Source organism: Cavia porcellus, unplaced genomic scaffold, assembly GCF_034190915.1.
Source record: "Cavia porcellus strain 051 isolate PalLab524CR breed Dunkin Hartley unplaced genomic scaffold, mCavPor4.1 scaffold_27, whole genome shotgun sequence".
Lineage (NCBI taxonomy): Eukaryota > Metazoa > Chordata > Mammalia > Rodentia > Caviidae > Cavia > Cavia porcellus.
In genome coordinates, this window is record NW_026947510.1 from 50128524 (window position 1) to 51212405 (window position 1083882).

At 39.9% G+C, this 1083882-nt stretch overlaps 10 protein-coding genes, 2 long non-coding RNA genes and 1 pseudogene across 21 annotated transcripts; 8 read left to right on the top strand and 5 right to left on the bottom strand.

Moving 5' to 3' along the window:
* Positions 1 to 3231: 3231 nt before the first annotated feature.
* Positions 3232 to 11358, bottom strand: LOC106027818 (uncharacterized). Its single transcript, XR_001201405.3, has 3 exons — positions 10910 to 11358; positions 9993 to 10050; positions 3232 to 5606 (listed from the first exon to the last, which is right to left on the bottom strand). It is a non-coding gene; the product is annotated as an uncharacterized LOC106027818 (long non-coding RNA).
* Positions 11359 to 11907: 549 nt separating this feature from the next.
* Rassf8 (Ras association domain family member 8) lies at positions 11908 to 128064 on the top strand. Its single transcript, XM_003470453.5, has 6 exons — positions 11908 to 12036; positions 48406 to 48495; positions 107437 to 107638; positions 114229 to 115118; positions 123131 to 123275; positions 123922 to 128064. The coding sequence occupies exons 3-6, from the start codon at positions 107536 to 107538 to the stop codon at positions 124041 to 124043; spliced, it is 1260 nt and encodes a 419-aa protein (XP_003470501.1). The 5' UTR covers positions 11908 to 12036; positions 48406 to 48495; positions 107437 to 107535; the 3' UTR covers positions 124044 to 128064.
* Positions 128065 to 161192: 33128 nt separating this feature from the next.
* Bhlhe41 (basic helix-loop-helix family member e41) lies at positions 161193 to 169052 on the bottom strand. The gene is made up of 5 exons (XM_063238412.1): positions 167364 to 169052; positions 167162 to 167225; positions 166736 to 166843; positions 166310 to 166421; positions 161193 to 165859 (listed from the first exon to the last, which is right to left on the bottom strand). Exons 1-5 carry the CDS (start codon positions 167423 to 167425, stop codon positions 164826 to 164828), a joined length of 1380 nt encoding a protein of 459 aa, XP_063094482.1. The 5' UTR covers positions 167426 to 169052; the 3' UTR covers positions 161193 to 164825.
* Positions 169053 to 232629: 63577 nt separating this feature from the next.
* On the top strand, positions 232630 to 274888 carry Sspn (sarcospan). 2 transcript variants are annotated; one of them, XM_063238413.1, is made up of 3 exons: positions 232630 to 232737; positions 265041 to 265127; positions 270883 to 274888. In XM_063238413.1, the coding sequence occupies exons 2-3, from the start codon at positions 265071 to 265073 to the stop codon at positions 271246 to 271248; spliced, it is 423 nt and encodes a 140-aa protein (XP_063094483.1). In that variant the 5' UTR covers positions 232630 to 232737; positions 265041 to 265070; the 3' UTR covers positions 271249 to 274888. The 2 variants fall into 2 exon arrangements, with proteins under 2 accessions (XP_063094483.1, XP_003470502.1); XM_003470454.5 differs by lacking the exon at positions 232630 to 232737 and adding an exon at positions 238054 to 238572.
* A 10013-nt stretch (positions 274889 to 284901) lies between these two features.
* Positions 284902 to 346045, top strand: LOC100723822 (glutathione S-transferase 3, mitochondrial-like; annotated as a pseudogene).
* Positions 346046 to 357403: 11358 nt separating this feature from the next.
* Positions 357404 to 781969, bottom strand: Itpr2 (inositol 1,4,5-trisphosphate receptor type 2). 3 transcript variants are annotated; one of them, XM_063238415.1, is made up of 57 exons: positions 781628 to 781967; positions 751331 to 751401; positions 704372 to 704487; positions 703482 to 703568; positions 700858 to 701016; positions 695988 to 696086; positions 695557 to 695640; positions 695106 to 695252; positions 690907 to 691002; positions 676701 to 676742; positions 668711 to 668862; positions 664332 to 664431; positions 663653 to 663813; positions 656944 to 657085; positions 654004 to 654165; positions 649143 to 649315; positions 647925 to 648044; positions 647622 to 647807; positions 645613 to 645864; positions 645028 to 645172; positions 643936 to 644086; positions 615687 to 615880; positions 612747 to 612876; positions 609909 to 609966; positions 607426 to 607591; positions 597763 to 597936; positions 581931 to 582020; positions 581684 to 581809; positions 578685 to 578807; positions 577884 to 578084; positions 576321 to 576572; positions 573518 to 573643; positions 559848 to 559976; positions 558277 to 558397; positions 548902 to 549092; positions 546483 to 546625; positions 545415 to 545523; positions 498924 to 499032; positions 498289 to 498476; positions 492342 to 492525; positions 491376 to 491632; positions 488898 to 489098; positions 485777 to 485887; positions 482001 to 482096; positions 481183 to 481305; positions 452812 to 452919; positions 447828 to 448020; positions 444573 to 444698; positions 434531 to 434706; positions 425918 to 426082; positions 422733 to 422928; positions 419259 to 419351; positions 409319 to 409449; positions 407331 to 407496; positions 399447 to 399607; positions 360798 to 360959; positions 357404 to 360107 (listed from the first exon to the last, which is right to left on the bottom strand). In XM_063238415.1, the coding sequence occupies exons 1-57, from the start codon at positions 781717 to 781719 to the stop codon at positions 360021 to 360023; spliced, it is 8103 nt and encodes a 2700-aa protein (XP_063094485.1). In that variant the 5' UTR covers positions 781720 to 781967; the 3' UTR covers positions 357404 to 360020. The 3 variants fall into 3 exon arrangements, 2 of the variants coding, with proteins under 2 accessions (XP_063094485.1, XP_063094484.1); XM_063238414.1 differs by having other exon boundaries at positions 668711 to 668865; positions 781628 to 781966; XR_010043892.1 differs by lacking the exon at positions 357404 to 360107 and adding an exon at positions 361054 to 361349 and having other exon boundaries at positions 360833 to 360959; positions 668711 to 668865; positions 781628 to 781969.
* Positions 781970 to 842981: 61012 nt separating this feature from the next.
* Ints13 (integrator complex subunit 13) lies at positions 842982 to 874765 on the bottom strand. 5 transcript variants are annotated; one of them, XM_063238418.1, is made up of 17 exons: positions 874318 to 874765; positions 873087 to 873322; positions 870233 to 870307; positions 862998 to 863200; positions 862519 to 862599; positions 858591 to 858681; positions 856792 to 856920; positions 855208 to 855292; positions 852325 to 852414; positions 852058 to 852147; positions 850884 to 851062; positions 849386 to 849556; positions 848959 to 849113; positions 848260 to 848490; positions 847142 to 847281; positions 844776 to 844911; positions 842982 to 843332 (listed from the first exon to the last, which is right to left on the bottom strand). In XM_063238418.1, exons 2-17 carry the CDS (start codon positions 873309 to 873311, stop codon positions 843293 to 843295), a joined length of 2121 nt encoding a protein of 706 aa, XP_063094488.1. In that variant the 5' UTR covers positions 873312 to 873322; positions 874318 to 874765; the 3' UTR covers positions 842982 to 843292. The 5 variants fall into 5 exon arrangements, with proteins under 5 accessions (XP_063094488.1, XP_063094486.1, XP_063094489.1 ...); XM_063238416.1 differs by having other exon boundaries at positions 852058 to 852165; XM_063238419.1 differs by lacking the exon at positions 852058 to 852147.
* A 235-nt stretch (positions 874766 to 875000) lies between these two features.
* Fgfr1op2 (FGFR1 oncogene partner 2) lies at positions 875001 to 901058 on the top strand. 3 transcript variants are annotated; one of them, XM_003470456.5, is made up of 7 exons: positions 875001 to 875517; positions 887718 to 887866; positions 890127 to 890244; positions 891395 to 891537; positions 894297 to 894410; positions 896881 to 896994; positions 899056 to 901058. In XM_003470456.5, exons 2-7 carry the CDS (start codon positions 887732 to 887734, stop codon positions 899191 to 899193), a joined length of 762 nt encoding a protein of 253 aa, XP_003470504.1. In that variant the 5' UTR covers positions 875001 to 875517; positions 887718 to 887731; the 3' UTR covers positions 899194 to 901058. The 3 variants fall into 3 exon arrangements, with proteins under 3 accessions (XP_003470504.1, XP_063094492.1, XP_003470505.1); XM_063238422.1 differs by lacking the exon at positions 899056 to 901058 and having other exon boundaries at positions 894297 to 894438; XM_003470457.5 differs by lacking the exon at positions 894297 to 894410 and having other exon boundaries at positions 875005 to 875517.
* A 4307-nt stretch (positions 901059 to 905365) lies between these two features.
* On the bottom strand, positions 905366 to 946926 carry Tm7sf3 (transmembrane 7 superfamily member 3). The gene is made up of 12 exons (XM_003470341.5): positions 946532 to 946926; positions 936000 to 936154; positions 932264 to 932414; positions 929607 to 929727; positions 927819 to 927990; positions 923947 to 924124; positions 915778 to 915864; positions 913186 to 913266; positions 911777 to 911929; positions 909442 to 909539; positions 908568 to 908730; positions 905366 to 907467 (listed from the first exon to the last, which is right to left on the bottom strand). Exons 1-12 carry the CDS (start codon positions 946620 to 946622, stop codon positions 907205 to 907207), a joined length of 1713 nt encoding a protein of 570 aa, XP_003470389.3. The 5' UTR covers positions 946623 to 946926; the 3' UTR covers positions 905366 to 907204.
* LOC134473589 (uncharacterized) lies at positions 946031 to 949423 on the top strand. The gene is made up of 3 exons (XR_010043893.1): positions 946031 to 946295; positions 946922 to 947380; positions 949252 to 949423. It is a non-coding gene; the product is annotated as an uncharacterized LOC134473589 (long non-coding RNA).
* A 5747-nt stretch (positions 949424 to 955170) lies between these two features.
* Med21 (mediator complex subunit 21) lies at positions 955171 to 960477 on the top strand. The gene is made up of 4 exons (XM_003470458.5): positions 955171 to 955330; positions 958532 to 958646; positions 959322 to 959422; positions 960024 to 960477. Exons 1-4 carry the CDS (start codon positions 955289 to 955291, stop codon positions 960198 to 960200), a joined length of 435 nt encoding a protein of 144 aa, XP_003470506.1. The 5' UTR covers positions 955171 to 955288; the 3' UTR covers positions 960201 to 960477.
* A 28883-nt stretch (positions 960478 to 989360) lies between these two features.
* On the top strand, positions 989361 to 1019100 carry LOC134473450 (apolipoprotein L6-like). The gene is made up of 6 exons (XM_063237597.1): positions 989361 to 989528; positions 991832 to 992026; positions 992376 to 992518; positions 1009525 to 1009588; positions 1011952 to 1012786; positions 1018169 to 1019100. The coding sequence occupies exons 3-6, from the start codon at positions 992422 to 992424 to the stop codon at positions 1018346 to 1018348; spliced, it is 1176 nt and encodes a 391-aa protein (XP_063093667.1). The 5' UTR covers positions 989361 to 989528; positions 991832 to 992026; positions 992376 to 992421; the 3' UTR covers positions 1018349 to 1019100.
* Positions 1019101 to 1044885: 25785 nt separating this feature from the next.
* LOC101789141 (uncharacterized) lies at positions 1044886 to 1072586 on the top strand. Its single transcript, XM_013153017.3, has 10 exons — positions 1044886 to 1045079; positions 1049460 to 1049511; positions 1053890 to 1054610; positions 1055125 to 1055137; positions 1055373 to 1055558; positions 1060061 to 1060167; positions 1061066 to 1061408; positions 1065779 to 1065830; positions 1069526 to 1070345; positions 1071635 to 1072586. The coding sequence occupies exons 2-10, from the start codon at positions 1049483 to 1049485 to the stop codon at positions 1071761 to 1071763; spliced, it is 2400 nt and encodes a 799-aa protein (XP_013008471.2). The 5' UTR covers positions 1044886 to 1045079; positions 1049460 to 1049482; the 3' UTR covers positions 1071764 to 1072586.
* Positions 1072587 to 1083882: the final 11296 nt, after the last annotated feature.

A 1083882-nucleotide genomic window follows, 5' to 3' on the forward strand; every position in this document is an offset into this window, starting at 1 on the left:
GGGCTCCTCTAAATGGCCTCAAATTGCTTAAAAGCCATCCTTGGTCTCACAGTGGAATACTTCAGCATGGGTATAGAGAAACCAGTCTTTACGGCCCAGACCAGGAACAAAGATTTATTTAATTGGTGAACCTAAAAGCCACCACCCGAAAATAAGCAAATTTTCATGCTGGCTGAAAACTATTTAAATGTTTTGGGGGATTTCCAGAGACCCTAAGACAATGCCAAATATGTTGGTACAGTATTTGCCACCGATTTCTGTTATTCCAGCTTACTGCAAAATTAATCATTTTGCAAAGAGGTAAAAGTTGGTGAGGTGAAAGGTGGAAACAGTGGGAAGTTTGCTAAAATAAAAAACAGCAGAGAAGATATTTAAGAATAACTGTATTCTGTCTTAAGTCTTCTCTCTGACCCCAGTTAGCTGCATTATTTTAAGCAGGTCACTAGACATCTGTGGATTTGATTCCTTGAGTGGAAAAGGAAGGAATTGGATGATGTGAGCTCCATGACTCCTTCCAGCTCAACAGGTTCTGGCTATCATGTGTTTGGCTTAGGTTTTGCCATGACAAGGAACTTTACAGGCAGCCTCTGATTACACCTGGATGGAGCACACTGTTTCGTGCTTTTGCAACACTGCACTGAACAGGCATCTCACAACATCTGTTCAGATTCTTCAGTCAGTGGGCGCTGAGGTTGGAGTAAGTACCTTGATAATCTGTTCCCAGCTCTTGGAACGGTGCTATATGACTTTTAAGATATTTTTCCTACCCAATCTGGGCTGCTAAACCAACCGGCTAAAGTGACAAATGCAATCAGTCAACACCAAAACACCCTCTAAGTATTACTGTCTTGCTCAGCCCTGAACTGAGAACTATCTGCCACCCAGAACTATCACTCAGAACAATAATGTCAAGTCTCAACTCAGATTCTGAATAAAACACACATGTAAAAGAACCAACATATCACAGGCTTACTGTATAATTATTTTCATTAGCAATAATATCTGAGTGAGGATATTCATCAGCAGAATCAACAAAAAACCAAATGCATACAGGAATGAAATCTCTATCTAATATTCACCACCTGAAGACTAATAACCACTTTAGGTACTTGTATTTATCTCTAAATCATCAGCAGGGCATCAAGTCCTTTCTTTTCATGCTCCAGGTACAGAGGCTGGATATCTGGTCTCATACTTAACTCAATGTCCTACCTCAAAGCACCTACAAAGGAGAGCCCTCACTGAAAACAGGCCTCCAACCTGAAGCTTTTGGTTTCAGTAGGTGTACTAAGGCTAATAGTTAACATAATATGGGTCAACTCCATGTCAAACACAAGTCCTTCAACCATGCCATTTACTAAGTCCTTGGTATTATCATCTGTTTCAGCCCTCACAGAAACATTAAACATTAAATTGCTCAAAGTCAGCACCAGTGCCACCACTAAAGGAAGACACGATGCCAGGCACGTGTACTTCACAGCCTACCTGGGCCCATCCAGAGTACTCTGTTCTCTTGCCTTCGAGGGGGCATAAAAGGGACAAACAGCATCTTCTGAGATTTCATTCTCAAATATTCTGTCTTTTTGACAGTTGTCTTGCTCAGGCTGGGGTCTCTGAGGAGAGCTCTGAAAAGTGTATTAAATTGTTTTTCATTTATCTAACCAAAAACAAACACAAAAAAACTCAAGAATCTCTCATATATAACACCCCCTGACTATTGGAGAGTGAGTCTGAAATCCAGAAAATAACTCCAAGATGTCCATGTCCTAGAAGGATTATAATCTGGTACCCATGGCTTTCCAAATCTCTTCCAAAACCATTGTACCTCCCAAAGCACACTGTTTTCTGTCTATATAACCACCTATTTCTGTTAACAAAATAGGGTATTAATAAACAGACTACATGATCAAAACAGATGTTTAGAGATTTAAATTGTAATCATTCATGTAATCATACACTGTATAAAGTTATCCTAAAGATTTCCAGAGCTATTAAAAGAAAATATTTATATGCAAAATAGCTTTCTCTTTTTTGAGGGGGGAGTTCTTGGAATTAAACTTAGGACTTTGTGTTTTACCAGATGGGCACTTTGTGCCACTGAGCTGTATCCCCGCCCAAGTAGTTCTCTCCTAAATCATCACTTTTTCCCTTTTCCATCTCCAGACTACCAGGAATGTGATAACTAAAATCATCTGCTTTGGCCAGTTCTGTCACTGGGTCTCCATTGTTTTTTTTATCTGCACAGCATTAGGCTTGGTTGTTGATTACCAAGATGTGGTACTTTAGCTACCATATTTTATGATGTTGTTATGGTTTGTGTCTGGATGTCCTCCCAGAGCCTCACTCACATGGTTATGTTGGGGTTGGTTTTTTGGAGATGGTGCATCTAGAGTTTGTGATTGATTGTTGGTCCAATGCTGAGATTATGGGTATGAATGCTATACGCACCCTAGTGCAGGTAGCCTGCATACAATATAAGGGACAGAAAGAGGGAGTCTGCTCCCCTCTTGTGGCTTTTAGTATCTTCCACCACCATGAACTATTGCCCCTCTGCCACACCACCTTGCCTTGAAGCCAGCTGATTATGGACAGAAAGCCCTGCAAACTGTAAGCTAAATAAACTTTTCCTCTTTAATTTTGGGGCATCGGGTATTTTGTCTCAGCAACAAGTGAAAAATAACTAAGACAATTATCTTATTTTTTTTTTGTACTGGGAATTGAACTCAGGACCTCATGCTTGCCAGGCAGGCACTGTGCCACTGAGCTATTTCCCTGGCTCTTGCATTTTAAAATTAAAATATTTTTCTAAAAATTTCATTTTTTTATTTGCTTCTGTATAACACGTCCAGGCAGGATGTCCATAGTTCAATCATCATGGCTCTTCTATGATAAAAGAGGGGAAGGGGCATGATGCATTGCTCTTTCTTTCAATACTTACTGACACTTGGATTCTCATAAATAGTGCTTTTGTTTAACCACCATTTCCTTAGGGATTATCAAGTGCTAAAATTAGAGCAACAACAAGATAAAAAAAAATTCTCTGAGGAGAAGAAAGAGATTTCTTTTTCTCAAATTCTTCTCTGAAAACTCCCAGAACGGAACTGATTACCTCCTTCCACCTATGTTCACTGGAGTAGTGTTCAGCCATTCTTCTCAGTTTGATGTGATGTCCTGACCCCAATTAGTGTGTGGACTTCGTTTTGAATGCCAAGAACAACAAGCAACAAGGGGTCATTTCCTCATAGGGTATCAATTGTTTTATTTGTTCATTTGTTACACGACTGTATTGAGTAATACACCTCCTTAGATTAAAAAAAATCAATGCTCAGAGATTAATACAGATTGAGTATTCCTCATGTGCAAGTCCAAACGTCTTCCAAATCCAAAAATTTTTAAGCACCAAAAGGATACTACAAAAGATTCATTTTGATGGTTAAGGGTACATAAACTTCATTTCATGCACAAAATTTAAAAATATAGTATAAAATTATATTCATGCTATGCATAAAAATGTGTATAAAACATAACTTAATTTTATGTTTTGGTTTGGGTCACTTCCCTAAGATACTTTACTATGTATATGCAAATGTTTCCCAATCTCCAAAATTCCAAAATCCGAAACACTTCCCTTCTCAACTATAGATACAGGATTCTCAAGTAACACAGATACAGTGCAGATATAGAATTCCTATCTTGCATATAAATTAAATGTTAGGGGTAAAATCACAGAATGAATTATAAAGTATTTAACAGAATTACATTCACTGCATATTATATTCCTAGTACAAATCTACCCTCAAGCTTTCCTATATGGTTTTAGTTGAATTTTGAGGTATTTAGGTCATTTTTAGAAGCTGAAAGGAAACTGTTTTTGCTGTGTCTCTTCTCTTCAGATGGCACTAATTATTCTAATTTGTTATTCAGTTTCAGAATGTCAGAGCTAGGTATGACATTTGAGGCAATTTTGCAAGTCCTTGTAAGCACACAATGCACCTCCAACTGGTGATGCTGTCCTCCTGGAAAAAAACACATAGCCTTGAGGGGCATCAGAGAGGGAAGGAAAGGATTTCCACTGGCCAGCAGGATCTGTCAATGCTGGGCTTAAAAGGAAAGACACTACTGTCCATATCATTAATCTGGTTTAGGTATGTGGAGAAAGGAAAGGGACTTGCCCATGGTCACAAAGCTAATCTGTAAACTAGAACTCACCAGGTCATTTTCCTTGATTGTTCCTTACCTGATAAAGACACAAAATGTCTTTTAAAATGCTTATAGTTTTCAAAGCATAGTCACCTTTTTTCCTCAGTTTGCTTGGAAGCTGACTTAGAAACATATCAATCATTCTGAAATAAAAGCGGATGGTAATGTATTTTGCTAGGGGAGGAGTCCACGATGAAGCATGTTGCTGCTGAACCCGCTCCACCCCTCAGCACACTCCGGGCTGTGACCCTCAATCTAAAATTTCTAGTTGAACTTTTCACCTTGACCCACACCAATTCAATGCTTTGGGCTCTTTCTGTACTGTTTGACTCTCACCTCACTCTTTATCGCATGGTAGTGTGCAAAGTTTGAAGCTGAACGTCATGGGTTTGAATCCCAGCTCTACTATCTTAATAGTGGAATTTTACTGAATGTGTCTCTATGCTTTGCCTTCCTAATCTATTAACATGGGTAAAAGAATAGAACATACCTCATAGAGTTGTAAGGATTAAGAATTAATACGTGAGCATTTAGAACAATGCCTCATGCAGATATACTGAAATAGAACACTGTAATTATTTGCTTTGATGAAAGTACCGTTTCACCTAAGAGCTTCTACATACTAATTATGAGCATTAGTATAACAAACAGTATTTATGTACCAGGTACTGGTACATTTTATTTCATTTGATCTTCAACTTAATACTATTTCTGTGCTATAAATATTATTCTGTACTTCTCCTTATTTTTTACAGATAAGAATATTAAGGTTAGAAAATTTAAACAACTTGCTTGTGGTCAGCCAAGCAGTAAAAAGCAGAGCCAAGATTTGGACCAAGATCTATCTTGCTACCTTTCCAAGCTTTCCCAGAATCCAGAGTTCTTTTAAAATTTTGTTTTCTTTAATTTCTTGGCTCAACTCTCACACAGGCTAGGAAAGCTGGGATCACTCAGAAGCTGAAGAGCAGCAGGAAGGAGGAAGGCTGGAACAAGGATAGTGGTTCTGTATTAACCAGCTCACCCCTCAGGTCCACCAAGCCACATGGGGCCCACGTAAGGGACTGCTAGAGCCCACACCTGAGCCCTAGTCAGCTGTATGCCATGTCAAGAGATATGGCTCCAATTCCAGTCAAAGTGGAAATATTTATCATTTCTGTATGTTACTGGGGCAATTTATTTTTGCCCCACCTTTAAGATAAAGGAAGTTTCTCTTCCAGCCTCAGAATAAAATGTAAGTATAATCACCCCCCCCCAACACACACACAATGACTTCTCTCTCTCTTCTTTCAGAGTTTACAGTAGTATCTTTCTCCACTTGTCCCACACCGATCCATGCCAGTTCTTGATGCATCTTCCATTAGTCTAAAATGATATATGCAGCAGAAGGCTTGGGGCTGGCCAACAGCCTGGGGAGAGAAGAAAGGGCAGTCCTGCGTTTGCTGACAATGTCCCATGCACTGCTTTGTCCCTGCTCCTGCACCGCCTCTGGAGCTCCTCATCTGCTTCTTTCACCCTGTATTGCACCCAATGCAGCCCCAGGGCACTCCCCTGAAATGCAGCAATCCACTGAACAGGGTGGCCTCTGCTTACTACAGGGACCCACCAGTAACACTCCTGCAGGGAAGCCCCAACAGGCTGAATTTAGGAAGGGGAAGGGTGGGAATGACTTCTACTCAGCCAGTCCCTTACTGTCCACCGCCAAACTCGCCACCACCTTTAGCTGTCCAACTATTAGAAAATCCCAGAGAAAGTGGAGATAGATGCTTGTTCAGTGGAGTGGTGTAGGAGCTGTCTGAAGACTTGGAAGTACAAGAGCAAAGGAGGCCAGGGGAGTTAGAAGTCCAGGACACAGCAAAGGATGTTGGCAGAGCAGACAGGCAGGCAAGTTCATTTCCTGATCCACTGGGAGACTGGCTTGTGCATCTGAGGTCATACGGCTTAGCCTAAGGGCCCTTTGTTCCATCCCTGACTCTCGGGAATCTACCCAATTTTTCTCATGTCCTTAGTATCTTCCCTGTTTGGGCACCTTTCCTCATTCCCAGGAGCTACCACTAGCTGCCACCACTTGGCATAAATTACAAGAGGGTCAGGGGGCCAGGGTTTCCAAGTCACCTGCTAGAAGAGGAAACATGTTCCTTGCACACCTAGTTGTACCCTGAATATATTTCCCTTTAGATACAAGGTTGGACATATTTGGACTCTGCTGTACTTTTCAGGATGATACAACAGTTACAGAATTCGGAGGTGTTGGTGCTCTAAACAAAATGTGACAGTGTTTCCTTGTGACATGGGTATTGTTGTTGTTCTACTGGGACAACACACATCCCCAGCTGCAGCCACTGTCGGTTGGTCTCTGAGATTTTCCTTGGTTCTTGCGGGAGCAGAAGCTCTCCGGTCACCCTCACCCCACTGCCAAGGGACATGGAAAAGGCTGGTCTCCTTGCTTCAAGCGAACCAGCTTCAGGGTTCAGTGGATCAGGCCCAAACTATTCTCTGGCAGGAATCATGTCCTTGAATCTCTGTCTCGAGCTCTGCTTTCAGGGACCTTGTCACACATCATTGTCCCATATGTGCATTAGAGGCCTGCTGTTCTCACCAGAACCATCAATGTATCTGAAGGAAAACAAAGGGTGAAAAAAGAGAGTGGCTGGACAGGACTCCTATCTTCATTACTTTCTTGTTCCTGCGACACAAATTCCGACACCCATAACTTAAAGGAGGAGAGGTTCATCTTGGCTCAGGGTTACAGTCCATGGGCAGCTGGCTCCTAGGCAGAAAGTGGCATCGCAGAGGGGCTTAGTGGAGGAAAAGCTGCTCATGTCAAGGGGACCAAGAGACAGAAAGAGAAGGGAGAAGCCAGGGAGGAAAGCAGCAGCTGCCTCTGCAGAGCAGGCCCACCTCCTAACACCAGATACAGCCCCCCTGGGCAAATGGTTTCCACCAGGCCCATTTCGGAGCACATGAGGCTTTGGAGGGACATTCCAGAAATCACAGTAACCCTCAAGTCGAACTCAGACACACCACCCAGCTCAATTTATAATGTTACTGGGTCAGTTCCTGAATTGGTCCCTGCTGACACAAACAGACCACAATCTCTCAACCCAAAATGAAGACTGATTCAATCATATTCTAAGCTAAATTTTTTTTACTACAGGTGATGAATTATAACACTTACTGAAAGAATTTGCCATGTGACATTTATTATTAGCCAACAACATTTGTTATAGTTCTTAAAAATGTGGCTGGGTGACTACAAATTTTTTCATAATAATTATTCTGGTCATGATAGTTAAATCTTACACTTGAAAAAAATCTGTTGTTACAGGGTTTTTTTGGTTTTTTTTCCTCCATGAACTGTAAGCTTTGCTATCCAGAATGTCTGGATCCCTGATAAGGAGGTTCTCGTCAATCCAGCAGGGCAATAAAACAGATCAGATTTCCCAGTGTGCAGCTAATAAAAATGTAATTAAATACATGAAGGCAAAGCACAGCATAATTTAATCTTTCTGCTATGATTCAGAAGTCATATCAGGGTCATCATTATAAACCTCAATTATAGTGCTACAGAAGTGTAGAAAGATGGGTGAGCGCCACTGGGGTTGAAAGAATGCTGGACGGACCGCATTTTACTGCCTGTATTTACAAGGATGCAGCTTCATAACATCTGGTACCTTCTCCACTGTTTCCTCACAATATTTTTTACCTAGAGTAGGTTCCAGTAATCCCCCACATTAGACTAGGCTAACTAAATCTGTTCTTCCAGCCTACAATAAAAGGATCCAATCTTTTTAATTTTCATGGGATTATCTTCTTAAGTAACTTCCACCTAAAGAAGGATCCAAGCATATTTTAAATCTTACCTCTAAATATGTTTGAACAGATTTCTTTTGCTATAATATGTCATGGTTTCTATTTATAGTTCATACTTTATTTGCTCTCCCATACTGTAATTTATTGCTTAGCAAAATACATTGATCATCATCCTCCTATACTTTTGGCTTACTTAAAGGGTTGTTTATGATCTAGTGACTATCATTTAATTTTTAAGAAGAAACTCTCATTAAATTAAATTTTTCTATAAGGTCTGAAAACTGTTAGTTGATTCTCAAAGACCCTTTACATTGGTTACTATAACATAATATTTATAGAGCATTTCAGTGTGTCAGTATGTGAATAAGATTTTCATTAGGAATGGGAAACAACACCATAGTTATTGCTTAATACATACATACACTGATGAAGAGAGGAGATAGGGTTCTTGTTCTTTCTAAACTTATAGTAAACAAAGGCTAAGTAATTCAGGCTGACAAGCTCTAAATGACCCCGTTTGTATAAAATGGAAAAAAAAATATCATGATGAACAGAATTAGAGGAGAAAATGCACATTATTTTCCTCTCAAAAATAGAAAAATTATATGAATGCATATATATATATATATATATATATATATATATATATTTCCAGACAGGGATTTAACCCCAAGAACTGCAGAAGTAAGCTAGGCTTTATTAGGGTTAACACCCTGGTTTCAGTGGCACGGGTCATGGGATGAATGCAGATTTAGCTGAGGACACAAGTCTCCATTTTGGCCATCTCACAGTCAAGCTAGTAATCCCAAAAATGATTTGACAAGTAATGAAGCCACTTGTTATCTCTTCCAACAAGTACTTTAATTCCACTCAGTCTCTAACATATAGCTAGAATTATGTCCATATCAATTTCTAGCCTCAAAGAGATGTCCCCCCTTCACCATGAAGTAGAAGCAAACAGAAACAGACATAGGCAGGGAAAAAGAGAAGGAGGGAAAGAGAGGAGGACAAGGAATAAGAGAGAACTAAGGAAAGGTGTGTATGTTGGAGGTTTGGGGCCGGTCCGGCTGTTGGCCTTGATGATAGAGGAAGGAGCCACAAGCCAAGGGATGTAGGTGTTACACAGGCGTTAGAAAGGCAAGGAAACAGATTCTTCCTGCCAACTTCCGAAAGGAACATAGCCCACAGTTTAATTTTAGATTTCCTACTTCAGGACTGTAAGATGGTAACTTCCAGTTTAACAACCAAGTTTGAGGTAATTTGTACAAGAGGAAACTATGGCTTACATGGTAACTTATCTCCAGGTACAGTCACTTTCTGTTCCACTGCTCTCTATGTTGTCAACTTTTGGACTCACCCATCTTTTCAATCCACCTCTCAAGTTCTTTTTCTTAAAAATGAAATCTGATTGTATCACAGACGTTAAAGTGTATGAATACTCAGCCACTCTTGTTAGGTACTTTTCCAGGAATATAAGTACAAACAGGAATAAGGGTCCTTTACAAATTCCATCAAGGACATTTGGTGTAATCTCATGAAAGCTTAACAGGGACATGATTATGGCTAAGAAAATGTGAAACAAATTACAGTCTACTCAGAAGAAAGAATGTATTAACTAAATGAGGCTGATACAGGGAAAAGACTTTCCTGTTTCTACAGCACAGATGGAGGCAAATTCACCGCTTTTGGCAACTACCAGTAAAGCATATTCTGGCTTGGAAATGAGGACACCTCACCAGGTAGCTGGATCTCAGAAAAGGCTTGTCCTAGACACTGGCCAGGGTTAGTCAATCAATAAATTTAATCCTATTAAATGCTGGTCAGATGAGAGGTGGCTGTCATGAGTCAGACAACTTGTTTACCTGTGGATTGGACATAAAATTGAGGTGGTGACCTACAGAAGCAAGATTAAGGTCAAGCTACTCAGGAAGATCTTGAATTGTGATTTAACAATAGCGCCTGTGTTGCCTGCTATCACTCACCCTTGTTTCAGGAACTCCACAGAGGAGTAACTATCACAGCAAACAATGGAAGTAAATTCTGAAAAGAAAGGAGAGGTCAGTATTAGCAAACACCACAAAGGACAGAAGATGGAGATTAAATTTTTCCATTAGATTTGGCAACCAGGTAGCGACTTATGTTCAGTGGAGCAAAAGGTTGACAGAGAATGACAAGTTACAGCAGTTAGAAGTTAGGACATATTCACCTGTAGGCTAAAAAACCGCTTGGAAAACATTCTAAGTAGCTTACGGGAGGGGTGGCCTGCAGATTCACCTTTAAATCATAGTCCCTAAAGTTTTGCATTTGCATGGAGAACTTTTCTCCCCACATCTTCCAAATGTTAACTTGCCCGATTAAATCTTCCTGCATACACTCTCATCCCAGTCTACCTCTGAAACAAACCGTGCAAAAACTGAAGGTCAAAAAGCAAGAAGAAACGAGGATCCAATTACAAAAATAAAAGCAAAATTCAAAACCATGCAGGTCCTGAGTCAGATGAGCTGTAACAAGTTGCACTCCAAATTTAAAATCCTTGTTTTGACAACAAGCAAGTGCCTGGGAATTAAGTGTGTATGTGTGTGTGGGGGGGCATTTTCTAATTGGAATGTTTTCTGGCATCTCATCCATTATCTTTGCCCATCTCCCTTCAAATTAATAGCTGCTGCTGAGTTGTGGGCAAGTGTGGGCACAAGCCTGGACCAACAACTGAATTTTGTCCAGTGGCTAGAGTAATTGCATGACATCAAAAGAAAAAAAAATTAAGTGAAGAGTGACAAACTACAGACATATCTGCATTTCCAGATGAAAGCAGTGACTTCTTTTCTTGATTATATGCTATTTTTAAGCGGGTGATGGGTCTGAATCTGAGCCCAGCTCTTTCTAAACTTTTGTTACTCACATCTGATTCATTCGCGTTTTTTCCCTCATCTTCTGCCTCTTGTCATGCTTGCTGCTAAGGGGACCGCTGAATCACAGCTACTCCAGATGAAAAGCAATTCAAGTCAGTGCTGGGGGACAGAAAGGCTTTTTTTCCCCTTTTCCTTTCCTTTTTTACCCCCTTTTCTGCCTGAGGAAAAAAACTCCCACTTTCCGCGGTGACCACTGAGGGCTGGCAGTCGTGCAAGTCTCAGCCCCAGGCCGTGAAGACTTCGCGGGCCTCCCGGAGACGCGTGCTCCCCCGCCTCGCGAGCCCGGCTGCTCCTCCCGGACCGGGACCGCGCGCGCCCCCCGCCGCCCGCGAGGCTCCCACAATGCAGGCCCGCGGCCCGGTTCCGTTACCAGCTCGGTCCCGCGCGCGGGCGGGCGGGAGCGCGGCTGTAACCCGAGCGCCGGCCGAGGGGGGCGCCCCCGCGCCGCTCCGCCCGCGCGCCCCGCCCGCGACCCGGCGAAGGGGCGGAGCCGGCCGGCCCCGGCCCGGCCCCCAGCCCGGCCCCGGCCCCGAGGCACCGGCCGCGGGAGCGAGCCGGACGCCGACTCGGCCGTCCGCCCCCGTCGCGCGCCTCGCGCAGCTCGCCAGCCTCGCCGGTCCGCACTGCCGTGCGCGGCGCCGTCGCCGTGTCGGGGTGGCCTGAGGCCGGCGCGCCCCGCACCCTCAGCGGCCCCCGACTCCCGCAACCCCGGCCAGGCTTCCGCACTCACCGGCGCCCGCCGCCGAGGGGCGCAGAGGGCGCGGCGGAGCCGGGCCTCCCGCCGGCGAGAGCGCAGCGCGGCAGCGACTCGGGCGCCGCCGCCGCCGCGTCCCCAGCGCCCGGCAGCGCCGCCGGCGGCCCGCGGGGCGGCGCCCTCGCGGAACTGAGTGAGTATTAACTTTCCTGCGCCGCCGGGGACCCTGGCCCGCGCCCCGGCCTCCTCCGCCCGGCCCGCCGCGGGCTCCCGCCGCCGCCGCGCCGCCTCCCCCGGTGTCAGCCTGCGCGCTTGCACCGAAAAGTGCTCGTGGCTCCGCTGCTTCTTCCTGGTGTCCTTGGCGAGGGAGTTTAGAGGCCACTTTTGTGGGGAAGGGAAACATATGCGTCTGGCTACTCTCAGGTATGTGTTTTCCCCCCTCCGGATGGAAGTCGGATGCTCGCCTGCTGGGTGGCGGTTGGGGAAACGCTTATTTTTTTTTTTTCCTCCTCTGTGAAAAAAAACTGATTGGAGTAAAAGGTTTTAAAATTGTGTTTGAACGCTGACCATCCTTCGTCCCTAGTCTGCCTGGTCGCTAGCCCCTCGAGGGAGGAGAGTTGGTAAGAGGGGACTCTGAAAGTAATTCCATTCTGCAGACTGAGAACTTTGAGAGGACAAACTGCAGGAAGCCTGGAAAGATTCAACTTTTTTTTAAGGCTTGGGAGCTTTGAATGCGGATCGTTGCAGGGCCCTGGATTTTATCGTCCAAAACCTAGGTTTGTAATGCAGTGTTGCATTGTTGTTTTAGCATCGGAGAACCTCCTGGTGTTGCTAAAGCATTACTTTCTCAGCATCAGATGGCATCTTGAGCAGAGCCATCGTAAGATGTAATTGTAGGTCAGTATTGCCTCTGATCTTCAGGGATTTGGAAGGGAAATAGATGCGGGGCACGTTTCCTAGCTGATTTAACCCTGTCAGGCTAGCTCTGTCGGTACATCAAAGCGTCGCATTTTAAAAAATTGCCCCAGCTTGGTGACAGGAAGGATGAACATTTATGGATTTTCCTGTAGGTTGTGGCTCAGCGATTCTTCATTAGATCTGTTGTCTCCCCAGGAAGCATCTTTATGTATGTAGAGATCGCTGCTCTTCTGTGTACTTTTTCTGATAGGGGATCTAGAGAGTTCTCTCTCTCTTTTTTTCTTTTTTTTTCCATTAAAAAAAAGTCTTTCAATTTGTAGTTTCAGGAGGTGGGATTATGTTATGAAGGAACAGAAACTGGGAAGCTTTCTTAATGGGTTTCAACATCCTGTCCCTTGCCGGAGTGAGGCTGTAGTGATGAATATCCTCCAGTCCTCTGCAGGGAGAGGTAAGGAGACACACAAGAATCAGGGCATAGGACACAGCAGTGTGTTAGTTTGGGAAGTGGTTTGTGTATTATTTAATGGACATTTTAATGGTAGTTTTAATTTTATTCACCTCCATGGAGAACTCTCCCCATACTGTCAAAATCACCTACTTTTAAGAAGGCTGAAAATAATTGTATGATAATTGTTCTATTGGAGGATCAGGTGCGAAAAAATATACTTTGTAATGCAGGTGATTAAACCTTTCAAAAATCTCCCTTTTCTCTCCCGCACCCCCTTTAATAGTCTCAAGGTGGTATTTTCCGTGATAGTCACAATTGGCAGTAATGCGCTGAATTCTTTGTGGGTTCATTGATCAAACTTTATTTCTAGGATTCAGTAGCACAAGGGGACATTAGAGGTCCCCTAGAGGGAGCAAATCATGGGACTGTGCAAACAGAAAAGGCATTTCAGTTTTCAGAAGTGGAATGGGGTGCAGTGAAAAGCAGTTGTAGAAGGGACTATGTTTAAGTCATTTTTAGGGTGCGTGTTTGGCACTTAGTTGAGATATGTGGAAATTGGAGATTTAAACTGCATGTCTGTGGTGTCATTTTTGCCATTCTTTTTTATTTGTTAAAGGTGCAGTTTTTAAATTTGAATACTCAATCCTTGTTTTTTGTAGCCTTCTGTGATTGGTGGCTTATACCAGTTTTTGACTTGAATATCTTGCATTTTGAGAAATGATTAGTTCTTCAGTTTCATATTCCTTATTTGATTTTTCTTATGTTAATGCATTATCATGACTTGGGAGTGAAATTATTGTTCGTTACCCTTTTCATTATGGTTAACACTTGGCCTCATGGCTTTGGTAATTTATTATGCTAAGATCATAGATATCTTGCTAGTGTTCAAAGTGCTACAAAACCCCTTGGTGTAGTGAGTGGCATGGAGTCTATGATTTGGATAGGAAAACTTTCTGTACCATAAAATCTACTCTCCTTAGATACTAGCTTGTTCCAACCCTTAAGAGATGTGAGAATTCAAAATATGAAGACAGTTTCCAAGTACTCTGTGTACTGGAAAGAATGTTTACCCTACTGTCAACAAGCCAGATGTGGGTATATCACTCCCAGGGTGAGTAAGCTTGACGACGCTTCTCAACCTCTGTGATCTTCAATTTGTTCTCTGTAAAATGGGAGCACTACTATTAAAGGGGGTTCTGCGATGACTTGAACACCTCATATAGTGCCTGGCACACTTTAGATGACCAATAAATGGTAGCATCTCAGTTTTTTATAGGACTGAGCTTGTGACTGTTTAGTTTTTCAAATTGTTGCTCATCTGTTTTTTAATTCATCCACCCAAGGTGTCACTTACTTCACCCTTTTCTGTTCTTTCAGGCCCTCCAATCCACTGTCACAAAGTCTGCCCATCTTTCCTGCTAAATCTCTTTCCAACCTGTCTGATTTCCAGTTTCTACTAGTTCAAGGCACTGTTGTCTTTCTCTGATTCACTGGCTTCCTGCCTACACCCTGCTCTTTCCAGTCTGTTTTTCCACCAACAGCCTAAAAAATAAAATCACTTGCTATTTGCTTTTTGTTGGTTTTACTTTGTTTTTTTGTGTAGTTGTTTGACCGTACTGGGTATTGAACCCAAGGCTTTTTGCCCTGCGCTGCATTCTCAGCCTTTGTTTTGTTTTTGTTTTCGAAATAGCATGTTGCTTAGTTGCCCAAGTTAGGTCCAAAGTGATGCTACTGCCTCCACTTTTCCAGACTGCTGGAATTACAGAGATAGGAGACCGATAGATCCTGCTCTCATTTGCTGTTTTTAAGTCTTCAAGGCTGGCAGGAAACACAGTTATTCTTGAGGTGAGATACACAGTTGCAGCTTTAGGGCCCTATATGATTTGATCCTTGTCCTCCGAGGACCATCTTTTGCATCATCTAGGCCACATCTCCAGCAGTCTTGCCTTGGGCTTCTCCTTGCTGCTGTGGTTCTCACTTAGGACCATCTCCAGGCATAATTTCCCATCTGAGTGCCAGCTCAAATATCCTTTCTTAGAAAGATTTTCTCTGAGAAGCCATTTCTTACCATGTAACTTTATTTTCTCTCTCAAGGTATAATGATTTTGCATATTACTATTTACAGTAATTTGTAATTATGTATTGTGTTACTGGTTAGTATCTCTTTCTTGCCCTTGAGGGCAGTAGTAATACCTGGTTTATTCACCAGTGCCTGGTACATATATTAGCTGCTCAGTAAGTATTTGTTGATGCAACAAATAAGGCAATAGTATCAGTTTTGTATTTGTATCCTAATTGCTTTCTTTTCCCTGTTAAAGTTACTTTTCGTGATAAAAAGGTCAGACTGACTTTCTCCTATTTCTTCTGTGGTGGTTATATGAATAATAGGAAACAGCCTTTGCAGATACCAGCTAAAATTAATACATTCAGCTCTGAAAAATTCATAGTAATGAGTCAAGACACTCTCTAATTAGTGTTACCCTGTGATTCTTTGTTGGAGATAATCCTTTTTCTAAGTACATAATTAAAATGATTATGCTTTTTTTTTTTCATCAGAACGGGATTACTGTAAGGAAAAGAAAAACCTTACTATGCCACACGATTTACACAGTGTCACGTGGTAACATGCCAGTCAGCTGCTGGTGACTGCTAGTGCCAGACTTCCAAGACGGCTGGGAAATCTCCAGTAGAAAAATGACCAGGAGATGACATGCTGGCATCCCTCGACATCCTTTGACCAGACAGTTAAGAGCAGAGGTTTAAAAATTGGAGCCACCCAGAAGGGGAAGTTCTTTCTCCCATCTCACTACACCATTCCTTGTTTTAGTGAAAAAAGTCTCATGACCTCCCCAGGCAAAGGAAGTCCTGAAGTTTTGTTCAGTTTTGTTCAGGTCATGTGGCTGCCCTTTGGTGTCAGCTCTGACATACTGTACTTACCTTTGTTTTATTATTATTTTGGTTCCAGGGATCATGGGAGCTTGCAAGGCAGGCGCTTACGCCGCTGAGCTAAATCCTTTACCTTTACTACCTTTATCACTGATGCTTGTACCTTTACTTCTTATATGATCATGCGTTTTCCCTTGACTTAGTTTTGGGCACAGTCGTTTTCCTTTAGAGTTTTCCCCTCACATGCTTGGAGTGTTTATGTAAGTCCAGCTGCTTTGTGGCTTTGTATTTTGCCCAATCACAAAGCAGGGGTATTAGAGTTAATTCTCATGTCTTCAGAGCTTATTCCTAGCCCTCAACCACCAGGTTTTCCTGGACTGTGATACATATGAGTGGTCTGGACCTCAAGGTTTTTACCAGCTTCAGTGCTGTTGGGTTGGAGAGCAGGGAAGATACAGCTGCGTTTTTGAGCCCCTTTTGATAGACCAAGCCCCCTGCTGGGGGTTCCTGCAAAAGAGGGGTGTGCGTTTCACTTGTGACGATCATAAAAAAGGAAGCTTAGCTTTTAACACCTTTAACGTCACTCCAGGCAGTTCTCCTTGTACCCTCATTTCCCCACTCCTTAGAGGCAGATACTTCCTCTTTATCTTAGTGCTTGTTTAGACCCAGTTTTACCTATATAAAAATACACAGGAGTATGGCTGCAGAGGGGCACACTGTGTGATTTGCTTTGCGCAGGGCTCTGTACCCTGCACAAGTAGTCACCCTATAGAGACATTTGCACAAGTAGTCACCCTATAGAGGAAAGTTATGCTTGGGAGCTCTTGTTATTTGACTCAGGTATAGATGCCTATTGGTTAAGCAGATGACCTTGAACAAATTGCCTGGAGCTTCTTAGCACCAGTAGCATTTATTACCTGTTTATTTCACAGCCTTAAGTATAGGATTGAGAGGAATTATTTTTAGCAGGTTCTTTTTTTTTTATCACATTCAGATATATCACAAACCTCATTATAATTAACCCCCAGGCTGTCCCAAGTTTTATGCATTAAGAAGAACACTGTCTTATTCACTAGCATATGTTTTGCTCTTTTGTTTTGAAAATAGATCAGATATAAATGTGGGTTCATAACAAGAGAGCTGTGATCATCCCCACTAGGTTTTACTCATGTAGGTGATAATGTCATTTTTGTTAACTGTCATTGGCAGGTGAGTGCTACATTATGTCTGTCCTTAATTAAAGCATTGTATTATTGGAAAATTACTTATGACTATCCTTTGTAATATACATTGAAATAATTAGAGATCTAATGATTAGCTGAGAATTAAGAATTCATTCATATTTTTGCTTAATTTGATACGTTTATGATCTATGAAATTCTATAGAAATACCATTGAAATATGTAGAGAATATTTTGTAATATTTCTACAAAAGGTTCCAATAGATAATGCATTAGATGTTGGAAAACCTTAATTTATTTTCCTTATTTTGTAAGTGTAAGTGCCTTCCTTCTGTTACATTTCTTGTTTCAACAGCTTTTTTGGGATGTAGTTGACATGCAGTGTGCTGTGTATGCTTAGCTGTACAGCTTTACAAGTTTTGGGGTATGCACTTGCGTACATGCAATCAACACTGTGATCAAGATAATGAACATGTATAATAACACCCCTACAGTTTTTCTTTTTCCTCATTTCTCTCCTTTCCATGCTTTTCTGTCCTTCATATTCACTGTTCTGCTTTCTGTCAACATAGAGTAGCTTGTATTTTCCAGAGTTTGATATTAATGGAATCATGTAATAAGTGTTGTGTTTTTATTGTTGTTTGTTTTGTGACCTTGCTTTTTTCACACAGAGTAACTGTTTGGTGATTTCTTCATGTTGATATATGTGGCAGTAGTTTATTGCTCTTTGTTTCTTTGTTGCTGAGTAGTATTCATATATATATACATGTGTATAACAATTTGTTTTGTTCATCTGTTAGTGGACATTGGTTTGCTTCTACTCTTGAGTACTACAAATAGAGCTCTTAGGAATATTTTGATTTCACTTCAGTGCTTAGGAGTGGAATGTTGGGATCATGTGATAGGTGTATGCTTAGCTTTTTAAAAACCTACCAAACTGTTTCCAAACCAGCTGTACCATTTCTCATTTTTAATAGCGGTGTATCCATGCTGATTCTTCCACTGAATATTGATATAATCAGTCAATTTAATTTTGGTCATTTATGTATTTTTTGTGATTAAGTTTACATTTGTTTAATAGCCAGTGATACTGAGCTCTTTACAATGTATATTTTTCTATTTTTATACTATTTGTGAATTGTCTGTGTCTTTTGTCAGTATTTTCATTGGGTTGTTTTCTTAGATTGAATTTTGAGTTTCTTTATATTTTGCATATAAGTTGTTCATCAAATATACGCTTTACAAAGAGTTTATCCCAGTTTGTGTGGCTTGTTTTTCACTCTTGATGGTGATTTTTCTCTTTCTTTCTTTCTTTTTATTTATTTATTTATTTATTTATTTATTTTTTGCAAGGGGACAGAGTCTTCTTAAGTAGTTTAGTCTGGCCTTGAACTCACTATGTGACCCATTGTCAGTGAATTTGGAAAAGCAAAAATTTTAAATTTTAATGAAGTCTGGCTTATGAATTTTGCTTTTATGTAGATCGTGCTTCTGGTGTGGTATAAAAAATCTTTGCCTAACGTCGAGATACAAAGATTTTCTGTTATTTTTTTACTACAAGTTTTATATCTTTAGAGTTAGATATATATACTTTTTTTCCTTGATACTAGGGGTCAAACTCGCGACCTCGCACTTGCCAAGCAGGTGCTTATGCCACTGAGCTAAATCCCCGGCCCTAGATTTAGATATAAATATATTTATTTTGTGTTCATTTCATATGATATGATTTAGGGATCGGTGTTCATTTTCTGCATATGACAATCCAGTTGTTCCAACTGTAGTTGTTAAAAAGAGTATGTTTGTCTCTAGTCTTTAAAATCACTTGTCTGTGGCATGCCTTTTTTATTGTGTCAGTCGGCATTCATACCCAAACAACACAAAATAAATGAAAAGCAACTAAATCTGATTCATGATAATGTTTTTGTCATGTTTGCTTTATAAAGTTTCCATACTGTAGCGTTTATGAAAACCTTTCCTACTCAAACATTCCTTCCCCCTTGCTTTCTTTCTCTTTTTGTTATTTGCTCTGCTATTATAATAATAAAATCAGTGGAGACGGCACATAATATACTTTGCCATAGTTGTAGTCAGGGGTTAGGAGGAGAACAATTAGAATCAGGACACAGGATTTATAATATTATTTTATGATGGTCACCCAGAGTTAACACAAGAAAATGCAGGAAATCTGTCCATAACACTAAAGACATAGAATATTCAGCCGAGGGCCTGAATCCCACAGCAGTGTCCTACATGAGTCCAGATAAAAACCTAAAGCCCATAACAGTGCCTCCCACGAGTTCAACTAGAAGTCTAGAGCCCACGAGAAGGACTCATGCCAGTCTGTTATATGGGTCTGAGCTGGGAAGGCCCAAAGGTCAGTGGTGGGAGCTAGAAAGTCTGTGCCAGCAGGGTGAAGAAGCTGTGCCAGTAAGTTGAGGGTTCTATACTGGAGCCAAGAAGTCAGGCTCATAATAAAGACCAGGGCTGTCCTGAAAAGCACCACAGCCATCTTCAGTGACATGGAGGTCTAAAGATTAAATGGCACATGTCCTCCCCTCCAGAGCCAGGAAGCAGTGCTCAATGTAAGGACCAGAGCTCCCTCAAAGTGTACTGCAGACACTCTAACCAACAAGGTCCCGAGCTCTCTGATGATAGTGGTCGAACTTACACTGTGGGAGCTAGTCATGATGAGTTCCTCTAGGGAGAACCAACGGCTCAAACAGCAACACGTAGCTGAACCCACAGCACCACGCTTCTCCTTCTCCACGTCTCTATTTATGCTGGCAACTTTCCTCATGTGGAAAATCTATGCTCAGCACCATGCTGATTTAATTCAGCTGGCATTAAGTTGACCACAGTTTTTAATCCATAACACCCATTTAACCAGTTTTTTATTATTGCCTGTTAATGACAATCATTTCACTGTTTCCTCTCTTTGATAACCCCCCAAACTTGCTCCTTCCCTTCATTATAATGTCTCTAGTTTTGACTCTTCCTCTGTGATATATTACTGAGTAAGGGCATAAGATACGCAGTAGAAAGAGTGCCTGCTTAAGTTAAAAGCTTGGCTTGCCTTGGAGACCTTAGGAGGTATATTGAGGCTCAAGTTCCCAATCTTTAAGTTGGACTACTAATTTATCACTCAGCACTGTTCTGATATAAGGGATGTTTATCTTCTCCATCTATGGAAATGCTTACATACCAAGTCTCTCCCTGGGGACTCAATGCCTTTCCTCTCCGCCACATCCCCTGGGCCCCCTCATCCTCTGGGCTCCACCTGCTCATTCTGTGCGAGCTGGGAGTCTGCACAGGGCTCGTTGCTCTTTGATGAGGACAGGTGTGGCTCTCTGAGGTATGTCTGGTCTAATGGTTCTGATGAACACCAGTGTTAGACACACAGCACAGTCCAGTCACCCTAGATTATCTAGAGGGACAAAAGAGGGTTTGCATCTTTACCTGGAAAACCTTCCTTATTTCCCATGTTTTGGAGTCTGCCATCTCCAGTGCCTTTCCCATCCGTAATCCTTTCTCTTCGCAGAATTTTAGCCCCAGTTTCCTTTGGCTCCTCATGCTGAGTCTGCAGTTTGTTCTTCTCTCTGTGCACTTCTGTTCCTTCTGGCTGTTTCTTTTCTCAGCCAAACGTGTACAGGCATTTTCTGTGCTTAGCTATTGCTTCCTCTGCCTCTCTGACCGGCTGTCTTCAGTCAGAACCTGTACCTATTTATTTATTTATTTTACCTGTATGTTTTCTTAGATACGTTTCTAGTAGCAAGCACCAGTGAGTTAGCCATGGCTGTCAGGGGAAGCTTCATAGCCCTAGTGAACCTGATCTTTTTTGCAACATATTTGCACTTTGGGCTACCTCCCTGTCTTGCAACATCTCTTCTTTATTGCCAGATTTTCTTTTTACAGTCTGTTACTTACTTATTCACTTAAAACTGAACTTTCTTCCAAATTTCGCAGTTGGGATTTTAGTAAGGAAAACAAAGCAACTACGTCCATGAAGCATACACTGTAATGGGAGAGTTAGGTGATAACAAATCTGCTCTTGCACATGTATATGATGATAAATGGAAAATATCTAACAAGGAGTGGAATTGAAAATACTGGGAATGGAAGCATAGGCGATACGTGTGTACTTGATATTTGATGAGCAGGACATCTTCACTAAGGACAGCGTATTTGAGTGAAGATCTTAATGAAGTGAAAGGAACCCTATTTGTAGTTACCAGGAAAGAACAGTCCAGAGAGAGGACACAATCAGTGCAGAGGCCCTGGAACAGGTGCTTATACCTGTGCCCATGTGGTAGCAACCAGAGAAGTGAGGCCTGCTCTGCTGCTGTTTAAAAAGTAACGTGCCAGGGAGAGGTCAGGATTGAAGCAGAAAGCCCCATTAGAAAACGAATGCAGTGATCCATCCGTCTGACGGCTTCCATGAGATGCTGCTGGTGGAGCTGGACCCGTGAAAAGCAGGGCTGGTCCTGGGGCTGTTTTGGATAGACAACCAGCCTGCTGCTTGGAGGGCTGGCTCTGCTTTTCTTCCTCTCTCTGATCTTTCTCATTAACTCTTCTTGCTACTTTCTTCTGTCCCTCTTTAGGGTTTCTGAAGTGAGTTGGTACCATTTGGATGTATATTGGGACATTTTTAGTTATCACAAACTGAGATATTGATATTTCTGGTATTTCAGTGGTCAGGGCTTGGTGGAGACTTGTCCCTCATAATTTGCTGGTAGCATCTTTGTTGAGAAATGTTGTCATAGGCCCTGTTCCAGCCCTCAGCACTCCCAACACCCTCCTCCCCCAGACCCATGATTCCTCAACTTTGGGTCTCTGTGCAGGTAACAGGGAACGTACCCATGGTTCCTCATATTTTTTTCTCAAGGTACTTGTTTATGTACTTTTTCCTTTCGTTTCCTTTCTTTCATTCATCTTTTCATGAGAGGTTGCAAAATTTGAGTTCCGAAAAGGTTCCTTATCCTAAGAATGTAAGAATTCTGTTCCGAGTGATCTCACCCGTTTTCACTGTTTTTACCCCAGCCTTGTCTGTGTGGTGGTGGACATCAAAGTCCATGCTCTGCCCTGGGTTTCAAACTCAGCCCACTGGACGGCATATCAGGGCCTCGGGGTCAGCGTGTCTCAACTTCTTCCCTATTTCCTGCCTGGGGTTGTTGCATGAACCATCCGTCTTACTCTAATCTTGCCTTTCCTGTGCCTCCTCACCTCGACTGATTCACCTCCTCCTTCTCATTTTACCTTTTGGACAGCTGAGGACATTTTCTCTGCCTCTCATGATTCACTGCCCCGATTTATCATGTCTCACAGTGTTGCCTGTTGACTAGTCTTCCCCACTGGAGACCTTCTTGGGTACACATATCTCACTGTGTCCCTGACAGGCTAATAAAAGTTCAGCTCAGTCCATGCATGAGGATTGAATTCAAACTCTTGCAGCACACAGGATTTGTATCATCTGGCTGCCGTCTTCCGCCCCTTGCTGACTAGGTGGCCATCTGGCCTCCCTTCCTGTCTACGTTCTCCAAGTGTCCAGCAGGACCTCTATGGGTTGATGGCAGAGTGTCTGTTTGATCACACACAAAATAAATTCCATCCCTCCCTTATCTGCCGAGGTACTCCGTAGCCCTCAGGCACAAGGCTGTCCTTTCCTCCTAAAGGAGAAGCTCAATCCCTTGGGAGCTGGTCCTGCCTTCTTTCTATGCCATATGCACAGCTGGTGCTCTTGCTCCTTTGCATTGTAATTTTCAGTGCTCTCTACTTCAAACAGGTGAGCTTCCGAGGGGCTCTTCTTAAGCTCATTTGTTCACAAGTTGAAAGTGACTAAGCGGGCTTTAAACTCACAGTCCCCTGATACAGTTCAAGGAGTGTGAATTGATTCTTTGAAGCTTTATACCCAGTTATGCCCTTGCTGCTAGATATTCTATGGAGCATTTTTTTTTTCTGAAGTGTAGTAGTTCCTTCTACATTGAAAAACCTTTTGAGACCTGTAGCGTCTTCATGATTTCAATGAGAGCCTGAGGATCCCCTCAGCAGCCTTCATGTCAGGTTCACCCTTCACCTCTTGAATTGCAGGAGCCTTGATGGGCTTCACCCTGGCTACGCTCAGGCTTTCTGTTCTCAATTTGCTGGCACCACCTTTGGCATTGATGAGGCTAGTGCATATTCAAAATGGAAAAGCTGAAGCTGTTACGTTTTAGCTCATCAGTCCTGCTTATATTTCATCTTTGCCACTTCGAGGGTCTTCCCAGTGGATCTTTGCTCCTTAGGTGAAAGAAAGGGAGGTAAGGAGAAAGAAGAAAAAGAAAAAAACACATATTTTTCCCCTCAGCTTTTTTTTTAGGTCTCCTTTTGTTTCTTTTAATATTATGCATCTCTTTTTATTAGTACTTTAAGAAAATGTACAGTGATTTTTGCAGTGCCAGGTGTAAAGGGGGTTAATAATGTTTGTAAACCCTTCAAAGCATATTTTAAACACTGCAGACCCACACATTCACAGACTAATGGATTGAAAGCACCCACTCAGTTCAAGTTTTCAGTTTGTTTCTGGAATGTGTTATCTGTTCCTGTCTGCATAGTTGTGATTTGAAAGCTCAAGAGTGAGGATTCAAGTTACCCTGCCTGCTAGATTGTGGGTTTTCTTGAAAGCAGCACCCACATTTATCCACTGACTGTAGTGGCAGGGGTTATTGGATTTTCACTGGCTTCACAGGGCTTGGCATTCAGATGTTGAATAAATTCAGAATGCTATCTAGTGTTGTATACCCTCAAGCAGAACAACAGTAAACTGCCTATAACCATTTAGCTGGGCAGACCAAACAGTTTGGAACATAAACATTCATGTTAGTCGTAAATGACTAAGTCATTCACAGATGTCTAAGGTGACCCTGAAATCTAGATTGGTGGAATAGAGATTTAATTAGCTTTTGAAAACACTTCAACAAAGTAAATACTTGAGAATGTTTCGCACACTGACCAAGGGTTCTGTAGGGGGTGTGAGGATGATGTGGTCTGACTTTGGGAAGCTTATTGTTGAGCACGGAGGATGTGGTAAGTACATATACAATTTCACAAGACTATATAATACAGTAAGTGGATAAAGCAGAGTAAAAAGAGTGCAGCTAAAAACCTTAAAGGACAAGGATAATCATTACAGTAATATTTATAATAACAAACATTGGAAATACTTAAATGGTTGATGTTAGAGCACTGTTTGTGATGCAGGCACTGGGAGCTTCTGTACTCCTTAAAAGTATTATTTAAAGTATTTATGAAAAACAACAATAATTTGGATAAATGTTTACACGTTTTTGTGAAGTGCAGTGGCAGAATGTAAAATACCATATGTGGTGTTCATGATTTTTATTTTTAAATAGTCATAACAAAGCGAGGAAAAGCACCAGAATGAAAACACACCAAAATGCTGACATTGTTTTTAGCTTCAGGTATATGCGTGTGCATCTGCAGATGTGTGTGTACATGCCCACATATGGACAAATTCGCGGTTCACTTTTTACACACTGGACATAGCTATGCAGGAAATAGCAGGTCAAGGAGTAGAAAGTTCTCAGCATCACTAATCTATACCTCATCAGCATTCATTTTTTTGAAAGAAGCAAAGACAAGTTTACTTGTTAAAATGCTTGAGTAGGTAGAATCAGCAGGTTTGGCTGGACCATGGGATGAGGTAAGGGAGAACTGAGAAAACAAACTAGGGGTATCCTGAAGCAGATGTGGCTTGGCACAGTGTCGACTCAGGGTCAGGAAAACTAGATTCTCTTGGTTTTGTCACTTGGTAGTCAGAGGACTCTGGAAACATTCTTTATTTTCTTTGGTGCTAGTTGGCTTGTCCATTGGTCAGCTGGGTCCAAAGCTGTCTTCCTTATAGACTGATCAGTAGGATTAACTTGAGTCTGTGAGACACCTGAGGTCTAAACTTCATTTAAAGATTAATGAGGATGGTGCTTAGGGAGGAAACTGCCACAATCTGAGTGGTTGTATCTTCTTAATTTGTATATTGAAATCCTAACCTTCGTGATAATAGTATTGGGTAGTGGATCCTATGTGAGGTTACTAGGTCACAAAAACAGGGCACAAAAACAGAACGTGATTAATGCTGTTGTGAAAGAAGAAAGCTAGTTTCTTCCATGTGAGGACACAGCAGCAAGGTACTGTGAACCAGAAAGTGATCATGGTGTAATTTCTCCAGCCTTGGGAAATATAAGCTTCCATAGCTTATAAGCTAACCAGTTAACAGTATTTTCTTATAGCAGCTCACATTGAACAAAACAGAACTTATGTTCATTTGGCACAAATTTCTCTGCAAAGTGGTAGATGAGGAAAAGCAGTTACCTAAAAGTAAAAGCCAGTGGCATTTAGGTTGGAGTTTGAGCACAACAGAAGCTTTGAGGCCAGCAGCCCCTAAGTGCTCTGTGAACTTAGGGATCTTAGGAGCAGGAAGGGAGAACTCAGCAGTGTGAGGGCCAAGCTGAGATTAGAGCAAAAATATAAATAAAAATATAGTGTATAATTTTCCCCCAGAAGATTTGCTTTTTCTTTGTTTAGACTGTTAGGCCCTTACCCCACACGACTTCAGTGGCCGAGGGGAATGTTGGCTGACCTTCCCCTGCAACTGAAGGACCTCAGCTGCTGACAGGCTTGTGGACCACTGTTCCTCCCACCTGAAAGACCTCAGCAGCCCACAGACCATCAGGAACCCCTTCCACCACCTGTAGTACCTTAGTGGACTGGTGGGGCCTTGGCAACCTCTCCTCCTAAACAGATGACCTTAGAGGGCCTCCGATAGTAGTAGAGGACCTCAGTGGGTCAACAGTGAACCCTTCCCCCAACTCTGGCACCTTGGTGAGCTGGCAAGAGTGTTGATGAGTCCCTTTTCCATAAGGAAAATGCTGGGTGGGTTGCTGAAAGTGCCAGCAACAATCTGGAGGAACCAGTAAGGACCTAAGAGACCTTTAGTGATGTAGTAGAGTCCCAGCTGAGGCGGACAATACAGCCATGTAAATCTGGCAACCTGGAAAGGCTTAAGCCATAGTAACAGTAGGAGAGGATTGGTTTGCATCAGTACTCTGAGATTGACCAACCTAGGAAAACTATAGGACTCACTCAACAGGCCCTGCAGGAGGAATTCAGGTAACTGGCCCCTTCCCTACACTATCAGACCCAGCAATTGGGTGAACATCAGCCATACACTAAGACACACACAACAGACAGCTGAGACTAGTGAGATTGAAAAGACCAAAATAGTAACACAAAAGGTGAAAATTGACAAAATGAAAAAGCAAAATATAATCTCAAACTCCCAGTCCGTGAGGAACAAGAACAGGAGACATCAAAATAGAGAACATTGGAAGTCATACACCTGAAATTTCTGAAAAGATCGCAAGTGAAATAAAGAAACAAATTTATGATGCTATAAGAAATCAGATTAGAGATAATCACTCAGGTAAAGAAAGAAATGTCAACCTTAATAAAGGAGTTGTCCAGCATAGCTAGAGAAGTTACAGATTAAAAAAATACTGGAACATGGGAAAATGATGGAAACCATGAACAAACAATATAGGAAAAAAGTAGAATGCATGAAACAAATTCAATGAGATATCCAGGAAATTAAAAATCCCACTGAAAGCTGGCAGAACCTGAATGGAATTGAAGATGGACTTTCAGACCTTGAAGACAGGATCACAGCTAGTGAACAGGAAAGAACTTTTAAAAATAACAAGGGACCATGAGATAACAATTCAACAGCTTCAAGACAATGCAAAGGAAAACAATATAAGATTGATAGGTGTCATTGAAAATACAGGAGTCAGTACAACTGACATAAAAACTGTTAGCAGAAGTCATAGCAGAAAATTTCCCAAACATAGGAGAAGAATGTGATACATAGATATGTGATGCATATAAAACTCTAAACAGGCATAACCAAAATAAATCTACACCCAGACACACAATAAAGATCCCTGAAATTTAGCATGAAAACAAAATACTAAAAGTTGTGAGCGAAAAGACATAACTCACCTATCAGGGAAAGCCCATTAGAATCACAGCAGACTTCTCAACACAAACCCTTAAGTCAAGATGAGCTTGCAGTAAGGTATTTCAAGCCCTAAAAAACAAACAAACAAGCAAACAAAAACCTTTCAGCCCAGATTGATGTACCCTGCATCAATTAATTTTCAAATTAATTAAAATTTAATTCTTTGAAAATTAGTGGAGAAATAAAATACTTCCATAACAAAGAACAATTGAAGAAGTTCATGTTCACCAAAGCAGCTCTAAAGATAAAATATTAATTAAACAATTCCCAGAACAATAACAGAAAGAAACCACCAGGGAGGGCAAGGAATTAAATGGGGAAAAGCAGGGAACCAACAGCAGGAAAATAACATGGCAAAATTGAGCCAGTACATATCAATTATAACCATCAATGTAAATGGCCTCAATTTACCAATTAAAAGAAATAGGTTGACAGAATGGATCAAGAAACAGGACCCAACAGTATGCTGTATACAAGAAACACATCTGACTCAAAAGGAAACTCATAGACTGAAAGTCAAAAGATGGGTAATAATATTGCATGTGACGGAACCCCAGAAAAAAGTAGGGGTAGCCATTCTGTTTGCAGACAATGTGAGCTTCAAACCAAGAATAAACAAAAGAGATAAAGAAGGTCACTACATACTTGTTAAGGGAAAAATTCAAGAGAAAAAGATAGCAGTCATAAATATATATGCACCAAATACAAGAGCACCCAACTTTATGAGACAAATACTAATAGACGTAAAAAACCTGATATGCATTTGTAACAGGGGACTTTAAAACCCTGAAGTCACAAAGAGATAGATCAACTAGACATAAAGTCAGCAAAGAAATAATAGAACTGAATCAAACCTGTGAACAATGGACTTACTAAATGTTTACAGAGTAATCTACCCAGCAATATCAGAATACACATTATTCAGTTGTACATGGGATGTTCTCTAAAATACACCATATATTAGCCCATAAATCTCCATCAAAAGACTATAAAAGTTAATAAGCAAATTCAACAGTGGATACAAATTCAGTACTCAAAAGTCAGTAACATTCCTATACACAAACAATAACTCAGTGAGAGAGAAATTATGGAAATAACATCTTTCACAGTTGCATCCAAAAAAATGAAATACTTAAGAATCAACCTAACAAAGGATGTAAAAGACCTATACAGTGAAAACTATCGTACTCTTAAAAAGGAGATTGAAAAGAGGTCAGAAAATGAAAAGATATCCCTTGCTCTTGGTTGGGAATAACCAACATCATAAAAATGGCCACATTTCCAAAACTGGTATACAGATTTAATGCAATTTCAATCAAAATATCACTACCTCACAGATCTAGAGCAAGCATTCCTAAAACTCATTTGGAAACAGAAGAGACCTTTTGGGCAACAAAAACAAGGTAGGAGGCATCAAAATCTCTTACTTGAAATTATGCTACAAAGCTACTGTGATAAAAATCAGTATGGTACTGGCAAACAACAGACCTGAGGATCGGTGGGACCGATTAGAAGATGCAGACACAACTACAAAAACACCCAGCCACCTTGGTCTTTGACAAAGGGGCTGACTGTGTTCACAGAAAGAAGATAGCCTCTTAAGTAAATGGTGTTGGAAAAACTGGCTTTTTACATGCTGAAGACTGAAATTAGACCCATGTCTAAATGCACTAAACTCTTAGTCAAAATGGATCAAAGATCTAAATATTAAAATAGAAACACTAAATCTACTGAAAGAAAAGATAACGTAGAAATCTTGAAGACATAATGGTAGGCAAAGAGTTCATGAACAAAATGCGAACTGCACAGGAAGTACTTCAAAGAATCAACAACTGGAATCTCATCTTACAATGTCAAAAGAAATCACCAGCAGAGTGAAAAGAAAACCCACAGAGTAGGAAAGAATTTTAGCAGCAGGCCCTCAGGCAAAAGACTTATATCTAGAACATAAAAAGAATTGAAAAACATGAAGCCCCCCAAATTCAAAGACCCAATCCAAAAATGGGCATATCAGATGAATACATACTTCTCAGATGAAGAAATACAAAGGGCAAATAAATACATGAAGAAATGTTCAACATTACTGGTCATTCGAGAAATGCAAATTAAAACAACACTGAGATTCCGACTCACTTCAGAAAAAATAGCTGCCATCAAGAAATCAACCAAGAACAAATGTTGGCGTTTGGGGAAAAAGGAACACTTCTCCACTGTTGGTGGGAGTGTAGACTGGTACAGCCACTGTGGAAATCAGTGTAGAAATTCCTCAGAAAACTAGGATTGGAAGTCCCATTCAATCCAGCTATTCTTCTGAGTATTTTCCCAGAAAAATTGAAAATGACATGTACAGCAATATATGTGTGCCCATGTTTATGGCAGCACAATTTATAATAGCTAAATCTTGAAAGCAACCCAAATACCCATCAACCATGGAATGGATAAAAAAGATGTAGTATTTTTGTATAATGGAATATTACTCAGCTATAAAAAGAATAATCTTGAGGCTTTTATAGGTAAATGGTAACTTGAGACCATACTCATAAGTGAAATAAACTCACATTTGTAAATATTATATTGTCTCCCTAATGTAAAAAAACCTGAAAGAGTAATATCCAAAATATACAATGGATATTGTGCTAATGAAAGGGAAAGAAATCACTCAAAAGGGAAGAACAGCTGGGATAGGGAAAAGGAGAGAAAAAAGGAAGAAGGGAAAGGTTATATGTAGATAGATAATGTGTGTGTACTTATATGTGTACAACATGTATAGCTATACTGCTCTTCTGTGTTAGTTCATCCAAAAGAATAGTTTGTGCTTTCATTGATTAGTTGTTTGATCATTTTTTGTGCCCGCATCTTGTAACCTGAATACCTACTTCTAAGATATTGCAATATATTGTGTTAATTTCCTACTATTTTTTTTGAAATTTTCTCCTCTTTTCTGTTTTCTTTTTTTAAAATAAAAAAAAAATTGTTCTGCTTGTACAAATGAGGGAGGTAAAAACAGAAAGAAAAAGGACGAGGGAGAAGGTGTGGCTCCGTGGTGAGCCCTGTCATGGCTAATCTCCCCGCAGGGCAGTGCTGTTCAAGGCTGCCTCTGGTTCCCTATGGAAGTCTGCAGTGATGTGGAACATTTCCCAAAGATGTTTACTTTAAAACAGAGGGCTAACTAAGCCTTTAGTCCAAAAACAGACAGGAAACTGTGACTGTTTACCCGCTTAATACTATGTTTTCTAACCATAACTGTATCAAAAGGCACTGAATGAGCCCGTTAACTTGAAAGCAGTCCCAACATTCTCATTGTAAAATCTGAGTTAGTAGAACTTCTAATTTCTCTAGGTACAATTTTCAGGATTCAGTTAGATCCTTCGAATTGAGTAGGGCTGGATAAATGGGATTCTGCTCCTTGATGATGTCATTATTTCTGTTGGAAAATCACTCAGCTGCAGTGAGAACTGCTGGAGATGCATTCCGAGCTTGGATTCCTCTTCCAGATGTGTGGTGACCCTAAAGAATGTGGGCAGGTTAGCAGTGTGTCCATAGCTGATGTTGGTAGGTGGAGCAGTGCCATTATTTGTTACTTGTTCCAGTATTGAGTCCTTCTGAGCTGGATATGCAAAGATAAAGAACCATTCTTGTCTTCCAGATATTTGTTGGCATGAAAGGTCAGGTATTTTAAAAAGTTACTTGGGGAATGTGATAATGTGTAGGCTCCATTGGTAGAGTTGGAATTGAATTCTTCTGAAATGGTCCTCAATCTGCCTGAGGATGTCAGGGAACCTTTATGAAGAGAGTTCAGTCTTTAGCCAGCACTTACAGATGGACAAAGAGGCGTATTTCTGGGAGGCCACTCCATGCAAGCAGAACGTTGGGGACAAAGGCACAGGGTGGAAGAGAGAACATGGTCCACGGAGAACTACAGATAGCTTCTTTGTTATTAAAGTTACACATGCTCAGTGGACTGGAGAGGTGGCAGGAGTTGAGGTGAACAGTAATTTTCTACCCAGGGAGGTAAAGAACATCACTCTGTCCTAAAGTTTGTGTAGCTTTTGGCTGACAGTAAAGTTGGCTATGAAAACCATATTTTCACTTTAAATGTCATGGTTCTGAATTATTCAGATTTTACTTTTCTTTAGACTTAGCTTGTCTTTAAAGTATTTCTTAGTGTCTTCGAGTGCCATGTGTATTGAGATCACTTTGTTTATATTTACTCCACGAACATTATGGAGCGCATGTTATGTTGAAGGAACTGTACTGGGTAGTGGTTGGTTTAACAAAGACAAAAATGGTATCTGCTTCTTAATAAGCTTATAGTTGGACTAGGGATTTAGCTCAGTGGCTTAAGTGCCTGCCTGCTACCAAAAAAAAAAAAAAAAAAAAAAAAAAAAAAAAAAGAAGAAGAAGAAGAAGAAGAAGAAGAACCCTATAGTTTAGCAAAACAAAAGCTGAACTTTAGCATGCATATTTGGCATCACAGAGTCCTTGGTTCAATGCCCAGCACTAAAAACAAATAAATGCTATATTAGAGAATTAAAGATCAGTGTAATAGGAAAGAAGAGAAACTAAAGAATTTGTTAGAACTGCTGTGGAAAGTAGAGAAAGGTAGTTAGAAGATAGTATATGCTGACCAGGGACCAGAGGATCAAAAGAAACATGAGCAGTAGACAGTGGTACAAAGGTGGGTGAGAAGTAACAGGGAAACTAGGCAGAGGCCACCACCTAATGCCACGGCAGAAGCTGACCCAGGAGTGTGGATGTGCAGAGAACCTTTAGGAGGTTGCCCAGTATCCAGGATCATTTAATGTGGGATATAGTGCTGGACACAGAAATGGAGATGAAAATGTGGCTAGGACCAGCTGCAGAGGGTCTCATGTGCTGCCCTGAGGAATGTGGACTTCATTCCAAGAGGGAGCTTTTGTGAACAGATATTCTACTGGTCTCCCCTTGACACAGGCTGCTGCCATCTCCTTTCTCTCCCATCTGACATATTCAGTCCAAGCCTGGTATATTACACTGAATACTGATGCTGAGTGATTGGACTTCTGGCTTTGCAGATTATCCATTAAGTGTGGTACTGGTCTAGGAAGATTAAGGTTATTCACTCAGATTTGGTTCGTCTTGCTTAGGTTTTTGTCAGAACACCAGTTTTTCAGCCACTTTTGTGTCTAACCATATCAAATTTGACTCTTATCAATCATTGGCAATAATCAAGTCTGGCAATTCACAGTCAGGGAAATTAGCTTAGGAAACCTAAGTGAATCGCCCAAGATCATTCAGTGGTGAATGCTCAAATTGAGATTAGAAGTGGTGTCTTAATCACCTTGTTCACTTAGGGTTTCTTCCATGACGTAAGAACATGGCACCCTTCCACTTGAGTGCTTCTAGTTTATTATCAATGAGTACATGCTAACTGTTATGGTTTGGTGAGGTGGTTGCATGGGTTCATTCCTGTTGGACTGTATCTTAAATACAGTACTTTAAAATAACTGAGAGTATGAGATGTAATACAACCATTGTACAGAGAGAACCTAGCGGTTTGTGTGGAAATTTGCCTATAATTATCTTGTTATTTATCCTGTGGGACAACCTAACTTCATGGTAAATCTCTTCCATTCAGTCAATCACTGGATTTTTTTTTTTAAATCAACCCAAATCATGGCAGTTTGTATTCTTGATCTAATATTTAGCTGGAACAATTGTTCTCCACCTTTCAGATATTTAGCAAGCTAACAAAATTGAGTGTACCAATTTAATAAATTTAATTGGCAGTGTCACTTGCCAACTTAAGTGCACAAATTAAAACATTTATAAGACACACATTTGAGAACCTTGCATTACAATTATGCCTTTAGATTTTCCAAAGTTAGCCATTTAAAATCATACAGAGAACAGCTACAGTAAGGGCAGAGATATTGGCGTTTGTAACTGAGGACCACTGACGTCAAATAGCCTGTATGATTCCTATACAGACGTGGTAGTTGCCGTGGTTACTTTTCTTGTTGTTGAGACGAAATACCCAACACCTGAGGTTGAGGAAGGAAAGATTTTTTTCAGCTCACAGTTTGTAAAGGTTTCAGTCCATAGTGAGGCTCGTTCCAGGACAGGGTGGCATGGCAGAGGGGCATCACAGAGGAGAAATAGTACCTGGCATGGCAGAGCAGACAAAAAGCAGCAGATTAACAAGCAACAATCAACAGCAGCAACTGTCTTTCTGCTCCTTACATTTTATTCAGGCTGTACACCTAGCCAGGCCACCATCCCATTATCCATATCCAGAACTGTGCCAGACCAATCAGTGGACTAATTTAGTAATCACACACCCTTGATCCTGGCATCACACACTGTAGATCCAGTAGCCTTTGGAAAGCTCCAGCTGTCACCACGTGAGGCTTTGGGGGAGCATCTAGAATCACCCTGTAACAATAGTCGTGGCACCGGGAGACCCTTGAGAGGTCGCCGCACCATATTCTTTTTCAGAAGGATGACCGCTGAAGAAGATGTAGAAAATCATGCAGTTAGTCGTAGAATGAGGGACTAGTATTTGTGGCACTGCTGATCAGTTCCTCAGCTGCTCTCTGTTGGGACCCTCAGCTTGGCCCTTTTATCTCCTTTGATTAGATTGAATACGTACAATTTATGACATTGTATTAATGACCATAAGTTTCATGACTTGCATGGAAATAACTATGCAACTGCTCTAACACTACTAAAATATACAGTAGAAATCCAGGTGCTTTGTGAGCCTGTGATCTAGAGAGCCATTCTGGAGCACTATTTAATTCTAAGGTCAAATCAAGTTATTTTTAAGCTTCTAGATGACTAGGGCTGGCCTAAATATAACCGCCTTACATATTCTGTAAGTCAGTCTGGCCAACTTCACGTGTCTAAGAATTAGAGTACCTGCCCTGGTGGTTCAGAAACTCCACACTGTTTCATTCTTGGCTCTGTTAATCCTTACTTAATAGTAGGTTAACTGTATGTGTTCTATAATTGTTCTATAATTGTTTTAATACTCTATGTCAATTATTAATGATTATTGCTTTTCACATTTCCAGCCTAGGTTGTTTTAGATTTTAGACAGAAGCATGCATTTAGGCAGGAGCACACTGTATTTCAGAATTATAGCGGGGTTTCAGAAACAACAGAATGCAGGTCTTAAAACACAGGCACTCAGATAAAACTAACATTTAAGAAAGACATGGACAGCGTCTTTCTATTTCACAGTATAAGCCAAAAAAGATTAAGTAATACTGAACATGATGGTTTCCAGGTCATTTTCATCCTTTCAGTGATGTTACAGCGAGCCTGTGGAGTAGTGGATAGCCATCCTTCACATTACCTGTGCCACTGCATGTACAGATGATTTCTGGATAAATATTCACTAGCAAGTAGCACAGAATGACAGAGCTAGTTTGTAAATTTAATGATGGCTCAGATTTCTGTTTTCAGGTGTTCTCACACATCTTTCAAGGAACATTGCCTCAAAGCAGGTATAAAAAGCATGATAGGGGAGATATTTTGGACTATCCTTTCACCATCAAAGATGCATGTGACATCAGATTCTGTTTATATAAAAATGAAAGGAGGTAGGAGTGTTTCCCAAACACTGTAGCATGCCTACAGCATGAGCCCTTTTCCAAGATTCATCATGTTGATTAGCAAACTGCTGATTTCACTAAAGAAAATCCATCCTAGAGGCTAATGAATAAAGTGTCCTCAAAGGATTTAAAGTAACCTCTTCGAATTTAGAATTTACAGGCTGCCTAATCAAAGCCTACCAATCCTACACTGGACAGTGTGCTCCCAGTAACACTGAGTTTGCAGCATAACCAAAATTACAGATTTTACAGGCTAAATAGCTAAAATAGCTCAAAAAATAAATTGAGGTAAGCATGCCTCCTATGCGATTGACCTGAGGTTACATTGTTGTCTGTGTGTTCTCCTTAATAAACTAGAGAAGTGTGCCTATTAACAGGCGTAGTAATTTACTAGTAGAATGATCTTATCAAAATGTGGGAAGTGGATCTGTGGTGATGTTAGTTGTGCCCATGTCACTGTGAATTACCTAGGCACATTTGTGCTGTATCCATTAAGTGCATATTTGCATATGCATCCACCTCATAATAGCCCACTTCTTAACTTTTAGGGATAGTGTGACTATTCTAAAAAGATACAAAGACAGAACATTTTAGATGTCATAAATTAGACAAAGCTAATGTCTTGATACTGCTCCTATCACACTCACCCGGCCTGCCAGTCATCCAAACACTTTCAACAAGCTACAGCCTATGAATGCTGTGCACATACAGGTACAAATGTGTGGTAGATGCATTTTGGTAGTTAAACTTAATATATATGATTTTATTAGTTGGAATATTCCTATTGACTATATGTGAGGCAGTGTGTGGCATGTATACACACATGCACACCCCATTTCTAAGTTTTAAATTACCAACATGCAGCAGCTTCCCATAGTCATTCTCAAAGAAAATATATTAAATGTTCTGCTCTCTGTCTTATATTTCATTGTCTACCTCACGGGCTTCAAGTTAACTTATAACCTTGATGAGCTATGGTACTTTTTCTTCTGAGTGTCTGGCTAGTAGTCCCCCTACCTTCATCCCTTCCCTTCCTTTTTATCTCCAGTGCAGAATATTGTTCATTGGTGGTGCTCCATTTGGTGTTATCACATGCAGAATTTTAAATTAAAAAGATAAAGTAACTGCTTTTTTAGATGCTTGGAAATTATTTTACCTGACATTTGTTTTCTTTGGTAGACTACAACTGCATTATATTCTTAAGTTTTCTGCAATTCTTTACCAAGATGTAGAAAAAAAATGACTAGGAATATCTAAATCATGACTACCAATTTGCTCTTGTTTTTTTTTTCAGTTAATAAATTCATTGATTAATTTGCCTTCATTTCCAAAGAAGCTAGACTGAATTATAATTGCAATATTTACAAGCAAAGTTGTTGAAAGATTTTTATGCCAGAACAGGATACTAAAAAAGTCTCAATTATTTATTAAAAATATTCAGTATACTTTATATAAATTATTTCTGTGTTTTGTGACTGAAATTCATAATGATCTCCCTCACTTCTTTTGATTTAGAATTGAATGTCTACTTTCAGTTTGTGGCACTAAGTCATAGCTTATCTTGAATTACCCAGAGAATATGGAAATCAGCAAAAAAGTTCTGCAGGTTCCTTCTGAGTGGCTCCTGTCTGCCACAGGTGCCATCTCTCCATTACGTGGTTACATGGTTTGGCTGAGTTCGTTTCTTCTTTATGTGATTCAAAATTTTGTCACGCATTCTTTAAGGGCAAGCAAGTTATATGAAGCTCAATATAAATTCCATAAAACAAAGTTATTTTGTCTTGCTGGCTCACTATTGATTTTGCTTCTAGGTTTGTTGACTTAAAGTCATAGTAAAAGCATTGAATTGAATAAATATAAGATGTGTAGGGCTCTGCTAAGTGCTTTACCCACATTTTTGTTTGATCTTCACAATTGTGCAAGGTACTTTACTCACTTTACAAATGGCAGGCTTACAGAGATTTTTTAGAACTGAGGAATCCCAGCCCTGCACAGAGTGGGAAAAGCAGGTCTGAGAGAACAGATGACGATGTGAAGAAGAGGCAAAGATGAGGAAGACATGCAGGTGGCCCCAGGAGTGAGGGACCACCAGTGTTTGACCAGCAAACTAACCTGGTATGGCACTGAAAGTTTTTGTTTTAGTAACCTCAAGGACTGCCTTGTTTATTGGGGGAAATGAGAGGTATTTTCAAGTGCTTTGTTGCATGTTTTGCAAATTCATACAGTTGGGCTTAGTACATTCAGAGATGAAATGACTTGAGTATAAAAGATGAGTGTGGTGAGAATGGTGGTAAATTAGGATGCATGTCTTCCCTGCATGGGGCCACCCTCGCTCAACTGCGCTGATTCCTGCCCATCAGAAACGCGAGGGAGCCAGTTTGCAAGATCTTCAGGTTTTTTTCAAAGAAGCCATATGTCTGAATTTTTGGGTGCTTTCCACCCTTTAAAAAGAAGTTTGTCAAATAAAACATTTAATGAGAGCTAGAGTTTGTACTTTACAATTCTGTCATTGTTTCCTGTTAGCTAATGGGGTAAGTAAGGTAGTACTACATTATAAAGCCTAGGAAGAAGAATTTCTTTTTTCTTTTTTGGAATCCAGGTCTCTCTATATAGTTCAGGCCGCCTTTGGACTCACTGTATAGTCCAGGCTGGCCTGGAACTCATGGTGATCCTCCTGCCTCAACTTCTTCAATGCTGGAATTACAGGTGTGTGCTGCCATACCCCACCCGAGAGCGTTTCTTGCCTGAGTATCTTCAGCCACCTACTGAGCAGGTCTGGTCAAGGCAAGGCCATAGTTCTTAAATGCCCTGTTTTATTTTGTGCGTTAGGTGGGTGTTGAGACAGACTGGTTGGAATAATCATTTCAGATCACTAGCTAAGAAAATCCATAAAAAGGTATTTAATTCATTGAAATTTTAAAGAAAATTTAAATTTGTTAAAAACTTTCATTTTAAGAATGAAACCTGTCAAACTATCTGCTTTAACAAATAGTATATTAACAAATATTTTGTGGGCTGAGGGACATTATTAGCCTATTATGCTATAAAAATGCTTTCTGTAAAAAGTAGGCAGGGATGGGTACTTTTATGGGTAATATAAGATAAGGTGCTGAAATTGTTTTGTTAAAAAAGAGGGATGTGTATGTGATAGGTCAGCTATATCCTAGTTTATTGGCTCAGTCTTCATCCACTTACATTTTCCCAGTGTAATAATGGGATCTTTGGGCCTGAGTGACAAATTACATGGTCACCATATATCACGTTAAATGTAGTTTAGTTGCTGGTCTTTTTCTGTTAGAGGTAGAATGAGGTAGGTAGGCTGAATGACCTCTTGCTCCTTGTAAATCAGTCCCTGAAACACAAGCTGAACCTCAGAATGACCCTCTGCCTTCCCTGAAAGATCAGTGCTGTTGCTATTAGAGTTTTTAACCTGTCAGCACCACTTGAAGCATGATTTGATTATTTCTATGTCATAGTTTTCAAAGCCATCTTCCTTGTTAACACTAACCTATTCTTATGTCTGTATCAGATTGAATTTGTGGTATGTCAGAGAGGGATATCAGTTCTTGTTTCAAAGAGATACGCTAAAACTTTTCTTTGTAAGCTGTAAACTACTGTTGGGTAAAACTAATACCATTGATTTTTTTAAAAGCAATTTCCAAACCAATATGTTTTTTAGTATGAGATTGAAAGTACTGGGTGTTACTTTCCAAATTTATCCTTTTTTTTTTGGAATTGTCTTAAAATGACTTACATGATGTTTCATATTGTTTACAGCTTGGAATAAAAATACAGAAGGTATGTTAATTAGTTTTGAATGAAAATGTTTGGAAATATAGATACTATTTTAAAATGAGAGACTGAAAACATTTTAATAGTTTACAACAATGGCCAGATATCAAAAACTAGTTAGTTAGAATATGAATTTCTGCATTCAGATTAAAAACAGCAGGTATGTAAGTGTTCAGATGTGGAATCTGGGGATGGGCAGCTGAAATCAGTAGGTGGGGAGAGAAGCTCCGGAGATCAAGCTGTCAGCTGAGCAGCTGGCCTGTGTAGCCCTGGCGTGGTCAGCAGCATAGGGCTGGATTCACAGACAGATGCCACTTCCTCACTGGGAGACCTGGGCCCTAAGGAATGTAAATACCCTGTGCCTCTTACTTCGTGGGATTGTTTAGGAGAAATAAATGAATTAATATAAAGTACTAAGTCAGTACTTGGCACATAGAGCTATACAAGTAAAATTTTGGGGAATTTTCTTAATGCTGGTCAAGTGATTCTCTTGATCTCTGTGACCTGATAGCAGAGCTGCCCTCAGTCTGAACAGGAATAAGGTTGTTAAACCCATTCTGGTTTCCACCCTTCCCAGTGGGATTCACCCAGAAGGTAGATTTGGCTTTCAGTCACATTCCTCCTCCGGTCTCACCTGGGGCCAGAGATGTGCAGAGGGCTGTTTATGAGAGACACAGCACAGGCCACATCACAACAGCAGGTTCAGAGGTCAAGGTCTTTTTCTCCTTGGAGCCTGATTTCATGCAGTGAGGGTGGACCCTTGTTTCTTAGCTCTGCTGGACTCTGAGGACTCAGGTCCTCTGTGCCCTTTTGGGAACCTTCGATGTCCAGACTCCCCGACCTGTACTGAAGGGTACCCTCCTTCTTCTCAGCACCTCCATTGGCTGTTTGCTCAATTTCTTTGTCTTCTTTTTTTTTCCTGCCTCAGAACTGGATATTGAACCCGGGGTCTTCTCTGTGAGCTACATTGCCACCTCCAACCTTTAATTTTTTTTTTAACTTTTTTTTTACTTTTTTGAGACAGGGTCTTACAAAGATGCTACGTTGCCCACTTGGGCTCAAAATTGCAGTTCTGCCTTAGTTCCCAGAGTCCTGGGATTACAGGTGTGTTGCCAGCACACCTGGCTTTCATCCAGGTTCTTTCTGAAGCATATAGGATCAGACAGCTAGTGACTTGTGCATGTGTTTCCTGTTAGCTCTGACCTGGTGTCCTCAGCAGTGATTGGCTTTTTTTGACTCTGGTAAGGGTCTACTAATTGCCTCATCCCCGTTTTTGCCACCTCTTTGTTTGCTTCCGTTTCATCCTTTCCCTTTCGTTTTCCCTTATTTGTTCTTAAACACTTGCTCCCAGTGTGTTTTCTACCATTTTTTGTGTGTCTCGGGGACATAGTTGGCTATTCATAATAGAAACTGACTGTAATCACGGTATCTACCTCCTGTCTTGTTTACTAGCTGTCTTTTGACTACCTTGGGGCTACTTAACTGAGCATTATAGTCATTAGCACATGATTTCAACAAGGGGAATGAATGCACCAAAATTGAGCCCAAAACTGGAGGATACCGTAACTCCAGAAACAGTCAAAGGACTAAGGACTTCCATTCATGCAGACACTACATCAGGAAATGTTTCAGATTTGTGAAGTGTAATCTGCACTAGTCCTTGGCTTAACTGGCATTTAAACCTAAAGATACTTCTTTCTTAAACTTAAGGTAGTTTTATTGTTTATGCTCTCCTTTGAACTAAAATAAGGACATTTATTCATGATCTACAAACATTACACAGCAGTTCAATTTAGGAATTAGGTAATTGTTCAAAACATACTTGAATATGTCAATATACTGTAGTAGTTTTTATTTGCTAGATAATATTCTTTGCCATACGTGTGCATGTACATGGCATAATATGGATATTAAAAATTTTCTGTCAGCTCTTGTTTTACAGAAGAATGAAAATCTTTGTTACTTAATATTAGTGTTTTTAAAAACACCCTTAAATTTTCTCTTCTGTCAATTTTTAAATTAGTTTTCTGAGTCCATTAGGCCATAAAAATAGGAGAAAGTCAAAACTGAAAGTTACAAGCAATCTTAGTATTCTTGTTATCTGATATTGTTATTATTGAACAGATGGTTAATTTTCATAGTAAAGCTGGATACATAAATCTGATAAGCTAAGATGTTAAGTAGAGCAATCTGTAGTGTTTAGAAAAGTTTCCAGATTGATTGGAGAGTGGTGACCGTAGTCACCTGTAGTCAGTATTTGGGATGTCCTTTGTGTTACTTCTAGGACACAACATATAGCTGCAAGCTTTTTAAAAATATTTTTTGATACAGCTAGATTTTTTTTTTCATTTAATAGAATAGTACTCCCACACCCCAAACAATCTTCCTCCTAGGGGAGGAGAAGAGATATTTATCAGCTAGCCTGTGGCACTGCCTCTTCAGGAAAGAGCAGGTTAGATTACAGGGTTGTTAGGACACTGCTCCTGACCTTCTTTTGATCCTTGTGATAAAGGGGAATGAAGCTCCCAACCTACTATATGTCTGGTATGAGTTCATGTTCCCTAACATCAAAGAATGAATTTTAGGAACAATAGAGTTTAAGAGCAGAATGTACTTATTGAAAGAAAGCTTCTGTCTCAGGAACAGAAGGGGTCCTGAGCAGGTTTTTAAAGACTCCTGTCTTTTTTAGGGGCTTTTATAGAGAAAAATCCTGAGGTTGGACAGGCCCAAGGTGGGGGAAAATGGGAACTCACAAGGTGAGCATAATGTGGGATAGAACTGTGGTCAACAGGAAAATTAATTGCTCGGGTAAAATTGATTAAATCAAGAACAAATGGGAGACTGAGTCATGTGGTAATGGGCGTGCTTAACAGCAGTGACTCTTCCTGTAAGGCGTTCAAAGAGTGACTCCTGACTTCCTCGGGGTGATAGAGAACTATTTGGACTATCACTCCATAGGATGTGGTTGTCTTTCTTTGCATTTTGCCTTAAGATCTGGCCTACAGCAGGAGGTGCCTATCTTCTCAGAGTATCTGAACTTTTGCACTGGCTCATTTGAGGGCTCAGCCTATCATATTTCTGACTAACTCAGCTGCCTGTAACACTCCTTTATTGAGTATGCAGGATTCTAGGTACCGTGGCCATAAAGCAGAAATAAGACAAGGTTCCCTCATACAGTAGGGACTGTACCTAAGCAATAACACAGCAAGTTAGGAAACCTCCACAGAATCCTGTTAGTTTTTCAAAGAAACTGCATCTCTGAAGGATGTTTTACACCTAGGTAATGTAATTACCTTTCTAGTTTACTCCATTTAAGTTAAAAACTGGACAATGCCTTTGAAAGTTTCCTGGGTTTAGAAAGTAACTCTGTGAGGGGATATACCTTTCCCTCCAGATTCCATTGCAAACTCACTGTGCCTCCAGAAAAAACTGTGTACTGTGAGTAAACAGCTTCATGATGTTTTCTTTTCAGAAAGACCCGCCTTCTCTGTGCGTCAAGTGTCTTTGTCACTGTATATTTCCCGTTTGAATGTTTGCATTTAAAACTGTGACCTAGCCATTTTTCAATAATCATTGGACCACACCATTGACCAAACTTTTTTTTATATAGTTTGCTAAATATAACCTTTTAATATGATCTAGGATCACATGAGTGTTCTATCATGAACTGGTTTCTACTTGTATAATCATATTTGTCTTAATCTATATGCATTTACCGTACAGGGGTGTTCTCTCCCTCCTTCCCATTCTGTCCTGCCTTCCCTTTTCTTCTCTGTTGATTGAAATTGGGGTAATAGATCTTCAGCAAAAGATACCTAGATAATTTGATGAATAATGATCAAAACTCTAAAGCCAGTCTTCTGAAAACAGCTCTGTCTCACAGGTGGGATCTTGACATTATTAGGCAGAGGAAAAAGACCCTAGCCGAATAATTATCCAGGAAAGTTGATGAATATTTTAGGCTGATTTAAACAAAAATGATGACTCAACTATTTGAAAAACAGTTGATTGTATCCCTTTCTTACCCTCTGATGCTTTTCTGATTTCTTTAATGATATTTATTAACACAAACCATAATACCAGCAAGAGTGTATTTCAATTCCTTCCAGCCTATGGATCCATGTACAGTGTTAGGCTGGAGGGGGGGATCAAGGAGAATATAAATACATTACCATGAACAATAGGGATAACCTGGGATGGGAATCTGAGTTTCTATTAGAATTCCTCCATTTATTAGCCATGTGAACATGAAGAGATACTAAGTATTCCCAAAATCTTGGTTTCTACATCCCCAAAATGAGGACTGTTGTAATACCATGTATGAATGGACATAGAGTGGTACCTGGCAGTAATTTGCTGAGTATCTTGAGTGTTGATACTTTTAACTGACTGTTATTACTTTTAAGCATCTATTATTACTTATAAACACCAGTAACAGCATTCTAATCAAGTCACCTAATCTTTGTGATCCTCAACTCTGTCACCTGCATTTTGGGACTATTAATACATTAATAGAAAAACACTTAGAAATTAAGTTATAGTCATCACAAATATACAAAGCATATTTCATGAAGGTTTCCTGAATAGTCACCAGCCAAAAGCAATTTCTTTCTTGTATAAACTGCATAACAACTTTTTTTCAAGTCTCTTTGGTGTTTACCAGACATTTATTTGGTTTTTTTGTTACTAGATACTAGTTATGTCTGATAAATGTTGCAGTGATAGTAGAAAGAAATCCATATCTTTATTTTTAAAATCCCTACACTATTTTAAGTATGCGTACTTGGTAAAAACATAAAAAGTAGATAACAGAAAGTAGAGAGACATGTCTTTCTCACAGCTGGAGAGAATCAAGAGGGGGAGGATTAAGAATGAAAAAAGGAATTAACATGTGACATGCACCAACTCCACACAAAGAAGGTAGACCTTATGTACTACTAACATGTGCCAATAAATAAAAACAAATTAAAAATAGAAATATATGGGCTTGGCAAATGTTTATTGTGTAATTAATTTTTGTTATTGCTTTCTGCTTTGCAAATAGTGCATTATATAGCATCACAGTGGATTTATTTTCATGAAAAGTTTTCCTTATTTCAGAATCATTTTATTGTTTTAACATTTTATGTGGAGTGTATAAAACCTTAGAAACCTTTCTTGCTAACATTCCGTATTGATTTTAGGAGAATGACATTATATTTTGAAACTGTGTAAGTTTTGGGGTCAAGAAAACAAAACAAAAAAAAGCACCTGAGGGTTCTCCACCCTTTTCTCTGTTAGAAAAACCAAACATTTAAGAGTATTTCAGTCTTGTATAATATTTATCGCTTTAATTTATTTTGTAGAAGCAAAAATGTATCATTTATGAAAATGAACTATTAAATTTCTCTGTACTCAGATATTTAAAAATTCAGATGTATTCTCTTTCCAATAGAAAGAAGCATGCTTGTTTTTTTAATTTTAAACTTTTCAGTCATTTGGAGTATAACAGGATAGTGAATAGCTGGTTTTCTCTAAACCTTTCATATCTGACCTAGAATACTTGAACAACCAGAGGAAGAAACTTGGCTCATTTCTCTAGTAATAGAAATCCCACTTTCGTTCATCCCTTGTCTCTCCTGGTGAGCCTACTTTGGAGTAAGGGAACAGACCCAGCAGTTAACTAGCAGTAATTAGAAGACATCTGTCAGGAAATGAAGCTTGTGTCCTTTATCTCTTTTGTGAAAATAGAAAACAAAAAAGGTGGAATTCCTTGGAGTTTATAGTATTTTGCTTTTGAACTGTTCAACATTCTGTTTTGTTTGTGTTTTTTGTTTAGGAATTGCAGTACCCCAACATTGTATTAATTAACATCAGTACTCCTGTTAGCATTCTTATGAATTACTTAAATTGTGTGGGTTGTGTGGGTGATAATAGGTATTTTAATTATATATTGCCAAGTAACAAGTTGCACCAAACCTAGGGTCTTAAAATGGTAACTTTTAAAATCTTGACTAGTTTCTTTCAGGAATCCAGGGATGGCCTAGATGTATGATTCTGGCTCAGGATCTTTTGTAAGGATTAGGTCCAAGTGTCACTTATACCAGGTTGTATATAGTTCATTCGCTGAAATTGGAACATCCACTTTGAAGGGGGTTCACTCAGCTGTGTGGTAAATTTGTGCCGGTGTGGTAGGAGGCCTCAGATTCTCACCATATGTTATGGCTGGTGTCTAGATGTCCCCCCAAAGCTTCATGTGGTCATAGACAGGGCTATTTCCAAGGGTGCTGGATCTAGAGTGTGTGGTACAGAAGTTCATTCATAGGGCAGTGTTAGAATCAAAGGCACTTGCCCTGAGTAGCCTGGATAAGATGTAAGGCATACAAAGAGCTGTGGTCTTCTTGCTTTTGCTACCTTCTGCCCACCATGAACTGTTTCTCCTCTGCAATGCCTGTCTGCAGTGCCACCCTGTCTTGGAAGCTGGTTATGGGCTGAAATTTCTACAAACCATGAGCTAAATAAACCTTTTCCCCTTTAATGGTATCAATATTTTATATCAGCAATGAGAACAATAGCTAAGGCACCATGTAGACCATTCCATAAGGCTGCTTGAACTTCTTTCTGGCCAACTTGTTGGCTGGCTTACCTTACGGCATGTAATGAGAGAACAAGATGGAAGTCACCATGTCTTCTCAAACATTTCCACAATATCCTACTAGCTATATAAGTAAACTCTTCTCATTGTGGGAGGATACAGAAGAGTATAGATACCACAAGACATGGACTTTGGGGAACTATCTTAGAGCTATCAGGCTACTGAAATAGGAGAACATTTAATCTTCGATATTTTTTGTAAGTATCCAGTTAATGTTCAGATATCCTTAAACTTTCCTAAAAGTAATACAGTTATTAAAGTTTCCCAGGTTTCTTCCTTTGCTCCAAATTACACATTGATTATTGGTTTGCTTCAGTTTTTATTTGTATAACACATACGTCTTTTTCAGATACATGGTCAGAATTACTTCTTAGTAAAAAGGATTAATTATAGAGGCTTGTGCTGAGATAACCTCAGCACTACTGATCAGTCCTCTGTCATTCTGTAGAACCCTCAAGTTCATTGAACATTTCTTGGACAACTCATATGTGAAATATTATGAATGCAAATATTAGTGCAGAGTGTCTCTGTCATCAAGAAGAGGCAACTATTTAATTATAATTTGTACTGAGTATTATTACACAACTACAGCTGTTGGAATCATGGGCTCAGACATTAATTTATTTGACTTTAACTTCTGGCTCCCCTCTTAATTATTGGTATCCTTTCTGTTCTTTAAAACTGAAGAACTCTGCTGATGAGTCCCTCTCTACAGCTTACATACCCCAGTGGATTGTTGGGAGGATTCAGTAAATAGTGCCAGCAGGTACTAAGTGTTGGCCCCTTGAGACTAATTCCTGTGAGCAAAAGTTCCAGGGCATGGTGCATGGTAAGAAGAAATGTCAGGTCTCTCTTGGAGAGTGACTTAGAGTTTGGCCAGTACAGAGAGTTGTTGGTCCTGGGTATGGGGTGCCAACCTGAAAAGCAGCTTGGGGCTGGGAAAGTGAGCAGACAGGAGGCTCGGGTGTGCCAAGTGGTGGCTTCAGGAGACCAGCTGGAGATGGTGGCCTGAGAAGGCGCCAGAGGTCTCAAACAGAGCATCCTTTACATCATGTTTTCTGAGATCATTCCCACTTAAATTTCAGGTATCTTATTCTAGCCTTCTTTAAGAACTCTTAAAATTGTTAGATCTTTTATTTGTATTTTGTAGTTATGGTTTACAAAAGCAGTTATGGAAAACAAAAGTTTGGGCTTACTTTGGAAGGCTTTCCAAAGCAGTCAAATGTGACAGGATTTGATCTCTTTGGTTTGTTTCTGTGAAGTGACCTGGCAAAAGGGGGTATAGTGCATTGAGTAAGTTAGAGCAGGTGTAATAATCAAGACGAAAAATGATGCCTTAGGAACTGGGAGGAGGGGATGGGTAGTTAAGAACCCAAGAACTTACTTGGAACTTCCAAGGGGCATCCCTAAAGCACATTCCAGGGCCCTGCAGAACTGGAGTATCCTAATCTACTTCAAAGAGCCTTGACCTGTTCAGACTTTTGTAATGAAAATCTAAAAAGGAGAGATTTTAATCTCAGCATATGTGAAAACAAGTACGTGTTGGATTGTATATGAGGAAATATGCATCATAATCCTCTTGGCCTTTAATGTCTGGCTGTATTAATAATCTTATTTTGCAAACAAAAGACAATAAAGATTATGTTAATTTAGATACTCCCTCTCAACTGCTCACTTTTCATTTCCAAAAGTTTCCTCGAAAACAACTCAGAAAGAGAGATGAGTGTTTAAAGAAAAGAAGATGAATAGGAAGATATTTTGACTTAGGTCTTTAAGAGTATTTTGCCCACCAGGCCCAAGAATGCGAGTTAGTGTGGTTAAGTCTAGGCGGCCTCCTCTCAATTGGCCCTGAGTCTTCTATAGCAGCAGTGACCCTCCTTTGCTGTTTGGATGTCACTTTTATTTGACATGCTCTTTTGCCAAGTCCCTTCAAAGTCCAATGTGTGAATGTCTTCCAGTTTCTTTAGGAGGTGGATAGATCTAGTTAAAGCCAGAAGCTCTCCCTCAACATCTGGTATAATAGGATAAAACAAATTCTGTGATACCTAGTTGACTTAAAGCCTGTTTATTTCATTATTTTCAAATGTGACCACCCTACTCTTTTTTTCCTTGTGTTTGGAAGCAGACACTTTTGCAACTGTAACTCTATGGAGAAAAAAAAAAAAAAAAAGGAAGCCATTGGCAATTTTGTAAGCAATATTAAATTATATGAAGTGTTAGGCTAGTCAGTCTAGTAACTGGAGTTGAAGACAATGTCTCCATTCAGGACACAGCCTCTGTGTGGGGAGAAATCCACTGTGCAAGGGCAAGCCGTGGACCGTTCCCCCTTCCTAAATTGTATTTGAAACATATTTATTTTCTTCCATTTCATCAGGCTGGGCGGGTGGTCTACCTTGTTTTTTCTTTTCTTGTGCAATTTCTAATTTGATATTTCATGACTAAAAATTTAAGAACTGCAACATTTTTGAGTGACTTTTTTTATTCATAATAAAATAAATCAGTGTCTGGATATATTTTAAAAAGTGCTTGACAGAAGCTAGTCTTGTTACTAAAGTAAACTTTTCTATAAATAAATGCAGAAACATCTGTGAAGGGCAGGGTCTGAATGTGGCAGACATATGAATTGCATCAATTTTCGTCTTGTGGCCAAGATTTCTTCCCTAGGCTTTTCTTACGATAATGTGGCAGAGCTTCACATTCTCACGGCACTGGGCAATAAAGCGGTCAAAAGAAATGGTACTGCGTCGCCCTCTTTCCTAGCCAGTCAGTGGTAATTTGTACTAACCTAGGAAAAATGTGGTGTGTTTCTGTTATTTTTCAGGACTGAAAACCTGAGATCTCTCATTCAACTTCATTTTTAGCCCTGGCTTTAGGCAATTTTCCAAATGTCTAACTGCTAACTGCTTTCAAGAAATTATGGTGGTATTTCAGGGAGCTTTACTCAATAGAAAAAGAAGGCAAGAAAAGCCTTCCTAGAACATGAAAGTCTCATCAGATGCCCTTAAAAAAAAAAACAAAAAAACTGAAATTCCTTTTTCAAAAACACATAAATGCTAATCGAAACCAAACAGAAAACAAACTCACCCTACAAGTATTGCAACTCAAATGACCTAAAAGAGGGTGGAGGGGGGAATTACTTTTTGCAAAACCCATACTCCAAGCTGGTGAATTTGCTTGCTCTTTGAAAACTATTACGTTTAAGTTGAATAATTTAGCATTCCTAAGATAGAAGTTAGCTGGGATTGTAAGAACATTGTGTGCCTTTGCAGGTACCTGCGTGGATCCTCCTAGCAGGGTGCTGTGCTGGTCCCTGGGACGACATCATACTGGCCCTGACTTGGAGAGTCCCGCGTGCTGAGGTGAGTGAGAAAACCTGCGCTCCTGACCTGCATCCCGCAGGTGTAGTTAATATGTGTTACTCTAAGTAACTAAAAAGACTTCCGGAATTTGGAGAGACATTTATAGGTATATTTACTAGTGAACCCAAGAATCATTTAAGATGTTTTTATCTAGATAAGTAAAGCTAGTGATAACATTTTGCCACTGTTATAGAATTCCTAGATCTAAATCTGTGTTGACACTAAAGCATCTTAAAATATGCCTAGGATTCAAATTTGGAGCCTGAAGCAGATGTTTTCAGAGTAGTGCGTTACTGCTCTTGGATTTTCTGGAAGAGCACCATACTGATGCTTTGAATTGGTGTGTGGCTTTCTCTTCTAAAGTCGGGATCTCTTTTAAGGCAGACAAGTCTTTCAAACAGAGAAAGTTTATAAAGTCTTTGATGGTTAACCAAACTTTCTGACAGTTCTTTGCGATGGTCTGGGGTAAGTCTGGAATGTCGTATGATTTCAGCTTCCATCTCTTCAGTAATTTCTATCCTTGACTTCCTTAAGTAAAAGTGAGCAAAAAATTCATTTAATTGAATTAAATTCAGCCAATTAAATTAAATGAAAATACATGATTAAGTTATGTTTCACTTGGTTTTAGTATGTTTGCTTGCATGTTATCTTTTGTCTCTTGAATATTTAAGTGACTTATTGGTCCCAAAATAAAGAGTAATTTGACCTTGTATGTAGTAAATGAATTACTTATGAAGAAACTATTCACATTTTACAGGTGAATAAACTCCTTAAGGGCACCAATCAGTATGCTGTCTCATAAATTCCTTAGTCCCTCATTTGCAAAAGTTATGTGCTTGTGTTTTTTACTAGGTGACTCTCAAAATTCTCACATAAATTAATCTTCCTCTGAAGAATAAAGCATAACATTAGAACCTTCAAATTAGATTATATTGGGGGGATGGAGCTCCTACACCCGTAAATCCATATCCTCAGTGGTTTTGTTCTTAATGTAGACCCTGCTGGACATTGTTTGTGCCCTTAGCAAAAATTGTAACTACAAGATCATAAGTATTGAGAGCGAAAGGTGATGGCTCTAATCAGGCAATTTTGTTACATCTGTGTAAGAGCTAAAGATATATTCAAACCCTGTTCTTTTTTTTTTTTTTTTTTTTTGGTACTGGGGATCAAACTCAGGACCTCACACTTGCCAGGCAGGTGCTTATGCCACTGAGCTAAATCTCCAGTCCCTCAATCCCTGTTCGTAATGTGCTGTTACTTGTAATATGATTTGAAAAGAAAAACAAAAAAATGTGCTAGTTTAACTAAGGTTCTGTGTTTGGACAGTCACTTAAATTTTAGCTTCCATTAGCATGAAGCTATGCTATGAAGTTTTTTTAAAAATATGTAGCTTATTTTCTACTTAGGAAGATTTATGTGTGAGTCATATCACGAGGAACTGTGGTTTAGGCTTGTTATTTAGGGATACTATGGTTTGAGTTGGAACATTTCAATTACTTGATTTCTCTGGGTCACTTAAAGTTAGATAGATAGGGATTGTGTGAGCTGGTTGGAGTTTGCTGATAAAGAGATCCTATTTTTGCTGTTTCTTCTCAAATGCTTATTATGCCCAAGTTTAGCAGCCTTTGACGTTTGACTTTCATGGTGCAGAAACTATTTTATCGTGCTGAGTTGTCTTTTTCAGATGAACTTCTGTGTGTTTTAGTCCATGTTTGCAGTCTGTAATGTTTACATTCTTTGTGTGGAGTTGGTACATGTCCATAGCTTACCTTGGTTCCTTTTTTCATCCTTTTCCTCTCCTGACTCCACCATCTCTTGATCCCCTTCCTATCTGAGGAGGATCTAACTCCCTGTTTCTATTATCTTTTATTTTGTTCTTTATCTATAATTTGGGTTTCTCATATAAAAGAAACCATATTTTTTTCTCCCCCCCCCCCCCCCCCCCCCCCGGTACCGGGGATCTAACTCACGACCGCCTGCTTGCAAGGCAGGTACTTATGCCGCTGAGCTAAATCCCCAGCCCTGAGAAACCATATTTTATATAAATCAAGAGTCTGCCCAGGGCTAGGGTTTAGATATACATAAAAACTTCCAAAGCTCTACTGGAATCTGAGGTAATAATCCTGTTTAACCTACAGAGAAGGTGACTTCCCTAAGCCTCTCTCATGAAACCTCTACTTTCAATACTGTAAGGTTAATTTTGACGGGTCACAAAATCAGCTTTGAAGTCTCACCATTGCTACACTGAAAAATTGTCTGTCATTTTTTTTCCATGGAGCTGCTCTAAATTTTTAATGTCCAGCAATCACAAGATCTCTGCTTCATCACATTTTCTCCATGAAGATGCAATTTTTCTTGAGTGCATTTTTCTTAGAGAAAATGATAGAAGATAATTTGCACTCTATCACAAGGCACCTTTGTGAGGTTTATAAATTTGAAACTGTGAAAACAAATTTTAAAGTTTATATTTTGTGTGAAAAGACATTTGGCACAACAGAATACCTTTTACAGATTGTTTGCTTTTCCTTGTGTTCACAATAAGGTTACAGTCTTCTCGCAGCCCCTTTTCTGATAACTTTCTACAAAAAGCATTACTGAGGGGGAGATAATGATAAACAGGACTTAGCTCCATAATCTGCTTTCAAAACTGCCCTGCAAGTAATTTCACATAGTTTCTGGAATGAGGCATATGGTGGCAATATACTATACTTCTGGTAATGAGAAGCAGTTTTGGAACACTCCTAAGTATTGCATATTTAATCTTGTGTGTGTGTGTGTGTGTGCTTTCATTCTCATGATTTAATGGAAAATACTTATTTTATGCTTATACTTGGTTTTAAGGGTTTAGAAGAGGATATTTCTGAATAAAGCTTGTAAGATGTTTCTTGTTGTTGCAGATAATTTGTGCACACAGATCTTAGAAGGCTTGAAATGGTTTACCCAAGAAAACAACTTAGTAGAAGGTGGGGGTGCATTTTCTGTTATTTAAGTTGTCATAGTAACTTGCATCAAGACACTTACTTGAATCCAGGCCTAAAGAATTCCAGCAACAATAAACATTCCAATTGCATTCATCATCCTTTCTTTCTTTCTTTTTTCTTTCTTCCTTTTTTGACCAAGAAAGGAGCTATCCATTGTGACCTAATTATTATATTTCTATTTTTAGAACATGGGTAGCAATTTGCCTGTTTTAGCAATTTGGAACTTCTTGGGTAGACTAAAACTGCAAAGCTTAGTTGTCTATGTTTAACATGGACATTTTCTGATAATGTGTCCCACAGTGTTTCAGATTTTGACATAGGTTCAGTGTCATGGTTACTTAATGAAATATGAAAGAAGCAGTATTTTATAAGAATTGACAGAATTGCTGAATATGCTGGTTGACATGCAGTACTGCTATTAAGAGTATTAAAATCTGATTTTCCTGGAGCACTGATTTAGGAATATTACTACTTTCTTAATGTCAGCTTGTTCATATTTTTATGTCATGGAGTTCAGTCTCAGCAAATATGTTTTGATAAAAGATGAGGTACACTATAAAAATGAAAAACTGTATCAAGATACTATTTTTAGGCATCCTTACAAAGTAGGATGTTGTTTCTAAAGAAAAAACTTTTCCTTAGAATTTACTTCTCTCTTGCCTTCTTAATTGCTAACCAAGATTATTTGGATTTTAAAACACTTTCCTTAAGGAACATTAGAAAAAATGAGAAGGAGGGAGAGACAAAAATATGCATAAATCCATGTGTACATATGTGTCCATTCACTTCAGAAAGTTTGGAAATTAAATTGGAAAAGTTCATGGCCAGGATGGTTAAATTAAAAATGTACAAATTGTTTATGGAGAAAATGAAATGACCTATTATCGCACTGTTTTACAGATATTTCACTGTTAGTATTTTATGGGAAGTATCTATAATTTTATGAGCAAAGTTGAGGTTAAGCTGTGTATAGCTGAAATACTAATAGTGGTGAATGTTAAATTGTATCCCCGTCAGCGTTAGCACCATCCATGCTGACACCGCTCTAAGAGTGCCCAGCCAGCACAGTAAGAGAAGAAACCGGATGAACGAACTGTGGGAGAGGAAAATAAAGTTATTTCCAGATAAAAATGTCCAAGACAGTCAACTGAAACTAAAAGTTTAGTAAGTTTTTATTGTAATATAAAAATGATTTTGATATATAATCAATTTGAAAATATGATAGTCAGTTTGAAAATAATCAATTTGAAAAATAATGTTGATATATAATCAATTTGAAAATATGAGAAAAAGTCTCTTGATATGGCAAAAGAAAATATGCTAAAAATTAAGCTTTGCATGCACAAGAGATGCAAATGACCTATGGGAAGGAAACAGACTACTACTCTAAGGATTAAAAGAGCATTTCTGACTAGAAAAATAATTGTTAATCTATTTATATTTATTTATGAGTTAATATGATGCAAATTAAAATTTTCTGTAGGGATTTTTCACAGTAAGTGATTATGAATTTCATTTTTATAAGACCTAAAAATGTTTGTGAAGAAGAATAAAGGGAGAGTTGTAGTGGTAAATATTTATTTTAAAATAAGGAGTATGTGAAGCCTGGTTTAGTTCCCAGGACCACATAAAGGGTGTATTTCATGAATAGAGTGTATGCTTAACATGTGCAAAATCCTAGATTCAATTCTCAGTGTCCCCAAAAATAAAACTTAGAATGATGCTGATAAAAGAAATACTTGGAACTGCATAAAAAACTCAAACGAATGTTGAATTTCTAAAAATACCATTGCAAAGAATGAATGTAAAAATGCAACAGTGTACAAGGAGACAATGTACATTATAAAGCTGATTTTTTTCCCCCCGTATGGAAGTACACAAGCAAAAGCTAAAATAAGGAAATGATTCAATATGTAATTACAATTAAAAAAATAGTTAAATTTTGCATGTGTCAAATGACAAGGAAAACAGTCACATAGAAAAAGTATTCAGCTTATATATTCATATTTTCAGATTGTTAGGTAGAAAAATATATAATTGTTATTGTAAAATACATGGTATTGTTATAAAATTGTTGTAAAATTGTTATTGTAAAATACATGGTATAGTTATTGTAAAATACATGGTATAATAAAATACATGATATATAATGAATAGAATTAATACCCCTATATAATTACCTCATCACACGATACCTCATTAGTATATATAAATTTTTATGTTTCATTTAAAAATAAAAAACTTTATTTCAGCTCAGTAAGAAAATAATTCTCAATTAAAAAATCTGTGATTCTTAGTACTTTTTAAAAATACAAACTGACATAGACTTAAGAATTTGTTCAGTCTATATAATTAAAAAAAGAATATATATATATATATATATATATATGATGTATCATTATTAAGGATTCAAAACATGTATGAAAAACCCATTAAAAACCTATTCATAAAATGTAATGTATGAAGACCTGTGAATTCCTGATGCTGGCATTGAGAGAAGATAGATCAGAAGGCTCATGTCATGCAACTAGAAGACAGTATGTTATACAGTCCATAAAATAATTTTGCATCTACTTAGGGATTTTTCTATTATTTATTAAATGGGAAATTTACAGTAACCAAAAAAGTACAGTGCCAGGACATAACATAAATTCTTATTCTATGTTTACCCCTTGGTTCTGGGGTTGAACTCAGGGCCTTTGCACTGAATTACATCTCATTTTGAGATAGCATCTCACTAAGTTCCTAATATGCCTAGATTGGTCTCAAACTTGTAGTCCTCCTGCAACAGCCTACAGAGTACTGGGATTGTAAATGTGTGCTGCCATGCTTGATCTAACCTTATTCTTTAAATTATCTATATACACAAAACTGTAGGAGAAAATATAGCAAATCATTAATGATGATTACCTCCAAATGACAGAACCATAGGAAAATAATTTCAGTTTTCATTTAAAACATCCAGATTCTATAAAACAAATATGTATTATATCTTTGACCATAAAGTTGGAAAAGGTTGTGTTTTTTTTTTTTAATCTAAGGTCAACTTAAATGTAAACAGATAATAAATTGCTCAACAGAAGAGATAACCTGACTGAATGAGATAAAAGAAAACACACACACACACACACACTAATAAGATCCGTCAGTAGGCTGCCTAAGGAAACTCACTTCTTTAGCCAGTAAACACAGATATAGTCTAGATACCAAATAAGAAGCAAAGGAAAGCAAGAGTAGTATCTATACTTATATAGGATAAAAAGAAAGTAAGTCAATACCTGTAAAAAAGTGATAAAAAATCAATTACAGAAAAAAGAATAAATATATATGCACATAATGATGTAACACCCATTTATATAAAGTAGCATATTTGGATCTGAAGGAGAAAAAGACTTTAATACAATAATGGTTCGGAAGCTAAGCACCCCACTTTCATCAGTGAACCCATCATCTAGACAAATAAATAAATAAACATCTGAATTAAACCATTTCATAGACCAAATGGACCTAACAGACGTACACAGAAGAGTTCATCCAACACCTGAAAAATACATTCTTCACAGCATGTAGATTTTTTTTAAAAATTGAAATCATAGCTTGTATCTTCTCTGATCACTGTGGAATAAAACTGTAAGTCACCATGAAGAACTTTAGGAGTTGGTTTTTTGTAAAGATAAAATTGATAAACCTTTAGCTTCGGTAGCTAAGATAAAAGGGGAGAAGACCCAAAAGTTAAAATCACAGACAAAAAGAAGACATTATACTTATTACTACAGAAATACAAAAGATTATTAGAAACTATTCAGAACAGCATATATTCTAACAGATAGGAAAACTTAGAAGACACAGATAAATTTCTGGACATATTACTTACCAGTCAAAATTGAATGGTAAAGATAGTCATAGAAAATCTCAGCAGACCAAAAACAACTAGCAAGATTAAGTAGGTAATAGCAAGCCTCCCAAAAAGGAGAGCTCAGGACCAGACAGCTTCACTACTGAATTTTACCAAGCTTTTAAAGAACTAACACCAGCTGACTCCAGACTATTCTATAGTATTAAAAGAGGCCGTTCTATGAGGTCAGCATTGTCTTGTAAACAAAACTAGACAAGGATATAATAGTAAACTACTAACCATTAATCCCTGATGCAAAAATTCTCAACAAAATACTAGCAAATTTAATCCAGTAACAACAACAAAAATATTATGTTCCATGATTTAAGAAATCCTCAAAATAATATACATGGGAGGAATATACATGAACACAAAGGATACATATAACAAACTCACAACCTGTGTCATACTGAATGGAGAAAAGCTGCCATCATTTCCTCTAAAATCAAGAAAAAGCAAAAAATGCTCACATGTAACATTCTTATTGTATATATTACTGGATATCTTGGCCTGATTAGTGAGGCAGAATAAATCAGGGCACCTAAATAGGTAAAGAAAAGATCTAACGATCCCTGTTTGAAGATGATCTGACTTTACATATAGAAAATCCTAATGACTGGACCAAATAAAAATTAGAACTGACTGGGCTGCAGATTTAGCTCAGTGGTATAAGTGCCTGCCTGGCAAGCACAAAGTCGAGAGTTCCATCCCCGGTACCAAAAAAAATAGAACTGACAAATAAATTTGGTGAAAAATCAACATGTAAGAATCAATAGAATTTTTATACACCAAAAACTAAACCGCTAAGAAATTGAAGCAATCAAATAGTAGCTATCAAACTAAATAAAACTCTTAAAAACAAATCTAACCAAGGAATTTCACAGTCTTGACAAAGAAAATTATAAAACATTAATAAAAGTAATTAAAGAGCACGCACACGTGCGCACACACACACAAAATCACAGTGAAAAGACATTCAGTGTTCGTGGATTGGAAGAATTAGTGTTGTTAAAAATGTATATCATCTGATGTAATCTGTAAGTTCAATGTAATTCTTAACAGAATACCAATTACATTTTTCACAAACTATGGGGAAAAAAGCTCTTAAATTTTCTTTGGTGCTATAGAAAACTGAATAAAGTAATATTGGGCAAAAGAAGAACAAAGCCATTGTAATACTTGATTTCAAAACATACCACATGATACTGTTACAAAAGCTAGACTAAAAGAACAGAATAAAGAATCCAGCAATAAATCCATGTATTTATAGCCAAATGATTTTCAACAAAGGAAGCAAAAACATTCCTTGAAGAAAGGACAGTCTCTTCAATAATTGATGCAAGGAATACTGAATGTCCATATGCAGGAGAAACTAGTTCCTGTCACCATATACAAAAGTCAACTCAAATGGATAAAAGTTTTAGTTTTTTTAATTTTGGGATTTTTTTTTTTGTCTGTTTGTTTTATTTTGTTTTTAAAGGTCTGAAACTATGAAACTTCTAGAAGAAAGCAAAGGAAATGTTTCAGGATGTTGGTAGTGAAACAGTGACCAGAGTGAATCATACAATAAAACAAAACTAGTTATTCAACAAAGAATTAATTTTTGAGATATACAGTATACAGAACTCAGCTCAGTAACAAATATTTGTCATCATTATCATCTTGCGATTAAAAAATGACTGTGTGTTCTGAATAGACATTTCTCAAAATGAGGATGTAGAAATGGCCAAAAAGGGCAAGAAAAATGTTTAACATCGTTAATCATTAGGAAAGATAAAATCACACTGAAATATAACCCTGTTATTAAGATAGCTGTTGTCAAAAAGAAAAAAGATTGTCAGCTGCTGATGAGGTAAAGAAAGTGAACTGTCATACACTGTTGCTGGGAATATAAATTAGTCATCAGTTAGGGAAAATAGTCAGAAAGTTCCTCAGAACACTCAAACTAGAACTGCTGTAATACCCAGCAGTCCTACTACAGGATATGCATCCAGAGGAACCGAAATCATTTATGTAGAGCCATCTATACTCACATGTTTACTGTAGCTATTCATAAAATCCAAGACAGAAAATAAACCTAGGTGTCCACTGACCAGTTGATAGTTTTTTGATGGTGCTATATTTGTATAATGGAAATGTACTTAGGGGTGAAAAGAATGGAATTCTGTTACTTGCATAAATATGAATGGAACTGCAGGTTTTGATATTACTTGAAAAAGGCACAAAAGACAAATGCTACATGTTCTGACTTATGTATGGAAGGTAAAAAAATTGATCTCAAAGAAAGAGAATTAAATAGTGGTTATTGGGATCTAGAAAGATGTAGGGGAAGGAAAGATAGAGAAAAGAGAAAGGATAGAGAGACTGTGGGTGACAATAATTACTTTTAGTATTTCAAAATAGCTAGTATAGAGGATTTCGGGTATTTCTCAATTCAGAGAAATGGTGAATAAGGTAATAGAAATGCCACTTACCCCGATTGGCTTCTTATACACTGTATACTTGATTTGAGTATCACTCTGTATTCTATAAACATATATCTGTATTCTATAAACATATACAGTTTTTAAAAGGCCACAAAAATATTTGGTTGGCCAGATGTCTTACATTTTATTATTTGACTCTACTGAGGAAAAATAAACTTCGCTATAAAGATTTATTCACTGAGATGGACTAGCCACAGAATTAAATAGCAACAGGACCACCAGAACCAGTGGGTAGGGAAGATCAAATTGAACTCCTGGGCTGTCATTCAGAATAATATGAATTAACCTAGACTTAAAAGCTCATTCAGTGTTATATTGTGATGAATATGTGGGTAACCAGCGTCATGCTTCTAGAGGGGCAGGGACCAAGCATCCCTGGGAATGATGAAGAGCAGTGAGTGTGTCTTTGTCTTGGTCTGTTTTGTGCAGAACATTTGAGGGTAGGTTATCTATAATAAGCAGAAATTCATTGCCTGATACTTCTGGAGAAAGCCAATATTAAGGTGCTGGCATTTGAAAAGTGCCTTTTTGCTGTTATCATCGCATGATAGGTAAGGTGAAAGGGGACCCACTCATGAATAAGGTCCTTGCACTAATACATTCGTGAGGACAAGCTCACAGCCTCTTCAAGGTTCCAGCTCTTAATACTGTGGTAGTGGCAGTTAAATTTCAACATGTGAAGACTGCAGATGTTCAAATCCTAGCAGTCTCTATGTTTAAATCCCTACCCTTTTCCCTGTAACTCTTACATCAGATGTCCAGTGTAAATGGTCAAGTGTTGTCGATGACATTGAATCAAACTTACAAAGTCCTTATGGACTAAATGAGGTAATTAGGACAATTACTTTAGTTCTGTAGCCAATAGTGCATATTATTTACTTTCCCTGTAACTATTATATCAAATGTCACTTCAGTTTAAATGGTCAAATATTGAGATTGTCAATGACATTGAATCAAACTTACACAGTCTTTATGGATTAAATGAGGTAATTAAGACAGTTATGTTAGTTCCATAGCCATTGGTGTATGCTGTTTACTTGTCCACCTCTTTTCCTTTGACTTCTCTATTCTGATTAGCAGTTTCATCTTGGCAAGACATATAAGGAATTTTTAGGAAATATATTCAGATTGAGATACTATGCCTTCAAAGTGTATTACTTTAATATATTTGTGGTATTCCTTCTGAACATAGCTATTACAATGCTTTTGGCTTTCTCCTGGGCAGTGTTTATGCGTTCATAAACATTCCTAGCCTCTTTGTGACTAGGATTGACTTTGGACTTGGTGATGCTGAGGAATACTCAGGTTCTGCTCTGGCAGTGTTGGACTTCTCCGCACAGGACATAAAACAGTGAGAATGAGCGTGGTCAGATCACTCCCGGCAACAAGGAGCATCCTGGCCTGCTCTGTAGAGTTGCAGTTCATTTCAAATGAGCCACTTTTGATCTTAAGTAAAATTTGATTTTACACTGCTTGAGACAGTTTTCAAGTTTAGTTTCCTCCTTACAAGGCAAAGATTATTGAAAAATTTTCTTCTCTGTTGTTTGACACCTACTCTTTTCCTGAAATTCTGGAAAAGAGGTTTTTAGAAAAAAGCAATGCAGTATCTAAAATGTATAGAAAGATAAAAAATGAAAAATAGGATTATATCCTTTTTCATTAAGCTTCCTCTACCCAAATGTAACTATTATTAGCAAGCAGTTTCTTTACAAAATAGTTAATATTATATATAGCACATATTTGCATCTTCAAATTTATATTGATGCCATTGTCTGTGTGTGTTTTACACCAGATTCTTCGCAGATTGACTCATTTACTCAGAATAACCTTAAAGACAAATATGATTATTAGATCATGGGTGAACTGGTTTAAGTTCAGTGGACATTATTTGTTGATTTGCATTCTTCCATTTAACTGAGTTTGTAGAAAATGAGGTCAACATACAATTTCCTGATAGATGTGTGACTGATTTATTTTGCTCCTAATCACCCCAATAACTATTGTCTGAGGTCATTCTCTGGTTTCCATCCCTGGTTATTGAGACAGTGTTTATATTCATCTAAGTGAAGTAGGGAAAATATAAAAATTAAACACGGTCAGAATACAGATATTTTTAATATCTAATAAGATAAATTTTCAAAGATGTTAGAGTTTTGATCTTTTTATGACTTGTTTTCCTTCTTGTTTTTGTTTGGTTGTTGTTGTTATTGTTGTTGCTGCTTTTGCAGGAATTGGGATTTAATCCAGGACCTTACACATGCTAGAAAAGTATTCTACTACTTAGCTGCATCCTCGGCCTAAAAATTGTATCTTCATCTAAAGTGGGCCTTTTGATTGTCAGAATGGGGTTTCTGCCTTTGAGGACCATCGTGATCTCATTGTATGAAGACAGTTTACAACAGGTAGAAGCACAGCTTTCAGTGCCTTGTAATCTCATGTTATATCAACTCTTGTACTCTTTCTGTCTTTTGTTTCTTCTAGTTTGTCTCTGAGATTTCAGCTATGGTGTACCTGTTTTTTAGGAAGTTTCAGGAAACTGAAACTCAAATTCCAACAGTCGTGGTCGTCTCCCCATGGTCTTGCTAAGTCCAGAGTCCCCTTAGGCGAACGGCCCCTCCTGTGTCTGAATTGCTCCTAGGTGGGATTCTCAGTTTTGTCCAGTGTTGAACCTTACTATTGATAATTACACTAGGATCATAGCATAAACCATTACTGTTCCAGGCAGGCCAGTACTCTTGGTCACTCAGGAAATACTTCTAGTGTCCTACTCATGATAAGGGCTCAAAGAACCAGGATCCTTTGACCCCTGAGCCAGGAATATGGAGTAGTAGGTATATGGGACATGGTGATGTCACATTCACCTTTCTGAGCTTTAGTTTTTACTCATTAAATTGAGGTATGCAATGCCTGTCTCCAAGGTGGCTTCATAAAAGCATGGAGAATGTCTGAAAACTGGACACCTGTTAATGTTACCTGTTTCTGACTCCAGATTAAGCCCTTGTACTCTACTCAGAATTATGGAGCCAATAACAGGACTGTACCAATTAATCAGGAACAATGACTTTAATTCTTGGCCAATAATAGAGAAGTAGGAGATGAAACTTACAAATCAACTTCTCAAGTCATTGGGCATCAGGAGGTTATGGTTATAGGTAAAGGAAATGAAGGGAGAGAGCTAAGGAATACTTGTGTCTTTTATAGAAATGGGTGGAAATGTTCTAGGAACTCCTGGATACCACTTTTCATTCTTTTTATGGTTCTTTCTATTGCATGTCATGGTAATTGTCCACTATCATGGTGTGCAGGGTACGTCATTTAAGTATATGGATGAGATTATAATGAAGATAGAGATTGTCTGGTGGCCACTGTGGCAGCCATCTTAAATCCAGCCAGTTTCACCTGAAGAGGGACGCCCTGTCCTTAAACGTAAGATCAGGGTGGGGGTAGAAATTCATCTAGGTGAAGTAAGTAGTAAAGAGAATGGCAGAATAACATGAATTCCCCACTCCATCTCTGCAGATGACCTTAGCTGCACAGATGGGTAGTTTTGTGTGGGGACATTTCTGCTGGTGATTCATGTTGCATACTTTCCTAGTGTATTCCTGTAGTCTATTTTATTGGACAGAACAGTAATTTTGGCAGATAGTAACCCTACGTAGCTACATAGTTCCTCAGTTTACAGTAGATGGTTGATCTGTATTATTTGAATCAAGTACATCCTGGCACTGAAGGCATGAGTCCTGGTGGTTCAGCAATACACCCAATTTCATTATAAACACCCACTTTGTGATACGCTTTATTTTGTGTGTTCCTATTCTATAAGTTATATAAATTGGTAAAAAAAACCATTTTGTAAATATTCAAGTATGAATTTGTATGTACATGTTATATTTTGTGTGAATCAAAGGCACTTACTTTATTGTACCAGCTGCCCAAATGAGTTTCTTTTGCGTAAAATTTGAAAAGTAATTGACTACTTAGTAACATACATACCAGATACGGTTTTCTTGTAATACATAAATAATTTCTGCTGACAGTACCAAACAGGAGGTAACATGCCTCAAGGTTTGGAGCTTTTGTAAAAGGAACAGAGCCTTTTTACCATTTTTTTCCACAGTTTTCTTCCTTAGCAGGTCTTCATTCAGAAGCAAATGAAGTGTTTAGGCTTAAAAGACAAGTCTGCTGGGTGGGCAGTAGAGGACAGACGGGTAGCAGATGATCTCGGTCGTGTCAGGAGTTCTGTAGTTGTGCAGTGATAAAGGCTCTCAGGAAGACACCTTAACTGTGCGGAGGTAAAGGAAGGCTTCTTATAGAGACAAGTATTCAGAGGTGAGAAGTCTACTTCTTAAGGCCTGCTTATGACCACGTAAGGAGGAAGCGGCATCTGCAAAGCCTAAAAAGAGAAGGGAAGTAGAGCGTTTGGAAGAAAGCAGGTACAGCTGGGTGTGGATATTTGTGTGGATGGGGCTGAGATATCTCATGTAAAAGCATCATTCGTCTTCGGTCAGGGTCACTGGGTGGGCCTTAGGGTAATTAAGTGCTCCAAAGTTATTTACAAATAAGATTCTATTAGAAGGATGAAGAACAACAAAGTTCTAGTTTAAGGATACATTAACTCTGTTAGTACCAAAGTGACTCATGCTTTTATTCTTATTCTTAATTCATTATAATCACAAGAAATTAAATGTTTAACATATCCTCAAAAGGCTGCTGCTACTTAAAAATATTCTTATTTAAAACAGTAGATGTAAATAGATAACAAAGGCTGTGCTACTCAGCCAGTTGATTGAATGTATTCCATTCATTTAAACATGTTCTAGCTAATAGGCAATTTTTAGTATGTGAGCTCTTTGCAAACTTGGCTGGTGAGAAAGGGAAATATGTGCACAGAACAAAAGTATTAAAGGTCATCTCTTTTTTTGAGTACAACAGATAATGCTTTTCAAAAAGAATAGGGTAATACTTATTGCCATTTCTATTTCATTTTTCTCCAGGGAACCATTTGAATGTGTACCCTTACTCTTTATTATATCAAAAAATAGAAGTGCAATAATTTTTACTGTTAATAAAATAATAATTTCATGTAGTAATATTCATATTTGTGTTTGAAAAATAGAATAATGTCATGTGAATAGCTTTACCTGAGCTCTGTAGTACTATTAGAACCTGCTTCTGTTTGCAGTTTTGCACTAAAGCATACTGCAAGCACATATATAGAATTTTAATTCTTTTTGAGGGAGGAGTATTTTAGAGATTCAGATTTGAGGCTGAAAAAACCAAGACTGTTGGATACCAATGACACTCTCTGATCTTTCTGAATCAAAAAATGTTTGTATACATCTTGGTGGTCCTAGTATGTAGCTAGTAAATAAAGGTCTGTTGAATGGATGAATATGTTTTTATTCACAGAGCCTAAATAACAACTCAGGTCTTATAATTTTTCTGTCATTCCAGTGTTCTTTCCTGTATTCTGCTAGTTAGTTTCCCATCTTTTTTTCAGTTGCCAAATGAATTTATATAGCACAGTCCTAGGGTTTCAAATTATGTAAAGGGTTTGTCTATTGGCTTTGATAACTCCACCCTTTACTCCCAAGAAATCCAAACTCACCAACATGTTAAGACTATTATAGACATAAGGGACATATTATAAATAAAGGACAGAACAAGTAATGGAGACCTAGTTAACACTAAAACAGCATAGAGCAAAGAGGACTGAAAAGGATCCAGTGAAGTACACAGGGGGAAATAGGAAAGTTCTCAGGGAGAGAACTGGAAGAGTATCAGGAGAAGGAGGGATAAATGGTCTCATTTAGCAATGTGAAGGTGATTGGCGACCTTGATAAGAGAGTTTTGGTCGAGTGGTGGGGCAAAAGCCTAGCATGAATGAGCTTGGTAGAAAATGGAAGGTAAAAAAAATGAATACAACCAGTATAAGTAACTTTCAAGGAGTTTTGCTGTGAAGAGAAAAAAGTGGGTAGCTCTTGTAGAAATACTGTCAGAAGAAATCTGTGTTGTGTTGTGTTGTGTTGTGTTGTGTTGTGTTGTGTTGTGTTTAAGATGGGTAAAGTAGCCTCAGATTTACCTTTTAACCCAACACATACAGTGATGGGGAGAGCGGTGGCTATGGAATAGGCATGAGGGCTCACGGCCTGGCTGTCCTCAGGACTCCAGGGCTGCGGTACCAGCCTTCCAGGTCTCTGTGCAGGGATCACTAAATTCTGAAGCTCTGGCTCCAGAAGGCTTTCTCCATCTCCAGGCTTACGTGTAGGAGAGTTGATCAAGCATCAGTCAAAGGTTTGAGCTTTAGTCAGAAATTAAATTAGAAATTAATGGGGAGTTAGAAAAGATGGTAGAACTAATATCTTCTCAGTACGGCAGTGGCTTACCTTTTTGCCCACTGGTATCTTTACCAGATTGGATCAGGACCTTTACAGTAAGGCACGTGTTGTACCTACATAATATAAGAAGACGTCTCTCCTTACACTTCTCTTTTTGGAGATAAGAGGAAAAGTTTTTCCGTATGTCTTCTCACATTACCAGTTGTAGATTAATTTGATATGCTTTAATCTGTTACTGCCCTTTCCCCTTAACAGCCAGTTGGCTGAAGCTGCTCTGAGGAATGGGAAGAAGAGAAAAAGGAAAGCACCCAGGCCAAAAAGTTCTGTCTCCAGTGATTGGAGAGAGCAGAATGATTGATTGGGGGTCTTTGAAGAACCAGGAAGCAGCTTAAGGAATTTCTAAACACCAAGATGTGAGAGAGGAGGGACTGGGAAATAAAAAAGAGACTAGTTAGGCCCACTATTGGTCATGAAGACTAGAGTAAACATAGCTCCTAACTAAATACTTCTGTCATTTGTAAGTGTTTTAAGGACCCCAGTACCATTTCATCTTCCCTTCCTTAGAAAATCTAAAGGTGATCATTATGACTCACTTGTTAATGCTGGGGTTCTGCTCAGGGCAGATCTAAGAAAGATCCCTTGCAGTTCTCTGAGCAAAATTCCCATCTTTATACCTTAGAAACCAAGGAAAACCTTATAGTAGCATCTGTAGAAACCAGAAAACAAGTCTCAAAGCAGAAGCTTTTATTTTATTCTTTGGGGTAGGTACTGATGCTGTGTTAGTTTCTGTTCGTCCCCATTATACCTAAAATGAGTGAGGCATATGTCCATGGAAAGAAATCTCCATTGAAAATAGTAAGTACTGACTCAAAGTGAGTGTTGCACTTTTGAGAATTTCCTTGGGACTCATTTTCCAAAAAGACTAATTAGATGTTTCCCAGAAGAGGTCTTCTTTTTCTTATGAACAATATTGTTTTTGGTAGTGGATTGTTCATCCAGTCCTTATTTCCTCTCTGCGTGTAACTCCATAAACACTTGAATCAATTCATACGTCGAAATCTCAGTTCATATGTTGAAGTCGAATCCACCAAGGTGACTGTAACAGGAGGTAGGGCCTTTGGGAGATGATTAGGCATGCGGGGTCATACTGAGATTAGTGCCCTAATAAAAGAGGTGCCAGAGAGCTGCCTCGCCCCTTCCACCATGTGAGTGAGGACATAGTGAGAAGGCACTGTCTGTGACCAAGAAAGCAGGCCTTTATCAGAATTGAAAGCCAGTGGTGTCTTGATGTTGGACTTCCTGACCTCCAAAGCTGTAATAAATAAGTTTTGGTTGTTCGTAAGCCTACATTTTATAATAGTCTGTTAGAGTAGCCCAAATGGACTCATACTCTGTCCCATGAACTTAATTGAAACCCAGTATCTTTAAAGCATACCACATACTAGTTCTTTAGTAGATGCTTTTTAAACAATCAGGTATCCTGCATATTCTACTTAATGGTTTATTTTCCTAGCTAGTAGAGTATATTAGTTAAAACTCTGATCCTAGAATGCTGAATCTCAGTTGGTTTTTTCTCTAATAAGGTTATGGTCATGGGTAACTGCCCTGGGATATGGTCTCTTCCAGAAAGTGAGAATGATAGTAATACCTTATAAATGGATACAGATAGAGAACTAAGAACACTGTCTGGCATATGGTAACACTTAACAAACGACTATAACAAAAGCTGTCAGCCATTTAATGAGAGTGAGAAAAACAAATTTCCACTGTTTCCTCAAATAGCACTCCAACTGGCAAAGAATATTGGAGTGCTGGTTGTGTGAGATGTAGTTATTTAGCCTTTTGCAATGACTGAAAATGGCTTCTTGTGTTTCCAAAGATGGAGGCATAGTCATCCTCCTCTTTTCCAGTCAGATCAGTACGTCACGGCAGACACCTGAACATAACTTCCTCTCTGCCTCAACTTCACAAACACTTGAGTCAAGTAAATGTGATAACCTAGTATTGTTAATTAATTGAAGTTGATTGCTGTGGTCTGAATGTTTGTGTACCCCTCAAATTCATGTGTTAAAATTTAACCACTAATGCAGTGGTATCAGGCAGGAAGTGAGGCTTTTGGGCGATGGTTAGAATGGAACTTGACTGCTTTTACCTCCTAATATATGGTATATAAATAATACAACTTTTTTATTATTGCTAAACATGTGAGTGAGTTGAATTTTTCAAAATATGTGAGGGTCTATGATTAGCATCCAATTGTGGATCCACGATGCTTCCTTTAGTTTTTGGAGCTATGCAATTTGTTCCACTTTCTTATTCTGTTCGTAGAGCAAGATTTATAGAATCAAAATAAAGGAGAATGTATCTTCCAGAATAAGTAGCCGGCCAGGTTTCTGTAGAGTGAGCAGCGTGATTCCCCTGATTCTCCTCCGTCATAGCCTCTGTCTTCAGGGAGCTGGCTGCTCAGTCAAGGGGGACAGAGTTCTTGTAGTGTGGTTGCCTGCAGGATTCACTGCCATCTTCTCATTTCTAGTAAGCTGACTGTGTTTTATAAACCGGTAGACAACTGTGGCTTGTCTTTTGATAGTTTCCCAGTGAGGGATAGCACTTTACAGTTTGTAAGACACTTTTATTTTTATTTTTTCAGTACTGGGAATTGAAACCAGAGCTTTTCACACTGAGCGATATCCCTATTCCTTTTTAACTTTTTATTTTGAGACAGTCTCACTAGGCTGTCAGAACTGGGCTCAAAACTTGAGATCCCCCTACCTCAGCCTCCCAGAGTACTGAGTTACAGGGCAGTGCTACGATGCCCACCAGACACTTCTCAATAGGTGAGTCTAGTCTGACGCTCCAGTGTCCTTAGAAGAAATAGGTCTCTATGTGTTTAAGGCTTAGCGTTACAGTTAAAATAAGCTGGGAACGCACATCTGCTGACTCCTTAAGTCCTGTGTCCTTCTAATTTTACTGCCTTTTAATCTGCTCACTAAAATCATAACAGGATGTGGAGTGGAGTCAGGCCTATTAATTAGGAATCATAAACATGGAGTTAAGAATTTCAAATAGTATTGTAAGATTTGATACTTGTTAACTGTCGAAATTTTCTATTTTATAATAAAAAAGACCTATTTTCCTTTTAGCTGTACTGTCCATTCTTACTGATTATAACCAGTGAAAGATTATATAACCTTTTTATAATTTTATATATATATGTACAAAATATATGTATATATGTATGTACAAGAAGCATTTTGTAACTTATCTTTTTATTTTTAATGATGTTTTTCCTATAGTTGTATACTTCAACATTAAAGTACGTTTCGTGTAGTAGAAGTCCTTTTTTCTTTTAGTGTGGCTAGCGTTGCAGAGGCCTACATTAAGACTGTGAAACTCTCACAGGATGTAATCACCAGTTTTTATCCTGTACTTGATGGGTAGGTAATAGTCCCAAGAAGAGGAAAATGGTTCTGTTTTTGTAACTATTATTTTTCTAAACCTCATCTGAGTAAATGGCATTTTTCTGCATTTCATGATCAAAACTAGGTTGTGTAGCACTGGTTTGAGGAATGCAGAGCGTGAGCCTTTGTAGCTTTGTAAAGTAGGGTGCTTGTGCCCTGCTCGAATTGCCAGTGCCTCTGATCCACACACAGACAGCCTCGGCGGGCTGGTGCCTGGGGTCCGGGGAGGGCTTACTCAACACAGTAGCCAGCTGTGATGGAGACCTGCCCCGTGTCAAGACAGGTTCAGTGACTGCTCGATGTCGTAACCTCTGGAAAATTCAGACTCTTAATGCTAGTACCAGTGAGAGTTATTACCGATTAGGTAACTGTGACACATCAGACCGTATTCATGTTATTTTATGCCTGGAAAAGTTAAGGATCACTATTCCACTTTAGAACCACAGATACTAGTGTGGTAATTTGTCTAAAATCGCATGGCTAAGACATGATAAAGCCAGGATTTCAGCCCACGGCTGTCTGTTGACTCAAATGTGGTAACCGTCTATATTTTTTTTTACTAGGGCTGGTAAAATATGCCCTGCATATGCTACCTGTGCTCATAGCTGGATACTTGATCATGGCACATGCTTGTTCAGAGCCCGGTAATCCTTTCAGCATCTCATTCTTGCCATCTAACAATCCGACATAGTAGGCTTTGTAAGGTGTATATAGTCTGTCTTTACTCTAAATGTCTGTCTTTAAGTTTCTTCTAAATTTCAGTGGTGTTTTGAAATTAGGCAGGTATGTTTTAGGGGAAATAATAAATTATTGCTTTCTTTTATATATGGACAGCATTTTTTCTGAATAGGTCGTGATTAGTGTGGACAATTGAAGTTAATACAGGTCTTTTCCATTTTGTCTTCATGTCAAAAATTTTTTAAGACAAATTGGTTATTGATTCATAATATGTATTTATTTGAAAACTATCCTCAAATGGATATTTTAATTAGGAAACAAATGTTGACAGTGCTTATAGAATTTCATTAATGAAATTAGATTTCTTTTATACAGTCAATAGAAACTGTCTGTGAATTCCTCATTAAATTCTAATCTGACATGAAAATAGCAATCCTTTAAGACTTGAATTAAAAACTATGTTAAGGCTGTAACTGTGGAAATAAAAGACACGTTAGATTACTATTAACACTTTTTTGTTGTTGTTATTTTCTGAGATTTTATCCTATGAAGGCAGCAGCATCTTTTAGAATTCCATAGAAGTCAAATAGATATATTAGTCTTTCTCCTGATGCCTTGATCTAAGGGGCTACATAACCAAGTGGTTACTGACGAGCATCTTGGTACAGAGATCAGGATGTAAGGGTTTGCCTGACGACTGTGCCTACAGTAATAATTACTCCTGTCTGCTGCATAGTCTTTTGGTTTCTAGAAAATGCTGTCCTTATTTTCCTCCTCTGCAGTCTGAAACACAAAACTGGGAAATAGAAAATAATGTATATCAAAATATATTTCCATAGACCACCTGACCAGTGAAGAAGGTTGGGATGAAATGTAATTCAAATTAATGCGTGAAGACATAGGTAACTTTAAAGTCAGGATGATACTTTTATCTCAACTTGCAAAGTAGAAGTTTTTCCTACTTATTTTTAGAAAAAAAAAAACAGTAACTAAAATTTGACTATACATAGTTGTAAGAAATGCTGATCCGAATGTGCCTTGTAAAAATACATGAAGCAAAATAACCTCTCAGCACTAATCATTTCTGTTTGTCTCTATTGATAAGGTCCTACATACGTACTTTACAAACAGAAGACAGTACTTCTCTGTAACTCTGTGACGTCCGACCCAACTAACTCAGACTAATGGTCACTTACTGCTGGCTCCATGGCAGTTGGAGTTTGTCATTTGTTACCAAGTCACTGATTATCTTCTTTTTCATCCTGTACTTTGCCTGTTGAGCAGTCGTATTCTCCAAAATTGGAGTCAGAACTAAAGACTGTGTAACCAGAGTCAGGAAGAACCTATTTTCCCTTGATGTGCATGGAAAATTCATTCATCTCTTGTTTTAAACTTTCAAAAACCTGAAGGACACTAAGTGGTTTGTTGTTGTTGTTTTTTCTTGTTGTTTTGTTTTAGACTATCTAACCATCTCCCTGGTTTTACACTCTAACCAGTGCTTTGCTTTGCTGTTTTTGCATTTCTTTTTTTAGATTTTTTTTTTCTTGGTGCATGTTTGCAGTACCTATTGTTTACATTTCTTGTGTGGATTTGGTACATGTATTTAACGCATCTTAATTTCTTTTTTCATCTCCTTTCCTTGCTACCCCACTGCATCTGTTGATCCTCTTCTTGTTTGTTTTTGGGGGTTTGTGTGCCTGTGTTTCCATTCCTTGTGCGGTGCTGTTGGTCCTTTGCCTTGAGTCTCTCCTTGGCTTCCTGTTGCAAGATCTCCCAATGGTCTTGCACTGTAGTCTTCCTGTGCAGATATTTTTTCTTGTGGTGTTATATTAACCTGCATGTTTTACTGTCTAAAGTCACAGTTTAGGACTAAGACATAGGAAGGAGGGGTGTCTTTTTAGTTCCTACTGTTATCTACATGTAAAGGGTTTTGAGAAAGAGCTTTATAAATTGCAGAGTTCTGTACAAGTTTTATATTGAATGGGCAAGTTAAAAGATTAAATGTGCCACACATAATGGCACATACCTGTAATCGCATCACTCAGGAGGCGGAGGTGGGAAAATCACTGTGAGTTTGAGGCCAGCCTAGAGTACATCGTAAGTTTAAAGCTAGCCTGAACCACTAGTGAGACCCTGTTTCAAAAAATAAATACATAAAAAAATACTAAATTTTATAATTGTCACAAAATAATTTTCTAATAGACTTCTTTCAGAGTGTGGAGTGCTATCAGGTACTATATGCTATTATGTAATGTGATCTTAATAGCCACTGCTGCTGAGTCTGAGATCATATGTTCGAAAAGTCCTCTCTTAGAACTCATACCTGTATCATCTTGGACAGGGTCATTGGTGGCAGATAAGTCCCTTTGGTGCAGATATCTTGCCAGAGGTACACTACTAAGAAGACTACTGACTTTTATATACTGTAGGAACTGGGCTCTAGGGATGTTTTATTTGCTGTAGGACCTGAACTCCAAGGAAGCCACCCATGCCACAGAGCTGCTAAACAGCATGCCAGGAAACAGAACAGTGGCGTGGCCTCTCCAGGGTCTCTTGGGGCTCTCTTGACAAAACCTCATGGGATATAAGTATACATGGACAAATATTTAAGATCTCACCTCTTTTTCAAGAAGAGGAAGCTGGAGGTTAGAAGCAAAAATTCATGTAAACACAACCTAAAAAAATTCTTCATGATTAAAAGTGCCTTCCCTTTCCTGTGAGCTATCATATGATACTTAGCATAGTTTGATTTCCTTTCTACCAAAATGCCCATAAGAGATACATGAATTGTTAAACATACTGGTTTATTCAGCTTCTAATGAAAAATTTATGTGGAATATATCTACAGTCTTGGGATGAATCTGTGAGAGAGACCTTCAACATCAATATAGAAAACTGTTAATGTTAAGAGTTACTTTATTTCATCATAGTTCTTAGCCATATCCATTAGGACATAGAAATGATCCATAGCAATTGAGTGGTCACCTGTGAAGATTCATTCTTGCTTAACATATTTTTGGAAATAGCTCTAGAACCTAATTTTTTAAACAGATCCATTTTTTAAATTTAAAAATTCTTAATACTGTATAACATTGAAAATGTTTAACATTCTACTTTAATGTTTCGTTATTGACAGAAATAAAATTCATGTGCTAAATAATACAACTAAAAAGAACATTTTATAAAACCAAATATGGGGGCTGGGGATTTAGCTCAGTGGCATAAGCACCTGCCTTGCAAGCAGGCAGTCGTGAGTTCGATCCCTGGTACCGATAAAAATGAAAAAGACAAAAAAAAAAAAAAAAAAAAACAAATATGGGTCCTGCCTGGTACTAGTAGTCAAAGAATGTAATTTTCATTTCTTTAGAGGGTGATATATTTGTATAATAACTGAACTCTTAAAACCTTGGACCCCCACTCCAGAAATTCATCATAGAGAGAATCAGCAACCGAGAATTAGAACTGAGTTTGTGTTCTTGGACCCTGTGCCACTCAGAAAAAAACGGCATTGGGTGCATAGGTCAAAGCAAGGGTAACAAGCTGCCTTCTAAAAGAGTCTTTGCAAACATAGTGTTACGGTTCCTGTTGGGATGCCGCCCCCTCCCCAAGCCTGGAGGTGGTAGAGTCCAGTGTCTGTGATTGATGTGTTGTCTAGCGCTGGGATGGTACGGTGTGAGTGCTGCCCCCGCCCAGTGGCAGAGAGCCGACATACAGCGTACGGGCGGAATGCAGCCTGCTTCCCCTTTTTTGCCTTTTTCACTCTTGCCCTTGCAGCCAGCATGAATGGTGCCCCTCAGCCACGCCACCCTGCCTGAGAGCCAGCTGAGTATGGACTGAAACCTCCAAAACTGTGAGAAATAAACCTTTCCTTCTTTCATGTTGGGCATCTGGTATTTTGTCTCAACAGCAAGAGAAAAGTAACCAAGACACATAATCAGCCCACAAAACTGCTGTTGGCCTCTTGGCGATCAGTTAAGTTATTTAGAACACCAGTTTCTTGAGTAGCTTGAGTTGCTAATTCACATTTGTCCAATAAGGCTTTCTTTTCTCAGGTGGTAGCCTAAATTCCATTGCATATTGAGACTGTTGACTTTCGATGTCCTGGGATGGCCACAGTGGTGGGGAGTAGCATTCTGGCCTTCCATCAGGTTGGTACTTAAAGGGGATCTTTCAGGTTACAGGTGGTATGGGGATAGCTTATATAAAGGCGGCTAGAGATTTGGTCAGCTCAGGTTGTTGTGAGATAGTCACAGCTGTCCGTTGGTGAGTGTCTCCAGCACACTCAGTTATAGATTGCAGTGCACTAGTATTGATAATAGTGTACTCACTAGAGCTGTGTTATGCTGCGTTCTTTCAATATTATCTCAGTAATTACAAAAATATTGTCATGGAGATAAGCTTGCATTTTAAAAATTAAGAGATTACCATGTTGTGTTCAGCTATTGCTTGAATGAGTTTAGGAATATTGTTTTGAAAGAACAACCTTTAAAATACAATTTTAAGAGGGTATAATAAAACTGATACACAAGAAATTTCAGAAATTTCAGTAAGAGTTCAGATATATTTTCAGAAATAGCAAAATATGAAGAAGTGAATGTTTCTCAAGTTTCCTGCCTTAATGGGTTCAGCACTCATATACATACAAAGGATATGAAATTGTATGTTAAAGCAAAATGTAGTCCACTACATTACAGCCATAACTCTTAGAAATGGCTTTGGTGCAGCAAAATGTAAATTTTCTTATCATCCCATAACAGAGTAGATAGCAAATAACATTAATATTCTTCCTGAGTAAGCTTGTTTGGAAACGTAGAAATGTAAATGTATATTATCAAATTGAATTAAAAAGGAAGCTTGAATTTAAGATGATTTCTGAATCTAGAAAAAAATTGATCCTTTTTCAGAAGCGCACTGAGGTTTTTTTAAAAATGTCTAAATTTGATAACATACTACTTTCATTGTACAGTTTTCATTTTAGTGCCATATTTTAACTGTGACTTTGTATATAATTCTCTTACACAAAGAAACTTATTTTAATGGATGTGCATTAATTGATAATGATTTTTGAACTCTGTGTCCTTGGAAGTCCCTCTGGGCAGCAGCTTAAAATTTGTACTTTTACATCATCTTTCTCAGATGTAACCAAAGCAAATAATATAAAGATTGTATCTGTTACATATTTTAGGTATATTCCTGTCACCTTGTATGGCAAACTAAAGATGTAGACAGGTAGCATTTCTGTATTGTCTTGGTCAGTCTTATATACTGTATCAATAAAAGACAAAACTTACATAATCATTTAATAGATGCAGAAGAGACATTTGGCAGAAATTCAGCACCTCTTCATGATAGCATATAGTCAAAAATTAGAACTAGTATACTCAACCTAATGGATGGTATTTAAGGAAAACCCAAAGCTAACATCATACTAAATGCTGAACGGTACTTGCTCCTTAAGATCAGAAGCAAAACAAGGATTTTCATCTCTGCCACTTATGTTCAGCATTACCCTGGATTTTCTAGTGAGGAGAACTAGGGAAGAAAATAAAATGAAACCTTAAGATTGGAAAGGAAGAAGTAGAAAGAACAACCTCTTATTTGCGGATAAAGTGATCTTGTATGAATAAATCTGAAAGAATCTACTAAATGATGATTAAAACAGTTCAAAGCTATTAAATACAAGATCATTATAAAGAAACTTGTTTTCCTACACAGTAGCAATAAGCAAAAAAAAAAAATAGAAAAAAATGAAATTAAGAAAGAATTTCCACTGATAACAGCATCAGAATTAAATGTTTAGGAATGTATCTCATAAAAGAATTATAAAAATTAGAGACCAGAATTGTACGACATTACTGAAAGAAATTAAAGATGTGGAAAGAAAAGATAGCCCATATTTACAGATCCACTGTTTAGCCACATGAAAAAGAAGTTATTCCTTTATCTCACATCATATATTAAAATTAAATAGATCACAGATTTAAATGTAAGAAGTGTAACTATAAAACTCTCATTAGAGGTAAACTTAGCCATAAATACTCTTGAATCTGAATTATGTAGTGCTTCCTTAGATATGATGCCAAAAAAAACATGGTGTATTTCAAGTGTTATCATTGTATTTCAAGTGTTATCATCAAAGAAAAATAAATGCAACTTCTCTGATAGGGTCTTTTTTCTGGACAATATAAAGCCCCTTATAATTTAGTAATTAAAAAGACAAATATCCCAATTAGACAATAGGCAAAGGATCTGAATAACCATCGTTCCAAGTAAGATGTACAAAAGACCAACAGCCAGTTCTTTATTAACAGAGATACACAGAGATACACAGAGATACTCAGAGATACACAGCTCAGAACCAAAATGAGGTATCACTTCATACCTATGAAGTTATCTGTAACCAAAAACACAGACAATGAGAAGTTGTAGGGTGATTGTAAAGAAGAACTGTCATACTTGTAAGAATGTAAAATACAGTCACTTTGAAAAGCAGCCTGGCAGTTTCTTAAAATGTTAATTATGAGGTACTATATCACCCACCAATTCTATTCCAAGGGTAGTTAAATCTTATGTCTGTGTAAAAATTGTACATGAATGTTGATAGCAGGGTTTATTCATAAATGCCAGATAATCTGAATGTCCTGAATAGATAATTGTCTTAGTTACTTTTCTCATTGCTGAGACAAAATATCCAACACCCAAAAGTAGAGGAGAAAATGTTTATTTAGCTCACAGTTTGTACAGGTTTCTGTCCACAATCAGCTGGCTCCAAGGAAGGGTAGCATGGTAGAGGGGTAATCATTCATGGCGATGCAAGACACCCTCAAGAAAGGGAGGAGGTGGGGAGACAAGCCTCTTTCTGTCTCTCATGTTGTGTCCAGTCTACCAGGATTAGGGTGGTGTCAGTCCAACCAATGGACTGATCTAGCAATCACCCACGCTTAATCCCAGCATTGCACTACAAATCAGTCACACACACTAGATTCAACCAGCTCTAAAGAAAGAACTCTATGACCCCATGAGGTTTTGGGGAAGCATCTAGACATAAACCATAACAGTAATAAAACATGGTCTATCTCTGCAATAAAATGTTTGGCAATAAGAGGAAATGAAGTAACATTATTTGTTAAAAAGATGAATTTTGAAAACACACTCAGAAAAAGAAACTCCACAAAAGATTACATGTTTTAAGAGTTTGTTTGTATGAGATATCCAAGGATAAACTAATCCTTGAGACAAAAAAGATTAATTGTTGCCTAGGGCTAGGACTTTGTTGGGAAAGTTGATGGGCATTAAGTTCTTTTTTGGGGATAATGAAAATATTCCAAAATAATTTTGGTGATGGTTGCACAGTTCTGTGAAAATATTAGAAACAAGTTGTGTACATTAATTGGCAGATTAGTGGTGTGCTAGTAAAGCTGTTAAACAATCAGACAGAAACCGGATATTGCAAATGATTCAGAGCATGGCTCTGACTTAGGGAAAACAGACACTAATGGATCAGCAGACCCTTAAGAGAAGGCTTAAACTCTAAAAGTGTTGCCAGATGAGTGACATTTATTTAAAGTTCAGCATATAAAAAGCTTATTTGTCCTGTTTTTATGATTCAATGCTTTCACACACTTGTGTGATTTACAGCAGTGACCAGTCTCAGCTGTGTTAGATAAGACACTTAATGCCTTGTACTTTTTTTTTCTGACCTTGGGGGCTGAGAACTTCCTGGAGATTACAGTTGGAAATTATTAATCACTAAGTCATCAATAAAATTAATATTTGTTAAACACCCCTTAGGTGTTAAGCACATCAGCCAAGTAGCTAGTAGTTGATATCAGGAGAACAACTATATTCATCCTGGAAGAAGGGTGGAAATGAGAAGCTCAGAAAATGGACGCAGAAATTCAGTGATGTTAACCTGAAAAAGAACAAAATAATGTCAGGGGGAAATGACCAGCTAGGCAAGAGAAACACGAAAGGAGAGCGCGAGAAGCTAAACAGGAGTGGTCAGCAAATGCTGCACAGACTTGAAAGAGTACGGGAAAGAGTGAACAGTGTGTGTATTAGTCCGTTTCCCGTTGTTGGGCAAAATACATGATACCCACAACTGAAAGGAAGTGAGGTTTGTTTGGCTCAGTTTCAAAGGATTCAGTCCAGGGTCAGCTGGCTCCAAGGTAGGACCATCAAGGCAGCAGGCCGTGGCATAGCAGTGCTGCTCATTTCATGGCAGCCTGGAAGCCAAGCAGGGGAAGGGGACCAGGAAGAGCCCAGAGACAAGATGCTAATCTCCCAGCTGCCCCAAGCTAATCTCCTAGCTGCCCCAAGCCAATCAGGTTGATAGTCAGGCTTCATGAATGCGGTATAGAAGCATGGCCCTGGTGAGCTTGTCATAATCATGTCATTGGTTAAGGGGAGCAGAGGTTCATTAATTTGGAGATAGATATAGACGAACTCTAAAGAAACTATAAATTGTGGGTATTTAAAATGTTTCACTCAGAACTTTAATTTTGCCTCATACTCTGTGAGATGATAGGTGGTTTTATTTTCTAAAAGCTTTTTTGCCCTTTTCTGAATACTCTGTATTAAACATATTTTCGCTTAGCAGGTGGAGAAAAAAAGAGTTGTTAGGTATCCAGAATATACAGTGATGTATAATAACTTTATGTGCCAACATGTTGGAATTCAAAATGGTGTGTTCTAAACAAGTGTTTAATGAATAAACTGCCAAGGACTTCGAATGTACTACAAATACTCTTTCTTTGGAATTTCCTGTGGTACTACATGGAGTAAGAAATACTGTGCTCTAGAGGTGTTTCGTAATCCTAAGACTCTGTGCTAGACTGTCTCTTGGCCTGTACATGAAATTATTAAAGACCACTATCACCCTTGACTTTTACTTCTTTTTGTACCTAGAATAAGTGACAGTTAAATTGGGCCCTTCCTTACTAACAGGATCAAGATTTTCAGATTCAGTTCCTTGAGAGGTGTGGTAGGTGAGACGTGCTTACTGAGTATATTTTGTGCAAGGCACTGTAATGAATTAAGGGTCTCTATCTCACATGTGACTGAACCCTGAAGGAGCCCTAGCTAATTCTGACTTGCAGGGCTAGTTGAAAAAAGACGATGTAGAAGGGTAACAGCATTCTTTAGCTGAAGAATGCCCACGAGAGATTATGATGCACTAAAAAGCCAGGAAACATCTTCCAGTTTCTCCACTGTCTCTTCCTAGCTTGGCCGCTAATCTGAAAATGTGTCTTCTCCTAGGGAACCATATCCCCTCTCCCATTACATCCTTTTAACAAACACAGTATTCCAGAAGAGCCTCAAAAATCCTGCCTTTATCTCTCAGGCAAAGAGTGACCTCTGGTGGCCGAGACCAAAGGCCCCAGAGTCATGAGCCACAGAGCTTCACTTCTGCTTGTGCTCTTGTCTCGTCACTTTTCATAGTGCCCTGCATACTCATTCTGAACAAATCAGTATTTTGCTACCATGCTTCTATGCCGCAGCTTTCGTTACATCACCTGTCCCCTGTATTCATGACCGGCCTTAATTCCAGGTCCAAAATATTTTTTAACAAGAGTATTTTTTTAAAAAAAAACAAAAGATAAAAATTATACAGACTTTCAAAAAAAGTAGGAAGTTAACACTAGTTAATATATTGCATAATGTTATCTTAGTAGTTGTTCAGGTTACAAGATTTAGGCATTTAAACAATGAGAGCACAAACTGTTCTTGAAGAACCTACAGAGATTAGTGGTATAGTTATCTTGTATATATGTTCATACATACATACATATGTATACCTATATACATAGTTGTTTAAAAAATACTCTTGTTCCTGAGGGAAGAAACAAGAGTGTTTTTTAAATACTAAATTCTCTAGTTTAAGGGGCCGAGGTTATAACTCAGGGGCACAAGTGCTTAGCTGGGAAGTGTGAGGTTGTAACTTTGATCCTGGTACCAAAAAAATAGTAATAATGATAATAAAATAAAATTTATCTTTTGATTTAAAATTTTACTGTTCTAGTAAGAAAAACAAATTTTACCTACTGGTTAAAGAAACACTTTGGACCACACTGGCTGATTATATACTTTCCTAATATTTATATTTGAATCACCTGTCTAACCAGTAAGTTGCTTCCTCTAAGATCCTTGTCCCTGATATTTATCTATCAGGAAATGCAGGCAGATGGTCAACTTTGTTTTCATATTGTAACACAAAAATAAATTTTATAATACAAATGAGACAAGGGGATAAAGTTTCCTTCTCTTGGGTTATACATTGCACTGCAAAACATCTGATTTGCCTCAAGTTGATTTTTATTTGTCTTCTAAAAATGTTACTGATATGTGATACAATAATGTTTTACCCTCACAATAAATGACAAAGTCTTAGAGTTTTAAACCATGATCAAAAGAATGTTTTATTCAGAAAGAAAACCTTGTTCTGTTCAAAAGCTGTGGTTTTCAAGGTTTTTCTGGGACAGTGTAAATCTACTTGCTTTTCATAATTTATAGTTCCAAGCAGAGGAACTGAAAGATCCCAGAGCGAATCCAGTCCACTTGCTTATATTTGTTTTTTAAAAATGTTCCATAGACTTCAGTAGGATGACTCTGTAAAAATCACCCATCCAGTTAAGGTGGACTGTGTTCTTTTGTCGTAAGTTTGTGTGTGTTGCAGACAGATTTGTTTTTCCAATCTGTGATGCACATAGTGTGATGGGCAAGACATAGATTTAAAGTGAAACAGAAACTCCGAGGTTCCCCTAAGTGTAGTAAAAAAGCACCTCAGTAGTAAATAGAGGAGAAAAGTACACTATTAGACTGAGTAGTATTTCTTTTTCTTGTAAACTAAACAGGTATCTCTGAATTTATATTTTTTCTAAAATTTGATATTAATAGATACATAGTTTCAAAATTATGACTGGATCAAAATTAAGACTTCATTGATATAGTACAAACAAGTGGATTTTTTCAAGGTTAGTTGTGTATCACAAAATATATCCAAATTATGACACAAAGAATAGACTATACTTGATCATGTCTTTGGACTACTAATTACTGTTCTGGTAACCCAAGACATCTTAATTCTGTAACTATGTAGTCACTATTTAATATATTCCTGTAGAAATAGGTTATTTCAATGTTCTATAGTAATAATAGATATGCTGTAGTTGGTTACAGAAAGAATGTTCTAATTACTCACTATTTGCATGTGTTTTTGCTATCATATCAGTACCTCATAGATGATCTGTAAAGTCCAAATCATCTCTGTAATCATTTTTGCATACTCTATACGGTATAGAGTATAGAGTGTGCAGAAAGCACACATCCAAGTATGATATTTATGGACATTTCAAAAATAAAAAATAGCCACATTATTTCAATCATTATTGTTTTATACCTTTTAAAATTATTTACTACTAAAAAATACTTCTAAGAATATCATCTGTGTTAGTTACTTTTCTCATTGCCAAGACAAGATACCAAGTTCCCAAAGTTAAAGAAGGAAAGGTTTCTTTGGTTCACAGTCTGTAAAGGTCTTACTTAGTCCATAACCGGCTGCCTCCAAGGTAGAGTGGCACTCAGTGAGGGCATTGCAGAGGCAGCAAAGCGTCCAAGCGGCAAGCAACAAGTGATGAACGGGTGGCGATGGCAGCTGTTTCTGTTTACATTTTCAGGGTGGGGAGCACTGACATGCGGAACTATGCCAAACCAGTCAGGGGACTAACTTAGTAATCACACACCCTGAATCACCGCATCACACTCCAGATCCAGCCAGCACCTTTGAAGAAGCCCCACCCATGACTGCACGAGGCTTTGAGGGGACATCCAGAAGCATAACATAATATCATCTGCACTCATTAATGTAAGGGGGATGAAACCCGCCCCAGAGCTGCCCTTCTGATTGGCTGTGCAGACAGGACAGCAGCTGCTCTAAGACCAGGACCATTAGGTGACCTTCTTCAAAATTGTCACCCCGTCAGAGGCCTGCAAACGTTTTAGGCTTCCTAGGCTGTGTGGTTTCTGTTCTGTTTAATTTTCACGCTGTTGGCGTGCTAGCAGTCACAGACTGTAAATAAATGAGCCTGACTGTTCCTTCTTTACTGAAACAGGCCATGAGCCATAACTGGCAGAGCTTTTCAAAAAGATCAGCAATACCCAGTGGATCCAGTAGAAGATACAGTGCTTCTTATGTTTGATTTCTGACCAGCTTGACTGCTGATAGTTTCAGTATCCATGAAAATGTTTTACAGATGTAATTCCTGAGTTAAAAGTCCAGTAAATTCTTTCTAGTAGCTTGGTGTCAGTTTTCTTATAGATATTTCCCACCCCCCACTTTTGAGGTACATGGGAGTTTATGAAACACTGCCAGTATTAGTACATTATTTTATTTATTTTTTTTCTTTTTTTTTTTTTTAATTTTATTTAAGGAGAAAAGAAAAAAAAAGCAGAGAAAGGGTACAAGTTATACAGATTTGCAGAAAAAAAATGAACAGTAGGAAATCACTAGTTAATGGATTATATACTGTCATCTTAGAAATAATTGTTCAAGTCACAAAATTAAAGCTTGTAAAGTGGACATTCCATCAATGATACTGCAAACAGTTCTGTTCAATGATCCAATAAATCTCTGTGATATCATATTCTATCTTATACACTTAAATATACATGCAGTTATATAGTTTAGAGCACTTTCTTTTCCTCTCTTTTGTACAATGACTATTACACATTTTGGGTTTCATTGCTCTCACGGTTCTTATTACTTTTTTGAAAGAGAGTAAAACCAAATGTGACATAACAGAACAGAATCGGTCAAGTCAAAAGGGTGGACATAATAGATAATGTGAAAACATAATACAAGGTGATCAACAATGGTTACCATAATGCCTCCCGCTATCTCTAATAGAATTGCCTATACCATTAGTTATAATACAATTGAACAAAACAGTAAAGAACAAAACCGACAAAGCCAAACCATTGGAGACATTGTAGGTCTTCAAAAGTAGATATGCTCTTTGGTGTATTATTTTGAGTTTGCCAGCTTTATAATGTCTAGGCAGTGATTGAGGGTTAGATTGTAGGAGTTATATTTTGCTAGATTTCTGTACTTTGAGTTTGCCAGTTTCCATACCTATAACTTAACCACCCCAAGACACTGTATTTTTTTGATTATTGTTTTTATGTCCTTTACGGGTGTCACTTACTTAGATTTTCAGAGTATATTTTGGCTCTTTCACCACCTTCCTCGTCCTGGAGGGGTGAAGCCAGGGTAGAGGTTTTGAACTGGATCTGCCACCCTTTCACCTCTGTCACATGTGCACTAGATGTACAAATAGGGCTCGAGCCAAGCTGAACAAAGGGTACAGTTTGGGGGCAGGGTGTCAGGCAAACTGCCTAGAGGCACACGTAGCTACAGAAATTATGATGGCCTGCAATAATAAATGTTTGAAGTATTGTTAATGGCAGTAAGAATGGTAAACAGTTGATGGTCTAATAAATTTTAAAATAAAGGACAGAGGCTGCCTGCCTGCTTCTAATGGTACTTGTTAAGTGGGAGCTGGGGAGCCAGAGTGGGGCTGGAAGAGCTGATGAACAGAGACGTGTGTGATTTCAATAACAGCCACAAATATAAAACTGCAGACATTTCTATCACAACTGAAATACCCCCATATAACCTGGGATGTTTCGGTGGCCGGCCTCAAACTCAAGGCTCCTGGGGTTACAGGCATACACCACCACACCCAGTGAGCCCACTTCATTCTTTTTTTGTGATTTCCTTATTTTTATATGTAAAGTTTCCAAGGGTCTTTTTAAAAGTTTTTCTGAAGGAAACAGAAGAATTTCAATTTATGTAAGTCAAAATATAAAATTATCTGGGCCAGTATCATTGGAAGGGTCATACCAAACAAATTTCTAGCATTGTTGGTCTAGAAAGGTATAACCCAACTCAAGATCTAGGACTCTTGGGAATCTTTTGTCTTAGTCAAATGTCCCTTACGGATACATGAATTTCTCAGGAAAGGGGAGTAATAAAAATAACTTAAAAATTACTGCATTTGCATGGAGTGAAGAATTCTGAGGAGTGTTTCTTGGTGGTTTTTGTTATATGTTTACTTACTAGTTATAGCCTAAAAAAATTTAATTCATAAAATCTCCAAGTCCACTAAAAGTATAATGAACTGGATAGGTTCCATTAGAACGTGTAACACCCAAGTTCTTTACCTCTCAGTGCAGGATCCCCCATGGGAATATCAGCTGAGAAATTCTGTTGATGTTTGAAATGCCTGGAGTGACAACATAATTAACAGCATATGAACATGCTTTGGCTCCACTCCAAAACCAGTGATTACGTGTCTGACATTAATCCTGTGAGTCTACAAAAGCTGTTAGCGTAAACATCTGGAATCTTTTAATACCTAAGCTATTACATAACAAGTTAAAAGAAAGAACTTACCCAAACACAGATGTACTGCTGAGAGTAATTTTTGTGTGATCTCACTTTAAAGCAAACCTGTCTCTCTTTAAGTATCAACTAAATATGAGATATTTAGCCATTTTTCAGTTACGACTTTTCCTCTGTGAAGAATGATTTAGGTGTTTCTCAAGAGTTAAGTTGAACCATGAATTATACATAATGAGACTAAATGGGATTAGTTGGAGACCAATTTCTTACCCATATTATGAGATCCAATTCTCAGGCTGTTACAGAGGATGGTGTAACTTCTTTTATTGTTTTGTTTTGTTTTGGTTACTCCTTTTATTATTTTGTGCTGTTCTGTTCTGTTCTGTTCTGTTTTGGGGTTTGTGTGCTGGTTGAATCAAAGCCTTCATGTGGACTAAACATATGCTCTGCCCCTGAGCCCAGTCCCAGCCCTAGTGGAAATCCTTTGATCAAAAGAATTTGCTACTGGGCCTGGGATATAGCTCAGTGGCTTAGCACCTGCCTGGCAAGCACAAGGTCCTGAATTCAGTTCCTGGTACCAAAAAAAGAATTTTCCACCTGGTGATTTTTCAGGTCATAACAGAAACCTTGCAAATTGTTGGTAGTGTTTTTTGTTTTCACAATTTAAAATGACAGAAGTAGTGAGATCTTCCATATCACTTTATATTTCTATATTATTTATCAAACCTTGATAAGTTATTGTTCTCTTTCTTTCATCCTAAAGACAGATGGCTACTTCCACAAGGTAGATGGTTACTTTTTAAAAAATGACATTAATATAATTGACCAGATTGGTATTTTAGAAGGGAAAAATAAAACTAATCCTAATTAATGAGTATGAATGTGGCTTGTCTTCATAGAAAGTAATAAGAGCCCATATATTACTTGTTTTTCAAGTGTATTTCTTTGTAGAGGATTGTTTCTTTGCATGTAGTGTACAAATCTGCCTGGTGCCAACCAGGTAAAGTTAGGAGCAAACACTAGAGTGAGAGCACATTTCTATTCCTGTAGGATCGATGTTGTTAACTGACCTTTCACAGCCTCCAGGTCCTCATTTGTACCGTGGGGATGATAGTGTGACGTCAGGCTGGAAAGGTCAATCCACACAGTACAGGGTCAGTGTCTTGGTGCAGCCTGGAGAAGGAGATCATTAACAACCCATGCCTCTAGAGATTAATAATTTCTAGCAGAAATACTGGACAAGTAGGAAAATACCATTAATGTTTATAGGCAAATTTATAAGGAAACACCAAGATTAACTGCCATAAATCTCAAAAAAAAAAAAAAAAAAAACCAGAGGTTTTAGTACTAACTAATGCCATTAGGAATTAAAACCAAAATGTCATCATGGCCAACAAAAGTACATAGAAGGTAAAAGCAGTCAGTAACAGACCAATTAGAATGAGTCTACAGCTTGATGGGGAATCTGCTATTTGATGGATTTGAATAAGATGAGCTTATAGAAATTTTCAATCTAATCATGAATTTTAAAAGCCACATTATGTAGAAAAGATGGAATAGGTAGTTTTCTTGAGCTTAGATCTCTCCTATGTTCAATTCCCTCCCTTCTACCTTCACTTTAGTAAAGATGTAAGCAGGAGGTTTGTTTTCTTTTCTTTCTTTCTTTCTTTCTTTTTATTTTAAAAAGCAAAACAGAAAAAAAGAAATGATACAGAATTTCAAAAATAGGAAATAAACACAAATTAATAAGTTGCATATTGCTATCTTAGAAGTAGTTGTTCAGGTTACAGGATCTAGGCATAAAAATCATCAATCAAACAATGACAGCACAAACTGTTCTTTTTGATGAGCCTAACAGATTGTTAGTATAGTTATATCTTGTATACGTGTCCATACATACTACAAAGCTACAGTGATAAAATCAACATGGTACTGGCAAAAAAACAGACCTGAGGGTCAATGGAACAGATTAGAAGATGCAAACACAACTAGAAAGACCCTCAACCACCTTATTTTTGACAAAGGTGCTGAACGTGTTCCCTAGAAGAAAGATAGCCTCTTTAATAAGTGGAAGACATAGGGATAGGCAAAGAGTTCATGAACAAAATGCAAACCACATAGGGTATACTTCAAATAATCAAGAAATGGGATCTCATCTTACTGAAAAGTTTTTACACTTCAAAAGAGATAACTAACAGAGTGAAGAGAAAACCCATAGAATGAGAAAGAATTTTCGCCAGCTGTACCTCATGCATAGGAGTTATGTCTAGAACATATGAAGAACTGAAAAACATCAGCCCTTTCCCCCCAGATCCAAAGACCCAGTCCAAAAATGGCATCTGAGATGAACACACACTTCTCAGATGAACTACAGATGGCAAATAAACCCATGAAGAAATGTTCAACATTACTGGTCATTTGAGAAATGCAAATTAAAACAACACTGAGATTTCATCTCACTCCAGAAAGAATGGCTGCCATCAAGAAATCAACTGATAACAGATACTGGTAGGGCCGTGGGGAAAAAGGAACACTTCTGCACTGTTGGTGGGAATGTATACTTGTGCAACCACCATGGAAGTCAGTATGGCGATTCTTCAGAAAACTAGGATTGGAAGTCTCATTTAATCCAGCAGGAGGTTTTTAAGTTTTGAAACATGGGGATGTTGGAGGATAAGAAAAGATAATGCATTCATTCAAAGATCATTTGCTGGATCATTCCTGCTTGGAAAACGAATTTTAATGTCTGGAAGCCATTACGATTGTAAAGACCCTAGACAGATAGACTGTGAAGCTATTGTACCCCAGCCCTGTGTGCTCAGGAACCTGGCATATTTTCCCCCACTCCCACCTTCTGCCTCCCCAAAGCCAGCCACCACTATGATTGTTTTCATTTGTCATTATGTTCATGAAAGCTGTATTTTTTTTTGTATGTGTGTGGCTTTAGGGTTAGAAAACAAATAAAGAATCTCTGGCCTAGATGATTCTAGATCCATTCAAGTGCTACAAATTTATATCCTTTCAAGTACATGTAATTGCAGTAATGAAGAATTATTAAGATAAAGTCAGTGAGTGAGTATCTTTAAAAAAACGAGTAAGCCTTTAGCTTGGTGATAGAGCATCTATGTTTTAGTGACTTATAAACTAATTCCTATCATATATAGACCAGCATTGTTCTCCTTAGTCTGTTAAGCTACCTTCCTTTAATAAGCAGAAGGGAGAAAGCAGAAGGAAACAAGTGAAAAACTGTATCAGCCTCTCAAACTAATTTACTGTGAGGAAGATGAGTTAAATGTGCAGAAATGAGTACTGATTTATATGTCTTCATTTGACTTAGGCTGTGTTTAATATCTTTATTTAAAGGCTTCTGATGTTTCCATGGTGTTTCTTTCTGTTTGGTCCTGTTACATTCAGACAGGAGTTAAAAATAACTGACTTAATGAATTTTAGCTCAGCAGTGGTAGGATCATCCCAAATACTCCTTGTGAATCCTGTCTCTGTAACTGTAGGGCAGATCAGGAGAGAAATTTATGAATCTATGATTCATTTTACAGATTTGCATTAAACTTTTTGGCAAAGGCTTTCTTTCTTTGTTTCTGTTTTAGGTTTTTTGAGACAGTCTTGCTCTGTAATTCAGGCCAGTCTTGAACTCACTCACTTTATAGCTCAGTCTGGCCTTGAACTCGCAGCCCTTCAGTCTTCCTGCCTCAGCTCCCCAAGTGCTAGGATTACACATTGCATCATCATGCCTGACAAGGCCTTGTCTCTTGAAACGAGAAATTCTTACTGAGAAATAAATAGAAAATTATTTAATAAACATATATATTCAACTATTATTGGAAGTGTGACAGTTATTTTAACATTTTTAATTTTTAGACATTTTCATATAAAGCTATCTGGATCAGCTTTTTAAATCTAAGAAATCTTTATTTTTATTTGAAAAGAACAAAGATAACTGTGAAACTAGTTATTAACATAGACCAGAGGATATTTTTAACACATTCCACTGGCTTGACCCACCAGTAACACATGCTTGACTGTCCCACTGAGCGGCTTGTCCCAATGGTGGTATAAAGAAATCTAATCACGCAGGATATATTATAGTAACCCACTTTGACTTTCTATTATCTCGATTTGAAGCCCTGTATTACTCTCATCATCTTGTTTTTATTTGATGTTCCCCTATTCTGTTTTGCTGGATAGTATCAGGTTTGAAAGTTTAGGCATCAGCTGTGAAGATAATGAGATTCATTATAACGCCCATTCTCGTTGACTTTTATCTACTTTTGAAGACCTACAATGTCTCCAATGTTTTGGTTTTGTCGGTTTTGTTCTTTGTTGTTTTGTTCAATTGTATTATAACTAATGATATAGGCAATTCTATTAGAGATAGCGAGAGGCATTATGGTAACCATTGTTGATCACCTTGTATTATGTTTTTACATTATCTATTATGTCCACCCTTTTGACTTGACCGATTCTGTTCTGTTATGTCACATTTGGTTTTACTCTCTTCCAAAAAAGCAATAAGAACCGTGGGAGCAATGAAACCCAAAATGTGTAATAGTCATTGTACAAAAGAGAGGAAAAGAAAGTGCTCTAAACTATATAACTGCATGTATATTTAAGTGTATAAGATAGAAAATGGTATCACAGAGTTTTATTGGATCATTGAACAGAACTGTTTGCAGTATCATTGTTGGAGTGTCCACTCTACAAGCTTTAATTTTGTGACTTGAACAATTAATTCTAAGATGGCAATATGTAATCCATTAACTAGTGATTTCCTACTGTTCATTTTTTTTCCTCTGTAAATCTGTATAACTTGTACCCTTTCACTGTTTTTTTTCTTCTTTTCTCCTTAAATAAAAAAAAAAGTAGAAAAAAAAAGAAATCTAATCACTTTTATCAGTTGTTTTACTAATAAATTTATTTTCAAAAAAAGCCACCCAGTAGGACAGTCATGCATGTACCAGTAGGGATTCAAGCCACCCAGAAATAAGACACATGAATTACAGCCCTGTTGTAAATGTGTTAAAGTATTTGTTATAATGTATGATTAAGTAATAGCTAAGTTGATAAGCAGTTGATTTTTTTCTTTTTATATCTACAGTAATTTTTAAAAATTTTATTTTAAAGAGAAAACAAAATTTTGAAGCAATAAGACAATAGTAATGGTTAATATATTGTATATTACCTTTAAATTAGTAATTGAGCATATAAAATCAAGTCATTTAATTGTCCAAAGAAATTAACACAAAATTTTCTTTTCAAGGAACTAAGAGAAATTAGTATTACAGCTATCTTAACTATCGTGTGTGTGTATAAATAATTTTTTTTGCTTTTCCCTTCGTTTTTTTCTCCTTTTCCCATCCTAGTTGCTCTTTCATTTTGAATAATTTCTTCTCATTTTACAGTATCTGTTGTACTTTTTGGTTCTTACTAACTCTTTCAGCTTCTCACACGGGATGTAATCCGGTGTTTACACATGTGAGTCTACTTTGTTTCACCTGAGTATGGTCTTGAGTTTGCCTACAAAAGTCCCAAGTTTATCCTTCTTTGTAGTTGAATAATAGTCCATTATATTAAAAAACTACATCTTTTTTATCCATTACTCAGTTGATGGGCATTGTCTTAGTTACTTTTTACTCATTGCTGAGACAAAATACCTAATGCCTAAAATTGGGAAAGGAAAGGTTTATTTCTTACAGTTTTTGGAGATTTCAGTCCATATTCAGTTGGCTCCAAGACAGGGTGGCATGGCAGAGCTGCAGTTCATGGTGGCTGCAAACAGCAAGGCAGAAACCGGCAACAGACAGAGACACAGCTTCTTCCTGCCATTACACTGTATGTGGCTCCACCCCTAGGCGGGTATAGCACTGACACCATCAATCCAAGTGCTAGACAATGAACCAATCACAAATGCATAATGCAAATGCATGGGGTCTGGGGGCCACCAATGTAAACCATGAGAGACATTTAGGTTGTTTCCAAGGTCTAGCTATTACAAATTGTGCGGCTGTAAACATGGGGGCACATATCCCACTGTGTTACAATATTTTTAATTCTTCAGATAAGATACACAGAAAGGGAATAGTTGGGTCAAATGGAACCTCTCATCCTACTTTTTGAGGAATCTCCACACTGATTTCCAGTGGTTGCACCAGTCTACATTGCCACCAACAGTGGACAGGAGTTCCTTTTCCCCCACAGCCCCGCCAGGATCTGTTATCACTTGATTTCTCGATGACAGCCATTCTTTCTTGCATGAAATAAAATCTCAGTGGTATTTTTTAATTTGCATCTTTCAAATGACCAATGATGTTGAACATTTTATTTATTTATTTATTATTCGCTGTTTGTGTTTCTTCATCTAAGAAGTGCGTATTCATCTTAGATGCCCATTTTTGGATTAGGTCTTTAAATTTGGGAGGGCTGATTATTTTTTTCAAGTTCTTTATTCTCAGTAGTAATCCTTTGTCCTAGGTACGGCTGGAAAACATTTTTTCCTACATAGTGGGTTGTCTCCTCACTCTGCTCATGATTTTTCTTGCCATGCAAAAGCTTTTAAATAAGATGACATCCCAGTTGCTGACGCTTTCTGATAGCTCCTGTGTGATCGAAGTTTTTTTCATAAAGTCTTTGCCTAGACCAATGTCTTCAAGAATGTTATCTATTCTGTCTTCTAACAGATTTAATGTTTCTGTTTTAATATTTAAATCTTTGCTCCATTCCAAGTTTATTTTAATGCGTGGTAAAAGATACGAGTCTAGTTTTAATCTTTGGCATGTGCAAAGCCAGTCTTTCCAGCACCATTTATTAAAGAGACTATCTCCAGCAAATGTTTTTGGCACCTGTGTCTGGAGCTGTTTCTTCATCTTCTAATCTCCACTGATCTTCAGGTCTGTTTTTTGTCAGTGCCTCACTGTTTTTATCACAGTAAACTTTATAGTATAATTAAGTTAGGGATTGTGATGCCTCCTGCCTTATCTTTGTTGCCCAGAATTGCCTTTGTTATTCTAGATCTCTTCTGATTCCAAATGAATTTTAAGATTGTTTTCTCTAATTCTGTAAGATATGCTGTTGGAATTGTGATTGGAATTGCATTAAGTCTTATAATAGTTTTGAAAGTATGATCATCTTCATTATGTTGGTTCTTCCTACCCAAGAGCAAGGGATGTCGTTCCATTTTCTGATACTCTCTTCAATGTCCTTTAACTGGGGACACACTGGGACTTGCTGGGGCATTATCTTCTTTTAGTCTCTGACCTGGAAAACAGGCCTTTTGCGGTGACTTTAGCAGTAGCACAGCCACCCCTCTGAAGCTCTGTCCTTTGCGTCTCATTCCATAATTTCTTTAGCACATAACCCACTGCCCTGCCCTAGCGCTTGGTATACCATTACCAAGTCATATTCAAACTCAGTCTTTATGACTTTATACCCACAGTGCAGGCTTTCTCAGACAGTAAGAGAAGATGATTGAAAAATCTGTATTTGGGAGATGCCTGTGATTGCAGCACTCTGGGAGGGTGGGACAGGAGTGTCACAAGCTCCAACTTGGCCTGGATTCTGTGACTTAGCAAGATCCTGTGTTGAAATTAAGGGGACAAGTAGGAGGAAAGGATTGGGGAAATAACTCTGTGAAAAAGCCCTGGGTTCAATCCCCAATATAAGGGAGGAGAAAACAAAACAAAAAAAAAAAAACAACTAATTAAGACTATTAGAAAAAGTACAAAGCAAGAAATTATAAAGATCAGAGGAGACTAAAAAACAATACAAAGAATCAGTGAACAGTTGGTTCTTTGAAAGATTGAAAAAAAAATCAACAAACCCTTAAACAACTTTATCAAAAAAAGGGAAGACAAGACCGATATCTATATAATAAGGAATGAAAAGAGTGAAATCACAATGGACCCTGCAGAAATCTAGAAGGTCTTCTATACCTACTTTGAGAATTTATATGCTAATAAGGAGGAGAATGCAGAAGAAACGGACAGATTTCTAGATACATATGAATTACCCAAGCTGAATCAAGAAGATACAAAAAATCAAAAACCATTTTCAATCTATGAAATAGAAGGTATAATTTAAAATGTGTCAGGAAACAAAATCTCAGGCCCTAATGAATTCATCACTGAATTCTACAAGAAATTTAGACAAGACAATATCAATACAAATATCAATACTTTTCAGACTCTTCAGTGAAATTGAAAGGAATGCTTCAGTCCCAAATCCATCCCTAGAAGCAAGAATTACCCTGATACCAAAACCAGAAATTGACCCAATTAAGAAAGAAAACTACAGGCCAATCTCCCTATGCAGAAATCCTCAATAAGATACTGGTAGCCAGAATGCAGCAACTCACTGAGAATAGTATACACCATGACCAAGTGGGATTCATTTCAGGGATGTAAGGATGGTTCAACCAACATGAATCAAGTAAATATAATACACCATATTAACAGAAACAAGGACAAAAACCATAAGATCACTTCAATAGATGCAAAAGAAGCTTTGGACAGAGTCCTGTACCCATTCATGATAAAAACCCTACAGAAAATTGGAATAGATGATCTTTATCTCAATCTGATAAAAGCCACCTATGACAGGCCAACAGTCAACATCATAGTAAATGGACAACAACTGGAAGCCTTCACTCTAAAACCAGAAACAAGACAAAGATGTCCACTGTCTCCACTCTTACTCAACATAGTCCTGGAAACTTTAGCCACAGCATTTAGACAAGAGAAAGAAAAGGAAATAATAATAGAAAAGAAAATTTAAATTATCATTATTTGCGGATGACATTGATACTTCACATGATCCCAAAACTCTACTAAAAAATTGCTATTTAATGAGCAAGTTCAGTTGCAAATGTGTAACTAGATACAGAGTCAGCAGTCACTGAGAGAAGAAAATAGGAAAACAACATAACATACATTAAACGAAGTCCAGCTCCCACTTTCCTAAGAGCTTGTGATTTGACACACAGATTACATGTGATGTCTGTGCTTTGGGTAAGCTAACACCCCTGTAATAAAAGTTTGTTCTCTTAATAGTGCCCTCCACTGTTTTGTACCTTTAGTCTTAGAATGAAGCTCTTGGTTCAAAAATCAAGTCTCTATAAAGAAAACACCCTTAGTTCCTTTTGGAACTAAAACTGTCTAGAAATTTTTAAAAATTTAGCAACAACTACAAAAATAAATAAGCTAAAAATAGCCTTGACAGTTTCCTAAAAGTATTTTACATCCTCAGTTATGTACCTCCCAGGTCCTACAGAGGTAGGTATACGTTTTATCCATTTCATGTAGACTCCCAGCCTGGGCCTGCTGGCAAATCCAAACACACTTTCATGCTGCTCCTCAGGACACACTGGTAAAAACAAGTAGCCAAACTCTTTGTGAAACCTACTCCTTAACACCTAAGGTTAGTTTGGGAAAATAATTCAAAATACTTTTTTTTAAATGTTCTTGTTTTTTAAAAAACATGTTTAAGAGGAAACACAAATTCGTTTGGTTTTCAGGCAGATATAATTAGTGCTCATTGATGCTTTGGCTCCAGTGCACAAAGCTAGGACATTGCTTTGTCCTTTGTGGGTTTTATTTGATGTTAACATCTACACAGTGAATATTATTGCCCTAATAAGTAGCTTATTTTCAAAGACAAATCTTCCTATCACTCAGTATTGTCAATCTTTGCTACTTAAAAGTTCGGTGGAATATTTACAGATGTCTATACTTTCATAATCAGAGAACTTTTCCCCTTATTTTCTTAGAAAAATGTTTACGTTCTTTTTTTTTTTTCCTCCTCATGCTTGCGAGGCAGATGCTGTATGGCTGAGCTATATCTCCGACCCCTTAGTTGCTTTTTGATAGTCTTTTAAAAAACCAGTCTTAAATGCTGCTCACAGTGTGAGATTCAGGACTCACAGACCCCTAAGGGACATCGTCATGGCTGTTCCCTGGCCTGGAGAGCAACACCAACCGTGGCTGTGCCATTCAGTGGGGATCCTGCCCCCACAGGCTCAGAAGGTGAATTCATGGCATCCCCAGATTCAGCTTTGCTAAGCAGATGGGACCGTCTCCATGCTTTGACTTTTCTTTGGTAGGTGGAACAGGCTTCTTTGTTCAGAGCTCTTACCTGGTGCAAATCTGAGGTGATGGTGGCGTCGTGAGCAGAGTTCTGACTTCAGTGGCCGTCTCCTGTTGAAGGTGGACATTTAAGGACTAAGATCCACACCTCACTCTGGCTAGTTGTTATATGCACCTCAACTCCCAAGTATGTTAGGTAACTTCAGCTGTTTGATATTTTGGGGTCCTGGGGGTAAATGAAAGAGTGGATGGATGTTACAAAATGATAGTGATAGCTACTTTGACTCAATTTATAATTACTTAAACACTAGTTAACACTTGGCATTTTTCAAGGGAAGTCGAAGGTGTCATCTTGGAGTTGTACTTACATTCATTGTCCATTGTGTATTCACGGCACTGGCAGCTGATGATCTCCATGTCATGTTCCATGTACTCTACGTACCCTATCTATTCTAGTAGTGTAAATTCTCAATCTTGATGCCTTCCTGCTTTAAAAGAATCACCATTTGGTTTTGGAGTTGAAAGGATTACTTTTGCTTTTACTTCTTTAGTGGATTTATTTAAGTAAAACAAAACTAATGGCTTGATTTAGAGAAATTAAATTTTTTGTCTAGATTTAATAAGAAGAAAAACAATGTTATTTGTGTTTTTCCTAAACATGTGTTATATCTGACTCTGATAACATAAGCTTGTAGATCATATTATGTATTTAAAATTAAACTATAATTTTATTTTTAATGCTTTTATTAACATATTCATCGTACCCATGAATGGGGCTCACTGTGATGATTTTATGCATTCAGATAGCATGCATTGATCTCATGCTTTCAGCACATTTATTTGAGGATTTGATTCACTTAAACACCATCTTGGGGCTGGGGATTTAGATCAGTGGCGTAAGTGCCTGCCTTGCAAGCGCGCAGTTGTGAGTTCAATCCCTGGTACCAAAAAACAAAACAAAACAAAACAAAAAAACTGTCATTTTTAATTTTTGTAATATTCTCATGACTTTGCTTTTTGCATTATTAAATAATAATTTTAAATGTATCAGTATTTTTATTTTTAAAAAAGAAAGTATGAAATTGTGTATCTCCTAAATGTAGAATTTCGGATTTAGTAGCTAAGCACAAATAACATTTTCCTTGGGTTTGAACTTAAAAACTTAACCACTTCATGCAATGCTATCCTGGCACTTGTAGGGCACATTCTGAGCAGGGGGGAAACTGACACAAGGTTGTGTAGTGGGAGGATTTTGGGAGTAAGGATAGCAACGGAGAGTGATGCAGCGGCATCTTGCTTGAGGGAGAAAAAGCATGTTAGTCTGAAATTTGGAAGGGCAGAAGTAGGGGTAGGAAATGGTTTTTGTGATGAATTTGACCACAACGTTTGGGAACCTGTTCAGTAGAAGCCACCACTCTGTGTGCCTGGCTGACCAGCTTGGAGCAGGTGGGTGCCTCTCGCCTGAAAACCCCTGCTCCTGCTGCAGGGCCAAGTCTTCCACGGCACCCTTTGCCCACCCCGTCCCCAGCACAGTGCCTTCAGTGGGAACCCTTGTAAGGTTCCTTGTAAGGTAAATACTGCTGCTTCCAGGACTGTGAATTTTTGTTCCTTGGGTTTGTTTCATTAGACCATGATTTGCACAGTTTTCCACTATGTAATTTCTTTCCTAGTATTAAATGTAATAACTTACTGAATCTTTTCCTCTGAATATACTGTGGGCATTTTGTGACTGTATTTGACATAGCTCTTTTTGTGAAATGATGTAGTTATATGTTGTAAAAGGTTAGTTTACTTTTGTTCCAGTTTAGAGAGAAAACTGCAGTTTAAAATTCTGTCAGTGGAGTAAGCAGGGAACTGAGGCACGAACTAGACAGAGCGCCTGTGTGGTGTTTGCTGAGTGGTCCTCAGCCAGGAAATAGGGGAGAACAGTCACCCTCGGCCTATCTGCAGGTCTGTTTGTTTTCACAATCTTTGGTAACTTATTCAGATAGGTAATTTATAAACCAGAACCTGAAAATGGTCTGGAAAATGTGTGATATTTACTTTATCAATTCCTTTATTGTGATTTCACTGGATTCCTTACATTCTTTTTATTTAAACCCTGAGTTTGTAGGGCGGAGCATGTGTTTCCTCTTGACTAGTTACAGCTGATGTATTTTGATGAGTTTATTTTTAGGGAAACAAAAGCCTTGATAGTGATAAGGTGTTAGGAAACAGCTGTGTTGGGAGAATTGACTACTATGTAATTATTTTTCCCATTTCTAGATACAGTAGACATAATTATGTTTCCATCCACTCTTTCATAGGTATGGTTTACTTGAGCACTTTCCTTTCACTGAGTATTTTTAAAATAATATCAATAAAGTTGTTTCAGTTAACTGTTTTCACTTTTGGCCATGTGGAACCTGCAGATCATACATTAGAATGATAACATTCCTTCCTTAGGTATTACATTAGAATATATTTAAGAATTTCACAATGTGGCGAATGGTATTCACAGCAGCATCAATTAGTGGTAAGATTTAATGTTTATTCCAGGAGTTTAATACTATAGGACTTTACTGATCCAAAAATATTTAATGCTTTTGTTAACATTAATCATACACGTGAATGGGGTTCACTGTGATAATTTTATACATTCATATGGCATGCATTGATCCCATGCTTTTAGCACATTTATTTGAGCATTTGATTCACTTAGTCATTTTTAATTTTTGTAATATCTCATGACTTTGCTTTTTGCATTATTAAATAATAATTTTAAGTGAATCAGTATTTTTTTATTTTTAAAAAAGAAAGTGGAAGAGTGGGGTGCACCCACTCTGTCAGCCACCGCACTGCAGGGATCTAAAAGTAGTATAAGAATCAGAATGTGCAAGAAATAGCAGGCAGAGAATCAGAAATATTTTCAAAGGAGCAGCATATACTTCTCAGAGATGAAAAAAAACATATTCAAAGAACTGAAGTGTCTCTGCACAAAAGTAGAGAATGATAAGATGATCGAGGGGTGGTATGTCAGTGATCTGAGGAATTTGGATTTTTTCTGAAGGAAGTAGACAGCTATTTGATATCTGAGCAGGAGTGTGGAATCTGAGTTGTATTTAAAAAGATTTGACTGTTAGCTGTAACATGCAAAGAAGACAGGCAGAATGGGAAGGCAGGGAGACCAGCGGCTACACCCTCGCAAAACACAGCAGTCTTACACCGAGGCACCAGTGCTCAAAGCAGCTTAATTTGAACAACACAAGTCAGCAATAGGATGGATGAATAAATCGTTGTACATTTACACAGTGGAAACCTCGGCTGTACTGGGAAAGAATGAACTACTGCTGTGCACAGCATGTGGACAAGGTTCGGCAGAGCATGCTGTTAGACCAACAAAACTGGACACTGTTCTATAATAGAGTCCAAAAGCAGGCAAGACTAGTCCGTGATGATAGATCACAGCAGTGGTGGCCTTAGGAGTGGAGACTGGGACTAGCAGTGGATTCTTCTAGCTCTTGAAGGTGATGCCATGGGCGTGTTCAATTTGTGAAAATAGATCACACAAGGATTTCTTAGTTTCCCAGGAGTATATGTTAATTAAAATGCATTTACATCACACTTACTGCTCTGCTAGGCATATATACTATTCTGATGCCTTCCCGGCCCCTTCCTGTCTCAACAGTCACTTTCTTGGGCTGCTGCTTATACCTTCCACTTCGCAACTCACTGAAGCAGGATAAAGACTTTAGTGGCTGGTGGTACAAGCTTCGGCCATGGTTTTTAAACCGTTTCATCCTACAGAGTGATGTTTTTCCTGTAAGAAACTTTGCCAGAGCTTAAGCTTTGCTCTCTACTTGAAAATCTAGGCCTTGATGAAATATAAACAAAGGACATGGAAGTGTATAAACTTAAAAGGGGAATCTACTGGTTACCTGCTTTGTGCAAGCAGTTTAATTTGGAGTCTTTTGAAGTTTTAAACAGTTGATTCAGGAGCAATTGAGCTGATTACAGTTGAGCAATTCAGATTGTTCATGTGCTCTCGATTAAGTGTGTGCTTTCCTCATTCAGTCTGCTGACTGACAGGACACGTCTGTGTTCACGTGGCACTGTAGAAGAAACTAGACCTAGCTCAATTCTGTAGGTAAGCTGTTGTCCATTAGAATACCATTTCATTCAGCATCACTGGTGATGTTAACAATAAATAGCAGGTTCCTTGACCTCAGATTTCACTGTACATCTAAAAGTTAGCATCTGTCTTCCCTGGTAATATTGAGTGCCCGAGAGTCAATGTATCATTTCTTCAGCCCTAGATCCCCAAACTCTCCTAATAGCAGAGTAGCACATAGAATGTTTTTAAAGAGATTTTGGCAACTAAATATGTATGAAGAACAAAGTATAGCTTTTGGAACAGTATCAGTATTTACTTTCTTAAGCCAGTTAATCTCTCTGTCAACAGTTTATTAAAATGGAAAATACCTGTCACAGGATTATCACCAAAGGATACACTTAATGTTGCATACCTAGAAATTTAAGTATTTAATTGACTTACATTTTCTCCAGAAAACAAATAAGAAAACCAAAGTTATTTCTGACCTTTAAAGATTAAAGGAGCACTTACTCTCTTTTCAAACTGTTCAAATGGATACTTTTATAAAATTGTGTCAGTGAACTGAAATATTTCCAGTTTAACAAAGATTCTTAGGGATCATGCATGGTTAGTTTTGCCAGGTACAGTTTCTGGCTTCCATGGTATTGAGGCATTTAGTTCTTTATCAACTGAATAAATACAATAATGAAATTTTAAGAAACATTTAAAATGTACTACTGGGCCTGGGATTTGGCTCAGTGGCATAAGCACTTGTCTAGCAAACACTAGGTTGTGAGTTCGATCCCCGGTACCAATATATATATATTATGTACTGTTGTGCATACTTAATCAAATCTTAAAATGTAACCTGATAGAAGTTTTATAGTCTAGCAGCAGCTTTGGCCCAGCAGTCATGAGCTCAGTTTTCTTCAGTTATGTAAATTTAATTTTTAATATTTCCTCACAAAATTACTTACTTTGCTTTGAAATATTTACATAATAATTCAACTTAGAAATGCAAACCTTCAAAGAAAAATGTTTTGGCAAATGAAGTTTGGATTTTTGAAGTTAACACTGTAGTCATAAGAATAAAACAGTGTTTCGTTGAAAATTTTCACATTTCTCGTTATAATTATAAAAGTGGGTTTGTTAGAATTGATGGGTTTTATGTTTATGAATAACAAGTCCGTTTAAGTCATCTTTGCTACATGGATGAAAAATCTTTTAAGTAAGCTGTTAAGTAAACTGGAGGTTTAATTACAAAATGATAAATAATTTGTTTTACATATGAAGGCTGGGAAGTAGATTATTATATCTGGATGGTGACTATAAAATAATGAACATAATTTTCCATCACTAATGAAGTGGCCCTATGTGTTTAGATGCAGAGAAGAAAAATGATTCTGTCTTTGGCAGACAGCGTATAGTGGAAAGAATGCAGGCTCAGAGGAGCAGATAACACTTTACTGACATGAGGGACTTGGGAGGAATTTTTTATCAGGAGCCTAAGGGGTCGTATATTCTTTACTGCATCTGATTTGATGATTAAGTGAGCTCCATGCTTCTCAGTTTTGTGTTAATAATTGTACTGAGCTCTGTCATTCCGCTTAGTAGTGTTGGGATTTATAGTTACGGTGGTTGCCTCTACTTGATTACTTTTTCTCCTGAGCCAGAATTAGTGATTAGTAATATCCTTATAAGTTTTACTGCTAACTTTGTTTTATACATGTAAGTCACTGCTTAGTGGTTATGAGTTTATCTCGATTTAGATCTGCCACCTGCTAGCTAGGTGGCCCTCAGTGATCGGCTTCTCTGTGCCTCATTTTCCTCATTTTAAAATAATAATTAATATAACATAGAGTTGCAGGTGAGTTTTGAAAGAATTATATGTAATTGAAGCAAAAAAATATTGAGTACCGTAAGTGTTAGCTGTTGTTTATTCTCATTCTCGATAGATTTGGTAAAAGCAGGGAAACATTACCATTTGATTGTCTGGTTTTGCAGTGAAGGTGCAGTACTAAAGTATACCTGCTCAAGGAGAAATCCCACAAATATATTTGTGATTAAACTGACCTTTTAAAATATCAGCAAGCTTTGGATAATTTTTTTTCAGTAGACGTGTACTCACTGCTGGTTTTTTAGTGATCAGTAAACAAGAGCCATGTCATATTATGTGGACTAGAAAGCATGGTTTAATTGGTGCTAGCATGCAGCATTTTTTTTACCTTAAGACTTTGGTGTGTGTACAGTAGTCTCTAATCACAATTTTGAAGAGCTAACAGGACTTAACCCATCACAGAACTTTGCAGTAGGCACAGGTCTCAGACTATCTTCGGAGACACACAGAACAGACTGGGACCCTAACAGAAGTATAACTGCAAAACAGATGGCTTTTTAAACACTGCAACAAAAATGGATTCCCAATGGCGTATTATTTTTATATGAGTTAAGAAATTTTTTGGTATTAGTGTCAAATTCTAAGGTCATCCTATATTGTTTCACCTTCCATAAACATAAAAAAATTAGCAAATACAGAGCCCATATAATTTGTTTTCATGCTAACATTCTGATATCAATAATAACTCTTTGCAGAAATAGCTTTTTTAACATCTTCTGTACTCTATACTTCAGTATATGTAAATTTTAATCACTTAACTTCAGTTTTCTGAACATCTAAATCAATGTTATTCCAAAGATGGGTGCTGTAAACCTCTGTTTGTGTCCCTGTTCCAGTGGTATAATCTGGCTGGGCTAGTTGATGGTAATGCATTACTAACCGAAAGGCAACATACCACATCCACTTTGTGAAATGAGTGACTACTACAGTTGAGATATGGATTGAGTGTCCTCTGAAGGTTTCTGTGTTACAAGGTTGGTTCCCAGGCTGGCTGCATTGGGAGTTGATATAGACCTTTAAGAGGTGGTGAGGCCTAGAGAGAGGTCCTTAAGTCAGTTGAACCCCTATCCTCAAAAGGGAGGACCCTGGCTAGTTCTGGCAAGAGGGTGGTTATAAAAGCCCACACCTGGCCTGTGCTGCATCTGCTTCCTGGCGTGAGGTGTGACTGCTTCTTCTCTCTTGTGCTCCTGCCCTGATGTCATGCCATCCACAATTAGGCTCTCATTGGAGGCCAAACCAATGAGGCCACCCAGTCTTTGACCTGGAGACTGTACCTGCCTCCAGTGTTTTCATTGTAGTCATGCAAACAGACTAATGCAGTGGTCTTTATATCACTATATAAAGTATATGAGTTCAATCTCTGGTACCAACAAACAAACAAAATAGATACACAATGACTATATAAAGTACCATCCTGTACCCACTCTTCCCTGACACCTCTAATGCATAAGGAGTCCGTAGCTTCCTTAGCATTTCAGCAGACAAAGCCAAGTGTATTTGGGGTTTCATTGATCAGTGTGTGACTTGAGAAGAAGATGTAGCAAGAAGAGAAGGGTGGAAGGATCCATATGCTAAGAATAGCAGCACTTGTGTATACGGGTGGCCCTTGGGGTAGAGCTGACACAGGGTTACCACAGCCAGAGGGATTGAGACCATCAGGAATTGCCTCCGCTGAGGGCTGCCAGGCCCACTGGAAGCCTTGAGCTAGGCTGAATTGCATAGTTCTGTGTGTTTCCATCACCAACCATCCATCACTTATGAACTGACCGTGTTCTCACACCACCAGCAGCCCTCTGACCGCTGTGTCTTCTCCCATCATCCCGTTCAAGGCCTGATGTGCCAGCCTGAAATCCCAAGTGAACGGCTTGCTTCCCTGTCAACTAGAAACCAAAGTAGAATTCAATGTAATAGCAATGTTTTTGTGTTTCCTTGGGCAGTTAGAATGATTTTACAAAAGTGATTTAGAAGGAATAGGGAATAAATAACTTTTTAGTGCTGTCAGGGTGTTAGACTAATAAGGGGAATTATTTTGAAGCAGAATTGATTTTTGAGACTAACCTTAGTTCTTAGAAACATCTTTTCTAAATTTAAAACATTTTGCTTTTTCTTGAATTACGACTATGACATAAGATCTATATTTCCACTTAGAACTTTGACAGGTCAAAATCTTACCCAAATTGTTAATTTAGGATTAAGTGCCATCCATTTTTTGGCCTGCAAACTACAGTGCTCCTATAGGTTTTTGATATTGTTCCATGAATGTTTATTGTCACCTCTAGGTGGGAAGAAGTCTCTATTTCAAAGACATAGATACGTGTTGAACATTATTATGGCTTAGAAAAATAGAATCATCAGTAATCTGTCTGGAGATGAGATTTGACATAAAAAAATTAACTGAAGGTTCAGAACCTTTTTAGCATTACGTTTAGTGCTAAATAGAAAGTTAAAGTCTTTTAAACATTAGTTTTAAGGAATAAGATTCCTAATAGATCATTCTTGTATAAATAAGTTTATATTATAGCATACTTTATACTAAACATAATTGAAATTTTACTACATGACTATTTTTTCTCATGTCCATGTAGGATATGAGGTTGTTCACTGTTCTTCAAACCTATGTTATGATAACCTAAAATGACTACTTTTGATGCTGTCGTGTTTGCAAACATTCTCATTGCTGTTGACTTTCCCTTCTGTATAAGTTTGTAATTTTTAAAAGTTAGAATTTTTATTTCTACATTCAGAAATAATTTTTTAATTAGTACACATCACAAAGCCTGCACTAGGTACGTTTTAGAAAGATAGATCATGCTGTTTCTGCTAATCGACATTGCATAGGAAAAGGCGTATTCAACAGAGTAAATTCAAAAGGTTTGAACTCACAAAAACTGCAGAAACTAAAAAGCTTTGCTTTTGTGTTTAAGGTAGAGGAACAAATAATCGTCTGTGTTCAAGCATCTTATTTAGGACTCTGTAAAAATAAACCTGAATGTAGTTTCCTAAAACTACAAGATAATTTATTGAGCCTAAAAAACAAATATGATCACCAGACATTCATTATTCTGATGTATATTTATCACAGATCCCTTTGAATTAAAACCAGTTTGTTAACATGATGAAGTTAGTTTGCTTTTTCTTTCTTCTATAATGGCAAGTTTGTACATATTGGTTATTGATAGAAACAAATTTTCAAGAAATTACAGGTGTGATTTGTTAGGGTAGTTTAGGACACAATCTTGGGCTCACCAGGTAGGCACTTACACCACTGAGCTATATCCCCAGCCCTAGTTTAGGACTTTTTTTTTTGTCTTTTTCCTTTTTATCGGTACCAGGGATCTAACTCACGACTGCCTGCTTGCAAGGCAGGCACTTATGCCACTGAGCTAAATCCCCAGCCCCAGTTTAGGACATTTTAAAAGCACATATTTGAGCCCAGGGTGGTAGTTCGTGCCAGTTGGACCAGCATAATAGGGCTGGGGATATAGCTCAGTGCAGAGGCCCTGAGTGCAATCTCCAGTAGCTCAGCATAATAATAAAAGCATATATTTGGGTATTTGGTGTTCTTAGGGAGAAGGCTGGGCTTATCTGTTCTTTAATTTCTTTATTCAACTAAATTTCAGATGTGTATCTAAATTACTAGATTCATGACCTTGAAAAAGTTAACAGTTCTATGATAGTCACTTTTCTCATCTTTAAAAAGAGATGAATGTTGTCTAACTCAGTGAATTGTGTTGTGAGAGATAAATGGGACATGGTGCCTGGATTACAGTAAGCTCAGATGCCAATTACGGCAGTTGCTGTAATTGCAGAATAGTCTTTTGAGTGCGTAATATTTTGACAAGGGTAAATCAGCGGATTGTCACTTGATGAATAGTAAAGAAAAGAACATAGGTTATTTGATTTAATAATTATTATATACAGCTGGTTATACTTGCAAATTTTAAAACATACTAAGAAGGAATCTTAGGATTTTAAATATCTCTAAAAGAAATTCTAAGACCAGTCTTTAGAAGAGATGTAGTTGCAATGGAGACTTTTCACATGGAGAAAGAGAAATACAAGACTATTAAATTTTTTCAACTGTTCTATATTGTCCTTAACAGAACTTAAATTGTGTATCCATCACTACTTCTAGGTGCCTCAGTATGCACTGAAGGGATAGCATACGTTTCTTATTTTATATGGAGATACAGTTTTCAAAAGGTTACAGTTCGCATCCTGTAATTTAGCAGGATATTTTATAGGCATTATAGCCCTTTTCTGTAATGCTCCCCCCATTCGCAGTTGGTAAGTTTAACACAGTCTAACCAGTTTTTCTATACTGGGATATCAGCATCCTTAGCTTGTTATCCATGTGTATCTCCCAGAGTATTAAAATTTTTGGTCATAAGCTACTTCTGTGCTCGCTTCTTTTGTACCGGTAATGGTGTTCACTTTATAGCTTTATAGTTCCCAACACAAAGAAGGTTATCGTCTTTTAAAATATAGAGTGATTGTCATTATTCACCAATTTATTTTCTGTAAGGTCAGCATGAATATGTAGTGAATATTGAACCATTTTTCCTAAGGAAAATAGAGAGATAGTTTCCTGTAAGCCTTTGGTTACATTTTTGTAAACCAGTTAACAGATAATCTTATTTTACTTGTTATTCTGTTTCAAGGTACTTTATTTAATATAAACTGTTGATTCATTAACATTAAACTCTCAAGTATCTATTTTTCTCCACATCTTACTTAGTTTTGGGTTTTTGTTGTTTTTTTTTTTTAAATCGAGTGTCACTATTTAGTGTAGGCTGACCTTGAACTCACTTTCGTAGCCCAGACTGGCCTCAAACTAACAATGGTCCTCTCAGTCCTAAGTGCTGGGGCTACAGGTGTGCATACCCAGCTTACTTAGCCTTTTCTTGCTGCAGAAACATGAGGGGACCATTCTAAACTGTGACATCACCAAAAAGAAAAAAGTGCAAAAGTACATGGCAATAAATAGACTGATAAAAGAGCGCTGACAGTCTGAAAGCTAAAAACAAAAAGGTGGCACATCACCCAGCTCAACCTTAGCCCAGAATGTAACCCAGGCCGCTCAGACTTTGCATTAGTCTTTTTTTTTTTTTTTTTTTTTGGTATCAAGGATTGAACTCACGACCTCGCACTTGCCAGGCAGGCACTTGTGCCACTGAGCTAAGCCCCTAGCCCCAAATTTCCATTCTTCTGTGCATATCCTTGAATAACCATGAAAGGCCAGTACTGATTTCTGGGATTACAAATAAATTTTAGTAAGGAGGCATATTCACCAATATGGCACCTGTAAATAATGACGTCTGACTCAAATTCCTTACAAAAGCACTGACCTCGTGGGAGCATCTCCACAAATGCAGGTGGTAAATGCTTAGCTACACTTATTCCCTGAAAGCATGTACTTAACAGAAGTTGTTAAAATATAGAAGCCTCATAAGGATAGCAATAATTGAGCTATACTAATAACCTTACAGGTGAACCTTATTCTGTCTGAATCACTGTTTCCATGGAAAAACTTATCCCAGATTCCACCTGGAATGCACACAACTTTTGCTTGCAGGGTCCTCAGTATCAGTATGATCCACCTCTACAGTATAGGACTTCCATTTTCCCCTCCAGCTGATTCAGAGCTGGGTGTAGAGCTGTAGGAATTGGGCTGGGAAGGGTATGAAGGGAAGGATCAGGGTTGCGGCTCTATAGACACGTGCTAGGGCTTTCTGCGAGGAAGACGGGGATGTGGATTCGCACTGTTTTTTGGAGAATCTTGGAATGCTTGTCAGTGCGGCCCAAAGTCCTACAGAGCCATCTTCTCCAGAAACAATAGCTCTCCTAGAAATAAGGCAGGCTGTTCCGTTGATCTGCTTCATGAAGGGTTTTTGCATCTCTTCTCCGCTCCCTACTGTAAAAGACACAAAATAAATGTGCAGGTACTGGTCGTCTCTGTATGAGCCATGGTAGGAAGTCTCTGATTAAGAACTTGAATACTTTTCATGTTTGTGTTTTGAAACAATGTTATTTGTGCTCAGCATTTTCATACAAAATTATTTTGTAATATTGAACAGGTGTGTGGGTGTGTTTTATGTGCATTTTTATTCACTTAATGACTAAAAGTTCAGCATGAAGTAATGATAATTCAGATAGGAGAATACATGCTAGTATACTAAAGACTAAATAAGACTGTAGCATATAGATGAGGATGGGGAACACTCAAATTCATAGACATAGAGAATAGAATGATGTTTGCCAAGGGCTGAGCGCAGAAAGGGAATGGACAGTTGGTGCTGATAGTGTGTGAAGTTTCAGTTATGCAAGATGAATGAGTTCTAAAGACCTGCTCTGCAGCATTGTGCTTCTAGTTGGCAACATTGTGCACTTAAAAATGTGTTAAGTGGATAGATCACGTGTTCTACTATTAAAATAAGAGTCCCCTGAGTTTCTTTTGAATAATAGGTTTCTTTGGGAAGGGAGTAATCAGATCTGCAGCGCTTTTGGTAGCTTTATCATGTGTAAGATTTTTTTAATGAAAGGTAAGACTAGTATAAGTGAACTTTAATTCAGATTTTTAATTTAATAAAGCGGTGCATTCATATCTAACCATTTCTTACGTCTGGTTTGTTTCCAACAAGAAAGAATAGTGCATGTTCCATTTTTAGTAAATAGGGTGCCTAGCATTCAAGGAAACAGCCTTCCAAGTCAGAACTCTTCTGTTTCTTTCCTTAAATGTTCTCTGGAATGGGAGACAGCTACATGTGCAACACTTACTTGAAATTTTAACCACACATCAGTCAATTGAAGACTCAGAAGAATAGCTACAAAGAAACTTGCGGGACTGGGGATTTAGCTCAGCGGCATAAGCATCTGCCTTGCAAGCAGGCAGTCGAGTTCAATCCTCGGTACCGATAAAAAGGAAAAAGACAAAAAAAAAAAAAAAAAGAAAGAAACTTGCTTAACTTTATAAACTGGGTTTCTTCCTTTTTTTTTCCTTAACATTGGAGCCCTTTTTTTTTTCCCCAGGGCCTCGTAACTAAGGAACACAGATATGGGAATCAGCTGGTCTTTGGCAGATACTTCTCTGTCTCTGTCTCTGTCTCCCTGTGGGTATGTGTGTCTCAGTCCTTTCCTCCCTGTGTTTGTGTCTGTATGGTGTGTATGTATGTAGGACACACATACACTTATATAGGGAAAGTAATATTCACATTAATAGTCTTTTCTTGTTTTCAGGTGACCAAAAGTAGTTTTTGCACTTTCTAGAGAAAGTAATTGGTCTTTCTCCTTCACTTCATATGTGTTCCAACTCATCCCCCTAAGTGGCCAACTAGCCCAGAACTGTCTTAGAGTCTTTAAGACAATGTATAAGGGGCAAGCTGCTATTTGCAGTAAATATTATTTTATAGCAAAAGCTTTTAGTGTTAAGTAGTCTTTTCATATTAGTCATTAACCCTGAAATACCAGTGCTATTACAAATCTTAAATCCAAATGTTCTCTCAAGTCAGTGATTACTGTATCTTACAAGCTTTGGCATTCCTTTTTTAAAACAAAGAGGAAGAACACAAAACAGTGGAAAACAAAATAAATCCTAGATTCATTATAAAGACAACTCAGAAAGAGTTGAGTTTTTTTTTTTAAGAACTATGTATAAGTGATTGCAGGATAATAATATTTAAATTAAAAGATGAAACCAAGGCATTTGATTTGACTAAATGAGAATACTTGGCATATGAAAAATCTGCTTGGCATATAAAAAAGCAAGCACTTGGCAAAGACAGGAATGGTTTATATCATTCCAATAACTCTCCCAATTTAATAAAATTAATAGACTTAGCTAATTGAGAAAGAAAAAGCATTTCACCAATAGAGAAGTTGTTAGCCTCCAAGGAAATCCATTTCCTTCCACCGTACACACCCGTGTTCATGCAGTGCTTGGTGCAGGCGTTTCCACGGGAGGCTCCCACTCTCCATCGTCCCCTGGGGAGGCCAGGGGCACCCTGGGAAAGGGATGCAAAGTGAGTTCGCGGGACACCTTGTCAGCTGTTTTTGAAACTGTTCATATTTGGTGCAGGCAAGGCTATTGGAATTGGTTTTGTTATTTAAGATCCCTAAAATGACAGGAAATTTTTCTTTTTTTAATCTCAGAAGTACATTGATGAAACAGTTCACCAAAAAAAAGAGACAGAAAAACTGAGTAATAGGGCTTGAATAGTAATGTTTAATCCAGTAGATCATAACATAATTAAAGTTATTATTATGGAAGTAGTAACATGAAGCATTGTCATGCCTGGTAAAGTCAGTCCTGTAAAGTAAGTAGGCTTGTAGCCAGATACATGCCTGTAACCCTACCACTCTGGGAGACTAAGACAGAGAACAGCCAACCCAAGCCCAGCCTGGACATCTCAGTGACTTAGTGAGACCCTGTCTCAAAATAGAAAATACAGGACTAGGGATGTAGCCCAGTGCTGAGGCCCTGGGCTCAATTCCAGCACTGAAGGAAAAACTGTACACATGTGGTCTCTGGTGATAGTGGGGTTATGCTATATTAAAGCTTGTTTTGTTTCCTATAATATTTTAGACAATGATATTATGTGATAAATACTAGTTTCCTTTATTGTAAGTAATATTTTCCTCTTTTTAGCTGACTCCGGACTGCCTTTTCCGTGTCCCCGAAACCAGAGACATGACCTGACACCCTGAATACCACTCTCTGGGCCTTTGGGTGACTGGCCAGTGCACCATGGAACTTAAAGTATGGGTGGATGGAGTCCAGAGGATCGTTTGTGGGGTTACGGAAGTCACCACTTGCCAAGAGGTTGTAATAGCCTTGGCTCAAGCTATAGGTAAGTAATTCTGTGGCTAGCTGAGATACAAGCACTTTATGATTCCTTTTAAGGGTGTGTGTGTGTGTGTGTGTGTGTGTGTGTGTGTGTGTGTCTGTGTGTGTGCATGTGTGTGTGCATGTGTGTGCACACATGTGTGTACATGCAGTTTATTTAAATATAGACCTCTAGTGGTTTTTGTTAATTTGGTTCCATAATAAATCTCACAGATAAGGCACGCTTTGTTTATTACCATTTGCCCATGTGTAGAAAAACCTGTGATGTCTGGTGATCCGCCATCCTCCCCCAGATTTGACCTTGAATCTAGAGTTGGCACTGTCTTCTCACCTGACATTTATCCTAGACAGTGATTTCTGAAATTACAGATGTTTTCTTAATCCAAAATGTAGATTCCTATTTCCCAGAACCCTTCAAAAGGAAAAATCCTATTACTAGTTTCTCAGTACTTTTAGAAAAGCTAGTACAGCAAATTAAATAATGTGGTTCTTTCTTAGAAAGATAGCACACATTTTCTAAGTCTTACTGTCCAGTGAAAGGAAGTTGTATTGAATGTGTTTACTGGCACATCTCCTGGTACCATCTTACCCTTCTCACCGGTTCCACTTAACTTACTTTGTTTGCCTTTGTCATAATTTCTGTATGTTTATTAGTTATGTTAAATGTTTTTGGAACGTGATAAGTGTCTAAACACCTATCTCAGTGACACAAATGCCATGGGTTGAAGTTTCTGTGTAGATCTTCCATTATTTATAGCAAACATGAATTGAGAGAGAATTGTGTGTCCTAGGTGTGTGTCTGTGCTTTTGTTTTTGCCTTTGAGCTCCTTATCAGAAGTTTGTTTTATGCTTCCTAGTTGGAAGCGTGTCAAGGTAGATTAAGATTGAAATGAGTCTCTCTGCTGCCACTGCACGGTAGCATTTGACAGAGGTGACTGTGCCACCCAGGTTGCAGCAGGTGACCTGGTAGAAGTTGAAAGTGTCCTGTGCCAGCATAGATACTTTGTTTTAATACTGATAGCTTTTCACTTTCCCCTAAATACTGCAGCACTCTTAATATATTAAAACAATGCTAAAAATACTAGGCTGTCACATCCAATGAAATTTTCTTGCATCTGAGACTCGTGTTGTATTTGTCAACTTAATTTTCATGACTAAAAAGGGGAAATTAAGGTATTTAACTTTATTCCATATTTTTAATATTTATTAATATTTATGCCTTATGAGAACCTCTGTTTTTTATTTGAATTAAGATACATTGCTCTTCTTTTTGCTTTGTAGGCACTATCAATTTTCAAATCTAATTTCTCTGTTATATTTGAGAATCAAGCCATGCTCAGTGCTGAAGGAGTAGTGTTTACAAAAGCTAACGTGCTTGAGTGGTGCTGCAGGCCACATCTCTCCATGTGGTGATCGTATTTTGTGCACAGAATTTCATAGGAAAATATATAACTTCAGCCTTGTCCTCACTACCCTATTCTCAACAGATTTCTTTTCAAGTAATACTTTTTAAATATGCTGTACCCTTTCACTCCGCTGTTCAGAACCTTTTAATGGTTTCCTGACTTGGAATTTCCAAATCCACGTAGTGATCCTTTGGACCTACTCTTACCAACCTCATGCCGTCTCCCACCATCTGTCAGAGAGTGCCCTCGTGACACACCAAGCACATTCCCACCTCAGTCCTTGCGTCTTTTCTCTCTCTGTTGAGGGTACTCTGCATCCAGATGTCGTTATGATTTTTCTCTTACATCTTGCGCTAATGTAATCTTATCACAAAGCCCCTCTCTGACACTGTTTATGCACGTGCACAAACACATGCATTTGTACACACTTACTCCCTGTCTCAAACACTGTTTCTTGTATTGCTTACCTTTCCTGATATATCACATATGGCTGCTGTCCCTTACCCAGCTTATGAAATCTAAAAAGTTCTGAAATCGTGAAGTTTATTATACTTTGTTAGCAGTGCTTGGCATGGCCTAAACTCATTCAGTGGCAAAAATTGGTCTGATTTCATCTAAGGCTATTTTATATCTATATTTATCCCAGGTAGTATGAACGTTAGTACATTGTACTTTAAAAATTTCAAAATATTTTATTATAAAACCTGAAGGATAGCACCATGCCACCGTTCTAAAATCTAAAAATTCTGGAATTTTCAACACATGTGGCTTTAAAGCTGTTGGACAATGGACTTCATTTATTTTTATATTGTCTATCATCACCACTGTATGTTACTGCTTATTCCCAATGCCTACACCATATTTTGAATGTAGTAAGTATTTGAGCTTTCTATTTACGTTACTTCTGCCACCAGCTGGGAGTTCAGTAGTTTAGTACAAGTTCTGAAATTGTCCACCTAGTACTAGCATGAGAGAAGGTTTAGTCCCACAAGACTACCTGTTTCAGGCACCAGCCACAGATCCAAAGCGCCCATTCTTCTGGCTGGCCAGTTACGAATTGAGGAGTCCCATGAACCCTTCCTGAGGTTCAGTAATTTGCTAGAATGACCCAGGAAAAGGATTTACACATTATTATTGCCAGTCTATTATAAGGAACCAGTGATAGGAAAGGATACAAGTTAGAAACAGCCAAAGGGAAGAGATGCAGAGGACAAGGAATGGGGTGCATTAGCATTTGATAGGTTACGGAGAGGCTTGTGCAGAGCTTCTGTTCTCTCACCCTTCCAGGACCTTGGTGTGTTCACCAACCCAGCAACTCTCTGAACATCATCGTTTCAGGGTATTTTTGGAGATTCCATTCTGTAGATATGATTGATAGCTCATTGACCAATGATGATTAATTCAATCTCCAGCCCCTCTGCCCTCATTGGAGAATAACAGAAAGTTCAACCTCTAGTCACTTGGTCAGTTCCTCTGGCAACCAAGCCCCATCCTGAAGCTATCTAGAGGTCCACCAAGAACCAGCTAATTGGTTAAACTTGGATGGGGTGAAAAGGAGTTCTTACGAAGATTTTTTTTTTTTTTAAGTTCTTATCACCCCTGGTATTCAGGAAATGCCAGGAATTTTCAAAGCACTGTCAGAAACTGTGGACAAAGACCAAATACATTTCCTGTTATATCATAGTAATAGTACATATTTGTGAATAAATTAATGAATTTTAAGGTTGTTTTCTATAAATATGTGGCTACCTAACATCCTATTCATCTCTTTGATCATGTGATCCTTTAAAATACAAGAATGTATTTTAGCTATATTTAACTTCTGATTTTACAGGTAAATTTGTATCTGTTTATGCAATATTCATTATCAACTATTTTAAAATCTAGAAAAATACAAAGAAAGTAAAAGAATCACTCATGACTATTTCCTAGAACTAACTACTGTCAAAGGCAAAATTAGAGCAAATTTGGCTTTAAGACTTTAATTAATTTTATTCGCAATTCTAGAACTGGGCAACAACTCACCCAGTAAAGTGGAATGCATGTTCCAGTAGGCTAAATAAAAGAAAAACAGCAGGTTGGTCATTTCAGAGTTACTGTCCTTAAGCAATAGGGAGGTCTTTACCCTGCTGTTTTCTCCCTTTCTCTTGATAGCTCAGAAGATCAGATAGCCAGCTTTGACTTAATGATGGTTTGGTCTTTCAGGACTGGTACAAGAACTGAGTCCAAACCAATAGCATTCTATAAATTGTATCTAACAATACTATAAGCATTGTTTTTAGTGTATCTATGGGTAAAATTTTAAAAAACAGATTATACTCTTTTACTCTTCTGTGATTAAATATTCTCAACACACTTGAAAAATATACTATGAACAGTTTAACCATGGGTTGAGTTCACAAGCAGCTGATACCTAAATAGCTACATCTTTTATTATATCAGTCAGGATAAATACTTTATGGTAAATGTTACCTTAATAATTTCAGTAAGACTTTAATAGTTTAACTCTAAAAATCCAATGATAAATCTGTATGGTGCTTTTATATCATTAAGAAACCTATTAAAATTCTTTATACTTTAATTTCTTCACTGGATAATTATATCTGTGCTGGTTAACTCATGGAACGGTTTAAACTACAAATGCCAAAGACAGACAGAGAGACAAACAATGGAGATCTTCCTCTGCATTAATATTAAGGCCACACCAAGATGGTATTCAAGGCAGAACTAAATGTAGCCATTTAATAAAATGCACCTAAATGAGCTATGCAGGAGGAATCAGAATCTTATCTAAATGAAAGGGTCTGTGTGACCTTGCCAACTATGGATTTTAAGAACAGTGATTGTGGGATTTGATTGGTATATAAAATATTTAAAACTCAATTCTTATAATACAATCAAATCTATGCATTCATTTCTTTTAAAAAATTTATGTTACTGGATGGAATACTTTCTTTTTGCCAGTACTACAAAATGTGCATTATGTAACCAAACAGAAACAGCAGCGGTAAAAGCAATTATAGCAGCTTTATACATAACAGTGACTAAATGTAGGGATCTCAGAATTTCTCAAAAATAGAGTGCTACTATTATTTCAAGGAGGTCTCTGGTTACCCCTTTTGTTATGAAGATAACAATGTATTAAGTTTATAATACCTGCATGTATTGAATGTCTGCAGGTCCTTCAGGTACAATGTGATGATTCTGTTTTCTTTTTAAAATTCATTATTGACCTGATAGAATTGGAGGAGTCTCTACCCCTCTGATCTGACCTGTATGTTACCAATGGGGGCAGAAAGGTCCAAAGCAAAGGAGCAGGGTGCCTACAGTAATGGACAGGCAGAGGAGCGAGGAACAAAAACTGCTGCAACCTTCAAAGCTGGTCTAAACACATGCGTAGTTTTAACCTTGCAGATGTATTGGTGGTTTCACATGGGACGATTATAGTAATTTTTAACCTGAAACCCATTAGAAACACTTTGCATTCCAAGAAGCCAGTCCAATGTGCTCTGGCTTTCTTTTTCATTCTCCTTATCTGCCTGGGTATTTTGATAATAAGAACATATTTGTACAGCACTTTTCAATATTATGAAGCATTTTTATATTGTACCTTCTCACTTGAGACTCAGAGCAGGTCTTTTAGGTATGGAAAGAGTGCTTCTGACAGGGAGACCAAGGCTGAAGAAAATTTAGAAATTTTGTTCAAGCATGTAAATGGAAGCAGAGTTAGATTGGAACACAGCCTTCTGACCCCTAAGCCCTGTCCTTTCTACTCTATCCAGCTTTACGCGTACTTAGAAGTTGTTTAAGAATTTTCTTTTAAGTCATATTACTGTTATGACACATCACCATTGAAAGGAGGTCTCTAGTTATCCCTTTTGTTATGAAGGTAACAATGTGTTAAGTTAATAATACCTGCCACGTATTAAATATCTGCAGTGGATCAGGCGGAGTGGTAGTTCCTTGTTATCAGATGATGCTTAAAATCTATAAAGCATTTTACAAGTGAAGTTTTACAATTATCTGGTAATTGACCCAGGATGAAAACCCCACTATGTTTGTCTTCAAAGTCTCAATCTTTTATCTACATCTAAGATTCAGGTTTCTTAAAGGAGAACATTTCCACATGTGTACAGCATAATCATTCTTTATGTGCTGCTCTGAATTGTATACTTGAGGGTTCATGTATACACATCTAGATACCTGTTTAGTGATGCAGTAATCAAGAAAATACAGTGCTACTATTATTTCAGAAGCTCATGAAGATTAAAAAGGCAGGGAAGTTAAGTTAATAGCTGTGTATGTCAATACAGTACTACATGGCAGGATCAGATTTTCTTCTTTGTAATAAGATTAATTACCCATGTATACTTTTACCAAAATGAAAATGCCTGCCCGCCTTAAATGAAAATATTTTGGAAGTCTGTTAAAGTTTGTAACGTTAAGTTGTCTTCTGGAAATTTTATCTAAATTCCATAATTAATAGATTTAGTATTTTTTAATTTAAATATAATTTGAGTCTGTTTTGTTTTTAATAATAAAAATTTATATTTTGCCTTTATGAATTTTTTCTTTTTCTTCTTAGGATAATTCTCGTAATTGTTACTATCAAGACTGACCAAGGCCTCCTTTTCAGGCTTCTCTTTTTGTATGGAACTATTCTGTAGAGCTGTGATCTTTAGTTGGCCACAGAGGTGTGGGAAGGGCCCCAGCATGGTGAGCTATGGATTGATCACACTCTCAGGGAGACAGGGAAGAATCAGCAGCAGTCAATGAGCTGAGTTCCATTGGGTCTGTCTCCCTTCAGAATTGAGGCCTCCAACCTCCCAGGGCTCTGCTGTATATATAGGTGTTACTGAAAAAGTGGACCAGATTCTTAAAATTTGACTTTGTGATGCATATTGTGAATGCATAGTTATCAGTCTAGCACTCTGAGGGGCAAAGGCACCAGGATTGCAGTCTCAAGCCCAGCCTGGGCAACCTGGCAAATTAGCAAAAGCCTGTCTCAAAATTAAAAAAAAAAAAAAGAAGAAGAAGAACCAGGGCTGTAGCTCTGTGCAAAGACTATCAGTTCAATAACCAGTATCATGTTTTTTAAAGAAGCACAGTTATCAAATGGTATCGTTTGTTCCATTATTTAACAATTATATATTTCATTCTAATACTTTGTAATTGTCTTTTTGGCTAGGTCGAACTGGAAGGTACACCCTTATAGAAAAATGGAGAGATACTGAAAGGCACTTAGCACCTCATGAAAATCCTATCATCTCCTTAAACAAATGGGGGCAGTATGCTAGCGACGTACAGCTCATTCTGCGTCGGACAGGGCCATCTCTCAGTGAGCGGCCCACTTCAGATAGTGTGGCTCGGATTCCTGAAAGAACTTTATACAGGCAGAGTCTGCCCCCGTTAGCCAAACTGAGACCTCAGGTAGACAAGTCAATCAAAAGGAGAGAACCTAAGCGGAAATCATTGACCTTCACGGGAGGTGCCAAAGGATTAATGGACATTTTTGGAAAAGGCAAAGAAACTGAATTTAAGCAGAAGATGCTGAATAACTGCAAAACCACAGCGGATGAGTTGAAGAAACTGATCCGTCTACAGACGGAGAAGCTTCAAGCCATTGAGAAGCAGCTGGAATCTAATGAAATAGAAATACAGTTTTGGGAACAAAAATACAATTCTAATCTTGAAGAAGAAATCGTCCGCCTGGAGCAAAAGATCAAAAGAAATGATGTAGAAATTGAGGAGGAAGAATTTTGGGAAAATGAATTGCAGATTGAGCAGGAAAATGAAAAGCAGCTGAAGGATCAACTTCAAGAAATAAGACAAAAAATCACAGAATGCGAAAGCAAATTAAAGGACTATCTGACCCAAATCCAGACCATGGAAAGCGGCCTGGAAGCAGAAAAGCTGCAGCGGGAAGTTCAGGAGGCGCAAGTCAACGAGGAGGAGGTGAAGGGCAAGATCGGGAAGGTCAGAGGGGAGATAGACATTCAAGGCCAGCAGAGCCTGAGGCTGGAAAACGGAATCAAAGCTGTGGAAAGGTCGCTCGGACAGGCCACCAAGCGGTTACAGGTAAGAGCATCGTTATGAACGGGGTGTTTCACCTATTTAGGAGAATTAACATACTCTTGGGATCTTCTTTCTTAATTATGTGCCTTTTTTTTTTTTTTTTGTCTTTTTCTTTTTTATTGGTATCAGGGATCGAACTCACGACTGCCTGCTTGCAAGGCAGGTGCTTATGCCGCTGAGCTAAATCCCCAGCCCCTATGTCCCTTATTTTTAAAGGCTTTAATTTCTTTGTATGGAAAGAATTAGAAACCTAAGTACGTTTAAAAGTCTTATGAGATTCTTGTGATGTAAGAAGAAAGCACTTACACATGAGGCCAGAACAAGACAAGAGCTAATGCCCCTCTCATCCTTCCTCTGTATAAGAGGCTTTTTAACTGTGCTGTTGTGACATTAGCCAGCTGGATGGAGGAGCATATATTCTCAGAGCTGGAGTGGACACTGGCGATCAGATAGTGCATCTGAGCTCCTTTGGGAAACTGAGGCCAAATGACATTATCACAGATTGGTCAGCCAGGGCATATGTGGCCAGTTGACTGCCTCTCTCTATTTCCATTGTTGCCAACCTGTTTTCTGCCCCAAGATTTAGGTCTCTTCCCTCCTTTCCTCTCCTTAGTTCCCTCTTTTGTTTCCCTGAGAAGGGATCTTCGCCAGTCTTCCCCCTCTTCATAGATATTTCACCACTTACACCCTGATCACTCACTTTTCTTCTTACCTGTTCTTGAAGATCTTGTGATTGTGATCTGGGAGTTGTGAAGATGTATAAAATTATCTCTAGAAGATGAAGTAAGAAACAGACACAACTGATTATAACATAGCTATTAAAATATTCAACAAACTAGGTTAAAATGTTAGATAATTTTAAAATTCGGTGTTTGATCCCAGCCACATTTCAAGGTCTCAGCAGCACGTGTGGCTGGCTATTGTGCTGGACAGCACTGATATCAGATGTTTCCTTCAGTGCAGGAAGCCCCGTTGCACTGAGCTGGCTTTCCACTCAAAGCGCAGTCCGGGCAGGCAGCCTGAGCACACATTCTGTTAGTGAGAATCTGCATCCTAAGGCGACCCCCAGTCCTACCTGTGCACAGTGCAATCAGAGAAGCCCCTTTAGTGCAAACGCTTCAACAGTCCCGGAATCAGAGAAGGCTGCCATGTCATCAAGAACTGCTCTGAGTTCCTTTCTCTTACTGTAGTGAAAGGTAAAGTGAGGGTAAACCTACCACTAAAATTTAGAAAATCAGGAATTTCTGATGCAATAGAAAGTTGTTAACCTCTGCTTTATCAGTATTTTACTACCGGGTTGCATTTGAACATTTAAAAAGGGTGCATTGGAAGTTACGTTGCGTTTGGTGCTATTTATAGGAAACACTAACTTGTAACAATTATTCTAAGTAAATCCTGCCACCCATTGGACAGTGTCTATTAATCAAATTACTAATGTGTCCTAAGTACCCCTTTACTCAGAGTAACCGCACTTCTTGTTTTTTCTTTAATTCTTTTTAATTTTTTTTTATTTTATTGGTACATTTTAGAAATATGTAATGACAACATTCACCATAGGGAGTCTGTGTCTGTATATGACGTATCTTGCTGCTGACTTTTTTCCCATTTCCCTCCTTTATCCCTTCTTCCCCTCCTTATTTACAAAAGCTTTGTTTCCATTTTTTTCTTTCTATTCTTTATTTCTTGTTCTTTCTTTCCATTCCCTCTCTTCCTCCTCTGTTCCCCTTTTCATTTGAATATTTTCTTCCCATTTCCCAATATCTATTATACTTTCAGTTTCTCACACCAGAGAAACAATGCAGGCTTTAAATGTGTTTGATGTATTTCATTTAAGAGTATGGTTTTAAGCTGTAGCAATTTAGCTAGAAATGTCTCAAGTTTCTCCTTCTTTATGGCAGAATAGAATTCTATTTTATTTTAAAAAGGAAGAAAAAAAAAACTTTGTCCATTCATCAGTTGATGGCATTTGTTCCAAGATTTAGCTGAGATAAACTGTGCCACTCTAAACATGGGTATGCGTATATCCTTGTAGTTTGCTGCTTTCAATTCTTCCAAGAAGATATCAACAAGGGTAACAGCTGGGTTGAATGGGACCTCTAGTTTTGGTTTTCCAAGGAATTTCCACAGTGGTTGCATCAGTCTACACTCCCACCAACACTGGAGAAAGGTCCTTTTATTCTCCAGCCCTCCAGCATGTGTTATTTGTTATTTTCTTGATAATAGCCGTTCTTTCTAGAGTAAGATGGAATCTCAGCATTGTGTTAATTTGCTTCTCTTGATGTTGAACACTTTTTCATACTTTTTTTGTCATCTGAAAAATGTATATTCATTTCAGATGCCCATTTTTGGATTGGGTCATTAAATTTGGGGGGGATCTGTTTTGTTTTGTTTTGTTTTTTTTAAGTTCTTTTTATATTCTAGATGAAAGTCCTCTGTCTGATGAACAGCTGGCAAACTTTTTTCCCCACTCAGGGTTGCCTCTTCACTCTGTTGGTGGTTTGTTTTGCTATGCAAAAGCTTTAGGTAAGAGATCCCAGTTGATTCTTTGTGATAGTTCCTATGCGATCAAGGTTTGTTCATAGTCTTTGCTTACACCGGTGTTTTCAAGAGTTCTGCTATTTTCTCTTCCGGCACATTTAGTGTTAATATTTAGACCTTTGATTCATTTCTTTTTTTTTTTTTTGATTCATTTCAATTTTAGTTGAGTGCATGGTGAAAGATAGAGGTCTAATTTTAATCTTCGGCATATGGAAAGCCAGTTTTTTAGTACCATTTATTAAGAGGCTGGCTTTCTTCCAGTGAAGGTGTTGGGCTCCTTTGTCACAGGTAAGGTGGCTGAGTATGTTCGGAGTTGTATCTGTGTCTTCTAATCTGTTTTATGATCTTCGGGTCAGTTTTTTGCCAGTATCGTGCTATTTTTATCACAGCAGTTGATAGTATAATTTCAAGTCAGGGATTGTGATGCCTCTGGCCTTACCTTTGTTGCCTAGAATTGCTTTGGCTATTCTGTGTCACTTTTGGTTCCAAATGAATTTTAAGATTGTTTTCCCTAATTCTGTGAGATACACTACTGGTATTTTGATTGAGATTACATTAAACCTCTACAACAATTTTGGAAGTATGGCCATTTTCAATTATATTTGTTCTTCTTTCCCAAGCTTAAGGCATAGCTTTCCATTTCCTGATATTCTCTTTGATCTCCTTCTTTAGAGTACTACAGTTTTCAATAAAAAGGTCTTTTACTTCACTAGAGTAATTCCTAGGTATTTCATTTTTGTGTGTACTATTATAAAAGTGTTGTTTTCCTAATTTCTTTCTCAGTGAGTTTGTTATTTGTGTACAGAAATACTACTGACTTCCGAGTGCTGACTTTATGTCTAGGCACACTACTGGATTCAGTGATTAAATTTAGAAGTCTTTTGGTGGAGTTTTGGGGTCTTCTATGTAGAGTAGCGTGTCATCTGCAAATAATGACAATAAAACTTCTTCCTTTCCTATTGTTATTCCTTTTATTTTTTTTCTCTTGTCTAATTGTTCTAGCTAAAATTTCCAGGATTATGTTGAGTAAGAGTAGAGACAGTGGGCATCCTTGTCTTATTCCTCATTTTAAAGGGAAAGTGTTCAGGTTTTGCCCATTTAGTACGTTAACTGTTGGTTTGTCAGAGATGGTTTTATTATATTGAGATAAAGATCATCTATTCCAATTTTCTGTAGGGTTTTTTTTAAATCATGAATGGGTACTGAACTTTGTCAGACATTTCTTCTGCATCTATTGAGATGATCATATGGCTTTTGTCTTTGGCTCTGTTAATTTGGTATATTTATTGATATGCATGTGTAAAGCATCCCTGCTTTCCTGGGATGAATACTACATGGTCATGGTTTATAATCTTCTTTATGATTTGGTGCATTTTGTTTTGCAGTGTCTTATTGAGAATTTTTTGTGTCTTACATTCATTAGAGAATTGGCCTTTAATTCTCTTTTATGGTTGCTTCCTTCTCTGGTTTTGATATCTTGCTTGCAGGAGTGAAACTGAGAATATTGCTTCCCTTTCAGTTTCATTCAGGAGTTTGAGAAGTAGCAGCATAATGTCTTCTCTAAATTTCTCTTCTAAATCAGCAGTGAATGCATCACTACCTGGGCTTTTCTTTGTTAGTAAGCTTTTAATTATATCTTCAGTTTCATTGACTGATACTGGTTTAGAATTTTTGTATCAGCTTTGTTATCAGGTTTCAGCTTTGTTAATTAATAACTATCTAGGAATCTGTCCATTGCTTCTGTGTTTTCCATATTGTTAGAATATAGGTTCTCGAAGTAGGTATAGATGATCTTCTGGATTTCTGTAGGATCTATTCTGATTTCACCCTTTTCATTGCTAATTGCATGAATTTGAGTCTTTTTCTTCCTTTTTTTTTTTTTTTTTTGATGAGATTGCTAAGGGCTTGATTTTATCTTGTCTCTCAAGGAACCAACTCTTGATTCATTGATTCTTTGTCTCCATTGCATTCATTTCTGCTTTGATCTTTATAATTTCCTCCCTCATGTCAGCTTTGTGCTTGACTTACTCTTTTTCTCGAAGCTTGAGGTTTAATATTAGCTTATGTGCCTTGCTTTTTCTAATATGGGAATTCATCACTATATATTTTCCTCCTAGGATTGCTTTCATTGTGTCCCATAAGTTCTAGTATGTTGTATTGGAAATGTTGTTTAATTGTGGAATTGTCTAATTTCTCCTTTAATTTTATCTGTGATCCATTGCTTATTCAGGAGGGTGTTATTTAATTTGTATATGTTTATGAAATTCTTGTGGTTTCTTTGCCATTGATTTTCAGCTTCCTTGCACTATGGCCTAATAATATGCATAGGATAATTTCAGTTCCTTTGTATTTACTTAAAGTATGTTCTATGAATTGGTATGTGATTTGTTTTGGAAAACATCCCATATGCAGCTGAGAAAAATGTGTATTTTCATGTTCTGATTTCAGTAGACATCTATAAAGTCCATTTGTTCAGAAGTTTGGTTCACTTTTGATATTTCCTTATTGATTGTTCATCTGGTTATCTATTTGTGACAGCAGGGTTTTGAAGTCCTCATTGCAATTGTATTATTGCTTGGCTTTTTTCATATCCATTACTATTTGTTCTACATAGTTGAGCACAGAGGTATCTATGATTGTTACCTCTTCTTGGATTGTTCCCTTTACGAGAATGTGGTGACCTTTTTTGTCTCTCTTAGTCTTGGTTTGAAATCCACTTTGTCTACAAATAGATTAGCTACCCCCGCTTTTTCCTGAGTTCCTTTGCATGGCGTATTGTTTTCCATCCTTCAACTTTCACACTGTCTTCCTCTTTTCCTATCTTTGCCCCTTTTAACTATGAATTTTTTGGATTAAATGTGTTTCTTGTATGCAACATAGTGTTGGGTCTTGCTTCTTGATTTCTTCTGCCTGTCTATTTCTTTTGATTGGTGAATTGAGACCATTAACATTGATGGTTATTACTGAAATATATTGACTTATCCTTGTCACGTTATTTTTCTGTTGTTGGTTCCCTTTTCTTCCCCTGTTTAATTGCTTACCTTGCCTGGTAGATTCATTTTGTGAAGGTTCATGGAGTTGTAGTCCTTATTATCTCTTTCTAGAAGGTTCTTCAGAACATTTTGGAATGCTAGTTTGATGATCATGAATTTCCTCAGGTGTTCTTTGTCATTGAAATGTCTTAATTCACCATCAACTTTGAAAGAAAGTTTTGCAGAGTAGATCATTCAGGGTTGAAGGTTGTTTTCTTTGAGGACTTGAAATACTTAACTCCAGGCTTTTCTTGACATGAGGGTTTGCATTAAGAAGTCTATTGCGATTCTGATGGGCTTTTCTTTATAGGTGATTTGCTGCTTTTCTCCAACAGTTTTTAATATTGTCTTCTTATTTTGACTTTCTGGAATTTTAACTATTATATGCCTTGGTGTAGATTTTTTCTTTGATCATGGCTAATGGTGTTCTGTATACCTCACTCATCTATATGTCAAATTATTTACACTGGCTGGTAAGTTTTCTGTCATTACTTCTTTGAACAGGCTTTTTTTAATGTCATTTGTGCTATCTCCTGCTTTTTCATTGACTGCAATGAGTATTATGTTATTATTCTTTGCATCATCTAGCACCTGTTGCATTGATTTTTTTTTGTATTCCTTTGCTAATTTTAAGAAATTTCTCTTTTCATGATCACTAACCACAATCCTGTCTTCCATAACTAATATTTTTGTCCTCATATTGGCTCATTCTGCTGCATATACTTTCAGTGGAATTTTTAATCTCCTAAGTGCTTCAGTGTATTGCATGGATTCCATTTGTTTCCTATGTTGAGTGCTCGTGCTTTCCATCATTTTCTTAAGCTCCTCTATTTTTTTTTATCTGTATCTACTCTTAAGTCACTAATCATGTCTTTCATTATGGTCAGCATCTTTTGTAGCTATCTGAGAAGTTATTTCTCATTTGATTTTTTTCTAGAGCTTCATTCATCTGCTTTGTTACTTCAGCTGTTATCACTTCAGGGAGTCCAGGTGGGTGGCTTTTGACTTGTCCCACTTCATTGCCCCCTGGGTTTGCCTGTGGTGAGTTGGAAGTTTGGAGTTGCATCTGCTTAAGTGTCTTCTCATGTTCTTTTTGTTGTTTTGGTTTAATTCCTGGGTCGATATTTGTAAATTGCGTATGGTGCGTAGCTTTATAGCTATTATTTAGAACCCGTAGGAAATGACTGCTTCTCAGAGTTGTCTTCCAGGTGTAGCTGGCTTTTAGATTTTGAGCCTTTTGCAAGATCCTACCTCTTCAGTTTATTAGAGATGAGAACTTGCTGCATACTTGGCCGCTGGCTCTTTGGCACTGGCCTATAGTACTGCTTATGACCCTTAGGCAGTCTCAGTCTTGGTGTGCCAGGAAGAACAGCAAATTAGAACAATTATGTCACCTTAGCTAACGTAGTGCAATGAGCAAAAACAATAGCATCCGACACAGCCTAGAAAATGACAAACTGTGATGACTATTAATTTACCACCTTTAACTGTACAAACTAGATTTGTGGCTCTATAAAAAATTTAAAAACCAGTAAGCACACTTCTAGTATGTCTTCCCTGAGCTTAATAAATCCTTCAGACACATCTGCCTGGGTGGGGCTTTGTGTCTTTCCTGATGGTGCAGTACAGAGAGGACAGAAAGTGACAAGTCCTTTCACAGGATGGCTCGGTGCTTTTGGGGCTTCCCAGCTATCTAAACCTTGATCCCTTTCTCCAGGGCTCTGGAGTTCTCCCACTTTTTGTCAAGAACGTAAAAACTTAAGACTGAGAATCTTGCTTTCTTCATACTATAAGGTAAATCTTAATATAATAATGGACTCTATAAAAATTTAAACAGCTTATAAAAACCAAGAAATCGAAGTGTCGTGGACTGAATGGCTGCGAATGTGCAGTTGGTGATGAAGGGGTTAATAGGGGTGTTCAACATGGTTGCTGTAGTACTGGTACAGAATCGTAGTATTATTCTTTTTTGTGATGAAAGTTTATAACCATGTACTCATTTTATGCGATTGATGTTTCAAAGGAGGCGTTGCGTGTAGTTAGAGAACAGACAGCTGAGTGGTGGCCACACCTGTATTACTAGGTGACTGAGGCAGGAGGGCGGAGGATCGCAAGTTGACCCACCCGGAAAACTTAGAGACTTAATGAGCCCTGTTGTAAAATAGCAAAAGGTGGTAGAGATGCTGATGGTGCAGAGGTTTGGGTTCAGTCCTCAGTGCTGGGGAAAAAAGACTGAAAAGCCATTGTCTTCCATTTGCCTGGTTTGGGGCTCATTCCAGAATAACAGTGACCTCTTTCGCATATTCTATCTCTGTGAACCAGATTGGTTAAGTTTGCCCTTGCGAGGGCACTGCCTGCCCTGCCATGGAGGGACTTTGGCAAGGCTGTCTTCACTGGCCAGCAGTGAATCCTCAACTCAAAAGATAACTAATGATTTCCAACTAGGATAAAGAGCAAGAGCTGGAGCAGCTGACCAAAGAGCTGCGGCAAGTCAATCTCCAGCAGTTCATCCAGCAGACGGGAACTAAAGTCACCGTCCTGCCGGCAGAGCCCATTGAAATAGAGGCCTCCCAGGCAGACATAGAAAGGGGTAAGTGGTGATGAGAGGTTTTTTCCCCTTGCTTCTCCCTAGTGAACTGGGAATAAACTGCTTGCATTCAAGTTAAAGCATGTTCCAGCCATTCATAGCTAACTTTTAAGTGAACTACTTAAAAGAAAAATTCATCCTATTTCCTGATTCTGAGGAAAAACAGTAACATTTATTTATTATATGTTATATACTTATTATTAATTGTATTTACATTATTTATTTAGGTAATCATGTAATCACCAAATTTTATTTCATTCATTTTAAGATGCTTCTTTATAAAACTTTTTCCTAAAGTATGTATTTCATATTTATTAATTTTGAATTTTAGTTTCTCAGTTCCTTATTCCTTTCTTCCTTTCCTAAAAGTCTTTGTTACTAATTTGCACTGATATTTAAAAGGCAGTTATCAGTCCGTAAATTCTACAATAAACAACCACAAGAAGCAAAATGCTCACTTTTTAAACATACCACTCACTGTTCACTCCAGCAAACACTGGTTTATCCAGTAGACGCCCATCTGAAATGGGCTTAGCCTTCCCTTGCAGAGCCCAGAGCCCGCGGGCATTGCAGGTCCTTTAGGACAGGAAGTGTTCTAATTGGTCGGATTGCTAATCTCCTGCTTAATGAGTCTCTGTTTCCTGTATAGAGGCACCATTCCACTCGGGGTCCCTGAAGCGACCTGGTTCATCTCGGCAGCTCCCCAGTAATCTTCGTATTCTGCAGAACCCTATCTCATCTGGTTTTAATCCTGAAGGCATATATGTATAACATTGTCTGTCTTTCGGGGAGAGAGCCAATAAAGGTACCAAGGACAACAACGTTCTTTCTTCAATTTGTGCCAATGACGAACAGAGGATGTTTCACAAGCCACTGTATCTTTTTTTTCCCCTAAACTGCATACCACGTGGAGCCATACCCTGTGCACTGATGCTAAAGAACAAAGAAACTGTGTTTTCACACATCAACAGTATTGACAGTTTTGTCCAGCAGCTGTAATGCAAAGCCTTCATTTTTATTTCTAGCATTTTGAGTTCATTAGGAAAGTATTATACTATATTTGTACATAAATAAACCATGAACTAAGAGTACAGAGAATTATGTGACTGGCTTAGTTTAATTTATTCCATGTAATTGATGAATGTATGAATGTTGATGTTTAAGTAATTTTGTTAAGACTTATCCTGTGACTTACTGTTACATATTGTGGATATCTCTGTGTGCACGTTGCCAGACTTCACCCGTGCATTGCTAATTTATTCTGCAGAAGTGTGGGGAGCTCCACCACCCACACTAACTGTAGAAGAACCCACTGCGTTTCATTGATGAACCTGTCGTAGCCATTGCTTACTTAGGCAAAGTAATTGAGATTTCTTTTTAATCTTTCTTAACAGCATTTTCAAATACATAGGTGACCATGTAACATAACAGAAATATATTTCATGAGTTAAAAGTGTTCATATAAAAGGTTTGCAATCTTTCATATACTGTTGTACAAAACTGTGTATTGGATATCTATCCAAATGGACATGGGGTTTCCTGGTACATTGTGTGATTTGTTTGAGCTATGCCTTATCATTTATTGCCATGGATTCTCAGAGTTAATGTGACGCATAACTTATAGATATCTAAGGAACAGATTGGTATACTTTGGGATGCCAATGATCTACCAGATGCTAAATTTTTAAAAAATTTTTGCTAGTACTTATTTGCAGTACACAATGATTGCATTCATCTTGGGGGCTATATTTCAAATAACCCATTTAATAAGTATGGTCTGTTGTATACACACCCACGAATAAATTATTCTTTGTACATAATTTATGTGCTTTCTCCAGTCACTTAGAAGGAAAAAAGATTGGAGTTAGGTACATTTTACTGAGGAAATAAAATTAAATTCAGAGTATGTTTTCTTTTTTAGGTTTGACTTTTATAGGATATTAATCTCCTTTTGTACATATATTGTTTTATTTATAAAAGCAGAATGAGTCAGCACCTGTCCCATGAGTGGTGGCTTAACGAAGATTCACCACTGATGTTCAGACAGATACTGTCTGACACCTCATAGCCATTTTTACATTCCCTCTGAACAAATTTGGTACAATGTAATTAACATTTTGACCTGAAATGTAAGGTAGTTTGTCCTTCTGAAGAAAATATATTCTCTGTATTACTTATATGCAACAAAATAAAAGTGGATTAATATAGTAATGCCATGGTAACGATAAAGAAATGTCTTATGCATGAAGGCAACTTTGGATGTTTCAGCACATTTGACTTATTTTTGGTTTAATGAATGCCAGGAATGCTGCTTTGTTTAGGTTACCTATGAGAAACTTTAAGAATGGCTATGAAAATATGTAGAAGCTTCTAGAGAACTGAAAGCAATGCAGTTTGCCTTTTGTAGTTCAGGTGAACAATAGACCTCAACTGAAAATATTTTCTTTGGGTTCCTGGAGTTATCAAATTGATCTTGCCACTACTTTCTAGATAACTTGAGAAATATTAAATGATTCTTTACCTGTGTAATCACAACCTGTATACATTTGCTCTCAATTTATAATAGTCATTTCATATCTACATGTATTTAAAATTAGGATATTTAAAAACCAAAATAATTTGTAGCCTTTGTGATAATAATGATTTATGTATGTCCAATATATGCCTTATTTTTAAGGAGTCCTACCCTATATTGAGTCATTTTGTTGTTGTTCAGAGAAATTAAGACCTTATTCACAAAGAAAAACATTTTATAAATTCATTGTATTCTATTTAAGTGAAAATGCAGAACTGTAGTTATGTTAAACTTTGTAATTAATTGCAAAGATGCCTTGGTATACCATGAAAAACAGCATCAATATCTAACTTACTTGTTGTAACTTATCTTCAGAATTTACATAGTAGCTAAAGAAGACCAGGTACCATTCCATCAACTTGTAGTCGTTGAGATTCTCCAGCAGTCTCACAGTTCACCTGTCTGACAACTTGACAGAATTTTCAAGCTGCCAAATAATCTTCATGGACCTAATTAGCTATAGCAAAGCTGTTTCCTCGAAGGGAAGAGTGTGTCAATGTGAATTAATGAACACACTAAGCAGCTGTACTTTTTAATCAGTTACATTACTTTTGGAAGCACATACCTAAAGAAGATTTTTTAAATCCGTTTTTAAAATAGAAAAATTCATTTCCATAGGAGCATCTTAAAATGTTTTAGTCTCTTTGTGATCATTTTTACTTATTGTGAATACATATAAGTTGGATTAAGTGCCACATCTTTGGATACATTTTGGAGGGGGGAGCAGGCAATGCTATACAAAAATACCAAGTAAAAAGTTTTACAGGGGGGGCATATTCACCTTCTAATAATAAATTACAAATTTCTGTGTTTTTTAGTGACACGGCAATTTTCTACAATATTATATATGCCAAAAATAGTTCCTGTTTTTGTTTTTTACCAAGGAACAATCTCAAATAACAGTCTTTTTGACCTTTTGAGTATCATTGTCCTCAAAGATGGCTTACCTGGGTTTTTTTTTTTTTTCTTTATAAGCTATGTTGGGTTGTTTGCATTTCTTTTTTATCTTAAAGCACAGAATGTTTTATATGTGAGGCTTCCGTTTTATAAGTAGAAGTTATCCTCTTAATTCCCAATCATCAATGAGCAAATCATCAATTCCTGTAGTTGAAATTAGTCATAAACAAGCTAAAATAACATGGATGAAGTGATATATATATATATATATATATATACTCTAAAGTACATAATAGAATTTATGGTATGGTTATGTGACATATAAGATGAATAAATGAGCCTTTGCTTCCACAATAAAAACAAGATATACTCCTGCATTAAAAGACAACTTTCTTTGTGAATAAGAACAAAGTGATCCTCAAAGGAAGTAACTTCTTTTAAAGCCATTTCTGTGAACCCATTTCCAACTAGACTGTAGTGGGTTGAGGAAATAATTTGAAAAAAGCAAAAACTTGATTTCAGGCCCAAAAAGGATGTGGGCAGATGGGCAGTTAGCATTGTACATCGATTGCCTTTGAGAAACTGGGCCTTAATTTATCTGTATATAATGGCACCACGTTCCTCTCTTCTACCTTAAGTTGTCTGTATTAGTCTGTATTAAAATGTAGCTCATAAGTATCGCTTTATATTCTGTCCGTTTTTAAGTTGCATGTTTATACTGTTTGCCACAGTGTTTCTGAGTTCCAAGTGAAGGCCGTTAGCTGTATCAAAGAGACACGACCATCGCTATTTATTCTGGTCTTGCTGCTTTACATTTCCCAGTCAAAGTTTTGGATGCAAGGACAGTGACTGCTGAAAGCTGCAGAAGCTCTTTCCAACGCATTATATATATTTTTAGAAACCAAATAAATGCAGATAACTATTTAGTATACTAATTATATTAAACCAGCAGAAATATAAAGGCAATAAAGTATATACATATATATGAGGGGAGGGAAAGATGAAAAATATAGATTTACAGCCAGACGTGGTAATCGCCCTAAGTGTATGTCTTGGTGACTTTCTTCATTGACCCGGGAGGATTTGGAGTTGCTGCAGCTTTAAACAAAAAATTGCCATGTTCACTAATTGTGGGCCATAAGTATGCTTTTACTGCTTTGCTTATGTACAAAGAAAAGATCTGTAATATGTATTATATGTAATTATTTTCTTTTGACTTTCATTTCAAAATGAATATTTTCTGATTATTATCATGAGCTGTAAAGCAAAAGATCAATACCTGATATTCTCCCAAATAATAAATTTTCAGGATTCATTGGGGCAGTTGTTGGTTTGTTTCTTACGTGTTTCGTATCTTAAAGTACAGTTTTATTTCCTGTCAAAGATGCCAAAGAGAACGGATCTCTATATCACTGACGCAAAGCTATGTATTTCTTGAATGTAATGTTAATTGTTACTATTAAAGAATTAGCTATGGCTCACATCGTAGCTGCTTCACCAAAGTAGGACTTAAGAAATTAATAAGCCTCTTTTTATTTCAAAAGGGGAGTGGAAAAGCTATTCTTTAAGCACAGAAGACACTTGTCACCTCAGACATGCACAGCCACCAGGGGACAGCTCCCAAGTCAGTGCTGATGGGCAGCTGGTGCAGCAGTGAATTTGCATCGTCCAGCCCCGCAGCGCTTCCTGCCTTGCATGGGAGCACAGCTTAAACTCCAGTGCCCAGTGTCTGCACCTTAATCACTTTCTAGTGTGGAAACATAAATCTTATAAGAATATTCAATATTCCTATAATATTTAATAGTTATAGATTGATCAAGAAATCATACATGAGTAAATATAAAAAACTGAGAAACTTTGACATGTTTACACTACATGCTAGCTTGGAGAACTTTTAGAATTTTAATTACCCATCCTGACCCCTCTCTAAAGTCGTGCGTTGTTAAGGACATGGAAATAATGTGCCCAAACCGTACAGTGTGCCTGAGGACGGGCCAGGGGAGTCTTGAGGCTGCGATCTAAAGAGCAAGCGACAGCCTCTCTACAACCTGTTAAGCACAATTAAAGGGGCCAAGACAGTATGCCATGGGAACAGCAGAAGGAGCCCCCCGAGCCCAGGGAGTCAGAGACCCGGGAGAAGGCGGCTGAGCCAGGAAGGGCTGCCTGGCATGGGCTGAAGGAAAGGAAGAAGAAGCAGCTGTGGTCGGATGATGAAGGGCAGAGGGCTGAGAGAGGAGGTGGGCATCGGGCCACGCAGTGCCTGCCGTGCTGTAAGGAGTGTGGGCCTCATCTGGGGAGCCACCGGGTTGTTTTTAAGCACAGAAAGGATCAGATCTGCATAGGAAGGAAGACGCTTCTGGCTGGCAGCGTGGCAAACTGGCCGAAGGTCATGTCAGGAGGCCAGGAAGGCCACTCAGGCGGACTGCGAGCCAAGCCAGAGACAATGGTAGCTTGCCATTGGCTTTATTCACAGGGTAAGTTTTTACTGAACACCTTCTTGGGACCAGGAAAAGAATAGGATTGAGCAGGTTGTAGACATGCAAGTAGACAGCAGTGAAAGGACAGCATTCAAGGAGGCGTGCACAATAAAGCAAGCAAGCCCAGGTGTTTAACAGCTGTTCACAGCCTTACGTGGCTGGTGGCCGTGGTGCCGTGGGTCTCCTGGTGCTGAACGTTCACAGACATTCTGCTTTGTGTGTTGCCAAACAAGAGATCAGTACAGGAAGAAGAGAGAATAGCAAAAAGTTTGTAAGCATAAAGGAAATCACAGGCACATGAAGCAAAGAATACAGCTTCAGACACCACAGAGACACTGGAAGGGGCGGAGGGCTGCAGAGCCTGCCGAGGGGCGGGGCCCCTGGAGACAGGACGTGGTGATGGTTACTGAGCACAGCTATGAACCACTTCTGTCGCAGAAATGCCAGCTGCGTCAGAACTCTGGGACCTCCCCATGCTGGGCCTCTTACTGCAGGTCATAAAAAAGTCTCCTCTTATTGAGCCAAATAGATTTCCCTATGATTTCAGCTTTCCTCAAGGCCACACAGAACAATTTCTCACCAATGTGATAGTACTAAAGATATTTGAAGACATTCATCATGCCCCCTAGGTTTCCTCTTTTCCAAGCAAAATACTTCCCAGTTTTTTGAAATACTGGCTTTTAGTCCCTCCTCTCCTGAACATTTGCTGTGTCCCGTTTGAGCAGCTCAGCCAGTGCTGCTGATAAAACTCCATTTGTGATTGGATCAGGCCAGCACAGAAGGCTTGATTCACTGTGATGCAGCTGAAAACTAAACTGGATTTGCTGGATTTCCTTTTTTTTTTTTTTTTTTGAATCTCATCTTGCTGAATCACTGAACTGGCAGTTTAATAAAATCCTATCTTTTTCATATTCTCTGCTGTCAGTGAAATTATCCTAACTTGAATGAATGTAATTGAATTTCCAAACACATGTATAGAAGCTTGCTTTATCCAAATAGTTACTGTTAAAAACTGGAAGCAATAAATTCTAGAAGAAAAATGTGGACTTTAATGTCAGGTAATGTGACGTTAATTCTGTCTAGAGCAGAGTTCTACAGAAACACACAAGAGATGAGTGAGAACAATCAGAGAAAGCTCTACTAAAATGGTTGAGGCCCTCCAAGGTGAAAAGGCCTCCCCACACTCGTATTTCCTGAATGCCTACTCTGGGTGGCACTGCAGATAGAACAATAAACAAGAAAGCCCAAAGTCTCTGCCAAAATGGAGCTTTTATTCTAGAAAGAAAAATACGATGAACAAAGAAGCAAGACATTATGTTTGATTGTGGACAAAGCAAAAAAAAAGAACAGCAGTAAAGAAAAATAGTTATCACAAGTTGCAGTTTTATATATGCGACATAAGAAAGCCTCTAGAGTGCTTCTCAAAGTGCAAACAGGCAATAATGTATGAAACAATGTTCTGCATACGTGGCCATTAGAGATATGAAAATTAACAGTCCCGAGAGTCCGTCTTACCCTAGAAAGATGTGGTCGTTAAGAAATCGAATAGTAACAAATGCTGGTGAGGCTGCAGAGGGGAAGGAAGCCTTCTGCAGTGTTGGTAGGAATGGAAACTAGTGGAACAGCCACTATGGAAATCAGTGTGGAGATTCCTCCAAAAACTAGCAATAGCAATTCCAACTGACCATTATTTCCCTCAGGCTAACATTCAGAAAGGGTTAAAGAGATGACAGTGACACATGCACACTCAGGCTTACAGCAGCACAACTCATAGCTAAATCGTGGAAGCAGCCTAGGAGTCCATTGACAGATGAATGGATAAAGAAAATACGATATTTATATGCAGTCAGTGTCACTCAGCCATAAAGGATAAATTTGAGCCACCTGTAGGAAAACGGACGCACCCTGTGATGGTATTAAATGAAATAAATCAAGCACACAAGTGTAAATATCAAATATTTTATCTGAGAAATTCAAAATACAGTACTATATGAAGAGCAAATAAAAGATAATAGGAAAAAAGAAATAGATCTTCTTGCAAATTAAGATGTGTTATGTACATGTACCAACGCCTCACAATGAACATAACAGTTAATATACTACCAACATGTAAAACCAAAAGAGATGCCCCTGGAGTTAAGATCTGAAGTGAGGGCAGAGCCCAGGAGGGAGGTGCTGCACACCCCACATCTTCAGCAAGAGGCTGGAGGTGCCTGGGAAGCCTGTGACATCGCGTTCTCTTTCTTAGCAACTGACTCAGAACGGATCAGCTTCTCTTGGCTGGGACCCACTACCTAAACCTTTGGACTAGTTGTGCATGTTTTTTTTTTTTTTTTTTTTTTTTTTTTTGTCTTTTTCTTTTTTTATCGGTATCGGGGATCGAACTCGCAACTGCCTGCTTGCAAGGCAGGCACTTATGCTGCTGAGCTAAAGCCCCAGCCCCCTAGTTGTGCATTTTTTTCACGTCTCAAGTATCAGAGAATGCAGGAAGTTATTTAAAGATATTAAAGGTGTCAAATCTGCATCGGTTTATCCTCCATGTTTCCAATTAAAATCAAATTCATGGATAAAATGACCTTTCATGAAAGATGTAAAACAGTCTACTCTGGTTTCCAAAATCGTGGCCCCAGTAACATCCTTTAGATCTAAAGATGCTTTCTTTTCCTAGGTTGATCCTTCCAAACTGCAGCTTAAACACCTGATACGTATGGATGTGGACTTGTATTTTTAAACTCAAAACCTTAAAAGCAAGCTGTTGTCAGGCACGGCTTTGTAACATTAAATGAATATTTCTAGGACGCCCTAAAAAGAGATTGTCAACAAATTATAAATGATAAGTCAAGTAATACTCAACTCTTCTATTTTACGTAGGAATCACCTTTCTGCTAAACAGGAGTATAAAGCATGGATATCACTTCAAAAGCTCAGGCAATAAAAGGATCAATGATCAAATTGGAAGCATTAAACTAAAGAGTGACACACCCAACCAGGATATCTGTGAGCCACGTATCTGCAAGGAGTTAATATCCAAATTAAGAGGAACTCAAAGAACTTAGAAGTGAAAAGCAAATATCCAAGTTAAAAATGAGCAAGAACCCAAAGAGACATTTTTCCAAATACATAAAATTGCCAAACGTGGACCAATCAGCAAAATACAAATCAAAACCATGAGAGGCTTCTTACACTTGTTACGTGGCACGGTTATTATCCAAAAGTGATGACTTGGTGCAGTGGCACCTACCTGTCATCCCAGCTACTTGGGAGCTGAGGCAGGAGAATCATCAGCTCTAGGACACCTTGAAAGTTTAGCAAGACCCTGTCTTGAAAAAAAAAAAAAAAATGACTGCAAAGGATCTGGGTTAAGTTCCCAGTATGGGAGGAAATAAAATTGGAAATGTCTTTGGAGGTATAGAGAAAAACAAACCATTATAATGTAAACTTGGTACAGTCATTATAAAATTAAAAAAAAAAAACAGTATGAAAGAATTTAAAAATTAGGAATAAAATCTCTACCAAATGAATAGCAATTTCTGAGAGAGTATATCCATGAAACATGAAACTAGCACTTTATAGAGATGTCTGCACTCACAAGCTCCTTGTAGTGGCATTCACAATAGCCAGAACAGCATGGAATCAACATAAATTCATATATTGTCCCCCGGTGGAATATTATTCAGCCTGAAAAACATGAATGTAAACTAGAAACCATTGCATGAAATAAAATAATCCAGACACAGGGAAAAAAAAAAACCATGTAGTCTCAGATATATGTTGTCTTGGTTACTTTTTTCTCCTTGCTGGGACAAAATACTAAACACTCCAAATGAAAGAAGGAAAGATTTATTTAGCTTTGTGGTGGTTTCAGTCCATAATCAGCTGGTTCCAAGGCAGGATAACATAGCCCAGAGGCAACACTTCAAGGCAGCAGCCAGCAAAAGCAGCCAGTGCAAAAGCGGGGGAAGAGCAATCCTCTTTTCCTCCTTTATACTGTACACAGGGCCAATGTAGCACTCACAAAATCTCCCAGCCCTCCTCTTGCAGGACTGAGAATGTTTACAAAGTAAGAGAATGTTTACAAACTCTGACTCCCTGCTGAGTCTCTTAAACTTCCCAATTTCTCAAGTTTACACAATGTATCAACCGTAACATATGTGGAATTGAAAACAAACACATCCAATACATGTGGGAGGAATGGGGACACGTGACTCAAAGGGGCAAACTTACAATGATGTATCCAGAGTAAACCTACAGGTCAAATGTTACTAGCAGAGAACCATGATAGATACTGTATCATATGATGAAAAGACGCTGCCCACAAACTTCATGCAACCTTACACACACACAAAACATGGATGGCATTGAACTACTGTCCCCTAAGGCCAGAGTGCCTTCATTTTTGATAGGTTGTTACTGGAAATGGTTTCTAGCATATTAACTTTATGTTAGTTTGAGCTCCCCGTTTCTTAACTTGGCCTGATACTTCTAAAGGGAAAGAAACAGTCCAGAACAAGGTGTAAAAGCACCCAGAGACCCACATTCTCACATCTCTCTCTCCTGAGAGCCGCATGACAACAGGCAAAGCATTAGTTCTCTCTGGCCTCAGTTTCCATTTTTGTCAAATAAAGGGCTCAGGAGAGCTGATTTCTAGTTCTCTTCCAGCTCCAGGTCCCAGGATTCTGACATGTGACACAGACAATAACTGTAGAAAGGTTTGAAAATGATGAAAATGCAGACCAGAAATCACAAAGACAGCAGCAGCCACATTGATCAGTTAATTCAGTCTCAAAGTTTTTCTCTGAGCGTTGTCCACCATGTGGGCAGCCAGGGACACGGAATATTTTAAGAGGAAATCCAGGCAAAGAAAGATGAACAATGCGTAAAACGCCTCCTAGGAGGGGCTCCCCACTCTGTGTGACCAAACAGAACCTATGTGACTGCTGTCATTCTTCAAAACAGACCCTGGCGGGGAGCCCTCTGTGCTGCCCTCCTGACTGCACCTGAGAAATACCTTGATGTAACAACCTCCCCGCCTCCCCTGGGCCCCAGGTTATTATCACCGACAGTGTACCTCCCTGGGAAGTCTGTCACACAGTCATCCCAGGTCCAGCGACTCCTCAAATCTGTCAGCACCATCCTGCACAGGCCACAAGATGGAGACCCTGTCTGTTTCATCCTCCCCTGCGTGCCAGGGCCTGGGGCATCAGCACCTTCAATAACTATGAACTGAATGAAAAAATGAATGAATCACTCTGCGTTGGCTTAGAGAAGAGAGAGACTCCTCGCTCACGTGAAATCGCCAGCAAGTGTTAGGTAAATTATCTTCAAATTTTACAAGACAAATTTAATAACAGATTGCAGATCTTGACAAATGTAGAATTTTAAATGTATGGCATACTCCTTTACAGTACACATTGATAATACTGAGTTGAAATTCTGCTTTTATCTTTATGATGAGTCTCGTGCTGATTTCTTAGTGCTGTGCTTTCATGGACAGGAAAAGAGATTAAGAAAATGTGGCATTCACACAGGACCGAGTGCTAACCACTCTGGTGTGAAGAAGAAGAAACTTGTATCATTTGCAGGAAAATGGATGTACCTTGAGATTATAATGTTAACTGAAATAAATCAGATACACAAGCTTTTTTTTTTTTTTTGTCTTTTTCCTTTTTATCGGTACCAGGGATCGAACTCACGACTGCCTGCTTGCAAGGCAGGCGCTTATGCCTCTGAGCGAAATCCCCAGCCCCCAACATACACAAGCTTACACATCGTATTGTTTTTCTCATATGAGAAGTGTAAATAATGAGCAAAATAAAAGACGGATTTTTTCCCCTTCATTTTGCTTTTTGTATTTTGGTGTTAAATTCACTAATCAGACACTTTAAAAATGTCTAGCACAATGATGATGTGTGATGCTACTTTTTCATCCATAAATATAAATACTGGTCCGATGTTTTTAATGAAAATTTAGCATCAGAAGTAAGTGTTAAAAACACCCTGGATTTTAGACTAGGAACCACAATAAAAAAAAAAAAGTAAAATTTCTCACGAGTAACTGTACATTGATGACATATGAACATGGTGATAGTTTAGAAATATTAGGCTTAATAAAATAGAATATCAAAATTAAAAAATTTTAAAGATTTTTAAAGAACACCGTGTGTTCTCCCTGCCTGTCTGCCTTTCATGCTGGGTGAGCTCTTTTCCCTGCGGACTCTGAAATCCTGAACAGTGCTCTGCACTGGGGGAGGTGGTGAGAGTCCCTGTGATCTGTCCTGCAGCAAGCGCTCCGGAACATGGGCTCAGCACCCACAGGCAAGAAGCTCCCTGTCTGCAAGAGGCCTCACAGTCTGTCCGGTGCCCTTCTGCCCACCTGCATGGACACCGCGGACGCCAGGACATGGATGCTCAGGATGAAGATTTATGAAATTGGTGTTTCTCAGTGGATTTCTCAGGATCACCACCTACTCCTAGTGCAGTGATCACATCTCTAGCCCGAACACTTGGGTGACAAAATCTGAGGTCAGGCTGTCACCCACCCATACCAAATTCCAGGTCCATTTCCAAAGTTCAGGTGTCCTTTGCCTCAGTTTCCTTTTTTCAGCCTGAAGCAATGTTTATTTCTCTCGCTACTATAACTGCCTGCCTCCTCTCCTTGAACTCCTTATGCCTCATTCAATCATTTCGTCAAACAAACAAACAAAACCCATTGGGCTTAACATCTCTAAGATAAGCAGAGCAAACACATTCTTCAATGGAAATTGGTTTTGCTGTCTTTCTTCACCTAATAATATCTTCAAAGTAAATTCTCAGATTGAATTGCCCAAGTGGTTTGTTCTCTTTTTCTTTAGTTTCTATGCTGCTGGGGATCTAAGGCTCTCACGCAGCTGCATGCCTAGCCCCCCACCCAACCCGTGCTTTTTTGCGAGGAGGAAGGACAGGCTTTTGCTAACTTGCTAAACCACCTACCCAGGAGTTTGTGGTCCTCTTTGCTTCAGCCTCCCAGTGCTGGGATGATGGTCCTGTCCCACCACATCTAGCTCAAAGCACTTTTTAATAAATCTTTCACTTGGTTCTTTAATTTAGCACACCCTAAAGGGGGAAAAAATGCATTCCCAATGGACTTTCTTAACCTCTGTCAGCCATTTATCTGATGTAGAAAAAGCTTACAATTCTCAGAATGGGGCTTCAACATAGAGAATTCCTGCAGAAAGAGCTGGACAGTTTTACCTGCGAGGGAAGCCTGACCTGTCCTGGCTTCCTGCAGGCTGCCACCAGCTTTTTGCTGTCCTCCAAGGAGGCTGATGAAAATGATCTCCCACTGCACACAGCCGCGTGGCCGCTGCCCGGTCGCTCTCTGCCCTCTGCAGGAGGACTCTGGGCTGTCGCTGTGATGTCCAGAGCAGCCTGCAGTTACAGATCCTTTACAAAGCTTGATCCTGTGACATCGTAAATAGCGGCTGTAATTAGCTCACAGATTCCCATCTGTTTACAGATTAGAATTTGTATTCCTGCTGCTACACTACACTAAAAAAAATCATTTTATGCTGAGAACTTCTGCTGCTTGGAAAACTTTCAAATTCAGAGGGAGGTTCTGGTGTGGATATCAATATTCAGATTTTAATTTATTAAAAAGACACTTAGCCATATATAATTAATTACCTTCTTGTTATTCCGTTCACTCTGGATCTTTATCCTTAATCTATATTTTCATTGGATCTCCTAAGCTGAAAACATTTGGAGCAGGTTAGATTAAAAAGTAGGAGCTGCAGTGAAATATAACATTTTTCTGCTGCTTACTGTGTGGCTTTGAAAAGCCATCTCGTTTATTGGGCATCTGCAAAGGAAATAGTCATAATGACAATGAAAATTTCTTCCCATTCTGAATCAGTCACCTTATTCTGAGGTCATCCTTTTCCATAATATTTATTGCTCTTTCAAAAATTCATGCACATTAATTTTATCTATCTCATGTTTCATGCTTGCTGGGTCTATAGTATCTGCCATAGTCTCTCAAACAGAGATCAGTGATTTTTAGATAGACCTTGTGCAAAAGACAACGACATGGTCATTAGGAACCTATTTTTAAATCTCAGAAAAATTAGTTTTATTTCTCTATCCCCTTGCCAAATTGTTCTCTTTACTTCTGCTGTTTCCCAAAATGAATTGAATCTAAGCTCCCTGTTACAGACAAATAATCTGAAGCAGAGGAACATGATCTTGTACTTAGCACAGGGCTTCTGTTACACACATGTGGCAAAGGAACTTGGTTTTGCACAACTGTCTAAACTTTCTCACTTATAAAACATAAAAATTATATGTGTGGAAACAAAGCAGGAATCAGACTATACAGTTCTATAGTTCTTTCTTACTCTTACAGGTCTTTACTTTAGATTTAGAGGCTATTATATTGTGCTTTCAACAATTGTTAAGAAACAAGGTTAGTATTTCATAAAGACCAGTAGTGATATAGGGGAACGAAATTCCCCACCTACTGTATGTCCAGAACGAGTTCGTGTTCTCTAAAATTGAAGAATGAATTTTTAGAACAATAGAAATTAAGAGCAGAAATATTTATGGAGAGAAAGAAAGCTTCGCTCTGAGAGAGAGACAGAATGGGTCCTGAGTGGGTTGCCAAAGATTCTGTGTTTTCTTGGGATTTTTATAGAGTAAAACCAGGAGGTGAGGCGGGTTTAAAGTGGGGGAAACTGGGAACTGATAAGGCAGAGGAGCATGAGGTCAACCAATAGATTTAATTGTTCAGGTAAAGTTGACCAAATCAGGGACACATGGGGAAGCGAGTCACTTAGCAAGCGAGCATTCTTTACGGATCAGTGACTTCCTATAGGGGTTTGGGATGGTGACTCCTGGTTTCTCAAAGTGATGCAGATTTAACCCCTTATACTTAAGGGTGTGGTTGCATTTGTTTTGCCTTCTGTCCCAAGATCTGGCCTACAGCAAGAGGTGTGTGTCTCCTCCAAGGTCTACAGACCTCTGGTCCTCTGTGCCAGCTTCTTCAAGAGCCTAGCCCTGTCCGACTGCCTATAATATTTCTAACTAGTTCAGCTGCCCATAACAATAGGAGCATGTACAAGGCTGAGGCAGGAGGACTGCCACAAGTCTGAGGCCAGCTAGGCTACAGAGTGAGGTCAGGCCAAGACTGGACTACATAATGAGACTCCATATCAATATATATATATATTTAAACCTGTGCTCCGTAGGTAGGTGACTTTAATGGGACAGTGGAGCGTGTGTGACAGCAAAAGATGCCTGTGATGTGCATATGCACCACTCTCTACCTCCTGTCAGCAAACAGTATTCACAGTGTCTCAGGCACACAAAACCCCAGTGGGTCCACAGCGTGAGGAGGTTCAGCAAGGCTCAAAGCCAGCACGAGGGAGTGCTCCACCTGCAACACTTGGAGCTGGCGGGAGCAGAGAGGCCATCACTGGGTTCCAACCACAGCTTGCTTCTACCACAGACAGAAGACCACGGCGTCCTTAGCAAAACAAAGGAAGAAGAAATCCTTCCTGTCCTGTGCTTTCCTACTCCCGTTACTTGACCAACCACTTCGACTGAAAATTTTAATGCACACTCAAAGGGAAAATGGCATCTCCTGGTCCTTTTTCCTTACTGTTCTTTATTTGTCAATGAGCCAAAGGTCATGGGCACAGACCAAGACGTGGACTAAAAACGTGGAACCAGCTTTGTGCAGCATCGCTCTTCTGTTAAGAATGAAATACGTAACCAGGTGTAATGGCTCAGGCTTGTAATCCATGCACTTCAGGAGGCTGAGGCAGGAGGATCACAAGTCGAAGCCCAGGCTGGGTGATGTAGTGAGATCTTGTTTCAATTTTTTTTTCTTTTTTACAAAATTTTTTCATAAAGGGCTGGAATGTAGTTCAGTGTTAGACCTGATTTCAATCCATATTAATGAAGAAAAAAAAAAAACAGAATGAGGACAGGAGAAGGAGAAAATGTATATGCGTGTGAGTGTCACAAAATACAAATTGTGTAATTTTGGTAATTCCAAAGCATACTGTATTTGCAATTAATATATTATATTTGCTTCTATATGCATATTCCTGGCATTAGACAATATAGAGACGAATAAAGATGAATGATAGAACTCATGCTAACAACCAAAATTTTAATTTGTCTTTAGAATAATATTGAGTAGCAAGTTTTAAAGCACTACAAGAAGACAAAAACACGTGTAGAGGGAAAGAAAGTGTATTGTTAGGCCTGGTTTTCCTCTAGTTGTTGAACAAGAGGTAGATACCACATTTTCTTTCTTTTTTTTTTTTTTTTTTTTGTCTTTTTCACTTTTACCGGTACCGGGGATCGAACTCACGACTGCCTGCTTTTAAGGCAGGTGCTTATGCCGCTGAGCTAAATCCCAAGCCCCAGATACCACATTTTCATTTAGCACCAGACCCTAAAAATTATGTGGCCATCTCAAAAGCAGAAAAACAATGAGTAGAAAAAAAGAATAAGCATAAGAAAAAAATCAAAATTATACAACATCAAACTGTTTCTGCAAGAAAATAGTAAAAAAAAAAATAGTTCTCCGTCCTCATTTTGAAAGAGTGATGTCATTTTTATGACTGCACGTGGCACAGCCTGACTGCACGCATCTCAGGGACTTGGTTCACACACATTCTGCATCCTGGCTTCCTTTCTGCCGCCCCCCCATGCCTACCCTCTCCTCACTTGCCCAGCCCTCTTTCCATCTCCAGAGTCTTCCCCGCTGTTTCCTAGGATCTCTTTTAGTTTTTCCTTAAATCATTTCTATTTGGGTTTTCCCCACGCAATACTTAACTTTATGTGCCTGCTTTATTTCACTTAACATTAAGGACTAACATAACTTTTCTAATTATTTTTGTCATTTAAACAAAGCGTCTTAACTTACTTCCCATTCATTTGGCAGTGGGTGTCTTAGGCTCGTTCAAGAACTCACATCTAGGTGTGTGTGAGTATATATACGCAAGATAGATAACTATACCACGAATCTCTGCTAGTTCATCAAAGACAAGTTTGTGTTTTCATTGTTTGATCATTTTTTCATGTCTAAATCTTGTAATATGAACAACTACTTTGATGCATTAACTAGTGTTGGTTTCCTATTATCTTGTTTGTTTGGCAATTCTGTGTCGTTTTTATGCTTTGAGGGGGCTTTGTTTTTTTAAAATAATAGTTTTAAAAAGGAACTCACTGTCTGCAGTAACAAGGTTCTTACACTAGGGGGCAGCAGCTACCATGCGCCAACCTGCCTGGGCTCCAAAGCCTCAGTGTGGTGGTAAACTTAACCGAGAGATGGTAATCAACTAGCGATTGATTACTGTTTATTTCTTTTCTTTGAAAGTATGTACTATTTCTGACCATTTTCTATTCTGTTTTATCTTTCTCTAAATAAAAAAAAATATAATCAATTAAAGACGTACTCATTACCTAGGAACTTTGGTTTTTATCTTCACGTTATTTGCTGAGTTGTTTTCGAAAGATGAGCAACTTACGCTGAGGGCTTCAGGTGTTTGTTTCAACATGAAAAACACAATTAGCCACTGTTTTATAACTCGCTCTTTGAAATGAAGATCATTTGAAAGATCTTTTCCAGTTTGGTGCCTCTGTAAACGTTGCAGTGATTGGTCATGTTCATTTACTCGCAATTTAATCAAAAGGAACACCTCATTTCACTGAGATCACTGGGAAGCTGTCTAGTGATAACAATTTAATAAAGAGTGAAGATTTTAGAAGGATATCACCAGGCAAGAGATTAATAAAGCACTAAAAACCCACACTGAGAAACTCATCTTGGCTTGAATTACTAAACAATCAGAATGTCTTACATATGAACAAGATGGCTGGATTTCACAAGAGACGTCTAAATTCTTGTTATTTATTAATCTTTTGCCTTGGTGGTTTCTTTTAAAATCCTCACTCTTTATTAATTACAAAATAAACCATTGCCAAGACAAAGATAGTTATATTTGCAAAGATACAGAAAGCTCCCTAGTTAGTAGATAGGAATAGAGCCACCCCAAGAAAGCAGGTCAGACATAGATTGCAGCTTTATACTTCCTTGACGCACAAAGATTTCTGAAGAAAAATTTTATGAAAAGTAGATTGAGACCTGGCTTTGTGATGTAGGCCTGTTATCCCAGCACGTGGGAGGCTGAGACAGGAGGACTTCCTTGAGTCTGAGGCCAGCCTGGGTTGCATAGTAAGTTTGAGCCCATCCTGACTGATAGAGAGACCATGTCTCAAAAAGACCAAAGAAACAAACAAAAAGTAGATTGAAAGTTCCGTGAAACAACATGGTAAGAAACCACTGTTGTGAATTCTAGATGTTCTGGCAAGGCCAATAAAAACAATTCTTTCTACCTCACTTTACCATCAATCTCCAAGGTGATAGTTTGCAATAAAGACAGTTCTTCCCGCTAGGGCCATTTGGAAATGCACAAGGTGTTTTTGGGGTCCTAGAAATGAGTGGTACTATTTCCATTTAATGTGGTGGGGAAGCAACTCGATAGCAAAACAATAGCCCAGTTAAGAGACAGGCAGAGAATCTGAGCTGACCTTTCTCCATATAGGGCACACAAACAGCCAACACAATACAAATTACAAAACATAACACCATTACTCATTGAGGAAGTGAAAATTAAAAGCATGGTGAGCTGTTGCTTCAGCCTGGTAGGATGACTGTGATGGAAAGATAAATGAGAGATATTGGCAAAGATGTAGAGGACAAGGGATCTCTGCACCTTGTGGGTGGGAATGTAAACTGATACAGCCATTATACGAAATGGAATGGCAGAGCCTCAGAAACCAAATATAGAACCGCCATGATTCAGCAATCCCGCTGCTGGGTATGTCACCAAAGGAGTGCAAATCAGTGTGCCAAAGAGATACCTGCAGGCCTGTCGTCTCTGCAAGATCACAGAACCAAGATTACAATAAGCAAGATCCAGAACCAAGTAAGAGTCATCGGCAGATGAATAAAGAAAACATGGACACATAAATGTGTATATAGACATGTAATACACACGCAGATGGTGTGTATGCACATATAAGTCCATACTGAACAGATTCTTCCCTTTTAAGGCTGAATAGCACTCTGTTGTGTATATGTATGTATATACTAGAGATATTACATGAATTTACATGTATGTATATGTGTGCATATGCATGTGAGACATATGACACATATTAATACATGCATGTAATATATACATGCTTAGCATACACTATTCACCCTTAAAGACAGGAAGTGACGTCATTCATAGCCACACAGATGACCCATGCGCAATACTCCAGGCCCTGAGAAACAAATGCCACATGATCTCACTTAAGTGTAAATCTAACACAAGTTGAACAAATGTAAATGGAACTAATGCAAACGGGGAGAGTGAGCGTTTGGTGATGGGCACGAAGTTCCAGCTAGACAGGAGGGATCGTGCTGAGCTCTGTAGCACAGGAAAATGACTACAGTTAACAACCTGCTGCATTCCTATGGACTTCCAAATAGGTAAGGGTAAGATTCAAACATCCGCATCACAAATAAAGATAAGGAAGTGGATGAATAAGTTAACTAGCTTACATGTGATATCAAAATGTCACATATCAAACTGCCACGTTTTATCAAAATAATGCATCATAGTTGTAATACTAGCACTCTGGGAGGCTGAGGCAGGAGCGCTGTCTGGGCAACTTAGTGATTTAGAAAGATCGCATCTCAAAAATAAAAAATCAAAAAGGGGTCACAAAATAGTCCAGTGCGAAGGCCCCAGTTTTAATCCTCAGTACCACAAAATAAAAACAAGCACAAAAATAATTTCATCATATCCTATGTTATGGGGAGATAATGTTAATCCAACAGTATATAAGTCAGTCCCAAAGAAAAGTTACTGTCCTGTGTATCTCATAACCTTTAATCTGCCATCTATTTTATATAGAAACACGAGTTACTTTCAGCATGGTTTTAATAAAATTGAGTAGGAATATAGCTACTGCATGAGTCACCTTTAGAAGCTGGTAGTGGCCAGGTCCTTGAGAAAAATTTATTTTTATTGGTACATGTTTGCAGTACATCATGATTACTTTCATTGTGAGGACCCGATACATGTCCATAAGACATCTTAGTTCTTCTCCATCCCTGCCTCTCCCTCTGTCTCCTAGTTCCCTCCCCTTTTGCAAAACACCCATTTCTCTCTTCCTATTATCTATCTTCATTTTGCTCTGTATTTATATGTTGGGTTTCTCATATAAAAGAAATCACATCATAGTGATTAGCATCATTGTCTCTAGGTGAATTCAATTTACTACAAATGAATTGAATTTATCCCCCTTTGAAGTGGAGTCTATACCACTGTGTATAAACACCATATTTGCTTCATGCATTCAATCTGTTGACGGATGTACAAGCTGCTTTCAGGACGGAGCCAGAATGACCTGTGCTTTATAAACCTGGGTGCCCGTATCATTATAATATGGTATCGTGAACTCTTTCAGAAAGATGCCATGAAGGGGAATTTCTGAGCTGAATGAGGTTTCTATTTTTAGGGTTTTTTTTTTTTTTTTAGAAATCTCTATATTTATTTCCATATATGAAATGAATTCTATTCAATTAATAATTCTTCAAAGTCATCAGTAAGCTGAGTGTTCTTTTGGGTATAAGTATAGAACTGTCAGTTAGTCATCTAACTTACTAAGTATGACTAAGTACCTACTACGTATAAGGCATTTTGCCTTTAAATAGTGTATAAGTTGCACCATAATTCTTGCAACAAAAAAGAAAAAAAAATCCCTTCGTGTGGGTTGGAGTATGGGGAAATTGATGTTATAAGAGACAACAAAACAATTTAGACAAGTGAAATTAACAACTGGATATTTTGGAAACAATTAATTTGTCTTCTATCCACACCAAGAAAGTTATGTACCAATAAGCCAAATGAAAGCAGATATGCAAGGCAAATTTTTAAAAAGTTCACTTTAGGTAAATAATTCCTTGTCCAAATGTATATTTTTACAAATCAGACTTACATGATTGCTGACCAAGTCTTACGAGTTCTTTTGCATGACTCAAATATAAATTTTTCAGAGTGAGTCGAGTAATTGGAAAGTAATTGTCCTCTGGAATAATTAGAAACAAGTTAAGTGTTACTGTACAGATGCCCGTCACTGCGCCGTTGGTAACAGCAAACGGCAAAATAGCCTCGCGAGAGTCTGTGACTATGGAAGCAACTATAGTCATACAGTTAATTTCCTACACCTAGATTTCCTTATATGGTAGAGCTAAGCTAATCAATTAAAAGAATTCATGCACATTATGTGCGTATAGTAGTGCCCGGCATATATAAGAGGAGGCACAGGCAAATAACAGCCACGATTACACCTCTCTTCCATAGGAGAACTATGGTAGCCTTCATGGGAACAATCGCCCAGCGTTGTGACCAGACCGCACCCCCAAATGACTTGCTTGGTGCTGACTGTGTAAAAGACACTAACCAGCCTGGAGTCATTAATTAAGAGTCTTTGACAGCCTGCTAATCCCAGGATGTTTCTAACTGAGCTATCATTCAGTTGCCCTAGCTAGCAAAACTGAAGGTCTGTAGAGTTTTAGACACTAAAAGGTTTGTTACCCAGCAACACATTAAAGTTTCTGAAGAAATTCAGAGTGATCTCATTAGCAAAGCAACTTCCTGATAGACAGCTCCTGACCCAAGAACTCATGATCCTCTGACCCAGAAAAAAATGCAGGTGAGAATGGATTTGATCGTAAGATACCAAGTAAACTAGTTTTGCAACCTACTTGGGAAGTGAGTGAGCCTGGCTAAAGGTTGATCCCATCATCCGGGGGTGGGGGAGGAGCAGGAAGACCAGAACCATAGACCCATACCATTTCACAGGGGCCACTGTCATAGAAATGCCGCTCCGGGTGACCTGCAGGACATGTTGGCCCACTGTGCCAGATGGAAGCTATATGTCTGCCTTCTTTCCTGCCAGCCTTTCCATAGTTTTGTGTGACCACAGAACTCTCCCAGAATGACTTGCAAATGCAAGGAGGTCTTAGATTATAGCATTTAACCCTGGGAATGGACGCTATCCTCATTCAAATCATCCTCTTACAAAGAAACACAAATCTAGAGCAGTAACTTGCTTAAGATCCCAGAACTACTAGTGAAGTTCAGGCCAGGCGTGTGCCATGCAGCTGACCTCTCTGCTAGCCTGTCTCCTAGGAACCAGTTACACACTATTTGTTTAGAGCTTGGATATTCACAAAACTTGAACCCACGGACACCTATTTCATCACCATCTCTGGTCTATAGCAAAGAAATAGACAAAAATATGTGCAAGTGAGTTCTCCCAAGTTTAAAAAATTAACCAGGGGAGTCAAGACAGGAACCTCAGGTCTTTTTCATCTAAGGAGAATTTAAAGCCCAAGGATTCCAACAGAATGGGAGAAGCTGTGATGAACACAAAACCTGAGCAGGGCAGAGTTGTGTGGTCAGGACCTTTGCCTATTTTTACCTCCGCTTTGTCTGCCCAGACAACATGTAAAAGCATGCTTCTAGCCAGGCTTTTACCCACTAGAATCATCTGATGATCACGTGCATCCACACTGCTGCATTGTCCATTCTAGATACATCAGTTTTTGCTAGGCGGCAGGCAGCATTTGGATAATCTGGCCTTTTCTTCTCTGTCTAAGATGAGTACTAGAGATAGCACTTTTGAATTTAAGCCATGTCCTTAAAGAAATGTGTTGGTGCCACATGGAAACACCAAATAAAAAAATAATAAAAAAAATTCTAAAACTCCCCCAAAGCTAACTATTCTCCCAAGACACCAACACCTGGGAAGAAATCAAACACTAGCAATTTCCACGCTCCCTGTGTAGACCAAAGGTTTGTGACCTTCCAAATCCATGCATTGAAATCTAATACCCAGGGTCAGAGGTGTTGGTGTGGAGGACTTTGGGAGATAGCAGGCCCTGAGGGTGGAGCCTTCATGAATACAATTACTACTCCTAGGAGAGGAGTCCGGAGAGGAGTCCCTCACTATCCACCATGAGAAGAAGCAATGAGAAATTAGCAGTCTGCCACCCAGAAGAGGATCCTTCACCAAGACCCCAACCCTGCTGGCCCATCTCAGATTTCTAACCTCTAGAACTTTAAGCAATGCTGTCTGGCTTAAGTAGTTGCTGGTATTTTGTTACAGCACCGTGACTGACTATAAGTATCTGTGTTTGGAGGAAAATATCATTGCAGATTTATTGCATGACTTTAATAACGTGCTGCTTAGTATGCATTTCAGACAGCCTGGTCAGGGTAGGGTAGCTGCATCTTTAGCAGACTGTGCAGTATAAGGAAGGAAGGAAATGACCTACGCAGATATCTGCCAAAGTTCGCTGGGTTGGTCTCGAGACACTTCCTGACCTTACAACACTAGCAGGATGCAGGGAAGCTTGGCGAGCTTGGTGGATGCCTGTAATCACACAGAGGCCTCGGTGGCTATGGAAGAGGAGCGTTACTGAAATCTGTTACTTTGTATTCATTTGTCCCACCTTTTCCCTAACAGGGCTCTCTGAATATATCCCTCTAGAAGAATTTTTGAAAGTTATAAAATTCAACAAAATCTCTCATCAATTTACCCTTTTGTGCTCATTTTTAAATTTTATTTAATTTCCTCTAGTTGATTTTCTATCAGTTTTAAAACTACAGTCTATTAAGTCCTCAAGATCTCTTTAAGTGAAAGATATTGCAACATTTTCTTCAGCTACATAGTAAATTATCAACACCACTAAATTTTACTTAGTATCAACATTGGAGATATTAAAAAAAGCTTAGAAGGGTCAGTCATTTTGAGTGAGCAGATGAGTGAATAAATATTTGTAATATTTACTGAATTCCAGACATGGTGCTAGGTACTAGGGATACTCAGATTAATAATTAACCAGAACCCAGTAGCCCCATCAATATAATTGCACAAACAGGAACATCAATATAATTTCATGCACCGGAACAACAAATGTGAGCACATCAGAACTCTTTTCAAGAGGGGATGTTTGGGGGCAATTCAAAAATAGAAATTAAGAGATGTTTTCTTTGTTCCATTTTGGTTCAGCTGAGCAAGTTAGAGAGCTCATACACTCCTACAATGAAAGGAAAAGAGAAATCATTCACTCTGAACTAACCACACCTGCTCTGGGCAGAAACTGTCAATGTTTAGAGAAATCACAACCAGTCTGTGGTAGGCCCCCGGGGGTTGGGGGGGGGATCAAAGGAAAAAGATTCTAGAAATGTGACCTGCAATGCTTGATAACATTACTTCAGAGTTTAACAGATAAAAAAGTAGCCAGTTCACATTTGCCAAAATATAAATTCTGCAACAGCCAGAAAGATAAAATGGCTAAACCCACAAACAGGGGCTGTTACACACTGACAATCCCTGATGTCTTTCGGCTAATGCTAAATCTATTTAAAAACACAGCACCTCTGGGTTCTTTGCATAACCAGCTTTCTAGGAAAAAAATCCTAATCTTCAGAAAGCAAGTAACAGAGAGATTACTGATTGTAAAGGAATAAATCATGCTGAGCTTCGAAGTGGCCCGAGTCATGGGAAGCCAATCCATTGGGTCCAATAAGTAGTGTTTGGAAATTGGACAATCTAAGAATATCTAGTCAGGCCAATCGAATGAGAGTGGACCTTACGCATGAAGTCCCCAACACTGAGAATGATCCAAAGCATGGGGCCAGGTGGACTTGGGTGGTGGGAGACACTGGGCTGAGTGCCTGATTTGGGTCGAGTTTGGGTAGAGAGCGCATTTGGTCTGATTTCACAATGGAGAAGGCAAACGCTCCTGCCCTGATTCTCCCCTCTGACTCTCTTCTTGCTCACTGTTACTTTAAGCATACTTGGCCTCCTAGCTGCTCCTCTGACACAGAAAATGCCACACCTGCTCCTAACCCAGGGCCTTTGCACTTGCTGCTCTCTGAGGTGGAATGTTGTTCTCCCAGATCTCCAGAGAGCTTTACCTCCTTCAAACTGGTGCTGAAATTTCACTTCTTAGGGAGGCTGACTGTGGTTGTTTTCCATGGTAGCCGTAATAAATTTCCATGAACTTGGGGGCTAGGGTGTAGGATAAATTCCTATATGCAGTGTGTGTCATGAGACAACTCATCCATTCTTTTATAATCCTGTAGGTCCGAGGATCAAGTGTGTCACACCAAGCTGACATCAGGGTGAGGGCAGCCTCTAAGAAGCCCCAGGGGAGATTGGTTTCCTGTTCATTCCAGCTCTGGCTGAAGTCAGGCCCTCCAGGTATAGGACTGGGGTTCCTGTTTTTCCACTGTCAGTAGACGGCTATTCTGGCTTCCAGAGAATTCCTGCATTCTCCGTCTACAAACCCAGCAAAGACGGTCCAGTCTGGCTCTTCAAAGCTTCCTACTTCCTTTTCTTCAGTCCTACTGAGTCAACAGAGATTCTCCACTTGCAAGGACACTGGATCAGATTGGGCCTGATCATCCAAGGCTCTCCCCTATTTCACCTCTGCAGGTCTTTTTGCTGTGTAAAGTAACATATTCCCAGGCTCTGGGGATTCGGTCATGCACATATTTGGGGATGGGGCGGGGTGGTATTAAGCACCTTAAAAATTGTGGGGGACTACCTGGCTGATTTTTCTTAAAAGAAGAACAACTGTCTCTATTTTGGCTAATCCTGGCCCAATTTCCGTGTATTGATATGTGTAGAGCTGGTGAGGACTTTTCCTTAGACTGAGCCTTCAGATGAGAGGCTATGACTTCCCTGGGCATAAGAAATTACACATCAGAACTGAAGCACCAGCCCCAAAAGTGTCATGCAGATTACTGTTTCTCTCTCTCTCTCTCTCTCTCTCTCTCTCTCTCTCTCTCTCTCTCTCTCCCCTTGAATACTCAGAGATGATTTCAGGCCACCCACCCAGCCCAGCTCACAGCAAGCTCCTACTTCAGCCATCCTGGCTGTCACTGGTCTCCAAGCCACTTCTCCCTTCACGAATTAATGAATCCTGGGTTCTGCCCTGGGTCAAGCAAGGCCTTTGTTCCAGGCAGCCAGTGCACCAGCTGGATGTCAGACCCGCTCCTCTCCCCACAACTACAGATACCCTCTGTCTTTATTCTCACAGTGCATTGCACTGGAACTGGTACATTGGAATTAATTTATTAGAATGCCAATAACTTTTGCATGGGATTACAAAAGTGGATTTTTCCAGACCAGGTCTGGAATAGCTTTCTATAGAAAAATAAAGACAGATTTAGCTGTTATCCAGTAAGAAAACAAGTAGCTTTAAAAAAAAAATCCAACTCAGGATTAGCCACCGTCCCCAACCTTCAGTGCTGGCCCCTGATGCAATGCAACATGGAGCTTGGGTCTGGGGGTGCGGTGCACCATGAGGGTCTGCTCTGGTAGAGCTCCTGCGAGCTCTGTAACTGCTGAGTGGTGCAGTCGTGTTGTGCTTGGAACCTTTTCTCTTACCCACAGCTGACTGGAGCAGGAAAGTTACTTTATCCAAGGTCCATCAACCCAGCGATTCTTTGATTAGAGCAAACAAGATATGAGTTCTGGCCGCAGACATAATAGTAACAGTTTTCAGAGATTTGCTGTGTGTGGCGCCTGTGACAGGTCCTGTCTGCCCTCCACTCTGTGGGACGTTCTCCCCTAATCATGTCTGTGGGTGTCAATGATAAAAACACTTCTCCTCCTAAACCAACTCACCAGCCTGAGTAGCAGCTCCCAGGCCCACACTCCTACTAATTCCTAACCCATGACATGGGGAGTTTCCACAGGAGCCAAATATCCATTTTTAATCAAATGTTTCTTCTCTCTTTTTTAACAACAGGAAGCGTAAGATTGAAGATTTCTTAAATATCATGCAGATTCTATGAATAGCACTGATTTAGTAACATCGGCTTTTGTCTTAAAACAGGACTCTCCATAAAAATACCACCGTCTTATAAAAAGATACATGTCTCTGGACTATAAAATGAAACTAAAATCTATAAACACATACAGCTTTCATTTCTCTAAAGATAGAAGCTAGCCAGGCATGGTGGCACAGGCCTGTAATCCCAGCACTCAGGAGGCTGAGGCAGGAAGATTGCCATGAGTTCAAGGACAGCCTGAGCTATATAGTGAGTTGAAGCCCAGTCTGAACTGCATAGCAAACCTTGATTCAAAAATCAAGAAAGATGCTACTTGTGTAGGTAGAAACAAAACAAATGGCCAATTTGGAAGAGTGTCCATGGAAAGGCACATTAAAGACATCCATTAGTTCTTAATTTGAGTTGTAAACTCAAACTCTCTGAGTGAGAAAACTACAGTGGTAAATCTCTCTGCTCACTGGGCAATACCACTGGGTACGTGATATCCACAAGACTTATCCCTGCTGATGCTGACTTTGAATGCTTGGTTAAGGTGGTGTCTGCCAGGTAAAGTAGAGAAATTTCTAGAAAGCTATTGAATTCTGGGCATCGCCCTAGGCCAATGCAACCATAGTGTCTGAGGATGGAATCCATGCAATGGTATCAAAGAAAATTTCCTCAAGTAATTTTAATGTGATAATGAATTTCCCCAATTTGCATATTCAAGTTGTCTTAGAGAAAAGAAAAAGTAAAATAAAACAAAGTTTTAAGCAAAACAGCAGTGTGGGTTGAGAAGTATTTGCTGTATTCCTTTCAAAGATGAGAATGCTAATTGGTTGCCTTCATACTAGAGGAACTCCTTTTGATATTTGATTTTTAAAAATGTACTTGTCTGTTTATTTGGAGGGGCTGGAGACTGAACCCTGGACTTTGCACATGCCAGGCAAGCACTCTACTGTTAAGCTACAGCTCCAGGCCGATGGTGCTTTCTGAACTTTAATGTTATAGGAATCACCTGATCAAGATGCAGGTTCAGATGCTGTGGCCACTGAGACCATCTGTCTAATTAGCTCCCAAGTGAAGCCAGTGCTGCTGGCTTGTGGTCCAGTGTAAGCTGGCTTCTCTGTCTTCTGTAATAGATATTGCTATGCAGGAATCCAGGGCTACCTAAACACAACTCCTGTTTCCTTCAAGGAGCCTGGCTTTCTTATCCCTGGACATCCACAGGATTCTTTCCTCACAGTTAAGGTTCAACTTTAGTCAGGTTACATATTAACAAAGTATCTGATAGATTCCCACATTTGCTTCTGAAATTTCAAATAAAACTTTTTAAGTAATTTATTGTGATTCTAGGCCCAGCTCTAAATTCCCGTGATTCCTAAGGATTTTCCACAGGGTTGGCAGGATGCCCGGCCCATGATGTGGTTGAGGTTCTGGTTCCTCATCTGCAAGTTCATTGCTATAGAGCACCCATCACTTGAGGTAACTGGCGGGAGTTTGTTCCTTGCAACCAAAACAAATGAATAAAGTAAGTGACTATCGATTTTAGACCACACAGTATGAAAAATCAGAGGTGCACAGAATACTGTTTGGAAAAGCAACATTAGGAATAAACAAAAAGTAGCCACAGTGGCGGTTGGTGGGCAGGAAACAAAGGCAGGGGGGTTTCATAAGTCAGTATTTGTGCTATGTTGTCACATACATAGGTGAGGAAGAGTCAAAGAGTGGTGGTGCCAAAACAGAAAGAAAGAGCCAGTAAAAGACTAAAATGCAGTGCCAGAGGAAGGAGGATTTACAGCCAAGTCACAGCTGTAAATAAAAATATAAGAAGTTAGAAAAATCTTTAAGAGATACCAGGAGAATTAGGAAAAAACCTCATAAGACAAAAATATATTATGGGCTACAAAATCAGGTGAGTAAAGATTAGAGTGAGAAGATAAACTTTAAAAAACCTGGAAGATTAGAATAATTTATAAGCATTAAAATAAAAACGAAAGCTGCTTATGGTGTCATGTACCTGTAATCCCAGCCACCATGGAAGCTGGGGCAGGAGGATTGCAAGTCAGGGGCAGGGTGAGCAACCCAGTGAGACCTTGTTTCAAAATAAAAACTGAAAAGGGAAGGGGATAGAGCTCGGTACTCTCTGGTTTCAATCCCCAGCACTCCAAAGGATAACTGAATAAGAATAAAGTCAGTTATAATCTAAAACATGAAATTCTAAATAAGTAAAGGTTGAGCAGGATGTGGCGGCTCACGCCCATAATCCTGCACTCAGGAAGCTGAGGCAGGAGGATCCGTGGCCGTCCTGGGCTACATAGTGAGTTCAAGGCTGGCCTCACTACAGAGTGAGACCCTGGCTCAAAAAATGAAAATATCAAAAAAAAGTTGAAAGACAGCAGGGTAATAAAATAAGATATAAAATAGGGTATGGGGTATTTGCTGAAAACATTAGAGTAGCATTAAAGACAATATGAGATGGTTTGTAATATGACAATATGAGATGATTTTAAAATACCATCAGATATATTTTTAAAAATACTTCTGAAGTTAGAAAAAAAACAAGAAGAAAAAACTATCTGGAAATACACAAAGAGGAGGAAAGACCTCGGGGTTTATCTGATTTTTCAGTCAAAGACAACCTTCCAGGGGAACAGTGTCAGCTCAGGATTCCCAAGGGCAGGAGGCAAAGGGACACCTTGGTCCTGGAAGCATCTCCCTTGCCCCTCACAAGGTCCAGAAGCCATTGCCTTCCCGAAGTAACCAGAGAGGAGGAGAGGCCCTAGTAACACAGCCAGCTCACAGCTGGATGGCACCAGCCTGACCCTTGAGCAACTCCCTGGCCTGCCAGCTGCATTCCCGCCCGGATTATCTCCTCCAAATTTAGCCCATACTCAGAGTCAGGGGAAACTACTTTCTCTGGATCAGTCACCTATGAAGCCTCAGGTTTCCACAGTTGTCCAGGAGCTCCAGAAATCATCTGAGAGTCTGGCATGGCCCCCGGGGTTTTTGTTTTATTTATTTTTAAAAAGGTATTTATTCAATAAATATTAACTGGGCATTTTTCCTGGGCCGGGCAGTGGATTTTAGGTGTGTGCTGATTAATGAACAACACAGCTCTTTTAGCAAAGAGAGGACTCACTTGCCTGGAGCTCCCAGCGTCCCCCACAGTGACTGATGGTCCAATTTGAATTGTGTGAAGTGTGAGGGTTTTCCCAGGTATTCCCAGGAGTCTGGGGCTAAGCAGAAGTCTGCAGGAGAGGTGGAGGAGAGGTCTGGGAGGGCCATAAAGGAAACCTGAGCAGCAGCTATGAATAAGTAAACAGCCTGACAGACAGCAGCCAGGGCCAGGCAGGGGCTGGAGAAGGTGCCAACCCATGTGACAGCAGCGTGCAGGAGACACCTGCCATTGATTACAGTGCAAAGGAAGAGTCCCTACGTGACAGGATCAATTTATTGAGACATTAATCTGGTTGTTTTCATTGCCTTTCCTCCTTCACCCATTTTCAAGAAGAACTTCAGAACTATTTGCGTCCGGAGAGTTTTAGTTAAATAGTCGAAGGACCCAACTCCATCCAGCATCTTTTAGTTTTTACCCCTCTTCCATTAAAACAATGATCTCCGCATAGTCTGCTCAGTGTAGTCTTCTCTGTAAAAGTCTACTTTTACAGATACGCTCCATTTGTAACGAAGGCTTGTGACGTTTTTAAAAACAGGTGCCAACATTGTGAAAGTATATTTCACATCAAATCTGGATGTCTTCAGCTTCTCCTAGAGAACACTGATGATCTTGGACTACTGAGCCTACACATTCCCTGGGCTGTAGTAGGTTAGAGCCGAGCTCGCTCTGGTCCCCGCTGGGCTGCATACAGTGTCACTCGCTGACCTCCCTGATCCCTGTCCCCTGCTCCCCGCCAAGGCAGAAGCAGTAATACAGCAGGGCTACAGGTGGTGCACGGCTTTTGAAGAGTGCTGAAGCCCCAGAGGGGAATGGGGCTGCTGGGCTTCGAAAGCCTCCCGGTTCCCAGCTTTACAAAGATTTCATCCCACAGAGTAGCAAAGTGGAGTGTCACAAAACAGCAGGCCTGGACACTGACAGTCACCTGGAACTCAACCCTCGGAGAAGGAAGGGGATCTTTTCCTGCTATCTTGGAATTCCAGAAGTTTGTGAAAACCCTAACGGGGCAGGAGAGCAGGAAAGCCCGTAAGACTGAGAATATTTTCTACTAGTCTTGGAAAGTGGCTGGAACTTAGATTTCATGAAAAAAATATAAGAATGTGCATCACTTCCTCCACAAGAAGGGTGGCACACACTAGTAACCCCAGAACTCTGAGGAGGCTGAGGCAAGAGGATGAGACATTAGAGGCCTGCCTGGGAAACTTGGTGACTTAAGTAAGACCCGGTCTCAAAATAATAAAAAGAAAATGTTTGGGGATGTAATTCGGTGTGAAGGCCCTGGGTTCAATCCCAGGTACTAGGAGAAAGGGGAGAGGAGGGAAGAAGGAAGAAAGGAAAGTGTTAATAGCAAAGGAGTAGGCGAGGGTAAATTTTGACTAATATAGCTACGGAAATTCTCAGATGAGGCACAATTTGAGCCAAGTTTTGAAGGATGAGTAGGAGGCTTTCACGTGGAGGTTATTCTATTAATGATAAGAACAGAGGAGGGCGGAACCAGAGGGAAAGTTTAAGCTTTCATGCATTCTTCACATACTAGGGCATCCTTGGTTATTCTTCAATGCACTTTTTGTATTTAGAAATTAATTTCTCTGTATCACCAATGCTTGGGGAAAAGGACACTGGACAAATGCCACTAAGTTGATTCTTACACAGTTCGGGTGAGCGATGCTGCTGGTTTGAACGAGGAGAATGTGGGCCTGAAAAGGAGGATTTGACTTTATATTTAGAGTCACTGATTGACTGCTGACCATACACCAGACATTATGATAGGTGCAGAAGATACACTGATGGATACTCCCGCTTCCCTTGAAGAAACTAAGGGACCGATGTTAGCATACCTCGCAGAGTTGACTGAGAACTGAAGCCACTAGGATCATCAAGCCGTGGTCGCCCCTGTTGTGCATTCCATTAGGGCTCACATTCAGGGGTTCCCTCTCAGTTTACACAGGGGTCAGAGATATTTAATGAATTAAGGCCTGTTTTGAAATTTATCCTTCCTCTTAGCTATGTTAAGGGAACAGAGCAATGATCACAATCTTCTTTAATTTTCAATCTCACACAATAAAGGCTTCAATCACACACACACACACACACACACACACACACACACAGAGTAATAGGGGAAACAGATATTGATGCCATCGTTAAGGATGCCTCTATATTATATCCAAATGAAATGGGAAAGCCCAATCAGCCTCCAAATCGTAATGAATCCTTTCCATTTGCGAATATGGAAGGTTAACCAGTTTTACTTGTTCATTTTCTGCAGTTTATTCTTTTAGTCACACGGTGCCGGGAACACAGAGGGTGTCCAGTAAGGGTCCAGGAAGTAGGTTCAGAACAGGGAATGTGATGCTTTGAAAAGTTCCATGCTGTTCTCTTTGAAGTTATTAAACTGAAGAGGATGCAAGAGGTTGAAGAGGTTCATTCATATAGAAACACCAACGAAGATCGATGCATATTTATTTGCCGAAGGTACCATTCTTGCAATGGACAAAGAGCAATGAACAAAACAAAGTCCCTGCTTGTTCTAGTGAGGAAGACAAGAGCAACAGATTAGATGTGTATAAACACATGCACTGTGTCAGCTACTGTCAGGAATGATACCTGCGAGGTAGAAAAGAACGATGTCAGTGGTGGGGAGGTTTCGGTAGGCACTGCCTATAGGCTGCTTGTGGAAGGCCTCTCTGAAGTGGCAGCATTTGAACAGAGACTTAAGAAAGGCTGTGGCACGGCTAGCTCACGTTGGACACATACATCCAGAGTCAGAGAGGTACAGGCAGAGAAATGAACAAGTACAAATTTCCTGGGAGTCTCCAGTCTGTTCTGTTGGAAGACAGCGGGGAGGTTACATGGCCCCAAAGGTAGGCAAAGAGGAGGGGAGGAGGGAATAGGAACTGAAGGGACCACAGGCCCAGTACTTTCACCTCGCACTCTTCCCAAGTGCAACATGAAAAACTCAGGCAGAGGGCCATCATCACTCACTGTCGTAAATAATAACTGCTAGCAAAGTTCTGGGAGCTTGGGAGGCTTTGTTACTAGTTAAGTACCACGAGAGCCAAGAATTAGTATGAGGCCAGACTGTATCTCTAACTCCCGAAGCTCGGTCTGTGTTTGTCCAGTGAATGAAGTTTCTCTGTGCTTCTGTAACTCTCAGAATTTTCACTTACACAGCATCTAAGCCGTCTGGAACAAACAGATCAATGGAGGGTAAGGTGTCATTCAACTCAATTTACAGGGCATAATGCATACATGTCTTTAAAGCAACAACATAAGGCAAGCCTTGCACTATGTTGTTATTAGCTCCTTGTACAGTCTGTCACCAGTGCCACTCCCTGTGCCCTTTAGACTGCAGAATGTACCACCATCCTGTGCTGTCTTAGCAAACAGTGGCACCTGACTGCCCAAATACGACTAGCATCGCCTCAGATCCCCTCTGCCACATGACCAAAACCATAGTGAGCATGCTTCCCTGCTTATGTAACAAGCACGCCCGGGGGATAAATGTATTATCGAGAGGGTATTACGACCCTCAAGTTCCTCCAAACCGTTCACTTTAAACTGTTTACTGATATGCACGTTTTGGGAAATTAAAAAAAAAAAATCAAATAACGCCTTTTCGAAGAGTGAAAGGCAACTTTTTTTTCCCCCCACAAAGGGGGTTTGTAAATGGCTTTTGAACGACGTAACTTTAAAAAAAAAATGCATGTTTCAAGCCCTGGTTACATTAGCCTCCGTCTTTCTCACCATGTAAAATCCACTAGTATAAAATCATTTCTTTTACTCCACATTTTGAAAGCAAAGTCCCAGTGTATTTTATCATAATTAAACAAATCCCTAGTTCCTCGTTGGTATAAATTAAATTTGCAAAACTCTGCGATGACAACGCGAAGGTGCAACCCTGCCCTTGCAGTCCACGACACCCGGCACCTCCGCTGGGCTCGCACCTTCTCCCCGCCCCCACGCCTGCCCCCACCCCTGCCCCCGCCGGGGTCTCCCCAGGTCCAGGCGCAGGGGCCCGCCGGGCTCGCAGCTCCGCCCCCAGGTTCTCCCGGGTGGCTGGCGACCTTCCCTGAGGCGGCGCCCGGCAGGGCTGCTGGAAACTGCTGCGTCAGGATGGAGCGAGGAGTCCCGAGGGTAGGAGCCAGCGTTAACTGAGAGGGATGACTATCCTAGGCCGGCCCGCTAGGGCGCAGCGGGGAAGGGTGTGGCGCAGCTGTCTGCCGAGCGCGTCCGGCGTCCCCGCCCGCTGCCCCGCCCCGACGCCTGATCCCCGATCCCCATCCTGCACTCCCTGGTCCCCGCGTCAGCTTTCCAGGGTCTGCGTCTGCAAAGACTCGGTCGCAGAGGCGCAGCGCGCACGCGCAGAAGGGCCGCGGTGGGCCCGCCCTCGCTCCGAGGCCTCCATCACGTGCCGCTCAGCGTGCGCCCCGACATGTGCGGACGCACGTGACTGCGCCGCGTCCGGCTCCGGCCGGCTCACCCCGCGCGGCTGTACTTTGAACCCAAGCGTGGGAGACCGGAGGAGGGAGGGGAGCAGGGCGCGCGCGGGGGGGGGGGCCTGGCCTCCGGGAGGATGACGTCACCTGCAGCTTTATCGCTAGGCAACCGCGGAAGGCTTCTGTCTCTCCGGCGCTGGAGCTCCTGGAAGCTCTGCAGGCTGCTGACATTACCCCCGCCCTTGGGTCCCTCAGCCGGCGGCGCTCAGACGGCGGCGAGGGAAGAAGCCAGGGTTGGTTTATCAGTGTTGAAAGGGTGAGTTACAGAGCTCAGCATCCGCTCACCGTTGCACTCACACACTCACTTGTGTGTGCTAGGGCCTTCCGGGGCGTGGGCACCTACAGTCAGGGGTCTTCACCTGCTCAGTCACAGGCAATCACACAGCCACCTTATGTCTAGGCAGACAGGCCTTGCTGGAGATGGCAATGCTTGGAAAATGAGGGTATAACAGAAGGATAATCCATCCGGTGTCCTTATCCTGCCCCTTATTGGGGTTTTCTGGAGGCTGTGCATGGTTGGGGCTCCAGAACTTGAATCCAAGCTGGCCCTAACGCTAATTTTACAGTCACAGTGAGGAAGCTGGAAAGCCGCATAGGGAAGCAGAATTTATTATAGAACTCTCTGGTGGATACTTAGTACCTCTGTCCTAAGCACATAATATTCTCTGTGCACACCCATAAGGGAAAGGTTCCAACACTGAAACCCTACCTAAAGTTCACAACGCCCTAAAAATACACTATATAAAAAGTATAGCGCGTGACCCTCTTTCCTGCTTGTCCAATTCTGCAGGTTTCTACTTGTTCAATTCTTCCCAGCTTCCCAGGTCATTTTGGACCCGCCCTCTTGTTTTTGGGGAACTCGGAGCTCAAGGGTGACCACGCAGGAACAGAGTGTAAAAAGCTCCCCCAGATCATGCTAAGACTGTGAAATCAGGAGGGTGAGTTTCTGAGTTTCTGTCGCCAACCTGAATAAACAGCAGCATAGTATGGTCTTTTGTAGAAGACTGAAAATTATTTCCCCAGAATGCCATCTCTTACGAGCATTGAATGTTCTGTGCCTAATTTAGAAAGATTATTTCCACAATAGTCTTTCCATTTCCATCAGTGACTACTGTGGGTCCTAGGACCTCGTGTGGACCAGCTCAATTCATTCCATGAGAAAACCGCTGCGGTTTTTTCCCCTCCTTCTTACTAAAATTCTTGTAATAATCTGAGCACTAGACTAAGAACCAACAGATCTGATTTGTCTGCTTCCTTTACTGAACTACGGTGACCCTGCCTCAGTTTCCTCCCAGAGGTTTGGCAGAAGACACGGTTTAAGATGCCTTGTTTCCTGCTAGGGCTGCTCTTCCACTCATTTCCCCTTTGGGTGCTAAGTGGAGAACAGAGGTCATCACCTGGCTTCATTTGTAGAACACATGCATAGAGGAGGTGACACAGAGCTACTTGGGAGGTATCCAGTTCGCCTGTCTCCCCAGCATAAGATGCTGTAATTGTGGGATAAATGCTCCCCTAGCCCCTCTCACACCAAGAAGTGTGGGTTCCCAGTCTCAGTTCACAGCTGAGATCTTCAGGAGCAAATGCGGGTGAGAGCCAGTTGGGCAGTAAAGTTCTAAAGAGATGGAGAAGTTAAGAAGTTCTTGCTCAGACCACAGATCAAATATAACAGATAACACAAATTTTCCAGCAGTTTAGTAGAGGATGCACCTTGTCCTCGGATCTGACCCCTTGCATTCATTGTTGCATGCATTTGGTAAACCCATCCTTTTCTTTGGGCTTTCTCTTTCCTTTTCTCTGGGCTTTCTCCAACTCCACCTACAGGAAGCTGGCAGCTTCTGTCCCCACCCAGCATTGTGTCCACCCCTGCATAGCACACACTGCACCATGAGTTATTTTTGTATAGCTCTGTTGCCCTCATGAGACTTTGAGATGTTGAAATTAATGTCATGCTCCAGCACTCACTGCAAAATCTTGCATAGGATCTGAGCAAAGCAAACATCGGGGGCTGGGCATATAGCATCAGTGATAGAGCACTGTCTAGCATGTAGAATCCCCAGAAACCCTGGTGGGGAGGGAGTGGGGGGAGGAAGGGAATTCTTGTGTCTACGGTTTATTGCATTTGTTGGCAGTAAGCAATGTTCTGCAATTGATGGCTTTGAAACCTCTCCGAGCAGTTTTGCACTGGGTGTGTCTAAATACAGAGGCAGCATCCAGGCCTCCACCCTGCTACTTCACCAGAATGCTTTCTTTGCTGGCACCCAAGATGTCCAAAGCCCAGGATGGGGAGAGGTGACACACCTGAAGCACCTGCCAGGGTCATCCATGAGTCAAAACACCCAATTGATTTTTATTAATTCCCTCAGTCCCCTGGTCTTGTTAGCATAAGTGTTCATCCAATTAAATGCATTACTTCTGACATGAAAATTTATTATTAGCTGTAGGCTAAAACAGTTAGCAAGCTGCTTTTATGTCTGTGTAACACACTGGTGGAGAAATACATGAGTATTTGAAGCTTTTGAATAAACAATCTGTGAAACATGGAGAATCTGAAAGTTAAAGGAAATAAAGAAGAGTGATGAGAAAAAGTCACAGAGGCCACAAGCTCACACAATTTACTTACAAAAGAGCTTCTTGGCTTCCCTGAAGCGGCTCACTCTAATTTTAGACACATTTTAAATGGGTGTGGCTTTGTTTAAATGGTCTCCCAGCCACAGTAAGAGGCAGAACAGGAGATGAGAGTTGGAGGCAGCACTCTAACTATCAAGAAGTGACACCTGACAGCCAGGCAGTGAGGAAATAAAATGAAAACCCTGCAAAAAGCAGATGTAAGAATGAAGTAACAGTCTCATAGGTGCATATACTCCCAGAAGAAACACATGGTACAAAAGTGACGTTTAGAATAGGAGCCTTGAATTGTTGAGAAAAATTTAATTTGTATAGGTTCTTTTTTTTAAAGTCTTGTGTGTGAGACACTTTAGAGGATGTCGAGAATACATTGTATGTTATCTGCTAAAAATTTTAAAAGGAAAACAGCATTAGAGCTTGAAAGTAGACACTTCAGTTTGCTGGACTGTTATTTCATGGAGGGTGTCACTGAGTTTAGAACTTTAAAATGTCAGCCTTTAAAAAGTAAAATCTTACATATTTTGTTAGTTTTCACTAAACAAAGTTCAACAAATACAATTTGAGGACAAATATACAACTCCTTGAATAGCATGTTTTTAAAGTACATGCGCTGCACATGTTTTTAGTATAAATCCCATCTTAATCACAGAAAATATGTGATAATTTTCTGTGTCAATCCCCTACTTAAATTCTCTCGTGAGAAGCTGGAGCTGATATTGGATTTCAGTATGCACTGGAAATCCATTTTGAACTTACTTAAAAGAACACAATGAGAAACAATGAATGAGTTTAAATGTATTGATGATCCAAAAGATTAACAAGATTTTTTGAAAAATTAAAATATCAGGTTGCTATCTGTATCACAGTAGTACAGCCAGCTTTTGGCATGCCAGTGGCTTTAATTCATTCAGGAGAACTCTGTTCATTTATCCAGGTAAAACGCGTTGCCCAGCCATGTACTTGCCAAGGTCTCCAGTGATCATTATTTTCATAGAGAGGTCAAGAATTGACCCGTGACATGAACAGAAAAAGGCAGTGTCTTTCAGTGTAACTTTTGAACAGATCCCAGGTGACAGGTAGTAACCAGTTATGGCCTGCATTCTCAGTTACAGAGAACTAAATGAAAAGTAGTTTCATACTGAGAGGAACCAAAACTGCAAGCATATTTACATAGCCATAGTTTGCAGTGCCTTGAAAATGCACTTACATTTAGTTCTTTGAGGAGAGGTGAAAAAGTCTTATCAATTCAGTACAAAGTTTGCTGAGAAACAAACATACTTAAAATTAATTGGAAGAATTCCATAGTTGTAAGAGCATTATTAATTTAAGTCATATTTGTCTTAAGTTGGAAAATCATATCTTAAAAGTAATTTAGCTGGTTTCACCTTTGCAGATAAATTATGACTTATGACTTATGAATTATGACAGCAGCCTTTCTATTCATGAAGGGACCAAAATATTTTAGATGCAGTGTTACTTTGCATTTGTGTTGTAACTTTATCTTATTATCATGTTTTTAGATAGACATTTAGACTAAGTAGCTGTCCTAATCAATCTGGCCCAACCCTGAAGTTTTCTACTTTAATGTGCCAAAATTAAACAAATGCTAAAACACTTTTATCTTCTGATTTACTTTCTTTTTTGTTCATAAAAATTGACATTAGTATGACAATAAAATGTAGCCCAAAATATTGAAAACATTTTCCCCTCTTTTTTCTGATTTAAATGAATATACTCCTTTTCTAAAGTTTAATAAATTAATGGTTCTCAAACATCCTAGGATTTTTGAGGGTTAATTTGTATTTATTTTGATGGTTTATTCATTAAGTTTTATGAGTGCTGCCCAATCCAATTCAGCTTCCTTGGTCTGGGATGCTGCGGTGGGAAACAGTTCACTGATTGAAGAATAGAACAGTGTGTGCTCCATGAGGCTGTACCCTTGAGAAGCTACTACTGTCTCTAGGCTTCATTTTCCTCCTCTTGTAAAATTCAAGCAGTGGGGCAGCTGATCTCTGAAGTTCTTTCAGGCAAGCTAGTCTGTCTCTGCAGTTTACATGCCACAAAGTCAGCAGAGGGAGCACTTTTTCTACATCTTATAAATTTTGACTATCATTTAAACACCTTTTAAAAATAGAGAACACTCTTAAAACTAAAAAAATAATGGACAGAGTCTCAGTCTGTTTCTAATCAGTGATTTGATTATAAATTTGAAAACAGTCTACACATTGTTTCTTGACTTCCACGGTAAAATCCTATGACAACAATTATTTTGTAAAAGTCAAGTCAATAACCTCACGGAAGTTCAGCATCCCTAGATGGCAGTGTATCTAACCAGGACCCCAGTAAAAGAAAATCACCAGACCACGAAGGAGAGGCTATCTGATGTCACAGAAGTGACAACCTCATCAATCAGAAAAACAGTAAATTGGATCTAGCATAAACAAACCACACAAATGATAGGTAAGTTTTTCTTTTGTACTTTTCATTAGGATACATTGGAAACAAGCAGGTAACCATAGCCGGAGCCTGAAGGCAAGAGATTGGACATGTGTGGTACCAGTCCAATGACAAAAAGGTGTTTATCTGAGAACCTTAATAACTTCCATCCTCATAGTCATAGACATTTAAAGCTAATTGAGCAGACATTATATATTTTTTAATTATTAGACAATCTTGTATCATATATAAAGTTTTTATTCCTTAGTAAGAATTTTTAAATCACAAAATAGTGTGGCAATATTTAGGCAATAGAATTTATGGAGTGCTGAAAATACTAGAATATAAAGATAATTTCTAGTTTTATCTTTACATACTAAACTTTTCTAAACCAGCTGGTTTCTTGCAGACAGTATTTATTTACTTTTAATAATTTAAGACGGCATAAGCTTGTACCAAGCATAAGCATTGTAACAAAAGTGCAAACGTTTCAGCAAATCTTCCCCAAAAGATAGTTTAACTCAAAATATCATTAGCACATATTTTCTCCCTACAAAAATAGCATGTCAGACATCATTAATTGGATGTATTAACAACTATGTACATAAAAGCCACCTTGTAGGCTAAGAGTTGAACGTTGTTTAAACACAGCGTTTGAGGCAAACAGTAGCAACAGCAGCAGCAAATGCACCACACTGACTAAAAGACCCAGATATTTTCTTCCCCCATAGACTGTTGTGTCTCACCCCTTACATAACATTCAAGTGAGATTTCTCACAGTGCTACCTTGGCAACAAACTAAAAATATCTAGACAAGGTCTTGGTGTAAGCCTTATTTAAAAAGCTTTCTTGGTGATTATCTGGCATCTGGTTTGGTCTCCAGAAAATACATGGGCTTGGAGATAGAAGGCCACACGGCACTTCGTTCCACATCTGCACAGCTTCCCTGATCAAAACCGACCAGCTAAATGTTTCCTTCCACTTTATGATCTAACAAGGAAAGAAAAGATCAGTCAGAATAAATCAGTTTGGACTTTTGTTTTCTTAACTTCAGTGCACTTTTTTTTTACAGTAAGTTTATAAAAATTTGGGAATGATATTTTAAATAATGAATGGGAATAGATGCACTTGAGATGCATATACACTATATATATATTTGTGAACCAAGAAATTAATACAAGTCAATTGATTTATGGTCAATTTCATCATAAAGTGCCAGCAAAGATAGGAAAAAGGATTCTGGCCTCCCTCATCCGCCTCAGCCTCCGTATCCTGCCTTAGTGCTTAGTAGAGTGGCCCAACTCCCTGTCTTCTGGAAGCGAGTGTAAGTTACTAACAGCATTTCAGCCACTTCAGAATAGGTCACAAAGCAGCCAACTACACCTTCACTTCTCTGAAAAATACATGCCTTCCGAAAAGATGACCATTATGCAATGGTGTGCAGAATAAATCAATACTCAAAGCTCCTCGAATCTGTCAGAGGACTGCCTTCTGAACCAGGCAGGGCGGCTCAGAGACACAGCTCTGGGTGACTGCTACCTGCTGTTTCCGGTCACTGCCAGTGCTGTCCCAGACATGAACGCCTTTTCAATGAGCTCACCCCTGCACCGAGCCAGCCACCTTTCTGACTTCCTCTGGTATTAAGCTCCCCATTTTAAAAGTCCCTGGAACGTGGCCTAAAAGGAGGCAGAAACTTATCTAGGGGGTTAAACAAAGAAAAGAACCGGTATCTACTGCAGAGGATGCTTTATAGCTGGGGTGGGGGGAAGGATCTTAGTGTGCGGAGGGTGGGGTGGCGAGGAGATGAGCAAAAACGGGAACTCCAAATGTACACAAACACCTGTCTTTTTTTCTCTTAAGCCTGTCGTACATCTATTACGCTTCCTCCCTTAGAAACGTTAAGGGTGTTTTTAACTTATTAATATTATTCCGCCAGGGGCCTCCGTCCTTTCTAAGGAAGGGGCGCGAGGACTCAGGGGGCGTCCTTTCCAGGCTGCGAGGCATCTTCCTGAGCGGAGCTCTCCGGGTTCCCCGGCTCGCGGGGGCCGGCGAAGGGCAGGTGGGTGCGGCTGTGCGCGGGCGCGGGGTGCAGCGGCCCGGGGGGCGCCACCTCGTGCGGCAGGAGGGTCGCGGCTGCGCCCGCCTTCTCGGGAGGGGGCGACAGCACGGAGGACAGACAGGGGAAGGCGGCGGCGGCGGCTGCAGCGGCGGCGGCGGCGGCTGCCGCTGGGGCGGGGATGCCGGGGTACAGCAGCGGGAACGGGGCGGCGGCCGCTGCGGGGTACAGATACTTCTCCAGGCCGCTCTTGTCCAGGAAGGGCTGCACGTAGGCGGCGGCGGCGGAGGGCGAGAGGAAGTAGAAGGGCAGGCAGAAGGGGGTGGCGGCGGCCGGCTGCGCGAAGGGCGCCACCAGCGAGCCGAGCAGGGCGGCGTCGGGGCGCAGCAGCGCGGCGGGGTCGGGGCCCAGGAGCGCGGTGGCCGCAGGGCCGCCTCCCGCCCCGCCGCGCGCGTCCAGCTTCATCCTCTTGGGCGCCGGCGAGTCCTCCCCGGGCGGCTCCTGCTTGACCGTGACGCGGCTCGCCCCCGCGCCTCTCCCCTGCTCGCGCTCCGGCCGGGCCTCGGCCTCGCCGCCGTAGCCGCTGTCAGTGTCCGTGTCGTGCTCGGCGGCGAGCTCGGCGCCGGGCTGAGTCCGCTGGATGACGGGCACGCAGTGGGCGAGGGGCTCCAGCTTCTGCCCTGCGCGCTCCAGGGACCCCACCGGGGCGGCGGCCGAGGCAGCGCCACTGCCTTTGCTCAGAGGGACCTGTTGAGTCAACAGCTGGGGGGTGGGCAAGAACTGGGTGGCGACGGCGTGCAAATGGTTGATCAGCTGGACACACCGCGGCTCCCTGGGTGTCCAGCTCTCAAACCGTGCGAGGTATTGCAAGACTTCTTTGGCGCATGTTTGAAATCCCGAGTGGAAAGCATCCAAGTCGGACTGAATGGGCGACTTCAGAGATCGCTCCCCTGGGGTGAACAAGGGGTGGGGGTGGGAGGCCGAGGAATAGAGTCAAGAAGAAAAATACCGACGTTAAGACATCTGCTTATCACGTGGGCCCTGCACTGACTAAAGTGCTCTCGGTTTTTCCTTAGGATTCCAGTGATATAATCCACCGGTTGCCGGGAGGGGAGGGGGCCGAGGGGACAGGGAGCAGTGCGGAGAAGGGGGCGCTCTTCTCCCAGCTGAAAAACCAAAGTGGAGAGGGCGCAACCGCCACTTTAAATATAAATCTGATTCTCCCGAGTTCTGCCCACAGCCTCTAGGATGCTTCGGGAAATGGGCATTCTCCAATGAAGGGAAAGTACACGCAATTTTCACAAGTGACAGTGAGCCCAGGAAAGGGGGGAGGTTTCCTAACACAGTTACCCTGTGGGCTGCCCGCTTCAGGGTAGGCTGGCTTCCCTGAACTGACTTACCATTCTGTAAAGCAATTATCTTCTGATGCTGCTGCTCGGTTAAGGCTGTTAAAGCTTTTAAGTGTTTCAAAGTTAATTCCAAGACTACTGCTTTCTCCAGATGCCCAAGTGTCTGCAGTGTGCAAAAGAGAAGGGGGCGCTTGGTTACTTAGAAACACATTTGGCTTGATTGGCTCTCCATTCAGCACAGCAACTTAGGCAAACACTTTGAAAGAAGTACTATTCTTAACACTTTTTGAGCTTTCCTCAAGACAGGGTCCTAAATGATCTCTTGCCCCAATTCTGAGTCTGTGGGAACCTGTACATTATAGCACAAGTTGTAAGTCAAGCCTCTAATATTTACATTTGTTGCTGTATCTCTGGGAGTCCTACCAGGCTATTAACACGTCCTTGGAGAGCAGCAAAGAATGAAAATGTGCATCTTACTGTCAGTTTCAGATGTTCAGGCAGTAAATCTTTCAGCTGTGCAATGCATTCATTAATTCGGTCTCTTCTTTTCTTTTCTATTAATCTGTGCGGTAATTTGTAGGTATCCTTAATATGTGAGTGATGGGAAAGAGAAAACAGTCAGCTGAACATTCACTTAGCGGCTGTAGTCTCACCCCCTACCCCATACTATGTGATAAACTATGCCCAAGAAACCTCTTTGCTCTGGACTGTTCTGAACTGCAATTTAAATTCAGGTATGATGTTTAATATCCCCCTGAGAGTATCCAAGCAAGCTGCTTAAAATTCACAGTTGGAGAAGCTCAGGGGCTAGAATATATTTGCGCGCAGAGCTTCACTGTGAAATCAATGGCCCTAATTAACTATCCAGGCAAGGTATGGGAAACGTCAGAAACTTACACTTACCTTGCTGTCGTCTCGCTTCATGCTCCTTTTGGGTTTACACAGATACAAAGAGGAATAGTCCAATCTGCAACATAGAAATCAGCATCAGGCACCCATTCCGGGAGGGGCTCTGCCCTAACCCGCTCCGTATCACTTTCTGGAGGAAAAAAAAAAAATCAAACCGGAGCCCAGGCAGATATTCACAAGGGTGCGTGCACCTTACCCTATAAAATCTCTATGTTCCAGTAACTGTCTCTCTTGCAAATGAGGAATTCCTTCGTCCATGTTCAATCGCTGTCCGTTTCCTCTGTTTCGATTTTTGGGGCTCTGCTCTATAATCTGCGGGACGGTAGCCTTGGGAGATCTTGGGGGGAATCTGCGTCTCCAGTCTCTCTCTCTCCCTCTTCAGTGCAGTGTTGAAAGTGTGAACCAGTTGGTCCCCCGCCCCCCCGCGCTCGCTCGCACACACGCGCGCGCACACACACACACACACACACACACACACACACACACACACACACACACACACGCTCGCGCCGGCCCCGCTGCGCTGGTAGTTTGCTCTCACTCGGGGCAGTGTTTGGCCACAGGGCACGCGCGTCGCCGGCCAGACCAGCACCCAGCTCACGTGCGGAACGTACCATCCGCGGTCCAGCCCGGAGGGGGGCGGGGGAGGAAGGCCGGGCCGGGAGGGGGCGTCGGGAGCAGGGGAGCGGCGGAGTGGGCGGGGACACCTGATCAGGGCCACCGGAAAGGAAAAACAACTTCAGCCAAGCTATTCATCTTCCAGAGGCGACTGCGGGGGGAGGGGGCGCCGGCAGCGGGGCAGCCGGGGCTTCCTGGGCTCCGCCGGCCGTACGGTGCGGAAACGAACGTGGCTTGTTGCTTTTCCACCGCCTGTGCTGTTGCTTCGGACCCGAGAAAGGAAAGAGAGAGAGCCTTCGCCTTGGGTAGACTGAGTCCCAGGAAACTGTGGAGACTTGTTTGCTCACCGTGGCTCAGTGCCCCGGGAGAGGAGGACCCCCTTGGAGCTGGGATTGAAGGTTAACCCCCCCCCCCCCCCGGCAACTTGAAATTCATTCCCTGGAGGATGTAAGAGCAATGAAAATGTAGTCACTGGGTTCCAAATGTCGCATTCCAAGTGCCTCTCGCCGACACCGTGTCCCTGGGTCACCTAAACTTCCCGCAGCAGCCGGAATTGCGGTGCCACTAATCACTGTGGCAGATGACGACGTTTTGGGGCCTCTCGGGCTCCCGGAGGAACGCGAGGGTGGGGAGCGAGCGGGGGTGGGGCGGAGAAGGAGACTGGGGTGGCCCGAGAGGGGCCGCGGCGGAGAGGCAGCGCCGCTCTCCCCGCCCGTCCGCTCAACTCCGCGCCCCTCCGCTCCTCCGGTACGCCGCGTTCTGCTCCGATCCCCACCCCCTCCCCCCAAGCCGCATGCGATAAGCCACGCCGGGAGTGTGTCGAGCCCACGTTTACTACCGCTGGCACCTCCAGGGCCTCCCTCCTTAATCCTGTCTCAAACGGGTACCAGCACAGGGCCAGCAACGTGATCCGACCTGCGCCGCTGCCACATCACTGCGCGGGGAGCCCGTGCGCGCGCGCGCTCGCTCGCCCTGCACCGCGGCGCCCGGCGCGGGGAAGCACAGGCCGGCACCGGCCCGGCCGCTTTTCCCCAGAGCCACCTCGGAGCATGACTCATCGCCAGTGAGAGTGCCCGGGAGGCGTCGGGAGAGCCGCACTGCTCGCGCCGCCCTGGGCAGCGGTGGTGCGGTGCGGCGCGGGGCTGGGCTGGGAGGCCGGGAACAGCTAGTCCTGCGGGACTCCCGGGTCTGCAGGCGCCACCTGGGTCTGCCTTGGGTGGGACAGAATAAATAGACTCCTAGAGCCAAATAAACGTACAGAAGCCAGGCTTTCCTTGCAGGAGCAGTAATATTTACATTCTCTGGGTGATCTCGGAAGCATTAATTACTGCCAGGGGCACGTGTGCTCGGGGAGAAGGAGCTCTGTGTACGCTCACAGGAGCGCGGCGGGGACAGGGGGCGGTCGCGACGTGTCCCCGGCCCGCCCTGCTGGGTGCGGGTTCCGGGGACGGATCTGGGTCGCGGCGGGCGGCCGGAGGGGGGGATCACGTGGCTGCGGGCGTCGCGTCTCCTCCCGCCTCCTGGAGCCGCTCGCCTGCTGCAGTCTCCCGAGTCCGGGCGCCGCTTCTAGCTTCGTGACTCGCGCGGCGGCCGCGGCCCAGGCTCACCCCGGCAGGAGGAGCCGCCCAGGGCCAGGTCGATTCCCTGGACCCCTTAAGAGGACCCTTTCAGATCTCTGGACTTCCTCAAATTGGGGGGACGTATGTTGTGCTAAATAGACAACTTAATAGTAATAATACTGAAAAAGCATTTTTACAAAAAATGATTTTTAAATTAAAACCTCGATCTGACCTCTTTTTTTTCAATTGAATTTTTTTTTTTTTTTTTTTTTTTTTTTTAGATGAGGAAGGCAAGTTGGAACCCTAGCACGTTGTATTCCTGCAGTAATGTCTCATTTTCTCCCTCTTACCTTTTAAGACCCAATGTGGTGGATGGGAGGACTGTTAAGATAAATATTTTAATAATTAAAATAGCAGGTTTCTTTACAAGTTTCCTGATGTTTGGAGTAGGGTGTAAATACATACTCCAGAGCTAAATTTCACTTGAAGACGGTGTCTAGAATATTCAGTGAAAATAAAATAGAGATTGGATCACTGCATTTTGGCCCTGTGGGAAGAGCTGAGGAGACATAGGCAGACATCTGACCTTAGAGACTAAGCGATCTGGGCAGTCAGTAAAGCAATTTAATACTGGAGATTCCAGGACGGGAACCTTGAAGGTCAAGGGCAGGTTAAGTGAGTATGTAAACTTCCCGTCATGTCATTTAGAGACATGGAGGATCCTGCCAATGAGGTCTTTTTCTAGGACCACTTTTTTCTCCTCTCTCTTTTCTCCCTCTGCCTCAAGGTTCCCTGTTTCAATTGCCAGAAATTTTGTTTGCTCTGCTGTGCCCTCTTTGCCTTCCTAACACCCAGCTCAAGCTGAAAATGGGCTCTTTTAAAATTAAATTTTTATATGATCTGTTACTCTTGATTTTACTTTTTCTCTTTCATGTCCCCTTACTCCTCTTCTTTCTCCGATTTTTCCTTATGTTATCCTCGCTGCCTTTTCCCGGTTGAATGTCTGCTTTTGCCCTTTCCCTATAGCTTTTGTTCCATTTCTTGTTCGTGTCTTGTCTTTTTCCTTTGCCCTTTCAACTGGAGACACTTTTTGCCCACTCACGTCCTTTAAACACCAGCCCTGCTACTTTTTATCAGGATTTTGCCTGCTTGATGTCAGGCCGATTTCATTGCCTCTGGATGCCCCTTTACTCCAAGGAGGGCATAAGGATTGGTAACCTGGCTTTTAGGTTCACAGCTGGGTTGCAGACTCGACTCTAAGAGCTTTTCCTGCATTAAGTTATTACTCATTTCCACAGTCCGGTAAGGCAAATACCATTACTATCTGCACTGGGCAGATGAGAAACTGCTTACATAGTGAGATTACAGTGTGTCAACGATCCCAGAGCCAGGGTTTAAACCCAGGCACTGTGCTCCAGAGGCTTTACCCTTTACCCCTGGACGTGAATATGGGGGTGAGGTCTACACAGTAGTTCATTGCTGCTGGGGTACTTCTCTGTTTAACAGTGTGAGTGTACACATTTGCTCTACATAGTAGTTCATTGCTCCTGGGGAGTTTTCTGTTTAACAGCATGAGTAAACACGTTTGCTGTGGACACTTTTGGAAGAAAGATGGGGTAGAGAGAGAGGTATTAGGGGAGTTGATGGCAGAGAATGGAAAAGGTGCGACTGAAGACAGGCAGCAGTCCTTTGCCATGTTCGTGAGTCAGTCATTTGGCATCTAGCTACACATTTATTGACTTAAATGCAAATATTCCACTTACAGTTACACATTTAAACAGATATGCACATGGAAGTTGAGTTTAGAAAGTTGAGTTTAGAAATTGAGTTTAGAAAAGGCTGATGGTACTGGACTCTTCTCAGTCGTCCCTGAAGAAACCAAGCCAAACTCTAATTTGAAGGATTACTAAAGAAGAAAAAGGTCACCTGTGTCGAGCTCAGAACAGGAAAAACCTCCCCTGTCTGACAAAGGAAAAGGAACTGAGCTGTCTTCACTGGTTATGTTTAAAAATAGGTGCAGTCTTATCTTTTTAGGAAGGCTTTGTGCCACCTTGCTGAAAGCCAGGAAGATACCAAAATGCACACAAAGGCCTTTTTACACTTAAAATTAAGTAATTCTGTGATGCTTTGCTTCCAATTAGAGACACCCACCTTGCTCTTGCTTTTCTTTGGTTAAGTAGGGGCATGACTACTAGAGAGAATAAAAGGGAGTATTTGGCCCAGTGTTCCCCTTCCACTTAAGAACTCTAAGCCCACACTCATTCTGTTCACCTGTGGCTTTGGACGATCTTGTCCTGTTTGCTTGCGGTGTCTTCATTTCTAACATCAACAGAACTCTCAGGAAAGGGTTACATTTCCATTCAGGGTAGAGGTTTTCTGGCTCTCAATGGCTCTGCAAATCCCACTGCTCTTCTGGAAAGGGGACTCTTGAGTGTTTGGGACTCCAGGCCTGATCCAAACCAACAGCACCTCTAATGGTGACCCAGTGCCACCAGGATCTGGAGCCTCCTGCCTGTGGCGCCATGCAAATAACCCTCCAGATGCCTTTATTATGGGCCTGGAGTCAAACCCAGGGCCTTAAGTATGCTACGTGGGTGCGCTGCTATCACACCATCCTCTCTCCTTTCTAAACCACTCTCCTGATTTGAGCAGTAAATAAGAATCTATGCCATTCTACATCGCTTTACAACCAATAGGAGATCTAGCCTACTAAGCAGAGTGCATAAAACATCTAGCACTGTTTCGGATGGATGCAACACTCAAAGCCTGGAGTGGAATTCCTTCGCTTGGCAAGCACACTTGCTCTCAGGGGACAAGGGTTAATGCGACAGGCACACCACAGCAAGAAAGGTACCTTCCGAGAGAAGGAACTTAGGAGGGAGGGAAACCCCACCGCTGCTCACCAGAAGCCAAATATGACTTTAGAATATTGATGATGTTATTTGCTGAAGGCACTGGATTTAGAATCCTGAAATAGAAGGTTAGGTTTCCCAGTTGCTCGGTCAGCACATTAACAGCAGCAGCCCAAGTGTCTCCTTTTAATTTGCAAAATAACTTAAGTCTTCCTGTAGATCACTGATTAATGTGTCTTTGCAGTCACACACACACACACACACACACACACACACACGCATAACATTTTATATTTATGTGGCACCACTCAAGACCATTATACATGTATTTGTTTTTGCATATAAGAGCAGGTAATAGTATCGGAAATTAATTTGATATGCCTGCATCGTTGTAGTTTCATATTTATGTGATTATTGCAAAGCACTCATGCAGGCTAGTCTGAACTTAATGTGTCCTCAGTGTTCCTGGAGTCCTTAAGATATACAGGACAGCGGGGGAGAGCCAGGCCTATAGGGGGTCCTCCTGAAGCTTTGTCCCTTGTCTGCTTGGTCTCTTTTAGTGTCGGTGGGCCTCTGTCACTGATCCAGAATGCCACCAGGAAAGGAGAGTAAAAAGATGATAAACCTATAAGGATCCCACAAATCATGCCTGCTCTTTTCTGGATTAGCTGGCTAATGAAACTGAGAAAGGCTTCGAGAAGAGGGGATCTTTTAACTTTCTTATTTTCTTTGTTTCTGCTGATGAACCCTTGGAAAAAGCTTCAAAGAAAAACATGTTACGTAATGTGAAGTACACTCAATAAGAATAAAATGTGCTACACAGCCACTTCTCTCTCCCCCCTGCTATGGCTTCAGAAAATCCTAGAATCAATTGTAGGGTGATGTCCTTGTGGTAGGAAGCTACTGATTGATTCTGTAGTCTTTTATAAAGACTTTTATAAAAGACTTTTGCCTTTTATAAAGGCAAAACAAAAATGAATTAGGGAGGGTGAAGGTGTACTGAGAAATGGGGTCTACAATTTATTCAACCGTTGAAGCAAGAATTCATATGTAATAATTACCCATAAATTTAGTTCTGATATTAATCTCTAATTTCTACTCTTAGAGAAACCGATGAAAATTTATGCTACATAGCCGTTGAGAGCTGTATTTGAGCCCGAACATCGGTAGCTGAAATACGTAACGAATTTCTTCTTTGATCGTGTACAAGTAGTCAGAAGGGAAGGAGTCTAGAGGTAGCTTGAAGTAGCAATAGTGTCATCAGTGTCCAGATTTCTGCTTTTCTCTTCCTCTCTCCTCTGGCTTTCATCCTCATGATTGCCTCATGGTGATGAGATGGCTGCTGTGACTCTTGGGGAAAGATAAAAGGGGGTCTGCCACTGAGCAAAGTCCCTTTAAGGAGCTTTTCCTGAAAGGACTTCGGCTTGCATTTTATTATCCAATCGTATTACAGAAGAGTCAGAAATAATTGCCAAGCTGAGGTTCCTCAGCAACATGGCGTTTGTTTGTTTGTTTCTGGGAGCAGAGAATGGGCTGGCTACAGTCATCTTTGTAGTGGTGTTATTAAAGGAGGTGGCTTAGTCAGGCCCTCTTCTTCATCAGTATCTTTTTCTGCCCTACTGTGTAACATGCATTGGCAGCGTCTCTTTGCTGTATTACACCAGGGCGCTTCCAATTTCAGAAAATGTTCAAACTTTCCGTCTGCAGTTGTACAACCTTAACTAATAACTCCTTACGCCCATGGCCTTTAACATCTGTATTTCTAGGTTCTAATAATTACAGAAATCTGCTCAGAGAGGAAATGAACAGGGCTGGCCTCTCTTCCTGTCGCATGCAGACTGCAGCTGTGTGCTTTCTGGGAAGTGAGTCTGTCCCTTTTGACAGAGCATCACCTGTCCCCTGGCCCTTCTGCCGCGGTAGCTCTGCCCTCTGCCCTGGACATTTGGGCTGAAGAGAGAAACTGCCAGCGCAAAGGCACCACTTGAACTCAGAATGCAGCTAGGACTTTGCTCTTTGTTTGCTTCTGGTTCAGGAAATGGGGAAAGAGAGTTATGGGATCCAGTGGGGTTCTGAAGTAGGAGAAGGACAAAGGAGATGCGGTGCATGGGACCAACTTCTAGGGCGGTATTGGGAGGTGGTACTGGCAGAGAATGTGTATTTGGAGCACTTTGTTATGATATGAAGCCAAACATTATTTAGGCTTCCCAGTTCTTCACTGCATGTTATAGATGCACAGATGCAGATTCCCATTCTAGATGTAGAGGGGTGATCAGCTGTTTGAAGTTGGGTCTCTGGGTGTGTTTTCCGAGAGACACACAGATAAGGATTCCCATTAGCCCAGCGGCTAGCATTGCCTACCATCTTGGAATCCACTACTTGATTCCCAGCTGTTAAATGATGCTCTGTGGTGGGCATTAGTGATTTAACAATGAGCCTTGTCCTAACAAATTTGTACTCTGTGGATCACATTTCTCAAGAGAAGAGCTCACTAAGAAAGCTGAGTAATTAGCTTAAAGCTATTTTGTGTTCTCCTCGTTGGTGCATTCAAAGTGTACCTACAGCTATGCCTCTATAGTAATGCACGTAGTTATCCCTCCAGGAAGGGGCCTTGGTCTCTGAATGTTATGGATTAAGAACTGGTGGTCCAATTAATGCCAGCTGGATTACATCGGCATGGCACTGAGCGAAGATGCTCCAACTGAGGAAAGTTGCCAGCATAAATAGGTGGAGAAGAATGAGGGTGTTAAGGCATTAATGCATTATTGCATTGAGGCATTGTGAGTTCTACGTGTTGCTGTTTGAGCCATTGATTCTCCTTGGAGAAGCTTTGGTCCTCACATCGAGCACTGCTTCATGGCTCCAGAGGGGAAGACGTGTGCCACTTGGTCTCCAGGATCTCCAGGCTTCCTGGCAGGTACCCAGCTGTGCTTGTCCTTGGAGAAGTTGAGGGCCTCCGTGTCGCTGAGGACAGCTGTGGTGCCTTTCAGGATAGCCCTGGCCTTTGTGTGAGTGTGACTTCTCAGCTCCAGCGTAGAACCCTCATCCCACCAGCACAGCTCCTTCATCCTGCTGGCATAGACTTTCTGGCTTCCACTGCTGACCTTTGGATCTTCCCTGCATGGATCTGTAAAAGAGACTGGCGTGAGTCCTTCTTGTGGGCTCTGGACCTCCAGTTAGATTTGTGGGAGGCATTGTCATGAGCTCTGGGTTTTCATCTGGACTCATGTGGAACATTGCTGTGGGATTTAGGCCCCTGACTAAATATTCTATGTTCTTGGTGTTGCAGATAGATTTCCTGCATTTTCTTGTGTTAACTCCTGGTGACCATTATAAAAATAATATTATAACTCTATGTCCTGATTCTAATTGTTCTCTGTGTAACCCCTAACTACAACAATGAGTGAGACTGGTCTTTGTGTCATCGATAGACCACTGGACAGAAAGCCTGGCAAGTAGAATGCTGTCTTCCCTGAGCAATCTACACCCAGCCTCCAATAAGCCCTAAGTCTGTGGTCTTAGTAAGGTCACCAGTTCGATCCCCAGCTCCTCTAGGCATATACAGTGTCACTTTATATGTGCCCAACTGGCTCTGTCCCTGATTCTGCCACCTCCTGTGAGAAGCAGTATGGTCTGGCCTTCTCACGGCTACCTGTTGAACTTTTTGTCTTGGGTACTGGAAACTAACGCTGCCCTGTGGAATACGGCCTGGTTTGCCCTGTTACTGTCCACATACTCTGTCTTTTTGTTTTATTTTGTTTTTCACTCTCTGTCTTCTCCATGAAGAGCCTCCTGCTTGTCCCCAAGCAATGACCAATTTGCTTGGTCATTGCCCTAACAAATATTTTTAAGAAGGGAATTTGGACAGGGGCAGGGTAGCTAATTTTCTCCGCTCCACAGCAGTCTGGAGTGTTTTCCGAAGAGAAGGTAACACTCATTATGATGGCTAAAGATATCCAGTGTGTAGGTTTTCTTGCCATGCAGATGGCATAAGTTTCCCTTCATACTTTGACTCCCTGAGTTATGTTTTTGGCCTCATACTTCAATATGAAAAGAGGCTGGGCAGGACTGGCAACTCGGGGCAGCGTGATGTCCCTATCCCCTCCTGCCGCATGGCAGCTTTAGCAAGCTGAACTTTAAACCTCTTATTTATGGCCAGTGTTAACTCCTTCATTTCCTTCACTTCGCCCATCCAATTAACCATGATGTCCTGTAACTATATATTACCTATATTAAATAACTCATATATATTACATATTAAATAACTCATAACTATATATTAAATGTGTCCTCTTCACTCCACACTCATTACCTGTACTCCAGACCAAGCACCTGTAATGTCGCACCTTGAATATTCTAAGACCTTCTTCACTGATTTAAAAAAAATTATGTTAAAACTTCTTTGCAGTACTTAATGGTTACAGTCACCGGTGGAGCTGGATGTATACATAACACATTTCGGTTCTTTTTTATGTCCCCATTCCCTTTCCTTCTCTCTTCCTCTATCTTATTTCTCTTCCCATTTGCAAAAGATTTGTCTCCATGTTTCCTATTACTTATCTTTACTTTTGCTCTTTAAAGCTTTTCTATCTTGGTTTTCTCATATAAGAGAAACCATGTAATATTTATGCTTGTGTGTCTCATTTATTTCACTTACCAATATGGTCTCAAGATGTAGCCATTTTCCTGCAAATAACTCAAGTTTATGCTTCTTTATGGCAGATTAGTACTCCATATACCTCATTTAGTTATTGCTTTTCTGTTGATGGGTGTGTAGGCTGCTTCCAAGATTGAGTTACTATGACCTGTGCTGCTATAAACAGGATATGGATGTATCACTGTAATACGTACTTAAATCTTTTGGGAAGATAACCAGAAGGAGAATAGCTGGGTTGAATGGAATTTCTATTTTTAGTTTTCTTGAGGAATCTCCATGTTGATTTTCGTAGTGGGTGCACTTCATAGTTTATATTCTCACCATTCTCATGCAGAAGGGTTCTTTCTTTCTTGAAGCCTTGCTAACTGTTATTATTTGATTTCTTGGTGCTGGCTAATCTTTCTGGAATAAGAGGGGATGTCACTATTGTTTTAATTTGCATTTCTTTAATGTTCAGAGATGTCGAACATTTTTTTCTTGTATTTATTGGCCATTTGTACTTTTGAGAAGATTTTGTTCATTTCAGTTGCCCATTTTTTAAACTAGGCTTTTTTATTTTGGGAGTCTAATTTCTTTCTTTCTTTCTTTCTTTTTTTTTTTTTTTTTTTTTTTTTTTGTCTTTTTCATTTTTATCGGTACCAGGCATCGAACTCACGACCACCTGCTTGCAAGGCAGGTGCTTATGCCACTGAGCTAAATCCCCAGCCCCAGTCTAATTTCTTTTGAGTTCTTTATATATTCTAGATATTGGTCCTCTGTCCTTGGAGTGGCTGCAAATATTTTCCCATTCTATAGATAGTCTCTTCATTCTTTTGTTTGTTTGTTGTGCAGAAACTTTTTAATTTAATATAACCCTTTTGTTGATATTTCTTGGGCAATAGGTATTTTGTTCGGAAAGTCCTTTCCTATGCCTATGTCTTCAAGCATTTTATCTTCTAGTAGATTGTTTCTATTTTAGTATGTAGATCTTTGTTTCATTTTGATTTTGTTTCTGCATGTGGATAATCAGTTTTCCAAGCACCCTTTGCTAAAGAGACTATCTTTCCTCTGGTGTATGCTTTTGTCCCCTTTGTCGAATCAGAGAGATGTACATGCCTGGGTTTGTTTCTACATCCTCTATTCTGTTCCTTTGCTCCACATACCTATTTTTGTGCCAGTACCATACTGTTTTTATCACTGTAGCTTTGTAATATAACTTGAAATCTGGGATTATGATTCCTCCTGCTGTTCTCTTGTCTTTTTCACTGATTTTTAACAATCAGAGTTTCGTAAGGAGAACAAATAGTGTGATAGGTGTTTTAAGTAGGAGGGTTTTAACAGAGGGGATTAAAGGCATACATAACCTTTGGCAAGGCTTGGGTCTACAGAGTTTGGCATAGCTTGGGTCATCAGGGTTGGAAAAACTGCTGCTGCCTTCAGGAAGTCTTGACTGTTAGAGGGTCTACGGCTTAAGTGCCGGCATGCTGCAGAGGCTGACTTTCAGGAGCTTTCCTGAAAGCTCTGTAAACCTTAATCTGCTCACCTCAACTGCTGCAGAAAAATGGGGTGTCCCCTTCACCTGCCATATCTGGCACAATGGCCTCTCATGGATACAGTCTAAATGGAACACTGTTGAAAAATGTGGGTTCTAAATGTGTCCTCTGTGCTGAGGACAAATGGCAGTGGGGCTGTGTTGAGTGGACCATGATCGTCTCCCAGCCCATGTCCACTGTATACACGTACTTCTCTGTAGCACACCTAATAATTACTGTTCAGTGTTCTACCAGAACAGTTTTTCTGGCCAGGCTATTCCCTTGATCAAAACTCTGCAATCACTTCCTAGTATCACTAAGTTAAAATAAAAATAAAAGCTCTTCCATGACCTGGAAGATGCTATGTGGGACCTGGCTGCTGCCCACCCCTTCAGTTTCATCTACTTCTCTTCCGTCTCAGACCTTCCCCTCCTGCTCTGCCAGGTGGTTGGAATGTCTCCTCCTTCCTGATTCCTTCCAACACTCCTCTTTCTGCTCGTCCTTCGGGTGACATCCAAAACATCATTCTCTCCACAAAGCCTGCTCTGCATTCCCAGACTAGGTTCATCTCTGTCTAGAAGCTTCCTTTGTACCTGTATTTTCTTGCATAGCACTTCTGTTTGAAAGGGTCGTAAGGTTTTCCAGTGTCTTCCCAATTGATTTGTGAGTTGCATGAAACAGACACCAGCTGTGGCTCTCCATGCCCTGCAGTGTTCGGCGCAGCTCTGAAGGATTCCCACAGTTACTCCACCAAATCATCTGTGAACTGAGGGTGGTTTTTATTTAAGGGAAATGCTCAAGTGACAGGTCATAGCTAAGCCACACAATATCTGAAGGGCCTTTCTACCTGTCAGGGCGGGGAGTACAGTGTTGGCACCCACCTCTCCATCCCTCTGAGGATTGTCATATTCTGGCATGGCTTTCGTGGGGAGGGCTCCCCTCACTTTCCTTGGGTACTGCGTAGTTATTTTTCATCCTCTCCAAGCATTGGAAGATTAGGAGCCTTTGGCAAGGGTAGCATGGAGGATCGGAAAGTGTTCCTGAGAAGGAAGAAGCCCGGTGGCCTGGCAGGGCCTTCGGCAAAGTTGTGGGAACCTCTGCTGGGGGTAGAGTCTGAGCCTTGGAATCAGTGTTGGTCAATGTACCAGAATGGACATGCTCTGTGCCCAGAAGGCAGTCACCTCTGCCAGCGTGCTCCCAAACAGCCTTGGTAACTTGCTGTTTCTCTCTCACAGAACTTTTACCTCCTTTCACAGTGCACATTAGCAAGGCAGAGAGACTTCAGGAGCTGGAGCAGGTCCAGTTGAATTCCACAGGTGCTCCAGGGACCGGGAGTTGGTGAGGTAACATCCAGGGCATGTCTCTAGGCGGTCAGGGTGGGAATGGGGTGCAGAGTTTGGCATAGCGAGCTGTTTTTCTAGGTCTTCTGGCTGAGTGGATCACAAGAGGGGGTCTTGGGGCTGCGCCAAAGAGCTTGGTTACCAGGAGTGGAGAAAGAAACAAGCACTGTGCCAAGATGTAGGAGTCAAACCTCAGACTCAGGAACACAGTGGGAGGGTTGAGAGCCAGCGAAGCCAGTCCATCAGAATGCCAGGCTGGTCGGCACAGAGGAGACCAGAAGTTAGGGGTCAGTAGGGACAAAAGAGAGCTGGAGCAGGACGTGGTCCGTGGGGACCAGGTCTTCCTAATGTGACACTGGTGTGCAGCAGTGAGTGGCCGTGGGGTGATGCATCATGCTGTGATAGGCCGGAAACTGGGCCAGGTCCATTCAGCGCTCATCCCCAAAGCAACTTCGCGTTTACTCCTGGCACTTCCACGTGCATAGACAGACTTAGCAGTCTCCTAAGTAAGCACTTGGAAGGGAAGCATTTATTTTCCTGATCAAGGGACTGCAAGTCAGAATGCAGTTCTGCAGCACAGCCCCGAGGACAGAGAGCAGGCCTCACGCAGCCTGGAACCCAGTTCCCACTTGCTTAGCAGTGCAGCATTCCTGCCTCTTACAGACACAGCTCGGAGGAGCCTCTTTGGTTCTTAGATAACAGCACCGATGATTGTTCTGCACTTTACTTTTTTTGGTTGTATTTATTTAAAAATATTTTAAATTATATTTTGATGCCATTTTAAATTTTTATTATATTTTTATTATAATTAGTAATTCTGTTTCAGATACGGTGAAAGTAAAGAAATAAACTCAGCGCTAATTTCTGTGCTGCTTTCCTGATAGTTTGCGATACTGCTGATGGCAGCAGGGTCACGTGGGCTTGGAGTTCAAGATTTCTTTTTTTTTTTTTTTTTTTTCCATACCAGGTATTGAACTCACGGCCTCATGCTTGCCAGGGCAGGCACTTACGCCACTGAGCTAAAACCCCCGGCGTTGATTTTTTTTTTCTTTTCTTTGGTACCAAAGATGGATTGAACTCACGACCTTGCGCTTGCCAGGCAGGCACTTGCCACTGAGCTAAATCTCTGGCCCTTTTTTTTTTCATCATTTTGAAACAGTGTCTCACTATGCGGCTCAGGCTGGCCTTGGGCTCACTTTATAGTCCAGGCTGCTCTTGAACTTGCAACAATCCTCCTGCCTCAACCTCTTCAGTGTTGGGATTACAGGAGTGTGCCACCACGCTTGGCTTGGAGGACTTGATTTCAAAGGCTCTTTGCTCTGAGTCGTTGTTTGGTGAAATTATTAATGAATTCATTTTCTCAGATTTGCCTGCTGCATTGCTGTGCAGGTCTGGGAGATAGTAGGTGAGCAATAAATGGTGGGTATTGTTTTCCCTGTATGAGCTGCCTGGTTAAACATGTGGTTGTCATAGAAAATATGGGTGTTGGAAGATAGCTGATGAACTAAGAAACACATTAAATTCAAGAGATAAACCTCACTTTCAATTATCCTTTGTTTCACTAGTAGGTGAATAATAATAAAACAGAAAGCCAGACGTGTCCAGGTGGATTTCTATTAATGAGATATAGTTAAGGGTCTACTCTATTTCATGTGCTGGTTGGAAATAGGCAGTTCTGGTCGTAACCTAATGCTTTTTGTTATGGATTAAGAACTGGTGGTCAGCTTAACGCCAGCTGGATTATATCAGCATGGCACTGAGCGAAGATGCTCCACCTGAGGAAAGTTGCCAGCATAAATAGGTGGGGAAGGAGAAGGAAGGTGTTAATGTGTTATTGTGTTGAGGCACTGTGGGTTCTCCTACGTGTTGCTGTCTGAGCTGTTGGTCTCCTGGAAAAGCTCTGGTCCTCACATTGAGCATTGCTTCCTGGCTCCAGAGGGGAAGACGTGTACCGCTTGGTCTCCAGGATGAACTCGTCACGCTGGCTTTCTGGCACATACTTGACTGTGTTTGTCGGAGGAGAAGCTTGGGACCCCTCCGTGTCGCTGAGGATGGCTGTGGTGCTTTTCAGGACAGCCCTGGGCTTTATTATGAGTGTGACTTTTCGGCTGCGGTGTAGAACCTCAACCTACCAGCACAATCCCTTCACCCCACTGGCATAGACTTTCTAGCTTTCATCGTTGACCTTTGGGCCTTCCCAGCTCGGATCCATAAAACAGACTGGTATGAGTCCTTCTTGTGGGCTCTGGACCTCCAGTTGGACTTGTGGAAGGCATTGTCCTGAGCTCTGGGTTTTCATTTGAACTCATGTGAGACATTGCTGTGGGATTTAGACCTTGACTAAATATTCTATCTTTTTGGTGTTGCAGATAGATTTCCTGCATTTTTTTGTGTTAATTCCTGGTGACCATTATAAAAATAATATTATAAAATCCATATCCTGATTCTAATTGTTCTCAGTATAACTCCTGACTACAACACTTTTAAATCGTGCTCCTCAGACAGGTCTTCTGGGAGGTCACACAGCTTCACATCTGTGCAGGAATGGGGTGGAGGGTGGTGGTGGTCCCATGGTCCATTCTTGGTCATAAATAAAAGCCTACTCAGGTCTTAAATAAGGCTTATATTTTGTCCGCTGACAGTAAAAGGCATTTTGATTTCTCCCTTTTTTATATCGACTCTTCTATTAAAGTACTCTTGTAGCACTTGCTGTGTGCAATACTTTCTGTTAGTGATTTACAAAACCAAATTTGATCACTCAACCACCCTTTAAAGTAGGGTTGGTGATAATGCCTTTCAGAAAATGAGGAAACTGAGGCACTGTTCAAATCATTTGTCCGTGTCACACACTAGTCCATGGCAGAGTTGGGAATTGAAGCTGGCTCAGGGACCAAGGACTCAGTGTCCTGTCTACCTGCTGGCCCCCAGACATCTTGATAAAATTTGAAAATTTTTATCCGTCATCCATAATTTTTGTTTAAAAAAAAGAGAAATGCACAGTGTCAGAAGGAACCTGGGCTTTGGAGACTGAAACTCTGAGCAGCTTAAGGATTTTTGCTACCTGTTTGCCTGATTGTAAAAGGCAAGGTATTGAACTTTATAGCCATGAGATGCCCACTGAATACTAGCTACTACCTTGAATAGTAAATGTCTAACTGTATGCAAATATGCAATTATTTTGATGAAATAATTTTTTCCTAAAAGACAATTATTGATTTCATTGTATTTCTCAGCTTAAAAAAATAGTGGGACAAAATTTAATCACAGTGTTAAGAAGCCTAAAGTGCTATCTACTATGTAAGGAATTTTCTAGATTAGTGCTATCCAACAGAAGTTTTTAAGGTGATGGAAGTGGTTTACAATCTGCCTTGCTGTATATGGTATCCAGAAACTATGTGTGGTTATTGAGTGCTTCAAATATGGCTAACTTAACTAAGGTACTGTGTTTTAAATTGTATTTAATTTTTATTATTTATATTTAAATAACCACATATTCAGGCTGAAAGCTTTGTGCTGTAATCAGTCTAGATTCTGACTGACCAACAGGCAATTCTTTTAAGAAAGCCATGATGCTTTTTTAGTCTGCTCTTTTTCCAAGGTGCCTGTGATTCTCAGCATTTATGTATGGAGAAAACAATACCAATTAACAGCATAAATTCAGGCAAATAAAAAAGAAACTGCATCTATCAGTTTTTCCACATTTGATGTCATGTGACAAATTCATTTTTGTTTTACTGAAACCTAAGTGCAATAACCAGTCAACATTTAAAAATAGGGATCATGAATTTGCTGTAACTATTTAAGTTACTTCCCATAAGTAGATAGTAAATATAATAATTTTAATGCTACATTGAATACTATACATACATTAGGGTTAGATGTAAGCAGTGGTGTGCTGGTAAATGTTCAACTGGATCTCTAGGAAAAATAGTGTATATGTGATTTATTATTCATTTTACTATTTAAAGAATGTAGCAAAGTAACCATTTATACATAGTAATAAAAGATGCATTACTCCTGTAAGTTCCATACTGTTAATTGTCACTAAATGCTTTTATTGATTTTTTGCTAAACCTTTTAATCCCTTGCCAAATTATGGTTGCAATTAATTCACAAGTATAATTCCAACATGGCCGTTGTTTCATATTTTTGTTTACGTTAGTGATTACAGTGAAAGTAAACAGTGAAGATGTTAAAAGCTTCACTCATTTGTCAGTGACATGAGCCACTTTTTCATTAAGTTGCATTAATTTCCATGTACCAGGAAAATACTTCCTGACTTTTTGTGTTATTCACAATGCAATGATTATAGACATGACACATTGTTAAGTATAATCTGTGTAATTAATATTTTCTCTATCACTTTTGAGTCTAATAATCAGCAAAATAATGCTTCAAACCCCAGTTTTACCATTTGCCAATTCCCATGATGGAAAGCGTCCCAGTAGGGCTGATTTCAATTTACCAATGCAACATCCCTGTAAGTGGTGCCAGGAAAATACAACAGATACACTGACCTCAAGATCAAAGGTAATAAAATAACTAGCAAACGATCAGTTTTGAGAACTTACTAAGTTTTTAAATACAATTTGTTCAGCTGTAAATTTTTATATTTTAATTTCTAGTAATGGCTAATCTCAACATTGGTTCTATGTTCACCAACAATTTATGGGCAACATTGCCAGGCACAGGTGCTAAGGCTAAACTATGAATGAAAAGGCTCGGTGTTTGTTTCTGAAGATGCTCTTACCTCTTCTGTATCTACTTTCCTTCTTGGCTTAGCATCTCTAGGTTCATTGCTTTAAGATCATCTTTATGCTGATGTGCTGATGACTCCCAAATTGATGTTTCTGTCCCTGTTTTCTACAGTAAGCTCCAGGAGCCTCGTCAACTGCGCTTTCTTCTCTGTCCCTTGCCAAGATGTCACGTAGTTACCTGAAACGTGTCATGGCCACTTAAACCTGATACACCCTCGTGTCCACCTGCCAACTCACACACTTTTCTACGGTCAGTCACAGTGCCGTATGCTGACCTGTTGGACTTTGATTTTAGGAGTAATTTTGGTCCCTCTCTTGCATCAATTTTCCACATCCAATCCATCAGCAAGTTCTTTTTTCTTTATTCCAAAATCCTTCCTGAATTTGGATGGTCCTCACCATCTGCACGCCATCCTCCTCATCAAAGTCACTTGCTGTGTCTCTCGGGGACTCCTGGGAAGTGGCCCTATGTCCCTTACTTTCCATGTGCTTACTTTCCATGATAAATCTTTGCCACAGCATGAAAAAGGGACTAAAAAATAAGCCAGCTCATATTGCTCCTTTATTTAAACTCTATCCCATAATTATTTATCATAATTAAAGTTCTGATTTCTTTCTGTATCAGTCGTAGGTGAAGGAAGATGTTCAGGTCTTCATTGCTGAAACCTGTGAGTATATTACCTACTCTGGCAAAAGGATCTTTGCAGATGAGACTAAATTAAGGACCTTGAGGTAGCAAGGTTATCCAAGGTTATCTGGGTGAGCACAACATTATCACAAGGGTCTTTAACAGTAGAAGAAATGAGTACAAGAGAGTTAGAGGGAGATGTAATTATACAGTCCCCAGGGGAGGCGGTGTTGCTGGGTTAAAAAGTGGATAAAGACAAGCACAGACCCAGGAACTGTGGCCTCTGGGACTTGGAAAAGGCAAGAAAAATGAATTCTTCCCTGCAGCCTCCAAAAAGGAAGCTGTCCTGCCAGCACCTCAGTTTTAGCCCAGTGAGATGCATGTAAGCTTTCTAATTTTAGAATTGTAAGGTAATAAATGAATGTTGTTTAAACCCCTAAATTTGTAGTGGTTTGTTAGAGCAGCAATAGAAAACCAGCACAGTAGCCCATCTAACCCTACAAGATCTATCAGTCTCTCCAATGTCATCCCCTCCATTCTCTCTCTTGATTTATTGGGCTCTATTCACCCATGCCTTTTGTCTGGTCAGCAAGCAGGAGCCTTCCTTAGGGATTTGTGCCAATACTGATTTCTCCCTCAAATCTACCCCAAACTAACTAGGGAACCTTTAGATTCTCAAAGAGACCCCTCAACCTAGTTACTTTCTTATTTTAAAGAGAAAAAAAGCCAAAAGAAAAACAAAAAAAGAGAGAGACAAACAACAACTACAACAAAAACCCCAAAACAACAATGTAGGCTTTCAAAACAAGATGATAGGAATTTAACAATATAACAATGGTTGTTATATTGCATATTGTTATCTTCAAAAGAGTTGCTTAGATTACCAGATACAGACCAGATACAATGCAAAATTGATCAAATCATATGAGTATTAACTATTCTTTTCCATGCACTAATAGGATTAGTAGGGTAATCATCTTAGCTGTCTTATGTATATTTATACAAATTTATAACTTTTTACTTTTCCTTCCTTTTCTCCTTTCCCATACCCTAGTTGTTTTTTCCCCTTGAGCAGTTTCTTAATATCTTTCACAATATCTATTGTAGATGTTGGATCTTATTTACGCTTTCACTTTCTTATACTAGGGAGACAATACACATGTGAGTCTGATTTATTTCACTTATGAGTATGGTCTCAAGTCGCATCCACTTATCTATAAAGGCCTCAAGTCAGTCTTTCTTGGTAGCTGAGTTGTACTCCACTGTATAAAAATATCGTATCTTTTCCATCCATTCTTCAGTTGATGGGCATTTGGGTGGTTTCCAGGATCTAGATATTACAAATTGTGCTGCATGGCACACATGTATCACTGTGGTATGACGTTTTAAATTTTTTCTGGGAAAATGCCCAGCAGAGGGATAGCTGAGTTAAATAGAACCTTTAATCCTAGCTTTTTAAAAAAATCCTAGATTTTTAAAGAATTGCCACACTAATTTCCACAGTGGTTGCACCAGTCTACACCCCCACCAACAATGCTGAAGGGTTTCTTTCTCCCCACAGCCCCTCCAACATTTGTGATTGGTTGATTTCTTGATCTTAGCCATTCTTTCTGGAGTGAGATGGAATCTCAGGCATTGTTTTAATTTGCACTTCTAATGAGCAATGATGCTGGACGTTTTTTCATGTATTTATTTACTGTGTTTCCAAATAGTTCATATCACTCTGACTTTGTTTATCATGTTTATACCTTCCTATCAGACACACACCATTGAAACAAGAACTTCATGAGAGTAGGGACCTCGTCGATCGCGCTTATACAGTGAGCGCCCTGCATATATTGCTGAAAACACCGAGTGAAGAATGCCTGTGTGGCTTGCCTCAGGATCCGCAGAGGCTGTGGGAGAGAAGAAGAGAGCAGTGATTGTAGAGCAGGATAGATGATGTAATCAAAGGGTTTCATGTGGGGTGTTAGGGGTACCATAGGAAAAGCACCTCAGCGAACTTTCCAGAAGAATAAAGTTAGGGCAGGATCCTTTGGATAGAAAACAGGAAAGCAAAAGAAGACAGGCAAAAGGAAAAAGTAGGAGTTCTAGCCCAGACTGAGGCAGAGGCAAGGACATAAAGGCTTGAGACGGGACACACAGGTGTTAGGGGAAGAGGAGGGGCTGGAACGCCTGGGGCCAAAAATGAAGGATGAACCGTGCCTCATCGCAGGGATTGGGTATAGGATTGGGTATGGATTACCAGGAGTTTTCATTTGGCTAGGTGGCATCAGAGGATTTTAAGGTGGCTTAGAAAGGCTGTTCTGAAGACAGTTCGGAGGATAGATAGACGGGGAGCAACGGTAGAGGTTGGGCGTCGGTCAGAAGGATAAAAGACCTGGAGACACTAACAAGGAAGGAGGAGAGTAAGTGGCAAAGCAGGAGCACTTTGGAGGTAGTGCATCTGGGATCAGGGAGCAGTTTATTGGGTAAGATGACAAAGAAGGATTAGGAGTGACCCTTAGGGGTTTAGCTTGGGTCCTAAAGGAGATATTGTATGATGTTCTACTGATAACATCATATATATATATATATATATATATATATATATATATCACTGTGACTCTTTACTATATATATATATATATATATATATATATATATATATATATATTAACTCTACCCCCATATATATGGGGGCTAGAGTCTCACTATGTAGTTCAGGCTGGTCTTGAACTCAATATAGCCCAGGCTGGTCTTGTACTAATGGAAATCCTCCTTTCCCAGCCTCCTGAGTACTTGGATTACAGGCATGATTGCACTATGTCTGAACTCAAAGCAGATATCTTGGGACGTTATCACTTACGTTTTAAAGGAAACAGTGATTATTTGAATAAGCACAGGTGGTACCAAACAGCTAAGCGAACTCTTCAAGGTGACAGTACTGTCGCATCTTGATACACTTGGTCATTATGAGTCCCTGTGTAATCATCATAGAATCTTATTTATTGAGTAATTATATGTTCCAAATAATCTGTCAAGCAAATCATGCAGATGGTTTTATGTCATCTTCACTAAATAATCTCAATGGGGTTGGAGTTATTTCTCTTTCACAGATGGAGTATAGAAATTGCAGGTTAAATAAATTGCCCAAGACCTTAAGGCAGTAAAGGGCTAAGATTTAAAGCCAGGCAGCCTGTCTCTAGAGCTGGTGAGATAAGTGCCTCTCTATGGCCGCTTATGTGACATTACGGGCAAGTTGGGTACAGCACAAGCTGCTTCATGGGCCTGCAAATGGGTTTCTCACGAGCAACTATACATTTCAAATGGCTCAAAACACCCCTGACATGTTGGCTTGTGAAATTAATAGTTATATTTTTGTGATATATCTTAAAATAATGACTTGATGGGATCTCAACAAATACCAGAGTAATATTAGTTCATTCAGCAGGCAATTTGAAACGCAGAACTTTACGATGATTTACAAAACTAACCCCCAAATCAAATGCTGGCTTCCATGTGCTAAGGCAAGAACAAGTGATTCTAATATAAAAGACCCGAGAGAGCACTTGGTGGCCAAACAGAACTTTGAGAGTTATTGTTACTATAGACCTAGTGGTAGTATCCTCCTCGCTGCTTCTGTGTCATTTAGGAACAAGGTGGAGGTGGTCTTCATTTCCACAGTCTGTTAAAATGTGAACAGGTGGGATAGAATTTATGTCTCTCTCCTAAACTGTGAGTCCCTCAACTCAGAGTTCATTTTTCTATTATTCTGTATAAAACACAAACCAAACCTAGAGATGAATAATAGGATATGACCTGTAATAATTATTGCAGATATATAAATAGATAGAAACTCAAAGGATATTGGGAGTTTGCCTTTTTGTTCCTTTATTTATTTACCACTCATTCTCCAATACCAGTCCTGAACTCAGGAAATATTTTTGGAAGCAATAGCTAGATCTTGGGAATGGCCTATATGTCCATCAACAATTGAAGGGACAAAGAAAATGTGATATATATACAATGGAGCATTACTGACACACTTGGTCATTATAAAGGAGGATAAACTTGAGTCATTTATAGGAAACTGGATGCACTTTGTGTCCACAGTGCTAAGTGAAATAAATCACAGGTTAAATAGCACCTTTTATTAAATATTAAAAACCACAGGTTAAATATTTAGTTTTTATATGAGAAATCAAAAGTATAAATAATTTAAAGAGAAAACTAAAAGATCTGATAGGAAGCAAAGAGGTGCACTTTTTGCAGATGGAAAGGGGGGGCTAGAATGGAGGAAATGGGGAGCAATGGGTAATAAAGGGAGAAGTAAAGTACAGTATATATCACGAAGATGTGATATATACTGTATGTGTGCCAACTCCCCACCATGAGTGTATTCATTATGTATCACAACCATGTACTAATAAAAAGCTGTGGAAAGGCCGTGCAGCCTTGTCTGACTGGTAGAATGTACTGTCTCTACTGGATCTCTCCATTGCCACGGTCTGTAGTTACGTTATTCATACTCTGAATTCCCATTGAAAATGATGAAGTGGTCACTTTTTTTCTCGGCCAGTACTCTACTCATTTTTAAGTTAACTTTTGAGATTATTCAATACAATGATTTAATTTGCTAGCACGCAGTCATTTCTATAGCCTCGTCTAGGACTACTGTAAATTATTATTTCAGTTAGTTTAATACTACATAAATCTAAATGGCTGACGGTCTTACTGTATTAGTGGAGAAAAGATAATCCTAATGTGAAATATCACTCACTCAAATTCGTATTTCATGACGAATTTAGTCCTTTTTCCAGTTTATTCAGAAAAATGAGAATTGGCACATCCATCAAATGTTCGCCACATCTACATTGTGTAACTAGAATGTCTCAGACCTCATTAGCTAGATAGTGCCATTGTATGACTCAGGACTCACTGTGCTGCGAGTGACAGAGACCAAAGTCAAAGTGCCAAGACAGTGGAGACGAGGAGCTACAGATGTGGACATCCTTGTATCGCCTCTGTCCATCTCTGACCTCAGCATTTCTGCAAATGTGCATTCTTCTCTGAAGCCAGTTTCATTTTTATGGCCCAAACCAAGGGAAGAGACAGAGGGCTGCAATTTTAGAGCCCATCTTCACCGCTTAGTAATCAGAGAGAATGGTTGATTCTTCCCGTTGTGGTTCAAGCAAGGCTGGAGAAAAGTCCTGGGGAGCCCTGCCTGAGGCACTTGATCAACTGCTGTGTCCTTGGAGAGCCAGCAAGGGACTCTGATTCATGCAGCCACAGTGGCGCACCTTCCGTTACAGTGGTACTTGCGTGGACTATGCACCGAGGGAATGGGGAAGGGTGCAGAGCAGAAGAATATAGGGGTGGTGTCCACTATGCCCAGGACATTAGCGTTGTGCCCTGATGACTCTCAGTCTCACACAACAGGTGGTAGGAAGCTCTGGCCTATACCGAGCCTCTGCCCATTATGTCTTCTGGAATTCCTCAGAGTGCCTATGAGTAACCAAAACTTGATCCTCGTTTTCCCTTTCTACTACATCCCCCGGAGTCTTGGACAAATTCCTGAAACTCCTCTTATGAAGCCAGAATTGTGCCAGCAATGTAGCCTCTGATTAGGTTCTGGTGTAAATGAAACCCTGGGCCAGTGGTGGCAAATCTATGGCACACATGTCACAGCTGGCTGTTTGTGTCATTCTCTAAAAGATTCGCCAGTTCACCCTTCCCATGAGCTGACAGAAGTCATGTGGGCCTTGGGAGGAGAAGCAAGAAGCCAGTTCGCCTTTCTTGTGAGCCAACCAGTGCACGGCTGGTAGATAAGAACACCTTACCCCCTACCCAGCAAACAACCAGCTGATTCAAAAGGAGCATAGGCTGAGTAGATAGCAACTGAAGTACCAAACCAACTTAATGCTTGTATTGTTTGATTGACTCTGCAGGCCTAAAGCCAGTAGTCTGTGCATCTATTAAGAGAATAACAATATGCAGTATAGCAAATAAGGGGGATTTCCTTCTGTCTTATTTTTGAGATCCAATATTGTTTTCACTGTTTTGTTTTGTTCTGTTTTATTGTTTTGTTTTATTCAACGTTCTGTTTTGATTGGTTTGTTCTGTTTTGCTTGACTTTGTTATGTCTGATGGCGTGGGCAGCCGTTTTGAAGATAACAAGAGGCATTATGATATCTATTGCTGGTTTCCTATTATCTTATTTTGAAATTCTGTATCAAGTTCATTGTTTTGTTTTGATTGACTTTATTCTGTTTGGTTTTATTCTCTTTTAAAAAAAAAAGATTTACCATCACTGCTAGGCCATGTGACTCAGTGAGGATGCTGTCCCCTGCCCCTCTACCGGGAGCCTGCAAGTTCCCACTGCTAGTTCCTTCTGATTGAAGCTTGTCCTAGGAGATGGAAGAGGAAGCTCACAGTAGAGTCCTTGAGCCTCATGAACTTGTGGCATAGTTTCCTAGCTTGATGCTACAGTGGGCCGAGTCAGGACTCTTCCGGGTCCTGCGTCTGCCCTCTCCTGTCCACAGATACTGCCTTTGGCTGCCCATGGAACCTGAAGTCAGCCTCTCTTCTGGATATTGGTAACATTAGAGTGAACAAAGTGGGTCCTTTGCTCCAGAGAGACACTTGCCACACTAATTTAAGAAGTGAAGAGAAGGAATGGTGCTTTCCAATTCGAGGGACCAGGTTTCACATTACACTTACGATCTCCTGAGTTCACAGCCTTCCAGAATGGGTGGTTTGGGCTAGATGGACTCCCTGTCACTTTCTAAGTCATATGTAGTTGCAAGACCACACTAGTTACCTTTGTTCTTAGGGTGAGTTCTTGGAATAGTCTCAGTCTCATTCCTGTTGTGACCTCTATTGAGTGTAAGAGACATTTATGCTGCTAGATTGGACCACCCAGGAGAGATTCTCTGATATCCACTGCTGTTTCTATCTACATAATTCCTTGAAATGCATTTCCCTGAACCACACCTTCTCTGCACAAAACTATTGTCTTACTGAACTACAGAGGGTAAGTGAAGGCACATTTACTGTTTGTAAGGTTTTAACAGTAAGTTTTATGGAGATATGATTCTTAGATGGTAAAAATCTACCTTTGTAAACTGTACAGTTAGTTTGTAGTATGTTCCAACGTTGTGTGGCCATTTCTACAGTCAATTTTAGAATGTTTTCCATACTGAAAAAAAAAAAAAATCCTATGGCCAATAGTAGTCGCTCTCTGGATTGCTGCCTTCCCCTCTCCTGTCCTAGCCACCTCTTGTCTATTTCTGTCTCTACAGAATTGCCCATTCTGGACTTTTCATGTTAATGCACTCGTATCATATGAGGTATGATCAAACTATACAGTGAATGCTTCAATTTTAGAACATTTATCACAGTGAAAGACACAGTCAGTGCCCTTAGTTCCTCTCAAGATACTCCCCTTCGCTTTGAGCACCCTCATCCCATATTCTTCCCATTCACTTAAGCAGTTTCTGGAAGTCTTTTTTGGTGAGTAATACATAAGAAGGAAACTTCAATGCGCAGAACAAGTTTTATTCTATGGGTTTTAAAATATGACCCAGGGGCAAGAATTTAGGTGCCTGAACAAAATTTCAGGTTGGTAGGGTTCAACTCCTTTTCCCTGGATGCTCTTTAAAACATAAATAAATTAGCAGATACAAGTGCACAGACGGAGGTAGAGACCTCAGTTCTGCTCTCTGGATAGATCCCTATTTAAGCCCTAGCAGACGAGACATCTTGTAACATAATGAAGCAATATACAAGTAGCTAACATAGGAGACAGATAAAAGCCCAATACTATTTATACAGGTCAGAAAGTCCTGGAGGTTCAACTTCAAATACTAGTGAGTACAATGTCAAATTTCTAGCTGACCAGAGACAACTATAGAAGATGCAGTGCTCTGGTTTGCTCCGCACTCTTCTGGCAGCCTGGCAGTGGAGAGCTTTTAAGGGAGCAAGTTCTTGTTTTGTAATTATGTGTCCCTCTCTGTTTGTTGAGTGAATTTTTACAGAATCACGGGCTATACAGGTAGACAGTTCAGTGCAATTTTGAAGGCTATCATACGGTTTTCAAAATGTACGGGGTGCTCATTTTCCTACCTCTGTGTTTGCACTATCCAATTTTGTTTTTAGGAACATTGCACCTAAGACAAGTTTCTGGCATGTGAGGATAGATCTTAGTGTTTATTTAATGAATTAAATACTTTATTTCTTACAATAAATAAAGTGGAGTTTTTAGGCAATTAGTGCATTTATTCTGTAGTTTGGAATTCCATTACGTGCATTTCTGTTGTCCTAGGGACTAACAGATCTTACCTGTGACTAATAGCCCGTAAATTAGCATAATTTCTGGACTTCTGTGATAAGGTCCTGGCAGTTTTGCCACTTTGCCTGTGCTTTTTTTGTTCTTTACTGCAATCATGAATCCTGACTTATCATAGACTGAAACTCCTAGTAGATTAATAAAGCAAGTTCCTGGGTATGTCTGGGTGGGGCATGGAGGGCTGACCTTGGGTACCATATCTGGCCCCTTCTGCTTCCTGGCAGCCATCTTTGTTCCACCAAACGCTTCCGCCATGATGTCTCTGCCTTGGAGCATGCCCATCATGAGCTGAAACCATGAGCAAATTAAACCTCTCCATCTTTAAACTGTCAGTACTGGATATTGTATCCCAGTGAAGAAAAGCTGACTAAAAATACCTGGTAGGATGAGCTCTGTGTCTCAGCCTTACCCTGAGGAGATTTTGAAGAGAACCAGTTACTTCCTGAGTTTCTAATTAGGCAGATGGGCCTAGGGTGAAGTTTGTGTGAAATGAATGAAAATGTTGTACAATCTGCATGTTTTATTCTGAGAACTGATAGAGAGAAGACCCTACATTGATCTGAATACAATATAAAGAATAATCAGCCTGCTGCGTTTAGTAGAACTGATTTTTTGAGGTAAAAATGAGCCATTCAGTCTTGCATGTTGATAAAGAATGGACCAACACAATGTGCTGTCTTACAGAGTGCATGTGAGTGAAAAATTTGTGGTTCCTATAATTAGGGTTTATGATTTGGACATCTTGAATTCTACCCTATTTTAACTCAGTCTCTTCTTGTTGCCAGCCTGGTTTTCTGAAACTGCCTACAACAGGTAAAAGAAACAAACTCAAAAGACTAATATTTATTTTTCTGTAAAAAACAAAAAACAAAAACCTTTCAGCATTACGAGATTCCCTCAGTCGGGCTTCTATGTGACATTTCCATTCAGAAATGTCTTGAAAATAAATGAAGACTTTACAGGAATCACAATGGGCAAAATGCTATGTCTGCTCCATCATTACTGGCTAATCTAGCACAATTACTGTTCCCATTTGTATTGTCACAAACTCAGACTTGCTGTGTGACCCACACTAAGCCCTGAATTTTTTTTCTTTAATCAGACATTCTCTTTGTGCTTCATCAGGCATTATTCCTATTTAAAGTTTGCAATCTGAAAGACTTCAAGCTCTTTTGAATTTTAAAGTAATAGTAGATTTTTCCCCGTCTGGACCTTTTTAAAAAAAATCTCATGTAGAGAAGTATTTACTATAAATTCATGAACCCAGAGCTTATCCTCTGTAATTGTAATGTAAAACCTACTTTAAAACTAGCTCTAGAGGTGATGTCATTTACACATTTCACCCCAAAGTCCTATCTATTGGTTTGTGCTCCTGCACTTGTAAACATGTCATAAAAATTAACTTCATATTTCTCATGATTGGAAAGCTTAATATCTTGTGCTGTCCTTTTTGTGTATCTACCCCATCACATGATAATTGGTAAATAAACAGTGATTGAGAGGTGGTAGGGGAATAAAATCATTCACTCATTTTTATGATCATCTAAGAAAGATCAAATTCTGTCTCTAACAACTTCAATATTTAGCTCATTGTGTTTGTGTGGAATTAATAGGGCTCAGGGAAACCAGATACCAGACTTGATGTCTGGCATTGTCTTCTCCCCGCTCTGACCTTGGGTGAGTTACTTATCCTCTCTTAGTCTCATTTTCCTCATTTTTCTCTTTTGATAATTATATCTAGCTCATAAATTTTTCATGAGACTGCAACAAGCTAATAAATGTACATGTCTGGCTCATAATTTGTACTCCATACATGTCGCCTGTTGTTGTCAACAACAGCGATTCCAACAATAACACTTTGGAAATATTTTTCTATGTGGAACATATGTTATCATATTTATTTGCCAAATAGTGGGATACCTCATTACTTAATTACTCTTCCTTTTATGTATGGCTAATTTATGTAGATCAGTGCATGTGTTCACATCTGCACCTGAGGTTTCTAAGGGAAGGTTCTAGAATTGAGATTGTCTTGATTTGGATATGTATATATATTCTCAGGTCCATTCTTACTCCCATATTGTGCAATGTCAGAAGAAACATGAGGATATAACTATGCTGTATGGTACACTGTCTCAAACTTGGAGACAATTACCATCAACTGATGCTGTCCTAACCCAGGGCACCCATGGTTTATGGCTCCCTCTTGATTGTGTCAGGAAGAGCTCAAGGCCAAGCTGACATTAGCCATGTGGAAGGAAACACTGTGGAGGGAACAGAAATGGATTTGACTCTGGGGCAGCACAGGGATGCTCTGTTCTGCCTTTCTAACACGTACACGTGACACTTCTCATAAAGCTGGGCACAACATCACGTCACTGAACATCTAGACACTGAGCAGCCTAATCTAGCAAGAGCTGATGAACACATCCATGCGATACCTTCTGAAATATGGCACCCTCACGTTTTGATCTTTGCTAACAATGGGTTTATCTTAAACCACTTTGATTTCTTTTCATTTAAGGTCTTGAGATTGTCTTCCCAGGAATTACTATGTAGTTGCTTTATCCTTAAATCTTTATACAGACCTTTTAGATATCCTTCAAAAAGAACTTATTGAAAAGTATCTTTTTAAAGTAAAAGGCAAATGAAAAGATATACTTTTCATTTTTGTGCAAATCCTTATATATTTTTATTTGGGGAAGCCATCTACATCATTATAATTTATTTATGTATTATAAATATGGAAAGGGAGAGAGACTCTGTAATTGAAAATATATGTTATAAATGAGCATAAAGTCCAGTGGTTTGAGTACTAGTGGATTTTGGAAGGAGACATACAGCTTCTGAATTTTTAGACTCTTTTTAAAACCTGGAAAGGAACAGTTGTCATTGGGATTTGTGATGCATTCTGCATGAGGATTAATTTTGCCTCTGGGAAAGTTAGTCAGGCCAAAATCACTCCTGGGATTTTGCAGTCTGAAGTCACTTGTTTGGCTCTGCTCAGTAGAAAATTCAAGAATGCTTTTCATCATCCAGGGTGAACAGTGGTTAAGAAGTGACGTGCTGTACCAATCGCTGCCAGAATTTTTCAAGGTACAGAAATTCTGCATTGCATTTCAGACACTGGAATGGCATCCCTTGTTAGGTTTTCAGGTGAAACTTGGAAAATAAAGGGGGCAAATATGTATTTTAAAAGTATCCATGATTGTCCTTTTAAGTGCCTTGTTAGTATTCAGAAGAGTTTTTATTATTTTCCTTTCCTTTGGGGAAAAATAATCTGCTATAATGCCACCATGAGATCTACTTTTGATAAAATGCTCAAGTCAGCAGGGTATGGTGGTGAATGCTTGTAATCTCAGGACTCTAGGAGGCTGAGGTAATTTGGTCACAAGTTCAAACCCAGCCTGGGCCATTAAGCAACTTAGCTAGAACTTGTCTCAAAATTTTAAAAAATTTAAAAAGGGCTGGGGACATAGCTCAGTCTAAAGGCTCCCATCCTTAGGGATGGGGGGGGGTTAGCTCAGCAAGCATAAATGCCTGCCCCTCAAATGTAAAGCTGTGAGTTGGATTCCCCAGTACCAAAAGCGAAACAAAACAAACAAACAAAAAACAAAACAAAAACAAAATAAAGACTCTCATCCAATCTTCTGTACTACAAAAAAACAAAAAACAAAAAAACCCCAATATCATAAACTTTATTAAATCTTTTGGAAAAGCTAGAGAAAGGAAAGAAAGTGAGGAAGATGTTATTTATTCCAAAATATTTGAATTAGCACAAGCATTATTTCTTTTGTAGATCTCTGCTTAACTTGTAAAAAAGAAATAGCCACAAACGTTACATTAGTTTTTCTCTTGCAGTCTCTCAGCATAAATACTTTTTAAAGTCCTTGGTTGGGGTTTTCAGAAGCAGTATTTCATATAGTTTTCACGATGGCAATGAAAACAGACCTGTTTATTCATTCAACACATGTTTATTAAATAGTTAAGTGTGCATCAGGAGCAGTTCAAAGTTCTCGTGATGCATCAGAACAAATATACAAGGCTAACAAACCTGTGCCTTCATGGGCTCTCATTTTAGCCCAGACATCGGCCTGAATTACCCAGGCATGACAAGATCTAGCCTTCAGCATGCTTTCAGAATTCCTGTGGCCCAAAGACATCAATCACAAGTTTCTTGTAACGTGACTGAAAGATCCACCAACATATTACATTCAGGACATAAATACATTTTTAAAATTCCATTTGCATCTGATCTAATCCTTCTCATGTGCCCTGTGCAATAGGAAGTGAAAATGAAACGAAACAACTAGATTTTTTTTTTCCTCACCCAAGGCAATCATTTGGCACTGCTTTGGGTAACACTACTAATTTAGACTGAAAACAAGAGGAAGAGAAGAGGTGCTGGGAAAATGTTTACCCAGTACTTCGTGCCATTCCTAACTCAGCGACAGAAACACAGCACGCTTTACGTCTAAGTGGCATTAGTAACATTTCTCTCATGATTTTCTTGTTTAAAAAATTTTATTTAAAGGAAAAATAAAACAGTAAAAGGGTACAAGTGATACAGAATTTCAAAAAAAATAAACAGAAATCACTAGTTAATAGATTACATATTGTCATCTTAGAAATAGTTGTTCAAGTTACAAAATTAAAGCATACAAAGTGGACATTCAAACAGTGAGACTGCAAACAGTTGTGCTCAATGATCCAACAAAAACTTAGTAATATGGTCATCTATCTTACACACCTAAACACACTTGCAGTTGTGTCCGTTAGAGCACTTTCTTTTCCTCCCTTTTTTATAATAACAGTTACACATTTTGGGTTTTATTACTCTCACAGTTCTTATTACTTTTTTTTTTTTGGAAGAGAATAAAACCAAATGTGACAAAACAAAGCAGTCAGTCAAAACAAAGGATGGACATACTACATGATGTAAAAATAGAATACAAGGTGATCAATAATGGTTACCCTAATGCCTCTTGCTACCTTAAAAAGAATTGCCTATATTATCAGGTATAATAAAATTGAACAAAACAGTACAGAACAAAACCAATAAAACCTAAACACTGGAGACATTACTGAACTTCAGAAGAAGGTAATAGTCAAACCAGAATGGGCATCATAGTGAATCTTACTGCCTTCCAAGTAGTTGCCTATACCCTTAAACTTGATACTATCTCGTGATTTTCTTAATTCTAGACAATAAAAAAATAACTCAAGCCCTGATTTGTAGCTTATAATATTTCCATGGTGCTAATACTTTCACTGTGCTGGATTTGAAGCTACAGATGTGACACTGCTGACCATAGAGATGTGAAGCAGCTGTTCATTATATAATATTTCCACCAAAGTGACAGGTAGCCAGAAGTGACCATGGTACCACAGGTAACGATAAAAATGTCATAAAAGTAAAATAATAGGATAAGCTTTAGGTATTTATTATCTTTGCTTTTAACATGATTTCCTCAATTTCAAGTCTACGTAATTAAATTTTTAGTAATGGTCATTTTTAACAATTGACTTGAAAATATCTGATAGTGTCACACTCAGCTTCCATGAATCTAGTGTCAGACCAACACCAGTGATTGTAGACGATCCACTTTCATTATCCCTGTGCTATAATCCAGCAGCGAACTTGCTGACTCTACCCGAAGTGTGTGCTCAGAAGCCATCTCCTCCCTCCCTCCACCCTGGTTCCCATCCCCTGGCCCCTTCTACCCCCTGCAGCATCCCCCGAGTTGCTCTCTCCTGTCTCCATTCTCAATGTGTCTGCAACCTAGTCTTCACACAGGGGCGCAGACTACCAATAAAATATTTATCGTATTGTATCTCTTCCTGTTGGAAGCCCTTCAGCATCTTCCTTCAGCTCGTACTTCAGAAGGAAATCCAGGCTCTTACCATGCCTAGGAGAGCCCTGGATCATGTGGCAGCAGCCTCCCTGTCCCCTTTGTCTTGCCTGTTTCCCACCCTGCTTCCCATTTTCCATGGCATCACACCGGGCTTTCTTTTTCTAAAACATGTCTGCGTTGTAGCTCCTGCAGGGCCTTTACCAGGAATGCTCTTCCCCTGTGACATTCCACAGCTGATGCCTTCCTATATTTCGGGTGCCAGCTGGAATATCATCTCTCAAGAGGAGTCTTCCATGACTACTTCATCAGATGGAATCCCCGTAGCACCATTCCCTGTCACATTCCCTGACTCTCATGAACTAGGCCAGATTACTCAGCCTCTATACATCGGTTTTCTCATTCAATGGAAGTAACTATAATACTTTCTTCATAGGGTTACGAGGATCCAGTGAGTTAATGTATGGAAAATACTTTGCCGTGGGCTGCATTGTATTAAGCACTCTGTTAGTTTAGCTGCTAACATTACCATCATCATTATTCTAAAGTATTATTATCATTTTCATTATTATTATTGAAGTATTCAAAGTATTTGTCATGTTCTAAGATTATTGGATCTATTTGTGTGATTCTTTTTCTGTCTCCTTCTCTGGAATGTGAACTCCATGAGAGCAGAAACCTGGAACTGCTTATCCATTGCTAGGACAATGCTGACCACATGGTAAATACTCAAGAACTTTTGAGTGAATGTGTAGGTGAATAAATAGAAGAATTAGTAGTGATATTATTCTGAGCACTGGCGTATTTGAGGAAAGTATTATCAAAGAGGCTGTGGTTAGCATGCTGGTGAAGGCAGAGCCTTCTGTTAGGCTGGGTGCTCCTGGACTCTTGCCACAGGACAGCAAGCATGTCCATGAGTTCTGGATTCTGCTCTTTCTTGGGTCGTACTGGTCCTTCAAGTAGTTGATTGTCTCAAAACAGTGTGGTTAAACTGAGATCCAGTGAAGTCTATATTGGCAAAACTGGTAACTTGTGTCCCTAGTGAAGGATAAACCCATTGTAGAAGAAGTTCAAGCTTAGGATTCTGGAAGGAACCTGGGAGAAGGAAGCCTGGGACCTCAGGATGCCTTGGCTTTGGATGACAAGTCTCAGCAATGGGTACGTTTGGTGGAAGAACTTAGAGTAGCCCCAGGAAGTTTTCCAGCCTTTGATCTTTTGATGGTTATGTTTGATCCGATTTTAAACCTATGACTATTGTTTGGAGCAGAGTCATGATAAAATCTCATTTTGAGCTTACTTACCTTGAATCTGAGCATTTTAGAAGGTGCTGGGAAAAGGCCCATTTCCCCTATTTTTTCATTTTTCATTTTTCATTTATGTCCCTGATATGTCAAAGAATAGTAGGGTTCATGAAGATTTTATGCAACTTTCCCTGTGACGATCTTGGAAATCTAACTGCATCTTTGCTCTCCAGGGAGTCTTTTGAGGACAGGTACTATGTGTTTTTCACTGCTACCTATTGAGGATCTCAGTGGGCCTGCCACTGAATGATAACCAGCAGGTGAAAGACAGGATTTCTATGCGCATAGAATGATATCAAGTTAGACTGTGGTACTGGAAATCTTAGAAAACAGGTCTTTATGCAGCTCAGAGCAGCACGAAGCAAGTTCTTCCTGTCTCACCCACAGATGTCCTGCAAGGCAGCAGCTTTGGGATCAGGCAGACGTGACATCAGCTCCAGCACTAGTTAACTGCCTTCAAGGAATGGCTACCCTACCTGGAAGAAGTTACCTAACCTCCCTGAGTTTTCTATCTTGGTAAATGGGAATAAAACTGATACCCATGAAAATTAACTGAGAAAGAATATATCAACATTTTGGCCCAGAAACTGGTACCTAATATGTTGAATTATTGGGTATGAATTTGGTGTTTTCTGTTTTCATATGGGCAGACAGAATAAGGGGCTGAGGGTTTAAGAGCAGAGTAGGACTGGGTTCAATAAACTTAGGGTCACCACAGATCCCAGGCCAGAGCTGTATTAGGAAGGGGTGGAGGTGGAGCCACATGTTAGGACACTGGGATGACAGTTGGGGTGAGAAAAATGGGTCTTGTTGCATAAGAACAGAGAAAATAATCCATAGAAATGGAAGCAGGTTAATTTGTATTGATGCTAGCCTACATTGGGACTGATCTGTGGGTCTCTCCTAAACTACCCAAAATCCCCAATCCTCACTGAATATCAACTCTTTAAAGAGGAAAGAAACATCAAAACTGTGTTCTGTGATCATCAGATTAGAACAACTTGGTACTGGATGATTTTAAACATGACTATTGTATTCTTGGCATACAAAAAAGCCATTGGATTATACATATTTCTTATTATACTGGATAGATCAAATAATGGAGATTTGATCAAGAGTTGAATTTACTGGTCTAGACTGATTGGGGAGAGGTGATTTGGGAGGTCAGAGAATGAAAGTTAAAGAAGAAACCATTATTAGTACAGGGGGAAGGCCACAGATGAATGAACGGGAGAGTGCATTTCAACATAGAAGGGGACACACTGTATTTTGTGCAGAGGAAAAAAAAAAACTAATGACAAACAGGAATAACTAACTCTTCAAAAAGATAGAAGTCACCAGAGTTTTATCCTGAAATGGCTATTACACACATGAGGACCTCAAAAGGAACAGCAACCAAAAATTCCCTGGCACCTCAGTAATGGAATGATGACCCCTGAGTGGTTTTGAAATATGTGTGTAGGCGAGAGGGTAATTTGGCAGAAGGGGCAAAAGTTAATCTGAAAGAGGAAATTTGAGGTTAGAAGAATATGAAGGTAAATCATTGATAAATGTGAAGGAAAGAGCAAGATTTAATAATGAACCAGGCAGACAGAGCCAACACTAATTACCCCTGAGTACACAAAAAGCCCACTGTGCTAAACTTTTTTGTGTACCATGACTTTGATAGTACAACCACCCATGAGGGGAGCCCTTTGTCAGTAGCCCACTTAATAGGACGCACCAAGGCTTATCCACAGTGACAGCTGAGTGGCAGAGAACTGATTTTTTGAATCTGAGACAAGACAAAGGTTTCATGCCTAAGTATTCAGCCAGGTGCCCAAGGAGCAGAGAGAATGGAGAGCAGGGTAGAAAAAGCAAGGAACTTCAGTGTTAAAGGCTCTTCCAAGGAAACTGAGACAAAGTAGAATTAAAAAGAGAAAGCATCCATAAAAGAACAAGGAAATCAGTAAGTATTGATCACCTGGTATGATTCAGATGCACGTATGTTATCTCCCTCAATCACAAGAGCCCTGTGAAGCAGATACGATTTCCGTTTGCACAGATGAGAAGATACGACTTCAAAGAAGTCACCGTTAATCACAAACTTGTAAATACCAGAGCCAGGATTAGAACCGCTGCCTGCAGCATTAGAAAGCCCACAGTATTTCCATTTGCACAGCTGCCTTGGGAAAGGAAGTGCTCTGACTGGGTGTGAGAGAGCAGAAATGGCATCTCCTTCGAATGGTAGGGTCAAAATGCAAATAAAGCATGACTAGAAAGACAAAAAAGGGAAATGAGAAAGGGAGGACCGCAGAATGGTAATTAGGCCCACACCACCTGTTTTTCCTCTGGCCAAAGAGGCCCGTTGTTAAGGGTCTGAGTGAAAAACAAAGTGACCAAGTGGAACAGAAAGGCCAACGGAGACCCTGCCATTGGTCCAAATGGGGAATATTCTACCACGGAGAAGCGTGCGAGGAAGCATTGAGAGAAAGCCCAGATGGCAACGAGAGAGCCCAGGCAACCGATGCTCTGCAGACGGCAACAGAAGTTTCACAGAAAATGACAGTTTTTAAAAAGATCCGCTCTGGAGGGCCGCTCAGGTGGACACACTTTCTAAAGACGGTTGGCAGGAAGTACGCAGGGCTCAGACATCGCTGGGTATGAAAAACAACCCTGAGCAGTTTGGAGGGTGAATTGTATTATTGCCACTTTGCATGTGAGGAAACCGTGGCCTGTAGGGTTGGAGGACTTGTCTAGGGTCACCAAGTTTTAGAATCCAGGTGTCTCACTCTAAATCTTGTATGCTTCATTGTGCTCCATCTTCATTTTAAGTGAAATATACTTCCAGTGATAAATCTGGGGGGTCTCATCATGGGAGACATTTTGGAGTAAGGTTCCTTACCATGTTTTATATGAGTAGCTCCTTTTAAGGATTTTGGTCCGTAATAAAAGCAGCTCTACTATGTAGGTGAAAATGTCATTCAGCTCTTGTTAATGCTGTCTTGGGTGAATGGAGTGGTTTCCAGAGGCACATTCATACTGAACTTTAACCATGTGCTGTCTAATAATTAACAAAGGTGCTTTCCGACTTCACCAAGTGACTGCAGACTGTTACTACAAGTTCTTTTGTTGATAGCTGTCCAGGATACAGTGATTGGTGGAAGCAATTCTCTGATGGCCAACTTAGTATCATTCATAAAATGAAGAGAATGCTGGGAAATAACATTCTCACTCTCAGACTCGGGAGTCTGTTTTACACTTAAGCATTTTTGAGTAAGATGGAGTAAGTTTGGCCCCCGCTCTGAATCATCTTCGTGCCCACAAAAATTCACAGTGGATGCACCCACTAGAATCGATGACACGCTGACACTCTGAAACCATTCAGATGACTAATTTTGCTGCTTCCTTTAAGAAAATCTGGGAGAATAGCCCCACGCATCTGGATATCAGTATTAAGATGAATAGAAGATACTAGAAATCATGGTCAAGGTGACTTCCATATTGCCATAGAATGTATTTATGCTTTTCATGGCTGTATTGTATAGCTCTGCTTCATTCCACTGGGATGAGATAAAAATACCCAGTTACTGATAAGATTTAAGTGGCCCAGAGGCAGCATGGCAAACCCCTACCATAGACAGTAGTCAATGCCTTGACCAGGAACCAGGCTTTTCATGAAGAAATCAGCTATTTCCTAAGTCCACCAGGGCAATGTTTTCCTTTTTCCTATTTTAACATATTTTGTTCGAGATTTAAAGGTTTTTCTATCAGGATAAAAAACAAAAACTTGCAAAGCCCATGATCTACTTTCTGATCTGTGGTAAAGTCTTCACCAAAAGGGTAACTGCTTTGTCTCTTTTCTTTGCTTAGGAGCTTGAATCTAAGGCCACTAGGAACGGAGACTAGGCTTTGCCTTACCAGCCATCAAACATGCTCATTCTAAGATGCTATAAACAAACATGGGATATTAATTAGCATGCCTCAACATGAGAGAAGCATCATAGAATGTTAAATGTTATGTATTTCAGCAACTGCTCACCCCAGTGGATCACTTCTCTTAATCTCTCTCTCCTCCCTTCCGGCCCCACTTCCTTCCTCTCCGTTCTCCTTAAAATGCTTCCATCCCTGTAAATCCCTCCTTCACAAGTCTCCTCCCCATGATTTTCCCTTGTAAGAGCCTATTCTGTGCAAGCTCTGGAACACACACGTGACCTCCGGCCACACTTGACAGCCCCTCGTACAGCAGCCCAGTCATGAGCCATGATAAGGAAAGTGCCACAGCTTAGTAATGACACCCTCAGGCTGGGAGGGTCACGGGGCCCCCACCACCCACATCTCAGGATCCAAAGGAAGTCAAACCAGCCTACAGCAGGTCTTTTTATAACCAGAAGAGGCAGCAGGGCCCTAGCTGGGGTGCTGAGGGAGGCGCCTCAGTAGGCAGTGCTGCTCCCACAGCTGACAACTGACTTTTGGGGTCTAGGATGCTCTGGTTTGCCCGCTGTACACTGTGGCCTCTCTGGTGGCAGATGTGGCCGGCTAGCACTGTTGTAAGATTTGGGTGACACTGATCACCCCCTCTAGCCAGGAAAATCTACTGTGTGGTCAAGATTAAAGGTCTAAGGGAAGATATCGGGGACTGGAAGAGCATCCATTTCCAGTGACTGGTGTTGACACCCTGTTAGGAACCTTTGCTAAATTGCCTTTAATTATGACTGTCCCATGGCAGCAACCGGGCTCCAGTCAGTCTGGATTGGAACAGAGGTGTGGCTGCCTGGAAAGCACAATAGGCCATGGGATGAGACAGAGGGTGATGCTGCACACTGCTGGGACATGGCCTGGCGTGGGAAGGGGTCTTCAAAGGTGAGAGGCCCCAAGACTAACTCTGTGCAGTAAACTAATTAGTCACTCAAGCAGGAGTTTCAGTGATACTGTAAAAATGACTCAACACAGAGAGGGCAGGAGGCCAGACAACATACCAGGCTTAAAGATCAGCCACTGGAGGAATGTCAAGGGGGCCCCACGTGTCCCAGGTATTGTGTGTACTCAGGTAAGCTCCATGGGGCAGGTGGCCTTGTGCGGGGAGATTCCCAGCCATCCTGAGATCTTTCTGGATGATAACTGTAGCTGTCCCAGGGTGGCTCACATTTACAGACGTGGGATCCATTCTGCACCCATTCATGAGGCTGCTCATATTTACAGACACAGAGCAGGCTGATGTGCAGATGCAGGAATGTACTTCATCCTTGAACAATTTTCTCTGGAGGACAGAAGCTCAAATGGTGGTAGGATTTCAGGGGCAGATACTGGCTGGCTACAAAAACAAGCAAACAAACAAACCAGAATGTACCTCTGAAAAGTCTGGGTCATCTGTTCCTCGATAAGGGTTTGTAGATGATTTTGCAGACCTGGGTGAACCTTTTCCCTGTAGTATTGAGGGCCATATCGGAAAACCTTGACACAGAGGCCTGGTTCATGGCAGGGATGGAAACTGCACCTGTCTTCCCCTGATGGAGCAGACACCGCAGTGATTTCCCCAGCTGCAGGGGAGATGCAAAGAGAGAAGCCAAGAGCATAGGACATGTCCTGGGAAGTCCATGACATTCATATTTGATCAAGAGAAAGAAAATAGAAAAATACTCCTAGGTACAAAAGTGGACACTTATTAAAATATCTCCCATTTGCCCCTGTCCCCCACCACAGTGATCTTTTACTTTCAAATGAGCTTCCAATTTATTTTTAAAGTCAATTTACATTTCTTTTTTCTTGTAGGCCCAAATAATCACTGCATCCTTAACACACAAATATCATTGGTGTATTAGGTGGCAAGAGAAATCACTCCACTGTTCCACGTCACTGTCAGAACAACCTCATCTGTACGTCAGGTCCTGTCGGTCACTTCAAGAAATTAGGCAAGTGTCAGCGTTCAGTCCAAGCAATCTGACCATACTTGTCTCTCTGATGAAAAAGGGAGTGTGTGAACTTTTCCTTTATAGGTAAAACTTACCTATAGTAGTTCTTTTTTTAAGTTTTATTTTAAAGAGGATAAAACTAAAGAACAAAACAGATCAGAAGAAAATAATATAAGAAAACAGATTTCAAAGCAAGACAACAGAAGATCTTCACTGTCTATCATATTGTCTCTTATTTTCTTCTAAATAGTTGTTCATATCTTCACACACAATGAATTCATATAAAAAAACAGTATTAAACTGATCAGAACAGAATGATGAAGGCATTTTTAGGCCTTCAAAATCAGACTATAGGGAAATCAACAATGGCTGCCGTAATGTCTCTGGTTCTCTTCAAAATAGCTGTCCATTCCTTCATGTGGGTTGAAATTGAACAATGCAAAACAGACTAAAATCACTCCGAACAAAGAATAATAGTATTGCTGGGTTTCACAGCATGACACTACAGAATCAGCACTGGGAACCTTAAGGTCTCTTTTTTTTCCAAAGTAGCTGTTCATTTCATCATACATTATATAGTCGATTCTCATAAACTGTTTAGGAGAAGTTCTACGCATGTGTGAGTCTCTACATGTACACCTGTCCTTTCTGTATTGCAGGGAAAAACAAAACAAAACCTATAGTAGTTCTGGAGTCACTTTTGTTCCCTATTCAGAATCACTATCACCTTGGTCCCCCTTATTTATTACCTCTAGAGCTCCTCTCCTGGTCAAAGCCATGGTCATTTTTCACGTTACTGCAAGAGCCTTATGAAGGTCTCCCCTCCTCGCCCTGCTCCTAACACGGCACTCTGAGTAGGCACCTTACAGTCAAAGCTGTATCCTGCCTCTCTTCAGCGTCAACCCTCGTGGGGCTCCTTTTGCGCTGACAATAAAATACCAGTACTGTTTGAGATTGCACAGCACTCCATGCTCCTCTCTTTCCTTAGATCTGCCTTAGTTTGTTAGCCCTCACCAAATTCCAGCAATGTGACCTCTGCTGTTTTTCTGGTACCAGGAATCGAACTGAGGGCCTCATACTCACCAAGCAGATGCTATGCCATAAGCTATATCCCTGGTCCTCTCTCTGCTGCTCTTTGAGCTCTCTGGGTGACTTGGTGCTTGAGGGCCTTGGCTCTGATCTCTGTGTCTGCAGCGGTCTTCCCTGTGGGACTCTGAGCTCAGTGCATCTCTTCTACGAGCCCACTCTTTATCCCAGTCTTTGTCCTCAGGGAGGCCTGCTTGGACCACTCTAAGTCCGCAGCTGGCACCTGGCCCTACACACTTGGTCACCCTTACCCTGCTCCAATGTTTTCCTTTCTCATCACTTAACATTTCTTTCTTTCTTGGATGAGGGAGCAATAAATGTTTTCGACATGTATTCTGTTATGCACATTCATTGTGTGACACGTCTTTGGCTAGTCCTTTCCGTCACCTCCTCAATTATTCTTTGGGTCTGCTACTATCTCATTTGGTCATTTTACATATAAATACTATTGAGCTCCTTTTTGGGCTTTGATTTGAGAAAAAAATCTTTGCTATGTTCATTGAGGCAGTTGTGCCCTTTGCTTTTTATAATTTATCTAGCTGAATAGGCTTCAAGGAAGTCTCCAGCCAGGTCTTGCTTTTAGTTCGGGAAGGTGCAAACTTACAAGTGTGTTTGTGATTATCATCCTGTGTGTAATATAGGGCAGGTTCCTCCTGCTGTCAGACTTGTAGCTCTCTTGCTTTAACTTAAGTCCCGAGGTTGTTAACCATTCTCTCTAGACATAGGTTACTAGCAACCACATGTTTCTCCCCTACAAATCCTTCACAGAGCCGAGGACAGTAAAGCTAACCTTCAGTATTTCTAGTTTATGGATGAAACTGCCCCAATATAATAGATTTTCCCTAGTAGACACAGTTTTTTTTTTAGCAGACCATATTATTTTAGCCAATAAAAACCAAAAGGTGGCATAGATGTGTCTCACAACCATTTGGCAAATGTAGTAATTCACTAAACCTCAAATTTAAAATGGTGAGCTATGATTGCTTTTATAAGGAAATCACAGTATAATTTAGTTTAAAGTTCTGCTTGGTTAAAACAGCAAAATGTTCATGACAGAAGAAATTCTATTAAGACAGAACTTCCAAATGATCTGAAAGCTTGAAAAGATAATTTAATATTTGCCCCCCGCAAAATGTATGTACAGAATAACACCCAAATGAGGTTGATAAGTTAGTAGCAGAATATTTTAGAAGAGGAATATGTAGAATCAAGCGCTGTGTGCTTCAAAGTGTGTGTGTGTGTGTGTGTGTGTGTGTGTGTGTCTGTCTGTCTGTTTGTCTGTATGGTGTCTGCTAATCAAGGGAAAAGAAAGCCTGGGTCTTGGGACCTTGGAATTTTGCATGCAACTTAGGCCACAGTATCACAGCATGAAAAAGCTGAAAGCAGTCTTGTTTTGAGAGAGAGCGGGTTTAAACCTGCATGGCTCAAAGTTAAAGATGCAGGGGTACTATAGTATGGATCTGTAAGGATTGGTCCTTACAGTAATGGTACAGGGAGATGGTGGGACCTTGGAGAGGCAAGTCCCTGAGGAAGCTCCTTGATCACTGGGGATGTGACTTTGAAGGGGACTATGGGACTGCACCCCCATCCTCACTGCCTCTCTTTTGCTGCATATCCATGAGGTGAGCAATTTTTCTCTGTCACACAGCTTTGTCATGAAATCTCACTCAAAGCATTGGAGCCAACAGATCAAGAGTTGGAATCATCAAAACCGTGACCTAATACAAACCATTTTTCTCTTCGTACGTTGATTTTCTCAGATATTTTGACACAGTGATGGAAAGTTGGCTGACATATGGAGTAAACACATTATTCTTAAGAAGGCAATGAATACATTCTCCATAATAAAATGTAACTAATTATTAAGATAGTTTGAAAAACCTCTGAAGCCCTTAGAAATAGAGTAGGTAGAATTGCATAAATGCCTAACATAAGAATACGAGAGAAAAATCTTTCCATTTATCTTAGTTAATTTGTGCTACTATAATACAAAACTGGATACCAGGTAATTTATAAAGAACAGAAATTTGCTTGTCATAGTTCCAAGGACTGAGGAGTCCAAGATCAAGGTCTCATATCTGCAGAGGGACTCCTTTCTGTAACCTCACACGTCAGAGGCAGAAAGGCAAGAAAAAATGGAGAAGTAAACTAGTTAGCTAAAAGAATGGACCTGACTTCTATTAATGGCGATGAAGGTTTCATGGCCTAACCACTTGCTCAAAGCCACCTCTTATTACTGTCACATTGGCAACACTTGCATTTCAGATGGGCTGTTTCCCCGGGAACAAAAGCCCTCAAACTGTAGCACCATTTATAGGGAAGAAGTTTGGGGAACCGCTGTTACCCAGAGGTTTAGATTTCTTTAAATTCAGACGTATTTCATGTATTTTGCATTGATAAATCAATAACACTGTGCCTTATATCCAACAATTCAAGGACCATTGAACCAAATATTATTGAGGCTATCAAGGTGAACAAAACAGACCCTGCTTTAAAAAATGAGAGACATATTCAAATAATAGTGTATATCATTTAAATGCGTGTCTCAATAAGCAGTAGTATTTTAAAATGTATTTTTTAGTTGTCCACATTAATTTTACAAAACACTGGGCTTCAATGTGGTATCTTCATGTTATGCATATAACATGTTTTGATCATATTCATCTCCTTCCCACCGTTTCTTACATCCCTTAATAGTTTTATTTTTAAAAATATTTTAAAGGTGCTTTTATTTGAAAAAAAATATAATTTTTTTGAAAAACAAACTTTTCATTGAAATATGAACAGAGGTGTACCTTCATCATACCTTAAAATTAGGAAATAATTTAGAAAACCTCTGGCAGAAGATATTAAGCTACCTGCAAATCTTGAGTCTAAAATTCCATCTGCAGAGATCTAGAAAAGGGATGTTTTCCTTGTAAGGAATTCACTGCCTTCCTTGGTCTGAAAGGAGTCTCTGGCCTTCAGAATTGCTAGTAATCCTGTCCCCCCTGAATTTTGAGACTGGACACTGCAAAGCTGATATTCGAGTGCACCATGCTCTCACTGGCACCGCTCTGTTTTATGTGTCCTAATTAAATATTTTTGATTTTGTACTTATGACCTGAAGCAATTTAATCATCCAGGATACAATTTAATAAATTGGAAAAAATGAGTGGGACTAATTGCCATCATGCCTCACACAGTGGCATGCAACCAGGAGATGTTTAATAAATATTAATTTATGATCCCAATGGCCCTAGAGGCAGGAAACATGGAATTTCAAGTTAGTGTTCCTATTCTCTGAATCACCATCCATTCGGAGAAAAGGTGCTTTTATACTTCAGTTTCACAATCTACAAAAGGAAATAGTTCGTGATCATCATTATCAACCTAGGATACAGAAAGAAATGCAGACGGATTAACTTAATAACTGTCTTTGTGTTTGAAGGTGGCAGCTGGCCAGGTGTTCTCATGCACAAATGAAGAATTTAGAATGAAATGTGTTTGACTGGAAATGCTCAGGTTAGATGATGAAATCTAGGAGAGCCCCTTCTGAGTAGTTTTTAACAGGGGCTTTTGTTCCCTCAGATGGGCTTAGCAGAGGGGGACCAGATGACCTAGCTAACTCTTGACCTCGCCAACTCTTGACCTCTCCTACAGACTTGTCACTCTAAGAGGATTTTAAAGGCTATGGTTCCTGGTCAAAGGTAATGAAGTGAAAGAGTAGTTCTGTTGCATACTCCTTTAATCAGGTGATAAAAACACTATTTAAATGCCCAAACTCAGAAATTAACAACTAAGATATATGGTTGGAGGAAACGATCAATATTCTCAGCAAGGAACTGACTGTATATCAAGGGTCACAGGTAGCTCATAACCTTTGACTCCGTGATTGTTTGACTCCACCACTCAAGGGCAGGGACCAGCATACTATAGGCCTCAGGCTCACTCTGATTTTTGTACATTTTATATGTTAAGCATGGTTTTTATGTTTTTAAATGCTTGAAACAAAATGTAAAAAAGAACAGCATTTCATGACACATTGAAAACTAAATAAATTCAAATTTCACTGCACATACGTGAATTTTATTGAATATAGTTATGCCCATTCATTTAGGTATTGTTTGTGCTACTTTTGTAAGTAAAGTTGCATAACAAGGATGAGATCACATGGCTTACAAAGCCAAAGACATTTACTATTTCCTTTTATAAGTAAAGGTTGCTAACTCTTGATCTATCTGTAAGAAGTGGCCCCCAAAATGCAGAATAAATGATATGGAGGAAGCTTACACTGTATGATCTATAATAGAAAAATTAGAAAAATGTAAAATATATCCACTCAATGGAACTTTTCAAAACCATTAAAATGGAAGGTGTTGAATATCCAATATGGAAAAATAAAATAGCTATGTTAACTGAGGTGGAAAAATTAAGAGCACAAACTTGGGTCCCTAAGTGATTACAGCCTTTAGTTAGCCAGCTCCTTCAGTTATCCACCAGTTATCTGGTGAGCCAGTATCAACGGGGACTAGATTACTAAGGCATACAATTTACGTGTGAGAGAAAATGACTTCAAAAGTGTTCATAGTGGTTGGGTAGCAGTGATCAATTTTGTTGATTTTTTCCTTGTCTCTTATTTTTATTTTTTCCATGTAAAAATGTTAATGTGACTTACGAAAAGCCTTATTGAAAAGATTGGAACAAGTATTAGCAGGCCTGAAAAGATAACGAGAAGCTCTCTCAAAGACTGAGACTGCTTGGCAGGGCTTAGCAGGGAGACCCTGACATCAGGGACAGTAGCTCATTCTGCTCCAGCAATTCTGTCTTTATCTTCTTCTTCACTGTGGATCTTTTCAGGAAACAGAAGGGTGGGCTTCTTTTTTAAATCTTCCGTTTCCATTCCCCATCAACCCAAAGAGCCAACAGGCCTGAAAGACTTTCCCTTTATTTAATAAATATAAACAAACTTGTTTACCAATGGCTGTACCATTTGAGAAACAGCAGCTCCCTCTTGAAGAGATTGAAATGACCCTTCATGATAACGCAGGAACCTGCAAGTGAACGTGGTCCAGGTGGAATTTTTCTGAAGTAGGGTTGGTATAGAACCCAGATAGCAAATGCCTGCATATTGCCCCTCCCACCAGGTCAAGAAAATGCCATCTGTAAGGCTACATTGCAGTCTTTGAAATAAAAGAGCCACTCGTTAACATTGCTTTGAATGTTTCATGATATATAAGAATGACATTTGTGGCCGGGGGTTTAGCTCAGTGGTGTAAGTGCCTGCTTGGCAAACACGAAGTCGTGAGTTCAATCCCTGGTACCAAAACAAAACAAAACAAAACAAGGAATGACATTAACAGCAAGCACACCATATTTGTAAGTTTAAATATATGACTGGCACGAGACATGAACAGGAAAGGTACTATGAACTTATTATGTGCATAAGGAGGGATTTGTACAAAGATGGAGACTAGAAGTTTCAGAAATACTAGAATGATCCAGTGGTTCTTCTCCAACCCCCAGGCTGTCCAAACAGTGATGACCCAATGAGGGTGGCAGGTGGCATGATTATTGCTCTACATGAATGAAATAACACTGGCTTTCGAGACAGTCCCTTCTCTCTACTATTGGCTACAGTTCTCCAGATCTATTTATATGGCATTGGAAAACTTAACTACATCCAGAAAGGACATATTGAGCACCAACAATACTGAAGTTAAGAAATAACTGAAATCACCTGTGTTCTGGGCAGCAGGACGGGGCTGTGTAAAGGGCGTTAGACGTGGTGCTAACCATGGCTGTGACTCAGCAGAACATGGTGACAATACAAACAACAGGCAAATGGAAGACATAGGACATGTTTCAAAGGAAGAATGTTAGTGATTCAGTGATTGATGAGATAGATGATGCTATATAGAAATTTCCCTGAGGCTCAAGTTCGTGCTCCAGTCATGCTATGATACCTAATAGAGAACCTACCATGTCTGTAGCAAATGTACTTTGGATTAAACCCATGTCAAGATGATTGCCATCCTTGGAAAAAGGTGGCATTATTAATGAGACTAAAAGACAAAGAAAACAAACTAGTTGTTGTTTTTAAAGAAAAAGTATGGGCTTGGTTTCTTTTTTAATAATTTCACATAACAGTGGATCATCTACCTTCCAATATTCACTTAGTTTGTTGACTAGAATTCTGGAGAAATCAATTTTGACTTCTCCAAATAATTTGTGTGTGTGTGTGTGTGTGTGTGTGTGTGTGTGTGTGTGTGTGTGTGCTGCTTTGTTGTATTACTTCAAAAGCAGTTTGGAGGCTCTCAGCTAATATACAAATTAAAGTTGTCGATGAAAATTGCCTGAATTTGGAGTAAGCATGGTAATTCACAGTGGGAGATATTTTGTTGAAACACGTGAAAGAAATTTGTAAGCTTTCCTTATTTTTCCATAAGTACACATTTGCCACAGGAGGATTTAAGAATTCTAGACAAGGAATACAAAGGACTAGGAAGGCTTAGTACCTAACCTCTGATATCAAAGTAGGTGTTCTAAGAAGATGAAAGGCATTTAAGTAATGTTTTGCCCAGAAAGATGAGTTCTATAAATTTCTTAACATGAACCTATGAAGGCAGATTAAGTTGGAGAGTTCAAATCATGGATTTTTCTTTCATAGAGCTTAGAGTACAGCCCTTCTTCTTAAGACAACTAAGCTATGGGATGGCTAGAGGAGGACACTAGAGGGTATGACACAGAGGAAGGAGAAAGACTGAGGCTTGGACCTTCTGATCTCAGTGAAGGGAGAAAAGGAGTCCGTGGAGATCACATATCAGAGTTCTCAGTCTTCTCCCATGTAAGTTGGAAACTTCAATAAGTAGTGTTGCAAGTGAAGGACATTTGGACTAATGCTTACTTTTCTGAAGGTAGCATGGGATAGGCTGCAGCCCTTAGAAAATCTCCAGCTCCTGGCACATCTGATGCAAATCCAAGATGGTGCAAGAGACAGCATGGGGGCGGTAGCAGTGTGTGCTAGAGATGAGTACCTGGTGCCTCCTATCACGTATTTGACCTTAAAGGATCCCAGAAGTCAACCAAAAGCTGAGTCATCTAAAGAGAATTTGCAAATGAATGCACAGGACTAATATTTGCAATTGATCGACATGTACATCTACGCTGGACCCCCCTCCCACCCTCTGCCCCCCAGTTTTCAACAATATGGGGACTCATGATGAAGTCTTGTTACAGTGAAAGAGAGAAGCCTGCATAGTTTGGTACATCTGACTGTATGCAATGTGAGTGAATTGTCGCTACTGTTATACATAGTTAAAATTAGGAATTTAATTGAAGATTGATGACAATAAATTATTCTCAGCTTCTCAGTGTAACTATAGATCTAAACTAAAGTGGAACTGAGAAACTTGCCTTCAAACGCATGGCACTAATTTCAATTTCTGTAAGTAAGAACTGTCCTAAGCCATTAATAGACCATCTTCCTCCCATGACATTAAAACAGACTTCAGAATATGGTGCTATTTTAAGAGTCTTCATGTATTTACTGAGATCCAAACAAGCAGACTGATTAGCACTATTGAAATCTTTTCAGAGTAACAAAGCAATATAAAATGTCTTTACAAACATCCTTGAATAGTATGCTTCACCTCTTGTTCTTTAATTATCTATTGTCATTACTCTGATTTTCCCTGTCGTCTATGATTTGCTAATGCCAAGAAGGCTAGAGAAAATTTGCTTTGATTCAGAATCTGGTGGTTTGTGTTTCAAAATTCATTGCATGTATACTTTTTGAGAAAGTTCCTCTTCTAAATTGGGGATCTTTTTACTATACTTATTTTTACCTTTTATTTTCTTCCTTACTGGTCAAAGAGGAAGATTAAGAGAGCAACACCTTTGCCCTTTCAATAACAGAAATAATAATAAATGTAAATGCTTCTCTTTGTCAGACGCTGTATGTTACTATAATTAATTTATAGAAATCATTACATTTCATCCTCAAAGTAACTCTACACATTGATTTGTTTTTCATCCTCATTTGACAGAGGAGGAAACAGACTTAAGGAGAAATTAAATAACGTGATCAAGAAGCATACAGCTAATAAGTGACAGAGATGAGATTCAAGATAATTCATTTTAGCTTACTAGCTCATTCTTTTAACAATGCCACTATTACTTTAATTTTGTTGCCTTTCTCTGTCAGAGTTTTTCAGGTCATATTTTGTTATAAGTTGCTGTGTTCCATTTCTAGGCTTCATTCATTCATCCATCCATTCATTCATTCCATATTTATTTTTAACTTGTTATTTCCTGTTTCCTGAATTCTCTGAATTCTCTAGGCTTTCAAGTAATGGTTTGCCCAGCAATGAGCAAATTTCTGAGAAAATTTCGGTACATTTCTTAACAGGAACCTATGAAGATTAAGTTGGAGAATTCAAAGCATAGCTTTTCTTTCATAGTACATTTGAGGGCTACTCATTTTAATCCTCCTGTTTTGTGCCATTGACCATGCTTACACATTCTGTGATTTTGGGTTGCCTGTTCATATTTAGACAAAAAGGATATAGTGACTGGCTGGCTCCCCGATGACTTCCAGCCTCTAGAAGTGGGGACGTAATACTCTGGAGCATGAAGTGCCATTCTAGGAACTGCAGTTTATGTTTTTACTTTCAATAGGAGCACAATAAGAAGAGGTATGTAAAGCTGTGTTCTGCATTTCCCAATGGAAATAGGGGTGATGGGTGCAACTTTTCTCTAGACAGGTTTTAATGAAGCCCCCAGTTCTGAGGTCCATTTCTGAACTCTGCCCTCTATAGCAGCAGGCACAGAGCTCAAAGTCAGGCTGGAGCCCTGTGCAGCTACCCAGGGCGACTTCTGCCAACAGGTACCGCTTCCTTATCCAGGGTCCAGATAATTGTTGATCCGTTTCATCCACAAATGAGTTATTTGTTTTCTCTCTACTCATATAGGATTATCCTCTTTTTCTTCCTTTTTAATTTTTTATGGCCATTTCTGGGGGGTTTTAGTAACGAAGATAGATAAATACCTATGTTTAATCATTTTATTTCAGAAGCCTGCTGTGTTTCTCTTGAAACCTATTTTAAGCACTGATGGGTAAGCTCGTCTCTCTCTTCAAATTTTACATTTCAGTGAATTAGAGACTAAATCTCAGTACACTAAAATATATTGCCCTTATAGTTTTTCTTATTTCTTTTGTTATGTTGACTGTAGCTCATCTATGTGGATGATTAAACTTAAATAATGTCTTCAAGGATGAATAAAGAAATGATGATTTATTTAAAGAATACTCTGAATAGTTAGACATGGAAAAATCATTTACAACCATGTCAAAAACTGAAAGAGAATATGTGATACATGAAATTTGTACATTTACATTTTTTACTATGAAAAATGTGAGGCATTATTTAAAGGCCGAACTCATGCTATCAGGGCACAGTGACTAACACATTATACACACCTGATCTCTCTGCACCTTCTTGTTTACACACAGGCAGTTCCCTACATTACCCCTAAATTATACATAGTGACCACAGACACCTATTTTTTTCTTGCAGACTATACAAAAAAGTGTGCAGTTTGATAAATTTTGATATCTATCACTCTCCAAAATTCCTGTGTCACATGGTAATCCCTGCTTCCTAGCTCTTTGTATTTCTCCATCATCTCCAGGAACCACTGATCTGTTTTCTTCCCTAATACAGTTTTTGGTTTTTTGGTACTGGAACTTGAATTCATGACCTCACACTTGCTAGACAGGCACTGTGCCGCTGAGCTATATCCCCAGGCCCCTAGTACAGTTTTTATTTTCTAGGATTTTATTGACACAGAATCACCAGATATATTTTTTCCAGGTCTTTTACTTTCAGAGTGGTTATTTTGCTAGGAACGTTGGTGCACACCTGTAATCTCAGCATTGGAGAGGCTTAGGCAGGAAGATCCCAAGCGTGGGCCTAGCCTAAGTGACATAAATCCTTGCCTCAAACAAAAAAGAGAGTAATTTTTTGGCAGTTTAGCCTGTAACTCTTTCTACTTCAGGGCTATTACAACTACAATTGTTACAAACATGTTCGTGTGCATACATCAGCTTTGATAATCGCTCAGACTGGGTCATATGGTAGGTGTATGTTTAACATTTAGAAAAATCTACTGAACTCTTTTCCAGAGTGGTTGTACCATGTTGCATGTCAGGTGTGAGCATTCTATTTTCTCCACATCCCACTAACACTTGGAACTGCAGTGTTTTTAAATTTTAGCTGTATCAATCCAATTGTAGTGATATTTTATTGTGATTTGAATTTAATTTCCATAATGACCGATGAGATTGCACATCATTCAGGGTGTATGTTTGTCATCTTTTTTCTTTGTGAAAAGTCTTTCTAAATGGTTTTCTGGTTACTAGATTTGAGTTTGTCATGTATGTTCATCATGTCCTTCATCAATATGTGATTTGTAAATATTTCCTTCAAGTCTGAGGCTTACCTTTTCATTCTGTTATTATCTAGCAAATCTTATTGTGTGTATTACATGGAAATTTTATGTTGCAAGCAATGATAATTTTTATTTTATAAGTAGCATATCTAGGAATTAAGTTATCGTAGAGAGCTATACAGAAAAGCTGAGATGATCCCAGAATTTTAGCTCAGTAAGTCTACATTTTAAAAGTTCATTTACTTGAGCTGTTGTATATGAAGGAAATCAGCTTTAGTTGTTATATAGTGGGAAATCAATTCTACCTAAGTCAGAGCTTATTTCTTAAAATCCTTTGAACTCTTCATTTAGATACTTCACCTGAATTATTTGAATGAAATAACTTATTCAGTCTGTCTGTCTTTTAACCTTTCATGAACAGCCATGAGCCTGGCCATTTAATATTTGGTTATGAGTCTTACATTCAGTAATATACGAAAGGAGAGACCATGAATGTTGAGCCTAAATCTTTTACAAGGCTCTCTAAATTCTTAAGGATGTTAATGTTCTGATAAATTTAATCCCAGAATTAAGACAAACTCCAAATGAGAATGTTCCGAAGTAGTGTATTTTAAAGCTAGACTCCCAGACATGGCGAGGTCTCTTCTAAGTGCTTTGGGAAGGTGAGTATCTACCCAGTAACTTCAATATCGAAAATCCTCTCCTTTATCTGTCCTGTCTTGTATTCCCAAGTGATTGTGCCAACTGAAAGTAGTAATTCCTCCAAAAATGGTTGAAGTATAGATAATCATTTGGAGTCACTACTTTATTCTTTGTCGTGCAAATACCATCTCTTCACTTACCTGAGTCAGAAATATTGTAAACCCAAATACCGAGTTCAGTTATCCAAGTATTGTAATTCTCTTTCTAGTTCTCCTCACAATCCAAAAAGTTATGTTTGTAATCCAATTGAGACATTATTGGAATCCTAGCAAGTTAATTCCAATCTACTACCAGCAATCCAACCCACAGGGAGAGAGTAAAGACACCAAGACATGTTCCAAGTTAAGGGCAGCCAAGGGGACCCAAGTCCATTTCCGGTGAGGACATGTGGACGAAGGCCTTGATCCTGGTCCTCTCCAGGAGTTTACTATCTTGTGAAGAAGGAGGGTAGCTCAGGGATGAGTGACAATATGGATGCTGGGAATTACCCGAGTAACTTGAGCTGGCTGGCCAGGTGCAAGATTGGCATCTCTGCAAACTGCAGATAAAGGTATGCAGAAGATCTATTTACATAATCCAACTACGGTAGCAGTGGAACTGTTTTGGGGGGCTATTGCTTCAGTTTCTGATATGCAAACTCTTGTGCCCTGGGGAATCATAGCCTCTTATCTTGAGGCTCCCTAGTTGACATTTCCCGGAGCTATTTGCTCTAGCATCTTGTGTGCTCCAACCTGTAACACGGAGAACACTATGCGAGGAAACAGGACTGTCTGTTGGCTATAAAGATTGCATAACAGCACCTCAGCTAGCCTTATTGGCGATGCTTAGAGCCAATTGAAGAGAGAAGGAAATACCCCAGCCAGCTTTTTACATATCAGTATAAGGAAAGGAATCTCCAAATAATCAGTCACAGTAATTGTTTTGGATTCAAAGGGAGTCACTGGAGTTGTCTTCCAAGAAAGATAGTTGTACACTATTTTATTTCTTTGATTCCTACTGCCCCCATTCAAGCCCCCATCTTGTTTCTGCTGGATTATTGCAGCAGCCACCCTGCTGATGTCCCTGCCACCATTCTTTCCATTCCAAATAGTGGGTCCTCCACACTGCAGTCAGGTGATATTTCCAGACATCAATCCAAACACATTACTTTATGCTCATATATTATCCTAGATTTTCACCACCTTAAGAATAAAAAGTCATATTCCTTAGTGAGACTTCATAAGGCTTTCCATGATGGAGTTTACTCTTCAGGTAACTAGTATACAAGAAGGGATAGAATTAGAATTCTTGAAAGTGCAGCTTATAAAACCTGAACAGTTCAGTGACTGGAAAGATAGAGTGCTTTGATGAGCATCTGTGGTGGATTACAGACTGGTAGTCAATTTAAACACGAGCTGAACTGCATCAGTGTGGTGCTGAGTGAGGATGGCCCACCTGAGGACTGTTGCCAGTGTAAAAAGACCTGGAGAGGAAGAGTAGCCCTGTAGGTTCTCCTACATGTTGTTGTGTGAAGCTATTGGTTCTCCTGGAGGAACTTGTCATGCTAGCTTTTCTGATATGAACGGGGCTGTTGCCACTGGCGGAACTCTGAGACCTTGTTGCTGAGAATGGCTGTGGTTTACTTTGGGGGAGCTTTGGTCCTCACTTTGAACATTACTTCCTGGCTCCAAAGGGGAGGATATGTGCCGTTTAAACTCCAGATGTCTGTCATGCTGACTGTCTAATATGTACCAGGCTGTTCTCATTGTCGCAGAAGCTTGGGACCTCATTGTTGCTGAGGATAGCTGTGGTACCTTCTAGTTCTTATTTTGAGCATCATTTCTTGGCTCCAGTGCAGAATCCTCAAGCTACTGGCACAGATCCTTCATCTCACTGGCATAGACTTTTTAGCTTCCACTATTGAACTTTGGGCCTCCCCAGCACAGATCCATGAAACAGACTTGAGTCATTGCTGTGGGCTCTAGGCCTCCAGTTGGATTTGTGGTGGGCTCTAAGTCTTCACTTGGACTCATGCAGGACATTGCTGTGGATTCCAGGCCCTTGGCTGGATTCTGTAAGTCTTTAGTGTATGGACAGATTTTCTGCACTTTCTTTGTAATTGACTCCTTGAGTGACCATTATGAATAATACTATAAATTATTTGTTCTGTCCTCCTTGCAATCCCTGACTACAGCAGCATCCAATAAGATTTAAAGAAAATGAATGAGGCATAAAAAACATTGTTTCACTGCCTCTGTCATGGTATTGTTTCCATCTCTTAGTGAGTTTCTGAAAATGACTGATACTAGAATTTCTCATTTAAGTGACTTTCTATTTCAGCCTAGATTTAGAAACCCTGGCTGTGGAGTTGGTTTATCTGGACACTCAGATAAACACTGGGGTATTGGGCATCTTTTTCTGTATCTCTAATCCTTAGAGAGGTTCAAGTGTGACCACCCCTGCTGCCCAGTGGCCGCACAGTCAGGGCCAGCCTGGGTGAGGGAATGTGAGGGAGATAGTAGCCTCCCAGAGGCATGACTTAGACCCACTCAGCCACAGCTGTACCTTCCTCTCCCAAGAAGGAGCCCCCTGTTTCTTTCTCCTCCTCTTGGGATCACCTGTAAGGGCAGACTGGGAACCTTAGGGACCAGAAATCTGAGAGCAAAGCATTCTAGTCAGTTCCTTTGGATGCAAAGACTAGAAATCTCCAAAACTGTAAACTAGAAAATGAGGAACTGGAGCTAGCTTCACCATATTGTAAGTGACGCATCGTCTGTTTCTCACTCATCTGACCACATGCTCTGCTCTTCTGCTTCAGCCAGCTCGCTACTTACTCATCTAGCAAAACACTCAGCACGGCAGCATCTTGTTCTCTACATAACACGTACGCCACCAGTGTTCATCTCTGACACCTACTGAAAACAAGTCTAGCTGCTCATTTTCTTCAACTCCAGATTTCCTAACAGGATTCTTCCAAGTTGTCATTTGAATAAGACTCCAAATCTTAGCTTGCTGGAGATTCTAAGAATTGGGTCTCCTGGGTCAGGTACTAACAGGGTAACCAATTGCTTGAGGCCACAGTATGCAAGGTCACATGCTTTGATGCTCACATAGTAGGCACCGAGAGTGAGAATTCTTTCAGAAGGCAAAGTTATTAGGACAACAGGCAAAAGCAATTGCCATGTAGACCGCGTGAGAAGAAGTAGAATACAGTACTTAGAGTGGAGCCTCTAGAGCCAGAGCACTTGGTTTGAAATTGTTGTTCCAGCTAGTAACATTGAACAAGTTACTTAACTTATTACTGTACTTCATTATTTGACTTATTCGTGTACTTTCAGAAAATGGAAAAATAACGGTATCCGTCTCCCAGTCATTATAAGATTGTGTGGATTGTGTGTGTGTGTGTGTGAAAATACTTGCATACTTGGTATAGGACATAGAAGAGCTAGCAGTAATCAGGATGGAAATGTAGAATGTGGTAAATTAAGATGAACAATGGATCACTGGTTGGATAATAACTACCTAGGTGAAAGGTAACATCCAGCTTCAGTACGGAGGTGCAGAAAGGAAAATCAGTTAATGATCACACTAACAACAGGTTCTGATTCTTCAGCTGAAATTGTGAGGACAGAAATACATGATGGGTTAGGGGTAGAGAAAAGCAAAAAAGAACAGAATGGGCCTATCTTGGTTGTATGCACCACCTCTACAGTACAGACCTAAGAAGCTTAGATATACCCTATGGCCTGGGCATCTTCCAACCCTGTCTCCCAAAGCATGTCTGTCCCACCAATAAAGCAACTGGTATGGTATAAAAACTAGCATGCCTCCCAAGGAGTTTAAAGATACCAGATTCTGCCAAGATCTGATATTTGGTATAGATATCTGAACAAGATTAAATCATTCACTCATCAAATATTTCTTTGGCTCTTGCCATGGGAATAGCTCTGTGCTAGGAATGCAACAATAACATTCATCTATCATAAGACTCAGAGACTCACAGGGTAATAGCCCGGTGGGGAGGCACGGCATTGCATGGAGGACAAATAATGACCGAAGACCTTCCAAAGGAGGAGCTGGGTAAAATGTGAAGAACAGAACTGATCTAAAACATTTGTGGGCATGGTCAGGGTAGGATGTCTGGAGAAAATCACACATGCTAAGTGTGCAGAGTCCTAGGCATGGAGGACAAGGTACTATACACAGGGGCCCAGCAGCAAGGAGAGCAGGGCTTGAGAAACGAAAGCACTCAGTGTGGCTGGCACAGTAGTCACTAAGAGGTCGGCAATAGGAAGGATGGAAGAGATGAAACCTGCCCTCTATGGGCTGGTCTTACAAAGATAGGTTGCCTGCTTCTGTCTTACTGGGGACAAGAGCCAAGCAGCCTGAAAGGGAGCTTGGTGCTGTGGTACCGTCAAGCATAGGAGAATTCCAAAGCAAGGTGGATCTGCTTCAAGAGATTTGCTTCATTTTCTCCATGATTTTCCTCCAACCCCTGCGTGGGTGAATTTTCAGTTTGTGTATCTATAGCTACACAACATCAAAAATATTGGTTTTATTGTATGACTTTGGTTCCAAATGCCTCTTAGGTGACCCTACAAAATGGTGGCAGCAGATTGTATGACGGCCATTAAAAACAAACAACCAAATGTCATGCTTCTGAGGGTCAGGCCATCTGGTGAAGAGGGAAGAGATGTAATAGAATTATATGTCACTCTGGTTTCTCTATGACACTCACACATCTACACACAGGGTTGCAAAATTTCTCATGACATTTATCACTTAGGTCACCGAAGCCCTTTGACTGGGTTTTTATTTTAACCAATACATCCCCCCACCCACCCAGCCAGTCCCATACTAAAATATTTATGTAGGCTGCCACCCTTTGTATGGAAAGTATCCAGTTGATCCTGACTGGAGGCTGTGTGCTATGTGGGTTGCAAAATGTGCAGAAGATGATCCTCTGTGCCACCCCCAGCCCAGGTTCCCAAAAACCTGTCTTGGAACCAGAGAAGCAGCTGGCTAAGGAGGAATTGGAAAAAGCTGATGAATTTATGTTTCATCTTCTCCTCCTGGAGGTGCGAACAAATAATGAAACTGCTAAAAAGAAAGGCGACGGGAAAGAAGGAGGCTGCACAATTGGCCCTTGAAAATTCAAAATCTGGATCATTAGCCGTGAATCCGAGCTGGAGGTGCTGAATATTCATTCGCACGATCGTGCACGTCGTGGTGAGATTTCTTTTCTTGACACAATGAACAGAGTGTCCTGACACCTCTAGGCAATAGGGTGCTTGCAGAACCTAGTCAGAGGTGACAAGAGAAGGGATTTTCACGTCACCTCCCACACTAACCCCCAAACTCCACCAGCATGCAAAATCACATACACAATGTCATGCAACAAAATGTGAACTAACCACTGCACATAAGAAGGGCCATTTCCTCCCCAACTGCCCCCTTTTCCTTCTGAAAAGATAGCATATTTTTCTCCAATCTAAAATTTAAAGCTCATTTCTTCATAACTAAGCATTTAGGATAAGATATATATTCTGGGGTACAAGAAACATTATCTCAAAATACACTTGAGGTCTTGAGACCAATGGGGAGGAAACTGGACACTTGGATTTTATATTCTTCAGAATTATACAGCATCTCCTAAATAGAGACTCCATAAACGTTGAAAAGCCTAAATGCTGCTCCAAGATAAAATATCAAATGTTATTTGCATGAATAGAGCATACTAGAGGTAAATAAAAAAGTGAAGAATTTATTCAACAGAGTTTACTGCCCTGGAAGGAAAAAATTAAAAATTTCCAAGAAGGAAACTATTCCAAGTGTCTGCCAGTTTACTTAGAAGTCTGTACTGGTCCTTCAACCTTCCAGAATCTTCTGTAGTTAGACTTTGCCTTAGGGAAGCCATAGTTAGGAGACTGCAGGTCACCTGAGAAAAAAGTGGATTGAGTCTCTTAAACAACACAGACTCTCATGCAATGTTTACATGCGTGCCGTGTGTTTAAAGGAGATCTATTGTCATTCCCACTTGGTTGTATAGGTAAAGAAACTATGATGTCTGCACTGTTTTTTTTTTTTTTTTGTCCAAAGAAGCTATTTTGAGCAATGTTACTAAGTATTCATTGGAAAAATTTTCATTTGATCCACTTTGTTTATGTTATTTTCTATTTGAAGACAGGATATCAAAAACAAACGAATAACAAAAAAAGAGAGCTAGAAAATCAGACTTCCCCAAAACATTGCTTTTTTTTTTACTGTTGTAAAAAATGAGATTATTATTTAGGATCTGAGTCAATTACTCTCTGTTAAGGGAAAATGTGTCAATGATTTTAAGATTAGATTTTAGAATAAAAATGTAATAAATAAATAAATAATATGCAAATATGTAAATAAATATGTGAAAATATGTAAATAAATATCTAATATTATAAGTTGTTTTCTCAGTAGTGACTTTAAAAGGGGATACAATGAGAATACATTTGAAAAGCATAATTCTCTTGGAGCTACCAGAAGCTTACAAAAGCAGGTAGGTAATGTTATCTAAAAGCCTACGATTGTGAAAACACATGTAATAATTATAGATCAAAGTTTAGTAACCTTTCATGCTTTGTAGGACAGTCTGAGCCAAACTTGTCCAGTGAGATAGTCACCTGTGTCCAGTATGACAGTCACCTGACAGAAATCTGTAAACTAAACCTGTCACGGTGACGTGTTCTACCCGAACACATAGGACAGAAGATCACACAGTGCAACTTAGAAGTAAAAAATCAAAATCAAGGGCTGACTGTTAAGGCACCAGATTATAGACACAGAAATACTGTTGTCCCTTTCAAAATAGTCACTTTGGGAGGCATTTCACTTATGTACTTTTGCTGTGTCTCTAATTAGTTTTAATTCTTTTTTGAAAATTGCTTTTAAACCTGGGGTGACATGCTATTTTTAATAATTCTATATGGAAGCTAATGGTCTTCTTGATGGATGGATTTAACATTGGGAACAGCAGATGGCTGTTTGGGGAGGAGAAAAGCTTATGGCAGAAGAGGCGTTAAGTCCTGGGACTATGCTCACCTGGGGTTGAGGCCAGTGTGGTAATCTATTGTGGGAGTGTGGGCAAGGTGGGTAACCGATCTAAGCTTTTTGGAAGCAGAATCATTCATTCATTCATTCAGTGAACATACACTTCAGCGAGCATGCACTCAGTGTGGATACCGGGAGTCGAAGGGTGAATTCATTACCTTTGACTCTACATTTCTGTCCTAGATTGATAATCAATCTTTTAAAAAAAGATAACAGGCTCAGTGAGCACTGGAATTGATTAATAAAGTTGGTCATGTGGTGGGTCTTAAATTATCTTTGACAAAAGTTCCCAAAACAATGTTCCAAAGATTTTTGAGTAACTAGGATTTTAGTAAGTAAGATTTTAACTTCTTTTAATTGATAAAGATGAAGAAACAGTCTCATTTCATTTACATTTGTTTGGTAGATTAATTTATTTTCTTTTATTCTTCCCACCTCCTTCCTTCCTTTTTATCCTTCTTTCCTTTCTTCCTTTTTTAAATTTGGGCCGATGGCTTAGAGTCACAGCCACGTAACAGAATCATCCAGGGGACTCTGGTGAGTACGATGCTATCTGGCAACCTCCCTACTAATTACAATCTCTAGAGAAAGCCCTTGCCCATAGGCATTTAAAGAGCCTCATGGGTGATTCTGATACATAGCTAGGGTAGGAAACACGAGCTTATTATAACTTCTTATACTTTTGAAAATTTCTAATTTTATCTTACATATTACACCTATTTCTTTTCATAAAACTTCCTTTTAAAAATACCATCTTAGCAGCATCTTACTGTAATTGAAACTAAATTCAATTCATAAACAAAAATTAGATTCAGAGAGAATTTCTCCATCTACCAATAATATTATCTTTGAGCTGGGCATCCATTAGGTACCTAACTCTGTTAAGTAACTATAAAGGCATTTAAGATTCAGTCTCTACCCTTAGTGACCAGTGTTCATGGTAGTGGAGAATATTGATACAGTTATGAAAGAGGCATTCAAAAGAGTCACAGGATCAGGCTATCCTTTTCTTAGGAGTCTCCAAAGGGTTGTATATGTGCAGGGAGGGCTGCAAATCTCTAGGTGGACTTTGATCCCAAACAGCGTTGCTGATTGTGGTGTGATTCTCAGCTGGACCATAAAGCTTAGGTATCCGTACTGTGCTGCATCACAGCTCTGGGTCATCATCCCGGATCATCCTGGACTAGAAGGCCACACGGAAAGGAGGGCACTGGGAAAAAGGAAGCTGTCAGCAAATAAGACCATCAGAGCCCACGAGTCTGCTAAGGAAGTGGTTCCTGACTCAGCCTACTATCTTTGTTTATGAGTCAAAACGTGGGCAGAGAAGGAGCCAGCAAACATGCCTGGCTTCCAAGCGCTGTACCAGTGGGTCTATGAGAGCCTAACAGCCCACAGAAACTTCTTAGGGCTTGCGGCCAAAGTGTGACACAACGAGTGGGTAAGTTGCTGCTCCAAAGGCTGCCGAAGAAGACCTGGATAGGCAAAGAGCGGGATGTACATTTTCTTAAGCGCTGCGTACATTTATAAATTGCAGTTATGTATTTCATTTTATTCTAAGAGCCTGTTTATTGCTCTTCATCTGACTCCTCCTCCTTGTAGCTCACCGTAGTTCCTAACACTCAGTAAGTAACAAAGAATGCCATATAAGTAAATAAAGACGGTCACATAGAGTATTAGATAATAATGCATAATACATATAATGCCACAGAAGCTTCAGAAAGAAACCGTCCAATGGCCTGGAGAGTTAAGAAAATCTCCATGGAAAAGGATGGGGGCAGAACCTTCCCTTCCCCCAGTAAAACCTCCATGTCGACTCAAAGGTACCTGACCTGTAACCCAACTTGCGGATTGTCTTGGGCTACTGGCAACAAGTCACAAATCAGCCGTCTCTTGCAAAGTTAATAAGAATTGGAAGTCAGTTCAAAGATTGTCCGTGGTCATTCAGTAGCGTCATTAATTTCTCTTTTAGGTGACATTCACACTGGAAAGGCTTTATGGTAAGGAGTAAACAAATGGAAATATCTTATCCCAGGGAGAGGAGAAAAGCAGCAAAACAACCTGTAGAAAAAATGAAGTGAGTTCCTTTTGAAAACTAAGAGTAGTCTTGCTCTGTTCTGTTTTTACATCACAAAGGGAAATGCTCAGGAGAGGATAGCAAAGACATAGGAAAGAGAAAAATACATACAAACATACTGCATGTGCAGGATTGTGAGTGCAGGAGCGGCAGAAGTATGCATCAATGTATATTTACAACTTATATTCATATATATGAAATATTTACAAATAATATAGTGAAACATAATTAGTATGTAACATAATTATATGTCAACTTTGATATATGGAGAGAGCATATGCAGTGTAGATATATATTTGAAATGTGTGTCTGGATGTGTTTTTTTCAGCCACCTTTCCATTCACACAGTACCACGTTCTGGTCTGATTATGCTCTGAGGACCTTGTGGCAGTGGAGAGAAGAAACCCAACTAGAAACGTCTCTAAGGCCTAGGACTAGGGAAGGCCCGGGTTTGGGTGAGCAGGTGAGGTCAGTCTGAGCTAAAGTCCTCTGTGAGCCTCTAGGTCTGACCTCACACATTCCAGTCGCCTTGGAGACAAATAGCCCCAAGGTGTGAATGACCACACTGCTGTGCAAAGTTCCTGAATCATCAGGCGCCCGCACATGTCCCAGCTCTAATCCATGGCCTGAGATTGCGACATGCTGTGGCCGCGTACCTTTGCCCTGTGTGCCTTACTGTACCTTACACAAAGCTCTGACCTAACACGGGACGCGCTTCGTGACTCTCCTGGCATCACAAGTCCATCTCTCCGTTTGAATGGGAGCTCTGTAAGGCAGGAATCTGTGCTAGTGGATTGCGCATGGCAGTCTCGGGTACTCAGTGACCGAGCAGTGAATGAACTAAAGGAACAATGCCGTGCAAGCAGCCTCCACTGAAAAGAAATCAAAAAGAGGCAATAGACGTGAGAGAAAGAACGTGTCCTTTTTTTTATTTCCAAGGAGTGGCAGGGGTGTTGAGCTGAGCTTGGGGTGTGACCTAAGCAGGGATTTAGTAGGGCTTAATCAGTAGACTGCATCCCAAACATGCAAATGCCCGTACCACACTCCAAACACCCAAACCAGGCATGCGTAAAACACGTTTTAAGTGTGCTCCAGGTGCTTCTGGCCTGCATCCCTGGTTAAAGCCTGGTGCATACAATTGTATGTAGCATATTGCTAACTTTTTAATTCAGGCTGACAAAGAAACAAAAGCACCAGTGTAATAAACTAGTTGAGCACGATATTGATAAAAATGTACTTCAGTGGAAACTGGTATGGATTATTGAATAGCACCTGGCATTCCTCCATATGCCAAACTGCGAGGGCATTGTAAATAGCACCTTCTAAAACATTTATCCTGTCCTAGACTGTCTTTGTACCTTCCCATACAACTTGACCAAAAAATGAGTTATTTTAATATGCCTGTCTTTGTGGAAATGAACTCCCCGCTCGTGTGTCATTTCCATGTTTTCTTTAGATACTGCAGATCTGTGATCCCAGAAATGAGGGTGCTCATGGCAATGATGCTGAGATTTGCCTGGTTGAGGGCCCATGTCCAAGTACATTCAGTTTCAAGAGCTAGAAATAGCTCCCTTAAACAAAGGACTATGCGGGCTTGTTTATTTCACCATGCAACATCTACTGATTGAGCACTTCCTGTATACCGCTGTGATGTTGCAGCGGTGACCATGACAGCCTCCCGCCTGGGCATGTCCAGAAGGGAGCCGGTATAGTTGTTTTCTGATACTTATAGGTCATCCAGTCTCTCTCTGTGTCCCCCACCCTGCCACCATCTTTTTCTGTCTCTTAGTTTCTGTTTTTCTTTGTACATTGGTCTTTCTCTTACTTACAAAGATTCCCTTCAGGCTGTGGGTAGCAGGCCGACCATTGCCAGCTGCCCTTCCCACAGAAAAATAGGATGCATCCTTCCCTGGGCCATCATTGCCTTATTTGATGGGAGGATTCTGATTTGCCCTGCTCTGACCTAGCCTTGTGTGTGCCCAGCCTATAAACAAAAGAACCCTGATTTGAAACTTATCAACCAAGAGCCACTACTGCGGTCATTAGGTGAAAAGCAGTCCCACCTGATGGGGTGGGTGAGGAGTCATTTCTCACTCAAAAAAGAGATTTGGGGCCTCACACGATGTGCAATATTTTAGGGGTGAAACATTTGAGAAATATGGATTTTCTCCTGGCAAGATTTGACTAGATCTAGCTTACTGTTAGATTATCAAAACCTTGTTTTTGAAGTACCAACTATCAGTAACTTGTATGAAATACTTTGAAATCAATTGTGATGTTCTTATTTATTTGATGGAAGCTTCTCCAGGTACACAGTAGAAGATTAGAAATAAAACAATCAAGCTTTGATTGCTGTCTTGGAGAACGGCCACCTCCCTGCAACAGTGGGTGGGGCAGAGGTGAGGTTGGGGAGTGTTTTAAAGAACTAGAAATCACTATAGATTAAGGGGGTGAACTGATTTTCTCTAGGTGTCATTCTCAAAAACTCTCAACTACTCAGCTGGGCACAGGGCACCAGTGAAGAAAAATGAAATTATATTGTAAAGTGAAGCACTCGCTAACTGCATTGTTGAAAGTCCAGAGATTTATCAGTGAGCACAACACCAGAAAGGATTCCCCTCCCTTGTGGAGAGTATCAGAGGAGAAATCGTGAGGACAAGGTTGCCAAAGAGAAATGGCAGTGAAAGATAATACATAGAGAGAGACACGTGAGTAGGAAAAGGAGCAAGCCTAGGACAATAGCTGACAATCATTGATTACTTGCTTGTGACTGATCAATTATTGATAACAGGAAGGACTCTCTGTGTTTTCACCAGCTATTGTAGTTATATACTCCACACCCAACCTCTGAGGTAAGGACTTTTAGTATTCACATTGCACAGAGAGGAAACCAACACTTGGGGGGAGGTAAGGAATAGAGACTGGCAGCCTGAGACCAACATTTGTACTCATAACTGCATAAAAAATGAGCAAACTCAAAGGACAATACTGTAAGACTTAAGACCAAAGATGACTTTAAAGGTGGTGATGAGTAGATGTGAAATGATGTGAAATCAATCGAATCCAGGGGGCTGAGGTCACAGAACCATGCTTGTTATAAAAATGACCAAAGATGTCACTATGACTTAGAGGCTGAAGATGATTCAGCCAAAGAGGATTACTGGTCCAAATGAACATCTTAGAATTTGCAAAGAACACATGCGATGTTTAAAACGACTCTGGAATATTTTGAATGCTAGTATTTAGAAAGTGTGATTATTGTTCCTCTCAGGTTTTTTGGTGAAGATATTCCTAAAAATTACTCTTAAAACAAAAATATAAAATATACAGTTTAAGGATTTTAAAGACTATTCCTACCTCAAGCAGCCTCTTTGATCAATTCTCAGCTATCCTTGGTATTTTCATCACCTTCTTCCTTAGCACATAAACATACCCTAGCGACAGAGAGACAGAGACAGAGACCCAGAGAGTGAGACAGAGACAAACAGAGAGAGACAGAGAGAAAGACAGTGAGAGACAGGGAGAGAGAGAGAGAAAGACAGATAGACAGAGAGACAGAGAGACAGAGAGAGAGAGAAGCACAAATTTCTATCCAGTGAAAAAATACTCAGAAAATCAACTTCAAAGAGGAGAGGTTTATTTAGGCTGATGGCTTTGGTGCACGATTTGGCTGCTGCTTTGGGCCTCTGGCAATGCAGTTTATCACCTCCCAGCAGCTCCCAGAGGGAGAGGTCCCAATGTCTCATTCAAGTGCGCCCTCTGTGACCTCACTTCCTTTCACTGGACATCACCTTCTAAAGAGTCCACCTCCTGGGCTGTGCATACAGCTCAGTGGTAGCGCACCTGTGTGGCAAGGAGCAAGGCCCTGAATTTTATTCCTGGCATGAAAAAAACTAATCCACCCAATCGTGCTGTGGAAGCCTTCGTGAAGAGGTCTCAGATCTAGAATAAGAGTTAAACATTACCATGATGTCACATTAGTCACTTAACCAGTTTCATTTCCTTCTCTTTAGAGATGAGTGACTCCATAGATTTCTTTACCTGTCTTCTGCTTTTTTGTCTCCTACTTATCCTTAAACCTGTTGAAATTTTGATGCTGCTTTAAAGGATTATATTCACAATAGTAACCAATGATCATCTTGTTATTGTAGGCTTTGGACTCTTACTTGAGTTGATTTTTTTCTGTGAGTTCAGGGACAGAATGAGTTTGAGTTTCTTTTAAGGCTTCTAAATGGGGATGGGGATAAGTATTTGCATTTGCAGATCTAAAGCTAAGGAGAGAAGTCTGGGTTGCTAAAATGCATTGCAGAGTCTTTGGTGAATACGGAGGAGAAGGATGAGGACCAAGAAGGGAACCATGAGGAACACAGTATTCAACAGATTAGCAAAGGCCATTCTATTCATGCAGACACTTGAGCAGTTTTAAAATAAGTCTTTGATGCTCCCTGGTTCTGTTAGGACTTTTTTTTTGTCCAGTACTGAGTACTGAACCCAGGGCCTTCACACTGAGCTACATCCCTATTCCCACCTCCCAAACCCTGCTCTCCACCCCCTAGTCTTCTTTAAAATTTTGAGACAGTGTCTTCCTGACACTGTGATCCTCCTGCCTCAGCCTCCCAGAGTGGAGGTAGGATTCCTTTCAAATGCTAGATCCTAGTTCTTCTCTCACTGATTGCGAGCTACAATTAGCCTTAGTGAACTATTACTAAAGATTAGAAGAATGTGGTTCAAATGTCACCAAATGACTCCTGAGACTATACCACAGAAAAGATGGCCTTGAATCTCAGTCTTTGAATCTCTGTTTCCAGGTGAAGCAGCCACCATGAGGATGGAGGGTGCAACTTGCCAGCCAGGAGAATGGGCCAGCTTGAAAAGAGTCTCCTGCTCCAGTGAAGGCCCCGGGTGATCCGAAGCTTCCAGGTAACAGAAGGAAACAGACTATCCTTGCGGTGCCCTGTTGGAATACTTGACTCACAGAAGCCATAAAATGACAAATGATTATTATTATTTCAAATGACCTAGTTTTAGGATGGCTTATTAAGTAGCAATACATAATCAGTAGAAGGCAGATAGGGAGGAGAGAAATTGGGAGAGTCTGGTAAGATATTTAAATTTATAAAGACAAAAACAAAGCACCCTAAAATCCTGCTTGTTATGTTATCAATTACTGGCACATATTCAGTGATCTCCTGCATTTTTCTTTTTATTACATTTTTAAAAAAATTAAGCTGTCATTACATCGAGTTTAAGTGTTTCACGACTTTTGAAACTATTTACACCCATGTGTGATAGAAGTGGACTTACTTCCATTGCCCAGACAGTCCCTTCTGGAACTTTCTGGTTAATTCTTTCATCCTAGCTCCACAATCACATCTTTAGTGATTACCTTTCACTTTAAAATATATTTTATATATATATATATATATATATATATATATATATATATATATATATATATATACCTTTGACTATAAATATGTTATAATTTACTTATCTATTCTGGTATTTAATTACCTTTATTTATAAAATATATATATATATATTTGACTATAAAATATAATTTATCTATTCTCCTGGTATTTCTTAATTCAAATAGATGTAGTTATTTCTACTTCATCAAATCTAGTGGAAATATCCAAAGTACATGTTAAAAACTTTGACAAAAATACAAGGTAGATCTTGTAAGTAGGTAAAACACATCATGAAACAATTTGGTAGTTATAATCACTATAGAATTTCTGTAGAATGGAGAGTTACAAGCCCTCTGTTGACCACTAGGCAATGTTATTTCTATGACATTTAACTCAGAAATATAAACCACCATGCAAAAATTATAAGTGTATCAATTCTTTTGAGAAAAAAATCAGGCCATCAGACATTTTAGAAATTAATGACATAGAAATTGGAAATAAAATGGAGAGGAATACAGTTTTTTTCTATGCACACATGCACAGATCAGTAATATCTCTGGGGCATGGAGGCTTCTTAGACATTTGGGGACAATAGTACTTCACAGGAAAACAAGTCCCTAGTTATTTTCTGCACAGCATTTGATACTCCTTTATATCAAATCTAATGGAATGTTTTTGATATATGTAATTACATATTAAAGAGATGATATCAACCTTGGAATTGTAATAATTTCTCTATCAAATCTTTTTTTGTTCCTGGCCTATCTAAGACTATGTTTTCATAAGTATATTGGTTTAGAGATTATTTCTAGTTGGATTTCCTAAAGACATTTTGTTAATGATACTCCTTTGAAAGAGTTATTATCATTTTTCTTGTTCTAAACCTCTGAAACATAAATACTTCAAAATAATGCTAAATTTGAGATAGACTATAAAGACAGAGATACTAAGCTTAATTTTGTTTTTTCCCAGAGGATCAAAATAATCTCAAAACACATATTAACTACTCTCCTCCAATTTGTGATTTATAATCTCTGTCAGTTTTGAGTTACGAGAGCATCTAAGAGTATCTGAAAACACTTTCTACTTTGCTTTTCTTTTTGACAATATAAATATCTGAAGTTACTGCTTAACCTATAAAGCAGTGCCATCGTAATTTATGAATATTAAAAAAGCCCTTGCTCATTTCTGCTAAACTTTGTTCATTTCTGCTAAAATGGTGTTATTTTTGTCAGTGGAAAAAAACATGCAAAAGGGAGAGTTTTCTCACTGCATTTTGGATGACAACCACACACTCATATCAGCCTTGAATTCATTCACTATTTGACAACTTTTCTCACTGTCTTCGTTGTGTAAGCTTTCCTGTGTCATTTAAGTGAAAATATTCTCCTTATCACTATGATCTCCTGATACTGGCAAAGTCCAGGCCCTGTCACATACTGATGCACCAGTGCTGTTAGAAATCTAAGCAGGTGTGAGGTCTCCTACACTATAGCCTGCTTCCCTGGAATCTGAAAATTGAACTAGACAGCTGTAATCAGACTAGCAACATCACAATTTATCTGGGATGTTGTTCACTGGTAACTAGTTGCATTGGTAACTAGTATCAGCTGGGAAATGCAAAGTACGCCTTTCTTAATAAAATATAAACTTGTCCCCTAACCTGTAGTTTTGCTTTCTGACAATGTTAAATGGAAAATTCTAGAAATAGAAATTTCTTAAGTTTTAAGTCACATTTATTATAGTATATCATTATCATTGCTCTATTTTATTATTAATTGTTAACCTCTTACCATGTCTAATTTATAAGTCAGATTTTATCATGGTAATGCATATGAAAAATGCATATATAGGATGTGTTACTATTTGCAAGTTCGGGTATCCACATAGGGTCTTGGAAGCTATCGTCATCAGTAACAGACACAGTATGTGTATAACTGGTTCTGAAACTTGGAAGTCAAATCTAATCCACAAGCATAATAATCAGCTTTCTCATTGCTAGGACAAATTACGAGATACCACAAACTTAAAGGAAGTCAAGTTTCTTTAGCTTATGGTTTCAGAGGACTTATTCTCTGATCAGCTGACTCCAAGGCAAAAACATCCTGGTGGGAGGATATATCAAAACAAAAACACTTAGACTGTGACATTCAGGAGGCACAGCAGGAAACAGTGCTTGAGAGGACCAGGCCAGGAACTATGCATAGTACCCAAGGTGCCACCTCCCTGACCCACCCAGGAATTCTAGAAGTGTGCTTTCCTTCTCCCTTGGGCAGCTCTCATGCCAATCAAATTGACACAATTAAGCTTAACAATAATGAAGAGAATATCCTATTATCTTACTCAACTACTTTAACTTAAGTCAAAGTTAAGGTTTTTGTGGGAAAAGCCAGGAATATTTTATTCCTAAATAAATGAGAGCCCAGCAGTATAGTCAACAAATAGAAACTTGTTTCATGATCTCCATTCATGTCTTGGTCAGCTTTCTTTTATTATAACAAATACTTGAGATAAGTCAGTTTAAAAAGAGAAAAGATTTATTTTGTCCCACAGTTTTAGAAGTGTCAGTCTCTGGCTGGTTGGTCTCATTGCTTTGAGTCTGTGACAGCACAGAACATCATGGTGGGAGTAGCTGGCAGGGGATGTTTGAAAGAGGGGAGGGATTTCCTTCCCACAATCCCTAGCACTGGCACCTCCAGTAACCTGGACCCCATGTCTTAAAGGCCTCCATCAACTTTCAGTAGTGGCAAGCTGAGGACCAAATATTTAACACACAGCCCCCTGGGGGATATTTGTCATATAGTACAGATGATATAGGTATATATTAGTAGTAAATCAAGATTTTTTTTGTAAAGTACTCAGCCTTTGATTCAAGGCCAAAGTTAATTCTGTGGTAGAAACAACACTATCCATCATAATTAAATTGTTTAAACAATCATAAAATTTCAAAAGGTCCAGTACTCATTTGCCTAAAAGCAGTACACATAGAGGATGAAAGTAATAAAATAGGTAACTCAGAAGATCACTGGTTTGGGAGCTCACATCTGGTTTCCTTTACTCTCTTCCTAACTAGGTGAGTGAATCCATAATCCAGTTACTTAACAATGCTGATAATCAGCATATTTCATCTTTACCGGGGGAACTGCAATTCCAAGGTGGTTGTAAGGAGTGAGAGTATAGACTAAAACACTGAGCGTGTGCTTGTGGCAGACTAGATACTCAGTGGTTGGGAGCTATATTATCAAGAGAAAATAATTGTAGATATTCATTTGGCTTCCTGAAATGTTTGCTGCATTCACACAGAAAAGTCAAGCACTGCACTACATCACTATTAGGGTTGTTCTCAGATCCAAGTTAAGTAGGTGCCCTGGTCTGATGCCAATTTGAATTGTTCACAGTAGAAATTCTAGTGATGTGATGGTTCCAAAGGTGACAGTGACCTTTGTTGCTAACTGGGGTGGGGGGGTTTGGATCCTATTTTCTTTGATTTTTCAGGCCCGGCGTTGGAACCCAAGGGCGCTCTACCACTGAGGTCCACTCCTAGCCCTTGTCATTGTTTGTCTGTTTGTTTTGTGACAAGATCTAAGTTTCCCAGGCGAGCCATGAATTTGCCATCCTCTTGCCTCAGCCTCCCAATTAGCTAGATTTACAGGTGCAAGCTACCGCACCCAGCTGTGTTCTACTCTCTAAATTACTGTGTCTGTGGGCTATGTTTTTTTCAAGTATAGGGAGAGTACCGAAGTGTATAAAATAAGTAAGGTGAAGGATATGTTTTCTTCATAGGTACTTTTGTGAGATCTTGGCCATTTAAAGGGGGAGCTGAGGAAACGGTGGAAAATTAGACTTTCTTTAAATACACTGATTGCAAGCAACGTAGGAATAAGCTTCATTTATGCTAGCACCTGGGCAACTTCATTTATTTTTCAATAGTTTTCCCACTAGTAAAATGACCAAAGCGGGCATAAATATCTCAGGGTGACAGGGTCATTTCCTAAGGGCTTCACTGAAATTTGCTCTAAGTGCTACTGAACAGAGGTACAAAAGAATGACAGTGATCAGTTTAATGGATTTGCTTCGTGACTTTGGGTGAAAGGCCAGGTGTGTCTCTATCTGGAACTCCCTTCCAGCATATTATAGATGTTTAAAAACAAATCCTCAATGTTTCCTGGGTAAAAATATCCATCTTAAGTGCTAGGGATTTAGCTCAGCGGCATAGCTGAGCGCTAGGTTGTGAGTTTGATTCCCGGTACAAAAAAAAAAAAAAAAAAAAAAAAGAGTCCATCTCCAGTGGGGGACAACCCCCTAAACATTCCAGGCAGCACTGGCTGGAGAGACGCTATATGCCCTATGGGGGGAGTGTGCTCATAAAAGAGCTTTAAAAAACAAAAACGTGTGAAAGAGCTCATCATCTCTGTATGCAGTTATTTTAAAAGCAAACACCTCAATGGGAACATGCCTTTATTTGTCATTTGGCTTGCAAAACTTTACAAGAGTATATGCCTGTGTTGGAAAATTAGAACAATTTAACTTCTGGAAATGACTTCACAGCTTGGAGCCTGGCAAAGCCTATTAGGGATTAAATTGTCTATTAATTAAACTCAAATGATTTAAACATTCATCACCTTGCATTGCACCTCCCAGAAAACAACAACAACAACAATAAAATCCTGGGGTTTTGGGAGAGGGACCTAATAAACACCGTGCGCGCACAGGCATGCGCGCGCGTGCACACACACACACACACACACACACACACACACACACACGCACTCACTCGCGCCCGTGCAAAGCGCTCAGGCTTGGGAGGCCCGGGGCCCCGCAGTGGGGAACGTCTGCGTCCCCGCGCGTTGGCAGTTGGCGACCCCCCTTGCATCCCCCTCCGCCGCGGCTGCCGTGGCCTTTGGAGGCTGGCGAGGCGGCTCCGAATGTTTTCCATATTTGTTCAGCCTCCGTAATCCGAATACCAGGGCAGGCGCAGTCCGCCCAGCCGCGCTCCAGGGCCCCGGGCGCCGCGCACGCGCCCACCCGGCCACCGGCCACCCGGCCCCCCAGCCCTGCGGCCGCCATGGGCAAGGACAAGCAGTCCCGCGGCCAGTCGAGGCAGGGCGCGCCGCCAGCCGCGGACGCCGCCGGGCCCGACGACACGGGGCCGAAGAAGGGCAAAGGGGCCCCCAAGGAGTGCGGGGAGGAGGAGGCCCGGACGTGCTGCGGCTGCCGGTTCCCGCTGCTGCTCGCCCTGCTGCAGCTGGCCCTGGGCATCGCCGTGACCGTGGTGGGCTTCCTCATGGCGAGCATCAGCTCCTCCCTGCTAGTCAGAGACACTCCATATTGGGCTGGGATCATTGTAAGCATCGAGTCTGTTTTGCCTTAAAATGCGTTTGCCAAACAGGAATGCCAAGCCGCCCGCATGGTCGAGTTAAGACTAACCCAGCTGCATGCGCCCTTCCCAGCTCCGCGCCTCTAACTCGCGCGCTCCGTGGGTCTCCCGGGGGGCGAGGTTGCACGCGGGAGGACGGTGCAGTTCTGCTGGCTGCTCCCGGGCCTGCAGGGGGCCCTGCCTCTACTGCTGGAGCTAGGGAGGGACCTCAGCTCTCAAAGGCTGCTCACAGTGGCCACAGGGAACAGCCTCAGTAACAACAGCACTCACTTGGGCTCCTTCCTGATCCCTTTCAGCCACCCCACGCTTGCCTCTACACGAGTGGAAAGCCAAAGCAAGTTCATAGACTCAAGGCCGGTTAGAAAAAGTTGGAGTGGACCCGATGGGTAGCATTGGCTTGGTGCAGCTGAGGATCTATTAGTAGGTTCTATGAGATAGTATTCTAAGACAAGAAAAGTGAATGCAGCTAGACAGCTTTAATCCACTAGGATCTAAAGTGGGATAAACCCAGGGTGCTGGCCGCCGTCGCAGAGGTCTATTTGGGACTCTGCTAATGGATGTACTGTTCTAAGCAGAATAGCGCTCAGCTGTTAGGGGGTGAGTGTTGAAACACTGGCATACTTGGCTTCACTCGACGAATTCTTTCCTGTTAAAAGGGGTGCCATTTATTGAGTCCCTACTGTGTGCCTGCCTTGCTAGAGACCGACCAGATTTTATTTGTAATTCCCACCCCGTCCTTGTGGGATACTGATTCTCATTTCTCAAATGTGACAACTTAGGTGGGTTCTTGAGAATGACAAAGAGCACCATCAGGTCCATCTGTGATTTCCTCATTGGGATACACTGCCACCCCCTGCACTGGGTTTACAATTTTGATACCATGTTGTATTACAGTGCCTTTGGTTTGCTAAACTTTCCAGTGCCTTGTTTCATTTGATCCATGAAACAATGAATGCTGTTGGTGGGGAAGTTATTCCTCTTCAGACCTAAAGAAAGAAGCTAAAAGAAAGTACATGACATTCTCAAACCCATACTGTGTTGGGAGAGACTAAAATTGACACCTCCAGTCTGTCGGTCTCATATGGCATCATTATTACTTTCACTGACCACAGGAGTTGTAAGTCATATAACCCTCAAAATTTGAATCAGGGCAGGCATTAAACCTGATAAATATGCATTAATGCAGGTATTTTCTAATTAAGATTATTTCAATCCACAAATGCTTGCAGAGTAATTTGAAACTTTTAATTTGTGTACTAAGAAGTCCCATGAAATTATCATGATTGGAGTTTTCTAAATCAAGTAATTTTAAAAATAGCTTTTCACTAAGATATACTGAGTATTTTAGTCACCTCGATGACTGTCAACATAGGCAGGGTGAAAATATCTGTGCTTAAAGCCTCGACAAAGAAGAAAGCAAGGAATGAAATGCTTTGATTCAGTGTTTTCAGGATATAATTTTTAAATATATCTCCTAACTTTTATTTCATCTTCAAAGAGTCCAGTATCAAAGAAACAAATTAGGTGGGGTGTGTGTGTGTGGGGGGGATTTATTTTAATGTTTAAGGCATAACATACAAATGATGCAGGTTCATAAACTAAACCTCCAATAGGATATGATGTTCTTAACTGCCGAAGGTGTGGCACAAGGAACCTTATATATGGCCTGATCTCTGTTCTTTCTGGTTTTCTTTTTTATAATCTAGGCTCCATTTGAAGTTTGCTCTCAGTGTGTGGCCCTGGTGATATCTATAATCTTGAACTGTGTTTTGACAGAGAATCTATACGCAGCAAGGCAGCCAGCAGAGATGACCTGAATCTAGTGTGGGGGGGGTCTCTGAGCAGCTAGACCAGGAGCACCGTCCTCCCAGCGTGAAACTGCCTGGCACAGATACTGTGCTTGCCCTTGCCATGCTCTCTGTGGTTAGTCACAGGCACCTTTCCAAGTTTTCAGGAAAGAGAAAAGACAGGGAGGGCGATGGCAAAATGTAAATTTGTCCTCATCGCACTTGGTGCTGAACTCCAGCTCAGACATTATTTGCTGAATAACTTCGGGCAAGTTACTGAACTTCACTAGGTTTCCATTTCTTTCTATTGAGATCAGAATGCTGGGGGTTGTTCTGAGGATTAAGTAAATACGTGCATGGAAAGCCCACAGCATAGTGCCAGCTGATCGGAAGTGTGCATGAGTTTGTGCTTTTATTCACTATTAGTGAAGCAATCGTGAGTAATGGCATTTTTCAAAGCTAGAAGAAATAGTTCCATTTTAACAGTAGTTTTGCAGAACAGTCATTTTGGATTCAGTGCGTTTCCCAAGACCAGTGCGAACCTAGAAGAAGATATCAATTTGGCCATCTCAATTTTCAGGGTTCTCAGCCAAGTTACTATTTGGCAATCACAAGGGGATTAGGTTAGTCTAGTATTATACTGTTTGAAGCTTTCTGTAAAAGCATTTCTATAAAAATGAACCTGGAGAAGAAGGGCCTCCTGAGGGTCATTTTCCCTTTGGGGTCCAGAGTGATTGTGGTTTCATATATTCTTCAAAGAGTCCTGAAAAGTTTGCCCTGTACAGGAGACTCACTAGACCAAAGCAGTACCGGCCTTCCATGGGGTGGAGACAGAGCCACACCCTCTTCTGGAATTTGGGTTGATGTACACTCATAAAAGCTGCAACTTAATGTGCATTGCTCTTCTGCTTGATCTTTATTCTGATTGCTTCTTACAATAAGGTAATCAATTTAATTTTCAGTGGTGTATCCCGTTACTTTGCAATTTGCGGTTTACATTTCCATAATACAGCCTGGGGTGTCTGAAAAAATCCTTTAAGTGAGAAATTTCTTTCTGGTTGACCAGTGCCTGGAGGACTTGCTAAGTGTTCGTGAACTTCTACTTAGAAATGAAAGAGGCCCTTGGAGATTTATGATCAAAGACTTCAGTCCAGAAATTTTAGAAAGACAACTGGAATATTTTTTTCCTTACCTGTCCTCTATGTTTACTTCTTCATTCATTGTCAGTCAGAAAGAGAACCGAGGTCTTTTTACTTCAGTTTTGAAAGCTTGCTCTAAAAGAGTAGAAAAAAAAGAATGGCGCTATTATGGAGACCGTGTAACTGTTGTTCTCTCAAAATTCTGTATAGGTGGTTTGAGACTCAAACCCTGAACAAAGTCAGTCAACCTCTCTGAGTCTGACTTTGGCTAGGGACAAAGGATCCCAGCAAGTAGAAGCTTAATCTGTATTTTTTTCCCCATGGCTTGAGTAGCTAGGTCAGATAGGCTTTCAGGTTTGTTCATCATTCTGGAATTCTCATTGATCCAAACTGTGTATAGATGAAAAGAATCTAAGAACTTTGGGAACTTAACTTCTTTTTACTCAGATGCATACAGTTCTGATTTAGGTAGAGCGTTACATACTTAACCTTGGCTTATTTTTCTTCATTCAGTAACATTTGTTAAGGGTGTCCACTGTATTCAGCATTGGTCTAAAAGTAATGAGTCATGTACCTGGAGGAAATCCCCCATTCCTGATGGACGTGTACCCTTATCATATCTGACAGTAATGAATACTACGCATTAGAAAATTTAACCTACCCAAATATTTTTAAAGTCCATTTACCTTTCAAAGTGTTTCACTTGCATTGATTTATTTGCTTTGGCATGGGTATACCAAAGTCAATTTTAGAGCAAACTCTTTCTTCTTGCCAGTGGGGATTTAGAGTGTGTTGGTATCTTGGCTCTTGGAGGAATGTTCCCAGGGAAAGTGGGAATTCTTTGCCTTATTGTGTTCCTTAGTTTTCTTTTTTATTTTCCCGTATCCTTCCCATTGGACTAAAAACCCTGAGATATATACCATAATAATAACCCTGCAAAGTTTAAGGTAAGGGATGAAACAAAAGAAAAACATATTTCCCTTTACACCATTCATAAAACTCATCATTTGATTATATAATGATTAAAAGTCCTGTCAAGAACTTCAATAATATATGTTAATTTACTCTTAAGAAATTCAGAATGCAGGTGTATTCATATTTTTAAAAGCTATTTTAAGTTTTGACTTAATAGAAGGAAAAATTGAGTAGTTATTTATTTTCAAACAGAATATACTATAAAATTTGCAAGTAGACCTATGACATATAGCAAGTAGGATCAGATGTTGTCATTATCCATATTTATAAATAGAAAAAGTAAGACATGATGATTTAGCAAAATGATTTGATCATAGTTAGGAGACGAACTGGAAGAGAAAAAGGTTTAGCACTGAAATCAATTTTAGAGCAAACTCTTGATAAGTCAAGAAGCTAACAGCTGTGCCAATATTCAATATAGTGATTTTGACATTTGAATAATTAAATCTAGAATTATATTCTTAGGAACACACTGCCTAGTAATTGTTATTTTTCATACTGAGACTTTAAGTATGCTTCCAAACCCAATGCAGTGCTCCATGTACCACTGGGAAATAATTTTTCCTGCAGAAAGTATCACAAGTTTGTTAAGAAATGAAGAATGGTAATCACATGACCTGACTCATCTTCCATTGAGCATGAATAATAGATAATGGCAGGAAAATTGTCTTATAGGCACAAGAGGTTCTTGTAAGTCTAAAATGGAATGTAGTTTACTTAATTGGCAAAAAATTAGTTTCAATGAGTATATGAAAATAAAATGGAGGGGACTGGAGATTTAGCTCAGCGGCATAAGCGCCTGCCTTGCAAGCAGGCAGTCGTAAGTTCGATCCCCGGTATGATAAAAAGGAAAAAGACAAAAAACAAAGAAAATGGAATATTCAAGAATTTAGAGAAAGTTTCCCAAAAGAATTTCAGAAAGAAGCTAAAAATTGAGGAGTATTAAGATTGAACAAAATCATTAAATGTTCAAAATCATTGATCAAAAACATGTTTTTGCCTCTCCTATGTTAGACATACAAGGGCCAAAGGAGTACAAATATAATGAGAAAACTGTCCTTAAACATTTCTGTTTTTAAAAAACAAGAAGATGGGGCAGATCCTCATCTGTTTAAATCCTGTATTGTGAATATATTCAGCACTAAAGATTAGCTTAGATAGTTAATCTCTGGAAACTTCTGAGATGCCAATCATTGTTGTTTTAATTTTTTTGTAGTGCATACAATTTGGAGATAGTCAAATGAAAATGAATAATTTATCCTCTCATTTTATGTATATTGTATATCTACAGATCTACTAAGTATCCCCTGATACATAATTGAATACCCAGCGTGTAGAATTGAAATTTATTTTTTTACATTTATTTATTTATTTGGTCCTGGGAATTGAACTCATGGCCTTGTACTTGCCAGGAAGATCTGTGCTGTTGAGTTATATCCCCAGCTCTGAAATCTATTTGTTTTCTACCTGGCCTTATCAAAGCTTGTTTGAACTTGCACATAACCATTTCTCCTTGTTACTTTTCTCACTCCTGAGACAAACTACCTAACACCCAAAGTTAAAGGAGGAAAGGTTTAATTTGACTGACCGCTTATTGAGGTTTCAGTCCATAACCCACTGGTTGGTTCCAAGCCAGAGTGTCATGGTAGAGGGGCGTCACAGAGGAGAACTGGTTCATGGCAGGCAGAAGGCAGGAAAAGAAAGACTCAAGACTCAAGAAACCACAGCAGTGCTTTTTCTAACCATTACATTCTATGCAGGCCACCTGTTCTTAGGGGGAGCAGCACTCATACCCAGGAATATGACTTTGGGTCCCAGGACATTTCAACTCACCCTACCAAAATGTTTTATTCCATGTAATAGAATGACTATATGCCTAGAGAAGAGAAAGGAAAAAGTCCTTTAACTTAGTTTACATTTCCCTAATTAGAATAAATGATGACACAGTAGGATTGATGTTGCTAATTAATTACTAAGTGTCATTAATTACTGATCTTATCTTCTATGAAAGAATCAATGGCTTGAATTTTCCTAATATTTGATCCAACAGTTTATTGGATTTTTAATATAGTACTATATACTTTCAATTTGTTCTGAGGAAATGGATATTTTGTAGGTTTTCCTTGCCTTTATCTCTGTCCCTGACATTTCTATTAAGGGTGCTCTTTAACTGGATCTGCTTGTTCATGTTGTTCTCTCCAGGGTTGGCATCAACAATAAAATGATACCAGCATATACAAGAGCACACAGAAAAGCTCAGCATGTATGTTTCTATGTTACTGGAGGACAGAAATAGAAGCTAGTCATCAAATTTGAAATAGATATCGTTTCCCTGAAAAATGCCACTAATTTTTAGGGTCTAGAACCTGGCAAACAACAGAGGTACTGATCAAAAAACCCCATCAAAATCAAGAACTAGATGGGATTTCATGATGTCATCTTTAACATTCTATTTATTATCTGCTGTGAATGTTTAAGTCCAGGTTTACTGCAGTGAGTTCATAAGCTAACGGTGAAGTTTCAAATAATAGATGCCGAGAACAGGATTTATAGCATAAACTGTATCAAAACCTGTTTCAGAGGCACACCCTCTTTCAGATGGTTTGGAGACAGCCTCAGCTCTCCATGTATTGAGATAAAACTTGGCAGGAATAACTGTCAGATGCCTGAGCAAAGGAGCTCACTTGATCATCCCCTGGATAATTTTAAAATTCATGTGTGTACACCTACGCATATGGCATTCATGAAAATACAGTTTTCTTTCTGTCTTCATATGTTTGAGCTGTCATAACAAAATGCCACATGTAGGCTGCTTTTAGCAGTCCTGGAAGTTGGATGTCCAAGATCAGTGTGCTAGAGTGGCTGGGGACTGTGAGGGCTGTCTTCCTGTATGCCGACAGCTACCTTATTGCTATATGATCGGCTTGACCTCTTGATTCACGCACTTGAAGAGAGGGTTAAGATCTCTTCTCTTTTTATAAAGCCCCCAAGCCTGTCAGTTGAGACTGTACCCTTAGAACCTCATTTAACTTTAATTACCTCCTAAAAGCATCTCTAAATACAGTTATGTAGAGAGTTAAGCCTTTAAGATGAATTTTAGGTGGGCACAATTCAGTCCATAGCACTTTTGGTGAAATTGTATATTTGTGCAATCAGTTCAGTGGTCCTTAAGCTTCTTTGCCATCTTATTAATGGAAGCTCTATGGCTTTCTTGGACTGGCTAGAAGTCTGAATGTTTCCCATGACAAGTTTCCCAGGACACCGTCCTGGCAAGTGGCAGGACGGTGGGTGGCACGGCTCAGTACTCCAGCCAACTGAGTGAAACATTTGGAGAGGGTGACTTTGGCTGCATTTAGAGATCACTTCTTTTGTCAAATTTTTGTAAAAAAAAAATCAAGTAGATGTAGCTAACGAATGCAATTTGAAGAGTAGGGTAGGATTTCATTGACTGTATTAACTCTTTAAGGAGTAGAAGCCACCCACCATGCTTTGAGATGTAGCTAAGTGACATCTTGGTAAGGCATGCTTAGCTGAGTGGTACTACTGTGAGGGTGCTTATATTTTTGACAGTGGGATTAGCCTGCTTTCCTGTGAGGAGTCCTGGTTCCTATTCACAACTCAAGGGAAGCCACTTCTCAGCTCTTCTTTATAACATGCAGTCACCATTTCCATTTTTGGTGATGATACTGAAAACAAGATCAAAGTGTTTTGGCCTGTAGAATGTGTCAGGATAAAGCTCTAGGGCTGTCTCCTCCCTGGGCTTTATTAGGGACCTGCCTCCTGTCCCACCTGTGCCTTTTGGCACACCCCCACTTAGTCATAAAGGGCATCTCTTGAGATTCTGTTCCTCAAGCTTAGAAGTCCCAAACTGGGTTCTTCTTTTTCTTTGCCAAGTAGTACACAAAACCATAGCACTGGGGAGGGGAAGGCAGAGAGAATGCTGCTGAAAGCTGTCAAGGATGCAACCTTTCGGAACAAGGGGCCCCATTTCAGCTCCAGAGCGAGCAGCCAAAGGGAGATCTGGCCACTACTAACACTCCAGAGTGACAGCTCTTACATTGCCAGCTGGGTTTTTGCACATCAAGTTGACACTTTCTGATCTAACTGTGCTAGACAGGATCCTAACACAGGATGTGTTTCAGCACTGTGTTTCATGGGGACCGCAAAAGATCAGCATCTGGCTGGACTTCAGAAGGCCGAGTCTGCAACTGAGCATTCTTGGGTTCTGCTGAAGTTTTCCTGGGCCTCCATCTGTCACTGCAGAATTGAGCAATTCTCCCTGGCCTGTCCTGGTGCTGGGAGAGGTGGTGAGATGTCCTGTGGGAGCTGCTTTCGTAACACCCACTCAACTGTTGTTATTAAAGTGTTTGATTCAGCATTCATTATAATGAGCCACTAAAACACCTCTTTAAGCTAAGTTATTATCAAGGCATCTCTTTTTTACAGAGGATAATGACAGGAGACAAGAAAAGAGGTGGAATTGCTAATGTGTGAACTAGACCTTGACTAGAGCAGACAATGTTAGCAGTATAGTTAGGGAGAGAAAAAATAATATCCTTGGGCCTTCTAACGTATTAGATATGGGATGCATATCAGACCATTAGGCCCAGGCTGAGCCTTATCTCCTGTTGAGCTGTGCCAGAAACTCTGTGAAGGAGACCTGTTTTAAGAGAAAGGCAGAGGGTTTTGTTTTCTTCTCGCCTTGTGGCTATGGAGGGTGGGGGGGATTCCTTTTAGGATGGGCTATGTGATGGCCAGGACATTGGGTAACCTGAGGCTACTAGAAAGGCAAGCTAGGACTCCAAGGTTAAAAAAAAAAATTCAAGAAAACTGACTTCCTCCTAAATGCACACAAATGAAACACTCAATGTCATCATTTGAGTGTACAAGCGACCTTCCCTGTGAGTCTATGCGTTTCTCCTCGCATTCTGTCCACTAGTTTGACTGTGGGACAGAAGGACCAAACCCACTCAGGTTGGCCTGGCCTTATTCTCTGTTCAACAGCAAGCAATCTGAGATGCTTATTAAAGGGCTTAGGTCTGTGTTCAGGTCTCTGAAACCAACTACAATTTTTTTAAAACAAACATAGACTGAGCGAAACCATTATGTCATAGAAACCTCGATAAATAATTCTCATTCAAGTCACTGAATCTAGTGGGTCAAAAATTTTTCCACCTGGAGACCTCCCTAATGCCTCCGCATCCTCACACACACCTTACAAAAACTTCAGTGTCTGGCTCACCACATTGCCATGGCAGGCACGCAGGACAGGCTGCAGGTTCCTTGGGGACGCTGACCTTTGCCAAAAGAGCAGGGCGATGTTCAGAGGAGGAGTGGTATTGCTATAGATTGCTTAATATTCCCTTCTATTTTATTTCTGTAAAGTGCTCTCAGTCGCAGAAGACACTCAGTAATATTTTCTGAAGGTTGAACAAGGTAGTTCTGTTGCTTGTGCTGCTGTTACAAGATTATAAAATTGAATTTATATTGATTTATTATAGTGCCTCCTTAATAGGTTTCTGTTTATTGTACTATTTCACACATACACTTAGGGATATGAGGGCAGAATTACCTTTGCAGTAATTTTTAAAGTAGGACCTGCTTTGAGAGCCTGCTTAATTATGCTAACCAGAGTATTGAAATCCAGTTTACAACTTTACCATTGGAGCAAGCTAACTCCACATTAGTGAGATTCCTTTCCCACTTAAGAGGGCTTGAAACCCCTAAGGTGAAGCCCATGAACTATCAGTTGTTTACTTGGTTTTCTCCCACAAATACGTGACCATGTTACTCCTCCTATTGTAAGATACCGGGCTGGAACACAATCTTTTTTTTTTTTTTTTTTTTTTTTTAAAGCTTCCTCTGCAAGGGATAATTTTGAAAAAGTCAGTATGGATACAATGGTTAGTAATTACTTTCTCCTGAGTTACACACAAGTGAATTAGGTGGCTGATAAGCAACAGAACAGAAGCCTATAAAAGAAAGTGTGCTTTAGTATGTCACAACTTCTGACATCTTGGCCACCCTCCCGGTGTATTTCCAGGTGCTGGATACGGTGGCCTTGCCCAGGTGCTTAACTCCGGTAGAGGAGACCCACTCACAGTTTATTGCAGGACAATTTAGATACCCAAGTGCCAGGTGATGCCTGGAATGTGGATAAAGTAAGGCTGGCGAGATCATAGGTGACAAGCAGGAGGAGAAGCCTGCCTCTGCTAATTTCTAACCGTTTTCCAAAACCTGTTAGGAAATTAATCATTGTTTTCACATTTGTGTGACTTTGAACGAATATGGGCAATATTATGATTTTTTTAATAATAAAAACTTCAATTCCTGAGTGACGTAGGATGGAACAGCCACTTATCCATCCCTAGCTTCATTGCATTTTAATGTTTTTTGTAATTTTATTTTATTTACTATTTTATTTTTATTTTAGTCTTTTGTGTTTTTTGAAACAGGGTTTCATTAGGTCATTCAGGCTGACCTTGAACTCAGTTTGTAGCCCAGGTTAGTCTCGAACTTGCAGCAATTCTCCTGCCTCAGCTTCCTGAGGACTGGGATTACAAGCATGCACCACAATGTCCAGCAATTTTACATTTTGTTCCGGAAAGAAAGCATTGTGTTATAGTAATAGCCTCTGTCTTTCATTCCTTTGTTGTGTTTTCTTATATTGCCTTCCTTCTCCAGAGCTATTACCCTGAATTTGGTATTCACCATTTCTACACCTATTTTCTCATTTTCCAATATGTCTATGTATCTATAACCAATTATTATTTTGCTTTAAGTTTTACATGAATAAGACTGTGTAATTTTTGTCCATTGTTATTTGAGATTTGTAACAGTACATAGATATTGCTTATTTACTTTTGCTATATTTTACTGTAGAGAAGTATGACAATAAGTTTTTCATGTGTCTGTTGGTGAACATTTAGATAGCTTTCATAAATGATTTTTTTTTTTGCAATTACAGTGTTGCAATAGATAGTCTTGTCTCTAGCTCTCTGTATGAATTTTAGCTGCTTTAAGGCATATTTCTGGAAGTTATTTGGTAGTAAGACACTTTCAACTTAGTATTCCAAGTCACTACTTAAATTCAAAATTGTACTGATTTATACTTCCATGAATGGTAAATCAGAGGGGTTCTTAAATCTCTCTTGTTTGTGTGGAATAGTATGCTTAATTTGCATTTTTTCCTGATTTCTACTACAGTTGAACATATTTATGTTGATTGGACATTTGATTATCCCTTATTAAAAATATTTGCTATAGGCTGTTTTTCATTTATTGATATTTAGGATTTATTGCTTTGTTACTAATCTTTCTAGTTTTGAGTACTGAGAATCTTTTTCAAGTTTGTGCTTTTCTTATGAAAAGATTTAATCTTAACAGTTTTATAGTTATTGATCCTTTTTATGATATGTGCTCTGCTATATTTTAAAGAAATCTCTCCACATTTCAGTGTCACAAAGAGATTTTTTCTATGCCACTTTCTAAAAATGTTAAAAGCTTGCTTTTCTGTGCATATGCCTTTCGTGGACTTGCATGTGATGTGAAATAGGTTCTCTATTTTGTTATTTTCTCATACAGAATGCTAATTTCTTAGGACCAATTAATAAGCAGTCCTTTCTGTATGGATCTGAGATGCCTATTTACCAGCTGTCATGTTTGCATATTAAATTTCATTCCTGGTTCTCTTCAGTTCTATTGTTTTGTCTATTACCAAGTCGGGATCATACTGTCCCTTTGAAGGTAGTACTATCACACCTCTGATTAGGAAGAAGAGAGGATAAACAGCCCAGGTTTACCCCATTCCTCTTCTTCAAAATCATCTTCATGAGTCTTAACCATCTTCTTTCTTCCTTCTTTTTATGGAATTTATACCCCCCCCCCCCATTATTAGGGATTGAGCCCAGGGCCTTCATACTAAGCTATACTCCAGCCTTTCCTTTCTTTATTTTATGGTTTTATTTTACTTTTTATTTGCAGAGGCAGGATCTCAGAAAGCCATTAAATTGTCTAGGCTGGACTAAAATTTGTAGTCCTCCTGCCTCAGCCTTCCAGGAAGCTGGGATTACAGTTGTAAACCACATGCCCAGTGGAATTTGTACTTATTTATTCTTTTTGTTTGACTTTTGATAATTGATTTCAACTAAAGTGTTTTGTGTTTGTTTTATGTGATTTCCATAATATCAATTCTTTGATATTTGATGGAGCTTTGAGGCTAATTGCTATTAACAACATTCCATGCATGTCTGGAAATAATGTTGATTTTCTCATTTGGAATTTAGGATTCTCCATTCATTTATAAGATCAAGCTTATTATCTTCTATATAATTACTGGGGTTTTTCTGCTTGATGTAAATTTTGCTGAGAGACCTATGTTAAATTTCCCCCAAATATATGGATTTGTTTATTTCTCCTTGTAATCCTGCCCATTTGCCCTCCATCTTTTTAGTCTACTTAATAGCTACGTTATGTCCACAAGGCTACACCATTCTGCTAGTGTTAGGTGGATGGCAAGTTTTTTCCTGAGTGTTTTCAAAATATTATTTCCATCTCTAGATTGCAGCTGTTGGTCATGAGTGTGCCAAGCATCTAATGTTCTAGCATAAGTAATGCACCCAGTGATAGCTTTCTGAGTTTTCTCTTCATTCTTAATGTTAAACAATTTAGCTACTGTATATCTAACTTCAGTTTCTAACCCTAACCCTAACCCTGAATTTAAGATTTCTGTGGTTTTCATTAATTCAGAAAGAAAGCAAGCCATCAGCCTCCTTCTCGAGTCTCCTCTGAAATGCCATGAGTCGTGCTCTGAGAACCTCTCTGCTCCAGCCTCCCCAGCTCTTAGCCTACCAGAGTTCATCTCGCTGTGCTGTGTTTTAGATTATTCCCTCAAATCTCCTAATTCACTATTCACCCCTTCATTTAGATTTTAATCTGCCTTTTACTTCTCTGCTGAGTTTCTAACTCCAACAATTTTTTTTTCCTCTTTCTAGAATTTTTGTTACTGGCATTTTAAAAAAATTCACATATTACTGGGTGTTTGGAAAAAAATGCTCTGCTCTTCATTCATGGTTTCAATTCCTTCTTTCACATCTTTCATTATTTTGAATACACTTTTATAGAGTCTCTGGTTATTGCACTATTTGGAATTCTTACCGTTTTCATCCTCAGACTGTGTACCCCATTACGCATATAAGTGCTGGCCTTCACTAATAAGTTAATTCTTCACGTATTTGCTAATTTTGGCTTATGAGTTCATCTCCCTGGAGGCTTGGTGTATGCTAATTTAATGTACCCTATTTAAGGGTGAAGCCCTGGCACATGATTTCGTCTTGCCGTGTGTCTAGAACCACTTTTTTCTCAGATTATTCACTCTGGAAAATTTCAAGCATATGCAAAGGAGATAAAATTATATAATGAGCCTTGATAATAACCCTGTCCTCCTGCCCCCGTAATTCTCAACCCGTGGTCAGTCTTGTTTGTCTCTGTGTTACTATCCTTCCTCGTATGTCACACATCACAGTATTTTGAAGTAAATCCTTGACTTTGTATAATTTCACCCATACATATTTTTACTATCTAAAGTGAATGACAGAGACTATAAGTAATCAAAAGACCAATACCACACCTAACAAGCTAATTTCTTAGAAGGATCCAATCAGTATGCAAGCAGCCATGATTAAGTCATGAGTATTTTTTCACACTTTTGTTCAAAATCAGGATCCCAATAAGATCTATATACTGGAATTGATACATACATTTTTAATATTTCTTTTACTCAAACATTTGCCCATTCTCCTTTCTCTTTCACTCCCTATCCTATCCCTCTTACACTTCATTTACTTAAATAACCAACTTTTTATTCTGGGGTCATTTTCATGTTACTTTCTTTAAATTATAATTTTCTGTTAAATATGCCTTTTTGTTTATTTATCACATGTTTTGGGTAATAAGTGAGATAACATATGCAAAATAAGTAGTGCATATTAAGTACCTTTTTTAGGTAGAGAATATATTTGAGGAGGGTTTAAAGAATATGTACAACTGGATTTAGATAGCTGAGATGGGGTGTTATTACACCAGGTAGATAAGGAAGAAGAAGGACATTTTAAGTCAAAGACACAATTCATACCCTATTATTGTTTTACCCCAGTCTTTATCTATAACTAATTTTATTGCTAACAATCCTGTTGTCTGTGTTTACTCAGTCTTTTGAGGATGCAATTGAAAAAATTCCTAGCAGTTCCTGTGAAATAAGAATCTTAACCCATATTCATAAATCAGTGTTCAATACTAAAGTGAGACCTTGCAGAAGAAGGTATTCTACTTAAAGGATCCTTCCTAAGACAGACACTGGGATAGCTGTGGAATTTCTTTTCTACTTTTCAGAGTTGATGGAACATACATTTGTAAGATTTAATGGTGTTACCCATGCATGGTGGCACTTGACTCTAATCCCAGCACTTGGGAGGCTGAGGCAGGAGGATCATTGTGAGTACAAGGCCAACCTGGGCTACATAGTGAGTTCAAGGCCAGCCTGAACTGCAAAGCAAGTCCTTGTCTCAAAAATCCAAACAGTAGTGACCACAACCACAACCACAACCACAACAAACACATAAAACAATTCAGTGGTGTAAAGTGTGCAATTTGCAATCATTTTTATGCAGGGTTTAGAATTTAGGAATTTTAGCGACAGTGCTGGCACACCTTATACTTGGTTTTCTAGCAGCAAGTTTACTTTGGCAGAAACATTAAAGAAAGCACATCTATCCATAGGTTTTAGGAGAATTACATTCCTCTAATCCAGTTGCTATTCACAAGTTCCAACTTGTTTTGAGTAGTTCCTTCAGAGCAGTTTTCTAATATCATGTAAAGAAATAAATGAGATACACATGAACATCTGCATAGCACAGTGTGTGCTGAGAAGTGGGTAAGTCACTAAGTGACACATTTTTTCCTCCCAGTCTTTCTGTGCTTCTACAACCAGTCTGGCTATGCTACCTAGCAGTTCTACAATGGCGAGCACCAAAACTGCACCCAGGATTGGAGGTAGATTTATTTATGTCGACGGGCACCGATCAGGATCAATCCCTGAATATCAGGCCCTGATCTCTGGTGCTCTAGGCTTATACTGGATAAACAGGAAGGCATGGCTTGTCAGCTGGGGATTGGTTTATACAATGTGCATCACAGTGTCCAGCGATGTCTAAGAGATAGGAGCAACTGGATTTGAAACGGGAACCATTACCTGGGCAAAGAAGAAGCTGAAGTATATGGCTGTGGGGGGAAGGAGGCCTTTTCTGCTACATTTCCCCTCTCTGTTAGTTTTCCCTGGCCAATCTTTGCTGGGCATATTACTTGTGATCTTCTGAGACTAGAATTTAAACCTATCTGTTCTGTAATATTACTCTGGCAAGGCATTGAAGGAGTTAATCTGATCTCGGAGAGTGTCCATTGTGCTTTAGACGCTCATCAAGTCTTGATCAACTGTTGGATGGATTGTTCTAGTCTCTGCTACAATGCAAGTTTCAAAGCAAAATTATTGGGAAAACTATAAGAAAAAATAAGTATAATTCTAGTTGTTGAATACTTTCAACTCATCACTAAGTCTCACCACTTTGAATCGGGAAAGATACATATCCCACTGAGGCCTTCAGCCGGGTATGCAACTGAAGTTCACCAACATGCTGCACATCTTTCTCCATCGATCAAAGCTTCAATCACCCGGAACAGGTGAATTCATTCTCATTTGGTAATAATTTAAGAATCAGCTCACAAAATCTTAGAAGTTTTATTTTTACAACTTACTTTGCAAAGAGATACACTTCATTTACTTAAATAACCAAGTTTTTATGAAGGATGCATAGGTGAGAACCGGCCCGCTTTTGTATTTTCAATGCTATGAGCACAGAAGTAGTTTCGGTTTGGTTTCAAATGTCTTTGTGACCTCACATATGAAAGGTGCATACATTTACAGTAATTTAGACATACACTTTTCAGATATCAACACCTCAAACAAAAAGACAGTTGAAATAAAAAAGAGAGAGAAGAAAGATTGAATGGCGTTGCAGAGGCTGAATTTAGGAGATTTGAGGAATGTCTTTTCTTTTTCCACCCCAAAAGGAAATCATTTTCTTGTGACAGAATTTATCATGTAGAACTGCTCCCTCTCTTGGAAATTTTGACTTGGGTCTCTAATATTTGCTTTCAAAAAATAATCTCTTGGATCATCTTTTCAGAATAAATATTTTGAAGTTCCAGAGAGATATGGGAATATGCAGATGAGGCTGTGTGTCAAAAACCCAAACTTGTTGCCAGGGAGAATTTAGCTCCTTGATAAAGAGAGAATTTCTGTACCAGAGCTTTCCAACAACTTCTGCTCTGATAATAAAAGGCTTAAATCAGTGAAGCACTGAAGTTGTGGATTCCTAATTTAAAAGAACAAGTAACTGAATATCTTCCTGGTATATTATAGGCCACTGCTTAGTTAAAGTTCCTAACTATAAAAAGGTATTGCTAAACCTGGTGTGGCAGCCCATGTCTGTAATCCCAGCAGTCTGGGAGGCTGAGGCAGAAGATTACAAATTAGAGCTCAGGCTGGGTAAGCCCCTGTCTAAAAATAAAAATGCAGAAATTGACCTGGGGATGTAGCTCAGTGTAAATAATGCCCTGGGTTCAATCTCCAATACTGGGGGTGGGGGAGAAAAAAAAAAAAAAAGAAAAGGAGAAAAATAAGATAGGGAAAAAATTTTTTTAAAAAGAAAAAGTCTAGCTAGCTAGCATTTTAGTCACAGTGGAAAAGAAGCTAGCTACTATTTTGAGCCTAGTTTAATAAAACCAAGGAAAAAACTTCAGGATTGTGATTAGATCTCTGAGTTTTAATATCTGTACACTAATGCTCACATTTAGACACAGATCATGACCGTATTTCCCCACATCTTGGTGCTGTTTTGCCCTAAACCCTTAAGTTAGTTTTCAAATTTTATATTTGTACCCCCGTCACGTCTATAATTTGCCACGAATGTCTTGTGCACCAAGATCATTGCATTTTTTAAAAAGTAATATTAATTTTGGATCTCTTATGTCAAGAACATACTTTTTACTGAACAGCATTTTTCTCCAGAAATTAAAGGCTCAACTCTGTAAAACCACAGTGGCATAATCAGAGAAGCATACAGAGCCCAGCATGATCACTGAGATTGGCATTTCCTGGGTAGTAGATAATAAACAGGTTTGTAGCAGAGATTAAAAAAAAAAAAGAAGAAGCAAAGAAAGAGTTTTATTCCTCTTAGGTAGCTGAAAACTATTTATATCAGTATTACTGGAAAGATGTTTGATAAATGGATTCTGGCAACAAAAGCAAAAGTAGCCCAAGTCACTAAATGAATGTTTATTTGATGAATAGTTAGTGACTATCTCTTACGTACTGGTTATGAAACTAAGCCCTTTATATATAATGTCTGATTTAATCTTTTACCAATTTATGAAGTGTGCTTCACTGGTATTATCCTAGTCATGATGAAACCAAGGCTCGAACACTTTATCTTGTTCCATGCCCATTAGCTAAAAAGCAGTGGAGGGGAGTTTCTGAACTCATGTCAATCACTTCCAGCTCCAAGATCAACCACATCTCTATTTTTAGCCGTATGACCCAATTTGCTGTGAATCTTATCTGGTCACCCTCCCTTGTCACTTGTTCAGGTCCATGCATGGTGGATGGGGAGCTGTAAGACTTTAGATTACATATGATGGGTATGTGTTGGAATTACAGGGCCAGCAAGGGTCTCCTAAAATGAACAGCAAACTCACCAGGTGGTTTCTTAGGTTTTCATTTTTTTAAGGGAATCTGAAGATTGCTGATGCTTCTTTTCAGGGAATTCGTTGTTTGTATTTTATTAACTACTCTATGTCATGTTTGTGGGGGGAAACCCTTATGATGATCAGTGTCTTGTCCTCCAGAACTCCTCTCAGCAGCTACATGGTAGAGATATACTTACATATTTACTTACAGACTACTTGCCGCTTTAAAACTTAGGCCTAGCAAGGCAGGGATTTTTTGTCATCTCGCTCCACTGTGGATTGTCAAGCCACGAGCACATGACACATGGTAGGTACACAATTAGCACTTGTTAAAAGCACAGAATGAGATTATTTCTAAGATGTGATAGCGTGCTTATATTTACATAGATTATTCATTTTCAGCTGCAATTTCAGAGTAAAGTTACCCCTGGCTCCATTTGAGGTCAAAAGAGATGGGAGAAAAATAATACTCACTATAATTTCAGGCACATTACTTAAAATCCGTAAAAATGAATTCTAAAGTAAGTATTGTTTTCTCCACTTTGTACATGATAAGGCCAGGTCTCAGTGATAGAGTCCCGGCTCCCAGCTCAGGTTGTGAGATGTCCTATTCACACTAGGCCTCAGGAGTAAAGCTTTAGCCATGTAGGAGAAAAGCAGCTTCTAGAACATTCTCCCTATCTCTGAGTTCTTGCTCATGGTGTTGTCAGTTTTTCTCCAAGAAGTTGGTTCTCATGGTGGCCAAGAGCCAAGGTCTGTATTCTAACAGGTACAGCTTTCAGCTCTGTGCTTTGGATTGGGCCCTTCAGCATGAAACCCTTCTGACTCTGTTTCTTCACCTATAAAATGGGACCCATAGCAGTGACTGCCTCTGAGGATTTTCATGAAGATGAAATAGTGTAATTTACATTAGGTGCTTAGTAAGGTGCCAGGCATATAAGACTATTCAAGATGAACATCAAAAGTCAAATCATGTGGACTTAATGACTTTTCCTTACGTAAGGACCATGCCTTGTGCCGATTTGTGCTGGTATTTGTAACCAAATTCTAGACATGGTTATGTTGCTAGTACATTAAGAGCCTTTAAATACATGCTAAACTCAGTCTGTTCTAATAAGTGTATAAATAACTCTTCTTGGAATAATGTTAGAGATTGTTACTAACACTTCTCTAGCTATAATGTAGACAGTATCCTAAGTACTTGTTTATATTATCATTAATCTTCAGAGTACCCATAAAATTAAAACATTATTGTCCTCATTTGTACTGAAGCTAAAGTGGGTTAAATAACTTCACTCCAAATAATTTAACCAATAAATAAATAAATTCAAGATTCAAACTCTGAAGCTCGCATCTTTTCCATTATGTATCACTGTCCTGTTAATTATAGTTTTATTCTTCTTAATAAAACAAATAGAGGGGGCTAGGGATTTAGCTCAGCGGCATAAGCACCTGCCTTGCAAGCAGGCAGTCGTGAGTTTGATCCCCAGTACCAATAAAAAGTTAAAAAAAAAAAAACAATAAACCAAATAGAGTTACTGTTTGTTTGTTGAGTGAAGGTTAATTCAATGTTGCTTATTTTTAGTGTATTTTTTCCTCTTTGCCCTTCTAGAATTTACAGTGTAGTAAACTGTGTTCCACATTTTCTCATTTCCTAGCACAGTAAAGTGTTGAGCTAAGCTGAGTTGGAGAATGATATCCTAATGAGAGTGCCCTTTGATAACAAGATCTCACAGATGATGCTACAATCATTTTTAACTGTATGCTGTTCAGAGTAGCATGTGTCCTCCTGCTCTGTTCTACCCAGGATGTGAATCATTCCTTTGTCCAGTTTATTTGTGTTGTATATAACACACCTTTTACTCAGAGCAATCATCAAGGTTAACGGAAAACTGTCATTCTATTACAATGTTCAAGTAACTCTGTCTACTTAACAGGGCTCTAAAGTACAAGAGTAGTGATGCTGGAAATTTTATTATAGTATATTGCTACAATTCAATTTGACTGTTAGCTTTTATTGTAAATCTATTTCAGTGTCTAATATAACATTATCCCAATGAGTGTGTAGATACAGGAAAAAACCCCATTGTGATATAGGAGTCAATACTATCTGAAGTTTCAGGCATTGAACGGGGGTCTTGGGACATAGCTCCTGGGGGAAAGGAAAAGGGGACCATTTACTAGGATTTCTTCTTGTCTATCACTGACTCAGTAGGCTGATTACAGGGATCTCAAACAACTAGTAAAGACTAACATGCCAAACATAATAAAAACCAATCCCAGCTTGTAACCAAATGATTCCGTCTGAGAAGAGACTCAAGGGGAGGCAGAAAATATGGGAAAGAAGTGAGTATGCTACAGAATGCCTGATGGCCATGGCAGTCATTGTGATGCCATAAAATTAGCAATTTGTACAAATAGCCCTTCCTCAGCCAGTTGTTAAGCATGCGCTGTCACGGCACTGCTGAGGTGGTATGATACAGGAAGAGGTGGCTGTGCTTTGGATCTGAATGGACAATGTCTATCAACAGTAGCAGAATCCCATTTCACAGTGACGGTTTAAACATATTCTCAAATCACCAGCCAGAAGCATGGAAACCACAGGCTCTTGAAAGATATTGTATTTATGTAGCAATGAAGGCAAGGGGCATGGGGCTGTCCCCAATGTCAAGGTCTCCTACGTTAGACAAGATGACATTTCTTTATGGGAAAGAATTCAAACCAATACTTTTATTGTTATCATGTAAATATTATTAATATAAAAATGTAGATAGTGAATGTGTACCTAACTTGTATGTTTCTGAAGCCTCAATTTTGTTTCCCTTGTAGTGTATACTCTTGAGATAATTAAGGAAACATACATTTGGATATGTGTGTGTATTAAGTGCTTTGTACCACTTTGTAAGTAGATATTACTATAACTATTTTATTTTGCATATAATGAACAACTCTCTATAGGATTCTCCATTAGTTAGTGAGGTTCTAGATCCCTAACCATCCTGATAAACTCCACCCCAGCCATCAGCACCTAGAAAACTATGTTTGTAGTTTAGACTAGTTGTTCTCCAAAATGTTCACCCAGCCCAGCAACACCTAGGAACTTGTTAACAATGTAGAATCTTGGACTCTTCCTCGGACCTATTGAATCAGAAATTTGGTGTATGGGATTAATTTCTACCAAGCCCTTCAAGTGATTCTGAACCAGTCTCCTAGATTTTGTCTTCCCATAAGACAAAGACATAAGAATCCAGTAAAACTAAGTCATGCTGAAATATTCCTTCAACCCTTAACTTTTATTTTTTTGGTACCGGGGATCGAACTCACGACTGCATGCTTGCAAGGCAGGTGCTTAAGCTGCTGAGCTAAATCCCCAGTCTCCAACCCTCAACTCTTGATCCAAAAAACTTTAATAGATCTTGGAATGTTCTGTTTCCTTTTACTTAATTTTCTGGTATATTACATGGTATAATTCTCCTAAGCCTATACTCATTCGATGTACTATGAGGCATTTATCATTTGTTGAAAATGATTTCTAATATTTTACCTTAAATTATATTAAATCTATATAAATTCCCTTCAGAAATAGGAAAAGAAACATTTACGGTTCTGCTTGAAACATTTACTTCCCTGATTGATCAATTCACTGTGCAAACTGGAGGAGCAAGTTCATCTTGTCACTATATTGATTAAATTAAAGCACTTTAAATTCAAAGGTGGGAGTTGGTTAACTCAGAAACAGAGTCGCATTTCAGGAGCATGAATGAGGAGCGAGGATGCAGAGAGGAGAGGAGCATGCAATGGCATCTGACCGGGGCTGGGTTATTCCCCAGCTAGTGCTGTCAAGCAGCTCCATTGACAGCAAAAAGAAGAAAGCAAATAAATTGGAGGTTTGTGAATGTCCCAAGACCAGAATATAAATGTGTTATGACATGCTGAGAAGTTTAATCCCACAAAATGTTTAGGGTGATACATTCTAGCTATGACAAAACAAAAAGAGGAAGAATATCGTTAAAGCCCCAAGATGCTGGCCTTGAATCCACTTTTTCTCCACAGTACTCTCACTTAACGGACACCATCATAGGTACGATGGGCCAGATAAATAACGCCAGCGTGTGATAAGACTCAGGACTCCTACATCTAGAAAGGGACTCAACATGTAGAGAATGTTTCAAGGCTGTTGAAGTCTCTAACTCCCAAGAGATGGCAGGCCTCACCCAGCACAAATAAAAAACATCCTTAGACAGAATGCAGAATTTAGAACTTAAGTTTTCTCCTTACACTAAAATTATAGAAACACATGTCTACAAATGGGTTAAAATGGTGATTGTTATGTTTTCCATTAAAGAAATAACTTCAAGCTTTTCTTATCGACAAAGTTATCCAGTCACGTGAGGACTTGTACTGTACTGAGCTTTTAAATGCTGTTTGTCCTTCTGCTTCTCAGCACTGGTTTTCAGTGCCACCCTTTTCCCCCTGGGCTTTGTGCTCTGCCACACCACCTGTTCACCTCAGGCCTGGGTGTCTGGTCTGACAAAGGCCTGCTTGAAAACCTCACGTAATTGCTTGTTTCCTGTTCTGTGGGCCTCACCTCACCATATCTAATGGGAGCTCTGGCCCGGATGCTGGGAATGTTGTGCCAGAAAGGTCTGGCTGGTCTCACTGCTCATTAACATGAGCTCTCCCTCGCCGGCCTGGGAAGCCAGAACACCATGTCTTCCTGGCGTGCCCATGTCCTGCCAGGTCAGGAAGTAAGACCCTTAGTCTGGCAGGGCAGATTTGCTTTCCTCCACGTGGCTACAGAGTCTTCAGTTTTAAGTGTCTGGTGAATGCTGTTCTTCTAGAACATGCTTATGCTTGACACTGATAAACTCTCTGATTAAAAAAAAAAAGCTGCATTGTAACATGCAAAGCTGTGGCTAAGAAACCACTGTTGATTTATCAAATCCTATCAGATGGCCAAGAAATTAAAATCTGAATTCAAGCTTTATAGCAAGGGGACACAAGGACCTAGAAATGAAACTTTCAAAAATCTAAAAGGATAGCCAACTTATTAGTCCATTTTAGATTTGACATGATATGCAACCAAAATTATAAGAAGTATATTGAAGATGCTTTCTGCTCAGAAGGTTGCAAGGTTCTTCATAATTGGGTAACCTCCTGGGTTCCTTTCTATGTCATGCTCATAGGGTGGGCCACCATTCCCTATGGTCTCAATCATTTCACATATGCTGATGACTAATGAATCCTCATCGCTAGCCCAGACCGTTGCTGAGCTCTAGGTCCAGATGGCGGGGCTTTGAGGCCATGTGTGATCAGCATTTCCCACTCCTGTTCTGCTGCTTCTTCTCTGTCTTGCGTCTTATGAAATGTCAACACCATCCACTTTTGCCTGTGCAGCTCAGGTAGGTGACCGAGTGCCTTCTGGAACTGCCCTCCCTGAGCTCTCGTTGCTCCGTAGGAGAAGAATTGCTTCCTACCTGCTTTTCCCTTCTCAGATCGTGTCTCTGTTCACTGCATTCTCCGTAGCCAGGTGGACTGTTTTAAAAAGCACCTTCGTCTCACTTTATAATATTCACTTTCTATTTCTCCATGTCTTTGCACTGATTCTACCCAAAACACCTTTCCTCACACCTTCCTTCTAGCTAATATCTGCATAGCTTTCAAAATCCATCTTCCTTCCCCAACTCTCTGTCAGGTTAGAAATCCCTTCTGTGTATCCCTACAGCAGATATAGTTTTACCAGCTACATTATGTTGTAACTTCACTCTCCTGTCTTTCCCCACTGGAATAAGAGATCCTAGAGGCTGCATAGTCCTTCGTATAATTGACTATATTTCTCATCTCGCAATTCCCAGAGTCATACAATAGCACAGGATCTGGCTATTGTATATCCTCCATAAAGTTCTGCCAACTGAATAAATGAAATGCTCGAGAATGAGGTCATGCATTTCTATGCACCATCTTGCTGGAAACTAGGCTAAAGGAAGACTACAATGAAATAACTACTGCAAAAAGGGGAAATTTTGTTCAAGCGGTGGCACTGAATCAGATTTTTAAAAGTGCTGGTCAGTTAGGCCTGATTATTTGAATGTGTCTCTCACAAAGACAAGGGGAAAGCCTGGGCTGTTGTCAAATTCAGCACAGTAGTCTGTAGGGGACAAACAATTATATAGCAGAGACCGTTACCTTGGGCAGCCAGAAACAGAGGGAGCACATGCATAGATTTGGGGATATAATGATCCCTACAGAAGCATATTTAGAACCCTGACCTGGTTTGCTACCAATATACAAAAGGAGGTCTTTTTTCTATTGTTTAAGCTCTTTGAATCTTCAGTGTGAGAATACATGGTAAATCCTGATAGATCTTATCAAGCTTGCACCTTGATTTGGTATTTTTTAAAAAGTGCTTTTAAAAAGAATTTCATCCCTGACTTGGAAATGTCAGCCACCTATGGGCCACATGCACCACTTCAGTATCATATCCTTTGCACCTGACAGCCCTGCACTGAAAATCTGCCTCCTGAGGTCTGATCTGCTTTGTTTTCCATCCACACCTCTTCAACCCATGCCGTGCTCACTTATTTTAATGCTGTGTCTCTCTACTGGAAATGTTATCTGCTGCTATTAAACCATGCAGCCACTCCTAATGATAGAAATCCTGGAAAAAGCCAGTACTAAAAGCTTTCTTTTAGTCTTTGCTTTTGGCTTCGTGGTCCTATAGAAAACTCTCTGCTTGGGAAGAGATACGGTCCAGGCAGCACAATGAATATGTAACTGAGGAGAGAATAGGATAGAAATATTAAAATGTTAGGTTGCCTTTTAAGCCACTAGCTCTACCACCCTGACTAGGACTGTCCATAGCTGGAAGTGGGCCCTAGTGATAAGAAATATGAATATTACTGTTATGGTTTGTGTCTAGATGTCCTCCCAAAGCCCCATGTGGTCATAGGTGGGGCTTTTTCAGAGGTGGCTGGATCTAGAGTGTGTGATGCTGGGATTACAGGTGGGTGACTACTAAATTAATCCACTGGTTGGTTTGGAGTAGTTCTGTGTGGATACTGGGGAGGTCCAGCCTGGGTGTGAGTGCTATCCACACTAAGGGGATGTGTAGCCTGGAGAAAATATAAGGGACAGAAGAAAGGCTGTGGTTGTCACTGTGGTTGCTTGCTCTATGTGTTTTGGTGTTTTTCTACCTTCCTGCCTTCTGCCCACCATGAACCATTTCTCCTCTGGCACGCTACCCTTCCTTGGAGCCAGCCAGCTATGAACTGAAACTTTTACAAACTGTGAGCTACAATAAACCTTTCCTCTTCAACGTTGGGTATTAGATATTTTGGCTTGGCAATAAGAAAAATAGCTGACACCATTACCAAACCAGTTGTTTGCTGATTTGCTAGTTGCTTCACAGCCACTCTTCCAACATCCAGCTCCTGGAAAATTGTGCTTGTTTATATTTTCTGTCTTCAAGAATATAACTTTACTGACATTTTGAACTTTCCAAAATTGAATATGAGTAGTTATGCTTTGATTAGCAACTCTTAATTAGTTTTAAAACCTCTGTTTCATGCAAAAGAAAATGCAGTTTGACTAACAGGTCAAGTATATTCCCTTTATTCCTGTTGGCCGGGTGATGTCAGTGAGGCTCAGCCACCTTCTTGTGATCACTGATCTTCAACAACTTGGAACTTGCTTCCTATTTCCCCATCTCTCATGTCTTCCTGAAGGTCAAGCAATAGCCATGGTACATACATTCCGCTTGTGCTCTGCCTTTCTTCTCCATCTTTTCTCTGAGTTTGTCTGCTATCCTCTGACCTCTGGTCACTTGACATATTAATATTGTGCAGATTAATAAAATAACATCTGCATGTCCTCATTGCCAGCCCATCCAACACCACTGCTCATTTCCCTGAAATGTGTGTCAAATCATGTCATCGCCCTGTTCAGAAATTTTCACAGGAACTTTACTGCTTACTGAGTCACTCCTGCGTGCTCAGATCTTTTACGTCCGACACTCAGTTAATTCAATGATGGGTATGTACTTCTGTGTCTTCAACACACTTTGTGTGATCTCTCCTCTGTGCTTTTCACAGAGCTGCTTTTGACCCGGGCTCCCTGGTTTGTATCCTGGTTCCATTGTTCACTGGCTTTGTGCCTTTCCTTCCTCGTTTGCAGTATGAGGGTCATTACAGCACCTATTTTCTAATGTTTAATGCCAATTACATGAGGACAGACATACAAATCCCTTGGAAATGCTCCAGGACACAGGAAGTAGTTAATACACATTAGGGATCATTATTTTGATGACTTTCAAGACTCTTTCAAACCCACATCTTGAGTCCTTTATATTGCCTGATTCAATGGAATTTCTTCCTCTTTTTATACTTCTCTGAGTTACACTTGACATATAATGCCCTGCCTTAGAATACTGCATGTATTTATATTGTCCTATACTGAACTATACACCGATTGAAGTTGACAAAATCGTATTCATCACTGTGTGTACCCTGAAGTTCCTTGCATAGCACCTGACACACAAATAAATACTGAGTGAATTGACTTTACTGTCTTAACACTGTGTTCTATAAATGAGAACAAAACACCGCACATAAAGATAAGTAAAATGAGACAAATAGCTTGATATCATGGATGTCACTGGTGAAAGACATTGAGATTGATGCCATTAAAATCAGGGCTCGCCCTGATAACACCCAATATTCTGTGTTCTCCATTACAGGTCTGTTTGGTGGCCTATCTTGGTTTGTTTATGCTTTGTGTCTCATATCAAGTTGACGAACGGACATGTATCCAGTTTTCTATGAAAGTAAGTTTTTTTTATCATCTCATAGAAAGAAGCATAAGTACAAAAATAAAGGCATGCTTTGTAAGGGGCTGCATATCTGATGAATCTAGAAACTGCATTTTCAGGCATGCCAAAAAATGTTTTAGGAGGGCATTGATCCAGACCCAAAGGTAATGCTAGTCTTTTCTTAAGTCTTAATTTCCATGAACTGGGTTCGCATGGAGCATATGAAGTGTGTCCTTTAGCGCCCTTAAAAGTAATATCGAACATTTAGCTCAACAAAACACTTGGCTACAGAAAGGTGTCTCCACTGGCGCCCACTTCCATATCTCGGGGGTTGCTTGGAATATTTTAATAATGAAGCAATCTAAGTGTATTTCCTCTCGTGGGTGGGATCACTGAGATAGAAAAAGTACATTGCGTGCATCCAGATGACCTGTGCCAAGAGTCTGAGGGCAATGTTTGAGATATTCATGGCTTGGCAAGTGCATGTCTTTCATTTATATGTGAATTTTCTCTCCATCGAGAACGGTATATTTGGTTGGAGTTTATTCAAGTGGACAGAATTTTCACTGCACAGCAGAATCTCTAAGGGGAAACATAGATACCCTCTTTCAGAATGTAAGCACATAAAACACTGATCCTAGTACTCAGACCTAGTGGGTGTCAAATTCCACACTGGCTCTCACCAGCATAGTGGGGAATACAAAGCTTTCTGTCATTTTTTGTTCATTCATACTGATTACTGTTTTTCTATAAAAACATATTCTTTTGTTTGCTATAATAGCAAAAGTGAGATATAATGGTTAAGTCAACAATAATAACTGAAAATTACTAAGAGAAAGTAATCAGTTGTTTTAGAATATCAAGTAGAATTGAGACTGTTGACATCAAAAAAAGGCAGTATGCTGATACTTTTTAAAATCCTGCTGAAAAATATATTAATAGAATAAAAAGTAACATTATAGGAATGAAAAAGCTGGTTACACAAAATGTATAGCATGATTCTACAGAAGAAAGGTAATCTTTTTTTGTGCATAAAATAAATAATTATCTATGAGTAGTGAAATGTTAGGAACATTTTGAAATTTTTTTTCTAATTTTGAAATGTTCTCCAATAGTGAAATGTAACTTCTTAAATTAAAAATTACATGTTTTTAAAATTGCTATGACTTAGAATTTTGGTGCATTTACCTACTTTTGGAAATTTTACTTTTTTTTTTTTTTAAATCTGAAAATTTTTCTTTAAAGAAAAAGCAGACATGGGTTCATGTTTACTTCCTTGGTTAAGGTCTTACTAAGCATGCCTTGATGAAAAAGCAAACAAAAGAGAGAATGAAAGAAAGGAGCAGGGAAGCCCAATAAGAAACAACTCATTCAACTTTAGAAAAGTTCATTCCTAAACGCCCTAAATTAGATGTTTATCAGTTTACATGCAATGCTCCCATTCCTCCATCCCGTGATCCCAGAAAACAGGAGCAGTGAAAGACTCACTTTCAGGGAGACCCCTAAACATCATAACATGTGTACCTTGGTTAAAATAAGGAATGAGGGACCAGAAAAGACAAGAAGAAAGTCACTGCCAGCGTCAGGCAGGTTGAGAATCCCCTGCTAGGAAGATCTCATTAACTTCGCCTGTGACACTGACGAACATCAAGGCGAGTTTCTCTTTCCCTGAAAGTGGCCTTTACTGATGCTTGTGGTCAGCATCACAACCCTTGATAGCAACTTGGGGTCCAAAGTGAGCTTCCACCAGGCACCAGGTTTTCGGTTGGTCCATCGGGTGACAGCTGACTCCTCCTGGGCTTCTCACACTGTTTTAGGAGAGGGACAGGAATAAAATGTCTTATAATATTTCCCATCTGCATGACTGGAGTGTAGAGCCTCCATGTGGGTACCATGGGCCAAGTTTCGAGAATTTATTTTGTCTTCTTGAATGCCCAGATAGCCAGGGGTTATGACTGTTAACTTGTAGACTGCACACACACACACATACACTTGCTTGTGACAGCCCCTGGAAAGTATCAGAGCTTTCCTGCTTTCTCTCTGGCCTCTGCCACTGGGCTTGGCAGGCCACCTGGCAGCTGGACATGCCTCCTGCCTCTCTTGGTGGCCCAACTTTCTCAGGGCTCGTCTGGGTTTTAAAAAATGTTTTGTTCATGTGCTCAGGGAAACATTCGGGGGCATAGTCTCTATTGTCACATTCCAGAGGCCCCCAGGCCACTGCAGCAGCCTTCCCCTGTGCAGCGTGCTGCACAGGGGCCTGTGGCACTCCGACCACCGGGGAAGGTAATTAAATTGAAGCAGAACCAAGTCACCAAACGTGCAAGCCACAGCCCAGTACTGATTAGGAGAGGCAGGGAGCCAGCGAGCTGAGCCAGGCTGCTGTTACATAAGCACATAAGCGCGGCCACCGGGCCTCTGCGACCTGCAACACAAATGCCTCCCGCGCCTGCTGTTACCAAGATATATTTGCTCGGATTCCCAAGGTCATCATACCTGCTTTTCATTGATAGTTTATTCGTGCCGTGTAAGTAAAACAAGCCACTTGATTTTAAATTATGGATTCTAACCCAGGAGCTTGTTGCTGTCAGAATTTAAAACCTAGAAGAGGAAAAAATGCTACAGCATTGCAGATGAAGCCCACAGGCTTTGGGAGGGACATCACACACAATTTATGACCTAAATTAGTTAAGAAACTTGATTCTGTGACCTCCTCCTATTTGCTGATGCTTTCCTTGAGCAAGAGAAGCCAAGTCAGAAAGTGTGAGATACAAACTCACTTAAATCTGTTCCCATTCCAAGGAGCTAAAGGGTAGGGTTTTATTTTGTGCTTTTGCTAGGTTCTAGCATATTGAAAAGAGGCTCAATTAAAGTTGAGCGATCACTGTTTGTGTGAATGTTTACATCCTGCCCACCTGCCAAGGTGCAGTGTTATTCCTACAACAGGAAGACAGAGCAAAGAGGTGGTTGCAAAAAATCCTGAGGACTAGAAGCTGGCTCCTTCTCTACTAATTTGTTTATTTCACAGATAGGGCAAGAGTGCCACTGGTACCATGCACTGCCCTTTGCAGATATCAACTCTATGATTTTTATAATCCCTTGCAGTTGCTGCTGCTCTGATCATCATTCCAAGTTTACAGATGATGAAATATAGGTGCACAGACATAGATTCATTTGCCCAAGAATCACAGCTAGTGAGGGGAGAACTGGGGATCTAACTCAGGCTTTCTGGCTCGTGCTTTTAACCATTGCCCAGTTCTGCTAGGCACTTGTTAAACGGTCTTGGGCAAAACTTTTAATTTCTGAGCGAGAATCTATTCTTTTAAGAATAAGACAAATTTTCATTTTCAGCAAATTGATTTTTGCCCAGGTGAATGTTGTAGGAAATCTGAGTCAACCTCTCTTTCTCCTCTCTCTCTCTCTCTCTCTCTCTCTCTCTCTGTCTCTGTCTCTCTCTCTGTGTATGTATATATATATGTGTTGAGGTTAGGGGAGTAGTTATGAGACCTCCTGGCTTCACCCACTGATGAGAAAGTTCTCTTTGGGATCATCCCACTAAGCAGATAACTACCAGGTAGAAAGTTAGCCCTAACCTGATACAAGTTCCCTCCTGGTACTTGTGATGTGCTAATGTTCCCAGAGCCTACAGTTCCCAGCTCTCCGCTGAGCACACTGGAGACACAGCTCCAAGAGGTACTCACGTGGCTCCCCCTTTAAGTCAATCACCAAGCAGGGTGTGGTGGTGCATACCTGTAATCCCAGCACTTGGGAGGCTGGAGTAGGAGGATTGCTGTGTGTTTGACACCAGCCCGGGCTACATAGTGAGTTCAGGGTCAGCCTGAACTGCATAGTGAGATCCTGTCTACATAGACAAGTAAATAAAGTCAATCATCAAGCCTGAATCTTTCAGAACAACCCTCAAAATAACCCCTTATTTTTAAGCCATACATTCCATTTTTGAATAAATAGAGTCACTGAATATGTAGGGGATAGGAACAAAGTACTGATTCCAATATCACAAATTGAATAATTCCTTTTTAAAAATCTATAAAGCTAAAAAAAATCTATAAAGCTGCCAGCTTGTATTTATCTGGTTCCCTTTCTCCAAGGAACGCTAAATGTGTCAGCTAAAGACTATTTTTGTTATGTTCCTGAGATATACCTGTGTTTCTATAAAGTGTATCACAGGTGAAGATACTTGGGTTTCTTCTGACAACCTCAGAATAATTTGAAAAGATACTTTTCCTGAGAAAAGAGCCTTTCCTGAGAAGCTGAGAAGGTTCAAAGAATACACACACTCCTTAGTTAAGATACATATTAAGATACATTAAGAAAAAGGCAACATTAACCAATTCCATTCTCTTCCAGATCTCAAATATGCAGTTCAATTGTATGTGATCCCTCGAGTTCCTTTCTGTGCAAACCAGACACATTTAAGGCACTAGCAACCATGCACACGCACACATGCACACACACTCTCACACCACTCAAGAAAAATAAATTAAAAATTTAACTATTCTGAATTTAAGACTTTAAAGCACTTGAAATTTTCACTATGGAAAAATCACTCAGTTGACAGACTTCCCTACATGTATTAATATTCTTAAAATTTTTTTAAATTATATACTCTCGGGAGTAGGAGGAGGGCATAATCTTTTCTGGGCTCCTTTAATCTGACCCTGGAAAGGACTGGAACATATCTTACTTTGGGGACTTATGCTCCAGAACTGCTCTTTGCAAAGAGCGAAGTTTGACCATGGGATCACATATCTTGCACTGTGAACGGAGGACACTTCCAGAATCTGAGGAATCCAAGGGCTTATTTAGATCCTCAGCAGATGGAACCTCAAGAGAAATGTTTCTGGTCAGTGAGTCCAATCTTAGGAACCTTACTTGTGCTCTACAACAGATTTTATTATGACCATCTCAGGGAGGACCTGCAGTGTTTGATCAACAGTGTCTTAGATGTAAGTCAGCTAAATGACTTGTTCAGAGACTCCATTGTGCTTTCTCGGTGGAATTAGAACTTTAACCAGACATCTCCAGTCCTGAGGTTAACGCATAGTAAGTACTACAGTGCTCAGGACCTTGGTGCTCAGGGAACCATTTACAGTTTATTTTAGCCCAAGGACTCCACTGTTCTAGATGAACTTGGAATAAGACCAATGATAAAGTTGATACCAACTAACTTGCCATCCAGAGATATAATTTTCTTCTCCCAGCACCTTTTGCTGGGGTTCTTGGCATTATGGATACAGTCCGGCAACTATTACATCTAATGCATTCACCTGTATTGTTAGTTAATCCGTTACTGATAATTTTACCCAAAGCAGTGTTTACGTTACAGGAACCTACTCTTTATTCCCTGGTCTTATTTCAGTCTTACTCTTAGCAATGCCTGACTTCAAAATAAGCATGTTCTGTCACCCAGGGAGAGCTATCTTGTTTGGAATGCATTTAGACTGCACGCCACATCTACACATAAACATTCCACAATCAAACTAATTGTACAATTGGTACAATTCACAAAAAGGGTCTAACATCTGTAAGGCAAATGGAAATGGGATGGGGGTTTAATAATTGTTCCCTGATACATAAACATGAGGGTACTGTCGTGTCTTTAGGGCTGTGTTTCTAAAGAGAGACAGCCCTTCCACCAGAGGACTTCCTGAGAGAGAAGAAAAAGAACAGTGTTATTAACGAGCTTTGCAAACGGGCATCCGATGGTCTTCATAAACAGCCTTTCTGTTTTATCTTCTGCTTTTTCTTGCAGCTGTTGTACTTTCTGCTGAGCGCCCTGGGCCTGACGGTCTGTGTGCTGGCTGTGGCCTTCGCTGCCCACCACTATTTGCAGCTCTCACAGCTTACCTGCGAGCCGGCCCTCGACTCCTGCCAGTGCAAACTGCCCTCTGCAGAGCCACTCAGCAGGACCTTTGTTTACCGGGATGTGACTGACTGTACCAGCGTCACTGGCACTTTCAAACTGTTCTTAATCATCCAGATGGTCCTTAACCTGGTCTGCGGCCTCGTGTGCCTGCTGGCCTGCTTTGTGATGTGGAAACACAGGTACCAGGTCTTCTATGTGGGTGTCAGGGTGTGCTCCCTGGCAGCTTCCGGAGGCCAGCAGCAAAAGGCCTAAGTGTCTCGCTCTGCTGTGACAGAGAAAGCAGCACACTGACGAGCTAAGGAGAAACACAATTCTTTTTTTAAAGCAAAGAGAACACTTTTGACAATACTCTCCACTGCTCAAAATGAATATTTTTATATTATTCACAAAACAAAGAGCTTTTCTTCAGGTTTTCTATTGTATTTTTAAAAATTCTTGGGGTGGGGGGACATGATCCAAATTGATTTGTTGGATATGAAAAATTGGAAGAATGCTGAGCAGGGAAAGAATGACATAGATCTATCTTTAGAGTCTGGAGTTTATTCCTAATGCTTATTTTACCCATTACCCATATAACCTTCTTTCCTGCTCTCACGGTTGTCTTCACGGTGTTCCTGAGAAAGGCGGCAGCTAGGAAAGAGCTGAGTGTCCAGGTTGAATGTCTTTATTTTCCCTGGCACATGTGTTGCAGGACATGATCACTGTGAAAAGCACAGCAGGCTTGGTTGCCGGCTAAAGCATCGCAGACACCTGGGCTTGGAAGCCAGATTTGAGGCTCCCTCCGTTGATTTTTGTCAAGTGGATCACCCACAGAATGCTTGGGGATGCTCGTCTGCTTCTCAATAATTGGGAGGTAGTAGTAGCTGTATTCTTAATGCTGTAGAAGGTTTAGAAATAATTACATTGTGCTTCTATTCTATCTTCTAAAACAAATCATTAAAACTAATTTCTAGCTAATTGTTAATTATAATTATGCTCGGAAGTCTATTTAATGAGCTCGAGCTGTACTCAGGCAGTGATGTTGGTGTTAAAGAGAAATTACTCTCACCAGAGAACGTACCTAAAGATCCCTCCCCTCCCCTGGCCTGGAAGCCAAGCATTACAAGAAAAAAAAATTGTTTTGTTCCTAATGCTCAGGTTAAAAGCCCTCATTTAAACAAAAACAAACGCATTTATCATAGGGAATGTTTCTACAAATAGCACATTTGTGATATGTTAAAAAGTATCTCTCTCTGCAACCATGTATCTTTCAGGGAAACCGGGTAATGGTGATGAGTTTTATTCATAAAACTGTATTCATATGTAACTCTTATTAATTTGCCTGCTATCAAGCTATTGACTCAAAATAATGTTTTCTTCTTTGAGTAATGTCCTTCTTTAAGTAATACCTCCATGGTCTTGGGGACAGTAGTCTTGTTTTGTTTTTAATTAATTATGACTTAAAGCACACAGACCTTATCATGCTATTGTTATTAAATCCTGAATAATTTCAGTGCTTCAGGGAAAGAGCTAAATATGAAAATTCAGGCAGCATAAATGCTATCAGAATTTCTCTATTACTACTCTATGTTGAAAGTAGAATTTCAAGATAAGAATTGAGCTCAATTTGCCTCTCCATGTTGCCTGTTGATACAGTTTTCTGATCATGAAATTCTACCCTAAAAGGAAAACATGTTTTTGTTTGCCTATGAGGATACACAAATAATTCCATTGATTGTGCCAATTTTTGCACAATAAAAATATTCCAATAAAAAGGAAATGTTTAGACAGTAATCTGGAGGATTGTAAATATCTTTTATGTCCTTCATATAAAACACCTGATTAATAAGTGTAAAAACCTTTTTGTATTTTAGCTAGCTTTAAAATTATCTCAGGCAAGAAAGCATATTGGACAAGTCCTTGAATAAAACTCAAGAGCAGAATTGTTCACAAAAAATATCACCGGCAGGTTTCAGGTCAAACCTCTTGGAAATGGCCTGAAAAATACTTGGTATCCTGCTAAGAAAAATCCCAATAATTGATTCCACTTTGGTTTTTGATAGTTTCCTACATAGAGAAGAAAATGATGAAGAATCTGGAGTATTGTAGGCTTTAAAAGAGTAAGAAAGTTGTGCTTTAATGCTATTTACTATAAATCCAGGCACCACTAGCAGCCACTCTGAATATGTTTAGCAACTTTTTAAAATAGTGAACTCTACAAGATTTTGTATTAGAAAGTTAAGAATCTCCACATCATTAAGGTGCTCTACGCTTTACAGATGATTCACAGGGTATTTTAAGTAGATTACCTTTAGCTTGTATGCTTCCTTTTTCTAAATAATGCAACCAAAAAGAGCTGAGATAGTAATAACCCTGATAATAATATGCATACTAGTCAGGACACACACATACACACATAACAGGGATTTTACTATTGTGCAATGAGAGCATGCTCAGATCCTAAAAGGAAAGAAAGAACAGAACCAAAAAGAAAGGAAGAAGAGATTCCTCTACTGCAAGCTCACTGTGTATTGACATGTGTAAGAATCGTGTTGCATGAATAACAAACCGCTTTGGGCTGGATTTGAAGTATTTTGATATTATGTTTTGCAAATATTGAAGTTACAATGAGGGCAACAGAAAAGGAACAGTTACACAGCTTTACACTTAGCAAAATGTTACATTTAAAATCTGACAAGTAGCCAAGATGGTGACTGTTTCTTCTAAACCATGAGACAGTAAGATTTGCGCAATCCTCCTCCTCTCCCACCTCTTTCAGGAGAATTAAATGAACCAAGACTTTGGAAAGAAGGGGAACAGCCAGGACTTGGCAGGACTTGAAATAGGAGAAATACAGCAGCCTAAATGTACGGACTTTGTAACTGAGCCCACTCGTCGGCTTGTGCCTTCACGTGACCACCATCTGTGCCTCCCTCGCTCCATCCAAATCTGTGTAGGCAGCGCCCTGGAACTGTGCCTGAGACTATAGCTATACCAGGGCCCTAGAAACTGTAGTCAAGTAACAGCCCCACCCCCCACCCCCTTTCGATTAAAAGTGCAGATGATTCTTTTTGATGCATTTCCAGCTGTGGACATCAAGCGTGTTGTCCTGACAGCAAGAATGCATTATGGATGTGTTTTCTGTTCATGTCCAAGACGTGAGGACCTTTTCATATTTTTGCACTTCCTGCTTTCATGCAGTGGATCTGGAACACGTTTATAAAATTTTCGTAAAGGCGGGAACAATGGATATCCAAGGGGGATTCTGAGGGACAGCTGTGAAGTGGTTACTTTTAGCGTAATCAGAAACATAAAATTGCTCTGCAGATCTAATCATTTGCAAACATGCAATATACCTTTATATTTTCTAGTAATTATTTCTGAATTTCTACTAGGTGACAATATATTTCTTTTCTTTTCTTTTTTTCCTTTTTCTTTTTTTTGTGCCAGGAATCAAACTCACAACCTCGCACTTGCCTGGCAGGTGCTGTGCTGCTGAGCTGTATCCCTGGCCCTTGGCAGTGTATTTCTGTGAACCTACTGGCTATCAGTTTTTACTATACCCAAAACCTATCATGCTTTTAGCTATACACCGTCCTTAGGAATACATGATGGCCAGATACAATGACTCACAGTGGAAACATTCATTTGGATGAAGACTTAGTGGTTGAGCCTTTGAAATCAATACCTTGATTTGTTTCTTCTGATTTTCTAGTACTTTATTATCACAAATGATTATTATTATCCCCTTCAAAAACATTGGTCTGTATTTTGGTGTTGTGGTTTCATTCTTCTGGCCTTGATCAAATAGTGAGTAGAAAATGAAGTGTCGCTCCATGCTTGAGGTGGTTGTTTTTAAAGGGGATGTGTATACTACAGATTTTCTTAATAAAATGTTCATAGTCTCTGAAAACATTGTGTTGGGATGTGCTTCCAAGTGACTGTACAATTCACATAAACTGGTACACATAAAACCTCTCAGGTAAGTATTTACTTTTGAAAACTTCACACATCTGGCTTGGGAATGGGTAAGAATTGATATTATTTTGATTTCTTTGTCTTTGGAACTCGGTCTGCTTTGCAGAAATCAAGTTTATAAATGCTGTCCAGACAGAGTCTGAGCTGGAAAAAAATCTCTGGAAGGTACCTGCAATGCTGAGTCTTAATTTGTATCAGTTAATGTCAAATAAAGTTTTCCTAAAGAATGACCACACAATCAGAGTCTACATTCAGTTCATAGGATGACAGATGGCCTTCTGCACTTAACTCTGTTCAAGGACCTCGTCTTCCAAGTATGAGGCAATTTAAGCATTAATTATAGTGCAAATGCAGTGGTTCCTTTTGTTAAGTTAGACAAACTCATAGGAGATGCAAAAAGAAGGGATAACAATTTAGGTCAAACCAAAGCTGGATTTGCTAGGGTTAGTGCCAGGTTTGTAGGCTCCACATTTGACGGTCTGGCTGCCATTTATTGGCTGTATGACTTTGAACAAGCCATTTGGTTTTTAACTTCCTCTTGTGTAGAGAAAAATCTAACTGCATCCCAGCATCATGGGCAAGGTTGAATGAAGCAGCACTTATCAGATAGACTGGCCCCGCAGAGGACATAACATACTTGGTCTTTCTTCTTTAGCTTATTCTATGTAGCCTCTGACATTTTTCCTGTATCACAGGACATTAACCTAGAAAAGTAGCTCTATTTTTAGTCCTTTTCAGTGATAATAAACCAGAAACATTGTCCAAATGAACATTAGAAAAACTCTGCTTTTAAAATATGAAAGTAACCAATTTTATTGTTAGGCACAGAAGTCACAGAATTCTGAGCTGGTTGAATCCCTACTTACTGGGTTTTCCACGTGGATTTTTTTTGTTTGCAGTACTGGGGATTGAACTCATGATCTCGCCTTGCTAGGCAGGCACTTACGCCGCTGAGCTAAATCCCCGGCCCTATGTGGATATTTTTTACTGTGTTCATCTCCTCTCAGGCAGAAGTAGAGCCTGAGACACTGCTCTTGTTTTTCGTTTAATTTATAACTTAATGTAATAAAAACATGCTTAACCTCAAAGTTTTAAAGCAAATCTTTATAGAGCTTTCTTTTTGTTTTTGTATTTTTTATGTATATATGTTTGTGATAAATAGTAATTACACTCATCTTGGGGAACTGGTATATATATATATATATATATATATATATATATATATATATATATTCTTAATCATTTTTACTTCCCTTCTCCTATCCTTCCCATCTCCAGTCTGCCTCTCTATTTTTTATCATCTATCTTTTATTTTGCTCTTTGAATTATTTATATTTTGAGTTTCTCACATGAGAAAAGCCATCCACTGTTTAACCTTTTGCATCTGATTTATTTCTCAAATTGCATCTATTGTCCCAATCCTCACTCACATTTATTCTTTCTGGCTAAATAGTAGTCCACCGTGTACATACATTTTCTTTATTCATTCATCTGTTTATGATCCTTTAGGCTGTTTCCAAAATTTAGCTATTATGAGCATGTATGCATCATTGTAAAATGATTCTTTAATTCTTTTGGGATGTTACCCAGAACAACCATAGCTGGGTCCAATGACATTTCTCTTTTAATTTTTTGAAGGATCTTCATACTGATTTTCACAGCAGTGCTAATTTACATTCCCACCAACAATGTAGAGAGGTTCCTTTTCCCCCACAAATTTGCCTGCATTTTTAAAAAAATTCTTGATAATAGCCATTCTTTCTGGAGTAGGGTCGAGTCTCAGTGTTGTTTTGATTTGCATTTCTTGAATGGCTAAAATGCCAAAGATTTTTCACACATTTTTTGGCCATTAGTGCCCCTTCTGAGATGTGTTAATGTTATTCATTTCAGATGCACATTTTTTGATTGAGTCTATTTTGGGGTATCTATTTTTCTGAGTTCATTGCATATTCTAAACGTTAGATTTATTGATTTGATTTACTGAGCTTTTGTATATTATCATTGTGCTGTACATTATTATATATTCCCTAGCATCAAACGTCGTTGATGTACTTGTCTCTGAATCCCTGATCCTTACTCAAAAATCACAAAAGCTTTACTTTTGAGCATAGTCAGAAAGTACTAACAGGAGCATCATTCTCCAAGCTAGATATAGAAATATTAACATGAATATTTAAATGTTTAGCCAATTTAATTATTGAGATTTCACAGTCAGCAATCTGCTTGTTCTTTGGTAGGCCCTATGCATCATGAGAAATTTTTAATTGACACATCCATATCATTTATAAATTATCCTTCATAAAATATCTGATAATAGTAGGTATTATGCTATATTTTTTAAAAATTCCAGTGGTAACTGAAAATAAAACCAATATATAAAGATGGCAGCTCAATACAACACTTTGTTCTTTTATTTTTTCTAATAAATATTTATATATGTTTATTGACTCTTTCCATAGCATGGGTACAGAGATGTCATCTTATTTTTAATTTCGGAAAGTCATTAGAAAGATCCTGTAATCAAAAGGATTTGGGACAGGTATTCATCTGTTATTCTTGGAAAAATCAGACGCTACAGCAATAATCCAACTGCAAAAATTTTAGCCTTTTAGTTTACTCAGCCTCTCTGGTCACGGCTGAGGATGGGAGGCCTGCATCCTGATCGTGGGAAGGAAGCTGATCCCTGCTCTTTCATGAGGAAGCCACTGGGGAGGGGACAGGGCCCCTGGGATGGGCAGAAGCCCACCGGTTGCTTTTGGATTCAAGTGATACCCAAAAGAGGGGGCTGAACCACAGGAGCTCAGGGGGCACCTAGAGCCCTGAACTGGGAGACTTGAGACTACATCTCCCGGGGAAGCGCACCCCATTTCTACTTCCTATCCAGGCCCCTCTCACTAAGCAGATGTGATTACAAAGAGCAAAAAGGTGACTCAAGGACTTCAGGGGCAGAGGTCTTGCAACCAGAGGAGATGCCTGTAATCAGATAAAAGTCCTTCCCCAACTGATTGCCTGCACCTTCCTGGACATGTGGCTATGAGATCACTGATGTCCCAGGAAAGGCCTGACAGTGATGTGTCACCTGGACTGAGCTGTTAGAGACAGAGAAACAGGGTGGGAAAGCCCGTGAATAAAATCATCACTAGCCTCAGTTGGTGATTATTTTTAATTTCTTTCACTCAGAATAGAATTCATTCACTCTTACTGAATAGAAAGTATTCTTCCAGATTGCTTCAATCTTTCACTAAGTTTTGTTCCCTACATTGACAAAAGTGACAGAAGGATGATACACAATTTCGAAAGGAGAGAGGGTTCCCTCCATTTTAACACTGCACACCAAGGCTTGAGACATTGATCTTGTCTGTTCAACCACTAACTGGGAACATACATGCAGGCAAATGTAGAAGAGTGACATCCTGAACATATTTGGTGGCCGGATGAAGGGACCACAAGCAAAAACCTGGATTCCATTTGGCCCAACTTGGGCTACAGTTAGAGTAACCATCTTGGTATAAACCTCACACCCACCTACCACCTGATTTTAAAATTACTCCAGACAGCTCTGGGAAAAATTATCAAGACAACTATTGCATTTATAACTTTTTCCTATCCTGGGCTGTCTCTACACTTCTGAAGAAGAGACCCCGCCCCTGCCACCGTGCCCATTCCACAGTAAATCTGTCCTTGCTTCAATCCCCTGCCCTGTTTCCATGAGACTCTAAGATAGTGCTAACTCAACTGCTAGTGGTTAGTACCATAAATATTGGTTTGACTTTAATAGGCTATTCCTAAAGATCAGCAAAGTCTGCAGATCCAGAGAAATGAGGCACGTTGCCAAGGAATAGAGACCCACCCAGCCAGCTGTCCTTCAATCACAGCCACGTAGGAAGCCACCTACTCTGTCTGCCCGGGGTTAGCACAGAGCTTCAGAGCTGGTGGGACTTGGAGAGCATTTCCGATCAGTCCTGGCTCTGCTCTGTGTCTGCACCTAATCAGGCTGCTGGTTATTTGTGAGCAAATCTCTTCTGGCTGAAAAGGAAACATCCAGAAAGCCAGAGGGAAGTGATTTTTCCTCCCCCAGTTTCACAGGGCATTTACTGGGAAAGGCAGAGGGAGCAGAAGAGAGGAATTCACGCAGAACCTCTTCGCCCGAGTGGCTGGCTCCCTGAGCCTCACTTGTGACAACTCACCAAGGTTGACTAACTCTGCTCCGACCCCAAGGCTTCTCTATTCATCCCACACAGAACACCCTCAGACACTCGCCTGGCTTCCCACTGCTGCCCAGAGCAGGATGTGTTGGCCAATAAACAGGAAAAATGCTCACTTCTGGTTGAAAAAGTCCCAAATTGTAACTTAACAGGGTGATTTTTTTTTTAAGTTTCCAAAATGTGTTTTTCCCCTGAGTCCTTCAGCACAGACCATGCGGTTTTGTCTCTCCTGGTTTTACAGTCTATCTGCCTCAAGCCAACAGACTTGGCTCCACTTCCCCCTGAGTCAGAGTCTCGGCTGGTAGCTGAACCCAGGAAGCCCTGGCCCCATGCAACTCCCTGGAACCACCAGACCACACAGCCTCCTGCGCTCAACCCTTTGGCTGGGTGTCCTGCCTCTTCTTTGTTTGGAAAGAGACATCTTATGTAACCCCACAACCGACTAAATGCTTCATTGTCTTGCACTTGGGAGAACTCAAAATAACCCATTAGTGACTTATGACTTATTACAAAGATAGAATCTATTACGATCCACAGCCCCCATGGAGAAGAGCTGGTCTCACCTAACTTACTACGATTGCGGTCTTCGGGGCATTATAAGTTCAATATGAGGTGCAGGGAACACAAAGGCTAGTTCATCTATAGGTCACTGGTAATTTGCTCAAACAGCACATGAAAGGCATTTGTAATTCAAGACCAACGCAGGCGCAAATGACTTTAACTAATCTGATTTTGATAAATGGCTGATGAAAGTGGTGGGTAGTCACCGGAGGAGAGATACCTGGGCAGGGAAAATCAGTTTCTCTGTCTCACCAGGCTGGGGTTTATTTCAAGGCACTATTATTAGAATGCAGTGCCAAGAACTGTGATGTTTGACCTGGGTGTCAGGAGCCTTCTGAGCAGGATGAGAGGGCCCATGGGGAAGAGCTTCTCCTCCGTCTTTATTTTCTATGAATCTCTGATTAGCCCTGTTGGGGATTCTAGTAATTACTTTAAGCTGGCACCTCTGGAAAAAAATATATATACCTCTTAGGATTCAATTAAAAATGAAAAGAACCTCTGCATGTTGTTACCAAGGAGCTTTCACAGTGTGGGACAGGAGTGTAGACCAGGGCGAATAAAACATTCTGCGTTCAGTGACATTTCCATCTGGCTCGGCTGCCAGAGCAGCCCCGGGGAGGCCTGCGAGAGGACGAGCCAGCCTGCCCTCCCTTCCCCATGGACCTCATGGTCTTTCTAAGATCCCTCAGGCCCTTTCTTACTTTCTGCCGTAGACACTTTCTCATCTGGGACCAGCTACGTGACTAGGTTCAGGCAGAGGCACATTTCTTTCTTTGCTCGGTGACATGTGAGTCCTCAGCAGAGCTTGCAGAGAGATGCCCTGCATGGGTGTGGCACAGTCCTCCCAACCTGATGCTTACTTACCTGGGTAGCCTGGAGGGAAGAGGCCACAGACTATCCCCCTCGACAAGCTGTCCCTTCTTCCCTCCAAGCCTGCACATCATGGACCAGTTCTCCAGTCCAATGCAAGGATCTCTGAACAGCAGCTGCCAAACTGAGAGTTTTGGGTGCAAATGTGCCTCAGGTCTCCTGTGCAATTCACTAAATTTTTGAAGAGCTGAGCATCAGAGAGGCTTTCTATTCCAGCTGCTAAGGAGAGATCCCTTCCTCCTCCAAGGATCTCTGAAAATTCCTTTCAGATTGAGTCTAAGTTTCTTGCAGGAGTCTAAACTACTTGCCTACCTTACAGGACAAGATGTTAGTCTGTAGAAGTGAAAAGCTATGCCAAATTTAAAGAAAACATGCGAAAAATGAAAAAACAGTGAAAAATAACTTTTTCCTTTAGATTTATTTCCAGAAGATGATATAAAGTTCAAGCCCACCTAAAATGATAAAATTAAACTGCTTCCATTTTCTGTATCCCAAACTGGAGAGGGGCTGTTTACCCTGCAAGGATAAATAAATAACTCACAGCGAGCAGCCAACACAGCTTAAAGACGTGTCTTTGCAAATCCATTTTTATTTTCCTCACTGCTAACTGACAATGAATGAAAAACTTAGAATAGACATTGGGAAGAACTTTCTTACTAAGCATGGGTCAGATAATGAACAAATTACTAAGAGGTCTTGTTGAATCCATATTTCCCTAGAATATTAAGTAATCGCTAAAGATTATTGGTAAAATGATATACAATTCCTTTTCTACAGTAGTTTTATTAAAATACTATCCAAAACCTGTAATAGTATATCTTCTCACTAGAAATCATAGGACTTTACCAATAGAGACTTCTAATAGTGTTACTATCCCATCTGATTTGTCCCCTGGCCTCTTTTGTCTCTAAAAAATACTTGTAGTTTTGGGAATTTGGGGGTCAAAAATAGAGAAGAGAATGTCAGGAAAAAATAAGATTGAAATATCACTAAAGCATCACTTCGAGGTAACTATACAAACAAAACGTAAAGTAAGCCCCTTAAGAATAGTCTACATATTGTAATACACAAAAATAATATACAAACAATGATCCTTTTAAACTAGACATCAGAAATTCCAGAATAATACCTTCAGGAAGCCTGGAATTCAGTGTCTATATGTATCAGAGAGGCCACAGGTTATAGTCATGAAAAATACAAGTCTGATCCAGCTGTCTAGATTTGAATTCCAATATGGCCTTCAGCAAGCCAACAAATTTCTTTGTGTTTCACTGCCTCAGTTAGCTTGCCTGAAGGAGAAATGGGTTTTTATTTGTTACAGGCTTAGATTAGGGCCCTTTATCAGGGTATTATGATGGGGAGATGGTGATACACTATTAACACACAGAAATTCACGGGCACCTCCGTAAACTAGCAAGTAATATCGCACCCAGAATCCCTCTAGCAAAGCACTCTGCAGAAATACCCAAGTTTATAATTTCTATGTCCTGAAGGTCATAAAAAGGACAAACCAATCCCTCAGCCTCTTGAAAATATGAGGAAGTGTGGGGAATCTAGGTCAGACCTTCCAAGTCCTGGCATCTTTAAATCTGAAGATATGAGCCAGAGATGCAAGACAGGGGGGATTTTGTTATTATGCTTGACCAAGTACTCAGGAGAACAATGCAGTTAGGTCTTACTGTGATGATGAGACATCTTTTCTCATCAGCCTACACCAGGCTTCCACCATCAAAGCATAAACGCTTGCAGTTCATATTCAAAATAGCATCTTCAGGCAGCGCTATCCCAGAGGAATCTGTGGTAGACTTCAGATTTTTAAATTAAGTCTAGTTTCCGGCTGATATAATAAGCCCTCTCTGAAAATAGTGTGCTCTGAGCCTTCCCGCTGTACCATCAGATCTGTAATCCAGAATGACAGTCCTTCCTGCTCCGCCTCTTCTGACATGGAGTTGGCTTTTAGATCTGCTTTAAATGCTCCTGCTGCCAAAAGCACCACTTATACCTTCCCGACTGGTCACCTGCCTGTGCCTTTGGTGATGTCCATTAGAAAACCAGGCCAGTCCTCTGGAGCAGAGCATGCTGGCTGGTATTTCTGAAGGGCTCTGGGATACCAGAGCTCTTCTGCACTGCATGGAAAAGTTTGATGGGCAAATCATAACACTTCACACTCAGGTCCTTACACCTTCTGGGGCTCTGCCTTTCTGCTTTTATGGGAGCTATAGCTGACATCACAGGAGGTATCATGTGATGACTAGCACATGGGAAAAAGTAGAAAGGGCACAGAAAGACAATTTCCAGTGACAGCAATTGACCTGGCACCAGTACATCCCTGGGAAGAAAATGGGAATCTATGAGTCCTCGATCATGCAAATAGATTTGTGCTACAGGACCACAGCACATGATTTCTGATTTTTAAAAACAAATCTGCATCTTTCCCATAAGGATCAGTGCAAACACACCACACCCATAAGAAATGCAGAACCTGGCTAGTTGTATAAACTTTCAAAGCAATCAGACCACAGGACCAATATGTAATTTAAAGCTAAAAAACACTACTTTGGAGTCAGTAGGTAGAACAGAAAAAAGTGACATAAATATTTGGTCATGCAGCCAGAAAACATTCTTCACCTGCTCAACTTAAAAAAAAGGGACCAGGCTGGCTCCAGCTTATCTTAGTAAGTGACTAATGTGAATGCAGCCAGGGGGACACATCATGGCCTCAGAACGTCCCTCACACCCCACTCTGGCCAGCGCCCTTGGCAATAAGACAGGAGGCCACAGGATCTGGGAGAGGCTGGGCCCGTGGATAAGGAAAGAATAGCATGAAATACGATGCAGCTGCTGAACTTTCTTTTCGTTAACTTTAAATTATATCAATTTCTAGACTTTGGGTATGATACCTCCTAAGCGGGGGAGGAGGGTAAAGAAGACAATCCGAGCGCTTTTAACCTAACTCAGATTCAGCAGTAATAAAAGTAATTTAACCTCTGGCTGAGACGGACCCTTACTATCACTCCTCCTTGCCTCCTGATTCTGTTTAGTCGCTGTTTGTATGTAATCTCTCTACCTCCAAAGCAGGAAAAACACAGACCCCAAGGGAGGCCGTCTCCGCCACTGTCATCATCTCCCGTGGCCCTGCTTTACCCTTTACCTGAAGTGACTCATCAAGGCAGCTCTACCCAGAGGGGGAACAAGGGCTGAACCTTTGCAAAACACCCCAGGTCTGTGCCCCATCTCTGGAGTTTGCTTAATCACCTGGACCAGAAGTACATCTGTGGGAACTGGTTAATAACCTCTAGACCATTACAGTCATAATCCAAATGTATGTTCAGGGAAGAGACAACCAAATAAATGTTTCTTTGCTAGGGTAGGTTAGCTGAGAATGGGGTGGGTGGGTAGGGAGTGGTAGATAGGAGGAAAGCAGGAGATCTCTTTCCCCAGTTCCCAAGAACTCAAGAAGGTCCTAGCCCTGCAAGTCTTCCCCTGATCTCCTGCCATTAGCACCTTTAATTATAACCAAATTCACGGATCTCTGAATGTTCTGAGCTTCTCCAAAACACCCTCCCTTTTAGTCACAGGATAAAAGATGAGAGCAATCAAGAAAAGAAATGCATAAGATTCACTACTTCACTGATGTTTACTGATTTGTGTTAGCTACCACCCTAACATCTGGATGCATGGAGACCAGTGAAGCAGGCCAGTTTGCACCCAAGTGCGGGAGACAGACAATGAAAACAGAGAAACACAAATGGAAGATTTTGAATAGTGGGTACACAGTCTGAAGAACATCATTTCTGGTATACGTGGTGCACTTGGAATCCTAGGTACTATGGAGACTGGGCATGAAAATGGAAGTTCAAGGTCAGCCTGGGGAACTTAGCAAGACCCTACCTCAAAATCAAAAAGAAAAAGACTTAGAGATGTAGTCCAGTGGTAGAATGCTTGCCTAACATGCATGAGGCCATGGGTTGAATCCAAGTAAAGAAAAGAAACCATAAATCTCAGCCCCGACATCTGACCTCTCCCTGCTAAAATGCTGTCTACTCCAGATGCTGACGCAGGAGGATACTGAGTTTCAGACCAGCTTCAGCAGTGTAGCAAGATTCTGACTCGAAAACAAAATTATTTTTCTTATGGGGGGAGAGTGGAGGACAGGGAAGCCCTGGAAAGGATGGCAAAGGAAGATCTCTTGCTGGTTGTGCCATTTAAACTGGAGCCTGAATAGTAGGAGACAGCCAGGAAATGGTGTGAGACGAAGCATCCCAGGCAGAAAGAGCGAAAGATACAAATGCCAGCGTGTGAGGTCAGGGCAATGGGAGACGTCAACAGAAGGCAGGGATGGCTTGATCAGCGTCAGAGGCGCGGGCGGCTACCCAATGTGAAGGCCGTGGTCAGTGCTGGTCAGATCCCAGGAGGGCTGAAGGCCGCAGTCAGTAGCTCGGCACCACAGCAGTGTTTGTCAGCAGTAAAGGTCATTTCCACACGCGGCCCACACATACACACTCACCCGGAGAAGGATACTGAGCCAGTGAGGGAGAATCTCAATTTAGGCTGTGAAAATATTTTACATTTTTACAATTGGCTTTTACTTCAAATCTGACAGTTAAAGGACTAACAATTTCTCAGACATACAAAAAAGAAGAGATAGACTGGACAAATAAGGCACACAGGAAGCCAATACCTGAAGCTAATACTGCTTGGCCCACATGTCGTACTGGACACTGACCTTTCAAAGCCAGCCTTTAAGACGTTTTGTCGTGGCTGGAACAGGGACACTACCAGAAAGAAAAAAAAACAGGGTAGTTTTTTCACTAAGCTCCCTCCAGCCCTCCCTGATGCATCCATTAAGAGAAGGCATGACTTGGTTTTAGGAACCGAAACCCAGTAATTTACATGTGGTGCGGTGTATCCATGTTTGCGCAGAGCATCCAGGCCTCCCTGTGAGATCCAGACAAGAACCCTCAGTTTGGACCCTCTGCTGAGCCACAATGGTCTGTCTTTGTCCCCGGACATGGAAGGCACCCCGGAGGACCCACTCAATGAAAAGACAGAGCAAAGTAAATATTTTGGTAATGTGGACCATGAAACTTCTTCAAATACTTCTGCGTGACTCTCTCCTCCTGTTTCCTTTAGAGAAACTTCAAGAGAAAGAGAGGAAAATCCGAGAGAAAACGGAGGATGGTTTTATTATGAATTCTGTGATTATGTGTAGTCTAACATTACACAGTGTTACTCTTGTACAAGGATGGAGTTTTAAACGCCTAGTGATTACAGGCATTCCCGCACTCTATAAATTAAACAGGCTTCGTACCCAGACTTCCTAGTTGTTTAAAGTAAATACGTACAAATAGTAAACATATTCCTTCTTACAAAACAGAGATTTTTTCTGTCTGAAGAAACCTATGTTGGATTTGAACAGAGTGGTTATTAACAAAGAATGCATGAAAATATGAATTACTTATAGATACATTTTTGCTCAGTCACATATTTATTCTTTGCTGACTTCGAGACACAATGAAACATGGACCATTTTAAAACAGCTTAACAAGAACTCAAATGTTAAATAAAATTTAGAGAATGCACATAAAATAGAAGAAATATGGACACGTCTCACCCCATATATTTTATTTTCACAACGCTTCCGTTGCCTTAAATAAGTTAAATGTTAAAATTTCATTTTTACCTCGGAGGTATTTCCTTAATTTAGACAGGCATTGGAATCTAGTTCAATAAGAAACCAAAAGAAGAAATGATGTTACACTAGATATTAGTCCCCCAAAGGTCCATATTCTAATTCTTGGATCTCATCACTATTATCTGATGTTAGAAAGCAACTTTGCAGATGTGATTAGGTAGAAGATTGAGGGTTATTTGGGTAAGACCACAATGTGTCCTCACAACCAACACCAAGGAGGTGGACATGGAAGAGGAGAAGACCATATAATCACAGGTTCAGCATTGAACCTGGAATGGTCCGGCAAATACTTGAACACTTTCCCCCTCTATTTATCAGTCAAAATAAATCCATGACACTTGTATGAAGTTCACGGTCCTGGAAAATTCCATCAGTATGCTAATCACAGATAGAGATTGTCCTGAGAGGAAGATGACCAACTCGGACGGAAAATACTCCTGAATTCTACTACTGAAAACACTCCACCATTCTGTCACTGTGAAAATTTAGGTAAACAACTAGATGACCAAAAATTAAGCTATTAAGGTTTTAGAACCCTGGTATAGTCACCTTCAGAATGCCGGTAACAGAACATAGCTAATAATCCCTTATAGGTACAAGCTCCTATTAGCTCCATGCATGGACCCTAGTACATAATAAAAAAACTGTTCCTTAGTCAAGAGCCACAGTTAGGCTTGAGAGTACAGCTCAGTGATTGAGTACAATGTACTTGTGCTTAGTATGTGAGAGGCCCCGTGTTCAGTCCCTGGTGCCATGAATGAGAGACAGACAGAGACAGAGACAGAGACAGAGACAGAGACAGAGACAGACAGAAACAGAGACAGAGAGAGAAGTGCACCAAGACTCTTCTAGTTTTTAATTAACTCATTCAAACAGAATCATTTTTAAATAGAATATAAAATTCACAAGAAAAAGCATATAAACATAAATATAGTAACTATAAATACATACATGGATGACAAACACACATTTAAAAGCAGTGCTCAGCTCTTGCTGACTTCTATCGGTTAACTCCTGCCCCATCAGAAGTACTTTCCTGAATCTGAAGGGTTGAATGTTATTTAATCTTAATTTCTAATTTCTTTAACTTATATGACAAATGTTTCCTCATTCTGTTCCAAGTTTCATCACTTGATACTTCTAGCAAGACTTAGGAAATTTAGAAGTTGCCCAAGAAAGTCTGACATATTTATTTCTTATTTATTGAAAGATACACTGTACCAAAACTAATAAGGTGATATGGTGTTAGCTGTCCAGCAGCTTATAGCAATGAAAATAAATCTATGCTGCTGAATTCTGGGAAACCTGGTGCCCTTTCCGCCATTTTCCCAGGGTGTGTAACAATATTTACCAGAAGCAAAAGTCATAGGAGAAATTGCTCTTGTTAGTATTGTTTTCAAAGCTAACTTTGTATTTACATCTCTTACTATAAAAGAGCAGAGATAAAAAGAAGCTCAACCCTAACTGAGCAGTTTCTAATGCTTAGCACTGTGCTCAAGCTTTCCTATGTTGCTTGTTCATTGTTTCAATAGACTAACATGGAGGTTATTGTAGGGGAGAAAAGGTAATTGTCTCTCTAACTTTAATAATCCTTAAATGGGACTCCCCATATCGAAAGGTAGATTAGAAAGAACAAAACAAATCGAAGATTACTAACATGAATATCTCATCCATTCATATAGGAAACACAGAGAATTTCCAGAGTAGATCTCAAAGAAAAAGTGTAACCTTAAATACTGTCATTTTCTGAAATAAAGAAATGTGGACATGGGGAAAGGCCCAGTTAGGTATAAGAAGATGACCAGGGAAAGCACATTAAACAAAGGTAAAATATGTTAGCAGATGTGAATTGATGTCTTCTTTGCAGGAGTCTCTATAAGTTATTGTCCTTTTGTGGGACAGAGGAGAGGCAAGAGCCTTGCAAGTAGAGATTTCCATTCTAAAGATAAATTTCTCTTACAAATGACAATATTTTAGAGCTGCATCTGTGTCTTCAGTTTCTTCGAATAACCAACTCAAAATCGTCAATTTGCTGAAGAAGCATGTTTTGTAGTGGCATTTTTGATCTTCTATGGTCATATTTTGCAATTTCAGGTCCTTAGACCCATCAATATTATTATGTCTGTTTGAGCTGTGAAGAAGTTGAGCCAATGCCTAGAAAGCTGGGACATTATGATCTTAAAAATGAAAAATGATGACACTTCCATGTCATGACACAGCAAGAGAGAATAATGATTAATGCAAGTGAACTTTAAAACAGAGGCCCCAAATGCAAGAAACATTAAAGAAATGTAAGAGGGTTTTACAGAACAACAATTTCAACTGAGGATTTCTATACTGTTCTCATTACTTGATGGAAATAATAGATAAAAAAATTATCAAGGATATGGGACTTGACAACACTGTAAATCAATTCATCTGTGATACTGGTGGTATCGACTTGAATAAAATATGCCTAGAGAAGTACGTTAGCACAGTTCTAGGTACGTCTAAATAGATGGCTGACTTACAGAAGGGGAAGACCTACCCTGAATGTGGGTGGCACCAGCCAATAGGCTGATAGTTTAGATGGAATAAAAAGGGAAAGAAGAAGCTATGCTTCCATAGTTTGGAGGAGCCCCAGATTTCCCTAGTGCCTTTGGACATCCAGCTGTGGGCTTCCAGCATGTTCCAGGCCTTTCAACTGGACCCTCCGGCTCTCTCACATACAGGCAGCACTTCTGTATTCTTCCATCCCTGAATCTGCAGGCAGCCACTGATAAATCTTCTCTATAGCGTATATTTTTAAACATTAAATGTGTTTCTCTAGTGAACCTTAGCTGATACGGATTTGGTGTCTTAGTTACTTGCTTGTGACTGAGAAACAATATATGCGGAAAAGAAGTGATTCTGGCTCACAGTTTGTAAAGGTTTCAGTCCATAGCTGGCTGCCTCCAAGGCAGGGTGAAGGCAGAGAACTGGCCCTAAAAGAAAGAGCTCATGGGGTGGTGGTAGGAAGCAGAGACTGATCAAAGGAGGAGAAAAGGAGATGTACCTTTCTCCCCAATGCTGCCAGTGACTAATCTTCTCCGACCAGGCTTCATCTCCAAAATCACACTTAGCAATAAATTCATCAGTGGACTAATCCACTGATGAGTATCACACTCATGATCCAGTTGTCTCTCAAACCCTCAGCTATGCATGCATGAAGTTTTGGAGGGGGGACATCCCCATACAAACCACAACACCAATCTAACGTAAAAATACCACCCAGTAACTGCAGAATCCAGTCTTTGCAAGCACACACAAAAGAACCTGATAGACTGAATGCTGTTGCATAAAGTAAGTTTCAGTAAATTAATAAGAATCGAGATCGTGTAAGATACATTTCCAGTCACAACAGAACTGGATGTCAGTAACAGAGAGAAGAAAAAAAGGAAGAATCCTCAATGCTGGGAGATAAAACAACACATTCTATGATTCAAGAAGCAATTACAAGAGAAATTACTAAATATTTTAACTAAATGAAACAAAGACATAACAGAAGTTAAGTGATGCAGTCAAATCAATGCTTACAAGGAAATTTAAGATTTTTCATCTGTTTTTGCAGCATTGGGGAATTAAATCCAGAGCTTTGAACATGCTAGTGAAGCTTCCTAACCCTGAGCTAAGTCTCCAGCCTGAATATTTGTGGTTTTAAATAACTGTAAGAAAAAGAAGAAAGCTTCCAATCAATAATCTAACCTTTCACTTTAAAAATATAGGAAAAAAGCAAAGTTTTTAATGACCAAGAAAACTGAGAAACTGTTAGCTAAATTGACCAAGAAAAAAATAAAAAGAAAAAAGATATGAATGATTAAAATTAGGACTGAAATCGGGACATAACTAGAAGCCCTCCAGAAATGCAGGGGATTATAAAGGAATATTATGAATAACTATGCCAACCACTTACACAACTTAGAAAAAATGAACTAATGCTCAAAATATCACAATATACCAAACTCAGGAAGAAATAGAAAAAATCTGAATAGACCTATAAAAGATAAATTTAAAATTAAATTAAAACTCTCTTAAAGACTAGCCCAGGCCCAAATAGCTTCACTAGTAAATTCTATGTAATGTTTAAAGAAATTTCAGTCCTTCAAGGATTCTGTCAGGAAGTAGAGAAAAATGCAGATTAATAACCATCACAAATACAAATACAATAATCATTGCCACAATATTTGCAAATTAAACCCATGAACACCTAAAATAAACTATATACCAAAGCAAATTAAGATTTATGTCAGGAATGCAAAGTTGGCTTAAGATCTGAAAAATTAATCTAAAATATAAAAAATATGATATGATCATCTTAATAGATAATGAAAACCTGACATCCACTCAAATTTGACAAAATCTAATGTCCATTCTTGATTAAAATCCTCCCTTCCAAGCTAAGAGTAGAAGAAAACTTCTTCAGGCTGTATATTTGGTGACATTTGTACAATTCTATAAATTTACTATAATGATTTCATTGAATACTCCCAACATTTAATATGAGGTAAATGATACCTCAGTGTAGCTATTATAAAAATAATGAATGATTAATATATTTAAATCTTATTGGTAAAAGTTGCCATAGGCAAGAACTGTGTGTTTGTTATGTTCTCTTTGACACACAGCTCATTAGTGTTACTTTATCAATACTCAATTGAGTTTTAAAAATTAATCACATACCACGGGCTGCTGTACAACCCATGCCTAAGCATTCAAGTTGTTGCATGTCACCGCCATGACTAATTATCTTATTTTCTTCAAAAAAGTCTTTTGCACTCATTTTCTCACTTCTGTGTCTTTATCACACTGTACCCTTGAGCCACAAGATGGTATATTTGGCACACGTAGCTTGGTTGCTGTCCAGAATGACTTCAAAGTAGTTTGGGAGAGAGACAGTCACATGAGGTAAACAGCTGGGCAATCACAAAGTGGAGAGGACAGTTATCAGATATAGACAACTCACATCCATGGGAGAAATTTCTTTTTCCCTTTTCCGCACTGAAAGTTGAATAGGAAACATCTCAAGGTTCAGAATTTCTTTTCTGACATACAGCAGCATGCAAGAAGTCTACTTAACATTGTATTGGGAGAGAAGTAAGCAATAGACTTAGAAAGGTTAATATTTTGTCTAAGAGGGGCTGGGGATTTATTTAGCTTAGTGGCATAAACATCTGCCTTGCAAGCGCATGGTCGTGAGTTCAATCCCTGGTACCAATAAAAATAATATTTTGTCTAAGAGGACTTTGAAAATCCTGAAAAGCAGGAAAAAAGGGAAAAATTGGGTGTGGTAAAGGTGAGAGTCATCATCATAAGGGAAGTAAAAAACCAAGGCTTTTCTAACAGGATTACATTTGAATGTAGCTGGGAGAAATGATAGGAAATTATGCTACGAACTTGGGAAAAAGCAACTCAGGTAGATAAAACGGAACACGCAAGGGACTCTGGGCAGAAGCACTGTTGGTACATTCAGGGAAGGGACAGGAGGGCAAGATTAGAGCCATATGATGGAGGGGTTCATGGTGGAGAGAAGTCCAGAGAGCCGGAGGAGAGGTGTCTGGCACGACGTGAGGACTTTGGGTTTAGATTTTGCGCTGAGTGGGGCGGGAGCCAGTGAGACATTCTGAGCTAACAAGTGCCATGATCTGACTTCTGTTCCCAGGATCCCTCTAGCTCCCGTGTCGATACTGAGTTCAGGAGGGCAGAGGCAGAAGCAGGGAGACTGGTTGAGACACTATTGCAGTCATCCAGGCAAGAGGTGACGGTGAGTCACTTCAAGGTGTTAGCCGGGGAGACAAGAAGTGACAATATTTTGTGCATATTTTGAAGGAAAATTCCGTAAGATTAACTGGTGATTAAGAATAGTATATGAGAGAAAGCAAAAAATCCTCAAATGATTATTTTAATAATTTAACAAGAGTTTTAGCAGGACTCATTATATGCCAGGCACTGTTCCAAGTTCTTGGCAAATACTGATCATTTAATCTGTGCAAAAACTTAAAAGATAGGCATTAGTTTTATGCTCTTTTCCTGCCATCAATGTTTTGTCTCCGAGAGACTAGAGGGGTGGAACTGACATTTATTTAAAAGGGAGGGTACCGTAAAGAGGAGGTTCAAGTTACTTCAAGCAGGTTGATTCATAGTAGAGAGGAGTAAAGCAACTTCCCGGAGATGTCAGGCAGGCAGCTGGTCATAGGAGTGTTGTGTTAGGGAGTGGTGTGCGCTAGAGATACACATTTGGTGGTCCTCAATGGAAAGATAAGATTTTAAAGCCATGGAACTCGGTGAGATCTATAAAGCGGTATAGATCCAGGAGAGGGGAGGACCACGTACTAAACGTGAAGCCATGCAAAGTTGAAATACAAGAGCATGGAGGCTAAACTCTCCAAGAAGGCAGAGCAGTGCCTCAAGAGCTTGGCATCCTGGAAGCCAAGGGAAGACATTGTTGGAAGAGGAGAAAATGAGCAATTATGTTAAATGCTACAGATGTTTCAAGCAAGAGACAAAAGAATTTATGTTTTGTTTACTATGAAAAATGCTGTTTTGTTGACTAGCAGATGTGAAAGTTCATGTGTAATGGGATCAAGGGGAAGAAAATAAGAGATGATAAATAAGATGCTTCTTTTGAGGCCTTTTCTATAAAATGAAATGTGGCAACAGCCAGAGGCTACCATGGGGTGGGGGATTTGCTTTGATTCCAGATGAAGCAAATATTAGCATATTAATGAGCTAGAAATGTCCAGGAGAAAAGGTAAAACACTGATGCAGGACAGAGGGGATTCAACAGTCAATGGGTAGTTGACATAAGATTATACAATAGAGGGTTTTTGCTCAGAAGTAGGTGGTTCATCTCTAACCAATGGAGAGAAGGCAGGATATACGGAGTTACATGGACACAGATGTATCTGTGAGGGAGAGGTGGGAGAGATCTGTAGAAGATCCCTTCTAATTGCGTCTAATTATCAACAAAATGGGGGAGGGGCCACAAAGTCAGAGAGACCAGCTTGAAGAAGAGCGGTATGACATGACCATCCTGGAAAGTGGGACTTATCCCAAACTTTAGCTCAACCATAGGTCATCCCATTATTCTAGTCTTGTTACTTGAATAGATTAGAAAACCTTGGCTAGAAAACCTTGGCTTCCCAGGAGGCCCCTCTTAGAAGACATACTGAGAGGCCCATGTGCTTTCCAGCTGGTTCGCTTAGATAACACATTTGGGTCAGGAAGTCTGAGCTGTGAGAGACCGGAGATTAAATCCCTTGGGCCATGATATTTGTAATAGGCTTTTCCTGGGAAATCTAAACTTTACTTTTTTTTTTTTTCAAGAAAAGTAAGTTGTTCAGTATAGGACTGGGTATAGCTAATCAGAAAAGTTTTTAAGGTGTAATAGAATTTATCTACTTAATAGAAAAATATCTTATCAAATCACTTGTCTTGATTGTTTTTCATACAAAATTAAGACTTAAGTCTGAGGCATTGGTTGTAAATAAGGAAGAAATGGGCTTAAGAAAAAGAGGTTGATCCAGACCAATAATATTTACTATCTCTGTGTTCACCAAACCTAAACGTATGTCATTTAATTACTACCTCTTCCTAAATTAATAAATGTTGAATAGAACCTATTTACCAGTACTTTCTTCTACCATGATGGCCAAAGAATTTCTACAGCGATATTAAGTGCAGAAATTGGGTCACCTCTAAAACGGCACTAGATTCCTAAGTATAAGGCACCTGGGTTTGGATAGCCCTTTAGGTTAAGTTCTGACCCCATTTTCACCTGATGTTCATTGTCTCATTTCACTGAGATTGCTTCCTCTTCCGTAAATCATGTGTCCTGACAGCGGTTGTTGTGAAATTCAATGAAGCAATGTGTCATGGGAAACGTGTAGGTATGTCTGGCACACGAAGGGGCCATCACTCTTGGACGGTACCGTCCCTTCCACCTGGAGAAACATCTGCAGATTTGTTTGAACCTGTATCAGGAAAACAAAGCTTTTTCATTGTACTGACACTCATGGCACTCCATGTCTCATTTCTGGCTATCAAAATATGTGGATTTGTTTTTCCATCCCAAGCACGTCTCCAATTCTCTGTGGATACTAGACAGATGTCCTAGAGTTGAACGGAAGCTTGAAATCTGTCCAGAGTTAGTGAAGACCCCTTGGCTTAAGGGTTTACTCACAAAGACTGTTCCCAACTTCAGATGACAGGAGTATTTGGTCCACAGGTAACTTATGATTTCCATCATTCCTACAAGTCATGTACAGAACCCAGGGTCACGGGTTTATTATACATAGTATATTGAAAGATAGCACTGATTGGCCAGATGAAGAGACGTACAGGACAAGATACGCAAGAAAGAATGTGAAACTTCTCAGCCCTCTCAGGGATACCACCAACCCAGCACCTCACACATTTAGCAACTCAGAAGTCTCCAAACCAGATCTCTTTGGGTTTTAGTGAAGGCTCCATTATGTTAGTATGAGCGGTTACATCACTGGCCATTGGTGATTGACTCAATCTCTTTCCACTTGTGGGAAGTTGGAGGCGGTGTTTAAAGTTCCAATCCTCAAAGCACACGGTTGGTTAGGTTGGCTAGTTCCCCTGGCAACCAGTCCCCCATCTTGAGGAGTTTTCTAAAAATCGCTTGATTAATACAAACTCAAGTATGGTTCAAAGAAGCTTGTTATGAATAACAAAAGACCTTTATTACTTTTATCTGTTAGGAAATTCTAAAAGCTGTTTCCAAGAGTTCTGGTCAGCAATAGGGACCAAAGACCAAAGTCTACATTTCTTATTATATCATAATATCACACCAAAATCTGTATTTCTTATTATATCCTAATATCATAGTGTACAACCAAAGATCTATATATCACAAATCAGAGAGAAATAAAAGAATTAGACAGTAGGAAATGGGAAGGTATACTTTTAATTATCTCCTTGGCAGTGTAAACATTTCAGGGACTGCTATATATTTTGCTCATCACTTCCTTGTCTAAGACTCTAGGAATCTCTAGCTAACTGATAAGGAGGCTATCTTCATTTTACCATAATGTTTTGAAGTTGTGGGAGGGTAGGGGCCATATTCTAACTGGACTCAGGAGGGCTACTTAATAACATGCAAACAATGAACAAATACATGCCTTTCCTGAACAGTTGGGTTCTCATGGACCACAAGCACAAGATCCCCTCACACTGGCCAGGCCCAATGGAAGTGAGTGGGCGGTGCTGGCCAGCAGCTGAGTTTAAAGATAACCTCCAACAACTGCATCCTCTGCTGATAGAGCCATTGAAATCTTGCAGCTGTTTTGTGGCTTGAGGCATTTTATTTTCTTTTACGGTACAGTTTGAAGTGGAGACAGCAAGGAAGATGCTTAGAGTCACATATAGAACCTCCTAGGCTGAGGATGTATTTATGCTAGCATAATCTTCATGCTAGTATGCTTCAGGAGTAAGACCTGTGTTCTCAGAAAGCCTGTCCTCTGCATCAGTCACTCCAGATTCCAGACACTTTGGCCGGTGGAAAAAAGAAAGGCTTCACATCAGCTCCACCAGACAAAGCCTGATAATGCAAGCTGTTACCCATTAACCTGACCCGTAGGAGGAAGTCATTTGTAGCTAATTTACTGTGTCATTTACAACCATTTGAAGTGTGGGGCCACTCCTGTGCTTGTCACCTGGTCCTCTCTTTCCGGGCAGGTGACTGTTTTTTTCCTCTGCCAGAGTCTAGACTGGCGTTAGTGTGATTCGCAGATTATGCTCTGCAAGGGTTTTTAATTTTTGTTACTTAGCTATGAACATCTTCTAACAAGATCATACACTATAGTCCAATATTTAAACAGCAGCTAATTCTGAAAGTGTCTGACATGGAGTAGAAGATGATCTTGAGTTGGCCATTTCCACTCCATTCAAATCCATCCAACACATGTACACACACACACACACACACACACACACACACACACACTCACTCACCGAGCCCCTCTAATACTTTTCTAGGATTCTAAGCAGGTCTAGATCTTTCCTATACAACGTGGTAGCCTTAGTCACATGGGGCAAGTCAGTATCTGAAATGATTCATCTGAACAGAAGCATTCTGTAAATATAAAAGGTGTAGAGAATTCTGAAAACTTGGCATGAGACAAAACAAAGAATGTAAACTGTCTCAGCACATTTTTGTTGAGGACGGGTTGAGCTGGTAATATTTTGGATAGGTTAGTTAAATAAAATAGATCATTAAAATTAATTGTACTTCTTTCACTTTAAAATAGAACTACTAGAAAATTCGAAATTGTACAGAATGGCTCATGTGTGTAGTTTGAGTTCTAATTCTACAGGATGGTGCTAGTCTAGATTGTTCTTCTGAAATGTCTCCTTCGAGGATGCTTGGATCATCAGAGGCATGTCCCAGGACTCCTAACTCAATGCTGTCTGTGTTCTGCACTCTAATGTTACTCATTTATACAGACATGGTTGACAGACAACAGGTCAGAGTAACACTTCTGGGATGCTCCATCCAATATAATTGTTTATTTTGCATTTAGGAGACACTGGTTTTGACACAGGAAATAGGAAGAGCTGAATCCAGGTCCTTTAATGATTACTCCCTTATATAAATTACCAACTTTCCTGGGTGTCATTTCTCTTACTTGCAAAATGAGAGAATCTTTACAAGTATCCAAAGTCCTCCTCCAGCTCTGGAATTCTGTGTTTCATCGTATTTGTGGTCACCTCTCCTCATCCCTGCTCGCAAATACTTTTTAATGAGCTTTTCTTGCATGCCTTCCTTTCATGATAGTCACGTCCTCCCCACAGCCAACTTTAGCAAAGAGAAGTTGTGTTAGGAAGGGAAGATTCCCTCAAAGACAAATGCAAATTACTTCCCCCGCCCCTTGCCCTTGAGGAAAATGAAAGGTCAACGTATGCTGCCCTGGATGTTGAGGGGTGTCCAATAAAGGAGAACCAGGAGAAGGAAGAGGAAGAGGCAGAAAGGGGAAGGAGGATAGAGAAAGCCACAGGAGATGGTGAATGAGAAAAAGACATCTTAGAGATGCATAATTGGAGGAATGACTAATTTTCTAACTGGATTCTTAGCTTATAAACTCCTAGAAAGCAGAGACCATGCCCTCTATGTGAAGGGTGGGAAAACTGATGTCCTACGCAGTACCCATGCCCACTGCTCTGCAGCAGACAACAGACGTGAAGCAATCACTTCATTTGGCTCCCTGAGCTCCCAGATAGCCCCTTCCTTGTCCTTATGGCACGCTTATAACAGGTGTGACAATAGAGACAGATGAGGCAAACACCGTGAGGTGCATACAGTGAGAGAAGTCAAATGCAACAGCAAGTTTATAAACTTTTGATAGTCCTTCAGACTCTCAGGAAGCAGAAAACACCCAGACATTGTTTTAAATCTGGGAGTTTCCAGCCTTGCAACTGATCTCCCTGGCAGGAGGCCAGACCTGCCGTCAGCGCGTGGGAGAGCACAGCATTTTCAGGGGCGGCGCCCAAGCTCCAAGTTTATGAGGCATTTATGGCAGGATGTAGTCAGTACCGATGGGTTTAGGGTATAATTTTCCCTCGAAAAGGTATTTCATCTGGGAACTGCTACGCGTGCTCTTTCTTTTTTCATGCTTCTCTGTTTTAAATTTAATCTCCAGTGAAATTAGGGGACGCCAAGCTTCTCTCAGCCCCAGGGGTGAGCAGAGTGAGCTCTGAGGACTGTCCTGAGAGCTGGCCCCCAGTGCCCCAATGTCCATATCTTCCTACGTGCATGCTTTGGAGAAGGGAGAAGGACTTGGGGTCGCTCTGACAGGCACCTTGAACTCAGCAACTCAGCCAGAAACCCAAGCGTATTTCATTAAAAGAGATTTTTAAGGAAGGAATTGAAATCAGAATATCCAATTAAAATTCCAGATTTCTGGATGTTTAGAAAAGAGTAAACTTGGGGCAATTAGACAGTCGCCGTGGTAGGGATTCTCATCATTAATCCTTCAGAGGTTCTTGATTCTGGGATCTGATACCTGCCTCACAGAAGACAGAAGATAAAATTAAACTCTGCCAAAGCCAGTGACCAAGCAGCTATCCCTGTGTTTCAGGATTCCTTCCAGAAGTATCTACTGAGACCGTTGCATTTCCCTTGAGGCATTGCGGGCGTGTACAGAAACTTCTGTTTTGGCAATTTTCCAGCTGTGCAGGGTTTGATGAAGGCCTGACCTCCTAAAGCGGGGCTCAGAGAACATCTTCTCAGGTTGTCACAGGCTGTCCACACAGTGCCACTCACAAGGTCCTACAGGGGAAGGCCTATGTGACTGTGCTTCCTGACAAGAGCCGTGGGGCGATGTATAACCTTCTTTTCGCCAAGCCTTGTTTTTATTTCTATTTTTTCCTGAAGACAGTCAGGAAGTTAGCCTTCATATCCCTTTACGCTGTGGGACTGTACAGGGGAAGGAAGCAAGCGCTTTCTTCCTGTGTGCCATCACTTGTCCTTTGAGAGCTACCTGTAAGCGACACAGGTTTTGAAATGTGAAGAAAAGCTAAAGACTCCAAGTCAGGGGAGGACAGGATCACCGCACCTCAAGGTCTAGTCCGTAACAAGATACCATAGACTGATGGCTTGAACAACAGAAACTAAACTCACATTTTCATAGTTCTAGAGGCTGAAAGTCTAAGGTCAAGGTATCTGGTGGCCTGGTTCTTTTGAAGTCTGTCTCCTTGACTTGCAAATGATTGCCTCTTCTATTTTTTTTTTCCCCATAAAATACCTTTTTTCCTCACAAAGACCCTGCCATATTGGATTAGGACCACTTTAAGATCTCATTGTAACTCAATTATGTCTTGAGAGGCTTTGCGCCTGTGGTACTGTGAGGATTAAGAGTCCAACATATGAACTGGGGCACAGGGACATCTCAGAGTACCATGTCTGTGCCTGTCAGGAAGGCCGGGAATCTGGTACCATATCCTCATGGTAGCATACTTCATTTGTGTAGCCAAATAATACCATTCCATGTCCTTACAAAAATGGCCCAGTTTGCCCAGTTTCACTGGCCTTTCTGGCATCTTAGTTCCTGGGGTGTTGGGGACTGTTTCCTGGAACATTGTCCTTGGAGACAGTCACATTGCCAAGCTGCACACCCATGGATTCCCTCACTCACAGCTCCTCCCCTAATGGCTGCTCCCAGCTCTGCCAAAACACATCCTGAAGCCCAGTTAAAGAGGGTTGTGGTCTTGTCTAAGAAGCCAGGTGTGGTACACTGACCCCAGTCCCCTGGGTACAGCATTCCGGAAGACAACGTCTCCTCCTGAGCCTGGACTTCCTGTGGTGTTTACAATTAGGCCTCTGTGTGAACCCGAATTGGAGGTTCAGAATTTGTTTTGCTTCCCACTAATCCTTAAAAATAATTCCCTGGTAATGTAGGCTGGAAAGGAAGACAGGACTACTGAACCCAGAGCCGATCTCTTCTCGCCCCTCTTGTGTTTTTCACAGTCATTTAAAGTCACTTCTGTCCCTCAACCAAACAAATAACTGTCTCTTTTACTCTGGGCTTTGCAACTTGACCCTGTTTTCTACAGTCACAGCACTGAATATGTTACAGAAACAGCCCTTGCAAATCCTTCCCTGAATGATGCTTCCTGGGTGGTCCTTCTTGGGTGGGTCCCTGGGCACAGACACCCCATGCCACATTTCCTCCTCAGCTCTGCACGCCAGGCAGATCCTGCCTCATGCAGCTCCAGCTCATCAGGAGATAAGATCAGAGACACTCTGGAAGAAGGCCTGGGTTTTAACCAGGCAGAAAATACAAGCTCTTCCAAACATCAGGCCTACAGTACAGAAAGAAAACAAACCCCCCAGCACACCCCAGGTTTGGGGGTGCTCTCCTGGAGAGGATTTCTCTCCTCGTAAAGATCAGTATCTAGGGGTGAAGAAAGAGTCATGCCACTCCAGCAGGGCCTCTAGTCAGTCAGGAGCGCTTCACTTTCAATTACAGAGAGCAGCTGTAGACTGGTGCTTATGTAACGGGTCCGGTACCTCCTTCTCAGGAGGAGGATGTGGAACCATTTGGTGTTTGCTGAATAATGAGTCATGGTCAGAGTTAGGGAGTAGAAACAGTGAGTTTCTGCCCTGTGTTGCTTCATCCAGAACTTCTAGTAAAGTTTGATAAGTGTGAGTCAGAGCCTGGTGGGGCCGAGTTGAGGGTAGCTCTCAAATTTGGGCCCCTAGGCTAGAAGGGACTGGGAGAGAGGGGATATTGCAGCCCAGCTGGGCACTTTGTGAAGAGATTCACTGTTTCCTTTGGGCTGTGGTTAACTTGCCAGGGGTTTTCTTATCTGGAGTGACTGTGGCCCTTTTCCAGGCCCCAACCAGAATCTAGGAGTATTCAAAGTGAGCAGCGCTTTCTGCAAATCTCATATGAACACTGAAAAATGAAACAAATCTGAGGGGCGAAAAAAGGAGCATTGTTTATATCAACTGAGAAGTCGAAGGTTTAGTTTCAGTCACAGAGAACGTGAGAGAAAAAGATTATTTTATTGGTCGTGTTCTGAGATAAAAATAAATGAGCAAAATCACAACCAAACTAAACAAAAGCAGGTCCTGTAATAAGATGAAATAGAAATCGCCTATATCTTTTCGTGTTTCCAAGAAATTTAGTCAAAATTGATGGGCTTTCTACATCAGCAAATACTTCCTCGTTTCTCCCTCTTGCCCGCCCGCCATGCCCTTTAAGGTGCCCTGCTGGTAGCTACTGTTCACTACCCTCAGCAAATCCCTTCCCACACCCTAGTGTGCATGCAGGGCCTCATGTGGAGTTGGTGGGTCTGCTTTATGTTGCAGTACAGGCGTCCCCAAACCCTAAGCCACAGCCAATACTAACATGTGGCCCGTTAAGCACTGGGCCGCACTGTAGGAGGTGAGCCACCAGGGAGACGATGGTATTCACAGCTGCTCTCCATTGCTGGCATTGCTGCCTGAGCTCTGCCCAGTCAGATCAGCAGCAGCGGCATTAAGGTTCTCATAGGAGTATGAACCCTACTGTGCATTGCACATAGGGGATCGAGGTTGCACGCTTCTTAGGAGAAACTAATGTAATAAAAATAGAAATGGAGCACACAGTAAGTGAAATGCACTTGAATCATCCTGAAATCACTACCTTTTCCATCCCTGGAAAAACCGTCTTCCATGAAACCAGACACTGATGCCAAAAAGTTTGAAGACTGCTGGTGTGGTAGATACTGTAAGAAAGTCAGGGCAACTTGCCTGATGAGCAATACAGGAAACTGTCTTCATTGTGCAAGTGGGGAGCTGAGCCCTGCCTGGGAGCCCTGCTTAGCACAGAGGTCAAGATCCACTGTCTACTTTTAATCCATTTATGCCTCGTGTTCCAATCTTGGAAAGCCACAACAATGGAACATAATACATTTCTTTTCCTCCTCAAATTTTTATTCTTTGAATTTTTCTAGTTAACATATATGAATTTCATGCAAAAATTCAAAGAAAACCTGCCACCTTCAGCATACATGAATTAATCTCTCCTCTGTTATCTACCAACATCCCTGTGAGTCTGGCGTATAATTAGCTTCTCTGCTTGGTTCATTCAGCTATGAAATGAGGCAACAAGAACCAGTGTCCTGAAGAGTGGTTGTGAGACTGCAGTAAATCTTATAAAGCATTTAGGAATATTTTGGGTTTTTTTAACCTATCATCATCATCATCATCATCATCATCATCATCGTCACTACCATCATCTTTGCCATCAATTAATGTTAGCCTAATTTTCATCTCCAGAGCCTTCTAGCTAGAAAAATGTTTGTGAGACATGAACAAGTCATCTGATTGACCAAATATGGCCTTTTTACAACTAGTAAAGTTTTTCTTTAGTATTTTCACTTATAAAACAGGAGAAATATCATAAATTTATAGTGAAACTTGAACAAAATGAAATATAGCAAGCTTAGAAAGTGTTAAGTAAATGGCAGGTATTTTGGTGACAATGAGCAACTCCTTGGAATGAATCCTGTACAAGAAAATTCCAGATTTCCTTACCCCATGTAGCAGGTAAAGTCCTCACCCCAGATCCTTGACATGTTTTAGAGTATCTTTACATGCATTGTTCATATAAACTAATAGAAGGGGGGTAAAGTCACATAACTCTGGTTGGATGTAACATTCAGAAGGCATCTGTTCTGGTGTCGGTCGAGAAAAAGTAAGAGGAAAAATTAAATCATTTTTTAATTCATGGGCTCTTTTGCCCTGAGCTAAATGGCTTGATTTCCTGTTCAACTCAGCTGACCACAGAAGGCACATGATACCCCTCTGAGACAGCCCTTTAGGACCAGATGGGTGAGACAAGTGACCAAAGAGTGGGAGCAGCCACACACCTGACACCATCACACCCCGATCATGGCCCCATGCTGGGCCCACATTTTGGGGAGCATTTACCATGCACTGCAGAAGGATTTGATGCGTTAGCTCAATTTTACCTTTGTAACTATCCATTCTTCAGGATGAGAAATCTGTATTCTTCAGGTTCTTGCCTGTTCATGGTCCCACAGGGGTGAAGGGGTAAAATCCAGGATTCCAATCTCGGGGATACTGCACAAGGCTGTACTGCCACTGCTGTGGAGGGCAGGGCCTGCCTCGACCACTTCCAGTAGTCATGGTTCAAAAGTGACCTTTGTCATAGCTCTGGGGACCCACTTGTGTGATACCCGAGCACACAGGCAGCCTGTTTATGGTTAGAGAGGGTCTGTGCTGCCCAGGTGCTGGCAGGGGCTGCGGCCATCCTTGGGTGCCTGGTGTATCTGAAATAAACCTGACAGAAACAATTCAGTTGGGCAGAGGAATAAAGGGCGTTCTGTGGTGGCAGCAGTCAGGGAGAGAGTGCACCCTCCCCACCCATCCGCTGGTGTGGTGGCCTTGGTTAGGAATGACACCGTCCCCAGCTCTTGATTCGTACAGCCATCAGACCCCTTTGAGAAGAGCAGAGCTGATGGCTTGGACAAGTTTCTTTTCTTGAAACAACGTTAATTTGTCCAATTTTGTGGCTTTTTTATGTGGAACAACATTAGCTCATCCAAGCTTGTGGTTTATTTGAAAACGAAATTCCGGTAAATCTTTCGCACCATCTGGCAGTGTGGTGATTGGCCACGGGTTAGGAACAAGCCACTGAGCACACAAGAAAACAAAGCGATGAAAACTCACCCCAGACACAGCGGATCTGTGTGATTTCTGTGCCCAAGCAGCCCCACAGGGAGCTCCAAGGATGTGTCTGTCCCCACGACAGAGCCATAACCTGTTGCACCCGGGGTGGGGACATTTTTCTCAGCAGCTGAGATGCAGGGCTGTTCCTCAGCTTAGGGTTTAAATTTTTTCTACAGAACTAAACTACAAGGAGCTCTTTGAAAACATATACAGAGGGGTCTAGAAACCAGCAAAAGGGATCAGAACAGACGGAATTTTTTTCCCCAGCAAACATTTATTGAACACCTAACATGTGACAGACACCTGATTCCAGGAACTTCACATGCCTCAGGGAACACAGGTCCCTGCCCTTGGGAAGCTTCACCCCTGTGTTAAGGAAACCTTTGATTTTTTTCCCTATCTCCCTCTCCTTCCTTCAACCCCTCTTCCTCTCTTTATTTACAAAAATGCTGTTTCCATTTTTTTCTTCTATTCTCTCTTTTTTTTGTCTTTTTCCTTTTTATCGGTACCAGGGATCGAACTCACAACTGCTTGCTTTACAAGGCAGGCACTCATGCCGCTGAGCTAAATCCCCAGCCCCCTTCTATTCTCTTTTTATTTTCCCCCTTTCTTCCTTTCCCTCTCTTCCCTCTTTTGTTGCTTTCCCCATTTGAACATTTTATTCCCGGTTCCCAATATGTATTATATATTTTGGCCCTTGTCTACACTTTCAGCTTCTCACACCAGAGAAACAACTCAGGATTTGAACACGTGTCCAATTTATTTTACTGAAGAATATGGTCTCAAGGTGCTTTCATTTAGCTAGAAATGTCTCAAGCTTATCCTTCTCTATGACAGAATAGTACTCTGCTGTATAAAAAAAATCACATCTTTATCCATTTATAGTTGATGGACATTTGGACTGTTGCTAAGATTTATCTACTCTAAGTTGTGCTACTATAAACATAGGTTGCATATATTGCTGTGGTTTGCTGCTTTTAATTCTTTTGGGAAGATACCCAGAAGGGGAATAGCTGGGTTAAATGGAACTCTAAGTTTTTGAGGCATCTCCACACTGATTTCCATGGTGGTTGTGCCAGTGTATACTTCCACCAACAGCAGAAAAGAATCCCTTTTCCCCCACATCCCAGCCAGCATTTGTTTTTGGTTGATTTCATGATAATAACCACTCTTTGGAGTGAGATGGAATCTCAGCATTGTTTTAATTTGCATCTCTTGAATGACCAGGATGCTGAACATTTTTCCATGTATTTATTTCCCACATGTACTGCTTCATCTGAGAAGTGACTAGTCATTTCAGATGCCCATTTTTGGGTTGGATTTTTAAACTGGGGTGTCTATTTTTTTAGTTCTTTATATATTCTAGATATTAGTCCTTCATCTGAGAAACAGCTGACAAAAATTATTTTCTATTCTGTGAGTTGTCTCTTCACTCTGTTGATGATTTCTTTTGTGGTACAAAAGCTTTTTAATAAGATGAGATCCCAGTTTTTGATCCTTTGTGATATTTCCTGAGCAATCAGAATTTTGTTCAGAAAGTTTTTGCTTACAAATGTCTTTAAAAATTCTACCTACTCTATCTTCCTCAGATTTAGTGTTTCTACTTTAAAATTTAGACCTTTGATCCATTTCAATTTTAGTTTTGTGCATGGTGAAACATAGGGTTTACTTTTAAACTTTGGAATGTGAAAAGCCAGTTTTTCCAGCACCGTTTATTGAAGAGGCTATCTTTCTTCCAGTGAAGGTATTTGGCTCCTTTATCAAAGATCAATTAGCTGAGTATGTTTGGAATTGTTTTTTCATCTTCTAATCTGTTCCCTTGATCCTTGATTCTGTTGTTTTTTCCAGTACCATGCTGTTTTTATCACAGTAACTTTATAGTATAATTTCAAATCAGGGATTATGATGCCTCCAGCCTTGACTTTGTTGCCCTTTGTTTTTTGCTGTTCTATATGAATTTTTGGATTATTTCTTCTAATTCTGTGAGATGTACTATTGGTATTTTGATCAGGACTGCATTAAATATATATAAGAATTTTGGAATATAGCCATTTTCACTATATTGGTTTTTCCTAGCCAAGAAAAAAGGATATCTTTCCATTTTCTGGTATCCTCTTCAATCTCTTTTTTTCCAGAGTACTGTAGTTTTCAATGTAAAGGTCTTTCACTTCCTTCATTGAATTGATCACCAGGTGTTTCATTTTTTTGGATGCTATTGTGAAAGATGCTGTTTCCCTAATTTCTCTCTCGGTGAATTTGTATATAGAAAGCTATTGATTTCTGAGTGCTGACTTCATGTCCAGCTGTTCCACTGAATTTGATTATTAAATGTACAAATTTTTGGTGGAGTTTTTTTGGCTCTTCTATGTACAGAGAGTTGTGGACAAGACAGACCTACAATTGCTTGCTCTTCCAGAGCTTCTGCATCAATATGATGGACAATCAGATTGTTTTAAATGATAATTTTGAATGCACGAAGTCCTATGTAGGGACTAAATAAGCAGCCAAGAAGCACAATAAATACAGGTGGGCATGGGGACCATCTTTCGGTAGAGGGCTCAAGGAAGGCTTGCTGGGGAAGCGATGTTTGGATAGAAATCACGCACACAGAGACTTCCACACATGCAAAGCATGGACAAGCATGACGTGTCTGTGGAGTTGAAACTCTGGCTGATGAGACAGTGACAGAGAAGGAAGAGGACCCACAGGAGTTACAGAGGGAGAGGCAGGCAAGGGCAAAGCCAGTTCCCTCTTCACACGGGGGAAGGTCACGGGAAGAAGAGCACCCTTCTCTGTAGGGGAGGAGTAGGCTGTAGGTCTATAATGAGAGCAGAGGCCAGTTATTTAGGAAGTTACCCAGGTTATCCAGGCCTGAGGCAGAGATGGTGGCGGAGAGGGGCAAGAAAAGAGCATTGAGGAAGAAGAAAGCAAATCTGCTCATGGATTTGACATGGAGGATAAAGGGAGGGATTAATGATCCCGGGCCCTTTAGCTTGAGCATAGGTGGATGGCGATGCTCTTACTAAGAGTGGGGAGGCAATGAGAGAGGAATGCAAAGTTTAAGGAGAAAAATTGCAAATCTGTTTTAACCATCGTAAGACTGAGATACTTGTAAAAGGGAGTATGAAGTGGTATTCTAGATTCCAGCAGAAAAAAAGCAAATTCAATTAAGGTGTCATTAGCAGGAAGCTGGCATTTGAACTCATGAGAACTGACAGACTAACTTCAAAGAGTGAGAAAGTATTTCAGGAAAGATGAGATTTTGCATGCCCTGGTCTGCATGGGCACCTAGGTTGGGGCAGATGTGGAAGGTCTGACCTACATCATAAAAAGCACATTATGCACAAGCATGTGGACATCCAGCCTGCTTCTACAATACTTCCGATTTCTATCACCCATCTCCACCCAAAGTACTCACTGGTACTACTTAAGAATAAATCTGGAAAAATATCATAGGCGGGTCTTGGGAAAGAATCTTGGACTTTTTGGGCTGAAACTTCTGGTCCCTGGGGCTCGGGAAAGGGGCCTAAAAGGAACGGTGTGCATGTGAGGAGTAGGCATATCCCTCCAGATTACAGATACCTCACTCATCTGAGTTAAAGATCAGAGCAGATCAAGACAGAGTTGAGACCTCTAAAGCACAGGACACCAAATGAGGCCTTGGGTACTGAGTCCAAAGGTGGCACTGCACGTGCTGTGTCATCATGATGAACAAGACCATTATTCCAGTACCCAGTGTACACACCCTAGCATGGGGGACCTATATTGCTCTTCTGCTACTCCCTGGACTATTTCTGCAGTGTCTACTACGTGATCCTAATTCTAGCTCTACATTGATTTAGTCATACTGGAAATGATCATCTTTGTTAAATTTCCCAAACGTGAACTGAAAGACTTGGGTAAAAGAGAAAAATAATTGCTGCCAAGTCCAAGCTCAGCCAGGTTAATCAGAAGGCCTGACACACAGCAGCTGATGGACAATCAGCGAACATTTCAACCCCAGGCCTAGGTCACAGACATGCTGCGAGAAGCCATCCCTCAGACTACGCTCACAATGAGAATTCAAGCCTACTAGGCAGCTAAGTGAAGGTCAGCGTGGCTTCCATTGGTCTCTCCATTCAAGGTTCAGATTCAGCCCCAGGCAGACCAATGGAAGACCAGTATCTGTCCAAGGTACTTTGATCCAAGGTACTTTGATCTCAAGGGCTAGAAAGAACCCGTCAAAGAATGTGAGACTTAGACTGTCAAACCATCTTGGTGAATTACTAGGGTGGAGGCATGATAATTCCTTTTCATTTAATGAATGAGGTCAATGTTTTTGGAGTATTGGGCACCTCAGGGTGATGTACTTATCAGCCCCCATCTGTCCTTTGAGGACTCCTGACATTGTGAGTTACTTTCCTTCTCCACTTACAGAGCTCAACTGCTTGCCTTTGACATGGTTGGCTCAAGCCAAGGAAGGGCTACAGGCAAAGACCATCAGCTCTCTTTTTTTTCTCTTTTCAAAGACTCCAGGGCTGGCAGTCCTCCAGTCTCTTCCAGGACTGACGATCAGTTCTCATTTGCAATCCTAATAATGAAGTTCTTAGTTTTGTCCATCTACTGAGCAAATCATAATGGGCAGATGTCACATATGATTCGACTATAAAAATAATATCATTGTATGAGCTCTCTATTTCTTTTTTTTTCTTGTTCTTGTCCTACTCCCCTCCCCTTTACAGCAAATTTGATATCCTTGTAGTCAGTCCCAAAGAGATATAGGGCGACTCAGGGAAAAGCCTGAGAGCCAGACTTTGCTCATTCCAAACCCTGGTGGTGGGCACATTTTGTGGCATTGGGCAAGTCACCCAATTGGTCTGCTCCTTCCTTTCAAACTGAGAAGCACATTGAAAGGGGGCTGGGAGAATTCACTGGTTTGGTGGAAAGATTTGAACAAGTTGGTTCCATCAGTGCAATAATGACCTCTTTTTATTTACAAGACTCTGGCTCCTCTCCTCGGTTCACTTTTGATAGTTGAGTGGATTTGCAAGTAAATGGGAGCTCTCAGCAGCAATCTGTGCAGCATTCTGAAAGCCTCTGGTGTGCACAGTCCAGAGAAAATATCAGCCCCTCTGCAGAATGCCACTTAAAGGGACTTTCAAACGGGACTTATGTCAAGCCCACTTCGAAGCAAGTGATGGTGCTGTATTCCTTTTACAAATTAAGGCAACAGGAAATATGCATTTTGAGCTGTAGCCTTGAGCTTCATAGGTTTATTTCTTTCTCAGAAGGCTGACTCCCAACTAGTGCATTGCTCTTGTGGGTCACCTCCTTAAATACTTGACAGATATTTATGATGGAAAGGGTAAAAAAGAATCTGCTGGTGAGTTTTACCCCAGAGTAAGTTTTACCTGGGATACTCAAGATTTAGAGTGGAAGGCATACGTGATATTACTTTGTATCCTCTTTTTCCTCAATGGGAATCAAGTTTTGCCTGGAGTGAGCCAAAACCGAATGGAGATTATATATGCTTTCCTATAGCTGAGAGGGAACGGGAAACACCATCTCAGAAAAGAAACTAAGGCTTAGAGACTTTGAGCATTTCAGTATGGCCGTATCCCTAAATGAAACAGGCAGCCACTTGTGATCTGAAACGCACTGAAAATGCATCTAAATATCAGGCCTAGTGATTTCCAGATGCTCATTGATTCTATTTTCACAAAGGAGGTCAATGTTGTTTATTAGTATCTTTGTATAACACTGTCAAATTAATCTCCTAGTCTGGACATAACTAAGTAGAGAGAGCAGTCCTGACCAGCCCATTCACATCAGGAGCTAGAGATGATCTGGAAGACCCCTACACATACACACCATCAGCCCATTCCATCACGAGGCCACCAGAGACAGAAACATTTTCCTCATGCACCCAAATACTGTCCTTGAGAGCAGCAGAGGGCAGGGCACAGAATTCTGAATGACACAGGGCTGTATGTCAAAGAGAAGGAAGAATTACATAATTAAACATTTAAATGGTATTGTGTGGCTAAGATTGTTCTGTTGTCTAACAGTCTTTCTGCTCAACCTATGGACCCAAACAAATAGCTTCAGCAGGGAGGTCATTAGAAATGTACAATCTACAATGCTTTCATTCTTTTATTTAATTGGTTTTATTCTCTTTTGTTTTGTTTGAATTTATTATATGCGATGATAAGAACAGCTGTTTTGAAGAAAATGAGATGTTATGGTAGCCATTGTCAATTTCTATCATCTTGAAGTCCTATAATGCTTTTATTCTTTTGTTTTGATTGGTTCTATTCTGTTGTGTCTTATTTGATTTTATTATGTGTGGGAGTACAGACAACTGTTTTGAAGAAAATGAGACATAGTAACCATTGTTCAATTCCTGTTATCTGGTTTTAAAGTCTTATAATATTTTCAGTCTTTTGTTTTGATTTGTTTTAGTCTGTTTTCTACTATTTGATTTCATGATGTGTGAAGGTATGGACAGCTATTTTGAAGAAAACTAGAGACATTATGGTAGCCACTGTTGATTTCCTAGTGTCTTGTTTTGAAGCCCCATAATGCATTCATACTTTTGTTTTGATTGATTTTATACTATTTTTTGTTTGATATTATTGTGTGTGAAGTTATGATCAACTATTTTGAAGATAATAGACATTATGGTAGCCACTGTTGATTTCTTATTGTCTTGTTTTGAAGTCATGTGATGCTTGCATTGTTCTGTTCTGCTTAGCTTTGTTTTGTTTTAGTCTCTTTAAAATAAAAAAGTAAATAAATAAAAATAAAATTAAAAAATAGAAATGCATAATCTCTTTGTGATGAGAACACTCAAAACCTGTCTTTGTGCTATGTCGAATTATATGATACAATACTGTGAGCTATTATTATCGATAAAAGTGCCTTATTAAGTTAAAAGACAAAAAAAAGTGCAGAATCTCAGGACCCACTCCAGACTTGAAGCTCAGCATATGCATACCAACCAGATCCCTGGGTAATTCCTGGGAAGATTAAAGATTGAGAAAGTTCTGGCCCTGCAAACCCTTCCTCTTCCTTCCCCATTTTCCTGAGAAAGCACCTGGAGCATCTGGAACATGGTCCTGAGCCCCACTTCATCTGCACACCTCCTGTGCTCTAGGTAAGCACGTGACCCTAACCAGAGTTGACTGAAAGTAAAAAACAAATTGAAGAGAAAATAAAGAACAAACTGAGTCAAAACGAGGAGGTAGGAAGAGTTGGCGATGGAATATTAGCTCACCTCTCAACTGCCTGTGTACACCGCTGTCAGCAGCACGGTGCTGAGGACTGGGTGGTGTCAAAGGTCAGAGGGAAGAGGGCAGTGCTACCTTAGCTCCGATTATTGCTGGTGGCAGTTGTGAGATTGCCAGCACTCCTTCCTCAAGTTTCCCATCCAACTTTGCACGTGCTGAGAAGGAAGAGTTGGGAAGGAACCTTGATTTTCTTTCCTGGCAAAATTTGCAACAGGTGAAGTCAAAACTGCTATCTGTTTCTTGACCGAACCTCATCAGTGACCAAAATGACTTTGTAACAAGCCTTCTTGGCCCTAGGGGATGTCATGACGTTTCTGGGAAGCCGCCTCGCTTGGAATCCCCCTCATCTGGCTTCATACCTGCCAGGATGAGAGTGCTCGGGGGACAGGGTTTGGCAGAGCACAGGATCAGAAAATCGGAGTGCTCATCCAACTGGCGGAAACCTTGCATGTAAAGTTTTGGAAGTATCTTGTTGTGTAGGATTTAAATCTTCTATGAATTTCCTGAAAACTGTTGTATTTAAAAGAGATTCTATAAGTTTAAATTTTTTTTAAAAATCAACTTTCTTGTTTCTGGCCTTCCTAGGGCCCCACAGCAACAGCACTGGACTCAGAGTTGAGAAGGTGTGGGCTCCTCCTCTGATCCCCTGCATAGAAGCTGCATCTAAGGGGGCGTTAACAGACCTCCCTAAGTCTCCATTTCATTGATGGCTGATCTATACTAAGAAATCAATAAATTTTAAAAAGAAATCAATGTTTGCCTTCTCTATAAATTTTATGCAGCTTGATGACATATTAATGGGGTGATTTCTTTCATCTGAGATTTTCAGGGCATCTGGCAGGTGCTGGCAGTGGGAAGATAATGAATCTTTGCTGCTGAGTTCATTTCTCTTCTGTCCTGGGTGATTTCATGGCACAGAGCTTTATGAAAGCAAAAGACAAGACCCTTTCAGGCCCCTGGCATCTTTAAGATTATATAATTCCCTAAATAAATAATGCAAAGGTCAGGGATGTTAATAGAATCAAAAGCACCTCAGAAATTTGCCTCTCAACCTCCCTTCCCAAATGGAAAAAACAAAGACAAAAAGGAGAGGAGAGGAGAGGAGAGGAGGGGAGGGGAGGGGAGCGGTGGGGAGGGGAGGGAGGGGGAGGGGACTCCTTCAGCTGGTCATGCCTGGATTCCAGTCCCAGGTCATGCCAGCAGAGCTAAGGATTGGACTGGAAACCCCAGATAATTCCCAATGCTACTCAAGCAAATACATTTTCTAAGAGGTTATTGTGGACTGAATTGCCCCATCCCATCCAGATCCCTATGTTGAAGCCTTAGCTCCCAATTTGTATTTGGAGGGGATGTCATTTGGGAGGTAATCAAGGTTAAATGAGGTCATAAGAGTAGCTTCCAAGACAGTGTGATTGGTGTCTGCGGATACAAGCACTCAGAGGAAAGTGGATGGGGGGATACACTCAACTTTCATAAGCCAGGAGTAGAAGATTTGGGGCACCTTGAACATGAACTTTCAGCCTCCAGAATTATGAAGAAATAAATTTCTGTTTTCTGCAACTCCAAGTCTTTAGTATGTTATTTTTTCCTGGCCTGACAGACTACCTCACGGGTCTTCAGCAGGTTGGAGGTTGGATATACAGGACATACAGTAGCCCACCATGGACAGCAGTGAGCCCCAGGCTTAGGGAGGCAAGTCTGACTCACTTTCAAAGGGCAGGGTTGGAAAGGGAAGAGAGCTGAGGTCCCTGGGCCTGTCCCCAGCTGCCAGCTCTGTGTGAAGGCTGAGAGCAGGGACAGCAGATGGAACAGCCATGAGCCCCTTCTGCTGCAGGTGACTCATAGGGCAGTTGGGCACGGGGCCACCTCCTGCACCAGGGGAGCAGATTTCCCAACACTCTCCAGTCTCTGCTCCACACGGGAGTCACACGAGGTTGGGCGACAAGGGAAAGGAGGTCTTCTGTCCTCCCTGCACAGGGGATCTTAGTGACAGATGCATGGTATCTTGCTTTCCTTGGCCTCGGAGAGCTTTGATTCATTTCTCCGTTAATCACTCAGGGCAGCTGTAGTTACACCAGCTGCATTGCCTGCCTCATTTTTTCTCATCACTCAACTCCCTGTCTCTGAGTCCTATACCTGCTCCAGGGACGCCTTCATCACAAGGAGAACCACACAGCCTAGCTGGACCCTCTCTCGCCTCACGCAGGGCAGCATTCTGGCCATGTCTTTGGCATCTTATCACCTGGGTAAGCTGGGTGAGGCTCCAGCTCCCTGATCTGCAGCTTGAAGACTCTTACATTACACAGAAATAGCTCAACCTTCTTCCTTTTCCACAAAAGACTGCTTGCCCTTGATCAGGATGCTGCACCCTGGGAATCCATTGTGTGTTCTAAAGATGTAAGGGATCACTCCTCCTTGGCATTGCTAGAGGTAGACAGACAGTGGTTTTAAACTCCTCATTTTCTAGGGAGATTTCTCCCTTCTGAAGGCATTACAATCAGTCTTTTCTGTCTTGCTCCATTCTTTTCCCAGGAAAGGAGACTGAAATTTTGCTTCTCATGTGACTCCAGTTACAGACAAACCCCTGAAATTGACCCTGAATCCCAAAGCTGATGTCTGTGCCGCCTGGTAGCCTTCCCTCTCTGCCTGGCTGGGCACCACAGCAGCAGGGGTCTGGAGCGGCTTCCTGGCTCCCAGCATGTGACCCACACATGCTCAGAAGCATGAGAAGCAACATTAACCTCTTAGGAGATTTTTCCCGAGCAAATGAGACAGTCCATGGAGTGTTATTTATGTCTTGTCTTTTCTTCATCTTTTGGAAGCAGCCATTTGGAATGGAGAGAATGCAACAGAAGTCAAAGAACTGTCTACACATTTTTCCTAAGCTGTAATTAAGATGGAAGCTCATTTGCCATCTTCTGGATTGGGGTAATCAAGCACATGACAGAGCAAAATTTTGGAACATTTTTATCAGTTTTGGAGCCATAGTTCCTCCATGGCCAAGTTTCTTTCCTGTCTCAGATTTCAGAGACCAGCCTGACATTTCCCGTACAGACAGGCCATCCAACAGTTCTCCTGATTCAGCTGACCACGGTGAACTGCAGCTACACACAAGGGGTGCGGTGGACAGATTCCACCTCGCTGGAGTTTGGAATGGCACCTCTCATTGCCAGAGAAGGGATTCTCTGTGGAGGCGTAGTTGGCAGCCCTGGAGCTTGCCTTGTGGTTGGCACATAGGCCATCAGAAATCATCTGAGGATCAACCTGCCAAGCTGAGGCCATCATGGGATGCAGGGATTTATTGCTAGTAGAGAAAAGAAAAGAAACCAGAGGCCATTTTCACGGAAAAAGGTCTCTGCTATTGCCTCAATCAGTTCAGTAGCTACCTCATCCTGCTTGTGTTCTTCCCCAGCAGTTCAGGCCTGTCTGTCACCAGGAACAGGTGCCAAATCAGAGTGGAATTTTCCCAGCAGGCCCCAGGGAGTGTGGCTGCCAAGGCAACTGTGGTAGGTTTTAGGAATAACTAGTGAACCACAAACCCAGAAAAGGAAGAGGAGGCCACCCTTTTGGCTTGGGCAGACTCAGGTACAGCCTGTCCCTTGAGGATAGCCGGGGCCTGTGAAGACTTCCCAGTGTCAGGGCCAGACAAGGCCAGAGCAAGCAAGGCTGGACCCCACAGGGTGGCTTCCCAGAACTAGGTTAATCAGACCAGGCAAAGGCAACCCAGAGGGGCTGTCTACTAATGCCACAGCAGGCTCTGTGCAGGAGTAGAAAAAGTGGTTGCTAAGGAAGACCTAGAGACCTGTGTTTGGAGGAAAAGATCAGCGAGCATAAGGTTGGAATCCATCCATGTGGCTGCCAGGGAGGGAGCAGAGCTTTATGTTACATAGAAGCAACTCGGAACTTGAGGTAGCTGAGACAAAGCCAGTGAGATCCAGTGTTTGAAGTCAAAAGTCCCAGCCAGATGAGCAGGAATTGAAAAGTAAATTCTTTGAGGCCAATCAGTAGCCAGGACATATTGGCATCACCTGCCAGAAGTTGTTTTTTCTCATCCCTATGAAGGGAGTCCCCCGCCATGGCCAACATGGCAGGCAACACCCCTGGCCAGAGGAGAGACTTGTAATCTATGTTTAGTCACTCTGAACCCAAAATCTTAACACAACTCGGTTTAACATTTTGCTCGGTGCTAATTTAGACCACATAGCCATCTACCGACCCACATTGCTAAACAAACGAACATGCCCCTCAGTTCGCATAGAGTTTTAATTCTCTTATGCATATTGTTCTTTGTCTATGTATATACCTTCTTGATGACATTTAAAATTTATTTTTAAGTGTAAATTGAAATTGCTGTTAGGCCAAAAAAATAGATTCCATGACATTCCCTCTATCACAACATTAAACATTCCCCTAGTATGTTTAATGAACCTACGGTTTTCCTCTCTAATCACTATTGAGTAGCTACAGGAATCTATTGTCCTGACCATGATGCAAAGATGTTTTGCAAAGATGCAAAACAAAGTTATTTCCTTCCATATTTTATAATAATGTAGTTATGAAGATATAATATTTTTAGGGGGTCTGAAATCTTAAGATTTGGGGCACGGTCACCCCATAGAAGAGAAGAAACCAATACTTCTTGAGTAACCAGGAACCAAGCACTGTGTTAGTGATTTCCTGTATACTTTATCATTCAGTGCTCAAAATAACCTGCAAAGGTATCTTGACTCCCACTTTTCTCTGTGAATATACTATTACCCACAGAGAAGAAACGATATAAATATAGATTGTCTAACTGACAAGGCTGACACTTGAACCTAGGTCAGATTCTAAACCCCATGGTGCTGCTGGATTCCATGGTGGGAGCTGTTTGGAAGCCATTGTTTCTGCAGGAACTTCATACTATAGTTTTGCAGTTTGAAGTATTAGTTGTTTTTACAGTTATGTAAATAAACTAATCAATTTAAGAAAGAACTTGTTGTTCTCCCTTCCCGAGGGTTGTTATTCTTTAATATTATATCTATAACTTAAATGTGGAAGACATTTTCACAAAAATTTTGACTCAGAGGGAGATTATTCCATGAAGTTTAGGGCCCATGATTAACAACCAAAAAAGTACAACTTGGGAGACTTCTCTGAGTTTTCCTTTTCCAGTTGGAAGTTTTAGACGTTCTCAAATATCAATGTAGCCAGGAACTGAGTTTATTTTCTGTTGTCTTTTGCTGTTATCTGCTCATTTGCCCACAGTGAGATTCCAACTCCATAAGGAACTGTGTTTTAAGTCATGCACAATTTTGGGGTATCTGATGGAAAGATCTCTGAAATATATGGAAACGCAGCAACAAAGATGTTACTGGCCTGCCTCGGAATTGATCACAAACAGACCCTCAAAGCCTAGACCTGCCCACAGGAAACTTGGTTGTTGCGAAGGGAAAACACAGCGGCATATTTTGGGTCTGGAAACAGACACAATGAAAGGCAATCAGAAAGGTATCTTTAGAATGTGTAAATCCTTGAATAAAGAAATTGAATTATTTGGAGTGCAGGTGCTGCTTTTCATCTCTTCCTTCTCTGGAGTCTCTGGATTTGAGATGAAAAAGAAAGAGCCCAGAGATCAAGGAATGCCCTCTCAGGCTGTGTTGGTGAACGGGATTTGGACTTGGGGCCCACTGGCTGAGGATGCTTGGGGTCCTGGGTTCTTCACCATGCATGATTCACGTTCACAAGTACAGGAAGGAATGTGTCTCGCTAGAGGCTAGACTTTGAACCCAGCATAATCCAGGAGAGAAAAAAACAATCAGGTAAGTCTGGGAAAGAGTTATCAAAGAGTGGCAGATAGAAACCTAGAAGAAAGAAGCAGAGTTGGGAAAAAGAGGACAAAATAATATAGGAAAGTGTGAGTCACAGGTGGCAACAGGAAACCGCCTTCGGTATCAGTGCCTGGAGTGCTGAAAATTCAGATCCAGATGATGATGCCCATGTCTGGTCCTCTGTCACTGAGGCCAGAAGAAGCTTCAGAGCAGGTGCATGCCTTCGGTAAGGGATACAGAGCAAGAGACAGAGGAGCAAGAAGAGGTGGCAGATATAGTTTATTGCATTCAAGAAAGAGAGTGCAATCTTCTCCAGGTTCCCAAGGGTTATCGAGAACTGGCTAGTGTACGTTTAAAGGAAGTTAAGAGCAGAGAGTGGCTTATTAGAAAGCTGAGGGCTAGGCTACAAATAAATCATTGGATTTAACTTCATGTGTATTAATAAAGTTGGGTGGAATGAGGCTAAAGAATCAGGTAAAGGAATGGGAATGTAGCTCAGTGACACAACACCTGCCTGGCAAGTACGAGGTCCTGAGTTCAACTCCAAGTACAAAAAAAAAAAAAAAAAAAAAAAATCAGGTAAAGAGCTTTTCTTTCTTTCTTTCTTTCTTTCTTTCTTTCTTTCTTTCTTTCTTTCTTTTTTGTACCAATAATTGAACTCAGGACCTTGCATTTGCCAGGCAAGAAGTTTCTTATTGAGTCATTTATTTACTCAAAAAAAATATAAGAGTAATTGAGTAATCACTATTCTAGGAGGCTGAGGATAGATTGCTGAAAAAGAAAGATAAAAGCATTTTAATGATGGAGCTGCTAAAATGTTGAAAAGGAGAGATGATATATAGCCAGGCTAGCAATTAAATGAAGGTATTTCATATAATGATTTATGCCACAAAATTAAAAAATGGTGAAGACAAGGTACCAGTGGAGTTGAGGGCCTTCAGCCTTCAGTGGGTAGGTGGTCTGCATAGACATCTCCAGAATGTAACATTCAAACTGAGCACTGCATTGTGAGATGGAACCACAGTGTAAAGGGATTGCGTGAAATGACCCAAGGAGAGGAAACCAGTCCGGAACTGGAAGCCAGGGAAGACTCTGGCTGGGAGGTTTCAAACAGGAAATAAGCCAGAGTGGCTGGAGGATGGCAAGTGAGGGGAAGGAAGAAATAAATAGACAGGGTCCTATCATGTAGACCCGTGAGAATAATGGCCAGGAATAATTGGATTTCTAAGTGCGACAGGAAACATTGGAAGGTCTTCGGCAGAATTTAACTTCAGCTTTGGAAAGATCGCTTTGATGTGTGTTGAGCAGCATATGCAAGTGAGAAAATCAAAAGAGAAACACTAGTTGGGAGTTTGCTGATAGTGGTAACAGGAGCCAGGTGTTGACGGAAAGAAGTGGGCAGATTTGAGAGCACACTTTCTCCATTTGATCACACGCCCACTTCCTTACCTCCTCTCTCTCTCTCCTTAAGTGTAACCTTCTCAAAGGGAACTTTCTTGGTCACATTATTAAGACAGCATACTCTTTTCATTCCTGCTTCCTTGTTATGCCCAGTCCCTCCAGGCACTTATCATCTGAAATTATGTTATGCAGAATCCATGTCTGTATTCTATACAACTCACTAAAATATAAATTCTATCCAGTCATGGATTGTGCCCTCTTTATTTCTGTAATCCTAAGTGCCCAAACTAGAAAGTTGCAATGAACACTGCAGGCAAAACCAACAGGCTTGCTGATAGATTGGAGGTAAAGACTGAAAGGAACAAAGAAAGAAATTTCATGGCTCAGCTTCTGGTCTGACCGCACACAGGACCCAGTATAAGAAGGAGATGCTGGGTTCCTATGGCGGGGAGTTACAGGACCACAGCAAACAGATGTGTTGGTTCCCTCAGGCCTTGCCCTTAGGGTCCTGCAATCATTTACTCTGGTAATCGGACACCAGGGAGAGAACTATTGAACACAGGGTCCAAGCTGACATTGGTATCTAGGGACTAGAAGCTACTGTCTCCCATTTCCCCATATTGACTCCCTGGCCTGTGAGCTAAGAGGTATCTTAGTGGAAAAGGCAAATGGAAAGTTCTAGAACTTCCACACAATAGCATAATCCAGAAGAATGGTAGATACTAAAACCACCACTTTATACTGTGCTATTCTTTAGTAGCAATTCTTTGTGCTACTAAAGAATGTGGGCACGCAGTCCCAGTGTATCCCCATTTAATTAATCAAGCTAAGCTGACTTCTACCCAGCCCCCAAAGAAAATAACAATCTCAAGACCAAACAGACCTAAAGATGTTAGCAGACTGGTGCAAATTCAACAAGGCAATAGGCCCAATGACACCTGTTGTCCCAAATGTAATGTCTTCCATAGATCAAACTAAATGGCCTTACCTACATGTTATATGGCCACTGATTTGATTAAAGAATTGTTTTTCATTTATTAAGAGAAGCCTGAAGCATTGTGTAATTCACACAAAATAGATAAACATATACATTAATTGTGTTGTCTCAAAGCTGTGTTAACTCTCTTTACCCTTGATACAACACAGTCTGAAGGGACATGGACAGTTCCTGGGCTTTCTGGAGGATGTCACAATGGTTCACAACATCAGTGATGTCATTGTAATTGAACTGAGTGAGCAAGAAGTGGAAGAATATTGGAGGCCATGGTAAGACACAGCAGCCCTAGAAGTGGGAGATAAACGTGAAGGAGATGCAAGGACTCATCAAATCAGTAAGAATTCTAGGGGCCTAGTGGTCTGGAACACTCTAAGATTCCCATTATAATAAAAGAAACACTTTTTAAAATTTCACGTACCTTATTTAAGAAAGAAGCACAACAGGTTATTGAAGGAGACATATTTCACATTGCAAAATGCAGTTATAATTACCGGGTGTTGTTAGAGGCTTCCAGCTCTGGGGAAGGCTTCCTCAGCAGGTCCAGGACCCCGCTGTTTGGACAATGTCCTGGCTGACCATATCAGATTAAAGATAGTTGTGATGAAAAAGATGTCATGGAGTCTTTAAGAGAAGACTAGAGGACAATCTCAATGTAGACTCCAAACACTCTCGATTAAAGGCATATCATACAGAGCAGAGAATTACACACCATTCAAAAAATAGCAATTTGAGTACCACCCAAGCATGGTAACAAGGAAGCGCCTGAAAATAAAACAATGTAAACATGTGGCTTGAATTGCTCATCATCATCTCGGTCCTGACAGACTGATGGAGGCCCAAAGTCAGGCAGACTTAGCCACAATCCATTGTAAGCAGACGTAGGACAGGGCACAGTCCAGGTTAGAAGATACAAATGAGCCACATAAGCAGGTGACTCAGACTTGCACATGATCCATCTCTATCTGACCATGCCTTTTCCTTTAGCTCACACCTACAGCTTCACAATCACACAGCAAAGACCAAAAAGACGAGCTGAGCTTGACTTAAGAATGAGCTTAACACAGGGTGTGGATGAAGACAAAAACTGATGGCTTTTACATTACTAAGAGATCACCTTGAAAAACTGTGGTAAATAGAAATCCTTTCAACTGGCAGAACATCTGGTGAAATACACGCTCAGCCACTATGTGGAAAGGAATGTGGCTTGTGGTAAGAACATGTATGGGTTTGTGGGAAGGGATAAATAGCTTGTTTGTTTAGTCAGTGGTCTAAAACAGAAAGAACTGAAGGATTGGACAAGGACGTCTTAGAAAGAAGTATGTGGACTTGTGGGTACGAGTACATAGGGTAAAGATTTTGCTTCTATATTGTAGCTACCTGATATTATCAGCTACAAATAAAGCATTGAACATCAAGTACACAGAGTGACTTAGCTGGTCCGTCTCAGCAAGCCTCTGTCATTGGTCACACCAATGCTGACATAGACGATGTATATATGGAGTACTAATTCCATTCCTCAAGGCTGCTTCAGAGCTCCCCACTGCAACTTGGACAATCCACAATCAATGGAAACTAATGCTAAAAACCTCGATATGACGCCCATTCCTCAAGGAGATCCAGTAGCCACTTTTTGGCAACTTGGCACTGGAGCTCTTTATTTGAAAGGAAAAGAGATGACACATTTTCTGGGTGTAGATTTGTCTTTTTGCCTGCAGAGTCTTAGCCTGCACTCTCTCCACAAGTTTATAAGAATATTTGATTCATCAACTTAAATATCATGTAATAATGCACTGCATCAAGGCACTCAAGCCCTAGGTCTCGAAGTGTGGTTTCTGGACCATCATCATTTGGAAATTCCTTAGAAATGCAAATTTTTGTTTTTTATCCTGTATCAAACTAACTGAATGAAACTCCAAGGAAAGGTCCAGAAAGTAGTGTTTTCATTATTCTAACTGAAGCACACCCATTAGAGAATCACTGTGCTATAACACAGAAGATGTGGTCACGAGCATAGGGCTGTACTCTATTGCATACTGTATCATCAACAAGCACTAGCCTTGCAGAGTGATAAGTGGTATTTTAAAAGCATAATGCACTGGTTGGAAATGTTACTAAGTAGATGAAAGGTTATTCTGTAGGATATAAAATATATCCTTAGTCTTTCCCAATCAGAAGTCCAAGCAAGATTTAATTTATACTGAAAATTATTTGGATGACTGTTTTCTTTATTTTCCTAAGGACTATCCATAGTTAGTACTACCCTAGCCTCTTAGGAGGATAATTAATTCATTATATACAATGCATACTGTAGGACATTGGGCTTAATTATGTTGGAGAGTGCTTGCTGCTATAAATCCGTGACTATTATTCTGTGCTGTGTCTCCACTATGTAGAAAAAAATAGGCCCGGGAAACAAAGGGTGAAGTAGGAGAGACCCTGCTTACCACAGCTCCTACCTTGATGCAGTGCATTATTCCATGACCCACTTGGGAAATGTGTGCTTTTCGTCCCTACAACCTAAGCCTTTGTGAATCTAGAGCTCCAAGATCCCAGAAAATGTGTTCCAATGCTTGAAGGGGTAAACAAGGGAAAAGGAAAGCATTTGTCAGGGACGAAGTGGCTCCCATTTAGGGAGCAGATGGAGGAAAGTTTAGGACAGTTGTACCACCTCACCTACATTAGAGCACGGATGCAGCTTGGAACAGTAGGCTGGAGAGTTTGGGACACAGGCATGAAAGTGCAAGAGGGTGGATTTCAGGAATGGTGAAGTGCCAGAGCCCCCAGAAAGAACTAATTAAGGTAGACATGCGTATTATGCTGGGAAAAAGAAAACAGAGAATTGGTAATAGCGTGTGTTCTCCTAGCTAGGGTACATAGGAGAGCCTGAAGGAGCATAAGAGAAAGCAAATGGTGGAAAGGGTGGGACAGGAAGCATTTAGGCAAAGCAAAGCACAAGGAAAAAGAGGTGACATATGCATTTAAGCCAGCAGATGGGAGGAGGAGAGAAAAAGTTGAGAGACGCAGGCAAAACAGGAGTGCTGTGTGCCCATTTGAGGTTTCTGGTCATACACTGAAAGACTGTTCAGCAGGGTTCTGATGTTTTTCCAGATTTGTCAAGTGGACACACAGTAGAGGGTACAATCAGGACCAGAGTTTAACTAGGCAACATGGAGACAAAAATGATTTGAGATGCTGGTAAGTGGCTGCAAAGATGGAATTTAAGCTCACTAACAAAAAGAGGTGGGGATGTGAAAGAGGAAGGGGTACAGTGAAAAACTCTAAGTTCAATAAATTTAAATGCAGAACTACCTCTAGGCACAGTGGAGGATGCCTGGAATCTTAGCTACTTGGTGGAAGGCTGTGGCAGGAGGCTTGGAGGTTCAAACCCAGCCTGGAGAACTCAGTGACTTGGCAAGACCCTGTCACAAAATAAAAAGGACTGGGAACATAGGCTCTGTGTTTAATCCCCAGTATTATTAAAAAAATAAATGAAAACTCAAAACAAACCAACAAAAACCCAGAAGTGTCCCTGTAGAGGAGGTGAAGTTTAGATGCATATCAGGAAGCTGGACACCTGTGTAGAAATGTAGACCTTGATGGCAGTGTGAGTGGTTTTAAGCAGGACAAACGTGCAGTGGATTCTTTACTGACCCAGATCTCAAGCAACCTAGAAGTCTGCTCCAGCCAAGAGGGCACCTGTAGGGAGTCCCATTTGGCTATAAGTAGAGCATCTAACAAATTTTTGTCTTACTTCCCTGACAGAATCATCAATCAGTAAGTGTAAGGAGTGGCAGGTGAGCGCCTACTTTCTTGAAAAAGAAATGTCTTAGCGGGGGAATTCAGAGAGAAAATCATCATATTCCTTCGACTGCTCTAAATGAGCCCAAGTCTCCTGGCTCGTGACATCACTGAACTCCTCATTAGTGTATTTTGTGAGGTTGTGAACAAGTGATGTTGGTGATAGGTCATAAGCTCTGACCTCAAGAAAGAAGGCAGGATTTGCAAAATAGACAAAGGGCTGCTGGAAAAAAGAACAATCAAATAACAATAAATGGCGCTAGACCTTTCCTCAGGGACTGGATTAGTCAACCAGAGGATGTTTTTAATGGTGGCTGACAGGAAGCAGGGGTGAGGAATTATCATAAGAACATAATCTTAATCCCAAGTGGCTTCAAATGTTGGTAAAGATACTTCTATCAGTGACAACAAAATGGTTCAAATATAGCTTCTTTACTATATACTTAGAAGGCTTATCATTTATGATTTCTATTTTCAACCTCTAAAGCAACTGTGTAGCTGGAAGTTGTTTTTATAGTTGAAGAAACTGAGATTAAACAAAGTCAAAGCCACTTATGATAAGGTAGATCTGTGATGACAACTCTGACCAGTCTCCCTCCAAAGGCCATTTTATGTTTCTTGCATCTGCAAAACAATTCAGTGTGTGTGTGTGTGTGTGTGTGTGTGTGTGTGTGTGTGTGTAGATCTTTGCACTGATGAGTCAAAAAATACAGTGAGTGAAGCATAAACTCATTTAGAATCAAGGGTAAAATTTAGTCATTGAATAAAGTAACACAATCTTATTTTGCATTGATATAGGGTCATAATTTTGAGTAGTCAAACATTTGTTGGCAAAGGTGACCACCATGCTGGAAAAGAGATTTAGACAGATAAGATTTGTCAAGAAAAGAGCAACCTAATGGAAACTTAAAATTTTATTGATGCCTCACTGGAGTAGCTGGGTACTTGGAGAAGGGAACATGTTAGAGGGAGTAAGTTCTACTAAAATATCTGGTGGGATGTCTCATGGAACAGAAAATAAACTTATTCTGTATGACACTAGAGATCCAGGCCAAAAAGGGGCACTGTTTAAAAAATATGTAAAGCACGTGGCATTTATTAAGCACTAGACCAATATGAGTCATTATTACCCCCATATAAATCCTTTTGTGTCATCTAGCTAATTGATTCACAACTATTAAGTGATTGACACTAATTGATTGATTGACACAGTGACTGACAACAATAGCTATTGAATATACTTTAATGCATTCAATTCCTCTTCATTTTGTGAGTACCCTTTTTAACATTACCCCTTATCCAAACAGCACTGTGGGACATGTACATATTCTGTGTATTTATGCCTCTGCATTTCTGTTTTTTTAAAAGAAGATAGGAAAATAAAACAGACTAAAACCAATCAAAACAAACCAGTGTGACCCAGGACTTCAAAACAATACAGAATCAACAATGATTACCACAGTGTTGCTTGTTGTCTTCAAAATAGCTTCAGATACTTTCAGACATAGTGAAAATCAAACAGAAAAGAACAAAATAGAATCAATGAACACAAAACAATGAATGCAATGAAGGGCTTCAAAACAAGACAATAGTAAATCCAACATAGCTACCATAATGTATCTTGTTATCTTTGAAATAGCTGCTCATGCCATTGGATATAACAAAATCAGACAAAAACAAAACAGAACAAAACCCAACCCAACAAGACAATGAAAATGATACAAGACTTCAAAATCAGATAATAGGGAGTTAACAATGGCTACCACCTTTAGTAGGAGATTACCTTCCTAGATTCCATACTGCATACTATTATCCTCTGAATAGATCATCAGACCACCAGCCTTAGACCTGCAAGGTCAGTGAAACACCAAACACCACAAGCATCAAATTGCATTGCACCTCAATAGCTCTCATCATAGCCTGTGTTTCTCCGATCAGCTGGTTGCTTGGAGTAGGGGATGGGGATGCAGAGGGGATGGGGATTGGCTCTTTTTGTTTGCCACCCTGCATGCTGGAAGGGGCTTGGGTCTGGCTGTCCCCCCAGCAGCCTGCACATGGCACTGGTTCACAGGGAGGGCTTGCTTCTTGGTGAGGCCTTGTATTTTAATTTTAAGGGATGTTACCATTTTGCCTATACTACACAAAGTCATGAAGTCTCAAGACTTTCTTGAGCAATGTATAAAAGTACATTTTTACTCACCTCCCCATCAAGAATCAGTAGTAGAGTTAACATTTGCCAGAGTAACTGATATTTCCTTGATTCTTTAATTTGCAGTCCTATAATTTTAGGGAATTTGAGCATGATTTCACGCTGGCTAGCCATCTATTCATTTTCTGTTGAGTTGTTGGCATTTTTCTTGTCAATTCTAAGGGTTGTGTGTATGGAACATTGATTAACCTCTAGTGGCTTCCTTGAGAACAAGCTTGGTTCTAATCATGGAGCAAGGGCAAGTGTGGATCAGACAAATCCACTGCAGTCAATGATACGGAATCCATTCATTCCAGAAAGATAAGACCCCAGTACCGGTAGATCAAGGTGAATGAACAGAAGTAGGGCCATTCACTTAAAATACCCATTAATATTCCCAACTGTTTTATAGACTGGCAGATGTATGGACCCTACTATGAATGCTCAGGCAGGTATAGACAACCCGCTTATACATAACTCTACATTGAAGGCTTATTGTCTAAAATAGTGATGTCTTAGGTACTTGATTGTGATCTGCAAGATCTAGAATCTGCTCACACTTTCCTTCCTAGTGTTGTACTCTTGACTCTCCATCGCTGCTCCTCAAACTCTCTTGTTCCTTATCTGTTTTGTTTTTTTGTTTTACCTGTAATGTTTTGCCCCAGTCTCCTCCTTAAATTCTGTTCACTCCTATTCTTTGAGAGCTGTCCTGACCACTCTAGCCTGATGTGAACCCTTCTTATTCTGAACTCTCACAGCAATTATTATCTGCCCACACATTTGGCAATGGTCATTGTCTCCTTGAGATTCCTCTAGACACAAATCCTCCACCCAGTCGACTTAAGCAATAAGGAAATTTATTATCTCACAGAGCAGGAAACCTTGAGTTTGGTTAGGCTCCAGGGTTAATTCAGGGACTTGAAAAAGTCACTGGAGACCCAAGATTTCTCCACTCTTACATCCAATGTCTGTTTTTCTTCTTGATCTGATGATGACTGCCAAGAGCCACCCTTTCCTTTGTTTATACCTCTCAGCAGAGAGTGGGAACTCACTCTCCAAGCAGTGATTACTTTCTCTTTGGTCTGATAGAGATAGCGTTGGTCATAAGCCCATCACTGGGTGAAAAGCAGTGGCAAAGGAAATAATTCTATAGTAATTAGGACTTCGGACCCTCCCAAATTACTTGCTTATAGAGGTGTCAGGGACTATGGACTGGATTTGCCTTCTGTAAGACTCACCTACTTTCTTTACCTCAGTTAACTCCACAAAGTAAGCAATCCGAGACTCTGAGGTTCAAATAATGAACATTTTAAAAAGGTAAAACATTGAGAAGTTCAAGGGCATAAAGGCAGAGTCTGCTTAGAAACTATACAGGTATTAGCATCAGACACTGATCAAGAAAGAAGACCAAGGAGACTGAAATTCTGTAATATGATTTCTTCATCCTTCATGCTTGCTTTTGAACATATTTCACTGCTGAGAACTACATTCTGCCTTAATGGAAAAATATGCATTTTCTCATATCCTTTCCAGGAAAGATTATGATCACAAAAATGTATACTTAAGCTAGTTCATTCACTCATTCATGTATCCATTCATTCAACAAACATGCTCTTTGAATACTTATTACTAAGCTCTGTGTAAGTACAAAGTTGTATGAGGCATTGTTCCTACACTCAAGTTGCCTGTAAGTTAGGCAGACTATCACTTCTTCAAAATCCGGAGCAGCTATTTCTGTGTAAGGTCAGTAGGTTCAGACCTGAAACTATCACTGCTCTAGAATTTTGTGTTTTGCTAGGGACATTTTGTTGAGTTTGGTGTTAGAAACAAGTATGGCTTCACTATTCAGTACTGAGCTTAAAGTGATTAACTTAGTTGGCTTTTAACATCAATAAATGGGAATCTTACTATTAATGTATTTCTAGTACAACTATAGAGCTCATTACCATGTAGCAGGCATAATTCTGACAGCCTGAGCTGGGGAATAGCACCAGCGCCAGTTGACTAAGATTGGGTGAGGTGGTTGTATAGAGGTTTCTGAATGATTCAAGCCTCTGGTGCTAAATTTATTAATGAGTCATTTTCCTGGCCTCGTAGACGCTGTGGCAGAAAGTGAAAGAGGAAGAGGCTGCTTGATGTCTGTTTTTAAAAGTGTTTTCTGACCGTCCATCCACCAATGTAGATTTCAACATAGTTTAACATTTTAAACCTAAGAGTTCTCATCGAAATATTTTCCTGGTTTCTCTTAGTTTGAAAAAAGCAAATGAGGTTGGTTTTCAAGGAACAGGGAGAGAAGTTTTTGTGTTTACCCAGACTTAGGTTATAAATTCCTGGTGGCCAGACATGGGAGAGCCTGAAATGCACATGTGACCTTTCCAGGTTTTGCTAAAGTCTTCTTGATGACAATGCTGAGGACAAGTCACTTCTTGCATGCTCTTGCCTTACATGATTTTGCCATTCTACATCTTGTATTCCATACCTATTTCTAACTGTGTCATTACATCTTGGGTGTCTTCCTAGGAGATTTCCCAATGAGTATTTCAAGTCGTTCTTTTTTACTTACTAATGTGACATTCTCATCTTGTCTCTCTTTTACACTCCTAACAACCACAACATCTTTTACCCTGATAGTCCATGCCAGCACACAGCAGCCATTTCTAATCCTACTTGGTGCCCCATTCAGTTTAGGGTCCGCAGTCTGCTATTGCAACATCCCCCCTTCACCCTTGACTTCTGTGCCCACATGGTGTTTATGTACGTTCATCGTGCTGCCTCCAAGCCCTGGTCTATACTCCACTGTGTTCCCTGAACCCTGCCCTGGAAAATACACAACTGGAAAAAAGACAAAATTTAACGGTCTTGGCATCCCGCAAATTTACACTATGAGTTGCAATTGATTTTCAATGTCAGAGTGTTTTTAAAATTCCTTCAGAAGCCTTAAAACATTTCTCCAATATGTCTAAATACTCCATCTTCTCCAAATCTCCAGCCTTGATCTTTCTGAATTATTTTGTCTTTTCTGATTTGTAGAGAATATTAAAGCTACTACATAATTTACCTTCCTCTTCTTCGTAGCCTTTCCTGTCCCTCTGTATGTGTGTATGAATATACACATACATCTGTATACATATGTACAAGTATGTCTACTAATCCTCCTCATCATCATCATCATCTGCCGCTGTCTCTCTGCACCTATCTTAGCTCCGGCCTTGTGGTAAGATGTCCAGACTCCTCTTTAAGAAATGACTTGCTACACAAGTGAGAGCAGTGTGAGCAGTGTGATCAGCTGACAGTCTCTGGCTTTCAGCTCCTTTAGGCTCCTTTTCTGGCTCAGTTGCAGCTACAGCTGTATAAGAATGACCCAGATCCACGTCGAAGGAAAGTGGATATAAAGACCGGCTGTTCTGGGCAACTACAGGATTACTGATGAGCAGTCATGCCTCTTGAGTTCTCTACCATTTTCAACTCTCCTTGTCTAATCCTGCTTCTGCATCTTCTCTCTAGCGACCTTCACCTATATTATGTATCTTGCACCTACAATCTGTCTTTGTATCTCCTTCTAGAGAAGCCAGCCTGGGTATGGCCACAGAAAACAGGCGTTGAGTTAGATTTTCCCTTCCAGGTCATAGTGGGATGGATCTCAGATAGCCCTAGCACAAGGTTCTGGTCACGGTTATCTTTTATCAGTAGATAATTAAGAAGACATACAGGTAGGACAGAATGCACTAGAGGGTTGCTGTATTAGTTTTAGCTACATAGAGGAAATAATTTTAAGGATGATGTTATTCTGATATATGATAACTATTGCCAAAAGTCACTGGTACATTGCTTATGCAAAAGCATAACAAGCAGCTGGGTGACTAATACTGACCAAGTGTGAAACTCAGAGCTATCCTGGGTTCCCTGCCTCTCTCTTGCAGCAAATAGAGCAGGGCCTAAAGTGCCTGATAATTTGACTGACTTAACTTCAAAAATGGTTAAACTCTTAGCCAGGCAGTCCTCATGCAATATCAAGAACTTTGCTGGGGCAAACTGGGACCCTGGTATCTGGAATGGGAACATCTGGGTGAATTTGTACTTTTACAACATTATACCTTTATGACTTGCTTATTTATCTAGCTTATTTCCCCATTAGATTATGAACTCCTTGAGTGTTCATGTTGTACACATTGCACCTATGCGCACCTCTCTTCCAGAAGCCCTATGCAACTCAGAAGTTGCCTGACAAGTAACAAATATTCAGTAAAAGTTCCTCATGAGTGTCATTTCAGAATTTACTTGAGATTATTTGTTCTACATCATCTATTCTTGCATCTTTGCTATTGCCTTCCTGAGGGAAAGGTGTTCACTTTGTATGCCTATTCCTTTTTGACCTTTGATTCTCTAGTTCTGAAGTCTCTTTCCTCTACCAACTTCCCTTATCATGCTGTAAATATTTGCTTAATGAATTGATCTTCCATTGTTGCACCTAGGAAAACCTCCCCATTCATAGAGTTGATCTCTCAACCTTACATTATCACCCAGGCTGTTATTCTCTGATCTCCTAACATTGTCCAGGGTTAACGAGGGGAGTGGGCCCTAAAATAAACAATATGCCCAGACTAGTGGTTTGTATCACCAATAAAAATGCGTATCATAGACTAAGGGCTGGGCAGTCCAATCTGGCTACCCTAAAAGGGGTAAAAGGAAAGCTTCAGTATGTGAAGGATGGATATTGGCCAACAAGGACATTCCATTCTCTTGTTATCCTGGAAATGTTCTTTTTGTCTTTGCTGTTTTGGAATCTTTTTTCCAATCACACCTCTTTTCTCCCTTGCTCTTTATCATTTTAGATAATGATATAAATCTGTGTTCTTATCTTCCAAACTTGTTATAGTTTTTACCATGACTCTTATATAATATTATTTTTTATGAGGCCACTTAATAGTTTTATGTATTGTAGTAGGGAACATTTAATACCAAGTGTACTCTTTCTGTTTTGGGAAAAGAAACTCACGAGATCAAAGAAAGTGTTTTTTTCTGCATGGAGTATTTGCCTTGGAGGAACACCAGAACTGAGACTTACTGAAGGCAAAGACTGAGGCAACCCAGTGTCCTTCGTATTTTTCAGCTTTTAATGCTTCCTCTTCACCACCCCATACTGCTGAGCCCTGAAGAGTTCAGTGTGGACTGTTGTGAAGTCATCATTATATTTCTAACACTTGTTTTGAAGGTCAAAGTGGAAAATCTACTTTTGATGTTTCTTTGTGAACCCTTAAAATTTCCATGAATAAATCATTTGGCTGGAAGGCTGAGGCAGGAGGATCGCTGTGAGTTGCAGGCCAGCCTGGGCTATGAAGGCCAGCTGAACTGCATAACAAGACCCTGTCTCAAAAAGACAAAAACACTCACTCACTCAATCAATCAATCAATCAATCACATGGGTCCAAAAAACTATTTTGTGTCTATGTGGAGAGTATGCATTGGCTTGAAAAATATGTTGAAATAACCAATGACTTAAAATACCAGCTAATGTGAAATAAGACAATAATTGTCATTATGACTTATGCTCTCCTTCCATGTTAATGTTCCCCTCATGGTTTTCTTCTGTCCCTCAACGTCCCTCAGCTGACAAACCTGGTGCAAAATCTACTCAAGTGGTGAAACCCACCCAGCAGATGGAAACTGCTTTAGGAAATACCTTCTGTCACTGATTTTTTTCCTCTTTATTATTTCATATGACTTTTCTCCTGGATCAAAAGTAAAGCAAAACATAAAAAACAGCAAAAAACAAAATCAAAAATAATAAAACACCTGCAGAGAGGGCAATTTATTTGCTGACAGTCAAAGAAAGCTCCATTCAAATGGAGGCACTCAAGCCCCAAAGGCAGATGATGATCATGGCAGAGGCCTCATTCCACAGCTTGTGCTTAACCTGCTCACACATTGGCAAGGTCAACATGAGCACCATGATTCTGTCTAACAACAAAGAATTAGAAGACCCCTTATCTGTGTGCTAATACACTATTCTCACAACTTTCAATCAATTACATTTTCAAATAACTATCAGCAAAAGTATTGTCTTTACCTTGTAGTTACTTTGGTATCTCACAGCCTAGTCCAGGGAAGCAGAGCACTAAAGGAGCATAAGTTTCCCAGTCCCCTCCTTCCTGGGTGTCAGCAGGCAGAAGAAAAGCACTAAATAACTTTTCTAGAGCAGCTGCATAGCAACTTGGATCCAACATGTCAGTCTTATTATGCCATCTTCTGCATTAGGAAATGGGTATCAATACCTTTGGCCTTTTTACTAAACCTCAGAGCTCTTAGTTAAGGATCAGTTGCATTGCATTTAAGCTTTTGAAAGAAATAATTTGACCAGGGATGTAACTCCATGGCACATACCTGCCTGGCAAGGAGAAGGTCTGGAGTTCGATTCCTGGTAACAACAACAACAAATCCCAATTGTTTGCTTTTGTCCTCTCCTCTTTATTACCTATAAACATGACTAATTGTAAACACTAAGCTGTTGAGAGTCTTAACAAGAAGTTACCTGTACTTTGTATCATACACACAAATATTAATTTTATTAGCTGTGAAAGAAAAAAAACATGATCATTGGACTTTATAAAAGTAAAAGCTTCTTCTCTTCAAAAACAAAACAATGGTGAACCTCAAGATGGGAGATGAACGGAAAACACAATATATTATGATACGTGAGGAGAACTTTGTACAGAAATCTTTACTGCTCAACAGAAAGATGTCAAACAACACAAGTAAAAACAGGCCAAATGCACTCAGAGTTTACACAAGAAGACTGTGTTCCGTACCAGTAGTCACTGAGGAAATGAAAACGAATGTCACGATGATAGCTCATGTCCATCAGAAGGACTAAAAGTAGAAAGACTAAAAATTACAAGTGTCGGTGAGAAGTTGAGCAAGCGAGCTTGTTCAAAGTGCGGCAGCAGTTTTGGAAAGCAACTGGGGAGAGTCTTAAATATTAAAAAATCTAACGTTACACCTCAAAGATCCAGAAAAAGAAGAAGCAAATAAATAAATAGAAAGTTAGCAGGTAGGAGGAAATAACAGTTTAGAATAGAAATAAAATAGAGAAGAGAAAAACAGTATAAAAATGAAGCCAAGTTGGTTTTGCGAAAAGATTGCAGAGATTGACAAATATTTAGCTAGACTAAGAAAAAAAAAAGATTACTGAAATAAAATTAGAAATGAAAGAGGAAACTGTACAACTGAAGCCACAGAAAATAGTGAGGACTATAAGACTACTATGAACATCTCACAACAAACTGAATAAAACTAGAATAATTCCTAGAATCATAAAACCCACTGAGACTACATGATGAAGACATAGTCTAAACACACAACTGACTAGAAAAGAGATTAAATTAGTCATCAAAATGAAGGAAGGAAAAAGTCCAGGCCCAACAAAGAGAAACTCAGATCCGTATTGCTTTTGCTGAGTTCCACAAACCATTTAAAAACTCAAGAGTGGGTACTCGTCAAACTCTTCCAAAAAATTGAAGAGAATTGTAATGATTTTTGAGGCCAGTACTACCCTGATATCGAAGCTAGACAAAGGCACTATAAGAAAGCTACAGGCTCATCTTCCCAATGAACAGAGATACAAAAATCCCCCCAAATCCTTTCAAACGAATTCAACAACACAGTGAATGAATCATATGCTGTGACCAAATGGAACTCATCCCTGGGATGCAAGGATGGCTCAGTGTATAAACCAGTTAATGCAGACACCGTTTTAACAGCATGAAGGATACAAATGATTATTTTAATAGACACTGAAAAAGTGTTTGGTAAAATTCAACACTTTTTCATGAGAATTGTTAGGTACAGTATTAAAGGTTTTGCTATATGTATCTGAAGTTAATCAGAAGGACACAGCAAATGTATATTCAAGGGTGTTTCTCATAATGTTATTTTCATGAGAAACTGGAAACTACCCAAATCCCAAACAGTAATGGATTCATGCATTAAAACAAGGGTCTTTGGTGTGACGAGTACCCCATTTACAACTAGGTTTTTGTTCCAGCCCTAACCTGCCTCCAGCTTTGCAGTGTCCTGATCCCAGCATTTCTGGGCTTGCTCAGAATCCTTCCTAGGAACTCAGGAGACGGGGTCTTGGAAATGATCACACATGGTGCTTGCCTCATTTTTCTCTTGAGTTCTCTTGCTCACTTCAGTGTTCTCTATTCATAACATCCTTTGGGGAGCCTCATCCTTTGGGGAGTTCTGCTTTTGTGAACAGGACACGCATGATAGTGTCAGCTTCCACACCAAGTGTACACCTGCAAGGCTTTCAGATCTGCTGATCTTGTCTGAGCAGTGTCGAGTCCCAGGACAAGTGTCTGTCCTTCTTTCTGTATTTTGAGTTCAAAAGCACTCTCAAGGCTTTAATAATAATAATAATAATAATAATAATAATAGTAATAGTAATAAAGACCCAGTGCCATGTTAGTCCTTTACTACCCTCATGCCTCCCTCTCACTTTGCTTTGCAGCCCAAGGAGTCCTCACCAAATTCTATCCTAAAGCCTTCCTGAAACACAGCCACAGGCCATTAGCTACTGAGAGACTTTCCTAGCCACCAGTTCTATAAACACCCGCCTGGATCCCGGAGTGCAGACCTCCAAGTTATGTCTGTGTATTTGTATATGCAGATAAGAAGCATGGTGGATATACAGAAGCAGGTTTCTCATTGGAGAATTTATTCTGTTTAACTGTATATATCAAGCCCCTCTATGAACGCCTGAAAGAGAAAGTAACTGACATATCCTCCTAGGTAAAAGGTCAGGAGCCATCTCCCAGCTGATAAAACAGACAAATGCTCTTCTACTCTGTCTTAGTTGTTGGACCCCAAAGGGCCTCTGGAGTCCAGTTTCCATTGTCTGTGGATAGGTGTCACTACAAAGCAAGCATCCAAGGGCAGCTTGCACTCATAGGCACCACTCTGGTGAGTTTTCCAGGGAACACAAGCCACAGTGGTGACAGTTGCTGTAGGTGTCCCGTGTGGGCTCAGCCACCTGGGGAGATGCAGCCTTATCAGGTTGACTGGGCTACAATCAGTTGAATTTATTTTGGCTTCTAACTATGGATGATGGAAATAAGAAGCCTTAAGAGTTTGCCAATCTTTGACAAGTAGGAGCTTTATGGTGCTATGGTGCTATGGCTTTTACGTTAAGAATCCTAATGAATCAGATGTACCAGAATTACTGTTTTGATCCAGTTCAGCAGTTCTGTCTCTGGGTCTGACAGTTTCATATGGACACCTGGATACATGCACCCCAAGCTCCACTGGGAACTCCACCACCCAGGGAAGCTCGACAAATTATTCTGTGATGTGTTCCAGCAAAGAAAAGGCAGAACGAGCAGTGCCACCAGTTAATAAAGTCATGGGGTTGACCTGCTTATTCCAAAAACTTAACGTCCACAAGCTCAAGTGCAAACGGCCTCTTTGATTTATTTGGGAATAATGGGCCTCAGGGAAGTGAGTGCCCTCAGCCTCATGATCTGGGCAAGGTTCAGGAGCAGGAGTGGGTTTGGCTGAGTCATCGCTGACTGGATGACCCCACGCTCATCACCTGACCTCCACATGCTTCAGCTGGCCCAGCTGTAGAAATGAGTAAACACTGCCCTGGAAAGCCCTGGGGCACAAAGGCAGGCTTCTGCACACAGCTGCCCTCAGGAGCTTCTATAGACACAGGTTAGCTCCATCAGAGGTGGGGGGAACCCTGGGGTGGGCCACTAGGGCACCATACCTAAAAATCACCTTTGGAAAAGGGCTACTTTTATGCTTTTATTTGGGGGTAGGAGCACAAGCTGGCACAACATTTTTGAAGCCTTAAAAATATTCATATGTTTTGATCGTATGATTTCACTTGAATGAATTTATTCTTAGAAAATAATCAGAGATGCACACAAGTATTTATATGCAATTATACTCATCACAGTGTAATCTTCAATAATGAAATACTGAAAATTATTTAAATGTTAAACTGGAAGGCATTATTCAATAAGCTAGGGTACATCTATATGTTGTAATGTTGCATGACCATTAGGAAACAAATAATTGAGAGCAGATTAGTGACCTGAGAAAATATTCACAATAGAACAGTAAGGAGAAGGATTACAAAATGCTATTAAAACAACTCATTTCAAACTTTATTCGCCCACACATATAGATAAAAGGTCAGAGGAGAGATAATAAATTCTTAACAGTGTTTACACACTGGATTTGGGGATTTTTAAATTCATGACACTTATATGTAGATCCCATTTTTTTTCACAATGAATATGACTCCTTTTTGCCACAGAAATCAATTTTGAGATCGCCTTAGTCTCTGTTAACCTGAGCTGCCTGTCTGTCATAGTGGGGCCAGCAGGCATGTGAACTTATCAGGCAATAAATCCAGGGACATTTTCATGACCTGAGCCTTGAGCAATCCCAACCTGGAGGCTCTACTACCTGAGAACACATGGTTGCTTTTTTTTTTTTTTTTTTGAGGAGGCTGAATCAAAGACTGATAATTCTGTGGGTGGTTTTTAGATTCTTCACGCATGTGGCTTGTAGCCCTGATACTTTTTTTAAAATTCTGGCTTCCTGACCAAGATTGAAAAGTGAATTTGCAAAGCAGCTAAATCTACACTGGCCCATGCTTCACCCTGTATTTAATTCACATCCAGTAAGCACCACCTGATGCTATTCATCAGGGTGTATGTACCAAGGGAAACCTTTCACAGTCAAGGACATACCCTCAGTAAGGAGCCCTGCCACCTAGAAACAACGCAGTTGACTTTTCAACCATAAACCTAGGTAAATGTCCTGAGTTGGCTGAGTAGTGACTTTGCTATGGTTGGTGCACTCTTGCATGGGAAAAAAAGTTTATGAAAGGAAAGCTATCATTACCAAAATCCATACTGAAACAGAAACAGGTAATTTATGAGCCAATCAAAGCAAATCAGCGTATTGGTAAAAGAGCTTTCAAGATGATGCCCCCCTAAAACAGCACAGCATTCTTAATCCCTTTTGCTGTAACTACAGAACAGGGCAGTAGCTTAGCTGAACATTCCTGATGTCTGCTTTGGGATGCAGTGTGGTGCTGCCTTGCTCAGATCAGTGGCAAACAAATGCGTCACCTGAGCCAACTTGGTGAAGGTGGCTCAAGGTCCTGCCAAGTAAACCAAGAAAGCAGCATGAGGTGTATTTTAACATCATTATGGATAAGCAACAAAAAACAATCTCAGTTTCACACAAAAGAACCCAAAGCATCAATTAGCATCAGGACCAGTTTTTTTGAGTATATACTTTATATCCAGTACTGTTTGAGCCACTGCGGAAACAGGTAAATTGAGCAAACCAGGTAAAGTCTTTGCTCTCAAAAAGATTAGGTTCCATGGGAATAAACAATAAGGTTATTTAGAATACTTGGTGATAATGTATATGAAGTATAATTTTTTTATTAAGCAGATAAGGGGACAGAGATGAGAGGTGTCTTTCTATAGTGACCAGAGGAGCTTTGGTTACAGTGAGGAGATGAGTCACATGGATCCAGATGCTGCATCCATGCGTTTAAAGTAGGGAACAAATGCAAAGTGAGAGCTTATGTTAGAGTTAGATCTGACATTTCTGGAAAAGTCTCAAGTGTTGAGAGGTGAAGGGATGGGCTTTGGGGAGGGCTCTAACTTCATTAGTGGATTAACAATGAGATTAAGATTTAACAGCAGCATTGGGAGGTGATGGAAACATGACGTGGATCATGAAAGCATCACCTCGGAGGTTACATCTGGTCCTCTGTTCTTTCTTCCCTAGCTCTCATTTCCTGTCTCTTGATTATTGGCTATTGTGAAGTGAGCAATGTTCTCCACCGCACCCACCTTTCTACCTCTGACACAGAGCAATGGAACCAGCTGATCATGGACTAAAATCTCTGAAACCATGAGTCAAAATCTTTTCTCCCTTAAATTGACTTCTTCAGGTATTTTGTCACAGCAATGAAAGCTAACACAGTAGGCTGTGATGTGTCAGAGGGTCAGTCAGATGACATTATAGCTAAAGGCGATGATGAGGACATGGCTTTTACTCCAAATCAGAAGCCATTCTAGAGGGCTCTCAGCAGAACTGTGGCATGTTCTGATTTATTTGCATGTCAGAGGAGCCACAGCCATGAATAGTAACAGGTAATCAATTAAGCTATGACTCTCATAATCAAGATGATTGTGGCTTGGATCAGCCTTGAGATCTTGAAGTTGGAGAAAATAGAGAAATTTCACAGGAAGCTAAATCATATGTTTGTTGTATGTGGAATGTGAGAGAAAAAGATGAGCAGGTGATGATTCCAAAGTTATTGGCCTAAGCAACAAAAAGAATGGAGTCCTTTTCTGAGATGAAGAAGAGTAAGGTACACAGTTCAGTTTAGGATATATACGTAGCTGATTGTTATATTCATTGTGTGCTGTATAAAGTCACTTAGAAGATTGAACTGGCCAATAGTGGTTCATTGCTCCTAGAGGAAATACAGGGTACCCATGAGTGTTGACTACAAAATTTTTGTCAAATTACCAACAATTTTTCTTGCTCTGTGTACATTTCTGTTTAAAGACACTTTATTTAATATGTATTGTTGATTTTTTAACATTGAACTCAGCTGACAGCAATACAACTCACACCTAAACAAAACTTTTCTAATGCGTGTATTTTCTCTGTGAGGCACAGAGAACTCCCTTGAACTTAGAAATACTAGACAATATTTCAGTATAATGCTTGACTGATATTTTAGACAGCAAAATCACCAAGAAAAAGGACAAAATGAGAAAATGTGGTATTAATAGATCATAAAAGGATGCTTAATTGACATTATGAGAGCCAAAACCATTAAGAAGGTAGCTCACCTTGTGTAAGTTCTGTTGGAAAATGCATGTTGGTGGCTCACATTTCTTTTGCAGCTCTATGCATGTCTGCAACTGATTACAACAGCACCGTAAGCATTGACTCAGGGTCACAAGTGAATTTCAGTGAACAGGCAAATTCACAAATAGGGAGTCCAAGAATACTGAGGACTGTCTGTATTAAGAGTTACAGACCAATTGTTCACCTAAGTGGACCTAAGAAAAATGTATTGTAGCACAGGAGATCTGAGGGGAAAGGTAGGAGCTACAGGCCCTGGTTTGAGATACACTGCCAGTTTATCGTAGTCTTTATCTATAGTTAGCCTGCAGGAGATGAAATCATTCAGGGAGTACAAAAGAGGAGTTCCAGATCCTAGACCCTGGGGCACTCAGTACGGAGGTGAGAAAGAGTGGATCGTGCAGGGAGAAAACAAACAAGAAAGAATTGCTTCACAAATGAGAGAGTCAGGAAATGTCATGAGCGTTTGACTGTTAGGTCAGTAAGATGGAGGTCACTGGTGATTTTGACGAACCGTTTCATTTGAATAGGACCAGGGTGTAAATGTGGCCCTTCTGTTTCTAGAGCCTGTACTGCATTCCTGCAATTTGAGAGTCCAATAAGTTCAGTCACTGATTACCCTGAGCCCAGCAGTCACTAACGAACGTTGAATGGTGCCAGGAAAAAAAGAGCACAATTGCAGACAAGTGAAGCCCATGCAGGCAGGTCACTGCCAGTACCTCCTGCGTCCATAGCACATCTTCCCTTCAGAACACTAGGAGGTCAATTTTGCAGCGCATGGGAAATAAAATTCATTCCTTAGCGTCATTCCCAAATCAAGAATTTAATTAATCTTTTCATAAACCTCTGTTTTGACTTTGATCTCACATGAGAGATTTCTGAGAAAATAGCCCAGCTTTTCCCAACCAAAATGTATGCAGCTTGGCGGTCCCCTTGAACCCTGTCTGCAGTGGTTAAATAAATCACTTGTTGCTAAACAGGACAATTTGTTCCTCTGACATCTACATGGCCCTCTCAGTTTATTTTAAAATATATCAACGGACTTGCCACAACTGCCATTGCTTTTAATGTGTCTGACACATCCAATTTCAATAGCTCAATGAAAATGTCACACGATAAAACAGATATAGGCAGATAGGAAAGGTAATATGACACAGCCCTGGCAAGAAAGCCAGGAACACACATGGTGAGTTGGGATTTAGTACCTGAGGAATTAATTAGATTATCCGGAAATATCTTTTTTTATATATTCTCTTTCAAAACACAAATTGTCCATGCTTATTATTTTTGCTCATGGAAACTATTGCTCTCCCAAGCTCTTCGACATCAAGTAATGCCTATCTGACCAATATCTTCTTTAATTTTTCATTTTTATGTGAATACTTACTGTAGGATGTAATCAGGTTATTTAATGGAGCAAAGAATTTTGGGGTGCTAGACATGGTTTCCATTTATTCTTTCCATGAAAATGATTCTGTGCTATCATAAATGAGGTAATTGTACTGGGCATCAGGATCACAAGATCACAGTTCTGTCCTTACCAGATTTATAGTTTCATGAGGATGATCTCTTTCTAGATACAGGCAGAGATAGGAGGTGATTATGTCTTAACTCTACTACTAACTGTATAGAATCCAAAGCTCTAATTTGGACTCAGGTTTCTCATCTGTAGAAACAGGATATTAAATACTATCTTGCCAGTGCAATTAAAGGTGAAAACATACATCAAAAGCTCATCAAGACTAAAAGGCCACGTAAAATCCTTGATTTTTCTTGACTGAGCTCAATAGGCTCTATGATTATTGTTTTTCTATCTATAATGTTTGGGGAATGGATTCAGATCCCTAATATCTACTATCATGCTGATGTCTCTAGGGTACAACCATCTGGCATTGAAAATAAAGTGTCAGGACAGCACAGTGATGGTATTATTTTGCCTTAGAGATTACAGAATCTATAATACTCCTCTGGATACCTTCTTGGTTGCTTACACTCAACAGGTCAAACACATACCTATTCATGAATTTTCTCTCCCTGCTAATGAACATTTATATTCTCTGTTGGCCAATTTCCTGTGGCTGTGATAAATACCTAAGAAAATCAACTTAGAAGAGGAAAGATTTATTTTGGCTTATCATTTCAGGGGGTTTGGTCCATGGTTGCTTGTCCACATGCTTGTTGGGCCCATGGGAAGGCAGAACATCATGGTGGAGAGCAGCAAATCAACTCAACTCATGAAGGACAGGTGGTAGAGAAAGAGGGGAAGGAGCCAAGGAAGAAGGGGCCACATATAGTTCAAGGTCACCCCCTCATGAATCACTCTCTCCAATTAGGCCTTACCTTCTGTTTCCATCATCTCCTGATAATGCCATCAAATAATAATCCCACCAGTAGATTGATCAGCCAATGAAATTAGAGCTCTTGTGGTTTAACCAACTGAGCCTCCAATGCTTGCATTTTAGGGGACATTTCAAATAGTGCCTTCTTTCCCAGAATAAGACTTTAATATAATCCTCAATACTCTCCCTCCCTGACAACCTACTTTTCCGATGTTCTGGATCTCTATGCTATCCGGGTCTCCCAGGTCTGCCTGCATTTCTTTCTCTTGTCACTACTCCTCTGGTATAGGACTATTGTTCTCTTGAGTGGATCTCTGTGACAATCTCCATCCAATGTCATGTTCTGTGGATAGTCTCTTTTTCTTATTTCCATCCCACACTCTGCTTCTAATCACATCACTTAAAACAAACATGATCATATTCTGCTTCCCATAGCAAAGCTTCCGCTGCCCCGCCCCCACCCCACTGCTTCCTAGGATGTTGTCTAGGATGACCTCACGGTTCCTAGGATATCATCTAGAATGACCTCACAGTTTGGCGTTAGCTACTTCTCCATGATGCCCAGTCCCACACTGGACTTTGCCTACGCCATGAAGAATGTTTCTCTTTCTCCTTCTTTCCTGTGTTTTCTTTCATTCTTCCTATGATTCCAGTGACCTCTCCGAGTCCTCTCCTTGGCTAAAGAGGAAATTTAAAATTTTTTTTTTCAACTGTGTCCGCTCCTCTATACAATCACTCCCAGTGCTCTGGGCATAGAATCTTCTTTTGAATTCTCATAATAGCTTCCATATTTTGATCGATATGTTTATTACATTATGTTGAAGTATATTTTTGGCTTAACCTTTAATGCGACTTCCTCTAGAGCAGTGGTGACAGTTTACCACCTTTGTGTCTTCAGTGCCCAGCTTAGTGCCTAGAACCTGGTGGAATCAGAATTTGACAGATTTTGATAGTAAAGCAGAAGCAGGAAGCAGAGCTCACATCCATTACTTCTCCTCCTTCAGGCACTTGTGCTGATGTTCTTGTTCCAAGATCTGCCTAGCTTTCTTTCTGCAGCTACCCCAGATATTGCACAGCATTGCTGTTGTTTTAACCCACTGGGGCTGCTGCAACAAAAGCCTTGGCAGTTTAGACAGGAGAAATTTACTTTTCACAGTTCTGAAGGATGTAGTACAGACAAGGGGACCAACATGGCCTGATTCTGGTGAGGGCCTCTTGAAGGCACATTGTCTTTAGATCCTCGTAGGGAGCCAGACTGCAAACAGATCCCAGAGGTCTCTTTCATAAAGACATTCATTCCATTCAGGAGGAATCTAACTTTATGATCTAATTGCCATTGAACTAACCTAGCTCCTAAGTGGGTGTGGGAGTGCAAGCCTAGAATACCACCTGCTGAGTTAGGAAGAATGCTTGGACTCAGCCTGGAAAACATAACAGAACCCCACCTCCAAATAGCAGCACAGGGGCAGTTAGATTTTGATGCAAGAATTAGGGTTAGAGCAGGGCGCAAATATTTAGTCCTAAGTGCTGCATCTCATCCATCCTCAACCATTATTCATCCTGTGTCATCTACTTGTGTGTCAGACACTGCATAGGATGCAGGCTGAGAAGACATTCTAGAAGCACATTGTTTCCCTTCAGATCCCTCCATTGGGGACTGACAGCAACTTGTTTGACCTCCCTGTGATTGGCTTTCTCCTCTTCAAACAGAGGTAATTACATACTTATTTCCTGGGATTGCATGAGGACTAATGAGTTAAGTCACTTGCAGCACTTAGAAAGGGCCCTGACCCAGCTAGGCACACCTATAATCCCAGCACTCTGGCAATGCTAAGGCCAGAAGATTCCAAATTTGACATCAGCCTGTGCAACTTAGTGACTTCGTGAGATCCTGTCTCAAAATAAAAACTGTAAAAGGGGCTGGGGAGATAGCTCAGTGTGAAGGCTCTGAGTTAGTCCCCAGTACTACAAAAAGAAAAAAAAAAGGAAGGAGAAAGAGGAAGAGGAGGAGGAAGGGAGAGAAAAGCAGAAGGAGAAGGAGGAGAGGGAGAAGAAGAGGAGGAGAGGAGAGGAAGGGGAAGGGGAGGACAGAGAGAGGACACAGGGGGAGGTGAGAGAGGAGGAGGGAGGAGGAGCTGCAGAGCCTTAGCGGAGGATATTAGCTCCTACTGGTTTTGCTTAAATCCGAACCTGCCATTGTGAACTCTTCTCCTCTCAGCTCCATCCTCTGGGCCCCACAGGCTGTTTCTTATCATACTACTTGGATTCTAGTGTGCACATGAATCTGCATCTCCAAACAGCTGTATTACACCCTGTTGCATCTTTTGATTTGGAACTCTCTGCCCGCCATTCTCTACCTGGAATGTACCTTAATTAAAGCTCATTAACTTAAGTCACTTTGGGATGTTTTTCTGATCCACAGAAAAATGACAGACTATCACAGTCACTGCTCTGTTTCCACAGTGCTTATGTACAGTAGGTGTTTGGAAGTCAGTTGAGCAGTTTATCTTTCATTTTCCAAGTAAACACAATTATTTTAAATTTAAAGATGCGACCAATAAACAGGAGACAACCTAAGACTGAGGCCATGAAGTCTAGGCAGTGAGAGAGGCCCACAATTTTCCCAGAATCGATCATCACACCTTTGGCTGACTGCAAAGCTCATAGCCTGAGCCGAAAATCCACAAGTAAGAATAATAAGATTGTGCATTGCACAGTAAAAATAAAACAGCATCAGTCTGAACACTTAGTAGCATAATGTGCTCATCACTTGTGCGATTGTCTGTGCATTGCAGTCTCAGGACTGCTGTGTTACTTTACGGCAGGACACCACAATGTATGGGTCAAACCAATAGAGTGATGTTGAAATTGCTGAGCAACAGCCAAATTGCCATGTTCTGTGTGTCTTGAAACCAGAAAGCCAGAACCCATAATTGTAACAGGCAAGATCAAGCTGTTAAAGTAATATGTTTCTCACTTAAACTACTGTGAGCTTAAATTTATCAGTAGCTCTTCCTGTAACCAAATTTAGAGGAGCATTTAAAAATTCAGATGCAGAGAAGGCTCTTCTGCCATCTTTTTTTTTTATTCCAATACTTTATGACATAGCTGCTGTGTTGCTGACCTGAAATGTTGGTTCTTTATGTCATAGGTGCTGAGTTCATTTTGTGCTATTTCCGGTTGTCCTTGACCAGGAGGAGGATAGAAAGCTCATTTGGTAGAAGATCATTTTCCTCACTTCCTGTTATTGGAATTGCTCAAGGCAGGTTGATACCTGCAAGTGTAGACCAAATTTCAGGGCCAAGCCAGCACTCTTTACAGAGCACGGACTCTAGATCCTACTCTGACGGCCACCTGTTTTTCAGATGTGTGGCCCATTCTTGGAATTAGGGATAAAGTGTAGGATAAGTCAAAGTTTTCTTCTAGTTTCTTTCTTTAGACAGTCCACAAACTAGTTCGGAAAATAGAATGCTGCATGTGCCAGCCATGGTACAGTTAGAAAACCTCCTTGCTAGATTCTACATGGCTTTAATAACAGTATGTTTTAGCTGATGATGATGATATTTTGTTTTTATGTTATTAGGTAGAGCAATACTCTCTAGGTTTTGCCTTTTTATAAACAGGAAGCTAGGAGAAGCCATATCAGGCTCTGATAGTTTAGTGAACATATTTGGCATGAAGTTCTATCTCTGAATTTTTCCTGTGTTGACTTATGAAACATGTTTCTTTGTTCTCCTGCTAGCTCTGTTTTTATTACTTATCATTTCTAACTCCCCTTGCTAGATTTTTTTCCTTCTCCACTTAAGATGCACTCTTTTTTGCAGTATGCATTGATTCCTAGGGTTTCATAGCCACATATTTATTGATAATGTCTAAATCTTTTAATTGCAGTCCTGATTTCTTTCATAGATTAGACCTACAAACAAAGTGCATCCTCTCCAAGATAGCTCTCTCTTCTCACCTGTAGCCTCCTCTCTACTCCAGTATTTTTTATCTAATGGACAGCACCTCTGTTTTCCCATTTAGAGAACCAGGAATGGCCAAGAACCAGGCTGGATCTCTCTCTCTCTCTCTCTTTCTTCTCACCCAACTGAACTCAAAGTTCTCCAACTCTATCTGCTGGGATACGTGCCTCTTGAAACCAACCTCTCTTTCCACTTCTGGAACCTGCAAAGATCTAGTTAGAAAATAGTCAGCCTTGAAAACTAGAAATCCAAAACACCAGCCCTTATCAACCTCTCCTTGCCTCTTCTTCTTTACAGAGGAGCAAACCAGCAAGAGAATAATAGCAGGTAGGGGAGAATAGGCTGATTGGGGCTGGCAGTTTAGATCTTTAGTTTTCAAGGCTGATTTATTTTCTGGCTACATCTTATTTTCAGGGAAAGGGGATAATCGTCTTTAAGGTAAAACCCTCCTCACGCTGTGTGTCCAGATTTCTGCAAAAGTACTTAAATCTAATAAATCCTAAATAAATATTGAAATAAAATGAATCTATAAGCACGGAGATAGCGGTTATTAAAAATTTGATGATTGATTTTTACATTAATTACTAGCTTTTCTAGCTGTATTTATGCAATTGAGCACTTGGGAGCTAAGGTTTATATATCTCTTAAAGTTCATCAGAATAGCTTCATTCAATGGGCCAGTTTTCTTTGTTGTTACTCTCTCAGCAAACACATTAATCCTGCTTCCCAAGTTTATGTCATCTCCACATTTTATAATTTTGGCTTCCATCTCTTTGTTGCAGACAATGAAATAAATGTAGCCTGGGAAAAGGCCAAGGGCTGGGGTCTAACAACATGCTAAGGATATTTTACTGTAGCCCACATTAAGTAAAATTGTTCACTTGCATACCAATTTGTAGAATTCCAGTCTTGTCCAAGATAAACTTCTCTATATTGTCCCCAGGAACTTTATGCAAAGTTTTGTAACATGTCTGTTGAGACTGATATGAACTCTGGTTATGGTATTTATTTAATCTACAATTCCAGTGATCCAGTTATTACCCCAACTAATGTAAACATTTTATGCCATAACATGAGATAAGACGAACAGTGTCAACAAGAATGAAAAAATGGGATTGGTGAACCAGAGGAGAAGGGAAGAAGGGAGAGAAGGAGAAAAAGAAAGAAAAAATGTAAACTGACTTTGGAAAACTTGTTCTCAGGAAATGTTAGGTGGATTTAAATCATTAAGACATTTATTTCTCCTCAAAAGAATGTTATTCTTAAACTATCAAAGCTTTTTGAAAATTGCAAAATGTTTCAAAGATAGTATATATCCTAGAGCTATGTTACAGTGTCTATCATTGTATCCTGTTGTGAAGCATACTTTCAATATAGTTAGAGTAAATAACTTGATAGCTACTTAAAAATTAATCCTGGTGTCATTCCCTCCGAGAAACATGGCTTCATGATTCTATCTGGTGCGGCCATCTTTGTCATGGTATGCCATTTTACCACCAATGTTAACAAGGCCCACAGGAAGCACAAGGTGGAGTACCCTGCCAAGGACAGCACAGATCCTGAGAAGAGACACCGCCTCGACTGCATTCAGCGAGCCCACCAGAACATGTGGGAAGTGTATCCCTGTTTTTTCTAGCTGTTGGAGGTATTTACCCGCTGTGCATAGCTTTTGGTTTGGGCCTGGCCTGGATTGTTGGACTAGTTCTTTATGCATATGACTACTACACAAGCAATCCCAGCAAGCAGGACTGAGGATCCGTGGGGTCTTTCACCCTCTTTGATTTGGTGTGCACAACTGTGTGCCCTGCTTTCCAGCATCTTGGGTTAAATCTGGTGTGGGTGGTGGGCGGAGGAGCTGTCACTGAAGAATTGTAGGGTTTTAAAACTCTCATTCATTTTGAATGATTTATCTTTATTTCCAGTTAACGTTTTTTTCTAAATGTAATGAAAACTCATCTGGCATCAACCTTATAAGTGAAAAAAATCCTGAGAGTTGTCTAATATTGCTTCTATCTATGTTCCTCTTTCTGACATCTCATCCTATGTATGAATTATATATATTTCTAAACACAGCCCTTTGATGGACATTTAAACTGCTTTCAATCTTCAAATGACAAATGATGTGATGAATATTTTGTATATGTACAGTTTTTAATTTCTTGGATAAATCCTAGAATTTTTATATTTGGGCCAGTATTTGGCACTAATGCACATGTCTCTATTAGTTGGGTAGGCTGGGTCATGCTACAATAATAAACTAGCATGCATCAAAATTTCATTTATTTCACAACCACCAAAAAGTAAATAGAAAACACTTAGGATCTTCAGGGTAGTTCCTTTCAAAGAGATGACTTGGGGATTTAGGTTGGTTTTGTTTTAAACCCTGTGACTGCAATAGTCAGGAAAGAATTGAAGGTTGTACAGAGCCTCAGCTAATCCACTGTACTCATTATTTTGGCCAGAGTCAGCCATGAATTCCCACCTGACTGCAGTGGGTGCTGGGAAGTATTTCTTCTGTGTGTTTACAATGTAAAGCAGTATCACTACTGGTGACATAGCTGTTGTATGTCAGTTTAGCTGAGCTGGAACTACACTTCCCAGAATTCCCTTACTCACAAGGTTATATATTAATTCAACAGGAGATACTTTCATAAGGTTTAGATAGTGGAAGTCAAGCAGTAGCTAGTAAATTCAAAAGGAGCAGGTAACAGGCACCACCGCAGCTCATACCTGGTCTCCTGTCTCACCTGGTTGGCGTGGGGCAGTAGCTTCCATTAGATCCTCCAGTTCCAATCAGATTTCCTCCTTCAGCTTCTCTGAAACCCCGTTTAGAAGCACATGAAGTTCTGTGGTGAAGGGCACTAGTTTCTTTACCTAAATTACCTGTGCTAGGGTTTGGAGGTGTTGGGAGCTAGATACCAACTTCGGTTTGTCACCATGGAGTCCGGCTTGCCTTTGGGCTCCTCCATTCTATACCTAGGTTTTGCAGACAACCGTCAGTCCTACTGACTTGGAATGACTTCAGGCTCACTGTCATATGCAAAAGCACCATGCACTTCCGTAGAGCTCTTTCCCCATTCTCCACCCTAGCTGCATGATGTCTAATCCCTATTACAACTCTCTGAGGCCATGTTAGCCATAGTGACTTTGGTTCCCTGGTAAAATTCTAATTGATGGCCATATACTACAAAGCAAGACCAGTTTTAGGGTATTGTGGTCATAGAATTTTTATTTGACTACACTACTGAGCAGGCAGGATCACAAAGTGCTTGACCCCAGTTGAAAGAGAAGAGGAAATAGTTTATACCACACAGAAAGAAGCATATGATTGTTCAATATAAAAGTAAAAACCAGAAGCAGTTGCAGAGCAGGAAGCAGCCTCTAAAGGCTTTTCCCTGGTGCACAGAGCTGAGGGGGAGGCGCTCCAGGCAGAGGCCCAGAGATGGGCCCAGAGGTCCCGTCTCCTGCCTCCATAGAGCCCAGAGCCTGGAGGAGGAATGCTTCACTTACAGCTCCCCAGATCTGAGATAAAAGAAAAGAGGCTAATCTCAGGGAAAGAGGCTAATCCCACGGAACATGTAACTTTCCTGTTAAATTCAGTTCCACTGAGTTTAACAGCTAATTTCTGTTCTTAAGAATTTTCTACTTGCAAAAAGTTTCTCTGTTGGCCACACAACTCCCCAGACGTCTTTTGCACCTCTGTTGGGGGCAGTGACAGAGAGATGGAACTGCAGAGATTTTTGGCCTGGGGTTGGTCACTCAATATCAGGTCTCCCATGACTTCTCAAAACACCCCCAGTCAACCAGTCAAAGCAGGGTGACCTTGGTCAGGGAACCTTGGTCACGCTGCCCTGGGTGTCAATCACTCTCACTGGAAGAGGAACTTATTGTGTCATTTCCCTCCCCCAGCCTTTCCTCTGATTCCAAACAAAACAAAGCATTTCTTGCCACACCACTTCAAGGAACTGTGGCATGCTGGAAAATACCCACATGAGCAACGAGATCTATTCATAGACCGCATGTGATTCACACCACCCGTGTTGACTTCAGCTGTGTTGTGCTGAGTTCTCCTCTGAGGGCAGCTGTCACTGGAAGCCATGCATGTGAAAATCAGGCAGTCTGAGACAACCAAATGGCCTGTGTCCAGTTGTGTTTACTCAGAGCAGCAGACACAATGTGGACACGTAAGTACGCGTCAGTAAACTGGAGGAGATCTGGCCAACTTCTGGTACACTGCAGGCACCTGGTCCAGTTGGATCTGTTCATCAGTCTTCAAATTGTAACACTTTAGTTTCTCCTTTCTCACTATGTCAAATAGAAATAATATCTTTCCACACCAATGGAGAGACTATTTAAAAACATTACAAGAAATGAATAAGGTATAACAGTATCACACACACAAAAGTTTTACAAATCCAATTTTATTAACATTAACTTATATATTATTTGGCCTTAACATATTAGAATCGTGTTCTCCAAGGTAGATATAAAAAGCCCTCTGCTGCAGAGGAGGAAAAAAGTCCACTTGCTGATGTGAGAAGCATTGGCACGAGAATTTCATAAATTATTCAAGTCTGTGGAAAACACTCCAGTTCAGAGACGGTACCTGGATTTATTTTCAGATTTCTCAGTTTTCACCTGCATTTGAGTTCACTGCTTCATCCTGGTATCGTGCGCTTTCTTCCACTAAATGGAATAGCTTTATCAATAATTATTTCAGAGACAGCAGCAAATGAGAGGCTAGAGGACTTCCAACAGCCTCAGGCATTTTCTAAAAACTGGAATTGGCTGTCAAATTTCAAAAATAGAGAGCTTAGAACAGCTTAGCACAGCATCCCTTTCCCCACCCTTGGTGTGCACCTCACCGTTGCATGCATTTTAGAGGCTTGTCTGGCTCCGGCAGGCTGCTGTGCTTGTGTTTAAGATGCGCACTCCTGCTCTCTCAAACACCACAGCATTCTAGAGCGGGTCTCTGGATCAGAATATGTCTATCTGTTATTCAGTATAGCTTTAAAACAGCTGCAGGGCATACGCCACCTTACAATCGCTCTCTCACAAAGCACAGTTCTCTGCATATGAAGGCTTATTTCTTTTTTTTTTTTTTTTTGTCTTTTCCCTTTTTATCGGTACCGGGGATTGAACTCACGACCACCTCTTTGCAAGGCAGGTGCTTATGCCGCTGAGCTAAATCCCCAGCCCATGAAGGCTTATTTCTTGAGCCTGTGATCTGTTACATCATTTGCCCATGTGACATTTACTTACTGATGTCCAATCTGTGGGGTCCCTAGAGGGTCGCCCCTATCATTCTTATCGTACTTATTCCTTTTCCTGTAAGAGAGAGTCTGGGGAAGCAGAAGTTCTCTCCTTAGCCTCTCCTCACACTCTCACGCCCTCTACCCCTCAGTCCTGCTGGGCGGGATGGGGTCACAGCGGAGGTGGTGCATGAGCGTGGATCATCCCACGTTACCGCTTATCATAAAACCACTATGAGGCTCCAAGGGCAGCCAGCTGCCAGTGTGGGGCTCAGCCCCCAATTAATTCTGACTTGGGGAATTAGCTTCCCAATATTATCAAAGATCTACTAGAAACTGCATTCCCTCTGCCTACAGAAACAATGTAAGGATGCAAGAAAATAAACTCTTTTCTTATTTAAATTTTAAGAGGTAGATAATATGATAAATCTCTGCATCTAGTTTATTAACATTATTGCCCTGGATGATACAAATAATTCTGATCTCAAATGACACATTAATTTTTTTTTCTGTTTTTGAAACAGGGTTTCACTATATAGCCCAGGCTGACCTCAAACTCACAGCAATCTTCCTGCCTCAGCCTCTCAAGTGCTGGGACTACAAGGCATGTGCCACCACATTTGGCGACGATACACTCATTTTATTTATTTATGTGTTATTTTTAAAATTTTATTTTAAAAACAAAAAAATTTCAAAACACAATTAGCAGGTAATAATGGTATACACATGGCTCATTGTTATCTTTAAATCAGTCACTCAGAGTATAAGACATCTTGTACTTTGGCATTTTATTGTCTGAACAATACTAGCACAAATCTTTCTCTTCAACAAGCTCAGAGAAATCAGTAATAAAACTATTTTAACTATCTTTTATGCATAAAGTTTCTTTCAGCATCTCACACTAGTGAGACAATACAATGTTTACACATGCATGTCTTATTTATTTCACTAACGAGTGTGGTCTCAAGTTGCATCCGTTTACCCATAAAAGTCTCAAGTTTATCTTTCTTTATGGCTGAATAGTACTCTATTGTATAAAAATACCACACCTTTATCCATTCCTCAGTTGATGGGCATTTAGGTTGTTTCCAAGATCTGGATGCTACAAATTGTGCTGCTATACACATAGGTGCACATATATCGCTGTGGTATGATGTTTTTAATTCTTCTGGGAAGATACCCAGAAGGGGAATAGCTAGGTCAAATGGGACCTCTAATCCTAATTTTTTGAGGACTCTCCATACTGATTTCCACAGTGGCTGCACCAAGTCTACACTCCTATCAAGACTGGAGAAGGATTCCTTTTTCCTGATGGCCCTTCCAGCATTTATTATTGGTTGCTTTCTTAATAACAGCCATTCTTTCTGGGGTGAGGTGGAATCTCAGTGTTGTTTTAATTTGCATCTCTCAAATGAGCAGTGATGTTGAACATTTTTTCATATATTTGTTTGCTGTTTGTATTTCTTCATCTGAGAAGTACAAATTTATCTCAGCTGCCCATTTTTGGACTGGGTTTTTAAATTTGGGAGGACTGATTTTTTTTTAGTTATTTATAAATTCCTGATAGTATTTCTTTGTCTGAGGAATAGCTGGAAAACACTTTTCCCCATATTGTGTGTTGTTTCTTTCACTCTGTTGATGGTTTCTCTTGCTGTGCAAAAACTTTTTAATAAGATGAAGTTCCAGTTGTTGATTCTTTGTGACAGTTCCTGCACAACTGGAGTTTTGTTTATAGTCTTTGCCTACATCTATGTCTTTGAGAGTTTTACCTATTCAATCTTCCAGTAAATGTATTGTTTCTGTTTTAATATTTAGAATTTTGATCCATTCCAAATTTAGTTTAGTGCAACTTTAATTTTTGGTTTGTGCAGAGCCAGTTTTTCTGGCACTATTTATTGAAAAAGCTATTTTTCTTCCAGTGAATGTGTTTAGCACGTTTGTCACAGATAAAGTGACTTAGTATGTTTGGAGTTGTTTCTGAATCTGTTTTTTGCATGCACTGTGCTGTCTTTATCACAGTAGCTTTATAGTATAATTTCAAGTTAGGGATTGTGATACTCCCTGTCTTTTTTAAATATTATTTTTAAAGAGAAAAAAAAAGACATAACAATAAAACCAAGTTTCAAAACAGATTAGTAGGACCTGTTAGTTGATATATTGGATATTGTGTTCTTGTAGTAGTTATTCAGAGTACAAGATGTAAGCATGATATCTTATCCAAACATTAGCACAAAACTTTTTTTCAATGAACTAACATAAACTAGCTGCATAACTATCTTAACTATCTTGTGAATATGTATTTTCTCCTTCCTTTCCCCTAACCTCTATCACAGCTTCTCCTTTCTTTTGAACAGTTTCTTCCCTAGTTACAATATCTGTTGTACATTTGGATCTTATTTACTTGTTCAGTTTATCACACAAGTGAGAAAATACAATGTTTACACATATGGGTCTGATTTATTTCACTCAGGAATATGATCTTGAGTTGCATCCATTTACCTATAAAAGTCTCAAGTTTATCATTCTTTATGGGTGCGTAGTACTTCATCCTGTTAAAAATGTCTTCTTTATTTATTCCTTGGTTGATGGGCATTTGGGTTGTTTTCAAGATTTAGCTACAACAAGTTGTGCTGCTATTAACATGGATGCACAAATATCACTGTGTTATGATGATTTTAATTCTTCTGGAAAAATAAAGAGAAGGGGAATAGCTGGTTCAAATGGGACTTCTATTTCAAAGGAATCTCCATACTGATTTCCACAGTGGTTGCACCAGTATATATTCCCAACAGTGGAAAAGGGTTCCTTATTCCCCATCGCCCTATCAGCACTTGTTAGAGGTTGATTTTGGGATGATAGCCATCCTTTCTGGGGTGAGACAGAATCTCAGCATTGTTTTAACTTTCATCTATTGAATGACCAATGATGTTGAACATTTTTGCATGTATTTATTTGCCATTTGTATTTCATCTGACAAGTGCCTCTGCATCTCAGATGCCCATTTTTTTAGATTGGGTCTTTGAAGTTGGGGGGCCTGATATTTTTCAATTCTTTATACATTCTTGATATAAGTCCTTTGTCTGTGGGACAACTGGCTATACTTCCCACTTTATCAGTGGTCTTTTCACTCTGTTGGTGATTACTTTTGTGAAAAAAATTTTAATAAGCTGCGATCTTTCATTATTTGTATTATTTCTCTTGCAGTTTTGTTGTTTGTTCATGAAGTCTCTGCCTAAACCTATATCTTTAAGATTTCTGCCTATTTTATCTTCCAGTAAATTCAGTGCTTCTGTAATGTTTTGTTTTGTTTTGTTTTTTGGTACCAGGGATCACACTCACGACCTACCACTTGCCAGGCAGATGCTCACACCACTGAGCTAAATTCCCAGCCCCTAGTGCTTCTGCTTTAATATTTAGATCTTTGATCCATTTTAATTCAGTGACCCATTTTTACTTTAGTACATAGTTATAGATGTGACTCTAGTTTTAGTCTTTGGTATGTGATGAAAGCCAATTTTTCTAGCACCATTTGTTAAAGAGACTTTTTTCCACTGAACCTATTTGGCTCCTTTGTCAAAGAGAAGGTGGTTGAGTGTGTTTGTAGTTGTGACTGCACCTTCTATTCTATTTCACTGATCTTCAGACCTGGGTTTTTTGTTTGTTTGTTTTTTTGCCACCATCATGCTGATTTTATCACAGTAGCTTTCTAGCATAATTTCAGGTCTGGGATTTTGATGCTCCCTGACTTGCCTTTGTTGCCAAGAATTGCTTTTGCTATTCTAGGTCTTTTCTGTTTCCAAATGAATGTTGGGGATGTTTTCTCTAAATCTGTGAGGTATCCTAATGATATTTTGATAGGGATTTCATTAAACCATATAGCAGTTTGGGGAGTATGGCCATTTTCACTGTTGGTTGTTCCTATCCAAGAGTGAGGCATATCTTCCCATTTTCTGATATCCTCTTCAATTTTCTTTAGGGAACTGTAATTTTCACTGTACACATCTTGTACAACTTTTGTTAGATTGACTCCTAAGTATACCTTTTTTTTTGGATGTTACTGTGTGATTTCCCTAATTTCTCTCCTGGTGAGTTTGTTGCTTGTGTACATAAACGCTACTGATTTTTAACCTGCTGACTGTGTATTCCCCTGCACTACTGAATTTGGGTATTGAATCTACAAGTTTTTTGGTGGAGCTTTTGGGATCTTCTAGGTAAAATGTCATGTCATCTCAAATAATAATCATTTAACTTCTTTCCTATCCTTATTCCTTTTATTTTTTTCTCTTGTCTAATTTCTCTGGCTAATGTTTTCAGAGCTATACTGAATAGAAGTGGTGATAATGGACACTCTTGTTTTGCTCTTGATTTTAGAGTGAAAACTTTCATCAATTTTTGTCCATTTAATATAATGTTAGTTGTCTGTCATAGATGGCTATTACAAGATTGAGGTAAAGACCATCTATTCCAATTTTCTGTAGGGTTTTCATAATGAATGGGTGTTGGACTTTATTAAATGGTTTTTCTGTATGTGCTGGGATGATCATATGATTTTTTGTCTTTGATTCTGTTGATGTGGTGTATTACCTTTGATTTGCATATGTTAGACTATCCTTGCATCCCTGCGACAAATTTTGCTTGACGATGATGTAGAATATTCTTGATGATTTGCTCCCTTCTATTTGCCAGTATCTTATTAAGGATTTTTGCATCTATATTCATTAGGGAGATTGGCTTGTATTTCTCTTTTTCTATTGTGTTCGTCTCTGGTTTTGGAATCAGGGTAACCCTTGCTTCCAAGGATGACTTTAAAAGTATTGTTTCACTTTCAATTTCTTTAAAGAGTTTCAGCATTAGTGGCATAACTTCTTTTCTAATTTTCTTATAGAATTCAACAGTGAATCTATCAGGACCTGGGCTTTTGCTTTTTGGTAAATTTCAAACTACATTTTTTTCATTGGCTGGTATTAGAATTTTTATATCTCCTTGATTTAACTTTGGCAATTCAATTCTATTTATGAATCTGTCCATTTCTTCTATGTTTTCCATCTTATTAGAGTATGGGTTCTCATAGTAGGTGTTGATGATGTCGTGGAATTCTATGGGATCCACTGTGATTTCTTCCTTCTCATTCCTAATTGCTTGAATTTGTGTTTTTTTTCTTTTCTCTTTTTGATGAGGTTGGCTAATGTTTTATCAATTTTATTTATTCTTTCAAAGAAAGAATAAATTGATTCATTCTTTGTATTGTTTTCTTAGTTTCTTTTGCATTAATTTCTGCTCTTACCTTTATAATTTCCTCTCTTTTCCTCTATTTGTCCTTTTTCTGCAAGTTTGAGGTCCAACATTAGGTTGTTTATTTGTCCTGTTCTCCTGATATATGAGTTAATCACTATAGATTTTCCTTGCAGGACTGCTTTCTTTATGTCCCATAAGTTTTGACGTATTGTATGGACATTATCATTTAATTTTATATAGTTTAACTTCATCTTTAATTTCTTCTGTGACTCACTGATTGTTTAGAAGGATATTGTTTAATTTCCATGTGTTAATGTAGTTTCTGTAGTTTTCTTCATCATTGATTTCCAGTTTCATTGTGTTATGATTGGATAGTATTTGTGGGATGATTCCTACTCCTCTATATTTACTTAAACCTCTATATTGTCTCTATATTGTCAGCTAATAGATGATCTATCTTGGGGAATATCCCATGTACAAGTGAGAAGAATATGAATTCTATGTTTGGGGTGAAATACTCTATATATATCTACCAAGTCCATTTGTTCACGGGCTTGGATTAATTCTAATACTTATTTGTTGATTTTTTTGTCTAGTTGATCTATCAATTTCTGAGAGTGTTAACTTACAACTATATTACAACTATACCCCTTACAACTATATTAGTACTTACTTGGTTTTTCATGTCTGTTAATATTTGTTTTATGCAAATGGGTAAATCATTTGGATGCATAAGTATTTACTTATGATTATTTCTTTTTCCTGGAGCCTTCTCTTAACCAGTATGTAGTGATCTTGTCTCTTTTGATCAGTTTTGGCTTAAAGTTTATATTATCTGCAAATAGAATAGCTACCCCTGCTTTTTTCTGAGTTCTTATGGCATTGAAAGTTATTTTCCATGTATTCCATCCTTTGACTTTTAGTGTATGAATTTCTTTTGGAGTTAAATGTGTGTCTTGAATGCAGCTTATTGTTTAATCTTGCTTCTTGATCCATTCTGCCAATCTGTTCCTTTTGATTGGTGAGTTGAGCCCATTTATGTTAGTGGTTATAAATGATATGCACTGGCTTTCTTTTTCATGTTTCCCCATTGCTTGTTCAGTCTTTCTGCTCTGATTAACTGCTTGCCTGCCTGGAGGCTTCATTCTGTTGATGTTTCTGTCTTTGTGGTCTTCATGACTTCTTTCTAATACATCTTTCAGAGCATTCTGTAGAGCTAGTTGGTGGCCATAAATTTCTTCAGATGTTCTTTGTCACAAAAGAATCTCATTCTTCCATCAATTTTGAGAGACAGTTTTGTGAGGACATCTATCTGGGTGGAACACTGCTTTCCTTTAGAGTTTGAAATACTTTACTCCAAGCTCTTCTTGATTTGAGAGTTCGTTTTGAGAAGTCTGCTGTGATTCTGACTCTGATGGGTTTCCTTTATAGTCCATACATTTCTCTTCTCTAGCTGCTTTTTTTGCGTGGATTTCTGAAATTCTGAAATCTTGATTATGATATACATTGGTATATATTTTTATTTTGGTCATGACCATTTGGAGCTCTACATGCTTCATTTACTTGTATGTCAAAATCTTTATCCATATTTGGGGAGTTTTCCGCCATTGTGCCTGTGTTTTAAAGGTTTCTGCACTGTCTCCAGCTGTCTCAGTGATTCCAGTCCATCTTGGGTTGCTCTTTTTTGCTTCACCCTGTAGCTGTTGGATTTTTCAGTCTCTTGTGATTTTTAAGGTACCTCTTTTTCCTGACAGCTAGTTGTTTTGACTGTCTTCTAGATCTCATATTCTATCCTCACCTTCATTCAGTCTGCTGTGTATACTTTCAGTGGAGTTTCTAACCTCCTGCATTTCTGCATGAACTGTATTTCTTGTCTATGTTTGGAATTCATGGTTCACATAATTTCCCCAAGCTCCTCTATTTAAGTGTGTCTGCTTTAGTGTCTTTTGTTTTTATTTCTTTTTGCACCTTACAGATTTTTTTTTTCTGTGTCCTCTTTCATTTTTTTTTCACTTCTATTGCTATCATTTCAGGGGGTTCTATTAGTTGGCTTCTGCTTTACTCCATCTCTTTACACATTCTGGACTTATCCTGGCTGGGCTGGGCACTTGGGTTTGCACTTTGCTGCTTCTTCTTCTTCCTCCTCCTTCTCCTCCTCCTCCTCCTCCTCCTCCTCCTCCTCCTCTTCTTCTTCTTCTTCTTCTTCTTCTTCTTCTTCTTCTTCTTCTTCTTCTTCTTCTTGTTATCTTCTATTTTATTTTGCTTTCTGCATTGATGCTTTTAGATGTCTAATGTTAGTGAGCCTTATCACTGATGTCAAGGCTTTCCTAGAAGGTGTCTGTTCTTCTGGTGTCTTTTCTTACAGGCACCATCATCGGGGGCAATGGAGGATGGGAGGAGCACACATGTACCCTCCTCTTGCAGGCACTACCATCCCAGGGCAATGAAGAGAGGAAGGAAGGAGTGTGTACACTTCTCCAGCCAGCGCCACCACCCCGGGGACCAGGAAGGAAGCTCAGAGGACAGACTTACACTCCTCTTACAGGCACCACTGTCCCGGGGGCGATGGAAGCATCCACAAAGCTCCCCTTCCAGCCTCTCCCCGACTCTCCCGTACCTCACTGGAAGTCGATATATTAATTGAAAAAAAATACTTTCATTAAATTCTTGAGCCTCAAAATGGAGCATATAGAAACAAAATCTTTTTGAAATTAAAAATAACATTCAGTAGAAGCATATTTTTAAAACAATATAAACTTTAATAACTAAATATTTAAAACTCCCTTAACATTCAAGATAATTGTTTTTATTTTAATATCACTATATAAATAAGAAGTCAGTGGTACTCACCTAGGTCGAATATTCCAGTTGCATTGACAAATGTCTGATTAACAACTATAAACTCATGTCAAATTTCCCCTTAGTATCGTCTCCTTTATGAATTCAATGTCCTGGGAAATGTCTTTTTTTGTGCTTGTTTTTTAGTTTGCCTTATAAGTTCTAAGCGTTCAGGCAGAAGGGAAAGACACATTAAAAGCACAACTGAGAACTAAAATTTTGATGAAATAAGAGTCCTGTTAGTTACATTCTCTTTCAATATTTGCAGTAAAAAAAAAAATAGTGAGATAGTGGGCGTCCTACACAAAGGCTGGAGATGTTAGGTCATTTCTAGATGGCAGATATGGACCCATTGCCTCACTTCCTGTAGAACGAACTATCACAGTGTCAGAAAGACCAACTATTTCTTCATCTGAAAAACACATACAAACTAATTGATTTTCTTGACTTTCAGACTAGACATCAGAAATATTTTATTTTGTGCTGAAATAGAGATAGCACTCCATGGTGGAATGTTCTCAGTATTTGTCACATTTTCTTTCTTCCCCTGCCACCCAAGACTGCCTGATTCAAATACTTGAAAAGATGCTTTTTATCTTAATACTATTAATACCAATGATGACCTGGGATTTTGAAAATGTCTGCTATTGTCTACTTTAATTGTGTTGAAGTCACTAAAAAACGTGACATATTTTCAAGTTTTTATAGTGAATTAATTATAAGGGTAACTGAGTGACAGCTGTATTCCTCATATATTTATCAAATGGCTACAAATTGTAAAGGTCTGTGCTGTGTGCAGATAAATCACAATTTCTTAATATTTCTGGATCATGGATGCGAGAATGCTTTAACTGGTCAGGAAATTATAATTCTGTCAGAGAGAGGAATTCTTAGTTAAGATGGCTCTGCGTGGAGATAACAAACAGTAGCAATAGCTCAAAAATTCACAGCTGGGTTTTAAATATATTATAACAATGTAGAGAAGACCTAGTTCAGGTTTCCTTTGTATTCTATGCATTTCATTATTTAGGATTTTTTTTAGGAGCCAGCAGCTAAAAGGATATTAGAATGATCCAAAGGACAAAAACTGCCATAGCAAATTCCATCTGGCCTTAAACCTTGGCAGCAATAATCAAGAGTTTAAAGGCTCTGGGGGCCACCAGGTCAATCGCAAAACCTCTCCGAGAGGTGGCCTTACCACCCAGCAGTTCTCTCTTACCTTCATTATCTGTATTTTGCTTTAATGTCCCAAACATACAGCCTCTAAAAATAATCTGGCCAGGCCAGGTTATTTTCTCTCTCAATAAGTTCTGATTGCATGATCTGACATAAAAAAATAATTGGAAGAAGAAATTATGATCTTTCTACATTTTGAAAATATGTTTCTGTTACAGTTTTAAATATGCAATGGAAATGCTCCACTTTCTTGTGTATTTAATAGATTTCCTGGACCTTTTCCCCCCTTAACTGCAGAAAGAGGATAAACAGAAACATTGAATTCCTTAAGCATACCAAACATGAATCAAACTGCATTTACTCCATGTTTATAAAAGGTAAGGCCAGGGCTGGGGATTTAGCTCAGTGGCTCAAGTGTTTGCCCAGTTAAGCATGAGGTCAGGAGTTCGATCCCTGGTACCACAAAAAAAAAGGCAAAGCCACCATCATAAGTTTCTCAATACTTCCTGCCACCTTTAAGCATTTTCATTTATTAATCTCAGAATATTTTAATAGCATATATATGTTCTCAAAAAATTAATCTCTGGGGCTCACTGTCAAGTTTCTCTTTCAGAAGATTTCCAGTCTTATCCTATACACGACTTAAAACGTTTTCTTAACAAAAGTTCTATGAAAATTTCCTTTTGTGCTGCACATTGACAGAGCCGGTTTGAAATACAGAGAAAGCAATCACATTCCAGTTATCTTGTCATGATGAGGGGCATAAACTCCGAAAGCACTAAGTTCCTAGCGCTGGAAGTCCGTTGTGTTTCACGTTATAAATAAATTGCTCCATGACAGCCATGGTTTGGAAGCATTAATATTCTTCTGAATCTTTGCAGTTATTTTCCTTAGTAAAACTTAGCCATCACAGTACGGCTTCAGTATCACTGACCCATGTGCCACAATTAAGAGGAATAAATCCCAACCATCCATAACAAAGGTTGCAGTCAGCACTCAGGGCAAGGCTGAATGAACCCCTACTGATTTAGCTGAAGGCAGTTGTCCCTGCCCTGGGTTTCCATTGCCACTGCCTCTCCTCCAACCCCTGTGAGCAGGTTACTTCCTGTTGCATTGAGAATGCGTGATGTGTGCTTTAGAGCTGCTGCTTTTTAGTACGGGTCTTCTCAACCATGAAAACACAGTCACAAATTGTTCTCAGAGCTAAGCCACTCAACGTCTTGGCACTTGGTTGTTTTTAACTTTTCAACAATAGGCACTGTTCACTTGCCTCCGTCTCAATCCTTTATTCAGTGATCAGGCACTGATGAAAGGCTAGTCACGGCTTCCCCCCATGGTATCAGTGTGGTGGCATGTGATGATTCACATGGGGTGTGTTTGATCCGAGGAAGCCCAGTCTCTGCTTATTCTTCCTTTGTTCTGTCATCTGGGGAAAAGAGAGAAAGAGACAGAGAGAGTGTGTGTGTGTTTTCAGCTGATTTTCTCACTCTTCCCCAGTGCTGGTGGGTCACAAACATTTTGTGTTACAATTTCCCAAGCACTAACTCTCTGCCATCATGTAGAATGTATTTATATTAAAAGGGAGATTTTTTTTTTTGAGAGAGTGAATTTCCATAAACAGAGAAAAAGAGCAAACCCCTGTTTGTGGTTAGAAAACAGGAACTGGGGTTCTCAAACAGATCTTGCTTGTCACGTAATTATCATCATCGCCACAGTCATTTTAATAGCTAGCATGGTTTCTTCTGATATTATTTTCTTTTTTATGAATGCTAACAATGTTATGTGATAAAGGGGTTGATTATAGCATTGAAGGGGCAGTCACTAATGATGATCTGCCTTTCTGATGAGTTTAGTAATTGGTAGCTTGGAAGAAAATGTGATCAGAAAGAGCGAGTGTGTCCCTGTATTCTGGCATCTGCTCCCTCTTTCCCCTTTCTGTGGGAGAAATGTCACATATCCCTGGGAGAGTCTGATAAGTGGAAGTCCCTACTTGCTGAGCTGTGGTTCTCCAGCACAGAGCAGGGCCCTTCACTGGCGTTCACAGTCCCCCGAGGATGTCCCCAGGAGTCTCCATGTCTCCCCACACACAAGGCTCCTTTGCCTTGGGCACACTGACCTGCTCTTTGAGCTCCGCCAGCTGACCTGACAGCTGTTTGACCAAGCTCATGGTGGATTCCAGCTTCTCCTGTAGGTTCCGGATCTCGTTTTGCTCACAGTCACTTTCGTTGCTAACAAGAGACATGGCTCTCATCCGAGGAAACCAGTCCAAATTCTTTTCCTAAATGGACATATATGTGCAGGAACAAAGGAATTAGTACAGAAGAGATCGTGAAGTGCTATAAAGAATGTTGTTGGCATTTCTTTTTATTTACCTCTAAACTGGTATCTCCCAGAGCTCCTACCGAAAGGTATTCTCTGTCGGGGTAGAAGGGACAGGGCACGAATCAAGGGCCGGTTAGACACTGGTCTTCACGGGCTGGCAAGTATCACACATTGAAGTGAATATTTTATGGGCTCCCAGGGAGGTCCAGGATGGAGCACTCAGAAGAGCCTCCTGCACCCTTAGGGCATTGAGCAGACTGATAAAAAATGGAACAGTGTCTGGAGGCTGGGAAAGCAGATCCAACGGACAGAGGAAGAGAAGAGGCATGAGCAGTCTCTCTTTTTCCTGGCACAGGAGAGAAAGGGGTGATAGAATAAGACGGCAGTAAAAGAAAGGTTTCAGTTCTGGCTGCCTGCGCCGGTTCCCCTCCCACTTCCCCTGTTGAGGCTTCCCACAGGCTGCACTCAGGGAAGACAGGAGTGGGAGGGGATGGCCCTGGGTTACTCGGTCTGCTCCCTGTGGAAACATTATTACACTGGGGTGACTTCCCCTGACAGTAATAGCTGGCACCACTTCTGCTTTTTGAGGCCAACACAGCAGGTCTCATGTGTGCGTGCATGCATGTATATGTGTGTGTTTCCTCTCCATCATAATGGATAGAGGGGTCCTGAAAACTTTGATGCCTGACATCATAGAATCACCATGCATTACTTCTATCACATTTTCCAACTTTTTAAATCACCTTGTCACGGAATGAATGTTTGACAGATAATGAAATAACAGGTTCCAAGGTACCCCCAGCGAGGTTACAATAAGCTAGTAAATAACAGAGCTGGGGTTTGAACTCTTGTCTACCACAGATTGGGCATGTCATCCTATCTTCCTCTAGACACCTGTCTGTCTAAGTCACATCCTCCCAACATCTCCACCAGTGAGAGTCCCACTTCAGATCCTTTCTCTCCAGGAAAGTCCCCTGAAATGCCTATGACATCTCTGCCTGGACAATTCCAAACATGTGGCCCATCAGGGTCCTCTGTTTTCTTAAGGTACAGGGGCATGGTTGCATCTCTGGACTGCAGTCTCTCCATCTCTTCCTTGGTCCCTGAGTTGGCTTTGTGTTGTTATTAGTCAGAGAATAAGTCCTTTATGGTTTCCTCCCTCCAATGGCAGTGAAAAGGGATGATACAGGATTAAAGATAAAACACATTGAGGAGTTATAAACTGCATTTAAACAGCTGTAGCTAATTAGCATTTCAAAGCCAAGCAGCCACTTCCTCTGAAGTGCAGAGTGACAGATTCATTCATTGGATCAATTCTTATCTATTATCAGGTACTTAGGGATCAAAGTCAGATAAGACTGTGTGTCTGCTCTCAAAGAGTTTGTGGCTTAGGTCTAGTGGGCTGCACACAGCACTGCCTCTATCAAAATCTCCTGAAGTTGCCTGTTATAATTGCTGATTCCAACTCCACCACCTTTCACCAAATCAGAACCCCAGGGGATCTGTGTGATTCTTATTCTGATGGTAAGTGTTAAGACTGTAAGAACTCTGGTTTACAGAGATAAATAAATGAATGAATGTATGAATGACTACTGACCAATTGACAAGATAACAGAGAGGGTCCAGCTGAGTAGGAGACCATGCTTTCCAACAAATGCAGTGAGTACTACTGTTCACCAGCAGCCTGGGAGGATGTGTGCATGAGGCAGAGAGCTGGATGGCCACAGGACATTGTGTCACCCTGGAGTGTGGATCAGAACAATACAGGTGGCCGGGGAGCTGGGAAGGTCAGCAGAGTGGCTGAAATGAAGAACACGCATAGTGTGGAGAGGCATGAAGGATGGAGGACGAACCGTGCTGCATGCTCTGCAAACACTCTTTTTAGCAACCCAATGAATTTAGGTTCTTTCATCTATCTTAGTACCTACATTATCTGAATTTTACAAATGAAGAAAATGAGGCCAGCAAGAGGATTAGCTGGGTCCTGACTCAGATCTAGCTTCATTCCGGTCTACTGGGAGGACAAGTGACTGCATACAGAAAATGGAACGAATTCAGATCTAAAAGAAAAAGAAAAGGAAGCACAGAAGGAGACAAGAGGATGGATCTCCTGCAAATAAGAAGGGATCCAGGGGGCCAAAGGCCAGGTGTGAGGAGGGAGGGAATGGGGAAACAGGCAGAGTGAAGATGCTCCTAATAACCTCAGTCAGTGTGGATACTGCATGCCATGAACATGAACCAAGATTAATAATATCAACACAACCGACAAGGGGAAAAAGACAGTTACAGGAGGAGAGAGGGGACAGGGAAGGGGATTTTTACGAAAAGCTGTATTGTGGGTATGCACCAACTTCCTAAGGTGATTATAAAATACTGCACATACTACGTATATGTACTAACAAAACAAATTCTGAAAGAAGGATAATTTCAGGAAATGAAAGTTCTAGGGTGACAGTGCCTTTTTATCTCATAATAGTAAATAACACCTAATTTTAGAAGTCATTATTTTTTCTTTCTATTTTTTTTTTCTTAGCCACTGAAGATGAGAATCTCTAGAGACGGATAGTGATGATGATGATGGTTGCATACCAGGGTGAATATTCTTAATGTCACAAACCTATATGTGAAATGGTAAATTTACCATAAACCATATTCACCGCAATGAAGAGGCAGACAATTTGCAGAGGCTGATTTTCTAAAGAATTGTGTGTGGAGCCCCTGAGGTCATCCTGGAGAGGGTGAGTCAGTGGCTTGGGGTGGATGAACAGGCTGTGAGCCAACAGCTGTGATGAATGAGCAAGACTGGCCCTGGGGTATTAGAGGCCAGGGAGAGAAGGACCAGTACCATGCATTTGTACGAGAGGTTGAAGGTGTGATAAATTTCTCAATGACAGGGAGCCGAGAATTTACTGTCCCTCTTCTAGGGTCCTTAATAAAGGTTGGGAAAATAAGCAGTTGCAATGTGCAATCGGGAGGCTAAAAAAAGGAAGGAGCTTCTTGTGGGAGAGCCCAAGAGGTGGCACTGTGGGAGAATGCAATGGTCTATAGAGGCCAGGGACTCCACAGGGGCTGCGGCAGCAGGAGGATCGGAAACATGAGATGATTTGGCTTAGGGTGAGAAGGTACCAGGTGACAGCCTAATATGAGGGCTGTGAAAACATTAACTATCAGGGACTTTTCAAAAGGAACAGACGCAACATGTTCTAATATTCAGCAGGCTCTTACTCTGCCAACACGGACCTAGGAGAGACCTTGGGAAAACTTCTCCAAAGAAACAGTGCTGCAGGCAGCTCAGGGAGCAGGGTCAGTCAGGCCCAGCAGCTCTTCTTGCTTTTGAAGAAACAACTACAGTTATCTGCAGACCATTGCTGGAGCCACTTGGGACACGGGATTCTCATTCTCTATACTTTCTTCATTTGTTCCATTGCTTATTCACTCATTTAACAGTTCTTACTTGTGATTTCCACTTTTATTTTGGGCACTGGAAAAACAAAGTTGACAAAAACCCAGCCCAATTCTTATGCTTTTAAAATTTATCATCTGGGGAGACAGCAAGACTTCGATCACCAGATGACAAAATCATGGCAAGCTGTGCTTAAGTGCTAGGTAGGGAAGTCTTCTTGTCCTTTCTGTTAGTTGCTAAAAATCATTCTCTTTTTTAGCCTTGTTTTCATTTTTCCTAATTTCTTTTCTTCCACTTTGAAAATTTTTAATGCTTTATTTTTCTGTCCTCTTACCAACTGAAATGAAAATATAATGTATATTTTTTTCACTGTTGAATAACATTTTATGGTTTCTGCTTTAATTTGTAAGAGACCTGAGTTGAATGCTTTATATCTCTCACTATGATGGAAAGATATAACCAACTTCAACTGATGGATTTTTTTTGTCTTGTTTCTTTTTTCCATAAAGCCAGTCTTCTAAGAATTAGTTTCACAACTGATGTCCTTTAAAATTGGAAGTAGCTCCCAATTAAACAGCTAGCAACTCCTCTGTCTGCTCTGTTGATTCCCATGGAACACTCATCTTGAAAAAGATGAGCTCCAGAGCTTGACCTAAACTGAAGCCTCGGACAGACACACAGAACACTTAGGTAACAGGTCAGCACTGCTTCTCCACTCGTGGCGTGTACAACAACTAACAAAGCAGTTTGATTTGATTTGATTTGTTAGCCGCTGTTTACTCATATGTGCTATGTACATCTTGCGATCGTGCCCATGATTGTTAGAACCTCATATGGACTTTGGTTTGTCAAAATGAAATCATTTCCTTATTTCACCAGAAATAAAAATGTTTGACCACAGGGTAGCACAAAGAGAGGAAAGGTGTTAGACTCTGAGGCTTCAATTGTATATCCTAATAACATGAGAGTGGCAACTGAGACCTTCTAGAGGTTTCTAAAGTGCAGAGCTCAGAGATGAACTCGTCGTAACTCTGAGATGTCACTTGAGGTCACATATAGCATGCCAATGATCACCCTTTGGCTGTCTCTGAATTCTAAAATGTTATTTTTCTGGAAGATTAATAGATAGAAGTATCTTCAACTACAGTCAGATCAATTTGATTTATTAAATTTTATAATTATCCAAAAAATGATTATGTTGTTAGTATAAGTCAAAGATCACCTGGACAGTTTGCATATTTGCTTCTCAAACGTGACATTCTGTTTTGTGCGAGACAGGTGATGTAATATGATGGGACGAGTTCTATTTTTATTTTAGCTACTGCAAAAACACAACAGTTGGCAAAAACCCAGCACAATTCTTGTGCTTTTAATATTTATCATCTAGGTAGTAGGTGCCTGGATTCTGACTTGATTGCAGCCCAGATGATCCATGTGAAGGGGAAAGTTGCACCCTCCAGGTTGCAGGCTGCTCATCTGTAAAACCAGAACATTACCCGCGGTGGTGGCTCTGTCTTTCCCAGCTCATCATTCTGTGACCCATGAGTGCAGGGAACACTTTAAAAGTCACACAGGGGAGAGGAACCTGGAGCCCGCCAAGTAAGCAAACAGAAACTCCGCGCTAGGTTAGAAGCAATCTTGAAACCACACGAGGCGTTGTGAACGCTCAGTCTGAAGTCTAGAAAGTTTAGTTTCCTTGAGGTCTCACAACACAATCGTTGCAGGTGTCTCTGTACTTATCTCATGTCTGGACAAGTTCTTCCACATTACATAATGGAACACATCTTATATAACCTACCCTCCTGTTCTTTTTCTCTTTCTTCCTTTCTCTATCTCTGTCTCTCTCTCTCGCTCTCCTTTCTTTGACATTAGGTCTCATTCTGTAGCCCAGGTTAGCCTTGAACCCACTATGAATCCAGGTTAGCCTCAAGCTCATTATCCTCCTGCCTCAGCCTCCCAGATGCTAGGATCACAGGCTATTTCTCTCGACACTGTGCTGACCATGGACTTCAGAAAACAAAAAGTGCATAATAATTTTTTCCACAGAAGAATGAGATTAAGGAGCAGCCAGATTAATTTTGGTTAGTCAAACATTGGAAAGATTGTCTCACAGGTTTTTTTTTTTTTTTTTTTTTTTTTTTTTTTAGCTCTACTAGCTACACAAAAAAAGTTGCTGGTAGATAAGAGAAAGAGCAAATCCTGTCAGCGTATATCACAGTAACAGATTCCATCTGTGGGTTGAAATATCAGGCATTTTAGTCATTGTACAACCAACACCCACCACAATTCTGCAGAGGAGGGACTGCTACCATCCCTATTTAAAGACAATGACAGGGAGGGAAGAAGAGGATTAGACACTTGCTGAAGGTCACAGAGGTGGTGAAGCGTCTAAATCAGGCTTCGGCCTTCACTGTGTTGATAGGAAACCTTGTGGCCCATCAACCGCACTGGATCACTCTTCCTGTCTAACCGAGACCTCCAGGCTTAGTTCCTGAATTTGCTAATGAACCAAAGACTATGGTGAATCTCTAAACAGACTATTACAACATGAACCTCTTTGATGACTTTTCCTAGGATGTGCTAAAGGATTATTCATTGAAAATCAGAAACAGAGCCATCTAAGCACTCTATCGTAGATGTGCACACAGGTACTGATGGAAACGCATTTCAATGATGTTTACTGCAGTTTTGCAGAGTAATCTCTAATACTGCTAACATGATGCAGCACATTGAATGTGCCACACAGAATACAGTGATGGGACATCAATAAACCATTTATTGTGTACCTTCATCTCTGCTTCCAGATTTTACATCTGAACTCAGATGGACTGTCACAGGACTATTTCCTAAGGCTTTTCTTAGCTAGGAAGTTTCCCATCCTCTTCTAAGCTTTATGTTTATATTGTATTTGCATTCTAAAATTCATTTGTAAAGCCTCCTCGACAGAAGGGCATAACCATTTCCCTAAAGCCTCACCATGACTTATTGCATTTTTCTGTTTGCATTTCTGGTCTGAAGATGTTTGCAGAAATGGCTCTCAAAAGGAACACTAGCTGGGAGATCCCTCAGGGAAAGAAACTATTCCCATTTTTCTGGAACTTCAGACATAGGAAAGTAAGCTAAAGTGTGTTTTTGGAAGTTGAAGTGATTGTTTTAGTTAAGGGTTGGTGTCTCCTGTACCCCATCCCTGTCTCTACTCAATTTCACTAGGATCATGGTAGGCTAGTCACCCTTGTACCAATATGATGCTCTTGAGGTTGGGTGTTATCTCAAAAAATAAGGGACACCCACAACACTGGTGTAGGATTCCTACCCTGGTTCCTAGTGAACATATCACCTGTATATAAGTATTGTTCTAGGTAAGCAATTAAAGCTCCCTCACTCACAGGGGCTCAGATGCAAGCCCTGGGTTCATAAAATAGCAAGATGGGCTGGAAAACACACTCTTGTTTGAAAAATATTAGGAACTGCAAGTGAGAGAGAAAACCCAGCTGTGTTCTTTGAAATTAAAAAATGTTTCTGGATGGACAAATCAATGGCCTCCCTTGTGATTCATTCTAAAAAGAGGAAGGGAAGACGGGTAAAGTCTTCTGTTATGAAAACATATTACAGGACTTAAGGATTCATTTTCAAGCCCTTACCAGTATCTTTCGTCTCCCTGTTTATTCTCTGTCTTTATTTCCTGGACCCTTTTTCCTTTAACGAGTAGGTTCTTGCTAATGTGATAGATGACCAAATGTGTGTGGTTGAGAAATTTTAAATTTTCAAATTATCCAAAGTAAGTCTGTATAGAAATAGTTCATAAATAAATCCCTTTGGAGTATCACCCTGATGCTTTGATCTGTTTTTAAAATTAAAATGTTTAAATATGAAGTGCACACCGTATACATGAAGTGGCTTGAACGTCACAAAGTGCTATACAAAGAGAAAGCATCTTGGGGCAGCCAGGCTACCTGCACAGTGGTGGGGGCCCTCAGCTGGGAGCAGTGTAGGTCACCTAACAGATGTTGGTGCCCTTGTTGGACTCCTGTCTGGATCCTTTGCCAGGATGCTACCATTAGTGCACTGGCTTGGAGACTTGCAGGGACAAGGCCTGTTTAATGGAATCGCTGTGCTCCTGGAGACAGACGGAAAAGATGTTCACTGAAAAATGCCAGTGAAGGAGGACAGACCTGGGATGAAAATGACTTGACCTCAGCAGGGCCCAGATTTAGAATCAAAAGTTACAGGTAGAAGAACTGGGAGATAATCTAATTTTCCAGATGCCTTATTTTATGTACTGGATAGCCATGGCAGGAGGTAGGCAGGACCTGTTCCAGCACAGGACTTGGGGAAGGGGTCACAGAATGCCATATTATGCCTGGCCCTTCCTCAGAGATGAAAGTGCGATTCTCATTCATTCTCTCTCTCTCTCTCTCTCTCTCTCTCTCTCTCTCTCTCTCTCTCTCTCCTGGTTTCTTGACTTGGGTCAGGCAAGTGAGGATTCCTGTTATGGTCTGCATATTTGCTACCTTCCAAACTCATCTCTATTCTGTTATGTGCTGCACAAAATAGACTAAGACAACATTCTCAGCTGAAGGAAGATCAAAGTAAGTCAACAAACATCAAAACATCTATATATAAAGAAGACTGTTAGGCTCCAGAGTTCGGAAGACTCAAAAATCAAACTGTATCAATGGTGAGGAAGTGAGTGATCACAATGACAGGTAACAAGGAGCACTGCAGTCCCCGGCAACAGGCATCCAAGGACCAAGAGGCCCCGGTACACCAGCCATGCATCAGCAAGTCATTTCCCAAGGGTGGCCACAGGGAAGATGGTGACCTCAGCCCTTTGTAGGCATTAGAGACTGACCTTCAAGGCCCAACTTGCCAAAACAACCTGAAAAATTTCCAAGTTCAAAAAGCAAAGCGCTGGACAATGAAGTGAAAGATGAGAACGTTTCAGTGGGTTTGTGCCTGTGGCAAGACACAGCGCATCTCATCCTCAGACACCAGCTTGGGTTGGGAGCAGAGACCACAGCCCCAGAGAGCATGCCCTGCCTCCCTTGCCCATTCCTTCTCCTGTCCAGCTCTCCCTTTTAGGAATTTTCATGAGCAAGAAGACTGTGGCTGCCCTCTTTTGGTCCTGGGCTTTTCACTGCTGACCCGATGAGCCATGGTCTGTGAGTGTGTATAGAACACACCAGCCAGGTCTGCTTTTGGTGGAGTTGTGTTTGCTCCCAAGCCACAAGGTACAGGATAAGGTGGGCAGAGCCACAGTGAAAATGGAGTGTGCAGGTATGGAGAGCGCTGAGACAGGTCAGATGTGCTGCCCGGAAGGCCTGGCCCACTTGGGAATGACTTAGCAGCATTGCTAGGGAGGAGCAAAGGACAGAAAGACTCTGGGCGACTCTAGCGCAGATACTGGGTCACCAGAGGAGAGCTAGCAGGGTGGGGAGTGCTCGAAGAGAGGCCAGTAGAGCCACCACCCAAAGTCAGCTGGCTTCTAGAAGCCACAGAGACATTAGCTTCAAGGGCTGGACCCCAATTGGTTGAAGATCTGGGAATTCTGAGAGGCATCTGCTAATGCAGTGGTAGGAGGCTTGTCTGCCAACCCACCATGAGTGACCAAAGAACCCAAGGCCTGGCCCACATTGTCCCTGGATCCCCACTGGCTATTTTTTCCCCAGCAGCATTAAGTGGGAAACATTCTGACCACAAAAGAAAAACAAATATGCAAAGCTTAGGCATCGTGAGAGATCTTTACTGTCACCAGATGACCCTAAGCTCTTTCATGTATGTCCTAGAGCTAATCTTTTCTCTTGTTTGTGTTTCCTAGCAATAATTACATATTTTGAACCTATATTTTTATCTTTGGGATTTTAGTTTTACTATTATTTATTAATTTCCATATTTTACTTCCTTAAGTTACTATCTCTTGGCCTCTTTATATAAAGAACATAAATATTTATTCTCTTCTGGAAATAATTTGAAGTAGTGTTTCAAGTTTAGTGTCCTGAGTTTCATTGGGATAGAAAACAAAAACCACTGGAGATTTCCTCATGGTGATATTGGGCAAAGCATTCTGAACAGTCTTGCATACTCACATGACTGAATGTTAACTTTTGAGGGTTAACGCAACATGAAGACTTAACAACAAACTCAAAGTTGGGTCAAGATGAGGTCTCAGGTTGCACAAAAGAGATCTTTTGTTTGATTAAATTTTCTCAGCACTGGGTACCTAAGAATATTTCATTAGATTTTTTAAAAACAGTACCCTGTGGCTTGAGAGATGGTGAATAAAACCCTGAATTGAATCCAAACCAGTATGTTCTTCTGGGTTGGGGCAGACAGGGTGTGAGGTCAAATGGGATGGAATTGTAAGTCAGATTACAGCTTTGCTGAGTGTGGCCTTGACCACTGTCTGGTTGGCACTAGGACTTGGATTCACTACAGGACGGTGCCCAGCTTGAAGAAGATTTCACCACACTCACCAAAGAACTGACAGCTGGCTAGGTGGGTCCACAGACCACGTGGCCTTTGACACAGCGAGCCCAGCAGCTGCAGGTGATAACAGATAACCCTGCCAAATAACTGTCATATGGTGAGATTCAAGTTCCAACTTCAAATATCACAAACAAGAAGAACTTCAAATAAGGAAGCAAAGCCATGAAATTCTCAATACACAAGCAAGACTGACTGGACTGGACTGGGACCATGCTGCGATTCCAAAGGCTCCTGGTTCTCTTTGAATAATAACCTCTGGCTAACTATAAGTGCCTAATCACAAAAGTATCAGAAATCATAGCCATGGCACACACAACAGTTTCACACACATACAGAATGAAAACAACCACTGGTCATGAGGCAGCTGCTACATTTCTGTTTTTTTAAATGCTATTTTGCAAATACAGTTTTTCATTTTTAAGCTGAGGCTACTCAGGCTGTATGCATCCTTGCTCACTTTTTCATTTGGAACCATTTCACTATTATTTGTGTGAATAGACTATCACTCTCACAGAAGGCTTTAAATACAGACACAGCCACTGAAGCAATTCCTACATGTAAAACTCATTTCCAACACATGATGGAGCCAGTCAGATGAAGTACTGTAAGGCTTTGTTATGATTGGCAGCTGGACCTGGGTGCTCTGTGCTGATGAGCACCCAGATGCTGTCCTGAGACCTCTGACAACAATGACCAACTCTTCAGTTGTATCTTAATTTCAAACACATATGTATTGCCTCTTCGATTCAATTATATATATCTTAGGAGTTGAAACCATAGACATACACATGTTTATAGTTCCCATAGTGGTATTGTCAATTTTAAAATTTATATTTCTCCTTAAACTGGCTTCTACCTTCCTATACGCTCTCTGATCCAACCATGAGGTCCACTGCACTCAAGGTTAGGGCACTGTTTTATAATAACAACTTGAGAGGTCTTTGTTTCCAGCTCTCTGGAATGTCCCAAGCGATAAAAATGTCATTGCTATTCATCACCATCCCCACATCACACTAATAGATGCTTTGTGCTGGGTTCCTACCTGCAGGAGGTGGGTTACTAGAATGACCAAACACGCAGGAGGCCAAGGTTAGGATCCTGAGATAACCCTACCTCTGGGCTAAAGACAGAGCTCAATTACATGGGCAACCATTCAACCAATTAAGATTACATAACAAAACCCTAATAAAATCTCTGGACACTGAGATTCAGTGGAGCTACCCCACTGATGAATATATCCATGTGTGGGGATGGGGGTGACACGCCCTGGCTTCATTGGGAGAGGGTATGCAGGCTGTGTGTGTGTGTGTGTGTGTGTTTAACCAGGTATCTCTTGCCTTGGTTGGTTCTCCTTAGTTGTATCCTTCATAATAAAACAATGATACATACAGAGTCTTTCTGAGTCCTTTGCATTGTTACACCAAATTATTAGTGTTTCTGGGACCATGAAATCCCCTGAATTTATATGCCACCATGCAAGAAATAAAATAGCTTGGGATCCCCCAAAGCTATTTTCTGAACCCTCAGCTGGACCCCCAGCTAGTTTCTGAAGTCTCGTTGGGGAGCGTGCTAACTTGAAGGGTCTGCACTAACTAGGATGATTAATGTTAAAACTGAATGGTTGTACATTCAACTGGGGTACTAAATAGTCACCAGCCGTGTTTACCACATCTGGTTGTGGTCCGTCTGCAGCAGGTGGCACTAAGGGCAGGATGCTCATGGGATAAATGTTAAAGAAACACCAAAGGTAAAGTACTGCAGAATGCTGCTCTAGCTGGGCATTTGTTTTTGATAATTCTTGCTGGTCTGAGGCCTATAAATACTGAGCATTTGGCTGACACATTTCAAAGAAAGCCTGGGAAGGTCCGGAATTGTGGCCATATGGATATCTAGCTTACGATCATGCAAGGCAGAAAAGGTTTCTCCAGCATGTGTCCATGGCTAAAGAATAAAGTAACTCCTTTTGCTCTTTCCTGAGCCCTCAGCAGGAAAAGGATGTTCTCTGATTAGGATCTTACATAAGGTCTCTCTTTATCCCTTAGCCATTCTGCCTGAGGAGTTAGGGACAATTTGAAATCCATCGGACTGTGAGTGCTTTGTGGATTAAACTATTTACTCTTTATGTTCTACCTATTTCCTTGCCAAGAGTGAATTTTATGTATCACAAATAATTGATGATGCCGGGCACTTCTCAGAAACAAAAATAAAGCACTGATATATATATATATATATATATATATATATATATATATATATCCTGTCACTGCATCCTGTCACTATCTGTCCCTGCCCCTAACTCTGCCACATGAACTGCCCTGCAGGCTCCTCCTAGGCCCAATCCTTCCCCAGCAGGGCTGGCTCTTGCTGACGCCTAGGTCTGCTTGGTTTTCTCACTCCATCATCACCCCCCAGACAGGGCATCCCTGACAACCCTTGTTCCTTTCTACTTCTGGGACTTGCTTTGTGTTTCTGCATCTCCACTACCGGACAGACAGCACCTGCATTTTATAGTTGTTTGCTCCCAACCAAAGAATGTGAGCTTCACGCGGGCAGGGATGTGCTTTTCTTATTCCTAGAGGTGAGAACAGCTTTGCACATTCAGTAGGTTTTTAACAAACACTAACAATAAATGGTGAGGTCAAAACAGAGCAAAGCACTCTGCTCACTACTTCGTTATTTCAAGGCTCGAGGGGTGAAGAATATTCAGGTCACAGGAGAAGTGAGTGATCCTTCTGGAAGGGTCTATGTGGTGTGTTAATACTACCTTAGATGAAAGCACCTGCTGCAGGGTGTTCAGACGCGCAGGGAGCTTGGGAAGAAGGCTGAGACGGAAAAGGCAGGTTTCGGAGGCAGCCCCATCTCTGTGTGAACCGAACCCCTGACCAGGGAAGCTGACTATTTAAGTTTCTTCCTCTGGAAGTGGGGGAGGATAACGCATGCCCCTCTTTCAGGATTTTTATCAGGCTTTAATAAAATGCCACAGAAAGACTAGTGTGCTTCTTTTCCTTTGTGGGGAAAGAAAGCTAATATCTCTGCATTGCGAATGGGAGCGAGGTCAGGGCTGAAGGTGGATCGCGTGGGAACACAGCATCAGGGAAACGTGCAAAGACAGCAGAAAATCCGGGTTTGGCCGCACGCGTTGATGATGTCCCTGAAGGTACCAGCTTCTCAGGAACCAAAAGGAGTCCTCTGACAAGAGGTCTACAACCGTCCCATGTCACCTGCGACTCGGGAATTTCGGTGGTGGTGGTGGGGTGGGTGAGGTTCCTTCCGCTCGGCCTTGCATTACTCCCTAGTAACTCTAGGGGAAGGAAGAATCTGGGCATTTCTCTCATCTCCCTAAATACAACTTTTGCCTCTACGTTTCTACTTTTTAACACCTAAATTCTTCCAGTCATCACACTTTTAAAAATCTACTTTTTGAAAATCGCTGACACACAAAAAGAAAATCACCCTAGACAGAAGGATTTTATTTCCTTCTGGGTTTCTTTGGAAGGGGCTCTCTGGGGTCAGGCTTCCCCGGGGGTGCTGCTCTCACGCAGTAGGGCTGGCCCACGTGTGTACTGTGACAGTGCCCTGGAAGGAGAGGGGGAGACAGCTGGGATCTTTCTTCCTGGGTATTTGTAGACCTTCCACATTTTACTAAGCACACTATGAATCCTGTTTCATATGCTCTTTGATTATTTACATCACCTGCAGGGGTTCAGGGAACCACTTGCACACAGCAGCTTCATCTCGTCCCCCTCCCGCTCTGGCCTCGTGGCTGCTTCTCTTCAAGGCTCCTGGGTTTGGAGAAGCAACAACGGCCTTCACCTTTACCTGGTCCCAAAGTTCACGGGCATGCGATGAACTGTCTTAAGGAGGCTTTGCCTTTGGGGTCACTTTTGGCTTAGAAACCAGATTACAGGAGCTGCAGCTGTAGCTCCACGATGCTGCCAGTAAATGCACGTCTACTTAACTTCAGAGCTGACAAAGCTTTTTAGTAGCTCAACAAACAGGATTTATTTGGATTTAAGATTTACCAGTGGGAGTGGAAAATTGATGGTCTTGCCAGTATTAGCAGCCAAAACTTGCTAAGTTGTGCTGAACTCCAATGTGTCCTTAGCTCTTTAATAGATGATCCCTTAAGACTTTAATGTAAGTTGACTCCATCTTTGCATGACCATTACAAGTATTTTAAAGAGACATTATAATTTCCATCCCCTCCCAATGTAACATATTTTTGGATACTAATTTAGAATTTAAAACAATGTTACCTACAACCTCACAATCTCCTTCTGCTGGAGATGCACCAAAAGACATGTTCTATATTGGGATCAAAGCAATATCCATTCAGCATTATTTAAGGGGTCTGTTATGATTTAATATCTTCGTATAGATTCTTTATCATACAAGACAGAGCATATTTTCTCCTCATTTCTCTCCCTCAGAGTAACTTTTATACACCAAATCCCTACCCCATGGTCTTGCAACTCATTTTTCAATTTGCTAAAAACGATGGGGAGGATCTGTTGACACAAATATATAAGTCAGCTGTACTGTATTAATTTACACTGTACACAATTACTAACTAGTTCAAGAATAAAGGTAACCTAATTAATTTAACCTAAGATATAGGCCTATTTAAGTTACTGGTGTGAATAAAACTGAAATTTACCATAAAATAGAATATTTACTATTTATTTCAAAAAAGATGTTCTTTTATTTGCTTCATTTTTGTTTTTTTGATGCTGCAGATCAAACCCCTGACTCCACGCATTCTAAGAAGCACTCTAGCACTGAATTATACCCCAACACATCACTGGATTTGAGTAAAAATTTCTCAGGCACAGTGAAAGTAAGATTCAGTTTTCAACACAAAATACATTTATAGGCAATATTTCAGTAACATGCCTAGTGTATAAAATGAAGCTGAAATTACTCTGATGTGCACTACCTGGTTAAGCAACACATTTAGAAAAATCTTGATATAATCATTTTATCGCAAATTCAAGTTTTTATAGGATGAAAACACCTAATGCAATGCACAGGGTAAATATTCTACCCACAGAGGTCCACATACAGGGGCCGCCTGTTATTCTCTGACTCACAATTAACAGCAACTTACTGTATTAGATCCCATTGTGTTATGATGGCTGTGTCCAGGTAGGGAGGCATTTCTGCCACATTCACCTTCCAAATGGCCTGGGATCCAGGGAAAACCAAGTTCCTAGGCTTCAGGCTGGGATCAGAGTCCTAAAGTTCCACTCAGCTGGATGGGGTCACAGGCAGCCTCTCACCACAGGCTGGCCCGCAGGACAGCTTGCCACCTGCTCTTGTCTACTCACTGGACAGGTTCTCCTTCAGAGCTGACCACTGGCAACTTATCCAGCCTGCGCCTGGGATCAAACCCAGATATTGTAAAGACATGTTCTTTCCCAGTACAGTCTAAAAGAGTCACACGACTCTTCTGGCCTTTAAGTACCAGCAGAATGCTGTGGAAAATGCATCTTTCCATCTTACCCTGAGGTCACAAGCATCTAATGACCACTCACATTTCCTTTGAGTGCCTAGCACACAAGCTCAGCCAGCACTCAGATATTCGCAGGTGGGTGGCTGGCTACGGGGAAGAGTATGAATAAACTTTACTATCATCCTCCTCCCGCTCGCCATTTCTAGTTAGTTACTGATTACTTAAATCACCATCTTCTTAATGTCTCTCATATTAGCCCCTTTTCCCTCAGAGAATGTGGCTAAGACTCTTGAAACATTATCATCTGAATTTCTGTTCAACTAACCATGCTTTTTAATCTATCCGATCTGATCTTCTTGGTTTCTTGGGTTAATGTTAAACCAAAGCACTATCTAGCTACTCAACCTATGTACACATATCTTCCTTTAGCTCTGACCAACCCTCTTGCTCAGAATCTCTCTGCATTGAAGCTCAAAGAATATACAACAGAAAGTACAGAAGATGCAAAACCTGCAGGCCCTGGTGGCTGACCTTGGGTGTTCGTTTTCTGATCCTCCCTGGGGAGAGACTCATGAGCAGAGCTGGGGAGTTGAACTCTGGTTTCGCGGCCCTAAGACTGTCTCAGTTCATGTTTTCTTACTTTAACTCCGACTTGGGCTTGCAGACATAAAGTCAGAAAAGATGTGAAGGGAAAAATGCTTTGAGCTTTTGAAGGAAAAGCTGTAAATAATGTGACTGATATTGCTGTCTTTCATTTACATAATATTTTAAAAGTTGAACTGCTGTTTTGTATGGACTATCTCATTATTCTATCACAAGCTCTGTGAAAGGCAGCCCCAATTTCCCTCAAAACACAGGAGGGAGGATGAAGGTATATAGTCATCACAGTTTAACCAGGGTCACTTCAGAATGAGAAAGTCATTACTAGGATATTGGCTTTTGGTTTCCATTGTTTTGGAGATCCTCAGGCACTGGAAACCTTTCTATGATCTTATCCTAGAAAAAGAGTCCCACCAATTGCTCAGTGTATGATGATAGCTCTAAAATGTCTTAAAAATTGAACCCCTGAGAAAGAAACTGAAAGCATTTCATAATGCTTAACGATAGTGTCTTCCAAAACTAAGAAGATCCAACTGCCAGTGTGATTGACACTCTTCAAGGCACCTCAGGGGATCAGGAGGCAGACAGTGAGCTGGAACCCAAGCAGCTCAGAAGCTGGAGCAGAAGGAGGTGGACGGATTTGCACCCAGCACACTCTTTGGAAGATACTGGTTAGGCTCCTTATGCTCTCTGTAGACGATGAGGAGAGAGTAAGAATAGCAAGATAGAATAAAAAATGTGACACATGAGTGCTGTCACATGTACATTTGCTATTTTACTATATTTAAAAGTGACTCCATCACCCTGATTATTTTGCTTTCTCTTCTTGGTTTTTCTCCTCAGCGCCTGTCACCATCTAATACCTGACATTACATAGCAATTTTATCAACTGCTTGCAAAGTAGAATGTAAACATCACGCGGGTAGGGATTTCTGTCTGTTTCGTTTACTGTTGTTCTGGGCCATGTGCCTAGAATAATGCCAGGCACGTCACTGGCAACAAATGAACAAAAGAACGAACTTGCCCAACCATCCTAAGGTGGGTATCACGAAGCATCTGCCACAATCACGGAGCTGCTGAGTGGTTGGTCCAGGGTGCACAGGCAAGATCCAAGTTGTCATTTAAACTACAGTCTGTAGCTGTGCAGGGCAAAGAGGTCACCTCAGTTTATCTCAATACTGTCCACTAGACATTCAAGTCACGCAACCAACGAACTGCCTTCCTTCCCAAGCTCTGCTCATTAAGCAATGTTCTGATTCTAATCGGGCTTCTCAGGCAAAAAAAAAAAAAAAAAGAAAGAAAGAAAGAAAGAAAAAAAATAGTACACCGAGACTGGCCATGATGCCTGTCTGTTCTGCTTGGAAATTATAATTTATCTTGTTTAATCAAGGACAGGCAATCACTAATGCATACACATTCTGATATATCCAAGTCCCTGCTTTCTGATTCTGACTGGTGAATTCCTACCCCAATCCATTCTGTTACCCTGATGGCATCTCGGCTCTGAGCCTGCAAAGGCTGGCAGTCGACCTGGACTTTTGTCACCGAAGAGAGAGCCTGGCTTGGGGCACTATTCCAGAGGGACCATCTGCTGAGCTGCATGTTCACCTCTCCAGGTGGTAACCTGGTAGCGTCACTGCATTCTATTTTTAGCAAGGCAGTGTTCGGCTATCGTTACCTGCTGTAATTTGAGAATGACAGTATGAACAGAAATTGTGAAATGAAGCTTATTGGTATCACACTGACTTAACGAGAGCACAAAAGCAAGCCACGGTTTTTTTTCAGGGTACACACACAAGATTAAATTGGATTCTGTGAGCGAGTCAGACCATTTTCACACCTAAAAGTTTGAGGAATAGAAAAAGCAGAATGCCACTACAAAGAATGAAACACTAAATTGAGGCCAATTCCCATAGCCTGGATCCCAATAATATGTTCAGTATATCAAAGAAGATGGCTGAATTACCCAAATGGGTAAGGGTTTAAGGATGGTTCCTAAAACTTCATTTTTTTCTGAAACTGTAAATTTTTTTCTTTGACACACTGTGTCATTAAACTCCTAACATAGGAATTTAGAAATATGTTAGCATTTTTGTTAAATGCACATGACACTGAGAAATGTGCAGTTGTTCACAATTGTTTACCATTATTTTAAATCCAAAAATAAATTTTCTCATCTGTGCTTTTATTGGAGTAATAAAATGGTAAAGAAGGTGTTCGTTATGGAAAATAAACCGTGGATAATATTTACATGCCATGTAAAGGAACAAAATGCTTAAATTTTAAATCTAAAGCATTTAAAAGGCATTAAATAGAAAGCTTGTTAATAATTATCCTATTTATTAAGGCAGCTAAGGTGGTCAAGCCCAAAAGCCAATGACTGTGCAAGGAAACCTTTACACAAACACTGCTTCCATAGCTGGTGCCTTCACAGGACCCATTTCTAATCTGACCATTTTTAAGTACCATAGCATTTCTCACATATTGTCAAGTTTGCCACGAAAACTATAAATTAAACTAGTAAGTAAAAATAATACATAAGTTTTCTTTAAAAAGACAGAAGAGAAATCTGTTTTAAGGTAATTACCAGTTAAACATCCTTTTCTGATCGCTGACAGGTTTTCTGTGACTATGTAACAAATGCTCTTATTTTCTGAAATCAATTTGTCTCCATGCAACATGGAGTCGCCTACTCCCCTGATCTCTTCTCAAACTTAAAAAAGACATTGCCCATGTGATGCGGAAAATGTGCTTCCTGCCAGCTTAATGCCTAATTACAGCAACAGGAGGGAGAAATAAGAAAATCCAACTAAACTGCAAAAAAGTCACGAAAGGCTGCATGAACTTTAACTACAACTATAAGCTTTCATTTACCAAGCTTTTGTTGCCGATTCTCTTTGTTAATTTTGGTTTGATATTTTGATGCCCATGGCTATGTGTTTTATGGAAAGTGGGTTGAGATAATATTTCTATTTTTTGTTAGCAGGAATGTCTTCATGAGGAATCACCCAAGTGCAATCTATGTCTGTTTTATCTTCAAAATAAAACATACTCTCTTGTTGGAATGACTTAATGCAGTCTATAATTTTCTTCTCCACTGATGTTTTATGATTTCTTTTATGATAGGAAGACTAAAGAGGTAGCAAGACTTTTGTTGTTTATTTTTCGTTTAACTAGAGGTTAAGCCCAGTATCTTCACACTTGCCTACATTTACATTCTCAGTACTTTTTATTTGGAGACAGAGTCATACTAAGTTGCCCAGATTGGGCTCAAATTTGTGATCCTTCTGCCTCCATCATTCAGAGAACTAGAATTACATGGGCGAACCACCACAGCTGCCTAAAATGTGAGTTTTTAAGAGACTAAGCCCCTAGATATATCCATTACAACAAGGAATCACCCACTTGATGGGGAAGGGGGTACTTTGCTTCAATAATCTTTTTGAGAAGAACAATAAAAGTAACCTGTTGATTGGCTCCTCCTATAAAGGATGATATAATAATAGTTCCAATAACCACAAAGAAAGGTCATTTTTTCTTTCTGATTTAGAATAAAGTTTTTTGTTCTACAAAACCAGCATTATGATTTTTTTCCTGCACAATGAATAGAAAAAACATCAGATGATTACTTGGTACCACAGAAAATTACCCAGACACCCTTTGATCTGGTATTGATTTTTTTAAAAATGACAGTTAACTCTGGGTTTTGAAGATGACTCAAAATCTTAGCTTTTCTAAATTCTCAAACAATAAAGCAATTCTTGATCTACTGAATTCTACAGAGTGACTGTACAGACTTCTATTATACAGAGATTGGATATACCCAATTTATAACTTAGATATATATTTTTATCTCTGAACACCCTTAAGGCAACTGTGTAAAATATTGTATCAAAGATGGTTATTGAAAATACTAAAAGATTTCATGATCTAAAAAGTACACCAATGTCATTTAAATTGAACAAAATGATTCCTTACGTCCCATATACATTTTAACCATCTTTCCACCAAGCTTCTTCAATAAACACTGCATGAAACAATTGTTTTGTGCTTTGTCCCACAGATGCAATTTAGCTCCCTGATTGATTTCTTCCTCCACGCTCACCTGCATTCTCCTTACTCTGTATTTTGTGCTTTATTAAAGATGATACAATCTTAGCTTCCATTACATTCACATCCCCCAAACTACTGAGAACAAGGGAGATACACAGATGAAGACAGAGAAGGGTAAGATTTCTTGAAGCAGGTGTGTGATCAAGTACAAAAATCCAATGAAAAGTCATTAAGGCAGACAGGGAAAAAGAAAGGGAACAACAGAGTTATAGAAAGAAAAGAAATCTGGAAATATAGCCAAGCTACGACACAACCTTTGAAAAAAATATGAATGAAAAATAGAACAAATTATTTATTCCAGGAAGACCTATTGTGTACTATGATATAAGCAGATCGACTAATTTGCTCATTCCCAGCTGGAGAGACTGTATTCAGGTGTGTGAGCCCACGTATCTGCCACTGTAGATACCCAGTTCTCCTTAGTGCCCTGCCTTTCATCAATAATATCAACAGCTTTCTGTTTCTTCTCATGTAGTTCTTTACTAGAGGAGTAAGAGAAAGGAGTTGGCTGACACAATCTAACCCCAGCCTCCAATCCATTTTCCTAGCTAATTTTCCTCATGCAGACCCGAGGTGGGAACCTAACCATCACCAGACTTGTTACTTCCTGTAAGTAAATTTAGCTGGTGTTGTGGGACTCTTTGAGGGCCACTGAGTGAGCAGAACTTGTACTAAGGAAGAAAGTCCCACTGATTCTCCATGGCTGGACTGTGACTTCTTTACCAAGCTCTGTCTTCCAATTATGTCTGGACATGCACTTTTAATTACAGAACCCAAAGCATCACAATGTAAGAGGTCATGTGATAGATTTAATTTAACGCCCTGATTTTCATAAAGGAAGTGAGAGGGGGTTACATAACCTGCCCGATCTCTCTAAATCTCTTATTTAATAATGCAGTTCTCTATGTCAAGGCCAATCTCGAATCCTTAGATCCCTCTGATCAGAGGATACACTTGACTATCTGCAGAGAGAAGAATTGCAGATCTTCAGAGAAATTACACCTCTACTATTAGAGGTCCCGGAATAGTTTAAGTGTTAAAACAGTTTTTCATATTTTTTTGACAGATAAGAACAATGAGAAAGGAAGAAAATCCCTGAGTCACATAGCTAACAGTAGCCAAGCTGTTACATGAACTCAGCCACTCTAATTCCTGTGCTTTTGACTACTGTATGATTCTGCAGTTGCCATCACCTGCATTATTAGGAAGCCAAGCTAGGTCACTAACGACCTTTCATCACACAGTGTTGGCCCATTCGTTTGTTCACGCATTCAGTTGGCAAATATTGACAGAGCACTGCTATGTGCCGAAGCTGCTCTAGGGCCTGGTGATGTAGCCGTGACCGAAGAGAAGCTGCTGTCCTAATGCAGATCACGTTCAGGGGTGGGAGATTGTGAAAACACAATGGTATGGTAGCTGTCAGAAATGTTTCAGGGAAATAAAAAAAAAAAAAAAACGAGATAAGAGACAGAGGGATAGCGGGGAGGAGGCACGTGGGTTGAAAAGGTGACCCGAGAAAACCTCTCTGAGCTGGTGACATTTAAGCAGAGGCTTGCAAAATGTGAGAGAGCATTCGGCTGTTGTGACTGCAAGAGGGACAGATGCAAAGGCCAGCAAGCGGAAGGGAGCTGGGCAGAGGGTGAGAACGGCCAGGCAGCCGGAGCCTCGGTCTGGGGGAGGGTAGAGGACAGCAGGTGGCACGGCTGGTGGGTCTGCACAAGATGTTTAGATTTGATTCTGTGCACGGGAGGAAGCCAGCCAAGGTTGGAAGCTGGAGAGCACAGATTCTGGTTTATGTTAAAACTGTCTCACTGTTTTCCGAGGGATGATCAGTACAAGGACACGCCCGAGAGCAAAAAGGTCCTCTTAGAGGCACCTGCCTCCAACTACAGGACAGCTGAAGGTGACCTGGACTAGTGAAGTTTAGGATTACGACTCAATTAAACACAGTGTAAGAGACATTTCTATGCTGGATATTAGAGAGAGAGAAAAGAGGAGTGTTAGTTTCCAGTTAAGATTTAAAACTTTCCTATGAACTATTTTGAAAAGCACCAAATTCAAGAGCAGAAAAGAGACAATATATCTGACATAGAGCGAAGAATTTGACTGGTTTTGTCCCTGATTCCCAGGAGGAAGACTTAAAGTGCTTAGAATTTCTCAAGAAAAAAAGAGCTTATTGTTATTCCCGAGCCATTTGTATCATGTCTGAGTTTAGGTTAGGTTAGGAGTCTGAATTTAGGTTAGGAGCCCCAAGGACTCAGGTCTCACTAGGAAGACCAACTATGTGTTAGAGGTTTGGGTTTTAAGTCAGCTGAGCTCTGGGGAAGGCAGGCGGCTGGAGACTGGGTTCAGTGATGCGGCCAGTGATTCAGTGAATCAGCTTTTGTCATGAAACCCAATAAAGATCCTGGACAGAGAAGCTCAGTGGTGCTTCCTGGTTGTTAAATGCATTGCTGTGCCAGCAGGGCAAGGCGCCCAGATTCCACAGAGAGCGCACAGAAGCTCTGTGCTCTAACCTACCCAGGGCTTGTCCTGTGTGTCTCTCCAATTATCTCCTCCTCATCGGCATCCTTCATAATCGATTTGTAACCGTGAATGCAGAGCTCCTTTGGGTTCTGTGTCATTCTAGTGAATTACCCAATATGAAGGGGTCCTGGGAGCCCCTGAATTTGCAGCCAATGATTCCAAAGTGCCAGTGATCTGGGGACTCCCAAAGGACAGCAGGCTTAAGAAGCAAGGACTTCTCTTGGGGACAGTAGTCTGCGATTGTGGGAACTGGGCTACTCTGAGAGGTTCACATCAGACAGGTTCACATCAGACCTGGACAGCCGTGTACCAGCTGGTGTCACACAGCAGCCCAGGTCACTGTCATTGCACAAGACAGAGGGGACCTGGGCAAAAACCTTTATTCACGGTCAGGGCCTGATGGGGAGGGAGTGTCGTAATCCCAGTGCCACTCCGTCCTGAAAGGTAAGCAGAGGCTTGTACACAGCACATTATTAAAATCGATTTACCAGGGTAAAATCTCTTGGCATTGTGGTGATGGTGATGATGGTGGTGGTGGTGGTGATGGTGTAGAGTTTCTCCCATGTGGAATTTCAAATATAAATAACTCCACCAAGTAAATAAATTGACCATGTTATTGCCAGTCAGCAAACATGAGTTTTATGTAAGACCGTCTCCTTTGGTCTTCCCTTCTGAGTCCCAGTTTTGTTACACTGAGGCCCATGGACTCTCCACTCTCTGAGTAGCCCATTGTCACCATAGGTGCAATGAGCTGGCAACCAAACGCACCATTTCCCTGAATGTCAGAGGGGCAAGAAATAACTGTTAATAATTCAGGCTGTGCAAATATTCTTCAGGTCACCCAAAGTCAAAATTCCAGCCTCCTCCGCCCCCTCCTCTTCTACTTGGAGTCAGCAAACAGCTGTCTTAATTTATTTTTCACTTATGAATCAAAGAGTCAGAAAACTAATTCTGAAGGCCCTCAGAGCAATTATTTCCACTGTCTTTTTCAGTAGCTATTTGTTGAGACCCTTCTTGTCCCACAAATGTTTGGGAAGAACCCAGTTTCCAAGGAAAACAACGTAATAAAATAGTTAATGCATAGGTAAATAATTTCAGGCAGAAGTAAGGGCTCTGGAGAAATACGACTAGCTGTTCTTACAGAGGTCTCTTCCTTGCATGAGTTGAGCCAGGAAAGGAGGATTTTAATTTCTACAGTGTACATTCCTAAAGAAAACAGGAGGGGTCCATGTTGTCAGAATTGAAACCCACGTAAGCACCAACTTTATGGGCACAGTAATAAAACCAGGTATGGCATGAGGGGGTTGGGAGGCTACCAAATCCTCCAGGTTTATGGGTGGGGACACTGAGTCAAATCTTTGCACCCCAGACAGCCCATTTTCCCTAGTCCTGGTCCCTCCCACTGCATTGTAAATCAGCACACAGACCGCTGGTTTTCTCCCGCCCTTTCAAATCTGCTGTGGAGTACATGATACCTCCTACAAATTCCACTAAAAATCATACAGTCCTTGTACTTAAAAATCATCAACAGCAAGGTACACCAGTACATACCCATAATCCCAGTACTAGAAGGTGGCTGAGGCAGGAGGATTGTAAACTGCAGCCCAGCCTGGACAACTCTGTGAGATCTTTTCTCAAAATTTGAGAAAAAGTAAAGAAGACACCAGAGATACAGCTCAGTGTGAAAGCTCTGGGTTCAGTCTTTAAGACTGCCAAAAACCAAAACAGGACAAGTATCATAGATATCTTTCCTTTACTTGCAGGATCAGGTAAAAACTCCTTACCCTGAGCAATGCCTATCATTTAGCCCCAGTCTAATCCGGGTGCTTTAAGCCCTCTCAGGTATCAGTTACGGTCAGTTCTGCATAACCCCAGGTTCAGCTTGTGTGGATTCAACTGACCGCAGATCGAGAATATTTGGAAAAGTAACTGCTGTACTGAATGAACATACACAGACTTTCTTTTCTTGGCATTAAACTCCTTAAACACTTCCGTATAACTAATTACAAAGCACTTCTACTGTATTAAATGTTACAAGTAATCTAGAGATGATTTAAAGCATATGGGCTGATGTTTGTAGATTACATGCAAATGCTCATGAATTTATGTGAGGCGCTTGGACGCCCATAGATTTCTGGATCTAAGGGAGGTTTTGGATACTGAGTGATAACTGTATTCACGGCTAATTTCCTTCACATGCCGTGTCTCTTCTTGCTAGCCTGGAGAATAGCCGTTCATCTGTTGTTCATCAAATGTTCCTGCCTGATGTTATCATCCAACCTGCGTGACCGTCTGTTATTGTCTCCCACCAACCCCCAGATTCCCGAAGGTGGGGAACTCAGCATCCTTTATTTGTACTTCCCTTGAGCATCCAACTCTCAATATAACCATGGCAACCACCAAATAAAAGTTACTGAAGAGAGAATTTGTTGAGCCTAGAAATGCTATCCTGTCCTTCAAATACTCCTACAAATTGTGGAATTTAGTGTAATAATTGCTATCTTGTCAGATGATATATAACTGGTAACTTTATTAATTTTCATAAAACCCCATAAATAGGAACTTTCCCCCATTTTACAGATGAAGAAACTGAGGCCCAGAGAGACTAAATGATCGGACCAAGGCTCCTGATGTCCCCTAGTCTCTGGCTATCATACTGTGTCTCACACACAATGTCCCTTCATTAAATCCCTCTCAACAGTCTAGATTCTTCTTTGATTCTTGGCTCTTGGGTACAAGGGAGTACATTCGAAAATAAAGTGAGGCATTCGTTACATTGAAAGTAAGAATAAATTTTATCATCCCGATAAAATGAAGTATCTCTACAGGCACTATGTCTTTCCCTTCCAAAATGGTGATTTTTTTCAAACTGGATTTCACATTTCGAAATGGGTCTAGGCCCTCAGCACAGGGAACAGGAATCTTCCCTGCCCAGCTACACACCCGTGCAGCCTGAGATTGAAGACTTCCCAGTCCTCAGGCGGCTGCCAAAAACAGGTGAATTTTTCTCTCACAAGGGTTGGCTTTGGATCTTAAGAAAAATTCATGGTCTGTTTTGATTCTGCATGTCCTACTGAGAAAACCGCAATACCCAGCTGTAACCTGTGAGCTACAGATCACCAGGATTGAAGGCTAATTCCAGCTGGGGTGGATCAAACCACACATCACCTTCCAGAAAATGAAATGGGAACAGTCAGCTTTGACCCCTCCAAAATCTCTGCTACAACTGCTTCGGATCTGTCAGATAAAAAAGAAATGAGTATTCCTAAAAAATCTGATATAAAAAGTATTTCAAGTGTTAGAAGAATTTCAGGCTAGGGCAGAAGAGATTGTCATTATGAACAAGGAATCGATGTCCACGGAGTGTATTTCTTCTCAGAGTCCCAGGCCTGCTTGGTAGGCGCAGGACCAGAGGGCTTTCTGTCACTACTTGGCACATCAAGGGAGCTACAAGGAAGCTCTGATTATCTCTTTGAAAAGGTGCGGCTCCCTTAGCAATTAAACTACCTCTGAGTTTGGCTACTTTTGAATTTCAGATTCTGGTGAATTAGGGTTTTATTTTTATGTAGAGCATGTTTGAAATGCTCATTAAGAATCCCACAGTAACATAAACACTTGGAAACTTCTCTTCAGAGTTAATAATTATGGTATGAACACTAGGAAACCCAGAGAATCGGAGTATGATTTCTAAATCAAAAATGTGTGTTTTATCCTGGATTTTTTCCCAAAAGTTAGAAGAAATAAAAAAGTTGATTTTATAAGGGTAAAATGCTACAAGTTCTCCCCTGAGGAACCCTAAAATGTATTCTTTGGAACTAAATATCCCCTGATGCTGCCATTATTTAGCATAGAAGAAGGCAAATGTTGCTTTTGGTATGAAGCTGTAGCTAGATAAGGTTTGTCCTTAAATAATTATGTGCTGATTCCATATAAATGTTCACTGCTCCCTTTCGTAGGACCTCCCTGTCCCCGAGTCCTCTCTGATACAGGCCACATGACATCACATCACATGTGTTTGTGGTAAGATCTGTCCTAAAATGACTCGTAAAATACAGATGGATTCAGTGGTCCCAGTGACTCCAATACTGAAGAGAAACATGTAAAATAAAAATTTAAATATATATATATAATATATATATATATATATATATATATAATTTAAGAATATATATTTAAGCAAGTTCCTGACTTACAGTTTGACAAAGGAACAAATGCTAAACAAATTTGGACAATATATTAAGACCTTCCTGCCCAACCTTTGTCTTGGTAATAATTCTCACTGTTGAACTATGTAACATTGTGGTGACTCATTAAGCCTCTGCCTTCTATCCTAAACAGGAAATGTGTGACAGATCCTACCTGTTCTGATCTCCTCTGTTGCCCTTTCTAGCTAGTTTTCACAGAAGTAATGTGTGAAAGTGACAATCTGAAGACTTGGTAGAAGGCTTGAACATCACATGCGTTAGAGATGATTTGCAACTGCAAAGTAGCCTTTTTATTTAGCCATGTTATTTTAAGTAGCTAGATCTTTTCAGTAGAGGTGGAACGACCAATCAGCTGTTGAGCACTAAGCACGAGGCAGACACCTTAGCAAGCAGCAGGGTATATGGGACTTTGTGTAATTCACACAGGAATTCTAGTAAAAAGCCGTATCACCACCATTTACAGGTGAGGAAACAGAGGCAGGGGGCTGAGGTAACTTACTCAGATGTTATTATTTCGAAACACCTTGATCTCTAAATCCCATAAAAGCAGCAGATTATGCCAACATGATATTAAATAACTGATCTCCAAAATAAAAATCCAGAATTGCTTTTGCAAAATTTAGAAACTATTTTTCAGGATTCTTTATAGATAAGAGTAATCCCAAATCCTGTGGAAATTAGCTTGCCTGATAACCTTATACAAGAGTAGGATTTCAACTTAATTGTCCTTTTAGCTAATTAGGTATCAGCTGTATCATGCTATGCTGGCCTATCAGAAATCATTAGACAGGAGCCCTGCGACTTTACTGTATATAGTGCTTGTTCCCGTAATTTACATTTTGAAGGCATCTGTTACTCTCTGGAAGAAAGCCAGAGTTTCTGAGTAAAATGTATCGGTCCTAACAATGTGGACATTATTATTCCAGAAAGCCAACTGAGAATTCAACAAGATCTTACAGTAATGACTAGAACTAGGAAGCAAGAATTTTCTTCAGCACAGCGGGAAGGAATCTTTTTATTAAAGTTATGAGAATCAGAGATGTAACATCTCTTTATAGCTTAAGATAAACGACATTAGGGTGGATCATTATTTCATACGCTTCTGTGGACTGAGCAGATCCATTTTGCTCCAAACATTTGAGGTAATAGCATAATTTTGTATAAAACGCTATTAATCAATGTTGGATCTGAAGCTACCCATAAACTGACCAAACCACTCCTAGGTCCACCAGCTAATGAAAGATAAAATCCTCTCTCAGACTTGTCTGATGAGCCTTGTTTTTCTCCTGTCTGGTTCTGCTTTCTGATGAGTTAAATCCAGTTGGTAGACCTGACATTATCATCATCATCATTATTAAATTAACAGTTATCTCTGCCCTCCTAAATCCAAGGGCAAGTTTCCTCTGATTCACTCACTTTGCATGATCTCCCCTGGATAATCTTAACCAAATCTGTGATTTCAACTGTCAAGTTGAAGTATACTAGACTGACTTAAGAATCTTTAAGATCATTTAACAAATCATTGCTACATACCAGGCACTGTTCCCTACTCTGTGAATTCTCTAAGGGAATCAAAGATACCAAATTTTTATCTTTGCAGTGGTAGTTGAACTATTCTAATAGATTGTCCATCCAAACTGAGACTCATGTATTGCTTCTTTCTGGACGCCGTAAGGGTAAACTTGCCACTCACACTGGTCTAACTACTGTGCAAATCTTACCTTTCCCCACTATTTAAGCCTCTCCTTTTGCAAATATCCAGTGTCTGTAAAGGAAATGACCTTCCTTTTAGATTCATTAAACTCTACCTGAATTTTCCATATGTATCATTTCTTTTCAGTTTCCAATGGCATTTCCCAGTATCATCTCTCAATGTTGTTACTGGGTAATTAAACCAATGTTTGTTTGTTTGTTTGTTTGTTTCTTTCTCTGCCTTTCCGCACAGCCCCTTGAAATGCTTTCTTATCCTGTCATGGAACAGACTTCCTAACATGCAACCCTGACTCTGTCTCCTTGGTTTACTATCTCTGAAGGGCTTTCTTTAGCTTTCTGGATAAAGTAAAAACTTCCAAGCACACCAGGCCACTTGAGGCCTGGCCTCTCTCCTCCGGCTTTTTCCAGATATATCTTTCTTCTCTGTCCTCATTAGCCTGAGCACCCAGGTGAGACCCTCAGGCTCTGAGAGGCGGAGCTCCTTCACCTTGCATCGGAAATCCATTATTTCACCAAAGTTTCCTGAAGGAAGTTAAAATAACTGCCTCTGCTTTGAGCCCTTCTCCTAGCCCAGGAACACAGTCAGTACTACACCTGTGTTGGTTGACGGGAAATGAAGGGCTGGGGAGATGAAGCTCAGCGGCACAAGTGCCTGCCTGGCAAGCATGAGGTCTGAGTTCGAGATCCCTACTGAAATCTCTTCTCCAGTAGTAATTTAAAAGTGGTTAACTTCAGTCTGACCAGGAGATGGCATAGCTACGGCTAAAATTGATAGAGTTTGTCCTGCAGAGATGTGGGCTCGTGGCTCAAGTCCTTTTCTATCCAGCCCTTTGGGTAAGCAACAAACACTTTTCTCTGAGCCTCAGTTTACATAAGATGGTGATAATGAAATGAGGTGACATGCAGAGCTGCTAACACAGATCATGCGATTGATTAGCTTTCTTTTCCTCACAGTTTCTCTTTAAAACATACTTTCTGCCTGGTTCAGTATGCCTTTTGTCAAAATCCTATTTTTTTTTTTTCATTTTTAATATTGGGAATCGAACCCAGTCTCTCTCTAGCTCATTCCTTTTTGTTTTGTTTTTTGAACTTGAAGGCACAGACCAAGTCACTAAATTGCCCCAACTGGGATTGGATTTGTGATCCTTCTGCCTCAGCCTCCCAGAATGCTGAGATTACAGGCATGCACCCCCATGGGCTCAGCAATCCTCTTCATTTTAAAGATCTTTCTCTTTTCACAATCTTCTCTGTGAAATTGTCCCTGATGTCTTCAGGCAGAGATAACTGTCCTCTCTTCTGTACCTCAGTGGCTCTCTGTCTTATATATTTTGTTTAACAAATCTGTGTTGAGCGCTTTACTATGTACTGGGAATTGATTTAGGTGCTGGGAATGCATCAGAGAACAAGACAGCCCTGTAAGTGCCCTAGTGGAGTATATGGTGTAACAGTGAAGAAGAAAGACATTCATAAGTACAAAAACTATAGGATAAAGTTTTAATCTAAATGCTAAAAGTAGGACAGGGTGACAGGAGGGAAGTCAGGCACAGGAAGCTGTGAGGCACAGAAGCAGCCAGGGACCGTGGTGACCAGTGGAAGGTACACATGTGCAGAGATGCTGACCAGGGAGAAAGGGAAGAAAAGGCCAAGGTGGCTGAATTAGTCAGCTAATCGAGGTGGGATACAATCAGGTAGACTGGAGGTGGACTGCCCAAGGGATCCTGGGAAAAGTGTCAAGTCTATCCTAAGTACACGGAAGGGTCTTCCCCATGCGTACATTTGTCTGAGTGCTTTAAGATGCCCCTGGCGGCTGAGTGCCTATACATTATTCTGTCCCTCACTGGAGTTCTGACCTGCAGACACTGTAGTGCTGGGTGCTTATGTCCTTCCCATTCAATTGTGGTTGTGCAAGGCCAGGGAAGATGCTTTACTCTTGCCTTTATCAGTGCCTGGTGCACATTTCAATACTGGTCAAATGAGATCCAAACATCTTGCAGCTTCTTTTTTGCTGGCTTGCAATTGTAACTCCATTGGTAAGACTTCGAATTGCTGTAGGATACACTCAGTGGCCAAGCAGCTCTGAATGAGTCCTTTTCTTCCCATTTGAATTCCTCTCAGCTCTTCCTGCCATTGCAGGGCTGTCATCTGACTTCCTGTCTCCTGGCCAGGTCTTCTCCCTGCCCCGTGGACTGAATTTTTATAGGTCTCTTCTTCCAAAGTGTGATGCATGTGGTCAAGAGTACTGGCTACAGCCGGCCTTGCCTGCTCTCCGAGGAGTCACGGACTCTTGGCTTTCTGTATTGTGCAGGATTCAGCGTTTACAGACTTTTATTACTACTTGTATGTGCCTGGCACAGTATGGACTGAATATCCCTCTGTATCAGCTCTGCTGCTGAGCGAGTTACCCCATCTCTCCAAGCCTTGGTTTCCTTATGTGTGGACTGGGGATAGTGCTAGGATTATTTCCAAAAGATGAAAAATATTTCCAAAAGATTAGAAGTATAAAATAAAAAGTGGCCTTTATTCTGAGAACATGGAGAGAGATGACCAGCACCCCGCACCGCTGGCGACCGGCGATCTCTCCGGCAGACACGTGGCGTGGGGGTATGTAAATAGCCTCCTTGTTTGGGGTGGAACCTAAGGCGGGCATTAGGGATGCACAGGCAGCCCATTGGTCCTAGGTTTGGCGCCATATGTAAATTTCCAGGGGCGGGAAGATGGCGTCACAGGTAACTTCCTAGGGGCAGGGGAGATGGGGCTTCCTCCTTCCGGTTGAGGCTTTCCTGGCTACAGTGTCCTGTCTGGGCCAAAACCCTTTCAATAACAGGATCTGCCTTCTGGAATTGTTAGAAGCCTTTGAAAGAGATTGTACATTTAGAACAGCACCCAGCATAGAGTCAAGATGCATCTCATCATGCCTTGCATCAGCACCAGTGTTGTTGGTATGCATGATTTGATTCAATCCTTACAGCAACTCCTCAAGGAAAGCATTGCTACATTCAGGACTAATTTTTAGCTGGTATGCAAAGACATGCTCATACTAGTTGCTAAAATACTGCAGAATTTCTTATCGAATTAGCCTCTGTCCCAAGCCCTACAGATATCCCCTCCCCCTATTTTCTTGCTTCTTTATCCTCCCTGGTCTTGCTAAGTTTCCATCCTAAGACTGACGGGTTAATGCTTTTGCTATCTGGTAGCCTTTAGGGCCCTCTACCTTAGTGTGGCTGCTTCTATTCTGAGTTCTGACTCACCCATTATATATATTTTATCAGTGGGCAAACTGAGGAGCCAAGAAGATTGTTGATTTTTAGTGGAATCAACAATCTTGTCAATGGAAATTCTATGAAATGAAGTGCCAGATTCTAATGCCTGGTTTCTTCCTTTCCACTAAGGAATGACTAACAAAAACTACTTCCTGGCATCTTAAACTCTGTGGACAATTACCTAGACACCCAGCAGATCCTGTTTTTTGATAAGATCAGGAAGTAACCTAGCACTGACTGTTCCTCTCCAGCCTCTCACCTGCCTGCCTCGCCTTTATCCTCTGCCTGTCTGGGAAGCATCCACGGAAAGGTTTCAACTTCCGGCACTGAGGTCTAATGACCTCCACAGAGTCTAGTTTTCCAAAGGAAGCCTCTACGTGAAGCCATCTACTACTCATCATCTTTGTCTGTCTTTTACAAACAAGAAGGAGGATTAGAAAGGTGCAAACATGAGCACACAAGGGTGGGGATTTGTGGACCCTATGTATGAATATTAAACAGAAAATGAAAATAATGGAGAGTGTCACTCCCACAATGACAACGAAATCCAGAGCTGGGGAACTGAAACAGATTCCTCCACAATGGAAGACACATGTTTGCACTTAAAAGGTGGGACGCCGAGGTGGTGGCCTCGTGCGTGTTTACACTGACTGCTCTTAATTGTGCCCTCTGAGCTGCAGAGACCCCCTTGGCTTGCCTTGACAGGTAAACATTTTAAAAAGTGTCTTATTAAGTTCTGAAGCCTTTAAAATCGGTTTTAGTTAAAAAATGAAGAGTTACATAATTGGTCTCATTAGACCCAATTACACAATTAGTGTAAATTAGAAATAATAGAATCCAAACATATAATTTCATAATTATGACACATAACAATAATGCAGAAATTAAGCTGGCGAAGGGGGCTGAAGCAGCAGGGTGTATATGAATCTTAGATGATCTGATGTCTTCCACGCAGAGCCCCAATGTCTCCCCCCACCAGCAGTTACAGCTCAAAAATATGGTCTAACTAAACAAGGTTGATTTTGAGGTCTAGTTTCAGAAAACAGCATCTGGGAAATTGCTAGTTCTTTTCCGTCCTTATGTGGCTAAAGTAATGAATGACTAGGTTTCTTTTTTATTTCATAAAAAAGGATGGCCTTTCTCTTTTGAAAGTCTTAACAGGTTAGAGCAGGGAAGGATTGTTTCTTAAGGGAGTTGATCTGAAAGACCCTCTGACCTGTGTGTCTGCCCTTCCACGGAGAGTAGCTGGGGGGCACACACCTGAGGATTTGTGTGTGGGAGGGATGTACAGAGCTGCAGAAAACGCTAGAAAGAAGACCACAGAGGAATTAAAGTAGCTCACTTATCAATTCAGGTACTCGATTGTTAATACTGCCTTCATTATACATGGTTTAGGAGTCATAACCTTCCTGCAACCTCTTTGTCTCCTGATTTTAAAGAAAGGAAAGGTAGCATTTGACTAATAAGAAGCTCATGTTCCAACCTCTTGCAGTTATTTTTAATGTACCTTTCTCTAAATTATGTCCAACAATCAGAGGGCTAAAATAAATCATTTATTTAATTCAATTGTTAATATAGTTGTTCACTCAATAAATGTTTAGAGTTTCCTGAGAGAAGAGACTATTTTTTTTTATTTATCATATACATCAAACTTTCAGCACAGCTGTTATTATCCATTCAATGTTTACTGAATTGTTTTTAATACATATTCAAGATACTACCTGCCCTGGTACTATGCAGAACAAAGAGCCTGGTTCTGATCTTCTACACCTGGTTCTGACCTTCGAGAAGCTTCCAGTCATTTTATGTGTTAAGAAAGAATACTAGGGCAGGGATTGTAGCTGCGTGGTAGACTATTTGCGTAGCATGGGCAAGGCCCTGGGTTTGAATCCAGCATCACAAAACAGACTACTATGTTAACAAAAATGCATTAAAGTTTTAATTGACACTGTCCTGATGTTAGGAAGCAGTTAGGAGTTGAGCTGAATAAATACAAGAATTTAAACACATAATGCACTAATAGGAGAAAACAGTCTCTGAAATCTGATGGCCATGATCAGAGTGGGGATAGCCAGGGACTCGGTCACAAGCCAGTGCCATCAGGACATTAGGAGACAGCAACCCCGGTACTGCCTTTACGTGCAGCGCTGGTTTGGATCCCTCTGTTTGTCAAATTAAGTCATAAATATCCCCAAAGAACCCTAACATCTCTCAGCAAATGAACACTGAAAACCTGAACATGTGAGAGAAACAGCTAAAAGCCTTGGGCACTTTTTGTAATGATCTCTAATTTTGTTTGTTCCTCTTCAGTCATTATCCTTTGGGGAATAAGACAAGCACAGGGGCTCAGCCATGCTCAAAGGCCATTAGTAGGCTGGGGGATTTATCCTTTTATATGCTCTGTCCTCTGGTTTACTAGATTCCCTTTCATGACTTTTACTTTGCTGGATGTTCCTTCTCTCCTTGTTATTTTCTGTCTCCAATACATACCAGCCCCTGAACATTAATTCTCTTAAACAGGGGCTGGGGATTTAGCTCAGTGGCATAAGCACCTGCCTTGCAAGCAGGCAGTCGTGAGTTCGATCCCCGGTACCGATAAAAAGGAAAAAAGACAAAAAAAAAAAAAAAAAAAAAAGATAAAAAAATTCTCTTAAACAAAGACGAGGCTCTGCTTGCCTGAAGAAAATGCATTCCTGAAATATTTTAATGGACTTCCACCTTCCCTAACAGTATCCCAGAAATTGTTTTGTGTTCATTCAAATGTTCACATTCTAGCAGTTAAACAGCTTGGTTCATAGTTAGACGGAAAGGGTAAGCAGTTCTAAGTTTTGATGAATATTTCCGACTCTTGATTCTATTACTGGATGGATATAGTGGCACAATATGGTTCCTAAAATTTTCATCCCTAGAAGCAACATGTTACCTTATTTACAGAGTGTGTTTTATTAATATTGGCGTAAATGTTAAGAAACACGTCTCCCAAAACTTGTTATCATTTTGTTTTCCCCATTTAACCAAAAGGTAGGAGGGCATTGCTAAGGCCCCAAAATACAAATCAGATTGACTTAAATACTAAAGCAGAATTCAGATGAATTCTCATTTACTTTTTGCATAAATCCTTACAGATAAAAGCTATATCAATTATGAAGCATTTTAAAGTTCTCTCAAAGCCATAAGCACCTAAATCAATTTGGTAAATGAACACATTTGTAAGGAGCAAAAATAAGAGTGGCAGGCTTCTTACTAAACTGTTAAATGCAGTTACCTCTTGAACAGAAGGGGAAACATCAGTCATTAAATTAAATTGTCAATTGTCAGCTTCCTACGTGTTCTAACACTGTCTCTCCCAAGAGGAGAAAGAATTTCAAAACCATAATCTCCACAGAGGTTGGAGGGGCAGAGTTTCTGGATTGGGTTTGTCAGCTACAGGATTTTCGAAGATTTCCAAAAGGCTTGCTTCAGAAGATGAACAACTTTCCAAGTGAATGATTGCTGTTTGCATCAGGCCTAAACTCACAACACCCTTCTCCTAGCCATTAATATTCAGACCAGTCTGCTCCTGTGGGTGTGTGTCAGGCAGATGAAGACTTTGGGGTTGGAACAAGCTGGTGGCTCTTAGGGCCCCTGCTGCGGTTCTGGAAGGAACTCTGATGGAGGAGGATGGGCACAACATGGATAAGTACTTGGACACTTAAAGATTCAAGCACAAGTGCCGGTAAAATGCTGCTTTCAATGTGAAGGCTAAAGATGGGTCAAAATTTAACAGCATTCTTCTCTTATGGGAAAAAGCCTCTTGGCAGTTTCTATATCGCAGGGAGGCTTTGATTCGCCACTTGTGTCTGCCGTCTTTGCAACTGATCATGCTGAACTTTGACACTGAAATTCTCACCGCTTGATTTTTGACCAACTTCCCTCTCTGGTTTTCCTTCTTCCATCTCTCTTGTGCTCCCTTCTCCCTATTTTGTTTGTCTTTCTTCTTCTCCTATAAGGGAACCCCCACGTACTGTCCTGGCCTCTCTCTTCTCTCTTTATGCCGTTCCCCTCTCTCCCCATCATTCTCCAGTTTGGTAGCTCCAACCATTCTGTGCAGAGAGGTACAGTGACAGCTGTCACTTACTAACTCTGTACTCTCAGAGAGTTTTGACGTGACACTCAGCTCACAACTTTCCTGTGAGAGACGCAGCAGTTTCTGCGCTTTGGATGAGAATGCAGAGGCCCAGGCAGGTTCCTGGGTTCCGCTAAGGTCCGAGACCACCAAACAAAACACATGGGAGAACGTGGTTCCTTTTCTCTACCTCCAACTCACGCTGTTGCCACATCAGTGTTCCTGTGGTCCCATGATTCTTTTTGCTACCTAGGACACACTGATTGTACAGAACACCAGGCTTCATTGTGGCATTTTCCTAGCTGCATATAACGCACTTTGATTCTCCGTCTCTAGTCTCACTTCAAAGTCCACAAGTCATCTTCTTGGACCAGTCGCTCTTCCTAACAAAAAGCCCTTCTGACACTGACTCAGTACATTCCTCCCAGCGACCAGGCTCACAGAGGCTGTGAGCTCTTTGGCTTCCTTATATTTCCCCAGGTTCTCTCATGTGCCCTCTACAATCTCATCGATTGCTTTGTATCATCTCTGATGTCAACTTTCCCTCTCTGAATCAGCTTGCACGCCACTGCCTGATGTAGCTCTAGATCTCACTATTCCCTCAGCCACAACCTTCAGGGGCTTCTCACTGATAATGAAATAGCCCCTAAATGCTGGTATTTACTACTCTAAAGTGCAATCTAAGTTTCCCCCTTATCACTCAGAGCTGCCTTAGAAGTGAACTAAGTCCCACTGTAACTGGGCAAGTAACAATTCCCTAAGGGTCTGAGTGTCCCACTTCTGTATCGTTGTTTAGGCTGCTTCTTCATTTAGGAACTCTCTTACACAGCAGACACACCACATTTGCACCCATCCTCCTCTACCTGGTGCATTCTCCACCAGCCCCCCTTCCATTAGTTCCCTTCCCAGTTGCTCGCCACTCTACCTCTTTAGACCTTCATAGATTTTCATTTGTCCAACCCCTGAAGAAACTTGGTATATTCTACCTTTGATTCTTTAAAATTTCACTTCCTCTATTATGAAGCTCTAAGTTCTTCAGTAGACAGAGACTGTATCAGAATCTTCACAAAGCCCCAAAGAAAACAGGAACCTAATCAATATATATCAATCTGCTTTACTCAAACTTTGATAAAATATAGCAATGTGAGGTCACGTTCTACGTATGACTTGGTCCTCCTCCCCCAGCAAGCAGAAATGAAATGTTTCTCACAAATGACTGGGCTGGGGAGAGAGCTCAGCAGCACAAGTGTCTGCCTGGCAAGTGCAAGGTCCTGAGTTTGATTCCTGGTAGCAAAACAAAATAAAACAAACAAGAAACCCAAAGGAGATAAGAATGTGTAAACCATATGCATACCGATAAGATTATCTTGAGAATGATTGTCCCTACCCACAGATCATGATTTTGAAAAGAGAGAGGGCAAAAGAGGAAAGACAGAAAAAAGAAATAAGGCCAGGTTCTACTCACGTCAAATACACAATACAGAGAAAACAACTTACAGTCTCATAAAAATCAGTTATGAACAGCCTGAAAAATTCAATTTACACGGAGATCTCTTGGAATACATCAATATTGATCAGAAGATCAGTTATCACTGTGTTAACCTGTGCTTATCCATCTGTCACCCTCCAAACATATTTTTGGTTGCTCCTGCTGTTGTGTCTGTGCTCCCTAAGTAGCTAATAAGCTCTCAGGGGAAAGGGAACCTTTCTGTTAGCTTCTGTCTCCTGACCTTTTGGCATGGATGCTAAATACTACCCATAAGCAGCAGCAGAGAAGGATCCTGTCTCCTCTGAGGCCTCTTTTCTTGGATAGTTAACACATTTTTTAGGATGACTTTTTGAGAAAAAAAAATCCGATAATCTGTATTAACAAGAATTTATACAAATGCAATTATATTTACTAAATGTGCATCTAGATTCACTACAGTTGCAACTTAAAACTTCCCTCTAGGCTAGTTAGCTTTAATTTTCTATGAGATAGAAGAAAATTCAAGCCATGGGCAACAACATCCTCGGGCTTATCTTAACGAGGAGATATTAGCACCTAGCTGTGGCAAGATCAATGCAAATCCATTACCAGCGCTGGTCAGTCAACCCAAAGTGTCCAGTGCCAGGAAGCTCAGCACTCATGTTAGGGTTGAGCATCATCCACTTCCCATGCACAACTTAATTTATTAAACTCTTGATTTCTAAAGTTTGAGGAATTTCTTGCAGTGCCACTCTTCTGTTCATGGGAAAGTTCTAGATTTTGGGCATTGGGAGATCAGCCGTGATGGAAGGTACAAAGTCAGAAGGAGACAGACATCGCCGAGAAGGTGCTGTTCAGTGCCTGGAGAATCCCTCAGAAGGTATCATCTGTGCACTGAGTTAGACTTAATTGAATAATCAAGAAACCTACTGGGCACCAAGCAGTGACTTAGGCAATATGGAGGTTCTTCAATGACTGACAAGCCGATTTAAAAGTTCAAAAACAACCACACTACCTGCTAATGTCTTTGCATGCTAGGAAGAGGATAGGGAAGAGAGGGTGAAAACATACAAAATACAGTATGGTCACAGATTAAAACACTGGTCACTCACCACAATCATTTGAGCCACATAACTCTCAGGTCCAGTGTATTCTGTTGGGTCTTTAACTTTCACCAGGACGATAAAGTACAAATAATGCCACATATTGTGCTCTGACTTAATGTGCTCCTCAAATGAAACTGTTTTATTGTCAAACTTGTCCCTTTCAAGTCCTGCAAAACACAGGGAATACACCATATGAAATTTGTCATCTTATCAGCATTTACTTCTTAGCATAAAAACAAAACATAACCATTCTTATGAAAAAAATGCTTTATGAAAGACTATGGCAATTTAAAATGTTATGATTAAAAACAACACTGGGCACAAGATAAAGATCTCTAGAGGTAAGGCCACAGTTTATAGATTGCTTCTCAGCTAATGTTTATTTCCCCCGCCCATTTTGAGCCCCTGGAAATGCATGTTCCTATTATAGACATAAAATTTGCAGGTAATTTTAAATATAGCCATATCATAACTGTCAAATTAAATTGGACCACAAGTCTAAGAGGGAAAGGAAAAGAGATGGTGTGTGAAAAGCCATCCTTGCTAATCAAGACAGGAAAAAGAAATTCATTTTACTCAAGCCAGGTTAAAAGAGGGAAGGCAGCTAAGAGCCATCTCTTCCAATCCAGTTGTCATCAGAGAAAGCCACATGAACATCCGGGCTAGCAGGGCGACGGACCTGCACTATTCTGGCCCTCCAGACCATCATGCTCTGGGCACGTAAGGAAGCGAGTGGTCTGTTCAATGTCCAGGGCACATTTTTTCAGCCTCTGGAACGATACTCCGAAGCAAGCATCAGAGTAGTCATATCCTTGTCTGTCGAAGTTGGAGAGTGGGTGGAAGGAAATGAATGGACGTGAGGAAAACCAACGATGGAAAAATAAATTCTAATGCCAAGTAGAATGGGATAGACTCTGGCTTTGCAGCTCAGATACTGTAGAAGAAACCAGGCAATTGATTCCAATCCCGGCTACTCTTTCTTCCCAAAGCACTTTTTTCAAAGGCCAATGAGGCGTGTAGAAGATCCTTTAAATAGTAAGACGCAGAGCACAATAAATTAAAAAAATGTGTCTCCAACAAAGGGGTGGCTCTTAAACTTACGTTACTGGAAATCTTTATGGAAAACCCAAGAAAATTCAGCTGCCTGATGGCTATGCCTCATCTTCAACGATTTAGCAATAGTTCAGCATGCCCAAAATAAATCCAGTATTTTCCCCAGCAACCATTCCATCCACCTTTCTCAGGTAGGTATCTGATCCAAAAGCCTCTCTGCCCCCTCACACACCACATCTAATCCATGCAGAGATGCTTTGGCTCTACCATCAAAACATACGCAGCATCTGTCCACTTCTTACCACTTCAGCTATTGCCACTGTGGCCTGAGACACTCCCATTCTTCATGTGGACCACTGCACCAGCCTCCCACCCACCTGAGGCCAGCTCTGTCCTCTATCACCCATTCCCAGCATGGCAGCCAGAGGGATCCTTTGAAGATCCAGTGTAAAGGCCAAAGTCCCGGCACTGACCCACAAGTAGGGCTGCTAATCATGTTCAGATAAACGATGAACTCTTTCAATGTAAGTGTGTCTCATGCAACGTTTATTTGCTAAATCCTGTGTTGGACCTTTGTATCACTACCCTTGTCTCCTGCTTCTCTCTCCTCTGCTCGTTCCTATGCAGCCTGGCTGGTCCTTTGCTGGTCGTTGGACAGAGAGAATCCTGAGCTGGGGGCTCTGGACAGGTTGTTTCTTTCAGACACAAAACTCTTCTTGCTAATCTTTTGTGACACATTCATCTTCAAGGTTTTCCTGAACACTCAGTGTGCCTTAACTTGAGCGCACTTTATTTAAACACACAGTCGGTTCCTTTCTTTTTGCTGACATGCTTCATCACCTTGCCCTTTTTCTTTTCTACCGTTTTTGTACCAGGACTTGAACTCAGGACTTTGTGCTTGCCAGGCAGTGCCGCTGTGCTATATCCCTGACCCTTTTCTACAATTTTTATTATCCTCTGACAGAGTGAAGACAGCCAAACAAAAGTTGTTCAGTTATACTGGGTCTCGATTAGGTAAACAGTACAAATACAGCCTGCTTGCTAATCAGCACTGAGGAAAGAAATTTCATTTTGCACAGAGACTTAGATGAAAATTTATTACTCAATATGTGTCTCATCTCCCAGTGGAACATAAAATCCTCCTGGGCGGATACATCTGTCTCTTTTCTTAACCAGTGGTCCCAATAGTTTAGAATAGTATGTCTGATACTCAACAAAACAGAGACTGAACGAATTAAGAGTATTTCACTAATAAATTACAGTCCCACTAAGATAGCTATAATAAAAACCAGATCATGACAAGTATGGGTAAGGATGTGGAAAAACTGAAACCCTCACACACTGCTGGTAGAAATGGAAAATAGTGCAGTTACTTTGGAAAAAGTTTGGCATTTCCTAATAAGGTTAAATATAGTTGCCATCTGACTCAGCATATTTCACTGCTACGTATACACAAAAAAGCAATAAAAATATGCATTCACACAAAAATCTGCACATGAATGTTCACTGTAGCATTAGTCATGATAGCCAAAAGGAGAAACCACCTAAACGTCCAACATTGGATGAAGAGAAATAAAAAATATGGTAGTCATACAATGAAATACTATCCTTTTGCAATGAAATATTGTTCTGATACATGGTAAAACATGAATCTTGAAGAGATTACACTTAGTGAAAAGAGTCTGTCACAAAAGATCAGGTATTTTGATTCCACTTGTATGAAATGTTCCAAACAGGCAGATGGACAGAAGCAGAAGATGGACCAGTGATTGTCTGGGGCAAGAGGAGAGGAGGCTAGGGGCGGGGGTGAGGACTGCAGAGGGTATTTCCTCAGAAGGAAGGGAAACGAGAAGGCTCTAAAATTAACTACAGTGATTTACATGTAACTACACACATGTTTAAAGCCACTAAATTATATGCATTAAATGACTTATAAAGTATGTGAACTGTATCTCAGTTGAGCTAGTAACCAAGAAAGAGATAAAGACAGAGACAGAGAGAGGAAGAAATGGAGAGATACAGAGAGAGAGAGAGAGAGAGAGAGAGAGAGAGAGAGAGAGAGAGAGAAGAGGAAGAAGAAGAAGGAGAAGAAGAAAAAGAAGAAGAAGAAATATTAAAATAGAATTTCCTAGAACTCAATACAAATACCCACTGCTTGTAAGGTAATAAGGTCATAAAAAGGTTCCTATTATCAATTAACCCATACTATGGTAGAGGAAACAGACAACTTATATTCTAAAGTATAAAATCTGCCAAGGAAACATAAAGGAGGCAAATGGATTCTTATTAAGTATACTCTGAAAAGTTTCAAAGAAATACAAAGCATTGAAAAAAAAAAACCTCCCTTGGAACTCAATTATTGGCAAGTGGAAAAAAAATGAATGGTAATAAAAGGTATTTAATTTTTATTGAGCACCTATTGATGCTGACAATTTATAAGGATATCTAAATACACCATCATAATTATAATAAAGCAAAGTGATCTTTAAGGATGTGAGGGAATCAACTCAGAATAATTCAATAAATTTCTTAAGTTATCTTCTCTAGTTAGTGGAACAATCAGTCAGTATTTAAAGAAAAGTATTTCTGACTCCAAAGCCCATGTTCCCTTGCCATGAAGGTAGGTAGATAACCTCACGGGGGAATGGCAGTTCCTTTCATATAGTTAACTGAGAACTGTCGAAAATTAAGACAAGATGATATTTTTGGCACAAACCACAAAGAGCTTTAAGTTCAAAGCTCTGGTATCTACACTACATTCTGATGGCTTTTGAGTGGAGACTCAATCTAGGAGCAGACACGTGTGCTCTGGGTAGCAGGGTCAGGGAAGGCTCCATGGAATACTGGCATTAGAACAAGTTGTCCAGGAGAGCACAGGAGCTCAAGTTTGGGAGCTGAGGGTTTCAAGTGGACCATTCTCTCCCTCCTGAGCACACAGAGTCTAGGAAGTTAAAAGTGAGTGATACGGGTGAGCTGGCATGTGAGATATAAATGGTTAAAACAATAAATGCAAAGTAACTATGGGGTCGGGACAGAGTGTGAAGCCCCTTGCGTGCCAGGAAAATGATTTGAAGTGTTGGAGATTTACACCGTGCAGCCTTGAATGATGAATTCAACATGGAAACATTAATCTGGCAGCATTGGGCAGGTCATTTGGGGATGGGAGTCCAGGCAGGCCTGAGAATCCCAAGCGTGGCTGTGGCACTGCACAGATGGATGTGAGTGTGACATTGGACGTTTGTTCTCTTAGCCCATGGTGGCAGGAACATCTGAAAGAAAAAGGTGATGCAAAAGATGGTGGTGCAGTTCCCAGCCCAGGCGACTGAAGGCAGAATAGGATATCGTGAATTGCACTAAGCAAGTGAGAATACTGAGCTGGCCAGAACAGGAGGCCAGAGAGACAGGATGCACTGGCTTTAGACATGGCTGCCAGCAAGGTGAGCCTGTGAGCAAAATGAAAACAGGAGGTAAGCCTGGGAAGGGTCTGAGGCTGGCATGTACGTTATTTAGAAAGAATCTGTTTAGCAGGATTAATAAGGAGGTGGATGAAGAGAAGAAAGAAAATGTCAATGACCGAAACAAGGTCTCTTTGGAGGAGCTGGGGGAGAAGGGATAAGACTCCTACAGTTGTGTTGGAGCCAAAGACAAGAGCAATCAGAGGTAGAATAAAAGGTGAGCAGATTAACAGTGGAATTGGAGAAGAACATTTTAAATTTGGCAGGGAGGGTTACGGTGATGTTTTAAGGAGTTTACTGTCATCAGCTTTTGCATAACTCTGAAAAACCAGAGAGAACTTTGCCGGAGAAGGGAAGACACAGGGTATGGGGGCTCATGATGAGTGATGCATTAAATGTTCTATGTGTTTTGTCACTATCGCATGAGGGATGGGATTATGTCATAGAACGAAGCTTTCATCCTTTTGGTTCCTCCAAAAAAAGCCTTTTTAGAGGCAGTGCACCTGCATCACAGGGATTATGATCATGAAGATCACAGCTTACGTGGAGCAGCATCACAAGGAAAGGTTCCCAAAGACACTCTGTATTGTCCTCTGTGGGACTCGCCCTTCCACTCAATGGTTCTCCCCTACATGGCTCCACCTGTCAACCTGTCGGTCCCCAGGGTTGCTTGTCCTCTAGTTCACCTTGACCTTGACACTGAAGAATCACATAGCTCAGGGAGTTTCTGAAGGAACTTGGGCCTGAATCCTGGTTGCACGGCTGACCAGTCAGATGCATCTCGGTTCCCACATTTATAAAGCAGTAGCAATATACACAATACACAGTACTTGTTTTTCAGGATAAATTAAAAATAAATAAATAAAAAGCCACTTATAGCAAGCATTCCACAAATAATTTTTAAAGCTTTTCATGACAATGATACAAGAGTAGCACATGGTCCCAAGACAGGTGACACATAGGACGGTCAAGGACAGAGCAGAAAGGAAGGGTGGCCTTTTGGATGGGTAATGGATCTGCGGAGACTGGACAGAGAGAAGGAGGGACCCAACCTACTGTGGAAAACATGGAGGTAGGAACAGATTTCATAGAGACAGGAGACAAATTAGATAGGACTTAATTCACTTCTTCATAAAAACAGTGTGTTCATTTCTCTCCTAAAATTGAAAGAGGGTCTTCTGGGGGCCTGGGCATGCTTCTCTCTTCCTGAAACATCTTCCTTCACTGTATCTCACTCTTGTCTTCCTCCACCTAACCTAGACACAAACTCAGAAGACTCCTCTGTCTCAATTTCCTTCTAGCCAATACTTAGCTAGCAACTACGCAATCTGTTCTACCTAAAATACCAAAGCTTCCTAAGCGAGAACCTTAAAGGCTTTTTTGGTTCATGGTATTAGCCTTCCTTTCTTTGGAAGACTTGGCTCTTAATTCCCTTCTCTCCCAAGTTTTCTCTTGTCACTTTCTGATGTCGCACACTCCTGGATCCCTTTATATCATTCTACTTGGTGCTCTCTGTATCTTGGTGTGTGAGCCTTTTCTTCTCCTAACTCTTAAAGCTGGTACTGCCCATTTGTACCCCATCAGCTCCTCTTTTCACTTGGCCACCTTCCCTGCATTCCAGATTTTACTACTATACAAAGACCAAGGGTTTCATGGTCACCACCTCAGTATAGAGACACCCTCTGAGGCTCAGACTCACACATGAGCCTGTGTTCATTGCGTGCCTCAAGCTCAGCACTCCCCAGGCTAAACCCAGCATATGTCTACCTACAATGGTTTTTCAATCTGTTCTTAATACCTGCTGACATTATCATCCACCCAAGTACTTAAGCTGTCTTTCATCTCCTAACCATCACGATCCTAAAATGCTAATCATCTAAGTATCTCTTGACTTTGCCTTCCATCCTTAATACTGATGCCAATAATCATCCTGAATCAGGCTTTCACTACTTTTTTTTGTCACTTGAATAGTGGCGATTATTTCTTGTGTTGTTATTCTTTCTCTAGGACTGTCCCCAGATAAAGGACTCACCCACCATAGCTGGGCTCTAAAACAAAAATTAGACCCTGTACCCTTTCTCCTTACAAATCTCTCCGGGTTCGCCACGCGCTAGAGTCAGTGGGATGAAGCCCAAACTGCCCAACCTAAGAGGCCAGGCACGATCTGGCCAAGGTCTCCTCATGGCACATCTCACTCTGAATTCACACTCAGTGACACTGCACTGCTCACAGGACATGAAGACAGGCAGCGCCATTTGCTCCGTGCCTTTGCTCACCCTGACTGTGCTGTCACCACCTGCTTTGATCTGGCTACCCCCGTCACCTTTGACAACTGGCTCCAGCTTCGTGTCTTCTCAGAAGCTTTTCCAACTTTTTGAAGAACTGTCCCTCATCAGTGTGCATGCAACTCTCTGGAAGCTTCTCAGTCATTTTCCTTGGCACACAAGACAGCAATGCTTTTCAGTGTATTTGTCTGTCACAATAAATTACGAGCACCCTGAAACAGGGCATGCCTAGCTCACACAGGTTTCCCTGGGGTGCAGCATACCATTGGGCACAATTCCTGGGTACACCTCTAATAGTAGGTCGAATGAAAGAAAGGTTGGGAAGAGCCATGGGGGGGAAGAAGGCAACCCCCAAAAGATGATTCAGGAACAAAAGTTCTAGAAACTGGCATGAAGTTTCTAGACTGAAAACATCATGATGAAGTCTGATGATTATTTTGTGACTTTTGTCAAATAAATTTTTCAGCCCAATGTGGAAAACTGGAGAGGGAAGAGTGATCAGACCAGAATTAGTGATCAGAGAAAAAGGGAATGACAGAATGAATGACAGAAAGCGAACAGGGGGAGTCCAAGCAGAATGACAGTAACAAAGAGACGTCCAGGTAGGTCTGAGACGCTGGAGAGGAGGGGAGAGAGGGATGCGTGTGTAGCTGGTGGGGGGATTGATTTAAAATGGGAGAAAGTCCAGGCCAGAACCCGAAAACAGTGATGTCAGCGAGGAAAAGGTCAAACTGCTAAAAAGAAAAGCATCTTTGGATTCATAGTCTAGCAAAATAGAATAACAACTTGTTGTATAATCAATATGTAATTGTGCTTAAAAACCTGTTTGCTCCTTGGTCTTTTGCATCACATCCTATAATCACAGAATCATATAAACTACAGAAATTATGACAGGATATCTTTGGGAAGCAATTCTTCTATCTATTTATGGAAGCAGAGAATTCCAGTGTAGTACTCAGTTACATAATCTGAATTTTATCCAGCCTTTATCTTGGAACACTTTTTTCTGAAAGCATGACAAATAAAAATCATTTTATTCCCCCCTTCCTGCTAAGCAGTTTATTTATCTACTAGTTTAGCATCTGGAGAACACTTACCGCAGATGAAGCAGGTTGTCTTGAGAATTTCTTCCTTTTTCTGTTTTTCACTTCTAAGATCGGCGAAAGTATCAATGATGACACCAAAAATCAAGTTAAGAACAATAATGATCACAATGAAAAAGAAAAGAAGGTCATAAACCACTCGGGCAGCAAACAAGGGCTCCTGAAATTAAAAAAATAAATAAAACTGTAAACCATACACACTTTTAAAATATGTTGATTTAACACATTCTGAAGCATTAAGAATATTTTGATAAATGTTTGCTAAATAAACATAAATAATATCCCCAGCTAGGACAATAAAATCCATTTTTAAGCTTTAGTTTAAGTACGGCTCCCAGGACCCTACATTTCTCCAATGCTGACCTTTTTTCCTCATTAGAGGACTCACCTTTGTTTATAAACTCCTTTTTTGTGTCATTCTCCAAATACATTTGGCATAGTGGGCCTTTCTCCTAGACTACAGCACAGGCACCTAAATACTAATTCCAAAGATCAGAGATTAGCATGCTGAGGAGGACCTGATGGTTGGTCAGTTTCTGATGCAGGATTTGTCCTGAGCATTGCAAGGTCAAGTACTGACCACACAACTCATGCTTATATTTCTACCTGATGAACCCAACTAAAATACACACTGGTGATCATGTAATCCAGTTGTTTAATAGCAGGAACCTGAGCTTAGGAAGCTAAATAATTTGACAACCATATACAATAGGCCAGTGGCCTTTAAAAGCTCCCACCTAGCAACTTATATTTTACAATTATTGAGAAACTTTTTTTATTTTGCCATTTTAACGTATGACTTCTGTTGGAATTTGTTCAAAGTTTATATTCATCATGGATGAGTAATGAGGTTAGTCCTACGCAGAAGCAAACCGTAAGTCTTCATGCCTGAGAAATCGGATAAACAGGAGGCAATAAAGCTGCTGTTGTTTATGTAACACTCACACCTATACAAAGTCTGTTGCTATGATTTTGTTGCTGTAATTCAATGCATGGTTCAGACTTGGAAACATTTAGTAACTCTCCTCGCACACATAGATGTTCAGGACGTGAGCTATTTCTACGTAATCCTAGTACACAATTAATTGGTCTTAACAATTACTGCTATACTTTAATGAATATATTACCTGTGAAGGACCACCTAGAAGACTCTTCTTGAACAAAGAGCAATTATCTCCATTTTGGCTAAAACCCGGCCCTATCTCCACACACAGAGCTGGCTAAGCCTTTTCCTTTTCCTGTCAAATGGCCCTAAGCAATGTGTACAGGGCTGGCTGAGGTGCTGAGGTGTAATCTTTGAAGCTGGGTGACACAGTCGCTGCTGCCTGTAGCATGACTCCCATCAAAACATGGTTGAGCAGGGCAGGATGTAGACGCACCATTCCAGGGCTGTCCACTGCCTCGAGATGAGAGGCTATGACTTCCCAGGGTGGAGAAGTTTGCACATCAGAGCTGAAGCACTGCGGCCTACACATTAAATGCTACCCCGGTTGTGTTAGGAGATTAGTCTTTCTGCATGTGCGTCTCTCTGCATACTGTAGAGGTGCTTTCAGGTGTCCTGCCCAGCCCAGCTCACAGCACTCACTTATCTCCTGCCCTTCTAACAGTCACTCATACTCAAGACACTCCCTTCTTCACGAATTCATAAAATCCAGGTTGGACCCTCGGTCGAGCTCTTTGTTCCGATGAACCTTCACCTTGGCTGGACTCAGGACCCCTCGGCTGCCCATAATTATATATGTGTCAGCAGCTTTATTTTCTCTGGGGGCTGCACTGCAAGTGGTAGATTGGATTCACTTGCTAGAATTCCAATAACTTTTCCATGGGATTACAGAGATAAACTTCCCAGGTCCTGATGAGGACCAAAACAGATCTCTAGAATTACCCTGAAAACCAAAGCCATTTTATAAATACTGCTAAGAAAGGTTACCAAAAAAGAATTATGTGCTTCTTGCAAAAAAAATCCTTTTCTCAGAGCTTACATCTTTCGATGGTCTTCGCAGCACATCCCCCACGCCACCGCCGTTCCTGAGGCCCTGGTTCAGCACGGTGACAATGCACATAAGGAGAGTGTCACACATCCGCTCGATCCCGTCCTCGTACTCTTCATCGGCTGCAAAGACACATGGATCAGACAGCATGGCAGACCCATGTTTAACCAATATCCCACGACCCACTCCTGAAGAGCTACTTTTAACGGTACCATGACACGGTCTTTGGAAACTACATGAGGTCTATTTCACATGTGGTACGTGATTGACACACACTGATAAAGTCACACACTGAATGTCCTGAAATACATACGTATTTTCTTCCAAAGGTGGAAAATGACAAGGTGAAAAGGACCATGCAAAAGAAGGTGCACTAGGGTGGGAGGAAATGGCGATAAAACCTCTAAAAATTCACCCCGAGGCAAGCCTTGCTGAGGAAAGAGTGTGAACAGGAAACAGGACAATCCTGCTCTGTTCCAGGACTGGGCCTGGAGCACTTTAGGGACCCTCAACACCCTCATCTAGGAAATGAGAGGGCCAGGTGAAGATTCAACATTCAGTGAGCTGTTCAAAGATTAGGTTTAAGTTATGCAAATAAAGAGCAGGGCTAGGGATACATACCATAAGTGCTTAAAACTCCACAGCCCTTAGCCTTTAATTATTTTGGTTAAGTTGCTAGTTTTTTCTTATGAATACATTGGAGCTACCCATAAGAGCAGCACAGTTCATGTATGAGAAAATTCTGCGCAGGGAGAAATGGGAACGGAGGAGAAGACATACATAATGGGAAGGGAGAAAAGGATGCACATGACAGAAAAGCCCCTAGGCTGGACTAATTCTGTTTAAAGCCATATTAAATTTAAAACATGGTTTCCTAACTGCTTAAAATCGTGAAAAATTTATACTAAAATGGATATGGAGAACCAGAGTTTCCCAATACTAATAAGTGAATAGAAAGGATTTGGGGTTTGTTTGTTTTATTTTGTTTGGTTACTAGCTAAAGGACTAGTTAAAGGAGTACCAAATTTAGGGATGATATAGCTACATTCGGCAGGCTAACATGTGAACATATAAACAATTACTGGAATTAGAAAAGGCAGAGTCCATCTAACTTTGTCTCTGTGACCAACAACATGTTTAGCACATTGTTATGCAAAGGCTGATTTCTCCTTTCTGAACTGACTTTATCAGCATAAGGATGAGGGATCCTGATCTTTTTATTTTACTTAGGATTGTCCTTTTTAAGCATGCCAGGCCACACCTGGCAAGGAAGATTGAACAAACTTAAAATGCTGCCTCGAGGACAGCTGCAGAATCTGCGTTTGATCACTTCCCTTTGAGCTGAGCCCAAGGCACGCTCAGATTTAGGAAGTAGGAGGGAGGAGCAACAGACAAGAGGAAAGGATGGTGGTGGGGACAGTCAGAGCAGCAGAACAGACAGGACAGGCAGACAGAGTGGTGGACAAAACTGGGCGTGACGTGCTAGTTAGGTCCCGACACATGGGGGTGGGTTCTAACAGGACAGCTAAGGCGAATGAGAAGATAAAGGTTAGAAATGTGTGAGAGAATGAAACAGATGTTAACAGGGAAAACTGGCTTTCCAGCAAGGTGGTCATAGGAAAGGTGTCTATGTGCTACTTTGCCAGACTTTCGATCAATGCAGTACCAAATTTAGTGGTAGGATCTACATTTCCTTATTCAAGAGACTGCATGGTCAGTTCACAAGTGTTTACTCATAGCTAGTTAATGCCAGTTTGATCAGTACATAGAAATGATGGGAAGCAGGCTGTGGCGGTGCACATCTGTAATTCCAGCACTCTGGAACACTGAGGCAGGAGGATTGCAATTTGGAGCCCAATACAGGAAACTTAGTAAGACCTTGTTTTAAAACAAAAAATTAAAAAAGGGGATTGGAGATGTGGGTCAGTAAGAAGGCGGTGGATTCAATCCCTAGTATTGGGGGAAAAAATAGTGACAGCAAATATTCTTCTCTTTCTCCAAGAATTTGTAAATGAGGATGTTTATTTTCTATGAAGTGAGCTGCTAATACAACTCTGGTGATTAGTCACTGCAAAATAAAATAGGTTGGCTATAAAATATGGTCAGCTTGGCTTTCTGTGTGGCACATAAACTGGGGGAGAAAACACATGTCAGGCCAACTCTAGCATCATCAATCCAGGAATACTGCTCAATAATAATCAGTGCACAGGTATGCTGGTTATACGCAAGGGCCCCTGAGAGTTTGGTTAATAAAATTCTGCCTTGGTGAGATGCATCCACTCTCAATATGAGAGCTGAGTCTCCTGGCCTGCAGGCTGAAGGTCGGTCCCTGGGCCATGATAAATTCCACCTTTTAGCTGCCTGAACACTCAGCTGGCCTTCTCCCTACCACCCCTGACTTGTTTATTCCACTATACCATCAGCTGCTCAGCTAGGTGCTAGGAATCCAAGTTAGAAAGACGAAAATGTTCCAGCTTGTAGGAAATTTGTGGTCCCCAGGAAAGGTGAGTCAGCACATGACCAAGAGAGTACAGCATGTCACAGCATGCAGCACAGGCATCTTGAAGGCCAGTGGCACCTAAGTTAAGCTTTAAAAGATGGCACATATGGCCAGGGAAACCAAGGGGGAAGATATTCCAGACAGATGAGATGAAATGGGCGAAAGCAACTGACATGGAAGCACACGGGTGTCTGGGAAACCTCAGTGGATAGGAAATAACCAGGCCGTTGTTGTATGTAGAGGAGTGTGAGAGCCCTGAAAATTCTGTGAACTGGACCATGGTGGATTCGATCTATCGGGAGATTTTAAACTTCATTTTGAAAGCTATGAAAAGCCACTGGGAACATCCAACAGGGGCAAAGTGGTTTACCATTTAGTAGGTGAAAATGTAGGAAGTTAAACACAAGACAATGCATCATATAATAAAGAACACAGAAATGGTACAAAGCGATCAGAATAGTGGGAAGACCTTCCATAACATGAATAATGTGAGTGAAGTCCTGATAATTAATGAAGACCCTGAGTGAACTGTCAGTGAAGTAAGACCTGAGTAGAGAGGCATTTCACCTGGGAAGATGGATATATGCTTGTAGGATGAACAGCAAATACACCTGTGCACAGGACTTAGGTACACAGGACTGTGCACCTAAGTACCCAGGACGGGGTGGAAGATGGAGATGGAATTATCCACGGGGAGCTCTCTGTGAAGCTTTGGGGAGTTTGGATTTCACTGGGTAAGCACCGAAGCATCATAGAAATCTTGAGTTGGGGGCAGGCCAGCAAATACTCAGATCAGTGAATCCTGACAAGTAGCCTAACGGTGACAAATAGAATGAATTAAGGAGCGAACTCTGGAGGGAGGAATTCCACTTAGGAGGCAGCTGCAGTAAGTCAGGCGTGATGCGCTACGTGGAGGCTTCACCAGGGGAACGGCAGAGAGCAGGGAGGGATGAATGAAAACTCAGGGCAACATTAAAAATCATGCAGGGGTGATGGGAATGGGAGGTCCCACTAGAACCACAAAACCGACAGTGTAGGAGGAGGAACTGGAGAGCGGGTGTGAAGATGAAGACCAGGAAAGGATCTGAGACAGTTTTTTACGTGAGTAGGTTGAAAAGATGAGAAAACACTTTTTAAAAGCTCAGAGGAGACAAGAAAGCCAGAAGAATACCGCGATTCAAATTACAGGAAAAAGTGAGTTTTAGAGAAAGCATCCGGAAGGATCGCAAAAGGTCAAATTACAGAAGAGTCAAAGGCAACAAGGAGAGAGCAAAGTTCACCAGATTTCACAGGCAGGTCATCAGGAGCAGGGAGGAGGAGGGATCAGTGGAGAAATGCTTCATCGGGAAGCTGAAGGGGAGAGTGAAGCCCAGAATGTTCTGCAGGAAGATAAAAGGCAGGAAATGGATATTAGTTGGGGTGACAATAAAATGCAGGAGAATGTTCACTTAGAGCCTACAAGTGTTTGCAGAAAAGAGAGAACAAAGGAGAGATTTCAGGTGCAAGAACACAGGTCCAGCCAGCGGTGGCCAGCTGAGGACATAATCAGAGGTAGCTACAACGGAAGTGCGAGTATGGCTGTTTACAAACAAAGGAAGAATTGGTGAAAACAGACATTCAGTGTAGAGAGAAGGAAAAAACCTTAACAGGTGTGGGTAAAGAACTCAGGGCAGTGCTTTGCACGCACTACAGTTAGGGCTCAACAAACTAGCTACCGTAACTGCTAGTATTATTAATAAATGGCTATTAAGTCTTATGACAAGTTACAGTTTTAACACAAGTAACAAATCACATATTGAGTAACTCATTTTCAGCTATTAGTAAAATAAAATATTTTTTCTCAATTCACAGTATAAAAATGTTCTGTATGAGGAAAGGAATAAAAATATAACACTGGTTCAGAAATAGTTCCCTTTCCTCTTAAGCATTAGTCTATAATTAAAAAGAACACTGGGCATTTTTGAATAAAAGTCTTTTACTGATCCCATTTTTTCTGACGTAAGAATTCCTCAGTGTTTATGGTTTCTGAGAAAGCAATAGATTATCGCTGAGATTCATTTGAAAAGTCTGAGTAGAATTGCAAACTCCTTGTTTGTTAGTATTATGATTTAATTATAATCTATCCATTATGGAAACACTGATTTAAACAATTTTAACCAGGAAAAACATTTGAAAAACACTGGGCACCCCGTGGGAAGCAAAACTGTGCAGTGCATTAGGCTGACTTGGTTTCTGGTATTCATCAATCTTCTCTATTAGAGTAAAGCACCAAAACATTAAATTTGAATTACTCATAAATGTTAAACATCTGGGAACTTCCTCCTTTCTTCCGTACAGTCAAATGGCTTTTACTTACAAAATAATTTTGATTATATTTTGTAAAGCGTCTCCACCAAAAGCCTTGCTTTTCTAGAAAAATCAGCTTGGAGGGTTTTTTTTTTCGTTTGTTTGTTTAAAGTGAATATTTTTGTCCGGGAATGAGAAAAGGTCTTCAGTAAACGAAATAATAGGCTGATTTTTTTTTTTTTCTTTCCTCAATCGCAGTTGGTTGCCAGTTTAATCACGTGCACTTTCTGCTGCTGGGACAATGACCTCACCTGCATCCACAGACCTTCCCTAGGAGCTGGCGGCTCTGTACCCTCGTCACCGCGAGGCTTGTCATTATGCCACTGTGTATGTCTGGGCCTTTTGTAATGTGGACCTGCTGTCCACAAGGTAACAAACTAAGGCCTTCACAAATGCACACTGGGGTTTGCAAATTAAAATTTAATCCTGGTCTTCCACATAGAAAAGTTATTTTTAAATCTAAGTGACACATGCTGTACAACAAACACCAGGTTTTAGCTTTTACTCTACCCTCACAGCCAAATATATGCAGACAAAATTTAAAGGAAGCAAAGGCCAGAAGACCAAATCCAAAGAACATTCAATGAAGGGAATTTTAACACTTGCCATGTCAAGAACACAAAGAGCAGAGAAAGAAAATAATAAATTAACACAGGCATTTCTGAATTCTAAAGGCCAATGTAGGAATAAAACCTATTTGTGAAAAGCTACTGCCACCATCTGCGGCTCCCAAAAGAGACCGCCACACCTCCACTGACACACACTCCACCAGCCCTGAAGCTCCTCACTACCCAGCTGGAATCTTTGCTTTCCTAGACTTCAGCAGCTTTCCTTGCAAAATCTTCTCCGCCTTCCCCTTCCTCCCCATTCCTAGCTCTGTGGGAGCCCCAAATGATAGCGACTTCGCCCTCTGGGGCCATGGGCCGGAGCATAAGAACTGCCCAAAGTAGTCCAAAGACAAAGTGAGAATTTGTGTTTTTGTATGTTACATGCATAATAGTATTGTGGGAGTTTTCATGGGAAGCCTTTTTATAAGAGTTTGCATTCTGAGTTACAAACCAGTAATCCACACTGAACGATTTCTTGGCCTTAATGATATTACTTTAAGCTGGATGATTCTTTGCTGTGAGTGGTGCTCCACAATGCAGGATGGTTGGCGTTCGTGGCCTCTACCCACTAGATGCCACTGTACCTCTCTAGTAACAACCACACGTACTGTATCCTCCTCCACAAAATTCCTGGGCAAAGGGGTAGGGAGCAAAACCTAGTCCAGTTGATAAATATTATATTCAGGAAATTGCTTTAGTAGACAACATGCTTAAAGAAAATCAACTGAAACACACTCAGTGAAAGACAATGTGACAGGCAAAGTTTTAATAATCTCAACTTTTTTGTTAGGAAGAAGTAAGATAGCAATTATTCTCTTAACTAAGAGGCAGTAAGACTGAAGATTAAAGCATACGCTTTGGAATCAAAGCTCTATCAGTTCACAAGCTGTGTGGTCCTGGCATATTATGCAAGGAAGGTCTTGGCATTGTCAGTGTTTTTACCTAAAATATGAGGACCATTAGTAGTATCTCTGTTTCACAGAGTGTTGCAAAGATTAAATGCAACACAGTGTGCTTAGCACAGCCCCTAAACGGTAGCTTTGTCCAGCTCCTTTGTCCAGCTGCAGGGCCTTGTTTCTTTGCCCTGAGCCCAGCACGCTCTCCCTCTTCTTGACCTGATTGGCTCCTTCTTACTCTCTAAGTTTCAGTGTAAATAATCTCCCCTAGAAAGCTCTCTCTATCTAACCTACCAACAGTCAGGCTGTCTCATGATTATCAGTCACAACACCGTTTGTAGTACCTGCCTGATTTTACAACTTGCTGCTCTTCTCCCAATGTTTTCCGAGTTACACGCAAGCCTGGGTCATGTTTGCTTTTTCAACTCACAGTGTCTTTGACAACTACTGTGAGGTTGGCCCAGAGTAAGGAATCCAGAAATACTGCTCTATGAAAGACTGAATGAAAACAGAAGGAAGGAAGGAAGGAAGAAAGGAAGGAAGGAAGGAAGGAAGAAAGGAAGGCATGAAGTTTTGTTACTATGAATGTTATTATCATCAAGCTGTTCTATTTCACAGAAATACTTTGTTTTCTAAAATGCTAAGACTTAAATGTCACAATTAGTAATAATCTATGGAATAATTATAATTGAATGTCTGGTTGAACCATAACACTGCTTGGCCAACTGCACAAAGCCTAATATTTATCAAATTTCACGAAGCTGGGCAGCCAACCATGCTGGGGTGTGCCACGCTTTTGTACAAGTTGGCAGATCTCCTGGGGGAGGATCCTGGCAGGTACCTCACTGTGGCTGAGGAGATCATGGGTGTCGGGCTGTGGGTGAGCGTCACTGACTTATGTGTTCCTCTGAGCCAAGCAGTTTGGCCTCTTTATAAACTCTGCAAGACTAAGTACTAGCTTGCTGTCAGCTTACTGGCAAAGCAATTTTGCTCTTAAAAATCACGAAGTGCAGCCACCCTGTGGCATCCACGGGTGGGTATCAGTTCCAGCAGCTGCATAAATACCAAATTCCACAGATGTTCAAGTCTCTTTAATAATGTGGTATGGTATTTGCATATAACTTATATATGTTCATATATTTTAAACCATCTCTAGCCTACTTATAATACCTAATGCAGTGCAAGGATTATATGAGTAGCTGTTATACCATATTGTTTAGGGAGTCATGACAAGAGAAAAGGCCGTGTGTTCAGTATAGACACAGTTTTTTCATGAATATTTTCAATCCATAGTTGGTTAAATCCAAGTGTAGAGAATCCATAATGTTACATCTGCTTTAAAATAAAGACAATTAATTTGAAAATAATATTGAAAGGTAGAAGATGAATGGAAGTATAAGGCAATTATATTTGGAATCATGCTGCTAAACTGTTTGTTAAATTTTTTTAAAAATCCCTAAAATTTTAACACTGATTTTTAGGCTCTGCTCAGGAAAAATAATATTGAATTGAAAAGACAGAAAAAGGGACTGGAGATCAACAGACCAAAGTGGCCAGAAAGATATTTAATTTTATCCAGATCTAAACTATATCCAAAATTTCAAAATAGCTCTTTGTGATTTTTTTTAAAAAATGAAATCACAGGGGCTGGGGATTTAGCTCAGCGGCATAAGCGCCTGCCTTGCAAGCAGGTGGTCGTGAGTTCGATCCCTGGTACCGATAAAAACGAAAAAGACAAAAAAAAAAAAAAAAAAAAAAAAAAAGAAATCCCAGGGCCAGGGATTTCGCTCTGTGGCATAAGCGCCTGCCTTGCAAGCACGTGATCATGAGTTCAATCCAGTACCAAACAAGAAAAAAATGAAATCACAGATGATGAGAAGAGGGGAGCGGCATGAGGAGAGATGAATTTGAGACTGACACTGATCCTGCAAACTGCTAACAACGGACTTTGATGCTAAGACACTAAAGTGGATCCTTGAAGGGACAGTGTGGGCAGACAGAGATCAGAAGAAGCCATTGTGGGTGTAGACTCACCTCAAACGAGGTGAGGCAGACGCGATGTATCTGAGCTCTGGTAAGGGGGCTTTGTTACATAATTTCATTATATACTTTGAGAAACAATGAAAAGATATGATCTTAATGACAGTTTATTTAACACAGATTTCTATGTGGCTGAACAACTGCACAAAATAGGGCCCTGACATGTATGTTTTAATTCCTCCGTTACTGCTCCACACAGTACTTCCAGCACTTTTAATGGACATTTCTAAAGCGGATGCTAGAATTATTTATGATAAGACCCAGATGACAAGTATCTTGGGCTCTAAGAGCCACACACAGTTGCCACTGCATTTTTTTCTTTTAAAAAATTTATGACTACTCTTGGGTCAAGAGCTATGCAAAAAAAAAGGTAGCTAGTCAGATTTCTCTAACTTATTTTTAGAACTTATCAAACATGAGAATGACATGAGAGGAAATAAACATATGGCTTGACAGAGCCAACAGCCATAAAGAAATCTTGAAGCTCACAGCACTTTAGAACAGAGAGGTTCCCAAAACCTAGAGGTTGTCTGGTCAAAAATTCCTAATCCATTCACTGCACAGTGTGTGAAGTCTCAGTCCACTAGTGGGCAGGCACATATAAAAACAAATAACATGGTTTCATTTAGGAAAACCCAAACTCCCAATTATAAGACTATAAGATGGGTATTTAAGGCTCAATAGCTAAGCCAGATCAATCAAAGTGTGATGTGATTCCAAATTCTACTATCTGGAGTAAGACAGCACACTTGATCGCTTCAGTGGATAATTAAATTAAGAGTCTCCGTGATACGTGAGGAAGGCTGATAAAATTCTCCTTCCCTACATCACGCTTCACTCTTAGCTTACCTTGCCTACACCCAATTTCCCTCTCCACAGACACAATGCATTTACTCCTGCTAAATCTGCTCCTATTAAATATGACGACTCTGAAAATATTTTAAGACACACTCCCTCCGTGTACCTTTGCCACCTCAAGAAACAAAGCACTACTTTCTTCTACAGTTCATGGAACATGTGCCCCAGTTTCTAGACATCTGCCACACCCTCAGAGAACAATTTAATATAAAAATATTTTCATAGTATGGTTCCATCCTCCTGTGAAGGCAGGGAAACTTTCATTCAGTCACTCATATTCTCTTTTTTCAAGAGATCTGAACAAAATCCATGATTTTTGCATAACGTATGCAAGACATCTAGCTAGAGAATGGCAGGTCCAGGATGCTAGCAAGGCTTTGGTGTTAAAGGCTCTGATTTCAAAAGGAGACTCATCTAGTATGGTTTGCCATACGGTAATAGAATTTTTAGTAGGGCATGCAACAGGGTAAGTTTGCTAAATTCTCAAAGATACAAATAACAGAAGGCACCAAGTGGGTGTTCCAAATGACACATAAGAAATCCTTTCTCTTGTTTGAATGTTCTTGGTTCTTCTATCATTTATTCTTCTATTTGTTTTCTACCATGGAACTCTCTGAGTGGCAGTAACACTAAATAAAACCGGAGGGATCAGGTGCATCTGAACTGGAGTCCTTTCTACAGACCTTTGTTTGAAGCTGGTGCAGTGAATGAGCAGTTCTCCTGGTCACATGTCTCCATCACGGACATTAAGGTCACCGTGTGAACTCCATAATTACCTAAGAAGACACAAAGCAGAACAGGAAGGAGAGACAGATATACTAATGATGAGACATGAACACACAACTATCAAGTCATGGAAGTGAAAGACATTTGCCCTCCGGTGCTGCTGTGTCCCTAAAGCCTTTTAGTAAGTGAGTTTGTAACTCGGAACACAGTTTTGCCTATTGAAGCAATTTTATAAATAGAGAGAATAGATTCATGGGCCAACCCACTAAAAGCCTTTTAAGCGTTTTCTAAGTGACTGAGCTACTGTATTTGTAATACTATAGACCCTAACCACCACATGTGACACTGTTTCTACAGCTGATGCGTTTGGAGCTCCGCCCTGCGATGCCAGGAACACAGCTCCCCTCTCCTCTACCCCGGTTGGTAGCGCTCCAGCTCTAGGACTCCTGACACAGGTCCCTGCGGTGGAAACTCCAGGCAGTGGCAGACTGGCTCCAGAAGAAAGAGCATGCATTAGGCATAAGGTTGCCAGCCACACAAACAGCGGAGCAGACAGAGCTGGGGCTCCGTTGGGAAGGGAAGTCACAGATGCCACCTCCATTTCTGTTTGCTCCTGAGAGTAGGCACATCCCAATTAGCTCTGGGGTGGGACGGGGTGTATGTGCCAGGTAGTCAGAGAGGGAGAGAGACGGAGTTTTGCAATGCACTCTTGTGGTCCGGCACCTTAATAAATATTTATCAAGGCACCATGCTAGGATCTAAGGACTCAGAATTGAGGTTTTGAAGAACTTAAGTCAGCGAGGGACACAGAGAGCTATCAACATAATTATAAATGAATAAAGAAAGTGAAGTAAAAGCTTTCAAAAATATACAGCAGGGGAGTGAGAAATGAATTCTAGATGGGAAAGAAACCAGCTGTTTTGCGAAGGGGTTACCTAAAGGAGGCATAGAATTTCTACACTTCACCACCATGAGGGAGGTGCCGTAGGGGGAAATTCTAGGTGCCACCTGGCAGGGAAGGGACAGAGCGGGCTGAATGCTCTGAGCTACCAGGCTGCGGCAGCTACCACAGCCACTGGAGCTGCAAGGAGAGGCCGAATCCGAGCAGTGGTCAGGATGACCCATCTGGAAAGAGCGGAGCCTACAGGCCGTGAAGCCACATGGGCAGCTCCTGTGTTGTGCTGAGGGCACAGAAAAGATGGTAAGAAACGAGAGGGTGGCACTAAGGTGAGGACCAAGGACAGATGCCAGAGGCACTGTCCCTCCACTTTTTAGTGGAAACTTCCCTCCAAGTTCTTAGCCATTTCGAGAGTCCTTAGCCATTTTGAGACACAGACTTCCCTGGATACCGCTCATGTATCTTTGTTTGTTTGTTTTTGGTACCAGGGATTGAACTCACAACCCCGAGCTTCGCTTATGTCGCTGCGTCAAATTCCCGGCCCCACGTGTGAGTTTCTTTTTATTTTATTTTATTATTTTAAAGAGAATAAAACAAATGAGAAGTTTCTTGTTCAGGCACTGCAGGTTCCTCTGGTCCTAGAGGTAGGATCTGCATTCTCCCAAATCTCCAACACCATTTGCAAATTACTCATCATCCACTGTCACGGGTACTTGTGGCACTTTTGCTCACTGGGTCTAATTCCTCAACTGCCTCTCTTTGCTCTCCTCTGTTGGTTGCTGGACCTTTATTTTGTGCTCACTGAAGAATGCACAGTTTCACTTGCTATCTGAGTTTGTTATCCTCCGTAATTTCATTCAATGGTGTTCTCAATCCATGGGGCAAAAACAATCCACAGAGAACCAAGAATTTCACTTTGCAAGCTGCTCTCATGTGTTTAATTTGCGTGGTAATTACAAAAGCTTTCCAGAACAGCTTTCAGTATGAACGTGCTTACATATTTTTACTAAAAGCCTGAACTGTTAGTTTTAGTGTTGCCTCTTTTGTAAAAAAGGGGGGAGGGGATTTTTGTATTACTTCTAAGGAAGGTATTTACATTCATAGTAGGATACCAACTTCCTTTTCAAATAATCAAAACACTGATCACTGAATTTATAAGAAAATAAGTTATCTGCACATTTTGAATTCATAACTTAAAATGCTTCAGCGTTTGATTCTCTATTAAGTAACTCAATGTGATCATGCCTCTAATCTAGCAAGCAATTAAAATGCAACAACTGTTGGGAGCAGGTCTTTAGGACTCACAAAAAGTTTAGTAAAAGCAGAACACAGAGGAAATATATGAGATTTTCCTCCAAATACGAAAAAGTAGGAAAACTCTGGAAAAGTAATTTTTAAGGAAGAACAGGGACAGAAGTAACACAATGTTTTTCACACCTGGGGACAAAGAATAACACCTGGATACAAAATGCAGGAGAGTCTTTAATAACTTTTAATCCACGTATTTGACGTTTCTCTCCTGTGCTTGGATGCCTGGGCGATACTAATACATTTCAGTGCAAAATAATTACTCTGAACTATTCCAAGAAAGATAATACCATACACTGTCAATTTAATAATTAAGAAATATTTATTAAAAACAAGAAAATATAATTTGTAAGGAAACACGAATTAAATCTTAGTTTGAAGTTTGATGATTTGGGAGAGTTATTCTGTGATTTCCATTCTCTACAACCCACACTCAGCAGAATCACTCAAAGAAACTTCTCAGCAAAGTGCAGAACTGTGTTTTCTATCTAGAAAAGCAGGAAAGGGGGAGAGGGGAGAGCAACAAATAAATTTAACCCAAACAACAAAAGGTAGAAAAAGGGTAGAGGTGAGCAAGAGTCATTAGAAAGCATAATGAAAAATCTAAAGTATCATGAAAAAAGTTGACCCTGAATCTCAGGGAGTGTAAATGAACGGGTCTAAAAGAGTGAAAATCCAAATCAAAGGTCATAAAGGGATGCAGACAGTCACAACTGGATAGACAGAGTCCCTTAAGCACAGTATTAAATGTGTGTGTCTTCTGTATTAAATTTGTTACCGTCTGACGGTTTCCAAATCAAAGGGCTTATCATGTTCAGTTGCTTAAATATAACATAATGTACTGTGACCAAATACGTATGGAATGACAGCTGTGAATTATGTTAGTTATCACTTCCTGGGGAGATGAGGAGAAGAGGAAGAGAAGAATTCCAAAGCTATTATTTTGCTCTGAAGCTGTTGGCTGTTTCCTGGAATATGGTCAGTGGTATTGAAATTTTCTTACGGAGACTGAGCTTAGCTGATGTTTCTTACATTTTCCTGCACACATGGATAGCTAGTATACAGCTGGCGAGGACTTCAGTCTTGAGCCTTAGTAGTACACAAGAACATATTATGAAAGGAATGGCAGAAAAAAATCCTCCACTAGTGTGTGTATATAACCTTCTAAACAAGCTTTGCACAAGTTTTATCTGCCAGAGAGCCCATTCAGCAGTAGCAGCCATACCTGTCATGGGAGTTCTGTTTTTCAGCCTATCCACTTCTGTGGTGAAGTCATCCTTCAGAAACAGGAAGCCAATGATGGAAAACAGGTAAACGAGAATGAGGGCCAGGACTGCAGTCAGGATAATAGAGCGGCCATTCCGGGTGACGCTTTTTATGACATTGAGCAGAGTCTCTTCTCTATATACCAAATCAAAAAGCTACAAAAAATTTAATAAAGGAAGAAGTGTAATGGAGCAAAAGGTGAACAAATATAAAGATATTACAAAGACAAATGTAGGCCATTTTAGTTTATCTGTAAAAAAATTACCTAAATATGAACCAAAATGTCTATTTCTCTCCAGTTGGAATATATTAATCATACATTAATTCATCAATACTGTTTGAGAGATGACACATCTAATACAGCATATAATGTGAATCTGTTAATTTTATAAAAAATATGATGCCAATTTTCTAAAACATTGCTTAAACTTAGAAAAATTATAATATTAAACCCACCTAATTGATGAAAAATTGACAAATTCATTAAATTCACCGCATCATTTAGGAATCAGAGATAAAGTTAGAAGAAATAAATTTATAAGCCTGGTGTAACAGAGATGGATATGATATTTTAAAATGTTTGAGAAATTCAAATATCTTTCTTACAAAATGATATACCAATGAGGCTCAAATCTACTTCTTTAGTATAGTATATACTTTTGGAAGCAGAAGTACAAATGAAAATAAAATAACATGTTTTTTTTTTTTTTAAATTCACTTCTGCTAATGGTTATTCTTTGTTTTCTCCTCAGTAGTAGAAAGATCTAAGCACTACTCAAGAACATGGGTATATGTTCACTACCTGTCATAAACACAAAGAACAGCTTTATTTACTGCAACATGCAGCTAAGATTATGTGCTATCAAGTACACATTTTATTATAAAAACAGGGCTGAAGGCAATAAAATGATACATACTTTTAAAAATATTAAATATTTGCTTAAAAGTGAATGGTATCTTTAAACTTGGAATAACTGGGGTTTGTATTCCATTATCTGTGAGCAAGAATTAGAATTTCTCAACCGACTAAAATTATTAATTACGTGTCATACAGCCTTTCAGAACATCAAGGCCTCATTCTCTCTTTGTCTAACAGTGAAAACTACACAGTTAATTTCTTGTTTAATTACAGTATTCCAAATAATTGTTTTATAGATATTGACTTGTTAGCGCATCTAACAAACTGATGTTTATGATGGTTGAATTAAAAAAGTTTAACTCTTTAGCTAACTGTTTATCTCCGGGAAGGTGCAGCTATTTTTAGAATTAAAATCAATATTCTTCAGCAAAGACAAATTAACTAATACAAGTTCAACTTCCAGACTGTCAACGTTCTGACTTCTTCCATTTAGTTTAGGATTTGACAAAAAGGAGACTTTCCTTTATGTTAACTCAACAGTGGCTTGAAGGATGGGTCCTATAACACACTCCAGGTCAGCTCTGGAGAAAGTTATAGCTTTCAGAAGTCCTGGAAGGCTTCCTAATGCATATTTCTGGACCCCATTCTATGCTCATAGAACCAGAATCTTGCAAATGGAAAATATAATGACATTGGACATATTGATGGTTCTTTCTATTTATTTCTGAAAGGAAAATCTAGAATGTGGTTTTTATTGCTTTGGATAAAAGACTGGTACTATATGTACAATCCTATACCCAGAGTTCAGATTCAAATATTTTTAAATAGCAAAATGTTGTTAAATATGTGTAACTACTAGTATTGGTATTAAATATATAGCAATTTCTTTTTCTAAACATCAAAATGAACTAGCTAACATTAAAAACTAACATCAGGAGGGTGAGATGTGAAAGATAAAAGATCAGAGGAAAATTAGAAAAAAAGTTAACAGAAAATAAAAGTAACATTACTACTAATAATTCATATGTCAAGTACCTTTCCATACATGTTGCATGCTTTTAATATTATCTACTTAATGAATCTCAATATTAAGAGTCTCACTAACCTTATCCATTTTATAAACAAGAATATTGAAAACAAAAACATCATAAGCCCATCAATCTATACACATTAAATAGGCACAGTTTTTTTGTATGTCAGTAATACCTCAATTAAGTGGCCTAAGCCATACAAAATATTATGTGTTATAGCAAGGTAAAAGTGCTGGGTATAATAGGGCTTTATATAGGACAGGCAGCTTAAGAAAATGGAATTTCTCTGGTGAATTGGAAAAGAGGGGATTCACTTTGACTGAACACATTATATAGCTGAATATTCTAACTTGACTGCCTAGAATATTTGAGCCAAAATATAATACCAAAATCCACTCTTTACTGCTTCAAGAGTTGGAAGATAAAGGGAAACTCAAGGGTGTGCTCGATAATTAGGTGTCCTCTGTGACCTGAGCAAACTGGGTCAACAGACCATTTTAGATCTTCAATTTGTTTTCAAGAATCATTTGCTTAAACAGTGCTCTCCACTGATGCCCACTGTGGGACAGGAAATTAAAACTGTTCTACTAAATCATGAAGCTAATAAACTTGGTAAGGTTTTAGGTTTCAAACACATTATCATATTTTCATATAGACCTTTTTTCCGGCTCATAGCAATAAAAAAGTATGCATGTCAAAAGGAGAAATGAAAAAAACAGAAAAAAGAACCATAGGGAAAAAAATATAGTATATACTTAAAAATTTGACATATTTAGGTTGCAATTATAATGTACTTAAAACGATTCATTTTGTTGGGTTGGATTTTGTTTCCCTTCATTTAAACACTATGCCGTTCTAAAGAAGAGCACAGTGTTTGACATTATAAATAAAACATAATGATGTCAGCACCTAAGAAAATATACTCCTATTTTTCCCTACTGTCTGTTGGAGAATCATTAAATATAAAGGGAAATATTATTTGGCTGAAAGCAAAAGTAGCTTATTTTCTTATGAAGTCAGGGTCAAAAATGATAGGGTGGTTGGTTGCTTCTCAGAAAAGAAATAAAAAACTACTACCTATACGTTTCCCAGAGAAAAAGACCAAAAAATTCATACTTTTCCTAGGTAATTCTAAAAATAACATAATTTGTCCTAAATGTCAGGGCCTGTTTTAAAACAAATCAAAAGCTGAAGCATGAGCAGCAGCATCGTATATTTTTTCAGTAGCGATTGTCCGTGGGCAGAGGTACTCACCAGGAAGCTATAGAAGAATTCGTGAACAAAGAGACCCAGCATGCAAACCAGGACATACGCGACATGATAGAGAAAGGCCATGTCCAGGATGACCGCTCGGTATCCCCGGGTGAACGTGCCACGATTCCCGACAAAGCTCACCAGAAACACGATTTTATTACAAAGCTAACGGAAAGAAAAGATTCCAGTTTATTGTCTTATTGATCCTCAAACTCATACATAGCAAGACACTAGCAAAAAAAAAACAAACAAACAAACAAACCAAAAAAAACCATTATTTACATAGTTGGTGATTCTGTTTTATGATTCTCATTTTGCAGTTTTGCAGCACGACTTATAAATCTCCATGCAGACATAATAAGAACCAAACTTGTGTCCTTTGCAGTTTTCAGAAAGGAGAGAATGATGAAGAGACCTAGCTATATAATCAAGACAGACCTGCATTTAAATCCTGGATTTTCTTACTATTGTCTAGCTGTGTTTCTACAACTGCAGCCTTCAATGGCTTCTTCCAAAAACTGGGATAAAAATATCCCCACTTGCCATAAGGTCTCTTCAGAAGACTACATAGTACAATGTATATGAACCAATTAGTTAAATGACACCGAAATGCTACCTTTATTATATTTTCCATTATATATGTATATATATTGTTTTAATTGTACAGAAAATATAACAAAAAAGTGTATTTTCAGAAAATATTCAGAGATCTTTAATTTTATTTTAATCTTGGACTTTTTGTATTATTACTTTACACTAGATCACTAGATACACTAGATCACTAAAGTATTTTTTATACTTGATGTATTTTATATACATATAGAAATATACTTACATATTGTGTTAAAATAAATACAATGCATGTACTTATTTCCTAAGCCATATATATACCTGATAATCATTCAATGAACATTTTGGACTGTCTATTATTTTTCTCATCATGTAGTATATTTACATTCAAGCTATACTTAATATTGCCTTATGTGGCGTAACACTGTAATGTAGAAATTTGTACTGAGTTTTATAGCAATAATGATCTATGCAATCATTTACAAAAAAGTGATTAACATAAATTTTGTGCCATCTATTTGGCTTTAGAATTTCTGTATTATTTATGAGATAAAGGTCAGTTTTGTCTCTTAGCCATTAAGGAAAGATTACAGGTTTTTAAATGTTCACAGTTGTTGTTCTGTGCTGTTTCTTGGGTCACGCCTTTATCTCATGGAATCATATTTGTTTCTAAGAGTCCAAATATGACACTGGGGAATCAGGTTGCTCTTTGTAGCACTGTTGATTTTCTGTTGAACAATAATACCTTACGAGATCGTTTCAAATAACACAAGAAATAACATGATAGTCTGAGGATGTGAACTTTGAGAGGGTAGAGAAACTTTTCCTTCAACATCCTGCAGTCCAAATCAATACAGACGAAATGATAAATGGCTTTGACTTCACGCTGCGAAAGGCCAATAAGCCAACGACAATAAATTTCTAAATTTTTCTCCCAGCTAAAAAACTATCCTCTGAAAAACTGATGTGATCACTTCTTTTGTTTAATATTTTGTTTATTATTTTGGTAATGTCAAACAGAAAGTTTCATTTAACTAGTTAATGCTTTGTCATCTGTAGTTTACACTATTACTAAATCTACAGTAGAGCAGAAGTCTTTATATTTATTATTCAAAGGCAAGTTTGACATCATAAGGAGCCATTATTTAAAAATTCAGGAAATATATAAGGTGCTGACCCATAGGGAGCGCTGCATAGGAAACATCCATCAAAATGGTCAGAAACAGAGGGCAAAAAGTATTCTGTAGTTTGCTCTTTAAATTGTTTGGAGCGACTGTGATTTAAATTTACACAATTTATCTTGATTCGCCTACTACAGTTCATCACGGTCATACAAAAGTAAGTTCTATAAAACACAAGGTTACAAATTGGGAACATGACTTTTCAGAAAGATGACTGTGATTAACATATGCATTTATATGTTGCTTCCTGATTTCTAATTCTCTAAATTGATTGGTAAAAAAATTAAACTATTACGCCATACGTACACAGGAAAAATTAATAAAAATATATGGAATTCAAATTCTTTTTTTTTTTTTTTTGTCTTTTTCCTTTTTATCAGTACCAGGGATTGAACTCACGACTGCCTGCTTGCAAGGCAGGTGCTTATGCCGCTGAGCTAAATCCCCAGCCCCCAGAACTCAAATTCTTAAAAAGAGCAACGCATTTCAGTTCTCAATGCAAAAGCAAGGGCTTAGGTTTGCCTAAAAGACACTCTGTGATTTTTCACATGAAATGTAGATTTTTCTTGACTCATTTTCAGAGTTCAGAGTCTGTTTTTGAGCCTTGCCCTAGAGCTTGAAGAGTACATGTCTGTTCTCCAGACTAAATCTAGATGTAGAAGTAGTGTTTACACTACAATGACATCCATCTAATTTTTCTGAGATCAGAAACAACTCTTGACCTCACTTTTTAAAGTGTTCATATTAAGGAGAGATAAAGTCAAGAATAAACGACTTGGATAAGAGAAAAGTTGAACTCTGTTTTTTCTCGAGTCATGAAATTTACAAATTGTTTTGATATAACATGTAAGTGTAATCTGGAAATATTAAGCGACTGAAGAAGTCAGAAAAAACATTCTTCTTTCTCATGATGAGACTTAGCTGACATCAGTGCAACAGTCTGTCACTTGTCACTTGTACCATTATGCAGGTCCTCATTTCTATGCAAAGGGCCAGGTGGACAATAATTAGCAGAGAATGCAGCAAGGTGGACACAGGCCAGGTGCCTCTGAGCTGATGTCAAAAGGCCACTGTATCAGCACACAGATGCTAACACACATAACCGCAGCTGCTTCATATACATGTTTTCAATTTCTTCACATGTTCTTCACGTAAGGGATGGGGTGAACTGTGTCACTACAGGGGTAAATGTGGGGGCTAGAAAAACCACACCAACATAAGTTTTCTTGACCCTCTTTGAGCAGTGACACACCATGTGAATGATTTATCAACAGGTCTTCTAAAAACAAAGTAAAATGAATGCTTGTTTGTTAATTAAAGCATCCTAATGAGGGTCATTAATTTTGCCTAGGTACGTAAGTGTTACAGTACCGTAATACCTTCACATACACTTTATGGTTTGTGACTGTATTTGCAGCACATTATCAGTGTAGAACGGTAGACAAACTCTGGATTAGCAACCAGCATAGAGGATGCTGTCCCGAGTCTGTCACCCATTCCCTGCTTTGGTCCATCTCTTGTCTCTTTAGGACTCTCTTTCCTCATTTCTGCAATGAGTTGATTAGAATTAAGGTGTTACGTGGTGTTCTTTAAATTTATGTAAATCTCATGAGTACTACGTGATATTCTTTAAATTTACATAAACACAGAAATTAATAGCAGCTACGTCTTTGCTTTTTTGTTATTCTTTTGGTCTGATTTAGTACTCTATTCTTTATCAGGGATTCCATCTCCTCTTACCTAATTCCCAGGAGAAAACATGACCTACTTTCCAAGAATAAACAGAATGAAAAATTAAAAAAAAAAGACTGCCTACTTATGTATTGACAGTCAAAATTGAATTTATTATCTTCAACTACATTACCACATTGTCACCAACCACGTACATCAACCTTCTTATGGAAAGTGAGATGACTATTTAAAAGTCTTCAGCCACGTTACATTTTAAGCAAGTTTTTTTTTTTTTTTAAATACCAGGAATTGAACTCATGACCTTGTGCTTGCTATTTATGTGTCTTGCTTCTTAGCTATATTCTTGACAAGATAAATTTATGGTCAATATGTAAGGCAAAATTTGCAAGCAGTCAAATCATCCTGGAAATACTTTAAATTGAAATAACAACAGCAATAACAAAAACGACATGCAAACAGTAACATCTCTTTCTAAATTCAACGACTTCACTGAGGTCATTTTGTGTTTCTGCAGCTGAATACTACAATTAGGGCACTGGGTGACAACAGGAAACAATACAAAAAGTTGGGCATGTGTGCATGTCATGTGTATGGGGGAGAAAGAATATGGAAGTTTTGACTCAATATGTAACTAAACTTGCTTGTTAAATAAACATTTAGTGAGACTGAACCTTACAGATTAGCAGGAACGTGAGATCTGCCAAAACTCACTACAGGTAAGTAACTAAAGATATGATGCTAATCACTGTGAGCACTGTTGCTTATTTTAACTAGTTATTTACTCCTTTCCTCTATAAAATGGTGAGACAGATTCAAGCAAAAATAAATATTTTCACATTATAAATTAGTTAGAAGGATAAATGACATCCAAATACTGTTAAGTAAATTACGTATTTTCAGGTACTATTAAGAAAGGAAAAAACTCTACAGGTTTAAAATGTTTAGAAGACGTTAAATGATCTCATATTGTAGAGAAGTTGGTGTAGCTTAGTGGTAGAGCTCTTGCCTAGCACCTGCAAAGGCCTGGGTTAAGTCCCCAGCACTACAACCATAAAGATCTGTTGTTAATAGTTGCCATATTATTATTATTTACTATTAAAAATATTAAAAACTTAAATGACAAAAATAAACAGATCAGTTAGGCAGGTTTTATAACACATCCACAAAGCTAAAAACATTATAATTATTAAAATAAGGCCCATGAATAATTTCAATGGTATGAACAATACTAAGTAGCCTCCAATTTATAAGATATGTCATTAGCATTTGTCAGAATAATATATTAATTTCTATTACCATGAGTTAAAAATACAGTATGGTGGATGAGAAGAAAACTGTACTGAGTTTAAGATGTATTTCATAATGGAGAAAAACTTTTGAAATTTTGAAATACCTCAACTATCGAGACACTTCTAATGACAAGATAAACAAGGTGAAATCTACACAAAGCTTCAGCTTTTAGAAATGAACGATGATAAAAACGCAGCACCAGAATAAGTAGAAATTGATAACGCTAAGTGCTCAGTGTACAAGTTGAGGTTTTTCCTTCCACTTGATTCCTTTTTCCAAAAGAAAGATTCTGCATCTTGTGAGATTGTGAAAGTTAGACTACAGAAACAAGTAAGTCTCCATGAACCAAAATATGAACATTTTGCGGTCATGAATGCAATACTTTACAATTAAATCGGGCCTCACATATTAGTTATACTCGGTGAATGGTGACACTTACTGCCACTGGGTCATTACCACTGTGACTGGTCTTTACTAGATCTTCCACATTCATCTTCCCAATTGATCTCAAAAGCCTGGTGAGGACGGACCAGGCATTAAAATCTTCAGGGTTTGCTGAAGTCTAGAATTTTGATTCTCAATAAGGCTAAACTGTAGATTGAATATCTTTTTTTTCGTTTTTCCTATTTCTGATACCTGTAAGTAGAGTTCTTATAGTTTCATCAGTTAAAAGTACAAACATCAGGGCTGGAGGTTTAGCTCAGCAGCATAAGCACCTGCCTTGGAAGCAGGCAGTTGTGAGTTCGATCCCTGGTACTGATAAAAAGGAAAAAGACAAAAAAAAAATGTGCAAACATCTAAGTATAAATTAATAAAACATTACAATCTAAGATTAAACAACACAACTGGTTTATAGTTTCATTTATTTACTTCTTGCCTCCTGAGTAATAGTAATCCACAATTTTATAAAGTGCTTCACTGAAACATTTTATTACTTCATATAATATTACAATTATAGATATAAACTTTCTATCAATAGCAACAATATCAAAATTACAATTATTTCATTTTTGGATTTTTCCAAAATTAGCATTGATTCTTTGGTCAAAATGCCCTGGACCAATAGATATAATAATTTATTTGTCTGTATGAACATGTTTTCCACCACTAATGTTATTAGAGTACAGATTCATGTAGTTAATGAGATGGATTTTTCCAGGCGTTTATTTTTTATAAAGAAATTAAAGTATAAAATTGACTTTCGTTTATTATAGTACTAATATTCTCAACAAGCCAAGTAGGAATTACCTTTTTATCTGTCTGACAAGAGGGAAAAGAAAAATATTCCAAATGTTTTTGATGTACCTCCAGCAGACATAAAAATATTATTCCTTATCTCTACATTTTTGGTCCAAAATGCAAATTGTTGAGTCTGACCCATAAACTTCTGTACAGTAAGCACTATACCCCCTATTAGTTGGTATCCTTAGTGCCTACTGTAGTATATAACAGAATCCCAGTGAATTATTTTTTATCCAATTCTTATCTATTATTTCACTCTATCAAACCTGGGGTTTTTTCAATTATAGTAATGTCTTATTGAGAGCCAGTTACTGGTTTATGGCAAGTATTTGTGTCTTCATGTAACATGGCTTCATACTCAACATATTTTTAAGGGAAAAACAAGTCAAATTCATAGCTTTCAACAAATTTAGGTGCATTCATGAAGTTGATGTAATTAGTTTGTTGGTAATACTGAGAAATTAGCTTGTTTCCAAAGCACTGACTGTTCCACCCACGTAAGCACCTTCCAAGGACCCAATGCTAAGGACTAAGGTACAGGAAACAGCGAAGAGGGTAGGTACATACAAGGATGTCAAAATGCCCGCCCTCAAGAGACTTACAGAATCGTATACTTGGTACTTTACAATCATCATTCATAGATTTCTTTATATTATAGTAGACAAGAGGTGATCAAAATATACAGTGAATATCTAAATAAAAGATCTAATAGTAATATACATTGCTATTAACGTCCCTCAAAATCTCCCCCTCACTTTGGTCATAAGTATCTCATCCTTCTTGTGACTTTCTGAACCAGTTCTGGAAGTGCTTTCACGTCTTTAGAAGTTGTGATCAAAACTACAGCGAGTGGTGCTGCCGAGTATCACCCAAAAGAGAGGGAGGATGGTATAACATTAGTTACAGCATCCTCATCCGCCTTATTCATTGACTCTGACATTGTGTGATTTCTGGCTCCCCCGCAAAGTCAAAATGATCATGGAAGGTAAGTATTTTGAATCAATGCAGAACATCAAGGAAGCCAAGAGCAAGACTAAAGGTACTCACAAGAACTGTTTCAGAAAGTGGCAAGAAGGATGCGTAAGTGCTTTCAAAGTGTGTGTGAGGGATATTTACAGGGAAATTCACAGGAATGTGTCTTTTCTTTACCTCCTCTTCTTCCTCTTTCTCCTCCTCTCCCTGCCCCCGTCTTCTTGTCTTTTCAAGATACAGTTTCACTATGCAGCTCAGGATGGCCTCGAACTCAGTCTGTAGCCTACACTGACCTCAAACTCACAGTGATCCTCCTGTCTCAGCCTCCTGAGTACAGGGATTATAGGCAGGTACCACCAAGCCTAGCAATAATGTGTCTTTTACTGTAATAAAATTCTCAAAATGTAAACATTCATATTTTTCAATTCCCCCTACTTCCTTTTACTGACAATAATGGAAGACTCATAATTTGCCGCTTGACTATCCCAGTTAAGTAAAAGCTGTCAAATGAACTGTGTCAAATGTCAAAAGATTCATTATAAAAAAGCAGTCAGAAACACAGAAACAAGAGAATTGGCCATACTAACTCAGCTTTGTAATTCTCAAAAATTTGGTTGGCTCGTGCACTTACTAATTTGTAATAAATATTTGCCACATACATTATGCAAAAGGCATTATAAATGTACAAGAATGTAAGACAATCATTTGCTCACTCATTCATTCATTAATTAGCTGATTTATTCAAGAAATACCTACTGAGTACCTATACTGTTCCAAACAATGAACGGTTCACTGATACACATTATGAACCATATAAGTGACTGGGGGAGACAGGACTTAGGCATTCATGCCTGAATACAGAATATTATGTTAAAAACCATTAAAACATATGGAAAGAGGTTTTTAAAAATTCAGTGGCTATCTTAACACTATTTATACACTATCTTAACACTATTTATACTATCTTAATACTATTTATATTGTTTGCCTATTTGCTGTTTCACCAACCTGATAAATTACCTTTTCTTTATATTCCTTTATGACTCTACCTTGAATAAAGTTGGCATAGAGTATCTTTAAATTTTATTTCTTGGGTAAAATTATTTCTATAAATATCACTCTTGCATTTTGCGAGTACTCTAGCTCACTTATTCAAAACTCACCGAAAGTTTCAAAATATGTTCCTTTCTCTCAATTTGGTGGTTAAAATATTCACCTCAGCTATGCTTTTTACAAGTTTATAGGATTTGTTCATGTAAAACAAGCCCCATTTCTACTTTCTTATAGAGCAACCCCTTTTAAGTCATTTGATGCAAGCTACTTCTTAAATTCTACTGAACATGATTTAATCTTTCTTGCATGATTTAGAAGCCACAATAGGATGTTAACAGGTGGATCAGAGTCATTGTTGTCAATGGCTGTGGGTATAGGATGCAGAAGACATTAAAATTGGATTTTAATGATTTTAAACTGATGGCAGAACTGGGTCATTCCCAAAGTGTTACCCTCTCAAACATATCAACCTTTTACTTGTTCATTTTTCTTTCTCTCTACATTAAATATGTGCAAATTATACCTTTGTTTATTTTGACCAAGGTTTTAAACACATTTTTGTATCTCATATACTTTTAATTAATTCTGTAACAACAAAAGGCAAAGTACTTACGTTTGCCGCACCGAGGAGTATTAAGGTAGGCCCGAGACCTATCGTATATATTGATCTGAGCATTACTGACACAAGAAATGGCCGGATGCCCACAGGCTTGGAGAAGAAAAACAGCATAGAGGTGCAGATCGCAACTGCTATCCACAGAAGGACGGAGAACAAGGGAGAAAGCGTACCTGTAAAATGCAGGAAAAATTCCTTTTTTACAAAGACCAAAACTAGGAAATGCTGAAATAGTTACAGTTATAATTTGTAAGTTATAGCAAGTCAACCAAGTTTCCATGCTATAGATTTCCTTAAAAAAAATCCAGCATGTAGACTACCTGCCATATTTCACTGAAAATAAGGCTGGGTTTTATAGTAATTTCTGCTTCAAAAGATAAAATGGGGCTTATTTTCAGGGGATGTCTTATTTTTTCACGTACAACAGTCTACATTTATTCACTTATTCATGTATAAAAAATTACATTTCTTCATGTGCAAAATCTGCATTTATTCAAATGCAGTCATGTTATCTTCTGCTGGAACATTACTGGAGCCTCCAAACCTTGAATTCCAGTCCGAGTCTTTTGTAGCGCTATAGAACCACTGGCCCCCTCTCTGGTGTCCAGCAACAGAGCTCTCCTTCAATCAGAGCTTCCTGGCCACAGAGCCTGCTCAGGGTGCACTGGCGACACTATGGCCAGCGACTTCATCCGCAAACTCTTCCCCCAAGTTACCACCTCTTACAGGTGAGGCTTCGCAACGTTTCCATTAAGTCAAGCATTAATTGAAGACTTCTGAGACAGAAGTGGCAACTATAATGATAGTTAAGAATGATGTTCCAGGGGCTGGGGATATAGCTCAGTGGCACAAGTGCCTGTCTGGCAAGGGCAAGGTCATAAGTTCGATCCCCGGTACCAAAAAGAAAAAGGAATGATGCTTCACACAATGAGGTTAAGCTTCAGGTTCCACAATCCAAAAAATTCTTTATTTCACAGGAGAGTATTAAGTACAATAGTTATCAAGTGAGCACGGTATTCAGACTTTGTGTCTGTTCTTGGTCACCTGGCAAGAAGTCTCAGGTCCATCTCTTCCCACAGGCATTTCCCACTTGTCATGGTTTATGTCTGTGTCTCCCAGGCCTCATGAGTTTGCATTGTGCATTTGTGATGGTTCATTGTCTAGTGCTTGGATTGATGGTGTCAGTGCTCCACCCACAAAGGGGTGGAGCCAGGATGTGATGTAATGGCAGGAAGAAAGTGTGTCTTGCTCTTTGCTGGTTCCTATTTGCTGTTTGCAGCCGCCATGAACTGTGGTCCAGCCATGCCCGCCTGCCTTGGAGCCAACTGAGTGGGGACTGAAACCTCCAAAAACTGTAAGAAATAAACCTTTCCTTTCCCAACTTTGGGCTTCAGGTATTTTGTCTCAGCAACGAGTACAAAGTAACTAAGACACCACTCATGCAGAGGAACCCACTTGGGTGCCTGCAAATACTTAATAATATCATTCATTTTAAGTATTGATATCAGTAGTATTATTTATGTAAATTTAACATTAATTTTATTTTATAATTCAATGCCTCCATTGTATGCTGCAATGGGTGTACTAGATGCATCTCTCTGGATGACCACCTTAACTGGGGCTTATCTTGGGGGTAAGGCTTACATCACCAAAAATTGTTTTCCAATTACAATTTATTTGGGGGGAAGAATGGTAGTCTTTATAAAACAGATATAAACTTTAACAATTTAATCTATGTGTATCTGTATGAAATTCAACTCAAATTCTGAAAACATATGTTGAATTATTTAATCATTAGAAAAGTCCCACACATTCAAAAATAAACTTCATGTCAAATAAAATTTTTATAAACTTCCCTCAAATCATTTAAAAGTATCTTTCTTTTAAATGAAAATGCATGCAATGGCATGTTCCAGATACATTTTTTTCCAAGCAATTTTCTTGTAACCACAAAATAGGGTACATTTTTCTTTGGGAAAGTCTATATAATAATTTTCTAGAAAGGATACAAATATCAATATTATTATATGAAGAAAATAATTTCATGTTGAGCCAACTGTGAAATAAAATTGCTTCACTTCAAAAAAATTAAAAAGACATACAATTCAGTGACATTTGCCTTGGCATGCAGAATCAAGGAACCGCCCCCTGACCTCCGAGTCTTGTATCTGCAGAGTGGATTAGGGAGAAACATTTGGACTGACTACATCAGCCCTGGAACTTCAAAGTCATGGTTACAGGGTGATACAGTCAGAGGGGAAACAAAAATGGCTATTTTCCACAGCTTCCTTTGACAAATATTTCATAACAATTCTTACTCTTTGGGCCACGCTATTTTTATTATTTCTAAAATTTAGTTCTGGGTGCAAAACACCTTGAGTGCTTTGAGGTACACAGCTTGCACATTACCATTACAGCTCTGAGATTACCTGTTTTCCTTTAATGAATTCTGAACAGACCTTAGTTCATAGTGAGTTCTTAGCTCAGTTTATTTAATGATAAATCTCAAAAACCAAATTCTGTTAGATGTTTACAACAAATAAGAAACATCAAACACTGAATGGAATTTAGGCATATTTATTTTGTAATGTTTGTTCTTATCACATTACCTCTTGCTGTAGTTTGATGGTAATTTGAGTAACCCCCCACCCCAAGCTTCACATGCTAGAGTCACAGTCCCAATGTGACAATGTCAGCATGGCAGCATCTTTAAGAGGAACGGTCTCCTGCAAGCAATTAGGTCACAGGGCTTCTGCCCTTGGGAAAGGATGGATGCAGTTACCACGGGACACAGCTAGTTCTCTTGAGAGCAGCTTGTTATAACGCGAGGCCATCCCACCTGCAAGGTCCCTTCTCCACCCAGCTACTTCCCTTTCTGCTTCCCATCACATTGTAATAGTCAGAAGAGGCCTCACCAAGGGGTGTACAGGGGGAGCCTCCCAATCCACGCTTTCAGCCTCCAAGAGCCAAATAAGCTTCTTGTTTTTAACAAACTACATGGCATTTTGTTATAGCAACACAACATGGTCTAATGCATTTTTTACATTAAACATTAGGAGGAGAGATCTAATGCATTTTTGACATTAAACATTAGGAGGAGAGATCTGACCTGTTTCCTCATTAAATTTCTGTGCTGCAACGATTAACTTGGGGGTAGGGAGAGAAAAGGGGGAAACAACTTAGAAATTGCTTTCAGCTTTTGAAAATGCTGACAAAATGCGTATCTAGTTACGATAATTTTGATGTTGGTTTGTAAGCATTCTCTATCTACCAAAATATAGTCTAACCAAAAATTACCTTGACTTCATAGAGTCAGAGAAAGAAATGTCTTCAATATTTCTCATTCTTACTGAGGGAGACTTAGGCTGGTGAAGACCACGTGTGGGCCAATCATAGCATCTGTCTTGCAGCAATATTTATTTATTAGAAACCATACATGCTGTGTAGATTCATTCTGAGTAAGGAGCTAATTCTCTATTTACAAGTTCCCAAAGTTGTGGAGCTTCATTTTCTAATTGCATATTAAAACTACCACTATCTTCAAGGCACATTTAACAACTTTCTGCCAGTTACATGACTCTTCAGTATGATTTACAAGTAATGTCTTGGAGTGACATTCCAGAGGTGTCAGATTAGGCACAGACAGTCACACTGTGCTTTATCATTAGTGCTCGATAAACTAATCAGATCCTAATCCTTCCCCAAATGGTATCTGGGTTGCTGAGATTTCCTCATGATTATACATGAAATTATACCCATGCACTTCAAACTGGAGTTTGTCTCCTTCGTAGAAATAACTCAAAGTGTGTCTAGCTTAGTATCTTGCACATAGTTTAATGCTAAATACTATCTGTGAAATGAATACATAAACCTAAAATTTATTTTAAGAGACTAATGACAGTGATATCTGTAATTATCTTCAGTAGGAATGATCATATTGGCTGCGACCTGAAAATTCAATACTAAAAGAAGAAATTAAAATCTGACAAACTCTAGAAGAAATAGCACAGATTTTCAGAACCAACACTTACCCATGAAGGGACAATATTTCCCTCTCCTTATACTTTATATTTTTATCACTTTTCCAGATAAGCATGCATCTATTTATGATGGGAAAATAGTTTTAGAAATCTCTCCGTACTTCTTTAAATCTTAGAAAATAGGGAGTTCATCTTGTATAAAGGAAAATTCAGACAGCCAAATTGGAAACTTCAGATCACATAATCAAACTCTGCTGTCTACCTCATGCTGATTTGTTTATCATTTAGAAAATGCTGTTTCTTCTCTGTCTTCCTCCCTTCCTCTGCCTCCCCCACAGGCTCTTAAGAGCCGTTCCTTCCACTGGGGACAAGCTAAAATAAACATCCATCCAAAAGGCCATGGGTGGTCCTTAGTCATTTCTTTCTCCTTTACCCAAACCATGAGCTTCTGGAGGACAAGGACAGCTTTACCAGTCTTTGTATCTGTGGGACCTTGCAGGATGCCTGGCACATGTGTGACCCCATCAATGCTCATTAAGTTGACTGAGCTGAAATCCCCTTGAAGAAACTTATTTGCTTTAGCATAAAGCACATGTGGGGGAAAAGACTTACATTTGAAACTTGAAAAAGTAGTTTTAAAAAGCATTAGTTATCTTTGTACCCGAAATTCCAATTGCATCACTTTTCTCCACCTGCCTTTGCCAAATGACATCCACGGCAGACAGCTGGCAGGACAATCATTAGAGATGCCTCAGCATCAGCAGCTGCTGCGCAGCCTGGTAAGGGAAGATCTACTATCTGCCGTACAGAGTTGGAGGTGCCCTCCAAATTAGTCCTCCGGGAATCAGCTCCCCCTTAAATATCTTTTAAAAAAATTGTACAGTAGCACTCTGGCTGGTGGAGGGTACTATTCTCTCAGTTAATATGGTAACCCAAGTGGAACCCAGACATTTAGCCACAAGAAATTTTTAGTGGCTCAGGTGTTACTGGGCTGGAAAATGTACTCAGAGAAAGAAAGCGTACATACAACCAATTCCCTTGAAATCTCTCCGTACATTTTTAAATCTTTGAAAGTAGGAAGTTTATCTTGTATAAAGGAAAAATTCAGACAGCCAAATTGGAAACTTCGGTTCACATAATCGAACTTTGCTGTCTGCCTCATGCTGATCTGTGAACTAAAAAGTCAGTGCTCAATTGAATCTCTGCCTCTGCTCCGTCTCTTTGGTCTCCCTGACCGTGGAGAGCATGCATTAGGGTCTCGGGTTAGAAAGGGGGGCACGTGTTAGCCGGAGATTTTGTGCTGCCCCAAGATTTACCAAGTGATTTCATCATCACCTCCTATATTCAGAATTATGTGACCGGAGGGTTCAACAGGATTTTTTTTTTTTTTTTTTTTTTTTGGTACCAGGGATCGAACTCATGACCTCACACTTACCAGGCAAGTGCTTGAACCACTGAGCTAAATCTCCCACTCCAGTTTTTCCTTTTTAAACATACTTTCAAACATCCTCAAGACTTATGCAATAGTTGCAAAAATAACACAAAAATCCCACCTACCCTGCACCTAGACTTCCTAAATGCCATCATCTTGCCTAATCACATTCCAGTAGTCAATATCAGGAAATTCACATCCATTTCATTATCGTGTCTCTTTACTCTTACAATTTTCACAGTTCTTCAATCCGTCTTTCAAGAGCTTGATACCTCTGAGAAGTGATGGCCAAGCGTTACATAGAATGTGCTCATTTGGGGTTTGTCTGAAGTTCCCTGTTTCTTCCGTCTGATTGGCACACTATATCTCCCTGAGCGCACCATGCCAGGGCACAGAGCACCGCCTTGTCTGGTTCCTGGCAATGGTCACGCTGATTACTTGAAGCTACTTCTGCACTTTAAAGTCACTTTTGTCATTAGGAAGGATGTGGGAGACACACACATTGAGACTGTGTTGAGTTCCTGTTTTTCACCCCGTTTTTTCATGACAATCAACCCTTAATTTTAGCCTCCCGTGGTGATTCTTACTATTGTGATGTTTATCCAACAACGACATTCTAATTCCGTCACTCTTTCTATATTTTATTAATTGGAATACTACCATACCTCTCACTGTTTTCACTGTCACTGTGGGTTTCTGAATTCTTATTTTACTCTGAGTCACAATGTATTCTTGTCAACATTTTTTGCATGTCTTGTCAACATCCATTCAATTAATCTCCTATTATATGCAAAATGATCTCTTATTACTGGCATGCCTTCCTCAAAACTTTCTCAGGATTGGCTACTGGGAAGCCTTTCGAGCTGGATCCTGTGATATTACAAGTTTCCATCATTTCCTTTTGAGCATTTCTTAGAAGACTTTTTAAAGTCTTGTAGTCTACCTTTAAGTGATATCAAAGTGCTTTTAGAGCATTGTCTTTTAGCTTACTTGAAAAATGAAACTCCACTGTTAAAGAATTTTCTATTGGTAGCACAGAATTTTCCTTCTCCAGATAGTTCTGATGGCCAATTCTATTTACTGGCCTTGACTTTGTCCCTTCAGCTTTCCTAGTGTGTAGGGGAGGTTTGGACACTGGGCTCACACTGTTCATGGAGTTGCAACCAAATAATTCATCCAGAACTACATGCAGAATCCAGACACATCTTGGGGTTCTGTACTGCCAATATAGCAGTTTATGCCTACCCTTCTCCCTATATACACCACCTACACTCACATGCCCTATGATTAAACACTCCCTGGTCACTACTGGTAACTGCTATTCAAGGGTCTTTTATAAGAGTAAAGTGTCATCTGCACTGATTGCAGAGCACTATGTTTTTTTCTTTTTCTTTTTTATTTTATTTTATTTTATTTTTCAGAGCACTATGTTTTCCAGTCTTGTGTTTTTGGTTCTACTTCATTTGGAAGCGGGGGCCCTACTCCAAACCCTCCTAGCCATGTGTTCTCGAATTGTTCAAGAGTCAGTTATATCAGCAATACACGGTATATCCTGAGTTATTGGGTAAACTTTAAATCTCGATTTCTTTACCAAATGCCGAAATGGTACTAGAAGGAAGGAAGACCTGCTTGTCAGGTTGTCGGGCAGTGAAGTAAAATTATATATGTGATGGGTTCATCATTTTTGCTGGGGCCAACTTAACGGATCAGCAGCATCAGCTGCTGCTGTTATCAGTATTGCTATGGTAACTACTATTAGTCAGGCTGGTAATAAAAATGCATTAGGTGTTTGCTTCCTCCTGAATAAGGGCTACTGCCCAGAAGGATAGCATTTCCTATCACCACTGTATTTCATGTGCAGGAGGTGGCAGCAGAAGTTATGCATCCTGACTCTGTCTGTGGTCAGGTAAGGGACACTGTGGAAAGGATCCCAGGGAAAGTGAGGTCCTGTATAAAGGAGTGTCTGCTATGTAAGCTTCCGCTCAGTTATCAACGGAGAAAGGTTCTGGATTAGGCACAAGCAGGTTGGCTTTCTCCTCTGAGCTCTGCCATTTTGGACATCGCTAGCCTGTCTTCTTTTCATCTGTCAAATGAAGGTCGGGATATTAAGTGATTTCCAAAGCTGCCTGCATCTCTGAAGATTTTATGTTTCCATGAACTAGGACTCTCCTCTGCAGTCTGTGATCACATGATAGTAATTCATCATTTCTCTCCTCATCAGCATTCCAGTCCTTTGGGCCAGGAGTTCATCACAAAAGACCAAACACAGGAAAGAGGAAGTTGTCTCCACTTCCTGGTACACAATGGATGAACCAGTGTTTCTTAGGTTTTTACTACTCTTTCATTCACATATCCATTCAATTAATCTCCTATTATATGCCAAATGATCTGCTATTATTGACATGCCTTCCCTAAACAGCAAACTATATTCATATCACTAAACTGCAGCTAAAGATAAAGACTTTGATATCTACGTTACCCACCATGGGCTTGGAATAGACTGTTCTCAAACTCCTATATCTTTTTCTGCTCACTTCCAGTTCATTTGAAATAGGCTTCAATACCTGTTGCTCTCCTCATTCCAGGGGCTTTCCCTGGCAATATGAATGTTTACCTTGTAACAATAACCAGTAAACAGTATCTAGTGCCTGGGCATCATCCTATCTAAATGCTTTGTCTCTAGCATCTCATTAAATCCTCACAATAATCCCACAAACAGATGAGATGCAAAGGCACTCCATGTTTGGTCTTTTAAGAAGCTCCATACTGGTTTTGATAGTGGTTGCATTGGTTTACATTCCTACTAACGAAGTAGGAGGGTTTTCCTTTATCTCTCACCAGCATTCATTATTTCCTGCATTCTTGATGAACACTGGGTGAGATCAAATCTAAAAGCACATTTAATTTGCATTTCTCAGGAGACAAATATTTTTTTCATATAATTTTTGACCATTTGAACTTCTTTCAAAAAGTGTTATTCAGTTCATTTGCCTGGATTTCTTATTGGATTTCTTGCTTTTTTAAAGTTCGTTGTATGTTCTAGATGTTAATCCTTTATCAGAATAGTAACTAGCAAAGATTTTCTCCCATTCAACAGGTTGTCTTCACTTTGTCTTTGCTGTATGGAGTTTTTTAATTTGCCTCCTCGGTTGATTCTTGATATCATTTCCCATAGTTTTAGAGTTCTGTTGAGGAAGTCTCTGTGCTGATAGTTTTTAGTGCTTTCCTTACATTGTTTTTCAGCCACTTTAATGTTTTTGGCTTTCTATCTAAGTCTTGATTCATTTTGCTTTGATTTTAGGAGAGAGCTAAGGATCTACTTTCAATTTTCTGTACATGGCTCTCCAGTTTTCTCAATATCATTTGTTAAACAGAATTTTTTTTTCCTCCCGCATGTTTTTGGCTGCTTTGTCAAAAAGTAGATGGCTATTGGTACTTGGGTTTGATTCTGTGTCTTCTATTATATCCTACTGGTCTACATTTCTGTTTTTGTGCCAGTACCATGTTGTTTTTGTTATTATGGCTTAACGGTAGAGCTTGAAGTCACACACAGCAATGTTACGGTAGCACAGTTCACAATATGAGCTGTAGAAACAGCCTAGATGACTGTCATCCGATGGATGAATAAAGAAAACAAGGTATATGCACAAAGTGAACTATTATTCAGTCATGCAAAGAACACAATCATGTTATTTGCAGTAGAACAGATGGAACCAGAAACTATCATGTTGAATGAAATTGGTGAGATTCACAAAGTTAAATATTTCATGTTTTCTCCTGTATGAGAAACCTAATATATGAAATTAACAAATAAAAATAAATGAGAGGAGACAGGAAACCAGAAGATAGAGTTCTGGAAACAGGAATGAGAATAAGTGCATAGATGGAGAAAAGGGGGGAAATTAAGATCTAGATATGACAAATTCCCCAAATAAACCCATTATCATATAACACTAACATGCATTAATGAAATGAAATGCACTTTGTGGTTATTATTAGCTGATTTCTGTCATATTTTTCTCCCATTCTTTCCATGTCCATTCCAAAGTACCTGAATGTGTCCCAAATTTGTAACATACTCTCCCATGTACTTTTCCAAACTTTATCCAAACGTATTTGCTAAAGTCCCATCCTCCAGAATATTTCTACTGTATTTGCCACTTTAATTACAATGTGATAATTTTTCCTGTTTTTGCTTTGGTAAGCCCTCATGAATTATTAGCTTAATCATACTAACATCAGGGTTAACATTCTTTATTCTGTGCTATTATATTCTGTCTTATGCCGCACACATTGAGATAATAATGTAAATGTTCTGGTTGCAGGAATTAGGCAGAAGTAATCACTGTTTATCACTTTATTTGCTAATCTAGACTGCAGCTGTAAGGGCAATCCTGCATATGATTTTATAAAAAATCAAATTTTTTTATAACAGATCACATCTATTTTCCAAAATTTTCTGTCTATATTACTGTCACACTTCATTTTTAATAAATATAGAAAAATCTATTTAACAAGAATTCAGTTGTATTGATCTCAAAGTTCTGCACAGTTAAGGAATTCATTTGGATTCCTTTATAATTTTTAGAACCTAAAGACACCTTATTTGAAGAGAAACAGCACTTGCCTTCATCTCCATCGTCCCCAAATGGGTAGAAGAGAGCCACAGCTAGATTGATGAACACAGCTAGGTTGAAGGAAATGCTGCCCCAGAGGGAGATATGCCTCGAGAACCAGAACAGAGCAGGGTTGTCTAGGAAGCAAAACGAACAGAGGAACAGAGCAGAAAATACAATTATTCCGATGCATGAGCCTTACAGAAACAACACTGCACTAACTACAGTTCTGTAAACCATTCTAGTAAAAGCATTGACTATGATTTATTTTAGAAAGTTGATTAAAAATTATCAGAACCATGGCAGACTATGTTTGATTCCTTGTTTCATCGTTTAGGTGGTTTTTACTTAGATTGCTATAGAAGGTGAGCAGTTCAACAACTGCTCAGAGTGATCAGAAATGGTGGTTCTGTAATAATCTTCTCCATGCTATCCCCTGAGAAGATCAGGGGAGAGCAGTTTAACAGGCAACTCGGTCCCTTTTTAATGGAATGGCACATATTCCTCTACAGTTTGGTAATACTGACAACTGGTCTCACTGTCATGACTCAAAAGTCAAATTAAACAATTAAAACTCCTAGCACAGAACTATCTCAAATGAAAATTCTTATGCCACAATCATAGTTATCTGAAACTCTGAAACTTAACACTGAGGCATGATAACATTTAAAGAGAATTAGTGATTTATGATAGTATCTACATTTTAAAATGCAATGGATCCTAATAACATGTTGGGTTTAAGCACCAGAAGAAAATGAAATCTCCAGTAAGATTATCAGTAAGTGGGGGAGGCATTTCTGATATTTACAGAAGAGAGATTCCATCTCTGTCATCAGAAATAAATTAGTAAATGCATACGCTGACTATAATTTACATAAACTGAAAATCAGTTTCTTCACTTCTCCTAAATTAGTAAACAGATCTGTAATGCATATCAGCTCTGAGAGAAGCCAAGTTTATCAGCCTGCCTTGGGCACACACTGGACTCCTTCAGTTTTTCTTTATTCTGTGACTTTTAATATTTTAATTTCAGTATTAAAAAGTTGATGTTACAGGGGTGGGAGCTGCACATTCATTCCAAATAGAAGTGGTAAACTTTTTGGATATTGCATTAGTCATTGGGAAAAAACACCTGACACTCATAATTTAGATGGGGAGAGTTTTCTTTGTCTCACAGTTTCCAGTGGGTTTAGTCCACAGTTGGCTGACTCCAAGACAGAAATCCATGTGGAAAGGCATAATGGAGAGAAGCAAATCAACCCATGGCAGTCAGGAAGCAGAGAGAGAAGGGAGGAGCCAGAGACAAAAACATACCTTCTAGGTCATGCCATGAATGAACCACCTCCAACCAGGACCCATCTCTCAACAGATGAGATTTCGGGAGATATTTTAGATCTAAACTATAACAGACACACCCCTCTTTGAATCTCAATCTCAAACCTGCAGTCTATTTACAAACTGCACTTTTTACTATATTTCTGTTGGAATGGAATATTTCTCATTGGAAGAGGTTACAATTAGTCATAGTACTTGGCTAACGAATAATAAATGATCAATGTCTGTGTCTGTTATTTCTGAATTAGGAGTTCTCATTTTTAAAAAGCAGATTAATAGTAGATGCTGGTACTTACATTTATAATAACAAGTCCTCACTCTACACCCACCAAATGAGTTAGAGTCACCTATAACCTCATAATAAGTTGCTTCCAAAATTTCAAGTAAATGTACATGGGAAATAACTTTAAGATTTATTTCTTGCTAAATACATAACAAAATATTTTCAAAAAACATTTTAAAAGTACAGATCCAACAGTACTACTTCATTATTCAATTTGCTTTTGGTGGAGGAGCTGTCAACATAAATGTATGTTTTTCAGATGTTCTGAATAAAATTATGAGTCTTTGTATTTATTTTGAACACCCAAAATCTTCACTAAATTTCATAGGTTCTCTGTGATACAATGTTAAGGGACAGTAATTTCTCTCTTCTGCTACGAAAGCTGAAAATGCATGCCACAATCTTATATCCCAAGATGGTGTTACGGCTTGTTTGAATGTCCCTCCCAAAGCCTAATGCAGCCTTGAGGTCGGCTGAGTCTAGCCTTTGTGATTGGCTCATTGTCTAGCGCTGGGATTGGTGGTGTGAGTGGGACACCCACCTAGGGGCAGGTAACCAGCATACCACGTAGGGGTGGGAAAGAGGGACGCTTTAGCTCTTTTTGGTCCTTTTGTTTGTGTAGCTTGTGACTACCATGAACAGCTGCCCCTCAGCCATGCCAGTTTGCCTTGGAGCCAGCTGAGAATGGACTGAAACCTCCAAAAAACTATAAGATAAATAAACGTTCCCTTCTTTCTTTTCAGGCATCAGGTATTTTCTCTTAACAGTGAAAGAAAAGTAACCAAGACAGATGGTGTTTCTCAAGCTGCACTCAAATTCTTATATGGTAGTCATTAAATTTCCTAGAAACTAGAATGTTGAAACACGGTTGAATAGAGTCATTGTGGATGTATGTCTGCATGTCTGGGAAACTTCTCCACAACACAGGAAAGACCTAAAGTTCTCCAAAAGACAGGAAGGATCAATTAAAAAGCAAAGCAGAAAGAAAAAAAATAAATAAAACAAACCTCATGATCTCTCCTGTCTGGGAAAATAAATTAATTTCAAATTCCATAAATTTTAAAATTTAAAACTCAATATTTCCAAATGGATTAGAAAGCTAAGTGCTAAATAATGACTTTTAACTGTAAAGGTATCACAGTGCTCCCTTTGAATACCAGAGCCGTATGGTGTTTAGCTTGCTGGATTTGGAGAGGTAAAGATCTGTTAAAGTGTGGAATTCAGAAGAACAGTGAGCTCAAGGTCAGCCTGCACTGCATACTGAGACCCTGTCTCAATCAAAGGGGGCTGAGAAGAGGCACTGAAATGTTTCGTCTTCAAATTCCTGTTCCTTGGGTTTTCCTAGGTAGCACACACGAATTTTATGAAAAAATTCAGAGAGTTTCAATCCTTGGCAGAAATGGGTAAAAATAGGTTCCTTGCCAACAGGCGATGTCATTATTCAGGGTTTTTTCTGTTTTCATCAAGCTGCAGGTGCCACAACGCCTCTTGTAAACTGAGCTGACACTCTTAGACTTACAAGTGATTTCAGTCATATCAGATGGGCGAGAAATTAGAAAGAATTCAAATGAATTGGCATCATGTGCCCCAAAATAGCGATTTATCACCATTATGCACAAAGCCCATCATTTCGATTCAATGTACTTACTCCTGATTTTCTTCTGCCACTTCATTTCATTGTAGAGATCTTCTGATTGCTGGAAAAAGTCATTCACTTTACTTCCTTGTTCATCCCTTTCTGTGGTATTAAACACACGGCACTTGGATTCTCGAGTGAGGAATTCACATATATTGGGAACGGGAAACACGATCTGCTCCATGGTCCTGTCATGCCGAACAATCTGAAAACATTAATTTGCATTCACTTTTAGCTGTTTGTACACCTCCGTCTTAGATTGTTTCGTTTTTAGCAGGCGCTAACTGATGAGCCCTATTACCAAAAAAAGTGCCAGGTTGAAATACCTAAAATAATCCTTTCCTGCCCTGCTTGGCATTTTTTCTTTACCTAAGAGATACTAATTGATGAGCATATCATAAACATCATACCTGCTTATAAAGAAGAAAACTTTAAATCATTCTTTCTCTCTGAGTTAGCATTAGACTTTTGCGTCTATTTTCATTTTCATAGGGTATATCAGAGACCTCTAGTGATCTTATTTAGCAAGTTATTGACAGAGTAGCCTTCACTCTAACACAGCCCTACTGGTGTCTCATTGTGAGTCTGTTTTCCTATAAGGGTCCCTGGGTGGTAAGTGAAATATTCAGTATTTACGTACCCCAAGGTCTACAGAGGAAGGTGTTTTGTGACATTAAAATGTTCTATTCCTAGCAAAACATTTTTGTAGGTATCACATTCACTTAAGCATATACTTATACATAATACTCTCGGCCCCCTTTATTTGATATTTGTGGCCATTTGACTTTAGACGAAATAGACTGCATATTTTCATATAGCTTCCTACATAACAAGGGTCTGTAGCCTAATTTTCAAGGATCATTTCAGATGCTCAGCAATCAGTAAGGACTGGTCTAACCCAGAGGAGTGATATGATTTTCTTTCACCCTTGACGGTGTAGTGGTGCACATGGATCTAGAAAACAAGGCATAAGAAGAAATCTCTTGAGGTAGAAGTCAAGGGAAAAGGATTTCATACAAGAGTGTGACCCTAATAAAGCAGAGCACCTCATGGGATCAATAAAAGAATAATAGCAAAAACTCAAATACACAAAAACAAGTTTTTTTCTGTTTGCTCGGAATAAACAGTAGTATAAAGGTGCGATTTCTGAACCTCTGGCAGCCATTTTGCAACCCTGAGGTGAGATATCATCAGCATGATTAGGAACCAAATAGAAAATGTTTACAGACATCGCTGAATCAATTCTAGAACTACTGGTACATCCAGACCATATGTGAGACAATAAAACATTTATTCTTTAAATAATTGTCAGTCTGATATTCTGTTAAACTTGTAACAGATAGTATTCTAAATAATTTGCTATATATTCAAACTACAAACAAAAATATTGACCTAGAGCAAGATGAAATTTTAGAGCAGTACATAAAAATTCCTACAAACAAGTTTAAAAAATGAATTACATAAAATAATTGGTACATATTGGGTATGATAGACGACGAGATGAAAAACTTTTAAAAAGTGTGCTTGAGGCTGGGGGTATAGCTCAGTGGTCTAAGTGCCTGCCTGGCAAGCACAAGGTCCTGGGTTTGATTCCTAGGACCAAAATAAATAAATAAATAAATAAATAAATAAATAAATAAATAAAAGGTCTGTTTGAGCCAACAGTGTCAAATATTAACAAGAGTACTCAGGGTACATGAAAGACACAGATCCTTGATTATGACAAGGCAAGCTATCCAGTCCTTTTCCAAAATGTCATGTTCAATTCTGGTTGTCACATTTTACAAAGGGCATTGTCTTGGGGGCTTCGTAAAGGAAATGAGATGTCAGATGCAAAAAGCCAAACACGGTTAATTTTCCACACGTTATGCAACAAATGCCGATTCAATCTTTAGGTGAGGCACTTGGGAGAATTCAAAGTGGGAAAAACAACACAAGCCCTAATCTATAAAAACTTGAAATGTAGTGACCACCGCGATGGGTCTTTAATATTAAAGCTTGTCCGAATTGGGAAGGGAGAAAATGTTCTCTGAACTTTAAGGAAACAATAAAAGGAGCCCCTGTGAACTCTTTGTTTAAAGCTGCCTTTTATTAGAATCGCTCCCAATTCAATCTGTTTCCTTCTGAAAACATGAGAGGTCTATCAGAGGAATTTAAAGCAAAGGCAGGATCATTACAGGGAAACCCTTGGATGACTGATTAGACAGAAAGCCCTTTCTGTGTCCCACACCTGTGAAGTCTCTAGTTTACAGACAGGCTATTATTTTTTATTAGCATCAATTCTGCAGGTATATTTCAGGCACACTGTTCAGTTTTGGAAATACAAAGGTAACTGAGGCCAATCCCTGCCTCAAACTCGGGAGGAGGGACATTTAAATGCTGCTGCCCATATTCCAATGGGATGGGCATGAAACTAACGGGATGACCAGCTGCTGGGGGAGCACAGCACGGAGAAAGGCCTGGAAGTGGGGAGGCCTCCTTGAGCGGCACACGGGCTGCTGGGAATGAGCATAAGACTCGGTCAGCAGAGGGTTTACATCGCCAGCCAGGCCATGCCTTAGAATCCTTGATTTCTATACTGAACTGATGTCTCCAACTTTATGCAAATTTAGTTTATCTGAGAATGAAGAAATAATGTTTCTATCCTGTAACTGTCAAAATGCCTCTCTCCTAGGGTCCCACGCAGGACACTAACTTCTGTCCACTTACTCAAAATAGTAGCTCAGAGAGAACCCTGTCCCACGCCAGTTCCCTAATGGCACAGGGGAACTCCAGTTTAGATGTTAAATGTCCCCCAAGGGTCTATGTGTTACAGGCTGTTGGGAGGAGGGGGAACCTCTAGGAAATGGGGCCTCATGAGATTTCCTTAGGTCACTAAACTCATGCTTTTGGATGGTGACATGGACCTTGGTCTCTTTCTCTTCCCACTCTGTTTCCTGGCCGATGAGATGAGTAGTTTTACTCTATGATACACAGCCTTACTACAGGCTGAAAAGCAATGGGTTCATCTATCTAGTCACGGCCTGGAACCTCTACAATCATAAGTCAAGATACCTTTTGTCTTTATAAGTTAGTTATCACTGGTATTTTGTTACAGTAACATCAAAGATGACTAACACAATGTATAATCCAACATCAAGCCCTACTCCCCTTCCCTTTCTCTCTGTCTGTCTCTTTCTCTGTATATAATGTGTATATAATAATATATATATAATACACACATATAATGTACATATAATACACATTCTATATGTAGGTACATGTGTATGTATATGGTACAGATTATCTGTATATGCATGTATTTTCCCATCTAGCCAGCAAGCAGCGTTGTTTTGATAACAGCCCTTCCCTTCCTATGCTGATTCATTCTGCATCTGCTTCTATCTGAATTCCTTTGCTTCCTTATTAGTACAGAGAAATGTGTAATCAATTTTTAATATGTTCTTATGGGCAGTCATGTCTATGAAAATCTAGCCTGAAATTCACCAAGAAACATTAATCGCTGTTTTCTCTACATTTCCTTGGCCTTTTAAAAACAGTTACTGTACAGAATTATCCTCTGCAGTATGAGCTGCTTGAGATCCAGTGTTCAGGAAACACTAACTGTATGCGTGTATTTACAGTGACATCTCTCCTCACTGCTGATAATTGGTCACATCACAAACAGCCGCCTCCATCTCTTTTGGACATGAATGAAACTGTTCTTCTGCCCATGCTCCCTGCTATTTACTCCCTGATCTCTTCTGACCTCCTAGCTCTGCACCCTGTGTCTTCGGAGGGACTTTCCTGAGCACTCTGATGGCTTGAGACCTTTTTGGATCGATTCCTCGGGCCCCCGGCTTCGTGGGCCTCCCAGTTCCTCCGCAACTGATGCCCTGAACAGCATTGGCAGCTGCTCTGGGCCCTGGGTTCCACTAGACCAAGTTTGGCACCAAAGCTGTGGAACTTGTCAGTTCTCATAAACGTGAGTAAGGGTTCCATTTTGTGACCCAAGATGCTAAAGCCAAAAGGTTTGGCAAAATACACAACGAAGTATAGCTATTATATTATCTCAGAGTCCTGATGGCTCTCATTTATCCAACGGATAACTAAAAAAGTGTCTGCCGCCATGAATGAAGGTTTGACTGTAAATCAGGACTGACAAGCATCAAGTGCTCTGCTCGGTTCTGCCTGATTAGTTCTGCCAAGTAGTGTCAAAACGATACCATAGCTAGCAAATGACAGCCAGAGGGGCCTCCCGACACATAATGCTAAGTCCCCCTTGACTCCCACCCTGAACTGCCTCTGGTCACTGATGATGTCTCATTTATGGGGTGAACAAGTCAACTGCTACACACTGCAAACAGAAACGATGAAAGCATCCCAAGTTTATGATATCAATATGAAAACTTCATCAGTGCCCTCCATAGTTCCTGCACTGTCTTTTTCCTTTTTTTAAATGAGTACACAGTGACTATAGTCACTGTCATATAGTCATTGTGGGGAATTGGTATGCATACATAACATCTCAATTCTTTTTTCTATCCTTTTCCCGTCCTTTAATTTCTTCTCTCTTTTTCCTTTCCCAGTCCCCTTCCTTTTGAGTATTTGCTTAAGACCCACAGAGATCTAAATCATAATAAGCCTTCTCCTGTTTTTTTTTTTTTAAAAAACTTTTCTTCAATGATGGCTTCTATAATAATTTCCTGTCTTTAAAATCATTATTCTGCAATGATCATTTCTAGAACCCAAACAATGGCAATGAAATCATTCTATTAGTTTCTTTTTTTAATTTACATATAGTCTGGTGAGGCAAAAAAAAAAAAAAGGAAAGACAACTTTGCAAGCCATGCACCTCAGTTTCTTAAGGATCATCTTTCAGCACACACGGTTCCTTGCAGTTTAAACCATGCAATGCTAGCTTATTGCTTTCAGAAAAAACATGAAAGTGATGTCAAGTAGAAAGCAGGCATATTTTTTCCCAGTTGGCCCCTTTTAAGAACTAATGGACGCTTACCTCAATCTGTGCAGTGTGGTTGGCGTAATGCTTTAAGGCCTCATCTCCTTCCTCTGGATCGGATCCTGGTTTGAGCATCTGCTGCAAAAGTTTGTTGTGGCGGGCCAGCTGAAGGGGCAAAGGGAGAAAGGGCTTAGGTCTCTGACGCCTCTTTCCTGGGGTCAGACTTTGAAATCACACCTTTCAGTTGTACACACAGCTTTCCAGTCCTGTGGTTAATGGCAATCAAGTTATATTTCAGGAAAGTGTATCCACTTTTGACAGGCACAAATACTCAAGTCATACAGATCAGGCATTAACATTTCTGATTAAAGTTGTATCTTTAATAAATGTTTGATTATACCAAGGAGAATAAATGTTCAAGGTGATATAGACAGGTGATACTTTCTATAAAAAAATTTAAACTACACGCGTATAGAACCCAACATCAACAGAGCCATGGATGGGTCAGTGGTGGACACAACATAAACGCAGCTTCCCGTGTACACATAAATAGGTCTGCATTCAGAACAGCTTCCCTTAAAGCATCTAACCGAAGCTCTACATTAGCAATTTGTACTAAGCACCTATACTTCTGTATCAAAGTAAGTCAAAATTGGCACTTTATGGCTACAGGCATCGATTTTATTGCAATCGAAACTGGGTATTTAAAAACACAAAAATTCCATCAACTTATTTTAAATGGCTGTGGGTAGGAATGATCTCTCTTATCTGAACATCTAAGGCGTTTGTTAGCTGGTTCTCTCTGTAGATAATTAAGATGTCTGTTCTATGGTTGTCTTGAACAATTCTTGAAAACTTGCAATGTCTTTAATCCTTCAAACATTCTCTTTATGACTCAAATTCCCAGGGGCTTCTAGGAACAAACCATCTGCCACATAACCCCGTTACCCTCAGCACAATGCCAGCTCTGTGCCAGTTACGATCCTAAGCAATTGAAATGTACGGTCTCATTTGATACTACTGAGAAATCCTGGGTAGGCACTGTCATTGTCCCCCAATTGACAACTCAAAAAAACCTAAGGCACAGGGAACCTGTGTATAACAACAGAGCCAGAAACTTGGTAGAGCTAGGATGGAGCTCAGACGGTGTGGCTCCAAAAATCAGTCAACTTTATAGAGCAATAAACAAGTTTTCCTATTATCCATGAAGTCTTAACACAAATTCTGATTTTGAAGAAGAGAGATAAATTTTAGACAATAACCCAGAATCTATAAAACCAAATGGACATTATCCTTGGAAGCAATAATTTGGTGAGTTAAATATTCATCCCATTAATTCTGCTCTAGAACAAATCACTTTTGAAACCATTATTTTAGAATTGCTTTTTAGGGTCACTTATAAATCACTCACATAAGTCATTTCTTGTTTTTTTTTTTTCTACTTGAACAAATATGACTTACATCAATTCTTATTACAAACCACAGGAAAGAAATGTAACTTGCAGGTGTTTCTAAAAACCTAAGCAAATTTCAAAGGGTAAAACTGTAATCATTCAAGTATATTAACAATGGACAATAAGTGGCCAGTTCTCAAATATAAAACTGGCATGATTTGTTTACTGATTGGATCTAAGGCACAAGAGACAAGGAAAGGTTGTATGCTCCCCCGCCCCATGACAAGAGTTGAAGGATTGCTTCCTATGCAGTGGCATTACTGGGAAGTAGGAGGTGGAGTCTAGCAAAAGGATGTTAGGTCATTGGGTATATGACCTTGACGGGTGTATTAAGACCCTGACCCCTTCTCTCTTATTTATTTCCAGGCCACCATGAGGCGAGCAGCTCTGTTCTACCACATACTCCCCAGCATGAGGTACAGCCTCAGTATAATCCCAAAGCAACAGAAGCAAGCAACCAGGGACTGTAGCCTCTGATACTGTGCACCAAAATAAATCTTTACTCTTTTTAAAGTGCATCTCAGATATTCTGTCACAGCAATGAAATTTTGACTAACACATGATGCCCCTAAAATTATCAACCTATGCAACTGTTTAGAACTGCTAAAGAAAAATACAAAAGATAAACATTTAGTGCAAGAAAATCAGGACATCAAGTTTGGACATTCAAAACCTTTCAATGTCATGCAAGGAGCAGACTGCTGAATACGTTTGTAGAATGTCCTTGGCAGAGACGAGAGAGAGCTATACATCTGTGGGTCACCAATGTTAAATCAAATTATAGGCATGGAGTCCATTCATTGTCCTGCGTGTTTCAGATCTACTCTTCACTGAATATCCACTTGAGCTACAGCAAGTGTGGGAGACAACTTGAATGACTCCCCTTGAATGAAGAACAATTGCTGTAGCTTTGATTATATGGAGACTTATTTCCATATACTGATGTGCACAGAGCTGACTAGGAAGTTTCCATCTTCAATTGGCTCTAAGCATTGCAGATAAGGCTAGCCAGGGACTGGTATGTAATCTTTAAAGCCATCAGACAGTCTCCTGTTTCCTGGAATAGTGTTCTCTGTAAAAGATGTGAGCACAGTAGGATGGTAGAGCCAGGGAGCTTCAGGAATGTTAACTGGGTATGAGCCTGGAGATAAACAGCCTATGAGTCCCCAGGGCACAAAAGTTTACATATCAGAAACTGAAGCAATAGCTTCCTAAAACAACTCTTTTCCTGAATTGCTCCCTTAATTGAATTATGTGAATTTGATCCTTCTGCAAATCCTTATCTCTGCATTTTGTAGAGTTGCATTTCTCCCCACCTGGCCGGCCAGCCAGTTACTCACACAGTCCCCACCATCCTCACTGTCACTCATCCCTTCTTCACAAGATAATAAATTCTGGGAGAGGCCAAGGATCAAGGCCATTGTCCGCATGTTCTCACAGGGATTGGGTTTAGGACCCGTTGGCTGCCCTTAACTTGGAACATGTCTTGGTGTCTTTACTCTTGCCATAGATTATATTGGTGATGGTAGACTGGAATTAACTTGCCGGGATTCCAATAACATCTCAATGGGATTACAAATATAACTTTTTGGACTGTGAGGGAGACTGGAAAAGGGATTAGAATACTTGGATGGCTGACTTTATATTTGGGAATACGATACCAAGCACCTACACTAGGCACCAGCAGACCACACTAAAACACCACATGGTGTTTTACTAAAGTTTCATGATGCCAGATCAAAACAAAGCTGTGTGAACTTCTGAGAAATCAGAAAAGAGATAGCCAGATTCTCAAATAGGCCAGTTTCAGTAGGTCTGAAAATAAGTTTTCTCTGCTTTAATCCTGAATCTGACATTAACTTCATCTCAAGCGATCAGTTACTTTCCTATTGCCAATTCCTGCCGGACACAGAAAGTAAATTTAAATGACAAATCCACTTTTTGCTCTTACACTTACTCTACTTTATGGAATGAAGTATTTCCAGATACTAAAATATCCGTAGAGTCCACCAGAATCTTTAAATTTATCATAATTTGTTTTCCTGACAACAGTACACAGCTGATATTTAAAATTATGAATCTTAATGAAATCACCCTAAAAATGAGCTTAAGCCAAGAAAAGTGTTGCATGGAACTGAAAAAAAAATCAGCAAAGGAGACTGAAGACACTGGGTCAGCAGGGAAGCAACAAAACCAGTGTGATCAAGTGTCCTGGCTGTCAGTGAAGAAAGAGATTTAAAGATGGAAGGGGTGGCAATTTGTGTCAAATGCTGCTAAGTCAAAATCAAATGAAGACTCAGAAGTGTCAGTCTGTTTAGCAACTTGGAAGTCACTGATAAGCTTAGCAGCATCAGTTCCAGACAGCAGTGCACATGATATAGTTTCACCGTAGTGAGGTGTTTTTGTTTTTGTTTTTAATAAAAATTTGAGGAGAGAAGGTATAAGCAGTGAATGTGAGCACAGGCAACTCGTGCAGACCATCGCTCTCAGGGGAGCTGGGAAAATAGTGCTTTGCTGACAAGGACCAAGGTACAAGATTTCTTTTTAATATGGGGAATGCAATTTTGTGTTTCTTTGATTTTGAGAGAAAAGGCGGAACCATTGCCAGAGTGACATCTTGACTAGGTGAGAGTGGGAAGAAATGGAAAAGAAAGAAATGCGGTCTCAATGACAGCAGAGAACGAGCACAGACCGGGAGGGCGGGTGGCTGTGATCAGGGAACACGGAGAAGGTGTTCTCTGGCTACTGTGATTTTCTCAGGGGAGTAGGAAGTTCACAGGGAGGATGTCAAAAGAGGTGCTGGCTAGTCACTGAAAGCAGGTCTCAAACAGGAAGGCAAGCGGAGGGATCCGGGAAATCCAGGAGCGTTGCCAGGAAGCCTTATGGGTCTCCTCGGTCAGAGTAAGCGAGTCTTCGAGGTTCTCTCTGGTGACACTCAGCTGTACGGGAACAGGCATGGGGTAGGCACAAAGCCGAGGTGAATGAGACTTGTGCTTGAGGCCGTGCACGCCCCCAAAATAGATAGAGAGGCACAAAGGATCTGTGCAAGGAATTGAGACGGGATCAGGAAACTGAAGCTCAATAAAGAAGCCAGCAAAGGCAGGAAGGATAATAAAAAGACATTAGAATCAAGGCATTGTAGCTCCTAATGTGGTTTTTGAAAAAGTGTAGGATTGGAAGACTCAGAGGCAGTGCTCCTTAGGAGGAACCAGTCTGAGAGGGATTGATGGGAAGCGGATGCAGTCCTTCCTAATGATTTGGTGTGAGAGGAGCCCACAGGGCTGTCCTCTAACTTTTTCTTGCATGTCTTCTGATCCACGGTCTTCTCTCACCTGGAACACTGCGGGAGCCTTTTAACTGGCTACCCTGGCCCATCTTATTCCCTGGAGCTGGCTGCAATACAAGAGCCACAGCGATCCTTTTGGTCGGATTTGTATTTCTTTCTCATTTAGAATCATCTGACAGTTGCCATCTCAGTTAGAGAGAGCCACCCTCACCACGGCCCCACTGCCGTCCTGAATTCCACTCCTACCAGTAACTCTCCCCACTGATGGCTCAGCCATACAGTTCCCAAATATTCCTTCAACCCAAGCTGCGTGCTTCTGTCTTGGGGCTTTGCCAGTGGCTGTTCCCTTCTGCCGGGATGCTCCTCCTCTAGACACCTGCATGGTTTTCTCTCTTCCTTCCTGCAGCTCTCTAATCCAATACTGTCTCACCAGTAACCTGACTTTGGAAAACTGGTCACCACCTCCCCTGGCATATCTAATCCCATTTCCTGCTTCTTTTCTCCAAGGCACACAGGATGATCAAACACTGTATACTTAATGACTGATCTGTTTACTAACCCTCTCATTTCAGAACAGAAGCTTGGACACAATTTTCATTTGTTCCATTTGCTGCTATATTTCCATGGTTTAGGACATTGGTTGGCACATGCAAAGAGCTCAATACTTATTTTTTGGTACCAGGTATCAAACTCACAACCTCACGCTTGCCACCCAGGTGCTCATGCCGCTGAGCTAAATCCCCAGCCCCTCAATACATATTTTTAGATGAAAGTTATGTATCACAACTCTTTAAAGCTTAAATAATTGATTGCTTTCCAAGTTGAGATGGTAATCTGCACTATTTCTCACAAATTTATTAAAGTCTTTACTGCTTTTAGTCACTTTGTGGTGTTAAAATTACTCCAACTATTTTAAAAACTAATAATGCTATTCTATGTCACAATTAAAAATAAACAAACCTATACAAACAATTCCCATTTGGTATGTTTGCTTAGCAGAAACATTTTAGACCCTTTATCTTTGCTGCAGATAACTCTACATTTGTTTTATTGAAGATATAAAGATGCATAAATCGAAAAAAACCCCAGCATTCAAAGAAGCAATACCATTTACTATCATTATTATGTGCTTTGGAAAGCAAAGGTAAAAACACCTGGTAGGTATTTCTGGAAAAGTCTAACATATCCATGGAGAGATATCATAATAAGAAATACAATTTAAATCCTTGCTAAAAATAAAAAAACCACTACCGAAGATATTCAAGAACAGCACCTTATGAATCCAACTTGACAACTAACAGATTCTCACAACAGAACTTGAAATTAGCTGATGTTACTCTACTACATGATCCAGCAAACCAATCAACAATCCATATTGGTAATAATGAGAATGTAAACCTTGGTAACTTCCTTGAGTGTTAAAAGCAAGTGAAGTTTTAAGTGGGAAACCTGTGGGTCCCAGAAGTACTTGCAATCCACGATAGACGTTATTAGCCTAGAAAGTATCGTTTAACATTTGGACTATTCTGTGCATGGTGCCAAAGAATTCTGCCAAGAAAAACACTTATTGGGTCATGATTACAAAAAAAAAAAGCCTGAGATAGTTTATCAACTATCATAATTACTGTGGTTTTAGTCAGTGTCTTCCAAAGCCCCATGTATTAAAGGTTGGGTCCCTAGCCACAGGTGCCACTGGAAGGGGATGATGCAACTTTATGTGTGAGCCTTGTGGAAGGTCTTCCAGTCACTAGGAGGGCACACCCCAGAAGAGGATGATGGGGCCTTGCCCTGTTTCCTTCTTGTCTTTAGGGCCCCACTCAGTATGTAAACAGACTTTTCTCTGCCACGTGATCTGCAGTGTGATGTTTTCTATCTCATCACACACCCAAAGCAAAGTGCCCATTGACTGAAGCCTCCAAAACCATGAGCCAAAATAAACCTTCCTCTTTATAAGTTGATTATCCCAGGTATTTGCCAAAACAAACCTTCCTTCCTATAAGCTGATTATCTCAGGTATTTGCTTCAGGCATAAAAACTCAGCAACACTGTAATATTATAGTTTTATAAGAAAATGTAATGTGGTACATCAGTATATGGGATAATAGCAGGGGTGTCTGCACAGGGGATCACTGCTAGGAAAGGGACAGAAACTTGGCTACTATGGAAGGATCATTATTAGTATGATATTTTTGTAATTTTGTTAAATATATGAACAACACTAAATAGGAATAAAAACATGTATATGTACACATTCATAAAATACACACACCCATCTAGATAAAGTGTGATAGGATTTCTAAAGAACATCGTGTCTTTTTTCTATTCCAAGAGTTGGGAATAAAGATGACAGACTCAGGCTTTGCATTTTTGTTGGCATCTTTTACTGAAATATTTTACGTTTATCTTCTCATTAGGATTTTTATGCTCCTTTCAGTCAGGGTCCAACTAAGGATGGAGGAAAAAAAATCAAGAAATTGTACTTCAATGATATCAACAATAATTATTCCTTAGTTTCTGAGCATTTTTTTCATGTGTGTTCTACTTTTATTAATTGGTAAAACTGACAGAGCAACTGGCTTCTCCAAGATCACAAAGTGAGCTGGAGCATGAAGTTCAAGTAATTGCCTTATGTGTTTAGATTAATAATTGAGCAGTGCTTTCATACTGAACACCTTTCCTGTTTAAAGCAAAGAAAAATCATCAAAAGGAGGTATAAGCTAGGGTTTTTACCTGCTTTCACACGAAAATTCTCTGTTTTGGAAACATCTACACTTTTGTTTCTCTCTCATCTTGTGATTCTGCTGTGTGCAAAGCTACTGTGAGGTTACAGAGAGAAAAGCAATGCGTTTTATTCTTTTAAGCAAACTACGTTCAAGGAATGGAGGAATTTAAATAGTTACACCTGTGTGACTCATACAAGGTGCAGGAAGGGTAGAATTACAAGGAATTACACTTGATCTGGTGACACTAGGAGAAGAATCATGTACAAAGAACATCTGATAGAAGTTGTAAAGAATGGATCAAGTGTCCCCAGTAAAAGAAGAAATGAGAGGACAGGCTTAGGATGCCATTCTACTTCGAGAGAGGGGTGCGGAAGAGCAAGCCATGGACCACGGTGGTCTGAGATGGACCACATGGAGAATTTGGAGCCATGCTATAAATTCTTCTGTGAGTTCGAATAGAGAATAGTGCTGTGGGTTGAAACGTGCCCAAACCAAACCAAAAAGACTCACATCCAAACTCCCTGACCCATGAGTGTGACCTTATTCTGAGACAGGATCTTTGCCAATGTAACCAGGCTAAAATGAGGTTATACTGATAAGGGTGGACTTGATCCATTCACTTGTTTCATGAAAGAGGAAAATATGGGCTCAGACACCCCATAAGGAGGGCACCATGTACTGACGGGGGTGACTGAGGTGATACAAGTTTCAGGCTTGGTGAGTACTGCTGGCCAACCCCAGAAGCTGGGAGAAGACAAGGAAAGGTCCTTTCCTGCGTCTTCACAGAGCCTGATGTGGGACTTCAGCCTCTAGAGGTGGTGTGGTAAGTGTCTACTGTTGTGAGCTACCATGTGTGCATTAGGTAATTTGTTAGTCCTCGAAAATCAATATAAATACGAAATCATAAAAGGTTGTTTTTCTCTTCACCACAGCAAGATAAAAATGAAATTGTTCTCACCATTATTTCCCCTTTTCTTGAAAAGCAAAGTATAGATTAAAGGCGGTCCATTTGGGAATGGTGCCATGTGTCTAGAGCAGCTCTCAGTACGATAAGGTCTTTTATAAAGAACACAGATTGAAGGAGAAATAACTTTTCTTCCAGAATATTAATGCCATAATTACCATTCTGTTAGGAGCAGGGTCAAAGTCATGTTACGAAGACGCAAAGCGCTTTTTCACATGAGACTGAGCTGTGTAGTCTCGGTAAGAAAATCTTCACAAGGCAGAGGGAGCCTGCACTTAGGCACTTTAGAAGGAAATCAGCTCCAGGCATTCCTAGTGGAGAGCAGCAGGTCCTCCCCACCTCCGGGCAGAACCCGGTGGCAGCAAAGCCCCCTTAGCATCCAGCAGTGAATCCAAGGTCAAGCCATACAGTAAAGGGCAGTGGGCAAAGCACTCTTCTCAGGGAGGAAACTGCAGTTTCCCCAAAGAGATGGGTGAGAACATTGCAAAGCTGAGGGGGAAGGAAAATATAGGGGAGCAAACAGGAAAGAGTGTCAAAGATGGGCCTATGGAGAGCTGATAAAGGCACTGATTTCAAACCCAACAGTACAATGCAATGGGCTGGCTGGAAAAAGTAACTAAGCTTGGCACTTTTTAAAAAGAAGTTAATTTATATACTTTTATTCTTTCTCAAACATCATTGCTTCAAACTTTTCAATATTGTTTTGAGCACATGTTGGGTTATGATTAGAATAGAAAGAGAAAGAAAGAACACTATTCTGGACTTCTAAGATCACCACTTGAGGATGCAACGAGAAGGGTTTAATGGAAAGAACTGTGAGGAAACATTGTCAATGGACAGGAAAGAGGACAGAAGGGGTGGACCCAGGAGACACAGGAACTGACAAGCAGGAAAAGAGCAAAACTTCAGAGTATACTGTAAGTCAACAGAGTTCAGGGACCACTGGACCCAAAGAAGAGTAGGAAATTTCAGGATGGGTTTTCCTCATCCCCTCCTCCCACACAGGGCTTTAGCCAGAATGGTAATTATGGCATTAATATTCACTTTAGAGAAGTGAGAATCGGTCCCTTCCCCAGGGGGAGTACAGGAGATCCTAAAACACCAGCATTATTCTGAGCTACAGCTTCTTCATATAAGAAGATTTAAAACATTCCTATAAATTTCATTTACCTAATGCCCAAAAGAAATCCACTGTAGTTGTCTGACATCTGTTGTTTCCATCAAAGTGATAACCAAACTAAGACAAAGATATGTGCAAAATAACAGAATTAAATGATTTAAATAAAACCAATTCCTGAATTTCAGATGGCACAGACTTCTATTCATTAGGGTCTGACTTAAATTACAGTAATAAAATCAATTTTTAAAAATCCAACCAGTGGTTATAAACTAAAATGAAGCATAGAATCAAATGTTGTGGAAGGATTTTTTTCTTTAAAACATACAAGAGAAATACACACAGAGACTCTTATACTAGATGTACTGAACATACTTTTCTAAACTAAATTGGAATTGAAATCAGAAATATCAAAGGCATTCTATTTTTAAAAACTAGGTATTTATCACTCATAGCTTCTGATTTCTAAGTCCATTTAACTCTTGAAAAGATTCCTGTATTATAAAATGACAAAGTTATTTAATCTTGTAAAGGAAAAATTAGTTGTAAAGGAGGTTTACATGATTATACATAAATATATAACAAATATATTAGCTCATAAAATTGGGTTATAAGTTTATTTTAGGTAAACAAAATTACCTTCTAAAATAAGCCTTTTATGTATAATAAAACAAACTTATTCTTTGGTTCCTTTCTGACTTCAAGTGTTCAGAAAATATTTATTTAGAATTTCATTAAATACTTGTCATTTCAATGACAAAAGTTTTACTATTTTGTATTTTTCATGCGAAATGTACTTCTTAATTGCATCTGACATTAAGGTAACAATGTAGATCAATATTTTTTGAATGACTAAAATTTGTATGTATGTAGGTCATCTTATTTGAAATCAGTATTTCACAAAAATATCCTAAATTTGTCACTGAGGGGGAGCTCTATTCAGAACACTTAAAATAGTTAAGAATGAGAATGCAAGAAACTAATTCTGCATGATAAGTGGGTCTATTCAAAGCACAGACAAATATTAATACGCAAAAAAGATAGCAAATCATCTCTGGAAACCCCTCATATGATGTACACTTGGTATCTTTGCTTTTATTCTGTAGAACTGATAAAAGGGACACATTTTTTTAAATCTTATTTCTCTTTGATGGAACTAAAAACAAGTCTTTGAAATTTCTGGTTCTCACTATTAGACTGAAGAAGTATTTTCTTCCCATGCATAGGTGAGAGAATAATATTACCTGAGCTATTTCTTCAAGCATTCAAAAATAAACATTTTTGATACTGTTCATATCAAGCTGAAGTTATTTCCATCCATCACTTCCTCGGGTTTCTCAAAATGAGGTCTGAGAAATACTAACAAAACACAAGGATCTTTCTCCATAGTAACTGAGAAAGTGACGCAGGAGCCAGAAATATTCTATATTTGATATCAGTCTCCTGGCCTAGCAGATAACCCCAGAAGGACATAGATCTGTTTTATTTACTGCTGTATCCCATACATCTAGAACCATGTCCATCACACAAGAGTTAATTTTTATTGAATGGATGGATAGAAGGACAGATGAATAAATGATACAGACCACTGATTTGTTTGCTTGTTAGTTTAGTTTTTAAAGGTACATGTATTTAACTCTCTAAAAGATTGCTATTTGGAAGGCAATTTATTGTCTTATTCTATGTAAATGTGCAAAATGTTTTATTTCCCATTTCTGGAACAAACTAATCATTTATTTATAACAGCAAAGGAAAGAAGAATGGATGACCTTATCTCTTCAAAAGATTCCAACTCCTTCACCGTTTCTAGTGACTTTTTTTGGTTATCTTTTATGGCCAGCATCAAGTGGTGAAGAAAGCCATCTCTGGGGGGGCCTTTGAGCTATTGAAATAGTTTTTTGTGGTCAGCTGGGAAAACTTAGAGACCTGTTACTCTCACAGTAATTGCTGAAGTGAGTGGGCTTATCGAGATTGAGGGACTATTTCTGGTTCTGCCAGTAACCTTTTATGACAACACGTTCAAGTCTCTTGACCTTTTAATGCTTAATTTGCCTAGTTGTGAAACAGTTATCATAGCTACAATAATACATCAAAATGAACTGCGGGAGGATCTCTGCAGCTAATGCTCCTTGGGTTTCTGTACCAACCAGACTCAGCCAAGAGCACAGTACTCTCCTCATCCTGTCCTCCGTGCTAGAACCTCCTCCAAGAATGAGTCAATCGCTTTTTGGTTGCCTATAGGCCTGACAAAGCCACTTGAAAGTGGGTTAATTAAAGGCTTAAAATTATAATGATGAGTTCTACAACAATTCTCCCACTGCCAGTGTGCTCAGGAGGCCTGTATGAAACACAGAAATTAGCCAGATGTAAAATCGGGGGTGAATATGAACAGCCAAGAAGAAACACTGCGAGGTGCTTTTTCAGGAACTTTAAGCCCAGTTGCTTGAAAGCATTTCAACTGCAGGTTTCTTCAGCTTTCTATTTCTGCCTTACGACAGACAGACATATCATGCCACTGCTCTCTGTATCTGTCTAGAAGCTGCTTAAAAAAAAAGGTCAGCTTTTGTCCAATGCAGTGGTTTTTAAAGACAGAGAATTACTGCTTAAATGAGCTTCTGCATTTGAAAGGCATCCCTAATAAAGGAGGAAATGAAGTGGCAAGGTGAATCTCAAACTCTTAAGTAAGGGTTCAGCTCAGTGGCATCAAACTGCAGAGAGACAAAGAAGTTGGAACAGATGCATTTTGTTAACTTGTTCATTCATGAAATCGAACACCCTTTTCAATGTTATCTAATCAGTTACAAGTTAAATGACCCATGCTACAAGCGAAAAGACCAAGATAGGGCACCAAAAGAAAAGAAGGGAGAAAAGAGAGAAGTTAGGAATCAATTCATTTAGAAAACCTTACTCAGCTATCTTAAGAAATATATAGCTAATTGGTAAAGAAGACACTTAAAGATAATGGCATTGAACCTAAACATATAGGTATGATGGACAAAGTTACTGTCTGTATTATAAACTTTTTTGCTGTTAAATAATTAGGTCATGAAGTATCTGGCAATGAGACATTCTATAGTCAGATCCTTAAGGTACTTTAAGTGCAATAGTAACGTAATATAAAGTCCCTCTGTTCCCAAATCAATATATAAAAGAAAACTTCTTATAATTTAAGCCACCATGAGCATATTGATTAATGTATGCCTTATATGTTTATCCTAAAACAATCAGTGAACGCCTGAGATGTGCCAAGTTACACTGTAGGTGTTACACAACACACAAAAGCTCCTCCCCTCAAAGAACAGACCTTGGTGGGTTTGTAGACACAAACAGCCTATCAAAATGTGCAGGTGCCAAGTGAAGGTGCAGAGGATTGAAGTGATGATTAGATAGCATTTAAAAAGGTGTTTGATATCATCCAATGAACATAATCAGGAGTGGCAGCGGTTACTTTAAGTCAAATGGTCTGAGATCATTTTAACAGAAACTTACAAGGCAGAGCAAGCGGTAAGTTCAAAGACACAAAACTCGATGAGGGTTCTGAGCTTCAAAGTACAGCCATGAGACCTGTATGGTGCAAGCAGAGAAAAGGAAGAGATAAGAAGCACAGAGAAACGGCGGAGAGACCCAGTCAGACTGAGAGGTTACAGCTTTTTTGCTACAAATGGGGAGCATCAGAAGGTGTTGAGCAGAAAGGGGACACAATCTGCATTAGACTTTTAGGGGTTCCCTGCGTCAGAGAAGACATGAAGGAAGACAGGGGCAAAGAGCAGCAGGGAAAAAAGTTAGAGGACTACAGCAAGTACTTGATGCTCATCTGAGAGAGTCACGGTGCTGCTCAGGAGAGACGCAACATGGACACAAAGTTAGTACTTGATAATTAGGAGCCACAACAATAATTTTCAAAAGAGCAATGAGGGGGGCTGGGGATTTAGCTCAGCGGCATAAGCGTCTGCCTTGCAAGCAGGCAGTCGTGAGTTCGATCCCCGGTACCGATAAAAAAGAAAAAGACCAAAAAAATAAAAATAAAAATAAAAATAAAAAAAGAGCAATGAGGAGCCTAATCAGGGGTGGGGCTGCACAGTCCGGTTCAGCAGAGGCCACTGAAATGCCAAGAAAGGAAACAGACGCCATCAGTGGGAATTTTAGAACAATTCTTCCAGTTTCTGCATCGAGTGGGTTGAAAAGAGACTTACACGGAGACAGAGAGGAGAGGCTGCTGCAATTGTATGTGCAAGAGCTGATGCAGGAGGAAATGGGCAGGGGACGTGCAGGGAGACACCAGCTTCTAGTTCGGTGGCTCCTTAGGTAAGTGTCACTTGCAAGGAATGGGTTCACAGTATCACCAGACAGAAACATAGGAGGGTTTTAAGACCAAGTTCCCCTTCCCCCAGTATCCTCGATCACAACCTTTGCAAAAGGAGAAGGTCAAGACCCAGAAAAGCTCAGCAGGGCTCAGCTGCCTGTCACCACCTGCACGCAAAGCACTCGGCTTTTCTCAAAAGGATAGGTGTATGCAAATTATGATTTTGGAACACTTCTTCCTTAGCTCGCATCCATGTTAAACAAGTAAACAACTGTAACTACACAAACGAGTTAAATAGGAGGCACTTCTAGAATCAGTCAGTAACACGGAGGGAGATAGACTGGCATGCTTTCAAGGAAACTTGTCTGAAGAGATCATTTTTGGTGAAAACGACACAGCCTGTGTCAGTCTATTTCTTTTGCAGCTCCTTTGTGAGCCCTCCTAAAGCATCCACTTAGGATCTGGACACGGAGCTCTCTGAATCGGAGCCCTTCCCCACCCTGATGACCTTGGGGAAGGCGGTGTACCCCGCCCCTTGCTTCCGTATCCACACAGAAAGACTTTGCTGGGATTCCCAGACTCACTGACATTTAGTTACCACTGTGACTGGGACCCCCAAGCTTGCCCTACAGAAGAGAGCCACAAAGCAACACAAAGAGTGGGCACGTGCTGAAAGACATGCCAGTCTGGCACATGAAGATCTGCTTTTGTAAACTGGACCCTGCAAGGTATTTTCAATGAATCCTTTAGTGTTTTTAGGTAATGCTGCTGTGCTAAGGGAAAGTCAATATAAATATGCAGAACCTTAGAATGCTCTGGAGGATGGACATTTTACAAAACACACACACACACACACACACACACACACACACTGCATTTCTGAACACCAATGGAAGCAAATTCATGTAATTTGTAAATAAAGGATGTAAATAAAGTCACGGCAAGTGACAGTCAGATAATTTCAGTATGATTTCTGTCTCCCTCCCCTGCCCAGGTTTTGGAGTTGATGCTGCACCTTCTCTGCTAAAGTTAGGGATCCTAAGAGAACTCCATGGCTGAGCGACATCACATCATTGCTTCTCTGGCTTTCCCGGGCAGTGTGGAGTGTACCTACTTTCTAAGTTCTGATCCTACAGCTCCTCCGCTTACTGCCATCCAGTCTGGGACTCGACCACTTAACATCAGGGTTTGTAGGGTTAGTAAGTGCCAAAGCCAGGCCAGGCTGACAGCAGCGCTTCATTCTCCGAGAGTTCTTTATGGCCGTTGGTCCCACTTTCCTCTATAAGTCTCTGTCCTTACTTGCTTTTATGTCCCCTTTCTTCAGGCTTCTCATTTTTAGACCATTGCTGTGACTTTTTCTTCTGCCTGCTTTCCTTTAATGTTTAATACTATAGAAAGTTCCATTGTCAATCTTTTATTCCTCTCTAATTGCTTTGCCTAGGAAAGTCCATCTACCCTCAGAATTCCACAAAGTATTTACACACTAATGTCTCTACACATCAGTGTTCTGACTCTTCCTCCTGAGAATGGAGTGCACAGAGTCAGCTGCTTGTGGTATTCCTCCAAGCCAAGGGTGCATTAGCTTCTTACATCCCAAAGGTCTAGAGCCAAGCTTCTTCCTCCATGGCTCCTGCAGGCTTGTCTACCTCCAGTCCCAACTCATATGATGCGGGATCATCTGCTCACCAGCCAAACCTACACCTAGGAGCTGTCCAACACTCACATCATAGTCACTCTTCTTCAGCCAGAGTAAATCAGCTACAGGTTAAGTGTTCCTGGATTTAGGACAGGACAGTGTGATTGTTAATAGTGACTTGTCAGCTTCACTAGATGAAGACATACCTAGCAGATTAGTAAAGCATGTTCCTGGGTACATTTAGGTGGGTCACGGAGGGGTGGCCTGGGGTGCTACACATGATCCCTTATCCATTCCTCTCTGGCAGTCTCTGCTCTGCCTCTCAGCTGTCAAAAACTAAGCAGCTTTGCTCCACATTGTTCTTCAGCCATGACATACTCTGCCTTGGAGCCAGCTGATCATGGACTGATCTATGAGCAAATGAAACTTCTCTAAGTTATGCGTATTGGGTACTATGTCTGAGTGATGAGAAAGCTGACTGAAGAGAGAGGTGATGGCTTCGTACTGATCCAGGATAAAAGCCAAAATCCTCAGCACGATCTACATGTGCTCTTGATTCACGTAAGAGAGATCTGGGCCCCTTGTCAGCCTCATCTCTGGTCTTCTTCCTTTTTGTTCCCTAGAGATTCTGGCTGTCTCTTGGGTGGTTTTTAAGGATTTTGCATATAAAGCAGTAAGATGTTCTAGATTCTCATACTGTTATACGGGACCAAGGAATCCATGACCAGAAAGGAGTATGTTAGGGTTTTTATTCATTTATTTTAGCGTAAGCTACTTTTAGTGGTTATTTTTCTATCAGTAAGCAGTTCATTTCTTTAACTTCTGAGAAGTGCAGAGGGTTAACAGAAATAAAATAAGTAACTATCAGGTTAGGCTGACACCAAGAAGGCAGGAAGCACAAAAGGAGCAGGAAGGGAAGGAAATGAGAAGGGTTTGCACGAGGGTCAGGTGATCAAGTTGTCAGACAATTAGGGAAGGAAGCGGACAAGGTCAAAAGTCTGGAGCAGCTTTTTTTAAAACTGTGGTCTGCAGACAACTTGAATTAAAATATCCCAGCTTTATGGTAAGTGATTTCAGACCCTATTAGACTTAAAGAGTCTCTGTAGTCAGGGTCCAGGAATTTGAAACACTAGTTGAAAGACTTGTCTATACCTGAACATAACATGTAGTGTTTCCCAAATGCTTCAGCGAGGTAAGTGGGGAGCCACCTTTGCTCCCAGCCAGCTGTCTTTGGTTTGTTCTGTGGCCCAGGTCCCCAGATCTTGCTCAGCACAATCCTCTGCCTTAATGGCTTTGCTTTGACTTCCTCTGGGCTGGGCTCAATCACATTCCTTATTCATACTGGATTCATTCATTTCCTCCTAATAAATGAACATGTGCCCGCCCTACCACATGATTAGCGAATTCTCACTGATAAAGTTTGCACTGTCTTTAGAATATTTAAATCATCCAACTATGGGAATGGACAAATGATCACCCATTAGCTTATGTGTTTAGTAATTATATTTTTTTAAAATTTTACTTAAAAGGAAAAAGAGAAAAAACAAAACAAAACAAAGCAGTGTAAGGGTACAAGTAATACAGAACTACAAAAAAAAAAGTAAGAAATCACCAGTTAATAGATTACATATTATCATCTTAGAGATAGTTGCTCAAGTCACAGTATCAAAGCATATAAAGTGGACATTCAAACAGTGAGACTGCAAACAGTTGTGTTCAATGATGCAACCAAAAACATTAATATGGTCAGCTATTTAACACCCCTAAACACACTTGCTGTTGTATCCTTTAGAGCACTTTTTTCCCCTCTCTTTTTTACAACAAAATTTACACATTTTGGGTTTTATTACTCCTTAGTTCTTATTACTAGTAATTATATTTCCTCATAGGTTCTTTTCCATTCAATCAGAAACTCTGTGTATGTATCTGCTTGTGTGTATGCTACCCACTATACAAAATGATTAACATTATAGAGATGAAAAGTACTTAAAAATAAATGCTCCGCCAGTTCTTGTTCACAGGTATATTCTAAATGTGGGACACTGGAAAATCTTGAACTGTGAAGATTACAAAAATCATCTAGGAAGTTTTGCCAAACTATAGCTGCTGGGCCAAATCTGCTTTGTCACCTGCACTGTAAAATAAAGTTTTATTTGGTAAACACAGACAGATTCATTTGTTTATATATTTTCTACGGCTGTTTTTGTTCTAGAATGGCCAAACTGGATATTTGCAACAGATAAAGCATGGCTTGAAAAGTCTAAAATGTTTACTAGGTAGCAATTTGAAAGCTTTTGATAAAGTGACATAAATTAGGATTCAGACGTTGATAAATTTTATGTGTGTGTAAATTGTATAGATAAGTGAATATATTTTTAGAAGATGTCTTTTATATAAGCCAATTTTACATCTTGAAAACTGATCTTCCATTGGCAACATAAATCTCAATGAGAAATTTTCCAGAATTTTCCCCAACTGTACAATTTCAGAAATTCACTTGGTAGTGCTGGGAAAGGGGGACTTTCCTGGTCTGGCTGAGGATATCTGTTTAGTTTTCTCAATCATGCCTTAATTTTTTAGTTCAACAGTTTATCTTCTACTATTATTTAGTCCCAATGGTCTGTCATTTTTCTGTGCCTAAGTAATTCTGAAACTTAAAATTCATCAACAACCACCAGGATAAAGCTTGAGTGATCCCATTGAATAGTTACTTAACACACTCATACACAATTCACACATTGTCAGGAGACTGCTATAATATTCTAATGCTGAATCAACTCACCAAAGCTAATCATAGCTCTCTGTTTTGCCATCCTATCGCATCTTATACTTCTACAATGTGTCCTGAGGATAAAGTGTGACCTGCATAGTTAAAAGTTTCTTCGTTTATATTTCAGCTAAAAGAAATTACTCCATCAATAAAAATTATAGGTAGATACATGCAAGCATGCACACAGACACATATATCCAGAATATTAGTGCTGTGACACAAGCAGTTTTTCATTGGCTTATGTGTTTACTAATTATGTTCTCTCTTGGGTTCACTTAAAATTGATTTATCTTTACATGCTTTGCATAATAATGTCAGGGTATAACTTAGTGCACAAATACAAATACAATCATTAAAAAATTCTTTTAAGACTTGTAATAATGCTCCTGAGTTGATGAATATTTTCTGAAGCAGATTTCTGTTTCATTCGTTTTTGCATTTGTTGTGTTCAGCATTTTACAAAATCATTAATGTCTCATTAATTTTATGGCAACGTAAGTATAAAGTACTCTGAGGAACAGCTTAGCAGAAATCTCTGTTAGGTCACATTTTGGTGAATATTCCTAAAGCATTATTTCTAAGTCCTCTAGAAGCTGGTGAGATGTGCCCCACCGCTGTGACCTCCTACAGTAGGGTGGCACTGCCATTTCTGTCCAGGGTGCAAGATTCCAGAGTGTCTCTGTCTGTCTGTCTGTCTCTTTGTCTCTGTTTCTCTCTCTCTCTCTCTCTCTCTCTCTCTCTCTCTCTCTCTCACACACACACACACACACACATATACACACTCACTATGGTAAACATTGCTCTCACTTTTGCACATAATTTCCTGTGATGAAAATGTCTTCTTTTTTTGGTTGTCCAAATCTTACCAATCCTTAAGGGTCATTGAAAATGTAAGCCTCTTCACAAAGCCTTAAACTATAACTGATTAATATCAACTTAGTTCCTTTTCAGTCGTATATGGCACTTGTTGACTGTAACCATCATTCATTTACTTAATCAATCCAAGGTATTTATTGTGTCACTCACATTACTATGTACCTTGGTAACATTTGAGAATAATACAAACCTCTACCTTAATGGAGTTCAGAGTCTAGTGGAAGAGGCAGACAAGTAAATAGAGCACAACAATGCAGTAACAGATGATTCACAGTCACAGTAAGCACAGTGTACTCTGGGAATTCACTGGAGAAGCAACCCCAGCCTTAGGATACAGAAATGTTAAGAAGCTCAGCTTCCAGAGTCTGAGTATCTGAATTCATACCTAACTTGTACAGAACATGGGAGACCCAAGAGGTCCATTTTGGATATGTTCATTGTTACATCCCTGAAAAGACATCAAATGTGGATCTTGAGTTAGTGGTTGGGAGGAACCAGTGGGGTGTTTAGAAGAGAGGGCCACACTGAAGATACAAATTGGGGATTTATCAAGCTACACCTGGTATGTAAAGTTATGTGATTGAATGAGCTCACCCAGGGAGTGAGAAGTGACGGAAAACAGAAGATATCCAAGGAATATGTTCTCCAACATTGTCACCAGAATGTCTCTACAGAGAGGAGGACAGAGGAATGAACAGGAATGCATGAATGAGACTGAGAGAAGCTGGTAGGAATCAGAAAGCTCAGGAGACTGTGCTGCATGGAATCTAGTGGACAAAGCACTTCAGGCAAGTGGGTAACTTAGGTGAGTCAAATGCTAGTGATAAATCCTACAAAATGAGGAGTGGGGATGGTGTGAGATGCAGCAAGGTCAACAGCAACAGAATGGAAGGACAGGAGGTAACAAATACAATCTTTTAAGTAGTTCTGCTCTAAAAGGAAGCAGAAGCCAGGTGACTAGTCCTGCAATCCCAGCCTTCTGAGATGCTCTAGCAGGAGGACTAGACATTCAAGTACAGGCCTGGTAACTTAGTGACTTAGTGAGATCCTGCCTCAAAATAGACAAGGCTGGCACTGTGGTTCACTGCAAAGACTCAGTTCAATCCACAGTATCGCAAAGGAATACAAATAGAAGAAACACAGTTACACAGTAGCGGGCTAAGGGTTTTTAGGAGTAGATTTGCCTATTTGAGTAACCAGTGAATGATCAGATTACTGAAAATGAAATCAAGGTCTCCTTATTTCTCTGGCTGTCTTGGGCTCTTTCCTTTGTACACTATGGCTTTTGCACACTCATTTTCCCAAGCACACTCCCATTCTGAGGTCCCACATCACCACGTACATCTTTCATACTTACTGCAGGGTCACTGCTCTTGGGTTTCCATCCTATCGTAAAAGGTAAACTTTGTGAGAATACAGACTGTTTTTCATTTCCAAACCCAATGGAAACAGCAAACAGTGAGATCTCCTGGAGGAAGACAACATCCCTTCCCCACGGAAGCCGCCTAGGGCAGGGATTGCAGTCTGACTGTTCACTCCTTTATCCCCATCACAGAGAACAGAATGGTTTTTGCAAACTCATGCAAATAAGTCCATTTTTTGGCAACTTAATATAACTATTTTGTATTTCTTTAAAATTTCACTTATCGTATAGGAAAGTTCTTGCATTATCAACATCTACACATGAATTGACCTTATATGTCTACTTTTGAAATGACTACTATATTAAACACACTTTAAGGCTAATTATATTCATGCTTGATTACAGCTCCAAAATGTTGATCAGTGGTGAGTATTATTTCACCTGGAGTTTTCTGCAGGACTCTTTTAGAAAACACTGCCCACTATGTCATACTGTGCCTTTGTATAAATTCCTTTTAGAATTAAATACCAGTAAAAAGTTGACTGCTAATGAATAGTATAGGTGTTAGCTAGACAGACCATTATTTCGCACGCTTGGTTAAAGAAACCCAGAACTATTAAGACACTCAAAATGCTTAGATCTCGTTCCCTCCTAAGGCTTTTCATCTTGTGCTTCTAACATTCTAATTATTCATGGGCATTTCTTGCTCAACCTTGAATTACTTTTGTAAGAAGATGAGGCACAAATAAATAAACAGATATCTAGTAGCTGGCTAGTTTTCTGTCTCATTATTTAAAATATGATCTCATCTGTAAAAGGGACACCATGCTCCGTGAAATTTTACCTTGCACAGCCCACGGATACCTTCTTTTTTTGTCTTTTAAGGTGCTAGGGATTGAGTGTAAGAGTGTGTTATCATGGAACTATATCCCCAGATCTGTTTTCTTGGGGGTTTTCTGTTTGTTTGTTTCCCTTTGTATTTCTTTGAGACTTTGAGATAGTGTCTTGCTAAGTTGCACAGACTAGGCTCAAACTCAGTCCTCTGGTCTTAGCCTCTGAACACCAACATATTTTTGTACTGAAAATCTGAAGTCAGAGGAATTGAGTGATACAAACCGTGTATAGAGAAAAACACATGGTGCTAAGTATCAATAATAGCTAAGCTGTTTGCACAGCCTTCCTAGTACAATATTGCAGCTAACATATTACTGAGCTACAAATGCCTCTGAGTTGAAAACCCAGCTGTGTTTTCTACTTTCCTCATCACAGACAATAATAAAGATGAAGTAATGTTAAGTTAGTTAAGACTCTTCAAGGATATTAGAGATGGAAGTTATGTATCCAATTACCACCCCATCCTTCTGCTTCTACAAATAAAGTAAATGAAGCAACGCTGATTACTATGTATTAGCATAAGAAAACAAGCTTTAAGAAGGTGAATGGCAGTAAGTCTCTAAGGGAAACATTTTAAGTAGTCTGAGTGACACATGTTTCCTATGATTTCAGTATAAATTAAAATTTAGCTATTCAGGAAATTTATATGCATAGCCCTTAAAATGAATACATCTCAAGCAATTGCAGGAACGAAATAGAATTTTTAGGAAACAAAAAGTGAGTTATGAGGACTATCAGGATGTCTAGAAAATTTGGTGAGCTTACCAAAGAACCCCAGTACTTAAAACACCAGGACTATTTTTATCATCCTGTCTCCTGCACTCCTAAGAATTAAGAAAGAGATCTTTGCTTTGGTGACGGTAAAGGTAATAATTCAAGGTCTGAAATATACTGGGAAATAATATATTTCTGCTTTTTTTCAGGAGAAGAAATAACAACGCAGACACCTACGCCTGGCACCATTACCTCTCCTAACACTCTAAATTCAGGGGATATTGTTGAAGTCACAGCAGACCTAAGGAAGAGTTGCAGACATAGCAACCACCTTGTGTGTGGCTAGAATCCAGATTGATTCTTTAATAATTATGTCACTTAGAAATAAGTGTTTAACAAATGCGAAATATCAAGCAGAAAAAAATTGCTTCTACAGAATCTGACTTCGTGATCCTTATAGCAAACTAACAATTAAACAGTTCAATTTAAATCCATTTCCTGGATTGTATTTTTTTATTGCTTCCATTAACCATCAGTTTGAGAGGTCATTTAAGTGGCAGCAACCCAAACATGCTTAGTTGCTTGGTGAAAGGTATTTAGATGCCTATTACAAGATTTAAATCTATTATACCTAAGCGCTTTTTCCCATTATATTTTTACTTTGTAGGAAGTTTCTGTTTTAAGAATGAAAGTTCATAGGCTTCATTTGTGGACTCTACCACTCACTAATTAACAATCGAGGTCTATTTATATGAAACAATGAAAGAGCATATACCATAAACTAGTTTGATTGTATGTATGTGTTTGAGGTAGGCATAGTGAACATAAGAATTCAAAACAAAACCATTCTTGGTTGCAATTTATTGATGAAATAGAGCTATAAAGATTTCACTTTGGATCTTAAAGAACTATACACTAAAATAAATAAAAGGAGGAAATGTTTTATTAGCTCAGGAAAAAGATGACATCACAAACAAAAATAAGACAAGTTCTTAGCAAGAAGAAAGACAACACAGAGCCCTGTGTAAAGTTTACTAAAAAGACTGGTAAAAAATAAGCTATAAAATTAAGAAGAAATAAATAGATGAATAAGGCCCTTGACTGCTAGAATTATAGTAGCAGTTATGCAAGATGCTATTAAATTTACTTAGTACTTGTGTTACATAAAAGCATTATGAGTATGCATGTAATCTGACAATTAGGGGCCAGGGATATAGCTTAGCAGCACAAGCATCTGTCTGGCAAGTGCAAGATCCTGAGTCCAATTACCGGTACCAAAAAAACAAAAACAATTTTATAACTAGTTACTCCCCCACTCCTTTTTTCCCTGAGTACCATGACTAGAGGAGTCATGACTAGAGGAGTCATGGTACTCAGGGAAAAAAAGAGAGAAAAAAAGGTATTGAGAGGTGTTGTGTATTATACACAAGAAATCTGTACCCCAATGGCAGAAATCATTGTTAATTTTGTTCATGGTGATGATAATAGAAAAAAATCTTCATTCAATTTTATTATCATACTTAAATTATATAATACCACAGCTTTAAAGTACATCCTATCCTATTCATTTATTCATTCATTCATTGTTCATTTATTCATTCATTGGTAGAATATTTAAGTGCCTAGTAGCATTCATTAAGTTCTCAAAGATATTTACTCAATTCAAATTATTGTAGTCCATCTCATATAAACACATGTGTGAACACTATGCGAGAGCCATACAAATATTCCCTGAAGTTCGCCCCCTGAGATATCCATGGGCATTTTTGCCTCAGCTGTCCACTCCGCCTGCAGTGTCCTCCCCACCCTGCTATGCTTAAAGAGTCAGACATACTTCACACGTTGCCTCTTCCAGAGGCCCTCTTAACTAACTCCTGGGCGAAAAGTACCGCGCACCTACTCCCTTTAACACAGAACACTAAATTACAGTGATGGCTCTCCAACCTTCTCCAACTTACCTAGACCACATCATCAAATTCTTGCTGCCTCCTTGCTCACCTTCCCTTAGGAACTAGCACAATGGCTGACATAATAAGATGTACTCCGTAAATGTCCTTGAATGGCTCTCGTATAATAAATTAACCCGAGGGGGATTTTATGCGACTAATAGGATACTCGAGTGCTGATGGATGGTTGAGGTGGCGGTCTGGTATCCAGGTCTTCTTTTGCTCCTCTTTGCACACCAAGTACACCGCCACTTTCAGTCGCTGAGATGCTGCACATAGCACGCTGATGTCCTCTCCTTCACTGTAGACCTTTCCCCTTCCCTGAGATCTAGCTTCAGGCTCAGCTCCTCCAGGTCAGCCAGTCCCTCATCAGGCCACCTCCGTGTCTCACTGCAATGCCTCCATCACTGTTGGCCATCTTTCTGGCTAGTCTACCTCCTCTTTCGTGCTCCCAGCAGGCATGGAAATTCCCCGAGAGCTGCTCTGTTGTTGAGCTTCTTCACTGCTGAATTCCTAGAACCTGGCAGCATGCTTGGCATCTAGTGAGCACTCAGTACATCTCTGCTGTTGAAGGAGAGAATGCATGAATGGGGAATTCGGATGCTTTCTTCCACAAACAGTGACCTGAGAGCTCCTGGGCCGCGTTTCACCTTACACGAAAGTTTCACTCAGCCTGCTCGGCATTTTTAAAAACCTACAATGAGTTGCCGACTTATAAAGGTGAGGGGATTTCACAGTTTTAAAAAGTTCAGAATCAGGCTTCTTTTGAAATACTGGAATAAGTAGAAATCCAGAGCCTGCAAATGCAGCTGGCAAATCAGCAGGTGCAGGGGACAACTGCCTGCTTCGAAAGAGGGCCAGATTGATGTGGCCCCACTGCTCCCCCAGGCTCACACACGCCTAGTGCACCTCGGAAAGGTGGCTGGACTTTCACCCCGATCTCCCATAGCATCCGCTCTGACCCATGCTTTACACACCCTTAGATCATCCCTGCAAACCCTGCCCTCATGGGTGGCAGTTCCACAAAAGTCTTGAATATGTCTTCCGCGATGAATTAACATCTGAATGCCTTATTATTTCTGCTTTGTGACACTGAGGAATTACAGTGATTGAATGCTAAAACTGAATTCATTATACATGAGAGGAAAATCTAGGTGAGTGTTCAACAGATCTTAAATTGGTGGAAGAAAACTACCATTAAAACATAAAACCCAATGAATCAGGAAGCGGCAATAACTAATACGACTGGCAAAAGGTTATTATCTATAATTAAAACTCAGAAAAAAGTGAGTCCCAATAAAGAAGGAATAAGTACACTTTTAAATAATTCACAGAAGAGGTACAAATACCTGAAGAACACATTCAAAGTCTATTTGACTAGTAACCTAAAAGATATGAATGAAAGTAAGGTCTCATTCATCTATCATACATTAATTTATTCAATAAATGTTTGTTGAGTGTTCACTATGATCCAAATAATGTCAGTTTGGCAAAGAGTTTTAAAAATAGCAATAATTTTAGAATTCAGTGAGATAAATATGGTCAAATACTATGAAAAACAATTTTAAAATAAGCATCAAAGACCACAAAACAGTTACTACTCTGTGACTCTGTAATTAAACTTCTTGAAATTTGTCCTAGGAAAATAAGCAGCGTGGCAGACAAAGGTTAATGTAGGAGGATGTTAATCACTGCATAATTTATCCTACCATATACATTTGAAACCTAAATGTCTCACAATAAAGAATGATTAAATGAATTATAGGACATTCAAATGATGTACAATTAGACATTAAAATTATGCTTTTCAAAGACCACTTATTGATCTGGGAAAAGTCTCATGAAAAATTTTAAAGCCTGCATTTTGAAATAAATTTCCAATAACTAATTAAAGTGATCTATTCTCTCTTACTTTATGATGTGGGAGTTATTTTTGCTTTCCACAGGCTTACTCTCTAATACTTCTCCTTAGGCTGCAAGACATATAATGTATCTCCATATATTTCTTCTAATAGGCGTAAAATGAAGGGTTTAAATGAAGAATCTTTAAGGAAATTCTCTGCATGACACCACAGTATTAGATCTTAAGAAATTCCCTTTTTGATGTATTTATAGTATTATGTAGATCAGACAAGACATTTACAAGAAGCATTATTTGTTTCTTGTAACACCAACCACAGGAAGGGCCAGAAGGGATGTCATGATAGAAAAAGCAGAACCATCTCACTGCCGTGAAAAGCATAACAACAAAAATTGAAAGTCTGTGTGCACCAAAATAAACCGTCTGTACAAAAGATGATTATAGTAAAAGGAGGAGGAAGCTGCATCTTGGTTTTGCAATTACTCAACTGTGCAAAGACAGCAGTCAAGCTGCTTGGTCACCTGCCTGCAGGAGCCCAAAGACCTCACATCCGTAAGGAAAACAGCAAGAGCTGGATTCGCCCAGCCCTGAGCACAGCTTCGAGCCACTTCTGCAGCCCAGCCACAGCTTCCACTCATCTGTGCAGGTGCCTTGGTGCACAAGCTGCATGGACAACAGGCTCCTAAGGAAGTGGGCAACCATGGTTGGCCTCCCAAGAAACCAAACGTGATGTCCACAGCCGAGAAAGCCACAGGAGCCACAGAGCAAGCAGCACACTAGGCTCTTCTGTGAGTGCAAGCTGATTACTTTTCTTGAAAAACGGATGGCAGGAGTCGCCCCATAAAGAATGCATTCATATGGTGACAAGGCAACAATTTCTTAAGTCATTGGAGCAAAATAAGGAGAGACTGCTTAGAGCGACTCTATCCGTTACATTCCTATTTTCTCTCCTCTCAGAGTTCTCAAAGGGACCCACGTGGACTCTGTTTAATTGGAAATGATAACGTAGGCCAGAGGCTTTTGGCATTCAGCAATTCAGAACCCTCTTCTTTCTTAGCCTCTCCCTGCAGCTCACTTGGTTTATGTATCTTCGTTGTGTCATAAACTACTGCTTTTCCAACATTTAGTTTGTGGAAAGTTAAACACACCCTCCACATATCCATCCACACCATCTTCACATACACTCTCTCCTCTCTTTCAATAAGTTGTTTTAAAGCACTTACTATTCTTTTATACTTTGAATTTCTGCTCACTGGGTAATTCCACTGTCACCTTTGAATATTATGTCTGTTCCCTTCGAGCACTTTTGTAAGCTCAAATCCATCAGAATCACTGATCTTTACTCCATCACCAATTTCCCCTTCTTTCATATATAGCAGGTTGCTTTTCTTCGGTATCATCTTTTAGCATATGATTAGCTCTTGCCCTCTTTATCCTCTTTCTCCATTTCTCTCGACATTTGATTTAGACTTTTTCAAAAATTTACATTCTCTACTCTTAATCTGCTAAAATGCACCTGCTCCCACCTCCTTCTGGTCTATGCATGTGCCCTGATAAACTATGAGCACCTAAATTCCTCTCCACGTGCCATCTACCTCATAACACAATAGCAGCCTCTTTCTATAGCAGTTTTAGAGTCTCTTTCCTGAAGCTTTTATAAATATTATACTCAATTTTACATCCATTCGACAGTTACACAACGGGTAGCGGAGGGCACAAAAAATGTCTTAAAGAGCAACCTTTAAAGATAAATCTACTTAAATCTGACCTTATACCTATCAATGTTTATTTAATCAACAAATAAGATAAATAGAGAAGCAGAAGACAGAGACTGCCAAAGAGGAAAATGGTTAGAAAGAAAGCGATGGCTACCAAGTCTGAACTTTATCTCATAAAAAGAAAGAGCTATGAGAGGCAAAGTTAAATGGGCACATGTACATTTAAGGCTTTTACACTTTTGAATAAATCTTCATTGAAAGATGCAAATTTAAAATTCATTTTTGTGTAAATAGAATTAAACTTATTCTATGATACTTACCAAGTACTGATTTTTACAAATCAAACAACGGAAGTAGTTCCTCCAAAGGAACTTAAAATTCAGCCTCATATTTGTCAGAACTAACAGAGCTGCCAGGTGATGGGTCCTGCAGAAGGCTATAGCTATCTGCCAGGTCTGTCCTGATCAGAACTGAGTGTGCCCCTAAATTCCCACCCCGTGTCCTCGCAGCAGCGCCTCTTCCCTTCTTCTGTGAGATTTCTGCTGGTTTTACCTATTCCTCTGGTTCTGACATACGACTGTCTCTACCTTCCTGGCCCGGCAGTTACTTTCTTGTGGACTGTCCCTAGCACACCCTGGAATACATAATCAAGGATTCTGGGAGCTTACTGTCTTTAAACTAAACCTAGCAAGACAAGTGCTGAATGAATTAAAAGACCAGAACTTGAAAATATGGTAAGAAGCCATTGATACAAGACCTGAATGATGAAACATGCAAAACAATGTAGATATAAAATGTGATACCTGATGAGCCAGAATATAGATGTTGTGTCCAACATCCTTGGGGGAAACCCCATCATCTCCACCCTCTTCCTCCCCATGATCACATTCCAATCCCTGGTTGTAGGCGTTCTTCATCACATCCACCTAGCCAAAAACAAACAAACAAGCAGAAGCAGAACAATGAGATTTGCCATGTCACAACACACATTTTAGGTTACATGTGAGCTATAATTTAAAACGACGAAGCTTTACGAGACTCAAAGGCACACAAGGATTCTAAATGAAGAGATCCTTGGAAACCATCTTTACTTAAATGAACGTGGAAGTGTATTCTTACAATATTCCCCGTTTCCCTTGAAAGTTTTTGCTTTCACCTTTGAATGTTAACAGTGATTTCAGAGAACCTGGAACCCTGATAAGCACCTATTTTTGACTGAGCACCCAGAAGATAATGGGCAGACACAGTGCTGGATATGGTACCGGGCACTGAGGACCTTACAATGGACACAACAAAATAGTGACCCTTAAATAAGGAGAACTAGCTGCATTTCAGACATGATTAAACCAAAGCCAACTTCTTGTTTTGCAAAAATCAACTGCATATAGTTTAGAAGAGTACGACAGTTTGGTTAAGAGAGGTGCTCAGAACTGACAGAGAACTAAGTCACAGATTCCCAACCCCACAGGTCAGTGCCATCCCAGGGCCCTCTAGGACACTGGCCAGTGTTAGACCTTGGCAGAGCAGTGAAAATTGCCAGTCTTTGTTCTCTGATATGTATGCACTAAATGTGTCCTATTTAGACATTATACTACTAACACAGCTTCAAAAGTTGTCTTACCAGTTCTTTGGGTCGCATGTTGAAAAGAATCCTCTCCGCATTCTCACTGTCGTGTCTGCTTTCCATAATGGCCAGCAAGAGCTTGGAAGCGTTATTCTAGAGACACAGACCAGGTTAGTGCTCGCCGGAAGTCTATTTCATGGATTAACGATCCTCTGCGTTTGCTTTAATTGAAATTACCAAGACCCTTTCTTTTTAATCAAATGGAATTTAAAAGGGCTACGTTCTGTTGTCTTATTAACATTTTAAAATAGGATGTTTTACTTCATTGTCAGCACAAAAATAAAACTAATGACTCATGAGAGATATGCTAAATGGATTATTTTCAATATTGGTGAAAAGGTATTTTACGTGAACATTTGATTACCATATGCTGCTGCTAAATATAACTATATTTTCCTTCACGGTTTCTTCAATAGACATTTTTATGATCGCATTTTAATAAGACAATAAGGTGAATAGGTATCATGTATTTTACTAATGTGACATATAACAAAGAATTTAGGCACAACTATTTTTTAAGACAGAACAATCAGCAAATCAAAATTTCATACAAATTTGGGCAATGGTGAGATTATATGAAATACTGAACTCATGAGTCAGAAATATAAGTTTATTGATAATGGCTTATTGGTCTCTCATTTATTCTCTTGGATGTGGAAAAATAATATTTTCTTTTCCTTTTTCAGCAGTGGGGATCAAACCTAGAGCCTTGCACATGCTGAGAAAGCACTCTACCACAGAGTCGCTCCCCAAAGCCAGAATAACATTTTCTATGTTGGCTTAATAAATAATGAAAAGAACTTATGTTGTCTTTGATGTGTTCTGATTTTATTTATAAATATTTGTCTCAATTTTTTACTGATATCAAAAATGTTTCTAAGCTAATTATCCAAAATGGGTACCACACAGTGACAGCCTTTTATAGAAAGCACAATAGCCTACATATTTTGAAAAATGTTTTTATATACTTTATTTTCCACAGGACTGCCACAGAATTTTGGCAATTAGCAAGCCAAGAGATATTTCTATAATGTTTTTTCTATTAGATAAGAACCCTAATCTGCACCTTAAGCCTTTGATAAGAATACAAAAGTAGGGTCAAATGGCTTTAAGACATTTGAAAATGACTCAAAATTAAAGTCTTTAAAGAATAAAAAAAAAAGTTGAATGATTATTGGGGCCTAAATAGGCAATCATGTGACTGGATAAGGTTATGCAAATTAATTCTGTTGTTTCATTTTAGGAGTTCATTCTAAGCCATCGTTTCCAAAGTACAGCCTAAAAGTCACCTTTAAGTGACTGAGGTTAGTAGCAGGATGGTACCATGAAGAAGTGGACACCAGTGCCGCTGATCCATCAGGAAAAGATTTTAGCACTTTGAGGGAGCAACTGTATTTTCCCAGCCCTGTTTTCATTTTTTCAGATTTGTACTTATCCTAAAGTCAACTTTTATAATCTAGGACCCTGTCCAAACAACATACCTAAAATAAAAAATAAAAACTAGCTTTCAGGATTAGAGGAGATCTTAAATTCTTAGCAGCATCTGAACAAGGCCTTCCTAGAATTCAAAGAGAACGTCTTGGCTGTGTTATCAGCAGTCTCTAATGAACCATGCTCAGCAGGCCTGATACATAATGGCTTAAAAATACATCCAATTTTAGCATGCTATCAGCAAGGTGGTTATTTTTTTAACCAATTTTCTTTTTCATACTATGTCAGGAGGATAGAAAGAAATCTTGTAAATCACCTCCTGAAATCTGAGTCAATTTCAAAGTGGGAGAACCTATATATACCAAAAAATCAAATGGAAATATCAGTATTAATAGGAAATTTTCTTTCAAAGGAAGCCACATTCTTCAGAATGAAACGTCCTGTGTACTTAAAAACTCAGAATTTCTTATTCACAGGCCTGTTATAAAAATGAAATTACAAAGGTAAAGGCAAGACACATAATTCAAAAATTCTTATTCTGATACTAAACGGGTATACAAAGTTACTTAAAAGTATGGATAATTATGCAACAAATTCAGGGGTAAGTGATATGAAATAAAACCTTAATATTTTTCATATGGTATATTGATAATGTTACAGAGAATTTATTTAAAGCACCCAACCCAAGAGAGGCTCCAAATTTGCCAATTTATATCATTCTGCTTTACAAACATTGTTCTCACATTAGCCAATAGGTAGAAAACCTCACAGATTGTTGACAAAGGCACACTTAAAGCAAAAATTTATATTTAAAATATTTCAAGTCAAATCCACAATTTGGTATTTTAATTATACCTTGATTTACTTAACTATCATACTTTTAGGTGATGCAAACAAATTGTGCTTAACTAATATAAATATTTTAAAAATCCCTTTTTAAGAAAAGCATTTTTATTTGCACATTTAATATCTTCATGCTGTTAAATCATTTAATTTGTTTTTACCTCACCTGGATTTGTAAATACTCTGCGAACTCATACTTTAACTAGGTGAGTTACTCCATATTTTCTTCTATGAAGTCACAGTCATTAAAAATGAGAGTAGAGTGTTTCTTTATGTATTATACAAAAAATATGTAAAACACATGTAAAATACAAAGTAGAGTGTTTCTTTATGAATTATAATTAAATTGAATGTAAGATAAAGTAACAAAAACGTTCCCAACTAAGCTGACTGTCCTCAGCTGGTCTTGCTCACCCACGTCTGAGCTAGTAGAGTTAGAGACCCAAGCACAATTTGTGTAAGGATCATTTCCATCCTATGAGGGCTCAAGCTCATACGTGTTACACACAAAACAGTGAAACACTGGCCATGTGTCTCTTCTACTAAAAGAAGCGCAGGTGTACTAAGAGCTTTAGAACAACCTTTCCATGAGTAGGACAGAGCTACATTCCACCACACCCGTAAATCTCCACCTAGAAACAGATTCTTAAAGATTCCATTTCTGTTTTTCTTGACCATATGTTTACCATATGAAGTTCAATTTAACTGTACATTTTAGGGTATTAACAGAACTAGCTGTACAAAAAAAATTATATTTAACCAAATGATTAACTTTATAGAACTCTGCTTGACATTAGACACAATGACGTGATCTTTAATAATTTATCTCAATTAAATATCATGCATTTGGGATTTATACGGTGTCTGCGTGCATCCATTTGTCTATTTTCATTTGAACAAAGAGTTTAAGAGGAAATTTTTTTGAAATGTCTTCACGCTCTGGAGTCCTGATCAATGGAACTGTTGGAAGTGTATACAAGGCTTAAATTTAAGGATGCTTTTAAGGGCAATGTGAATATGGTAACCTATTTAGAGGGAAAAATAAAACAATAATGTAACAGATTTAGAAAGGTGAGAGACATATGCCTGAAATGCCCACCTTTGATATTATCTAATTGCGACCTGCAAGACAGAATTTTCGAGTCAAGGTGAATTAAATATGCATGGTCTGATGAATGTTTAGCACCTTTTGCTTCTCTGTATAATGAAAAACATGAAATATAAACAGAAGGGAAGTAGTGAAACCAAGTAGCTGCTTGAAGGAACTTCTACTATAGTAATTTCACAACTGAACATCGACTCCTGTAACTCATTTTATCAGGAATTTAGTGAGCCTTTTGATTTTACTATTTCCTTCTAACAATTCATTCTCTGAAAATATGATACCACCTTGCTTTTTAATAATAGCTATTTAAAGATGCAGAATCAACTCTGAAAAGGAATTTTATATAGACAATGTAACTTTTCCCATCTGAATAATCCTCTTGAATTTACCCTACCTTTAGTTGAAGCACTAGGTCCATTCGGTATTTACCAAGGGGGTTTATGTCATTTAGAATCAGAGCAATGATGATATCAATCCCATTAGATTCATGAGTAGCAATACAGGTCTAGAAAACAAGGTATTTGTTACATTAACATTTTATTTACAACCTAACTATACCAGCAATAATGGAACACACAGTAACAGAATCGCCTCAGTTTTTGGTCTTTAAAATATAATTAGGATTTAACTCTGAGCATCTGATTTATTCTTTTGTGTATAGTATAACAATTCATTGACTGGTATTGGTTAAATGGATCTGAACACAGAACACTAATAGAGACACAGTGTGAGACATATATCTTTTAAAACAAATTATTTTTATAGAATTTTAAATTAAATACTCCAGCTATCGTTGCAGCCTATGTGTCTCCTGATCAGCAGGGTAGCGGTTGGGGCAGTTCCTGTTTCCCAGCCCTCACCCCAGAAGCTACTTGGTTGTGTCCAAGTAGCTATTGAGGTGAAATGTAAATTGATGCTTGTGATGTTTGGTGTTTCACTGACTTCACAGGTCTGATCACCTATTCAGAGGATCACAGTACACGGTGTGGCATCTAGGGAGATCTTCTTCTGAAGGTGGTAGCCATTGTTAATTCCTTATTATCTTGTTTTGAAGTTCTGTGTCATTTTCATTGTTTTGTTCAGTTGGGTTTTAGTCTGTTTTGCTTGATTTTGTTATATCCAATGACATGGCAACTATTTCAAAGACAGCAAGATATATTATGGCAGCCATTTTGGATTTACTATTGTCTTGTTTTAAAGTCCTTCACTGCATTTATTGTTTTGTTTTTATTGGTTCTATTTTGTTCTGTTCTGTTTGATTTTCATTATGCCTGAAAGTATCTGTAGCTATTTTGAAGACAACAAGAGGCATTATGGTAACCATTGTTGATTTTGTATTGTTTTGAAGTCCTGTGTCACTTACACTGGTTTGTTTTGATTGGCTTTGTTCTGTTTTTTTTTTTTTGGGGGGGGGGGCTTGGCTCTATTCTCTTTCAAATGAAATTTTAAAAAATACTCTGTCAGTTAATAAATTTTAATATATCCATCAATAGGGAAGCTCTTTCAATTTAAATTTTAAGAGCTGACTTATCCTAAGAGAATATAAAAGAGGAAAATTTTTAAGTAACTCTCACAGAATGGATCCACTACTTTAATTCAGTTGTTACTCATTGCTTAATTAGTGACAAGATCTGCTGTGGCCAGGTACCAATGAAGACAAGTGATGTTATAGCCTCCTGACATTTGGAGGAATCCCATCCGTAACGGTGGCTGAGGAAAAGTTGGGCAGATTTCTCAAACTTGGGTATTTATAGAGGAATTGTAATTGGGGAAATAATAGAGATAAATAGGCATGTTTTGTTTGCAGCTGAAGATCTACCAATCTACGAATCTGAGCTTAATTTTAAAGATTTAAAATCAGGGGCTCAAGCGTTAGATTTGTGGGACTGTGTTACAAAGAGTTTATCAAAGAGTTTGAAAAATTGAGGCACTGGTGGGTAAAATGAGAAGTAATATCAGACAGCTCTAAAATGATGGCTTATTAGTACCAGATTCCTTTTTCCCTTCATATAAGGAATTTTTTACTTCTAGAACACAAAGGGTTTTCTGCCCACTTTTTCCACATTATTTCCTGAGGATTTTGTGCTTATTAAAATATTGGCCAAACAAAGGGAATCCACCCACAGATCATTTCCAGAATGTGCTAGCAACCTTCTTTCCTTCCACACATGTGCAGAGCACAGAGAATAAAAGGTGGGGTTCATGTGGTTTCATTATTAGTTTTTCTTTTTAGACTTACTTGGTTTTAGTAAATTACTTTCAAGACTCAATTTCAATCTCTTATAAGACCAAAAGAAGGAACATTCTTACAGTCTTTCTGTGAAATAGTAAAAGTGGTAACATGATACATGCATTTTCTATTATAAACATGGTTTTATCAACCACAAAAAGAAATCTCCAAATCTGTATATTTTTACCTTAATTTTAAACCAATAGGCTTTCTTGTGTCATTCCTTTAGGAAATAGAAATATAAGCCATAAAATCACAGGGTGAAATCCACACGCTTTTAGTGTGACACATGTATATTACAGAGAAAGAAAAAACATGCCTGCATAATAACAAATTTATTCATGTCAGTAATTGTCACATGTTTATTATATGTACCTACACATGTATGAACACATGTATGTACCTGATCATACCTATGGGTTTGCACATATGGGCACTATATGTGTGTACATATAATTTGCAAGAGAAATACAGTTCACAGTTCCTTTCCATGTCTATTACTGATGTGTGATCTCAATGGTTTCTTTAAAATTTATAGGCAGAAATATCTGCTATTTGAAATCTCTCTTCTCCTGGGTGGACCCATACTTGTGACAGCAGCTTCATAATGACTGTGTGGAAGCTGGATGGTGAATTTAAAATACAAGGATGGCACCTTTACTGACCCAACTGTTCTGTCTTCTCCCACAACATATCCTTGATAGCCAAAAACTGGAATCAGAAACATTCTGCAAAACAGAATTGAACTTTGTGTCCCCATCTCTAAATAATATAGATAAAAGAATACTCTAATTAGAGTTTTTAGAATGGCTCTACAACTCACTGATTCTGGTACTCTGAGATACTGGAAAGTCACTTCAGCTCTGAGTCAGAAGCTGTTCATCAGCAAAATAGGAACAATCATGACTACTTCATAGCCTTACTGTGAGTACAAAAGTGAACGTATACCCCACCCACAGTACTGGAGCGAAAGAGCAAATTTATTCTACAACTCCTAGGAAGATTCACTCCCAATGAAAACAGAGTAGTGCTTAAGAAACATTTACCCTTACTTCAGTAACTGATTTTTATCTTGAACATTTTCATGGGAATTTTCATTTAGGATGAAATTAAATAAAAAGATGGCATGCTGTTTACTAGTCTACAATTCAGTCTTTGTATGTCGTGTCAGGGAAGTCCAAATGCCTGGCAAAGCATGAAGAAAGATCTTGGCTCCTTCCCTAGCTTGGCCTTCTATTATGCAAGTCATGGCTACTTCCACACGAAGAACAGCTTTCACGGTTACCTGATTTTCATGGCATGGGCCCTGGCAATACTCCGTCAAGCTCTCCAGGGTCTGGTTGACCAGTGCTACATTCTTCTCATTGATGTAGAGCCCCAGCAGGCCCAGGCCACCTGTTGTGCTCCCACAGATGCAATCCAAAAACTGAAGGGTCTCGCACACAAGGTTGTAATTTGTTTTGTTGTTTTGATTCCGCAAAAAGTTCTGAGTGCAAAAGAAAATATGTCCGAAGGGTTAAAAAACATCCTTGTGCTAAGTTTTTAGTTTCCTGTGTGTGTTCTTCTAATTCAAAAAGATTTTCAGTGTGCAATGGAATTGCTCTTTACAAGAAAGTTTTACAGTTATTAAATCTCCCTGAGGTTTAGGGGGCTTAGGTTTTAGCGTATTTGTATTCATCAATAGAGTGCATAATTGCAATGTCATTATTTTAAAACGAGATAGATAAGACAAAAATAGTAAGTATGAAAAGGGGAAGGAAAAAAGAAAAGTGAAAAAGCAAGTTCACTGGCAAAAGAAAGTATCAAATTTCCATTTAAATGGTGCCTTATTTTTTTTAATGGTCCCTTACAAAGAGTACAGTTTCACTATGTATGTATTGCAAGTGATACAGCCATTCTAGAAAGCAGCCTGGATGTACTACCTAAACTGTCAATAAATACACAATTTCACTTTCAAAAAATTATTCTAAACCTCTGTACATAGGTACCAAAAGGGTACCCACTGCACATCTCGTGGCACCAAACATTGGCAATTTTAGCTGGGCGTGGTGGCTCACGCCTGTAATCCCAGCACTCGGGAGGCTGAAGCTGGAGGGTCATTGTGAGTTCGAGACCAGCCTAGGCTACCAAGTGAGCTCGAGGCCAGCCTGAACTGCAAAGCCAGACCAAAAAAAAAAAAAATTGGCAACTTTAAGAGATCCACAGTTGTGTGACCAGTTTAATAAATAATAGTATATTCAAACACTGGAATATGGGGATGCTATAAAAATGATGTACCATCAATATACATGATAAGCATCATTTCATAATAAGCAATTTAGCAATAGGATATAATACTGAATGAAAATGCAAGGTTAATCAATGTGTTTATATGTGCACAAAATTTTCTAGAATGAAACGCAACCTGTTGATGACTTTCTTTGGGGAAAAATAAGCCTGCTGCGAGGGTGAGTTGGGAGGGAACATTTTATGTCTTACTCTCATGTATTAATTGCATTTGCTTATTTTATTTATTATTTAATTTGCTAACCTGAATTTTTTCTATCATTTATTCTTATTAAAATTATTTTAAAAGTAGCATTTTATACATAGTTTGATCCCATAGTCCTATGTTGAATCAAATGCTATATAACCTATTGTATATTCCATACATCTAATTCCTACATTGACAGACTACATGGATTAGGACTAGCATGCAGACACACATTTGAATCCTTCCTCTGGAAGAAATATTCTGGATTTTGCCTCCCAATCACTCTGTGGAGGTTCTCTGTAAGTCGTGGCAGGATGGCACGCAGGAATCGTAGCTTCTGACATCTTGAATTCCTGAGTATCTCATTTAGTCCTATGTACATGAATTTACCATTCTCTATAAATGTGAAACCCCTGAACTTCCAACCCATGCTGAGAACACAACTTCACACTCCACTGTATTGTAATTCAGAACGGGGAGTATGGTGAAAATTCAGAGTCACAGGATGCACCCAGGCAAATCCCAGGATAAATTGCAGACAATTTGGCCAGTTTCACTGTGATTCATTAATGACACCTTTCACCAGCTAAGCCATCTGCTATGGCTGACTTGGTGTGATGAGAGATAAGTCTTAGTTGAAGGTCTTCAGCTTAAGCATACTCACTTTCAAGAAGGCCGAGCAAGGGCTTTACCTTTCATGTGGCTTTGCCAAGGTGACATAAGCAATGTGTACAAATAATGAAAAAAAAAAGACAATTTTTAGACAATCCTAAGTTTATATATCTGATAAGGAAAATGTAGGAAAGATCATATAAGACACAGGCTACAGTTGTTTACAAAGGCAACAACTTTCACAGTTGTAAAACATTATTTTCTATATTAACTGTGTTTCTAAGAAATAAAATACACTCAGTATCCTCCCTCAAGAAATAGGAATGGTTTAGAAATAATAAAAGGCCCTGAAGTCTATAAACTCATGAAAAATACAGATGCCACAAATTTGATTTTCCTCAACAAATACCAAAATCCCAGGAAGAGATGACCAGTGCAGTAACACACAGCTGAGTTGTGGATCCAGAGAAAGTTATGTGTGAGTCTAATTTTTTTCCCAGGCATAAAAGAAATTTCCTTCCATTTTTCATCACTAATAAAAATGTGCTTTTCCATTTCACAAGAGCATTTCTGCTTTTACTGATTCTCCCTCCAAAACTACTTGTTGGTTTTATTTGAATTTAATTACTCATAACCACAGGCCGTATTCACAGCTTTAACACGCATCAGAACAAATACCTGCAGCTCCCGGTTGTGATTCTCACACAGTAACTGAAGAAATCTCAGGATCGGCTGCATGATAGCAATTGCAGGACTCATTGTGACTTCCTCTGCAGACTTTTCCTCGGCATTCCCTGCTTCTGGGCCTGTGCACATAATGTCTATTTCTGGATCCATCTCCCTTCTGTAGACACAGTATGCTTTGGACGTTGCTGTGGATGCTTCCGTTAATTGGCCTTTCATTCCCTCTTTTAAATGTAGTGTGGAATCTCTTACTGAAAATAAAGCAACACTTATAACTGTGAATTTCTTTTTGCTAATTGAAGAGAGAACAAAAAAAGACAAAGAGGGACCCAAATCCTCCAACAATTGCATTAAAATGCATCAGAAGAGATGCAACAATTTCCCACAAAGGATTTAAAGTGGCAACAAAAAGCTGATATTTGCAGAGGGACAGAAGCACAGATCTCAGAGCATAAGCAATTTTAGGATGCTCTGATTTATGTATCAGAAAGACAATCACATGTGTACACACACATCTATGAGTTCACATCTACAGGGTCGGAAAAGCATAACAAAGTTTAACATGTTAACATCTTTATGATTTAAATTTAATATACCAATAATTTTGTTATTGCAAGTGCCAAGAATATTTTGTTGGAGTGTAGAGCCATGAATTCTGCTCCTACAGTTCAATTTCCATGGTCACTTAAAAGGTTCGAGGAGGCCATTCTTTACTATGCATGGTACAATGAAAGAAAACATTTTTCATGTCACTGGGGACTGTGCACTGATTAAGCCTCATTTAAGTTTGATTCTGCAGGGACGTTTTAGGGGCAAGCTCACAACCAAAACTGTTTATGCATGGCAGTGGAGATTAAACCAAAGTGAGACACGACAAGTGTAAGTGATACTTAAAGACCGTGTGTTTTGTTGGTTTATCCCCGCTTCTCTGTTCTCCAAAATGTACAAACAATTCTTTACCTCTTATTCGTGGACCAGATGTCATCAATTCATTGTCATCGTCCCTTTTTTTGCTCCCTAAATCTATGGTGTTAACTGTCACTGTTGATCTTATCTCTTTCTGAGCAACCTTCATTCGGTCATAGAGAACTTTGAAGAATTTTTCTGACTTTTTTTGTTCATGCAACTGCTGGTAGAAAGAATACTGGAAAAAAAAACACATATGTTAAGGTATCAATCCTCAAGGAAAGAAAAATAGTGTTTTTATGCTTAAAATAAAATAACCATTACAGATAAAAGCACTCATTTTGTGTGCTAGCCATTATTACTTCATAAGCTGACAGCCTTTGATTATTTTGTATTATTTAACATGCACTAATAATAGTGAGTGTTTATTTAGCACTTCTCACTAAAATACAACATATTTTCATATGGCATTTCATTTATCCTTCCTGATTATGTATTTGTCAAATATTACAAGGACAGTGTAAGGATTATGGAAAGTTTGTGATTTTCATATTATTATAAAGTCATGCAGCAATTCAAAACATATTTATTTACTGTTTATTAGGTGCCAGGCCCTATGCAAGTGCTAAGGACAGAACAAAAAGGCAAATCAACCGACACCCGCTGCCCTCATGAGTTTGTAATCTAACGTAAAAATCAGTCACTAATCCAATAATTACACTGCATACATATGAGTTTACGGTAAGTTACAAAGAGTTATTTTTCTCCTTATCTAAATTATAGTACATTTAATTTAGAATGCGTTACCAGGACAACCTCACTCATGAGAACTCCCTGATAAATAGGCATTTAAGTTCTTTCTGTACTTCATTAGCTACATTGCTTGGGGTCTACAATGAATTCAGTTTAAAATAAACACTTGTTTATGGAGAATAATGATTTTAGACAGGATTCAACATCAAAAGTATGAGAAGATATATCTCAATAAGATGTGGACATACTGAATTTGGGAATGTTTACCCTAATCACTGTCTGCCTACTTCCTTACAGAAACATCCAGAGAGAGAAGTAAAAGACAGGAAAAATGGCACCCTAGAGAAGCAGAATTGCAAGTGGGTGGGAGAAAGTGTAACTTATTTTAAAAATTGTGAGGCAGAGATGACAAAAATAAGAGAAATATAATAAGTTAATAAAGACAGTCATCTTATAACTATTTGTGATAGAAGAAATTAATACAAGTTTCATGAGAATCAGTGTGCAGAAAAACATAGCAAAAAACAAAACAATGATTTCCTGATCAAGCAGAACCAGTCATATTCCAAAATAATAGAATCTGATTAGGTATTTTGGGGGAATTTTTGGTATTTTGATCTTACAGACATTTTACTGAGGGATGTCTGGAACCCTGAGCCACAAGTCTTGGCATTTGTAGGTGAGATTCCAATGGTATCAGGTCTTGAAGTGATACCTGTCCTGCCTTTTCCTGTGTTTTGTATCTTATGAAGCCTGAAATGTTAGCTTCACACCTACAAGAGGCAGTTCCTACGCAGAAGGCTAGCAATCCTTCAAGGAAGCAGGTCAAAAGTCATAGTAACCATAGCAACTCCAGCGAAAGACCAAGGTGGTTCTGTTGATGTAAAGGTAAGTACAGCATTTATAGACTTTTACAGTGCAAAAGAGTACATTTATGCATAAGCCTTAGTATTTTTTTAGCATAATTAGTTAGAAGGTGGAACAAGACTCCCATATACAGTGAGGAAGTTACAGTAATGTCCTGGATCCACCGTAACAAAGTTTTACAGTTTGTGGAGGTCTTTCACATAAATCACACTATGGATACTTTCAGTCCTCACAGTGAACAGCTTTCTCATAGCCATTTTATATATTAACAAAATGAGCAGTGATAAGTGTCTTGCCAAAGATAACATAGCTAGTAAGTGGGAGAGCTGGATTGAAATCTAGATGTTCCTGCTCTAAACCACCCCATTAATAAGAGAACAATGTAAACTCAAAATAATTATTTATATAGATGACACTTGCAAAAAATCAGGGCTTTACAATAGTGACAAATATGAGTTTAATGAAGGTTTCAGAGATAATCACATAATCTCAACACGTAGCATATGGATTTCTCTTCAGATCTGGTTTTTGCTTGGGAACGACCTTACTGAGCTGTACCGAGTGTAAGAGGAAGGGTTTTGCCCCAACGAGGAGGAGACAGACTGGAAATGGGAAGGTCAGAGAAGCAAAGGGAAGTAATGAACTAGGGATTCAGAGGAGGACCAGGGTATGGTGCATGGTAAATCATACAGTGACATCTTCCAGAGATGAGTTTCTAGAGAGGAGATGCTCGCTGCAGCTAAACTACAGAACCTGGAGTCAGTTTGCACAACTTCAAATTCACTCTGTTCTCTAGCTTGTGAGCTTGGGTGTGACTTGGCTTTTTTGTTAAGGTAGGGTAATATGTGTTTGAGGTTTTTTGAGGATAAGCTAAGTTAGCATACACAAGCCACTAAGAAGGGTTCCGGGTACATAGCACGCTTTTTTTTTCTTAGATGTTGTTATTGGTGTTTGAAATTATACTATAAGTTCCTTGTCTATCCTCCTCCACTGACTGATCTTGAAAAGGATATTCAATATATAAATTAACTCCTCGTTGGGAAGGAATGTCTGGCGCTCTGACCCAGATCTTAATATAAGAGAGCAGGATTGTTGGGATAACCCATAAACTGAAAAAAAAAGAGGTTAGGGTGTAAGCCAAATGTAAAACTCCTAGGAGATTGGGAAGGGCCTTGAAAGACACATTTTATTTGGCTACAAGGCACAGCATAGGATTCAGGCTGATCTCAACTAGGCTCAGAGCCAGAAGCACACAGCTGACATTCGGGTGAGAAAGGGAGGTACACATGTAGAAACCTGAAAAGGAGACTGGTAAATGAGATGGTCAGAACCCAATCGATCTGAAGCGTTTTATATATGAACATAATTTAATCCTGTTTTATGAACAAACATTTGTTGAATGGCAATAAAGGATGGTAGCTATAAAGAATATGCCATTATTTACTGCATTAAGAAAATTCAAATTTAATTGAAGAAGCAGAATACAATGCAAATAATAAAACAAAGCATTGCAGGCAAAATGCCAAGTGACTAGTCAAAACAAGTGCTGCAGGAGCTCAGAAAAGGAAGCAATTGCCAAATGCCGCAACCAGACAGACTTTGTGAAGGAGGTAGGATTGGATTAGGACTGTTCAATTATAGATAACATCGACGCCTGAACCCCTAGATATTGAACTCCTAGAAAAAGCCAGACATGGGGCCAGGCATAAAGACAGCAAAGATGTCCCAACCTTTAAAGATTTGCAATTTACTAAACAGAGTATGTTGAAGTACACATGAACAGGCACAGTGAAGTGATGGAAATGTTACCAAAGATGTTTACAGGTTACAGCAGGGGCATGCAGCAACCAGTGGTCAATTCTGCCCAGTAGGGTCGGAAATGGCTTCTAGGAGAAGAATTCCACTGAGTTGAATATTCAGAGAAGAAAGCAATATGAAGAATAACAACAGATTTGAGGAACTACAAAGAGTTTAGTGGAGCTGATGCACAGGAAAAGAAAGAGGGAAGAGTCAGACTAAGAAAGGGAAGTTGGATAATTCTGGCTGGAGATGTGAGGTTGGGATATTGAAGGAACAGAACCACAGAGGTTGCTCATCAATGGGATGTCCGGGAAGGGACGAGGGTGAGGTTAAGGCCAGACAACTGGATAGACACAGTGCCAGTCTCTGGAATACAAAAGAAGGGCTACATGGAGAAAAACACTGCATTCCATTTAAGATATGTTGAGTTTAAGGTACTGGGAGAATACACCACTAACAATTACTGCAAGAGAGCTAGATGAAAAATCTTGGACTTCGGTGAATGAGTTGAGAATCACCAGCATAGGGTGGAAGATAAAAATTCCAAAGTGAATAAAATTAAGCTGGTGTGATAATTAAGCCTGACTGTATCAAACTGAATGGTTTTGGAATCTGCCCAGGGTACCAGTGAAGCACACTTTTAGGTGTTTCTGGGTGGGATATAAGGGTGTGACCTTGGGGTCTATGTCTGGTCTCTTGCTCTTTTCTCTCTGGTGTTGCTCTTCTGTTCTGCTTCCAGCCAGTCTGAGCTTCAATTCTTCATTCTGCCACATTCTTTAGCCACGTTTCTGTCTTTGAGCCCAGTCAACCATGAACTGATACCCAGAAACTGTGAGCCAAATTAAACCTTCTCTCCTTTAATTGTGGGTGTTGGGTATTGTGTTCCACCAATGGGAAATCTAATTAATATATCTGAGAGCAAGTAAATAACAGGGAAGAGTACAAAGAAACGTGGTACACACCAGGATCCAAGTGTTCATTAGAAGAAAGGGAGCCTTCACAGGAGGGTAACAAGAGACCAAAGGAGTGGTGACTGAAGAAGTAGGCAGAAAAGTTTTCAATACGAAAGAAACAGATTACCACTAACAAAAGTAACAGAAGTATCAGGTAAAGAGCAGAGATCATGGCACATATCTGTAATCTTAGCCACTTGGGAGGGTGAGGTAGGAAGATCACAAGTTGGAGATCAGTTTCAGCAATTAGCAAGACCCTGTCTCCAAATCAAAAATAAGATACAGTTAAGGGGTGGAACAGTTGCATAGCATGTCTGAGGTCCTGAATTCGATCCTCAGTACTACAAAGAAAAAGGGGAGAGGTAAAGGGAAGGAAGAAGGGGGGAAGAGAGAGAGGAAAACAGAAAGTGAAAGATAAGAAAAGAGAGTGAGGCACAGACAGAGACAGGTTAGGACTCAAAGATTTTTTTGGTTGTGGAAGGAAAAACTTGCCAGGAATTTTAAAGCGGAGCGTGCTGTTTCTAACTGGCTTTTCTGCAGCAATACAAGGACATAAACAGACACTAACAGGGACGGAGGATGAGGAGCGATCCTGTTTGGTGACCTTCCATGACCCAGACACAGGAATCGAGACAGTACTGTAACACCAAGGACTGCTTCTGTAGATGTTAAGAAATCCGTCACTCCCTCCCTCTGAGTAAGCCTACAGTGAATGTTATGTAGTTGCCCAGACAACTTCTTTAGAAAGTCCCAACTGAATATCTGGTTGGAGAAGACGAGACAGTTTCTAAAAAGAACAGCCTCTCATCTCATGTCCCCCCATCCTTCTCCATCTTCCCTCTGAGGGCTGTGTGCGGCAGTGTTAGCACCATGGGAATTCTCAACACTTCTTTTTCCAACTAAGACATAGCATTGTTTGGAAGTTATTTTCTTGTTTGGCTTGTCACTGTGCCACTTGTTGTTTCTGAAGCCTCTTTTTCCCCCAAAGCAACAGTTGTTAGATGTGTCACATAGAGAACTGTTTTTCAATTTATTGGAGGGGGGGAGCATCAGTTAAAGCTAAATGTGTCAGTTTTGAATTAGATGTGGCTTCTGCTTGCCATGAGTCGGGACAGTACATTTTGGAATTTCTAATTAGCTGGAATCGTACGGTTCCCTTCATGGACCCAGGCAAATCTGGGAAGATCAGGTTACCAAGCAGCAAGGCCAGAGGAGAAGTGCGTCTCTGGGAACCATTCCCAGGGCTCAGGCTTGTACAGCACGCTGTGCCTTTGGGTGTGGAGGTGCCTACAGGCAGCTTGGCAGAAGCTTCAAAGGGAAATGTGCGCCTTCTGGAAACGGCGGTGTCAAAGCCCCCGCATGCAGGTGAGTGTATAACTCCCTGGGAAGGGACCTGGAGACAAGCCAGCAGGCTGCTTCCAAAAATCCTCTGCTGTATGGAGTGATCTATGAAGGCCAGTGACCTCCACAGCAAATCAAATAAATGCGTAAGGAAAATGTGGATCTTCCTTTTTTTGTGACAGTCATGAGAAGCTAAAAAGGCAAACATGACCTTCCCTCCGTTTCTATGGCAAGTAAATAAGAAATACAAACAATAAATGCAATGCCCACAACTGATAAATGGATACCTGTGTTTGTGTATTTCCTCCTTCAAGCAAGGCAATGCCAAGTAAGATGCCTTCTGAAAATATCCTGTCATTTTTGGTGTTCACTATGACATCAATGACAAGTTCTGAAGCACCCTCTTTATCCAACAGGCACTGGATATCAGAGAGCGAAGTCCCCATCTTATCAGAATCTTGTCCAGAAAAGCTCCCTGTTTAGGAAAAATAAGTAACCAAGCCTCAACGACAGATGTTATTGGCAGAGAATATTTGCTAATTCTTAAACTATAAAATACTTATTGAGATATTTTTCCTACAAAGTCAAGTTTAACAAGAGAGCCTGAGTTACAAAATATTAACAACCTATAAAAATGAAATTTTTATTAACTATCCAACACCTGAGAATGTTTTTTCTTGACAAATATTTTAGAAAAAAGGAAATTAGCTTTATGATTTGTCCTTAATTTATGCACCAAGAAACTATCATTTTTACTGTTGTTTCCAAAGTGATAGGCAAAATCAATTATGATGATTAAGGCTTGTAATAATACTTCGGTAAATATTTTATAATAGCTATTTAGGTAAAATACTGGAGTAACAGTGACTTAAAGACATGTCAAAAGAAGCCTAAATAGAGGGAAAAAGAGCAGCAGCCTTACCTCCTCCTTGAGCAGTTTTGGAGTAGGTTCCTGATAGATGGCCATTCATACCAACTCCGTAATCACCTTTAAAGTATCGGTTCAGCAATATTTTTCTTAATGTGTTACCCTAATAAGAAAAACAAGAAAGGTGTTTGTTAGCTGGTCTATCTTTTCTAATACTGTATAGGGCTGAGTATTGAAATGCCACTTAATGTGCATTTTATTGGGTGTTACCGGGACAATGAAAAATATAATTCTATATCAGATAATACCCTTTTTCCTTTTTAAATTGTTGGTATATCTTTGTGATACATATAAGAGTGACACTCACCAATACATATCCCAGCGTGATTATGTTTCCTTACCCTTCCCTTCTCTCTCTCCAAGTCTCCTCCCCAGGTCTTGTCTCTGTCCCCACAAAATCTACCTTCTTGTTTCCTACCAGGTCTTTTTTATTTTGCTTTTCAAATTATTTATATTTTGGGTTTCTCACAGAAGGAACCATATGGTATTTATCCTCTGTGTCTGAATTTGTCACTTAGCATTATTTCTGGAAGCAAAAAAATATGTTCACAGCACACATGGTGGTGATGGTGTGATGGGTGTCACCCTCATCTCCAAACTCAACAAGTTGTACACATTAAATGTATACAGCTCGTTGTATATCAATCCTATCTCAATAAAATAGTTTTAAAAATAAATTTCCTCTTTGGGGGAACCAAGAAATAGATGGGGTCTGGGGGAGAGGATGAAAAAAGGAATTATAATGTATTATGCACATGTGTCAACTTCCAACAAGGAAGGTAAACATTACCTATTGCACTACTAATAAAATGATTTGGGAAAAAAAACCCACTGGACAATAAAGCAAGGACAACTTTCAAAAGAAATACTTCCCTCTCTCAGACATAAAATAAAATTCAGTATTTTTCTTTTTCTTTTTTTTTTGGTCTTTTTCCTTTTTATTGGTACCGGGGATCAAACTCACGACTGCCTGCTTGCAAGGCAGGTGCTTATGCCGCTGAGCTAAACCTCCAGCCCAAATTCAGTATTTTTCATTGAATGTACTAGAAAAAACACAGAAATGTCAGGAAAGTTGTAAGTCCTAGTGTTGATAAAATATCAGTAGTGCCTAAACACACAAAACAAAGAATACCCTAAGAATTGAAAAGCAAAGCCTTAGTTTCAGGATATAGTTAAGTAAGCTGAAAAATTGCCTAAAGGTCCTCAAAATATGAGCTTGGTAGAGCACAGTGAATTATATTCAAACTCCATGAAGCTTTATTCACAAGACAGTGAACAAAAGACTTTATTTGATAAAACATGGAATTTAAAAAATTCCTAAGCCTTCAACCTTGTCCTGATTTTGGGCTATTTTCCCAGTAATGCATTTTGCAATGTAGTCACTTGCGTTTATGTACGAAACACAGATGACAATGCCAAATCTTCTCTTTTACCCATGAGTGGTTTAAAAGTACCAATCGAAGAATATTTGCTTCAACTACTCAAATCAACACAACTCCTCACCTCCCCATGGCAGGTGAGGAGACCATGGCCTGAGAGCTTACGTGACTTGCTGCAGAACAGTCAGCTAACAGGTGATTGAGCAAGACCTTACTGGATTCCTGATTGCAAAATCCAGGCCACTTCCCCACGCCTTTCTACACCGCCTCCCGGAGAACCCTTCCCGAGTGCCGGACACATGGCTCTCATCACCCCTCCTCTATCCCATGCTTCCCTCGGCATTTCTCAAATTCCTACGGTCTCCGTTATTTGGTTGTGCTCCTTCCCCATCCTTCCTCTCCCCATCTGCACTTTCCATCTAATCCTCCATTGCACAACAGCCTCCTCAGATCTGACCGCCAACTGTGTGTCCTCCAGCCCTGACCTTGCTTTCCTAAGCCTCTCATTCTGTTTCCATTTAGACGTCCTTATCTCTGTCTTGAGGTTCTCCTGGCACCTCAAACTCAATTTTTCAGAATGGAATGCTCCTTGCCTCTTAAACATGTTTTGCTCTCAATTTCAGTTTACTTTAGTGAGATTATTATCGTTCTGGTCACTTAGGCACCAAACCTAAGGAATCATCTACCATCCCTCATCCCATCTTGTGAAATCCTTCCTTATCAACTGTTAAATAGAATGTTTTCAGTTTCTCGATTTTAATCAAATTGAACTGGGATCATTTCTCTGTCAAAAAGTCTTAGTCTTTCTCTGCTCACATCATATTTTCTGTCTGAACTGATCTTCTATCTTACTTGTGGACAGGTCTTATCTTTTCTCTCCATTCTAAGTATTCACTGGATACCTATTGTGTTAGGTATTATCCTAAGAGCACAGGATATAATCTATCCCTCAGAGTTTGCCCTGAGATCAAGTCAGGCAGAGACATATACAGTAAGTTGTAGGAAAGCACAGATAAGTGATGGGCCCTGAGAGGGCTTTGTGTGACGTATGTCTTAATCTACAGTGTCACGATGGATCTGTCCTGTGCACACTCTGTGAGTAACCAGTAAGTTCTACTAAATGTTGTAACACCAAGCTTTTTCATAGATTCTCAGTGTCTCTAGTTGCTTATCTTTATAGTGACTTTTACTTACCATTACTTTAATTCTTAGAATACATTTATTTTTGCTTCTTATTTCATGTTTTTTTCAAAACCATTTCAAATAGTGTTGTAGTAAGAAAAGGTAATGACCAGTCTTGGAAGAAATACTGAGGTATTACAGTTTATTCTACTACTGAATATAAATCTACTATCCCTTAGAAAACCTAAGTAAGGCACTTAGAGGAGATAAGAAAAATGAAAACTGTCATTATTTCTTTTTTAATGGAAAGTCCTTTCAGTTGAATTAGCTCTATCTGGCTAATGGTGGTGGATCCAAAAGTAAAAATACAAAAGCATTTGTTGGTGTCAAATAGGCTTTTACTATGTATCTCATCACAGCAAAAAGAGAGCACCATGAAGGAATTTTTAGACCCTTAAACTATTGGGTTGATGTTATAGCTTAGAGAGAAAAATGTGAATTCATATGAACTGTTCCACTGATTTCTTTGAAAAGGACCGTTCAATTTGTGGAAGTAATGGTGGTTTTCACCTCCATAGACCATGCTCCCTCACCCTGCAAGGCAGATCAGAGCATCTTCATCCACTGCAGTCACTGTCAGTGCATAGAAAAGCAAACCCGTCCCGAGCAGGGGCCAGATCCACCTCCCCTTTTTAATCTCTCAAGGTCTCATATCTTTTCATCACACTACCCTAAGTATCCAACCCAAACATCATTTTGTTAAAAAAAAATCTACATTTTTCCCTTTGTTTAAAAAAAATTCTTTATATATCCTTTATATTGCCCAAGGAACAAATTGTTTAAAACCAATAATAGAATAGAATTATCTCACACTAAACTAAAATAATCACCATATTTAACAATATTTGAAAATTCTCTTCAGGCAGATAAAATCATAAATGTTTATCAGATTGTTAAACAGCAAAGTCACATAAATAACACTCTTCTTCTCCAATTTCAGCTTAATGAGAATATTTTCCAAATGCACAGATGTGGAACATCATGGAACAGGCAGAGGATTTCTATACCCTTATTCTGAACTCTGGAGCCATGCCGCTCAAATCCAAATCCCTTCCACACGATTTACTGACTGGGAGATCGTATGCAAGTTTCTACACTACTGTGGGTCTCCCTCCCTTGACTGTCAGATGAGATTATTTAAGCACCTATTCTCAGTCTGTGATACCTAAAATTATATGAAACACTTGAGACAGTTTCCAGGACATACTCAGTGCTATACAAGTTGTGTATAGTTGAAGTTTACCCCACTAGCATTAACATCATCCAGATATAAAATACCTCACATTTGTGATTTGCCCACATTTTTTCACTTTATACCTAAACTTTCCAAAGAAAATGCAGCTTCCAACAAACTTAGAAAATTGTAAAAATAATAATTGATAAGCTGCTTGAAAATGCCTACTTTTTATACCGTTGGAATTACATATTTGTGAGCTAATTTGGCAAAGTCAGCCCAAAACATGAATGTATTTCACCATATAAAATGTACCTGACAATTTCCATGAACGTGCAAAAAGTTCTACTTTGGTTCAAATTCCACTTTTAAGATAGATTATGGTGCTAAGTAACTGAAGAATATGTATAGACGGGAATAAAATTATATTGTATATTAGTCTTCCTCTTTAAGGATAGAAAATTCATCCTCTTTAAGAATGGACAAACTTCAATGTTGTAACATTGCAAGTTCAAAATAACTGACTTTGTTGTCATTTATCATTTCTCACTTGAGAGATAAGAGGCAAGTCCTGCGTCAGTCTTGGGACATTCTTGGTACCCTCCCTGTCTGTGATGAGCTACATCACGGATGCTTAGATACGAGTCATATCCCCAAATTACTTTAACTCAAATCAAGTAACTACAGAATGTTTACCAGAAATTGGGCTTCCATGGTTGTAAATAATTTTCTCAAAGCTATTACAGTCATGGCAGAAATTTGGGGGAGAATTAAAAGCACGTTAAGTCACTTTGAAAAGAATTTGACCACAAATGAGAAGTTTGACTTATGTACTGCTGCTGCAGCTCCAAAATGAATTCCTGCCTGCATCTCCCATAGAAGGTGTCTTTGTTGGATTCAGCTGAATAGCAAGGAATGTCCTATACAGTCTTTTTAATATCAGAGTCAAGTCCAGGCCACAAGACATGCTTTTAGCCAATGTCTTCAATGTGAACACATCCCAGATGTGCTCAATGTCATGTAGCCAAGATAACTAACAACCACTTGCTGAAATTACAACAAAATATCTCCATAAAAAGACATTTTTTTGTAGCCAAAGAGACCATGCTGACAGTTTGTGAATATCTGGGAGGATTGCTTTTTTCCTGGTCACTCCCTGTTAAACTCAGTCCAATGAATCAAAACGTAAGCAATTCAAATTACTGTCTTTCATGGATAGAAAGGATAATGAAAATATATTACTCTGAGAAAGGACTAAAGGTTTTCTTTTATTTTTGAGAAAGCTCAACACTGCTTTAATAGAGGTTAATAGCCTTAAGATATCAAAGAGTTCAAAGGTATGATATCTGACATATTGATTCCCCATTCATTGCCATTCCTTTGGAAAAATACATTACTAATATTTTTTTCCATTATGCACAAGACATTACAAAAATGATACTACAATCAGCCTCCTAGAAAACAGCACTGATGGGAAATTCAAAAGATGATAAAAATTATAAACTCAAGATTTTGATATGGTGTATTTCCTTTAAAAATATTGATTAGCTTGTCTCTACAGTCTCGTTTGAACATTAAACCCAACAGTAGCATAACTGGTGTTTCTATAAGCTTTTAATGACAGTATGTCTGATTAGATATTTTTCCTCATTTAAATTCCCTGAGGTGGGAATTCACTTTTCATTTCAAATAAATTATTGCAACTAATCCTAGTGGAATTATTTTTGGCCCATCATTATAATCAACCATCTCTTGAGGGAACTCCTTTGAGGGCACATGGCAAATTTCTTATAATGTAGCTGCCTAATGGTTTGAATACCTTGATCTTTCCCTGTTGATTTTGCTCAGCTTTAAGATAGGAAACATAAACTTCAATAGTAGCTGTTACATGTAGCCATGAGATGCTTTTCATCCACATAACGGCAAGTCATTATAATCTTGAAAGACATATGGATGTCTCAACAATGCTGGTAGAGGACCTTCTGAAAAATCAAAGACTGGAAAATTTTAGAACCAACTATTCACAAACCACAATGGCAATCGCCCTCTAAATTCCTTCCTTGTTTTTACTAATCATAAAGACATTTGTTACATTTCTACCATCTGTCAACAACTAGAAAGAAGGGTACAAAAAGCAATTCTGTAACCAACGCTCAAAGAACTTTTAAATATGTACAGTTGAAACATATTTTTCAATATAAATAACCCTCGTGAAGCTAGCTGATTCTGTTTGTGAAATTTAAATCTTTAAACAGTAAGTGCCAGAATTGAAGATGCTGGATACAAGAATAACTTCAGCAGTTACTCCAGATTTACCGGATAGTGTAGCCTCAAGATAATTAGGGTGGCTGAGAAAGCTTTGTTAGGAGACAATTCTGGACCCCACAAGTGATAAGGACTAATTATTTATCTTTGTGGTATAATAAAAGTCTCTCAATATTTGAATTCCAAGTAGCAGAATGACTGTTATCAAACTCAACAAATTCTTCCAACCATTTTAAATGTACAGTTTGCTTAAACTCAGACGTTGAGGACTTATATGCAACTCCTTACCAACAATACTTGAGAAAGGATTTATTTGCAATTGTTTAGTTTCTGCATAAGTAATATTCATCTGACCTTTACAATACAAAGATAACACATTAGAAGCAGAGTAAGCAAGCATGAAACATGCAAGCATGCCAACAAGCTTTAGATATCATTTCCTTATTGAGGAAAAACTACTGAATTCACACATCTTTAATCACTAACTCATAAAATTAGCTGAAAATGGCACAGAACCACTAAAGCCACGCCCAGGCTCCCATGATACACAGTACAGAAACCTACTGGAGTATTATTTATTGCTGGAAAAAAAATGGAATCAACACTGTCCATGCAAGCATGTGCACACACACCAAACGATGAGAAGCAGAATTTCAAAGCTTCTGCAAAAACTGCTTTGCTAAGGGATGATATGGTAAGCTTGATAATGCACTCAGTTTCTGGCAGGCAGATGCCAGAAAACACAAGAGGAAAAAGGAAGAGGGTTAGGGGATGGGAAAAAGTGAGAAAATCAACAGTGATTTGAATAATAATATGAATGATGATGGAAGGAGAGAGTCTTCCTCTCAGACAATGGGAAAAAATCATGGTTAGCCTGCTCTGTTAAGAGTTTTGTCCTTGGATGCTGTGTTATATTTCCATCCTGTGACTCCTGTTACACGTCCACTGTCACTTAGACACAAAGGTACAGCTTTGGAAGGAGGTAAAACAGGAGGTGAGGGATGGTACAAAAGGTCGGTAAGACTGCCACAGTTCTGCCCTGTGCCTGCCTTCCTGTTTCGATGGAAACCAGCATCTGGCACCCTCAACAGCTGCACTGTCGTTCAGCCCCACGCTGTGACCTAGAGATCTACAGCCAGGAGAGCAAGGCTCACAGGCTATGTAGGAGGGAACCTGGGTGCAGGACAGCTGCCAAGGAAATGATGTGCGGGAAGACACAGCATTCCCAACACACACGCATAGGCGTGCACACGCACACACACATATGCACACATGCACGCACACACACAGAATCAATGAGTGTGAAAAACTGCCTTCTTTTCCCAAAAAGAAAATACGGTACACATTCACAGTGCAGTGCAACCCAACCATAAAGAAAGATACATTTGAGTCATTTTTGAAAAAATGGAATATTTTGAGTCCACACTTTAGGGACAATAAATCAGATAGAAAGTGATTTATATGAGAAGCCCAAAACATAAACAATTTAAAGAGTAAAAATAAAATGCAGATGACAGGAAACAGAGAGATAGACTTCCTGGAGACGAGAAGGGGGTCCAGGGAGGGAAGGAGGCAGGAGAAAAGGGATGGGAAGGAGAGTAAAAAGGACCAAGGTGCAGAAATATCCTATAATGAATATTCCCGTTGTGCATCGCAAACCAATACTGAAAAAAAAAAAAACATTTTAGGGCTGGGCATTTAGTTCAGCGGTTAAAACAAGGGAAAAAAGCTGTTTTTAAAAGCAGAGAAAACCAGCACTTGCATTATTATCACTAAGTGCCAATATCTGACAACAGAAGTAGGAAGCTCAATTTTAATAAATTTAGAATTTCCTCTAACAGGAAGGAAATGGTTATGGATTCTAGGGTACGAAGAAGGATTCTACATAGTTTTAATTCAAAGAGTGCTCTTGAGATATAAGAAAATCCGTATACACTGTTTAATAATAAGTTTAATTGATGAAAGCCACTGCAGTCAAAGGCTGTGTACTTTGGTAGAAATGATATGTCTTGGAGTCCAGTGTAATTTGCTCAGATCTGGGTTCTGCCATTCACGGGTTTTGTGATTTCAAGAATTTTATTTTCCTGACCTGAGACTTGGTTTTGCCATCTTTGCATGGTAAGATCCACAACCGAGGGTGGTGGAAGGGTTAGAAAGCATGCTTTTTGTTTTTAGTTACACAGTGGCTGCAGGGTTTTCTTTAGTGAAGAGAGGAAAATAAGCTTCATTTTGGGGAAGATTTGCACACAATGAACAAATAAGTATCACAGAGACAGGCATGGTGTTAGCTGATGATGTAATACCCAGTCCCAACGTTTTATACATCTTTAAGTGAAAACAAATTTTAAAAGCGTTAATTTTGTAGACATGACTTTGAAGCCAATTTGATTAGCATGTTAGCGTTGCATAAAAATAACACCTACACTTGTTGCTAGGTTTCACCCACTCCTAGTACAGAATGCCGAAGCAGAATTCTTCTGCAGACAGTTTGGACCACCTTTCCTTGAGATAGTTCTAGAAACAAAGCAGTATTCCTTGTTCTGTTTGTAAAAGCTATTTTCTTCTCCTAATGTTTACTTCTCACATTAGAAATGTAAGAAATATATAAAATAGACTCCTAAAGTCATTATCATGCAATGAAAGTTCCTTGTGAAAGTTTGGAAGGTAAAATATTAATTAATAACTGCAAATGTAGCCTAACACAGGAGAGCTCTGCCATGTGATCACAGAGGAGTCCAGGCCAATAGTCTGCTACTGCTGCAGGACTGAAACAGTCTGCTATTGAAACAGGATTTTCACATCTTACTGAAAAACAAAGAAACCATCTTGACACTACACTTCATGCAAAAATCTATCTCGGCAACCTAACTCCTAAGATTACATCAGTATTTCAGCTTAAAGATACAATTTATTAATGTTCTTTTAAAATATTAGGGTATGTTATAATTTATAAAATGGATAATGTTAAGGGTAATTCTGTTATCTTATTTTTTCTCATGAAATAAATTTTTATTTCTTTGGTTTATTATGTTAAAGATATATATATATAATTCTGAGCATTTATTACATCAATTTGCCCATGAGACCATGTAGTTTGCTTATGGTAACATAAACAAGTATATACTCTCTTAAGCTCCTAATTGAGTTCTATTTGTGAACCATAATTTTCAAGAACTTCACAGTGAAAAACCAAGACAATGATTTAGAAGTTTTGAAAAACAGAAATTTAAGTTTCCATCAGTGTTTAAAAACACCAGCTCTAAAGATGCCCAAACTAGTTAAAGAAATAAAATTCCAAATGCCTACCTTAGGAATGACCTTTTTCAGAAAGTCTTTGATGGTACTCATGACAATCTTAAGCATTATTTTGAAAATCATTTTGATTCCCTGTGATAAATGCCACAGCAGACAATTTGCTACTTTAATATATCTATAATGGTAACAAGAATCCAGATAACTAACAAAACCAAACTATTTTTAGTAACAAGCAAAGCACATTTAGAAGTAGAAGCATGGGCAGCTTGTGAGAACTGTGATGCTAACACTTGCACTGTAAACAGATTTTCACAGATTTGCAAATCACATACTGAAATTAGTTCCTGAAAAGAAAAAAAAAAGAAAGAAAGACAGACAGACAGACAGACACTCTCAGGTTGAGAAGAAAACTTAAAATCCTTAATAATAAATTTGGTTTGAGGTAAAACATCTGTTTTGAATTAGCACATTGAGCAGAAGAAGACGAATCATTTCAGTGAACTACAAGTTCATAATACTCCTATATTGGGAAAGAATAAATCATTCTCCTTTTTTTCTCTCTACAGATGTGTAACAGATAAATATATAAAGTTTCTATTGTTGGATATTAATGCATATATTGTAAAATGTACTTATGAATTCAATAAAGTATTATTTCTTTCTTCCTGGGTATTGGTGAACATAGATGGTCCAAATCACTTGGCTCTAAAGAACAATCAAGCAAGCACATCTCCATCACTGTTGTATGTCACTAATTACCATGTATGGGGCATTCACATATACTTTTTTTTCTCAACACCTTAACATTTTTGAACCACAGGTCACCTCAAAGTCAGTGGTGTGTCACAGGTTAAGCGGCAACATCCTTCTTCTTCCCAGTGACATGTAAGATTATGGCATGTATTCAGAGTTGATGGTATATTCAAATTGATGAAGTACACTGAATAAACAAATAAGTATATCTTTCAATCTAGTATTTTAAGACTAAGTTTCAGAGTCTGTGGCATCACTTTTATACGCCTTTCTTAGCTGCTATAAAGGAGAGTAGAACAATATTAGAAACGAGGCTTTAACTTTTAAAATGCAATCTTTTCCTTTTTTATGTTACATTTTGGTATGACAGCCCAACGCATCACCATCTTATGCTTTTAATGTCGTATTTCCTAGAACTGAGCTGGGTTTGCATTAAGGAAGAGAATGACAATGTTGATAGAAATGACAGATACATTTATCTTATATATCATAAGCAATGAAAAAGTAAATAAAAGACACTTTTAGCTAATTTATGAAGCGTGATCAGTTTTTTTATGTCTCTCCCTTCAAATAAAGTTCCCCAATAATATCTCACATTCACTAGGATGGCAAAAATAAAACAGGCAAATAGTAACACACATTGGTGAGGGTAAAGTAGGACCCTCATACATTGCTGAAGGGAATACAAAATAGTACAGTTACTCAGGAAGACTCCTAAGTAGATACCCAGAAACACGGAAACATGTCCATATGAAACCTTCTGTGGGGATAGACATAGCAGTTTCATTCCTAATAGTCAGAAAGTAGAAACAATCCAAGTGTTCATCAAATGATAAGTGGGTAAAGAAAACAAGGTACAAGCATACAACGGAGTATTATTTGTCAATAAAAAGGGAATGAAATACTAAAATGTTCATTGTAAAATGAATAAGCCTTGAATACACTATGCCAAGTAAAAGGCCGTATAGAGTATGATCATAAAGACAGTCACAAAAGAGCATTTACTGTATAATTCCATGTATAAAAATGTCCAGAAAATGGCCAAAATTTGGAGAGAACCAATAGATTGGTGGTCTCCAGGAGCTAAGGAAAGAAAGAGTGGGGGTTAACTGCTAATGGGCATGGGACTCTTTTGTGGGGGTGCTGAAAACAGCCCTCAACTTAAGACTGGTGCTGGCTGCAAATCTGTGAATATATTAAAACCTCTGATTTGTCGTTTGAGCAGAATTTTATGGATTTCAGTGAATTATATGATATGTGAGTACTTTAGTGAAGCTATTATAAAAATAGAAAATAAACCCATTATCCTACTGAAGGCAAAAAATCACTCCTGGAATGATCTTAAACTACATCTCTTAAAGGAAATAATGTCGATTACGTCCAAATTTTTTGCTAAGCAGCCGCACTGCCATTTGACACAAAGCCCCCGCATTGCAACACATCTGTGCAACAGATGTAACATAATGACACGTGTTTTGAATGTTGCATCTGTTAGTAAAATGCAGCGAGGCTCAAACTGCTAATTAAATATGAAATCGTATGTGTCAATTAGGAGCCAATTTCTTGTTAAAACTGCCTCACGCTTAAGGCACAATAAATTGAGCTCGTATCTGGGGCTGTTTGTGTCTTGACCTGAGTAGGAAGACAAGCCAATGCACCAAATATAGGCTAGACTGTTTCCATGGAGACCTCACACAATTTGAGGTGTAGGGATTCAAAATTATAAACAACTTCATAGGAATTATACTTCCACAAAATACATTTTAATATAAAAAATCATTTACCTACTGAAAAATGCCTGAATTCATTTTACTGATACGTAGATAAAAGTTTTGAGGGCGAGAGGTAGGGCAAATTTTTAAAAGCTGGTTCTCAAATTCCCTTAGAATTTGTATTAGAAGAGATATTCAAAATACGTCTCTCTTAGTAAGCTTTACAGCAAACTTCAAGTTTAAAGATAGTTGATTTTATAGAAACCAACTACAATGATTGTTGCAGCTGAGTTTAATTAATCTGGCCACTGCATACTAATATGCTGGTCTTTCCAAATAAACGTACACTGTAATTACAACCAGGCTACCCCACCCACCATCCTTCTGCTCCTTCCCATGAAAAACACTACATATCTTCCAGATGTAGCAGAAAAGCCACGGTGTCACTTGCCAACCATCTCAGAATTAAACAAAGCATGAGATGAACACATGTAGCTTCCTTAAGCGAAGAAGATATTTCCCACACTACTTTGCTGAGAAAACCCGACCACACACCTATTTAATGTATACCTTTAATAAACCAGAAAAGAAAAACGAGACAGAGAAAATATCAAGGTTTTTTTCATGTTCCCAAACTGCTTCCGCTATTAGGCAAGCATGTCCCCAAACTCCAAAGATAATCAGCATGCCCTGGAATGCAGCTGAATTCTTTGGACCACTTAATCCAAGCATTATAGGAGGAAAAGCATAACTAAAGGAACGGATGCAAGATGCTGTGATAAGGAGACAAATGAATCATTACCTTTTAGTCAAATTAAACTAATACCTCATTTTTCATGTATCACAACAACTTCATGAATGTAGTCTCATCTGAGGCTCCCAGAAAAGCAACACTTACTTTAGCAGCAAGATTCGACTGCTCTTTCCAATATTTTTGAAAAGTGTACATTTGCTTTGACATATAATACAGACAACTTTTTGAAAAACTTAGAAAATGTTCATTAGCAGGGTTGAGGACAGGAGCTGGTGGTAAAAGATCACAAAAAGAATTCACCCTAGAAAAATCCCTATATCAAAAAGAACTCTGAACTAATGAAGATTTCTCTAAGGCCAATTCTCCACTGCTACTTATCATTATCATCTTGATTCTACCAATGTCTTCCTGTTTTCTCAATCTCTTTTCACCTTTTGAGCTCTTCTCAATCCTTTCCCTTAGTCCTTTTTCAAAGGAAAGATTTCTACCAGCAGCAGTCCCATTGCAGGGCAAGCAGTAGTGTCTTGATTACTTGCTTGATGCTGAGACACAATACCAGACACTCACAGCTGCAAGGGGAGAGAGAGTTTTGGGGTTCATGATTTATAGAGGTTTCAGCTCATAGCTGGCTGAACCCAAGGCAGGAACAACATAGTGGAAGAAAAGCTACCCACATCACGGTTGCTAGCAAGCAGACAGAACAAGGAGGAGTATGGGGAGGAGATGAACTCTTGAGGGTCATGCCTCCAAGGATCCATCTCTTCCCCCAACAAGCCCCGCCTCCTGACACCATATTTCGCTGCGGATTCAGCTAAATTCATTCACAAGTGCAGTGCCCCCATCATTCAAGCACCTTCCAAAAGCTCCTCCTCTGAACTTGAGTCTTTGGGTGGACATTCTACATCCAAACCACAAGAAGCAGCCTCTGCACTCCCACCAACATCAACAGTTCTGTGCAATCTTCAGGTCCCCAATTAAACGTCACTTTTTGGGAAAGAATTATTTTCTGGATACTCCTGCCCCAGCCTATCTTGTACGGTCTGCTCACCCCTCTTACACACTCTGCACTACGACCTCTGAGTAAAGGAAATAAATTAAATACTCTCTCTCCAACTATTCGGTTGGTATATGACCTTCTTGCTAAACTCTAAACTCTAGAGGACTGCAATAAGTTGTTCATCAGTGCATCCGGGTTAAGCAGAATATTCAGTAATTCTTGTCCAAGTATATACACTGCCTCATACATTTTTCTCTATTTCCAAACACTTCTGTTTCCTGGCATTTTCATGATTTTCTAATAGAACTGTTTTTCAAAGAGTTTACATTCTCATTTTTCAAAGTCACCTAAAAAGTTCTACTATGAAATATTCTATCTCCTGTTTGGCCTGTGATAATATTCATGCGCAATTATCCAGATACGAATGTGACCGTGTTTGGGACATGTGTAGAGACTAACCATAAACACGGGAAGGTGGCAGGAGAGGGGCCATCAACTCCAGCCGCAAGCTTGTTCTTGGAGCCTAAGCTGTCTCTCTGCTGTCTATCTCCACATTCAGGCTCTGCTGGTTTCTTCCTTCCTAATTTCCCCAGTGCCTTTCCACAGGATCCATCCACTCTTAGCAATGACATCTTGTACCCAGAAGCTTCTGGCATCTGGAACAATCTGCGGAGATCTCTCCGCCTCATGACCTCTTTAACACATTTCAACCCTCAGCTTCACCCCTCCATGGCAGGGTAGGGAAGGAGCTTTAGCTCTACAGCTTTTGAGCAGAACCTGCAGTATGAGTATGACACTGCGGTAGCATCGCAAGACACAGGAGTGTGGCATGCTTGCCCAGGGGATCTGACGGGCCATGAAAGTCGTCTCCATTTGGCATTTTAAAAAGCCCTGATTAACTCAGAAGTAAGATATATTATGCTATTTCCATGACACTAAGATTTTAACCCTTTGAAAAAAGATAAGTATAATTTCTTCCCCTTCTGGAAAACATGGCAAGTTACACTATCAAAGATACCATCAGATGTATCCTTGTTCTGTACATCTGGATTTAGCAACATGAGAGTGACAAACTCTCTGCTTTACTGCTAGATGAGGCCATGTGCTGAAGGTTGGCCAGTTGGGTACCAAATCCTTTTCGTTTTTTTCTAGGTACATAACCACACTACATTTTCTGGTCTTCTGTCCGGACAGGTGTATCCATGTGAGGAAGTCCGAGAAAATTCAAGGTTATCGCAAGTCTTGTGGATCTGGCCCTTGTAGGAGGTTCATCTTCACTGTGGCTTGAAGCAGGACGGCAAACCAGCACAGGAAGTCGCAGGGGGCAGGGTGGGAGGAGCTGGAGGGCCCGAACCTTGAGGGAGGATGGCTAGCAGGAGAGCTGCCTGATCAGATGCGTTCCCACTGAATTGCAACTTTCATGACTTAACAGAAGTAAACTTGGAGGATATGGCAGCCATGGCTACTTCCAGGTGTAACTGCTTCTTTGGCTACAGTTCCCTTGAATAACTCAGTGCAGTGTGGGTCAGTCTGAATGGGTCTTGTCCTGGGCCACTCCGCTGGTGACTCATTCTGGGGTGTTTTATCCAGAACCACCTCCAACCACTGAAACGCTGATCCTGAGCACACGGTAGTTTCAATGCTGCTGGGAAAAGTCATCTGGGAATACAATCTCACCTATGCCACCATCTTTCCAGGGCCTCCGAGTTTCCTCATCTAGCATCTCTGGCTTATGTACCCTGTCCAATATGTCCATTATCATCAAATCTCCACTACTACAATTCATTCTCTCTCTCTCTCTGTCTGTCTCTGTCTCTGACTTTCTCACCTATTTTTTCTTTCCCTTCTGGGGATCTCTGAATCGATCTAGTCTCAGCAAAGCTCCTCAGAAGGAAAAATCAACCAACTTCAGGCCACACAGATGTTATCAATTGTCTCCAAAGGCTCTCTAGCACTCAGCTGTGTTTCCACCAACCTTGTCATTTGTCCATTTTCATCTGTCCCACATTCGAACCTGTGAAACTATTTCCATATTAATAAGATTCTGCAAGTACTCAGAAATCCCTCCCGTAAGCACATATATTCTGAGAACAATGTGATACTTAGCAACAATGTGAAGCATTATTTCTATTTTATTTTATTTTACCAGTGAAGTGCAGAACTGTGGCCCAAAGTCTTTACAATCAGTTATCTTGGAACAGTTTCCAATTAACTGCAATTTTTAAAAAGAGAAAAAGGAAGAAGTCAAGAAAACAAGGAAGGGTAAATGAATGATTCATGGTGCTGGGTATGATTTGTATCAGTTTAGTTTGCTATACAAAGAACAAAGTGATTATTGCTGTTTCCTCTATGAAGTGCGAAAAGTGATTTATAGGAGTATTTACTGCAGACATGACACTTCTCAGCTTGAAGGAAATCCATACAAAAGGATAGTCTTCAATGTTGGATCCATCAAGTTCCAGCCTGCTAGAAGTGATGATAATACTTGGAAAGTAAATCGCTATGATTTTGTCTGACGGCCTGTTGCTTTGGCGTGTGCTACTTCCAAGTCTGTCTGGGAACAACAGCACATCGAGCCACCTTGGGTGACTTACATAACCAGCCACTATCATCTCGTAACTGTCACTTGCTGTACATGCAGTTACACTATTATGGCACTGAGTCATTTTATTTTCTGCCTCCTGCTGAGAACTGCATTTTTTAAAAGAAAATTAATTCTAAAGCTGCATCTGTAATCTTAATTAAAGCTATTGTGAATTTGGTTGCTAACAATATCCAGCATTAAGTTATTCCTTGTTGTTAATTTGTCAATTAAAACAATGATTAATTCTTTACGCAAAATCTAATTATTTTCCGCTGTCTAGATTTACAACAATGAACAAAGAAACTAGCCACAGCAGAATATGTGTATTCCTCATCCAATAAAAGTAAGATGGTGGAAAATTACTCTCCTACACTCTCAGAAGTTTAACAAATATACAACTAATTTATACCTTCATCTTCACTAAGCTATTATCTAAATCAAGAGGACCTATAAGAAGAGTAAAAAGAGTCCATGAAGTCTTACCCAAATTGAAGCAATGTGCTCCAGTGCCAAGAAAAAATAAAAAAGCCTTACAGTGATGATAGCAAGTTCTAGGAAAAAGTAGAAGTTTCACCTCATTCGCTAAAGAAAATAATTTTCTTGAAATATCCAAATACTAGCACCAAATTCCAATACCAGAGCTTTACTAAAGGCAAGAGAAAGCCAGAATTAGGAAAGTAGCATCTTTCATTTTCTACAGTGATATTTTTAAGAAGTCTGAATATTATGCTCCCTTCCATGTTTGAATAGCACCATGAAATATCTAAGTCCTAATATTAAAATGCTATTCTTTTTTTTTTTTTTTTTATCGGTACCGGGGATCGAACTCACAACTGCCTGCTTGCAAGGCAGGCGCTTATACCGCTGAGCTAAATCACCAGCCCCTAAAATGCTATTCTTTAAAAGCACATATTGATTTATAGCATGTGCATGGTTAATTGAGTATTATTGTGCGTCTCCTTTTGAAATCATCAACAACACAAAAGAAACCAACAAGGGAAATACAATGAAACTCTTAAAACTCTATTTTCAGCAAAAGGAAAAGAGACAAAATTAGTAGACTACAAGAGCCATGTAGGAGCTTCCCACAGCAGCAGCCATCAGACAGAGGACAAGCAGGGGAATGTGAAAGGGACCAAGAAAGGGAAGATGGTCCAATAGCCCACCCAAAAAGGCAAAAATATACCCTCTGTGGTTAAGACACCTACCAAGAAATGCAAAAGCTACAGCTCACAGTTGTATCAATGACATCAGCTGTGTGAAAAGGCAATGTCAGAGATGCAGAGGACCTCATTTGTCATGGCAGAAAAGGAAAGGTTTTTGGACCTTCGAAGACCTCTTGTAACCGACGAGGTGAACCAACAGAAAGAATATGCACAAGCGATATGAAGGGAGAGGAAAAGTCATGAATGCAATGTGAGAGCAAAGTTTACAGTAAACAGCACTTACAAGGCGTACATTCCAATTAAAATCACTAGCAAAACATTTGTGCGTATTTTCTTTCAGCATTGGGGACCAAACCAAAGGGCATTCTACTGCTTATAGACACACCCAGCTCTTTTGAATTTCTTGAGACAAGGTCTCACGAAATTGCCCAGCCTGGGTTCAAACTTCCAGTCCTCCTGCCTGAGTGGCTCAGATGTCAGGTGCACCACCAAAAGGGGCTTCAACAGGAATTATTTTTTAAACGATGACATCATTTCTATGCAGGAATACTGCACAGTAAAAGAGAATTCAGAAAGACATGGCAAAAACAAAAAGCAGGAGGAGGTGAAAGTAAGCAAATGTTTCTTCAGAAATAAATAATTAGAAGGGATATTAATGAGACAACAGTATAAGGGGTGTATAAAAACAAAGAAAAATGGATATTTAAAGGTCTCTTCAAATGTTTAGAGACCATAAAATTCAAGATGACTGTGGATTGCAGAGTGGATTGCACAGACACAAATGGAGATCTGAGGAAGACAAAGAAATACAAGAAAATCAAGAGCTTAAAAAGAAATCATGAAAAATAATTTTCCTAAAAACACGAAGATCTGAGCAGTGAAATGCTGATAACACATAAGAAAACTGGGAATGAGTTTTTGAAGTCACAACACAGATGATCTCTTGTGTCTGAAAAAGAAAGTCTCCATAAATTGAGAGCAAATTCAAACTAAACTGCAGAATTTCTAGAAAGTAATTGAAAGATATATTTGAAGGATGCTACAGGATTCAGTTAAAGTAACGCTAAGAGAAAAATCTGTAACCTTAAAAATTGATAGCAAGCAGGACATGGTGAGAAACATTTGTAATTCCAGCACCTCTAGAGGTTGAGTCAGAGGATTGTAAATCCCAGCCCAGCCTAGGCAATTTAGCAAACTAGGAAGAACTTATCTCAAAATAAAAAAGGGCAGGAGCGTAGTTCAGTGAAAAAGTCCTGGATTTGACCCCTACTTCATAGCAACAAAAATAAATGGCAAACCCAGAATTTTAAATTAGCAAAGCATCTAAGTTAAGGACATTATTAAATATAGAAATATCATGTAATGAGTTTGGAGAGAAAAACAAATAGCACTAATAAATAAATATAATTTGTTCTTTGCATAAAGAGAGCAACCATCAAACAACCTAGTTTAAGTAAATCTAAGATCCTAAGTACTGAAATGTTGCAAAAGAAAAATAAGCAAAGAGACTGAAAAAATTTCAATGATCATGAGAGTTCCAATGATCAACATAATTTTTCAACTTCACATAAAATATTTTGAAAGCCTGAGTTAAAATGAGTAATTTCTTTGGAAAAATATAATTCACCAAAACTGAATCCAAATGAGACAGAAGAGTCTAATGGGACCATTTCCATAGAAGAAATAAGAGAAACTGTCAAAGTAAAAAATTTAAAAAAAAAATCAGCCACAGATAGTTTAGCAGGAAATACTACAAAATTTAAAAGACCATTTTAATGCTATTTAGCTGTTTCAGAGTGGAGGAAAGCAAGAAAAACTTCTGAATTCTTATAAAATAAGTAAAACTGATGAGAAAAATCTGACAGTGTTCAACAAAATACTACACATTTTTTATAAATATTGTGTACATTATGTGTATGTACATTTAATTCCATGACTCAGTGGAGTTTATTGCAGGAATGTAAAAATGGCTCAATATTGGATATTAGGAAACCTACTTGCCAGAGAAAAAGTTAAAGGAAATTATATTAAATGTAAAACTAAAAGCTATATAATCATACTTTATAGACACTGAATAGCTATTTTACAAAGTATGACCTCATTTCTGATCGTGTGTGTGTGTGTGTGTGTGTGTGTGTGCGTGTGTGTGTGTGTGTGTGTGAGCCCAAAAGCCAGAGCCATGCTGCATGGGAAATATCCAGCAATATCAATAAGGCTGAGAAGAGACAAAGATGTTCACTATTAACATTATTATTATTTTATATGTGCTGAGCATTTCAGCCAAAGCAATTATCAGAAGGAAATCTAGAGATTAAGAAAATCAGAAACCATCAATATTTAAGGCTGATGCCACATTATCGTGTGAATGCCAAACACAATAAAATGAAAACTTTTGAAAACAATATGAGAATCACTGAGGTAATAAGGCTTAAAATATGAAGAGGCTCTCCGGAGACCTCAAGACCAAGAAGATACATTCTTAGGTTAAAAAAAAAATGCATAAAATAGGATATAGTAAGTGCTCTAACAAAGATAACATATATTTGTATTTGCTTGCATATGAGTAAAGAAATTTCAAAAAAAAAAATCTAAAAACCAATTACTGTAACAAAGCAGAGTGAGCAGGGAGATGACCAGGAAACTACCCTCAGTATTTCTTTTTCTTCTCTCTCTCTCTCTCTCTCTCTCTCTCTCTCCTTTTTCCTTTTGTTCATGCAATGCATTGTCTATTGAAAAGTTACATTCAAAATAATTTTTAACTGAGAGAGTTTTCTTAAAGTTCTCCAAGAAATAGGCCCGTAATCAAACTACTGCTTTTCAGGCCCTTGTCATGCTGGGGCTGGGATTCTACAGGACACATGGCTGGTTTTCTGGCTGGATACAGGACAGGCCTGGCCAACGGGGCAAGTGCCAGGGTGGAGGGAGAAGGGACATGTCCCTTCCTGTCTGCGTCCTCATCTGTCACCTGTTTCTGTGAATGTCATTCCAGCCACAAAGGGTGTGTCCTGCCGCAGCTACCATCTAGGCAGTGCAGCCTTTCTGATACACCTTTCCATCAGAAACACCGGATTCTGATCTTGCCGAGAGCCCCTGAGGTCTGCATGCAGCCACATGGGACCCCTCTTCAGGCTCTCCCCTTCCTCTCACCTGGAGGTGACAGACGCTTTGCTTTCTGGAGTTGCTATCTATGTGACCTAGTGCTGTCTTTTAGCTTTTTGTTACTTCAATTCCTACTTACTATCTATATTAAATTTTCTGATAAGATAACATTTTTAATGTCTCCTAATTCAAATGTGATTGACAAATCACGCATATCTTTCATTTGATGTTTTAAAGGCTGTTCCATTTATGAACTTGATTAATGAGCTATCTATAGGGAAGATATATTGTCGGTAACTTCTGCAAAGTGAAAGAACTTTGAAAATACAGTGTAAGAACAAGTTAGGAATTTGGAAGGATCAGTGTATGTGAGAAAAATGACACTTGGATAAGTTATTTCTTGGTGGAACAATAAAGCATGAATACAGCAATATTAATCTTATAAAAGGAAATACACTGGCGAGCTAGAGTCTTTCCAGCACTCTGAGAAGCTGAGTCAGAAAATCACCAAGTTCAACACCAGCCAAGGCAGCTTAGCAACTTGACAAGACCCTCTGTCAAAATAAAATATTTAAAATGGGTTTGGCTGTAGCTCAGTGTAAAGGGTCTGAGTTCAATTCTCAGTGCTGCAAAAAATTAAAAATATAGAAAAAAAGCACCAGATTCTGCCAGTAAGAGCTTTCTTTTTCTAGTACAATGCTGATCTGATTTAGTTTACCATTTTGCAGGTGGTGTATTTTCAACAGTTACGCAACCTAAAAATGTTTACACAGAAAAGTTTTCTCACTTGTGACTGAGGTCCAAGAAATGATAAAACCCTTTATTAATACTTTTATAAACGCAACTCATGAAGAAAAAACTTATTTATTATGTAATACAAATACTAAACTTTAAGTAAAAATCCTTGATTGCTTCCATTCACATATTGGGCAATTGTATGATGAAGCTAGATAACCAGAAAACTGTTCCTAGAAAGTATATATTCTGCAAAGTTGAGAGAATGTCATTATTGTCAAAAACTTTCAGATTCACTGTATGCATTCTGGGGCTCCTCTGGACTGCCCAAGTCCTGTCCATGATGCCTTGGTCCTGCAACAACATGTTTATGGCATGGATTTGGTCTTATCAAACATTCCCCTTTGAACAAAGTATCTGTGTTCCAAGGCAAGACAATTACTGCAAACCTTACTGCAGAAGGGCAGGTGAGTAAAAGGGATGGATGCCCCAGGACCTCAGCTTCGGCAGCTTTCAAAGACGCAGACAGGAAAAGATACAAACAAAAGCAACACTCAATTATGGTCGGGAAGGGATTCGCTAGTTTCTTTTCTTATTTTGTAAAGAAGCAGGAGCAAGTTACATTCACTGATGATAATGAGCCATCCTTCCACCGCCAACTCATTAAGCCAACTCTGAATTTACTCATTAACAAAGTTACACCAGCTACATCAGTGTAAGACCTGGAGGCCAGCCTTTATATAGCAGTTGCCATTTACTGAATTACATTTCCCTCTGCATCCTATAGACTCTTAATCTCCTGTTTCAGTCACAGAATATTTTACATCTATTCTAGCAAGCCAAATTTTCTATTGCAGTTTTACTTAGGAACAAAAAATAGAACGAAGTGTTTTTACTTAAATAGATGAGATAAATACTATTTACCTTTCTACACACACACACACACACACACACACCACAGAATCATACCTGGTTACCACAGAAGATTGACTCTATCTCCATCAAATCCACACCCTTTGGATACCAAAATCCAGATGATTAAGTCCTTCATATAAAGTGGCTTAATCTTTGTACATAGCCTACGCAACGCTATTAATCTTTTGAATAATTTCTACGTTCCTGAAATGTGCAATGCAATGTACATAGCACTTAAACAGTTGGTATACAGTATTTTCAGTGAATAATGACAGACAAAAGTCCATAAATGTTCAGCTCAGATTCGATTTTTCTTTCACATATTTTCAATCCAGAGAATGCATGGGCAGGGAGGGATGACTGTACATCTGTGTATCAGAAAGCACAGAGTAAGCAGACGCGCTATAGTGCTACCTCTAAAGCTCAGAATAGTATACAGGAAGTAGCTACCAAGCCTTACCTTATATCAGAAGCACCTGAAAATTATTTAAAAACCATACTTTCCCATATCTTTGCTCTAAGCATACTTCACCAGAACTGCCTTGAAATATGGGCCAACTTGGATCCATTCCATGGAACGACATTTGTAGGCCACTGATTTGTGGACTGAATACTTAAGACCTGTTTTGGAAGCCCTACCCAGTTACCTCCAGCACCAGGACCATGTGCAGCTCCTTATACCTTTATGCCTCAGGTTTCTCTTTAGTTGCATGGAATATACTTCAGACAGCTACAGCAATGACATGAATGTAAAAGTACATGTGCCTGTTCAATGTCATAATTTAGATGATCTATTAAAATGGTAATTGCTAAAATCTGGGGGTTATTATATGCTAGACAACAATGCCACTTACGGATATCCACACATATTAATACCAGAATATAAGATTACAGTAAGTGAATTCTTGTCCTCAGAAGGTTTTTAAAGGCTAAGAGGACAATGAAAAGCTCTTTGCAACAGTGAAAAGACAATAATTGCATTGGTTTTGTTACAGTAAAATCTGTGAGACTGTGTACAATCGCAAACGAACTGTACACATAATCCCTGTTGATATAACAAAACAGAAGCCTCTGGTTTCAAGTGAGAGTCTGAACAATTCAAAGGAACATCAGTTCTTGCCAGGGCTTGTGGCTGAAAACTTAAATCCCATGTGTAGGAAAAGGAGGATAGAGGGTGCTGAGAAAGCCAAATTCACTTATGCCCCTAGTAATACAATAGCGCTTAACTTCTGTCTCCACATTCCACCACTACCCTCTTCATTCATCCTAGACTTCCTCTTGTGGAAAAATATCAAGACATCTCAGCCATGCAATGTCGGTGCGGTTAATTTCTGATGGTTCCAAATTCCTTAAATTGATCAGCTACAATCTCATAAAGAAAGTAAATTTGCTCAGTATTAAAGGGACGCTTGAATTCACAGTTTAAAATACTTTCTCAGCAACATTCCTTCCTCCCACCAACTTATCACTGCATCAATTTCTTTATTCTCATTCAGAGATCTTAACACTGGAAAAAAAATAAATAACACCGGTAGCCTTTCCGGGTCTCCAAAATAATAGCAAGTTCTAGTTTTTTTTTTTTTTTTTTTTTTTTTAAACTTACTGCTGAGTATTTATTTTTTAAAAATTTATTTTTCTCTGGTCATAAGAGCTGATTTTTTTCTTCCCCTCGTATTGTTTATCCAGGTTACATAATGCTTCGGTCCCGCTTTTCAGTGGCATCATGATGTATATGTAATGCAAAAATCGCTGCTGGAATTACAATGGTAATTTATCAATTTAGGTGCAACTAATCAGCCCATTTGCTTTCTAGTATAGAGCAGTAAAAGCTTATCGCATGCAGACTCACAGATCGTTCAAAGCAACCTAATTGAATTTCAGGGCCAAGAGCATTGCACAGCACGTGACCAGGCTCCAGGGGTGCACGGTGCCAGACACTGCAGGCGTTACATAATCACACTCTGCTGCTGGCAGAGCAGCCCTGGTGGCTTGGCAGGCCGCGTCTCCTCCAGTCATGCCCTGCAGCTTTAATCTGCACAGGATGTTCACATGTACAGTCACATGTTTTGAGAATTTCATAGCAGCAAATAAAACAGGACCATTTTTTCTACCGGTAAAAACAGTTCATTAGAACCAGTCATACAGGACATAAGATTGTATCAGGCTTGGAGACAGAAGGCTGCTGACACAGGTTTCTTTGCAAGAGAAAGCAAACATCAAATATTCCATTTTTCAGACCGCTGAGGATACACAGTAGTATCACTGTTGCTTCAAATTGGGAAGGTTTGGGGACAATATATTTAAGACATTATAAAGAGTATAGCCATTGTCAAACGTGAGCTAGGCATTCCTAAATATGAACTTCATGGATTACTACCTGTTCCAACCCTAAAATACTCATTATTTTATTTCCTGGGTTTAAGCAGAATATGTACAATTGTGAAATTTTTAGAATATCTTGTTTTCAACCAATTTCAATTGGATTTGTAAACACCGAGCTATATACCTAAATATTTACTCTTGCCTTGCTTCCATTGTATTATTAATGTTGTCCCACAATGCGAAAATCTCTAAAATTGATAATAGATATACATGCCAAATTTCTACCCATCTTTTGTTTTCAAATTTTGAAAAATATGCCTTTATTAAGACACTAAATTTGAGTGCTCAGAAATGTCTGCAGATTTTTTAAAAAACAAGGGAGATACCAGTTTAATCTGTACCAGGGCTGTTTAACACAACTTTCTCTAATGACAGAAAAAAGGTAAAAATAACAACAAAAACACGTAAGTCATATTTTTCTGATTCCAAATGTATTTGTCTCCACTAATTATTATCAAAATAAACAATTATTATTGCAGGAGCCAAATTTAAGCAGGTTATTTGTTATAATAAAAATAACACTATTGAATAAACTTCTGACTAAAATGTGACTATGCTATTATAAGAGACTAGATTTAGAAAAAGCTTGCTTTGACTTCATGTGATCTGAATATTTATAGGGAACTTAAAATGTAGATGGGATGAAAGAAAACATTTATTTTGCCTATTGTAAAGCTTTAACATTGAGAAAAACTCTGGAGTGGGAAAATCACTTGTGAAACAGTGACACCTACTGATAAACTGAGATATTGCAGCCCAGCTCTACAGGCTCTGTTCATAATCATCTCCGGGAAGACACAAAGGAAAATAATTTCCAAAGATTCTGATGTTAAAAATGTGCTTTGTCACCATGAAGAAAATATAGGCATGGAAGACTGATAATGTCAGAGGATAAATGCTCTCCAGTCCTTTAACCTTTCTATTCCTAACACTTTCTAAAGTCCAGGTCTTCATGTCCTTCTAGAACAACTTTTCAACACGTTTCAGTTTGTGATTTGTAAGACACATGCAAAGTCCACCCTGTTTAAGCAAATCAGACTGGGGAATTACATTTTAGAAACCCTTACCTGGACAGCTACAATCTTCTACAGACCTCTGTGCTTACAGCGCCTCTTAGAAACAGTATCACAGCAGGATGAACCTAATACAGTCAGTCCCTGATCAAAAATCTTCCTTTGGTAACCTCAAATTCACTGACTGCAAAGGGAACTCTACTCCCACAGTTTTGAGTTTCAGACCCTACATCAGCCAACTTTTACTCTTCAAAGTTATACCTCAGGGTTACTGCAACAAAACTTTGCACCACATAAACAGCATTGCCTCTGAAAAGTTTTTCATTTATCCCTTGTGTTTTACACTACTCACAGTTTCCAGCCTGTCTGATAATAATCGCTCTACAATTTGGACACATCCCATCACACTGCTTAATAAGGCACTTCTATATTAATCCTCCATGCCTTCTTTGAACACAGTTGGTACCTTCCATTTAGATTGTCAACCCACCCCAAGCCCAACCTCCAACCCAGGCGACCACTGCTACACTCCACTAGGTGTCCCCTGTGCCCTGGGCAGGACCCAGGCATCGCCCCGTACAGTACAACACACACACAATCTCCAGCTCCGTGCTCAGGCTCTTGCCCAGCCTGAAATGCCGCCTTTCTCTCTGCTTTGACGATATAAGCTGCACTTTATTGATTTTTCAGATATTTATGGGTTAGTCTGAGCCCTTATATATGCCCGCAGTTATAGCAATAAACAAGATTCTTACTCTCCTAGGAGTTCCCGGATATTTCAGGGAGACAAATAATGAGCAAGGAAAAAAACCAACAGAAATAAAACCAGATGTATGCATTTTTGAAGTTTCTTTAAAAAGAAAATAAGATTTTATACTAGAGAAAAACTTGGAAAACTTATTTTAGATGGAGTTGTCAAGAAAGTCACGTGAGCTAGAATGTGACATTTTAGCTAACATCTGAAGCATAAAAATGGACATGCTTGACAAACAGCTAAAGAGATGGATTCCAACCAGAAGGAATGGCAAAATGCAAAACACCTAAGTGGAAAGAAATGATCTTTTTCTGAAGAACACAAATGACTCCACTGTGGCTAAATTATCATTAAACAGGGCAAGAAGTTGAAAAGCTGGCAGGAGCCAGATCACACAGGGTAGCCCTAATGATTCTAGTAGCAAAACTGAATTTTCTTTTAAAGGTCAACAGAGAAACCTCAAAGCATATTATGGAGAATGATATGATCTGATTTATGACATATAACAATTACTGTCTGGGGGAAATAACAGACTGCAGGTTACAAACAATGGAGGAAAGGAAACACATGAGGTTATGTGACAGTCCAGGAGGAATATACTGATGACCTAGACAAGGACAACAGGCTTAGACATGGGTGACAAGAAAAATAAGCAGCTGGGGGCATAGGTAAAGTCAATGGAGCTAGCTGATGTATCTGCCATATGTGGCGAGCAATACGGCAGAATAAAGAACAACTCCTGAGGTTTTAGTTGAGACACTTAGTGGATGTTTTCTACTAAGGAGAATATAGGCCGGAGCAGGAATCCAAAGGACCAGTCCTTGAAATATTTGAAGCCCAGCTCAACTTTCTATTTCCTTCATGAAATTTCCTATTACCAAACAGCCCATTGTGGTCTATTTCTAAAAAGTAACAACAACACTGGCTCCTATTTAGTGTCCAAATCTTTATGAATAATTCCTAGGAAATAGCTCGCAGCCATCTCTAACCCGTCACAGATGTCTTGCTTAACGTTCAGCCTGGTTATGGTTTGTATCTAGATGACCCTCCAAAGTCTCATGCACTTGGAAGCGGGGGTTCTCAAGAGGTAGCTGGATCTAGGGTGTACGAATGTGGATTAAGGGTGTATGATACTGGGATTGAGGGTGGGTGGTGCTAAATTAGTCTTCTGATTAGTTTATCATAGTTCTAGGTGTGGATAATGGGGTGGCCCACCCCGAGTGTGAGTGGCACCACCCAAAATGGAATGAAAGGGAAAGGGAGGCCAGCTGCTGCTGCTTTGCTGATGAAGCTCGCTACCTGCTGCTGCCTCTGCTTGCGAGTTATGAGCTGTTTCTCCTCTGTGATGCCCCTCTGCTGTACTATCCTGCGTTAGAACCACTTAAGTAGGGACTGTCACCTTTACAACCTATAACCAAAATAAACCTTTCCTCCTTTAACTTGTATCAGGTATTTTGTCTCAGCAATGAGAGGAAGTAATAAGCCTCTAACAACAACGTAATTCTCTTAACACACAAAAAACTGATACTTCATGGTATCTCAGAACTTAGCATTATACTTTGTGGGAACCTGGCCTTTGATCAATGTTTGTAGTTGGTGATGAAGAACACAATGTCTAAAGAATCACAAGCTCTGGAGATTTTTATTAAATAGGACATCACCAATCAATATACTTCTGGTATAAATATCTGGCAATTTGAGGTATCGAAATCAAGTAAATGTCTTTTAATTTCAAGTACACTGGCAGTCTTTTGGGGGTAATTAATCTCAGATATTCATTTTACAATAACTTCCTCTATTCAGTCTTAACTGAAATATACCTACACTAGTGATTGTTAACCTCACAGAGCAAAGGAAGGAAAGGTTCAGGGAAACTAAAAGTAATGAGTAGTTTAGCAGAACCATATAATGTGATACCAACACTGATGGCATGTTAATGACCAGATACGTTTCTATAATGAACCAAGACTCCTAACCTACTACAAAGTAAGGAGTATACATATCTCTATTTCTCATAGATAAGTAAACTTTGTCTGGTCTCAAGTGTCCCAGATAGAGGGTGCCTTCATTAGTGATACCCTTGACTTACCACCTACCCCCTTTTCTCTGGAAGAGAGGAAGAAGGGCTTTGTCTGGTGAGATACTCAGCAAAGTCTCTCTTGGGTTCTGCCTGACCACAGGGCAAGTGAATTCTAGGATTCTCTCCATCATGCTCCAAGAGAGTTAGTTCTTTCTTGGAGTCTGTGGCTGTTACTACTCTGAGGTGACATACCAGAAGACACGTTCACAAATCTAAAGCCATGCTCCAGTTAGATATCCTAAATATGAAGGTGACATTTTGGCATAAATCTGAATGACTCCAATGTCCATCCATGGTTCCAAAGGGATGGAAAAGAGATGTTATTTAAGGGGCCTCTTCAAGCCCTCAAATTAACAGTTGGAAATTGAACCAGAAAAGAGTCTTAAATTCTTGTGTTAAGCTGCAAACTAAATATCAGATCTGACAGATTTGCATGTTTTAGGAAGTTTTGGGTATCTATTCCAGAGAAATAGTATCAATCCAATCACGTTCTTCATCTTCTTACCCAGTCAGGGTAATGACACCTTATCTGCATGAAAACCAGAAGGGAGAGACTGGGCTGAAATAAAGTTTCTTCACAATCCACAGAAAATCTGCTCAAAATTATATGATAGAAGAATGAAACTTTAAGTTGCACATCTTTTGTACTTCACCCCTCAGGAGATTCAGTCTTCCTCCAAACTGTAACTGCCTTGTTCCCTTGGACGCTGCCATTTGGATGTTCAAACTCTCATGCAGAGGAGACCTGGTTACTTGACTGGCATTCATTGCCTCTGCTTTCTCTCTGTCAGAGGAAACCTGGCAGGAACAGAGTGATTCCGTGCCTAACTAGCTCACTGCGCTACACTGATTTGCTGTGCCCAGGACACAAACGTGGGTAAGATTCCTCCCATTGCCTTTCCTTTTCAGTAAGTAGAACCTCCTTCTTCCTGTTACTGAACCCCCAATCTGCAGAGCCATGTTTGACTCCTCTTTCTCTTGAATCTGTGTGCGATCTATAGGAAAACTTGTCCACTCAAATTTCATGGTCTCTTCAGAATCCCATGGCTTTCCACCTCCATCATCATCACCCTGGTAGGAGTCATCTTTGTTTTTCACCTGGGTTATGGCAACCAGCTCTTAAAGGCCTGCCTGGTATCATTCTCTATAGCAGAGGTGTTACTGTGAATCACAGGTCAGAACTAACCTATTTCCACACTCAGTGGACTCCAGTCTAACACAAAGTCCTTCAGTGTCCTGCAAAGGTCCATGTGATCTAGACCCTGGCCCAGCTCTCTAATCTCACTGCCTACTACTGGCTATTATGAATGAATTCTTCTCTAACTATGCTTGCTTCTTGTGTTTCTCAAAAACAGCGTGAGAGCTCAGATCACTCAAATGTGCTGGCACGTTCCTTAATCCCTACACTTCCTGATTCCTGCTTTCTATTTTGAACTTCAGGACATGTACCTGGTGTAGGATTCTCCGAGTTAGGAATCCTTCCTCATGTCTCTTGTCTGGTTTTGACCGAATCCCTACCATGGCAGAGAAGCACCATCTTAACATTCCACACAAACACACAGTCCTCACTGTCCTTGATTGGTCTGCCTTTACCCTGACAGAGGCAGCAGAGTACCTAATATTAGAGAGAAAAATCCTACAAACTATGCCTAGCTTCTAATGCCAGAAAGTTACCAGCTGGTTCAGTCCATGGAACCTGTGACAAACAAATTCATTTCTCTGTACTGTGGTTTTGTCAACTGTAAAACAATGATTGAAATCATACCTACCACATCAAGTTGTTATGAGATTCAGGAACTATATAAAGTACATCTAACATCCTTAAAATGATCCCAGTATCCCCTGAACATTCAATTTATACTGTTTTAGTTTCCATCATAGCGTACTCCTTCCTGACATGCATTTGTTCGATAATCATTTTGTCATCCTGTCACCCACTGGAGTGAAGTACCACATAAGCAATGAACTCATACTATTGTTTCATTTTCTTTTCTTCCACTACTGTGTCTTCTATGGTGCTTCTCACGTGGGAGGCATTCAATCAAAATCAATTTTTTGTCTTACAATCTTGTACCTTCCAATACTTCTAAAAAGGATTTCATATATTTTTGCAATCACAATAACAACATACAGCTTTAAAAAAGCAAGTGAGAGAGACATGTGACATGGGGCTCTCAAAAGCTCACTTGTTTCACTTTGGGGCTTTGAAATTAACGTGGCAGAAGACATGGGTAACACAGCAAAAGACTCACATGTAAAGTTGCTGTTTTGTTTTGTGGTGGTAATGACACCAACGGTAAAGACCAAGAGGCCACAGAATCTCTGAAATTATTTGGACCTTCTTGTGTCCATATTTTATTTTGGGAACATTATTTATGTTACCAACATTAATCATCTGACAATATTGCTCATTAAAGGTTGTTTTCCCCATTGAGCCTGGAGATTCTTCTCTTTCGTGATGGGGTGGGAGGAAGATTTCATTTGTCTTTGACCCCAATTTGCAGCTATGAATACTTGCAGTCCACACAGCCACAGCCTCTACACACAACTCGGCTTCTCATTTCTGCCTTCAGCAGCTGTGCCCTGCAGGAGTCTTTGTGGTCAGTCTCAACCCCCTGTTGGGTTGAATTCCTACATGTGTAGTTGGTCCTGGGTAAAAAGTCCAGGTTTCTGTAATTTTTTTCAGACACCATAGCCTTTCCACATGGGATTGTAGCAATAAGTTCAGAAAAATAAATAATTTTCCAGAATTATTTTACTTCCTTATTTGGGATTCTCTTAATGCATGCTAATTTATAAATATCGAATCATTAAATATTACATTTAGCCAAAGAGCTGAGAACAGATAAATGCCAAAAATAAATCTTTTTAGAGTTAAAACCTTTTATGATTCCATCTGGATCCACTTTCAGGGTTGAATTGTTAATACTTTTAGATTTAGATAGCACTGAATGCTAAGTGTCTTTGTCAACTAAATGGTATTCTAAATAAAAATAATTTAGGAATAAGACAAAAGATAGATATCTAAGAACCAAACCAAATTCATTTCTGTGTCTGGTTCTTCTGGATCACCGTAAATACGCACCAGATTTACCTAATGCACCTCATCGGGTTCTGCCCTCTGCAACAGCTGGAGCAGCATGAAATACAAAGCAGTGTAGCTCAGTACAGCAGCAAGCATGTCAGACATTCCAACAAGCGTACTGAAAATAACAGCACTGAACAATAAAACGGGACAAAAGATTTTCCCATTAGAGTCTGAAATCAAATCCTCCCCACTCATTTACCACACACAGAAGGCATGTGAAACGAATCAGAATTAAAAATTAAATACAGGCAAAGTCAGCGGGAGACAGGTATAAACATTCTGTCTTTTTAAAGCTTGCAGATTTCTTCATTCCTCTTGGCTCTGTGATACACTGAGAGCAGGGCTCTGATAACTGTCACTCTCCTGCAGGTTCTCCTGCCTCCCACTTCCGGAACAACGTGCTTCAGCCTTGTTTTAGCAGGTGGTATTTTTTTTCACATACACCTGTGACTTCCTGCTACGTGTTTGTTGCATTTACATAAGCCTATAAATGTGCATCTGAATGAGCAATATATCCTTTTCCTACGTAAAGGAACCCAGAGTCTTAGAACCCCATAGGAAAGATGATAACAGGTCTCAAAACACAAATGTCCAGTACTCTTAATTATGCAGAATCACTTGTTTAAGGACAGAAGGAATTACTCTGTGGACATTGTTTTGAAGTTTTATTTTTCTGACACTGCTAGTGTCCTTTTGTTGGCTCGAGGGAATTGGTTTAAAATACACTAGATGGAGAAAATTTTACACCCAAGAAAATAATGCTAACTTAAAATATCAGAAAAAAATTTACCATGAATCAGTATACTAATGAAAGTAATATTATGTGTCATTTTCTTTCTTAAAATAATGAGAATTCATTATTTCATGGTAATAACTCATATACAGGCACACAGAATAAGTCATGGAGATTTGACTATATTGTGAGCTAACGTTAGTGTTTTTGTTTTATGCTTTTTAAAAAGTCACTTTATTGCATAGGTATTAGAAATAACCACTGGTATTTTAAATGCTGGCAGCTTACCAAGCTAAATAGCAAAGTGTACATTTTAGTTTATGAAAATCTGTAAACAGTATCAAACATATCTTTAAAAAGACATTTTTCCATAAAGGATTTCTGTTTTGTTTTCACTTTGGGATAGAACCAAGGACCTTATGCATGCTAGGAAAGTGGTCTGCTATTGTGTTATTCCTTTAGCCCTCAATGAAGAACTTTAAGTATACATTTTACAATGAGAAGACCAGGATGATGAAATGATTTTCCGAATAACTACTGAATTTATAGAAAATACAAAACTCCAAAGATCATCTCTGAAGCTTGCAATTCTTTATGATTATGCTGAAACATCAAAATATGCTCAATAAAATAAAAGACTGTGCTTCGGGGAGCTGACCCAACGCTAAAACTGCTACAAACAGTATGATTCTATCAAAATTTCAAGTTCTCTCATTTTGCTTAAGCAAAATTAGCTCTATATGTGTTTCAACTTTAAGTTCAAACATCTACATCAGTAATTCTCAGTGCACTGGAGTTATTTATTTACTTATGTATCACGTACCTGTTTTCTTTGAACATTAACATGCAAAACAAGAGGAAAGCGAAACCTCTTTGTATGTCTCTTCTGTCGGTTTGGGCTGATTTAAATAATAATGTTTAGAAATGACTTCCTAAATCTGTTTGTAGATGCCAGCAATCTGCTCAGTGCAGTCTGGCTGCCCTCAACGAAATGAGCACAGAAGCAGCGACGCACAACCCACATGCACATGTCGCACCTGTGAGCAAAGACTGCGGTGGCGTGAGGGCTCTGTAGGATGCATTTGGAAATTCACAGGTTCAAACTCTAATCCTACTACCTTAGAATACAACTGCATTTGCAGATGGGACTTTAAAAAGGTAATTAAATTAAAATTAGATCATTAGAGAAGTCCCTAATTCAATAACCGGTATCCTTGTAGGGGGAAATTTGAACACAGACACATTCAGAGGGAAGACACAGATGGCCACCTACAAGCCAAGCAGAGAGGCAGGAAACACAGCCTTCCCTCCTGGCCCTCAAAAGGAACCAACCCAGCCAATATTTTCATCTTGGACTTCTAGAACCGTGAGAAAATGAATTTCTGTGGGCTAAGCCACTCAGCATGGAACGCCGTATGGTGGCCCTTGCAAATTAAGACAGACGGTATTGGTTCACTCCTTGTATAGTAAGTGCTGGTTATCAGACTAAAACCATAAAGGAAATGCCAAGCTTTCTTCCAAATACCCCTCTCCCGGTGCTCAATGCCTGACCACAGGGACAGTGCTCACAATGTCCTCTGAACCACCTGGAGTCACCAACTGTCACAGTAGTGGCCTTTCTTAGGTGGCCTTCTCCTAGTCCTCAGCTTCAGGCCCAATCAAGGAACAGTTCTCCAACTTTGGAATGTTCTCTTTTCTCCTTGGAATAAAGGCATTGCGGAAATATCCAGGGTGCTCTTTCCAACTACCCCTGGCAGGAGTCTGTAAGACTGCACACACACATATGAATCTCATGGTAGTTACAGGAAATGCTAGATGCAGGAGAGAGCTGACACTTGCCAATGAACCACGGAGGAGCCTGTGCTTGATCTGAACTGTGACATCAGTTCCTAATTCCTGACACAGCCTGGGAAGCAAGACATAATGTCTCTGCCATTCAAAATATAAATTTTACACGATTTTAGACAGAATGGAAGAAATATCAGTTTCATGCCTTCATGAGTTACTATATTTTCCACTTTACTAATTCTCCTTTAACAATACAGTATTCTAACTTTAACAATGAATGAAAAAGAAAAGAAGGAAGGAAGGAAGCGAGCAAATGAGGGAGGAGGGACAGAGGGAAAAGGAGAAAATGAAGGAAGCAAGAAAGGAAAGACCCAGTCTCATAAAAACCAGTAAAGGCAGCTTCCCCCTTCGGCCTTTATAATGTGCCTTTTAAAAAGCGAGGTCAAGTTAAATGTTGAAAAGGTAGTTTATTCAGAAAGAAAAGATACTACAACACTGTGATCCAATTAGTCTCCCTTCGAATTGAGTCACTTGTTTGGTCTCATTGGCTTCGCAGGAGCTGATGGCTTTGCTAACAGATCTTAGTATCAAGTATCTATATGAAACACTTTTCATTTTTAAGGTTAAAATTTGTTTTATTAATTGAGAAATAACTGAAAACATTTAAGATGTTCCAAATTACTGATCTCTATAGCTAACAGTAAAATACATGAAGACCCACCATATGTAATAAAGATGGGCTCCAAAAAGCTGCACACAGCACTTAAAGTGATTTCTGTATGCTATTCGGGGTATGGTAGGCGCTACAGAACTTCAGTAAAACTTTTACCAACAACCATTTAGTAATGTTCATTGGTGGAAGATGTGGTATGCTGCATATTTCACGGACGATCTTTCATTTAGCTTTTCACGCAAACATAAAATTAGAAATTAACATGCATCCAATGACACAACAGAACACTTCGGCTGTTCAGGGTCCAGTCCAAGTTCACTATCCAGACTAAGAAGGAACAATCATCTGTTTAAGGGCTAAATCAACCAGGTACCTGAGGAAGTAATTTTAAAGGCCAGGGTGAAATATTTGTTTTTGCAAAATTAATGCAGAAGAATTATTCCAATGGCAACAGACTCAGTAAAGAAAAAAAGAATTCCAATGTAAAGTTAACAAAGTCCCAAGTTTTTAAGTTAGACAATAGATAGTCCCAATTTTAAAGACAAGACTTTTTCTCTTAAGAAAATCTTTTTTGTTGTACTGTGGCAAAATTATTTAAAGATGGTAAATGTAAAAGAATCCAAAAGAACAACTTGCATGCCAGTCAAGATCTCAAAGATTAATATTTATGAAAACAATTGGCAAACAACAGTCTCTGATCCAGGAACAAAAAATGTTACAGCAGATGTCTTGCCAAGAGGCTACAGACTCTGAGAAGTAGCATACTTTCATCCATATGTTTTCTCAGCCTTAAGAAAAGATATCTTGAGTTATTCCAATTCTGGGGAACACAGAGTGGCTGAGCACACAGAGAAGTGGAAGCATTTCGTAAAGGAACTCTGAGCCAAGATTTCTTTCTGCATTTAGAAACATTAAAATGAAACATGAATAAAAAACTAGTCAAGTAACTTAATCGAAAGAAATCAATCTATCAAGATTTTGAAGAAGAAATTGGGAAAGCCTTTGGTTGTTTTAGCATGCTTGGTATCCCTTCCCTCACCTCTGAGCAACACTATTTCAATATTTTTAGGAGGAACAAACCCTTCTCTTTCACGCACTCGTGCGGTTAGAGCAAATGTTAATGCCCTGACTTAGGCAGCTGCTCAATAGTTGAGCTTTTAATTACAAAACCTAAGACTAAGAAGCCCAAGAAGGAAGTGACGTGGAGAGATGGGAATTAGAGGGTCAGGGACTATGACTTAGGTCAGAGTGCAATCCTAGCAAGGGTAGCTAAAGAAGCAAAGGGAAGGAAAAGAGTAAAGGTCAGTGCACTGGCATGTGTGAATTAGGAATTATGGGGAAGAAGCACTTCCTGCTGATGAAAACTTATAGGACTTTATAAGAGAGAGAGAGAGAGGCAGATGCTGGGGTGATAGAGTCAAAGACTTTAACCTCAAAGGAACTAAGGATTTTAGAACCAGTCAGAGGAGAGAGAACCAAAGTAATAATAGGAAGTCACAAGGATATGAAGCCCTTTTCATGGAGGATGAGTGAAAAAAGTCTACTTGACAAAGCCACTGAGAAAGCAGTCTGATATCAGGACACAGATGACCTCCATGTAAATAAAGCAAAGAAGAGCCAATTAAGAAGGCGACAAGGGTAGAGGAGAGTTCCCCGAATGAGAATTTGTTATGGTTTATGTCTGGATCCCCTCAAAGCCTCATGCAGCCATGATGGGGGCAGGCTTTTTGGAGGTGACTGAATCTAGAGTTTGTAATTAGTTTATTATCTAGTGCTGGGGTTGGCAGTCTGAGGGCTATACCTGCCAAGGGTGGGTGGCCTGCACACAGTATAAGGGAGGAAAAGAGGCTTGTTGTGCCCTCTTTTGCTATCTTCTGCCTCTCTGGTTGCCCCTGTGCCACACGCCCTGCCTTGGGGCCAGCTGGCTACGGACTGAAACCTCCACAAATTGTGAGCTAAATAAACCTTTTCTCCTTTAAATTTGGGTGCCAGGTATTTTGTCTCAGAAATGAAACGAAAGTAACCAAGACAGAATTCCAGAGGCATGGAAGAAGAATTTGGGGTGACCAAACACAGCAGAGGAAGCACAGGAGAGGAAGGATTTAGCATTTACATTTTGTGCACTGACTGATAAAAACATGGTGAAATTGACATCAGTATTCTCCTTCAAGAGAGTCGACAATCAGCCTAGTAGCCAGAGTCTTGTCTAATTCTCCCAAAGGAATACAGACTCTTAGCCAACTCTATATGGCAGAACCAATCTATCCAATAAATAAATGGCCACACGGATCCTGGTGGCAGATGACAAGTCTAAAAACCAATCTTCTTCAAAGAGATGCCCAAGTGACAGGTTATGAGTTGGTTACCTTTTGGCAAACACTTTCCTGATTATTATTCTCTGGAATTATGAAGGAAAATGAGATTAGCTCATTACCAAAGCTATAAATGATATATGTCTCTGAGTTAATACCTTTAGCATCATGCTATCTCTCTGAACTAAATTATAAGCATTTTGATCTTATTCTAGGTTGTGTGTGTTTGTGTGTGTTTCTGTTTCTCTCTCTCTCTCTCCCCGCTCTCCCTCTCTATTTGATTTTTTGTTTGTTTCTTTGTGTTTTTTTGCACCACACGGAATCCAGTACTTACTGCATCCTGGACAAGTACTCTACCTCTGAGCTACACCCACAGCCTATGATCCAACTTTAATTGTCTACTTCTCCACAGTTAGATTATTGCATGCATTGGACTCACTGTATCAAGGTACTGTTCATTAATATATCAGATTTGTGTTCATTAATATATCAGATTTGTTTTCCCTATTCAATAATTACATAAGTAATATATATAAACTTAACTAAAAGCTGGGAACAACTAAGAAAAGGGTAACCTAACAACTTCACTGAGCTTTCTGAAAATACTCAAACTGTTGTGTGCAACTAAGATTTATCCAAAACTGCTTAACATTGTCAAGCACCAGATGGAACCTGCAGGAAGCAAGCCTACTCTGAAGAAATCACTAAAGGGTGGATGCTCAAAATCACTACACGCAGGAAAAGTATCTTAAGGTGGGTTGTTTTATTTCAAGCAAGAAAAACAGTTCTCCTTTGACAGCCAGGCATGAAATTCCTAAACCTTACAAATTGGTATTACAGCAGAATGAAAGACACTATCATGCAAGGCCTGGACACACAGCTGCTAACTCCGAAAGATCTAGGATTTCCACCTAGTTTTACCAATTTGTTGTTGTTGTTGTATAAACCCGAGCAAGTTTCTCAGCCTTTCTGTGCTACAGTTTCTCAGTATATTGTTAAAAGGATTCAATGAATCACAGTACAATACAGTAAACACCATGCAAATCTTAGCTGCTACTATTATTCAGGGCATGTTCCTGAAATGCGATGAGAATACTGCATATTTTCCTTTACAAAACACATTTCTGTTTTTAAGATTTGCTTGAACTTTTACAATTCTAGGAAATCTGGAGCAGTAGCTTGAAAAACTGAAATCCAATTCAAATAAGCATTATTTTATTCCTGTCGTGGGGAGAAACATCCTAGACCTTGATTTCCATTCAAGCTGTACCAATACTAAATCGAAGTTCTCACTGGCACATTTCTCCCTCTGTCTTTCTTCTCAGCCATAAAGATTAAAACAATATTTTGCTGCCCCTGAGTTATTATGAAGACCTAAGAAAACACAGATACTTTGTCATCTTGCAAACAGCTTTCTCTAGCTGTGCACAATGGACAACTGTGAACAGCCACAAAACAGCTACTATACTAATGTGGGTTTCATGCCTCCTGCACCAGGTTTCTTCTCTCTGATGTGAGAACCTGCTCAAATAATGGCCCAGAAATGAATGTGTTTGACAGGAAAAGTGAAATGTACCAGGCCACATCTTCTTCTCTGTAGCCTGTGTATTCCTTCCCATCCGTACAACGGTCACAGCACAGAGCGGTTCCAAACACCAATTTTGTCCTGTGGCAAAAGATTCTGATGCTACTTGGGATAAATAGTTAATGGGCTCTGCAGTGAGCTGCTCTCATTGTCCGAGCTTGATGTCCCATTCCAATGACTTCGGATCCTGGTTTCTGCCCAGATTCCCCACTGCTCCCACGTTCTCTTGGTTTCACAGGAAGCTTTTTTGTTTTCTGGCTCAAAGCCTACATGATATTTCTTTCTGCTTCTTTTGTGACCTGAGTCTTATGCTTGATCTTTCCCAAGCCTCTCTAGAGAAAAGCCCTTAGCGGAACAGAGGCCCACCGGCTGGAGCTCCTGACATGCTGACTGTTAGATCTTTGTTCTACCCTGTGCATCTGATTTCCCACCATTCCTGTGCACTGCATCTGGGGCTCTCTCATGTCTCCCATATTGCTCTCCAGCCCACACTGCAAGCAAAGAATGCAACAGCACTGGAGATGGTGCTTTTTGCACTGGTCCTCTATGCTATGCTCTCTGCTGTTGGCTCAGCTTTGCAGGTGTGGTAAGCGTAAAGAAATCTGGAAGTAGCCATATGAAGATGGAGACCTCCACTCTCTTGGCACCCCATAAAAAATTATGGGGACATGAATCCCTCAGGGAAAATGAAGCAGGAGAATAGGATATGCCGAAGACTGCCTGGGAAAGTAGACATGATCTATTAATTACAAAATCCCAGAACACATGCACAGAACATTCCTCAAAGCCTGCCATGTTGACTTTGCAAGGACGCCAGCAGGTGTTTAATAGAACACCCTAGACCTGACATCAGCCTCAACATGGGAGATATAAAAAAGCAGAGCCCCATTGAGCCATCGCTATTGTATCCCTGCACAGTAGTCCGCCCTACCACTGTGGGAACATGTTAGGTAGCACTTGAAGAATCTACTTCTTGGGTAGGAGCAGTGAAGGCCAATGTGGTAGACTGCAGTCAAAACACTTCTATGTGTTGTGTGTAAGTCATTCCATCAGCCCATAACCATGTACTGAGCCATGACTGTGCAGGGCAGGATGCTGAACAATATAATCCACAGCCTCTGCCCTCAAACAGTGCAACACTTTGCAGAGCGAGGACCTTCAAAGCTCTCAGCACTGAAAAGCCTCTTGGGAATTTCTGGACCTTATGTTATAAATGGAAGCGATCCCCAAAGAGTTCTTGATTTATTTAAAATGACAGAATGCACATCAAAGAAAACCTTTATAAGTGATGATAGAAAAAGGTTCATAAAAATAAGATCACTATGATCATATGAATGTGAAGATGATTACAAAATAGGATAATAGGTAAACTACCATGCAGTACTTTCTAGAAAAGGGTTTAGGTTAGATCTAGATAGAAATGATTCAATTTAATAATTACATTAAATTTACTGTTTTGCGTATTATTCCCTCTCCTCTTTTTCTTTCTCCTCCATTTTTTCTTTAAATTTTACCCAAATTGGCTATTTTAACCACAAGACTATGTTTCACCCAAAATCATTAGCAACCAACTATCTTACATGTAACTTACGAGAGGAAATGAATGGTACTCATTTTCTGAGTATAGGTAATATTTTCATTATCACCATTTATTCTCAGGTCTCTGTAGAATCACAGCACATTTCAAAAGCCACTAGAGCAGTGAGTAGAAAACTACTGTATCAGAGCTTAAAATGGGAAAGCAAAGGCAAGTTATAGTTGAGAATTTTGTAATTTTTATAAAGTTATAACAATTAGAATAAATCTACTAAATTAACCACTTTTAAAGCCTAAACCAAAGACCAATCCAGTCCAGTAATTGAAAAGAATAAGTTTATAAAAAGAACGAGTGCTTTAATGCCATAGCACATCAATCGTGTCTCTAAGGCAGATCTTTTATCACAAAAGACATTAACATATGTTCATACTTGCAATCATTTAGTCACCTAATGAAAAACACAATATGCACACACAATATGCAAGTCAAGGAAAGGTGAGGATGGTACATGTTTGCAGGGCCATGTTTTCTGTCTAGTTTAAAATACCAGAGGGCCAGAGATCTAGCTCAGCAGCATGTGTGAGGCCCTGAGTTCAATTCCCAGTACAAAAAAAAATTTTTAAACCCACTAGCAAGATTACTTATATTGCATAACAAATTCACACTCATCTCTGAAATGTATTTATTAAGAAATACCACTAAATGCTGCTGATATTATAGCTGAAATTTATTTCTCTTACAAAAATAGTTATTACTGAATTCTTACATTACAATGCACTGTGTGGAGCGTTTTTACCTAAATGTGTTTGCCTGCTAGAAAGTGAAATCAGTACATGCACAGAAGGTAAATGATTCTGCACAGATTCTTCTAGTGAGAGGAGCTTGATACAGTTTATAAATTTGCAGCAATATGATTACTGCTGGGACTGACAGGTGCACATATCTGATGTAGAAGTTAAGTTTCTTGATATGAATCTGACATTTTTTGCTGCACCTCAAAATTAGAAGTAAAAGATTAGTTACAATGATTTTTTTTCTTGCTGCGGAAAACAATACATTATTAACTCTGGAGACAGCAAGGTTTAGAGTTTAAAAAAAAAACTGAGGACATCTTAAAAATTTTAACTCAAGACATCATTTCTTAAAAGTCTTTATCCCATATCACTCCAGATACCAATTTTGAAATCAAGAAGCCACCACGTCCTATCATCCTCACAGGTGTAAATATTGCCTGCCCTCCTGAGCATCTCAGTCAGAGAGCTGCTACACTGTCTGCTGGGTACCAGACTTCCACAAGGGGCTTACATCAGCTTACAAGCTACTGCTTAGAACTTTTGCAAGTAACATTCTGGTTACTAACAACTCAAATGATGATCCAAGGAAGAGACAGAGGTGACTCAGAGGCTCTGATGCTGATTTGTAGGTCAGTAAAATAAATCTTAAATAGCTCCACAGCGATTTATCATATTGTTTCTAGTCAACATGAACTAAAATCTCCAAGCTTTCCCATAGCGTCCCACTGAACAGACTATGCCTTCTGGTATACACTGAGGCAAGTTTTGTCAAGAATAAAATTAAATAACTTTTCAATTTCCTTAGTTGGATATCTGACAAAATAGAAGAGTTGGAATCATAAATCCTATAACATAACCTTATGTTTGGATTTAGCACGAGTGTGAGGGGAGGAGATGAAATGCTGTCAATGGATTCCCAGCTCTCCTTACAGATACACGAGCTAAAACTCACTACATTTCAGTTTCCTCATGGATAAAAGGAAGATAATACGACCTATGACACAGGGTTGACAATTACATAAAGTAATGCATATAAAGGATTGGGAACAGTGCCTGATATCTGACAAGCTCTTAATAAATGCTAGCTATTATGTTTTAAAACCAGTACTTAAAGACAAAGGATAGCTTCTACAGGCAGCGTTTTAATATCCCCTTTGCAATGCTATTCCAAGGCATTTTAAATCTGAACAGCTTAAGAATACTGAACTTTACCAAGTATTTTTGTTGTCCTGTAGATTTCATGTTTCTCCATGTAACATAAATAGGTAGAAATATATTCACAGGGGAAATTATGATGGGTATTCTTAATATATCAACTTCTTTGATGACAATATAAATGACTTTAATTTACCAGTGAAAAACATGAATGTTTTCAGTACTCAGTATCTTTTCCAATTCTAAAATACAGAAGAGACAGACTTTATACTTAGGGTTAGAATTTATAAACATCTCTACTTTTATGATATATGTGTTTCTCTCTTTCTTCTGAAACAATTTGTAATGCTCTATCAAGCATAATGAGGATTATACCGAGTAGGAAAAGATGAAGGAAATTGACTCCCAAATCTTTAAAACCAACCGAGCCTCTGAACAGCCTTTACGTATTGCTGGGTTCTCATCGGCCCATTTTTTACCAATGTGTCCAGCCTCCTCCTCTACTCTGACAGCCTCTGCTCAGAACAGGATCACAGCCCCTGTGAACACAGGGAATAAAGTGTGGGGCCACCATCAAGCTGCGCTGCCCCAACACACACATGTCCTGTTGGGGCTTCTTTTGGTGATAGTGAGGTTATGAAGCGAAAGGATTAGAAAAGGAGATGGCTTTAAGGGTACAGTGCTTTAAGGGTGCTTTTCTAGAATCAAGTAGTTTCTCCCCTTGAAGACTTTATACACACAACTTTCATATTTTATCCTTCAATAAAAATTAATACAATTTAGTCACCATATAATCCCTATATGACTTTATGTATAGCTACACCTAACAGGAAATTAAATTTTCATTTGATTGTATCATTCTTTTAAGAATCTTTTCAGATGTTATCCATCTACATCATACCTCCCGGCTATTTAGATGCAAAGCAGAAACACACACAAAAAGAATATTCTAACATTTTATTAATTTAGGATATGTACTCAAAGATATTAGAAATTATAAAAGGTAGCAAAACAAAATGTAGTTACATCTTATATCTTCAATGTATTTCCTTAAAATACCACACAAAGGAAGACAACAAAATCAGAAAACTTCAAGTTCCAATGTTTAAAAATTGCAATTTAGGCATTAAGTTCATGCCTTATGGGCCTACTTTTAAATTTATTACCAGCACGGCTACACACACACACACGTGTGCACACACACACACACATACATGCACGCATGAGTGCTAATCCCAGTGTCACAAGCTGCGATACATATTTGGCCTAGCATCCACCCTTAAAATCTTTGGATACTCCAAAGCAATGTGTCCTTTCCCCTGCTGAGGTGCTAATGGGGTCAGTCACCCAAAAGCCAAGACTGGATCTGAGGATACACCCAATAACCAGCAGATGGGCCTCCTCAAATACACCCCAGCCTTCAGGACCTCTTGCTTGCCACAGAGCCTATAAACACGGTGCCTTGACTATCCAGAGGGCCTTTGCACACGTGAATGAATTCAGAAGAGATGTGGTAGCTGGGGCAGAAGCAGCGGAGAAGGACGAGGCTGCTACACTGCAGACTTCGAGGGTGGAGGAAGAACCCGTGAGCCAAAGAATACAGCAGGTCTTAAGCTAGAAAGGCTGGGAAACAAATTCCCCTCGAGGCGCTGGTGGAACATACCCCTTCAGACACTTTGATTTTCAACTCTGACCTTTAAACTCTCTAAAATCATACATTTGTATAATTTCAAGCCAATACATTTTTGATAAACAGGAAACTCATACAGTTACGAAAACATAGTCATCTATCATCCTTCTACTAAAAATTAGTTGTTTTTTTTTTCTGAGAGTTCCCCATGACTTGTACAGGAGGAGCTCTGACCAGTTTCTGAGGCTGCTAAATCAGTACTACTCCCCCAAATCTCTCCTTACCCACCATTATCACCAGCTGTCTGACAATCTGTGCAGATCATCTAGTCCTCTTTCTCACATAAATATTGGAACCACCGTGCATCTAAAATGCTTTTCTTTAAAATTCCCAGGAGGTGGGGTGACTTCTGTTCCCACTGTTGGAAACACGTTTCTCATTCCAAAACACTTAGAAATAGGAAGTTGTCTACAACCAAGAATTTTCACCTACATTTTTTTCTTATTTTGTCCTTTGTAGTCACAGAGATGAACAAATAAGACAATTACAAATTTAAAATATTTTTTAAGTTTCCTATCAAGTTTTTCTTTTATTTTCTTATGAGTTTATTTCTCCCATCTTTAATATCTTCTTAGAGGTTGCTACAACCTTTACCTACTTAGGATGCTACAGTCTATCTTATATTATTGGAGACACCCTGGGTTTCATCTCCAGTACCAAAACAAACAAAAGCAAGTTAGCAAGACCAAGCCAAAAAAAAAAAAAAAATTAAAAAGGTATGTAGAAGGGGAGGTTGCATCTCAGTACAAAAGCCCAGGGTTCAATCCCTAAACTACAAAAAAATTTATAAGGAGCCACAAATCTACCAGAAAAAAAGTGCACTAACCTTTCTTAATATCAGAATACAACATTTGTAAAAGGTGCCTGTGATCTAGGAAATAAAAAAATTTAGGCAGAGAGGCAGGAGGCCCAATTGGAGCCCTGGTTCTGCCCCTCATGACCTGACCTCAGCTAAATCATGTAACTTCTCTGGACCTCAATGATAATTATTTATTAAACGAAGAGCTTGGACTACACCTCTAGACGCAGCCTGATGCACTTGGGTAATTCTATTGCGGAAGTAATCTCCACTAGCTGGAACTGCTCCTAAGTACTCCCCATCAGCTTTTCCAGCAAACAACACAGGGTACGCTGAGGCCCATTTAGACTGCAGCAGTGCAGGACGGCAGATGCATGCACTGAGGTGCAGACGTACGTGGTGAGAGCTCTGCAGATTCGGGGGTGAGGAAGATGAAGGAAGAAGCAGAGAGGACACAAGACGCCCTGAAATATCCTGCTGGTGGGGAGCCCACAAAGGTTTCTGAAAGGCTCTCCTGATCTCTTGCTTCGATTACTACAGGAGTCCATTAGCCTGTGACTTGTTCCCACTGGTGACCACTGGCAAGCTGCATCATCCATTTTGTTATTTCCAGTACCTCCTAACACACAACCAGCATTGAATAGTTGACCATAATATACGTGCTGGGTTACACATGAACGTCCCCCAGTCCTATCTTCATGGGCCCTGATGCTGTGTCCTGGGGTGTCCCGTGCAGTGGCTGTAAAGTTGGAAAACAGCAGTCTACTGCCTCAAGGAGGTCTTGGGGGACAACTGGACACGGGATTTCTAGACAGAAGTAAAAGCCTGAACTAGTAATAGCAGTGAGAATGGGAAAGAGAAAACACATGATGTTAGTCTGGAAGATAAACTAAAATATGCTTGACCAGTCAAAGTAAAATCTTACTTGATTTCTTTCTTACTTTCCTTTAGAGTAATTTAATAATAACCTGCCACATCATATGGGAAGATTTGCCCTGTATCTCCAGTTAGACACAAGCCATTACTGTTGTAAATCCCCCCCAAGTATATTGATTTGACTTTTCTCCTCTAGGGTATAGTACATCAGTCAAAATCAAGAAATATTCCAAGAAATCAGAGAAAGATGCCAAAAAATCCTAAGGGACTTTAACATTTTCTAAAAGCCTAACATATTACTCAAACTTAGAAACATGTTTTTGAAACCTGTGTCAGAGGAATATTTGCTAAAGTTACATTAACCACTTCTATTTCAAAACTTTGATTTATTTCCCAAGTACAATTTAAATGATGAAGAGAACCAAAGCAGAGCAGAAGGTGTTTTGATTACTGAACCCATGCACAATTCAAATGGAGTATTCTGAAGCAATGTCCTTCCTATAATAACCAAGATTTCATTGTGTTTTCTTTTGCTATAGGAATGCATTCTTAAAACACTGCACTATTTTTGGAATTAACATGTGTATAAATTAATAAATATGATCTGTACAACTTTAAAATATCAAACGATTAGTATTTGTAAAAACAGACCAAAAATTTCGTAAGGAGCATAGTACAAATTTTCTTTGATACCTAATATTAAAATAGGAGGTACCAGCTCAAAATTTTAAAAACCTCTGGATTCATATTTTATATTTCAGTGTATTACCTGGGGTATTAAAATGCTGCTAGCTACCTCTTAATGAGCACCTGAGCTGTCATTTTTAATAACAGACTGACAATTATTATCTATAAGTTGATATTTCCCTGAAAGGCATCTGAAAAGAACTTAATATAGTTAAGAATAGAAACTGACTATTTCATTTATAAAAAAATTGCATTATTTTATAATATGTGGCATAATATTATCAAAAATAACATATATAATTATAATTTTGAAAAAGCCAACAGATGCCAAAATAGACTTGCTCACTAAGAAGCAGAACTTTATACAAGATCTATGGAAACACCTCAGTCATTTGTTATAAAAGGCCATTTGGTCTACCTCAACAAAAGAAGAAAAATACACACACATCCAAGATAGAATGCATAAAACAAATATTTAGACCACTCTAAAGTAATCACATAATTGTAAACCACATGTCACGGCATTCTAGAAACCTTATATTATTTTTAATACTGAAATTTTAAATTACCTCTTCCACAAAGCTGTCTTTCTTCTCCAGCATTTCTCTTAGTGTCTGAAGAATTTTGATGCACAGTTTTTCTTCTTTCTCCATGAGCTTCTTTGTATGATTAATCAACCTTAAAGCGAAACATTAAACCTTAACAAGGGCAGTGATTTCAAGTTATATACACACATCATATGCTAGAAGGAGAAAAAGCTGCATTTTATTTAAGAATATGAAGTAACCCAGAAGCATGTTTTCAAAACTATACTTCTGTTTACACATTTTGTAAGAGTAACAAAAAATCCTTTTGTTTTCTGAGTAGGAGGCAGGTGGCACCGGTGACAGAGAGCCAGATAAAGGAGAGGAATGAGAAGGGGAGAGACGATGGGGGCATATGACAGGAAAACAGGCTAAGAAGAATACAGAAGTGCCACAGCCAGCCTGCCCAGTGACGACACAGGACACACAGAAGAGGAAGAAGAGCAGATCACAGGCCTCAGAAATGTACAGACTGGCTAATACCCGGGTATGATACTTTTAAATGACATCTACTGCATACTAAAGGAGTAGCCCACAGCGAAAGTTATTATAACCTCCGTCACAACAGTGATCTCCTTTTAGTCTTAAGGTGCTGCCTATTCCTGTGGTCGGAGCCAGCAGGCACACAGGGTAAGGGCTCAGGAGCTCTCTTTGCAAGGAAAGTGAAGCCTGCCTCTCTCAAACCTCCACCCTGGATTCTTTCACATCAGTCTTCAGATACATGGAAACAGTTTTGATGGTTTGATGGACAATGGAAATTTCTTTTGAGGTCTTTTTTTTCTCTCAGAACATTTTTATTTTCTTTAACTGTTATTCTGCATAATATTTTGTGTCCAATAATACAAGTCATTTTCAGTAAAATAACTTGATCTTCAGTAAAACAAAATTTCAGGTGATTCAATTTAATTATTTGAGGAACATATTCTAACATGGGTTTTAGGCCTTTCATATGCTTTTCAGATTTTTGTTAAGTCTCAAGAGAGTAAAAAGCAGAAACACCGCAGGCTGTCTCAGCGTGGAGCAGCAGCGGACCCTCAGACTGGATTCACTTACTTGGACATGAAAGCACCGCATCTAATTCTTGCATCACTGCCCTCGGGGAAGAGCAGCTCAGGACTGTACAGTACATCAACCAACACGGAGAACTCCGCCTGCATCATCGGGCTGAACTGCTGCTCCAAGGAGGCCACTACATCCTACAACACAGAGCACCAGAGAAGCCACATGAAGACCTCAGTCAGATTTCACTGTTGAGAGATCTGGCAAACCTGAGAAATACCAATCAGGAATGCGATCTAGGAATTCTAGAAAAGATGGCCACATGTCCTTGGTGTCAAATATCTGTGTTTGCATAGTCTGGATTTATGTATAAATACTTCCTGGGTCTTTGGTATGATTCTGGCTTTCCAAGGATGTAACAGGAAACCAGGAGAGCCGCTGTACGAACTCTAAAGTGTCTTTGATTGCAATACAAACAGCCAGGAACTAGTGATTTCTTCCAAAGTAATAATTTATAGATATATTATTTGAGGCACATTAATACTACACAGCGTTCAGTGACATTCATTGGCGATTTCAAATTATACTTAGTGATAGACTCTTGGTCACCTAAGAACCTTTCTGCCCCATTCCTTGCTAAGTGTTGTTTCTGAATCTGACAGCAACATCCCCAGAGAGATGAGCCCCCTCCGCTCAGTCCACTTGATTCCTTTAAGCCAGCCATGGGCATTTTTAGCAATTGGTCTCAGCATGATTGTATAATATCATCCCAACCAATGAGATATCAAGTGAAATCTGCTAAGCAAGTGAGGTGTGTGTTGGAGGGCAGAGAGATTCTTTCAAAACACCTATCTTGAAGGCAGCTTGAGGGTATGAATCCAAATGCAAGGTAGCTGTCATGTGACCTTGGATTACCAGTCTGAAACTGACAGCCAACATGGAGCTCTAGGGGCCTGGCCTATCAAGGTGCTGACTCAGCCAATTTAGAAAAAGCCACCCAGGTTTCCGCTATGTAAACACAAAGCCTTTAGTGCTTAAGCTACTTTTAGTTAAGTATTGCCACAGTTAAAAGCTGGAAGCATCCAAACTGACGTATTTCTATATTTAACTGTAAATGACAATACTTTCCTGAGCAGTCTTTAATAGTTAAAGCATCCTCTTTTCATTTCTAAACTGTTAGGAGACAAAAATAAATCTTCTCACATTAAGCAACAATTTATTCACCCACAGTGGTGGCAGCTTGTACTAAGCAGAAAACTTCTGCTTATTCTCAGCTACAGAAGCTCAATGGGAGTTACCACCCTCTTGAGTTCTAAAGGACAGTTTTCAAGTGTGAAGGCATCTTTAACCCTGTGTTTCCGTTTCCAGCCAAAGTGACCCTTTCTCCTCCAACTATTCTCAATGAGCTTTCTGCGAAACTCCTGGTAACAGCCAAAAGAGACTACCAGGAAGGGAATAACATAAAGGAGAAAACTAGATATTCTACCAAGATAGGAAGAGCTCATGCTTATGAAATATGACCATGTGTGTTCAGAGAAATGAACTGAAATGCACCTCTTTTAAAATATTGAATCTTTATGTACTGAACAAATGGTACCATGGCTGTTCTGATGGGAACTGTTTTTCCTTCTTATTTTGATCCTAGGCCAGCTGTGTAATTTAAGTCTTTATTTTTCCACATGAAAGGATGGGATGATAACATAAGCAATCACTTGCTGTGACTATTAAAGATGCCCAGAAGAGCGATTCAGTTGTCTTCAGTGTTAGTGGTCGTAACTGTTGAGCCTCAGTGAGCTGAGCTCTTCACTCTGCTGCTACAAACAGTGGTTACTTTTCTATATCCATCTCACAGATCCAACTCCATGATTTTAACACCCCACATTAATATTTCTACATTGACTTCTTTCTATACTTGCCCACACTCACACATCCAACTACTGAACTGGCAGTAGGTATCTCAGACTTAAAATTCCTAAAAGAAACTTCCTAGGTTCAACCCTCTCCCGACCTCTTTTTTCCTATATTAACAAATGATATAATCATATCAGAGTCATCCTTGATTCCTCTTTCCATTGCTCGATTCATTCATACATCCAGCCTGTAGGCCCTGAACCAAATATTACCAAAATGCATCCATGTCCAAAATTCATTACTACTGTTACCTTCCTTTTAGCAAAGCCGTCACCACCTTTTGCCTGAATTAAAGCAAAACAACCTAACCAGATGTACTGCTTCCATGTCTGGACCCCAGCCACGATATCAGAACACAGTAAATCCTATGGGGTCATTAACAATAACAAGCAACTTTTACCCGGGAAATAGGCATTTTAAGAAGCCAGTGGTAATAGGGAATTTTCAAGGTAAGCTTGGCCCCATTGAGAATTGTATTTTCAACCATAGTTTCTTCAGGAAACACACATTTTTAAAACAGGAACCTAGAAAGTATTAATGCCACTGCATGCTGTCATTGTACCTGTAACTTTTCGATAATATTCCTATAATCCCAAGCGGGCCCTCCAAGGGCTTCCTTAAAGCGTGGTCCAGAGCGAGCAGAAAGCCTCCAGCCCATCGCTGCTCTCTGTACCATATTTGAATGGCTCTTCATGAAAAGCGTATTGACTTGACTGTCCAAATCCACTGGAATGGCTATTCCACGATTTTTTGCTGAAAAAGAAAGATTTAAAATATTTCCCTCTTAATTTGACCAAAGTTTCTGACACATTATTCAAATAGTCTTAGGAACACAGAACAAATAAAAAAGAAAAAAATTAAATCTTCAAACTCTGCCATTAAATTGTTTGATGTAACCTCAATAGCCTTTAACCTGAAAGTATTTCAATTCTTCAGACCAATTACTGAACTGGCCTCTGGTAGAAAACCAGAAAGAAAACACATCATGGAAATTAAAAGGTAATCACACATGTTCATACACAAGTAAACATTTCAACAGTAAACATTCAAGAAGTTATCTGATTGCTCAGTGACTAATGTGGAAACGCACTTCATATAGCATTAATGTGGAAAACACTGTAAAATGACCGTGCGGATTTTTACTTTTGCAGATTCCAAAGAAAATAAAAAAGAAGAGCGACAACACACAGTAAAATCCTATCAATTTATTCACTGACTTCATCAGTGTTTGTGTGCATGTGTGTGTGTGTCCATGTGTAACATGCACAAAATTGTATGCAATATAGCATCTAAGCATAGAAATAAAAAGTTTTAGAGTGTAAAAAATCTGCATTGGAGGATGCCACATAGGTGTATATCTTTTTTCCCAATGATTCACTGAAATTTGTATTGTAACAAATTAATGTCACAAAACCAGAGAAAACTGGACGTGCTTGCCACAAGGAAGGCAAGAAAGCTTGGGCATCGTTGTGGGACAGGATGAGGATGGAACCAGTCTATCAAAGAAGGAAGAGAAGAAACTTCCCCACAAGACATTCAAGTTAGAACAGGTCTTTGAAGGCACGGCCAACCATTTCAAGGTGTGTCGCGGAGCCTGGGAAGCCACCAGGCCACTCATCAAAGAATCACAGCTGAAGAACAGGAAAGGCAAAGCCCTCCTCCCTCGGACTAGCATAAACAAAGCAGCTGGCAGAGGCAGTTTTTACCCAGAGGATAAAGTTAGAAGAAATTACAATACCTGTCTGGAAAGAATGCCAAATGAAAGGGTTAGGACTTGACAAGGAAGGAGAAGAGAGCCTGAAGTAACTCCAAAGATCATCAGATAGAGGTTTTGCAAAAAGGAGAAGGCAGAAAAGAAAGTTCCAACAGAGAAAGAAAATATATCAAAGACTAACTCCTGAGCAAAGACTCCTGTATTTTAACAGCTGCTGGTATTCTCTGTCTATCCTTAACTATGCGCACGCACACACACACACACACGCGCGCACACACACACACACACACACACACACACACAAAGGGAAAGTCAGCATGTCATTTGTGCAGTCCCACCTCACAGAACTCCAGGTCAGTCCTGTCATGTATACAAGGATTCTAGTAGAAAAACAAACCCTCTAAGCTGCCGTGAAGACCCACGCCAGTAATTACAGACCTCCACCTTTATGAATGCACTCTCAGGGATCACAAAGAAAGCCAATCTCAGTGAACCCCAATGGAAAACAGATGATTTGAAGAAGAGCAAAGAGTATGTCGATAATTCCAATTATTGTCCTCAGAGAATCTGAGTATATACTGCATCCACAAAAGTAGAAAACCAGAAAGAAAAAACATCATGGAAATTAAAAGGTAATCACACATGTTTATGCACAAGTCAACACTTCAAAAGGTAGGTGAAACAGAAAAGGACAGGAATAAAGTTGGTAAGCTGGAAAAGGAAATCAAGGAAACTTCTAAAATACAAAGCATGAAAAACATCAAAAGGGAAAATAAACCAGAGATTAGAAAGTAGGTCATGTGGAGCCAGGAAGTCATACACTAACAAATACAAGTTGCAGAAAGAAGTAACAGACCTAATGGATGGGAAGAAAGGATTAAGAAATTTCCTTGAGTTGAAGGCAGGTGTAAGTTTCTAAACTGAAAGGGCCTATTGTGTTATAAAGAGCATTAAGTAAACATTTTGCTTATTTAGAATGGAACTCTAGAATGCTATTACAGGTTGAATTATACCCTTCCAAAGTAGCTTGAAGTTTTAATCAGCAATACCCATGAATATGATTGCATTTTAGGAGTCATTTCTTTGAAGATGTAAGCAGGTTGAATTAAAGTCATACTGAGTTAGCCTGGGCCCTAATCTAATTTGACTAGTGTCATTGTAAGAAAAGAAGCCCAGAGCTGCACATACAGGAAAAATATAATGTGAAGATGAAGGAAGGGAATAGGTTTATGCAGCTGCAAGTCATGAAATACCAACCACTGTCAGAACCACCAGATGCTAAGTGACAAGCACCAACCAGGTGCTTCCCTGGATCCTTCAGAGAACACATTGCCACCAATACCTCAATTTCAGACTTCTAATCTCTAGCTATAAGCCAGTGCATGCGATAATTTGTTATGGCCAGTCATACAAGAATATCAAAAAACATTGAAAACATTCTAGAATCTTTAAAGACTCCAACATTTTTCTCTGAACTCCTTTAAAAAATTACTTCAAAAAATGAGAAAGGAATCCAAGAAAATGTCAACTTAAATATAAGAAACTGTGGCAACTGACTATGAACATGAGGAAGAACACAAAGCTGGGAATAAATGAAAAGACATTCATTTGATATTAATAGGAAATTCTCTTCCAAGTGAAAAAGCTTTAATAGCATAGCACTACACGTTTGTCTCAAATGGTCATACAGTGAGAAATGAATATGCAATGTAATTTGTAAGTTGCAATAATTGATTTGTAATGTTCATCAGTGTGTAAGACATTTGATTATATTTCAAAAATATAATACAGATATCACAAGTAATAATGGAAAGTCATTAATTTGATAAAAATGAAGTATGCTCATTTGCTTATTTTTCGCAGTGTGAAAAATATGACATTATTTAGAGCTGTTCAACCAAGAAATAGCAATATAAAGATCAAATTTAGAGTCCTAATGATAGTCAACAGAAAACACATTTCAAATGAATGAAAACAGGGAAGGAATCAATACAACTAAACTGGGTAGAGATAAGCACACAATCTGGTTTGCTGTTTATAATGGAAAGACACTAGTGAAAATTCTCCAACACTAAGATACCGCAAAACTCTTTCGAAAATGGACTGTTCTCACTAACAACACAAAAACAAGTACAAATACATTGAAAACTCAAACAGAAGTTTCTAGGGTACTAATAGTTCTAAGACAGCTTTAAACAAGCTATTGCACTACTGCCTGGATTTCCCTACTGAATGGTTTCCTAATATTCCTGATAAATATATATATATATATTTTTCATTTTTTCTGAAACTTATGTCTACTATGTCTTTCACATGCAGTCACTCATTTCCATGCCTGTCCCATCTGAGGGACAGATGGCCTCTGCACTGCCAAACAGCAGATAGTTTTGTAAGTACTTGATCCTGCACCACGATTAAACCCTGGTGAGACTTTCTTCCTTCTCTGGCTGATTCATTCATAAGCTATGTTTGCTCTGAACATTTGCAAAAATCAAACAGAAGAGCTGGGGGTGTGGCCCAGTGGTACAGCACTTGCCTCATAGGCTCATGGACCTTAATTTCATCCTCAGCAACTGGGTGGGGGTAGGACGTGATCCTCAAACATAAGTCAGTACTGTCGCTGTGATTTTCTAAGCAACAAAGACTTAAAACTTCAGTGTTGTTCACAACCTATTACAATTATCATATTTTACTAAAGTTTAAGCCAGCAGAGGATGGTATTGGGAAGTATCTCCCTTTTATAAAGGAATCAGATACATTAGATGGAATGGGCCACCAAATAAATATGCATAGGAACCAAATAAATACTCAGTGAGAGTTTTTAGAATGATACCAGTGGAAATTTATTTCAATGGCCACGCCTCTGTTAATAATGTGACCCTTTGCTAATGAAATCAAGAAAATCTCCCTCACTCTAAAATTCTCCTGTAAACTGCAGCCACTACATATTCCTTTATGGACAACACCATGGACAAGCCAGGCTGAAGATAACCCCTCATGAACAATTTTAATTGGTGCTATCTAGCTTCCTTAATTAGCATAAATTGTACAATATAAATGAGCCAGATAAACTATAGTACTCTTTCCTACCTAAAGGTAAACTCTAGCCAATAGCCAAATCAACATTTCGAGGCAATTAAAGACAATTATGCAATTGAGGAAGAGTATTTGACTTAAATAGGTCACCTGGGTAGGTAATAATTAGCCTTTTTTAAGAATATGAAACTCTAAAGCTAGTCTGAAAAAGATTCTCTGCATTTCCAAAATATTATAAATATTAACCTGAAATCAAAATTGACGCCAATTTAACTTCCTGAATATTGTTTAAAAATTCAAACCAATACATAAACCAGAGGAAAAATTTGTAATTAGCTAGAGAAAAAAAAACATTATTGTACAAGAACATTAATCACTAGATCAGTTATTTTTCATTCATTAAGTACAAAAATATGATCCAAACTGTGCTTACTTTCATTAAACTAAGAACTCCAGGATACGTACTAGGCAGAAATGTGGACTATGACACATTCTTGGGATCAGCGGTAAGAAAAAGCTATGAATTTACTGCAGCCCGCCATCCTCCAGGCCAGTAGCATTAACTCTAACTGTGTGCGACCATAAAAGAGGTCACGTGTGGAAGTTTAAAATGTTAAGAATTATTCTTATTTCACTGGTGAGTTAAAGTACACCTGAGACACTGCCTTGTTAAAGACACACTGTCAGAAGCTGAGAACAAGCAGTTCTTAACAACTAATGTGAGAAAGGAGGGCTGCTATCAATGCACTTATCTTTGGTAGAGCTCTAGCTAGAGATAACTAGTTCTCTAAAATGAGTTATCTTTATTCGCAGGTATTTTTATTATGAGGCTGACCTTCTAATTAGACTTATAAATCCTGAAAATGCTCTGTAAATGACAAGACTTCACAGTGATGCTAAGATATAATCAAAATCTATTTCTAATTATTATTCATTAAATATTGCACATCATGTGAAAGATTTTAATTAGATGGAATTACTGATGGTATCTGCCAGAGTGAAATCTCTGAGAACACACAGAATGCAGTGATAGGTGCCATGGGAAAAAGAAAATGCTGAAATAGATACACTGACAGGGGGAAAAGGCAACGGAAAGTGTAGGCACTAATTAGGAAACTTGGGTGGTTGTCAGGCGCTCTGCACGGTCCCATCAGAACTTCAGCGGCGGAAGACGAGGGTGCAAAAGCACATGGGGATTGTGGTACATTTTCTGTATCAAGTGCCCAGGATAAATCTGTACAGAAGCCCAAGCTTCTAAACAGGAAGTATGCTAAAGATACTAAATGCAAATTTCCTGTTTGGTACTGATGCTCAAATTAATTAATTAAATTATTTAATTAATCCTCAAATTGAAATGAAAACATATATTGTCTTATGGGTTATTCAAGACCTACTCTTGGAACCCCTGACTAGTCAATTGGAAAAAATAAAGTTGATTGTATACCATGCACCTTGTAAGAAAAATATATTCAAATTGCTCAAAGTTTTCAACTCAAGACAGAAAAAATAATTCATGAACATTCCCTGAAGGAATCGTAGACTGATCAAGGGTAAACAGAAGATAAAACTCAAACCACTTAAAATAAAAATATAAGTCAAAAATAAAATAAAAATTCAAATGACAGTTAAGAAAAAATTGTTCCAGGCAAAAAGCTCCCATCCTCAACATTTAAATCATCATGGATTACCATCTAAGAACTTTTTTAAAAACTAATTTCATCTTCTATACCCCTCAGAAGAAGGTGTAACAGTGGAGTATGAATCAATCACTTCTACAGATTCAACTCATTCAGAAGCACCTCAGCCTTTAAAAAGCTTGGGAGTTTAATCAGGAAAATCTAACAATACACATGGTAAATTCACAATTGAGCCCAAATTCGATTCTAAAAGCTTAAGATGTTTTACCAAAAATAATTCTTACAAATTATGCATTTGTCTCATATACAGTTTAACACTACCATTTTGGTACATATTTTGGTCAGACAAGTATAAAACAAAGAACATGTTTGTTTAAAGGGACTTGTGATGGCAGATCACAACTGCCTGCTATCCTGTCAGTTCAAAGAGGTTCACATCCTAGTTCAAGCCCTGTCTACCTGTCCCACCTGGAGCCAAGTTGCCTGACTAGCCTTACATCATGTCTCCATTTGAAAACTGGACTAAGAATTATGCCCACATCATAGAGTTCCCCAGATTAACACTCAAGTCAGGTCTGCTGCCCTTAGCAGCTAAGTCCTAATCTGGTGGTTGCTTTTTTGCTGATTTTTAACACCTTTTATATTTGACACAAATATGGAAGAGAATGAAGTACTTTTGATAATGATAAGATGAACTGTGCTAAAGTTGAGAGCTCTTTACAAATCACAATGTGCTATGTCAATGTGACTATAATTGTTTGCATTTACAGGAATGTTTACCAATTCATAAAACGCAGCAAAAATTAGCTTTCAAAACACAGAGGACTCTCTTGACTTTAAATATGTACATTCTTTGTTCCCTTAATATTATAGCTTCTTACATATTTGAACTGTGCTAACTTTTAGTGTCTCTATGCATTTTTAAACAGTTGCTGAAACATGAAAATGTCTGTGTTTGAGTTGTAAAACTTCACAGAGATCCCTGTCCAGTCGGTGTTGGGCAAAGTTTATGGGAGGCCACTGTTTTGGACTGAGCTCCGGCCCTAGCCCTCAGCAGACCAGATCAAACCAGAAAGCAGTCATTCATTTATGCTAGTGCCACAAAATCAAACTCAACTCTGAATGGACCAGCTTCCCAAGCAAACAGGAGATTCACAGCCACCAATCAGAAAGAGGCCTGCTCTGCGGGACAAGGAGGCCCTCTGTCTTTATAAAGAAAATGACTCTGAAAGGGCCAATCTGCTTTTGGCTCCCTGTGTCTACAAAGCCTACCTTTTCCTCAGTTCAACAAAAAACTCATCCTCTGTTATAGAATGATGTGCCACCTGCTAGAATCACACACAAAAAGCCAAGGAGAGGTTGACACTAAACTCCTTGTAGCTTTGCCTTTTGACACTAGCAACTCAGTGTCACAGTTCTATTTATTTGTTGGAGCTTCCTTGGCATAAGACAAAAAGGGCAACATGATATCTAATAAGCTCCAAACTCAGAGAAACTTGAATTGTAAGTCCAACTCAACTACTTAAAATTGGACAAGTCACATAAAATGTCTATACCTATGTGTCATTATATGCACAATATCTAACCCATGGATTAATGGCAGTCAACAAACATGTAATAACCTGCTTATTCAGGACCTGACACTCCTAGGCCTGCGTGGTGAAAAATGCAGGCTTTGTTTCATAGTTTACATTTCAATGGAGGAAGAAATAAAAAGTAAGCACAAACAAGACACTTTCAAATAGTGATACGCATTAGGAGGAAAATATATAATAAAGGGCAGGAAAAGCTGAGCCACTACATATAGTGTTCTTGGACAGTTCACCAAGCACTTAGGTTTTCTGAGCTGAGATGTGATTGACAAGAGGAAAGCAGGAAATGACACTCCAAAGGATGAGGCTCCACTGGCGGGAATGGTATAAGCAAATGTCCTGAGGTGAGATGAGCCCAAGCCTGGTGGAGAGAAGAGACACGGAAGGTAGGACAGGGTGGGTTGAGCAGAGGTAGAGGATGGGGAAGGGAGCTAGGGAGAGGAGAGGAGGAAAGGAAGGACGGGTGAGGGAGGAACTTTGTCAGCAGTGTCAAAAGTACAAATCGCGAGTGTAGTCGTGAGTTTTACGCAGGCAAGCAAAATAACCTGCTTTGCCTGTGAAGATCTTGCTGCCAGCTGCCAGGGAATGGCTGGCAGTGGGGCAGGGTAGAAGTGGGAATGTGACAAGGAAACTCCACTACAATCCACATGTGGCAGCGAGGGACCTGAGCAAGGATGACTCGCGGAGAAAAGAAAACAGGGACTTTGGAAGTGGGAGGGATAGAATCTGTTGTCGCTCTTGGAAGAATAAGAATATTAATCCTAAAACAGTTATTACAGTAAACAGTTATTTAAAGTAAAATAGGACCTCTTGCAGTTTATTTGAAGATAACGCATCTTTACCAACTAAGTTTCCCAACCCAGAAATTGTGTATCTCTCCACTTACACAAACCTTTTATATTCCTCAATAAGGGATTTTAATTTCATTCTCTTATATTTCATAAGTTTATTCTTAGTATTTAATATACTTACTGTTGAAAATCCACTAAGTATAATATTTGTAATTGATTACACTGGTGAACTACATTACTAATCTATTAGGTTTAGTAATTTTCATTTGAACTTCCTTGGTTAAAACTGCTTTTAAATTTTATTCGAATAAAAAGTGGTGTCATCGTTTAATTTTGTTACTATGAAATCACATAGATCAGATTGCAGACAGAGGGAAAGATTAAAAAATTTATATGGTCATTAATTAGTTAAGTCATTTATTCATTTAGCACATATTTACTGAGCACATACTATTAACCTGGCCAAGTTATACAACTCAGATAATTCTCTGTTTCCTTAACTGTAAAATGTAAATAATCCAAGACTCTATCTAAGGACTAAATAAGATAACAAAACACACTATAAATGGCCCTTCCCAATGCCGTCAGAACCACAACAATCATCTAATCTTTTTTTTGTTTTTTAGTGGCACTAAGTCTGTATATCTTCTCCCTCCTCCCCTCAACCATTAACCTAAACATACACACACACAGATACATACACACTCACAGGAATCTGTGAAACATCGTAGTTCCTTTTCTTCATTCATTTGTAATTTCTCAAGTCTTCAGTGTAGAATAGGCCCTCAATAAATACTGATGGATTTCAAACAAAACTGGACCCTAAAATTCCCTCTAAAAGTCTTGTTGCCATAGGGATGCCTTCATAAGTCAGGCTGTTAATAAATCTCAATGAAATGTGAGATAACAATGAATTAAAGAGATTCCTCTAAAATCTTATTGAACTGCAAGTAAATGTGTTGCATGCAATATTACTTTTAAGTTTAGAAATCGGAATATATTCCCTTCCCAAAAGAGTCTACAGTACTCAGAATCACTTGCTGATCACTGCTTTTAAAACCATACATGTTTTCTTACAAAGTCACAAAATGGAAAGCTGTGTGTATTGCTACTGACCAAAAGCCTCGTTTCTTCAAGGGGTGCGTAACCAGGGCGCCCCGCACTTACCCACTTCAGCCAGTGTTCTGATACAGGATTCCACCGAAGCTTTCTGGGCTGGATTTGGCCAGGTGCAGTTGTAAATTCTGAAGGCAGACTGTAACAGCTGAATAAAAACTGGCTGATGTGTCTGTAAACACAAAGCAGGCAACTAGTGCTGCTACAATGGGCTACATTATCAGAAAAGTTCATCGCAGTAACACACAAGGAGTCTCCCAAGCGCCAGTGCTAATACACGCGCCATTCAGGGATTATTATTATATACCCACTTCGTGAGCAAAACCATAAAAACATTCTAGAAAACCCACCACTTGCATTTTAACTGTGTTCTTTGTCAAAAGACATGCCATTTCTTGAAGCAAAAGAAATGAATTTTAATACTTTTTATAAACTTTTGTTTATTCCCAAGCACAAACCCAGCAGATGTTTCTAGACTGGTTTGGTTATATATGATAGGTAAGTAGAATAGACAGACATTTTCAATTACAAAAAGACTTCCTGATTGCCTAACTATTGATTTAAAATGTTTCCCTAAAGAAACATTATCCAGGACCACAGAAATAAAAATAGTCAATGTGGAGATGATCAGTATCAACAATGAAGGATACTTCCATTACTCATATTTGTGGGAATCTTGGTCCAGGTCCCCCTGCCAACGTGGTACAACCCATAGATGTTCAAATTCCTCATATAAAATTGTGTAGCACCTTACGTATAACCTGTGTACATCCTTCCCTAGACTGTGTTTTAATATCTTTACATTACTTATAACACCTAACGCATTGTAAATGTTACATAAATCATGGTTATGCTGTAGTGTTTAAAACCTATACATGTCCAGTACAGATACAACTTTTTTCCATTATTTTTGACCCAAGATTGATTGGATGCACATATGAAAACCCAGTGAATACAGTAGGCTGGTTTTATGTACATCCTGAATTTCTCGGTGTATAGATGTACAGATGCATCCTTTACACAAACAAATTTGGATGATACAATAATGTAATGCTGTGGCTGGATAATACACCACAATCATTTTCCTTTTAAAACAAGATTTTTAGTTACTTTATAATAATCTACCCCATAGGTATATCATAATTAATTTAGTTGTTCCCCCACAGTGGATACTCAAAGTTGACAATTTTTAAGTATTAAAAATAACTGGATGAAAATATTCATATATATATATATATATATATATATATATCTGATCATTATTTTAGAATAAAATAACACTAACGTAGAACTATTGATTCAGAATGCCTGTCCATTTAAAGAATATACCATTATTTCAACAATTGACAAACGGTCAACAAACAGATCTGAAAAGTGTTTTTCTGCTTAGAGAGGAAATATAATTCAATTGGAAGAAGATGTCTATTTAAGCTAAAGTCTTTGGTAAACTCAGAAAGGGACACATGAGTAAAGAATATGACAGAACAGTGATCATCACAAATGTCAGATATGACTTCCTGACCAGATGAAAGATTTAGTATAACAAACATCATAGGTTTATTACTGACACAAAGAGGGAAAATTGGGACAAAATGCTTTGGTACGGTATTCGGTCCAGTTACCTGGAGGCTGGTACTGTTGTCTGAGAAAGGAGAATTGAAGAATCCGCTCACGATGTTCATGATGGACTCAGTAACACACTTCTCCAAGGAGATGTCTGCGTGCTTCCTGTCGGTTGTTGTGTTGCAAACCTGGAGAGACACGATACAGTATGTTTCACCACATCTTCACATTTATAACTCAGTTCTGGAACCGTCTAAATAATCATCCTGCAATAGCCCTCCATGGCAGTTTCTATGCTTTTCGATGTTGCTTTGAATAGAAACATTTCTTCCCCAAATCCACCGAACTGTATCATTTTGCAATAGCTTCTCCTTCAAGTCGGATGGCCACTCCAGGCAGGCTGAGAGTTCCTTCACTGACTTCCATCCTGGGGTTTGTCTTTTGCTACCTCCTCCCTTCTCTTGTGCACCAACCTCTCCCTCAGTCCCCAGGCAAACACCTTCCCACTTAAGGTGAGGACGTCAAAGAGGAAACAGGCATTAAAAGTACAAGGATGTGGTGAGCATAATTAATGGTGGTTTATGTATACAGGCATTTTCCCTTAAAAGAACTGGTCCTAATGGGACAGGGGAAAGATAAGAACTATCTGGAAAGGAAAATCGGAAAGAGAGAGTAGCCAAAGTCAAACCCTTTACTACAACTCTGTCTTCCTCCACACAGATGATCTGGGGAGCATGAAAGAGAACACGTGGGTACCTTTTTTTGGCAGCATAGGCAAAGGGACACAGCACCACACTGGAGCCAGGGAAGGGTCAGAAAAGGACAGCCCTGCTTTCCACTAGGATCTTTAGGTCTGAACAAATGAGGCACAAACTGGCCAGTTTACAAAAATATACATTTCAAAGCATGTCAGGGTAGTCTTTGAAAAACACACAGGAAATATGGAGATATAAAAGGAGACAAAGATGGGAAAGCAAGAGAGCAGAGGGTGTGGGAAGGGGCTGGAACACTGAGATGAGACAGTTCAAACGCTCGCAAAGCATGGTGGGTAAATATGGTGGCCATCTGTTCCAGATGTTCTTAGGCAATCCAAATTTTTATGTCACTTTTGTCTTTCCCATAAGGTGCTTAATCAAAAGAATAAGTAAACCTAATTTAATTTAATACTGCTTTAAAAATTTTCCCAAATTCATACAGGGAAAAGTTTCCTTCTTGAACCATGTGTTCCAGTGTTTCTGGCTTATAAAATAGATGAGTTGAAGCCAGTATTTGTAAAATGCTTCCCACTTGGGCAGTTCATCATTTCCTCATCTAGCATGACACCTACCTGCTGCTATTATTAAAACTAGCAGCTTTTCAGTATAATTAATATCATAGGGTTATTTTAAAGAATGATATACTTTTAAATAATTAAGTCAAGTGATGTAATTTAGCTGCTGCCACGACATGTAACAATGCCTGACACCTCTAAGATTTTCCACATAGCTTCTCCCCTTTGTTTACAGGGAATATGTTCCAAAACCCCCAGGGGATGCTTGAAACTATGGGTAGCACAAAAGCTTTTACAGTATATGCTTTTTCTTATACATGTGTATCTATGATAAATTTTAATCCATAAATTAGGCACAGTAAGAGACTACCAACAGTAACATGATAAGATGGAATGATTACAACAATGTACTATAATGAATGTTATGTGAAAATATTCTCTCTCTCTGAGTATCTTATTGTACTTCACCTTATTACTTAAAGAAAGCGCTTTATAATTTCTTTTTGGCATATCTGAATAGCCAATCTCCTGTTCTTACATGTTTGGGTGGTAATTAAGTAAAAGTTACACGAACATGATCACAGTGACAGCAGGGTACTATGATACCGGACAGGGTTTCCAAGTACCTAACAAGTAGACAGCATATACAGTGTGGATACATTGGAAAAAAGAGATGATTTATCACACAGACCCTGCAATGACTCGGGATAGTTCAAGATTTCATCACGGTTTTCAGAATGGCATGCCATGTAAAACTTACAGATTGCTTATTTCTGAAATTTTCCATTGACTGTCTTTTAATTTCTGACAACCTCAGATAACTGAAACTACAGAAAGTAAACCTGTAAGGAGACATGGCTATACATGTTCACAAAATGAATTAATCGATTAATTCGAAAAATGAAAGAAACACAAAGGACTGTTATTTTTGTTTCAGGTTCACTGTGGACCAGGTTAAATTTATGGGCCTCTGTAACCCAATATTAAAATTTAATTGTGATCCCAGAACTAACATAAGATTGATTTTCCCATGATGGATATGAATTAGGATTTAGTTCTTTTGAGTATCTTCCGAGCACTGGTTTTTACACTGAACTTTTCTGATATTAAGCCTAATACAGCCTTAAAGTTAAATAGGTAACTGATATTTCTGACATAACCAGCCCAAACAGCCACCTTCTTTATCCAGAGATACCTCATGCAATTGTATGGGGCTCTTGGGGATTAGTACAATATCACACTCCATTATATGTAACCAGACAATAGCTAGAGCATCACCCAGAAATTTCCTTTCCAGTCAGTAGATTAATAAAAGTAATCTATCTCTAGACAAAAGCTTTGCACAAAATCCTGGATGATGAAAAGTCTGTGTTTACAAAACTGTGCAGAATCTATCCCTTCTCTAGCTATCTTTCTGCCACATATGAATGATAACATTTTCATCTTGTACCCTACCCTGCAGCACTATGGATAGCCAGGAAATGTAGGAGGTAACTTTTCTTATTAAAATCTTTAAAAACTTTTCTTTATCCTGTCCTTTATTTTTATTGCCTCTTTAAAACAAATAGAATTAAATCACATTACATAGTTATGTGCTTTTTTATGTGTAATACATAGCTCTTTAAAGTTTCAATCTGTTTGCACATATTAATGATATGGTATTGCGCCCTATAAAACATTTCTACATACAGTCATTACCTAACCACTTATTTTAAAGGCTATATATTTATTTTATCCTTTTAGTGCGCCATCATGCTTTAAATTGTTTTCAGAATAAGTTAAGTAAGGTACACATTAGCACAATTACAAATCATCTTCTTAGTGATTTCCTTTTTGCTAGTATTTTGTGTGAATTTATCTATTTATTTATTATAATTATAATTGTGCACAATTACTGATTTTACTTGCAGATTTTGCTGGTCTATTTCCCCAAAGGAAGAATCACCTGAAAAGGATATGTACACAATTTTAAACTGCTTTCTGAGTAAAACCTCAAAATAATAAATTTCCAATGCCATCATCAAGGTATCTATGGATAACTACCCACTGGCCAGCTCCTGCTTCTGGGCTCTGGGTGGGGTCAGTTCATCTGAGGCACTGGCAGATAAGAGAGAAGGCGGGCAGGAAGTCCACAGCTTCTCTCACCGTCCTCCATCTCCATCTCCTCTCCCTACCCTGGGCTTATGGTCCAGCCCTCTCACAGCCCTTCCTTCCCATGTCAAACTCCCCAGGCTCCAGGAGCACTGGCCTGTCCTTTGCCTCACCCGGTTTCTGTGTGGTGACAGCTTTGCCTTGTCCTGGGTACTCTATCACTTCTGGGCTCTCTTGTGCTTACCCCTATTCCTTAAAATAGGCTGTGTCCTACCCGAACTGACTGCTCTAACTACATGCTAATTAGTTTTGTCAGAATTAACGATACTTACTAGTTATTTTATTTTGCATTTCTTACATTGCCAACAAGGCTACATAGTTTTTCATATATTTACTATATTTCTGTTTTCTTTAATGTGCAAACAATTCAGACCGTCTAAATCACTTTCCAAAAGCCCGGACAACTACACACCATGTATCAGTTTAGTACACTTTCCACGGCTGTTTTTAGATTTCACATTCTGCATCTTTATTTAACATGTATATTTCATTATCTTTCCTTATGTAAACTTGTTTCTAACATTCAGGCATTATTATTTATTTCGATCAAAACTATTTAATATGACCAAATCTTACTTCTATGAAAGGAAAAGACAGTCTATTTTTTAACCCTAGTTTCTAACTCTAAACTGTGGAATTTGATGCGGTAAGGGGACCTAACTTACAGATTGTGTTTTTTTCCATTCTGATACTCCATTGTCCTCCTAGCACTTATGAACTACTAACGACCTGCCTCAGCCTTAACTTACTCAACATTTGTCTTACCGTGTGTCAGTAATTACTAGTACTTATTTACTCTGCTGCTAAGCCACACCATGGTTTGGTTTTGTTTGTGTGAGACAGTCTCTCTGTGTAGTTCAGGCTGGCCATGCACTTACTATGTAGCCCAGGCTGCCCTCAAATTCAAGGCAATCCTCCTGCCTCAGTCTCTCATGTGCTGTGATTACAGGTATATACTACCATGTCTGGGCACATCATAGATTTCTATAAATATTTTAACACAATTCATGAAAGTGAATTGATTCACACTTTGTACTGTTTTACAACTTTGAAAAAAATCCATCTTTTAAAATTTCTCCCTTCTAGAGCAAGCCATGCAAGTCCTAGGAGGAAAACAAACCAAATTTGCCCTTCCCATGAGTTGCTAGAAGCCATGCTGGGCCTGGGAGGAGTAACAAAAAGAATTAGAAGCCAATTCACCCTTCCTGTGGGCTGACCAGCGTGCAGCCTGGGAGATAAGAACACCCTCACCCCTTTCCCCCATAAGCAACCAGCTTATTCAGAGGACAGACTGAATTGACAGCATCTGAGGTACCAAGGCAGCTGGATGCTCCTGTTGTTTGGTTGACCTTGCAGGCCTGAGGCTGGTGGTCTGGGCATCTATTGAGAGAACAGGGTGCAGTGTAGCAAATGTGGGGATTCCCATCTGTTTTGTTTTTGAAATCCAGTATCATTCTCACTGTTTTGTTTTGTTGTTTTACTGTTTGTTGTTTTGTTCAATGTTCTGTTTTAATTGGTTTCATTCTGTTTCATTTTGTTTGATTTTATTATGTCTGATGGTATGGACAGCTACTTTAAAGAAAAAAGAGACATTATGGTAGCCATTGTTGATTTCCTATTATTTTGTTTTGAAGTCCTGTATCACTTTCATTGTTCTGTTCTGGTTGACTTTATTCCGTTTTGTTTTGTTTGATTTTATTCTCTTTAAAATAAAAATTTTAAAAATTAATAACAATAAAATCTCTCCCTTATTTTACTTCCAAATGAATTTTACTATTAATGTATCAAATCTCATGGCCTATAATATAGGATTATAAATTATTAAATTAAAAAGTAAATATTGGACTAGGAATTATACTAGCAAACCAAACCAAAGTCCCTCTTTACATTGGATCCTTTGTTCCAATGAAGAGAGACACAAAGGAGACAAATTAATAAATATACCAAGTGGTTGAGAGAGAAAGAGAGAGATTAATAAGAAATAAACAAGAGAAGCAAGTCACAGGCAGAATGCTTCAGGAGAGGCAAGGAGTGTCACGGGCTGCCATTTATTTAAATTGCTTGGGTAACATTTCTGTATAAGGCAACATTTTGGGTCTTGGTGGTGCACCCCTGTAATCCCAGCACTCGGGAGGCTGAGGCAGGAGGAACATCCCAAGATCGAGGCCAGTCTGGGCTACACAGTGAGTTCAAAGCCAGTCTGAATTGAGGAGCAAAATTTTGTCTCAAAAAAGAAAACAAATGGGAAAAGCAACTTTTTGATGAAGAACTGAAAGAGGAAGCAGCCATGGAGATGTTCAGAAGAAGGGTAATCTGTGCCTGCACACCAGGAACTAGGCTATCTTGCTCACCACTGCATGCCCAGCAGCTTGGCACTCAATACATATTTTTAAATCATTAAATATGTGAATAAACACATGCTAACTGAAGTTTTCAAACATAATTATGTCTGAATTCCTCCCTGGCACATACAATATCGCTCCTCTCTTCTGCTAGCAAAGACACTGCTATCCTTCCAAAGACGACGTTGTGTCAAGCAAATTATACACCAGAAGTTTACAGAGTTTTCTGAATCTGTGATGCCCAAAATCAAACTCACAGATATACGTGCTTCCTGAGCACCTGACACGTAGCTAGTGCAACCGAGGAACTAGATTTTTAAATTTTACTTAATTACGCCTAGTTCAAATTTAAATTTCCACAGCCAGATGTGTAAGCAGTTGCCCAATAGGGCAGGGACATCCTAGCACCAAAAACACAATTTGGGTTAAAAAGATGACAGACCACATGTCCAAAGACCACATTAGTCTGCTTCAAGGACAACAAAAATACTCCTCTAAATATCTGAGTTATTTATTTTAATTGTATTTCTTTGTTTATAAGAGAAAAACAACTCCTTTTTACACGTGTTATCAGCTCAAACCCTTGGCTCTCTTAGGATTCTATACTGATCAAAAACAGAAAAACTTTTTCTTTATATCAATATATGTTAACTGTAGGAACTTTGAAAAAATACAAAACAAGAAACAAAAATTATCCACAGTCCTACAATTTAGATTAAACCATGGTTACATTTTGGTATCTTCTAATCATTTTGCTCTGCTATACACATTTTTACATAATTAAAATCACTCTTAGATAATCAGTTCTGCATCCTGTTTTATACTCTGTACATTATTATTAGCATTTCATTCAGTGAAAACCTTCAAAAATAATCTCAGTGACACATCCATCTTACAGTTATATCATAATTTATTTAACACAATCTTGCAAAATATTTAAACTATTTGCTACTGTATATTATCACAAAATAAGTTGATTATCTTTGACTATAAATTCTTGATAGCATTTCACATTATTTCCAAGACTCTTGGAAGGTAAATTACACAATACATTACAAAGGTCTAAAGGGGATTTTTTTCATTCATTACCAAATGCTTTTTAGAAAGACTGTATTAAATTATACTGTACTTTCTTCTGTTAGGTATGTAAATATATACCTGAAACATAATGTTAAATGTAATATTTAATATTATCTTTTCACTTGTAAATTTGAATTTTTCAAAATTGTGTTATTCCCCTTTTATATATATTGTTAAATTACTAACACTTGAACATTTTTAAGAGGTTTACTATTTGTTTCCTCTTCTATAAATGACAATATATTTTTCATCCACTTTCTTATTAGATCGTGTTTTTCTTACTAATGTACTTAAGTTTTAAAATTTTTAGTTATTTATATAAGCATTTATTTACTTAGATTACTTGAGACAGAGGCTCACTATGTATTTAAGGCTGGTGTTGAACTCTATGTAGCTCCAGGCTGACCTCTAACTCACAATCCTCCTGGCTCAGCCTCCCCAGTCCTGGTACTACAAATGCATCCTGAAGTCCCTGACCATGTGTATAAATTCTTTATGGGACATTAGTACCTTTTTAAAAAATATATAGTAACTTTGTCCATTTGTAGTTTTTAAAATTTTAATTTATGATGTTTTTATGTACCTAAGTATTAAATTTTTAAGCAATGAAATAGCTATGATTTTGCTTGGCCAATTTTACCCACTGCTGTTATGCTTAAAAAGGCCTTTCTCATCCCAAGATAGGCAGAGATTCCTCTACCCTTCCATCCATTTTTATTTTCATTTAGAAATCTATTTGGCCTTATTGCTACATGATGTGAATTCATTTCACTCCTAATAGCCAATGTCTTCAACAATTATTTTGCCTTCATTCAATTTTTTGAGTGTCTATTGCATGCCAAGAATCGGTTACATATACAGGATCCATCAGTGAATAAAACACACAGAATTTACAATTCTAATAAAGCTAAGTAATTAATTTAATAATCCATAAACTACAGCTCGTAGGTCAAATCTAGCCATAGCCATTCAGCTACATATTATCAACTGCTCCTCAGCTTGTAGCCATTACTATAATTGTGATAGTGGCATGCAAAATTGAAATATTTATTACCTTGCTCTTTACAGAAAATGTTAACCGATTCCTGCAAATAAGCTGTTCCCTCACATGAATGAATAGTACCTTTTATTACATATTATGATCGTACATATCTGTTTCTATTTCATGTCACTCTTACACCTACTTAATTCTGTGCTAAGACTATACATGCTTTGTCTTTAAATCCCCTTTAAGCACATTCAACTCCAGATGACATTTCTTTATTTCACAGAGAGTCACTGGACATCTATGGCCTGACACTGCTCAAGGTGAAGCACACAGCAGTGAACTAAATAGATAAAATTCCTGCCCTTTATTTGTTGCTCGTAAAGCCAATACAAACACATAAAGATGTATCAAGTGGTGATAAACTCCATGAAGCAAAAAGGAGGTGAGAGGGACGAGGGGGTTACATCAGGGTGGTCAGTGAGGGTCTCTCCAGCAAGATGCGTTATGAGCAGACAGAACAGCAAACAGCAGAAAGAAATCTTTAAGATAGCCAGTTAAGCATCCCTGGAAAATGCGAAGGTCTGAGAGGGGAGAGTGTCTGGGGAAGCAGCAAGGAAGCTACTAGATGGAGTGAGAGGGATCTAGAGATGAGAATCAACAAAGACAAGAGGAACACGTAGAGCAGAACAATGGCCATCACGCAGGGTTTCACTCTGCATGACAAAGTATCTCCAAAGGAACCTGAACAGAGCAGGGATCACAGCCAACTGCCTTATCATCCTCCTTTTCCTTTCCGTTTCTCTTCTTCCTCCAGAGGAGGGGTAATAAATAGTAGTTTGGATCAGGATAGTCAGGTTGGAAGTGTTCATAACTGGCCACATTTGGGGTGTGGATACTCTGCAGAATTTGATGAAGGACTGGATTTAGAGCGGATGAAAAGAAATTTTACAGATGATGCCAAGATGCTTTGCCTGAATGCTTAGAGTAAGTAATAACATCACCATTTTTGAGACGTTGAAGACTTAACTTTTTTTTTTTTTTTGCGGTATAGCATTAGATTAAATAATGAGTCTTATTCAGATACCAAGTGGAGATGTCAGAGAGAGAGCTATTATATATATGGGGCCGGACATCGAGGGAAGAATCTGAGTTTCAATCCACCTGGCACAAAATGTATGAGAGTCATTGAGATCAGCAGAGGAGTGACTATACACAGAGATGGAATGAAGCCCAGCATTTGAGTCTGGTGCACCCCAATATTTAAATTTGGGAAGATATGAGGAAACACCCAAGAGACGGAGTGGTCACGCAGATGGAAGGAAGGAATTATGGGACTGACTCTGGGGCCGAGAAGGAAGTGTTTGAAGAAGGAATGGATCAGCTATGATAAATACTAATAACTGAAGCAGCACGAAGTAAGACTCAGGACAGGGAACATCACATCAAACGCCAGGAATACACAAGTGTTCAGTCCAATTGGGAAGCATCATTATAATCTAGCATGCAAGTGAATAAGCAAAATATCATCACAGTTGAGGGAAAGATGCTAACAAAAAATAAAAGTTATATAACGCTTTCTACCATTTCACTTCCTTGCAATGCTAAAGCTAATAAAGCTAAGGAGAAAGACCTCAAATGAGTTATCAATGGTTAATTCAATTTAAGAAAGTCAAGAAAATTCTATAAAATCTATTTAATCCTATCTAATGAAAGAACTGAGAAACTGTCTTTCACAAGTATATACAAATTATTATTTATTCCTTCCTCCAACCTCTTTCATAAGTTCAGTAAAGGGCACAAGTGGCTCCAGTGATCCTGTATGAAAACAAAATATCCTGATTTGTCTTATTAAGCAATGACTGATGGGAAAATGAACTGACACTGGGCTAGGTACACCTCCTAAGTTATTTCTTGGTCTCATTTCATTCTGTCAGATCTTGAAACTGATAGCAAAATTTGGAACATCTTCAAAATATACACGCAGTTGGAGGCTAACAGCAATCATGGTCCATCCCTTTCCACGTGTTTCCTAATAATGACTAAGTCTCCTGACTTCGCAACAACCATCGGTTATGAAGCCAAAGAAAAGCATTTCTGTCCTATGAACACCAATTTTTAGCTGCATGAGAACACAGATCAAAGTGGGCTGTGGTTAAATGCTCTGAAAGACAATGCAGTAATTTTTCATGGTTCTAATAGCTTTGCTGTCTGCCTGAATCCGGTGTATTTATAGGCCATGGATACTGTCTGTGTCAGGCAATCAGAATGCAATAAGTATGCAAAACAATCTATCATCCATTTATTTAAAAGCCTCTGGGTAATTCTGATGCTCTGCAGAGTTTGACAACTACAGACCTAATAAGCACCTTTTGAAAACAATGTTCTTATACTGCTTATAAGAAGACACAAGAAAATGAAAGATACTAATAGAAATAACTAGAGGGTTGCAAGAGCAAAGAAAAAGACCTTTGGTAGTGCTAACTCCAGAGAACCAGGGAAAGAAAGGTAAAAGGTATGAGATTAATGTCCCTATGTGTCAGTATCTATCTTTTAGAAGGAACCAAAAGGTAGAGACAAAGATCTTGGAAACCACATGAGAAGAAGATCTCCTGAAAGCTGTGAACAGTTCTGGGACACATGCGAGCTGTTAGGAAATACCTAAAAAGCACAAGGGGAAAGAGGCGTCCTACTTTATAACGAGCTAGGAGAATTATCTAGCATAGTACCTCTGCCTACAGGGAAAACTATGAAGCCAACCTAGAGCACCTTAAGTTTCTGTGAGCTGTATAATTTCCTAATTGTAAAGTAGGCTGCTGGCAAGGAGAATATGTACTGACATCTCTGCTTAATTTTGAATGGCTCTATGTTGCTGGAGAAGAGGAATCAAGGGGAAATTATAACAATAAAAACTGACTCAATACAAGAGCTTTGCATAATTAAGTTGGGCGGTAATAAAAAGAGTTTCAAAATTGTTATTAAAAATATCCTAGCAGGTATTGAAGACCATGAGCTGGACATAAAGTGTATGACTCCTGATCTCTTCTGTGAGTCTTTTCATCCAAGTTACCCAACATCTGCCTTCACAGCCTCTTTTGTCACTGATGTAAATCAATGCTCCTAGGATTTCATCACTTTGTTGTAAGCTCTGAATTGGATTTGTGTTCTCTGTGGAATTCATATCAATATTTATTCCTGTGTATGTCCAGCTGCAAGGACAAGGTTTCTGCCTCTTATCTAAGCTGAGTAATCTTCCCTTTGGTTACCCTCAGTATTATTATTTGACATAGATCCTGGGAAAGCTTCTTAAAATTGCTTATAAGGCTCTAACCACACAACTTTGTAATGATACTGGCGATGATGACATAGATGATATTAAATCTTTTACAAGGTGCCAATATGTGTTAAAAGTAGTTTGTGCATTATTTCATTGAATATTCCTAATGAAGAGGATGTTATTACTGTAGTAAATTTTATAGATAAGAAAACTCAAGGTCAGGAGGGTTAATTATCTTGCTCAAGATAACCAAGACAGTAAGAGGCATTCTGTCCTTGAACTCTAATCTTCCTAACTGCTTTGGAATCCCAACTTTTAACCAACATGCTCTAACTACTACACCAGTTCTCAAAGTATGGTCCCCGAACAAGCTACAGCATCCTGTAGGAGCTTGCAAAACATGTCAATTATCCAATGTACCACTCTGGGGCAGGGCCCAGCAATCTGCATCTTAACAAAGCCTCTGGGTAATTCTGATGCTCCATAGATTTTGACAACTACAAACCTAATAAGCAGCAAGTCTGCCTGAAAAGCTGCATTCTATTCTCTTAACCATACTTATTTTTGTGACCTGAATTAGCAAGTTTATAGTAGCCAGCTCTCCAAGGGGAGATAAAGGAATCCTAGATATAGAAAAGTCAGACTTAGTTTTCCTTCTGTGAAAGAGAAAGGATGATTTGTTGTCAAACCTGTTGAAGGGATTAGAGAGGTGCCATTTCAAAATATAAATAAGTGAAAAACAAGAAGGAAAAGTATTTTTGCAGCAGAGCTAAGCGCCTGTGGTTAAACATGAAGAGTGAATGGACCACGAAGATCTTAAATTCCCCTAAAGCCTTCACATGATAAATAACGTGAGCTATCTGCTCAATCAAAGAGCCAAAATTTTGAAAGCTTCTCACATGCACGCTTCTTTTTGCAGAAGAAGATAAAGCTATGTAGGTTTTTTGTCTGATGGCTACATCAATGGAGGGCGTGTTTCCATGGTGGCACGGTCCATGGAAGTTATCAGCTTTCTTTGGTTTAAAAACATAAAATCCTTTTAGCTTTAGAACTCAGCTGCCTAGAATGTGACTTCAAACTTTCTGAAGCTTATCTTCAGTCGGTAACACCGTGCAACTCTGCAAATCAGTCTAATCCCTTCAGTATCCTTCTCACGAGCAATCTGAAAACTCAGTCATTGCTACAGGAGTCACCCTTTACTTCAAGGACTCTGAACATTCTTGTAGCGGGTCAGATACAAGGTTTCCACAAATTCAATGAGAATAAATATGAGTAATACGTTAAATGCTATAAAGAGATTTTCCTGTAGGTACCAATTTACTTCAGAAAGGTAATACAGGCTTCTACTTGCATAGATATTAAGTCAGACAGGAACCATCTTACATCTCATGGGCTTGAACCTAGTAGCGTTCTCACCTGTTACATTACACCAAAGGCAAAACAAGCACAGTTCAGTTAGGAAGCCTTGACTAAATAAAAACAGTTCCCATACGGGAGTAAGACACGATTCACTGTCTTATCCGACAGTGTTCCTGGATACCTGATTTTATAATTGGTGTTTTACTGTCATCTACGTTGTCATCTCCCCCTCCCTAATGGCTCGTAGGGACGCTCCGATCTAAGAGATAACAGCACCCATTCTGTAGGAGGATGCAAACAGGAACTTTTAATCCTCCTCCAAACACATCTACACAACAGCTCAGGAAGCTATGAGCACTCAAGAATATAGGAAGGTCAGAGGGACTGAGGTTACCCTAATATGTAACAGGTCTAAGAAGGTGTCTATTCTTTGCCTTCAGTGGGGAAATCTCTGATCTCACTTACCTTCATGTTCCATCACTTTAAAGGGAAAACTAGAGGGGATTTCTTACATACTAAAATAATAGACTGTAGATATTATAATAATAAAGCACATAAAAGAAAAGGTTAACATGTGCTAAAGTAAGTGTTATCTATCAAGAAAATTTATTCCTTCCTCTCTTTATTCATTCATATACTCAGTATTAACAGAGAAAAAAAGCACATACTGATCGTCTCTAGATAATATCAATTAGCTGCACGTTTCCCCAAATCCTTCCCCTCTCCAAAAAAAAAAAAGAAGAAGAAACAGGCTCAGAGTAAAAAGGATATAACATTTCTGACGTGAGTGAAAACACAGATGATTAAACTATCAGAGTGAGCTTCTAACAAAGCAATGGTCAGTCCTGAGTACCTGGGCGAAGCACCCATCTGCCCGAAAGCAGCTGCTGAGACCTCTCGAGGGCTTTTCCATCTGTGGCTTTATCTGTACTTGTGGTAAGAGGCTGAGTTCAAACTGACCTCTGCCAGATGTCTTCTCTAACCAAGATAAAAAGCCTACCGAAGTTCCATTTAACAAAAGACCGACACAGTCATTTGAAAAGGTATGAAATGAATACTTCATTGGTTGCTATGCACCTTATACCGGGCACTGTGTGTATATTAATTCATTCAATCTCACAAGCATGTGAAACTCACAACTGTGAGAATATAACAGATTCAATCAAAATCACTGTAAATGTTTATCCAGATGCTTAATATTATTCAATCAATTTATATGACCTCACTAATGCTGAAGAGTATTTAACGGTTAAACTGTAACTTACCCTTGCCATGTCCACCAAGAAGTTCTCGAATAATTTCCAAATGTGGTTACTTGTGTAGATTTCTTTCATTTCCACTTCAGTGTCAACGTAACAATGATTAACAAAGTTCACATAAGCAATTTTAACCTGTGCAAGTTTCAAATACAAGAAAGTTCATTTCTTTATTGATCACCTTCAAATATCACTTACAAAGTGGTAAATAAAACTTTGGTTCTTCCTACAGAAGATTTTAGTATGATGAATATTTACCCAGAAAACATCCTGTCCTCCCCTTTGCTAAGGTGATCCACCCAGACCCAGGCAGTGAATACATAACCTAGTACATAACTCTTCTTCCCTAGGCCCAGTGGTTACTGTGATATGAGCACTTTTATTCAAACGAAGTCCATGTCTTCAAGACAGTAAAGAGTCTGTCTACCCTGCCACCTATTCCTACACAAAACATGATAAACCTAAACTATAATAAACCATCACCTATAGATGTGTACAGGACAATTACGCCATAAAGAACACAGTGAGACAGAGCACAAAGAAAAAAAGCAACAAGATATACAAAGAATACAGACATTGTTTTCACTGTGGATCCACCTGAACAGCTGTCCATCAAATTCCTAAGTATAATAGCCAATAAAATGGGGCTGGAGATTTAGCTCAGCGGCATAAGCGCCCGCCTTGCAAGCAGGCAGTCGAGAGTTCGATCCCCGGTACCGATAAAAAGGAACAAGACAAAAAAGAAAAAAAAATAGCCAATAAAATTCCTTTTCTTATTTAAACTAGATTAAATTTGATTCCTGTGATTTGCAATCAACAGATTCTCAGTGTACTGTTTAAATATGTTGGCAAAGTAATTTTACATTGACGTTAAAAAAATATTTACATTACTGGGCCTGAAAAGAAACAGGCTCATGGTTTATCCCAAAACTGTATTATTTTAAGATGGAGTCAGATTACTTTCCAGGATTAGCAAAATTCCTCACAAAGGAGAAGGAGTCTCATCAACACATAGCATTTCCAAAGTGCACAGGGGCATAGTTTCTGCTTCTGCTTTTTCTTTGTTTGTTTCATGTGAAAATCTAATGCTATTATAAATCTTTTTAAAATGTGTATAAAAAATCATGCATAAGGGATGCATGGAATCCAAATTAAAATTTACAGACTACAGGTCAGCTTTCTTCTGCCCTGCTGGGGTCCAAACAAACTGTCAATGACTGGCACTTGTGTCAATCAAAAGTTACAGGACAGGGAGGGACCCGAGCTAGTCAGCTCACCCTCAGGATCTCACAGCACCCGATACTTAGTGTTTACTATACGCCAAACATCCTTGGCATTTGGTATACATTATCTTATTTAGTTGATTTCTCTGAAAAGCCTCTGAAGCACATAAATATAATAATTTCATTTTAAAACTATGGACATTGAATACTGGAAAGGTTAAGTAGCCTTTCAGGGTCAGTGACACAACTGGGAAGTAACGGGTCCAGGATTCTGACTCTTTCTTCAATTCTTTCTTCATGCATTCAAAACCTACTTCCTGGGGGCTGGCTGGCGATTTAGCTCAGCGGCATAAGCACCTCCCTTACAAGCACGCAGTTGTGAGTTTGATTCCCGGTACCGATAAAAAAACAAAAAAAACCCCTGCTTACTGAGCATTGGCTCTGGCTCAGTGAATACAATGGTGACCAGAAAGAGCTCTAGCTGTCACCTCCTGGAGTTTATAATGATGGCCAAGAGTAAGAGGGCTAAAGACATTTGTTGAGTAGTACACCATGTTCCATAAGATGAATTCTTTTAGAAACCACTGAGGGAAGGCAGGGGTCTTGTCCAAGAAGAAGTAAGACTGAAGGGTGAAAAGGGACACAGATGGTGTCCTCAGAGGGAGCTGTGCAAGGGAGAAGGCACAGCCAAGGCCATCCCCTCACACAGAGACAGGAGCTACAGATTTCCTCACTGAACAATAGGGACTCTGCCATCTTGCTTCCAACAGATCACGGCATGGCGTAACCTTCAACAGAGATGTCAGTGGTTCCATAAAATTTCACAAAAATATCCCTACATAGGAATTTTTGGAAATAGGTAAGTTAGTCTTCCCTGACACCTTTTTACATTACCGTGATTTAAAATGTTTAGTACCATGATATTTTCAATATGCTACACATTTATGAACTTTGCAATAATATACTACAATTGAAAGAAATTATTACAACCCACATTCCTGGAAGCCTCATTAATAAAACCCCATTGGCAGACAACCAGCTTCTGCAGAAAGTTTGGGTTTTTTTCCTATCATCAGAGCCAAACTAGGACAGAGAGTGAAAGAGGATGCATAAATAAAGCAAAATAAATGAGTGTATTTTTAAGAAAGCATCTATCAATGCATAAAGGCAAGATAAACCTGTGGTGTCTGATATACACCCTATAGGACTATCCTAGCTTCTTCCATCAAGGATTATGATATTTAAGAGGTACTTGCTTAATGCTCAAAGACATGCTAGAGGCTATAAGTAAACCTTTTATTGTCTGCATCCACCACTATGTTTGGAAGGTAGGAAACATTTGTGTTAGTTTCCAGTAAACAAACTGACTATAGTTTAAAAGGGTTTTCTTCCTCCATAACTTCTTATCAAACTAAATATATACCTTTTATGTTCTTTGAACTTTTCCAAATAATATAGCTAAGTACAATTCCTTGACTAACTATATGACCTCATTATAAATACTGAATCAGTGTGGCGATCACAGGCACCACAGTGAATTTCAACCATTAGTGACAGCTATGTGGCTGCTAAGTTTTTGTCTGGCTTACCTCGGGGATGCAGTCATCGTGAGTCACCACCCTCACGATGTCGTCCAGGGGCAGAAGGGAATTGCACTTGATCTCAGTGTACACATTTTTCCCCTCTGTGCACGCGGCCAGCAGCTCCACGAGGGTGATGTGGTAGGCTAAGGGGCCACTGTCATCCCCTCGGTCTCTCTCTGAACACATCATGTGGAGAAGGATTGGAAATGATGCTCTATCATTGTAAAATATCAGCACATCTTCACCCCCATTTATCAACTGAAATGATAACAAGAGAATCTACATAGCAGTCCGAATGTTCATTCTTGCAATTATTTCCAAAGGCTTGACCTATCTGGAAACACATGCTTCTCTTTGTAAAAACATACATAAGGCGCAAATGCAGGGCTACGCCAAGGCAGGATGGTGAAAACATGATAATCATATCCCGAGTGATCTGTTACAAATGTTATCAGAACCAGGCAGGAGCCAACATGGTGGCGCACACCTGTGAATGTAGCACTCTGAGAGGCTGAGGCAGGAGGATCACAAATTCAAGCTCAGCCTGTGCAAGTGAGCAACATAGTGAAACCCTGTATCACAATAAATAAAAAAATTGTTTTCTAATTCTTTCCATGGTGATCAGACTATAAAATCAAATTAGTTCCCACACATGTCCACACAATAAAGAACTAACGTGCATGCACATATACATTCGAGAGACATAAATTTTAGAAGTTTATTGCAACATTCCGCATAACGTTTAATAATGAGTACACCTGTAAAAATTCAAGGCCTCAGGCTGTGTAAATGTTAAGATTTCTAAGTAGCAAGAGGAGTCCACATTGGATCAATAATGGTAATATCATCCATTCCCAAATAAAAGGCATATAATTATGAACATGTCCCCAAACTAACATAGTCTACAGTGTGACTGACAGCCGTGGGTGGCTGCAACTTAATCCACATGGGCCACTGCAGAGCTGTTCCATCACAGAGCAGTGACTCACCCACGTGGACTTCCTGAGCTCCCCCGTCCCCAGCCCCTCATGCATGGCTCTTTGAAACTTACTGTGCAAATCTACTCAGTGTCAAACAAGAAAATGAAAGGGGCAAAAGAAAAATTAAGTGCATCACCTACTTTTTTTGTAAACTGTTAAGCTAAATAGCAAGTTTCTCTCTCTTGTAATAAAGCTATTTTGGATCCCTTCAAAGCCTTTGCAAATAATGGCAAAGGACACCCATTCTGTATGTGAGAAACACAGCAACCAAAGCTAAGAAAATATCTGTCTCTTCGTTGTATTCCTGGGAAGTTAAAAATAAAACATTTTGCCTCTGTAATTCCAGATACAGAAATGAAATCATAAGGTTTTACTCACTATTCGACACACCCAAATTCAGGATGGATCAAAAGAAAAAACTCAAGTTATACACACATTGCTTCGCTAGACTACAGCAAAATAAATTTGTAAGTTATTTTCCAAACCTACGCTATGGTTTTTTCTTAATTAATTAATCTTGATTAATAGAAAATCCATATTGGAGCATACTGTTTACGGGAAGTCAGTACAATGCAAACAGAGCACATACCTCTGTCATTACCATATCCTGGCACTTCTTCACGTATTTTCCATCTGCTTTTACGATTGTCTGCAGGAACCTCAGGTACTCCACGTGGCGGCCGTGTGTCTCAATGCAGTGCACAAAATGCTGCACGACTCTCTCGCTGATCTCATTGCACAGGTGGTAATTGTTCATGAAGATGTGCCGCAGAGTCTCCGCTTCCAGCAGCTAGGCAGAGAGGACCACGCCCTTATCATCATGATGAGCTCAACTTTTCTATTCTACAGAACTCGGATTAAGTGCCCAGGTTGCAACCAGCTTTATAAATTTATACAAAGCCGGACTGAATTTATCTGTGCGTGCCTTCCACAAAACACAGTGAGATCACTAATCATGAATAGAAATCTGACTCGCCAAGGAACTTAGCATGGAAAGCAGCCTGCGTAACAGCGTGGTGCTGGACATTAGCTTCACAACCTGTTCTTGATCTGCTTAACCAGATTTAACAAACTGGGGTGCCTTGCATTTTGAATTTTCCATGTTTATGTCACTCACAGTATCCTCAAGCTAATTCTGTTGGAACATAGTGTTTTTCTCACTGCACACATGTAAATGAAATTGTCACTAACGTATACAATTTGTGGAACTTTTCAAGTTACTTGAAAAGCGGTCTTAACGGAAATAAAACGTTAATCAACTCTAGAAAAGCAATCTCGATACGGCAAAAAGTGAGGGGGCCAAGATTAACACAATTCTATTCATGAGTGTCACCAAAATGAATCTGATGTGCCCTTTACTACAAATGTCAGCGGTCACGAGAACACTTACACCAGGATTTAAAAACAAATTCAGATGTTTGTGAAGAAGAACTTGATTCTGTGGGTTTCCCCGACAAAAATTTTGGAGGAATGTATGGGCCAGATTCATCACTTCATTCATCTTCTCATCGGTCTGTAAATCAATGGAATAGCACATGTGACAGAGACACAAAGTATAAATACGATCAAAAAGTACGTTCTCTTACGCACATCATTTCCCCCTGCCCCCCTTTATTTTCCACTTCCCTGCTGCCCGTGTCTTCTCTCCTCCCTGGACTCTTTCTTTACAGCAGCCTCCTCTAACTCTCTCCCTCCCCTCTCTCCCATCTTCTTGTCTGTCTGTCTGTCCCCTCTGTATTCTTCTCCGTCCCCAGCCCTTCCTCTTGCTCTGCTTCGCTCCTCCTCCTCCCACTGGCTCTTCCCCTCTTCCCCAGGCCTTCGTTCTCTCTGAATGAATCCCTCACCAGCCTTTCCTCTCCATCTCTGCTTCCTCCGACTCTTAAGTTCACCCTTGTTTGCTTTGTCCCTTCATGGCCTCCCTCCCCTTTCCTCCTCCCTCTTAGCCCAAGCTGCCTCTCCTTTCCACGATCTTTTTCCAATGTCCTATCATATAGGTCACTGTCATTTGCTTGCAGGAATCTCCAAAGAAACTTTTGCCTTGAAATTAGTTTAGAGAAAATGCAAGATTCCCACCTTAAAGGTAGAAGTTTTAACATCACTGAAACCACCTAAAAGTTTAATGTATGCATGATTATCCCACTGTTCAGGTAGCCCGTGTCAAAGCTTCAGAAGGGACTCAGGTCTTGAGTGCCAGATTATATTAGGTGAATTAAACATTTTTTCCCCTAATGTAAGGGTTTACAGGTTATGCCACTAGAATAAAACAAGAAGCCCACGGTCACAAGAGACCATTTACAGGAATAAATTAAATAGACCAATCGTGGCAAGTCTATGGCACGTCTACAGCAGGCTGTCTGTTATCACTGAAAGCTCTAAAAGTTTCACCATTTGTGAAACAGAAACCCCCATTCATAACCCAAAAATGGGAAGTTTTTATTTCAAAATCTACTTATTCTTTTACTTAGACAATTGAGGAACAATTAAAAAACTATAAAGACACTTCAACCACAGAAGCGCCCAATTCTAACTGAACCCTGGCCAGTACTAAGTGCACTGTCAAGGCCAGTGCTACTGCCTTCGTGTTTCTTTAGAATTCTCATCTTATTCTTTGTTTGTGAACAATCCAGCTATTAAAACCGAGTAAACAGATAAGAACACCACAGGAGCAAAATCCTTAGTGCCCCAGTGACATCATTAGAAAACGGACTTGATTATGTGTCCGTGACCATGGTATAACAACAGGAAAGGTCATTGGGATAATTAACACTGAGGATTTAATACCTTTTGTTATCTTTCCATAACTCTGCTATTGCCTTCTCTCCTATAGCTTGAACTATGCCAGCTTAGGAATGGTGTAACTTATTACTTTACGTAAATTAAAAGTAATCAAGTCGGGAAGGGGGCAGGCAACCTAATGGAAGCCCAAGTGAGGTGAGCACCACACAGACAGGTCTGGCCTGGTGGTACCCAAGGGAGGGGCAGGGCACACTCACACAGGGGCTATCAGAGCCTTAGTAGGATGTAGAGGGCGCTCACAGAGGGGCATGATGGTAAAATGACAGAGTACCACAGTGCAGATTTACACAAGCTACTGATAAACAAGTGCCTATACCACAGATAATGGGAGGGCAGGTATCAAGTGAGGGTTAGAGAATGGAGATACAGTACAAGGAAGGAGCAGCTAGGAGGAGGCTCAAGGTTGTAAAATTATCAAGTTACTCGCATAAAACCATGGCTTTTAATAATGTACAGACAGATAAGAAAACAAATGTAATTTGTGTATATTGTGTGTATGTGCATATGTGTGGGCATGTATATGTGTGCATGCACACACACACACGCATATGCCCTGCCTTTGTTTACTTAAAAGGTCCAGAGGGTTGATAGCAATAAGCACACTTAGTCCTCAGAAGTCTTTTTCTAATCAAAACTCTGCTCCAAACAGAGTACCGACTTTTTGACGAGCTGGGTTGGAACATGAAAAAAACAATTTGAGGCTGGAATATTCTATTGTGCCAGAAAGCAAGAAAGCACCCACAAAAGGATGAGCGAATGTTACAGGATAGGAAAGCAAGTTTGAAGGGGCTTCACTGATTAAATATGGGAAAATTGGAGAAATAAAATTACAATGGAAATCTATTATAAACTATTGAGTAAAATTGGCATCCACATGTCCATAACTGAGAACAATAGGTGAATAAATTGAAGGTTAAAGAATGGGCTATTTACTTGGTTTCAATAATTCTCTCTATAAAGTATTTACTAATTACAAAAGGAAAATGAGTACTTCACAATGAAAAACCCAGGTAGAGAACCCAGTGAGCAAAGGGGACATTCATGTCAATATTAATAACAGGATAAATCAAAATCATGTACCATTTACTAGAAAGAGAAGAAAGGAACATAGTATCTCTCTGTAATGTTCCTGCCAAAAGTGTATTACTGAATTTAGATAAATGAAGAAATAAGTAGTGACAACTTAAGGGGACATTCTTCAAGATAACTGGCTATCTGCAAAAGTTACCTATAAAAGTAACAAGAATCTTCCGGCATGAGCTTTCAATAGATATAATAACCACGCAGTGTGTGTTTCTAGAATGGATCTTTGATCAGACAGAACATAACTTGGACAATGGGAGAAATCTGAATAGGGCAGGGGTCAGGGAGGCAGTAGGCTGTCGTTCTGTTTCCCAAGGAAGAAGGCAGCAAAGTGCTTACACGGAGCATGCCCCTGACTTTGTTTCTGTGAAATACACACTAAAGAGCTCATGGCAGGAGAACTTACTCTCAAACATTGAAGGGGAAGGCAAAAACTTCTTTGCAACCTTGCTATACATACGCAATTCTATGGAAATAAAAAGTTAAAGAAAAATGTCACTAAGGACAAACCTTTTCGTAGGGTATTTGCAGAAGATCCAGCACCACAGAATGAGCCCCCATGTTTTTCAGTAACCGTTGGTGTTGATTCCGACATTTTTTATTCTGCACACAAAGTTTACTTAGCCTAATCAAAATCTTTAAAAAAAAAAAAAAAGGAAAGCATTCAATACAACCAATAGTAATTACCAAAGTATATTCAAAGCAGTATTTGCCATGCAAATGTAAACCTGTGTAAAAATATCTAATATCCGCTGACCTCCTTTACGATCCGGTAGTTATTGCTTTTATTGCTGTCGATCTGTGGTGTCTTTGTTCCATCTTGCACGGGACTTAAAATGTTTGATTCCTACAATAAACACAAATACGTATTTACTTTGCAATAAGTAATTTAAAGTGAGTATTATTTTAAATATTTAAAGTTGGTAAAAAATGTGTTTTTCAACCTGAATGGGTTTTTTTGAGTGTGCTTTATTATTGGATAAAAAGTTCCTTGAGCTATACGAATTATCACAACCTAATATGAACCAAATTACAAGATAAATAAGGTTATTAATAATTAATAAATTAAACTTTTCAGTTATACTTTTCTAATATATTGCTACATATATATTGCTAATAAATATATGCTATATATTACTAATATATATGTGCTATATATATTGCTAATGCATATGTGTTATATACATTGCATACATATAAATATATATTGCTAATCATATCATATCATAGTTCAGGCAGCTTATATGAGAAGGAACAATAAAACTTCAAGGCATAGAAGATACAATTTTATCATCAGGGATAAAGTGTACAGAAATAAAGCGTGAAGAGCATATCACAACAGTACATTTTAGGGAAGGAAGAAAGAACAACTTAACCCAGGGATTCTCTGCAGGTTACCATGACAGCCTCAAGAGTCACAAGTAGGGGCTAACCAAGTATCTGGAGCCATCAAAATGAGACAAGGAAAGTAACACTTGAATTAAAAGTAACATTTACGTTGCTACATTAGTAGAGCTTATTAAGAATACCTGAAATGCCAAAAATAATTATAACAAGCAGTTTTTAAACACCAAAATAAAAAGCAATTATAAGGAGTGTATGTATTTTTTAAATATCAACTGTTGGGATTACTATATTTTTAAAAATACCAATTACAAACACTGCCCTTCAAAGCCAGAATTAAGATTTAATATGAGACTGTTAAGACACCATGGTGAATGGATCTAAAAGACACAGAAGATACATTCCTCTCAAGAAAACCACAGCCTATTTAAAGTAATAGGAAGAAATTTTTAAAAGATTTGAACTGTGCAGAATTCACTACTGAGAGAAACAGAACAACTTTTTGGATGAAGTCAAGTTTAAGCCTAGGTCTTCAAATGCAGAAACTACCTAGGTAAGCCAAAGAGATGAACGGCTGGTCAGGGAATAATGACCTGTCAGTTGAACAAGTCACTGGGCCAAAGGTCCTGCAGCAGGAAAAAGCATAATACTGCTCAGAAAATGGCAAGAACTGTCAGTTCATGTTGCAAAAGACCAACCAATTCCCTCATAGGTTTACGGTAAGTATAAAATTGGCCTTAGGATGAATGCCAAGTTCAATTTAGATCAAAAACATCCTAAACTCTGACTACCAATGACACTGGGTGCTAAGAGTTAAAAGGGACCTCTGCATATGCTCCAGAAGAAGTAACAAAGATACAAGAGGCCAGCTGATATAACTTCATTTGTGCTCAGTCCTGCGCTCCAGGATGAATCATGAAATTAACACAGACCAAGAAAGAAAAAAGTGTTCTGCTTGCTAGTCGATTCTGATGAGGGCTTCAAGCCTCAGAGTGGCCTGATCAGTTTTAAACCAGCACTACTCATTGGTCAACTCTGCTTTTCTTTTTCTTCTCTTCTGGTAAATATTGTGCAAGCTTTTCAGTGTGAACATCACTCTAGCAGGTGACCTCTGCTCCCATTTGTAACAGACAGAAATTCCTCTCAATGACATTTATTCTTTTCTACCTGGAAATGTCCAGCATCACCAACTAGCCTATCTATCTTCCCTTCTGTATCAAAATAAAACTTTTGATGCAAGGATTTTGAAACTATCTCCCCTGGCCCTCTTCCTGCTATTTCCTATTTCTTAGGCACAAGCATTTTTTATATTCTACTGACTCAATCTCACATCTTTGAAAATGTGGGCAGGTTGAGATTCTCCAAGTACTTTCAGTGATTTTGCCCATCCTGTGAAGTGGTCTGGCCTTTCAGATTACTGTTCCCACTAATCATCCAAGAGAATTATCTATGCCAACCCGTGCTAAGTTGCTGTACGTACTAGTGTGTTACTAAAACTCATAACTACTAAAACTTTGCTCAGCATTTGACTCCGTGGTTCATTCCCATTTTTGCTAAACTCTATTATTTTTGTTTTCTCATGTCACAACACGCTCATCATTACCTCCTTCCATTTAACTATCCATCCCCTTTCTGGAACTGCAAAAGTAACAGAGACAAACAGTGAAAGCCCTGGAAACCTTACTCTTAGGGCTTGGCTTCTAGGGCTGTTTCACCAGCTATTATAGTAAACATTAAGAGTCCACTCCATCCCAGGTTAAAAAGAGGAAGGTGAGGTTTCAGTGTTAGGCACTAATGTGACTCCAAAACCGTTTTAGAGAAAAATATTAGGCTATTTGTTTAAATGAAGCCAGTACAGATAAATGAAAGCAGTCCAAGTGGCTAAGATAAATGGAACTACTGAGATGGAAGGATGAGAGATCAGAGAAGGAGACCAACAGGGTTTCTGTTTGATACTGAAATAACTTATTGATGAGAAGTCGAAATTACAAAAGCCAGAAATATAATTAAGTTTCTTTTTTCTGGTCACAAAGGTTGGAGGGTGAACTTTTAAAGGCCATTTCATTTTTCTCTGGAAATGAAGAAATATTAAAGAAAACAAAATCTATACCACCAACCAGGATTAAGATATTATTGTGTCTAAAGGTTAATAATGTTCCTAAGGTAAAAAAGATCTCTCTGATGCAAATCTACTTTAAAGAAAATAGTTCAAAAGACAGGTAAAGCTTTGCTACATATATTTTAGGCTGTTTTTCACAACAATGGCCTACAGAAAAAGCAACAGTCTTGTTTTAAGGAAAGTAATCTTGGGCAAAATGTACTAAATTACAAAAAGTTATGCTCCTTAGTTGAGCCCAGGGAGAAAAATTATAAAGCTAAACCATGTAAAGTACGGGAATTATGAAGAAAAATGCTTTCAATTTTAAATTCCCAGCAGTCAACAAAAGAGACTGGTGGTAGCGGATTTAATAAACAATCTCTTTTAATTTCAGAAAAAAAGTCTGTGTCATTCAGCTCAGAAAAAAATACCAATCCATGGAACATCTGGATAATTCCAGAAGAACTTAAGAAATACATAAACTGTGTAACTAAAGTTACACTTTGTTTTTTCTTTTATTTTGAAAATGCTCTAAATAAAGGGGTTTATAGATCTTTCCTTCACAAAAAGAAATTGGCTATATTCTTTATGTTTTATACAACTTTAGTCCTAGGTCACTAACCAAAATCAAAGCCCTAAAATTTGTTCTAATGACAAAAGGTTAGAAAGGTACAAAATATAGAAGTGAGCTTCTATAGAGTCCCAGAGCTGAGCAGAAAAAAAACCAAAAATGTGTAAGTAACATCAAGAACCATGCCACGCTGACAGCGCATGTGCAAATGATCCTTTGACACTGATGACAAACAATAAACACTGTACCCTGAAGATATTTATACTTTATTGCAACTATTGTAATAAAGTCATCTGGACAACCTAAATTTATTTCATCTAATGGAATGCACAAAGCAACTGAATTAAATAATTTTATACAGGCAGCTACGTTTTTAGTTATGTAATACATACTATGATACAAAGCAATAGTTTCAGAAGCCAGATAGCAAGAAGCGTGTAGAAATTAGGTGCGCAACAGGACTCCAGGCAGAGACAAAAAGAGGGAAATTCTGCTTTGAAACAGAGGTGCCTCCCATCTTCTGTTTTCTTTTTGTTCTTTCTCTTTTTTTTAATTTGATGTAGGGGGACAAGGTAACTTTTATATCATAGCAAAAATAACTTAATAAAACACTGTTGCACGGACTACAAGGCAAACTAAACAACGGCACCAATTAATGGGGAACCAGCTTCTTAATTTGAGTGAGGGCAACAGTGCTTTTAAAAACAGAACCTTCCAAATCCTACCAAGTGGACCTGGTGGCATCCATAGCTGCATGATCAAAATAACCGGCTACAAGCCTCCTATTCTTCCCCACCCCTCCGCCCTTTCTCAGAGAAGTTGTTGAATCGGCAAGGATACAAAGCATTCTGCTCACCATCTGTATTGCAAGCTTTCTCTTCTTGTGACCTCTCTTTAACCCAGTCAGTAGCATCATCAACCAGCAAGCCTCCCTTCACTTCATACGCCAAGTATCTCCCTTCTCCCTTGTCCATCTCCCTCCAAAAAATGAGGAGAACACATCTAAATCTGTTAGGGCTTATGCCTAAATGTCCCCACAAAATCCTCATGCAGTCTTAGGTTGGGCTTTCCAGAGGTGGCTGGCCCTACGGTGTGTGATGCTGAGATCAAGGATGTGATGCTGGGATTGATTCCTGCTGTGATGCTAGGATTAAGGGTGGGTAGCCTGGATAAGACATAAGGGAGAGAAAGAAGGTCATCTGCTGCTTGCTGCCTCGTTTCTGCTATGCCATGGACTGTTTCTCCTCTGCGATGCCCCTCTGCCCTGTCCACCCTGCCTTGGAGGCAATCAACTATGAACTGGTGAGCTTTCCTCCTTTAACTTTGGGTGTCAGTGATTTTTGTCTTAGCAAGGAGAAAAGTAACTAAGACAGAGCCTTTCTGATTTTATTAGTCTATCAGGTTCTGATTTGGTAAACACTCTTAAATGTCAATGTTTTCCTTTCAGATCACTGAATGATAAGCTTTTGTAGGATGGCGTGTCTGCTGTTCTGTGAATATGTATTGCACCAATCATTTTGCAAGATACTGGGGGTTTCACAATGTCTGAACTCACCCTAGATCTACTAATCTGTCCCTGCACGTAAAGCCAACTTGGACCTCATGGTATCAGGCTGACAGTTTCTGGGAAGCACTCAAGGCTGCCTGAAGCACACAATGGACTAAAAAAGCTGTGTCCCCACTCCTGGCAGATAATGTCACACCAGACTTCCCCATAGCCCAAGCCCCAATCTCCTTCCTAATAGAGAATAAGTGCATGCCCCTACTTCACTGCAAGCCTGTGTCCCTCTCCTGTCTTAAGACGAAAATTGGTGCTTTCTGATTCATCTGATGTTGTTTGGGCTAGTATGGAGGATGTTCAGTCTGATGTCCAAGAAAACACCCAATATGAGTCTCCAATAAATAAGGTAACAAAAATAGGCATCCCCCAAGAGTGAGCTTTTTCTTAGAGAGGTCTGTGGAAGTGTAAGGACTACTATCGATCATAGATATATTTTACTGTAAACTGATTGCTTTACAGAATGCAGCAGGAACTCATTTTATGGAGGTATTTTTTTTAAAGAGAGTGTCTCACTGTGATGCCCAGACTGGCCCCTGACTCCTGGCCTCATGCAATCTTACTGCTTCAGCCTCCCCAGAAGTTAGGACTACAGGCATGTATCACCACAGTCATCTTATTTAAGTAGCGTTTTTATAGTATTAACCCTATAGGGTAGGAACTTAGAATCCTCACTAATGAAGAAGTGAGAATGAATGAGGAAGAAGGTAGCAGGTGTCAGCAACTGTTCTTTTAGCATGATGGGAAATACTAAGTCAAGGTTAGTTTTAAATTAATACTGTCCAGGCTAGAAGACAAAAAGAAAAGATGACTCTTACTTATGGTGGAAGTAATCCAAATTACAGTGTGGCAAATCTGAGCAACACATTTAAAACTTTGCAATGCAATCAAGTAGAACAAGGATATATAAAACTAACACTTGGATAAAAGCCAAAACTTTTTTTGTTGTATGAAAAGGTTACTGATCCTTTCCTCTGGCAACTACTTCAGTAGCGTTAGCTCAGACAGGGACAGAGAGAAGTAATTGATAGAAACAAAAAAATAAATTATACAATGTGGTCTGAAGCAAAAATAGAAAATGAAGACCTCCATCAAAGGCAGGTTTTTAAAAGAAAAATTCAGAAAATAACCCCTCAGCATTAATGAATAAAAGTTCTGTATAAAATTCCCATAGCATCCCTTATTGGTCAGATCAAGTAGCAAGTCCGTGCTCAAAGCATACAGACTCCCTATATTACGCCATGAAGATGTGACATTCTAATAGTCACTGAGGTCAAAGGCCAATCATCTGCGGGGTGTAATAAGGGAGGCTTAGTAATTTAGCAAGAACCTGTTTCAAAATTAAAAGGGGCTGGAAGTGTGGCTCAAAGAGAACACCCCGAGTTCAGCTCTCTGTGCCACACACACACGCGTGAAGTCAGCACATCTACTGCAAATTACACTGCAGAAACGAAGTTTATATAGAATAATTTTCCCAGTCAAGTGCCCCTTCTTAAGAATGCAGAGCTTTCTCACAAGGTATCATTCAAGAGAAAATTGTCTCTTTGCTGATTGATCAAAGCACTATAGACAGCTAATGTAGACAGAAATTAATATATACTCAGAGAAGGACCGGCCTCTCAAGGAATTCAGCAGGAAGAATAAATGTATTGGAATTGTCCCTGGAGGTCCTTCTGAAAAAGACCAGGCTTCAAGATAAAGATCCGATGGCCAGGCCTACGTGCCTCCCCTAAGGGATAAGCAGCAACTTGTAATTGTACTATAACTAGTGTCACCTGGCCCAGTAAAGTCCAGATAGACATCAGCCATCCAGGTGGGGGACCAGAGCATCTGGCCCTTCCCAAAAATGCCTCTGCTCTATCCATCTACCCTTGCCACTTTGCAATCCTAAGGTTACCGCTATTTTGCAATCCTGTAGGTTGATGTGGAGAACCACCAGGACAGCTCCCCTTGAAAGAAGACCATTTGTTTCCATTGTGGCTAAACCTGGCCTAATTCCATGTATTGAAATGTACAGAGCTGGCCAAGATAATACTTTACTCCCTCAGTCGGCTTTAAGCAATGCACGTGGGTCTAGCAGAAGCACTGTGTAGCTTCTGAAGCAATGCCACAGGTCTGTGGTGCCCCACTTATAGATCTCAACTAGTATGCGCGAGCTAGGCTGAGTGATGCTACCACACTGCGAGCAAAGACTGAGGCTTGAGACAGAACCTGTGATGTCTCAGGTTCTTTCATAAAGGCCAGACATCGAAGCTGCAGCACCAAGCCAAAACAGGAGATGCTGTGTCACACAGATTCCTCCAAACTTAGCGGCTACTTCCTGCATGCCTCTCTGTACACTGCAGAGGTGACTTCAGGCCTCCCACCTAGTCCAGCTCACAGCACTTGTGTACTTCCCGCCACACTCATAGTCACTCAACCCAGACCCACTCTTCCTCTGCACAAATTAATAAAACCCAGCTTCGGCCCTAGGCTGAAGTCTTGTTTCTGTTAGTCACTGTTTTGACTGGATTTAGACACCCCCTAGGCTCCCCACCACTCTAGATATGTGTTTGTCTCTTTAGTCACACCGTGGGTTGCGTGGGAAGCGTTAGACTGGAATTCACTCTCCAGAATTCCAGTAATTTTTCCCTGGGATTATAAATGTAAACTCTTCCAGACTATGACAAGACCAATGAGGGGTCTCTATAGGTTGATTGTTGTTTGACCCACTTTGGATCCACATTGTGATTTTGCTGTAATAAATTACCCCTGACAATTGGTCTCAATGGCAACCACTTCCAGGATGCTTCTTCCCCAGTAAACCCTTCCTACCTTTAACCTTCACTGTCCTTTGGAATCCCACAGGGCGACCCCTCTGCAAGCTGCCACAGTATGCAACAGAAACCAGGTGCCTGGAGAGAATCACTCAGCATGAGCCAGGTGGGCTTTTCAGGGGAGGGGAGACTACAAGCCAAGCATTGTCAAGAGAAGATCAGGCCTGAGTCCCCAGATCTCCCACAGCAAACAGAGATGGGCCACTTACACAACCAGACACTAGTACGTGTTTTGATTTCCAAGTAACCATTCTTCCTGTATCCACAGTAATTTCTTACAGGGCAATTTTGAGAAAAACCTTCTCAATGAAGGTTTCCACAAACTGCCTCGGCACCAGGCAGTGCCCACTGTTTATGGAAACTTCTGAGGAACACCAGCTATGGGGCTGGTAGAAATTGGACTTCTCTGGCTGGGGGGTCGGGGCAGAAGCCACAGGTCCCATGAGAAGCAGTGGGTCTGCAGCTCCTTGGAATTGAGGGATTCCCCTCCCACACACTGATTCTCAGCCAGCCCCTCAACCAGCAACCCAGGGGGAGCCCTCAGAGACATTTTTTTCCAGTTAATGTTATTCCTTATATCACACACCCATTCAAAGAATAAAAAATCTGAAATAAAACCAGGCAAACATGAACCTAGAAAGGATGAGTATGAAAAAAAAACTGATTGGAAAACCTGAAAATGTTCTCCATGGTCCTCAAAGTAAAAAACTCAACAAAAGGCTTGAAATTCTAGAGTAGAGGTAATTTTTTAAAAAGAAACTGGAAACCACATGAGTGGGTAGAGATACAGACATAGGTACAAATATAGAAGCAAAGTCTTTGTAAGAAAAATAAATAATCAAACTAATATAAGTGGGCACTTGTCTTGGGAGCCCTGGGAAGTCTAAATGACCTTCTCCACCTAAATAAAGAGATGGGTGAGCATACAGGGCAATCCTGACTTAACCCACTCAGATATGATTTCCTGGCTAATCTCTTCTTCTATATTTAGAAGGCAACATCTATGTGAACATGATGAATTAGTAATTTCTCCTCAACTTGTTATACTCTAGCTTTTAAGCTTTCAGAAACTTGTTGCAGTTGGTTAATGCCAAGGAAGAGAAGTTTAATAAAAGGAGTCACTGGGATGTATCACAGATCCGAGAGCTTACAGGAACCAGGAATGCGATGGCCCGCCACGTGAGCAAACGCACTCCACTGTCCTCATTTACAAGACAGCAACAGAAGTCATGGGATAACTCTGGATCCTTTGCCTAGATCTGCTAACATTGGTAAATGGACTGCCTCTTCACCTTCATCATCCACATGACACAGAATCTACAACTAAAGAGGAAAAAAACGTTGATGTCCCTGAGAAATTTCTTTAATCACCAAGATGAAGAATCACATGAATGTTATCTAGTCCTCTGATAACGAGGCAGGCACAAAGTCAGGCCATTATGAGCTGTTTTAAAACAATGCCAGTGTGCCTGTGTTTAGAGTCTTTGTAAGATTTACAGAACAACAAAGAATTATTATGTGCACGATCTGCCTGCTACTGGCTGATTCCATTGATCCTGTGTTTTATTCCCTCCTGTTTACCCGGCACGGCCCCGACTTTTGGCTTCTGATTTTTTGCATAATATAGGTTACTTGGTTGTGTGTAAATTAGTAACTTTATAATTTCTCAATTTCATCTCCTTAAGTTAATTCATTATTAATGCATTATTCTCTTGGCTTCTCATGCCCTCTTTGGGTGCATTTCTAGTGTTATTTCCCCTGCTCATGTTTTCACAATTTCGTACCTGGCTTTAAGCATGAGGCTCTTCACTTTGCTCTCCTGTTCTTCCAAACCATCCTGGATTCTACCAGATGAAATTTTCCAAGCTTCCTCCCTGACATCATTAGAGTCCCCATTCTCAATCATTTAAAACACAAATTGCTCACTCTTATTTATGGCTATTTTGTTTCCTGAAAACATTATCTAACTGCTCACCATCCTTCAAAACAGGGCTACGCTATGCCTTCTGCAAGTCACAAACCCACAGCGATCCTCCCCTTCTGTACCATGTAGTGCAGTCTGGGGTCTGCATCTACCTTGCTGCATGCTTTTCTGGGTGTTCAGTCTGTGTGTTCAATCTTGCAGGGCCAGGGTCATATTTGGAATGCTAGGTTGGATTTGGGCTATCACATTTTAAGAAAGAAAATGAGAGCTTCAATTCACTACAAAGCACAAAGGAAACAAGTTTATATCCCCAGAAAGATGAAAGACATTACCAAAAACCCTGGAACCAGTCATCCAGGGTGGGACACACCCATAATCCCAGTATTCTGGGAGGCTGAAGCAGCACGATCCTAAGTTGGAGCCCAGATAGGACAACTTAGTGACTTAGCAAGACCCTGCCTCAAACTAAAAATCTAAAAAAGGGAAACAGTTATAGTTCACTGGAAAACATCCTCAGTAAAGAGAAAGAAAGAAGGACGAAAAAAAAGAAAGAGGTAAGGAAAAAGAAAGACAGAATATCAAAGAGAGACACCTGCATGATAATTCAAGCAAAGATTGTAGCCCTCAGAAGTGTCAAGAGGTATAGATCTTGGCCTTGGCTCTGGTCAAAGTTACTACTGAGGCACCTATATACAAAGATAATCCCACTTTCCTGCAAGGTCCAGAACTGTAATTCCCACCAATTAGGTGCCTACCAAGCCTGAAACCAAAAATTGTACTTAATATGGTTACAGAATGGAGTATCTCAAAGTACTTCACAGAAGCAAATAAAGTCTTCTCTTGTTGGGAGCCGCGGCCGAGCCCGGTCGCCTTACTTGGCGGACGTGAGGCCTGTAGGAAAGAGCAAAGCCTGAGCTAGATTACCCCTCCCATCGAGTGTGCTAAGATGGCGCTTACTTCCTGCTTGGTAAACAACCCGCCCTGTAAGATCTCCTACTTCCTGCTTGGTAAACAACCCGCCCTGTAAGATCTCCTGCTTCCTGCTTGGTAAACAACCCGCCCTGTAAGATCTCCTGCTTCACAACCCGCCCTGTAAGATAGTCTGCCTAGCAACAACTGATGTTAGCCAATCAGCCCGCATCGCGCGCTTTGAACTGATTGGCCACTGTAACCCTATAAAAGTGAGTGCCTCTCCCGCCACGAAAAAGAAGAAGCAGAAGAAGCACGCAAGGAGCCGCGGAGAGCGGACCGGTAGAGGCTTCGGGACAGACTGTAGGGAGAAGCACGCAAGGAGCCGCGGGGAGCGGACCAACAGAGGCTTTGGCCGGGAGGATTCCCGGGGCAGGCTGTACGGAGAAGGAAAATAAAAGAAAAGGTTGTCCACTGCCAGACTTTGTTGTGTGTCCTTCCTGCCGGCCGGGAGTGACACCAACATTCTCTAAATTAAATACAGGCCTCGAAAGAATTTCACATATAAAGTTCCAAAGAATGTAAGTTCGTAACAACAGCAAAAAAATTTTAAAAGCCCTACTAACCACATAAACAAGCACTTCCGAAGGAATTCTGTAAGAATAGCTAACCTAAAACTGAAAAGTAACCTCCTGCTAAAAGCAACTAGATTCTAGACATAAACCTATTTTAAGTACAATTCTGAACTCATTAAAAGAGGGAGGATAACTCCCAGAGAATCTCAGCCTCCATCCCCCAAGGGGAGAAACAGTAACCAGACACAAGACCAGAGGGCTCCAGTCTACCAGGCCAAAGGATCAGGAGCCCAGAAAGCAAAAGCCAGTAAGAGCCTTGCAACCAGAAAACTAAGTAAGCATCAAGTTTGGGGAGCTAAGCCCAAAATTCCTGTCTTCAAACGAGGCGTTCATGAAGGCAGCAATGTGGTCTCAGACCAGCAGCGCCCCCTGTCAGCAGGTCGAAGCAATCACAGTTCCTCTAAGGAAAAGAAGCATCCCCATTCAACCACTCCCCTTAAGGTCGAAAAGAATGGGCTCCAAACCTGCATGCAAATGGTTGTAACAGTTTTATTTACAATTTCCCCAAACTGGAAACAATAAGATATCCTTCAACAGGAGAATGGATAAGCTAACTGTAGTACAGCCACACAATGGCTATCATACAGAAAATAAAAGAAAAACACAAGCTACTGAGCTCCAGAAGAACACGGAAGAACCTGAAATACACATTTCTAAATCAAAGAAGGCGGTCTAAAGCAGTTGAATACTACGCAATTCCACTTGATGACATTCTGGAAATGGCAAAGCTGCAGAGACAGTAAAAAAAATCAGTGCTTGTCCAGGATCCAGAGGGTTGGTAGGGCAGGATACTGTTCTGCAGGGCACTAAAACAGCAGAAATATGACATTATGCACTTCTCAAAAGGCCCAGAATTTACAGCACAAAGAGCGGATCTTGAACAAACAATGGGCTACAGTGAGTAAAAACATGGAGATAAGCAGCTCGCCCATCAGAAAAAACGCACCACATTACCTAGCGGCTAATAAGGGAGGGGAATGCGAGAAGAGGAAACACGTGAGGACTCTGTACTTCGTGTGAAAATTTTCTCTAAGCCTAAATCTGCTCTAATGTCTACTCAAAAAAAGATATGCATGCAAGATGGTAAAGATAACTGAAACATAATGAAATGAGGATCATAAATGAGAATCATGAAATTCACAAGTGCTCAAATGCTGCTAGGTTTATACACAGGCTATGAAATAGCCATATGGAATCACAAACATTAAAAAACATAAGACATGATTAAAATGACCAAACATTAAATGTGAATAATATTCAAATTTCAGGTATGAAATAGTGAAAGGGAGAAACTTAAAAACTCAATTGATGGAATAAACTATTATTACAAAAAAGCTGAAAAAAGACTCAGATGAGTATGAAGAAATTATTCAACATATTATGCAGAGAATGCTGACACACGCCTGTAATCCCAACACTCGGGAGACTGAGGCAGGAGGACTGCTGTGAATTCGAGGCTGCCCTGGGTTATAAATAGCAAGACCCTGTATCAAAATAAGAAAGAAATAAAGCAAGCAAGCAAGAAAGAGGAAAAATTATTCAACATATAGATAAAACAAAGTTATGGATATGAAAACTTTGAGAAGAAAATTGATACAAACTATGCAGTAACATGCTACTAATTAGCATACTAATAAGGTTAAATATACACTCAGGTGATGTTTCAAAATTAATACATGACTGTTCCACACACAACGGACTTCTCCAGAGCAACAACAGAAACCAGAAGACAAGGAACAATATCCTCACAAGTGTGAAAAATACAACTTGACTGGTAAGTTTTGTTCTGCAGTTAAAAAAAAATATTTTAAATTTATATACTGCTAATAAAATAGTTTCCAAATGTATAAAACAAGAAATTAAGGAACTAGGAACATAGCTTGGTAGCAGAGCACATGTGTGACACTTTATTATCCTACTAATCTCTAACCTTCCAGGAGGACTTTTCGAGCTTTTGAAAAAATTTAACACCATCATTTTCTTCTAAGGAGCTGTTTATGCCTCCCCACTAATGTGTCACATTAACTGACGCACTTACCACATTGCACAAGGCTTGCTCACTTAATCCTTAGAGCAATTTGAGCTCAGGATCGTTATTATGTCCACTTTATAGATGATAAAAATAAAACTTAGAGAAGGAAAACCAGATGCTCAAAGTCACACTAAGGCAAATCTGCGGTGTCTGTTTCCTAAATCCTTGCCTTTAATCACATACGCATCATCATCTCTATGCTGCATATTATTAATCGATATTCGGGATCCATTTCCATCTTTTGGGTCCCCCTGTCTGGTCTCCCAACATCTCCTGCAGCTAGAGTTCTCAAGGCAATTCAGCTCATGTGGAATGTGGCTGCCAGAAAGGGAAGTGGAGAGCATCTCCCCCAGGACTCGGAGGGCCAAAAAGAAAATTCCAGTGGACAGAAGAGCATCTCGTGAATTCCGGGGTCCATTATCTTGCCACCTGTTTCTGAAGTGTGAGGCAGCAGTGGTGGCTGCAGCAGATGGTGGCGGCAGCCGAAGCCACTTCTTGACCTCTGGGTAGTTGCTATGATTGTTTGGCCTTGAAATCAATAGTCCATGGGCAACCTCCAAGCTGTACTCCTCTAGACTTTGCAAATACTTAGCTCTTTTTAATTTAGCTCTCTAAATACTTAGCATCATTTTCTCCATGAAGGACATATCCTTTCCTGAACTCAATACATAAATACCAGCTGGATTGAATTCTGTTCATCTAAAGACCTTAGAAAATTATGTATATGACCCACAGGTAACAGAGTCTCAGCTTTAGAATATCATCAAGCCAAAACACTTGCCCTTCTTTTTTCTTACATAAACAGAAAAATGCTTGTGAGACTTCTAAAAAGATGCCTTGCATGATAGGAGCTCTTTGTATTACCTTCCCTCTACATTCAGGAACTGCAGGCCAGACATCAACATCACGGAACAGCTCATCTATACTCTTAGAAGAGATTTTTCTTCACTGTGAACTTTTACAAAGAAAAGAATGCATTTTCTTAGTTTTAGGATGCTCTACACTTTTTTTTTTAAAAAAAGATTTTTTCCAAAGGGAAGCAATACTATTTATTCTTCAAAATACATATAAAATATATATTTTTAAAAGGATGAGCTATTTTAACTTGTGAAGGCATAATACATGCATTAGTACCACTAAATATTTCCTCAGAAACTACAGTCTCTCATTAAAGAACCTGAATCGTACTGTCAAAAAGAGCCAGTTTCCAATAGCAGCTGCGTCACAAGGATAATTCGCATCAAAGAAATACTTGGGTTCATTGACCTTTGGTTTATTCAGTATTAGAAATATGATGTCTACAATGACCTCCAAAGCTTATTATAACATTTCAAAAAGAGATTCTGTGATGAAAATGTCTGCTCTGAGATGTTCACATAATAAGTACTAAATAAATGTTGAATATTCTTGTGTTCCTTAAATATCCTACGGGGGAAAAATTATCCCTACTTCAAACTTCGTAAAACAAATTTTCATGAAGTAGAAATTCATATATATAGAAACATATTAAAAAATCAGTGGCAAGGGCTGGGGATTTAGCTCAGCAGCACAGCGCCTGCCTGGCAAGCGCGAGGTCGTGAGTTCAATTTCCGGTACCAAAAATAAAAAAGAAAGAAAGAAAGAGGAGGGGAGAGAAGGAAAGAGAGCAGAGGAGACAGAGAAAAGAAAGAGGGAAGGAAGAAAGGAAGGAAGGAAGCAAGGAAAAGAAAGAAAGCCAGTATCAAAAAATATAGAAAACTCATAATTAGTCCCAAGACAAGTATAGCCACCAATTCAATTTCCCTTTAAAGGAACTCTTTAGCACTTTAATTCCTCCTAATATGCCACTAATCTTCACTCCAAAATACAGTGTTTTGAGTACTCACACAAACATAAATGCTGACACAAATGAGCCTACCTGAATATTTTATATTCTTGCAGATTAAACAATAAACAGGAACTGAGGGGATAGCTCAGTGTTAAAGCACACGCCTAGTGTTCAAGAAGCACTGGCTCCAATTGCCAGCATGACAGACAAATAAAATAGACAGACAGACAGACAGGCACTAAAGAAATTTTATGCATTACCAATTATGATGCAAGCACTGGTCTGCTTTTATTTAAGCATTACCACTAAAACACTGTTTCTAAAAATGGTCATAAGTAAGTAAAGTGGGAAAAAAGCGATAGTTAGCTACTAAAAGCAAAATCCAACACAGCCAAAGACTAGAGATGAGCACCTTCCTGCAACTCTTAGGCAAACCCAGGTCCTTAGCGCCCTCACGCTGGCCGTAAAGCAGGCTGTCGTCTCTTTTAGGGATTCTTATGTAGATTATGAGGTTGTGCCATAATCAATGAAATGATTTACAAGGTGGAGATACATAGCTACAGTGAATAGTGATGATCAAAAGTCCCTTCTCTCCATAAGTCTCAGCCTAAGGCCACTACCCGCCACTGTCCTAATTCCCAGATTATAGATCCACAGTGGAAAGGAGAAGAGCTAAAACTTCAGACAGGTGAGTCCAGAGGTAGCAACAACTGCCAAGAATTAACCAAAGAGCACCTGGGAGAGCTCACTCGCTGCACAATGAAAATGTTACACTTGGTTGAGGGGAACCAATTGTTTCTTCATGAACAAGTTTGATTGGAGGGCACATGGTTACATAGTATCTTACCTAGAATGTACTAATTGGATTATTCTAAAACGGATCTTAGAAACCAACCTCATTCGGCTCCTCACTCCCTTTGACTTGGTTTTCACCCATTTCTCCGTTCTCATAGCTGCTGCTCTTCTCGACCCATAACTCAGATTTCTCCACAGTCAGCCGAAGTTGGTCTAGATCTGCCTTGATTTGCTTGTAGTTATCTACATCTTGATTGGACACCAGTAACTGCACCTAAAACCAGAAGAATTTCAACTCTCAGTATGTTTGTACTGCTTCTTTTATTCTCATTCTCTTTACATATAAAACTCCAAGTCTTTAAACATCTCTCAGTTTCTAGAACATTTATTTTTTAGCTTATATTGACCATGAACATTTATTCAGGAGTATCTCTGAATTTTAACCAGTGTATTTGCAGCTATAAAGAAATTTTTAAAAAAATCATGTGCTGTAGCCCAACGTTTCATAGTGCTAAAAAAGTAATTTAACACAAAAGATACCTTAACTCTAATTTCATGATTGATATTAATTTTTCTGAGACTCTGAAAATGGGTAGAAACATAAAGCGGAAAATACAGATACAACCAAAGCTTCACTGTAAATTTTATTTTATTATAATGTATGTGTATTATGATACACAAGTACATGTCAAGCTGTTGGTAGTTATATGATTGCCATTAAATCATATTCAGTAGCATATTTTTACAAAGTTTCCTAATAAAAATGTCCTATTAAATATTACAAATATTAATGAAATATAAATTCATTGGTATTACTAATTAATAGTCTCTAATTGATCTCTTAGTCAAAAATCACAAAAAACAAGATTAGATCTCTAACAGTTCCTTTCTTTTGGGTTAATACATTTTTTTCTGGTTACACAATATTTATTTTGAAGCTCCTGTTTGTCCTACCCAATGTGTCAATAAAATGTGGAGTCACACTGCAGGGGAAATATTTCAAAGAATCAACAACTGGGACCTCATCTTGTTAAAAAGCTTCTGCACATCAAAAGAAATCATCAACAGAGTGAAAGGACAACACAGAAATTGGGAAAAATTTTAGCCAACTGTCTCTCAGATGAAGGACTTCTATGTAGAACATAACAAGATTTGAAAAAAATCAGACCTCCCCAATTCAAAGACCCAGTCCATAAATGAGCATCTGAGATGAATACACACTTCTCAGATCATGATACACAAATGGTAAATAAATACATGAAAAAATGTTCAACATCACGGATCATTCGAAAAATGAAAATTAAAACAACACTGTGATTTCATCTCACTCCAGAAAGAATGGCTGTCATCAGCCATCAATAACAAATGCTGGTGGGACTGTGGGGGAAAAGGGATCCCTCTCCACAGCTGGTGGCAGTGTAGACTCTTGTGACCACTGTGGAAATCAGCATGGAGATTTCTCAAAGGGTTAGAGGTCCCATTCAATTCACCTATTCTCCTTCTGGTTATCTTCCCAGAAGAATTAAAAACATCATACCACAGCAATATATGTCCACTCATGTTTATAGCAGCACAATTTGCAATAGCTAAATCCTGGAAACAACCCAAACATCCATTACCCAAGGATTGGAAAAAAAAGATGTGGTATTTTAATACCATGGAGTACTACTCAACCATAAAAAGGGATAAACTTCAGACTTTTATAGATAAATGGGTGCAACTTGAGACTATATTCATTAGTCAAATAAATCATACTCACATGGATAATATCATATTGTCTCCCTGGTATGAGAAACTCAAAGAATAAATAAGATCTAAAATGCACAATACATATTGTGAAATGGGAAGAAATTGTTAAAAAGGGAAAAGAAGCTAGCATGAGGGAAAGGAGAAAGGAAGAAAAAGAAAAAGGAGAAAAAAATCCAAGTTAGTAATATGATTAGTGTCTTAGTTCACAGAAAAGCAAGATTTGCACTAGTACCAATTACAGAATTTTTTATGCCCATGTCTTGTACTCTGAGTAAATACTTTAAAGATAATAATATGCAATGTATTAACTATTGTTATTCTCCTCGGTTGTGAAATTTTGTTTTATCTTTTTACCTTAAAAAAATGTAGGAAGTCAAAATAATTGCAGAGCCAACAAAATGCCTAATAATGTTATTACTCTCCAGTGCCTCGCTGATTGTTAGTGCCTGTCATGGATAGTAAAGGAATTCACTGAATATCACTTGCGAGGAACTCTTTCTAAAATAGAATCTGTCTTGGTATAAACAAAGCCATATCTATCTTTAAAAATAGAAAGTGTTCCCGGGAAAAGACACGCAGTTTCATTAACTGCCACACCAAAGTCATGGAAGATGTTATAAGCAATGTTTTCATTGTTTTGATTACAGTTCACATTAAGACTACTCAACTTCATCTTTTTCATTATTTTTCCAAGTCTGGAGACCTGTCGGGAGCCGAGCCAGAGGACCTGCCTAAGCAGATGAGGCCTGTAGGAAAGAGCGAAGCCTTCAGTAGATTACCCCTCCCATCGAATGATGCCAAGATGGCGCCCGTTTCCTACTTCCGTATTCTTACCCTCAGCTTCTGCCTAGCTACAGCTGATGTCCCCCAATCAGACTTTGCCACGCCTTGTTACCCTATAGGACAGGACTATAGATATAAGGACAGAGCAGGAGGTAGAGAGGAAGAGAAGACACGCAGACCATAGAGAGTGGAGGACTACGCGGGGTTACTCAACAGAGAGAGCCCCACTGGAGAGTCCGATCAGGGAGGAACGTTCCGGGGACGACCTGTGTGGAGAGTCAATAAACGCGACCTCTGTCTCTGCATTCTGGTGTGTCGTGTGAGTCAGTTCCCCTGCCGGTCGGGGGTTCAGAGGCCGCGCGGCGCATTTTGGTGGCCCGTACGGGGAGCTGATCACCCCCGTACTGCAGAGACAGACCGCTTTTGGCTTACCACACGGCAGAGGTCGTCGGCCAGGTAAGTTGGGAGTACGCCTGGGCCCTGGGTGGCGCGCACCTACAGGGCAAGTTTCTTAACTCCCCTGGTGTACATACGCCAGGTATCGAGGTGAGCAGATCTTAGCCACCCGAGGGTATCTTTTGATAGAATATGGGCCAATTACCGAGCAAAGAGGCTGGGGATTTAGCCAAGGCCCTTAAGAGACTGTTAAAAACAAAAGATCTTGGGGTAAGTCGTGCCACTCTCGAGCTGTTTATTGCCGAGATTGACCGGATAGCCCCGTGGTTCCTACCCACGGGACGTTTGACTTTGCCTTCATGGGAGAGGTTGGGGGGGGATCTGGCCTCTGCCGAGCTCGGCGGGGACTTATCCCCTTCCGTTCGCCCCTTGTGGGAGATGATACATACCTGCTTAGAGAAGGAAAACGAGGGTTTCCCGCCCGCTGTCCATGGTGCAGGTATCGAAGAGGTGAGAGAAGCCTTCGAACAGGCGAAAGCTGAAAACTCTAGGGAAGGTTCCCTTCGGGAGGAAGACCCCAGGGGGGAGGAATCGGACTCGTCTGATTCCTATTATGAAGAAGCACAGTCCAGGAAAAGCATCTACGGGGGTCTCCGACGCGAGCTCCGCGCCATCTCAATGGGGGACGCGGAGGGAGAAAAAGAGAAACCCTCTGCTGACCCCTGCTGGCGACAGGAGAAATTACCTTCGGCCCCACCTTGGGACCTATTTCCGGAGGCGGTGCGCCGTGAGGAACTGTGCCACCAGGGGGCGCAGAGTGAGGTTAGGAGACTGGCGGCTACTATCGGTCCCCGCCCATCACCACCGTCCTATGCTGAGCCGCCTCGGGGTTCAAGATACTTCCATGGCTCGCTCTGGCGTTCTAAATGGTGGGCGGGACCAAGGATGCCGGAACCAGGGATAGACGTGGGCCCCTATGGAGTGTACCCCATACAAGTTGCCCCAGGCCAGGGTAGGAATGTGTGGGAGCCTTTTGACCTTAAGCAGATAAAAGAGTTGAAAAGCGCGGTCACGACTTTTGGCCCCGAAGCTCCATACACGGTGGCAATACTAGAAAATCTCTGCTCTATTCCCCTTACGCCTGGGGATTGGGCCCAATTGGCTAAGGCCTGCCTTCCAGCTGGCAGCTATCTGGATTGGAGGGCTTGGTATGCTGAGTACGCAGCAGAACAGGCAGAGAGGAATGCTGCCGGGGGTCATAGGGGATGGAGCAGAGACATGTTAACGGGGGAGGGGCAATATGCTGAAGATCAAACGCAGTACCCCAGTGCAGTCTACGAGCAGATCAATACTATTGGAATGCGAGCCTGGAAACAGGTAAGCGGCTCTGGGACCGCATCCGCATGCCTCTCTAAGGTAGTTCAAGGCACCGCAGAACCATTTGTAGATTTTGTGGCTAGAATGCAAGATGCAGCAGAAAAGATTTTCCCTAGTAAGGAAACAGCTCTACCACTGGTCAAGCAACTGATTTTCGAACAATGTACTAAAGAATGCAGGGCAGCAATCGCACCACATAAGAACAAGGACTTAAACACCTGGATAAGAATTTGCAGGGAGATAGGGGGCCCCCTTTCCAACGCAGGTGTGGCCGCCCTGCTCGCAGCGGCTACCAATAACAAAGGCCAGAGAGAGGCCCCAAGGAGGCGCCTGCTTCACTTGCGGAAAGCTAGGGCATCTGAAGCGTGAGTGCCCCCAAAGGAATCGCTCCGGCGGATCCGTCCAAGGGGGAGGGGAGATTTGCAGGCGCTGCCGGAAAGGAGCTCACCGTGCTGAGGACTGTCGTTCCATCTTTGATAGTGACGGAAACCGCTTGAGTGGCAGACAGCTATCAGAGACAAAAAACGGCCAGAGGGGGCCCCTCCAAGGAGTGGGCCCCCGGACCCTGAGAATGTCCCCTCGAGACAGCCAAACCTCACAAGAGCCACGCTCGGCTCGGGAGGACTGGACCTCTGTGCCACCACCAGACTCATACTAACGCCTGAATTGGGTACCCAAATCGTAGAAACCCCATGTTGTGGACCGCTGCCTGAGGGGACAGTTGGACTGGTGTTGGGTAGAGCTTCAGCTGCCCTGCAAGGTCTCATTGTTGTCCCCGGAGTCATTGATTCTGACTACACAGGCCGCATAAAAATTCTGGTCCGATCCCCTAACGGAACTCTGGTCATTAACGAGGGAGAGAAGATAGCGCAGCTTTTGTTGCTCCCCAGCCTTCACGGAAAATTCCCCTCTCAGCAGAGGATCAGGGGCGGTAGGGGACCAGGCGCGGGGTCGGGGATTTTCGAAGGGCTGCATTTGACACTTGACAAAAGACCCATGTTATCATTGAGAATAAATGGGAGAAAAATTACAGGGCTTTTGGACACTGGGGCCGATCGGTCTATCATCTCTAAGAAGGACTGGCCCTCTAGTTGGCCCACAAATACAGCAGACAACACACTTCAAGGGTTAGGGATGGTGACAGCTCCTCAGGTTAGCGCCATAACCCTGCCTTGGTGTGATGAGGAAGGCCACCAGGGTCATTTCCAGCCTTTTGTCCTACAACTGCCAGTGTCTCTGTGGGGGAGAGACATCCTTACCCAGATGGATGTCACCCTTACATCCAATTGTTCTCCTCAGGCCAAGGGCATGCTTAAGAATCAAGGGTATATCCCCGGCAAGGGCTTGGGCTCTGCCCTACAGGGCCAGACTTCCCCTGTACCTATGGAGAAGAAGGAAGGCAGACATGGCCTGGGTTTTTTCTAGGGGCCACTGAAGAAGTTCTCCTACCCACCCCGATTAAAATCACTTGGAAGTCCCCAAGTCCAGTTTGGGTACCTCAGTGGCCCCTGCCCAAGGAGAAGCTCTCAGCACTAACGGAAATAATAAAAACCCAGCTTCAAGCTGGACACTTAAAGCCGTCGACTTCCCCATGGAATACCCCCATTTTTGTCATCAGGAAGAAATCAGGCAGATGGAGGCTGCTCCATGATTTGAGAGCGATCAATGCGCAGATGCAACCCTTAGGGGCAGTTCAAAGGGGGCTTCCGGCACTCTCAGCGATCCCAAGACATTGGCCAGTCTATGTCATAGACCTTAAGGATTGTTTTTTCTCTATTCCCCTGCATCCGGAAGACACCCATCGATTTGCCTTCACCCTGCCCACGGTTAACCAGGAGAGCCCTGATCTCAGATACGAATGGGTGGTCCTACCTCAGGGTATGGCCAACAGTCCCTCTATGTGTCAAATCTATTTGGATTCCTTGCTGACCCCTATACGAAAAGCCTTCCCCAAGATTAGATGCGTTCATTATATGGATGACCTGCTTATCAGTGCAAAGGAAACAAAAATGTTAGAAGATATGTTAGGCCAACTGGTCAAGGCCCTGAGAAAGGCTAACTTGAACATTGCCCCTGACAAGATTCAAGGGGGAGAAGTGGTGACCTACTTGGGTGCCAAACTCTCCTCTACTCTGGTTTCTCCGCAGAAGGTAACCATCAGAACGGATAATCTCACCACTTTAAATGACATGCAGAAGTTATTAGGAGATATAAACTGGGTCAGACCTTACTTACATGTCTCCAATTCTGACTTAAAGCCTCTGTTTGATCTCTTGAAGGGGGACCCGGACATTGCCTCCCCCAGAGAGTTCACCCCAGAGGCCAGGGTTGCCTTAGAGAGGGTTGAAAAGGCCATAAGTAGAGCTACTTTACAGAGGATTGACCCAGGACAGCCTTTCGAAATCTGCTTGCTGCAGACCAGATGTCAGCCCACGGCGGTGATTTGGCAAAAGGGACCACTCCTGTGGGTGCACCCTAAGGTCTCACCTGCCAAGGTCATTGAACACTACCCGGAATCAGTTGCTTCTCTGGCATTGGAGGCGCACAGTAGAGCGATCCAACATCTTGGTTCCCCGCCTTATGCCATTCGGGTGCCCTATACTGCTTCTCAGATAAAGACCCTGACCGCCTGCCTGGATACTTGGACCATCTTGAGATGCGTGTTCCCCGGGGATATAGATAATCAATTTCCTAAGGACCCCATACTACAGTTTGTTACTCAACATCCGGTGATATTCCCAAAGATCACCGCCTCCGCACCTCTTGCTCATGCAACAACTATCTATACTGATGGGTCGAAAACCGGGATAGGGGCCTATGTAGTCTCAGGTAAGTCTCCGGTTACCATACAGTTTGAACCAGATCAACCACAGGTGGTAGAGTTGTTGATTGTACAAACAGTTCTCCAAAAATTTTCAGAGGCCCTCAATATTGTTTCTGATTCGAAATACGTTGTTAATGCCCTACAGGTCCTGGAAACTGCGGGCCCAATCAAGCCAACCTCTAAAGTAACAAACTTGTTCTTATCTATCCAGGCATTGCTCACAAGTAGACACCATAAAGTGTTTATCACTCATATAAGAGCACATACGCACCTACCGGGGCCCATGGTGCAGAGCAATGCGGCCGCGGATGCGGCTACTCGCCCGCTATGGATTCTCAATATACTGTCCCCACTGGAACAAGCCCGTCAATTTCATGACAAATTTCATGTTAATGCCAGGACTCTTGCCAATACATTCCATATCCCCAGAGCAGATGCACGCGACATTGTGCGACTCTGTGGCTCATGTGACACCCATTCGCCTGTAGTGTCAGTCGGAGTTAACCCTAGGGGGTTGACCCCCGGCGACATTTGGCAGATGGATGTCACTCATGTGGCAGAGTTTGGTTCTCTAAAGTATGTTCATGTCTCCATAGACACCTGCTCTCATATAATCTTTGCGTCAGCGGAAACAGGGGAAAAGGTGTCTAATGTGATTAACCACTGCCTGGCAGCATGGGCAGCCTGGGGAAAACCCAGACATCTCAAAACAGACAATGGCCCAGCATACACTGGGAAATCTTTTGCAAAATTTTGTGAAACCATGCAAGTCCAGTTAAAACATGGAATCCCCTATAACCCACAAGGACAGGGCATCATTGAGAGAGCCCATAAAACCCTCAAAAACATCTTAACAAAACAAAAAGGGGGAATAGGCCACAGCCTGACCCCAAAAGCAAGACTATCCATGGCACTGTTTACATATAATTTTTTGAATCAAAACTGCAATGATCGCTCCCCGGCGATGGAGCATTGTAGCCCTTCTCCCGCCAACAAAGGATGGGTAAAGTGGAAGGATGTCCTAACGGGACAGTGGATGGGCCCGGATCCAGTGGTCAGCTGGAACCGAGGCGCGGTTTGTGTGTCCCCACAGGAAAAGGAACCACTGTGGGTACCGGAGCGATTGATAAGAAAGACTCCAAGCCCCACAAAGGAAGAAAAAGGAGAAGGGGACCATAATGCTAAGGACCAACTTGACAACGCAGAAGGAGAACAATGACACCCTAGCCAAGGCACCGAACCACCTACTGCTGGGTGTGGTAATGTATACTCTGGTATTCCTCTTTGGGGTCTGCCTGGGACGGAGCGCCTTCTTGTTTGCTCATGCACCGCGCCCTGTCAACTGGCATAAAATATGCCTGGCGGTACTACTGCTGATTAACGGTGCTTATGCTGAAATAGTATGGGGGGCTACATCCCCCAGCCCTGTCCATTGTTTCAGTTACATCTCCAACCCTCCCGCGAACCTATGCCCACAACTGTACAGCTAGATTGCCATGCCTTCCTGATGCCCCGATTACTTCCCATGAGTTCAATATCACTGTGCCCCTCTCTAATGATATGGTGGTTTTCTCCACCTTTAAGCCCCCAAATGCTTCCTCGCTGCCCAACTGGATCATGTTTACTGAGGAAAGCATCAGTTGGGGACCGAGAAAGACAGGTGCCTCTGGATGGCATCCTTCTTCCCCGAGGAGATGAGTGATGGAGTCAATGACGGGTAAGGCGGGAGGGGCTCTCCCGACCAACCTAAGACAGACCCCACTCTATTAGGGTCCTCTCATGGAGCTAAGTTGTTGGCATTGAGATGCGAGACCAAGGGTACTGCAGTGCCACCCGCCCCAAAGCTGGGGGGAAGGCAGGAATGAATGTCTATATGCATCCAGGTTCGGTTCACAAAAGCCTGGCCCTGCGAAAAAATGAACCACTCACCTCAAGCATGGTCCTAGCGCGAGGATATGCATCGAAATGAGGTGATGCACAGCGGGGTATAGACCTCTACATTCTCTCATGCCGTGGCCTACAAAGTAGGCCCACTCCCAGGTATCTAACAACATCATACCTTGGAGGGACCCTTAGATCCACCGCCTTTAATAAAGAAAAAAGGGGGAGATGTCGGGAGCCGAGCCAGAGGACCTGCCTAAGCAGATGAGGCCTGTAGGAAAGAGCGAAGCCTTCAGTAGATTACCCCTCCCATCGAATGATGCCAAGATGGCGCCCGTTTCCTACTTCCGTATTCTTACCCTCAGCTTCTGCCTAGCTACAGCTGATGTCCCCCAATCAGACTTTGCCACGCCTTGTTACCCTATAGGACAGGACTATAGATATAAGGACAGAGCAGGAGGTAGAGAGGAAGAGAAGACACGCAGACCATAGAGAGTGGAGGACTACGCGGGGTTACTCAACAGAGAGAGCCCCACTGGAGAGTCCGATCAGGGAGGAACGTTCCGGGGACGACCTGTGTGGAGAGTCAATAAACGCGACCTCTGTCTCTGCATTCTGGTGTGTCGTGTGAGTCAGTTCCCCTGCCGGTCGGGGGTTCAGAGGCCGCGCGGCGCAGAGACCTGGGGCTGAGCTCAGGGCTTGCTCATGCTAGACAAATGCTCTACCCTGAGCTGTACCTCCTCTCGACCTTACCTGTTTAAATGCCTGTAGAACTTCGGCTCTCTGGCTGAAGTGCTTAAAGAGGAGCTGCAGGGCTCCAGACAGCAGAGGAGGATAGTCGTGCATTATCAGATGAATGAGGACCCGCAGAAACGTTCTGCCTCCTTCGTCATCAAGCTGGACTGGGTTTTTTTCCCTTCTAGAAAATGAAAAATGGCTATAAAGTAGCATATTTATATAATGTCTACATCAAGGTAATTAAAGTTGCATCTGCTTTCAGAGGTTTGTCAGGGTTTTTTTTTTTTTTTTCCCCAATTAGGAAATGAAAAGAAGCATGTTTTACCTTCCCTGTCCTCCCATGTAACGGATAGGAAACAACCACAAAGAAAAACTTGTGTTTGATGCTAAAAGCAGGGAAAAAGAGCTTCTCTAGTTGGATCAAGACTGAGGGGGTCCTGAGTGGGTCACGTATGCATAGAGAAAAGACAGTCTTCTCTGAGTCTAAAAGCATGGTTTTGAAATCTCTATGCATTTTATTTTTAAAACTTATTAGTACATATCTGGGGTACATCATGAATACATCCATTGTGCGTAGGTGGTACCTGTGCATGACACATCTTACTTTTTTCACGTGCATTTTAGGCTGTCACATCTTTCTTTACTCAGTTGCTCACATAGTAGATATATTTGCTTCGTATTCTTGAGTTCATACATAGGACTTTTATTTGAGGGCTCAAAGCACTGACTACAAATATCACTCCCACAAAAATCCAAATGCTTGCAAGAATTTTACATCCCCCTTTTTTATATGGTGTATGTTTGTGAAACACGAAAATGGCATTCATCTTGGGAAACTGGTACACACACATACACATCAGAATATATATTTTTTTCTCCTTCCCACCCTCCCATCTCCTCCCCCCTCAGATCCCCTGCCCATCTCCACATTCCAAAAGCATTTGTGCAGAATGTACCCAATGAGTGACTTTCCCCAGGGCCAGTGAGAGCCCCACGATAGGGGGAGAGTGACTGGGGAAGTAGGGTACACACACACACAGCCATCACCGCAGCAGCTCTGTAAGTTTGATACAATGGGACTCTCAGTAAAATTCCAGGGGCATCTAATAGTCATGGGGCTAATCTATAGTCATACATTGTTTAATGATGGGGATGCATTCCAAGAAATGGATGCTTAGAAAACTGTGCAACAGTGTGACATTACAGAGTACATCTGTGCAAACTATATATATATATATGGCACACACATATAGAGGCTATATCTGTGCAAACAGTGTAATCTATTGCTCCTATGATGAGCAAAACAATACAAGGTTTAAAAAAAGCACAAGAAAAACGCAGGTCTAACATAGACTACTGTTTTACGATAAACTCTAAATAGGTGCACCCTAGATAATAGTGATTAAAAAAATATAGAGACATACACTAGTAACATAGTCATCTCTTATCAAGTATTATGTCCTATATAGGATTGTGGGTGCCATACTTTAATGCAACAGGTAGCAAAGTAGTTTGTTTACACCAGCATCACCACAAATGTGAGGAACACATCGTGCTCTGATCTATAGGATAGCTGGGAGGTTAATTTTGTGTGATCAGCATGGTATAGGTGATATAGGTGCTGGACATTATACAGCACATGGCTGTATCTTAAGGTGAAATCATACAGCAGTTCTTTCTTTCTTCCAGATAGAATGAAATACTTCAACAGGAAAACACAATGAAAATTTTACTGGAATACAAAAACAAACCTAAACCAAATATTCACTGAAGATAAAAATCTTTTCATGGGGGGACTTAATTCTTAGTCCTATTTCTCTTTCTAACAACAACAAAAATGTAATAAAAAGCTTAGTATCGCCCTTCTTAAATTGTTATGTTGTCTAATAAAAACGAACATTAGATTCTTGATAATTTAAGCTTGGAGATTTTACTTGGTTATTTTGATTGCTGTTAGCTTCATTTCTCAAAAAGATACAGCTCCACAACAATAAATGCTAGCATTCCTGATAGCAAAGTAGGGTAGTTATGCCAAAGGCATCTCATTTTCTTTAATTATGGATATTTCCAAATGGCAGAAAATAGCTTTATTTCTCACATATAAAGTTAATGATAACACTAAAAGAAGTTACTTTCCTGCCTCAAATACCTAAGATTCATGGAAGTAGCATTTTACCAGATACAGTGATATTTCTATCAGGGGAGTTAAAGGGCATTCTTGTGCTGTCATTATTTGAGGAAGAAAAGCAAAGAATCCAGGGAAAAGTCTAATACATGGAGCTCATCTCGCTTGTCCTTTTTTTTTTTTTTTTAAACCTGACCTAAAGAAAAGCAATGCCTTCTCCTCTAGAGCAAATTGGCAACTCAGTTTCTGGTACAAATTATATTAGTAACAAGAAGATCTAAAAGAGATACAGTGAACAATAAAAAAGTAGCAACACAGTGGTAGGAAAAATTTAATTCCAAAGTAAGATAAAGACGCATAAATGTTACTATACCTTCCAGCAAACATAGTTTCTGCCTGAGCTGCTATTTCATCTATATCAGGAACAATAGCTGCAAAGAAAAAAGGTAAAATCTTATTTTTTTTATCTTAATTAGGAGTCACAACATTCACACTTACAGTAGTTTGCCTAAAGACTTTTTGCCTTAATTTCTTTATGCCACTATCGGTCAGTTAATAGCTTTCAAAAACTATGATATCACTCTATTTCAACATTAATATTTTAAATTAAGGTTTCCACTTATTTATTATTTCTTTAGTGCTAGGGATCTCACACAGGCCTTGTGAATATTGCTTCCATTTTAAAATATATATATATTTTGTCTTTTTCCTTTTTATCGGTACCAGGGATCGAACTCACGACTGTCTGCTTGCAAGGCAGGCGCTTATGCCGCTGAGCTAAATTCCCAGCCCCCTTTAAATGTATATTTTAAACTAATGTATTACTGTAATAAAAAGTAGGCTTATAAGACCAGAAAACACCGTCTACAAAGGTACCACTAATCTATATGAATATATGTATCTACCTCCATTAAATGTGAGTACTATATATACACGGATATGCATACATGGAACTTAAGTTGGTGATCACACAGTAGGATCCTTCTTTTTAAATCAAAATATTCATAAAATGACCATGATTGCCCTTCTGTATCTTCTCCCACAATACTGAGGACTGAAGCCAGTGCCACTTTTCCCCTAAGCTTCCTCCCCAGATCTTTAATCCAGACAGTCGTCTCTTTTACCTAAGCTTATTCCCTTCTAATATTCAATCTCTTTTCCTTGTGTAATGGTATTTTCTTTCTTTCTTTCTATTTTTCTATGTAAACCACTCATGATTTTCTTGGTGTATCTTTTTTAAAATAATGTGTTTAAATGATAGATATACAATTCATGTTTCATTTGCAAAACATGAAAATAAAACAGCAGGATATACATGGGAAAAATCAGTCCCTTGTCAGGACGTCTGGCAGAGTGGGGACAGCCAGACCCATGCTCTCTTCTTGAATCAGGGCCCCTCACAAACTGCAGGGAGGGTGGGGAGGCGCCAGGCCTCAGCAGGAAGTGATCCTCCTCCCTGGAAACCATATGATTTTCATTGTTTTGTTGTGTTGGGTTTTATTCTCTTTTGTTTGATTCTGTTAAATCTGTTGGCATGAGTAGCTATTTGAAAGGTAACAAGACATATTCTGGTAACCATTTTGGATTTACTATTGGATTACTATTGGATTACTATTTATTTTGAAGTCCTTTTATTGCATTGATTGCTTTGTTTTATTGCTTCTATTCTATTCCGTTCTGTTGCAGTTTTACTATGTCTGAAGGCATCTGCAGCTGTCCTGAAGACAGCAAAAGGCACTATGGTAACTATTGTTGGTTTCATAAGGTTTTGAAGTCCTGTATCACTTATACTGGTTTATTTTGATTGGTTTTTATTCTGCTTTATTTTCCTTGGTTTTATCCTCTTTAAAATAAAATAAAGTTTAAAAGAAAGAAAACACAGTCCCTCCCTTGCTCCCAGAACGAAGCCCTTGAAGAGACACACAAGGAGAGTGGCCAGGCCAAGGAGAGAGAAGGGGTTTTCGGAGCTCCTGGACCTTCCCCCTGGTGCTTTACTGACACTCAGAGCTCAAGTTTCCACAAGTCTGGCTTCTGGGAGCCAATAATTATTATTCCTCTGTCAATGCAACCGCCAGCCCGACTTTCTGGATCTGCCTTCTCGTTCCTGGAAATGGCCCTTTGGGGGTTCTATACTTCTGGGAAAGAGAAAAAAGAGACGGTTGCAAAGGTGCCAGGGCGACTGCTCTCAGGCAAGTCAGGCCCTGTCCCTGGGGGCCTGGCTGCATTTGGGGTTTTGCAAATGCTTCAATACAAAGGCGGCAAAACACTGGTCCTAAAATACCCACTTTATCTGCAATCACTGAATCCTTACTGTCATGAGATTGACAGAAAAAGAACAGAACAGGTCCTAACACTGCCAGTGGCACAGGGCAAAAAACTTTTGTATCTATGGACAAATCTTATCCTCAGAAAAAGGATTCTGTTAACTGGTTTGATATTTCATAAGACACAATTTCTAGCCTGCTATGACTGGCCTGGTCTATCCAAAAAAATGCAATGGAATATTTTTCATTGTCATAAAGTCCTTTCTATCCTCACAAAAATTCTACAATCGTGTTTGTGCTCTTTGGGTGCTAAGTTCCAGGTCTCTAAGAGATAGAGTTGCTTCATTCCTATACTTTTTAAACGTGAAACTTGAAATATAATTCCAGTTTATAACCAGGGAAAGTTAAAAAAAAAAACACTCAAAGCCAAACCAACAAGCACCTTCGGGCATTTGAGGAATGTCCCATCATTCTTCAGGAAGGCAATGGCTCCCCCATAATTTACCTTTTTTTCTGACTGTTCTTTGATGCAGGTAGAAAAATTTCTCTTGGATTTTCACTAAGAAGCATCATGCTTAAAAGATTCAAAATGGAACTGAAGAGCCCCTGGGAGAATCCTGGCTTTTGTGACCCTTAGCAAGCAGTAAGCCTTTTGCCCTTGGTTTTCTCATCTGTACAATGGCACAGTACACGCTACCTGTACCTCACAGAATTGGCAAGGTCACGAAGCATGAGATGTTTATAGGAATTAGCACAAATGACAACAAATAACCTCTCTGCCATTCCAAGTGAGTTATGTAATGCTCTGAGTTCTCTCGTATCATTAGTGAAAATGATGTCTACGTTTTCTCTTGGAGAAATCCTGTTGTGTTTCAAAAATACAAAGGGCCTTGCCACGCTCTTAAAAAATAAAATGCAACCAACAAACACTGCCATAGAGGAGATACCTGATGGCATCAAAGTATCCGGGGAGCCACTGGAAGACGTCTCAGCCGTGTCGTTGTTCTCACCAAACTCCTTCTTATATATGGACAGCATGTACGAGATCCTATAATCGAGTCTGACACTCAGGATAAACTATGAGAAAATGACCAACACAGCAAAACGTTACATTAATTGGCACAAGGTTTAAAATGCAGTTCATTATGCCACGCTGAGAACAGCACAGCCATCAGCTTTTTGAATGAATGAGTTAGTCTATCTATGAACTCTCCTGCTGTCCACATATTTAGCAGTTTTAAGACTGAGGAGAAGTTTGCACTTCTTTTTAATTTTTTTTAATCGGTACGGGGGATCGAACTCATGACTGCCTGCTTGCAAGGCAGGTGCTTATGCCACTGAGCTAAAACCCCAGCCCAAAAGGATGCACTTCTAAAACGAGTCTTAGTAAAATTGCACAGCAACTTTTGGGGGAAAAAAAGAGAGAGAGAATTTCATTCCTCGTGATTGTTCCCGAATATTCCAAGCAGAGACTGCAGGAGGGTCAGTATGAAGACGTAATGGTGACCTAATTTGACTAAACACTGAGCAGAGCATTCAAGGGTCCAAGAGAGAATGCTGGAGTTGTGACCTTGATTCTTGCATAAGAAGACTGAGATTTCAGACACAACAGAGTTGATTCCAGATTCCAGAAGCGTCACAGTCAATCCTAGAGCTCGGCTATAAGAAAAGAGCCAGAATAGCCTGTGTAGCATGGGCCACAGACTTTCCCACTGGAGGTTTGTCTTGTCACCCTTGTTCTCATTCAGCGATGCAATGGCAGAAGCTACGTACCTAGCAAGGTTCCAGACTGGCCAGTGCCGTGAGCAGTGAAACTACTCGAAGCTCACTGGCCTCCGGAGGCCAACAACCAAGTTGGGAAAATAAAACACAGCACTGTTAACATGACCAGGAGACTGTGAAGGATTAAACCATGCAGCATAAATATCATGGAGACAGGAGAAGAAAAAGTCAGAACTGCTACAGATCAGAGGACTTCTAGTTACCTTCTAGTTAGCACCCAGCTGGCCTCAGACAGGCCCAATTTCACCTATGATCTCAGCGTAATTATCATGAGTGTCCCCTGCATGCCAAAAGGCTCTCCTTTGGACAGGAAGCCATAGGGCTGCTCAAGGCTTGGGGACCTTGGCACGTGTGCTATCATCTAGTACTCTAGAAGCACTCGGAGTCCAGGGCAGAAGCAAACACTGAGGAGGGTCTTTCACCAGCACGTGGTGAGCGCAGCAGCACACACAGGGTGCAGTGTACTCAGTTACTAAGGGGATTTTCCGAGGAGGCAGAAGGCATGGGGCAGAGGACCATGAAGGAGCTCTTGGCTTTGGCAGCCTGGAGCAGGAGCCGCAGGAGCCTGGAGCAGGGCTGGGCTGCAGGGCTCAAGTAAGGGATTTCATTAATGCTCTGAGACAAAGTAAAGAACAAATGAATCACATGTAAAACACTAATGAAATAAACACTGCTTTTCGCTGAAGATGAAGGCTCACAAAATTTCATATATATAACCAAAATAAAAACTTTTCTAAGTGTCTAATTATACAAAAAAATAGAAGATGGAAGAAAAAGAAGAGAGGGAAAAATGAAAACATGAGCAAAGAAAGAGTTCAGAGAGGATCAGACCAACACACTAGGAGGCTGAGGCAGAAGGACAAGTTTAATCCCAGTCTGGACAGCTTAGTCAGTCAGTGAAAGCCTTTCTCAAAATTATAAAAGAAAAAAAAAAACTTTTAAAGGGCTAAGGATGTGGTTTAGTGAGAAGATACAAGGTTCGATCCCAAATGGGGGAGAAGGAGAGGAAGAGACAGGGATAGGGAGGAGAGAAGGGAAGGAGGAGGGGAAGGAGAGGAGGAGGGAGAGGAGGAGGGAGAGGAGGAGGGGGAGTAGGAGGGGGAGGAGGAGGGAGAGAGGAGGGAGAGGGGGGAGGGACGACATGGAGAGTAGCTTTTCAGGGCCATGCACACCGGCCTGGGAGGAGGGCCAGTATTTCTCGGGATTCTGCCTCCCAAATTCCTGGAGGAGCAGGGAAACCTTTTATGATCATAAATCTAATTACTTTAAATGAAAAATGTATAGGCCCTTCCAGGACGACTGACCTACTTCTGGGAGCTCGGTCTACATTGAATTACCATGGAAGTCTTAGTAAACTATATCCAGAATAATAAGAGATTCTTGAAAACTCCAAATTCCATTCTTCAAATTTGGAATAAATGTTGTCATTAAGATATCATAAAACTGCTCTCCAGACTAACAAAAATAAAAAAGGGCAAGGAATCCACAGCTACTGTAAATGGTAAGTTTAGTCACTAAACCAGGGCATTTGAAATAATTATTTTTCTTGTTTAAAATCATAGCACTAGGTATTAGACTAAATTACTTCTAGCCCCTTTGAAACAAAATCATGTAGATGGGCAGTCATGGATATAAAATACTAAAGTCAATAATGATAATTTTTGTTAACAATAAATATTTTATTTGAGCTTCTTTGATACAGCAATAAAACTGATACACAAAATTATATGTTTGAGTCAATGAAACCAGGAACATAATTAGAATTTCATCATTATCTTGGCTTGTCTTAAATTCTTCTGATATGAACAAAAAATTCAATCAGGATCAATGTGAGACAAAAACAATATGAAAGCAGTTTTACCAACTCCAAAAAGCACTTCACAATTACCAAGTATTATCATTAGTGTGTGCACCAAAGATCTTGAGATGTCAAACGGTGTGGGGGTGAGAGTTATCAGTTGTGTCCCTAGCTGCATTTAAAAAACAAAAAATGCTCGATCAACAGAACTCAGTACCCACACGGTGACTGGGAACAAAGTTAGTTTAAGGGAAGTCAGTGTCAGCAGCATGACATCTGTGCGACTTACTGGCCAGGAAGGACGCACCTGTAAAATCTCAATGATCTTCAGCTTGGTGTCCATCACGGTGACGTCCTCGTGCTCCGCGGGGCTCGCCTGCTTGCTGGGGTGCACGATGGGCTGCACATCGGGCACACTCGCAGGGAACAGGGAGCCCCGGCTGAGCACCATCTGCGTCATCATCTCCCCCACCCCGTGGATGGTTCTCATGACGTTGTTTCCTGCCAACAGAAAAGGCTCGGTCAATGCACGCGCACCCGGACACCCACAGCTGGGATCTTCACTGGTCACAACGGGACTGGGCGCTAGGCAAGTACCCCTGAGCTACATCCCCGTCCTCCAAGCTAACTGAAGACAGGAAAGAAGAGCTGGGGCCAGCCCTGGCTCTCTGGCTTTCTTTATAGGTGAATCTAAGGCACTGCAGATCCCATTTCAAAGGCACAGCTCAGCTCTTTCTCCTCTCTGTCTGTCTGTCTCTCTCTTTCTCTCTTTCTCTCTCCTCTTTCATACTTAGAGTTGCACCCAGGGCCTCTACGCTGGATCTCCAGTCCTGTTTTATCTTGAGACCATCTGTTGCTAAGTCACTAGACTGCCCAGATGGACTCAAACTTGCAATCCTCCTGTCCCAGTCTCCCACTGTGCTGGGATCGTAACAGGCCTGTGCTGCTGGGCTCAGCTCAAACTAACCAATTTTCTTTAAAGTCCGTTTACGTGTCTCAGCAAAATACTTTCAAATGGTGCACAGAAGGTACACTGTTGGTAATAGCCAAGTCAGATCCTTCTGGAAGACAGTAGTTAAGCCCTACCAACTATAATACCGATAGACCCTCACTTTTACAATAATGCACAGCAAGGGTTATTAATCTGTAAGATACAGTGTGTCACAAATAAGGATACAACCATGGAAGCCTCATCCAGATAATGAAGTTAATTAATTTCTTCTCTCTTACAAGGAGTCTGAGCCAGGTTCTTGCCCTAAAGTTTAAAAACCAAATAACAGCCCAGAATAGCAGCAAATGCCCTGAAGTCCCAGTTACCCAGAAGGCTGTGGCAGGAGGATCTCCTGAGCCCAGGAGTTTAAGGCCAGTGTAGGCAACAAAGAAAAACAACAAAACAAAAGGCATATTCTTTCTTTCAAAACTCAGAGAAAACCTAAATAAATCCTCTAATTTCACCTGCTTTTAGATACTTACTTTGACTTACTTATTTCTTTGGGTGTTTTTTGAGATAGGGTCTATGTAGCTCAGGTTGGCCTTCAACTCCGTATGTAACCCAGGCTGACCTCTAATATTATGTGACTGCCTAATTGTGTGACCTCTAATATTCTGTCTCAGCCTCCCAGAGTACCGGATTACATGCATTGGCCACCACACCAGGCTCTGATCTCTGGCTTCAGAAGCTGACTGACTAAATAATAAAAAAACAGGCTCCTACTAGCTTTCCTGTGGATAACATGTCTGACCAATGGCCACCTGTGAGCAGCTGTTTTGTATCTGTGTGTGTGTCTGTACTAAGTGTGTGTTTGTGTTATTTTGGTTTTTGCTTTTTAGGGATCTGGAGATAGACAGGGGTTTAGCTCACACTAATGAAGCCACTGACTGCTTTATCTTCCACAAATTCCAGCGGGCGACCTTCTGACATCAGGGGGCAAAAAGCGCCACCCACAGATCATGCTAAAGGTGCCAATTCCAGAACTCTTGTCCCAGGAAGAGCCCTGGTTTGTTTCCACCTGCACAGAGCATAATTAATTCTCTTCTTTTCCACCAATCACCTTTCTCCTGCTTGTTCAGCCCATGGGTATCCTTAAACACTGTCCTCTAGGAGGAGGATTTGAGTTTAGGGGCTCCCCACATTTGGCAACCTCCTGAATAAACTCTCTTTTGCCAAACTGGTGGTTTCTATATCTGCAGTCTTGTGGTGCCAGCAAAACAGGCCTGGTTCAGTAACCGAATTGCACAAAAGAACTAAACGCTGAAAGTTAACGTTCTCCTTCCACACTCTTAGCTCTATAGCTTTCTTTGCACAACATGTACAGAAACAGTGTGTGAGCAGGATTTAAGAAAAAGACTCCTCCGAGAAAGAAGGCTGTGTTCTAAAACACACTTGCCACCCCATCTCGTTTGAATACAAAACTGTTCATTCAAAATCCACCAAAAAACAAAGAAAGAAATGTTTAAGGTAATTAGAGAAAAGCTAGCATCAGATATGATTGTGTTCAGTGAGGAATCACTGTCTTTCTGTGTTTTCTCCTGAGTGTGGCTTTCCATTCACCCACGGATAAAGCGGCATGATTTGATAAAAATGCATGATTTGTACCATGAAACCACTCCTTACAGTGACCACAAGCAGCTGTGTTAAGGAGCCTCCCGTCACTCCTATCATTTATGTCCGCTTCCCTGTGTCCCTCACTTCCAGTTTCTACAGCAAACATTCAAAATGATTCAAAAGAATGGTCGTCTTTTTTTCTTTCCAAACAGTGGTCTTGGCTTCGTGGGTGTTCGTGGAAGTTTGCCTAAGGGAAAGGTCTAAGCATCTGGCAAAGAATGTTCCCTCCCTTCCACGCGGAGGGCTGTAAACCAAGAGAAAGGGAAACGGAAATAAGACGGGATGAAATTTTTTTAAAAAACAAAATTTAAAAAAAAACCCTTTTTATTCTAAAAGAACATAAACTGTGGGAATACTTACAGGATGGTAGAGCAAACAATAATATATATATAAATATATATATATTTAAAAGATGACTCAAGGAAATAGGGATGGCCCAGACCACAATTAACTACTAGGAGCTACTACTTTTTATAAGTTATAAAAAGATGATGTGCTTCTTAAAATTCATTACTTAATCTATATGTGAAATCAGGAGATATAAAAGACGGCATATTTAAAGAGTACCTTTGAGTACACACACACACACATATACACACACACACAAAATAACATATCTATAACCTGGCATATTCCAGCAGAAATTAACTGGGGTTTTCACTTTGAGGATCTTGAATTTTTTATTACATTGCTACTTGCATAAGCCATGGTGGAGAGGGGTTACTTAGAGAAAAATATATAGAGGAAAGTTCCAAGTTTGGATAAAGTTGAGGCAAATGGACTGAGACAGCCCTCTATTTTCTATCAGAATTACCTCAAGGTAAAAAGCTTCACTGTCTGCAGTTCTCAACCAACCATGGCATTTGAGCATTTGCAAATCTCCCCCACTGTTTGCTGTGGGATGAGCAGACTGAGCAGACGTGTATCTAGCTGTTGGCGATGGTTTCGAGTCATGGATATTCAACCATATATTTATCAGAGTCTTGATTGGAATATGCATGCGTGCAAGCCTCTTCGGGCTGCTTTCTCATCACTAACAGGGAACAGCCTTCTTTATTATTCTTAACCCTGATTTGCACCAAAATCCTGGCACCCACAGTGTCTGCCTCTTATTGAGACTTGCATGGAAGATAATCACTTAATCTAAATTAGTATTACAAAGAAAGTCACACAGACAGTTCTTCCCCCCAAATATAGACCCTGTTACCAGGAAATTAAAACCCAGAGACCAAATTAATATACAACACATGTTGTCAGGGAAATCAGTGGTTCCTTCCAGTTACACCACGTCCTTACATGCCTGTGGCACATGGAGGCCACAAAATGCTCCTGACATTTCCATGTATGGCCAACTCAGAGGTCTCAAATTAAAAGATGCTCTATTTTCTGCCTTTGCAGCAAAGTGCTGAAATTGTGAAGTACTGCAGTGTGAAATGCATTAAGCCAAACGCTACATAAATCGCAGTCACGTAAAGTTTGCGGTATCCATTTTTGCACAGGAAAAATGTTCTAATTCTAGATCGTTGGGAGAAGACAGAAGTGATCAGGCCTCAACATTGCAAATGAAGAGGTCTTATTATTTTTCTTCTCACCTATAAGTAGTTAATACCGCCTTACAGTTTTAGACTAAGATCCCTAGACAAGATAGCACAGGTCTATAATCCCAGTATTCTGGTAGGCTGAGACAGGAGAATCACAAGTTCAAGACTAGCCTAGAGCAATTCAGTAAACTGTTGCACTAAATCACTAACTTGAACTAAAATATGAAAATGGGCTAGAACGACAGCTCAGTGCAAGGATCCTAGGTTCAATACCCAGTGCTGGAGAAGGGGTGGGGGGACACCCTACCATATCATAATAGAAATTCCCCAGACAATCTAATCCCTAGAAGAAGTTTCATTTTTTTTTTCTGTTTTTCACACTAACCTATCATCAGAATTTGGCTCTATGTACATCTTGCATTGAGATGGTTTGAAAACCTGGAAGTCATTTTCGTTAAGTCAAAAACAAGAAGAAAGGAATTGCTTAGGGAAAAAAAGGCAGATAGACTTTTCAGGTTCTTTCATTATATGACTGCATACATAATTTTTACTAATCCTGATGCCCTTAAGAGAAAACTCCAAAAGTAAAAAGCGTATAGTAAATTCATACTAGGAATGATGGCTGGGAATGGTTTGGGAATACACTGTTTTTATTCATTTAATTGTTCCAGTGAGCCAAGTTTTTATTACCAATTACAAAGAAAGGAAAAATAATAAAGAGTTTATATAAGGGGCTAGAGATTTAGCTCAGCGGCCTAAGCGCCTGCCTTGCAAGTGTGCAGTCGTGAGTTCGATCCCCGGTACCGGTAAAAACGAAAAAGACAAAAAAAAAGAGAGAGTTTATATAACATGAAAGATGCACAAGTCACAGTTTAAAGTTTCCCTATTCAGAAGTAATTCTACTGTGGGGATCATTACTGGGTTCAACAATCATTAGCAGTTATATAGACTTACAAAAATTATAAGAAGTTGAACTCTTGACTGAAATTTACCTACACTCCACTGACCTTTTATTTGAAGTCATCTTTAGATATTATCAATCCTATCAGAGACACTTATCTCTCATGAACACACAATAAAAATAAAAACTGAAATTTCCCATTGTTTAGATTCACATAAGTCATTTTTAGAACACACTGTGTTCATAAGAGATTGTTATGGTTTGTATCTAGACATCCTCCCAAAGGTTCATGCACTCAAGAGGTACGGCTTTTCCAAAGTGATGGATCTAGGATGTGTGAATGTGGATTAAGGGTTGGTGATAACTGAACTGGTCCACTGATTAGTTTGCATTGCTCTGGGTATGGGTAATGGAAAGCCCCATCCTGAGTGTGGGTGGCAACAACCAGTAGTTCTGTAGCTTGGATGGAATAAAAGAAAAAGAAGAAAGGCAGGCTGGTTGTTACTTGCTGCTCAGTGCCTTCTGTGAATCATGCCATGGACTGTTTCTCCTCTGCCATGCCATGTCACTCTGTCTGCCATGTCACTCTGCCTTGGCAGCATCTGACTATGGACTGAAACCACTACACATTTAAATAAACCTTTCCTCCTCCAACTTTGCATGTCAGATATTTGTCCCAGCAATAAGAAAGTAACTAAGACAGAGATCATATACATTTGATTATAAGAGTTCTGTGAATAGTTATTCACAGCAATTAGTTGTTCTGTGACTACTTAAGTTAGCTCAATGTTTCATAATAATAGAAGCCAAAAATAGATACTCCAAAATCCATGCTTATTTTCTAGAAACATGTTTTTACAGCTGGATTGGAGTAAATACATCTGCTGTTATAATAAAACAAAATGATGCCAAACTTCGAAGCCTTGATTCAGAAATTCTTCCTGTTTCCCGTTCCAGTTTAGCACCCCTTATAAACCTCTAGATTAGAGCAACATTCTATTTTAAACATTCTCTGGAGCTATGCTTCCTCCCAGGAGCTGAAGATTTGTGTTATAAGAGGACTCTTCTACATACAAAGAAAACAAAAACATTTAGAGCCAAGCCTGAATGAAGCTAATGATACAAGCATAATAACAGGTAACATGATTCCAATGTAACTGATTAAAAGGAAGATCAACATCCTGAAAAGTCAATCAGACAACCAGCCATCTCCATTCCAAGAGAGGCCCCAATATTTTGGAGAAATAGACATCCAGTCCCTATGGGGTTTTACTCCTCATGTTCAACCCAAAGACAACTTGCTCTCCTCTGCCTGGACTTCTCCTGCCCAGATGTTTGCTAGCTTGCATCACTGCTCCTTTCTACTTGTGAGCTGTGTTACCTCCTCCGTGACCCCTCTTCCAATCCATCCCTTAAAAAAAGACTTTTAAAATTAAGGTCTGCCTTGACTCTCAATCCGTGCACCCACTTTTACATTTCAGTCACAACATGATCGCTATCTTACATCATATCTTTAGTAAACTTCCCCCAAATAACACCACCAACAAAAAGAACCAAAACTCCGTAAAGACAGAGATCCTTTCTGGTTGTTCCCAACATCTGAAATAGTGACTGATGTATAGCAGGTATGTAATAAATGTTCATTAAATGCATAAGTGAAAGGGAAAAAAAGACTAGATATATGAACTACTGACAATAAGAACTGCCTACAAGGTATGCATTAAAATGAGATCTAACTGTATTAAAGACACACACCAAGCTGGATTTTTGTTTGCTTTCCTTTATACATTTCTAATTTTTTTCAAAAATACAGTTTTATGCCTCTTAAAAATTTATACATTAAAAGAAAAATAATTACTTAATAGATACCATTGAGAAAAAGGGGAATTACAAGAAGCTGTCTTTATCAAGGGCATTTCACATTCCTTGTATTTTGCTGCTAGGCTGCAACTGCATAACCCCTTCAACTGGCCCCTACAATGGGTAAGGGTGTGGGGAAGGCACCCCACTTTACATAGAAAAGGACACAGTCTCAAACAGGGGTCAACAGATGTCAACATGAGTGTTTACTAGAACTCAGCCCAGAGAGAAAAACAGTATAATTATAATTCTGAAAACTGCTACTGTCTATTAGTCTTGCAATGAATTCACATTAGTCTCCATCACCTTATCTGACCAGCTTTTATTACATATACTGGACAACAGGATCCTAGTGGTATTTTACTTATGTTATAAGATTTGTTTTTATGGGTGACCCTTATTCAAAAAGTATTCATATAATAATCAGTGTTTCTCTGGCTCCATGTCAGAGGCATCCAGTGTGTGTCAGCGTAACAGAAGAACTTACAACATGGTTGGGAAAACATAAAACCAGTCTATAAAAACAATTAAGAGCAATGTAAGGCAGATGAGCTGACAATAGTGTAGCATGGACAGTTTATAGAATGTCTGGGGCTCTGTTGTTTGCTTGCTTGCTTGCTTTGCTGGAACTGAATGCAGGGAGCTCCCAACCAGCTACATCTCCATCTCTTTTTAAATTTTTTATTCAGAAGCCTAGTCTTACTAAGTTCCTATGTTTCCCAGGCTTGGCTGGAATTTGCAGTCATCCTGTCTGAGCCTCCCAGAGTGCTGGGATTAGAGGTGTAAACCACCACACCCCGCTGGAAAAAAAATTATTTTTAAATTTGAGGAGTTCATCTAGGATGAGGGGAGCTGCAAGGAAGATACTCAGTTCTCATCACGGTTTTGAATGAAGTTAAGGATTTGGTTTAGAGACACAATGATCATTGTCAAATCACGTCACTCTCTTGTTCAGAATGTTAAACCTAATAAAACATGTCCTGGCTTCTTGTAAGAATGAAATTACATGGCATATGCCCAAAAGAGCCTTGAAAAATAAAAGTACCATGTAATTGTACAAAAAAATGAAGACCTCCAAAAGGCAGCTCTTTGTTTCATTAACCTCGGTTACAGTGGTCACCTCTCTGCTAATGAACAAATGATCCTATCACAGAATCATAGCTCATTATTTTTGAGAAAATAGCATCACCTCTAAAAGGGATATCCTTCAGAGGAATGACTTGTAAAGAACACTTACTGGACAAAACAGATAACATGACACTGCATTTCCTTCAATCTACATACACAGTCACAGAATACAGTGTTAATAGTTCGTTTATTAATTTCAAGATTTCAAAAACTTAGTAATAGAACAAAACCAAAAAATGCTAAAAACATGTAACTAAAATATAGTTATGCTATTACATATTTATTTTCAAATATCAAGTAGACTACTTGGAAGAAAACTATTTTCCATCCCACACACTAAAAAAGTATTAGTCAAAGAATGATTTGAAAAAGCAATTCATACAAAGCAGCAGCTGAGTTCTGCATCTTTTTCTGGATTTCATCACTGTCAAATACTGACAGTCATTTCAGGATGCCAAAACCTCAAGATTTTAATTTGCAAAACTGATCTTTGATTCTTAACAGTTAGGAATATAAGTCAGGAATGAATTTACATACTGATCTTACGATTGAGATGTAACTGGCTTACAGTGAAATGCACAGAATCTTTCATGCAAGGTTTGCGTGGTCCTCACAAAGCCTATGCACAAATACCATGTCATCCAAATACAGAAACTTCCCCTAACCCTTGTGCCCTTCTCCTGTCAATTCCCCCAAATCCCTCCACCCTGGTGATCAAAAGCACACACTGCTGGGTGCTCACACCATGGGTGCATATCTGGCTAATGCAGCATTTTACAGTTTTGATTCTAGTTAACGATCATAGTCAAAGAGCACCAGTTAATGAGTCGGTGTGAAGGCATAAAAACTCCTCTAGTTTTTATTGCTGTTCTGTTCTTGCTTCTAACCAGAGCAATAATGTAGTGGGATCCCTTCCTGTTATGCTTGGATACATTGTATCAGCTTGAGAAGTTTAACTAGGAGATTCAGCAGGGAGCCAGGAGCCTTGCTTTGTAAATATCCTCATTCTCTGTAAGAGGAGGGCACAGAGATTTTGTGAGTGTTACACTTGGGGTCAGGGTGGGGGGCTGCATACAATATAAGGGAGGAAAAGAGGCTTGTTCTCCTCTCTTTTGCTCCTGCTGCTTTTGCTGACTTCTGCTGCCTTGAAGCGTTGCCCCTCTGCCACGCCACCCTGCCTTGGAGCCAGCTGATTATGGACTGAAACCTCCACAAACCTGAACTAAATAAAACTTTCCTTCCTTAATTTTGGGTGTCAGGTATTTTGTCCCAGCAACAAGAGAAAAGTAACCAAGACACTCCCCTTGGGGAATACATTCCATGACCCCAAGGCAGGGGTCCCCAGTATTTTCACAGACGAAGCCACACAGTTGGAGGTGAGTTAAGGTGAGTGGTGGATGGAGGGAGCAAAACTTCTTCTGTATTTCAGGCCACTCCTCCTGCTCACATTCCCACATTCTCCTGCAGCTCATGGGAGGCATTAGATTCTCATGAAGCACAGACTCTACTGTGGACTGCGCATGTGAGGCATCTAGACTGCTTGCTCCTTTGAAGCATCCTGCAGCCATGGACCCTGTAGAAAAATTATCTCCCACAAAACTGGCCATGAAGTCACAGATGGGACAAATGCTACATACACTGTGGGTTTCTTTCCCATGCATCCATACTTGTAATAAAGTTTAATTTATAAATTAGGCACTGTCAGAGATTTACAGCACTAGCTGGTAACAGGATACAACAATTACAACAATGTGCAGCAATCATGTTATTTGAAATTTATGAACTGCTTATTTCTGGAATTTTCCATTTCCAGTCGACGGCAGGTAACTGAAATCACAGAAAGCAAAACCACAGATAAAAGAAACTACTAGATTTCTTTCAGTGGCTTGGATCAAATCAGAGCTAGTAAGATTCTCAAATGCAAAGACAACATGAGACAAGGAGAGATCATGAATATAATGAATAACTCTGATCAGATTCCAAAATTACATTGATAAGTTGAGAGCTGATTTAAATCCAAAATCAAATTATAAAGTATACTGTGTTTAGATCTAAATAAAGCTGACTCAAATATACCATGAATAACTGTGTGGCAGTTGAGGTTAAGCTCAGTGGGAATTAATACATAGTTACAAAAACACTCACTTCCACCTGGTCCGCACTACAAGGGCAAAGTGCTCAGAGCAAAAGAGAAAGTAGCTACCTAACACCTTTTCTAGTCAAATAAGTGGAAAATTAGATTTGGATCACAGGAGAAACTCCTGAGGACTACAGGCGACCACCAGAAAAGAGACTTCAAAGGATGAGTTAGTCATTTTCTAACATGGAATGAACTGACAATGACACTGAATTTCTGTGTGAATTTGAATTCCATTGACAGCGGATTTCAGGGAACAGCCATAAAACCTTGTCAGAAATTAAAAGGAAGTATAATTATACCTTCACAAATGAGAAGTAACAGTCATAGCTGTGAAAAGCAAGAGAGGCCACATTTTGCAGCAGTGAGATCAAGATCATTGTAACACTTTCGTGGACCATCTGATTTGTAACGAGTATTGTAGGAAGTTCTGAGGTTCATACACTGTGTAGATGTTTCTGTGGCTCCTTTCTATGCTAATGCTCTATATGCCTAGAACATTTCAATAATTACCTTACTGGAGGCCCTTGGTAGATTCCCTTGACCAGAAATTGGGAGAACTGGGGAACCCATGCCAGTGTGTTTTGACATTCAGGACTCCCGGTTCTGAGGTAACATCATCCGCTTTAGTCACGTCACTTGGGAGTCACCCTTAGGTACCGATCCCCTGAAGAAGGCAGTGAGGCGATGCTGGAAGCTGTTCTTGGGTGTCAGGAGGACTGCTGAGACCCAGTCCTGCTAGTGCTAGGCAAATTCAGGGTTTCAGAGTCACCCTACAGCAAATCCTTCACGCTACTCTGCGGAACATGCGCCCCACGTGACCCATTTGGAACCCCAAACTCAAAGAATGTCCAAATGTGTTTCTTTCCCTCACAAGCAGTATTTTCACATGAACTGGCTTTAATTTTGGAAAGTCAAACTATAAAAATGAGTAAGAAATGAAAAATCGTGTTTGGAATGCTACGTTCTAGAAAATATTTTTATGCAAATTTATATGTATTCATTAAATATAATCCACTCAAAAATTATTTTCAACATGTACAAAAAAAGAAAGGGGATCAAGAGATGGAGAGAGGAAGCGGAGGGAAGAGGAAAGGATGTAAAAAAGAATTAAGATATATTATGTACATGTACCAACTCCTCATGAGGAATATAAAAATCATGGGCTACAAACAGGTATTAATTTAAAAAATAAAAGTTATAAATATAAAAGAAAATTATTTTCAAAAACTAAGTATTTTGTAGTCTATTAAGCAAAACACAAGTCAGCTGTAGATTTGGAAATAGAACACTTTTTTCTCCCACTTTGGTTTGCTTGGTCAATATCTTTATTATTGAATTCTCTAGGCAGTGTCTCAGAAAGTCACAGAGGCCTTTATAAGACTATTGAAAAAGACAGAAAAAATTAGACAGCATTCACAAAAGAAAGGCACAGGTATTATGGTTTTTTTGTTTTGTTTTTTGTCTTTTTCATTTTTATCGGTACCAGGGATCGAACTCACAACTGCCTGCTTGCAAGGCAGGTGCTTATGCTACTGAGCTAAATCCCCAGCCCCTAGTATTATGTTTGTAATATTAGGCTCTCCAAATATTTTTGTCCTTCAAATGAGCATGTGCTTATATAGGACATGTCGCTTATACACATTCATCCTTAGGATAGACAAGGAAGAAGGTGATGTGTGCTTAATGACAGGAGTACGCTCTGAGACACGCGTCTGTAGGTGGTTTCAGTGCTCAGATATCACAGAATGCACTTACACAAATTCAGATGGTTTAGCCTACAATGCGTCTAGATTGTAAGATATATACTGTCAGACATGTTCACCACTGACCAACATGGCTATGTAGGGAACAACCGTGTGTGCAATATACAAGAGTAGAAACAGAAAGTGAAGAAACTGTTCCCTATTACTAGGGAAGTAGCAAGAGACAGGACAAGTGGTGTCAGCTCAGACTCTAACAATCCTCGGGCACCAGTTTAAGTAGCTGAGTTATTATTTTGTAGAGATGCTGAGAGCTAAAGTAACATGGTAGAATATTTAGAAGGATCCTTATGCTGGACTAGGGAGAAAGAACCAAAACAGAAGCAAGGAAAACAATTAGAAATCCACTGAAGGAAACGAAGAAAAACGTTCAGTTCAAGAGCTAGTAGGTGGTAAAACTTTGAATGTTGTGATTATGACTCTGTTTCTGAGCCAAACAAACACTCACGTAGAATGAGTCTTCGCTTAAAAAGTTCTTTTGGATCTGACTAAGAAAATCACTTCAAGCTAAATCAAAACTCTTAGTAAATATATACTAAGCCTTCTTGGGAAACTTGGATAAAAGTAGAAAACAGAGTTCTCTGTACGTGACAAAGTCACCTTGAAAGAATACAGAATAATAATCCCATTTAGAAGCATCAGCTACAGGGTAACAGACATTTAGTAAAGAAAAGGAGGAAAAGAAAAAATACAAAAGAATTCAAAATTCCCAGCAAGATACAAGCTGCATGATCTTAAAGTATGCAGCCTAGCTTAAAGTTTATTTCCTAGACAAAATGGTACCTGGTTTTCTGGATCATGATCATGATTAAGGACAAAATTATGCAAAAGATCCAGAAGTGTACCAGATGTTCAATATAAACAATAGATAAGCTCACACAGTAACCCTTGCAAAATATGTGCTGTGGCATTATTACATAGCTATGTCTGCCTATTTTTATTACTCATTTTATTTTAAAGAGGAATATATAAGGGGCATAATCTTGTGTAGATCACATGTTTCAGATCTCCCTGATACACAGAAAGAAGGTTCAGTATCCTTCAAGGAAAGTTATTTTAGTCACTGCTGTATTGCTAAGAGAAAGTCTGATGGTTACATGAGCACTTTTTCTAAAACTGGTAAAAGATTAAAGGTAAAAAGTGAAAAGAAATATAAAAGACACTAAATCTTAAGCCACAAAGGGCTGAGAGGTCATCAGCCTCGTACAAAACTAGCAAGGGAACCAGACTCAGAGGATCAGAAAGTCACAGGAATCTTTCTAACAGCTGAAGAATCAGAGTCTAGAAAAGATGTGCTGTCTGAGGCTGATCTGGGACATTTGGAAACAAGTAGTTTCTAGAATTTTCTTTCCATGTCTAGAACTGTGTTATGCTCTTCAGTGTTTTAATGTCATTTTTATATTTTCCTCCTTAACCACAATTTCCTATGCAGTCCTAATCTCGAGTCTAGGTTTGTCCACTCATGCATGGTACTTTCCTGAAAAGTATAAAAAGGACCAGAAATAAAGGCTGCTGGGAGGGCTGACGGGGGATAGCCTCCACTGTCAGCACCCTGGGAGGATTAAACAATGCTAACATCCGAATGTTCATGTCACCCCAAAATTCACATGTTCAAATCCTCACCCCAAGTGACGGGATCAAAAGGTGATAAATTCATGGGAAAGGAGCACTCATGGATGAGATTAGTTCCCTAATAAAAGGAGCTTGAGAGACTCTCCCACCCTCTCCCCTCTGAGGACAGAGGGAGAAGGTACTGTCTGTAAATCTGGAAGTGGTTTCGCTCTGGTGCCTTCATCATGGACTTCTCAGCCTCCGAACTGTGAGCCTGAAATATTTGTGAAATGGGTCCTTAAACCACCTGGCCTATGTCATTTTCTTAGCATTTACGAAAATGTGTTTATAAGCCACATAGTCAATAGCATCTTTGCTTTAGCAGCCCAAACACTCTAAAAGTACAAGACTGACGCCAAGCAATGGGCTGTTGCTGTGACAAAAACTAAACGGTGAACACAGCTTTGGGACTGCGTAGTGGGGAAAGGCTGGCAGAGTTTTGAGATGCATCCTGGAAAAAGCTGGGTGCATTTGTTACAAGGGGGCCATCAAGGGCAAATGTAGCAAAGGCTCAGAAAAGGAGAAAAAAGCCTGTAAGAAAACACATAAAATGTCCTGAAGAATACTGGTAGGAACATAAATGTAGGAAACACAATTCTCTCCAACGTGGCCAAAAAAAAAAAAAAAAAAAAAAAAAAAAATTTTTTTAAAATTATGATTACTATTTTTTAAAAAATTTAAAAAATAAAAAAAGACAATACAGAAGTTAAAAACAAGATAATTGGAGATTAATAATGACTAATATAATGCATATTATTGTAAAAGTAGTTGCTCAGATTACAAGAGAAAGATGTAAGACATTGATCAAACAATGTAAGCACAAACTGTTCTTTTCAATAAGTTAATAGAGATCAGTAGCATAGCTTTTGCATCAAACACACACACCCACATACATATTCGTATCCCTTCTCTTTTCCTCTCCCTCAAAATCTTCATTAAACTATATTCTTGTTTTGTGGAAGGCAGAACTTGCTAGGGGCGATACTGGATTCTTGGGTGAGAAAATTTCTACACAAGGTGTTGCAAGTGTTCTTGGAAGCCCCTGACCACTTACAGTAAATAGGAGGAGAAAGAGACGATCAAGATGAAATCATCATTCAAAAGAGAAGCAGAACTTAACATTTTGGAAAATTCTCAGGCCACTCATATCAGAAAAAAATGAGAAAACCTGTTTGGAAGGTACCAAAGGCATGGCCGAGGGACTGTTTCATAAGGAATTTAGTACAGATGGGCCATGCTATGGTTTAGATCAGAGGAGGCAAACTCGGGGCACGTGGGCCATGGTGGGTTATTTGTATCACTGCAATCTAGAAAGGTTTGGCATCACTGGTTTAGATCTAGAATGTTCTCCAAGGGTCTCATGGCCTTGCAGGCCGGGCTCTTAGGAGATCACTGGTTATTAGGGATTACATGTGGACTTGCTGTTAGGAGGAGAGGCCTCAGCAGAAGAGGTGGGTCCTGAGCCATTGCCCTGATGGGTGTATCTCCCTCCCAGGCTCCCCCTTTACTGCTCTGCTCCCTGGCCAGCAAGATGTGAGCAGCTTTAGTCTGCTCAGGCCTTCCCACCATGCTTTTCGGCTGCAGCAAGCCAAGCATGCAAGGACTGAGACCGTTAAAATCATGAATCAAAGTAATCCTCTCTTCTTTCACCTATGGGTGTTAGGTATTTGGCTCAGAGAGGGGAAAGTGACTAAGACAGTCTGTTTCAATGGAAAGAATGGGCTACCATTAAGACACTGGAGAGACTGGTCAGCTGAACAAGAGCAGAACCTGCTGTCCAAGACAATGAGAAAACGGCTCTGAAAGCACTAAAGGTATCCTGAGGGCTACTCCTCATATCGTAGCTCCAGAATACATGAACCCAGGGTGCAGAGAGATTTCAAAGGAGGGAGCAATGCCTCACATCATGGGCTTACACCCCTCATCCGGGCACTAGGCTCCTTGGCTGGCCCACGTGGGGCTCCAGGAGCCCCAATACTGTATGTACTGAGCCCAACAAAGCTAGGTCACATGGTTGCCTTCATCTGTATCTCAGAGATGGCCTGGACAGCTGTGTGGCACAGGCAGGGAATAACTTCAGAAACAGGGTCACTGCAAAGAGTTCCCACTAGGACAATCCAGAAGAATTGTGAGGATAGGGCCACCCCCCCCAATTCCCAGACTGCTGTGATTCCCACCTGGGGGGCCACAGGTAAGGGACCCCCGTGCATGAGAGCTGTGGAATGTGTGGCACCCTGCAAAGTCTTGCAGGCAGTGCTGCCCAAAGCCCTGGGACATGCAGAGATACAGTCACTCTCCCAAGGGGCTGGAGGGCAGAGCAACAACTCACAGGATATTATTCTTGAGCCTTAAAATTTACCATTGTGTGATCTTTTGGGGTTTGGATGTGCCCGGGACCTGTCACTGCTTTCTTCTTTCCTATTTCTACTTTTGAAATGAGAATGTCTGTCCTATACCCGTCCTACTATTGGATTTTGGAAGTATGCATGGAACATATTTGACTACGTAAGTTTATATATAGCTAAAAAACAATTTCCCCTCAGAATGCATCAGACTTCGAATCTGTCTCATCCACATCTGGTTTACATGACATTTACATGAGACTTTGGACTTTCAAGCTGATATCAGAATGAATAAGACAAAACCACTGGGTTGAACAAATGCATGTATTCAGCATGTGAGAAGAACATGATTTCAAGGGTACAGAGACAGAATGCTATGGTCTGGATATTTATGGCCCCTCAAAATTCTTGTGTTGAAATTTTCCACTCAAGGTAGAGACAGAGCCTTTGAGAGATAATTAGGTCACAAAGATGAAGCCGTACACGTGAGATGGATGCCTTTGGAAAAGAAGACCAAGAGAGATCTCTTGGCGTCCTCACCATATTCAGACACAAAAGGAACACACCATCAAGAAGCAGGTCACCCTCAGATACTGGATCTTCTGGTACCTACGGCCTGAAGTTTTCAGCCTGCAGAACTGAGACAAGTAAACATTTGTTGTTTCTAAGTTGCACAGCTTATAGTGTTTTGTTATAAGCGTCCCAAATGACTAAGGCAACTAGTCTGAAAAGTCTCAACTAGCCTCAAGAACTCTCAACATACTACTAGGCAGCCCATAAGGACACAAAGACTCATCCTCTCATCCTAATGGAGACAACTCTGAAGGGACAACCTAGCTTCAGAGCTCCCAGGATCTCTGCTGATACGGCCTTTGCCGAACTGGTGTGGAACCTAACAGCTCTCTCTAGGAAATCTCCTTCAGGGCCAACTCAGCATCTACTTCCCAGGAATGCGACCAGCAATAACAAACTCTAGAGCTATTAAGGAGTTTCTGTCTTCATTGTTATTTTTAAATTAGTGGAAGCATTTCAAGGTGTTGGGGGGAGAACATGCTCACCTGATACAGTATGCAGGCACACAAAAGGACAGGAAAAACTTCTCACTGTGGGCAGATTGTGGAGAGGAGGAGTCCCTGTCTCTTCTTGGGGTTTAATGTGTCCGGTGGCAAAAGTCTACAGTTTGGATGGAGAGGAGAAGACAGAAAAGAACAACAGGCAGACGGAAAGTGTGTGTGAGGAATGAGATACACAGCGGAGACAGGATAGTTGTGCTGGGTACAAAAGGGCTTCGATAAAAGCAGAAAGATCAGAGTGGACAGGTGGAGCCTGGCCGCTTGACAGAGAAGAATGCCAAGAGGAAGAGCAGAGTTGGGAAAGATTAACTCCAGAAATCACTGACAGACATCTTCAAATGATGACTGATCCTTACGATAACTGCACGCTTCACAGCACAGAGAATTCTGGGGCAAATGTAAGTCCTTTGCAAAGACCAGAAAGGAGCTCAGATGAAAGAGAATGGAGCTACTTCCTATCTTAGATATTTGCTGTTTGGCTTGTATTAAACCTTTTCTTATACTAAACTTGTATCTATTCTTTCACCTATCACCACACACATGCCTCTATAAAATCTCACCTCTCCTAGGTAAAGTTTTCTCCCACCCTCTCATCTTCCTTTTTCTTCGTCTTTATTTTTAAAGACACTTGGGGTATTGAGAGTGAACTAAGGCATTTGTTTCTAAGGCATTCTAGCTGGATCTCTGCAACGAGCAATCACAGCTGTTAACCAGGAGAAACACTTCATGAATATTTGCTAAAGTGTTTTGTAACACATCTGAACAAGAATACCACTCAATGAATGGAGAATTACATACTTATTCATCAAGAATCAGCTTGAACAAAAAGAGACTGTAGAAAGATCACATTTAGATGAACCTCATAATTTTATAAAGAAGGAAACTATATCCTGGCAGATTTTTTTGCCTGCAAATATTTTCTTCCTTTCCCACCCATATAACAATATCAAGTATGTGTCTGCCCCACCTCCCATCTCAATTTCCCTTAGCCTTTTTAGCAGCAACTACGCTGCCAGAAAAAGCATTTCAACGCGTATGATGGGAAGTCGCAGCCAAAGAAGGAGAAAGACGGGGAGGGGGAAGAAGAAGAGGAAAAGTCGGGGGAGAAGTTTAATCAAAGGAGCAGCTAATACTTTGCCACCTGTTATGGTTTATGTTCAGATGCCCCTCATCTCAAGCCTCATGCAATCATGGACGCAGCCAAATCTAGTGTTTGTGATTGCTTGGTTATCTAGCACTTGGATTGGTAGTGTGGGTGCTACACCCACCCAGGGGTGAAGCCAGCATACAGTGTAATTTTAGGAAGAAGGTGTGTCTTCTTGCTCTGTTGCCCAGTTAGTGCTTTGCTGCAGGGGCGGCCATGAACTGCAGGCTCTCAGCCATGTCATTTGGCCTTGGAACCAACTGAGTGAGTGTGGACTGAAACCTCCAACCTGTAAGAAATAAACCTTTCCTTCCCTAACTTTGGGCATCAGGCATTTTGTCTCAATGATAGAAAAAAGTAACTAAGACACCACCAGATGGGCAGTTTGCATCTCTTACTCACTTCTTTAGGTCTCCTTTAGGTCTTCTTTAGGTCTCCAGGGGGCCTCTCATTACTCCTTATAACTTTATAAGATTATAAGTCACCTCATGCGGCTCTAATCCTTTTAGGGCAAGAGAACAATTTCAAATTGTTGTTTACCTGTATATTATTCCTTAAAGCCAAAGGCATTTCCTCTACAAACCTAACGCCTCAAAGGAAAGGAAATCCAACAAATAATGGAACTCTCCAGTGATTCTTTTTTTTGTTTTATTGAGTTCCCACTGCCAACATGGTAAGTGTATGCCAACAAAAGAGATTATCTGGTTACCGACCAGAAAGAGGCCCTCATTTCCGTGCTGAATGAAGAAAACTCAAGAACTTGGGGCTGTGGAAAAGTAAAACTATAAACAGAAATTATCCAGCTCTTGGGCTTCTGATAGCTTTCTATCATCTACTGGCTTGTCTGCTTATGGCACATTCAAAGCTAGGGAGCAAAAAGACACAACAGTGCTGTATATCTAGACACCCTAACTTGACCCAGGGTCTGCCCAGCAGTGAAGACTCCTCCGCTCACAACACACACAACAAACACAGATGAGCAGAAGAACATCAGCAAGATATTTCAATAACAAACCAGACCCACATCATTTGCACCTTGTGTCAAGTTCTCTACGCTGACCCCAGATATGAGGGATGATTAAAAACCATGGTGCATGTTTTAATTTTTAAACATATTTCTTAAAAGACCCAATTGCACCAGCCCCCCTAAAAAACACTCCCCCTTGATTTGAACACATTTATCTCATCCTTTTTACTACTTTCTGAAGCAGTTCAGGAAGTCTTCTTTTCTGAGGGTCTTTACTTGTGCTACTGCAGCTGCCTCTATGTCCCAAATTCATTTCAAATGTTTACTCACTGTCATGTTGACTCAAGAAAGAACCAGAAGTCACATAGTGTCAGAATAACGTGGATGAGGACACACTGTCACATGTTTCATTATTGTTGTTACAAATCTACATTTGTTCAAATAAAGTTACGTCTTCTTCTTTGTGGGGTTTTGTGTGTGTGTGTGTGTGTGTGTGTACCAGGAATCAAACTCGTGACCTTGTGCTTGCCAGGCAGGTGCTCATGCTGCTGAGCTATATCCCCAGCCATACTGTAACATTTTTACATGCTTGCTTTTCTGTTGTAATGCACTTGGTAGCGACACTCACCATATTTTTGATCATGATCCATAAAGACATTTACAAAAGAGAACTCCCAGAGCTACTTCAGAAAGTGGCAAGACTGATGGCGTATGTCTGAGGCAAGAAGGGGTGTTTGTTCTGAAGGGTGAGTAATGGCAATGTTCCTTTTACTGTAATAATATTTTAAAGATTCATCATATATTTTCAGCATCCTTTGCATGTCAAATGGCATTGATACCTATTCATTACTCCCGATTAACATACATCATGTGGTTCCTTAGAAGAATGCAGAATTCACATTTGTCCCGCTATTTAAATGACTCCATAGTCATTTATATATTCACCTTGTTATGTAAAAAAAAAAACTTCATTATTAGTAATAAAATCAGGGGATTGCGTATCTTTTGCCAAGCACCAAAAACAACTGTGTAATTTTAGAACTGCAACATGCAAAGAACACTCAAAATATCCAACCTATTAGGTGTTAGGTGCATTTTCTTTTAACTTCTATCCATGACAAAGAAAAGCACTGCTGGGCACAATCCTTCAACCCAAAGACCAATTACACCAAATGGTACCCCTGTGCATTTTAAATCACTGAGAGCAAAAATAGGTATTAGGCAAAGCAAATTGACTCAGCATCGCCTGCTGAGAGTGAATACAACTATTTGGAAACAGTATTTCTTTTCTTGAGTATGGATGCAAAAAGGCACGGGATTGATACTTCTGCAGAGCTGAATCTCCTGTCTGGTAGAGTGAGGGCTGGAAGACACCAGCTCCCTGCATCCCTGGGTGAGTTTGTTCTAATCATTGTTTGAATGCACCATGGCTGATACACAACCTGAGAGCAGCTTGCGAGTGTAGCAACTTCTGCAACTAAAAGTCATCATGAGGGTGAGCGGCCACCGCCTGGGAGTTAGATTGAGCCCTCAACCTTCAGGGTGAGGACAGCACCCAGAGTTGAGGAGGGGAACCGGTCTGTCACCAAGGAAGAGGAAAACTTCCCTATAATTTCCAGTGGCAAGGCAGCCATCCCCACCACCTCGAACTCTAATCCAGGCTTCTAGGATTTGCCTAAAAACAACTAAATGCTGCATGCGTGCACGTATTTAACACTGGTACCACTGAGGCTGGTACAAGGTGAAACTCCAGGAGCTGAACCCTTTTTTTCCCAGACACTTCTACCTCCCTGCCTCCAACCTGCCCAACATCACCAGACACACCCCTCCCGGGCCAACTCCAACTGCTACAGGAGAACCAGCAAAGGGTCAGTAAATAAAAGGGATCAAAAGACCCAGTGCTATTGCACAAAGTTTCCTCTGCATGGTACAAGAAGAAACTGGTGTGCCCAGCAATAATGTTTATAAACTTATTTTTTATTTTGTAATTATACCTTGCCAAGGACTTCCAAGTTTCATTAAGACCCGAAAACACAATCCAAATCATTTGGACACAAAACACCCAAGATAATGATGCACTGAGAATTGTAATGTGACTATTTAGCGGTGACTCCTATTAATTGTCCTCCGTTTATCCCCAGGTAATTTCCATCTTGGATTTCCTCCCTGGCATCAACCTCCATCTCGTCCTGCACCACAAGATTCTTCCCATGCCTGAAAAGTCTGTCTCCACATTTGGAGATTCCAGAAATATGTTCCCTCTTGTTCGTATAGTTAAGCATTTATAGAGTCTACCAGAACTTTTGTTAGGAATTTATGGTCTAATAGAACCCAGCTATCATAACAAATATCCTGGTAGAGTCCAAAGCTTGATGTGTCACCGTGCATGAAATAAATCTTTTTCCTACTTGGTTAACTAAGTGATTTACTTTCATTGTCTTTGTTTTTCAAAGCTTTCAAATGTAAGGGAAGAGCCGTAAGAATAAAACAAAAGAACTTCCATATACTCTCCGTCCACATAAATTCACAAATTCTGCCATATTAATGCCTCTCTTTCTCCTTCTCCTTCTCCTCTCTTCTCCTCCTCCTTCTCTCTCTCCCTCTCTCTTCCTCCTCCTTTCTGTCTGTCTGTCTTCCTCTCCCCCTCCCACAAAGGAAAGGTACATATGTTTCCTGTAATATTCGAGAGTTAACCCCAGACATCACAATATTTTAACCTTCATTCTTTAGCATCTCTGCTAACAGCATTCTCTTACATAACCGTAGCTCCATTATAAAATTCTGGAAATCTAGCACAGCACTAAAACCTACAGTCCATTATTTAAATTTTACCAACTATGCCAACTGTCTTCTATAAAATACTTTTTCCTGATTCAGGATTCAACTCAGAATCACACATGGCTTTCAGTGGTCATCTCTTTTTAATCTCCTGTTATCTGGGGCACTTTCTTAGCCTTCCTTTATCTTTTACAACACTGGCATTTTCGTTCTCATTGATATTCAGCCTCCATTCAACAGTGGAAGTAGTGGATCACAGAGCAATCCCTTCTCTCACCCCTCCCAACGCAAACGGCTAAGAGCACCCATCAAACTCAGAACAAAATTCTGCCGCTCCGGTACGCCACCCACTATGTCATTATCTACTTTACCTATCACAGCATTACTGACATTGCCACATATTTTCATTATTTATTAACTGATTGCTTCTCCCAAAGGAGCAGGGAAGCCATTGTATCTGTTTCCCTATTAATTGTTTTCTCTATGGCTAAGAACTTTGCCAATCTTGTTCACTGTTAATTCCCAGAGACTAAAGCAGTATCTGGCATGCACTGTTTGCTCAGAAGTTTTCTGTGGAATATTTTAATCCATGAATCTCAGCTGAAAAAAAGTCAAAGTATCCATAGGTGAATCGAGTTCACTAAAATTTGTAAGAATTATTATTTTTTTTAACGTATGAGGTTTAGGTGTAGCTAAGTGGTAGAACACATGCTAGCATACACGAGTCTTTGGGTTCATTCCCCAAAACAATAACAAACAAACAAAAGAACACAGCTATGCTTCTAAGCGAGAAAATAGAAAATATGAACAGGACAGTACAGAGTGCAACTATTAGCAATTAGCAAATTTTCAGAGAAAATAGTAACTTTCTTTAGGGTAAAATGCTGAAGGCAGACTGTAAGCACAGAGACCAAACATAAGAATCAATTTCTAGCTTTTTAAGAATCATTTAAATTGCAGATCATGAAAACTCCCTAACAGAAAACACCTTTAACACGGACACCTGCAGCGGGGTACGCTCTGTGACTGACGACGCTTCTCACACGCGAGGTCCAGGCAGTGGACTTAGGACAGGACGCATGCAAGAACTTGCTCTTGGGTTTACTGCGCTGGGGTTCTTGGTTTTCACGTCACTCTCAGTCCCACAGTGTTCATGGATTTAGTTTCACAAAATTATAACTGTCCATAAAAGATGCAAGAATACTAAAAATACCCCATGGCAGGTAGGGGGCAGTTTCAACTTGATTGGCGTTGGGCTCCACCCTGGAGATTGGTGGAACATATCCTGGGTATCTGTGAGTGTCCCATGAACAGTTCACAAGCAGAAAATGCAAGCAAATGAAACCTCTCCTCCCTCTTGAGTGTTGGATGCTGGGTACTGTGCTTAGTGACAAGAAAGCTGACCATCTGGAACCTTTCCTTTGCTCTCCATTTTCTGTCATGGCCCATCTCTCAGCCCGTAGATGCTTTCTCTAAATATAGTCTATATGTAGTAGTTTTACTAGTCGATGTGTGGTTACCATCTCACTATGTGGATTCAGGCCATCTCTACTTTCCAGAATTTTCCTTAGATTGCATTTTTTTTTAAATTTTTATTCTTTATTTTTGTAGTATTTGTTGAAGCCGGGACATGCAAAAAATACCTCTTAATCCTTTACCTTCCCTTTTTAATTCCCTTCCCTCTATTCTTGGTACTTTTACTATTTGCAAAAGATCTATCTCCCTACTTCCTGTGATCTATTTTTTATCCTATTTATTTGTATCTTGAGTACCGTGTGATATTTAACTTGCGTGTCTGATTCATTTAAGGTTATGGTCTCTCTGGAGATATAGCTCAATGGCACAGCACCTGCCTGTCAGGTGCAAGGTTGTGAGTTCAATTTCTGGTACCAAAAAAAAAAAAAAGAAATCTAAAGATTATGGTCTCGAGAAGCATCCATTTTCCTACAAGTGACACAAGTTTATTGCTCTTTATGGAAGACTAGTACTCCACAGCACATAGATACCATATTTTCTTAATCTATTTATGTGCTGATGGACATACAAGACGCTTCCAAGAGTTCGCTATGATGAATTGTGCTGCTGTAAACATGAGCACATATGCTTCACTGTGGAGGATGTATCTTCCATATTTAAGGATGATACCCAAGAAAAGAATAGGTGAGTTGAATGGAATTTCTAACTTTAGTTTTTTGAAGACTCTTCCATACTAACTCCCATAGTGGTTGTATTGATTTACATTCCTACCAACAATAAATGCAGCCTCACCAGCATTTGTTATTATTTGATTTCTTGATGATCACCATTCTTTCCAGAGTAACATGAAATTTCGACATTAATATGCATTTGTCTAATGGCCAGAGTGGTTAAACATTTTCTCATGCATTGATAAGACATTTGTACTTCTGAGAAGTCTATGTTCATTTTAGTTGCCCATTATTTGATTTGATCTTTGGGGGAGAGGGTCTAATTAATTTTTAGTATTTTTATACATTATAGATACTAGTTCTTTGTTTGTGGAGCAGGTGGCTCCATTCTGTAGGTTGTCTCCTCACCCTGCTTGTTGTTTTCTCCGCTGTGCAAAAACTTTTTAATTTGATATGATCCAATTTGTTGGTTCTTGGTGCTGTTTCTCATACAGCTGGACTCCTGTGCAGAAAGTCCTTGACTACGACAATGTCTTCCATAATTTTACCTGGTCATCGTCCGGCAGGTCAAGTGTTTCTATTTTAAGATTTAGATCTTTGCTTTGTTTTTATTTGACTTTACCAAAAGATGCGTCTAGATTTCATCTTCTGCATGAGGGCAGCCAGTTTTCCCAGAACCACTTGTTAAAGAGACGTGGAGTGTAATTTTAAATTCCCATTCTGTTTCATGGCCTTGCGTTTCTGCTTCGTGGACTCCACTTGTTCATCTCTTGGCTCCTCTTTGCCTCTGACCCTTGTTATTGTCTTCTTTATGTCATAACCTTTTTTTCATTATTCACCACCTCTCTTCAATGGCCCTCAAGAGCCTGCATTCAAACCTCTTCTCCCCTGCACCCCTCATAATATAGCCTGCATTTCTAAGAATAAATAAATATAGACAATGACTATTTTGTTCTATTTCTTTCCTGAGTTCATCCAATCTTCACTTATTCCTGACTCTCTGGTCTATTTCTGATCTTAGACTGGGAACTTATGTCTCAAAGCGTTTTCCATAAACCAACGTTTGCTTGGAAGAATTGTCATACCATTTGCAGTGCCGTTTTCTATATTCCTTTGTTTCATGGTTGCTTTTCAGAGAGGAGTTTCCAGCAACCGCGATGCTTGGGTTTTGCAGTCTGTCTGGATCTCACAGCCCTTGCACAGAGACAAAACCTGGAGACACCTACACAGTTCACACGTATGGCTGCTGGGAAGAGCTGATTCACGAGATCTCTGGTTCACGAGCTCCCCCTCCTGCCAGAGGCGTGAAGCGCAGTTCCTTTAAAGTGGCTTTTAGTGGTGGGCAAGGAGGGAGTTGTAAGTCCTTCCTTTCCTGACTTTCTTTTATCTTGTGGTGTCCGAGATGTCCCCATCTTGCTTCCTGTTCCTTCACAACACTGGCAAAGTGGTTCTCCCTACTTTTAAGACTGACCACTCCTGGAAGCATGCTTTTTATTTTCCTTTGTGGGTAAATACTCAGCAGGGTTGCTATTTCCATTTTTAGTTTTTTGAAGAACCTCCATACTGCTTTCCCTAATGGTTGTATTCATTTACATTGTCACCCACAGTGTACAAAATTTTCCTTCTTTCCATATCCTCAGCAGGGCTTGCAATCTTTTGTCTTTTTTATAATAGCCGTTCTGCAGGTGATGTCTCATGGTGGATTTTTGGTGGCACACAACAAAGCCAGGTCTTTTGGGGACCCGATGCACATACATATGGCATCTTGATCCTTTTTATCTCCCCTTTCTCCCCACCCCCATACTCCCATCTTTAGATCCCCACCCTATGGCCACATAGTCTAGTTCCGTTTCCTATTATCTCTTTTATTTTGCTTTTTAAATTACTTATATTTCAGATTTCTCATCAAGAGAAACTGTGTTATATTTAACCTTCTATGTCTGATCCACTTTGCTTATGGGCATTATGGTCTCAAGGGTATTCTACGTCCCTTCCTCTGGAGCTGGTGTTCTTACCTACCTGGATTTTTTTTTTCATTGTTTTCCACTTTCTCTGTCTGAGAGTGATTTTCACACAATGGCCTCTGCCCCTCTGTGGCCTGTGGCCTGCCATGGCAGCTTGGAAGGCAGCTCTCCTGATAACAGATGTCCATTTTCCTACTTACAGTAACTGAAGTCTGTGCTATTCTCTGGTTTTTACTTAGGCTCATGATGAGGGACTTAAGTGGTTTCATTTGCTTCTGATCTGTACAATGCTTTTTGGAAGAAGTTAAAGGGACTGAGACAGAGGTAGTGGCAATTAATTACTTCAGCTTCTCTGGAAGTGCCCCATGTGTAATTCCTAATCAGATATTTCTTCTTATATATGAAGTCAGACTTCTCGTTTTTGTCCATTTTCCATTTCTGTGATAACATACCTAAGAATAAGCCAGACCTGGTAGTGCAGGCCTGTAATTCAAACATTCTGGGAGGCCGAGAGAGAGAGATCAAAAGCTCAAGTCCATATTGGGCAACTTAGCAATTTAGTGAGACCCTGTCTGAAAATAAAAAAGAAATTAAAGGTGGGGGGCGGAGGAGGGGATATAGCTCAGTGCCAAAGCCCTGGATCCAGTTCCCCGTATAGGAAATAAAACAAAACAAAGCCCTAAGAGTAACCAGCTAAGGGAGATGAGGTCTGTTTTGGCTCAGGGTCTCAGAGGCTTCAGTCCATACTCAGCTGGTTCACGCTGCGGGCCCACAGTGAGGCGGGAGGGTGCACAGGAGCAAAGCTGCTCACCTCACCGCGACCAGGACCTAGCAGAGGGAGCACAGAAGCAGAGGACAAGATGTGGTCCCCAAGGGCACATTCCCCAACCCACCGCTTCCCACGGGCCCCACCTTCTCAGTGCCTGGTTTAGCTCAGTAACACCGGCGAATTACAAATCCATCAGTTTGAATTAGAGACCTCGTGATGGAATCACCTTTCAAAGGTCCCATCCTGACCAAGCCATCAACACGTGAGGTTTGCAGGAACATCCAGATCCAAACCATAGTGCTGGCTCCACCTTGTTTAACCTGTAGCAGATGCCACAGTGGACACTCCTGTGCCCCATCCCTGCCCACTATGAGATACCTCTTTCCCTAATTTCTTGGCTGCTATGGATTAAAAACTAGTGGTCAACTTGACACCAGCTGAATTAAATCGGCATGGTGCTGAGTGTGGATGGCCCACCTGAGGAAAGTTGCCAGCCTAAAAGGAGACATGGAGAGGAAGAGTGAGGTGTTGTGGGTTCTCCTATGTGTTGCTGTTTGAGCCATGGGTTCTCCTGGAAACGCTTATCATGCTGGCTTCCCCAATATAGACTCAGCCATTACCATCGGAGGAGCTCAGGACCTCTTTGTTGCTGAGGGTGGCTGTGGTACTTTTCAGGGGAGCTCAGGTCTTATTTTGAGCATTGCTTCTCATCTCCAGTGTAGAACCCTCAACCTCCTGGCACAGCTCCTTCCCTCCGCTGGCATAGACCTTGGGTAGTACAGATCCATAACACACACTTGCATGAGTTCTTATTGTGGGCTCTGGGCCTTCAGTTGGACTCATGGGAGGCACTGTCATGGGCTCTAGGTCTTCAGCTGGACTCATGCAGAACATTGTTATGGGATCCAGGGCCTTGGCTGAATATTCTGGGTCTTTGGCATTGTGGATGCATTTCCTGCACTTTCTTGTATTTAACTCTGGGTGACCATCACAAAATAAAAATTCTGTGTCCTGTATATAATTGTTCTCCTTGTAACCCCTGACTACAGCACTGGCCTTGCAAGTGCATGACTAACGGCCAGAGAAAACTGCCTGACTCAAATTTATACCATCTCTCCATGGGCATCCAGTGGCTGGCTGATGCAAAACACAAAGCTTTTAATGTGTGACACCCCCAAGGGGCCCTGCCAGCTTAGAACTCCCGTAGGTCTCAGTTATAACTACATTGAAGACTGGGTTCTCTTGTCTCCCCAACCCTACCATCCTCACCTTCTTACAGGTGCACATCCTGGGGAGATTCCTCAACATACCTCTGCTAAACACTTCTCTATCTCAGGCACTGTGATCTATCCAGTGTAAGACAATCACCAGTATAAAATAATTGTATTGCATTATGGCGGTCACAACTGTAAGTCCACTAAATATATTGTGTACATCTGCTCACCTCCCTCGCATGACCCTCAGCTGCCTGCTCTCCCACGCCTCTGCAACCAGCTCCAATGTGCCGCCAGCCAATAACACATAACAAGAGGATCACAAACAGCAAGGTATTTTTAGCCTTTTAACGCACAGTACTTTCACCAGAAGATTAATCACTATTTTAGTTGCTGAAGATGGAATTGAGTCTCATAGAAGCTGTCTTTCAAATTTTTAGCATTAAAAACAGAAAAGTATGTTTGTAAATTCATCTGTGTTACCACTCACTCCTAACACAGGTTTAATTTTCTGCAGGCACTTTACAATATTTGAGTAGATGCATGTTGATCACCACTTCTCTGTTGATATCTAACAACAAAACTATTATAACGTTTCTCAAAAGCTCTTACCTCCATCTTGAAATTTACTTAATCTTTCAAAATAGGATGACATGGGTGCCTGTACAATATCCAGGATGGCCAGGAGTGTTCGCGTCAGCCTCAACAACTCGCTAAAACTATAAAATCCAAAGTAGATGAGATTCCGAGCCAGGTGGACCACCTTAATTTCAAAAAAGGAGAGGGAGATGGTGGAAAAGAAAAGAAGCATATCAGGAGTTGAAATGAGCACCTTCCAAAAACAATCTCAGGTATTTCTAAACTTCATAATTCTCTAAAACCCCAGGAATTAAAATTTTTACAAAAGCCATTGCTTAAACTGTGATTTACTCCAGCCTGTAACTCATGCAGAGGATGCTGGCTACTTTAAAGTGGATAAAGAAGTTTACACTAGAATTGTTTACTTCTTAATGAAATACTAACTCACTGAAGTTGGTAGGACACCTCATAATAAATGGGTAAATTACTTTACTAAATATAATTCATGACATTTCCCCAGAAATGTAAGCTCATTATTCGTATATATGTCTGTAGACTTCTGGATGCCTCTGGCCATATGAAGTCTGAGTATCATCCAGCCACAGTATTCCCGGGCTCCTGACCCCTATTAACTATGACACAATAAATGTTTGTTGGTTTCTGGTATTGTTCTTTGGAGTAGCATGTCACACATCAATAGGTAGCTAATATAACAGGTGTCAAATAATAGCACAGTCTCTCTAGTTTGGCAATAAATCCCCATAATAATAGTACAATGGAAGTATTTTAGTTTAGTTAAGGACACTAAGAAGCATTGCCTCCATGAAAATGAAGTATCCAAACATAATATAAAGTCTGCAAAACTGTCTTTCTTCAGTAAATATAACTAATAAAGCCTACATATATGAAATAAAAAATCAGGAAAACAATTTCTAATAGATAATTAAAACAAACTATTTTATTGCAAAGTATAATCAAAGCTTCAATCTATATTTAAGCAATGGTCCAGAAAAATCTGACCTTCGTGAACTAAACTACCCAGTTACCAAAACATCCTAAATAGTAACAGAGGAACATTTTGACAGGGAACATTGAATGACTTCAAGAATATCTGTTTTAAGATACCTCAAATGTCAGTTTGTTTTTCTCCTTATCACCAAAAGGAAAAGGCTGGTTTACAACTTCTTTCAAGTATTCTTCAACAAATTCCATGGTCAGCGCAAATGTCCTTTTCATGTCATTTCTGGTAGAGTCTGTGATAGAATCATACCTAGAAAGCCAAGAAGACACAACAAGTTAAATTGGTTTTAATCACCTAAAAAGATGAAAACTATTATATACAGTCTAACTTCCAGGCTTGTAATCTTGAATGAATGTTTAACTTTTTACATGTGACATACGCATCTATAAAATGGGTCTATAGTGGAATGAGCTAACACCTGACCATAAATCAAAGCCAGCCATAATATCAAGCATTCACCAAATGGATACCCATTATTATTTCTGTACTGGCTTCTAAAAAGAAGTTTCTATCTGTTAAAAGTAGTCATTGTAACCTCCAGAAAAGTGTATCCCGTTTGCACTTGGAACAATGAACAGTTTTAGTGATAAAACCCAAGTGCTTCTGGATTTCATTTCAAAATTAAAGATGCCTGAGCTTAAGAACACCTACTCCATGTAAAAAGCCTTGCGAAACATTTCCAAACGTACTCATGAATCGTGATCTTTGTGGGGATTTCCGTCCAGAGCCTGGCATAGCGAACGGGCACCACGGACTCCTGGGGATCACGGTCCACGTGCATGTGAAGCATGAGGCGACAAAAAGATGCTCGGAGGTCAAAGGGCAGACTCTCATCCGACACGCAGCGCAGGATCAAATCCACAGACAGCTGTGTAGAAATCTGGTTGATGGCCAGGTACTGGCGATCCAAGCACATTCTTGCAAAGAGGTTTAGCTGGTACCTTAAAAATGTTAAACACAGAGCATTACTTGTCTTATCTAGACAGTGTGCTTAAACATCTCAGCACCAATCAGGGACTCTGTTTAATGATACCTGCACTTCTAAGTCTTTTTGACACTGAGTGTAATTGTTCTCGAAGTAGGTCAAGTGACCAAATGACAATGCAGAGATGAAGCAGCCTTTATGCCCCTTCGTTATGACTTATGTTACTTGCTGCAGTGACAGATCTCTGGAGGACAGTGTCACTGGGCTCTCAGCTTCCTAGGATTACAAATACACTAAGCCAGAGGGCCAAGGACAGTGGCTCACATGAAAGCATCCTGCTCCCTGAGCTTTACTCATCTGGGGACTCTGGCAGCTACACACAGCTCCCAAAGCACCGTGATGAGTCCACTTGGCACTGGTACGTTGGACTCTTTGGCTCTGAGATTGAGAATCAGCTTCACTTTTGTTGCTGTAAGTGAAGACACCAGGGAACAAAAAATTCCCTGCAGTTCTCTGATTCCTGCAATTTGGGGTCAACCTGGCCCAAGCAAGGGCTTCTCTCTTGGTTTTGTATACCTTAAACTCAAAGATGCCAGGCAGGTTCTTGCTCCCAATATAGTGACCAGTGTATTTAAAATGCCACCTTTTCCCCCAAATTCTGGGTGTGTGTGCGGCAGGTGCTTGGCACATAAGGGCACTGTACTCATCAGAATGTGCCGGAGGTGGGGCCTGGTTGGAGATAGATCACTGGAGGTGACCTACAAGGATATCTTCTAGTCCCTTGATCCTCCCTTCTCTCGGCTTCCTGGCTGCGACCAAGAGTTTAGCATCTTTTCCTCCACCATGAGCCTACACTATGTCATTTCCACCTCGAAGCCAGCAAACCATTCACTGAAACCACGAACCAAAATAAACCTCTCTCTCTTAAATTGCAAAGGTCAGGTACGTTGCCTCAGCAATAGAAAAATGACTAGGGCAACCAACCACCTTTAGCGGACTTTTATAACTGTACACCAGCTCCTCTGAAGCCCCAGCCCAGCACGTATTCATTGCCACATTACACTAACCTATGCTGAGCTACCTGAGGCCTCAGCCCCAATTCCACCTCTCCATCTGTGACCTACATCTAACTGGTCTCTCCTCCAATCAATAACAGGAACAAATCCCATGCTCCCCACAAATTTCAAACTAAGTAGAAAAATCAGGAAATAGCAAATAGTATATGTGGAAAGCACAGGCATTAATATTCATCTTGAATATTTTAACTCCATTTCAGCTACCCTAGTTCTGATTGTTGTAGCTTAGCATCACTGACGCCATCTTGAACCCTGCATTTAACTAGTGTCCTATATTTGACTCAGGAGAATGGAAAATTACTCATAGTACAATCCCATGAGAAAAACAGAATGAGCTGCACCCACAAGAGAAAAATTAACCTGCTCAACAAAGAGGCAGGATACAGGTGTCCACCAAAAATTAATGTAAGATTCTAGCTACATTATTTCCAACAAGATGTCTTTTTTGTGGTTTTCTGTTTTAAAAGCTTTGTAACTTTCCAATTCAGTGCTACTCAGTGGGACTCTGAAACAGGGGTCTCTCAACTTAGCTAATTAAATTTCAAATTTATCAATTTGGCTGCTTGGATTCCTATATTGTTCACGAACCCATTTCACAGATGTGACTTTAAATTTTCTGCTCATAGTTCACTTTTAAAGGTATCTGAGAATCAACTCTCATGAGGATGGGAGGTGATGAATTTCTACAATACTCAACCTGTAATAGGTAAGAACTTCTAAGTCTGCTTTGGTGCCTTCCTTTGCTTCTTGAGCCAGATGTCTGATAGCTTTGCCATGAGGTTCCTTGTTGCTATCAATCCAGTACAGCCAAACCTCTTCTTCATCAATGTCATCCGAGAGGAAGGAGGTCTCCATGGGGTTGTCTACTTGCATGGAGACCAGCCTTGAAATCAAGAACACATGCAAAAATCTATCAAGAAGCATACTTTCAAGTCTAAGATTTAAAAATGCAATGCTTATTAAAACAATGAATAGAAGACAGATGTCTGCGTTATCTTACTTAGTTTGGATGAGAATGTCAGCATTGCCAGGACTCAGCATAAATTTACAGATAAGCTCCTGAGTGACAGGGATGGCGGTGGTATTAGACACACACAGATCTGACAAATAATCCAAAAATCTGGCAAGAGAAAGAAAAACTAAAGTGAACATTAAGACAAAACATTTTACAAAACCATCACAACGAAAATGCCAATTGGAACAGAACAAAAGAAATTTCTTTTAACATATTTTAATATTATTCCCACACAACATTTTTCTTAGGTGCCGTCTAGTGTGTTATTAGACACAAATTAAAGGATTAAGTCTTTTTAACTAATAGAAATCTTATTTCACACAGGAAATGTTTGCTTCTGTTTGTCTGGGGCCATTAATCCCACAGCACGGTGACTTACGTTTAAAAAATCATTTATCTGTCCTAATATGTGAGTCCCCAGAATTGAATAGCAAAACAAAAGCAGACCAAAGCCAATACTGTCCAGAGTAAAAAAGGTCTATAGACAATGCTCCAGCAAAGCAATCACGTCCTGGTCAGGCGGAAGGCCCCTTCCTGCCCTCTAGCATTTATTGCTGTAGTTTGGTAAGAAAATTTGATCAAAGTGCTTGGTTTCTTTGCATTGATTTCTCCCAGGTAAGACAGCATGCTGCAATCAAAGGAAAACCAGACACCCTTCACTTTGCATTGTATTTCTAACTACTAGGGTATTCCTGGGCAGGCTGCTCTTTGGGCTTCAATTTGTCTTTTCTCAGAGATAGGTAACATAGCTCAGTGCTCGAGTGTGTGTTGAATATGCTTGGGGACCTCGGATCGATTCCCAGCACCAAACACCAAATAAATAATCAGTATACTTCAAGAGAATGTGCATTATGTAAATAAGATGATGCATGTGAATATACTTCAGAAACCATATATCAAATACATTTAAATATAAATCTAGAGATTATAGCTCAGTGGTAGAGCACTTACCTGCCTCGCCGTGAGGGCCTGGGCTCAAAGCCAACACCAAGAAAACAAAGAAACAAATAGGTCCATAAAGGACTATGATCTCCCACAAGGTAATAACTCTTTATTATAGGTAGTTATTATGGGAATAAACCCAACACAGTCTGTCCACGGAAGTCAGCACTACGCAAGAATCCTAACTTTTAACTGTTCTCCAAATAAAACCGAAAGCTGCCAGCCCCCGTAGAAAACAGCACTGCGGGAACCACTTCGAACCTTGGCTCTCGATTCCTCCTGAGCAAGCTGACGAATGTTTCTATTTCTTTTGCAGTGATGTGCTTCTCTAGTAGTTTTCTGTTGTTGTGCAACAAAGCTGTGATGGTATCCTCTGCCAAAATATCATAGCCAATCTGGGACTGCATGATGCAGAAATTCGTAGCGATGTACTCCTGCGAAGAAGCAAGACTGTCAGGGCGCTGCCCAAGATTCCGGAGGTACGGCTTCCATGAAGACCAAGGTGCAGTGATTTATTCAGCACAGGTAACTCACTAGAAAATTTTTTTTTCCAAAAGAAAAGCAGGGAAATCTTCCATGCATAGAGCTTTTTGAGGAAGCACATGAAAACATGCATGTAAATCAAATCATGCAAAAGAATTTTGTTCCTAGAAATGATTTTTTATATGGGTATTCATGTAAGAAGAAAAAACAAAAATTATTCTAATTGACATAACAAGTTTTTACAACATGGTTACTTAGGATTTCATCAGCCTCACAGAGGTCCTGCTAACTCTCACTGAAAGTCCTGACCAAGGATTTTGACAAAATTAAAAAAAAAAGGAGAAATGACTGCCTGATATTTTATTCATAAGGCACAAGATCTATGCTAAAACCTAAAGGTGAATTTGAGTTGATTTCTTTCTTGAACGTATACTACAGTGATCTGTAAGATCTTTTTTTGAGAAATAATGGTAAAAATTGAGCACATTTCTCATCATTAAAAGCCTTCAAATAACATAATATAATTAGCCGTGTTATTAATCAGATCCCTTCATCCAATAAATCTTATCTAAAAACCTCAAATATTCCAGGCACTGGGAAGCTAGGGATACAGCTGCATGAAAGATTGATGAATTCTCAGAAGCTCTGCCTCCTACTGAGACAAACAGCAGTGAATGAGCAAATAAACACCATCATTTTACACACTGATAAGTGATATGACACAAGCAGAAGGATGGGGAAAAGTGACATTAGATGGGAGATGCCAACGAAGTGACATATGAGCAAGAGTGGAAATGATGATAAGAAGCAGCCATGGGAAACCCTGGAGAAAGCTCCCTGGCTTTAGTAGAAGTAGCAGGTGCAAAGGCCCTGGGGTAATGGAACTGAGCTTACTGTAGTCTATAAAGAAAAGGTAGCCACTGAATCCTGTGAGTTGTGAGCCACGGCAAAGGGCAAAAATGTTATTCTAACAGCAAAGAAAGGTCACTTTCATGCATTATTTCATCTGCTTCTTATATTTCAACCCACTGTTGTTCGTATTTACCATTCTATACTCAAGTAGCATATCTCCTACAGTCACAGAACTAGTGGACTTAATCCTTCCATAATTAAATGCTTCCCCTGTCTTAGAGATTCTCCTTGGAAGTGTATTTGTGTTTCCATAATGGCAGAATTTATTGGTTAGAAAGTGGATTTCACCTTAGGTACAGTTTACTGGAACACATCTATTCCTTGAAAATGGTATCAGTTCCACAAATCTAATTATATTCCCAGCAGCATCTGTGTGGCCTTTCAAAATGATGGCTTTGTGCATTGGGTAGCTAATTAAGTAAAGTAAATGTCTCCTGTTAGTGTGTCATTTTAAAAATCTATATTGATTTACACACTTATAAAACTACTGTAATCATATTCTGGTGTAAGGCAAACATCCAAGATGTTAATAAATAATTACATTAAATTAGAGGTATTATCAAATTATATAAATAATAGTAAACAGAAACTCAATTCTAAAGACCTGGAGAACATTAGAACATTATATCATAAGTGACTTCTCTGTTAGAGCTATAAAATACAAGCAAGTGTAAAAGAAAATTAGGTCATTAAGCAAAAATGTAGGAGGTCTTTCTGCCTATATTATAGAAATCTTTTTCTAAAACACATCAGAGCGCTGTGTTATAGATAACACAAAACACTTAATTCAATAGAAATGAAACACAACAGTTTCTCAGTTATTGCTGAGATGCAGTTACAGCATAAAGGAGAGAGTGAGGGGAATTAAAATCCGACCTTCAGTGGACTCCAGGGACCCTTTGTCCCTTTGTCAGCTCAGTGATCTACCTCTCAGGGAGAGGAGAGGAGGCAGGAGATCGCCCACAGAAAGTGTGTGTGTGTGTGTGTGTGTGTGTGTGTGTGTGTGTGCGCGCGCGCGCGCGCGCGTGCATTCAGAGCAGAAATTATGTGCATATCAGCATACTAGGCAAATCTGCAGCTAAGACTAAGACATGGGGGAACTGAGCACGCCAGACCTGGAGAAACCAAGAAAGGACATCAGCAAACACAGGGGTGCCTGGACTCCACAGGGAACCAGCAGAACAACCAAGCCCAAGGAGATGGGGCACTGAAGCCCTGGCCAGGCTGCAGAAATGAAGGACAAAGCTTCAGCACCCTGTCACAGCAGTGATCCACTGCGCCTGGGCTTTCGGGAAGCTCTGCAGAGCGGTGGATCTTTCTCTGTAAATTTCATTCTCTATAATCCAGTACTACTTGTACGAGTGGAGTGACACCCTGTCTGGTCAAGGACAGTGGCATCATTATTTAAAATGATAGCTTTGTGTGCTAGGTACCTGGGTAAGTAAAGTAAGTCTCTACTTCTAGAATTACCTATTTCTACAATTTGCTAATTAATATTTTTGCACCACAGTGGTCCATGGATATTGGAAACAGCAGAAAACAAAACCATCTGGACTCAGGAAAGAAATGAAGACAGGGAAAATACACTGAGTGGCCTCACTCCAGACCTCCACCGAATACCCTGGCCCCCTCATATCAGTACTGTTACAGGCAGCTGACAGTGTTATAAGCAGTCAGACAGGGCTGGGCCCTCGAAGCAGCCAGTGCAGAAGACCAGACACCTTGAAACTGTGAGGGAAATAGACACCTCCTCCGTGGGCCAGACCTCAAGACAAAGGATCAAACAAATGCACCCACATACTTCCCAAAGATAAGCATCAGGGATTGATAGGCTAAATGGGTCTCTGTCACCCTGAGGAAGCCAGGAGTCACCATCCTAACCCCCCACAGGAAGAGTCACTGCTCTTTATGCATGCCCGCTTGCTGCATGACTGGCTTCCCCATTGATGTTCCCGAGTTAATCAATTTTACCTGAACAACTGGTTGACCATGGTTCTGTCCCGCCTCAAGCCCACCTTGCAAGCTCCCATGTTTCCCCCACCTGAGACTGTCTCACTTTGTAATTTTGCTCTATAATCTATAAAGTCCCTTGAAATGACAGAGTCTTTGGCAACACACTTGGGACCCTTTCTGTCTCTCTCTCAGACAGAAGCTTTCTTTCTCTCAGTGAGTATATTCTGGTCCTAACCTCTGTGGTGAAATTCATTCTTTGATTTTAGAGACTACAAACTCTACCAGACAGCTGGGAGGGTGGGAGTTTCTTTCCCCAACCCTGACTCTCTGGATGCCTGAAGGTCTGTCAATGGACCCTCCTGGGACTTAAGTTTTTGCCCTCAAAGACAAACAACTTTAGTGAACTTGCAAAGCATAATTCTAGTGACACCGTTTTCAGTTGGAAAGAGACATCTATCACCAATCTCATATTAGAAAACACTTAAGAATTTGCTTACATTACATCTCTTGCTTCTCTAGTCATGGTATTTAGTTCCTGATTATTTTATACATTCTTTTAGACCTTTCTTAAGCTATAAACAGAATCTCAAAGCCAACATTTTTTAACATTCTTTTCTAAAGCAAAGCTTTTCCTTTCTTGCCAAAATACCTTCAGGCTCCTGAGAAACAAGTGTGCTGACTCAGAGCATGAGTGTGTGCACTGAATTCATCCTTACAACTATCACCTTGGGCGGGGTTGGAAATGCAGGTCAGTGGCAGAACACTCTTGGGTTCAATCCTCAAGAATCTACTGCCCTTCCCCCAAAATAAGCAGCCTATAAACCTGGGCAAGTTAACGTCACCTCATCTCAGCATCAACTAAACTGAGTTAATTTCTAAACACTGCTTAGCTGGATACAAAGAAGCACTCAATAAATACTGAAAATGTGCTCTTCCCTTCCGTGGAGTAAGAGGAACCTGCATACCCGCGAACCAAGCGATAATTAATTTTAAATGATTTTATGTAAAACATTTACATTATTGAACACAATGCAAAATATCCTGGATTTTTTAAGATGAGATCTGACAGACATTCGATTAGCCTCTGCCACCCTTAAACCACCTCCCTAGATCCATCTCAAAGGGCTCCAGATACTGTGAGGGGGAGGGGGAAGGGACTCAGCAGGAAGTCGGGGTCTTTACTTTATTAAACATCCTCAGCCTGTGCAAGGCGGGCGCGGGGGGGTGGGGGGGTTAGGGTTAGGTTATGCTATCTAAGCCTGGTTTGTAGCCAGCTGATTATGACTAAAATCTCTGCAAACCATGAGTTACACAAACCTTTCCTTCTTTCATTTTGAGTGTTGGTTTTGCCTCAGCAATGAGAGAAAAGTAACTAAGACAAATGCACGTGTTACATCTTTTCCATCAGACAATAAACTCCTAGGCCCATATGTAGCAGAGCCATACCTTGCAAGTTTGTCAAGCCAATAAAAGGCTCATTCCTCTTTCCCTAACAGATCCAGCACGCCTCCTGCACAGCAGGAGCTAACACCATATATGCACTATAAGCCCTCACGACAGCCTCGCCCAGTGACTCATTTTACATGGAAGAAGAAATAACGTACATGAGCACAAAAATATGTACGGATCATCTTCTTCTGCGCTGCCAATATTAAACAAGTCATTAAAAGGTGAAATTTCCCATTCCCGAACTTTCTGTCCTTTACAATTGCAACCAGAGAAGCCTGCCCATGCTTTAAACAGGAAGCCGAGTTAAGAGCAGGGCCCCTCTGACCTGGTTTTTCCTGTAGTCCTGCTGTGAGTGCCGCAGCACCCGGTAGCAGAGCCTCAGCATGTACTTGTAGGGCGCGTATCGCTGGTCGCCCAGATCCTCCAGCCTCAGCATGGGGCCCTCTCCCGCTTTCTCTTTGAAGGGTGCTTTCAGAATTCCAAATACCTGTCAGGGATACAAAGAACCAGAGTCTCAGGAACAGAGGTGCGGGCCTTGCAATCTATTTTAACTGTTGTACAAATAAGAACATGCACTCAAAAACATTTTTATAACGTTCAAGGAGACATAAGATAAAAGGAGGAAAATACTTAGGATGCAAGAACATTGTACCAGGAACAGTTAAAAAACACTGCCAGGAGAGTTTCCTACACTGAATAACAGGAACATTATTTAAATAAAATGCTTCATTATAGTGAGGTATTGTATTTCATTAAAATGAGAAACATGAGAATGTTCAACAATACCAAGTTAAATATAAATATATTCACATAAACTCAAATACAATTTCTATGTGGTTTTTTTTCTTCTGTGGCATTCTGTAACTTTCCAAAATCAAAGTAATAGGAACAGAACATTTGCTTTGTATGTGAAAATTGCATCAGAAAACTGACGCTAAATATTGCCTTTACCTCTTTCTAGGGTCAGTTTAACAAGAGGAAATAATAATTCTAAGCTCATATGCAGCCAATATCAGAGCACCCAAGTACACCAAGCCTCTTAGAGTTCATTTGCTGTTCAGAATGTGCAAGAAAAGACAGGGCCAAACCAACAAATGTATCAGCAGCACTGCAGTGTAACGAATAAGGAGCTACAGGAGCAGGTGGCAGGAGCCAGGTAGCCAGATTCTTATAAGAAAGTCACCAGTTAGCAACGTCTACTCTGCGTTTTAGAAAACATTAAGCAATATAATTTTCAGCAGCAAACCAGAAGGTAGCATCACCTGCACATGAGCTCCTGGGAAGAGTAAGTCGCCATAAAAGAATACTTAGCCAAGGGCCCGAGCATTACCACAGGAAAGCAAAGTGGAACAGAGTTGGCCTTTGGAGCGCATGAAATGTAACCCCTTCTCTACAATGATTGCACAGTTACTAAACACTGCATTCTGTAGCACTGACATAAAGATGTGACATATATTGGCTAAAATGTCAATATAAATCGTACAAATTTCTGGAAGTTCTTGAAATCAGAGAGCTTCTATGCAAGGATTGCTGATGTCAGAAAAGACTTTGTTTTGCTAGATTTGTAACCTCTTCATCCATTTGAGAAAAAGTAGGACTTCTATTTGCAGACAGCTGGCTACCAATATTAAGTACCGAACAGCTGTTTTTCTTTCCCAACTCAAAAGATCGTGTTTATTAATAAGATGATTCTTCTTATGTTTCAGTATCTTCTTTGGCTCTTAACACAAAAGTGAATAAAGAGAACACATAAGGGTAGGCATGTGCATATTATTAGGAAGTGAATCCATTTCATGGCATATTATGAACACGTTCAGGAGATATAATATTGGATTAGCTCTAAACTTGCCAAGAAAAACATCTAGAACATTGTGCAGAGCATTTATACACTGAAGAGCAGACAGCCCTATTTTCTTAAAGAGGAAGAAAGAAGTAGATGGAGTATGGAAAGGGCACTTTCCAAGTTCACCTGGAAATTCTATCTAGATATTTATCTTTCTTTCTTTTTTTTTTTTTTTTTTTTTTTCTGTTTTTTGGGAGAGGGGTACCGGAGATCGAACTCACTACTGTGCGCTTGCAAGGCAGGCACTTACGCTGCTGAGCTAAATCCCCAGCCCCTAGATATTCATTTTTCCAGAACAGTTTCTAGAGACAGTCTGACTCTGTGGGGATTTGGGGGGTCCTGTGGGAGGTACCTTTAGGACGCACCCTCTTGATGTCTGCCTCCCAATATTCACATCCTTCCGGAATCCTCTCCTAGACTGTGGGCTAGGCTTAATAAAGAAATAATGACCACCGGGAAAGGAATTGATTGGTTTACTTGTGGGAATACAGCTAACACTTCACACTATAGAACCACAGTGTTAAGTGCCTGAAGAAACAGTAGCTTCAAAATAGCCCCCACCAAGGAATCCAGCAGCATGGCAGGATTTATCATCTGACCTAGGTTCAAATGTCATCTCTATAGTGAAGAGATTCACATTTGCTCTCTCTGGATGCTAGCATATTCACAGGGAAAAGTGGAAGTCAAGATGTCTTTGAGGATATTTTGAGGTTCTAATGATAAAATATACAAAAAATCACCAACACAGTGCTTGGCACTTTACTACTCAAGAAGTACTAGCTTCCTCTCTTCTTTCTATCAGAGGTCCATCCCAAAACCTGGGCTTTTAAACACCATACAAATATTAGACCGTCATAGCTATGTTACCACAAAATATAGAAAGAAACAACCTTGTTTTGCCTCCCATAAAAAATCCCTAGTTGGAACAACATACTTCCATACCTACTCAATACGGGCTGCAGAGGGAAACAACCTTTGTTACAGGGATGCTCAACTCCTTCTAACCAAACACAGTATAAATGATAGGATGTTATATTTACCTACCACTTCTGTCCGGTGCCCTGTCTAGCACTCTCTTGGATCCCTCTCTGCTAAACAAAGCAGGATCCCTTGCCTTGATGTGACCCTGTGAGAGACTCCAGTAAATGAGCTGACAGTCAGCAGAGCTTCCCCCAGGCTCCCCTGGGATGACTGCAGACCATGGTCCTATCCGGTAGCTTGACTGTGGCTCAATGAGTGACCTGGAGCAAGAACCATTCACCTAAATTACACTTAAGATTTTTAAGCCACGCAGACTGCATTAAGTGTCTCTTTGGGGGGTCATTTGTTACACAGCAATAGATGTCTACTGCACAGACTTTCCTGATGCTCTAATTCAAAAAATAAAATATGAAAATTTAATCATAGGAAAAAAAAATTCACCTGTGCCAAGATGTTTTGTTCCCTCATTAGTTTTTGACGTTCTCGGTTTGGCTTGGTGATAACCACATCCAGGACTTCTTGTCCATTATTAGGCACATCGGCGACAAAGAAGATGAGGTCCTCCAACAATTTTGTCACAAACCTATCATAAAATGAAAAAGAAAATTTGGATTTTTTTCATTAAACTTAAGAAGTAAAACACTGGAAAGTTTAGAATACTTTATAAAAAGTTCTTTCGTCAACTAAAGACAATATTTAATGAAGTCAGTGTTTACCTTAACCTTAACAATAATATTCCCATTTCCTCAAACCTCTACTGACTCCAGGTCTAACCAAATATTACACAGCAAAGCTCCAGGAGCCCCAGCAACAGATGAGCTCCTCAGACAACACCACCAGGTGCTTCTCCACGACTTACTGGCAAAAGCAGACTATTTCTGTTAAAAAGAAAATGGTTATTCGTCTAAATCTCTACATGCAAATTTTACTTTTTACTATTAGCTCAAACTAATCTTTGCAGTCCTTCAATTTACCTATTGGATAGCACAGAAAAAAGTTACACGACCTGTGAATAGAGGCAGAGAACACCAGAGTCTTGGAGTGTTTTAGAAAATCAATATTCTACATTGTTATAAACAGGATTAACTGTGGTGATAGTTCATTTGGTTGACTGGCTTGAGAGACGCTTAGAAGACTCGTAAAGCACGCATGTGGGTGTGTCTGGGTGGGTGACGGGGATGTGACTTTGAGCACTATCTATCTGGTCCCCGGCCCCTTCCCTCTATGGCTCTTCCCATATGCACAGGTTCCTGGCTGCCATGAGGTAGGCAGCTTCCATCCACCATGTCCCTCCACCATGATGTGTCTGCCTCAGTCCCGGGTGACTATGGCCTGAAACCTCTGAAACCCTGAGCTGGGAAAAACCTTCTTTAAGCTGTATATGTCAGATACTCTGTCCCACCAATGAGCAGCTGACCAATAGAGCTATTCTATAAAAGCAAAGTATTCAAAAACCAAACACTCGGCTCCACATGTAACTCTACGTTTTAGTTATTATTATAGCTACTGCTTGCACTTCAGTGGTAGTTAATCCCTGAAGTGTCCTGGAAATTCTTCCTTCCTGAACTTTGTCTTCCTCCTTCTTGCTCTGCTCTTCCCCATTTTCTGTTTGTGTTGGTAAATGGGAGGATGGAGGAAAGATTCAGATTAGCCCCACCCACATACTGTTAGCATAATCACTCACTGCCATTAGCATGATCAGCCATTACCTTGTCAATAAAAAAAACTACAATTGAAGAGCTTCAACCATTCCAGAAAAAAAAAAGTGTGGAATACATTGCACCTGCATGCAACCCAGAGGACATGACCATTACCCAGAAGCTAGCCAGCCAGAGAGAAGGCTCAGCAGACTTGCAGGTATCATAAACTCCACTCCAAACTTCCAGGAATTCTATGCTTCATTAGCATGGCTAATTTAAATTTTAAGCAAGTATTTTGGGAAAAATAAAAGTCTAGCTGGTAAGAGCAAGACATATTTAGGTTTAATTTCAGAAGGCAACCCACAGAAATACAAAAATCGATTCACATGCATCAAAGGTGGTGTGAACCTCTTTTGAAATTGTGACTGAATGTCACACAAATCATTCTACATTCTTAAAACAAAAGACAAGCCAGGCATGGAGGTGCATGCTTATAATCTCAGCACTCAGGAGGCCGAGGCAGGAGGATTGCCATGAGTCTGAGGCCAGTGTGAACTTTAAAGTAAGATCCTGTCTCAAAAAAATAAAACATAACCAGAAAAACCAAACAATATTTTGAACTTGGATTGCTTCAGCAAACGAAGATTAAGGCTCATCTCATTCCCATCTGCTCAATGCAAGTCCAATTTGAGCATAAATATTTGCATTTTCCTTTAAAATTTATTACTATTCCTTTTCACTTACTGCAACTATAATTGCAATTGGATGTATAAGAAAGTTCAGTGTTCTGGACAACTGGAGATTATCCTGCTTCAAAACCTTCTGATTGCCCTGATAATTGGAGACAGTTCACAGAATCATGATGAAAATCCTTAACTCTTTTCTGAGGCCCCCTGTACATCAGCCCTATTCACAGCGCTCACCTCCTCCTACAATGGAAGGCCAAGAAAGCTAAAATTCTGTTTGTTTTTCCTTAATTTTGTTGTGCGTTTTTTTTGTCCTTTCATCTCAAGGATCCTAACTGTGACTAAGAGAAAAATCTGGTTTGTTTTCAGTCTAGATTAAGTGTTAAGTTTACACTGGGTGGTTGGGTCTTTCTACTGAATGCAATTTTAACTAATTTTCTTTTAGTGAAAACTTTTGCTGTCAACTTTCTGCTGGGTCCAGCAACGGTCAATAAAATATATTTTTCCAACAGATACAGAATGCTTGAAAACATATGAAAAAGCTTCATGGATAAGGAACAAAATAAGAATAAGGTGAAGAGTAGAGATAATGCTCAACCCTGGCCGAGTGACAGAGGCTGAAAGCATGTGGTGAGAAATGCAGACCTGAGAGCAGGGACTAAGCAGGACTTCTCTGTCTCTTCAAAAATCACCAGAAACTTCAGTGGCCTCATGCAGGCTCTGCTATGTGGCAGTGGGAGGAAGAAGTGGAATCGAATCGATAGGACCTACAGTTGCAGTGACTAATCCCTCCTGTTACCAGAGGTCATGAAACCTCAGTCCTCAATATCCGATCTAGCCCTCAACTAGTTGAGGGACACCAGTGGAGGCAACCCCCAAAATTTATTTATTATCAATAAAAATAACAAGTCTTGCTGGAGGTATAGCTCAGTAGCAAAGATTCTGCCTAGCACATGAGAGGCCCTGGGTTCCACCCCCGGCCCCCAATCATATGTACAATCAACCAATTATTAGCAAACTTCTCGAGAGCAACATGAAATGCCAGAAAACAATCAAATCACTGGAGAACAACTGCATAGCATATGTGCGGCCCTGGGTTCAATCTCAAGGACCAAAAAAAAAAAAAAAAAAACCACAAAACACAATAAATAGATGCAAAAGAAAGACATTCTTATTTATCATGTACGCAAAAACTAAGGGAAAAAGATTAGAGGCAATTCAGACTTTTACTGAATGAGCATTAGGAGAGCACAATGAGACATGACATGGAAGAAACAAAAGCAAATAGAGAAAGAGGTAAACTATTTTAAAATATAACTAAAAAAAACCTAGAAAACAATGTTTAGAAACTAAATTCCTCAGTAAGAAAAAAAGATGGTGCATCATAATTTGTGATGCTTCTATTCTTTGTTGTACATCAAATATAAAATAAAAATTTACAAAAGAAGCATAGAGCTGTGGTTGTGGATACCTGCTACCAGAAGGCTGGGGAGAAGTGCAGTGTGTGATTAAAGCTGCTCAGGCATCTTCCTCCCACAGGAGGAAGAAAGAAATATTAATAGCCTCAAGTTTAAAAAAGAGCACAGAGACAAAATATATGATCAGTAATTTCAGGTCACTTGCCAAAAAATGGAAATATGATCTAAGTTTCTAAACCAATAGTGGTAAAAGTAATGTGAAGAATTAGGAGAAGATAAACTTGCTTAAACAAAAAGCCAGAAAAAAAAGTAGAAGGCAAAGAAAAACTAAAGGAAGAAGAAATATGAAAGAGTCCAATATATTATTTATCAAATGCAAAGTAATTGAACTTGCAAAATAAAATACTATCAGGGAAGGTTTTAAAATCTAGTGCTCTGCAGCTCCCAGGCCACACAGCTAAGGCAAAATGACTAGAAAATCTAAAATCAAGGCAAGTTTTTAAAAAGAGGCACCAGGAGACAAGGCAAGCATTCCACCACTAAGCCGCATCTCAAGCCCATGGCACCAGGTGAATACTAAACAAAAGACAGCTCATGTAGCGGCAGTAAGATCACACAAAATTCAAGGGAAATGATGCTGCTGTGGCCTCAGCTTCCTGGGGGCTGGGGGGAGGGAGTCAGAACCACCCCCCAAGGCTGCAGGACATAGATCTAGTCTAAGACCTTCACCACCCACCGTGTTAGCACCACATTACCACATTCTCTGCAGCCCAGTGCCTGGCACACGCTGAATTAATTACACTTGTCAGCACAATGAGACTCTCTGAAGGTCAAACATGTACGCTGACAGGCACAGCACAATGCAGAAATTTTAGTAAAGGAGTGCGGGTGTCCCCTGCTCAAGCTCTGAATAGGAGGTAATATATCTCCACATTCCTTCTTTCCTCCCCTCCAACATGTTCCAAATACTCTCCTTTTTGCTGGTGTACTTATGTAAAATGAGATCAGAAATGGAACTGAAAAATCATCCAAGGTTGGGCATCTTGGAGCATAACACAGCCGCTGGGTCTCCAGAGTCCATCCCTGGGTTCAGTGAAAGCCGAGCTACAAGGAAGAGATGGTTCGAGCACACGGACACTGGGGACAGATGTGCAATACTCCCACACCTTCCCTTTGACCTTGGTTTTGAGTAAAAAGAATAGCTAATAATAACCTCATTCTCCTGAGAGGGAAAAAGTCAGAGTTGTCAGTTATTTTCAGAAAGAATTTTATATTGAATTCTAAAACTGAGAAAATAATATAAATGCATTCAACTATGCCAATAAACTCTCCTGCACTGACAGGCAGCTTTGACTACATTTTGATGGGAGATGGCTTTTCTGAAATTACTAAATTAAGATCAATAATTGCAACTTCAGACTTCTCAAGCAAAGCCATTTCTTTGTTAAGGTGTTTTTCATTCTAAAGGGAAATAAGCAGGAATTAAAGGGGGGGAAAAAGGCATTATCTCTGGTCAGTCCTAGCCCCCCACCCTCTTTCAAAGCATCTGGATAGGGTAAGATTCCCTCCACTGTAACTGGAAAATGTGGGTAACCTGCACAGAGATGCGGCCAGCAACAGGGCAGCACTCATAACAGGAATTTTTATTTGTTCTTTGCTTCAACAAATACTTCCATTTTTAGGGTGGGAGGCTTTGTAAGAGAAACTTAGTAAATTTCTGTGCCTACCTAAGGAGAACAGAGACAGAAATAGATTTATCAAAAGGAATTAAATAACAGGCAAATAAAAATTCCTCCAAGCACACTGAAACCCATGTCCTGTCATCACGCCGCTCAGATGCTTAATTATCAGAGCCCATAAAATGGGGCTTGTGGCCTTTCATTACCCCCACACAGGATTAGGTGCTCAACTGAATGCCTGATAGTTCTCAAATGTTGCTTTTTCAAAGGAAAACAGAGATAAAAACAGAAGCGAAGCTGAGAACCAGCTACCCCTTTTTTCTGTGTATTATGATTTTGTAATTGATAAGAGTGGAAGGAACCAAGTTAAATGTTGTTTTGTTTCTTTCTTTATGAAGTTTCTAAAACATCTGAGTTTAATTAAGGAACACCTCATAATGAAAATGCTATGCAAGCAACAGACAACAGCCCAGTCATCACTTCTCCCTCTTCTGTAAGCAGAAACACCATTCTGGTTTTTGTGACAGTGACTTCTTTCGATTTCTTTATAGTTCATGCAATTAGAAAAACACCCCCAAAGAAACAGTTCATTTTTGTTTGCTTTGGAATTTCCAAGTAGCGGGTGTTCAGTGAATGCATTTGCTATATCTTCACTCCCCATCTAAGTTTGTTACATTTATCGGTGTCATTGCACACAGATGGAGTTCACCAAATTTCATAGCTCTCCTATATTCCAGTGCGTGGACATACCACATTCGTAATCATCTGGTCAATTGCTCATGGACACTGGTACGGTTTTCAGTTCAGGGGTCTTTAAAACAAGGCTGCACATTGCTGAACATGTAATCTGGTGCACATGCAAAGGACTCTGCTTGAGACAGATGTCCAGGAATGTCCAGCTCTGCAGGGGAACCCACGAGGCACAGAGCACCTGCATCTTTAACTTTGCTGCTTCCTGCCAAAGCGTTTTTCAAAGTGCTTACATCAGAACGCATCTCACCAGCTGTGTACAACACTTCGAATCAATGAATGCCTGGGAAGTTGTAAATAGTTTTTATTGGTTCAAATTAAAAGACATAGCAAATAAAGAGGATGGCTGTGCTCTGATAGGCCACATACGGACTTTAAATCTTTTGTCATTTATGTGACGTTCCTCTCAATTTTCCTTTATGTAAACTGAGGATATCTATCTGAGGATTATTTGAAGAGTTACGTAAAATATATTCATAGTGCCTGACATAGTACTGACACAAAATAGGGTTACTATCCATTTCATTCTCTCTCTCATTTATTTCCAAAATAAGTTTAAGAAACAAAAGTCTAGTTTCTCTGAGTGAGTTGGAAGGCCAAAGAGCTACATATTGCAGATTTTTTTCTGACGTATATTTCCTTGTGGTACCAGAGCTAAGAAATGTTTCATTAATTAAAAGCAACCAGAAAAACATAACATTTCCTTTAGGAGATTTAGAATTCTAAATCCAAATGTCAAGCCAAGGGCAGCAAATATCGTGAGTTTCCTATGAAGCACTAAAAGAAAAAAATCAGAATGTAGTTAAAAACAACTATTTTCAAACCATGTTACAATGGAAAATGTAAATATTTCCCCAGATTTTAATTTTTCTATTCTCGTTCATCCATCAGGATTGAAAAGGATCCTTCACTTTAAGTTTACTGGTAAAACTGACAGTTAACTCTTGATAATTAAAAGCCAGTTTACAGTTACTAACCTCCGCTCATTCTGAGTTACTGTGCCATTTTCCAGCTTTTTAACCGTGGTCGCTAGGACTTTATTTGCATCGTTGGCAAAGTCCAGGTCCCGTACCTCGGAGAGTGGGACAGACACAATGGCAAATGCTTCTTTATCTTCTTTTGTTTGGCAGGTTCCAATCTGAAATGCATTTTTCCAGTAAGGTTAATTACACTAAATACCTACGCGATATTCCTGGAGGGCTGACACATCTCAGTACTGTTGAAGCAAAATAGACTGGCACAACACGGTAGTGCCCACAAGCACCCTAGCCGCTTGGAAAGGCTGTAGGAAGCAGTGATTTCCATACCCCCATTTCCTGCCCCTGGCCCCACAATACCCCCGGAAATGTGTTCTTTTCACTCTAGCCCTGTGCTTCAGCTTCACCAGGGAGGAGGCACTCCTGGCCTAGAAGCATTTCCTCTTTCCACTTGCTGCTCCCTTTCATTTTGAGATCTTTCTGCACCCCTCTGACTCCACCCCTGCTGCAGTCTCCCCGTATCGGTCCAGCTATCCAGGCAACCAGCAGTCATGCATGCGTGGTGAAGTTCACCGCAATAATCTCTGCTGTTGATAAAGATGGAGGACGTGTCTATCACCTACTGATTCCATAAACACAGCATTTGGTGGAAAATTAACCCATGCTCAGCAATATTTACCTTCAACATAACAGGCCTCTCTTCATCTGCGTCTATGGGGATACTGGTACTGGTTACCCACGTGTTGGTGCACAGGTGCCTTAGCCGAACATAGGAGTTCCTAAAAGCAAAAAAAAATTGTTAAGATTTAGCACATATTAAACCACTTAAGTTGCATATATATGAACATAAATATATCTTAGGTTATCCACTGATTTAAGATGTGTCTGGCTTAAGAAAAAAACATCTGAATTTAGGCTATATCAAAGCATACAGTATCGATGCGTAGGCCAGCGGTTCTCAAAGTGAAACTCTGGGACCAACAGATTCAGCAGCACCAGAACCTGATAGAAATGCACTCTGAGACCCAGCCCAGGCCACTGGCTCAGACAATCTGGGAGTGGGGCCCAACAGTGAGTTGTTCTGTGCTCCCTGGCAATTCTGATGCGGTGAAGACACCGATCCAGCTCACAGCTGCCTCCCTGAACCCCAATCACCCACACGTGGATGCATTACAGTCAGTCTTCGTTATTTCTGGGTGCCATATTTGTAAATCCTCTCACTTCCAAAAATTTCTTTGCAACTTGCAAATCACGCAGCTTTTGAGGTCTTTGAGGACATACACAGAGTGGCGAGAAATTTGAGTTGCCTGATGGATACATTTGCAAGCTGAGTACAGCAAGTTGACGCTCAGCCCTCCCGTTTCAGCTTGCTTCACTGCGTAAGTGAGCATCCTTTGAGTACACTGACTGCCATATTTTTCACATATCTGTGCTCTTTGTTGGTCATTTTGGTGTGTAAGTGCTCCCCATCCTAGAAGGGTTGTCTGGTGAGCCGAAGAACAAGACAAGTGTGATATGACTTAAGAAGCTAAATAAGCTCTTTCCAGGCATGAGTTACAGTGCTGTTACCATAAGTATGATATTAATGATCAAAACTAGAGAGTAGTCAGGGATATAACTCAGGGGCACAGCACCTGCCTTGCAAGGTCCCGAATTCAGTTCCCAGAAAACAAACAAACAAACAAACAAAAAACTATAGAGTAAGCAGGGTGTCTTTAAAGAGAAACACGTACACGTACACGCACACGCACACACACACACACACACAGACACACACACACACAAGTACACACAAAGGTTAAGTACTGATTGATGAAAAGGTGAGCAGAAGCTCACAGGAATCTAACCCTGTGTTTCCCTTAGGCACAATGAATGTACCAAGGTGTGCTAACTCCATGAATCATGAATAACAAAAAAACGAATTATGTGAACTGTGAGAGAGAGGCCTGAAAGAAGATTCCTAGAATTTCATACAATTCAAATATTACCATTTTTACTGACTCTTTTATTTCCATTATTTCTATGACAAATATGTGCCTAGTGCCTACTAAAAGTTTTCTGCCTTAAAGTTGCTTAGAGTTCAATTTAAAGATAGAACATAAATATTTCATATAATATAAGATATAAGACATTAGGACCAGTAAAATCAAATCAAATCAAATGCCAGTGGCTTCAGGGAAAGAGCCTCATTCAGCATTATGGTTCTGCTCATTCATAAAAGTAGATAAAAGAGCAAGTGAGCTTCAGATATCTAAAAGGGCATGTACCCAATCCCTGTGCAAATTCTGAATCTCTGTTTCACCACGTATCGTCTTCTGTGCCGAATTACACAGGAGATAGCATCTGCACTCAGCTGCTTTCCTTACTTTAAGCATGTGGAAAGTGAGGTCTTTGCTAATCTACCTCATACCTGCTTCTGATATTTTACTCTTGCACTTCTCCAGTATAGGTTTAATATCCCTGCTCCCAATGCTTAGGATAAAAGTGTTCTGCATTTGGATTCCTTTCCTTTGTGATAGGTGCATAACAAACTATCTCAGGGATGGAACCCAAGTCTAACAATGAAATTCATTTACAGTTTTTATGTACATTAGACGTATAACCTGAAGGTAATTTTATAATATGTATACCGAGACTTGAACTCAGCGCCTTGTACTTGCCAGGCAGATCTTATGCCACATATCCCCAGCCCTATATGATATGTTTTAGTGCACCTGTATTTTGACTGCAACTCATTACATGAGATCAAATGTGGAATTCTCTACAGTGATGTTATGTTAGTGTTCAAAAAGCTTCAGTTTATTTTGGATATTTTAAAACAAGGGAGTTTCAACCTGCATATGCATATTGAATCAACCTATATTGCAGAGTTCCAAACCAAAGCACTATATTCCAGCATAGTAACTAACAATTTTCAAGGATTCCAAAAGTGATTAACTCTTAGCACCTATGCCACAGAAATCTGTTGCCTTGATATAATCTGAATATGTGCAATATGAGGGCACTGTAGCATAGAGGCTAGACGTTCCTATGCACCAAGATCAAATTCCACTTCATGAGCGTGACACGGGCAAATTAGCTTGTCACTGGTTCTCAAACTCTGCTTTATGTCACCTGGGAAGCTTTTACAATTCCATTGCCCAGGCTACCTTGTACACAATTTAGATCACAATACCTGGGAAGCCAGGCATTGAAGGTGCCAAGGTGTCCCAATATGCAGGAGGAATTAAACTAATGCTCCAAGATCTGCATATCTGCAGCAATGGCTTTACCAAGGGCTTGGTAGAAAACTACATTCTCAGGTCCCAATCTAGAACAAATGAATCTTATCAGAATCTCCATGGTTGATAGAGTATAATATAAAAATTAAGACTTTATTGGGTAGAGTTTAAAGTTTGAGAAACACTGCACTCCACAACAAAATCATGTCAATAATGTTTTTAAAAAATGTAAAACTATGGGCTCATGGCATGGAGAGGTTCAAATGATCATAATGTATTTGCCCACGTGATTCTAACATACTGTTCACCTCAGAAGCACTATTCTACCTCAGTCTCTTGTATTCAGCCTATTAGGGGGTGCTGCCAGTATTTAAAAAGATAATATTTACATAGAAACTGACAGAGTTTAACATACAGAAAATGCTCACAAAGTTCATTACACCAGTAGTTATTATTAAGTGTTAATATTATCGTTAACACAATAAAAGACAAATGATTCCATCTTAATACAGACTTCTGGGCAACACTGAGAACTTCAACCACTCTGAATAATTTCAGATTAACACCTTGAAAGCTAAGCTCAGGGGCCTTCTCATGGATCTACACAGTTCACAGTGAGGCTCTTTTATCATCTCCCTAAGCTAACTCTCTTGATTGATGTTCGTTTTTGCTGAAAAATTTAAAACACATAAAATTATAGTAAGGATTAGGATTCCGTACTGAGAAGACCAGGCTAGAGACCGACCCAGGTCAAGTGAAACTTGCAGGGGGAGCACTTTACAAAGTAAGTTGCTGTGAGAGAAGAGTGACATTGCTTAGGAATGAGAACGGGACCCCAGGAAGGCTTTTCAACAGCATTAGTACAGCAGCTATTTCCCCTCCATGGAAGAAATAGGCAGAGAAGTGTCTGCATCTCTATGCAAGCATCCTTGGCTAACCACTGCCCAAGGCCATGTATAACACTGCTCCATCATTTAGAACCATCCCACCTTAATCTAACGCAGAAGACTCAATGCTTTAGAGAGTAAAGACAGCTCAACTAAAATAGATTGAAGCAAAAGAATGGAAGATAATCTCTTACACTGAGTCCTGGTTATTGCACACATTACTAAAATGACTTCCTCATTGGTCTTTAAATTCATCTACAAACCATAAGAGTCTTATATTTCCTTTTTCTGCTGCCTAAAATGCTTTTCCCAGATGGAGAGAACTCCACCCCTCATTCATTTTGATCTTTTCTAACTCAGGCCACTTCTGTAGATTCTGATCTAATAGAATCCCCCATGCCCTGCACCTTTTCAAAGTACTTTAACCATATATTTTATGCTTACTGGTTTGTTGACCACCTTTCTTCCTCATATGAATGAAAGCATATAACAAGTTCATTCACTATTATTTACACAAAGCCAATTTACACAAGGCAATCCCTAGGATATAATTTACATTCAATAATATTTGTTAATGGAATAACTAAATAAATGTACAAATGGGTAAATAAATGAAGTGAGGAATAACACATAATACGAATATATGAAAAAGTATTACTAAAATGCTTTTAGATTATTTTTCATTTGAGTAGCCAAAGGCCATACAAGTAATAAGAATAAACTATTCTTATGAATTTTTCAGAACTTCTTTGGTCCTGCACATTTTAATTATTTATAAGAATAAAATAAATGATATTAATCTACTCACAAAAAGGCACAATGTTTTACATACTTTTTCTTCTCTTCTCCCTTGATATTGCAAAAATTATATTAACGTAATTTCCATTCTTCACCTACTGATATAATTATTCAAAAAAATATCTTTGAGCCATAATTTTTTTTTTTTTTACCGTGGAACTAAGCAATCAGCTCTCTGAAGAGTGGTGGCATCCAGTTCAAAAAGAGACGCGATGTCATTTCCATGTGGGACTGAGACCAAAGTATACATGATCTTCTCTCCTGCCTGGCGTTTTTTCTTTGAAGTTGGAAGGTCTCCATCTCTCTGCTGAGGATATACAAAGTTATTTACTTTTATCAGTTTCTCACCAAACTCTCTAATTAATCTCAATAAAAGATTTAATTTTGTGTGTTATTTCTTCATTGAATTACAGAAGTATGTATTTCACATTACCCAGAAAAAGTAGATCAGGCTTAACAGGTCTTGGGACAATTATTATCAACAGTGATAAGTCACATACTGCTGGGTGAGGTGATTTGATCTCGGTACATTATTAGGCATTGACAGTCACAATAATAATAGCTATGTTTTCTTTTTCTTGTTTCTTTATTTACAGAGTAGTAATTTTGACTCTTCACAATGAAATGAAACACAGAGGAAAAAGTAATGTATTGAATCTTCTAGATTACACAAATTAAAACCATTTAAGAAAGTGCTCAAGGTAGCCAATCAGGGACATACAAATCAAAGCCACAGTGAAAATCACTTCACCCCTGTTATAATGACTATCATCAAAAAGACCAGAGGGGCCAAGTGCTGGGGAAGGTGTGGAGAAAGGGGAGCCCCCTTTTCTGTTGGTGGGAACATATAAGAGTCTGGCTTCATAGGAAACAGTGTGGTGATTCCTACCCAAGACACAAATGGCACTGCCACATGATGCTGTAATTCCCCTTAGGGTATGCATCCCAAGGACAAGAAGTCACCACTTCCTAAGGGATCAGTGCCTCGTGTTCCCTGCAGCACCATCCCTAGTGGTCATCACACAGAAACAACCTATGTGCTCAAGGGCTGAATGGGTAAAGAAATGCATGTTACACACATATACACACCCAACTTACACTTGGGTGTGTATATGTGTTTGACTTACACTTCTCCAACTTTAAGATAGCATGAAAGCCAAACACATTCCTTAGAGATTGTACTGGAAATTTTAATTCTGACCTTTGCCTAGGCTAAAAACATGCTGTATGATACTTTCTTACAATGCTGGGCAGTGACAGGAAATCTCAGGCTCAGTCAGCCACGAGATCCTGAAGGTCAACATCCAATAATTTAACATACTGTGCTACTGAGATATGACGTCTTGTAGGTTAGGAATTAAACTCACTTTCAAACGCTGACATTTTCAACCTACAATGGGTTTATCAGAAAGTAACCCTGTACAGTGGAACATTACTCAGCCTTAAAAAACAGAGGAAGATTGTGCCATTTGTGACAACGGAAATGAACATGGGAGACACTGTGCTGAGCAAACTGTGCCAGATATTGGGAAAAAACCTGCATGATCTCAATTATATGTGAAATCTTAAAAAACAAACAACAAACTTCAAATATATTGAGAGAGAGGCAAGAATGGCATGGTGATTCCCAGGGCAGGGGTGGGGGAATGAGACAATGGAAGCTGACAGGTATAAAGCTTCAGTTGTGTAGGATGCATAGCTATAGTTTTGGTATACTAGAAATTTATTGAGAGTAGCTTTTAGGTGCTTTTACCACACATTACCAAAAAAGTAACTATCAGCTAAAGGATGTGTTAATTTTGCTTGACAGTAGTAAACATTTAACTCATCCCTTAAACATATATAGTTTTTAAAAATCCAGAGAAATTATGGACAAGATCAGTCAGAGGTAGAAACACTCATAGGATTTGTTTTTTAGTATGTAGACAGTGGCATCTGGCATGTCCTAGAATGTTTTCTGCTGCTGTAACTGAACATCAAAGACTGAGTAACTTACAGAAATGGAAGTTTACTACTAAGTCACAGTCATGAAGGTTGGAGGTCCAAAACGTGTTTCTGACAACTCATGAGGACTTCTATGTCATAACGTGGTGGAGAGCATCACATGGCTAGACCGAGCAAGCAGGTCAGAGAGCGCTGGCTTTGGTAACAGTGACTACTGCACTATCCCACAAGTCCATTAATCCCCTCGTGGGACGGCGCCCTCCTGCCTCAGTCACCTTCCAAAGGTCCCACATCTCAACACTGCTGTAGCGGGAGACAAGTTTTCATCTATGAAATTTGGGTGATACATTCAAGCCACAAGTGGCTTAAATAAGCTATTGGAAAAGTACAATTTAGATATGCCCTTAGTTCAGGAAAATAAAATCATATCACTTACATTGACGCAGGTTAAAAGAAAGGCTTCATTAATGGAGGATCAGTGTATCATCTAAATACACAGTCAATGAGCAAGAACTTGACAGCCTCTCCTAGCACTGACCAGTGTATGTGCAATGAAGTATTGGTTTGGATCCAACTGTGCCCCGAAAGTCTCATGTGTTCACATGCAGGGTTTGGGACAGTGATTGGACCACAGGGGTGCTGTACTCATCAGTGAATTAATACACAGATGAGCTAGTTCACAGCTGTCTGTGCTGCCAGGAGGTGGGGCTACTTGGAGGAGATGGTTCACTGGAAGCATAGTCTGCATGGGTGGTCTATCCTGTCCCAAACTTTCTCTTTCTCTTTCTCTTTCTCTCTCTCTCTCTCTCTCTCTCTCTCTCTCTCATCCTTCCTGCTCTCTCTGCTTTCAGCCACCACAAGGTGAAAAGATTTCCCCTTCATAAGGTTTCAGATCATGGACTGAAACTCTAAGCCACAATAAATAAAATTCTCCTTTATATTGTATATGTCAATATACAATATGTCAGTATACAATGTCAGTTATTTTGTCCCAGCAACAGAAAAGTGGACTAATACAGTACACCAGTCTTCTTGGAAGAATACTACGGTGTATCCCTAGAAGGGACATGCCCTCTAATTTCCTGGCTGAGCCCATTCTACACAGATTCTTATTATAATTTAGCCTTTGATATATATCATCATTTATGGAAAATGGCTTAACTGATCTATTTAGAACCACTTAGCAAGTGAAAGTCAGCATTCGGCTTTCCGCATCAGTCATTTGTGAGTCTCTTTAGTGGGAGTCACTCCTCCTCCATTTAATCTTCTTTTGGAAGTCAGAATTTCCCAGACTTAGAAGAGATCAGGTACAGGCTCCTAGCGGAGGCCTTCATGCCCACTCCTTGGTGATGTGTGTCCTCCTGGGGAGCCCAATCAGAATACTCAGGAGCCTCTCTACCAACATAGAAAAAACTCACTCGGGGTAATTAAAATGGGCCATTCTGAATTTCTCGTATGTCTTAAACTCTGTGGTTTGTTTGCTTAATTACACAGAAAAAGTGAACTGTAGTATTCTATGTTAAACAGCTCACATGGGTTCCTGGAAAACTCATTTAATAAACAGAAAGTTCTATTTATAAATAACAACAACTGTTTACATGGGAACCACTGTTCCTAATAAACTTAGGTGTTTTAAGCATTGTGCTTTTAATTTCTCATACTCTATTAATGTGCTTAACAAATTCTTCTTCATAAACAGGTCAGCAGTAAACTTCAAGCCAGGCCCCTAGAATTCTTACCTAATAAAATCTGAATAGGGAGTTTTAAGTATGTGACTTTTAATATATGAATCTAGCTTCAAAACAGAAGAAAATCAATATTGTATCTTTCTACCATGAAGACAATTCTGTCCCAGACTGTGTGCTGTGGTTTCTGTTTATAAACCCACATTGATTTTTAAGTAAGAAAAAAAAAAGAAAGAAAGAAAAACACCAGCTCTGACACAGAATTAGGAAGCACAATGGTCTTCCACTCGCATCTCAAAAATATATTAAGGTCCAACAGAGCTTAAACAGGTGGGAAATGTATCCTCGGTGTGTGCTCTGAAACACACTCCGTTTGGGGGACTGTGGGGTCTCAGTAGGTGAACTCCAAGCCTGGCAGCTTTCGCTGGAAGGAAGCCAGGCAGGGGGCCTGTGGGCTGCACAGAGAGGCAGGTCCTGATTGATGCTACACAGAGAGACAGGTCCTGATTGATGCAAGCGGACCAGGGAACTAACAGCTCTCCCTGCTCTGCAGCCCTGGGGCCCGTGAGTGGCTATGGTACAGTGTTCCCTGCTGACTCACTTGTGAGTCATGGAATTTTCGGCAGCAACATCACTTTGCAATCCTGGCATCGGGAGCCAGAGACATTCGGTAAGAAACACTGTCTGTGCCTTGGGAGCTGCGTGGGGCCCGAGGCGTAGAACTGTGCAGGCTCGTATGGCTGCGGATTTTATATAACCACACACAGCACTGCCTTTTAAAGCTGCAGGAGCTTTTTCTCTTCAGCCCCAAACCATTTCTAAGAGGACCCGGTTTTCTTTCTTTTTTCTTAGCACCTTTACCACTGATGAACCTAGAGTCAAACTCAGGGAAATGTGCAGGTATCTCAGAATCTGGAACTCCTGGCACCTCTGAATTCTACAGAATATAATTTGCAAATACATGTTCAGCCAAGTTTCCTGGTTCTTAGAACACTGCTGTTTATGTGCATAAATGCACAAAGACCAGCAGCTCTCAGTGGAGGAGATTTTTGCCTGCAGCAGGGAGGGTGCAATGGGGTGGGGCATCTGCTGGTACCTAAAGAGTAGAGGTCATACTCACTGATGCTGCTGAATATCCTACAAGGCAAAGGTTAAGAAGCCCAACATAAACCAAAGATTTTCCCTTGAAAATGTCAGATCCATTCCATATAAATATGGCAATGTGAATATGGAGGGTATTATAATTGATTCCAAATTTTTTTAAAATTCCCTTCTCAGAGCCATTTGAAAAGATGCAGTCTTTCAAAAAGAAATAATGACTGTCAGGTTCCCAGCTGGGCTTGACACAGTTCCAGTGTTTACCAGGTTCCTGTGGATGCTGTACATTTGTAAGATTGGAAATAATAGACTCCTTTGTCAAATAAATACAGCAATTTGGGCCTTAATGGGCTCTCTGACACACACTGCCTCATTCGTGCGGCATCACGCATTAACCTCTGAAACTTCAAAACTGCAAGGCGACATTTCGATAAAGGTTTCTAAATGACAGGAATAATATTAACCGGGCATTAAATACACAAGAGAGAAAATTAGGCCAGAAAAAATTAGCATAGTCATAGTGAACTCGGGCATTACTGGAACCCAGATCAAAGGTGAAATAACATTCTGTTTTGGGAAACTGATGTTTGGTTTTTATTTCACAGGCTGGAGATCAACCCGACTGGCTCTTTTGCTTTCTTGTTTAGACAGAAAGATAATAATTGCTATGTGGTAAATGGTCTATAAAATGAGGAGCCATATTGTTAACAGTATAGCTCCGTATTCTCAGTCGTGTTTATTCTCTGGCTAGGGATTCTGGAGGAAAAAAGAGACTTTATCAGATGCCTCCAGTTGGATGTCTCTCTGAGATGACAGATGAGATCCAGTCAGAAACTTCTACAGCAGATGCAGACCCACCAGTCCCATGAACAACTGAGTAATGTTGGGGAAGCTACTTAAACAGGAGACAGCATTCTTTAAACCTTCAGAGACAAAACAATCATGTTTTGAAATAAAAAGGGAAGAAAAAAAGCTACCTTCAAGCCAAACTATGAGTTCAATGAGCACAGTGATTTCACTGGTAATTGATTACTTATTTTTTTCTTTGCTGCTCCATGAACCTTCATATTCTGTATTCCTGCACTCTGCTCTGCCCAGGACCATCAATAGCATCACCACACAGAGTGCAACAGAAAGAGCCAGGTCAGACAAGGCCACTCTGTGATGAAATATTGGCCAAGCCACAAATATGATTAAATATCTTTCTCTCCCAGCTGACTTAATGACAGCAGTGTCTTTAGCCTGCCTTTTCTACAAATAAGATGTGTTAAGATACCGATTGCAGAATTCTTTTTCCTAACAGCATTCCTATCCATGGCAAAGCCCTGCATCTTTAAAATTTTGCAATTCACGTGTGTGTGTGTGTGTGTGTGTGTGTGTGTGTGTGTGTATGTGTGTGGACATGCATCTCACTACAATGAGGGATAAATTCACCTTGCTCATGGGCAGATATGTCGCTGGTAATCTATGGTTGGAAGCCACTGACAAGCTCAGAGTAAAAACCAAAGAAACCATGGTGCACACATTTAAACCTGGTTACTGGTAGAATTTTCCTAATCATACGAAAGGAAGAATCCAACATTGCTAGGGAAGCCATGTGAAAATCACTCAGGATGATAAAGTAGAAGATCTAACTGACCAAATAAGCCTGCCTCTGTGTTCAAGCATATTGTGATACAAATTAAGCTTTCTCTCATTAGGCCACTGACCTGACACTTTGGTTTCATGCCTATTTTAATCCTGATAATCAAATGTGAAAAAGAGTAAACAGGATTGACCATGTAAGGAAGTTCTGGTTGGATTCCCCATGCCAAAATAAAATACACAGCCGTATGCTAACGCAAACAGTAGTCATTTTAATTAACCACTCAACTCTTTCTATCAAAAAGTAGATATGGGTGGTGGTGTCACTTTTGTGGTTTTTTAACTTTCATTTTTTGATTGACATGATAATTGTACAACTTAGGGCGTAAAGGGTTACGTTTTGATTCATATGCACACTGCATACTGATCAAATCAGGGTAATTAACATAGCTGTCACCTTCAAATCTTGTCATTTCTTTATAGTGAGAAAATTCAAAATACTTCCTTCTAGTTACATGAAACATGCAATGCTGACTATTTTCTCTCCACACCCAGCAGCACACCAGAACTCGTCTTAACCAACTGTAACTCTGTACCTTTGACTCACCGTCCCCTTCCCTCTTTCTTTTCAGCCTCCCCAGCCTCTGGTAATCTCCATTCTATTCCCAATTTCCACCAGATCAACTTTTTTAGATTGTGCACGAGAATGAGATCATGCAGTATTTGTCTTTCAGTGCCTGGCTTATTTTGCTTGTAATATAACATCCTGCGGTTCCATCACTGTTATCATAAATGGAAGGGTTTTATCCTCTCATGGCTGAACAGCATTCCACTGTGTATAGGCTCAGATTTTCTTTATCCATTCATTTTGGGGTAGACACTCAGTCTGATTTCATATCCCAGCTACTGTAAATAGTGCTGTGATAAACATGAGAGTGCAAATGTCTCTCTGACACGCTGGTTTCATTTCCTTTGGATATATATTCAGTAGTGGGATTTCCGGGTCATTATTGTAGCTCTATATTTAATTTTTTAGGAATTCTCATACTGCTTTCATAATGGCTATACATTCCTGTTCCTCCTATCTATCCAACTGCAAATTTGTGTTGAAAGCATAGAATTTTAAACGATGCACTAGTAATACTGACAGATTTCAAAGACAATTGTTAAATTCTCAAGACAACTGTCTGTAATATCGCAAAATATCTAGTTAATTTGTTTTTTAAATACAGCCCACCAACCACAGGTTTTGTCTGGTCATACCAACTTCCGCAAATTTCTTAATTTTTGATTAATAAAAAAGTTACCATGAAGTTACGATGACCATGGAAAGAACAGGGTGAACAATAATAAATATTTACAGGGAAATAGGCTTTAAAATAAAATTAAGATATCATTCTACCAGCAAACTTCAAAAAGCAGTTATTTAATATAGTTATTTAATGTTGCAGTTTCTTCCTCTCTCCAAATTACTTTAAATCCCAAACAAGAGTCCTGTTGTCCTAGGTGAATGTCAGGCCACACTTCGACTTGTGTTTGTTATTTACTGGGCATTTCTGCAAATCAAAGTGAGCCCCACGGAATTTCCAGATACCAGATGCCTGCATCAGATGCCCTTTACATTGCCAGAAATCTCCTAAGCGCTCATTATCACACATTTCATAATCTAAGCTATATCATCTTTTACTTTTTTCCTTGATCCACAGTTTCCAGTCAAAGATCCTTTCTGAATCCTTAGTCTACACACTCATCACTAAAGTTTCAACTTATTCACATAAAATATAACAAACAATGTTTAGGATTTGCTGGGGGGAAAAGAAATTCTACTCACATTTTTCCCTTCATTTTGGGCATCTCGATAATCAGGATTAAGCTAAAAAAAAAAAGCAAAATAAAATTAGTTTAGAATTGCTATGAAGAGCACATTAATTAACGTGATAAGTGATCTTCAATTCAGCTCATTATGCTTAATTAAATTTAATATCTAAAAATCTAAAAAAACAACAGTAAATATAACAATTTAAAACATACTTCCAAATATACTTCCAGTTGCATGGAACGTCAAATTTATGGCCCTGATTTACAGCAGAACTTCTGGCATCTTGAACAAGTGAGAAATGACAGTCTCACCTTCTCTGAGCACACTCAAGAGAGATCACCATACGGCCTGCCACAAAAACTGCCATTAACCAATAACACAGCCACCAAGTTAAAAAAATAAAAGTAGGTCAAAGGAAAATCTGAACAGTGATTCAAAATCATGCTCCATCTGTACATGCTCTGCACCACAAGGAAAACAGCAGAAGAGAAGCTAATACGTAAGTTAATATACAAGGAACACTGAAACCAATAAACAAAAACACACATCTTCGGCCTTGGTTGGCAGAGTTTAGGGTCATTTTTATGCCTTCTGTTATCCTGAGTGTTTACCCAAGTGTCACCTAGTCAGTCAAATGTCATAACTCTTAATTCTCACTCTCAAAACAGTGTCTTAGTTGAACTGAAATAACTGGTTAACAGTCTGTCAAACAATGGATTAACAAACTGATTTCTTGAATACCTGTCCAATTGAATTTAATCATTTTAAGGTAAGTCAATTTGTGTGTACAATACACAGTCCCAAGTCATTAGCATTATCACTTAAAATGAAAAGTCAGCCGTCTTTTTGAGCGTGTATGCGGGGGCTGAACCAAGGGGGGATGCATTCAGCAAGGTCCACAGCTCTTGCTATTACTTTTTATTTTAAGACAAGGGCTTCTAAATTACTAAATTGCCCAGGCTGGGTTTGAGCCTGGTATCCTTCTGCCTCAGCCTTCTAGAGGGCTGGGAATACAAGCATGCACCACCACACCCATTCAGATATCTTTCTTAAAATGATATTTGGCTTTTAAAAGTTCTAATTGCCACTCTCACTAAAAATCAGCGAAAGCACTAAAAAAAAAAAAAAAAAATCTCAAGATCACTGAAAACACACAGTAAAAAACAACCTCAAACCCAAATCTTCAATGAATCAACACTAATTATAAAGCAGATAGTCTTTAGAAGAGTCTGGTAACCACCCAGCTTTTATCCTGTGGCTTCCTTCAAAACAGAGCCATGGTAAGAAAAAACCTGCCATGAACTATTTGTCCTGTGACGCAGACACCTGGAGAATCTACCCCATAAAAAGCTCCCCAGAGCCAGGGATGGTGGTGCACACCTGCACTCAAGGAGGCTGAAGCAGGAGAATCCAAATTCCACCCAAGCCTGGACAGCTTGTTCATATAGCAAGCATTGTCTTAAAATTTAACTTCAACAACAACAACGACAAAAAATAAACAATGGGGAAGGGTATGGTTTAGTGTGAAAGTCATAGGTTCAGTCCCCAGAACAAACAAATGAAACAAAAAGCTTCAGTATCAGCAAGAAGATGCTATTAGAGCCAGCAGAAAACTCTTTCTCCAGCCCAATGCATTCTGTATCACAATCTGTCTACGTTTTTAGGACTGGAAGATACCACAGTGCTCAGAAAGTGGATGAGCAGGAAGCCGAGGAGGCAGATGTCTGCAGAGCGCTTTGTGAGAAGCACTGTGCAAAAATGTGAACAAACACAAGCATGGATGTTGTGTGCAGGACTGACCCTGAGTGATGATGTATAGAGAGCAGAGAGAAGGGGAACTCAGGTACCCAGAGCTCAGGGGAGCAAAGTCCGCAACTGCTACAAAGGGGGAAACGCCCTGAAAAGACACTCGTGGCCGTGCAGCTGAAGCTGCAGGAGAGACTGAATGGTCACGTGACAGAAGTTAGAAATGAAGCACTAGGACAATCCACTCAACCCACAGGATCCTGCACAGAGCTCACGCATCTCGGGATGACAGGAAGGAAAGAAGGAAGGAAGGAAGGAAGGAAGGAAGGAAGGAAGGAAGGAAGGAAGGAAGGAAGGAAGAAAACAAACGGGAACCGATGAAAAACTACGTCAGAAAACAAGAAATGATTGCTCTAAATGTTGCCTATGGTACAATGCAAAATAAGTTTTCAGGAAATGATCTGACATACTCAAGAAAATATAAGTGCAATCATTGGAAAAGTAACAATGTTAAATCATGCTAAAAGTGTAATATAAAAATAAAGTATGATAAAATAATAAACTATAAAGAATTATAAAGCAAGGAGCATTTCAATAGAAATCAAAACATCAGTACAGAATCAAAGTCCACCTGGCAGCAATAAAAGCCATCCTGGATGCCACAGAAAATAAATCATGCAGGGCGAGAAGTGTGACAGCTCTGCCTCAGTGCGGAGGAAGGTTAACAGGAAGAAAAATCAGGAAAGAGCAAACAGTCACAGAGAGGCAGAGGAGGGTCTAGCCAGAGGAAGAGAGACTAAAAAGAACGCAAACAATAATCAAAGACTGTAGAAAGTAAAGCTTTCTCAACTCAAGAAAGAACTGTGCATATAGAGGTTACACCACTTCAGCACAAGAACCAACTAAAAGACATTGACATATTCTTTAAAAGTGAAAAGTGGGTAAGAAAAAAAGGAAAAACAGAAACAGGAGCATAACTTTAGGCTTAGATAAAAATGCATTATTTCACTTTTTTTTGTATCAGGAATCAAACTCAGGACCTTGCGCTTGCCAGGCAGGCACTTGTGCCTTGATCTGATCTAAGCAACACTTTGAAGATAACAATATGCAATATTACAACCACTGTTCAATTCCTGCCATCTTGTTTTGAAAGCCTATATTGTTACCATTTTGAGTTTTTTGTTGTTCTTGTAGTTGTTTGTATGTCTCGTGTTTTGTTTTTCTTTTCTGTAGGTTTTTTTCTCTTCAAAATAAAAAAATGCATTACTATGCCCCAGGAGAATGGATAAATCAAATGGGCTTTTTTCAGACAGCAGAGTACTCAGCAATAAACAGGATGATACTGATACAGCCAATGAGAAGGGCGTGCGTACCATACCAACTCCCCACGATGAAAATAATCATTACATACAGCAAATGTAGTAATAAACATAAAAAGTAGCAAAGAATTAAAATAATAACTATTTTTAAAAGACCAAAAAGGATGAAGCTTAAAAACATTAAGTGAAGCCAGACAAAAGAAACAATGCCCCATATGAGGCCATTTTTATGAAATACAAGAACAAACCTAAACTATGATGAGATGAATCAGAAAGTTAGTGGGGAGAGTCAGAGGGAAGGATAAGAAGCAGAAGCCAGTCTCAGAGTCTCCTGGCAGCCGCCTTTCTATGTTTTCGAACTGATGGGTGAGGAGGGAAGAGAGATGAGCTGTCCCTCAGTGCTGACCAGCAGTGGAGGAGCTCGGCCTCACCCGTCCTTCTCTACAGGACTCCTTTTTTGTTTTTTTTGGTACCGGGGATCGAACTCAGGACCTCGCACTTGGCAGGCAGGCGCTTACACCACTGAGCTAAACCTCCAGCCCCACTCTTTCCATTTTTATGCAGGAGCAGTCACAGAATTATTCCCAAACATGATTAATCTCACTTTTAAAATCCAAAAGTGAAAGGGAGAGGAGCAGAAGGCCAGTTACTTCGCCTCCTGTCTACTGATTAATCAACTCCAAGAGAACACATTTCTACTTAAAGAAAAATTCTAGTCTAGTACTGGAAGAGAGTTTCACCTATTCTAACCAAGCATACTGCTAATTTTTTAAAAACTGCTTTCAGCTTGCAGAATTCCAATTTTTCTCTCAAATTCAAAAAACTCCATGCTAAAATTTTAATCAAAAAGGTTTGTAACATGTTTAACTAAAGACATAAGTTAGGGTCAAATTTTTCATTTAATATGTAATAGAATAGTTGGTTTCCAATGCTGAAAAGAATTCATGCTGGAAACTATAGCCTGATATCCACAGCAATAGTAATTAACATATCCAGCTCAAACACAAAATAGTGTATGCCCTTGGAGGAGAGATTGTATTCTACCCCACAAAAAATGTTACCTTCTTAACTCAGTCTACCTAAGTCACCAGCTCATGATCACCCAGTTCAGGCTAGGTTGACCAAGGAGCTGATTCCAGGTACTCTGGAAGGAAATACCATGAGCCTGGGGAAAGGTCACCCAACCCCCACAGAATTCCATACAGTGAGCTGTAAACTGAGAAAAATAAATGTATGCCTAAATCCCAAGTCTAAGTCACTGAATTTTACATCTCATGTCTTTGGCAGCAATACTAAAGATGGTACCACTAGTTAGCTTTCGCTTCATCGGTGTCTCCCAGCCCATAACATTTTTTTAATAGCATACAGTGATTATGGCAGTAACTTCAGTTACTTCAGTAACTTCCTCCTCCTCAGGAGGAGGAAGAGGAAAAGAAATAAGAGAAAGGAAAAGAGGAAGAAAAACCACTAGGGTAAATCCATGGGTCTATAAATTCTCCAACATTAACGATTAAAGGCCCAGTAAATATATTCTTTAAATTACACTGATGCTTTCCTATTCTAAATATAGTAACAGCAGTAATTATCAAAACAATTAGACTAAGGATACATGGAAAATATTTTTAAAACAGGGAAAACATGTGGCCATATAGAAGCTCTCCAACCTTTTAAAACATTTCAAGGAAATATTTCCTTACGTTACAAAATAACTTATAAATCAGCCACTGGAGAGAATTAATATGCTGCTCAATCATTTATTCAATAAATATTAATAGCAGTCTCTAATAGGCAAAGCATTGTAGCATATGGTATTTTAGCAAGGACTAAGAGAATCTGGTCCCTGACCACAAGACCTTATGATCTAGGTGGAAAAATAAGACATAAACAGTTAGGTATAATGCAAAATAGGATGTGACCAGATATATAAGGCAGAAATGAATAATTTATAATAATATAGGTCAGAGGAAGGGGAATCTGGGGTGAGGAAAATTATTCAAGAATTATTCATGGAGAGTAGCGCTGGAGATAAGCCTTGAAAGATGGGTAGAATTTTAACCAGCAGAAAGGAGGGAGCAGTAAGCCAGGCAGTTCTGGGAGAGAAACCAGAGAGGAAAGGAAAACCTGATTTGTTTAGAAATGACCCATCGGTGTCATTTGTAGAACGCTTTTTTATATGCTTTCAATAGTTCACTCATTGAAAATTCATGCTATGCGAAGGGGTTAGAGACCCCACTTTCCAGAAGTAGCACTGAAGTCCCTCCCATGAAGAAAATGTGAAATTGCCTGAGGGTTTCAAGGCAACACCTTATGGTTACTACCACAGTCTTCCGGCCTGCAAGCCAAGACCCCATGGAGGCAGGAAACTGGCCCAGTCCAGCAAGGCCTGGCCTGCCATGTCCAACCCGAAGCCTGAAGCCTTCTGTTACTCTCTTGGTTTTTCATTTGTTTGTTGGGTGGAGAAGAGTCGTCAAGAGCCACACATAAGTATATACTTTTTTGTTGTTGTCTTTTTTGACACTGGGTCTTGCTATGCAGTTCCTGCTGGCCTTGAGCTCACATTGTAGCCCAGGTTGGTCTTGAAGTTGCAAGGATCCCCCCTGCCTCAGCCTCCCAAGTGCTGGGATTACAGGCACGAGCCACCACGCCCAGCTACAGAAGTATACAACATACTTAATGTATAAAAGTAACACAACTTTCTCTTTTATATTTTTATTATAACATTTAAAAAGAGAGCCAAAGGGGGGGATTGGAGATTGGAGGTTGGAGATTGGAGATTGGATGTGGATGTCAAGCCACGTGAGTGTGATCAAAATACACTGCGAAATTTTAAATGTTTAAATTTAAATTACAGTAAAAGTCCAACAATCATTCTCCCCATTAAAATGTTTCCTCTTGCTTTGAACACAGTTGCCCCATTATTCTTGACACCTTTTGAAGCAGCTCTGGCAAGTCCTCTTTCACGGGTGTCTTTGCAAAATGTGATAAAAGATATGGTGGTTGCTACTTCCTAATGACTTCCCCAGAAAGGCAGGCTCATAAAAACCTCACGGTGTGTCACCATCTACAGTACTGACCAGATCTGGCAATCCGGCACCATGCAACTCCTGGCTCCCCTCCAAAGTCAAGACGACCATGAAAGGTAAATGTTTTGTATCTACTGAGGACAGCGGGCATAAGTACAACAGTGTAACTAAAAAGGAGAGGCATGGTGGCATACGCTTGTAATCTCAGCACTCAGGAGGCTGCATGGGAAGACGCCCATGAGTTTGAGGCCAGTCTGGGTTACACAGTGAGTTCAAGGTCAGTCTAGACTTCGGAGCAAGACCCAATCTCAAAGCCAAACAGTGCAACTGAAGACACTCAAGATTTTCCAGATCTGCTTCAGAAAGTGGGGAAGAGCAATGAGGAAAGTGTATTCAGAGTGAAGGGGGGTTTTCTGAGGCAGTGTCCTTTGGCAATGTATCTTTTACTGAAATAAATACTCCTTTAATTTAAGCATTCATGTACTTTTCAATCATTCCATACATGAGTTGCCTAAGAAAATCGCCCAGTTCAAGCCAGGGTGACCAGGTAGCTGCATTTCAGACTGCTCTAAAAGGAAATCTTATGGGCCATACAACTCTGTGTCCTCATCCATAAAATGAGAAGAAGAAAAATAAATTATGACTAAATCCCAAGACTTCCATGAAGGAAAATTAGCATTTGGGGGGAATTTTTAATCTTAGAAATACTCATTAAGTTTATATGGCAGTAAATCAAGATCAAATTCATGGCCCAACGCCCTGGGAGGGGGTGACAAAAATTAAAAGACCTACTACTAATATTTCAAGACACTCTTCAATTAAATGGCCAAAGAAGAATAGAAGAAATTAGTGTGAAGTGAAAGTATCAGTGTGAACATTTCAGCAGTGAAAGAGACACTAGTAACACAATCAAATGAAAGATAGCTACACTCCTCAATGTAACCCCACAGCAAGAAGCAAACTAAAAACTCCTAAGTCCATAATATGTATTCATTTTCTTTTTTAGTGAAATTTATTCTCAACTGATCCACAAAACCATGAAAATTGTATTCATTGTATAACGTTTAAATCAGCTAAATAAATCTGTCTTTTCAAATACTTTACAGTAAAAACTTTCAAAATCTTTTTCTCTAGATTTTTGAAATCTCTAGTACAATAATGTACCTAGCGTAACTACAGATAATAACATTACCTGTAGTTACACTACTGTATAATTGCATACCACAACCCCTCTCTTCCATCTAAATATAACTTAGTATCCACTGACCAGCCCATGTTCACTTCTTCCTGCCCATAGACCCATCAGTTCTAGAAAGCACCATCCTACTCCCTGGAGACCAATTTATTTTATATTCATATATAAGAGAAAATTCAGACCTGAAAAGTTTACTTTTTATACAGAAATGTATTTTAATCAATTTTATCTATAGGAAATATTAAAGTCATAAAATGACGTGTATATTGAAAAATAGTTCCACTGAGTAGCACTTCAGAGGCAATCTATTATTTTGATTGGTAAGTCTAAAAAAAAGTAATCTTAAATGAGCATTTATGTGTGCCAGGCACAATTTATTCTTTGATACAGAACACTTATTGGTGATACAGAATATTCAGGGCCCAGTATGTATTAGTCTATTGTATATCTATAAACACACATACACATACAAACCAGGCTCTTTTCCTATACTGTGGCTGATACATTTGATACAGAATTAAAGACTACGGTATTTAAAACTATAGTCCCAAAAGTCATAATTCTGTACTATTGCCCAGATTCTTCAATACTAAGTTTTTAACTAATTAATTAAATTCAAAGCTTATTGAATGGTTAGGAAATAAGTGTTTAGTGCCATCTGGTGGACGCTTTGCCTATCTACAAACACACTAGCTGTCTGTAAAAGGGCCATATAAAGCGAACAAACAGAAACATAATTGCAAACTGTAATGAATCCAAAGAAACCATGCAAGCATTTTTCCTAGACAGGCAATTTTTGAAATATCTCAACAAGCTTGCAGAAAGTAACTGTGACATTACTCAGAATTGAAATCTTTTAAAATTCTAAAACACTCAAATTCTAACTAGACTATATTACAAGACTACAAATTATTATACAATGGAGCTTGCTTAACTTGAATTTTTAAACAAGAGGAAATAATTTCAAGTTATCCAAAATAATGCTCATTTCTTCTCTAGAAATATACAGTTTATTTTTAATTGACACATAATTATATGCATTTGTGAGAGATAGTATGATGTTCCAATACATATATTATTGTATAACGACCATACTGGGGTGATTGGCAATTTTAAAAAACTTGCCAAAGGAACTTAGAAAAAAGATGAAGCTTAAAATAGTCTAATAATTCAAGTAGTGAATGGTTTTTTCATTTGTCGTCCTAAAAAAGTGTTCTGCATATTTAATCCAGTTATTTAAGAGTAACCTCACCCAAAATGCCTATTTTATGCCATAGAAATGGATGACTTGTGTGTGATTCCTGACACGTGAACCATGGAAGAATTTTTCATGACTTCACGAGGTGGTATTTCCTATGCTGGAGCATACTGGGTGACCACTTCCAATAAACAGATTAGCCACCTGACCTAAATGCCTTCTCCCATTAACTCAGCTGACAAATCAGTTCTTGATGGCAATAATCAGAAGCCACTTATTTCCCATTTCTCTTTCTCTCTATAAAGTAAAGGGACATAACATTTACTAAGTGCCTTTTAGGTACAGTCCTATATTTCCCTGTCTTCATTAATTCCAGAACAATCCTATGTTACATATAATATCACCTTTTTTACACACAAGGGGATTAAGGCCCAGAGATGGTAAATATTTACCTGAAGTCAGACAGATTGCAAATCTGTTTTTTCCACTATTACAGGCTCTCTGCCCTACTGGCCAACATAAACATCCATAAACTCCAAGGCAACTCAAGAATTGTATAGTCCAATTTACCAGCAGTGCTGAAAGCACATTAAGGTAATGTTTTAAATTATAAATATGTCTGTTATGGGTGGAAAAATCATGGGAGAAGAGACTAAGAGCCTGCTACCTCCTGCTCCTGCTCTGCTGTGTGCTTCCTTTCCATGCAAAAACGGTGTAGTCCTCACCCATCTTTTCAAAAATATATTTTATATTTAAATATGATCCGTTAGGACTCATGATTTCCCCCAATTGCTATGCTGCGTCTCTCTGCTAGAAGCCTTGCTGTGAACTCAGTCTGCACTCACCCAGGTTTCCTCATCACTTCTCCACCACTGCATTCTGGTTTCCACTCAAAACCATCTCAAGAACATCACAAGTGAGGGCGCTCTTGCCATGTACCGTAGATTTTGCTCCTGCCTTTTTTAGTAACATGTCCTCATTTTTGAAACTCTGTCCTCCCTTGCTGGATGTTTCTTCTCAGCCTGTTTTCCTGCTGCTTTCCTGGATGCCCAGATTCTCAATCTTTTTATCCTCCCTTAAAAGATGATGTCCATTGTGGCTCTGTCCTCCAACGTATCACCACTTATCACACTCCCTAGTGATCTTACCTAGGCTGAAAGAAACCAAATCCACTTCATCAGCCATGGTCAATCCCCAGACTCTAGAAGTTATGGACACATGCCTTCCTCACCCGGACACTGTGTAAGCACCTCCAATGAAACATAATCGACTTACAATGAACTCTTTCCCTCCACCATTTTGACAGCTCAGCTCTGCAAGCTGACATCTTTGTACTCCACTAATTCCATCGCCTCGCCCTCCTTAAGTTCTGAAAGTTCTTCAAAGGTGTCATCCCTCTATATCCAAACTGGCGTTCCCACCTCTAATTCCAATCTCTTCCAGTCACTTCCCAAAGGCTCCAGAGCAGCACCCTCCACTAGAACTTCCTCTTTGATGATGACACTGTTTCCTGTCTGCACTGCCACTGCACAGCACAAAATACAGCTAAATGACTGAGAAACTGACTTTTAGACTTCACCTAATTTTAACGATATGAATTTTAATTTAATACTCAACATATGGCTAGTGGCCACCACAATGCAGAGCGCAAAGCTGAAATGTTATTCTTAAGACACAAACTTCTTTGTAACACTCTTCTTCAGTTGATGCTCTTTAATTGAACAGGTAGGACTTGAACCACATTTCTGGTCCCAATACTCGCCTCCCACCTTCTAGTAGCATTTCCAAGTTCAAACACGTCTATGTATCAGCCCTGCGAAGCCAGTCTGGATGCCGTCACACGCCTCTGTGACACACACAAGCTATTCTCACCGCCTGCATATCCTTCCTTCCTCTTAACCATCTGCCTCGCTCTCCCAACAAGCAGCTCCTCGCAAAGCCTCCTGGCCATCCCTTGAACCTGCCTGGCACCTTCCAACAAAACTATGCTGTGCTGCCGAGCTTCCCTGCTTACATCTCATCACTTACCTTGCTGTCACATCCTTATCACACTGCACTGGGCGCTCCTGACCAGAGAAGAGATTTTTTTTATGCTGTCACTGGTCTTTACCAATGGCTTCAAACACTTCTCCGATCCAAGTCTCTAAGAAGCTATGAATAACTGCCTCAAACTTCATGCATATTGCTAATTACAACAAATCCAAATGTTTTAGGCAAAAATCTCATATCAAAGAGAACTCTCACTCAATAATCCCTTTCTCAACCCCTTCCTTGAACTAGGTCTCGAGTTTTAGACTGTCAACACATGATCTGGACTTTCCACAACCCTTTTTGTGTGTCCCAGGCCACTCACGTATGACTTTTTCTCCTTTTTTCCTCTGCCAATATGTGTCTATTACTTTCTTTGAGAACTATGGGAAAAGTTTGTCCCATGCAAGAACTTTCTTGGACTAATGTCACCCCTAAGTGCTCCTGCACACATAATTAATTGGCCTACCATGTTCTCCCCAATAGTCTATAGTTGTTCATTACATGCTCTCTGCTGAACTACAAGGTCAACTCTCCAAAGGCAAAGAAGTTCTTTGCTTGTGTGTTACACCTGCAGCATTCTTCACCCCACTGTGTATTTGTTAGGCACTAAAATTACATGTTCAAGGTTCTGCAGAATCTTAAAGACGACGTTTGCAGTTTTATGAGCTCTGAATATAATTATTCTCAGCTCTTGTGTTTTCAACATCCCATTATTTTGTTTTTTAAGTCATATCTAGATATTAGAGGGAAAACTAAACATACGAGATAAACAAAAGCTCTGAAGCATTCACCCACCTAATAAAAAGGGCAAACGGAAATTAAACAAATAAGGCTAGGAAACCCCAACTCAAAACGTTGGGAACCCCTGTGCCACTGCAGTAACATCAGTATAGTTGCAAATTAAAGATGTAGCCATGTGTAAAAAGGAAACTGACACAGGATAATTATGGTTTCTCTAGGCTATCAGAGGTTAGCAACCACCTGTTTCCTCACTGGAGATCAATTTTTTGTCAAGTGACAGTGAGTAAGTCACTGTGATTTGGTCACACCCCAGACTTTCACACTAGGAAGGAAGACACCTGAGTAGATGAATGTGCCAGAACTGTGTCTGAGCTTAACCAGCATAAGAAGCACAAAATCGCTAGTATTTCTATTTGATGTTGAAATACTATACAGAATCATCCATTCCATTACACAAGTTAAAATTTTCAGATATGCATTCAATGTTTAACTTTCCTTCTCCCCCCTTGCCATAAAAAAAGAGGTATTACCCAAAGAACTAACGGTCAAAGAATGGGTCCTCCAAATATACCAGACTCCTCAGTGAACAAAAGAGCAGCTGGCATTTAAGGTTGTGTTCTCTAGAGATGGAATGAAAACAGTCTCTCCAATTCTTTTCAACAAATGAACAGTCTCTCATTTTTTAATTTGTAATGAATTCATCTGTTTATTAAGCTCTTAGATCTTCATAAAACTTGATTAACAATTGAAGTCCTTTTGGGGGGTACCAAGAATCAAACTTAGGACCTTGCACTTTCCAGGTAGGCACTTATGCCACTGAGCTACATCCCCAACCCAAAGACTTAATTTTAATAACCAAATCATTTGACTATATCAATAATATCAAAATTTAAGGAATGTGTGCATCATGTGAGTTTTCTACAGAATGTCAGTAGCTAAAAATGCTATTAACAGAGAAGTGAATTAGGGAAAAGACTAACGAGATAGAAGAAGATTTTAATCATAATTTATTTTTCTTATAGAACAGCTAGCTAGAATTTTCCAACTGTTATTGTGGATAAAATTCTCCATTTTACTGCATATTCTTGCTTCAAAGGTTACTTTTCAAAAGAACTGCAGTAAACCCCTTATGATGTAAAAAGTCCATAAATTTCAAAGCCATTTTTCATTTAGGTACGCAGTAAATAATCAGCCAGATGTTTATAAAAGTAAGAATAGTCTCTGCTTATCCCGTAGTAAAATTAACCATGCTGGCTTCGCTTCCCGGGTGCTCACCTTGAGCTGCACATTATGCTAAGAACTTTACTTTATTTAAATCTCTTAATGAATTAAGGGAATTAACTAAATATTTGATTATCCTTTCCCAGAGGAAAAAAGTAGAGCTTAGAGAGATTAATGGGCCAAATACGGTTCTAAATGTTTCTCACGTACAAATCCTAAAATCGCCTTGCACCATCTTCTAATCTTACAGAAGCCTGAACAGCTGCTTTATATTTCTTCACTCACTCATAAAATCTTCATCAAATGTTTTCTACGCACCAGGCCCTGTCCTAGGTGCTGGACACACAATGGTGGAAATAAAATCCCTGGTCTGCAAAAGAGTGCACTCAACAGACACAGTCACCAAAATAAAATGTATCATTATACATTATTTTAATTAAAACTAATAAGAAATTGATTCCTAGTTTTCAGTTTTCCAGGATGTACTTAATGCTCAAATCCTCTCCCATCTCACCATTAAAAAAAAAAAATATATCTAAAAACCTAAAAGTCAAAAAAGGTCCACCAAATACACCAGACTGCTTAAGGGGGAAAGCAGCATGGACAAACAAACAGTCAGACAGGGACAGTGACAAAGATCATCTCGGATGCGAAAGATGGGAAGGTTAATACGGTCAGCTGCCCGTGTAGACAGGGGTCACAGAACCTAGACGACCCATCTGTGTCCCGTATCTTTCTATTATCAATCCTCTGCCCTGCTTCCTGCTTCACCCTTGTCTTATCCAGAACCAAAGTTGGGTGAGTAACACTAAACTTGTAAGGCCAAATTCTTGTTTCAAATTCCAAAATAAACTAAAAGAAGAAGAATGAGAAGGAAAAGGAGAAGGAGAAGGAGAAAGAGAAGGAGGAGGAGGAGGAGGAGAAGAAGAAGGAGGAGGAGGAAGAATAAGAGGAAGAGGAGGAAAAGAGCAGAAGCAATGGTTATTTTCATATCTCTAAAAGTATTCGTTTTTAATTATAATTATTTTTAAATTAAAGAACAGGGGCCAGGGATATAGCTCAGTAGCATAAGTGCCTGCCGGGCCAGTGCAAGGTCCTGAGTTCAATTCCCACTACCAAAAAGAAGGAGGAGGAAGAAGAGGAGGAGGAGGAAAAAATTAAAGAACCAAACTTTAAACTACTTGTGGGTGTTGCTTCTACCCAGCCATTTACATTTGATTATCAGTATATCTTTAGTGGAGGAAAAAGTTCTTGATACGCTCTTATCATTTTCCCTAACAATCTTAGACCAATTTGACATATTAGAAGTAAACGCTTTTCTCTCCAATGGTTCAAATAATAAAAGCCACCTACTAATAAAGAGTAGCCACTGGACATAAATTTTACAGTACATGGGCTACATGATATCAGCAACAAAGCCACCATGTCTCTAATGTAGCAGACATTCTGAAACTGAAACAAAATAGAACATTTCAGATCACATCCCATCCACTTACAATCTCTTATTCCAGCTGACTTTATATAGTCAATCCATGGTAGTTCTGTTGTTGCCATTGATTTCATGTTAAGACCTTGACTAATATTTGCCTTTTAAAATTTATAATCCTAGTCCAAACCATAATAGGCAATGATCAGATTTATATAACCATTAAACCTGCAAATACAATGCATTTTAGAGAAACCAACTGCCTAATTCATTGATTCAGAACTACACACTGAACAGTACTGTATCCACTGGTCTTACCTCTGCAGCTAAATAGTTTCCAGTTGCAAGGTGTTTAAATCTGAACAGGCTGTTCCACTGTCCGGCACCCCCACGGCACGGGTCATGATGAACCACCTACAGACAAAAAGGGTAATGACAATAATGACAAAATGGTATCCATGTCTTGGCATGGTACTTACATGAAGTACCGCCCAGGAATTGTTGACCCTGTCAAGCCTAATACATGTTTCAAAGAATACAATGTATCAGAAAAATAAAATTTTCCATAAGTGAGCTAGAGACATGTTGTAACAGTCACAGTCTTACTATGCCTGCATGTAAGATGCCTTACATCTGCAAATACTGCCTTCATCCAAAAGGCATGTTTCCAAAACCAAACATGGAAATACTGTGGGTTCTCCCCACTCTCATATTTGTTATTCAAGCATGCATTCCACAGAAGGTTGTAACGGCATACTATAGGCCAGGTAAACTGCAAGACAACAGGGACATGGCAGTGGGCACACAGTTTTCATTCTAAAGGAGAAGAGAAAATTAGCAAATAAATAAATAAGACATAAGAAATACCAGGAAGGTGACAAATAGAGTGCATGATGGAGGAACTAGGAAAGGCTAGTTACGGCACAGGATTCTCGGAGATGGCATGGAAACTGAGACTCGGTTAAGAGACTGAGACAGACACCGGAAGAGAGCGTCCCAGGCAAAAAGAAGCCCAACTGGCCAGGCCAGCAGAATCGCACCATCCTAGTCATTGGTCCTTCCCATGTGTGCTTTCTGCAAACACCATGTCCTTTGGTTCCTTCAAACTGACCTTACCTGGGTGCTGAGCTTCAGGGCTCCCTGGGGATGAAAACAATACAAGAAAGCTGTCGAGCAGCTGGGTATGGCAGAGGGTAGCGTGCAGTAGGAAAGCTCAGGGATTGCGTGGATCTGACTATGGTATAATCACATTGACTTAGTATCTTCCAGCTTGTCAATTTATGTATACCATGAGGTTAATTCGCATACTATTATGGAGATTAAAAAAGAAAAGCAAAGATAAAAAGGGGGCTCGGGTTTAGCTCAGCAGCACAAGCACCTGCCTGGCAAGTGCAAGGTTGTGAGTTCAATCCTCAGTACCAAAAAAAAAAAAAGATTAAATATAAGGCATAGCAAAGAGCAAAGATAATTCTTCAGAACTCTCCCTCCATAAGAGTACCTTCTTATGTTAGTACTGACTGCCCTTTGGGTCATTCTGCAGTCTCAAATTCTATGTGACAACATATGTAACTTTCTGATGCCTTTGGTAGACTCCAGCTTCTATATCTTCCTCTATTTCCATAGTTCAAAAAAATAATACTTATGAACCAATTGCGAAGTGTCCAAAGTCATAGACACCCTGTGGCCAAAACCAACCCATCCTTCAAGGGTCAGTTCTCAAATCAAAGTTCTTTCACAAGTGTTTGGCTAATAACCATGGCAATCTCATCAAGTATAAATGCTTCCTTTTCATGGAAAGATAGAAATACTTTTGAGAATCTGTCATACACACTCATTTTACATGTAATTACTAAGGGTAAGCAAAAAGCCTGAAACTTATCATGGATCCCACAGAAAAAAATTCACCTGATCATAAGGGTGTCTAGCAGTGGCAGTACAGATCCTTAGGAGACTTTTTGGAAATATATAAGGGAGAGCGTTTTCATTGATCAAGATGATGTTGGTGAGATAGTATGGACATTTAATGAGAAATTACCAAGAGAATGTTTATCCTAAGACTCATAGAGAAGTTCAGCATGGACATAGTATGGATAAGCCAAAGAGTCATCTTTACATGCTTTTTCTGTATCAAGGAGCTGGAAGCCATACCCAGTGAGGTTTGGGGCATTTTCTGTAACTATGAAAAATAGTAGGAGGTAGCTAAGAGATTCTTCTTTAGCTTTAGAATAGTGACAGTGCAGGTCTACACTGCACAGAGGACACAAGGACAGCTAGTACATTAAAGAGGGGCCTGCAGACTCAGAAAGGGACTATAAGAGCTTCCTGTTATGCTGGGTTTTTTAATAAGCATCTACCACCCCGTTTTCTTCCTCTAGGCCTTTCAAGAATGCCAAACCTGACTTCCTATGTTAAATAACTCTTTGCATGAAATGCATGATCCTCAAGCTGATTAAACATGTCTAGGCTTCCTGATGAAGCATACAATGGGGACATGTCCTACAGCCCGCATCTTTCAAATCTCCTATGGCAGTAAGCCTACCACAAACACACACTGGTAATGCCTCAGTGCATAAGCATACTAAAAAGTTTTTACACAGAGTTACATGGAAGGTCTCATCTTTCAAGAAATTCTCTATGGAGAGGGAAGTGTAAATGAGATAAAGACATTATCTCAAAATTATTACACAACTTTCCAGCTGACTGCTCAGTGTTACAGAATTCCCAGCTTCACATTTGATGGGATCAGTCTCAGTGTTGTGATACTTGTAGTGAAAGCTATAAAATTAAATATATGCTGGAAGGTTTGATACGCCTTTCAACAGGCTCAGAAGCAAATATTCAAGAGGGCAGAAAACGTACTGAACTGTATGAACAAAATTTTTAAATATTATCTCACATTACTGCTATCTTGTTTTAATATTTTTGAGCACAATAAGAAACCTACAGTGTGACAGCAAAGGTTTTATAATTAAAGTGTGGGAGGAGTGCCTGTAATTCTTCAGCCCTGATGAGTGAGGCAGGCTTCGGGGGAACTATCACACCCTCAGGTCTGGGCTTGGGGGGAGCAGTTTCTTAGACTTTCCCAGGGTTGCTTCCTCTTCATGGATATGGTCACGAAAGTCCTCCTCAATGTCAGACTGAAAACATGTAGTAGGATTTCAAGATAGAAAATATAACTACACTTATGTAACTTCACTTCAACATGTAGTAGGATTTCAAGATAGAAAATATGTTTTATCATGCAATTTCATCACTGCTGTAAACATGTCACAACTCCCAGCATTCCTTTGGTGTTGGTTATGCTCATAAACAAGGGTCAGCTCATTTGCATAAATGTAATACTTCTGCATCTGCTGTGTTTCAGGTGTCTGTAATTTGTTCTATTACAGCCTACTTTAGTTATCGCTAGTTCCCTCTTTTTTGTGGGTAAAGTTTGCTGTATGTTAATATTACCTATCAGTTATTACTCAATAACGTACAATTACCTTTGCCTTTGCCTTTTCCTGTGTCTGTGTGGCATGCCTTCTGATCATCTACCCTTTCTCCCCAATCCAGGGTATAAATGCATTTATCACAGACAGACAGAAATATTACATCTTCCAGAGTGGTCATTTACATGTTGGAATACATATTACTTTATAATATTTTCATGTAATTCCCTCTATTTATTAGAATTGGAACATTACACTTATTTTCAATCATGAAAACCTACACATTTCATTTTAGAATACTATGGCAAGAATACAAAACAAATGCTTTAAAGAGAGGCAGGTGATGTGTTTGAAGTACCTAAAGACCACTGTGATAGGTAAGATGTCCTTACACCAAGATGCAATTTATCAGCTGCTGGCTTGCTCACAGGCAGTGAAGAATATGGTATAGCCTGCACTGTATTCAAACATTCTTTAAAAAAATCTGTATCCTACATTTTCTTCATTACTCTACCATGCTGCCACATTTAATGAACACTTTCTAAAGATGAATGGGTTCTTAACTATGAGTCTCTTGGTTCCAATAGAAATGATATTCTCAGAAGATATGAAGGCTGTTCTCTTCAATGACTGTGTAGTTCTGATATTTATCTTCATTTATAGTAGGCCATTCTGCTCCTTCTTAATTCCTGGGCCACTAAAGACTTTAGTCTGATCAGCTTCAATGACATTTCAAAAAGGATTTTTGAAGTGATATATGTCTTTATTAAATGTGTGTGTATGTGTGAGAGAGAGAGAGAGACAGAGACAGAGAGAGAGGGAGGAGAGGAGAGGGGAGTAGAGGGAAGGGAAGGGAAGGGAAGGGAAGGGAAGGGAAGGGAAGGGAAGGGAAAGAGAGAGAGAATGAATGAGAAATAGGTGAAGGAAGTAATATTCTCACCAACTAATCATAGCAAGGAAGGGTACAAGATAGTTCACAAAAATTACTCTGCGTTATGGGTGTATCATAAACAACAATATAACAATAAAACGAGCAACACGGTCTTTTATCTAAATGTTTATTAAAAGTTATAAAGAATCACACACCTCTATTTCCCAGAGTGCTTTAGAGCTGGTAGCGGAAGTTGCCGACTGACGCAAAGTTGTACGAAGGAAAATGTGCTGTCTTTTCTCATATTCGTCACAAGTCAGAAACTTCTCTTGTTCTGCGTGAAACAATCTAACAACGTCACCCTGGAAAACATGTCAAGAAACACTGTATTTCTGACATCCATCAAGACTAACAGATACAAGAAGCTGGAGTATCTTTTTGGTTTTGATTCTCTGAGCCTTTCTGCTGGCTATTTGGCCTTGAATGATTATTTATGCATATTAAAATATTGGGAGGAGAAACTTAATAAAACATTCATAGTGAGAAATAAGGCTTGTAGTCACATTGTAAATTATGAATACTAGTGAAACATAGGTTTTACATCTAGAATTTTAGAGAAAATGCCTTCATCTCTTCCAGAAAATGTCCAATATAGCACATACTTACTCCTTTTAATACATCCTCTCGATAGGAACTAAATTTCATGAATAAAGTGATTTTCCAGCTAGTGTTGCAATTAACAGCATTGACCTATTGATGAAGAAATGTTAAGAGTTATAAGATCATACCTTCTTTGCTATATAATAAATTATTACTACAACTAATAAGGAAAAAAATCTTGGATGACAAAGTATGGAATATTGTCAATAAAAATATCTTCAAAGGACAAAAATTAGCTCATCAGTATCTACAGGTAACTTACAGTAGCATCACCAGGATTATACTCATGAAGCAACTGGTGTTTCTCTTTCTCTGTGTCTGTTTGTCTGTCTGTCTGTCTGTCTGTCTCTCTCTCTCTCTCTCTCTCTCTCTCTCTCTCTCTCTCTCTCTCACATGAGAAAAATCACTAAGTCCATATCCTCCCCTGTAGAACTCACCTCCTTGCAGCCTGGGTTGTCCAGAAGTTCTATGTTGCTGGCATGTAGTGGCTGTCCAGCATTCACAGGCATCAGAACAACTTTATCTCCCACCACGATCTGGAAATCAGAAATAAACTGCAATCTAGACACTGCATGGATCTGCGATGTTACACTGGAAATTAAAAACTATACAAGAGTCCTCAAGATCAAGCTGACCCTGGTCCCTTCATCCTCCACACAAATTTTAGTTCAATTCTTTTTCTCTTTGAGACACACAGCTTCTAATAAAGGATCGTGTAATCCTGCTCTATACTGCCTAATGGTCTGGATTCATAAAGCCATTGCAGATCGTTCTCTCTCTAGTCTGCATTTCAGTTGGAACTTTCTTAAAGCTGACAATTTCTTCTCCTACAAGCTCTTAGGCCACAAGCAAAACAGATACAGAATGCACATACATCTCCCACAATGAAACCAATCTACCTGAATATCAGAATCAGTTCAAGTTAAGTATTTGTGTTATTTCTGCAATGAGAGAAAAGTGATATATTTGATCTTCCCATCATCTCAGAAAGTTAGTAAACATTCTAATGTCATCTGGATTCAGGAAATACAAGAAGGCATAAGGCCCCCTCTTATTTTAAACATCCAAAATTAACATGGCTCCTTAAACCTGATGCTCCTTTTTAAACCAAAACAAATCAGTTCTAGGAAAAGTGCTCAAAAGTAAGTCAGTGTTGATTTTTATTTATGTTATCATAGCAATGTGTACTTTATCTTAAAATATTTTATTTGTAAATTGTGGGAATTAAAGTTATCTTTTGTGTGTGTGTGTGTGTGGTACCGGAGATTGAACTCATGACCTTGTGCTTGCCAAGCAGGCGCTTATGCCACTGAGCTAAATCCCTGGCCCCAAAGTTATCCTTCTTGATGATAATAATGAACAGTTTAGTTTTAATTCAGTTGATAACCTATATTCCACTGTAACGGTTTGTTGGCTTTGAGTTAATTCATATGTTATTTAACTTCAAAATACCACCTACCAAGGCTTTTATATTTGTAAAAGACTAGTTACAGAGCCAACTTGAAGTCTATGACACAACTTCCAAGGGGTCATAAAGACAGCATATACATAGAATCTAATATTAATTTACTAATCTCACTTAATTTACATTACTAAACTTTTTTTAAATGGAGCGCCCCAGCAATACAGAATAGCAAGGTTAGTTTTGGGAAACTGGCTCATGTATTCAATGTATCTGGATCATTTCCAGTCCCAGAACCTTCCACCTTCTCCCCCTTATTCCCTTTCTCCTGTCTGACATTCTGTGCTCTCAATTCTAGAGTTGCTCATCATCTCAGAAATGGAAAGAAGCCTTCTCGTTGCATATTTCACACCAATTAAATAGTAAAAGATCAGTGTGATACACAGCTGAAGAATAAATTCGGACTCAGAACTTCTCCATGTGTCTTAATCCAATCCAACATTTTAAGGGATGGGATTTCCTGAAATCAGTACTAGACAACTCACATGAATTACAGAGAGGAGTCTGTCGTCACGGTGTCACTGCTGTCACAGTCTATATGTGGAGATTCAAATGTGACAGAGAAGCCTTAAGTGCACTAATCAAACAAAGCCATTTGGTTTATAGAAATAGCTTCTACTGTTTACAGGACAGGTCTCCATTCATCACTGACCTTCCAAATATACTATAAATCAGAAACTATTACTCACAAAGACTCATTATAGAAGCTTGTTGTATACAGATCAGGAAAGATCATCAAGAAACACTAACAAAGGGAAAGATAGAGGAGTCAACCAAGGCACTGAGTATGTTATCTTTTGGGATAGATACCTAAGGAAACCGTGCAGTGGCTGCCTATGCAGGTAAAATGAGGAGAGACTTTTCACTGTCTTTGCAGGGATTTCTATCTTTGAATTGTAAATTGGTACATCTTTTAAAATTAAATCACAGGGCCAGGGGTTTATCTCAGTAGCACAAGTGCCTGCTTGGCAAATGCGACGTCTTGAGTTAGATCCCTGGTACAAAAACAAACAAACAAACAAACCACAAACAAAAATGAATACCTACCTCCCCTGGGGGAAAAAGAAAGGCATATTATTGAAGTTATTTCCAAAGACATTAAGACAACCCCAGGTTGCAGAGCTCCAAATAATCGTCAATAATATAAAGTACTGGGAGCCTGATACTGTTATCTTGCCAATGTTACATCTGATCGTCCAGTTTCTTCCTTCAAGAACAACTAGATTTGATTAACTCCTTTATTTGCATCTACACCACATCATTATTAGCCAATAAACTATGAAACATCAGGATACATGTTAGCTATGTCCTTCTGATTCTGTACTATTTGACCTATTTGACCTGCTGTCTTACTGTTTTATCAGATGTTATATTGACTCCAAAGCACCACTCATAAATTCATCTATATTCTTCCGAAAGCAAAATGTGTACCCCAAATGTGTCTTGATGTCTGTGAAACAGCTTCCAAGGGTTTATGAGAACAGTAGTAATCAGAAGAACATAACATGAATTCACCAATGTTCAGGTCCTCAGTCTTATTCTTGATAATCTCTACCTTGACTAACCCAGGTGAATAAAACTTGCAGACCAAATGGATAATAGGCCAATCCTATTATCTTTTTATTTTACCAAATAAAAAGAACAATGCATGTGAAAAGTAGTCCCTATTTGCAAAGAATTCACACTTCATTATATGGAAGTTGCTATTAGTCTCAGAAAAATGTATCTTGTGGAATGATCTACTGACCGGGCCAGGTGTTTCTGAGAAAGTGTATATTTAGTATAGGATTTGAGGGTGAAGTTATTTTATGTCACACCCTAGGATTAGCCATCACATTCACTCACAGTGCACAAACATCATTTTAAAAAAAATGCAATTCCCAAAGCATTTCTGTTGACTCTATATAACTGCCATGTAAGAGTCAAGCTGAGATTCTGCCGAATATAAAGAACAACGTAATGCCATTTGCAGCTAGCCTCCTTTTGAAACAGCATCTGGTATTGTGAAAATCTATTTGCTACACAGAAAGCATCTCTTTCCCTAAGAGCTGAGATTTAAAGGATAGCTGGCCTCTTTATATTTTCAAAACCTACCATCAAGATAAATGACCCATCTTAGATCAAAACTAAAAATAAAAAATTAACTACTCAATCATGAGAACATAAATGAAAATGAAATTAGATGCTCTCTGCTCATCACAATACTTTTGTGGCTGTGGGTGCTTAGGTTTTCACAGCAACTTTAATGACACATAAAAGCTACAGAGTGATAAGCAATGTGGAAGTTGTTTGAGCCATGCCATAGGAAGCACACCTAGATAACGGTAATTCATATGCCGCGCTTAATTTCATTGTCCGTTTTCACATTGATGAAGCATTAGAGTAGTAGGTCGTGCTTTGTTTCATTTTCTACTACAATGAACTATTTGACATTGTTCATTACATTCAACTCTCTATTGTCCTGGTAAAGTGATCTGGAAGGTGGTCAGGTGAGAACAAATAGATAGAGCAAATAAATAAAAATCCACAGTTAAAGTCCCAAATATATCCAATCATTCATCCAGTCTTTCTTAATTTGAAATCAGGTTCTGTTCATTTCAGTGTTTAATTTTTATGGACCACCTGTAGATTGGGACATGACTCAATCAGAGGTAGAGTGCGGAATAAGTATTTTAAGAAAGATATCAAAGGCATGAGTCATTCACATACTGCATAATCAATAGCTGGATATTTGAGAGTTGACTGTAATTGACTACCTACTAAATTAAAATAAATATCATGCTCACAGCACACATCACTTGATGTCAAAGGAAAAACAAATAGGATTTACGGGTATGAGAACTCCAACACAAGCATGCCATGCTTCTTCCAAATCTTACCTAAGGAAGATATCACCAGATAATTTACTAAGCAAAGTAAATCATGAAGGCTGTATCCTGTGGAATTGAATGTGTATTTTGAAGTTCACTGGAAAAATAGACTCGCTACAAAAAGAAAACATTTCTAAGATAAGAAATACCCAAAACACTTAAAATGTAATCAAAGGGTTGACTGAGAAAACTACCAAAAGAATTAAGCTTTTGACTTTGAATACATGATGTTAGTTTTTAAAACCTCCACCCAGCCTCATATTTGTAAAGTGTTCCATTTATGAGAGTTATTCCATGCTCAGAGTCAACCAGTATTTATTAGGCACCTCGGCAGTGCTAGAGCTGCTACCCAATATTTATCACAATCAAAAATATCAAATCATTGATGCTTCAAAGTCCTTTCACATAATGCTATATGACAATATGCATAACTTGCACAACTTAGTTTAAATATAGCAGTCATCAGTAAGTAGGTGCAAAATCTACAGCTTCTCACATGTTAACATCTATTAAAACACTTGGACTGTAAGAAGTTGTCTTGTGCCAGGAATACTGCAATGATCCATGGTGTTATTCTGTCAGTTCTCACTGGGCAGATACCACAGGCTAAACACAGCTATCTGTCTTACAAACACTCATTCAAGAGATAACTTCTACCTCTCTTAGAAAATTTCAGCCAGTATGAAGGTAGCTTAAGTTCTTTCATCCAAACTCTACCTAGAAGTTGATTTTTTTTAACACCACTGAACTAAATCCCCAACTAGAAGCTGATTTTAAATTAACCTGCATTGTCTTTTGATAATTTCTGAATACAATCTGTACTATAAATAAATTACTTAACTTTGTGAACATATTTAACACAAAAATAACATGTTGATTAAAAACAATCATTCGTTGTACTTTCTGGACTCCCTTCCAGCGTAAGGTTGTTTTTATGAGCCCACTATTTCCCCCCTTAATTTGATATTTACATACATTGTCACCCTCGCTTCTCAGCTTCCAGAAGGGATGAATATAGAACCAGGATCCTTCATTTCCTGCAGCATCCAAAGATACTCGCATGGCATTCTTCTCCAGTAACGCGGGTAATCTCTTGTTGACAGTCAGATATTTGTTGCTTTTTATATGTAGTAGCTACACAGAAAAGACACGCATTACTACGTTTATTCCTCGGTCTCTTCTGTTAATTGCATTTCTACGTTTATACATATAGCACATATCCAGGTAATATAGCTTGACGTGGAAATTAAACAAAGGAGATGTTTCCAGACTCCACAAACATCATCTGTCCAGGTTGACTTTTCTTTGGGATCCTCTTTGACGCCACCCAGTTTTCCTTCATAATGAATGGGCAGATAAGGAAATAAACCAGAAGACAGAGGAGTGATGCTGTTCACCTACTGATCAATAATGGAGGGGGCTGGGGATTTAGCTCAGCGGCATAAGCGCCTGCCTTACAAGCAGGCAGTCATGAGTTCAATCCCTGGTACCGATAAAAAAAAAAAAAAATGGAATAAAACCAGACTTTCCAAAGCAGACCTAAAACTCCTCTAAACCATACCTTTTTTCAGTGGCTATATGGCCACAAAAATAGAAAACAATAAAGGAAAACTAAGAAATTGAAATAATAGCCCAGCATCATTAATCACCCTCTCCAGAGATGGTCCTGTTTCTCTCTGAGAGGAGGAAGCTATGTACCCATTTTGACTCTGTGCTTTCCCCAAAAGGATCCTGACCCTACCCCCTACTCAAACAAGTGCAGAAGCCCTGTTTCCCAGATTATTTTGATTCAAGGGACAAAATATTTCCAAAATATAATCCTATTGAGTAGAAAAATCAAAACAAAATATACTAAATCTCCCATCTATTCCTAAAATCATTTCAAGAAAGAATGATCACTTAGTACCTGTGAGAAGGAACGAATCTCAAAATAAAAAGTCAATCCTTTCATTGCAAAAATAATCAGCTCTTGTGAAAATCCCACCAATTACCTTGGGTTCTCTTTCTAGAAAACAACAGAAACCCTCATGAGCTGATCCCACCCCGCTGGTTTCTATCATGTTACAGTTCATGGCTTGGATCCTAACTGAGCAACCCAACACTGGAGCTTCCAGTACTTAACAAGGAGCATCAGCTCACTTGATGGCCTTAAAAATCAAAACTCTGTTTCTAGAGGATTGCCCAAGAGACACACCACTCCCCCCAAGCCAAAGATATCATACTGTCTATTATTAGATTAAATCCCACGTTCAGGAAGCTCCAATCCTGAGCTTCTCATCTTGTCCCGTAAGAGAATTGCCTGCCCTGTACTCTGGCATTGGCCACCAGCCACCAGCAAAATATCAGGAGATATTATTTTTAAAAACAGCTGCATGAAGTACCTCATTGTGGTATTTACTGTAGGGAAGTTGTTAAGACCATTGTTTGCTATATTAAACAGTGTCTTCTTTATGACTGTTCTTGGGAGAAACACTTCCCTGGTCTTACTGCTGGGAACGGTGGTGCTTCTAGACCTCTATATGTCACAAGCCTCCCATGCCAATGCTGTAACGTACTGTACTTCCCTACGCCTAACTGGACAATAAAAAGGCCTCAGACCAAAGTTTTCCAGACTTCACATGGTTTTTTAGAGCATGCCTGTCCCCTAACCTCACTTTATTCATTCAATCATTATTTTTCCTTCTGACCCAAAACCCTTAATTATTTGTATTTTATCTTGTTCTATGGTTTGTATTTTGCAAAATGCCTTACATTCTTTTTGGAACAAGGTGGGGCACCTGTTAACAGATAATCAAAAAAAAGCTAAAAGGGGCTGGGGATTTAGCTCAGTGGCATAAGCGCCTGCCTTGCAAGCAGGCGGTCATGAGTTCAATCCCCGGTACCGATAAAAATGAAAAAGACAAAAAAAAATTTTTTAAAATTAAAAAAAAAAAGCTAAAAAGATCTAAATGAAGCACAGCAAAGCATATAGCTGAAATAAACCCACATGCAGACAATTTGAAACAGGAAACTTCCTAGCAACACACCAACCCAGTAGTAATCTCCACAGTGAAGTTTGAAAAATTCATCCACCCCATAAAGATAAGGTTTCCCACATCAAATGTCAGCTCCATTAATCTAAAGGATTATTTCTTTTTTTTTTATTGGTACCGGGGATCGAACTCATGACCGCCTGCTTACAAGGCAGGTTCTTATGCCGCTGAGCTAAATCCCCAGCCCTGAGGATTATTTCTTATAAGCTCTAACAAATTATTTCCCCAATTTCTCCTTTTTGGTGTAATAAATTATGCACACATGTAGATACATTATTTAAGTGTATATCACAGATTTTTCTTTCAGTGCTGGGGATGGAGGCCAGGCATCACACCTGCTAGCCAAGTGCTCCACCACTGAACTAATCTAGACTCTAATCTCACTCTTTAATATATGGCCTAACGCATGAAGAATCAACTACTCACAGTATCTGTAACTTCCACTGAAGAACAAACTAGCATATCTCAAAATCTTTGTGAGTTTGCCATTGTAACCCGGATGGACAATTTGGAAAATTACTCATAAAAGACTCCTCAGTTTTAAGAGAAAGACAAATAGAAACTTACTTGTATAACATTACTGTATTTCACAATTTCTCCCAACAGCTTCTTATTCTCTGATTCATTTTGTTTTTGTTCCAGTTCTGCAGCATGCTATGATTACCAAATATTCAATGTGGAAACATAATAAACAGAACATAATAAGTGACAAAGAAATAAATATTTTTAGGAACAAGACTATAACCACAAATAAAACAACAGTTGCTTTATTCTTTGAAGCCTGGGGAGAGAGGCGGAAAGGGGATAATAATTAAATTAATGATCACAACACAGTGTGAAAATTACTCATTTATGCTGAAATGCAGCCAAAAATGTCTCGAGCCACTGTTATATTAACAATTCCAGAAAAGTGCGAGGGTTTCAGACATTATTTTAAGTAGGAATACTGCTAGAATCACCAACCCAGCTAGTAGATGGATTGCAGAAGACAAAATGCTCACTTTTCAGAAAATAAGAGGAGTTTTAATGTTATAAAACTAAGGCCTATTTGATTCATACTCTACCAAACCAGAAATTATAACCTTTCCAATATTTTTCTATACCCTTTCAGATTAAAAAGAAAACATAAGCACTATGTCAAGTAAAATACAACTGGACTTAATTTCCCCACAAAAATTCTGAACTGGTTTTCAGTGTCATGTGAAGCTTTAAATTAGCCTGGCACATCCTTAAAGAAAAAAATAGTAGTACTAATATGCTATTTACACAGCAGGATATAAGGCAGTCACGCCCAATAATTTAAAATCCTCTACTTTGCAATGTACTGTCAAAGCCATCTGAAATCTCTGGGTACTGAGTGAGATTACAAGGCTCCGACGTTGGGAATAACGAGATCATGTTTTGTTACTGCTGTTCCCGGTGCAGTTTAAACAAGACAAATGCAGCCTAGCTCATACCTGTAGCTTCTTCAGCAGGGCAGCCTCCGTGTGGTTTCCTTGTTTGGCTTGCTTCGCTTTCCAATATTGCTTCTGGGCAGAATATCGGTTCATAGGACATACCTTGAATAGGCAGTCTATGACAAACCAACAAACAAGGTCATGGTTACTAAGGTTACTTGCATTTCTTACCCATCCTCACAGCCTAATCTTGGAACCTTGGGATCTGTTGAGTCTGAAGAACAATGAAAGGTCATACAGCTCATCCTCTGACCAACTTTTCAATCCCCTCTATAACATCCTTTTCAAATAATTAAGACAATTAAATTAACCCTTTGTTCAGTGGTTGTTTTTAAGAACACGTTAGCCAACGTTTTTGGTAAAGAAAACAAATCAATGTGATTGTTATGTTATAAAGCATTTCTTAAGTCCAACGGAGGGACTTGACTTAGAAAGTAAATAAAATAAAGTGAATGCCTTATTTGAGCTTGTCTGACAATATTTTTGTGGTATGTATCTTGGACTGCTACAGTGATGCAGGAAGTAATCACAGATGATCATTATAGTCATCCATTCCTCAAGTTTCCAAACAGCTGGCATGCCCAGGGCTTGGGAATCTGAGAAAGAGTGTGCTCTAATGGGAAAAGAAAGAAACACCAAACACTACCAAGATTCCACTCCTGATTCTATTCATAAATGTCAATATAGGAAATAACTATAGTCAGGGATATCTGTCAATCAAAGGGCAAAATTTATTTATTTTTTTCTTAGTGAGGAAAAATGAAGCCCTTAACTCTGTCCTATGTAATGATTCTATGTACTTGGACCTGGAGCACTGGGAAACTACGTAACTCCTCCCACTCAGTGATCAGCTGTGAGCGTGGCAGGCTCTGGTGGCCCAGGACGGGAGCCACTGGCGTTTACTGGGACTTGTGCCACGCTGGGACCTGGAGCGCCGGGAAATCAAGCAACCCCTCTGCCCTTGCCTGTTGTTTTGGTTTGTTGAACTTCAGTATACAAGAAAGTATGGTCAGCTATTTTGAAGAGAACGAGAGACTCTACAACAGCCATTAGTGACTTCCCTGTTGTCTGGTTTTGCAGGCCTAATGATTCTATGTACTTATGGAATGGACTTCAATCTAGAATAAAGATCAATTTTCAATACTCTATAGTAAAGAAATAGTGATACAGAAAATCTAGATATTATTTTTACATTTCTCACAGAAGTGTATAAATCCATATAACAAATTTCATTTATTTTGATTAGTATGTTAATATTTGAAATCATTCTCATTTTTCAAACACGTTATCACAAAAAGAAAATTCAATCAAGTCAAATATCCGTGTAACCACATTATTGACTACTGTATGTGATTGAGAGATGTGACTACAAAATATTTTTTTGACTACAAAATATTTAAAGAATTTAGAAAACAATCATCTTTTCTGTACCTTATAATTATAAACACAAGTTATATTGCTGAATTCTCCCTCAACATACACATAAGGCTGTGGAAAACTAAGTCTTAATATCCATCTTAAAAATCCTGACACAGACAAGTAAAGATTTTATAGGTAGAAGAAAACGGATGCTGTCAGCTGCTAAAAGCAGACAGACACCATCACAACTACAGTATGACACAGAAACCACCTCCAAGCACACACATGTGTAAACCAAAAACAAACACCTAAAGAATTATTTCCTCTGCAGTGTGTCTCATAGGCCCTAGCAATTATTTACTGTGTATTAGCAACTACAACAAACTGTACAAAGATTTCGCAGCACAATGGAAAGGCTGTTTACAAACATTGCCTAAAGAGTGCTCCTGACTTAAGGTAAGATTATTGACCATTTTGACCATTCAGTATCAGGCAAGTGGCAAAACTCCACACTGTATTTGCAGGGCAAAAATACAAATTCATGTCAAGCAGTATCACACTCTGATCTGCACCCTATACCTTTGAATTTAGTCATGCATAAAAAGAAAAAGAGAAAATTTATGTTCTCCATTACTATAGATTCCTGATTAGGCTCCTTAACAAAAGAGTCTTTTGATAGAGCAAATATTTTTTATTGCTTCCAAAACGCACCACAGCACTGCTAATGAGTGGTATATTTGGGTCCAACACTTCTGATCATGTGGCTGGGGTCATTGTGAAGTGAAGCCAAACATTTGGCCAACCCATGACTCATGTTTACTGTAATCATCCTGAAGGGAATCTTGTTCTATGCTGCCAGGCTTTAGGACTCAAACCTTGTTCCCAGAAAGCTCAGCCCACTTGATGTTTCACAGTGGGATTCTGAAGAAGGGGCTATGGTCCCAAAGATGAACGCAGCCAAGTTTAGCAGGAAGAAGAGACAGAAAAGTCTTCCTAAAGGAGAAGAAAAGAGGAGACACAGTCGATTTTTAAAGAACCAATATGCAATGTACCAATCCACATGCAGAGGGAAGGGCTCTCCAAACAGAGCCATCAGCACTACAAAGGCACAGAACAATGGCTGGGAACCAATACTTCTGCAAGAAAACCAGTTACCTGGGTTTCAGAATGAAAGTAGAGTGGTAGAGGAAAGTCAGGATCTGCAGCCTGTGTCCCAGGATGAACTACATCCCATAACATATGTTAAACTCTTTGAGCGCTTTAAGCCCTCACAGCATGTGAAGGAAGGCAGGAGCACGGGGCAAGAAGACCAGTAAGCCCACTGCCAGCGTGATGAGAGCCTGAGCAACTGAGCTGGGGCTGGACAGCAGCTTTAAGGAAGCCACGGATTAAGAAGAAAAGCAGCTGACCCAACAGACTTCAATAATCTGTGCAGTTGGTGCTTGTTGTATGAGACAAACTTTCCTAGTTAGGAAAAGGTGGGGGGGGGGGGGTTGGAAAAAGTAGGTTGGCCTGAGGTAGAAAGCCTTGGATTGCAAAATCCCCCTCAGCAACCTTGCAGGGGTGACATCGCAGTTCATATTATAGTACGTAAGCGACCTGCTTCTGTGTGGGAATTAAAACTGCAGAACTGTTTGGGCTGACAGGAAGGAATGTTAGGCACACACAGGCTTTGCAGGGAGGAGGGTATACATGTGTTTAAATTTTTCTCTTCCCATCTCATTCGGAATACATTTTTTAAAAATCTACTTATCTTGAGCTGGTCACATATTGGGTCTAATTCTAAATTTAGTGCATAATAAAAGTGTTAATGATACCCGCCACGCCCGACTCTAAGGGCTGCTGAGATGCACAAAAAGATAATCTGTGTGAGAGTTCCCTATGGACTTTGAAGTCCTATTATAGATGGGAAGCATTAATTATTCATATTGCCTCATTCTTTGGGTAACAGCCTCACTAAGATGAAGAGCTGACTAAACCTACCTAGGGCTTCCAGCAAGCAGCAACACATGGTTGAGGTGCTGGGATTAAACCTGAGCCCATACAAAAGGGCGGCCAAGATGGACAAGGCACTTGCTCCCCTAGGTACAAAATGCCACAGTGAGTTCTGTATAAAATTCTCCAAGTTTCTGAAACTGAATGCTGGGCAGCAGAATATCCACCCTCCACCACCTTGATTCTGTCTGAAATATGCAGGCTCACCATGGGCTGGGTATGGGTGGGGCCTTTAATAACCCTGCCTTTTGCCTGCATGAGGGAACTCGCCTACTTCCGAGCTGCCAAGTGTCCTCCACCCTGCTCTGCTCTCTGGTACCCCTTGGTCTGCTCATTCTCTAAAATTACAATTGTATTACACGCCTGTTCTTTTTCTTAGGGGAAATCTCCAGTTAGAAATCACCTTGATGTCACTTTTTAATTGAGTAACAAACTTTCCAGCATTTCAAGACACAAGGAATTAAAAGCCACAAGGAAAAAAAAAGGAAAGTTTGTCTCAAAAAACAAGCACCAACAGCACAAAGAGAAGTCATTTGAGTTTAACCTTCAAACCTCAGGCCAACAATTCTGCAGAAATACAGAAGTTTAGGAATTATCAGGAATCCAAGAACATAAGACATGTTCGGGCAAGAGATATTACAAGAACAATGGCATGAAAATCAGACATTTTTAACAGCCATGGAAGGAAGTTAAACCACCCAGAAATATTCAGTGTAGTCTGATTCCAAATACAGATGAAAGGAAGAAAAACAGTGTAACCCATGGATGCCTTATCATGCCTCACTGTGAGTCAAAGACCTAACCTCCCCATTTGATTCCACACAAATGTGGCAGGAAACCAGTCTCCACCCTCATTTTCAATACCCATCAAAGTAATTCCCAAATGTGTTACTAAAATGTGTGTGTCTGATGCAGTTCTGTCCCTAGCCGGCAATTGATTTCGGTACTAAATACAAAGCTATTGTATGTGTAAAGCTCAAGTTACATCTTTGTCAGCAGGTTTCCTTCAATAATGGTGGAAAGCAAGCCTGCTTTTTCATTTCTCCCCACTCCTAAAGAGAGCTGCAGATTTAAAGGAGGCAAAGCATATCAAACCATCAACAAGCTCTTGTTGTAAGGTGGACGCTCAACAAATGGTTCTTTCATGGTCGCTTATAAAGTTACCCCACACTGATAACAGGCAACATGGCTGCCAAGGACTTTATTACTGCCACGTGGAGGAAGCTGGGGAAAAGAGAGACTCTAGGACTTTTTTTTTCTTTTGACAACATAAGACGATGCAGCGGAGCTCCATGACGACAATGCACTCAATGACAAAGAGCAAGCTAGGACTTGCCTTGGGATAATGGAGAGTCGTAAGAAAAATCTCTAGCAATTAGAACTCAGAATTGATCACAGGAATGGTGCGCATTCATTAACCAAAACTATTAACTGCAGCTCTGTTTTTGTTTTTTATTTGCTCTAAGAAATGCATGATGAAACCCAGTGCTTGTATAAAACTCTTTCTGTTTAGAAGTCTTTAAAACTAGTATGTTTTGCTCTGTTTGAGTGTGGAAGTTTCAAGCCAAACATCTACTTCCTTTACTTTGCCTAAAAAAAGAAAATCTAAGGAAGAAAATGTACTTTAGAATGCTACAAAGGCCATGGAAAATTTATTGCATGTGTTAGCAAACATTAAAATTAATCCCAACATATGAGTTGGCAAACATAACGATTACAATATGACTTCCTTTGGCTGAAAGTCAGCTATTTACAACTTAAGAGGAAGTTAAATGGTCTCTTGTAGTTACAAGCTTATGGAATACCAAAATGTTAGAATTTGAAGAGGCCTTGGATAAAATCCAACCTTTTCCTTTTTCGAAATGAAGAAAAAAAAAAATACTCAAGAGAGAGTTGCCTGGCCTTTTCTGATTAAATCTCTAGATGAAAATTAATTATACATACGAAAAATTTCGACCACATACAGGAGGCTTGAATCCCTTCACAAGTAACTGTGTTAGGCAGCTTTCTGCTACAGAGATAAACCATCTGAGATAATCAATGTAATTAGCAGAAAAACATTTATTTTGTCTCATGGTTCCAGAGGGTTCAGTCCATGGTTACTTGACTCTGGGTTTTTTGGTGATGAAGTATATCATGGTGGAGAAAACTGATAACCTCAAAGAGAAGAGAAAGACAAGAAGAAAAAAGGAAAGAGGGACTGAGAGTCCTCTCCCCCAATATTCCCTTATAGAGTACAGCCCTAGAAGAGCCTGTCTCCTGAAGGCTCCACCACCTCCCAATACAACAGTACCACAAACTGGACACCAAGCATCCATCACATGGGGCTATGGAGAACAGATGAGATGCAATCTATGGCACTAACTTTGGTATAAAACATTAATACCACAGTTGGTTTGCACATAGTACTTGACTACCCTAAACCCTTTATAAAAGTATTCCATAATGACAGCAAGAATCATTTCTGCTCCACCCCACACCTCAGAGTTAGGTAGAGAATTTACTTCCATTCACAAAAAAAAAAAAAAAAACAGAAACCTTTCCTAAGTCCACAAAGTTGGTAAGGAAATGAGCTGGGATTTGAATCTAGCGCCTCTTGACACAATTCAGTGTACTGCTTTTCTTCAAAGACACCAATTGGAAGCAGGCTTCTCATATTGATGTAAAATCTATCTCAGGCTAATTCTGTTTCTGTTCATAACTCTATGTGTACACCCAAGACCAGTGAGAAAAATCTAATGCATCCTCTACCCAGAAGCTCTGAGTAGTCTCCTGATTCAACTTTCCATTGATTATCGCAGCAGGATTGTCTCAAAAAGTACCATTTTTAACAAGAAATACCATTAATACTTCTTTGCCACAATAAAGCAACTGGTCAACTTGAGGCTTAATCCCTAAGGCACTGTTAAAACACTTACTAATATATTTGACAAGTACAGATAGTGGAAAATAAATATGCCAAGCAATAAGAAATGTTTTGGGAGAACCATCGGCTCCCGAGATCCGGCCATGGTGGAACTCAGGCAGCTGCACAAGAAAGCAATTCGCCCGCCCTCTTGGTAAACACTCCTGGTGTGAGCCAGAAGGAGAACCAGCAGCTCCCATGAGCCCACTGGTGCATGGCCCGAGAACCAAACATCCCTCCCACCCCCATTAGTAACTGGGGACAGAGGTCTGAGCATCTCTTGGGAGGACGACCGTATGCAATGTAGCAAATAAGGGGATTTCCTTCTATGTTCTGTTTGAAAGCAAAGGTTGTTTTCACTGTTATGTTTTGTAATGATTGTTTTGCTCTATTCAATATTCTCCTTCAATTGGTTTTACAATGTTCTGTTATTGGTTTGATTTTGCTGTACCTAATTGGACAACTATTGTGAAGATAACGAGATATACTATAGTACCTGTTACTACTATCCCAGTATCCTGCTGTGAAGCTCTGTGCCACTGTCACTACATTGTCTCGATTGGCTTTGTTCTGTATTGTTCTGTTGTATTTTTACTATTCTCAAAATTTAAAAAAAAATGTTTTGGTTCTCATCCTACAATGTTACATAGCTTCTAGAGAAATGTTATAAAGATAAACTACATATACGTACTAGCTATTGTACTTTGAAAGAACACAATAAATAGCTTTTATGGGGAATTTGCCACATGTATATATAATTACATAGATGATAACACATCAATAAGACTATTACAACATCTTAGTCACAGAGAGATTAATTACCCTGATTCAAGCACTAAAGAGTAAATACTGAAGAACAATAACACTTGGTCTTTTGCGTCTATTGGAGCAGTAAGAAAAATAAATTCGAATCCATTTAAGGAAATTTACATTTTTATCAAGGTTTTAATTTCAGCATTAAGCAAACCACTACACAGTAGATACAACTGGAATCTGTTTTCAAAAAATTATAACTTTTCAGTTAATATTCTCATTCTCAGTACGCTATACTGAAACTGATAATCAGGAAGTGTAATGAGCAAACTGATTCAGAGATTATAATGCAAGTGCCTAAATCCCACTACAAAATGCCAAGGAGAAAGTTAATTTATACATACAGACACACACATACACATGTATGGGTATATATGTGTATGTATGTACATATTTACGTAATATATATTTATGTACAAGTATACATTTCTACGATATTTCTGTATGTCAGTTTATTTTATATATGAATTTTACTGTATACATGTAACATTTCTTACAAACGCATACTACTTACTATATGTAATATATATATATATATATATATATATATATATAATTTAATTCTTCTACAAACCCTTTGAGATAAGCACTAGTTTTATAAATGTGGAAAGTGAAATTCAGATTGTCTTAGAGATCAGGCTTCAAGTCTCAGATGTATTCCAGATCAATAGATTTCCAAAGCCTGTCTTTATAATTTTCTATACGATACTTTACATTCATAAAACTAAAACTCTGAAAAACAAATCTAAGTACATCTACTGAAATTAAAACATATAAAATGATAGCAGTAACTTTTCTTGATTTTAAATTCTGAGAGCTGCTGAAATCTCTTATTAGGCACCAAAATATTTTTAGAGAAAAACTATCTTAACTCCTGTACCCATCAACAGGACAGAAGTACACAAAAGCAAGCAAAAACACTTAGAGAATTTTATGGCCTCAGGCTCACTGCTTGGAAAGTAAAACTTTCTGATAGATGAACAACTAAATAATCGATACAGGTAAATCACCTGTTGGAGGTAGGCTTGCTCTTTCACAGATACCTATCAATTTTAGCATAATAATAGTAACTCCTTAAAATTTTAAATTTCAAAAGTCTAACACAGGAAGGTTTACAGTTTTGCAACAGAGATATTTGAAGAATTGCTTACTGTTCTCTGTCCCAGTGCTGAATTAACCACTGTTCTCATACAGTAGAACTAAATCAGATTGTGAGCAGAAATTTACACACAGAAACAAGATTATGCAGTCTTCTCTCCACTGTTGTTATAGATTCATGATCAAATGAGGCTCCTTTCTATTGATTACTCTTACCGCCAAGTATCTACAGATAATTTAACAGTCGATGGACAATAAGAGTAGCAAAGTTTTATGATTGTGCCCTCCAGATTCAACTTATTCGGTCCCGGTGAGTTCTCTTTAACTGGAATGGGAAGAAACTGAATGGAACAGAAACAGAAAAGAAAAAAGAAAGGGCAAGAAGTGGAAATTGCAAAGAATAAGTGTGCTTTCAAGAAACTTTTGATTCCATGTGTGTGTTTGTGTGTACACATGCATGCTAGATTATAATGTAAAATATATTTCCTTCTGAGAGTTCCAATAAAAAATGCTTAGAATTCAGTATTCTAGAGAATGACACACGTACATGAGTTAAGGTTAGGTGAACTTTAATCTGAGCAAAAGGCAAATATAAATGTATAAATCCTGTGGTTAAGAGAAGAGGAAACAAACACTAAAGGAACTCTGCTACATGAATAATCTACGAAATATATAAAAATGTGTTTTAATTAAATTACCCTCTCAAATCTATGTATAGGTAATTTTGGAAAATGAATTGCTTTAAAAAAATTTGTTTTTAACTGACACTCCATCTGACTCTGTTTTTCCTGCAGGATCTATTGCCTGGTGGTGTTTATTAGTCAACATGTTTGCATGGAACTCTGTACATTTAGCACCTACTATTTGGTATACAGAAGATGCTCAGAACCAGTTTCATTAGGAAACTCCTGCCAAGTTACCTAAGAAACAACCACGTGATACCTACTCTCTGGTCTACAAGTGTTTTAGTCTTTCTTGTCTTGTATTTAAACAGAAATACCTGCAAAAGGAACACGCAACAATGTTTAATGTGGTTGGTTTCCCCCTGGGGCCTGCAAACTCCACAGGAATGAGATGGACTGTTACTGGGAATCTAGGAAAGGCACCTTGTAGATTAACAATAATAAGAAAGATATGCAGCAAAGTTGCTTATCAAACTTTCAGATGACGGAGATGGGAGAATAGTGAATTTGACAGATTGCAATTCATTTCCATGGGATAAACATCAATGAAATTTTTAGTGGATTGACAACTGATGGTCAACTTGTAACACCAGCTGAACTGAATCAGCGTGGTGCTAGGTGTGGAGGGCCCACCTGCGGACTGCTGCCAACGTAAACGGAGAACTGGAGAGGAAGAGGTGGTGTTGTTGGTTCTCCTGTTGCCATTGGCTCTCCTGGAGGAGGTTGTTGAGCTTCTTTCCTGATATGAACCTGGCTGTTATTGTCAGAGCAGCCTTGTCACTGAGAATGGCTGTGGTTCACTTTGGGGGAGCTCTGGTCCTTACTTTGAGCATCACTTCCTGGCTCAGAGGGGAAGATGTGTGCTGCTCAAACTCCAGGAGAAGGCTGTCATGCTGGTTTCCTGATATGAACTCAACTGTTCTCATGATAGAGAAGCTCAGGACCTTGTTGTCAATGAGGATGGCTCTGGTACTTTTCCAGGGAGCCCTGGTCCTTAGCTTAAGCGTAGCTTCCTGGCTCCAGTGCAAAACCCTCAGCTTACTGGCACAGAGCCTTCACCCTGCTGGCACCTTCCTGGCTTCTACCACTGACCTTTGGGCCTTGCAGTGCAGATCCACAAAACAAGACTTGCATGAGACATTGTCATGGGCGCTAGGTCTTCTGCTGGACTCATGCAGGCTATTGCTATGGGATCTAAGTCCTCAGCTTTGGGATCTTTAGAATGTGGACAGAGTTCCTGCACTTTTTGTGTTTGACCCTTTGGTGACTATATAAAATAATTCCATAAATTTTGTGTCCTGTATTAAATTATTTTCCTTATAAAACCTGAATACAATACAATGATGCTTCATACAAACATAAATAGGATGTTTAGAGAAAAATTCAACTATTCATACCAGGCCTATCAGCAATAAATATTTTTTTAAAAGTTTTTATAACCTAGACCTTAGGCTTGAAGTTAACATAATTAGAGTGACAGGTTTAAAATGTGGTTTGTCCCCCAAGGATCACATGCGGTAAGCTTGGCCCCCACCGTAGCCATGTTACAACATGGTGGACATGTAGCAGAGAATTAGGTCAGTCAAGATGCTGCCTTTGGAAGGGATGAAGGTAGTTCTCCTGGGACCCTGGTTAGCTCTCAGAAGAGGATTGTTACAAAAGACCAAAATGTCCCTTCCTCCACTCCCTGGGCTCCTGTCTCACCACACAGTCTTCCCCTTTTGCACATGTTCCCACCATGATGCAACGCAGCTAACATCTGCAGAGCTGAGCAGATACTGGCAACATACTCTTAAACTTCCACAACTATGAACTGTGTAAATCTCTTTTTTTTATAACACCCACCCTCACGGATCTTGTTATAAGAACCAAAAACTAACATGGTGCCCACACATGCCTGTGTATCCAAGACACTCTGGCTTAAGACCACTGCTTGAGCTTAATGATGAATCCACCTCTTTCAACCTCAGTGTGTTCTGATTTGTACAATAAGTATCTGACCACTCTGAATATAATACATGAACACTGTGCTGTAAAAATCTGAAAAACTCATGCTTTTAGAGGCAAGTGAAGAATGGAATCTCAACCAGAAGAAAGTACACACCAGATTATTGGGATCAGTTAAAGGTACCATATTTTAGCATCCTAACAAATCAGCCTCTATCCAGAACTGAACAAACCAGAGAGCAAGTAAAATACAAAAGTTTCTGTATTTGAAGAACAACAGTAGGAACTAGAAATCGTTGCATCATAGCGAGAAAACAAAGAGATAATCTCACTTCATATAGCTAAAGGTTAAAAAAAAGGAAGGACAATTTTTTCCATATATTAATCCAAGATCAAAATAAGTTTTACTTCAGTGTAAGGGAAAACTTGCCAAAAACTGTTAAAAAATCCAAACAATAAAATTATTTCCAGGCAGGTAAAGTTTCATTCATCGTAGTGAAGCACAGACAGTTCCAAGATGGTGGATCTTGCAGAAGGGATCTTGCATCAAGAAAGAGGTCCTTTCCAAATACCACCTTCTGTTTCCCTGCGAGAGCTGTGGGAGATGTGACTGGCATAAAAGAGGTAGAGTTCATGCCCTGGTTTACATAAAAAGTTCAGAGTGCTCACCTGCCTCAGCTGTATTTATCAAACAGCCGTTTTGTTCAGCATCTCAGCATTCTCGAAACCAGGAAACTCCAGGCCTGGCCTCTCCGAGTTTTACTATTAAATATCCATCAGTTGTATGTTGAATCTCACAGATATTCATTATTATTACTTCTAACTTGATACTCCAGATGACCAAATACAGTTGTATTTATATCTTGGCACTTCAGAAGGATAAGCTTTGTCATATTTTGCCATTTAAGTATTTTTGTGGGGGTAAGATATTCCCAAACTAAAATTAGATGAGCACAAAGTCAAAAGTAAAAGGCATAACCAAGAAACACCCTTTCCTAACACATACACACACACACACAAGCACCTTCTATAATATTTCTTGACCAAGCACTATGTGTCAAACACAACAAAATCTTTATATACATTCTCTAATCTCCATAGAAAATATTGAGATAGATATTAGTATCATTCTCATGTTATACATCATCAAGCTGAATATTACAGGTTGGTGGTCAAGTTAACGCCAGCTGGATTACATCAGCATGCATTGAGAGAAGATGCTCCACCTGAGGAGGGTTGCCAGGATAAATAGGTGGAGAAGGGAGGTGTGGAGGGTTGAGGCATTAAGGAGGCATTGTGGGTTCTCCTACAAGTTGCTGTCTGAGCTGTTGGTTCTCCTGGAGAAGCTCTGGTCCTCACATCGAGCATTGCTTCCTGGCTCTGGGGGGAAGATATGTGCTGGTTGGTCTCCAGGATGAACTTGTCATGTTGCTTCCTGGCATGTACCCAACTGCTTGTCGTTGGAGGAGCTCGTTAGAGGAGCTCGGGGCCTCCGTGTCACTGAGACAGCTGTGCTGCCTTTCAGGATAGTCCTGGTCTTTGTTGTGAGTGTGACTTTTCGGGTCCAGCATGGAACCCTCATCCCACTAGCACAGCTCCTTTATCCTGCTGGCATAGACTTTCTGGCTTCCAAGTCTGGCTTCCAGACTTTCTGGCTGACACTTGGGTCTTTCTGGCATGCATCCGTAAAAGAAACTGGCGTGAGTCCTTCTTGTGGGCTCTGGACATCCAGTTGGACTCGTGGAGGCACTGCCCTGAGCTCTGGGTTTTTATCTGGACTCATGTGGGACACTGCCATGGAGTTTAGGCTCTTGACTAAATAATCTAAGTCTTTGGTGTTGCGGATAGATTTCCTGCATTTCCCTGTGTTAACTTTCGGTGACCATCATAAAAATATTATAAACTCCATGTCCTAATCCTAGTTGTTCTCTGTGTACAACCCCTGACTGCAACACTGAACCCTGTAAAGATCCAGCTCTGTCCAGACTTACACAGCCGGCATTCAAACCCAATCAACTAACTTCAGAGTCCACGCTGTTACACACTAAAGATGTGGACAAGAGAGGAGCAATGTATTGAAAAACTGGACATGGGATACAAGGAAGGAGGCTGGACACGAGGAGCTGACGATGGAGAGACGAGCTGACAGAGTGGCCGTGCCGTGGGTAAGACACGAGAAACAAACTCAGTGAGCCATTTTTGCTTCTTCTTTCATATCGTCTTCTTTTTCTCCATTCTTTAAAGTTGTTTGTTGTTTTCTTCTTCCATTTCCTACATTACCTCTCAGCATATTTATTTGTGGTTTTACCTCCTTTTTTTTACTGAAACATTTTTTTCCCTTTTACAATCTCCTAGTTCGATCTGCCTCCAGTATTTCCTTTATTTCCTCTCTGAACTTTCTCTTTTCTTTGTTTCCCTTTTGTAATCATAAGTTGTTTCTAAAACTTGTATCTTTCCTTTGTTTGGATAAAGTTAGACCTTTTGTATTTCAAATAAAAAAGCAAATGCTTTATACAATTTCTTACCAAAACTCAATTTAAAATCAGTTTCAAAGGCAAACGTGTATCTGACAGAGAACCTGGATCCACAATATATAAAGTACTCTTACAATTCAATGAAAGAAGACATACAATCCAGTAAGACTGAACAGCTATTTCATAAAAAACAAAATGGAAACAAACAACAACAAAAACTGATCTACAGAAGGGCAATAAGCACATAAAAAGATACTTAACATCACTGGCCATTAGAAATGCAGTTGAAATTACCATTGTAACCATTATGTGCCCACAGAAATCCTTAAATTAAAAGAATGGCAAAACCATGTGTTTCAAGGATGGCCATAAATGGTTCAGCTATTTTGGGAAACCTTCTGCTAGTCTCCTGAAAATGTTAAAAACACACTTGTATGACCAAGTAACCCTATTCCCAAATATCTACCCAAAGGGAATTAAAACACATCCACATAAAGCCTTGTATGCAAATGTCCATCAGAATTACTCACAACAGAAACAAAAATGTAAACATTTTAAACACTCAACCTCCACTGTAGTATTTTACCCCTAGAATGGAATACTTCTCAGCCCAATAGGAATAATCATGGATGCATACAACAGCAGCATCATGATGCACGCAAAAACATCCTAATGAGTGAAAGAAGCCAGACACAAAAGACTACGAACTACACAGTGCCATTTATGTGAAATTCTACAGCAAGGCAAGACTACAGCATCTCGTACATGTACCTACTCCCAACCATGAATGTAACCATCCTGTACCACAAACATGTACAAATACAAATATTTTTTAAAAAACTATAGCATCTAGAAGAGGACCAACCTGAAACCGGGTCAAGAATGACATTGGCTGCAAAAGGGTATGAAGGCACATTTGATTGGATGAAAGGGTAATTATAATGTTGACTGCACCACTGTATACATTTATCAAAATTCACTGAACTAAACTCTAAAATGAGTGAACCTGATGATGTATAATTTACTGTATAGTAAAAATGGAGAGGGGGCTGCCATGTTTACATCTGGCCCTCAGTTGCTTAGTTTTCTAGGGACCAGTGGCTTCTCATAAATGTCCCTAAGATCAAAGACAAGCTTCAAAGACATACTGGGGATCTACTTCAGTCACGTTGGTCGTGGCTGCTTGGTATGCGGGAAAGGGAACACTGGGGTGACTTGTTTGCTTATATCACACGATCCAGTGACTTCTGTGCACATGGTAGCTCCCCAAAAATATTTGATGATTCACTCATCAGGCACACCCTGGGGTGCAGTCAGTAAATCAAGTTAAAACTAGTAAGGAAAATTTTCCCAAACACAGCATGAAATAAAATTGAGCCTTAATCCAGAGTTTAATCTTTTGTTTGTTTGTTTGTTTTGTTCCAGGAATCAAACTCGGGACCTTGCACTTGCCAGGCAGTTACTGTGCCACTGAGCTACATCCCCAGCCCTCCAGCATTTAATGTGAATTTGGAAAAAAGAACAGACTGGCAGGCCTTGGAGTATCTGAAAGTGAGAAAGCCAATGACGCGTAAAGGGTCATGTCAAAAAGACTCCAAGAGAGATGAGACTATCTTAGGTTATCAGAGCACTGACAGCAAACCATCTGGCCATCAAGAGTAAGGACCCTACTGGATCAAAACACAACTTATATGGTAAAACCCAGGAGTTCATAATTCTACAACAAAATTTATTGATCTTGTTTAGAGATTAAAACACTAACTCATTACGCTGAAAACCAGTCGCTGAAAGGAAATAAGCCTTTAAAAAATGAGGAAAGAGGAAAGTAAATCCAGACATGTACAAGGATGTCTGGCATCTACTGTAAAGTGGGGGGGGGGGGGGGAGAAAGCTGCACAAGACTGAATAAGGCGACCACCATGCTATAAAAACAAACACATCTACCCGATGTTTTTATAGCACTGATTTAAAACCTATGAACGGTGGTTATCCCTGAGGAGTGGGGAATGGGCATCGCAAAGAAGGGAAAGTGATTTTCACTTTGTGTTTTTTCTCACTTTTATAAAACTTGTAAAGCAATCAATTTCAAAACAAAAACTTCTTTATTTTTCCGGGAAGAAACTTTATAATGAACGTGATATTCTAAGGCTCTGTGATGGTGCAATGATGTTATGCTTCCTCCTGAATGAAGCCCGGATTTGTCCTTATAGAGAAAAAAAAAAAAAAAAACACAGATGGATAGATACACAGATAGATAGACAGACAGACAGATAGGGATAGACAGACAGATAGAAAGAGAGATGTTTTAAAAACTGAATAAAAGTTCTGTCTTTAACATTCTGATTTCTCTTTCTGTCTTAGAGGAAAGGCACCAGAGAATAAAAACAAGTCTCTGCAACTCCCTTTGGTACCATTGTCATGAAATTATTTTAAACATCATATTTAGGAAAGGTCTAATTATCTACGTTACTTAGTCCACACCTGGTTTTTGTTTTTTCCAGGGAACTCTAACTGACCGGCAGGCACCCAAGGAGTTATCCAATTTTTAAGACGTGCCACAGGAAACACAGGTGGAGGAGGGGAGGGTTCTGAGGCCCACACCCCACATGGACGCCAGCCATCCCCACAGCCAAGGCAGCACCTCTTAGCCTGGGAGGGCCCAGCCCAGCAGCAGTGCAATCAACTGAACCTCTAGTTTAAAAGTTGAGAGCAGTACTGAAGGATATAATTTTTTAAAGCTCTCAGGTGCCTGTACTTGGAAAAGAATGAGGGCTCCACAATAATTTCTAAGAGCTAGTAATTCTTACTTCCTTTGATAATTTAGGTCCAAGTCAAGGCCCCTACACTGGCCAAGTTTGCTCTGGTTCGTTTCTAATTAACAAATAAAAATCATGCTTATTTATGGTGTACATGATGTTTTAATATATGTATATACTGTGGAGTGGTTCAAACACATTAACATATCTACTACCTTATACATCTTTATGATAAATTTAAAATCTATTATCTTAGTAAGTTTCAAGTATACAGGCATTGGGGGGGTTGTTTGTTTTGTTTTTGTCTTTTTGAGACGAGGTCTTGCTATGCAGTTCAGGCTGGCCTTGTTTTGTAACCCAGGCTGGTCTCGAACTTGCAATGATCCTCCTGCCTCAGCCTCCCAAGTATGGGGATTATAAGTGTGCACCACCACACTCGGTTTGGCATTGTTAACTATAGTGACCACATAAAACAACAGACCTCTTGGACTTATTCTTCGAACTGAAATCTTGTACTAACTAGTGTTATTTATGTCTACACACCTACTGGCCTTCCAGACAACTAGGTCAGTTGACCGTGACAGTTTTGGGCAGATTTTAATAAGTCACAAGAAGATATATGTGAACAAAAATTTAAGACATTACAAAGTAGATAAAAATAGTTTGGGGCATTTTTCAGGCAGATAAACATACTGAGTAAGTGGCAAGGATTATGATCTCCTTTCTTCACTATATATATTTTATCAGTGCACATTAATTTTATAAAATACTGCATTTCATTATGGCATTTTCATATGTGCATATAATATAATTTTGCTTCCCTCCTTCCTCCTACTACCTACCTTCTTTTACACACTCTCCCTCCTCTTCCTCCTGATTCCCTTTACTTGAAGAGGATTCTTAATCTTGGAACCTTGGACCCATAAAGAATGGGACACCTAGAGTCCACATACTCCCTAAAAGTGTAAGAAAACTCTGTGTGTGTGTATGTGTGTGTGTGTGTGTGTATGTGTTTGCAGATGCATTTTTCTACAGCATGGTGCAAAGGTTTTATCAGCATCTTAAAGGAATCTCAGCCCCTCAGAGCCCTGTAGTAAGTGTTCCTGCAAGGCATATGCCATTATAAGTCATCGTAGGCTCTCGGGCAGTTGGATACTGCAGCAGGCAAAGCTTTGTTAAGCAACAGAAGAGATGATATATAAAGAAGGAGAGGGTTTCTAAAAGATGCTTTAGAAGAAACAGAAGAAAAGTCAATCCTAATGTGCCCAGGAAGGAAGACTCCAGAACCAAGTCTGCAAAAAGCACATCTCTGCTCCAGGGGCTGACAAGGGTGTAGCCAGCACCCAGGTGAACAAGCACAATGGAATGCTGCAGAAGGATAAAGAACCAGGTAAAAAAGCCAGCAATTCCACCTCCGTGCACTTCCTAGAGATAAATGAGTGCTCACTCATCTGGAGATGTGCAAAGCATGTTACAGCAGGGCTATTCATCACAGGCAGAATCTCGAAACACCCTAAATGCCCATTAGCTAAAGAATGAGTAAGTAAACTGAGATATGTTTATAGAATGGAACCCTGAAGAGTAATAAGGAAAAATGAACGGCCGCTACATGCAACAAGATAAATGAATAAATATAGAGATCATGTTGAACCAAACAAGCCAGTCAGTAGGAGATGCATGTAGTTTACTACTAGATACATACCCAAGAGAAGTGAAAAGCTCTCTGTGTCCACACAAAAACCTATGCATGTGTATAGCGGCATTATTCGCCAAAGCAAAGAAGAAACAATTCAACTGCCTGTCACCTGATAAACAAAACATGGTACTCAAACACATTGGAATACCGTTCATCGTGTTTTAAAAATGATGCACTGATTCATGCTATAACATAGACAAACCTCAAGAACATTATCTGAATGAAAGAAAGCAGTCAGAAAAGGGCGCATATTGTGTGGCTCCTCCCATGTGAGACATTCAACGCAGGCAAATCCACAGAGATGAAAATTAATCAGTGGATACCAGGGATAAGACATGTAAAAATGTCCTAAAATTAGAAAGTGATGATGGCTGCACAAACTTGCAAATACACTCAAAATCACTAAACTGTATACGTGAAAATGCAAGTTTTATCAGATATGAACTATATGTCAATTAAAACTTGATTTTAAAAAGAAGTTGTGGTTCCACTTACAGGAAGTCTGAAAATAGACAAAACTAATCCATGTTGATAAGAGTAAAACTATTAGCTACCTTTAACCAAGGACCCTCTGCAGGGCTGGAAATGTCCTATATCTCTGAATAAAGGTGATGATTACATGAACAAATACACACACACATGCACATCAACTTGTCAGGTTTATACTTGGTATACTGAAGCTGGGACTTTAAAACTGTGCATTTTATTGAATATTATATGCATGTTAGCAGATTTTTATAAAAAAAAATCTAGAGCATTATGATGAGAATCGGGCATAAGCAGACACAAACCTCACAGCGTCATGTCTAGTGTGTAATATGTGCCCAGTGAAGCAAATTCACCCAACCAGCTGCCTGGACTAAAACCTAGCACCATCTCTGACTTTCTATACCTCATGTCCAAAAGTAAACCAGCCTGCAGGTTTTACTTTTCAAATATACCTCTCAGCTGGAAAGGATGGCACAGGCCTGTCATCCCTGTGCTCTGGGCGGCTGAAGCAGGAGGATTATTACCAATTCAAGCCTAGCAGGGGAAACTGAACAGTTGGGTGAGACTCTGCCTCAAATAAATAAATAAATAGGACTGCGGTGTAGCTCAGTGCAAAGACCTTGGTTCAAAGACCAGTGCCACAAAAGGAAGGATGGAAAGATGGAATAATGGAAGAAAGGGAGAGGAGGGAGGGAGGAAGGACAGAGTGACACGGATAGAAGGAAACTAGGAAGGAGGGAGGGAGGGAAGGAAAGAAAGAAGGGAAAGAAAAGGCAGAAGGAAGAAAGAAATCACCTAATTCCTCACCAACTCACAAACCTGATCCAAAACACCACACTTTCTCTCCCCGCTATGACCACAGCCACCTAACAACTGCGGCGTCTCTGCCCCGGCCCCTTCCTGGCTGCAGACTCCGCACCGTTGGGCTGAGCCTGGTCCACAATCCACCTCCCAGGAGAAAGAGCCAAGGGGCCCTGCCTGCCTGCCTTCTCCCCTGCCACCCCCACGCAGCTGGCCGGCCTCGCCTCCTGTCACCTGGCTACACCCTCGCTCCACCCAGCCACAGCAACCCGGCCTCTGCCCTCCCAGTACAATCTCTCCAGCTCTGCCTGTTCTCCAAGAAGCCTGCATGGCAGACTCTGCCTGTTACTCTTCAGGCCTCTGCTGGAATCTCGGCAAGGCACTGCTTTCCGCTCTGTGCAGCTCACACTCTGGGTACCTTGCTTTATGTATTTACCTTGCATTTCTCCATCTGATAAATGCCTGGCACCTAGTGGGTACTCAGTGAACGTCTTCTAAATGAATGACAAATGAATGAAAGAAGCTGAATACGAAAAGGAACAAATAAAAGTTATATTAACCTTTGAACACAGAAAAATATTTTGAGCCAATACAATCTGAAGTTTTATCGTAAATATGGATTATTTTCCATCATAAGCAAGAAGAGAAAATGATTACAGCAGCTTTTACTTCACTCAGGTTTCAATCATGACCTGCCTGAAAAGAAAAACGTAAGCACTAGGCTTTTCTCATCTACTATCTTTCCCCTCCGTTTGGCTTTATTAGCAAAACAGTGACTGTGAGCATCTAAAAGGAAAATGTAAATATTAGAGGAAAGTAATTTTGCAGACAAACTGTCACTCATTTACAAATTGTCAGCAGTTTTCTGTTAAAAGTTGGCAAGCGATGGTAGGTACAACTTTCTTCAGATAAAAGATTTTGCAAGAAGGAGAAATATTTCCCAGGTAGCTGCTGTATAAACGCGCTCAAGGGTCACTGAGGCCTGTCCTGCCCACAGATTAGCTAAGGCTTGGCCGGAATGGGCTTTGATGTGATCCAGCAATGACAAATAACAGACCTCCGGTGCTCCCGGCTTGCCGGATGAAAACAGGAGAGCATGAAGGAGCCCTGGTGCTTCTCTCCTTTCATCTTTGAACAAACAGAGGCGCAGAGCTGGTTCCACTGATGCGCAGTTCTGATTGCACTGCTAATGATGACACATTGTTAGCTTCCTACTCTGTGTGACTGAGTCCAGACACAAGGTAAAAACAGCCCTCTACACTGCAGACATGGAAGTTTACTTGAGGTATAAAGTCTGGATACTCTTAAGACTCCAGTAAATAGTACAAGATTATTTTTCTATAGTCCAAACTGCAAAGCTAAACCATTTGCTCATTAGAACAACTGCTACCAACATAGCTGACATTCATTGTTTGAAGGACAGCCTTCGAATTCCTTCCCAGAACTGTAGCCTCAAGAAAGAAAAAGAAATTCCTTGACAATATCCTCAATTATAGAAAGCACAGAAGTCTACTGGAGAAATTGAAATTTAACACAGCAGTATTTAAGGATGTTTGGTTTCAAAGAAAGAGAGAGGTCATGATGTCCTTGTTTAACATGATTATGAAAAAAGCATTTTACACAGCATTGCTAACCCATCCCAAGAGTTCCGTTTCAGTGCCATTCCTAAGTCAGGTTTTAGTCCCATTACTGGAAACGGTGACTTTAGATACTCAATAAAAACCATTTTGATTAAAATTTAATTCAAAAACTCAGAACCCATTTTTCCAAAATATATTAGCTCACAAAACTTCCTTTATCAACTCCTATGATACACAGTATTCAACAATGATTATAAACTGTTTTTCTTGTTCTTTAACTTTTGCATAGATTCTTATCACCCCAAATAGACCATCAGCCCCTTACAAGCTGCACCTCAAACTTCTGAGCAGCCCAACAGCACCAAAATGTGGGGATCTCAAGTAAATTAAATATGAAACATCTCACCCATTCACCCAAAGTGAACACAAAGAGCTTGAAATGTAATACTCCACCACACCACACACACACACACCAAAGCAGGCACAGGCACATGCATGCACACCCACACAAAATGCTCATGTGAAGCTCTCCAGCAGCTGCTTTGAAGATCTAATAAAATATGCATGCAAATGAAGCAGACCTGGAGAATGAGCCCATTCTATCTTTTCTGCCCATGTCCCACATTCACTGCACTCAGGGAAGACAGGGCTAGTGTTTTCTGCAGTGCTCAGGAAGTGCAGGGTGTGTGTCTGCATAGGAAATGAGCAGAAACAACCTGATAATTTGACTCCCTAAAATATGCAGGCTCCTTCCCTCAGCTGTGCGGTGCTAAGTTCACGTGGTATGCATTCTCGGAGGTCGGGTCTCCTCTCCCTCAGAGTGATCTGTGCTGAAATGTCATCCATACACTCGTCCCACCCCTGCTTTGCTGACAGCATCGTGCCTGGCAGTGCTGCCATCTTCTGTATTACAAGGCACGTGTGGCTGCACAGGGTGAGTCTATGTTCACCAACCAGACCTGCCTAGAGAGGATGGGAGGGCATCAAGATGATGCGGCCAAAGTGGGTTATTTCAGAGCACAAGCACTGTTGTATGTAGTGTTTGCATTTCTCTCCCAACAGCTCAAATCCTCACTTCCCCAGGGTGTGTGTGTGTGTGTGTGTGTGTGTGTGTGTGTGTGAGAGAGAGAGAGAGAGAGAGAGAGAGAGAGAGAGGGAGAAATTGAGAGAGAGATTTTCTTCAGCTTCTTAATTAATTCGGTTTCATTTCTCTTTCAGGCTCCACTAAAGTTCAAACTTGAAAAATACTTTTTCTTGCTAAATATCCAAGTAATTCAAAAACGAACAATTGATTGAGTCAGGGCCAAACTATTGGAAGAGCTAATCAATCTTTTGAAGTTTTTCTACCTTGATTAAACACCACTTAGTCAAGAGCTATACTGTTTTGTTTGAGCCTTTCAGTTGGTATATACAGACATACATCTTTTCAGTTTCAAAGAATAATAACCCACGAAATTTGCTGGCTTGCTTTTTCTTTTTGATTCCTTCTCTGCCTCTGTGTCTGTCTGTGTCAATCTCTCTCTCACTGCAATACTACAAGTCAGTCCACTACCAAGTCAGAGCTCTAAAATTACAACCTCTTAAGGCTTCTGTCCTTATTTAAATAGTATTATTGCCTTCATTGCAGCTTTTGGTTCTTCACTAAAACTGCTATTCTTTCTTTCTTTCTTTCTTTCTTCTTTCTTCTTTTTCACATTGAATTCAGCAGCGGTACCACTGAGTTATATCCCCAGCCCTTTTCATTTTTATTTTGAGACAGGATCTCACTACCTACCAAAGCTGGGCTCAAACGTGCACTCCTCCTACCTCAGTCTCTGAGGGAGGATTACAGGAACATGTCAGTGCTCCAGCTTCTAGTTATTTTCTTCATTGCTGAGACAAAATACCTGACAACCAAAGTTAAAGGGGGAAAGGTTTATTTTGGCTCACAGTTTGAAGAGGTTTCAGTTCATAGGTGTTTGGCTCCAAGTCTGGGTGACCTGGCAGAGGGGCATCACAGAGGAGAAATAGTTCACAGCAAGCAGAAGACCCAAAAGGAGTGAAGAACCAGGAAGCAAAGGGCGACAACAGCAGCAGCAGTTTGCTTTCTGTCTCTTATAACTTATCCAGGTCACCCGCCCTAAGGACTCACAACCTCAATCCTAGGATCACAGGGTAAATCAATCCCAGCATCAGATCCCGGATCCCAGCATCTCACGCTGCAGCTCACATAACCTCTGAAAAGCTACACCTATGCCCACATGAAGCTTTGGAAGGACAGCTAGATACAACCTGCAACGGCATCCCTTTTTAAGGACCCTCATCTCCACCTCTGCCAGGTGTGAATTAAATATTAGAAATTTCATTAAACAACTGTAACTTCTATAACTACACAAATGTTGTAAAATTCTAATTAAATTCTACAAGGTCTTTTTGATATCTCTTATTTTAATGTGATAGCACCATTCTCCTTTCAATGAACATCACTGGAGTTCAAAGCTCTCACCTCTCAGCAGGAAATCTCCAATTCTGTCCTGGGTTAACTCAAATCTCCCTTTGCAATCCAATCCCAATATCACTGGACAAATCTTCTAACACTGTTCCTGATATATTTCCCTGACCAAGAATTCTTCTGCATCACATGCAAACTCATTTACCCCTCGTGGAGTACCCTACATCATGTCAGTTCTCTCCTGCTACCCCTTCATCATCCCTTTGTCAATATTCTCCAAAGATTCTCTGTCCTAGACAAGAGAAGTCCTTGTTTCAAACCCACAACAGCTTGTTCCTTCTTATGGGACTTTCATGTCCTATTCTGGCATCTGCATAATTCAGTCTGTCGATGGTCTATCAATTCTAGTCTCTTAGAACTTCAAAATTCTAAAGAAACAGTTTTCCAAAAAACTTTGACCAAAAAATTTTATAAAGTTGTGGCTTATATCTAGATATCTCCCCAGGGCCTCTTTCAGTCATGGGTGGGGATTTCAAAAGTGGCTGGCTTACCGTGTGTAAATGTGGATTGAGGGTGTGAAGAGCATCTCCACCAATCAATAGGTTGTAGCCTGCATGGCATATAAAGGAAAAGAAAGAACGCAGGCCTGCTGCCACCATTTTCTGTTTTGCTCCTTCCTGTCTGCTCTGCCACGGACTGTTTCTCCTCTGGATGCCCCTCTGACGTGCCATCCTGCCTTGGAACTAGCCGGACCACTATGACCTGAAACCTCTACAAACTGTGACTAAAATAAAATTTTCCTCTTTTTAACTTTGGTTGTTAGATATTTTGTCCCAGAAACACGAAAAGTTAACTAAGATATATAATATCTTAAAATATTATATAGAAGTTATTTTTTCTGAATGGCCATCACCAAGAAATCAATCAATAACAAATGCTAGAGGGTCTGTGGAGAAACCAAAACACTTCTCCAGTGTCGGTAGGAGTGTAGACTGGTGAACCACTGTGGAAATCAATGTGGAACCACTGTGGAAATACCCAAAAAATTAGGATCAGAAGTCCCACTATTTGACCCAGTAGTTTCCTCCTGGGAATCATCGCAAAAGAATTAAAAGCATCATACCACAGTGATAAATGTGCACCCATGTTTACAGCAGCACAATTTGTAATAGCTAAATTCTGGAAACATCCCAAATACCCATCAACCAAAGAATGGATAACAAAGGTAGTTGTGGTCTTTTTATACAATGGAGTAATACTCAGTCACAAAGAAATACTTTTATAGGGAAACAGATGCAACTTGAGGCCATACACACAATAAATAAATCAGATTCATGTGTAAACATTGTATTGTCTCCCTGGTGTGAGAAACAAAAGTGTAAATAAGGATCAAAATATACAACAGATATTGTGAAATGGGGACAAATTGTTCAAAAAGAAAGAGAGACTAGGGTGAGGGAAAGGAGAAAGAAAGGAAGGGAAAAGGAAAAACAGAAAATAGTTATACTACTAGTTTCTCTTAGTTAATTGAAAGTTTGTGCTAACATACTTTGGAGAATTTTTACACCCATATCTTGTGCTCTGAGTAACTACTTTGAAGATACACAATGTATTAGATATTGCTATTCTCTTTTGTTATGACTTTTTTCTCATAAAATAAAAAAAAAATTATTCTTTCTTGTTTTGACAGCTCTGTTACCTAAACTTCAAATAGGCATTTCTAAGCCATCTTTGCCCAAAAGATTCAGTACAATGACCAGGCTCCCTCCAGAAGTTATATCCATCAGAGGTCCCATTTTCCTTGTGACCGTTTGGTCTTTGTGAAGATTGTGAAGGGTATTTGTGATGCTTGGATAATTTTTTTTAAACCTTAAAGCAGGAGATTATATTTTAAAATGTTTCCTTTTGAAGCCCTACAGGTGAAGAGTCACCAAGGAGACGGAGAAAGTTAGAACCAGCTTGACATGTAAACTCTGAAGTCCATCAGCACAGTCCACAGAAATAAATGAAATTTTAAAACAAAAGCAGAAGGAGTGTGAAGAAAAACAGTAAAACCTACGAAAATCTGTATTTCTAAAGTGCGTGTTACATGATGAGAGGAAATGAGGTCCCCATTATATGGCTACATATCATGTATATTCAAATAACCTCAGGCTTTAGCCAATGGAATTAGCTTGATTCTTTTTTAAGTCATTATGAGTTACTACCTCTATTCTACAGTTTGCAAGTCTAAGAGGCAGCTAGAAAAAGAAGCATCACTCTTCACTTCTTTAGCATTTACTTTAAATGTCAAAATCAAGAAATTAAAAATGAACTATGACCCAAAGAAACAATCACTCAGACATAACCCCCGTAAATCTCTTAAGAACAGTTACTGCTTGTTCTATAATATAAACCATCAAGCATCAGTGAAAAAGTCCAAGTTATAGCCTCTTTTCATAACTGATTTTCTAACAACCATAAAATTTCAGTCACTATTTATTTTTCTGGGGAAACGATGGAATACTGACATATTTCCAAACATTCATCATCTGTTTCTGATTCTTGAGAGGAAATAGAGGCCACTGTTTATAAGTACTGTGGTAAAGTTGTAACATTTCAAGTCTCTGAATCACAATCAAATACTACATTCAGTTTAGAAATGAGTCTTCAGAACTCAAAAAATGCTAGTGTTAACTTTTAACCATTAGTTGTTTATGCTGTCAGTTCTGGTAAATGTATGAAAATGGGTATAAAAACATCTCCTTAATATTTTTTTCATAATTATTACGTGTCCTCTATAACTTCTCAAATAAAATGGCTATTTTAAATACTATGCTTCAGGAATACACTTGTATAACTTACTTAATAGTAAAGAGAGGGCTGGGGATTTAGCTCAGTGGCATAAGTGCCTGCTTGGCAAGAGCAAGGTCGTGAGTTCAATCCCCAGTACCAAAAAAAAAAAAAAAAAAAAAAAAAAAAAACCACAAAATTAGGGAGAAAAGTTGTTCATGGTTCACTTAATCATACGAGTTTTTCCCTTGGAACTCTTAGAGCAATCATTAATATTTATTGAGTATTCAATGTGGATAAATCATGGAGCCAGGAATGGGGGGGAAAAAACCACAAGACAAGAGTAACAGTTCTGAGTAAACCATGAGAAAAACAGAAACACTTCCATTCTTTCCAGAGCACTGGTATGCACAAGAAGACTCATTATAATTGCTGCCATAAATGCTAACATAACCTTTCTTAATAGCACCTAAATCAAGATGCCTTCTCAACTGAAATGATATCCACCATGATGTTGAGTTTCAGATCATAGATTTAGATTTCCAAGTTCAATACTAAGTAATTTCTTGATGTCATTTTTGCAACCTGGGAAGACAGTTACCCAGTTTACAACTCCAACTGCCCCCTCATACCCCTCTATGTACCCTTTGTGTACTGGTAGTCACACTTGTGCTAGACATCTCTCTGAAGGCTAGCACACTTGCCCTGCCCTCCCCAAATCTATCTTTTCCTTATAAATTGTAAGCAGTGGGACTTGCTCTTTTGATTAGCACCTCCTGTGAAGATAGCCATCTCCAAAGGCAAACCCCTTGGGGGGAGGACTCCTATAAGTCCTCCATATTTGATAATGACTTCCTAATAGGATAATCAGGTCCTTTATTTACAATTAAGGATATCTTTAAAAAGGTAAAAGAATCATTATAATTACACTGGGATAATAAGAGAAAACTAGGATCATTCCAGGCAAAGTAAGACATATGGTTACAACCAGTGAGCTCAAACAGATCTTCTCTATGTATGGGAGACAAAGAAAAAAAGCCAACAGGAAAACATAGGCAAAAGACAACAAGCAAAGTCCTCAAGCAGACAAAAAGAATTAGGGACCACAAATGAGCAGAAGCGAGACAGTAGAATGGAGAGGAACTCATAAATGGGAAGGTAAGAGCTAACATTTCAGATACTATGCTACCAACTTTAAATTACTTTCCACATTTACTCCCCAAATCAATCCTGAGATGGGTGCAAGAGCCCTCATTTAAAAGTAAGCTACATGAGAGTACCTGCCTGAGGTCATGTACCTCATTAACGCACTGCCCAATGGTTGAGTCATCATAGTGGCCGAATACCAGGACATTAGGTTCCCAAAAAGATGTGCACATTCCAAGGGAGCACCAACTAAACCAGAATGTGGAAGAAAGTTCTAGAAACTAAATTTATACTTACTTTTATCCTTTATTTAATTTTTTGTACGTGCAGTACTGTATACATATAATAAATATAGTTTATAAATTATAAATGCTCACTTTTTTCTGATGGAGCATAAAACCAAAAGAAGTTGGATGATCACCATGCTAGAGTTCAGAGCAGTGGCTGTCCCCTTCTAAGGAGGCAGCTCTTACAGTCGCAGTGACATCAACAGGACTAATCTGAAACCACTAGAAACACTTGCAAAAGATGAGGGCCAGATGCTGGAGATCAAAACTGATCCAAGCTCTCACCTCTCAATAGTAAACTCTCATTAACTAAAATCAGTTTGAGTGAGTTCGCAATGTTAAAGCCATCAGCTTATACTAAAAGATGCTAAACACTTCAGAGCAACATGATTCTAAAGCTAAACATAATTTTTTTTAACTATATACAGAATCCCAAAGTACTACAGGGCTTTGTGCCTAGAGTACTGAGAGGTTAATATACAGGCAGGATTAATAATTAACTTTCATAGGTGAACAGTCTCTTTTTTTAAATTTTTTTCTAAAGATTTCCCATTAAACATCAAAATACATCTGAATTTTAATAGCCCTTTTTGTTAGTAATAAAGCTCTTCTTATGTATGTTAAATTCCTCAAAACACTCCAGCCTGCCCCTCCTATTGCATCCTTAGCTTAGACAGTGATTGCTGACTTCTAATACTTCACGTAACTTCTCAAATATGTGAAAAGGTTTGTTTGACAACTGTTATTCTTTCTCTGACTATCTGATCCAAATCCATCTCGAGGTTGATTTCATTGGATTCTTGAAAGTACTCTACATTGTGACAATGTTTTAGGCAGTGTCCTTAGAAAAATACTTATTTTGGGACACGGCAAATAGGAAAATAAAGGGGGAGATGGTTGCTAAAACTCCTCTCTGAGGATTTCTACAAGTTCAGATGCAGTTCTAGAAGTGCTAAGAATAACTGCCTGATCATTCGTCAGTACGCTGACAGATAATAACAGTTACTAAAATTTGATTCTGATAGAAACTGCTCAAATTAAAAATCCAGGGCTGAGTGTCAGTCTTCACTACTGGGGTTCCACCTGCCGGGACCTGCAGGCCATCTTCCAGGGGTCCATGGCTTTACATCTGCAAATCAGTACATCAATGAGCAGAAGGAATTTGCACATTCACCTTTGTTCCATGAAAGAAGCCAGCATTTTCTTTTAAATTTACTTCTTAAAAGTGGGAATATAAAATGAAGTCCTTACAAAAGTATTTTCAAACAGCACATTATGGGTCCTCTTAGACCACATGTTTGCTGCCACAGTCCCCTCCATCATGGAGGTCAAGAAGCCAAATGTAAACATTGGGGGCTGCATGGACCATTAAGGATCCCAAGGGCACAAACAGTATCTCCACTGTTTGCAATTTTATCTCTGGCATCTGTCAAAGTGCCTACCATGTAAACACGATTCATAAATTCACACAGGAATTTTCACCTATCAGGAGAAACAACCATCTTCAGATAAAGACGATTGAGCAATATGCAATTCCACAAACTAACATTGTGTGAAACAAGATGATTGGTTTCTTTTTCTCAAATTTCTCTTATAAGAATCTAACTTGTGTTTCATTTTAAACCAAATTCCAATGGATTTCCTTGCCGGTGTAAATCAGCCCAGAGCAGCAAGCCCAGGTATGTCCTAAAACACATTATTCATGTGAGCAGAGCATGGCTCATTTTCAAAAGAAGAAAGGGAACAGTTTGTAACTGTTGGCCTTCCCTCAACAGCTGCTATTTAACTTACCAGGTATCAGTCTGTCGTGAACTTTATCTTAGGTAAGGAAATTATCCTAGTTTTGCAAACTCCAAGCAAATCTAGGCAAATTACATGCAGAATTATTGATAATGTGAGGTGGCACACATCAACTTACTAAGGAAGAAGGACAGGATTCCATCAAAGCCAAAAGAGCACCTAGAAGTGATAGGCAAGAAATAAAATAAGATGCAAAAAACATACTGAAAGAGTAGTTTTTGTAAGTTTTGAGAAGCTCAAACCCCCAATTCAGCTTCTCTAGATAGAGCTACCAGTGATTAGTGCTATCTCACCTGCTAAGCCAAAACAAAGTCTGAAGAACTCATTAACAATCTCAGCACTCAGCGAGACTGGGCAGGAGGATTTGAACTTCAAGTGCAACCCGGGCAACTTTGAGACTTAGCAAGCCTTGGCCACGAAATAAAACATTTTAAAAGGGCTGAAAATGTAAATGTAGTATGAAGTCTCTGGGTTCAGTCCCTACTACAGGAAAAGATAGAAAACAAAGGAAGGAGCAAAGGAAAGGAAAGAAGGGAGGGAGAGAGGGAAGGAGGGAGGCAAACATGGGAAAGAGAGAGGAAGAGAGGGAAGAAAAATGGGAGAGGTTAAAAAGAATCAAATAGGGGCTGGGGATTTAGCTCAGCGGCATAAGCGCCTGCCTTGCAAGCAGGCAGTCGTGAGTTCTATCCCCGGTACTGATAAAAAGGAAAAAGACCAAAAAAAAAAAGAATCAAATATCATTTACTAGCATAATAAAGATGAATTTAAAAAAGAAAGTGCTGGGGCTCAGAAAATAATAACCCGAAATATAGTGCTTTGAATGTGGAGCCAGGGAAAGTCTAAGAACCAAGGTCTCTCTGACCTTCGCCCAGCGACTAGATGGGAAATCACTGTGCTTTTGGTTCACTTTTGCTGTGAATCTAAAATTGCTTGAGATTTTATCTCTTCAAAATAAAGTTCATTTTTTTATAAAGAGGGTTATTTTTGAGTTCTTCCGATGCAGTTCTCTATCTTCTTCAATATCCACATACAGTATTCATACATAAGCGTTCTACATACATCTAAGCAGAGTTCTACAGACCCATGCAGTCACTATGTACATTTTTGAACATATGCTTTATTTCATATTTTTCGTAAGGCCATAATGACTTTAAAATATAAAATGATAATTAAAATAGATTTGTGGAATATGAGAAAATAATTATAAAATTAAGGTCTTGTAGAAAAAGGAATATAAAGCTATTAAGGCTTGATAAGTATAGACTTAATATAAATAAAAAACCCTTAGGGAAAAATTCCCCAAGTTCTGAGGCAGGTGCCCCCTGTAGGTGACAGAGCCCAAAGTACTGCCAGAATAACTGCAGAAGGAAGTAAATGAGAAGGCTGATACCGACCCTACGCTGTAAGGCCCTCGCTTCCCCTTCTCCCCTGCCAACAATGATACCCATCAAATGAAAAGTGACGCCTCCTGTCTTGTTTCCTTCCTTACCCCCTCCAACTTTTGGTTTCATGTATAAAACCACAGTAGCATTTGTAGCTGCTTTTCCACCAGACAGCAGAAAGACGGGTCGCGAGTGGCTGTAGGACAGTGTGATACCTAGATGTAAAAAGCAGAATCTACAGCCAGCAGAAGGAGAAAAAGTACAGTCACAATTATTGTCTTTTCAATTAAGGGAAAAATAAATAAAAAATAGCAGGATATATTATAGTAACCCACTTTGATTTCCTATTAACTTGATTTGAAACCCTGTATTGCTCTCACCATCTTGTTCTGACTGATTTTCCTCTATTCTGTTTTGCTTGATAGTACCAAGTTTGAAAGTAAAGGCAATAACTGTGAAGACAATAAGATTCATTACGACGCCTGTTCCGGTTGACTATTATCTTCTTTTGAAGTCCTGTAATGTCTCCAATGTTTTGGTTTTATTCTTTACTGTTCAATTTTATTATAACTGATGATATAGGCAATTCTTTTTAAGATAGCAAGAGGCATTATGGTAGCCAATGTTGATCACCTTGTATTTTGTTTTTACACTATGTATTATGTTCATCCTTTCGATTTGACTGACTCTGTCCTGTCACATTTGGTTTTATTCTCTCTTCAAAAAAAAGTAATAAGAACTGTGGGAGTAATGAAACCCAAAATGTGTAATTGTCATTGTACAAAAGAGAGGAGAAGAAAGTGCTCTAAAGGATATAACTGCATGTATATTTAAGTGTATAAAATAGATAACTATATTACTGAGTTTTGTTGGATCACTGAACAGAACTGTTTGCAGTCTCACTGTTTGAATGTCCACTTTGTATGCTTTAATTTTGTAACCTGAACAACTATTTCTAAGATGACAATATGTAATCTATTAACTAGTGATTTCCTACTGTTTAGTCTTTCTGAAATTCTATATAACCTGTACCCTTTTTCTGTTTTTTTTCCTATTTCTCCTTAAATAAAATTGAAAAAAAAAACCAATTATTGTCTTCACTATGTTAATATTTTTGGAGGAAAAGATTTTGAAACATAAGATTACAAAAGCAACATACCTCTTTCAATCCTTATTAGTAAAATGTTACGGCAATAGAAATCATCACCGTGTTTAGTTTTGAATTTTTCTTAATTATGAACTATAGCAAATAGATAGAGAAGCCTAAAAAAAAATCAAAATAACTCAATAAAGCCTCCCAGATATGTAGTGAGTGCTAAACACTATGATACTCACTGCAGATGAAGAAATGAACAACATAGTTGTTGTGTTTCTTTTTGTAGTCGTTATGAAGAATACATCCAAAAAAAGTCCTTGTGGAAATTCTTTAACTGTGTTTGGCCTATCCAAAGATCTAACCAGAATGAAGACTGTAACTGAGGATTATCAGGCCTCTCCATCAAGATCGCTGCCAGGGCAGCAAGGAAGCTCTGACTGACATAAGCCACAACACTTCTTTGAATAAATAAAACTGAAGCAATAACCAGAATGTTATACATTAAGCAAACAAAACTGTTTTCTATGAGCCATGCAACTAAACAACCAGGTACTGGCATTTGCTTTGAATTTTGCCCATCCTATAATGACTCAAGAACTTGTGTAAGTTAAAAATTGTCTGAGCTGGAGAGTGCATCCTTGAAGTTGCACAAATCAACATGCATTTGGCAGTTTAATGTTTAGGATCACAACTCTTTGCTTACTGGTTGCTTTTATACTGTCCTCCCCTTATCAAATGTTTAAATGACAGCTCTCCAACAAGCCTGAGACAACTTACACTTTCTCGTTCAATGTAAGAATGCCTATTCCAAAGCAGCCTGTCTTGAAGCTTATAATTTTTACATAGTATGACTCATTGGTCAGGCATAATGATACACCACATTGCTTTAACTTGTAATTTACTATTTGTGAATTTTAATGTATGGTAGCTACACATCTTTTGTTCTTAACAGCTTTATTCACATATAAATATATAGCATTAAATTCAGTTGCTTATTGGGTCCTGTTTTTAGTATATTCACATTTGTGCAAATATCCCCATAAACTAACTTTTTAAGATTTTCATCACTTCAAAAATAAATTTGCACTCCCAGTCTTTCCAAACTCCTCTGCCCCAGCCCAAGACAATCACTAACCTATCTATCTACATTTGCCTTTTCTCGCCATTTCATTTAAACAGACTCACACGCTATGTAGTGATTTGTGACTAGATTCTTTCACATAAATGTTATAATGTATTTCAATACCTTTTTACTTTTTATGACTAAATAATTTTCCATGGTAAGGAAATACCACCATGTATTTATCTGTTTATCAGCTGTTGGGCATTTGGGCTGCTATGGATGCTGATGGCACAAGTTTTAGTATGGACACACATTTTCATCTCTTTCAAATATATACCTAAGAATGGAACTACAGAATCAAATGATAATTCTATTTCAGCATTTTGTTCCAGGTTGGTTTGCAAAGTCTTACACCACTTTGCCTTCCCAGCATCAGGGTATGAGGGTTCCAGTATCTCCACACTGTGAATAACACTTGTTATTATGTCTTTCTCATGATAGTAGCCAGACTAAAGGATGTGCTGAGCTACCTTTGTTGTCCGCATTTGCATTTTGTTGATGATCACTAAAGAAATTCAGCTCTCTCCATGTGCTTACCATGTTTATACCTTTTTTGGAGAAATAATCTGTCAGCTCCTTTGCCCATCATCAACTGGGTTGTGTGGTGGTGAATTAACTTGAGTGGGAATGTACAACTGAATAGACTCAGTATAGTTCTGGGCATGGAGGACCCACTTCCGGAGGATTGTTATCAGAATGGTATAGAAGGAGAACAAGAGGGGGTATTTCACGATTTTCCTGGAAGAGCTTCATTGTGACTGCTCTTAGGAGTTTCAGCAATTTTTCTTCAAAGGAGCTTTGGGTGTTTTCTTTCTTCCACAGAGCTTTCATCCTTGGATCACCTCCTGATTTACAGTGCAAAGCCCTCAGCGTCTGGCCCAGATCCTCAGCCTTTTGGTGCTGACACTTCATCTTCCAGCACAAACCCTTCAGTCTCCTATAAGGACCCTCCTGCCTCCTGACATGGATACACACAGGACACTGCTGGGTCTCCAGCAAGCAGACAGCTTGTGCTCTTCTACATTTCACTCTGGTAAGTATTGACTAACACAGATTGTTTTCTTGTTACTGAGTTATAACAGTTCTTTACATACTCTAGATACAAATCCCTCATCAGATGTATGACTTGTAGATATTGTTTCCCACTTTGTACCTTGCCTTTTCACTTTCTTGATGGTATTCTTTGAATCACAAATTTTAATTTTGTTGAAATCCAATTTTTTCCCTTTTTTCTCCACATTTTTGGGCTTTTGCTGTTATAGCTGAGAAACCAATGCACATCCCAAGGTCCTGAAAATGTACTATTTTTGTCTCTAAAAATTTATTTTAGCTCTTTCATTTAGGTCTATGATTCACTTTGAGTTAATTTTTGTGTATGTTCCTTTTAAATACCCAAAACTTTCCTATTACTTTAAAGAGAAAATGAAAACATGTAGAATGGAAGCAAAATAGGACAGTTTATGTTCTACAACACTAGAAAACTCAAACCACCAAAAACATTAGCCACTAGATATACATATGTATGTGTATATATTAATACTTTTTTTTTGGTACCGGGGATTGAACTCACAACCTCGTGCTTGCCTGGCAGGTGCTTGTGTAGCTGAGCTAAATCCCCAGTCCCAATACTTTTAATTATTATTTTGTCCTATTATAAGTCTAGATTTTATCCCTTTCAAGTGGTAAAGGGCACGTAAAAGTTGCCAGTACACCAATAATTCCTTCTTTATTTTCTCATTCTCAATGCTACAAGCTCTGTTGTCTTTTCCTTGATACCCCCTATAGTAATCCAGCCCCTTTCTGAGCCTGGAGGCAAAATCCAGAGCACAAAGAGGGAAAAAGCCATGTCTTTTGTTGTTCCAGAGTTAAGCACAGTTATCATTTTGGTGATATCCTTGTCTAGACAGACAGGTGCACTTGCCAACATACACATATACACGCTAGGTATGGTTTGAGCAGAGTTTGGTGATTGGAGGTTTATTCCCTGCGAGGCGGGGCTCAGTGGAAGGTTCTTAGGACACTAAGGTCATGAGATTATGAGATTAATCCTTCTGCGACCTTTTGATACTGCTCATAGGACTCCTTGGTAGTCATCATAAAAGGGTTGTTATAAAAGGAACATGTCTGGTCCCTCCCACTCTCTTTGCTCCTGGTTCAAGATGTAATCACTTGTTTGCTCCCATTATCTGCTGTGATGTGATGCAGCCAGGAACAGAGCTAATGCCAGCATGATGGCCTTGTGTCTCCAAAACTGAGCTTCATATAAACTTCTTGTGCATTCTCATAAGCACCCTGTGTTGGGTATTTTATTACAGTGGCAAAAGGCTGACTAGTACACATGCACATGTATTATAGATACTGGATATACATTATATAATCTCACATAAAGATTTTTTCACTCCACATTTCCTATTTTCATAAACTTTGACTTGAAAACATGAAATCCCTTCATAAGCATGCCTCATAATGTTTTACGTCTTTTTCTTTTGTATATTTAAGTTTCCTCCATTATAACTAATTCTGTGATAAACATGTTTTCCTCATCAATTACAATCATCCACAAATACTCATCATACGGCAGGGCCTCTCCCCCATGTGGGGAGGGAACTTTTGACAATGTAGCCCCATGAGCCTCTGTATATGGGTGTATCTGCAGTAACACAAATCATACCCAACCAGACTGTAGAATGTTAGTGGATGCCCATATAAGCAAAACAAAGGCACAAAAATTGTATAAAAGGGCACAACGACACCATGCTTGGCACTCGGCTTTTGGATACAAATCTACTGAGTCAGTGCCAGCTCAAATAAAGCTGCTTCCTGGGGAAAAGGCCTTGGTGTCCCATCTCTCCACAAGAAAATCCCACAGCAATCAAAGACCCATTTTACTGTTAGTACAGAGATAAGGATACAATGCTGACTCCCAGAAACTTACAGAAAATAGTCTTTCTCTTATTTCCTTAGCTTGCCCTGCCCAACCGCCTGCCCTGATTTCCTGATTCTTTTTTTTTTTTTAATTTTTATTTAAGGAGAAAAGAAAAGAAAGAAAAAAAAACAGTGAAGGGGTACAAGTTATACAGATTTACAGAATAATAAAATGCGCAGTAGGAAATCACTAGTTAATGGATTACATATTGCCATCTTAGAAATAATTGTTCAAGTCACAAAATTAAAGCTTGTAGAGTGGACATTCCAACAATGATACTGCAAACAGTTCTGTTCAATGATCCAATAAAATTCTGTGATATCATTTTCTATCTTATACATTTAAATATACATGCAGTTATATAGTTTAGAGCACTGTCTTTTCCTCTCTTTTGTACAGTGACTATTACACATTTTGGGTTTCATTGCTCCCACGGTTCTTGTTGCTTTTTTGGAAGAGAGTAAAACCAAATGTGACATAACAGAACAGAATCGGTCTGTAATCACTTTCCTTGCCCGTGGCTCTTACCTAATCCTTGCCTATCTCCTGCTTTTAACACATGCTGTTTCCCATCACTCAGTTAAGCTTATTCCTCTCTTCCGCTTCTTCGTGCTCCTCCAGCAAGCGTTTCTCAAAATTTGGGGCCACAGGACACCAGAGATTTTGTTTTTTTTGATTGTCTCTATAGACAGTTGCTGTATTACAAAAAACAAGAACTGAAATATGCACTATAATAAAATATAAGCATAGATTTCCTTAGCTAACAAAGAGTTAACACAATCAAATTTCATGTACGCTCTGGAAAACGCTATATGCTCACGAAAGAAAGAGATTAGAACAAGCAAAGAATGCCTCAGAATCACTGTGAAAACAGTTGGATCTTACAGACCCTCCCTCAAAAGATCTGGAAGAGCCCCACTGTCTTTGTCCTGTGGCTTTCTTTGTTACCAATTCATAACCATGCATGTTGCTAGGTTGCTGTACACTGAATTCGCATGACTCACAGGGCACATGCAATAAATTCTCCCAATAGCTTTTGTTTTCTCCACAAAAAGTGACCAGTGCGCAAGTACCAAAGGCTTTATTCAACTGAATCGGCATTTCTAGGTATTTGGAAAGTGATCAATTCTTGATGGCACTGTTTATTAAACTTCAGGAGGGCGAAGAAAGACAAAATATTAGAAGCCTGTAGGACACTGCTGCCCATCTTCTGGGTTTTAGTGAAAGTAAGAGCTATTTGTTCTTGCTGACATAAGCATAAGGCAATTAATTAGTGAAAATATCAGCATTTCACAATGCTGGCCAAATATAATGAAAAAAGGAAGGATAATGAAGGAAATAGGAATTAAAGGATTTCTACTGTTACTGCTCTCAATTAAGATACTAGACTTGATTGCTTTTTGCTTTGTTTTTCACATTTAAACACTGGACAGTCACATTATTTTTTTAATACGACATTTTAGGGTATTGGACTTTTTTCTTTTGCATGATGATATTATAGAACCTAACTCCCAACCTAACCACCCAGTGTTCATTAACTATGGGCTTTCCAATATTTACCCACATTCAACTATTTAATTATGCAGATGTAATCAAAATTCAAGCCGCATAACTGTGAGGCTTCTTGCAATAATGAAACCTACACTCGTCCTTCATGTGGCATATTAAGTAGACCAGAAGGACAAATGTCCACAGTACTATTTCTAAATGGAGCTAAAGCTTTGCCTTTTAGGAAATACTAGTCTAAGAAATCATTTTTAGCCTACCAATAATTCCAGGATAAGACATTCTCCAGATAAGATTATTATCAACCAGTCTTTTAGGAGCCTTGAGAGACCTCTAAAAATTGAAGTTTAACCATCTCCAAGTTTTCAAATGGAATATACACCACACACACACACACACACACACACCCCAATCTTAGTCCTTCCAGAAAGCATTAGAGAGGTGCCAAAACTCAACATGTACCTAGGGAACCATCACTTTTCACTTTCAAGATATAAATCTCTCTTTGCAGGGGTCCCCATTTAAAAAGGGAGCAACAAGGGTTAAAGGAAAACAAGGGTGGATCAGTAGTATGTAACCAACCGAGAATGCACATCTGCTTGTGGATTCTGCTTGATTTGATTATTAATCCCCTTATTATTTAAAGCAAAGTTTCTACCCCACTTCCAAGCATTTGGAAGATAAATACTGCCACCCTCCAGCAATGTTTGCTTTCTTCTGAAATTCTTTATTTATCTTGAAAAACCACAAACTATAAACAAGGGCACCTGATCACAGAAGGTCTTTAAACTGTTCACTCCCTAAGTCAACACCTGGGAAGGGAAAGCAGTTGACTTGGGCTTGAATACACAATGCACAAACTGATCTTTTATCTACACTCCCCGTAGTAAGGTGAAAAAGTTAATGATTATTGAGCTTCAAGAAGATACATGGAGAGTTTTATAAACAATATAAGGTATTTTAATATTAGACAAGAGAAAAGCAAGGCCCACGCACCACAAGAAGCCATAGAAGCACAATCTTAATTCATGCACATTTACAGTTGAAATAATAAATGCGTGTGTAACTGCCTTGCTCCCACTGGAGATATTTTTATTTATCCTACAGAGCACGTAAAAACTGCTTTGACATTTCAATACTGCATTTAATATGTCTAATACACAGTAAGACTAGAGGGGCAGGGGAAATGGTTTATCTAAAAAGAGCTACTATTTAATGAACATACAACACTTTGGTTCTACAAATAGCTCATGCATTTCACTGCAGTATGCTTCTAGCAACTACATTATTTTAAAAGTACACTTTTCAAAAGAAATTCTATTGAAATAAATCCTAACGACTACAAAATCCAATAATGAATTCAGCATTGGTAGAAGTATCTGTCTTTAAGTCAAACTGTTACCATATACGTATCTGAAGACCTCATCAAAAACTCTCCTCTGAGGGCCCAAGGAGACAAAGAACTGAATGAATCAAGTCTTCTAAGACACAGACAGTCTTAGAAGTAAAAAGAAAACCACACAAATGTAGTGTAAGGAGGCAATCATTTTTCAATGAAGTCAAAGTTATTTCTGGATCAACTGAACTCCTGAACACCCTGAAATATTGAATGGGCAAAATTCACCTTTCCTGACTCAGTCTTTTCCAGAGGAGTTGTATGTTACATAGCTTTTTAAACCCGGCTTCTTTCACTTAATTGAATGTATTTAAGGTTCATTTGCATAGATGGGCATATCAGTAGTGTATTACTTTTAACTGTTGAATAGTGTTCCACCATGTTGGACATACCACCGTGTGCACTGCTTACCTACTCATCAGCTGATGGAGATTTTGGTTTTTTCAGGTTTTGCTATAAACATGCATGTAAAGATCTTCACGTGAACTTAAAATTCATTGACTGGAATTCCTAGATCATAAAATACTGCATGTGGGATTTCCTAAGAAACTGCCAAATTCATTTCCAAGATGTCTGTAGTACCTTCTATACCATCAGGAATGGATGATAGAATGTGATAATGAACTATGCAGAGTAGCCCCAGGGCCTTCAAAGTAAAGATCAAATGTTTCAGCACAGCACACAAGACTGTTAGGTGCCTGGATCCGGCCAGTCTTCCAGATTTCTTAAGCTTTGAGCATGCTCAAAGCCATACCATAAGCCAGTCGTGCTATTTCACATTTCTGTGCCTCAGCTAGAAAGTGTTTTGCTAGCCGCCATTGAATCCAGTACACCATATGACTGTGAACTACGAGTGGAAGTGGTGTACGAAATTTCAGGTGCAAAAAGAACCTACTTTCCCTGGATTCTTCATAGCCCACTGACAGGGAGGGGAGGAGCTTTGGACTGCTGGAGCAGCTTTGAACCTCTGTGTTGAGATTGACCAAGCACCTAGAGACTACCAAGTGAAAGAGAAATAAACTTCTACTTACACAACACATTGTGTTTGGGAAGTTTTTAAAAAAAATTCCATTAGAGGGCCTTCTCTGACACAGAGAGATAATCATATTTAAATATTAATATATTTCTCATAGGGCTGCATAGTGATTAAATAGATTAATAAAATATGAATCAGCCAGAAAATCATATAATATGGGCTAAATAATTATTAATTATTAATAGTAGTAGCAGTAGAATGCCTTTGGTCACCTTCAGTTAACATTTTCTTACTTGGCTACCATCTTGCAAAAAATCAAATTTACTGGGATAATGACTTGGTGTTTTTATCTCAGTATAAGAATCCAAAGAATACCAAGCATTTCCATTTACAATATAAAGAAGAAATGAAACATAGCTTTGCACACTGATGATTACCCTCGCTTCATGAAAAGTGCACCTTGGGCTGAAGAAGCTCAGATCCTTCCTCACAGGTATAAATCTCTCAGGCCAAAGGCTATCTTAGCTGAGATTCTTTCCTCATTACTCAACACAGGAAAGCAAAAAGTTCATTCTTCCACCATAACTTTACCACACTTTTTAGCCCTTATTACTTTCTACCTTAAGTTACAATTATTTACATGCACATCTTATCCCCCTCTTATAAATTCCACAAAAGGAGCATTTATTTCTGACTCATCCGGACCACAACAATAGTTCACAGGCTACACTGCACATCCCGTATGTGCTGCACATCCCGTATGTGCTGTACATCTGCAGATCATATCCACGATCTTTTAGCATTAAAGACCACCAGCTTCCATCAAGCCACCTTCCTACCTCGTGGCGGTGTGACCTTGAACATGTTCTTTACTTCTCTGAAGTGTGGCACGTACATTTATAAAATGCGACTCTGAAGTGACATGTGAAAGGCCATTACTGCACTCTGAGTTCAAAATTTCAATATTTAAGATTTTCCATTCTTGGAACAAGTAGTCTTGGCTATTACAATGCTCACAGGAAAAGGATATTTACTCAGTACTGAAGAGAAACTTAGACAACTTACTTCATACGCACACGAGGAGGAAGCTTGCGCACATGAGCCCACAGCTCATGAAAAGTGGCCCTACTCCTACAACTCAAAAGGGAAGGGGCTACAGCGTTGTTCCCACCCCACTGACCTATGGGCACCACATCTGTTACTTCTGAATCTTCAGGGAGAGAATTCAATCTCATAATCAAAGCCACCAATCAATCATAAAAATTCAGGTCACTCATGTTTTAGACACACAATTAATTGTGTAAGTGCTGCTTTCAACAGCAATTATGAGCCTTTCAACGTGATCCTCTTTCATCACTCAGATCCACAAGACCTCCTCTCCAATGAAACTATTTTAAAGTACAAGCACTTTTGCATTCTGACTAGTTCAAAAGGAGCAGGTAGGAGGCAAAGTAATCAGTTTCCGTGACACCTTTTGGCCCTCCTCGGAAACTTCAGTGAGAAGAGCAAAACCTACTATCCAAGTTTCACGCCTCTGAAGAGTTTAGTAACAGGATTAGCAGTAAAGGGTTACTAAGCCTGATGACCTGCCATACTACCCAGGAACTAGACAGCACTATTAACATGCAACGGAAGACTTTCAAAGTTTTTGACAGAAATCATATAGGTCTTGTCTTGTACATCCATTGTCTAAAGTCCTGTGAGCTGCAAATTGTTTACACTGGGAATTCGGGGTAACTAAGAACTTGGGTGAATGAAGAAATACTGATCAAGGATCTTAGGGTGCAAACATGACCTCTAAAAATGAGAGAGGTTCTCATCAGAACAAACTCCACAGTTCTGTTTAGTTCTTTCTACACTTGCAGGAGTTAAACTGACAAACAGGAGCTTCATCAAAAAGAAACAAGGTAGTAGGGGGAACACGACAGAAATTTCTAATGATTTGTAGCTGATAACAGGTAAAAGAAAACAAAACAACAGAACAAAACCAAAAAAAGAGACTGCAGAAGAAAAAGATCTGTGGGAACGTGATCATTCTAAACAAATACTTTACTGTGTAAAAGATTAGATTTAATCTACGTGGCTTTATAGGACCAGAATTTATAGATGGGCATAACTGAAAAGATAATATGTTTAGTGGTTAAAAACAAACTGCTTTAGAGTCATAAAACTTGGTTTAAATTTCAGTTCTGCCACTAGCAAATTCAGTAACCTGAAAGAGGGTTGCATAACCAAACCTAACTTTCTCAACTATAAAACTGGAGAAGCAACAATTCCTAGCTTATACAATGATTATGTTGGCTAAATAATTATTCCTTTTCATAGGAAGTCCTAAGCACAGCGAATCATATACCTAATATTCAATAAATGTTAGTTGATTTCAAGTCTAGAATAGTTTGTTTTCATTTTTTAAATTACACTAATGCCAAACCTGAGGAAATCCAACATAGCAGTTGTTAAGGTGGTGGAGGAAGTATTTATAACAGGCTCCTAGTGAAGAATTAGTGTGTTAGAAGATACTGACATACTCAACTACACAAAAATCACAGCAACTGCCCAGCAAAAACCCTTTCATCTCAGTGTGTTACCTCCGTAAGTGAAGGCGTAACTTCAAAGTGACTTCCCCAAGTTACCTGAAGAGAAGGAATTGGATTCAAGAAATGATCTTGTTAATCCTTCCTCCAGATCCCTGATTTTTACTACCTGCTTTGGCATTGCACAGAAAATAAATTATTTTAGTTCTGATTCCCGAAGCATTTTGATTTATTACATCAAAATGAACTGCTGTGTGCCATAAAAGTGGCCCTGGTGTGAGGCTTGGTGGATCAGGAAATTCTCAAGTGTCAAATGATTACAGAAGTCAGGCATGGTATTCCCAGCCACACCATGCCTGTATTCCCAGCAACTCTGGAGGCTGAGGTAAGAGCATCCTATGTTTGAGGCCAGCCTGGGTAACTTTAAAAATAAAAAAAGGGCTGAGCGTATAGCTCAATGGTGAAGTGCTTGACTGACCGATGCTTCTAATCTCCAGAACAGTAAAAACATCTCAGAGTTGGAACTTTCCAGGCCAAATAGCCCATACCCTGGAGAGAAACTAATCAACCAAAAGAACAGGCTGTCTTCTCTTCCCTTGACCCACCTGAGGACTGGCACTCTGGTTTCTCTGTTGCTTCTGTTTTGTTGACCTTGTGGTTGGAGAAGGACAAAGAAACCTCTTGCACTTTGATTTATATCAGATTCTCCTCTTAATGGAAAGGCACACGTATCAATATGCAAAGAAAGAGTTTTAGAAAGAGCTATACTTAGAGAAAGGTTTTCTGGAAAATGGAGAAGTACACAAAGGATCTAGGAAAGAAAAATAAAAACCAAAAGAACACAACACAAACTCAAATAACTGCCATAATTGATTGTGAGTGAAGAAGGTTAAATAAAACTAGTGATGAATCATATTCCAGTTATATAACTCCTGATACAATGAAGAAAGGGCAGTTAGCCTCTGTGGTCTGCTACCGAAATCCTTAACCCCAGCCTACTCATAAGAAAAACATCCATCAAGGGACAGCCTGTAAAATACCTGGCCTGTACTCTTCAAAAGCATCAAGGTCAAAAAAACAGAAAACACTGAAAAAGGGTCACAGAGCAGAGAAGAGGCAGAAGACATGATGACCAAATGCAACATGAGATCCTGAAGAGGTATAAAATCTGGGAAAATCCAAATGCAGTCTGGAATTATCTCAAGTTAATGCACAACTGGTCAATTTCTGAGTTTTGGTGAACGTCCTATGGTTACATGAAAATATGCACTGAACAGGTAGAGGGTAACTCTGTACTGCCTTTATAACTCTTCTGAATATCCAAGATTATTCCAGACTTTTAAGTTTACATTTTAAAAGAAGGGAATATTTGGTCACTAAAGGTATTTTTGTTTCTTAAGATCAATCCAATGCGTTTCCGTTAATAATGTTCTCATTGTGTGATTTCTACTGAAAACATAGCTGTGCCCTAGGTTTTCAGTAACCCTTTGGAAGTTGTTTACTTGTTAGGATATAGTTTCCTGTGTCAGTAAATGAGGCAGTTAGGTCACAGTTGAGAAAATGCTCTCTCACAGCTGTGTGTATTTGGGGAAAATCATTTCAACCTTCTCTGGGGCTTGGGTGTCTCATTCCAAAAGTTAGAGGAGTTGTGCTACATTTACTTATAATTGCCCAAAAGCAGTAAAATGATAGAATTCACTTGAACAAAAAAATAGCGTACATATGAAAACCAAAAGTCTTTTAAAATAGAGAGTACCCACGTGCCCAGCCAAGGCAAGAGCAGCTGTACCTGAACCGCTGGTGGACTATTGTTTCTTGGCGTTACCTAAAAATTAACAATAAGGAATAGCACACTGGAAACTTGGCAGAAGAGTCTGGAAACACCTGGATGGGGATTCTGGGAGGCCGTTCCATGAACAGCAATGACTTTAACAGCTGAAGGGATCACGGGAAATACATTCACGCAGAAAATGGTCTTTTTAAAAGGCAAACACTGGGCAGAAAAAGGTACACAAAAGGATAAGGAATTTGGGACATTCCAACCCGGGAATTCTCTTCCCAGCTCTGGCGGGATGGGGGCCAATGAATCTTGAAGAAGTAAGCTTTCAGACAAGAGAGAGCCTGATTATCTCATAGGAAAGACCCACCCCTTCTTCCAGTGATAAAAGGAGTAAGATAAATAGGTTAGTCTTAAACTAGAAGCAGAAAATGAGAACAAACTAGCGAGGACAATGACCTGAAGCATTAGATTACAGAAAAAGCCAGTGTTTCAGCCCAAGGATGGAGCTCCTGCGTGACTCATGCTTTGAACCGGTGCCCACTGAATAATATGAGACCACATATCTGACTAGATTTACGTCTTGAGTATAGTGCTGTTACCCCAGGATTCCCTCCCATTCTCCAAAATAAGCTTTGCACTTAAAAACAGTTTACTTTGCTGGGGAAGAAGAAAAGAGGTAAGGTAGCCACAATCCCTAAATGTTTATCCTTGGAAAAATTAAACCATGCTGATCAACGGAGGAACAAGGCTTCCTAGGTTCCTGGCAGTGAAATCTGGGGCACCTGAAGAAAAATATTTTGTCACATGATTCCAGGGGAAGTCTGCCTGTTCATCTAGAAGTATCAAACGGCTACAGTGGGAATAAAGTTGCATGCTTGAGAGCCAGGGATATAGCTTGGCAGCATAGTGCCTGTCTGGCAAGCTTCAGTCATGAGTTTGATTCCCAATAGCAAAAAAAGCTATATGCCTGAGAAACATAAAAATAATAAAATAAAACCTTGTCCTGGAAGACATTATAACATAAAAGTGAAGTCAAATATAAAGTGTGATAAAAAACTATGGTGAACATTCAAATTTTTTAAAAATTTATTATTTTAAAAGATACATTGCCATTAATTCCCCTCATGGTTCTCCCCCTTCTTTAAACATACTGATTGCATCTTTCATGAATCTCTTTAGTTGCACCATCATGACCATCTGAATGTTTTGAATTGATTCAAAACATTTACCTTTCATAGTCATTCTGACTTTGGGAAAGAGCCAGTTGTACAGTGGCAGATCTGGTGAGTAAAATGGGGTAAGGACACACCGTAATGTCTTTATTTAATAGAAATCGTCACCAACAACTGGCCAATGAGGAGTGATGATAAAATTCAGTGACTGTTTAAATGTAAAAATGCATTACAGTAAAAGACACGATGCCATTAATGCCTCCAAAAATACTCATCCTTTGCTTCAAATGCACATTGTTGGTGATATGTTTTTCACTCTAACTTTTTAGAATTTAAACATTCAGTGCATCATTCAATCACCCTTTGTAAGTTTAACAGAAATACAATATGCCTGTCTATGATAAGTTATCTTTTTTTTTTGTCTTTTTCGTTTTTCTTGGTACCAGGGATCGAACTCACGACTGCCTGCTTGCAAGGCAGGCGCTTATGCCCCTGAGCTAAATCCCCAGCCCCAAGTTAACCATCATTTTTACAATAGTTTTACAACTCAGGGCGTTCACACTTAGCTATGTCCTCAGACCTTTTTATTTTAGTATGATTTAGTGTCTTGCTAAGTCACAACATTGCCCAGGCTAGGCTTGAACTTGCAAGCCTCCCATCTTAACCTCCCAGAGTACCGCAATGACACATGTACCACCATGCTTAGACACCTTTTCCTTCTTTGTTCTAGGTGAGTTCCTCAGATCTCCTAAGGAGCACTAATTCTCTCCTCGGCATCATATAACCCACTAATGTCTGCTTTTTAACGTCAACCCATCCTTTATGCGTTCTACCCGCCCTTCCATTAAGGTTTCTCTACCCTCTTCTATCACTTAAATTATTTTACACACGTCTATTGCATAGTTGCATCAGGGTCTTCTTGAGTGCTGCCAGGATCTCTGTGCTAGTTTTACTGTCAGTCCATCCTCAGTCCAAACCTCCCTGGCAAGAAAGCCTCATTTGCCCATGGGTAGGGGAGCTTCTTCATGAGAGTTTCCAGTAGGTCATTTATCTCCCAAAGCCTGTTTAATGCTTTCTCCACCTTAGGAAAAGTTTAGATTCTTTTTTTTTTTTTTTTATCGGTACCAGGGATCGAACTCACGACTGCCTGCTTGCAAGGCAGGCGCTTATGCCGCTGAGCTAAATCCCCAGCCCAAAGTTTAGATTCTTTATCCAAAGTGATGAGTTTAATTCAAAGCATGCTGATTATGGCTTTTACTGTCTGAAAGGGTCTGAGTTTAGTAGAAAATAAAATATCCTTATAAAGGGATACTGGATATAAAGCACCCATCACAGAGATTAAAACATAGGAACTACTTATCAAATGTTAGTGCAACGATCTAGACTTGCACATAAGGCTCTGTGGAATCCCTTCAACCCTCTCCAGCTGTTTCATCTTTATTAAAGCTGTTTTCCCAACTCCATGAGAATGAATGCATGCTGAGTATTCAAGATGAATGCTACTTTAAATTCCATTTGTTACTATAAGTATATGCAAATTATTAAATTGATTCTGGCAAGATTTTAATTACTGGTTTTAATTTTCTGTGATTCTCTGCAGATCGTATTCACCTGTCATTTGTAGCAGCTGGGCTTAATCCATCTCCTACTATGACCAATTTTTCTAAGGCGATGATGAAGCTACTTCTAAAATTACACTTAGAGAGGAGTTGTAAGGCAATTATTAATGATTACACACCATTCAGGATGCTATTTTAAAAACCAAGCTAACGTACCACTGTCATTCTCCTGAAGAGTTTTCAAAGACAAATTAATGAGCTGACATTGAAGCACTAGAATGCTGGTAATACAACTGCCACAGAAAGATGTAAATATTATTTCACTGTTTGCTCACTTAAAACATCATGTTTCACAGTTAGCTACCAAGATTTCCTTTCAACAGACAGATGCTCAATAAAGCTGTAACATTATTTTAAGATACGAAAGTAACCTGCCCTCATAGGTCACGTGATTTTTTAAAAATGTTTATTCCTTACCTCTGAACTTCTTGGGAGGGTTGGCAAGATCCCCGGCCTCTGGATGTACCACGCATCTGTCATCCACTAACCTGAAAGAAGCATGTTTACGTTGTTAACATCATCATATTCATAAAGCACGGCTTGCACGAGGACATCATATAAACATTTACAAGGAGTTTTAGTACCATTCTTCACTAAGAAACTTTAAAAATCATACACTGATCAAAAAAACCTGGCTGTAGGGATGTTCATTAAAGCCAGGATTATGAACCTGAAAAAAATAGGAAGCATTGCTAAGTGTAGGAAACTAGTTAGATAAATCGCGACAGAGATAACCATGGAACACTGCACAACTACTTAAAATTCTACCGAATGAAACGCACAAGTCTTTCAAAGGTTTAAAACATGCCGTGAAAATAAGCATTAACCGATCTGTAAGATATCATGATCGCATATGCTTAACTACAGGCACAGGCGTCCAGAGTGAACATAAACAGCTCAAAATATAATATTCCCATAACACACACATCTCTATAAATACACATAGAAATATGCATACAAGAATGGAATACAACAGAATTTTGAATGGTTGCATTATCCAGTTTCTCTTTTCCTTTCTCTCTGCACCCCACCAGTGCGTGATAAAGAATGTGTAAGTTTATGAGATCAGGCGTATGGAGTGTCAGTGAAGTAGGTGACACTGTAAATTCAGCCTACATTCACATTCTGCTCAGCCACACACTATCTAAGTGACTTCTGGACTCCTTTACTCCCAAAAAACAAGGGCAAGAGGACCTACGTTACAGAATTGTTAGGAAGATGAAATGATTTCTTATTCTTAACATTTCTGGCTTATAGTCAGTCCTTAAGGAAGGACTTAGTTGACTTAAAAACAATCAAGAACCTTCTCTGACTTATTCTCCATCACCCTCTGCTTCTAGAAGGCCTCGTATATAACAGGTGTTCCATAAATATTAGTCAAATGAATGAATTACCTTTGCAGTTAGAAAACCCATGCTGAATACCTGTTAAAATATTTAAGAAAACTCATGGTCCAAGAGGGAAAAGCTGAATCTGTGAACCGAGAATCAGAAGACATGAATCTCATGTTCAAAGAGAAAAAAATCTAGCTACCAAAGACTCACAAACTCATCTCTCCGTGGAATAAGTGTTGGGGATAACTGGTGGTTTTTCCAGAATACTGTGAATTGTATCTGAATTAGTTACTTGTATGTGAATTCATCTGAATGGAGACACAATGGCAACTTCCCTTTTTTAAAGTATTTACCTGACTTTCTAGCATACATCAGCTCCAGCACAGAATAAACTCTTCGAACAAGGATGACTAACCAAGTCAGAATGAAACTTTTAGTTCCCAGTTTATCTAATGACCAGAGATAAATACTTCCTAAATCACCAGACTTTTCTATGGGATTTAATTTCCACAAAACAAAATGCTAACTTGGTCAAGCAATACCAATCTTTCTTACTTTTTTAATATGTACTTCATTCCTGCCAGTTGACTAAAATGTGGTTTTATAAGAGTTGCCAGGCATGCAAGAAATTCCTTTTAAGAGTCTTCAGAAGCAGTTTTCTTAGAAACAGGAAGTCACACTGGGTCAAGAGAAAGCAAACCCCAAACTCCACAATGTCCAAATTCAGTTTGTTTACATCATTCTGAAAGGCTTCAAGCAGTCCTAAGAATATCATATCATACTTAAATTAAGATTCTATGAGGGGAAGGTCAGCCTTTATAATAGGACATGACATTTTAAGAATTCAAAATATGATGACAAAAAAGCAGTCCTGTTTATAGCATATAAAAAAATACAGAGTAAGCAACACTGACACCGTGCCTAACCATCCCATAGATGTACTGGCTCCCACTGAATGTCACCAGGTGGCACCCCATGTGCTAGTGAACATAAGAAAATGGGAACCAAAGCTAAAATCAGATCTTAGCGCATGTAGGCAAACATTTGTGTCTATTCTCAATTACTGAGAGTCCCATTAAAACCATAATACTTAAGAAATGACTTCAGCTGTAAGAATTAATCCTATTCCTTCTACACAAAACTTCTGTGAAAATCACAAAAGCAATCATTTCATCTTATAGACTTACAGAACTAGAACCAGTTTTAAAGAGAATAGAAAGAAGCAGAGGAATGAAGAATCACAGGGTATTAATCAGTCGTAAGACAACTACAATCATTGATGCTAAAGAAAGTCAGGTAAGATTCTGACCGCAATCCTTGCATTGACTTCTGGAATGTCTCTCAGCTCTCTCTTTTTGACTATCTACCTCCAAAGTCAGTGTATTTACCATGTACCACACTCAAATATCAATTAACTTAACAGTTCATTGAGTATACATAGTAAAAATGTCTCCCGTTCCAGCTCTTATAGGGTACAACTGACAAGTCATACGTATTTATTTGTACAACCTGATGCTTTGATATCTGTGTACATTATAGAATGATTTGATCAATCTAATCTTACTTACCATTACATTTTATGGTAAGACCATTTAAAAGTTTACTCTCAGCAATTTTCAACTGAAGGAAACATTATTATTAAGTGTCGTCACCATACTATAGATTAGGTTGCCAGAAAATTCATCCTATCCAACAGAAATTTTTCTATCTGTTGAGCAGCATCACCGTATTTCCCCCCACGCCTGTCTGCCGGTCTCTAGCAACTATCATTTGATGTTTCTAGGAATCAACTTTTCTAGATTCCGAATACGAAGGGGATCATGCAGTAGTTGGTTTTCTGTGCCTGGCTTATTTCACTCAGCGCAATGCCCTTCAGGCTCATTCATGCTGTTACAAATGACAAGACTTCCTTCCTTTTTCAATGTTGAATGGCATTCCACTGCGTGCGTGCATACCCAAGCGCACGCGTGTGTGTGCGTGTGTATAAACTGCATTTCATTATACATTCATCAATAGACACTTCCTTTGTCTGCATATTTGTTGGCTGTTGTCAACACTATAAACACAGCAATGTGAATGTCTTTTTTGACATATTGGCTTCATTTCAATACCTGAAGTGTGGATTTCCATATCATATGGTAGTTCTATTTTTAAGTTTTTGAGGAACCTCTGTGTTTTCCATGATAGCTATACTAATTTACATGCCCACCAGTAGGGATAACATGAGTTCCCTTTGCTCCACACCCTTGCCATCAATATTTGTTATCTCTTGGTAACAAATATTTCTGGTAATAGCTAATCTATCAGGAATGAGGTATATTCCATTATAGTTTTACTTGCATTTATTTGCATTAGGGATTCAGAGCATATATATATACAAGCATTAAGTTATTATATATATATATATATATATATATAATAGATAGAAATATATATAAAATATATCTCTTGGAAGTATATTTTCCAATATATATATTGGAAAATGGCTATGAAGTTCTTTGCACAAAATCATAATAAACTTCATTTTTTAAAAAATTTAACATCATCTAAAAGATAAATTTTCCATTGGATGAAAAAGACCCAAGTTATATGCCATTTACGAAAGTCATACCTACAGCAAAAGGTCAGAAAAAGACACTGTAGGGAAAAACTAAAAAAAAAGAATGGCATGGTAGTGGTGATAATAGTAGAAAAATAGTTTTTGAGAGGAAAAAATAAAAGCTTTATTTGAGATAAAGAAAGCTGCTACATAATGAGAAGTATTTCATTCCCTAAGAAAGTATGAATATTCTAAATTTATATGTTTAAAAAACTCTCAACCAAGGGCAGCCACCATGGGGAACAGGAAGAGAATCAAGAAGCCAAACCACACCTTCCTGTAAGCCAGGTGGTGTGCAGGCTGGGAGAGAAGGGAGCAACCCACCACCCCCCTACCCTGCCCCCATAACCAATGGGCTGATTTGCAGGAAGTCACATTGAGATGATAGCAACTGAAGTAAAAATAATAATAATCATAACTTAATGCTTGCATTGTTTGATAGACTTTGCAGGCCTAAAGCTGGTAGTTTGAGCATCTATTTGGAGGCTAACAATATGCATTATAGCAATTGTGGGGATTTCCTTCTGTCTTATTTTTGAACTCCAGTGTTTTGTTCCACTTTACTGTTTTGTTTTATTCCTGTATCTGGTAACTTGAGCAACTCTTTTGATGATAACAGTATGCAATATAACAACCACCGTTAAAATCCTATCATCTTGTGTTGAAAACCTAGATAGCTATTGTTCTTTGTTGTTGTTGTCATTTTGCTTTTGCTGTTGTTTGCTTATTTGTTTCCTTCTTGATTGTTCTGTTATTCTTTTTCCTCTTTGAAATAAAAAAAACCCTCAAAATATATAAAACAAAATTTACAAAACTATGGGGAGAAATTAACAAATACATTATCACAGTAGGAGATTTCAACATCCTTTTCAATTACTGATAGGGCAAACAGAAAAAATTTAGTAAGACTATATGCTTTGAAATCTAAACACGCGATTTCTAATAGAAGCATGTAAAACTCAACAACTGGAGAAAATCTATTATTTCAGGCATATGCAATACTTTAATATACCAACTACCTTTACTATGTAAATTATGTGGTTTTCCTATCCCTACTCCATTTATAAAGAAAAATCTATAATTTACAGGTTTGGGATTTTTTTTAAAAATTTCTTTTTGGTTTATACTGAACTTTCATTAACTACAAACTCCACGCTCACCTGCCCTCCACAGGTTGAATGCCCTTCTCCAATCCCACCGTACTTGACATGTTATTACCTTACAGAACCACACTTCAAGCTTTGACGTTATTGCACTGTACCTCTAACTACATGTCTCCAACAAGAAGTGAGAGCCTTTTATAGCTTTATTTACTCTTTAGATGCTCACTGCCCTGTACAATGACTGGCCCGTAGTACGCGCCCAAAATATAACTGTTGAATGGGGAATTTATACATTAATGGATCATAGAAGTGGAGAAAATAAATTGCAAGTGACAAAATGATATAGCAGCCAAATCACAGGACAGAAAAATGAAGTAAATAGGCAATAATGATACAACTATTCATTCTTGGATTATCCCCTGAGCAAACCGTACAGTAACATTTAATTATATACTCTCGAAGTGTATCACTAAATAAGCTCCAGAAATAATCCAGGCAGCAAGAGCTCAAGGCAGAACAGAACAGAACAAAATAGAACAGTAGTTATCCAAAAACATTTCTTTGCCTTGAAATCTTCAGATGCCGCAGTTCCCTCTTTCTTTATGTTATCTTCTTCAAAAAGTATGAACGTGAGAACCAACGGCTACTTCCTCACTGATCGGACATAAAAGAAAAATATTCCTAAGAGAAAATAGTTGGCATGGGAAGTCCCCCAGCCAGAAAAACCTCTGGCAACTATGATCAATTCCCACTATCATTACAGCATGAGAAACTAGATTCCTGTTTCCAGAAAGTTGGAGAGTTTAAAGTTACCTTGTTAAAACTCCAAGCAGATGACTCTTATTCTTGAGTCAATCAGTAACTAGGATGTTTCTAAGAACTCTCAGAAAAGGGAAGCACTAAAAACGAAACAACTTCCCATTCTTACATAATTTCTTCAGAGACAAAACTTCCGGCATTTAATTGACAATGGCTCATTGTGAATAAATACGAGTTTTTTTAAACGTGCAGTTCTCATTCAAAGGTCACACCTGTAATTGATATAGAAGAAATCAATGGACATACGGCCTTCTTTTAAACCATTTCTGCACACAAAGAAAATAATCCCAGATTTATCTGTGGTACTAGCATCGTCTAGTTGTAGCTGGAATGACAGATAATCCATTTCTAGAGAATCTTATTTAAAGAGCAGACAGAGAACAGCTTTTGGAATGGAGTGAACCCAAAAATAATGGAAGCAATCCAATTATCTCTGATGGCAGAGCCAACTAAGGAAGAAAATAAAAACAGAAAAATCCGGTGATCGAAAAGAGCTACGTATACATACATTAAATCAAATTATATCCTTTGTTTCTAGATTAACTTTTTTCCAATCCCTGGAGGCAGAAATGATAGCACACTTAAAGCAGAATTTGTAATTAGTCCTAAGAAAGGCATATGTAAATGTAAGAGTATCCAAGTATCACTATTTCTAAACTCCTATCCTTCAAACAGAGATCATCATAACTAAAAGAAAAAATTCCTAAAGTGATACATATGGCAAAACGGGACAGAAGTCAAATATGAATTTAACATTATAGTCTTCTTTTTAAGATTTTTAGTATACAATTTTGTTTTTTCCATACCAAATGTAAGACCCTGGGGAAATGCCTAACTAGAAAATTGAGATTATAATAGTATTATTATAGGGTTGGTTTGAAAATTAACAAACTGATCATGCAAAATGCCCAATAATGAATAGCCATCATTATCATCGCATCATTAATGTTCTTTATTATAAGTGCCCACCATAAAGCAAATACTAAATAATGATTAACTGTCACCATTTTCACCATCAGTGGTATTTATTATCACCACTTAATTATTGAAAGAAGTTAATAAGGTAATCATCATAGAGAAAATGAATTGAAGCCTCTTCATAGAGAAATTCCTTCATTCCACAAATATTTACTGAGCAACTATCATTTACCCATCATTGTGTAAGAGCAAGCCAAACCAGCACTCTCGCAATGGGAGAATGAGGAAGAGACACAGAGTAAATCATAAATTACACAGAAGAGGTAAAAGACCTCAGGAGACACCTAGAAGACCTGTGCTCCAGGCAGAGAGAACAGTGGGTGCAAAGCCCCACAGCCGGTCCATGTCAGGCGTATTGCCAGGACCTGCAAAGGAGTTCATAGGGCTGACAGCATAAGGAGATCAATGAGCAGAGAGAAGATCAGAATCAAGCACTGGAAAGCCAGGTGCTACAGGACTCTTCCCGTCCCCACCCCTTCCTTGTGTAAGAAACATTTTCATTTGAAAGGTAAATTGTTAGCTGCTCTTGCTACCGATACAAACAAATAAAAACAAGCAACTGACATGATACCTATGTTAATTGTCTTATGCTAGTAACCTTTTGCTATCAGTCTGTATCCTATAACATCATATTTGTATATCTTAGAAGTACACAAATAAGATTGATTAAAATGAAATTGGTCTAGGGAGGAGTAGCTTAGGGTAGAGTTTGTGCTTAGCAACCTCAAGATCCTCAGTACCAAAACAAAAACAAAATCAAAACAAGATGAAGCAGAGATTATTTTGGAATTAGCACAGTAATACAGGGAAGAACAGTAAAGTTAATCCTATATATGTCTTTCATCTAAACAGCAATAGCCTTACTGGAGTAAATAATTGTCATGCACGTTGGAGAAAAATAGTTTTAGGGTGAGAACTCAAAAAATTCTATCTTAATTGTTCTCAGTTCTCTTGGTTATTGTTTCTGCAAGTGCTAGGACAAGTGGCTTGAGAGAATTACCCGTTGGGGGGGGCTATTACAGTAAATTGGGTGCAGTTACGTATTTCAGAGGCAAAAGAATTAGATTGTGCCTGGCACAATGTAAACGTTTAACAGTCGCCTTTTTAATTCAGTAGATCAGAATCTATTCAACTTCTTGCTGGGAGATTTTATGCAGATAGGAGAAAATATGACACAGAAGAAAAAAAAAAGACCTTGGAAGACAAAAAGAGCGCCAGCTGTGCAGGAAGCTCCGTGTGCTGGGTTAATTTAGATTCATCTTCTCCTTAAACAAATGTAATTAACCACCTGCTGTGTGTCAGGTACCGCACATGATTCTAACCAGTCTCTTCAATTAAGATTTAGAGGACAACCAAAAAGCATAATGCTGTGAAAATATTTCAAATAGATGCGCTTTTTAGTAACTAAACATGAAAAGTTCAGGACAAAGACCCCAACACACTGGAGACCTATGATTCAAAAGTTAGCCCTACATCTAAAACCTAAGAGTCTCCAGTTTAACCAGAGCTCACAATGACCTGAACAGAATTTAAATTATTATGATTTAAATAATGTGGTATTTAAATCACTGCAATCATCTCAATTTATCAAAATGTACCTTAAAGGCTCAAGTGTATTTAAATCATCCTAAGAATATTTTTCTAAAATATGCACGATGGTTGTAGAAAAAATAGGCCAGCGATATAGCTCAGTGACACAGCACCCACCTGCCAAGCACAAGGTCATGAGTTCGATCCCCAGTACCAAAAAAAAAGAAAAAGAAAAAAAAAATTTCTCTTCTATTTAAAGCAAAACAATGAATGCACTACTAACAAATTAATGCCAATGATATATACAGTCACAGAAAAAGCAATTGAAGTTGTAACTTGAGATCTTAAGTCACTGATGTTGACTAGCTTCTATTTTTAAAAGTACATAGAAAAAATAATTCAACAATGCTCATTCACTTTAAGGTATCCTTCTCCACCCAAAATCAACTTGCACTGCTTTCATTTACAAGCCCTGCCAAGCAGGGCTTGAGTCCATGCCAGTGTCCTGCCAGTGTCCTGCCGCAGGCACCAAGGGGCAGGCACGAAGCCAATTCCGTCACATACGGTAAATCTGAAGACAGCATGCTCCAGGATTAATTCTACGGGATTCCTAGAGTGTTCACAGTTTTTCCTTTGCACAAGTGTTGGTATTTACTCTCCTAATTCATAGAAATTTTGCAAGAAATATAGAAGTCTTTCCTTTGAGTGAGTAGTCCTGTGCCTTCTGTGATATCCAGAAACCCAGGTACTCACGGATATTTAGAGGATCTGCTGATGTCTCGAGAGCAACATATCAACTTCAAATTAAACCAACTGTAAACAACAGCACGTCTGTTACTTTTGAGTTTGCCCCTTTCCTGCTTTTGCCTCATCACATGACATGTTAAGGCCCAGCAATGGGACAGCTCCACACCCAAGAGAGACTACGAGACCAGGGCCCCTCCTCTGTCTCCCATCAGCCACACAGGGAGGTTGGTCCAGAAGACAGCCCTTCACCCATGCAGAGCCAAACTGCCTTTCCAGGAGCAGTCTGAACAATGCAAGAAATAATGGAGGAAACAAGGAGCATGCAGGGTCCACCTGCTTCTAAGATAAAGCATTGGGGAAGATGGGACGGCCCAGAAACCATTTTTTCAACTATGGATGAAAAAACATCTGCCAGGGAACAAAGCGTAGCAGAAGGAAAGAAATGAGAAAGAGATAAAATCCTTTTGTCGTCCACTGAGCCCTTAAGTCGAACCTCCTCTTGGGTTTCCCCAGCAATGCAAACCAACAAGCCTCTGTTTCGCTCGGATTCTTGTCCCTTGCAACAAAAGTACATGTAGCCATGGAGATCACAGAGCTGTAAAGAACTGATACAGCATAAAAAAGCAAAAAAGCCAGGCTAGCTACATACCGAAAAAAGATAAGTATGCATTTTGTCAATGACTCGCTCATTCAATAAATATTTACTGAGTGTTAGTTATAAACTAGGCACTGTCCTAGGCATGGAACCAATGAGCAGTGTACACCACAAGCTAAATCTAGACTTTCCATTTGTAAGAATTACTATTGCATGTTAATACAAGCACTCCTAAGCTTGTGCCCAATAAGTAGACTTCAGGGAAATTCAAAGACACTCAAATGTATGTAAAATATTATTTGTTCATATTTATGGAAAGTTGCAACATAAATTTTCCCAGCATCTCAAAGAGATGTATGACCCCAGGAAAGATTAAGAAAAAGAATGCAAAGAGGCTATAACCATACCTTGGGGTCAAGAGATCTTAAAATTCTTAAGGAAATTTAACTCTTTAACCTTAGCATAAAGTTATGTTCAAAGGAGTCCCATTCTACTCAATGAGCACTGCACAGAAATACCGTTTTCTTTAGAGAGTATCACAAATATTAGCACTTTAATTAAGGACTTAAACAGGAGCAGATGATAAAACAGAACCTCCCTCATGTTCAAACAGAGCTTCCTCTCCTCCCCTTAAATCCTGCTTGTGGCGCACATCTAACCTTGCAGGTGGGGTGCTGGAGAATGAACTCAGGGCCTCTGCAACCAGCTTCATGTCTCCCCACCTCTTGTTTTTGTTTTTTTTAATAGGATTTCACTAAGTCACTAAGGTTGGGCTCAAACTTGTGATCCTCTTGGGATGTTTTTGAGGGAGGCTGTGTTTTGGTTGGGGGGTTTGTTTGCTTGCTTGGTCTTTTTGAGACAAGGTCTCACTCTGAAGTTCAGGCTGGTCTTGAGCTCATTTTGTAGCCCAGGCTTATTGTAGCTTCAAATTTACAGCAATCCTCCCGGCTCAGCCTCCCAGAGTCTGGGATTACAGGTGTGCTCCACCATGCCTAATTAGCCCAATAATTATTAATAACCATCATCTCTGCTGCAGGAAAATAATTTCACAAAGATAAAGTCTTTGTAAAGTCATCATCTCCTCGCACCTTATGCCCTCCTCCACCTCTGCATTTGAGTGGGTGGTGAGAATCTCACTCTAGAGGCCAATTTTCTCTGAAGTTATAAGCTAGAATGTCTCTGTTTCACTCTTGGGTCTCCTGAACTCAGAAGAAAAGCAATCTTGCATTTACTAAATGGTTTTCTTCCAAGCTGATTCTGATCAGATTCCTCTGTAAATAAAAAAAATTTTAAAAACCCAAAATGAGGACCACTGCTTTCCCTTATTCAAAAAACAACTCCTCCAGAGATGCCTAAACTGCAGTTTGACGATCACCATTTTCCCATCTAAGATTCTGGTAAGCATGAGATTCATGGCTTTAATCCTGGGTACTCCTAGAGAACCAAAAGTAGGTTCCTTTTCAGTGTAAAACAACCTATTTTTCAACCTCTTACCATCCTGTAGAACGGAACTGAAATAATCAAACGGACACTACTTTTTTTAACCCCTTCCAAATAATTCACTAATTCATATTCTTCAGATACACACTACTTTCTCTCTGTCAGATAGTTCCCTAGGAACAATCTCTTTTGACATGCTGGCAACATTTTCCTAATTCCCTCCAAAATGGTATGAGCTTCCTGTTCTCCAGAGAAGAAAAAAAAAAGAAGAAAAAACGATGTCACCAACAGTCACTTTGCTCCTAAAACCTACCTTTCTAAGGCACGTGCTCTCCCTATTTTATAACTGTCTGCGTCTTATTCTCTCTTACAAAGTCAACCATTAAAATCATTTTATGTTAAAGGTACCCAAACTATTTTTAAACTGTCCTTTTGAACAACTGCGTTTAGAGCTCATTAGCCTTACTGATGTGTTGGGGGTTTTTGGCGGGGGGGGGGGGGGGTGGTTGTTTGTTTGGTTTGTTTTTAGGCAGGGTTTCACTATATAGTTCAGGCTAGCCTTGAACTCAGTTTGTGTAGCCCACGCTGGCCCTGAACTCACAGTGATCTTCCTGCCTCAGCCTCTTAAGTGCTGGGGTACAGCTGTGCACCACCATGCCTGGCTGATGTGTTGGTTTCTAACCAAACTTTTAATCATGTAATGGACAAACCTCTAATTTCCTTATATCCCTGGAGATGCTATATTCTTAAATAGCAACAAATGTAGATTTGCTTAATACTCTCACTCCATAAATCAATATAGATTTCAGTTTCTTTAAAAAGGTTTAACTTTGCATATTAAGTCATAATATCAGTCATGATTATAAATTACACGGAAAAATAAATCCATTATGAAACAAACTTCCTCAGTTGTGTGTTGTTTCTAGATTGCAGACTAAGGGTTATGTCATTGAAAGCCACATGCATGGAAGATCACGCTATCTCTTGCCAGAATAAGTCAGAATTATCCTTAGTCAAAAAGGACAAGGAAACCTCCCAATCTCACTTCACTTTTTCTACAGTCCTGTCTGAGTTCAGGTCTGTGAAAGGCACAGGATTTATAAATTTACTCTAGATTGAGATTTAGTATAACCAATAAAACCACCTTATTCCTATCATGCACAATCCCTATAGTAAAAAGTCACCCAAAACCTCAATTTTTCTTTTCATAGTGCTCCACATATATTTCAGCGTTAAATTAGTGAAATGACACCTCCTATTCTCTTTTTATTCATTCTCCTAAATCACCGAATTTTTCTGTGCATGTAAAAATCCATGAAGTAAGGATGTGCCATTTTCCCCGTGACCAAAGAGTGGGGAGAACCCTTTTTCCTCCTCCTCTGCTCAGCACAGCACCGCGGGACACTCAGCCTCCCTTTCACACCCATCAAAGCCTTCTTCCCTGTAAAATCTAAATTCCAACACTTGGCCGGCAGTCAGAGCTGTGACAGGGCCAGATTCCCTGCAGGAGCAGTCCAAGCCTTGCTTAAAGGCTCACTAGGTAGCAAAAGCTTTCTTTCTTTCTTTCTTCCTTTCTTTCTTTTTTTTTTTTTTTTTTTAAGGACTTTTTTTTTTAAGGAATAGAAAGGATGTAATAGGAAATGTTTCATTTTTCCCTCACTTATGTTACATTTCCTGGACTTAGTCTTTCACCGTTTGACTGTCTTAGAACGCTGCAGTTTGAAGCAGCAGCTGTAACAGATGGAGGGGGATGTTTGTTTATTTGTTGTTTGGTTTTGGTAGGGTTTTTTTTTAGGTTTCTTTTAAATAATCCACAAAGTTTAAAGCCATGGCTCATCTTCTGTCTTACGTTTCAAGCTGAAAAAAGGGTAATAAAGAATGTCTACTAACACTCCAAATATCAGGACTGACCTGCGCAGCTGCAGGCAGTGACCAGATTTTAAAAGGACCACCAAACAAGACATTTAATTGTTCATAAGACTAAAATAATTTGCTTTCCAAATGTGTTCCTTCATCAATAAATGTAAAGCTAAGAAATATGGGTTATGAAACTATCCCTTTTTATTTGTATCACTGTTGGTATGAAATATTTTCTTTCTTTTAAATTATAGAAATTTGGAAAAATAAGCCATTGATCTTAAGATGTGTAATATGATTCAACTCTGGTTAATAAAATAAGTGTAGGTGACCTCTGCATGATTTAATCATTTTTAAAAATCTAGCATTAATTTTTTCAATTGTCAAATACACATAACCTCTGGGGCCCACTGGGAAATATATACACATAATATCAATGTTCCCAATTTAAAGTTAAATAATTTTTCCAAGATCTCAGAACTTCTTCAGGACAGAATACAATTCAGAACAAAGTTCCTGAACAACTCTTTCCATAATCCACATGACCTTTAAAGAATCATTATCAAGTATCTATTTATTCAATGATTTGAGACCAACTTGGAAGTGATATATAATTTCTATATAGTCATGTTATAACTAACCAATGTTTTCAAAGATCAACAGGAATCTGACTTTTAAACATTTACGACAGAAACGAAAAATATACTAAAATTTTTAAAAATGAATTGAAAATACTGACTTTTGAGTTTTCAATAAGATTATACGAAGATCACCTTTTTGAATATTATATATTATGCATTAACTATGAATTATGATTTAAGTTTAGTTCAAGCACAATATGAATTAATTTTATACAGAACAAATTTTTAATTAGAAGTATTTTAGCACAAACTATCCTAATTCTTGAGATCTAAATTAATTAGTTTTCTATTTTAAAATTTAAACTTAAAATTTGGAAAATGTTCAACCCGGCTTATACAATATTACTGCTTTGTGTTCGTATCCATTATAATAATTAATACGTGTTAGTTTATACACATAAAGCACCACTATTATGCCACAAATTAGACTTTTGTCCAAACAAAAGTTGTCTAAAAAAGCAAAACCATTCACAATTAAGCTCATTGTGAGAAACAGTTTCAAATAAAGATGCTGTCATGAATGCGATTCATTTATCAAAGTTCTGTGCTCATGAATAAATGTGCTTATTTTTAAGAAGTTTGTTTCCATAAATTCCCCTCCCTTTTGCAATTTAGCATCTACATGATTGAGATGTAATTCAGCTACAGCAAACTGCTGTCTTCCCTTTCTGACCCCTCATCATTCCTCCTGCCCTCAATTTCCCTGGAATCCCTGTCTTACTAGCTGAAGCCAAAGGAAAGTGCGGACCAGTCTACGCAGGCCTGGAGGGGACATGAGAAAGCACTCAGGCAATTTGCCTTCTCATCAGGAAGTGAACTCCATCTGAAGCAGCCCTAGAATAAAGCCTGGAAATGACAACAGTCCATGTAAGTAGCCAAATAGTTAAGGGCTTCAGAGGTTTAAATCCTGTTTTTGAGGGCCTAGGAAATGCAACTTCATCAAGCACAGGGTGATCCTCGGAGGTCACAGTGGACCTGTGTTGTCTCTGCCTGCGCAGCCCCCTCTGCCTCTCCTTCTGGCTAAAGAATGGGCACAAGCTCTCTCTTTCCACTCGGGACACGATGTCATCACTCTGTGACCTAGGCCACATGCTTAACTGAAACACGAGACCATTATCTCCCCTCTGCAACAGACAGAACTGTAGGACTGTGCATGTTAGACTTTAAGGATAGTGGGTGCTCTCTCAAGCGCGGGGTGTAAGAGGCCAGGTTTAAGGAACAAGCCAATAGCAAACCTGATACCACCAAGACAGCCACCTACCTAGCTGAGACAAATACATATGGTACAGCACGATCCAGTGATGCCAAGATGTTTCTGGTTACCCAAGTCGCAAAGTCCTCATTTGGACTGAAAATTGTTTAAATTGCATTTTCTGATTCTGGCAATTAAAATCCTAATAAAAGTCAGTGTCTTCAGCTACCCCGGTTCCCTCTGGTGTTCAGCAGTGTGACACTCTTCAAGCTCATTCCCGTCACAAGTAACTCCAGTGTGCCTAGAACTGGCCAATTAGAGTAAGTCTGATCATAAGGAATTTATGTTAGGAACAAGAAATATTGTCATGTAAAGAAGTTTTCAAAAGAGGAGTTAAAAGTAATACTTTCATTTTAAAGAATTTTCAAAGGTTCTCCTATACTTTGTGAACATAGCTGTTACACCAAGAGGAAAATCTTTTATGGGTAACTAAAAAAAAAGGTTAAGGTCTCAATATTTTTTATTCATTAGTTAGATAGATCTAAGGAAGAGGAATAAGAAGCTTTTTTTTTTTTTTTTTGTCTTTTTCCTTTTTATCAGTACCAGGGATCGAACTAACGACTACCTGCTTGCAAGGCAGGCGCTTATGCCGCTGAGCTAAATCCCCAGCCCCATAAGAAGCTTTCTATACCTTTTCAAATCCTATAATTTTGTCTAACAGTCATTAGGATTCCAAGAGAAGTATTACAATTTGATTAGCAAGTATTAAAACTTTGATTAAAAAAAAAAGAACTTCAAGAAAGGTTTCCTAAACAAGTTTATTGTAATATAGCTACTTATCCAAGCCATTTAAATATTTTTGCTAATTCACATAAATTCAGTCATAATTATTCTTGGCCAATAAGAAAGCTCAGAGAACAGACAGCAGCACCAGCTGTGCCATGGAAACTTAAGCAAAAACTGTTCTATTGGCTCGTAAACAAATGCTTTTGTTTCAATAAATAAAACAAAATTGTTTCCTTTTATTACTATGTTATATTAGGGAAGAAATACTAACACTTAAAAATTGGTTTGAAAATGTAACAAACTTGAAAACGGTAGTCAAGGAAAACACAAATGAAGCAATGCCAAGTTATTAATGTTGGTATACTCCAGGTGTTTGCAATACATCAAAAGGATAATGTACATCAAAACCAGAAATAAAAGATAAACATGAGTACTTGCAGTTTAGTAACATGCATTATCAAAGGAAAAAAAAGAGACCAAAACCAAAATAAATACTAGATAAGGTGTGTGCCTTTGAACAGCCTACTAAACAAACATCAGCTTATAAAAACTGTTGTACTATGAAATTTTATAAACCTTACAGAGTAGAACTTCTAACATCCAGGCAATATAAACTCAACTAAGCTTTCAAAAAATGATTCATGCTGATTTTTCAGCTATAACAACATTAGAGTAACAGTGTCCACCTATTATAAACCTCGTGTTTACTGTTTTATATATGTTTAATGCCATAATCTGATTACAGTACTAGAAAGTAAGCAATAATGCCACTTAACAAATAAGAAAATTGGTGTGTTCAGTATTAAATAATTTCTGAAGGTCACACTATGAAAATAAGTGGAGCCACAATTTGAAACCAGATTTGTCTGACCCAAAAGTCTTAACTTCATGCGAAATGAAACATCATTCATGCATTCAAGAGATTTCGTGAGGACTGAATGTGTGACACGTACTATGTGAGACAAGGTGTATAATTTTGAAAGAAACTAGATGAAGCCTCTGCCCTTGCAGAATTTCAGGCCTAGTAAAAGAAACAAACATAATCCAATACTCATAGGAACAGCAGCAAAATCAAAATCATAACTATCAAAAATTTTTGTGAAGAAGAATGTGGCACTGTCGTGGGTAAAGGGAAGTCACAAGCATGGTGGAGCTGAAATCTGTGTGAGGACACTGGTGAAAGGCATGTGGGCAGGAAGACAGGGGAGCAGACAGAATATTCATACACCTAAAATGAAAAAAAAAAAAGCACGATCAAAGTAGAGAGCTAGAGAAAGGTAGCGTGGTCCAAGCTTACAGCTCAGAAATCAGAGAGCCTCAAGGCATGCTGGATACAAAGATGTTTCTCCAGATGTGAGCACATGAAAATTTCCTTCAAATCTGTATGTCCAATTTTTAAAAGCAATAAAACCTCAGTAGCCATGGTATTTTAAATTCGTACGTCTCTTCTAGGTCTAAAGTGAAGCACTACATAAAGACATCATCCTCCTTCAAGGGTCTGCTAAGAAGCCACTGTACCCCAGCGCAGCGGCTTGGTTCGGGCTACTATCTCAAGGATCCTTGTGCCTGCCATCCGCAGCCTACTTCTAGGCTCCCTCTTTACCACGCTCTCATCTTTCTAGAACTCTATCTGATTACTTCATTTTCCCACTTAAAAATCCTTCAAGGACTTCACATTGCCTGATACAATAACCATCCAGCTCCTCACCACCCATCTAGTCTCAGCTTTCATTAGAAAACAACAGAGTCAGTACTTGACATGATTTCTTTCTTGGTGCTCTGTTATTTCTAGTGAGCTGGCACCATCTGCATAGTCTGAGATGCCCTCCCCCCCTGCCCATGTGCCGCCCAGTGGTATGAGGCTAGGGGACTAAACATCTCTTTTAAGGTCTTCCTGCAAAGTATAGCAAGGTCACATCTGGCTGCAAGGAAGACGAGGAGATGTGACTTTTATTCCAGACATCCACAAACCCAAGTACTTCCAAGAGGAAGAAAGAAAAAAATACATTTTGGAGAGCACCTAGAGTCTCTGATAGAGGACATGAAATTAACAATGCCTTTGTTCAATATGTTTCAAACTAAATGATACAGTTGATGTAATTCATCAGAATTTATGAAAGTACAACTTCCATATTTTAACATATGCATTACAAATGTTAATCTACTTAGATTATATTTAGACACTCACTTTTCCGATAGTCATCTCCAAAGAAATTGCTGATGGTCAAAGCTCCCACAGGACAATTTACCAAAATAATTATTGATTCAGATTCCCCCATTATTAACGAAGTATTTTTAGACTTGCGGTATCATAATGTTTTAAAAGACCTTCTGCGAGAATCTTTAGCAACTGAGACTAGAAATAAGTGCTTGATGTCTGCCCCAACAGATAACAATGACTTCGTTTGTACTAACCAGGAAAAAAGACTCTTAAATCATGACCCTGACAGGTAAATAAAGGAAGAAAGGCAGATAAAAGGCTTTTTCTCATATATTATTAATCATGGAGGTGCATTAATTTAGTAAATTTTTCATAACACTTTCACTGACACTAAATCTTGATTTGACTTAACATGTCACTCAAGATTTATCATTCCTAGGCACAAGTATAGGATCCTAAATATAATAAAATTTCCTTCTTCACCTAACATAAAGAACCAGAACTAAAATTACCTTGCTTGAAAATCTGCCTGAAGCCAAATTCTACAATACAAATGTTTAAGTAGCCATGTCCCTGATATTAGCAGTGACTTTGAACACTCTCTAAACACAAGCAATCAGTCTTTAAATCATTAACTTAACATTGGCTTTTCTAACATAACTGTGGTTGGCATTTTTAATAGTCAATTTCATAAGTCACTGTCTTTACTGAGTATCATATTACTGAACTGGATTAGCTTGTTAAAGAAATGAAATAAAATTCTGATAATATTTACTGCTATCATCTCAAACCTATCTTTCTAATGATATTTTAAACATCTGTTATAGAGGTGCATAGCCCATAAGAACTAGTAGAAAATTCAATGCTTTGTTTCATTTTTTTCAAATTATTCTATATTTGTACCTATCCACCTTTTTCACTGTTTCTCTCTTACAAATAAATAAGTCTTAAAAGAAGTCTCCATCTGTATACTGCTACCACAAAGGATTTCTAGAATAAGCCAAAATGATTTGAGGCACTCAGCACATTACAGCAGAACCAGTCAGTAGATGGAAATGAATAAAATATATTGGTCACTGCACTCTCTAACTCTATCTGAATATCCAGAATTCTCCAGATACTTATTCTTGAATTTTAAAACTAAAAATTATGGGGGCTGGGGATTTAGCTCAGCGGCATAAGCACCTGCCTTGCAAGCAGGCAGTCGTGAGTTCGATCCCCGGTACCGATAAAAAAAGGAAAAAGACAAAAAAAAATTATGAAGTGTCATATGTTTTATCCTATTTTCCTAAAATTTTACAACCTCCTCAACTACTCCCTGGATTTGGTATCAGCAAATTATTTGCAACTAAACTTTGACAGTAACAGTTAAAGCCAAAATGTTTCCCTTATCTGGCTTTGGTAGCACATACACTAAAAAGTTTCTCTAGAATTATTATATACTTATACACTAAGAAAGGGCTGCTTTAAATTAAGAAATGGTCTCACAAAGCTTTTACAAATTCACTCTAGCTATATGTATGAACAAAACTGAACTTGCAGAAATAGAATTTTCTTTGATATGGCTATAACTTGCAAACCATCGAGAAAGGTCATGTACATTTAGCATGTGCATTTTATCACACATTAGCCTGAGTGTGTACAGAGATATTATTAATGGATCATTGAAGAGATTACTAAAGCACTTAAGATAGCAAGACTTAATGGCACCATAAATCCAGGGAAAACAGCCTTTTGGAAGAGTTTCCTATGTTTCTGAAGATATTTTTTGACAATGACTTCTTTTCCAGAAAAGGATTGTTGTTAGTAGCTCTTTAGAGATTTAAATTATATATTCAACAAATATGCAACAAATATTCATTCAACAAGTAACATGCTACATGAATTACCCAGACACAAAAGGACAACTACTGTATGATTCCACTTGCATAATGTAACTACAAGAAGCAAATTCATACAGACAGAAAAGACAATAAGAATTATCAGGGGCTGAAAGATGGGAAAGACAGGGATGCACTGGCTGAAGTAGTCCTCATCCTCTTTGGCACCTAAGACTGTTTTGTGGAAGATAATTTTTCCCTTGACTGGGGAAGGGGAGACTTCTTTAGTTTCTTTTTTTATCAGTCTGTTTGTGATACATAATAGTTACATTCCCCAGCGCAAGCAGGACCACCTCAGATCATCCAGCATTACATTACCTAGTTTGTATAGTTCACAGTAGGGACAGGAGTGGTCCAACTCCTGTAAGAACCAGTGCTATCACTGCTCTGATGTAAGGCAGAGCTGAGAGGGTGATGCAAGCCGTGGGAAGCAGCTGTGATTATACATGAAGTTTCACCCACCTGCCAGCCTCTCGGCTCCTGCAATGTGCCCAGTTTCTAACAGACAAACCGCAATGTGCCCAGACCACAGACAGCTATGGTCCAGGGCCCAGGGGTTGGATATCCCTGCTGTCTAATGGATACAGAATTTCCACTTGAAACAAGAAAAAAATTTCTGGAAACATAGTCATAATGATTATCTAGAACTATGAATTTACTTAATGCCACTAAATTACATGCTTAAACACGGTTAAAGTGGTAAACTGTACATCATGTATATTTTACCACAGTTTATTTTAAAAGGCACAAAGGATTTACTGTATTCAGTTGCCTACTATGTAAGCAGTGACATCCAGCTCATGCCCAGCTGCAAAACGACACCGCTTCCAGAAGCAGGCGGAAATCAGAGGTCTGCTCACAGCAGTCTCCCTGGTAGCCAGGTCACTGTGTCTCACCTCGGCAGACAAAAGGGATCAACACTAATCCAAGTGGGGCCAAATTCCACTGCTTTGTAATCCGACCTGAGGAGGGGAAATACAGAATGTAGGAATTGCTGGGTCCAGGTCACAGAACTGGGGGACCCACAGAGAAAGTCCTGCTAGTGATACACAAGTATCTCTTGCTTGCTTTCCTAATCTTTTGGGTTTTTGAGATCAGATAGTATGAACTAGGCTGGCAAGCGACATCTATAAACTGTTTTTCATGAGTTTCAAGGCAATTTATTGTAAGCCTGGCAAATAACTGAATTAAACAAGATTTGCAAAGAGTTGAAGGATATATTTTATTCTCTGAAATTTTTATAAATGATAAACTTTAATTTGTCCCTAGAAAGGTTAACCAATGACTTTTAAACCCACTTTTTGTTATGTTTTATTGGGTCATTTGGGCTCTTGATGTTTGTGCTGATAACATATAAATTCCCTGCATGATTAGAAGAATTCTCTTTTGAACAGGAGCTAATACATGGAGAATAGCAGTGTTTGCACTTACTAATTGTTTTATAATTAGTCTTTACCACAAGGTCTCAGAGTGTGAGGTGACTAGGATTTACTTCACACACAGCCTAAGTCTTGTCTAGTTCCTGCTGAGGATTTCTCTTGGATAACTAGTATACAAAAAGTCAAGCATTTTATAATGAGCACTTAGAAGTTTTTACAATGATACTTTAGCAGGGACTCAAGAAGCTCAATAATAACAAACCTTAGTAACACATGTTTGAGTTCTAGGGGTTTAGATACAAATTTAGATTATGCTTTGTTTAGTTCCTTTGACTTTCCCTGCATTCCTAGGAATCTATCCACGACCTTTGTCACTGTCAAAACATCAAAAGGAAAAGAGAATGCAGTGAACTCCAAACATAATAGAATGGTATTCTACACAGTGACTGCGTGTGTGTGTGTGTGTGTGTGTGTGTGTGTGTGTGTGTGTGTAAGCAATCGTGTGCACGATGAGGCAAAAAGAATTCTTTTCAATGAAAAGCTGTCCTTATTCCCAGTGTCTCAGGGATCTATAGGACTCTAAGTTTATGACTCATGAAGAAATGCTACCAAATACTTGGAAAGAAACTGGAGTAAAACCATGTATCCACAAGAGGTTGAGCACACTGTCTAAACTTCTCCCAAAAAATTACCAAGTGTCTTCTTGATCAAGTTTTACAGGCTCAGCCTCATTACCTCAAGTCTTTATAAATCTAGCACACAAGTATTCTTGATCTCAGAGGACCTCAAGGATGCTTAAACCTCTCACATTTGCTAAATAAATATAGAGTTGGTTTTCATATCATTTCTCCTGCATTTGTCTCGCTCAGCAATGTCTCACTGTTTATATCTGATTTTTTTTTGGAACTACTGAAATGGACAGTAAAATTTCACTGACTTTTTTAAATGAAAGACCAAAGTTCCAAGAATGTATGATCAATTATGGGCATAGATATAAGGGATCCATCTTTGTGATCCTGCAAAGTTCAGGTTAAGTGCCACCTCTCCCCCTGAAACCCTCAGGAAGAATGTGACTCTCTGACCACCTATGATACTGTCTCTAGACACCTTTATGTTGACAACAAATAACTGCCTTAAACTACAGTTATTCAACATCAATCTTAGCTCTTTCTAAATATACAAAGGACCTACAATGATTTCATGAATATTTATTAAATACCTACTGTGTACCAGGAATTATGTCAGGTGCTGACCACATAAGAATTAAAAGATCAGTCAGTTCTAGTACTCCCACGATCTTGTTTTGACTGATTAGACTCTGTTCCATTCTGTGCGATAGTAGCAAGTCTGAGGGTATAGGCAACTAATTTGAAGGCAATAAGATTCACAAAGATGCCCATTCTGGTTTGACTATTGTCTCCTTTGGAAGTCCTGTAATGTTCACAATGCCTAAGTTTTATTGGTCTTGTTCTCTACTGTTTTGTCCAACTTTATAATATCTAATGAGATAGACAATTCCATTTAAGGAAACAAGAGACAACGTTGATAACCATTGTTAAAAACCTTGTACTCTGTTCTACATCATGTGCTATGTCTATCCTTGGTTTTGACTTACAGCTTTGTTTTGCCATATTTGACTTTATTCTCTCCCCCCCCCCAAAAAAGTAATAAGAACTAAGGAGTAATAAAATCCGAAATGTGTAAATTTTGTTGTAAAAAAGAGAGCGAGGAAAAAAAAAAAAGAGCTCTAACGGATATAACAGCAAGTGTGTTTAGGGGTGTTAAATAGCTGACTATATTAATGTTTTTGGATCATTGAACACAGCTGTTTGCAGTCTCTCTGTTTGAATGTCTACTTTGTATTCTTTGATACTGTGATTTGAGCAGCTATTTCCAAGATGATAATGTGTAGTCTATTAACGGGTGATTTCTTACTGCAATGTTTTTTTTTTTTTTTGTAGTTCGGTATTATGTGTAACCTTACACTGCTTTGTTTTGTTTTGTGTTTTTCTCTTTTTCCTCTTAAATAAAAAAAAAAATTTTCTTTAACAAAAAAAAAAAAAAAGATCAGTCAGTTCTTGATCATGCAACACTGAGAGCAAAGTTCTCCCACAAATTCTAGCCATGTCATATTATAAATTCTCAAAGGAAGATTTATTAAGATAATATTGAAGTTTAATATCTGGTATCTCTTTACAATGTAACCCTCAGTATAAGTTCAATCAGCATTTACGGAATAAATGAATAAATTAATTAATCTGCAGCCTGCTTTGCATAATCACATTAACAAGATGGGTACACGGCCTTGATCTATGATGTGGCCCTGGTTTCAACTTAATGATCACAGTTGTTTCCTGCATAATCTGATATTTTAACCCATTCTTAATTCAAGGTGGGAGCTCTGTGGGTTAGTGTCATTATAAACTATATCATTGCTATTGGTCTGAATTTGTGAGAGCATTAATCTATCCATGTCAAAGACAGTCAATAAAAACTTTGTTGATTTATTTCAGTTACGCAAAAATCTCTCAAACAATAACACTATAGAAGTTGTAGCATATTTTCACACTGAGTGTTAAAATTACTGAAATGAACAAGTCAGTCATGCTTAGATGTGTTTCTTACATTTGTAAACAGACTTGTAAAATGAAACAGATTATATGTTTACTGAATGAGATAAGTTAAACATCATAACTGTTCATATTACTGACCCGACTTTCTTCCACTATACTAATAATAACTAGTTTCCTAGTAATAACTACAAAAAAAGGAAATAAAAGGTAACTTGTAGTTTCCTGGTGTTCAGTTTGGAATCCCCTGACAATTTTCTGATACTTAACTTGTCAGTTTTGGTTCATAGTAGATGCTAAGATGAACCCTCAGGTAAAAGGTAGCAATGGTTTAAACAGATACACACACCCCAGGATACACACTTCTCATTGGCTAACCTCTCAGCCAGATGAATGGCCAAGGAAGGACTGATCCTGCTATCCCTCATCCCAAGAATTTTGCAATGCTCAGTCCCTATCCGTGGTACATGAGGTCAAGCTGATGTACTCAGTAACATAAATGTCTGCTGTCAGATACGGCAGCAACAGAAGGGGGGGAAAGCGCCAACATACAGAAAATACAGGGAGTCAGGAAGGATAATTAACACCGCATCTTAAATTGTACAGTTCATGCCAAAACTTCATCCTTCCCTTTCACAAGAAAAATAAAACTGTAAGTCTTAAGATGTACCAGTAGGAAAAAAACATTTCTTTGAAATATATTCACCATCTTTGTTCAACAGGATTTGAAGCAGTTTTCTCTAAGTCAATACAAGTATTTCCTTCACAGATGTTTAGGTAGAAAATTAAATGAGGAGATACAAACCAGGACCCTTGCACCTATCCAAATTGAAAGAAGAATAACTGTAACCAATTTTATAAGAAATCAGGACTTAGAAGGTTCAGGTATATGCTGGTTAAAGGATAATTAGCAAATAAAGGAACACTGCAAATCTTTGCAATTGGGAAATTTTTCATAGTCTAAAAACAATGAAACTGAAAAGCTCTTCTATAGAGCTTATGAAACTCCTCCTACATCTGCAGTCAGAAAGGCCTCCGAGAATCTGCTAAACCCAAACACCGTGAAATCCCATGACTTTTATGCTGAAAATGTCATTGCTCTATTGTAAATATCCCCCAAAGCTAAATAATAAACTCTTTAAACTGATTTACACAGTAAATATTAAAATTAGCTTACAAATAAACATCTATTCATTGTCTTGAATTGCAGGGTAAACTTAACTGCCCTCCTGTTATTAGTCACTTTCCCACTGCCAAAACAAAATGTGTACCCAGCACCTGTAACCTGAAGGAGGAGAGTTTCCTTCACCCACAGTCTCAGGGAGTTGGCCCCCCAGATTGCTGGCTTCAAGGTAGCAATGGCCTGGTGGATGTCAGACAAATGCTCATGTCATAGCGGCCACGCGGCATAGCAAGAGAAGGGAGGAGCCAAGCACAAGAGTATGTCTTCCAGGTCACACTCCTGGTGACACATCCTTCCCGCTAGACCCAACTCCCAACACTGGATTAACCATGATCCAATCACCTTCCAAAAGCGACACCCCCACCATATGAACACAGGAGACTTCTGGGGGGCATTCTGGGTCTAAATCTCCTTCGGTAAACTAGGAAAAGTATCAAGCTAATCCCAGTGTCAGATGGGTGAAGAGCTAAATGGAAATCTGCTACTTTAAGCCTAATGTTTAGCTCTTCCATTGATCTTTTTTTAATATAGCAGAATGAATTAGTTTCGCTAAATAGAGACAATGCAACTGTCTCCAGCCTAGCTGCTAGATTCATTTTAATAATTCATAAGTCTTTGAAGAAAGTTTGTAATTTTACATGCAAAAGTATAAGCCTAATGTGATTTCCCTAGCTACTTCCAAAAAAAGAGAAGTCTTTCATTTCTGTCTTTTTTGCTCAATTTCATAAATTCTCCAGGAAAAGGAAAGAGAGCACCTACTGTCCCTTGTTTGCAGGAAGACGTAATGATAACAGAATGAAGGATATGAACAAAGCCACAAGGCTAATTAGCAACAGGCAGAGAACAGACCCTGGAGTAACAGAAAAGCAAGGAAATCCACCCAAAACTATCAACTCTGTCTTTGATACAGAAAGTCTACAAATAATGATTCTGAAACAATGTAATTTCCAAAAGAACTAAAGACATCATACACTGATACATGTATACTCATGTTAATAGCAACACAATTCCTAACAGCTAAATCTTGTAAACAGCCTATATGTCCATCAACAGAATAATGGATAAAGAAAATGTGGTATTTACCCACAATAAAGTACAACTCTGGCAAACAAGGATAAACTTGAAGCATTCTAGGATACAGCTAGAGATCAGAATGTTAAATGAAATAAATCAGACATACAAGCTTAAATATCAGATGGCTTTCTCTTACATGAGAAATACAAATTATAAATATAGATCAAAATGAAAGAAGGTAATAGGAAGCAGGGAGACAGATCTTTCTTAAAAGAAAAGGGGATTAAGATATGGAAGGAATCAGAAAGAGGAGGGGGATGAAAAATGGAATTAAAGTGTTGTATGTACATGCAGTAACTCTCCACCAGGAATGTAAACATTATGTACTACAAACATATACTAATAAAAAGTCCAAAAAAACAACTAAAAAATCAATATAATGAGAAATCACTATACTAAATCATTTGGTTTCATAGTCCTAGAACCAACTTGCAAAATGCAGTATCTACCCATTGTACAATGGTTAAGCTTACTACACTACCATTTGCCTAGATAAGGGGTCCTGTGGCATGGGCCTCCACTCCTGGTGAGCTTCCTAACACCTAAAACTGCGAGGACAATGTGGTTCACCAAGCAAAAGAAAGTCCAAAGCATTAAAACCATGCATGGCCATTAAAAAATATATATGCAGTGTCATAAACAGAAATCAAAGGGAACAAAGAATTATAGTTCTAAGTGATCAGCCTGATTTCTCAATTAAAAATGCTATAACTTGGATCTTAAACATCCCTCAAAGGACCATGGGTTAAAGTCTTGGGTCACAACTCCTGGCACTGTGTAGGGCGGTAGGACCTTTTCAGCTTTGGGGATGGTATAAAATGAGGTTCCTCGGGGCCTGCCTTTGAAGGGGAGAGTATGACCTGTCCTTTTTCAGGTTCTTTCTTTGCTTCCTCTGCCAAAAGGAGAATGAATTACATGAACTCGATTACATGAACTCAATTACATGAACTGCCATGACAATGAGCCACCATGAGACCAAACCAAGGAGGCCTCCTGGTCAAGAACTACACCCTCCCAAACTGTAAGCCAAATTAATCTTTCTTCTAAAGTTAAACATCTCAGATACTTTGTTCCAACAACAAGAAGCTACAGCCAAGTGTGGTAGTGCACACCTGTAATCCCAGCACTCAGGAGGCTGAGGCATGAGGGTTGCCATGAGTTTGAGGCCAGCCTGAACTACTTAGTAAAACCTATCTCAAAAAAAAAAAAAAAAAAGGTTAGCAGAAGCTAACACAGAGAAAAAAATCTGATTTTATATATATATTATAGATATATTGCACTACTAATATCTGATAGTTCATCCAAAAGAATGTTTTGTGCTTTGATCACTTTTTTCACGCCCATATCTTGTAATCTAAGCAACAACTTTGAAGATAGCAAGCCTCAATACACTAACCATGGTTAATCTCCTATTATTTTGTTTGGAAAAAAATTCACATATTATATTCTGCAGCCTTAATTAAACTATGACAAAACAAAATGGGATTATTTCTCAATAGGTAAAACTTTTCGTCCCTAAGTTTTAGAGAATTATTTTACATTAATGAATCCATAGCCTTGAAAACTACCTACATGTTAATTTTTTTTAAAATGGGATGAAAGTAAGCTTTGCACCTGCCTGACAAGCACAAGATCCTGAGTTCTAATCCCAGCACCAAAACAATAAATAAATAAATAAATATAAAATTTCAGTTTTACAAAAGGAAAGAATTATGCAAATGTATGCTGATGGTGTTACACAATAATGTGTTATTAATGCCCTTGAACTACATATATAAATTAAAGTAATTGAAATGGTAGAGTTTATGTTATTTGCATTTTAGCACAATAAACATTAGGAAATTTTTTTAAAAAGAAGCTGCATGATCCCTTCAGAAATTAAATGAGCCTTAATTAAAAGGGCAGACGCTTTTTGAAAGCGTCTCACAAGTTTTTGCAACATTATTTACATTTTTGTGTACAACATAGTTTGGAAATGATCATTAGTTTAATGATCATAAGTTTGATTTTATTTGATATTCCAAAAATTTTACAGAAATTATGTTTCCCAACATACAAATACATGTTATCCTGTTTTCAAAGCAGAAAAGTACTATATTTTGGCCGGGGATTTAGCTCAGTGGCATAAGTGCCTGCCTGGTAAGTGTGAAGTTGTCAGTTTTATCCCTAGTACCAAAAAAAAAAAAAAAGCACTATATTTTTATGTATCATAGATATTACACATTATTTAGAGTACTTTTTTCCAGTACTGAAGATTGAACCCAGGACCTCTGCACTAAGCTACAAACCCAGCCCTTCTTTTGTAATTTCCAAACAGAGTCTCAAGTAAGTCATTAAGTTGTCCAGGATGGACTAGCTTGTGATCCTCCCATCTGGGCCTCCTACAGTGCTATAGGATTATAGTAATGAACCACCACAGCTGGCTAGGATTATCACAGCACTTTTATAGTTTCTTGTGATTGTTGCATCAGGATCCTCTTAACCTGTAACCCACTTAAACCTACACTGCCATCATGCTACCCTGAGTACCCTTTGGACACTTTTCACTGAGAGCCAGGAAATTCCATCAGGGCACGTCAGCAATGAATTCCCTCATGCCCTTTGGAAAGCCATTCAGAAGCGAATACCAGGCGGGAGGTGTGGTCATTTCCAACTCCCACTTCTACCGTACTAGGAGGGTATAGGGTCCTCTGCACAAGCAATCGAAGAAAAAGAATACTCAAAGCACCAGCTGTCACCAATAGCAGCATTTGTAAAGGCCCTTCTTCAACTGCATCCAGCTGCATATCAGATTAATCTCAACACGAGTCAGCTCATTAACAGAAAATTACTGTAATGTGCTACACAAAGACATTCTAAGGAGCCTTGATTTCCAAAACACAAGTAAGAAACACTGCCTAAAGAAGACATATATGCAGGAGTTTAGCTCAGCGTTGTAAGCGCCTGCCTGGCAAGTGCAAGGTCATGAGTTCAATCTGGGGTACCAAAAAAAAAAAAGCATAAGAAGAAATATCTGTGCAAAACTATATGCTACAGTAATAGTTACTCAAGCTGATGCCTGTCAAGGCTTAAAAATATTGTGTGTAATCAAAGAAAAACACATTTGGCTGGGAATCTGGAGGTAGGGTTACAGCTCCACTTTTTGGCATCACACCCTGCATCTTGAGGTGGTCACTTGGTTTCTTTTTACCTCAGTTTCCTGATAGCTAATGTAAGGAAGAGATAGTCAACATCTTTTGAAGTTGTTGTGTCCTGATTTACCACCTATAGTCCTGCAAGTATTTTGTTTTATGAGTTATCCATATGCATACCTAACTAAACAAGACACTACCTTTGGTTTGGGTTTTATACTCTATTCCCATCCTTTTTATTATTTTATCCACAAATGTCACTATTGCACACACTCACCAAGACAGTCATAATCAGTGCAGTTACTACTACTTGTGTAAGTGCTTATACAAGCCTGTATAATGCTAAGTACTTAACATTATTCTTCCTCACCACAATCCTATGAAGTAGCTACCATTTTTAATAGCATTTTTAAAACTAAGGTACTGATAGGTTATGTGACCTACCCAAGTTCATGAGGCTTATGCATAGGAAACCTACCGCATTACACACACCTAGAGGCCAACAAAGTACATCAGACTTCATCCGCAAAATTTTGTCAGAGTCCCCAAAACTCAACTTGTACTTGTGAATTCTCTCAGAAACACGATTTACAAACCTAGCACAGGCATTCGCCGTTGCTATTTCTTCCTTCCACACTTCAGTTTCATGAGAAAAGATTAACACTGGCAGAAAAGGGATTAAATTAAATCTATCTTCCTTCTCAATCAATTGGGGAAATGCGAAAATAACCAGAAAACCTCTGCGCCTCTGGAACTAACTGTGAGACCACTGGTGGCTTCCAAGTCCCGGAGCTAAGCAGGCAGCGCTCCGTTATAACAAGGTTCCTCATCACAGTGCAGGGAAACTGCGTGTCAGGTCATGTGCTCCAAAACCTAACAGCGAAACACAGTGACCAGCCAGACGTGGAAACGTCAGTTTCTCACCCCCAAAATTCTAAGACTAAGGGAGTTAAAAGCCTGGGACTACGAGGTAACAACAAAAACCATGCATCAAAATCTACTGCTGGATGCCAGTCATGCACAGTGGTATGTACGCTCAGGAGAGAGAAAATGCTAGTGATCAAAAATCCTATTTATTTAGCAGATTGCCTTCATCTATGTATATAGTTACGGATTTCCCTAATTTATAAACCAAGGCAAATCTCGAGAGCCTCGCAGTTGCCCGGGTTCCACGAGGGCCAAAGCTAGGAGAGGGAAAAGGCAGGTCTGAGACCTGGACCCCAGACAGCCAGACGCCCCAGGCTACCCAAGAGGCGCAGAGGTTCTTTCTGGCAAAGTTGAACGCAAATTACTTCAGCGAGCCGGTGAGCAGCTCTGCAAGGACAAAGCCACCCTGGGTCTCCCACATCGCCAGAGCTTCGTGTCAAGGCCACAGCCTCCTTCCACCCACCGCTTCTCCAAACCCAGGGCAGACAGACCAGGGGCCGAGCGCGCCGCAGCGGTGGGAAAGATGGGAAGTGGAAGTGTTCTGATTTCCCTTCAAGGAAAACAAACACACATTTTAATCAAACCGAGCGCCGAGAAGCCAGCCAAGACGTCTTCTCCGGGCCTGGCTCCGGGCTTTTGAATCACTTCCTCCTTTTCTGAAGTGTCTCTGCGCTGGAGATTACCAAGTTGCTGAGAAAGTCCTGCCTCCCCGCGGCTTCCTGCGAGCGGGGGACCCTGCCCGACCCCACCTGGCCCGGGGCGCGCGGATCGGGGGCGCCGCTGCTTACCCCAGGGTGCTGATGAAGCCGTTGACCGAGCCCTCCGCGTACAGGGACACGATGTCCCCTATGTAGAGGAAACTGGACATTTTCTCAGACATGTTGCTGCCTCATGCTCCACAGTGGACGTCCCTCCTGGTGCTCGCGCCCCGCCGCGGCCACGGCGCTTGGGACGCACGCCCCGGCACCCACCACGTCCGGGCGCAGCCGGGGATGTCGGGGCGCAGCCCGCTTCCGCGCGGGGGAGCCCGGCTCCGGACGCCCCAGAAGCCGCAGCCGCGCCTCCCCGCAGGTTTCCTGTTCCTCCCCAAGTTTTCTCCGTGACACCTTCGCTCCTCCTCCTCCTCCTCCCCTCCCGGCGCGTCCCCTCCCGCCCGCGTCTTCACGCCGCCCCTCGGGAGTCGCAGCCGGCGGAGCCCCGCGGTCCCCTCCGAGAGTTTTGGGACCAGGTGGCGGTCGGTGCCCATCGGCGAGGGGCGGAGAGGAGCCGGAGGGCGGCGGCCAATCCGAAGGCGGCGGCCGGGGGCGGATCGGGGGCGGGGTCACCGCGGGGGCGGGGTCAGGGGCGGGGCAGGTTCGGGGGCGGGGCCAGCGGGGACCCCAAGCGGGAGGGGCGCGGGACCTCCCTGCCCCGGAGGCGCGGAGCCCAGAGGGGCCCCGGAGGTGAGAAGGGGTTGGCGAGCGCGCGGAAGGCGTCCTGGGATGGCGAAGGAACCAGCGAGTCGCCCGCATACGAAAAGGGGGACCCGGGATGGGATGGGTTGGGGTGGGTAACTTGCCCACCAAGAGAGAGTGGAAGTAAAGGCAAACACACAAATTAAAAAAAAAAAATTAGTGCATAATAAAAAACGTAAGAGAGGAAAGGAAGAGGGGGGAGGGAAGAAGGGGCAAGGTCTCGTGGGGAGCGTGCAGTTTTGTCTTATTTCCTTTCGTTTTTCTCAGACGTTCGGCGTTAGTGAAACCTGCCTGTCGGCACCTGTCCAGGTGTCTGCGAGCCTCCCCCGAGGTCAGTGTCACTTGGCAGAGCAGCAGTTTTGCGGCCAACCGCTGGCGGCCGGGGCTGGGTAGAGCAGCGCCTCTCTGAGCTCCAAGGCCGCGCCCCCAGCTCTTCCTCAACTGGAGGTTAAACGTCCACCTCCAGGAGTCCGCTGCCTTGGCCTCGCCAGCGACCTTGGCCTGCTGGCTTGAAACGCTGGTGGCTCTCAAAGCCTGGCGATTATCAGGGACCCTGGAGGTGGGACGCGTTTGCGAGCCTTTTCTGTACCTTTTCTGTGCGGGAATAAAAGCCTCCTGCCCTACTCTTCTGGAAGAGGCGGACTCTGTGTGGGTTATGACACACTGGCCAGGCTCAAAATCGCTACCTAAGCAGTCTCTGCAGAGCGAAGTTTGCAGAAAGCAGAGGCACTCTGGGCGTGCACAGGGTTGGGTGCCAAACTGTGCCACTGACCACATTGCAATGCAGCTTCCAGTTCAGATGTCACAAAGGTCAAAGTTGGTTTTGGTTTCGTTTTACAATCACATAATGGAATATAGAAAGAAAAATAAACTTAATATTCAAATGTTTGCAATTAGGAAGCCTTCAGGAAAGAGGAGAATGCTTAGTGAATGTGGAGAATCCCAGGATGAAGGCTGTGTGCCCTGATACATGCTGAAGACTGAGTCACTCCCTGACTTACCACGCAATTGAGAGATCTCTTTACTTCTGGTTCTTCCCTGGAAAAGTTACTTAGCAGCTTAAAAGGTTAGTTTTAACTTAGCCTGACATGTGACAGGAGTCCTCTTTCTATATACATAGCACTGCTGGGAGCCTTCAAGAGATTGGGCCATAAGTTATTTAAAATAAAACCTGAGATGAAACAAGATGCTAACCCTGACACGGAAGACTCTATTTATCCAAGGGATTCAGGCATCACCTTCTGTGTTTCCCTGTACTACTCAGTGATTATTGGTCAAAGTCAAGAATGTCCTTGGCTTCCTCAAAGTATTTGGTGACAATGCATAATTAAGTGAGCAGGGGGCAGGCTAACCAAGTAAAAGTGTCAAGCTGTGTGCCCAAGTTCTGGCTTAGAGAGGGCACGCTCCCTGGCTTGGAGCTGGGCCACTTGTGCCTCAGGGCTGCATACCTGGCGTGAGGGCACAACGTTTTAAAGCTACCTCGCAATACTTCGACCTTGTCTTCTTGTTATTTGTGTATATCAAGTCTTACCAAACTAGAAGCATCCAAAGAATGAAGTCAATGCCTCCACATTTTGTCCCTCTCGACGCCTAGGAGTGCCCATTTAGAATTTCAGTGGATATTTGATAGGTACATGAAATAATAAATAATTCATGTAGACTTGTTTAATGTTTAAATGTTTGTGTTACCACTGACGATTTCACCAGTTGTGAACATCAGTTTAACCAAATAGCACTCAGTCTCCTAAGCTGAGGCAGTAGCTTCAGCACAAAGCCTAGGAATCCTGCCCTAAAAAGTCTATACAGAGAAGCAATAAATAGAGCAGGATATAATATTTGAAACATTTACTCTCAAAGGAGTGAATCTATTAACGAGTAAGTTTCCAGTAAGGAGTTTTTCCATTGACAGTGTTTTCAGGGTAGGTTATATTCAACGCTCACTTGGAGATCCTCAGATCAATAGCAAAAGTCAGAGTGTTCTCCAGCTGTTATGTGTCCACTGAGTCTTTCATGAATTGTCTTCCTCTCTTCCTTCCCTTGCAGTGAATATACTTCTTAAAATGCAATTGGTTTATTGAGTAACCTGCTTCATGAAATACAAAGAAATTATGAGTTTTGTTAATCACTTCCTTTCAATGATGCTCTATCAAATCTATGTGTTCTGTTCCTTAATACTATTTCGAGGAGAGCCCTTAGATTTAGAGTATTATTAGCTATGACAAATTCACACCCAGGCACACGCACACATGCACACACATGCACACACGTACCAGTCTATTCTAGTTTAAAACTTGGGACTCATCTCCTTCAGGCCTTTTCAAAGCAGTGACTCAGCCATGCGGAAGGGATGTGGCCTCTTTGGCTATGTTCCTGTGTCTTCACACGTTAGTTCCTTGGATGTTGGGATGGGGGAGTAGGAGCAGGATGAAAAGAATAAACTTACTATTCTGAACTATGTGAGTGATTTCAGCCCTCTCTGGACTACCACAGCTCCTTAGGCCAAAGCTGACTGGTATCTTATGAGGAGAATATCAAATATTGGCTTTCTGGGGTTACAGATATAGCTGAGTGGCATAAATGCCTGCCTGGCGAGCACAAGGTCCTGAGTTCAATTCCCAGTAGCAAAAAAAAAAAAAAAAAAAAAATGTTGGCTTTCTGGTGAGACTTGGGTGAAGTTTCTAGTAGTTCTGAAGGGACTTTGCAGTATTCAGTCCTTTCAGCTCCCAGCCTGACTTCAAGCTTTCTCAGCTCCACCCCTGAGAATGGATATTCCCACTGGAAGAGGCACCCCCTTGGGTGAAGTTCTAGTAAATCTGGTCTGGTTTAGACTATGAGAGATTCAGGCAGTCTTCTTCATGGTAGTGCCACCTGTGCACAGAACCCTGGAAGTTCCTCATGCTTGACTTGATGTTCTGTTGACGCCATCTTGAAACTCTTGATCATTTCTGAACAAAAACTCCCATATTTGCGTTCCATACTATATGCTGCAAATTACATAGCCAGACCTGGATTCAGACCTCCTTACCACACTAAGGAACATATGAACTGCTCCTCCAGTTCCCCCCATTCTGTGAATTTCTCCTGTGAACTCCTTTCTCCCACATCAGTCACATCAACAAGTCTGACTGACCAAGTTGCCTGCACTCAGGAAATTCAAAGCCAGTCTCTTCGTTTTATAGATAATACCACTCTACAGGTTTCTTTTCAAAATATCCTTTATGGAGACAAGGGGATGGGACTGTCCCTCCTCACCAGAAAATGACATGCAGGCCCAGAAAACCAGCTCAGTGGACAACCAAATTGAAAATGGACAACCAGCTCAGTGGTAGGTCACTTGCCTAGCATATATGAGGCCCTGGATTCAAGTTCCAGTACAAAAAAACTAACTTTGCAAACTCATTATAACCATTTGTATTCACCATGATGAGTTTTGTGGATTCATTCTCTAAATACACATTTGTCATTTATCCTTCCTATGAAGTTTTATACTAAAAATGTGCCCTTAAGCTTCTGGGTCCAAGCCAAAAGGAAAACCTTAGTCCAGGGGAAAATATGATGGTCCTCAGCCAATATGATCTCAGCACCTCTATGGCCCCCATTTATCCCCCTGTCCCATTATGTAACGTTACCCCCTAATTCTAAGAGCCTTCAGTCAGGGATTTTCCAGATGCATTATGCCCAAGACCCCTCTAAAAATCTCATTAAAACACAAATCCTGGGTCCCATTCCCTGAGAGTCTGATTCAGCAGTTCTGGGGTGGAGTTGGCTCTCATTTCTAAAGAGAATAGTTGTACGTAGATAGGGTATAAGGGAGTGTGGGGTTCAAATAAACCTTGGTCACTGTGAAGATCTTGCTGAGAAAATGCTTGCTTTTAATTTTTATCTTGAGATCATCTCAATCTCACCCAGAAAAATGACAAAAAGAATACGTAAGAACATATTCAGACATTTTTATCATGTACTTCATATATTTTATAGCAACCTTTATATTCACACAGTTTATTTTCACAACCATTTGAGCATGGGTGGCAAGCATTGTGCCCATTTACCTTTTAATAGGCCATGTATCCAGTATCTAAGAGCATCAGTAGGCTGTCATATAGTCAAAGCTATCAAGATTAGGAAATTCAACATTGATTAAAACAAAAACAACTTCCCCAAGCTTCGGCCCATATTTTAATGTTATCAGTTGTCTCAGGACTATCTTTTAGAGCATATTTTTTCTCCTCCAGGTCGGAATCCTGTCCAGGATCCCATTTGACATTCTTGTCCCATTTCTTCAGTATCTTTTAATCTGTAACAATTCCTCAGCTGTAATTTGCCTTTAGTAGTATTGACATTCCTAAAGAATGCAGGCCATTTTTTTATATGCAATCTTCAGCTAGGTTTGTCTTGCATTTCTTCACAGTTGGATTAGCTATAAAGAATTCCTTGCCAAAAAGCTAGATAAGAGATGGTGTTTGTCACAGGGTTCCTTAACCTCAGGGACACAGTGTCCATCTGCCTTCATTGATGGTATTAGTTTTGATCACTGTCAGAGCATTGTCTGGTGCACAGGAATTTAAGAGTGATTCCAAGCCTGATCTTTTGGGATGACGTGGCCCCTCTTTACTCTGAGAAAACTCTGCAAATGAAACGCAATCTCAAACCAACAGCAAGTCTGATTTTTTTCTGCTAACAATGCTGTCCAACCAATCTCCTCACCCTTAATCTCTCTGTTTCCAAAGCCAGAGTTTGACTCCTGTCTACTCTTTCCTGTGCCGGGACTGGATGGAACTCAACACAGCAGGAGCAGCTCATTCCAAAAGCTGGTGTCTCCAACAAGCTGACTGTTTTATGTCCTGGGAGAAAGATTTTGTTTTTTTGGTACTAAGAACTAAACCCAGAGCCTTCCAATATAGCTACAACCCCAGGCTTTTTCTTTTTCTTTCTTTCTCTTTTTTGAAATAGTGTTTCACTAAGTTGCTAAATTGCCCGGGCTGGGCTCAAAGTTGCCATCCTCCTGTCCCAGTCTCCCAGAGTGCTGGGATTAGAGGCGTGCACCACCTTGCCCTGCCTGTTTGGGGTTATGTTCGTACAGGGGCTTACTACATTGCACAAGCTGATCTTAAACCCTTGGGAACAAGTGATTCACCTGTCTGAGTAGGTAGGACAGGAGGAACCAGCACGACATCTAACTTGGGAAAAGGATTTTTAAGCACTGTGTCCTTGGTGTTCAAATATTTCCTTTCCCAACTTGCATCTTGGTCTTATTTTACTCTGATGCTTTCAGTGAAACCCCTAATTTAACTTCCTATTAAAATATTCTTCCAATCTACTTTATGAAGTCACAGGTTTTAAAAAACCTTTACTTGCTGCTAACTCACTTACGATTATACCTAAACCAGGCATCACATTCAATGAGGGCCTACAAGTGAAAAAACAGGAGGAATGTTGTAATGAGAAGCACTGTATTAAGAGCTACTACAATTTGTCAATCTGTGGAAGTTTTGAAAATCATGATCATTCAAAGCTGAGATCTATCACATTTTTTATAGAAGGGGGAAAAGTGGTCCGGTCTTGATAACATGAAAGAATCAGAAATTTTAAGGTAAAATGCCAGAATATCTCCAATCCTGCCTACTTCAGTTGGCAATGATTCTTCCCCAAATCTATTTTCATGTTGCCGGGCAAATTTCAGAGTGAACATTCATCAGTCACTTCACAAAATCTGGTAATGATGCACCTGAGTAGTTAAGGACACGAGTATCTCAGAGACCTCAGTGAAATTATGAGCTCACTAATTTACCCTTTCCCAGTCTTGATGCAAATACCTCAGTGACCTGGTTTTCCTTATCTGTAAAGCCAGGAGTATAATGGTGCTTATCTCACGCGATCCTACTGAGGTTTAAATTAGAAAATATCTTTAAAGGGCCTTGCGGGCTGGAGGTTTAGCTCAGCGGCATAAGTACCTGCCTTGCAAGCAGGCAGTCGTGAGTTCGATCCCTGGTACCGATAAAAAGGAAAAAGACAAAAATAAAGGGCCTTGCATGATGGTGCCTGGCACCAAGTAAGTGCTCAGTGAAAGTTAGACGCACTAACAGAAAAGCAATAAAGATCTTAAAAGCCCCAAGCACCAGAGATTTCGGAACCCACATAGGAAGAGACAACTGACCGAGCCAGCCCAGGATTGTGAGGGGCTCTTTGAGCCAGCAGCTCTTACACATTAGCCCCTTCTGTAAACAACAGTAAGTGCTTGGCAATTCGTGAAGTTTTTTTTTTCATTCGGAGATATTAGAATTTTTAGTGTATATGAAAAAAAAATCCATTTTTACCAGGGAAAAGCACATTTTAAGATTTTTTTTAAAAATTTGCAGCTACATTTCCAGCCTGGTGCTGGTGCTGTAAAACCACCCACAAACGTTGCATGAGAAGACTGCCTTCTACAGCTGACAGCCTTTTTATCTCCTCACAGAAGGGAGCAGATAAAACCCACAGAGAAACTGCCATCTAACACCAGAGAACACTGTCATGCTTATGGTCCCGGGGGTGATAAAGGCAAGACATAAAGCAGACCTCTGACTGTCCCTTACCTCTTATGTAGCCTTCAGCACCCCTAAGAAAGGCTGCTGAGCAGTTCAGAGTCTCAAATCCAAAGTAAGAGAGACTTCACAAAGTGTAGCACCAATTCCAAGGTCCCTCAGAGTTGCCAGGCTACTCATGACAGCTTGCCTCAGCAATTCTAACCCTGTCTTAATAAATGAAAAATGACATATCAATCAGAAATTGCAAATGAGAATGAAAGCCAGAGAGCAACTTTTGGTAGAGGGGAAAGAATGGGCTGTCAGGAAGAAGTGGACACAAATGACTTTTGTGATGTTCGAGTTTTTGTGCTGAGTACTCCTCACACATTCCCTAATAAGCTCATGGGATAATTGCTGTTGCCGATCCCATTTTACAAAGAAACTGAGAGACTTAGAGAAGATCAGAAACCTATTCAAGCTTACCGAACTAGCAAGGTGGGGGAGAAAAGAAAAATAGCACATTACTCAGAAAAGGGCAAAAAATAGGAAGCGTAAACCCAGAACTTCCCGTGAGTGGTTTTTTTTTCTCATTTGCCACAAGTTACCTTGTTTTCCTCTCATTATGTAAGTAGTTTGAATTGCAATGCTGTGCGTCTGGTTTTGTGCATAATTTCAGGCACGTGCGTCCTGATTACATCATGAAATCATACATTTGTTTAAAGCAAAGCATCTCACACATACTTCTCTTATCTCTCCTCTCTCCCCTGTACCCCAGGACTGAGATCGTTAGCCAGGAAATAGCCTGGATCATAATAGTCCCATTTTTCACTCTGCTTGGGGCAAAGCCTTGGGAAATGCGTTTCTCTCTGATGGACTTTTCCACATCTTCGAGTCATTCAGAGGCAGACGGGTCATAATACAGAAAGCCAAGTAAATATCTAAAGGACTGAGAGGAGCAAGTTGCATGTGTTTATTTAAAGGCTAAGCACATTTAAAAGATACCAGAAGAGTAAATTTCAGAGAGTCCAAAAGCCTGGATCTCCTGAGGGATGGTTTTGGAAACAAGACTTTCCTTTTATGAGTCCCAGAGCCAATGCCTGGAGATAGAACTTGTCTTGTATCAGCTATTTGTACCTAGAGCCACGGGGCCACAACCAACAGGACTGATACCTGTAAGAATCTACTACGTGCTAAAGGAAGCGTTGAAACCAATCGGAAACCTTAAGACTGTTCAATAAATGGGATTGAGATGATTCTTTAGGTGGAGAACAGAAATTGAACCGTTTAGTATACCACATATTTTAAAAATGAATTGAAGTCATATGAAGTCACTGAGAATTTAAAAATGCATAGAGTGAAAAAAAAGGTGTTAGACATTAAACACCCTAAGAAGGGATTTCTTAGCTAGAAATATGTATGTGTTAATACAAAAACATAAAGTAAAATATCAAGCAAATTTTATGTCAAAACTTGAACAAAATTAACAACAAAACAACAGGATGGGAAATCTATTTTCAACAAATTGTATAGGCAAAAAGTGGGTTATAAGCCAGGTATGGTGGATCATGCCTGTAGTCCCAACACTCAGGAGGCTGAGACAGGAGGATGCTTGCAAGTTTGAGACCAGCCCGGGCTACAAAGTGAGCTTGAAACAGCCTGAACTGTATAGCAAGACCCTGTCTCAAAAAGACAAAAGACAAAAAAAGACTAAAAAAACAAAAGTTGATTACAGGTAAAAAATAAAAGTAATAAAATAATCATATATCATTTCTCATGCATCGGATTAGCAAAAAAAGTTTTTAATTGTCCTGACCAAGATGGATAGTCAAACAATCAATTTCATATTCTATGCAACCATTTTACAAGGAAATATGGAATATATTCCAAGGAAATAATCTTATATAAGAAAAATACCTTGTTCACAATTATGCTTATTGTACTATTCATAATGATGAAAAACATTAGAAATAAAGTAAAAATTGAACAATTCATGCTGTAGAAGTTAGTGGATGACATGGAATATATTTGGTGATTCTTATTAAGAATATGTAATATTGGGGTAGGGATATAGATCAGTAGAGCACTTGCCTACCATATGCAAAGCCCTAGTTTTGAACTACAATACTGTAAATAAATTTTATGTAATAATATATAAAATGATTTATGTAATGTGTTTCAAAGCATGATAAATGTTGTATATTGATGTTGGGTGCAGTAATGTATGCCTTTAATTCAAGAACGGTTGATTGTGAATTCAAGTCCTATGTGGAGAATTTAGCAAGACACTGTCTCAAAGTGAAAAACAAAAAAAGGCCAGGAATGTAGCTCAGTGGAAGGCTCTGGATTCAATCCCCAGAACTAGAAAAAAAAAAAAAAAAAAAAAAGACAGTTCTGTATTGAGTACATTTTTTATGTTGAGGAGGATAAAAACCAACATAATAAAGACATGCATGATAAAACTATGGGTAGATTTGCTTATTTATTTTTACTTTCCTGGTGTTTTAGAGAGAATGACTTTTAAAGGGAAAAAAAGTAACATTCAACACTTAATTGCATTTGCTTTTAAGAAGAGAAATTCCCATAGAAGAAATTCATCACAGGAAAGGCTTCTCCAGGCAATCTCACAGACACAGGCGAGCAAAGGCGAACTCATCAGTTGGCTGCACAGACAACGTGATGGGACACGGACTTTTGTTTCAGCCGATCTGTTCAAATGAATGCACATCCTAAGAAAATGTCTATCACTGTCTTCATTGCTAAACATAAACAGAACTCATTTTGGCTGGGGCAATATCTCCCAGCATCTTTCAGGACATCTCGGTAGAAAATAAACAAACAAAAAAAAACTGTGTGTGGAAATTCAAGAAGCCTGTAGAATTCAAATCCGCCCGCCCTCGTTGGCAGAAGCGCAGTGAAGATTGGAATGCAGCTCTCCATGACAACCTTATCAGTGTTTGGGGTCTGCTTATTTCTGGGTACCAAGTTCCAGGAAGGTGTTGCAGCTAAACTGGTTACCATTTTTGCCTTCATGACAGGCACAGGCTGAGCAAGAACTTGGCTTCACTCTCCATTACAATCTCTGCTTATCAGACGGGAGCAGACATTGTATGAAATAAGCCTAGCGATAAATGACAGAAATATTGACAGGAAGATAAAAAGCTAAACCCTTTTCGTTGGGAACTTCTCACACACTGCCAAATGCGGGGGCCCTGAACTCAGCCTCCGGACTCCCCAGATGTTCCATCTCCTCTTCAGAAGGCTGCATGACTTGCTTAAATCTAATTCAGTACTTTTCCTATTGAATAGGGTTACAGGAAAGAAAACTCAAAATTTTCCCTTCCAACAGTATATTCTCTATGGTTGCCTGACAGTGACTTTCGGTTCCCTGAAAGAACAGACACCTGCCTCCCTTGCCACTTCCTGGTCATGTTTGTCTGTAAACTAAGTTAACCAGACACCAGGTTTTGAATAGACCCTTACTTCCTCATAGGTGATACAAGAATCTGTCTTCAAAACAGGCAGAGCAGGGCATGCCTGTGGTCCCAGGTTCTCGGTTACCTGCAGCAAGAGGATTGCACGTTTGAGTCCTGCCTGAGCAATTTAACAAGCCTGACTCTGTTTCCAAATGAAAAAGTTCTAGGATGTAGCTCTGTGGTAGAGTGCTCGCCTGGCACCTGTGATGCCCTGGATTCCCTCTGTGGTACTGCAAAACAATAAAAGGTTTCTAAGAGACTGCGTAAACAATAGCAGTGTGTGGACATAAAGGATGGGCAGGTGGCAGTGGATTAGGAATCCTAACTTCTATTCTGTCTGCTTCTGGAAAACATGCTGTTTTGCCAGAAAGTCACAATTCCCCCAACCCCATGTCACTTGAAACACGGCTCCTGGAGTCATCTCATAACTGCTGTGCTTCTGACAGATGCCATTCCCCTGCACACAGGCACACACCTGTCTGTGTGAAGTTCCACTGTACTGGGTTTCTAGTGGGTTTCTGTGTTATAATTATACATTAACTTTATTTTGCACTCTTGGAGTTTAAAATCATTCATCTTTCTGTCATTAGTATTTTCTAACAATACTTAACTCTTTTATTTTTGGCTTCCCCTATGCTCTTATGTCAGCTTGTTCTTGGATAAAACGTGGGAATATGGGAAGAGAGATCGCATTCTCTGCACCCCCACCCCCCACCCCGCTGCAGGACCTCCCACCAGTGCGAACCACATCGGTCCACGTTCATGTGGAGTATGGCTTTGTCACTCGGTCCTATCAGATACTTCCACATTGCTCCACTTCTAAACATCCCCCCCTTTCTTCCCCCAAACGAATGGAAGCATCAACTTTGCTTTTTTTTTTTCAAAACGGACTCTCCCCATACTGTTTGAACCCATGACTGAGTCAGTTTGTAGCCAGAGAGAAGGGTTGGGAAGGGCTGGTCTCCAGTGCAGCAGTGTTCAGCGGTGGGACCTGTAGGAGGGACTGGAGGAGGAGGACTCTCACTGAGTGAACGGATTCACCTCTGTATGGATTCATAAATAAATGGGATGCTGGGAAGCGATGGGAACAGCAGCGCAGGCAGTAGTGCTTTGGAAGCATGATGCCCTTACATTGTCCTCCCCTCCCATACCCTCCTCTCCCCTCTCATCTCCCCCTCCTCCTCCCCTGCCTCCTCCTCTTCCTCTCTCTTTCTCTCTGCCACTCTGTCTCTGTCTGTCTGTCTCTCTCTCTCTCTCTCTTTCTCTCTCAGTAGCTTTATTCCTCTACCTGCTCCCTGTTGTGCTAATCTGTTTCACCTTTGGCCCAGAAAACAATGGAGCCAAGTGACCGTGGATTGAAGTCTCTAAAACTGTGAGCCAAAATAAACTTTCCCTCCTTTAAGTTGAATTTCTCAGGTATTTTGTCCCAGTGATGACAAGTGGACCAAAACAGTTGACATCTGTCTGAACATGTGCTTCGAACACAAACAGATGAATATTTTAAGGCTTTAAAATGCAACAATTTATTCAAAATTCACAGGGAATGTTAGTAATCATTGTACAGTAATACCTCGGCTCATGAATGCCTCTGTTTACAAATAGTTTGGTTCACAAATAAAAACATTGGACAAAATTTCATTTATGCTCTCAAACTCAGCACTGGATGAAAAAACATGACCTGGGCCATCTTCTCCACATAAACACAACTGCAGTCATTTCCTCCAAAATAGTAAAACAAATTAAGTTCATAACCTGAGTTACCACTGTACTCATGCAGCAAATATTTATTGAGCACCTACTACAAACCAACCACTCTACTAAGTGGAAGTTATGTAAAAGTAAAGGAGAAACTGTTTCTCCTTGCAAGGAGCTTGGCTTAGCTATCTCCTAGAAAATGTCAGCTCAGTTTTGTAAGCCATGTAAGACTAATTACTAAGAAAAAAATTAATATTGAGCATTTTACTAATTATGTTGGTGCATTGCATCTTGTTTGAAGACTGAGTACTAAAATCAGAGTTATGTGAAAATTTAATAAAGTTTTTAAAGAAATTACCTTTCAAGCAAGAATCAAGGACTGCCAGCTAGTCCACTCTTGGCGGCATGGTGTTACTGTAACAGAAGAGAGCAAATGAACAAGTTCTTTCTCGTATTTTTTCCCGGTGTACCCTATGGAGAGGCAGGCAAAATCTTCTCCATATATAAACTGTTACTTTTGCTGGGGATTTAGCTCAGCAGCATAAGCGCCTGCCTGGCAAGCACAAGGTTGTAAGTTCAATCCCTGGTATCAAAAAGTAACTTTTCTCTTTATTTTCTGAATAAAATGGTAAATTGGAATTGCATTTGATTATGTTTTAACTCCACAATAAAAATTAAGCTCCTGAATTTCTTGAATCATCAAGCTCCTATAATAGGATTATGTTGTTTGTATTAATAAAATAATTTGGAGGGACAGGAAATATAAGCATAAGAAAACTGGTGTTCTAGAAGAAAACAACCACTCCAACCATGGGTTGTCAGCCACTGACAATAATTATAACTACACAAACTACACAAAGGCATTACAAGCTAACAAACTTGTTGTTTAGTTCAGGTTCTGCTTTTATAACAAAATATCTGACCCCAGGGGGTTTATAAAGAAAAAAGATGTATGCATCACCTGATGACTGATAATCAGAACAGGAAACAGCTTGGGTACAGAAAGGGCCAAGGGTATGGTGTAGCCTTACTTTATAATCAGCCGTTCCCTTGAGAACTAACTCACCCAGAGAGGCCAGCATTCATTCCTTCTGAGGGCCTGGCCCCCAGGAACTTAACCACCTTCCACCAAGATCCATCTCCTAAAGGTTCCACCGCCTTTCAAGGTCGCCACATTGAAGACAAAGTGTTCTGTGTGTGGACCTATGGGAGACCAGCCACATAAAATCCGTGGCACTTACGTTAAGATAATTAAGAATTATTATCAAGGATAGGAAAGGCAGACTTGAGTGATTTTCCTTTTAACAGAAGGATGTCAAATATTTGCACATTGAAAAAACATACTAAAGGGGCTTGGAAATGTAGCTCATCAGTTCATTCCCCAGTACCACCAAAAAATTAAAATATTGGCTGCTTTTGAACTCGCAATGATCCTTCTGCCTCAGCCTCCCAAGTGCTAGGACTACAGGTGTGTACCACCATGCCCAGCTTCAAAATTATTTTTATATTCAGGTGAACTATACTCAAATAGGGAAGAAATGGGAGAATCTGGCATTATAGATCTGAAAACATGGAGGATATCAATAAATACACATAAAACTATGATACATATAGTGAACAGGAAATTTCTTTAATTGGTTTAAAATTTGTGCTCCCAGATGCATTATGGGAGCAGAGGCTTTGCTTGACAGAAGTTAAGAAATCAATGATCATGAACTTTGTATTAATCCTATTTTGAGAAACATTTGACTCAACAAAATTACCTTTAACACCCATAAGATAACAATGTAATATATATAATTTTAAATTAACATTTTTAAATATGTAAGAGTTTATAAGTAAAGAAAATAAAATGACTGGATTTATGAATGTTTCTTTATGTGTTACTAATAATGCAAAAAAAAGTTGATAATTGAAGCAATTCTGTGGATGATTCATGCTATAATGAAATAGCCAAATTCTTGAGTTTAAATTTAGGAATATCTTTTTACTTCTATTTTGTTGTTTTGCTTTGAACTCAGTTTTCCTACTGATTTTGCAAATGGAACACTACCAAACTTGATAATATCTCCACACCTAGGTGAATGTCATTTTTCCCAGACTTACAAATGATAAAAACTAAGGACCAAATAAATTAGGTAACTCATCCATAAATCAGTACCGCCCCATTCCCTTGTCCCGTCACATGCATCAACATATTTTTCTTATAAGAATCCTCCCTTATCAACGGCTTTGTTCTCACCAGCTTCATTTACCAAGGTCAACCAGGGTCTGAAAATACTAAATTGTAAAGCTCTGGCAATAAAAAAAATGTGTAAGTCCTAAATAACATTTATTAGAGTTCATTGTCACAATTATTCTATTAGAATCTCAGGGTATAGGGGATATTAGAATACATCCCCCGTGGATAAGGAGGATGAATATAATCTTAATTGCAATAACTATGCCTAATTTTTAAATAATATGCAAATAAATTATACTGCAGTAGAAAAACAGAAAGGCACTTATTCACACGTGTTTATACAGATAATACTATTTTCATTAAAAAACGAGTAAGTCCTATCCAAAGCATTTAGAGATCTTCTCTTCTCACTAAAAGACAGATCACTCACATAATTTCACTGTGAATAAATTGAGTGTGAAAGTCAAGGAAGCAAGGTGCCAGGCTGGGTTCTGCTCACGCAGGCCGTAAGATAACCTGAGGGCAATGCCTGCCCTGCTCTCAGTTAGGGTTTGGAGCAGGGGCAGAGGCTCCTGCAATACCCCACTAAGGGAGATGGAGGAGAGAGCAGGTTCCCGAGGCTCACTGTGCTCCTCTGTCGTGCAGATGGGAGCCACATCTGACCACAGATGAGAGTGAAGGCCCGGGAACTGAGACCCGTGGGCCACCACAAGCCGTGGTGCTAGTGGCAAGGGCGAGCTGACCCCATCATCCACTAGGCAGGAATCCAGAGAGAGAAGAGGGCAGAAACTCAGAAGGGCCGGGAGTGAAGCAGACACTGCCAAGTGTAGTCAGGGAGGACCACGGGGCGGGCTCTGGTCAAACTGCAAGTGACCACCGCAGGGAGAGAGCACTCAAGAGCAGGCAGAGCCAGCAGCAACCCTGCAGAGAAGAGGCACTGGCCCAGAGAAGTGAGAAGACAAAACCTGCGAAACCGGGAACCCCTGTGCCCCCCAAAGCCACAAGGTCACAAAGCCACAGCCTGCCAAGTGAAGTCTAGAAGCCCAGCATCTTACCGAAGCGAGTAGACATTTAGGTTTAAATTATTATAACAGGATCAAGTTTTCAGCCGGAAAGGACTGAAACCAGCTGTTTCCTGGGCGCCCAGCAGGTGGAGCCTGTGATGACGATCAGGTCAGTTTTAAACAATGAACATTTCAGACAAACGAGGGAACTATACATTCTCTCCACTTCTGACTTGCAGAGTGAATACATACATCGTCCAACGCGAAAGCGTGATTTCGCTTTGAATTGGTCCATACTTGGTATTTCATGACACCAGTGTAATATCTAGTCTCTATCCTAGTTCTTTCCCACCATAAGCAGTTCTTTCCTCCTCTGAATTTTTATCCTCAAAATGTAGTTCTCAAAATGTAGTTTCTGAGCATCCACACTGATGCCACCTGGAGAAGCGTGTTAGAAATGCAAATTTCTGCATCCACCCTGTATCAAAAACTCTGGGGGGAAAGGGAGGTCTCTATCTTCATTAACTGTATTCTGATGATTGCTAAAATTTGGGAACCATTGTCAGAGTACATTGTGCCTTTTTTTAAAACAAGATCTAGGAATTCTAGTATTGTTGTTTTACTTTTATTATCCTATGGCCCTGGCGTTTGAATACTCTGTCATAAATATATATTTCCTCTCCTTGTTGCAGACATCTATGGACTGCTGGGTCATCCTCCCCAGTCCCTTGAAAATTTACCACCTGGCTCACTGTTACGCTTGACAACACTATTCTGGCTATAACTCATATTTTCAATGTCTATGGAAATGATATTTCTCATACCCTGGCTTCTCAATCTGTATTAGTGAGGTCTGTGTCACTGTCACCAAATACCTGAGAAAAACAAGCTGGGAAAGGAAAGGTTTATTTTGGCTCACGGTTTTGGAGGTTTCAGCCTCTGGTCAGCTGGCTCAATTACTTTTAAGTCTGTGGCAGGGCAAGACTATCCTGGCGGAGGGGTGTGGTAGAGGCGATGCTGGAGACCAGCTAGCCCAAGGCCCTTGAGCTCCCATGGTCACAACTCCACGATCCTCTCCCTGCAGCCGGGCCCCACTTTCTGGTTCCATCATTTCCCAGTGTCGTTATCAGAGTGTGATCTCATCAGTGGGGTGATCCATTGGTGCAATTTGAGCACTTATCATCTAATGTCTTCCTCAAAAGCCCATGACAGCAACCAAGACTTCAACACAATGAGGCCGGAGACTCATATCCAAGCCATAACACGACCTCATTTCCTTCTCTTTGATGAAGTCCCTCACTGTACCGACCAATAAATGCAACTCATGATGTCAGTTCAAGCAGATTAATCCCTTATTATATTTACATCTCAGCTTTCTACTGGCACCCCCTAAACTGCTTAGTTCAATAGCCCCAAACCCCACAGATTCACTACTATTTTGTGGTATCCCACCTCTCATGAGTCTTGTTTCCTGTTCTTACTCATTTGGGTTAGACGATCGTCATAATCGCTCCCACGTACTACCCTCAACTCTTTTTTGTCTTCTCCCTGTTCGTGTTATTCACTGGAGGAGCCTTAATTAAATCTAGTGTTCAAATCTAATGTTATTAGTACAAAAAAATTAAGTCACCCTGAATGGTCTCGTTCTTTACTCATAGGTTCTGAACCTCAAGCAAGTATGGCAGTCAGTGCGTTCTTTTATTCCTGTCTCTGAGATGACCGTGTCATTCATTCTTCTCCCTTCCCTCTCCAAGTGCCTCATCCCCTCTTCATCCTTATTCTCCTCCTGCTGATGACCTTGCTTTTCCTTTTCAGTGGAGAAAATAGAAGCAATCAAAACAGAATTTCCGCAGGTATCCTCTGCTACTGACAGTTCCTGCTGATGATACCATGTCCTATGCCTTCCATCCTGTTATGAACTCATGCCTTCCCCCCAAATGATTGAAAAAAGTATATGTTGTGTTTTCTGAATGCAGTTTTCCTTCTCCCATTTAGCTTTGGACTCTTTGGCTCTACCCCCATTAATCCACTTAAACTTTTCACATCAGGGTTAACCTATGACCTTCATGGTGCTACATGCATGATCAGTTTTCTGCTTTTATCTTGTTTGATTTACCAGGAGGTTTCTGCAGGCTTAACGATTCCCTTCTCTTTGCTACATTTTCTTGGGTTCACGACCTCACACTTTCTTGGTTTTCGTTGTCTTTGTTGCTGCTTTCTCCTTACCTCTCCAGATCTAAACAGTGAAGTATCTGAGTGATGAGACACCAGGCCATTGCTGTTCTTAGATTACCTTCACTCACAAATTTTCCACTTCAGCTTGAACTCCAAAGTCTACCCAACTTCCTGATCATCTGTACTTGCTTATTTATCCAAAAGACATCTTTCAGACTTACTGCTCAGCAGCATTTGACAGGAGATAGCTCTTGCAGCTGTGTGAAGAAAGGATCCATGTAGAACAAGAAAAGCTGGAGGGGTTAGATGGCTACTACATGATAACGGGTGGGTGGCACATACGGGGTAGATACATTGGGCAGAGGGACAATTTATGTCTTGACCAAAACAGAGCAGGACATGGGAAAAGATTTCACTGTACTACTGAAATAGTATATAATTTAAAATGTAGGAAGTTTTTATTTCTGGAATTTTCCATTTAACATTTTTGGACTTCAGCTGCCCTCAGAAAACTAAAGCTGGAACGTGGAACTGCAGATCAGGAAGGAGACTACTTTGTGCTAGGTAAGAAATAATATTGGTGCAAGCTGGTGGTATAGAGATGAAAATAAGAAGACTCACTTAAAAGTGGTTTAAAGGTTAAAATCAGATAGATTGCATGGACACAGAGAAGGAGAGAAAGAGTCAAAGATGACTCTCAGGTTGAGGGCTTCACACCAGGGAAAGAATAAAGCTACTAAATGCAGTATAAAAAAACAGAGGCAAAAAAAGCTTGGATTTTTAAAGAACTAGAAAGATAAGAGTTCAGTTTTGAACTCCTTAAGTTTCAGGTGGTTGACATAAGTTAATGTTGATAACTTAATGTTAATGTTAATAACTTAACGTTATGTTAGTAACATAAGATAAGTTACTTACTAAGATAAGTTAATAACTTATGTTAGTAACATAAGATAAAGTTAAGAAAGTGTTCAAGTGCATAGAGCTGACATTTGCTAGATGGGACTGCTTTAAAAATACAAAATTATCTTAAGTACTACTGAGCAATAAAGTCAGATAAGAACCAAATAGCATCCCTGAAACAAGGCAACTTGGAGACCATTGATGACTTTGACAAAAATGGTTTTGGTGAACCCTGTGGGGTATAAGGAGGGGATCCAGAAAATAAGCAAAGGGATGGATCTTCTAAGAAGGAGGGACATTCCTATCATTGAAAGAAAAGGTGCAGAAATGTGTATGCTCACGGGGGTGTGATGGGAGGACAGAGAGGCCAGTTTTGTGCCATTTTAGCCTCAGTGAACTGGGATGACGAACAGGCGACAAGTGGCAGGATTAAAGAAGAGGAAATAGGCAAAGATAATCACAGAGCTTGTGGGGGGGGATTGGTGAGAAAAGATATTCATGAAACACAAAATGAATAGATTGACAGCTTCCTCAGAAAGTAACCCTTGCTATGAGAGAGTGTTAGGATGTTTCTTAGATAATAAAGTTCAGATTTTATTTTCGCTTTTATTCAGATTCAAAGGGTCCACGTAAAATCAATGCATTAAGGAAATCATATAACTACAAATAAATGAAACATCAACTGGGTGTTGAAATGTTAGCACTAGATTTATTATCCTGAAAAAATACACCAATTGCCTATGATGGGAACAATAAGAAAAAATACTAACCAGCAGGAATTCTGTTAATTGTTGCTTAGGCAAAACTATTTCCTTTTTTTGAAATCTATCTGGAAAGGCCCCCAGCGTAAGGAATTTGCTGTGAACCAAAGGTAAGAACACAAGTTATGAGACAAACAGAGGAAATGTTTCCATCGCACATTTGTCAGTCAGCAAAATGGCCCATTCAGACCATACAAAAGTCTTATCTGCTGCTCACTGGCGTTCAGGTTCTGGCTATTTCTCTTTCCCCTCCCTCAAGCAGGGACATTGAGTCATTGGAATCAGGAACTTGGAATGTGGGAGAGGCATTAAAACTCATCTAGCTCATGACTCTCTGATGAGGTAATCAATTTTATATAAATCACAAGGGATCCAGGCACCAGTCTCTGGTGACAGAGAATTCCAAAGCTCTTAAGGACACTCACTCCTTAAAAAGGACAACTCTCCTCCTCTTCAGCCACCTGAAACCATCTCCCTGATGTTTCTAGCTCTTTGTGACAGACAGATAGAGAGAGAGAAATAGACTAACACACAGACAGAGAGAGCAAGCCAGGGTTATAGCACAATGCAAATACCCCACAAAGGGTATTTGCTACTTACTTTTCAGGATCCTCAGTGATCTGCTCCCTGTATTCTTTCCAAGTTCTTAGCTGCATGGTGTATGAGAGACCCTAAGCACCTGTCTTGGACAGATTTAAACATCGAAACCCCAGTGGATCAAGGAAGTTTCTCCTCTCCTTTCTTCTGCACTCATCCTCAGAAACTGGAGTTCTGATACCAAAGAGACTGCAGAAACAGCAGCAGGACAAAGTCAGCGCCTGCTGCAGCCACTTCAGGCTGAGGTACCAGGCTGTTCTCCAGCTCCGCGTCTTCCATCCTTTAGAACGGAAGTCATGTTCATTCAGACAAACATCGACATGCACATCTAAAAAAGATATTTTACTACATGACCACAATCCTATTATCACACCTCACACAGTTAACACTAATTTTATATTTCAAGCACATGTGCTTCCAGTTTTCCCCAATATGTGAGCAAATCTTAATATTTCAAAAGATCACAATAGTGTTGTAGGACGAGACTTTGCCGACACCTCTTCAGAAGAGACCACAATCCCTTCCATGTACAATCGAACACAATCTCAACTTTAGCTCTGGTCTTAACATCTCTTTCTCATGTGGTGCCTCCCTTTTTCTGGCATCCTGATGTCATAGAACAGAGAAAAAACACAGTTTTTAAAACTTTTCATGGATAATCAAGGAATTAATCATATTTTCCTCTGTTACTAAGGAAAGACTATTATGTGTTGAATTAGAAATAATTCCTCATGAGGGCGTTTTCAATCTACCAGGCATGACCCATTCATTGCCTGTGAAATCAGTTTTATTGTGTCTGGAGCAGAATTTCTGAACAAAAGGAAGAATGGAAGAGAAACTTTCAAAGCACAGATTAGTAGTATTTTATGGTATTGTGTTTTTAGTTCTGTGAATGTAAGTACATTTGTAAGCTGGAGATACTTCTGAGAAATGTGTCGTTGGGTGATTTCATCATTCTGGGAACATTGTAGAGCATTCTCATGGAAACCAAAACCCCGTGATGTCATAAGGCGATATAATCTTATGGGCCCACCATCATATTTGCAGTGTGTGGTGACCAAAACCACAGTTATGCCACTTATGACTGTATAACCAATAGAGTTGCAATAGAAAGTCATTTCTTCTGCTTTAATGATTCAGAAGAATAATTCTCATACATTGCTGGTGGGAATGTAAATTAGTACAACCATTATGAAAGACAAGTATCCAAGTTCCTCATAAAATCAGCATTAGAACTACCATATAATCCAGAAATCTCATTACTGGATATACACTCAAAGGAAATGAAAACAGAATGTAGAAGAGACAGTTGTGTTTCCGTGATTACTGTGGCACAGTGACCAATAACTGAGAAGCAGAATCAACCTACATGACCATCAATGGATTAATGAATAAAAAGTATTATATATATGCCTGATGGACTATTATGCACCCAAAAAGAAGCACGAAAGTCTGTCATTTACAGCTATATGGGTGGAACTGGAGGACATTAATACTAAGTGAAGTAAATCAGGCACAAAAGATGAATATCATGCTCTCACCTATAATGGAGAAGCTAAAAAGTTGATTTCGTGGAAGTAAAGAATAGAACAGTGGTTGCCAGAGCCTGACGGTGCGGAAGGGATGAGGAGAGGTACAAGGGTAGAGTTGGGTAGGAGAAATGACTTCTAATATTTGATGGCACAATACGATAACTACAATTGATAACGATCGAATATTTCCAAGTACTTTGTGAAAAGAATTCTCAATGTTCTTACACAAAAATAACAAATATCTGAGGTGGTGGATATGCTGGTTACCCGACTGAATCATTACACATTGCATTCATGTATTGTATTCATGTATTCATGTTCCCCATCAATATGCACCATTACTACCTACAAATTAAAACTAAAAATATCTTTTAAAAAGAAATATATGCTTATGGCATGTTAAAGTCATGAATTTTGACAGCTACAGCTTCACAGAAAATCTGAAGTGGTGCTGTACCTTAGGAAGCTAATTCCTTTTCTAATATCTACGGTAACGAATGGAAGGCAGAAGGCCCAGACTTCCTCCTCCTTTATCTCGGACTGACATGAGATTTTTCTGCAGGTCCAGATACTGAGACAGTGAGAAAGATTAGCAGTGCACCCACCAGTCAGCTGAGAAACCAGGCTTTCCCTGACACAGCTCATAATACCATGGAATCAGATGGTGAGATCTCAAGAAAGTGAAGAGGGTCCATGTGTGGACTCTTCAATCATTGATCATATGTGTAAGGGGCATGCATATGAGCAGTGGAGCGTGCAGTGTAACCCACTGGAAATCACGCAGAGACTGTTGAAGTTAGTAAATGATTGGGCCCCGGAGCCCAGTCTAATCCCTGTTCTTTGCTTATTCATTGGTTGTTTTTGTGAATGTTAACTGCTCTTGAGACAGAAGAGGTATTTTTATTTTGAGCATCTCTTGAGACAGGAGACACTCCCCAAGAGGTGATTTTATTTTTCTCCCACAGCTGACTCAAATGCCTTGCAGCCAGGCTGGCTGCACCTGGTGCTGCTGTGACTCTGCCCTGCAGCCTCTCTAGATGACCTGCCCCTTTGCAGCCCTCCTCATTCGGGTCTATAAGGAGCTTCTCTGCCATCCATTACCAAACAGAAAGCCCGACACTGTGCATGCACAAGCTTATCTCTTCTCCCCTATAAGCAACCTCTCCCCACCCCTAGTGGGTACAGCCCTGCCCTTTCCTGCTTTAAGCTGCAACATACAACCTACTAAAGCCTCTTCTGGATGGCGTAGTCTTATCAATTCATGATTTCTATCTTCAACAGAGGATAGTGCGCTGGTACCCTTGGAGCTGGTCACACCACAGGCCACTGGCATCAAAATCTAACAGCAGCCAGGGCTGGTGACGCTGAAGAGAACAATGGAGGGCAATGAAGACAACCAGGAGACGCTGTTTCTGGAAGCCAGAAGAGTTCCTGTGACTTTTGGCAGGGGCTGGCTCTGAATGGCTAGCAAGTCTGGAGAAAGCTGCTGCTCGAAGACTTTCAAAGCCCAGGGCTGTTGACAATAGAGCTATCACAATTTGATACAACTTGGGCCACAACCGCAAGCTGATTGGTGACATCTTGGGGTCTCTACCCTCTTGAGAGTTCCAAAAAAGAGGGTGGACAACAGTGATGGTCATCAGAAGCCTTGAGAACAAACCGGTTTGATTTCCAGCTCACGTGAAGCTAAGAAGAAACACCAGCCAGTAACCCTCTGAGCTTATTTGTATCATCTATTAACTGGAAGGAAAGCAGTTATTATCCTTTAGGACTGTTCAGATGATTATGTGAGTCAATACATCTGGAGAACTTAATATAGTCTCTAGCAAACTACGTTATGAGCACCTGTTAATTTTGAGGGATTTGTGCAAGTGAGGAACAAAGAGGGATAATAAGGAGACAACTAAACAAGACAAAGGACAATGTCTTTCACAATACCATTATAATTTTTTTTTTGTCTTTTTTGAGACAGGGTCTCGATATGCAGTGGCCTTGAGCTCACTTTGTAGCCCAGGCTAGTCTTAAACTCGCAATGATCCTCCCACCTCAGTCTCCCGAGGGCTGGGATTACAGGCGTGAGCCACCACGCCCAGCTCATTATAATATTTTTGTCACATGCTTATGATTCACTGCCAACACAAGCCTGAAAATGCTTCCATTGTTCTCTGATTGAAAATGTCAGTTTTTTATCATATTGATTTGATCAAAGTTACCTTCATCCGTATCATTTGGAGACAAATGAGAAATATTGAATTGAAAAGGTCAAATGTTGATTTATAAAAAACTGATTTTTTTTTATCTAATCTAAAACTTCCTTTAGTTTAAAACTGTCTATTTAGGTGTGACTCTTTCTCTTTGGCAAGAAGCAGGGTGAGCCACCTGGGTGGGACCACAGCTAGCTCTCTATTAAGGATGCTCTGGGACCAGGGGACATGCAGTTCCCAAATCACGTCTCAGATTCCACACAAGAGCACCAAAATGACTGGAAAAGGACAGTGTACCTTTCCTAGCAGGCCTAAAAATCAAAGTACAACTCAGGGTTGGATGTCACCCCACTCACTAAGGATAACTTGGTCTTTCTGCCATAACTCAGGGACAATTAACATGCCAGACAGTGATAATATATTGTCCTTGTTCAACAGACACATTTGCCCTGCCTCCCAAAGCCTAAGAGTGTAGAGTAAAGCACACTTTTAATCTCTTTTTTAACTTCTTAGCTCATTAGCCAAATCACTACAGAAGCCTAAACGAAAACCAGTGTTGATTGCACTCTATTTCTGATTGCTTACAGACTATAATCATGGCCATTTCCAACATGCAGCAGCTATAAACAAATACCCTGAAGTTTAAGTGGTATTTTAATGTAAATTAGTTCTAGGACCCTTTAAGACATTCTTTAACCCTAGTTTCTGTTTTAGCAATTGGATAATGGTATTTGTAGCTCATTCTTAATTTCTACTTTTAAATCTGGTATAAGCATCCAGCCCTTGAGATGGATATATTTTAGCCTGTACGTCTTGTTGATTCTCCTTTCCTGAAATCCCTGCTGAGAGGGAGACCTCCGACAACTTTTCACCAGCCTCTATTCCCTTATGGCCAGTTCCACAGTCTTCTGGGAAGCCTAGTTCCAGAGAAAGATAGAGAGCAAATTTTTCACATATTATATGCAGTAGGTTTCCAGTATCTACAACTTGAAATATACCAGCTATAATTTGATGTTCCACTACGTATTAAATATTATTAACAAATGCCTAGAAATAACTAACTTCTGGAAAAATACAAATAAAGCAATTATATTCTATCTTTATGATAAATAAAGCAGATATTGGAAGACTGTACTCTAGACCTGTAACATCTTGGTTATAAACTAATCCATGCCACTTACTTTTCACAATATTCTGTCAGTACAGTTGTTGGGTAAGACTGCTTTTCTCCCTCATATTATTTATTTCAGGAATAACACCAAACCACAGTGCCCTGTTACATGCTACTCATTTTTATTGCTAAAATACATAAAAACATGTCATTTTCTTACACTCTTGTGTCACACATCTCTCCTCCCAGCCTCTCAATCTCTCTCTGCAGAAGCTAATGTCTTGTTGGCATGGAAGTTGTGCCTTAGTAAACTTGCTGGCTGATTGCACCAAGGAGCAAAACAAAAATGTTAATTAGAAATCAAGTTATAGGGGCTGGGGATTTAGCTCAGCAGCATAAATGCCTGCTTTGCAAGTGTGTGGTTGTGAGTTTGATTCCCGGTACCAATAAAAAAAAAAAAAGAAATCAAGTTATAAACTATAAAAGGCATCATGAAAGCATTACTTCTTTAACAGAAAAAGACTACTCTAATCATTTCATTTCTTTTGACTGCGATTTCATTTTCACAAGTGTTTTCTGAGTTTTATTTTGCTTTTGAGGTGCAGAGGACTGAATGCAGGGTCTCTTGCATGCTAGACAAGTGCTCTAGTGTTACATTTCATCCCCGATCCAAAACTGGTTTTCAGGATCTTCTCTTCCCCTTTCATTTCACGGGAATGATCTCCACGTGAGGCTCATAGTTTCTGTGCGTTGCCTGCCCCAGTTGTACTTAAACTTTTTTTCCCAAAAGTTGTTCAAACTGACTTCACTTGCTCAAACTACAAGTCTCGGTTTTTCCCAAGTTGAAACAAAATGTTCTCAGATCTTATCAGCAATTTCCTGACCAAACTTACCAGTTTGCAGTGGTTCTGTTTCTTGATCATCTTTCACTGAACGAATGGGCCAAGGCTATCAGAGTTGCCTATATTTGTCATGAAATAATTTCTGCTAGAGTCTGCTGTATATGGAAACCTTTAAAACATGAGTGGAGATCTTTCATCTGGAACCAGGGGCTTTAATGAAATTCATCTCAGTAGTTCTACCAACCGTAGCACAGAAAAAGTCTGGTCCTAAAACCTGCTCCCATTCAATGAGAATAATACAATTGGATCTTTTCCAAAATGTCTCCTCTGGGACTTTTGGCATCTGCGCCCCTCTCTAGGCATGGCCGTCTAGGCATGGCCGTCTAGAAACCTTAAAGCATCTTGTAATAATAATTTAACACGTGTAGCACCATGGGTACGACCAGATTTGGCAGGCTTTGCTCAGCTCCTGGTTCTGACACTTCCTGTGAGTTGGGGCCCACTGCTTCACCCCTCTGTGGCTCAGTTTCTTCCTGGACTGGTTCTTCTCAGTTTGTCCTTGTGGCCTGTCCTGCGTCCCACAGGCACTGACTCCAAGCCTGTACCACCCAGACCATCTCCATGACCTTGGCCTTCCAGCTGTTTCAGCCAAAAGGAAATGGAAAGAACTGGGTAGCAGAGGGCAGAATGTGCTGGTCATTCACCTCCCACACATGAGGTCTGGCCACACCTTACTCCATCAGAGGCATCACCGAGCACCTCCTCCAGAACAACCCCTCAGCAGGATTCGTTACACCATTTCCGTGGGTTTCATCTGACAAGGGCTGGGAAGAGCTGCCCATGCTGCTGGTCTTCTGGAGGCTTCTGCATCCCTGACTGATCCCAATCAATGTGCTTACATGTGAACAGTCCCTTCCTTAAACTTTCTGAAGAATTCACTTATGCATGTTCTGTTTCTGCTGGTGCCTGGATGAACACATCTTCCAGGGCTGTAGTGAAGATTAAATAATACACACACCATACAGGGAACTCAGAACAGTACGACATGCAACTAATGCTGTGCATGGATTGTTATCTGTCATGTGGTTATCTGTCATGAATGGTGTACTGTCTGGCTTTCCTACCAGTCTTAGAATACCAAAAACAGATAATGTCCATTTCTAGGAAACCTTGGGTGTCTGGAGGCCATAGCCAACCTTCCTCATGAGAAGTCTGCTGGGGCTTGGATGGGAAAGGCAGCCCTGGCCAGGGAAGCGGAGGCAAAGGAAGCATCAGCCGATAGACATGGGCTGAAAAATTCAGCTCTTCTGGAGAGATCTGGGCTCCAGCAATTAAATCTACAGGAGTTTTCGGTTAACAGGGTATGGCACTGTGCAGAAGAAGATAAAATGCCCAAGGCAAACTTTTTTCTACTTCAAAACCTGACTTAGAGCCAGCCTAGCTGTCGTCCAAACTCTGAAGACCAGCTGGACCTGCCTGTCTGGGACTAACAGGATCTTATCTAAAAGAAAGCCAGCTGCTCAAGTTCACATGCATGCATTTATACCATGAAAACTGGTGGAGGACCACTCTAATGTTTTGTCCTATACTGGATAAAGAAGCTAGGACCTTTGCTTTTGCTTTCTACTCAGCCCTTTCCAAATTTTGAGACATGGTCTTACTAAATTGCGAAATTTCCCGGGCTGGGTTCAAATTCATAATCCTATCTCAGACTCCCACCATGCTGGGATTACAAGTGAGCACCACAGTGCCCAGCAGAACCAAGACTGTTCTTAAGGAGCAGGATGGAAGACAGCCACAGAGGATGAAGAGGATGTATATAGCAATGTCAGAAGTACTGAGCGGGTCCAGATTTGCTCCTTGTCACTTTGTAATTGTGCTGCACTGCAAATCACTCAGAACTCTCTAAGCCTCATAATTTTACTCTGCAAAAAAGATGTTGGTAACAGAGCCTACACTTAGAGCAAGAATGAGAATTGCATAAGGAAATTGAGGTGTTGCACATCGCACAGCGCCTGCATAGTAAGCACTTAAAAATATCTGCTCTCATTAACCATCATTACTGTGATCTCCATCAGAGCTCGTGACAGTCCGTTGGCAAGAAACTTGCAGGCCCAAGTTAATGAAAGGGTAGCAAGTCTTGTGAAGATATTATAAAAGAAATCAGGTCGCACTGTGCAAATGGGTGTGTTATTAACCAACCTACTCTTTCCCTTTCTCATAAAATCCAGACCCAGGAAAATTACAACCATTACCTAAACCTCAGGGTGCCTACACTCTTTAGCACAGTAGTATAGTGGTTTAAAAATCAAGCTCCAGGGCTAGGTAGCAGTAGAGCATTTGCCTAGCACACACAAACCCCCAGGTTCAATCCCTAGCATTGCTAAAATAAAAATTAAGTTCTGGCATCAGACCAATCTGGGTTCAAAATCTAAGCTCTTCCGTAAAGAGCTCTTTGATGCCTGGCCAACTTTCTTTATCTTATTAAGCTTCATTTTCCTCATCTGTAAAATGGGAGAAATCATAGTTCCACCCCATAAGATAGTTATAAATATGTGCTCACTTTAGCAGCATATATATGATTGTTGTGAATATTAAGTGAAATGATTCATGAAAACTTCTTAGTAAATGTTGGCTCTCTCTACTACTCTACTTCCAACAAAGCTGCAAGAGTTTCAGTGTTAAATCAGGTGGATGGATCATTAAAAAAGGAGGAGAAGGCAGAGGAGGAGGGTAAGGGGAATAAAAAGGGGAAGGAGGAGAAGGAGAGGAAGAGAAAAGATGAGGAGGAGGAGGAACAAAATTCTGTCATAGTAGGGTGGGATTTACTGGAAGAAAACATGAGGGAACTTCTAGGGAAATGAAACCATTAAATTCTCATCTGGAGAAGATGGTAGGCTGCATTGGTAGCCCAGCATGCTCAAAGCCCTGGGTTCGATCCCCAGTACCACAAAACAAAAACTATACCAGTGGTCACATGGATGCACAGAACTGTCAAAACTAATTGAATTGTGTAGTGTATCGTATGAAAATTATTCCTTGATTAAAAGCAGTTATGAATTCTGCTCTAGTGCTAAGACTTTAGGCCATCCTACTTCTGTATAAAATACCACCAGTAACACTCATTTAGAAGAGCAAGCTGGAGGCTGTTGTCCATATCATGTATGATTAAAGACAATCTGTCACTAAAGGTACTATTCCTGCTCAAAACTCATTTACCGTAAGCTAGTAAGGCCAGTGAGGAGAGCGCAGGCAAAAATATGATTTCATGAGATCCATGGGAATAGTGAATCCAGCGCTTGCCTGCACTGAGCCCACTTAAAGTGTAGCTATAAATGACTAGGATAGAGTCACACCCGCACACCTACCTGTTTGCACTAATAGTGGCTATAGTCTTGGTATAGAGGATAAAAGCCTGCAAAGTTGAAGAAAGAATGAACATGTGAATGGATGGATGAATAAATGGACAAACAAGTATTTATGAACGGCTATCATGTACCCCTTGATTACTTAAATTTAATTTCCGCAAAAATCTAACTGACAGGGGAATGCAGCTCTGGGTGCATTGCCTAGCAATGTGTGAGGCCCTAGATTTAGGATCTTCAGCAACACAAAATATTAACAAGAATTTTAATAAAACACCCAAAAAGCTTTTGGAGTAAAATCTATCATCCCTACTTATAAATAAGAAAGCCTATGCTTAGAAGGGAAGCAATCGACCTTGAATTCTACAGTCAGGTTATAGTAGAGATGGATCCCTACCTATGTAATCTGATTACTTCATGTAATCTCCATTGTTACAGCCATTTTTTTTTCTTAACAGTTCCTATACATCTTATTATACGGACAGATCAAATCTTTAGTCCACGTGCTCAAAGCCGTCTATGATACGGAATGAAGCAATAGAAATTTATGAGGTAAGATACACTGTTGAAGCACTAGTCAATGTTTTTCTGAAATGTATTTTCTTACTTTTTCATTCTTACCAATTTTCAAAGAGCAAAGAGGTTATTCTGAGTTTTGTTGTCCCAGGCAAGGTAAGTTAACAGAAAGAGGAGAAAAACTAGCTTCTTCTGCTTTTGAGTCTCCAAATCCTGGGTCCCCAAGGGACTGAGAAAGATGTTGGGCAAGAATAACGTGGTAATTTAGAGGAAGAGCTCCCACTTACCGTTACACAACATTTCCCAGGTGTGAGGGAAAGAAGCAGGTTATAAAGTGGAACAGCCATGCTAATGTGACACCTGATAAGGACTCATTTCCTCTCCTCTCTCCCCCATTCAAGACGGATGGGAAGGAGGGATTCCTGGAGTTCCAGACAGGTGTATGGAACCTCAGAACAAAAGGGAAAATCAATAACAGACAAGAGAGAAGATTCTCTGGAAGATAGATAATGAGGGTGTGGGCCCCAAGGAGCTGAGCAGTGAGAGGTTCCTTGTGCCTACTCTCAGACATTATAGTGGATTCCAGAATGGACCAGTGACATGCAAAGAATGGACTCAAACCCTACTGCCCATACAACATCTCATCTCTGGGAGCATCTTCCAAAAAGTAGATACAACCCTAAAAGGGTAGGAGAAAATCCCCCCAATTGACAGAGATCAATTTTGGCTGCATCGAAGGAATGGAGCCTCAAACAGATGAAATTGTGTCTCCAGAAAATGAACAGATTTCTCTTTTTTTTTTTTTTTTTTATTTAAGGAGAAAAGAAAAAAAAAGCAGGGAAAGGGTACAAGTTATACAGATTTACAGAAAAAAAATGAACAGTAGGAAATCACTAGTTAATGGATTACATATTGTCATCTTAGAAATAATTGTTCAAGTCACAAAATTAAAGCTAGTAAAGTGGACATTCCATCAATGATACTGCAAACAGTTCTGTTCATTGATCCAATAAAACTCTGTGATATCATTTTCTATCTTATACATTTAAATATACATGCAGTTATATAGTTTGGAGCACTTTCTTTTGTACCGTGACTATTACACATTTTGGGTTTCATTGCTCCCACGGTTCTTATTACTTTTTTGGAAGAGAGTAAAACCAAATGTGACATAACAGAACAGAATCGGCCAAGTCAAAAGGGTGGACATAATAGATAATGTAAAAACATAATACAAGGTGATCAACAATGGTTACCATAATGCCTCCCGCTATCTCTAATAGAATTGCCTATATCGTTAGTTATAATACAATTGAACAAAACAGTAAAGAATAAAACCGACAAAACCAAAACATTGGAGACATTGTAGGTCTTCAAAAGTAGATAAAAGTCAACGAGAATGGGCGTCATATAGATTTCTCAAACCTATAGTCATATTTGTAGCACGTAATCCTGCTTCAGATGAAAGAGTACAAGAAGGGAACAGATCGTATGTGAAATTTACAAGCGGAAAGCTACAGGACAAAAAATTAATTAAGGGCAACATGAAATGTCCCTTTTAACTTGGCCCCTGCATTTCATGCAGTCATATTTAGCAATCATATACATCCTGTTTATGTGCATAGCTCCAAATTTATCTTTCTTTGTCGTTTGAAAATGCCTGCATCTTATTCTAAGTCATGTGACTTCCTGCTTATATCCTCCAGCATCTCTGGGTTTACTACATGTCATCCTGGGTTTTACTATATTTTGTCCTGGGACTTGTTTATTTTGAAGCAGAACTTTTGAGGCGGGAGTCATCTATTGGTTAAATTCTTTGCAAAAGTCCTTCTGTTCGACCAGAACTTAGTATGTTGTTTTTGTTTTTTTTTTCTGATGGCTCTTCAGTATGTGCCACACCCCACAGCTGCTCCCTTGTATTTACTTTTGTAGTCTTTTTCCACACACGTTACCTCTCAGGGGACCACTCAGGGGTAACCGCGCCAGAGGAAGCAGAACCACACTGAAAGGGGAAGGGTGGCCACTAGCCAAGCTCTTTGAAAACATTACTACTTGAACCACTGGAGACCTGATGGCCCAGCCCAACAGCTGTTCTCTATCTCTTTTATATATTTTGTCAGGCAAAGAGATCCAGGATAAGAAAAAAATCAGCCCCAGAAGTGAGGCATGGGGAGATTGGGAATGGAACTCAGTAGTGGAACACATGCTTAGCACACATGAGACCCTGGATTCAATCCCCAGCACCAAAGAAGAAAGAGAAGAAAAAAAGAATGAAGAAAGAAAGAACTAGGAGAGGAAAGTATATAATGCCAATTGCTAGAAGAATTATTATTAGAATAAGTGGATGCTGTAACTGTTACATGTCTATATCAGAAAAGATTGGAACACAAGGACCATCCCTTATACCATCTCAAAATTATATCTCCATTTAAAGGCTCTGAGAAGGAGCTCGCCTCCCTGGTAAGTGGTGGTGGTGTGGCAGACTGCGACCCCTCCAGGGGGAGAACCAGCAGTGTCTTCTGGGATCCTCACCATGTTGGAACTTAGGATGCTGGGAAACCAAGCAAGCAGCCTGCCTCCCTGCTAAGCAATAGTGAACCTACTGGGGCACGGCCTAAAGTCAAACATCCCACTTCCCCTACCCTCCTTCTCTGGATGTCCACCCCCCGCCCCGTTAGCAAATAGGAACCAGAAATCTGAGCATCTCCTAAGAGGATGACCATAGCGAATAAGGGGGATTTCCTTCTACCATCTCTTCGAAGGCAAATATTTTTATTACTGTTTTGCTTTATTCTGATTAATGGTACTGCTCTATTCAATATTCTGGTTTTGATAAGTTCTATAATGTCCTATATTTCATTTTATTTTGATATACAAAATTGAAAGAACAACTATTGTAAAGATAAAATATACTGTGATACCTATTACTGTTAAAAAAAATAAAGGCTCTGAGAAGGTTTGCCACAAATAAAGTTATATTACTTCTTTCAAACCAGAGTTTCCAAGTTTTATTTGAATGCAAACCACTTCCCTGCCTGTTACCATCCTGCAAAACACATTTCACAGCACACTAGTTTGGGAGTTGAGGATAAATACTTTGAAGTTTTCTTTCTTTCTTCTTTTGGTAAATTTAATAACTTTTCAATGTTTGGATTTACTTTTTAACTTTTCCCTTCATACATTTATTTCAATGATTACAGAAAAAAATTTTTAATATCAAGAGTTCTTTGAGAATGACTGCAAAAAGAATGAAGACATGGAAAAAGAGGAAGAGAAGTAGAATTCAATTCAGCAGAAGACCCCAGAGACTGCCGGCCCAGGTGGAAGAATGGATGACAGCTGAAGAAGACATTTTTGGACCCAAAAAAGGAGAAGAGGAATGTTTGTGACTTGGGAGAGAGAGACCACTGGATGATTTTTTATTTAGGTTAGGGACTCTGTCATGGTTTATGTCTGTGGCCCCCAGGCCTCATGAGTTTGCATTGTGCATTTGTGATTGGTTCATTGTCTAGTGCTTGGATTGATGGTGTCAGTGCTCCACCCACAAAGGGATGGGGCCAGGATGTGATGTAATGGCAGGAAGTAGGAGTGTCTCTCTCTTTGCTGGTTCCGGCTTGCTGTTTGCAGCCACCATGAACTGTGGCCCTGCCATGCCCGCCTGCCTTGGAGCCAACTGAGTGTGGACTGAAACCTCCAAAACCTGTAAGAAATAAACCTTTCCTTTCCCAACTTGGGCTTCAGGTATTTTGTCTCAGTAACGAGCAAAAAGTAACTAAGACAGACTCCAAAGCAAGTACTCTGTAACACCCACCCAGTTTGACTTTATACATTAACAAATTCAGGAGCCACAAAAACACTGTGACTTGAGGAAAAATCTAGAATACTAGTATTAAATATTCATCTAGAATACTCATCTTAAATATTCTTTTATTGTTCTATCATAATCTTAAATATTCTTTTATTGTTCTATCATAATCTTGAAATTATCATATTACTCCACCTTACATGTTCAAGCTATACCTGGCTTATAATAGGAATTTAAAAGCATTCACTGAATTTGCATAATAGCCTATAAGTGTGTATAGTTTGGCTTTCTTTTGTTTCTGTCGTGCTGGGGATTGAACCCTGGGCCTTGTGCATGCTAACTGCAAACTTTACAAATGAAATTGGCCCTCAATATACTGTTTTTAAACTAGGTTTCTTCTAAGTTCTATTTCCATCTGTAAAAATCATATTCATACGTGCTGATTTTAAAGTTTGTTGTTTGGGATTGCGACCCCAGGCAGCAGACAGATTGAGAGTGTAGACTCAGATGTGAGTCACAACAGGGTTTGCTCTGGCTCTCTAAGCCACGTGACTTTGTCTCCAGGATCTGGGGTACCATGCTCTTCCTTGGGGTCCTTTTTAGGCTTTCATTATTCTGAGCAAAGATTTGGACAGGAAACACTCAGAAGGTAGTCAGGTTTTACATTTATTAAAGGTAGGGGAAGATGTACGTTCTGCAGAGTGAGTGCAGGTTAGATGAAGGTAGGAAGAGAAATGTGCTCTTCAGAATGCTGAGTGGGTCACTGAAAGAGCTTACAGTGGCCATGAGGTTAATAGCTCACGCCTCTCGCCCTATCTCCCATCCTTAGGCTGCTGTGAGACCTAAGCCAGCCTATCAAAAGCCTGTTTGACCTTGTGCCAGGAGAACTGCAGATAGCAGATTCTAATGAGTATCAGGTGCAGGGTTTGGAAGCAGTTTTCTTGCACTCGTGTCCTGGATCTCTGTGATTGACTGGTCACGCTCACTTGCCCAGCTGGCTGCCCCTGCCCGAATCTCCTGCCCCAACCTGGTCAGGTTGGTTAGTCTCTCAGAGCCTTGCCTTCTTCACCTATAAAGTTGGGACAATAGTAACGTCTAACTCATGGGACTGTGAGCAGTATTACATGACACGATGCAGGTGATATCCTAAGACAGTGGCTGATATGTCCTCCGCATTTAATACACAGCAGAGGAATCCAGCAAACTAATGACTGGCCTAGAATAGAGATGAGAAAAAGATAAAATTATGCAAAGAAATAGGGTAAAAAAGATGATCCAGACTGGAGTGAGAAAAAGCTGGTGCTAGGGGTTCTAGGACCATGTGGGAGTTAGATTTGAGAGATCTAAATTTGATAGATACTTCTAGTTTGCATATCTTTTGTTTGTTTGTTTGTTTGTCTTTTTTGAGACAGTACTCACTATGCAGTTCAAGCTGGCCTTGAGTTTACTTTGTGGCCCAGGCTGGTCTTGAACTCACAACGATCTCCCTGCCTCAGTCTCCTGAGTGCTGGGATTACAGGCATGCACCACCACATCCAGCCTAGGTTATGCATTTATTCAGTGCCTACTCTGCAAAAAGGAAGTGTTCAAGTGCTAGGGAATCCCAATCGGCAAGGCAGCATTTCATTCTAGTGGAGAAATATAAATGACACAGAAGGAAAAGTTTGAAAAAAGAAAATTGCTTCCAGTGATAAGGGCTGCGGATGGATTAAAATGGGACAAAGCAATAAAGAGAGATGATGGTGATGCTTTATGTGGGGACATCAGAACATGAATCTAAGTGATGCAAAGAAGCAAAACGTGCAACATCTGGGGGAATCATACAGTAGTCCAAGCTAGCTGCAGGTGTGATATGGTATGCTTGAGACATAAAGGCCTTCAAGACACCTAGGAATTTTTTGTTTGTTTGTTTGGTACCAGGGTTTGAACTCATGACCACATAGTTGCAATGCAGGCTGTTATGCCACTGAGCTAAATCCCCAGCCCTGTCTAGGAATTTTTTAAAGTGAGTTTCCTGGAAGTGAAAAGGGCTTGATTGACTTTTATGTCCTGAAATTACACTTTTTTTCTTAAAAAATATAATTTTAAAATTCCGATTTCCTTGTCTCCTTTCTGCCTATCCTACCTCAGAATATGCTTGGATTAGGATCATACTGTATCTTGTCAGCTGAATCAACAGGATTTGGTTGCAGAGTAGGTGGTAAATAAAAAGAACAAGTTTAAGTCTTATGCAGGTCACAGTTCACTGGAATCTCACATGCATAAATAAAATGAACCCAAGGTAGGTTTAAAAAGAGGAGCTGGCTAACATGGAAGCCAAATGAGCATGGATAAGAGACTTGAATAAATGTTTCTCTATCTTTTTAAACTTAGTGAGACGGGAACCTATTATAAAATGAAGAATGACAAAAACCTTACCTCAATTACTCTACCAGTAAAGATCCAGCACTAGGGAACCTGAGGCAGGAGGATCCTTGAGAGTTTGAGACCAGCCTGGTCTACAAAGTGAGCTCAAGGCCAGCCTGAACTGCATAGTGAAACTCTGTCTCCAAAAGACCAAAAAAAAATCCACATAAAACATAAAATTACATCGGATTTTAAACAGCATGAGAAGCCAAGATCCTCAGGCTAATTCTGAAAGCCAGTAGGTTTTTCTTCTCCAGAGTTCAAAATGCAAATCGCCTGGCTATAGTCAGTGAGGTCCCCCTGCTGGGAACTAAGAAAAATACCTCTTGGTGCAGTGTGCTGATAGATGCTGATTCTGCACTGAGCAGAATGTATGATGTAAGCCAAATTATCTTCCTTCACATTCTCTCTCTCCTTCCTCCTGGTGGTGACCTCACCTCCACCCAGACGATTACCAGCACACAGGATTCCCACACAGCATCCTGTCTGCGGGCTAGAGCCTGACAGATAGCATTTTATTCTCCTGGGACTCATCAAAACATATTTTCACTTAGGTTTCACTCATTAACAAAAAATTTTTTGTGCCCGACAACAGGTACTTAAACCTTAGCTCTTAAAAAGAATGTAATGTTTTTAACTAAATTATTTTTCTTTTCTACAGAGAGTATACATAAAATTTTCATATAGGGCTAATGGTTAAAAAAAAGCAGAAGAGTATTATTGAAGATATAAAAAATGATTTCTCGTGAGACCAGGCTATCCTGATAAGCACTGTGCTCTCCAATATTTTCTCCCTAAAGTAGGCTTGACTGGTTATGGTGGCCTATCCCTGTAAATCTCAGCACTCCAGCATTTGGGGAAACTGAGGCAAGAGGGCCACAAGTTCAAGCCCAGCCTGGGCTTAGTGAGACCTATCTAAAATAAAAAGGGGCTAGTGATATAGCTCAGTGGGAGGGCCCTGGGTTCAATCCCTAGAATCATAAAAAGAAAGAAAAAAATGCTAGGCTTCGCACTGTTGCACCCTCACTGGCTGCTGATGCTCCTCAGAATTGCATGGTGTTTGCCTAAATCTGATCCAGGGAGCACAGTGCTTGGTGAGTGGCTAGGACCCAAGGGAAACCAGCCAGCCTTAGGCTTCAGATAAGGAGCGCACAGTCGGGTTGGGTCAAAGTATTTTTTCCTGGTATTGTTTCCATGGAGACAGGTGTTAAAAATGCTTAACTATCTAACTGCATTTTTGTGCCCAGAGCTCCAGCAAAGAAGCACAGATGCCAACATGCAACGGGGACCAGGTGACAAGGTCCTTGGGGCAGGGACTCTGGAGCAGGTGGCCTGGACTCAGGCAGGGCTCAGAGGAGTACAGGAAAATAGGCTCGCAGGTGCTTGCCATGCCTCAGTGCACAAATAGGCCATTAAGCTTCATTTAACCAATATTCCTGATCAAACCCCAACACACATCAGGGCCTGCATCTTCCCTGTTCATTTGCAAGCCTACATGTCCGGGGGCTTTTCCATCTGAGCAGTCTGACTCAGGCAGGTGGCTCTGTTATTGGGGAGGATGTTCAGAGCTCACAGCAAAAAGGTCAAACAGTTTATCTAAGTGATTCCTTTAAAAAAAATAAGGCTTTTGTAACCATGAAACAAGGTAGTACTTTGATTTTTCAGTTTTACACCAAAAATATCCTTTGCTTTCTTTTCCTACTCTTGTCTAATTATTTCGCCTGTCAGGAAAATGTCCTGATGTGTCCTTTGCAAAACAGCAGATCTTGATATACAAGTGTCTGAAACATCTCAGGTAAAAACTGGGTCAAATAATTATAGTATTGTCATCATCATTCCTAGCCACCTTTCCGACCCCTGCTCTCCCTCTCCCATATTGTTTTTGTCCTAGGGAGACCATTTCTACTGTATCATGTCATTTTCTGTGTTGTGGTGTGCATTATAATTTTAACACTGAACAGAGTGGTCACAGAGACCTTCGAGGTAGCTGCTGCTATCACCCCTTATCTTACTGCTCATCAAACTCTCACAATGGAAGCCCTTCCTCTTCCTCCATCAGAGCCTGTGAGCTAGGCAAGTACCAGCGGGATTTGTCTTGTTCGCTGTTTTATCTCCAGCAGTCAGAACAGGGCATTCACTAAATAATTCTTTTAATTACAGAAGCTGTTGTTTGTGAGATCCTTTACTGAGGCTTTTAAACTGCTTAATCATCTCTGTTTGGCCAGGTTTCTCAAAAGCAATAGCGTACTTGGACAGGACTGGTGGATAACGGGGAACAGTCTCTCTACTGGCCAGGAGTCACTCTCCCTATACTGAGAACTCACACTTGGTGAAGTGCTTTCCCTGAGACGAGGGAGTTGCTCTTAGCAGCCTACAGTAAGTCGAAGACATGACAGTGTTTTTAAGCTAGAGGAAATTGTGGGTCTTTGTGGGCCTCAGGGAAACAAAACTGACTATGGGATTTCCATTTTTTTTGTTGGTTTGGTCTAGGAATTCTCACTACAAAAGATTTGATGTGTCTGTAGAGATCAGACCAGGGAGGCAGTCATTTACCTTTTTTCTAGGAAGATTGTGTTTTGTCATCTTGCTGTTGGCCTTAGAAGTCTCTCCTGATGATCTTTTATTTTTTATCTTTTTTTATTTTAAAGAGAATCAAACAAAGCAAAACAAAACAGAACAGAACAAAGTAAAGCAGAATAAAACAATACAAACTACATAGGATTTCAGAAAAAGACAGCAGGAAATCCTCAGTGGCTACCATAATGTCTCTTGTTTTCTTCGAATAGTTGTCCATATCTTCACACACAATAAGTTAATACAAATCAAGTTAATACAAAGCAATCAAAACACAAGAATGAGAGCCTTAAGGGCTTTCAAGACCAGACACCAGGAAATCAATAATGGCTACCATAATGTCTCTTGTTTTCTCCAGAATAGCTGTCCATATGTTCATACATATTGAAATCAAATAATTGAAAACAGACTAAAGCCAGTCAAAACCAAGAAGGAAAGCATTATTGGCTTTTGAATCAAAATGATAGGAAGTCATCAATGGCTACCGTGGCGTCTTGTTTTCTTCAGTGTAGTTGTTCCTGATGAACTTGAAAAGTGAACTGTTTTTCAGAAATGTTCGCAGAAAAGAATGCGTGTTTTGACCACAAGACAACTAAGCCAGTGAAAATATAAAAGGTGAGGCAAGGGGTATTTCCTCTGGGGTCAGCCTGGCACACTTGCTGTGTCTATCAGTGGAAGAGCGCAAGTCTTCTTTCCAGGATCAACTTCTACTCATACCTAGAGTAGATCAAGGTACATTGGTCTAATTTGTTTACAAATATTATGTTAGTAGGAAGGACTTCACCCAAGCCCCTTTCAAAATTCACATTTCACCTTTCAAAGTTAGTGATACAGATCTTAAGTAGAGTAAATCTGAACATGGGCAGTATCGAGATTTATGGATTAATTTGAGAAATGCAAATTAAAGCGAAACTGAGACCCCACCTCACTCCTGAAAGTGATTTGTCTACCTTTAAGAAATCAGATAATAGCAAATACTGGTGAGGCTGTGGAGGAAAAATAGACCCTTCTTCATTGTTACTGAGAGTGTAAATTGGTACAACCACTATGGAAATCAGGGTGGAGATTCCTAAAGTGCTAAAAATAGACATTCTTTTTGACCCAGATATTCCCTTTCTTGGTATCTTCCTTAAAGAGTTCAAGACTTCATATTATATTGATACATACAGAGTCATGTTTATAAGAGTCCAATGCATAACAGCTGAGTCTAGAAGCAGTGTATATATCTATCCACAGATGAGTGGATGACAGTAGTCTGAAAAAGGAGATTGAAGAGGATATTTGAAAATGGAAAAGATATTTCTTGTTCTTGAATGAGAAAAACCAATTTAGTGAAAATGGCCATACTTCCAAAACTGTTATACAGATTTAATGGAATCCCAGTCAGAATTTCAATAGCATATCTCACAGAATTAGAGGAAACAATCCTAAACTTTCTCTGGAACCAGAAGAGACCTGGAATAGTAAAGGCAATTCTGGACAGCAAAGACAAGACATGGGGCATCACAATCCCTGACTTGAAATTATGCTATAAAGGTAGATTTTTTAAAAAATAGCACGGTACTGGCAAAAAAGCAAAACAAAACAAACAAAAAAATCAGACCTAAAGATCAGTGGAACTGATTAGAACATAAGAAACAACTCCAAACACACTAAGCCACTGTATCTTTAACAAAGGTGCCAAACACATGCACTGGAAGAAAGAAAGCCTCTTAATAAATGGTGCTGGAAAAACTGGCCCTGCACATGCCAAAGATTAAAATTGGACTCATATCTTTCACCATACACTGAACTAAATTTGGAATAGATCAAAGATCTAAACATTGAAATAGAAAGATTAAATCTGCTCGAAGATAGAGTAGATAAAACTATTGAAGACACTGGTGTAGGCAAAGACTTTATGAATAAAATCCTAATCAAATAGGAACTATAAAAAAATACTAACAAGTGAAATCTAATTTTATTAAAAAAAGCTTTTGCACAGCAAGAGAAACCATCAACAGAGTGAAGAGACAGCCCAAAATGTGGGAGAAAAATATTTTCCAGCTGTTCTTCAAAGGATTACTATAGAGAACACATAAAAAACTCAAAAAAAATTAGACCTCACAAATTTAAAGACCTAATCCAAAATGGGCACATGAGATGAATACTCACTTCTCAGAGGAAGAAATACAAATGACAAATAAATACATGGAGAAACGTTCAACATCACTTTCACTAAAGAGATGCAGATTAAAACAACACAGATTCCATCGTACCCAGAAAGAGTGACTATTATCAACAAATCAAGGAGAAAAAAAAATGGCAGCTTGCTAGGGGCTGGATGCGGAGTCTCTGTTGAGAAATCAGATCAGATGCTAGAAAATGACAACATGGAGAGGGCCAGATGAATGGATAAGGATTCTTATTAACCAAGGCGGTGACCGAAGGGAGAAATAAAACTAGCAAGAGGAAGGAAAAGTGTGGGTGGAGAGCTGAAGCCCAACGTGCTCACTGAGCCCCATTCAGCGCTGTACTAGGCACATCGGACATCCAAGGTCATGCTGAGACCACGGCTATGGATAATGGGAGTGGGCGAATCCCAGACCCTTAATGGGAGGACACAGCGCAGTGAGCAGTGGATCCAAGGGGAAAAGCTATATTGGCTCTTGGTGACTGGTGGAAATTGACACCTGGGGCCCAGCGAAGCAACCAGAGCCACCTGGTCACGCCAGAGGAGACTGTGAGAAGCTCCTGGGCTCCAAAGCCAGACATTGCACAGTTTTCTGACCAATCCGCACTGAGCTGGGAATGCAGTGAAGACACGCAGCACAGTGTGCAGTGGACCAAAGACGAAGATCTGCAATGATTCCTTGTGAGTGCTAGGGAATGGGTCCTGGGGCTGCTGTCACTGGCTAGAGGACATCTTGGAATTGGGCAGAGCCTGGTGCCATGGTTGTGTCAGTGACACAGAGAGGACTGGTGGAGGACATCTTGGAGTTGGGCAGAACCTGGCACCATGGTGACATCAGATAGTCTCCCCTGGTGCAGAGAAGTTTGGTGGAGGACAGCTTGGATTTGGGCAGAGACCAGCACTGCGGTGACATCAGTCAGCAACCCCTGGCACAGAGAGAACTGGCAGGGTCTGCTGGGGCTGAACTACACCTCTGGTTGGGACCCAATAAGCAGATACAAAATTGTTGCGACTCTGTGATGTCCACAAGGTACAGCCTAACTTGCGGATTAACTGATACAGGCTCAAGGCTAGCCTGCACCATCCCTGCATCCATGCCTGTACCTCAGATAACAGCAAATTGGGGAGGGCAGCAAAAACTCCACTCAGCATGCTTCGCAAAGACCCTAAGCAATACGGAGAGGGCCAGAGACCCCCAGGACACACCAGTCTGAAAGAAATCGGAAACATGACAAGAGATAGAAATTTTTAAAAATCTCCAGCTGCCGAACCTGGGAAAATAAGCCCAGGAGAAGTAAATACAGAAGAGAACCAGTGCAGAAACCATCCGATACTAGACACAGCATCAGCCAATATAAAGAAATACCTTCATGACCTCATAGATGAATTTAAAACTGTACTTCTGATCCAAGTGAGGCAAGATATAAAGAGATTAATTAAAGAAATGCTAAGCCCCTCCCAAGAGAACACAGATGGAAGAACAGAGGAAATCAGAAAAGAAAGAGAAACCTCTGATGAAGAATTTAAACATAACCTAGAATATATGAAACAGATCCAAAGAGATTACCAGGAAACTAAAAACTCTATTGAAAACTGGCAAAATGCCTTGACGGAAACTAAAGTTAGCCTTTTGAAACTTGAAGAGAGATTTATGATATATGATTGTGAAAGAAAAGACCTCTTAAAAATAACAAGGAACCAGAAAGAAACAATTCAAAGGCTAGAAGATGACAAAAGGATATATAACTTAAGAATAAAGCATGTGAGTGAGGAAGCAGGAGTAACCAAAAATGAACTACAAAAAATATTCACAGATATATTAAAAGAAAACTTCCCAACATAGGAAAAAGAAATGACATTCAGATAAATGAGGCATATAGAACTCCAGCCACGTACAACCAAAACAGATCTACACCCATACATATAATAATCAAGATTCCAGAAATCCACCAAAAGAACAGAATATTAAAAACAGCCAGAGAAAAGAAGCAGATTACCTACAACAGGAAAATTATCAAAATAACAACAGACTTATCAACACAAACTCTCAAATTGAGAAGGGCCTGGGGGGAAATAGTCCAAACTCTGAAAGAAAATAATTTGCAACCAAGACTGATGTACCCAGAAAAACTCTCTCTCAAAATTAATGGAGAAATAAGATGTTTCCAAGACAAGGAGGACCTGTGGGAGTTCATGGCCACCAAGCCAACCTTACAGAGAGTGCTGAAGGACATTCCAGAGAGACAGAGAGAAAGGGATACCAGGATTCCAGAGACAGTAGCAGAGAGGCCTCAATGAATGGGGCAGACAGTGGAATGAGGGGGTAAGGTGGATAAATTATAGCAGTAGAGTGGAGTAGCAGACATGAGGCAGAGACAGTAAGATATAATCTTTAATATAAATAGCCTTGATACACTAAAATAAAAAAACATGCAGAGTAGATTAGGAGGCAGGTTCCATCGAGATGCTCTGAATGGGAAATGCACCCAACCAGAAGAAGGGTTAATAAACTGAAAGTCAAAGATGAGAAAGCAAAGCTGTATATGTGACAGAAAACCAGAGAGAAAGAGGGACAACTCATCCAGCAGCCGCAGATAGACTGGAAAGCTATGACACTTTTGGGAGTGTAGAACTACACAGCTGGAGGGAAGGAAAACCCTGTGACTTTAATAAGTAAAGGAGTACAGCTCAAGGTCAAGCTCAGGGGTAGAAAGGTTCAGCAACACTCAGATAGACAATGGGCTGGCCCCCTAATCTAAAAACTAAAGGGGCTAGTGAGACCCAAAATATACAAAGCATCCTGAGAAGGGGAAAGGTGAAAAATAGTCTAAAAAGGGAAGGCAGAGGTCATTGTTAATAGTGTATCAGGATTTAAAAGTCACAGTAGTCTTATCACTCTGTTTAGTTTGATTTCATTTTGTTCCAGTCTGTCCACTCATCAGATTTGAGGACACAGACATCTAAAATAGCAGGTTAGACCCAAAAATAGCAGGTTATACCATGGTAACTATCCTTAATTTCCAATTAACTTAAACTCAAACCCTGTGTTACTTACATTTGTCTTACTATGACTGATCTTATTTGAATCTGGTTTGTTAGACTGTGGTTTTGCCTTGGCTGATTTTATTTGAATTTGGTATGCTTGATAGTATCAAGTCTAAAAGTAGAAGCAACTACTCTGAAGATGACAAGCTGTAAAAACTATCCATTTTGATTTTTGATTATTAATCACTCCCAAGTCCTACAATGTTTTCAAAGTTGTGTTTTTATAAAAATAGCTATGTAATACTATGCTTAACTATATTAAGCCCGATGATGTGGACAAGTCTATTGAAAACAAGAGAAAGCATAGTAACTACGGTAGATCACCTAATATTGTGGTCTTATGTGTCTTTTTCATTGCATGTTTTTCTTGGAATTTGTTTTGCTGTCTTGTTATGATTTGTTTTTCCCTATAATACAGAGAGGATAGATATACATGTAGAAATTCACACATGGGAAGAATTTTTTAAACTATTTATGGGAACAGATTATACAATGCAAGATGTAATGAACAGACACTCTGAAGAAGAGATACTAAGAAACCCAGTGCTAATTCTGTAGCATTGTGATATAAAATCTAGCAATACTATTATTCACTGTTCAGAGTGATATTAGTCTAGTCTCTTAAGTTCAATTTCAGCATACGTAAAGATAAGGACAGCTACTACGAAGAGAATGAGGGACACTATGGTAGTTATTACTGTCTTCCCCAATGTCAGATCTTAAAGACCTAAAAAGAGCCTTCATCATCTGAATGATTTGATTAGTTCTATAATATGCAATATGTATTCAATGTGTGTGAAGATGGGGACAACTATTTGGAAGAAACTAGAGACAATAAGACAGTGAAGATCTCCAGTGGACTTGCTTTGAAATCTGTATTTCTTTAAACTGTTTTTTTAACTGTTTTGTTCTGTTTTGATATGTTTAATCTTATCCTCTTTAAGATAAAAAACAAGCATGTAGAACTGATAACCATATTACTAAGTTTTTGTTGTATCATTGAACAGAACTGTTGGCAGTGTCACTATTTGAATGTCACTTTACATACTTTAATTTTGTAACCTGAACAACTATTTCTAAAATGACAATATGTAACTTATCAACTGGTGATTTCTTACTGTTTATTTTTCTGTAATTTTGTATTATTTCTACCCTCTTTTTTCTCCATTTTTTATTTCTTTCTCTTTAAATAAAAACAACAACAACAACAAAAACAAATCAACCAATAACAAAATGCTGGAGCAGGTATGGGGAAAAGGAACCCTTCTTCACTGTTGGTGGGAGTGTAGACTGGCATAACCACTATGGAAATCAGTGTGAAGATTCCTCAAAACATTAGGATTGGAGGTTCCATTTACCCAGGTATTTTTCTTCTGGGTATCCAGAAAAATTAAAAACATTCTTCCACAGCAATATATGTGTACCCATGTTTATAGCAGCACAACTTGTAACAACTAGATCTTGGAAACAACTTAAATGCCCACCAACTGAGGAATGAGTAAAAAAGATGTGGTATTTTTACACAATGGAGTACTACTGAGCCATAAAGAATCATAAAATGAAGACTTTTATAAGTAAATGGATACAAATAGAGACCATACTCATAAGTGAAATAAATGAGACATGTATGAACAACATGTCTCCCTAGTGTGAGAAGCTGAAAGAAATTACATATCTGTATCTATGTCTGTATCTCTGTTAAGGTAAGTTATACTACTAATTTCTCTTAGTTTATTGAAAAGAAAGACTTATGCTAAAATTGTTTGGATAATTAAATGCAGATATTTTGTACTCTGAATAACTAATTTAAAGATAAAATCATGCAATGTATTAATCATTTTTACCCTCTAAACATTTTATTTTGAAATTTTATTATTTTTGTTTTAAACTAAAATTTAAAAAAACAGATGCATGGATTTTAAAAAGGTGATATTTATTCACCTTCTGCCATAAAGAAGGATAAACTTGAATCATTTGTAGGAAAATGTGCTGGCCATGTGGTACATGAGTATAATCCATAGGCTCAGAAGGCTGAGGCAGGAGGACTACTGTGAGTTCCAGAGCAGCCTGGGCTACATAGTGAGTTCAAGGCCAGCCTACAAAGTGAACCCTGTCTCAAAAACCCAAAACCAAAATAAATAAATATAAAAACCACATTTTCTTCATCCATTACTCTGGAATTCCAGGCTGCTTCCAAGATTTAGCTGTTATAAATTATGTTGCTATAAACATAGGTTTGCAGGTGTCACTGTAACATGCTGACTAGGGCGTGGGAAAGAGGAGGAACTGCACTGTTGGTGGGAATGCAAGCTAGAACCACCACTATGGAAATTCCTCAAAGAACTAAAACTAGAAATTCCATTTGACCCAGCTATTCCCCTTCTAGGTATCTATCATCTTTTACATTGGGTATCCTAAAAACAGGGTGGGAGAGCCGGGTGTGGTAGCTCAGACCTGTAATCCCAGCACTCGGGAGGCTGAGGCAGGAGTTCAAGACCAGCCTGGGCTACAAAGTGAGCTCAAGGCCAGCCTGAGCTGCATAGCGAGGCCCTGTTTCAAAAAGACAAAAAATAAAGGATGAAAGAGGAGACTAACCCAAGTCGGTGGTCAGTGAGTAGAGTCATTCAGTGTTTCTGTTTTCTCTGAAGTTTCCAGTTTGGGAATTAGGCTAAAGAAAGGGTACGCCACAGTCACTGTGAACAAGTCACCAACTACAGTATCAATGTAACGGACAGTTGTGATGGAATAAAAAGACGCCTCTCTAATCTTCACAAACTCTAACTCAAACCTTCATGAATCTTCCTGTCATAATTTTTTTTCTAATGGCATGGCTATCAGATGTTGCCTAACAAATGCCCTTTTTAGACTGGGATTTAGCTCAGCAGCAAAAGTGCCTGCCTGGCAAGTGCCAGGCCATGAGTTCGATCCCCGGTCCCTACTTCACCCCTCAAAAAAAGTCCTTTCTGTTTAGAAAAATACCTTCACTGCTTACTTTCTGCATCATTTTTTTTTTTACCAACATGACACAGAATTCAAGGCCTTGGTTAAAAAAAAAAAAAAAACCTGGTAAAACTTCTCTTAATGAAGTCTGTTATTACTTGTTGCAGGGAATAAAAAACAAAACAAAGCAAATCAAAACAAAAAACTCCGCAAGTTCCTGCATATTTAAATGGACCGTAACTTTCTAACTGACTCAATCTTAAAACATCCAGGAAACTTGCTGTTAGGATTTTTAACAGTGGGTATGATGAAATAAAATCCAAAGTGTTTCCTTTCTTCAGCCCTCTGATCACTGAAATCTTCCTACAGACTGAATGCTTGTGTTCTCCCCAAATTCATATTTTGAAATCCAACTTCCAACATGATGACATTGGGGGGTGGCACCTTTGAGTGGTGATTAAGTCATAAGGCCACATCCTAATCACTGGGGTTCCTAGTAGAACAGATCTCTTATAAAGAGGTGGGCATTTCGCAGCTAGGAAGGGGACCTAAGTATGGGGAAAGAAACAAGGATTAAGATGTGAGATATGTATATATATATATAAAATTTCCCATGACGAATTACTCATTATGTATAACAAACAGGTACTAATAAAAAAGAGAGCATGATACCTCATAAAGGATAACCTGGAGAGCACCCTGTACCTAGCTGCTTGCACCAGGGTGGACGCAGACAGAAGATAGCCAGGAACAATGATGTGTATTCTAGTAACTCCAGTTTTTTTTTTTATTTAAAGAATAAAGAAAAAGAAAAAGACCAAACAGAAAAAAGGGTAGGAATAATACAGAATTTCAAAAAATAATATTAACACTAAGAAATCACTAGTTGGTAAATTACATATTGTACTGTTGAAAATAGTTGTTCAAGTTTAAAAAAATTAAGCATAAAAAGTGGATAGACATTCAGACTTTGACAGTGTAAACCATTCTGTTCAATGATCCAATGAAAACCTAGTAATATGGTCATCTATCTTACACACTTACACATGCACACACATATCCTTTAGAATACTTTCCTTCCCTTTCATTTTTATAATATCTATTATACATTTTGGATCTATTTACTCTTTCAGTTTTTATTATTTTTACACTAGAGATACAATGTGATATTTACAGTTTTTATATCCTATTTAAGAATTCTTTCAAAATCCAAGTTCATAATGTTTTCTTCTCTTACAGCCTCAATTCTTGCATTTAGGTATAACTCCTGAGTTTTCAAATCTGAAATTGAAATGTGAGGCACAAAATGTGAGGGAATGGCTTGAGCCATTTCATCTGAAAAATGGAAAGCTTCATGCAACAGCTATTAGAGTAAGTATATTTATTTTTTGTGATTTACAAATTAATAATCATTTTTGTCTTTCTTGGGATTCTGTATGTAAAATATACAGTCAGGAATTGCCAGCAGGGAAGGTGGTCAAGAAGTGAGTCGAAAGCTTCTGTCAACATGAGACCTGGAATGTGCCAGTGTCTATGTCAGGAGCCTCATAGTAAAGAGCTCAGTTGGGCCTGAGCTGGGCTATGAGGTCACTGGGGAACGTGTTGGGGGGGCAAGTGACACTAGGTATCCTCTCCATGCTGAAATCAGAAGACCCTTCTTCCTTCCACAGTGTGTCTCCATCATCTTCTACTAACACACCTTAGCACTGTGTTCACAGAAAACAAACAGGCAAACAAAACACACTGGTTGGGGGAAGTGTTGGCTTGTACCCTAGGAAGGACTTTTTTTTTGTCTTTTTCGTTTTTATCGGTACCGGGGATCAAACTCATGACTGCCTGCTTGCAAGGCAGGTGCTTATGCCGCTGAGTTAAATCCCCGGCCCCAGGACTTTTTGTTTTTAATAAAAGTTAGTATTTTATAGCACCCCTATCTTAGACTCCTACTAAGTACAATGGTAATGGTTTCAATTTTAAAAATGTGAGGTGATCAAGGTGTCTTTCAAATCATTGTAAAAAATATTTTCTTCCAGCTACCATGAGAGTACTTAGGATAACGTGCCTCTAAATCAAATTTATCGGGGGACAATGTTGCCCATACATCTATCCACCTCCCTATAGCATGCTTCCTCTGTCTTGCAAACAACCTGGTTACCCAAAAGTGAGCAACTTTCTTGTACCTCTTCTGGGACTATTGCCCAATTCCCAGCTCACTGCATGCACGAGCACGCCAATGACACTGCCCAGGGTGATTCTCCCCTTCTGCTTACATGTATGTAGTACGTGGCTAAATTAGCTGTAGGAAGGAGAAGGAACGGGGTAGCACAGAAACTCACAGCCCCACAGGAGCTCTGCATTTCCTATACCTTCTATTCTGCAGCCTCGGCTTATAAAGTCAGTCTCTTCTCAGCCAGGATTGCTGATGCAGCAAGCCAGCAGATCAAGATGGGAAAAACCAGAACTGGGTTTTCTGTTATGATGCTTAGCAGCATCAGCTCCCTCCTGGGCACATTATGCTGGGCAAAAGAGCCTTTGGCGTATAACCAGGTTTTCAGATTTGGGTTTATATTGAGCATTAATAACTCAAGCGCTATGCTCTAGGGCAAACTTTTCCCCCTTATGAAATTTGTGGAGGAAAAATCTAGTTTCATAATTAAATCAGTCGTGGGGGGGGTGGTTAAAATGCTATGAGCTAGTTTATTACTGCAGCACAGATAACAGAGCTAAGAGGCAATACACTGACAACCGACAGAGATGGCCTGTATATTGCTTGATTTTTCCAGAATGTGTGAAATTGCACTTTGGGTGCTGGGAGAGGGCTGGGATAGAGTGGGAGGAGAAACTACCGATATGAATGGATAACAGTAGTGATGATTCTGGTTAACACAACACATTTTAGCGACACTAGGGGAAAGCAAAAGGTATCACGTGCCAGCATCTCTTTATAAATTCCAGAACACAGAAAAAGTGGTAAGCTACCCCTGGTCTCCTCCCTAAACTGGTGTTTCACCAGCAGCAACTTCCTGAGCATTACAGCTGAGCAGGTCTGAGTCCCTGCTCACCCGCCTTTGGCCGGGAATGGATGGCTGTGGCAGGCAGCTTCTCAGATGATCACCAGGCAGGTGGTTACTACCAGAAAGGGAACAAAGATACTGAGAGGGCAGCACCCCGGGAGTCCTTTACAGGGACACAGATGAAAATGCCTGAGGAAAGCTTCTGTTTGTGCTGTGTTCTATTTTACGTTTAAAATATACTATTGCATGACTAAGTTTTGAGGAGTACCTAGTAACTTCTAGCTGTAGATGGCTGCAGGAATAATGTCACTAAAGAAACGAGGAAAGGCAGACACCCGATCACAAAGCAGAAATAGTCTTTCTCTTGTTTATTTCTCAGCCACTACTTCATAGTGTTATTTTAGCTAGGGGCAGTTTTTAACTCTCCATTACTTGATGCAAAAGACATACCAAAACAAAAGGGTTTAACCTTTACCCACTGCTTTGAAGACAGTTAAAATCTATTTCTATTTCCCCCTCACAGGAAATACTGATTAAGCTCAAAGATTTCTACTTTTGTTTTGAAGCAGCTTGAGGTGCAATAAAGTGATACACAGTGACCCCAGGGGAGCACCTTCACTGAGTCGAGACACCAACTGTAGGTGTCTAGTGAGGGGGCAGGTGTCCCCCCCCCCCGCCCCGGTTTGTGCCTGATTTGGATCAGAAGGGTCTCAGCAATACCAAGTCTTGTGCTGGTGCTGACTTGTGTCTCTGTGAATATTCTGTGACAACTCTGTATTCTTCATGGAATGCCACATTCCATGTCATTGGAAAGTTACTCTATTATCTAATTTTTCCATATGCCTTTCGGGGGCACCTAAATCAGCTTGTGGAAAGCACCTAAGTATCTCATCTCTGCTCTATCTAGTCAACATTGTATTCTTATTGATAGTACAATAAACAGGGGTCAAATTTTCTCCCTGTGATAATTCATATCTAGCAGTTGTTCCCTGTGATAACTCATATATAGATACCTCAGAACACGAAAAAAAAAAACTGTTTTAAAGGCTCATCAATACTCATGCATTATAGAGAATCAAGTCTAAGAAGAAAAAAAACAGTGCAATATTTGAGTTTTAATAGATTGTAGCATTTTAAGAGACAAATCTTAGTTATTAGTCATATTACTATATTTACTAGATTTGGGTAAAATACTTTTAGCCATCCTAGTAATTATTTTGTGATTTCTATTTTAAGTTTGTATCTTTTAAAAGGACTTTATAAACCTAAGGGAAAGCCAGGTGTGGTAGCACATACGTGTAATCCTAGTGCTTGGGAGGCTGAGGTAGGAGGATCACTGCAAGTTTAAGACCAGCCTGAGCTACAAAGTGAATTCAAGGCCAGCCTGAACAACATAGCAAGACCCTGTCTCAAGAAGTGAAAAAAATAACAAACAAATTAAAAAAAAACAAACCCTAAGGTTGAGAAATGTCTGGTTTTAGGCCTTAAAAACTTGGTTCACAAGGAAACTGCATTTTTACCACAGGAGAGATCTATAGCTGCTAGGATCAAATGTTCAGCCACAGGGACAGAGCAAGCAAATGTCAAACCTCTTCCCAAAGGCAACTTCCGACTTTGCGTTCCATGTGCCTGTGAACAGGCTCCACTGGCTCGCGGTGTCCGATTGCCAAGACGGCAGGAACATCATTCCATCGGGACTTTGCAAAGGCCGCCCTTACAGCAGGAGGCAGACCTGATCCCATTATCAGCCGGTATTATTATTACCCTTGTCCTGCTGGCTACAGCGCCGCAAGGTGAGCAAGCTTGATCTGTCTCCAAACAGGGAAGTGAGGGCGGCTGAGGCTGGTGCTGGGCTTAGTCAAAAGCAAAGGTGTGTGGGAAGAAATAAAATTGTGTTAAAGAAAGAACAAAAACTATTACAAAGAGTGCAGATGTTTTCACAATGTTGCTCATCATTAGGAATTTAAAACAAAGATTGGAGAAGTCCCTTGATCTGGAAAACAATTCCCCTGTAAATGAAATTTTGAGAACTCAGTTTTTCTTTCTTATGCCATTTTATTTCATACTCACAGACTGTGCACTGATTAAAGACAGTTTCTTGTATGTTATTTGTTTATAAAGGCATATAATGTAGTGGAATATTCTGCTAATGGTAAGGGGTTTTCTGGGAAATTAGGCAGCCAGAGTGCAGTATTCTTTGAATTTTGTATTGTAGTTCTGTATAATCTATTAAGAGGGTTAAAAAACTGTTCTACAAAGCTTAATAATTCATGTTTTAAGTATTTTTATCTTCCTCGAATTACTGTAAGTATAGAAATAATTGTGTCATTTGCTATCTTCTTCCATCTAAGTCTTTGTAGATTTTTTTCTACGTCGCCTCTAACTTCTAAAAAAATTTGATGTTAAATTATAGAAAGATAGACCAAGCCAATTGCAATTCCCACACAATTCAGAATTCATAAAGTACTTACACAGATATCATTTTTGTATCCCTTTAGGCATTTATTCACTTGTTCGTTCTGTAAGAATATGGTGAGTGCACTTCCTAAATAGTGTTAGGGCTACTGTTCAGCCTCTCTCTCCTGTATGGTTCTGCTGTTGTATTATACTATATATACTTGTTTTTATGTTTTTACATTTCTGCATATCTCACTGGATTCCATGACAGCAATTTATTCACATTATCTTTCACTCTAAATAGTCGCTTTAATGCTATTTAGGAAGAGCATGTTGGCAAAAGTGGGTAAGGTAATGTCTACACTGGATTTTGAAATCAAAGAAGTTCATTATCTAGAAAGATAGAAAAGGCACCAAGGGTTAAAGACAGTTCTGTTCGTAGCATAATGTGTTTGGGGGCTATAGTTAATCTTCTGGTGCTGGAGCACCATGTAAACTAAGCAGCGGCAGGAAATGAGGCTGAATTGGTGAGCAGAACTTGAATTGTGAAAAACCTTGTGGACCCCACGGAAGTTACTATATTTGAAAATCTTAGTGAGGGGCACATGACATGAAAGTCCTGCCAAAGTACATTAAAAACATTTTCCTTTTCTTGAAAGACCAGGATTATTTTCACACTTTCTTAGACTTAAGTTTTTTGGTTCAGTATGCCAGCGTATTTCAGTGGTAGACTAGAACCATCTCATCCTCAAAACCTGTCTGGATTTGGGAAAGCTGCTACTTTGGTTTTCATTCAGCAAAGCCACACTTCCAGAGACACTGACCTCATGACTCCAGCTCCCCATCGGCTGCTACTTAAAAGCACGCACAGTACCTCCAGAGGCCACTAGCAGAACAGCACTTCCTTCTGAGAGGGACCCACACATGGCCTGGATGCAAGGTGCACATTGGTAGATTATTTCCACCTGGATCTTTTTTAGTGACCATGAGCCTGTTCAGAAGCAAAATAAACAAGCACCCGTGGAAACTTCCAGCACTGGCTGAAGATCCTCAGTATGTCATCACTTTACAAGATCACTCTGTGCAGTTCCAATGGCCTACTGGAATATGATGTTTCTCCAGTACTGTCAGAACTAAGGTCTGTATTTCAGGATAGAAGATTGTAATCTGGAGATTACTATAAAAATTTCAAAGGTGACCCAGGTGACTAAGGGCTATCCCAACATCAGGAATGAGGACAGCTGAAAAGATAGCAAAACTAAGCCCCCCGTGTCTGTCTCCTCACTACTGAGGGGCTCAATGACTTACTGGACAACAGGAGATTATTTGCTACCTTTAGGCAGATCACTCCTAACCCGGAGGCTGATTTTACTTCAGAGGCTTTGTTCCAAAAGTCCACAAACATTACAAGGGCACAGGATGCAGTAGTACCACAGAATTTGTTTAAGGAAATGTCCTTGACATTCTTTTGCCGTGTGTAAGGTCATTCCTTACCAGGGAGTTGCTTGTAACAACTACTTCATGTATTTTGACTTCCCTCTGGGTAGAACTTCTACAGTGTCAATATTTCTAGGAAGACACTCCGCAGACTCTCCGTACTCCCAAGTTAGAGACTCCCCAGAGGCACGCTAATCCACGGAACAATGTACAAAAGCATCCTGTTCTACCTGGGTTTGTTTCAGAACTAGCCACACTGGGTATTTACAAGCCTTCCTTTCATTACCCAAGCACTCTCACCCTTGAGGGCCTCCACTTGCGGCAGGAGACGGCCACGCATCAGCATTATGTCCGGTAACAGCTATTCTCAGCAAACGGCGGGGCTCAGTTCTAATCTACCTGCAAAGATCTATAGTCACGTTACAGTCTCTTGACACCTTCACCGGCAGCAAGAGACACACTGGCTGCCTCTCATTTCCCAGGTCAAGCCAAGTCAACAGCACCAGGATCAGCCTACCCAGACGTCAAAATCCTGAAGTTTCTCAACAGATTCACTGATTCACCATTCCTATGGTAACAGTTTGACCTTTTGGCCCGAGCATAAATATATCATCTCTGTGGAATATTACACAGCTCAGTTCATTTGCCTTTACTAATACCTTAGCTCACCAGGACTCTTAAAGAGATTCATTATGTGATATGACTACAAATTCAATTGTGCTAAAAAAAAAAAAAGCCCTCATCATTCACTGTTATGATTTATCTGAATCATTTCTTTCTAAATTGCCCAAATTTACAGATGAATGTTTGGGCTTAAAGACTATGATGCATTTTTAAAAATTGGATACAGGCATGGAACTTTCTAGTTTTTAGTGAGGTCTCAAGAACTGGCCAAATTTTTCCAGGAAACACGGTTTACTCTGGATTGTACTGAAATGTTAGCAATGACCCACATACTTCCACAAATTGACAGTATGGGACTATTTCTGACTTTACTGACATACGGGGTAAGATAATGCCAGTTGTTCAGCTTTCTCTTCACCAGGGATCAGTGAATCTTTTTTTTTTTTTTTTTTTTTTTTTGTCTTTTTCATTTTTATTGGTACTGGGGATCGAACTCACAACCGCCTGCTTGCTTATGCTGCTGAGCTAAATCCCCAGCCCCGTATCAGTGAATCTTTATACCAGTAAGTAGTAACCAACCAGATGATTAAAACTGAGTCTTCTCTAAGTTTTCCAGTATTGTTACAAGGAACATAGAAATCTGGAAGAGGAAGAAATTTTTACAGACTGTCATTGTGGATTAATGGGCAACTTGTGAACCCCAGCTGAACTGAATCAGTGTGGTGGTGGGTGTGGAGGGCCCACCGAGGATTGTCAACAGCATAAAAAGAGGACTGGGGGGAAGATGGTGTGCTGTTAATTCTCCTGGAGAAGCTTGTCACTCTAGTTTTCCTGATTTGAACTCAGCTGTTATTGCTGGAGCTCGGGTCCTTGCTGTTACTGATGGTGTGGTTCTCTTCAGGGGAGCTCTGAGTCCTTACCTTGAGCATCCAGTGCAGACCCCCCAGTCTGGTGGCACAGATCCTTTACCCTACTGGTGCAGACTTTCTTTCATCACTGGCCTTGGAGCCTTCCCAGTGCAGATGTTAGCTATAGATTTGCATGAGACATTGCCATGGGCTCTAGGTCTTCAGCCAGACTCATGCAGAACATTGCTGTTGAATCTAGGCTCTAAGCTGGATTCTTTGGGTCTCTGGTGCATAAACACATCTGCACACTTCTGCATTTGACTCTTGGGTGAATATTATAAAATTATCCTATAAGTTATGTCTTGTATTAAATCTTTTCCCTTGTAAATCCTGACTACAAGTCATGTAAGAAAATTCACCACAGTACCCCACTTTATGGATCATTAAATACAGTATTTAGTTTTATCACAGATTCGACCTGCTAGGAAGCTATCACTTAGACTGTGCAGTTATTACCCCTACACTGTCTCAGACACGTCATCCCTTGCAGTTTTATGGCCCACCAAAGTTAGAAAATGCTTGCTAACAGTATCAATTTTTACTGCTCAAGACCATTTTCTTTTGCTTATTCATCTCATGACATACTACGAAGGCAGTGTGGTGATTAGGAACTCTGTATCTGTATCAAAGATGCAGCTTTATTTCTAGATCTATGATTCACTATGTGTGACCCTGGGTATTATTATTTTACTTTCATGTACTATCCTCTGATTTCAAATTGAAGCACACATGTATGGGAAATTTTGTTGAGTTTTAACTTGGAGGGTTTTTTTTTTAATGTTTGAGGTAAATGTTGAAGGACTCACTACCACAGGACTCACCAGTTTTCAGGAACTTTAGGCAAACAATAACAGTTTGTTTTTTATTAAGTATGAACTGCTATAGCTAACAAAGGGTTTGACACAGGTGCTCTGCATTCTGGGTCTCAGAATCCCGAGGCCATGTTACTCCCGGTGACTAATCCTATCGCGTGGAATAGTAAAGCCAATGAAACCTGAGCCGGTTTTTAATTCAGCAGAAACACACCCTCCTGATAGTTAGAACTCAGGCTGACACATCAATCTCATGTATTTTATTTTTTAATTATTAAATTTTTTTTGCCAAATATATTTTAAAATAGGACAGTACTTTTTTTCTTTTAATAGTCTAGTCTAACCAGTTTATTACCCTATTCTTTACTAAGAAAGTTAATTATGGGCCACTTGACTCAGTATCACCTTTTCTCCCTTGGATCTTTTCATCTTTCAGTGATTCACAATAGCTACGGAATTCATTTGAAGTGTTAAAATCATTTCTAACCAGGTGCTAAATGAAGTTTGCACCATTCTCTAGAAAACTCTTTTTTCAATATATACAAACCACTAAATTTAATTTCTTTTGATGATTCAAATGGGACATAAAGACAAATATATCACCTAAACCATACATAACAGCCAACAGTCAATTACACTTTGTGTGTTATTTTCATATGGCTCAATCTACTATGTTCATTTTAATCACTGAAATACAGATTTCAGGAGACAAGATGGCAGCTTGCTAGGTAGGTGGGTGGAGAGCCTCTCTGGGAAAAACAGCTCAGATGCTGGAATTTGACGACATGGAGAGGGCTGGATGAGTGGAGAGGGATTCTCATGACCCCAAGAGGAAGTTGAAGGAAAAAGAAAAATAGGAAGAGGAAGGAAAAACACAGGTGGAGGACTGGAGCCAGACGCACTGAGATTGGTCCACGCTGTGCTGGGCGCACCATGGAGTCGCAGGAATCAAGGTCACACTGAAGCCGTGGCTGCCAGTAACAGGAGTTGGTGAGTCCCAGGCCCTTGGCAGGAGGACATGGCACAGCATGGAGTGAAGCCAAGGTGGAGAGCTGCATTAATTCTTGGTGAGTGCTGGAAATTGGGTCCTGTGGCAGGTGAGGCAGAGTCTGGCACCTCAGTGGCGTCAGTCAGCTGCCCCTGGCCCAGAGAGGACTGCTGGGATCAGCTTGGGCTGAGTCACGCCCCTGGAACCCAATAGCCAGGGATGAAACTGTCCCAACCCTGTGACGTTTGCCACAGCACAGCCTAACTTGCTGAAGGCACTTTCCGGCTGACTGGTTCAGAGTGGGGCCAGCCTGCATCATCCCTGCATGCACCTCAGATAACAGCAAACTGGAGAGGGAAGCAAGCCCCCAGCCAGCATGCTTCAGAAAGTGTAAGCAATATGGAGAGGGCCTGAGACCTCCACCACACACCTGTCTGAAAGAAACCAGAAACATGACAAGAGAAAGAAATAAGAAAAAGCCTCCAGCCACTGACCCTGGGAAAATAAGCTCAGGAGAGGTAAATACAGAAGAGAATCAGTGCAGCAATCATGCAATATTGGCCAATATTGGACATAAAGAAATACCTTCGTGACCTCATAGATAAACTTAAAACTGAAATTCTAATCCAAGTGAGGCAAGATATAAAAAGATTAATAAAAGAAATGCTAAGCCCTCTCAAGAAGACACAGATAGAAGAATGGAGGAACCCAGAAAAGGAAGAGAAACCTTTGGTGAAGAACATAAACAAAATCTAGAATACATGAAACAGATCCAAAGAGATTACCAGGAAACTAAAAACTCAATTGAACACTGGCAAAATGCCTTGACAGAAACTAAAGTTAGCCTTTTGAAACTTGAAGAGAGATTTACGATGTGTGATCATGAAAAAAAAAGACCTATAAAAATAATAAGGAACTAGGAAGTAACAATTCAAAGGCTAGAAGATGACAAGAGGATCTATAACTTAGGAATAAAAAATGTGAGTGAAGAAGCAGGAGTAACCACAAATGAATTACAAAGACTATTCACAGAAATAATTAAGGAAAACTTCCCAAACATAGGAAAAAGAAATGATATCCAGATAAATGAAGCATACAGAACTCCAACCAACTACAACCAAAACAGATCTACACCCAGACATATAATAATCAAGATTCCAGAAATCCACCACAAGAACAGAATATTAAAGGTCATCAGAGAAGAGAAGCAGATCACCTACAAAGGAAAAATCATCAAAATAATGACAGACTCATCAACACAAACTATCAAACTGAGAAGAGCCTGGGGCCAAATAGTCCAAGCCCTGAAAACAAAATAACCTCCAACCCAGATTGATGTACCCTGCAAAACTTTCTCTCAAAATTAATGGAGGAAACGTTTCCAAGGAGAAACTGTGGGAGTTCATGGCCAACAATCCAACCCTACAAAAAATACTTAAGGACATTCTAGAGAGAGAAAAAAATACCAGAATTCCACCAACAGTGGCAGAGAGGCCTCAATGAATGGGTCAGACAGTGGAATGAAGGAGAAAAGTGGACAAATAATAGCAGAAAAATAGAATAGCAGAGATAAGGCAGAGAAGGTGAGCTATAATCTCTAATACAGATAGCCTGGAGACACTAACAAAAAGAAACACAGAGTAGAAGAAACACAGAAAAGAAGAGTAGATTAGGAGGCAGGATTTATCCAGATGCTCTCAATAGAAAATATACTCAACCTGAAAGAGGGTTAATAAACTGAAAGTCAAAGATGAGAAAACAATGCTCTATGTGACAGGGAACCAGAGAGAAATAGGGACAACTTGTCCAGCAGCTGCAGATATGTTGGAAAGTTATGACACTTTTGTGCAGTACACAGCTAGAAGGAAGGAAAACCTTGTGGCTTTAGGAAGTGAAGGAATACACCTTAGGATCAAGCTCAGAGGTAAAAAGATTCAGCACCACTCAGATAGATAACAGGTTGACCCCCTAATCTAAAAACTAAAGCAGCTAGTGGGACCCAAAATATACAAAGCATCCTGAGAAAGGGAAAGGTGAAGAATTGCCTAAAAAAGGCAGGCAGAGGACATTGTTAAAAGTATATTAGAATTTAAAAGCCACAGTAGTCTTATCACTGTTTAGTTTGATTTTGTTCCAGTCTGTCTACTGATAGTAGATTTGAGGGCACAATCAGCCATCCAAAAAAAAAGCAGGCTATACCACAGTAACTATCCTCAATTTCCTATTAACTTAAACTGAAGCTCTGTATTACCTTGTCTTACTATGACTGATCTTATTTGAAGCTGGTTTATTAGAGCACTGTTTTGCCTTGACTGATTTTATTCAAACTAGGTATGCTTCATAGTATCAAAGAGTAGAGGCAACTACTCTGAAGATGACAAGATGTAATAAGATACCCATTCCAGTTTGATTATTAACTGCTTTAGAAGTCCTGCAATGTCTCCAAAGTTGTGTTTTTATTAAAATAGCTATATAATGCTATGTTCAATTATACTGTCTGATGATATGCTGTTGAAAATAACAAAAAAAAGCATAGTAACTACTGTAGATCACCTAATATTGTGGTTTTATATGTCTTTTCATTTCATGTTTTTCTAGGAATTTGTTTTGTTGTCTTATTTTGATCTGTTTTTTTTCCCTATAATACAGATATACATACATTTCAAAGCAAGTCCACTCGAGATCTTCACTATCTTACTGTCTCTAGTTTTCTTCCAAGTAGTTGTCCCCATCTTCACACACATTGAATACATACTGAACATTATAGAACTAATCTAATCATAACAGGATGATGAAGGCATTTTAGGTCTTCAACACCTGACATTGGGGAAGTCAATAATGACTGCCATAAATGACTCTCATTCTCTTCAAAGTAGCTGTCCTTTACATATGCTGAAATTGAACATAAAGGACTAGACTAATATCACTCTGAATAGTGAATAATAGTATTGCTAGATTTTATATCATAATGCTACAGAATTAGCACTGGGTATCTTAGTGTCTCTTCAGAGTATCTGTTCATTACATCATGCATTATATAATCATTGTGCATTATATAATCCCATAAACTATTTAGAAATTCTCCCCATGTGTGAATTCTATTAAGTTGTAATGATGGTTGTATATGTTTATATGGTGATTTTGAAATCGTGTTTCTTAAAATTGTTTACTTATGATGTTTTGTTGTTTAATCTTACTCTCTTTAAAATAAAAAAGACTCATGCATGTGTAGAATCTATAAACAGTTTACGAGAACTGATCTTATAACGCATGATGAAATGAACAAATACTTTGAAGAAAAAGACACTACAGTACCCAGTGCTGATCCTCTAGTGTGTCATGATGTAAAATCCAGCAATACTATTATTCTTTGTTCAGAGTGATTTTAGCCTGCTATGGTTTGTTTAATCTCAACATAAATGAAGATATGTTTAAGTGTATAGGATAACCATATTTCTAAGTTTTTGCTGGATAGTTGAGCAGAACCATTTGCAGTCTCGCTGTTTAAATCTACTTTGTATATTTCACTTTTGTATCTTGAACAACTATTTGTAAGAGGACAATATGTAATAATCAACTAGTGATTTCTTTTTAGTTTTGCTTTGAAAGTATGTACTATTTCTACCTGTTTTGTGTTTTGCTTAGTCTTTCATTCAGTATAAATTCAGATTCTGGAATTTCTTAAACTAAGTCTAATGCTTCAAAATCGTTATGTTACTATGGAGCTGTCTACATTTCCTCACTCTGGCAGCACCTCCAAAACAAATTAGTATCTGGATGCTTTTGTTCCCACATGTACAATTAACTGAAATGTGCTAAAAATAACAAAACAGGTAACTCAGTGCTTCACAAAATGCTCTTATATATTATAGGACGTCTGCCCTGAAATAAGGATGTCTTACTGCATTGTAAAGTCAGGAATACAAGTGCTGCATTGAAGATGTCAAACAATTGGTGGTGACCCTCCAAAATTAAGCTGTGCAAAATTTAAGCTGACTTACAGGAAGTAACTGGCAGTTTATCTATATACTGATAATTCTATTAAGTTGTAATGATGGTTGTATATGTTTATATGGTGATTTTGAATAATATTCAAATGTACTCCAAGTTTTTAGGGTAACTTTGATTTCTGTGATTATTAAAACTGGACTTAAGATTGTGATACAACAAGTTTTCCCTTCTCTAATAAACAGTAAAGGTAAAAACGACAACCTGTGTTCAACATTAGAGTAATGTGTTTCTTACATACACGTTATAAGCTTTCAGCTGAAAAGTACAGGAAGAAAGCTCACAAGATATACCAGAAGCCATGACATTTCTGAGGAATAAGGAAGCCAAAACTTTATGCAAGGATAAAGTCTTGCAACTTCCCTTTCTTCTATGTCTGTGAAGTCATCTTTTTTTTGCTCCTCTTTTAAGATGAAAAATTAATGGACATGAAAATTTTAAGCAGAAAGAACTAGCAAATATAAATTTATACCAACTATCCGAAAATTCTGCTTTTAAGTAACACACACCCAATCAGCCAAAGGCAAAATAATTAAAAACAAATGAAAGCAGTATTTTTAGAAAAGTACTCTTTCTCTCTCTCTGTATATATATATATGGTATCACAAATTCACCTAAACTCTAAATTTTTAAAAATGTCTAAAGGTTATTAGTCATTACAAGAATAATATACTCTTTTGGCTAAAGTAATACTCCAATATTATGCATTTCAAATATTTTAGTATTTTTATTTGGCAAACAGAAGCCTAAGATTTTTTTTAAAAACATTTCCAGAGGTAACACCTTTTACCATAAAATAAATTTATGCAATTTGGGGGGACAAATCTCAAATGTATGTTTTTGTTTATGTGCCAATTTTATAATTAGTACAAAAAACTTTGCTGAAATATTTTAAAAATGTAAAAACCAGTCTAGGCAACATAGCTATACAATCTTGCTGTAAAAGTACTTGTATCAAATCTGCCCAAAATATTTTTGCAATATACTAAATTTCATTCTTCAAGGTCCTTTTCACTGCCGGCTGGCTTTTCCATTTTCTGTTGTCTCCATCCTGAAAAAATAGAAGGGAAAAAAAATGAGTAAAATTCAAAGTTAAAACATTAATTCTCCACATTTCTTCTGCTTAACTGTCTACCTTACATACAGAAACTAAAATTCTATATGTTCACAGAGCAGAACACGGGCAGTTCAGGAGAGGACTGAGAGTGCCCTTCTTAGTCCAGCTTCCTCATTTTGCAGATGAGTTAAAATTGAGCCCAGAGACAATGAGTGACTTTCTCAGGCTTACATTTCTTTTTTCATTATACCACTCTCTCTTCAAGCAAAATATGGAAAAAATCTCTACCATTTAGACAACATTTCTTTTCCACTAAAGATACTCTTTTGACATTACATTTTAAGATTTCTTCTAAAGCATTTATTAACAATCAGATCTGAGATTTATTCTATTATAACCAATATTTCTGACTGTATTATTATTTTGACTACTTATTATTTACTAAGGAAAACATGTTACCCTTGTTATTTTATACAGATTCAGTGTTGCTTCCTAACTGTTTTCCATAATATTCCTTCTGTGATGCTTACTAAGCATTGAAACAATAAAGCGGAAGGGGTAAATACTTTCAGGGTTATAATCAATACAGTGGGCCCTGTATGAATATTAAGAATCAAAGAAGTTAATGTTTTTGTCTTATAGGTATCACGTATTAACTAATAAATAAAACTTTGCTGAGCATAGCCAACAAGCAGTGTGTATTAAGATCCTACCCGGCTAGTTAACAAAAGCAACTTCTATAATAAAGAACACAGCAAGGGGAGAACCAGAAGCAGCTCCTGAGATCTGCGCCATGTTGGAATTTAAGACGCTGGGAAGCCAATCAAGCACCTCCTTCCCTGGTAATCGGTGGCAGTGTGGCAGACTGCGGCCCTTCCAGGGGGAGAACCAGCAGCAGCTCCTGAGACCCACGCCATGTTGGAACTTAGGACGCCGTGAAACCAAACAACCAGCCTACCTCCCTGCTTAGCAATAGTGATCCTACCGATGCACGGCCTAGAGTCAAATATCCCACTTCCCCTGCCCCGCTTCCCGTCTCCCCCTACCCCTCCATTAGCAAATGGGAACCAGAAATCTGAGTGTCTCCTGGGAGGTTGACCATAGCAAATAAGGGGGACTTCCTTCTACCATCTCTTTGAAGGCAAGTATTTTTATTACTGTTTTGCTCTTTTCTGATTAATGGTACTGCTCTATTCAATATTCTGTTTTGATAAGTTCTATAGTGTTCTATATTTCATCTCAATTTGATATATGTGATGGAAAGAACAACTATTATAAAGATAACAAAATATACTGTGATACCTATTACTGTTATCCCGATAACCTGCTGTGAAGTTCTGTACTAATTTCACTGTACGATCTTAGTTGGCTTTATTCTGTCTTGTTCTGCTGTATACTTTCAGAATAAAATTAAAAAAAAAAAAAAAGAACACAGACCCATTTTCCTCCTTGAGATGCTGATACAACTCAGCTCTGTTATTAACAGAGTTCAAACGTCCGGCAAACTCCTGATGTTTTCTGGAATTGGCAGTATTGATCCTATTACACCACAAGGATAATAAGGACACTGGTCCTAGTGTTATATTAGAGAGAAAAGAAACAAAGGTAGGAAATTTTATTACTTAGAAATTCACATATTTAACAAACTTCCCTTTAGCTCTATTGTTTGTTTTATGAGTAAGGCAATAGCATCTCTTACTTTAAAATGCATGTGTTTCACGGTCTCAGTGCTTTTCTGACAGGATTCAAATGACTTTAAATTACAGTTATATTCCTGGCTAAGAATCCACAGCAAAGACACACAGCCAGAGCTGTACGAGGAAAATGAGGCAGAGCCTCATCTGCACCTACTAGGGTTTCCTTGTTCTCTGCTTCCAATGACAGTTCACACAAAGCATGTACTCCCAGGCCAGGGATGCAGCTCAGCAGCTCAGCGCCTGCCTGCCAAGCGAAAGAGCCTGAGTTCTATTCCTGGTACCAAAGAAAAAAGTATGTACTCCCTCTACAGATAAAAATTTAGCAAGTGTGTGTGTGTGTCTGTGTGTGTGCACACGTGCACACACGCGCACACACACGCATGCATCTAGTAATTCTTCCAAGAATGCCTGTTTGAGACTCAGAGTCCAGGGTTTTTACTGAGGACTGATTCTTATCCTAACCAAATAACTGGCGTTTCAGACTTCCAAAGAGAAAAGCTGTGGTACAGAGTTCAAATGAGAAGCACAATCATTTCATCACCTATGAATGATTTAAAAGCAAAATTCCCAGATGCCAGCCAAATGCCAAGCTTTTCTAATGCTAACAGCCTTGGGCCTGTGAAGCTGAACTCTTTCCTGTGTAAGATGACAAGGCAAAAGAACCGCAACAGCCCAAACAGTTCGGGAAGGAAAATAAGGAGAAGGGGTGGGCTGGGGAGCAGTAGCAACAGCACAGCTGTAGTAGTTTTAAGAGGGCTTTTTACTGCCTGATTTCAAGATTTAACTTGCAGTGATTATGAGAGCACAGTACTGATGAAAGGGCAAAGTAACAGAGTCACATAATACAAAACAGAAACCAGAAGAGGAGGACTGGGAAAAAAGCTTCCAAAGCAGATGAAACTGCGGTGTAACAAAAGGCCCAGACAAACGGCTGATCAGAAGAGACATCTGACTAAGTTGTAAGACGGAATAGAAGAAAAAACAAAAACTCGTTGTAGGATATTCTAGCATGTGAGAAGTGAAATAATTTATCAACAGATGCTTATTTCAGTCCTATTATCTTCTAGACACTAGCAAGTGCATGAAAGGCAAGTAGGACAAGACGACCTCAAGGGCAAGCTCGGATTTCAGAGAAACTAGGGAACTGAAGAATATGACATGCCACATATAATGACAGGAGTATACAAAAAACAACTCGACCCTCCTCCTAGGATGAATGGCCAGTTAATGTTCCCTTGCCAGCTCTGAGACCTTACGGAGAGGTGGGGTAGCATGACATCAGTCTGATGGAGACAGGTATTTCCCACATATCCTCAAAGGACTGAACTCGAGTTTATTTTGAAGACCACTAAGTTCTAAAATGATTTCAGGAGCTCACAATCCCAAACTGTATCTTTAAGGCCCTGAATTTCCACAAGAGGAAATTAAATTTAGCCTATAAATGAGATTAAAGTGAATTACTGTTCACTTTATAGTGAATTACTGTTTTAAACATCTTTGTTTAAACTCATGCAAACCATGTTCTTAATTTTTTAGTAAATGAGCATTCTTATATTCCTCCCTGAGTTCAGTGAGTTTCAGAAAGAGCTAGTCTTCAATAACCTGGCATTTAACACAGTATCAGGAACATAAGCAGACTCATAATTTCTAAAAGCACAGATTTTATGGTAGAAGTGCTTATTTTCTATTTCATTCAGGAAGTAAAAACACCATTTTTTTTTTTTTTTTAAACGCTGACAAATATATCTTCTAAATATATCTTCCAGCCGGTCGTGGTGGCTCATGCCTGTAATCCCAGCCACTCTGGAGGTTGAGGCAGGAAGATCATTGCGAGTTCGAGACTGGCCTAGGCTACAAAGAGAGCTCAAGGCCAGCCTGAACTGCATAGCGAGACCCTGTCTCAAAAAAAGACAAAAACAAAAAACAAAAAACCCAAATATATCTTCCGAGGCTATATAAATAGAGAATCCCCTAAATCCCCTAAATGATATCTAGGAGCAGTTAGGAGCTCTTCCTCATTCATACTCATGGTGTTAAATGATCTGTACAAAAGAAAGCTTAATTGGAAAAATCTTTCCATACATAGTTACAATGGTTGTACCTCACCTTTTGATTTTTCCACTTGTGGAGTTTCATCCATCTCAACAAGAGGCTTTTTGTTTGGAGGTTCTGGGGAATCAGGAGAATCTTTTATAATTTCAGCTTCAGCCAACTCTTCTTTTCCATGTTCTAAAATTCCTTTTAATCTTTTAGAGGGACAAAGAGTGAAATGCAAAGTTAAAATTTCTAGAAGTTTATAAACATTATCTTTGCACGTCAGTCTTCTCACAAGCAAGCCTAGGGACTAACCAGGTATTTCAATCTAGGGTAAAAGAACTTGATGAATTAAACACAAATTCCCCTTTTCCCCTAATGCAATAATTCAGGAATTAGTCAGCTACAAAATAGGAAAAACTGAAAGAAAACTTAAGCTACCATTAAACAAGTGAGAAATCATGTGATCTTTTAGAAGATCAAAATTTTGAAGATATGGACACTATTACTGCAAATTACACATAAGATTAAGAAGTTTACTCTCATTTGATAGTCTATGAAAATGTATTTAGGTTCCACAAGTTAGGAGTTTTAATCAGTTTCTACTGAGTTTACCAGGAAACAAAAATACTTTGAAGTACACAGGGGTGTACCTGAAGGTCAGTGGGAGCCGACTAGTTTTTTTTTTTACCCTTCTTTATAGTGAGCTAATTTTGTTTCAGGAGTTCAGTAGCCCTGAGAAAAACATGAACTTTTAAAATCAAAGAGAATAAAAGTACCACACTTCACTCCAACTGCTGATTGCCTGCCTGTTTCTTTCATAACACCCTATGTCCTTCCCTGGTGGGGAGCTTGTGCCGAATGCCTGGCACATTATAGGCATTCAGTATTCACTGAATAAAACACACTCAGTTTTGAACTTCATAACACATAAAGCACATGCTGATACCAAATATTATGTACTATGATTTTCAGAAGCCAGTTAGCAGAGAGTAATGCTATCTTTGTCCTGAGAGTAAGAATTCCTACCTGCTTACGCTCAAGAGAGATCTTCTAGAATCTGAGAATGATAATGTTGTGATTACAAAATGAATTCGCACACATTAAAGGCGGTTTGCAGGTCTGCATGTGCTCATGCAGAATGGGACAGGCCAAAGGCCGCTGACGCGGTGTCAAGGCCGAGGAGTTACCTCTCTGAATCCTGCCAAGATTTCTCCTGTTCATAATCTTTCACTGCTTTTTCTGACTTGTCTTCTTTGTCCTCCCTTTTTCTCCCTCGTTTCTTTCGTTCTTCTTCTTCTGGGGGTTTGCTTCTGCACGCCATCAGACATTCCAAGACTCTCTGATGTTTCTCTGAGTTGTTGATATGGGCTCTGACAAGGGTTTCTAATTCATTCCACATGATACGGTACTGTTCGTCTCTGCCGTAAGGATGTGAAACAACACTCAGAAACACTCTTTAAATCCGTATTTAAACAGTGAATAATACTGAAGCGCTACTTGCCACTGGCAAAGTGGAAGAAAATGAACAATGGACTTTGTTTCCTTTACTTAACAATTACTGGTGGAATTCTAAATTGTAACATATCCATGTCTGCCGTTCTTTATCTCCATCACATACATAGGTATACACAACTTACATGTGGAATAAGTTACCTTTTTTCCTCTTTTGTTTTTTTAAGGCAGGGTCTCGCTATATAGTTCAGGTTGTCCTTGAACTCACTATGTAGCCCAGACTGGACTCAAACTCATGACGATCCTCCTGCCTCAGCCTCCCAAGTGCTGGGATTACAGGCATGCACCACCACGCCCAGTTTGGAATAAATTATTTTAAGAAACAGTATGCATCAAGTAAATGTTATGCATAAAGAAAGTAAGAAAAAAACTACCTTTTAGGGCCCTTTCCTCTTGTACCAACTGTGGAAATAGGTAGAGGATCATTTTTTCTTTCCATATCAACTAAGTTGTATATTGTTTTTTGACAGTTTAACACATCTTCTTCTGTCAAAGATTCTTTCACAATAACACTGGCTAATGGAACTACCTGTTAGATTTTTTTTTAAAAGAAAAAAGAAAATCTGTCTTGAAAAACAAATATCAAAGCATCTAGGCAGAAGTTGATTTTAATACTGACTTTAAAGATCACCATGGTGAGGGAATCTATAACTAATATTTCCATTCTAAATTACTAATTCTCTAACTAAAGCAAATACAAATTTCATTCTGTGCTTGAGAACTACTATCAATTACAAATTTTCTAATCTGTTTCTGCAAAACATATATATACAACTGACCTAGAAGAAACTCTGTACTTACCGCCTGCATGTTGAAAATGGTGGTTTGTGAAATAATCATTGGCCAGTAACGGGTGTGTTTTTCTAACTGATCTTTTGCTCGCTCCAAAGGGATCTCAAGACTTCCATCGATTTTATATCTGGGGTCTAGAAAAGGAGTTAATCTGTTTTCCCTCATAAATTCACCAAAATCCTAATGATAACCAAATAAGATAAAATTAGAAACGCTTTCTAGTGTTTCAGGACGGAATACATGTCACAGCCTGCTCCCCTCACGTCATCGCTCCTGTGATTTGCACCAAACATTTTCTCTTAGCAGCAGCCCCCCAAGTCATGACTTTCTCCCCTTTTTGAACTTGAAACCTATCAGCCTTTGTAGAATGCAAATGAAGAATGCCTCAAATGTACTCCTTTTTCCATTTGAAAACCCGAGGCATATTCATTTTATTTCACTGATGTAACTTAACTGTTTTCTGCCATATGGAAGAATGAATGAGTCGCATTCTGATGTGGTTACTCAGAAAGCACCCTGATATGGCATCAAAGGTTAGCATGGGGTATCTTTGAATGATGAAATTATAGGTGGTTTCCAGGTTTTAAAATTTTTGTTGCTCTTTTTTAGATGTCTGTATGCTTTACATTTTCCACAATGAATACCAATTAGCTTTCTCCTTACTAAAAAAAAGGTTGAAAGGAAGAAATGTCTAGCCAAAAACTATTTCTTAAAATGTATAATACTCTGTGGTTTACCAAGCATATAGATAAATCACATTTGTGGCACAAAGTATATTTACACAGATAAATCATACTGAATTTTTATAACCAACTAAAAAAGAAGACAGTCAACAAAATACCAAATGTGAAAGAGGGAGCATGAAAAATTAAAATCAGAACAGGATTTCTACCAAAAAAACACACCATTTTCTTGTATATTCCTTCCAATAATACAAAAGTTAATTTCAAAGTAGCAGCAATTAACATATGTAAGTGCTTCTGCCTGACATTTAAATAACTAGAAATTAAATTCCATTTAAAATACTGGCTCTTGGGGCCAGGGACTTAGCTCAGTGACTTAAGTACCTGCCTGGCAGGCACAAGGTCATGAGTTCAATCCCCGGAATACTAGCTCTTAAGCCAGATATGGTGGCACACACCTATGATCTCAGCACTCAGGAGGCTGAGGTAGGAAGATCGTTACAAGATTGAGGCCAGCCTGGGCTACGTATTGAGTTTGAAACACCAAAAAATAAACAAATAAATAAATAAAAACTCAAATTTTCCTTCTTCTCTTAAAATTCCAGTATGTCAGTATACTTCTTGGCATACACTTAATATGTAACATGTAAGACAAGTGATACAAGGTCCTTTAAGCAAGTACTACAATAAATTTGCCTACACAAAATAACAAATAAATAATAGTCTTCTAAACCTATTTTTGTTTTTCACAGTTCTCAGTATATAACAAGAACTCAGTAACTACATGCTGACAGACTAGAAACAAAATTTATGCAAAGGCTTACTGTAATCCGGTAGTCGGTAACTCTTCCTCCACACCCTTCACTAATTGAAGGTGGATCCTCCAGAATGGATCGAGAACTGCTAAGGACATGCAAAAAAATCTCTCCTCCATGGCTACTAAGCATATGACTAATGACTTTGGAACCTGACTTTCGTGGTTGTTCCAATAAAACAGAACGACCTGTCAAAGCAAGATTATGCAATCAGTGAGGAAATTCAAATGGGGTTGTACAATTCCCCTCTACTGCAAGGAAGAAAAGGCTACATTTAGATTTTTTTTTGTTTTACTTATGGATCCTCAAATTTTAAGCAACACTGCTAACTTAGTACAGCTACATTTCAATTTCTAAAAATCTGAATTCTAGCCTGAATTTCCTCTCAGATACTCCAAGATTACACAGTATTTGGGACAGTCTTCCAAAAAATCTAGAAGGTTCTGGTGTATTTACTGTACAGTTTATCTGATTTCAAGTTCACATAAAATTTTTCTTCTGAACACTTGAGATGAGACAACTGGATAATTCTCTGGTTCCCATTACTACAAAACACTCTGGGGGAAGTCAGTCTCAGTTTACCTCCACGATCCTGCCTCACCAGCACTGTTATGACTGCGAATGTTCTTTTTCACATGTGAAATGGTTTAAATCTGTACTCCACAAAGTCTGAGATTCCAAGTTTGGTTAACTTAGACTTATAAATAATAGACTTATAAATGTAAATAATAGACTTATAAATATAACTTAGACTTATAAATTTTTTTCACACAAAATATCACAGATTTAAAGTCACAGTTAAAAATTACACCCTGTAATGTTGAAAACACTCGAATATAATAAAGTGCTCGCATAAAATAAATAAATAAATTCATTTATACACTGTAATTTAAAATTCAGTGGGCCAAAATAAATGGTCTAATAAATCAAGTTAGACTCTAAAGATCAGACATTTTTTAATAATACTATATTAAATAAAACTCATTTAGATATAATAATATGAAAGTCAGACATCGTCATCCTTCTTAAACCTTAACAGAAGGGCATTTCCAATTATAATTTTAAAATAGCACTGATGAAACAGTGAAACCACACTGACACAACTAGCTTTACATGGCTCATATTCTCTTACAATTATTCACTTACAATAACCGCAGTAAAACCATTAAACGATGAAAGTTACCATTTAGAAGAAAGTTAGTAAGGCAGGAAGAAGGTCTACTATTTACATCTACAGGTGAGATTCGATAAGCTCCAGTACAATAGTGTAATTCTGAAATAGAAGAAAACACTGATTTGAAAGAATATAAAGAAATATTCCCATAATTAAAAGAAAAAAGCTTGTATGTTGAGCCCCTAGAACAAAACAAAAAAGAAATCAGTTGCTCCTCATGCAATACTTTAAGAATCAATGCTCTGTTCTTTTCTCTTTCGATTTTTAAATACCTACCAATATTATTTGTCCTTGGTGTGCACCACTTTAAGGTAATCGTTTCTTTAAATGGGCCTTCTCTATTGCTGCCACCCAAGTGGGTATCACCTTTAAAAATATGTCAGAGAAATATTAATACTGAACAGATCACAAGCTTCAAACCAGTTGTTTATATAAGATTTCAGAGCAAGTTCAGGCTCTGCAAGAGAAAATAACACTGAGTAAACATCTTTTTTTACAAAATCCCTTAGAAAAATGCCAAAGGAAATATGGATATTTGCTATGATTAAAAGCAATGCATAATTTCCTTTCAAATTTTTTCATAGTTTTAGGACATTGTGCTGAGAATCAGCAGCAAAAACTAAAAAAAAATTGGGTATCTCCCATGATCCTACCTGCCCAGACCTTTAAATGGTACGCTAACACAGTTATATACTCTGAGAAAGTTGAAGGAATCTAAAATGCACAACTCTGTACACTACTGAATCCTACTGAAGAACTGATTGACTGATTGATGCTGGGGACTGAACTCATGACAGGTGCTTATGCCATTGAGCTGTATCCCTAGCCCCTGAAGAATTTATTTAGAAGAAACATAAAAACAAAGGAAGCTAGGAAGGAGGTACGTAAGAAGATATTACAGTGAGCATTTTTTTGTTTTTACTTTAACCGAGTCTATGTAGAGAACACACACATTAATCAGTAATAAGTGTAAAACTATAAAGCTAACAATGTTCTGAAGAAAATATACAGTACTACAAGCATTTATAAGAGAGCTATGGCCTACTCTAATTTACCAGGGAAAAAAAAATCAAGCTCCTTTCAGAGTGATGATTAGTCCGAGTTCCAGGAGGATGAGAAATCATTTTTTTAAAAAAGGAGAAAAACGCCAGGCATGGTGGTGCATGCCTGCAACTGCAGCACTTGGGAGGCTGAGGCAGGAGGATCGCTGAGTTGGCCTGCCTGATGAAACTGTCTCAAATAGAAAGATAAAAATAAAAATAAAAAAGGAGAGAAAGTACTAAGGCAAAGGGAACAACAGCAGATGTCAAGAACCTGTGGCAGAAAGACCATCGAGTCTGCACGGCAAAAGTGCCCGAAACGAGAACAGAAGAGAGAAGAAAGCAGACAATGCGCGGCTTCCCAGGACAGGCAAATAATTCTGCTTTTATCCAGAAAAAGTGCCGCAAGGTGTAACAAGTCAAGATCTGCATTCTAAAAGTTCACCTAGTAACAGGGCGAAGAGTGTCTGAACTGAACATCAGGAGGCAAATCTAGGGTGCTGGGTGAGAGGACAGGAGGCTTCACTAAGGAGATGAACAGGCGGGGAGCAGAGGTGAGTACATCTGAGAGATGCTCGGATGAAATCAATGGAATAGGGCAATCAATTAGACACGAAGACTGACAAACACACGTCTCAAAGGGGATTCTGAGGTTTCTGCCTCATATAACTGCACAGACAACTGGACTGTTAAAAATGTAGAACCAGGCAATAGAACACACAGACCAGGATACATCCAGGATACATCGTATAAATCTGCTATCACCAAGATCCAGCTCAGGGCGGCCTAACTCTTAGGACACACAAGACAAAAAGCATGTGCAACCTCCCTACAGACTGAGCAAACAATACTTCAGGGAAATATTTTGTATTAATGAGAACTGTTTTTTGTTAATATTTTAAGTTTCAAAAACAAATAAAAATCACCTGAGTCTCAGCAATTTCCTGAAAGTTTTAATTGCAAAAACAAGGTCTCTATATTCCTTTGGTAAACATAAAAGATGCACTTATCACAATAGCTTTCCCTTTGTTAGCAACTCCTCAGGTGAACTCAAATTTCCTTAGCCACGTAAGAATTGTAATAACGAGCTCTTACTTATAATTCAGGATAGAGGCATACAACATAGAGAACTACTTAATTTTGTGATAGCATTAATCTCTATAGAAAATATTATCGGGGCTGGGGATTTAGCTCAGCGGCATAAGCGCCTGCCTTGTAAGCACACAGTCGTGAGTTCGATCCCTGGTACCGATAAAAAGGAAAAAGACAAAAAAAAAAAAAAAAAAAAAAGAAAAGAAAAGAAAATATTATCACTGAAAATAAACTTCAAATTTTAAAATGTCATTAAATTTTAGGATTGAATAGAAGAGTACCACAATTCACCTAATCCAATGACTTTAATTTTAAGCACCCAAACTGAAGTCTAGAAACATGGAACTAGCCGGCTAGTGGCAAAGCTTTAGCTAATGCTCTTTTACCTAATTCTGGTCTTTTCCCCTAAGTCATTATCAATATGGTTAGAGAAATCGTGGTTCTGGGGATAAGACATGGACTGAAAAAGTTTTTAGAGGAAAAAAGCTTTACACTTCACAATTCTTAACCCAGGCTGGCTGTAATGCGTATCATTCTTTCAAGGCTGCTTCCATTCTCTCCCTATGCCCCAGCGTTTAAAGGACAGAAACTTGAAGTGGTTTGAAAAACTCTCATGTTTGAGAAACACAAGGTGATTTTTCTCAACACAGCACTATCTGGTTCACAAATGTTTCTGCTGGTGAGCAGTTTGTTTGTGAAACGTTTGGCAAGCTGTTTTTGTTTGCGAACTCTGCAGTGGGTAAAGAACATGACCGCGGTCTCTTTCCCGTACCAACATGAACCTGATCATCTTTTTCCAGGATCGTGGAACAAATTAAAGTTCACTCCATCAGCCTATTCTTCCCCAAGCACTATAAATCATGTAGAACATTAGTCCTGCAGCCATTCCTAGATGACAATGTCAGGTAAGTTTGGAGAGGGATGAGCTAAAGTCATTCAGGTCTGCTGACTGAAGAATTTCTCAGAACTTTAATACCTTTTTATATGTTGGATCTTACAACAACCACCACTTTCAAACATCTCTTACCACTTTTCAGGAAATCTACATGTGCATCTTTGTGATGAAGTAGCTCCACATCATAATTGGCAGATGTGTTAGCATGTTGTTCTTCCTTTAAGCAAAATTGAGAACATTTAAAACAACTTGGTTTTGCTTTCAAAATAACGGAATTAATTATTCATTTTGCTTTTTGCTTAAACCAAGGTCAAATACATTCAACCGTAATAAACTAAACTAGTGGGATAGTTGCTCTGGAATTAAATCTATTTAAAGATGCAAGAGTTTTCAACTGCATTATGAACACTGAGGCAACATAGGCATGTAAAATATTTAGTGATCTTCTTACATTATATCAGAATTAACATAAGTGACTGATGCAAAAATTCTGGAATTTTTTTTTACTCCAAATGTATTGTCTTGTCAATACTTTCTACATATCAACATAAGATAACTGAATACATATAAATTAAAAGTAAATAGTGTTTAAAAAAGGAAAATAGCATCTTTAAATACCTGCAGGACTCAACAAACACTAATAATACAAAATAGCAATTACAAACTAATAGACAAATTTAATAACTTGCTTTATCTATTTGCTGAAAAGACAAAGATTGAAGAGGCACACCAGTAACAGAAAAACTCAACAAACAAGTCATCTATAACCCTCACAATACTTTTCTAACTCATGAAAGTACTAAATTATATTTTAAAATATACCTACAATAATATATGTATATTATTTTCTTTGTTAATTGCTTCTGCATCCAAAGGTTTAAAAGGTAGGTCTAAAATTTCTAGTAAATAGCTAGCCAAAGGAATTAGAAGGAAATTAACAATGAAACAATTACATTTATTATGCAATTTAATGTTCATGGTGTAGTGGCAAAAAAATTGAAACTGGACTATAGGAAAGTCAATGTAAATTTTTAGGCATAATAGTTACTTGTTTTAGATATAATCAATACAATTATATACAATTCTACTCAGTAATAATTCATCTAAAGCTCACTATGAACCAGGCATTGTGCTGATATTAAACAGCTCAATGTTAATAAGATGAAAATGAAACATACTAATAAGATTCCTAAGAAAATCCAGTTGTAAAAAAAAAAAATCAGAGGACCCACATCTATGGTTTTTCAGCCACAATGTAATAAACTAATTGAAATCTATGATTTTTCTGTAGTCTGACCTATTAGTTATAAACACCATTATAGTGGGTGGGCGAGAACCAAAGTATAGAAAATAAAAGGCCCGTCACAATACACAAAGTAAGTAAAATACAATACCACAGGTGTCATGAAAAGAATCACAGAAAAATAACTTAAAACATAGGTCACATTTTGATGAAAATAACTAGAACATAACTTTTTAAAAAATCCTACTCTAGCACATTCTTATTAGAATAAAAATGAGTTTTGTTTCTGTGATCTTTTCTTGTTGCTTTTCAATATTACTGACCTGGTCAAAGACACTGAATGTGGGCTAGCAAAACAGAAAATATGATATGGGAAGAAAAAGTAAAGGTTCAATTAAAATAAATAATACAGGTCAAAACAAATACTTATAAAGCAAAGTAGAACTATCAAAACAGGATCGGAAACTGCCTACCTTCATTGGAATATTCGTAATAGTAGTTGAAGCCAAGTCAAAATGTTGCTGTACTAAAATATTCAATTTAGTAGCAAGATGCCGTCCTGCACGAACACTATGAACTTCGCTGGTTAAAACTGGAGACAACTACAGAGAGAATGCAAGAAAAACAAGCCACAAAACATTAATTCATTGTGACACAGTACTAAATATTTTATTATAATCCATTAAATATAGATATTTTTACTTTTTGAGATTTTTTTTTGGGGGGGGGTCCCACAAATTTACCATAATTATTTTCAGAAAATACATTTTTTGTCCCAGGGACTGAACTCACAACCTTACGCTTGCCAGGCAGGCGCTCATGCTGCTAAGCTACATCCCCGGCCCTAGAAAATATTTGTATAATATTTTTTCATTGAACATATACATACTAGTCAGAGACTAACTTACAAGCCTTTTATCTTGCCCATCACGTATGAGCCCTTGAATAATGTAAGAGTAAATACATATAGTCCTTGTCCTCTTGAAAGACAAGGTAGAAGTCTGATTTAAATATTCTTAATATAAATTTTGTACTTTTATCTACCTGCAAAACAGATTTGAAGTAGCTTCCAGAAAATGATGTAGAAAAAAAATCACTTTATGGAAGACACAAAACCCTTCACATAAAATTTAAAGAATATGGAAATCAACAGAAACATCATATTTTATCACCAATAAACAAGACAAGGCAGCCAATTCTTATCTTACAATAAGATAAAAATTTCTCCATTCTACAATAAAATTTATCATAAATAAACTTAAAACCAATGGAAAGACTTAAAATATCACCTAACTATAAAAATTTACAGACTAAGAAAATACTGGATATGTTCATATTAAAAAGTATAAAGTAAAACCCCATTAAGAACATATACATTTGATACAACTACAAAAACAAATGTATCAGTGTTTTTCTTTCCTTTTTTTCCCCTCAGGACTGGGGATTGAACCCTGGACCTCACACAACTGGCAAGCACTCTACCACTGAGCTACATCCCTTGCCTCTTTAGAATTTTAAGGTCTTACCAAGTACCCCAGGCCGGCCTCAAGCGGGCATCTTCCTCCCTTAGCCTCCCTGAGATTATAGGAGTGTGTCCCTACACATGGATGTACTTCATACTGATACAGAATGATGTATGTGGATCCCTTGAACAGTCAACAGAATCATCTTCTTTCAGACTGTTTAAATCTATTTAAAAGGTAAAAAGGCTGGAAAATAATCCCCACGTGAAGTGTATACAATTTAGTTTCCTTACTATAAGAAGATTTTGTATAATTAAAAGTTTTCAAAATAACTGAAATTCAGTAAAGTACTTGGGAAGAACAGAAACTAGCTGGGCCTGGTGTTGCACACCTGCAATCCCAACACCTCAGGAGACAGAGGCAGGAGGACTGTAAGTTAGAGGCGAATGTGGGCAATTTAGCAAGACCCTGTATCAAAGTAAATAAAACAGGCTGGGAAGGTAACTCAGTGGCAGAGTGCTTTTGAGTTTGATCACCAGCAGGGTAAAAACAAACAAAAAATGTGTATGGTCCTGAAACACAGAATTATTAGAATAAATACCAACAGCCAAGCAAAACAGAAAACACTTTAAAAACTTCAACAGTCTTTATGTTTATCAACCTAAACATTTTCCACATGTTGGTTTTGAAAATTTCAAATATTTTCTTAACAGAAAATATTGGCAATGTGATCATCTTAATACTAACCTTTTTCAGCATTCCTTAATTACAACTTACAGAAAATATCTTTTATTCAGTATTACACTTACCTCTTTTTTTGGACGATCAGATACAAGGCTATCTTCACCAACTGGGTAGGTATGGATCAAGACCAACTCACATTTTTGAATCTGCATGAGACTTTAAAGAGAAACTTTCCAATTAATATATATGCTATAAACAATTCAAACAGGTAAGCTCCTAGGAACTTACTATACCAGAACAGTACATTGTTACATCAACTGTTACTGTTACATAAAAGCTAAGTAGTTAACTGTATTCAGATAAACACTTAATAAATACATAAATTAACTCAAATGCAAAAGTGATAACTTTCTGTGTGCTCAGAGGATAAAAGAAAAGGGAATATTTTTGTAATATTCAATACTTATATTTTTATAATTAATTACCATGTTCAAAGAATATAGTATATATTAAGTCCTCTTGTATTAATAATTTTTTAAGGACTAAATCAGGCAACAATAACCATTACCTATAATTGATTATGTCCAAGACTAGGAGATTAATGATGTTAAAAAATTTTTCTCAACATTTTAGTTTGAAATTTCTAGACCTTGAACCAGATATTGTGGGCAACACCTCTAATACCAGCTTTCTGGGATTCTGAGGCATCAGGATCATAGGTTTAATCCAGTTTGGGCAACTTAGTGAGACTCTGTCTCAAAAAATGAAAAAGGGCTGGGGATGTAGCTCAGTGCAAATGCTCTGGGTTCAGTCCCCAGCAACACACACGCATAGAATAATTTCTAGACTTCCAGAAACAATGACAGTATTATATTCAGTGAAGATGCATATATCCTGCATTTTAAATCACATACATTCACTATGGATTTCTCTATACATACCTGATATACAAAGAACAGTACTGAATATTTGAGCAAGCTTCTCTTAGTAAAAACAATCCATAAAAAATATGTGATACTTTTATACATTGTAATACTACTCAGTCATAAAGGATAAACTTGAGACATTTATAGGTAAATAAATGGATGCAACTTGAAACCATACTTATAAGTGAAATAAATGACTCACATGTGTAAACACCATATTGTCTTCGTAGTGTGAGAAACTGAAAGAGTAAATAAGGCTTAAAATGTACAATACATATTGTGTAACCGGAAGAAATTGTTTAAAAGGAAAAAAGAACTAGGATGGGTAAAAGAGAAAAGGATGGAAGGGGAAAAATGCAAATCGGTTACAATATCGGTGTCTCTTAGCTCATTGACAAAACCGAAATTGGCGCCCCCAGACACTGTGTTTCAGTTTCTCAGTTGCCTAGCTAAGTTTCTGTTCCGGTTGTTTCTGGCTGCTTAGAAACCCGCTGGTCACTGTGATATCCACTGTATAAACCAACCCCCAACTGACAGCTCTCTTCTGCCTCTGTACTTCCTGCTTCCTCACTCCATGGGAGCCTAGCCCTCCAGAGGTGAGGCCTGATATCCTGGGAATGATCCCAGTCAGTGCCTGCTGACATAAATAAAACTGCCTCCAGATCCTGGGTGTCACTTCAGTGTTTCTGCTTGCCGTTGCAATATCAATTGGAAAAATTTTAATGTCTGTATCTTATGCTCTGAATAATTAAAGATAACAATGTACAATGTATTAACTATTGCTATTGTATTACTTCATAAAATTTTTACTTTTTCATAAAAAGAAAAAAAGGACTTCAAGTTAGCCTAAAAAAATCCTACTCCTAACCGATAACAGTAATACTGTCATTTAAACTAAGAAAACCAGTAACTTGTCAATCTAAATTACAGTGCACATTATAGCTCTCCAAACATGTCCATACTAGCTGTGATATAACAAGGAATATATATCTGAATATATATCCCCTGGAAAGCATTCCTAAAACTCTTTTAAATTCTAAGAAACAGGTTGCTAACATTATCTTTTGAACTAATATTTGCTCTTGACCTCAGTTCTAGATATACAACTCCTAAACCCCTTGTAATTTCCTGTGTAACAAGAATATTTTTTGTGCTAATGAGACAACTGTTGGGATTTTCCAGAGCTTCTGGATAGGGGAGCTCTCTCTCTATAAAGTTCAAGTGAAGTCTGATAGCATTTACCCTACCCTACCATCTCCCACGAAGGAAAGGGGCCAGAAAATGTACAGTCACATCTTCTTGCAGTCATCCTGAGAGTTTCCAGGTGGGGGAACACATTCAGGTTCAGAGAAGGCTGCATACCCCAACTCCACAGGCACAGGCGCTCTTGTCCTTGGGCCCCTATGTACCTCATGTACCCTTCAACTGGCTGTTCATCTACCTGTCATAGCTTGTGTCTGAATATTCCCCCAAAGCCTTATGTGATCACAGGTAAGCCACAGAGGTGGCGGGATCTAGACTGTGACTGACTCATGATGCAATATAATTCAGGATGCTAGTTTGCTAGGATGCAAGGTGGGTGATTATTAAATCAGTCCACTGAATGGTCTGGCACTGCCCTAATCCCAGTGGCCTGGATATTATATAAAGGGAAGAAAGAGACTTGCCTTGCTCCTTACTTGCTTGCTTTTGCTGTCTTCTCGATATGAACTCGTTCTCTACAAGGCCCCTCTGCCAAGCCACTCTGCCTTGGAGCCAGTTGATGGGCTGAAACCTCTATAAACTGCAAGCTAAATAAACCCCTTTTAATTCTGGGTGTCAGGTATTTTGTCTCAGCAATGAAAAAAAAAACTAACAGGCTATCTTTTATAGTGAATCACTAAACTTAAGTGCTCCCCAGTTGTGAGGCATTTTGCAAAACTGTCAAAATAAGGGGGTCAGGGGAACTTGCAATTTTTAGCTAAGTGGGACAGACATGTGAATAACCTGCGGACTCTAAATGAGACTGGTGTCAGAAGGCTGGGGAGTAAGGGACAATCCTGTGGACTGAGCTCATAATCTAAAGGGTCTGCCCTAACTTCAGGAAGACAAGTGTCATCATGGACTTGCAGGAAACCCTGCTGGTCTCGAAAGAACAGCAAAACTGTTCAGCATAGGGAAAAACTCATGCATCTGATCACACACAAATATTAGTATGAACACAGAGACAAAGTTTTCCTTTTCAATAGTTTTTACTTTTTTGGTTTTTTAGACAGGGTCTTGCTCTGTTTAGGCTGCCCTTGAACTGATGCTAGCCCAGGCTGGCCTCAAACTTGCAGCAATCCTCCTGCTTCAGCCTCCAGAATATTGGAATTATAGTCATGTGCCACCACACCTGCCTAGCCTTTTCAATGGCTGTTGGTTTCTTAAATTCACAATTATGTTTTGATTTGGTGTACACTGAATAATGCTGCCTACAATTGACACATTTTATAAATTTATGATAGATTATGAGAATAAATCATCAAAATACAAACTTACCTTTTATCATTCTGATAGTTTATTTATTTAGCACTAACAGGGACTGAGCCCAGGGCCTACACTCCAAACTCCACTTTTATTTTCAGGAAGGATCTCACTAAGTCACTAAATTGCCTCAGTGTGGCTTGAATTTGTGATCCTCCTGCCTTAGACTCCCAGGGTCCTGGGAGTGTAGGTTTGCACCACCACACATGGTTCGAATCATCTTTCTCCGCTGACAGAAAGTAAAATTCTAAAGTACAAGGGAAAATGGAAAAAAAACAAAAGGCTTCTAATCAAACTTAATGGTTCTTTTTTTTTGAACTGGGAATCTAACTTGCGCTTGCCAGGCAGATGCCATGCTGCTGAGTTTTACATTCCCAACCCCTTGGGTTTTTTGAGACGGCTGGCCTTGAACTCTCAGCAAACCTCCTACCTCAGCCTCATCAGTGCTGGGATTACACACATACACCATCATGCCTGGCTCAGACTTACACTTTGAGGCATATCTGTTGAGTCAGTACAAAGTTAAAACAAGTATATTAACTGCATTAAAATTGAAATAATTCTAATAAACATATATAACATGAAGTTGAAGACATTTACTTCATTCATGGATTATACTCACTGATCTGAATTTGCAGCAAGCTTGTTATGTTCATGAATTGTTTCCTGGACACAGTCTTCAAGCATACGTACATGACTATCACTATGGCATAAAAAAGATGGCAAACTTAAAGGACCAAATAGCAAGGAAAAAAATGAAGACACTATTCAGTTGTGCTATCTTTGGAAATTTAAAATTAATTTAATAAGACTGTCCCTAGCGTGCTCACTGACAATACTAAATAACTAGCTGAAAAGCTGGATAGAAAAAATAGTCAAGCTGATTTACATGATGACAATCTTAAACAGTTTTCATTGAGATGATTTTCTAGAATTGATTGATTAAACAGTCTCAATTTTAAATGGCAAAAAATAAAAAAATCAGAAAGGCCACTTGTAATATGCTAAAATATTTCATGCTATCCTTCTTGGTAAAATAAAAATCACAAAAGGAATTTAAAATTCCATCACTGAAAAAAAATTATGTGATTAATATCTCACCTTTTTGCATTAGTAATGCAAATTATTCTCCCTCTATTTCCAACACGTTCTGCATTCTCCATGAGTAAAGTACGGGCTTCGTGCTGGTATTCAGTGATTTTGCAAAGGGTTTCCACTGCTGCAACGAGACCGTGCAGAATACTACAGCACTCTGGATCTGCCCGAGGGTTAGGAGGCCCGACAGCAGCTAATGCTGCCATGAGCTAAGCAGAAGGAAAGAGTTATGTTGACAAAAGCATTCACACCTCAGACAAAAGCATAACAAGAAAACTATAAACCAGTATATTCTAGTAAGACAGAAACAACCTGAAGAAAATGCTGGCAAACCAAACCTAGCAACACACCCTTACACTAAATGGGATTACAAGCCAAATGGGATTTGCCTCAGAAATGCAAAGTTCATTGTATATCCCAAAATCAATTAAGACATCATATCAAAGGAATAAAAAATAAAAATCACATAATCATCTCCATAAATACAAAAAAAAATAGTGAAAATTTAAGATTAGCTGGATGTGTTAGTGCATGTTTGTAATTCCAGCACTCTGGGAGACTGAAGCAGGAGAACTGACAGTTTGAGCCCAACCTGGGCAATTTAACTAGAGATAGGTCTCATAAAAAATGAAACACACAGAGCTGGGCGTGGTGGCTCATGCCGTAATTCCAGCACTCAGGAGAATTGTTGCGAGTTCGAGACCAGCCTGGGCTAGGAAGTGAGTGCAAGGTCAGCCTGAACTGCACGGTGAGACCCTGTCTCAAAAAGCCAAAAAATAAAATAAAACAAAAAATAATGAAAAATTTTTGTCCTTGAAAGGACATTGTCAAGAAAGTAAAACACAATCCAAAGAAAGGAGACTACTTGGAAATCAGAGATTTAATCAGGGACTTGTTATCCACAATATATAAACTCTTACATCTCAATAATAAAAAGTCAAACTGACTAAGAAAATGGGTAAAGGATGTGAGCAGACATTTTCTCAATGACACACAAGTGATCAATAAACACATGAAGAGATGCTCAACATCATTAGCCACTGAGGAAATAAAAATTAAAAACCACAACAAAGTAACACTATACCCACTAGACTATCCTGAGTTTACAGATTAGGTAAGTGTTGGTAAGGATATGTAAAAAAACAAATCTTCACTGACTGCTGGTAGGCATGGCAAGTGATACACCACATCAGCAAATAATATGGTAGCTCTTCAGATACTAAATACAGCTTACTATAATGGCAAGCAACTCCATTAAATATATACTCAAAAGAATAAGACATAATTTTGACACAAATACTTGTGGTATACGAATCTCATCTTAGCACTTGAGAAACTGAGGCAGGAGGATTTTGCCAGCCTAAGCTACACAGTGGAACTCTGTCTCAAACAACACCCACCAGGCAAACCACTATTATCTATGTTATTTTTGCCTCCTACTCTCCAATCCCACATATTCTCAGGAATGAAAAAGAACACACAAAATTCTTGTGGAATGTACTATACTAACATAAAGTTTATAAATTTATCTGATACTTTGAATATCCATGAGATCCAATATTACATTTTATAACATTTTGTTTAGGGGCTGGGGATTTAGCTCAGCAGCATAAGCACCTGCCTTGCAAGCAGGCAGTCGTGAGTTTGATCCCTGGTACCAATAAAAAGGAAAGACAAAAAACAAACAAAAACATTTTGTTTAAATGATTTATAAAATGCCAATATAAGGCATATTGAGCAATATATTCCTAGCCCACCAATCATCTTATTGCATATTATATGATTTTCAAAAATGTATCTGATACATTTTCCCTCAAATAAACAAAAAAAAAATAAGAGGCAGAACAAGATGATTGTGGAGTTCTCCAACAAAGTGTACCCCAACAGAAACATCAATTTGAATATAAGAACCAAGGAAACTGGTGACAGTTTACTATAGCTGGCTTTAAAAGATGCACTGAAGAAGTCAGGAAGGAAAGAGCTGCCCACGTCACCTTCCTCCTAACTTTAAGTAGTGCACGTTGGAGAAAAGATGCTCCTCACTTGAGAAAAGGAGAAAAATTGAGGCCAGGCCTCAGACTTGGAATGCAGTATAGGTCTGCCATGGAAACCCAGTACAGCCAGCGGCACATGGTTCCTGACATAAGCCTGTGTCTGAGGGCAGAGCCTGTGCTCCTACACTGGCCTGATGAATGGACACTAAGTTACAGCCAGACAGGGGCACAAAGTTCTGGTATTCGACTGCTCAGGAGAACAACTATAGGTGATGATAATAACAGTGTGTGTGTGTGTATTAGTTAGAACAAAAGGATTTTGAATATTTATAAAAAAGGAATAAATACATTATGTTTAACCTGAATTGAACATCATGGAATGTATACATGCACTGAAATATCACATGGTATCACATTAATATCTATAATTTTCTCGTATTAGTTAAAAATCAATAAAAATGTTTAAAAAAATTTAGAAGCATTTATGCTTTAAAATTTGTTCTTGCCTGAAGGATGCCAAACCCCAAGTAATCATACAGATGAAACTAATAAATGCTAGATTCTTTTTAGGTTTCTTTTACTGGGACTGATCCACCAAATCTTGTCCAGAGAAAAGGTTATATGACACATACCGAGGCCTTCACTAACTATAATTAACAGGCCTTAAATGACACCACAGCTGGTCTCTCTCTTCTATATAAAGTAGTAAAATTAATGAGCCAAGCCAACCTCCAAAAACAGATGGCATTAGACATTCTAACAGCAGCACAGGAGATACTTGTAAAAACTAAACGTTTTGTGTACATTCCTGTCATTTTGCTAATATCTCACCAGCTGTTTAAGATATTAAATGACAAATCAATGACATGTCGAACTCTAAGATCCCTAGCCCTTATCCTTATCCTTCTTATGGGAAGCCATTACTAGCTCCCATAAGTGGTAGAAACTTTTGTCAGCTGTACTCATAATTATCCTGTTGATTCTATTATTTGGCCCCTGGATACTTAACTGTTTCTTTGGCTTTGTCTCCTCCAGACTTAAAGCTGTATGCCTACCTGAGATGAAAATGCCGGGTGTCTATCGAGGGTCTTTAGACAGACCCTCTGTAAAGTATCTCTGACTACCAATCAACAACTGCAATTCCCTTCAGCCTGCAAAAGCCAGATCTGTCATCGCCCATTTCTCGCTCATGGCAGTTCAGGTTACTTCTTCAGAGCGGGGAACATTATAGGCAGCTGAGTTAATTAGAAATAATGTAGGCAGTTAGACAGGAGTGGGCCCGGAAGGAGCCAATGCAGAAGACCAGATATGTTGCAGCCTTGAAGGAGACAGACACCTGCTGCTGTGGGCCAGACCTCAAGATCAAACAAATACACCCATGTCCTAAGGATTGATATTTTAAACAGATCTCTATCACCCTGAGGTAGCCAGGAGATACCACCCCCTACCCCCTTCAGGAAGTTACTGCTCTTTAAGCATGCCTACTTCTGTGTGAGTCACTTCCTCATTTGTCTCTGATTTAATCAATTTTACCTAATTAATCTTATTGGTTTCTCATAGTTCTGTCCTATCTCACACCTACCTTGTGAGTTCCTACATTTTCCCCATCTTAGACTCACCTCACATTGTGGCTTTGCTCTATAAAAGTTCCTAGAAAAGACAGTCTTTGGCAACCCAGTTGGGACCCCTTCTGTCTCTCTCTCTTAGACAGAAGCTTTCTTTCTCTCAATAAATATATTCTGCTCTTTAAAAAAAATACTTTAAGAGCAATTTCTAGCTCTCCCCTCCTGGCCCACTTCTCACTAATGCCAAACCCCTAACATAAAGCTGGTTAAATGGCGCACAGACTGAACTCTCAAGCTGGTGTAAGCAGGCTCCAGCACCTACTAACTGGGCCAGGGAACGGGAAGCGGGAAACACTTCAAGATATACCTCATGCACGTTCCCTTGTATACATGTATTATTCTCAAAAAATGTATTTTTAAACTAGTCGGGTACTACCTACCCATAAAAGCGTAACACAAAGTACTGTTTACAAAGGACTATGTAAAGTCTCTGTTACATAGGAGAAGCTCAATGAAAATATGTTTTCTTGGAAAGGGAGTATCATGAAAGTAGCAGAAAGAAAGATTAACTTTTGGAGTTAGAAAGATATAGAGTGAGGGGCTGGGGATTTAGCTCAGCGGCATAAGCACCTGCCTTGCAAGCAGGCGTCGTGAGTTAGATCCCTGATACCGATAAAAATGAAAAAAAAAAAAAAGAAAAGAAAGATATAGAGTGAAATCCTCGTCTGTGTTTTATAATTAGCTGTGTGCCTATTCTGCCTACAGTAGCCCAAGATGGTTCTATGCCTACCTTGTGGTGTTGGGTCAGGTACTGTGTTTTCTCTTAAGTATTCATATCACCCCCAAATGTGTTTTTAAGAAAACAAAGCTGATCTGCCCTAAAGGTCAGGAAGCCTACAGAAGATATAAGGGTCAGAACAGGTTTGTCTCAGGCCAACTGCTTGTTTTTGTTGTCTTCTCACTGCCAAGAACTATTTTTCCTCTGCAGTGCCCCTCTGCCATGACACCCTGCTTTGGAGCCAGTCAACTACAGACTGAAACCCTTACAAATTGTGACCTATGTAAATTTTTCCTCCTAAAAAAAAAAGAAGCAAACAAAAGAAAACTGAGCTGTTTCAGAAAAAAAAGCACTCTAATACATTTGATGGAATTATTTCCATTAAAAGAGAAAATTTTAACATGAAATAATTGACACAATGTATTTTAAAAACTTCACTCATCCCTATCTCTCATGTTGTTCATATTCATCAGTGAAGACAGCAGGCTGAAGTCTTCTCTCCAATAAACAATAGCAAACATAAGTTATCCAGCAGTCATTGTTCTTAAATAATATTAACAAACTTACTAAATTGAGCTAGAGTTTATTTCTGCTCCCTTCACTAAGACCACAGTCATTTTAAAAAGCAAAAATCCACAGATGAAGAAAACAGGAGTGGTGACAATAGCAAATAAGAGATGAGAGAGATGCCAACAAGTATTATAAACAATGAGGAAACGGTAATGATTTAACAGAACCTAACAGAGGAATAAAAAGGCAAAGAAGAAATACCACACAGGATCTGAGATAAGTCTAAGAATAAGCACTACCCAAAACAGGGACAGACCAAGACACTGAAAACTATGAATAGCGTGACTTCACGCAGATCTAAGCCATCCAACTGATTACCTCTTCCCAACTCTAGACACGGAATCATATTACTTGCACCAGAAAGGTACCAAGCACGGCGTTGCAAAGCACAGCAGAGACTAAGGTTAAGACCAGGCTAGCACTGCCCAACAGAACTTTCTGTGATAATGGAAATGTTTTCTATCCTAGCTAATACAAGAAGCGCTATGTGTGGCTTGTTGAGCATCTGAAACATGGCTAGTGCTATAAAGGAAGGTCATTTTTACTTGTATTTAAATTTGAAATGTAAATATTCACATATGGATAGTTGCTACTCTAATGAACAGCAAAGTAGTAGACCAAATCCAAAAAGATTAAATACACCCTGAAAATCTGCCTACTGAAAGGTAGAACCTACCTCACCCCTCCCTTTCCAGAAGGCTCACAGCCAAGTTTACAGCACACAGGTAGAAGAGTGGAAGATCTCTGGAGACCCTGAAGAGTCCCAGAGGGATGATCCGTTGACCTGGACCTGCTGACTCTGACATCTGGAGGTTCCTCAAGGAAAATAAGTGCTTTAACAAAGCACAGCGAAACCCAGTCAGCAATGCCTACCCCACAACATAGACTTTCTAATCTGCCATGTAATGTCTCACTTTTAAGTAAGACTGTCAGCAAGCATTTTTTAAAAAGCTTTAACATGAAAAGAATCTGGAGAACAGACGATTCAAACGAAAATTTCAAATACACTATAATTAATACCCTGAGGTAAAAAGATACCCATGAAACAAAAAAAGGACATGACAATAATGATATAATTAGAGAATAAGTCTAAGTACTTCCAAATTAAAAATACAATCAAAGAAAACTTCCATATAAAGGGTTAAAAAGTTTAAAAACTAGAATAACAAAAAGATGCTCAATGATAAGATTAAATTTAACCTAGGAAGTCTGACCTATCAGTAATAGATATTCTAGAAAGATACAGAGATAAGATTGTTATCATAGGCACACATGAAAATTTTTCTTAACTAAATCTTCCTGCACAATAAATAAGGAAAGATCCATTACAGTTTATCACTGAACACTCTCAGAGCATAATAAAGGAGGAAATAAAAGATTCTAAAACCTTTCAGAAATTATGAGGAAGACTGATAATGGACTTCTCAACAGTACATTGGAATCTAGAACACCATGGAGTGATCTCTCAGGAAGAGAAAAAGTTATCTGCAAGGTGGAATTTCTATACTCGCGATATCAAAAAGAAGAAAAAAGGGGGCTGGGGATTTAGCTTAGCGGCATAAGCGCCTGCCTTGCAAGCAAGCAGTCGTGAGTTCGATCCCTGGTACTGATAAAAACGAAAAAGACAAAAAAAAAAAAAAAAAAAAAAAAAAAAAGAAGAAAAAAGAGGACGACAGTGGTCAGTAGGCCTGGACCGGTCAGTAGGCCTAGAAAGTAACCAGTTCTGATTATGCTCCAAAAAGTTTTCACTGCTAAATTATTTAACACAGTTCTGATCAAACTACTGAACCCTATAGACACACAAGGAAAAGCACTAAAAGTCAGAAAACTAAGCCAGTGCTGCTGAAAAAGGAAGTGATAAATTCTAGTAATAAATACAAATTTGAGCAAAGAAATCATCACCAATACTATGTGGCACAGCAATCAGTAACACTCAACACGGACATGATAATGGACATACGGAATTCTGAATGAACCAGAAACTGACACAACAATTCTGTAAAAACAAGAGAAAGGCATGGGTGAGGGAGAAATACAAGAGGTAAATCCTCACTAACAATGATAAGTTTACATTGAGAACCCAATAAACAGGAATAAAACATATGCTTGGAAATTATATTTCATATGGAAATACTGGAACAGCTAGATCTGAGAATTTCCTTGGGAATAAGGAGGAGCCTACAGTGAAAACAGCTGTTTCTCTTAAAGTAATGGGATTTTTAAAACTATGCCCAAATACTACCTCGACACAAAAATATTTTAAATCATTTTTTAGAAGTATTATAACATTTAGAAAATTTTCAAAAATAGATACAGCTTAAAAACTAACCATACCTCCTGTAAATTCTGGTCTTCTTGAGTCCAAGAATTTAAAACGTGTGCTCCAGAGTCACTCACAATGAAATTCACCTAAGAAATGTCAAAGGGACAATTAATATTCAACTGAAACTTTACTTAATCACCACCATATTTTACAATGAAATGAAATTTCTAACACTGGTTTGCAGTTTGATGCATTGATTTTACAGCCGTAGAATGCCTAGTATACCTCAGGTGCTAGTCTAAGAGTGGCACTGGCGATAGGGGGATGGCAGTGAGAATCAAACAGTCCTGTCACAAGGTGCAGGACGTCTAGGGCGGGCATGTGATAAAACAGAGGGCAGCGTAGGAAGAATACAAATAAATGCGTTGATTCATTGTAGAGTAATAAACACTACAAAAATAGCTGGTTTTAGACTGAGCAGTCATAGATGGTTTTCTCCATAAAAGATGCACTGAAGGACTCCAAAGTGACCAAGGGAAACCAGCCCTGAAAAAAGCAGGGACAGAGAGCTCCAGGCACACCAAAAGGAGATGCAAAGGATACACCGAGTGTATATCTCCTCAAGAGGGTGAAAATCAGAACAAGCAGACATAGGAGTCAAGTTGAAAGAGCACCGAAAGACAGAGAACACTGAAAACCAAGTGACGGATATGGACTGTATTCTCATTTTTAAAGTAAAGTCCAAATAAAAAAATACCAGCAGGGCTGGGAAACAGTTGGTACAGTGCTTGCCCAGCATGTGAGACGCACTGGGTTTGATCCCCACGCCACAAAAAATAAATAAAAAATAAACTCCAGTACCAGGTAAGATGGCAATGAGGGTAAGAAATGTATTAGAAAGTACATCAAATGATGATGGTGACTGTGGTCCTTTTTAAGAAGAGAAGTAAATTTCTTTCCTTCTCCTGAACAATATAATCTAATCTATGATCATTTTTCCTAATTCTCATGAAATACTAGTTTTCTTTCCTCAAGGGAAAAAACAGAACTGATCTAGCCTATCTTGGCTTATCTAAAAGGGATACACTTTACTAGCCACTTTATTTAGATTATCTCATTTAAATCTTACAACAAGGAAGTAATTATAAGTTTACATGGGAAGATAAGGAGGCCTGGAACTTAAGAAATACAATTGGCTGTACAGTGAGTAGAAGGCCAGCCTGAACTACATCGCTAGACCCAGTCTCAGGGAAAAGGGGAAAAAAAAAAAAAAAAAAAAAAAAGACAGGGAATACAAAGGAGGTCACACTGCTGGCAGCTAAAGATGCCAAGATCTGGAAAGAGTGGCTTGCATTTTCATTAAATTGTTAGATGATTTAAATGATTTTTTTTTTTTTTTTTTGAGACAGGGTCACAATGGAATGCAGGCTGGTCTTGAACTCAGAGCAATTCTCCTGCCTTGGTCACCTAAATGTTGAAATAACAGCCATGTGCCAGTACACTTGGCTTAGATGCCAACATCTGAAATGAAGCCTATGCCTCAAATCACTGTATTATTCTTCCCTCTCTTTTCCCTTACTTTCCCCATACTTAGAAATTTCAAAAGGTAGTTATACTCTGGTTTCTCTTCAGACCTCATAAATCTTTTGCCTTATACTTAATTTGGAATGTCGCTGAACATATAATATTGGATTCTTGGTTCACCTTTGCTCTTACTGCCTGCTCTATCTTTTCCATCTAAGAACTGGCAAGGTCCCAGCCTAGGCAAACAAGACAGAAGCATGTCACCCAGTGGGGCTAATCCAATGACTTTCAAAAAGCAAATTATTTGGGATACTGAAACCTGGAGATAACTTAACACTTGGAATTTCTACCAATCACCAATTTCTCTTCTTGCCTTTAAAAAACAACTCTTGCTTAGCATTTTTTTTCTTCTTTTTTTGGTGCTGGGGATTGCACTCAGAACCTTATGCACACAAAGCTGCCACTGCTGAATTACACCCAGCCATGACTATGGAACTCAGTGTAGGTCCCCCCTCCCAGTTTCTGCATCAACAACAAGGCAGTAATAATCAAGACTGAGACTCAGGTAGTGCACACTGCCGCAAGTCAACCAATTGCTTTATAACCAACATTTGTTCTGCTGGGACTGCCGACAATTTCCAATGGTTACTCTCTGTTCCCTATCAGTTGTTTACACTTTTGAGTGTTGCCCCAAAACCTACAGTGTCTACCACCTTGCAGGACAGTTTTAGGAATTAGAAAGGCTAGTAATATAAAGCACTGTGGAATATGCCTTGCACATGAAAATGGTAAACAATTATTACTGCTCCCAATTAAATATCCATTACATGTTAATACCAAAGGGTAATTCTAAAATGGGCAAGGGAGACAATGGCTGTAATCCAGCTTGGGTCACTTGAGAGGCTGAGGCAGGAGGACAGCTGTGAATTCTCAGCCTGGAATACATCAAACCCTGTCTCAGAACAAGACAGAGAAACAAGCAACACACCAAAGGATCCATGTACATTTTTAAGTAAATAAAGATTTCTAGCGCTGGGCATTTAGTTCAGTGCATAAGTGCCTACCTGGCAAGTACAAGGTCGTGAGTTCGATCCCCAGTACCAAAAAGATTTCTAACCTAAATTTTTTTCCTAATACTGGAGATTGAAGCCAGGGCTTTTGCATTGAGCTCCATCCCTAGCCCTTTTTATTACTTTTTTGAGACAGGGTCTTGTGTGGATTGCCCAGGCTGAACTCAAACTTGCAGTCTCCAGCCTCAGCCTCCTAGACTGCTTCCAGGGATTAAAGGTGTGTACCACCACGCCCAGTTCTAAACTAAATTTATACCAAATTCAAATAAAATTATGTATGCAGTTAAGTAAATCGCCAAACATCATAATTTCGTTTGTGATCCATACTCACCAGCTTTTTGAAAGGGAATATATCATACATTATTCTACAATATTCCATGGAAGACTCTACTGAACAAGTCCATAGTGATTTAGAGATGGGGGCCAAAGGGATGATGCCTTGGGTCCGATTCTTCACCAGCATATCAAACTCAACATGCTGTCTGCACGATTCTGCCATGTAAGGGCAGTGATCCACAACAAACACCGTTTTATGCGATTCAGAAAAAATCTTCATTTTCTTTTAACCTATATGAAGAAAAATACACTAGTCAAATGTTGATACATAATCTTTGCTATCTTAAATTTTTAATGTGTCTTTTCCTCTTGAATTGGAGAACACGAACACTTTCAAAGCAAAAATATGTCCCACATATGACAAAGTTTACTGGAGTCATGATCAGAAAGCAGATGTGTCAAGGCACGAGCTTCCACTTTATCGGACACATGCAAAATTACAGGGTTTTGTGTGTGATTTTTTTGGCTTTTTGAAGGAATCTTAAATTGTAAAAAAAAAAAAAAAAAAAAAAAAAAACCCACACTCTTTTTAAACATATATTTGTACTTGCTTTCCTTACATATATCAAACATAATAAATGCCATAGTCTTTATATACTTTTAATGATCCTAGCTAACTGACATCAATTACATATAAACCTCCAAGCCAGCATTTTGGGACTCCCCCACTACCCCATAAAAAGGGAAAGAGAACGTTTCAAGACTTATGAAAAATGCAGTTAAGATGAGGGGAAGGGAAATTAATAGGAAGAGGAACAGCAAAGTAAAAGCCAAAACACAACATCTCTAAGATCATTACACATCGGGTCTTAGCGTTAGAATAAAGACCCTAAACTCACATTCTTCCCCCTTAGCTTTTGAAACACCATATAATTTACCGCGTAGAACAGAAAAACTTTGTCACTCTCTTCACGCTGGGGAGGAGGAGAAAGTTTTAAAACTTTTTCTTGTAAAAACAGAGCATATGGTACTCCCTTGCTTCACTAATAAAATCGTATCCTAAATAGACAAATCCACATTCGAGAAGCACATGGTAAGCAGAACAAGTGTTCATCAAAAACGAACTGTCTTCCCATGATCCCGCGATTTTCTTCTGCTCTCAAATGCATGTCTCCTTCATGCAAAACTCTCTTTAGGAAACCTTCTAGACACACTTTGCTGGAGGATGGGGGTGGAAAGTACAAGGTGAGTAGATAGGGAGGTCCTCAAGATCGAGGTTCGCTTACTTTCGTGCCTGGTCCTGCAGTGAAAACGAAGAGGCTGTGAAGCACAGCCTCTCTGGTAAAGGCTCCTGCCTGGGTGGGTGGGGAGTCAGCGCACAGTTAGGCGCGTCTGGTACCAAAGACTGGAGACTAAGCTTTCCCCACTCATCTCCCCGTACACCGGTCCTTCCCAGGCTTCCTAAATGCAGGAGCGCGTGCGTGCGCGTGCATACACACAGTCGCGCACCCGGGCTCGCGCGTGCGCAAAGCTGTCTTCAGCAGGGCCGCCGAGCGTCCCTTTCCCCTCGAAGGGCCGCGGCCCCACTCGCCGAACAGGAAGAGGGCGGAGCCAAGGTGAAAACAAATTCCTCCACTTGAGATGTTCTACTCGCTAGTTTTCCCAATCGCCCATTGGGAAGAACAATCGAGTGACTTGAAAGTCTCCCCCAAAGCCGAGGATCACCCACACAAGCAGCGGCGGGCCAAAGACCCCCTTGGCGTAAGGCCCACCCACCCACCTCCCTTTCTCGGCCTCTCCACCCACGCCGGTTTCCCCTGGAAAATTACGCGAGACTTCGCGAGAGGCTGAGCAAAAAAGCCTGGCACTAGATACACAAGGAGGGCCGGCGGAGAGACCCGCCCCTCGCGAGAGGAAGTCTCGCGAGGCTGAAGCGCTCCGGGAGCGCGCGTCGGAGGCGGTCAGCGGAGGTTTCCCCCCGGGCGGGCCTGGGGCAGAGCCCCTCCGGTTCCTCGTTAGCCTCTCCGCGCTTTGTGGCCCGGCTCTGCGTCTCCTCGCTGGAGCAGCGGAACAAGGGCGCAGAGTCTCTTCCGTTGGGTGCACAGGTCCCGTTTGGCGGAGGCAGCTGACGGCTGCGAGGCACTGCTCCGAGCGGAGTGAGTGAGAGGAATCCGAGGACTGAGCGGCCGTGGGCGGGTCTGCAGCCTCCTTCGCCCGCGCCTCCCCGGTGCGGTGCGCTCCGGGGAGCCGGACCTCCCTTCCCGCGTTCAGCGCGAGCTCTGCTGTCCGGAACCGAGGCGCAGGGTCTCGTGAGCAGCCTGCCCCTGTGGACACACCTTCCGTGTCTGTGTTCTGCCTGCCTTACTCACCCGAGACCTCACCGTGAAGGGTGGGCGAGGAGAGACCCTCTTCAGTCTTCACTGTACCCTTTGGCAGCATTTGACACAGAGAGCCATTCCGTCTTTCTTCAAACTGCCTTCCAAAAGGTATATCTTTTTCCTTCTCTGATGACTTCAATATCTGACATACGCAAACTAGGAGCCTAGAAATAATCCTCGGCTCTGTATTTCCGTTCACATTGTATTAAGTTCATCTTTCTCCAAAACTGTTGCGACTGCCCTAATTCCACCCCAAATTTGTTTTCCCACCGTCATCGTTTACAGAGTTTGCATTCTGAAATACTTGTTTTTATCTCGCCTCAAACTTTTTCAGTGTTACTGACAGAATCAAGTTCAGATCGTTAAGCATATCAAGTCGTTTCGAACTGCTGTCTGTCTCAATCATATTTTACTTTTTTAGTGTTATCTTTAATTTCCCAAAAACTTTAATACCCACCCATACCAGACTACTGATTTTCCCCAGACATACCCTCCATTTCCACAAGTCTGTACTTTGTAGGTGGCGGTATGCACCTGTCCAGAGTATTTCCTTCTCTTGTTTTGTCGTCTGTGAAAACCCAGTGTATAGGTGATTATCTTCTCAGACTCCTACCACCACCAGTCATATTACAGCTGTGCCCAAAGCACCTGAGATAGTTCTACAGTATTTATTAGGATGTATTACTTGCTATTATGTCTCTTCTGCCAGCTTAAACTTGAGTCTAGAATCATGATTCATCAGTAGTCCAATGCTTGGTGTATAGCAAACATTTATTTTTATTTTTGTATACATGTAGAAAAACTACCACAGGAGTTTTTAGTCCCTTAAAACCATAGACTTTTAGAGCCGGAAGGAGCCCTATATATTAGCTTAAAGTCCTCTCCTCTGTTTTGACTATGAGCGACCCTGCACTCCTAACTCATATGCAATTAATTTTACTTTTGTTATTTGAGATTATATGTAATAACAAAAAAAAATCCCTCTAAATGATTTTGCATTTTAGGCTACAGACAATGCTTGCTGTATGTGAACTTTTCAGACTCGCTGGCCGTAGGTTAGATTCAGTATTTGAACATACGTATATGCAGCTTATATTTAGCCTTTTTTTATGTGCTCCAGCGTAAACTAGTTGCTTCTCTGCGATCCCAGCACGAAGGGAGGCTGAGGTAGGAACATCTCAAATTCCAGTCCCACCTGGGCAACCCAGACCCTTTCTCCATATAGAACGGGCTGGGGATGTAGCTCTGTTGTAGAGCATTCTAGGGTTCTCAGTCCTCAATACCAAAAAATTAATGAAATCCTCCAGCATCCTTCCCAGATCAGTTGCTTCCAACTTTAAGAATTCATCTTCTTTAGAAAGCTGCTCCGTAAAGCTCTAAATGTTTTAATTCCACCCTTTTTAAGAACAGTGAAAGAAAACTGAAAAATTTGTGTTTTTAAATAGTGGTATGTCTGTATAAGATACTTATTTTTATGTGCAATTTGTGTTCTTTCTTGATTAATTAAGGTTATAAATTTCTCTGAAAGACATATCTGTGCCTTTTATTTTTCTATTTTCAGGTGCCAGATAATATTGTCTACTAGTATAGCCTGAACAATACAATTTTTTAAATGAAACTAGATTGTTGACAACTATAAACACATATATGGTGTGTTAGTAGTTACAGTATCTTTGTGTGGGTCCAGCTAGCCACAGGATAGCTAATTTGTAGATAAAGAAAACCCATGGTTCAAGAGACTTGAATTTCTTTAAAATTTTCTTAACCAAAATCTAAAACTAAACAGCTGGTATTTGCTGTCTTGGGTGGGTGGTGGTTTCTTTTTTATCAGTAGCACAATGTTCCCTGCCATCTGTCAGGAGTCTGACAAAGTGGGCGAGAGTCACTTGGGATGGGAGGGGGAAAAAAATACAAACTTTGTTTTAAAAAAGTCTCCCGTAATTCGGACATACCTAGAGAAGATTATGTAAGTATTGTGACCAGTTAGGACAAGCACTATAAAAATAGGAAGATAGATTGAAAATAGAGGTATTCCTTTTTTTAAAACTAGAATGTGTTTTTAAGAATTTGTAACATACCAGGGAGATTGGAAAACTACATCCTCACTCCAGTTACTACCCAAAAAACGATGGGAAGCACTTTTCAAAACCGATGGCAAAGTAAATTCATAATATATTTTAAACTTTTTGTGTGTGGTTTCACATACAGGAAATGAACATGCAAATGCTTAGAAACTCTTTTTCCAAAAACATCACTGGTTTTCTAAAATGTTAATAAAATTATGTTTCGAATTATTTGCTGTTATAATTCCTTCCCCTGAATAGATGTCTTCATAGTTACAAAATAAATTTTAAATTTGGTAGTAGTGGTTTTTTATGCAGCCTAGAGAATGTTTTCTAAAGCAATTGTTTACAACTTTTTTAAAAAAACCTAAGAGTAAACATCCATTGCTTAATTAACAGATGCCTTGTTAAAAATAGTTGCGAGTTTTTAATTAGTTATATAAAAAAATACTTGAAATGTTGTTACCTTGAAAATTTCCTCCATGTACGTTTCCATTTGTTTCTTGGGGCTGGTTTGAAATGGAAAATTTTTTAATATCTTGGAAGTACCATTCTGATGTAGGGTCAGGGAAATTGCTTTGTTTTTCCATCTAGAGAGGTCAAGACCATTTTCCTGTAGGTGAAAGCAAATAGGACTCTGGAGATCAAGCTTGGCTCAAGAATAAAATGCTCAACTGGAGATGAGAAGTTCTATTTCTGGTATTAGCTTGGCTCTGTCATAGCTTGGCTCCTTTTATTTGGATTCCCTGAATCTATTTTCTCACTCATGAAAAGCGAACAGCACTTGTTCTGGTGCCTAAATGAAAATGTAAGAGAACTACCACTGATTTGACTTAATTAAAATTATTACCTAGCAGATTGTTTGTCATTCTAGACTACTGTAGAGGGCTATTTGGATTCAGTTAGGTTGGAAAGAAGGCTAAAAATAGGTCAAACAATTTTGGAAAAAAATGGCGACTTGAAATACCACATAGCAACAGTTTATTTTACAACTATTAAAATTGCAGGGGGGGGTCAATGAAGAGATAGGCAAAGAGTTATTTTAACAGGATTATGATGGATCTTATCAGTTTTAGTTGCATTTCCTTAATGGCTAATGATGTTGAACATCTTTTCACGCGCTTATTTCCCATCCATATATCTGTTAAGGTCTTTAGCTCATTTTAAAACACAAATTATTGTTAGTTTTGAGAGATTCTTTTATTTTAGATACAGCTAATATAATTTGAAAACGTTTTATTCCTCTCTTTAAGCTTGTCTTTTTAGACATCTTTGCCGTATTCATTCCTGTGCAAGTTTGTGATGTTGATGAAGTCCAGTTCATCGAATTTTTCTTTTATTGGTCACAATTTCAATATCATGTCTTAAAAAAAAATCTTTGTCTTACTCCAGGTTATAGACATTGTCCTCTGTTGTTTTTCTTACAGGAGTGTTATATTTTCTAATTTTATATTTAGATCTATGATGCATTTTCAGTTAATCTTTGTATAAAATGGGCAAATATTAGTTTTCTGGCATATAGGTGCTTAGTTCTTCCAACGCCAGTTGTTTGCAAAATCTGACATCTCTCCTCTGACTTACCTTGCAACCTTTTCAAAAATCATTGGCTGTATTTCTGTGGTCCCGTTTCAGGGTTTCTGCTGTCATCACAACTATCTTCACTACTGTAGCTTTAAATCTTAAAATTCGGTACTGTGATACTCAACTTTATTTCAAAACTTTTATTTTTAAAATTGTCTTGTTTATTCCAGTTTCTTTGGGTTTCCACAGAAATTTTACAATAACCTTGTGTATGTCTGCAAAAGTTCTGCTGGGTTTTGATTGGAAAGTGCATTAATCTGTTAAGTAGATCAGTTGTAGAAAACTGACATCTCTATTGTGTTGAATCTCCCAGGTTTTGAACATAATGTTTCTACATTATTGAGGGTGCTTTAGTTTCTTTAATTAGCATTTTGTAGTTATTAGCATACACGTCGTATTTGTATTTTGTTTCACTTCAAGAAGTTTTTTGTTTTTTTAAAAGTTGTTACAAATGTGTTGCTTTGGGGGGTTTTGTTTTCTAGTTTTTTATTGCTGTTTTACAGAAACCAGTCGATTTTTGTGCTTGTATCTTACAGAACTGCTAAAATCATATACTAGCTGTAAAATTTTTTTTACAAATTCTAATCTATATTCTTTCTTTCTTTGTTACACTAGTATATTGAATAGGATTGGTGACCAGGACATCCTTTACTTGTTCTAATTTTAGTGAGAAAGTATTCATTCTTTCATCATTAAGTGTGGCATTTGCTATAGGTTTTTTGTAACTGCCCTTTCTCAGTTTGAGGAATTCCCCTTCCATTCTAGCTTTCCAGAAAGTTTTTATGAAAAAATGTTGAATTTTTCATAACAGACCAGTTGTTAGGATCAAGTGTTTGCTTTGGACTACAGTGATAGGGGAGGCAGACATGTATTCTGGGGAAAACCCCACTTGATCATGCTGTATTTTTTTAGTATGACTATATTGGAGTTGCTAATATTGTCTTGAGAATTTTTGCATTTATACTCATGAAAGACAGTGGTCTATGATTTGTTTTTCCTGTGGTTTTGGTATCACAGTAATGCTGTTATCATTTTATAAGTTTGAAAGTACCACATTCCCTTCTCTTAAATAAATTGTGTGATACTGATTTTATTTCTTTAAAATATCCTTTAGAATTTATCTTTGAAACCATCCAAGTGTGGAGACTTTTTGTAGGATATTTTAAACTACAAACTCAATTTCTTAAATAATTACAAGGCCTACAATAGTTAAATGGGACTTTAATAGTTAAATAACTCCTATATAGTTAATATTTATGTTTATTAGTAGTATCAATTCTGATGTGACTTTACATAATTTTTGGATTTTGAGCAATTAATCCACTTAATTTAAGGTACTCATTTCATGTGTGTGGATTTTCTTTTTTTTTTTTTTTTTTTTTTGCATTCTCTTATGCCTTGAATGAATTAGGGTTCTGCAGTGTTATCCTTTTATTCCTGACACTCGTAATTTAAGTCTTTTTCTCCCTTTGGTCAGTTTTGATAGAGATGTATAAATTTTATTGATCTTTTTACAGAACTAGGTTTTGATTTCATTGGGTTATCTCTGATGCTTTCCTGTTTTTAATTTCATTGATGTTATTTTGCTGTTCCTTATCATTATTACTTTTTGTTTACTTTGGGTTGATTTTATTATTGATTTCTCCTTTTCTTCATACTCATATAAATGATTTTAGACTTTCCTAATTTTCTGATAGAAGTTTTTAAAGCTGTAAGTTTCCTTCGTGTCAAATTTTTGAGATCTTGTATTTTTGTTTATTTATATTAAAATTTCTTCTAATTTCCAGAAATTTCTGTTTTTTTATTCATGGCTTATTTGAAGTTTCTTGTTTAACCTCTCGATATTTGAAGGTTTTATTATCTGGGTTTTTTTTTTGTTTTGTTTTTTGTCTTTTTGAGACAGAGTTTCTCTGCATTTTCAGGCTGGCCTTCAGCTCACTTTATAGCCTAGGCTGGTCTCAACTCACAATGATCCTCCTGCCTCAGCCTCCTGAGTGTTGGGATTACCGGCGTGAGCCACCACACCCAGCTTTATGTTATTTTTTTAGCTTAATTCTAATGTGATAGGAAATCATCATTTTCATAGTTGTACTCCTTTCAAATTTGTTAGTTTGTTTTATAATCTATCCTACTGAATGTCCCATGTACACTTCAAAATAATGTATATAGTAGTCCCCCCTCCCCATCTGTGGAAAGTATGTTTCAAGAACCCCTGTGAGTGCCTGAAATTGGACAGTACTAACCTGATATTTATACCATGTTTTTTCCTATACGTATCTGTGATAGGGCCAGGGATTTAGCTCAGTGGCATAAGCACCTGCCTGGCAAGCACAAGGTCATGAGTTCAGTCCTCAGTACCAAGAAAGCAAAACAAAACAAAAAATATATCTCTGAAAAAGCTTAATTTGGCTCACGGTTTCAGAGGTTTCAGCCCATAGTTGGCCGGCTCCAGTGCTGGTAGGCCTGTGGCAGGGCAGAATGTCATTGTTAAGGAGCACATGGTAGAGCACAGCTGCTGTCTCATGGTGGGAGAGAGAGGAAGGGCCTGGACACAAAGTCACAAGAGCACAGCCCCAGTGACCTGCTTCCTCCTGAAGGTTCCGCCACCTCCTGACAGCTCTCCTGAGCAGCAGGTCCTAAAGCCCCACTCTCTCTCTGAACACTACTGAATTGAGATCAAGCCTTCCACACGTGAGCTTTTGCAGAGACATTGAAGACCCAAAGGATTGGAAAGCAAGTCTTTATATAACACTTTGGTTGGTTGGTGAGCACAGGGATTGAACACAGGGCCTCACATATACAAGACCATGCACTCTAACACTGAGCCAAGGTCCCTCTTCCCTTTTTAACTAAGCACTTATTAAACACTGTGGCTGTAACTTTTGTGAGTTTGAGTATGACAGTAAAAAGCAAGCACAAATTACTTTCTTCATCACAGTTTCACAAAGAGAATGTTCATTTTTATTACAGATCTCGGTAACCTTGGCCTACAATTAAATAAGGGTTACTTGAACTATAACACTACAATACCGTGACATTCAATCTGATAACTTAGTGATACTAAGTCACTAACAGGTGGGTGACTGTCCACCAGGGCTACACTGGACAAAGAGTGATACACATCCTGAGCGGGAATGGTTCACGATTTCACCACACTACTCAGAATGGTGTGCAGCTTTAAACTTAAGTTCTTTATAAGTTTTCCTTTTAATATTTTTTGGGTCACAGTTGCTTATCACTGAAACCATGGAAAGTGAAACCATAGAGGGAGACTATACTGTGCTGTTACTGGTTTTAGCATTTCATAAATGCTAATTCAGTCACTGTCGTTGATAATACTAGTTTCATCTATATCCATGGTAATTTTCTGTGTGAAAGTTCTATAAATTACTAAGAAAGTAGTATTGAAATTTTTAGCAGAAACTATGGATATGTCTACTTTTAATTCTTTTAGTTTTTGCTTCTAACGTGTTGAAGCTCTCTAGCCAGGTGCATGTACATTTAGGATTCTTATGTCTTCAACATGAATTGTTCCTTTTATCTTTACATAATGCTCCTTCATTCCTGGTAATTTTCAGTGAAGTCTGTGCCACTTCAGCTTTAAAAAAATAGCTTCATTGAAGTTATAATTCATACACTATTTACCTATTTAAAGTGTACAGTTTTATGGTTTTTAGTATACAGTGGACCTTTGACTTCACAAATTCATTGCATTTGCAAGGGCTGGTTGTAACTCAAATTGGTCGTAAGTCAAAATTTTTTCTCCATGTGAAATAATGGCAGTACCTGTAATACATTCTGAACCTCCCAAAGTACCTCTTAATCCACCTTTTCATAATAAAAACGGTTGTATGATGTGTGTAATTTAGCAGAAACACTGATAATTTTCCTAGTGTATTCTCCAAAAAGTTATAAAATGTGCCTAATTTTCCAAAAGTAACAATTTTATACTGTACTCACCATTCAAGTTGACATCTTTGGCTTGCAGAAAGGGAGGGTGAAATGGAAGGTGGTTATCGTCTGGAAGGATAGTCCTCTTCCGTAAGAGCATCAGGAATCTGGCTCTCTGGTGTCCTGTCTCTCCTTGGAAGCGTCTGTAGCCCACTAGGACCTGCCTCTGGGTCACTAGGTCTCAACCTTTTCAGAACTAAAAACTGGTGTAAGGTTGTCTGTTTTTGTCTTTCCTTTAACGCTGTTCTGTAGTAGGACATGACAACATTGTCCTTAAGCAAATGAATGCCACGATTGGCGTTTTCTCTATCTGGGCAGGTCTTCCCTACAAATGTTTATAGCTCTGTCCATTTGTTAAGGATTTCCTTTATCTCTGAGGAATAACTTCGCTATGCTGATTGTTGATACCTCCCCCCCCTTCAGAAAGCTCCTCAGCCTTGCCAAAAGCTGCTGGAGTTCCTCTGGAGACAGTTCCTCTGCGTGGTCCTCCACCAGTGCCTCAGCATTGCCACTGTCTACCTGCAAGCCTGTGGGCTCCGCTCTAGCGGCAGTCTCATCAACCGCAGGTCCTCCACACAGCCTCCAGAGTCCCTCCCCTGTATACTTTTAGGCCATACTTTATTCCAAGCAGATCTCAGTGTCCTTAGAGATTTCTCAATTAACCCCACAGGAAGAATGTTATAATGTTCCTTTCAGAACTCATTAAGAGTTAAATCTGTATCTGAGAACATCTGGAAGCACGTCAGGAACAGTTCGGTCATGTATAGCTTCTTAAAGTTAGCTATAACCTGCTGGTCCCTAGGTTGCAGTAGAGGAGTTGTATTAGGTGAGAGGAACTCGACTGAGAGCCACGGGAATTCCTCCAAATCTTGTGAGTAAGCAGAAATGTTGTCCGTGACGAGGAAAGCCTTGAGTAGTAAACCTTTGTCCTCTAGGTATTTCTTAATAGTAGGCCAGAAAGCATCCCTGATCCACTCAAGAAAAAGTGCTCTTGTTACCTATCTTTTGCATTGGATCTCCATGTGACTCCTCCTAGCCTGTTCTTCATGACTTCATGATTTCTGAACACTCCAGGGACCTCAAAATGATGAACCAAGAGAAGCTTTATCTTGAGGTCCCCACTCACATTGGCACGTAGCAGTGAGGATAGCCTATCTGTGGCCTGGCATTTTCTATCTTCCTGGGTAATGTATGTTTTCTTGGGCATTTTCTTCAAGAAAAGGCCATTTGTATCAGTGTTATCTGTGTCATCATTTCCAGGTGACATGTAATTTTCATCAGCCCTTTTATCAGCATTGGCTGCTTCACTATGCCTAATTATGCTATAAGCTTAAGTTCTCACTTTAAAACCATCCGTACAGGCACAAAATGTTTCACTATTACTACTTGTTTCTGGATTATCTGCATTTATAACCCCAGCTTTTTCACAAATTATAGATTCACAAATTATTGATCGTGACTTACTAATTTGACTAACACCTTTAGCAACATTAGCTGCCTGATACAAGTCTTTACTTGGTTAAGATTATCGAGATGGTGGATTTGAACATGCTGTACATATAAGCAAGATCAATCACATGCATTTCAATTGTGATTGCTTTCTTTACCTTCCCTTTCTTCCTTAACTTTTCTAGCTTTTGGGGGAGTCATTCTGATAGCAGTAATCGTGGTTATGTAAAGCATTGACTGAAATCATGTCTACAAACATGCACATCTGGGCTCAGACTGATTATGTATATTTACATACGTTTCTTGGCGTCATGAGTCTTCATTTACAGCCACACAAGTGGCCAGCATTTAGGTCATGACTCAAGACTTCTGTCATAGATTAAACCTAAAATTACAATCGTAACCCAAGTTGTGCGTATGTATGACTGGTTGTAACTTGAAAGTCCACTGTATTCCCAGAGTTGCACAACCAATAAATTTTAGGACGTATTAATCACTCCATAAAGAAACAATAGACTGGTACTTGGGAGGCTGAGGCAAGAGGACGTCAAATTCAAACCTACCCTGTGGGTTCAACTCCCAGTATTGCAGAAAGAAAAGAGAGAGGGAGGAAGGAAGGTAGGTAAGAGAGAAAGAAATAGAGGAAAGAAGGGAAGGAGGGAATGAAGAAAAACAGAAGTTGTAGGCTATTAGCAATCACATCCCATTCCCTTACCTCTTCCCAACCTCCCCACCCACTGCCACACCTCAGCCCCAGACATTTCACTAACCTGTTTTCAGATTCTCTGGATTTGCCTCTCCTGGACATTTAATATAAACGGAGTTACATAACATGTGGTCAGCACCTGTGAGTGCTGTGACTTTGCCTGGCTTGCCAATTACCGTTCGTGTGGTTGCATGGGTCAGGACAGCATTCCTCCTCTTTTCTGTCAAATGTTCCACTGTATTAATACACTACATTTTATTTATGAATCAGTTGAACGGCATTTGGGTTAATTCTAATATTTGGCTACTGTGAATATTTTCATTTTCTAGGTTTGTATCTAGGAGTAAAATGTTTGGCTCATATGTTTAACTTCTTCAGGAGCTATCACACTGTTCTGTTTTTCCAGAATAACTGCACCAACCTGGGTGTGGTGCTGCATACCTGCAGTCCCAGACTCTTGAACACTGAGGCAGAAAGATCAAAAGTTCAAGCCCTGGCTGGAAAATTTAAATGATTTATGGAGACACTGTCTTGAAATTTAAAAGAGGGTAGGCAGGAACTAGAGCTATAACTCCATGCAAAGACCCTGGCATCAGTTTCTAGTACTGCAAAGTGGCCGGATTGTACTGCAAAGTTCTTTCCAAAGTTCATTTATTTATGGCTCTGACTTGACTCTGTCCCACAGTTTTAACTTAACTTCTGTAGATGTAGCTTCTGGCCTAGGGATGTTGTTTTTTTTAAGACAACTCTAAAGAAAGGGTGGCTCATACTGATACAGGGGAATGAAGTGCCCAACCTACTATGTCCAAGAGTTTGTGTTCTCTCAAACCGAAGAATGAATTTTTAGGAACAACGGAGGTATATTTATTAAGAGAAAGAAAGCTTCTATCTGAAGAGAAGAGACAGAAGGGGTCCCAGCGAGTTGCCAGGGGCTGTCTTTTCTGGGGACTTTTATAGAGTAAAACCGTGGGTTCTGAAAGGGTTTTGGCCCAGACAGGACACTGTAGCCAGTGAAGCCAAGGAGCTCTATCTCCCCCACCCCTAGGAATCTACCTCTGGCGCCAAACTAGTGCCAATGGGCTACCTGTGCATCCCTAATGCCCCCCTCAGGCACCACCCCTAACCTAAGCTACATATAGGCCCCCACTCCACATGTTCCACGGAGAGATCGCTGACCTTGGGATGGAGATGCCGCGCCCCGGGGGGTCGGGGTGTCTCTCCCTGCATTCTCAAAATAAAGGTCATTTATATTTCAGACTTCTTATCTTTTCAGCTGCCGCCAGTCCCCCACAGTTCTATCAGGTTCAAGGTGGGGGAAGACTAGGAACCACAAGGCAGATGGGCATAAGGTGGGACATAACTATAGTTAGCCAATAAGATCAGTAGTTCAGATAAAACATTACATAAGGGACAAATGGGGAAGTGAATCACCTAGAAAAGTGGGCATTCTTACAGAGCTGTGACTCTTTCGTAAGGAGATGGGAACTCTTTAGGGTATCAGTCCCAGGATATGGGTGCATTTGTATGGTCTTTTGTTTTGAGGCCTGGCCCACAGCAGGACCGGTGCCTGTGCTGGCTCCAGCGAGGACCTAGCCCTGTCTCACTGCTCATAATATTTTTAACTAACTCAGCTGCCTGCAACAATACAACATTAGGTAAAACTTAGAAAGAAAAAAAATTCAGAGTAAGTTTCAGATAGTTATGAATTCTTTCAGGACATGATTTTGAAATTAAAATCTTGAAGTCTCTAAGTACCAATTCAGGAGGTTTGCTGTGGACTATGGAGTTTTTTCCTGGGATCCCTAGTCTGTTCCCTAGGTCTGTGTATTTGTTTTTATTGTCATCCTATTGTGGTTATTGTGGCTCTGTAGTATGTGTTGAAGTCAGGAGTTGAGCTATTTTAACGCATCGTGGCTCTTTTTGCCCAAGATTGTGTTAACTACTTGGGTTCTTATGGCTTCCATAAGGATTATAGGATTGTTTTCTCCAATTCTGTAAAAAGTATCATTGGTATGTTGATGGGGATTAATGTTGAGTGCGTCTGTCATTTTGGAAGTGTGGACTTTCAAGCAATTCACTCTGAATCCATGCACATGGTAACTCTTTCCATATTGAACTTTTCAATTTCTTTCACTAGTGTTCTATGATTTTCACTGTAGGAGTCTTTCACTTCTTTAGTTGATTATCTTCCCGTGTGTGTGTGTGTGTGTGTGTGTGTGTGTGTGTGTGTGTGTATTGAGAACATGATTAATTCCATGATTTATTCCTTAGTAAATCTATACTCGATACATAGGAAAGCTACTGATTTTTGTATCCTGAGTGCTTTATCAGTTCAAATAGTCTTCGGTAGAGGATTTTATCAAGGTTTTTCGCATCTGTGGTTTCTTTGTTGTTGTTGTCCTTGTTGCCCTGTCCTTTTCAGGTTTTGGTAATCCCAGGATGCCAGCAGTGAGAGAACAATCTTAAATGAAGCTTAAGAAGCATATCTGTGTTAACGTGAAATTAGAATGCAGCATGCTCATGTGGCATCTTGATTTCGATTTTCATTTTAATTACAGGTGTTCCCTTAGAAATGAGTTGCACAATAGAGAAGGCACTTGCTGACGCTAAAGCCCTTGTTGAAAGGCTGCGAGATCACGATGATGCAGCAGAGTCTCTCATCGAGCAAACCACAGCTCTCAACAAGCGAGTGGAAGCAATGAAGCAGGTTTGCTGTTTCTTTCTTGCTGATTCCATTTAAAGAAGCTGTCCCTGACCTTTGTGTGTTGCTTAAATTGTGAGCAACTGCTAAATTAGGAATTTTTTAAAGTTGTGTAAGATTTCAGCATGACTTCACTTGTATATTTTACTTTAGGGTATAATTTTGTCATGTTCAAGTGGCATGTAAATGTGTATATATTCTGAAACCTTTAAGGTTTTTGTTGTTGTTGTGGGTTTTTGTTTGTTGTTTGGGGTTTTGAGGAGTTTTTTTCGTTTCTGGGAATTGAACTTAAGAGCACACTCTGAACCTCTAAGTTATACCCCCATCTCTTCTTATTTTTTAGTTGGAGATAGGGTCCCTGCAGCTTATTCAGGCTAGCCCTAAACTTGAGGCTTCCTCTCAGTGTCCCAAATAGCTCAGATTACAGGTCTGTGCCAGTGTGCCCAGCTAAATTTGATCACTTTTCTGACAGAGATGCACATCTGAGTTTAGAAAATAAATTAGTTATGTCTAGATGCATTTGATGAAGACCAGATACTTGTTACTAATGTTAACACACATTTTACACTATCTTACATAATGTAGAAATGTTTATGGTTTTCCTTATAAAAGGTGTTACATGATTCTATTTAACAATCACATCATTTTTAAAAATAATGTTAGGCACTATTGAATGGTCTGTACCCTTTGCAGTTACTGCATGTATACTGCCTACCTTATTTTTAATTTAATGTTGTCATTTAAAAAAGAAAGAATGTAAAAAAAAAAAAAAAAAAGAAAAGAAAGACTGCATTTCACTTCTTGTTAAAAGCGTCCTAAATACTTCTTGCTGTACTGTGTGTCTCAGAGTTCTCTAGTGAGCCATGGAGTATAAGCCTTCCTCTGATAAAATGTTCAACTCTGTTCTGTTTCATTTGTTCTTTGGTTTTTCTTTTTAGTTTTTGTTTGCTTGCTTTTGATTTTTTTGAGACAGGGTCTCACTATGCAGTTCAGGCTGGTCTTGAGCTCACTTTGTAACCCATGCTGGTCTCAAACTTGCAATGATCCTCTTGTCTCCACCTCCTGAGTGCTGAGATTAAAATGTTCAACTTTTAAGAAAACCAGATGATCTCTGATACTATAATGGAAATTAGATGGGAAAATTCTCACAGCTAACTCTTGAAATTGACTCATTTTATAAAGAAAGGAAGCAACCTTGGGATTAATGCTATTGACAGAACTGTAGAAATAGTGGAACAAATGTGTTTGATCTGTTTTGCAACTGTGTTGCCCTAAACAAATTACCTCTGTAACTTCAGTTCAGCTCAGGCAATCTAGTGAACGTATGCCTGGTATTGACTTGTTTTTTAAAAACATAATCTGACATCTGAAGTTAACCAAGAGTGTGCTAGCCCCAGTGACACATGCCTGTAATCCTAGACACTCCAGAAGCCAAAGCAATTGCAGTTTTGAGATCAGCCTGGCAATTAGCAAGATCCTGTCTCCAAATGATGGATGGATGGATGGATAGATAGATAGATAGATAGCCAAGGATATAGGTTGGTCTCTCAGGGTTCAATCCCTGTGACAGCCAAAGGAAAAAGAAAAAAGGAGGAGAGTGTTACAGTGAATCCATTGCTAAGTGTCTCATAAGAATGCCTTGAAGGTAAATAAGTATAATTTAAAGTTAGGTTTTCTCAGTTTTTGAAGCAAAATCTTTACATTTTTTGCACGTTCTTTTATTTATTATTAATAAACTCCATGTACCATAAAGTTTATTGGATTTTAGTATATTCACAGGTTGTGCAGCCATCATCCCAAACCCTTTGTCTCTTATTAGTTTCTCTCAAGCCTCTGCTCACCATACCCCAGCAAGTAGTAGTCTTTCTCTGTGGAGTTGCACATTCTGGATTTTTCTCATGAATGGAAAATACAGTAGTATGTAGCTTCTTGTGATTGGCTTAACAGAATATTTTTAAGATTCATCTGTATCAGTACTTCATTTCCATGTATTGCCCAAAAATACTGCATTGGAAGGATGTAGTGCATTGTGTTTATCCATTGAGCTATAGTGTATAATGCTGCTGTGAATATTTATTCCCAGGGTTTTGTGCAGACATGTTTTCAGTTCTCTTGGGCTTATACATTGTAAGAGCAGAATCAATGGATCACATAATACCTCTTAACTTTTGGAGAAGCTGTTCATTTATTTATATTTATTCATAGAGCAGATAAAAATTTGTAAATATTTTTCTCCCCTTAAGTTCTTTTTTAATGTTTTCATTAGTATCAGGAAGAAATTCAAGAACTTAATGAAGTTGCAAGACATCGACCACGGTCTACATTAGTTATGGGAATCCAACAAGAGAATAGACAAATCAGAGAATTGCAACAGGAAAACAAAGGCAAGATATATTATTACTGTATATAGCAATTCAGAAGAGAACTTTTATCTGCAGTTGTGATACTGTTTTGGACAATTAATGTTTTCCAAGGTAGAAGAACAGCCATCTGAAGTTACTTTCTCATAGTAATCTCGTTTCTATTCTATATGCCTAAATTACATTTATTATTATTTATCTTGTCCTGTGTGTGAATGTCTGCCTTGCTTGGCATCATCTTGGATTTTAACCCATAATGTCCAGTTTATACCATTGCTCTTATCTATGAAACAAATTAGCTTCATTTTCTGTATTTCCACTGCTTTGGCCCCCAGTGTAGGTGCTTAGAATTTTTCGCTTGTAGAGTCCTAACTGGTTTCCTTAATTCTGGTCTCTTACCCTTGTCCATCAGCCTTTAACACAAGCATCTGATTAACTTTTTCAAAAATAAATCTGATCATGCTACTCTTTTGCTTGGAACTTTTCGCACACCCTACTTCTTATACAGCGGCCGTCAGTCAGTGCCCAGCCTTCTTCCCTGCTTCCCACAGCTGTCCTTTGCGAACCCCTGGTTCTTGCCATTGTTAATGCCTCATCCTTGTTTATGCCTCTTGCTTAGAATGGTTATTCCTTCATTTTTCAGCCATGGAACTTAAGGTCGTCTCATCTCAGTGAGAGACTTCTATGAAACTTCCACGAGTTTCTTCCCCATAGACTTCTTAAATATACTTGAGTAGCTGTTCACTCTGCTCTTATCACAGGTTGTTTTCTTTGCTGTGTTCTAAGCTCTGTGGCCTTTAATATTCTTTAATAAGCAGGAGCATTGTCTGATATTTAATTGCTATTCAGTAAATGTTGAAATGGTTCTTTGACAGTGAGTTTAAACCAGGTATGGTGGTGCATTCTTATAATCCCAGCACCCGAGAGACTGAGACAAGATTGTGAGTTTGAGGATGGTCTGATCTACGTGGCCAGGCCCTGTCTCAAAAAATAAGTGAATAAATAAAATGACCATTTAAAAAAACTGGGGAATTAATTTGATGACCTTTACATTGTATGGCTAGACCTTTATGGATTGTGTTTTTTTTAAAGCAGTTGATATTTTGATAAATATAGAAAAGAATATGTTATGTACTTTTAAAATATGAATAAAATACACTGTTATTCTTGATAGAATTGCGTACATCCCTGGAAGAACATCAGTCTGCCTTGGAACTTATAATGAGCAAGTATCGAGAACAAATGTTTAGATTGCTAATGGCTAGCAAAAAAGATGATCCGGGTATAATAATGAAGCTGAAAGAACAGCATTCCAAGGTAATACATTCTAAAAATGGGAATTTGACGTGAAAAACAGGCCAGTTGGTTAACTTGTGATCAGATTGTTTGTGTATGTGTGGTGCTGGGAATCGAACTCAGGACCTTGTACATGCAAGGCAAGAGCTTTACTACTGAGCCATATCCCTAGCCCTGTGATCAGATTTTTTAAAAAGAAAGAACCAGATGTTTAGTAAAACCATTTTAACCTGATACTGAACATTTCATCTTTTTAATTAATAATTTCTTTTTTGTTTCATTTCTTGTTCATTGTACATTATTTGCTGTTTAATTTATTGTAACACTTATTGTTAGTCACTTTAATGTATATAGTTTTATTTAAAAATAAACTCGGAAATAAAGGTAAGTTTTTCAACTTAAATTTTTTTATAAGATTATCTGCTTTTAAGAAGTATTTCTTCCAATAAATTTGTGTAATGACAGTGGTTGCAAAACAAAAATTGAAATGCTAAAACCTTTTTTAAAATCTGAAAGTAACTAAGTGTAGATTTTTTTTTTCTTAACACAGTTTTCTGAATGAAGCTAATTCATACAGACTATTAATGATCCTGATTATAATAGAATAACCATGGAGTAGAGGAGAGGAAAAGAAGCACCCTATTAAAATGTGCCCTCTCCCTCACTATGACATAGCAGTTGACTTTTTTTTTTTAGATATGTATGACATGATAAGAAGCTACTAGTGCTTTTCCGGCTGTTCATTGTCATTCCTGTGTCTGTTCCCTGTGGTATGTCTCATTTTGTTAGCAACTGTTAGGAAACCAGTAGAATAATCTTTTCCAGTTACATTTTAAACTGAATTTTAACTGCTGGTATGAAATAAAAATGAACTAGATTGCAGTAATAACTAGGATGGATAACTAGATGGCGGATAGGCCATCATTTGAGTGAATAACGGTGAGTTATTATTAAGAACTAGTGATTGTTAAAAGACATAGTTTTATCTTTCTCAATTATTGAAAGGCATTGTAGACCCCTCTCCCCCTCTTGCTCTGTCTCCCTCCCCGCCCCATTTCTCTTTCTCCTTTCTTCTTTTTTTTTTGCAGTGCTGGGTCAAATCCAGGGCCTCACGCATACTAGGCAAGTGTTCTTCCTCAGAACTACATCCCAGCCCAGTTTTTAGATTACTTAAAGTATTAAATATCTAGGGAATAGCTCTTTGTGTGACAACTTTACATATTGGGGAACTTACTAGGTACCTTTGTCTCAACAGTTAAAATAATAAGTTATTAAAATTGGGCTTGGTATCTAATTATAATATTCATCTGTTAACCAAATGGAGGTTTTTGAATCTCTTAAGGGGTGATCTTTTGAATAAATACATTATAAGTGAGACGTTTAATTACAATAATTGGATAAAGGAATATAGAGGAGTTCACTTAAAATTATTGTTAGGATAAATATAATCTTCAGACATTTCAAAATGTCCTTATAAATTGAAAAATCAACATTTGATTTTTTTTTTTTTTTGGTCCTGGAATAGAACACAGGACCTTGCACTTGCCAGGCAGCTGCTTATGTCACTGAGCTACATCCCTGGCCCAAAATTTGAAATTTAAGGAAAATACAATAACTAAAATGTGCTTAGAATAAGAAAAATGTTTTTTAAAAAACACTGGGGATTCGGATGTAGCTCAGTGATAAAGCAAGTGCTTAGCATGTGTGAGGCCCCCCAGCACCAGAAATAATGAATGAATAATTAAACAAATGCATTAGATGGTATATTCACCAGTTACTCTATAATTAGCAAAGTTAAACATTTCCTAAGATAGCTTAAAACATCCATTTCATTATATAAATTGACTTCACCTTGCCTACCATAAAATGATTATTCAGTTACTTGTTATTAATTCTAACTAATACATATTAATGTTTGTGATTTTGATTTTTCCCAAAAAGGAGATACTTTAACTCAGTTAAACATTTATTCACACTTGCGCTGGGTTAGTCGTTACGGTGATTACACGGTGAATAAGTTCTGTTACTATACAAGAATGCAGTGTTTACAGGAGCTGCAGACACAAACTAATGTGCAGGTAAGGTAGAAATATGAATTGCTACTACAGTATTAAGAGAGCAGTTTTAGTTCTCATGAGGAGCAACTGGAAAGATGTCAAGGAAAGAAAGAAAATTAATTTACTCTTTAATTATAGGGATTAGGTTCAGTAAGCAGAAACAAGATAAAGGCACAGAAGTGTGGGATTCTGGGATATGTTTAGGTACTAGAGCTCTGAGAAGCCCAAACACAATAACAACTTTATAATATACTTAGAGGTAGCGAATAGAGTTATATTTAGTGCCATTTTGGAATAAGAGTTCCTTTGGAAACTACTATAATACAGAATTTTGTTGTCACCGGGAAGTTTTTGAGTTCACACTTTAAAATTAATAGAACTGCCAGGTGTGGTGGCACACACCTGTAATCTCAGCACTCAAGAGGCTGAGGCAGGAGAATGGCTGCAGGTTTGAGGCCTGTCTGGGCTACAAATTATGCTCAGGGTCAGCCTGAACTGCATAGAGAAACCCTGTCTCAAAAAGACAATAAATAAATAAGTTTAATAGAATTTATTTTCATCCCAACACCTGTTTTTTACATCATTTTTAACAGATGCCTTTTTGGAAATCTTAAAAAAACAAACATTTCAAAACAGTTGGCTAACACGCATGAACTAACACTCATTCAGTTCTTAAATTACGGATAATATCCGTATTAACATTATAATGACTCTGTACTACAGATTGACATGGTACATCGTAACAACTCCGAAGGATTCTTCCTTGCTGCATCTCGACACATCCTTGAAGCACCTCAGCATGGACTCGAGAGGAGGCACTTGGAAGCAAATCAGAATGTACCCTAAAAAAACAGTCAACTTTGGGGTGTGGATGGAAGGGGGGCCCATTTTTTTACATTGAATTTCTGTGCCAGATTAGATCAGCAAATAAATCAATTAACAGAATGTAATGCTTTTGATTCCCCTGCCTGTTCAGTGGAAAACTTTAAATTTGTCATTAATTGTGTCATACATATTAATATGTGACCATAGATTTTAAAGGACATGTAGCCCAGCTTTTCATTTATTAGCTCTTGTTAATTATTGCTGTAAATTTTGTTTCTGCAAACCAGTTATTCTCCTTCTGGACATCAGTGATAGTTTCTTGGCATGAATTTTAACCTGAATCATGAAGATGTTGGTCCATCAGACTATTAATGAAATGTTTTCATTTAGATTTTTTAAAATCCTTTAGTTTGCATTTACAAATAAAGCAAAAATGACTTTCATTTAGACATTATAATTGAGTGTATCATTGCTCATTGTGTTTTTAACTTAAAGAGTTAGATCGTGGCAGTTCTTTTACTGAGTAAAGCAGAAATCAACTTAGGTCAAAGTTAGAAGTCAAAGGCATTTCAGTACAGTTCAAGAATTATGTTGCTGACACTTCTTTTGTGACAGTTTTGCAATCACAAGTCTTTCATTCCCATTAAAAATTCTGTGATTCTTCTCGATTTTATAGTTAATAAATGAATCATTAACTGGGCATATAAAAATACTTTGCATTTGAACTATTAGATTTTGTTCATTTGTTGATCTTGTTAGAACAGATTCTACCCTAAAAATTAGTTTTTTCTTTCACTTTAAGAACAAAGAAGTACTTGCTGCGTATGTAGTTCTTAAACTCATTTTTCAACTGTAGCTTTGACAAATCATAAGTTGAAGAAACTTGCTATTTAAAATTTTGATTCATTGCACATTCAGTTTGCTGTTATCTGTATACGTGCTTTTAAGCCTTATGTTCCCTTTACAGTAGGAGTCTAATGATATTTACATGTTACAGGACATGACAGATTTTGTCTTGATATCATTTTTGCTATTAGAACCTAATCCAAGATTGATAAAACTTTGTAAATGAGGGAAATGTTCTCTATGCGATGAGACATGGCCATTGAGCATTAATAGGTGTAGTAAGTGTGACTGAAGGATGGAATTTTAAAACATACTTGATTTTAATAGCACTGTACTGGACAGCACAGATGACTTACCGTACCTTCTTCTGAAGTACAACAGTCATGTAGGTTTCTCCTGGGGAAACGCTCAGTGCTAGACTATATGCTTAGCATGCTCAAGGCCCTGGGTTCAGTCCCCAGCACCAAAAGCAATGAAATAAGGACCAGCAGATTTGTTCCAAATTAAATAAAGCGGGGGTGTGGCTACGTAGAGTGCTTACCTAGCATCTTCAAGGCCCTGGATTTGATTCCCCAGCACCCCACAAAAGGGTTTTTTCCGTTGTTTCTTTCAGTGTAATAGTTTGTAGGTCTTCAGAAGCCTTGTTCCATTTCTTTTTACAAGAAGACAATGTTAACAGCCAGCTAAGAGACTTGATGTCTATGTGAAGAATTTTTATTCACTATGAACTTAGGTTTTGACCTGAATAAAATGAGCTAACCTCCAGTGCCAGTGAATACTGGTCTGTAGGTACTGTTTCCTGATAGATTATTCTCAAGTTTCTGTGGATTTTACTTTTTTTGTCTGTCTCTCTCTAGACTAGAAGGTCCTTCAGGCCAGAGACTGTATCTAATACGCTTCATGCTTCTGTTGCCCAGCACACTGCCCAGCAAAAAATATAAGAATCGAGAATGGGAAAATGTGTAACAGACTGAAATTATATTTCCAGCATTGGCCAAGAAGGCTGTTTAATATTTTAATACTTAATAAAAGAATTCTGTTCATTCTACTCAATATTTACTACATACCAAACACTAAGTTATAGGCATAACATTAAATAATAGGTATGAGCAGGATATGCTCCCTCTCTCAGGAGTATTAGAGTATAAAAGAGATTCTAGATTGGATTGGGATGAACTTACGGCATGGGTAATAACAGATTTGTAAACCATGAAGACTTCAGAGGAGACAATAAATTTGTCAATAACCTTTATCTTTCCCATTGTGGTGGTAGTATATTTAGGTGCAAGAAGGAAAAGGTGCTGGTCATTGTGGTGAGAGGAATGTAGACGAAGTCACTTGCAGCGGGTTTAGTTACGTTATGCCGTTGGCCTTAATTCTAGTCCTAATAGAAATTAATTCAAGCATATTCATGGTCAGCAAATTTTGTTGTGATCTGTTATATTCCTGTTATGTATTATAGCAGGATATATATCAGGATGTATATTGTATTCCTGCAATATAAGAATATTACATTCAAAATAAACAAAAAAAAGCATAATACATTCATGTTAGGTAACACCATGGATTTTATAAAAAAGATCCAGAAGTAAAATAAGTATTCCGCTGATTTCCAACTGTCATCCTTTCTTTTCAGGAGTTGCAGGCACATGTTGACCAGATAACGGAGATGGCAGCAGTCATGAGAAAAGCCATTGAAATCGACGAGCAGCAGGGTTGCAAGGAACAAGAAAGAATCTTTCAGCTTGAAGTAAGTTTTGAGTCCTAAGTGTAGGTGAAAGCTATCCATATAACCTGCATCAGAAAACATACCCCATACTTTCCTGGGGCATGTTAGTGTGTGTGTGTGTGTGTGTGTGTGTGTGTGTGTGTGTGTTTAAACAGGGTCTTGCCATGTGGTCAGGCTGGCCTTGAGGTTGTACCAGTCTTCCCAAATGCTGGGATTACAGGTGTGTGCCACCACAGCTGGCTGTGTTTTTACTTGTTTGTTTTGTTTTTGTTTTTTTTAACTATTCAGAAAATTTAATTTGGGTTGTTTAATTTTGGAATATAAATATTCTTTTTTATTTGTTTGTTTGTTTGTTTTTTGGTACTGGGGATCAAACATGACTGTTACCAGGCAGGCGCTTATACCGCTGAGCTAAATCCCCGGCCCTGAAATGTAAATATTCATGAAATTTACCCAAACTTGTTTTAATTGGTCTATTTTAGATATATAATTATCACATTCATCGTAGGGAATTTGTACTTTAACATGATACATGCTAGTGCTTCTTCTCTGTCATTCCCCTTTTTCTTAATCAGGATGCTGCTGTTTTTATAGGTTTATGATTTAAAGCCATGTGTGTCATAGTATAAGAATCTAGGATTATTAGTAACTTATACCAGAAACTGAGAAAGTTGATTTTTGTTCCTGTATTGCCTTTTCACTAAAGGAGTGTACTTGTTAAATTTTGTGATTTAAGGTGGATGTAGTGGCACTGACCTATAGTTAGCACTTGGGAGGCTGAGGCAGGAGGATCATTATGAGATTGGGCTACAAAGTGAGCTCAAAGTTTGTATAGTGAGACCCTATCTCTAAAAGACCAAAACATAAAAATAGCTGAGGATTTAGCTCAGTGGCATAAGCACCTGCCTGGCAAGTGCAAGGTCATGAGTTTGATCTGCAGTACCAAAAAAAATTAATTAAATAATTTGTAATTTAGAAAAATTTGTTCAGTCTATTAAAGATACAGTGTTACAGGGAAATACAGTTTTTAATCCACAGGTATTTTTTGGAAATGCTTATTCTTCTAAGAACCGTAAAAGCCTTTGTCTTTCTCCATTTTATGATAGCAGAAGTACAAGTTGTTCAATAACTCAAGTCAGAAGAGTAGACTTTCATATTTTAATAAGTTTCATTTTAAAATGATGGTCAGGAAATTGGTTACTGAGGGCCAGAAATGATTTCTTTCTGAGCATGGACAGTGTTCTGTGTACAACAAGAGTGGGCAAACTTTTTCTATAAAAAAGGCCAGAGTAAGTATTTTTGACTTTGCAAACTAGGTCGTTTGTACCTATTCAGTTTTGCCACAGTTTTAGAAATTGATGCTAATGGAAGAGAATAAATAATGAAAGATCACTTATAAACACCTGCAAATTTCTTACAGTAATTAATCTAGAAGAGGGACAAATGGGCAAAGTTGTTTATAGTGCCAGATGCCTTCACTGACTTTCCTTCTTGGAAAGTATCACGCACAAGGGCAGCCCTGCTGCTCTCAAATTCCAGGGAGAAAAAAATTGTGTGTGGCTTGTGGTGTATTCCGTGCTACTATGGAAAGTCGTAAAAGTACGAATGTACTGAGAGTTCTACTCCTCAGGTGTGACTCACTAGCTTTGTGAGTTACATGACTGTAAATCTACGTGTTGTTTTCTTCTTGTGTGATTATAAAATAAGGCAGTTTCTGAGTTTTTTTTTTTTTTGTCTTTTTCATTTTTATTGGTACCAGGGATCGAACTCACGACCGCCTGCTTATAAGGCAGGTGCTTATGCCGCTGAGCTAAATCCCCAGCCCCAAGTTTCTGAGTTTTCATCTCACATTTTCATAGTTGAGGTTTTAAAGTGGTAGAAGCAATTGAGCACAATCCCACCTCTTTAAAGTTTTGTTTAGATTCAGGCTGTCAGCTGTATGTGTCTCTTAGTGTTTTATGTAATTACAGAACTTTTTATATGTTCAACATTCATATGATTAGATTTTTAAAGTATGTTTGCCCTCTTGTAACTTCCTGATGGAGAGTGACTGCAACTGTATTTTTGCTTACCTCCTTACAGCAAGAAAACAAAGGCTTGAGAGAGATCCTTCAAATAACTCGAGAATCATTTTTGAACCTTCGGAAGGATGACGTATCAGAAAGTACGTCTTTGTCAGTATTAGTGACCAATAGTGATTTGAGTCTGAGAAAGAGCTGAAGGGCTCCAGATCTGGAGTACATGGGTCCACATCGTTGTCAGGACTGATGGACAAGTGAATGAATGAACAGAAAATTCAGCGTTAGTCAACACTTTTTTTCCCCTCTATAGTATGTACAGTGCACTGAATAAGAGATAGCAACAAAAAAAATGTGTATTTAATGGTTGTAAACTTTATTCCAAAACCCACAAATATAGAAACTGAGCCACTGTTAATTAGTGAACCAATGAACAGTTTTTACAGTGACTCTTGAATATGTGAAGCTTTTAGTAGTGCTGTTTGCTCTCTGAATAATATAAATATAATCTGAATCCCAATAAATGTTTGGGAATTCATAGAATTATTCCAGTTTTAAAATACAAGTTTTCACTATGGTTTTATGAATAAGAAATCTGCATACTGAATTTTATTCTTCCTGTTTGGTGTCAGAATTAACAAGTTGTTTATGCACCGTGTGACTTACTACTTAAGTGACTGCTTGTCTGTTTCCGCATTAAAATTTTGTCAAAGAAAATTCAGGTTTAAAGGCTCTAGGAATGTTTCATTGGTACCATAAATGAGGTAATTTAATTCTAGCTAACTTACCATAATTAATCCTTAGCTATCAGTTGTCTAAGACATGTTGAAATGTATGAAACATCATTTCAGGAATGAAAGAAAAGGAATAATTACTTTCTAAGAAAGATCATATAATAGACATATTTAGTAGGTTAAACTACTCCTTTGAAAGAATAAGTTTTGGTTCTTTGTCATTGTGAAAATGAGATTTTTTTTTTTGTCTTTTCTGGTCCATACCTATTTAAGGATATTACATGGTTCATTTAGCTAACAAGAGTTGAATTATTTGATACAGAAAGGTAGGTATGGAAACTTTCAAGATAAATTCAGGACTTCTCGGGCTCATGGGCCCCTCCCTTTTTTTCTTAATTACTCTTGACACACAAAAAGGAGTCAAATTTCAGAAAAAAAATTCTGAATGTACTTTTAAACTTCATCTGGTACTCATAATCTGTAAGGTTTTTCTTCTGACCTTTCATTTGGAAAGGAAGGTAGAAATCTATGAATTTACAAGTATTTATTTTCTTTTTTTTTAAACTAAATATACAGTGTATGAACTCGTAAAAGCTACCAGATACAGAAATATGCTTTAACACCAATGAAGACCTAACGTTTTCTTATTTTGTAGTGAGTGTAGAATGAAAGGATAAAAGAGTATCAAATATATTATACTCATTTATATTAAATACATATTAAAATTAGCACAATCAGAAAATTTTAGTTTTGAGTATATAATTTGTTAAAGAAATATTACTTCTTGTAATTTTTATGTATTATTTCATATAATGGTAAAATTCAAAAGTACTTTTCACTGCAGAGATTCTTGATCCTAAGTTTGAGGTTAATGGGCTGATTAGAAAAGGGCTAGTAGCCCAAATATTAGGTTTATTTTCTCATTCAGAGGCCTTAATTGATACTTTCTAAGGAAATGACTTTTTTTATTTTTAAACTTTTCTATAGGTTTTTAGGAACTATCCCTTAATTAAACGGCATATTCATTCAAAGAGTTGTTATCCCAAGGAAAAATAAAAGGAAATAAGCTACACAGTTGAGATTAAGTCTGAGGCAATTCCCTGAGGCAGCTCTATTATAAAACATTTATTTGATAAATGATTATTTTTGTAAACAGGTAATTTATTCTTGGCCTTCTTCCTTAGATAAATTTTAAGTCTTGAGTATTGAAAACATTTACTGTTTTTAGGACAGTTTTCCGCCCCTTGTTTTTGTTTGACAGAATTTTACTTTTATGTCTGAGAGGATGTATCAGGAGCCTGTTTTATCAATAAAGATGAATGGTTAAAACTGGCATGGCTTCCCATTTCATTTGAACAGTGTGTACATTTCTTGCACATAGTTTATTTTTAAGGCCTTTTGTCTCTCCTTACCACAAAACAAGTACTTAGCAACAAGTTCTTCTGTTTCTTAGGAGCAGGTCAGCAACTACTTATTTCTGCCCTTCAGGCCTGCTTACCTGTAGTGGCATGAGAAGTGTCTGTTCCACAAGAGGCAAGTCCGCATCCTCAGCAGCTGGGAATGTGACTGTATCTAGAAATAAACCCTGATGGATGTGTTTTGAAATTGTTTTTTTTTTTTTTCACTTTGAAATAAAATGCATTTTTTTTAAATGAAATAAAGAGTCTTTACAGATGTAATTGTCTCAGGGGAAGATGGCTTTGGATTTAGGTCGGGCCCTAAATACACTGACCTGGTGTCCTTTCTAAATGAAGATTTGAAACACAGAACAAAAGCCACATGAAGACCTGCAGAGATTTATGCAAGCCAAAGACCACCAATGACTCTTAGCCACCAGCTGACTAGGACAGATTTACCCTGAGCGCCTCCAGAGGAATCAAGCCTGCTTGATTATAGGATCTGGTCTTAAAAACTGAGAAAATAAATGTCTATTATTTTAAGCCCCTCAGCCTGTAGGTGTATGTTACAGCAGCACTAAGAAACATGTAATATTATGTATTCATCGTTAGTCAAGTTTTAAAGTTTTAAATAGGGATTATAGTTCTAAAAACTACATAGCCTCACAGATAAAATGCTTTATGTTTACATTCTTTGATATTCTTTTATATCACAGTAACTTCTAAATTTTTTATTTCTAAACGGCTTCAGTGAAGAAATGGAGGCTCATAGACCCATAACTTAATTTTGAGTGAATACTATTAGCTTTTCTGACTAGGAGAGTAAAACAATATTTTAAAAATAAAATATTGATGAATTTACAGCTGGCATTTGAGGGGACCTTTTCCTTTTCCCCGACTGGCTGCTCGGTTTCCAGCCTGTTTTGTTCCTGTCTTCTTCCCGGCCTCTGAATGCTCTAGAGAGACCCCAGGTGCAGTCTTTACTCCTGTTAGAATGCAGTATCCCTGCTCTTCGGTGAGCTCCCCCAGACTCAGAACTTTAGCACCTGCATGTGGACGGCTCCCAGATGCACTTCGCCAGCTCAGACTTCTCATTAACTTCAAGCTCATCCAGCTGTGACTGCCAGAGGCAAGTGAAACTTAAAATGTCCAAAGCCGAACTCTCAGGCGTAATTCCCAGAACCTCCAGCCTTTTCATCATCCTGGTTGCTGACAGCTGCATCTTTCCAGCTGTCAAGACCCAAAACCCTAGGGGCATCTGACTCCACTTTTGCTTATATCTTGCATCAAACTCATCAGTAAATCCAGCTGGCCCACCCTTCAATATCTATCAGGAACCCACCATTTCTCTCCCTCTGTGCTGCCACCCCTGGTCCAAACCACATGAGAGTAGGCAAATAAGATTCAACCTAAATATCCTATGGCAGGAGAACAGTTAAGTAAATAGTCGATAATCAGTGTAGTTCATTGCATGCTGTGGTTTAAAGATTCTAGCAATAGATGTGTAAGCTAAAAGTTTAGTGTTATACATAAGTAATTACAATTATGTAATTTACATAAATCAGATGCATAATGGAAAGTCTATAAACTATCATACTTCACACTAATTCTATTAATTGTTGCCTGTGAACCAACGCATTTTGACTACCACTGTACGTGTTGTAATCATCTTTTTCCCCATTGGATATTTAGTTGGGACATTTTTAAACAATACTGCAGGAGATGTACATATACATACCTTTATGTATTGTCATTTCTAGTGCATAATCCCTGGAAGTTGGTTACAGAACGTTCATCTTTATCACTTACCTTTTAAATAAAAGTCGTACATTTTAAAAATACACAGTTCAGAATAGGCAGTCTCTCCCTATAACCTCTGTCTTCCCCAGGGGTCATTATAATAAGCCTCTTATGAATCAGAAAGCCTATCTATAAATAGTTGCTTTTAAATATATATGCAGATACAGTTGAATGCTACTGTATGCCTTGATCCTTAACCTCGGATCTTTAAGTTAATGCCATCTCTTGCAGTTTTTTTCCCCAAATGAGCGAAAAGACCAGATCCACTATTTTAGAGCAGATGATGCCTTCAGAAAACAGCAGTAGGTAGAATTGTAACCAGAATAAAATACGCTTATCTAGAAACACAGGATATACTTCTCAAGCAGCAAACACAGGAAGTCATTTGAGGTTTCTACAAAACGAGAAAAGTAGGCACAGTGTTGCACCACCTGTAACGCCAGCTACTAAGGTGGCTGAGGCAAGAGAATCACAAGTTCAAGGCCATGCTAGGTAATGGGAGTACCCTGTCTTGTAAAAAGGAATATAGGTCAAGCAGAGCATCCCTGGGTTCAAGCCCTAGCACCACAGAAAAACTATAAGGCATTAAACTGGTTATTGGTCTCCGTTGTCATTTCACATAACCCCTAACCCCCAGCAGTTCGCTTTTGTGGAAGATGAACAGGGCTTTAAAATGAAGGTGATCTGTCAGCTCCTGGTCTCAGATGACAGTGCCACTCTGGTCAAGTGCGTAGTGCTTGCTTTGTTGAAAGTTATTTAAGTCAGTTTCTTGCATTGATATGCCCAAAGTTTTTGTTCCTACTTCATGTAAGACCCTAAACCCAAAAGCAAAAGTATTTCAGTGGATGGGGGAAAATACCTGATACGTGTCACTGAAGAAATTCAGAAGACAGAGCTGGTTTGGAAAAGAAGTTAAGTTACTGTATTTGTAGAGAAGTCTCTCCTGTGTTGAGAAAAACACCAGACATTAATAAGCATAAGAGAGAGGTTTCTTGCCCCCCAGAAAAAAGAAGCCTTTAAATCCTGCCTCAAATTATTCCTCCCGAACCCCAGGCCTAGACTTGATGATATATATCCATACATTTGCACAATATATATTCCTTTGCAACAGGGTGCACAGTATATTCTTTTGCTAGGGCTGCCATAACAAAATAGCAGCAGAAACAATTTTCTCATAGTTATGGAGGGTGGGAGCCCATGTCATGGTGGTGGGGTTGGTGTCTTCCTCTGGCCGCTCTGTTGAGGTAGCCGCTCTTTCCTCTGAGCAGGTGCACCTGTCTGTCCTAGCCTGGAACCCAGGGCCTCACACATGCTAAGCGTGTGCTCTACCACTGAGCCACACCCTCTCACCTCCTCTTGATGTAAGGACACTAGTCACATTGGATTACTCTAATAGCCTCCTTAATTGCTTCTTAAAGAGCCTATTTCCAAATAAAGTCACATTCTGAGGTTCTAGGGAGTTAGAGCTTCAACACTAAATGAGAGTAAAACACACAAATTGATCCACAACGTGAAGGGAAATAGCCACTTTCTAAGACACAGTGTGGGGAGCTGGATTCCAGGACAAGGCCCTGTTCTCAGAAGGTTAGCACCAAAAACACCAGATTTTAATAAATGTTATCAATGGGTATTATAGAGATCCTCACGGGGAGAACTTTGAAAAGTTATGTACAAATGCTGCTGTGGAGATACTTGTAGTATTAGCAGTTTTAAACAGGTATGCATCATTTGAAATGAACAATAAATGGATCTACAGCCTCAATGAGTAATTCAGAAAAAAAAAGTTTGTGTAAAATTAATAATTTCCAATAAGAGCATGATAAAGAGTAATAGTACCAATTCATTAGCAGAAGAAAGTTGAAAGTAATCAGTGACTTAGGTCATCATGATGGAGTATAAAGCACACTTTGATAGGCATAAGGGGCAGATAGCATGATCTCTAAAGTCCTTCGTTGCCTAATATTCTAGCAATTTCTTTGTTGGAATTAGTTTTCTATCCCACCTTCTATAGAAAACTCTCCACCATCCCCCTTTTATCCAAAGAGAAATCTCTGGAGAATATTATAGTGAGTTTTGGCAGCCTGATAGCTAACCTGTAACAGGTTAATCAGAACTTTGGGAGAACACTTAAAGAGTAGTATGAGAGGTTTTTCCTATAATCCTACCACTTTCCTTCAGCTCCACACACCTGAAGTACTAATGACCCCCACCACGGATTAGTCCAGTAGAAAAAATCAGCTTTCTCACAGACTATACATTTGAACACAGTGCCCCACCTTTCCTTCACTTCCTGTTCTTAACCTGATACTTTAAGATAAAGAACTAAACTGTCCAGATTATAGTTTTTAGTTGTGAAACTTCCCTCATGTACTATTGCAATGGTACAAATAAGAGTCACTGATAACTTTTAGGAGACTCCCATAATCAAGAGGATTTTTAGCACTTTTTGAAAACAGGAATTTATTATAAAAATTGTACAAAGTGACTTTTTAAAATTACAAGTCATAGTGAAAGTTTTTAAATAACTTGTGTCCTCTCTCCAAAGAAGTGTGATCTGCCTTCTACAGTTGAGGCAGTACAGAAATTTTGGTGGTACAGAGAATAACTCACGACATTTCATTAAACCTTGTTAGAATGTACAAAGATACGGTAGAAACCAGAGTCCCTACAGTACCTTTTCAATCAGATTTTTTTGGCTGAAGTTATAAACAATAAGAATTATAGAGCAGTAAGTAGATACCTGCACTGATTTTTTCAAAGCAAAAACGGTTCATTTTCTATTTTCTCAGGTTTTTTTTTTTTAACCCTTCCCAACACACTTTTAAAAGCAAAAGTTAAAGGTATCTCCAGGTACACAAAACTTCAATAATCTTTTATACCCTGAAGAAATTCAAACAAGCAGCATCACTTACGTAGTGGTTACCTCACAAACATTATGTGCCATGGCCACAAACGACCCCAGCTTGTGAGAGGAACTGGCTCACAATCCAGAGCTCCATCAGGTAAGAAAAAAAGGCAGTGAGCAGGAGGAAAGCGGCCCAGGGCTGCCGGGGTCTTTTTTGTGATTAATCAAGAATACCAAACTTGGGGCTGGGGATTTAGCTCAGCAGCATAAGTGCCTGCCTTGCAAGCAGGCAGTTGTGAGTTCGATCCCTGGTACCGGTAAAAAGGAAAAAGACAAAAAGAAAAAAAAAGAATACCAAACTCAGGGCACCTGCCTTCGGGTATCCAAGCTGGGCCTGATTAAACGCAGATCACACCCAGTCTCCTTGATAACTGACTGCCTCCTTATCACTTCAAAACACAGTGCACAGGCTCGCATGACAAGAAAGCAGTCAAAACCAATTAAAAACTACTGTACCTTAATGCTAACACAGCTATTTTGGCAAAAAGAAGGAATTTTTTCAAGGTTGTTAATGGCACCATACATTAAGGCTAGGGATCAGCTTATTTCCTTGAAATGAAACATGATCCATGTCACCTAATGCAGTTTAAACACTATCTTAAAAGGTCTTGAAAGGAAAAAAAAAAAAAACCCAAGTCCTTTATTTGGAACATAAATAAATTACCTATATAAACATTCTATTAGCTATGTAGAATTTCTAAATGACTGATGTGATTTAACCACTTGAAAAGTTAGCGTTTTTTAAGCAATGAAAGGCAAAAACAAAGGGATCCCACTGAACTGTACCCTAAAAATAAGTTGGTGAGTTTAACGTGTAGTTTACAATTAAAAATTTTAAATGTTAAAACGAAGATACCTTGTTGATTAAAAGAACATGCAAACCAAGTACCCAGATTGGTTACATAAGAAAAAAAATGACTTTTTATATTCTGACATTCAAGGGCTCAGGATCAAATCCCTCTATCTGCAAACAGAGAGGCAAATGCCCAATGTAATACTGAAATACCTCCCACTCCCCACGGTTAGAGTCAGGGAAGGGGACTGTCGAGGACTTACAGAAAAAAACAGCAGGGCGAGAACCCCTGTTACTCATTTTTGAGTTTTTGGTGTATTGAATGGACTGTATGGATCCTAGATCTGTAAACCAAAAGACAATGCATTCGGGTAATTTGAATAAGGAAAAGCCTCCCTACCACCAACTTTTTTGGTCACCTTTCTGACTTAGACTCATCCTGATGGCCTAGTGAACCCTCACCATGTATCAGTAAAGACACCCTGAAATGCCAGGCGTGACCATGTTAGCAATACACCGCAGACTGCTGAAGCCATCTGGCGTGAGCTCCAGAGTTGAGGTTCCCTGACCAAACCCACACCACTCTAAAGAAGCAGGGGAGTCCTCTCTCCTGCAGGCTGCTTTTTCTGGAAGAGGTCTTTGATCTGGGTCAACTGACGATGAAGCCTTTCTCTCAGCGGAGGCAGGTGGTAGCTGGGATCCAGGATGTTTGTTATGCGGCGGGCTCTCTCTTGCTTCCACAGCTTGTACGGGTGAGGTGGGAAAGGCGGTCGCCCCCTTTCTCTTCGTATCTGTAACGTGACTCCGCTGACAGCCAGCATCCCCCATACTGCCAGGATAATAAAGTCTAAAAAACAACGTAGAAGATTTCAATTTTAAAACTGTTGTGTTTGAAAACCAGACCTACACAACCAAGCCATGCATGGGAAAGCTGCAGTCTTATTTTTGAAACTTAAAAAATGTTGTATTATAGACATCCAGAAGTGCAAATCAGTCAGGAAAGAATCGATTGTCTGAATCCTTGGCATCCCAGTGTTAGGGGACCCGTGCCCGTAGGCAGTTGTTGGGGGCTGGAGGAAGAAGGAGGTGACCCAGTTACCTGCAGTCGCCTTTGTACGTGGTGGACACCAGAGCCTCACTTCCTCCCCACACCATTCTCTAAGGGATCCAACCTCACTCACGTAGAGAAGACATGGGGATGCATCAGCGAGTCCCACAGCTTCTAATAAATGCTTTGCTTGCACTTAAAAACTCTAAGACACATGGATTTCAACATCTCTAGCATCAACCTCTTATCCAAAGAAAATACTTTGCCCTAAAAAACTCGGCAGTCACAGCTGTGCCTATTCAGGGTATCCGCAATTCTAAGACAGGCTTTTCCACCCTTCATATCTTAACATTTCTGAAGTCAACAGAATTTACAAACTTTGCGAACATTTAATATGGTGGTCATTTTTTTTTCTTCCCTTTAAGAAGTCAGCGGAAAATCTTGAATAGATAAAATCTTACAAGAGAGGAAGCAAGACACTAATTGAAAATCACTTTCATTTTCAACCACCAAATTGCCTGCTTCATTAAGGAAGGGAGATGGGACTCAAAGGACTTTTAAATGACTGAAAAATTAAATCAGGTGCCCCTTCTCATCCCTCACTCATCAAACATCTTCACGGTCATGTAGTTGAGAATCCACTTGCAAACCAAACTAATCCAGGCTTAGAAATTTCTCAACCAAGCTCACTTGACAGATTTTTAGAAGTGTGAATCTTAAAAATTTACATTCCTAGCTCCCATGGGCATGTTATGAACAGAGTGTTCTCACCGCGTTGGTAGTGTCTCCTCCTTTCTAAGTCTGGCCAGTTGCTTTTTTTTGAGTTCTCTTGTTAACATGGAAAAGTCAACACTCAGCTATTGAACCATTGCCCCTGTTTTTGAAGGTAAGAGTCTTACCATTAGTTTGAGAAGGCACATTTGTGAAAGCTCTGTGGAAATCCGTGTTGAGTGCCCTCCTGAGAACGTTCAGAGTGATGTAAGAAAGGCTTGTGTACATGTAACTGTCAACAGCCAAAACCACCGAGTACGAGCCAACCACTCCGCAGGTCAGGATGTTCAGCTGTGGAAGAAGGGGGAACCTGAGTCATCATCCCTGGGGGAACGGAATAGTTGCTAACTGTCACAACTGGCCTCAACCACCAGGAATTACTTCTGATCCCGCAGGGCACACAAAAAGGGACCCTGTCTTAGAGCTGACAAAGATAAACTAAGACCTTGAAACTTAACACCTATGGGGAGTTCTCAAAACAGTTTATCTGCTTAATATACACTTCTAGACCACATAAGGATGTTTCAATGAATGACAGAACAGATGACAGCCCTATAAGGTTACATACAGCACCCAGTAACGCTATAGCCCTCTTTGTTTGTGTAAGTACATTCTATCATGTTTGCACTATTCTGTGGATGCACTTCTTGGAAAGGATCCTGTTGCTAAGCAACACGATTATACTGTATCACAGAAAATAATCTTGCCTATAAAGTCTTATATAAAGACCCATGCTAGAGACAGTGAAAACTAGTGCTCCCCCTGAGTTTGATGCTCTGGACTTGTATGTTGACAGGTGATGCTCTGTTTTAGGAAGAGGGAGCTTCTGTAGAACTTTCTTTGCTCTCACATAGCAACAAAGTTGTTGAGAAGCAGTCACCCTGCTGCAGTTAATCACGCAGCCCTGTCCAGTGAGCAGAACATGCAAAATGATGCACTGGGCCATCCGCTGAAGGTCTGGGGCCATGTATGGATAAACCTAACTTTTTGGGAAACACTTACTATTCTTAGGCAGCCCAAGAAAACTACTGGAATGAAGACAGTGATACAAGAGAAAGTCACCCAAAACACAGCATCATCACGAAAAACCTTTAGGTTTCCTGAAAAAGCAAAAAAAAGAGTAAGCAGTAGGTTTATGAAGTTAAATTTCATTTTCTCAATATTAACACATATATACCCCGCAAGCTTAAAGTAACAGCCAGGGAGTATGCTGGCAACTACAAATAAATTCTGATTTTTTATATGTGTCAATACAAAACCCCCTTTGAAGGGCATGCCCTAAAAGGTACGGGGTGAGGACCACAGAGGCGAATGCTCTACACTCAGTAGCAGAATAATTCAGAAAAGGTTCAGAGTCTCAGCTCTTCTAACTAGCTCCACGACCCTGGGCCTCACTAGGTTCCCTTACCGAGAAGTGGAGAAGACTGAAATATATCATCTCCCAGGTCTAAACTATCTACCTAGCCCTAAATATCTGTGATTTCCTGTTTTCATACCAAGGGAAACAACAAAAACCCACAAGTAACAAGATACTCGAAGTTAAGCTGTGAACCTGATAGAAGCAGCAAGATCCCCTTAACAGGTTTTTTTGATCAACCCATATCCTGCCAGGTTGCTGCACAGTAACCATCTGCTACTACCAAAGCATCCTCCCGCTGCCCAGCTCCAATATGCCGCATACCCTAGAGTGACCGGAACCAATTTATAAGAGCTCCTCTTTTAAAATTACCTGACTATTCAGTACTGACCCTGTCACCGTTGTTCGTCTGTAAATGGTCCTGTATCTCAAGATTCACATATCCTGGGCACAGGATCTAAACTTAGGGCTCCACAGTCTCTGAAAGCACTATGTACCAATGAGGAAAATTTATGGATCATATTCTTTTTTTTTGCAGGGGCTGGGTACCAAGAATTGAACTCAGGACCTCATGCTTGCCAGGCAGGTGCTGTGCCACTAAGCATCCCTGGCCCCTGCATGATTTTTTTTTTTTTTTTGTACTGGGGATCGAACTCACAACCTTATAGTTGCCAGGAAATACTTGTGTGCTGAGCTAAATCTCCAGCCCATGGATCACATTCTTAAGTTTAACTTTATTACCCTTCCTAAAATACACATATGGCCTTTTTCAAAAATCTTTCAAGGAATCTAAGGATTCAAAATAGTTATGATGCAAACGTATGAAGAACAGATCTTTACAGAGAACAATCTCTTTGCTGCCCACACAAGCCTGAAACAACAATGAACTAATCAGATCTGAGAGGTCAGTTAAATATTTTCACACATTAATGCTTAAAAGTATGAAGCTAAGCTGGGGCACAGCAGTGCATACTTGTGATCCGAGCTACTCAGGAGGCTGAGGCAGGAGAATCCCAAGTATGAGGCCAGCTGGTCAATTCCTCAAACTAAGGAATATAAAAACCATGGGATGTAATTCAGTACAAAGGGCTGGCTTTAATTCCCAGTATCAGTAATAACAATAATGTTGAATGACAATGTTGTGGTTTAAGTCATTTTTCATAAGGGTGGAAAGTAGAGGCTTTTCATTTATATTAATGTTTACTTCTGTCCTATGAGAGAATTTTTTTTGGTAGTGCTGGGGATTGAAACTATGAGAGAATTTTATAGCTGATGAAACAAAAAGCTTCAGTACTTTGTTCAAGATTAAAAGGTTTTTCTGGCACTAGAGCCAAGCCCATCTTAGTATTTTTCTGACATCATATGCTATGTTCATTCTACTCATCATAGGTAGATTAAAACCCAGGCACAGTGGTGCACACCTGTAATCCCAGCATTTTGGATGGCTGAGGCAGGAGGATTGTGAGTTTGAGCCCAGCCTGGACAATTTAGCAAGACTCTGTCTCAAAACTAAACACAAACTAAAAGACCAGAGAAGTTGTTCAGTGAGAAGGCCCTGAGTCCGACCTCCAGTTTGGAGAAAGACAGACCCCCCCCCCAAAAAAAAGAAAGAAAAAGAAAGGGCACATTAATTACTAGAAATCCAAATCCAATCTATCTTCCCCCATCCTCTAAGCACTATCAAAAAGGGAGAGGGATTAAGCACTATTTAACTAAGCTCGCTTAGGGCAGGACCTCCAATCCGTACTCCATTTTGCCAATCTTGGGGTTTGAAGGCAGCGCTCTGCAATCACCTAGCACAGCATGCCTTTGAAAACAGACAGATTCTCATTTGTCTTGCTTTTCTAAAGGTGCCACACATCCAGTGCCAACTTTCTTAACTCTTCAGAAGGTGGAGATTCGTAACACCACTCCCAACAAAGGCAGTGGAAGCTCAAATAAAAAATCTTCCAAACAAGGAATCAGGAACACATCACCTACCCAGAGGCGTGAAGAAGGCCACTGCTGAGATGAGAAAGCCCAGGACAAGCCCAGCACACAGCATGCACAGCCCGAGGGTCCCGAATCGCCACCAGATGGCCACCAGGAAAACTCCGCTGACACCGCCAGCGACAGCTGTCAGGGTCAGTCGAACTGTGCAAAGGGAGATAACACACTGGTGACAAACAGCACTTCGGAGCATGTGGTGAAGCCGCAGCATCCCAACCAGCCTCTGGCCTAACGTGGGCAGCTACCGTGGGTGCTTCAGCAGGGCTGGGCCTGAGCCCTGCAAACACTCCCAGAGCTAATCCCCCAGGAAGGACGACAGGCGTGGCTTTCACGTAAATTAGGACTGAGACCCTGTTAAATGTGATGGGACAAGGGAAGGGGTATACTTTTATTTTGTTCTTAATAACAGGAGTTAAACTCAGTGCCTATACACTGAGCTACATTCCCTAGTCCTTTTTTATTTTTATTTCATTTATTTGTTTTGTTTATTTTTGTGGCAGGGTCTTGCTGATTTACTAAGTTGGCCAGGCTGGGCTTGAACTCTGCCTCAGCCTCCCAGAGTGCTGGGACACAGGCCTGTAGCCCCACACCCGGCTGGATGTTTTAAAATAAAGAATAACATTTTTATTGCTGTACATTTTGTATCTTCAGTGTATCACATAACTGGACCAAAGTTTACTGTCAACATGACCTTTCATTTCCCTAAGTACCAAGGAATTTCCCGTGCAGATTCAAAGCCCAGATGGGAAGGCCAAATGAGTGGTTTAAGCAAGATGCACGAAAGAAAGAAGCCACAGGTGGTGACATAGTCAGGGGCTGCTCATAATGACTACAACACTCAAATGCTGCAGAGGGGCCCTGTAGAGACCGTGCCAGTTTGTGCTTTCACAGCAAAGTCAAACGGGGATATAAATGGGGGACCCAGGACCTGCACATAGTCCTGGAGTTAAAAATACAACAGTTACACATTCTTTGCACACCGATGCAGACAAGGACCGGCCTCCTGCAAGCCTGCCTCACCTTTCTAGTTAGAGCCAACCCTGGAGCTCAGACACAGGCGGGACAGGGTGCTGTGCAAGCTCAAATCCCTGACTTGCATGGAGGATCTAGATGGGAGCCTTTCATGACGTTTTCTGTACTGGTTGCCCCTTTTTTCTTTTTGAGAGCTGCGTCTCCCCCTTCTGGTTGCAGCAGAAGTCCCCTAAAAGTCACACGAGTGCCAGTATTCCTTGGGCTCTGGTGTCATCTCTATGTTTGGGCTCAAGAATCCAGCTCAGTGAGAGTGGCCTGTTATTTCATGGGATGTCACACACTGTGGGCACATCCATGGAGGGAAAGGCAGAGTGCAGACACCACAGCACACTTTCAGAGCACGCAGCTAAATGACCACTTAAACTTACCGTCATACTTCAGAAGTGTCAGTCTTGTAATCAGAATGTAAAAGAGGAATCCCATGAAGATAAAGCCTATGAAGAATAATTCTGGTGGCAAATGAGCCAGAAAAGAAACAAACAAAGCAAGCTGTGGTTAGGTACTCTTTTTACAATGTAATTTAAATATCTAATATGCAAATGTATGCCTTGGCGCCATAGAATTTACAAATTACGACATTCAAAGGAGAAAAATAACTATCAAAAAGGCAGGTGAGCTTTAGAAATCATTGGGAGTAACTTTACTATCAAATATTAAAGCACATAGTCACTGTAGGATATACCATCATGTAGGCAGATCCATATAATATCACTTATTGTTACTTGTTAATGTCATAGCTCATCTTAATACATTTATATTTTCTACTTTAGTGTTTTGTCACTTGTGTCTCATCTGAAATCAGACACTAAATTTTGATGCTACATAAGCAAAAATAAAAGGTGGAAGGTTTTTTTAAGTATCCCAAAGTAAAGGATGATGTTTCCTTTAAATCATCGGTTTATATTAATCCATTAAACACCTGAAAATACAAAACTACAAATAATTCTGTCTCCTTCAAATAAGCCTAATCCTGACTATGGGCAGCACAGCGCTATATATTTCTTAAATTCTGCTTAGTTGTTACTATTAATATTTATACTCAGTTCTAACACAAATAGAATAATATGTATCAACATAAAAGAAAAAACAAACCAACTTGTAGTATCTGGGATTTTACCCACAGCATAGTAATTAAATTCTCTGCTATGGAATCCTTCTACACTGTCAGGGATTAAATACGCCTCACAAGACTCTAAGAAAATTCCCCTAACAGAGGGAAAGGGAGGTGCTTTTTCAAACTCTGTTATACCAGGTTCAAAGAGCTTCATTACATAAGGAGCATATTCTTTTTTTTTTTTTTTTTTTTTTTTTGGTACCAGGGATCAAACTCACGACCTCACGCTCTCTAGGCAAGTGCTTATACCACTGAGCTAAATCCCCAATCCCCATTTTTCTTTTCTTTTTTTTTTTTTAGGATCATGTTCATTCTACCTATCACGCTCAGTTACCTATGTTAGTTAAGGACCTTTTGAAGGTACTGATAGTCCTCCTCTAATGATTTACATGTTTAACAGCTGTCCAGGCTTGCTACTGGGGCATGCAGCGTGGACCTAGGACTCCTTGCATGAAATAACAAACCACCATTTTTTGGACGGGGAGAGGAGTTTGGTACAGTTCTGCACATCTATGGATGCTCAATGTCTTTTTTTTGGTACAGCATTCTTTGATTACACAATATTGTAATTTTTGCTAATTGTACTATATAGTTCTATAGCTTTATGTTCTGTTGTACATGACAGTATTGCACATAAGAATCACACAAATCAAAACAAAGTCATCAGGGCCAGGGATTTAGCTCAGCAGCACAAGTGCTTGCCTGGCAAGTGCAAGGTGGTGAATTCAATCCCCAGTACCAATAAATAAAGAAGTAAAAAACAAAATCATCAGCAGGTGTGGTGGCACACAACTGTAATCCCAGCACTTGGCAGACTGAGGCAGGAGGATCATTATGAGTCCAGACCCGCCTGGGGTCATAGTGAGCTAAAGGCCCACCTGAACTGCATAAAGAGACCCTGTCTCAAACAACAACAAAAAACAAAACAAACAAACAAAAAATAATAAAGTCATCAAGTTGGAGTTATCTTTTACCATTTCTTTGTTCTGAATACTAAAATGTACCTATGATAGACAATTCCTCATGACCAATTCATTCATTGATCTAGTGGGGGACTGCACTGTGGTTGATAACGGAAGAATGTCTGTGATTGAAAACATTGCATAAAGGGCAGCCAAGATACTGAAACTAACTCAGTGGGCATAATTTATATTCCACTCTCCACCCCACGTCTCACTCTGTGGCTTCTGAAGTTTCCTTTGGCAACTGAACCTCCCAGACTGAGCAGATACTTCACGTTCACTATCTACCACACCTCAGAACCTGATTAATATGAAAACAAGTCCATCACCATCACCAAATCCACACACATTTTTATGCAGACACCCTGATTTCTAATATCAGCTATCATTAGCCAACTAGCATATCTAGTAATTTAAGATGTTTGTCACACAAACCAAATTTTATCCCTCCCTTAATAAGAGGAGGTTACAGCCAGGCATGGTGCCTCACACCTGTAATCCCAACACTCTGGGAGGCTGAGACAGGATGATCACAAATTTGAACCCAGCCTGGGGACTTGGCAACTTTAGTGAGATCCTATTGCAAAAGTTAAAAATATATACATTTAAAAGGCTAGAGATGTAACTCAGTGTGAAGGCGACATGTTCAATTTCCGGTACCAAAAAAAAAAAATTTTTTTTTTGCACTCTATTGTTAAGAAAAAGAAAAAAATTAAAATGTGGAACAACTCAGTAAATTATCAAAAGAATCCAACCATAAATCTATGAAAACAGTAGAGAGAGGCACTCTTTCTTTTCATAGATTTCCAAGAAATACATTCCCTGGCAGCACCTAAGACAAAAGTCTACAGGCAGCTTAACCCCGTTTATATCATACGTGATACCTGTTTTCCAGAATCTGTGTCCAAAGAAACAAATGAAGAGACCAAGCAGGGCAAAAAGAGTGAAGAACACTTTGGTGGAGACTCTTCCTAAAAAACAGTGAAAAGTTAGTGAATAATACATGCAATTTCACACTTCGTATTTAATTAATAAAACATCACCAAAAAAGCAAAACAAGATGACATTCATTTACTCTACATGTGTATAATTTATCCTTAAGATGGTCTTGTCACCTCTCATGAGTTGATGCAGGCAATTAATACCATTTTTTTCCCCTGAAAAATAAGACCTAACAGGAAAATAAGGTCTAGCTGGTCATTACCATGGTGATAGCAGAAAATTACACTGCATTATTCCCCTGCTGAGGTATACAGCACTACCTGTAATAGTCTTGGGGTAGAGGGCTAGCAAAAGGAAAGAAAGAAAAAGAAAGACTTAAAGCAGGCAAGCAGACAGCCTAAAACAATTGTTTCTTCAGTAAACTGGAAGGAATGGGGGGGGGCTGTGAATTAGTACAGATTCATGAGATGCATCAGCTAAAGACAATGTATAGACCTCATCCAAAACCTTATCAAACTGTGAAAAACACAGATGATGGGGAATTATAAATCCCATCTGTTCATTTCAGTGCTATTTGGCAATTATTTTTAATACTTGAGCTGAAAATTGTGATAATGACGTGGTGGTTATACACAGTTTTAAACAGTGCCTACCTGTTGGGGACCACGAATTATAAATTGAGTCTAGAGGGTCCAGGCTTGTTCTGGTCCTGCCCTTGAGCCAGATTGGATGGGGAACGCCCAGCTCTTTCCTAGTGACAGCTGGAGACCCTAGGGCTAATGACTGCTGGTGCTCACAGGGCAAGATCAGATCCATGGAGACCATCAGGCATCTGGGGAAACTACAGTGCCTGCATCTCGTCCTTGTCCTTGTCCTTGAAAGAATGATTAGGTCTTGTTACAGCCCAAGGTAGTCACCATTACTGTACCTGGAAACACCCACTGTCCTTGACTCAGAGGCAGTGAATAAATACCCTGATCCTGGGTTCTTTGTAGCCTCTTGTTCTCTGAGAACAACTGGTCACCTCAGATCCCTGCCTACACCCCTAGTTTGTCTCTTGCTGTTTCTTTCTTTCTTTCTTTCTTTTTTTTTTTTTTTATCGGTACTGGGGATCGAACTCACGACTGCCTGCTTGCAAGCAGGTGCTTATGCCACTGAGCTAAATCCCCAGCATCTCTTGCTTTTTCTTATGCCTTTACTCCAGGCAGGAGACTGGGGACTCACTGTGGGGGTACTTGATAACTGGACTGTGGAAATGGTCCCAATACTTACCTTCAAGAGATATAATTGGGCCCCCTAAATTCAAAGACACAATCTAAAAACGGGCATCTGAGATGAATACACATTTTTCAGATGAAGAAATATCAGTGGCAAATAAAGATATGAAAAAAATATTTAATATCACTGGTCATTCCAGAGATGCAAATTACAACACAGATTCCATCTCTCTCTGGAAAGAATGGCTGTTATCAATAAATCAACCAGTAACAAATACTGGAGGGGCTGTGGGGAAAAAGGAACACTTCTCCACTGTTGGTAGGAGCATAATCAGTACAACCATTCTGGAAATCAATGTGGAGAGTCCTCAAAAAACTAGAATTGGAGGTCCCATTCAACCCAGCTATTTCCCTTCTAGGTATTATCCCAGAAGAATTAAAAACATTGTACTACAATGATATATATGCAGCCATGTTTATAGCAGCACAATTTTCAATAGCTAGACCTTGGAAACAACTTAAATGTCTATCAACTGATAAATGGATAAAAAAGATGATATTTTTATATAATGGAATACTATTCAGTTATAAAGAAAGATAAACTCAAGGCTTTTAAAGGAAGTGAATGTAACTTGAGACCTTACTCATAAGTGAAATAAATCAGACTCACATGTGTAAACACCATACTGTCACCCTAGTATAAGAAACAGAAAAAGTAAGATTCAAAATGAACAATAGATATTGTGAAAGTAACAGAAACTGCTCAAGAGGAAAAAACAACTGGGATGGGTGAAAGGAGAAAAGAAGGAAAGGAAAAGAAAAAAAAACTATTTGACTGACTTTGCATGACCGTATTTGATGATCTGAGAATTTCTTGTGAAGATAACAATATGCAGTATAACAACCATTGTTACATTTCTGTCATGTTTTGAAATTCTACATTGCTATTGTTTTAGGGTTTTTATTTTTGCTTCTTTTTTTCTCTTTAAAATAAAAAAATATAAAAAGATAGCTAATAAAGTTATGCTACTGATTTTTTTAGTTTATTAAAAAAATGGTTTGTGCTTATATTGTTTAATCAATTATACATGTCTCTATCTTGTAATCTGAGCAACTATTTTGAAGATGGTAACATATGATATGTTAACTATTATTAATTTCCTATTATCTTGTTTTGAAATTCTGTAATTTTTATTGTTTTTTCTCTTTAAAAATAAAAAGATATATATGTATTTAAACATTTATTAAATACTTTCTGAAATACTAAATTTTAAGACATATATATGGATATATATATATATATATATATATATATATATATGGATTTTTACTGAAAATGAAGACCAAGGATCTGCTTTAAAATAAACTGGTGACAAAAGACACAGAGAAGTAAGTGGGTTGACAGCAGAAATAGAAAGGTGGCCATGAATTAAAACTGTTAGTGCTCAATGATTCATACACAGAGGCTCACTGAAGTTTCCACAATTAAAATATCCAATTTCATATTAAAAGAACTTACATTACACTTTAAAGCAAAATACTTCCAGACTTATAAATACATATTGCGTCAGGGGAAATGTTGTATTAAAGCAACAAAATAAAGCACAATATGCTTGGTGATGACAAAAATCTGTAAGGTCTAATCCACCACTTTCATAGGTATAAACTTTAAATGCCATGACTACTCAAAAGATACAGTTTTATTTTATTTTATTTTATTTATGGTACTGGGGACTGAACCCAAGGCCTCTGCACTGAACTACCTCCCCCGGCCTCTTCTTACTTTTTATTTGGAGACAGGATCTCCCTAAATTGCTAAATTACCCAGACTGCGCATGATACAGTTTAAATCAAAAGAAAAACATGCTCACTAAATTTGCTATCATCACAATGCCTTTGCAATAAATACAAGAAAATAATTCCTGAGCTAAGAACAAAAACCCGCACCTATACGAGCACACAAGGAAACGTTACGAGAGCAACAAAATAAACACATCAGAAGGCTTAGAAATGCTCCAGGGAGCTGCCTGTGGTGGAAAATACCTGTAACCCCAGCATTTTGGGAGGCTGAGACAGAATGATCATAAATTCAAGTCCATCCTGGGAACCTGGAAACTTAGAGAGACTCTGTCTCAAGAAATAAAAAAGGGCTGGGACGTAACTAAATGTGAAGGCACTGGGTTCAATCCCCAGTTACCTCCCACCCAAAAAAAGTGCAGATGGAGGCACCACAAGACATACAGTTAAATAAGAAACACAAGACGCACGACCAGAGTTTGCAAGTCATTACGGTGCCTGGGTATCAGCTTTTCTGAGAATCAGGAGCCCAATAAATACTAAGAGAAAGATAAAACACTACATTTTATTTATTTCAGACCTATCCTCCTAAGACTTAATTTTTGTATTTAAAACTTGGAGTTGAGTGGGGTGACTATTTTCAACTGAAAATGTGGCAAAAGTTTCCAGCAAATCCAATCACCAAAACAGCAAGATAAATATGAGCGTGGTAGCACACACCTATAATCCCAGCACTCGGGAGGCTGAGACAAGACGATCATTGAGAATTCAAGACCAGCCTGGATTACAAAGTGAGCTCAAGGCCAGCCTGAACTGCATAGTGAACCTCTGTCTCAAAAAGACATAAAAAAGGGCTGGGGATTTAGCTCAGTGGCTTAAGTGCCTGTCTGGCAAGCATGAGGTCATGAGTTCAATCCCAAGAACCACAAAAAAAAAAAAAAAAAAAAAAAAACAAAAACAAGATATTCCAATCCCCCCCAAAATAAAATTACAAAAATTTTAAAAAGCATATTTCAACCCAATAGAAACATATTTCAACCCAATAGAAACTACATAGACGTAGCTAACTCTAAATAGAATTCCCTATCACAGAAAATTATTCAAGTAAAACTGGAAAGGAGAGAAGGTTCTAGAAGAAGTAGAATCTAGAAATGATATAAGAGGAGGCCAGGAGAGAGTCAAGTTTAGAGCATCTTTAACCATTTTCACTCGAGGCGATGATGCAGAGGCCGAGGTTTTAATTACAATGTGCTATTGCGTATGTCTAGATGTCCCTCCAAGCCCCATGTGCTCAAAGATGGAGCTTGTGGAGGGTGACTGGGTTACTGGGGCTCACAGCTAATGCTGTTAGGAGGTGAGAGCTGGTCAGAAGATGTGGGTCACCTAGGCTTGGCCTGGAAGGATTTATGGCCCTCCTCACTTCTCCCTTTGTTCTCTGCCTCCCTCCTGCCCTGCCATGTGCAGCTTCTTGGAGCCTGCCAGCTCAAACATGTGCCAAAATAAACCCGTCCTCCTTTAAACTATGGGTGCCAGGTACTTATCCCGGTGTTAAGAAAGTGACTAAAACAGAAGGCAGTATCATCCCAGCACTAGGGAGGCCGAGGCAGAAAGATCTCAAATTTGAGGCCAGCCTGGGCAATTTAGTGACTGAGAACCTGTTTAACAATAAAAAATAGAAAAAAAGCTGGGGGTGTAGCTCAGTGTGAAGGCCCTGCATTCAATCTTCTGTACCATGAAAAAGAAAACCATGCTTATATCTGCCTGGGTCTCTTGCATTATACTTGTGAAGGATCTGAAGCCTGGGTGGTAACAGAGTCTTCGCGTGACCACACTTTCTGTCAGGCTCCCGAACCCTCTCACAGTACCATCTGTGCACATCCGTGTAAAACTCAATTTCAGCAAACTCTGATCAATCAGATTAGCGAGGACTCCTGCCCCGTTATCTGATCACCCTCCATATCTGATCACTTTCTCATCCTCCATCATCCCCGTAGGCGGTATCTCATTACCCTGGGCTGTCTGCAGCAGAATCCTGTTAGTTCAATTTAGACAGAATCATCCACATCCCTCATGTCCTCTGAGTAATTTTCCACCCATTGATCCCTCCTCTCCCAAGCTGCACTGGAAAGTTGAGTGCCATCTCTCTACCCCACTGCAAAGTCCCTATTACAATGCTCTTCCCTTTGAGAAAAGTCCTCTTGCTGTGGAGGCTTCAATTTTTCTTTTCTTGAACACTGGGATACAGCTCTAGCGGAGGGAGAGAACCCTAATCCGTGGCACCAGCACAGCTAACAGGCTTTCCTCTGAGAGCAGAACTCCTTGAAAGAGCTGTTTGAATTCCTTCTCCCACTTCCGTCCCCCTGTTTCTTCCGCACATGTATGTGCCACCCCACTGTGACAGCTCTGCCTCGCACCAGGGCCTCCCTTGTGGCTGACACCAGTGGCTACTTTCAGTCTCCTAGCTGACCCCTCTGCAGTATCTGACAAATTGATCACTCCAATTCCATCTTCTTTATTTTTTATTTTTGAGACAAGGTCTCAGCATGTAGTTCAGACCATCCTTGAACTCACTAGTACCCCAGACTGGCCTCGAATTCAAGGAGATCCTACTGACTCAACCTGCCAAGTGCTGGGATTACAGACATGTACCACCACACCGTGCTCTAGCGCTATCTCCCTTGAAATACTTTCTCCTACTGCCTTCAAAAACCATCAAGCTAGGGTGTAGCTCAGTAGTAGACCATCAGACTAGCATGAGCAAAGCCCCAAGTCTGACAGCCAGTACTGCCAAACACCAAAACAACCAAACAAACAAACAAAACCCTACCTTTCTATTTGCCACTTCTGCTATCAACGAACTATGCAAGATGTTCAATTTCTTGAGTTCTATACCCATAGAAATACCCATTCCCATTTATATCCTATTTCAAAACACATCCAGCCACTCATTGGGAAAATGCGAAACACTCCCTGGACAAAGGTAAAAAAGTGCCACAAATGTTTCAGGCACGGATCAATAGATTCTGAAATTAGCAAGTGAGAGTTTGAGAATGAGATTACAAGTACTCCAATTATCATCCAAAAGACACTTAGAGAAAAGACAATGACTTTATGATGGGGGATCCTGGCAGACACCACTAACCAAGTAATCATGGTTATCATAGCAGCAGACAGACACAGTGAGTGAGAAGAATCCAACACCACTTCCTGGGTCCTCCTACAAAAACACGTAAATGTAAATGCTAGGAACATCAAAGTAACTCACTAAACAGGCTATCCTCCTCAAAAGAGGTCAAAGACTTGGAAGACAAATACACAGTGAGGAATTGTTCCAGATTATCAGGGATATATCAAAAGCACAGTGGGACGCTGAGCTGGGCCTTGGACAAGGGAAAAACTTCTGGCTTCTAAAGGACATTAATAGTGGAACAACTAATAAAACTTGATAACCCCTATAGATTAAGTGGTAGTACTGTGCCGATGTTAATTTTGTGATTCTGATCATAAGGAAGCAAATAGATGTACTTAAAACTATAAGGTCTCTATCTGTGTAATTTATTCTCAAAAGGTTTAGATTTTAAAAATATTACATATGTATACATGTGGCTGCACAATGAAAAAATGAAAACATCACATTAACAAGATCAGGGTGAAGATTGTGAAAAAAGGCTTTCTATTATTTTTGCATCTCTTCTGATGCGCTTTCAAGCTTCACCGTGCACATGAGCACACATAGATCTGCCCCGCCTGCCGTGCCATGCTCTGCATCAATCACTGCCACCTCTCACCTGGACTAACTTAAGTCAGTGGCCTCTTAATCACTCTTGCTATTTCTGCTCTTACCTCTGTCCTTTCTCTCAAAACAGCCTGCGATCTCAGCAAAGTACATCAGATCCCAGTGTTACAAGCAGCTGAGTTAGTTAGAAATATTATAGGCAGTCAGACAGGGCAGGGCCCTCAAAGGAGCGGGTGCAGAAGCCCAGATACCTTGCAGCCTTGGAGGAGACAAACACCTTCCACTGTGGGCCAGCTCTCAAGACAAAAGGAAAGCAAATACAACCACATCCTGAGGATTGACAGTCCAAATAGTTCTCTATCACCCCAGCAAATCGGAAGTCAGCATCCTAACCCCCTATAGGAAGAGTCACCGCTGTTGAGCATCCTGCTTACTATGTGACTCGCTTCCCCATTTGTTCCCAATTTAATCAATTTTACTAAACAGTTAAACTTATTGGCTAATGATAATTCTGTCCCACTTTCTTCCCACCTTGCGAGTTCCCATTTTTTCCCACATTGGACCACATCTAACCTCAGGATTTTACTTTTTCTTTTAAAAAAGAGTCTTTGGCAACCTGCTCGGGACCCCTTGTGTCCCTCAGACAGAAGCTTTCTTTCTCTCAATAAATATGTTCTGCTCTTTCCCTCCATTGTTCCTGAAATTCATTCCTCAATTTTAGAGAACACATACTAGTACCAGACATCTAGTAGGCTGGGAGTTTCGTTCCCCTCTATCACCAGGATTATTTGCTCAGCATCTTCCACTGCCTTTCCACATCCTTTGGAATAAAAGCTAAGGTCCAGATTGTGATCTACAAGGTCACCCTCTGAGCCGCCTGCCCTGCCTCTACCTTTGATTTCTTGTCTTCCTCCACCCACTGTCCTGGCGGCCTTTCTGAAGATCCCCAGCAGGCTCAGAGCAGGGCCTGGTACCAGCTGTTTCCTCTGTGTGGCTGGTGCCACCCCTACATGTACCCACAGATCCTGCCCTCAAAGCCTTCTCCAGTGCCAGCGCCTCAGTTCCCTCTCTGGGCCACACACTTTCTCTCTTATTTTTCTTCTTGTGGTCATGCATTTTTTTCATGTATTCTATACTTTATAAATTTATCTTGCTTATCTCTCACTAATATACAAATATACCTGTATTTTGGCTTTTATTCACTGCTTAGATCACTCACTGACCAATGTTAGGGACTCAATGTAGAAAAAATGCCCCCAAACCAGGCAAAAGCTTCTTTTGTCATTCTTTGTTCAATGCTAGTCGAAATTGAACTGCCAAGCCAGAGATAACTTGATCAAAGTTTAAACCCACACACTCACCAAGGGAAGCACAGCTGCCTTCCCGTGCCTCAAATGTACAAGCGTATGTGTGAGCAGGAACATAAGCAGCAGATGTATTTAGGAGCGGGTCCCAAACAATGACATTATAAATGACTCCTTGTCCAGGCAGGGAGGAGAAGGAAACGCTTGTCTTATCATTAGCTGTCAAGGTAACCACCTAAAGCCAAAAATAATACATGATTAATATTTAGATTTTTTAAAAGCTATTTTATTATAAGCCTACCTGCATATAATATATATAGACAGAAAGATAGATGATAGATTTTTTTCTTTTTTCTTTTTTTCTTTTTTGAGACAAGGTCTCACTCTGCAGTTCAGGCTGGACTTGAGCTCACTTTATAGCCCAGGCTGGTCTCAAACGTGCAACGATCCTCCAGTCTCAGCCTCCAAAATGCTGGTATCACAGGCATGCGTCACCATGTCCAGCTCCTACACATAATATTAAATTATATTTCTTGTTTAAAATATACACCAACTGATTTCACTTTTCCAAAAGACCAGCCCATATAGTTTATATGTGCTAATAGAGACAAATACCTATACAGAAGGCTTCCACAGATTTCTTTGTAGTATGTTGAATTTTAGTAGCTTAAGTAAAATGTGGTTTAAATAATGGGTAAATGCTAATTGGAAGAAATAAAAAAAGTTTTTAATTTCTTAGATTTGAAGCAATTTAAGAATAGGAATCATTTGTAACTTGTTCACTACTCTCTTTAATACTTAGTATTTGTCAAGGACCACAAATTCACAATGGCTAATCCTGCACACTTCCTAAGGGATAAATGGAGGTTTGGGATTACTGGTATCGCCCTTTTGAGATTTCCCATACTTCCTATGGATGGGCCATCCTCTAAAACTAAACTAAAACCACTAGATTAAAAAGCACTCGAAGGCAAGATTTCTCTTGAGTCATCCTAAATTATCTTTTGCCTCTAAGTCTTCAACCTCGGAGTCTTTGGTTGACCTTGACTCCTCCCCTAACTCCTGTCATTGTAGATGTCCAATAAGTAGTGGCAGGTTTGGAGTGTCTTTGTCTCTGCCCATCCTGAGGCACTGAACTCGCACCACCCCCTTCTTTTGTTACTAAATTTGTTGCTGTTTCTATTTCATCCTTTCACTATAATCCTGCAGTTAGTTAGGGGTCTCAGCCAGGTCCCCAACATATGATTATTAGCACAAAGTAAATATTCAAAAAATGGCATCTATTACTAGTAGCTGTACAGATGGCTTGTTAACATCTTATAGATAACCAATTTATTTTTGTCTCACAGCTTCTCAAATAAGATCACATTACCAACTGCTTTGTCATGCAGTAGTATGAAACTTCAAATATTTCTTTTAAAGGCTGTTCTTTGGGTTGGGGATTTGGCTCAGTGGTATAAGCGTTTGCCTGGCAAGCTCGAGGTCCTGAGTTTGATCCCTGGTACCAAAAAATAAATAAATACAAAGAAATTAGAGATTTTAAATGTCATTCTTTAGACTTTCAATGCTAATAGTACAATCATATATCCACTAGGGAGCCACAATACACAGAAAAATTTGAGTTTCAAAGTGAGTAGCTTTGAACCTCTTAGAAAGGTGGCACTGTTCTTTTTTTCCTTCTTCTTCTTCTTTTTTATTTCTTAGCCTTCAAAATATATGTAGTTTTCTGCACAAAGGATTAGTCAAGTTCAACAAAATGTTAACCTTACCACCTATTCTGCCAAGTTTTTAATCACGAAAAATTCAAACCACGCTGAAAAACGTGAAAAAATAACATAATAAACTGCATACATCATAATTGTCTATAATCTAGCATGTTTCCATCTCCCCTAACTCACTTCCTGTTGTTGTTTTATTTTGTTTTTGCTGCTGGACGTTTTCTATTTTGGCTGGGCTGAGCATCTCCGATAGAGTACCCTCCAAGCGGTGGTGGTGATTTCCAACTGCATTCTACATGAGCATCCATGTGGGCTGACTTGTTTCCAGTGGAACTAGCTTTGACCACCGGGGTAAGATTCACATTGTGCTACTGTTTCACCCTGGAAGAAGCTGTTGCTTAGCAACTGAAATTGTGGCGTGAAATAGCCTGTTCTCCAAAACCAGTTCACCTGATAATCCCTGCCTGAATGTTTTCAGTGGGGAGGTGCCACAAAATAGTGACTTTCCATTTGCCTCTTCATCTTTCTCTTCATCTTCATCTTATCTTCTTCATCTTCTTTCTGTATTCCTTGGATTGAATTCAGGATTCAACACTTCCGCACTGAGCTACACTCCGGGTCCTTTTTTATTTTTTTTAAAGTTTGAGAAACACTCTCACTAAATTGTGGAATCGCCAGACTGGGCTTAAATACTCCTGAGATTACAGGTGTATGCCAGCACAACCATCTGGTGACTTTCTGATTCAGATTCTTTTTATATATTATAGCTGGCATTCTTCTGTAAAGAATTTTCTTTCATCAACTGGAATTTGTTCAGTTTGTCTCTCTCTTTTTTTTTTTTTTTTTTTGTCTTTTTCCTTTTTAATCGGTACCAGGGATCGAACTCATGACTGCCTGCTTGCAAGGCAGGTGCTTATGTCGCTGAGCTAAATCCCCAGCCCCTATTTTTGTTTAAACACTGTAACTTTCATACTTGCCAAAAGATTTTAACCAATAGTTATTAGAGTACATAGAAAATTAAGCACCACTTCCACGCATGTCCCAAGATTACCAGTTCATAGGTGTAGCTGCAATGAAAACATAGCTTACATGCATCGCCTTAAAGGCCAACATCTTTCTGGGATACCACTAGCAATGACTCTTGTCATTAAGAACTAGTAGTCTACTTAACACCAGCTGGATTACATGAGCATGGCACTGAGCAAAGATGCTCCACCTGAGAAAAGTTGCCAGCATAAATAGGTGGAGAAGGAGAAGGCGTTAATGAATTGTTGCATTGAGGCATTGTGGGTTCTCCTATGTATTGCTGTTTGAGCCGTTGGTTCTCCTGGAGAAGCTCTGGTCCTCACGTCGAGCATTGCTTCCTGGCTCCGGAGGGGAAGACGTGTGCTGCTTGGTCTCTAGGATGGGCTCGTCACACTGCTTCCTGGCATGTACCAGAATGTGATTGTCGTCGTTGGAGCTTGGGACCTCCGTGTCGCTGAGGATGGCTGTGGTGCTTTTCACGACAGCCTTAGTCTTTGTTGTGAGTGTGACTTCTCAGCTCCAGCATAGAACCCTCATCCCACCAGCATAGCTCCTTCACCCTGCCAGCATGGACTTTCTGGCTTCCACCACTGACCTTTGGGCATTCAGGGCACAGATTCATAAAAGAGACTGGTGTGAGTCCTTCTTGTAGGCTCTGGACCTCCAGTTGGACTCGTGGGAGGCATTGTTATGAGCTCTGGGTTTTCATCTGGACTCATGTGGGACGTTGCTGTGGGATTTAGGCCCTTGACTAAATATTTTTTTTTTTCTTCATTTTTATCCGGGATCGAACTCATGACCGCCTGCTTGCAAGGCAGGTGCTTATGCCACTGAGCTAAATCCACAGCCCCTTGACTAAATATTCTATGTCTTTGGTGTTGTGGATAGATCTCCTGCATTTTCTTGTGTTAACTCCTGGTGACCATTATAAAACAATATTATAAACTCCATGTCCTGATTCTAGTTGTTCTCCTTATAACCCCTGATTACAATAACTCTCCAAATGGAAACACAGTAAAAAAAAAAAAAAAAAAAAAAAAAAGAAAGAAAGAAAGAAAAGAAAAGAATAAAGTGATCAAATATCAAGAAAACAGTAAAGAAATAAGATCCGGGTAGCTTCTCCCCTCCTCAGCCCCTATGAAAGCATCATAATCTAGCCACACGTGCCTTGGGAGCTGGACTTACCTTCGCAGCACTGGCCTTCACCTGGAACACCTGGGCCATTCTCTGCAGGTGCTGCAGTAGCACATCTTCTGCGAGCTCATTCTCAGGCAGAAAATACTGATATACATCGTACTGCAACCTCCACCTAAACTCCTGGCCCATCCCAGTATCACAGGATGGAGGAGTCACGTCTCTAAAGCCAACCAAGAAAACAGAACATCAGTCTTGTGTCATGCGGGTTTATCTATAAAAAAGAGCCAAAAGCTCTAATTAAAAACTTTGTTTTTTTATTACCAGGGATAGAACTGAGGGCCTTGAGCATGCTAAGGTAAGTGCTCTGCCACTGTGCTACAGCTCCAGCATTAATTTCAAACCTCTGCAGCAACAATTCCCATCTAATTGTTCCCCTTTCACAGAGGCATGAATGGCATTCTGGAGAAAACTATCACAGTGTTGTGGACCAAATGATGTGATCTCCTAAAATTCCTGCTTTGAGTCAATGCCCAGTGTGACGGCCTTAGAAGGTAGGGCCTCTCAAAGGTAACTCAGTTATGAGTGTGGAGCTCTCAAGAATGGAATCAGAGCCCTTTTATCAGACTCTGAGAGCTCTCTAGTCCTCTTTCTGTCTTACAAGAATACAGGACAAGGGTGAAACCAGGAAGAGCGGTCTCACTAGAACCAAGCTGTACTGGCAACCTCCTCTTAGACCTCAGCCTCCAGAGCTATAACATATAAACTTCATTGATCATAACTTATTCTGTGGTACAAGCTGAGCATTCTTAACTCAAAAACCTGAAACCTGATTGGCACTCATCTGACACATGAAAAGCTTTAGATTCTGGATTTTCAGATTAGGGATGTTCAACTGGTAAAGTGTATGCAAATATTCCAAAATCCACAAAAACTGAAATCTGAACTTTAACCATGCCAGATAAGAGATACTTACTTAATCTGCACTGTCTTGTAAGACACAGAGAGACAATTTAAATAACCAGATTCTACCGCCATTTGGTAGCTGTGTGCATATGGGAAAGTTGCCTCTATTACCCTCTAAGACCTCTCTGTAACATAAGAGCAATTGCTCTTAACTTCTTAAAATTGTCAGGGTTAAATGACAGAGAATGTAGTGCTTGGTACGGCAGAAGAGACAAGGAAGCATTCGAATGTTATTCAACATTATCACTCTATTAAAATGGAAACTCGGGCAGTTTTAAATTAAAAATGATCTTTATAAAACATAACGATGTTTCAGAACAGATTCTCTCTACATGTACAGTGCTCTATAAAAGCTAAGGTGGCCAGGTGTGTGGGACACCCCTGGAAGGCAGAGGGAGGAGGATCACCTCGAGTTCCAGGCTGGGCTACAAAGCATGACTCTGTCTCAAAACTCAAAACCAAAAACCAAACAAAAGCTAAGATGTACTTCCAAACTTGTAACAAACTCGAATCTGGCTCTTCAAATAAAGAATTCAGGGTTTGATCACTTTTTTCATGCCTATGTCTTGTAATCTGAGCAACTACTTTGAAGATAACAATATGCAATATATTAACCATTGTTGATCTCCTATTATTTTGTTTTAAAATTCTGTATCTTTTCTTTATTCTTTTTCCATTTCAAAATTTTTAAAAAAGTGCTGGGGAGGAATATCAGCTATAAAGGACAGTTAAATGTTAGTAATGAGGTTTAAGTTATACTAATCACTCAACTTCTAAAAAAAAAAAGTCAATTTTACTACAGAGAACTACAGGCTGCCGAATCTAGTCATGAATGTTCTAAAAGCAATTTTAGGGGACGGGAGACAGTCATACCTCGCATAGCCTAGGTTTGCTGGAGCAAACTTGATAGTCGTTTCAAAGAAATTATACTCCAAGTAAATGTTGGGATCAATATCTAAATCAAACTCCAAATTACAGCCTCCAGGGATAGGATCTGGATGAAAAATAGGGAAGTTACTAAGTGAAGAATTCTTATATATCCAAATCGACCTCAGAAAAAACCCAGACTTTAACAGGAACTCCCCCAAAGAAGTGAAAGATTAAACACAGAGCTTCTGCTTTGCTCTATGGACTGAGGTTAAAGAGAATAAAGTTCATTGAGAGTAAGCAAGGGATAGGAAGCCTTTTCTGTAAAGGGCCAAACAGTGAGTATTTTAGGCTTTGCAGGTCTGCAGGTCTCTGTGACAACCACCCCACGCTCCCCTTGTGGTGAAGTCACCAAAGACAATATGCAAATGAATGGACATAGCTGTGTTTCAATAAAACTTTATGCACAAAGACGAGCAGCAAGGTGGATTTGGCTGGTGATCTACAGTTTGCCAATCTCTGCCCTCCCAGTTAAAAGCATTACAGGAGGCAAAGATTCTTAAACTAGTATTCAAGAGGGGGTTTTCAGGAGCTACAAGAATGTGCTGAAATTGTGTGCCAAATGTAAAATCTGCATTGCCTTGGGGGAGAAGCTCTTACTTTATTGGTTGAGTCTGTGACCTCTGAAAAAGCTTACAATGCTACAAACAGAGGAGGAAAAACACTGCCACAGAGAAAAGTTGCTCAGTGGGCAAGAGAGGAAAAAGTGTCCACTTTTCACCAGCCTCTTCAACAGGGAGACAGATGGGGTTGTCCTCACCACTGGAACAGTGTGGGAACGCAGGAGTAAAAGTAAGACTCAAGACCACTTTTGGGAACAACATTTGGATATATAATTTAGTTTACTTTAATAATATGGCTAAATGGGCTCTTGTTTTCCTGCTAGAAATCCTCTTCATGACCTTTACATGGAGCAAACTTTGAAAGTCAATTGACATTAGCTCAGCTCCATATAAAGCACCATCAATAGTGTACTCAAGAGAAGTTGACAAAAGACAGAGCAAGTAAACCCATTTAAAGATTTCAGAGACCACTACCTCATTCTCACCCCTGGGCCTCAGTTTCCACCGTCTTGGAATTCCAGTGGGGGGTTTCTCCAGGTCAAATGGAACATGCAAAGGGCATGTCTGCCTCAGTATCACCTGCAGACTTCCCCAAAACTTTGAGATTTTTTATGTTCTTCCTTTCCTGTGCTTACAAAAACTCATCACACTGTATTCCTGTTGAAGCTCCACAGTTTATAATTTTTCCTCATGCACGGTCCTTGCTGGAACTCTAAAGTCTGTGGCTTTTTATCAGGTCATTAAACATTAGTTACAGATAACATTTTCCTCCCTACTAACTGCTCAGTTTCTACGTACTTTACTTCCCACCGCTCCTTTCCTTCCCTCTATCCCCAAACTTTAATAGTAGTAGAAATTCCTGTACCTCACCTGGATCACTGTAACTGTTTTCATCGCTACTATGTCACTAAAAGGACTTGCACTAAAGGCAGCTGATGACTCCTCCTTGCTCTACCAAATAGACACTTCTGGTCACCTCTCTCTGTCATCTAGTAGTCTGACTCCTTCTAAAGGCAGGACCTCGGGGCTTTCCTATCTCCAGGACCACTCGGTCCTGCACATGTTCCTCTGCAATAAGGAAGTATCCACCAGAAACTTACTGGACACACAGCAAGCACTAGGAAAGTACCTGCTACTATTTTCTCTCCTAAATCTCTAAGCACCTGCCTGGCCAATCTCAATCACACCCTCGGCTTTCACTAGGAGCTATGGAACTGAATATCTAACCTTGCTCCTCCCCTCCAGGCCTGTGCTGGTCACTATGCATTTCCATCCAGGTGGCCCACAGGCCTCTTAGATTCATGGTGTCCCAAACCCAAGTCACCATCTTCTCCATCCCACCCCAGGCAACATCCAGCACAACAGCGCTGCTCCTATGCCTATTTTGCGTTTCCAAACAGGAAGCCTGTGCCCCTTTCCTATAACCCAGTCACTGGTCAGTCTATCTTCCAAACATCTCCAGCTCAGACCTTCTTCTCCACCCCCTAGCTTGTGCCTCTGTTCAGATCCTCATTTCTCACTTTGAGCCCTCAAAGCTGTGCTGATTCCTGGCTGTGTTGTGACTTCTCCAATTCGACCTGCTCACTGCTTCTGGAGTTAGCTTTCTAAGCGATGCAACAAACCACACCTCTGCCTAAAAAGCCTCACGCTTCCCTAGGACAAGTCTCAGGAGAGAGTGCAAACCGTGCACACACAGGGCCCTCCACACCCTGGCTCCAGCCACACCCACTACTCACCCTTCTCCAGGCACACTCTCCTTCATCACCCTGTGCTTACTGCTGCCTCTGCCTAGGGTAACTACTAAATAGTTAAGGACTGTGTTACTGCTTCTCCTTAAGTGTTTTTGAGTGAATAAATGGCTTTTAATCACTACCTGAGCTTTCAACGAGAATGCCTATTCTTGGACTCCCTGGCTATGAAAATATTTCTGACACAATAAATTGCACTTGTAACAACCTTAATAGAATGACTTCTCTTCCATTTGCACAAGCATATCCCATGGTCCTCAGAGTAAGAGGGAGTCAAAGACAGGAAGGTTACCTCTTTCCGAGTAAGAGAGCGGAATGGCCACACTCTGGACAGGCTTCGCATCTACAGATGCCAGATACCAAGTGCACGTACTCTGCTCTGGTCTCAGAATGGAAACCAGTCCTTTGTCATTGCCTGTGGCAGAAGTGCTGGGGAGGACAGTCTGCAATGAAGCATAAAGGTCATCACAAGTAGGGAATGAGCAACACACAGACACAACCGAGGTCATCAAGGAGGCACTAGTCACATGCGGCTCCATATTGTCTCAGAACTAAAAGGGAAGAAGACCAGAACTTCCTCCAATAAGTAAAGAACTCTTTCATCCCCAGGTTCACGTGGCCACGCCCACACACAGGAGGCCTCTTTAAGACACATAACTGTCTTAGTCACTTGGGGTTGCCACAACAAAGTAGCATAAAATACGTGATTCATAAGCAATAAAAATTTATTTTCTAGCTATCTGAAGGCTGGAATTCTAAGATCAGGGTGCCAGCATGATCAAGTTCAGGAGAGGGTCATCTTCTGGACTGTATACTGCCAACTTCCAGCTATATCCTTATGTAGGAGAGGCGACAGGGAGCTCTGGGAGAGGGGTCTCTTTTCTAAGGGTCCTAGTTTTATAAAGCCAGAGCTCTAGTGACCTAGCACCTCCTACAGACCCACTTCCTAGTGCACAGCAGTGATCCTTGGTCAGGAACTGCATGGTGAATTTCTGAAGCATTTCAGCTCGCCTGCATCAAGATTCACTACGTTATGTACTGGGGCTACCAAGAAAAAGACATAAACCCAGGCCTCTAGGGCTTCACAGTTGGTAGAAAGCTTTACTGAGTTATTGTATAATAACATACATTATTGGCTAGGATTTGATACATGTAGATACCAATGAAACCATCAGCATTTCACGATTGTGAATACATGCATTATCCCAAAAAGTTTCTTTGTGCCCCTTCCTAATCTTTCCTCACGCTCCTCCCTTCTAGAATTCCCCATGCCCAGCTATCTAGAAAGCTTTCTGAATAACAAAACGCTAAGCTAAGACATAATAGGATCAGTGTCTTTGTAAAGCTAAGAAAAGAGGAAGAGGAAGGGACTGATCAGTTTCAATTTGACAAGCATTAAGTGAAATTGATTACCTACGGGGTTAGGAGTATCAACTGTCATGATGACTCAAAAGAAAAAGAAACCACAACAGTGCCATGCTACATCAGGAAGCACACAGGAAACAGAAACAACTGTCTTCAGAAAGACAGCTCCCTTTCAGAGCCATGTGCAGTGGGACCTTATGACCCAAGAAATGAAATCTGGGATAACCAAGGAAAACTGAGATCCTTGCTGTGTGGAGATCAAGGCCCAAGATGCTATTCATCCAGGCCACTTCTGTCCCTTATGAGTCACACTCATACCTCTTAATCTGGTTTCAGATATAGAAATGGCATTGTGGCTACTTTATTGTACTATTGTTAGAATTAACTATATGGAAGCCAAACATGAGGATTCAGAACAGGGACTAGAGAGTCCCACTCTGGATCTTTCCATGACATAAATGTACAGGCCCCCAGGACATTACATCTTTTCCTGGGAGAGAGTCCCTAGTGTCTGGCCTCAGGACCTTTAGAACCACTGGCTTAGCACACAGCAAGCATCCAGTTATGTACATTTCTCTGTCCACATGCTCTCTCTTATCTTCATGGCTGTCAGTGAAATCCTCTTGTTTGTGACAGTGCAGATGAAAATGGAGATAATTATATTAAGTGAAATAAGTTGGGTACAGAAAAGCAAGTACCATATGATTTCACTCCTATGCAAAATTTACCAAAAAAAAAAAGGCTGTTATAAAATTTGAGCTGGGCCAGGGATATACCTCAGGGGCATAGCACCTGTCTGGCAAATGCAAGGTCATGACTTCAATCCCTGGCACAGACAGACAGAAAGAAAGAAAGAAAGAAAGAAAGAAAGAAAGAAAGAAAGAAAGAAAGGAGTTTGAGTGTTTTCACCATGATAAAAAGATAAATCCTCAAGGGGGCAGACATTTCCATTATATAGTTTATACATCTATCGAAACACCACACAGGTACCACACAGGTACCCCATGAATATGTAGAATTCTGGGGTTTTTTGTTTGTTTGTTTTGTCTTTTGGTGCTAGGGATCGAACTCATGACCTTGCGTTTGCCAAGAGAATTCTATTTTTATGTATCAGTTAAAACAAATTTAAACTTATCATTAAAAATATTGTCTTTGCTGTGATGTCATAAGAAGGAAATCATTATTTGCCTATCAAAAAACTTTAATTATATAGGAAGACTGCCTCAAAAACATTTTTTTTAAAATACAACTAGCAAAAAGGCAGAAGTGTGTGGACGGGCTCAGTGACAGAGGTCTGCAGTCCCAGCTACTTGGGAGGCTGAAGCAGGGAGCTCACAAGCAAACTCAAGACCAGCCAGGCCAAGTTAGTGAGATCCTATCTCAAAGTAAAACATAAAAAGGAGTGGGACATAGCTCAACTGTAGAATACCCCTGGGTTGGATCCCTAGTACCAAAATAAATACAAAATACAAAAAAGACATCACCTCTGTGTTATTTTACTGTATCTCCTATGAAAAAACCTAAATAGGAGTTTTATCTTTGAATTTCATACCAGAAAAAAAAAATACTTAATCTCTTTTGATGAATTGGAAAGCTTTTTCCTGTCCATGAAAGTTATAAAACTTAGTAAGTTTTATTCTGCTCTGGCTACAAAGAACTCCAGAAAAATCAACGGATTACAGACACTGTTATCACTTGCATCTGATATAATTTATTGTCTTTTCTATTGGCCAAACCCTTGCATTTCTAGTTTATTAACTACCTTACACACACACACACACACACACACACACATTTTTCCCTTCTTTAAATCTTTTTTAAAATTTCTTTTGGTTATATACACAGTTTTAAAACCTTCACAGTAAGGTTAATAAGGAATAAGACAACCAAAATAATTAGTAGGAAAGACAGTAGGACCAGTGTCTGTAGAACCACATATGAGTTCCATCAAGGTAGCTTTGTTTACCAAACTCTAGACTATTATAAGATGGGCTTAGGTCAAATCAAAAAATATAACTTCATCAGGAGTGAAATCCATTCATCAGTCTAAAGGATCATAGAGGCCAAATATACATGGAAGATCCTCAACAGCTTACAGTAATTCAAAGCATTTACAAAACTTTCCAAATCTGGGTTACCTTTCCAAATCTGGGTTACCTTTAAAAATAGTTAGTGATGAAAATTATGATAGTGTCCTTAACCATGTTAAACAGGGCTGAGATGAACTGAATGGTATAATTGCTTTATTCACAGGTCAGACTCCAAAGTATAAGGCTGATTCCAAGGGTCTTTTAATAAACTATAAGATACCGAACAGTCAGACAACAACAGGAACACAGTACAATGTATTCTCAGGTAAAAACCATGAAGGACCCATTGGAGTAACAAAATGAAAAAGTGAGAAATCATGAGGAAAACGTACACGCAGGGAATTGCACAGGGCCCCTCTCCCAGCACTCGGCTTCCCATCTCTAAGCAACTCGAGAAAGGCCTGATGTCCACACCTTGCCCAATCTCAGTCACTCACCTGACAAGATTCCATCTTGACTGTTTCTAAATATTTAAGACACAAAGTTAAACACCAAATTCTAATGCTAACACTAAATATAAGACCCAAAGAGATCAAATGATTTTTTTTTGCTACAATAATTCTTTATACTTACCCTTGAATAAGAAACTGTGGTATTCCGATACTGTGAATGTATCTGGAATATGACAAAACTCACGTTGCTTGGAATATGATGCAAAATGGCTTCCTGTGGAAAAGGCTTGTTGAGCTGGAAGTATCTAAATTTCCCCACAGAAAATTCAAGAAAACCTACAAAGGGAGAAAGTTTTCATTGTAAGACTGTATCTCTAACATCGATTTGTAAAAATCGTACTTATAAATAGAGTGCAAATCTAACCCTCAGAAAAACTCCTTGAGGTAAATACCATGATGGCTCCCGTGTTGCTAATGAGGACATGGCGGCCTACAGTAGAGACAAGGTCTGGGGGCAGTGCTGGGAGCAGAGTGAGTCAGAGGCCCTGAATTCAAGCGTCAGCATGGGGGAGGGTACTCAAGGTCATTCAGCTGAAACATGGTGGCACCAAGGGCTAAAATGGAAAAAAATGTGTTTCAAAGGACCTAAACAGTACTAAGTACTGAGGGTGAGTTCTCAGAGCCCAGAGTAGCTTCCCATGTGGTGAGGAGAAGAACAACTCTTCAGAACAGAGAGCTTGGGGTTAGCATAAAGAACCCTCTTGGGGTGCTATGGTGACAGTGCTGGAAATGAAGAATGATATCATTCAGTGAATGCTGAAGTCAGCAGTCTGAAGAGACACAGGTGGCTTCAATTAGAGCCCTGTTTATAGTTTTAGGCAGCTTGGCCAACTGCCTGGGGCCTCAGTGTTTCTTATCTTGTCAAATGAGGATTGCATTACCTAACTTGCAAAAGCAGGTCCTGTCAACACTGGTAAGTCTGTTTGATGAGTGTCCACACCACACACTTCATATAAATTGTGAATCACAGGAATTTTGGAAAAGGGAGTTTTTTTTTTAACCAGGCAAAGTGGCACACACCTACAATTCCAGCACTCTGGGAAGCCGAGGCAGGAGGATCACAAGTTGAAGCCCAGCCTGGCAACATAGCAAGACTTTGTCTCAAAATTTTAAAACCCAGAGCAACACAGAGGCCCTGCGCTCAGTCCCTTGTGCTGCCCTAGCTTACTCTGTCCATGATTCTATGCACTGTATCATTCTCCTAGCTGCATACTGGGTTCTTCTTTTTCTGATCTAATTTTCAAGGACTCCACAGAGTAGGCTGGTTTTACTTCTGTGTGGTCCTGGACTCACACCTTCCCCCAACCCTCCATCAGGATATCCCTGTATGAACAGCAGAAGAGCGTTACAAACATAGGAAATGGCAAAAGCTATTTACATGTACTATAGATGAAAAGGAGTTGATGAGATAAAGATTGTAATTCATCAGAGTCCCATTAGCAGAACTATCATGTCTTATTTTAGAAAGAAATTCATTAATGAGTGGTTAAAAAACAAAACACAGTGAAAGAAAATGAAAACAACACTCCAGATACTAAATAACACATTTCTAATTTACCCTTTTTCAATGCTTTTTTTTCTAAATTCAAATATTCCATTGGAACAACAAAATAACATTCTATTAACAGTAAAACAAAATTCCATTAACAAAAAAAAAACTATGAAAAATAGTCTACCTGTGAACGGACCCCCTCAAAATACATACAAATGATGCTAAACCTAGAGAAATGATTAGATAGCCCCCCAAACGCTACAATAATATATTACTTTCATAATTTAGGGTTTTTTTAAGCTGATGATAGGAAAAAAGATTGTCTGTGATTACAATTTAATTTTCAAAAGTCAGGAAAATCTGAAATAGTGGAACAATGATGGCTGGAATGCCTCCTATTTATATAACCAGAAAGACATTTTACATCTTCTATGGACAAACTCCAATGGACTAGAGATAAAACATCTCTCGCTATAAAACACGGAGATTCCAGTAGGGAAGGCTGGAAAACATACGGTACTTTTCTGAGGCTTTTTTAAAAAGCAAACAACAAAAATATTTTCCAGGCCTTTCAATCATCATGATTATTTTATTAGAAAACCAAACTATATACAAATGAATCTCAATAAATGGCACTAAAAAAATTCTAATATTACACTTTAATTTTGAACTTATTTATTTTCGGTCTTCCAAGTCTTAAAAATCCTCTTTCTGGTCTGTCAAACTAAGCAACATTAATTTACTTTCCTAGCAATTAAATGGACTTCCATCCTTTAACAAGCTAAAGCCTTTGGCTCATGTAGTATTCTGCTTTTTCCACTGTCACTTTTATTCACTTTTCCCCCCCTCATTTTTCCCCATAAGGCAAATATTTGTGATTTATAAAATAGTCACTGGCTGTTGGGTACTGTGACCAAAACTGTTACAAGGAAACTCAAAAAGGCTGCTGTCATTATCACTCAGATTTGCCCTTCAGTATAATTTTAGAAAATGTTCCGATAATCCTGTGTCTGTCTCCCAAGACATAACCCCTGGCCCTGAACCTTTGAAAGCCCTGCACAGATTAATGCCATTGTTAGGGAAACTCCAGTGGCAAACTCTCCTTAACCTATCACCCTGGCTGAGGGTGAATCAGCACTCAGAAATATCAAAACTTGGGGTGGGGAAATAGCTCAGTTGCACAGGGGCCTGCCTGGCAAGCACAAGGTCCCGAGTTCAATTCCCAGACCAAAAAACAAGGAAAACAAATGAATAAAGAAATATCGAAACTTAGAACAGCGAAGAGACACAGAGATGTGGAAATTAAAATAGGTCATTGAACAACTAGTGGCTGGATGACTTCTTTTAGTGGCTGGTATTAACGGCAGGTATCTCCGCAAGTGTATGATGTGGTTTTCCTTCTCTGTACCCATTCCCTTCTTTTTTGAGTTTCTCTAGAGATCATGATGTGCCATCAGAAAGAAATGTCATGATTTGAAAAAAAAAAAGCCTCCATTCTTGATGGCACTCGATGTACAAGCTCTACCTTGATGGTGTATTTTAAAATCTTTAAAAAAAGGGCTGGGTGCAATCTCTACCACAGAGAGAAAGAGAAGGAGAGAGACAGAGACTGAGACAGAGACAGAAACAGAAGACAGAGAGACAATAAGCAAAATGGGGTGGGGACAGGGAGACACAGCACCTGTTGCTTGTTTTTCTCTAAAATAGTAATATTGTTCTAAACAGTTCATAATCTTCATAGCGAACAGTTACATGTACAGAAAGTTCATCCCATCATCGAGCATTATGTGTGGAAATCACTACGTCGACAGCTTGGTACATAGTCAGCCCTCAGTATCCAAAGAATCTAGGACCCTGAAAAATACAAAATCTGCCATGCACAGGCCCCAATATCTAATGGGGCAGTATTTGTATAACCAACACACCCTCCCGCATACTTTACACTGCAGATGGCTTCCTTGCCTAACACAATAGAAACGCTATGCAAATAGTTGTTATACTGCATTGTTTGGGAGTAAAGAGGAGACAGGGAAAAAAAAGTCTGCACATAAATATTCAGTTGAGACACAGTTTTTTCTAATTATTTTCGATTTGGTTGCATCTGCCAATACAGAATCCATGGGTATGAGAGCCAATTCAGCCTTCTGGGATTTGGACAGACGTCAACATGCCTATTCTCACACATATAGAAGAAGAAAGACATAAATGTTTGGCATAGCGCATTTTATAGGTCTTGGATACCTTTCTATAACAATACCGATAATTTAGGGGCTGAAGCCTTAGCTCAGTGGTTGAGCCCTTGCCTGGTGTGTTTGAGGCCCTGAAAAAGAAGGAAGGAAGGAAGAAAGAGAGAGAAATTAATTCTAGTTTTGTCATTTAGAAGCTATTTAGTGTTCTACTCTGAGAATGCAGCATAATTATTCAAATAATCCTTCAGTCATGAAAATAAAGGCTGTTATTCTGCTCTGAATAAGAAACTAATAAGATAGTTCTGCAAGAAAGCTTGTATGTCAGGCACCAATCTACGTGAGCTTTTGGCTGTGACAGCATAACGCATGATCTTTGACATTAAGTGTCATTAACTGTCTAAGAAGGCTCCTCCCAGTCTAAGAAATTCAGAAATGAAAATGAACAGCCCAAGTGAAAATACTTAATGATCAAAAACCCCAAAATTTAAGCTGCGGTTTCTACTTCTAACATTTTCTCCCAAGAAGTACAACCAGCATTTCAGGAATGGTTAGTACTTTCACACATAAGTTCCTGAACTTCCAGAAAGCTACAAGATAATGAAGCCTCCCTAACCCCTTATCCCTCCTAAGCCTGGAGCAGGAACCATGCAGAAGCCAGATAGTAAAAGGGAGGGACCCTGGTTGTACTGTTTAAAGCCTGGCCCCAGGGCAAGATAAGTCAGAGGTATTAAGAGCAAATATCTCAAAGGGTGCACTTTAAGTTATTTTTTTACATTATGTATTTCCTTATTTTTCAAACTTCCAATAGAGATCAAAAAGTGTTTTTATCATAAATAAATTGCAATATATCCTGACAATATATTATAACCATTTGGAGATGATTTTTTAAAAGATACGACTGCCAGAAACCCTTGTCTTGACTAGTTAAATTAAAATCCTTGAAGGTAAGGGCCAGGTTTCCATTTAACAACAAGTATTCATAAAACTAAGATGTAGAGAAGTACACAAAGTAAATCCAGAGGAGAACACGCCTAAAACCACGACCTAGGCCAAGAAACACCATTTAAGGAGCTCTCTTTGCCCTTCCGACCACGGTCCCTCTTCCCTCCCTAAACGGGACCATGATCCCAACTACAAACACAGAAATTTTGCTTCTGGAATTTAAATAAGTGCAATTTGCAGAATGAGCTCCATCATGTCTGGCTTTTAAAGTCAATATTTTGGGCTGGGGATTTAGCTCAGCGGCATAAGCGCCTGCCTTGCAAACAAGCAGTCGTGAGTTCGATCCCCGGTACCGGTAAAAATAAAAATGAAAGAAAAAAAAAAAAAGTAGCTAAAAAAAATCAATGTTTTATTTGTAAAATTCACTCTAGTATTAAGGAAACCATAATACTTAATAAACTAATATACCACAGCATATTTCTCTGTTCTATTGTTAATGACTACTTGGTTTTTTTAGATCAGTTATTAGAAAGAACTGCGAACATTTTTATACATGTCTTTTGGTGCAGGTATTCATACACTTCCATTGGGTAGAACCTATGAATAGAATTATCAACAATCCTGTCAGCCTCTTGTATCTATAGGACAGCACAGGCATGCCGCCACATCTGGCAGAAGTTTGTTTGGTTGACTGATTGACTGGTTGATTGATCTGGAGGTTTTTTGAGACAGGGTTTCACTAGGTAGCCCAGGCAGGCCTTAACTCATTACAGCAATGCTCCTGTCTCAGCCTCCAAAATGCTGAGATTACAGATGTGTGGTATGATGCCTACTTTAGAAGTTTCAATTCTTTTAATTTTTATATTTTATTTTTTTCGTACCAGGGATCAAATTCACAACCTGGTGCTAGCCAGGCAGGTACTTGTGCCGTTGAGCTAAATCTCTACTCCAGAAGTTTCAATTTTAAATAGACCACATAGACCAGTTTCTCAAGCTTTTCCTTTATGATTAGTCCTTTTAGTGTCTATTTATTTATTCATCTACTTATTTATGGTACTCGGGATTGAACTTAGGGCCTTTGCACTGAACAATGTTTCCAGCCCTTAGCAACTTGTGCTGGCTCTGCTCAAATTTGCAGCTCTCCTGCCTTAGTCTCTCAGAGTTACGCCCAGATTACAGGTGCATACCACCACCCATGGCTCTGTTTTTGGCTTTTTCTTGGGGGTGGAGAGGTTGAGACAGGGTCTTGTTTTGTAGTTCAGGTTGGCCTTGAACTTGATACGTATCCCAGGCTAAACTTAAACTCACAGTGACCCTCCTGACTCAGCCTCCCAAGTGCTGGGATTTCAGGTGTGTGCTACCTGGCCCAGCTTTTTGTATTAAAGAAATTTTGCCAACATATTCCAAGATGGTGAAGATTCACTCATGTATTAATTTCTAGAAGTTTGTTTTCCCTTTCACTGTTAGGTCTCAAATCAACCAGACACAGATTTCAATGCAGGATGTGAAACTGGGCTAACTTTTTCATATATACCTACTTGAGATACCAACTTTCATTAAAACCATATCCTTGCACGATGGTGTGCACCTGTAATCCTAGCTACTCAAGAAGCTGAGGTAATAGCATCACAAGTTTAAGACCAGCTTCAGTAACTCCGCCAGATCCTGTCTGAAAATAAAAAGCCAAAAAGGCCTAAAGGTATAACTTAGTGCTACAGTAAATAAAACAAGAAATGCTACAGTAAATAAAACAAGAAAACCAACTCTCGCTACAGTTCCAAATGTTACACAACTCAAATGAACCAACCTGTGTATCTGGATTCCCCACTGGGTTCCACTAGCTTATCTGTTAGTCCTAACACCACCATTATGTGGTTTTAATTCCTGTGCTAACTTTATTCTCCCTTCCCAAAACTGCTTCAACTATTTATATATTTACTTTTATTTTATTTTATTTTTTGGTACCAAGGATCGAACTCACAACCTTGCGCTCGCCAGGCAGGCACTTATGCCGCTGAGCTAAACCTCTGGCCCCTGCCTCAACTATTTTTTATCCCTTTTATTGCCATATAAATTTATAAATCAGTTTGCCAATATCCACACACAGAAAAAGCCTGCTGGGAATCTGATTGGAACGGCATTATCTATATAATTTAGGGAATAATGATACCTTAACAACAAAAATGTCCTCATGGACATATGTGAAATATTCTTCTATTTAGTTTCTTGATTTCTCTCAAGAACATTGTAGCATCTTCCCACTCATCTAGGTATTGTTACTGCTAAATATTTAACGTATCTTTGCGCTATTACAAATTTATTTTTTCTTTTAAATGTCAATTTCTAGTTTTTGCTTCCCTGTCCCAACTGCTCTTAAAAGTTCTCCAGGTGATTTAATGTTCAGCCAGGATGGATGATTCCAACCGTAATGATGAATAAGGGAAGAATAAATGTATTTCCTCCTGTTCTTATCTTTAACTTCTGTGTGACAATCTTTCCGCAGTTACCCTGGCAGCCCAACAACTGTTTCACAATATTTGCAGAAGGCTGCATTTTTATCACACTACTTGAGGTTTCTTTCTAGGATCTGCTATGCTATTCTTGATATTTTACTGACTGGCACAGTACCAGTCACCTACGTGGCACACAATAAACGTTTGTTGAGTGATGACTGAACTGTGTGACCACAGGCAGCTCATTTTGTTACATTTCAGTTTTCTTTTAGTAGAATTAGGTAACTGTGCTTTTTATCAAGTCAGGTAGCTGCTGAAGCAAATTTTCAAACAAATGGGAAAATTGTTTCTAAGCTGTCCGGTGCTACCCAATAAAGTACCATTCACTTCCATCCACTTAGCGATGCTTCAAAGACTCATCTCCTTAGGCGAAAAGGAAAAATAAAAAATAAAAAAGCCAGTCATTCTAAGATCGGCCCTGCAAACAAACTTCTGGGAAAAAGCTGGCCAAGGTATTCACAGAAACACCCAGCACATCACAAGCATCAAGTTGAAAAGGAGACTTCAGTGTCTTTCATCGTTAATCAAAACGACTTTTACAGCACCGTTGGATAGAAACTGCACTTAATTTCTACCCATAAAAACAGACTTGGCAGAAGAAGACACACACTCAGAACATATCCTGCAGAAGTTAACAGGAGCTTAACTTCACCTCTACGCCATCTGGAAAAGGATTCATGGGAAGCGTTTTATGAGGCATAGATCAGATCTTATGACTTAGGGAGCGGGGAGAAAAAAGACAGCACAGCAGATGAGAAAATGGAGCATTCACACCACACTTCTGGGAAGGGCGGCTCTGCCTGTCTGCCACAATGGGTTTTTGCCATCTGAATAGAAGGGGACTTTTTCCTATTTATCATGGACACCTTCTAATCTTATGCAAAGTCATTTTTTCCTTCTAATAATTCCATTCTAAAAACAGTGCCCCCCTCAATTCTAATCTTTTTTTTCTTTCCTAATTAGATCCCCACCTGGCAACCTCAAAACTTGCCATCTCTTCCATTTTTACAAAAAAAAAAAAAAAATGTACCTCACATTTCTCTCTACTACGGGTGCTTCAACACAATAAACAAATTCTAGGAGAGATCTGTCAAGGCTCAGTCTTCATCATTCTCTCCAGATGGAAGAAGAAAAATGAAAATCCCTCCCAATTTCTCATTTTTATCTTCTTATGAATTTTCATGAGCTCTAAACATTAAAATGGAAACATAACAATGAATATATAACCTCTCACTTTTTTTTTTCCATGCAGTACTGGGAATTGAGCCCAGAAAGTGCTGAGTTACATCTATTTGATTTTGAAACACGGTCTCGCTCAGCTACCCAGGTTGAGTTAGAACTTGCAATCCTCCTGCCTCAGCTTCCTGAGTAGGTAGCAGTATAGCATGTGTCACTGCCTGGCTCTCACATACTGTTGAAATAAGGCAATCACTTGCCACCAATGGCATAGGTGGCCTGCTGCCTTAAAGTACAAACACTGAACGGCCCAAATGACATTCTGCTCAACTCCAAAACCAGGTGATTCCATGTGAATCACTGGATATGAACCTAAAACAATAACGAAAGATGATAAAGGGAACAGAAAAATGGAACTCCAAGAAAAAGAAGAACTATTTCAAAGTACAGATCATCTCCTATGCCCAGCTGCTAAGAGGCAACACTTTCCTTAGACATTCTAGAACTCAATTTGTAAACTTCCAAGGTTCATTTAGCACTGGAGTCACTATTCAAGCTTTGCAAGTCAATTTAGCCTGTTCAAGATGAATAAATCCTTCTAAATTCACGTCCTTCAACTGGTACCCTTATCGGAATCCTCAATAGCTACATGTGCATTTTACAAGATGGTAATGCACATCTTGAACTGTTTCTTAATTTCTATACTGATTTTTATCTAAAAGATGTAGAGACTATTTACTTTTATTATCACTTAGCAATAAATTTCCCATAAAAACATTAATTCAAGGCAAAAAATTTTTTAATTGCTAAGGAAATATCAGGGCTGAAATCAAAGAAATGAAGCAAAAACTAGTACCTGAAAAAATATGGATATCTCAAGTTATTACTCTCATTTCTCAACTCTCATGTAAAAAAATTCTAGTAGTTAGATACTTAAGCACCAAACTAGAAATAAAAACATTTGGATCCCAGCTCTCCTTGACTCAAGGGCTAGGCTGGATCAACCACAAACTCAGTTTTCAAATTCCTCCCCCATTAAAATACCTGTTATCTCTCCTACTTTCCTCATAAGTCTATTTTGAGGGATGCAGATTAACTGAAGGATGAAATAGAAAGCACCATGCTATGCTAGATAGTCTCATTAAAAGACAGTTTAGTAAAGCCATGCATAGTGACATTCGCCTGTAATCCCAGCAGTCAGGAGGCTGAGGCAGCAAGGATCACTCTAAGTTCAAGGCCAGCCTAGGATACAAAGTGCATTTAGGGCCAGCTTGAACTGCATAGTGAGACCCGCTCTTAAAAAAAAAGAAAAAAAAAAAAAGCTTTGTGGAAGCAGAACAGAATCATGAAATTTGCATGAAGACCACCTGCATTCAAACCCTATCAGCTCATTTGTGTAATGAGTGTTTCAGGCCTCAGTTTTATCCTCTGCCAAGGGACAGAAGATTTATTATCTCATGGACTTGTGAGATTAAAGAACATTGCACATGAGAAGGGCTGGGGACATTCTGCGCATGGTGGATGTTAGTGCCTATCACAAGTCAGGTTTTTCTGTAAAAACATAATATAATAGAAGAATTGCCCTTTTCAAATTTGGATTTAGTTGTATGTAAAGATCCTGGGATTCTGTTTCTGTTTGCACAAAGGCTTTTCAGTGATCAGCATTAAGAAACACAATGCCATTATTCAGAAAATATTGTTTCAGAACTGTAACTTGTCTCCCAAGCGCAAAGCAAAACCCAGAATATGCTTAATACCACGGAAAAGCACATGATTTCCAGCCTGGCACAGCTTGGACTTTTTTACATTTCACGTTAACAAACCATGAGCTGTCACTAACGAATGCCCTTCCACGAAGCACATGACCCATAATCCGAAGTCCCATCCTGAGTCTATTTTTCTTCTCAAGTTCTGCAGAACATCGCAATTTGAAAAAGATTTCTGGAGTCTAAAAGCCCGCCGCGGCTTGGAGAGCCATTAGTCACCCCAAAGCCTTCGCTCCTCGCCCAACTTCGCTGTCCAGAAGCAGGGACGGCCCACGAGGGAGCAAAGGAGCGGTTCCTGCGTCCAATTAAAGCCACCAACATGGCTGCTCCCAGCGGGAGGTAATAATGGTACTTATCTCCTCCCGGTTCCCCAGCCTAATTCAAGGGGTGACGGGAAGGCCTCCGGAGCAGCAGGAGTTCCCACCTGCACTCCTGGAGGTTGCTTCTGAGCTCACCACCCTGCGTGCACCACCCGCTCCCGCTAGGTAGAAAGACCCCGGAGGAACTGTGACCTTACACTTGCACGAAATGCAAAAGCCACTTGGGGTCACAGGAGCCAGGCATCCCCTCCTTACCCTGGCTGGTGTTCCCGATCGTGTCAGCTCCTCCAGCCCCCACGAGACCCGACACCAGCAGGGCCACGAGCTGCAGCTGCAGCAGCCCCATCGCCGCCTGGGCCGGCCGGGCCCGCGCAGAGGTGCAGGAGTGGCGCGGGCGCGCGCGGCGGGACCCCCGCAGCCTCGCGCGCGTCACCCCCACGGGGTCGTCACCGCCTCTCCGCCTGCCTCGCAGGCTCCCGAAGCCTCCGGGCGCCAGGCTCGCTCTGCTGCTGGCGGTGAAATAAGGCCCGCGATACCCGCGCCCCTTCCCGGCCACTGCGCGCGTCGCCGCGCGGGGCGCCGGCGTCCTGAGCAGCTGGCGCCTCCTCCTGGCGGCCGGCAGCGCTCACTTTCTTGTCTTTCCAGCACCTTCAGGGCGCAGAGCAACTTGCTGTTGCAGAGTAACGTCCTGGTCCCGTGCGTTCTTAACCGCCCTTTGCAAAGAAAAAGAGGACTCCGGCTCCCCTGCCGAGCCACCGCTGCGCTTTGCGCAACCACCGGAGCAGAGCGCTTCCTCCCGGGCGGTTGCCTCGGCTGCCCAGGCTGAGTGCTGCAGGGCCAAGACGCCCGGCCAGGCTGGCTCTGCAGTCGTCCTAGCGCCGGCACGGGGAGCTCCACACTGAAAATGCAGTTCCGCTTTCTCTAAGCGAAATAGCCTCAGAAACTGACCACCTCAGCCCGAGCCTGAACTTCCCCTGAAATCTCAAACCCCGTGCAAAAGGGACCTAAGTGACAGAGGACTCTTAAGATGATTATGGAATTACACTACAGAACATTTGGGGATGATTGTCCTGCTTTCTTCACCTGCTTTATTCAAATCGCCAGGTGTGTATTTTAATGAGCAACTATGGGGGGGGGGAGCATTTGTTCAGTTATCCAGTAGCAGATGGTGATCTACCCCAACCACCGTGATGTTCACAGGCACAACTGTTTTCTCGTTAGCCTCTGGCTTGTCCAGATGTGGACACCTTTGATAGCACTGTCTATTCTGTGGCAATAATTCATTCTCGCACATGCCCCATTCCTATGACCCTCAATAGATGAAATCCCCGGAAGACGCTACAGCAATTATGACCAGGGCAGCGTTTGAATCAGTGATTGGATTGTTCTATTGATAGCGTTCTGCTAGTTGATTAGCTGAACTGGATTGGGTGGTGAGAACTGGAACTCTATCTCACACTTCACTGTCAAAATAAAATTCCAAAGTGATACAACGGTTAGAGAGCCATTGTGGTGTTAAAAAAAGCTTGATCTCGGATTGGGAGGAATGTCCTAAGCAAAAAGCAAAGGAAGGCCGATTCACTAGTGCACATGTGTAATTCCAACTGTTCTGGAAATTAAGGCAAAATGATTACAAGTTCAAGGCCAGCCTACGCACGTGAGGAAGCTGCTGTCTCAAAATAAAAGGGCTGGAGGGTTAGCTTTATGGTAGAATGCTAGTATTTCAAATTCCATTACCTAAAAAATAACCCAATAATAATAATCAAAGGAAAGGGACTGAGGACTTAGCTCAGTGGTCTAAGAGCCTGCCTGGCAGGTGCAAGGGTGTGAATTCAATCCTCGGTACCAAAAAAAAAAAAAAAAAAAAAAAAAAATAGGGGCTGGGGATTTAGCTCAGCAGGCATAAGCGTCTGCCTTACTAAGCCTGTGGTTGTGAGTTTGATCCCTGGTACCGGTAAAAATACAAATCATCATCATCATCATCATCATCATCAAAGGAAAAACTCATGTGGAAAAAATTGGTATATTTGACACATAAAAATTTAAATTTTATGAAAGCTTAAGAACATTACAAACAAAATGAAAAAAGAAGTTGATAAACCAAAAAAATTAGCGTAGGACATAAATAGGGAATTTTATTTTAAAAAAGAGAAAGAAATACATATGGTCAGTAAATGCATGAAAAAAGTTAAGTCTCATTAGTAGGCCAAAAATAAAGGTTCAGATTAAGATCTAAATATTTTATCCATGAAGGAGCTGAGGGGCATTTTAACTCAGAGGTAGCGGGAGTGTAATGACACAACTTTTCTTAAAATCATGTCAAAAATCTTTTACAATCTTATTTTTGGGCCCGGAATATAACTCAGCGGCATGATGCCTGCCTGGCAAGTGCAAGGTCATGAGTTCAATTCCTGATACAAAAACAAACAAACAAAACCTTATTTTTGTAGCTTTGTTATTATAATTCTGTTTTTAAATTTAGATATGTAATTAGATATTCATATAAAAACTAAATGTAGAAAAGTTTTCATTGAGTTTTTTATAATCACAAAATCAAAACATCCTAAATGCCCAATAATGAGAAATTAAATAACCTGTGATACAACCATATAGTAAAGTCCCAAGCAGCTCTCCATTTATGTTTTAGAAAGCAACTAACTGATTTTAAAGTGTTTCTAAAAGGCAATTTACAAAGCAATAAATATATAGAAAATGAGGCTTATTTTATTTTATTTTAAACATGTATTCATGGCTACGTGCACAGATTCCATATGTTTATATATGTATATAATACATTTTGTATATATATTTCAAAAATGTTTAAAATAGTTATCTCCAAGTGGTTGGATTAAGAATGATTTTCTTTGCACGTTTCTGTGTACAAGTTCTATGCTGATTTTCCTATTGCTTTTGAATAGATTCTTTAATATATATATATCAAGAATTGAACTCATGACCTTGTGCTTGCTACACAGGTGCTGTACTGCTGAGCTGAATCCCTAGATCAACACATGTTCTTCATGATGTAGTAGTTCCTGTCCATTCTCAAGTTTATTGCTTCAGCTAACTCAAACTTTCTATACTGGCCACATATCAAATCAATTTCAGTCTTCCAAATTAATCCCAATCTCTCCTTTGCACTGTAGTTTCCCGTGTGTGTCCTACTATGTAACAGTGGATGACACATATGTTGGCAATCAGAATAAAGCCTTGTTACCTTGGCTATGCAGTAATGTGGCAGCTTGGGAAGATGCCTGGCTGTGCATCCCTGTTCATGTCAGAGTTCTGTGCAAAAGTCCTGAGACACAAAGAAGCGCCTAGTTTTGTCCAGGAGGATGTTTTTTTCTGTTGCTTGTTTGTTTGGTTTGCCTATGTATTGAAATGAAATGCAGAAACTGAAAAGATTTTCAGATTTAAAATAAGCATTAAGATGGGGCTGGAGGCTGGAGATTTAGCTCAGTGGCATAAGCGCCTACCTTGCACGCAGGCAGTTGTGAGTACTGATAAAAAGGAAAAAGACAAAAAAACAAAAAACGCATAAGTAATGCCTTAAAAAGCCTGCTCAGAGTTCATAAAAGGAAAGGAAAGAAGGGAAAGGGAAGGGAGGAAAGGAAAGGAAAAGAGGAAAGAAGGAAGGAAAAAAATCTACCTTACATTTTGTAAAATTCAAGTGCACCTCAAAATGGAGAGGGAAGGCCTAGGGTGTAGCTCAGTGCTTTCCTAACATGCTGGAGGCTCTCGGCTCAATCCTGGAACCCACCCCTTACCAAAAACAAGGAAGATGGACATAGGGATTCAGGACCAAAGCAGGGAGAAACCCCTATAAAATGTGCCCATTGATTCCCATTAAAATCTGAGTCTGATTCTGCATTTTTAAAATCTTATACTTTCCAGATGGGTAGAAATTTACACTGTTTTGACTGTTCATTAAATTCCCAAGTCCTGGAGGTATGGCTGGTGCAAGACCACTTGTCTAGAATGCACAAGGGTCTTTCCTCAGCCACAAAATATAACAATATACACTCACAAAGTGTTTACATGGTAACTATTATATACAAATCATTATAGTAGGAAATTTGGTCCAAAAGTATGCATTCAGGGATTTCAGCTCATGGCCTGATGAAAGAATAGAGTTGCGTATGTCACATGCTGCAGAGGGTTTTAATCAGCGCTGAATTGTACGTATGATAGTAGCACTACAAAATTATAACATCCCCCCAAAATTCCTATTGCCTAGTGATGCTGTAGCATTAACATCATAGAGCAACACATTACTCATGTGTTCATGGCAATGATACTGTAAATAAACCTAGTATACTTTTATCAGCATAAAAATAACATGCAAGCAATTATGTATAGTATATATTTGCTAATGATGATAAAGGACTATGTTATGGGTTTATAAATTTACTATACAATACCATCATTTTAGAGTGTACTCCAATTTATATAAAATTTACTGTAGAGTGTATGAGGCTGGTAATAGGCTCATACATATTTACCACATCTTCTAATTGCATCATTTTCTTGTGACTCTGGAAACAACAAATCACATAGCTTGGATGTGTAGCAGGCTCTATTACCTAGGAGCGTTTTTGGTTTGGAGAGTTTTTAATACTGGGATTTGAGCCCAGAGGCTCATTCATGCTAGGCAAGTATTCTACCACTGAACTGCCAGTTCTCTTTTATTATAATTTTTTGTGAAAAAAAGGTCTTGCTAAATAGTTCAATCATCCTGCCTCAGCCTCCTGAGTAGCTAGGATGACACACACGGCCAACATCGATTTGCTTTTGAAAGTACACTCAGTGATGGTCACATGGTACAGTTATTTAACAAGTCGGATTGTCTTAGTCTTCAAGCTACACATAGCTGTAATTATACCTTAGTATGCTAAGCACAATAATAGAAGTACAAGGAACAGTTGTAAACGTTGGGAGAAATTAGCTTCCTCTCAGCTCGGAAAAGATTTATAAAGAGATGTTTAAAGGCTGAGTGGAAAATGATCAGGAGAACCAAGTGGAGGTGTGGATGGAAGTGTGGGGATTTCACACAAGGAAGAAAGAATTTTGCATGCCTTATATATGCACAGAAATGTGAAGGAGCAGAGCATGCTTAGCGAATTGCAGAGTCTAGGGTAGCGTGGAGTCTTTGTAGTTCAACCTCTTGCTTGGAGCATTTTAGAGACTTAATAACTTAATACTGAGTCACTGGTAATGGTAACTAAGGGCCTGACATTTCAAGTTAAAGACTGTTAAGGTTTTTTTCTTTTTTTTTCCTGAAAAAATAAGGAATTATTCTAGGTTATAAAATCAAACTACTTACCACAAGATTTGCTATGAGTCTATAATGGTTGGAAGCTTTACTAGGACTTTTATATATGCTTAAAACTTTAATAATATAACATCTGAAAAAGATGCCTATCAGAGTCACATGTTATAAAAATGAGATCTTCAGTGGCTGAGGAGGTAGCTCAGTGGTAGAGCACTGACCTGGCATGCAGGAAGCGCAAGCTCCATCCCCTGCACTACCAGGAGTTGCTGTTCTTAGAAACATATCTAATCCAGCTGGGGATGCGAAAGCAGCAAATGAAAAAGTGCTGAAGGCCCTTCCTGGTCCTCGTTGAGTCCTGGGAAGTTTATATCTGTAGTCCCATGGAAAAGTTATTGGAACCCTAGCCATTCCAATGGTGCAACACTAAGGCATATTTACAGTTGTGGAGAAACAAGGGGGTACCTAAGACCAGTTAAGGTGATAGTTAACTGAACAAAGAGGTGGAGCCAGGATTGAACTCAGGTTTTATTAATTCTCCACGGAGGGAGCGGCTTGGGGATGCATGACTGTGATAGTGGTGGGAAGTCCGTGAGTGCTGTGAGCTGGGCTGGGTAGGAGGCCCGAAGTCACCTCTGCAGCGTGCAGAGAGGAGGACATGCAGAAGAGTAATCTGCATAACACAGTGCGAGGTAGTATGTAATGTTTTGGAGTTGGTGCTTCAGCTATGATGTGTAAGTTTTTATGCCTCGGGAGGTCATAGCCTCTTGTCTCAAAGCTGGATCCGAGCCAACAGCGTGGAGTGTGGCTTTCCTTTCAGTCCAGCTCACAAGTGTTTTTTTGGGAGCTGGAGCAGAGCAACACTGACCGGTCCCCTGGCTTCAAAGACTACACATCAGCACCTCAGGCCAGGCCATTTTGTATTGCTTAAAGCCAACGGAAGGGATAAGGAGAAGTCTTAGCCAGCTTTGTACATATGAATACGTGGAAAGAGGGCCAGGTTGAGCGAAGATGGAGATAACTGCTCTTCTGTGGTCCTCCATGAAAGGAAGGAAGGAGAGAGCCACATGGACTCTAGTATGTCATAAATAACAAGTGTTAAATAGATTTTGTGGGAGGCCATGGATCTTATCAGCTGGCTAGGGCCGGGGGGTCCCCGAGGCAGAAGCAAGGAACCTAACCTGCCCTTTGGTAGAGTAAACTTGCAGGTTTGCTGACTGCATGGCAGAAAACAAAATTTCAGGCTACTCAGTTAAAGGCACGGAAAGGTTTTATTAAGCAGAGATTTAGGATCCACCCCAGAGTGGAAGTAGGTTCTCAGAGAAATGAGATGTGTTATTCCATACAATGGGTGGAAATCCCAGAAGACAGGCCAACCCTGGGAACGTACTGGCCCATTCTATAGGGCTGGGCTTTTTTTTTTTTTTTTTTTTTTTTTTTTTTTTTTTTTGAATTAGGCTCCTACTCTTCACTTCTTTTCTTAAGCCAATTTATAGACTTGCAGTGTGCCTGTGGAACTTGGGGTGTGGTCTCTAGGGAAGGAGCCTAAATTTAACCAAACGAATGCTGAGATGGATACCTTGGGTGACAGACTGCCTCCTAGAAGCTGCGGTCTCTTTAAAAGTACAATTTTGGTTATGATCTCCTTGTTTTCCTTCCATTTATCTTTTATTTCTTCTAGCCTGGTAGGCTACACACAACTAACTAGTTACACTGTAATCAATGACTAACTGACAAAACTGTAGTCAATTAAATTTTCTGTCTCACCTCCATTTGTTCTCTAAATTCTGTCTGATCACCTTGTTGATGGGAGTTCTCAGAACCTACACCGGTTCTGCGAGCTGCCTGGTTTGTGAATCACTTTGATTTCATTTTCTTTTGCTTAAACCCTCTAGAGTTGAATTGATCAAAGGAATTATCCAGCTTAACTCGTGAAAAGAGTAAAACCTGAAAAGATAGAGTATGAATTAACAAGAAAGAAACTGTTTTGAGAAAGGAAAAGCATAAGGAAAGAGTGGGGCCAGTGGTACTCAACTGGGGTCAATACAGCCATCCTCGTGGAAACATCTGGAGATGTTTTATGTGTCACAACTGGAGCAGGGATGCTGTTACTGCCATCTAATGGACAGAAGACACAGGTGCTGCTACACATACTGCAAGGGACAGGATAGCACATTTCAACAAACAACCTGACCTGAAGTGTCACCAGTGCTGCTGTTGAGAATTCTTGAGCGGGACACTTAAGTCTATTAGGCAGGTTGAGTTATTCCTCAAGTCTACAGCTTCAAGAGATTCACAAATCCTTTAAAAATGTGTGCACATTTTTGAGAATCTGGTTTGGAGAAAGGATTTACACCCTTGAATTTCTGCCCCCCGCCCCCCACCTTGGGAATTGAGCCCAGGGTCTTTATGTTGAACTACATCACCAGTCCTTAGCTGAGTCACTAAGTTGTCCACGATAAACTCAAACTTTCAATCCTCCTGCCTCATCCTCTCAGTATGCATCATCATGTCTGTCTTAATCTGATTCTTAAGGAGGTTCATGGCCAAAAAAGGTTGAAGAACCCATGAAAACCAAGGGTGAAGGGGTGCGGCTGAAGCAGAGGATCATTTCACTCTGAAAATTATCTGGAAGGAAGCAAGGTTGGATGTATGCTGGAGCCAGACTATAGCGAACCAAATTCTGAACCTGATTGTTCTTAAAACTGATACTACCTTACCTGCTTATTTTTCTTACTTTCTAGGAATCTCCTCTCTTCTAATCACAGGCTGTGAATCCTCCACTTTCTACTCCCCTCCACTTTCCATTCCCGGAACCCTTCTGTTCCTCCTGTCATACATTTGTCACACAAACGGTAATTACACCTATGCTAACACCTTACCTCCAAATTCCAAGTGCTCTTCCTTTTCTTTTCCTATTTAACACTGCCCACTTTAACACTTAAGTTTCTGAGTTTTCCATTTTTCCCAGGTCTGCTCCTTCGCTACGAATCCAGCACATTTACACAAAGAACGTTTGGGTGAGCTCTCTCCGCATCTCCAATCCCAAAGCAAGAGAGGACACACTCTCATCTAGCCTTCTAGGTAGTCTGGTTAATTTTTTTATTTTTTGGTCCTGAGGATGGAATTCACGGCATCACACTTGCCAGGCAGGCGCCGCTGAGCTAACTCCCCAGCCTGTCTGGTGAATTTTAATTCGAACTGAAAGTCTATATCGTGACTCCCAAGCACTTATCTTTTGCGATCCACCTGGAAAGCAAAAAGTAAGTAAAAAAGCGAAAAGCAAGAGAAAGTAACTGAGATGATGTCAAAAAACGAATAGATAAGGCCAGAACAACCACTAACTCCGCAGAAACCAGCCATCTCTGTCCAGTGTTGAACACCTAACAACCTCGAAGAGTTGCCCTCGAAGCAACCAGACCACTGCCACACAGGTTCCCAATTTACTCTAATGGCCCTAGGCTAAATAAAGCAAGACTCGGAAATTCTCCACCCGCTCCTGGAGGTTTTGCTCTCCATGACCCCACCCCTTTCAAGAATACAGACCTATGATTGGCTATGACGCGTCCTGAATTTGCCCAATAGCATACACGCTGCTTTTCAATCTCTTTCCTAGGGCGGTGTGTTCTCCATGACCCCACCTCTTTTAAGAACGCAGTTCTATGATTGGCAGTGATGCGTCCTAAAACTGCCCAATCACGCACGAGCGGCTGCTTTGGCGTCTCTGCGCCTGTGGGAGGAACATGGCCGACAGGCTCACGCAGTTGCAGGACGCTGTGAACTCGGTGAGGATTTTCGTTCGATTAGTGCCTGTTCTTTCTCTCTTGAAGCGAAAGAAGAGAGAACAGAGACCTAGATAAAACTCGGAAGTGGGGAGTCAGTCAGGCACAAAGCGCCCCCTCCGAGCGAAGGGAGGCGGAGCCCCCAGGGGGCCCGGGGCTGCGCTTCCCGGCCTGTCCGCGTACCACATTTCTGTTTATTAGCGATGCTTCTGGGACCTCCTGTGGAGGGGGAAGAGAAGCAGCTTTTTCTCTTCTTATCAATTTTAACACACTCAGGAGATCCTTTGCACCTGATGATCGGATCTCTGTAATTAAGCGTTATCCACGTATTCGCCAGCACTTTGGGGTTGGGGCGGGAGTGAGGTGAAAGTGAGAAGTCGTTTTGTCCTGGTTCACTCCTGTAGATCCAGCGTCCTGTCCCATCTCTGGACTACTGTAACTAGATTAGTTTGGGGAGAACGGACATCTTTATGATGATGAACCTTGTAATCCTTGTACATCTTTCCTTTTATTTTAGGCTTCTTTAATAAAAAGCCTATTCTCTGTAACAGTTTAGATTTTGTAAGCAGCTCCTCTAACGTTGTTCGTTCAGGTTATTCTTTTTCCTGCTTCTTATGCCAATGCTAAGGACTATGCAAGCAAAGGCACATCTGTGTTCATATTCCCATAAAGAGTTGCACAGGTTTCCATTGATAATTATATTTCTTAGTGTAATTCTGATTGTAATTTGATGTCCCAGATAAGGTGCCTGCCTATACAAGAATCTGCTGCCTGAAACCTAAGTATCTGATCTTCTGGTCGGTTTTTTTCTTTGCTTGTTTGTTATATTGTTTTTGTTTCCCGTCACTGGAAGCTAATACCTTGACATTCTTGTTAATATATCAGTCTCCATGCATTTGAAATGTGTGAATCTACTTGTAAAAAACGGATCTACCCTATGTAAATAAAATAGGAGCTTTTAAAGGCTGAGTCCTTAAATTCACCAAGGTAAAAATCTACTTTACAGTGATTTGGCTAGGCAACCATCCAGCTTCCCTCAGGGAGATACTCCTTTGAGGTTTAACGAAATCAGATTGTTATGATGCTGCCCGATAAAAACGTTATTTGGGGAAAATATTTGGAAATTCATGTATGTCTTGCAACTGGGACAATAAGGACAAAGTGAATGTGACTAACCCTAAGGTAAGCATGCTAATAGTTGGATTTGCCAGAGAAGCCTTTAGGCTAATTAGTGTGAGTGGTTGTGTATATAAGCACTGTCGTCTTTACAAAGAGGTGCTCTTTTTTGACACTGGAAAGATGTCATATACTCAAGAGACTTTAAAATGATGCAGCAACAGCATGTGGCTAGGGAGTTACAATAAATGAACTGTTTTCAACTCTTAATGTTGAAGCAAATTGAAACGCACAGCTATATGAATTAAAATAGAAGGAAGCATAGCACTCGACCCAAGCATGGTCTTATTAACATTTGTTCTGCCCTCTGAAAACTATGAATGCAGAAACTGTATCATAGTATCTTTTTATGCAGTAATTGCTCTGGAATTGATGAATCGATTTCCAGTTATTTATTTAGGATCCCAGAGATTGAACCTGGACTTTACATCCCCAGCTCTTTAAAAAAAAAAAAAAAAAAAAAAAAAAAAAAGTGTTATTTACAAACGGAGTCTTACTGCAGGCATGGTGGTGCGCGTCTGTAATCCCAGTACTCAGAAGGCTGAGGCAGGAGGATTGCTATAAGTTCAAGGCCAGCGTGGGCTCCATAGTGAGTTCAGGACCAGCCTGAACTACATAGCAAGACCCTGTCTCAGTAAATTAAAAAAAAACAAGCAAAGTCTTGCTGAGATGCTCAGACTGGGCTCAAAACTGCAATCTTTCGTGTCTTGGCTTCCCAGAGCTTAGATTATAGACACTGGCCACTTGGTCTGGCTTCAGCAAATATTTTTGAATAAATGAATTAATGGATTATAAATGTTTTTCCTGAACAAGAGAACTACCATGCTGAATATGGTTTTGTTTTTTCCTATCCTAATAATAATGATATGATATAGAATATTTTGGTTTAAAAATGAAAAAAGCTACTAGTACCATGAGAATCTAGCTACATACAACTTCTGAGCTGTTACTACATTTTAATAGCAAAACATGAGCAAAGCTAGTCATAAACTAATTTATAATTAGTCAGGTAAACCACAGGGAAAAGTAGAAAATGAATGAGTACAGTTGATTTAGATTATTGAAGGCTTTGAAACAGCCTGAAAATTGGAGACATATCCTGAAGACCATGGTAGAATGAACTCATTTTTGGAGCAAGGTAAAAAACATGGTGAACTAGCAGGTTATAGGAGGCTATTTACAGAGGAAGCTGTTGAGTTTGAATTCCTGTCATTGAAATAATGGTAGCGAAACGTAGTGGAAATGCTTATTCTCTGATTGGAAGTATAAATTACGATTTGAGGGGTGGATATTAGTGAGAAAAGCTGATAGGGAAAATAGGAGTGTTTGGTTTGGAGATGGTAAGGAATTTGGTATTCTTTATCTTTAAAAGTGCTAAAAGAATACATTTTGAACACCAGGCATTTACAACTTGAGTCTTAAATACTTTTCTGATTACATAAAGTAGCTTTTCTTGAAGTCATTTTCTCTTTGTTTCTTTATATTTGCTACTACTACATTCTCAGAAAAGAAATTGTCGATTTTATATATGATAATATGTATATTTTTATTAAACCTGCAGCTGTACTTAGATATTTGCAGGTCAAATTTGCTGTTTGCTGCCACTGGCCCAAGAAAGTATTTACTTGTCACTTGCAATAAGTTTTGGCATTTATTTCTGATTCTACTCGTTTCATAAGAAAAGAAAGATTATTTACATGTATTTCATTTTTAACTGTTTCAGGTAGATTGATACTACATTTAACTTCACCTATACTGACACTAAACTTAGGTACTTTGAATTATTAAAATGTTTATATGGGAGTGTAGCTCAGAGGTAGAGCACACGATCAGCATGTACAAGGCCCTGGCTCCCCCCCGCCAGGACCAGGATAATAATCATCATAAAGACTGCTAAAAATTACTCCTATTATTTCCTTACTCACAGATCCTTGTTTTTAAAACCTGTTCTTGCCTTGTTACCATTACCACAAAAGCCGTTAAAACTGATGCAGGCTTTCTCACCGAGCCGTGTTTTCCTGGTCCTAGCTCGCAGATCAGTTCTGTAATGCCATTGGAGTACTGCAGCAGTGTGGGCCTCCCGCCTCCTTCAGTAACATTCAGACAGCGATTAACAAAGACCAGCCCGCGAACCCTACGGAAGGTAAGTTTTCTCAGCTTGTCTTAGTTTTATTCTGACATTTTAAGTAGTCTTTTAAAAATAGATTTATTGAGAAACAGCTTATGTATGGTTTCTTTCTAAAACTGATATTTGAGGGTAGTACATTTTGTGATAAAACAAGTGAATTTGTTATAGTCATTTCACAGATTTCCTAATTCTGCTCACATCAAATAACAGATTCATATTCCTTTAGAGGAATGCTTATATGAATTTAGCAGAATTTTCCTTGAAGAATCTTAGGAAGGCACTCTTTTGGCAGATTCTTTGTTCAGGTGATCATCATTGTTGTCCTAATAAATGAAATGCTTTATTTCCAATTTGAACTAATAGTAAATTAAATGTATAATATGATTGCTGTGCTTAGATTATTAACACACGCATGGGAGGACTGTAATTTGTATGTCTCCCTGTGAGGCAGCGCTGAACCACTGGCAGTACATGGAAGACTGTCCCATTGGGTGGCTTGTGACTGTCCCATCAGGTGAAACAAGCCCTGGGACGGGACAGTCAGATGTGTGCCACCAGTGGCTCAAACTGGCGGGAACTTGTCAGTTAAAGTCCTGTGAACTTTTTCTGATTTCGCTAACTTAAAATTTAATTTCAGTTTCTGAAAACTTGAGATTTCTGATATCCTAACTTAGTCCTGTCTTTCTCTAGAGTATGCCCAGCTTTTTGCTGCGCTGATTGCACGAACAGCAAAAGATATTGATGTTTTGATAGATTCCTTACCCAGCGAAGAATCTACAGCTGCTTTACAGGTTAAAAAAATCTCTTTCTTTGAAATTATACTAGTAATAGAGAAACTTTAATGAAAGAAGATAGGTTTGATATTTTTTGTTATATTGAAAGGTTTGATATCTTTTGTTATATTGAAGGTTAAAAATAGGGGTTTTATTGATGGTATAGTCTACTGAAGGTTGTACTGAATGTCTGTCTTTATATCTGTGTATCTATATCTTTCTTAAATTTTGAGCTACAAGGAAACCTCCTATTTCTTAGTTTGTCTGGTTTCCTAGCAAAGAGTGAGAGGAAGGTGGCAGGGCTTGGTGGCGCATGCCTGTACTCCCAGCACTTGGGAGGCTGAGGCAGGAATAGAGCCAAGAATTCAAGGCCAGCCTGGGCTATTTAGTGAATGAATTCAAGACCAGCCTGAACTACATAGCAAGATCCTGAACAGAATGCAAGACAATCACCTAGAGAGAGAGTACCTAGAGATTCCTGATGTGAGTTTTAGAAGTCCTGCTACTGAACAGTGTATCACAATAGTTTCAGAGTCATCCAGATTTAAAAATAAAGAACTCTACTGCAGTTTCTTCCTTTTCAACTCTATAAAGATTTAAAAATTTGTGTCTCATAAAGGCCGCCAGCTTATATAAGCTAGAAGAAGAAAACCATGAAGCGGCGACATGCCTGGAAGATGTGGTTTACCGAGGCGACATGCTTCTGGAGAAGATACAGAGCGCGCTCGCGGACATCGCCCAGTCCCAGCTGAAGACAAGGAGTGGCTCCCACAGCCAGGCTCTTGCGGACTCTTAGCACCCAGCAAACCAGTCGTGAAGCCCAGAACTGTTTCAGTCCATTATGAATTCCACATCCGATTTAGATACAAGCCGTAGCAACAGTTACAGACACATACACTATGATACTTGTTACCTTTTTAGCTGTTTTAAATCTATTTTCACTCTTGAAAAATAAGCTTACCAAATTGTGATTGAGCCAGCTTTAAACCATCACTATGCTATCATTTTTTAGAATGAAATTATTGAGGTGGATATTGCATTAATGTTCATAATATAATTCAGCAGATACACTATGAAGTTCTGTTGTTTTTGTGTGTGTGTGTGTATGTGTGTGTGTGTGCACGCACTGGGGATAGAGCCAGGACCTGGGCACAAGCTGGACAAGCTCTGCCTGCAGTTACACCCCCAGCCTCAAGTTCTGTCTGATTTTTGCAATCCTTTTTACAAAATCAAAGTATCCCTCAAGCCAGAAGTATGGGATATTTCAGTTCACATTGATGTGCCTTAGACACGTCTTAGGAAGTAGCATTGTATAAATACAGAGCTTTGAGAAAGTTTCTCTAACTGTTGCTTTTAAGAAACATAAGGAAGGTTAGTGTGGGTAGACAGAGGAAATCATTTACGCAACCTTTTCCAGAATTCTCTCCTAGTTTATCTTTCTTAGAAATTGTTTAGTATTCCCATACTCTTGTGAGAATTTTTCTTTATCCTGAACTATCTCTCTCTCCATACTTGTTTCTTTTTGTGTTTATTAGGAATTGAACCCAGGGCCTTTTATATTTTAAGGCAGTCACTAAGTTGCTCTGGCTGGGTTTGAACCTGAGATCCTCGTGCCTCAGCTTACCCGAGTATTGGAATTACAGGTGTGTGGCACTGCACTCAGTTTAATACCCTTTTAGCTGCTTTTTTTCCATTCTTAATTTGCTTGTTCTCAGTGACATACATTTCTTGAATCATCAATTCTTTCTCGTCTTTCTTTATCTGAAGATGTTTTCTGATCTCAGTAACCTCTCAAAGTTTCTTGCTATATTCGAATGAGACTAGAACGTACTTCTACTGCATCAGTCACTTCTGTGTTGATTTCTCCATTCCTCAGTCTCACTGCTCATATTTGTATCAGCTTTATCAGCTGTACTCCTCCAACTCTTAGATCTCCCACACAGTCATTGGTTCTGTCCCTAAAGTGCTTTTTTCATAATACCTGAGCTACCTTTGCCACTGTCTGCTGTTTAGTGTTTAAATTTCTGGAAACCATAAAAAACACTACAGGGAATGTAAGTCTGGAGGGTCACAGCTTTGAGCCCAACCTAAGCAACTTAGTGATTTAGCAAGACTCTGTCTCAAAACAAAAAAAAAGGACCAAGGATGTAGCTCAGTGTGAGGACCCTGGGCTTAGACCTCAATACCTTTAAAAAACCAAAAAAACTAAGAAGTGTATCTTTTCCATCATAAACTCTTCTGCATTTCTTGAGAAATACTGTGGTTTTTTTTTTTTTTTTCTTTTTTTTCATTTTTATCGGTACCAGGGATCGAACTCACAACCCCTGCTTGCAAGGCAGGTGCTTATGCTGCTGAGCTAAATCCCCCAGCCCTGAGAAATACTGTGTTTTAAAGTTCAGAAGCACCGACATTAGCTACAAAAGTTGTAGCAGTTTTTTGGCTAGGCTTAGAAATTTTGAACTTTTATTTTTTTAAAATGTGCACTATCATTGAAGTTTAATAATACTTTGTTATCACAGACATTTCATTAGAGGCAATTGAGCTAGTTAGAAATACAGGCAGTCAGGGCTGGGCCCTTGAAGAAGCCAGCACAGAGGGCCGCGGATCTGATGACCTTGGAGGGGACACACACCTCTTGCTGTGGGCCAGATCTTGGGACAGAAGGCAAAGCAAATGCAACCACACTCTTAAATACAAGCCGTAGGGATTAAGTCTGGATCACCTCAAGAAGCCATGAGTCACCATCCCAGCCCCCTCATAGGAAGAGTCATTGACATGACTCGCTTCCCCATTTTGTCCCTGATTTGGTCAATTTTACCTGAACAATTAAACTTACTGGTTGACCATAGCTCTGTCTCACCTCATGCCTGTACCTCAGAGAGTTCCCAGTTTTCCCCAACTTTAGAGCTGCCCACCTCATGATTTTACTCTATAAAAATCCCGAGAAAGTACAGAATCTTTGGCAACCCACTTGGGACCCCTTCTGTGTCTCACAAACAGAAGCTTTCTTTCTCTCAAATGTTTCTGCTCTTAACCTCTGTTGTTCCAAAAATTCATTCTTGGATTTTAGAGAACATGAACTAGTTACAGATATATAGCAGGTTGGGAGTTTCATTCCTCTTTATCAATTTGGCCTAAGTCTGTACCTTTCATTAGAACAGTTTATTAACCAACAGCAGATTTGATCAGAGAACTTTTTAATATATATAAGGTATAATAAAGGATCCAGAAAGGTACTAAAGAGAAAGAAAAGTCATTATCTAGATTAAAGGAAGGCTTAAAGAAGTCCAAAGCTTTCTTTCCCCCCCCCAGGATTGTTGAAGCTGCAGTCCCAACACAATAAAACAAATCCCTGTTGCTTTTTTTTTAACTCTCCACTCACCGCTTGGCCTAGGTGTGACCACCGTTGATGGAAGTGTGAACCATAGCAGGGTAACAAAAGCCTTAGTGATTTAACTGGAGGACTGAATGTGAGCCCAGAGGACCAAGAAGTACTCGGTTGAGGAGGGGCAGGAACTTTGGTGAGCAACCCCATCAAGTTATGAATAAATGCCTCTACCCTCACGCTGCGTGTGTGGCTGTACTCTAAACAGTGTACAAAGACTTAGATATAAACTAGAGGAGAGGCAGCCAGCCAGGTCCCACACTGTTCTCTGCATGGTGCACACAGGAGATGTCCCAATAGCATGACAAAAATTTTGAAAGTTGAACTTAAGACTGGAAATGCAACCCACTTTGCAGGGCTTGGAATTTGAGGCGTGAACTCAACAAAGCTGACTGCCTGTTAAAAAAATAAAACTGTATATAGGATAAAGCAAGGCCCATAAATTGATATACTCAAAATGTCAGGAATATAATACAGTATTACTTGGTGTACAAATAACTGGGAAAACCTCAAAATGAGCGAGCATTGGAAAAGACAACTGGCCAATGCCAAAGACCCAGATTACAAACGGACTTCCAAATGGCCACTATAAAAATTTTCCAAGGTAACAGTGAAAATTTCCAAAATGATCAGAAAATTTCAGCCAAGAAATACAAGATACAAAGAATTTTAGAACTGAAATATTTAGTAATTAACACAGGACAAGCTCTTAGATGAAAGGTGCTGAGTCAGCTGGAGGACAGATGACTGGAATTGCCTAATCTAAAAAGATTTAAGAGAAAGTGAGAGCCTTAGAGACCTAAGGGGCAATAGGAAAATACCTAATATTCTTGTGTGAATAGAGTGCAGGGTTAAACAGTATTTGAAGAATAAACTTGTGAAAAATAAAACGTTACAGTCGTCCAGCAGAAAAATAAACCTAACCCCAGAGATTTCACAATCATATTTCTGGAAAGATGGAAGATACTGAACACAGAGAAGCAGCAGCTTGTCTATAAGGAAACGATAAAAAGACAAGCATATTTCTCCCCAGAAACCATGAAGATCAGATAGGCACATTAGGTCCTGAATAGTTAACCCAAAGTAAACTAAAAGAGCTCAAGTGAATTAACATCCCAAAGAGGCTGATTAACAGCGTTAAAAAACTGACCATCCGGATCTAATGGAATACAAAGGGACAAAGAGCAGGTCCCTAACCAAATGAGAGAGACTGGAAAAAGTGAAATACAAACCAAGCAGCTTGCTTTCTGGACAGGAAGAGCAACCTGCAGCCGGGAGCACCCTGCTTTCTGTTGGGTACAACATCCCTAAAACTGTAAAAGGCTAGCAGACCTGAGCATATAAGGTTTACCTCTCGCCAAAGCAGGGACTCTTTTTCTTTTATTCTTTCTCTTAAACACATTCAGCCATTCCCCATCCATCGCCTGCTGCTTGCTGTTTTGTCAACTTCAATCTTGGTTGTGCCAAAACAAGAACCCAAGACCTGGAGGGAGCCGGTTACAGTCAGAGGTAAGATAACATTTAAGTGTTAAAGCAAAATGCCTGTCAGCTTAGAACCATCCAGGAAAAATACCCTTCAGAACTGAAGGCAAAATCAAGACTTTTTTTCAGAGGAAGGAAAACCAACAGAGTTCATTACCAGCTGGCTTGCTCTGAAAGAATTGTTAAAAGCAACTTTTCAGATAGAAGGGAATGGGACGGCAGGAAGAGCAGGATGAGGAATGCACGAACTTGGGCTTTTGAAAATTACATTTGATGGTTGATAACAATTAGCATTATTTTATATGATTCTTGGCCTACGGAAAGGCAGAAGAATTGAGTTAATCTAAATGTAAGATTTCTACATATCGCTTTAATTCACATTTTGGTGCTGAGGAGTAAACCTAGGGCCTTGCGCATGCTAAATGTGCATTCTACCACTGAGCACATATTTTTTAAATGGTAAAAAAGATTAATACTAATAGACTGTGAGTACTGTTTAATCCTTAGAGCAGTGGCTTTTTTTTTTTGTTTTTGTTTTTTCCTTTTTGGAACAGGTCTTGCTATGCAGTTCAGGCTGGCCTTTGGCTCACTTTGTAACCCAGGCTGGTCTTGAACTCACAACAACCCTCCTGTCTCAGCCTGCAAGTGCTGGGACTACAGGAGTGTGCCCACCATGCCCAGCTTGAGCAATGACTTAAAAATACAAATTTTGGCCAGGGATTTAGCTCAGTGGCACAAGCGCTTCCCTGGCAAGTGCGAAGTTGTGAGTTCGATCCTTGCTACCAAAAAAATGCAACTTCATTTTTTTTTTTTTTTTTTTTTTTTTTTTTAAGAAAACGGATCTATCCCAGCATTCGGGAGGCTGAGGCAAGGTGTGAGTTCAAGGACAGCCTGCCTATAAAGTGAGTTGAAGTCCAGCCTGAACTGCATAGCAAGACCTTGCATCAAAAAGCAACAAAACAAAACAAAAAGGATCTAGTAACTCACAGGACAGGAGGAAATGGAGGCAGAAAAACAAGAAACAAAATACACTAATGATAAAATAGCAGTTCTAAGTTTTGTTCCAACATACCAATAATTACGTTAAGCATCAATGTTGTAAACTAGTCTAAACCCTGAAATGAGGCAGTACCTGAGATTCTCTTTTGAGGTGCCTAAAACCTTTTATTCACAAGAATTACAGTTTGCTTTTTGTTGCTATTTTGCTTTCCCTGATATAAGTCAGGTTTAAGGCGCCATGATCAATGAACCAACTCCCAAGATTTCTGCAGGTGAAACCATTTTGATTACTGCTCTGGCCCTGATGCCAATCACACCGACCAGACCGTCTTCATCTCTGGAAGCTCCATTCTACCTGTCTTTTGTCTCTCTGTTCCCACCCTCCCCGCTGATTGGTTTGTTTTTGTAGCAGTGCTGGGGATTGAATCCAAGACACTGCATTACTTTCTTGGCCCTTTTTATTTTACTTTCTGCAGCAGGATCTCACCAAGTTACCTAGGCTGGGCTCAAACTTGTGATCCTCCTACATCAGGCTCCCAAGTAGTTGAAGTTATAGGCATATAACCACCAAGCCCACTGTCTCCTTCAATTTTATTTACTTATTTATTTATTTTTTATTATTTAAAGAAAGATGAAACAATAGAAAATGGGCAGAAACAGTAATACTTTCAAAGAAAAGAAATAAACAGTAATAAATCACTAGTTGATGTATACATATTGTCCCCCCACAAATAGTTGTTCAAGATACAAAAGTGGAACATATAAATGGGAATTCAACCAGGAAGACTGCAAACCATTCTGTTCAACTATCCAACAAAAACTAAGTAATATGAGTATCAATCCTATACACTTAGACATGTATGCATTTATCCATATCTTCGTTTATGTTGAGACCTAACAAAACTTATTAGATTAAAATCCTTCTGAACAAAGATTAATAATATTGCTGGATTTCACATCATAACACTCTGGAATCAGCTCTGGGTACTGCAGTCCCCTTTCTTTCCTTCAAAGTATTTGTTCGTTTCATCATGTGTCATCAGATCAGTTCTCATAAAGTGTTTATAGGCTTTACACAAGCATGAGTCTTAACATGTATTTCTATCCTTTCTATATTAGAGGGAGAAACAGAACAAAGCAGGACAGAACTAAACATATTCCTACAGACACATAAAACTAAAAAGACATATAAAACTGCTGTATAAGGAGTTCTACCATGATCACTGTGCTGTTTCTTATTATCATCAACCAAATTGGCTATATCATCAGATAAAATATAATTGAACATCTCAGTACATAACAGAATTAACAGAAATACAACTTTGTAGATAGTGTAGAGCTACAAAAACAGGTAGTAATCAAATCAGAATGGATATCGTAGTGCATCATTGTCATTTTCAGTATAGTTGTCTAAATCCTCAACTTGATACCAGCAACCTAACAGTTTTGAATAAAATCTGTCAAAAATAATATTCAAACAAGCCAGATTTAACTAAGATCAGTCATGCTACAACAGTATAAGTCATACAGGGATCCAGATTGAGTTAATAGGAAATTAAAGATGGCCACTGTGCTGTGTCCTGATATTTTCGGGACAGCTGTCTGTGCCCTCAGATCCAGGGCTTGTATACAAAGTAAGATGAAGCAAGTTCCAACCAAGCAGAGCGGTGTGAGTAATAGGGGTTTTAATTACTGATACTCTATTAGTTATATCTTCTGCTATTTTTTTTGAAGACTATTCCTCCCTTTTACTCCCCCAGAATGAATTGAGTATTTTCGGGTCTCCCCATCACTCATGGTTTTATATTTGGGGGGCAACCTGCTATTTACCTAAGTATTTCTGAACTTTCTCACTCCTGGGCTGGAGTTATATTTCTTCATTTATTAAAGCCTGTCTGTTCAACCTATGCATAAATACTGGCCCAGTTACCCCTATTACTGTTTCCCAATCACGTCGAGTTCCATTTTCTCATATTTGATTTTGGTCTATATAACCTTCTTCAGGCTAATTATATTTCCTATAAAGAGTCTCTCAGTGGACTCTACCTCTTGATCAACTCTGCCTGCAATTCTCTTTTTTCCCTTAAGTTAGTGTATTTAGTGTTTTTCTGTCATTACTTGTCTGTCTTCTTCATTTCACTTTCTGCTCCATTCATTGTGGCCTCTCTGCCACTGTTTCTGGAATCCTGCAGTATTCTCTGTAGAGTTGGATTGGTGGTTGCAAATTCCCCCGGAAAACATCTTGTTGGAAACATCTTGTTTCTCCATTAATTTCTAGGGACAGTTGTGCAGGATATATCAATCTTGGCTGGAAGTTATTGTCTTTCAAGACTGGGATTATTTCTCCCCACACTCTTCAAGATTTGATGGTTTGTGCTGAGAAGTCTGCTGTGATTCTGATGGGTGTTCCCTTGTAAGTGATCTGTTTCTTGACTCTGACAGCTTTTAATATTCTGTTCTTATATTGAATTTCTGGAATCTTGATTATTATATGCCTGGGTGTAGTTCTGTTTTGATTGTAGGTGGCAGGAGTTCTGTATGCCTCATCCATCTGAGCATCTTTCCCTTTGCCTATGTTTGGGAAGTTTTCCTTTATTATTTCTGTGAAGAGCTTTTGCAGTTCCTTTGTTTGTACCCCTGCTTCTTCTCTCACATTCTTTATTCTTAAGTTATAGATTATCTTGTCATCCTCTAGCCTTTGTGTTGTTACTGCTTGTTTCCCTGTTATTTTTAAGAAGTTTTTCATTTCATGCTCCCACACTACAAATCTGTCCTCCAGTTCAGATAATCTACCCTTAGTTTCTTTCAAGCTGTTATGCCAGCTTTCAATAGAGTTTTTAGTTTCCTGGTAATTTCTGTGAACCTGCTTCATGTATTTCTCCTTCAATTTTAAGAAGCACATCTTTTACTACCTTTTCCTGATCTGCCCAAAATTCTGTTAGGTCTTTTGAAGATAATGTGATTCCCTTCACCAGTGTTTTTTTAAAAAAAACCTCAAGAGGATGGTCTCTGAATCCATTCAGAAGATAGAGGGATGGAAATCATACAAAATGAATGCACTCTACCATTTTTGCCTCTTGGATTCTTCAGATACCATTCTCTGAATACCAAAGATACACAGGCATCTCACTTTCATTTAAGTCAACTTTGTCTGGATTTAGTTAACTGAGTAAAGTGCTTGTGATAATTTAAATAACTTACCATAGATCATTTACTACAGCAATGGAGACATTATTGGGTAGTCCAGTGAGATCAGAAAAAGAAGTTCAGATGTTCACCTTTAATGTTCTGTGTCTCTGCTACCACTTCAGTTCCAAAATTACCACTGAGGTAAACTCAATGGGATACAGCTACTATGAAGATTACAGGGATAAAGGATTCAATTAGTGAATTAGTACTTCCACAAACCGTGGGAGGAGCTGGGGAAGTGAAGGACTAAAGGAGACAGTTGGAAGAGCAAAAGCAGGTGCCATGGCCTTCACCCTGAAGAAGTGGACCATCAGAGCTGGTGAGGCGGGGCGAGACCCTGGCCGTGTGGCTGCCAGAGTGGGAGGAAGGCGTCTGTGAAAGCTGCTCTTAGAAAGTAGCTGTGTACAGACACCACCGCCCCTTCATTCGCAGAGTCCTTAATGGTCAGAGATTGAGGAGGGAGGCTAGACGAGAGGGAAGGGAACGAGCCATGGGCTGCCTCTCACCTCCATGCCTTGTCTTCTGACATCTGAAGCCTGTGTCATTGTGAGAATACGATTGTCACCTCCTGGATGTCATATGATTTCCTATCAATCAGCCCACTTTAACCTGGAGGCACGCAGGACAGAGCATGAAAAATACATAATGCCACCAAATAGAGATGTATTAGTGTGGATACTTCATTTACATTTACAGAGTTATATGTGTGCGTGTGTGTGTGCGTGTGTGTGTGTGTGTGTGTGTGTGTGTGTGTGTGTGTACTGGCAATTGAACTCAGTGCCTCATGCATATTACTCAAGGGCTTAACCACTGAGCTACATCCCCAGCCCTTTATTTTTTATCCTGAGGCAGGGCCTGGCTGAGTTGCCCTGGATGGCCTCAAACATGTGATCTTCCTGCCTCAGCTTCTCAAGTCGCTGAAATTACAGGTGTGCACCACCATGCCAACCAGACATGCGGTTACATGATCCTCTGCTCATGGCTCAAGTAAGTACTTATTTCCTTCAAGGTAATGCCAAAATTTAAAAATATAGTCTACAGTGTCCTGGAGAATCTCACATTTTGTTCCCTTGCTTTTCTGTTCTATTTTCCCCTGAAGGTGACTGTGCTCTCCCCGGATAATTAATCACACCAGTGGGAAGAAGCACCCGAATTCACCTTGTGGTCCAGCCAGGTAACCAGTGAGGGAGGGGAAATAAATGCCCTGCATATCTGATTATATTACCTTGGTTTACTGTTTGGTGTTATTGGCTCTCAGAGCTAAAATAATCCTGCAAAGAACTGTGGGGTCAGACTGAAGAGTTAGCCTCACTTACTTACTATTCATGTTTCTGTTCACCCACCAATTATTACAAAAATTCTTATCAAAATTTAAGTTGCAAATTTCCATTTTTAAGAGTGTGAATTTTATGTTATGTATATCAATAAAACTTACATGAAATATTTTAAAAAATAAAGCAATCAAGCTGTGGTTTATAGCTCGGTGTTACAGTGCTTGCTTAGCACGTGTAAAACCTTGGGTTCAATCTCCAGCCTTGCAAATCTGTCTCTATTTCAATGATATCGATGCCAGATGGACTAAAAACACCTGTGGAGAGTAAATAGCTGAGAAGACCAGGCAGAAATCTTGCACCACAAGAGGGCAGTTTGACTTCGAACTCTGGTTCTGCTGTATAGGATGTTTCATGACCCAAAGAGGACTTGGTCACAGTTGCCAAAAAGATTCCCCTGGAATTTACTCAGAGCTAATGTTATACATATGTATGTATATTAAAAAATAGGTTAAGACGGGGCTGGGGATTTAGCTCAGCGGCATAAGCGCCTGCCTTGCAAGCAGGCAGTCGTGAGTTCGATCCCTGGTATCGATAAAAAGGAAAAAGACCAAAAAAAAAAAAATAGGTTAAGATTTTTTTTTTCTTTCTTTTTTTTTTTTTTGTCTTTTTCGTTTTTATCGGTACTAGGGATTGAACTCGCGACTGCCTGCTTGCAAGGCAGGCGCTTATGCCGCTGAGCTAAATCCCCAGTCCCCGGTTAAGATTTTTTTAAAAAGCTAGTGTTGCTGTTGTAATGTGAACAAGTATCTTTGTGTAATCAGCAACTTTAATGTGACACCAAACATTGTTAACATCTGGCCCACGGCAGAGTGTTTGTGAGATTCACTCCCCTCCCGTCTCTGCTTGCATACCCTATCTCATCCTTTTTAAACCTCTATTTTGGGGTGTCTGTCTTACAATGTATAATATACAGCATGACACAGTATCTATACATTTGTAAAAAATATGTGCAGACAAAGAACATTACTCAACATTTCCTTTTTTATTAGTTTTTTATTAGTGCATGTCAGTAGTACATAATGATCACATTCATCATGGCAGATCTGTACACGCACAAGACACACTTTAACTCTCTTTCTGTCCCCTCCCCTCCCCTCCTTCCTGTCCCCTCCCTCTTTCCCTCATTTATAAAAGTACGTTTCCCACTTTTCCTTCAAATTGTTTTCCTTAAGTCCCTTTTCCCTTCTGTCGTCCCCTCCCCACTGTCCCCTCCCATATGAACAAGTCCTTCCTGTTTCCCAATGTTTATCTTCCATTATGTTCCTGATTTACCCTTGGGGTTTCTCACACAAGACGTGGGGGAAGGGAAGGAAGGGAAAAGAGATTTAAAGAAAAAAGAAAAAAATGGAAACCAAGCTTTTGTAAATGGGGAGGGGAAAAGTGTTAAAGGGAGGGCAGAGGAATGGGAAAAAAAGAATTAATTAAGATGCCTTATGTATTAGGTACAAATTCCCTGTGATGAATGTGATCACATGTGGGGCAAATACCTGCTAATAAAATAATAAAAACAATAATTATGGTGTCGAGCTGCATCATTTACCTAAAAATGCCTCTAGTGTATCCTTCTTTATGGCAGAGTAGTACTCCATTGTATATAAATACATTTTCTCTGTCCATTCATCTGTGGGTGTGCATATGGGCTGTTTTCAAGATTTAGCTCTGATAAATTGTGCTGCTACTCTTACTAATTATAGTTAGATCCTGGCAGTACAAAAGCAACAGTAGTAAATTGCTGAAGTCTTAGCATTAATCAAGGCACTAAAATAACGCTGGTCACACTCTTTACTATCGTGTTTGGATTGTTTGCATTTTCTTGATAAACTATGTCATGCAGAGTGCTACTGCCGGGCATGGTGGTGCATGATTGTGATCCCAGCACTCGGGAGGCTGAGGCAAGAGGGTGTCCCTGAGTTTGAGGCCAGCCTGGGCTCTCTAGTGAGTTCAAGGCCAGCCTGGACTACCCAGCAAGATCCTGTTTCAAAAAAGAAAACCAAACCAGGAAATAGAATGCGAGAGCTACACAAATGTTAATGTTTTCTCTGGGGAAAAATGCCATGTTTTGTTTTTCAGTGTCTATTCAGGACAATAGAAAGAATCTAGATATTTTGAACACTGAGACCCTCCACCTCCATACTGGGGGCTAAACCCAGGCATGCCCTTCTGATATCATGGGTTGCCTCTGACAGATGGAGTCCAGGCTCTTATGCACAGCAAGTGTGCATCCAATGGTAACTGCCTTGACAATTGTGAGCTCTCTTAAACCTTTTTCCAAAAGTTTGTTGACTGGGCTTTAATATAGTTAATCCTAAGAAATCCTGTTCTTACAGAGAAGCAACAGCATCATACATCAAAGTCAGGGAATATAAGATTAATTTTAAAGCAGTCTCTCACATGCAAGCAGCCTAACACAGTCAAGGGCAGGGAAAGAGCTGCCCCCTCTCAAAATGAAACCGGCTGGCACGGACTGAGGAGACGCGTGCAGGACTGGACACTGTTGAAGTCTTTCAGCTCCATGGTGGGCACGCCGCATGCCCCGAGGAGTGGTTGTTCCAGGAAGGACAAAGGTCCTTTCCCAGCCTCCCTGAGGGTGACTTTCTCTGAGGAATTTGCCTCCAGGTCCATGTTGCTGTTATAGGACCTGGAATTCTTGGTGCTGTTGAAAACCAAGCACAACATGTATGGTTTAATTCTAACAATTCATGAGCCCAGTTCAGTGGTGAGAAGAGAGTTCAGCTAGGCAAAGGAGCAGGGACCAGCGGGAGGAGGACATATGTGTTTACATCTTATCACAGGTAGTTCAGAGCTGATTCAGACTAATTATGCTAAATTAGCCGCAACTACAGAAAAAATGATATCTAATTGAAAAGATTATTTTTGCTGGATTTCACTGAAAGTTTATGTAGGAAAAGAACTGAATTCCATAATGCCTTAGCTGTATCCGTCCTTTACCACAAGGAGGACCATTCTTGAGCTTTGCCATGCTGCTCATGGGACCCAGGAGTGGTTACTTCACCATGCGCCTGAGCTGGAGGAGGGGTCTGGGAAGGGTGCAGATGGAGCTCTGACCAGAGAGACCACCTCTGTGGACAGGGCCACAGACCTCACATCACCCTGTCCAGAAAAAAGCCAGGAAAGCCAAGAGACAGGAGTCAGCGGCAGAACTGTAAGTGCATCAGACATAAGTGTGATCACCAGGGCATAAATGATCCGTCTAGCTTCCCTCCCACCAGGCTGAAAGGGTCTGTGTGATTACACGGCAGACACAACAGAGAGGCAGGCTGGGCAAATCTGCATGCTGCTACCACTCAGAGCCACTGCTGAGGATTTTCTTTAGAAACCAAAGACAGGGCCGAACACCAACCCAGATTTACCCCGTAAGTGGCTTTGAAAGCAACAGAAAACACAATCTAAGAACTGGCCACCTGCAACTATATATCCAAGACACTCCAGAAGTGTCTTGGATCCAAGACACATCCATGCAAATATTTTTAAAAAGATACTTTAAAAAACCTATTATTTCTTTTTGAAAAGGAAAATGATTCATTCATTCAGCCAATACAGTAGTTATTATCCACTGAGTGCTAGGAACATGGAGAGGTAAGCTGTGTCCTACCCTGTTCCTGTGTCCTTTACAGCCCATGAGAAGGACAAGGACCCGCCCTGCCTCATCTTTATCTGATTCCTATTTACAACGTGTGCTTTCTTAACTGCCAGTACTTGGGACAGCTACAACAGCTGTAGTTACCATTTATTATTATTATTTACCAAGTGCTTTACATACATAATGTCTTGAATCCTTACAACCACCAAACCTGAGAGGACCCTCACAAGGGGACCTTGGGCAAATTAGAAATAGGTCCTTCTGCCTGGCGGATGCTGACCGGCCATGGTGATCCCATGGGACGCAGCCTGCTCACCTCCTCCACAAGGTGGCTTTGTGCAGTACCCTAGCCACACAGCTGTACCTGGCAGCCCTGTGAAGAACCTAGTTAAGGTATAATCAGCCTTGTTTCCCTAAAGGGAGCTGAGATTTAGAAATGTTAAGTGACTTCTCCAGAGTTACATACTCAGTGAGTGGCGGAGCTTTGACTCAGCATTCCGTTTGCTGTTTCTGACACCCAATGCCCCTCTTTTCTGTTCTGTTATTTTGTCACTCTCCAGATCATGTAGGTCTTAGGAAGACCAGGAACTAGACAAACAATAGAGAGCTAAAGATAGAGAGAAATACAATGGGCCCTGAAACTGGAACACAGGGAAAGAGGCTCACTCGGTGTGCTGTGAGAAGCTGGGGCAGGGGCGCTGGGGAAATCTGTCCTCTTCACGTCAGATGCCTGGCTCACTGTTTCAAAGGAAAAGGGCCTTCCTAATCTGAGAGACGCCCTGGGAGGCTGGAGGTGCAGTCCTTCTAAAACTTTATTTTATTTTATTTTTTATTTTGACACAATATCTTGCTAAATTTCCCAGGCTGGCCTCGAATTTGTGGTTCTCCTGCCTCAGCCTCACAAGTAGCTAATAATACAGATGTGTGCCACCTTACCTCGAGCTACCTGGCTCTTCACAGGGTTGTGTCTAGAGTTGTAGTTAGCTTCATAACACACTTTCTATTTTTTTTATCGGTACTGGGGATCGAACACACGACTGCCTGCTTGCAAGGCAGGAGCTTATGCCACTGAGCTGAATCCCCAGCCCCATAACACACTTTCTATTTTGCTTTCTTTCCAGCCTGGTTTTACTTTTCTGTGTCTCCATTCTCTTTCCACAAGGTTGCTTACCAAAATTAAGAAATTTCTTGCAAATTCTAGTTTTAAGATCTGCTCCCTCAAGAGCTGGGCGTGGTGGCTCACGCCTGTAATCCCAGTACTCGGCAGGCTGAGGCAGGAGGATCTTTGTGAACTCGAGACCAGCCTGGGCTACAAGGTGAGCTCAGGGCCAGCCTGAACTGCATAGAGAGACCTTGTCTCAAAAAAAAAAATCTGCTCAATGAATTTGGTATGACTCTTGCAAATAAAGGATTTATACACATTGTTATAGAAAATCAAAGTCAGGTGTGGTAGTACACACCTATAATCTCAGCAGTTTGAGAGGCTGAGGCAGGAGGACTGTGGTAGATTAAGGCCAGCCTGAAATACACATTGAGACCCTGTCTCAAAAGAAGAAGAAGAAGAAGAAGAAGAAGAAGAAGAAGAAGAAGAAGAAGAGGAGGAGGAGGAGGAGGAGGAGGAGGAGGAGGAGGAGGAGGAGGAGGAGGAGGAGAAGGAGAAAATCAGAATATATATGTAGTTACTTTTAAGAAAAACTCACATGAGATCCCATTAACCAATTATAAGCTTTCTACGCAGTGGTCTATGCATATACATTTTTTTTTAAAAATGAGACTAAACTTTTTTTTAACTTTCATTTTATATTTTGCAAACATCTTTCATGTGCCTCTTTGTAACTGAAAAAAAAATACTGCATGTACTTAGCATGCTGTCACACAGTATTATCACACCAGCTTTGGCCACTCTCTTCTGTTTTCAACTTGTTTCCTGGTTCTGTTGCTCACTATGTTAAAGGATGGCAGAGAACATCTACAGAACGCCAGCCCTTTCTCCTGGGCTGTGTCCCCTCCACCCCTCCACCACCCGAGCTCCCTCCCTCTTACCCCATGGCCCCGTCAGGAGCTGTTGGGGTTATTCATGTGGGACCACATCTGTTAGGTTTGACTCAACCCACGCCCAGACTTTTCCCTGGGATCTTGATCATTATGTGTCTGGGTTATATCATTGTATGTCTTTACTTTGGTTATGACTGTTAGGCATTCTACACGCCCCACTTATCTGTATATCTGATTCTTTCCCCATGTTTGGGAAATTTTCTATTACCTGTGAGAATAGTTTACTGATGTCATTTGCATTGACTTTTGCATCTTCACTGATGGCTATTGGTCTCATATTGTTTCCTTTGCCCAATCTTGAAGCTGTTGAATTGTCATTTCATGACGCCTTGTTATTTTTAAAGTCCTATCCTTTCATGATCACTAGTGCAATCCTGTCCTCAAGAGCTGAAATTCTATCCTCAGCTTCATTCAAATGGTTTTGCCAGATTTCAACAGAATTTTTAATCTGGATATCTCTTTGAATTTGTTTCATGCATTCTACTTCTTTTCTATGTTGTGCATTCAAGGTTTCCATCATTTTTTCATGGTCCTGTACTTTTCTTTTTAATCTATGTCTTTTCTAGCTATGCTGAGCAACTCCTTTATTAGGGTGTCATTTCTTTCTTTATATGACAGGTTATTTCAAAACCAATTTCCCCTACAGCCTCATGGATTTGTATCTTTATTTCACTTGCTATCTTTTCAGAAATTTCAGGTGTATGACTTCTAATATCCTCTATTTTGTTGTCTCCTGTACTTGTTCCTGATGGACTGGATTTTGAGATTGTATTTTGACTTTTTTATTTTGTCATTTTTGCCTCTTAGGTTAATATTTTGGTCTTTTCAATCCCACAAGCCTCAACTGTCCATCGTGTGTTCTTAGGGTCCTACTCTGAGGTTGTGTTTGTCCAATTGCTGGGTCCCACAATGAAGGGGAGAGGCCAGTCACCTGAATTCCTCCTGCAGGGCCTGTTGGGTAAGTCCTGTATTCTTCCTAGGCTGAGTAGCCTAGGAGTGTTGATGTAAGCCAACCCTTAGCTCCTACTGATACTGTGGCTTCAGGCTGTTCCAGGCTGCCAGATCTGCCCTGCTCTAGTGTACACTTCACTGGGAGCCTACTGTGTCACTGGGTATCTTGTAAGCCCTTTTTTATTTCCACGGGTTGGGGAAGGCCTTGTCAGCACTCAGTTCAACCCAGCTGATGTTCTCTGTATGGAAGAAGGACTCATCCACACTCTTGCCAGACTGGCCAAGATTCTACAGCTGGGGGGAGTTCACTGCTGCTTCTGTTTACCCACCGAGGTCCTCTATTTGAAGGGAAAACTCACTGCACTATTGCAAGCCCGCTGAGGTCCTCTGTGTGGGTGAAGGGTTGTCGAGGCTCCCAGCAGCCCACCAAGGTTCCGCAGGTGATGGAAGATGTTGCTAATTGTCTGTGGGATGCTGTAGTCTTTTGGATAGGGTGGGAGAGTAATCAATGATATTGCTGGTTTCCAAGGTCATGGGGTGAGAAGGAGGGAAACCAGTGATCCCACAGGCCCCCGAGGTCCATGGGGCAAGGAGGAGGGGTGGCTGATGATCCCACGGGTCTGTGGGGCAAGGATGGGGTGAGTCCACAATTTCTTTTTGCATAATTCCCTGGGCAGAAACATTCTGTTATTTCTCTGCTGTAAATGACCTCTTATGATCCCCAGTCCCAGTCCTCTAAGAAAATACCTCTGTGATACTTTGCACTTGTTATTTTCTTTGCAAACTATTAAACTATGCCATGCATGTTTAGGATCTAGTAAACACAACCATTGGTCAATGCTTTGTGTTTCAAGTGACATCAGAGTTGCTGCATGACTCATCAACATTTAATATCAATTTAATATCAAAATCAACATTTTGTCAAGGTTTCCCTATCAATATTTCCATCATAGTAAAATGCTGACATAAGCAGTTCTAGTTTGTTTTTCTTTGCAGTGTATCAGATCAATGTTGCAGCTTTCTGAAATTCAAAGATTGAAGTGTATAGTTCTCTGTTTTGAAATTGCAACACTGCATTTGGAATTTCTTGTTTGATCCTGTATACAGTTCCTGCACTGGTCAACTTGTGCCCTGTTAACAAATGTAACATCAACTGTGGAATGTCACATTCTGATTAGTATTAGATGAGAGCAACAAGTCTGTTCACAACATCCTTTGGTTTATTATTATACCAATAAGGATATGGTGGCTGAATTCCAGCAAATGTCTACATAAGCATAATAAGTCTACAAGGGCAAATATACATTTTTATGGCATATTTTTACCCATCACTTTTCCATAAATCTTGTTAATTTTTTTTTTTTACGTCTGTGATCACCATAAGAAATTTGTGCTAAGTACAGCAGAACTATAAATGCTTTCAGTTCAGCTCGTGAGTTGTCATAATAAATGCATTTGTTAATATGGCTATTGGTGCACACAGAATGTTATACTTGCATTTGAGACTTTGTGTATTTCAATGCATCTTGTAGCATTTTGTCTGTTACAGTTTCCAACACTGAATGGCAGTGCTGGCATTCTGCTAATATGTTTCATCTCTGTCCAGTCCTTCACTACATTTTTGGATCTAGTTCTAATGTTAGATCTCTCCACTAGGTTGCATGGCCATTTTGCAGCATTTCAGCTGGTCAAGTATGTACTCACATTGCTGTTTTCTTTGTCACCTGAATCAAGGAGGTCTGCATTCCCTGTGTTTGTATCAGTCAATTCTTGCTCCATTTCACTGTCACAGGAACTTTGGCTCACAGGGCCAACATCAAAATCACCCTCATCAGCAGGGCGTGGTGGCTCACACCTGTAATCCCAGCACTCGGGAGGCTGAGGCAGGAGGATCGTTGGGAGTTGGAGACCAGCCTGGGCTACAAAGTGAGCTCAAGGCCAGCATGAACTGCATAGAGAGACCCCGTCTCAAAAAAGACCAAAAAGAAAAAAAATCACCCTCATCATCACCCGCATCACCGTCATCACATTATCATCCTCATCCTCATCATACACCTACACCACTCTTCTGTTATGAAAGCATGTGTTTTACCATTAACAGATCATCTTCATTGTCTATGCATGAGTAATCTGATGATTCACTTTTGACCTCCACCAAAACTTGCAAATCTGGTTTTTCCTCTGCCACTGTAATGAACTGGGCTACTTCTACTAGAAAAATCAAAAGGAACCTTTAAAAAAAAAGCAAGTCCTGGAGTGGTGTGTGTCTATTGGACCCTCTGTGACATTTGGGTAAACAGATGCAAAACAAGTTAGATGGAGCAGAAAAGTGGATCCAAATCTTGTTTGCACACATGTGCATACCTTGCTGTTCACCATACCAGGTGGGTAGCACGTACATTGCTTCCTGTATCCCTCAGGGAAAGGGACTGAGATGCATAACTTACTACTATTACACTAAAGTACAAATTTACTGTAGAAAAATAAGGATCCAGTCTTACGTTCCAAGGGTGTTATTTTAATTTGCATTTCTCAAATGGCCAGTGATGTTTGACATTTTTTCATGTATTTATTGATTGGTCATTTCTACTTCTTTATCTAAGAAATAAGTATTCATTTCAGATGCCAATTTTTTATTTGGGTTTTTAAGTTTAGGAGGTCTAATTCTTTTGAGTCCTTTATATATTCTAAATCTAGTACTTTGAAGAGTAGCTGGAAAGATTTTTTCCACTCTATCAGTTGTCTCTCCATTCTGTTAGTGGTTTCCTTTGCTGCGTAGAAAGGAAACTTTTTAGTTTGAGGTGATCCTATTATTGATCTTTGGCATTATTTCTTATCCAACGCAGGTTCTGTTCAGAAAGTCTTTTCCTACACCTGTATCTTCAAGAGAAATGTTGGGTGAGCCACTGAGTGAAGATTCCAGCAAAGTTCTTAAAAGAGAACTTGCTCCTCTGGCTGTAACTCACTTTCCCTTTTTCCTTCTTCCTTTTTCTACCTGGATTGCTAACACGCAGCAGCTATCTAGTGATCTTAGGGCAACATTGAAGTTGAAACCCAACCCTAGGGACAGAACTAGAGACAGAGAAAAAGAGACCCATGGACGCTGATTACATCATAGAGCAGTTGTGCACCAAAGTGGATACTATATGAAGAAAAACAAATGTCCAATATGTGGAAGCTAATTATTTAGGTTTGTTACTTTATGTATTTGACCTCAATCGTAAGCAAAACAGTCCATGTTCACGTGCCATTTGCAAAAAGTCAGATCCACTGTAGTGGTTTCCTTTGCTGGGTACAACCATCTCTACCTAAGCAGTGTAGATCAAATATCAAGAGAAAATATAGTAACAAATGACTAGGAAAGACCCAGATGGATAAGCAACTGCTAACAGGGAAGTCTCAGAGACAGTCCTGATCAGAAACCTGGTCATGAAGACTGGAAACCAGACCCTTGCGGGAAATGGGGAGAAGGTAAAAGCTTCCATCCTGAGAGATGTATTCACAAGTCAGATCATGAGGTCGAATCACAGTGGATGAAAGATGACCTAGGGTGACCTGCTGAACTTCATTGTCCCAACCTGAGACCCAGCCTGGTGTCAGAAGTGGAGATTTTATTTTTAATCCTATGTCATGCTACCTCTTAGTTGCTGTCACCTGACAAACTTGTGGTGCCCTATGCAAAAGTTTTAAAAATGTACAGGAAGTCCAGTAACAAATTCTAGGCAACTCTATAGAACCTTGAGCATTGAATTTGAAGATAAGATTCTAGGTATACATAATGATAACATTCTTCATAGGGAATTTGTAGCTGTACAAGATACATCTTGCTTTTTTTGGTCATCCTTTCCCGCTTCTCATTTATAAAAGCCTTATTTCCACTTTTTCTTTTTTTGTAAACTTTCTTTTAAAGAGGATAAAACCAAGGAAAATAAAATGGAATAAAACCAATCAAATTAATACAGTAAAAGTAACACAGGACTTCAAAACCTGATGAAATCAACAATAGTTACCATAATGACTTTTGTTGTCTTCAAAATAGCTTCAATGCCTTGGGACATAGTAAAAATTGAACAAAACAGAATAGAATAGTAACAAATAAAAACAAAACAATGAATGCAATAAAGGACCTTAAAACAAGCCAATAGTAAATCCAAGATGGCTACCATAATATGTCTTGCTATATTGTAAATAGCTGCTCATGCCATTAGATTTAACATAATCAAACAAAACAAAAGAGAATAAAACCCAATCCACAAAGCAATGACAATGATATGGTTTCCAAGTGGGGGTCGCTTCTCTTCCCCACAGTCCTTGAAGGGCACTGACTCACAGAGAGAAGCTTGGGGCTGGCTGTCCCTGCTCCCGCAGCAGCCCACGCATGGCCCTGGTTTCCAGGCAGGACCGTCCCCTGGTGATGCCTGGTTCTCTCCCTCTGCAATCTGCAAATGGCGCTGACTCACCGAGAGAGGCCTGCGTCTGGCTCCACTTTTTCCTTATGTTATTTTTTTCTTGTCCTTTCTTGCATTGCCCCCTCCCTTCTTGTTCCTCTTCTCATTTGAAAATTTTCCTCCCATTTCTCAATATCTATTATACATTTTGGTCCTTATTTACTTGGTTTCTCACACTAGAGAACTCATTCAATATTTGAACATGTGTATCTGATTTTTTTCACTTAACGGTGTGATTCCACGGAGCATCCCTTTAGCTAGAAATGTCTCAGGCTTACCGGAAGAAAGGAGTAGCAAACAGAGCTATATAATGTATTCTATGATTTCTTTCAACTGTTAAGATCTTTTATTTCTTTTTTCTTTGTTTATTTCCTCCTCCTTTCTTTTTTTTAAAAGCTCCTTCTATTTTTGACATACCAAGGTATGTATTAGACTTCATACTAGAATCTTCTATTATTGCTTTATTGACTTTAAAAATATTCTTTTAGTTTGGCCCCAAAATCTAGTCCACACCTAATTCTGTAGCCGAGAAGTCCACAAGTTCTTTGCAGTCCAGAAAAATCAAACACTGGATGCTACCCTGCCTCCTACCCACAAACACCATCCCTACCTGTTCTCTATTTCAACTTGTCTTTCTCTGGAAGACCCCATAATGGTCCTTACTTGACCTTGGACTTTCCACTGTCCCACTTTTCAATGAATTGATCACTTAGGCATAAATCTACAAGTGGGACAAAACATACCTGCAAAAGCTGGAAATGTGGTGCTGGTGAGCCCAGGTTTTTACATACATCTCTTTACATAAGTGGAGACCCTAAAACTAACTCAACTGTTATTTTAGCATCTATCATAACCCGTTATTTTAAATCTGAACATTTGAGGGGAGAGTTTATTATTAATAATCCTTCACCAAATTCCAAGGGAAACTGATCCTAATGAATCACAAGCTCAGTCTATGAGCCCATGTCATAGCAGTGTAATCAGTAACAAATGGTGACTCCAACAGTTTGGGACCTGAGTCTGGGGCAGAGCCACAGTGTTTTGCATAAGAGAGAGTTTGGGGGGCAGGAGGGACAGAACTCAAGGCAGGTATAGCTGTGAGGACAGCGTGCTGCTTGAGGAAGGTGCTGGTTCACAGTTCCAAAATAGAAATTTTGAAGGAAATGATCTAGCTGACCAATATTCCTTTCTCTCTCTGCCCCCTTTTCTCTGCCCGCCTCTCCATCCCACTCCCCCTTTCCTCTTCCTCTTCCCCTCTTGCTGTGAAAAGCAGTGTACTATGGCCCAATGGAATGTTCAGGAAAAAAAATCTATTAGAACTGTAATGTTGTGATTACATTAAATTTTGTTTTGGAGGAGCATAAAGAAGTGGTAAGAGAAACAAGAGGAAACAAAATACCATTTTAATCATGCAGACATCAGTTAATCGTTTCCATGGCCACAAATATATCTACTATATTATTCTGAATAGGTAGTTTAGCGGAAGCTCAGAGAGCTCGACACAAACACACCTTGCCTTTCCTTCCCTGCACATTCCGCTGTGTCTTGACTCCCACGCGGTGAACAGGGCTGAGGAACAAAATGTGCTCACCGGTGCTGGCTCCTGATTAGTTCGGTGGCACCATTCATTCTATTAAATGGTAGTTTGTCTTGCTTCTGAACATTTTAATTGTACCCTGCCCTTATCACTTGATAAAAATGAGTAAAAATCAACAAAATAAAAGTGCTGATGCCTCTCATAAAAACCATACATTTGTCCACTTGATATAACTCAGAAATAAGCCTAGGAAATAGAGGATCTAACATCAGAAAATAGCAAGATGAAACCCCTGTTGTGAACACGCTTTTACAGGCCAGTCAGGACAGGAGCAGGGGCTGAGGGCAAAGGCCAGTGGTACAGCGCCTGCCTAGTATGTGGGAGGCCCTGGCTCACTCTCTCTCTCTCTCTCTCTCTCTCTCTCTCTCTCTCTCTCCCTCTCTCTCTTTCTCTCTCTCTCTCACACACACATGGGGAATAGGGTTATGGAGGGTCCACAGTGAGAATTTTGAAAGAAAAAAATTTGACTTGATTGAACTTGGCATTTAGAAAAAAAATTAAGAATTGTGAACATTGCAAATTAATCAAACAAGAAAAATAAGACAGTGGTTAACTAGGAAAAGTAAAAAGACAGAAAACAAATAGAAAAATCTTTATAACCACAATACATCATTTATCTCATTGGTAAGCAATTATACAATTAAACTGTGAATATTATGTATTTACCCCATATTGTTGCTGAACTCTTGAGTAAATGAAATTGCAAAAGTAATTATTCCATACCATAAACTCAACAGATTTTTAAACTTGAGAAATCAAGAAATACCAATGTAATCGTATTATTAGATATACATCAAAAGGAATAGATAAAAATGTAAAGAGCTGACTGTTATGTTTTGGGAGTGGGTGAATGGGAAAGAAGGAGCCGCTGTCTTTCATCATAAGCCTGATTCTCATGATTTGATTCTTATAATGATACACAGGTTGCAATTCAAATTCAATCAACCCATTCTACAATAGCATCTTTACAGGTAGGGAATGCCTATATCTTTCACTCCTGTTTTAAGATGCTGGAAGTTTGTTCTTATTGAAAATACGTAAGTAAATAAATAAAAATTTTGCTTCCCTTTGACATGCAAAATACATGATATTGGCATAAATCTTGAATGAACTTCTGGATGTAATTTTTCAGCTACCAGGAGTCAGATAGTGGATATTTCTAGACCTGCCTACTTGTAAGGTGTGAAAAGTACCCCAGCTCATTTTGCTCATGTTAGCTCATTTTGCACAGCTAATTTTCCTTTGCCTCACAGCTTGGCACAGTTTGCCCTTTGGTTCTGACTCAGGTCATTCGTTCTGGATACTTTTGTTCACTCCAAAGTCTAGTATTTTTTTCAATCCAGGACTCTTTACGTTAGCTATCTAAAAGCCTTTATCCTTCCTTACTCAGTTTAACCTAAGCTTATCTTCTCATTTTCCTGGTAAACTATTCTGCTTTCCAAAATGTTGTTTAAACTCTACTTCAAAAATGTATTTTATTATTTCATACAGTAAGCATTTTTAAAGTCACTACTGTGAGTCAAATCTTCTGTCACTATCTGGAGACACAGAATACATGATTCTGTTCCAGCAGAGGGGAGAATATGATATAAATCGGTTTGAATTTCTTTTGGAGGCTAAGGATGTCACTAGCTGTTTTCTCTTCTAGGAATGTACGTGAAAACACTGTCAAATATTCTTGCTAAATTTTTAGGAGGTATATGACAGGACACAGTTACTCTCTTAGTGCAAGCAGTACACACACACACACACACACACACACACACACTCAATTAAAGGCCATGATAAACTATGGAATAGAGACTAGATTTGAAGTCTGAGACTGCTCCGCAATTTCCTTTATCCCCAGCTAGCAGATCTTGTTACCCTGCAGATTTGGACATGCTCACATAAGCAGAACCTCCACAGCCAAAAAGTGGGCAAAAGGGAATCGTCATAGGTCTCCTTCTCAGTCACAGTGGTCAGGTGCAGCCCACTGACCCTCGCCACTCTTACAGGAAGTGAAGTATATGAACTGGACACTCAGAAAGAAATAAGAGGACAGTATGGTCAAGAGCACTGACCTTTACTTAACCTTCAACACATGTGGAGCTCACCAGTGAAATTAGTCCAGTGAATGTCTCCAACTCTGAACAAACATCCGTTATTTCTTTCAGGAAGAACACGGCATTATTATGTTGAAAATCTAGAATGTCCCCTAAGCAGCTCATGTGTTCCGAAGTAGAGCCTGATGGGTAGAAGTTTATTGTAGGTGTGGCTTAGAATGGCGCATGCATGTCCTGGGCTCCTCCTTTCTCTGTCTGCTTCCTGGTCACCATAATGTGAGTAGTTTTCCTCGCCCAGCCTTTGCCACCATGCTGTTTGTGCTTTGGAGCCAGGTCACCATGGACTGATTGCTCTGAAAACTGTGAGCTAAAAATAAGCCTTTTCTCCTTTAAGTTGCAGGTATCAGGCACTTTGTTATAGCAAGGCAAAAGTGACTAATTCAAGAGAAGGAGGCACAAGTACAATGCTGTTTCCTTTTCTAAGAGGAAAATGTCAAATGAGATCTTCCATCTCCAATGGATTTTTTCTTCTTAAAAATAATTTGAATTTTTCTTCTTTGCTTAAAAATAATTAGAAGCACAAGACATAGAAGTGGTTTATTGTTCAACTGGATCATAATTAAGCCCATCTCCTGCATATCATTAAGATATGAAAATATTAAACATCAACATGCCACTTCCCATAAAATGCTTATATCAAGGAGAATTGACTTTAGGGTATTTGGGGGCCCAGTATTCTGGGCCCAATAATGGTCCCCATCATTACATCACATACTATCATTACACTGTTGGGGTTATTGATTTAGTTAAAAATCTACACATTATGTAAAACAATGACTGCGTGTAGAGCTTTAGTTTTTGTCACTGTTAATTTACATTTATAAAATATCTTATAGAAATTATCTCTGTTTTTTCAATATCTTGTAAAGGAAATAAGATAACTCATATTCTCCCTCTGTCTTTAGTCATTTTTCTTACTAGGATAAAGTGCCAGACACCTACAATTTAGAGGAACAGAGATTTATCTTGCCCATATTTTAGAATTTTCAGCCTTTGTACGGTTAGTGGCATGGTGGATGCGGCTGAATGAAGGAAAATTTCTCACATGGAAATCAGAAAGCAAGGGAGGACCTGGGGAGGGAGGGATTCCCGCAGTGACCTGTCTCTTCTGACCAGGCCCCAATTCCTAACTGGAGGTTACCTCTGTTGCCCCTATATTCCAATCGCCTTCCAAAGGTCTTGTCAATAATCAAATGAGGTTTTAGGGGAACATCTAGATATAAGCCATAACATATGCCCCAGGCCCCCAAAGACTTTTTCATATCTCTTTATGAAAATTGCATTCAGTTCATCTCTAAGAGTTACCAGATTCCTCCTGTCTCAGCACTGCTGAAAAGTCCAAGTCTAAAGTCTATGAGGATTAGGGCAAACTGTTAGCGGTGAGCTTCTATAAGTATCCTATAAGCAGCAGTGAGTTCCTATAGGTATCACAAAGAAGTTAAACACTACTGACATATGATGGTGCAGGATAAACATCCTCATTCCAATAGAGAAGAATAGGGGTATTGAAAGGAATAGGATCAAAACAAGGCAAACTTTATATCCTGTAGATCCATGTTTGGTTCATGTCTGGGGCAAGTTGTGGCAAGGAGTCGTGAAGTCCAAAGGTTTGGGAAACCTTGCCCCTCAGGCATTGCTGGTGGTAGTAGCCCTTATGGTTTGTGCCTTGCACTGACCCTGCTAGCTGCCTGTGGCTTTCTTTAGGGGCATTTTACATTTCTGGCTTCTCCAAATCTCTGGGTCTTCTACTGCCCTGTTTTCAGCTTCACGGTTTTAAATATTGTCCTCTCAGGGACACACGGTCAAGCCTCCCAACCCTTCCTCTGGAATATGGGTGGAAGTCTCCATGACCCTACAACTCTTTCCTTCTGAATGTCTGTAAAACTAGCATGATGCCAAGGCCTGCTGCAGGTTCCGACAGTATCTAGGTCATTTTGCTCCTGGCTGCAGGGGTACCTGAGTGCCTGGATGGCTGAGGACTTTCTCAAGCAGGGTGCCTTAAGGGTCTCTTCTCAAAGCAAAAACCTTTCACTTTTCTACCCCGAGCCTTAAGGATGGAGTTTTTCAGATTTCTCCCATGCCCTCAAGGTATCCTTTGTATTGTCTAATGTGAAATAGTTAACTTTTTCCCAGCTTCCATTTAAAGTTTTTTAAATAATTTTTTTAATGAAAAAAATTCGTAACAAAATAATAATAAGCAATAGTAAACAATAGTAAATAAATTGTGTATTATCTTCAAAGTAATTACCCAGAGTATAAGACACAGACAAAAAATATTCACTTACAAAGTAGAAACGGGGCCAAGGATTTAGCTCAGTGGTGTAAGTGCCTACCTGGCAAGCGCAAGGTCATGAGTTCTACCCCCATACAAAAAAAAAAAAAACAAACCCCAAAACAAAACAACAAACAAAAAACCCCCAGACAAACAAAAAAAGTAGAAACAATAGTATAAAATTCTATTTTCAATGAACTAAGAGAAACTAATGAAACAGAAAAGTTTGAATAATTCCTCAAGTTACTTATTCCACTGTTTAAAAAAATTTTACTATGTAAACTTCTTTTTCATACTAATCTTTTCAGCAACTAAGCTCTTTGCTCCAACTTTGCAGGCCGTAGCTTTAGCAGATTTTTCTTTCTGGCTAAGCTCAAAACTTTTAAAATAATTTGGCTGTGCCATTTGCTCTTGATTTCCAATGTAGGACCAGCAAAAAGCCCCAAACAGTAACCATGACACAGCCTCGACATGAGGCTGCCTGGAAATTTCCTCTGCCAAATTAACAGTCTGCTGTCCTTAATCTCATGACACCTGAAGATAAAACATAAACACATTTTCTGACATACATAATACATGTGGCTTAGAGTCCCACTCCTGACCCTAATCCTTACTACCTGCATTCCCACCAGCATTCTGGTTTTGAGCTCTTACCAGGATTTTCCATCAGTCTCAGCGTTATAGAATGGTAGGGCTGCTTTAGCTGGCGTCTCCAAATCTTTCCAGACTCCTTTCGTGAACCACTCCCAAAGGCTTCTGAATCACATGGTCAGGTAGTTTCACAACCACGACCCCACTTCTCTGGTAGTGAAAAGTGTCTTAGTTATTTTCCTCATTTCTGGGACAAAACACCCAACACCCATGTTGCATTTTGTGTCTGGATGTCCTTCCACCCTACCTGCAAGCCTTATGCAGTCACACTCGTGATTGATTCATGGTCCAATGCTGGGATTACGGATGTGAGTGCTACACCCACCATGGATGTGGCCTACATGCAATATAAGGGACAGAAAGAGTCCTCTCTCGTGCTCCTCCCTTTTTCTCTTGTTGCCTGCTGTCTTTTGGGAACCATGCAGTGTTGCTCCTCTGCCAAGCTACCTTGCCTTGGAGCCAGCTGAGTATGGACTGAAACTTCCATGAACCGTGAGCTAAATAAACCTTTCCTGCCTCAATTTTGGGCACTGGGTATTTTGTTTCAGCAGTGAGGGAAAAGTAACTAAGACAACCCACAATTTAAGAAAACAGAAATTCGTTTTGACTCATGTTTCTGTTCATAGCTGTCCAGTTCCAAGGCAGGAAGCCATGGCAGAGGGCATGCCAGAGAGATAGAATGTCAGACAGAAGGCAGAGGGAGTCAAGGGGGGAGCCAGATAAAAAGAAAAACCCTTCAGGACATGTCCCCAGTGACTCCTGTCCTCTAACCAGGTCCCAGCTCCTAACAGCTCCTAACAATAAGCCAGTTATATAACACCCCTATAATCCAATCACATCCATAAGCCCTACCTTTGACTGCATGAGGCTTTGGGGGAGGCATATCCAGATATAAACTCCAATGTCTCCTTTACAAATGAAGTTATTCATGTACCAGGTGGACATTTCAGATTTTCTGATTTCTAGTTCAAAACTTTTTCTACTATTGTATACATGGGTAGCTACTTGATTTATTTTATTCACTAATTTTTTTGTCTTTGAGTCAGGGCCTTGCTATGCAGCTCTGGCTGGCCTTGAGCTCACTTTGTAGCTTAGATTGGTTTTGAACTCACAGCAGTCCTCCTGCCTCAGCCTCTGGAGTGCTGGGATTCCAAGCACGTGCCACTACACCTGTCCCTTATTCAGTAATTTAAAAGTTGCATGTTTTACCTTTTCATTAGAAACTCTCAAATGATGACAAAGTAGAAATTTCTCCTACTCCACTAGAAGAAGAATTTCCTGGTTGGGGTTTTATATATAATAATTGACTTTGCATCTTCCTAGACAAATCAATGTGTATCTTACATAGTTGACAAATCTTTGCTTTCTGCCTTACACAAGGAAATTTTCACATGCTAATTGGTTTATTTCACAAGAGTCAAACAATTATGGAAGGGAAAAGGGGTGAACTTGATTTCACTCTGCCTCCTCACACTGCAGGATGGATAGACAGGCATCACCATGGCCCTCTCTTCTTAAACATATCTTTTATGTTTAGATAGTTAATTTGTGTAGAAATGTATACATCAAAGATGAACGAAATATGTATATGCATATAAATAACTGGGACACTGCTCTGCTCACCACTCTGTAACCTGGTTTTGTTGTTTAATTACACACCGTAAATATTTTCTTATATCCTATGAATTAGTTAGGTTTCATTTGACTCTAAAACCTGATTAAGTAAGCAGGTTATTTGTTTCACAGCATAATAAATCCAGAGGTAGACAGTCAAGGCTGGTGGGATCACTTCATAATGCTTTCTAGATCCAATTTTCTTCCAGTTTTTACTCTGCCATTCCTAGCAAGTGGTTTTAGACCTTGTCCTTATTACCTCATTAGCACAAGATGGCTGCTTGATCCCTCCAAATGCAGGTAGAAACGTGGAAAGAGCAAAAGGTGCATGCTAGGTGAGACTTCTGATAACAGAGCTTTCCTGGAATCCTACTCAACAGCTCCTGCTTACGTCTAACCTGCCTCAAAGTTTCAGATGGGCACCCAAAGCCACAAAAGAAGGTAGGTGTTTCTGTTTGTGTAGTTTTCAAAAAATAGATGCTGAAATGGAGTTAGGTATGTGAGAGGTTTAACGGTAATTAACTATTATAAAAGAGGGAGGTGCTGAATTGGGCTGGGTAGCCACCATTCCCTGATGCAAACCCTACGTCTGTACCAGGTCAGAACACAGGTTGCAAAGCAAATTGCCCACTGGGAATCCTTTATGAGATGGAAATGGCCAGGCTTTGTGTTAGCATCTTGCTTGGTCCTTGGCTGGGGACAAAGCGTGACCTTGGCTTGAAAGTTTCAGGAATTCATACCCGAAGGCTGTCAGTTACGGACCTAGTAGCAGGTAGCAAGTCCTTTCCTTAAACAGGGGGATCTGAGTGGCACATTTCTGCATACAGCACTAGGAAATGTAAGTTTGAAGTTGAATCCATTGCCACCCCAAAAGAATGGAGTTCAGTTAGGAAGAAGAAAGAATATTGTGGGTCAGTGTTGCATCTTATTCTTAGGATCCCTATTTAGGTTACAAGAACAGTCTGCCATTGGTAAACATGCTTTGACTCACCTGGTGGAAGAGTATAAAGAAACAGAAATATCATCTTCATTAAAGAGGGTGTTGGCAATCCATCTTCTAGTGACATCAGTGGATTCACTTTGGGTAATTTCAAAAGAAATAGGTTTTCTCTGGGCATGGTGAAATCCCAGCACCTGGGAAAGCTAAGGCAGGAGGATCACAGGTTTGAGGCCAGACTGGACAGCTTAGGGACTTAACAAGACCCTGCCTCAAAATTTAAAAAATAAAAAGATGAAAAAAGAAAGCTGGGCTTAAAATGGGTAAGTGGGGGTCCCTAGCTTCCAAGTGAAATGGTAGACCTGTAATAGCAGTGAACATGAGGTTGCTTTTTGGGTTCTCTTCTAGATTTTATACTTCTCTAGAAATCACTGGCATAATTAAGGTTTTCCCCTTTGGGCTTATAAAGATTTAGCGTCTTGATATTTGACTGATAAACTGCGGAGAGACCAATGACTCAGTCTTCTCTCCTGAGCTTAGATAGTGCAGAGGATCTGGAAGATGCAAGAAATCATTCAAAAACAAGTCCTCCCCAGGGCTAGCGAATGCACAGGTCAGTGGTGCAGTGCCTGCCCAGCAAGCTCAAGGCCCTGGGTTTGATTCCCAGTACCGAAAGAGAAAAATCAAAAAGGAAAAAAGAAAAAAAACACAGAAAACCAACTCAGGGAAAAATGGAAGCAAATGGAATAACCAATTTAGAAACTGTAAGTTTGTTCACTGAGGATATTTATGATCCCCACCATGCTGAAGTAGTTTCCTCTAGTCTTGGCATAAAACTATGGAGAAAAATACCTCATCTCTGGAAGCAGGGAAATACATTTACTCTCACAAGCACATGAAAGAGTAAAGAAGGTTAGAAAGCATACCTCAGTCTGTTGTTATCGCCACAAAGAGAGGTAGCTGGCTCCCCATCTGGGGAGCTGGATCTGTGCTTAGAACGTGGAGCCAGCGTCTATACATTGCAAATAAAACCTCAACATGTGGAAATAGCACACGGTGGAGAATACGTTTGGATCTTAGCTAATCATAGAACACCGGTAATTTTGTCCCTTAATGAGATTATGTAAAGCCTAGCCAAAAGTATCTGAGCTCCTCTCACACAGAGGAAAAGCATAGTCAGTTTTAAATCAGCAGCAAGGAATTCAAAGCTTTCCAATAATGCATTTAATTTGAAATGACACACTTACTGCAGAAAATAGAGAAACATACCAGATGATTAAAATTACCTCTGCTGTCACCATCTAGAAGGAACCAACATAAAGTATGCTATAGAAGAAAGGGCTGGGGTGTGCACAACCTGGCCCTTCTCCCCAAATTAACAGACAAGCACCTCTCCATCCCCGGGGAGAGGAGGGACTTCTTGTCCCACTGCAGCTCTCAGTGGCCTGCAGGACTTCAGCGACCTGGACTGGTTGCAACCACCAGTTCTGTGGCCTGTCACACAGCTGCAAAGAGGTGGGAATGAGGAGCCTGTCATTTTGTTCTGTTGCGGTAGTGAGGAGCAAAACCAGGAGGGCACTACCATTGAGTTATCTTCCCACGGTATTTTTTTTTTAAACGTGTTTAAATTTTGGGACAAGGTCTTTGCAAGTTGGCGAGGCTGCCTGCAGCTCACGTCCTCCTGCCTCACACTCTGACTTGTAATTAGAGGTGTGCACTCCTGTGCAGACCTCAGGCTTTGATTCCACTCTCTGCATCCCTGTGCACCTATTGGAGAAGAAGCAAGTGACAAGCTTGTCCATTTCAGGAAGCCATGATGGTCGGTTACTCTGCAATGCCTGCAGCCGTCACTCTCAGCTCAGTTTCGAAATCCTCTGTCTCCACCTCCAGAGCCTCTGGCTTTTCCCCCATCAGTGACCCAGACGGCCCAGCTGCTCTTGCCTCAGTCCTGGAGGAACTCAGCTGTTCGAAGCTCCCTGCCAGACGACAGGACCTTGGAGAGGTGAGGACAGAGACCAATGGGGACAGCAGGAGGGAGAGCAGGGAGGGACAGCGGGCTGCTGCTGGGCCCAGAAGGACAAAGTGGCCAAGAGTTGGATACAGGCACTGTACAGGATCAGGAAAAAGACAGGTCTTGGGATAGCCGGGGTTCAAATCCCAAGCAGTTGGGAAAGATTCAAGTTCTGTTCCTTATGTGTAAAATTGAACAGCAAATTTACCAATATCAGATACATCTCCTACAAGAAACTCGAAGGTGGGGTTTATTTTCAGATCTAGCCAGAAACCACTTTTTAAAATTAGTATATTTTTATCCTGTTAATAATTACATCTTTTTTTTTTCCTGCTGGGAGGTCTGACAGCCTCCCTGAGCAACCAGAACACCTGGCCAGTCTGAACATGGAAACCAGCCGTGCTTCCCCTGTGAAGGCTGCAGCAACAGAGAGATTTCCTGTCTGCCGAGAGTTTCTTCGTTCTCCATTGAGATCACAACCAGGTAAAGTAGAATGCAGAAATGCTTTTAGGAGAAAAGAAGAAAGCAAAATGGCCCAGATGTTGAGACATACCAGGATTGAGTGGGGGGGGGGGCTGCAGCTTAATGGTAGAGCACTAGCTTATTATACGCAAGGCCCAGGGTTCCATTCACAGAACCAAGAAAGAGAGAGAGAGAGAGACAGACAGACAGAGAGACAGAGACAGAGACAGAGACAGAGACAGAGAGAGCAGAAAAAGAGATCTGCCCATCACATTTTATGATTTAGATTCCAAATGTGATTCTTGACTGGTCCACAGCTGTTTCTCTCCTTCATCGTTCACCTCTTTCTGGACTCTAACTATTGAGGGAGCGGTACATGGCCCAGTCCTCATGCTCTCTCTGTTGCTAGTCCTCCTCTTCCCCAAGGGCTCTCAAACAGTATATGGCTTTAACTGTTTCCTGCATTGATGGCTACGAAGTTCAATCCCCAGAAGAATGGACTCTTCCACTGTCTACCCATCCATTACTTGATGTCTACAGACATGTACTGAGCTCTCTTACATCCCATAATACGTACAACCTACCTAAAATACCCTCACTCCTCCCTATCCCAGGATAAGGGTCCTCACTTTCTTTGGGCCCCAGACTTTGAAATGGCCCTGGAATTGCCCTCTCACATCCCACATCCATTGAGGAAATATATAAATTGTCCTCTTTGTCTGTATGGTCGCCTAGTCTAAACTGCCACCCCCTGTGCTCCCATGACTGCGATATACCTAACCTATCTCATGGCTTCCTCACTTGAAATTTTGAAATAAGAACTACACGTACTGTTCTCTGTCCCCAGTTCCTGCCATAGGGCTTCTGACATGCTTCCTGACTGTGACCCTAGAAGGCTGTTTTGTTCTAATATTTGATCTCTGAGTCCCAGTTTTCAAAACAGAATTCCCAGGATGTTTGTAATTTTCTGTGCAATAGGAACCTCTGATGTAGAGATCTTTGTCTCATGGGATTTCCTGGGAGGTGGGACCATTTCTTGTTCCAGGTAGGCAGCTCTGTGGTGGGGTTCTGGCTGGGGACTCATCACCCTAAAGGACCAAGTTAGGATTTGAACCTTGAAACTTTCAGTCCTCCCCTCATTCTTTGGGAATTGGAGAGGAGCGGAGAAGTAAATGGAGGAGTGATTGTGTGGGTGTAATGCAGCCTCCACAAGAATCTCTAAATTTTGGAGTTTGGAGAGCTTCCGGAGAGGTAACCAAGCACACGGAGGTCCCCACAGGGTGGAACATGAGGAGTTAAGTTAAATTAAGAACAATTATTACCATAAATGACACACTGCCATGAATCCCCTTCAAAATTCCATGCCCCCCACTTCAGACACACTTCTCAGTGAGAACCAGCTGTGAGCCTCAGTCCTCAGCCTGCCTGCCTCTGTCCACGAGACTGCGCCATCCACATACCAGGCACACGTGCACACTCTCGGCCAAGTGGCAGACTGTCTATGAGCAGATGGCTCCCACCGCCTCCCCCTGGGCTCCTACAGGTGCAAGAGCGGCTCTCACAATCCAAAGCTTCTGCGTGCTTTCTGGGGGTGCTAGTGTCCAGGTCTCACCACCTCTATCTTGCTCTGAGGCTCTCCTGTCCTGGTTCTTTTGGCTTTTCATAGAAGGATCATTGCATCAGCCACCAGGGATTAAATCAGACTTCAGCCCCTCTCCAGTTCCTGGAAGCTATAGGCAGGGATAAAATTCATTCTAATCAGGGTTGGTTTCCCAGGCAACAAGTCCTCCGCTTACCATCCTTAGGGACTTCGCAAAAGTCACTTTGTTAACAGAAATAGAAAGTCGTAGAAAGGGGTTTGTTAAGAATAACAAGGTCAGTCCTTCCCAGTGAGTACCCTTATCAATTAGGAAATTTCAAGAGCTTCAGGAGCGCTTTGTCGTGAATAGTTAGGAGGATCAAATACATATTCCTCCCTCTCAAAACACAAAGAAAAACAAATGTCAAATTTAATTTTAAGAAATGATCTTTAGCCCATATGTGCTTTAGCCCATAAATGAGAGCACTGTCCCAATAAGCTGAGCACAGGCCCGGTTTGGGTAGACAGAACGGGGCTGAAGGAACAGAAGGGAAGGACAGAGAGTAGCAGGGTCCTTTCCCAGTCACTTTCCTGGTAAAGCAGGACAAGAAGACAGAAAACGGGAGAGGAACCAGTCAGCACACAATTGCTGCAGGTGACTTTTGAGGGCAAAAATTTAAGCAGCAGAAGTTACATTACCAGGCTGACTGTTTAGGAAACTTGGCTGTAATCAATGGTAATAACTGATCAAATATTAGAACAAAACAACCTTCTAGGGTCACAGTCAGGAAGCATGTCAGGAAGTTTTCCTGACTTCCCTGAAGGTCAGGTGACAGCTGGGGTTCCCCCCCCCCCCCGAGACTTTAGCAGGAGTGACTCCGAATTGCCTTTTAGTAAGATCTGTTGGAGCCCAGTGCAAGAGATTAGTGCAAAACTACCTCCTTCTTTAATTTTTATTTAGCATTATACATCACAAAATTGAAATAATATGTCCTTGGGAATATGGTTTGTTCAGTAGTATTCCAGAATATTGCTTTGTCCTGTGGAAAATGGTCTTTTGGATGCTATAGTTGGTTTGTTCACAACAGACAGTGATTGGAAATAACCAATCTATTTCAAGAGATAGAAGAATGTAAAACATCTACAATATATTAATTAAACTCTGAGTAGAAATAGTTTTAAAGCCAATAATAGGACAACATGGATGAATTTCAAGGATGTTTTCTTGAAGTAAAAATGCCAGCAAGTGACTCCATTTTTAGTAAGTTCAAGAATAAGCCACTTTATCAAAGCTTACAAAAGGCAGCGCTGTGGTTACCTCTGGGGGAGGGTGAGTGTCACTGGGAGAGAGCAGGTCAATCCTGATCAGGGTGGTGATTAGCGTGGAGACAGGGATCCTACTTTATCTCCCTTTTCTGGGTTTGTGATTTCAACTACCCCATAGTCAACTTTGTCCCAAAAATATTAAATGGAGATTTCCTGAAATAATTAAAATGTTTTCGGTTCTGCACTGTTCTGAGTAATCTGATGAAATCTCGTATCGTCTTGCACTGACATAGCTGGGACATGATTCATCCTCTGTCCAGCTTTGTCACTTGGTATGAAAGAGTGCACACAGGGTTTGGTACTATTCTCAATCTTCACTTCGACTTGGGGTCTCATGGCTGGGGAATACTGTACCTGCTTCTTGTCATTTGCACTCAACTCAAAATAATCCTTATGCCAAAATAGCACATTTGTAGGTGCCATATTGTGTTACCAGCCAATAGAGATGTCAAAATCTTTGAGCTCAGTAGTACACGGTGTACACTTATGATATATGAGTGATACCTCAACATGAAATTTTAGGTGTTATTAATATGTTTGCAGCATATAATGATTATATTTAACGTGGGGAGTTCGGACATGTACACAACGCATCTTAATTCTTTTTTATTTCTTCCCTTCCATCCCTAAGTGTTCCCTTCAACTATGATTTGAAAAAGCTCTGTTTCTGTTCTTTCTTGTATTCTTTTTTAATCTTTTTACCCTCCTGCCCCCTTCATCTCTTGTTTACCTTCCCATCTGAAAAAGAGCTCCCTGTTTCCTATTCTCCAGGCTTTATTTTTGCTCTTTATATTTTAGGTTCCTCATGTAAGGAAAACCATGCAATATTTAAACTTGTATATCTGGTTTACTTCACTTGCCTCACGATCGCAATGTGCATTCGTCCTTCTGTGTGACAGAGTTGAACTCCACTGTGTATAAAAACTATATTTTCTTTATCCATTCATCTGTTCATGGGCATAGAGACTCTTCCCAAGATTTAGATATTATAAATTGTGCCACCATAAACATGGGCGTGCATGTATCAGCACAATGTGATGACTTTAACTCTTTTAGGAAGATTCCTAGAAAGAGAATAGCTAGGTGGAATGGAATTTCTAATTTCAGTTTTCTGAGGGATCACCATAGTGATCTCCACAGTGGTGGAACTAGTCTACATTCCCACCAATACCGAGGGTTCCTTTTCCACACAGCTTCCTCCGCAGTTGCTATAACTCGATTTCTTGATAGCCATTGATAGCCATTCTTTTTAGAGTGAGAAGGAATCTCAGTGTTGTTTTAATTGAATTTCTCTAATGGCCAGAAATGTTGAATTTTTAAAATGTGTTTATTGGCCATTTGTGCTTCTTTTGAGGAGTATCTTTTCATTTTCGTTGCCCATGTTTTGATTATTTTGTGTTTTGGGGGATGTCTAATTTTTTTTTTTTTTTAGTTCTTTATATATTCTGGCTGAGGAGTAGCTGGCAAAAGCTTTTCCCATTCTATATGTTGTCTCTTTACTTTATTGGTTGTTTTCTTCACTGTGCATAAGATTTTTAATTTGATATGATTCTATTTGTTGATTCTTGGTATTGTTTCTTGTGCAATTGGGGTTCTGTTCAGAAAGTCCTTGCTTATGCTTATGTCTTCAAGGATTTTACCTATCTTTATCTTCCAGCAGATTAAGTGTTTCTGTAACTCATATCTTTGATCCATTTTTGTTTTAATTGAGTACACTGTGAGATGTGCAGGTCTAGACCCTGTCTTCTGTATGTGGATATACAATTGGCCCAGCATTACTTATTAAAGAGACTATATTTCCTGCAACATATGTTTTTGAAACCTCTGTCAGAGATCAAATGGTTTAATGTGTCTGTGGTTGATTGTGCTTCATCTATTCTGTTCCACTGATTCGTGTTTCTGTTTTTGTGCCAATACCATGCTGTTTTAATCACTGTTGCTTTGTAATATAACTTCATCTGGGATTATGATGCCTCTTGCTTTGGTACTGTTATTCAGAATTGCTTTTGGTTCTCCTCTGGTTTCATATGAATTTTTGGATTTTTTTCTCAAGATCTGTAAAGAATGCTATCCATATTTTGACTAACATTACATTAAATCTGTATATCAGTTTTGGAAGGGTACCCACTTTGACTATATTGTTCCATCTCTCAAGGAACATGGCTATCTTTCCATTTTCTGTTGTTTCCTTTTTTAGAATAATGTAGCTTTCACTGTAGAGGTCTTTCACTTCTTGGTTAGTTAATTCCTAGGTATTTAATTTTTCTTGATGTTACTGTAAATGGTATTATTTTCTTAATTTCTTTTTAAGTGAGTTCATTATTAATATATAGGAACATCATTGCTTTTTTGTGTTAATTCTGTATCCTGCTACATTGCTGAATTTGGTTGTTAATTCTCGGAGTCCTTTAACAGAATTTTTTGTGTCTTTTAAATAGTGAATCACATCATCTGCAAATAATGGTACTTCAACTTTTCCTTTTATTTTATACATATGCCTTTTATTTATTTATCTTGCCTGACTGCTCCAGCTGTTTCAAGGGCTATGTTGGATAGGAGTGGTGATAGTGCACATCTTTCTCTTGTTCCTAGAGGGAAAAATTTCATTTTCCCCCAATTAATATGATGTTGGCAGTAGCATTGTCGTAAGTGGCTCTTATCAGATTGAGATAATATTCCTGTATACTTCTTAAGGTTTCTAACCATGAGTAGCTGTTGGATTCTGTCAAAGACTTTTTTAGTCTATTGAGGTTAATGTAATTTTTCTCCTTGCTTCTGTTTATGTGATGAATTTCATATTTATGCATTCATTTAAATCCATTTTATTTCAAATGGAAAAAAATAAAAATTTTAAAACACAACAATCACAGGACAACAATGGTACATACATTGCACACTGCCATCCCTAAGTCACCTGAGCACAAGACATCTGCATTCAATTGTCTGAACAGTACCAGCACAAACCTTTATCTCAATGAACTCAGAGAAATCAGTAGTATAACTATCTTGACTGCAACACATACACATATATATGTATATCTATATACATATATGTATATTGTTTCAGCTTCTTACACTAGTGAAACAATATGATGTTTACACATGCATGTCTGATTTATTTCACTTGTGAGTATGGACTCAAGTTGCATTTGTTTACCTATAAAAGTCTCAAATCTGTCCTTCTTTATGGCTCAGTAGTACTCCATTGTATAAAAGTACCACATCATTTTTATCTGTTCCTCAGCTGACTGGCATTTAGGTTGTTTCCAGGATCTACCTATTACACATTGTGCTGCTATGAACATGGGTGCACATATATTGCTGTGGTACAATGTTTTAAATTCTTCTGGGAAGATACCCAGAAGGGGAGTAGCTTGGTCAAATGGGACCTCCAATCCTAGTTTTTTTGAGGAGTCTCCACACTGATTTCCAAAGTTATAACATCAGTCTACACTCCCACCAACAGTGGAGAAGGTTTCCTTTTTCCCTACAGATCCTCCAACATTTGTTATTGGTTGATTTCTTGGTAATAGGCATTCTGTCCAGGGTGAGGTGAAATTTTAATTTGCATCCTTTGAATGACCAGTGATGTTGAACATTTAAAAATATATTTATTTACTGTTTGTATTTCTTCATCTGAAAAGTATTTATTTATCTGAGATGCCTATTTTTGAACTGAGTTTTAAATCTGGGAGGACTGATTTTTTTGAGTTCTTTAAATGTTCTCGATAGTGATCCTTTGTCTGAGGTACAGCTGGCAAACATTTTCTCCCACTTATAGGTTCTTTCTTTCACTCTGTTGGTGGTTTTCTTGCTGTGCAAATGATTTTCAGTAACATAAGATCTCAGTTGTTGATTCTTTGTGACAGCTCCTGTGAGATCAGGGTTTGTTCAGAAAGTCTTTGCCTACACCAGTGTCTTCAAGAGTTTTATCTACTCTATCTTCCAGCAGATTTGTTTCTGTCTTAATATTTAGATCTTCAATCCATTTCTAATTTAGTTTAGTACATGGTAAAAGATATGGGTACAACTTTAGTCTTCAGCATGTGCAGAACAAGTTTTTCCAGCACCACTTATTAAAAAGGCTCTTTCTTCCAGTGACTCTGTTTGGCACCTTTGTCAAAGATAAGGTGGCTTATGTGTCTGAAGTGATTTCTGCATTTTCTAATCTGTTCTGTTGATGTTCCCCTCCTCCATACCATGCTGTTTTAATCATAATATCTTGATAGTATAATTTGAAGTCAAGGATTGTAATGTCCCTTGCCTTGTCATTGTTACTCAGGATTGCCTTTTTTATTCTAGGTCTCTTCTGGTTCCAGAAGAGTTTTTGGATTATTTTCTCTAATTCTGTGAGACATGCTATTGAATTCTGATTGGGATTGCATTGAATCTATATAACAGTTTTGGAAATATGACCATTGTTACTATATTGGTTCTTCCTACACAAGAGCACAGCATATCTCTCCACTTTCTAACATCCTCTTCAATCTCCTTTTGCAGAATACAATAGTTTTCAATGTAGATGTCTTTTTCATCCTCCGTTAAATCAATTCCCAGTTATTTCATTTTTTTGGATACTATTGTAGAAGATGTTGTTTCCTTAATTTCTCTCTCAGTGGGTTTGTTATTCATGCACAGGAAAGCACAATTGGCTTTTGAGTGTTGACTTTACATCCAGCTACATTACTTAACTTGATTATTAAATCTAGTAGTCTTTTGGTGGAGTTTTTGGAGTCTTCTATGTAGAGTATCATGTCATCTGCAAATAATGAGAGTTTAACTTCTTCCTTTCCTATCTTTATTCCTTTTATTTCTTTCTGTTGTATAAATTGCTCCAGCCAAAGTTTCCATGACTATGTTGAATAAGAGTGGAAAGAGTGGACATCCTTTTCTTGTCCCTGATTTTAGAGATAGTTTTCAGTTTTGTCCATTTAGTATGATTTTGGCCATTGGTTTGTCATAGATGATTTTTATAGATTGAGATAAAGATCATGTATTCCAATTTTCTGTAGGGCTTTTATCCTGAATGGGTGCTGGACTTTGTCATAAGTCTTTTCTGCATCTGTTGAAATGATTAAATGGTTTTTGTGTTTGGCTCTGATAATATGGTGTATTAAACTTATGGATATATGTACGTTGAACCATCCCTGCATCCCTGGAATGAATCAATCATGGATTACAATCTTCTTGATGATTTGTCAGCATCTTACTGAGGATTTTTGCATCTGTTTTCCTTAGAGAAATTGGCCTGTAATTCTTTTTCTTAGTTATGTCTCTGGTTTTGGTGTTAAGGTGGTGCTTGCTTCCAGGAATGAATGTGAGAGTGTTACTTCCTTTTCAACTTTATTAAAGCATTTGAGAAGTAGTGGTGTTAGATCTTCACTAAATGTCTCATAGGATTCAGCAGTGAATCTGTGAGGGTTTGGGCTTTTCTTTGTTGATTGGTTTTTAATTATATCTTTGATTTCATTTATTGATACTGGTTTATTTAGGATTTTTATATCTTCTTGATTCAGCTTTGGTAATTCATACATATCTAGGAATCTGTCCATTTTTTCTGTATTTTCCATTTTACTAGAATATGAGTTTTCAAAGTAAGAAAAATCTTCTGGATTTCTGCAGGGTCTGCTGTGATTCCACCCTTTTCATTCCTAATTGCTTGGATTTGAGTCTTTTCTTTCCTTTTTTTGATAAGGTTGGCTAAGGGTTTGCTAATTTTATTTATTCTTTCAAAGAACCAACTTTTCAATTCATTGATTCTTTGTACTTTTTTTTACTCTCCAATATGTTAATTTTGCTCTCAGCCTTATCATTTCCTCCCTCATAAGACCTTTTGGCTTAGCCTGCTCTTCTTTTTCTAGAAGTTTGAGGTTCATTATTAAGTTGTTTATATTTACATGCTTTGTTTTCCTGATACAGATATTTACTGCTATAAGTTTCCCTCTTAAGGCTGCTTTCACTGTGAACCCAAAGTTCCAGTATGTTGTGTTGTATCATTCAGCTGTAAAAACTGTCTAATTTCTTCTTCAATTTCAACTGTTACCCATTGGTTGTTCTGCAGGGTGCTATTTAATTTCCATGCGTTTATGAAGTTCTTGTGGTTTCTTCTGCCAAGGTTTTCCAGTTTCATTGCACTGTGTCTGATAGTATGCGTGGACAATTTGATTCCTTTGCATTTACTGAAGCACGTTCTATGGGTCGGTGTGTGGTATGTTTTGGAGAACAACCTGTGTGCAACTGAGAAGAGTGCACTCTGATGTCATGGAGTGGGACACTTTTGTTCAAAACTCTGTTCAATTCCAATATTTCATTATTAATTTTTTGTCTAGTTGATCTGTCTTTTTGTGACAGTGAGTGATTGAGAACTCCCAATACAACTGCATTAGGGCTTGTTTGATTTTCCATGTCCATTAGTATTTGTTTACATGGCTGAGTGCATTGGCATTTGTTGCATATATATTTATGATTATCATCTCTTGCTCTTGGACTGCTCCCTTTACTGGGATGTAGTGACCTTCTTTAGTTCTCTTAATCATTGTTGGCTTGACATTCACTTTGTCTGCAAATAGACTAGATACCTGTGCTTTTTTCTGGGTTTCTGTTACATGGAATTGTTTTCCATCCTTTGATTTTCAGTCTCTGAATTTCTTTTTGAATTAAATGTGTTTCTTGTATGCAGCATATTGCTGGATCTTGCTTCTTGATCCATTCTGCCAGTCTATGTCTTCTGATTGGTGAATTGAAACCATTAACATTGATGGTTATAACTGATATGTATTGACTTATCCTTGTCATGTTATTTTCCTGCTGTTGGCTCCCCCTTTTTTTCCCTCTCCTCTAATTATTTGCCTTCCATGGTGGATTCCTTCTGTCGAGGTTCATGGAACTGTAGTCCTTGTTATCTCTTTCTAGAATGCCCAAATGTTGGAGTGCTGGCTTGGTGGCCATAAATTTCCTCAGATGTTCTTTGTAATGAAAGTTTCTTATTTCTCCACCAATTTTGAAAGATAGTTTTGCAGGGTATGTCAATCTGGGTTGTCACCTATTTTCCTTTACAATTTGGAGTATTTCACTCCAGGCTGTCCTTGACTTGAGAGTTTGAGAGAAAAATCAGCTGTGATTCTGACGGGCTTTTCTTTATAGGTGATTTGTTTCTTTTCCCTAACAGCTTCTCAGATTCTATTTTGTGCTAAATTTCTAGAATCTTGACTATGATATGCCTGGCTGTGAAACTTTTTTGATTATGGCTATTGGAGTTTTATATGCCTCCCTTATCTGTATGTCAAATTCTTTTTCTCTACCTGGAAAGCTTTCTGCCGTGATGTCTGTGGACATTTAAAAATATTTGTGGCATCTCACGCTTTTTGATTGGCTCCAATGAATCTTCAGTTATTCTTTGTATTATCTAGCAGCTGCTGGATTGATTTTTCATAGTTCCTTGCTGTTTTTGAGAAATCTTTCTTTTCTTGATTGCTAACTGCAAGCCTGTCTTCAATTTCTTTTCTTTTCTTTTTTTTTTATTGGTACCAGGGATTGAACTCACAATCGCACATTTGCAAGGCAGGTGCTTATGCCGCTGAGCTAAATCCCCAGCCCTTGTCTTCAGTTTCTGAGATCCTGTCCTCACATTGGCCTAATCTGCTTTGAATACTTTTAATGGAATTTCTGTTCTGCTTGAATCTGCTTTATGGATTCCATTTCTTTCATATGCTGAGCTTCCACAATTTTCTTAAACTCATCTTTTTTATTTTTTATTTATTTTTTTGCCTCTATCTGCTCTGGTGTCACTAAATATGGTCTTTATATGAGAGATTATTTCTGATTTCACCTTTTCCAGAACCTCACTCAGTTGCTTTGTTGTTACCACTTCCGGGAGTCCCCGTGGAAAGCTTTTGGATTGCCCACCTCATTGCCCCCCTGGATTTGTCTTTAATGAACTGGATGTCTTGGGTTTCATTTTGTTTTAAGTGTCTTCTCGGTTTTTCTTCCTTTTTTTAGTTTAATTGCTGGGGTGATACTTGTAAGTTGCCTATGGTGAGTTGCTTTGTGGCTAGTGTTTGGGATCCTTAGGTGATGACTCCTTCTCTGAAATATCTTCCAGGTGTAGCTGGTTTTTGAGTTTGAGTCTGCTGGAAGATCTGACCTCTTCAGTCTGTTGGAGATGAGAAGTTGTTGCTTCTTTGGCCCAGGCCCTGGTTTATTGGCAATATGCTGTAGTATTTTCCATGACCTTTAGTCAATTTCAATCATGGAAAACCAGGACCAACAGCTGTCTAGAACAATTTTGTCAATTTTGGCTGTAGTAGTACCAGTAGCATCAAACACATCTTAGACATTTACAAACTGAGCTAACCCTTAATTTATCACTTTTAACTGTACGAACTAGGTTTGTGGTTATATAACAAAAATCTAAAACAAACCAGAAAATTATATGCAAGGTACAAATCAGGTTTGCCCTCGGGTTAAAATTTAAAATGCATTAAGGATAAAATAAAGAATAAGAAAAGGAAGAGATTAGAAGGCCAGAGGACAAGGGGGGGTCACACCAACTTTGGGAAACTAGTGCAGAAGACTGAAGGAAAAGAGAGCTGGAAGAGATAAAGAACAGAACAGAACAGAGCAGAACAGAATCATACCCACTAAGAGGTTAGGAACTACATTCATACTTGTATAAAAAGATCGAACAATGAACGAGAAAGGGAAAAAGAGAAGAGAAGAGAATAAGTCTACTTCTAGGGCTCTCTCCGGTTTCACTAGTAGACACCTGTGGAGACAGAATCTCTATTCATGCGCATCTCGCCCAGCAAGCCAGCAGTAGCTTTTTGGTGGGGTAGTGGATCATCTCAGCAGGCCTGCCCTGAGATTAGCCACATTGCACTCACCACTGTCCAAGCAGTTTCTGTGGGTCTGAGCCCAGCTGGGAACTGCTAGATAGAGCTGGCAGCAGTTCTGTGTTCTGAGCTCAGCCGGCCCATCTCCAGGATGGCTCCCAGCTGACTGCTGTCTCCTGAGTGAGGACTACATCCTCTGCACTCACCACCAGCCGGTGCAGTCCCTCATATCTGCTGCTTCCCTCCACTACCACGTCTTTCTGCAGAGGGCTCTGGGGCCACCAGCCATCACTGTCATCATGTGTCTGCAGGTGCAGACTGCTCCTCTTGTGCAGTGAGCCCCATCTCAGACAGAGGTGCTGCCAGCTGCCTCCTTCTTCATTGGAGTTTCTCTCTTTAGTTCCTTGGTGGGCTTCAATTCACACTTCAGATTCTTCTGGGTCCAGCGGATCCACTTCCCTCTTTCTTGTCTTCCTCATGATACTATATTTCAGTGTCTGGATGGCAACTCTCAGAGAGACTGTTTTCTCTGCTGCCATCTTGGTCTCCTCCATCATATTTATTGATTTTTTTATGTTGAACCATATTTGTATTTAGGATGAAACCTACTTGTCATGGTGTATGATCTCTTTTTGGTGATTTATTGCATTCTCTTTGCCAGTATTTTTCTTTTTTGAGGATTTTTGTATCTATTCTCATTAGAGAAATCAGCCTGTAATTGTCTTTTTCATTTGAATTCTTATCTATTTTGGGACTAAGGATGACACTAACTTGCAGGAATAATTCTAGTAGTACTGTACTCCATCCCTTTCAAATTCATTAAAGAGCTTGAGAATTCATTAAAGAGCCATGAAATTCTTATAGAATTAGGCAGTGAATTCATCAGATCCTGTGGTTTTCTTTCTTTATTCTTGTTTTGTTTTGTTTTTGGTTCTGAGGATCAAGCTCAACCTCACCTGGGCTTTTTTAATGGGTAGCTTTTGTTGTTGTTGTTTGTTTATTTATTTGTTTTGATGTTTTAATCTCATTGCCTGTTGTTTAGTTATTTAGGATTTTTAAGTCTTATTGGTTCCATTCTATAATTCAAGTGAGTCTAAGAATCTCTCCATGTCTTCTGAAATCTCCAATAGTTTGATGTACATATCTATGATAATCTAAATTTGGGCAGTATCTGTTGTTTTTTCACCTTTTTCATTTCTAATTGGATTGATTTTTGTCTTTTTCTCCTTTTTTGCTAAGATTGGCTTATTCACTGATTCTTTAAATTATTTCTTTAGTCTCCATTTCATTGGTTTCTGCTCTGATTTTTGCAATTTCTTTGCTTATACTATCTCTAGATTTGGATTGTTCTTGTTTTTCTAGGATCTTGAGATATATCATTAGATTATTTATTTGGACTTGCTCTATTTTTCTAATGTGGGGATTTACAGCTATAAATTTCCCTCTTAGGACTGCTTTCATTGTGTCCAATAGTTTTGATATGTTAGCATTATCCTTTAATTTTAGGAACTGTTTTATTATTACTAAATTTCTTCTGTGACTCATTGTTTTTGAAGAATATACTGTTTACTTTCCCTGTATTTGCATAATTTCTGTAGTTTATTTTGCCATTAATTTCTACTTTCATAGTAGTGTGATCTCATAGTATGCATGGTGAAAATTGCAGTTGTTTTTTATTTACTTAACTATGCTATATTTGCTAATTGTGGTTTGTTTTAGAGAAATTCCATGTGCTGCTGAGAGTAATGTATGTTTTATTGTTGTCAGATGGAGCATGCAATATACCATGTATCTATTACATCCATTTGTTCAAAGGCTTGTTCTACTATTTTTAAAATTTTTATTCAGTTGATCTATTTGTGATAAAGGAATATAATCCTACTGATATTTATCAGATCTTTTATTTCTAATTGGGTTTGTTTTATGAAAATGTGTGCACTATATGAAATTGGTGCATATATGTTTATGATTGCTATCTCTTCGTCTTGGATAGTCCTATTAACTGATAGGTAGTTACTTTCTTTCACTCTTCTGATCACTTTTAAAGTCTAAATTATCTGAAAATAGGGTAGCTACTCCTGCTTGATTTGGGATTCTTGTTGCAAATAACATTATTTTCCCTCCTTTGACTTTCAGTCTATGAATTTCTTTTTGGGTTAAATATGCTTCTCATATACTGCATGTTGTTGGATTTTGTTTCTTGATCCATCCTATGAATCCATGACTTTTACTGGGAAAATGAGACTATACACACTGATGATTATACTGGTAGATATTGACTTATTCCTGTCAGTGTATTATTTTACTGCTACTGATACCTTTTCTTTCCCTCCTACTTCGTTGCTCACCCTGCCTGTGCATTCATTATATTTTGGCCTTTTGCTGTTGTTAGCCTTGTTGACTCTTTCTACAATATACTTGAGAACTTTTTGGAGTGCTGGTTTGGTGTCTTGAATATTTTTGATGTTCTTTTATCATGGAAGTATCTTAAGTCCTCATCAATTTTGAAAGATAATTTTGCAGAATAAATCATTTGGGTTGGAAGTTGTTTCTTTTCTCTTTCAGGACTTGAAACTCCTCACTCTAGGTTCTTCTTCACTTTAAGGTTTGTATTGATAAATCCACTGTAATTCTGAAGATTTTCTTTTACAAGTGATTCGTTGCTTTTCTGTAACCGCTTTTAGAATTTGTTTTTGTGTTGGATTTCTGGTATTTTGGCTATGATGTGTATGGAAGTGGTTCTTTTCTGCTCATGGCTATTTACTTATCTATATGTTAAATTCTTTTTCCATGTTTGGAAATTTTTGCTATTATTTCTTTAAATAGTGTTTTTAATAACCTTTGTGTTATCTTCTAACTTTTCATTAATTTCAGCTTTTCTTGCATCATCTATCAATTGTTGATTTTCTTTGTACTTTTATTGTTTTTATGGTGTCTTGCATTAATTGATCACCAATCACAATCCTGCCTTCTAAATCTGACACTCTGTCTTCACATTGGTCACTTCTGCTACTTATATTTTCAGTAGAATTGCTGATCTCCTGGATTTTTTAAAGAACAATTTTATGGATGCCAGTTGTTTTCTCTCAGGATATTCATGATTTTCATCTTTTCCTGTAGCTGCTCCAGTTTTTTTTATTAAAGCTTTCTCTAGATTCGCCAATCATTTCTTCCATTAGGATCATTATCTGTTGAATTATATATTTTTGAGTTCACCAAATACCTTATAGATCTGTTTTATCTCTAACAACCCTTTCAGATATTTTATGTACAGGGCCTCTGATTTCCTCCTCCTTTATTCCCTCTAGTTAGTTTCGGAAGAGGGTTGGGGGTTTTTGCAGGCATTTTGCTGCCTTTTTCTCTCATGCTTCTATTTTTTCTTTGTTTTTTGAGCTGAGGCTTGCAGAATGATTATGGTGGGTAGCTTTGTTGCTAATATGGAAACCTCTTTAATGTCCACTGTTTGGAGATATGCCTCTAGGTGTAGCTGATCATTGCCATTTGCCTCTGTCCCAGGATCCAACTGCCTTTGTCTTTTTGCCCTGATACTCAGTTCTTTGTGAATGGGCATTGTTTATGATCCACAGGCAACCCAGACATTGTCATATGGAGAAAACCAATCAATAACAATAACTTTGGTTAAAGTAGGAAAGTAAACAACGATAGTGTCAAATACAAACTGGATAATAACAACCCTAACAATCAATAATATATTGCCCTTAACTGTAGAAAAGAGATCTATAGTTACAATATAAATACTAAATCAAACCAAATATTGATCTACAATAAATATCTACTCAGTAGAACATTATCTCCATTAACATTATAACAATGTTGAACTATAGTAAGATAGGTTTAACTATCTATAGATTCACAAAGCTTAATTATTATACTTGAAGAATAGAGGCAGTGTGCAGTGGAAACCTGAATAAAGGAGTAAAAAGGGAGTAAATAAAAGAAATAAAAGTATCAGAAAAAAATAAATAATAGAAATAAAGAATAAACTGAAGGACAAAAAAGATAATTATACAAGTTAAAAGAGAGCAAGGAAAGAAAAGAGTGTGAGAAAAAGAGGAATAAATCAAAATCAAACAAATAACAAAGATAATATTAGTTTTTAAAAGGGACAAGAAAATGGGAGCTAAAACTCCACACATCATCAAAACATAATAAGAAAGAAAACAACAACAAAAGCTCAATAGAGGTGAAAACAAAAAGAACTGGATCAAAATAAAAAAGATTCCAGTGTATTTAGAGATGAGTGGCTACATCCAGGACCTATAGTCTTTTAGAAACTAGCAAATCATGGGTCTCTCTGAAGTACTTAACAGTCTGTGGGCTTGTGAGGCAACCTTTCTGCTCAAGAAGTCTCCCTATCTCTAAACCCTTGACCGTAGCCCCTACCCAAGTTGAGACTCACACTGGTACATAGAGGAGCAATCAGACCCTGGTCTCCTCTGGATGGAGGCAGCAGGGAAGATGCTCAAGCAGACCACAGGACTCAATGCCATTGCCATCAGAACCAGCCACCTCTAAAAACCAGACCCATCAACCCTGTCCTCCATCACAGAGTGCAGACCCCGTGTCTTTACTAGTCTGAGCTTGAACTTCTCAGGGGGGTCTAGGGGAATATGTCTATCCCATATCCTCTCCCAATCTGTCTCCTCTGGCTCTCATCCAGTCCCTGGGGGAGGGTAACATTTCAGTCCTGGGGTTAAGCTGTGATGTAGGTGTTTTGTAACTTAGTCCCACATGGTCAGCCCCTTTGCAAAATGGCACCTGATTAAACTCTTGCAGGATGATTGGTGCTGCATTAGATTTCTTTTCTAGTCCTACCCAGCTGTGAAGAAGTCATTCTCAGTGTAAATTCTCACATTGCTTTTTGTTTTGTTTCTGTTTTTTAGTTTCTATCAGTTGTGGGCTTTTCTTAGAGCTAGTGTTGTTGGCCCATCAATTATGTCTCCCGCAAGCAGCCAGTTTCTCTGGGCAGGCTCACTTCTTCTCCAGGGTGTTGGCTTCGTCCTCAGTCAGGTCAGTTTGAGAGTCACCTGTGTGGGCCTGTGCTGCAGGCAACCAAGGTGTAGAGCCTGCTAGAAGTTGGAAGTTTGGAGTTTGAAACCCATGGTACAGACAGGATTCTTGAGGTGAAATTTTAAAATAATAATTTGCAAATAATTAGTGTATTATGTATGTTATTATGGTTTCAGCACTAACTAAAATTTCCTCTACACTTAGATTTCATAAGATTTTATGATATGCAGAGTAATCTTAATTTTCACATTTCCATCCAGAAAAACATGCAGTTCCTCGGAACATGGACTTAGAGCTCAAGACACAGCCAGACAGCCAAGCTGGGTAAGAACTTGAAGCCGGTGTTAGTTTGCAAAGATGAACCCAGAGCTCTGGCATTGGGGAAAAGGGTGTAGGCTTCCTTTAATTAAGCATAAATGTACTCTTGTACCAGTAGCCGTGTAGCAAGCATTGTTTTCTTACTGGTCTCTGCTCTGCACATGAATATCAGTTCTTGCAGGGAACTAATATTCCATGAAACTTGATTAAATATTTTGAAATAAAAGTGAAAGAGTTAGGTGCACGACATTGCACGCAGAGCACTCCAAGGACAGAAACTGCCCACTCTGATCCCTCCCCTGTGAGACCCAGGAAGACAAGAATGTGTTAGCTGATATGCAACTAAGTTCTTTAGCTTAAGATAATTAGTACATTTAATGTTGATAGTCCAGTAATCAGCAGAGGTACCATCACCAGCAGCCACAGTGTGGAAAGCAACAAGGGATTGCTAATATGGTGAGTTAGTGAACTGCAGGTGCACTATTTTGCAGAGCCAGATTGAGGTCACATCCTAAACAGGGAGGTGTGGCTGCCTGACACACGGAGTTTTTCAGCAAAGTGTCAAATTCAGGATATTTGGTTTAATTAAGAAACATATGAAGCAAAGCTTGTAGTATCTCTGAACCACACTGTAATACAGTGTTAGGTCTGATACACAGGGCCATAGTTGATGTTTGCAATGACACTGTTACTTGTGCTTTTATTGTGTCCTTATGCACCTGCAGGCAACGCAAGATCAGAGTGGTGTGAACTATAACACTGCACCGTTAGGGCTCCTCGCAGGACTCACATTTTTGCCTTCATACCCGTTCTCTATGAGCTGATTTACATTGACTCATGAACTGATAATTGAGTCCAGATTTGTGAACCTAAAGGATTTTGGTGATTGTATACTTGATTTTTAACCCTTTTCATTGAGGAAGTATGTGCTGTGTGTGGGAGGGGAGGCTTTAAAATTTTTATTTAATTTATTTTTTTGGAGGAGATTTATTAAAAACTATGCACATACCTACATGGACAGTCATATACAGTCAGCACTCAATCCCATGGATTCCACATTTGTGACTCAGCCTACCATAGTTCAGATTCTCTGTATTCAGGCCCGTGATGGCTGTGCCTGTACGAACATGCCCTGAATTTCTTTCCCTTGTCACCATTCCCTAAGTAATACAGAATAACAACTGTTTACATGGCCTGATCATTTCTTGGAGTATTATAGTTATCCAGAAATGGTGGATACAGGAAGATGTGTGGGGGTTATAGCAAAACTGTGCCATTTTATGTGAGGAATTGGAGTGTCTTCATATTTTGGTATCCTCTTCTGTGGACAGTGAGGCACAACTAGATGTCAGTGAGGAGACTTGATGCCAACAGGCAGAGGACAGAAACAGCAGACAGATGCAGACAGATGGGGCTTCATGGGGTCCAGCTGCTACATCAGAGCTCCAGCGCGAGCTCCCATGTTCCTCTGAGTGGGTCACCTTTACTCTTGGGATCCCTCACTGAAAATGAGAAGGAGCCTCTGATCCTCTCCCAGGTTCCTTGCAGCAATGGTCTCATTCTCTGGGCCAGGACACATCAGCGTCACCAGCAGCCTCTGTCCCAGAAGGAAATAAATGTACCAGTAGCTCTGGGGAAGGTGGCTCTTCTCTCTGACACTGCTTTGGACAGTTTGGGACTCAGCTGAGCTGACCAAGACCCCTTAATACTCAGACCTAAGAAATGTTAGGGTAAGCGGGGCTGGACCCTGTGTCCCAAACTTTTTTCACAAAGCACCAGTCGCACTTGCCTTGGGGCCACAGAAAGTTGGACAAGTACCTAAGACCATGCCCACCACATCAGTCAGAGTTCCTCTTGATCTCTCAGTGTGTCACAGTAGCCAGAACCAAGGATGTCAACGTGGAGGATGTCTTATACCATCCAACCCTGTCCTCCCTGGCTCACCTCGCCCAGTAGAATTCCTACCCTCTGCCCAACACTTGGCCTCTGCTTTCTCTTGTGTTTCCTTCCATTGGTCCCAAGTTTTTTCTCAGTATTCCCTACTACTGTCCACAGCAGGGCTGTCTTTCTGGGGTACAATCCCAGAAGTGGCCCTCGGGATGAGTCTACTTACCTCATGTCTGTGCCCAGGGTTGAGGCTGCTCCTATGGTTCTTTCTTTACCCACATGCCCTGTTCACACCAGTAGCTGCCTCCAAAGATTGAACTTCTCAGTGACCCTATGGGACTCTTCCAGGGCCATTTTGAGGAGCTGCTGAAGGGTTTAATGTTGGGACTGACAGAACATCAGGAGCCACACAGGCTGGCTGAAGAGTTGGCCTTTTCCCCCAGGAGGCTGAAGCCGAGCCTTTGCTTCACTCATTCCCACAGGGAGAAGGATGACATAATTCCTGAGGACGACGTGGGCTTATATGACGGAAATCTGACAGCCGAAGAAATAAAATTTTTGGAAGAGTTTCCCGAGTGGAAAAAGGAGCAGGAAAAGTATATCACCACACTTCGTGCCTTTGCAGAGGATGCTGACAAAATGCACAAAAAATTCACCAAGTCCAAAATGGTGTCCAATTCTGTCACCGTTGCTTCCGAAGTGGCGAGCATGGTGGGTTTAGCCCTTGTGCCCGTCACCGCAGGTGCGAGCTTGCTACTCTCAACTGCAAGCAAAGGTGTGTCAGCAGCAGCTGTCGTTACCACGATGGTGACAGAGTTGAGAGAAAAATCTCACAGTAAAAAACTCCGTGCTCAGGCCAGTAGCCAAGTGCCCATGAGTGTCCAAGAGCCCAAAGATGCAGAAGAAAAGCAGTCATCTAATCTCACGGCTTCTGGTCAGGCTCTGCACAGGTGTGGGAGAGCCCTGCAGGTTATCAAGAAGGGCATCCGGGCCCTTTGGCCTATCAAATCCCCACCACGCTCAGGTACTTCTGCCAAGCATCTTCGGACTGCTGGGAAAGTCTCAGCACCAGCCAGAACACAGGTGCAGAAGGCCAGTTCAGGTAAAGTGCTGACTGTGGCAAAAATAGCCCGCATGAGTGTTAGGGCCTTCGCTTCCATGTCTCTTAACGAGGGTATGGCTGCTCTCTGGAAGAACTGGAAGCAACTGAGGGATGAGTCAAAGCCAGAGCTCGCAGAAGAACTCAGGGCCCAAGCTCGGGAGCTGGAAGAGGTGCTGGAGCAGTACAGCAAATGCTATGATGAGCTGCTAAAAAAGGTGAGGACAGGATTTTGAAAGTGGGGTGTGAGGGGGGCACTTTAACTGGGACCCACGGTAGGCAATATTGTCCAGCAGGGCTGGGGAGAGCTCCTGTGCACTTGGTGTAAAGTTTGCATGGATACACTTCAGGATGTGACTTTGGGTGTCCCTTGAGGTCCACAGAGTATGATGGACACCTTGGAATGTGGGTACCTGTCCTGGTCAAGCCTGATCACACCTTTTGTTTCTCCCTTGAGTCCCTTTGGACCCTCTGCTAGGAAAAAGCTGTTGCTTACTTTAGAGAAGATGTCACCAAACCCCTTTGCCGGTATTCTAACCTGAAATGTGTTCCCCTGCAATTCCTGGGTCAAAGTCCCAAACCCCAGTGCGACTGTTTGAAGGTGAGGCCTTTGGGAGATGATTAGGGTGCAGAGATCCTAAGAGTCCTCATCAGACAGGATTAAGGTCCGTAACAAAGACATGTGAGGGGCCTCCCCACATCCCAGAGACCAGCGGAGGAGAAGCCGTAAGAGGACACACAATGAGAAGCAGTGCGAAGAAAGCCCCTGGCTGGAAATAAACATGCCTGCACATTGTCCTGGTTTATAGCTTCTAGAAGTGCGAGATAATGAATTTCTTTTGCATCAGCTGCTCTATCTGAGGCATTTTGTTAAGGCAGCCCAAGATGACCAGGGTAGGGAGGTTATGTGGCTGGGTTAGTGTCAAGGTGTTCAGGCTTCTATCAGTTGTTTAGATTGGATCATTCAGGGCCAACAAAGAATGTAGGAGGCTGATGCATCCATGGTCTGATCTCCAGCCCCAGTGGGTTCAGTGCATGGGGAGGGCTCCCTCTGTTCTTCACAGGAGCCTTTACAGGGTAGCCTCACCTGGAGGTAGGGAAGTCAGGGTCCCTGGTGCCTCTTTCATAAGGGCACTAATCCCAGTCATGAGGGACCCAGCCTTATGCCTTGTGTTGGTTAATTTTCTCTCATTACCGAGACGAAATACCCAATGCTCTGGATCCAAGGCAGAGTAGTATGATGAGGGGCAACAGTTCAAGGGGGCAGAAGGCAGCAAAAACAGCAAGAGAAGAGTAGGGCATCAGGCCTCTTTTTCTTCCTTATCTTGCATGCAAGCAGCCCACCCCAGGGCAGATGTAGTGCTCACACTCCCAGTCTCAGCACCAGAAAATGAACCAATCACAAACTCTAGATTCAGTCACCTTCAAAGTGCCTGCTCCCCCATGACCACATGAGGCTTTCAAGACACAAACCATAACACACCTTAATTACCTCCCAAATTCCTTACCACCTAAGCACATCGCATGGGGGTTTAGGTTTAAATCTGAGTTTAGGAACAAATAGTCACACAATAGTCACCGAGTTCTTGGTGCTAAATAATGGGAGACTCGGGACAGCGGGCCTCTTAATTCTATGCTGGGGTTCCCAGGGGTCCCTTGTTGTTCTGTTCAAAGAACTAGACAACACAAGATGGGCACAGGGTACACACATGTACTCCCAGTACTTGGGACACAGGAGGATTGCTTGGAAGTTTGAGGCCAGCCTGGGTTACACAGTGAGTGCAAGACCAGCCTCAACTGCAAAACAAGACGCTGTCTCAAAAAAAAAAAAAAAAAAAAAAAAAAAAAGAAAAGAAAAAAAAAGGATGAGAGAAATAAAGATGCACAAGTTTTATATTTACTCACGATACTGAAGGCAGTATTAAAAGTTAAGTGGGGGAGTGTGCTTTGTAGAGCAAATGTGAGCCAGTTAAGAAGGAGCTGCTTAGGAAGAAGTATGTCCTAAAAATTGCAGGACAGGTCAGTGAAAAGGATCACAGCGGCCATGAGCTTAATGGTGGCTTTTTGGTCTTGTCTTGTTTTGTTTCTTCTTTTTTTAGGCAGAGTCTCACAGTCTTACTCAGACCTGCCTTGAACTTCCACGATCCTCCTGCCTCAGGCTCCTGAGTGCTGAGACTAGAGGCAGCGCCACCGTACTGGGCAGGCTGGAGTCTTTTATAAACCCATTCTTACATCAGATCAGGGCCATTCCAGGCAGGCTTTGGAAGCTGTTCCGCCCATGTGGGCTGGCCATGATTGACAGGTCTCAGGGACTGACAGGTCGGGCCCAATTGTCCAACTGATTTGCTGTGCCCTGGTCTCCTGCTTCATACCCTGAAAGACATAAATCCATAGTTCTGTGGGGGCTGCAGAGAATGTCTGTCTTCATACGGCTACCTCATCTGAAAAGGGTTGTAGGTCTTACCTACAAGTGCTAGGATTATGGACATGCACCACCATACCTCGCTCCCATGTAGGGTTTTTATGACCCTTGACCCTTGAAGAAGGAACAGTTGCTTTAAATGGTTCTTGGGCTCTGCGAATAAGGCTGGGTTCCTGAGGGGCTAGAAGGCCCTCTTGCTTCGCTGGCAGTCTTTTTATTTCCCAAAGCAGGTTTAGACATGTCCCTTTGGTGTCCCTTACAGTGAATGCCAGAGACTTGCTTTGGAAGCTAGACTCTCTCTAGGAGTTGTGTTGTTTATTAATTAGCAACTCCTTCCTTTGCAGATTGTGGCATGGTCATGTAGTGTCAGATCTTTGAGCTGACATGTCACAGGGCAAGTAAAGAAGCTCTGACTTGAGTCCCCTCTTTTCCCCAATTACAGTGGGAGATTTAGAGGAGGGCTTTCTGGAAGTTGAGGTAAAAGGAGTCACTCAATTTTCTTGCTCTTGACAGTAGGGTCACCTGTGGATTTGCCATGAGAGATGCATATGTCCATGGACAGGGACATTATAGGTCCCCAGGGCACTTCAGTCCTCTTCATCAGAGTAGGAAGTGAGGGTCTTGGCTGCCCGGCTCTGGGGGTGGGGGCAGTCAATTCTCCAGTGCCATGAGTCAGGGGCATCAGTTGCCAGATGCACACAGCAGGGTGCAGGCAGTGGCTTGGCACAGCGGCACGCCCAGTGTCCAGGTTTTTTGAACTTAAAGCAGGCTTTATTGGCTGTGGGTTTTTGCTTTGGATGACTTAGGTGTGCTGAAGCCACTGCCACCTGGAGCAGCTATCATTTTGATCTGTCTTTTCTCCCCTCATCCCTTCTCTTTTCATCTTCCTCTAGATTCCTTCAGCTGCTCCCTACAGAAAAGGGTGCCTCCAGCAATTGGGTCATAGTGTCCAGAGGCCCATCTGCAAACCTGCCAGGGTCTTTTGAAAATCCTGGTCTCTCCGGGACATAGGCTGACCATATCCAACTGAGAATGGGCATCTGAGGAAAGGCCCATCAAAAACACCAGTATCCATTTCCTAAGAGGCCTCTTTAGGTATTATAGTTTCTGGGCTTTTCCAGAAATAGTCATAGGCGCCTGAACATAAGGGGTTTCACACCACCATCCATGCATTTTGCAAATATGATCTAACTGAAAAAATACTACTACAACTTAAACTGCCATTCATATCCATCTCTCATCACTTCCTAGTTCATATTGGGCCCAAATGATATAGCAATAAAGATAAACTGTTACAGACAAGGGTGGATCCCTAGGACTCCTGCTAGTGTGGGGCCTATGAGGACTGTGATAACTAAGTCTGAGGTTTTTCAGCTGGCATCCTCTACAAGAGGAGGAGACCTGCTGAGTTTCCTTGTGAGACTCAGTCACTACTGGCCAGGCATCTCCAGCTAAAGCAACAGGGCTGCTTTGCCTTAGTCCTCTCCATAGCCTGCAAACTACTGTGACTCCTTCAGGTAAAATCGTTCCCAGGTTTTTTTTTTTTTTTTTTTCTTGATACCAGGAATCAAACTCAGGACCTTGCACTTGCCAGGCAGGCACTGTGCCACTGAGTTATTCCCCCAAACCTATTGTTCCCAGTTTTTGAGGATAGAGTTTAATGCTGAGGTGGCTGGGATGTGTGGGATGTTTCCCACACTGCATTGCGGGGCCTTTGGAGAAAGAAGCTTAGATCCCTGGAATTCTTAAGACAGTGTTCCATGCAGAAGGAGGAGCCCTAAGAGTTTCTAAGACTTTCTTTGTGAAACACGCGCTAGACAGACATCTCTGTCTGAAGTGGCACCTGTGCCTCTTTCATTTTTCTTTCTTTAATTTATTTTACTTAGAATTCTCTATAGTGAAGAATGGAACCCCTAGTACCTCACTTAGAGACTCCTAAGGGATCTGGGTGGATGCCCCCAGGGTCTCCCTTAGCCACCTGTCTTGGTTATTTTTCTCATTGTTGAGACAAAATATCTGATGCCCAACATGAAGGAAGAAAAGGTTTATTTATCTTACAGTTTTTGGAGGTTTCAGTTTATACTCAGCTGGCTCCAAGGCAGTGTGGTACGGCTGAGAGGCAACTGTTCAGACTGGCATCAAAAAGCAAGAGTGAGAGGGCAAAAAAGGGAAAAGCAGGCCTCCTTCCCTCCCTTATATTGCATGTCGGCTCCCCTCTCCTGGGCGGGTGCAGCACTCACACCACCAATCCCAGTGCTAGACTCAGCTGCCTCCAGGACTGCATGAAGCTTGGGGGGGCCACCCAGACACAAACCATAACACCACCTGAGAAACAACATCCTGATAGTTATCTTTATAATACTTTGATATTTGGTTTAAGGTAGTAGAGATAGAAATTAGAATCATCTATGCTTATAAAATAATAACCTGTAAAAAATTGTGACATGTACTCATTAACCTCAGTGATGGTCGGCACTTCAAAGGCTTAGAAAGATGTTTAGGGTTTAAATGGATTTTTAAAAACAAAAACTGGTTCTTTAAACCCCACTTCATACCTTCAAATTGCAAGAAATTAACAAAAAAAAAATAGGACCAAAGGACTCTGCAGCAACTTTTCAAAATACTGTTAACATCTTTGGGTTTCCTGAGGCTTGTCAGTGACTTCCATCAAATACTCCCAAAAGATCTGATTCAATAGATAGGACTAAATATTTTTGCATTAATAATCCAATTCTACACACAGATTTGCTGTTGTTCTGAAGCTACAGGTGATGAAAGATAAAGCAAATGTAAAATGGATAATATGATATTTAAAAACTTACACAAAGTGCAGGCCAAAATTTACATATTTGAAAATCATTTATACTCTAAATTACCACTATTTGAATCATTCAAAGACAAATTGTACTATGATAGCTACAAAAGTTATGGGTTTGGCATGGTTCTCAAGGGGACAAGAAGGGAGGGCAGAGCAGAGGGGACAACAGATAAATTAGCAAAGTAAGACCAGCTTGGTAGGGTCCATGCTGGTGTCCAGAGACACGCTGACACAAATGACCTGGGTTTCATCTTTGGACAACTGGACAAAAATAATTATTTTGTATTTGTGTAGAAAACTAAACTTTTCCATGAATATCAAAGGTTTTGTTGCATAATCTTTTGCCACTGTTATTCACAGAAAGCTGCAGATGTTGCGGGCTCTCAAGAAGCCTCCAACCTGCAGGACAGTGGAGGACACCACCACAAGTGCCACTCCCCCCAGGCCAAGGACACCAACGTCACACCAATCACCAAGGCCAGATGGGTGCCCATGGCTGTGCCATCTGAGCTGCCACCTCCTCCCAGGCTACCGGTATAAACAGCGGGTCAAGAGTTGGCGGGAACTGGTGGTGGGCGGAATGTCCCCTGGAGCACAGAGGTGCAGCAGCTGTGGTTCTAGGACTGGCAGTGGGGGAGGAGTGCCTCCCCCAATTCAGTTACCACTGGGGTCCCAGAATCAGGGTGCCGTGTCTGCGTACTCTTGCCTCATGGGTAATGGCAGCTGCTTGGGCTGCTGCCCTGGCATGCACTGCAGATCACATTCATCAGGTGCCCTGACCCCGGGCCCATTCCAGCTCTGGTCCACTGGGTTGCAGACTGCAGTCACCTGCGAGTAGAAAATGAGAAGCTGGCAGGGGAGAGATCCGACCCTCCTCCTGATCGATGTGCCTCTTCCGCTGTTGGCAAGCCTGCTCAGGTGGTGGCGAAGGGGAATCGAGAGGCCTGCCTGGGAGAGATATCCACCCCCAAGGGAAGCAGGGCAGCTGCTGGGTGGGAAGTGATTGTGGCTCCCACCTGCCTGACCTGCACCAATGGCCCTGCCCAGTCCTTAAGGGAAGCAGCAGTGCCGATGGGCAGAAAGCCACTGTGGCTCCCATCCAGGCAGCCGGCACCAAAGGCCTAGAGGTCACTGGTAGGAAACCTGGGCTGCCCACACTGGTGGCCCCACCTGCTTGCCATTGCTTTGGACTCCACCAGAAGCACCCAGCCAGCCTTGCTGCACAGGCTTCAGTGTAGGACAAGCCTTAAAGTGATCACCTTCTGCCTTCTTTGGGGCACTCTGTGGGCATCCTCTAACCCTGGCCAGCACACAGGGCATGTGCACAAGCTTGGCATGGGAATCTGGTGCTGCACCTTGCTTGGTTCCATCACCCTCATCCCAGGAAGTGCTGGGACTGGACTCCTTCATCTGAGCCAGCCAGCCAGCCAGCCAAAACCAGTGCCCAAGTGCAAAGCCTCCTGCCAGACCCCCAGGGGCACTTGGAGCTGCTCCTCCCACCCCAAGGAGGGTTTGTGAGTATTCCCTGGCAGACACACCAAGGGCATGTTCCCCAGCCAGTGTGGGGCATGGGTAGAGGTGCACAGTTGGCTGGGCTCTGCAGTGGGACCTGAGCAGAGCAATTGTAGCTCTAGGCACACTGGGCCCCTGCTCCATGTCCCATTGCCTCTCCATACTGTGATGGTCTGCTCCGACTTATGGTTGGCTTGCCAAAAGTGTGACAGAATGCTGGAGTGCACTGTTCAAAGAATGCAGAAGTTTTATATTGGTTAAAGGTATTGACAGTAGGATCAAAGGTAAAAGTAGCTAAAGAGTAGACTCTGCAGAGTGAGTGTGGGCCAGTTAAAATAGAAGTATGCCCTGCAGAGCGCAGAGTAGGCTGGTGCAGAGGTCACAGAGGACCTGAGCTTGACAGCTGAGGTCTTTTATACCCCCATTCTGAGGTCAGATCTGAGCCATCCTGTGCAGGACTCAGAAGCTGCTCTGCACCTGTGTTCTAGCTGTGATTGACAAGCCTCCACGATTGACAGGTCGTGTCCATTGCCCAGCCATTTTGCCATGCCCTCATCTCCTATCTCAGGCCAAGAAGCCTGACATCATGGCTGAAGTTTATATGCCCCTCAATGGCACACTTTAAGCTTGGGTGTTTCCTGGGATGGGAAATGGAAATATAACATAACAATTGTACTGTGTTCATTTTTTTCCCTCTCTAGGACTCGCTGATAGATGAGCTACTACTTAAGAGGTCATCTTCGAAAGAAGTAAAGAACACTGAAATTCAGCTTAACTTCCCTGTCAAGAGCTTTGTTGTTTAGTCTCTTTTAGGTCTTTGATCCACTATGAGTTCATTTTTTTTCTCTACTCAGGACCAAACCCAGGGACGCTTTGTGATGGACTGGTGCCTTGTATTATCAGCCTTTTCATTTTATTTTGAAAGGCTGGCTTCCACTTTATGTTCCTCCTGCCTCAGCCTACACCTACAAACCTTTTCAAATCCCACCCACACGCCAGTTACAAACGCTTCTGAACCACATGGCTAGGTTCAGTCCCATCGATGGCCCATTGTTAGTACCAATTTTCTGTATTAGTTAACTTTCCCAATGCTGGCATGCAACACCCAATATCCACAAATGAAAGGAACAGTAATTTATTCTGGCTTGGTTTCTGGAAATTCAGTATATAGTCAGTGTATCCAAGGCAGAAATGTCATGATGGAGCAAAGTTCCTTAATCTTTTTGGTGGCCAGGAAACAGAGCAGGGAAAGAGTATCAGAGGGGGAGAGGTGAGGACCTCACAGAGACCCCAAGGCTACCATCTATGACTCACTCAGCTCCATAGAAATGTGCTGCACAATATTTGACTCCATTCCAGAAGACAAAACATTGATAAAAATGGCATGATACTGAAACAAAACACACATATGGATCATTGGAGCAGAATAGAGGTGTGGTGGATTAACAACTGGTGGTCAACTTGACATCCAGATGAACTGAATCAGCGTGGTGCTGAGTATGGATGTTCACCTAAGGATTGTTGCCAACATAAAAGGGAGAACTGGAGAGGAAGAAATAAGTGTTGTTGGTTCTCCTGGTTTTCGTAGGTTCTCCTGTTGCCATTGGTTTTCCTAGAGGAGCTTGTTGAGCTTCTTTCCTGATAGGAACTCAGCTGTTGGAGGAACTCAGGATCTTGTCATTGCTAAGGATGGCTGTGGTACCTTTTGTGGGGAGCTCTGGTGCTTTGAGCATCATTTTCTAGCTTCAGTGCAAAACCCTCAAACTACTGGCACAGATCCTTCATCCCACGCACAGACTTTCTAGTTTCCACCACTGATTTTTGGGCTTTCCCAGCACAGATCCTGGGATCTAGGCACTTAGCTGGATTCTTTGTGTCTTAGTGTGTAGACAGATTTCCCATGCACTCTTTGGGTGACCTTTATAAAATAATACTATAAACCATATCCTGTAATATAGTTGTTTTCATTGTAATCCTGGACTACAACAAAATTGGTACCAGGACAGTGGAGTCATTGCTGTGATATTTCCTGGTCATGTGGCTTAAGAGCCTCGGGAATTAATTTGGAAAATTTTGAGAGACTGGCCAAAAAGACAGTCCTTGTATGCTGTAAACTATACTGGAGACTCTAGTCAGAGCCCAGAAAATCAGAGTACTGATGGAAATGCTGCCAGTTAAGATGAAGCTTGGGAGGCTTCTGTTGAGAAGGACTACATTGGCTGCTGGAGTCCAGGCAGTACATTGTGTTTTGGCTGGAAGTTGGTCTGCATTTTGCTTGTATTTAGAGATATTACCCAGCTGGCAGAAAAATTTTAGTGCAGTCTACAATTGGGATGGTAGCATGGTCACTGCTGAGAGCTTTGGGCCAGATCTATGTTTGAAATTAAGAGCAGAGACAGCAGAGTGATTTGAAACTTTGGCCAGAGAAAAAGCTTTACTGGAACTCTGAGTTGCAAGGATGAAACAGAAGAAGAGCAGGACAATGGAAAAATAAACTGAAGTCTTTCACCTGAAGGGAAGAGTGCATTTGAACTGCAGGAGATTCTGGTTTTCTAGTACTACCATGTCCTGTTATTAAAGTCAATGGAAAACTACAACAACCTAATACAAGCAGGATGAGAAATGGTCCAGAGCCTTCAGGAATGAAGATGTGGGTCACTTCACCAGGGAAAGAACCAAGATCTGCTGAGGTGCTTGCTAAAGGCCAAGGGAATATAGAGTGGTTAGTGGAAGAAGGTAGTTCTAAATACCAGGTACAATCTCATGATAAGCTACAGAAAAGAGGATTGTGATTGTAATCTCCTCTAATATGGTGCTAATGTGATATAATGCTGATAGACTTAACATAGATCCTTAAGAATTGTTAAATCTATGTTATAATGTTGAAGTTATGACATGATAAGAATAAACATCAACAAAAAGACTTACATTCTATTCTGGTGAGGGAATTAGTGCATTTCTGTTTGTATACAGGAGATTTTTTTTTGTCTTTTTCCTGTTTATCGAATTAGTGCATTTCTGTTTATACACAGGAGATTTTTTTTTTTTTGTCTTTTTCCTGTTTATTGGTACCGGGGATTGAACTCATGACGGCCTGCTTGCAAGGCAGGCACTTATGCTGCTGAGCTAAATCCCCAGCCCCAGTACACAGGAGATTTATAAAATGTTAGGCACAATTATATGTATGTCTTTATCTGGAGACTGGTTTAAAGAAATGTTTCTGATTGCCAAGTTGACAAGGGGTTCATTGTAGTGGTTGATTGATTGTGTCAACTTGAGACTTTTAAAAGCTTGACTAAACTGGCTTAGCAATTCTATACCCTAGGGTGAGGGGACATTGTGAGGGGATAAAGGAAATAAGAATAAACATATGTCAGGCACAGGAGTCTAATCACTTCAGTGAATGTAAACATTATATGTCATAAACAAGAGATAAGATTAACATCATTAAGAATGAAAATGGGGGAAAAGGTTTTCAAAGAAGAAAGAAGAAGGTGTAAGAGAAAGAGAAGGGGATTAAAAAAGAACAAAACTGTGTTATGTTCCCACTCCCCAAGATGTTTATCAACTGTATGTACCGCAAACATTCATTAAAATTTATAAAAAGAAATGTGGTCCTTCAGTCCCTGTGCAGCTCTTATGCTAATCAAGTTTATACTAATCAAGTCCACCCTATGTATCACAAGGACTATCATTCTAAGCAATATTAACTGCTTGAAATCCATGAACACAGAATGTCTTTCCATTGGAATATGTCATTTTTTTTCTTTAAGTGACACATAGTTTTCCATATGCAAGTCTTTCACTTCCTTGGTTAAGAGACACCAATGATTAAAGGTGGTCTCTGTTCATGAGATGGGAGATTAGGGCATGGCAAAATGGCTGGGAACATAGGTGTGGTTTGTTAATGACAAGATCCTGGAACACATGCACAAAACTATTCCCAGGCCCTGCTCATGGATTTTTCATGAGAATTCAGACAGATTTCAATAGGATGGCTTAGCCCTGACATCAACCTGAGATTTGGGATCCCAGCATCACATCTCAGGACCTATATGTAGAAGGACTTTGAAATGAGCCAATAGCAAATCCACAATTGCTACTGTAATATATCTTGCTATCTTTGAAATAATTGCTCCTACCATCAGATTTGACATAAACAATACAAAAGAGAATAAAACCCAACCTAACAAGACAATGGAAATGATATAGGACTTCCAAAACAAGGCCATTGGGAATCAACAATGGCTAAACCCTTCCTTAGATGTCACACTATGTATCACTATCCTCTGAGTTTATGACTCACTAGTCATAGGGAGTTTATCACTATGGTTATCACTATGGTTATCATTATGGTTTATCAGATCACTGGCCCTAGACTTGCAATGTTACTGAAACACCAAAGCACCACAGGCATCCAATTGCATTTCACCTTCATAGCTAACATCACAGCCTGTGTTTCTCCAGATAAGCTGGTCACTTATGGGAGGGGGCTTTGGGATGGTACTTCTTGTATATCACCCTGGAAGGGGCTATGGTATGGCTGTTCCAGTCTGGCAGGGAACCACGCATGGCACTGGTTCCAAGACTGGGTTTGTTCACTGATGTGTCTGTTTTTCTCTCTACCCCTAATCTGTGAATGGCACTGATTCATGGGGAGAGTCTAGGGTCTGGTAGGACTCAACAGTAGATCTCTTGTTCTCTGTCCAATCTGACTTACCCATGGAACATATTTTTTTTTTTACAATATTGTTCCAAAGCCAAACATAGTAGTGCATACCTGCAATTCTAGTGCTTGGGAGGCTGAAGCAAGAGGATAGCTTTGAGTTGAAAAAACCAGTCTGGGTAACATAGTGAATTAGGGACCAGCCTGAACTATACAGTGAGACTTCTCTCAAAAAAGAAATATTGGTCCAAATTTAACTAACTCTCTAAAAAGAATCACATTTTCCTATATAATACTACTCCTGGGCCACATGTAGCCCAGGTGTGGCACATGCCTTTAGGTCCAACATTTGGGAGGCTAATGCAGGAGGATCACAGTGAGTTTGAGGCAAGCATAGATTATATAGTGAGTTCATGGCCAGCTTGGACTATATCATGAGACTGTGTCTCAAGAAGAAGAGGAAGAAGAAGAAGAAGAAGAAGAAGAAGAAGAAGAAGAAGAAGAAGAAGAAGAAGAAGAAGAAGAAGAAGAAGAAGAAGAAGAAGAAGAAGAAGAAGAAGAAGAAGAAGAAGAAGAAGAAGAAGAAGAAGAAGAAGAAGAAAAGGGGAAGGAGAAGAAGAAAGGAAAAATGAAGGCACCTTACTGGTGCCTTAAATTATTGCACTATCCCACAGTTACATATCTTCTACTGCAATATAAAAAAGACTAAAAGTTTTTACATTCAGACTTTAATGAGTTTGTTACAGGATCTCCAACTGTGAGAGGGCTACTCAAGTAAAAGGGACTAGAAAGGACTTTTCTAAATCCTTTCACAATCTGATTTTTTCAATTTCATATTCTAAAACTTATTGTTTGGGAATAGGCAATATAGATTATTGGAGGCTGAACTACATGATTTAAGCCCCTACAGTCCTGAGGACAGTGTGACCTTGCTTCAGGAGCAAGGAGATACATGGAAGGCCAGTTGATGAAAATAATGCAGGACTCATGCTAGGCCATGTGCACCTTGATTATGGGTGAAATACTGATAACCCAATTTCCTGAAGCAAGATAGCATCTGCTGAGGACAGTTGTCACAATACTGGCATGTGGGTATAGAGAAAATCTGGTTCTTCATTAAGTTCACTAACTATTCCTTATCAACCAATTCTCTATAGTTGCTATTCCATAAAGTGCATTCTTCTTGCTTGCTAATAAAAGTAGGTCAACCATAAGATTGTTATGCTATTCCGCTAGAGACAAATTCCTCCTTATCCCCCTTGTATCTTAAGTTTTGTCTTTTGTCTTTTTTTATTTCCTATCTTTTCCACCTCAGGGATCCAGGGAGTCTAATTAGACCCAGCAACTGGCACCCAAACAGGGACTTGAGACTTGAAGGGAAAGTTCCACTGGAGTGGAAAGCAGTGAAACAGTCTATTCTATTATATAACACAAACTTAAGAACTGTGAAAGCATTATTATAATTCAACTTGGCCAAATGTATCCAAGTATATTCTGGCTTTATAAACAAATTGTCTTATGTATGTTGGTCCATCTGTTTGTCCAATCTAAACTGGTTACAAGATGTTTTGTTTGAGCTCAACAATTTTTTCTTCTTTTTGTATTGTTGGATTTTTAAAATATTTGTCTATAACTTAAGTTGTTTTATAGATAAATGTCATTAGAGTTAAGGACATGTTTCCACCCAGGTTGCCAGTTGATCAAAATGATGTCAGGACTCATTTTACAAATACAATGCCTATTGTTATCCATGTACAATATCTCAGGAATTGTTCATTGATAAAAAAAATCATGTGTTAATTGTTATGATCTGGTTCTCATAGGTCATCAAATATTTGTTAAGATAATTAAAGTGAGACACTCCTTCTTAGGCTTAGGGAAATGCTGGACACTACACCCCTTGCTGCATAAAGTAGCAGCTGCCTGGAAATATTTTCTTCCAGTCTTGCTTTACTAAAGAAATCCTAATTTTATTATAATTTTATGTGAGACATACCTCAATAAACATTGCTAACCATATTATTGTAAGATGTTATTTTGATCAACATCAAAAGACTAAGTTTTCTGTCAACAAAATAATAAGATTCCATTAAAAGGTGATCTTGTATAAAAATAAATTAAGAGACAAAGGTTTATACATAGCTATGACATTTATTATTGCTAATCTAATGGTGTACTAAATGTAGTCATGCCTTTTGAGTGTATAAGTCTTCTAAGATGTAAATATGGGATTATTTGTGGTGATAACCTTTTTCTAAACACAGATATTTGCCTTTCTCATGATAAAAAGTATATGTCAAACCAACACAAGAGCAGTCAGGTGATAATCAAAAAAGGGAGGCTTATATGATGTTATATTAAAAGGATAACAAATCAGGTGAGAGTTTATTTATGTACTAGATAGAGATGATTGACTGAAAAGTCTATTCTATTCCAAGATATTAATCTAAGTGTGTTACAAAAACAATGTCATCATGATTGTCATGCTAAAATACTATGCATGATTCTTGATCCCAAGTTTTCTCTGTAACGTGTAAAACTGTTGTTAACATTCTACAGGGATACAACTACTAAAACAACCATAGTTCATAGAAGTAACAGTCCTCTGGGTATACTTTATTCTTAACATTTTATATTTTGATATCTAGATGAAATTATAAAAGTTTAATTCACTGCTCCTGCTACACTACTGTTTCTCAAGTTGCAATGGATGATTCAGAAATCCCTCTTTTATCACTGGACACATTTGTCCCACTCTGGTTTACTAGAATCTTTAGCCCATAATGACTAACAGGTTGATAGTTCAAATTTGGAAAATGGATGTTACTCTCTTAGTTATTTTTCTTTCATTGCTGAGACAAAATATTCAACACTCAAAGTTAAAGAAGAAAAGGTCTATTTAGCTCACAGTTTGTAGAGGTTTCAGTCTGTAATCAGCTGGTTCCAGGGCAGAATGGCACGTGGCAGGACAAATTCATGGTGGGAGAAGATGGCAAAAGCAAAAAGAGAAGGAGCTTTCTGTCCTTTATATTGTATGTAAGTTACCTGCCTTAGGACAGATGTAGAACTCACATCCTTAATTCCAGCACTGGACTGTGAATCAATAAAAAATTCTAGATGCCCACTGCCATGACTGCATGATGCTTTGGGGGGCATCTAGATACAAGCTATAATACATTCTATCCTTTAGATCATTACAATGTATCATGTCTCCATATATACTCATTCTCACATGATTCATGCCATCTGCCATGGAAACAAAAAGATGGTACACATTCAACAGCATTGTTTAACTGCGTTTGCTGTGATGGAAATCCCATGTACAATAAAAACTGATAGTAGGCCCTCATACATCAAAAAAGCCTTATTTTTTAAATATCTTACAGTTGTCCCTTATAACCTTCAGGGCCAAGGCAGAGTGGAGTGTGCATACCTTCCTTTAATGAAGGCGTAAGTCTGGGTCCAGGGGATATATCCCTTAGTTTTCTACTGTGAATTGTTTCTTTAGCATAATAATAGCAGACTGTACATTTCAGTACCTTTACAGGAAGCAATCTATGTGTTCACCCACTTGGTATGATGAATGGCAAGGTGTGTAGACATGTGCAAAAGTGACAAAACAGGACTCGGATCCACTTTTATGCTACACCTAACTGATTTTGTGTAATGTTTACCAGAGCATCACAGAGGGCCCAATAGACCCACAACACTCCAAGATTTGTTTTTAAAATATTTCTTTTGATATTTCTCATACAAGTAGCCCATTATACTTCTGTATAATGGCACGTGAAAAAACAATTGCAAGCTTTGGAGGAGCTTAAAAGTGAATCATCAGATTACTCATGCATCTGTTATGGTAAAATATATGCTTTCATAACAGAAGAGTGGTGTAAGTCATGATCATGACTTTGATGTTGGCCCTGTGAGCTAAAGTTCTTATGACAGGGAAATGGAGCAAGAATTGACTGACACAAACATAGGGAATGCAGACCTCCTTGATTCAGATGATGAAAAAAACAGCAATAGGAGTACATATTTGACTAGTTGAAATGCTGCAAAATGGCCATGAAATCAATGGAAAGATCCAGTATATGACCAAGGTCCAAAAATATAGCAAAAGTCTTGGCAGAGATAAAATGTATTAGACAACATGCCAGCACTGCCATCCAATGATGGAAATTGTAACAGGTGAAATGTTACAAAATGCTGTGAAATACACAAAGGCTGAAATGCAAATAAAACATTCTGTATGCACCAATAGCCATAATAAATTTTTTCATTAGGACACCTCACTAACTGAACTGAAAACATTCATAGGTCTGCTGTACTTAGTACAGATTTCTTATGGTTATTGCAGGAATATAAGAGACATGGAAATGTGATGGGTCAAAATGTGGCATAAAAATATATTCCCTTATAGATATGAAGACTTATTATGCTTTTACTTCAGACATTTATCCTGGAACTCAGTCATCAGCAATTTTTTCATAGAAGATTGGGGGCTGGAGCTCCTATTAGATAATTTACAACAGAAGGAAAAAAGTATTTCTTCCCAGAGAACTCAAAAATACTGTGTAGCACACTGGTAAGCTGACAGGTGAACAGGCAGGTGCAACATCATAAAGAGATATGACAACAGAAAAACAAAAAAGAGGTCAACTGCATCCTAGAAAAAGGAGCAAGGAAACAAAACACACATGCTATCAGTAGAAGCGCTATTTGTGTATGGAACATGCAGTTGTCACGTGTGAAGGCTGCCTTGGAGGTGACGCTTGATCCAAAGCTTATGTTTATAGTAGAATTCTCTGTATGTTTACATTGTAGTTCACCTAGAAACTTATTTCCAACATTATGTGTTACATTTTACAAGGAAGTACACAGCTGATGTGAAAATGCTGATGTCTATTCTAAACATACAATGCATAAGAATTTAATAATTTATTTTATTGATACTTTATGCTCCTGTTAAATACACACAGTATAATGTAGTAAGAACCTTATGACAATACAGCAAGACTATTGAAATGTCAAGTATGTCCTGCAAAAAGGCCAGGGAAGCTAAAGACATGGGGGTCAGTGTAAGCAATGAATATATGGAATGTGCTGCTGTCAGGGGTGCAGACTGCTTTAGGTGTGATAATTGAAATAAAGATTATTTTTTGTAGAGTGCTATTGGAATTTTCATTGTAGTTCATATAAGAATTTATTTCTAATATTCCTTTTTAGACTTTGTACACCCAAAATCAGTTAATGTTGAAAATTTTGATGCTTTTTTATGAACACGATAAATATTAAAAACTCAATATTTTATTCTCATATTTTCCTGTTACATACTCACTCATGTAATAAAATTCATAAAATTAAAACTAATAATTCTTCAGTAATAATATTCTGAAGGATAAACCTGTATCTAACAGACCTATGTTTATGTGCCTCAATGACAAAATTAGTCTTATGCTCCAAAAGGCTGCAAACACAGTCATAAAAACAAAACAAATAATTGTGCCCTCCATGGGCACAGCTAGATATTTCTAGCTTTGCCTTAAATTTCTTAAACCTGTTTGAAGACAGTAAAATATACTCCATCAGAACTTCATTGGCAAAAAGACAAATTGACAAGCAAGCTTAGGGCTCACGTCCTGTGGAAGGACATCTGAATGGGAAAGTAGGGCGGCCCAGTGTAGTTAATAACATGGGAACAGACAATGGAACACTGTGGTGGGTGTCATGCCACAATGTCCAAATATGGAGAGAGGCGATCTCCAAATCCATGGTGAAGTCAGCTGCCACCAGACCCAACAGTAAGAGCCTTCCGAGGATGACCCTGGGGGAAGCATCTCATACTCTGATGACCACGTGAGCAACAAGGCTGATGTCAAGGGGGCAAGTTGAAAAAATGACCTAAGAAGCTGAAAGGCTGGTGATGAGAGAGCCTCCTGAAAACCCCAGAAAACATATTTGTGGCCATTAAGGCCATTGTCACCTGTACTGCGTGTATAAGCCCAGTGTAGGGAAAAAATATTGGGCTTATGTGCCTAATCTTCCTTTATTACAACCACTTACGTGGACTGATTTCCCCCTGAGATTTATCATGATTGGTTAGATTGGGTCCCAGCACCCTTTATGGCCACTGGATTTGTAGATTTCAATATTACTCTGCATGAAACACCACACTTTTTATATCCTCCCTTATGTATTGAGTATAAGTTCTTACAATCTAATTACTGCCTGCAGTTTTGGATGGTTCATTATAAAGAACAATTAATATTTTGGCAAATGGAATTTATTAACATCTCAGGGAAGTAAATTAACTACTTTACACGTGACTTTCCCTCATGTGCATAACATACATCTTGGGGAGACACATATGGTTCTGCCCAGTCCCCCAGATCTCCTACCTAGGAAAAAAAGGATGAAAAGTATACTTAAATGAATTTGAGTTCATAGGTTGGGGCCCTTGTTGGAGATTAGAAGGAAGAGACAACAGTCACTCAGCCTAGCATATGGTCCATTGATGTTAGTATACCAGTTATGATGGGAGGAGTACCCCTGCCATGTATGCTATTAATGAGGGATAATTTGGCTTCAGTCCCCCATTGCTGCAGGCCATCATTAATGGCCACCTTCGACCCTTCAGAGGACATTTTGGAAACTGGCATTTTCCCATTACATTGGTGAAAAATGAAAGGAGCATTTATATAAATTAACTGATAATATCTCCATTACCTAAATTTAGAAAAACAAAACCACAGGGCTTTCCATATGTACATCCAATACTCATGTTTTCTTGTATGGGACTAATGAATGGAATCTTACCTCATTTGCATGTAAAGAATGTATATTAAGCCATCAACTAACACCTTAGTAAATAAGACTTTACTGATCTGGGGCATATGTCTCAGGTCTAGAAGTCCATGAATCTTATGGAACTGTGGGCTGATTGATATTTCTACTATTTACGTATCGCAATCACTGATTGTTCACCTTGTGCACTGAACAAAAAAGGTGTTAGGAGTTTTAAAAGTGGTGGCTTGCTAGGGGATTGGGTGGAGAGTCTCTGCAGAGAAATCATATTAGATGCTAGAATGTGACAACATGGAGAGCGCCAGATGAATGGATAATGATTCTTATTAACCAAGACAGCGCGGCTGGAGAATTTAAAGTCATGCTGAGACTGCGGCTGCTGATAACGGGAGTCTGCAAATCCCACACCTTTAACGCGGCACACTGACTAGTGGATCCAAGAGGAAAAGCTGTATTGGCTTTTGGCGACTGCTGGAATTTGAGACCCGGGACCCTATGAAGCAGCCAGGGCCACCCGGCTGCACTGCAGGAGATTGTGAGAAGCTCCGGAGCTCAAAAGCCAGACACTATGCAGTTTTCTGACCATTCCGTGCTGTGTCAGGAACACAGTGAAGGCAAGCAGTGCAATGTGCAGTAGACCCAAGAGGAAGACCTGCATTGAGTCTTGGTAAGTGCTAGGGATTAGCTCCCTGGCTGCTGTGGCTGGCTGGAGGACATCTTGGAATTGGGCAGAGCCCGCCACCGTGGTGGCATCAGTAACTCGGAGAGTCTGGTGGAGGACATCTTAGAGTTGGGCAGATCCTGGTGCCATGACGGCATCAGAGACACAGAGAGAACTAGTGGAGGACATCTTGGAATTGGGCAGACGCAGTGCTGGGGTGACATTAGATAGTCGCTCCTGGCACAAAGAGGTCTGGTAGAGGACAGATGGGATTTGGGCAGAGCCCTGTGCCACGGTAACATAAGCCAGCTGCATCTGGCACAGAGAGAACTGGCAGGATCAGCTGGGGCTGAACCATGCCACTGATTGGGACCCAATAAGCAGATACAAAATAGGCGCGACTCTGTGACATCCACAAAGTACAGCCTAACTTGCGGATTGACTGGCACAGAGGCTGGAGGCTAGCCTGCACCATCCCTGAATCCCTGCCTACTCCAGATAACAGCAAATTGGGGAGGGCAGCAAAAACTCAAGTCAGCATGCATCTGAAAGGCCCTAAGCAATACAGAGAGAGCCAGAGACCCCCAGGACACTCCAGTCTGAAAGAAACCAGAAACATGACAAGAGATAGAAATAAAAAAAAATCTCCAGCTGCCCAACATGAGAAAATAAGCTCAGGAGAAGTAAACACAGAAGAGAACATCCAATACTGGACACAGCATCAGCTGAAATAAAAAAATACCTCCATGACCTCATAGATGAATTTAAAGCTGCACTCCTGATCCAAGTGAGGCAAGATATGAAGAGATTAATTAAAGAAATGATAAGCCCCGCCCAAGAGAACACAGATGGAAGAATGGAGGAAATCAGAAAAAAAGAGAAACTTCTGAAGAAGAATTTAAACATAACTTAGAATACATGAAACAGATCCAAAGAGATTATCAGGAAACTAAAAACTCAATTGAACACTGGCAAAATGCCTTGACAGAAACTAAAGTTAGCCTTTTGAAACTTGAAGAGAGATTTATGATATATGATTGTGAAAGAAAAGACCTCTTAAAAATAAAGAGGAGCCAGAAAGAAACAATTCAAAGGCTAGATGACAAAAGGACACATAACTTAAGAATAAAGCATGTGAGTGAGGAAGCAGGAGCAACCAAAAATGAACTACAAAGAATATTCACAGATATAATAAAGGAAAATTTCCCAAGCATAGGAAAGAAATGATACCCAGATAAATGAGGCATACAGAACACCAGCTACCTACAACCAAAACAGATCTATACCCAGACATATAATAAAATAATCAAGATTCCAGAAATCCACCAAAAAGAACAGAATACTAAAAGCAGCCAGGGAAAAGAAGCAGATTATGTACAATGGGAAAATTATCAAAATAACAGACTTATCAACACAAACTCTTAAATCAAGAAGGTAATGGGCAGAAATATTCCAAGTCCTGAAAGAAAATGATTTGCAACCAAGACTCATATACCCATCAAAACTCTCTCAAAATTAATGGAGAAATAAGATGCTTCCAAGACAAGGAGGAACTGTGGGAGTTCATGGCCACCAACCCAACCCTACAGAGAGTGCTGAAGGACATTCCAGAGAGATAGAGGAAGAGATACCAGGATTCCAGCAACAGTGGCAGAGAGGCCTCAATGAACGGGGCAGGCAGTGGAATGAGGGAGTAACATGGACAAATTATAGCAGTAAAGTGGAGTAGCAGACATGAGGCAGAGATGGTAAGCTATAATCTTTAGTATAGATAGCTTTGATACACTATAAAAAAAGGGCGGAGGTCATTGTTAATAGTGTATCAGGATTTCAAAGACAGAGTAGTCTTATCACCCTGTTTAGTTTGAATTTAATTTTTTCTGGTCTGTCCATTCATATCAGATTTGAGGACACAGACATCTGACCCCAAAATAGCAGGTTATACCATGGTAACTATCCTTAATTTCCTATTAACTTAAACTGAAACCCTGTATTACTTACATTGTCTTATTATGACTGATCTTATTTGAATCCGATTCATTAGATTGCAGTTTTGCCTTGGCTGATTTTATTTGAATTTAGTATGCTTGATAATATCAACCCTAAAAGTAGAGGCAACTACTCTGAAGATGACAAGATGTAAAAGATATCCATACTGGTATTAATTATTAACATTGTAGCTATTAATTATTAACATTGTATTAATATTGTAGCTCTCAAGTCCTACAATGTTTTCAAAGTTGTGTTTTTATAAAAATAGCTATGTAATACTATGCTTAACTATATCAAGCCCGATGATGTAGACAAGTCTATTGAAAATAACAAGAGAAAGCATAGTAACTATGGTAAATCACCTAATATTGTGGTCTTATGTGTATTTTTCATTGCATGTTTTTCTAGAAATTTGTTTTGCTGTCTTGTTATGATTTGTTTTTCCCTATAATACAGAGAGGATAGATATACATGTAGAAATTCACACATGAGAAGATTTTTTAAAAAACTATTTATGGGAACAGATTATATAATGCAAGACGTAATGAACAGATACTCTGAAGAAGAAGAGACACTAAGAAACCCAGTGCTAATTCTGTAGCAGTATAATATAAAATCTAGCAATACTATTATTCACTGATCAGAGTGATATTAGTCTAGTCTCTTAAGTTCAATTTCAGCATATGTAAAGATAAGGACAGCTACTACGAAGAGAATGAGAAACACTATGGTAGTTATTATTGTCTTCCCCAATGTCAGATCTTGAAGACCTAAAAAACCTTCATCATCTGTAATGATTTGATTAGTTCTATAATATGCAGTATGTATTTAATGTGCATGAAGATGGGGACAACTATTTGGAAGAAACTAGAGACAATTAGATAAACAGCGAAGATCTCTAGTGGACTTGCTTTGAAATCTGTATTTCTTTAAATTGTTTTTTAACTGTTTTGTTCTGTTTTGATATGTTTAATCTTACCCTCTTTAAGATAAAAAACAAGTGTGTAGGACTGATAGTCATATTACTAAGTTTTTGTTAGATCATTGAGCAGAACTGTTGGCAGTGACATTATTTGAATGTCATTTTACATACTTTAATTTTGTAACCTGAACAGCTATTTCTAAGATGACAATATGTAACTTATCAATTGGTGATTTCTTACCATTTATTTTTCTGTAATTCTGTATTATTTCTACCCTTTTTTATATCCATATATTTTTTGTTTCTTTCTCTTTAAATAAAAAAAGAAGAAAAAAAAGGTGTTAGGATTATTATAGAAATTGTCTCTTTGATACTATTAATTTCTACAGTTGCTGTATAGTCTGTAGCTCTTGGTCATGCTATATAAATGTCTCATTTTGTAGAAGATTGCACCAGATCTGCAGACAAGGACTGGAACGTGCAATGTTCTACTTTTGCAAAATTACATCACAAATCAGCATTTTAGAGACTACTGTTTTGTGGATGGGGGATCAAAAAGTCCACAGTGACAACAGGACCTCTCATGTCATTTCCTTTTTCTTTCTTTTTTCTGGTCATTTTCCTATTACTTGTTATTATATAACTCCTCTTATGTATAACCAGTCTACCCATTCTTGAAAACATATACAGAAGCACACAGAGGGTGCCATGCATAATAATGTAAGTATTGATTTGGAGGCACTGCATAAGGAGGTTCTGTCTATGTCTCAGGAGACGCAAAGTTTTGATAAGTAAGTTCAAGATTGAGATAAATTTGTGGATACTCTTGTTTAATCCATGGTATATGGAAGGTCACATGCACCTTGGTTATGGGTGATAACCATAACTGCTGATAACCCAGATTTCCTGAAGCAAGACAGCATCTGCCAAGGATAGTTCTCAAAACCCAGGCATGTGGGGATAAATAAAATCCCCCAACTCCTCTACAGTTCCTGTGCTATGAAATGCATGGTATCCTCCCTCTGTGCTTCTTGCGTGCTAATAAAAGCGGATCAACCATGAGACTGTTGTCCTGTTCTACTGGAGACAAGTTTCTCCTTGACCCCCTTGTACCTTAAATTTTTGTCTTCCTTTATTCTCTGCCATTTCCTCCCCAGGTATCGAGGGGTCTGGGCAGCCCCAAGCAACTGTTGTAGTTAATGACCCTTCTTTGGCCTCTCTCTAATTCCAACTTCCTTTCGCACCACCCTTACAGATGTCTGACTCTATCAGAAAATCTTCTATGCAGATATTTAAGAGTCACTAAGCTCACTTAGCACTTCACAGAAATGAAAACTACTGGGCTCAAGGTTTTTATGAAACCTACAAGTAAAATCCTTCACAGTTGGTAACATAAAGGTGTATGATTTAGGTTAATATGTACATTTCTGTCTCTTGGGTTCACTTGGCTCAAAAATAGTTAATTTAGGTTAGTAAAACAACAGCAAGACTCCTTAAGATATTGGCATATTTTGCTTCAATTATTAGTCATTTGGGATAACGTGTGTCTTTGTCACAAAAAGATACAATGTCCATTGGAGACAAGGGAAGTAGGCATGAGTAAAACTGGCTGAGAAAGGACGGGGAAAGATCTGAGAGTGCACGGGCAGGCAGTCCCAGAGCCCTGCAGGTGGACAGCTCCTGAGAACTCACGCGGTTTATCATAGGACAGCCTGTACGTCACATCAGCCAATGGTGGCCCAGAAGCACAGAGCACACTGGGCTTTGCCCCTCTATTCTGTCAGGTATGGGACTCACCCTCATGCTGGAGGGTGTGTTTCTCTTCCTACTTTTACTTGGCCCAAACTTGCTCTGCAGAGCCTGTTTCTCTTCCTGTTTTAGTAAGACTTTCCTGCTGCTTGTGCCTGTCTTGACCAATTCTTTGGTCAGGGCAGAAAGAACCTAGAAACCACCTCCAGAAGGAGACTCCAGCACCCCAAAACTCAGTACCACGTTGTTTCTATATTTCAAATACAAAAACTTGTGTTTTTTTAAATTTCCTTTGGTTAAAATTTAGATATAGCTTACAATGTAAACTGTTAGTTTAATATCTTAATGCTTATAAATAATCTAAGCTAATAGTTCAAATGAGTTAGTAAACATAAATGGGATTAAGCCTTATGCATCTGAATCATTAGCCATTGGTGCTGTTTGTACTGAAAGGGCAAATTGTACCAGGAAAAATCGTTCTTTTTAAAACTTTGTTCTTGCTGAAGCTGCCTAGCTCTGTAACTATCTCATGGCTCTGTAATTGCTTTTTCGAGCCCTGTAACCATGAGAGCATAACTGAATATCTGAGGTACTTGATTGTACCAAGTTTTGTGGTCATTAATGTTGCCTATAACAGATGATCTCTCCCTGCCAGCTAAAACAGAAGAACTACCAGGCTGTCCTGTCCTGCTTTTGTAACCCCTATTTATGCCTCACGTAAAAATGCTGGCTCACAGACACTCACTGCCTGGCTTTTGTTGGAAGTTACTCCAGCCAGGACCACCGGTGTAAAATAGAGCTGTTCACTGCCTCCTGACTTGCTCAGGTGCTGTTCCTTTCCCAGGCTCAGTACCGGGCTCAAGGGTCCACAAACACCTAGGAACAAAGTCACAAATCAAAAGAGGGAGTTAGGGGAATTTTTATTAGAAATAAGGGGAAAGAGAATAGCTCCTAAATTTTCAGGAGGGGTCTCAAATGAGGTAGCCACACACTTTCCTACTATCCAGAGCTAATTACAGATAAATAGCTCAGGACTTGCTTGTTTAGTGGCTCTGACATAGGTGGCTTTCTGGATTTAAAACGACCAATTGGAACTCAAGTTTTTAACCAAGTCAGTCAGCTTGTAAAATTTACCAGAAACTGCAATCTTAGGCGAAAATTGATTAATTTGCATTATAACTTTCTTGAAATTCAGAAAAATTGGGAGGGAGTGGCTGTAACCCTTTCACAAGGAGCGGGCTGCATTTTGAGCTGCTTGAGTTTGTTCAAAGTTCACTGTCTAGTCTTCGTTTTATCAATGTGGCTGTTCACCGCATCTATGTTTGAGCCTGCCCTTCGCTAGCTGCCTGACTCATAAAATAACTAAATCTGAAGGTACCCTGAGAAGACAGGAAGTTAGGGTGTGGCTAAATCTTGCTGGAGAAGTTACGGTTTTTGGCACAGCTGAGACAGAGATAAGAAAAGCCTTTATTGCCAGGGCAGGCAGATTGCTGGAGACTGCTCCAGACGCTAGAGGGAGACAAGCCTGGGGATCAGGACAGGGGTGGAGTTTACCCGAGTGGGCGGTGTCAGGTGTCAGGTGTCAGGAGGGGATTGGAGGATCTTTGGCGCATGCGCAAAAGGAAGGCAGGGCAAAGGACTAGGCAAAGGAGAAGGAAATTAGTGTAGAAGAGATGTGTGTTTTAGGGGTCAGTGCACGATGGACTGGCGCCATGCAGAACCTGGCGGAATCTCATAGGAGCGGAACCCATCAGAAAGGAGGCATGACAAGATTCCAGAACATACGAACAGAACAGGTCTGCGTGTGGACTACTCATAAACACTCGGGCTGGTTTTTGATAGGATGACCTGGATGTATGCCAGTGTGGGAAATGACATAAAACCATCACTATTAGGTGCTCTCAGTTGTGCCTCTTCATAGGAGCCCACTCTACACGCTAGGGTGTATTTTTATTTTTTCTTCTCTTTTTATTCAATTCAAACTCACGCTGCAGAGCCGGTCCCTCCTGCCTTTACCCTTTTGGTTTTTTTCCCTACCTTTAGTAAATGTGAAACCTTGTTACTGTTTGTGCTTGTTTTGTTCAGTCTTTGGGACAGAAAGTAACTAAAAGCCATCCCCAAAAGAAGACTCCAGCACCTCCAGAATCCAGCAGCACCAAGGCTGAAATAAAGAACTTTACCGACCATTTTAAAATAAGTGTGAGGTTCACTAACTCCCATCACAGAAGGAGAATTTACAGGACCCGTCAGCAGGAGACCTGAGAATTTATTTGACAGATGCAGAGAGGACACACTGGAGAGGGTTGTGAGTGCCCAGAGAACGAGGCACAGTACAGTTGGGAACTGGGAATCCTCTACGTGTTTTGGGTGGTGGAAATTTGCAGGATTCTAATGTCTTGTGTAGTGAGTGTGGAGAGGATGACCCAGCTGCAGTAAGATACTGGTTCCTTCCTATAGGAAATCCTCACTGTCTGAATGGTACAAGTTAATTGAGTGATTAAAAATTAAAAGCAATAAGGTCTTGTTAAGATATTAAATTGTTCTTTGTCATACTTACAGAAGCTAAATTAAAACAAAGGTTTTTTGTTTTTACCAGGAATTTTTCTTTTTTCTTTCTTTCTTTCTTTCTTTCTTTCTTTCTTTCTTTCTTTCTTTCTTTCTTCCTTCCTTCCTTCCTTCCTTTCTTTCTTTTTTTTTCTATCTTTCTTTCCTTCCTTCCTTCCTTTCTTTCTTTTTTTTTCTATCTTTCTTTCCTTCCTTCCTTTCTTTCTTCTTTCCTTTCCTTCCCTTTTCTTTTCATTTCCTTTCTTTTTTGAGACAGGGCCTTGCTGTGTACTTTTCACTGGCCTTGAACTCATTGTGTATCTCAAGCTGGCCTCAAACTCGAGGTGATCCTCCTGCCTCAGACTCCCAAGTTTTGTAATTATAGTGTGCAACATGTTTCCTGGCTTACTGTTAGGTATTTTATTACTTTAAAATGAGTTTTAAGAATTAAGGTTTATTTAAATGTTTGCTTGTTGTACAATCTTTTCAGGGATCAGTTTAAATAACTGGTTAAGAATCAACTATCCTTAGTTTTTATGTATACACACATATATGCATATATATCATATTTCTAGGACTATATATGTTTGCATATGAGGGTAAAATATGCTGCTGATAGGAGCTTTGTTTAATGTTAAAATAATGCTGTCTTTCACATCTGACATTGACATAGAAATTTCAGTGTGATTTTAGCGAGATAATAAAAATGTAATGGTCCTGGCATAAGATCAACATTATTAATGTAAAATGCTACTCTAGAATAGAATTTAGTTAGTTAGCATATGAGCAAGGCAACTAGCTCTGAGAAAAGCCTGAGATGGGGGACACTCAGCCTTTTTACTGTGAATTAAAATAAGAATAGTGAACTAGGACTTTGATCAGGAATGAACATTTCTCAGTGGATGTGGAATGTAGCCCTCCCTTGTACAGTTGGTTATACCAAATTCTTGAGTTTTGAGGAATTTAAAATGCAATGAATTTCTTCTAGTTCATTCCATAGAATGGAATGCAGCCCACCCCCTCGTAAAGAGTCATTCCCTACTAAACCTCTGAGCTGTCTGTAAGTTATAATGCAAAATAACTAGTTTTCTTTCTAAGATCCCAGTTCAATGTAAACATCACGCAAAATAACTGGGCTAGAGAGCGTCACTTCCAACTGATCATTTTTTTTTAACTTCACAGAGACACTCATGATAGGTGTCCACTAAATAAGTAATTCTTGTGCTCTGTCTGCCTATAAATGATCCCAAATTAAGGGACTATGTGACAACCCAGTCAGGACCCCTCTGAAGTTCGGGTAGATTTCTCTTCCTTATTTCCAATTAAATGTTCTTAACCTCTTCCTTTTCTTCCCAAAATCATTCTTCAGGAGCAAGACTATGTTGGCTCTTGTTATTTTGATTTTACATGTTTCCTGTGAAAGTTTATAAGTACTATCTGTTACACAGGTATTCATGATTCTACAAGAATTCTACAAGATTCTACAAGAATTCTAATAAACCACCCAAGCAGTATGTGTAGGCCACCACCTACTTTGTATTTTAAAGTGTCCTGAGGTCCAAAAAGGTTATAGTAATTTAGATTAAGACCTGCTGCCCCTGCTTCAAGACTGGTATAACTGACCTTCTGGATTTTTCTGTTGTAGAATTCAAGAAACCAGAGACACAAGGGAAACAGGAGGATTTGATGTGTTTTAAGGGTACACTGACTCAGCTAGAGGTTGATCCAGGAGGTTGGTTGTGTTCCAGCAGGTTGATCACTGAACAAAGCAAAAAGCTCCCATTCTGTACATTTGCTGTCGCAAAACTGGAAGGGGATGCAAGCAAGGTTACAGAAGATGACAAAAGCAGTCCTTTCCTCAGCGGTATTTTAACAATTTAGCCTTGAAAGAAGACAAATTGTAGAGGTCACAAGACTCTGTGTAGAGCACAGTTGTCAACCTTATCAGCACTAGAGCACAGGTCAGCCTCCAAGGGAACAGATTCCTGAGGAATCAGGTCATCACAGGACTCTGCCTACGGAATATAACTGCTAATTTATCTGTAACAGAGAAATGGTCAGCAGTTATGGGGAGTGGATGAATGGGAATGCTCAGGCTGCGAGGAGACAAAAATTTGCTTTTCTCCAAGTCTTGCTTTAATTCAACGACCAAGCCTTAGACACCACGGCTTAAAAAATGAGTAAGAAGACAGCTGACAGCTTTAGCCCTGTACTCCAAGGTCGGCCGGTATATAGGATATGAGAGGACGCCTCTGCAAAGGCTCCGCAAACCCAGTGAGTCGCCCACCTCCTGAGCAGGGAGGAGATTGTTAGACCCCACAAGACAGAAGTCAACCAATGTACAGTCCACAAAAAGGAGGGTGACTGATGAGGGAATGCTTTCCTGTGCTTCCAGGGTAAGCCATGTAGGCAAGCATATGCGATTCATTCTGGTAAATAACACCCTGGTAGGGAAAAAATGAGAGGAGTAAGAGACACCTCACACAGCCCGAAAGGAACCCCTGAAGAGCTCGAATGGACATTCACACACAGGCACATATACACACAATAGAGATAGATAGATAGATAGATAGATAGATAGATAGATAGATAGATATTTTGAATATTACAGATCTTAGTTTGACTTGGTCTTAAACACCAAGAAAGTATAACTGAGGCAAGAAGATGGGGTATGTCTAATACCAGTTGGGAAAGGAGGTGTGGCGAAATCTCTGGATGCACGCACAGTGCATTCCCAAAGCCCTGCAAGCGGGCTTCTCCTGAGGACTTGAGCAGAGTTTTGATAGGCTAAACAAGATGTAACACCCCTGTGGGAAGCATACAAAGGGACCATTGCCACTCGGCATTTGCTTTTATAGTGTGCGCTATTGGGCCTCTTCACGGTAGCCTGGCTACACCAAAGTGTATTTTGGTTTGCTCCTTTTTCCTACTTTTACTTGGCCTAAACTTGTGCTGCTGAGCCTGTTTTGTTTATTTGTTTTGGTTTTTTTAAACCAAAGATCACCTCTGAAAGGAGATTCCAGCACCTTAAAGCTTGGTAATATACCCCAAAAGTAAAATAGTTAATAGTAATACAGAGCTAGACTAGATAAACAGGGTCTTCAGACAACACATCAGCTGTTAAAAATACCCAACCACATCTGTAACATTTGAACCAGCAGCCACAAAAAGTCTAAACTCTCAGCCCACTATCCTTTCCAAACTATGTCCTGCAGTCTGCCTTAATGTATTGTCGTTATGTTATTTTGATGTATGTTAAAATATCCATTGGGTAAAAATTTAGCTTTTCTTTGACATAGGTCTGCTTCTAAGATAAAAATGCCACTAGGTATGGTGGTAAACACCTATAATCCCAGCACTTGGGTGGCTGAGTTAGAGATAAATACTATAGGCAGTCAGACAGGGCTGGGCCCTCAAAGGAATCAGTGCAGAAGACCAGATATCTTGCAATATTAGAGGAGACAGACACCTCTGCTGTGGACCAGATCTCAAGACAAAAGGCAAGACAGATGCAATCACACCCTAAGTATAAGCATCAGGGATTGACATTCTAAATAGGTATCAATCACCTTGAGGAAGCCAGAAGGAGCCATTAACCCAATTCCTTACCAGCAAAGACCCTATTCTCTATTCATGCCTGCTTGCTACATGATTAACCTCTATATTTGATCCTGATGTAATTAATCTTAAGTGAGCAATTACACTCTTAATCTTATCAGTTGAGCATAGTTCTGTCCTATATCATGCCCTCCTCCCCTGAAAGTTCCCATTTTCCCCCACTTTGGACACACCTCACCTTGTGATTTTGCTTTATCAAAGTCCCTAGAAAAGACAGAATCTCTGGCAACCCACTTGGGGCCCCTTCTGTCTCTCTCTTGGACACAGGCTTTCTTTCTCTCAATAAATACATCCTGCTCTTAACCTCCATTGTTCCTAAAATTCAAATTTCAATTTTAGAGAATATGAACTCATACTGGACATCTAGTAGGTTGGGAGTTTCTTTCCCCTATATCAGCAGGAGAATTGCCATGAGTTTAAGGCTAGTCTGAGCTGTATAGTGAGTTTAAAACCAGATGAGTTACAGAACAAGATCCTGTCTCATAAAGAAAAAATAGCAATAGAGTCTACCTACTAGATATTAGTGCTTTTATCATGGAAACTCTGTTATGTACTTCAGGTTTTGTATGTTTGTTATCTGTTAGAGTTTTCTGGTGCAACAGAGATGCAAAAAGTAAAAAAAATAAATAATAAAGGAAAGCATGGGTTTATTGAGGACATGGAAAAGATCACACAACACATGGCAGTTGGGCTGTCTCCTTTGACCAGATGCTTATATGACCTCTGATCAGAAATGGTGCATGGGGCGGGCATTGATAATGTGTCAGGAACTGATTGGAATTTTCTTTGCACGCAAACAGGAAAGGCAGTTACAATTGGGCTGAAGAAGGAGGAAGTGATAAGCATTTCTGCTTTGGATTTCTGCCATGTTAGACCACCACCATAACTGTACAGTCATTTATACTAGGGCAAGAACCTTTCATATCTAGTGCCAGTCTCACAAGAATTTTAAATCTACAAAGCATATGCCAGTCCCAGGAATAAGTTTTAATGGTGCACTGTTCATGTAAAATATAAATAGATATTTAATTTTTTCTTACTCATTGTTATAGTAAAATAAAAATGAGATTTCTTATTAACAAAATATGGAGAAATCTATATACTTTTAATTTCTACCTGTTATATTTGAGTAAATACTTCCAGGAAGAGAGCAGTTAATATAAGAAACCCTCACCATTATTTTACTTTTAAATTTGACTCTTTATGTTTAACATGTATTTCTATCTTCCAGACTTCACCAACTGCTAGTCAAGCTAATGATCACCTGTGCTATTGTTAAAACAAAATGCTGTGAATACATTCCAGATAACTCAGATAATGTTTCTTCATCCCACAATGATTTACCAAAAAGTCCAAGAGTTTTGTTTGTTTGTTTTTGTTTTTTGTAGTACTGGGGATTGAATTCACGACCTTGTGCTTGCCAGGCAGGTGCTTATGCAGCTGAGCTAAATCCCCAACCCTTGTCCAATAGTTTTCAATAATTCATGTCTAATTGCTACTTGGACTTGCTGTGTCTTAGATAACTGTTCTCTTACTAGTGAGACAAAATACCTGATGCTCAAATTTAAGGAAAGACAGATTTATTTAGCTCATGGTTTGTGGAGGTTTTTAGTCTATAATCAGCTGGCTTCAAGACAGGGTGGCATGAAACAGGGGCAACCATTCAAGGTGGTGGAATGCAGCAAAAGTAACAAGAGCAAAAAGGAAGAAAAGAGAGAGAGCGAGAAAGTCTCTTTCCCTTTCTGATATGTAAACAGATTACCTGCCCCAGGGTGGGGGTAACACTCGCACCAATAGTCCCAGCGTAGGACCATGAATCAATCACAAACCTAGAAACCCACCTCCGTGACTGCATGAGTCTTTGGGGTGACATCTAGACACAAACCATATCTTTCCACCCTTGGCCCCCAAAAGATTCAGGCACATCCCTTTGTGCAAAAGTCATAAAGACAGCAGAAATAACAAGAGCAAAAAGAGAGGAGTGAGAGAGACGCTTCTTTCTCTCCCTTATGTTGTATGTAGGATACCCACCCCAGGGAGGGTATAGCACTCACACCCATAATCCCCACATAGGATCGCTAATCAATCACAAACCTAGAAGGCTGCCCCCATGACTGCGTGAGGCTTGGAGGGGATATCTAGACAGAAACCACAACACTTATTTAGAGTTTGCGGGCAGATTTAGATCTTAGTCATCAGCCCCAAAATACAGATAACACAACAATAACAATCAGCAAACTCAAGCAGTCCCTAATGACATTTCCAGCAAGAATGAATGTGACCATGTCATCCCATATAAATGATAACTTTGCTGGTTCTTCAGGAGGAAAATGTAGTGACTGCCTGTTGGCAATAAGAGGGTTAACACCCTCAGTTGCTGAATTCTGGATAAAGCCATCTGACCACAAACAACTCTGGCTCAGGTCTTTGAGGTGTGCACCACTGGGCCCAGTTGGCTTCTAGCATTGATTCAGCTGTTCCTCCGCCTACTAGTGCATCTGCTGGAGAAAAGCAAAACAGAAACTGAAAATGCTGGCGACTTCTCAGCAGTCCGTGTCTTCCTGAAAGCCACATGTACAGCTCTCCTGTCAGCTAGAACCAATCTTCAGAGTCCATTTCAATTCCGGGTGCCGGGGCCTCCTGGCTCCTCCCCTGGCAGGGGCTCAAATCACCAGCTTTCTGGCCTCAGTTCCTGAGCAGCCAGCCATTCTCAGCATCACTCACACAGCAAGTCCTCTGAGAAGTGAGGAGAGGAGTGAAGCTTGGGTTTTCTGCCTCAGGGCCAGCGAAGGAGACACAGCAGGTAGGGGACGGAGAGCTACTGCTGGGCACAGAAGGATGAGGTGCCCATGGGCTAGTGCAGGCGCCTGGTTTGGGAAAAAGAACTGTCTTCAGAGAAATGGAGGGCTCTAGTCCCAGGCAGGTGGGCACCTGTGAGCTTGAAAGGGGCGCAGTCCTGCTCCTTATCCTGGCAGCAGAGTCACCCTTTCACGTGCCTCTGTTGTGAGAAGTTCCTCGGCTTACAAACCAATCAGATTGCTTTGCTTTCCAGAAAAGTTGCTCTTCCCTCTTAGTCATTGTGAAGACACGGACACCCTGTAGCAGTTTTCTTGGTTATTTCGTAGAAACAAAAGAGGAACTTTGAACAGTGGCTTAAATTTCTAGACATTACAGAAGTGGCAAGTACTAGAGAGAGGCTTTGCATCCACTTCACTGTGCTCCGCCTAGGCTAATGAGCAGGCTGCTTTTCCTAGCTGGGAGGTCCGAGGACCTGTTTCCCATGCAGGTTGCCTGGCCAACCTGACATGGAGAACAGCCGGGAGACCCCTGTGTATTAGGCCACAACAGAGACGTCTCCAGTCTGTGAAGATGGCCTTAGCTCCCGTCCATCCAGGCCGCAGCCAGGAAAAGCAGAATACAGCGATGACTTTACACTGATAGGAAGAAAGGTAGAAGGTAAGCTGGCCAGAGTCAGAATGTATGAGATTGAGTTGGGGTATAACAGAGTGGTAGACTAGACAGTAGCATAGCACGCGCACGCGCACGTGCACACGCACACACACACACACACACACACACACACACACACACAAATGGGAGACACAAAGACAGGCAGTCATATTTTATAATTTCATTTGGATTCCAAGATGTGATTCCAGGTTGTCCCAGAGCCACACACTCCTCTAGGTCTTGCTGCTTTCTCCTCTTGTTCAGCTCTCCCTGGTGGATGCTCCAGGGCTCAGGCCTTATTCTGCTTTTTGCTGTAGTAGTTCTCTTCACTGGAGGCTCTCAACCAGCCCATGACTTTAACTGTTCCCCCCTGACAGTGCCAGCAGAAAGGGAGTCACTGACCCACCACTTACCGCCTATCGCCTGGATATCTATTAAACTCAATGCACCCCTGCGGGGCATTATCACAGCTCACATCCCTTACAGCCTACCCAAACAACCCTCAGGGCTTCCCATCCCACAACAGGGATCCTCACTGGGACAGTGTGTTGAGCCCCAGAGCTTGAAGATGTCCTTGAATCTTCCTCTCATACCCCACATCCACTGGGGAAATCTATGTGTTCCCTAACGTCCTGTCTGTCGCTATGGTCATCTGGAGCAAATTGTCACTCATTCGTTCCAATGACTGTAGCATCCCTAACGTGTCTCCCCCCTTCCTGATGTGCAACTCTGAAATGTTAAGAACTATGTGTATTGCTCTCTGTCCTCAGTTCCTGATGTGGAGCTTCTGACACCCTTGCAGACAGAGACACCGTAAGGTTATTTTATTTCAAATGTCTGAGCTTTGATTCCAGTTACCAACAAGCTCCTGATGTTTATAATTTCTTGCACCACAGGAGCATGTGCTACAGAGCTGTTCTCTTGGAACTCCCTGAGGTAAAATCACTCAGTCTGGCACTGTCTGCTTGGTCCACAGGACTTCCCCCCTGCACACGCAGTCACACACGCACACACCTCTTAGACATGAGAGGTGGGAGCTTTTGTTCCAGTCAGGCAGCCCTGTGGTGGGGTTCTGGCTGGGGACTCAGCCCCCTAAAGGACTAAGCTAAGATTTGAACCTTGAAACTTTCAGTCCTCCCCCTCACTGTTTGGGAATTGGGGCGGTGCTGTGAAGTAAATCCAGGAGTGATTGGGTCTGTGTAATGTAGCCTCCACGAGAATCTCTAAATTCTGGAGTTTGGAGAGCTTCCGGACAGGTAACCGAGCACATGGATTGTCCCCAAAGGGGGGAACACGAGGATGCCCTGTTTCCATGTCCCTCTCCATCTAGCTGTTCATCTCTGTCCTTTCTCATTTCCCTCGTAGCAAATGACGGCACCTAAGTTCTGTGAGCTATTGTAGCAAATTCATCAGAAGTGCTGAGGGGGTGACAGGAAATCCCATTTTGTAGTGTGTTGGTCAGATGTTCCAGTGGCCTGATGTACAGCTGGCCTTTCAGGTGTTGATAATCTTATGGGACTGAACCCTTAGCCTCCAGGATTCAATGCTATCTCCAAGTAGAGGTGTCCCATTGTGAGAGGACACTGGGTTGACACTTGCTGAACTGGCTGTCAGTGGAGAAAATTTCTCACTAATGTTTTAGTGACAGAAATGCAAGGTGTCGGGCTGAGGATACAGTTCAGTGGCAGAGCCTGGCTAGCATGAGGTTGTGAGTTTGATCCCTGGTACCAAAAAAAAAAGAAATGTAAGGTGTGATCACAACATGTTGGTGCTAGAAATGTGTGATTATGACACCTGGTGAATATTTAAATTAAGAACAATTATTACCATAAAAGACACATTGCCATGAATCCCCCTCAAAATTCCATGCCTCCAACTTCAAACACACTTCTGAGAACCAGCTGTGTGCCTCAGTCCTCAGCCTGCCTGCCTCTGTCCACGACACTGTCCCATTCACACCCCAGGCACACATGACAGACTGCCTATGAACTGGTGGCTCCCGTTGCCTCCCCCACAGCTGCTATAGTTGCAAGAGCAGCTCTCACAACTCCACAAAACACTTTATTTTTGTCTCCAACGCTTCTGCGTGATTTCTGAGAGTGCTAGTGTCCAGGTCCCACCACCTTTCTCTTGCTCTGAGGCTATCCTCTCCTTTATTTCTTTTGGGTTTTCATGAAAGGATCATTGCAAAGCATGACTGGGGTAGTCATCAGCCACCAGAGATCAAGTCAGCCTTCAGCCCCTCTCCAATTCATAATAGTGATGGGCAGGGCAAAACAGGAGCCTTCTAATTGGAGTTAGCTTCCCAGACCACAAGTCCCCATTTTTACCATCCACAGGGCTTTGGAAAAGTCATTTCATTACCACAAATGGGGAGCTGTGGAAAGGAGAATCTTGGGAGTAACAAGGACATTTATGCTGTTATCAACTAGGAAATTCAGAGTGTTCTATAAAGTCTTTTGCCAGGAACAGGTGAGAGAACTATGTATAGTTCTTCTCAAAATACCATACTACCAATTGGATTTTAGGAAACCATAGGTCTCTTTTTTTCCCTCTAGAACGGGGTGATGCCTCAGTGCATAAATGAGAGCACTAGCCCAGTGAGCTGAGCACAGGTGTGGTTTGTACAGATAGAGAAGGGCTGAAGAAAGCAGAAAGGGTGGACAGAGAGTAACGGGGTCACTTTCCTGGTAAGGCTGGACAGGGAGACAGACAACAGGAAAGGAATTAACTAGCATATGGCTGCTATAGGTGACTTTCCAGGGCCAGAATTAAAGTTGCAGAAGCTGGATATTGGCTGTTTAGGAAACTTGGCTGTTCCCTCTCTTTCCTGACTTCCCTGAAGTTCAAGTGACAGCTTGCACTCCCCTGGAAACTTTAGCAGGAGTGACTCCACATTGACTTTTGGTAAGGTCTGTTGGAGCCCAGTGCAAGAGATTACTGCAAAACTACCACCTTCTATAATATATATCACAAAATCAGAAATAATATGTCATTGTGAATATGATTTTCACATGAATAGATTGAAGATTATGTAAATGCATAAGGAGTTTAAGGATGAGCAAATTAATCAAAGGTTACAGAAGTCAAAGGTCCCCTGGGATAGGGCAAGTGTTATAGCAGGGAGAGGGGTAATTCCGATCTGCAGTGATTATTGTGTACAGAGATGTTGCCCTTTATTTCCACTTTTGCTTTTGTGATTTCAGTTTCCTGTGGTGAACTTTGTCTCCAAAATATCAAATGGAAATTTCCAGATAATTAAATACGTTGAAATTGAGCGCTCTTGTGAATAGTTGGATGTTCCATGGATCGGCTCTTGCCCACGTGGATCATGAATCAGCCTTTCCACACTGTGTATATGACCCGCCCATTGGTCATGGAATTTGACATTGTATATCCTTGACCTCAGCCTCCCTTGAGGATCATAAAGTGGAGACTGCTATCACTACTTCTCATTTGCCCTCCGCTCAAAATAACCCTCATGCCAAAGCGGCATATTTAACAGTGGTGTATTGTTACCCTTTAATATAGAAGTCACAATTTATTGAGCCTAAACCTTCGTTTACTACATGTGAGCTGTACCTCAACATGAAATCTTGAAGCAACAGTTTGTAAATACTTAGTGCATTACGTGCTTCATTGCAACTTCTCCATTATCTCATATCTGATCACATTTGGACTTAACAAGATTTTGTGACATGTACAAGTAATCCTTTTCCATGATTTCACCCAGAAAAGCACGAGGTTCCTGGAGACATGGATTGGAAGCCAGACCGCCAAGCTGGGTAAGAATGCAAGGCCGGGGTTGGTTGGGAAAGCAAAATCAGAATTTTGTCCTTAATAAAAGAGCTACAGACATCCTCTTGATTAGGAATGAATGGACTCCAGTAGCATTTGCCATTGGACAGGTCTGGTCTTTTCACTGGTCTTTATCATTGTTATGCACATGAACATAGGTTCCCGGGAGGAAGGGTGTATTCTGTGAGGCTTAACTAAATATTTTTTTTCATTTGTTATTTTATTTAAAAGGAAAAAGAGAAAAAACAAAACAAAACAAAGCAGTGTATGGGTACAAGTAATACAGAACTACATGAAAAAAACAGTAAGAAATCACCAGTTAATAAATTACACATTATCATATTAGAGATTGTTGCTCAAGTCACAGTATCAAAGCATACAATGTGGACATTCAAACAGTGAGACTGCAAACAGTTGTGTTCAATGATCCAACCAAAAACATTAATATGGTCAGCTATTTAACACCCCTAAACACACTTGCAGTTGTATCCTTTAGAGTACTTTTTTTTTCTTCTCTTTTTTACAACAAAATTTACACATTTTGGGTTTTATTACTCCTTAGTCCTTATTACTTTTTTTTGGAAGTGAATAAAATCAAATATGCCAAAACAAAGCTGTCACTCAAAACCAAGGATAGACATACCACATGATATAAAAACAGAGTACAAGGTTATCAACAATGTTTACCATAATTCCTCTTGTTTCCTTAAAAAGAATTGTCTATCTCATAAGGTATTATAAAGTTGAACAAAACAGTAGAGAACAAGACCAATAAAACCTAAACCTTGTAAACATTACAGGACTTCCAAAGAAGATAATAGTCAAACCAGAATAGGCATCATAGTGAATCTTATTGCCTTCAAAGTAGTTGCCTATAGTCTCAAACTTGATACTATCGTACAGAACAGAACAGAGTCTAATCAGTCAAAACAAGATAGTGGGTGTTCAAATCAATCATTACAGGATTTCAAATCATGTTAATAGGAAATCAAAAATGTTACTATAATATATCCTGCTAATTTTTTTGATTTTCCCCCTTAATTAAAAAATCATAACAAATAACTAAATAATTTTTTAATGAATAAGGGAGAGATTGAGATAAAAGTGGACATAACAACATACCAATACAGGTCAAAGCATGACAGTTTCAGCAACCTAGTGCTTCACCACCAAATAACCCGATTTAATGGTAGTTACCGTAGTGTCCTTTTCCTTGAAATATTTGAATATAACTTCATGTACTATAGCTTCAAACATATCAAGTCAGTGTAAAACCATTCAAGTGGATGAAAGCATTGTAGGGTATTTAGAACCAGCTAACAGAAAAGAAACAATGGTTTCTATATCATGTTTCTATATCTTTGCCTATAACAATTTTTGTTTATACTATCACATATACTAAAATCCAGCAAGATACATCATGATAAAACCAGTGGAGATAGAAGAGCCATAGTTTGGTGGGGCCTCAAAACAAGGTGATAGTAAATCAGCACTAGCTAGTATAATGACTTATTTTCTTCAAAATAGCTGTTCATTTCATCACAGGCAATAATATCAAGCAGCCCAGAATAAAACCATTCCAATTAATAAGTGAAATCTTTATAAGGCTTCCAGGCCACATAATGGGGAATCATGATTACCACCTACTTTTATATATTTGAATCATTACTTACATTAGGGAAACTATGCAACTAAATATTGTAAACAGCAACACAAGTTTTAGTCATTTCCATGACATTGTGGGCATAGGACCCGCAGAACAGAAACAGCCCGATCTGGGGCCTCCCTCCATGAGACCAAAGAAGGCAGGAATTCCTTTTGGCTCACATACCAGCAGAGGAGCTCTTCAGCATTCCCGGGCACAGATGTCCCCACTTGGGATATTTGGCTTAATTAAGAAACCGTGAAGCCAACTTCCTATTAGCTATGGACTGTTTCAGAGTTTTAGAGCAAATGCAAAGGCACAGCTGAGATTCAAAGTGACACTGCTCCTCGCTCTTTCTCTTGTGCTTCCACACCCAGAGGGACCGGGTGGGGCGGACTGTGACATCTGCACAGTTTGGGGCTCCTCACAGGGCCAACATCATCGCCTTCACCCCGCCCCTTCTCCCCTGCACCCCAGAGACCTTCTGCTCTGTGGACTGATTTACATCTGCTCTTTTACTACTAATTGGGCTAATTAATATGTATCAATACTTATTATTAACATTATAAAATATTAATATTAATAATATTAATATCTATTAATCTATTAAAGTAAAGAATTTTCACAATATTTGATTTTTAACCTCTTTTAGTGAGGAATTGTGTATTTGTGTGTATATGATGAGAGAGACAGATTCGTTAAAAGATATTCATAGATTTATCTAAGCTCAGTGCTCAGTACATCCTATTCTATCTTTGTGAGAAACCATTGCATATCACACATTATGTACTTAGGCCCAGCTGTTTATGTGGTGTTTACATTGTTTTCAGCATCCTAAGAAATCTAGACATGATTTATATCGGGGAATGTTCATGGATAGTAAGCAGAACTGTGCCAGTTTTGGTTAAGGCTTGGAGCACCCCCAAATTTTGATATCTTCATGGGGTCCTGGAACCCACCACTGGGGATACTGAGGCACGACTGTCCTTCATTGAGGGACCCTGATATGAGTAGAGCCAGAGAACAACAGCAGGAAGCCCTGGACCTTGTGAGGCTGCTTCCCTGTCAGACCTCCATAGTGTCCTCCCGGGGTGGGGGGGGGCGTCTTTCATCTTTAGGTTCCTCTACTGACCAGCACAGAAGGTCACTCAAATTCCCTCCAGGCCCCTTCAGACTCTGTTCTGCTTTGTGCTGGGACACCTGTGTTTCACCAGTGTCTGCTACTCACCCTACAGGAAATAAATGTCCCTTGGCAGGGCAATGTGCCCTAAAGAAGCAGCTTTGGTCTTCCCAACACTGCTACGCTGTGAAGGCCAAGTTTAACCAGGTTGGCAAAGACCCCTTAACACTCTGTGCTGAGAAATGCTAGGGGCAGTAGGGCTGGGACTGTGTTCCAAGGCCCTTCCATGGAGGAACATTGCCTTTTGTTGTCTACACCAGAAAGGTGGCCAAGTGCCCAGGAGAATCTAGAACGTGAGTCAGATTTCATCTTGACCACTCAGTGTAAAACTCCAGAGAACGGACGGCCAACCATGGGGACCAAGGTCAAGGTCATCAAGTGGAATGTTTACCCCACCTTGCCCCCTCCTCCCCTGACTCACCTTGTCTGGTAGGACTACCACGCCCTGCCCAACACCTGGCTCATCTTCCTCCTGTGTGCCAGACTTCTCCCTCCACAGGTCTCATGTTTCTTTGCTCCCCAGGTTCCTTCTCTGAAGCAGCATCCTAGCATATCCCCACTGCTCTCCTCCTCAACGGCGCTCTCGTTTCTCTGGGACAAATCTACCTGACCTTTGTCTTTGGCCAGCGTTCAGGTTCCTCACATGGTCCTGTCCACATACCACTGTCATTGCCCCCTTCTCTATTTGAGGAAACAAGAGCTTCCTTTGAAGGTTGAGCTTCTCAGTGTAATTCTAGGGCTTTCCATGGGACATTGGGGGGTATTGAGAAAACCTCCAGAAGCTATATGGATGGGCCAATTGAAGAGTCAGACTTTTCCATTTGAGAGGCTGAAGGCAAATCCTTATTTCACTGGTTCCTACAGGGAGGAGGATGCAGGCTGGGGACCACAGGATGATGAAGAGCTGTCTGCTGAAAAGATACAATTTCTGGAAACGTTTCCCAAGTGGAAACAGCAGCGAGAAATGGTCATTGCAGAGCTCTATGAACTTGCACATGACGCTGACACGGCATATCAGGCACAGCCTATGGAAGCCACAGCCATAGGTGCCAATGCCAACTTAAAGTGGGGGAGGTGGCATAGAATTTGAGCTTATCCTTCCTCTGAGTCACCTCCACATAAAGGACACCTTGGCGCTGCCCAGTACTTGGCCTTGTCTTCCTGCTGTCTGTTTGATGTCTCTTAAGTCACCCTACATTCCTTAGCTTGCACAGGATCCCAGCATTTTCATTTTCTTCCCGCACGGAAGTTACTCTTGTTCCTCTGGCCAAGTCTGGACTCATCCTCCAGGACAAGTCTGCCTGCCCAGTCTTTTCAGCCAGTGCTGAGAGTCTGCCCAGTGTCCTGTCCAAATTCCCCCACTGCACCCTTCTCTACTCATTGAAACAGAGGTTTCCTCCAAAGCTTGAACTTCTCAGTGACCTTGTGAGACATTTTAAGGTTTAGTGTTGGGACTGACAGAACATCCAAAAGCCACATGTTTGGCTGAGAGTTGGACTTCCATTTGGGAGGCTAAAGTCAAGTGGTGTTTTTCTCACAGGGAAGAAGAGGATGCACCTGTGGAGGCAGATGTGGGACAAGATGGAGATCTGTCTGATGAAGAAATAAGATTTTTGGAAGAGTTTCCTGAGTGGAAAAAAAAGCAAGAAGAGTCCATTGAAACACTTCGCAAGTTTGCAAAGCGTGCAGATAGGGTCTGCAAACAGTTTGCCAAAAGAAAAGTAGTGAACAAAATTTGCACCCTTGTCTCTGAATCGGTGAGCTTTGCAGGTTTAGCTCTAGCCCCATCAACAGCAGGACTAAGCCTGCCACTCATAATTTTTGGCCAAAGTTTGTCAGCATTAGCTTCACTCAAGGGGATTAAGACAGAGATGAATGAAAAATCTTGCAATGAACTACTCCTTTCTCAGGTAAACAGCCAAGTGCCTAACCCTGATCAAATGTTTGAGGACACTGGTGGAAAGACGATCTCCTATATCAAATCTGCTGGCCAGGCTTTGTACAAGTGTGGGAGAGCGGGGGAGGTTATCAGCAAGGGATTCCGTGTACTTTCAAAGTCCGCTAAATCCCTGCCCATAATGAAAGCAGGTCCCTTAGTTCTTGCGTCTCTTGGCGAAGACGTATACACTCTCTGGGATAACTGGGGCAAACTGAAGGATGAAGCAAAGGCAGAGCTCGCAGAAGATCTAAGAGATCGGGCTAAGGAGCTGGAAGAGGAACTAATAATAAAAACCAAACGCTACGACACACTGAAAAAGAAGGTGAGGTCAAGATTTGGGATATAGGGTGGGAGGGGATACTATAAGTGGGGTCTGAGGGAGCCAAGATTGAAGGGCTGAGGGTGCACGCAGCAAAGTGTGCATGGGTGAGCTTCGGTACACGGCATTAGGTGACCTGGAGGTGCAAATATTGTGAAGGCCACCATGGGGATGATGGTGCTACTGTGGTCAGACCTGGTGCTGCCTCTTGCTGCTCCTTGAAGGTACCTTGAAGCCCATGTACTGGCAAGAGGCTCTTCCCAAATTGACAGAAGAGGTCCCTGAGCCTTGGTCTTGATTCATCCCTTCCAATTTTGGAAGCTGGTAAGGTCACAGTCAATACACCAACAGCACCAGGCTCCATGTGTGGGGAGGGCTTCCTTCCTTCTTCACAGAAGGTGCCATCTTGTGGCATCCTCACCTAGAAGTGGGACAGCAAAGCTCCCTGGGACCCAATCTTAATTCTAAAGATCTACCCTCATACCTTACTTGCTCCCCAAATTCCTTATGTCTTAAGATCATCACCCTGGGTATTAGGATTCGTCCCATGCATTTAGGCAGACATCAATATTCAGACTTAGCACTAAATTCTCGAAGGTAGGGTGTTGATAGATACAGAACAGCAGACTAAGCAGCCTGACATTGTGGCTGGTGTTAATCTGCCACACTTTGAGCTTTGGGGCCTTTCTTGGATAGATACCCTTTGTTTTCTTCTTTTTTAAAATAGACGTAGATTAATTATTGTGTTCATTATTTCCCCTCTAGAAAGAGTTGAGAGCAAAGCAGTTTATGAAGTCCTCTTCAAAGGGAGCCAAGAAGACTCCAAATCAGTCTCCATCAAGGAATGGAAAAGCAGGATGCCAGTGTTCAGGAAACAGGCAGACACGGACCTCGGAGATGCACTAAAGGGTCCAGGGCGGCAGCAGCAGCAGCATTGCTGGCTGAGGGGAGGTACAGAGAGTCTCCAACTAGAGGTCCTTTAGACTCGGCAAGGACGAGTTCAGCCCAAGAGAGGGCGTTGCCAGACTGGCAGGGCCACCCTGTCTCCTTACCCTCTACCACTTTACTGTGGTTCCCAGTCATCAGTACTCTTTAGACTAGTGATGTTTTCTGCCAGCTTCTATAATAAGTTGCAGAAATATTAAGTAATAATAAGATGGAACCTGCAGGGAGAAAGGTGTCTTTGTTCTGTGGCCTATATGGGCATACTGGCCTCTCTGCTGTTTCCTGTTCCATAGCTATCAGTCCCATAAGTAGCTGGGATTGCCGGTGCGCCAGGTCACTGAGTTAATTTTTGTATATGGTGCTAGATCACGGTCCATCTTCTTCATCTTCATCTTCAGGAATACATCTATTTCCCCCAGCACCATTTATTGAAAACAGTGTCTGTTTCCCCTGAAGATCTTGGTGCCCTAGTTAAGGTCATATGTGATAGCTTATTTCTGAGCTATTCTATTATCATAACCTATCCTTTCCTATCCTATCCTATCCTATCCTATCCTATCCTATCCTATCCTACCCCATCCTGTTTGCATTTGTCTTTATGCCAGTACCATGCTGTTTTATTGTAGCTTTTTAATAAATTTTAAAATCAGGAAGTGTGATTTCTTCAGTTTGGTTCTTTTATTTCAACATTCATTGCTTTAGCTAATCTGGGTCCATTGAGGTTGCATATAAATTTTAAGATAGATTTTTTTCCTTCTTTAAAAATTTTTTTATTAGTACCCGTTTACGGTGCATGGTGATTACATACATTCTTTGCAGTTGGCACAAGTATGTTAAAAATCTTAATTCTTTTTTTATTCCATTGTCTCAAGTCTCTCTCTCTCTTAGTCCCTACCCTTTTGAAAAAGATCTCCATGTTTTCTATTTTATCAGTCAGTGCTGGCTCGAGAAACAGATTTAAGGCAAGCTATACAGATATATAAGAATTTAGAGACTGGCTTCCAGTGGCTGCCTGCAGAGTCAGGTGAACAAGAGTCGAAAAGCTCTGTCTGCAGGCTAGAGATCCAAAAGGTCCAGTCGGCAGCTTGGGGCTCAGTGTAGTGTTCTTTGGGGGTCTGTAGCAGGAGACGGCAGAGTCTGCAATAAAAGGTTGAAGGGTCCTTGCTGGAAGCTGAAAAGTCTGTGCCAGAAGCCAGGAGATGACATCCAATGGGAAGCCAGGAGATGACATCCAATGGGAAGCCAGGAGATGACATTCAATGGGAAGGCAAAGACTGCAGCTCCTGGGGTGGGGGAAAAGCCTTGCTTCTTCTTTCCCTCCATACACCATTGGACAACGATCGGCTGTAGGGCGGGACTTCTGTTTTCAGTAAACCCCCACAGCCACACTCAGAACTCTTGATTCATTTTAGTAGGGTGTTTCTTACACAAATGGATACAGTTAATTACCACACCAATAATAAAATGGAATTTTATTTCTGCAAAAAATCCTGTTGCATTTGTTTCCTTGTTCTTGCTTGTTTTGTTGGCACTGATCATGGAAACCAGGGTCTGTTGCACACCAGGCCAGCACACTACCACTAAATTACATTCCCAGCCAGTTTCCTTTTCAAAATTTGGGACAAGTCCTCAGTATTTTGCTTTGGGTATTCTAGGAAACTAGAGATCCTCCTGCCTCAGCTGCCTGATTATAGGCATGCTCCATCCTTGGGATTTTGACAGGGATCAGACCAAATCTACAAATCTCAATGGGCATGGTATTAGTCTGCTTCCTTGTTGCTGGAATACAATACTTGGAAGCCTCAATTTAATGAGGAGAGGTTTCCATTGGTACATCATTTACAGGTGTTTCATGTATGGCCAGCAAGCTCTGAGATACAAGCATGGTGAGAGAGCTTGGGAAGTCAAAATTTCTTAGTTCTCGGTGACTCGGTAGCAGAGTGAAAGGACCATCCCAAACAGGAAGGCGCGAGAGCCAGAACTAGACCACCAGGCCGGATGCCCCTGCATGACCCACCCAGAGACACCCAGACATGCACTCCATCTCTGCGCTGAACAGATCCCCAGATCAATAAGCTAACACTCCACCCTAACCACATCTAACCCGCTGTCAACACAGACATCACCTTAAACCATACTTAGTCTCCATGAAGTCATTAGGGAGTTCAGAGTTCACCCTCACATAATACATCTATCCCGTCTACAACTGAAAACACAATTCCGTTCCCCAGGTTTTCACACTGTCAGCATTTCTAGAAAGCTTAAATCAAAGCCTCTGCTGGACTGAAGAGAGCCTGTACTGTAATCCTCTGTGAAAATAAAGCACAGGTTACATAATCTCAAGGTACAGTGCCACAGAATAAATGTTCCCATTCCAAAAGGGAGAAATAAAGGGCTGAACAAGAATTTGACCAAAGCAAGATGAAAAGTAGCAGGCTAAACCTTAAATCCTTTAGTTCTATGTCCAGCATGGAGGGCACATGGCTGTGAGATGCTTCCCAGAGCCTAGGGGTGACCCAAGCTCCATGGCCTTCTGTATGTCCCATTTGGCCTTTCTCTTAGGCTGGTTCCACTCCTGGGCTACACCTTTCCTAGAGGACATCCCATCTTCCTGGTATCTCTACTTGTCTGTGCTATCCATAAGCACATTTTACTTGCTTTTCACAACTTCATCCACTACTGTCTCAGAGGTTCCTTGCCTGAATTCTAGACTTTTCTTCAAACTCTGGGTAGTAGTCTCACTTACCTCACAACTCCTTCATTGTGCATACCCATAAAACCAACAGTACATGGATGATGCCCGTGTCTGCTGTGAGCGAAAGCAGTAGCCAGGCCTCCTTGGATCATGACTACAGTGGTTCCTGAGTACGTAGATGGCTATAAGGAACCAGTTCCTTAGGTAGCCCTTCTTGAACCAGGATCTCAGGCACTCTCCTCTCAAATGAAAAACAGACATTTTTGTGCCCTCGAGCTTGCTTTACTTGAGATGGGGTCCCAGTCATTCTTGAGATGTTCTCAAGGCATTTTTGTTCTTGTCGCTGTAGTAAATATTGATGCCACAGTCTGAATGTTGGGTTATCTTGTGACTTCTTTTGCCAGATTAATTAGTCCACCATCTTTAATCTCAGTCTCTTGAAAAATGTCGGAAACTGGTAAACATATAGACAAACTTTGTGCCAGAGCACAAAAAGCATGGCCTGCTAGTAGTCCAAATGCCAATGGAGTCCTAATTCCCAAGCAAAACCTCCTGACCTAGGCTTTACTCTCTGCATTCCAGTCAGTGTTCTATCCTTCTGAGCTCTGCCTGCAATCACTTGTCAGGCTTTGCCTCCAAAGTTCTAAGGCTTTTCTAGTCCACATCACCAAATCTTTCCAAATTCTTCCCGTAAAGCACTTGCAAAGTTTTTTTTTTACTACATAACCAGGTTCAGTCACAGTATGATGAGGTTCAACCCCACTGTTGGCATCAATTTTCTTTATTAGTCAGATTTCTTACACTGGGACACCGTATTTGACACCAGACATTTAACTCATGTTTTCTAGGGATTCAGTCCATGATCAACAATCTCCAACACACAACCTTCATGTCAGGAGAGAGTGATGGAGCCAAGTGCAGAAAAGAAGGGACAAGGGACATCACAGAGAACCCCAAGGTGTACAACTGTGACCCTCCTAGACACACAGAAATGTGGTTTAGCAATCCTTGGGCACCTCTCAAATCAATCAAGTTCATATTCTACCCTATACAACACAATACTATCATTCTAAACAGGAGCAAAACTTGCCATACATCAAGGCAGGAGGTCTTCCCAGCTGTAAACACCACCTTTCATTAATATACAGCTTTTCATATATAAGTCTTTCACTTCCTTGGTTAAGATTCATCAATAACTTAAAGGTGGTCTCTCTTCACAATAATTCCCAGCAGCCAGTGTGGAACACAACTGATATCATACTTTAAAGGTGCTAAATGTAGCCCTGCGACCAAAAAACAAAAAAACAAAAAAACAAAAACAACTCCGAAAAATTTGTGTATGTGTGTGGAGGGTGGACCCCAAAAGATCTACAGAATTGTTTCTTTCTGTCATGATGCCTTGCCTTGGCTATCCTTGATCACCAAGGCCAAGAGGGTTGGAATTATGCCTGTAAACAAACAAAGACACAATCATGGCTCTATTTAAGCCTCTACACAGGAAGACAAGGCCACTCAAGTCTGGGCACACCAAGTTCCTAACTGCACAAAAGTTATGTCACCAAAGCCAAAGGTCTGAATTTAGGCTCAGGCAACACAATCCTGGAATCCTGGAAGATTCTTTTACAATTTAAATTTCACTTTGAATCATTTTCCAGGTGTTTGATCCTCTCAACAGCCCAAAAAGAGATATATGATTTTGGCCGAAGGAGATCGGAATGTTCCCTTAATTATTAACAGAACAAGTTTTTTTCTATGAGCTCCATATATTTAGGAATATTTTTCCATGTGTTTGGGTAGTGATGTTTCCCGACAGCAATCTTCCGGAAGGTCACCCGGCACCCAGACCTGTCCTGCACTACCTACACCTTAGAGGAGCCAAGTCAAGCCCGTGCTGTCTTGAAGAGGTATATCTTAAGGAAGGTACAGATTTCCCATTGTCAATAAAAGGGTTAACTCCCTTAACAGCTGAACTCTGGCAACAGAGAACTCGGGCTCATGTCTTTCCGCCCCGTGTCCAGTAAATGGTCACAGAGCAGTCACCAGCCTTAACAGATGGAGCCATGCATTCACCAAAGAGTCACCACACATCTTGCCTAAAAGATACAGAACCTCTTACTGTCTTTTCCACTAAAAGTAGAGGTCTGATGAAGTCCTCTGGTTGACATTGCAACCAACCGTAAGCATAATATTAAACATGATATGGGTGTTCAAAGAAAATGCAAAATGCTCAATAATCCAGGAGAAAGACATTGTCTGTATAACCACATTGCCCCCTAAACCTCTTTTTTAAATCGTCAGACCCTCATAAAAAGCCCAGTCCCTCACTGACTGTTCAGTCTGTGTTGGAGACCTGTCCACAGCTCCCCCGTGTGACAAACTATGCCCAGAGTAAAATCTGGTCTCCTCTCCATTCCTTGTCTATTGGCAAATTCTTTCTTTTACTAATCCACGCGGGAGCCGTACCCAAGCCTTCTCTCAAGGGACACTGCCTTTCTCTACATGAACAAACAAATACTTCTTCCTCCCTAGAGTTGTGCAGGGGCAGTCACAGCCCCTGCTCACACAGCTAGGAAGGAGCAAGGGGAGACCCAGACTTCTGGCTTTCTGCTGTTCTGTCTTTTGCAACTGAGGCTTGACCTAGTGGTGCTCTGTCACTGAGCTATGTCCCTCGCCAGTTTAAAAATTATTTCTCATTTTGAGATGGGTCTGCTGAAGCTGTCCAGGCTGACCTCCAGCTCACAATCCTCCTGCCTCACTCTCACTGCTTGTTGGGATTACAGGCGTGTGAACTTGTGCCCTGTGAGCCCCTGGCTTTCAGTCTGCACTGTCACCTCACTGCGCATCAACTGGAGAAAAGCAAAACAGAAACCGAAAATGCTGGGCACTTCTCAGCAGTCCGGGTCTTCCTGGAAGTCACATCTACAGCTCTCCTGTACACGCGGCGGTCAGCCAGAACCAGTCTTCAGAGTCCATTTCAATTCCTGGTGCCTGGGCCTCCTGGCTCCTCCCCTGGCAGGGGCTCAAATCATCCAGCTTTCTGGCCTCAGTTCCTGAGCAGCCAGCCACTCTCAGCATCACTCACACAGCAAGTCCTCTGAGAAGTGAGGAGAGGAGTGAAGCTTGGGCTTTCTCCCTAAGGGCCAGCGAAGGAGACACAGCAGGTAGGGGACGGAGAGCTACTGCTGGGCACAGAAGGATGAGGTGCCCAAGGGCTGGTGCAGGCGCCTGGTTTGGGAAAAAGAACTGTCTTCAGGGAAATGGAGGGCTCTAGTCCCAGGCAGGTGGGCACCTGTGAGCTTGAAAGGGGCGCAGTCCTGCTCCTTATCCTGGCAGCAGAGTCACCCTTTCACGTGCCTCTGTTGTGAGAAGTTCCTCGGCTTACAAACCAATCAGATTGCTTTGCTTTCCAGAAAAGTTGCTCTTCCCTCTTAGTCATTGTGAAGACACGGACACCCTGTAGCAGTTTTCTTGGTTATTTCGTAGAAACAAAAGAGGAACTTTGAACAGTGGCTTAAATTTCTAGACATTACAGAAGTGGCAAGTACTAGAGAGAGGCTTTGCATCCACTTCACTGTGCTCCGCCTAGGCTAATGAGCAGGCTGCTTTTCTTGGCTGGGAGGTCCGAGGACCTGTTTCCCATGCAGGTTGCCTGGCCAGCCTGAACATGGAGAACAGCAGGGGGACCCCTGTGTATTAGGCCACAACAGAGACGTCTCCAGTCTGTGAAGATGGCCTTAGCTCCCGTCCATCCAGGCCGCAGCCAGGAAAAGCAGAATACAGCGATGACTTTACACTGATAGGAAGAAAGGTAGAAGGTAAGCTGGCCAGAGTCAGAATGTATGAGATTGAGTTGGGGTATAACAGAGTGGTAGACTAGACAGTAGCATAGCACGCGCACGCGCACGTGCACACACACACACACACACACACACACACACAAATGGGAGACACAAAGACAGGCAGTCATATTTTATAATTTCATTTGGATTCCAAGATGTGATTCCAGGTTGTCCCAGAGCCACACACTCCTCTAGGTCTTGCTGCTTTCTCCTCTTGTTCAGCTCTCCCTGGTGGATGCTCCAGGGCTCAGGCCTTATTCTGCTTTTTGCTGTAGTAGTTCTCTTCACTGGAGGCTCTCAACCAGCCCATGACTTTAACTGTTCCCCCCTGACAGTGCCAGCAGAAAGGGAGTCACTGACCCACCACTTACCGCCTATCGCCTGGATATCTATTAAACTCAATGCACCCCTGCGGGGCATTATCACAGCTCACATCCCTTACAGCCTACCCAAACAACCCTCAGGGCTTCCCATCCCACAACAGGGATCCTCACTGGGACAGTGTGTTGAGCCCCAGAGCTTGAAGATGTCCTTGAATGTTCCTCTCACACCCCACATCCACTGGGGAAATCTATGTGTTCCCTAACGTCCTGTCTGTCGCTATGGTCATCTGGAGCAAACTGCTACTCATTCGTTCCAATGACTGTAGTATCCCTAACGTGTCTCCCCCCTTCCTGATGTGCAACTCTGAAATGCTAAGAACTATGTGTATTGCTCTCTGTCCTCAGTTCCTGATGTGGAGCTTCTGGCACCCTTGCAGACGGAGACACCGTAAGGTTATTTTATTTCAAATGTCTGAGCTTTGATTCCAGTTACCAACAAGCTCCTGATGTTTATAATTTCTTGCACCACAGGAGCATGTGCTACAGAGCTGTTCTCTTGGAACTCCCTGAGGTAAAATCACTCAGTCTGGCACTGTCTGCTTGGTCCACAGGACTTCCCCCCTGCACACGCAGTCACACGTGCACACACCTCTTAGACATGAGAGGTGGGAGCTTTTGTTCCAGTCAGGCAGCTCTGTGGTGGGGTTCTGGCTGGGGACTCAGCACCCTAAAGGACCAAGCTAAGATTTGAACCTTGAAACTTTCAGTCCTCCCCCTCACTGTTTGGGAATTGGGGCGGTGCTGTGAAGTAAATCCAGGAGTGATTGGGTCTGTGTAATGTAGCCTCCACGAGAATCTCTAAATTCTGGAGTTTGGAGAGCTTCCGGACAGGTAACCGAGCACATGGATTGTCCCCAAAGGGGGGAACACGAGGATGCCCTGTTTCCATGTCCCTCTCCATCTAGCTGTTCATCTCTGTCCTTTCTCATTTCCCTCGTAGCAAATGACGGCACCTAAGTTCTGTGAGCTATTGTAGCAAATTCATCAGAAGTGCTGAGGGGGTGACAGGAAATCCCATTTTGTAGTGTGTTGGTCAGATGTTCCAGTGGCCTGATGTACAGCTGGCCTTTCAGGTGTTGATAATCTTATGGGACTGAACCCTTAGCCTCCAGGATTCAATGCTATCTCCAAGTAGAGGTGTCCCATTGTGAGAGGACACTGGGTTGACACTTGCTGAACTGGCTGTCAGTGGAGAAAATTTCTCACTAATGTTTTAGTGACAGAAATGCAAGGTGTCGGGCTGAGGATACAGTTCAGTGGCAGAGCCTGGCTAGCATGAGGTTGTGAGTTTGATCCCTGGTACCAAAAAAAAAAGAAATGTAAGGTGTGATCACAACATGTTGGTGCTAGAAATGTGTGATTATGACACCTGGTGAATATTTAAATTAAGAACAATTATTACCATAAAAGACACATTGCCATGAATTCCCCTCAAAATTCCATGCCTCCAACTTCAAACACACTTCTGAGAACCAGCTGTGTGCCTCAGTCCTCAGCCTGCCTGCCTCTGTCCACGACACTGTCCCATTCACACCCCAGGCACACATGACAGACTGCCTATGAACTGGTGGCTCCCGTTGCCTCCCCCGCAGCTGCTATAGTTGCAAGAGCAGCTCTCACAACTCCACAAAACACTTTATTTTTGTCTCCAACGCTTCTGCGTGATTTCTGAGAGTGCTAGTGTCCAGGTCCCACCACCTTTCTCTTGCTCTGAGGCTATCCTCTCCTTTATTTCTTTTGGGTTTTCATGAAAGGATCATTGCAAAGCATGACTGGGGTAGTCATCAGCCACCAGAGATCAAGTCAGCCTTCAGCCCCTCTCCAATTCATAATAGTGATGGGCAGGGCAAAACAGGAGCCTTCTAATTGGAGTTAGCTTCCCAGACCACAAGTCCCCATTTTTACCATCCACAGGGCTTTGGAAAAGTCATTTCATTACCACAAATGGGGAGCTGTGGAAAGGAGAATCTTGGGAGTAACAAGGACATTTATGCTGTTATCAACTAGGAAATTCAGAGTGTTCTATAAAGTCTTTTGCCAGGAACAGGTGAGAGAACTATGTATAGTTCTTCTCAAAATACCATACTACCAATTGGATTTTAGGAAACCATAGGTCTCTTTTTTTCCCTCTAGAACGGGGTGATGCCTCAGTGCATAAATGAGAGCACTAGCCCAGTGAGCTGAGCACAGGTGTGGTTTGTACAGATAGAGAAGGGCTGAAGAAAGCAGAAAGGGTGGACAGAGAGTAACGGGGTCACTTTCCTGGTAAGGCTGGACGGGGAGACAGACAACAGGAAAGGAATTAACTAGCATATGGCTGCTATAGGTGACTTTCCAGGGCCAGAATTAAAGTTGCAGAAGCTGGATATTGGCTGTTTAGGAAACTTGGCTGTTCCCTCTCTTTCCTGACTTCCCTGAAGTTCAAGTGACAGCTTGCACTCCCCTGGAAACTTTAGCAGGAGTGACTCCACATTGCCTTTTAGTAAGGTCTGTTGGAGCCCAGTGCAAGAGATTAGTGCAAACCTACCACCTTCTATAATATATATCACAAAATCAGAAATAATATGTCATTGTGAATATGATTTTCACATGAATAGATTGAAGATTATGTAAATGCATAAGGAGTTTAAGGATGAGCAAATTAATCAAAGGTTACAGAAGTCAAAGGTCCCCTGGGGTAGGGCGAGTGTTATTAGCAGGAAGTGGGGTGATTCCGATCTGCAGTGATTATTGTGTATAGAGATGTTGGCCTATATTTCCACTTTTGCTTTTGTGTTTTCAGTTTCCTGTGGTGAACTTTGTCTCCAAAATATCAAATGGAAATTTCCAGATAGTTAAATACGTTGAAATTGAGCACTCTTGTGAATAGTTGGATGTTCCATGGATCGGCTCTTGCCCACGTGGAACATGAATCAGCCTTTCCACTCTGTGTATATGACCCGCCCATTGGTCATGTAATTTGACATTGTATATCCTTGACCTCAGCCTCCCTTGAGGATCATAAAGTGGAGACTGCTATCACTACTTCTCATTTGCCCTCTGCTCAAAATAACCCGCATGCCAAAGCGGCATATTTAGGAGTGGTGTATTGTTACCCTTTAATATAGAAGTCACAATTTATTGAGCCTAAACCTTCGTTTACTACATATGAGCTGTACCTCAACATGAAATCTTGAAACAACAGTTTGTAAATACTTAATGCATTACGTGCTTCATTGCAACTTCTCCATTATCTCAAATCTGACCACATTTGGACTTAACAGGATTTTGTGACATGTAGAAGTAATCCTTTTCCATGCTTTCACGCAGAAAAACACGAGGTTCCTGGAGACATGGATTGGAAGCCAGACCGCCAAGCTGGGTAAGAATGCAAGGCCGGGGTTGGTTGGGAAAGGAAAGTCAGAATTTTGTCCTTAATAAAAGAGCTGCAGACATCCTCATGATGAGGAATAAATGGACTCCAGTAGCATTTGCCATGAGACAGGTCTGGTCTTTTCACTGGTCTTTATCTTTGTTATGCACAGGAACATAGGTTCCCGGGAGGAAGGGTGTATTCCGTGAGGCTTTACTAAATGTTTTTTTTTTTTTTAATTTAAAAGGAAAAAGAGAAAAAACAAAACAAAAAAATCAGTGTAAGGGTACAAGTAATACAGAACTACATAAAAAAAGTAAGAAATCACCAGTTAATAGATTACACATTATCATCTTAGAGATAGTTGCTCAAGTCACAGTATCAAAGCATACAATGTGGACCTTCAAACAGTGAGACTGAAAACAGTTGTGTTCAATGATCTAACCAAAAACATTAATATGGTCAGCTATTTAACACCCCTAAACACACTTGCAGTTGTATCCTTTAGAGAACTTTTTTTTTCTTCTCTTTTTTTTACAACAGAATTTACACATTTTGGGTTTTTTTACTCCTCAGTTCTTATTACTTTTTTTTTGGAAGAGAATAAAGTCAAATATGACAAAACAAAGCTGTCAGTCAAAACCAAGAATAGACATACCACATGATGTAAAAACAGGGTACAAGGTTATCAACAATGTTTACCATAATTCCTCTTGTTTCCTTAAAAAGAATTGTCTATCTCATTAGGTATTATAAAGTTGAACAAAACAGTAGAGAACAAGACCAATAAAACCTAAACCTTGTAAACATTACAGGACTTCCAAAGAAGATAATAGTCAAACCAGAATGGGCATCATAGTGAATCTTATTGCCTTCAAAGTAGTTGCCTATACCCTCAAACTTGATACTATCATACAGAACGGAACAGAGTCTAATCAGTCAAAACAAGATAGTGGGTGTTCAAATCAATCATTACAGGATTTCAAATCAAGTTAATAGGAAATCAAAAATGTTACTATAATATATCCTGCTAATTTTTTTGATTTTCCCCCTTAATTAAAAAATCATAACAAATAACTAAATAATTTTTTAATGAATAAGGGAGAGATTGAGATAAAAGAGGACATGACAACATAAGAACGCAGGTCAAAGCATGACAGTTTCAGCAACCTAGTGCTTCAATACCAAATAACCCGATTTAATAGTAGTTACCATAATGTCTTTTTCCTTGAAATAGTTGAATATAACTTCATATACTATAGCTTCAAACATATCAAGTCAGTGTAAAACCATTCAAGTGGATGAAAGCATTGTAGGGTATTTAGAACCAGCTAACAGAAAACAAACATGGTTTCTATATCACGTTTCTATATCTTTGCCTATAACAATTTTTGTTTATACTATCAGATATACTAAAATCCAGCAAGATACATCATGATAAAACCAGTGGAGATAGAAGAGCCATAGTTTGGTGGGGCCTCAAAACAAGGTGATAGTAAATCAGCACTAGCTATTATAATGACTTATTTTCTTCCAAATAGCTGTTCATTTCATCACAGGCAATAATATCAAGCAGCCCAGAATAAAACCATTCCAATTAATAAGTGAAATCTTTATAAGGCTTCCAGGCCACATAATGGGGAATCATGATTACCACCTACTTTTATATATTTGAATCATTACTTACATTAGGGAAACTATGCAACTAAATATTGTAAACAGCAACACAAGTTTTAGTCATTTCCATGACATTGTGGGCATAGGACCCGCAGAACAGAAACAGCCCGATCTGGGGCCTCCCTCCATGAGACCAAAGAAGGCAGGAATTCCTTTTGGCTGACATACCAGCAGAGGAGCTCTGCAGCATTCCCGGGCACAGATGTCCCCACTTGGGATATCTGGCTTAATTAAGAAACCGTGAAGCCAAGTTCCTATTAGCTATGGACTGTTTCAGAGTTTTAGAGCAAATGCACAAGGCACAGCTGAGATTCAAAGTGACACTGCTCCTCGCTCTTTCTCTTGTGCTTACACACCCAGAGGGACCGGGTGGGGCGGACTGTGACATCTGCACAGTTTGGGGCTCCTCACAGGGCCAACATCATCGCCTTCACCCCGCCCCTTCTCCCCTGCACCCCAGAGACATTCTGCTCTGTGGACTGATTTACATCTGCTCTTTTACTACTAATTGGGCTAATTAATATATATCAATATTTATTAACATTATAAAATATTAATATTAGTAATATTAATATTTATTAATCTATTAAACTGAAGAATTTTCACAATATTTGACTTTTAACCTCTTTTAGTGAGGAATTGTGTATTTGTGTGTATATGATGAGAGAGACAGATTCGTCAAAATATTTTCATAGATCTATCTACGCTCAGTGCTCAGTACGTCCTATTCTACCTTTGTGAGAAACCACTGCAGATCACACATTATGTACTTAGGCCCAGCTGTTTATGTGGTGTTTACATTGTTTTCAGCGTCCTAAGAAATCTAGACATGATTTATATCGGGGAATATTCATGGATAGTAAGCAGAACTGCACCAGTTTTGGTTAAGGCTTGGAGCACCCCCAAATTTTGATATCTTCATGGGGTGCTGGAACCCACCACTGGGGATACTGAGGCACGACTGTCCTTCATTGAGGGACCCTGATATGAGTAGGAGCCAGAGAATAACAGCAGGAAGCCCTGGACCTTGTGAGGCTGCTTCCCTGTCAGACCTCCATAGTGTCCTCCCGGGGGGGGGGGGGCGTCTTTCATCTTTAGGTTCCTCTCCTGACCAGCAGAGAAGGTCACTCAAATTCCCTCCAGGCCCCTTCAGACTCTGCTCTCCTGCTTTTTGCTGGGACACCAGTGTTCTACCAGTGTCTGCTACTCACCCTACAGGAAATAAATGTCCCTTGGCAGGGCAATGTGCCCTAAAGAAGCAGCTTTGGTCTTCCCAACACTGCTACGCTGTGAAGGCCAAGTTTAACCAGGTTGGCAAAGACCCCTTAACACTCTGTGCTGAGAAATGCTAGGGGCAGTAGGGCTGGGACCTGTGTTCCAAGGCCCTTCCATGAAGGAACAGTCCCATTTGTTGTCTACACCAGAAAGGTGGCCAAGTGCCCAGGAGACTCTAGAACGTGAGTCAGATTTCATCTTGACAGCTCAGTGTAAAACTCCAGAGAAAGGACGGCCAACCATGGGGACCAAGGTCAAGGTCATCAAGTGGAATGTTTACCCCATCTGGCCCCCTCCTCCCCTGACTCACCTTGTCTGGTAGGACTACCACGCCCTGCCCAACACCTGGCTCATCTTCCTCCTGTGTGCCAGACGTCTCCCTACACAGGTCTCATCTTTCTTTGCTCCCAAGTTCCTTCTCTGAAGCATGATCCTAGCATTTCCCCACTGCTCTCCTCCTCAGCGGCGCTCTCGTTCCTCTGGGACAAATCTACCTGACCTTTGTGTTTGGCCAGCATTGAGGTTCCTCACATGGTCCTGTCCACATGCCACTGTCATTGCCCCCTTCTCTATTTGAGGAAACAGGAGCTTCCTTTGAAGGCTGAGCTTCACAGTGAAATTCTAGGGCATTCCATGGGACATTGGGGGGTATTGACAAAACCTCCAGAAGCTATATGGATGGGCCAGTTTAAGAGTCAGACTTTTCCATTTGGGAGGCTGAAGGCAAATCCTCATTTCACTCATTTCTACAGGGAGGAGTACGCAGGCTGGAGAGCACAGGATGATGAAAAGCTGTCTGCTGAAGAGATTGAATTTCTGGAAATGTTTCCCAAGTGGAAACAGCAGCAAGAAATGGTCATTGCAGAGCTCTATAAACTTGCACATGACGCTGACACAGCACATCAAAAATTCACCAAAGCCAATGTGACAGCCAACTGCTTCAGTGTAGCATCTGGGTTGGTGAGCGTAATGGGTTTAGCTCTGGCTCCAGTAACGGGAGGAGGAAGCCTGATCCTTACAGCTGCTGGCCAAGGTGTGGGGTTAACAGCTGGGATCATTAATATTGTGACAGATGTGTGGGAAAACTCTAGCACTGAAAACACCCGCACCCGGTTCAGCCACCTAGTGCCCTCTAGTGACGGAGCATTCCAAGAGGACATTGGAGGAGAGGGGGCAGCATCTTATGTCAGGGCTTCTGGAGAGGTCATATACAAGTGTGGGAGTGCTTTTGAGGTCATCAGGCAGAATGTCCGGGCCCTGAGGCTAGCTAATGCCTACCCACACCTGCTGCCTGCAGCCAAACAACTTCGAACCGTTGGCCAAGTGTCAGGTCCAGTCAGCAGACACGTGCACAAGGCCTTTAAGAACACAGCCTTGGCCATGTCACAAAAGGCTCTCCTGAAGAGCGGTGCTCTTGCTGCCGTTTCCCTTGGCTGGGATGCGTACAGTCTCTGGAAGAAACTTCAGGACAAAGAAGGCACAGAGCTTGCAAAAGAGCTAAGAAGGCAGGCTTCAGAGCTGAAGGAGGAGATTTCCCTAAACATGAAGGTTTACGAGGCACTGCAGGAAAAGGTAAACATGGGATTCTGGTCACGGGGTGGGTGTGATTTCACTGGGACCTGTGGGAGCCAAGGTGGACTGGAAGGAGCAGGGAAATTTTGTGTGTGTGTATGTGTGTGTGTGTGTGTGTGTGTGTGTGTGTGTGTGTGTGTTTTATAACACTTGCACGGCTAGGCTCTAGGATGAGGCTTGCTGAGGCTTTGGATACACCAATCATTTAGGACCCCTTGAGACTGACAGCTGCAGTCCTGGTCAGGCCTGGTGGCACTTTCTGTTTCTATCTTAAGGTTTCTAAAGGCCCACTTGCTGAGAAGTGGCACTTATTTACTTTAGAGAAGCCGTCACCCGGCCTGACTCAGAGTTCTGACCTGAATCATGGCCTGCTCAAATTCAGGAGTCAAAGCCCTAAGCTCCAGTGTGACTGTGCTCTGGAAAGTAATTAGGGTTTATCTAAGTCAGAAAAGTGGAGCCCTCAGCTGACAGGATCGATGTCCACTATCAGGAGGATCATGGCCCTACAAGGAGGAGAAACCATTCGAAGATGCAGTGGGAAGCAGCCATCAGGGGATCTGGAAGAAGAAAGCCCAGTCCCAAAATTGGTCTGGGCTTCTGGTCTCCAGAACTGTGAGAGAATGAACTTGTCTGGTGGCTACCACTCAAAGGCTTCTTTTTTGTTTATTTTTTGTTTGTTTGTTTGTTGTATGGCTGCACAAGTGGACTGGGACAGGGAGGTTATGTGACCAGCTAAGTGTCTTAGTCCATTTAGGTGGCCGTGATGAATTCCTTTACACAGAGTCATCTGTGCACAACAGACCTCAATTGCATATTGTTCTGGAGGCTGGAAATTCACAGTCAAGAGTCTAGCAGTGGCAGGTTCTGTGTGGGGAGGTTTCCTCTCTTCTTCACACAGACAGCCATGTTGTGAGGTCCTCACCTGCAGGAGGGGGAGATGAGCTTCCTGGGGACCCTCACAGAGGGGCAGTCACCCCACACCTAGAGATCCACCCTCATACCTGAGTCTCTCACAATGCCCTGAATCCTTACATCACCCCATCAAGAGTCAGTTTTTACCCAGGAATTTTGGGGCATCACAAGTTTTCAGACTTAGCACCGTGTTCTCTGAGCTAAGTCACGCTCGGCTCAGGATGGCCAACCCCAGCAGCCTGATAGCACAGCAGGCCTTCCCCCACCTGTGGGGGCGCACCTCAGGCTTTGGGGCTTTCCCCTGTGGATGGCTTTTTCTTCTTCTAAAGTTAACTAACATGTAACAATTGTATCGTGTTGATTTTTTCCTCCTCCAGAAATTGTTCAGAGAAGAAAGGCGTAAGAAGTCATCATCGAAAGGAACCAAGAAGGCTCAAGCTCAGCACCCATCCAGAAATGGGAAAGCAGGGTCCTCTGGGAGAGAAGGCAAGGGCCCTTTCCAGTAGTCTGTGTAATCGGTGCCTGGGGACACACTCTTTGGCGAAAGCACCACGGCTTCCAAGAGTCATGTCACCCACCTTCTGTAGAGTGAATGTCCACTTGTAGTCAGTTTTCACCCATACACAGCAGTCCTCACTAAGATCAGTGTGACACAGGACACATCCCTTATTTTATCTTTCTTTATTTTTGGGTACCAGGAATCGAACTCAGGACCTCATGCTTGCAAGGCAGGTGCTTACGCCACATTCCCCATATTCCTTATTTTAATTAGCATTCCAGAGACCAGACAGTTGCTGATGTGCTAGAACATTTTCCTCACTTTGGGGCCAACACGCTGCAGTGTGGAATGCTCCCATTTATCCGCGCATGTCCAGTTCAAAGCCAGATGTACGTTTTCTTGTCCCAGACTGAGGGAGCCAGGAATGAAAGGGTGAGAAACAGAGGAGGTGGCAGAGTCAGAGTGCAGGACGGAAAGTAGAAAACATTCCACAGGAAAAGTCAGGAAATATGGGATGAACCCACCGTGGAGAAGTACTCTGCCATAAAGGGTAGGAGAGCCATTTTTAGGAAAATGGATGATGCGCCTCAAGATCAAGCTTCAGTATTGCATGACGTCTTTTAATAAGACACCCAGAATATAAGTAAAGAGGAATTGAAAGAGGGAGCTGCATCTTTTGCCAATGGGAAGCAGGTCAAAGATGGGGTAAGGAAGAGGGGAATAAAAAGAATGAAGAGGTGTTAAATACACGGATTATGCCTTAAGATGGATGTAAACGGCACGCACTGCAAACATGTCCCAATAAAAACCAAAAAGAAAGGTGTGGAAAAGAGGTCTGGAGAGAGAGAGAGAATAAGGAGCAAAGAGAAAATGTGTGTGTATGTGTGTGTGTGTGTGTGTGTGTGTGTGTGTGTGTGTGTGTGTTGAGACAGAGGCTCACTATGTAGCCCAGGCTGGTCTCGAATTCAAAGCAATCATCCTGCGTCAGTCTCCCAGGTGCTGGGACTGCAGGCCTGCATCACCTCGCTCACGTTAGGAACACTGTGTTTTCTAATCCCTGTGAGGATCAGAGCAGAGTCTCATCTGCTTTATGATTGAAGCTGAGCTACAGCATAAACAGAACAGCTGACAGGGTGCCAACAACACCTCAGCATGTCCTGGTACGTGAGTGACACCAGCGTGGCACTGGGCAGAAGAAAAATCAGTGCTGTGAGGCAGGGTGACCAACCTGGGGGGCCGGAAGCGGAGCCAGAGCTGTAACGGTGCTTTGCTGTTGCCAGACAACTGCACGCTCCTAAAACAGGAGGGCAAACACTGCGGGGGTCGTGCCTTGGAAAAGTCAATGCTCAGTAGTCTGCTAATAATCAGCAGCAGGAGCTGGCAGTGATGGGGAGATGGTTACGGATGTCTTGGTTTTTGCAGTGCTTCGTGGAACCCAGGGCCTCAAACACTGCGCAAGCACTCTGTCCCTTGCTACACTCCCAGCCCTTGGGAGACAGTTGGTAAAAAGTCCACAGCGAGCTGGGCTCTGAAGGAGGCTGAGGCAGGAGGATGGCAAGTCTAAATTCCTTCTGAGGAACTGAGACCCTTTCCAAAAAGAGTGTCCTTGTCCTTGTCCTTGTCCATAGGTAGCTGGCCACCTAAGCTTTTCAGCCCTGAGCTCTGATAGGAATCTTGGGTGTACTACGTTGCCACCGTGGCAGAGGCACTGTCTACTCCCCTGATTCACAGAAATAACCATTCACAGAGGCACACTGAGACCTCGCATGTGTTTCCCCCAACTCTTGATCAGATGGGCCAGGTCGCCAGTCATGCCCCAAGAGTTACAATGCGGAAGACACATCAGCTGCGACTCCCTGCAGCCTCAGAGGTGCCCGGGGCCTGCCAGCAGGGCCTCAGGCTGGGTAGGGGGGATTCAAGGAAGCGCTTTGGTTTCTGCAGAGTTCCCAGACAACGCTGGTTTAGTTTGGGAACCAGAGTGAAGTGTCTCGCTCAGCAGCTCTTGGAGCAAGACGAGGGAGCCGGCCCATCTGATCAAAGCCGAAATGAAACCTTCACCAGATTTAGGGTGCTGGAGCCTCCTGCTGGAGGTGGTTTCTAGGTTCTTTCTGTCCTGAGCAAAGAATTGGTCAAGACAGGTGCAAATGGTAGCAAAGTTTTATTGAAGGAAGGAAATGAAACAGGCTCTGCTGAGTAAGTTTGGGCCAAGTAAAGTAGGAAGAGAAATACACCCTACAGGGCAAGGGTGGCCGCCGTGCAAAAGAGAACACGTGGCCAAAACTCAGAGTGTTCTGTCCTTTTTGAATCACCCATTTCTCGTGAGATAGGAGATTAGAATGTGGCAAAGATGGCTGGGGAATTAAGCTTGGGCTGTTAATCACAAGATCCCGGACACATCCTCAGCACAGTTCCCAAAGCCCTGGACAGGGACTTCTGAAAACTCAAACAGGTTTTCAATAGGGTGGGCTCAACCTGACCTCAGCCTAAGGCTTGGGATTCCAGCACTGCCACTGAAGATACAGGTGCAGAAGTTCCCATCAGTTTCCTCAAAATTTGGACAATATTTAAGTACAGAGAGGCCATAAGAAGCATGCTATCCTGATTTTCCTCATGGTAGCCTGTATTATACATTCCCACCCAAATGTAGGAGGATTCCTTTTTCCCCGAAGTCCCACCAGCACTTACTATTTTTCTCTTGATAATGGCCATCCTTTTGGGAGTAAGACAGAATCTCTGTGTTGTTTGGATTTGTATTTCTCTAATAGTCAAAGATAATGACCAAATTTGCATGCATTTTTTGGCCACTTCTTTTTTTTGAGCAGTGTCAGTTTCAGATGCTCATCTTCTGATGGGTCTTTTATTTTGGAGGGACTATTTTTTTCCATTCTTTTTTTCATTTTAAAGAGGGTAAAATTAAACACAACAAAACAGAACATAAGAAAGCAACGTAAGAGACATAAATTTCAAAGCAAGACAATCAGAGATCTTCACTATCTATCATATTGTCTCTTGTTTTTTTCCAAATCATTGTACTTATCTTCACATACAGAGTATTCACACGAAACAACATAGTATAGAACTGATCTGAACAAGATGAGGAAGGCGTTTTAGGGCTTCAAGACCAGACAATAGGAAAGTCAACAATGGCTAGCATAGTGTCTCTCATTCTCTTCAAAATAGCTGTCCATACCTTCATGTATGCTGAAATTAAACAAAACAAAATGGGCTATAATCACTCTGAGCAAAGAATAATAGTATTGCTAGATTTCACATCATGATGCTACGGAAACAGCACTGGGTACTGTAGTGTCTCTTTTTCTTTAAAGTAGCTGTTCATTTCATCATGAATTATATGATCAGGTCTCACAAATTGTTTATAGGTTCTACGCATGCATGAGTCTCCTCAGTCATTTCTATCCTTTCTGTATTAGAGGGGAAAACAAAACAAAGCAAGATAAAACAAAACTAATTCTTACAAAAACATGAAATGAAAAACTCATAAAACCACAATACAAGGTGATCTATAATGGTTACTGTGTTGTCTCTTGTTATCTTCAATAGAATTGTCTATATCCTCAGGCATAGGATAGCAGTATACTACATAGAATATAGCAGTACATAACAATATTAATAAAACCAAAACATTGTAGACAGTGTAAAACTTCAAAAGCAGGTAATAACCAAACCAGAGAGGGTATCCTAGTGAATCTTGTCATCTTCAGTGTAGTTGCCTATACTCTCAGACTTGATATTATCAATCATAACAGATCTGAACAAAAAATCTGTCAAGATAAAACAGCAATCTAACAAACCAAATTCAACTGAGATCAGTCATGATAAAACAGTATAAGTTATACAGGGCTTCAGATTAAGTTAATAGGAAATTAAAGATGATTACTGTGCTATATCCTGATATTTTGGGGATAGCTGTCTGTGCCCTCAGATTTAGTGCAAGTAGACAAACTGGGACGGAATAAATTCTATCTAAGCAGAGCAGTGTGAGTAATGTGGGTTTTAATTCCTGATACACTATTAACATATCTTGCCATATTTTTAAAGATTATTCCTCTCCTTGCACTCCCCCAGGGTGCAATGTTCATTTTTGGGGCTCACCAACACTATCTTTTAAATTGTGGGGGGCAACCTGCTATTTACCTAAGTGGTCCCGAACCTTCTCCCTCCTGGACTTGACCTCTAGTTGTATTCCTTTGTCTTTTTTTAAAAAAATTTTATTTAAAGAAAGACTAAACAAAACAGAAAATGGGTAGAAATAATACATTCTTTCAAAGAAAAAATAAACAGTAAGAAATCACTAGTTGATGATTACAGATTGTCCTCTTACAGTTTTTCAAGATACTAAAGTGGAGCATATAAAGTGGGAATTCAAACAGAGAGATTGCAACCAGTTCTGTTCAACTATCCAACAAAAACTTAGAAATATGGTTATCAATCCTATACACTTAAACATACATGCAGTTATCCATATCTTCATTTATGTTGAAATTGAACAAACCCAAGCAGGCTAATATCACTCCGAACAAAGAATAATACTATTGCTGGGTATCACATTATGACACTCCAGGATCAGCCCTGGGTACCTTAGTATCTCTTTCTCTTCAAAGTGTTTGTTAATTTCATCATGTGTCATAAGATCAGTTCTCATAAACTGTTTATAGGTTTTACACATGCATGAGTCTTAACATGTATTTCTATCCTTTCTATATTAGAGGGAGAAACACAACAAAGCAAGACAAAACAAAACATATTCCTATAAACACATGAAATGAAAAAGACATATAAGAGCATTGTACAAGGACTTCTACCATACTTCCTGTGTTGTTCTTGTTATCTTCAATAGAATTGGCTATATCATCAGACACAGTGTAATTGAATATATCAGTACATAACAGTATTAATAAAAACACAACTTTGTAGATAGTATAAAACTTCAAAAACAGGCAATAATCAAACCAGAATGTTTATCATAGTGAGTCTTGTCATCTTCAGTGTAATTGCCTATACTCTCAGACTTGATACTATCAATCATATCAGTTTTGAATAGAATCTGTCGATACCAAACAGCAATCAAACCAGATTTAACTAATATCAGTCATGATAAAACAGTATAAATCATACAGGGCTCAAGATTAAGTTAATAGGAAATTAAAGATGATTACTGTGCTATCTCCTGATGTTTTGGGGATAGCTGTCTATGCTCTCAAATCTAATGCAAGTAGACAAACTGGGACAGAATAAAATCTATCTAAGCAGAGTGGTGCAAGTAATATGAGTTTTAAATCTTAATACACTATTAACAATATCTTCTGCCATCTTTTTTAAGACTCTCCCTCCCTTTTCACTTCCCCAGGGTACACTGCATTTTTGGGTCTGACCAAGACCCTTGGTTTTAAATGGGAGGTGCCTGCTATTTACCTAAGTGGTTCCAAACCTTCTCTCTCCTGGACTTGATCTCTAGTTGTAGTCCTTTACCTGTTAAAGCCTGTCTTTCCAACCTATCCACAAATACTGGTCTAGTTGCCCCTATTACTCTCAAGTTCCCTGTCACATAGAGCATTGTTTTCTCATATTTGATTTTCAGTTCATGTACTCTTTTTCATGCTAATTATATTTCCTAAAAATAGCATCTCGGTGGATCCTACTTCCTGATCTACTCTATGTGTGGTTCTTTTTTTTTTTAAATTTAGTGTATCAAGGCCATCTATATTAGAGATTACAACCAACCTCCTCTGCCTCATTTCTGTTATGCTCTTTTATTGCCATCAGTGGTCTGCTTGTCTTCTTCATTCTGTTTTCTGCTCCATTCATTGAGGCTTCTCTACCAATGTTCCTGGAATCCTAGTACTTTTCTCTCTCTCTCTAGAATGTCCTGCAGTATTCTCTGAAGAGTTGGACTGGTGGGTCACAAATTTCCCAAGTTCCTCTTTGTCTTGGAAGCATCTTGTTTCTCCATTAATTTCTAGAGGCAGATTTTCAGGGTATATCAATCTGGGCTGGAGGGTATTTTCTTTCAGGGCTTGGAATATTTCACTCCAGGCTCTTCTTGACTTGTTTGTGTCAAGAAGTCTGCTGTAATTCTGGTGGGCCTTCCTTTATAGGTTATCTGTTTCTTGTTTCTAACAGCTTTTAATATTCTGTTCTTACATTGAATTTCTGGGATCTTGATTATTATATGCTTGGGTGTGACTCTGTTTTGGTTGTAGGTGCTGGAGTTCTGTATGCCTCATATATCTGAATATCATTTCCTTTTCTTATGTTTGGGAAATTTTCCTTAATTATTTCTATGAATAACCTTTGTAGTTCCTTTGTTTGTATCCCTGCTTCTTCTTTCACATTCTTTATTCTCAAGTTAGAGATCCTCTTGTTGTGTTCTAGCCTTTGTATTGTTACTGCTTGTTTCCTTGTTATTTTAAAATAGTTTTTCCTTTCATATTCCCATATTGCAAACCTGTCCTCCAGTTTGGATAATCTATCCTTAGTTTCTTTCAAGCAGTTTTGCTATCTTTCCACAGAGTTTTTAATTTCCTGGTAATCTCTTTGAACCTGCTTCATGTATTCTATGTTTTCTTTATATTCTTCATCAAACAATTCTCTCCTTTTTTGTGTGTGTTCCTCCATTCTCCCATCTGTGTCTTAAGAGGTGCTTAGGTGTTTTATTAATCTATTTATATCTTGCTTTACGTGGTTAAATATTTCACTTTTGAATTCATCAATGAGGTCCTGAAGATATTTTTTTTTTATGTCCACTGATACCGTGTCTGATAGTGCACGTTTGCTGTCCTCAATCTCCTTTGTATTTACCTTTCCTGGATCAATGTTCTCAGGGTTGGGGGCTGGGGGCTTTTTCTTGTTGCTTCTTCTTGTCATATTTTTTCTTTCTTCCATACAGGCATATAGAGGAGGCTTCAGTCTCTTTCTTCGTTGGCTACACTTTTTCTGGAGCAGGCTGGCTAGGTGATCCTGCCCCCTCCAGTGTGTTATTGTGGTACAAACAGGGGCAGCATATACTGGCCCCTCCCTCCGGGTCAGTCAACCTACTGAGGCCTTCACTGTGTTAGTGTGGGCTGGGTGTAGGGAATTGGTTTGGGACAACTTATTGGGTCTCAGCCAGGGGCTGACCCAGGCCAAGCACACCCCACCAATCCCATCTGGGAAGGGGACAACTTACTGAAGCCACTGCTGTTCCTTGTTCTTGCCAGTCCTGCCTGGTTCCAAGATGTGGAACCCTTTTCTGTGGAAGGGTTTTATTCCTGGGACTCACCACAGGTCGATGCAGGTCCCTTGCCAACTCTGCTCTGCTTTGTGTGTGCCGACCCCCAACCTTAGTACACCTGCAGTTCTAGTGAGTCAAAATGGTGGGAAGTCAGGCAGCTTAGTAAGTTATGGCCGCGCGAGTTTGGGCACTGCAGCAGGAGCACCAAACCTTTAGCTGTTCCAATAGCAGCACCAGGACTGCATGTTTGATTAGTTCTTCTCGCCTTAGTGTCTTCCTGGGTAGAGAGGCTCCATCTCCCTCTATCCAGGATTCCCCATGCTGTGTTATTTTGGCATCTAAGTTGACTATCTCTAGGAGTTTCTGTAATCTACTCTTATCTATCCGCCATCTTTACCAGAACCCGTTCTGGGATTTTCAAATCCAAGGGAATTCAGGCCTCTTGTCATCCAGGTGGGGCCTGGGCTGTTTAGCTTATAACACTCTGGGTGTCTCTTGCTAGCCTGACCACAGCTCTTAGCCACAGACATCTCCTGTGGGTGTCTCTTACCCAGTCACTGTGGGAATGTAACCCTGGGACCCCTGTGATGAAGTCGCCCTAAGGCTGGTCTGAGTTCCAGGTTCAGTTATCCCCTCCCTACAGTGGCGTCCAGCCAAGCACTCTCCAGGGAACATGGCGGACACTTGGACTGGAGTCACTCACCAGTTGTTGTAACACAGCATCCACTGATCACTTCCACTGGTGCCTTTCTCCTTGAAGGCTTCTGATGTCACTCATTTCACTACATCTCTGTAAATTTAACCTTCCTTTCTCAAGCCACAAGCCAAGAGACAAGGCAAAAGTATAGGTGGCCTCTTCCTTTTTCTGCATCGTGGTGTCTCTAATTTCTCTGTAGGCTCCAATTTTCCCATTAGATCCTTTCTAATGGAAAAAGGACTTGATGACAAAAATCAATAGTATTTTTAAATTATAGGGGCCAGAGATTTAGCTCAGTGGCATCAGTGCCAGCCTGGCAAGCACAAGGTCGTGAGTTTGATCTCCAGTATCAAAAAAAAAAAAATTACAAGGGGTGGTCAAAATATACTGTGTATGCTTTTAAAAAATTATGATGGCAAGATACATGGCCATTATTCCCCTAAAATACTCTCCCTCGCTTCGGTGCACTCATCCCATTGTTTGTGCTGCTTTCTGAAGCAACTCGCGAAGTCCTCTTTCAGGAGTGTCTGTATGAGGTGTGATTAAAAAGTGCATGTCCTGCTAATGGTGCTAATGGTCTGGCCCAGCAGAAAGGCAGGCTGGCAAAGACACTGCGGTGTGTCCTCATCTGTCTCCTTGGATCTGGCACTGTGTGACTTCTGGCTCTTCCTCAGTGTCAAAATAACCATCAAAGGTAAATGTTTTGAATTAATTCAGGACATCAAGGCAGCCATGAGGGTGTAACTAAAGACACTCGCCAAAGAAAACGCTCAGAGCTGCTTCAGAAAGCAGCACAAATAATGGGGTTATATGTGTGAGGCAAGACGGGGTTTATGAGGGGCAATGTGTCTTTTAATGTAATAAAATTTTTAAAAATTTCAATGTTCATTGTGTTTTTCAATCACCTCACATGTGTTTCATTCATATCAGTATCCACAGATATTTAGGAGCATTTAAACCTGGATGAATGAGAGCGTGGGTCCATCAGGATACCCACAGGGCTTCCTTGATGTGCCCTGCAGGAATCATACAGCTACCCAGGGCTCCAGGCCACGGTGGACCCTTTGCTTGTCTGTGTCGATTGCGCATATTGTACCATGATGTTCAGCATCCTGCCTCCAAGAGCATTTAAGAACCCACTTCAGGTCTGGCCACCTTGTGGCTGTGTCTCAGAGCTGGAAAACTAATGTAAGGACTGTCTCCAGCAACAAGCTCTGTTTGAGGACGGTGCTATGTGAGAGAGCTCACACTGGCTGGAAGTCTGCAGGAGGAAAAATGTTACCTTATGCTTCCCTCGAAGATCCTTAGTCAAAAAAGAACATCACAGGTTTTACTATGTTGCAGACCAAGTTGACTCCACAGCTCCAGCCTGAGGTGAGCCGCTCAGGTCACCGTGGAAGTATGAGCATCCTCCTGGTGGCTGTGGTCCTAACACCCGAGATAGCACGAGAGAACCTTGTGCTCTCAGCAGCTGGGCCCAGGTTAGGGTCAGCAGCTGCAATCACCAGCATGTGCACAAGTAGTTCAGGAAATAGAAGCAATTTGGTCACAAGAGTCTAAGCCTGGTGCCAGTGAGGACATTGGAGCCTGGGCCTTCCGGAGAGGGGTCCTGTAGCCAAGGGTGCCTGACTGTGTGTGGAAGAGTGTGTAAGAGTCACCAGCAGCATCTTGTGCTGATGGCTTACAGTCAAGAATTTTGTGACCCCAGCTGATCCCTTTCTGGATAAGGTACAGGGAGCCTGCGAGGGGCAGTTGTACTGGGGTGCTGGTGCTGCTGGGCAGCTTCTCACTTGTGCAGGACCCATCATAGCTTCCTGCAGACCTGGAAACCCTGAAAGAGGGCAAAGATAGACAGCCAGGGAATGAGAACCATGCTAAGGAACTGGGGTACCCCAGCACCTGCAGCAGTGGGAGCACTGACCCATCATCTCAGGGTTCATGAACAGGGCTGCCAGAAGCAGGAAGAGGGGGCAGGTGTGTAGATGTGTGGTCTTGGTCTCCATAAAGCCCACCATGGTGGGGTTGGGGAGAGATCATCAATCATTGCAACCATCCTTTCTCCAGGCAAGAACCTGTCCCAACCCTCTGACTGCAGCTGGGTCCCTGCTGTTCTTCTCAGGGTCCTGTTCTTTTCTGTCAAAGTGCTGACCACAGGGTTTGGGAATCACTGATTTATGGTTGTGGGGCACTCACTCTGCTTGTCTATCCCTGTGCCCCAGAGTCAAGCAGGGCATCCTCTTGGCAACTGTGCTGTGGATATGTGTTGGACAACACAGATGTGACATGACATGACAAAGGTGACACTTCCAGTGCATTAGGAGAAGAGTTTTACTTTAAAACTGCTTACCTTTCTAGACTCTTCTATCTACAGAAACTTAATATCTAGACACAATAGCTGAGATAAGAGACCACCACCCCAAAATAAGGTAGAATATCAAAAATCTTCCTTAGTTGTATAGACAGAAGAAGCTGTGCCCAGGTAGAAAGGTCACAGCCTGAGACCTGGGAAAAGAGTCTTTCTGTTTTGTTACCAGGAATTGAACGCAGGATCTTGCACCTGCCAGGCAGGTACTTGTACCTCTGAGTTACATGCCCAGCTCATGACCCGGGAAGTGACCTGTAAGCCTTGATGCATATCTTGGTTACTTTTCTCTTGTTCCTGAGACAAAATACCCAACACCCCAAAGTAAGGAAAGGTTTAGTTAGCTCACAGTTTATGGTGGTTTCAGTCCATAATCAGCTGGCTCCAAGGCAGGGTGACGTGGCACAGGGGCAACAGTTCAAAGCATCAGAAGACAGCAAAAGCAGCCAGAGCAGAAAAGAGAGAATAAGCCTCTCTTCCTCCCTTATGCTGTCAGCAGGCTACCATCCCTGTCCCAGGGCCAGCGTAGCACTCACAAAATCTCCTTGCCCTCCTCTCCAACAGGAGAGGAGGCTGAGGATGTTTACAAACTAAGGACCCTGGTTCCCTGCTGAGATGCTTCAACTTCTCAAACTGACACAACACACCAACCAATACAGAAGCTATGAAAGCTCACGGACTTACATCCACCCCTCCGTCATCGGTGTTCATTCCACAGATTCTGAGTCCCTGCCAGGGCCTGAGTGATCTGGAACAGACTGCAAATTTATCTGCGTGTTGAGGTGATCTGGGAGGCTTTGAGAAATCCTGGCTGGTGATGGGCATGCCCTCAGGACCTGGAGTGTCACGGGTTTGGGAATGACCTGGGCTTTGTACTCTGTGAAGCTCTCCATGCCCATAGGCCCAGCAGTTGGGAGGCTGAGGCAAGAGATCTTGAGTTCAAGGTCAGCCTGGGCTACATAGTGAGGTCCTGCTTCAAAACACAAACCCAAACAAACAGAAAGCTCCCCAGGTAATTCTGTTATACAGTTGGCGGACACTGTGGGAGAAATAGTCTCTATCCCTACAGAGCTTAGGCCCAGAGAAGAAAACACTTCCCAGAAAAGCCAAAGGGGAGGCCGGGTGCTCTAGGCCCCTGAGTGGACACATTGATCCATTGGCTGCTCCTGGACTGGCTGGGTCTGGGGAAGAGGGAATACCCAGACAAGAAGAAAGCTGGTCCCTTGTAACTGTGCCACCTGGGATGTGCGCTCCTGGGCCTGTGCCTTTGCCAGCTGTCACAGAGTTTCTGCATTTCTGGCCAGATGGGCTGTTTGTTCATTCATTCGGTTATTCAGTGCACAGATGTTAACGGAGCACACCTTTGTGTTGGACACCCAGAGAGGCCAGGAGCAAAGGAGACAGACACGGTGGGGGTGTGACATGCACAACAACCTCATCCAGCCCTGTGACAGCTGGGGGTTCCAGTGAGCTTCTGCACTGCAGATGGAGGTAAACAGCTCCTTCCTTCTGCCCTGGTAGGTGCAGCTGTGTCTGTGGAACCTTGGCTTGGTGGAGGAAAACACATCTTCAGCCGAGAAACCTTGAGGTAGGGAAACTTGGTGTTGGTGATGATGAAATCAGCGGCAATGAGGGTAGAATGGAGACCCACAGGGCTCCCCAGCAAGCCACGGGGACTCCAGAGGTACCTGGGGGGTGGAAGGGAGACTCGGGAGAGACCAGATTTTCTGTGTTGTATAGATGGGGTTGAAGACTAAGAAGCTAAATATCCATGTTAATTAGAACTGCAGCTGAGCCGGGCGTGGGGGCACACACTCGCAATCCTGGCACTTGGGA

Coding starts and splice junctions, on each gene's coding strand:
- LOC101789141 (XM_013153017.3), top strand. CDS start 1,049,483: ATGGATTGGAAGCCAGACCGCCAAGCTGG. Junction 1,049,512..1,053,889: donor AAGCCAGACCGCCAAGCTGG/GTAAGAATGCAA, acceptor TTTTTCTCACAG/GGAAGAAGAGGATGCACCTG. Junction 1,055,559..1,060,060: donor GCATTGCTGGCTGAGGGGAG/GTACAGAGAGTC, acceptor GTTTCCCGACAG/CAATCTTCCGGAAGGTCACC.
- Rassf8 (XM_003470453.5), top strand. CDS start 107,536: ATGGAACTTAAAGTATGGGTGGATGGAGTCCAGAGGATCGTTTGTGGG. Junction 115,119..123,130: donor AGGCCACCAAGCGGTTACAG/GTAAGAGCATCG, acceptor ATTTCCAACTAG/GATAAAGAGCAAGAGCTGGA. Junction 123,276..123,921: donor CCAGGCAGACATAGAAAGGG/GTAAGTGGTGAT, acceptor TTTCCTGTATAG/AGGCACCATTCCACTCGGGG.
- LOC134473450 (XM_063237597.1), top strand. CDS start 992,422: ATGGAAACCAGCCGTGCTTCCCCTGTGAAGGCTGCAGCAACAGAGAGA. Junction 992,519..1,009,524: donor TCCATTGAGATCACAACCAG/GTAAAGTAGAAT, acceptor ATTTCCATCCAG/AAAAACATGCAGTTCCTCGG. Junction 1,012,787..1,018,168: donor ATGATGAGCTGCTAAAAAAG/GTGAGGACAGGA, acceptor TGTTATTCACAG/AAAGCTGCAGATGTTGCGGG.
- Med21 (XM_003470458.5), top strand. CDS start 955,289: ATGGCCGACAGGCTCACGCAGTTGCAGGACGCTGTGAACTCG. Junction 955,331..958,531: donor TGCAGGACGCTGTGAACTCG/GTGAGGATTTTC, acceptor TCCTGGTCCTAG/CTCGCAGATCAGTTCTGTAA. Junction 958,647..959,321: donor GCCCGCGAACCCTACGGAAG/GTAAGTTTTCTC, acceptor GTCTTTCTCTAG/AGTATGCCCAGCTTTTTGCT.
- Bhlhe41 (XM_063238412.1), bottom strand. CDS start 167,425: ATGGACGAAGGAATTCCTCATTTGCAAGAGAGACAGTTACTGGAACAT. Junction 166,844..167,161: donor TGAAGCGAGACGACAGCAAG/GTAAGTGTAAGT, acceptor TCACATATTAAG/GATACCTACAAATTACCGCA. Junction 165,860..166,309: donor GATAATTGCTTTACAGAATG/GTAAGTCAGTTC, acceptor TGTTCACCCCAG/GGGAGCGATCTCTGAAGTCG.
- Sspn (XM_003470454.5), top strand. CDS start 238,294: ATGGGCAAGGACAAGCAGTCCCGCGGCCAGTCGAGGCAGGGCGCGCCG. Junction 238,573..265,040: donor CATATTGGGCTGGGATCATT/GTAAGCATCGAG, acceptor TCTCCATTACAG/GTCTGTTTGGTGGCCTATCT. Junction 265,128..270,882: donor GTATCCAGTTTTCTATGAAA/GTAAGTTTTTTT, acceptor TTTTTCTTGCAG/CTGTTGTACTTTCTGCTGAG.
- Fgfr1op2 (XM_003470456.5), top strand. CDS start 887,732: ATGAGTTGCACAATAGAGAAGGCACTTGCTGACGCTAAAGCCCTTGTT. Junction 891,538..894,296: donor TGAAAGAACAGCATTCCAAG/GTAATACATTCT, acceptor TCTGTACTACAG/ATTGACATGGTACATCGTAA. Junction 894,411..896,880: donor ACTTGGAAGCAAATCAGAAT/GTACCCTAAAAA, acceptor CTTTCTTTTCAG/GAGTTGCAGGCACATGTTGA.
- Itpr2 (XM_063238414.1), bottom strand. CDS start 781,719: ATGTCTGAGAAAATGTCCAGTTTCCTCTACATAGGGGACATCGTGTCC. Junction 647,808..647,924: donor GACATTCTCATCCAAACTAA/GTAAGATAACGC, acceptor CTTGATTTCAAG/GCTGGTCTCCATGCAAGTAG. Junction 482,097..485,776: donor ACCTAGTGCTTCAACTAAAG/GTAGGGTAAATT, acceptor CTGTGTCTCTAG/AATAACGCTTCCAAGCTCTT.
- Ints13 (XM_063238416.1), bottom strand. CDS start 873,311: ATGAAGATTTTTTCTGAATCGCATAAAACGGTGTTTGTTGTGGATCAC. Junction 849,114..849,385: donor CCATTTTCAACATGCAGGCG/GTAAGTACAGAG, acceptor AAAATCTAACAG/GTAGTTCCATTAGCCAGTGT. Junction 847,282..848,259: donor TCTTGGCAGGATTCAGAGAG/GTAACTCCTCGG, acceptor TCCCTCTAAAAG/ATTAAAAGGAATTTTAGAAC.
- Tm7sf3 (XM_003470341.5), bottom strand. CDS start 946,622: ATGGGGCTGCTGCAGCTGCAGCTCGTGGCCCTGCTGGTGTCGGGTCTC. Junction 913,267..915,777: donor ACACAGATTCTGGAAAACAG/GTATCACGTATG, acceptor ATTTGCCACCAG/AATTATTCTTCATAGGCTTT. Junction 907,468..908,567: donor TGTGCCTTCTCAAACTAATG/GTAAGACTCTTA, acceptor GTTGTTTTTTAG/ACTTTATTATCCTGGCAGTA.